Below are 1031678 nucleotides of genomic sequence, written 5' to 3'. Positions count from 1 at the left end.
TAGTTATTTTCTTTTTTGAACGGCTCAATGTTTATCAACATTGCGTGTCCATACGGAATTGCACATACAAATATAGTTGTTGTTATGAATTTCTCTTAGATACGTTAATCACCTCATCCAAAAGCATGTTTAGGAAAGATAAGGCAGTGGTGGAAAGGGGTTTCGAAATCCATTTCATGTACATAAATGTATATATTACTTTTTACGTATTGTTCCTGTAGTTTTAGCTTAAGCCTCTTTTGTAAGATATATAATTGTATTGATTTCGATAGTTAAGAAAATGCATAAATACAAAAGAATTCTTTGATACTGAACATTGAAAACTAAACGCCAATCTACAGAGAGAGCTCACAACAGCAGAATCCTAAACCAGCAACATTTGCTCTTCGCATGCGTTTATTATCTCGTTTTTCCTGGGAATTGAATTATCATAACTGCTACTTTGACGATGCTACTAATTGCTTTTATTCTGGCATCAATTATTGGAAATGAAATATTAGTAAGCAAAAAAAATGAAAGTGTTTGTATTCAAGTAAGATTGTTTCTGTAGGTGAAGGTTTTCGTGCAATAGATCGATGATGTAATATAAAAACCGGATCTGTCGTAACGGCAGTAATCTAAGCATACTTTGACACCAACAAATATGTTCTAGGATGTTGGAATTACATTACAATACTCATAATGATTAAAATCTTGAACTTTCTAGTTTCATTCGGAAATGTGAATTGAAATTCGAGGGAAGGAAATTATTTATTGCCTTCACATGGAAAAACGAAACTCTTATAGCTTCTTGTCCTATTGAAAACAGACATGAAAGCATTTTTAGCGTATCCGGATGTAAGTGTTCGTGAGAGAAGTTGTTTGCCTGTTAAATGATATCCACAATAATAAAGGTTACTCAGATAATACCAGATTGATACGCTTGTTCAGTACACCGACGTTATTTAAGAAATCGTATCCGATACTTTTATACCAAATGTCTGTATTATTTGCTAGATTTATCATCCCGTGAACATCCAGGGTCAGTATGATACATGGCCTCCTTTACCTCACTGAGCAGCATGCGAGAGGTCCGTCGCATTTACAAGTCTTGCCCAAAGACACATTGTATATGCTAGAGAGAATTTATATAGTTAATCGTCTTTATCAATACCCAATGATTTTAATCGAAGTTCAGAACAAGGACAGCGACCGTATAAGGAACACTTATACCACAACCACCAAACCAACATCATCACAATAATTCACTATTCAAACACCACTGTGTCTTGACGAACACCACGACAACTCTAACATACAACACCACCCACCAAAAGCACACCGAAACTGACATCGCCACACCCATACACAGCATAACTAACACCATCCATCACAGGGTCGTTCATCACCATTGTTATTTTCTTACCTACGAAAACATCACGAAATCACCTATATATTGACATCAACTACATCGTAATAATCCTTCACCTTGGCCTTGTCATCGGATACAAGCGACCTCTGAAGCTGAGTTTGAGCTGAGGTAAACATCGCAGTACCAACCATGTTGTAATGAAAGCAGCGATTCTCCTGTTAGGTATGAATCCGACTTTTATCATTAAAATCATCATTGTGACAGTAAAAATTGCCTTTCCACAGAGCTAATAAAATGAATCTGTTCTCTATAATGAGAATGACTAATAGGATTAACATGGGCGACATTTCAAACAAGATCTGCCTTCGGTAATCTTAGACGACAACTGTCCACGACACGTGGACTGATAAATCACCTATCCATTCATCAGATATAAGTTGGCATGCAACGGAGTTGTTCCGGGAAATCACGAAATTAATAGAATAGATCCGATTTACGGCAGAGAAACAAAATTATATCTTAAGTTAGATTTTTGTTATTGAATTAGCAGTCCTACAACAACAAAAATTATATGTACTGTCAGTTCTTTTTAACATCTGGAAACGGGTTCGACTTTCAGTAGTTTGTTTTGACAATCATGTTATCTCTAATAGATTTCGACAAGTTAGGAACGAAAGCGCTCGAGAAAATTTGGATTAGTAAAGACAAAGGCTGTCACCATGATGCTGGGAAAATTCCATTTTTTTACACAAATTGACTGGTGACGTTTTAATGGTAGTTGAAATCCCTTGTGTTTTCGACGTCACTGCAGTGGTATAATTAATTTATACCAGTTATTGGTATATGTATTGTACATTTATTTGAGAACGTAGCGATATTTAAATCTAATATAGAAACATACGATGTTGTCATCGATAACCATTTATTTTGAACAGTTCTGAACATTCCACAGATCTTTGTAAAATACGATTTTCATTTGTTGTCAGAATAACAATTTTATTTCAATTTGTTTCATAGTTATTTGGCAAGAATAATCATAAACAACAGATGATATTTTTCCTTGAAATTCAAATATTTCATTGCAAAAAGATAGTCTTAACTAGTTTTTATCACGGGGTACCTTTTGCTTTTAAAATATACTACTGGAGTGGTGGTAGTAGAATAGAGGGGCCACTGGAGTGGTGGTAGTAGAATAAATGGGGATCACTGGAGTGGTGGTAGAATAAATGGGGATCACTGGAGTGGTGGTAGTAGAATAAATGGGGATCACTAGAGTGTTGGTAGTAGAATAAATGGGGATCACTGGAGTGGTGGTAGTAGAATAAATGGGGATCACTGGAGTGGTGGTAGTAGAATAAATGGGGATCACTGGAGTGGTGGTAGTAGAATAAATGGGGATCACTGGAGTGGTGGTAGTAGAATAAATGGGGATCACTGGAGTGGTGGTAGTAAATAAATGGGGATCACTAGAGTGGTGGTAGTAGAATAAATGGGGATCACTGGAGTGGTGGTAGTAGAATAAATGGGGATCACTAGAGTGGTGGTGGTAGAATAAATGGGGATCACTGGAGTGGTGGTAGTAGAATAAATGGGGATCACTGGAGTGGTGGTAGTAGAATAAATGGGGATCACTGGAGTGGTGGTAGAATAAATGGGGATCACTGGAGTGGTGGTAGTAGAATAAATGGGGATCACTAGAGTGTTGGTAGTAGAATAAATGGGGATCACTGGAGTGGTGGTAGTAGAATAAATGGGGATCACTGGAGTGGTGGTAGTAGAATAAATGGGGATCACTAGAGTGGTGGTAGTAGAATAAATGGGGATCACTGGAGTGGTGGTAGTAGAATAAATGGGGATCACTAGAGTGGTGGTAGTAGAATAAATGGGGATCACTGGAGTGGTGGTAGTAGAATAAATGGGGATCACTAGAGTGGTGGTAGTAGAATAAATGGGGATCACTGGAGTGGTGGTAGTAGAATAAATGGGGATCACTGGAGTGGTGGTAGTAGAATAAATGGGGATCACTGGAGTGGTGGTAGAATAAATGGGGATCACTGGAGTGGTGGTAGTAGAATAAATGGGGATCACTGGAGTGGTGGTAGTAGAATAAATGGGGATCACTAGAGTGGTGGTGGTAGAATAAATGGGGATCACTGGAGTGGTGGTGATAGAATAGAGGGGCCACTGGAGTGGTGGTAGTAGAATAAATGGGGATCACTGGAGTGGTGGTAGTAGAATAAATGGGGATCACTGGAGTGGTGGTAGTAGAATAAATGGGGATCACTAGAGTGGTGGTAGAATAAATGGGGATCATTAGAGTGGTGGTAGTAGAATAAATGGGGATCACTAGAGTGGTGGTGGTAGAATAAATGGGGATCACTGGAGTGGTGGTAGAATAGAGGGGGGCACTGGAGTGGTGGTAGTAGAATAAATGGGGATCACTAGAGTGGTGGTAGAATAAATGGGGATCACTAGAGTGGTGGTAGAATAAATGGGGATCACTGAAGTGGTGGTAGTAGAATAAATGGGGATCACTAGAGTGGTGGTAGAATAAATGGGGATCACTAGAGTGGTGGTAGAATAGAGGGGGGCACTGGAGTGGTGGTAGTAGAATAAATGGGGATCACTGGAGTGGTGGTAGTAGAATAAATGGGGATCACTAGAGTGGTGGTGGTAGAATAAATGGGGATCACTGGAGTGGTGGTGGTAGAATAGAGGGGCCACTGGAGTGGTGGTAGTAGAATAAATGGGGATCACTGGAGTGGTGGTAGTAGAATAAATGGGGATCACTGGAGTGGTGGTAGTAGAATAAATGGGGATCACTAGAGTGGTGGTAGAATAAATGGGGATAATTAGAGTGGTGGTAGTAGAATAAATGGGGATCACTAGAGTGGTGGTAGAATAAATGGGGATCACTGGAGTGGTGGTAGAATAGAGGGGGGCACTGGAGTGGTGGTAGTAGAATAAATGGGGATCACTAGAGTGGTGGTAGAATAAATGGGGATCACTAGAGTGGTGGTAGAATAAATGGGGATCACTGAAGTGGTGGTAGTAGAATAAATGGGGATCACTAGAATGGTGGTAGAATAAATGGGGATCACTAGAGTGGTGGTAGAATAGAGGGGGGCACTGGAGTGGTGGTAGTAGAATAAATGGGGATCACTAGAGTGGTGGTAGTAGAATAAATGGGGATCACTAGAGTGGTGGTAGAATAAATGGGGATCACTAGAGTGGTAGTAGAATAAATGGGGATCACTGGAGTGGTGGTAGTAGAATAGATGGGGATCACTAGAGTGGTGGTAGAATAAATGGGGATCACTAGAGTGGTGGTGGTAGAATAGAGGGGCCACTGAAGTGGTGGTAGTAGAATAGAGGGGCCACTGGAGTGGTGGTAGTAGAATAAATGGGGATCACTAGAGTGGTGGTAGTAGAATAAATGGGGATCACTAGAGTGGTGGTAGTAGAATAGAGGGGCCACTGAAGTGGTTGAAGTAGAATAGAGGGGGGCACTGGAGTGATGGTAGTAAATAGAGGGGGGTCAGTGGAATGGTGGTAATAGAATAGAGGGGGGCACTGCAGTGGTGGTAGTAGAATAGAGGGGGCACTGCAGTGGTGGTAGTAGAATAGAGGGGGGCACTGGAGTGGTGGTAGTAGAATAGAAGGGGCACTGGAGTGGTGATAGTAGAATAGAGGGGGGCACTGGAATGGTAGTAGTAGAATAGAGGGTGGCACTGGAGTGGTGGTAGTAGAATAGAGGGGGAGGGGTCACTGGAGTGGTGGTAGTGAAATAGAGGGGGTCAGTGGAGTGGTGGTAGTAGAATAGAGGGTGGCACTGGAGTGGTGGTAGTGAAATAGAGGGGGCAGTGGAGTGGTGGTAGTAGAATAGAGGGGGACACTCGAGTGGTGGTAGTAGAATAGAGGGGGTCAGTGGAGTGGTGGTAGTAGAATAGAGGGGCAATTGGAGTGGTGGTAGTAAAATAGAGGAGGACACTCGAGTGGTGGTAGTAAAATAGAGGGGGTCAGTGGAGTGGTGGTAGTAGAATAGAAGGGGGTCAGTGGAGTGGTGGTAGTAGAATAGAGGGGGCCACTGAAGTGGTGGTAGTAAAATAGAGGAGGACACTCGAGTGGTGGTAGTAGAATAGAGGGGGTCAGTGGAGTGGTGGTAGTAGAATAGAGGGGCCACTGGAGTGGTGGTAGTAGAATAGAGGGGGTCAGTGGAGTGGTGGTAGTAGAATAGAGGGGCCTCTGGATTGGTAGTAGTAGAATAAAGGGGGTCAGTGGAGTGGTGGTAGTAGAATAGAGGGGGACACTGGAGTGGTGGTAGTAGAATAGAGGGGGTCAGTGGAGTGGTGGTAGTAGAATAAAGGGGGACATTGGATTGGTGGTAGTAGAATAGAGGGTGTCAGTGGAGTGGTGGTAGTAGAATAGAGGGGCCACTGGAGTGGTGGTAGTAGAATAGAGGAGGCCACTAGAGTGGTGGTTGTAGAATAGAGGGGCCCACAGGAGAGTTGGTACCAGAGGTGCCACTAGCCCCTCGAGTGTTGGTAAGCATTGGTTGTAGGATAAATTCTCCATGAATAGTGGAATATTACAAAGGGGCCACTGAGGTGGTGGTTGTAAGATAGAGGAGCCACTGAGGTGGTGATTGTAAGATAGAGGCGACACTGAGGTGGTGATTGTAAGATAGAGGCGACACTGAGGTGGTGATTGATGGACAGAGGCGCCACTGAGGTGGTGGTTGATGGACAGAGACGCCACTGAGGTGGTTGTTGATGGATAGATGGGCCACTGAGGTGGTGGTTGTATAACAGAGGCGCCACTGAGGTGGTGGTTGATGGATAGAGGGGAAACTGAGGTGGTGATTGATGGACAGAGGCGACGCTGAGGTGGTGGTTGTATGATAGAGGGGCCATTGAAGTGGTGGTTGTATAACAGAGGCGCCCCTGAGGTGGTTGTTGATGGATAGAGGGGCAACTGAGGTGGTGATTGATGGACAGAGGCGACACTGAGGTGGTGATTGATGGACAGAGGCGACACTGAGGTGGTGATTGATGGACAGAGGCGACGCTGAGGTGGTGGTTGTATGATAGAGGGGCCATTGAAGTGGTGGTTGTATAACAGAGGCGCCACTGAGGTGGTGGTTGATGGATAGAGGGGCAACTGAGGTGGTGATTGATGGACAGAGGCGACACTGAGGTGGTGATTGATGGACAGAGGCGACACTGAGGTGGTGATTGTAAGATAGAGGCGACACTGAGGTGGTGATTGATGGACAGAGGCGCCACTGAGGTGGTGGTTGATGGAAAGAGACGCCAATGAGGTGGTGGTTGTATGATAGAGGGGCCATTGAAGTGGTGGTTGTATAACAGAGGCGCCACTGATGTGGTTGTTGATGGACAGAGACGCCAATGAGGTGTTGGGTACTGAATAGATTGGCCACTGAGGTGGTGATTGATGGACAGAGGCGCCACTGAGGTGGTGGTTGATGGACAGAGACGCCAATGAGGTGTTGGGTTCTAAATAGATTGGCCACTGAGGTGGTGATTGATGGACAGAGGCGCCACTGAGGTGGTGGTTGGTGGACAGAGACGCCAATGAAGTGGTGGTTGTGTGATAGAGGGGCCATTGAGGTGGTGGTTGTATAACAGAGGCGCCACTGAGGTGGTTATTGATGGATAGATGGGCCACTGAGGTGGTGGTTGTATAACAGAGGCGTAACTGAGGTGGTGGTTGTATAACAGAGGCGTAACTGAGGTGGTGGTTGATGGATAGAGGGGCAACTGAGGTGGTGATTGTATGATTCAGGATCGCTGGTGTGGTAGTTGTAGTATAGAAGTACCGTTGAAGGAGTGGTTGTAGGATATAGGGGCCACTGGAGTTGTGGTGGTGGGATAGAGGGACCCCTGGAGAGATTGGCAACTGGAGTGGTAGTAGAAGGGTAGAGGGACAACTTGAATGCTGGACAGGAGGGCAACTGGTGTAGAGATAGAAATATATATAGGAAAGATGAAGAGTAGCTGTATTACAGACAGGCATTTGGAGTTGTTGGATAGAGGCAGAACCGGAAAAGGTTTTCATAATAAGATTAAATAAGATATATAATGGACGCAGGCTATAAGCCTCTATATCCATATCAATAAAAAGTGACATAAAATCACAATTTATATAGTGACATAAAATGGCAATGTATCGAATATTAGAATTAATTCAAAATTTATTTCTTCAAGTTTGCAATGCTAATCAAGTCTAATTTCGAACTGCTTTACGTTAACTGAGTCTATTACATGTTGTGGGAGACTGTTCCATATATCTATGATGCGATAACTAAAGAAGATCAGTGTTTTATGAATAGTTTACAAGAATGTCCTCTTGTTTTGCTGTTTCTATCCATCAGGAAAATGTTCGCTGAACTCTGCTATCGTAGATACTTTTTAAAATTTTGAAAGTGTTGATCAGATTTCCTCTTGTACGTGGATGCTTTAGAGTTGGAAGCTCCAGTCTTTGTAAACGTTCCGCATATGACAAGTTTCTAAAACCCGATAAAAGTTTGGTAGCTCGCCTATTAACATTCTCTATGAAGTCTATGTCCTTGATTTTGTAAGGGTTCCATACCTAGAAGCGTACTCCAGATGAGGCTGCACAAGCGTTTTGAAGAATAATGTAAACATATGTTTATCTGAGTATGTAAAGGGTCTCCGAATCATTCCGACAATACTGTTCACTTTATTTACCTTTAGTGTTCGGAAATTTAAATCCTCATCCACTGGCACGCCGATGCCCTTTTCAATAGTAATATTTTCTAATTCTATCGCTTGCCCATGGCCTCCAGACATGGAATAAGTTCTCTTATTTTTTGGTTTAATCGATAATACTTTACATTACGGATGGAATTTCAGTAACCATTTATCTGACCAAGCCCGAAGCTGATATAAATCGTTTTGTAAACATTCTAGGTCCTCGTTGTTCTTTATTTCCCTAAATAACTTTGTATCACCCGCAAATAAAGGAGAAGGTGATTTTGGGATTTCTGGTAAATCATTTATATATGTAACAAACAGTATCGGGCCTAAAACACTCCCCATTGGTTTACCGCTGTGCACGGGATATGTGGTAGATGCCTCTCCGTTTACTTTTACTTTCTGTGTTCTGTTGTATAAAAATCCTAAATCCAGTTAATAACTAATCTATTGATGCCATATGCTTCCAATTTCTGTATAAGTCGGCGATGTGGAATCGTATCGAAAGCTTTCATAAAATCCATATATATTACGTCTAGCTGACCACCATTTTCTATAAGTTTTGTCCATTCCTCTAGCACCGTTAAAAGTTGTAACTATGTTGACCTTCCTGCTAGAAAGCCAAATTGTTTGTTTCTGAACAAGTTATTGATATTAAAGTGATTGACGATACTTTCTCGGACAAACGTTTCAAGAATTTTGACAACAACACTGGTAAAGCTGACAGGCCTATAGTTTCCTGCTTCGGATTTGGAGCCTTTCTAAAAAAAAAAACAGCTGTAATATTGGCTTCTTTCCTTTGTTGAAAATTTTGGCTAAAGCTTCGCAAATATTTTCACGCAATTTCTTAAAAACCTTTGGATGTAGCATGTCTGGCTCAGGTGATTTGTTTTCGTTGAGACATGCCAGAAGTTTTTCAACCGTTTCAGCTGTGCATACTGGTTCATTAATTTGATAAGTTGTACATCGACTGGTAAAATGTGGTATGTTCCCCTGGTGGCTCATGGGTATAAACACTGCTAAAAATTGTGCTAAGACTTCTGCTTTCTCCTTATCAGTTACTGCCATCTTTTCATCTGGGCCTTTTAAATCTGATATCCCGGTCTTTACTTTCCGTTTTGAATTTACGAATTTTCAGAATTTCTTTGGCTGTTCTTTTACATCTTGGACAATTTATCTCTCCATATCTTGTGTCCATTTCCTGATTTCCCACTTAGCCTGGTTCCTAGTTCGTGCATACTCCTTGTATATTTCTTCTCGTTTCTGTATACCGTTGCCAAGCTTGATGTTTCTTGTGTATTTTCCTTACAACTGTATCGTTCTATTTCACGCTTTCCTGATGATGGCTGCTGCAGGTTGGAGCCTTCTGTTTAGGGATAAATGTTTCGATGAGCTATTTATAATAATCAGAAAGTTGTTGTACATTTCTTGTGCGTTCCCTTCCAGAAGTGAAGTCCAATTATTTGGTAAAGCCTTTTCCATGCTTATACAATCATCTGTGTTGAAATTAAAACGACGTTCTTTGCTGAGTGCTTTCTCAACTTGGCACAAAAAGTCTAAATAAAGTAGAAGATGGTCACTAATCCCAAGTGGACTATGGTATGTAACATCTTTAACCATTTCCTCTTCGTTAGTAATGATGAGGTCTAAAACACTCGCTTCATTGTCCTTCCGATTTCTTGTGAAGTCCTTACCTTGTTGAAATAAGAAATTTTCCCTCAGGCATGCAATAAAGTTTTCACTCTCCCTATCTCTGTTTGCGGTCTTCCAGTTGATTTTTGGCAAATTTATATTCCCCATAACCAAAACATGACTGTATGTGTTCCCTGAGGATACTGATGTGATTAGATTATTTAGTTCCAGAACAGTTTCTTTGGGTGAGTTTGGACTTTTGTAGACATTATAGAAAGAGTGGCAAAGAGGAATTGTGTTTTTTAGTTAGAGAGGCAAAAGAATTAGTATTTTCTTGATAGGGAACTGCTGAAATAGAACAGTCACATGTTTTAGTAGCTGGTTACAGGGAACCTAGAGAAGTGTTCACTTGGTAACTGGATGACAGACGTAGTTAGGACTGGATTGGCGTGGCTGGACTGTAACGAACCTTTCGTTCTCGTAATTAACGGTCACGAGGTTCCGTTTCCAGTTGACAACGTAACCATAGCTGATGTGATTATGTAACCATATTGACCCGCTCTCGACAATGTACATAAATATATATTATACTTGAATAGAGCATGTTGCTCAGGGCCGTGTTCCGTGTGATAGTATGAATATATCCTTCCCAAATTTTGGGTCTTATACAACCACACATCACATTTTAAATAAATCTCTGGACTTTTCCGAAATAAAACACTGTATCTGGAGGACAGAAAGTTTTCCCTGAACAACATGAGTGACAATTCAGGAGCTGTAAATACCAGTCTCTATCAATATTGAGATAAAACAATGGCTGTGCATCCACAGACTTAACCGGGCGACACAGAACTTTGTCTATCGAATCAAATGTTGCAATGTTTATTGATGAAAAATATTTTTTAAACCAAGATGTCATCCGTTGAATATTACGGTAAACTATATGAATATGAAAATATAAAGAAATCAAACTGTCCTTCAAAATTAAAAAATATATATATAAAGATTTTAAAAAAGTCATAAACGGCTTGAGAAAGCAATAGAAACCGTGAAATACAACACCGGTGTAAGACAATATACAAGTGTGCAACATATATTTTTGTTTATTGGTAAACCTTCACGATGGGAAATAAAGACTTAAACGGTCATTCACCATTTCATTAAACTCCTTTCGGTCGTCCTGTATATATTACTTTATCAGGTAGTCCTGTATATATTACTTTATCAGGAAGTCCTGTAGATATTACTTTATCAGATATTACTTTATCAGATAGTCCTGTATATATTAGTTTATCAGGTAAGTCCTGTAGATATTACTTTATCAGGTAATCCTGTAGATATTACTTTATCAGGTAATCCTGTAAATATTACTTTATCAGGTAGTCCTGTAGATATTACTTTATCAGGTAATCCTGTAGATATTACTTTATCAGGTAATCCTGTAGATATTACTTTATCAGGTAATCCTGTAGATATTACTTTATCAGGTAGTCCTGTATATATTACTTTATCAGGAAGTCCTGTAGATATTAGTTATCAGGTAGTCCTGTAGATATTAGTTATCAGGTAATCCTGTAGATATTACTTTATCAGGTAATCCTGTAGATATTACTTTATCAGGTAGTCCTGTAGATATTACTTTATCAGGTAATCCTGTAGATATTACTTTATCAGGTAATCCTGTAAATATTACTTTATCAGATAGTCCTGTAGATATTACTTTATCAGGTAGTCCTGTAGATATTACTTTATCAGGTAGTCCTGTAGATATTATTTATCAGGTAATCCTGTAGATATTACTTTATCAGTCCTGTAGATATTACTTTATCAGATAGTCCTGTATATATTACTTTTTCAGGAAGTCCTGTATATATTACTTTTTCAGGAAGTCCTGTAGATATTACTTTATCAGGTAGTCCTGTAGATATTACTTTAGTCCTGTAGATATTACTTTATCAGGTAGTCCTGTAGATATTACTTTATCAGGTAATCCTGTAGATATTACTTTATCAGATAGTCCTGTATATATTACTTTATCAGGTAGTCCTGTAGATATTACTTTATCAGGTAATCCTGTAGATATTACTTTAGTCCTGTAGATATTACTTTATCAGGTAATCCTGTAGATATTACTTTATCAGATAGTCCTGTAGATATTACTTTATCAGATAGTCCTGTAGATATTACTTTAGTCCTGTAGATATTACTTTATCAGGTAATCCTGTAGATATTACTTTATCAGGTAGTCCTGTAGATATTACTTTAGTGCTGTAGATATTACTTTATCAGGAAGTCCTGTAGATATTACTTTATCAGGTAGTCCTGTAGATATTACTTTATCAGGTAATCCTGTAGATATTACTTTATCAGGTAGTCCTGTAGATATTACTTTAGTCCTGTAGATATTACTTTATCAGGTAGTCCTGTAGATATTACTTTAGTCCTAAAGATATTACTTTATCAGGAAGTCCTGTATATATTACTTTATCAGATAGTCCTGTATATATTACTTTATCAGGTAGTCCTGTAGATATTACTTTATCAGATAGTCCTTTAGATATTACTTTATCAGGTAGTCCTGTAGATATTACTTTATCAGATAGTCCTTTAGATATTACTTTATCAGGTAGTCCTGTAGATATTACTTTATCAGATAGTCCTTTAGATATTACTTTATCAGATAATCCTGTATATATTACTTTATCAGGTAATCCTGTAGATATTACTTTATCAGATAGTCCTTTAGATATTACTTTATCAGGTAGTCCTGTAGATATTACTTTATCAGGTACTCCTGTAGATTTTACTTTATCAGGTAGTCGTGTAGATAATACTTTATTCCTGTAGTTATTACGTTATCAGGTAGTCCTGTAGATATTACTTTATCAGATAGTCCTTTAGATATTACTTTATCAGATAATCCTGTATATATTACTTTATCAGGTAATCCTGTAGATATTACTTTATCAGATAGTCCTTTAGATATTACTTTATCAGGTAGTCCTGTATATATTACTTTATCAGGTAGTCCTGTAGATATTACTTTATCAGATAGTCCTGTAGATATTACTTTATCAGGTAGTCCTGTATATATTACTTTATCAGGTGGTCCTGTAGATATTACTTTATCAGATAGTCCTGTATATATTACTTTATCAGGTAGTCCTGTAGATATTACTTTATCAGGTAATCCTGTATATATTACTTTATCAGGTAATCCTGTAGATATTACTTTATCAGATAGTCCTGTAGATATTACTTTATCAGGTAGTCATGTAGACATGGCGATTAATGTCACATTTTATACCGGTTGTGAACAAGCTATGATTGTTTCCATCACAAAACTTAGTATAAATCTAGTTAAAATATGAAGAGACTTGTAAAATATCTTGATACACTGACATGATATAAATCTAAAATTAGCAAATAAAATGATCAATTTCATTCTTTGCTCTTGGAACTATTTCGTTGTCGTGGCGTCGTCAATGACACCACGTGATACCACCTTCGGTATGATATTGAAGTTCAATTGAACTCGCTGCTGTTCTCACGATGCGTATAAGTGATTTTTTTTAATGTTTTATGAAAATCTGTGGTAATTGTAACGATTGTTATTTGTTTTCTGTACATGCATCAAACTGCATTTACACAGAGGTATACTTCAACATGTCCAGAATATGTTGTGTGTGATTTTGATGTTTGTTAAAGCGAAATAAAACGATTCTTGTGGCGTTGATATAGCTACAATTAGCACAAACAGAATTCACTTTGTTTTCAATGGTCTATGGTAAGGAATGAAAATATGAAAACTGAACGAAAATCAACACTTTTAAAAATGTGGCATGTGCAACTTGAAGCGGTGTCACCAACATTATAAGTCACTTTTAAGGCATAAGTATTTTCCCCACTGTAAGTACACTTAGATATAGAGAATCATAATATAAACGAGAATTAAGTATAGTCTACAATTTTCTGCCAGATCCTGATACAAAGACACACAGACGGACGAAATAGATTTATACGGATATTCTCGTTAAAACCGTCAGAGCAATATTTGTATTTATCAATATCGAGTTACAAAGCATGACAAAAACCATATCAAGGTTAATTAACATTTGTCTCAGTAAATTATAAAAACCAAATAAGGAAAACGGATTAAACAGTAGGGATATAAGATATAATAAGAAAGGTTTGTACATTATTTGTATAACACTGATGTGTAATGTAAGTATTGGAGGGTTGGCACAATATTTGCATAACACTGTTGTGTAATGTGAGTATTGGAGGGTTGGTACAATATTTGTATAACACTGTTGTATAATGTAAGTATTGGAGGGTTGGTACAATATTTGTATAACACTGTTGTGTAATGTAAGTATTGGAGGGTTGGCACAATATTTGTATAACACTGTTGTGTAATGAGAGTATTGGTGGGTTGGTACAATATTTGTATAACACTGTTGTGTAATGTGAGTATTGGAGGGTTGGTACAATATTTGTATAACACTGATGTGTAATGTAAGTATTGGAAGGTTGGTACAATATTTGTATAACACTGTTGTGTAATGTAAGTATTGGAGGGTTGGCACAATATTTGTATAACACTGTTGTGTAATGTAAGTATTGGAGGGTTGGCACAATATTTGTATAACACTGTTGTGTAATGTAAGTATTGGAGGGTTGGCACAATATTTGTATAACACTGTTGTGTAATGTAAGTATTGGAGGGTTGGTACAATATTTGTATAACACTGTTGTGTAATGTAAGTATTGGAGGGTTGGTACAATATTTGTATAACACTGTTGTGTAATGTAAGTATTGGAGGGTTGGTACAATATTTGTATAACACTGATGTGTAATGTAAGTATTGGAAGGTTGATAAGTAATATCGTCGTTAGGAGACTTTTGGGGATAGGGTTAATGAATGGTTTAGTATAATGTTGAAAAAAGTTTGCAGCATATTGTTTTATATTTCATAATTGTAAAGTTACAATTCCACGCGCATGAAACATCATGAAATTTCAAAGATAAGTGAACAATATACCGCGAAAAATAAATGAAAACTTTCTGATTTGTGTTTGCATACCAAAGATTAAAAGATGTATGATTTATCTTCTCAGTTGGTCTTTGTTTAAAGTAGATAACCGTTAGTAGCGTTCCCCTCGCTATCTCGGTGGTCATTATATATATATTCAATAAAATAAACCCAATACCAGCTATTTATATTCATAAAAATCATAAATTCCTATCTGGTTAAGTGATAGGTTCCGTTCTCTTCCGCTATGTCCTGCCATTTTTGATACGTACAGCAAATTAAATGTAAATAAAAGAACAGAAGTAAGACATACATGATAAAAGTCTCCAATCACCGCATTAATACTTACCAGCAATCATTTCAGTTAGGTTATTTACAGATCGACGAATCATTGAATAAAAAACCAAGTGACTCACTTTACCTAATAAAGTTTAGATAAAATATTGAATAGATCAACGTGATCACGAATCTTACACAGTTTATCTGTATATTTATTTATTCAAATCATGTATATTTTATTTATAAGGAATTATAGAGTTAATGGGCGGTGGGATTGTCCTCTCTCCTCACTATAATAGTGCTATGACTTTACATACATATAAAGTTTGTAATAATTAAGCTAGTATTAATACATATATAACCATTATGCTGTAAGACGAGAACTTTTTTGCAGCTAACGGCTTTACGACGGTAGACACGTTTATCCTGTCTAGATATATTTCATAATTCAGCTGATTTATCTATGGTAGATATTCGTTCGTATCTGTAGCGTAATAATAGTACTAAGGCATTAGAATATTCAACTTTTAAGTAAAGTATTGATATTTACTTCGTGTGTGAAGTGATATTTAAAATCTAAATAGGCAGGCATTATGATGTAAGCTATATAAAATAGTTCATCCATTACGTAACCGTCCGTGTGACCGTGCGACTATCGGTGATGGGAAATGTCCCTTTATAAAAGTCACCGTGAAAAGAACGGCTACAATGTATGTTTATCAAGAATACCTCGATATTGTGACGTGAATATGTAAAACTGTTGATAAATCCCATCCTATTGTTGTAGCAATGCTGTTATATGGACCGCGCAAGCATCTTACAATAAAGACACGGAAAAATATCTATAAAGCGTTTTCAACAGCATATGATTTTGTAATCACATTAACTAAAAACGATATTTTTATTCAACAATAAAAAAATACTAAATGGAAGATAGATTAATGTGCTATATCTAACTTTATCTGTTCAAATTATATCATAGCAATATCAAGATAGGCTTACGATGTACGGGGAACAGGTGGGACCAAGTAAGATAGACTACAAAATATAGCAGTATCGTCTGCTCTCGCTAACATTTCTGTTCATGTCACAAGCTATACCGTTACATCGATAATTTTACTCTCTGGTGTCTACACAATGTGCGAGTTCGCAGACGTGCATGCTAAAAAGTAATGTAAAGAAGATCGATATGCTGGTCACATGCTATAGGCAGCTTACAATGTCTTATCTATAAAGACGTCAATAATACGAAACTACGGCGGTAATTAAGTACAGAATTAAAACCATACCTGTCTTCTTCCAGTATCACAATGGCAATTACCACAGTTTGTCATTGTAGCGGTTTTCCGAAATGTTGTAGTATTTCACCAAACTGAAATCGATATTTTGTCCCTAATCCGTATCCAAAACGTTTTGGTGACTTGAGCAGACATTATTTTAACCTTGCATCTCTTCCTCGTGGATTTATGAAAGCCTCGGTGTCGACTCCTGTATACTCTCACCACATATGCAACGTACTCCTTGAAAGTAAATACCCACGGCCTACCGACCACGATTAATATGCAGAATATGTAGTCAAATTTCATAAAAAGAAATTAAATGCACCTAGCCGCACGAAGTTTGCAGACGACAACCTTATAAATGTAGAAATACTGCAAATATTTTCCCACCGATGATGAGAATATATCGTGATTTCTATATGTCTTTCTCACGTTTAAAGTGATTCACTTCTTTGTCAATATGTATAAAATACTCGCTCTTTGTTCCACCGGCCGACTTTTTCGATATCAGAGTGCCAATTGTTGTGGAAGCGGAACAAAAAGGCACAAAAAATTAAGGTTTTTAATGAGAGCATTTTTTCGATTCAATGATTTTAAATACTATGACGCTTAACGCTTTAAAGGAGCTGTGAAAAAGCATGTAGGTCTATATAGTGGTAGCAATTGTAATTTGGGCTCCATTAAATTAAAGATATATGTTGTGAACTGCCTTCTTACAAAATGGTAGTATATCACACATCAAGGCATACTGTGGAAGTGTAGACCACCGGACTATCAGACACCAAAGATTCACGGGAAGATTTATATAACTAACGAAAAATTCTAAAAGAGGTATAACTCAATGTCATGTAGGTAAATGTGTCTATGTATAGGGATCATGTTCACAGCTCAGTGTATACTACTGCTCCTGGGGGTCATTACGGCCTCAGTCGTAGTCAGCAATAATAAGCAACTATAAACATTTTGTATATCTCTGACCATTTGCATTTATTTCTTAATCTAGCAGTGTATATTTATTAATTAGAATTTGCGTAACAAGGCCTTAATTTTTATCAATAGTCAAATGGCGAGAAACGTGTGTATTTATTTTAAAACTTTATTTATTGTGAAACACTGTCTTTACTGTAGAACACTATATATTTACTTCATAACAATACATCTACTATAGAACATTACATTTGTACTGTAGAACATGACATTTGTACTGTAGAACATTACATCTGTACTATAGAACATTACATTTGTACTGTAGAACATGACATTTCTATTGTAGAACATTACATTTCTACTGAAGAACATGACATTTGTATTATAGAACATCACATTTGTACTGTAGAACATTACATTTGTACTGTTGAACCTGACATTGGTACTGTAGCACCTGACATTTCTTCTGTAGGACATTACATTTGTATTCTAGAACATCACATTTGTACTGTAGAACATGACATTTGTGCTGTAGAACATTACATTTCGTCTGTAGAACATTACATTTGTACTGTTGAACATCATATTTGTACTGTAGAACATCATATTTGTATTGTAGAACATCACATTTGTATTCTAGAACATCACATTTGTACTGTAGAACATTACATTTGTACTGTTGAACCTGACATTGGTACTATAGAACCTGACATTTGTACTGTAGAACATAACATCTGTACAGTAGAACATGACATTTGTACTGTAGAACTATACATTTGTACTGTAGAACATTACATTTCTTCTGTAGAACATTACATTTGTACTGTAGAACATGACATTTGTACTGTAGAACATTACATTTGTACTGAAGAACATCACATTTGTACTGTAGAACTATACATTTGTACTGTAGAACATTACATTTGTACTGTAGAAAATTACATTTGTACTGTAGAACATGACATTTGTACTGTAGAACTATACATTTGTACTGTAGAACATTACATTTGTACTGTAGAACATGACATTTGTACTGTAGAACATTACATTTGTACTGTAGAAAATTACATTTGTACTGTAGAACATTACATTTGTACTGTAGAACATGACATTTGTACTGTAGAACTATACATTTGTACTGTAGAACATTACATTTGTACTGTAGAACATGACATTTGTACTGTAGAACATTACATTTGTACTGTAGAAAATTACATTTGTACTGTAGAACATTACATTTGTACTGTAGAAAATTACATTTGTACTGTGGAACATTACATTTGTATTGTAGAACATGACATTTGTACTGTAGAACTATACATTTGTACCGTAGAACATTACATTTCTTCTGTAGAACATTACATTGTACTGTAGAACATCACATTTGTACTATAGAACATTACATTTGTACTGTAGAACATTACATTTGTACTGTAGAAAATTACATCTGTACTGTAGAACATTACATTTCTACTGAAGAACATGACATTTGTACTGTAGAACATTACATTTTTACTGCAGAAAATTACATCTGTACTGTAGAACATTACATTTCTACTGAAGAACATGACATTTGTACTGTTGAACATTACATTTGTACTGTAGAACTTCATATTTACACTATAGAACATCATATTTGTACTGTAGAACATCATATTTGTACTGTAGAACATTACATTTCTACTGAAGAACATGACATTTGTACTGTAGAACATTACATTTTTACTGCAGAAAATTACATCTGTACTGTAGAACATTACATTTCTACTGAAGAACATGACATTTGTACTGTTGAACATTACATTTGTACTGTAGAACTTCATATTTACACTATAGAACATCATATTTGTACTGTAGAACATCATATTTGTACTGTAGAACATGACATTTGTACTATAGTACATTACATTTGTACTGTTGAACATTACATTTGTACTGTTGAACATTACATTTGTACTGTTGAATATTACATTTGTACTGTAGAACATTACATTTCTTCTGTAGAACATCACATTTGTACTATAGAACATTACATTTGTACTGAAGAACATGACATTTGTACTGTAGAACATTACATTTCTACTGAAGAACATGACATTTGTATTCTAGAACATCACATTTGTACTGTAGAACATTACATTTGTACTGTTGAACCTGACATTGGTACTGTAGCACCTGACATTTCTTCTGTAGAACATTACATTTGTATTCTAGAACATCACATTTGTACTGTAGAACATGACATTTGTACTGTAGAACATTACATTTCGTCTGTAGAACATTACATTTGTACTGTTGAACATCATATTTGTACTGTAGAACATCATATTTGTACTGTAGAACATCACATTTGTACTGTAGAAAATTACATTTGTACTGCAGAACATTACATTTCGTCTGTAGAATATGACATTTGTACTGTTGAACATCACATTTGTACTGTAAAACATCATATTTGTACTGTAGAACATCACATTTGTATTCTAGAACATCACATTTGTACTGTAGAATATTACATTTGTACTGTTGAACCTGACATTTGTACTGTAGAACATTACATCTGTACTGTAGAACATGACATTAGAACATTACATCTGTACTGTATAACATTATATTTCTACTGAAGAACATTACATTTGTACTGTAGAACATTACATTTGAACTGTAGAACATTTTATTTCTTCTGTAGAACATGACATTTGTACTGTAGAACATTACATTTGAACTGTAGAACATGACATTTGTACTGTTGAACATTACATCTGCACTATAGAACATTACATTTGTACTGTTGAATATTACATTTGAACTGCAGAACATGACATTTGTACTGTTGAACATTACATTTGAACTGTAGAACATTACATTTCTTCTGTAGAATATTACATATGTACTGTAGAACATTACATTTGTACTGTAGAACATTACATCTGTACTGTAGAACATGAGATTTGTACAGTAGAAAATTACATTTGTACTGTAGAACATGACATTTATACTGTTGAACATTACATTTGAACTGTAGAACATTACATTTCTTCTGTAGAACATTACATTTGTACTGTAGAACATTACATCTGTACTGTAGAACATGATATTTGTACTGTAGAAGATTACATTTGTACTGTAGAACATGACATTTGTACTGTAGAACATGAGATTTGTACTGTAGAACATTACATTTGTACTGTAGAACATTACATCTGTACTGAAGAACATGACATTTGTACTGTAGAACATGACATTTGTACTGTATAGCCTAATAGTTTCTGTAGAACATTGTATATTTACCGTGTAATCTAACATAAAATGTAGAACATTGTATAGTTACCGTGTAATCTTACATAAAATGTAGAACATTGTATAGTTACCGTGTAATCTAACATAAAATGTAGAACATTGTATAGTTACCGTGTAATCTAACATAAAATGTAGAACATTGTATAGTTACCGTGTAATCTAACATAAAATGTAGAACTTTGTATAGTTACCGTGTAATCTAACATAAAATGTAGAACATTGTATAGTTACCGTGTAATCTAACATAAAATGTAGAACATTGTATAGTTACCGTGTAATCTAACATAAAATGTAGAACATTGTATAGTTACCGTGTAATCTAACATAAAATGTAGAACATTGTATAGTTACCGTGTAATCTAACATAAAATGTAGAACATTGTATAGTTACCGTGTAATCTAACATAAAATGTAGAACATTGTATAGTTACCGTGTAATCTAACATAAAATGTAGAACATTGTATAGTTACCGTGTAATCTAACATAAAATGTAGAACATTGTATAGTTACCGTGTAATCTAACATAAAATGTAGAACATTGTATAGTTACCGTGTAATCTAACATAAAATGTAGAACATTGTATAGTTACCGTGTAATCTAACATAAAATGTAGAACATTGTATAGTTACCGTGTAATCTAACATAAAATGTAGAACATTGTATAGTTACCGTGTAATCTTACATAAAATGTAGAACATTGTATAGTTACCGTGTAATCTAACATAAAATGTAGAACATTGTATTTAATGTAGGCCTATGTATATTTACTGTATAGTCAAATACCGTATCGAATGGTAACACGAATAAAAATACCTTTACGTGCCAAACAAAACCTTGCAAATCTAACACCAGTGCCCCTAGGTGGGAAGTTGACCCTCTAGCCTACGTACTTCATTTCATAGTCCCTCCCATTCATCACATCAGAGATGTGGGATGATAGAAAGAGTATATTTCCATACAGCTCTTCGGGTGTTAAGGTTAACGTGACACTGACGAAAATAACAAACGCTTCTATCAAATTAAATTCATCCTCCAACCAACTCTATGTATACTTTCTAATTCGCTTAGTTTATATTCTTGTCAGATATGGTCTATTGAATCCTGTTTTAGGACGGACCACCCTCCATGTCACACATCGACCCACATTTACTCCGTGACAGAGTTGAGGAACAACTACACTGCATTTTATCCAGTTGTCTCGTAATACTAACACCCAAATTTTTCCTCAGATGAAAGGTTCGAAATGTCGAAGATTGTGTTATATCTAATGACTATTGATAAATTCAATATAGTATGGATACTTTTGAAAGATCCAACATTGATTTATTTTTTTATTTGAATGCATAGGATGAGTATTCAGTGTCAGTATTTACCGGTTGGGTACTTTGAATCAACGTTGAACGAAGGAATGTAGTTTTGCTACTTGATGGAAATGATAAACCTTTTTGTTGCCAACATCAAAGTGAACTATATAACAAAACGTTTAAGAGAACAAAACCTTTTAAAAGCATGTTTTTACTTTTCTGTTGAACACAGTGAAGTAAGCTCCATCGGTAACTACACAGAGCGTTGTCATTGTGGAAAGAATGACTGAATCGCCATAGAGAACATTGAAACGACACGTAAATACCAGTCACCTGTATACTGTAAAGAGAAAAAACACCTGGATTTTCGTATTAAAAACTTAAACACTCTACACATACATAAATATCCAAGTTTGCTCCTTACCAATTACGTCCATCGTATCCCGGTGTATTCTCATGTTTAGAGGAAGTTATACCTTTGTGAGGTGCAAGTCCCTCGCAACCAGAATATCCAGGTGCTTACAAAGGACAGCAACAAACTCCAGGAAAAGCTGGAATTAATCTTATCAACACAAAAAAGTTAACTGAAGGGTATATTTTTTATGAGACAGCGGATTAAACAAAGCATAAGATCATTTTAAATGTATGTTTCCATGAAGTTGACGTGTCTCTGACGTAAGAAAATTCTTCTACGTGAAAATACAACGATTTAAAACTAATTTTAGTTATAACTGATTTACAAACGGGACTTGAAAATCTCGAAATGGTCATGTTGTCAAAATACGACAGCTTAAAACTCTCATTGGAGGAGGGAGCATCGAGAGAGGCTTTATCAATGAAGGTCACAGAACAGAATATCCCATACTGACACTCAATATTATTCATATTTTTCCTTGACTCTTTACAGAAAATACCAAGTTTATTTTGCTTCGTTGTGGAACACAGGTACTCATGTAAAATTTATATCTTATTGTTACTATTTATATTTCTAACCTGTTTAGTCATTGTATTCTGATAGTTCACTACATCTGTTATTCTCATATTTTGTTTCTTTTTAAGAATTTTAAAATTTTCATTTGACTTCATGCTTTCACAAATTAAGAAAAAATTCAGAATTTTCCAAACTGCTTTTTCATGTTAATTAGATAATCTGAAAAAATTAATAAACGATAAATAAATCGATAAACATACAAACAAATAAACAAACAAAACCGGCGTTTTAGGAACATATTGCCGTTTTTCTTGTTATTTTGTTTCTTATGTTATAGGTCGATCGTTCTCAAATATTGAATTTAAATGGTAATATCATGTTTTTGAATCACATGTTGGGTTCATCTAAAAATGTTAGTGTAACTGACTTAATACCTTAGAGATGAAATAAGCTACCCTGCTGTAATTTCGTTGTCGATATCACTGACCTTCTTGTACTTAAAGAAAGTGCCTCGTAACTCGTTTGTTTGAATACTTGAACACGTCCTAACATATTGCTTTCTCTGATAAAAACAGGTAGATGGACTAAGAGAGTAAAGGGTATTACCATCAAAACATAAAAAAAGAAATTAAAAAAATCACTTTTGTATGTTCAAAGTTTTATTTACATGTTTGATATTGTATCCAATGTATAATAGTCAATTAATTTCTGGTTATTGACAGACATTGAAACTACAGACAAACCTTAAATTAAGAACTGAAACTTTAGTATGCCAGAAGCACTTTGAGGGATTACCAACAAACTCAACGAAAATAATATAAGAAATTTCAACATTCTAAATATTTTAGCTACAATAAAATAAATTTTGGCTTGAGATGTGTTTTTCACTAGGGGTACTGTGAAATGTTAAGTATTGATATTATCGTTATTATCTTCTAAGAAAATGGATGTTCGAGGTAAATCAAACGTTCTTTTGATTTCTTTAAGATTCACATTTTATCTTTTCCATTTTTGACAACACTAAGAGTGGTAGTAAGACCCCTTGGTCACATAGGTGTAACAACTTTAATCGTGACTATTTTAATAAAAGAACTTTCTAAACTGCACATTTTATCTAGAAATATAACTGGAGAAAGTGGAGGCAATAAAAAACAAGAAAATAGCATATCACTTGAGTAAGTGACATTACTTACTTGGTTTGACCAAGGTTAACATGGCGGATGTTGTCTATGTAGCAGAAGACGCTTATTCTTCAGGAACAATTGGTCTTATTCTACTTTTACTTTTTCAGGAATATTCGTGTAAATTTGGCTTTTTTGCTTTTACTTTGTTCATATTTTGCCCTAGTTCTAATGAATTTGAGTTTGGACCGATTATGTTGACATGTAGGTATTTTCTTATTTTTTTCTTTTATGTTTCTGTTTTTGTTTTTTTCAATAAACATCTTTAAAAAAGGTATATTTTATTGTGTGGGACGTGCGAATTGATATCCATATTGGACAGATTGATAGTAATTTGAATAATCTGGTAAGTAGGGGTGGGATTATAAAAGTGTCAAAAACTTCGCATAAACGAAACGTGAACAGAATGGACATCTATCTGTTTCACAACTCTTATCAGACTAATTGGTCAAACCTGGGGAACAAACAACGTCTATATCATCTTCCTGATCGCCCCCAGCCAACCTTTCTCCGTCATCTTGACTCCAGACGTCCTGTTATGACACCTGTACCGAACACGTGAAGTAGGTGTGTTGTAAGTGGGTCAGTGAAGGTATATGTAGGTGTGTAGTACATATTCTCACATCCAGAAAGTAGTTATATTTCAATACCAATTAAATTAACTTTTCATAACTGACATCACATAAATCTAAATTAGTAAAATAGCCAAACATTTAATAATAATAGGTAAGGTATTTACCCGCAACAATCGGAAACTATTCATCTGAAACAACCACTAAAACATGAACTTGAAATGATCAATTAAACAGTCACTTGGAATAGTTAGTGAAATACTCATCTATATATATAATACGAGTATTAATCGACTTGGAATAAGAGAGAAATTGTCATCTGAAAAATTCTGTAAAATACTTACCTTGGACAATCACTGAAATAGTCACCTTGAACAATCACTGAAATACTCACCTTGGACAATCACTGAAATAGTCACCTTGAACAATCACTGAAATAGTCACCTTGAACAATCACTGAAATAGTCATCTTGAACAATCACTGAAATAGTTACCTTGAACAATCACTGAAATAGCTACCTTGAACAATCACTGAAATAGTTACCTTGAACAATCACTGAAATAGTTACCTTGAACAATCACTGAAATAGTTACCTTGAACAATCACTGAAATAGTTACCTTGAACAATCACTGAAATAGTCACCTTAAATAATCGGTAAAATAGTCGGCATGAATAATCAGTAAAATAGCCACATGAAATAATAAGTCATCTTCATGAAAATAGGTAAAACGATAGAAAGTATTTTATGAAGTTTGCATGAGAAATAATTTTTGTAGTTGCCGTATTATTGTTCACACATAAAATGTGTGTAATAGCATCTAAACATGCATGAACTGAAAAACTTAAACGAACCATGGTCCATTACCGCTTCATGTCATGTTTCCACACATCAGAAAACAATATTATTTTAAAAAGACTTAAAAATATTTATTCCCATTGAGCATAGTGAATGCGATCAAATTGAATTCCACAAATATGTTTTGTTTCCTTCTAGAATTGGAAGTGAAGCGTTTTATGATGTTATCGACCGAAATATATTTGATGGTATGACCGTTGCATTTTCTGATGTTTATAATACAAGATCGATAATCCATCCGTCAAGTTCCAAGACTGCTATTGAGCTAAATATTACCATCTCATATCGTTACTACAGCCACCCCTCATTGATGGGAATCCAAAATGAAGTCTTGAAATAATGTCTTAGAATTTATCAATAAGAAATTAACAAAGTTGTTTTTTATTAGTATGCTTGGTGATTTTATTGTTGTTGAACTTGTTGACATTTGAGAAGGTGGCATTACGTACATGGATTGACCAAAACGTTTACATGACAGCTTTCGTTAACGACGCAGCAGACGCTCGCCCTTCCAGAATACCTGGAATTCCCCTCGTCTTTTTGTTACTGAGGTCTATTTTGGAGACATATCAGTTCTTCACGGTATGTTTGAAATATTCCCAATAATCGATTTTGTATGTGCTAGATGGGATATGGGACACCATATGAACTAATAATGAAATAAACTGATATACAGCAAGTATGGGATGTTTAGAAAGGCTTACAAGCATTGTCAGTGATTTTCTGTAATTAAACAAATTGTTCCTCTACGATTGACTTGTTTGATAATGCTGGTATCATGTAAAGAATAATAATGGAGAGTAAAATCATTGTTGTGAGAAAATCATGAACAAAAGAAAGATTTACACGAAACTCATGAAGAGGTACATTGAGAATACGGTGTTATTGTCCCATCGTTGTGCAGTGACGTCATCGTTATAGGTTATCCGTACTCATTGAGATATTAATATTCTTTATCAACAATAAGAAATTACTAAAGCTTCAAATTATTATTGTAAATATTGATTTCATTCAACCATAAATATGTATTTTGTAATTGTATTTATTGTTTATTGTAACTGAAACATTGTATTTGGTCGTTGTCAATAAAATATTGTATGCCTTTGCTATTATTTCGATATTCAAACATAGACTCTGTATTTGGTTATTGAAATTTTCAACTTCATTTAAAATAAAAAAAAAACAGCTTTTGTTTCAATAAAATTTCGAAATTTTGGCTTAAAATTGATTTCTATTGCTTAATGTTTTGTGATGAAAGTTAATTTCACGTTACCACAACTGTGATTTTTTTGTTATATTTCAATATTTTAGTTTGTTTATATAGCTTTGTCCTTGTCGCGTGAGAATAAAATTTTGTAACATAAAACTGAAACAATGACTGCCGTGTGGAAATTAAGCCTGCGGTCAGAATTCCGACCATGCAGCTGTCTTTAAGACACTAACTAACTAATTTCATTCTGTATTCCATAACAATGTTTAGTAGATAAATCACTTTTATTGCATTTAAGTAATTATTGACGAGGTTTCTCGAACAATTACACCAATAGAATGATCTGATATAAGTTAAACACCATTTGTAAATAAGTTTAAATTCGTTATTTCAAATATTTGCTTGAATATTCAAACACTGCTGGCAAGTGGAAAATGTATCAAAATGAATATTAGTTTAAATCCCGACATCAAAGTAAAACGAATGTCTGCTCATTATACTAAATGCGGAAAAAGGAGTTGCCCAAACACCGGATTTTACCGTCAACCTGTCCACCAATGAATAGCTCTACTGCACCTTTATATTGACATGGAGGCGATAAGAATTAAACTTCCCCGCCTTTTAGGATGACTATAAATTCCAGGTAGAGATAGATAAAGTAAGCAGTGGACAGCTTACTCACAAATATTTCGTATCTGTCTCTAAGCGACCGTATACATAGAGAGAAAATGAACGGAGTGTTGGTTGCCTTTTTCCTTATTCTTGGAGGGACCCAGGGACAATATGTACCTCAAGGGGTACAGCCTACACAAGCTGCAACGTGTAAATATGAATTTACAGTTCCGGACACAAAAGGTGCTTGTTCAATGTCGAATAGCAACTTGGACAAAAAGGTTGAACAGGTGAGACAGGATTTGGACAAGACTCGCTTGCAATATGTATCTCAGAACAGTATTGTCCAGAGTACACTAGCTCAGGTGCAGTCCGACACGGCTTCCTACGTATCTAAGGTACAGGACCTTACCAACCAATTCCAGAGTCTTAGACAGTCGCTAAGCGTGGCGGCCGGTGCTGGTGGTGCAGGAACTGGTAACTCCCAGGCTGTGAACAAACTTATCATGGACACAAAAGATCTTCTTACGAAAGCTGTTCAGGATATTAATAATAAGATCTTCAACCTCACCTCCCAATTCCAGAGAGGTTCCGTGGAACAATCCAAGGTAGATGCAGCTATTGAGAAGCAAATCAACCAGCAGGCGGTAGATATCGTAAAAACAGAACAAAGGTTAATCAATCTTGAAAATCAAATCAAAGCCCTGCAGACGAGCGCCGCACAAACATCAACTGGCCCTGCAGTGACGTCACCGCCTGCATCAGTAGGAACAGGAGGTCCAACTAATGCGCAGTTTTCGCAACTGAAACAACAATACCAGCAACTAGAGAAGGATGTCCAGCAGCAAAACCAGCTGCAGACCTCCGAGTTCCAGAGCCTCAATGCGAAGACAAACCAAGTAAGTGGTCATGTTTCGGGGACAAAATTCATTGATATAGTTATCAGTATGACATTTTATCATTTGATTTAATTTCAAATATTTCAAATAAATGCATTTATTTTCTTTAATTTTGCAGTATAATTACGAAGTCTTGATCAATATTCATGTCGTATACAGAATTAGTGTTTTATAAGAAATACAATAAATACTTCGTTATTGATAAAAACTTGCTTGATTTCTTCTAGCTTCTTGGACAAATAAATAACCAAAGCACTGAAGTCAACACCATAAGGCTCGCCACACAGGGCGCCATGTCTCGTGTTTTGGCGGCAGAGTCAAAGGTCACGGGTGTCAAGACAGACCTAGACGACCTGAAAAAGAAGATTGAACCCCAGATGGTTGTAGTGGCACAGGAGGTCGCCACAATTCAGATCAACGTTACAAAAGTGGAGAAAGAACTCCAGCAGCTGGGAACCCAATTGATGACCAACAACGTCAATTTTGTGACTGACCACGCCGAAGTCCAGTCTATCACTGCTCAAACAAAACTGCTAGCCAGTCAGCTCACAAAACTCAAGACAGAGGTAAGCTGCGACGTTTGATCTTATTTCTTGAATTCGTTTCTTTACCGGGATATTGACAAAATGTCTAGCCATTAAAATTTTGTTAGATGTTGTCATAGCATTTATCGAATTATCTCAATTTATGCATACATATATTTGTAACTGGTACCTTTTTTGAAGTAAATACATAACTAAAATTAATGTTTCAAGTAAGTACTATTTCTTGAATATAATGATAATGTTGTGGAGAGATATATAGCTTTAGGTTTTCATTGTGAAATGTAATGTTTTCTCACGATTTTAGTTTCCTCTTTAATTTTTTTTGTATTTTCGTAATATCCTGAAAATGTACGTCATGTACATGTACTAAAACTGGCGCTGCTTTCTTTAGTAGATATTTTCTGGATCATTCAATAATGTCTGCCGAAAAGGCACTAAAAGCTAGCCTGTGTTGCTGCTTTCATTGTTTATAATTTACCATCATTTTGTGTTTTTTAACACTTCGAAATCAAATCTATTTCATACTCGTGACGCAATTTTTAACAGTATGATTAGACCCGAATAATTATTCTATCGGTAAGCCAATTACATTTTTAGCCAATTCAACAGCACCATGACCACCATTGAATTAAAGCAAATGGTTACGTAAAATTCAATATGTATATATTTCATTTTAGACATCATCACAGGCCGCCGATCTCCTAAAACTGACCATGGACGTAAACACCTTGACCGCTGCCCCGTCTCTGTCGGCTAACACGACACTCTCCAGTGCAGCTCTACAACAGGCTGTCCAGCAATTCGAGTCTCGGGTACAGACTTCACTGAACCAGACACAAAGCGACATTTCCCAGTTACAGAGTGTCACACAAGTTCTTCTGAAACAGATTACCGTCTTAACAACCGGATCTGGGTAGTTACTTCCGGGTTGTAGTCGTAAGGATGATGATACTATTCCCGTCGAACATGCGCAGAGATTAAAAGTATAAAATCAACACATATTCAGCATTAATGAGAACAATTAACATCCGAATTGATTTTTTTGATAACGCAATTAAACCTACGAAAGGAGAATTCTTTGTGGGTAAATGTTTTTAATCACGTGATTTTAGATATCTTATTGAGTTCATATACTTACAGGTTAGTTAATTGTCTCTGTGATCTGTGTTATAAATCATTATCAAATTGCTTTCGTTAAACCCTAGTGCATCGACTTTGCTTAAAATACACCTAGTATACGAAAGTTTGTTTAGTGTTTTCTTAGGACTCGCACAACTAAATCAACCACTTTATGTTACTTAGCATTTAAGATAAAGGCATTGGTTGATATTTGTAGTCCATCACAAGTAACAACTGTCTAGATTTATAGAAACGTAACTATCGGACTGCCATCACCTTCAGAAGTCAATGACCGGTAATTTATAAGTGAAAACAACTACACACTAATAGCCAAATCAATGTAGAATTCTTTGACATACCACAAGAGGTCACAATCTTTTAGTGATCCCAATTAAGATAAGGACTTAAGTGGATGGAACAGAATCCCAGTTTCTCATTGGTTGATTAAGTTGCATGAGTCCTTCAATCTAATTGTTCTTATTTATATAGTTTTGTGCTTGTTTGTGTATTGCTGCAGAGCAGTTTCATTTCCAACTGACATGTTTTGTGAAATAAAAAGAAGTAAACTGAAAAGTTATTGCTTATTATACGAGTCCAATAGATATAATGACGAGTTTGAGAAAGCATTGAAATGTGTATAATGCATTTATAAAGTTACTTTTTACAGAAAAAATTGTAAACTGTAATATGATCCATCTATTTCGTTTAACAATTGTCAAAAAATACCAATATACATATGTATATGCCATAAAAACGCATTCTTAAATTAGTTATTAAGCATGACATTGCTTTTTTGGTTGTTAATTCATATATGATATTTCTTGACAATATCAATTTCGATCTGAAACTACATAGAAACAAGTTGATTAGATTCTATTTTGTGTTAAAAGATCAACGTCGAAGACATTGATTCTACATTTCATGGCGGTCGTTCATATAGTTATTTTCATTTATTTGTCCCTCACCTGGAATCAATAGTCGCTTCTCTGGTAATTGGACAGTACTTTTTAAAATATTTTTGCACAGCAAATCAACAATGATAAATTAATTCAAAACGTAGTAATAGACATTTGATGAGAAACACATTATAATTACAACGTAATAAGTTACACCTAAACTCAATGTAGTGTTGTAAATCAACGTACAACTATAACTAAAACTCAAGTAATCAAAGTAAAATCAACCGAACATGTTAAAGGCTAAGATATCTTCATATACACCATTTAATATGCGAATCAACTATATAGATATTTTCTTACATTTGATGGAGAAAATGCTATATGAAAATACCAGTCATGGTAATCTCATTCTAATTCCCTTTGAAATATGAATTTGGACGTATATGGTGGTCTTTAGTGTGCCTTGTGGTTTCATTGGTGTTTTCCTTGTTCTTGACCAATATTTATAAATGGCGTTTGTCGTTGATGAAGCAGAAAGCGCTTTCTCTTTCTGGTTCTAGTTTACTATATCACAAATCAAGACAAAAACATGTATTATTAAAGCTTACTTTACATTCTTGCATCTACGAAACAGCAAGCAAATACATACATGTCAACACATTCTTAATTCTAACACAATCAAACAATGCAAAATATGAACGAAAGAAAGGGTTATACACAGACCATTTAAAAAACACAAGGGTAGTAATATTATGAGTTCCAGATGGGTAAGCGTTTTCTTCTTAAGTTTAAATACTAAATTGAAATTGGTTTATTTTGTCTTGATTGTTGCCTGATATGATAGCAGGTTTCCAAAAGTATACCTATCTTTCGTTTATTTTTATTACTTACAGTAGAAGGTAACTCCAGTGGATCTTCAATTTCATGATTTTACAGTTTAGAGCCAAATGTATCTAATCGGTCAAAAAAACATCGCTAAAACTTAACAAATGTGGTCATATTGACGTTGTCACCTACTATAGTATCTCCTATTCATACAAATATGGGCGGTATGGAACACAATATTTAGATATTTTGGGCAGACACACCATCGGCAAACTGAACTTGTACAATTTAGCCAAATAAGCGAAAAGACGTTCATTGTTATTTTTATAGATGTTACATAACGAGTGGTTCTGGTATTTGCTTTTTCTTTCACTCAAGGTATTTTTCAAAGGCTACAAAGACACTAGCATTAGAGATTGTTTTTTAACTTTTGGATAATAATGATAACTATAAGGTATTCCTTTCAGTGTTTTTTTACGATCAGAAATAAATAAAGCGAGTGAAAGAAATGCCAGACATAACAATCAAGACTCTTTGTAACCTATTTCTACCACAATAGAAAGAAATATTTGTGAATTGAATAGTGCTATTCTGTAACCACGCATAATTTGATTACGTCATCAGTTTAGGCGTCATGATATGATCTTGAGAGGAAAGTAATAGAAATACACATAAAGATTGAATTATTATAATAACCAGCTGTCAATAAATTATTTCCTTAAATGCGCGAAGGGTCCTTTCGGCCACAGCTCATCGTAAAATCAAAACATACTGAAGTTGTATACCACCTGTGATATGTCTATACATCACCTGGAATGATTAATTGGTGTCTTTGGAGTTAAATAGCATCACCTATTGTAGTAGAAATAAACATTTTCTTATGTTATATTGTAACACATACCTCGTTAAGTGTAATGACATTCTTTTCTCCTCTATGTTTCAGACAAATAATCGTTCTTTGCGTAGAGAACTGGTTTTTAATTCTAAGACGTCAGCAATCATAAAGGGGTCGCGTCATCACTTTAGCCTTTTTTTTTGTTGAAGCAGCCTTTTATTCACCTTTATAAATCTTTACCATCTGGATGATATATGTGTCTACATTAAGCAGATGTGACAAATTTTATTAGTCTACATCTCATAAAGGTAATATTATCCTCTTATGGTAATGGTTGACGGGGAAAACGAAAAATTTTATGACCGATTGTGTCATATTTGCCAAGGGGGTAGCCCAATGTAGAATAATTATGCGATATTATGGTAATTACACCTTCAAATTTCCCGTCAATCAGCGTCATTAATTGTTTATCATTTCGAAAAACTAACACTGCATAAGAAACACGTTAATATCGACCTTTTTATTCATATCGCACTCATCCAGTTTCACATTTATAGGGAAACTCCTGAAAAATTACAAGGAGAATAAGACCGGGTGTTTTGAAGAGCCACAAGCCATGTTAACCTTGGTTAGTCCAAATAAGTAATGTCACGTTCTTAAATATCATATCGTACAGGGATAGAGTATTTCTTGATGAGATCACCCTGGCGACTATAAATCTTTCCCATAGTTTTCTTCAACATGCATCTTCTGAAACCCAGTGTTACGATTTTGTCCGTGAGTTGACGACTTCTTGCACCTAAATCGTAAGAATGGGAACAAGCCCTTAAATATCTAATCAACTGCAACATGGACACACAACAGGTTGGGGGTGCAGGTGTGTTGCTGTCCAGAAATGGAAAATTTAATATTGGAAAACTGAAATCATACAGCTTGGTGGGAAATGGTCCATGTTAGTTTCATTGTAGGAAAAAGAGGTTCCCTCGTTATCAAGCAAGTCTAGTTCTTAATGTATACAGGAAATGTAATAACGTCTTCAGGGCTGTATCAAGTTATTGGACGCCTTATCTGCAAGAAAAATAACATACCTGTCATGTTAGTGTATGCATAACATCAGGATCGGGGAAGGCTGACCTATATTTTGTTTTCATTTTAGATTTCAAGCTGCAAATTCTTTTGAGAATGATAGACCAAACGGATTTAATCCAATCAGGATTAGTATATTCTAATTTTGCCAATTATCACAGCTGTCCACAGAATCCATAAGTACCTTGGAATCAATAGTCCAATCGACGAATGTGGTTTTACGATATGGAGGACCATTCATTGAAAACTCTCGTAGCCTTTTTTAATAATGCTCAAGTCAACAATTACACTACAATTCATTCGAATAGTTGGCACGGTTCAGAATATACCCATGTACTTGACGCTGTTCTAAAATAGTCTGATATATGAAAAAAAATCAAATTATGGGGCTGCTGCACATCCCGTATAGACTTTTCTTTCGATTACTTTTTCTCGCCTCCTAGGCTTCAAAATTTAGACCCTTAGCCTCACTGACCGGTCCTAGAACTACGGGACAGGTGTATTATGCAGTTGAAAGCATTGTTTGACTCTACTGCTGTTCACTTATATGCTTGTGTACAAACCTAGAATAAGAATGAGCTGACGGAGGACTAGTTCTATAGTCATCTACATTCAGTTGTTGCAGCGTTTGAAATTGAGGACTTAACTCATTGCATTGTTATTCGTCTATAGATTGGATATGTTACCTTAGTTAAAACAATGATTCCGATCTTGTTCGTTCAGGCATTTAAAAAATAAAAGTAGCTTTATGTTACTAGATAAACAGACATGTACTATTTCCTTTACAGCAGAAACCCACCTGTAGGAGACTGAAAATTCTTGAATGATAGTCAATGGAACGATATTTCGGAACATTTTCCACACATAAATGTTAGACATAGTGTGGCCAAATAACATTCAGTACTTTGTTACAATCCTCTTTACTTTTTCCATAATCGTTTTACTATCTCGTCTCACTTTTTTCTACCTTAATTTATAAGTATTATGGTCAAACCGAAAAGGTCGTGTCAATTCATTATGATATCGTACACTACGTACGTCACTTCTAATACGCCACACGCTGGTCATTTGTCTGATAATGGTGACAGTGTTATCATCGAAATGTCACACTCAAATGTTCAACTGGTTTTGTTATAAGAACTTCTATCTTATCTGTTTAACGTGTTGATTGTTTAGCTATAAAATGTAAAATTTGAGACTTGTACATTATATTTACAAATCAATTTGTTTATATAACACGAAATGAATAGCTGTAGACATAGTTACCCAACTCGTGGTTGTTGTACATGTTACTTATTTCTCCGAGTTTAATAATATAGTTCATTGAAAATTTTGGAAAATATAGAATGACATGGAAATTTTTTAATGTTTTACAAAGAATAACAAACACATGATAAATTGTTTAAAAATCTTCAAAGAAAGTAAAAATAAAAAAGTAGAAATTCATACGAAATCAAACTATTTCAGAAACATGTGTCGACTGTTTAAAGCTCGTTTTAATTTGAACAGGTGCGTTAAACGCTTCTTTGGTCAAAGTTCAATTTCTAAACAAATGAAAAATCCAGACGGTCATACACACCGTCAGCCCATTTACATGGTAGTCTGAGAATTAAAAAATGATAGAAATATATTTTCCATTTTTCTATCAGTAGCTGTGATTGTCGGGGCACAATTTTCAGCGCCGGCAAAGGGCTTGATGTCAATACTGTTATAGAATTTATTCCAATAAAATGGCACAATCCTAATTATTTGGGAATGACAGGAAAAGGATTTTAAAACTGTCACTGAAGACAGATTCAACGGAATTGAAACCACAAATTTTGTTTCTTATGGTAAAGAGTCTATCTATTTTCTTACTTCCGGCTGCTTGCATTTTAACGATGACAAAAATTGAAAGAAAACGGGAGCATCGATCATGCTTTCCTTTATGTATATATATATGCACATTTGCTGCACGAATACCACTCCTGGACCGATGAATCATTAAGAAAATACTGCTGCTGTGTAATAACCATTATATTGTTAACTCTTTCCATTAACCATATTAGTCAAATTTTATAGATTTTCTTTTCTGTAAAACGCAACCGAAAGGTTTGTTTGCCTCTTCTTATAAAGTGAAACCATAAGAATCAGCTGAACTCTCTTTAATATCTAGTACATCCAATGGAATGGAGGCGATATTGTCATATTCAAAGTTTGAATGTGTGTTTCCAGAAAGAAGTCATTATTTCCAAACACGTTACAGAAATTGTAGTTATGTTCGTAGTGATTTGATACATTAACATATTTACCAATCTTGAATCTAACCACTTAAAAATGTTTACAAAGTCAACGCAACGGTCATTTTGTCAAATCGTCTTTGTCGTATTCGATGAAGACCGCCATATTGAAACAGTACAGCTAAAGTTAAACTCCGAAAGAAATGTGCGTTACACATCTGTAGAAATAAAACAAAGTTTTGTCAGTATATCGTAAGTGACTATTGAAGGAATTTATGGAAAAGATCATATCCGACCATCATCGAAATAAAAAGATTAATTTCATCTACCCTGCGTTTTGAACGTAAACTAGTAATAATCGACTGACCGTGGTGTGTCCAACTCTTTGTTGTGATTATTTAAGTTTTGACCATGATTTAATGCAGATGTAACGACAAGCGGAGTTACGATTTTCTCACTAATTATTTAGTATTTAATTAAAAATAATTGTCGAATATTGATTTCTAAGGATGCAGTAGAGTTCAAAGCTTTGTATGTATTCCTTTTTTTCTACATTTTCCAGCGTAATTGTTTATCAACGTTAAATTGAAAGCATATTAAAACTCATATAGGTGAAATAATCGAATTCACTCGATTATTTCAGTTGTAACGGGAAATGGACTACTTAAACTTAAAATTAAGATAATTAAGTCAACACAGTCCATGTGACTGGAGCAATGTCAGGCGTGTGAAAGTTTAGCTGTGGTTAAAGTTCCGACCACGCAGTCGTCTGTAAAAGATTAGACGACTACCTTCATCCTGTTGTCCATTACGTTGTTTCGCTGATACATTGATGGCTTAATTACCATGTTTCTATTATTGTTGACCGGCTATCATTGATCTGTTTACATCTCTGTGTTATGCGTGAAATGTAGTTTGGGTCGAAATGTTCTAGATACCGACACACTATGTCCTATTTTAGTCATTATATGGAGGATACAGTTTGTGTTCCTCTTTGGTTAATATCAGATTTGTAATAAATAACACTTGAACGTTGCCGAGTAGTGGTATACATAGAAACAGAGTTTAATTTTCACCTTGAAAACCTGTCAATTTAGCACAAACAAACGTTTTCGCGTTAGAATTTTGCAAAAAAAAATCTATCAAGTTTGATGAAGAAAGATGATTGCTCATCACACTATCTGTGGAAAACAGAGCGGTCCAAACACCGGAGTTTACTGTAAACTCGTCCACCAATGAAGAGCTCTACTGCACCTGTGTATTGACACGGAGGCGATAAGGATGAAACTTCCCCGCCTTTTGGGATGACTATAAATTCCTGGTTGAGGTGGTCAAACTAAGCAGTCAACAGTTGTCTCTCACATCATTCGGACGTATCAACGACCTTATACATAGTGACAAAATGAACGGAGTTTTGGTTGCCTTTTTCCTTATTCTTGGTGGGACCCAGGGACAATATGTACCTCAAGGAGTACTGCCTACACAAGCTGCCACGTGTAAATATGAATTTACAGTTCCGGACACAAAAGGTGCTTGTTCAATGTCGAATAGCAACTTGGACAAAAAAGTCGACCAGGTGAAACAGGATTTGGACAAGACTCGTTTGCAATATGTATCTCAGAACAGTATCGTCCAGAGTACACTAGCTCAGGTTCAGTCCGACACGGCTACTTATGTATCTAAAGTACAAGACCTTACCCGCCAGTTCCAGAGTCTTAAGCAGTCAGTCAGCGTGGCGCCCGCCGGTGGCAGTGCTCCAGCCGGTAACTCCCAATACCTAAATCAGCTTGTCATTGACACAAAAGATCTTCTTACGAAAGCTGTTCAGGATATCAATAATAAGATCTTCAATCTCACCTACCAATTCCAGAGAGGTTCCGTGGAACAATCCAAGGTAGATACAGCTATTGAGAAGCAAATCAACCAGCAGGCGGTAGATATCGCAAAAACAGAACAAAGGTTAATCAATCTTGAAAATCAAATCAAAGCATTGCAGGCGAGCGCCGCACAAACATCAACTGGCCCTGCAGTGACATCACCGCCTGCATCTGTAGGAACAGGAGGTCCAACAAATGCACAAATTGCCCAACTGAAACAACAATACAAGCAACTTGAGAAGGATGTCCAGAAGCAAAACCAACAGCAGGCAACTCAGTTCCAGAACCTCAATGCAAAGACAAATCAAGTAAGTGTTATATGCTTATATGCCATCATATGCATCTTTAGAACACATTTCTTATATTGTTTGTTTATTTCGTTATGAATTTGGGAAAAATCTATTAGAAACTTTTTAGTCAAAGTCAGTTTTTGAACAATTTTTATTAGAGGTATCTGTGTTATATACACAGCTTTTTTTTTATTACTTCTTCCTTTGTGTTTTTATATTCAGCTTGATCTTTATGGTTTCTGTTTCGCATATATTCATATTCATTTATTCCGTTTAATTGATATCATGAAAGAATCATATTGTCCTTATTTAATGCATCATCAATTACATTTTTGAAATAATGTCAACAAATAATTTCACACAGCTTCTTGGACAAGTAACCAATCAGAGTACTGAAATCAACAGCATAAGGCTCGCCACACAGGGCGCCATGTCACGTGTTTTGGCGGCAGAGTCAAAGGTCACGGGTGTCAAGACAGACCTAGACGCCCTGAAACAGAAGATTGAACCTCAGATGGTAGTGGTGGCACAGGAGGTCGCTACACTCCAGATAAATGTTACAAAAGTGGAGAAAGAACTGCAGCAGTTGGGATCCCAATTGATGACCAACAACGTCAATTTTGTGTCGGACCACGCCAAGGTTCAAAGCATGTCTTCCCAAACAAAACTGCTAGCCAGTCAGCTCACCAAGTTAGAGAAAGAGGTAAGTTATCTTATTAATTGAATTTGATATGCAAAATCATTTGTCTTCTTTTCATCTATTTTGCGCTTTTGCTTTCAAGACTGTTACGTACGACAAAGGTATAATAAATGGTTTGCAAAATTTGACGGAATTTGTATCTCTTTCTATCATTATTAAAACCTTTTAATTATACTTAGGTTATTTCTAATTCACCGTAAATAACTGAATTTAAGGATTTTGAAGTATTCTACGTCACATAAAAAACACAAAAGTACGGTTTATTCTTATTTTCAGATAACTGCCCAGTCCGGAGAGCTCCTAAAACTAACCAATGACGTGAAAACATTGACCGCATCTCCATCTCTGTCCACTAACACGACACTCTCCAGTGCCGCTCTACAACAGGCTGTCCAGCAATTCGAGTCCAGGGTGCAGACTTCACTGAACAAGACACAAGGTGACATTTCCCAGTTACAGAGTGTCACAAAAGTTCTTCTACAACAAATCACTGTCTTAACAACCGGATCTGGGTAGTTACATCTTGGTGGCATCCATGTTGATTATCAACACTTCCGGTCAAGCATGTGTAGATTTTGAAATCACAAAAATGACATTGAACAATTAACCGTCATCGAATTCGATGTATTACTTGTTTTATTAACCTTGTAATCGGAAGTAAATTTTCAGTAATTTACCTGAATAGTGTCAGTTTCGTATAATTTACACAAATTAAAATATTTGAGTAATTAATATCAAGTTCATATGATGTGGTATTTTGTTAAATCCTTGGTGCATTTACAGTACTTCAAATATACACATTTATAGATGAAATTTTGTTTAATGTTATTTTATTATTTATATAGATCTATGCGTGTTTGTTTTTATCGTTACTGCGGGACAGTTTTCATCAACAGACGTTTTATAAAATAAACAGAGAAAAGCTGAAACGTTATTGTTTATTACACGCACGAGTTGAACAGTACACGATGATTTGTTTTATAAAAGATTAATACTAAAAAAACGTAGTTTCTTTTGTTTCTTAACACAACAAATGCCAATAATAAGTGACATTAACATTACGTCATCACGACTGGTACCTGTTGGTGTTTGCTGACAATTTATAACGACATTTTCCGTAAAATGATCAGATCAACAAGATCCAATACTGATCATTATTTCAATACTTATACTGACCATCGTGGAATATTTGTACTGAATGTTTAAAATTCTACACTGAACATCTGCTCCAGGGATGGAAATTTAAGGATTCAGACATCTGTAGTCCTGTCGAATGACAATTTGATTTACATCTGCAGAAAGCAGGGCGTTCTTAAGAGCCAGCATTTAAATACAACTAATTGAGATACAACATTTAGATACAACTAACATCTTTTGAGGGATAAATCTTGCTTTGGTCGATATCTTAAGGTGACAAACGGATTTATTGGTTTTCCTCTTAAGGCTCTTGGCATCAGTGAATAGTGTTGGAAATAAGACATATTTATATATATTAACATTAACGATAGATATGAATGTTTTCATTGATGCTAGAAAGCTAGACGAAATCCAAAAGGTATTCAAAAATAAAAAATAACGTTAATCAAAACTGACGTCAGTGCGAACACAAAAGAAGGTAAAATGAAAACTACGGTAATTAGGGCAGTTTATCTGAACAGTTTATGTTACTGTTCGATCTACTTTTGAAGTCCGGCAACAATATTCTCTTCTATAATTTAAAAGCATGGTCGTTTTTCTGAACGTTCCATAGTAGTTGAAATTTAGCGAATAATTCACTAATGTCAAACATTTCAGCTGCGGAATAAAACTGTTCTACATCTATATTAGTGAATGTTTTTTTTTTAAACCATAGAAAAAATGAATGGTGATGTTCCTTTTGATATAAACATCAAATCGGATTCGTTAGTAATCAAATTACATATTAATTGTGTTACATGTCATAACTTAAATACGACATTTCTCTTCAAAAATGGTCTGCAATCAGCAACTGTCATTATCTGTATTAAAAGAATAAAATACAGTTAAGTTGCAATTTAGTCCTGCATCCCGTAGAAATCCGTGAACATTCAATTAAATTTGAGCAAATGGGATGTGAATGTTAGACAACCGCCGTCATGCTATATTGATGACAAGAAAAAGATTTTTAACTTAAATATAGTATTGACAAATGATATGTTGAGATGAGCGCTTCTTTCTGAATGTAGTATCAAATGAACAACATGTTCATGACATTCTGTAGTCTAAAAGGGTCTATACCGTATAGGAATGACCGTATTGTTAAACCGGCAGCAACAGATTACTAGTAACAGCTTCTGCAGTTTCTTCACAATAAATTATATACTGTATACATACGTTAGCGAGACCTAGATTACTTACTTTAAATGTAAGTACATATGATGGAGATATTAAACTAAAATCTGTCTGACCTCATCTGCGTGAAAATTCATGTTGTTACATATGCAGAAATTTCTAAATAACAGGAAAAAATATTGATGTGCTTCTTTCAAATGTTACAATTCAAATTTGATAGATAGACTAAAACGTATTTGTGACGATTTTAGTCAACCGCGTATTTAATGCGTATTTAAGCAGTATATACGAATCTAAAATTGAACGAAATTAATTCTATAGGTCATTTTACATGTAGGTCTTTGTGGATTCATTCTGTACATATTTTCGAGTGCACTCTATTGAAGTGATTATAGGGCTTTTAACTTGTAAACCAATTTGTCGGACCCTTACAGTGAAGTAGCAATTCACACTAACAGACCGCCACTGAAGTAGGCCTGTCAGAATTAGAATAAACGTGTCGCATGCGAGTTAGAGCGTCATATTAGGTCTTATGTTAAACGTTATATTACATATTCATACGCCATGTGTTTATTTACCGGGTCCGAGACTTATCATCCAATTGTTGTCTAATAACGTTGTGATTCGTTTTCTACTGAAATGAGATACAACCAGCTCCAATTTAGCCGAACCCTTTTTTGTGCATTTATCATTTATAAAAAGAAAAGAAAAAATCATTTGGTCGGCATATCTTTATTGCCTGACATGTTTCTAATTCTTGATTTACCTGGTTGGTATAAATTTAAACTCTTCATTGCAATATTTAAAAAATCAATAAGTTTGATCATAATAAATAAAATAGATAAATCAATCAAAACATAATGCCGACTTTAACAAAACTGACATGTCCACAATTTTTCTCATCAATTGTCTTTCACGCAATTGAGATGCTATTAAATTTTCACTTTCAATTTTTTTCCGGACAAACTCATTTTGGGCTCCAAGCATCACAGACAAAAGACAGAATGATGTAGTTTGACCTAGCTTGCAGTTATACTGTACTAAATTTCAAATTTCTATTTTAACATGTCACATGTGTGTGTATTTTAGGACAATCCTACGTGAATATTTCAGTTCGGCGGATACGGACCTCGAGTCCATTCATTTTATCAGAACACCAGAGATGCCATTCCCCCGCCTCATCACCCGGTCACGAATGTTCTCGTCCAGGTGTCCGCTCCAAATAGCCTTATAACTTTGCGTCATTATCTTCCTCCTTTACAAATAAGCATGTAATTTGCCACCTGCTTCACGGCTTTCTGATTAATCTTTGGCCAATGTTTAAAAGCATGTTTGAAGAAGATAGGGTTTACTTGATCTTTTGTTTGTATTACACCTCAGTTTGAATGTTGCAACAAGTTTTCCCTATTCATATACTGAAGGTTGATACCCTGTAATACCAGCAAAATGATTGCAAGTTAATACACTAAAGAAAAAATTGCATATGCATACAATTTAATCCTCAAATACCAAAAAATACCTCATACTTATATAATTAAAACATGTAGGTTTAACTATAAACATACCACGGGGCATATTAAATATAAATCAAGAATGATATGAAAAAGTCTTCAGACAATTAAGATTGTGAAAGCATGATGGAGAAACAGTTCGGAAGATATGCAAAAATAACCTTACAGATAATATATAAATAACTCAAGCATACTTTACATGTGTAATCGGTAAGGATATAAGATTCGATGAATTTATCCTGCAACTATGCTGACTAGCACTAGCAGAATCAATATCTTGATTTACTTACAAAAAACGTCTAGCAATATAAATAACTGTTGAAATAAGCGATTTTATGTGTTGTAATGAACAAGTTTATTTACTAACATTCATAAAGTCGATATCATATCTGTTGAAATTTGGAACTATATTTTCACGAAGAGCAATTATTTGGCGTACGTCATCAGGCAAAATACAGCGTAACGTCAACGTCACATAAACTAAGAATGAACAAAAAATTGTTGAAGTTATGATAGTCTGATGTCCAATAAATGTTGCAGAATAGGTAGAATAATTGGTGGGTGTCTTAAAGTATAAACTGCATTTGGCTCTGGACAGACAGACAAAGTTAGAGGCTCACCATATTTGTCTTTCTTCACCCTTGCCAAATACAGCTTATATTTTAAGACACTGATCATGTATTTTCTATAATCCCAAGGTAAATATTAACGCAATTTTTACGAACAATTTATATTTAAAACAGTCAGCGAACAAAGTAGGGAGCTTCTCATAAAGTATTCAAAAAATAAATGAAACCCTGAAATCCAGACACATGTCTATCAATTACATTTAAACTTGCGTATTTTCGTGAAATGTGTGTGACATGTTTAAAGCCAAACCATTAAACTTTGGACTGACTGCGTTAACAGAAGACCGACATAGCGATATCCATATAAAAACTCCCAGGAAACGAAGTAAAATTGTTATTTAATCAGAAAGTTAATCTAACAATCGAATGAAACGTTTATCCGTATCTTCACAAGTTTGTATATCAACACAAACTATTGTGAGACCATTCAAAATTGCATCTTCCGTTTTTCTGGGGATTTTTAAAAAAAAATGTTTGTCATTAGAAACAACAGAATACCTAGGACTTTGAAATATCTTTTTTTAGCTCTTTAGTGTATACATCGTATGTGTCCACTGCACCCATGTAATGGTGTGACGCCATCAAACTATTCAAACTTAAAATAAACATTAATTATGATGAATTCAAATATTACTTTGAATTTTTTGTATATTGTGAATTTCTGTTGTTCAAATTATTGGAGATCTGAAACGTGTCCTTTAAATCAAATTGAAATTATTATTTTATTTACTAATGACATTTTCTATTAATCAATGTAAAAATATGAATAAAAATTTACTTTTCAAATTTTTAATTTCATCACTTTAGAATTGTAGATTCCAAATACTAAAGGCATAATATGTATTTTTATACACGTGCATCTTTAGTTACATAAACAACAAACAGGAAAGATTTTCTTGCTTTATGGGAAATTGTATATACTTTTAATGACATTATTCACAAAAAACACCGGACAAAGATGGGTTTAAAATGTTCCGACATAGCCACAGCCATACCGAAACTCACAGGAAACGAAGCAGAATCGTTATTTGATGAGATAGTATTCCCAACAATCGAATAAAACATTATCCCCAGTTTCACAAAGTGTGTTTGTAAAGGATATTATTGTGTAAACTAGCCGAAAAAGGCCTCACCAGACTCTTGAACTCTCAACAAAATGTATTCGTCATGTTGACCTACTACGCTGAAGCGTCTGAATCATTCAAACAAATCACTCCTTAAATTTAGGTTTTTATTAGTCACTGCTTCCTGGTAAGCTTTTTATCAATATATATGAAAGCATAACATATAATTCATAACTTTGATGAAAAAAGTTTTTTACTTTAGAAATCCCCTTGCGAACTCCTGACACGCCTCATCCCAAATAAAGCATTACGTAGTTATCCTGATTCTATACATGTGTACGTATATGAAATCATTCACATAACTTTAGTATTGCTGACTTTAGAAACAGTAGAGATGTTGGATAATATATCAAAAACAAAATTGATTTAAGAAAGAAATTCATCCCTTTTTCGCTTCGAATATTTGATATTTGTCTGTATACCCTTCCGGAACACATTGTCTATTTCTTTTGTTAATATTTGCTCTCACTTCAGTTTAATTCCCGTGGTTTCCACTTAAGGTTAATGCTGTTTTATGGCTTTTTAAAAATGCGCATCGTCATGAACATGAATCTTTAGATTCTTGGTAAACACTTCAACAGTTGTTCATATTCAATGCTTCGTTTGGGTTCATATATATATATATATAAATAGTGCCAAACAAGTCACTTATTTTTCGTTCATATATTTGCTATATTACATATCTATCAATTCATTCATTAACGTAAAAGTGAATATGTTATTATCTATATTTTTCAAATCCTTTAAATTTCGATAGTGTTTTGAATAAGTATTTTCCCTTGATTTGTGTGATAACATCCTTGCAAAATTCAATGAAAAACATACTGCATAAGATTAATCTTCAGTGGTGATATACCATATACCTATTGTTTTACCTATATACCATATCTATAAAGCATTATAGATGTACTAAGTGGATATCAATTACAAAAAGTGCCATCGTCCAGCCCTATGTAGAACATGATAAGATGTCTCGATAACCCGGTATGGAGGATAATGTTGTTTGTTTGTCTGTTAAGTCAAGGAATGTATAAACACCCGTCCGTGAAAATGACCAGAATTATTACATGAGCAAACAATTCCTCAGACCATTGTGTATCAGATTGTGTTTGAACAAAGTAAACTTTGTCTCAAGGGGGTTTTACAAACATGGTTTTAATCATGGCATCATAGCTATTCTTAAAGGAAAACCAATGTTGAAGCAATATATACCATAGTTATGATAATAACATGTATTTGACATCGTTAAAAAATTATCAGATATCTGAAAATTAGGAAATTTACTAAATTATGATGCTAATGCACCTCCTCCATCCAAATGTTTACTTTTATCATCACATTGAATTTTCCTCAGTCGCTTGCTAGGCTTCAAACTATAGGTACTTACCATCACTGACGTGTATTAAAGGACTAAATAGCTGTATGATGCAGATTGATTCATGCTTTGGCTCTATTGTGTCTTACTATAAATTTGTTTTAAAATATGTTATTCACTTGTGTGTCTCAAGTGTCGGTTTGCTTGATGGAAAACATCCAAATAAAAAAAACGATTCTGTTCATATGTAACATTGCACCTAGAAACATATATATATATACATAAACAAAACAGCAATATGTTTTTAATGCGTTTTACCAGCGAAATATATGAATATGTCAATTTGATAAGATATCAAAATATCACTCTAGTAATGATGCAAGAAAAGTTATATCATCAAGTTGTATAGCTATATGTTTAACGGGTGCTTCGCAAACCACATATAGATATTCCCTCATACTCGTGAAATAAATATTGAAGGGAAACCGTTAAATATCCCCTTTACATTTATCGGATCTCAAAGGACTTGTGTAAGAATAAAAAAAGATATTGGGAAATGCTGTTCACGATATTTCAGGGATTAAACATCAAATAACCATTCTGTGGTCACTTCTTAGCTAACTTGAATTCAGATTTGTTCAAATATTCTGTTCACATATTGCAATTATGTAATGCATTACTTAAAGCCTACTATTAACGATGACTGGCAACGAACATGAAAAGCTTCGTTGCTTTCGAACGAAATACTAGGTCCGTTCCCAGCCACCGCAAAATTCAGCACGAATGATGATTCCAGATACATATATGCTATAGAGGGATTATCTGTTTAAACCCCGAATTTGTGGTTTGATAGATCAAAGTCTGTAAGACTTATGTTGACTGGCAGTTGGCAGTAAAGGGGTCGTCTTCAGCTGACCTGTACTCTACCAAATATGTAGGTGTTATGTCCGGTCAATATGTTCCACCTGGCGTGTTGGTAAACTAGAACATAGGAACTGACGTTTAGTACAGCAAAGGCAAATTATTTACTTGGAAGAATCAGACATTGTTATCTGATAACTGTAAGCCAATTATCAATGATACATATTATTCGCCTGCATCAGTATTCGCAACATTATAAGTTAAGTGATAAAGAGGCCGTACCAAACAGAATATGACCCTTTCTATCATTGCGTAGATGCTTGCTGCCAGGAAAATTCGTAAGCTATAATGCTCCTCAGGATAAGAGGATGCTTTTCTAGTTCCCGGAATATGTGTCTTATTGCTATTTTTTCTGGCGACAACACATATGTTTTTGTTCTTCTTCCAGGTTAGAACAAGACAAGGATCAAATATCAGATGGACAACACATTTGTTCAATGGTTGAATAGTTTTTCAGGACAAGGAATAATGACTCTTCAATGTCTCTCTATCTGTTTTCAGAAAATTTGAAATACTCGTTTTTCAAGAATATGAAGTACAAACATGCTTACTGCATTTGAATTTCAAGTATATTCAGGTAATTTTACATCAGGAGACATCAGCATGGAAAAAAGCAAATGTTTTGCAATGATTTTCTTCAACTCTTCAGATGTATATTAGGAGTTGATTATGTAATAGTTAATTAGACGGAACACAAAATCAGTTATCGTTGTGAAAGTTAGTTAACCGGTATATGTTAATCAATTTGATCTGATGTTGTACTGGAAGTCTTTTGCTTTACTCGTTTGATGATCATATTACTCACAATTTTCTCTTACTATCATACATTATTAAGTACATAAAATATTTAATCTCCTAGTACAAATTTAAAATTAGTTGTAGCAGAGCCTGATTGTAAATTAAACTGCATTTTCCAACAGTTTCTTCCTTTTTGGACTCGGCGGGGAAGCGGACGAAATCAGATAAAAACCAAAGGGAAGTACATAGTTTCGAACGTCCCTTTTAATCCGTTAATGTTTTTACTTTTACTAAACAACAGTTACCAATCACAAAACGAAAGTAGATCTGAGTACTGTCTGTAAAGTCTTCAAATGTTGTTCTTAAAATGTCAAACTGAAATATCAGCAACCGAATTTAAGCCTTTCATGTTCAAAAATGATTTAACAAGACTGGTCAACTATGTCATTAAAAACAACACAGTGACCCCACATTGATCCAGTATCAATGTACACAGGTTAAAACACCATAATGTCCAATGACACAAGTCGTTTTGTGCCCCGTTAAGAGGAAAGTCTCCAGTTATCGGCAATGTTTATGTCCATCATCCATTATTTTCCATCTTAACTTCAGTTTGCCTAGATACCCTCTGGTGACCGTACATTTAGATCGTATCACAAAATATGATGTATAAATGCTATATAGAAATTCGGTCCTTGTTGTTTCAAATTTAGATAGAGTTAAAACAGTGGTTATTGAAAAATTCAAATCGTTATCACCGATAATACTATGGCGTTTAAGACAAAATATAGCAATCTGACTTGTCTGAACAAACCTAAAGCCGTGAAAGAGAAAAATGTTCCCAATTATGTTTTTTGAAAGTTTCTAACAACTGGATAGAAAAGGTAGTCTCTAACCAACATAAAACATCAATAAAATCGTCAGCTTTTAGGTTATCACTTCATGAAAAATAATTCTACGTCGAAACAACTACTAGCATAGAGATAAGAAGACAAGTACCGAAGGGTTCCTTTAAGATCGAATTCAAGTAATGCAACGTTCTTGAAATAAGAACATGGGTTACCTATATATCAGCAACCAACGATGTTTAACAAAATACTGCTCTGTAAAAGCATTAGGGAGCATGATGGTAACAAAGAATTATGTAAAAAATCGCAACAAAATATAGTTCTGTTGTACGCAAACTTATGTTCTTTAAACCCACAAAGTCAGCCAGGCGACCTTATACTTGTCGGGGAATTGAACCCCATTGCCTTGAAGAAAGGCGAATACATTTCCACTGCGCCACACGTCCATCTTTCATACAATCAGTCTGTTATAGTTTTCGATAACAAATGTCTTCGGATGTCATGGAAGGAGTAGCCTCGGCGTTGAGCGCACTGATTCAGAAGGGAATATTAGCATTTATACCTTATCATATCTATATCTAATTTTGTTTTCATACGATGTAGTATTTATCGACCACCTTATCAAAACTTTTTAAAATTGTTTAATTTCACTTCTTCTATCTATATTGCGGCCTTTAACAAGAAATTTATTGACAACGCCCATCGAACATGTATATACCCACTAGAATTGGAACAAGGACACGACAAACTTCTACATCAGTCGCTTTTCTCGATCTTCTCCTACAATGAAACCAACCAAGCGGTATGATAAGGGTAACGATTTCAATTTCCCTATTGTGAATTTTCCATTTCTGGATAGCAACGTGCCTATAACCCCAACATATGGTGTTTACATGTCGCAGTTGATTCGATATTCAAGGGCCTTTTCCCATTGTCACGATTTCGTGCAAGAAGTCGTCAACCAACGGACTAACTCGTAACACAGCGTTTCAAAAGATGCAGGTTTTAGGATCGTCATAGTGATCTCATTAAGAAATAATCTATATGTGCGATACAAATTTAGACGTATTTGCTTGTTGTATTCCGTGTTCTCATTTAAAAACGCGGCATTACTTTCTGTGACTGACCAAGATTTACAGAGAACGTTTACACCTCTGGAACACCTAGTTTCATTCTCCTTGTAACTTTCATGTTTCATATTCACATGATTGCATGTGATAATTTTTGCCACACTTTAGGTAATCACTAGTGTTTTACCTTTTTGAAAAGTCCGATAAAAATCCCGGTGAAATTTGTATTGTCAGTTTTGTTATAAATTGTCGACATAAATTTCAGAAATCGATTTTATTTTTGAAGTTTCTGACTTTCATTATCTGTGTGATATTCACAAAAGCATTCGTAAATATTTCCGTTATAAACCCGTCATATGACTGCTACTTTCAAAAAAGAAGAGTGTTTCGTTTTCCAGATAATCTTAATTGTGAAATATTAAAATTAGATATATAGTTTGAAATATTTAAGATTTATTTAAAGTAAAACGACATTTTGGAAATAATTAGTATATAAAATCGTTGCTTTTATCAGTTATATTAAAGATTCATTCCATATAACAGTTTTTGTCACGTCTGTGAGGAACAATTGCGAAAGTTGAATGTACAGCTGAACCGACAAATACGTGCGGCGACGGTGATTGAACGGCGACAGCGGTTGGGCGGCGGCGGTGAAAGTGACTCCTCTATATTTCGCTATAATCTTGTAAGATTTGATTCGTTGCTTAAAGATCCTGTTGCAAGCAAATTTGAAAGATGGACCACATAGCAGACATCTCAAAGTGTTATTCCATCCACCTTATAGAATGAATTTCTTCAACCACCAGATAATGAAATTTTCATTTCATTCCTTTCTTATGATGGAAGGGCACCATACATAGTATATATGCATGGTTTTCCTTTACCCCATTTGGTTTGTATCTAAATTGAAGTACATTTGAATAATTTCAGTAACGTTATTCTTTTGTATTCGAGGCATGAAAAGGACCCATGGCCCTATTTGAATGAAAGAGCCAAAGTTTCACAGCATTGGTTGCTGAGTTCTTTGCTGTTGTTATACGTGTGGCTGCATCAAAACAATTACGTGTAATTCTAGTGTTCAAAATCTAGTAGTTTTGTACATATACACTTATATCTGACGTCATTATGAAATAATCAGATATACGAAATTTATTAAATTATGGCGCTAGTGCATCTTCCCATCCAAAGTTTTACATTTCTTTTGATCATACTGGAGTTTCCTCAGTATCCTCCCAGGTAACAAAATATAAGTCTTTCAAATCACTAAGGAGTCCTAGATGTGCAGTATTTCATTGTTAATCTCTACTTTATCTAACTATAGCTTTGTTTTAAGAATGTACTTCTCTGAGAAGTACAATACATATCTAGTACTCAACGTCATTTCTGATGATGATTATCTTAGAGGTTTGATCCTAGAAGTTAGATCAAAAGCAAAAAATCAATATGTTGCACTACTTTTTTCCAGTACACGAGTCAGAATATGTATAACAGAAAATATTTTTCTTCTTGATTTATTTCTTATTTTTTCATGAATAAGACATTCCTTGTTATTTTTGCGTCAGCCTTTTTTCAAATATTGTTTTGTCTTTCATTACAAGATAAGGGTATGATAATTGGATATAGGAAAAACTAATGCCAAATATTTACTTTTTGGTTTAACGAGCTTTAAACTATAAAGCAACCAAAAATGGGAATGTTCCAAAATGACCTAAATTTTCGACGATACTTTTCATGATTAAAGGGGGTCATTGTCTTCAATTTTTATCTTTTTTATTTCACAATTTCAAGCCCACAAGACAGCCTTCTAAGATCAAGAAACAAGCTGAACTATATGTTTTCGGGTCCTTAAAATCCTGCAAATTATCCATCCACCAGGTCGGAATACACCAATTTGAAATCTGTGATTTGTGGTGATAATTGATGAAAATTGGTTGAAATATACCCATGACTTTCAAGTTCTACTCAAGAGATGTACCATGCCAGAAAATGTTGAAATTGTTTATACTTTTCACCGAATCACAACATCAACTGCGCTGTCACAAAAAAGTAGTTCAAAAGCGAAATGTCTTAAAAATCGTCCTTTTCACAATTATAAAGACAACTCTAGATAATAAATTGTATAAGACTACCAAATTTCAAGATATTATGTTGGAATTTGTTTCACATTCAATTATGTCTTGCTTTCTGTCAAAACATCAGTAGATCCTTTAGAGGTACTTTTCACAGATGTGTCTTTCGTACGATCTTTTATTTAATAGATATAAAGCTATCGTCTTTATTCGTTTATATTACGAGTCCTTTTAAGATTATAAATACTAGTGGTTAAGGAAGCTGTTAGTACAATGATATATCCGAACCTTCATTCTATATCTACTCTCAGTATTGAATTCCTGAAACAAACAATAACACTTAACAATTTGAAGTGATGACATTATTTTTTGTCAAATGAAAAATTGTTTGTTAACTACAATTTGATAACACTATGAACAGATTGGCAGTACTATAGCCACACTTATCGCAAAGAATCCAATATGCAAACATGCCGGAATGCCATGTTAATTGCCATCGGTATTATGATTAGTTAACGCAATATGATACACCTACGTCAATTGGATTGTCGACCACACGTTAAAGTTTTAATCTTCTTTTTTCATTTTATTATTTCTTTATCAAAAATTTAAAAAAAAATAAAGTAGAAAAAATATAATCATATCTGAATTTTTTCTTTCTAAATTGGTTTTATGTGTATTGGTGATAAGTAGTAACAATGAATTATTTCAATATGTTATGAAGACAAATACACAGACATACATCTAAAGATGTCAGGTATCATCTTTCCTGTGTGAAATACCTGTGTGAGCGTCCGTCGTCAGGTATCTGATAATAGGTAGATTCGAAGGTAAACAGAGACAATAGACTACTTTATGTCATGTAATCCAAAAATTTATCTAAGTAATCCCATAACAAATCTATTAGGAAACATAGAGTACATCAATATTTGTACATGGTCGTCCATTTACGTGGTTACAACTTCAACAAATCGTTATTCCAGTATCGAATTTCTCACGAAACTATGCCTACTCATAAACGCGACATTCTAACTACAAATTTACTGTAGCCTACGTCATTTCCTTAAAATACTTTCGGATAATTTTATCACGTAAATTCACAAAAAGCAAGAAAAATACCCATGAAATCCTGTACGTGACTAACTGATCTTCTTCCTGTTTCTATCCTTTAGTTCTCGGAAAAAACACTCGTAACTAATATAACATATTTTGGCTTGGTCTGATACTCATTTTTGACATTAAAAGACGTTGTGCCTTTGATATTACTTGTCTGAGATATTGATAGTTAACTCTATTTCAACACTTGTATGTACACCATTGTCAGTTGCATTTCATTTCGTTTGGCTATAAAATAAATTATATCCTGATGTAACACCTTTAGGAAAATGACGGTGGATTCGTTTGAATCTGTTGCAAACTAGTGTGATATAATTTCACATTATAAAACAATATTTTGCGTAATGGAAAAAGGCGCAGCACATTTTATAGTTTTCACGTTAAATGATTGCAGTTTTTTTTCTTTCTTGTAAAATCTTCAAATATGAAGATAAATCATTATTACGTCAGCACAAAGCTTATTACTTACTGACATAACTGCAGTATTCATATTACATTTTTATTAGCTTTGAAGCAGGTAAAGGAGCATATTTACGTAAAAAAAATTACATAATCATAGTGAATGCATTCTAAGACGTGAGTGATCTCATTAAGCTGGTATAAAACAATACTGTTGATTAAAGTTTACTGTCACATGTTATATAGCGGACAATTCCTTAAGATTTTGACGTGATACTCTATCTGATTAATAATAAGATAACCGGCTGCAACATCAAGTACAATACATTCTTGAACCATTTATGTGTAGTCGAAAAGAGATGCATCACCAAAGACATTGCGGAACGATGTCATGCTTTATCATTAGACAAGTACAACTAAAATGGATCGGTTCTCACAAGATTATGATGAATTTCAATGGAAGGAAGAGAAAATTCATGAAAATAGCATTACCGTGTTAAATCAATCTCAAACCTCGTATTATTTATGGTATACTAACACCATTGAATATTGATGAGAAATTTTGAAATGTTGGTCATTTTCATTTATACAACAGGACACTAAGACAGAAATAGAAAAAAAACACGCAAACAAAAAAGTCCGCCAACAACGCTATTTTTGCTGGTGAATATCTGCATCCAATCATACAGCTGGGATTAATATGTTTGTTGGAATTCTTCTAAATGAATGATTTTATTGCAGGACACTAATTGATGTCGTTCTTCACAAAATGTGAGATTTTGAACCCTTGTTATAACTGCTTTAGGTTGGATTGACGCCAAGGTGTCAATATGTTTTCTATTTTTATGTATTTTATAGTGTTTCTCTTGTAAAATTCATCAGAGATTGATTGATCAGATTCCTGAAAGATTTTGTAATAGTCGACTACAGTATAAAGATATGTCCTTTCATCTTCGCAAGTTAGCACATCAGGGATTGCTGTGCCCTTGAGGTTTATCGGGGCATATTGATATACACAATACAATATTTCGGAAAACCATGTTCGCCTCTCGTTAATAGAAATAAGACATGATTATGTCACGAAACAATCATTATTCAATGAATGGAAATGTTTATAATCTTGAAATAAAAAGAAAAAGCCTCCATAAATCCGCTTTTTTTGGCTTTTGAGAATTATTTCAACTGAGAAATTGAAGAAAATTCGTGTGTTCCAAGAGTTTAGTGACAACAATGAAAAACCCAGGAATGCGAATTATGTGTTGTGCACCTAAACTATCCAGAGCATGGGTATGTACCCGTCAGCTGCCGATCCTATCATCCGCCTGACATTCATCAATCTACCGACATACTGCCGCGTTCCACCATCCCGGATTCAAAACAACTCCCCAAAATGTATCAAACGAAGAGGCAAAAATTTCTACCATAAAAAACCTGACAGGAAAGTTCAAAGGCGGCAAACAGCGGGTAACATTTTACTTCTGGAGCCATAGGCCAACCGCAAGACATTAACAAAAAGTAACATCCTTTTGATCAAATTGACAACAAAGATAACGAAGAAGAGAAACATCCGTATAGAGTTCTGACTGAGTGGAAGGTGTAGCACTAACCACTTAGCCCGATACGAACATTTCCTCGTATCGTCTAAACATTATTATACACCGACTAGATTGGCATGAAGGGTGTCCTCGATAGGATTACATTGGACGGGAAGCCCGTCCTAGGGACAGGGCCCTATAAATTATTTGTTGTACAGGGATTCAGGATCAATTGAGTGACAACAGCGGGAGATAAGGGTCCACATTAGAGCAAACAAGATTGTGTACACGTGACACGGCTGGAGTGGTAAGGTGCTGTAACAATCTCCTACTGACATACCGTATCCAGACACTGTCAACAGCGTGTAGTGTTGGATTAACACCACTTAACTTTTTAAGACTGCCGACAATTTCGAAAGAATATATAGAAAAGCAAAATGGCAGGATTCCAAATAGCATTCACTGCTTTCCTATTGATACCGATGGTTTTTGCTAGCAATATGTGCAGTTTCCATTACAGTGTACCAAAAACTGGTAGTTCCTGTGAGGTATTTGGAGGAGTTGACCAGGATTTGGAAAACAAAGTAAGCGGACTTACCGGAAGCTTCGAGGGACTGAAAGTCATAAAGGAGGCAAATTTAGCACTGACGAAAGAGCTCCAAACCACCGCCAGCTACGCACAGCAGTCACAGCAGGCGGCCACCCAACAACTCGATTCTCTGGCAACAGACATCAACAGTCTTAAGGCTCTTCTGAATGTCGTATACGATGAACCGGTTGAAGATATGGGCAATGTAGATGACGATGGTGTCGATTTGCGTTCTAACAAAGCAAATCCGGCTGACCCTAACAGACTTTTGCGACTTGCGTTACAAGAGGCCGAAATGAAAATAAACAATATGACAAACTTCATGATCGACAATTCCAGACGTCAGTCCGTTATACGTACATCTATGGAGATGCGGATTCAACAGCAACAAATGCGCCTGCAACGTGCCATGAGCGAGCTAAAAATCTTGGAGAATCAAGTGCGTGTACTTTCGGGACATCCCAGAATCGCCAGTCCGTTCTTCAATACCGCCAATCAGGAGTACACAGACTTAGTTAACATATCTATTCAAGCCTCTGCCGCTGTAGCCGCTAGCACTTTGGTTGCCACCGCCAGGAATGATGATATCAACGTCATGATATCTAACGTCTTGATCCCATTAAAAGCTACTGATCGTGAACTGACCCAACTCCATTCAGACACTCTCGCTTTGACCCTCCGTGTGGACAGCTTTGAAAACGAAACCGACGATCTGGATTACGAGATCAAGACACTGAACACGAAGTGGAGTGCAAACTTCCTACAGATTCTAACGAAAATACCAACGTTCCGTCAAAAATTAGTTTCATTTAAACAACAGATGCTGAACTTCTCAGTCAACATCTCAAGTATAAGTAACACACTTTCTCAAGAAGAGGCAGACTTAAACAGGATAAAGATTCAAATTGATGCAATCGCACAGAATGTAACAGCGTCTCTTGCAAACATCAATCGGACCCAGCAGCAAGCACAAAACTTTGAGAATATTCCAATTGTCTCTTTAGCTGAAGTGCAGAATAACGCAACGGCGGAACTCCAAAGGGAGGCAACTGTGATTAACCGGTTGCAGCAGGTCATATCCAATATTCAAAGCATCCTGAAAACCATTCCAGCTCCAAAACCAACAGGAAATCATCCAAGGAGACGCAGCCTCACAACATGGCAAAGATCCGTTCTCTGTGACGCTTAAATTGTTGACACAATATCATGTTATATGCATTAATTGTAAGTATAACACAAAGTCGTCTACTAATAAATAGATAGAAATGATATAAGGTATAAGGGACGTTAGATTCAACGTACAACAACCCTGGCTGGAAATGTGACTTAAAATCGTAACGTTCAATCAGTGTAGAAAACTGGAATCTGTTCTGTTCGTTAGTGCTTACGATGACGAGATATAATTTGGTTTGTATGATTATCAGATTTAATTAACATTGTGATCCGAGGGAGAGATGACGTTTTGTGGATTAAATTGACATGCAGTAAATAGTTAATGCTTTTTCTTTCGGTTGAAAACTAATAGGTCAACAAATACAAAATGGGCTGCATCTACTTTGCAATCCTAACCGAACATAAAGGTAAACATTATGTTTTGGTATATATAGTTTGAGCAATGTAACACTGTTGTATACACTATAAATATGCACTAACATAAACATGACGATAAAACAAGATTTATAAATACAACATAATTTCTTAACATTTTCTCGTACATAATTGTCCGTCAATTTGTATTGATTTTTATTTATCTATGTATTTCTCGTTTTTCACAATTAAAACCAAACACTATCAGTTTTAAACGTCTTATTAACATGAAAAACACAAGATGTGTGGGGTCTATGACAACAATATCTTATTATTACATAACACACGCTTTATCTAGGACACTTCAATTAAATGTTGGAATATCTATTATCATATGAAGTTAGACTCCTGATTTGACTAAAATTCAAAACAACAATACGTTCATTCTTGAAACCGGTATTTTGAAATCTTAAGAAAAATGTACTTTGCTTTGTTTTATTTTTTTACTATTCATTTTGTGGGCTTAATCACGTGCCTAGATGTTAACATTGTGTATACTACATTTAATGGGGGAACTGAAACCCGTGTTTGGGGAGAAATTAGCTCCTTTACTGAAATATCATATCTAATAAAAATGTTGTTTTAATGTGACCGATTTTCTTATCGATGATTTTAGTTTTAGTTACATTCAAATATTGGATATTATCTAAATGAACACTGGTATGTGATATCTTGGAAATGTCTCTATTTTCGATATTTCAAACTTGTAGGGAATTTTTACAAGAAAATAAACTTATTTTAAATCGTTTGTATACCTTAAAATCTAACACTGGTCACATGTGACTGTCAGTGAAAAAAATAGTATTTTCTCCTGTCGGCCTTTTCTTCCTTGCAAATAAAAAATATTGTGTTTTAATTAAGCTTTTGAGTAAAAGAAAGCCACTCATCAAAATCAAAGATCATGTAAATCATATTCAGAGTCGAGTTAAATCAAAAACGTCTTCAAAATTTCTTCATGCTAATGAAACAAACTTTAGAACGTGAAGATCTTAAGACTTCATGACTCTTACAGAAAGATAGAGAAAAACAATTCTGTATATATCCGAACAGACCTTTGACCGGTGGCTGGAAACGGAAATCACAAAAATTATGTATTACGGTTTCGATTTATTTAGAAAAAATAGGATAGAAAATAAAGGTTTCCTTAATGTTTGTTTTGTGATATTGTTGGACGGTTCTACGATTGATAATTTTGTATTGCTTTAAATAAACAATCAGATTAGTCTAAAAATAGCAAGCAGGCTACGGGTTCGTGATAAAAACTTTGATGTACACTTTGGATAAACGTACGATTACACGAAGCAGGTTCCCAAGGACCAGACCACCAACATTCTTTATAACTCTATAAGGAAATTTCTAAATTTTATTTGCCAATATTGAGTTGAGGAAATTATCAAAATTAGAAATATCACGCGTTTCCGTGCGATATTTCACATCAAAGATTTTTTTTCTACTCGAACTAATTATTCTAAACTGTTTAGATCAACACTAGTAAACATTCAAACTAACATGCAGTAATGTGCAATGCACTTTACTGTTATCTCATTCTAATAAATGTTATATTTAAATTTATTAGCTTCAAAGACTCCATACTAACACCATTATCAAAACGATTAGACGAACACTAGCAGATATTCGACTCTACTGTTTCTTCTAAAAGTTGAAAAAAATTACCCTGAAGTAAAAAGTGGTACAGATGTGCCATGGACCATTTCCTGTCTCATTCAGGGAAGATATGTCACGATCTTCGATACAATGCAGGAGATTAGAAGAAGATGAAGAGACGGTTTGTAGATCCCAGGCTATCTAACTTGGAGAAGCCTTTACATCAAATCAACACATGTTTAAAGACATTAATAGTCAAACTACTATTTCTATTTCTTTATCTAAATTATTACAATGAATGCTTGAGATTCTGAAGCAATCTACACGTACATGTGCAGCAAAGCATTACAGGATTTGTCTATATTGAATTAGCTTAAGTCATTCTTAAAAAGGATTCAGGTAGTGTTGTAGTCGTTAATGCAAAATATCGTGGAGAGAAAAAATAACAATATGTCGACGTTAGTATCCTGTGTGTATGTGCTGTCCTAAGACCAGGGTCCTCATGCGCCCTCTCAATTTGCATAAAATATCTGTCGTTAGTAAATGTCTTGTATACGGGATGTCGAACATCTTTAAGAACAGGTTCTCTAGGAAATTCAATATCATTGTATCCCTCTAGGTCGTAAGGGCCATAGCATTATGAAGCTTTCATTGAATTAAACAAAATCAATATTGACATGTAACCTTAGATGAAGCAGTTCGTTTTATTTATCCGCTACTGTATGTTTAATCGAAAGGGCCCGCTGGGAATTCAAAGGCAAATTACAATCGTCCAGATTATGTTTTAACAGACATCCAACAGACATCCAACTTGATTTTATAAATGAAACCTAGTTTGGATGGCAATGGAGGAATTTCATGAGGATCTTTTGAGGTAGCGTGACAGCCATTGAAATACAGTATAGTCAGGATTTTATCATCGTACGACAACCCTGTCGTATATGTCATCCTATCCTTGGTAACCCCAACACACTTTCTTAGTTTTGGACCCTTTCTTTGTTACCGACACTTTCTCACGTGTCGGAGTTTTGACCTCATTCTTGGTTACCCAACTCTTTCTTACATGTCTGAGTTGTGAACTCATTCTTGGTTACCCCACACTTTCTTACATATCTGAGTTGTGAAACCATTCTTGGTTACCCAACACTAAAAACACCACGCTTTCTTACATTTCGGAGTTGTGAACCTATTCTTGGTTACCCCACACTTTCTTACATGTCGGAGTTGTGAACCTATTCTTGGTTACCCCACACTTTCTTAAATGTCGGAGTTGTGAAACCATTCTTGGTTACCCCACACTTTCTTAAATGTCGGAGTTGTGAAGCCATTCTTGGTTACCCTCTCTTTCTTACATATCGGAGTTGTGAACTCATTCTTGGTTACCACACACTTTCTTACATGTCGGAGTTGTGAAACCATTCTTGGTTTCCTCACGTTTTCTTACATGTCGGAGTTGTGAAACCATTCTTGGTTTCCTCACGCTTTCTAACATGTCGGAGTTGTGAAACCTATTCTTGGTTTCCTCACGCTTTCTTACATGTCGGGGTTGTGAACCTATTCTTGGTAACCCAACTCTTTCTTACATGTCTGAGTTGTGAAACCATTCTTGGTTACCCAACACTAAAAACACCACACTTTCTTACATGTCGGAGTTGTGAACCTATTCTTGGTTACCCCACACTTTCTTACATGTCGGAGTTGTGAACCTATTTTTGGTTACTCGACACTTTCTTACATGTCTGAGTTGTGAACCAATTCTTGGTTATCCACCACTTAAAACACCAAGCTTTCTTACATGTCTGAATTGTGAACCAATTCTTGGTTACCCCACACTTTCTTACATGTCGGAGTTGTGAAACCATTCTTGGTTTCCTCACGCTTTCTTACATGTCGGAGTTGTGAAACCTATTCTTGGTTACCCCACACTTTCTTACATGTCGGAGTTGTGAAACCATTCTTGGTTTCCTCACGCTTTCTTACATGTCGGAGTTGTGAAACCTATTCTTGGTTACCCCACACTTTCTTACATGTCGGAGTTGTGAACCTATTCTTGGTTACCCCACACTTTCTTACATGTCTGAGTTGTGAACCTATTTTTGGTTACCCCACACTTTCTTACATGTCTGAGTTGTGAACCAATTCTTGGTTACCCAACACTTAAAACACCACGCTTTCTTACATGTCTGAATTGTGAACCAATTCTTGGTTACCCCACACTTTCTTACATGTCGGAGTTGTGAAACCTATTCTTGGTTACCCCACACTTTCTTACATGTCGGAGTTGTGAAACCTTTCTTGGTTTCCTCACGCTTTCTTACATGTCGGAGTTGTGAACCTATTCTTGGTTACCCCACACTTTCTTACATGTCGGAGTTGTGAACCTATTCTTGGTTACCCCACGCTTTCTTACATGTCTGAATTGTGAACCAACTCTTGGTTACCCCACACTTTCTTACATGTCGGAGTTGTGAAACCATTCTTGCTTTCCTCACGCTTTCTTACATGTCGGAGTTGTGAAACCATTCTTGGTTACCCAACACTATAAACACCACACTTTCTTACATGTCGGAGTTGTGAAACATTTCTTGGTTACCCCACACGTTCTTACATGTCGGAGATGTGAAGCCATTTTTGGTTTCCTCACGCTTTCTTACATGTCGGAGTTGTGAACCTATTCTTGGTTACCACACACTTTCTTACATGTCTGAATTGTGAACTCATTCTTGGTTACCACACACTTTCTTACATGTCGGAGTTGTGAAACCATTCTGGTCACCCAACACTTAAAACACCACGCTTTCTGACATGTCTGAATTGTGAACCAACTCTTGGTTACCCCACACTTTCTTACATGTCGGAGTTGTGAAACCATTCTTGGTTTCCTAACGCTTTCTTACATGTCGGAGTTGTGAAACCATTCTTGGTTACCCAACACTAAAAACACCACGCTTTCTTACATGTCGGAGTTGTGAAACATTTCTTGGTTACCCCACACGTTCTTACATGTCTGAGATGTGAAGCCATTTTTGGTTTCCTCACGCTCTCTTACATGTCGGAGTTGTGTAGCCATTTTTGGTTTCCTCACGCTTTCTTACATGTCGGAGTTGTGAACCCATTCTTGGTTACCCCACACTTTCTTACATGTCGGAGTTGTGAAACTATTCTTAGTTTCCTCACGCTTTCTTACATGTCGGAGTTGTGAAACCTATTCTTGGTTTCCTCACGCTTTCTTACATGTCGGAGTTGTGAAACCTATTCTTGGTTTCCTCACGCTTTCTTACATGTCGGAGTTGTGAAACCTATTCTTGGTTACCCCACACGTTCTTACATGTCGGAGTTGTGAAACCTTTCTTGGTTACCCCACACGTTCTTACATGTCTGAATTTTGAACCAACTCTTGGTTACCCCATACTTTCTTAGATGTCGGAGTTGTGAAACCATTCTTGGTTACCCAACACTAAAAACCCACGCTTTCTTACATGTCGGAGTTGTGAAACATTTCTTGGTTACCCAACACGTTCTTACATGTCGGAGATGTGAAGCCATTCTTGGTTTCCTCACGCTTTCTTACATGTCGGGGTTGTGAACCTATTCTTGGTAACCCAACTCTTTGTTACATGTCTGAGTTGTGAAACCATTCTTGGTTACCCAACACTAAAAAACCCACGCTTTCTTACATGTCGGAGTTGTGAAACATTTCTTGGTTACCCAACACGTTCTTACATGTCGGAGATGTGAAGCTATTCTTGGTTTCCTCACACGTTCTTACATGTCGGAGTTGTGAACCTATTCTTGGTTACCCTACACGTTCTTACATGTCGGAGTTGTGAACCTATTCTTGGTTACCCCACACTTTCTTACATGTCGGAGTTGTGAACCTATTTTTGGTTACTCCACACTTTCTTACATGTCTGAGTTGTGAACCAATTCTTGGTTACCCAACACTAAAAACACCACACTTTCTTACATGTCGGAGTTGTGAACCTATTTTTGGTTACTCCACACTTTCTTACATGTCTGAGTTGTGAACCAATTCTTGGTTACCCAACACTAAAAACACCACACTTTCTTACATGTCGGAGTTGTGAACCTATTCTTGGTTATCCACCACTTAAAACACCACGCTTTCTTACATGTCGGAGTTGTGAAACCTATTCTTGGTTACCCCACACTTTCTTACATGTCGGAGTTGTGAACCTATTTTTGGTAACCCCACACTTTCTTACATGTCTGAGTTGTGAACCAATTCTTGGTTATCCAACACTTAAAACACCACGCTTTCTTACATGTCTGAATTGTGAACCAATTCTTGGTTACCCCACACTTTCTTACATGTCGGAGTTGTGAAACCATTCTTGGTTTCCTCACGCTTTCTTACATGTCGGAGTTGTGAAACCTATTCTTGGTTACCCCACACTTTTTTACATGTCGGAGTTGTGAACCTATTTTTGGTTACCCCACACTTTCTTACATGTCTGAGTTGTGAACCAATTCTTGGTTACCCAACACTTAAAACACCACGCTTTCTTACATGTCTGAATTGTGAACCAATTCTTGGTTACCCCACACTTTCTTACATGTCGGAGTTGTGATCCATTCTTGGTTTCCTCGCGCTTTCTTACATGTCGGAGTTGTGAAACCTATTCTTGGTTACCCCACACTTTCTTACATGTCGGAGTTGTGAAACCATTCTTGGTTTCCTCACGCTTTCTTACATGTCGGAGTTGTGAACCTATTCTTGGTTACCCCACACTTTCTTACATGTCGGAGTTGTGAAACCATTCTTGGTTTCCTAACGTTTTCTTACATGTCGGAGGTGTGAAACCTATTCTTGGTTTCCTCACGCTTTCTTACATGTCGGAGTTGTGAAACCTATTCTTGGTTACCCCAAACGTTCTTACATGTCGGAGTTGTGAACCTATTCTTGGTTACCCCACACTTTCCTAGATGTCGGAGTTGTGAACCTATTCTTGGTTACCACACACTTTCTTACATGTCTGAATTGTGAACCAACTCTTGGTTACCCCACACTTTCTTACATGTCGGAGTTGTGAAACCATTCTTGCTTTCCTCACGCTTTCTTACATGTCGGAGTTGTGAAACCATTCTTGGTTACCCAACACTATAAACACCACACTTTCTTACATGTCGGAGTTGTGAAACATTTCTTGGTTACCCCACACGTTCTTACATGTCGGAGATGTGAAGCCATTTTTGGTTTCCTCACGCTTTCTTGCATGTCGGAGTTTTGAAACCATTCTTGGTTACCCCACACGTTCTTACATGTCGGAGTTGTGAACCTATTCTTGGTTACCACACACTTTCTTACATGTCTGAATTGTGAACTCATTCTTGGTTACCACACACTTTCTTACATGTCGGAGTTGTGAAACCATTCTGGTCACCCAACACTTAAAACACCACGCTTTCTGACATGTCTGAATTGTGAACCAACTCTTGGTTACCCCACACTTTCTTACATGTCGGAGTTGTGAAACCATTCTTGGTTACCCAACACTATAAACACCACACTTTCTTACATGTCGGAGTTGTGAAACATTTCTTGGTTACCCCACACGTTCTTACATGTCGGAGATGTGAAGCCATTTTTGGTTTCCTCACGCTTTCTTGCATGTCGGAGTTTTGAAACCATTCTTGGTTACCCCACACGTTCTTACATGTCGGAGTTGTGAACCTATTCTTGGTTACCCCACACGTTCTTACATGTCGGAGATGTGAAGCCATTCTTGGTTACCACACACTTTCTTACATGTCGGAGTTGTGAAACCATTCTGGTCACCCAACACTTAAAACACCACGCTTTCTGACATGTCTGAATTGTGAACCAACTCTTGGTTACCCCACACTTTCTTACATGTCGGAGTTGTGAAACCATTCTTGGTTTCCTAACGCTTTCTTACATGTCGGAGTTGTGAAACCATTCTTGGTTACCCAACACTAAAAACACCACGCTTTCTTACATGTCGGAGTTGTGAACCTATTCTTGGTTACCCCACACTTTCTTACATGTCGGAGTTGTGAACCTATTCTTGGTTATCCACCACTTAAAACACCACGCTTTCTTACATGTCGGAGTTGTGAAACCTATTCTTGGTTACCCCACACTTTCTTACATGTCGGAGTTGTGAACCTATTTTTGGTAACCCCACACTTTCTTACATGTCTGAGTTGTGAACCAATTCTTGGTTATCCAACACTTAAAACACCACGCTTTCTTACATGTCTGAATTGTGAACCAATTCTTGGTTACCCCACACTTTCTTACATGTCGGAGTTGTGAAACCATTCTTGGTTTCCTCACGCTTTCTTACATGTCGGAGTTGTGAAACCTATTCTTGGTTACCCCACACTTTCTTACATGTCGGAGTTGTGAACCTATTTTTGGTTACCCCACACTTTCTTACATGTCTGAGTTGTGAACCAATTCTTGGTTACCCAACACTTAAAACACCACGCTTTCTTACATGTCTGAATTGTGAACCAATTCTTGGTTACCCCACACTTTCTTACATGTCGGAGTTGTGATCCATTCTTGGTTTCCTCGCGCTTTCTTACATGTCGGAGTTGTGAAACCTATTCTTGGTTACCCCACACTTTCTTACATGTCGGAGTTGTGAAACCATTCTTGGTTTCCTCACGCTTTCTTACATGTCGGAGTTGTGAACCTATTCTTGGTTACCCCACACTTTCTTACATGTCGGAGTTGTGAAACCATTCTTGGTTTCCTAACGTTTTCTTACATGTCGGAGGTGTGAAACCTATTCTTGGTTTCCTCACGCTTTCTTACATGTCGGAGTTGTGAAACCTATTCTTGGTTACCCCACACGTTCTTACATGTCGGAGTTGTGAACCTATTCTTGGTTACCCCACACTTTCCTAGATGTCGGAGTTGTGAACCTATTCTTGGTTACCACACACTTTCTTACATGTCTGAATTGTGAACCAACTCTTGGTTACCCCACACTTTCTTACATGTCGGAGTTGTGAAACCATTCTTGCTTTCCTCACGCTTTCTTACATGTCGGAGTTGTGAAACCATTCTTGGTTACCCAACACTATAAACACCACACTTTCTTACATGTCGGAGTTGTGAAACATTTCTTGGTTACCCCACACGTTCTTACATGTCGGAGATGTGAAGCCATTTTTGGTTTCCTCACGCTTTCTTGCATGTCGGAGTTTTGAAACCATTCTTGGTTACCCCACACGTTCTTACATGTCGGAGTTGTGAACCTATTCTTGGTTACCACACACTTTCTTACATGTCTGAATTGTGAACTCATTCTTGGTTACCACACACTTTCTTACATGTCGGAGTTGTGAAACCATTCTGGTCACCCAACACTTAAAACACCACGCTTTCTGACATGTCTGAATTGTGAACCAACTCTTGGTTACCCCACACTTTCTTACATGTCGGAGTTGTGAAACCATTCTTGGTTACCCAACACTATAAACACCACACTTTCTTACATGTCGGAGTTGTGAAACATTTCTTGGTTACCCCACACGTTCTTACATGTCGGAGATGTGAAGCCATTTTTGGTTTCCTCACGCTTTCTTGCATGTCGGAGTTTTGAAACCATTCTTGGTTACCCCACACGTTCTTACATGTCGGAGTTGTGAACCTATTCTTGGTTACCCCACACGTTCTTACATGTCGGAGATGTGAAGCCATTCTTGGTTACCACACACTTTCTTACATGTCGGAGTTGTGAAACCATTCTGGTCACCCAACACTTAAAACACCACGCTTTCTGACATGTCTGAATTGTGAACCAACTCTTGGTTACCCCACACTTTCTTACATGTCGGAGTTGTGAAACCATTCTTGGTTACCCAACACTAAAAACACCACGCTTTCTTACATGTCTGAATTGTGAACCAACTCTTGGTTACCCCACACTTTCTTACATGTCGGAGTTGTGAAACCATTCTTGGTTTCCTAACGCTTTCTTACATGTCGGAGTTGTGAAACCATTCTTGGTTACCCAACACTAAAAACACCACGCTTTCTTACATGTCGGAGTTGTGAACCTATTCTTGGTTACCCCACACGTTCTTACATGTCGGAGATGTGAAGCCATTCTTGGTTTCCTCACGCTTTCTTACATGTCGGAGTTGTGAAACCATTCTTGGTTACCATCTCTTTCTTACATATCGGAGTTGTGAACTCATTCTTGGTTACCCCACACGTTCTTACATGTCTGAATTGTGAACCAACTCTTGGTTACCCCACACTTTCTTACATGTCGGAGTTGTGAAACCATTCTTGGTTTCCTAACGCTTTCTTACATGTCGGAGTTGTGAAACCATTCTTGGTTACCCAACACTAAAAACCCACGCTTTCTTACATGTCGGTGTTGTGAAACATTTCTTGGTTACCCCACACTTTCTTACATGTCGGAGATGTGAAGCCATTCTTGGTTTCCTCACGCTTTCTTACATGTCGGAGTTGTGAACCTATTCTTGGCTACCCCACACGTTCTTACATGTCGGAGATGTGAAGCCATTCTTGGTTTCCTCACGCTTTCTTACATGTCTGAGTTGTGAAACCATTCTTGGTTACCCTCTCTTTCTTACATATCGGAGTTGTGAACTCATTCTTGGTTACCACACACTTTCTGACATGTCTGAATTGTGAACCAACTCTTGGTTACCCCACACTTTCTTACATGTCGGAGTTGTGAAACCATTCTTGGTTTCCTAACGCTTTCTTACATGTCGGAGTTGTGAAACCATTCTTGGTTACCCAACACTAAAAACACCACGCTTTCTTACATGTCGGAGTTGTGAACCTATTCTTGGTTACCCCACACTTTCTTACATGTCGGAGTTGTGAACCTATTCTTGGTTACCCCACACGTTCTTACATGTCGGAGATGTGAAGCCATTCTTGGTTTCCTCACGCTTTCTTACATGTCGGAGTTGTGAAACCATTCTTGGTTACCATCTCTTTCTTACATATCGGAGTTGTGAACTCATTCTTGGTTACCCCACACGTTCTTACATGTCTGAATTGTGAACCAACTCTTGGTTACCCCACACTTTCTTACATGTCGGAGTTGTGAAACCATTCTTGGTTTCCTAACGCTTTCTTACATGTCGGAGTTGTGAAACCATTCTTGGTTACCCAACACTAAAAACCCACGCTTTCTTACATGTCGGTGTTGTGAAACATTTCTTGGTTACCCCACACTTTCTTACATGTCGGAGATGTGAAGCCATTCTTGGTTTCCTCACGCTTTCTTACATGTCGGAGTTGTGAACCTATTCTTGGCTACCCCACACGTTCTTACATGTCGGAGATGTGAAGCCATTCTTGGTTTCCTCACGCTTTCTTACATGTCTGAGTTGTGAAACCATTCTTGGTTACCCTCTCTTTCTTACATATCGGAGTTGTGAACTCATTCTTGGTTACCACACACTTTCTGACATGTCTGAATTGTGAACTCATTCTTGGTTACCCCACACGTTCTTACATGTCTGAATTGTGAACCGTTTTTTTTTGGTTACCCCACACTTTCTCACACATCAGAGTTATGAACGGTTTTTGGTTACTCCACGCTTTCTCACACATCAAAGTTATGAACCGTTTTTGGTTACACCACACTTTCTCACACATCAGAGTTATGAACCGGTTTTGGTTACCCCACGCTTTCTTATATATCTGAGCTGTTTACTTATTCCTAATCACGCAGTTAAATGTCTTAAAAGTGAACCCATCCTTTGAACCCATCCTTTGTTACACTTTAAATGTTTATACGCTTCCCGTTGTAATAAATGTCTATTATAAATAGGGTTTATTACGTTAGGGAAACTGTTTTCAAACTACTGCTGCAATAGCACTGAATGTTCATTTTATAGGTACACCCACTATGTTAATTAATATTAATGTGATTTTAATACACAACCTTGCACACGTTCTCACAAGTCTTATTTGTAAATTCAAAGCTATAAACATTTGTTATTAAATTATCGCATATTTACCGCAGTATAATTTCAAACAAACAGATTATAACTTTCTAAAAATCCTTCCAGTTAAATATATCTCTGAATTAACGTTCCGCTGTTGAATGATGGAAGAAAAGGCTACAAAACCAATTACTGTCATATATTAGCGTCTTGTGTTTTTATTATTAAATGCGTTGTTTAGCACAACAGAAATTCAACTTTGTTAACATCGTCATGGTATCGAACAAAAATGGTGCTAACTATCAAGGTTGCTTATTCCGACACAGGTCTATTTGAAATAAGTCTATAGCATTTCAATACTAACTTTCACAGAGACAGCAGCGGATGCTCTCTGAATCTACTTGTTGAAGAATGCATTTTACCTTTAGCGAAAGAAATATAAAACTGACTGTAAATAAGGTTTCAAAGTCTACAGATACTTTAAATGTCAGTTTCTTGAAAATAAAGTCTTCTTCGATTTGTCTAATCGTTTTGGTCGAATTTTTCCACCTTTTAATTTCTTTATTTATTTCATAAATCAAAATTTTAAAACTATATATATCGGACTTGAAAGCATTGTCACTAGCTATGATACCATGTCTTAGAAATAATGAACAGCTAGATCATCTGAAATTGATGTTTAAAACATAAATTAAAAAGAATTGAACTTATACAATTGCATAATATTAATTAAATCAATTCCTGATAATCTTTAACAGACATTGCTGCACTGTCATATGAATGTTATCATACTGAGATGTTTTAATGCATATCATTATCGTTTAGTGAGAACAAAAAGAAGTTATTGCTCAACATATATTTAAATGTACTTATGTAATATAAAAAACATATACAATGAAAATATCAACAAGACGATTTTAAAAATATGTTTTAAAATCATTTGCATTATTTCTTTGCTGGTTATATCAATTTTCTGTGGCTTTTGTTTTCCAGAAATATTAAAGAAAACGGATACTATGTTTATTACTTATAGACTCTAGATCCAGTTATGATATATTTATTTGATATTAATTTTAATTAGTATATTTTACGTATATGTATAAAGATGGAAGATTACAGTTGCCTAAGAACAGCTGAATGTTTTAGTAGCATCGTCGGAATACTTTTGGCTCCAGATCGGACACGTACACATGTACATACAGCCGTAGCCTGTTTTGAGCCTAATGTTAGAGTTTAACAATATTTAATTTATCGTTCTTCTAAAACCTGCACTAGTCAAATGTACCCGGAAACCAAGAGATATTTTAAAATAATAATGATAATAATGATAATGTCAAGACAGTAGTTTTGAACATTGCCCAGTGGGTTACTCGAATTTTCGGTCAAGCTATCAGTGATGGTAGACCTTACCTTGTTTTTCGACGGTGAACTGGTTATTTCATAAACTTTCCCATTTATATTTCATTGTCTGGCCAACTTAGTACTGTGAAAACGGATTATTCCTATGAATAAAATGGCTAAAATTAAGCGTGTGTCCCTCAAAAAGAATACATGATAGACTAGATACATTATATGCATACATTCGTGAACACAGACAGGCCATTGTCACCACATTCTCTCGTCGCCATATTTGTTTATATTTGTGAACTTCCGGAAAGATCATGATATTGGCATTGTCTAAAAAGATATCTGTCTTAATGAAATGCATTACATTTAAGATATTCGAGGATATAACATAGCATACTTAATTATAGCAATGCTAACTTTCATAAAAAAAAATCAAAATATTTGTTTTTAGATATGAAACATTCGTGCCCCGCTTGTCACCATACTATGAGAACACACAAATGACGATGGCGTGTTTTTTAGTGTTGGATTAGAATTGATCAAGATTTAACAGTAAGGCCGAACGACCAATAGTCTATGACTAAACCGTTGAACTGGTATCCAAAAATAGTAAATATATGAACTAAAGACTGAAACTAGTAGCAAAATTATTGATTTTTCAGGAAATAGTGACATGTACGCTATGCACAGATTAACTCTGTCGCAAATAAAATACTCATTATTATTATATTTGATAAAGCAGTCAATCAGAAACGATAAAATAACATTTATCTGAAGTATGCGTGTCTTTATCGTTAAACATTTAAAAGAGAAAGTGTGTTAAACATCATTTAAATCAATGTTAAACTGATACGACAAACACAATATGCGATTGAATGGACCGCCATTGAAAACTTTTTTGCATAACATGGGGTGTTTTCAGTGAGGTACGAGTAAATTGTATATATCTGTGGGAGTTCGTTGTATTGATCACACTTGCATTTGACTGAGTATCAAAGCTCTGAAAATGGCACCAAGTCCGAGAAGACGTTCGAGGTCGAGAAGCAGAAGCAGGAGCCGAAGTGCGTCCCCAGCTAAAGCAGCAATGCCAAAGTCTGCGAAGAAAAGCCCAAAGAAGAAGGTAGCAAAAAAACCAGCTTCAAGCCCGAAAAAGCGTTCGAGGTCTCGCAGTAGGACAAGAAGCAGAAGCCGAAGCGGTTCTCCATCTAAGGCAGCTAAGCCAAAGAAGGCAAAGAGTCCTAAGAAAAAAGCAGCCAAGAAGCCATCAAAAGGAGGAGCTAAGAAGCCCACGACTCTATCGATGGTCGTTGCAGCTATCAAAGCAATGAAGGACAGGAAAGGTTCATCTGTTCCGGCAATCAGAAAATACATCATGGCTAACTTCAGCAAGTACCTAACTGCCAGCAGGGTGACATCATCTGTTAGGATTGCTTTGGCACGTGGACTAAAGACCGGGGCACTGGTAAGACCCAAGGGATCTACTGCTACTGGAGCAACCGGGCGCTTCAGGGCTGGAAAGGCAGCGCCAAAGAAGGTTAAGAAACCAAAGAAGAAGACTCCAAAGAAGAAGAAAGCTAAGAAGCCAAAGAAGGCAAAGAAGGTTACCAAGAAAACTAAAAAACCCAAAAAAGTTAAGAAGGCAAAGAAAGCGAAGTCATCTAAGAAAGCAAAGAAGGTCACCAAGAAAACTAAACCCAAAAAGGTAGCGAAGTCATCTAAGAAAGCAAAGAAGCCTGCGGCCAAGAAAGCGAAGAAGCCAGTCAAAAAATCTGCTTAGCTTTCTTTCCAGCCTTTTTAGCTGAAAATTTAAAGGCCCTTTTAAGGGCCACCCAATATTCACAAAAAGTTGCCACAATGCTCGAAAAACGCATAACCTAAAAACATTAATTGTCTCGTTGGTATGGTGTGGATACAAGACCATCCTCTGCATTTCATTCACAATTGTAACTGTTATGAAAACCTGAAAATGACTTGTTTCATAAAGTTCTTGTCAAACAAGTAAACCTGCTAATCCCGTTGTTTTGGATGTTTTTTTTTTTTTTTAATTTTTTTATGTTTTTTTTTTTTTACCAAACCGATATAAACAGAAATATATCTCTGGAATTTTCTTTGAAAAATACCGACTTTAAAATGACCTGATTTACACTTCTACATATAATTAATTATTTTTTCACATGAAAGTTCAAATATGGTGTTTATATCAATTGGTATGTGTACTTAAACTGATGGTTTTCTTTATTTACCTGTCAAGCATTAACAACTTTGACAAGTAGGTGCTACAAATTGGTATATTTACAATAACTGTTAATTTGAAGTACACGACACAAAGCGTTTCATTGAACATGAAATAATAGCACACTTCCTTCATAACAGTTTGTGTTTTCCCCAAACAGACTGCAAACCATATAAGCAGGAAGTTTTGTTTGGTGTATGCAATGCTTGTCGATACACATCGATACTACTGTATTATACAACACATCGCGTGAAACTTTTTCCTTTCTTAATATCTTTTTATTTTTGGTTTTTGTCTGTATTTTCCCCCTTTTCCTTTTAAAGAAAAAATAATCAACACACTACATTTCGGGGTGAACTTTCGTAAAAAAGAATAAGTATGAAATACGCCATTCATTTGATTAATCTAGAAGGGGGAGGGGGTACATTGTTGCGCATCTGATAAAAGCAAAGGTTTACTATTCGCACTTATTATTAAGGTTATCAATTCACATTTTTTCAGTGATGCTTTGCATTCAAACGATGGGAGCATTATATTCGCTGTTTTGCACTTAAATCCAAATGTGATTGGTCAGTTTATGCGAGATAAATTGAGTTGTTGGGTCGACCAGTCATTCGATCTAGGTCATATTAATTGGGTTTAACGCATGGACCGGTATCCGCCCGTGTAAATCACAACAATGCCAAACACCGCGTCTAAATTCCAGGTTCTCCATCCCTCCGTATACACTAGTGGTGCCAAGTCCTCAAGACCACGTGCAACCCCTGAGAGACACCGTCTCTTGTTTGGTACAAACATTGGGCGGGGCGGACTTTTGATACCAATATCCCCTAACACTTAATGTTTGGGCGGTATACGGCACGCATATTTTGGAACAAACCAGCCTCAAAGAAAAGTCTTGCGTGTAGCATACATATAGTTGTTTGAGAAATCAACGAAATCAGAACAAAACTTTTAAACTGGTTGGTAATGTGGGTTAGAATTTACGAATGAAAAGTGAAAAAATCAAAATCGTCGCCTGTGTGAAACTCTTTTGGCCTTTGGAAGTAAACTAACACTCCAGATTTATGAATCCAACAAGTCTCCAGCTGTTTTTATACATGAAAGTTTCTCTAACCACTTGTTCATTACAACTTAAACACTGAGCAACTAGAAACTAGCTTAATTAAACTAAACTGAAGGTTTTAATATCTGTAATTAAAATTAACGCCAGCAGAAGTCATAACCCATCTGTGACTAATACAATGAAACTGATTTCAGTTCACGTCTACTCTACTTTTTATAAAGGCAGTTGGTTCATTCGGTTATACAAATATACCCTTACTCTGGTCTTGGTTTCGTTCAGTCGTGTTGTTGTCCTGTGGTCAAGTCAGGTGGGAATTTCTGCCGGCCAATCAGGCGAGAGGTGGGCGGAGCTTGTAACCGAACGCACTTTCAATGCTGTAACTCGTACCCAATCCCCACCTTGTACTGAATGGCTGTGTTGCATGTATATCATGTTTCAAAGAGTTAAATCTGATAATCTCATGTTTAATAGTTCTGCTTCACGCTCTTAATATAACTTAAACTCCTGCCAATCATAACACAAACGTTAAGCTGAAACCGCAATATCATCTATTTGCAAACTCTAGTCTGCATCATTCTCAGTTCTTGACCTCGATATTTTTACGGCAAAGACCCACACCGCAGTTTAGACAATGACAATAAACATATTGTATTAAAATATAATACATACATGATAAACACTTGACCCGGTAAAGTTGATAGTTAGTCACATGACTTGTGTGTGTCTCAAAAATCAACCAAGAATAATTGAGGATAATATTTTATAGTAAATCTATACCAAATCTGACATACATAACCTTGACATTAGAGCTGGGAACCCATTGCAGTGTTTGCCAGGGAAAGACATATCCAGCTCTCCTTTGATGTCAACAATTTTTTGACACATTTCATTGGCGATTTATGAGGATGTATACCAATCATGACAAAAACTTTCCAATATCTTTATGATAGGAAAGTAAAGGAGAAAATAATCAATTACCTCTGCTAGATGTGGACTGGCTTATATCAACCTTCTATCAGCTGCTCTTTTTTTTACAATATCAAACCATTACCTTTAAGCCAAGATACTTCAGTCCATATAACACAAGTGAAATATTCTACTCCTCACGTTAGTAATCAAGAAACATCACTCTTAGTAGAGTAAGTCCATTTGAAATCAAGAACAACAACTTTACTTTTCATAGTTGGACTTTTTATTATCAAAAATAAAATATACAAAACACAGATTTGATGCTTTGAAGGTAACATTCTGATCCATTGGATCCTAAGACTCTACCGCTCATTAAACACCCTCTATAATATGAAATATTTACATTCAATATGCTAAAGGTTTATTAAGAATTTCATGAAATATCATTGATGTTGCCCCCACCTCCCACAGCTGTGCCCCTTTACTTACATTTTTATCTGCCAGCCACCTCAATAATAATTAAATAATTAAAACCTCTGATTGCTTTTTCATTTGTATGTATATAAAATAATATCTAGTTGATATATAAATTTTTTAATACCATATTTTCTGTTCAATAAGCCTAGGAGGCTAATAATCACCTTTTACTCAAGTAAAAAAAAAAATTGTTTTACCACAGGATATTCAAAAACATTGTCTCTTATGAGACAGTAATTTTACAGTACCTAGGTAACAGATATGGGTGTGCTTATTACCAGATTTGGACCTACAGTAATATAAACATGATACCACTTTTTAAAAGAACTGTGTCCCATTTGCAATATTTAAAGCCATGTTTTGATATGATTAAACTCAAATTTTAAATCCAATTTAGTGCAGCTTAAGATATCTCGTTACATGTTAATAGTATGTTTAATATATATATACTGGTAAGTGTATGATAGTAAATGTGTATTTCTTGAGACTTGTAATTGAAATAAGCTTATCAAATGTAATATTTTATTTTAAAAAACATCTATTGATGAGACTTGACTTACTAAGTATGATGATACAACACATAAAACTGTATAATCACATTCCACCACACAACAATACAATAAATCTATGTTGTCAATTTCATTTAAAATCAATGTTAAATCAATAATAAATCATGTATAAACCAATACTCTACAAATAGCACCAATAGGGGCAGCCACCAATATCTCTTTGTTACAGCCTTTTATGTTGGATAAAAACCAAATTATAAAATAAATGATACAACAAAATCATGGAATAATGGCATTTTAGCATGTAAATTTAACCGATCCCAAAAAGTCAAATAATACTGCAAACAATTCACTAGAATTCATCTTTTTGTTTTCATTAGATTATGTTTATATACAGAACACATGACATTTCTAATTAATGAAAAATGAGAAAATTAGTGTTAAATATATAAACAGTCAGCGCTTTTAAATCTGCACTACAGTACTTAGTATTGCACACAAATGTAACATATTTAAAGTAATTTTTGGGACTAGGATAGTTGAGTCCTGGACTAACCCTTTTCCTGTGGGAATTTTAAATTTTAAAACCCCATTATATCTCTTAATAATAGTAACTCACTACAATTATGGAAATGGTGTTCTTGACTTTCCAGCAAAATACATACAAAAATACAATTAAATACCTACAGATACGCATACTTACTGTGTTGATTTAATCAACCTGTACATATATGTCTACAAAAAAAGACTTCCACAATTGACTCAGAATACTAAACTGAACACAGTTTTTACCTGAAAAGAAAATACTCATTTGTTTTTTGAAATCTGACTCAAGGGAAACTACTCTGACACAAAAATCAATTACAATAAAAATTGCAATATATGTAGTTTGTTAAGGATATCAAATAACTAGTATCTATGTAACCTGATAATCAATAATATCTTGGTCAATCAGAAATTTCATAGTAAGATATACAAAATACTAAAAATAAAAAGAAAGAAATCATCCAATAAACCTAATTCTAAAATTTCAACACAATGGCAAAATAGTTTTTGAAAGCTAGAATTCCTCACACTGGCATACATAATATATGAACCAATCACAATTATTGTCTTTAAATCCATTGTATACTTACTACTCTGAGTTTTTTCTCTTCACATATTTATTTGCTACTGCTCAACCATTGCTTACTTTTCTCATCAGATTTAACTGAAAATTGATATCTATTTATGAATGATTTTGATATTAATGTAAAAAGTGAATAAAAGATGAATAAATACTTTTGTAAAATCAATATCATACAATATTGACCTATAAAGTGTCACAACATAAAAATGACATGTATACCCATCAAACTATAGATGGAAATCAAAAATCACAAAATCAAATGTTTTCAAACACTTGTGTACCTGCTAAACTACTTTCTTTATATGGTTCTCTATTGATAAGGTTTGTAAACAAATTCAGTTAACACATACCATTCACTCCACAAAGAAAATTAATACTGAATAAGCTTTGCTATCTAAACCCCAATTTCAACCTAACCTTAGGCCATGAAGACCAAATTGTAATTCAAATTCAGATTAAAGAATTGAATCAAATAAAATACAACTTTTTATACAACATCCATAAAAAATAGTAAAATAAAAAAAATAACAGAAAGCCCAGGCAGCACAACACAACTACTGTTTTTTAGCATGAACATGCATGGATTGTTTCACACCCTAACCAATATACCTGGTTACAAGACAACCCTTAGTGCACTCTGATGTTCTAATTTCCCTCGCTAGGTCCATGAGACCTATTTGTCATTGTAGATAACATCAATCATCTGATATCTAATTTGCTATCATAGTTACAACAGATTAACTGATATTGGTACTATTATCAAATAAACACAAACAAACCAAATGACAACATAACAAAACATGACAAGATATCACAAAAAAAAGAAAAGAAACCAAATTAAAAAAAAAACAACTTTTCTCTGTCTACTAATAATTTCAAGACTTATTTTTTTTTGCTGTAAGTTCCATCAACAATAAACTGCAGTAAATACAAGCAGACATTGATGGGCGGGGCATTATCATACATTCCTTTCACTACGTTTCCGACATATTTTATTCACCACATGTTACAGAACATCAATAAACAAATTATGTAAAATCAGATAATCACAAACTACTGTCTTAAGTCATTTCTTAACTTAAGCATGACCAACACAAAATGATTACAACCTTTACTATGGATTTTCTACTCATTTAAATGTCTGGCTTTATTTTCTGATAAGATGTCAACCAAAATAAAGATATTCTTTGCTTCCCTTTTCAATATTAATTTTTTTCCAATAATAAATTTAACTTTTAATCTTCAAATATACATTGAACACATACGCACAAAAAAAAAAAAAAAAAAAATACTGTAAATTTGAATTTATCCTTACAGTGAACAGTGTCTTGTTAAAATAACTGATAACTGACTCCCTAATTAACAATGCAGTGAACTTACATTTGTAGTAAACAAAATTCTATATACAATCTATTTTTACATCATTACCGAACACAATATCTCAATACCACTTCTTGTTTCTGAAAACGGTTGGAAATTTCAATTTGATAGTATCAGCTAATATGTCATTTTGTTGCCATAATGTTCGTAAAAAGTAACAATTTTAGGATGATCTATTAAAAACGAAACAGTGAAAATATACAGTTTTTCTTCAAATGGTTGTTTTTGAAACTTATTACATTCTAAATTTCTTCAGTATCTATCATATGTTTTACATTGTGACAAACCACTAAATATTCAACCTTATTTCATACAAACCAATATATTTCTGGTATGTTATATCTGATGTTTATGAGAAAACTTCTGAAAGGATTTGTTGTTATTTATGTTTAAAAAAACAAACAAAAAAATAAAAAAAAGAAAAAAAATCCCAAAAAACAAAACAAAAAAAACAAGATAAAAAAATAAAAAAAAAAAAAAAAAAATGAAGTTGGGGATTACGGGTATGCATTATACTTTCAACTATCATTAGCTGTGTTGCTTAAAATTACATATAGTTCTGATTATCACAAGAAAAATACAACTATAATGAATGAAAATACAACAAGGCTCCTAATCCCTCTTGGTCCGGAACAGTTTGATTGACTTCAATGCTTTCTGTCTCTGTCTATACATTGTGCCTATTAAATAGTAACCCGCTGAAACAGAACATGTCAACATTAGTTTCTGCAATTATACTATAGACTGATTAATGATGATGTTTATATCTTTAAATAAAATAGAAATATTCTGACATGATCAAATAATTCATTACTTCACCAGAGATGTGTTAACCAATACAGTCTAACTTTGCTAACTTAAAAGAGGAGAGAATTTGGGAAAATCCTAAAGTTATCTAAGTGCTAAAGTTAAGCCAAGATATTAAAAAAAAAAAATCACTTACCTGGAATGAATATACCTAAGTAGGTTTTTAAAAACCATGGGAAATAAAATGAGAAGTTACAAGCATTCGGAAGGAATACAGAAAATTTCTCTGTGTCTTCATAGAAGGGAATAGCCAACACAACAATTAATGCTGGAAAAAGAAATAATAGAGTGATTACCTCCCTTAGACCAATTATCTATCAAGTGTCTCCCTTTAACCATCACTTATTTATCAACCATAATACTTTGTATCGATTGAAAACTTTTGCTTTTTATCTTTATTGCCTTAACCAAGCACAGAAGACAAATACAAGAAATAGGATTTTTTTACATCATATTCAATATGAGTTTGAAATAGCAAAATTTGCCTGAAAACAATGCAATGATTTTGATTTACCATTATGCCCACTGCAGCCAATACATGAAGTGAGTTAACATGTTTACAGTTTACATAGCGATCAAAATAATTTTACCCGCAATACGGTATCAATCACTCATTCATCAACAAGTTCAACAATATACAGTGTACTTTTAACGCCACCAATATTTTATACTTTTATCCGACTAAAGACAAGAATGAAGAATAAGGCAAGTAATTCTTGGTAATAAAATTTTATCAGCTAGATACAGAGGTTTTCAGCAAACACCAAAAATTACCTTACAGTGTCCCAATGCAATAAAATCAACAGAACAATAACTTTTCCAAATACTAAGAAGAAAAGGAAGAGGAAATGAAGAGTTACCCTGTGTAATCAAACAAAAGTTAAGAAACTTACCCTCAGTAAGAAAACCTAGGGGATAAAGGGGAATCCAAGCAGTATAGCGACACCAGGTGATCAAATCATTCTTCTTGCCAAACAATGACAGTATGTAAAATGGATACCTGATAAAGCAAGACAATATGTCAGTGAAACCTGTTTATAAATACACCCTTGCTGTTTATTTTTTGCGCTGTTTGTTTGTATATTACATACAAGTTGATTATGGCATAATGAACTTTTCTTGCTTCAAAGACAGACCAGAAACATTTGCATGTAAATATTGTCAAAATAATGATACTTTTTATTACCTTGGACTAAAAGACACTTAAGTGCTCTTTATGGACTGTTTTTCTCTAACAAACATATTCAAATAAGTTATACCATCCTCATATGAACGAAGCTATATATAGAGGACATAAAAAAAACCTATACAGTATTAGCAAAAACAAAAATGAAGTTTTTGCAAATTGTTTGAAATGGAATATATGTGTAATATGCAAACATTTGGGTCATACATATAAACATGCACTTGTAACTTCAACCAAGAAACTGCCCAATACAGTACAATGCATTGAATTTAGAGTAAGTTATGAGCCATTATCAAATGCACTTTAATTTTAATTGTATAAGGAATGACACTTGACAATAAGCGTGGCTAGTGTGACAGGTTTCAAGATGAAGTTCTTCCAACTTCTTGGAAGGTACTTTCATTTTAAAGATGAAGTAATTATGATTAGTGTTAACTCCTGGATAGACCTACCGTACAATTTCTATACCACTCCAAACCATAAAGAGGATCAACAGTAATGAATGCTCATGAAGTCTTGGTTCCTGTCCCACAACAATAAACAAGACAAAGTTCCGACCCATAACCTGTAAATAACATCAACAACACTCCTTACCATTCATTTTATACTTTTGTATTTTGAAAAACATTGTTAAAATTAAAAGAACAAAAACTGAAAATTAAAACAAATTGAATGTACTGTACAGCCAATTATTTACACTGGGATGATATTTTCACTATTTCAAGGTTCATAAAATATGATTGCAAAAATTTAATCAGTGAAATAATGAGACATTAGTGTATCACCTGTGATTTTACATCCAGATCATACAATTTCCATTCATTAAAATGTAATTCAACCACTTTATTAGCAAATCACGAAAATTTTGACATGAGAAAATTACCCGCTGAACAAATCCTTATTAAAATTTGATGTTTCTTTCCAATGGATTATACTGAAATATCCACAAGCCTATACTTTTCTTGTCGCTTAAGAAGTATGAAATAGTAAAGTGATTAATCAGTACAACACTGACCACAATGTCTATGCTAATAACAACTTATATGAGTTTCCTCAGATCTACCTTTATACCTTCGTACCAATGTTAGGCATTTAAACTGATCTAGATGCAATTCCTAAATGTATATATAGATATTGATAGCCCATTAAGATCTTCAATTTATTAAGTTTTGGTAGGCAATCATGATATAATGGTTCTTTCTATGAAGCTGAAAATGTTAATTGCCCATATATCAAATTTTCTTGTTATTATCACCTGCATGAAGGCTGGAATTGGACTAGATTTCACCCAGCCCAGTAAGGGATGAACGATTTCCAGGACGGCAGCTACTTGTACAAACATTATTTGTGTTCCCGAAATTTCCAGCGTATTTGAAAATGCATCTGAAACAAGATCAGAAAATTTTCATAAGAAACAATCTGAGGACAAAATCAAATTCTGTTGACAGTTTTTCCAAGATAATCTTGAATTGCATTCGAAACATTGCTCATAAGCTGTGATTATATTTTACAGGACTGAATTTACTAAATTAACTTCCAACTGTGATGATTAGTAAGTGTAGTAATAATGTGGCTTACAGTTTATATCTTTGAAACAGTTGTATGCAAGTGCTGTGAAAATATAAGTAAAACCAATGAACTGCATCAGGTTGTACACAAACAGGTAGCAAGTCTTAACGTCTGGAAATGGCTCTGAAACACAAAACACAGATACAAAATCTTAAAATACAACTAACCAGAGACAGAAAAGTAATTGAAACAAAGTACTGTATATATAATGAAAAATATGAACTCAGTTACCAGTGATGATATTGAAAGATAATTTCATTTTAGTTTTATAACAGATATTTATGTGGCACAGTTTATTTAGTAAGTTTTAAAATCTGCAACTACAGTATGCCTAAAGCATTGCCTGTTTCTGTAAACCTGACTGACCCAATACTGGTAAGTTTAAGTCTGATATGCTGAATATTTGAGGCAATTTTCATTGAAGAACTATCAAGGACCAGATTCTTTCTCTCTATATATAAATGAAAACTAATTAAATATAAAAAAAGAAAGAGCTTTTCCAACTGACTTACCTTATTTTTTTTTTTTTTTTAGGGAGGGGCGGGGGGTGGGGGGAAAGGGGTGGGGGGCATGTTAGCTGAAGCATATGTAATCATTTTAAAGCCTCATGATTTTTCACCTTACATCTGTTTTAGTTACACTATCCAAAAATAGACATGAACTTAAATAGGAAGCTCAAAAATGATAACTAAAATATAAAACCATTATATATGAATTGGACCCAATAGATTACACTGCCATATGGATGAATCTATGTTGCGTTAATTAAAACTAGATACATTACTATATTAAAACTTTCCTGAAAATTCCATTTTCATTTTTCTCAGTAATAAAAAACTACCAATGGCTAGTTATCAAGTATACAACAACATATGATGTTTCATAACCTGAAATCGTGACCTTAACATATCTTAGAGTTAATGACAGAGATTATGTTGAGACAAATTTCACATTCATAGAAGATTCTGTGATCTTAAGAAGACAAGAAATCCCTGTAAAATGTACTTTTATAATATATAAAAAATACAAACATTATCCAAAATTTGAAAAACATCTTTAAAATATATATGATTACCAAGGGTATATTCCTAAACATAAATTTACCTAAATCACGATCCGATAAAAGTTCCTTTTCCAGCTGCTTCATGTAATCAGCTTGTTCTGAGTTCTGTGGAAATGAAAACAAACATTATACATGTATATCATGATTACAAAATGTAGGAAAAACAACAAGGATGTCAATAAAATCAATATTATGAAAATGAAAAAGAAAGATGACAATAATTTTTACAGCTAGTGGTTGTCCAGGGACAAATGATACATAATTTTCCCACTTAAACAGAAAAAATTAACATGTTATATATGGGGAATGTCATTTTACTTGCTTGTTTGGTGGAAAATATCATGACATTTGAAAATGTAGATAAACCACTGACAGTTATTATGTTAAAATGTTTAAGTCCTATTCCTTTGATGTGATGTCTTTTCCAAACATTTCTTCACTGTACATAATAATGTGTTGTATTTTACATAGTAAGTGATACAGTTTACCTGTCACACTTGGTCTTTAAGCCAATCATGAATGATAACATTTATCGCCATAAATTTATCAACGTACATTGCTGTAAACCAGAATTATATCTCTTGTAATTTCGATAATTATGCTTTTTTACTGTAGATTTATATGTATAGTAACATGTGATATCATGATATGTACAAGATGTTTAACAGTGCCTCCAGTAATAATACATATGTCCCATATATTTATACAAAATGGATTCCACTTCGCCTATGAATGCTTTAGACCTAATCTGGGCAAAATTCAATCATCCTTACAGGAGGAGTAGGATTTTAAAGAATTTGCTCAATTTACAGTATTGGACTCTGCCAAAGTGGCCATACGGGGCTGATAACTAAGGTTAATAAAGCATTGATTCCCCTTCACCGAAGAATGCTTTAGACCAACATTGTGCAAAGTCCAGTCATTCCTACAGGAGTAGGATTTTAAAGAATTTGCTCTATTTCCCTATTGGGCCTTTCCCTCCCCAGAGGGCTGAGACCCACCATTTATACAAAATTGATTCCCCTTCACCTAAGATGCTTCCGACCAAATTTAGGCAATATCCAAGCACTCCTACAAGAAGAGTTGCATCATAAAGAAATTGCTCTACTTCCCGCGATTGGGCCCCACTCCTCCTGCCCAGGGTTCCCTTTCACCTAAGAATGCTTCAGACCAAATTTGGAAAATATCCAAGCATTCCTACAGGAAGAATAGGATTCTAATGAATTTGTTTTATTTTAAAATTTCTCTTTATGTGTCAGTCCCTCAGGCCCCTGAGGGCTGAGACCCAGGATTTTTAGGAAAAAAGTTGATTGGCGGATGCCACAGAATGCCATAAGCTAACAAGGGTCTTTGGGCCAGGTGGACAAATAATCTGTTCAAAGAATGACAGTTAATGCAATGATAATGGTAATGAGAGCTGATGGACAGTCCAATAAAAAGCCTCCACTTGTTTACTTATAATCATATAGCCATAAGTTAAAGTGAAAAATACAAAATCTGCCTTAGTGTGAAATGCTTATAGTTTAATGTTTATAGTCATGCAATATCTAGCTGTCAGTATTACTGTTTGAAAACATTGTTTTTCTTGCACCATGGTTTTCTCACATCTTTAATTAATAACTGCATTAATCAAGTCGATCAAGAGACAAACCACAAAAAAAAAAAAAACATTTTATACAATATCAACATAATTACTACAATACTAAATATACATTGAACCTCTTGTTCTTCTTTCTCGGACTCTGAGTCCTCATATGCCACCTTGTCAAAGTCAATCTTCAGCCAGGGCAGCTTAACTTTGTTATATGTAAGTCTAGGCCAAATCTCTCCATCACCACTCTTCTTAATTTGAAACTCAATACATCTTCCCATCACTCGATACTTGCTTTCCTGCATCAATAAAAATGTTTGTGTAATTGTTGTGCATCAATTGTACCATTGGCAATCATTTCAGTTTTAATAAAAAAAGAAAACAAACAAAAAAAAACTAAAAGTTTACAATTAATGCATGTGACCAAATAATCAATAAGAAAACATGACAAATATTTCAGTGTTACATACATCTATAAATCAATTACCTAACAACATGTATATAACAAGGTTTTGTAGATTACAACCAGATAGAAAATCTCCATATGCATTTCCATTAAGTGACTATTCTCTTTCGCCTTCACTGGAAAAAAAATCTATTTGGCTGTGATGTGCAACATTTTATTCTCATATATTTCATACATTTACATGGGTTTTTTTTTTTGTAACAATATGCATAAAAGCTGTGCACATCTTGAATTTTGAACAATTTTGTAAAATAAGGTTTCAAAATAGGAATTCAACACAAACTAGAAAGTAAAATTGTTTAACTAGGATAGCTATACCTCTGGGTCAACAGGATGGTAGAACTCAATGTCGATTCCATAGTAATTCTGACCTCTCACTCCAAATCCTTCTGCATTAAAGGATAGACCAGAGTCTGTCAGTTTAACAACTTCATTCTGGAAAGAAGAAATGTTACAAATGTACCAATATGATATACTATAACATAATACAGGCAACATTTTATTAAATAAAAAAAAACAAAGCAAAGATGTCTAAATCCAAAGGAAATGATTAGAAAATCTAAATTGTCTGAAATAGATATAATTGTAAAGAAGGAAAGACACACTTTTAATCAAGTGAAAACAAAGGAAAGAATTTAAAATAAAAACATGTATTTCAATTGTGCCAATACTTGCATGAACTTAAAACTTACCAAGCAGGCTTAGACTTTTTGTAATTATGAATTCAAAAGTTAAAGCAGTATTGAATAAACTTATATAAACAGACCATGCATAGATCTTGGGTGCTTGAGTGAAGTTCTTCATGGCTGGAATTTTAGATACAGATCACCAAGTACAAAAGTTGCCTCCTTCTACATGTGCTAGTTTTAAAAATATCTCCTATTGACTGTATACTCTTGAACTGCAGTCAAATGTTGTTTTAGTAGTTGCATAAAAGCTTTAGATTCTTTAATTTATACTTGTTTCTGATTAGTGGATCTAATTTTAGTTTAACTTTTCATTCTGTTTAGCTAAACAGCTTCATTTCATTTCTTGAAGTTATATAATTTATAATGGCAATCATTTTTATCACATCATTTATATAAGCATAATGAGATTATAATGTACTAATAAATGCATGCACATATCACTCACTGGTCCTCTGCCAATATGTGATATGTAATTTTAGAAGTGAAGGTTTGCAAAATGAAGCCCTGCTATTCAATATTGGAACCTAAAGTTATTTACATGTACAAAAATGTTCTGTCATGTTCTTCGGTTTGGAGTGCTCCCAAGTATATTTGCACTATTGTTTAAAAAGACCATATGTAGCATACTAGACAATTTTGATCAATTCAAAAGATAAAAATGCAAAAAACCTGATGCTGGATTTATGGGAGTGAGATGTATGATAGGATCTGCTTGAAAGCTTCAACAAAGCTAATCTCCATCATCTGCACTTTGAGGATGTTCTATAATCTGTATGGTGCTGGAGAAGAACATGTCCTGGTAAGTCTAGATTCTGACCTGTGGATCAAGGTACTTTGTGTAGTGGCCTCTATTGAAGCTGCCAGTAGGTACCAGGTATTGTTCTCCTTGGATGTCAACTAAGTCTGTTGATGATTCTATAGAGCATGATTGTCTTGGTGTCCCATAATAAAGTGCTCGACTTGTTAGATATGCTGCTGGTACGTTTCGTACCATTTTGTCATGAATGTGCATATTTATATCTATACCAATGGTATTTGAAAACATGATCATATTTGGTAAAATATTCAGCATTAACTGAATGTTCTAACTATATCAACTAAAGGGGAGACAACTACATTGTGCTTACACACAACTCACAGAATATATTATATACATGTATCGAAAGGAATAATCGGTCGAGTAATGTTATAGAAAATTATTCATTTCATAGTTTAATAATAATCAGACATTGGAACACAGTCTGGATTACATCGAATCAACGTAGATTTATCTGCTGTTTATTTGATTTTGGGCCCGACATGTTCGCTGAAGAGATGCCGAATACGTTATATTAACATTTGTGTAATTTCCTTCATCGTTTCGACAAAGTAAAATGAAACAAAGAAGATGTATTTACTTATAAACTTACTTCCACGTCTCTAAGATCAATCTTTAAAAATATTTGATCAGTTTTCTGTCCCCAGTAAACGAATGGGCTCAAAGCTTCAGCCATGATCAAAGTACGGGAGTGAAAGGTCAAGGACGATTGAAATAAACAAAAAATAAAATCCGACTTATTTCAGTATGTTTTAGTCAAAAATGAAAAAGATCAACTTTTTGTCTGCAAAGAAATGATCATACATATTTGAAATATATATATATATTCCCGGCTTTAAGCGTACGCGCCTGAACACAGTAGGTTCGCAGCACACTTCCGGTATTTCATAGCAGATGATAATTTTGACAACGCTGAGATGCGTGTGTGAGGGATTGGACTCAGCAGCAGTAGCGACAGATATTGTTCTTGCTGCGTCTGGTTTAACACAGACTTTAACGACCATGTCCACGGAAGTAGTTGTGTTTTTAAGAATATCTTGATATGGAATTTAAAAAGGAACCGTTTGAAAACTTCTATGAAGTCGGGGAGGATATCGGAAGGTAAGCAATACCCATACAACATACACTTTAAACGTCAAGGCATGAAAAACTGATGTAACTAAGCACTTCCTGGGTCAGTTTTAATTTTTGAGAGAATGGATGTATGAAGTTTAAAAATTCAAAAACAATCGTTATTCACAAGTGATATTTAAAAAAATCTTAACAGGATTAATCAGAAAAATCAATAGATGAACTCATGCTGTAAGAAATCAGATAGCATATATCAGTGTATTCTGACAGTATATATATTGATTTCCTGCTACTTGTCATTACAGCTATAATAAATGAAAATAGCAACATTTACAATAGTATAAACAGTGCAGTTTAAGCACATGGATATGACACATGCTAGCATGTAAAATGTAGATTAATTATTATTACATGATCCTTATGAGTATAGTTGTAATTTGCATACATTTAATTCTTAAAGAGATGTTAGATTCTTCTTCTAGTGAGTCGTTAATTTTGTTACTTGACTTGCATTAATTCCATTTCTTCGATAGATGCCAGATTAGTTGTTTTATCTGTGACTGCACTCAAATTATTATTACATATATGACAAATTGATGATCATTTTCTATTATTAATGAGTATTGATTTCAATCTGGCAAATATTAACTGATGTATTGAAAATTTTACTTACACTGTTCAACATGAGTTACATTAAAACATGAAGATTTGATAATACATTTTTATTTTACCTGATTTAATTATATTTACTTATATTTCTTTCCTGCTGTGGTTGATCAGTGATTAACGTTGATCGATTATGAAAATGTTATGATTATGAAAAGTCAAGGATTTTGAAGTGATTCTCAATCAAAGAATTTTGTAAATAATTCTGAGACTTCTTTTAGCACAGTGTAATAATCATTATGGCCAGGACACCTATCTAGTCAATGTGAACCTGATATGAACAAATTAAGAGAATGTAAGAATAGTTTGTTCTGTCTTTTAAATGTATTTAAAGTCCAACATTTTTTTGAATTTACTTAAAATGAATGATACTTGAATCTGTTAGCTAGAATACAGAATAAAAAACCTGCATTATGATATGTCTATACAAATAACTGATATAGTTTGAAGTTGACAGCTTTCAATTACTAAAAGTGGCTTAAAGAATAACATATACTAGGTATATAAACTAAAAAATCTTCACCAATGCAGTCTAGATGTGACTGAATTTAAAGAAGGACATGTTTCTATTCCAGAATACTGCAATGCTGTGTATTGATTTTATTCTTGAATAGTGTCTACATTGCAGCAGACTGCACCCAACACAAAACTATCAATTTTCAACATGGTGTAGATCATTAATTATAACTCTTTCTAAAAAAAGGAGACAATTTCAAAGACCTTGAAATTAGGGCCAAAGTGATATAGTTGTCCATGCTTTTCAATTACATGTAATCAACTTTCTAATTCTTGTGATATTCTAATTAAAAAATATTACTACTAGTAAGTAGTAATTATTTAACCCAATGGGAAATTATAGTGTCCAGCAGTATTACTAATATAGAAATTTGAATTCCTTTCTTGAACATGTCAATATGGGTTTTTATATTTGTTAGTATCCAACATTTAAACAATACAAATGAGACTATCTGTTAATCTAATTATATCAATTGCCTTCCAGTAAATGTACAAAACTAGGTACAGTAACAAAAGTTTAAAAATAATGATGTGATAATTCATTTATTTCGTTTTACCATGTGGGATCTGTTGTAGCAGAGCTATCAGTTATTTTGTCTTATTATGTATTACAGAGGTCATCTTTTGGTCATCAAATCAAGTGATATTTAAACTGTTTTTTATCTTCACAAATTAGATATTTAGTCCATTAATTTAAGTCATTGTCTTTTAATCAGGCATATACCTTGTCATTGAAGCACTCGCTGAACTGGAACATTGCAGTGATGATTGTATAATTCCTAAGTCTTTTATTGCATGTCATAAAAACAGTTTTTTTGCTATATGATTAAACTCCAGTACTCAATGCCAATTAAATTCAGAGCAAAAGGTGATGTGTAATGTCTGTGTAACTTATCATCAAGAGGAGCAATGGAAGTCTCAGGACATGTTTGCATATAACTTATTTTGAGTTTAGGTCAGTGAACGTTAAATTGAGTTCCAAATGACCAAGTATTTGACTAGCAATAGTTAACACATTTTAAACATGTTATATGTGTGAGATATGTAGTATGCGTCATGTCAGACTAGGTGTGTAAATGTATACATATGAAGACGTTGGTGTTGGTGCATAAAAGGTATAAGATCTCCATTACGTAGCATATTAATACCAGACAAATCAACAACATATCTAGCTCATCTGAATGACTAAGGCAGAATGATTTACATGTGTGTATATTCTGCATTAATGAAAAATTCTATATAATTTATGTTATCTATATGAATATATGAAGTTTTTAAAAAGCTACTTCTCATTCTCCTTTCATCTCCTAACTTTAATAATGTATTTATAAAAATCATTGAAATGGAAATAACAGCAAGTGAAATGAAGTTACCTACATCATACCTACATCATACATGTCTTTGATACAGAAGACATGCCAATAAATGAAACTTGTTGATAGGTCTACAAATGTATGTTTCCAACACCACATCTTAATTTAACAGACAGGAATTAAAATCCCTGTGCAGTTTTATGAAATCATGTGCATGCAGCATACATGCACTTTTTCTTTTGATAGCTTCTAACAGCAATTTTTGGCAGGGACATATTAGAACTTAATGTGATTTTGCTGTCAGAAATTTACTTTTCTGTTCCAAGAACCTGCTGTTATTAATTTCAGGTCTCTATGGAAATAAGCTGTCCCATCTTAATTTTTAAACCCAAAGGGAAACAAAGATAATGTAATTAGGCAATGCATGTAGCATACCCATATTGATCTCTTGACTTACTCTCAGAGGTGTTTATAACACCCCAGTTTTCGACAGGAACAGGTAGTAGAGGCCCTGCTGTAAAGCCTTTGTGTCAGGTTGTGTGTTACATGGACAGATATGTATCAGCAGTAATAGACTTGTCATTCCTATCTGATCTATCTTCCAATGGCTAACATTTGTGACCAACCCATATCCCTAGGATAGACGTTTTTATCAGGTACCCGACATATATAATACCCTTGCAGCATATTATATAAATCCAAGTCCCAATCTGCTGAATCTGATCATTGCAGGTACTGGTATAGGCCATGAAATACCAGATCTTCAGTCAAATTGAACATAAAATTTTATCACTATGATATAACTATTTTAACAATTTGAATTATTTGTCATGATTCTTTTTTACAGATGGTATTATCATATCTGAAAGTGACATGGTTTTAACAGTGTTTTTTATTTATTATTACTTTTGGCGAAAAATATTCCCCATTCTCCATGAGGAATAGGGAGCTTCATGCAAAACATTTTAAAAATAATGACTGAATTTAAATACAAAGCCAGACAACAAGGAAAGGTAAACAAAAATGGACTGCATAGAACACATTCAGATGCACTTTGGATGAATGTTTCTTGATTCTAAATCCTGGGATGGTACCTATTTTCAGAACAGGGAAAGATGATTTACTATTAGCTCTCAATCTTTATTTAATCAAAAAATGATCAATATCTATTTTCAAAATATTATATAAACGATTTAGTGCATTATTCTGCATAATTACTGTAATTATTGTTTGTTTGGATTACATAATATCATTTTTAAACACTTTGTTATATGTTATAAAGATACTTTCACATTTATTCAAATGGATATATAGAAAGTTTTAAGCTTGGTACAATTTCATCTCTTCAAAATATCATTTAACTTAAAGACAGGGAGTAGACTTATTAAAGGACATGTTATAATAAAAAAAACTTTTTTTTACATTTATGGTAAACTGCATTAGATATCTGTAGGCTTATAAGTACCAGGGTTGGGCCTGCTGCTGGAAAGCTAGAGGTCCAGATCACTGCACAGTAACATTGGCTGAGGCTTCACAGATGGAACTGAGCTTTAGATATTAGATGTATTGATTTTCCAATTCCATTGTAAAGTATAGTACATACATATGTACATTTGGGAGATAGGACAGTTGTAGTTAAACTTTTTTATACATATGGACATGATGGGTTTGATCTTTATCTTTGTGGGTTTTTTCAGTTCAATACAAAACATTAGATAAAGTACATAGAGTGCAGATACCAAGCCAGCCTCCTGTATCAAGAGCTGTACTATTTGCACCTCAAGGGGTTAGGCACCTAATGATTGGCTTAAGGTTACGGGATTTTGACATCAGCTCTTCTATTAATACTGTCTGTCTCCTTTTACTAATTAACAACATTCTCTTGTGTATGCGATATAAATCAGAACTAAATGTTCATCAAATTTGGCTGTAAGAAAGTTCAACATTGTTAAGGTACATATATCACAATGTTGTTCATGAGGAATGAACACCTGGTTGGGGGTGTAACACTTATCCCATTATTTAGGCAATGAAGTTTTTATCAGGGAACTTTTACACAACAGAATCTTTCCTTTGTTTCCTTGACACCTTTAGATCTAGTTTATCTGGCTATAAAATCAACCATTTTAACTACAGCACTACTTTATCAAAGATTCCATACTTAGGTCTACTTTCAAGGTTCTATATTTTTAGAAATAGTAATCCACTTATCAGCTGCACTTTATACTGAAGGCCAGTTTGCTATTTTATTTGATAGAGTGTGGAGGTATAGCTTTATTGGGGCTATCTCTAATTGTAAAATATTGATTAAAGAGTTGATTACCCATGTTTTTATACCATCTGAATATTTCAAATGTATGAGTTTATTCATTTATGAAATGAAAGCTGTTTCTAAGAATTTTAAAGATTTTTGTTTCCCAACAAGGTCTAATCAAGGAAAATGAAAGTTCATTACAACAATCCTTCACAACCTTATATGTTATATGAATATTATAGGTAACATTTCCTAATGTTGACTAGCACATGTTATATAACTGATAATTGATCGTTGGTAAAACTACTAACAATAAGAAATGTAAGCAAAATAATCTGATTATTCACATTCACCACTGAATTATTCCCTCGGTACCTATGTGGTAATGGATAGCACTATTTACTTAGGAGTAAAATGGGAAGTTTATGTAGGAACGTATTGGATAGGACTCTAGAGAGCAGGATAGACTTAGAGGTGGCAGTACCAGCTTTTTACTGTATATTCAAGGGGGGAGGAGGGAGTCAGCTGTGTAAAAAAATATTTTTGTGTTTTCTTTATTTGTTTGACAAGAGATTCAATTGAAAGGCACTTTTCTTCTAAGAAACATTATTGGACTCCTAGAAATATGTAATTTTATTGAAAATAAAGAATAAAACACATAATTGCTTATCAACTGTTAAAGCATAGTTGATTCATGTGAAGAAATATCTAAAAAAAAAGTAATAAAGCTGACTGATATTTTCCATTGCTATAAACTAAGAGTAGGTGTTGATTGTCCATGAATACTGGTGCAACAGACAGTATAATGACTGTATCACCATACTTAATGTTGCCAATAAACATAAACTTCAAAGAATCTCTTTCAAACATTTAATGTCAGACATTATATATAAAGATCTTCAGACTTGTGATTAAATTTGGTAACTCATTGTTATATGTATCATAAATGCATCCATGCTTGGGTCTAGTTCATAAGTTAGAGAGAAAAAAATTCCAATGCACTTATGCTAGAGTTATGACCCTTTGTTGATTTTCACTGTATGTCAAAAGTTGGAGTTTGTACACAAGTTTTGGTCAGTGACTATAACCTGAGTGGATGTATTCAGCTTCATTTTGTTACTTGAACATGCATTTACTGGTTCTTTATAGTGACATTCATAAATACTGGTTGTATATGTTTCAGTATGTGGGAAGAGTGATTCCTATAAATTGGTAACTTTGGTAATTCCACACTAGTATACTTACCTCTGATGATCAAATGCCCCATTCATACATGATGGTGCTGCTGGTGCTACACTGTTGTGCAGTCATTATACTGCCAATCATTACCAGTCACATCATGTCTACTAGCTTCCTGTAGCTGTTTACTTTTCATTGAGAACCATTTAGCATTCCTCATCTGCCAATGCTTTAGGAGGTTAGGACACTTCTCTGACAGCCAGTCGACTATTATCTCCAAGATATTTCTGATATAACCACATTCGTTTTTGGCTAGGTATAAGATTTATGTATATTCTGATATGTGTTTACTTGTTTATCATTATGGAAATCATAGATTATATAATGACAAGATGACTGGATGCAGGGAAAAAAGGTGGAACAGAGTTTTCTTTGATGTAAATGCATAAAGCCTTCCTAACTATACACAGTTTGACAACACATTTCTGTCCCTATGTTTATTTCTATTTCAGAGATGCTTTCTTTTGCTTTCATTATAGCTTTTTCAAGTGGACAGAGTAAACATTCTCCGGAAGTAGATCATTATGTGTGGTTTGCGGAAGGGCTGGTGGAGGAGGCCAGTGTCACTATTGATCTTGAGTGTAGATATCATGCTGTAAACCGTCTAAAGATGAAAAAAAAAATGGTTTACTTTGAGCAAATTATAGAGAAGGTGAAAAGGTTGAGCATGTTAGAACTGTATATATGACCTGCCATTAAGGCCATATTATCTTTGGCTATTTTACATTCCAGTTTTTGATGATCCATAATCTTTGTTTATTGTTCTGGACATTCTTTGGAATTGTCACTGTATGGTGTCCTAAGGACGATTATGGTGTCCTTGACCTTCATTTGATACGCTGTTCCTGATCTTTCATTGGATACAGTAACTGTGACTTTCACTGGATACAGTTTCTTTACCTTCACTTAATACGGTGTCTTTGACATTCACTGAAAACAGTCTCCTTGACCTTCACTGGAAACAGTCTCCTTGACCTTCACTGGATAAAGTGTCTTTGACCTTCACTGGATTTAGTGTTGATTTCTTAAAATGCTAGTACCAAATCCTTAGCAAATACTTAATGCAAAATACATCATCATGTTCATGCAAAGAAGTTAAATTGATACATATGATGTACACAAATGCTATGATTTCGATAAGCTTTGAAAGCAATGTTTCTTTGAGTTTATAATCTGATCTAGAAATGATGTAAAATGATACTTTACAACATTTCATTCGTGTTTTATGGAATTTCTGATGGGAACGAAAATATGAAGTTTACTTAAATTTCACAATTTTTTTCATTTTAATTGATAAGTAATAAACATTTCAGTCTAAAGATAGTCTTCATTCTATCCAATAAAAATACTTTCAAACTAGTTATGTAATCAGAGCTCCAAAAATACATGTTAAGTTCAGGGACACCTGCCAGAATGTTTATACATATTACCTCTAAACCTACATACATATTTTGCATCCATGCTGATAGAATCTATAAACATTTCTAATTTTTTTTTAATATTGATGGAATGTTTAATTTCTCAGCCTCAGCAGTGCTCAGTACATATAGGACAACATACCAATACAAGACTTACCTGTCATGTTTCATTCACTCCCTGAACTTTAACATCCTTATCTTTGCACTTTTTTCTGAATAGTTCCTTTATCAGTGTTCTACATTTGCCTCTACAGTTATTTTTTTCAACATAAGACCTTAAAAAATCTCTGGAAAGAAAATCAGAAATGTAAACATGCAGATTATGGTCCCTGTGTTGGAGGCTTGTGTGAAGGCATTTATCATTTTCAGTTTCATCATCAATTACTGCTACTTTTCAGTGAAACTTTTCATTGGCGATTACGTGATATATCTAAACTTGCTATGCTAGTTGTTGACATAGGAAATTTTGAAGTTTCCTAATACTGTATACAGTGATGACACAAATAACTTGAATTCAACCAGAATCAGAATGTTTATGAATAACTTTTGTTATCTTCGATTTCCCAGTAAGGGACAATACTGGAGTTTGAGGAGCTATATTTCAAAATATCATGGTTTTACAAATTACAAAATTCTAATTCTGGTTTAAGATTTTGTGTAAGGAAATTTTGGTAAACCATTTGAAGAATCTACTTCCTGTATTGCTGTATGGATGTTAATTATCAGGCACTTGGCCCAGCACACAAAGGAATGTTTTCACCAATGATAACACAGCTCCATGTACCTACCATCTGCTTATACATTACTTGACTTAACATTGATAAGAGGACAAGATGTTGAATAGTGCTCACAGTGAGTCTGAATTACAAACAAGCAGGGCAATACCATACCACAATTTACAAATCTTTTCTTGTGAATTTTAAGACAACCATAAAGGTTAGTTTTAAAAGAAATTTTGCCCTGTATTTTATATTCCTTTCCTGTCTGACCACTATGTATGTGGATATGAACAGCTAGGAGTCTGACATTAGTGAATTTATTTGTAGTTTTTCTTATTTGACCATGTACCCCAAAATTGACCATTTCAAAGTTAGATTCTCAGATGGGTAACCAGTGCTGATGTCTTGTCAAGTGACTTTGGTACCTGGGAGACTCCCACTAGTAAAACAGTATTCTGATTGGGGAGAGAACAGCAGAATGATCCTGTCTTCAGACTTCACGAACACGTAAACGAAACAGTATTTCTCAAACATGATCAGACTCGTACATTTATGAGCTAAAGAGACTTGCACAGAGACTCTTGAAAAAGTTTGTGGGGATTAAGTCTAGGATTTCCTGAAGGGTATTTGTAGAGGATATCTGCCATGCATGTCTGGTATACTGTTGAATAACAAATATCAAATGTTACATCACACAGGGAAATAGAATAAAGGATTTGATGATCAAATCTCCATAAAACATCAGTACATAGCTTTGATCAGTTTTCATCTCTCAAAACCCCCTCTAGTTAGTTTATTAATTAACAGATGATATTGATCAGCCAAAATGATGGTTTTGGAAACAACCTTTTGAATACCAAATGATTTGAACATGTAGTTTGTGAAATCACTAGAATCATGTTACTGTCATGAAATGGAAAGCACAACAACAGTTAAACAGTATAGTGATAAGCTGTTACCTTAGGTTTCAGGTCATCTATATAAATCTTGCAGTTCAGAATATATGGAACTGAAGCCAAGGGCAACAAGGAAATCCCTGTTAGGAGCAGTAACCCAATACTGGTCATCATCTCCCTCCTCCCTCATTCTTCCCAAAGGGATTGGTCATTTTGTAAATTCTGAGATGTTAAGTTGATATTCTTAAAGATTAGAATGAACCTCTTACACCTAGGATTTCTTATCACGAATAAAACTACCCAAGAATACACAATGTACTTCTACAATGTCAGAATTCTATACAGGATGTGGGTGGCCTGAAACGTTTACTACATATGTCAAATCACATAGGGAAAAATATAGGCAACAGACAGCATCATCACTTACATGTAATGAACAAAGAAATGTGAGCAGGTAAGTTAACTGTAATTGAGACTTGGACAAGCAGGATGACAGGCCCTTCAGAAGACCATTGGAAGGAATGAGATAACAGTTGTAAGAAAAGCAGGAGATTGATAAAACTTGATGTGCCATCTGGTGTAGAATTGCCAGGAGTGTTTTAACATAGAGTGATAGGGAGACCATAGATTTATAAAGGGCAGCCACACTTTTGGTATATAATAGCTTCAGATAGCATCTTATAGTATGAACCTCTCCTGTTATATCTCTAGAAAATCTTAAATCAGATGGCAGCTGTTCCATAGGTCCTTTACCTACATTGTTTACTTTAAATAATTCTTAATCATCAATCGCAATATTAAACCAACATGGATTGAAGATTTAAGGTTTGGCAGAATATCATTTTTCATACCAGATGCATTTTTCCACTCTTATTTAGAAAAAGGCAACACTATGTTATTTTGAGTAGAAATGGATCGCATTTCTAGAGTTTCTTATCTCGCTTTTATTATCATGAAATAATTTTGGGTAAAAGTTGGTTGAAAAATAAATGCTAAATTTCAAAGTCATTCAAGAAAAAGGTGTTAAATATATCAGCTGTGAATTTCTAAGTATTGTTTTCTATACTGGCATGGTCAGGGGAATCAGTTGTTAGGTTTGATTGATGGACTTGTTCTACAAATGTATATAAGTTACATACAAAAACAGACACCCTTGCATCAGACTAAGTCAAGTAATTCAATTACAAAATGTCTTTGTCTCTTTGGTAACTGGAGGTGATTATTCTGAGCCAGGATGTATTTCAGGCAAATATTTGTATTTTGCACTTTTATTGTCATATTTTACATAAATACAAAGGAGAATTTTTGGTTTCAAAGAATCATTGCTCAGTAATTGTTTTCCCTCTTTGTAGGAAGAATCTTAATTTCTAAACATTCTTAACTGTAACACAAATCGGAAAGGAAGCAGAAGTTTACCAGTGTGAGATATTTAAATCATTTATCATAGTAATTAGATTTAATGAAAGCAATTATGCCTATGTTGTCACAGCTACAGTCTGTCTGGATTGGGGAACAATCACCTGCTTTACTCAATTACCACATGTAAATAAAACCACTTTAGTGTGTCTGAGTTTGAAGCAAAAAAGAGGATTAGGTTTGATGACAATAAGTTTCTTGAGTTTGACTTTATTCTTTCAGAACTACAGCTTTTGTGAATTCTTGGATTTCATTGATTTTAGTCATGTTGACTTTGTAACATAGTGAACATGGAAGGCACTGTACTTGTAGCACGATATAATTTAATATACACACCGTATTTATTGCACAGACCTGCACATGATGCATTGCATGTCAAGCAGTCTAAGGTTGGAATATTTCAGAATATCTAACAGTAAAAAATCAATAAATTTCAATAAAGATATCCGGTAGGAAATGGTTACCGCATAGTAATAACAATATTCTCATTGTATTTGTTAAGACAATGTAGAGGAAGTGCAGTATAATAGACAGTATTTACGGTTATATTTTTACCTTCTTCCTGTCTTAACACGTATTAAGATGTCCTGGAACTGCAGAAATTGTTGAAAGCAATACTTGTTACATTTAATGTTTTTAGCCTATATGGACAAATCTAGTTTACTCAACAATTTATCTATCAACCTTTCCTATTTACTGATCATTTTTATAAAAGTATGCGAGAATTTATCTAAATTCTGAGTAATCATCTGTCTCCTGCTGGTCTTACTTGTTGACCAATTATGTAATATTATTTACATAGTTGACAAAGGATTCCATGGTGTGTTAGGAAAGGTTCAGCTCTAAATGCTTCGCCTAAATAGTGCCCTCAAGAAATTTTCACACAAGATTCACTTAGTTAAAGTCAAACACCAATGAAAATGGCCTTGATGACTTAAGACTTACTGCTTGGATAAAAATTAGATCATGTTAAGTTTTTCCTTTTGCATGGTCCTCATTGCCACTGGCAAAACCTTTACATAAAAGTAGCTGGCTTTGGTGTCTGGTCTTACTGATGTGAGAAGTCACTGTTTAAATGTTTATGTATTGTCTGCCCATTCAAGATAAACATTCTTGTTGATATCAAAGGGATTTTAAAATTACGTTATGTGTTTATAGACTTATTTTTGAATGACATGCTGCCATAGTTTTAAAAGTTTAGCATTTTTTCTCAGAAACATTGCTTGTTTTTACATTTGGCAACTATAACTGCTGTGAAAGATACATGTTATATTACACCTGGAGGCTTCTAACAAGTTTGAAAGCTTTACAGGTGTAAACACACTGAAGACAAGTGATAATTGTGAGGAAGTAGACCAGAGCCAGCCTTCATGAGCTAAAATGATGGACACAAACTTAGTTTCCTGTTATCTTTATTTCATCAATCAAATTGGAACCCACACGTCTGGCTTTTTAAGTTTGGAGTATTTTCAGAATTTCTTTCTCTGCTTTCACAACCAAGTCCTGGGGAGAATCTTGTATCAAATTTTTTATACAAACTGCTGAAAGTAAAATAAAAAAAAATCAATACATTGTTACTGGGTATATCTTTCATAAAACACACTGAATGGATCATTCCCATCTCAGATCTAATCTTATTGTTCATAATTGTGCATTGTCTGATTTTGGGGCTGATATGAAAAATAAATTACGGACAACAGGTAGCCATCTTGGATTTTGATAGTATAACGGTTTGTTATTACTTTAATGCTGAAGAATTGTTGAATGGATCATTCTCAAAATTCTTGGAGGTCTCTTGGTGTGTGTGGCCCATTTCGATACTGATTAAAAAAAATAAGGCCAACAGACAGCCATCTTGGTTTTTGAAAGTCATAATTATTGTTTTTTCTACAGATGTAATGGATAGATCTTTCCCTTTGGCCCCATGTTGTGCCCTTTAGGAACGGATCAGAAAAAACAAAATGACTGATTAAAAAGTGGGCTATCATGGATTTTGACATGGAAAGTACTAAATGGATCTCTTGGATTTTGACTATGAAACTTTGTTTTTGGGATTTCTTAAGAAGTACTGGATGTATTTTTCTTAAGTATCATCCCCTTGGTCCCTTGTTGTGCCCTTTATTTTTCTGAGATGTAAAACTAACAAACAAAACAGAATAAACAAACAGAAAACAAATGACAGGCAACCATCTTAGATTTGACTGTTAAAGATTTTCATCATGAATTTTCTAATTTCATATTATAAATCATTATTATTATTACAATCTTAACAGTCGGTCAACACATAAAAGGTCATTAGGGTCATCAACGGGTGAAGGACACAGAGATCCAAAAGAATATGACATCAAACGAACTAAAAGACAAATGCTAAAAATCTTAAATAGTTATCACTAAAGATTAAAATGGTGAGTCATATTCAGTAATATAGACCAACATCTTTTCAGATAACCTAGAATTTTATAAATCTGAACAGTTTCAAAAAGGGTCTTTAGACTTGTAACATTACGATGAAAAATGTCTCGAGAAGACAGAAGCTCAATGCAGTCCAATAAAAGAAATGTTTAATGGTGAATAGCTCATCACATGCTATGCACCTAGGATTATCTTCACCTTTCAACATATATGAATGAGGCAGGTATGTATGGCCCATTCGAAGACGGGCAAGGACAACCTCGTCTTGGTCTTATTAAAAAGACCCAAAACTTAATAAAGAAGAGAAAAATTAAGATCAAATTGATATCAAACATTGATGGGTGCCATTTAGATACCAGAGATATACATGTAGGTGCTAAGACAATACACATGTCCAGCAGGATTGGTCACTGCAACCTTAGAATAACAAATGCAATTTAGTGTTTGGACCAGTCTCAACTGGCATCTTTCTGGCAGGAGTCTTACACACATAAACTATCACACTGCTGTGGAAACATACAGTCTCCATTCACCTATTATGATCCATCTAATAGACTGACTGATCTAGACACCCAGTCATGCTTTATTGAATTTTCTATTTAAACGCCGAAAGTTACTGATCTAATACATTTTCAAACACATTGAAATGTTTGCATAAAGCAATTTTATATAAATTAGTAAAAGATGACTGTTTAGAGGTATGGTGTACAGCCATGTAGCTTACACATGTCTGGTATGTACCTTGTACATGTCATTCATTTTGACATAAAACAGCATAAAAAGTTTAGGTGGACTTTCACCATCACATTACTCTGTCGACAGTCTAAAGAGACAACTTCTGTGTGTTATCCCAACCCTACTTCCATATCTTAGTGTGTCAGTCTCCATTTTTTTTCTTACTAGGAACTGTTGTTATAGGCTTAGGCTTACAGCCTGCTATCTCTTCTCCTTTTCTCTGTTTACTATCTCAAACTCTAGACATTTGAGTGTCAGCCATTGTTTAAAGAGATAGCAATGGTTATACTCCATGTAATTGGTAGATTACAAGAATATTACAACCCTCTACATGTACAACAGGTTAAACTTGTCCCAGTCCTAATGTCTCTGTGAAATGAAAATTCATTACATATGATATGCAAGCATTGTATAACACCTCCTCTGGCTTGCAGATCATTTTATTATTCTATTAAGTTCATGGTTCTTGGCAGACAGTGGATTTCATAAATGGATATGAAAAAAACTCTTGTCTTTAGATTACACTGCAGTCATAGATTCGTAAATGTTCCAGGGATCCAACATTAACACTAACAAATGGATGTGCACACCCATGATCATTAGTTGTGATGAGGTTTCTAATGACCATTCTGAATGTTTCTGTCCTGGAAGCATTACTGATTATAGCAGAAAATGTTGTGGTTGTCTTTGTTAGATTAACAATTAACATATCCAAAACTAACATACAAGTAACTGGAGCATTTTGTCTGTACAACATAGTGCAAATGTTATGATTGTGCTTATAGAAATGTATATTGTTTTATAGAATTAGTGCAGGCTTGAACTTGCAGATCTGTAAACTTTTCATTTTTGCTGAAATTTGATAAAAATAAAGAAAAAAAACCAAAAAACAAAACATATTTGTTTTTGTAATTCCATGTGGGCCCTTAATGCCCATTGACTGTAGATTCAATCTTGTTAGTTCCCCACCAGTAAACAGGGGGACTCAATTTCATCTGTGTTGGTCTGTATCTGAAGCCTTGATTGTTTTTTTTTGGTGAAAAGTTTTTTATTGCTTACCATCCACTGAATGGTGATCTTAGGATGTTGATACTCTACATAGAAGTTCTTTAGAAAGTTTTATCCTAAATGTTGCTGAGTGAAATTGAAAAACTGGTTTTGCTTTTTTGCCATGTTTGGAATTCAATTTTTTCGGGTCAAAAATCTTCAGATTAAAGTATTTCATTGGTTTATCAATTCACTTAATGATAAAAGGATGCTGAAACTTCTTTTTAGTAGAGGTTCTTTAAGAATCAAACAATGATGCTGTAGATTCTGATTGTGATAATAAGTTAATTATCTAATTATCTGACACCATCTTTGATGTTATACTTGTATGTGCAATGTATTACTTGACCTGTAGAATTTAGCATCTTATTGCATTGTTGTCATAAGTCAACCAACATTTTTGCATATTTCTTGTGTTGACATTGTGTACAAATATAAACTTCTTTGTAAGTGTTGAAGAATGAAGTCAAATACCTTTGTTGATATTTGTAATAAAAACTTCAATATTGACAGAAACATTCAGCAATCACAGACAGAAATGCTTGTTGTAGAGATCTGACTGAAAGATTACACCAGGTCTGGCTAGCCGGCGGAGATGTCAAGTTCATATATCAGAAATACTTCAATTTTACTATAGATACTGTAAAATAAATTAACCCTGATCATACAAGTAATGAGCATTACATTGTGGGCATCTGGCAATCCCCCTCATTGTTGTACAAACTGATGCTATCTTACTGACATTGTTTCTATAATGAAAACGTGTCATGCAATCTTACATGCCGTACCCAGATTGTTATAATAATTACTGTCATGATTGACTGACCTCAGTGTTAAATATTCATAGAAAAATAATACAAGTTCTAAATATATAACATTAACTTACATTGGCCCCAAAATTTCTAAACCTGTCAAATTTTATTTTCATGTCAATTTTTAAGATGGTAATTGACTAAATGAAGTCAACAAGATAGGATTAACAATGAAAGTGAAATTTCAGGCTAAGCTAACATCTATTGTACAGAAGAAGTCATGTGTGATTGTGATTTCTATGACATTTAAACTGTAAAACTAACACTAGATGGGTCCTAAGTAGGCTAATATATGAACATGTATATAACTAATCCTTAAGCCTTTGGAAGCAAAGTAATTAGATCTATAGGCAGACAGGAGATCTATTTAATTTTAGGGCACCATCAGGTTCAAATGGATTGTTACCTTTGGCACATTTATAAAAACTTCATGATATTCTACAGACGCATTCTGTTATAAAACGTACCTTTTCATATGAACATGTTTTTGGATTTCAGTGAATATCAAATTATGTAAATTATTGTGAAACTGCAACAGCTGGTCAGAATGAATAAATAAGTCTTAGATTTAATGTATTGATCATTTCTTTTGTCATGTTTTGTTCCAGGCCTGTAGTTTATTTGCTAGCCATTGATCTGTCCTTACCTTCACCATTTATAATCCATGTAAAATTATCACAACTTTAGGCTGTAATTACCGTATTTACTCTGCATGACTGGCTCAAAGTCTAGGGGTGCATGGAGATATTGCAGGCTGATTTAATCCCTCTTTGTCTTGGCCATGCCAAAATCACTGGAATCACCATGGATTTAGATCAATGGGTAGAATGTTAGCAGGCGTGTCACACAGCCAGACAGACTACACAGAGAATGTTTCACTGGTTAGATGATGTGCTCGTGATATCTTGTTTGAAAAACGAACCCAAAAATCAAGAATTTTGAAAATCATCTTTATTTTGTACAGTGCTTGTATATAGTAACAGATATCTCATTACCTCAAACTTTATGTAGATATTATGTATTTAGAATTGCATACCATTCCTTGGTGATGAAAGTATTACAAATAGTGAGTCTGACTTGCTGTGGCTAAATAGCAACATGTAGATTATGAATTCTTTTGCATGCTCCATGCCTGGTTGACAGCCGGCTGTGTTGTAGGGTAATTAAACAAAACTAGCATTATCCATAACATATTAATATTTAAGAGAACTTAACTCACAGATTCATACCAGCTGTAACAAAAAGTATAATGGTTCCAGTATTGTCAGATCATACCTATCTTTAACAGCAGCTACGTTTGTATAGTTTACACTCATCATATTTATAAACAAGACCTCTGTAATGTTGAAATGATTCTGACAAGAAAATTGGACTGGGAATTGAAGAAGTTATAATAATTATTAGGGCCCTGCATCAGAGTGCTCCAGCTGGTGCATAAAGACTGTTCTGAGGACTGTCTGCCCATTATGTATTTCATGTTTCCAGAGGTTTTCTCAGAATGCCGAAGGCTGACAATCTGGTATTAAAATGGTGGTGTACTTTGATATGCTTTAATGTTGTGTTACCCTAACATTTTCAAGACCATTAGGTCAAATGTCAAAGTCAAATGTTCTTTTCTGTATTGTTACTTTCAGGTCAATCAAAACACAGTTGCATCTTGGTTGTTGCATGTTTTAACTATGCATGTTAGACTTTGTCTGTGGTTGTAAGATTAAAAATAGAATAAAAGTGTCTTAGCTATTATGTTATGCAATTTAAGTATAGATTTTGCAATCTAAGATGATACTATAGCTAAAAGCAACCTTTGCAAATTTCCTTGTCAGAGATTTATGTACTTTCATAACTTCAAGTCTCCATGGAATTTTTAAATGCTGCATTTAGACCACCTTTTTACAAACAAACTGTTTTAATCTGTTTTATCTGGTCATCATATAGGATTGATTTTCTAACAACTTTTGTTTAAATTGAATATCAGGATTCTAATTCCTGAACAGGAAAGGTAAAGCAAGTACTTGGCTGTACTGAGGTTGTGCAGTGCTGTCATGGAGAACAGTGACTAAACAGTTGTGAAACCATCCAGTTCTGTGCGGCTCTGGTGCTCTCTGGAATACATGTACTAATCATTATTGAGAAACACATAGAAATAGAGATTGTGTGTGTGATTCAGATGCATGATGTGTATATGATAAAACTAAATCATTTGAGAAAGCTAATCGCCCCACACCCAGTAGGTGTTGGCCTCAGAGTGATAACAAACATCACAAGATATACACTGATAACAAACAGAAACACTGATAATACTCCACAAACAGCACTATTTAGTGCACTGGGGCAGTGATGTCCATCTCCCAGAAATTGCATCCTTGTCATTTTTAGATATGGTCCTTTACTCTTCTCTTGATTCATATATTACATGATTAGAATGAAACGTTAATGTTTAACTTTATTCATTTTACAATAATTATCAAATAGTAAGAAATACAAAGAACATTTGTATTAGATTTGCATATTTTTCTAAAAATGTTTATGTTGAAGGTAGAACATTAATTGTCAGTTTTTCAGTTATATGGTCTCAAAGCAGTTGGATCCAGGACATGCTAGTTAAGCACCCATTGCACATGTACTGTTAAAAACATTCATCTTTGACAATAAGAACAAGCAGATGTTTGTTTAAAGTGGAACACACCATGCCATGTGAGCTGACCGGTTATTTTTGTGCATAGAACCTTTATTATCACAGAAGAGTTCCACAGCCCCCTAGGGGATTGTCATTTGTCATCAGTGGGTGGAATGACTTAACCGTCAGATAGTAGTACACGAACATGACACAATTATAGAAAAATAAGTTTTGCATTAATTTGGCCAACACTTTCACTGTATGCATGGCTAATGTTGGTTGTCAGCCTCAGGGTATTTGGGTGGTCATGATTTATTTTTAGATTACAAAGGAATGTTAATTTCGTAGTAGTAACATTAGGGTCAGTTTGGACAGGTGTATTATCTATAAATGTATGTGGTCAATTTAGAACATACATAAAAGGCTTGGAGTCATAATCTCATAATTCTTTGGTTATAGTCTGGTTAATGTGGTTAGTGGTCAGCATTGTCAGTAAGGTCAGTGGTCAAGACTTGTGGTCTGTCATAATTGTAAGTTTGACTGCCTGGTAAAATCTCTCTATATCCTATAGAGGTAAACAGGTCTCTTGTACTTGTTTATTCATATATAATTGTATTTGACTCAGGTAATCAAAGAGAACAGATGTGATTACTAAATTGCCTAGAATGAAAGCTTGCTTACTATACCGATTTGACGGTATCATTTTAATCAATGTTTTACAAATCCTTATTTACCATATACCAAGCTGATAATGATTTTGACCAAAATGAACATTTTTGTTATTTCTACTGCCAATATTCCATGTCTCAATTCATGTCTTGTGGGAATTTCTCCGCTTGTGCAATTTTTTACCTACCAGGACAGATACAATTTTGATAAATTTTGATAGAAATAAACATGAGGTATTTTATGTAATATAGAATGATAAAGTGGCCTAAACATTGTCACATAGTAACAAAGTTAATGTTATCGGTGAGATAGCAAGGGGCTACATCTTGTTAAACTACTATTTCTGAAAGCGATATCTATTCATGTCATGTGCTTAGAAATCGAGCTTGTAGTATTTCTGGCGTGAATACATCAGTGTTGTATATAAATAGTGTTATTATCTGTAAAGATTACATGTATGTATGTGAATGAATGAAAGCAGATAAGGTTCCAGTTATCATCGATGAAGAGAAGGGACAGGGATTAATGCACTCTTTATCATGAATGAGGATTGGTTTAGATGTGTCAAGATTCACATAGATCTGATTTTAAAAAGGCCATTTACCCTTGTAGTGGTGGTGACTCATAACTCCAGCTCATTACTAATATGATGGAGATTGCATCTCATTGAACCTCAACATCTACACATTATAATTACTTTACAACTTCTTCATTCATTCAAAAATTCTGTATTAGATACCGGACAGTCAGAAAAATACAAAAAATACATTTTTTCTTTATATATGTATTTTTTCAAAAGTTTTCAAAAGTTAAAAGTTTGAAATATCAACAAAAATACTCTCTTTTTTTAGGTTGTTATTGGTTTATTTATATTTTGCTTGCTTGAGGGCTTTGATGTCAAAGTTTCAAAAGCTTGTTCCAACAGCCGAGGGATGTTTGATCTTGAACTTTGAAACTGAAAGTAGAAATATGATCTATTTACCATTATGTCTTGGTTGTTTCAGTATCTGGATGAACTACAATATCAAAACTGTTATGTTGTCATCAGAGGAAAACATTAAGGTAGCAATCTTAATTTAAGACTGCCTTCCTCACAGCTGTCACATTTAGTAAGAAATTTTAATGGCTTAGAGTGGCTACCTTATATCCTGTTGTTCTAGATGAATCAGTACTGTGAAAGTGCCTGCATGAGGATGAATGCCACCTGCCAAAAAGCTATATTTAAAAGTTATATTTATATAGAATATGTAGTTGACTTGATATTTTCCATCAGCTATTTCATTTTGAATTAATTTACGCCAAGGAACTTTCCAGATTCCAGTAAAAGCTGGGGTCATAAAGAAAACGTGTACTCTTTAAGGTCAAACATTGTCAACATCATTATGGTATGTTACAGGTACTGTAGCTGTTAATAAAGTACATATACAATAGTGATGAAAAATAGTGTTTACAGCTATAGAGTTCAGTGACATGCTGGTATTTATATCATGATTCATGCTACATATCCATGTGCTATTGGTGTCTGTGTCCTTTATCTCTTTAAATGGATGTGTGGAGCAGGGTTCTCTGTCTTCACCAGTGTATTAGAGGTGTCAGGCAAGGTGTTCTTTTACAGCCTCTTTAGTTGTATAATACATGGTGATGCTGGTGAAGTCTGGGTTCATTGGTACTCTTAACTTATCATGCCTCATAAGTATAGAGATTATAGAAGATTTCATTGTGTTAAGACACATCCCCAGATAACTGCTTTTCCTGAAGACCAATAAAGCTGCACACCTACTTTGATTAGTATACATGCCTGTCTAAACCTGACTTGATGGATATTAGTTATATCAAATGATGTAACGGGTCTGTTTACTCTTGGCTCCTGCCTAAACTTCACCTGAAATGTCTGTATAACCTGAGAACATTGTACCTCAGCTAAACTGATCTAAACAGCAGTATTATGATGCTTTATCATGAATTCAGAATACTGTCTTAAGTTTTTAATATTTGCTGTATACATATATACAAAACTATGGACACAATTTGATGAAACACATCTTCTAAAATCATTAACAGTGTCAAACATGGTGACTGTTTGTGCTGTGAGAATATCTTCAAGAAAAGAGATGAGGTGAAGCATGTATGGAAGAAATCTGTTGTTGATCATTCCCCTAATTAATGTCAACATTACAAACAGCACAAACATGTATGTTGTGTTTACATTAATTTGTATGACTTGAGGGTGTGTTGTACATAAACATAATATGCTGCAGGAAACAACTGCTGGAAAACAAGTGAATTGTGTACTGTACATGAGGTACACAATATATTTAGTATCACAGTACCTTAACACTAATAAAGTAACACTTTGATTTAGGGTGTGAAATTATACCAAGTCAAAGTTTACAATATGCAATATTGTAAATGCATGGAAGGCAACTGCAGTACCAAAGGCATTACAATTTCAGGTGAATACACCAATATTCATTACAGTACCACTACTTCAGATTTAGGTTACAGCTCACTTGCAAACTGCAGCAACAAGAGATTGGTCAGCTCTACAATGTTGGATTTGTTGAAGTATAACTTGATTGATCAAGAGGACAAATATATAACAGTTAGCTCAAGTATGGAACTAGAGATCTCTGGATTCTATATGGGTGATTTACACTTGCTAGATACATTACACTTCTCCCTCTTCAACAAAGTGATTGATACAGAAGACATGAAACCAGATACTACCATTCATGGATATATTTTTGGGAAACAAATGTAAACGGGATAGGATATGTATTATGACTAGACCAGAATGTATACCTCGATCTAGAAACTCTAGAAGGATGTTTAAAAACCAATTGATTAAAGCTACATTGTATCTAGTCAATAGTATTTGTTAGCCCAATCAAGCTTTGTTATCTTGTATTAAAAGAAACATAACTTAAAATTTTGATCCTCAGTTAAAGAGAGATGGAAAAATGATTCAGCTTTTGTCAAAAAATTCAAAGGCTCATGAATACAGACTATTTCAGTGATAAGTATTAGAAGAAATTTAGTTTGCAGGATCAGTACTGTTTGATAAATGTTTCCAAACATATAGAGAGCTAATGAACATACAAGTATGATTATCACATGATGTGAAAATCTGTATCAGATTAATCTAGCCTTGAGACTGAGCAAAGTAAATAATTGGCCGGTGAAGTTTCTGTGTTTCATATTGCTGTAGGTGCTGAACACCTTACAAGTTATTACCATGTCCTGGAACCCTTGGTTAATGTGCTAACTAATCCAAAAAAAATAAATAAATTTAAATCAAGACATGCTTACATTGAAATTGATCAATCAATTTGTATGTTTTCCGTTATTTGGGAATGATTTCAAACTCTAAATATACCTTAGATATAGTATAGACTGAGAATTTTAAAATCATAAACACTTACACAAGAAATGTCCCAGAAAATCAGCAGAGGTTGTGTCTGACTGTTTAGAAGACCTAATTACACAGCAGCTTAGGTTTCTGTCTCCTTAGGAGGAGGAAGTGTGTATTTATACAGTTACTGAATGACCTAAGGTAGATCCACTTACTGTTAATGGCTAGGCGACTGCACTATTACGGAGACTTCTGGTGTATTTAGATCTTTATCACCTAACATAATCTGTGGTGTAGATTTCAGAAATTACTGAAAAATGATGAAACCAATATTTGAAAGCCTTGTCTGACTCCAATAGGATTTTAAAAAAGAAAAAGAAAAGAAAAAAATCTGCTGGCAGCATTTCAAGTTTAAAGAAAGTTACTCTTAAAAGTTTTAAGATTCTGGTTGGTTGCTGGCAAGGGCATTCATGTCACTATGGCTGATCTAGGTTATCTTTTAATCTTAATTATCTATCTTCTAAGAAGTCTGTTCAGAATTGTCATAAGGTAGTTTCTGATTTGATACACTATTTTGACCTGTATTCAGAATTACATATTGACACATTTGTTTGTGGTTTCATTTTCTTCAAAGTTTTAAGGAACTACTACAAATGTTCAGATGTAGATTTGAGAAATACAATATCAATGTTTAGGTAATGCTGAAAGTTCTAAAATTTTATCTGGCAAGATTTTAAATGGGGGAATTGCTTTAAATCACATGAGATAATTTGGGTTTATATGAGTACTAGGTCATATTTTAACTGCTTTCACCAGTCTTTCAAAGAATGCAATTTTAGGTTGTGATAATATTGACTTTGAGGTGTTACTGAATTAGGTCTGGGTTTAGAAAGATTGTGGCCAATACAAATACATAGAGGCAGAATCCCTGTTAATCAGGGAAACAGCTATCACAAAAGGGCGGAAATTCACTTGTCTAAAATCTGTAAAGCTGAGGTCAACGGTGTTTGATTGCCTTCATGTAAAATCCTGGTAATTATGTATGACATAGTATGTTTGGTGAGGGGATCAGCAAGCTTGTGTTGCCTCAAACAGATCACATTCATATAGACAAAATGGTTTGATACAGTCCCAAAGGAATTAATGTTAAAGAGATAGCTCTCTCTTCTTTGTAATTGTCTGACACATGACTTTTACCTAGTTTTCTATTTTGCAGGTCACTAGGGTAAGATAAGAAAATATGTATTTGAAATAGTTTAATGTATAACTTAAAGGCATTCCATTATAAGATTGAATATTTTTATCCAGATCGCTAACAATTTACAACTATTATTTTCAATATTTATCTGCTTAATGTATACATTATACAGTTCACCCATAAATATTTGTAGTAGCCATGCAGTAGCCAAAAGATATTAAGATAGAATGACAGTTAATTTGAAAAACAATATCATAATGATCGTTTACCTGTAGTTTTTTAGTATGAAGGTAATGCTTGCAGTAGCCCGCCTCTCACAAACAGCTGGGGTGTCTGATAAGAGGCTGATTTATACTGCATTGTACTAAGAACAGCAGCCGTAAATATTACAATATCCTTGTGTATTTGGTGTCTGTTGGTATAGCCCTAATCCTGACACTTTTCATGCCCGACTTAAAGACAGGTGAATAGCGCAATTAATGTACAGGTTATGGTATTAAATTTGTGGGATAGATATATATATGGCCCATTACAATTTGATTATTACAGCATAAAGGACATAATGCTGGAACATATCAGATAAATGATCTAAACTTCATACTGATTCTATGATTTATGATGTTTGTGACATTCTTTTTTTAAAGCACTATTCATATCATGAACTATCTATTTTCCATTTCACATTGTCATTGAATTGCACATCATCAAAATTCCAGGAGTTCCAATCACTTCAATCTTTAATCAGATTGCAAACACTTTTGTTCGATCACAACCTCTGAACGTTTGAGAATATAAATCTCAACATGGAAAATTATTCATAAGGTTGACAGTACATAGGCCATTATTTAACAAATTTATAGAAGGAAACAACAATAGATGAAATTGAATTGCTATGATTTTGTCGGTAATTGTGTTAGATGGATGGTGTGATGGTGTGAGCAGTTTGTATGTTATTGGGTAAGAGATGTTGTGTAACCTTTAATAAGCCGCCCTTTTTCTCCTTGTGAGCCAAGCATGCAGCTTATATGAGGATGAAAAAACAATCCGCTGGATGAAGAAAAAGAAAAAAAAAGTAAAAAATAGGAAACATGACAGTACACCAGTGTGAGATGGTACTGAGATTTTTATTTAGCCCACCATCATCAGATAGTGGGTTATTCAAATCGCCCTACGGTCGCTATGTAGGTTCCCCTTTTGTCCCAAGTTGTGCCCATTTTGGGACAGATCAGAACAACAAAATGGCAGACGGGCAGCCATCTTGGATTTTGACTTTGAGTGTTTGTTATTGATATTTCTTTAGAAGTGCTTGATGAATCTTTCTTGAGTTTCATATGTAATTAGGTTAGATAATGTCCTCGACCGGCCTCTTCTCGGATCAGTCAGTCTATGGCTGGTCTTGATCCCTTCAGATCAGTTAGGCTGCATGGCAATTGCTCAGTCTTGTTGACACTCCCTTGGATCAGTGCCAAACCTTCTTAGTATGAATTTCAATTTTACTTGTCTTTTGTGTCTTCTAATAAAGAATCTGGAAACTCAAACTTTTATATAATATATTTATCTGTGGGGAAGAATCATTCTCAGGGGTTCAATATAAAAATCATATTGCTGTAAAATGTATTTAATGTCTTGCCTTAAGTTTAAAGAAATCATATCTAGTAACTGTTGTGACAATCCCTAGAATATCCCACAGAGAGACATTAGATCAATTAGATTCTTTATCTGAATTTTGTCTTATAAAGTCCTCAACATGTGTAAGATGTTTGGGTGAGTTCCAGGAGAGAAGCCCGGAGATAGAAACTCTACTTTCTTGTATGATCTGATGTATTAGACCCATGGAGATTTTAACAAATGCATATACATATTTATGATGTGTAATTTCAAGGTCTCACCTTGAACTTCAAGTGATCTGTGTAGTGTTGTATCTTAAATGGATCGAGACAGGATTGGTGTAGAAGGTTTATGGGCTGATAGCCTGGGTATTCACACAAAAGTTGACTGAACATCTGTGAAATTTCTGTCGTGTATCAGAGTTTTTTAATTGAAACACCTATTAACTTGTTGACGGAAACTGACTTTATTTATAAACTAGTTTAGGAAGTCATGAAGTGGTAAAAATTTAACAGCAGTCATTTTCATGTTTCCTCAACCTGTACTTTCATTAAGAAATTGATTTGTCATTTTCTTAAAGGTGTTTTTCATTAGAGGATAATTGTATTCTTTTTAATTATGATTAAGATGTGGAAATTAAAAAAAACTAGTTATTGAATTCAGAATATTTGCTAAAAATGAAAATTTTCATATTATAGATCTTAAGTTAATGGGCTAAGCTGATTGATTTTATATAATTAATGATGAAACAATAGATGTATGAGAAATTTATTAATGAATGATCAGTTATATACACAGAACAGGATGGTCATGGAGATACAGTACACTGCATATCCACCATAGAGGGACCTGTTTATCATATTGTACATGTGCTGATACTGCATATTACTTGTACTAGTAAAAGACATGCAATGCATTTTATCATCACGCACAAAGCATGTTATCATGACACAAGTAAATGATGAAGGCATGCTATCCTTGTATCTTCAGGCACAATTAATATTGCATGATGCTGCTCTTTGAAAATGTTGAGAATATAGAATATCCATCATTTCATTCAACAAATATCTGGTATGCTGAATGGGCAGATGTTCTCATTATATCGACTGCACACTACAAAACATGCCAGGACAGATATTTTTATCATATTGCATTTTTGTGGTAGGTTTTTACATCACAGATTCATTTCATACTAACTTATCCCAAAGGCAGTACAGCTGAAGACCATCATAGCACACTGTTTTGATTCCACACAAAGGAGTTATGGTACTAAAGTACAAACCAGTATAAAATAAACCAAATGTATGAGATTACAATCAATAACAAAGTATACATAATTGTGTACAACAAAAACATTGTACTGTACGGAGATGGCCAACTTTGGTCATCCCTGCTCAGGCCATTATACTACTCGTGTATAACCTACTGTCAGCTGTTGCTATCAAGATAAGTATCATGGTATTATTACAGGTAGCTACAGTGAATATTAATGTTTTCACAAGATTTCATTTAGTGATATTCATTAACTTAAATGGAGATTTATATTAAAGCACCTGCACGCAAAGAGTAGGTATGTTTCATATAGGGAAAGTGAAAGTACCCACAAGAGTAAAGGTCCCTTTCATTCTGAAGTTGTGAATGATGCTGTCTGAGTTATTGAGTCACCACTGCTAACAGATGTACAATGACATGAAAGAGAAGTAGAGCCCCTCTACACCTGGCTGACGGTATTCCTGGTGGAGTTATATATATTACTCAGCCATCTGGCAGCTTTCCTTAGCTCTTCCTTTCCTTGATGTTTGTAAGGGTGTGGACCTAGGGACTAGTATGTGTATACATAAATACCGATCCCTGTCTCTTTGTGAGTTTATCAAGGCTCCCTACTGTCTCTACAATAATCCTTCTATTTTGTACTTCTGAACTTCACACAGATTATATATCTTATAGGATTCTGGAAGTATACACTCCAACCGTCCCTATAACTATAACAATAATGTGGGAGGGACACTCCTAATTTTTGAAAAAGTATATTTTTTTTAATTATTGATATATTCAAACTTGTAATTAATCCTACAGAAAGTACAGTTACAAATTTGAAGTTTTAAGATATTGGTTTTTGAAAGGAGATATTAATTTTGAACAATTTTAACTCTTTCATGCAAAAGTTGGCATCTGTGTGGAATCTTTTATGCTGTAAAGATATGAGATTCATAATAAACTATGATGTGCTAAGTTTCTACAATAAAGAAATTTAGCATTTTATGTTCTTTTCAATAATGAATTTGTCATAAGATGAATCAATAAATTTGTACTATTACCTGCATGTCTACAACATACATGTATATAGCGTGACATAAATCACAGATAAACTGGAAAGTTTATAGTGTTTTAAATTGAAATTGTGACAATAGATTGTTAAACAATATTAAATAATTATCTGGATCATATTTGGTCTGAGAGATAATTTGGCAGGGTATCTATTGTCCTGAATTCTATAGTAAGTCTTGGAGAAGATGTCTACCTTTTTTAAATTGCCTAAATTTTACACCTAAGTTTGGTTATCTTCTGGTACATAAAATGTATATAATTGATGTAAGATATACATATGGCAGGGGCGTGATAACTTAACATAGAAAATATGCACTGGACTAACATAATGTATAATGTGAGTACAGTGTATATTGTATAGGGGTCTATGATACCTATTGATATCCTATATCTGTGTATTTTGTATAGGTACTACCTATTGTACAAATGACGATTACCTAGAATTAACTGAATTAATTATGGTAAATACTGCATGTCATGCATATAATAGGCAGATTATCTAGATATCAATCAGATGGTCAAATTAATTAGTGTTATGTAAGACTATGTATTCAAACATTTAAAATGTGTGTCCTACCTTAAGCTAGGTTTAGACAATTGTCAACATTTAACGTATCAAATATACCATCATCAACAAAGTTGATTTAATGCTAGCTGTGATTACAATGTCCACCTCTATTGAAGCTTGGAAAAAACCATATAGTAACCTTGAGTGCTTATTTGGTTGAGTAATATTGCAACAATATGTTGTTTTTTCTGTTTTTTTGTTTTGTTTTTGTTCAAGATTGTTGTACAAATTAGTCCAAGGTGTGAGGATTTCAGTTGACAAGAGACATGATAAGCATGACTACCAGTTTCTATCCCTTATCTACATGAGGCTGTGTAGTTTTACACTTCTGATACTATAGTGTATAGTAACATCAGCTGAAATCTAAATCTTACCTCTGCATTCACACTGGTCAAGGTCACACCATTTGTTATCTAATTTGATGCCTAGATCAATATCCTTAAATTACCATGACTTATTAGCACATTGAGTTGACTATAAAGTAAACAAAAGATTGACCAAGTTTTGATTTGACAAGTCTATAACAAGTTAATAAATCGTGAAATATTACAAGAGTTCAAAGCACATTGTAATCACCAGGTAATTCATCATGACCAACGTAATGAAAAATTTAGCATGCATGACTGTATAGGTATTAGCTCTGTTGACAGCCGGTAGCATGAAGTTATGTTTGGAGTTAGTACATTGTATGTTGAACATTAAATGTCAAATACTGCAAGAAAGTTTACTGATGCATGTAAGCAATTAGTGTGTTGACCCAGAGAGGTAATCAGAGCTAAGAGTTAGAGCTGAACAGCTGAGTATAAAGATTTATCAAGAAAATATATACCAGGGCCAAACACATTTACTTCTGCCTTTATCCAGCAATAAGCCAGCGTCTGGGATTCAGGAGATGTGACAAAAATGGTGTATTATTGTCCTGCAATAAACCCACCTCCAAAGTATGTGTTAATTAGCGCCATTGGTCTTGTTTGTGACTGAATACCGTATGCTATAGTTAGAATATAGCTGTGATGCAAATTGCATCTCTCTAGACAAAAGAAAAAAAATTCAAATTGTGCCCGATTTGCAATTATGAGAATCTTGAAGTTTGCATCTTGTTTGATAGATTTTGACCATTAAAAGTTATGTATATCTGTCTTTATTCTGTCTTTTTGTGACAATTAAGTAATTGGTGGAGTAAAGTATTATTATATTTTGCTTCATTATTGAATTAAATCAACAATTATTAGATACCACATTCTTGTTTATTTCTCCATGAATGTTCAAGAAAGAAAAAGAATCAAATGAGGAGAGGGTTGGGGTGAGTTAAGTGAAAATTAACAAATATTGGAACAATGCTTTCCTGCTGTCAATGGATGCCTTTTAATAGAGTTTTCTGTACAGGGTATATATCTATCACTAGCCTATATAGCACTCCCATAGTGATAACTAGTGTAATCAAAAACTATCTTCCACAGTATCGCTAACACTGGTTCTAGATCTGTCTTGGTAGATCAGTAGGAGACTGGCAGGCCAATTAATTTTATAGGTCTAACCCAACGGAGCCAAATCAAGGATGATACCCCAATAATTGATTGTCCTGTACAACACACAGCATGAACAGACAGAATTAATATGCAATACAAGTTCTGTAAAACCTTGGTAGTGCAAGATAAGGAAGTTACAGATATGTTTTTCTGGTCAGGAAATTATGATCATTGATTTTCAGGAAAAACGCTAGTAACATTTGAATGTCATTGGCTGTTTGCAGAAGATTATCTGAACGGAATACAGTTTTGTAGCTTGTTACATCAGTGTCTGTGAAGTAAGATTACAAATATATATTTCACATTTGTTGAACAAATTATAATAACTTCTTGTTGGCACAATGGAAGCTCAGGAATGGTCATATTGTGGAAGGAAACTCTACCTGTGGTATCTGGTGAAAACCAGGGTGGTCAGGCTTGTGAATATCCATACCATGTTTTCCTATCCATTAAGATTGCAGTACCAAAACATCTTTGTATATTTAGTCACCTTATTGACATCAATTTCAGTTTTCAGAATTTCAATTTGCATTCCACTAATTATGCTGTCTTTGCTTTTCAAGTTAAGCTAATTTCCTCTTCACAACATCTTTTTGCTGGACATATGACAATAAGTACTGTTTAATGGGATATTTTCACCCCATGCTATTTTCACCCATATACCATTATACATGAATTTGCCCCATGTTCATTTCACTCTCTGAGAGTCATGTAACAAGGTTATATACATGGAACAATTTTTTACCTCCATCTTCAATCTGGCCTCCTTGTTTATGGACGAAAAAGTAGGCAAAAATCAAGAAATGGTTAAAAAGAAGGGAAAATACGTCCTGAGAGTATTTGCAAAAGAACGAGGATAGTACTGTAGAAATGACAAGCATTATAACTGAGAGTTAATTATAAGGTATTGTTTAGGTTATAGAAGAAATTTTGAGGAGATATAATGTATGATAAAAGCATTGCAGTGAGATTCTTTGGGCATCTCAATGCATTTTGTACATCCGTCTGTGTAAAGCAAAAATAAGGATTACATTTTAGTTTTGTTGATGAAGGAATCTTCGTTTCCTGGCAGTAATTGTTTTACTGAGGTAGCATTGATATGTTACAGTATTGTGTATAAAATTTGGTAAGAATTTTGTAAGAGTTTGTCACAAATAGCTGGCACTGTAAAACTTTGAAGGAAGAAACCAATGTAAGCACCTATGTCAAATGAAATCAGTGTTCCACTTAGTGCTAATGGATGGTGTAGTTGCTGCGGTCTGTATTTGATTTGTAGTTATTTGTGCTGTACATCTGGCTTTTGTTACCTTTTCTTTCACTTGTATTTTTAGAATTTATGTTTCCCTACTAAATAAAAAAGACCCTAGCATCACTTTCACACTACATCACAACGAGTTTAATTGGTCAATTTGAATTCTCTTTGATGAAAACTTTCCACGGTCACAGTACCATACATCATTTCTATAATATTTATTTATCTGAAGATAGAAGATTATGGTTATTTCAAGATTTAAAATTACGCCTCTCACTCAGATTTGATTAATATCATAAATTGAGTCTTTTGAAGTTTCCAAATCTAAAATATGAAAACTACTTGATAAAAAGTTTGTAGGTAATCAGATTTAGTTTTGATTGGATGACCTATTTGAAATACACACTAAGTACCTATATATTATGTAAAGTCAGGTTTTGTACCTGATCCATGCCCAATTAATCCACACAGGGCACTCTTGATATTTTTAACTTCTAGATGGTGTACATTTTTGTGCCAGTTGAAGTATGAAGAGCTATTCTGAGGTCAAGTGTATAAGGAACTTTGCACTCTATGTTGAGATCAGATATATAGGTCACGCTTAATTGATAGGGTTACCTTAAGGACTGTTAAATGCTTGTTAATGTGTTGTAATATATCATTAAATTTTTTTACATGAATTCAAGGATTTTAAGTCAATTATGAACTCTATTGTATTTGTATGTTCAGAGTTTTTAGTCTTTACGGAAGACAGAGAAATAAATGTATGTGAGGTGATGACATAAGCAAACAGAAGAATAAACCTTACCTGTATAAGGCTAGGACATTGCCACTGTGGTACAGTAAAGGCTATTATATTTCAGTGAAAAAACAGGTCACACCCAATACAGGAGATCAAAGCAGAGGTTGTGGGATTTTATTACTCTTTCATACTCTACTGCACAGTTTTCTACCAAGGTGCAAAAGAGATTGTAAATTACAAAGTCTTAAGGAAAAACCAATATAAAATGATCTGTGATTTCAATATAACCTAGGTAGGGGGTTTAATGCACCTCAAGGTTCACAAACTTTTACATGAACTTATAACTTAGGTAAACATCTAAAGTGTTGAGCTTACTAATTTCAAACTGTTTAGTTTGATTTAGGATAGCGATGAATAGCAGTCAAGTAAATTGTGGATTTTCTGGCATATCTTCTTTGTAATTAATTTAACACTTAAGCAAATATCTAAACCAAGTTGTACTTCAAATGTGAACATTTCTTTTATGGAATAAATGAATGATCAGTTATATTAGCTATTAGCAGCCAATATAGTGACTTTATTGAGATTACCTTTAGATATTTGATGTTTAATCAAATTACTTGTAGATTTGAAAAAATAAATTAAGAAAAAACAAAAACAAAACAACAGAAAGTAGAGATAATTGAATAAATAAACTGATATTCATAAGTTTTTGTTGTTAATTTATTCTTCAATACTTTCAAAAAAGTGTTCATATTTCTTGCTAATAACGAGAAGAAAAAAGGAAAACTGGATGTAAAAGACATTTGCATAATTTTGAATGGTCAGACAATTAGCACCTGCTAGACAAATTCCAACAATATTCCAATGTCTTTGTTAAGTTTGGGGTTTCGCATGCTGAACTTGCCAAGATGTAGTATGATTAATGTTAAAAGGAGAACAGAAAATTGTATAGGCTGAGTACCACAAGTTCTGTCAGTCTATTGTCAACTTTGGAATTTTTTGTCAGAAGTAGTATTGACTGTCTAAAATTGAAGATATTTTGTAAGTAGTTGAGTCTCCTGTAACTTAATTTTGTTTCAGTAAATTTTTGACTTTAATATGAAAATATAATGGGTACTTAATTTACAGGCTTTGATCCTTAACAAATCTTACTGATCCATAAACTAATTGATCAAAGCCAATATAATATTTGACCCATAGAGTTTATCATGCATAGTCTAGTTACCAAGGTTCCTGAGAAAATAACCTGGCTTTTATTGCAAAGTTTTATGTTGTATGTATTGTGGTTTTCTTATTAACAAACTCCAGATTATGTTGAACTTAGTGTATATACCATGTAAGTGCTAAAATTGATAACGACTGGGTAAACATATAAAAAAAGTAGGTCACCTTTTAAAGCTTGACACTTCAATTTCTTGTTAAGTAGCATAGAAAATTGCTGTAAAATTCATAGGATTAACTGGTGCATTGTGTCAGATGGATTTTATGGGAGATATAATTATTTTCTTATATTTTTGAAAAGATGGTCACACATTTGATTTATGATATACTCCCCATAAAAATTAAATCGATTGAAACTGAAAAATTTACAGGTTGTGTTACATTCCAGCATGTTATAAGGTGTTAGGATGAATCTGTCAAGTATATCCCTAGGATAATGATATTGGATGGCTTAGTAACAGGCACTGGCTCAACCACATATAATTCAGTTTAAACTAAGGTAGTAAACTGTACAGGTAGGAATTCACCCAGGTACGCTGTTCTGTTCAAATAAAAGGTCAGAATATATAAACTTGAAGAAAGACGATCCAAACACACATACAAATCAATATATACATTGTAACAACATTCCAGATTTAATGCTTTATACATAAGATATATTCTCAGTACAGTGAAAGTTTTGATATTTTTTGACAACCATACTGCACTGTCAATTTTGTATGCTTTCAATAGTTCAATAGTTATCATACATATTTCACAGAATATCACATATGTTAGATAATACTCCATAGAGTATTTGAGGTAATTACAAGAAGGATAATTCTATGTGATTGTGTGTTATGAATGAGAACGCCAGCTCATAATCTGGCATGGTTTGACATCATATAAGCAACAATTCTTTCATTCAAAATAAATTTCTTTAATAAGTGTCTTCCACAACTTAACTCATCAAACTAATATTAAATCTCTTATTTGATTTGAAGTATGTATGTATATATATAGGTTGAAGATTAGAATTTGTAATACTTTGATCTGGTTCATCAACTGATTATTATCAACGCCAACTAAACTTTGGAAATTTACAATTTCATTAGCAGATTCCCCAAAGAGGCCCAGATTATTTTTATGACTGGACAATCAATTTGGACATGAAATTAACCTCTAAAGATACAGCAACATTTCCATGTAGTATCAAAGCGATGAAGTCTAATTTTGATTGAGCTAAAACTTTTCAAAATTCATCTAGATTTAGCATCTTTAAACACAAGCATGACTATGGTGTTTGGGTAGACATTAGCGAAAATAACTAAACTCATGAAGTCAAAAGCTTGATTGGGACACACTGAGCTCTAGCTACATTCATGTTAACTTAAAGAGACATTAACTGCGGATTGACTCAAGGTAGCATAGAGTCTGACTTTATGATAATTTGAGTTGTATCAGAATTGTCAATTTAAATTCTTATCTTAAATTGCTGCAAGGATGTAATGTATATGAAGCAGTTGCTTCAGAACAATGTCAGTCATAAAGATTAAATACTGTGTTTTGATAAAGCAGCAATTGCAGAGTTTTCTTTTGATGTTATCTTAAAAGATAGAAAGCGAAGTATGATATTCTGTTTCTCATTTAATTTCAGTGGTCAGTTTGCAATCGTAAGAAAAGCAAGACACAAGGAAACTGAGGTAGAATATGCCGCCAAGTTCATCAGGAAGAAACGTGGTGGCGGAAGGAGAGGTGCCAAGATGGAGGACATCCAGAGAGAAGTCAACATCCTGAGCATGATCGACCATCCCAACATCATCCACCTCTTAGAAGTGTACGAAACTCGCACGGAGGTTATCCTTGTCCTTGAGCTGTAAGTCATTATGAAAATCATCATTGATATTCTCATTGTCATCTATCCTTGCAAGTCTAGGGATAGGCCTGCTGTATACCAGAATGAATGGAATTTGACAGGGGAAAACAATTAAGGAAATATTTTATTGAATACATTTCAACATCATCCAATGTCATTGACATAATCCAAAATTTCGCATTTTAAATAAGGTATCGTAGTTCGTGTGTTGGTAATAAACAAAAGATTCCTACAGTTTATCTCTTCAGAGCTATGTAACCTTCATTCTGATATTATATTGATAACATCCTGATATAATGTTGAGCCTCAAATGAATGTTTACTTATTTGCATTCATATGGACATAAATATTAAAAAGGTTTCGATTCAGTCTGTAAGGCTACTAAAACATCATCTACCTGGTTAATGCATTAGACAGGACGACAGTCCAGATTAAGCTGTGCCTGCTGCATTAACAGTACCGTGAATGCAATTTATTGTGGTAGAACTTAGAGAAGGCTTTGCAGCAGTAAAGTAAACAATCCATCTGTCAGTATTTGTAAAATGTAGAATCATCTTCTACTTCTCTTAGGTTAAATACACAAAAGAAATTATGAAATATGTTTGACCTATTCTTCCTTGCATTTCTTCCTAATTCCTGTAGTGACCTTATTAGATCTTATGAGGACCTGAAACCTTGAACAAAATGAAAGTGCATGGTCATCAATAAGACATAATAGATGACTGAAATTTTACATAAATCATAGATTGATTGTTGTTGGAATGAAAATGAAAGAAAAAAAGAAAAACAATCTTGCTAAAGGAATTATTTATTTTAGCATGTGGCTGCTATTTGCTGAAGATATGCATACTACACATTCTTACCTTCCCGCACCAGTGTTAGTGGTAATCCATTTTCACACTAAGTGGTCTGTGTAGGTCAATAGGTAATCACTGCACCAATCCTCATCAATGCTGACAAGAGTAACAACCAGGGAGGAAGTAGCCCTGCCTACATACCACACATTTATCACATTCTCAATCCAGGGAGGGACAGGTACTGGTCAAGAATCTTAGTTATTGTGAAGGAACTGGTGATATCTTAGACATGTGTAATTACCAAAATACAGGTAGCCATACACTGGTGTAGTAAATGTCCTCAAACTTCCAAGACAGTATTTCAGATAATGTAGCAGATGTTCCTAAATGACAGAACAGGTCTTCAGAATTCAAGTTGGTGTATCAATAGAGTTATATATAGGTAGTCAAATTCAAGATTGTACTTTGAATGATGTTGTAAATTTTTCAAAATAAAAGAGAAAACCATACATCAATCTTAATGTCCTGAAAACTCAAGGTGGTATATCAAAAGATCTAGAAAATGTCCCAAAATAGAAGTGATAGGTAGCCATATACTGGTAGTAAATGTCAACCTTCAGAATGGTCTAAGCCGTTAAAATAATTTGTAATTGTTCCAGTGTGGTATGGTACTTTAAATAATGAAGTAAATGTTCCTAAATAACAGTAACAAAAAAACTAATCCATAAAAAATAAGTCTTCCCAAATTTTGAGTATATAAGAAAGTGTCGCCTTATTTCCTACAATGTTGGGACTACCTCTGGGGATTCAAATTTTGTTCATGGTAAATGCCATTCTTCTTGGCTGATGGATATTACCAGGGATTGCAGCTGCTGCTAACTGTGCTGGAGTCCTGGGCCTGTTTCATGAATTGGAAACTCAGTCAGAGGCTCTCTGACAGTTATGGCAGAAAAGTTTTATGTTCTTTGTTTTTTTTTTTTTTTTTTGTTTGTTTGTTTGTTTGTTTGTTTTTTTTTCATTTTTTTTAACTGATTGTTTATTTTGTGTTTTAGCTTGCTTGTCCTGTTGGCATTTCTTCCAGAATATATATGAGGTGTTTTTGTAACCACTTGTTTTTTCTTTTCTAAATAAGACTAGAGAAACATTGTTAAACTACAATGATTGAAATTGTTATTTGGGTTGGACACTCCACCCTAGCAGTTTTCTGTGGTACTATTATGTGCATTTGTGATCATTTTAAAGATGATAAAAACTTTTCTAAATTCATCATGTTATCATTTATGAGGTCAAAGTTACCTGAAATTTAAAGATATATGACTGTTTCGTAACACAGAAAAAGTGTTTCTGAAATAAAAAGTGTAGCATATACAGTAGATAGATGATCTGGCATGTCCTGGTTACAGCGATAACGGCTATGGCTGACTAACAGGGAGCTGACAGGATAGAATTGATATTCAATTTCCTCTGGCTGTTATTATCTGTAAAACCATATACAATATATTTTTCCTCTCCTGTACACGTTCCTGTGATCCAGCTGTACATTCACAGGAGTACATTTTACATTAGGACTTTTATGACTTTTACACCAAGATAGACTTAATATATCAGAGATATGTAGTGGATTACATGGTATAAACCTTATCATTTTTATCCTTTAGTCATGATGAAACTCTGCACTACATATTTCCCAGACATGTAATTTTAATTTGCAGAAATCTGAAGTCTTTCAGAGATGATCTTCCGATTTACAAGGTTTGACCGTATCAGTTTCAAGATAAGCACTGTTTATCTACATGAAGAGAGCATGTCTGTCATTAAAGCAATGTGCAAAAACAATTTGAGGCTTCAATGAAATAACGATAAAATGATGATGACTCACAAGCTTTCATTTTTTATTTCTAGAGGAAATTCTGAGTTTTATAAGTTCTGTTTTCCTGATTAAAGTTAATACACTGACAGTATATGTAGGTTACATGGCTGACTCATGGGACTTATCGCTTTCCTTAATAAATACATTTTGTCTGATTTCATGGAATAATGGGGTTTGGTTAGAATGATTATGTACCAAGTGACAGCATGGGGCCAGTAATGGAGCATGGCAACATGCTGTCATGCTTCAGTTTTATCCAAATTTCCTCATTCTGATTATTTTCGTTATGAATATAAAGAGATTTTTGTATCTCATTCCTGGAACCTGTCTGTTACACAATGGTCATATACCAGTAATAAATTTCACAAAAGAAGTTTAAGAATGTAGATTTAGGGATTTAGAGGGGTTGTATATGGGGCAGGGATTGGGAATTTGGAGCATTCACATTGAGTTCATTGATAACAACTGTTAAAATTGATACTTAATTAATACCTGGAACCAACTACAGTTGTCCCAGCATGAAGAAAGGTTTAGTGATGATGGCAGACAATATTTTTTGTTATCATAATACAGGGGTGTGTGGCTATAGTGTGCTTGAGGTCTGGGAAATGATTGGGAGAGGGAAAGCATATAGTAATCTGGTCAGTTTCTCTTGAAAGCAAAAGCTCATGTACAAGGTTAGAGGATGAAGAGATGGGGATATATCTTTGTTAGCCTCTGTTGACATTGTTTGCATTCCAGTTTCAGTTTTCATAAGGTCTTTTAGGTACATTTGATCGTGTATTTATAGTCCAATCACCATCCCCCTCCCTTGTCATCTGTCTTCAGTTTTCCTTTCTTTATCTCTCATACACAGAAAACTTTTTGTATCTTTCTCTGTCTTACCAGTCTATTTCTGCCATTTTACTTAAATCTAGAATTTCTTAAAATCCAAATTATCAAAAGACTGTATATAGTGGTCATCTACATAATATGGATGGGGCTTGATGATATGGGTGGGGCTTCATGATATGGATGGGGCTTGTCTTAGATGGACACCATGAGGTGGTCACATTTCCACTCCTCATTGGAAGTTCCTAGGCTCAGATCAGTCCCATCAATTATCTTAATGATGCACATCTCCCTTTCTCTATTCATTACATCCAAGGTTGCTTCATATCTTTCCATTCTAAACCTATATTACATCTCACAATAGCACATTGTCCTACACACTCTGTAATTCTGTCTCTTTCATGTGACATCATTTTATTACTTTCTTTCATTCATTTATAACATATTCTAATTTCATACTGTCAAAGAGGTATTTGACAAATAAAAGTACACATGATACAGCTAGTGCTGAATCAATATATATTGTTCCATATTATTTGTCTAATAGTGTCACGGTATGTTTATCAGCTTTGAAGAACATCATAAGTTATCACGATCCCACTATATTCAATAACTGTTTGTGTCCATTATATATTGATATATCTGCAATGTATTAAAGTGCAATAAAGTTACCTCCCTTGTTTCAGAATCTCCGTGAATAGTAATGTTAGGAGTAACAATAATGCCAACCTCTCTTGGATTGTCTGGTATTTGCAACACCTACCAACTGTATTTCTTTTATGAATATGGAGAGACTACACTATGTTATGGTAAAGGTCTATAAATCATGATAGACTTTTATATGGAAAAACATATTCAGTAATCAAGTCTGTATTCAATACAAAATTTACCAGAATACAGACTTTGACCTGTTCACTCATTTTTTATGCTAATGGAACAATACCAGTAATAACTTCACAAAAGAAGATTTATTAACTAATGGAATCAACAAAGAGTAACTTATTAATACAGTTGCTTATTTCTTCGTTTGTATAAGAAGTGCCTGTATACATGTTTTAGACCCTTTAAGACATATAGAAAACCTTTAAGTAACTATTTGAGTCATTGTGAAGGCATTTAAGCAAGATCTTGACATTTGCAGTTGTTAATTCTTCTGCTGATAATTTTCTTATCTGTAAATTAGGAGAGAACTTTTGAATCAAAATGATTTTACCATAAGTCGAGGATACCTACTGTAAAATATGGATATGAGAATTGCAGGAAGCAATATAGTGTTGGTCTCGCCATAGGGGTTTGACAGGTGAAGGTCCCAGAACACAAATAGCTGGCTGTCACTCCCTGTGGTATTCTTACAATGAAGACAAGTACAACCAAACAATACAAAGATTTACTACAATTCTGCATGTGACTGAATTATAAGAGGTCCAGTATGTCATCAGACGTAGATGGTGGGGATTCCTCAACCAGATGTGATATTGTGTAGTGGTAACATGTAGGAATGGTGTCAGCATGGAATCATTGCATAAGAATGTTTCCACATTGCTGCCAGCATATCTCAGGAATGAAAAGCATTGGACATTGTAATTTCTGTTACCATTTCTGGCGGGAAGATGTATATAGTGTTATTTGTTCATTTATTTTGTTTGTAAACCACCAGGCTACCAAGTTTGATGGAATCTTTAAGAGATCTTATTCATGGTTTCTCTGTTGCCTCCATTGGAAGACCTTGAGGGACCTTGTCAAGGTCAAATCGGGAATATACATCGTCATTCTGTAATATGTAGACCACAGTAACATTACACAACCACTTATTACATACTGATATGTTACATGAACTTTCTGACAGTGTGAACATGCATGAGAGATTTAGAGAAATGACATTCGGAAGTAGCTGTAAGAAGTTGAAGAGTCAAAATGTACACACCCTCATTGTATGTAGTGCAATGATGTTTTGTAACAAGACCTCTGGTGTGTTGATGTCCCAGGATACTCTTTAGTTCATTGTAACTGTGTAACATTTGCTTTCATAAGTCTTGAAGGCAATGTTTTATTAGGTTTTAAAGTTTCTTCAAAAGGGTGTAGTAGCCTTTACTCTTCTAACAACCCCTCCAACCCCCATTTTTTTTTAATCTATTCATAATCTGGAACATGTTGACAAAGATGGATACATTATACACACAGTATGATGTACATTGTTAATGTGCCTTGGTCTTCATCCCTACAGAACAATCAATATCCACTCTGACTAGATTAGGGAGACAATACATTGACAATTCTTGGCTTACACACCTGGCAGCTCCTCAGGACCATCAATAATTAATGATACAGGATAGTGTAGATAATGAGGACTGATTAAGTGGTTAGCCCAGTTACAGTATTCAGGGGAACACACTCAAGATCAGCATTGTAGGGACATACTGTCAGTTATCTGTCATCTTAATTATTACAATAAATGATTTTTTATATTTAGTTTCATTGCACAACTACCCTATTATCAGATGTAATAGCATGCATTATAGAAATTATGATGACCTCAGGCACATGTAATAACATTTACTGAATCAGTGATTGACTGAAGATTCTCATTGTTTCAATTTTGACTTCACTTATCGGCAAGTCATGGCATCAATAGATAATGCATTGTGTCACCAAACAAGTGATCTGGAGAAGGAATACTGTCAATATAGGTTTTATATCAGTCTTATTAAATGCTGTTTTCAGATACTTTAAAAGGTTCTAAATCAATAATCTGATAAATAGAATCTTACATTTGTTTTCTTTCGATATGAGATTTTTTAAACATCTCACAAGTTTTTCATTTTGTTTGGCCAGAGGCTTCATAAAACACAGAAATCTTTGACTTATTCTATAAAGCTCAATTATAAAATGGAAACAATATGTAAGATTCCTTATTATATGTGTACAGTGAAACTAATGGTAACTTCTGAATATAAAAACCACAGGCAAACAATAGACATTCCCATGTTAGGTTTGTTTTGTTTTCAAGCATAGACTGACACCAACCTGGAACAAATGGTGTATTGCCTTCTCTGTCCTCAAGTTTCCAGGGGTTACAGAGATATTTGGGAAAGGTAACGCTGGGTATTATTCCTAATTCCCTACACTAGTGTCAATGTAACAGAGGTCATTACATACTTTTCATTCTGCTAGGAATGAAACATGGGACCTCTGGTTTAGTATTCTTAAGTTCAACTGATGAAACTCAAAAGAAGCTAGCTGTCTAACTGAACGGTGTTTTGAAGCTAGTTTTATCAAGGTTAGATGGACAAGTTGGCATCATAATCACATGTATTTTATGTTGTCATAAACAGTCACACACATGGTAAAGATTACAAACACTGCAAAATGGCCAGTGTCTGGTCATTACCTGCAATTAAGGGACATGGTTTAGAACATATCTTAACACTAATAGTAGGTACCCAACACATAAAGGGTGCTCAGTCAATAGTTAGTACCTGTATGTGTGCCAGATTTCTCGATACCAGTGTGAGGTTTGTGATGTTACAGATATCTTTCACATAGGAATGGCAAATATGAAATATTGCTGATGGCTTTAAAATTGAAAATAATCTAATGAAAGGATGTCTTGTTTCCAAATTGTCACCAATGCATCATGACCAGGGCTCTGGTAGCGTTAAAATAGAATCACTTGGTAGTAATTCCTGTGTTTATTAGTCAAGATGGAATGCAGATGGTCTTGTAGGAAAGGCTGGTCCACATATTACACAAAATTAGCAACAGGCAACAAAAAAGTACAATTCACCTCATTTGTATCTGTCTCGTATATCATTTACTATGACTAAGATGTAGACCATTTCTCATCTAACATTCTCTTCCAACACGTTTTACTCTTCTTTTTTATGGAGTAAGTTGTGATTGTAAAACCACATTACTATTTGCATATTTTTCATTGTGGTTTAAGTCTGGATGATATCATTCACTCTTGATGACCATGAAACGTCAGTCTACAATAATAATTGGTGTTAGCTTTAAAAAAATATCTTTTGTTAATGTATTTATTACATGGATATACAATGTATGTACACGAGTCTCGTGTTTTGATATTGGGATTCTATTGGATATATACTTATTAGATAGGTAACACAATACATCAGAAATGTAAATACTGGTAGTCCCTGTTGATACACAATAGTTTTCTACTCCATAGCTTAATATTTTCCAATTATGCTAATTTTCTGAAAGAAAAAAACCTCAGTCTTAAAACTTCATTAAATTCTGCTTATTTCTTTGAAACAGGAAAGCACTAAAAGTAAACATACAAGTTTGTATCTTTGCATCATGAATCATGCTTTCTGTAGTCTGATTGGGCAATGGTACAATATATACTGCAACAGGAAAGCTTGTAAGTGCAATCAAAACACAGATAAAAGTGTTTTTTTCAATTTATAAAGTTTCCATAAATCTGGTAATAAATTACTGAAAACAAATTTAGCAGAGCTTGCAGATGTTAAATCTATCAGCACATGTACCATTGGTGGAATGATGGGGTGAGTCTGGCACCTGGCAGTCGAGCCAGTCACTTTTCTGACAGGACCAGCTGATAAACCTGCCACCAGTCTCCTCTACCATGTCAACATGGCCTGCTGCCCCAACAGAAAATTACAGCCTCACAGGTCAACAGATCATTGTAATTAAGTGATTATTGTATCATATATAGTTTCACAAAATGATTTAGGGAATTTTCTTTGGCAAAGGAACTAATGGTTGGGCAGAATACTGAAGAATCAATGAATGAGAAATGGAATGGTAGGACAGGATGAGATAGATAGTTACAAGAGAGGGATGAGGGAATTACACAGCTATTAACTGATGTTGGGATTAGCTTCACACTGTAGATTACATACAGCTATTATTCTTAGTGAGCATACCATTTGAAACTTTTAATTAGGACCCTTTATCTAAATGAGCTAATGTATAAAGTAACCAGATGTCCATGAACATGTCCGTAACATCAGGCCACTGTGTCATGAAATAGAACAGAGGGAACTTGTGCTGTCACTAATAAGCCTTGTCCTTTAGTTATGGGTATAGCATTACAGATAAATATTATCCAAACTGTAGTATTTTTACTTTTAATTGATTAAATCAAGAGTTGATAAAGCAACTGAACAATGTAGGATGAAGCTGAAGGGCTACAGTATATGATTTCACAATGTCCAGAGCGATATTTACATTCTCTATACTGACTTACCAGTTGAATATTGGTGTATGTCTTCAGGCATGTGAAAAATGGGCCACTTGTAAAATCCAGGAATATTGACACTCATGGTTCTGTTTAGGTATAACCAAAATGTTTTCTTGTGTTGGTAAATTTAGAGCAATATTCAAATGTCCAAGAGTTTACAGGATTGACATTCAAAGTACACCTGTACTGTTTCTCGCTTTGTTAGCAGTCTGCAATCACTTACAATGGACTACTAAAGATCTGCTGCATAACTTTTCATCACATACTCACTGCTATCAAATTGATTTTTATCCCACCATCATCAGAGCCATCAGCCATCCATCCATAAACAATATTTGTTTTCGCTATTTCTGAAGAAGAACAGAATGAATCTTGCTTAGATTTTGTATGTAGGTTCCTCTATGTCTCTGGTTGTACCCATAGTATTTTGGAACTGATCATGAAAACAAAATGGCAAACAGGTGGCCATCTTGAATTTTGACTTTGAAAGTTTGTTATTGCTATTTTTAACTACAGCATAAATCTTTCTTAAATTTCATGTTTATGCTTTCTCTTGATCCCTAATTGTGCCAGTTTGATTTTGATACTGATCAGAAAAACAAAATGGCCTACAGGCAGCCATGTTAGATTTTGATTTCGTAAGTTTGTTATCACTATTTCCTGAGGAATACTGCACAGATCTTTCTCAAATTCCATGTATAGGTTCCTCTTATTCCCAAGTTGCGTCTGTTTGAGTTTGGAATTGATCAGAAGAACAAAATGCCCGACAGACAGCCATTTTTGATTTTGCCTAGTAAAGATTGTTATCCCTATTTCTTATGAAGTACTGAATAGAAACGAAATGGCTGCCAGGTGACCATTTGGGATTTGGCAGGTAAAGATTAACATCGCTATTTCTGCTAAGGAATGTTCAAATTTCTTATAATTAAGAACAAAATCAGAGAAGAGAAAGAGGGGAAAAGATCCAACTTTCAAAGAGCAAATGAATATTAAACAATGGTGGGTACCAAGATCCTACAGGGATCTCTTGTTTTTGCATGTTTTCAAACATTTCAGGCAATTCAAGTACTCACTATGTCAACAGATCTAAAACGTATCATCTCCTGTGTTTACTTTTTTTGTAAAAATTACATGATACAATCAGGAATTTCTTCTTTGATTTACAGACTTGATTAACAAATTTTAATGAGTGTTTGCATATTACACGTTCAATGAACTTTTCATTATTCTGTCTTAAAGAAGTCCAGCAATGGATCACTGATAGCTTCTCACCCATTCATGGCTGAGATGATGTCTGACATTTTGGCCAGTTCTGGTCAGGTGTCTGGAGATGAGGATATTGAACGTCTAACTGATATATGGCTGTTTGTACTTAGAACAAGGGTGTAAGGGACACAGACACAATTCATTAGATTACACTTTTATACAAGCTGAGAGGGAAAGAAGAATTCAGAAGGCTCCTCTTGAGGATAAAAAAACTCCTTACAGAAAAAGTCATAAGTGATTCAACATTGCAAGTTGTCTTTGTGAGGTAAATTAAAAAATTGTGACAGGAAAGTAGCAGCTGGTTTTCAGGCAACCATGACAGTTATAGACACAACACAGAAAGTTCACTGCATTCTGAACTCCATCAATGTACCTTTAGAAACATAAGTGATGGCATGACAAATTAAAGGAAGCTTTCAGTATGGATGTCAAGACTTGTTGTCACATAATTCTTACAGGATTTTTGAAGATGCACCAAGAACATTCTTAGGTATTGGACAAAAAATAACAAGATGTGCTAAAACAAGCATTGTGTGTACATTGTGATTGTTCAGTTGTCAGAACTAAGTGTTGGGAGGACTTCCAACATGTGTGGGGGACAAACAAATCATTAAATGAGTGAGTCAAGCTCTCTCACAGGCATGTACACTGTACACAAGCTTCACAAGGATGCCATATTGACAAGAAAACAATAGAGGATTGTATATTGATGGAGTTCGGACAAGCTATTGTAGTATCAACATTCAAAGAAAAAATTCAGGAATGATTCTTTAACAGGTTCTTCAATTGTTATTCTACAAAAAACAGTATTTAAGGAACACAAAGTCTGCAGCAGCTGTCACAATTTATTGGTTCAGTCATGTGTGTGGCACTGACCAAACTGGAACATGTGGTGTGTCTGCTGGAGTCAACATGTGTGTCAGTGTCCATGGAACAACATGAACAATGAATTCAAAAATATATATATATGATTCAATGAGGGAACAATTATAGTCAATAAAAAGTACTGAATCTTTTATTTGTTTGAACTTTGAAAACAATCATCATTACACAGACAGTACGATTAGTAACAGGATTACTGCTTCTCATCAGCAATAGTTCAGTTTCTGAGGCCATGTGTGGAAAAAGTTCTGAAAATTGAATTTTTTTTTAATGAAGTATGGTAATAGTATACAGAAAGGGCCTTTGTAATCCAGAGGTTTTTGTATAAAACACTTAACATGATTTGGCAACTGATATGTTAAATGTCATCAACAGGACAGAGAATTTCAAGCAAAGATGTACAATGACAGTTACATAAAATGGGGCATTCATTTTGGTAATTCATATTATTATAGCTGGTTTGGAACACGGTGAGGAAAGTACATTTGAAAGTACATGGTATAAAAGAAGGGAGATAAGCAACAGCCAACAAGGGAGGTAATCTTGTCACACTTGAATTCTCTTTACCTTGACTCTTCATTATTTACACCATTGGGTTCAAATTCAGGTTATAGATGTGAAAATTATGTAAAAAGACAAGGCACTTCTGCAAAATAAATGCATATTCAAAATATGTGTGCAGTATCTTAAACTTTCTGCCTGTATTAACACCATGCAGATGTATTGAGAGCTGTTAAAATTTTGTTCTTCTAGCTTCAGGGCAGAGACATCCATCATACTTGTTGGGCTTTTACATAATATTTGTGTGACTGTACACTAGGGACTTTCAATTACTGTGAAATAAGGGTAAAAAGCATTATATGAAAATAAAATTAATCAATATAATGTTTTGGGAAATAGCCTTTACTCCCTACCCAATGTTTAAGTGGGTGTCTTGTACAGTTTCTCCTAGAATAGTGAAATGCCATAAGCATATGACCTTTTTTTCTTATGTGCTTTAAACTGTATTCATCATTTGAATCAGGTGGATAACTCCCACATTTATTTACTAATCTAACAAAAAATGACTGGATCTTAATTTTTGTCTTTGATTATATAAATTCTCAGGAAAACTTCTTCATTAATTCTTTACTGATGCTTACAGAAAGCTTCCTAAATAGTGTTTACAGCAAACGTTTGTCAGAAGGAGATCTACAAATTATCTTTTTAAGGCTTAAAATTTTGATCTGTTAGTTGACAACTTATATAATGCTTATAGGCAGAGATAATGTAAACAACAGAACGTACAGTTTCATCATCAAGTTACTTACCCTCAAATAACTCTCTGGAGTTTTACTACAATTTTACATTTACACTTTATGGTTGCCTTTACTTCAGAAACTTCAGAATGTGCCTTGTGTAATTTATGTATACATTTGTATTTTCTATTTTATTAAGAAGAAGAAGAAGTGCACATACTGCCTGAGAAATAACTTTCATGTAAAGAAATTTGTTAATTCACCATCTAAATTCACTATTTGTCTTGAATGGAGTACTGCATACATTGAGTGCAAACAGATGAGAAGACCTAATTCTATATTTAAATGTTACGTTTCATTAAATGGATAATGCACATTTAAGTGTGCATGGTTAACAGTGTCATTCCTAGGGCCTGTTTTCCTTCGTTATAGAAATCACAGGAACTTGCAGCAGCTGCGAGTGCATTACATACAGGAAACGCATGCAGTAGTGCATCAACATCTGAAAATAAACAAACGAAACACAAATTGCAACAGAACTAGTCTTGGAAAAACCTTTTTTGTACATTTATAATCACAGCTGTGCTAATGATGTCTAGATCTGTTAGAGCAATGATTTTGCAGTTTCAGTAGAAATAAATCCCCGGAGGAAGAAAAAGAAAAACAATTATATGCCATAATTAATGATTATCCTGACTAATTGCCATAGATTTTCCTGGTGTTCCTTTAATTGACCAAATGCACATTTAACAGTGCATGCATAGAAGCATGTAATCTCTGGTAACTGGTTTCTGCAGCCACAGAGATTTTCATCTAAATGAATTTTAAATGGCTTTCAGTTTGTGCAAGTCTAGAACATGAAATCCATTAGAAGTCTGAATGCCTATCTGATAATACTTGCAGTGAACAGTAAAACCTACTTAACACTTCCAGGTATTACTGAATGTGCTCAATATGTCTGGAGTAAGTTTCAGAACTAATATAAATGTCTGAATTTATAAAGTTTTTCCTCAGATAGCAGCATGATATTGGTAACAACAAATTGTGAAAAAGTCTTAACATCTTGACGCTTTTAAAGAATTTTAATTACTGAAAAAGAAATTGGATGTAATCAAATTTCACTTTCGAAAAAAAAAAAAATTTATATATATATATATTTAAAAGAATTGTGAACAATGAATTGGTTTGTTTGTTTGATTTTAACATGAACGATTATAAAAGTGCTACTGTTTTTTGCCTGTGTGTATAAAGGCTGGAACATGGTAGTCACAGGTGTACACTGGGGCACTGCCCTATACATCATCATATGAGGGGGAGGGGCTCTACAAACTTTCATCTGCCACATCTGAGGTAGTAACTTGGCTAGTTAATTGGACATCTTGACCTGGATAGGTGTTTTAGATGTAGTTGAAGATTTTATCACCCTGACTTGAGTATCAGTTTGATGTTTTGCAATTTCTGTACTAAACTGTTCTATATACAGATTTAATAGCTAGAATCATTGACTTTTGGATGATAAATAGTAATGGACTGATATCGATAAGACCTCATCGCAAATATTACAATTTATAAAGTTCTAACCTCTCTGTTGGTGTCCTTTCTTGAAAAAGTGCATTAAATCTCACTTTTGAAATAATGACATACTTCACTTTCTGCATACTAAAAATTCTACAGTCCAGTTTCTCTCACATACTGTTTTACCTGAAGATAAGCCGTGCCTGGTAAAAGCCTTATCAATAGAAGTTAGGTTTTGAAAATTGCTGTATCACTATTATAGTTTTCTCATAATAAGACTACTTGTTGGCCCAGGAGTCTTATTGCAGGATGGATAAGTAAATTTACTTTCATATTATGTGGCTGAATAATAGAAACAAATCCTTTTTGATATTTATGTAGAGGGATAAGGTCTGAAACTGATACCGTTGCCCAAGAGGTTGGACATGTACTATAAAGATAATGATGTAGATTATTTAACACAGATTTATGTCCGAGTTGGCACATACTGTATGATTGATGATATAAGTGAGACATGAGGTGGATTAATCTCGACTGGATGGTGTGGTTTTATGTTGAGGTACACCATCAATCACTTACAATCAGTATAAAAGCTATTCTTGAACCAAGGATATAGTCCTATTTTTATCAGTAAGGTTTTCCCCCAGAAAATTTCTAGGGGGCCAAATCCTTCAGTAGCCTTAAGGCTGTAACCTGGTGCCAAATTTGAACAAATTATTGTAGTATGGAAGGCCATTGCCATGACCAAGTGTAGTGATGTGTTTTTATTGAAGAATCACAGTAAGATATTCAAATATAGACCATTCATCTCTATTTGACTGCCTGTTTTAAAGTTGTATTTATTTTTGTTCAATATTTCAACATTTGCTGTCCATGATTGATGTGTTTGAAATTTTTCGGCTACCTGTTACATTGTCTTTGGCAAACAGTTGATGTTAAGAACTTTGAAATTGATCAATTTCTGCTGTTAATAGACATTTTGTATATGTTTATCAATTTTTTTTATTCATTCACATCAATTTCCAGATGCGAAAATTGCAGTTGCAAAATACGTCATCAGAGACTGATTTATGTTTCTACATGTAGTATCAATAACAATAGAATTGAATAAAAGCCAACTGGCTGCGACATCAGTGACCTTACAAACTCAGTATCACAGATACAGATAATTGTTGATCAGCTTTTGTTTCATTGTTTATGGTGTTTAAACCATTGAAACCATCATCCCATGTGTTTTGCTCTAAACTATTAGAGGATAAAGAATAACTGGTATTATATCTGTAGGTTATCATACAAAATCATGTAATTTAGGTGTCACAAAAATAATCAGTTATACGGAATAAACTTTGATGATTCACATTGAAATTCAAAGGCAAAATTGTTATTTGTTTGAAAACTGCATCAGCTTCCAAATTTGTAATAACAGTTTGCTGCAGGTGTACAAACATCATCTTTGATGGGAATATACTAGTCTGTCTTGTTATATTCAATACATCACATATGCCTCATCATTATCTGTGTTGTTTTTGTGTGTAGAGTTTACATTAGGACTTTGGTTTGTGTATTACAGAGTGTCTGGTGGTGAGCTGTTTGACTACATCTCAGAGAAGGACCACCTCAGTGAAGAGGAAGCCTCAACCTTTATTAAACAAATCCTTGAGGCTGTCCAGCATCTCCATTCTAAGAGTATAGCTCACTTAGACCTAAAGGTAAACTATGTTTAAAACCACTTACAATCCAAAAGCTTAGCTCAATTACATAATAAAGGTTGATGGTAGTTCACCTAGACCTGAGTATTATGAGATTTCCATTTAAACTGCATCTCACCTAGACCAAAGCTTACAATACAGTGACACTTCTATACAACAATAGCTCACCTATACCAGAGTTTACAATACAGTGACACTTCTATACAACAATAGCTCACCTATACCAGAGTTTACAATACAGTGACACTTCTATACAACAATAGCTCACCTATACCAGAGTTTACAATACAGTGACACTTCTATACAACAATAGCTCACCTATACCAAAGCTTACAATACAGTGACACTTCTATACAGCAATAGCTCACCTAGACCAAAGCTTACAATACAGTGACACTTCTATACAGCAATAGCTCACCTATACCAAAGCTTACAATATAGTGACACTTCTATACAACAATAGCTCACCTATACCAAAGCTTACAATACAGTGACACTTCTATACAACAATAGCTCACCTATACCAAAGCTTACAATACAGTGACACTTCTATACAACAATAGCTCACCTATACCAAAGCTTACAATACAATGACACTTCTATACAACAATAGCTCACCTATACCAAAGCTTACAATACAGTGACACTTCTATACAACAATAGCTCACCTATACCAAAGCTTACAATACAGTGACACTTCTATACAACAATAGCTCACCTATACCAAAGCTTACAATACAGTGACACTTCTATACAACAATAGCTCACCTATACCAAAGCTTACAATACAGTGACACTTCTATACAGCAATAGCTCACCTATACCAAGCTTACAATACAGTGACACTTCTATACACACAATACATCACCTATACAACAATAGCACTTCTATACAACAATAGCTCACCTATACCAGAGCTTACAATACAGTGACACTTCTATTCAAACAATAGCTCACCTATACCAAAGCTTACAATACAGTGACACTTCTATACAACACTAGCTCACCTATACCAAAGCTTACAATACAGTGACACTTCTATACAACACTAGCTCACCTATACCAAAGCTTACAATACAGTGACACTTCCATTCAAACAATAGCTCACCTATACCAAAACTTACAATACAGTGACACTTCTATACAACAATAGCTCACCTAGACCAAAGCTTACAATACAGTGACACTTCTATACAACACTAGCTCACCTATACCAAAGCTTACAATACAGTGACACTTCTATACAACAATAGCTCACCTATACCAAAGCTTACAATACAGTGACACTTCTATACAACAATAGCTCACCTAGACCAAAGCTACAGTGACACTTCTATACAGCAATAGCTCACCTATACCAAAGCTTACAATACAGTGACACTTCTATACAACAATAGCTCACCTATACCAAAGCTTACAATACAGTTACAATACAGTGACACATTCAAACAATAGCTCACCTATACCAAAGCTTACAATACTGACACTTCTATACAACACTAGCTCACCTATACCAAAGCTTACAATACAGTGACACTTCTATACAGCAATAGCTCACCTATACCAAAGCTTACAATACAGTGACACTTCTATACAACAATAGCTCACCTATACCAAAGCTTACAATACAGTGACACTTCTATACAACAATAGCTCACCTATACCAAAACTTACAATACAATGACACTTCTATACAACACTAGCTCACCTATACCAAAGCTTACAATACAGTGACACTTCTATACAACACTAGCTCACCTATACCAAAGCTTACAATACAGTGACACTTCTATACAACAATAGCTCACCTATACCAAAGCTTACAATACAATGACACTTCTATACAACAATAGCTCACCTATACCAAAGCTACAATATACACTGACACTCTATACAACAATAGCACTTCTATACAACAATAGCTCACCTATACCAAAGCTTACAATACAGTGACACTTCTATACAACAATAGCTCACCTATACCAAAGCTTACAATACAGTGACACTTCTATACAACAATAGCTCACCTATACCAGAGCTTACAATACAGTGACACTTCTATACAACAATAGCTCACCTATACCAAAACTTACAATACAATGACACTTCTATACAACAATAGCTCACCTATACCAAAACTTACAATACAATGACACTTCTATACAACACTAGCTCACCTATACCAAAGCTTACAATACAGTGACACTTCTATACAACAATAGCTCACCTATACCAAAACTTACAATACAGTGACACTTCTATACAACAATAGCTCACCTATACCAGAGCTTACAATACAGTGACACTTCTATACAACAATAGCTCACCTATACCAAAGCTTACAATACAGTGACACTTCTATACAACAATAGCTCACCTATACCAAAGCTTACAATACAGTGACACTTCTATACAACAATAGCTCACCTAGACCAAAGCTTACAATACAATGACACTTCTATACAGCAATAGCTCACCTATACCAAAGCTTACAATACAGTGACACTTCTATACAACAATAGCTCACCTATACCAAAGCTTACAATACAGTGACACTTCCATTCAAACAATAGCTCACCTATACCAAAGCTTACAATACAGTGACACTTCCATTCAAACAATAGCTCACCTATACCAAAGCTTACAATACAGTGACACTTCTATACAACACTAGCTCACCTATACCAAAGCTTACAATACAGTGACACTTCTATACAGCAATAGCTCACCTATACCAAAGCTTACAATACAGTGACACTTCTATACAACAATAGCTCACCTATACCAAAGCTTACAATACAGTGACACTTCCATTCAAACAATAGCTCACCTATACCAGAGCTTACAATACAGTGACACTTCTATTCAACAATAGCTCACCTATGCCAAAGCTTACAATACAATGACACTTCTATACAACAATAGCTCACCTATGCCAAAGCTTACAATACAGTGACACTTCTATACAACAATAGCTCACCTATACCAGAGCTTACAATACAGTGACACTTCTATACAACAATAGCTCACCTATACCAGAGCTTACAATACAATGACACTTCTATACAACAATAGCTCACCTAGACCAAAGCTTACAATACAATGACACTTTCATTCAAACAATAGCTCACCTATACCAAAGCTTACAATACAGTGACACTTCTATACAGCAATAGCTCACATATACCAGAGCTTACAATACAGTGACACTTCTATACAGCAATAGCTCACCTATACCAGAGCTTACAATACAGTGACACTTCTATACAGCAATAGCTCACCTATACCAGAGCTTACAATACAGTGACACTTCTATACAACACTAGCTCACCTAGACCAAAGCTTACAATACAATGACACTTCTATACAACAATAGCTCACCTAGACCAAAGCTTACAATACAGTGACACTTCTATTCAACAATAGCTCACCTATGCCAAAGCTTACAATACAATGACACTTCTATACAACAATAGCTCACCTATGCCAAAGCTTACAATACAGTGACACTTCTATACAACAATAGCTCACCTATACCAGAGCTTACAATACAGTGACACTTCTATACAACAATAGCTCACCTATACCAGAGCTTACAATACAATGACACTTCTATACAACAATAGCTCACCTAGACCAAAGCTTACAATACAATGACACTTTCATTCAAACAATAGCTCACCTATACCAAAGCTTACAATACAGTGACACTTCTATACAGCAATAGCTCACCTATACCAGAGCTTACAATACAGTGACACTTCTATACAGCAATAGCTCACCTATACCAGAGCTTACAATACAGTGACACTTCTATACAGCAATAGCTCACCTATACCAGAGCTTACAATACAGTGACACTTCTATACAACACTAGCTCACCTAGACCAAAGCTTACAATACAATGACACTTCTATACAACAATAGCTCACCTAGACCAAAGCTTACAATACAGTGACACTTCTATACAACACTAGCTCACCTAGACCAAAGCTTACAATACAATGACACTTCTATACAACAATAGCTCACCTAGACCAAAGCTTACAATATAGTGACACTTCTATACAACAATAGCTCACCTATACCAAAGCTTACAATACAGTGACACTTCTATACAACAATAGCTCACCTAGACCAAAGCTTACAATACAGTGACACTTCTATACAACACTAGCTCACCTATACCAAAGCTTACAATACAGTGACACTTCTATACAACAATAGCTCACCTAGACCAAAGCTTACAATACAGTGACACTTCTATACAACACTAGCTCACCTAGACCAAAGCTTACAATATAGTGACACTTCTATACAACAATAGCTCACCTAGACCAAAGCTTACAATATAGTGACACTTCTATACAACAATAGCTCACCTAGACCTAGAAAGAAAAAAACAAAAAACAGGAAAATATTTTGTTAGTTTTACATTTGCTTTCACCAGTAAATATTTGATTGATGCAAGGGGACATGGTATATTCACTCCTGTATTGGTGTCTCTCTTTCATACGACGATTATACAAAGTGTAAATACAGCTCATCAAGACTTACTGAAAAAATTACCTTTGCAGTTGTAGTTATCATAAAGAATATACAGTCAGCTCAGTAATACTGAATCACCCTTATAAAAAGCCAAGTCAACCAACACACAATCCCCTGCAGAAAATGGAGATAGTCTCATTACAATGCGAAGATAAAGTATTTGTTAGCATTCTGAATTTTATATTATTGTAATCAGACTTATTACCGTGTATAAGCTTATTGCAGGATAAGTTTGGTAACCTATCTCTGCTTTGATGTAGATCAGCCCTTCTGTGTGACATCACTGTTTCAGAGCCCAGTAATCCAATTTGTTTTATATAACCCACTATCTTTATCTGCTTTTGGAGTTTACATTTCACCCTGGCGTTATGGAGTGTGTTTGCGAATCACAAGATGAAGTTTAGGGATAAGAGTGGGAAATTTTATAAACATAGAAAAAATTTTTAAGATTGGTATATTAAATATGGTAAGAAAAACAAGATGGAAGCTTAGCGTAGGTATAAACACCTTATTATAGACTTTGTGCCACTTATAGAAAAATCAGGATTATCAACGATTATGATGAACGTAAACAGTCATAATGTGTGAAAAAAAAAGAAAAATACAAAAATTCTTTTCATAACATATTTCTGTCAAATTCTGAATAAATAGAACTTGTGGGTAGAAATGTCTGTATTGCTATGAAGTCACAAAATAACAAAGCGCTGAACACAAGTAGATGAGGGGTTCGAGGTCTTCACAGTGTAGCTACCTGGTAATCTTGGAACTAGACTTAAACTACAATGTCATTTCACACCATTTTTACCAGTATAATTGATTGTAATTTCAAAAAAAGAATAGTGAGGTATGCTTTTTATTTGTATATTTTAATGTATTTATGTCAAAGTCTTCATAGAAATGGATGATTATTCCACAGAAGTTGAAAAATAAGGAAAATACATGGGCTTTGAAGGCAGTTTTGCCACTAAAAAGGGACGAGAGTTGACAACAAAATTAATTATTAAAAAGGAGATAGTAAGGCATTGACATCAGTGTTTTTTTGTTTTTATGATGGTGTAAGTATATCTAAGATTGAAATAAGACATTTAATAAAGTTTTATCCGATGAAATCTGAAGGGATGAACAACCTTAACTACAGTTACTCCTTCTATAATGCATCACATATAAGGGGAGATAACTACACATCATCTGAAAAGTGATCTGTGGCAATAATAGTTATCACATGAAGATACAAAAACTGACTGATGGGAGAAACTCATAAATATGTCATATACACCTTGTCAATGCCATTCCTAAGTCATTATCTCCCCAGCACTTGGCCGCTATTCTTTATAACCATATAAAATCAAGAATAATTGGGTAAAGGATTGTACAGACAAGGCCCCAGCTTTACACCAATTAGGCCGTATGTATTAGGTAAACGAAAGTACCCACCAGGAGGATCATTTTCTATCATGTTGACTGCCAGATCAACTATCTTAAATCAGGAGATATTCCACACCCTTTGGTATATTATCACGATAAACAGAAATGGAAAGCAGAAACAAAATTTTCCCAAAGAGTTTTCTACAATATGAAAATGATAGAAACACGAAGTCACAGTTCTTTATGTTTTTAATAAATGATTGAATGTTAAGTGCATTATGTTATAAATAAGTAAATAAATACTCGTATTGTACAAGTGCTTGACAACATTTTTTTCCAATCAAACAGAGTCTTAAAGTTCACACAGATAAAAATGTACATTTGATTTAAAGTTACTGAGTAAGTAATATAGAATGTTTTTAAATGGAAGATCCTCATTATCTGAAATGTTTAGACTATGTTGATGTTCTAGTAGGTAGGAACTATATATGCTGTTATTTTTATATCAACAGCCAGAGAACATTATGCTGCTGAACAAGAACAGCTGCCGGATCAAGCTGATTGACTTTGGTCTGTCACAGGTGATCACTCCAAAATCTGACATAAGAGCTATGATGGGCACTGCTGAGTTTATAGGTACACTTCGTTTCTCTAAAGCATATTCTCAGGTTCTAGTAATCATTCAGCTGTAAAAGCCATAGACACATACATAGAATTTAGTGTGTCATTTTATGATATGATTTGATCAATAATTTCCTATTTCTCAATATTGTTTTGTTTTTTTAATCTCTTTACATTGTTTTTTTTTTCAGCACCTGAAGTTGTTAGCTACGATCCCCTTTCATTGGCTACAGATATGTGGAGCATAGGGGTGATAACCTATATATTGTAAGTTGTAGCAATCATCCTTATTTTTTACACTAAGGGGAGACAATACACAGTGTAGGGATGATAGCTTACGTATCGTAAGTTGTAGTAATCACCTACCTGTTTTATACTAAAGGGAGACAATACATGTTGAAGGGATGATAGCCTATATATTGTAAGTTGTAGGCATCACCTACCATTTTTACACTAAGGGGAGACAACACACAGTGTAGGGGTGATAACTTATATATTGTAAGTTGTAGCAATTGCCTCAGTTTTTTACATTAAGGGGAGACAACACACAGTGTAGGGGTGATAACCTATATATTGTAAGTTGTAGTCATCACCTCCCTTTTTTACACTAAGGGGAGACAACACACAGTGTAGGGGTGATAACCTATATATTGTAAGTTGTAGTCATCACCTACCTTTCTTACACTAAGGGGAGACAACACACATGTTAGCAAAAATATCTCGTCTGTAATATTAATACATCATATGATACGCTGATAAACAAGGATGGTTATTTTATTAATTTATCAATTTTCATAGAATATCCATTTTGTTAAATTTCTGTGAAAGCGAGAACGGGTCACCTTAATGTTTACATATGTTACATTTTTGTGAAAGTGAAAATATGGTCATATGCATGTTTACATTCGTTACATTTCTGTGAAAGTGATAATAGGGTCATATGCATGTTTACATTCGTTACATTTCTGTGAAAGTGATAATAGGGTCATATGCATGTTTACATTCGTTACATTTCTGTGAAAGTGATAATAGGGTCATATGCATGTTTACATTCGTTACATTTCTGTGAAAGTGAGAATAGGGTCACATGTATGTTTACATATGTTACATTTCCTTGAAAGTGAGAAAAGAGTCACATATATGTTTACACAAATATTTTCATGCTGAATAGGCCTTGAAATGAAATGGTAATTGTGTTTACTGTTCAGTTCTGGAATGATACAAAATATGTTGTATTAATTGGAAGTTTTCAAAAGTGTTACAAAAGATTTTACAAATTTTTTGTATTTTAATTTGTCAGTTTAGATGTAAATATTTTGATGCTTACAGATTGAGTGGTGCATCTCCCTTCCTGGGAGATGAGCAACAGGAAACCTATGAAAATATAACCTCTGTAACCTACGCATTTGACGAGGAATACTTCAACGGGACCAGTGAACTTGCCAAAGATTTTATTAGGAAAACTTTCATTAAAGAATCAAGGTATACATTAGAGTTCCTTCCCTTTATCTGTGAAAACTCTTATACCGTAAAATGTTATGTTATGTTTTATTTAACTAAAATTCATGGAAAGATGTTCCAAAATTTTGAATTTCAATATTTATAGTTATATATTTGCATAGTTTTTGTCTTTCTACAATCTATTGATTTCTTTGCAGAAAACGAGCAACAGTCACAACATGCATGCAACATCCGTGGATACAGGTAAAAAATGAATCACAAAGCATGTTACATATTGTTATATATACATATACAAGCTTTAGGGTGGATAAATGTATTCCATATATTGGCATGTAGTTATTGATTCCTCAGGTGAACCTTTAAAGGGCATGATAGAACCCATTCTCAAGTAAATGGCCAGTGTTTATTTTGTTATGCTAATCAGTATGCAAATCAGAATGACAGAAGTTACTTTTAGTACTAATGAATATGTTAATGTTTCTGTTCACCATAGTAACAGCATGATGAATCAATTGGAGACTGATGCTACATTAGCACAGTGAACAGTCGCCAAAAATTAATAAGACAATCGACTAATTTCCTTGAATATTTCTAATGGCTTTTATTATGATAAAAAAAATTATGGCTTTGAAAAATGGCTTAGCTTCAAACTATATAACTATTACCTTAAAAAGGACAAAAGAATGGCATTGCTGTATATATGGAGATGTCTCCATGGCTTCCTGCTGTTTGACTTTTAGATGAAATTGTATGAATATGAGTCAATATTATGGCTGCTTCATAGCCTCATCAAATACAGTGTTATATCAAGATGTGCGGCACCATGTTCTATACCATACACTGAAGAGTTTTAATGTGAATTTCATAGGGGATGGGGGCATGCAGTGATAACCAATTCTATCATGTTACATTTAGTGACACCATCACCTTGACAACTTCATTATTTCAAAAACACCTGAACACTTTAAAATGATGTGTTATTTAGTGAGATTCAGAAATCATTAGAACAGGAACTGGAAGACTCCGCTGTAATAATGCATTAATAGCAAAACTTTGTTACCACTTCATTGGTCATCAGCTGAAAAGAAGTGTTAGGGACACACCCTTTCTGCAAGTTTACCCTTGAGGTGTTGGAATAAATGTAAATTCCTTGAATTAATGTTGTGTATGTGTTGATAGTGTAATGCATGCTGGAAGCTAGGGCTGAGAAAGTGATTTTCTACTTTAAATCTGTTTCCCTGGGAATCGTATAATCATAACGGTGTTATTTATGGATTAGGTACTGTATATCCTTCTGTCTTGAGAATCTCAAATGGCATTTGGTCTCGTTATGTTGTTGACCTTCCTTGTAGAGATGCCAGTGTTATATTGTACCATTATCTCCCTTGTTCTTAATGCATTGTGATTTGTACTTCAGTAAAGCCTGGTTATGACATGAATCTAGATATTGAGAATGGATGGAAAGAGTATATAAACACAATAATAATATTTACTAATTCCATTACTAGTAATGAAAGACGAATCCAAGAGATGAATTTTGATTGTCATGTATATAACAAATGGTTATATAGAAAATTTGCACGATTGGATTATTTTGAATTTTTTTTTTTTTTTCGTTTTTCTTTTTCTAATTTCATTCTTTTTCATGAACTGAAATAGTGACAATCATGAATATAGCATACAAGTCTTAGGTTTATTTACCAAATTTTCAATATGTTTGTGTTATAGCCAGGTTGTTTGTATGACTAATATATCCCTGTTTCCTACTGTTTGGCCAGCATGCTATTAGGTTATTGATACTAAAAATCTCTTATCCACAGCCTCAGGAGAAAAAGCAGTCACTCACCAGAAAAACTTCTGTCATCAACATTGAGCAATTCAAGAAACTCATGGCCAGAAAACGCTGGAAGGTAACAAATTGTTGCTATGTTGTGAAGGTCTGAGGAAGATAACAAATTGATACTGTGGTGTGGAAGTCTGAGGAAGGAAACAAAATGTTACTATGTTATAGAGGTCATGGTGAAGTGTACAATGTATAATAGTGTTTTAGAGATGTAGAAGAGTGTTATACTGTAAAGAAGGTTGTGATAAAGTTAATGATGTATATTAATCTTAGAGAAGTCTGAGGAAAGTAAAAAAAGTTTTACAATGTTTGAAATGTGTCATAAAAGTCTGAGGAAGGTAACAAAGTGTTACAATGTTAGAAATGTGTCATAAAAGTCTGAGGAAGGTAACAAAGTGTTACAATGTTAGAAATGTGTCATAAAAGTCTGAGGAAGGTAACAAAGTGTTACAATGTTAGAAATGTGTCATAAAAGTCTGAGTAAGGTAACAAAGTGTTACAATGTTAGAAATGTGTCATAAAAGTCTGAGGAAGGTAACAAAGTGTTACAATGTTAGAAATGTGTCATAAAAGTCTGAGGAAGGTAACAAAGTGTTACAATGTTAGAAATATGTCATAAAAGTCTGAGGAAGGTCACTGGTGTTACAATGTTAGAAATGTGTCATAAAAGTCTGAGTAAGGTAACAAAGTGTTACAATGTTAGAAATGTGTCATAAAAGTCTGAGGAAGGTCACTAGTGTTACAATGTTAGAAATGTGTCATAAAAGTCTGAGGAAGGTAACAAAGTGTTACAATGTTAGAAATGTGTCATAAAAGTCTGAGGAAGGTAACAAAGTGTTACAATGTTAGAAATATGTCATAAAAGTCTGAGGAAGGTCACTAGTGTTACAATGTTAGAAATGTGTCATAAAAGTCTGAGTAAGGTAACAAAGTGTTACAATGTTAGAAATGTGTCATAAAAGTCTGAGGAAGGTCACTAGTGTTACAATGTTAGAAATGTGTCATAAAAGTCTGAGGAAGGTCACTAGTGTTACAATGTTAGAAATGTGTCATAAAAGTCTGAGGAAGGTAACAAAGTGTTACAATGTTAGAAATATGTCATAAAAGTCTGAGGAAGGTAACAAAGTGTTACAATGTTAGAAATGTGTCATAAAAGTCTGAGGAAGGTCACTAGTGTTACAATGTTAGAAATGTGTCATAAAAGTCTGAGGAAGGTAACAAAGTGTTACAATGTTAGAAATGTGTCATAAAAGTCTGAGGAAGGTAACAAAGTGTTACAATGTTAGAAATGTGTCAGGAAGGTAACAAAGTGTTACAATGTTAGAAATGTGTCATAAAAGTCTGAGGAAGGTAACAAAGTGTTACAATGTTAGAAATGTGTCATAAAAGTCTGAGGAAGGTCACTAGTGTTACAATGTTAGAAATGTGTCATAAAAGTCTGAGGAAGGTAACAAAGTGTTACAATGTTAGAAATGTGTAATAAAAGTCTGAGGAAGGTAACAAAGTGTTACAATGTTAGAAATATGTCATAAAAGTCTGAGGAAGGTAACAAAGTGTTACAATGTTAGAAATGTGTCATAAAAGTCTGAGGAAGGTAACAAAATGTAAGATGTTTGAAATGTGTCATAAAAGTCTGAGGAAGGTAACAAAGTGTTACAATGTTAGAAATGTGTCATAAAAGTCTGAGGAAGGTAACAAAGTGTTACAATGTTAGAAATGTGTCATAAAAGTCTGAGGAAGGTAACAAAGTGTTACAATGTTAGAAATGTGTCATAAAAGTCTGAGGAAGGTAACAAAGTGTTACAATGTTAGAAATGTGTCATAAAAGTCTGAGGAAGGTCACTAAATGTGTTAAAAGTCATAGTTAGAAATGTGTCATAAAAGTCTGAGGAAGGTAACAAAGTGTTACAATGTTAGAAATGTGTCATAAAAGTCTGAGGAAGGTAACAAAGTGTTATATAGTTAGAAATGTGTCATAAAAGTCTGAGGAAGGTAACAAAGTGTTACAATGTTAGAAATGTGTCATAAAAGTCTGAGGAAGGTAACAAAGTGTTACAATGTTAGAAATGTGTCATAAAAGTCTGAGGAAGGTAACAAAGTGTTACAATGTTAGAAATGTGTCATAAAAGTCTGAGGAAGGTCACTAGTGTTACATAGTTAGAAATGTGTCATAAAAGTCTGAGGAAGGTAACAAAGTGTTACAATGTTAGAAATGTGTCATAAAAGTCTGAGGAAGGTAACAAAGTGTTACAATGTTAGAAATGTGTCATAAAAGTCTGAGGAAGGTAACAAAGTGTTACAATGTTAGAAATGTGTCATAAAAGTCTTAGGAAAGTAACAAAGTGTTACGATGTTTGAAATGTGTCATAAAAGTCTGAGAAAAGTAACAAAGTGTTACAATGTTAGAAATGTGTCATAAAAGTCTGAGAAAAGTAACAAAGTGTTACGATGTTTGAAATGTGTCATAAAAGTCTGAGGAAGGTAACAAAGTGTTACAATGTTAGAAATGTGTCATAAAAGTCTGAGGAAGGTAACAAAGTGTTACAATGTTAGAAATGTGTCATAAAAGTCTTAGGAAAGTAACAAAGTGTTACGATGTTTGAAATGTGTCATAAAAGTCTGAGAAAAGTAACAAAGTGTTACAATGTTAGAAATGTGTCATAAAAGTCTGAGGAAGGTAACAAAGTGTTACAATGTTAGAAATGTGTCATAAAAGTCTGAGGAAGGTAACAAAGTGTTACAATGTTAGAAATGTGTGTTACATAAAAGTCTGAGGAAGGTAACAAAGTGTTACAATGTTAGAAATGTGTCATAAAAGTCTGAGGAAGGTAACAAAGTGTTAAAATGTTAGAAATGTGTCATAAAAGTCTGAGGAAGGTAACAAAGTGTTACAATGTTAGAAATGTGTCATAAAAGTCTGAGGAAGGTAACAAAGTGTTACAATGTTAGAAATGTGTCATAAAAGTCTGAGGAAGGTAACAAAGTGTTACAATGTTAGAAATGTGTCATAAAAGTCTGAGGAAGGTAACAAAGTGTTACAATGTTAGAAATGTGTCATAAAAGTCTGAGGAAGTGTCATAAATGTGTCATAAAAGTCAGGAAGTGTGTTACAATGTTTGAAATGTGTCATAAAAGTCTGAGGAAGGTAACAAAGTGTTACGATGTTAGAAATGTGAAATGTGTCATAAAAGTCTGAGGAAGGTAACAAAGTGTTACAATGTTTGAAATGTGTCATAAAAGTCTGAGGAAGGTAACAAAGTGTTACAATGTTAGAAATGTGTCATAAAAGTCTGAGGAAGGTAACAAAGTGTTACGATGTTAGAAATGTGTCATAAAAGTCTGAGGAAGGTAACAAAGTGTTACGATGTTAGAAATGTGTCATAAAAGTCTGAGTAAGGTAACAATGTGTTACAATTTGATGAAGGTTGTGTGAAGTTAATGATATGCTATTGCATTGTGGAGGGGTGAGGGATGTGAAGTTGTCGACACTTTTTTACAGAGAAATCCTGAGAAATATAGATTGTTGAGTTTCAATTATGCCAAATTTTGAAATATCTCTGATTTATGTGTGATTGATGTTGTTTGTTTATTTTCTTTGTTATAATAGAATCTATTATCATTATTACTATTATTTACACTCTCAAATATTATTTATTTTGTTTGTTTCTTCTTTTAGCAATCTGTAAGGATAGTCTCCCTTTGTACTCACCTCTCTAGAAGTGTTCGACTACGCAAATCTCAAAGCCTTGACACAAATCTATCTGAGAGTAAAGATGTTATAGAAGGAGAGGTAAGTGTCACTTTCTTTTTTCCTTTTTATTTCTGAAAACTTGAAAACTTGCTTCTTTTTGACTGCAAAAAAATATTCAAAATCTTAATCATCCATTTTAGATTAAGAATTGATTACCACTATTAGTTAGTGAAAATATTTCGACATATAAAAGCCAATATTTCAATGCCTTGTCAGTAATGTTGTTAGAATTACTTCCCTTTAATCATGTTACACATTTTGTACCTGTGGAAGCTCTGCATGACTTGTCGCTGTTTGAATCAAACTGCATGTCTCACTTTTTAATTATCTAAACTTGATAAGGAATGCATGTCTGCTACAAAACCAAAGACAACTGTAAACATAACCTTCCTGCAAGTGCTTGCTCTTACAGGAGTTCCGTAATTATTACAGTTGAACAATGTAGAGTGATTGGACCAAAGTGTCAGTGTTAATCATGTTTCTCTGTTTATTTCATGCATTAGTATATTTTAACAATGCAGCCTAATGGGATAAAGAAATATCTAGTTTTACCAATGTTCACTCTCAGATGTAACAAAGTATTGATAAAAACAAGGAACAAAATTGTATGGCAAAATGACTTTCTGTAGAAATACAAAAAAACAAATAAATTGGGAAATTGAACAATGCTTATGCCCATTGACTCTACATATTAACATGAGGTACTAAGTTGGAGCGGATCATTTCCTGCTGAGGAGGAGTTTGAGAAACAATTAATATATTTTAATTAAGTTTTAGACTATTGAGTCTCGAATTTAGTACAATAGGTATTAAAAGGGGAAAAAATATCACTGCAGGTCTGTTTCACTCATTCATAAAGAAGACAAAAAACCTATTTTGATATTTTGTTTATCATTTTCAGTCCATAATTATTAAAGAAGAATCAAAATTTCAGACTTGAATATAAATGTAGCTGCTGCATGTTCATCAATTTAAGATATCTCTTAGAGCTTCCTTCACCAGTTCGTAAAGAAGCAAAAGCCTTATTTTATCACAAAGTGGTCAGTTTTGCATAGTTATACTGTAACGGTACTTAAGTAGTGCTTTATTGCTTAGTGAAGGTAACCTAACATCACCTGTTAATGTATTGGTCTCACTGATGTAGTTCATAGGTCAGTTTCATTGAAGTATTTTTTTGTGTCTAGTTTAACGGTTAGGTCATTGATGTGGTCTAATATGTCTTGTTGGGTTTAGTTCATTGGGTAAGTTTATTCATGTAGCTTCATGTGTTTAGTTCACTGTATCTAGATTAAATTTACGTAGTTTTTGGTAATGGTTCAATACCTAGACTAAAGCTTATTAAAAGTACTAAAGTTTCATGGTACTATGTGAATATGAATTTAAAATGAAGATATTTTATCACTAAAAAGTTCCAAGCTTGATCAGTTTAGTATGGTGATGATGATAAAGTTACAGACTAATGTATCTACCAATGTCCTGTAGGTAACTCAAGCGGATACCAAACAGCATGCCACTAAGGACGACTTGGAACTCAGTAAACACGCTGATAACTGATCTCCAAACTTAATCAGGATCTCGTGTTTTATTAACTCTAATATATGTCCGATGTTCCTGTGTTAATCAGTCTAATACCAGTCTAAATAGATTGACAATGTCTGTATTTTGTGTTGTTAAATCTAATATATTGACAGTGACATTGTAGGCTTTGACTAATGGTGATATTTGAAGTATGCTTTATTACCTGCACAACCCAGAGTTAATATCAATTTTGAACATCCTTTTGCTTAATAAGCTTGTAACATTTACACACATGCATGATGAGTATATACTACTTTGCACTCAACTTAAAGTATCTGATATTTAACCATTGCATTTGCTACATCACCAACTCTTAAATCAGGACGAAAACTGTCTCGTTGTAGCCAGATAATGATAACTAAATGGTTTGCACGCAGAAATATTTACCCTCCTGTCATACACAAGTGGTAATGATTTGACTTGAAGTATGTCTTTTATAGATGCCTCCGTTAACAAGGGTAGTTATTTCCCCTTGTTTTGCTTCACATTTATTTCCCCATATACTTACAGTACTGCCTGGGTCGTTACTCAGGGAGGCCTGCAATATAAAGAGTACAATCAATAAGGTTACACTAAATCTGGGCAGACAGATGTGCTCAGATTCTGTTACATCCCATTCCTTAGTCTCGTTTCCAAGTCAGATTGTTGTGTGATATTGTAGTATTTTTATCTGATTTGTAAAAATGAAGTTGCAGTACTGTTTATACACTAAGGAGATCTCTCAAAAAATTGCAACACACTAAAATGCTGTCAGCTACCAAGATGCTTGTGTATGATGGCACCTTTGTAATACCTGTGTCAGGGTACATATGTGTTTCACTATACTTACAATACCTGTGTCAGGGTAGGTATGTGTGTCATTATACTTACAATACCTGTGTCAGTGTACATATATGTGGCACAATACTTATATCATACTTGTGTCAGGGGTACATTTGTGTGGCACTAATGTTATATAGTACCTGTATTCAGGGTACATATGTTTGGCACTACACTTACATGATACCTGTGTCAGGGTACAGATGTGTGACACAGTACATGTACCTGTTTTTGCTTTCTGCCTTAGTCAAGAATACATGTGTATGGGATTATAACTACACCACACATGCATCCAGGATACATATGTGTGTGGCTTCACTCTAACACACTCTCAGTCTCCAACTTGGATGCATGTGTACAGCACCACATGCCATACTACTCATATGTTGGTGGTACCAGGTGCAACCTGTTTGCATAAATCACAATAAACTGCATAAATTAGTATGAATATTTCTACAGAATATTGAGTCATAACTATATAAAAATTATTTGTTATGCAAAATCTAGCTGGTCATCATCTGAAATCAGTGATTGTAGATATATATACAGCCATATATGTACAGCTATGTACAGGTATGCTAGATCGTTTCACTGCATTGATTTTTTTCCTGCCCTTAAAATATTAAATCTAATATAATCAATATCAGATGACATGTATACACAGAGGAGTAATGAAAAAAATAAAAATTTTGATTTATCTTAAAACATTCTGAAAATTGACACGTTTGTTAGACTTACAGCTGACTACAGTAAACCTCTGGTCAGTTCAAATAGGTGGGTAGTTCAATCACATTATTTTTCAACAAAAATAATAATTTTCTGTCTAGTGATGGTTCAACCCCCTTTTAATCTGTTTCACTTAAAATCTGAACTGTTTAAACATAGTGTGAGAGAGCACATACAACTATTGATAAAGATATTGCATTCGCAATAATCGCTCCTGTGGTCACTATCCACAATGATGTGAAACGCTATGGGTAGCAGGCTGTAAAAGACCATCATAAGCAATTAATAACTCCAAATCATACGTATACATGTCACTTAATTAGCATTCATTTTGTGTGATCCCTTTTACATCTTGCTGTGACATTGTGTTCGTGCCAGCTGAGACAACTTGTGGCCCTAACTCTGTATTACAACTGATAGGTACATATGGACCATGTAGCGTCAACATGTGCGTTGTCAAAAAGCAACAGTGTTTCGCTTCATATTTTAATAAGAAATTCACTTTCCATATTAAATGGGGGGAAAATGACTATCAATATTTCATATGCCAAATAAATAATTGTAGGAGTCGTATGTCCATTAAAAAACATAAGTTTAAATCCACATTCCACATACTGACATGTCAATGCCAACCTTCGCCAATACATAAGGAGACATGTTTTTTTCTGGCTGCATGTAACATGGCTTCCTCGTATTGATATCCAATGTGACGAAGAAGAAGATAAAACCTGTGATTTCTTATCAGTCAGTTAACATGTATTGCAGTACGTTTTATAATCTACGTTTTTTTCTCCTTACCGACCGCTAGTTTCACACCATTCTAGAACACATTAAACATTAAGGCATTATTCTGGGTAGTGTCAAGTTCAAAATCTAATAAAATTTCACAAACATAATTTTATAAAATTCAAACAGGTTCAACAATATTTTGATTTTGTTCAAACTGACCAAAGCTTTACAATATCTCGAAATGTAATGTAAATTTCTCGTATCCATGTGCCACGGCTGTACTATGGAGTTACAGTTTCATACTGATGTAGTATCTACTTATTAGTAAAGGCTTGCTACCAGTTACTAATAAATTTCAGCAAATAGTCAGAACTCAAAATGTTTATTTCAATACCAAAATGGTAATTTGTCATAGACTAAATTTGCATTGCTTGATGCTAAATTATCTGCCCTTAGCCAACCCTCACTTAGCTGCTCACTGACTAAGCTTAAGTTATTGCTGTAACTTTATATAACAACAAACATGATCAAGATGAACATACTATGTGATATTTAATTTTCTACACTCAAATTATGAGAATTACTATCACTCAGGTTTGCAAATAGTAACTTGGGCATGGTTAAGGTATGGACTATGGTGTGGGATTGTACAAATGCAATTTGGTAAACCTTAATTTCAGCAACAAATAAAACACAAACAGTTAACTTTAAAACTTTTTTTTGCTGATTGGCAAATATGTAATTCTAACTGCTGGCTTAATGCCAAAAACAATACGCTGATGATGTGCTGATGATGTGCTAAATAAATGCTGATAATAAATGCTGGGATGCTTCGGGAGTATGGTGTAGACTGCTACATGGTATTAGCTAGAGTTTGTGGTTGGTCTGCACAGTGGACATGCTTGACGTCTCAAAATTTATCAGACAAGGTGTTTGTGATGTGAGTTGAAAAACAAGGAGATTTTTTTTGGTGATACATGACTTTAAAATGAAGTGGTTGGAAGTTAATGGGACACTGATGGAGCATCACAACCATTGTTACTGATGTACAGGATCAAGACTTTCATCATGTGCTCCTACAGTACAATATAATCACTGTGTTTGTGTTTTCTTTTCTCACATAGAAAGTGCAAATATTGTACTGTGTTTATTTAGGTCTTTGTCTTTATCAGTTTGTGTATGTAAAAGTGTTGTTTCAGATCAGAATACAGCTGTTCTCTTGTGTAGTATTGTGTTGTGTTAACACTTTAATTCTGTATGATATTAAGTTTCACAGTTGTATGTGTTTTTATAGAACACATCTTGCTTTTTGCCTCATTTATTAACATTCTTAAGACATTTTTATAAACAACTTAGGTAGATGAAAATATTGGTAAAGGTATTTGTTGCATTGTTTGAAAACTTCAAAAACAAAATATGATTTATGAGTGAGATGAAGAAGAAATGATCAAGTTTATATACACTTTTCTGTTCTGTGATATTGCTGACATTTTAAACCAACCATTTAGATGGTGGCATGTTCAAACTGCCCTTCCTCCGTGGTCTGCTTTCTGTCTGTCATCCATGCGACTATATTTTTTATCGCTATTATGAATGGATCCCTGTGGTTCATAGTTGTGCTAAGTCCATTTTAGTTTGATCGGAAAAACAAAATGGCTGACAGGCGACCATCTTGGATTTGGACAGGAATAATTTTTTACTGCTCCTGATAGGTAGTAGATGAACCATTCTGAGATTTTATATGCTAGTATTCTTGGTTGCTAATGATGCAATGTCAATTTTGGGTCTGAATAGAACAACGAGTGTCATGTTATGTATGTTCCCTATGGTTCCTTGTTTAGCACATCTTTTTCTGGAAGATTGAAAGTTATAAAAAAAAAAAGAACTAATAAATGGAAGATTGAAAGTTATAAAAAAGAAAAGAACAAATAAATGGAAGATTGAAAGTTGAAAAAAAAAAGAACTAATAAAGATCATACAATGGTGGGTGCCAAGATCCCTCTTTGATCTCTGGTTGTAATTTTTTTTTTCTTAAGTAGTTTTTATTGGTGATTCAATCATCATTAATGTTGAATGATTTGTATATTTCATTTCTCTGATACTTTTATTCTCTCTCATATAGATATCTATACAGTATCATTAAAGAGTAATTGACAAAATTTTAATAGCTGTAATCACCGTACTGCTGCACATCTATTCAGGGAACACATAGCAATTTCCTGTAGGGGAGAAAGGAAGCACTGATTATGTCTCATAAAATTGCTCAAATGATGTATTTTTATGTGTATATTAAAATAGTATATTTTGTAACAGGTTTATTGGGAAATGTATTTTATTTACACAGGAAGACTAATTGTTTGTTAGTACTGGTATATAAATGATATATATTTTGTTAGTATTTTTGTGAGTGTGTTTAACACAGTAATAAAGCAAAGTCTGTATTCGATGAAGGTTTGAGTTTTTTATGTTATTTACATATCATATGCATCCTAATTAGGCTGAAAGCTTATAGATTTGACATGTTGTATTTTATGTATACATAAGTCTGATAGTTTTAAATTGCAAATTCTTTTCCTAGAACACAGATATGTGTTTGTTCATTGTTGTCTGGTTGTTAATCATATAAAATTTCTATAGGTCAAGGTCACAATACAATAGCTGTTATTGCTACTGTTAGATAACAGGGAATAGAGCCAACGCTGGGTTGGTGTCGGTTTTAAATAAATGTCATGTTGAAACATCATTAGATCATACTAACCTTTACCTCGAGGTCAAAGACAGTCTGAAGAAGCTCACATCTTCACTAACTAATAAGGAAAATGGATCAATGTTGAGTCTAAAGTAATAATTCACCCACAACGTTCTTTCACATACATATATACATGGTTTGGTAAATTCATTAATCTGTTTCTTTATACTGAGTTTTTTGCATTCAAAAAATATGTTGGTGACATGTTTCAAATGGCCAAACTTTTCAACGATTTCTCAAAATAGGCAGACATTTATTATACATACTTTACAGGCCAATAGATACTATGATAATAAATCTGTGTAGAATTGTTGTTTGATTTCTAGTTAAAACGGGCATGCAAGGTTGGAACAGGTAAGACTAGAGTCTAAAGTTTTATTTCTGTCCTTGTAGCATCTGATGTCCTGGGGAAAGTTTGAATATAGAAAATAAGAAAGAGAGATTACAGGATTTACTGACAGTTTATTATAATATAAATTGTTATCTCACTCCTTAACAATTCCTGTCATGCTGAGTTGATGGAGCCTGTAAATCTTTAACATGAATATATTTACAATTCAATTGATAAATGTTCTATCAAACCTGTGGTTAGAATATTTATATGTGGATTTAGGATTCACAAAGACAGCGACATTGATCATTTTACCATAAGGCACATAATACCAAAATTTCACACTTTGCCTGAGATAGAAATAAGGTAAGATAGATTTAAAATATTTTTCTTTGAGGATTTTCAGTTTGACTTACAGGTAAAGGATCAATTGTATACCTGGGACTGGGATGGGTGTAGTTTTAATGTTTACTAACAACTTACAGGATTTACATTTAACATTGGTGTGGGCGCAGTATATTTAAATCAGATGTCTTATATATTCAAGTGATGGAAAACATTGAAAATGTATTTCTGAACACAATTTTAGATTATATTAGCAGAGCTTTCATTTATTAAAATTATTCGTATTTTTTTGTTCTTTTTTAATTTTAATCAACTGTATACATTAGAAATTCAGTTAGAACTATTCATCACTACATATCATTCTGGGCATCATTTTTGCAAAACATTTTAGCATGTGGGATGTTCTTTACTAGAGGTCAATTACCATTAGTGCAATTACCTTCCTCTTTCCACATAAGTACACATAAGTAAAGTAATGCTACAGCTTTGTATAGATGTTTATATTGCAATAGTTCAACAACTTATGACAAGCAAATAAAATTTTACCCGTGGTGAAATATTATCTTCAGTAGCTGAGTACAAAGAATAGGGTTGTGGATTTTAGGACCAAGCTGTTATATAATACTGTACCATGGTTTGACAATGTCTTTCCATCGTCAGAACAGAACTTTCAGAATTTCACATATTGAAACAGAAATGATCATCCACAACTTTTTTTTATTAAAGGGTAATCAAATGTAGTTCGGTATCCATTACCATCAAAATGACAGGTGATATAAAATGTATATAAAAGTATTTAAAACCCCCTCTAGCTGTCAGTGGACTGGCAAAACTAGATAACATTTTATCCAGTGAATGATGAGGATACACTATTATGTGTTAAAAGATGTGGTTCAAACGAAAGAGGAAAGTGATAACACAACATTTTTCATTGCGTTTAAAGTAGCAGTGATAGATATGCAGTAAAAATATTCATACATCGCAAGACCAGACATGCTTAAAGAGAATTTGGTACATGTATCAATGTAATAATTATTGTAGTTACATTAGGTATAGAATACCCTGTTTATTCTACAATTTGTCCAGGGGAATGATAATTGATCTTGGAGTTAAAGTCGGGAGTTGGGCTTTTTACTGATCATATTACCAGGCATTGACTTATTGTGGGGGAGCTTATTTCAGCCATTTGCTTGTTGTGAGGAGCTTATTTCTGGCATGGCTTATTTTGGGGGTTTTTTTTGGGGGGGGGGGGGCGCTCATTGTGGGAGAGCATATTTCAGGCTTAGGCTTATTGTAATACATTAATGTAAGTGGAATATCACCTTGTGTGATTGATACATGTTTACTGTAACATACATGCGTGTATTCAATTGATGTTCACTGACTTTAGTAAGCTGAAAGTTTCTCAATAGATTTGAAATAAAGCCTGTTGGATAGTTTAAACCTAGGATTTTATCTGAGAAAACTGGTTTGGTAGAAATGGAATTAGTATTGATACCTGTGACTTTCTAGTCTATAACATGGGGATTAGATAGTGAAGTCTTAGCACCCAGATCATGTACTGTCCCACTCAGGCTACATGTGTATAAGATCCAGAATGTTTGTGAAGGTTGAAGATGACCCTGTTCTTGTATAATGGATACTGTATTTTTACCAATTTTTTATTTGTTCCATACCGCATCGAAATTTAAGCCATGCCCTTTCTTATGATATCATGAACACTATTGTCAACATTTGATATACCGATAACAGATATCAGAAGGAATTTCTTACAAAGTGGTAACTGTTATGTTGACCAAAGTTTGTTGATATAACAGACAGCAGAGGTCAATTTATCAAGATGTTCAGTGAAACATTTATAAAGTTTTAAAATGAATTCAACATAATTCTTTATCTAGTTGATGTGGTTCAAAAATTGTACAATAGCAAATATCAAACTCGTTTGGCTTGGGTTCCATCACAGATTGTCTACACACAGACATAGCATGGTCTTCATTCTAGAATTTGACCTATAACCCAATGACCTATTGATCCCAGGATGCATAGGGTATTGTAAACTTCTGCTATAGCTTAGAAGTATCTGCGAAAGTCAAGAAGATATTATTGTGATTCTGTTTGCAAATGAGAGTTCTCGGCAATTTGTTTTAGTCACAAAGCACATGATGGTAAGGTACTCATAAAAAAACTACTCCAACAATGTTAGAGGTTTTACAAAGCGCGAAACTTATGACAGGCATTGTGTAGTCACAGTCGGCACAATAATGACAGATAATAAAACAGCAGACCTCTTATGTTATATGATTATGACATCACGCACTAGTGTACTGGTATACTACCCATTTATTTTTTTTTTTTTTTGTCCACATGTCCGCACTGGTATATAAGCCACACACCTGACTCATGAGGGAAAAAAAATCTGAAAATTATGGTACATAACTTCCATCGATCTTCAGAGGGGTATTGTTGTTATTGAGATTTCTATGCTCCACATCTTAATTTGGACTCAACTGTAATCATTATGAAAGAAAAAGGATGAACATGACAGGTCAGTCTGGACTGGTTATATATATGACTCTAGGTACACACAATAGAGCAGCAGTGTTATATCATTCACAGAAATAAATATATGTGTGAATGTTAATGAATGTCTTACAATTCCAAAGGATATCTTCTGTATATTCAAGTTTTCAATGATTGATGTTAACATCTTTAAAATAAAAAATATTTTCATCTTCGTCATCACTGATGAAAACTTGGTGTATGATATGTTGAACATCGATGAACTATCTTCTTTTTACTCCAGTATCTAGAGAGACAATCAAGTTTGTATGTTATTGTTGGTTGATGTTTTGCTACTTTTTTTGAGAAACGCATCCTTTCATTACTTTTCATTACTTGTGATGTACCTAAGGTAATTCAGACTTGTTGGGATTAATATCAGACCTGCTATATCTTTCTGTATGTATATAAGAGGCAATTTGGACCCCCTACAGAGGAAAGGGCTTTTTTGGTTTCTTTTGTGTTCCACCAGGTAACAGGGAAACCATACTTAATCTGCTGGTTACATTGCAGCTCTCATGAGACCTCTATACATTCTCTCTCCTACTGCTGTACATTGTCAGAGGTGTCTCCTGAAGCAATGACCTGAATTCATATAACGAGAAATTTCACGAGGACATAAAAACCCTTATTAAAATGCCAAATTATGTCATTTGTTATGGAAATGTATGTAATATGTATGCTTTTGTGCAGTCCTGTACAAAAGCCTATAGACAATTTCAGATCAGCATTTTTTTTTTTTTTCAAAAATATATTCAGCTATGAATTCTGAAAGATTGACAAAAATTACACCAGTCAAAAGTCTAATGATAAGGGAAAGCTTGGGAAAATGTGTTTAATTCATATGTATATCAGTAGATGTGGTTAATACAACACACAGTTAACATTCTCCACCTACTCTATTACAGTATAGAAACTGCTATATTTAAATGCATGAATTCGAGCATCATATTTCTGAACCACAAAACATAATTCAATATAAAGGAATACAATCTAATAACTTGAAGAAAAAATGTGATCTAATTTCTGCTGTTTGTATTACAGTCTGTCGCAATAATGTTGTACAGCTGGTGTTGTATGACTAAAATCTACTTTTATTTTATCTGTTTTGTCAGGATGAAGAGAAAGTTCTGTATCAGGTGGATTCACTGTAATACTGAATGATTCTTAATAACAACATAATACAATGTGCCTGAGAACTCCCAGAAATCACTGTAAATATTTAGCTACAATGCACTGATCCATTAAGCTTCCTTTGATGTGAAAAATGTTTTTTTTTGTTTTACAATTCAAAAGTTGATTATTCGGAAAATGAAACAACAATACCTGTTACATACCAAAGTATAGAAAAACTGTTATTACACGGAATATTTATCTTGATGCCTATATAGCAGTGTTATTTGATATATATTGCTATTTGAGTATTCATTGACATTCTTCCTTTATAGTAACTGTGTTGATCTTGCAATAAGCCCATGCTCGATAATAAGCCCAGCAAAATTTATTATTGTGCAAAAAAAATCAACAAAAGTTATTCCATTGCCGAATGATAAGCCCAGGCTCTAAGTTCAGAGATTATTGGTTGGCCTCCTATGCTTATTCTAGGACAAACCCAAAATAAATATATACAGTCAAACTCTGCTGTGTTCAATGGACTACCAAAAAACTTTGATACATGGAAACTTAATCATTCCTGGTGGGTTATATCAATGTTTTCAGGTTTATGACTATAGTTAATGACACACATTTCTACCTAAACAAGCACAACAAATACCAAAACACAAGCTTAAGTGAAAAGAAACATTTTTATCTCATTATTTTCATTCATGGAAATATGAAAACATAACTTTAAATAGAAATCTACGAGAAATCAACGACTCATGCTCACATTTACATTCGTGCCTTCATGTTGTATAGAATATGTATTTTAGGGATTGATTTTAAATGAAATGATGCACAGCATCAAACTGGTCTTCACTTTTACTTATTTCAAGACTGATACTTATACATCATAGGCATGAATTTAAAAGAAAGCAAGTTAAAATTATAAAACTTACAAGGGTGTTTGCTGATGTTCTGACGACTGCTAGTCTGAAACAATAAGCGAAAACATGATTGACAGATCACCATGTTTTTCATGTTTTTATATTCAAAACTGAAAATTGGGGCTTTGGGAATGAGTGAAACCATCATACAAGTAATAGGATTTCCTCTCATTGTTTTCACAATTCCACAAAGTATGTTTACTTGTATGCTGTTACCACAATGGTGGCAGAAATCATCACACGAAGTCCAATTATCTTTGGTTAAATGTCAAAGCTTGTAAATAAGCAATTAAACTTTAATTTGTGTCCAGTCATTAATAAACCTGGTAACATGTAGCCAATGACATCGCGCTGTTGTAGGCCTATTGTCAGGTAGCATTCTCTGTTGTTAAAGTTACAGTACAGGTAAATAATTTGTTCGAATCATGAGGCGTGAATGACTGTGTTATCATAGCTAACAGTCAGTGAATAAGATTTGATACATCGAAAAGTTCAATTTATAAAAATTTGATTCATAAATGGCTAAGTTATTTGTAATATATAGGAATGAAATTCAGGTCAGGACAAAAAAATTTGAGGTATCAAGAAATTTGAATCATTAGAGTTTGATTCATAGAAGATATTCACATGAACTGATGCAATATTTATATATGTTGCCAGTGGTGCCATAGTCTACAAGGAACAAAACCAACTACATGATTTTGAGACCACTATTGCTATAGAACATTTACTGTAAACAGGTTATTTGGTTTGAGTCCTGTTTTTTGAGAAATAAACATAGCCACCACTCTTTGATTTGAGGACCATCATTGCAGTAGAAACAACCTTGTGAAAGATTTCAAGACTGATATTGCATATAGGTTGATGGTTTGAGTCTTGTTGCTAGAAAGGAAAGTATTGTATAAGATTTGGGGACTGTCATTGCTGTAGAATATTTACTGAAAACAGGTCATTTGTTTGAGACTTGTATTAATAATGAACAAAGCCAACACTCTGTCAATGATTTGGAGACCATCATTGCTGTAGAATATTTACTGTAAACAGGTGTGTGATTTTAATCTTGTTTTAAAAAACAAGCAAAGCTATCACTCTGTAAATGATTTGAAGACCATCATTGTTGTAGAATATTTACTGTAAACAGGTGTGTGATTGTAGTCTTGTTTTAAGAAATGAACAAAGCCAACACTCTGTAAATGATTTGAAGACCATCATTGCTGTAGAATATTTACTGTAATCAGGTTATCGGTTTGAGTCTTGTTTTCAGAAATGAACAGTCACCACTCTTAATAATTTGAAGACTATCAGTGCTGTAGAACATTTACCATAAACAGGTTGTCGTTGAATCTGGTGGTAATGTTATGTAATGATCACATTGTGTGCTGACTTTATTTGATTTTCCACTTCATTAAAGTAATCTTATTAAACAATAGATATAGGATTAATTAATCAGTCTTAGCAAATGGTCATGTCTAGTGTTATCTTCGTGGCCATCAGATTTGCTCTACAACAGGATTTGTCCTGTTGTCTTTGTGTATAGAAGGGTACCAGTTATAGACAGGAATAGCATATGTGTACAAAATTATATGTGGCATGTTTCTGGTGAACTACAGAATCACAGTATCTACTGCCTTCGAAAAAATAGGAAGAGGGATATCAAAGTAAGAAAAATTGTAGGATACATAGGTAAGCCTGGCAAAATATTATGGAGTAGAGTAAGGGTTTAGGGGATATTGTTAGTATTCTGGTGTTGTTCTTACCACTGCACATGTAAATATGTTCTATTGAATGACTATACTCCATTTTTAGTTAATTTACTAAAGATGCTAGGTCGCAAAACATTGAAGAAGTTAGGCTCTTTTTCATTAATGGTTTTTAGTGTTGAAAAGTTTTTCAAAATACTTTGTCAGTTTTTAATAATCAATGAACATGCTTGTTCCCTTCCTATTAGTTTGTATTGCCAGACTAGCATTGATTGATTTCAATTTAGGAGCACATGTTTGTTTTACATTGGAGGTCAAAGACAGATTTGATCAAGCCATATGTATAAATAGCAGCTGATTAAACCCAATTAAGTGAAGAAAAAACATCCTGGTAAGTTATCTTCAGGGCTGAGATATTTGTAGATTGAGTCAACTGCTTTCTGCCTTTGATGGCAATGATAACCAGTTAAGAAGTGTTGGTATGGTAATATCTAATATGAGTCATAAAAAGCTAGTATTTTTTATATGTGTTGATCATGTAGATTTTTTCAAAGTTATGTGGGCTTTTTTTTTAGTGAAAATACCAGGAGTAGTAAATGTTGATTAGAAAAATGGTAAAATCCAACAAGACAGAATGGGACTTGCACGTAAGACCTCTGAAGTCGGAGTTGGTGCTCTTACCAATCAAGTTATATGGCCAAATGCCCATTACCACAACACTCTTTTGTTCTCAACTGTACATTACATGCCATCAAATATACTTAAGAAATATGTATATTCCTACAGGAAATATACCTGAACATTTCTTGAAAGTTATATTCAGTTGATACATCCATCTATATAAACTTCAAAGTCAACTGGACTGCATTTGGCAGCTTTGTCCTCTTGCAAGCCATCAGAGTGAAAATTTACTCATTCATTTCTGTTTGGTATTGTTTGATATTTTGTCTTCAAAAGTGGAACAGTCATATGATATAGGTGCCCAGAGGTCAGATAGTTTTACACAAGAAGTTTAGTTGAAGTGTTGTCATACTGAAATTCTATGAATGGAACTAGGCTAAGTACAGCAAGTCTAGTTGAAGAGTTGTTATACAGAAATTCTATGGCTAGAACATGGCAATTTGTACAGTACCTAATAATAAGGTATTCTCACAATTGGCTGGCTGAGGTTTGCTCATGGCATTATTACATTATTTATAATTAAATCATGGTGTCCTTGTACATGATAACCTAACAGGTGCTTGTGAACAAAAACCAACACATGTTATTGAACAGGACATGTTTTATTTATGTGTTTACATGTTGTGTAAGTGTTGTCAGTCAGATGTCATGACCACCCAGGCAGAAACAATACATGCATCTTGTACAAATGCAGAACGAAAGCAAACATTTTATCTTAAATCTGATTATCTTAGATTTGAAGATATGTTTTTTTTTCTAAATTAGTTTTTCTTAAGGAATGTATACATGACACAGATTTAACAGTGTAAGACTGTGTATTTAGACAGGATGAGATCTTGACAGCATTGTCTCTTAGCACTGGTTCAACCTGTCTTCTCACAGAGTGTAATCTGGAAGAGAAGATGGAGATCAGATACAAGTCGCAGGTCTGATCTAATGTAGAGTTTCCCAGCATCTGCACCAGTGATCTCTACCATCTAATTATCACCTCCATTCCTACTCCACAATTCATCCACAGGGGTCTTATTGTTACTTAACCCAAAGAAGTAAAATATGTGTACAAGGAAGAAAAAAGATCAGACAATTTTCTCAGCATGATTCTTGTTGTCTAGGTTACACCTGTATTTAGTTTTAGCAATAAACAGAACAAGAGGAACATGTAAAAGGCACTCCACTGACCCAGTGATATGTCTCTCAGAAATTCCTGTAAAGTTGGCAGTGGGAGAAGTTTTCTTTTTGTTGGACAGTAATTGAAAACATAATGTGGCAGGGACAGGCTGCAGAGTGACGCCCAGGATGTATGTCTGCTACTACAGTGTGGGTCGGAAATGAGGAAAATCTTTCAGCTCTGTAAAATAAATGTTGTTATAACTTATTAACAGAACAATATCAAATAACAATAATTATGTTAAATAATTTTTTCAAAATCTCCATGAAATATTTTTCATTTAAAAAAAAAAAGAGATAAAATAGCTTATTTATAAACTATATCTGAAATATATCTTAAGAACAGAAGGGTTTTTATGGTGGGGGGTGTTAGTTTTGATGTGATAAAATCCAAGAGGAGTGAGCTCATCTCTCAGAGATTTTGACTGATGGAGTAGGACACTTTGGAATTGAGAAAGAAATATTTTTTGAGATAAAAGATAGGTAATTATTCAATGACGTCAGAACTCTCATTGATAAGTGTTTTGTGCATAAATCCAAGAGTGAAAATTTTTCATCCCCGACTGTAGATTATCTTGGAGGATGTGCATGGTATCAGATCCCCATGTTAATGACTAACACCCACTGTGAGATATCCAGGCAACTTGAGAGAGGGATGTCTCTATACATCTGTAGAGTAGATTTTGTGTATGCCATACTTTCTAACTTGTTGGAAACCAGAACAGCTTATTATAACACCACCTGATACTGTTGATGCATATGAATTGAACTATATCTTACCGAGAAGATCCCGTATGCTGTATTTTTTAGACTGGTCGTGTGAATTTGCATCATGAGGCATGTGCAAGTACAAATGTCCCCCCTAACTCGGACTACAGAGAAAAACTCATTGTAAATTGAAACTTGTCTATTTGACAGTGTTTGGATGAACCAGATGTCTGAAAATCTGAAAAGGAAGAAATGAAGCGAAATTTTCACACTTGAAGGATTTAAGTTAAATAGTGGCTAAATTATTTCATTGAGAAGGAGCGCTTGCATTGATAACCATGCTGATGAATAGGAGATCATCATGTTATGAACGCATCTTCACTTAAGGGAAAGTGAAGTGTGAAAGGATCTTACCTGGAGACTGTTGATATTTTTGTTCGTTATATATATAGAGCTGTTCCTTTCAAGTTTTATATAAAAGACTTATATATGTAAATATAGGTCTGGAAACTATTAGCAAGTGTCATGTTTGAGAAAAAGTAATGAAGAAAGCATACAGTTTAAGCGCTATCAGATCATAAAGAGGTTTTACCCAGTCAAGTCACATATCATAATTTAAATGACAAAGTGCTGTGAAATTTCATCTACAACTATAAAAGTTGTGTTAAACTACTGGATGGTTGTATCTTCAGAGAGATGCTGTCTTCTATGGTGACAAAGTGCTAAGGAATGTTTTTCTTTTTCCTCTAAATCTTGAGTTGGGAAGTATAAGAAGATTGATTCCTGACTGGACGTCTGAGTTTCGTGAGACGCGTTTTGCAGGACAAAACATTTTGCATAAATACAATTTACCTATGTGATTTTGCGGGACAAAATTTGTAGGTAGATTGTGTGTTCATCCCAAATTGTACATCTTTCCTGTAATTACAGTATATTTATACTGCCTAACACTTACCTGGACAAACCCTCCTGGGGTGATCACATCCGCTATCTCTTTATCACCTTCTTGGCCGTGCATATTTATGATATTGATGTTTGAGTGTAAATAAACAATCTGTATAAACACTGTTGATATATCTTTTCTTACTTTTATCAAGAAAAAAGTACAAGAAGGTACAAGGATTTTCAGACATAGCTTGAATGTGAGAGATAGTTTGGCTTCTTATACAATTATTGTTTAACGTCCATGAACATCAACATGGGATCAATAATTGGCGAACCTTCACATGTATGTGTGAAATTTGTAATCAACACGTGATACATTATCAGATGTTCTGGGGAACATCAAAGACTTACCTGGAGAAGGTTGGCCTGCCTGCTAATAAATGTACAGCATTTATTGGATAATGGTTTCAGCAGCTGTAAATTTACCACGATATCGACTAATTTATTATTTGTGCTGGAGATTTAGAAAGCACATGTTTCCATATGTTTTCAATTTGCATACCTAATTCAGAAGTTACATTTTTACCTGTGCATCATTTTTCACCTTTACCTGCTTAGAAACTTTAGGCTGACAGGCTTTTTTTCAAGGACATGTAGATTTTGTTTAAATGTCGGAATGACATTTCTGAGTTGAAGGAAAGTACTGTTTACAACGACAGGTGTATTTACTAGTGGCATCACCACGGACTTTCAAATCACATGATGCCCTCAGAGAGAAAATTTCATCACTGGTGGAGTTTTTTTTTCTCTGTTTGATGCACAAAGGATTAAAGAACTTTATATGGAATCTTTGATATTGACACTGTAAAGACACCTTCAGGATATTACAGGGACTGGTTATCAGTTAGTACAGTTCATACTAGAACACACTGATTACTACCATAACACAGGCAATGGATAGTGATGATCTTAAAGAGGACTTTAGATACTGACAGACCACTACAGAAACACAGAAAGTTTTCTAGTCAGCTACTAGAAAGTTGTTACAGTACTACCTGTGATATAATCTCCTGAACACCCAATACCTGTAAACTGATGTGATTACAATTAATTGTCACTCATTTGACAATTTACACACAGGCAGTGTCCATGTACGGAGTGTCCTGCTGAGTGTCACCAGGAATCATTGGTGATCATCTGCTGACCAGTGGTCAGTAATGTGAGATTAAGAATCTACTCCATTGTGTGAGAACAACATCAAATCTAGTAACCTCAGAGATATCACAATGATCAGCTGAATAAAACCAATAACAATGAGAACTATATATAAAGTGATGGTTGAAGGAAAACTTTTACAAGATACTTGTGTTGGAGTTTAAAATGTAGAACCATATACAACACTTGTTATGTAAACTTTTATATATCTTACACTGGAGTGACCATCTGCTGCCAGCTCAACATTGTCTGATTAGGAGGCATTGTTCCTAGATATCGGATACATGGACATGTGACACTGTTATAAGGACAGTTTTACCTACCGTTGGCCAGCTTTGGGAACATGTGACACTGTTATAAGGACAGTTTTACCTACCGTTGGCCAGCTTTGGAAACATGTGACACTGTTATAAGGACAGTTTTACCTACCAGTGCCAGCTTTGGAAACATGTGACATTACTATAGGGACAGTTTTACCTACCGTTGGCCAGCTTTGGAAACATGTGACATTACTATAAGGACAGTTTTACCTACCTGTGCCAGCTTTGGGAACATGTGACACTGTTATAAGGACAGTTTTACCTACCAGTGCCAGCTTTGGAAACATGTGACATTACTATAAGGACAGTTTTACCTACCGTTGGCCAGCTTTGGGAACATGTGACACTGTTATAAGGACAGTTTTACCTACCGTTGGCCAGCTTTGGGAACATGTGACACTGTTATAAGGACAGTTTTACCTACCGTTGGCCAGCTTTGGAAACATGTGACACTGTTATAAGGACAGTTTTACCTACCAGTGCCAGCTTTGGAAACATGTGACATTACTATAGGGACAGTTTTACCTACCGTTGGCCAGCTTTGGAAACATGTGACATTACTATAAGGACAGTTTTACCTACCTGTGCCAGCTTTGGGAACATGTGACACTGTTATAAGGACAGTTTTACCTACCAGTGCCAGCTTTGGAAACATGTGACATTACTATAAGGACAATTTATCTTGTTGTCCAGCTTTTGGTACATATGGACATATGACTCTGTATATAGGACATTTTTTTCCTACCATCGGAAATGATACAGGTGCCACTCTAAAGGCAGTATCCAGCCAGTTGGTTAGCTTTGTGCAGAGTGTGGCCACTAATTGATTGACAATAATAATCAGTCTTGACCTTGGATCTGGCCCTTTATCATACATTGTGCTGTCATTTACTGTAATGTCTGTCACAGCAGTCTATTGGAATTAACTAGGAATTCAACCATTGGTGGTATCAGATTCAGAGATTAATATAGAGGTGATTAGGTCAAGATTATGAACTGTCTTTTTGGATTAACCTCCTGTGAAAAATCACTGATAGATATACAGAAGCATCTTTGAGGATTTAGTAAAAAAGTAGTAAAATCAATTTATCAGAAGTTGGATTATACATAAAAACATCTGCCGGAGGACTCAAGATTTGATATCTTGATGTTCTCGATGGCTTTAAAGTGATATATCTGTCTGATTAGGTAGGAGTAAAGGCTCTATTGTATCATTTTAACACTAGAGAGTCCTACAGAATTACCTTTACTTTGAAACAACAGGTAAATATAAACAGAACCTCTATGTAGGTTTGGACATCTCATATCTCAATTTAATTGATCAAGTGCGTGGTTTCAAATTCACTTTGATCTTATCACAATACAAAAGTTCCTTATTCAGCAGGTTTAATCATTTCATTAGCAATGTTGAATTCAGCATTCTATAAAAGAAATTGAGCATATCATATCTACTGTCTGCTTACAAGTGGAGTTAATTCCATCAACTGTGACCTGCCCATGGAGATGTTTATTGATATTACTTAGTACAAATTGATAGTAACTTCAAACAGAATCTAGAGAAGTCCTTTTAGTCCTTGTGACTGTGAAGCGTGGTAGAACAAGTGTATGGGAGATATTTAAATTTTGGATTGCTGAACTTTTATTAATGGCCATTTATAGCACATACCAAGTTACCTGATACGCTACACAAAAAGTGTGTTGAGGATAACAATTTCTCTAGTTTGTGTAAACTTTGGCACAACTTGTGAATGGCAATTTAACACCACATGAATTTTTCCTTCATCTAATGTGAAGTAGAATTTTTTTTATATCAATAAGAATTGTTCTGTTTTCTGTGAATATATAATATAGTACAATGTACCTAGTTTAAATATATCAAAGTACCAAGTTTTGATAGGAAAGGTGTTTGTGACAACAGCCCTGTTATAGAGAAAGTGAATCCAATGAATTACACATTAGTTGGTCAGAAAAGAAAACAGATTTATACCTTTTGAATTCCAACTAGGTCATTATCTGTCAAAGCTCTACTGAACAAGGTGTTGCTTATCAGACCTACAGGAAGTGGGTGTTGACTTTTCTGAGATGACAGTGGACTCTTGGTAGTACAGAAAAAACACTTTGAAACAGGAAGGAAGGATTACAAAATGTTTATCAGTATTGACCCTCTGAGAGACTCAGTATACAGTTAGTGACATTATTGTAATCACAGACAGTGCCAGAACAGCACACCTTGGAGACAACAGCTATGTCTGTTCCCTAGAGGGAAACAACACTTTTGACTTTAGGAGGAAAACTTTGATCCTGTCTGTAGTGATCAAGCAACCCGGGAGCAGTCAGCCTTGGAAAAACTCTTAATTAGTTTTTTTGTGCTGGATCCAGTGCCTCTTCTGCTTGGAATGTACCAACAAACAGGTGCTCTGAGTGATCCCTGATCAGTGCAGCTACAACCGTGATCATGAGGTACACTTTCAACCGATTCATATATAATTTTGTGGGATTTACGGCTTAAAATGTCTTGTAAGATTGTCCACTACACCCTGTAGGATTTAACTTGTCTGAGATAGACCTGAGTGTCCACCCTTCTGAGTGGTTAAAATCCTGTGATTGTTTACATTCTGGACAAACAAGACCTGCAAGTACTCCTGACAAAGTTTTCACAACTAAAACATTACATGTTTGTTTTCCAACAGTAAATGTCTAGAGTTTTACATATGTTGACACAAGACTTAGAGGTAGATCTACAGCTGAACCGTTTCTCAGAAAACCACTTACAACCAACCGACAAAACTAATGACAGCTGCAGCTTCTATAACCACTATTGTTTATTCTGTTTTACCTGTTATATAACCATCATCATTATCACTGAGTGGAAAAAGACTGGAGGAGAAATAATTAGAAAGGAGTACAAAAAGAATATTTCATTTGTACGAAGAATGTCATCTGAAACAGAGTTTATTTTATTAGTGAATAAGAAGGTAATGATGAGAACACATCAAGCAGGTTGACAATATTCATGGTCTTGCCATCAGTTTAATTAAATCTGTGTCTCACACTACACGCTGAATGTGGTCTGGTTATATCAGTAATGATTGGGTAGCCGACCTGTCATAAATATTGTATTATTCATAACTGAATTACAAAGTAAATTGCTAACTCCGAAGGTGTTGATGTTTATATAGACAGCTGTAACTGACCAGCCAACTCCTTACAGGACAGTGGTGATACACTGTCCAGGACCAATGCTTTGTTATATCTGCTAGTCATCACTGGTTCACTGTTTCTCTAGATATTGACAAATTGTGTGATTGGATCCATTAATACATGTATCAAAGGATAATAGGTCAGTACCAAGCTTCCCTCATTTTGGATTTTATTCTGGATTTACATGGCTATGCTAACGCATTGTTGACATGTTCTACAGCATCAGTGATCAAGATAAAAACATACTGAGCTACATATCTAGGCTGGCATTTCAACAGCTGGTGAGCAGGTAAAAACCTCATCTATATTAGCTGTTGTGAACATTCGAACAGCAATCAATTGTTTGTGGAAATTGTAGCAGATGGATAATTTATTACATGTTAGCCATTTCTTACTGGCCTAACTCTCCATGAATGATCTTTAGTTGGCTGTTTGTGGTATTTTTACGAGCAGAAAAAAATGCCTTCATATTGCACCTGAATCGTATGGATTGTCTGTGGGACTAGCAGTGCCTAGGCTGAATGTGAGAAACTGGAGCATTGGGAGTATTGCTAGGATTACAGTCTATACACTCAGGGGTGATGAATGGAGAGTCAAATCAGCATTCAAAGTCTTCTGTGAGGCGATTACTCCTGCGTAGAGATTCATTTGCCAGGAACCCTGTGATTAATAAGGCAGATGATTTGGATATTATACTTGTATGTATTACATGATCTGTGTTAAGGAGTCTTGGTCTACCTGGCCAGGTAAATACTGGTGTTGTAGACTTTGTTACAGAAGCTTCATCACAGCCAGGATGTGGGAGCGTGTGACTCTGAATAACTGACTCTTAATGATACATCAAATCAAGTGGAACAGTTGAGTATCACTTGTTCTCAGTCATAAGTCACACACTCTGTGTAAGATATCACGACAACTGTGTCTCAAAAAGGAAAATTTCAACTGGAAATGAAAATTTTAAATTCTTTCGAAATGGCTTCTGACATTAACGAGGAAGACGGCAGAGCCTGTAAAGATAGTGATACTCCAGGGGAGGGAAACATCTTACTGGAAAGTTATCGTGGAAAAGATGAAATAATTTCAGATATAAATACATGTTACCTTCAGGAAGAGGATGAAGGTGACTATCACTTGTGTGATTCTAGTGACGATGGAAAAAGTGGGTTAAAACGTTTCTGTGGTAATACAAACCTGGATTCAAATTACCTTGATGACAGCTGTTGTGATTCTGAATACCCAAAAGATCAAGATAGTCTGAGTGGATATGATTCTACAGGTACCAAAGATGACCATATAGATCCTGATGGATACCATGATAACCATGATGATGATGGTTCCTGTAACCATAGTGACTGTTGCTATGAAGATAGCAAGCATGAACAGAAGTGTTTTTATGATGACAACAGACAGGATGTTACAGAATCAGACACCCAAGAGTTTACTAGTGTTGTGTTTGAAAATTCTGATGTTCATTTACAACAAGATAGGGATGAAGAATGTAGTCACCAATCAAAAATTGGTCAGGCTGGTCCTGATGTTATTCCTCAATCAATGAGAAGTGGTTTCCCTGGCAACCAATCGGAAACAGATTATGGTAACCAAAAAGAAATGGAACCTAATACTCAAGACAACCAAAAGGAGACAGATACTTGTTACAGTGGTGAAGAATTAGAGTGTGATAATAGTTTACATGGTAACCTACCAGAATCAGAAGTTGAAAACTATCATGGTGATGTTAATTCTGTTGATGAATGCCATGGTAACCAAAGATTTCAAGAAAATCACCAAGAAGATGGAAACTCATGTGCATCCACAGAAGATGTCACCATATCTAATGTGTTTGAGGTAATGTATCATGCACAAACCAGCTTTAAATAGGTAGTAAACATTTTTATTGCCTGTTTAACCCATTGAACAGAGAATAGCAGTAACGATTTTATGACCTAACAATGATGAAAAATTTAAACATACCCCATGTAACTCAGTAAAGTAGTTTTTGATATGTTATAAAATGTATCTCTTTAACTATTGTTTTTTATCTATTTATTCCTTATGTTTTCTTTTGCAAATCAAGAAATAAAAGTTCACTTTTACAGAAGCTTAAATATTGTAACGGCCCAAATATCTTAACAGAACAATAGATCAGGTCATGTTATTTACTGATTGTCCCACTACGGCTTTTGACTGATACCAAGTACAAAATAAACTGTTGTTAATGTACACAATGAAATCAAACTCGAAAGTTTAAGATAATTACAGTATCCTTAGGGTGTTTGTAGTATAGACATTATACATTATCTTGTCTTGTTGATTAAAAATCAATATGTAAAAATATTAAAACTTGCGATTTCTTCAAGTTGATTAATTAGTTTGGGACCTGCTTCCTTGAAGCTATATGAAGGTTTTTATTGGGGCTTATAGTAAAAAGAACACTACATTTTGTTTGTCTATTCGTTTTTTTATTCATTTAAACTTTATTTATTTAGGTTGTTTCATTTTTCAAGTGCTTTAATGTTTTTTTTATGTTATGAAGTTTTTTCCAAGATTAACTCATAGAATATTGAGAATAATAAAATTATTTATGTAAAAAAGTTTGGGATGAACAATGTAATATCAATCTTTGATTGATTTTATTTAATGTTGATACATTGAGTGTGAAGAGTGTGTAGGGACTTAAGTATAATAGTGTTACTGGAGGACCTGATGTAATTAAGTGATGATGGTGTATAATCTACTCTAAAGATTTCCTTATATAGCATTGATGAGGATCCAAGGCTATATTAGGAAATAGAAAAGTGATGGCCTGGCCTCATATTTTACTGTACCAGTGGTAGGTAACATGGCCATCACTGAACTAGGTAAGAAAACCATGCCCTTGTTTTCATACTTAATGATACAGGTAATATTTGTTACCCATGCCTTATGTACTGTTTTCCTATATGTGAAAAACATGTATGGATAAGCGAAACAAGGTACCATAAAAACGACAATGTTGTCAGTAACTTTACCTACTTTTGCTTAAATTTGCATAAATTATTCCACCTTCAATAATTGACACGTCCAGCTTAATATCATACTTCAAAAATGTCTGATATTATAATATGGTTATGTTCCTTAATGACACTGTCTGTACAAACATACAAATATGAAAGCAGAGATCTGTTTATTTACATGGGTCGGCATCAGCCAAATCACAGTGGGTTAGTTACCTACCGCTGGTTTGGTCCAGTGTTGTTTGATATCTTTAAAACAGTTTGAGAGATAACAGGATACAAAATTTATTGATTTACAATTGGTATAGTTCTGATTTCTTATGAAATAAAAAGATTGGGTCAGAGACCTCCACTTACAGCACCCTTATTGTCCTCTTTCCTCCCGCACCTCGCCAAAACAAGAAAATAAGTGAATATATGTGCAATGAGGTAGCATGAATAAGCCTAGTACCAGGCATAGGCTAAAATATTGGAGAATAAGTTCAAAAGATACTGAGAAAAATTGTTGTGGAATGAAGTTTAGGGGAAAGACAACAAATCTTCTTAAACAGATTTTAATGTGTGGACCGTGTAGATTTGTTTGAAGGGTAGGAGACCACAGTTTAGAAAGCGTCTATCTTTAGATGATAAGTACCTTAATAGAGTGTTGACCTGTGAGATATTGACCGAAGGATTAAAAGTCTTAATGGGTGGATCATTGACAACTTCATACACAAATATGTTTATAGTGTAGTACATTGTAATATTTATCATTATTAATGTCAATTTCTATTTCATTTTATTTTATTTTAAACCACAAATCAGATAAATAAATTATTTATAACTTCAAAGTCTGTTGAGAGTGTAAAGGTATTCATCGTTCTAAAACAAGAAAATGAACATTGTTGGGTGTTAGATGCACTGGAATGATAACAATAATATTTTACCTCGTAACATAAATCTATCGGTAGAATAAAACCAAAGCCAGAACGGCTGTTGAGCTGTGAGGGATGATAAAGTACTTTGTGTAAGAATAATTAGAAGGAAAAAGGCTTAGTTCAGTTCTGTTGTACTCATGTGATGCTTGGCTTCAGCATTTGTTATTGAAACACTCCACTTAATAGGAATGCTTAGAATTGAGGTAAATGAAGTAAAAAAACAGATGGAATTGGCATGAAAGCTCCGAAATTACTCTTTATAACTCTCAGACACACTGATCATTGAGCAAGGTGGAAATACACAGCCTGATATATTTCCAGCTGTTCCAGTGAACGACCGAATGCTCTACTGTTCTTAGTCATTTAATGATTTCAAAATGTGGTAGTTTTATAACTGTAAGAATGATTTTTGGTTGTTTTTGTTGAGTCAGAGTTCTCTGACCTTTGACATGTCAGTATTACAAGTATGAGAGGAGAACCAATTGGTAGTTAAAGCAGGGTTGGTCCAGACACAATTGTTACTTTGGCACTGACCCAGTGGTCAGTGAGAATAGGCAGTGGTCAGTAGTCATTGAGAATAGGCTTGGTCAAAGTATACCTTCCCTAATTCCTCTAGTGAATTCCCAGCCTTTTTACGAAAAAGAATACAAGACACTTTTATGTGGGGATGTTAGAAAGGGGAATTCCATTTTAAGTGCTTTCAGATGAAGGTAAACCCAGGAAATTGCCAAGATTTCTGCCCTAATTTTGAAAAGCCTGTGAGTTCTATTCACACAAACTACCTGTCTTTGTCAGAAAGTTACACAGAGAGGTGCTCAGTGTGTAGAGTTTCAGAAGAAGCTACAATCCATACATGTCTGTTCCATTCTTTCTCTTCTGTTGATGGGCTGTTAGAAGCATTACCTACCCTCTTCTCTCTTAATTCTACAGCTTTATTGGCTGGTGAGGTTCTAGTTACCAGGTATTTTGATCTGGTGTATAAAGTATTTTTTGTTCCGATACTCATGCTAAGGTAACTGTTTACAAAATGTTGGAGCAAATAGATGGTCTTTGAATGATTTTCAAAAGGAATTTTCAAATTCTGAATAAGCACTAATCACTGTTACAAAGGAGTAGTATACATCTCTTATCCAGATTTAGAAGGGTATGAGATACATACTAAATTATGACTTCATATCACAAGAATGTGAAAGTCTGTTTTTAAGTATGTATTATTTGTCCCAATTTAAACCTTCTTCTTAAGATATAGCAATAAATGAATGACCGTCTGAGAATGTTAGTAACAAACCTTCAACCTTCAGACTTGGGAAATTATTTACTTATTTAGTTTAAGAAGCTTAATGATATTTGTTAGAAATTGTCTGTAACAGTGATTGTGTGTACATGTCCTGCCTTATCATTAATCATAAATATGAACAGTCATTGCCATGACAGGTTGAGTAAGACAACCAAAAATCATAGATCCTTATCATCTACAAAAAGTGTCAAGTGCATAGACTTAACCTTCCTCAAGTGTGCTAGAGTACATGTGTAAAACATAGCTGTTATTGGTTGTACAGCTGTCAGTACATATGTACTTACCTTGGTAATCACTGATAGATTATATCACACAGTTGTTGGTTATACGGCTGTCAGTACATATGTACTTACCTTGGTAATCACTGATAGATTATATCATACTGTTATTGGTTGTACGGCTGTCAGTACATGTGTACTTAATCACGGATTATATCACACTGATGTTGGTTATACAGCTGTCAGTACATATGTACTTACCTTGGTAATTACTGATAGATTATATCACACAGTTGTTGGTTATACGGCTGTCAGTACATATGTACTTAATCACGGATTATATCACACTGTTGTTGGTTATACAGCTGTCAGTATATGTGTACTTAATCACGGATTATATCACACTGTTGTTGGTTATACAGCTGTCAGTACGTGTGTACTTAATCACGGATTATATCACACTGTTGTTGGTTATACAGCTGTCAGTACGTGTGTACTTAATCACGGATTATATCACACTGTTGTTGGTTATACAGCTGTCAGTACGTGTGTACTTAATCACGGATTATATCACACTGTTGTTGGTTATACAGCTGTCAGTATGTGTGTACTTAATCACGGATTATATCACACTGTTGTTGGTTATACAGCTGTCAGTATGTGTGTACTTAATCATGGATTATATCACACTGTTGTTGGTTATATAGCTGTCAGTATGTGTGTACTTAATCACGGATTATATCACACTGTTGTTGGTTATACAGCTGTCAGTATGTGTGTACTTAATCACGGATTATATCACACTGTTGTTGGTTATACAGCTGTCAGTATGTGTGTACTTAATCACGGATTATATCACACTGTTGTTGGTTATACAGCTGTCAGTATGTGTGTACTTAATCACGGATTATATCACACTGTTGTTGGTTATACAGCTGTCAGTACGTGTGTACTTAATTATTGACGGATTATATCACACTGTTGTTGGTTATACAGCTGTCAGTATGTGTGTACTTAATCACGGATTATATCACACTGTTGTTGGTTATATAGCTGTCAGTACATGTGTACTTAATCACGGATTATATCACACTGTTGTTGGTTATACAGCTGTCAGTATGTGTGTACTTAATCACGGATTATATCACACTGTTGTTGGTTATACAGCTGTCAGTACATGTGTACTTAATTATTGATGGATTATATCACACTGTTGTTGGTTATACAGCTGTCAGTACATGTGTACTTAATTATTGATGGATTATATCACACTGTTGTTGGTTATACAGCTGTCAGTACATGTGTACTTAATTATTGATGGATTATATCACACTGTTGTTGGTTATACAGCTGTCAGTATGTGTGTACTTAATCATGGATTATATCACACTGTTGTTGGTTATACAGCTGTCAGTATGTGTGTACTTAATTATTGATGGATTATATCACACTGTTGTTGGTTATACAGCTGTCAGTATGTGTGTACTTAATCATGTGTGTACGGATTATATCACACTGTTGTTGGTTATACAGCTGTCATATGTGTGTACTTAATCAGGGATTATATCACACTGTTGTTGGTTATACAGCTGTCAGTATGTGTGTACTTAATTATTGATGGATTATATCACACTGTTGTTGGTTATACAGCTGTCAGTATGTGTGTACTTAATCACGGATTATATCACACTGTTGTTGGTTATACAGCTGTCAGTATGTGTGTACTTAATCACGGATTATATCACACTGTTGTTGGTTATACAGCTGTCAGTACATGTGTACTTAATTATTGATGGATTATATCACACTGTTGTTGGTTATACAGCTGTCAGTATGTGTGTACTTAATCACGGATTATATCACACTGTTGTTGGTTATACAGCTGTCAGTATGTGTGTACTTAATCACGGATTATATCACACTGTTGTTGGTTATACAGCTGTCAGTATGTGTGTACTTAATTATTGATGGATTATATCACACTGTTGTTGGTTATACAGCTGTCAGTATGTGTGTACTTAATCACGGATTATATCACACTGTTGTTGGTTATACAGCTGTCAGTATATGTGTACTTAATTATTGATGGATTATATCACACTGTTGTTGGTTATACAGCTGTCAGTACATGTGTACTTAATCACGGATTATATCACACTGTTGTTGGTTATACAGCTGTCAGTACATGTGTACTTAATTATTGATGGATTATATCACACTGTTGTTGGTTATACAGCTGTCAGTATATGTGTACTTAATCACGGATTATATCACACTGTTGTTGGTTATACAGCTGTCAGTACATGTGTACTTAATTATTGATGGATTATATCACACTGTTGTTGGTTATACAGCTGTCAGTACGTGTGTACTTAATCACGGATTATATCACACTGTTGTTGGTTATACAGCTGTCAGTACATGTGTACTTAATTATTGATGGATTATATCACACTGTTGTTGGTTATACAGCTGTCAGTATATGTGTACTTAATCACGGATTATATCACACTGTTGTTGGTTATACAGCTGTCAGTACATGTGTACTTAATTATTGATGGATTATATCACACTGTTGTTGGTTATACAGCTGTCAGTATGTGTGTACTTAATCATGGATTATATCACACTGTTGTTGGTTATACAGCTGTCAGTATTCACGGATTATATCACACTGTTGTTGGTTATACAGCTGTCAGTACATGTGTACTTAATTATTGATGGATTATATCACACTGTTGTTGGTTATACAGCTGTCAGTACATGTGTACTTAATTATTGATGGATTATATCACACTGTTGTTGGTTATACAGCTGTCAGTATATGTGTACTTAATCACGGATTATATCACACTGTTGTTGGTTATACAGCTGTCAGTACGTGTGTACTTAATTATTGATGGATTATATCACACTGTTGTTGGTTATACAGCTGTCAGTATGTGTGTACTTAATTATTGATGGATTATATCACACTGTTGTTGGTTATACAGCTGTCAGTATGTGTGTACTTAATCACGGATTATATCACACTGTTGTTGGTTATACAGCTGTCAGTACATGTGTACTTAATCACGGATTATATCACACTGTTGTTGGTTATACAGCTGTCAGTATGTGTGTACTTAATCACGGATTATATCACACTGTTGTTGGTTATACAGCTGTCAGTATGTGTGTACTTAATCACGGATTATATCACACTGTTGTTGGTTATACAGCTGTCAGTATGTGTGTACTTAATCATGGATTATATCACACTGTTGTTGGTTATACAGCTGTCAGTACATGTGTACTTAATTATTGATGGATTATATCACACTGTTGTTGGTTATACAGCTGTCAGTACATGTGTACTTAATTATTGATGGATTATATCACACTGTTGTTGGTTATACAGCTGTCAGTATATGTGTACTTAATCACGGATTATATCACACTGTTGTTGGTTATACAGCTGTCAGTATGTGTGTACTTAATCACGGATTATATCACACTGTTGTTGGTTATACAGCTGTCAATACATGTGTACTTAATCACGGATTATATCACACTGTTGTTGGTTATACAGCTGTCAGTATGTGTGTACTTAATTATTGACTAATGAGGCCTATTGGTTGTTGTGAAGATAGTTGGTATTTATGGTAACTGATCAGGTCCATTGGTTGTTGTGAAGATAGTTGGTATTTACGGTAACTGATAAGGCCTATTGTTTGTTGTGAAGGTAGTTGGTGTGTACTGTAACTAATGAGGCCTATTGGTTGTTGTGAAGTAGTTGGTATTTACGGTAACTGATAAGGCCTATTGTTTGTTGTGAAGGTAGTTGGTGTGTACGGTAACTAATGAGGCCTATTGTTTGTTGTGAAGGTAGTTGGTGTGTACGGTAACTAATGAGGCCTATTGTTTGTTGTGAAGATAGTTGGTATTTATGGTAACTAATGAGGCCTATTGTTTGTTGTGAAGGTAGTTGTTATTTACGGTAACTAATGAGGCCTATTGTTTGTTGTGAAGATAGTTGGTATTTATAGTAACTAATGAGGCCTATTGTTTGTTGTGAAGGTAGTTGGTATTTACGGTAACTGATCAGGTCCATTGTTTGTTGTGAAGGTAGTTGGTATTTACGGTAACTGATCAGGTCCATTGTTTGTTGTGAAGATAGTTGGTATTTATGGTAACTAATGAGGCCTATTGTTTGTTGTGAAGGTAGTTGGTATTTACGGTAACTAATGAGGCCTATTGTTTGTTGTGAAGGTAGTTGGTATTTACGGTAACTGATCAGGTCCATTGTTTGTTGTGAAGATAGTTGGTATTTATGGTAACTAATGAGGCCTATTGTTTGTTGTGAAGGTAGTTGGTATTTACGGTAACTAATGAGGCCTATTGTTTGTTGTGAAGGTAGTTGTTATTTACGATAACTGATCAGGTCCATTGTTTGTTGTGAAGGTAGTTGGTGTGTACGGTAACTAATGAGGCCTATTGTTTGTTGTGAAGGTAGTTGGTATTTACGGTAACTGATCAGGTCCATTGTTTGTTGTGAAGGTAGTTGGTATTTATGGTAACTAATGAGGCCTATTGTTTGTTGTGAAGGTAGTTGGTATTTACGGTAACTGATCAGGTCCATTGGTTGTTGTGAAGATAGTTGGTATTTACGGTAACTGATAGGCCTATTGTTTGTTGTGAAGGTAGTTGGTATTTACAGTAACTATTGAGGCCCATTGTTTGTTGTGAAGGTAGTTGGTATTTATGGTAACTAATGTGGCCTATTGTTTGTTGTGAAGGTAGTTGGTATTTACGGTAACTGATCAGGTCCATTGTTTGTTGTGAAGATAGTTGGTATTTACGGTAACTGATAAGGCCTTTTGTTTGCTGTGAAGGTAGTTGGTGTGTACGGTAATTAATGAGGCCTATTGTTTGTTGTGAAGGTAGTTGGTATTGACGGTAACTGATCAGGTCCATTGTTTGTTGTGAAGGTAGTTGGTATTTATGGTAACTAATGAGGCCTATTGTTTGTTGTGAAGGTAGTTGGTATTTACGGTAACTGATCAAGTCCATTGGTTGTTGTGAAGATAGTTGGTATTTACGGTAACTGATAAGGCCTATTGTTTGTTGTGAAGGTAGTTGGTATTTACGGTAACTGATCAAGTCCATTGGTTGTTGTGAAGATAGTTGGTATTTACGGTAACTGATAAGGCCTATTGTTTGTTGTGAAGGTAGTTGGTGTGTACGGTAACTAATGAGGCCTATTGTTTGTTGTGAAGGTAGTTGGTATGTACGGTAACTAATGAGGCCGATTGTTTGTTGTGAAGGTAGTTGGTATTTACGGTAACTGATTAGGTCCATTGTTTGTTGTGAAGGTAGTTGGTATTTACGGTAACTGATGAGGCTGTTGTGATATTATCTAAAAACTTCCCTCCATAGTGTCTCTACACGTTTATGGTAATCAATAGTTCTAGTTTGTTACAACACTTGCGGCAAATTACAGAATTATACCATTTACACTTATAACATTATTGTATTTAACCAAATGTGTGACATGTGCTGTATTGTTTTCGTCATCACTTCCATAACATATGTGTGGTTTGAAGACTGCACCAGACTTGTATGCGTATAGTGGTTTGATATATCTGCACTTTTGTCTGCGACACGTTAGGAACATTGTACATGCATAATCACCTGATCTGTGATATTGCTTAATTTTTGCCATTGTCTAAGTCAGGACTACCTTAGGTGGACAATTTTGCATTGATTTTTTTTGGTTTCTTTGAAATGAACTCTCTGGAGATTTTACAGGAGATTGTCTACTCTCTCAGTCACTTGACATTGCCGCTTGAAATGGAGAGAGAAAAAAGCAGTGTGTGATTTTCGTGTGTGGAGTTCCAAGCTTGCTGCAGAGGCCTTACTTTGCTGCCATTAAGTCACATCTTCTTTTTAGCTCTTTGTATGTTGTGACCGGAATAGACAGGGACTCAGGTCAGGGAGTTCATAATGTATTAGTTGTCTGATAGGTAACCTGGTGTCTGTTGTGTTCAAGGTTGTGCAATCTTCTACCAACACAGCTGCTGCATAGAAAACTGGAATTTTTCATCAAGGTCTGTGTTGCCACATCTCCCAAAGGTATAAAAATCGTTCATGTCTGTACACAGAAGAGCTGATAGCTATTCATGTGAGTTTCTATAAATTGCACTTAACTATATCAGAATTGTACACATAATCAGACATTCGAGTTGGAGCCTATTCACTTAAACCTTGTCTTACACTGTGACCTATATGGATGTTTTGTATTTAACAGGAGAAGGCAGAGAACTTTGTGATGGCAGCCTTGTTTTGTGCATCAGAGGAAGGCAATGTAGAAGGTCTAAAGGAACTTGTCAACATGGCACAGAATATTGATCTCACTACTGCAAACAGGGTAAGTGTAAGTGGAGTATGAGATTGGTGCCACAACCAAGCATACATCAGTCTTGTCTAATAGTAATGGAGTAAAGTCCCTAAAATTTCTGTTGCCTTTCTTTAAAATTTTTATTTGAAACCATTAGAACTGATTATATTGAATAATGATACCGAGGAATGATTTATCTGAGGCAAGTTATCGTCGGTCTACATTGTGTTAGATCGCAGGTTGGAAGGATATATTGCAGTGCTGCTGTTTGTCATTCTGTCCCTCCGTCTATATCACTATTTCACAATAACAATAGCGTAAGGTCAAGTGGATCGATCAAGATCAAACCTCACCCACAACTTTTTTATACAGAGTGCTTGCATGATGTTGCTTTTTTGGTCTTTGTTACTATAAATAGAAAATTGGTTTCTGCCCAATGTCTCAAGTTCCTTTGAACCAAATAAACTGAAACTGCACACATTGCATTCCTTCTGGCAGAGCCTGCATGGGATTGCTTTTTAGCCCACCATCTAATAGATGGTGGGCTATTCAAATCGCCCTGCGTCCGTGGTCCGTCGTCCGTCCGTCTAGGCGTCCGTCCGTCCATAAACAATTCTTGTTACCGCTATTTCTGGAAAAGTACTGGATGGATCTTTCTCAAATTTCATATGCAGGTTCCCCTTGGTCCCTAGTTGTGCATTGTACCTTTTTTGAACTGATTCGCATTCAAGATGGCTGACAGGCAGCCATCTTGGATTTTGGAAGTAAAAGTTTGTTGCTGCTATTTCTGGAAAAGTACTGGATGGATCTTTCTCAAATTCCATATGCAGTTTCCCCTTGGTCCCTAGTTGTGCATTGTACCATTTTTGGACTGATGCGAATTCAAGATGGCCGACAGGCAGCCATCTTGGATTTTGGAAGTAAAAGTTTGTTACTGCTATTTCTTGGAAAGTACTGGATGGATCTTTCTCAAATTTCATATGCAGTTTCCCCTTGGTCCCTAGTTGTGCATTGTACCTTTTTTGGACTGATTCGAATTCAAGATGGCCGACAGGTGGCCATCTTGGATTTTGAATGTAAAAGTTTGTTTCTGCTATTTCTTGGAAAGTACTGGATGGATCTTTCTCAAATTTCATATGCAAGTTCCCTATGGTTCCAAGTTGTGCATTATACCTTTTTGGACTGATCCGAAATCAAGATGGCTGACAGGCAGCCATCTTGGATTTTGAGAGTAAAATCTTGTTACTGCTATTTCTGAGGAAGTACTGGATGGATCCTTCTGATATTTCATAGATATTGGTTTCCCTTGGTCCCTAGTTGTGCATTGTACCTTTTTTGGACTGATTTGAAATCAATGTGGCCCACAGGCAGCCATCTTGGATGTTGACAGTAATACAGCACAAGCATATTGTCCATTATCCACCTGTAACTGACTGCTATCTAATAATACTTTGGGATCTTTTTCAAATGATATTTGCTAATAGGTGCTTAATAAAAATATCTTGTGCCATCATTGAGTACATTCAATGAAGACCAGTTCATGAACATTTACAACACCTGTAACAAACAAACAAAAATAAACAAATCTTCAAGAACTGAAAACAGATCCTCAAATGGTGGGCGCCAGGATCCCTCTGGGATCTCTTGTTTATTCTAAAGGTCCAAAGTTAAAGGTCACTGTTACTATAAATAGCTAATTTGCTCAATACCTGAGGACCTAGGACCAATCAAACTCAAAATGTACACACTTTCCTTTGTATAATGATATAATAGATATCTTCTTGCTGCCTGTATTCATTTTTTGACAAATTCTGTTCAAATTTAATTTTTCAAATTTCTTAAGGTTAAGGTCATCAGCGTAAAAAAAAAGAAACCTTGAATATATACGGTAGTAATCTGGTGGTTGAGTAAGTCTTAACAAGCAAAACGCTTATGTACAAGATATCTCATGAACCCAACAACAGATTCGGCTCATAATAACACTTTAGTATCACAACATTAAGTTCCACACTCAGTCATATTTTAGTGGTCAACGGTTTACGTTAAGTGGTCAAAGATCACACTTGACCACTTGTGAGATAATAGTTTCAAAAATTCTCAGAAAAATCACATTAGTATTATTTCCTTATCAGAGGGTAAGAATGAAAATATGAACCCCTATTTACTTCATTTTATCGTGATATTTGTAACAATGGAAGTTCTAAGCCGATATAGTTCAATTTAGCAAGCTTAATTCCACATTGTCCAAGCATGATTCTGACCTTTTACCATAAACTCATTAGTTATTAGGGTAAAGTGTTTTGAAGGTATCATTCCGTTGAACAACTGGAAAGTCTCATCTCAGCTTGCTGCTGAATATTTGCTGTGACATAGGCCTAATGCATTGGGAGAAGATGTCAGTAAAAAATCCAAAAAGCAGGTGATGCTAATAACCAATTATCTAGAAATGTGTTACATCACTTTTTCCTGTGTCTGGTTCATTCTTAATTCATGACTTACTTATCTAGTAATTAACAAAAAATAAAAATAAAAAATGAAACTTGTGTCATTATAATTAAGGCGCATTATGACATAAAAAGTCACATGTAATTTGCAGGAGTGTCAAAAATTTTGTTTGATTACTCAGCTTGTGAGCCTTAATTTTTGGTTTAGTGTAGGAGTGTCTAACTTTAAGGAAGGAGATATCTCTGATGAGTGGTGTGTATATTGGTACATGGTTCTTGTTGCCAGAACACCAACATTCATAGATGAGACTATACCCGGACACGGAAGGAGTCACAGAGATGGAAATTCTGTCAGTCAATCAAGTTCATGGTTGCTCAGAAGCATATAGAGTATTGTTACTATGTAAATCCCATTATGACATCTACATTGATTATGGATGGAAAAAATGTTACATTTGTCAATGTACAGGAGCAATAATTAGATCTTGGTATAAGAGGGGAACAATCCAGGTACATGTAACACCAACAACAACCTACCCACAACCTCACAATTTCAAATTAAATATTTCTAATCCGGTAACACCAACATCACCTACCCACAACCTCACAATTTCAAATTAAATATTTCTAATCCGGTAACACCAACATCACCTACCCACAACCTCACAATTTCAAATTAAATATTTCTAATCCGGTAACACCAACATCACCTACCCACAACCTCACAATTTCAAATTAAATATTTCTAATCCAGTAACACCAACATCACCTACCCACAACCTCACAATTTCAAATTAAATATTTCTAATCCAGTAACACCAACATCACCTACCCACAACCTCACAATTTCAAATTAAATATTTCTAATCCAATAACACCAACATCACCTACCTACCACCTCACAATTTCAAATTAAATATTTCTAGTCTTACTATATCTTGTGTTACCATACAACCAGTATACATACATCACCAAACCAACAAGCAAAAACAGAATAGCAGTTTTTATTACATTATCTGACCTGAATTAAGATCTTAAGATTTCTTTTTCAACTAGCAATAGGTTCAGAGTAACAGCATTTGTGTAGTAGTATGTATAAAGAATATTATTTCAAGTTTGCAGAAAATGTTTTATTGACCAGCAATGTCTTTTTTGTAAGCTGTAGAGTAATTGAGCAATTTATTCAGGCCAATTTGGCCTCTTTCATATACAGGTCTTTATAGTCAAATGACTGTTAAGGCCTGTAGGCTTCTTCTTTTTAATGCATATTATTTTAAAAGGTAGAAATGTAGATGAGCCTTCTATAGAATGTGACACAGTAGTCCTGCTAAGTATAACCATATGATGCATCATAAAAGTTCACAGCTTGGGAAAATCTTCTGTAAAAAAAAAGGTTATATAACTTCATATTATTGCATGTCTTGGTTTGTGGTGTATGTTTAACATTGTGTTTGGTGGACTCTGTGAACCAGAGGCATCAGTTTTGCTAGGAATAATTAGATGAGAGTTGACTTGATTTCTGGGTAATTTGATAAAGTCTGCATGAATCATTTAATGGTTATATGTGGTGTCAGAGATGTAAATGCTACCTAATATACATTTAGCCTCTTAGCTTCAATGCTAACGAAGATTGAAGCATAAGCCTAGGACTTGTAATCTTCTTAGAAAAAACTTATCAGAAATCAGTGATTACAAGTTAGTTTGATATATCTCTGTTAGAGACTCTTAACTTGGTATTATAGTTAGTGAACAAGTAGAATTTGACATCTTCTACTACTTTTATTTCAGCATGGAGAAACTGCAGTACATATGGCAGCAAGTGGTGGACACACAGAAGTGCTGAAATTTCTACAGGCTCAGGGAGTGGATATTGGGATACAGGACAAGGTGAGGGGTTAAGTTCTACAGGCTCAGGGAGTGGATATTGGGATACAGGACAAGGTGAGGGGTTAAGTTCTACAGGCTCAGGGAGTGGATATTGGGATACAGGACAAGGTGAGGGGTTAAGTTCTACAGGCTCAGGGAGTGGATATTGGGATACAGGACAAGGTGAGGGGTTTAGTTCTACAGGCTCAGGGAGTGGGTATTGGGATACAGGACAAGGTGAGGGGTTAAGTTCTACAGGCTCAGGGAGTGGATATTGGGATACAGGACAAGGTGAGGGGTTAAGTTCTACAGGCTCAGGGAGTGGATATTGGGGAACAGGACAAGGTGAGGCGTTTAGTTCTACAGGCTCAGGGAGTGGATATTGGGATACAGGACAAGGTGAGGGGTTTAGTTCTACAGGCTCAGGGAGTGGATATTGGGATACAGGACAAGGTGAGAGGTTAAGTTCTACAGGCTCAGGGAGTGGATATTAGGATACAGGACAAGGTGAGAGGTTAAGTTCTACAGGCTCAGGGAGTGGATATTGGGATACAGGACAAGGTGAGGGGATTAGTTCTACAGGCTCAGGGAGTGGGTATTGGGATACAGGACAAGGTGAGGGGTTTAGTTCTACAGGCTCAGGGAGTGGGTATTGGGATACAGGACAAGGTGGGGCAAAAAGATCTACAGCCTAAGCGAGTTGATATTGGGATACAGGACAAGGTGAGGGGTTAAGTTCTACAGGCTCAGGGAGTGGATATTGGGATACAGGACAAGGTGAGGGGTTTAGTTCTACAGGCTCAGGGAGTGGATATTGGGATACAGGAGAAGGTGAGAGGTTAAGTTCTACAGGCTCAGGGAGTGGATATTGGGATACAGGACAAGGTGAGGGGATTAGTTCTACAGGCTCAGGGAGTGGGTATTGGGATACAGGACAAGGTGAGGGGTTTAGTTCTACAGGCTCAGGGAGTGGGTATTGGGATACAGGACAAGGTGAGGGGTTAAGTTCTACAGACTCAGGGGGTTGATATTGGGATACAGGACAAGGTGAGGGGTTAAGTTCTACAGGCTCAGGGAGTGGATATTGGGATACAGGACAAGGTGAAGGGTTAAGTTCTACAGGCCCAGGGAGTGGATATTAGGATACAGGAGAAGGTGAGAGGTTAAGTTCTACAGGCTCAGGGAGTGGATATTGGGATACAGGACAAGGTGAGGCGTGAAGTTCTACAGATTCTACATACCCAGGGAGTGTATATTTGGGGACAGGACAAGATAAGAAGATTTTGTAGACTTACAGGTTGTGATTATGCTTTGCATGTAGAAATTGGTGTTTCCGTCAAAGGGGGACATATATGTTTCACAAACATCACTAGAGTGGAGATTTACTTGCAATGTATCTAATGTTATATAGTGAACTAGAACTCTGCAAGGTAAACTGTGGTGGTTTACATAATTTTTCCATGTTACAGAATGGTGACAGTGCAGTTTACTGGGCAGCTCGCCAGGGTCACCTAGATGTTTTACGGCATTTAAAGGATGAGAATGTCCCTCTTGACTCCCAAAACAAGGTTTGTCAATAGTCATTGTTATCATTTCCTATTTTAGCAAATTCAAAAAGGGTTTTTTTTATTACAATTACATACATACATCATCATTACTATCAAATAAAATGCACAAACACAATCTTTACACAGACATATGGAAATGTATTTCAGTAATTGTAACCTATACACACCTGTCTGGAAACTTGAATTACTGTTATGGATGTTTTTTCAGGAATGAAACAGGAAATAAAAGGGGGCATAACAGGGTTTCCAATATCTATCCATTCTGTCATGTGATGTCACATTGAATCACATCTCAAACATCAAACAGATTTGGTTCACATCAGTCCTATAGTATTTTAACATCAAGTTCTACCCCTGATCATATTACCCCATAGTGTCTTAACATCAAGTTCTACCCCTGATCATATTACCCCATAGTGTCTTAACATCAAGTTCTACCCCTGATCATATTACCCCATAGTGTCTTAACATCAAGTTCTACCCCTGATCATATTACCCCATAGTGTCTTAACATCAAGTTCTACCCCTGATCATATTACCCAATAGTGTCTTAACATCAAGTTCTACTCCTGATCATATTACCCCATAGTGTCTTAACATCAAGTTCTACCCCTGATCATATTACCCAATAGTGTCTTAACATCAAGTTCTACTCCTGATCATATTACCCCATAGTGTCTTAACATCAAGTTCTACCCCTGATCATATTACCCCATAGTGTCTTAACATCAAGTTCTACCCCTGATCATATTACCCCATAGTGTCTTAACATCAAGTTCTACTCCTGATCATATTACCCCATAGTGTCTTAACATCAAGTTCTACCCCTGATCATATTACCCCATAGTATCTTAACATCAAGTTCTACCCCTGATCATATTACCCCATAGTATCTTAACATCAAGTTCTACCCCTGATCATATTACCCCATAGTATCTTAACATCAAGTTCTACCCCTGATCATATTACCCCATAGTGTCTTAACATCAAGTTCTACTCCTGATCATATTACCCCATAGTGTCTTAACATCAAGTTCTACCCCTGATCATATTACCCCATAGTGTCTTAACATCAAGTTCTACCCCTGATCATATTACCCCATAGTATCTTAACATCAAGTTCTACTCCTGATCATATTACCCCATAGTGTCTTAACATCAAGTTCTACTCCTGATCATATTACCCCATAGTGTCTTAACATCAAGTTCTACCCCTGATCATATTACCCCATAGTGTCTTAACATCAAGTTCTACTCCTGATCATATTACCCCATAGTGTCTTAACATCAAGTTCTACCCCTGATCATGTTCTGGTTAACATAGAAGTAAGGGGATTCCTGTGCTATTTTCCTAGTCCTAGTGACATTCTAATGATAAATCTGATACTCAGTTGTCTCTATCAACTACTATTACTTTATATATACCTAGATATCTTCATTGCTGTAGGAACATAAGTTAAGTCTGACTTTGTACATCAGTCCAGAAAATAAACAATCCCGACAACTGAGGCTGCCACCAAAGGCAGACTGTCAACCGATCGCTATATTCCTATATTTTGGTTCAAAAACCTATATTTTGAAAGACCTATATTTCCTTTATTTTCCTATTTTTTGAAAAATATTCCTATATTTTTCAGGAAATATGTCGCCTATAAATGTAGAGATTGTAAATATTTCTTTGATACTGCTTTTGGCTTCTTTATTTTTCAAGTTGGAGAATTCTGGAGTCTTAAACAGCATCACCAGCCACCAGAAAATGATTTGTGCATCTCTTTATCACCTGTATGGGCACCATACAGACAAGTAATGAGTTGGAATAAGAAGTTTGATTTTAAGAATGTTGAGTATGTCATGTTTATATCTTATTCCAGTCAGGTGAATCTGCTCTCCATGTTGCTGCAAGATATGGACATGCTGCAGTTGTAGATTTTTTGTGCTCTGCTGGAACTAATGTCAACCTGCAGGATAATGTAAGCATGACCTTTCATCCCTGAACTTTGACTCCTTATCTTCATTCATATTCAGGAGAACATATTTTGTAAACGTCTTCTTTGTGTCTTGATCTTGCAGTCTAACATTTTGCTTGTTTCAATTCTAAAAAAAGATATTAACAGCCAATCAGAATTTAGAGCTTGCTAACACATACTCAGATATACTGTGTTTCTGTTATTGAATTAGGTACCAATGTGTCTGTACAAATGTTAGGGTCTTTTGAATTGAATTTTTTGTGAATTTCACAAACCAATTTTACATGTGATATGACTTCTTAACTGCATATCACACTTGAAAATAATAAAGAATTATTTTTGTGGACAATAAGTTTGATAGAAATATTCTTGAATTTTAAATTTGTTCTAAACACATGCTATACATAAATGGACAAAATAAATATTTCTTATTTAAAGAATTTGAAGTTTAATTGAAGATATGAATATTTGATGTGGGAAGATGAGCATTTTAACAGCTAACACTTTAGTGGCTTCTATCCTGTGTGCCTACAGCTCGGTGAGACAGCTTTACACAGTGCCTCCTGGCACGGCTTCCTCCGGATCGTAACCTCTCTCTGTTCCTCAGGGGCTAAGATAGATGCAGAGAACAAGGTACTAACTTACTTTGTACCCAATGCAATGAACTAGTAACCCAATATTTTACTTGTTACAACTCTATTGTAAAGCATGGCAATGTTAAGGAGTAAGAAACAAAATCTCATGAGACTTAAACTTATGTTTTTAGAAATAATTCCAGGCCATAAATAAAATTTCAGAAACATATGCAGTAAGTGAAAGCAAGAAGCATATGGCAATGTAAAACCAATGTGTCAATACTTTGAAGCAGAGTGTAATCATTTCTTCAGTCTTTACCATCTTACACAAATAGGATGTCGGTAAATTTGCCCTTGGTTCATGTTTATGGGCTTCATTTGAAAAAACTTAAATGAAGCATAAGCAACAATGATATCAAATGATGATTCACAAATCTATCATGTGTTGATTGTTACTAATATCAAGGTTAGGTTTTGGTAATATTTAGAGTGGGTTTCTGTAGATAATGTTTAATTACAATTTTAATTTTGCTTTTTAACATCTTGTTTATTGAATTAACATTAACTGGTCCCTGAAGTATAAAATTTTTTTCTTTCCCATTTTTGTTTTTTGTTTTAATTGAATAAATATTAGTCAATATTTGTGTACAATATAGACCGTAATCATGTTTCAAAGCCACTTATAAATTCAAGCATTGATTTGAGTTGTCTCCCTTTTAATTTTATTCCAATTCTATAGAATATCATATTTACTGGATGGATGGGGGTTGTATTTTTTTCAAGTTGTGAATACAAACAGATCCATGAAAAGTTACTTCCATAGCACATGCTATTCATTTACTTAAAACCAGTACAGAATAATATTAAACATATATACATGTACTTACATTCTACCTATTAATTATTTAAAACAATGCAATGTTTGAGTAGTAATACCTGTTGTTCTTTCTAAAGGAAGGTGAGACTGCTCTACACAATGCTTCAGCCCGAGGATACCTGGACGTTGTTAAGATTCTCCTTGACTATGGAGCTCCTGTCAACCAGATGGATAAAGTAAGTGCCAGTCTGTCATGTGATAACACTGTATATACTATGTATTGTTTAGGACATACAGCCTCTTTGTGAACACCGTATATACTATGTATTGTTTAGGACATACAGCCTCTGTGTGAACACCGTATATACTATGTATTGTTTAGGACATACAGCCTTTGTGTGAACACTGTATATACTATGTATTGTTTAGGACATACAGCCTCTGTGATAGCACTGTATATACTATGTATTGTTTAGGACATACAGCCTCTGTGATAACACCGTATATACTATGTATTGTTTAGGACATACAGCCTCTGTGTGAACACTGTATATACTCTGTATTGTTTAGGACATACAGCCTTTGTGTGAAAACTGTATATACTATGTATTGTTTAGGACATACAGCCTCTGTGATAACACTGTATATACTATGTATTTGTTTAGGACATACAGCCTCTGTGATAACACCGTATATACTATGTATTGTTTAGGACATACAGCCTCTGTGTGAACACTGTATATACTATGTATTGTTTAGGACATACAGCCTCTGTGATAACACCGTATATACTATGTATTGTTTAGGACATACAGCCTCTGTGTGAACACTGTATATACTATGTATTGTTTAGGACATACAGCCTCTGTGATAACACCGTATATACTATGTATTGTTTAGGACATACAGCCTCTGTGTGAACACTGTATATACTCTGTATTGTTTAGGACATACAGCCTTTGTGTGAAAACTGTATATACTATGTATTGTTTAGGACATACAGCCTCTGTGATAACACTGTATATACTATGTATTGTTTAGGACATACAGCCTCTGTGATAACACCGTATATACTATGTATTGTTTAGGACATACAGCCTCTGTGTGAACACTGTATATACTCTGTATTGTTTAGGACATACAGCCTTTGTGTGAAAACTGTATATACTATGTATTGTTTAGGACGTACAGCCTCTGTGATAACACTGTTTATACTATGTATTGTTTAGGACATACAGCCTCTGTGATAACACCGTATATACTATGTATTGTTTAGGACATACAGCCTCTGTGTGAACACTGTATATACTCTGTATTGTTTAGGACATACAGCCTTTGTGTGAAAACTGTATATACTATGTATTGTTTAGGACATACAGCCTCTGTGATAACACTGTATATACTATGTATTGTTTAGGACATACAGCCTCTGTGATAACACCGTATATACTATGTATTGTTTAGGACATACAGCCTCTGTGTGAACACCGTATATACTATGTATTGTTTAGGACATACAGCCTCTGTGTGTTCAAACCAGTGCAACTTGCCTTTTTTGATTCTGAATTATAGTTTGAATGCTTGTAAAAATGCATGTGCATTATTTTAAATTTTTGTCTCATTTCCATATTTTGTGTGAAATGATAACATCGCTGATGGTATATGTAAGACATCTTGATAACTTTCTCTGTTGTTATCCTGTGTTACTGTCATTATCATGATTCTTACACTCTACATTTTAAGCAAAAACTATGAACTATGTGGAAACAACTAAAATTTTCAGCTAAATTGATGCACAAGTATTTATTTTTAACTGTACACAAGGAAAGTATATCTAAGGAAAAAAGTTTAATGTCTGCTATGAAATTATTAACACTTGCAGTGTGCTGATGTTTGTGTATGTTCAAGTATTCTGAATTGAAGTATATTTTACTGTGAAGAAAATCTTTTTCTTCTCTATCTATCTTCTTTTTGCTTTTTTTTGTGCTTTAAATTTTCATTTTGTTTGAATTTTTTTTTCTTTGATTTTATTTTTGCAGAGAGGAGGCACAGCCTTGTATTTGGCTTGTAACCGTCGCCACAGCAACATAGCAATGGTTCTTCTGCATGCTGGCTGTGAAATGGACATTATTGATAAGGTGCACTTCCTAAATTGAGACAAAATTCTATTGTATCTAATGTAGTTCTGTCGTATGTATCTTTGTCAGTCTCAACTGAAATGTCAGGGTACATATTTCACCATGTTCTTTGTGTTGTCTAAGCTTTTTTTATTGTGCTCTGAGTTTCTAAAGTTTTTCTCTCTGATTTAAGAAGGAATATACTTGTAAAATGTACTTGTTATATCACTATCTTTTTGCAAATAACAGACAGTTTTTGCTAATGCATCAGTTGGATAACAGAATTAAAAGAGTTTGAATTTTCCATTGCAAATTTTCAGATAGAAATAAGATGGTGTGCGAAGAAGGGTTGGGGTAATATATATCTAATGTTTTGTCATCAGGAGAGTGGTGAGTGTGCCCTACATTGTGCTGCTAGAGAGGGGCTGTCAGCTGTCGTCCAGACCATGTGTGCCTTTGGTTGTCAGGTGGACATTATCAGTCAGGTAAAGTAGTAAATTCATCTGTAGATCACACCGATGTCAAAGGATAGATTTTTTCTGCAATGAAATGATCTCAGAATATTGAGTCTATATTTAGTGCAAGGGAACCTTCATGGATTTAACCTCCTGCTCTTTAGAGGTGAAGGGCACGTGGTCTATACAATATTAGTCTGCCCCTCACTTACAGTTACCCTGATTACATAGGGTGAATCTCCGAGGTATACGACACCTGGAGTGATGTTTGATACTAGGACTAGGGTGAAACATCAGCTAGAAAATACAAAATCTAACTGTACTGCATAGCAAAAGGGAGGTAATTAATGTCTTTACTCCCCCATGGTTTGGGAGACAAAATCAAATTTTAAAACATTAAGAAAAATATATTTTTTAAAAAGTACTGATACATGTCACTTTATAATGTAATTGAATGTAATTATTTCTCCAGGACGGTTTTACACCCTTACATCTATCATGTAAGCATGGTCACACTGAGATTGTACGATGCCTGCTTTTGTCTGGGGCTCGGCCAGAGATCACAAACAAAGTAAGCTCCTACCTAATATGGTTCTGTTCTACTGATTTTCCTACAATACAACAGCAAATATCTCCTGTGCATTTAATCAAGAAAGTAAGTTACCATGGTATCTAGGAATATTTCTGTATATAATAAAAGTTTTTATGACAGAATGTTCAGTTTGAAGTTACTTGTATACTGAAAAACCTAGACAACAGATTTCCACCATACAATTTTACATGATTTATGCATTCAATTAAAATGATCCGGAGCTCCACACTTTTCCTAGACGAATAATGGAATATCTATACTTGCTGAGCATTACACATAATTTTACAGGATGGTGTGACGTCAGAGATCATGGCTCTAGCCCAGGGATTCACCGACATAGCAGAGCTTGTCAACAAGGTGAAACGAGTAAGTTATTACACAGTAAACACAATGTACTAAGGATTTGTTTACAAGGTTTACTAACCATCAACAGCTAGGATCTTTTATTCACATAATTATAGAACTGAAATTTGTATGGATGGTGTTAATACAAGACACTGGCTTATTATTGGATAAATAAAGCATACAAGGTGTAATACATATGTCAAAGTTTCAACAGTATGTGGTTATTGTTATATGTTTCAACATTTACCCAAGGTCAGTAACATCAAACCTGTATTTTGATATTTACAGGACAGGGCTGGTAACTTTGTGACCCAGCTGATCCCCTCCTCCCAGCCTCTCTCTAGGATCAAGTTAAAGCTGCTGGGATCAACTGGTGTGGGAAAGTCTACCCTAGTGGAGACTCTCAAATGTGGCCTGTTCAGTGGGCTATTTCGTCGGTCGCGCCTCACCAGTCAAGCTTCCACTGATTCTGGGAAAGGTAAACATCGCCAGGCTTGTAAACCTTAGTGATGACTTCCTCTTTGTTTAAATCATTGTACTCATATATCTGGTAATTGCATCTTGTTATTTGTAAAGTAGTTTTGATGATGTGCGTAAATGTAATGTTTTAGGTCGACCACGCCTGCCACGTCAGTACAGTTTGCCAACACCCCTGTGTTACAGTGTTAGTAACCCAATCTATACCAAGGGTATTAATGTACAACAGGTTTCAATATCAGGTAAGTTTACTGAGTACCAGAATATCAAGACAACTTTGTATCTTTCTTATCTCAATATTAGGTAGGTTCACAGAGTACCAGAATGTCAATATCTACCTTGTCTCAATATTGAATAGGTTCACAGAGTACCAGAATGTCAATATCTACCTTGTCTCGATATTAGGTAGGTTCACAGAGTACCAGAATGTCAATATCTACCTTGTCTCAATGTTAAATAGGTTCACAGAGTACCACAATGTCAATATCTACCTTGTCTCGATATTAGGTAGGTTCACAGAGTACCAGAATGTCAATATCTACCTTGTCTCAATGTTAAATAGGTTCACAGAGTACCAGAATGTCAATATCTACCTTGTCTCAATGTTAAATAGGTTCACAGAGTACCAGAATGTCAATATCTACCTTGTCTCAATGTTAAATAGGTTCACAGAGTACCAGAATGTCAATATCTACCTTGTCTCAATATTGAATAGGTTCACAGAGTACCAGAATGTCAATATCTACCTTGTCTCACACAGAGTACCAGAATGTCAATATCTACCTTGTCTCGATATTAGGTAGGTTCACAGAGTACCAGAATGTCAATATCTACCTTGTCTCGATATTAGGTAGGTTCACAGAATGTCAGTCTAAACCTTTGAACATATTTATTTGTCCCTTCAAATGTGTTTTAACAGGTATAGGAGATGTAAGTGTATGGGACTTCTCCGGATATGAGCCTTACTACATGCTGTATGATCACTTCCTTGGTGATTCTAACTGTATACACCTGATTGTGTTCAGTCTCACAGATACATATGACGAGCAGATTGCACAAGTTCAGTTTTGGCTTGGCTTCCTTAAGTCTCGTGTGCCTCCGCATGTCCCTATAGGTAAGCTCATCCATGAACTTGCACATATAATTTGTGGAAATATTACATAAAAAATGTATGCAGAGTAAATGCCTGTAAATGCCACTTTAAGTAATAGCGCAAAACAAAGTCTTTAAAGGAAAGTACATGTAGCTTTTTCTTTTAGAGATTCAAATGCTATGAATTATGCTACAGTGGGATTGAATCCAGTAGCCTTTATGGATATTTGTTATATAGAGGTGGCATTTATCACTAGACATTTGTTATATAGAGGTGGCCTTTATCACTAGACATTTGTTATATAGAGGTGGCCTTTATCACTAGACATTTGTTATATACAGGTGGCCTTTATCACTAGACATCTATTATATATAGGTGGCCTTTATCACTAGACATTTGTTATATAGAGGTGGCCTTTATAGACAGACATTTGTTATATAGAGGTGGCCTTTATCACTAGACATTTGTTATATAGAGGTGGCCTTTATCACTTGACTTTTGTTATATAGAGGTGGTCTTTATCACTAGACATCTATTATATATAGGTGGCCTTTATCACTAGACATTTGTTATATAGAGGTGGCCTTTATAGACAGACATTTGTTATATAGAGGTGGCCTTTATCACTAGACATTTGTTATATAGAGGTGGCCTTTATCACTAGACATTTGTTATATAGAGGTGGCCTTTATCACTTGACTTTTGTTATATAGAGGTGGCCTTTATCACTAGACATTTGTTATATAGAGGTGGCCTTTATCACTAGACATTTGTTATATAGAGGTGGCCTTTATCACTAGACATCTATTATATATAGGTGGCCTTTATAGACAGACATTTGTTATATAGAGGTGGCCTTTATCACTAGATATTTGTTATATAGAGGTGGCCTTTATCACTTGACATTTGTTATATAGATATATAGACATTTGTTATATAGGCCTTTATCACTAGACATTTTGTTATATAGACATTTGTTATATAGAGGTGGCCTTTATCACTAGACATTTGTTATATAGAGGTGGCCTTTATCACTAGACATTTTGTTACATAGAGGTGGTCTTTATCACCAGACATTAGTTATATAGAGGTGGCCTTTATCACTAGACATTTGTTATATAGAGGTGGCCTTTATCACTTGACTTTTGTTATATAGAGGTGGTCTTTATCACTTGACATTTGTTATATAGAGGTGGCCTTTATCACTAGACATTTGTTATATATAGGTGGTCTTTATCACTTGACATTTGTTATATAGAGGTGGTCTTTATCACTAGACATTTGTTATATAGAGGAGGCCTTTATCACTAGACATTTTGTTACATAGAGGTGGTCTTTATCACTAGACATTTGTTATATATAGGTGACCTTTATCACTAGACATTTGTTATATAGAGGTGGCCTTTATCACTAGACATTTGTTATATAGAGGTGGCCTTTATCACTAGACATCTATTATATATAGATGGCCTTTATAGACAGACATTTGTTATATAGAGGTGGCCTTTATCACTAGACATTTGTTATATAGAGGTGGTCTTTATCACTAGACATTTGTTATATAGAGGTGGCCTTTATCACTAGACATTTGTTATATAGAGGTGACCTATATAGACAGACATTTGTTATATAGAGGTGGTCTTTATCACTAGACATTTGTTATATAGAGGTGGCCTTTATCACTAGACATTTGTTATATAGAGGTGGCCTTTATCACTAGACATCTATTATATATAGATGGCCTTTATAGACAGACATTTGTTATATAGAGGTGGCCTTTATCACTAGACATTTGTTATATAGAGATGGCCTTTATCACTAGACATTTGTTATATACAGGTGGCGTTTAGGACCAGACATTTGTTATATACAGGTGGCCTTTATAGCCAGAGAGTTTGACTTTATATCTACAACATCTTCTTGTGTCTAACTTCCAAAAAATTTAGTATTACAATTAGTAGCAATGACATTAAGTTTCATGAAATTTGACATATAGTGGCAGGTAGATAAGCTTTCGATATCACATTTATTTATTAATTATGATCCTTACTTGCCCAGGTCATTGTGGTCGACTGCCCAACTGTCCAAGGGTCCTCCTGGTGGCCACGCATGCTGATAAGGTGGGATGCCACAAGAACGCCAGGGGAGAGTATGTGTGTCCCACTGCCAGTCGGGTCCTTGCAAAGGCCCAACTCAAATTCTCATCTGACATCAATTTTGTGGAGCGGGTCTTCATATTGGATGCCAATGTTGCTATGTCAAATGATATCAAAGCCTTGAAACAACAAATCAGTGATATGCGAACACAGATAATTGGGGTGAGTCAGGTTTGCAAAAAAAAAAAACATAAAAATTTCATAATAATTGTTTTGTTTTGTCTAGATTTGAACTAAAAAAGGAAAAATCAAAAGATGTTATGTACAATTTCCTTTATTTAGAAATCCTTTTTTTCTTTCAGCACCTTCCCCGTAGTAACGGTTTCCTAGATGCCATGGTAACACAACTACCGTCCTGGAGACGGTCTTCTTCCTCCTTCCCAGTGTTGTCATGGCAACAGTTTGTGGAATATGTACGAGCTAAGATCAATCCGCTGGCCGGAGATGACCACATGAAGATTTTAGTAGAGGAACTTCAGCTCATAGGAGAGGTACATAGAGGGCTCTTCAAACAGTGACTTCCAACAAGATGATTTTGTTGTGGGAATTGATAATCTAAAAAACTTTATTAGTTTTTTAAGATTTTTAAACCAATTTAATGTGTGTTATTATCTTTATTTCTATTCAAATCCAAAGCCTACTTGTCATTTCCTTTTGCAAATCATTAGTGTTGTATATGGTTGGGTGTATTACTGTTTAGTTGTTTTACAGGGCTAATATTTCAGTCATCTCAGTTTGGACTATTCCATGGTGATTAAATTTCACACATGTCTAAACAATGTATCCATGTCTACAAGCTTACCATATAGATTTTGTTATCCATATATTTGGGTTCACTGCTAAATATTTGCTAGGTATTTAATTTTGTGCTATCTTTGATGACAGTGAATATAGCAAAACAAATCCCCAAGGAACAAACAATATAGTATTTCTGTAGTATTTTCATTTATACAAAATATTTGTGTTGGTTTGATCATTTTCATCCAACAAAAATTACTAACATGGTAAAATTTTCCACTGAAATATAAGAGTGTTTTGTTTTATAGATTGTGTACCTGGAATGTGATACCTCACAGGATCTTGTAATACTTCACCCCAAGTGGTTGTGTGAAGACATCATCGGCAACCTCATCAGCCAGGAGAAGATAATCCAGTCTCGTATTACCGGCTGCTTCACAGTGGATGATTTCCAGTTAATGTACCCTGAGACAGATGCACTTGACTTACTACAGGTTCTAGAGGCCTTAGAAGTGTGTACACAATGTGACAATGAAGGAGAGATTGAGTATGAATTTCCATGTTTAAATTTCATAGAGACATTGAATGGTCTATGGCAGAAGGATTCGAAGAGATTCGGAAGTGCTGTGTATGGTGGGGTCCGTATGCAGACAGACCCAGAACTTGGAGGACAGCTTAAACATCTGTTTGCACGTATCCAGGTGTCACTCCGCCACAACGTACTTCAGGAATCAGAGGACCCAGATGCTGAGTTGTACCAGTGGCACCATGGATCTAAGTACTGTTGTGGAGAGATGGAAGGAATTCTGGGAATGGACAGACATGAACAACACTTAGAAATAAAAGTTCGTGGACCAGCAGATGGACGAACTCAGTTATTTTATTTCCTCGAGGATTTTATACATGTAGTAGAACAGACAACTTTAAGTGTATGTCCCGGTCTTTGTTTAGAAAGACATTTGTCAAGCTGTCTGCATCTCAAAGACCATTCCAAAAATGTGCACACTTTTTCTCCACTCCACATAATGCGTGCACAGCGAAATAAGACTAATTGTGTTCAGCTTCCAGATGCCCGATCTGAAGACCTTGCTGACCTCATGTTCTTAGGATCCTTAGAGGTCGTCCAAAATGTAACTCTAGGAATAGATCTGCCTATATCACACTTGACTGTTCACACCAGGCGTACCCTTAGTAATATGTTAGACCCACCCGAACCAATGGGGCGTGACTGGTGTTTACTGGCTGTGACTCTGGGGCTACAGAATCTTTTACCAGGCCTGGACAATAACATTACCCGTGTCAACAGTGGTGAGAGTAAAACTGACCGTGTACTATTAGAGTGGTCAAAAGTAGCCCCACAATGTACCATTGGCCAGCTTGTGGGAAAGTTGCTGGAATTTAATCGTGAGGATGTGGTTGAGATGGTGCTACAGACCAGCCCAATGTTCAAAGTGATGATGTACGAAGATCACAGCACTGACGACAGCACCATCCCTCCCCCTACCACTGCCTCCACCAACACGCTCTCCAACCTCTCCAGGTGACACAGACTGGCCTAGTATGACTGATATAGAGTTTAGTTGGATTTCCAACCTCTCCAGGTGACACAGACTGGCCTAGTGTTACTGGTATAGAGTTAGATTCTCCAACCTCTCCAGGTGACATAGACTGGCCTAGTGTTACTGGTATAGAGTTAGATTCTCCAACCTCTCCAGGTGACACAGACTGGCCTAGTGTTACTGGTATAGAGTTAGATTCTCCAACCTCTCCAGGTGACATAGACTGGCCTAGTGTTACTGGTATAGAGTTAGATTCTCCAACCTCTCCAGGTGACATAGACTGGCCTAGTGTTACTGGTATAGAGTTAGATTCTCCAACCTCTCCAGGTGACATAGACTGGCCTAGTGTTACTGGTATAGAGTTAGATTCTCCAACCTCTCCAGGTGACATAGACTGGCCTAGTGTTACTGGTATAGAGTTAGATTCTCCAACCTCTCCAGGTGACATAGACTGGCCTAGTGTTACTGGTATAGAGTTAGATTCTCCAACCTCTCCAGGTGACACAGACTGGCCTAGTGTTACTGGTATAGAGTTAGATTCTCCAACCTCTCCAGGTGACATAGACTGGTCGAGTGTTACTGGTATAGAGTTAGATTCTCCAACCTCTCCAGGTGACACAGACTGGCCTAGTGTTACTGGTATAGAGTTAGATTCTCCAACCTCTCCAGGTGACATAGACTGGTCGAGTGTTACTGGTATAGAGTTAGATTCTCCAACCTCTCCAGGTGACATAGACTGGTCGAGTGTTACTGGTATAGAGTTAGATTCTCCAACCTCTCCAGGTGACATAGACTGGTCGAGTGTTACTGGTATAGAGTTAGATTCTCCAACCTCTCCAGGTGACATAGACTGGTCGAGTGTTACTGGTATAGAGTTAGATTCTCCAACCTCTCCAGGTGACATAGACTGGTCGAGTGTTACTGGTATAGAGTTAGATTCTCCAACCTCTCCAGGTGACACAGACTGGTCGAGTGTTACTGGTATAGAGTTAGATTCTCCAACCTCTCCAGGTGACACAGACTGGCCTAGTGTTACTGGTATAGAGTTAGATTCTCCAACCTCTCCAGGTGACATAGACTGGCCTAGTGTTACGAGTGTTACTCTCCAGGTACATAGACTGGTCGAGTGTTACTGGTAGTTAGATTCTCCAACCTCTCCAGGTGACATAGACTGGTCGAGTGTTACTGGTATAGAGTTAGATTCTCCAACCTCTCCAGGTGACACAGACTGGTCGAGTGTTACTGGTATAGAGTTAGATTCTCCAACCTCTCCAGGTGACATAGACTGGTCGAGTGTTACTGGTATAGAGTTAGATTCTCCAACCTCTCCAGGAGACATAGACTAGCCTTTGTGTATCGGTTCAAAGTAAATGTTTCAAGGGACTAAGAGATATTTAACAGAACAAACCCAAAAGACTTTTCTGTGATACTTCACTGGATATGAATCTAATGATATTACAGGTCTCAATCAAATTGAATATTTCTCTTGACATGATTTAAAGCTGGAAAGTTTCAGTGATCTAAAAGATGGTGCAATTAGCACACCTCTAACACATCGTGTGGAGATGATAGCTTTTTACATTAATTGATTACCAATTAAATTTGAAGCAATTATCTGATACTGTATCACGTTATATTAAAGTGTTTTTTTTCAAACTCCAGATTTTGCAAGCATATGTGATATGAGGGAGAATTGAGAGATAATATTTGTGCTGATAAATGTATTTAAATTAACATTATTTGTGCATTTTTTATTCCACATGAACTTGCTTTATTGATGATTTGTAACTTATGTAAATTACTTGGATGTTCAGATATTTTTATCATGCATTAGTTTGTAAGGCAAGTAGATTTCAAATACGATATTCCCTGAATGGTTAGTTAGTTTTCCAATATTACAGATATACAGTGTATCTGGTATACACCTTATAAATGCCATGAAAGATTTGAAAACATTATTACTGAGGGTCAGAATGGTATTTTTAGGTCAACTGACTGAAGGGTCTGATGACCTATTGCAATCGCCTTTCTACATATCTCATTGAGCTGAAACTTACCTGAAATGATCGTGACATGATCCTGACCAAAGTTTTTTAATTTCGGGTTGGTCCGAAATCCAACATGGCCGCCATCTTGAAAACCCATTTTCGACTTCTTCTCAAGTTCAAAATTTGAAATCTTGTATTTTATGTCAGATGACCATTAAGGCCCATGGGCCTCTTGTTCTTAAAACTCTTAAATCAAAGTTAAATAAAATTACTTGTACCTACTTGTTTTCTCTATTTATAGTGTACTTTTCATCACATGTATTCGTTTTTCTCCATATAAGGATAAACGGCAGGTTTATTAGGGATGATTATAGTGGAGGCCAATACCTGGAAAGTATCTAAAATATCATTTTTATCACAGAGAAAACAGATATGGTTCAATTATTTTAGTGGTTTGGGCATTACAGTTTAACCTAATTATTACATCATTTTTACAAATAGGTGTCAATTGTTTTAATTAAAACTTATGAATAACAACTACAAACTCCAATATTGTTGATAATTCCATGTTTACTGAGAATGATATTGATTTCATAACTGTTGTCTGATAAGGACCCGGAATGCTTCATTTTTCAAGATTAGAAAGTCTCGCATTAAGTATGCCTAATCAGGTATTTCAACTAGCTTGTTTTACTTTTCTTTTAATAAATGATACACTTTTGAATTAAATGAATATCTAGCAATGAATTGAAATTTTGTTTTATACCTGTATATGGTAAGCGTTTAATAACTACTTCATTCATGAAAACTTATTTTATTTGAAACCTTCATATATGTTAATCATTTCACGTCTAAGAATATTAGAGATAGATTCTCTTCATGTAAATATATATCAACAATAGTTTTCTAACCCTGTGCTTTTGTGACAGGTATGTTAAGTATCCTGATCTAACAGAGCACAGTTATGGCTCTATTTGTACTAATCAAAATACCTCAAACTTGACATGACCAAAATCATTATCATTTAGTGAACAAAGCCAGTATCATGACAAAAAAATCAGCATCTGTCTTATGACCTCAGAATATCACCTGACCATTACATTATCCAATCAAATAACACTAGACTATAATGTCAAGTTGTACATCTGTAACAGGTGAATTTTACACTTCAGTTGAAAAACACCCTGACTCCACAGCTTGCTTTTGTAGTTGGACATCATTCTGCTTGACTTGAGGAAAATTCCCTCTAGTCAAAGGGAGGCAGGTGACCTGTCCTTTCTGCTCTTAGGTCATTCAGCATCTTGTATTTGTTATACCTAAATTGTACCATATCTATTTACTCAATCAAATTTAGCAAGCTGACACGACGTACACAATATCTGGCAAATATTTTGAGTAAAACTGCTGTTTTTTTAGATCTACATTTTGTATGACATTGCCAAACCTGTGGGTCAAACCACTCAAACCACTGTCACCATATTATTCTGATTACCTGAGGGTCAAACCACTTGGGGGATGGGTGGGGTAGTCTTACCATATTACTTACCTGGGAGGGGGGTTCAAACCTCTGATAACATAGTGACATGATAAAGTGTGCAGATGAAATAAATATCCCTGTTCACATTGTTGATAATCAATGTCATTGCTGATAAATTTTATTGTCCAAGTCAATTATCACTTAACAGTGATCCTGACCACTCCTGTACAATTGGGATGGGTACAAGGCAGTGAACCTTACTTTCAGGTAATTTCGGTTTTCTATGTACAGTTTACATTTTCTTTGGGGGAAGGTAGTTCTAAGAAATTCATGTAGTGTATAAAGAATGCTGAGTAATGTGAAAACTCGTACTCTGGCCTCGTCATACGTTCGGCAGATAGTGCACAAGGATACGGTGACACCGCAATGGGTGTCATTGTTTATGATATGCGGTCAACTAAGTGCTTTAAATAAAGATGTTTGCTCAATTGATTTAGTGTGTACATCTACGCATGTCTGGCAAGACTAGGTTAGATATATTTTATTGCTCTTCAATGTTATTCTTGAAATTCATTGGAAAATGTTCAAACATAAAAGAAAATAAAAAAATAAATATGGTGGCACTTAACACAGCAGAAAAATTCACTGTGATGTTTCATAATAAAGTTTTCGTAAAGTCAGTATCACGTGCGAAGCATAGATGGAAAAAAATATCAGAAACAAACAGTCAACAAAATCTTACATGCACTAGAATGCGATTTCTCATGTTCAGTATACAGGTCTTAATTCATTTTACATGTGGGAGAATAGCATCACAGTTTCACATTTTATATCAAGATACTGGATGGACTTAAGGTTTTAGATATCTTGATCACTTTATTACTCATAAATTAACATGGAGAAGTCCTGTTACTTAGCTGAGTCATTATAACATTGTTTCTTGTAAACACGATGTTTGTGGTGACTCTTAGTTTAGTTCATAATGCTCGCGACATCTTAACAGCTGTGGTATTTACTGTTTGGTAGGCAGTTCAAACAAGCGTTTTACCACCAAATACTGTCTTCCCTGTATTTGCGAACATGTCTATCATTTTAATTTCAGAGGAATAGTAAATATGTTCATTTTTCTTTTATCAGATGAAATGATTTTAGTAAAATAGATGACTAGTTTCACTGCATCATTATGTACTATCAAATGTAAGTAAGGAATTTCTAATTTGTAATGGCGAAACAGTTGCTAGTGCTTGTTTTAATTCCTGAGTAATATCATTTTAAGTTCAGACAAAACAAAATAGGAGTAAAAATGAGAATTTTTAAACAAATAAAACCATTCTGTTGATAGTTGGATGTAATATCATTTTGATATCACTAAAAATAAAAAAAAAAATTTTTACAGTAGAAATATTAGAAATCTTGTTAATATTGTAACCATTGTACCTTGTACAGATTTATATGTGGAGTTTTAAAACAACTATTCTACACAATATTTTACCGGTTCTAGGATCTATTCAGCTGTATCAGCTTCTGTTAATTATGAAGATGTTGTCTTATTTTGCAATTAATTTCTGTATTGTGATTCCTGGTGCTTAATTCCTACATGCTGGTTAATACTACTCTTTATCCATGTCGCATTGCTACATTTATTATATAATGATGAACTATGACGTTATGATATTAAAACCATATTTACCTGTCCCAAGAGATCTGTTCTGGTCTGTGTGGAGGATTTAGTGGTATTATCCTGTCCTCTCCCTATTTTGTTAACTAATTGTTCTGTAAACTGTCATTGTCCGCATACATGTCATTTGTGCTGTTATATATTTCTTTTTAAGTTAGATTATATATACTTTTATATATGCTCTTTGCACTTATTGAAATAATTTGCCAAAATGAATAAAACAGTTACAAAATTGATGATGAATTTATTTTTTATCAATACTTATCAATACAGATATTCATAATCTGAAATGGTGTGAAACTCTGTGATAACCACTAGTTGAACAAAATGCATGATTAACACCTACAAATGTGTGGTTTAGTTTAAACATATTTTATTGACAATGACATTGACAATAGGATTAGTCAGTAAGTTTTACCAACTTATAAATGACTTCTCCTACAACATACACATAAACATTTACATAAATATGGTCACATGGTGACATGAAACTATTATAATAGTCTTTTTATGTAAAATGTATAAGTGGACAAAAAATAAAGAAACAGACAGAGAGATAAGAACAGGGTGTGGCATAGAGAAAGAGTGATAGAAAGAGGGATGTAGAATGGGAGAGAGAGAAAGAGAAAAAAAAAAAGGGGGGGGGGTGGAGGAGGAGAGAGAATTTAAGTGAATCTTCCTGACCTTCCTAGGAATGTTTGGACCGATTTGGCCATTTTAGGTTATCATCCACAGAGATATTAGAGTCACCATTGCAAAGAATATTTACATTAACAATACCGTCATACCATATTAATTCTTGGTATAGTACTCTACGTTGATCAGCATATAAAGGACAATTAAAAAAATGATGATAAGAATCTTCACACGGGTGCCCACATTGACACTTTGGTGAATTTACAAGATTAGCCCTAAAAAGATCATAATTGAGTGGACTTGCACGGTTTTGGAGAAAACAGTGGATGATATTTAATTTTCTGGAGCCATAACTAATAAATCGCTTGTGGAGAGTACTATTCACAGACATAGATTTTTTAAGATTTAGCTTGAAAGAATTTAAAGTGGGTGAATTTCTAATATCATTGTTCAGGTTGTTCCAAAGATTAGTTGCAGAAGGAAAAAAAGAATTATGAGATATTTGTAAACGGAATTGTTGATCTCTCATTAAATGGGCTCGTCTTAAATTATAGGGGACTAAGTTACCAACAATATCAGGTAATAAATCAATAAGGAAATCAGGTGCCAAGTTGTTAACTATCGAGTAAAAGAGGGAGAGCTTCCTAGCTTCTCTTCTTTTTGAAAGAGGTAACCATCCTGTTTCTCTATATAGAAAATCTATTTTTGTGTAAATAGGTAAACCTGTGACTATTCTGGCTATGCAGGATAGGTCAAGTAACAAAAAGAGTAAAGATTGAGCAAGAGGCAGTGTAAAAGAAACAGGAAAGGGAGTGACAGAGAAATAAACATTTTAGGGGATCTATGATTTAAAATATACCAGTAGGGAATAAGAGTTTGGTGAATTATTAGAGATTTAAATAGAGTAGACAAAGATAGATACCAGGGCTAATATGATAGCATTGATATATATTTCATTATTTATATATTGGTAAACTTATAAAAAATAATAGATAGCAGACAATGATCCACTTGCACAAGAGTAGTGAACAATAATCACAGTTTGAGTCAATTGATAACCAAAGATGGTAGAACAATATATGGCAGGGATATGATCATCATAAAAATTCATAAGTAGATTATACTACATATCCAGAGTAACATAAGATAAACTCAGATTCAATGACTGCACACATCCATACACTTATGCTTGATTGACTCATAAAAGTAAACCTAAATGCATGAATACATTCATATCACACATATGCATGCATATCCATACACTCATGCATAGTTGACTCTCGGTTGTAAACCCTCACATGCATGCATACATTCATATCACACATATACATGCACATCCATACACTCATGCATTATTGACTGTCAATAGTAAACCTTCACATGCATGCATACATTTATAACACACATATGCATGCATATCCATATACTCATGCATAATTGACTCACAATAGTAGACCCTCACATGTGTGCATACATTCATAACACACATATACATAAACAGCTAGGATATATATTCAATCACACATGAAAAATTTTCACACTCTATAACTGTATAATAGCTCATGCATATGTACATATAATACATGCACAAATATTGGTAGTCTTGTAACATATACTGTACATAAAATTTAATTTACACTTTAGACCCAGACGGCATCAGCAAACGGTTCCTCTGTTCAATACTCACAGCAGATCAAAAAGTTCATGACATTCCGTCCCTACGTATGCATCCACCAGTTCATTCACTACCATCTTAATAATTACAGTTCAGCTGCACCATCTGGGCTAAGGAATTCACAGTTACACATGAACACATGCATCTATATACCTACTGCACATATATGGCATTCATGAGTTCTTTGAAAAACATACAAGATCACAGGCTAACCCACACATAAATAAATGTGTGGTACCTTTATACCATTGAAATAATTATTCTTCTGGGACCCAGTGAATCTAACAAAACCATTGGAGAATGCATGAACATCAAACACAAGGGAATTTCTCCTGTTTTACATAAATCAATGTGTAGAAACGGAAATCAGTGCGAAAACACTATGTCCAAATGACAAAATGTTTGAATTAATTCATTCGTCAAATTTAATGATAAATTATTATTAATAATATAATTGGTAAATTTGTTGGGTGGTTCTTTATATAGGACAAAATGGTCACGATGAAATAATGAGTGAAAGTGTTTTCGCCATCTTCTGCCCGGGCCTATTTTAGCAGTAGGCCTATATGAATGTGAAAATCAGTTATTGGAAAAAGTTACTCAGCGCTGCATGATACTGTGTGGCGACAGTAAATATGATAGTAATTAATTGACTGGGCTTTTCATGTTCAGTTGGTATTTATACCCATTAATGTCATCTAAAAGATAAATTGTTGTATTAATATTTTTCAGTTATCATCTAGTTTGGTAAGGCAAGCTTTGTTCAAAAACATCAATAGATTTATGCAACGTGGTATACCTTAAAATATCGAAGCACTGTTGGGATATGTTCCCTACAGAAGCAGACACGATGCCATGCTTTGTGTCGTTTTGTAATTTCTCTGTGATGATTAATTTGTACAAAGTCAAAGTTTGTGATGTGATAAGTCAATCAGACCGTTTCTTTTAAACATCAGAAAATCAAATGATAACTATTGAACTTTATTTTACAGATAAGACATAGTGGGAGTGGTACCGTGAACCGGGAAGTTATGTGGGGACATGTAAATACTACACTGTACCTCTTCACTGTCTAGTATACAAAGCAAACTTGTACTAAGGACACCCTACCTGACTCATCACAGTTTATAAACCAAATCAATATGTGTAGCATGTTTAATGTCTGTCTTAGTTAATATGCATATATTGAATATGATCTTGATATTGAATATCGCCTAATTTAATTACACAAATATTTCTATTAGAAACGTAGTTATTTTTCGTCGTATTTATTTTCATCTAAACTTGGGTTGTTTTTTTTTGTACTCAATATTGGACACCCAGTCCAGCAACGTTTCTCTGTTTTCCTTTGTTAGCTGACTTGTACCGTCTTGATAGTAGTCGGACTATTTCATAAATTTTAACTAATCTGTTAAACAACCGTTTAGAAATTAGAAATTTGTTAAAAGCACCATTTATTCACTAATCTGCATTGTCGTTATTACTCCGTTTGTTTGTACATAACATATTAAAGCCCCAATATACGTAAAAATCACTATAAAAAACAAACTTTATCTTATTTTCCCCGTAATATATGTAACAAAACAAATATTTTCCTTTAATTAAAGAAAATAAAACTGACTGTTTTCAATTTAAATAAAAATTGAAAAAATCGGAAAATAAACAATGTGGGACCCACAATAATTCATACATTACCGCTCGTAGCGATGACATTGCGCATGCGCATATTCTGCGTGTGTAAACATGGCAGACACAGTACAGACGTTCACCAGTCGCTTCCCTTTTTTCCAATCATACATCAGGCCAGTTCTGAATTTTTACGTTATAATTGTGCGTCGTATCGTTTCTAAACTAATTATTCCTTATAATAATTTCCCAAGAAATAAATGTTTATCACAGGAATATTCATATTCTAAGAAACGTGCGTATAATGTACCGTTTCTTGATGGCCGCATCTGAAATTATTTACCACAGTCTGCGCATACTGCTAGTTTGGACCAATGGCTAAATTTAAGACAAAAGTTTTCCGATGTATGATCGTGCATGACCGTCATTATATTTTCAACTTGGTTCTGCTGGGCAGGTAGCTGCATTGAAGTACCGACTATATCGAGTTTGGTCGTCCTCGGACAAGATACAGAACAAGTATCTTTCGTCGTTTAAGAGAAACCTAAGCCAAAATCGATATCGAGTAGTTAATAAAAACAAGGTCTGTAAGAAAAAGAGAGATACATATCTCAAGTTAAGTCGCCTCCTACGATAATGGGGACAGCAGGTACAATGTTTATATCCTACCTGCAGGACAAAGACACAGAGGCCATTGAGGCAAAGTCAAGGGAGACATGAGGAAAAAACTTTCGATGTTGTCCTACCTGCAGGGCATATTTCAGGAAATTGGAGTCGGCAAGGTTGCATACTATGTCATATTTTGTTTGTACTTCAATCTTTACCGATTTGAATTTTCACATATATAAAACTTTTACTGTATGTGGCCAATTTACAAAAAGAAAGAAGAAAAAACAAGAAGAAGAAAAAAGTTCAGTTTAGTTTGTTGTTATTCCCATATAAACAGATGCTTGGAAAGACTTGAAAACCCATAAGACAAAACAAACAACAACAAAATATATCCACAAGTTTCCTCTCAAACACCTGCTTCATATGCGTTCACTAAATGACTGGTGGAAAATGTGTTTAACTGGCAAGCTACACAATGTAAAGGTTTGTTCTTTCCGTTAGCTTCTGGGGTTTTTTTTCAATGTTTTATTCTAGTGTTGAGGCTATGAAAAAATAATTGTTAAAAAGGGATTTTTTTTTTCAAATCCACCGAGAACGTTTCTGTAACGTAAAAAGATGTTATTATATAAAACAGCACTGTATGTAAGACTTGAGACCTGGAATGAAGAGAGAATCCGATCTGTTTTTGGCTACCGTTTTCCAGTTTTTCCACTGAATGGCCCAAAGTTTCGCTGTTAGAGGGAGAAACTTGTACTCTAGTTAGGCTAGGAAGGATTTCCGAAGACTGGTGTCTCGTATTTTGTCACTCAATTCTAATATGTAGTTCAGTTTAGTTTGGGGGCTAAAATGGGTCTCCTGTCCGTACACGTGAGTTTTTACTGTGTGGTTTTCTCCTACAGTAATAACACATGCGCACGTCATTGCGGTCAAAAAGAATGATAAGTTTAAGTAAACACAGCTTGTTTTGCATTTGTAGAAAAAAAAACCTTAAGGTTTGTAGTTTTATAATATAAAATAAGATTTTTTTTTGTAAACGAAAATAAATTCGGGACTAAATAGAAATCAGATTCATCTAAACATTTTCGTACGAGGTAGCGACCTTTAACAATCAATGCGGACAGTGAGTCTAGTCTGAACCAGGAAGGGTTTCAGTACAGTGAGAATATCCGAGATGCACTTTTAGGTGACCGAGATAAAGTTATCAAACCTGTCAAAATAAACGCGTACCTAACCGGCTCTCAATTCCACTGAATTTCACAATCCTTTACGTCAAGTTTATCATAAGTACTCTGTAACTCAACATTTTTTATCGATTTAAACTTTAAACGCATACCTGTGATTAGCCTGTCTGCGTGTTTCAATATACGTTCATTTGTAAATGAAACAAGACGAAAACAGAACTTGTGTTTTTAGTGGTTTAACTTAAAGCTGTTTTACGTAAAAGAACACGCGTCGCGTTGGCCATTGCATAGCAATGTTCGCGTGCGTAACATGTTTGTAGGATTAGCGTTATCACAGTTAATTTGATAAAAAAATATTTTTCCTAAACCCTGAAGAAGACGTGTTTTTTTTAGTCAATGAATCCAACATATTAATTAGACTTCACTGATTTATTTCTGGTCGTCCGTCCGTCCGTCTGTATGTTTGCAGATACGAAGAGACATCCATTCGTGATGCGGACACTGTCCTAAACGAAATCACGTGACAGCTTGGTGTGATAATTAAGATGGCCGACAGGGCAATCATCTTGAAAATCTTGTTATCGCTAGTCCTTCTGTACGGAAAGTAGAATTTAAAAGGAACTTCCTATAAAGGGTTGTGCATGGGTCACATTAAGACCCATGCTGCATCCAAGATGGCCGCCTGCTTACAACAATTTGTTATTGCTACCCTTCCATAACAGAAAGTTGTATCGAGACAGAATTTTCACTTACGTGTTGTAAAACCGTGCAACACTCAAGATGGATACCATGGCTTCCATCTTCAAGGGCACGTGGTCTCAGATACCACGGCTTCCATCTTCAAGGGCACGTGGTCTCGAATACCACGCCTTCCATCTTCCAGAGCACATGGTCTCCGATTCCACGGCTTCCATCTTCAAGGGCACGTGGTCTCGGATACCATGGCTTCCATGGTCCGTTTTTAGTTTGGTAAGCTGTATCCTTCCCTCACTCTTGTTTATCTAAAAACAAAAACAAAACACACAAATAAACACACGCCAATAATACCACGGTGAGATTGAAAAAACAGTATTTTTAGAACTATAGAACAAATGTTCTTAATTTCAAGGGACTTTTGATTTAAAAACTAATTTGTTTAAGGTAAGAAATGTATTTTAAGCTGAAGTGGATAGAATTTATCATTTATCGCAAATTGGTTTTATATAATTTTTTAGATAAACCTTAAACCACAGTAATAGCAGCGAACCAGATCAATCCAAAAACATACGAAAGGCTCTGACAGCTGATTACAGCACCAAGTGCATCTGCACCAAGCTCTCGATGATCCAGCCACTTAACCTTGGTAAGCTAGCAAGTTTAGTGACATCCTTGTCATGTGTGGCACGCCTCTGATCTACAAGGTTCCTGGTCTCAACCGGACCTTCACGACGGACAACTGCTGATTGGTCGTGCGTGCATAACATAACATTGCTCGACTTGTCTTGCACCAGGGCGTGACATCAGATATTAACATAATCGCTGATTCATTGAAAAAATGCTTTGATTTAAATAAATATATTGAATAAGCACGCAAGAATTTGTTGATATTCCATTTTGTTCTTTTATGTATTTTTTCTTTTTTTTGAGGGGTGGAGGGTGGGGGTGAGGTGGGATGGGGGAACATTGCTTGTAGAAAATACGTCCAAAATCTTCATTAATACTCGTGTACTTTAAAACTATAAGGTAGCTAGAAAGAAAAAACAATTCCATCGTTTGTCATTACTTAGCATTCATTTATATCAGAAATTCGGATAATAATATTTAGTAATATTTATCAATTAAAATTGCTTGTTTCACTTAGCTTTAAGTTTGTTATATCGGAGCATTTCTTCATTAATTTGATGGCTGTGGTAAAAAAAATCGATTTAAAAACCAACGGATTTTAGGATATTGTTAAAATCACGCACTTAGATACATACCATGTCTAATTTAATGTTCAAATAAACTATCAAATGTATTAAGGTTTTAAATCAAACTAATGAGATATTACCGTTTCATTCCATTATTAAGCTTCTATATTTTTTTTCAAGGTCATGATATATTTTGTCCTCGCCTAAGATAATGGAATATCAAGACTTGGATTATTAAAGTATGTGATCACTATGGAAACAATGTCGTTACACGTGAAATTATTTCAGTTCAAGTGTATCTAAAACATTAAAATCTACCGATGTCTATGTAAACAAACTGTGATAAAAAAAAACCTTATTAGATACAATAAAGAATGAAATAAATAAACGAGTTAAAAGACTTACTGATGTTCGCAATTTACTTCTAGTATACGACTCTGTATAGTTAAATTATACCGGAAGTAATTTGTAATATTTCTTCATTGTTTTCAGTGATTATATCATTGACTTGTTGTTTATCGTCTACAATGCCGTTGCACAGTGTGAGATTTATAAAAATAATGAGGAGACTTTCGTCTGCAGGCGACGTAGTTTACGTATATCTATAAAAGAATTAGATTGTGAAGAGATAGTAAATACATTTCAATACACGTAATTTATAATCAGATATGGAAATATATATATTTCGTATGATATAGACATTCATTTCATAAATGTAGACGAATCTTATTCAGCATTAATTTTACGCTAGCAACTAATTCATTATGAATTCGAGAATGTTTTTATGACAAATTCTAAAAATGTAATTTTTTAAGTACGTGATGTTTATCAAGTGTCAGATCAAAACCTTAAACTCCAGATCAACATGATAACAGAGAGTAGAGTTCAAAAAGTGAAAATCAATCATATTTGTGTAAATACGAGAGATCCTGGTTGAAGGTTGGCACGTACAGGTAAAATTGACCACACCATCCCACATAGTCATGAAGGACAGAATCCGGGAAAACATCCGGGTTTCAACAGATTTACACCATTCCCATGGAAACGTGGGTATTTCTGGTCGAGCTTGGACAGGTATTTAAGTCAGATCGAATCAACAGTTCGACAACATTAACGGACATTTAACCTGCAAACAGCCTACAAAAATCCTAACAATGGTAAGTAGTCTTGATTGTATAATATGTATTAAAATTGACTACTGTTTTATTTATTATGTTTTATAACAGCTACAATACACATGTATTATGATATTAACTAATCTTTTGACCATTCTATCATTTTTATGCAATTATTTATATTTTTTTCTCATATTAATGTATCTATTTACTTTTTACAAGACAACATCATTTAATCACTTCTACCCGGGCCAACAAGAGTAATTCAATTAAATTGATATAACTTATTTTACAATTAATGTAAAGCTTACAGATTTTCATTGTCATATGTTGGAAACTTTGGATAGATCTGTGGTTAAGATGACTCGTTTTAAGGGAGAGGAGGTGAATACAGTGTGTACGCTGGGAATTGATTTTCAGTGCATGGTTTAGTAATAAATCAGTATCTGATGTCATACAACAACATTTTATAATGCAAGGAGAAATCTGTTTCCTACTATGTTGTTTAGCCTATCGTAGAAATAAGAACACTCCCACTTTTATTTTTTTGTAAATGTAAATATTGTAATAAAACCTGCCTATCCAGGTACTTCCACATACATTAATCTAGTACATGTGTTTATAATTATCTTAATTTATCTATAAAATTGTTTACGGTATTTATAAGAGCGAATTTCCTCTGACCCCGTACACCAGACTAAGACACTTTGACAGACGGGTCCATATTTGACATCTGTCCGTCAAAATGCCTAACGGCTGGTGAAGGAGAAAGCACAAGCTGTATTTAGATTTTCAGTTACGTATACGTTCTACCTTTGTAGTTGTTTGCGAGTTTGAAATTTCATTGCTGTTTTAAACTTTGAATTATCTAATATTTATTATTTTGTTCTGAAATGGTTCGTGAAATGGTTTGTATTTCAAGAACTTTACAAAATAGAGAAACTCAATGAATTATACATGTACACCGTCTATAAATCCTTAGGACGTGGAATCATCAGAGGCGAGAACAAAAAGCAATGAAGAATTGGAAAACAGAAATTATGTCTGATTTTGTGATGCTTGAATGTATTTATTTATCTATTTATTTACAACTGATATCAAAACCATTTCTTTCAGAATAAGAACACATATAGTCTCGGACTGGGCAAGATGAGGAAGCTCAGTATGGCGTATCTACAGGATGTGCTCCTGAATCTGTACAATGTCAAAGTCAAGATGGAAAGTGACAGTAACAAGTTCCAATCGGACGAAGAGCTCCCAACTACCCGTGCCACAGACATGCAAGGCGCGAAGAGCCATATATGCAAAAGACTGCAGCTCATTTTCCCTATACAGATGAAAAAAATGGAGGAGTTTGAGGAAATCTGTGGAGACATTATTGAATGCAAGTGTGTACAACACTTGATGAAACAACTTGAGAAGATTGGAGAGGAGGCCATGAACATCGTCAAAGCCTGGGGAGTGGAAAATGAACTCTACGTCGGAATCATTCCCACAGCAGCCAGTGATAAGGTCAAACCCATGTTTGATGCCACAGCGGATGTAGACAGAGATCGTCTGTACTTACATTGGGACAACAGTCTCTCTGATAAACTTATCGCGGCTGTCACTCAGCTCGCTCAGATACTTAGAAATGAAGGAAGACAGCCGACACCCATGGAATACCTCGGCTTCCAGCTGGCGTACTACAGTTTGTCTAACGGGGTGCTGGTACGACAAGACAATGCCCGCTGTTTAGGGACGCCAGGGTTCCGTCCTTACACACAGACATACATGTCTTTGACCGATCCTGGTGACGGACATGTACTTGGTACCACCAAATCGAATGACTGGATGAAAGGCGCCATTGTACACGTGGAACATTTGGAAAGACCAAGGCATCTGCCCCGTGAAAAAATCGAGTCATATCGAATCCCATCTATCTTGGACTTTTCAAAAGTTCGTCTTCATGTGGGACCTCAAGCACCTACAACATACTTTGTTGGCCGACGCATAAAAGATTCTGGAAACTTCAGGGAAGACTTTCTGAAGTTGGTTAATATTACGGCAGCATCTGCTACAGCGGCGTTCTACCAGGGAGCAGCAGAGTGCAAAGTGTCGATGGAGGGATTGAGCACGTCACAGGCTGTCCAATACATGCAAGCGCTCAGAGGACAGATTCAGAGAAACCGGAAACAGTTCTTGTCGGCGGCATGGAACCTCAACCAAGTTATAACAGACGACTTCGAGCAAAGTCAGTCTGAATTGCTCAAAGACAGAATGAGCATTGCATTACGAGCCATAGAGATTACATACTGTGGAGGCTTCAACAAAATTACATGGGATGGAGCCAGCGACACATACCCGTCCAAATGCATCATGTACCAATTCACTGTTCCGGAAGCTCTTACCGTTGTACATGAAGCACACATGAGAGGACTCGTTACCTATTTTTCTGCAGGGTTCAAATTTAACGAAATCAAATTGGCAGTGTATGCCGGCGTAGACGGAATTGGCATCGGTGGCGCGCAAGTGCTGCGGTTCATGGACAGTCAAACTGGTATGCACGGACCGTATATGGAAGAGAACATTCCCAAAATACTGAAGAGCCGAGACGAAGCATCGAAGTCTGTTCAGGGAAGAGCTGTACATCTCCTTGCTAGACTTGACACAATGTACTTTGAGGGGTCAATTTCTAATGACCAGGATCGTCTAAGACGCGAGCTGTTCACAGAACTTTTGAATGAAAATAGCACCAGAACAGAATACTTGTTGCAACTCCTGAAACCGGTCAGCAAGATGGCCGATGAAGGCAACAGCCCTCTTTTAGGAGTTGCTAAAAGGCTTATCGATGCGGAATCCCCCGTGTTAAAGGATCACTTTGAATCGGAAAACGAATGGAATACGTTCATAAAAGATCTCAAAAGCATGTACCTGTCAAAGGATGAAGAATCTATGATGGAGGAGTACGAAAGCGATCCTTGGCTCTGTGCCAGGAGGCGATACAGGGAATCACAAAATGTCGGAAAGCGACGCTTTACGAGGCAATCTTCACATGACATCCACTGTAAATGTTTCTACTAACTCACTTATCAAAAATGTTATGACTTTGTTCTTTTATCGCCTTCAACATATTCAGATTTGTGTGAGAAGATGACAATGCCATCGATATTTACAGGAACTGGTCAAGTGGTGCTGTATATAAGGGCGGGGTACATGCATGCCTCTCCTCTTCCGTGGCCAATATCAAATACATTTTTGGAACATACACTACAGCGGTTGTCTTCCCCCGTCTTCGTGGTCTGTAAATGTTGAAAAACTCACGGGACGATGAAACAGAGCCAGTGAGTCGGACAAACTTGATATACACTCAACTGTGATGTTTCGTTCTAAGGTAATCTAGCTTATACAAAGCGTCTTCTCTCATTTATAACTAACACATGAACAAATCCAAAATCGAGTTCTTTCTGATATCTAAAGATATTATCGTTTGGTAACTTTGCCCGCATGTGTAACAAATCCATGTTCGACTTTTGTTTACTTATATTTTAAACCACTATTGCTTGAAAGCATTACCCATACATATGTTATAGTTATTTGTAGTGTTGATGTGTATGTGTATTTATATATTACGAATGTTATAACCGATCAACTTTTTCCACTGTTTGTAGTACCAAGTTGTTCTAAATTGCTTGATTATTGTACCATAGTGGTTAAGCCGACAGAACCAACGATTTAAATCCAATTATATGTCTTTCATTATTTTTTTGTGTACATTATTGAAATGTTATAATACCATTGCTATCCGCAAACATGAAAATATGAAAATCTTTCTAAAAAACATAATTTGTTGTTGTTATAGTTATCACTATTCCTATTTTTCTGTTATTTGCTGGAGACGATTGTCTCACGAATGAGCAACTATTTACAATAAATTTGGTGACGAATGTGTTGTTCTTGTCTTTTTCCTGACGATCAAAAAAAGTCTGACCTGTATGGAAACGGTTAAATCTATTTACATCTAAGCGTTTGGTCAGTTGTGTTTGGTCGCTTAAATTTCAGTGGTGTAGCTTCCCTAGAAAGAAAAAGCCCGGGCTTACACATAAAAAAAATCCATGGATAGAGTATGTCGGACAAAATTACAAACTGAGGTTGAAAATAAATATCAGGGGTTGAAGATTGTTGTTGAATAAATAAAAAAAGAACGGTCTCAGAAAACGATTCAAAACATTTGTGAAATCATGAAATTCAGACCCCTCGCCTGGGCTTAACATTTCTGCTGGGCTAGCTACGCCCCCTGAATTCTAACAGATGCTTAGTTTCTGACCGATCGTTTTTTACAATAAACTCTAACTTGTTAATAAATTGCTGTTAAATTCTTATTTCCAGTTAATTTTATTTTTATTTAATTGGTTTATTTGATTTGTTACCAGTATTATTTTTTGAACTGTTATGATTATTTCTTACATTGGTCGATAAATTTCCGACTCGGTTGGCTGGCCTTTACTTAGTTGCTGTTAACCTTCCCTACCTCTGACGACTTGTGTTTCTCAGGAAACAACATGAAAAACGGTGTGGACTATCGTGAATGTATCTTTTGGTCGGCGATTATACACCTAATGCTCTGGATTGCATGAAATGGGCCCTGTATCTCGTTCAGGAAGGCAGTAACTAACTACGGACGATACTATAAGCCCAATAAACATACAAACTTTCCCAACAAAGTCCTATTATCACTGTCACTTATTAGTGTTCGTTATAGCTCTCGTCCTCGGTAGACTAACATGCGGAGAGTGGAAAGCATTAACTGTACAGTAGTTTAGAATACAACTGTACAACTTTATTCCATAAATTATGCAGAGGAACCTGGCATTAGTATGCAGCATATCGCATCTACCCTTGCTTTCCTATGCAATGATTTGAGTCCAGCCTTGCCTAAGATTATATCCTAGACAACACATGATCTCTGAATGCAGCTTCCTCAGCCGATGATAAGCCTCATATAAAATCATGCGGGAGGAAGCTGCCGTATTATCCAGAACAATTGATTGTCTATGGACTTCCTTGAACTCAGATTCCAGTTAAAGAGAAGTAAAAAAGAAAAAGCTAAACAAATCATCCCGCGTAGAAATCGAACAATGCACACCAGTTCTCGAAATATTCATAGAGCGAATTGTTGCGGTCTGAAAATACCAAGGATATCTATAAATATCTTGTAAAAACATTCCTATAAAATCTTTGAAATTTTAATCATTGAAGTCTTTTCCCGGCAGAGTTCAAATGAATGTGGCATTCCTCATACACCATGAACAAATACAAAATGCGCGGTAACAACCTACACCGAAGCCAGTACAAGAAGATGCCGTAATGTATGGCACATCAAATTCAGGCTTTACAACAGGGTTATAGAGTATACATGTACATTTTCTTATTTTAAGTAATGAAGCTGCAGAAGGTCTAACTTAAATACTGTTATTCTACTCTTTTATTTTTTTCCATCGTCCATGTCCATCGGTGTCAGATCGTTATTATTATGTAAAATGGATTTCAGAATAATTTGAATCAAGCACTCATGCAACAACATAGCGTACTGTTTAATTTACATGTTAAAAAAATAAAAGAGAGTGTCAGAAGTGGGATTCGAACCCACGCCTGGAGAACCAGACTGCGACCTGAACGCAGCGCCTTAGACCGCTCGGCCATCCTGACGACATGCAAAGCATGGGGAATATAACACCTATAAATGCAACCTCAAAATTTTGCTTTCTTACGAAATACTATTATTGATGTTTATGGTTATTTTCTTTTCAAAAACAACATAGTCAATAGTTAACGGAAATTTCAAAATTAGAGAGACGTGAGTATCTTTTTCTCCGACAACAGCAGACATACTAGTTTCATGTCCAGACAAGTTTGACGTCAGTTCCACGAGTTGCCTCCCGTCAATTATTACTTTTCTATTTCTTGTCAAAAAATAATACAAATGAACACATGAAACGTTCAAACCCTAATAATATTGTTTCAATATAACACCCAAAGACAAGTTAATGATGCACATAGTTTTCTTTGGACTGTATAATGTATATCGTCTGGATATATATTTATGGCGATTACCTCAGTGTTATTTGAGAGCAGGTGACCAAGTACGACGCCGGAAGTTGTCAAGACATCCTCAAATGTTACAAAACATAGTTCTATATCCAAATCACAATTTATTACAAATTTAATGATTTAATTCATATTTATTGCTAAGCGTTCTTCAATTTGAAATCAATGTTCAAAAACGTTTACTTGATATATATTTTAAAGTCAAAATTGTAATTTCACGAAGCTATGACGTCAAATTTCCATCCGCGTACTAATCGCCATATTGGATATTGCTATAAATACCAAAGTAATTTCCATGCCCAAAATAGCACAACTTGCGGATTTTTGCAGTGGAGGATCCTACTGGTTAGTAAAAATAGTAACCGCTTGGTTATTTTTATAAACTCTTCGCATTGATCTACTGAAATTTATGTTTTAAGTAATATATATTTCAATATTAATGTGTATGTCGACAAAAATGGTGGTTTGTTTGTTGCTAAAATCCGGTTGCTTTGCGATAAACAGGGCCCGCAAACTTCTTCGACTCCATGTTTCGTTTCTGTATCAAACAGCAAGTAGAATGACACTCTGTCCGAGAAAATGTCAGAATCCGCCGTGTTACAATTGTTGTTTATTTCTCTCCACAGAAACTCCGGTGAATCTAGCCTCTTAAGTTGAAAAAGTTGACGTGGAGTTCGGAGGTAAGATTCTAGTCGGTTGTGATCGACTGACCTACAAACAAACCGAACCGACATTTTCTAGTTCAGGGTTTGGATTGGACATTTCATCAGCAGTAATGTTAGAGTGTGGAAGGAAGTTGCCATTCTATTTTTATCAAAATATCCTTGGATATTTGATGTGACTTCATTTACCTATTTATATATATTTACGATACAAACTATCTTTTCATCGATCTCGTAAAATTTTAATGGAAATTTGAGTTTAGTTGTGTTGGACAGAAAAGCCAAAGACTGATAATCGGTCAAGATATTTGTCTTGCGATGATTTTCTTATCTTATATAAAGCATAAGTCTTTCACGTGAAATCTAACATATCAAGAACTATATTGGTCGTTTTTTTTAAAAAAAACAAACACTTATATATAGGGAAATATAAATTTAAACATCATTTTTTTGTTTTACTTCCTGGTTAACAACTATTTTTTGCATAATTTTTTTTAGTTTTAAAATTTTGTGTATCATGAATTTGTTACCGATGTCAATAGTATTTTGTTCCGAATCATTGGACATATCATTTACAATACCAATATCTTTTTATCAAGCTGAGTTTGGGTCCATGGCCAATTGTCATTGAAGTAGGTTTTGATATTTATGTTTTCTAAATACATTTCAGCTGGTATTGATAACCTAGGTATATCTACCAGATGATTTTCCAATGTGTTAAGACCTTTTGACTTTCATTTTGCACAGATTTCGATGAGAAAATTTATTGTACAGGTTGTAGCAAGGAGCACAAAATCGGTATCTGTTTCTTTTTGCATCCTATTTAAAAAATTTAAATCATATCATATAGAAAAGAAATTTTGGGTGATTTGATATACATGATGCATTTCATAGTTAGGTAGCAAGATTGTTTTTCACAACGCACCGCCAATCATAGACGTAAATATCACTCTGCCTCTGCTCCAGTCAACCACATATTCATCATATAATCTACCTGCTGTGTCATGTCATCTTCCATTGTCGTTAAGACACATGTTATATCATAGATCTGATGTCATAATTAAATCTAGTCTTGATTTGAAGTTAATTAAAGAGCTTACCATATTCTTCATAAATATGAGTGAAATGCTTACTAGAATGTCAATGTAACACACAATTTATTAAGCATATCATACAATTCATTATGTTACTTGACAGAAGGCTTGTGACATAAAATTATTGAACTTTTAAATACATAACCAGTCTTTTTATTTCCTTTTATAATCCTTTATTATTACTTACTAGTACTAGAAGCTTAGACAAGCAGTGATATCTTACTTTGTGGTACCTTTTACCATGGTTCTTAAGATCAGTAACATCCTAAATGGAACTGAATTTTAGTTCAATGTCGTGTGATGACATGTTGTAAATAAAACCTGTGTTTAGCTGACAGTTACCAGACGAAGTGAAATGTTGGTTATATAGAAGTGTCCATTGAATTAAGGATGACACTAACTGTCAAAACTTTCATGTGACCTGTGTAATATCACCTCCAATCATTTAATAAACATTGTTACACGTATTGGACAGGTAAATCTTCAACTCGTAATGATTGACCAAAATATTTATTTAATAAATCATAAAGTACATATTAATTACATGTTTTTAAGATTAATAAATTTATTTGAAGAATTTATCAATAGATTTATAACATGATAAAATACTGATTTATAATACAAAGACATTGCATAAATGACATTAAAACAATTATCAAAAAGAGCTACAGAAGGTAATTACAAAGGTCCAGCACCAGCTGAGTATTAAATAATGACCTCATGTAAGATGGTTGCTTCCATCCTTTCTTGTATACAATTTGGTACCCATGTCATGACTGGTATGGTATGATTGTCATTGTGCTGTTGGGGGCAAGACACTGAACTCTATTTCTCTTGATGGCATTCTGCCCATGAGACTTTATCCTTCATGCCATGTTTTGTGTTTGGTTTGATTGCACTTTACTATCCATATATCCTTTAATACCTTTGGACAGATACTTCCAAAATAATTAAAGCTGATTTCAAAGCTGAGAGTTGCATTTTTCATTTGATATTTCCTTGAAGGTGTCAATATTCCTCACACTGTTAAAAAGGAATTATTACAGAAAGGCTTTAAAAGAGAAATGTCATCATTTTTTGTGACCCAGATGCCATTTTAAAAATCACCTAACTTTTGTTGTCCTTCTGTCTGTATAGAATTTCTGTTATTGCTCTTTCTTGAGAAGTATGGGAGAGATATCTCAGGTTTCTAATGCAGGTTTCTTTTTGTCTCTTGTTGTGTCTGTTTGACGATCACTATTCCTTAAAGGAATTTTAGAATTTGATATAATTTAAAGTAAATACTGAGGAAAGAAGGAAAAAGACCCAGTTTTTTAAGAACAAATAAAGATCAAATAATGGTGGGCACCAAGATCTATCACAGATCTTATTGTATGTATTAATTTTGGTAAAGCCTCAGAGAATGACGTCAGCTGGCTATGGACACAACCACATAATCATTTGTTTCATGTAGATTGCAGTCATCGGTTAATGGTCAGATCATTTCCTTTGATTCAAATTGAAATTTTTACCATATTACTGTCATCCTCTAGCACTTTCATGTAGTAATTTTCATGAAATAAAGCTTCACTTTTGTTCATGATTAGACAAAGATGAAGATTGGATGTATTGGAAATTTTGATGTTACCTCTTTGAAAGAAATATCTTCAGGTTGAGGTCACTTAATTTATACTTTTTCAAAATATGTATCCTTGTCATCATCATCATCATTCTGAATCTATTGGCCTCGTTTCTAGACCGGTCTTGATTACAGTTCACAAGATTGTTCATTGTTGACCTAGCTATATTGACCCAATTTGTATAGATATGTGACAACTGTCAATATTTCATTTTGGCTTGATATCTACACTGTGTAGTTCTGATATTAGTTGTCAGATGGAACCAAAGAGACATGCTATATGTATATTCACGGAAATCTAATCAACTGTTTAAAAATATTTGCTTTAAAAAAATGACACACTTTTCAGAAATTTGGCTTGCAATGGTTGAAAAATCTACCCATAGGAAAAGTAAATAGTGGTCTATTACCAGGTATGTGTTATTTACCTATGATAAGCTTTAAGATTATTAATCAAGTTTGCAGCAACATTGTCCTTGACAATAAACATAATTAATATGATAGTCAAGATATGTAAATATTTGACCATGTTCATGATACAACAAAGTTGTAAATTCCAAAATAAAGATATGTCAAACAGAGAGCTTTGTAACGGTCTATGACTGCAGATGCATACATGTGTTACCCATCTGTGATAGACCTGGTTAGGATGAGAGACGACGGGGTCATGTATAGGCCACTTGTAAAGACTAGCACGGATTACTTACCAGCACATACAGAGACATAAACCTCCCTTCACCCACTTGTCTAACAGCTCTCACTACAAAGTGCCAAAGAAAAAAATGCTGTATTTGAAGTTTGACTTAGCTGTTAAGGGTATGCTGAAGTGTAAGGTCTTACTGTTGTGTAGATATGTATACATGTGGCTACCCAATTAATTTATTACTTGCTTAACATGAAGGTGTCAGATTGTTAATCAGGGTTATTAACCAATATCATTTCTTCTACAATTGCAAGTTAATTGTAATCTACTCTGGTCAAAAATAAGTCAGTATGTTATGTACAGTTCTCCACTTAGCGATTGACTGTCATTCAAATTTTATGTACAATGTATGCAAAAGAGTATTGTAACAGATTTGAAAACAATGGTGACATGAATCTATTAACAAAAGCATAGAATAACATCCCAGCACTGGCATATATATCAACCCATAAAACCCCACGCCATGGCATTTTAATCCAACACTATGGTATATCAGGCACAAACCATGGAATGACAACCCAACACAATGGTATATCAACCCAACACCATGCTACATCAACCTAGCAGTGTGGTGTAGTAACACAACACCATGGTACATCAACCTAGCAGTGTGGTGTAGTAACACAACACCATGGTACATCAACCTAGCAGTGTGGTGTAGCAACACAACACCATGGTACATCAACCTAGCATTGTGGTGTAGTAACACAACACCATTGTACATCAACATAGCAGTGTGGTGTAGTAACACAACACCATGGTACATCAACATAGCAGTGTGGTGTAGCAACACAACACCATGGTACATCAATCCAGCACCATGGTACATCAACCTAGCAGTGTGGTGTAACAACACAACACCATGGTACATCAACCTAGCAGTGTGGTGTAGCAACACAACACCATGGTATATCAACCTAGCAGTGTGGTGTAGCAACACAACACCATGGTACATCAACCCAGGGCCATGGTACATCAACCTAGCAGTGTGGTGTAGCAACACAACACCATGGTACATCAACCTAGCAGTGTGGTGTGACAACACAACACCATGGTACATCAACCTAGCAGTGTGATGTAGCAACACAACACCATGGTACATCAATCCAGCACCATGGTACATCAACCTAGCAGTGTGGTGTAACAACACAACACCATGGTACATCAACCTAGCAGCGTGGTGTAGCAACACAACACCATGGTACATCAACCTAGCAGTGTGGTGTAGCAACACAACACCATGGTACATCAACATAGCAGTGTGGTGTAGCAACACAACACCATGGTACATCAACATAGCAGTGTGGTGTAACAACACAACACCATGGTACATCAACATAGCAGTGTGGTGTAACAACACAACACCATGGTACATCAACCTAGCAGTGTGGTGTAGCAACACAACACCATGGTACATCAACCTAGCAGTGCGGTGTAACAACACAACACCATGGTACATCAACCTAGCAGTGTGGTGTAGAAACACAACACCATGGTACATCAATCCAGCACCATGGTACATCAACCTAGCAGTGTGGTGTAACAACACAACACCATGGTACATCAACATAGCAGTGTGGTGTAGCAACACAACACCATGGTACATCAACCTATCAGTGTGGTGTAGCAACACAACACCATGGTACATCAATCCAGCACCATGGTACATCAACTTAGCACTGTGGTGTAACAACACAACACCATGGTACATCGATCCAGCACCATGGTACTTCAACTTAGCACTGTGGTGTAACAACGCAACACCATGGTATATTAACCCAGCATCATGGTTTATCAACCCACAACTGTCATATATCAATCCAACACCATGGCATGTTACCCTACAAATCAGCCCAACGCTTTGGTATACCAAGTAAACACCAGGATATATCAATCCAACACCATGGCATGTTACCCTACAAATCAGCCCAACGCTTTGGTATACCAAGTAAACACCAGGATATATCAATCCAACACCATGGCATGTTACCCTACAAATCAGCCCAACGCTTTGGTATACCAACTAAACACCAGGGTATACAATGTACCAACCCAACACCATGGCATGTTACCCTACAAATAAGCCCAACGCTTTGGTATACCAACTAAACACCAGGGTATATCAATCCAACACCATGGCATGTTGCCCTACAAATAAGCCCAACACTTTGGTATACCAACTAAACACCAGAGTATACAATGTACCAACCCAACACCATGGCATGTTACCCTACAAATCAGCCCAACGCTTTGGTATACCAACTAAACACCAGGGTATACAATGTACCAACCCAACACCATGGCAGCACCACTGCATGTTAACACCATGGTATACAAAACCAACACAGAACTTGCTAACCTATTTAACACCAAAGTACAATTCTGTTTTAGAGGCACAGAGTGTAACTTTCTCTAATTTAATATGCTGGTTCTTCCTTGTTTTTGATTTGTCTATCAGAGGTTGATCAGTAAAGCATACTGGCCTTCAGGTTATCACTACATTTCTGGAGAAGTACTGGTATGGTCATAGTGTGTTATGAATCTCTACTGTAAAAATTTGTATGATTTGAAATGTTTGGTGTTGATGCTGTGCGCATGGAGTGGACATGTATTTGACTGCTCCAATTTGTTATAATTATATATGAATTACATTTATCAATTTTTTGTGTAAAAGGAAATACAATCATCAGATGACAAGTAGGTAATATTATATACATGTATAACATACTTATAAGTACTTTCACTTTGATATTTTATTGTCTATGTTGATAATCAAAGACATTTCTCTGCTGTGAGTTTCCTAAAACCTTCATCATGATGAAGAATAACCTGCCTGTTACAAGGATTTTTATGAATGAATCTGACAATGTTCTGTTATCATTTGACAGCTAAATTTTGATAAAGCTAGATGTGGTAGGGAAATGGTTATATCAGATAGGTAGTTAAAATTCACACTTATTACTAAATATTCATGTTACTTATAGGAAACCACACATAGGCAAATGCCTTGAACATTTACTGATTTATTATCTAGATGGATATAACTTTGTAAAAGAGACGTGAATGTAGATAAAGTCTTCTAAATTATAGATCAAAATGATTAAATGTATACATCTTCATTTAAAACTGTTTAAATCCCAGAGTTTATATCTATACTGTAGGTTGTCAAGGATTTCACTCAACCAGGGTTAAAAAGTGTGTCACTGTACAGCTTCATCCTGTCTATGTACAGACTTACTAAATCATTGATAACAAATTTAAGTCATATTTATGCATGACACAGTCCATACCTGTGTTATGATATGTAAATCTTTTTATGGAAACAATGGAAATTCCCACTATACAAAAATATGACATCAGCAGTCGAGGAATTGTTTATAAACTATTCAGGTCAGAACATGTCTGACTGTCCCACATGGCAGTCATATACCTCTGTCAAGCCAAGTCTGCTACCGACTGCCACTACAGGTGTCCTATGTACTGTGTACACACTCACAGGTAAATCATAAAGGTATACTTATGTTACTTGGCTTCATTTCAAAACCTACACTTGTTAGCTGATCATTGTGCAATACCCGTGATAGCTGCTAGGCTTTGTTGTAATACTGCATTCTCTGCTGACTCATGTGGCAGTGGCAGCTAAGATTACTTATGTTCTGTGAAAAGGCTTGTGTGTCATTCAGTCTTAACACATATCTTGTCCAGTGTCAATACATATGTGCAGGTAAATTTTCATTGACCTGAAATACTTTTCCTGTGTCGAGATATCCATGTTCACTAATGACTAAAATGCACCAAGATAAATACTGAAGTAATTATATAATAGCAGTTAAAAGATAAAACTTAAATACTTCATGTCAGGTTTTCTTGAAATATGCTGTACCCAAAAATAAAAAAAGAATAACAAAATTAAGTAGAATATCTTGATTTTTTAAAACAATAATAACAGATTTTATGATGATTACCATAGAAACTTCCCCAAACCAGTTTTCAATGGGTTACCATGTATAGACAATTGATTACACTGTGTTGTCTTTTGTAATGATATTAAGGTAATAACAGATACCAGTTCAATATTATTTATAACTCCATACTGTTTCATTTTCCTATATTAGGCCCATTTCCCAACATTGAGTAAGAAGTAAGGTAGGTCCCCTAGCAGGGCTTATATATACTGTTCATTCTTCATGAGCTCACTATGTTTGATGACCAGGATGTTTAATTAGTCAGATTTACTTAATAGATGAAAGTGTTTGTAATGTAATATCCATCCTTCCTTTGGTGTACATGTGTGATAAGACAAACACTAGTTGGGGATGGGAAGTAGTTCACTCTATACATACACTTGATTTTCTTAGGTATTTTATAGGGTGTACAAAACTTAACTGGTGTAGTTTGTACAAACTATGGTATGTAGTGTTTTACCTTTTATGGAGTGTGTGCACCTGGATTTAAAATTCAGTAGGACCATTAAGGTATAAATAATACATGATATGATAAGGAATTCAAAGTTCAGGATAGCAATTAAAAAATAGTTTTATATACTTGAGTCAATGGGGATTTTCCTTTAATCTATTTACGCAGTTTGTCTAGTTTCACTTTGTATTTATAATCTATTAGATTGGAGAAAGTGCTATATATGTGGTGAGTCAGGTAAGTCTGTTTAGAATGACAAAGATGTCTGCTGCTTTTTTTAATCTATGGAAGATAAACTATAAAGATATCTGTTAGACGGAAAAGTTTGATACAGTGTTTAAATTAATAAGAATATTGTCACACCATAATAATGTTAATGAATTCAAGCAGTGCGACTGTTGTATCAAAGGTATACATGTTTGTCTTGGCTTTGAATTAACCTACATTTATAGAATACACTACCAGTATATACACTCTGTTTCTGAGAAATAGGACTTGTTCATTAACATTTTGATAATGATTAAAAACCATAAGGAAAATAGAACTTGAATGCCCCTTATACACAGGAATACTTAAAAACATTTGTTACAACACCATATATGTATTCAGTTCATGTACTATTTAGTAATAGGGTTTATTATATTTTTGTCAGTGAAGTGAAATATAGGAAATTGTAAATTTAGGGAAAACTGATATATACACATCATGTATGATTATATTATGTGACTGCACAGTCGGTAGACATGAAGATCTGAGGTGTTTGTCCAAACACTCCCTAGATGTAGTGGTTTGTGCTTCTCAGAAGCTAGAATAAGACCTATCTGCTACCATAGTTGTGTCCAAGGGTAAGAAACTTTACCGCATTTGCTGTTGATCACATGCAATAATGGACTTCTCATATGTTGAACAGTGTACCAAGCTGGGAGACCAGCTGATGGCATCAAAATGGACCTTACTGTAAATTGGGTGATAAGCATAGCAAACAAAACAAACCAATCACACTAATGTTACTGTCTATTGTTTGTCAAGTTGTCAGTTGGAATGCTTGTTGGCAGGGAAGAAAACCCATAACTAAATAACCAACCGTGTTTGTTTGAATGTAACATATGCTGTGTACACTGAGTTTTTGTCAGATGTTACATCAACAGTTAATTGAAGAAAACGTTAATACTGTATAATTCCAAATACAAATTGCCCTGTCCTGTTGTCAAGTATAAGATTATTGTTCCATGTCAAAGATCACGATTATTTTTAGTTTTCCCTCGTAATGTTTTTACTTTTAGAAATGTGATGAATAGGTAATGAAATTGTTTCCAGCCAATATCATATTACTTTTATAATGAATTAAATATACTGAAAAATATATATCAGTATTCTGTCATGTTGGCCAAATATAGATATATGTTTGGTATTGAACAGGAAATGATAAAATTTTCCCTTATTGCTTGTGACATTTGTTTATCGTGTATTATATATGTTAAAACAGACCAGAAATGATAGTAAATGCTGTGAGTTATTTGACCATAGACACCTGCTATTACTGCCAACTTCAAAAAGATATGTATTGCTATTTGATGACGGGTAATACACATAAGTAAAATTTATAATTTATTCATGCTAATGCGTTTGTTCAATCATTAAGTAATAAAAAATTATGTTTGGTCCAAAATCAATTAAGAAATTCATAGACAGGTAGTTATGTTTCTACTGGGAAAATTGGTATGATTACATTTTACAGTAAGATAAACCATCTCTTATGTATTTGAACCTGTTAGATCATCATCAGTATATATAACAGGACTGTCTTAGAAATCAAACTATGTCATTGATTTAATATTCCTGTTTGGTTCTTTCTTGGAATGTTATCAGTCAAATCTAGACTTGTATAAGCAGTCTATATTTTGCTATTGTGTGCAAGGTACCTGGAAGTAATATTGTTTAGATAAACCAGGGTAAGATAAGTCACAAAATCAATTGATGGATGTTTTGTTTATACTGTGAGTTGCTCATGACAACCTACCGGCACAGCATTGTTTATATTGACTTCTGTACAGCTGCGTTTTAATCATGAAGAATAGATGATGATACATATTGTAATTACAGTATGTATACATATAGAACGGTATTTTATGTATTTTTTCATATTTGTTTATCCTTAGTTATAGGGTTAAATGTCTCATTTGACAAACTTTCCTAAATCCAACTACTAATGATTGATATATTGAATATTAATATATATCAGAGATATTGAATATTAATATATATCAGAGATATTGAATATTAATATATATCAGAGATGTTGAATATTGATATATATCAGAGATATTGAATATTAATATATATCAGAGATATTGAATATTAATATATATAAGTGTAACCAGTATTTGTCCAATATGTAATATTGCGTTGTAGGTAAATTATAAGTAACTGTCTTATGTTATATGTAAATGTAATGCATGTACTGTGCATTGCAGGCTCCTGTGTTCCTTTAAAATAAAGTGCTTAGAGATAGAGTGCATGGGTTCTCAAAATTTTGTTAAGTCCCACAGAAAAATTACGAATCCAGGATTCCAATATCTTAGGCCTAAAAATCACGACAAGAGATGTTGATTATTAGCCCACCATCTATCTAATAGATGGTGGGTTATTCAAATTGCCCTGCGTCCGTGGTCCGTCCGTCATCCGTCCGTCGTCCGTCCGTCCGTAAACAATTCTTGTTACCGCTATTTCTGGAAAAGTACTAGATGGATCTTTCTCAAATTTCATATGCAGGTTCCCCTTGGTCCCTAGTTGTGCATTGTACCTTTTTTGAACTGATTCGAATTCAAGATGGCAGACAGGTGGCCATCTTGGATTTTGGAAGTAAAAGTTTGTTACCGCTATTTCTGAGAAAGTACTGGATGGATCTTTCTCAAATTTCATATGCAGGTTCCCCTTGGTCGCTAGTTGTGCATTGTACCTTTTTTGGACTGATTCGGATTCAAGATGGCCGACAGGCAGCCATCTTGGATTTTGGAAGTAAAAGTTTGTTACTGCTATTTCTTGGAAAGTACTAGATGGATCTTTCTCAAATTTCATATACTGTTTCCCCTTGGTCCCTAGTTGTGCATTGTACCTTTTTTGGACTGATTCGAATTCAAGATGGCCGACAGGTGGCCATCTTGGATTTTGAATGTAAAAGTTTGTTTCTGCTATTTCTTGGAAAGTACTGGATGGATCTTTCTCAAATTTCATATACAGGTTCCCTTTGGTTCCAAGTTGTGCATTATACCTTTTTGGACTGATCTGAAATCAAGATGGCTGACAGGCAGCCATCTTGGATTTTGAGAGTAAAATCTTGTTACTGCTATATCTGAGGAAGTACTGGATGGATCCTTCTGATATTTCATAGATATTGGTTTCCCTTGGTCCCTAGTTGTGCATTGTACCTTTTTTGGACTGATTTGAAATCAAGGTGGCCCACAGGCAGCCATCTTGGATGTCGACAGTAATACAGCACAAGCATATTGTCCATTATCCACCTGTAACTGACTGCTATCTAATAATACTTTGGGATCTTTTTCAAATGACATTTGCTAATAGGTGCTTAATAAAAATATCTTGTGCCATCATTGAGTACATTCAATGAAGACCAGTTCATGAACATTTACAACACCTGTTACAAACAGAAAAAAATAAACAAATCTTCAAGAACTGAAAACAGATCCTCAAATGGTGGGCGCCAAGATCCCTCTGGGATCTCTTGTTAATATAGAAGCCATGTGTCAGATAAAACATTACTGTATTTATCCTGTAATAAGTCCAGCTAGGTTTAATTTTATTAACAATTGTGGGTTTGTTGTAGGATAAAGACAGTAACCAGACTATTCATTGTAGAAGTTAACAGTAAAACCATTGCTAAAACCACTGGATTATTTCAGCAAATTTAAGTGTTTGAGTTATTAGATATAGAATGTATCCCTAATGGATTACACTTATATTAGAACTTTATTGTTTTAGGAAACGCCTCAGATTCATAAAGATAACAATACTAACACAAGGCAACAGTAATCACCTCAATCAGCAATGGGAAGGAAGAAGATTTCAATCCAAAGGATTAATGATGAAAGGAACAGACAGGTAATGTACCCAGATAGTATTCCTTGTTGTTAAATCACCCCTAAGAATTAGATTGGACTAAAGAATAATAAAATTGTTAGAACAATTCAAAGTCATTGTTGATGAATGAATAACCTCTGACCCCTAACAAATGATTGATTCAATATAATTTTTGACCCCACTGAAACTTTTGATCTATTCTTCTGTGATCCAGAAAATAACCAATTACTTTTTTCTATGTGTAACCTTTGACCCCTTACCTTTGATTAATATGTATTGTTTACAGGTGACTTTCACAAAGAGAAAATTTGGTCTGATGAAAAAGGCATATGAGCTTAGTGTTCTGTGTGACTGTGAGATAGCTCTTATCATATTTACATCCAACAACAAGCTGTACCAATATGCCAGCTCAGACATGGACAAAGTCTTGCTTAAGTACACAGAGTACAATGACACTGTCGTCAGCCAGACCAACAAAGACATTGTTGAGGTACGTGTTGACAATGACATGGAAAATCAAAGAAAACCTATTGTTAAGAGCGATATTGACTATGATGTTGTTTGTCATACAAAAACTTTGTCCACAATCATTATGTCATTACCTGTGTTGTCATTGAAATACTTTTGTTAAAGGGTAGGCATTGATAGTAATTAAACTTAATATATAAGATATGATCATTTTTGAGTGAAAGATTAATCTCCTGAGCAGTTATTCTTCACCTGTATCATACTTTTCTCATCAGATGCTGAACAAAAAAGATACAAAAGGGGATGGAGATGATGGAGATGATGATGATTTCAATTTGACACCACGCACAGAGGAGTCCTATAAACGTATAGACCAGGAGTATGCCCGTGTGATGCAGCAGGGTACACCTACACATGTACGTCATCATGCTTCCTAATTTATAGACTCGCCTTTAAGTGATAATGTTAGCTCTGTTGTTCACAACCTCAGGATTTCAAACAGGTTAAGGTCACTATTGTAACAAAGATTGGGGTTGCTATTGCTGAAAGAGAACTATGCTTTGATTTTGCTGTTGTAGTCTTGCATAGTTTCACTGGTAAATGAAACACTTGAATTCTGTCTATTTCCTAAGCCATGCATTTAATTCTGAAGTATAATATGTGCATTTAATTACACAGATATATATGGATTGCTATCAAGATATCTTAATATATCTAAATTGTGTATCAAGATATCTTTATACACAATGTATAAAGATTGTCTATCAAGATATCTTTATAAACAATGTATATAGATTGTCTATCAAGATATCTTTATACACAATGTATACAGATTGTCTTTAAAAATATCTTTATATACAATGTATATAAATTGTCTATTAAGATATCTTTATACATCAATGTATATAGATTGTCTATCAAGATATCTTTATACACCAATGTATATTGATTGTGTATCAAGATATCTTTATACACAATGTATATAGGTTGCCTATCAAGACATCTTTATACACAATGTATACAGATTGTCTAGCAAGATATCTTTATACACCAATGTATATAGATTGTCTATCAAGATATCTTTATACACAATGTATATAGATTGTGTATCAAGATATCTTTATACACCAATGTATATTGATTGTGTATCAAGATATCTTTATACACAATGTATATAAATCGTCTATCTAGATATCTTTATACATCAATGTACACAGATTGTCTCTTAAGATATCTTTATACATCAATGTACACAGATTGTCTATCAAGATATCTTTATACACAATGTATATAGATTGTGTATCAAGATATCTTTATACACAATGTATATAGATTGTCTATCAAGATATCTTTATACACAATGTATACAGATTGTCTATTTATATACAATGTATATAAATTGTCTATTATACACATATAGTATATAGTATATGTTGTGTATCAAGATATCTTTATACACAATGTATATAGGTTTATACACAACACAATGTATATAGATTGTCTATCAAGATATCTTTATACACCAATGTATATAGATTGTCTATCAAGATATCTTTATACACATGTATATAGATTGTGTATCAAGATATCTTTATACACAATGTATATAAATCGTCTATCTAGATATCTTTATACATCAATGTACACAGATTGTCTCTTAAGATATCTTTATACATCAATGTACACAGATTTCTATACATACACAATGTATATAGATTGTGTATCAAGATATCTTTATACACAATGTATATAGATTGTGTATCAAGATATCTTTATACACAATGTATATAGATTGTGTATCAAGATATCTTTATACACAATGTATATAAATCGTCTATTGGGGATACATCAATGTACACAGATTGTCTCTTATATCTTTATACATCAATGTACACAGATACACTTTATACACAATGTATATAGATTGTGTATCAAGATATCTTTATACACAATGTATATAAATTATATAGTTGTCTATCAAGATATCTTTATACACAATGTATATAAATTGTCTATCAAGATATCTTTATACACAATGTATATAGATTGTGTATCAAGATATCTTTATACACAATGTATATAGATTGGGGATCAAGATATCTTTATACACCAATGTATATAGATTGTGTATCAAGATATCTTTATACACAATGTATATAGATTGTGTATCAACATATCTTTATACACAATGTATATAGATTGTGTATCAAGATATCTTTATACACAATGTATATGGACTGTCTACCAATGTATAATAGAAATGCTGGTTACAGCTATGGTTTTATATAAGATTTTGCATTGCCAGAGTTGTTCACCAATAGATTATGTGTTGGCACCCTGGACTTACTGAAGGATATGTGGATTATATACATTGCTATTCTTGTTAACAGATGAACCCGGTTCCTCAGATGTCTGTATCTGTGCCAGTCCGACCAACAGGAGGTGTATCTAACGTGTTCACCCCGCAGAGTATACCAGTGCCTAACCAGCAACCCACCACAGGGACTGTGGTACTTCTACAACCCCCTGCAGCCCACAACGTCTCACCTAGTCCCCCAGGTGAGAAAATATCACTGAAATGTTATGATATTCAGAGATAAGATGTATGTCTGTCTGTTCTGTTTTGATAAAGAAAAAAATTAACAACAACAACATAAGAAAAATTAAAAAGGTTGTGATTATAGGATTTAAAACGAAGATAAAGACAGTCAAGTAATTAGGCTGCAGAAGGTGTCAAGGAAACACAAAAAGGAACAGTTTTATTCCGAAATGTCTCCTAAAAAGCTGCTTTGACCCATTAATGTTCATGTTCATTTCTTTCAACCTTCATTCTTTGACTTGCATTCTGTAAATAGACCTAGTTCTAATCGTTATTAAGCTGAGCTACTGACCTTAGAATGTTGACCTTTTCTACCATTATGAATGATGTTGTGTCTTAAACATCATTTAAGATAGATATTACAACATCACTGTGATATCATAATGATAATTACACTGTAATCACATAGCAGTCAAAATTTTCCTGCTTTATAAAAAAATCACATTCAATCATATTAGATGATTTTCACTTAATTCAGCACAATCTTGTATTCTTGTCCATTTCAAATTGAATTTATGAAAGTTGCCCAATGATTTAATATTAATATCCACCAGAAGGCTTGAGTCATATCACATTTAAGTTATTTGACACTTCAATATTATTTACGTTTAAGGAAAATCTTATATAGATGAATTATTGTGTTTTACACATTAGCTATTAAGATGAGTGGAGCGACTGCCACTGTGAGTCGAGTGTCCCCGGCCCCCACAACCAGCACTGTCATGACACAGCCTAGTAAGGATGACGGCAAAGGCAGACCTTCCCTTCGTGTACTGATACCAACCAAACCAGGAGATGTGAGTAAACCACCAACATAAATACTTCTTCTTTGCAAACAGTTTTTATTAAGATTAAAAATTTAGTTAATGTCATTCAGTACCTGTGCAGGTGAATATGGAAAGAATATGCAGGATTCAAAGTATTAACTTTGATTTATACACCTGCTTTGTTTTCTCTATTAATGTCTAAAGATGACATTTGATTTTTAAATTTTTCTGTAAAGATTGACTCCATATTTTGTACCATATTTATGATAATGGTATAATGAAGGGATGAAGTACTTAATACACTGTTATGTTGGGATTTACATGAGCAGGTCGCAACTAAGAATCCTTTGACCACCTTAGACACACCTGTCGTGAGTAATGCCACACCTGGAGGAAATCAAGCCCAGTCATTACCGTCCTTCTGTCTGCCCTCTGCCATGTTACCCAGTAAGTAATAGATCACTCTAAAACACCTACATTATGTCCGATGTGATGTTCTTTTGCAAGCTTCATTATGTCCGATGTGATGTTCTTTTGCAAGCTTTTTTCAGAAATCTGGGTCACTTTGTCATGTATTAGTAATGTTGGTATCATTTGATTTAGGCAGAAAAACAATGCAAAGCATTCAAATGTCAACAAGAATGGAAATTAAAAATCAATATGTCTGTAGAGTCCCTTTAACATGTACAAGGGGAATAAGACCACGTGTTTTGAAAGGGAGTCTTCTGATTCATTGATAACACTTGTAAATCTAGGTCCATCCAAGTAATGATTGGTTAACTTGTTATGTTGTTTATGTTTGTTGTAATGTTTGTTGAATCAGTATTCTGTGGTTAAAATGTCATTTATTCACATTGGAGAGACCCAGATTTCTGAAAAGAAAAAAAAACCACAAAAAATAAAAACATTGCAATCAGTTTTATGACATGATGTGTCACAATTTTGTGCTCATCACAATAAAGTGTTATGTCAAAAATGATTTAAGATGATATTGGACAAATCACTAAGTGGAATGATTACAGAGAAAATCTCAGTGATAGTGGTTGGAAAGGTTGTTGATTATGCTTAGTGGTTATTCCTGTTTAGGTGACTTACAGATAGATAGTGCAGACCTGGCCAAATTGTTAGGAGGCATGGGTGGATCAGCTGGACCTCTCACTGCGGCTGTGCAGGCGTCTGGAATATCATTTACACCAAGGTTAGTATCATTTCATTACTACTCATTACTGCTGCTTATTGCATCAGTTGTTCAATCAAGACCATTACTGGTACAAAGAGGTCTACACTCGAGACCATTACTGGTACAAAGAGGTCTACACTTGAGACCATAAATGGTACAAAGAGGTCTACACTCGAGACCGTTACTGGTACAAAGAGGTCTACACTCGAGACCATTACTGGTACAAAGAGGTCTACACTCGAGACCATAAATGGTACAAAGAGGTCTACACTCGAGACCATAAATGGTACAAAGAGGTCTACACTCGAGACCATTAATGGGTACATGAGGACTTTGAATTTGAATTCTGATTGTAAACTGCTTTGCCATGGATTTCAATTTTGAATTTTGTCATGGAGTGATTTTGTAGATTGTCTTTTTATAGCTTTATCCTGTCATAAAAATTATCCAAGTGTATTCATGATATTTTAAAAAGTTTTTATGGTGAAGGTAGTTTTGCTGTCTCACACTTGACATTCTTACTTTATATGTGAAATTTAAACATTCAAATGTGGTGTTTCCTGGGCTCTCTAGTTTCTTCCACAACAAGACCCCTCATATACTTCCATCTAGGTTAACAAAAGTGATTAATATAAGTTACAAGAACTTTTTTTTTTGTTATTTTTTTGATATAAGTAAAGTTGTTAATTTTGACTGGTAACTTGTTTTTTGTTATTCCAAGGTATTGTTTCTTTATCTTAGTGCAAAACTGGTAATAAGTACATTGTAGATCATACTTCTCTGGATTTTTTGGAGGTCTTATGGTGATTGATTGTGATCACTTTCATCCGATGTTGTGCACCTGTAAACAATTTAATATTTTCAACATCTTCTCAAAAACTCCAGATCTTATTTCAATGAAATTTTGCAGAAACCTTCCCTGACCTAAGATGAACCAAAATTGTGAATCATACAGTCCCCATCCCACAGGGGCAAAGGGGCGGGGCCAAAAGTGATGAAATTGACTAAAATTTAAAAGATCTTCTTCTCAAAACTCAGATATGGTAGAATTCAAATACTCTTCATGAATTAAAGCATCTGTAGGTGCTTTACCAAAATTATGAATTTCATGGCTCCAGGTTCTCGCATTTACCCATGGGAAGGGAGTAAAGTTTACTGTTGTTAATATAGCAAAACTAGATCTTTGAGCATATTTCAAACTTAGAATTATAAGCGAAGGATGAGGGCTTGCTGGTAGGCCCATTTTGACTCTGAATGACCATAAAGGGGCCAAATTGACTTAAATTTCAAATATCTGCTCCTTAACACCTAGGCATGGTAGAATCAAATGCTCTGTATGAATGGAAGCATGGAAGGTGGTTAAATTACTGAAATGGATCTCACATTTTTTCCTTGGGAGGAAGTTTTTAAAATTTTACTTTAATTTTCATAGAAAAATTGCATCTTTGAGCATAACGTTGTAAGCATTATTATTATAGGATGACAATTTTGATGGCATGTATATATTGACACTGGTTTACTAGCTTACCTTTTAACCTTAATAGTAAATTTTTCTTATCTTGGATGACATTAAGGCTGCTAGGCCTCTTGTTTATCAATGTATGTGAAGAAATCCTGTGTACACATGGCTTTCACTGAATCTCTCTTGCATGAAGATATTTTCTTCTTGTTTATGGGGATTCAGATATATGTGATAATGATAACAAAGAAGTAATGTATCTTTGAATTGTATTTGTAGTAGTTTGGGGCCTTCATCAATGACAGGAATACACAACCTGCTGATCCCTGCCTCACAAGCACAGGCTCTGCGGATCAGCCTTGCAGGACACAACGTCAAGTCTGAACCGCCAACCTCTCCAAACGAGGACCAGGATCGCAACAAACCTCCATCAGCACACATGACGAGAGAAAACTCTGATGAGCCACCAGAAAAAATGTCAAGAATGTCAAATGATCGATGACCCCCTCCATTTTAGATTCATTCAATTTCTGTAAATAGTCACACATCATATTTCAATGTAAATAGCTCATTACCACATCAGTTATTTGATGTGTAGATGTCCTTGTGTATTTTAAATACAGACATTTGAACATGCAAATCCATATGTTAACTCATTATGATAAACCATTTTTTACTTTGTTTCTTTAATGATTTAAATACTGTATAACAGGTTTTTTGCCTAGGTCTAATTTTGCTATTTACCATAAGATTACATGACAAATATCAGATTGGCCAATGATTATTGGGAAAGAGTTCATGTATATGTTTTTGTTCCTACACTGAAATGGCTTAATGATACTATAAAAAGAAATAGTTCGTTGAACTAAATTTTCTCATTGTAAGTTAATTTGACCATTTTCCTAGATCTACTTTTCATGCCATCGACATGAAGGAATATGAAGTATTACAAAACAGGTTATATGGTTCGACATTGTATGGCAATTTCCTTCCTGCACAGGTTTGTAAAAATCATATTTTTTTAAAGTTTTTCTTATTGTAAAATGGTAAGCTTTCGATGTAATTCACTTGGATTCAGTACATGGGTGGAGCAAAAAATCTGTTGATACAGTGAACATATGAATTTCTACATTAGATTCAACTTGCAGTGGAACTATTTTTTATGGTTGAAATACAACCTCAAAGAAATAGAACCATACGAAAATAACTTTTGCAGTATTCTTGTTGCAATACCAAATGACGAAATTTGGACATGGGAGATAATCCTGTTATTCATATGTAACATCTTTTTGTATAGTTTTGTTGATCAACACATATCATTTTAAGGCTGCATGCCCAAATGATAAAAATATTTTCAACAGTAATTTCTCATTTTTGAATAAGCAAAACAAAAGGGCTGAATCAGTGTTCATATTCATAACAATTTTAAAAGTAGTTTTCTGCACAGCACTAGAAAGACTAATTCAGATAAGGAAGTTAAATGGTTTGAAATGATGATCAAACATACATCACAAAGATAAAAAAAATGTTTGTAAATAGTTAGTTGTAGTGATTTTTTTTCAGACATATTGTACAGAATTTTTGTTCTGTACATATATTGCATATCAGTTCTATATCATCTTTGTTTGTAGATAGGACAGGAGTAGTGCTATTTCTCCAGAACATAGAGGCCATGGCAGTGGACTCAGCGAGATTATTTCAAAAACCGATAGGTTTCAATAGTTACAAGAAGAATCAATTTGTTGCATATGCTTACATTTTAATAGTAAGATATTTTGTTTGTGATCAGTTACAATGTAAAAACAAATTCTGGGAGATACCGCAATAATGATTTTTTCAGAAATTTGTAAATGGAACAAGTACTTAAATGTGTACAAGTATCAAAGTATAAGATCAAGATATGTCCTGATGGATGTGCCTCACTATTAAAGATAGTTTTATGTATTTTTAAGCTGTTTTTGTATTTTATTTTTTCTTTAATGATAAAGTTTAAATGTTAAGACATAATATGTATTTGCAATAAAATACCTTGTGACTTTGATAGCTTTTGATTATTAACTTTGCATCATATTTGTAACACATATTTCTTAATCATACTAGCTAACAAAAATAGGTTCTCAAATACCAAATGTGCCATTTTAAATCCTCTTATACTTCAATGCATCAACAAAATACATGTAACATTCAAATTAGAATAGAGATGCTTTGTAGTTATTGACTTCCTCTATACTGATCAAATATCTCTCGCTATATATACTACCAAACCTTGTATATTGCACTTCACAATGTTTAAAAATTATTAATCTAGATAATGGCAACTCAGTCCGTGTGACATTTCCATGTAAGCTCTAACTTAGCTACTGGAGCTATATTTGGACCTTTCTTGTATATAATCTCTGATACACAATAGATATCTGTGTATAAAATATGTTGAGCTGTATCATTTTCTGATGTTAACTGTTGTAATATAAAATCACAAATTTTGTTCATCTGTATCAAAATTAATCAAAACTAATTTTGCTCACCTGGCCATTACTGTAAGGATGTTGCTGAATCCTTAATTGATAGAAATGTACATAAGAGTGCTTTTGCGTAAGTAGTTGAAATGGTTGGACAACAATGCTAGGTTTAGTGTATAGTGGAATAATTCCATACCACCTTAACCATTTCAACTGGGTGGAGCAGATGCAGCCTAAATCCTAGTAGTTGGGCCAAGAACAGATTACCCAAGACAATTTTCTTGGTTACTGCTGTTAATGAATACAACATAGATTTGTACTTCAGTTCATCATATTGTACTTTATGATTTCTGTCTGTTATCTTATTTTCATTTGTTTAATTTTGGAATCTGTTATTTTAAAAAAATCCTACATGTTTATATTGCAAAATATTAAAAAAAATATTCCCAATTCTTGAATACAAATACTTCACCCTTCAAAACACTGAACAGGCACTTTCAGCCTTAGAGAGATGATTTATCATGTTTAATCTCTTTAATTTCAATATAGTGCTTATTAAAATAAATATTTTCTATAGTAAACAAATTATTGATGTCCAATATTACAAAAGATATTATATGAAAAATATTGAAATCCAGAAAAATTAAAAAACTGTGCTTTTAATGGATATTTGTTCACTGTAAATTAAGAAAAGTTTTTGTGTTAATTAGTTCAGACTTCAAAAATCTTTTAATAACTAGGGTATGAGAACAGATATTAGACTAATTCATGGTTTTTAGAGATCTAAGTACCTGGTTTTTCGGATGTACATGTTCCACTTTGAGTAAGAGGTTGTAAGGTACATGAGCTGTAATCAAGCTTCGTTGTAATTCAAAGCATTGCTGAAAAAAATATTGTCCCATTTACAGGTGTTTTCATCTGTTACATGTATGTGTTGACAATCTTCAAGGTCACTTTGACTTTTCATTTTTAAATGTACATAACATACAAAGTTGTTTTTATTTTTAGTGATGATAAAATTTGTAATGATATTCTCATATAATAAAATCTTCAGTTATATTCTAAACAACCTGAATTCTAAATCACAAGTCTCCTTCCACTATGTTTTTGAGAAAGGCATTTAGATTGCAGGATTCAGTATCATCCAGTAATGTAACACATTAAAAAGTTTTCAAGACTTCCCTTTAAAAAAGACGCATGGAAATTTGTTTGTTTTTTTTTTTTTTTATTCATTTCCCGAATATTTGAAAAATAAAAAACAAAGCAATGAAATTTAAGGGGAAATGAGCAGCAGGCAAAGCCTATACAAGCCCTTTCTCTAGTTTATTGACAGTTCTCTGATTGAAATAATAATGTATTAAGTCCTATTTTGACATATGCTGACTGTACTATTGTCCCAAGATTCTGTGTGAGGTAACAAGCAAGTAGGATTATCAGTCTGTTTTTTCAGGATATACCTGTTTACAGAGTGCCTTGATATGCCATTCTGAATGTTTTTGTAATCCAGAAAGACTCTTAATTTTGGAATGCAATCAGAGAATAGAGTCGTACAGAAACCACCTTTTTATTATAGATCCATATCGACCCTCTTAACCTTACGTATTTAGTCTACCTTACCTAACCCGAGTGTTAACTTGTATAATTGTGACAATTTAACATTGGAAACTTATCGGCTAAAACTGTCACCCTTGTTTCACATTGAACATTGTTGTTATCTCGAGGACATGTTTAAATGTTTAACATCAATAATTATTAGATCAACTAGTGGTCAGAATTTTTTTTTGGAGTTCACAAATGACTTCAGGGATTCTGATACAAGTATGGACAAATCAAGCGTTTATATGTATTTTAAATTGAATAGAAAGATAATCATGTGGCAACCTAAATGTTGTTTCAAAAGGAAATAATTGATATCAGATTGTAACATAGTGTAGGATTGATATTACCAATATACATTTAATTCTGTGTTAACATCTTGCAAATTTGGAGATAACCAAAGATTCAAATGGCTGATTATGATATTTGACCACTGAAAATTGTCTGCATGAAATTGTCATGAATTCCCATTGATCTCTCATAAAATTAAGATATTATTGTTAGTTGTTTGTGGTTGTATGGATGTATAATCTCATTTTGTTAAGACATACTCTTTTTATCAGATCATCAGATTGGGGCCACAGAAGGTATACTTGATGAGTTGTTGATGTTTATCAATTGTACATAATGATTATGTACAATGTATTATAACCTTGATGGGCCTCGATACTGGATTTACATCAAGACTATCAATCACATTAGACAGATTTTAATATGTTATGTGATTACTAACAAGTATTCTTATAGTTGTACCTTCCTGTGTAAATTTTGGTGAGGTTATTTCACCAGATTTTTCCTGTTAGATACCATGTAAGTGATCCGACAGACAGCTGTTGGTGTCAGTAGTTGTTTAGCCATGTTTTGTACATTGATACCTTCCCTGCCTGATGGTATCAGCAACTGTTTGAATCATCCCATTAATTTTGAACTCATACTTGAGTAATATATTACACTATTAAATTGGTATTTTCTTCATGACACTGTTTTCCAGAAAATAAATGAGGTAAATCCATTGTAAACTGAGTTTTTCATTGTTGTTTCTGTATATTAATGATTAAAGTAGTTCTTTTCCAGTATCAAGAAGACTGACGTTCGACCAATATCATTAAATGAAAATTCTAAAATTAATTCCTGAATGAAATAAAATAAAACCATAATTAAAATAATTTTGGCTGAACACTAACAACCCTGTAAATCATATTTGAAAATTTAAAATGAAGAAAGACTAAGGTTTTGTATTTGTTTATTTTGAGTCATTGCATGTCATCTTTCAAAAAGCACAATGAAAAATGAAGCAACCTAGCAATGTAGTTACAACCCACAGATCTGTTCTATATGGATAATTGTAAAGGTACAGATCTGTGCACCTCTATATAGATTTATGTACAGGTAAAGATCTACACCTATATATAGATATATGTACTGGTAAAGATCTGTACGCCAAAATATAGATGTATGTACAAATAAATATCTGTACACCTCTATATAGATATATGTACAAGTAAATATCTGTACACCTCTATATAGATATATGTACAGGTAAATATCTGTACACCTCTATATAGATATATGTACAGGTAAATTTCTGTACACCTCTTTATAGATATATGTACAGGTAAATATCTGTACACATCTAGTTAGATATATGTACAGGTAAATATCTGTACACCTCTATATAGATATATGTACAGGTAAATATCTGTACACTTTGATATAGATATATGTACAGGTAAATATCTGTACACCACTATATGGATATAGGTACATGTTTTCACATTTCTAACATATAATACAACTGTTTATCCATCCATTCACTATTCACAATGTATGATACAGCTGTTGTACTGTGTGTACAATTTCTTTTGTCAAACCAGTCTAACTTATAAAGGATACTAGTAATGTATTGGATTATTTGTTCTACCAGTCACATGACATTTATATAAAATGAACATTTTCTACAGCTTGCATTTATCTAATCTGAGCTCTCAGTTATTGTCAATGTGATGCTTGGTAGGAAACCAGAAACAGAAGTGTCTCAATGAAAACAGCAAAATAATATATTAATAATCATAGAGATCTAACTACAGACTAAATGGACTATTCAATTAGAAAAGAATGATTATTATTTGATGTACTTGAATTGCAAAATCATGTTTAAGGTTTAAAGATTTCAAATACTTCTACAAACAGTTTTTCAGTCATTAAAACATTTCTACAACAATGTATTAGGTTCCTGATTTATACCCAATATCAGTATACTTCCACACCATTGAACAAAATAAAGATATCTTAGCAAAGGTAAGCTTGATGGGAGTAATTCTCCTTGAAAGTGTTTTAAGTATTTAAGCTTCACATATTAAAGCAGACTTTAATAAATTTTGAGATTAAAATACCACAGGGTACTGTTATAATAAGAAATGCTAGGTCCATCTCATTTCACTCTAAGCCTTCATCTTAATATTGATTGCCTGATTCTACAGCAGTTTACAACACAAGGCTATTACAACATCTCAGTAGGTAATCTTTTTCTTTCATTAAATATATCAGTATTCCACTTGCTGTTCACTCTCTCGAGATAACAGGCACCGTTGGGCAAAATGTAACAGCTTGGTGTTATAAAGCATTTGTTTTCTTCTGTACCATAGATTCTCTGATTTGTCTATCCAACTCGGCAATGATACCGTCTTGAGTGGTGTATACTCCTGTCCTTAACAATGTATCTCGTTCCTCAATGAGGCGGGTGATGTGTTCGTCGAGGCCCTGGCTGTCATCACCTTTGGTTCCAGAATATTCCCGTGGACTCAGAGAATGGTTCAGTGACTTGGCTTTCTCCTCCTCCATTTGCCTAAGTCTGGAGACATATATAAACAATCACACACTATAGAAATGAAATAAACATCAAATCAAAGTTCTGACTGCTGGTTATGAATAGTGGAGAAATGGTTATGAAAGAATTGGGATAAAATCACATTTTTGTAACAAAATTACAAACGGTTTAAATTAAGATTTTTCTTTATAAAAGTATGAATGGCTATCATAATCCTGTTCAGTATTTCATAAAGAAGTCACAGATGAATCCGTAGAATTTTCAGGATGCTACAAATCAAATATTTTCCTTAAACAGGTATAGCAGATCAACATCTAAAACAAGTTACGAGAAAAGCATGACAGGTATTTTGGGCTAACTTTATGGTTTACCTATTGAGTTCGTTTTTCAGATCCTCAAGTTCCTTTTTCTCTGATTTGACAACCTCCTTCTCCTCTGCAGCCAAGTAACGCAGCCGCATGTGCTCCAGTTCATGTTGCTGACGTTTCAGCTCAGTTTTGGCCGCCACCTGTTCCTTCTGTTTGAGTCTTGCCAACTCCTTGAGGGCACGACCCCACTGCTGTTTGTAGTGGACCTTAGATTTTGCTATAGCATCCAACTTACGCTCCAATTCCACCTGGAAAGAATTTGATAAATACATTATGAAAATGTTCTTCATGTTGATAAAGAAAAGAGGTTCACTGCATTATCAAATGATTTCATCAGAAAACCTTGTTTTAGGAATTAACTTATATATCATTATACGGATAATTGATGTGAAAATCAACTCCTGTGCATTTAAAACTTTATAGATTTTTTTTCTGACTTATCTGCCCCTTAAGTGGTGAAATGTGCCTCTTCCTGTCTGGTAAGTATTAAACGTAGGAAAACATTTTTATATATAACAGTTGTGATAGGAACCGTCCAAGAATACAAATGATCAACATTTTGCCTTTTGAATAGATAGAAACTGATCAAAGAGTTTTTTCCTATACGCACCTTTTCCAGTGTGAGAAGGTTTATCTCGGACTGTAGTCTGACCTCAGGCTTTGTGTTTTGCTGCTCCTTGTACACAGCAAACTCCTTTTCTTGGTTCTGATTCTTTTTCTCCAGCTCTGCTATCTATAATAGAAACAGGAACATTTTCAAAATTTCTGATGTGTAACATAGCAGAAATATCTACCATTATGAAAACTGAAACACCTGTCCAGTTGTAGGGAGACATGATCGCTAATTCAAATTTTACCTCATACCACATACAGTATCAGTATTACCCATTCTGATTAAAACATAGATTATCATTATTACACTTACAATAAAAAGATCTGACAGTGGCTGACAAGAGGTCATGTTCAGATGACCTCAATGTTTATCATGCAATGAAATTTTTTCAACAAGTCGAAACGTGTCTCACATGCCTGATCAACAGCGTGTAAAATGGAGAAAAAGATGAAGCATTTGAAAAGGCAATAAAAAATGTGTTGAAAACATTTAAAGTTAATATCAGCTTCTGGTTCCTCTGTTTTTTAGTTACTTCATTTCCTTCATAGGTAGCTTAGATAATGACAAATGAGAATGCATAATCCAATAACAAGAGGTATAGCAACCTTGATGGGCACCTGAGATAAGCAATATTGGAAATAAAGGTTAAATGATCATTATCAAATGTCATGAAACAGAAATTGTGACAATGTCAATACCCGCACTCCATAAAAACTGTCATCCTATACTGATAATTCTTATAAAGTTATTGTGGGAAATAACCAACGTTAAGCTCAAAAAATACAATTTTTCTATGAAAATTACAGTAAGATGCTTCCATTCATGAAGAGTATTTGATTCTACCATATCTGGGTCTTAAGAAAAAGATTTCTGAAATTTAAGTCAATTTGACCCCTTTTGTCCCCGCCCATCTGCCCCTGGGTGTCAGTCAGGATCAAAATGGGCATACCATCAGGCCGTCACCATTCACTCATAATTCTGACCAAGTTGGAAATATTTCCAATGAAAATTAAACAAATTACAATGTATGCTCAAAAATCTAGTTTTCCTATATAAACCATAGTAAATTTTACCCCCCTCCCTACGGGGACATGCGAGACCCTGGGGCCATAAAATTCACAATTTTGGTAAAACACCTAAGATGCTTCCATTCATGAAGAGTATTTGATTCTACCATATCTGGGTCTTGAGAAGAAGATTTTTGAAATTTGAGTTAATTTGAAAGCCTTTGGCCCTGCCCCTCAGGCCCCTGGGGGGGTTGGGACTGTATAATTCACAATTCTTATGCCAGAGAAGGTTTCTGCAAAATTTCATTGAAATTGGATCATGGGTTTTTAAAAAGTCAAAAGTGTTACTTGTTTACAAATGCACAACACACGACACTGGATGAAGGGTATTAGAATAGACTAAAAATGCTGGCAATGTTTTCAATTGGTTAGTTGAAAGGTCATTTAAACTCCTTAGGCTACCATTTGACCTTCATAACATAGTGTAATAATGATGATTTGCATTTTGATCAGATTGGGTTTAGCCATGTGTTGTATTTCATTGTTGATAACAAATAGAAGATGTATACCTCTCGCTTGTATCTGTCAATTAACCCTTCAATTTCTTTGCACTTCAACCTGAAAGTAAACAAATCAACAATAATTATTGTATCAAGTTTGTGGATCTAAGATAAAAAAACCCTTCTTACTACAACACTGAATGGAGACTGTGAGCAAATTCATAAAGACATGACTTTGAAAATCCTTGTTTGATGATAACAGCTATCAAAGCTTATTATCAATTTTGTGGCGATTAAATTTCTTTATTAAGTTCAGTATTAAACCATCTATAATGACTTAAATATTGAGTGAACACTCCGTCCAAACAATTCAAAACAAACATCAAGTCAGGTAGACTTTTCCACCAAAATGGAAATGGTAATTTTGCTATGCCATCAGTAGTCAGGCTGTTTTGTTAGTGTATATAACGTCCAATGAATGACGATTGTTATTTTAGAACTTTTATTATGAAACTTCAAATATCAAAATGTAACTAGAAGAAATTATTTTTCCTTGTTCTGTACTGGCGTGTAAACCAGATATTTCAAGATAACATCAATTAAAATATCTGTAAAAATGCAATTTACAAACAATAAGCAAAAAAGAAAAATATGTGAACCAGTTAAACCAACAGGGGCTTAGTATATTACTGGACAATGAAGTAGCATTGGTTCATAGTTTTGCTGAAAGCTAAGATGATATCTTAGAGAGCTGACATAATTGTGTAAACTAAATAGCACTTGAGATGATATTTATCCTCTACTCTGAACCTGTCTCAGAAAGGCACTGACCTCTCCAGCTCCACCTGATGGTCACAGTCTTCTTTCATCCTGCGCGAGGCCTCTCGTACATCCTGTAGCTTCCTGTCATGTTCCCGTTGTAAATCTGTTTTCATTCTGGCCACCTGGGGAAATCCATATGGTTGATTATATATAAGTAAATACCCGAGTGGTCAAGTATAGGTAAAATTGGATACTGTTCACTCACTTAGACAGTGAAGTGTGGTAATTCCTGCCATCAAGCATTTAAAATACTAAATGTTTTTTGGTTCACTTGTAGATATTCTTATGAATTTACCACTTAATGTGTATGTTTTTAAGTCATTTGTGGACAAACTTGTGGATTTCATCTCACACCCACCCAGACTAGTTTCTAATGCTGAAAAATCAGATATCCTGATGGGGCTTAATTTTCATGGTTTCCCAAAATATTACCTCCTGTTCATTAGCAGCAAGCTGTTTTTCACGTTTTTCAAGATTTGATAATGTTTTCCTCAGCTGGTCTTCAAGCTGTGCATATTCTGCCATCTTCAACAGTATCAAAAACACTTCTCATGATACAGATCAAGCATTTTTATGTGTAACATTTTTTAAAGTGTTTTTTTTTAAATACACCAATATGTGATAATATGAACATTTCATTACAAAGAGACAGTATGTTAAAATGAAGGTATTGATTTATTAATCAATCCTATAATTATTGGTGTTACAAGGAGACTAAATTAATGAGGTTGCTTTCAGTAGAGATGGTTACCAAGCTGAAGTGACTCCAAATTTCTACTAAAACAATAAATAAACAGGCATTTTCCAAACCTTTTTCTTCATCAAAATTTCTCTCTCTTTGTCCCTTTTCTTCCATTCTTCTGCAAGAGCCTTCATGTACACCGTCTCCTTCTGCTTTAACTAAAGAATATTTAATTTTGTGAATATATCTGTAAAAAGTATCGTACAAGCTTATATTCTAAAACTCATTTAGTCAACTAAATATAACAAAGGGGAAATAGTGGGTTATTATTTAACTTGAAAAATTTTTAATTGGATTTAATTGCAACAATATAAAAAAAAAGCAAAAAAAAAAATAAACAAAACCAAAAGTTAAAAAGATTGCTAATGTTTTGATAGTATAATAAAATTATATGTGAATCAATTAAGAACTGGATAACTTTTTGCTGGACCAACATCAAAATGTTTAAAACATACCTGATTTTCAAACATTTTTTCCTGTCCCTCCTTCCACATTTCAAGCTCTAGTGCAGTCTTGTACTCTACTGACTCCCTTGGGGCCTGAGGCGAGACTTGAGATGGTGCTTGTTGGGTCTGTGACTGTGCCCTTGCTACGCCAACAATATTCTGTCCTAAGGACTCAGCTACACTCTGTGTCTATAACAACAATACCAGTGTTACCTATTCTTTACAATTTCAACTGGTTAATAGTGACAGTGTATTATCTTACTTCTGTACACACGTGACTTCAATTTGAAATAATTAAATCAACTACATGTACTTAAAAATTTTTTTTTTCAAAATGTTTGATACTTTCTGGGATAATTTACCAAATTTAGGTTATCTTAGATTAAGGGATTTAGAAAGGGAGCAAAAATAACTTAGTCTAAATTAATTTGCTAATATGGAATCATTGACTTAATTTTCAATGGTGTTTTTCACCTAATGTTGAGTTCATATTGAACATTTCATAACTGTAGGACATAAAGTATCACAGAAATGAAGGTGACATGGTAAACAAATATGCAGTATGTTGTCCAGTGATGATTCTGTGACTTACCCCGGAGGATTCCTGCTGGACAATGATTTGTTGTGTGGTAATGGTCCCCCAATCCTCCAAACTCAGGACAGTGCTGACCTCCCCAACTTTACGCTGGTCACTACAACAACACGTCTTACTTCCTAAGCTAATGCAATCAACTGAATTTTACTTTAGAATTATCATGATCAAGACCTACATGACAATTTTTGTTGGTGATATCAATATTAATTGTTAAAGGAAATATGTCCCATTATATTTCTCATATCACTGCATTTAATTTATTTCCTTTTCCTCTAAAATGTCATGTGATTTTTAAGTAATTTTTCTGATGATATATTGAGTTTCTACAACAGCAGGAGAATAGTTAAATTTTCAATAAAAAAAATCTGAAGAATGGATTAGAAATTAGAGAACAAGAGATTGATAATTGACAATTTTCTGTGAGTAGTTACAGTGATCTTGACTTCATAGTCATGAAACACAAACTCATTTAGGGTCCATTCATTACATTGTTTATTCAAAAAAGAAAAAAAAAAAACAACAACAAACAATCCTTCAGAAATGAAGCTGCTTGAATGATATCACTGAATAAGTTGATTCATTCTGTGAATATCAACACTGACCTTGATATTTTAACCCTGAAACTAATTGCAGCTATTTTCCTCTATGACCTTAAGAAATAAGCCATTCAAACATAAACTGTCCATCGTCACTGAACAGGCAATTGATCTGCCAGTAATCTTTATCCTGGTATATTGAAGATTTAAGGCAGGGTGTTGGACTAAAGACCCTTTTTATCTAGTTTTTTTAAATAAAATCTCTCAGAGATGAAGAAGATAGAGTAATGACATTGAAACATAACAGGACAAACTTTGACTAGACAAGCCCCATTACATAGTGTAAACAGTAAACTTTCTACAAGTGACAGATTTGTGTTGTGCTCTGTATCAGTCAGATTTTTATTTAAGATTCAAAGTTTTTAAACACTGACCTGTCATTACCCTGGACTGTGACTCTGTCACTACAAGCCTGTCTCCATCCTGTACTACCAGTCTTGCTCTGCTGAAACAAAATGTAAAATTGTTGTACGGTAGACTATAAAATCTGACGGCATTTTTGTGAAATATATACAAATACATGTATACTTTTGCTAGAAAAATACTGTAAATCTGCTGCAAAAATTATGTTAAAGTAAATGTGATAGATGATATGTTATGATATGTTATTATATCAGATGATGTTCTTTTTACTGCCAGATGGCCAGCCAGGGTCATTTGAGGCAGGATCCGTCTCCTTGTAGCAGCTTGTAGCTATCTCATTGTACAATATACAGGTCACAAAGCCCAAGGCCACAATCACATCAGCACAGTTTGAGATACTTACCGCTATCCTCATTTTATCTGCAGTGATAATGTTCCCAAGAGGAAGACGAGCTGTACCCAATAACACATCCTTTGACAGTTGTTTGTCTCTATGCCACACCTCCACAATCAGGGGCACTCTACAGGGACATAAATATTTACAGATAAATATCACATGAGGTATAGAACCTAAATATAGGGGCACCAATATTTACAGATGAACTTCACCTCAGGCATCATATACGGTACAAATATTTACAGACAAATATCACTTTAGGTGCCATACAGGGTTACAGACATTTACAGACAAATATCACTTTAGACGTCATAATGGGGCGCAGACTTTTACAGATAAATATCACCTAAGGCACAATACAGGGGTACAGACATTTACAGACAAATATCACTTTAGACATCATAATGGGGTGCAGACTTTTACAGATAAATATCACCTAAGGCACAATACAGGGGTACAGACATTTACAGACAAATATCACTTTAGGTGCCACACAAGGGTACAGACATTTACAGATTTGTATTATCTAAAGGCAACATATGAGGGTACAGACATTTACAGACAAATATCAAGTGAGGTACAGAACTGGGGCAAACTCATTTATAGATTATAATCATCTGACTAGAGGTACTATACAGTAGTAGGACCATCACCTACCCAAGAGGAAACCAATCCTACTAATATTAGCCTACCTTAGAAAAGTCTCCTGTAGTTGTGCTACAGTGCAAGCAAAGTCAAAAGCACAGAAAGACTGGGGGAGAAGGACCTCCATCCCTTTGCGTATTTCAACAGGTGGGTGAGTCAGAATGGGTGCTGCACTCCCAAAGAATGGGTAGGTGTACCTAAATTAAAATGTCAAACATTTACATCATAAGCATCTAAACCATACTGAAAGTATTACAGAAAAGTTATTCAAAGAAAATGGATATCATTTAATTTAGGAACAGGGAAAACAACAAAAATTGGATGTGACTTTTGCAAAATTTATAGTATTATGTAGTACTTACCACACAACTTCTAATCAATGAGATCATCCAATCAATTTAACACCAGTATTTTAATGAATATGAAGGCATATCTTAAAATAATCTAGTATAATGCCACAGCATAGCTGAACTGGTTATAACCCAGGTAACTCTAGTTATAGAATATATTAGAATACAAATCCAGGCATAACACAGGTGTACCTGATGAAGACGTAGAGTGTGTTTGTGCTGGCCATGTCTTTGATGCTACGAAGGTCAATAGAGAAAGTGAAATGATGAGCCTGAGGAGGGATAGCCACATGCTGTGTAGTCGTATCAATACTGCCACCTGTACCTGTGAACACATCCGAGATTATGAGCAGAAATAACAAACTATTGTTCTTACATCACAAACATCTTTCAATTGTTCAGACTATGACTTAATTACAACTATTGTTCATGTCAGAGATATAAAAAATCAAATTCTTGTAAAGTGAGTTATTTTAAAATGAAAAGTTACAAGTAAAAGAAAAGAACATTTTTTTTAATCTGAGAAAAACATAAAACCATCTTTTTTTCCTCTTGACTACGGTGACAAAAGAGTTACCTTGATCAGAAGGTCTTACAGAACTAGCTGTGGGTGGGGACAGGCTTTGTTTTGCTGGCTTATCTCCTCTTTGATCAGATTTCTTTGCTGCTTCTAAAGATATTGAAACAGTAACAAGATAATTCTTCAATAAACATCAAGCAGCTAAAAAACCCATTCATGTCCATTAAATGTGGTACTGGTTTTTGAAACATTACTCTAATAACAAATGACTTCATATAAAACTTGCAATCTGTTAGGTTAAGATAAGAATTTTTTTACTTTTCATATTCTACAGTTATTTTTCTTACTTTCTCTCAATCTATCCTCTTCAATACTACTCAAGTTTTCCTCTGTATTTTCTTCATCAAAATCATCAGGATAGTCATCAGCAGCAACTTGTTTGGGTTTAACATCTTTATCTCCTTTGCCTTTTGTTTTAGATTTAGTTTTGGTTCCTCTGGAAGGAGATTTCTTTGCTTTTGGGGACTCTTTGGGTCTGGGTGGAGAGGAATCTCTCCCTACTTCCTGTTCTTTCCTAGGCGGTGATTCTTTCACAGGAGATTTCATTGCCTTAAAAAAGTAAGTAAAAGCCTTGTTTTTTTCTTTGATATTTAGATGTTGGCAAAACCGCATTTGTCAACTGCTATGGACTTCAACAACAAATATCCACAATGTGTGAATGTCTTTCTTCATGTAAAAGACATGATACATTCAAATATTTTACTTAGTCTATATTTACCACTCATCAGGAGTGGAATACAATGTAAATTTCTGATATTGTTGTTATTTCTATGTGAATTATATAGTAAACAATTGTTACCTTGACTATGCCTTTTAAACATATTAAAATCTGTTTTGGTGCAAAACTGAAAGTGTGGTAAACATTCAAAATGTTCAAGCCTGTCTATCTTGGGATATGCATTTCATAGAGAGTGATCATTACATCTATTACAGTGAAAATGAAACCTTACCTTAAATGAATTTCTGATGACGAGTAATGTAGGGCCCAGACAAGATAGCAAGAGGACATATGAAAAAACATAATACTGAACTATGGCATGCGGGGGGGCCTAATAATATTTTTTTACAGCAGCATATTATACATATAACCTGTAATAAACAGTATTTCTGTATATGTGAGATTACATATGTAAACTTACATGTTAATGTAACAGAGGTCATTTTTCATCTCAATGCCTCCGCTAGGAATCGAACCCAGGACCCCTGGCTTACTAGTCTGATGCTCAACCAATCGAGCTAAAGAGAAGTTCTCTCTAGCCGAGTAGTATATTGCAGCTAGTATTTTACCAGGGTTACATCAAGATTATTACAAGTTCATAAAATGGTTATCTAAAATCAACTTTGGTTGAAGTTATTTTAGCACCTTACCATATCCTCCTTTCGGAGTATGACAGATACACCAACCGCTGGAGACATATCGTTCGGTACAGTAGGTATTTGCTGCTTTGTCTTGTTAGGAGGTATCAACTGGAACCAAAGCCAAAGTGAAAATAATGAAAAAAAAAATTTCCACATAATTTGTTTCATTGTATGTTATCAGACTGGTTTGAGAACAAAATCAAACATCTTTTGTAACTCATGTTCAGATCTGTTGCATTGGTCTTTTGGTAAAATTCAGTGATAGTATTCATCATATGACCAACCAACAATCTGTTTAGATTCGAGGTCAAATCTATGACACCTATATTTAAGTCTAAAAGCATTTTTTTTCTAAATTTCAAAACATGTCCTCTTTGTTTATAAACAGATTGATAAGAATCAGAAAGAATTGCAGGATGTTTGAGGAATTAGTATTTTCTAAATCCAGCTTTTGATGCAAACAAGGCTAAAATGAAAGTTAAGTACTTTGTTGATTTTGTCTCTAACAAAATTTGAAATAACAGGTGTAATGGACAGGTAGGTATGGTAAATAATATATACCCAACAATTTCATCACAGGGACATAAAAAAGAAAATTTAATACTATTTTGCTTATCTTCTAATTGAGACAGAAATAAAATTAGAATACTGTTATTTCCTTGTAATATTAAAGACAAGAATTCCACAGAAGTAGCTGTCGCCTGCCCAGCAAGGTTTCTGGAGATCATTTTTTGGAACAAAAGCCAGAGATATGCTTTGCATTTATTCCACTTATATAATTTGTCTATTTGTTGAGATGTGATGAGAAAACTTGTACATAAGATGTACAGTGTTAAAGGGAACTGAATCCTGAGGATAGATTTGTATTATCACAATTACACAGAGAATCAGAATCTTAAAAAAAAATTGATTCACTCCAAATATAGTAGGAACAGGGACAACCCACCTGAAAATCAATATCAAACAAGTCCCTTTGATTAAGAAGCATTGTATGAAGTTTGAGTCAAATTGTCCAAAGAAAACTCAAGTAATCACACAAAACTAATTTTCTTTTTACAGCTACAATAACCTTAACCTTCGACCTTTGCACCTGAAAAGCAATCCCAAGCAAAAACAAAATTTCTATTTCTAGTTATAGTGACCTTGACCCCAAGCAAACCCAGCTTTGGAAGGATGCACTGCATGAAGATAGAGTGTAATTGTTTAAAGAAAACTCAAGTTATTGCATGAAAACCGATCTCCTATATATGGTTACACTGTCCTTGACCTTTGACCTTAGGACCTGAAAAGCAATCCAAAACAAGCACTTCTGATAAAGAAGTACTGTATGAAGGATGATGTGTATCAGCCAAACGGAACAGAAGTTATCACGAAAAAAAAAAAATCATATTTATAGTAATGGTGACATTGACCTTTGGACCTGAAAAAGCACTGTATAAAGTTTGAGGTTGAGGATTGTGCAGATGACAATGCCAACAACAACGACCACATACTGATATCTGTATGTTGCCTTTGGCACACAGGAACACAAAACACTGAAAAAAGAAGTTCCTGTCAAAATGGAAATCCATGTAGTTAACATTCAGTTTTTCATAATTCAATATAAGTCTTATCTGAGAACCTCAAACAGAATATATCTATATTTACCTGAAATGATCCTTCTACAGCCACCGGTTTCATGTAAATTTCTGTACTGTTCTTTTGAAGAAGGGAATTGAGAGGGACTTCACAGCTTCCCAAAGACTGCTCCCCACAACACAGGTGAACCTACAACAAAAATGTTGTCAGTAATGCACTATATTTCACCACTTATTAGTTTGGAGCATATTATTTTTTTCAAAGCAATTGATGACAATCATGCAATTTTTCATCCACATATTTTGGAACTAAATCAGAATAACATGTGTTGGTCCAGAAAAAGAAATTAAAACAAGTTTGAGAAAATCAATAGATTCAGGTGCTGTTGTTCATTCCTGATGTGACAACTTCAATTTTCCTTAATGATAGTAGAGTAAAATCCCATTAAATCAATTGGCCTGGGAATATGGGGTATTCGAGTTATCAGAGGTTGTTCACAGATCATTGGGTAAGTGATCAACCATAACATCCTGTGTCTGTAAATGATGTATTTGTAACAGAGGTCATCATTTATTTCAAAGTCTTCACTAGAATTTGAACTTGGAACTGCTGGCTTACTAGTTTGACGCTAAACGGATCAAGCTAAAGAGAAGTTCTCTCCAGCCAAGTGATATATTTCGGCTAGAACTTCACCAGGGTTACATACTTCACCTCCAGGAAAAAACTCATCCCACAGCTTCCAGAGGTTACAGTAATGCTTGTAAAAGTAACACTATGTATTTTGCCCAAGTCCCTACATTGTCACAAATCTACCAGAGGTAATTGTTTATTTCAATGCCTTCACTAGGATTTGAACTTGGGACCTCTTGTTTACTAGTCTGACACTCAACTGATCAAGCTAAAGAAAAGCTATCCCTAGCCAAGCAGTATGCATTAACTAGTATTTTACTAGGTTTACATATTCAATACCTTATTCCTTGATCAGTTCTATTGATGATTTTGTAGAAGTTTTCTCTTACTTATATTTTCAATGTGTTGGAATTTTACTGAAGAGAAATGTGTAAAATGTGTTACTCATTGTCATGACACTGTTGATTTACAGCAAAATATAGAGCAAATATTTTCTAATCATCTTATTTCAATAACTTCAAATGATAACATAATATTGATTACATATCATTATTGTTGCATATTGTGTTGTCTGTTAGCCTCAACAAAAATAATCAACATCAATTGACAGTCATCTTGGGTAGTTTATGAATATTCTTCCACTTGTGTATACATTATGCTATACTGTAGTTTGATTTTACACTTCACTTAACAATGGTTGCCTTCTCTATGTTCACCTTAAATACAATAATAATGTAGCAGGTGACAGGATAGGTAGGTAATCATACCACTGTAAATCTCATAATTATCTGCTGTCCTAACTGACACCTGTAAATCTCATGATTATCTGCTGTCCTAACTGACACCTGTAAATCTCATGATTATCTGCTGTCCTAACTGACACCTGTAAATCTCATAATTATCTGCTGTCCTAACCGACACCTGTAAATCTCATGATTATCTGCTGTCCTAACTGACACCTGTAAATCTTGTGATTATCTGCCATCCTGACCAACACCTGTATAAATACACAGGAACTTGGCACTAGTATCCTGAGGATGCGGAAAATAATATAAATACAAAGGGACAGGAATAAAAATTAGTCCACGGAATTGAGGTATTTATTCCAGGAATAATGGTTCGAGGAATCTGAGGCTAAATAGCAAGGAACACATAAGGACATGGTTAAGACCAAGTGATCCGTTCAATGAATAGAGGGTAGTTGAGTAATAAGGGTTCAAGGAAGTTGGAATAGGTTTTACTTATTTTCAATATTTTTTTTTGTATATACATATTCCAATAAAGGCAAAACTCCTAATAAGAACTGACTTGTATGCCTGGCTGATGAGTAAAGAACTGTCGTAGAGCTTCAATACTTGTCCTTATCCTAACAGAGGCTCTCTCAGCTGGAAAGTTGGGATTGATGAGATCATGGAATACTTCATTTGTGACATCGTTTCCGAGGAGGGAGAAGTAGAAAAAGTATCCAGAGGCATCCGGCGGTAATGGTTGTGTACTTGGAATTAACTGAAAGTGGAAAAACACAATATTCTGTCAAATCTGAACACTCACAATGGTTCACACTACCTGTATGTACACAGGGCTACTTGCTATCTATGGACTAAACACCAAACATTTTTGTTATGAGTGAAATAAGACCTGTTGTCTTGGTTCCTGATCCAATTTTTCAATATACAATTAAGATATCATTACAGCCTTCCCCAAGAAATCAACTGACTAAATGGACACTACAATAATATTTTTTGAAATGAAGATAATTATAATGGCCATATCTTTCTAGCAAATAATAAATTTAGCCACACAAAAAGGTCAATGTATTATCAGTTTTTGCAGAGGTTAATTATTCAGAACAAACTTCAGATGAAACAACATCTTCTGGTTACTGGTAATATTATGTAATGTATAAATGTTCAGTAATATAAATTGTGTGGTTGAATTTTTCCTATACTTGCTACCAGGTGGTATCTAATATCTTAATACCTGTGGCAAGTTTGCAGCATATGCAATGGTAACAGAGAGGACAAACTGATCCTTGCACTTGGATGCTGGACCTATCTGGTAGTAGCCTTCCTCCTCGTTGAGTATTGGCCGAAGAAATCGGGCTTCATCTGAACCAGCTCCATCCTCAATAACTACAAAAGGTGTAGAGAAATATTTCTCACAGCCATTCAAATATCTTATAATGGTCCAAAATCTATAATTGTAGAAAGTATTTCTTACAGCTATTCAGGTATTTCCATAATGGTTTAAAATAAACCTCACAGCAATTCAAATATTTTTATAATGGTTACAAACACATCCTAGAACAATTAAGTTATTTCTATCTTAATTCAAAATATTTCTCACAGCTATTAAGAAATTTCTATAATGGTTTTAATTATTTCTCATAGAAAAACATTTTATTATGACTGATCAACAAAAACAGGTGCATATCAAAAACATATATCACAAATTTTCAAGCAATCAGTGATTGATTATTATCGTCATTTGTTAAACACATATTGTGAGCATTGCAATCATATAATAGCATTCACCATTGCTATAAAAGATCATTTCGGAGCATTTGTTGATAAAGTTTGTCTATGTTCACCATTTATCAAAGAGCTTGATTGTATGGCCATAGTCAGGGAACAAATCATCAAAAATTCTTATTAATGGAAAGGACACTGCTTGGAAGTCATACCACCTTTAAAAAAAAAAGTCACCTACCAGGGTTAATTACTTTAAAGCAATTGGCTGTATATTGGTTAAACTAAAAAGTTTGGTGTCAAAAGTTTTTGTCACATTTTAGCATAATGATTTTTGGTTTCTCTCCTTACTTCTTGCAGGAGCTTCCTTGGCTCGGAAGCTTGGCTGTTCACCACTTTTATCCTCATCCAGATAGATAGAAAGCTTAATTTCTGGTTTGTTCTTACTGTACTTTGAGTGTAAAAGAGGATACCATTTCACTGTCTGAAAAATAGAATTTTCTTTTTATTGCACTTTTCAATTTTTCACCAAGTTAACAAATATAATAGTAATATAATAGATATAGAGGGGATAATTAATGGTTTCCCATTAGATAGCATGCTATACAATGTGTACAAGTGTATGAGATGACATGATATTGATATTTTAAACAAGGCCATACCTCCCTTCACCAGAATTTATAAATTCATGATTTAATGCATAATTACTTGTTTAGCTGTTACTGATCGTAGATCTAATACAACGTAGCCAATGGCTTCTTTCATGGTACTTGAATTATCGTATGCATAGCATTGGATCTTGATGGATGTCCTCTGAAGTCGATGCTGCTGTAGTCCTTTCTTGTCCAACTCCCATGCCAACTCCTGAGTGAAGTCTGGATTCTCCACATGATTCACTGGGTCAGTTGACAATAACTCCCCGTCAAACCGAGCCTCTGCAATTATCTGATGTCGTGGTCGCTTAGGAAACCTTCGTCCTAGTAAGGTAAAAGGGTTACAATAGTTCTTTATAGAAAAATCTGCAAACAGATGCCTAGAAACATTCAAATATGCTTCCACTCTAGGATTATTGTGTGACAGAAAGAAAATGGGAGGGGGTGTTCTTGCATTGTCAAACAAGTATTTTGGATTTAATTTCTATATTATACAAATACGTGTGATATCGTCAATATGTAAAACTAAATTTTCAGAAAAATTATCAGTACATGGTTTTAAGTCTCCGCTTTAAAGCTGAAAATGATTTTAACTGGCGCTGGTGTTTTGGACGAGATCGGACCTGTCATTCTAATGGTATAATCTTTGAGATGCAAAACACTGCAACATATAGCATTTACCTTCAAGAACCGAAATAACGACTAAGAAGCGACCCTTCTCAACCATGTTTGATCATGCGTGAAGACATCAATCGAGGAATGGTCTCATCAGAAAGTTTTGTTTACATCTTTTCTATTTTGTTTGAAAACAGCCGCCATATTCGTGAACTCGCATGTGTACTAATGTTGATACGGAAGTGACGTAAAATCTGGCGTGATAGAATATATTAATCTTCCGCTAAGAATCAATTAATATTTGTGATTTCTGTTGTATTCTTGGTATAGAAACGAGTTCGTAGAATCAGAACGGTGTTTATGCTTTATTTTGACGGTCAGAACATGAGAAATTACACTGTTTATCGATAAATATTTCTCTACGCCTGGTAACGGGGATTCCCGACTTGCGCACATTGCCGGTGACTGATCACCAACTTCCGAAATGATATTTCACATGAAATATAGATCTGATAATATTTGGAATTCTGTTGATAAATTTTGTTTAATTTGCATTTACATTGAAATAGTAAAATATAACTTACGACATGCGATGTTATGACATAATAGTATGAATATTTTTGCTCATTCAGATGTCGCGGAGGAATTTATCTGTCAAACAGCTGAAGGATGTGTAGTTCCTCAGGAGAAGATATTCGAGACACGGAAAATAACAAGTGATTGTGCCGAATTTTCTGGGTTAACGACAATGTGAATCATCAATGGTAGACCTTACGACATCCAATTCCACTAATGTTGATATAAGTATGGAGAACAATTGTCCAAATGACATGAAACCACGGGAAAGGGTTTCGGAAATATGGCATGATTAGCAATGAACTCTTCATTTTGAGCACAATTTCGGTGCTCTGTTTATAAATCCTCTTTCCCTACCGGTTTTCATTAACGGGTAATCATAACTGTAGCTAATATTGGAGGTTAAGGGACTGCCAATTAAACTTTGGCATGCAGAAACGGGATTACGAAAGGACTGAGGAACAACAAAGTCGACGAAAAAGTGCTCGCAGCATGCATGGTACAAGTCGACAAGGCAGCTCCAGTAACCAAGGGGTTCTGATGGTGGGGCCCAATTTCAGGGTTGGAAAGAAGATAGGATGTGGTAATTTTGGAGAATTACGGCTAGGTAAGAATGGGAAGATGTTAATGAAATTATCTGAAAGATAGTCATTTGATGTGACTAACTATATTGCTTTAAATATGTTGATATTTCCTTTGTGTGTGATCAAAACCATGGGTGTGGCTTCGAAGCATCTGTGGCTTTGATGCTGAATACAAAGAGGGGTTAGCAAAGAAGATTGCAATTCTGATGTAGGGACAATGGAAAGTTTACCATGCAAATTAAGTCATTTAGATTTCCAGTTCATTTATTTCATTATTGAGATTGGTAAGATTGCTCAAGTTACAATAATATAGGATACTGACCACAGTTTTTTCGATGATAAATGTTGTTGTATCATAACAGATACTGTATTTTATATTTTATAAAGTATTTTATTTTAAAATTCCTTCACCAACAGTTCAATAAATCATTAAAACAATACTTTTTGAGCATCTGTAGTGTAGAACTATAAGGTTTATGATACTGCTTCATTTGCAGTTTTTATGTTGGATCTCAAACAGATGGCCAGATAGCAATTGCTTTTGACGAAAGAGTTGAGTTGGTTCATTTCCAGTAAAATGGTATCTTATTGTGATATAGATCATTCACTGAAGTCTTTAGTGATTTTTTGGATTCTGATATTTGAGACCTGAACTTATTTCGATTTTCCTGTGTGTGACTTTTGATGATCCACTATTTCTCATAGTAATGGGTCACATCATAAGATTAGAGATGATATTCTGGACTGGCAGGGAAACAATCCTACAAAAATTGATTACCCCATGTTGACATATAATTTGATTTTATCAAAAAGTTTCAGAGGTATGTTTTATCATGAATTTCAACAAAAAGGGTCGAGTAAAGACAGTGACTAGGGATAATGTGGCTGTTTTATACAACGTCACATAGAAATTACTATAGTCATACTGTCTAACCTACTCATGAGTGCATGGTATCAAACCTGGTCCGATTATTCTATTTACATGAAGACATAAAGAAGAGAGCAGTTTAAACTAGGGCTGTCACAGGTACAGAACCTGGGGACTTGACATATTTGACCCTACATCAAACATGCTTCTATTGGGTGGGATATCAACCTGTTTGAATTTTTCTTTATTGTGCCATATTTTTGTTTTCATTTCTCTGCATCAACATTGACTGTTCATAACTGAAACAATGCACCAAACACTAGTATTAGGTCACAAGTTTGCTGTTACTGTCAAGCTCTCCAGCATACATTGACTTGCACATGTGCAACAGGAAGTAAGAAATGAAGGAGACAGATTACCGTAATTGCCCATGTTATATTGTCCTTGACATTGGAAGGTTTAGCACCAACACCATCTGTCACTCTTTTACTTTAACTTTAGTTAGTATTTTTATCTATACAGTAATTTGCCACCCAGAAGTAACTAATGACCTGACAATCTCTGGTGTTATCCTTATGACATTGGAAAAAATTTAACGTACATGTGTCTGAGGAATATGAAGGTTCTTGCAATGAAATATGATAAAACAAAATTTATACTGAATAACAATATTGCATGTGAAGTTTATTTTATGTTTACAAACAAGTTTTGTCATATTTGTTGAGTAAAAACAGAAACAGTGTGAGAGAACTTGTATTACTTTTTATGACATATTTTGTCTGTTGTTTTTTGTGATATGACAGTGTCATAGATATTGTAAGACACTTTTAATAACACTAAGTTTTGTGATGTCAAGTCACATTCTGACTCTCTCATTAGTGAAAAATGTACTCTCCACTTCAAAATAAGTGTTTTTGTAGGGAATTCCATTTGAGAATTTTCACTTATATTTCTGAAATACAGGTCATGTTATAAATAGAATATTATATTATGGTTTTTTTCAACCTTGACAAGTAATTTGATATGTCACTCCCCTAAAGGCTTATGTCATATCAAATTGTTGAGTTTGCTTAATAAATTCCACTATATATTTACACTCTTGTAAGATCCTGTATCTTTTTTGATGGTTGACACCTGTAGATGGAAGACAGATTATTTCCTGTTTTGACAGGTACCTGGATGCACATTTTCAAACATGATTATTCTTTCTCAAACCCGACATGTGTCCTTGGTACTCGGGCATGGCACAGCTCTAGTTTTTACCAATTTTATTGAGTTTGTCTACACTTGTTAGCCCTTGGTTATGATTGGGATAAAGCCCTTAACCTGTCATGTTCCAAATATATATTTATAGAAGTGAAGAAAGAAGTATACAAATACAGTAAGAAAAACAGAAACCAAACTTGTAAATATGCAGTAGATGTATTTTAGTATGCTTTCTAGTATCCAATGAAAGCAAAGGTACAAAAATTAATCCCAACTTAGACATTCCACATAAGACATTTCCTAGGGGATACCCAAGACACTCTCTCCCCGAGCAGACCCACATGTGAGAGAGAAGGCCAGTGCTGGTTGTTGACAAGTGTATATGTCTAATATAAGCAGAATCTAAGGTATTTTCCTGTCATATAACTGCAAGAAAAATTAACCCCTTCCCTTAAATTGGTTGTTCTATTTAAAAAATATTAAATTAAATATTAAATATATGAAATATTGGGTGAAATAGTATATCCCTGACTCATTAGGGTTTTGTCCAGTTGCTCTCCATTCCCATTTCTAGCAATTTAGATCTAACACGTTTCTGTGATTTAAGCCAGTTAGAGTTAAAACTGATTAGTAGGTACATGTATGTTAGTTGTTACTGAATATAAAGCTATTATAGATCATATTTTGAAACCAAAATTGAAGATGGAATCACAATACTCCAGCACCATATATATGATATAATTAACATAAACTATGGACTCTGCTGGCTCAGAATCCCAACATTTCAATAGACCTATCCCCTTTTATTGTCCCTAGCACATCAGAAGGAATCATAAAGCACCAAATTAACCATGCTAGAGGAAAGGTAGAGTAGGATGGGAATTACTTAAATATTGATTAGCTAGAAACAGTTCATTATATAATTACTTTGAAATCGATTAGCAGCTCATTCTTCTTGATTTTGGTTTGTATCGGTTTGATTTAAAACATTCTGTCACAGTACATATTTATCCAGCATCATTTGGCTGACATTTATCCATTCATTGTGAGACTTTCATAGTTTTTGACAGAAAATGTATCTGCTACCTGGTTGTCATTATTACAATACCTTAATTGACAAGTTGCAAGTAACTCCACATATTCAGTCTTGACACATTCAAAGTGCAAAACGCTGTAAACAAAATCTGTACATGCATGTGTATGATGAATTAGGTCAGCAATCAAAAACGGCCGAAATTTGTTCTTGTTCACTGAACCAAAAACTAAAAAAAAAATTAGAAAACTTCACAGAATTAAAGAAAGGCTCAATTGTGATGGTTTTAGTAAAATTTTACTGATAACATGAATGAGAAATCAGTAAATATGCATTTTGGTACATAAAGCAAAATCCAGGATGTTATATAATCTAAAATATTTTGCAGTAGATTTACGTCAGCTGGCACAGTCGATGTGACAGTGAGACATGAAACTTGACTCGAGGAGATCATAGTTACCTGGATCAGTCATTAATAGGTAGATAATAACTTGTGCTTATGATTTCATCACTGAACACTGTTGATTAAGACTAGTGATGTCAAAGAAAACATAAGAAATGCTCAAGCATTAGGCATTTTTCCCTACCTTATAATTAAACAGAAAGCAATTTAAAGTCAGTAGATAAAATGGGAAAAAAAACAATCTGAAGAGACTGCTTTCAAGTTCTGGACTTTCTATCATTGGTCTGACTAGTTAGCTGAACATTCCGAGATCAATTTCTTTGCTTTCACAGATCAATTTTACTAAATTTGGGGTGTGCACATTATTCAAGTAGAAACATATTTACAATTTTCAGCCCCTAAAGGTATCTGCGCACTTCATGTAGATGCACACATTATGCAGATTTTTACTGTAAATGTCATTGATTATTAATGATTGATAAGTAATGATTCTGGTAAAACAAGACATTAACATTTAGATTTGATACACATCTCAGTTGATATGCTTAGATTTGATACAGTTAAAAAAATAAGCAAACAACTGCTGATCAGTCATTTTACATGATCTTTTTCGAACCTGTAACTGTAATGTCAGCGTTGTGTTTTTGTTCAAGAAGAGACATCATGTTTCTTGTATTTCCTGTCCTTTTATCAATGTCTGTCATAATTATATAATGATATTTTACAGTTTGCTTGTTCGTATCCTCACCTATGAAACCAAAAACATTCTGTGTTTTTCCATCAATACCCTTTTGGTACATTAAAAAAAAAGTAATGCTATAATTATGTCCTGTAGATACTTAAGGCCTTTGTTTGTGTTTTCGAGTTCCTTTTCTGTTAGTCAATTAGATCAAATCTTTTAACATGTAGGAGTACTTCAGTGTTAAGAGACATTGGTTTTTGAATACAGTTGAATAGATTGGCTATATTGCACAACCACAGTACGTGAAAAGTCAATAGGATTGACTGTGTTGCTCTGCCCTATAGTTAATTCAAAAGATGTATTGAACTGAACTACACGAGAACAAATCGAGAATTAAATCAAATAATTTGTCCAGATTCTTAATTCTTCACAGAGCATCATTACACATTTATCCAGAACAAATAAGAGTCCAATAGGCAAAATATAAGTAAATCTTAAAAACTCTTCTGTATGCATAAGGAATAAGACTGGAATTCAAACCTAAAGTGATAGATCAGGCAGGGTTAGCCTATACAACCTCAGGGGATGACCAAATATGCATTGCTTGACTCTCTGTACGGGTAGTGATTTTCATTTCTCAGAAAGCTGAAAAAGGAACTAGTCTGTGATGTCATGGTGGTATCCTTTGGTAGGACACTTTACTTGAAATGCTAAGGATGGCATGTAAAGGGCCTCCTGTAGGCTGTTCAGTGAGGTAGCTATTCTATCATTTTAAGGCAATATGAGTAAAAGAATATATTTACATGGAGACCTTTGAAAATGGATACGGAGATTAAAACCTGGTGTTCTTGAGAGGCCAACATATTTTGTTTCATTGATGACATCTGTTATGAAAATCTTGGTTAATGTTACCATAAGTTCTCAAAATGAGGACAGGGTTATAACAAGGAAACCAAGCATCAAACAAATCTAACTTCATATCTCAAGTTCATTTTTAGTATGTGAATCCTGAAAATACATTCAGATTGAATTTTGTTCACAAAGATGCAGACTTCAAAAAGTGTTTGACATATTCAAATGAACAGTAATTAACTTCTGTCATGTAGGTAGTTTTTTGTACAATACTTTAGTCACGGTCCTAATCCTGATCTACCAAATGTATGCATCATCATTTCCCTTATCATGACACAGAAATGTACGGGTTGTAGTGTAGATATACATTCACATATCATGCTTAGGTCTGATTTTTGACATGGCACATATACAGATTTTGGCAGTCTGAGCAGCTTCCAATTAACAGAGGAGTGTGAAGATAATGGTATTGTAATATATTTGGAACTCTTTTATGCCAGTGCATTAATAACAGGCAAAAAATCGCACATAAACTTTGGCAGAATTCATGGAGAAGCTAGTGATATAAGCTAAAATTAGACTCCATCCCCTTGACCTTGCTTAATCATATTTAAAATATAGTGTAATTAAGTAACATAATGATTGATACATCTACATCACATTGAAGCTGAATTTGTTTTGTTCTGGTAGAATGTGTGGTTAAACTTAAATGTCTTTTTTTACCTGTAAACACAATATGTTGATTTAACATTAGTTTGCAGAACACTTATTCTCTGTAAATTGTTGTATGTAGAGAAACTAATATAAAAATTTATTTTCTTTGACAAATGTAGAAATCAGAAATATATATGTAGTGTAGCTTTGTTCTCTGAAAGTTTAGAAGTTATGAACTGGGCGTGGCAGTGATCAAATAGACATCATTATAAATCACACAGGCCGACACTATCATAAAAAATTATTATTGCATATGAGGAAGGTAGTGACTAAAATGTTTCCAGCTTCACTCATTAAAATGTATTTAAAGTATTTGTATCAACAATTTCCATTCAGAAAGAAGTTGATTTAATAATCCTGATGTATGATTGATATATTTTGGTGGTGCAGTATTTTATATTGATATATTGGGTATTTCTAAACATGTGATTAATTTTATGGTTTAGGCTACAATGTATAAATATTTTTTTTGTTACTATAGCTACATTGTATTTAGATCTAAGATAGTTGAAGAGCACATAGAGATATGTATTGATCTCCTCATATTATCTATTCTAGACTATTGATTTTGTCCATAAATCAAAATCCTGAGTGTCAGCCCCTGGCAGATATATTTCCTATTATTAATGTTGAAACTTTCAAAATGGCAAAGACATGTTTCTTCAGATAAACCATACACAAGGAATCTTTTCCAAACTATATTGATTTTGTTTTTTTTTTTTTTTTATTTGAAGAATATTCTTATTGATACGGATGGTCGTCTTTTAAGTAATAACTAATGAAAATAATACTGTGACAGCTAGAGAATATATGTACGCTACATGTATACAAAACCTTCTGTAATAGAAAATTAAATGTAGTATTAAATGATTAGTAAAGTAGATGTCAATTTATAACTCTTTCAAAAATGTATCTTCTACAGAGATTTAATAAGGCCGCTATATATAATATCAGTCTTTGTTTTGTTGCCTGATGAAACTTAACACTTGCCTAATAGCTGCTGCACCATTGAATCTGAATGTGTGATATTGGTATTATGTTATTGACATTAAAAAGGTCACGTTAAAACAAAAAAGTCAAATAATGCTATATTGAAATATTTTTCTGGCCTATATACTGACCCTGACGTAAAGTGTATTGTGACAAGACAAGTTTCAAGCATACTGCACACTGTGAGTGACCTCAATGTATTGGTTGTGATTTTAATGCATAGGTCACAGCCATAGGTCCAAGCTCAAATCCATGTAGTGCTTTTGTATTGATAAATATTTTGAATTATGACATAGGTTCATTGCATGTTATAATTATGTGATTATTGTGAGGTTGTTAGAATACTCCTTTCTGGAAATAAATTCAGGTCAAAGTTCATCAGCATTTAAAGGAAAAAAAGAAAATCTGCAGAAATGAATTCAAGTAATCGAGTGGTAGATTGGGTACCTGTTTAAAAAACTTTAAGTAATTTTAGCTTGACTGGTGTATACAATACAGTGACATGTTGATCCAATCAAATTTCATACTCGGTCTTTAGCAAGGTATATGAAAGCTGCATTCATGATCATTCATTGTTGAAATAAGTCTATTGTTGGTTTTGACAAGTTCTGTCATGGTTGTTGATGGATAAACAAAACAAACTAAGGTGCCTCTTGAATAACGCTTTACCACACAGTTTGTACCACAAACCATTGCTTTGTGCCGATTCCCACCAGAGAAAGACTTTATGTGGTATTGCCTTAACTACGATGAGTACAATGTGTATACATTATATCATGATGTATGACATGAGCTACATAACTAAGCCATGCACCTGAGAATTGTTATTATGATTGATATTATCTAATCATCGCTGTATAATCTTACTATGAATTTCAAATTGTAAGGATTGGTATCAGAAAGCTTACTATATAGGCGTTAGCAAAATAACAATGCCATGACATCACTGTCAATTAACTTTGTTTTCAATATGTACTTAATGCCTGTCATGGTATAGTACTGTTGTAGGTAAATGATCATCAGTATTACTGACTTAATTATGTACTTATCTAATTAGTATGATAGGTAATAGAAGAACATAGATTAGTAATGTGTTCATTCTGTGATGAATTCTAACCAATCTTTCTATTTATTTCAGGCAAGAACCTGTACAACAATGAGCATGTCGCTATTAAGTTGGTAAGTAAAATTTTCATTAGAAATCTAAATACAATGCATCACTAATATGTATGATGAAGGAAATTAACTTCATGACAAAAAAAAGTATGTGTGTATATATATATATATATAGCATTGACATTGCAGTAGAACTTGCAGACTGTGTAGGTTGAATGACCTGCATTTGAACCCTTCCTTTTGCAGTCTTGAGTCATCTCTATCCTGTGTGATGCAGTGATTATTGAATGAGTTGTTGTACTTAAAATATAACTAACTATATATTATCTATATTTATCCTGGAGTGTTATAAGTGTATGTATCCTTTTATGGTCATAGTTATTTTAGTTTCTGCCTGACATCTCCTAAGTACAGGGAAAGCCAATAAAGGACAAATGTTTAACCAAGCTCTTCTGATAATGATGAAAGTCCCAGATTGGTTGTCATGGCATCTACCTATAAAATAAAATAAAATGATGTTTTATTGTAATAGAACTTAGGATTATTCATATGTATGTATTTATATGTACATGGTGATTTTTATGACTCAAATATTTCAGTCCTGGGCTTATGCTTTTCCTTTGAGACTTGCTGAAATTTTGAAAACTGTTTCTCATCAAAATTTTTGAAAATAGTCTTCTTGATGCACACGAAAAATAAAAAGAATTAGGTGTACATTATGAAATACACTGATAAACTTGTTTTACAAGGCAATCAAACTTATAATCTTGGACTACTTCAAATTCAGACTATAGTTAGGATGGTTAATTTTTAAATGCTTGAATTTTGATATAGATTCTTACATGCGCTGTATATATGATTTGAATCTTAGCAAGTGCCTCTTTGAATCTAAGGTGAGAAAATACTATAGTGTGTGACACAATATCACACTTAACATTCATCAGGTCACTTTCATCTTTTTGAGTATAGGAAACATGCTTTAAATGGTTGCATGATGAAGAGTTACTGTATCCAAGTGTGCCTTGTCTAATTGCTATACATTGAGGATGAGGAGCATGCTGCAGAGCAACATTCAGTATTGTTCCATTTGATGAATCAATCAACATTAAAAAATCTGGTATGAAACTGAGCATGATTTGAGATCAAGTATTGAGAAAGATTTTCAGGTTCACCTTTATAAGGACAGTTAAGAAAATAATACTTGTCTTAATTTAAGCCTCATCGAAAGATCATTTTGTATCAAATTTAAGAAATAAATTTGTCAGTAATTAGATAGAATGACACATAATCTGTCAATGGGACACCCAGTAATGACTGTGCAGAGATACAAGAACTTTGCTCACAGATATCACAAAAAGTGACATAGAATATTTCATCCTTTTGCACCAATGACCGAGATATTGTCAAAAGGTGGAATTCTTTTAGAATAAACGAAAATACATTGGAATGTCTTTTCTGTAATGGTTCACCTCTATCTTAGTTTGAGTAGGTCATACTGTGAAGCTACTGTTGTCAACATGGCTGAGTTGTGTCTGTAGCCAGCTAGACAGTTAGTGACACCATTTTATCGCAGTTAAAAATGCATAGGAAACAATCTTCAGTCAATATTTGGCATGAATTGTTGATACGGAGTATGGAAAGCTAAGTTCTTACGAAGGAATTTATAATATGATAAAAAATAAGCTTCCTTTTTGGGTTAGATGTTCTGAAAACTTGTTAAATGCAAAATTGGAGTGAAAAAAACTAGAATTTGTGTTTCATTTGTTTTTGAAGACATCACATAGATTTGTCATCATCACACATCATTAGGGGAAAGTCAATTAATAACATTGTTATATCATGGGTTGGGGATATACCAATATTACATTATCTGGTAAAATTGGACGGATTTGTTTTGTGTTACATCTTATAATGAATCTTTAACATGGAGTTTGTATTGGATAGACTGGAACCTTCATTGATTTGTGTATAACAACAGGTAGGGGGCTAGCGTACAGGGTATATATCTTTGTATACATTGAGCGGTGGCAGAGGTATGCTGTAGTTAGCTAGTATTCAGTTATTGATTTTTAGCTCTGTCATGACAGAATCTCTGGCAATAGAAGCATATATTGGTCATAATCACTATACAACCATATAAGGGAAAAATAAGACATCACATTTCTTTGACTTTAAAACAAAAAAAAATCTTGTAGTAAGTTGAATACAAAACATAAGATGTTAGTTTGTAAATTGATCAAAAGTTATTTTGTTTTACGATCTATAACTCTTTCTTTTTTTTGGTCATCAAAGCAGAAAATGATAAAAGGAACAAAAACAAGGCACCAGAAGACGATTGTTTGTCAAAGAGGAAATCAATAGTTGTTGAAAAGTCTGTGGTTTTAGATAACACTTTTAGATATTGATTGCATGCAGACATGTGACATAAATCTGTGTATACTCTGAGTAAGTCTAAAGCTTATATCTATATTTACCTATAAACAGTGAAAAACTAACTGGCAGTCCTTGGTGATATAAAGTGGAATTTGTTGATGAGAGAAAAAGTTCATGTCATGAAAACAATACCACCTGCTGCATAGATAAGGCAATTAATACAGTTCATTAGTCTAAGGTGGTTAAGTACAAACTCCACAACGTAACATGTCATTTTAAAGAGAGTTTCGTATGATAGAAGAAATTATATTAGTTATTTAGAAGCAAGTAATGAAAAATAGAAAATACAATTTTAGATTCAACTGAATTGTGATCATAAAGAGAAATGATTTTGATACCAATATGTAAAGCAGAAAAAATTGTTGTATAGTACCTTTATTGTATAGCGATATTGTACAATTTAGCAACAATATCTGGGGTTGACGACATTGAAGTATTTTGTAACTGAGATAATATTTAGTAGCGAATGCACAATTTTTTTCCTCAGTTACCAGTTATTTTCTCTCATGTTGTAAAGATACTATCTGCTGTAACATATAGATTATTTACAGTATGAAGAAGTCTACTTAGTCAAGTATTCAATATACAAAGTGAGTTCTATTTATGTTGTAATGTACAATTTTATCTTTAGCCACTATGGATGAAGGTAACTCATGTTTTATCATAAATGGAAGAGTTTATTCAATAGAAGTAGGGGACATTGTAGCTCAAGGGTCGAAAATTGGGTTGAATCCTATAATACCTAGTTTCATACAGATAAAGCCACTATAACCCTGGTTGGAGAAGACCCAGTTTGTTATAAAAGAATGATGTCACTCCCTGTCAAAAAAATTCATGAGACAAAGCCAATAATAGAAAAATTTGTAATATCACATAGAAAAGAGAAGTTCTGTGGGCTTCTTGTTAGTAACAGTCATAGTCATATTGGTATGTTCTTTTAAATTGCTTTATTTTTCTGTGTATTTTTGAAATTATTCTCAGGATAATTAGCATAAATATGTTTCTTCTTAAAACAATGACTCATAGCTCTAGGTCTGTTTTCTCAAAATGAACCTGTGTTGTGAGACATTATGAAACAGTAACTTGACTGCAGCTGTTCCACATGCTGTATCTCACCACCAACGAGTCCCACAACCAGAACTAACAGTAGTCATATTCCTGATGGCTTATCTGGCTATGACTCCTGAGGGAGCTGTATTTAGGCTGGTAACAGGGCTTTGTGCAATAGAGAACTGCTGCCAGTAGCTCAGGTCGGGTCACTCCTCCTTGGCCAATGCATGGTATACCTCTGATAATATAGAGAAGGGTATAAGTTGCATAAATGTCAATCACGCTGGGTAAATAGATTGGGTTAATATGCTGTAACCACCAGTAGCATGGGTATGTTGTACATTTCCTAGACCAAACCTTAGCCAATTTGTTTTGTACAAATTAAGCAAGCACAGATGTGCATGCAGACCTGCAGGCAGTGCAGATCATCCGTATATCATTGATGTTATATGTAGATAAAATGAATATTTCATTATACGCTGACATATTCGCAAGCTTTAAGACATGCCTGGATGAGGTTTTTAGTATGATTAAGTAAAGCAGTTATTGACTTTCCTAGCTTTGATTTAGGACTGTAATATAGAGGGACATTTCAGTCAACAAGCATTTTAATACTGGTTATGATCAACTTATCTTTATATAGTTTATAGCAAGATCTTGTAACTTTAGACCAATGTGATCACTTTATCCTAAATAAAGCATCATATGAGGTCTGACACCATGAGTTATAAGTTTAACTTTGTATACCATAAACCTTCAGTCAAGTTTGATAAGTGGGTAAATCTAACACATCGTTTTTAAAATAAAAACAATAATGATCCGTTTAGTGATATTTCAGACTTTCGGTATTCTTGTTTCACTTACAATTAGAATTGTTTGCCTAACTGTTGATAGGGATGTTGGCATCATAGTAATCCCTCCATGTGGTCACTATTGAAATCAGGAGTGAATGCTGTAGGTAGCTGGTTGTATTTGATAGTGATGGGAAATTTGCTTTAATTTTGAATATCTTATTTACTTAGAAATTGAATAAGAAAGAATTTGTTGACAATAAGCATCTGTATTATGCATATGAATTTTATTTTCGCTGAAACAAAAGAAAATGTAACAGTTCCAATAATTAATTGTATCTGATAATCGTCGCATCACTAGTAAATGACCATTGTAAATAACTGATACCAGCAGTTCACACATACATGTCACTTAATTAGCTTTGATTTAGTGTTATGTCTTGTTATGTTGTCGCGTCATATTTGAGCCAGCTGACAGCTCTTGAGGCCCTAATTTGTATAACAAGCAATGACTATAGAGGTCAGAATGTGTTTTTTGGAAGAGCAACCGTGTTTCACTATCCCTTTTTGGTTGAAATAATTGCACCTTGACTATCTGTATCTATTATGTGAGATAAACAGTTGTAAGACTTACAGATATGCTTCAGAAGCACCAATGAGATGATTTTGATAATCGGTGATCTGTCGCCCTAAACTCATTCCACACTCTGCATACTGATATGTTACTGCTGACTTCAGCCAATACACAAGCAGACATGCATTTTTGGGGCTCTTATGTTTTATATCTAAATAACATTGAAATCTATGGTAATGTTGACTCTGATAGTTCGTGCTTATTTTCACAAGTATAAAATTTCATGATTTAAATGGTTCAACATTATTCATTTGATTTTGTTCGGACTAGAGGGAAGTTTACTGTATACAGTCAGCGTTCTTTTTAAGGTACAATCATTTTATGTGTACGAAGTAGGGCAGACAGACCTGTCTGTCCCTACCTGGTCACATTCAATGCCATCAGTCCAGGAACTGCATTATTATTGTGATATGATATAAAGATTTGCCATTTTTTATGTTTATCTGTATAACTGAGTTCTCGTTCATAGTTCCAAGGTCAAGTCCAAGGTCACTATTCTTACTTTTTAAAAAAAAAATGGTCAACTCATTCAGTGGCATCACCTTAGTCTCTTCATTTCTTCAGGAATTTGATCTTGATCAAACTGGATGCAAAGATTATGTATGAAAATATCTTCTATGAGTTAAGTTTCAGGTTACCATTGATTGAAGATACTTCATTTCTTAGGGATTGTGTTCTAACTTCATTATGAGAATACCTTGAATAAGTATGTTTCAGTGCCCTAAGATTAATATAGCTGTAACTATTCATAGAAATTTGCCCGGCAACGACACCAGTTTTGGTATGAAGTGAATGTTCATGCCTTATTCACAATTTCCACTTTCTACCCTCTTTTAAAACAGCCTATCCTAGCAAAAAGTCATGAAATATGGTAGTATTTCTAATTTTCCATAAAATAATCTGAAGATTTTCCTGATTTCTAGAGGAAAATATCACACTTCATCGAGATGAAATGACTTAATGAATGTTTATTAGGAAATATTTGTTATCAGTGGAACCCTGTGTGACATGTTGTACACCAGTATGTTACCCTAACCGCTGTAGTAACAACAAGTAGTACAATCCCAGAATTTGTACTGCTTCTTTTTACTCGTGCACCTCACGACCTGTCACTGGAGTGAACGTGTAAGTGCTCACCAGTACTTGCGGAACTGTCACACAAGTGTGTGAGAGTTTCTTTTCTCTCCAAACTCAATAGTGTTTTAACCACTACAGGGTCTTCAGTAATTCTGTACAGTGTGTCAGTCTGTTGGCGGGGAAAGGCAGCTACATTTGATAGTGGGTCTGTGTTGTAACGGTGATAACCGTAATCTACCCACTTATCAATCTATGTAAAGTGGTTTCTTCATTGTATAGATGACTGTAAATCTCCATTGTTAGCACTAAATAAATATCCTAGATAATAACATCTGTTTTTATCATCATTTTAAATCAAAGATACTTTTTGTTTACTAAACTATGTCTGATCTTTGGTTCAAATTGTGGTGTGTTATTAAGCAAAACCTGTTTATAAAAGCTACCAAATGGAGCACAGAAACGTGGCCTTTATTGACAGGTTTTCTGTATAAAGAGGTCCCATGACTATGCATTGTATTACACTGAGATCAAAACAAGTGACCATTATATACAGGTTGTATTTTTATAAAGATGACCTTTAAGAAAGGTTTGACTATTGTAGAATTTTACATTGATGACAATGAATAGTTTACAGAAATAGGTCAAAATGTTCAACTTATGTTGTTTAAAAACAATATTTTGAATTCAGCTTCACAAATAAATTTCCACCATTACTTTTATTTTTAAGAAATATGCCTACCGAGTGGAGAGTGCACCACCGATGATTATGCAGAGAGCATATCTCTTAGAGTATTATGAAAGGTTTATTTAGTATGATTGAATCTGAGTTGATGTGGATAGAAACAAAATACCATGACTTATGACAATCCATTGAAAAACAGATCTGTTATAGTTCTGTCCTGTTTGTATTGATCCAGACAGAGTCTGTAGGAGCCATCTCACCAGTCTCGCTGAGGCTAATTCTGTGGGTGTCAAATAAACGTAGTCATGGGACTAAAGAAACTTCTCTCAAGTCTCATCAAGCTGTGGTTTATTGGTGCAAGGTCAACTTACTACCCGTTTGAATTGTTGCTTTAGTTTGGGTAGTCCACTTGGCGTTATCTCAACATGAATGGCTGCACCAATGATTTTGCCATAAAGCTAACACCTTATGTCCTTGGAATGATTTTTATTGTATAATCACACAATAAACTTGCATTGATTTTGTTAAATTTCTCTTGTCATATACAAGTCATATTAGTCATTTCCTATTGGAAGTGTCAAAACATCTCAGTTAGATCATTCTAGGGTTTCTGTTGCTTATCATACCTAAATATTCATGCCTTATTCTTAAGTAAACATATATGCTGATTACACTTTTGTCATCTTAGATGTCTTATCTCATATCTACCATTTAAGATTGTTGTTTCAAAAGCTTGAAATCTTGTCTGACAAAAAAAGGGAGATCAACTATAGTTTGTGTAGGCTTTGTGATTATGTCTGATTTTCATAGGGAGGATATGGTTACTGATTTGATGTGTTCATATACATTAACATCATTTGTTTTACTGGTGTTTTTATCAGAGATGCTAAGGTAAACAGAACTTGAGATGGTGTGAGAATAGGGATGGTATTTTTGCAGGAGGACTATTGAGGATGGTACATAGAACAGGCTATGTGTAATGAAAGTATTGTTATTAGAATTGGTATGTCTGGTGATTTGGTTGGGATAGTCTGCTACAGAATGTGACAGGCAATGTGGGAGTATTATAATCAATGATTCATCACTTATTGTATAGAAAATACTTATCCTGGTTAAAGCTGAGTTTAACAAATACGTTATCCCAGCCTGAAAGCTGAGTATGTATTTATATACATTTAGTATTTACAATAGACATACTGTATAACTAGAAAAAGTATAAACAGATTTGTTGGAGTGATGTGTTAAGAATGTTTGACCAATAGCTCATAAGATTTCATAATGAGAGAAATTATCAGCAATACTTTCAGTATGTATATTTTTTGTGCTAAGATTTCTATTTATTTGATATGAATGATCTAATTGGAACCACAAGTTCTTTAAAAGGAATGAAGAAAAGTATATTCATTGTGAATTTTTGCTACTGTATAATTCATGCATATAAGAGTGATTGTAACAAGATTAAAGATGAAGAATATGAAATTCTTCAAACAAAGTGTATGTTGAAATATTCCTTATTATTTGCTAACAAATCTTTGCCTCTCAGAAAAGTCTGAACAGGATTGTTATAGTCTTGCATTCTTTATATATTGTGTTTCAGAGTTTCCTTTATTTTATTCTTTTCATTACAACAGAAATACCTGAAGTTTTGTGAGTGTCTTTCTAATTCAGAGAGTGAAATTTTCAGTTGTTTTGCCAAACTCGTTAAGTACAGACTAAAATAAGGAAGTGTAGTTTGGTTTCCAGCTCAATGTATTAACACATTCAAACATTTCAAATGATGACAAAAATGTGAGGTATTTATGATTTCCAGGTTAGTTGGCTCTCATACAAGAACGAAGAGGTGATTTCTTGAACAATACTTGCAATTTTCCTCCAGACCTACCTTGGGCAGATTTTACATTATGTGGGTTGGTGTGCTTTTGATTATTACCACAGTCTTAATGCAATTGCAATTTCAGCTGGCAAGCAAATGGGAACAGTGTAGTAATAAAGAAATGTTTTTAATTCACATTGTAGTACAGTTTTTTCTTTTTCTACAGGAACCTATGAAATCCCGAGCACCACAGTTACATCTAGAGTATAGGTTTTACAAACAGCTAGGCCAAGCAGGTATGTATTGTGGTAGACCAGCATATTACAACCCTGATCACTAGCCTGTCCCACCCATATTGAATCCCCCACCTCTACCCCAACATTTGTAAGTTTTGTTAGTTGGGTTTATTACCTCATGAACAACAAGGTTCATTTTGAGGTGGGGTTTGTTTGTGGTGGCTGATGGCTACCTCACTGAACAGCATGCAGGAGGCCTGTTGCATGCCATCCAGAGTGATTAGGGTTAGGTGTCTTGACCAAGGACACCACCACATCAGCATAGACTTATTTGTTTCTTAGCTTTCTGAGAAGCACAAGCCACCACAGGTAGGAAGCGTTGAACCACACACCTCAGATCTTCACCCAATGTTACATATGCCATTGCCTTAACTGACTGAGCTAGTGCAGCCCCTTACCTCAATCATTAATGTTTTACTAGTTTGTGTCAAAAGGCCAGACCCATTGTAGGTTAGTCTCACTAGAGATTACATCCTGCTTAATTTCCCAGAAAAACAGCCAATAACCATTCCATTAAAATATTTGAATATCAATACAAGGTCTTCTTTTCTAACTTTGACGCCATTATCATGCTTTCACTTAGGAAAGAATGAAAAATTCTACTTTTAGTCATTTAGCCCATAAGTTGGATCCAATCAACTTCACAGTTCAGACACTTGAAATTTAATTCAGAAAGAATTTCCATGGTAAATGGTTATTGGTAGAAATATTCTTGTTGCACTGATACATCTAGCTTTTTTAACACTGCAGAAAAATCTTAATGCTATCACTACTTCCAGATAAAGATAGAAAATCGGCTCATTGCCATTTACTTTAATAGTAAATACTTATGTCACTTCAGGAATATTCTTTTTGATTGTCAGATTTTTCATTTAAGCTATCCCTATAGCCTTCTGAGTCACAGAAATTGAAAAGGATGGTATTAGTTATTGTATTTCACACAAGCAGTTTTTGTTTTATCAGCCATTAGTAGTGTATGAATGTAATAGTTTGTTAAGTGGAAATATTTGTCATCAAGGCCTGTCTATCTTGTGTATACATATATACTGAACTTCTCTATACTAGTGGTAGGATACTTAGGACAATCAGTTCTGTGGTATTAAATGTTATCATTGTGTATTACACATTCCGGAAGGCAGTGTTGAAAAGAATTTCATACTTGTGTTATGGTTAGTTAGAAGAAATTCAAATTTGTGTATCAGTAGACAAAAGAACCAGAAAGATTTGTACAACTGGAAAAATTATTGTCATTTGTTCAAAATGTCTGAAGTCTACCTTTGTTGTTTAAATACTAAATTGCACTCATTATTAAAGCATTTTCCTTCATAGCTAGTTTCTGATCAACTTTGATAAAACCTTTTATTTGTTTTTTGATCTCTATGCTGTCTCTGGATTTAAACAAATAAAACAGGCTGAAAAAAATTTTAATGGACATTGTTAAGCCATTACTTTGATTTGATTTCTGTGCTAGCAAATCAGGAGAACTAGTGTATAATTTTCCCTATGCAGTGCTCAAGCTGTTTAATAGAACTATAATGCTAGCTTCATATAGGATAGAATTGTCTTGGATGTATTATACTGTTATAGGGAATATCTACAATTTTGAACTGAGGAAATGATTATGTACATGTATCAAAGTTTTGAAAACCCTATTTCTCCTTCTTGAAAAAAAATTGTGAAATGATAAAATGAAACATATTATGATACATGAAGTTCTCTCCTTGAGGAAGATCTAGAAAAAAGTTTCTAGTCCAACCACCAAGATTTCATAGCAATTATTGAAAATTTTCATTACCCTTTACATCAAATTTACTAGTCCCGTGGTGAGGGGCAAGTGTAATTGGTTAATGAGCAGAGGTCTCGGTAGACAATAGAAACAAAAAATGAGTGAACCTTTTCTGTAATGATTACAATGTGTACTCAATAAAAATGTTAGAGAGTAGGATTTTGATTAGAGCTGTAATCGCTTTTAGTCTCATGTGATTGTCTCATCATGGGCTTGAACAAGATGAGTCATCAAATGTTTTTTGTACAGCATATCACCTAATGTATCTTTGACTGATGTTCAGTTTATTGTACTTTTATTTTACAGAGATTATTCGACAACTTTCTGTGGGATTTTGTATTTTTGGTCAAACCTTATTGTTTCCATAGTTTGGGACTTTTGTATACATATGAAATTTTAGAAGTGGACAGTTTCAGGTGTATTTATAATAAATTTTTAGATATGATGAATTTCCCATCAAATTGCAATAGTGCAGACCATTCAAAGTTTAAATGATATCTTCATACTGTTGATGTAGTTTGATGTTGTACCAATTCTGGTTCTTTTTTACATTGTACAAATATTACAACTGGGTTTTTCAGAGGGTGTGCCAAATGTTTACTACTTTGGACCATGTGGGAAATACAACGCACTGGTGCTGGAGCTACTTGGACCAAGTCTTGAGGATCTGTTTGACCTTTGTGATAGGAAATTTTCTCTGAAAACTGTACTTATGATAGCAGTGCAACTTGTAAGTATAAACAATAATAGGAATCTGTATTTGGTTAAGTTTAATGTCATGTTTTATTTCTTACCAAAAAAATCTGCCCTGTTTTATGGAACGTCCAAACATTGAAGAAAAAGAAATATTTTGGATTAATCAAAAGGTCATATTTCTAGCATCAATAACACATACTAAAGAAATAGATTACATGTATTAAAGCTGTTAATGTTCAAGATCTAACACAATATTCAAGTACTTCATTGACAAGTTCAATATATGTTCTTGTAAAAAGTACTTTTAATTTCAAGTTCAGATATAATCTGTTTGAAAAAAATACTAGAATGACATTAGCTATGCCACAACTCATTAAGGTTTCTATGTCTTTCCATATATGGAGAAGTAGATTAAAAAGTCATCTTTTGATGTTTATGCCCTCCTTGATGTTATTTTCGTCAGAAATTTCAATATTGATGTATTTACTTGATTTGCATATTTATTTGTCAATAAACCCTGATATGACAGTAAGCCCACCTGTATTCATTGTTGGTTGGTAGGAGAATAAACAAATATTTTCTCACGGTCCTCTTTAAAATTCACCTCTTGAATTGAGTCAGAAGATTTTTGTTGGTCCCCCGTGATCATTTCAGGATAAGTGTATTATTACTTTCAGTTGTAGAGTAGTGAAGTTCTCTCTGGATGACCTTGGATTTAAACCTTAATTTAGCATTGATAATCAACGGAACATTTAGTTGTGTTAAAATGATGGCTCATTTTGTTTGTATAAAAAAAACCTTAGACATTTACCACCAAAGTTTTTAATTTTAGACAACAACAGACATTGACAACCTAAGTTGAATATTTTTAAAGGAAAGACACCTTTGTGAGATGACTCACTATATAATGTTTAAATAGGTACAGTTGTTAAGGCCAGAATGATAGTTGTTAGGCCATAGAATTCAAGGCCAGAACTGTAATAGGATTTAATTGGACATGCTAAAATGGTGTTTGTCACATTTATGTTGTAGTATATTTATAGTTGGTGTTCTGAATAGCATTACTAAATATAGGAGAAGTATTGTATTGTGTTCTTTCTAATTGTGACTGTAATTCCAGGTCAGTCTATAGTATCTACAGTTTCATTTGTATCTGATACTTTTGTGATGGACAGAAACCATTGGTCAATTTTCATAAGCAGCCTCTTGTCCAATATGCGGATTGAAAAAAAAAACAAAAACTATAGACTAATGTTTCAAACATGATATCAACTACCTGTCATGAACGTTGGTGTCTTAACATATATTTGGTTTTTATTTAGGGTGATGGAAAAGAAAATATCAAAATTAAGTATTCTGGATAAACAATTGAGTTATTTCTAAAACAAAGCATATGTAGCAGAAGTCAGTAGTTTCCTTTATGATAAGTTCTCTTAATCACTAGTGTAGTTGTCCTTAAGTCTGAAGCTGTTTCAGTGTCCACACTTTTTTATTATTTGTAGCGGTGTGTTGGATAGAAGTATTAATTAATTAAGGTGCAGGATGTTGATATAGCTATACTGATTCATGTGCACCTTGTTATGTAAAGAGAGAATGGTTTAATTAGTTATATAAGGAAAAGTGTGTACCATATTTATCTAACAATAAGCCAAAGGGGGGTAATATTTTATCTCCAATTCAAAGCTTGAGATTGGTTGATTACAAAGCAATTGTCTGTAATTCAATGAAAAGCAAGATATTTAAGTTGGCATCATAGAACTTACAAGGCATGGACTGATTGAGCTCAATGAATAGATATATGAAAATATCATTTGAAGTTGACAGAAAAAATGCATGTATGTTCTTATACATCTGGTTTTAATAACTATATCAGAATGACAAACATGTACCTTCAAAAGGAAAGGATGGAATGTGGTTCATATACACAACTTAAAAACTTACTTTAATCTAGTTTAAAGACTTAGTTAAGTTTTTTTTATATCATTGTTTCTTCATTGTTTTCAGATTACAAGAATGGAATATGTTCACTCAAAGCATCTGATCTACAGAGACATTAAACCAGAAAACTTTCTTATAGGAAGGCAATCAACAAAAAAACAGCATATCATAAACATTATAGACTTTGGTTTAGCAAAGGAATATATTGATCCCGAGACTCACAAGCACATCCCCTACAGGGAACATAAGAGCCTCACAGGAACAGCCCGTTATATGAGCATCAACACACATTTAGGAAAAGGTAAGAGAAAGGTTATCCCATGATTTCAAGAATCACTGGAATTGAAACTTTTGGTATAAGATCATTTCATAAATGATGTCTACATATGTAACACAATAAATTCAAAATGATATAGCAATCAGTGTTTATGTTGTCAATAGAATAGTGCTGCAACAATCAATAAGTTTTGTTCTGATACTTTTCTCCTCGCAGTACACACGCACCCTTTTGATTTGATTATTTTCAATATGACGAACTTGCCGTAAATGAAATTACCAGTTGACTTTAAAAGGAACATGCAAGGAATAACTACTGTACATAATCACGTAACTGAAAAAAATTCTAATGTAAAGTCATAGTATTGTGTAAAATGTTTACTTAGAAATAACCAACAATTTAGCGAAAGAATCATCGAGTATAAGCCTTAATCTTAAGAAGACAGTCATTCTTTTCACTCGGTATAATATGTGTCAACACAATTTACAAACAAGAAGTATTTTTCTGGGATTTGAAATAAAATAGTTTTATAGTATTACCTCTCATAAAATATTATTTCACCACTCTGTTGTTTGTGAAATTAAAATCCTATTTTTTTATTTATAACTTATATTCCATGATATTTTTACAGAACAAAGTAGACGGGATGACTTGGAAGCTCTTGGGCACATGTTTATGTATTTTCTCCGAGGAAGTTTGCCCTGGCAGGGCTTAAAAGCCGACACTCTCAAAGAAAGATATCAAAAGATTGGTGATACAAAGAGGGCCACACCTATTGAAGTGTTATGTGAAAATTTCCCAGGTAATTCTAAGCCTTGGAAGTGTGTAATAATGTGTTTTGTGTTTCAAGGAAAACTTGTGGAACTTTTTGTTTATATGCAACTGTGTTTTCGGATGTACTTGGAACAGGAAGGATGCACATGGAATATCAGAATTACATTTTCATTAAATCTTTCAATTTAAAACTCTTCGTTGTCATAAAAAAATTTTAATATTTGATTATTTTTCCTTCGTCTGGCTTCTCCACCAAGGAAATTAATTATTTGCAAGGCTAGAAAATGAAAATTTTCATTTTTATTCAAAATCAGATGTTTGTTCTTTGCAACAAATATTTGTTTTCTTCAGCAAATGTTCACATTCTGTTGATAGAAATGTTAAGAATCTGTTTCTGATGAAAGTTTTTATGAAGATACTTGTAACATAACTTCTGAAAGGCATATATGATAAATACCTTATAAAGATGAATGCCTACTGAATTATTTCAGATGAGCTATCAACATATTTAAGGTATGTGAGGAGGCTGGATTTCTTTGAGACTCCAGACTATGATTACCTTAGGAAATTATTCACAGACCTCATGGCACGTATGAGCTATGACTGCGATTGGGATTTCGACTGGACGGGTCGACAGGTAGGAGAATCTACCATCCCAGGGATCTGGTTGTTTTCTTGGGTCTTAGCTGAACACCCCAATAAAATTAAGCACATACATTTGAATATTTGAATATTTCTTACAGCTTAAAACTGATTTTATTTTTTGCATATTTTTACATAATTTCTTCATACATTTATACTAGATGCTGTCTTCTGTCATTTTAACACTTTTGATCATGGTTACAAACAAGCTTATTTTAAAATATTACAGTCTGCCTTTAAAACATGGAAAAGAACAACATTTCATTGAAACTGTCAAAATCATCATGATGATCATCTTTTTGGCAGTTTCAATTCTAGACAACTTAGGTTTATTGATATTCATCGTTGGGTGTTATATTAGCTAAGAATGAAACAACCAGTCTCTGGTCACCATATCATCCTCTCATGTTTGCAAGCATCTCATTGACACACTTCTATAACGGTCTCCCCTTCTCAGCTTCTTGCTATATGCTTATGCTTTTTGTTGAACAGAATTCACACAACTTGATTGATCATGTCTGATGTGCTGAGTTTTTGTTAAAAGAACATGCCTGCGAAACAGGTTCTCCAGCTAATTATTGAGACCTGTTTGAAATCATTCCTTTGTACTTTAACATTATATCTTTCGACTTGATAAGTATTTTGCTATGGGAGGTTAATGATCTTATGTGTAAGTACATTTTCTAAAACAAGAATGTAAAGATATGAATCAACATGTCATATTAAGTAGATATGCATAGGATTTTTTTCATTTTTATAATATTTATTCCAAACATTTGAATTCAGGAAAAGATAACTCCGGGATTTTGTAATTATTTGACAGTAGAAACTTTGTCTTCTATGATCATCTGTATCAGATAGTGTTTGCCTTTTAGATGCTTATTCCATGGAAGGATATTTTGAAGGTCATAAGGTGATAGAAGAATTTTAACACTTGGGTCTTGTTTGTAAAATTCTCTTTTTTATTATTATTAATCAGCAGTAGTTTTTCTTTTTTTATTAATCAGCATTCCTGTGGAATGTCACTGTATTATGAAAGTCCTCACCTCATAGTTTATCCTTGTAAGATATTCCAGAGGCATATTCCCATCACTAATCTGTTTCTGCCCTTCCATCAGCCATCAATCAATGCTCAAGACAATCCACCAAAGAGTGAAGATCACAATGGCCGTGAGAGGCATCATGCACAAGCAAATAAGGTGAGTTATCTCCCCTTTATAAAGTACGAGTATGACTTCATTATAATTTCATTTAACAGGAACAGTATGTATTCTATATTTCGGCATATGTTACACTTGATAAAATGCTTAGCTGCTGTCTGTATAACAATGCATATGATGAATAAGTACTAATTGCCATTATTAAGTTGTAAATGGTTTTGGGATGACTGGTAGAGCATGTAGTTAAATGTTAGCAGACACATTTAAGTCTTGTTTGGCATTAATGCTGGAGACTCAACATTAACCACAGAGATCTAGGACTAGTTCTTTGAACAAGAAACTGTCAGTGGTCTTAAGAAAGAAAGAAAATAATGACCCAATCCTGCTTGATTATTATATTGTAATTACTTGCTGTGTGAATGGTAAAAGTGCTATTGTCTTTCTGTTAGGTTTTTGAAACCAAATTGTTTCATAAAACTATTGTAAAATTTCATCTCTAACTGTATGTGATTTTGTCCTTGTGAATGTTGTACATTTTTACCTGAGCTTTATGAAAGTTTTCCGATTACCCTGACTGGTCTTGGGTTAAGTATTGACAGCACATTTGTTCCTGTTTGATATTGGTATCCAAGTCTTAGCTTGTTGCTTGTATTTCTAATGTCAAAACTTTATATTTTGAAGACATAAAATAGAATTTTCAGTATCAATAAATTATGTGGTGGATGGGTGATATTGATCAAATTTCATGCCATACATAGGAGTAGGATAAAAACAGTATTTGATATACCTAAAATTTAAATATATTTGGATTACTTTTCCTTAGAAATTATCAGCATCATAGCATGTTTGGTACAGTTAACTAACTGTATGTATCTGGTTAACAGCCTGTATCTGGCTCCAACCTGTCTTTGAAAATACTAATTGATGTTATTCATTGTCCAATAATAAGCCCATCCTCTACTAGGTAAAATGAAGGCCTATTATGACCAGTCTGGGTACAAAACTGTGTAACAGACATTGTCTATCTGTCTAACAATGCTTCTATGTTATCTGTCGACATTACATATTAATATACTAAGATGGATTGAGTCAGTACTGACTATTTACTGATATGTTGCCTCCAGCTCTCCTGTGTACAACTAAATATCATCACATTTCACACTTCACTCTTCCAACATTTATACATATAATAGAAGTATGTATAAACATTCATAAATATTGTATAAGTTAATATCAAGCCTGTTTTTTTCAAGGTTTCCTCTTAATTTCTCCAAAATGGCCTTTTTTTATGAGATGTAAAATGTTACGACACAGATCTAAAAAAGAGAGAATGTGTTGATGGTGTCTTTCAACACGTTAGTAGAGCTCACTAGAGCTATATATTTTATCTGAGGCCAACAGTTCTGTATCCCTTAGGTGATGACAGGTGGATATAAACAAAAAAATTTCCAGTGTAAATTGTTGTATAACATGTCTGATACTTAAAGTTGATATAGGTCAGATGTTGTGTAGAATTTCACCGGCTATCCTCAAAAATGTCAGTGATGTAGGCATTTTCTTGATAGGTTATTATAGATTTAGAAAATGTCATTTTGCCTTTCTCTTTCCCTTATTACCAATAAGTCTTTGATATCTGATGATGTTTTTGATTACTAACAGATCAACTTTTTTGTTGTAATGAAATCCCCTTGTGTTGATTTGATATCCTGTAGTAACATGTTTAGATATAAGGCTATGATGTGTTGCACTTGGAGATGTGTGCATGCTTGCATGTGCTATTTTGTATTGTTGCCTTGCATATATGTTTTTCCTTAAAAATTGTCTGAAAACACCCTATGTATTTTGAATCCATTTCCTGCAATCTTCAACTCTTCACAATGGTCCTCAATTATAAGGAAAGAATAAGAAATTTTATTGTCTTTAACAGTTGGAATTCCATGGATGTCATTCAGGTGTTTGAAAGAACACATATCAAGGATTTTGATTATTAGAAATTAATTTTGATAAATTTTGCATGTTCTTATCTCCCTTGTGCATGTGACAATTTATTCACTAATCATTGAAATTCTATTATCAGCAAATGTGGTCATCTTTTGAGCAAGACATGTGGTCATTGACTTTGCAGATTAGCCATAGGGAATAAAACCAGTTGAATGACTAGATAAAGAAGTCATTAAGTATTTGATAGTGTAAATATTTTAAGTAGGAGTTCACTGCCTCCAAAGAGTTTTATTGAAGTCATAATCTCTGTGACAAAACTGGAAAACAAAGACACTTCTATGAGATCTATCGCTATGGTAACACAGTTATTCCAAGAATGGGTCATTGTACTTGTCATGAGATGACCATGTGTTTAGTAGATTTAAGGATATCACTGTACTGTAGTAAGAGAATCAAGGCATGCTGTGTAGATCCGACTAGTCTAGATGTCAGTTTTGTCTTGTATAATTCCTTTATGTTTGGGTCGTCCTAAGTGAGAAGAGAACAGGGTGAAAAGAAAATCACTGAAAGATAACAAGTATATAAATCACGAAAAAATTATGTAAAACAAATAAAAAACACAATGTTTAAAAATTTGCATTAAAAATCACAAAACAGATTGATAAATTTTGAATGGAGGTTTAAAAAAAACATGCTCACTTTACTTCACCTGATTGTTTTCAATACTGCTTGAATACTTCTTTAGGCATTGAGTAGAATATATCTGATAAAGTTATCAAAGATATTCTGTCTCAAGTTGAAGGTGACATTATTTTCATCTAGTACTGAAACTTCTTTATAAAGACAGATCTGTAATTCTGGGAATGTACAGAACGTAAAATAAAGCTAATAAAGCATTGTTTACTGTCAATAAAAGTTTGTGACGCATTCAAGTTTTGTTTATAACAAATCTAGGATAGGCATGATGTTGGTATATGTATGTGTGATATATGGTATAGCGTTAGGGTGTGGAGAGAGTGATGCCATTTAGACATCTTTATAACTGACATGACAGTCCTATCTCTATAGGGAGACAATCTGCCCCAACTGATTTCTTCATTTACTTTTTTGTGCTCAAAACAAGCCTTAGATATATATAGAATTAAAAGATAGTGGTACTTTAAATTATTCATAAGTCTGTCTCTACAATTGGAGAATTATGGTCCGATGGCCTATCGTATATAGTAACATTTAACGAAGGACTGTGTTCTCCGGTAGGCATTCTAGCTATGTTTAGGTATTGACTCAACACAGATTAATGACCAGCACAGTGCAACTTAAAAATAATGTTGTTTCCTCATCATATGCTGAAAGGAATACATCAGACATATCAATGTATTGATCATTGACATTTGCTAGTAGTATGGACATTTTGTTGTTACATAATGTTTTTGCACAAGATAAAATGGGATTACAGAAAACAGATATACGTCCTGGAATATCATTTTTGGTCTCTATTTTTTGTGATAAAAAATGTCAAATTGTTATTACATATTCCATTTTACTTACCATGGACATCTGTTTATTTGTTGAGAAAATGTGGTGTCCAAATGTAACAGATTTTCTAAAGGCAATTTTTTCTATGTTGACAATAGCCTTGAGTTATTTTAAACGTACCACAGATTTTCCTTAGTAGCATTACTCAGGAATGAACTAACAGGAAAATGTGTTTTGTTTTTATTTAAAATTTGTACTAGTTTACATGTTTTCGTTGTTTGCAAAAGAAGTCTTGATACTTTATGAAATTTTGATGAACTTTGTTGTTTCAAGTGTTTATTATCAAGATGGTCACCCATAACAATAGTTTACCCTCATAATCCTAACTAAGGTTTTGTTTGATAAATTAATTATACAAATCAATACGTTCAGCAATGCTTTGTATTGTCAACCTGATGAGATCTAAGTATATTGATTTAGTGCTGTTATGATATTGTAAACTTTTTGATGATGAATTTGTTCATCAGCTAGTTTGTTCTTGGTAGATTCCAGGCTGATGCTAGTTTAAAATATATACTTACATCATAGTGTTATAAAAACCTATCATACAATACTAGTTTAAAGTTGTATGTTGATAATAGACTGTTCACAACTAATTCAACCCCAAGTCTCACAAGACACCTGTATATGAATCAGCTGGTCTGTGTCACACCAACCCCTATGCTGTTACTGTTTGCCCCCTCCTCTCCCCACCACTCCCCCGCCCTCTATCACACTATCATTGTCATGCATGTTCATTATATATTGCTTCATTATAATACAACTATCATTCATGTACATGCACCATACATCTGTTGTTCATCCTTTGTCAGGATTATTACTTTTTCATTCATTATTATCATTGTTTCTCTACTTAACAAGTCTTGGGCTCTCCTTTCTTTAGAGAGAAACCTCTGTTCATATTGTAGGCATCACATCCAAATTACACGCACTTCCAATGACTAAGTTATTATTTTGATTAATGCTATGAACTCTAAATTCTTGCAGGATTATTCAGTGGGTTTTGATATTGATTTGTCATGATGTATATTTCTGCTGCAAGACATTGAAGTAATATGGTCAGGTTCATAGTATCTGTATTTTATTGTCAATTACTGGTACCATTACTGGTGAATTCTTCTTTCAGAAATCAATAAGATACTGAACACATTAATTCAATATTAAGGGACCCATTAAGGGCCCCATCAATCTCTACTTTTGTTCTGCTCTTAATACTGTTTTGATTTTATTGGGAAAAAATCAGAATTGTAAAAACACTAAAATATATTTCATCAAATGTCATTATGGCAAATTTTACAAAAGAAACATTATTGAATGATAAAAACAAACATTACTGATCAAGAGAAACTGTTTATTTCAGTAAAAAAAATGGAGTAATAATTGGTATATGTTGTTGTGAATGTTGTAATGTTTCCAGAATTATTACACTTTTAAATCTGTGGTAGGATAGGTCAATTAGTGTCACTCTGACCAACAGTGTCCTTTTATAATGTCATGAACATTGATGTTGTTTTCTCACTCTCTCTGTTTTGGAAAAGGTTTTCATCGATTTTTGCTTTAATCATGTTAAAAGTTTTAACAAAGGTGTATTGCATTTTCTCTGCATGTTCATCATTCATCCTAACAATAACAAGTTACCTCATGTTGAAAATAACAAATACCCATGTAGGGGTACATTCATTCTACTTCATGGATATGTGTTTGGGACTTTACATTCCATGATAGGGGCAAGGACACATTTCCTTTCCTTTTCTGTATCATTTTGGGATAAAGAATTTTGCTATACTTCATTGTTGAGAAGGGTTTCGTTGATGACTGCCAATTCACACCTAGTACTTTAATTTTTGGTGAAGTGCACTATTCCCAAACAAACATCCTACTGTATATGTCTTGGATTTGGGGATATTATTCTTTAAATCACAACTGTATTTTTTTTTTGCTCAAATAGATCATTATCGATTACTACAGATGAGGATGGTTGTCAATAGGTAGACAGTTTTCACAGATTTTGTTAAAGGTTTTGATGGTGAATGGGTTTAGGGAGGAAGACATTCACAAAAATAAAAGTGGATAAGAAAGGGAGAAACGGGATCTTAGTATATAAAGGGATGATACAAGGTGATGAAGGGTTAAGTCAGAAATATAGGTTTTAAGGGATTTGTTTACACACTGGCACATGAATGTATTTAGATGGTAAATGTATTGATTAGAGGGAAGATATTGTTTACAGGGTAGGTATTGATTAGAAGTGAAGATATTGATTAGAAGGAAGGTATTGATAAGAGGGTAGGTATTGATTAGAGGGAAGGTATTGATTAGAGGGTAGGTATTGATTAGAGGGAAGATATTGATTAGAGGGTAGGTATTGATTAGAGGCAAGATATTGATTAGAGGGTAGGTATTGATTAGAAGGAAGGTATTGATTAGAGGTAAGGTATTGATTAGAGGGAAGGTATTGTTTAGAGGGAAGATATTGTTTAGAGGGTAGGTATTGATTAGAGGTGAAGGTATTGTTTACAGGGTAGGTATTGATTAGAGGGAAGATATTGATTAGAGGGTAGGTATTGATTAAAGGTATTTGTTTACAGATTTGATTAGAGGGATTAAGGTATTGATTAGAGGGATTAGGTATTGATTAGAGGTATTGATTAGAGGGAATTGATTAGAGGGAAGGTATTGTTTAGGTAGGTATTGATTAGAGGGAAGGTATTGATTAAAGGGAAGATATTGATTAGAGGGAAGGTATTGATTAGAGGGTGAGGGTATATTGATTATTGATTAGAGGGAAGATATTGGGTAGGGTATTAATTAGAGGGAAGGTATTGATTAGAGGTGAAGGTATTGATTATAGGGAAGGTATTGATTAGAGGGAAGGTATTGATTAGAGGGAAGATATTGATTAGAGGGTAGGCATTGATTAGAGGTGAAGGTATTGTTTACAGGGTAGGTATTGATTAGAGGGAAGATATTGATTAGAGGGTAGGTATTGATTAGAGGGAAGGTATTGATTAGAGGGAAGGTATTGATTAGAGGGAAGATATTGTTTAGAGGTGAAGGTATTGTTTAGAGGGTAGGTATTGATTAGAGTGAAGGTATTGTTTAGAGGCAAGATATTGATTAGAAGGAAGGTATTGATTAGAGGGAAGGTATTGATTAGAGGGTAGGCATTGATTAGAGGGAAGGTATTGATTAGAGGGAAGATATTGATTAGAGGGTAGGTATTGATTAGAGGGAAGGTATTGATTAGAGGGAAGGTATTGATTAGAGGGAAGGTATTGATTAGAGGTGAAGGTATTGTTTAGAGGGTAGGTATTGATTAGAGGTGAAGGTATTGATTAGAGGGAAGGTATTGATTAGAGGGAAGATATTGATTAGAGGGTAGGTATTGATTAGAGGGAAGGTATTGATTAGAGGTGAAGGTATTGATTAGAGGGAAGATATTGATTAGAGGGAAGGTATTGATTAGAAAGAAGGTATTGATTAGAGGGAAGGTATTGTCTAGAGGCAAGATATTGATTAGAAGTGAAGATATTGATTAGAGGGAAGATATTGATTAGAGGGAAGATATTGATTAGAGGGAAGATATTGATTAGAGGGAAGGTATTGATTAGAGGGTAGGTATTGATTAGAGGGAAGATATTGATTAGAAGGAAGCTATTGATTAGAGGGAAGATATTGATTAGAGGGAAGGTATTGATTAGAAAGAAGGTATTGATTAGAGGGAAGGTATTGATTAGAGGGTAGGTATTGATTAGAGGTGAAGGTATTGTTTGCAGGGTAGGTATTGATTAGAGGGAAGGTATTGATTAAAGGGAAGATATTGATTAAAGGGAAGGTATTGATTAGAGGTGAAGGTATTGTTTACAGGGAAGGTATTGATTAGAGGGAAGGTATTGTTTACAGGGAAGGTATTGATTAGAGGGAAGGTATTGATTAGAGGGAAGATATTGATTAGAGGTGAAGGTATTGATTAGAGGGTAGGTATTGATTAGAGGGAAGATATTGATTAGAGGTGAAGGTATTGATTAGAGGGAAGGTATTGATTAGAGGGAAGATATTGATTAGAGGGAAGGTATGTTTAGGGTATTGATTAGAGGGAAGGTATTGATTAGAGGGAAGGTACTGTTTCCTGGGAAGGTATTGATTAGAGGGAAGGTATTGATTAGAGGGAAGGTATTGATTAGAGGGAAGGTATTGATTAGAGGGAAGATATTGATTAGAGGTGAAGGTATTGTTTACAGGGAAGGTATTGATTAGAGGGAAGATATTGATTAGAGGGTAGGCATTGATTAGAGGTGAAGGTATTGTTTACAGGGTAGGTATTGATTAGAGGGAAGATATTGATTAGAGGGAAGGTATTGTTTAGAGGGAAGGTATTGATTAGAGGGTAGGTATTGATTAGAGGGAAGATATTGATTAGAGGTGAAGGTATTGATTAGAAGGTAGGTATTGATTATAGTGGATATTCATATGGGTGTGTATTTTTAGATGGGTAATTATTAGGAGTAAGTATTGTTTCGAGTGGAATAAGGGAGATTTTAATTTAGGTGAAGGGGGAAATGAACAGAGGATGTAGGGTTATTGTGTTGTTAACAAGACTCTCCCATCATTTCCTTTTCATAATGTGTTTTTGGATTCTTATCAAGCTTAATCTAGTGGTTTGTGGTGTTCTAATACAAGCGATTGTTTATTAGTGATGACTGATGTTTCTATAACATTTTTATTTCCGGTGAACAGAAAAATGTGCAGTCTGGCTTACAATACAAAGCATTGGTGAGTGTAACGGTTTTTTGTATTGATTGTGTAACTGGTAACAGCTGATCATTTGGATTTCAAACTCAACTCATATCTCCAAACCTTAACACCCCTGCATTTGGACATTCCTCTATCTCTTAATATGTATAAATGTTTTCCTCCTTCAAAATAAAATACATCTAGAGAATGTCAAGGTTATGGCACAAATCTTCCTTGAGATAATGAAGGCAAACTCTACTACTGTTGAGCCAACAGCTCTCAGAGCCTTCAGTACATGTGTTTAGGCTGAGTCATTGTGTCAATATAACAGTTAATCTGATGTTAGTAATGACACTCAGATCATCTTCTCCAAAAGTCTGTTACAGGGAGGAGCAGAATCTTAGGGCTATTTACAGTGTCCAATTAAATAGCAGGGTTGTTGAGGTTTCTCTGTAGAAAATATCTTAGGTCAGATAGGGGTTTTTGAAGGAAAAAAAAACTCTGTGACCAACTTTTCTTTGTTATACCTTACCGTGTCATATGTCGCGCAATAACACTCTCTGGTTCTTTCTATCACTAATTTACCTTTTTTCAGCCAAGTTCAAATCAAAGGGGGCATGCATGGGGTGAGGCCCCCCGGCACGCCGGTAACTATCTGGGGTCCAACCTTGCCGCAGATAGACATGGGGGATCAGTTCAGGTAGGCCACACCCCCTCCTGCTCTCGGACCCGCCTGGCTGTCTGTCTGTTGCTTTGACTGACAGCCGACCATGCAGCTACCTGCTGTTAAAACCTGTCTCTCCTATCACTTACCTCTCCTGGATGAACTTGACTCCTTTTTGTCTTAACTTTAGTATTAAATATGTATTAATTAAGTAAACTTATTATTTTTTTCCTTTTCTTTTATGTACTTTGGCTGCCTTCTATTTTCTAATAATTTAGTCCATGTAGTATACTACAAAGTTTGAATTTGAGTCCATATATATAAATGTCTTTATTTCTAGTAAGTATATGTTTTAATACCAGAACATATTTCACCATTGCAACATTTTCCATGCTACGTTCAATTGCTTGGAAGCATTGGAGGGTGATTCACTGACACTTAACATGATGCATGGTGTGCTCCAGACTTGGAGTAACAGTCTTCCTCTGCTGTAACAATGCTTCTCTCTATCGGCACTGCACTTAGTTCTTCTTTTCCTGTTCAGTCAAATCAAATTCATTTGTTTTATGGTTTTTTTCCCCATCATCTAATAAATTCCTTTTTTTTTGTTGTATATTTGTCATTTGCTTTTCTGATATCATTATTTGCATTTAGAAGTGATTATGATCTGATTATTTGTAGAAGATAATTGTGTGAAGTGTTAATAGAAAGCAATTAAAATATATGGATAAAATTATCTTCATAATAAAACTGGACATCAGGAGATGTGAACAGAATGTTTGCTGGTGACAACTGTGCTATACTGTCATTTTTGTACTAAGAAATTCTCTCCCCTCATCCAAGTCTCACACTTAGATGGATGAGAGAGAACCTGTTAATTACATACAAGCCCTTGGTGTTAGGTTTATCACAGTATTTGTCTGAAGAAAAGATGTGACTTTGACTATAAAAGGCTAGAGATAAATGTTCTTGATGGCTTCTGTATCAGTAAACAATGGTTTATAATGAGGCAGTTGTCCTGGTTCTATAACTCTGGTATGTGCTTAATTTAGTTGAATGGCGAAGTGTAATTTTAGCCCTAAATATCAGTCATAAGTTTCCTGGAATATGTTCTCCCTACTTCCGGGAATTTTTTTTTTATATCATTTTAGTTTTTATGGTCCCTTCTAGTGGTTTTCATTCATGTTTTGTGGTTTGTATCTGTTCAAATAATAACCTTGTTTTTTGTGTCAAAAATATTTCACTGAATTTTGTTACTTTTTCACTCTATTTAGCAATTCTTTGACTTAAAGCGGGTTTGATAGTGTGTAGTTTCTTACCCAAGGAATTTCCTCTGTAACTTAAGTAACTCACAATAGTTGCAGTGTATCTTAGTGCCTGTTTGAGTTTACTATGGGCACAAGCCTTATTATCAGGGACTGTTACTCCACTTGTCATTTCCATACTGCATCTTATATAACAGGATGGCGAGGTCATTGAAATTTAGTGATATCTGATAGTTTACCATTACCTGACAAACAGTCTTTGACATCTGTGGATAGGATAATGTTAGGAGTAATTTGAAGTTTCATGACTCTTAACATTGTATTTGAATCTGGTACAAAAACTTAAAAGCTGTCCCTGAAGTCTTTATCTCAGCCGTGGTTGTAATGGATGTTGCAAGTAGGGATACGAATGCATGATATTGGTTAAAACAGAACTTTACTCCTTTGTAAGTCTTCACTCACCCTAGTTTCTCTGATATGCTGACAGTGTCTGTTTCAATTTGTTTCCCTTTCTTTCACCATACTTTGGTGCCCTAGGGCTACATTATCAGTTAATACAGGGGTATGTGTAAATGTACATCAGAAACATTGTCATTAGAGGACTGTCTGATACAACGGATGAAAAATGTTCAGCCTTTGACTTCCTCTTCCTGATTCAGTAAAAAATTGTCGCTTTAAACAAATTGATGGTCAACAGTAGCTTCATACTGAAACAGTTCCAGGGCAAAGAAAGTATATTAGTATCGAGGAGAGTACACTGCTGATTAACTATATTAAGTTTGGGTAATCAAAATTGAAAAAAAAGAGAAGAAATTAACCCTATGGCAAGAAAAGGCACAAGGACACAGGCATACCTGATACAGGAGTTATTTCTAGCCATTATAATCAAGGTCACACACTTAGTTGAATGACATGTTATTGTCTCATCAAACGCTGAAGGGCTTCAATGGAATAGAAATGCTTTTGCAAATGTAATTTAGTTTTGGCAAACTAGGTATGGATTCATTTCATGATCATATCCTGGTTGATGATATTGCACAATTTAAGTATGTTGTGTTTATTTTGCATTTATGGTTATAAGCTGTTGTCGCCAACAAACCAGGAAGTAAAATTAAATTTTACTGAACACTTGAGACATCCTGCTTTAGATTTGTGTTAATGTTTGAATGCTAGGTAACAGGAGTAGCGTGTATTAACAATGATGTACTCATTATTGATAAAGCTTAGCTTATTTACAATTTCTTCTGTAGGTGCTGTTGGACAGTGTATGTTTGTACTCGTGTAACTATATATATATTCAAAAATTAAAACTGCCAACAACTTGTGACATTATGCAATAATTCAGTCTCTTGTGTCAAAAAGACTTAATGTTATTGAATCTGTGATGATTCTTGCAGGTTCAGGTCTAAATGGTGCAAATTTCATTTAAAGAAAGCTCAATTGAATTTTGTAAAATTTGCACAGTAGGCCATCTCTGTGTCACCACAAGAAACTTAACCACATATTAAGCTAGTCAACTCCGATTTTTCTTCCAAATTCTGCAATGCTTTTTAATGAAAAGAGTTGAAAGGTTTTCAAAGTACTTTTATATGAAATAATAATTCCTTTTCTTTTTCTGCTCAACATCAGTACACAGCTTTGAAGCACGCTGGTAGAATTGAATAGTTGCTCAAAACAGCATATTGGAACTGTTTAGTTCAGAACAGGAATGGTGCTTTCGCTTGTAGTAGATGCAGTCTTTTTGTTTTAATGAAAACTTAGTTTGTGAGTTTGTGAAAAATTATCCACTATTTTGGTTCAGTAGACAATTAGAAATTTTTGTAAGCACAGAGATAAATTTGAGTATTTCATTGTAACTGTGTCATGAATTTTATTCCATCATACTCTTGTAGGTGTTTTCATAGAAATCTTTTATCTTTACATATGTGAAACATCTGTAAGCTCCAGTCTGCTGTAAATGACATTTACACTTGTTTTGGAACTTTTTAAATAGATAACTAATAGATTATTGCAAATGAATTATTATAATTTTAAAAAAAGGGGGATGGGAAGAAAAATGCATGTTTTTGAAAAAATTACATTTAATTTCTTGTATGATTTCCGATCAAAAAAAGAGTTAAAAATCAAAGCCCAAATTATTAATGAAATTTACACAGACTGTCTTAATGCACCTCCTGTCTACGCGAGGATTGCAGACAATTGGCTGTTCATGATGGATTGTGCTGTTGAAGCCATCCGTTCTCCATGATTGGGAATTGAGCTTTACAGTATCCAGCACTACCACTTGTCTCCCCCATATTAATACATCTTAACAAGGCCTTCGTTTTATTCCAGGTGGTCAGTTCTACAAATGGAGAGTTGGCACCAGATGACCCAACGGCAGGACAGTCCAACACGCCCATCAATAACCCCTCTGCTCACCGAGACGAGGAGAAGAGTGAGACAAAGTATGTATTCCTTAAACTGACCAGTGGTCATCATGGAATAAGGCTACATTCTTATGGTCTTCATCAAATGGTTAAAGCCTACATGGTGATGTCAGAATAGCCCCAATTTTGTGCAGTTGTAGTGACTAAATCTTTACTGACCATAGATGATCCTAGATTGACCATTTTCTTCATAGTTTGTTACTCATCTCAAAGTTGCTAAAGTCCGTACTGTTCAACAGCTCAATGAAAATGACCACTGGCATATGGTCATGTTTCTTACCCATTTCTCAAGGTCACTTTAGATGACCATATATGACCTTGATATCGGGTACTTAATTCTGTCAAAATTCTTTAGTGCTGTTTCCTTCCTTTGGTACACTTTGTAATCCAACCACATTGAGATCCAGACACATTTTGCTTTAAATGATCTCCACTTAACCTACTAGAGAAACAATGGCTAGTGGAGGAAATGTGCAGTGGATAGGAGTGAGAGAGGCCTGCTTTAAACAGCTTACAGAAAGGCAGTGGGTCATACTGATAATAGATGGAGAGGCAAGGACCCAACAGTGATGAGAAAGAAAGGACTAGAAAATATCATTGGAATCAAGTTAACATTGATAGGTTTACTGATCTACTATTCTCCTAGGGGAAATGAAAATAGTTTTGAATATTTAAGTCTGTTATGATAAAGGTAGGATGGGGTTTATTTATTTTGAATTGGTTGTTTATAGTGTAATAGAATGGTGTTGGGTTGGCTATGCCTTTATTAACGTAGGTATTGATCTAACCTCGAGTTTGTGCACTGGGACCAGAGTGGGTCAATATACAGTAGGAGGTATTGATCAACACTGACTATTTGATGTACTGACAATCTATCATACTTCAGTAATCAGCAAAAAACCATTTCCAGTTACTCTCTCCCATCTCATGTCTAATTGTCGAAACTTCAATTCTTTAATTTTAATACCATCGCTGAATATTGTGAATTTCTAAATTTAGGAAGAAAATTGCAATAATTGCATAATTACTTTTAGCTAACGTAGTTCTGCTGACTTGTGATATTTTAAAAGCTGCCATTCAAATGTCCTTGACAGACTTTTAATGTTGGCAGTGTTTTTCATAACTAATTACTTCACATGTTCAGTTCATGTTTTTTTATTTCAGTTATTTTATTTAATCATTGCAACTAATAAGTTTTTAAAGGATAACTTAGTTGTTATCAACAATGTAGATAAATGAGGAAAATTTGATTTTGAAATAGATAGCTATGTTACATGGTGATCAGTCATAGCACAATCGTGTTGGGAGTGCTGTTCGAGAACTATGACGTAATATAGGACTGTCTGGCTAATACTTCAGGACATGATTGTGTCTCCTATTACCAGATGTACATCTGCAAGGCATTTCTTAGAAATCCGAGGATAGATGTCGAGTACATTTTATCTGTCTCTGTAGACCATTCATTGATTCATGGGTATGATTGTTTATTAAATAGTAAGGCGTCTGTGTAATCACATGCTACTGGCACAAACTGTCATTTCCAAAAATTTGAAAGAAAAGTAGTCTTAAGATTTACAAAAAGAATAATGTTTAATATTGCTGTAGGGTTTTAAGTGAACAATTTTTCATATAGTAAAATCCTTAATTTTCATGGAGAATTAATTTTAACTGACTTCATTGGTACTCTTAATCCATGTATTCATATGTCCACAAAATTTTTAAATTATATATGTTCAGCTCTATTTATCCACAACATCAAGAGTCCACAAAACAGGGCTTCTTTTCTTTAAATCACGAAAATTTAGCCTAGGCAACAAAAAACATTTTACAGTGGCTTCTTGTTCCATCTTCAGGGTACGTTTGTAAGTTGATTTTGATATTTGGTCTCATTTTCCCATTGTTAATTGCTAGTGACTGATGTTGATGAGTTAAAGATTTATGTTATATAACGACTTTGATAGAGAAGCAATATCATTTGGCTATACATATCCCTAAGTAAGGATCTGATCTATATATAGAGTTAAACCACCAAATGTGTGGGTGGATATGTTGGTGTGTTGATCACTCCTGAATGGATGTTTATGTCTTAGGATATCTGATAAATCAGTTTGTCTCAAGCTGGCTTGCCACTGTAGATGAGTAATAAACATGTTGATATCTCAGGCACTCTTACTAGTATTGAGCAATCTTGTATGTTATATAATGTATATTAGACAAACCTTTTTGTGTGAATGTACATTGGGAAATCTTGCTTGTATAAATCGTTAACATACTTATTTTGATGCAGTAAAATTAAAATGGATTATCCCTTTTTGGTAAATTAGTGTAATAATGAATCCCCTCATCCACAGTTATTGTCATTGTAACATCATATCGTAAGGGCAGTCACACTTTAGCCAAATACTATCAGCGAAACAAGAACTTAACGATATTTCATTTTAGAATGTTAATTAGATGAACTAGCTAAATGATTTCCTTTAAATGGTGTATTTGGTAGAAAAACTTAAACATTGAAATGTACCAAAGGATGCAGCAATATACTATGTACAAGTTGCTGCCATTTTTCTCGTGGGAGTAAATTTGTATATTATGCAGTCATTTTAAAGTTGAATTCCTGAAAATCACAAGAAAGTGACTGCTACAACAGGCTATTAAGATGTTTTTATTTTGATTATTGAAAGTTTCTACCCTGACCAGTATATCTGGTTGTGAATTATAACAAAAGATGTTTAGGTTTGGTAGGTGTCTTCTAATATTACTATTGGCTTTCAACAGCTTTGCAAATGACGTTAGTAGGGTTATGCAATGAACTGCATCATAAGAATGTTTTATTCAAATTCATGCATGAACAGTGTCTCTGAAAAGTACTACTAAATATAGTGGACCCTTGATAATCTGGATACCTTGGTTCCAGCCCAGATTCCTTTTTTACTGAACTGTCCGGTTTTGGCAACAAGCTTATGTGTAACTAAGTTTTCTCCCTTGAATACATAAATTTAAAGTTGTCAGTATGATGATGTTGGCAGTTTATACAGTTTAGTGACGTGCATTTTGACACATTTCGGCTAATAATTTCCCGATGAATTAGACGATTTTATTGTAGTCTGGTATTATTCTATTTTTTTAATCAAGTGAATCGGCGAAAGCAACCATGCAAACGTCCAGTAGACATTTAATGCATGATAGCAGATTTTAAAGCAATTAATTACTTTAACTTAAAATCTGAATTTTTTTTTTTATCTGTCATTAAACTGTTTAACGCATCAGCAATATTGGTGTTAAGATCGAGGGACGATAGCTCCATTTTTATTACTTAAATTTTACATTGCATTTTATGATTTATATCGAGTGTTACTTACATTTAATCTTTCATGATATCCTGGATTTAATCTACTTTCAAAATCATGCACAATATAGAACAACATTTCTCTCTGTATTGAAGTTGCCAGGTATATTTATAGACAAATTTAGAATTAATTAGTTTGAAAACAAGACCAGACCAAGACTTTTCTTTTCTGTTTGGTATTTTCTTTACAAATAATTCATTTTTGTCCAGTGTAGAAGTATTTTGTAAACTGACAGGAGTTCAATGAGTGAACACCTCAGGCAATGATCTGGCTGCAATCACCATGACTACAAAATGGTTAGCAGTGTGTTGCTCACCTGTGGCACAGGTGATTGCACATGGTTACAAAAACACTGGAATATTTAAATGAAAAGTCCATTCCATTCCCAGATAGTATTTCTTGAACCAGAATTTGAATTTCTTGACTGGTGAGTACAAGTAACATTAGGGAAATCTGTTCTCCAATATTTCCAGCCAGATTGTAAGCTTTCAGGACTAGTTGTATCCAGATTATCACAGGTCCACTATATTGATAATCATAGGATGAATTTGTTGACAACTTCTGTGATGTTTTCAGTACATTTTGTAGAGTGATGTGTATGACAATTATAGAAGGTTAAAACATTTGCAGGAAAACAAATAAGGAAAAGTACATACACCTCTGCCTGAAGTATCTGTAGAATTGTCCATTTTCAGTAAAACATGTATTTGGTTTGGTGTCTTGGTTTCTCTGAATTTTATTTGTTTCTATCTATACATTTTATCAATTCTGCTAGCACAGCTTCCCACTTTGTTGCTTGCAGATGCTGTTTCTTCAAAAGGCGCAAGAAAAAGAAGACGCGTCGATCATAGACTTGATGCATAACGTACCAAAAAGACCCACTTTTTCACACATACATACGGCCCTAAGGAAGCCACTCTCTGTTTACAAGTTGAGCCTTCCTTAAATTTTATGTATGCAACCAAAACAAGTTTCTTTTCGCTTTTGGAACATTTTCGCTATGCTGAAACTCGACGTAGGGACATGACTAAACTGTAATTCAAACCATGCCTAGGGGTTTTGAATTTGTGCTTTTATCCATTATGTTACACACCACAGCTGGTTAGAGTTGGACAGAGCTAGGCCCTCAAAGTTTTCGCTACAGTTAAGGAAGGAAAACAATGGCTGCAATCTCCTGCTTTTCTGTCGCAGATGTTGCTGTTTCACCCGTTCGAAAAAACGTCGGAAAGAAAAAAGGCGGAAATGACATGCGGCCCAGGACCATGGCCTTGATACTGTGCCATTGAATTTCCCTCAGGAAGATGACATTGCAACGTTTGACCTAGGTCCCTCAGTGCGCTCCGTCACACCGCGAGTACAACTGGCATACCTAAATCAGTCTTTCTTGAACGTTGATAATCAGTTTTAATGCCAGTTTTCTTCACCTTTACTTCGTTTAATTTGTTATGTGAATGATTTTAATTAATGTGGATAATTGATTAGGTTATTAAGCTGATGAGTTAGTAAAATTGATGAAGAAATTTTAAATTTGCATGACAATTAAGACATAATCATAGCTCTCTGTTTGAGTTCTTTAATACTATAGTTGCTGATTATGAAATTTCTTCTTTACCAATTTTAGTCTGTTTAGTATTGAAAAGTTGATTCATGAGCACTTTTATGAAAGTTTGGAAGTTTAGAATAAAGATAGCTGTTATCAATATAAAAAGGTATATATTGTACACAAACTGCTACTTGATTGTATAGGGCAGACTTCTGTGATTTCAATACTGTGAATGGATACTGCCATGCATTGCTTCTGGAAACCAGAGGCTTAAATCATTTGTTCTAATCTTTTGAGTCAGTGACTATATATTCAATGGGATTAGGTTGGAAAACCTCATGGTTTTCAACAAGGAGCAAGGACTTTCATCAGAATGTAACTCTTTGTTAAACTGATTACTCAGTAATAATGTAAGGCATTGCAAGAAGAGCTTTGTCATTTATACCCTGGTAAATTTAAATCTGATAGCTATAGACTTCGTGATGGTGTTTGGGTAAATACAGTAGACTTAAGATGTAGTCATTGTTTGGTGGTTCACTACCCATATACCCATCAGACTTTCCTCTGACTCAGATTTTTTCAATAGGAGGCTTTATATTACACCAGGATGTGAGACTTAAATATTGCAGGTTGGGTTCCACGGATTTTGTATTTTGGTTAATCAACTAGGAAAAAATTTGATTGAAAGGCTGGGAAGGGGGGGGGGGTGTTCCTTTGTTTATAGCACATATATAGGTGTTATTTGTTTAGTGGATCTTTTGTTATTAGCATTTTTTTTTATCTGTTTTATGATGAACCAAAAAGCTGAAAAAAGGGTGGACTAACAGTTTGATTGTTCAGTTGTCTGTCAAATGCAGGAATTCTCATAGATTTTCATCTGTTCAAAGTAAAGTTCTGTTTCAACAGATTTCCAAGTGTGCATGGATAGAGAGAGAGAGAGAGAACAAGATGATGACTGGTATGGAGTGAAAATAGGACAGATGAAAATCTATAAGTATTATCTGATCTGCTTGACTGACATGGAAGAGTTTTCGTAATGGCTGGTTTACTGGCCAATAACAGGGGCACAGGTCACACAGTTCTGTGGTAATGACAAATAGGGATTGGTTAAGTGCTATTCTTATATAGTCATAAGACATGGTCCTGGGTGTGTACACAAGCAGTACATGAAACATGTACAATTCTGTACAGTGTAGTTTTTTAATAATTGTAAAAGCTGGCATTCCATATTCCATAATTTGTGCAAAATCCAGTATCATGATATTTCCTTGACAACTTCAAACAACATGTGCACTGATATGAATAAATTGGAAATGATCTTACTTGTTTTGGTGCCATTTTCACCAGATAAGCATTGTCTGTGTGACAGTTCCCTCCCCTTTAATCTGGCATACCCAAGATAGCCTCCCTTTGTCCGGATTGCGGCAAGTCCCTGGTTTGGGAATCGTGTTGTGTGTGTAGGTCACTGGCATCTTCAAAAGGCTTTCCTGTGCCGAAAACCTACCCCTTTGTAACCAGGCATCCATCTTGTACAAATTTCATTATTTGACTTACACAACATGTTGTAATTATATATTCCTCTTTAGAATGAAATCATTGTATATTTCATTTGTATCATCTTAAACAGGAAAATATATGATATTGTTTTATTGGGAACATGTGGCAGTCAATGCTTGTTGAGAGTGAATCACTGATGTGTAACTGATGATTATTATATAGCATATCATTTCACATGGTTGATACTGATGAAAGTGGCATCAACAATCTGGTCTAACATAGCCTGTCACCCTTGATACCCTATAAATGTCCAGTAATACATCTGTGGTCACCGTCACACTGTAGTTAAACTGGATGATACAGGTTACAGAACGTATAGGGTTTGTTCCAAATATACATCAACAAATGCAGCATTTGCTGATTTTTTTTTTTCATTGTTTTAATTTGGTAATGTATGTCACAAGTAATGATTCCTTGTATATTGTACATAATATATATATATACTCGTGTTTACGTAGATGTACATCAAGTCCAGGAAATTATATTGTGTGAAAAGGAGAGAAAAAAATCCCACAAAAAGTGATTACAAAATTTCCACAATGTTACGTTGGAGGGAAACTGTATCATGACGCAACGTCTCATCGAAAATTTCAGAACTGTCATGAGGCCAGGATTGTGTGTACTTGTGTGTACTTGCCACTTTCTTTTTTTTCCCTTGATGATCGTCTCACAGCGTGTTTCTTTGGTCCAACACAAGTTCAAGGTGTCTGTTGTTCAGGCTGATTCGAGAAAAAGCTAGTCCAAAGTGGTATTTGATATAGGTGAACACTATCTTGTGCACCAAGACTACATCAGAATTTGTCATATACTCAGCAGAACAAATGTTTTATTTACTAACCACAAATCATCAAACTGTGTAAGGAAATTTTGGATGGGACATTGGAATTGTTGACCTGTCTCAATCAGGATGAGAGAATGACACGGGAACAGAAACCTTTACCAGCAGTAACTGATGGAACAACGATGGTGGTTACTGTTTTCATTACATGTGCCAATGAAAAGCTGCAAGTAAAAACTAAGTGCATGTCTTTCAGTGACCTGTCTGCGTTTTGAAAATGCCAGTCCTGATGGACACCTGAAGGTTAAAAAAATGTAGACAAGAATTTCTGTACAATTTTTAATTTGATGTACATAAGAGTGAAAATATCCCATCAAAGCTTCTGTTGACCTATAATTTTTTTGTTTAGTGAAAATACCTTTAAGTGATAATTTGCATGTGTACCTGGATATCGTACACATATTTTGAGTTACTATGTATTAATACTGTATTTGGGGAAACATTCGCTACAGTTGAGGTTTAGCTCATGTCTTCCTTTTGTAAAGAGGATGAAAATAAAACTGTGAATAAATTTTACATTAAGGCTGAAATATATATGCTATTTTGGGAGGGGGGCAAAAATAACCCTGGGTGAATGTTTTCCTGTACACAGTAATTGTATGGTCATATGAAATGGCAGTTGTGAGGAAGTTTAGTGACTTGTTTACATAGCACTGCAACATGTAAATATTCTCTTCAATTGGACTCATCTTTTAACATTTTTTGCCCAAAATTTAAAATGCTGTTAGTACAAGAAACTTGATGATGATGATGAAATGGTGTATAACTGATTCTAATTCCTGTCTGTGAGTTAGGCGAGAGCAGCTCTCATTACACAGGTATGGATTGACCAACTCAAAATTACAATATGTATACATGTACAAACATATCTTTGTCAACATGAGGTTGGATGAATGATTTTAACTGTAGTTACTGGTGTATTTTAATTTTGGATTAATCACTCTATAGAACCTTTAGTCATTGCTATGTGTTTTGTACTTTTTAATATATAGACAGGTCATCATTGCCATCAAAAGTCTGTTTTTTTGGTGTTTTTTAGGAAATAAGAAACCTATGTGAAATCTCCTTTCTAAGAAAAGTTTTATTGTAGGAAACTTATCGATTGTCTTTCATAAATGGGGATGTTAACAGGAAAACCTATGATAACATGGAAGATAAAATTAGTCACACAATTTGGCTTGTTTATTAGAAATGGGTGGAAGAAAGCATAATTATATTTCACATCTTCATGCAGGATTGATCTCAAACCATTTCACCAAGTAGATATCAAGTAAACATGGTGGCAAACATCCAACTACTGTCCTGTGTTTAACGATCTCATCATTATCACAATTTCTTCCTATGTGCCCGAGTTTTAGGAAAAGATGCTGTAAATGGAGATTTAAGCTGGTAGTAAGCATCAGGAAGTGACAAATACCAAATCCTTTTACTTCAGCTTTGGAGATTGTCATTTCAGCTTTACCATCTTGCTGCAGTGAGGTACCTTTTCTTTATGAGAATCTGTAAGAAGTTCAAAGAATTAATTTTTCTTCTTTCAGACACATATTCCACTGCTTCTCTGTAATTTGCCTCCAGGGTATTGCAGTATACCGATGAGAGTTACCTCTTTTCCACTCTAGCACAAAAAATTCAAAGATAGGGCAATAAGTTGTCTGCAATTGGGACAATATACTTTGCTGAATCATTAAATGGTTCCGCATTACTTTTGTAAACCTGGATAAAGGTTTTTTTAATGGAATATCAGTATTGTCACCATAGATTCACTTAAAGGTTATTGTGAGATTACAGATAAACATCTGTGTCAATATTACTTCTTCAGATGTGTAGGTAAAATTTGATGACAGATCTTAATAATTTGCATCACATTTCGTCGTAGCATTGATCAATTATTGTTTGTAAACTGGTGTTAATAAACAAAAAATAAGAGAAACTATTTTGCAACTATTGAAAGTCGGCGAATATTTTCAGCTATGGGAACAAGGTTTGCATGTATGCTGATGTAATTGATCAAACTAATTATTGTTATCATGATTTGAGTATGACTGAGTGTGGATGTAAGAGGAGCCAATTGTCGTTGATTATCTTGATGGAAATTTAAGATTGTCGAAATCAGAGTCTCTAGTAAGATTTGTTATTTAATTCATTTTCATGTACAGTCATATTTTTTTGCCTCAATTATTTGTGCTAAGGGAAAAAACGATGAGAAATACTTGTAGGTCATTCTGTTCTTTATCGAGAGAACTGCTGTGGTCTTCTTGAGGAATAAAATATCTTTTAATATCTATTTCTGTGTTGTTGATTTTATCAGTATATTTATCAAATCTGTACTTTTTGCTCTTTGCTGAAATGAATGATGTTTAATGTGATCCTGTGAAGCTTCCTTTTCTGTTGGTATCTAAATGTAGTCACTGTTCCAAGGCTGTAATTTCCAAAATAAACTCAATTATCCTGTAATTTACATCTGGTCAGATCCCATCATTAATCCAAATCTTGGACAAAATATTGCTCTTTGATAGTGGGCAAGCTCAGCCACAATGTTGACACCAGTAATCTAGGGTGAAGGTGGAGAGGAATGGTGCCAGGTCAACTACCCAGGACAGTTTGTTCCTCAGGAATCTTGGAAACAGACCGGTCTTTGTTGATGTAGTTGTGTTTTTGACAAGACACTTTACCCTTATTCCTCTCTGTATGGCTCTTCACAGGATGACACACCCAGCAATCACTGCTCTGTGTTATTACTCCCATGAAATCCATCATAGGTATACATAAAAACATATATGCATCACTTCAAACAAATAATTTTAATGCAAGTCAGATAAATATATATAAATATATAAAACATCAAACCCTGCCACACATTTCTGGACAGAGTAAAAACATTTTGACAGCTAAATCGAATAATCTTTAGACACAAGTTTAATCCATGAGAATCATATGAAGTTAAATGTACAAATTCAAACTAGTCACATGGAGAGATAATACTGAAAATCTGATTTTTTTTATTTTGAAACAAAAATATAAAATAGTTAAGTACACTTAACAATGGAGTAGTATGGAAACAAAAGTCAATTTGAGTGCACAACATCTGTTGTAAAGTATAGACTGGTATATCACAGGCTAAAAGTGTCAGCTTATAGGCTGATTTGATCCATTGTGAAGCTTTAGTTTGCTGCCATAGGTGGATTGTACAACACATTGGATATGCTGAACAATACGCTCAAATGTCTCTTTCCATAGGTCATTCTGTAAGCATTGGATATGCCTGAAAATTTACAGAAAAAAATTGATGATGTATTTAATTATAGGGATGAACACTTAACAGCAGTTTTTACTGGTTGTTCTTGTACAGACTGTATATAAATATATGATAATATATAATAATTGTAATTTTGAGGCCCTGATTTGGCACAATTCAAAAATTGTCTTCTTTCATTAGTTATGTTACCATGTTCAAATGTAAAATAATACATTTAAATAACTTCTCCTCACATTGTGTATCATCCAAATATATAAAGTGAAAACAGCAGGACCAAGTATTTGTTTCAAACCCTGTTAGCTCTCTTCAGATGATTTGTTTATCAATTTCAAATAAAACAAAACAAATTGCCGGAAGAGAGCTAAAACCTCAAAAAAGTTAGCGAAACAAATATGTCAAGGTGATATTTTCTGTTTATATACAAAATGACAATATATTCAAAATAAAAAAAGAGGTATCCTGACTAAGTGTTAGCAACTTATCAGCACCTCTGAAGAAATAATTGAATAGAGTCTGTACCCAACAGGTAAATAATTACCAGGGAAGTACAAATGTTTTCCTTTATATACCCAAGTAAATGTTATGATGGAGCTTTTTGTGATCCAGGATACCAGAATAATTGCTACATCACTCAATATACAAAGAAAGACCTGCAAAAAGTACTACAACTCTGTATACAGAAAAGATCTCGGTGAACTGTTCTGAAAAAAAAAACCCACTTATAGATACCTGTTGTGTAACAGAAAGGAGTAGTAAAAAAAGTGCTGCCCCCTCTCAGGCTTGCATGGGTGACTTTCCCACTGCAGACAGATTGCTACATTTAGCATTCCCATGGTATATGTACATTGAATGTTGATCACTTTTCACACATGAAATATTTATGACCATAATTCTACACCCTTGGATCAGAGATATGTTATTTGGGTTTTGACTCAGATTAATTTTTTTCCAGTCCCTAGACAATCATAATTACAGCAATACCAGGGCAGATTTTACCTGTTTAGGAACCTGATGACTAAGTCAACTTGTTCCAGATTCTTGTCTAAAACCAGGTCCTGCAGGTAAGTTAGCATCACCTCCTCATCCTCCTGCTCTGGCACTGTAACACAACAGAAGAGATAACTGTGTGGGGAATTAATTCCTAGTTGAAAATGTAAAATACAAAATACAATTTTGGTTTTTAATCATTCTCTGGAAAATATGTTGAATGTTTACAAAGTTAGAATCATTCTTAATTCCTCATTTTAACGATAAATCCACCAACATGTCTTTTTCTCAAGCCAACATCAATGATATCAACTTGTATACAGCTCGGAGAAGCCAAGCTAATATTTTGAGTAAAGTTTAAAAAAAAAAAAAAAAAGTAAGACTATCCAGAAATGAAAGTTATACCTTGGGCAGAACTCAGCCACTCTCTCAGCAGAGTACGGACTTCTGTGATAGTCACAGCACCACATAAGTTGACAGCTCTCTGACTGGACGATGGTATCCTATCAGTAATGGATCCAGCAGTTTCGTTAACTGTACCATCGATGAGGGTACCTGGGTTAGCCTCTTCTGCTGGTTGATCCACTATAATAGCATCTAGTTTACAGACATTGTCTTTAAATGTGTCGACTCTGGATTCTTGCTAAGATGGAAAATAAAATTTTCTTTAATATACTCTCCAAGTTTTAACGCACAAAGATGCCGGACTGGTATCAGGCATTCTGATTTTATATGTAATCATTACGCTATGTTTTTTTAAAAAGAAATGTTTTTTTTCACAAGAACAGTTGCCTAAATTGTTTCTAAAATGACAGATTTTACAGGGGTTTTTTAGGTAGGAAGAGGGGAGGGAGGGGGAGGGGATTGTAAAAACACATATTTATAAATGTTTCTATATGAAAAAATCCTTTCTTGATTTTCAAACATTAGAGATCTGAACCAGAATAACTGGCATGTTACTTGTAGTCTTAAACTACTGACTGTCAAGTTTAAACACAAGTGCCCATTTAATACATGTATTGACTTTTGATTATTTACATTAAAATGCTTGTATTTATGCTCTCCTATTATGTAATTTGATAAGATCAACAGCCAATCAGTCATGTCATAATTGTTGCATAGTAATGTACAGAAAACAGATTTGTGACATGTGATATGACTCTATCATAGTGTTAAGGCTTCCTTGAGGTTTTGAACTCAAATCTACAGTGAATGAAAATTTTGAAAAATATTTCTTATACCTGTATACCTGGATACCTGTTCATAGACACATACAAAATTGAATACCCCTGAACTAGCCCAAAATGAAACTACCACTAAATATTAGCCCTCCACAAGTAAAGAACTATTCAGTAGGCAGATGTTGAGAAAAACGTATTCCATTCCTGGGGTCACAAAACAATGTAAACCCTAGGTTCTGCCATTAGAGGAAAACTCCTAGATTATAATACATCACCTGCTTGCTGCTAACTGTTGCTGTTATTTTTGGTTGGCGCCGACTTTGGAATTCAAGTTTTTTTGGTCTACCTCTTCTTGGTTTACCCCTTGGAATTTTAAAGTTGGGGCTTCTCCTTGGTGAGCGTGATTTTGTCGGAGAACAGGTCTTTCCAGGTGACCGTTTGGATGGGGATGAAGCTTGCTGAAGGCTAAGCATAGGTATAGCATGAAAAGAGGATGGTTTTGTGATTTCTTCACTCTCCTGTCTTACATAGGCTTCACGAATCTCATCCTGTAACTCCTCCGGTAGGGCATTCAAACAACTCTCATCTAACTGGTAAATAAAATACTTTTTATAAATCTTAAGGTAACAAGAATCCTGATTTCAAGGAAAATAATTGACAATTTCTATATCAAGAATTTCTCATCTGTTTAAACTCTTTTTTAACGATACTTAACTTTCTTGCTTTATTTACATGATTATTTTACATGTACTATTTATCTTGTTGAATTTACAGGTTCTACATTTTGCCAATTTTAAGGATGAAGTAGAATCATCGAAAATTTGACACCTGGAAAAATTAAACAAATATAGAAAGTAATAGACCATTTCATGACAACTTCTGCGAAAAATCAATTTTATTCACTTTGTGCTTTTGGTAAAATTGCAAAAATTTGTTAACAGTAAAAACAAACATTGACAGGAACAATAAAACAACACGCTTTCTACCTGATGGTTCCTTCATATCGATAATCTCACAAAATCTTTCTAGAACAAGATATCTGCTAAAAATAATAAGTAGAACATATGACAGATTAACATCACAACTTTCACTAAGGCAGAAAATTGTTAAAGAGTCACAATCTACCAACATCCCAAAGGCTTTATACCTTGTGTTACAATTATTCCTACCTGAGATAATGAAGGTAAAGGCACTACTGTGTTATCGTTGTGGGTGTCGTCTCTATTAGTCTGTTGTCCTGACTGATGTGAATATCCAGATACAGCGGATTCTCTGGAGATATTTTCAACAACTGGATGTTTTTTCACAACGAGTGAATGGTTTACCCCCAGGGTGGAATGGCTGCCCTGCCGTTTTTTGCTAACAATGTCATTTTCAACTTGTTTGCGGATGTCTGGGGGCAATTCCCTCAACACGCTGGGATCTATCTGTAATTGAGGTTCATAGCTCTTTCTTAATTAATTCTCCAACAATAAATTTGAACAAACATCAAGGAAACAGATAATGGACAAGGTCTTCTGTTTCAGGAAAGCTACGCATTCTCCTACTATTACAGGATCAGTCTGAAATCCCCACAGGAGATATTCTGTTTTCTGTTTGCAAGACTTCCTGGCACAGACCAAAATCTTTGAGGATCATTTACACTATCATCTAAGTTCAAAAAGTTATAAACAGCCATACCATAGCTATATGTTGGGACAAGGCTACAATCTCTCTTCAGAAGAGCTACTTAAAATCTGGGACATAGGTTTCACAAGCAAGCAGAATCAGATCAGAATAACTTGCTGCATCTAACATACTAGAAAATATAATTGGGATGATTACATTAATTGCTAGCTATACCCACCTCTTATTTGTAAGGTGATAAGAGTACCTATATATAAAGTCTTTTTCCTCTGTACTTTTACAACTATCAGCATTATGTCAGAGTGATTGTTGAACTTATGGTCCAATATCAACTTGTTATCAACATGGTTGTTCGACACAATAAAGAATGATAATTTTCTTAACATTTTTAAATGAATTCACAAATACATAAAAATTTTTTCCTCATTTCACAAAGTACCTGTGAAGGTGATGGCATGAGATCTGCAGCTTCCAAGGAACTTTTAGCTGACCCATTTTGATTGGCTGAATCTAAGTTTTCTGACCAATGAGAGCATCCAGGTCTTTCATCAACAACCACTCTTGTCCTATGAGTTCTACTAGTACTGGGTGTGCTGTGATTAGATTGATGGCTGTGACTACCTTTTACTCTTCTGGAAATCATTTCTTTCTCAATTTGTGAGCGAATGTCTGGAGGTAATTCATTAAGTACACTTGGATCTATCTGTAATTAAGAAATAAAGACAACATGGTTTATAAACTGACCTCAGTACAGAGTGTATAGATAATGATTTAACAAGACAGGCCTAACTATGAAAACTGGTACTACTTCCTTTTTTATGTTGAGATCAATCTTGATGTTGAAAGTCCACAAATTTCTTTCAATTTGTTTTTTTTTATAAAGGTACATCTTCAGTTTACTTTTGGACAATTTGGAAAGGTAGGAATTCATTTGTACACAGAACCTGAACAAAGATTTAACCTTCAAGATAAACATGTGAAAATTATATCAAGCTTTGTTTCCATGTAACAGTTTTACAAATAAACATCCCAAATTTTAAAAATCGAGGTTAAAGTGTAAGTGACAGGGACCTAGTATTAAGTCATTGCCCCTTCAATATTTGCCTAGTGCTGTAAATGCAGCAAAGCTGCTGTCATATAAACAGGGTGAAACAGTTCAGGCAACTCGTATATATTCCACAATAAACAAATCCACCTGTACCTGATTTTGAAAATGCTTATTTTTACACACTGTCTGCATTTTCCGCCAATAATAAAACAATAAACTATAAATAAATGTATTGCCTTCAAACCTGTAACGAAATCTTTCACTTTGAAATATGTGTGATCAGCCCTGGGTTATGCCCTACTTCTGAAACTTTGTGATAGCCAGTTAGTTTCAGAAAGCTACAGTTGGTCCCTTCAAAGTACACAAGCAAAATATTCTGTCATCCAGCCTAAGTCCAGATAGGTATCTCACATTATCTTGCAGGTTCAGTTGGACAAACCGTTTCAATCAAGGTGAAACTGCAACCCACTGATGTTGAACACAAACCTGAGAAGGAGAAGGGAAGTAATCCTCGATTCCAGATGTGCTCCTATCCCCACCGCCAGCTGTCAGCTCTGGGGACCCAGATAGGTCGGGCAGTGAAGGTAGAGGAGGAAGAAACCTTTTTGCTGTCTTTCTCCTGGGTAAATAAACACAGCTTATCTATAGTCTGAATGGCCCATAAGTATAATATCAAAAGGCATATGTTGGTGTGGTTAGAGAGACAAAAACAAGTAACTTGTTTGCCATGAAAACAATAAAGAAAGAAAACTTGGCAGGACAGTTCAAGCTATCTGAAGTTCCCAACCTATAGCTACATCTTTGTATCAAAAATCAAAGGAAGGGACATAACTCTACAAAGTTAAGCAATATGTGCCATCCCTAGAGATACTGGCATATAAAATTTAGCAATCATAGGGATGACAAAATTTTGATTTACCTGAATTGATGCAAAATATTAGATATCTCTTGCTGTTATCAGTCATGTAAATATTTATTTTACATTTAATAACTCACGATATGAATATATATACAATATAAAACTGTGGGATTACCTGGACAACTCGTCCACAATGTTATGACAGTATCCCCCTAAAAAGTCGTTACTTTCATCTTCAGATTTATGCACCAGTTCACGATCTGTTTGGTTAGGTAAGTCAATAAAACTCTCCATCTCATCTCCTTCCTGTCTCGCTTCACTTGTTTGACCTTCAGCGCATGTTTCAATGTCAAGGTCAACAGAGAGAGGTAACAATGAGGCTGCTGAAGTGTTTGGAGATTTAGAGGAACTTTTATTTAGTAATGCTGAAAAGAAGAATTTGAGGCATCATTACATGTTTAACATAGAAAAAAATAAGTCATGATCTCTGACTCGAGGTAGGAAAATTGGCTTATTACAGATCAATAGCATTGCCAGATCAATACAGTTTGATACAGAAGTATCAACTTATCATTTTTACAAATTTTAACCCAGAATTTTTTCAGCAATGTCACCTCCAAAAAGTACAAATTATGTTTATGTGCAAATTCGATTTTTTTACCTTACATGTTGCTCTATCTGGAAATTTGGTAATGTACACTGATACAAAACATAAACTAAATTCATTACCTTGTTTAGAAACAGTAAAATTAAGGATGCTCTGAGCTCCTTTGTTTGACTTATGGCCCCCAAGGACGCTGGGCTCTAGTCTCTGCAGCTGAATACCAATGCCACGAAGGTCACTCGCCTTAACCTTCATATGGTTTAATATACCAATGCACTCTCGACAGATAACTTTGGGGTCATCTGTTGCCATAGGCAATGTGACTGATTTGGATAGGTTGTTGCAGATGCCATGACCTACATATAAAAAATGACTGGGTCAAGTGAAAGTTTGCTATGATCATTGTAAATGGCAGCTGTAATGATTTGAAAAGAAAAAATGTAAAAAGGAGGATGTTGAGATATTTTTTCACTACAAGTCAGCTGGAAAATAAAAAGGAGAAACAGTGTTACTAATAACAGACATTTGCCTGCAAGAGTAAGCTGTCATTTATCAACACTGAAATGTATACAGACATGATTCTAGAGGGATTGTGGTGCCCACCATTGCATGATTTCCCCCTCATTTGTCCCAAAATCAAATATGCACCACTAAGAACCAACGGATACCTACATGTAAAATATGAAAATGGTCTGTGATCAAATTCCAAAATGACCGCCTCTCGGCAATTTTGAAATTTCCAATCAGTTCCAAAGTGAAATAATGACAAGGAGGGACAAAGGAAACCCCTTGCTACATATGAAATTTGTGAATAATCTGTCTAATACCAGTGTCAACTATATCTTTTTAAGAACAGATGAATTGACAACAGACAGATTGCAGATCACAGCCAATTAGGCAATTTGTACAGCCCACCATCTGATGGTGGACTGAAAACATCAGGAAATAAATTGATATTGAATCGATAGATTTAACAATCTGTTTTAAAACTTTAGGCAAAAACAATGCCGATATCATTTGAAGTTGTACATGTAAATAGGCATTCATGGTGAAAAATGAGAAATTCTATTTGGATAAATATGGAAAATTATTTGACGACTGAAGCCAGAAATTGTCAGTTCACCTTGTAGTTAAAAGTATAATGTTCTTGTCTTTCATGTTATTTTAGTCACCTGGACAATAAACAAAAATTTACCCATGAATTTTGATGTTTCCACTGGAGCATCCTCGCGTCTCACCATCACTTTGAGAGTTATTGTCTTGCCCTTCCTGTCTATGCTCTTCAGACGGGTATGAACTTCCTCCGACAAATCTGATAGAAATTTCTCTGCTTCACCATTCTGTGGATTGAGAAGTGAAATATAGGACCAATCTAAAACTTCTCTCTTACCTCCCTTTGTTTTATCAATGTATAGTCTTGCAATAAGACTAAACATCCCACATTTTCAGTTTTTTCAGTAGAAATGGCAACAAATGCTATATCACTGTCCTGTAATAAGCGCATCTCTCACAGTGGTAATTCATTGGTCCCCTGGGCTTGTTTAAAGATAAATAGTTTACATTCAATAATAAGAAATATATACAACAAAGTGGAGTTTACAAATGTGATGTAAACTGTGGCATTATCTTTCTCAGAGACTTTCAGTTGGTTTCTAATCTGTAACCATTTCATAGTGTATTAACACGGCGTCACCTGTTTGATAAATTTCAATAAATATAATGACAACCTTGATCTAGACTCAAAAACAGGGCGGAGTCTGAGGTACTGTTATAGTTGACATTTACATAAAATTTACATAATCTCATAAGAAATGGATGCACTAGAGTTATGATATAATTCAAAGCATGACGTGACAGGTCAGACGATACAAAGATAAGCAGTTATGCACACAAACAAAAACAGAAGGGAATTAAAAATGGATTTATTATCAACTTACATGTTTGAAGCGAATACCATAATTTATTTCTGCAGAAACAGATTTCCTTTCCTGTTCAATTTTGATTGGTCGATCATCTTCTCCACGACAGTATCTGTATAGTGATTGGCCAGTTTTGGGTCCAAACTCCTTTTGGAGGACACTTAGCGACACCTTTTGTAGATCTCCACATTTCTCAATGTTCATGGTTTTTAATTTTTTGGACATAGACCATCCAACTCCTTAAAAGATGGAATTCACAACATGCATGTACATTTTTTTTTTGTTCTGAAAAATGGGTATTTAACACAACTTCAAATAAGAAGAGAAAATTCCCTTTAAGCCAGTTTGATGCAATCTGTTTACTTTTGAGAAAAAAGTTCTTATCTATTTAGGAAGAGATTGAGAATTAAATTGTATCATGTTGAATGTTAAACATTGTCTCAAGGATTTTTTTTTTAAACAAAGCTGAGGATTTACCTGGAATGTTCTGAATTGTCTGATCGCTGATGAAGTCCAGCACATCATCTGACTGAAGAAAATACTGGCCATTTGGTTTGGCTTTCCTTGTCGCCATCTTGGCCAGTAGGATGTTGGATCCTACAAATATGGAGATTGTTAGTTTTGTTGAGAATTACAGTATACCAACAATTTATACTAATATGCCCACACCTCCTCTTCAGTGACAAAATCATCACAAACAACAGTGCCACCTAGTGACAAAATCATAACATATAACAGAGTGCCCCCTGGTGACAAAATCATCACAAACAGTGCCCCCAACCATGGAAGCATCATCACAGACAGTGCCCCCTAGTGACAAAATCATCACAAACAGTGCCCCAACCATGGAAACATCATCAAAGACAGTGCCCCCAAGTGACAAAATCATCACAAACAGTGCCCCCAACCATGGAAACATCATCAAAGACAGTGCCCCCAAGTGACAAAATCATCACAAACAGTGCCTCCTAGCCATGACAAAATCATCACAGACAGTGCCCCCTAGTGCCTAGTGACAAAATCATCACAAACAGTGCCCCCTAGCCATGACAAAATCATCACAAACAACAGTGCCACCTAGTGACATAATCATAACATATAACAGAGTGCCCCCTTGTGACAAAATCATCACAAACAGTGCCCCCAACCATGGAAGCATCATCACAGACAGTGCCCCCTAGTGACAAATCATCACAAACAGTGCCCCCTAACCATGACAAAATCATCAGAGACAGTGCCTCCAAGTGAAAAAATCATTACAAACAACAGTGTCCCCTAGTGACCAGACCATCTTGTATAACAGTGCCCCCTAGTGTAAAAATCATTACAAACAACAGTGTCTCCTAGTGACCAGACCATTTTGTATAATAGTGCCCCCTAGTGTAAAAATCATTACAAACAACAGTGTCCCCTAGTGACCAGACCATCTTGTATAACAGTGAACCCTAGTGTAAAAATCATTATAAACAAGAGTGTGCCCTAGTGACAAAGTGACAAAATCATCACATAAAACATTGACCACTAATAATAAAATTGTCTTAAATAACAAGACTTTCTTGTGACAAACTTTTCTCAGTTAACAGTTTTTTGACGATAGGTATCATTTATCATGAGCTGAGGAGAGTATGTAGAGGACAATGTTGACATCAATTACATTATGACAAGGAACGAATATCAGCTTTAATTTGTTAATTTGGCAAAAGTTAACTAATTCAGCTTCTTCATCATCTTTGAAAGCCAAGAGTATTTAATATGACACTCTTCTGTGAGGATAACTAAGTGATATTAACCCATGGAAGTTCAAGGATTCTACTTTATAAATCATAAGGCCAGAACAAAATTTATGCCACTAATCTCACTTTACCCATGCCAGCTGAAGCAGGACAGCCAGTCTTGTCCATAAGTTCCTGTCGAAGGAGTGATGCAAACTCAAGTGGTTCAGCTCCGGTCATGGCCAGAAGGTCAGTACAGTCCACTAACATCTCATCACAACTGACCGCCTCAATGTCATGAGTATATCTAACCTCAAAATAAAGATTAACATTATTACACTGCCTGGTAATAAGCCCACCCCCAAATACTGGAATGTAAGAAGAGATGAACCCAAAAACTGTTTCAATGTGCAATTACCTCCATACACTGAAGTTATAAATGATGTTGGGCCACTGGGTATATTGCAGGATACAGAATTATTTTCTAGGAAAATATGAAAATATGCCATATTTAAATGATCTTGAAAAAAGATGGATTTTACATGCTGTTTTTTAACTATAATAATAATAATAATAATAGACTTTATTTCAATTCGATTACACATGGAGTCAAAGACTCTTCTCACATGTGGTCGAAAATACTATGGGTGATAAATGAATAACTAACTATTGCACAACTTAAAAGTGTTTGAGATGACTTATGAAGTATAAAATAGAATATCTTGCTGAAGCTTGTCGACTTAAAGAATCAAGAACATGAGACCTCAAAATGTGTTATTCAAAGCTGCTATCAGATATATTTCACTGCTCTGATTTTCAAAGTTAGGTAAAAATGTTTTTGAATAATGGGAGTCATTCACATCAACATGCAACAGACAACTATCTAGTTTAATCACAAACAAAAATTTGAATAAAAGTCAAATTATTCATCCATTTTTATGATCTTTATGTGTTCTTCAATTGGATCTTTTTTCTTCTTTCTTATTTGCTCTTAATCATATGAAATTTGAGAATTCTCCTTCAGAAAAAGCAATAATGGCTTAAAACAAAATCTGAGAAACACCCATCCTGTTCTGCACAGGAACTGAAAGTAACAAACATTCATTGTCAAAATTAAATATGGCAGCCTGTCAGCAATGTTGTTTTTCTCATCTTTCCAACAATTAAAATGACTAGGAACTTCACCTAAGGATAACCTTCCAATGAAAAATGGAAGATCCATCCTGTACTTCTCAAGAAATAGCGATTGTCAAAATTCAATGTGACCACTAGCCTTCCATTTGTTTTTTCTCATCATTTCCAAAATTGAAAGTGCACTATTTTAGATCAATGGTATCTTCAAAAGAAATTTGAGAAAGATCCATTCAGTAATTCTCTTGAAATAGCAACAACAAAACAACATTATAAAATCAGAGATGGCCATCTTTCAGCCAACCAATTATTTGAATCAGTCTGAAAATGAAATGAGCCACACTAGAAACCGAGAGGAACCTTTATATACAATTTGAGAAAGATCCATACTGTACATTTCAGGAGACAGTTATAACAAACTACAGTCAAATCCAAGACAGCCACATGTGAGCCATTTCATCGTCAAAATCAAAGGTTACAGTTATACCTGGCAACAGTGTCATACAGTGTTTTGGACACTTCCTGGTAGCCATCAAAGTCATATGGAATGGTCAGTAGTTCTGGACACAGCTGTTTGGCCTTCCCCATGAACATTCCATTCCGAACGCCTGACTGTAATAAACAAAATGTCAAAAGTATTTTCCAACAGGTTTAATTTAGTTAAAGACCAGTTCTCTTTGGACTATTTTTTTTGTATTAGCAAAATATAACATATCGTGGACTTTGATCCTTCATTACATAAATGATTTATCATTAAAAGCTGTAGTTAATTTTAAAAATTCTTAACTGTTTTAAAACCTTCGATGAGATTTACTTATAAAAATTGTTTTTTTCAGTGAATTTTCATTTTCATTGCTTTTTTTTTGACAAAATTACTTTAGAAGATAAAAATATTTTTCAAAGAATAATCAGTTCACCTGTCTAGCTTCATAACTACATGAAGCAATTTCAGCCATGGAGTGAAAGGACTCAGAAATCTCTGGAGCTGCTTCAGGCCTATCTATCCCATCATTGCTATCATCTTCTTCATCATCCTCCTCAATACCTTCATCTATTAGTGGTTGTCGTGTGGGAAGCTGAAGCTTCCTACCCTTCTTTCCACCCTGGTTACGCTTAAGTTCCCACTGCTGTCGTTCATAGGCAGGGTTTGACCCCTGTAAAGGGGCCTTCATACCTTGACCTCTGGAGTGAGTGACAGCTACTGGTTTCCCTAAAAAGTATGAATTATATCAATTGTAACCAATGAAGTGTAATATATGTGTTTATAATAATGGATAACTAACTCAAAACTATATTAATGATAAGTCAAATATAATCATCTTGTGGTTAAAAATTTGTCTTGAATGAAAACGTTTCATTATAATAAATTTTTGAATTATGTAGCGATAAGTCCATCATCAATAATAAGCTGACATATATGTGTTGCAGATATCACAAGTCTGAGATTATGTGCCCAACCCTGTCTTTCCTTGTGCTGTCTTTATCATACACAGTGTTATCTACAGATTATGTTCTTACCTCTTAGATCTGGCCTTTTCCTTAAACCAACAGACACAAAGAAACAGTCCATGTCAACATGCATAATGATACGGGATGGCTTGGCACTCTGGTTTTGTCCCAAATTAATTTTATTACTTAACATGCTTTTCATATCCTGGCACCTTTTGCTGGCTACCTCCATCAGTTTGGTTCTGCCAGGAAAATCTTGACTCTGACTTTGTAGCATCTTCACATAGGCACGCCATTCTGACTTCCAGGTTGAAAGATGATGAAGTCGAGAATTGGAATAGAACTCATTCAGAAATGCTGGTTCTCCTGCTGTCGCCATCCCAGTTCGTTTTGAGCCTGATGTCCCATGGCCATTCACTGCAGCAGCTTGATGGACTTTTCCAGGGGAAATAACTCTGATACCATTATCTGCTTGGATTTCATGCTCATCTGGCATCACATGGCTTACTTTTTGACTAATAACCATGTTAGTTGCTTGTTGTTGTGCTTTGAAACTTTGGTTCCCAAAAAGGGATGATTCATCGCTGTCTTCCTCAATCATGTTTTCTTCCTCATTACAATGAATGAATTGTCTTTCTGATTCATGAAAAGATGCCACTGAATCTTGTGTTTCCTGTGATGTATGATCTAAATTGTTACCTTGAGGAATGCTGTCATCCGATGACTTTTCTCTTTTATCAAAATGAGATGTATCCATGTCCATAGTGGCATTAGATGATGTGCTGCTGTGACGAGTGACTGTGTGAGTGGAGAAGGTTTCAAGACCATGTTGCTTACCTCCCTTGGCCGTGTACAGTAGATACTTTGAGTAAGGCAACAAACGACTGGCCTTGACACTGAAATACCAAACATTAAAAGACACATACAAACTTCTGATTAACATCTGCTAATAAGAACAGACCATTTGATAGGATGTTTTTAACTCTTTTCAGATTCTAGAACAACATACATGGATTTCTATTCCTATGCTGGTCAATTGAATCAACAGCACATTACCTGTCTGTGATCCATTCTGGGTGGACTACCTTCCCATTCTTCATCAGGTCCTTGATCTTACTGTTGGTTAGGTTAGTAGCAATGATATGTGTCACCCGTGTCTTGTACAGGTAGTGTTCATATTGACCTCCATGTGACACTACAAGACGCTTCAGCTCGTCTGATGATGGCTCTGTGTCAAATTAAACATCTGTCTTTTTATCATACTCATATTTCAATAAGTTCATATCTTGTATTAAATGCATCCATTTTTATTGCTGTTTGTTAGAATTACCAACAATTGTCTTTCATTGTTCTGTAATGAGCCCCCATTTCTTAATTAGCAGTGAAGTTTCAGGGTTTAATTTGTCCTAGGGTAACAGGATTCTGAAACAAGACACAGAAGAACTTACTTGTGTATCCATTCACAAAGATTGCTACTCCTTTGAATATGTTCCTAGTGTTTCCCTCAGACCCAATGTCTGCTTCATACTGATTCTGAAGTTTCTGCTTCTTGGCGGCCATGTACCCTCCCTACAATGATAAATGACAATGGGTTAACATGTGATTTATTCCATGTTTAATTACAACTACTTATCTAACGAGCATAACGATATCAACCCCAACCATAGCTATTGCTTTGCTGTAGTATAGTTATCAATATTTCATTGCCCCGCAATGAGACCATCCTTTGACTTCAAACAAAATTTGGCTCCTTGGGTTAGATATAAGTTAAATATTATTTACACAAAGATCTGTGTTTCAATCAGTATGCAAACCTAAAGTGAAATAAAAACATTGATCAAGCTCTTTTCCTCTACCATCTCTCCATCACAGTGGCACTTAAACCCTGGGCACTTCTGACTATGTTGCCTAATCACTGCATCTATCCTCAAACAAGTCTGAGAGGCCAACACATTAAATCGGACTAAAAAGCAGTGAGACAGGCTCTTATTACAGGACAATGATGTAGCATTTGTTGCCATTTTTGCTGACCCTGCCACAGACGTATGTGTGCTTATTTAGTATGTATGAGGTAGTGTTCACAGGTATTCACTTGTACCTATGGTATTTTAGTGTAAGGCAACTGTTTGATAAGTACTTACTCCTATAAATAGTTGAAATATTAAGTAGTTTTTTTTGGTTGTTTTGTTTTTGTGGACATTAAAAATCTGTTTTACTGACCTGTGCTTCCCAGCCATTATCTGTGCTCAAACGGCTAAATCCATGTCCAGTATTGCTGGGAAGGGACACCCCTTGCTTTCCACGTTTTGACATTATAGTTCAAAGGTTTCTTCAAAACATGCATCTATTTACATCTGGAAAAAGACACAGAAAACATGACAAACAAATCTCCTTACATTTCCATTTTAATTTAATCATGTGTAATACAGAAGATGGCTAAGTGTGTAAAATTTGTTCAAAACCCCTTAAAGAGTAAAAAGGTAAAAACCATCTTGACCTAAAAATTTTCACACTAAAACCCTGAAATTTGAACTCCTCTGAGATATACTAGGACTTTATAAATGTTTGAAGTTTAATTGAAATCCTTAACAAAAATGAAGTAGCTAGAGTACTAAAATAGATTTTCTAAAAATAGAAAGTGACCTTGACCTTGACCCTAGAACCCTGAAATTGGTCCAAAACATAATGGTCCTTATTCCAGTGTAAGATGTTAACCACTAACAAATGATAGCGTTACCTATGTATGTAGGTATATATCTATATATATAGGAACATCCTTATATCCCTTTCCTTAGTCTCATCATATGTGGATACAAATGGTCAGGTCACAATCCTTTTTATTATTTATGATATTCAGAAATTAAGTGTAATTACAAATGTTATACAGGTGTTATGATTAATGAACAAGATATCCCAATGACAGTAACAATAATTCTGCCAGATAATTGTTCCCATTGTTTACACTGGGCATTCATTGAAATGACAGGCAGTTTCAGCCTCATGACAGGTAACCATATATGCTGCTTTAATTGATATCGGTATGTAAATGTCACGCTTATCCTGATAAAATCTTCTACTTTGACATATCAAAGTCATTTTCTAACCTAGAAATTAAAATTTTAATATGTCTACCTGGTACATGTATCTTGTACAACATACATGTCTCCACCCTTGGTATAAGTAATTTGTTGAACTGTATTATACATGAACTAATGACCTACATGACCGAGAACCCAGGTAATTTTAGTTACAGAAACATCCGACGCTTTCTGTGAGAAAAAAAACTGTGATTAAATCCATAAATCATGAATTATTATGAGCATTCATCTCATTGGCAAATTAGGATACTTTTTCACAATAAACATTTTTACATGTCAAACATCCTCCCAGATATCATAAATCATTAAACCATCCTCTGATGCCGATATTTTGTTGTCATCTATCAAGTGAATAAAAATCATCAATGAATAACAGGCCCTGCCTCCTTTCCATTGTTTGCCATGGAAGTCCAAACATGCATATGTTGTATTGGAAAAATGATGATTTTAAAATGATCGATTGTAGTGAGACTGCTTTTTGATTTGAATGAACAAGTGAGTTGTAGATTGGCACATGAAAATTAATCTTATTTGAAAAGTTTGTGGTGTGGTAAGTAATGTGACACATTTGAGTTAAAAACAAAACGACATAGACACAGTCATCCACTATTTTCTTAACATGATTACAATTTGCTTTTTTCTCATCAAAATGTCATTCCTTTTTGAAATGATGATTTTATAAATGTAAAACTTTGTGGCCACAGTTAGGCTAACTCAAGCATCTCTGTGATTCAGTGATGTCACCATAAACAGAAGCTACCACTTCTGATATGCATGTCTGTCATTTCAAGTGAGCAATTTTTAGGTCACACCTGTGGATATCTTTCGGGAAAATACTGATGTGTTATAGGAAGGAGTAACAAAGACAACCTGCCACCACTGGGGTTTGAACTAGCAACCATTCAGTATCTAGCCCAACATGCCTCCACTCAAGCAATGGGAAATTCCCACCAGCCAAGGCAAGTAAGGGACCTCTACTCTAAACTTCTACGCTACTCCCTTCCCACAGTTTTAGACCTCGAAGACAACAACAAAACAGACTTGATATCTAAAAGGAGGCATCTCTATCTCCTATAACTTCTTCATAACCCTTGAAGTATTCAATTCCAAGATACAATTATTAAAGGGTACCTCTAATAGGCCTTACTGTTTTGGAGGCAAAGCCTCAAAACATTATTTAGTAAACTAAATCAAAAGCAGGTTTACAATTCAAATTAAGTTTGTCAATCTTAATCTTAAACAATCATCGGGGACCCCAATGGAACTAAGCATTTTTAGGTTTTGATGGGTCACCCCAGATCTCAGGTAAAATGACATTTTTATCAACAATATTGAGCAATTTATACTTGTTATTTATCTTCAAATTATTAATAAATATATGTAAACTTGGATATATTTACATTATTTCTTATCTTTTTAACTAGATTTTATGTAACCACGTACATCCTGTCATGTTACTTGACTTACCAGGCAATGATCTATCTAAAGTGAAAGTAAAACATGACGTAGTGACTGATAATAGTGTTACTTACCTGTAAAGAGAGGTGAAGACTTCAATCATCGTGATTCTGATAAGCCTTATACAGTTTAAAGATAATCAGATAAATGTTAACGCTATCTTATGTTAATTTTGTTTTTAAAATCAACTCGTTCGTATATAGCCTACCTAAGCACAAAACGGCCAATGTTGAAATAGTGCGGCCGTACCGAAGGGACAGATCTTCGGACAGATTGAAGTCTACAATTAACATGTTATCATTATATTGATACAGTAATTGGTTAACTGAAAGGCTCCACCGCTTACTATACCATACGGTAAGAATTAACAGGTTTTTATAACAGATTCACAACAATAATCAACCTTCAACGCGTAATCAACACTAAACACTGAGGTATTCCGAGTATTGAGCGTGCGGACAGCAACCGCTTAGAATAAAGCGGAAGTTATATTACCGTCATTTCTTTTTTAGTAAACAAACCTTATACATCACTCAGAATAATTCCAACGTCAGGAATAGTCACTTTGACATTCTGGAGCGGATACACGTTTTCTTCAATTGATACACGGATTGCAGATCAAGTGACATGCATGCAAACAAATACAAATCGCAACGAGTAAAAAAAATAGATCTGGCAACCTGCATTGAAAGTCGCAACTACAGGCTTGTCTTGGCAGCCAAGTAAAACGCCAAGTTGTCTGATTATGAACTTTGATTGAAGGTCAGCAATATATATATATATTATTTATGAATGAAAATGGTCTCTAATTTGTGTATAATGTCTTGTAAATTATTTTAGACGTTTTGGATAATATTGATTTCAGAAGATCTGTCATATTCAGCTTCAAATGTGTATAGCAGAATTAATATTGTGTTGACATCTTTTGCACATCAGTGCAACGATAACGAAACGAATTTCATCAACACTTCAGTGAAGCATTTTACACTTTAGTCAGAAATGCATATAATGATGAAATTTGATTTCATTTACGCGATATTACTGATATACCTGAGTGGTTTTAGTATTTTATTCTAAAATGGCTGTCCTTCTGTACCTTCAAATAGAAATCTGACTGATATCAATCATACAATAATGTCCTTGTTTCAAGTGGTGTATGGTGTTTATGATGATTACAGTGATCTTGTTTGTAAGGGCAGAGATTCAGAAAATAAATTGAGGAGCAATCAGGAGTGTATATATGTAGGACACACATGCATTGAGGACCTGGTGGTTGAGTGTTGTGTCTTTTTACCAAACAAAATAAAGCAACATTGAGCATGGTCATGGCTTGGATGGGTGACTACTAGGGTGTACCAACTGTGAATGAATAATTGGGGGTGGCAAGTGGTCCTGGTTATGTTGGAGCATGTTCTCAGATAGCATGGGAAGACAATGTTCCTGAAGACTTGTCGGTGTCTTTGGGTTCCAGTTCTAAGGCGGTATCATTGGGGTAATGCTACAATTAATGGACGTGAGCATTTCAGTTGCACAGACTTATAGTTAGCTTTGATGACTGAACAGTTGAATGTTATGTCCATGTGTCTAAGTTACACAACATCAAGCGTGGTCATTGCTGGCATAGGTTACTGCTTCATTGTATCCAAGTACATGTTTACATTTAGTGGTGGCAAGAGGGCATGTTATCCTGAAGGGTGTCTTCAGATAGCATAGGAATCACAATGTTCCTTGAGGCTTGTTGCTGTAGCAAAAAGAACAACAGTTAGATATGATGGGGATGCCAGTTTGAACTCATAAGAAAGCTTCCTCAGGATGAAGGTCATATGCATGGGGATTTTGGTATGGTTCATGTATATGGGCATTTCTGTTGCATAGTCCAATAGCTCACTTTTGTGACTCTGCGGTTGAAAGTTGTTGCCATGTACCAAGTTAAGCAAGGATAAAAATGGTGATCACTTGAATGTATGACCACATCATTGTACTTTCAGTGCTTGTTGCACAGGTTCATCATTTTCAGAATCTTGGTTCAAATCTTAGCTTTGATTATAACCCTTTCTCCATGAGCAAATTATCACTGGGGTTCTATACTGTAATGAACTGCACAGATATCATACAAGACCTTCCCCTACACAAAGCTTTAGTCACTACTAATAAATAAAAGTTTTAATGCTGATTCATGAGTGACTTTAATTGGGTGATCTTTGGGTGATGCAGTAGTATGTCTTACATTTGGTAATCCTCGGGTGATGCAGTAGTATGTCCTAAATTTGGTAATCCTTGGGTGATGCAGTAGAAACACACTTGCCTTTCACCTAGCGGTCCAGAATAGAGATATAAAAAGGTAAGGGGTCACCTGCCTGACCACATAGGTTGTGCAAGAGAACTCCTGTTGTCTCCTACAGTATCTAAAACTCCTCCCATATTTGTGTCCAAAAGTGGAATATGAGAAAAATTAACAGTTATCTCAGCTGAATTAAAGAAGTAAACTGATATCTCATCTGAATTATAGAAGTAAGCTGTTATCTCATCTGAATTATAGAAGTAAACAGTTTTCTCATCTGAATTATAGAAGTAAACAGTTTTCTCATCTGAATTATAGAAGTAAACTCTTTTCTCGGCTGAATTATAGAAGTGAACTACGAAGTAGGTCAATATGAATTCTGTCTTTGACGGGGACAGATTTAAGCAAAGTTCTTTTCAAAAATGGTGTCCCTGATTCTTCTTGTAATGTTGTAATAACTATGAACTTTGAACCCTGGCTGTTCAGTGTTTGGTGCCAGATAGGTTACACATTTGAAGGCATATGGTAAAAGTTACCTTCTGACTTATGTGGTAGGTTAGGTTTGTATGTGTCTTAGGTGGTAGGTTGGGTTTGTATGTGTCTTAGGTGGTAGGTTAGGTTTGTGTGTGTCTTGAGTGGTAGGTTAGGTTTGCGTGTCTTGAGTGGTACTTTAGGTTTGTTTGTGTCTTAGGTTAGGTTATGTGTCTTGAGTGGTAGCGTAGGTTTGTGTGTGGTATGGGTGGAAGGTTAGGTTTGTGCATGTCTTAGGTGGTAGGTTAGGTTTGTAGTTGGTGTTAATAGATAAATGACTGCCTTGACTCATACCATTTGCTTCCTCCATTATCCATGTTAATGCTCTTGATCTACATGAGATTTCATTCAGTCTATTTAACATCACTACTATTTCATTCCAGAATATTTCATAGAAAGATCTTATTTAAATAGGATTTCAACCACAGGCAACACTGACAACACTGGTAATAGCAAATGTAATATCTTTAAGTTATCTGTTTTGTTACAGTTTTAAGGTTCTAACATCATCATGAAAAACCACCTGCTAGGTACATAATTCTATGTAGACTGTTTTTCTGTTATTCAGGGAGCCTTCGTAAGGTAATTCTGTTGAATTTGACAATGGAGACATCTAGCATGGACGCGATGGTAGATGAATTACCATGGGGACTGCTAACGGATGGAATTCTGTTGGTAATCATGTCCTACCTTGATGCCAAAAGTCTCATGTCTGCAGCTGAAACATGTAAGGTAAGGAATCCTAATGACTAAATATTGTGATTGCTTATGTTGACATTTTTACCTACTTGACCCTGATTTCACTTGTATTAGTCTCAACGTTCTGAAAATAAATAGGATTCCATGAAAATATTCATAAAATCAATGATACCGCTTTTCAAAGCCAAAGGGTATGGTATTTACCTATATCTTGTCTGAACAATGATTTTAAATGACATCAAAATCTTTCCAAGACTGAAGCTTGTCGTTTGAAGATTACATAGGAGCTACACTATAAGGACTTTCACTTGACTGCTGACTATAATCAAGATCCGCATTGCCATTTGTTCCAACACTGAATAGTTTCAAAACTAATGTCATACAGACATATCTTTTAAAGTCAAGTGTTGAAGCTTATTTTTGGGAGTCAGTAACATTCAATAACATTTCAAAGATCAAATGGAAGCATTGTATACCCAGAGCTGGTCAACTTTATTATGATAATTTACTATTCTTTCGGTAATTTTTGTGAGTAACCAACAAAACAACGTGTCCTGTACCTAGCTGATCTTCCTACTTGGGGTCAGATTCTGTCTTAGTTTCTTGGACTGATTCCAAAATGGGCATGTAAGTTTTCCCAGAATACTCTCGTTTCCTTCCCAAGTAAGACCCCTCGTGTGCTTTCATCTGAGCCAACAAGTTTGAAATAACTTGTTTTACAATTGTTATGAAATGTTTGTATCTTATTGTGGGATAAATATCAACAATATGACTCTTTATAATTGTGACAGTTGAGCTGTTGGTCCAAAACATCATCTGATCAGGCTTGTATCCAAGGACTGTGAAGATAGAGCTCTGTAGCACCATTAACTAAATTATCTTACCCAATCATGGATTAACATTGACATTGAAATTCTAGAATAAACTCCAAGAGACTGTTTGAGGGAGCAACTTCTATGCAAGTCGTTTGAGCCATAATTAGACTGTGGAAACTAAAAACACTTTTATGATGTAGATATTTACATAACTACTGCATTCTGATTTCATTAAAAAGCTGGGTTTTTTTTCTTTGTTTTCAGCACTGGTACAGAATAGCACATGATAACTCCCTGTGGAAAGTTTTGGTTTTCAATAAGGTGGCCTCAAAAGACTTACAGAAACGAGTCCTTGATAGGGCTAAAGAAGAGTTAAAACATGGAGAACGTTTTAGGACCTGGAAGGATGAGTTTGTTAGAATGGAGGACGAGGCACCTCTTGTCCTCAGTGAAACTCTAGAAGGACACACAGATGAGATTTATCATATCAATTTCTCACCCAGTGGAAATTTTTTCTCTACCACAGGCCGCGACGCCTCAGTGAGGGTAAGCTGAATAATAAGTTCGTGATTATTGCAAGAAACCAAAGCTTTCAATGATAACAAATTATTATGTAACTTGTGATTTAAGATTTTTGTATGATGGAAAAAGAAAAGATTGCTTTGTCAATGAAATAATGTGATATAATTTTTATGAACATGCTTGCCGTGCAGTGAGACATTAAGTGTATACAAATAATTGTATGTTTTGATGTTAAACAAGTTAATTCTGCTGACCTGTAGGTATGGAAATTTGGTTACCCATGTACCTTGTATGCTGAGAATACAGATCTGGACTCCATTCTGGTGTACACTCGATTTTCCGACTTTAACGAATCCGAAACTCTACTTTTGGTGGCTGGAATTGCAAGCTACATCATGGGGGCTGACAGTTGCACTCTCATACTTTCATTGAAAGGTTTGCATTTTTCCTTGTAAGACTACAGCTACTTTCGCATGTACTTTGGCAAAAGGAGCTGAGGCCATTCATCAATACAATGAGAAAAAGAAGACACCCAATGTATCTCCCCTACTAGTTTTTTGATTATCAGATATATGAAAATTACAAAATTTATTGCTTTTTGAAGCTAGTGCACCTCCTAATCTAGTTTTTGGCTTATCTTTTGATCACATTGGATGTTTCTCTGTCACCTTCTAGGCTTCAAATTATAGGCCCTTAGCATCACTGACAAGAGTTTTAGAAGGATAAAACATTTGTATGATACAGTTCAATGTTTGGCTCTACTGTGTCTCCCTCTAAATTTGCCATTTGTACAATCATATGTTATTCTTTTTTTTTTCTTGTTTTTTTATTTTTTTTTGTTTTGCCATTTGATTTCCTCCTCTCGAAAGATTTGAATAAAAGTAAATACTTTTGTATTTGTGTAAAGCAGGTTTGGAAATTCTGTATGCAGTATCTGGATCTAATGCCAACTTCCGAGGCTGCTGGCTTGATGACACATCTTTTCTGAATGGGAGTCACGAGTTTATGCCTCCAGGACATAGGTGCTTTCTCATAAAGAAACACACCGTATGTATGACATTACCTAATACATGTAGTTAGAACTTGAGTCAGTATTCTTTTTACTAAGATCCTCTTATTCTATATTCAGTGGCAAGAAACATAAATACTTCATAAAAATTAAAATTTTTGAATTTAAGTTTTTTATTAGCCCACCATCTGTTATTCAAATCGCCCTGCGTCCGTGGTCCGTGGTCCGTCCATAAACAATTCTTGTTACCGCTATTTCTGGAAAAGTACTGGATGGATCTTTCTCAAATTTCATATGCAGTTTCCCCTTGGTCCCTAGTTGTGCATTGTACCTTTTTTGGACTGATTCGAATTCAAGATGGCCGACAGGTGGCCATCTTGGATTTTGGAAGTAAAAGTTTGTTACTGCTATTTCTGAGAAAGTACTGGATGGATCTTCCTCAAATTTCATATGCAGTTTTCCGTTGGTCCCTAGTTGTGCATTGTACATTTTTTGGACTGATTCGAATTCAAGATGGCCGACAGGCAGCCATCTTGGATTTTGGAAGTAAAAGTTTGTTACTGCTATTTCTTGGAAAGTACTGGATGGATCTTTCTCAAATTTCATATGCAGTTTCCCCTTTGTCCCTAGTTGTGCATTGTACCTTTTTTGGACTGATTCAAATTCAAGATGGCCGACAGGTGGCCATCTTGGATTTTGGATGTAAAAGTTTGTTACTGCTGTTTCTTGGAAAGTACTGGATGGATCTTCCTCAAATTTCATATGCAGTTTCCCCTTAGTCCCTAGTTGTGTATTGTACCTTTTTTGGACTGATCCGAATTCAAGGTGGCCCACAGGCAGCCATCTTGGATGTCGACAGTAATACAGCACAAGCATATTGTCCATTATCCACCTGTAACTGACTGCTATCTAATTATACTTTGGGATCTTTTTCAAATGATATTTGCTAATAAGTGCTTAATAAAAATATCTTGTGCCATCATTGAGTACATTCAATGAAGACCAGTTCATGAACATTTACAACACCTGTAACAAACAAAAAAAAATAAACAAATCTTCAAGAACTGAAAACAGATCCTCAAATGGTGGGCGCCAAGATCCCTCTGGGATCTCTTCTTAAATTTGAGAATGGAAAGCAAATCTGAAACAGCTCAATTATTCAATGATCTTTCTAAAAAAATTGGAGATGGAAATGGTGTTTATCGTGCTGTGTATTACAATATATATATTAATTTGGAATTAATCCTTAAAGAATTTGTAATGAAAGCACTTTAAAAATTCCTTTTCAGGTAACAGAACGTAGGAAATCAGATCAGAAAATACAAGCATTGATAAAAAGAATGGATGGTAAAGGACAGGATATCATGATACTTGATCCATACTGCAGGAATAATGACTTCGCTAGAATTGCCTATCTCCCTACCCACTGCGTGCAGCAACCCATGACACCTTCTGCAAAAACAATATCACCTTTAAGTGAACAGTTTCAATACATTGACTCAGAAGGGCCAGATGAGAATAGTGAAACAATTTTAGAATCTGATGATGGAGAGATAAAGCCTGGGTCCAGCCAGGACTTCGACTCTCAGGCCAGCAGTTCAGCACATGAAGATTTCACACCTGTTTTGATTCTGGCAAATAACACAGAGGAATATCCTTCAACAGGATTTTTAAGTTTTTATATAGTGCCTGAAATGACAGAGCCAAGTCTTGAAGTTTGTAAAAAGTTCAACAGCGCAGATGCTGATAGTCCAGGTGGTTTAGTTGGTATGCGACTGTCATCTGATAAGCGGTGAGTTTTAGTTTCCAGATTTGATTTCTTTTTTTCCTGCAATTCACCTGATCTTAATCTTAATATTTCTTAAGTTCTGATCAGTGTTTTATTTTTTTATAACAAATATTTTGATATGCCATTAAAAACCTGCATAATGTGCACACCTACATAATGTCGCAGGTAATTTTTGCATCTGAAAAAAGTAAATCTAATTTTCATGATAATTCACACCTAGACTATTTCACAGATAAGTTTATGGCATTTAATTCCTGCAGATATTTTGTTATACAAAAACATGTATTGCAAAAAATTGATTATTCATGAATATTTAATGGTTTGCAGTTTTGAAGTTGTAAAACACTTATATTGTAGATATATAGCATTCAACTATAGAAGCTGTAACATGGAAGATGGAGAATATGACCATGGCTGCTATGTCAAGAATATTGACCTCAAGGTGTTTGATCTATACAATATGTGTTTTACCGACATCGTCTACAAGGGACACTCAGCCACCTCAGAGGATCACTTGAGTTATATATTCCCAGCAGTGTCAGACCACTACATAGCCAGGTAAGTTATTCCTTGTAGTGTCAGACCACTACATAGCCAGGTAAGTTATTCCTTGTAGTGTCAGACCACTACATAGCCAGGTAAGTTATTCCTTGTAGTGTCAGACCACTACATAGTCAGGTAAGTTATTCCTAGCAGAATCAGACCACTACATAGTCAGGTAAGTTACCGGTATTCCTTATAGTGTCAGACCACTACATAGTCAGGTAAGTTATTCCTTGTAGTGTCAGACCACTACATAGCCAGGTAAGTTATTCCCAGCAGTGTCAGACCACTACATAGCCAGGTAAGTTATTCCTAGCAGTGTCAGACCACTACATAGCCAGGTAAGTTATTCCTAGCAGTTTCAGACCACTACATAGCCAGGTAAGTTATTCCTAGCAGTGTCAGACCACTACATAGCCAGGTAAGTTATTCCTAGCAGTTTCAGACCACTACATAGCCAGGTAAGTTATTCCTTGTAGTGTCAGACCACTACATAGCCAGGTAAGTTATTCCCAGCAGTATCAGACCACTACATAGTCAGGTAAGTTATTCCTTGTAGTGTCAGACCACTACATAGCCAGGTAAGTTATTCCTTGTAGTGTCAGACCACTACATAGCCAGGTAAGTTATTCCCAGCAGTGTCAGACCACTACATAGCCAGGTAAGTTATTCCTTGTAGTGTCAGACCACTACATAGTCAGGTAAGTTATTCCTTGTAGTGTCAGACCACTTCATGGCCAGATAATTATTCCTTATAGTGTCAGACCACTACATAGCCAGGTAAGTTATTCCCAGCAGTGTCAGACCACTACATAGCCAGGTAAGTTATTCCTTGTAGTGTCAGACCACTACATAGCCAGGTAAGTTATTCCTAGCAGTTTCAGACCACTACATAGCCAGGTAAGTTATTCCTAGCAGTTTCAGACCACTACATAGCCAGGTAAGTTATTCCTAGCAGTTTCAGACCACTACATAGCCAGGTAAGTTATTCCCAGCAGTGTCAGAACACTACATAGCCAGGTAAGTTATTCCTTGTAGTGTCAGACCACTTCATGGCCAGATAATTATTCCTAGCAGTATCAGACCACTACATAGCCAGGTAAGTTATTCCCAGCAGTGTCAGACCACTTCATGACCAGATAAGTTATTCCTTGTAGTGTCAGACCACTTCATGGCCAGATAATTATTCCTAGCAGTCATGGACAACTTTTTAGCCTAATAAGTTATTCCTAGTTGTCTTAGATCACTACATAGCCAATCTGAGATCATAATATAGTCAGCTGATGTTATTTCTGGCAATCCAGGGCCATTTCATAGTCATGTAACTTATTTCTTGAATCTTGGTATTGGATTCTGCAAGGAGGACATGTTCAGTTTATAATGGACACTAAAGTTTCAGGGCTATGTGTACGCTAATACTATATAATTATAATTGATATTGTGTTGTAGAATGAAATACAGTATAGTAATCATGTAAGTGAAATTTTGATGTATGTGATTATGAAGAAAAACTTGAATAAAAAAAAAAACAAAAGGTTCAGGACTATGGACTGTTTACATATTTGATAACCCTAGACGAAGTGATGAAAATATTTTGTTATTTTATACATGTAATTCATGTTCTAGTGGGAGTGAAATGGAGAGAGGCTTTTTGTGGGATAGGCATTTTGGCAACATTCTAGGAGAACTGGAGCATGCAGCACAACCAGGAAACGGAGGTGTCAACGCTACAGCATTTCATCCTCATTCAGAGGAAGTACTCATTACTCTTGGCGACGACAGGAAAATAAAAGTCTGGCGATCGAAGAGACTCTTACGTGAGCTTGAACATAGTGGTGCACCCTTCAGTGTCCGTAACCAAACTTTCCACAAGAACATAGGGCAGTACAAAGATAGAGGTAAAGCTACATCCAAAGGGGGCTCACTAGATTTGGATATAGGTGTTGACCAAGCTGACGGTCTAGTTGAAGATGACATGGTAACCTGTTGTTTACGTAGAAAGAAATCGAAGCATTCCAAGAAATATTCATAACCCTTCTGAGGAATTTCCTGAGTAAAACATTTACAATTATTGATCAAGTTTTTCACCTTACAGCCTCAGGTGAACTGTAAAATTGGCAGAGAACAGCCTCATGCTTACAGACCAATCTTTTTATATAGTATAGCTGATAACCAGAGTGTTGTCCAACATTGCTTTTTTCATAAAAATGCAACTGATGCCTAGATTTTAATAGTAGGATTTTGTTTACAACATACATTGAGGTAGACTATGACTGTGAGATACAAGACTGTTGAAGCTTTAAGTCTGTACCTTATTTTTTAATGTATACGTGATAGTGATGAAAATGTTATGATTTAAAGTGACTTTCAACAGAGGATTTGCTACCTTATATACATCATACAAAGTGAAAATACATTTTATTTAAAACTGATGTAATTAGTAATGACAGCATAAAAATGTGATATTAAGTGGAACTGTATTCACATAAAAAGTGTGAATCATGTTTGTAGATACCAAATATATTGCATTTGAATAATGGAATCATATGGTTCTGCTGAATGTAAGATTTTGATTAGTTTATTGTTTTCACTTCCATCTAATTATGTTAGATTCTCCAAAAAACTAAATTTGAAGTTTGGAACCAATACAAGTGTGCCAAGATGTTCCTTCTGCTGTCCCTGGATGTTGCAGAGGATACTGTAGGTATGTAGGGCAGTTGTATGCAGAGGATAAGATATGATGAAACACACTGCAGTCAATTCTTGTAAAGTCAGGATTTCTGGGTTTCGATGTAATAATCCTAAGTCTGGCCTTTTTTTTTTTTTTTTTACCTTGTGAAGTAAATTTGTTGTGTTAAGTAAACTGTGGCACAGGTATACAGCGTACCACTAGAGGTTGTGTGCAGTCATAGTGGGCACTGCCAGATCAATGACCAAGGCGTACACGTGTGTAACTCATGTCAGAGTTACCAGTACTGGTACCTCATTTACACAGGCTAAAATTAATTCATTATTAGGAAAGTATCAAAGTGAAAGTCTTGTTTTCAAACATTTGATAGTTAATCCTGAATTATCCAGTATCTATACATGACAAGTATTCAGTAGGTTATAACAAAATTTACTATATTCTAAGTGCAATATGGAAGTTCTGATCTATATCAGTTACTTTAAACGAAGGGGTTAAGTCTTATATACAAATGTTATTCATACATAGATAGGATGTTAGATGTTGTCAGAAATTATCTGTGATCCTAAGGAGTCTTTATTAAGAATATCTATATTTTGATTGATGTGATCATTTTTTTGGGGCTGTGATAGCTCAGGTGATAGAGTGCTGGCCTACTCAACTGCAGGTGTGTGGTTTGATGGCCCCTAACCCTGGCAGTTTGTGTTACTGTGTCCTTTGATAAGATAGTTTAGCTCAAACACTGGATGATATACAACTTGCTTCCTGTTCACTGAGATAGCCACCAGCTACTACAGGGAGACCCGGTCTCAAAATGACCCTGCCTGTTGACTTGGCAATAAACCCAAAACAAACAAACAAATATTTTTGGTTAATTGTTTTAATACATTTAAAATATTGTTGATTGTTGGTTTTAATTTTGTAGGGTTCTCCATATGTATACCAGTGATAATTATTCAAGCTGCTATTAGCCTTTGACATTGTTTATCATACTGTAAGTAAATTCCTTTTTGTCTTAAAGATTATTTTTTTCTGATGAGCTCTCACTTTGCCCATTATATTATGTATAGGTACGCAAATAATGACGAAAATGCATCATTTGACTGTGTTGATGATATGTAATGCATGTAACTATAATTCAACATTTTTCATGGTATATCGGTATCTAACATATTGGAGGAAATCAGTGTCACGATTCACTTACCTGGGTGTTTTTATTAAGTCTATAGATACATCTTTTAAACAACCATTTTTTTCAAAATCATGAAAACATTCACTTGTTTTTTTTGAAAGTTGATACTTACAGTGACAGATTTCAGTTGGCACCGTGCAAGAAATTCTGTCATGTTTATAGCCTCATTATTTTATCAGAAGCATATAGTGTTAGTTAATTTGTCTGCCCTGCCATATCCTGTTTCAAATTAATGATATATGGGTCAGACCGCTGAAGTGTCATAACATCATGTTCTACATCTGTGGCAATATTAAAAGTAGCCGTACTAATCAGTGTAAAGGACATTTGACAACTTCAGCAAATTCATCATATGTTGATACTTGGAGCAGGGGGATTTTTGGTCATGCAGACTAATATTAACTTGATGCCTCATACAAAGATTGGTTCCCAGTAATTGTAACAGCATGGCAGGAAGTCTAGAACAGATCCTAACTGAAAACATTTACAGGTATCAGTCAGAAACATACATGTACACATTTTGTGTACAAATTTTGAACTAGAATCATACACTATGGACATAGTATTATTTATAAGGATCGGTTTAATTTGTTTGGATCCTTCACCATTTTGATATTAGTTTTTACATTACATTACAATATCGCAACTTTTCTATTTTCCATCTTCAAACTCAGCTGAGTGTAAGAGATTTTCTTATTAATAGACTGAATTAGCAGTGATAAGTATTTGAATCTATAAGCATTTATATGATAGAAGAGTTTATATGTGTTTTGCTTATTCAATAAAACATTTGTAAAACTAATGTGTTGTCTTTGTATTCACAACTTCTACATTTATAATCGTTAAATGTAATCATTGCCAAGGTCATGGTGATCTACAGCTATTGTTGTTTGTCCGTAGTTTTGTGCTGTACATTTTTCTTGTGAACACAATAACTTGAGTAAATGTAAACCAGTATTGATGAAACTTGGTATGAAGTCTTACAATAATGAGATCTTGGGTAAGTTCAACATTGGGACTGAGTTTATGATAGTTTACAGGGTCATGGCTCTTTAAAGTGTTATTACCCTTGGACATTGAGAACAGCATAACTTAAGCAAATATGAACCAATTGTGATGAAACTTGGTACGCAGCCTTATATTAATAAAATCTCAGGTGAGCTGAACAATGGGATTAATTCAATGATAATTTACAGAGTTATGGCCCTTTGCTGTTTTATTACCATGGAACTTGTTAACAGGATAACTTGAATACATATGAACAGATTTTGATGAAACATGGTAGCAGCCTTATTAAGTCACCTAAGACAGAGTCTTGTGGTGACCTATTGTGATCACCTTGTCCAGCATCATGCATCCGTAAACTTTTGACATTTTCAACTTCTCAAAACCTCTGAACCAATTGAAATGAAATTTTGCAGAAATCTTTCCTGGCCTAAGATAAACGAACTTATCTAATTATATTGTCCCAACCCCACATGGGCCTAAGGACAGGGTCAAAATGGTCAAATTGGCTCAGATTTCAAAAATCCTCCTCTCAACACCCAGATACAGTAGAATCAAATGCTTTTTATGGATTGAAGTGTCTTACGGTGCTCAACTAGAATCATGAATTTCCCAGCCCCAGGCTATTACATTAATGGGAGACAATTTTTATAATTTATATTGGAAAAATTGATTTTTGAGCATTATTTGTTTAATTTTCATTGGAAATATTTTAAACTTGGTTAGAATTAAGAACAAAGGATGACTGCTTGATGGTATGCCCATATTGATCCTGGTTGACCCTCTGGGGCTGATGGGCGGGGCCAAAAGTGGTCAAATTGACTCAGATTTCAAAATCTTCTTCTCAACACCCAAATATGTCAAATGCTCTTTATTGATGGAAACATTTGAAGGTGCTTTACCATTATGGATCTAACATTTCTTTGGGAAGAGGTTAAGTTTACTATGATTTTTATAGAAAATTGCATTTTTGTGTAAAACATTTATTTCCCATTGGAAATAACTTTTAAAGATTTATTAGTATTATATATGGTATGGCAATTTTGATGGTATCTAGTGACACTGGCTCACTATCATCAATATCACAATTTTTATTTCATGACACTTGAAAGACCATCTAGACTGCTTGGCCTCTTGTATTAGAAATATCCCACAGAGCCTGGCAATTTTATTTTGTTTTGTAGATTTATGGGCCATTTCAGTTTTATTAACTTTGACTCTGTGAACACAATAACTTTAGTAAATATGAATAGATTGCCATGAAACTTGGGATACAGTCTTATATCAATAAGATTTCAGACGAGTTTTGCAATGGGACTAATTCAATTTAACTTACAGAGTTATGGCCCTTTGCAATTGTGTTTATCACTGAACCTTATGAACACGATTATTTGAGTAAATATGAACAGATTTTGATGAAATTGTTAAACTAATGCAGCCTTATATCAAGAAGATCTCAGTTGAAGTAAGGTCTATTACAACCAAAGCCTCCCTCAGTACTTTGTTTTATTATATTTATTTATAGTTTTAAGTTTTCTCCATGCCTTTCTGAAATTCAGTGCTCAATGTCCTTTGTTGACTTGCTTATATAATAAGGATGTATGAAACTCAGATACCCCAAATTTCTAAAATTTCTAATATTTAACTTTTATTCCAGTAACGATTTTTTGAAAGTTTGGATGACAGAAAGTGATCTAAAACAAAAAACAAAAAAAAAACCACACAAACAAAAAAACCTATATGTTGGTGTACTTCTTTCACTGCTGAAAGAGTATGTGAAAAACAATTTTGCTCATTTTCGTTAATTTTTCATTATCAACAAATATTCTTGGTTATTTTCAAGGTAATATTTGTTTCCAGCAAATCAATTTTTTCATTTAAATGCAATAGAATGATTTGACAGCTGCTATATATAGATTTGACAGCTGCTAATCTATATAGCAAATAAAAAATGAACATTTTAAAAAATTGTTTAAATCCTACACTTAACAATCTTCTGAAATTAAACTTTTTGAGATTTTATGCTTTGATAGAAAAAAATTAGGGAATTGTTTTCATAGTCACTGTTCTTATTTTTTTCTTTTTGTATTTTTCATCAAAGTGTCTGGTTGGTTTTTCCTTTTTTCAGAAATCAAGAAACATACTGAAACATTCATTTTTGGGTCACAAAATTGAAGAAAAATGATCAACCAAGTCTTGTATTTCAAAGTGATGATTTGTAGTGATAATTCTTCCAAACTTGATTTCTGCCCAAAACTTCCATAGTTATACTCTAAGAGAAGTACTCTAATAACGAAAAAAAAAACATTGAAATTGTGGATACTGAATACTGAATCATGACATCATCTACGCCGTCACAAACTGTAAACAACAGAAAAAATATACAGAAAGCCATATTAAGTGCTGCTCTTTAGGAGAAAAAGTACAACTAGATGTACCAAAGTATATCAAAATGTAAAAGTCTACAATATTCAATTGGAATTTTTCTAAAATTATACCCTACTATCAGTTAAATGTTCATATATCCTTAATAAATAACACAAAACAAATATCTAAAAATACTGATGTTTATTTTGATCACTTTGTTCCAAATAAACTGGTCCAACATATTAATGAAATCATATCATATTCATAGATATTTGACAGTCCATAAGGCATTGGTGACCTTGACCTTGAGATTGATACCCAAGGTGAAGACAAATAAGAGGCCAAAGGCTTTTGACAGTCACCATAGTTCTATAAATATTACAATATTAGTTTTGTTGTGACTTGAAATGTATATGAAAGTAAATTTTACCTACAGTAAACTTTAGGCTTGCCTCAGGGGAAAATATAATTCTATACTAATAAGTTTGAGTAAATTTAACATACTATGCCGAAAAATATGATATTCTTACATAAACTTCAGTCAATTTAACCTTTTTGGACCCTGCCCCTTAGATCCCTCAGGGTGGGGACCATATAATTCAATTTTGGTTCACATGTGGTCATTGAAGGTTTCTGGATATATCGATAAATTTGGTTCAGGGTTTTAAAGAAGAAGTTAAAAATATCTATGGATGTTCAACCACCGATAAATGGCAAATGCAACAGGCCACTTGGGACTGATATATATCACAGACACACACATTCAACTTCTTACTAACTGTTATATTCATTTATCAATAAGCCCATATGCCAATACACAATATCTGTCTGAAAGTACATCTAGGGCTACAATACAGCAATGTTATATAGCGTTTGTTGGTATTTCCTGTTAAATTGCAATATATGTAAGTGGGCTTATTACCAGGCATGGGCTTATTGCAAGATAAATACCTAAACATGTCACGATGACACAATTAACATAACTACAAGGCTAATAATACATTTGTAATAATAAAATATCAATCACATTAAATCTGATAATTAGAAAATGAGTGCAATTATTGACATCTCTATGTAATAACGATATTGACTGTAGTATAATGATTGTGTAATACTACCATCAACTACATTTTGTATATAATTAGATATACATATTCTGATACTGTAAGTGAACTTTCTGTTGTATGTGATTTAATTCCATTGTTCATGAATCTATGTGTATAGTACATAAAGCTATGTTTGTAAATCTATGGGTAAAATACAGTGTCAAGGACAATTTATCCCCCTTGAGTTTTTGATTCTGCGGAGTTCATGTTTGGTTAATGAAACCACCCAGTAGAGATCTGTAACATGTTTGGTTAATGAAACCACCCAGTAGAGATCTGTAACATGTTTGGTTAATGAAACCACCCAGTAGAGATCTGTAACATGTTTGGTTAATGAAACCACCCAGTAGAGATCTGTAACATGTTTGGTTAATGAAACCACCCAGTAGAGATCTGTAACATGTTTGGTTAATGAAACCACCCAGTAGAGATCTGTAACATGTTTGGTTAATGAAACCACCCAGTAGAGATCTGTAACATGTTTGGTTAATGAAACCACCCAGTAGAGATCTGTAACATGTTTGGTTAATGAAACCACCCAGTAGAGATCTGTAACATGTTTGGTTAATGAAACCACCCAGTAGAGATCTGTAACATGTTTGGTTAATGAAACCACAGAGATCTGTAACATGTTTGGTTAATGAAACCACCCAGTAGAGATCTGTAACATGTTTGGTTAATGAAACCACCCAGTAGAGATCTGTAACATGTTTGGTTAATGAAACCACCCAGTAGAGATCTGTAACATGTTTGGTTAATGAAACCACCCAGTAGAGATCTGTAACATGTTTGGTTAATGAAACCACCCAGTAGAGATCTGTAACATGTTTGGTTAATGAAACCACCCAGTAGAGATCTGTAACATGTTTGAATCTTTGACTGAGTCATCCTTAATTGTGACTGACCTTCACATTGCTATCTAAACAAAAACACCAAACGTCTAATGAATAGGATTTTTAAATAGCCTGTTTTCTTCCTCTGGGTACTGTACTTTATACTGTTTACAGTTTTTCTAGACTATAAACAATCCCTATTCACCTATGTCCCTCTAGCATCCTTCGGTAAGCTCACCTGTTGTAGCCAAATCAGTGACTGGAAACATGCTCGGTATGGGGTTTAAATGAATTCCATGCACTTCAAACTTTACATAAAAAGATAACAAATGATTGGTCACTCAGCAATATTAATAAGAAGGTCTTTTGAATAAAGGACCAAAACCCTATATATACTAAGAATGAAGGACCATAACTCTACAAAATGTAAATGAAGGGCAATAACTCTACATGCTGTGAATGAAGGGCAATAACTCTACATGCTGTGAATGAAGGGCAATAACTCTACATAATGTGAATGAAGGACCATAACTCTACATAATGTGAATGAAGGGCAATAACTCTACATAATGTGAATGAAGGGCAATAACTTTACATAATGTGAATGAAGGACCATAACTCTACATGCTGTGAATGAAGGGCAATAACTCTACATAATGTGAATGAAGGACCATAACTCTACATGCTGTGAATGAAGGGCAATAACTCTACATAATGTGAATGAAGGACCATAACTCTACATAATGTGAATGTAGGGCAATAACTCTACATAATGTGAATGAAGGACCATAACTCTACATAATGTGAATGAAGGACCATAACTCTACATAATGTGAATGAAGGGCAATTACTCTACATAATGTGAATGAAGGGCAATAACTTTACATAATGTGAATGAAGGACCATAACTCTACATGCTGTGAATGAAGGGCAATAACTCTACATAATGTGAATGAAGGACCATAACTCTACATGCTGTGAATGAAGGGCAATAACTCTACATAATGTGAATGAAGGACCATAACTCTACATAATGTGAATGAAGGGCAATAACTCTACATAATGTGAATGAAGGACCATAACTCTACATAATGTGAATGAAGGGCAATTACTCTACATAATGTGAATGAAGGGCAATAACTTTACATAATGTGAATGAAGGACCATAACTCTACATGCTGTGAATTAAGGGCAATAACTCTACATAATGTGAATGAAGGGCAATAACTCTACATAATGTGAATGAAGGGCAATAACTCTACATAATGTGAATGAAGGACCATAACTCTACATAATGTGAATGAAGGGCAATAACTCTACATAATGTGAATGAAGGACCATAACTCTACATAATGTGAATGAAGGGCAATAACTCTACATAATGTGAATGAAGGACCATAACTCTACATGCTGTGAATGAAGGGCAATAACTCTACATAATGTGAATGAAGGACCATAACTCTACATAATGTGAATGAAGGGCAATAACTCTACATAATGTGAATGAAGGACCATAACTCTACATAATGTGAATGAAGGGCAATAACTCTACATAATGTGAATGAAGGGCAATAACTTTACATAATGTGAATGAAGGACCATAACTCTACATGCTGTGAATTAAGGGCAATAACTCTACATAATGTGAATGAAGGGCAATAACTCTACATAATGTGAATGAAGGGCAATAACTCTACATAATGTGAATGAAAGACCATAACTCTACATGCTGTGAATGAAGGGCAATAACTCTACATAATGTGAATGAAGGGCAATAATTCTACATAATGTGAATGAAGGGCAATAACTATATTTTGTGAATTGTCCTTACAATAAATCAGTATATCTATACATCTATTTTCTATGAAATATTATCCACAATAGAATTAATACTCTCTGCCATGTTCAGCATTCTGATGGTGACTGGTGATGTTTGCATATCTGCTACAACGTTGCTACCCATCTCACAACACTTGGTGACCTCCTGAAAAATTAAATCAGGAATATTATTTCATTATAGTTGTCTGGATCATAGACATTGTAACAGATAAAATGTACACATCATGAATTGTTATATGAATTTCTCAGTAATGTTGTAACGATAGCTTTTGATGGTTGTCTCACAAAGTGTTCCTTCATTTAATAATAAGCAGCACTGTCATGTCTTTGCTTCAGCAGTCTTCTGCCTTAAATTCATATGTAAGGATATTCAATTACACATTTAAATCTCTTGCAAATACTTATTTGATAGACGAATGATTGTATTGAATACTTACAGAACCTATTTCTCTGAACAGGGTTTATTTCAAACCAGAGGATATAGAGATATCCAAGTCAGATGAGACATGAGTACTGATCACTTTTAATTTTCTTGTTAGTTGTCTATTATATGCATTGTATAATGATGGATGTATTGAAAGAAAACATATCATTGAATGAGGTAATTTTTTGTCAGTAAAATATTGTACCTGATCCAAAGGAAGTCTGCCTATTATTGGAATATTGAACTCAGCAGCCAGGTTGTCGAGACCTTCAGATGGAAATAGCTCACTCACTTCCTGTCAGTAAACACAATGCTTTGTTAACAGATACAAAATCTTTGATAACAGTAAAGGTTAATATTATTTTTAAGGGTATCTATTTCCCACTATTTTTTGTTGATAGAGTAAAACTTTGAGAGATACTTTGAAAATAAATCAATGAAGAAACTATCATCCATTTCATGACTTCCGGAAAACAATGATGTTATTTTTGCATCAAACTTGCATAAAACAGAAAATTTGAACCATCAAGAAAAACAACCTTTATTGATCTATCAGTAAGAGCATGCCTGGTAATAAGCCCACTCAAACCGTGTTACTGTTCAGGAGAATTATCAATAAGTGTTATTTCATTATCACATTATCATGTACCTGGTAATAAGCCCACCCAAACAAAATTACTGTTCAGTAGAATTATCAATAAGTGTTATTTCATTACCACATTATCATGTACCTGGTAATAAGCCCACCCAAACAAAATTACTGTTCAGTAGAATTATCAATAAGTGTTATTTCATTATCACATTATCATGTACCTGGTAATAAGCCCACCCAAACAAAATTACTGTTCAGTAGAATTATCAATAAGTGTTATTTCATTACCACATTATCATGTACCTGGTAATAAGCCCACCCAAACAAAATTACTGTTCAGTAGAATTATCAATAAGTGTTATTTCATTACCACATTATCATGTACCTGGTAATAAGCCCACCCAAACAAAATTACTGTTCAGTAGAATTATCAATAAGTGTTATTTCATTACCACATTATCATGTACCTGGTAATAAGCCCACCCAAACAAAATTACTGTTCAGTAGAATTATCAATAAGTGTTATTTCATTACCACATTATCATGTACCTGGTAATAAGCCCACCCAAACAAAATTACTGTTCAGTAGAATTATCAATAAGTGTTATTTCATTACCACATTATCATGTACCTGGTAATAAGCCCACCCAAACAAAATTACTGTTCAGTAGAATTATCAATAAGTGTTATTTCATTACCACATTATCATGTACCTGGTAATAAGCCCACCCAAACAAAATTACTGTTCAGTAGAATTATCAATAAGTGTTATTTCATTATCACATTATCATGGACCTGGTAATAAGCCCATCCAAACAAAATTACTGATCAGTAAAATCATCAATAAGTGCTATTTCATTATCATGCACCTGGTAATAAGCCCACCCAAACAAAATTACTGTTAAGAATTATCGTCAATAGGTGCTGTTTCCTTATCATGTAATAAGCCCACCTCACAGCTTTGAGTAAGAGGTAACATGTGATATACTGTAGAATCTCTACAAGAAAATGCTTTATTTTTCACAATTTTTTGGATGGTTTAGAAATTATAAAGCACTTACTCCACAGCATGGACAAGTGTAACTCTCCATGTTTCCGACCAAGCCTAGTATCCGAACACCCATCTTTTTGCAGAAATTAATTTCTTTACGAATGGTTGCCAAGGCAACAGCCTGTGGTGTTGTGACAATAATGGCTCCATCTGGCTTCACATTTCTTAGCACTTTTATAACAGTTAAATGTTCATCACTTGTCCCTGGAGGTGTATCTGTAACAAAACTGAACCCATAGTAGCAACAATTCTGCGTAATTAAAAAGTACAAAAATAGAATATCTGAATCAGTAAAACGTTTAACTTCTGTCAGTCAATAGAAAAGGTGTGACATATTACAAGAATCTGTTGTACAGTGCCATATTAAAAGTATTCACAATTTGCCGAACTTACATATCTTATCTCTTTTCTCTTCTTATTTTTTTACCTTAGATAAATATTAAAAAAGCATTGGAGTGAAACTTATCATATGAAAGGAGTATAGATGTTTCTGTGCATTTTCTGTTAACAAAAACAAGAGATCCCAGAGTGATCTTGGCGCCCACCATTTGAGGATCTATTTTCAGTTCTTGAAGATTTGGGGTTTTTTTTGTTGTTTGTTACAGGTGTTGTAAATGTTCATGAACTGTTCTTCATTGAATGTTCTCAATGATGGCACAAGATATTTTTATTAAGCACTTATTAGCAAATATCATTTGAAAAAGATCCCAAAGTATTATTAGATAGCAGTCAGTTACAGGTGGATAATGGACAATATGTTTGTGCTGTATTACTGTCGACATCCAAGATGGTGGCCTGTGGGCCACCTTGATTTCAAATCAGTCCAAAAAAGATCCCAACTAGGCACCAAGGGAAACCAATATCTATGAAATATCAGAAGGATCCATTCAGTACTTCCTCAGATATAGCAGTAACAAGATTTTACTCTCAAAATCCAAGATGGCTGCCTGTCAGCCATCTTGATTTCGGATCAGTCCAAAAAGGTACAATGCACAACTTGGAACCAAAGGGAACCTGTATATGAAATTTGAGAAAGATCCATCCAGTACTTTCCAAGAAATAGTGGTAACAAACTTTTACATCCAAAATCCAAGATGGCCATCTGTCGGCCATCATGATTTCGAATCAGTCCCGAAAAGGAACAATGCAAAACCAGGGACCAAGGGGATACTGCATATGAAATTTGAGAAAGATCCATCCAGTACTTTCTCAGAAATAGCGGTAACAAACTTTTACTTCCAAAATCCAAGATGGCCACCTGTCGGCCATCTTGAATTCGAATCAGTCCCAAAAAGGTACAATGCACAACTAGGGACCAAGGGGAAACTGCATATGAAATTTGAGAAAGATCCATCCAGTACTTTCCAAGAAATAGTGGTAACAAACTTTTACATCCAAAATCCAAGATGGCCACCTGTCGGCCATCTTGAATTCGAATCAGTCCAAAAAAGGTACAATGCACAACTAGGGACCAAGGGGAAACTGCATATGAAATTTGAGAACGATCCATCCAGTACTTTCTCAGAAATAGCGGTAACAAACTTTTACTTCCAAAATCCAAGATGGCCACCTGTCGGCCATCTTGAATTGGAATCAATCCAAAAAAGGTACAGTGCACAACTAGGGACCAAGGGGAACCTGCATATGAAATTTGAGAAAGATCCATCCAGTACTTTTCCAGAAATAGCGGTAACAAGAATTGTTTACGGACGGACGGACGGACGGACCACGGACGCAGGGCGATTTGAATACCCCACCATCTCATGATGGTGGGCTAAAAATATGAAAGCAAGTACACTGAAATCCTTAAAACTAAACATAAGTATGAGTATATAGAAAGGTTATCAGAATATAGATATTGTTTACAGAGATACAATGATTTACAGAGACACAATGATTTACAGAGACACAATGATTCACAGAGACACAATGATTCACAGAGACACAATGATTCACAGAGACACAATGATTCAGAGACACAATGATTCACAGAGACACAATGATTTACAGAGATACAATGATTTACAGACACAATGATTTACAGAGACACAATGATTCACAGAGACACAATGATTCACAGAGACACAATGATTCAGAGACACAATGATTTACAGAGACACAATGATTTACAGAGACACAATGATTTACAGAGACACAATGATTCACAGAGACACAATGATTCAGAGACACAATGATTTACAGAGACACAATGATTTACAGAGACACAAGGATTTACAGAGACACAATGATTTACAGAGACACAATGATTTACAGAGACACAATGATTTACAGAGACACAATGATTTACAGAGATACAATGATTTACAATAATTCCAGTGTATCCAGGTTTCAGTTGTTCTTACTTATATACCTACCACAGATGAGGTAGTCAAGTCTTCCCCAGAATGTATCCTTGATGAACCTCTTTATCAAACCTAACAGATTTCAAACAACACAAAAATACATACATAATGTTTTAAAAAAAATCATAAAATACTCAAATAGCAAATATTCTACTGAAATCATGATGGAAAACACATTTGTTTACCATAATATACTAATCATCTTACCTGATCATGCATCATAGGCTTTAAAATTTTAAGTTCTCTTGCCATTTTTCTTTTTCTTTCATTTTATAAATATCAATATTAATGATAATTCATTGTAGAATAATTTATGAAATACAAAAGCTACCTTTCCATGAATACCTTTTCTGTATAATTGTGACACTGTTGATCGTTCTACGAAAACATAAAACTGTGATATTTATAGGGCAACCACATAATCACATAAGAATGGTTTAAATTGATATAATCATATTTGTATGATACTGTTACATATTATTACACAGCAAGCCATGTCAACAGTACCAAACAACAAGACATAGCTGACTTGTAACTACTGTAACACACAGTAAGACAAAACTGACTTTAAATTGATACACATCATATTTGTAATGAACACACAGTTACATAACTATTACACAGCAACACACATGTCAAAACACATGTAGCTAATGTAACACACAGTAGAAAAAAATTGACTTGTAACTACTGTAACACACAGTAAGACAAAACTGACTTGTAACTACTGTAACACACAGTAAGACAAAACTGACTTGTAGCTAATGTAACACACAGTAAGACAAAACTGACTTGTAGCTAATGTAACACACAGTAAGACAAAACTGACTTGTAGCTAATGTAACACACAGTAAGACAAAACAGACTTGTAGCTAATGTAACACACAGTAAGACAAAACTGACTTGTAGCTAATGTAACACACAGTAAGACAAAACTTACTTGTAGCTAATGTAACACACAGTAAGACAAAACTGACTTGTAGCTAATGTTACAAACAGTAAGACATAACAGACTTGTAACTACTGTAACACACTGTAAGACAGAACTGACTTGTAGCTACAGTAGCATGCAGTAAGACATAACTGACTTGTAGCTAATGTAACACACAGTAAGACAAAACTGACATGTAGCTACTGTAACACAGTAAGACAAAGCTGACTTGTAGTTACAATAACACACAGTAAGACAAAACGGACTTGTAGCTACTGTAACACACAACAAGACATACCTAGTGTGTGTCTGCTGTAACACACAGTAAGACATACAAGTATCTGACTTCTAGTTACTGTAACACACAACTACCTAATAAGGCATACCTTGCTTGCTGCAACCATCTAGCTATACTTCTGGCATGCAGTACACACACCTGATTTGCGAGGTCCTCGAAACACTACAGAGTTGGTATCAGATGACAAGAGTGATCCAACAGACATCACTTTGATGTTGTAATGGGGAGATCTGAATTGCAATAAAGAGTGTTGTATTAGATTTTAAATTTATGAATTTGCTGTGATCTACACATTAGAATACAGCCAATCTATATAACAATTTTCACTGTTATAATTGTAATTGTTCTACTGATCATACCTGTATACCTAATATAGGACTTATATATATATATATATATATCCTTATAAGCGATTAAATAAAGCAAGAAATTTTCAATCTACACACAGAAAAGTCTTGAATTTATACCTATTTAACAAAGTCAAGGATGGTAACACTAAACTGACACCAAAACAAATACCTTTTAATTCAGCTGGATCAATTATTGATTTTTTTTTAGAAAATAATTTAAGTATTTTTATATTCTTTACCTTTAAAGATAAGAGATAGTCCATGATTAGCTAATGAATACCAACAAATGAAACAATAACGGTCGATCTAAATGCCAATGAGAAAGCACGATTTCATGTTATTATAATCAAGTCTAGCTGCCAAATTTGAGAAAAATTGGTTTCAAAGAAGGAAACAAACGACAATGTTTTCTTCTGAAAATTACAAAGTTAAAAAGGAATGATGGAAAATAGTGTTATGTATTTCAACAGTAAAAGCACACCATAACAGATAGTTATGAGTGACTGAACCTCCAGACAAGATTGAAATGCTGAACAAAACAAAGGACAATAAGGCTTTCAAAAACTATTTAATCCAAATGCTGTTCAAAAAAACATAACTTCCAGGCCTGATTTTTAAGCCAAACAGCACGAAAGAGATCAAATGGTAACTTTGAACAGGGATATTCAGAAAAGGATTAGATTATGAAAAAACAAAGGGCAGTAACTCATCTAAAAGCAGACAAATTATAATCAGATCAATTTGGAATTGTGGGAAGAGATCTCTGGACAAGAATAGATAACATGTTTGACTATGTATAAAAAGAGCCATAACATACTGAACTTGGAGAGTGATAGGACCAATTCTCAGGAAATAACATTCATAACATGTACAAAGTATACTGGCATACAAATACAAATTATAACATATATAAGGAAGCCTTAGCAGTTTTATTATCTTTTCTTTATACATAGTTTTGTTTCTACTTACATCAGAGGTTTCCATCCATACTGTGAATTGATAATAGCTTTTCCTTCCACACCCAGTAGTTTAGGGATGCTGGGTCCACATATATCCAAGTCAATGACACCTACTTTCTGTGACTTTGAAGCAAGAGCCTCAGCCAACAGAGATGCCACTGTTGATTTCCCTACACCTGTGGAATAAGCAAAGTGTTCCGTTTTAACTCTGTTTATCTTTGAAATTATATCCCCGTTTTAATTCTACAATAATTTTTCTGATATTGCAGCTTTTTAGATAGCTTTTTGCATTATTAAGTTTTTTAATGTATGAATAGATTTTTTGAACTGCGAAATTTTGTTTCGTATGAAAACTGTATATCAAACGGACTGACAAGGTAATATTAAAGATCAATCCATTTATCAAAAAAATAAAAAATTTTTCTTTTTAAATTGACATCTTTTTTCCTTAAACTACAGCTAAGTAGAATAAGCTTCCATCAGATGTTGTCTCCTGTTCCACAAATGATTCTTACAAAACTGCTCTCTACAACTTTTATTCTATCCCACATTAAACAATTAAATAACATTACTCCTATATTCCCTCCGCTTTCTCCTCTGTTGACATTGTTTTCTGCTAGATGAAGTTGAAGTAGAAAACAAATAACAGTTACCTCCTTTCCCTGAGAGCACCAGTACCTTGTGCCTGACTGCTCCCATACGTAGATCTATCCCTTCCTGGTCTGGGTCTACTCCATCTGCATATATAATATATGAAAGTGTATGTATTGGTTATAAATTATTGTGCAAAAAGAAAAACAATGACGAAAACCAACATTATATGCAGTAATATAACTGGTAAAGTCAACTGTCTCTCAACTGTCAGAATTAATCTTCAACATGATGAAGCACATCTATAGGTCAATTAAATGAAGATTCAAATCTTAAGATTTCAGACACTGCTGATATAGATTCAAATCATGAACATGCTTATGTCAAAACTACATCTTCATGTTTGTTTTTACGCACTTTGTGATTGGCAGTAGGCCTGTCCCGGACATCCTTCACACACACTTGCCTTTCCAGCCTCAGCCTATACACAAAATAAGCAAATAGTAAATGGAAGCATAACTGAACCTGATGTCATGTACTATTTTAATTTTTTTTTTCGCTCTCTGTACCCCTGCAACATGTCATGGCATATTTTGAAGGCACATTTGATTGGTTCTAGTAGAAAAAAACTCACCAATCACAAGCTGATATGTTCCATTTTTGAAGATTGCAAAGGAGCTAAACTCAACTTTAAAGCCATTATAATATACTGTAAGGCGACCTAGAGATTTGTTTGATGTACATCAAAGGATAAAAAAGTCTTTTCTTCTCAACCACTAGGTGTCAGATATAGAACCATCAATTTTGTCATGATTTTTTCCAGGGTTGCAGAGAGAGAAAGTGATTGTAACCCCTCGTGTATCGAGGATGCCAATTTGCTTATACACAATATATATGGTTTCTGCTATGTGCTACCGGACAGTAGCCTTAACTACAATTATCTTAGATTTATTCTCATGTTATATGATCATCTACTTACTGAGTCCGATGGACACTCCGATATGTCACTGCTGGATTTTTCAGAGCGTTCCATTGCAAAAGAATCTTTCCTGGGTGTTATCTCTGCATTGTAAACAAATATGAACCGGAAGCACGTGTGTTATCAAAAATCAACTTCCGGTAAAATAGTGTCTCGTATGATTGGTTTAGCACCTGAAGATTTATGTCGTTTGATACAAATCTATAGAGTGTTTTGGCTCAAAAATGCATTTTCTGCTTTGAGAGGGATCATGGAAACGTTTCCCACAGCTGTTTTAGTGTTTAGCGGGAAGAGGAAATCTGGAAAAGACTTCGTCACAGAACGTTTGATGGAGAGGTAAAGAAATAAAAACGATTGCTGGATTTAAATAAATTGTTGCTGAACTTATATTTTAAGGCATATATATAACTTTTGGTACAGTGTTTTAAAAAATTCACAAACATTTTTGATATTCTTCACACATCTAGAAAGATCAGGACATCATCTACGGCTCCATAAGCTGTAGCAAATTGTTTCACATTAACAAATATCAAATGTTATTGATAATTTAATAATTCTATTTTTTATATAAAATATTATATCTATATGTTATATTCCAGATAAAATAGCAACTGTGGTCAGACTTTTGATTTGTCTGTGAAATAGGTAAACATATTTCATTTGCAGATTTGGAACAGAAATTTGTGAAATCATCAGATTGTCGGAACCTCTTAAGAAGCAATATGCACTTGTAAGTTATGAAAAGATCTTTGTTTTTTTTTCTGTCAAAAACCTTTTTTTCTTGCTTTTGGTTGGATATAGAGTAATTTGCAGGGGTAGACAATGCTCGTTTCAGTATAGTCTGAATATGAAAATTGTCATATTAATCATTGTATTTGAAGTTGTTCAAATCATGATAAAGTTTGAAAATAAAAAATCTGATTAATACATGTAATTTCAATTCATTGAGTATGACTTAATTTTTTGTATTCTGTATTTACTTTCAGGAAAAGAATTTGGATTTTGAGCGCTTACTGGATTCTACAAGTTACAAGGAACAATATCGTTCAGATATGATTCACTGGGGTGAGGAAAAACGAAACCAGGACCCAGGGTTTTTCTGTCGTGTGGCAACATCAGGAAATGAGGTCAAAAAGCCACTGTGGATTGTCAGTGATGCTAGAAGGAAAACTGATATAGAGTATTTCAAAGAACACTTCCCAGACATCACAAAGACAGTACGAGTAGCAGCCTCGAAAAGTACTAGAGAAAGTAGAGGTTTCATTTTCACTACAGGTATTATTTCTTCTATGTTTTAGTGTGCTTCATTAAGTTCATAAATAAGTTCTCAAAAGTATGTTGTTTGAACAATTGTTACCAATTGTATAATTATCAAACCATGTAAACTTTTAGTTATCATCTGTTCTTTCACACTTCATGCAAATAATAATACACCAGATACTTACACTATGTGGCACTTAAACTGTATATTTTTTTTATTTATTTATTTTCTTTTTCTGTAGGGGTGGATGATGCTGAATCTGAGTGTGGACTAGATAACGTCAGCTTTGATTTTGAAATAATAAATGATGGTGATGATGAAGTTTTGAGGAACAGTTTACAAGAAATTGAGCACGAAGTGAATATGAAAATTCTACATGGTGAAGGCTGACTGGCATGTGAAAAAAAACCTTGAAAGACTTAATAAGACTGCTTGATATGAGTATGGAAGTTTTGTTGCAATTTTTCCACAAATCTGGTGATGCTTGGCTTCGATATGATGAATGTTTCTTTATTGTAATGAGTACTTACCTAAGTAAATCAGCTGTTGCTGAACTTAATAAAAGAGGGAAACATGCCACAGTATCTAACCACATTTAAAGCAATGTTTAAAATGACATCTTTTAGATAAAATAATGGTTGAAAGTCAGCTCAAAATGTGTGTTTGTTACTGATGATGATGATGATGATGGTGGTGGTTTATCGTCTCCGTGACTCTGCTCATCGCGGGCATTGTCCAATTGATGTGAGGCGATTCTCTGGCAACATGAGGTTTGGTGCTCCCCTCGTGGGTTGGTGTTTGTTACTGGGTTTATCACCCTATATATAGAAAGATGAAGGTTGGGGCAGAGTCTCTTTGTAGAAGCTGGTGGCTACCTCACTGAATACCATGCAGGAGGTATGTACATGCTATCCAAAACATATTCAGGGTAAAGCATATTTCCCGGATACACATAGTACAGTCTGGGATTTCAGCTTCCGGCGAAAACAATCGCCCAGAGTAGGGATCCTTGACCAGCACATTTGTAATCTTCAGCAGAAGTCTAATGCTGTACAGGCTGAACTAATGTAGCCCTCTTCCAACTAACACTAACAGGAAACAGGTGTAAAGCAGAATTTGTAGTGTGTATTACATTCTTTAACATGATACAGGTTTTTAGCTCATTTTATTAGTATGCAATTTTTGGTCTCATCGCTGAGGTAGGGATGGTGAGACTTCTGTTTCTGCAGAATTACTGTTCAGATTAAGTTAAAATTAATATCTTAAATCTTTAACTAGTTTGCCTCCAGGTTCATCAAGTCAACTACTGGTCCAATACAATTAATCTTTTCCTTTTGGTTACTTGGAAAAAAAATTAATGAACTCTAGTTAAAATTAATATTTTGATCTGTGCTCTAGTTCTGTCAGTTGCACTCTTCTCCATTCATAGCTGAGTGTAGTTCACAGAAATGGAAGGAAAATTAAGATGCAATTGAATTTTAATGCATTTTTGACAATATGACCTCGAATGGGAGTCATAGCCATTCTTTTAAATAGATATGGTCGCCCTTATGACTCCTGTCTCATTAACTGAACTTGAAATTCCCTGCTTCTGGCCTTTATTTTAACCCATGGCTCCACATTAAAAGTCTATATAAAAAATTTACAAATTTGGATTCTTTTAATCTTAAAAGAGGGTCAGGGTCATTCACCATGCTGCTGGTAAACTATCAGCAGCCTATATTGAACATTGTTCAGAGGTAAACATTGATACTAAATGGATGTTAGATGTTACATCACTGTATAAACTTACATGCCATTGAGGCAGACAGATGAATAAAAATCAACAGTGATATTTTCCAAAGGGATACAAAAGATAAAGGATTAAAGAAAATTGCTACTTCAAAATAGCTCCTTTTCTGTTGTCAAACTTTTTTCATTCAAGCGTATCTTGGTCTCAAGAAAACAAATTAGTGGAAAATTTCAGCCTGTCTGGCAAACTTTTTTCGCTGGGGAGTGAATAGTGCAAAATTCACAATTCAGTCAGACTTTGAACTGGTTTGAATGATTTTAAGCTGTTGAAGTATTATAACAAACAAACAGCTATCACCATTGCTCATTGGAGAGATTGTAAGGTGTGACAGGTTGAAAATAAAAACACAAAATGAGTCCTGGATTTTAAAATTTTAATACAGTAACAAACTAGGATTGTGTATAAAATCAACAAAACAGGATATTTATATTGTAAGAGATAAAACATGGAGTTCAAGTGCAATAATATTTACATGATCATTACAAGATCATTGTGTCTCAACATGCATTAAAAATTTTTCTTCTAAATTCCAACAACGATTAGATAACATGATAAATCTATAGTGCTTATTTTACATAAAGGAGTGTAACAAATGCATTTACTTTATTTATCTCACAATAAGCCTATTCCTGATAATAAGATCGCCCATATCCTTTAGTAAAACTATATAGATATCCTTTAATAAGCCCACCCGTTGACACTGAACAAGACATAATATGTTGTCCTTTGGGCTTATTGTGGGATAGATACAATAATGTTGTTAAGAATCTCTGATATGATTGAATTACTGAGGTTACACAAGTATATTATAAACACTTGATATCTCTAGTCTAGTCTGGACAAGTTACACTAAAAGTACAGGTAGAGAGGTACAAGTAGTAAGATTTTGTCTATCATTACACAAGTATATTATAAACACTTGATATCTCTAGTCTAGTCTGGACAAGTTACACTAAAAGTACAGGTAGAGAGGTACAAGTAGTAAGATTTTGTATATCTGTACTTCATCAGATCACAGATCTATAACACACTAAATAACTACGTTGTGAAAATCTTGCCCTAGAATGTAATTGGTTTCCAGTAAATACATGTTTATTGGTTAAGACTATTGGTATAAAGACATAGTGTATAAACTTTCCTTCGGTGACATGTGAAAATTCAGTGCAATTTTTCGGCTGTTAATTGGGTTTGAATTCCAACAAAAGTGGAAATCTTTGAATCCTTTTGTTTTTCATTATGTGCTTTGAGTATTAAAATTTATCATCATTTCTTGTTTGTTTAGGATTTCATCTTTGTATACATAATCTGGAAAAGGTCCACTGCAATCAATATATATACAATTTATTGTACAATATATTTTGTGGAAAAGATGAACAGTTAGTGATATACATGCAAGGTTCTCAAGTCCAGAGGGATATTAATGGAATATTATGTACATTTCATACATTCAATGTATAATAATATAAATATCAATTAAGAGATGTAAATATGTGAAATGTTATCATGTTAATAAAACCAGAAAAAAAACTCTGAATAAATGTACACATTACAACAAAAATCCTCATAAATAAAAAAAGTCATTGGTACAAGCACTGTTTATAACATCAACAGTGGTACATGTCAAAAAGCACTGTTTATAACATCAACAGTAAATTAAATGTGTAGGGATTTCAATGCTAAATACACATCTCCTTTACAGTATGGCAAATAGTTCTGGATTGCTGCTCAATGTTAACAAATATTATGTTAACTGAGAGGAAAACTATAAAATGTCTGAAGATGTCACCACTCACTGGACATATACAAGTATCAATATATGACAAATTTCTAAAGATAGTAACGTTAACAGTAACCTTGACCTACTTTTGCATAAACACCATATGCCCTGCTAGCTAAAATGGCAATTGCATAAAAAAATAAATATGATTTTAATATTAATAATTACAGTGATTAAATTTTAAGTTCATGTTATATCTACACATAGTGTGGCTATGTGATCTAAACCCAGTCTGGTAAGCTAAATTTATGCAAATAAATTTTATCAAAATATCAAGTTTACTACCTAATCATAACAACTCGGATACTTTACGTTTATTTGATCTTTATGAACAGTTTAATTGCTGAGATTAAATTTGAGATATAAAATCTAAAACCATGTAATGAAGCATACAAAATCATGACTTTATTTCAAAACGTGTCTGAAAAAATACATACCTAAATAATTTTCTAGGTATGTATTATGTTGTATTGCTTCCTAATACAACATCTAATGATTGAACCTATGTGCATGACTGAATCAAATTAAAAAGTGTGAATTATCTTGATAATCTATCACAAGATCAGTATCCTAATGATGTCAATATTCACTTCACACACACCTTAAAATTCAATATTTCTTATCTGGGCAAAAAACTCCACACCAAAGAAAAAGAACCCATATCTATTGCAATTCAGAAGAAAAGTCTTTTCATTGGCCCGAAACAAGTCCATGTATTTTGTTGTCATGTAAAAAACGCATCCTCATCTTTTTCAGTTCCATAAAAACAAAAACAACAAATGTATTTTGTTGTCCTGTTATAAGCCCACCCACATATATCTAGTGTGATCCTGTAGAAAAACCAGCAAATTCTGTTTCACTGACCTTTAACAAGCCCATCCAAACTTTGAGTAACACTAACAGTGCCCTTGCATTATAGAAAAAAATTTGATTTCAAATCACTATCTTATTACACAACACCCTATTTGTCAAGTGACCAGATATAAATACATACAAATGTGATTAGTATATATGTATATAGATATGCAGTTAAACTGATTTGAAGTACCTTTTACAAAACACCCATTCAACCTGGATTTTGATAGGCTGTGACCAGATATAAGCGTTGCAGACAATAGTTTAACTCCAGGTAAACTCCTCTGTCATTGGTGGGCTCCAAAATACTTCTGATTTACATGTACAATGAACAAAAAATTATTAATATATCGAACAGAATTAGTTTTATCAAAATGCAAAAGGATTAGTGAAGTTATACGATATTCATCTGACACCTGCCTCTAGTGCAGTTTTGAAAGAAATGCATAAAATGCTATATCAGTGCCCATTGATAAGCCCACCTCCCTTCTGTGAGTTTGCTACCTGGATGAAAATGATAAACAAGAGACCCAAGGGGCCTGAATTGCTTTCCTGACTATTCAGCCATTGAATAAAAAATTATAAAAATAATGTCTGATATAATTTCTCTATCGAGTCCTGCCCTTGTGGTCAAGCAGAGTTCAGATTCACTATTCATAAAAATTGCTTCAGACAAAACTTGCACAATATCCTTATCTCTCTATCTAATTGGGCCCCTCCCCTCGCACCCTTAGGGCAAGAATCTATTGTTTATACACAATTGATTCTGCTTCATCCAAAAATACCTCGGACTAAATTTTGGAAACATCCATTCATTCCTACAGGAGGAGTAAGATTTTAAAAAATTCACTCTTTTTCCCCTTAGCTAAAAAGTCTGTTACTTTGTGAATACAACCTTAATGATTTTTTCTTTGAAGTCCTCCTTAAACCTTGAACTCCTAAGTAAACAGATTTCCAGATTTTTCAACACATTATTCTCAAGACATATCAATTTATCTTCAATGCTATTCAATAATTTCACATTTCTGCAAAAAGTAAATGTTCATAGTACGTAACTTTTCATACCCTGTATGTATTAAGAATTTCTGTTTTGATACATACATTATCAACATCATAAATAAACAAAGTCTCAAACATCACTAGGGGTGTAGAGCCAACGCCGTACATCTCGAGCTGGTATCGTAGGTTCCGTAATCCCACAGTTGGATACCCCAAGGTATGCTGGGTGATTGAAGAATAGTAGGAACTAAGAACGAAAAAAAGGAGTATACTATACTCAAAGGCGATCTGAATTAAGGAAATATGTAGCAACCCAAGAGATTTTGAACAAGAATGTTCTAAACTTATTAGTAGGTTTGTTTAAAGGGGATACCCTTTAGGCATATCAATAAATGTGGTAGAAAGGGCAAGGGCCATTCCTAGATAAACTACTTAATCCAGAATTAGAAGACTCCACCCTGAAGATTTTGTCTTTCCTAATTCAACACAATCTCATCACACACACATCTTGTGCCAAGACCCGGGTACCAGTGGCCTCCTGAAATATAAAATGACTTTCATGACATTGCCTCTCGCTCTGGTCGCAGTCCATGCAGGAGGCAATGCAGAGTATGCCAATATATGGCCCCTACAACAATTTTTAAGAGTTTCACAACAAAAGAAGGGGAACAAAGTTAGGGGGCATATCACATGCCAAAGTGTGAATGCCATATACTTCATTATGTGTAAAGCGTGCAGTATGCAGTATGTCAGTCAGACATCCAACACAATAAACACTAGAATACACAACCATTTATACAGCATAATTCATTAACACCTAAACAAACCAGTAGCGGGGCATTTCAAGTTGCCGCATCATAATGTTGATGTCATAATTACGGGTTTGTTGTCTAACGTCTCTGATACGAACCACAGGCTCAGGGTTGAGGAGAGTTGGATTAGAATACTTAGAACATCCCAACCAGAAGGATTTAATATATTGTCATATTGGCCAACCCGAAAACAACCAAAGTGAAGACTACTAAAGTAACGACCAAGACACGAATCCCATGCATTAGATGCGGGAAGTCATATTTGTGCCTAGGAAGCCTGAAAAGACACGCAAGTAACGCCCACGGGCCAGAACAAACATGGTACAAATGTAAAATCTCCAAAAGATCCTTTGGAAGAAGGAAAGTTATCTTCGTCATCTACAACAACAGCATCCAGGATATACCTTGGAACTAGAGGTCACCAGGGATACTACCAAGCAGGACGCACAAAGACCAGGAAACAAACGCCCATTCAAGGTGATGACAAAAATTCAACTGGACCAAGTCAAATTCCAAGTTAAATCGGCAGAAGGTATAAAAACGGTGGGACCGTACCACATGAATTTCATACCAGTTGCGGACTCTGCAATGGAACTATTGAAAAAAAAGATTAGAAGCTGTCGGATTGCGTTTCATGCAGCACAGTCTCCATAGCCAATGAATCTGAACACTACACTTGGAATTACAAGGACCTAAGATACAGGTCTTCATCGGAAAATACCATGTGCCTAGATGAACTGTGCTGATTTCATTTTAATTTCAATTTGAAGTTTTATGTTGATAACAGTTTCATTATGTCTCTGGTCTATATTTTATTTAGGATGATAACTTAACGGTCTATTTTACAATGAGGTGGATAGAGACAATACAATCCCACCAGTTCAAAAAGAAAACATTATGTAACTCTTTGAGTTACTGCCCTTAGTTCTGGTCATAGGACATGTAGATCTATCACACTTATACTTTAGGGGTAAAATGTAAACCACAATTTGTTCTGAAGAAGCCCAAATGTTCGTGCGAAACAGGTAGACTTAGCAATAAAGTTATCACACTGAAGATCATAAGTGTGTTGCGATTGACTACAACCCCTTCTTTAAGTCTCAATATCTAGCACCTAAGTTGTCCAGTACAGTAGGAAATTATACAGACCAATCATCTAAGATCTAAAAGTCAATCTCATACATCTTTATACCTGGACAATCCTTGTATTGAGGACAAATGAAATAAATTGTGGATATGAGATATTCTTTACCAAAATATGAAGTAATTACAAAGTATATGAATTCAATGAAGATTTAAGAGATTAACAACTCATATTTCTTACATTTCCATCGCCATACCATTGGCTACCATTTTTGTTTCTCTCTTCTCATATTGTTTTTGCTTTTTCAATGAGCTGTTGCAAATTATACTTATTTTATGCCAACAATCCGTATGATTATAAAATTCAACCCAAATTAGTACCAGAATAATTACAAATACATTTAAAACTTCCGTTAATGGCTGATTGGGCAAAGGGCCTTACATAAAATTGGATCTAAGACAATCACACAATAGTGCATGATAATTATAAATGACTATAGTATTTAATATAATTCTATCTGATACAGAGTATTCCATGTTTAAAATAAGTATCTTGTCCACCTCAAATATTTCATATCACACAGGTAACACACTCCCCTTTCACAATGGCATCAGAGATTCGATTCCTTGAAAGGACATGAGAAAAGGTAGAATGGTCACCTGTCTGATCACACGCGCATTCCATGGATCCTCTGATTTACTCCCACAATGCACTTCCATCTGAGCCAACAAGAGTGATTAATATAAGTTGTAATAACTTGTTTCAAAATAGTTGTAAAATACATAAAGTTTACATATACAGTCATATCACGCTGTTTTCTCACTCTGTCATACAATATCATAAGTGATAATCTTCTAATTAAACATCTTTGTATTGCTACATAACAAAACTCATCTTCCATCTTTAACAACCTCTAACACCACAGGGACTTGGTACAAATCCTCAAACCTCAGGGGATACTTTTTACTAATAATACAAATACAGACCAGGGGTTTGGGGATTCGTGTCATGTTCCAGTGTACTACAATACAGAATACAGATATTTATATGAGAAATTGGGCGCTGATGTCTTACTGGTAAGGCAATTAGCTTTATTGATAAATATTTTTTCTTTTTCCTGACAAACAATTCAAAGTTTAAGAGACACAATAATGAAAGTAATATTTCACTTTAAATATAATGTATTTCATGAATATTACTTTATAGTGCTGGTTTCAAACAATCCTATACATTGTATGGTACCTTTATTTTGATTTGTGTTGTACACTTTGATAAATTATAATGACAATTTGATGCTATCAAATGGAAATATTTTCATTGTTTCTAGGGACATAGAATCACCCAGATTACTGGTATACAGCTGGGTCTAGTCTTGGTTTTTTGTCACTCTTTTTTTCAGTTTCCATGAACTAAAGTAAAAATTGCAATATTACAGTAGTAATTATGTGTTGGTACTTTATAGAGCTTTAACAAATGAGATGATAATTTATTTTTGACCCATTCCTGTATATTCCAACAGTCCTGACAGGACAGTGGTCTGGCTATACATGTACAGGTGAGGAATATGGGCCCAAATCTCATTACAGGTGAGGAATATGGGCCCAAATCTCATTACAGGTGAGGAATATGACAATGGGCCCAAATCTCATTACAGGTGAGGAATATGACAATGGGCCCAAATCTCATTACAGGTGAGGAATATGACAACGGGCCCAAATCTCATTACTACAAAAAAGACATAATGTATTTCTAAAATCTCACAAAAAAATTTGAGTCAAGATTTACTTGGTTTTGATAGGCTGGTTTACGCAAGCAATTAATATTTTGTTGTGGGTCTAACTTGTAAAATATTGACATCAATCAGCCTAGAGAGTGAACTGGATGTCCTAATATCAATACCAACATACCTGTACTAACGATATATCTCTAACTTTAAGAGAGAAAAAGAATGAGAAAAAAATAAAAAATCTTAAATAAGATACTGTACTGTATATAACAATGAAACATATAGACAATATGTTACATACAGAATGTATATAATAACATAGATATCACTCATTCTTATCAATTTGTGTCATTAACCATTGTAAACTAATTTGAAGTTACAACAAATCCACAAACAACTTTGCATCAGATTACTAATCACATGATTAATAAATGGGATAAAAGTCTAGCTTTCTACCACTGGATCATAAAGTCTAGCTTTCTACCACTGGATCATAAAGTCTAGCTTTCTACCACTGGATCATAAAGTCTAGCTTTCTACCACTGGATCATAAAGTCTAGCTTTCTACCACTGGATCATAAAGTCTAGCTTTCTACCACTGGATCATAAAGTCTAGCTTTCTACCACTGGATCATAAAGTCTAGCTTTCTACCACTGGATCATAAAGTCTAGCTTTCTACCACTGGATCATAAAGTCTAGCTTTCTACCACTGGATCATAAAGTCTAGCTTTCTACCACTGGATCATAAAGTCTAGCTTTCTACCACTGGATCATAAAGTCTAGCTTTCTACCACTGGATCATAAAGTCTAGCTTTCTACCACTGGATCATAAAGTCTAGCTTTCTACCACTGGATCATAAAGTCTAGCTTTCTACCACTGGATCATAAAGTCTAGCTTTCTACCACTGGATCATAAAGTCTAGCTTTCTACCACTGGATCATAAAGTCTAGCTTTCTACCACTGGATCATAAAGTCTAGCTTTCTGCCACTGGATCATAAAGTCTAGCTTTCTACCACTGGATCATAAAGTCTAGCTTTCTACCACTGGATCATAAAGTCTAGCTTTCTACCACTGGATCATAAAGTCTAGCTTTCTACCACTGGATCATAAAGTCTAGCTTTCTACCACTGGATCATAAAGTCTAGCTTTCTGCCACTGGATCATAAAGTCTAGCTTTCTACCACTGGATCATAAAGTCTAGCTTTCTACCACTGGATCATAAAGTCTAGCTTTCTACCACTGGATCATAAAGTCTAGCTTTCTACCACTGGATCATAAAGTCTAGCTTTCTACCACTGGATCATAAAGTCTAGCTTTCTACCACTGGATCATAAAGTCTAGCTTTCTACCACTGGATCATAAAGTCTAGCTTTCTGCCACTGGATCATAAAGTCTAGCTTTCTGCCACTGGATCATAAAGTCTTGCTTTCTATCACTGGATCATAAAGTCTAGCTTTCTACCACTGGATCATAAAGTCTAGCTTTCTACCACTGGATCATAAAGTCTAGCTTTCTGCCACTGGATCATAAAGTCTAGCTTTCTATCACTGGATCATAAAGTCTAGCTTTCTACCACTGGATCATAAAGTCTAGCTTTCTACCACTGGATCATAAAGTCTAGCTTTCTACCACTGGATCATAAAGTCTAGCTTTCTACCACTGGATCATAAAGTCTAGCTTTCTACCACTGGATCATAAAGTCTAGCTTTCTACCACTGGATCATAAAGTCTAGCTTTCTACCACTGGACCATAGAGTCTTGCTTTCTACCACTGGATCATAAAGTCTAGCTTTCTACCACTGGATCACAAAGAAGATGAAACATTATGAAGTACATGTACTTGCAACCTATCCAATAAGTTCAAAAGACAATAAATATTTCAGAATGTAACCATTCTAAATTTCAAAGGAAGACCTTTAATATGTTGAGGAATGTTAACTTAATCAGTGTCAAGCATAAAAAAAATTTTTGTTTTAATTAAAAAAAACTACTTACATCTTGTAAGCCTGATTTCCCATACTGCTAAATCTTATTTTAAACCTTGAGGCTGTCACAAAATTTTCCATAATTATAGTAAAACTGTAAACTCATTAATCTGGCAGGGCATTTATTTTACTTGATTTCATGGATACTCTTAATCCAGAAATTCCTATGTTAAAACAGTACAATATAAGTAGACATACCTTTATCCACAAAATTACGTGTCCACAAAAAAATGGGTTTTTTAATCTGTATAAAATTAAACCCCAAAAAATAGCTAAGTAATTTCACAGTACATGTACTTGACATTTTTACAAAAACAAAAAAAAAAGATAAAAAAGAAAAACCTGACAACCTGTGACCTGAATTTATAAACTGTTTTGACCAATTTTGCAAAATCTAATAAACCATATAATATTTTTTTGTTCTTTTTTTTTGTTTAAAGAATCCTCTTTCTTTTTTCCCCCCAGAGAGGAATTGAAGCAACACAGAACATTCTGTAATTATAACAAATGATAGATTTAAGTTTGTTCAGATTCTAAATGATTCTGAATAATCTACTCAGATTCGTTGTTTTCCTGCAACACAAAGTAGGGGATATGGAACTGGTTTACAGGGAAATCAGTTAGCCACTCTCCCCCAGGGTACTCCATCCCATGCATAGGGTCCAGCCAACTGCCCTTTGGCAGGTAAATGTTTCTTTTCCTGACTCCAGAACACAACACAGGGGCCACCAAGACCTTGTCTCCTAAAAGGAACTCATCTCCTATGCTGAATGTATCTTTATCCATTGGATCCAACCACCAAATGGGTCGGAGGAATGGGATTACCTCTGTTACCTGTGTTCGTAACTGTTCCAGGATTGGTACAACAAATTCTTGTCTAAATTGAGAGAGATTTTGAGCATATGTGATAACATCTTCTCTGAAGAATTGTATGTCTGATGGAATTTTTATTGCTGGGAAGAAGACCGATAATTGAAGCCACCTAATAAAGGAATCAGTTGTGTCATTGTTTAAATTGATATTGCCTTTAGCAGAAGATAAGACATATGGGTAGCCATAAAGACCCAAAGTCAGTGCTTCAGACAGCGTTTCTGTAACACAGCTTGCATTGTTTTCATTCATCACAAAGTCAACCGACACTTCTAGGAATGCATGTTTATCTTGCGATCTGAACATTCCCTTTGTGACAAGTTTTTCACTCACAATGTTCAACAAATCAATCCACTTTCCGTAAACTGCTTCGTCTAACAGATCAGAACCATTGGAATGTCTCACAAGAAACATCTGAGGTAATGGAGAAAATTTGAAATTTCTCACACCATATGTTGTAGAAATATTTGAAATTGCATCAGAGAACCAGGCCGAGAATTCATCATTGTTGATGTCCCAGACGGCCACCTGAGTATTACTGTGTGTGAGCACTTTTGCACCCAATGATAACGTGTCAATCAAAAAGTAATTGTTCTTTATTCCAATACTGAAAGAAGGTGAATTCAAAGAGCAGAGTGGACTGAGATTCAACATAAAATCACAAGATGTGGAAAGCAAAGACATAGCTGAACTAAAATCTGGAGATATTGATTTATCAAATTTAAGATCACCTAGGTCCTCTTGCCAATGGGATTCCAGTTCCAAAACATTACATTCAAAATTTGATGAATCAAGAAAGTTTTTAAAAGTCCGGAGTTGATCACCATAAGAGTCTTGCGAGTCTTTTATTTCAGCTGACCACAGGAAGTTATCTGTATACTTGACCTGGTCAGATAGATTACGTTGTGCCTCCAGGTGGAACCTCTTACTCACTGCCAAATGTGTGGCTTTAACATCATAACCCTGACAGGTAAAATAATTGAGATTCTTTCTCTCCTCCATCCCATTCAGTGCAGGAGATATACACATCTTCTGACTGCTACTTTCATTCCAGCTGAACTGATATGGCCCATTTCCTGGAAGGTAAATGGCAGTACCTTCCGATGAAAGAAAGTAATATTCTACAATATCCATGCCATTCTCTTCATTATGGCCAAACCTACTAAGTGCCATTTTCCTGTGTGCAGTGATTGGCCAAGGTCCAGGCAGCATGTTATACCAATGACCAGTGTCCATTTCATAGCAGTCCTGTGGGTACACATTTACAGGGTTCACCCAGGACACATTATAGCATACTATATCATCAATACTAAACGGTGTTATGTCAACCATGTTGCCATCATCCCACGATATGCATCGTCCCTTTTTGTTTTTATCACGATCGGGACATTTTTCCGTATTACGTCCCATGAATATGTCTCCACCTAAGTGTCCTGTTATGGTCACTTCTTCTAAACGTTTACCAACCAATGTCAAAAACTCTCCATCAATTTCAAATTGAAGATCAGAGTAGTCTTTTCCACTTGCATCATGAAGACTCCAAATGACTATGACTCCAACAGCCATTAATATGAACATGCTGGTGACTATCACCTTCAGAATCCTCCTCTTTATGTTGGACTTCTTGCCATCATTTGGAGGTTCCTACAAAACACAAAATAGTCATTATTATAGTTATACACAGTTACTCAGAAGGCATGAAAGAAAGGAGCTGTAATTTGTCAAGATACTTGCAACACCAAGTTATGAATTTTTTTTTTTTTTCAAAAAATAAATAATAGTGAATGTTGAGTGTTTATCAATCAAATGCATTTAATACTGGTACTTATCTACCCTGTGCCTGGTAATAAGCCCATCCATATCTCTCCCAATACTGTACCTACAAAGGTTACTGCAGTGTTCTGTAATAGGCCCATCCCTTGACTTTGAGTAATGTTTTAGCTCCTTAGACTTATTGCTTGATTAACACTTATGATTTTTTTGTCTAAGTTAAATCCTGGACTCCTACACTTGACATCAGCTATTTTGTAGTTACAGGATTCTGATATACCTCAATTGTGATCTAATATACACCGGGTCAGACTAGGCCATATTGTTATAAAATAGCAATCCCGCAGCAAATACATCAGGATACATATATATGTATATAATTACAGCATATTTAAACATCGGAGTTGTGGACATGTTTAAACCCAATGTAAAGAACATAACTCAGAGTATTCACAAAAAAAGTCCAACTTTAGGCCATGTTCCATATATCATTGTCTTTTTTTCTGATGAAACAGCAAGATTGATCAGATTTATTAAGAAAGATCCTGATTTCCGTTTCTTTACACATAGCATGTGCAGGTGTATCTTCATTTTTTAACGTTTCCTTGTTACACCTAGGGTGGGGACTTCAGTATTCCCAGCCATATCAATTTTATAACATCACAGCAATAATTCAATGACATCAAATTAGATTACAGCAACAACGACCAGCAGGATAAAGAAAATTATCGTTTGAGGTCAGATATGGGATCTAAATTGTGAGGGAAAGATTATCAAGTTGCTAAACACTTAACAATCCTTATGTTTTTCAATATAAGATTCATTCCCCTTGGGCTGAGATCTTAGTTCTCAGTGGGTAACAAGTCACTATTGATTGTATGAAATGTTTAAAATCAAGTCAAAACCATTACTAAACAATTATGAACTCTCAAGAGATGAAGTGACAGTAGACATTGTACTTACTTTAGCCATTTTTCCAGAAACTGGTACTCCTATGAACAAGACTTTTTAAGGCTGTCACATGGTAAACAGTATAGTGTAGGTTGTTGAACTATTCCATCAAACTTAACACCACTACTGACCCAAGTTATATACTACATGCCTCAGGCGACTGTATTTTCACAGGCATTAAATACATCTGTGTTTATTTACCTTACACATGTAGGTTGATAAAGTTTTGAAATGCACATACTTCATATCATTATCTTTTTTTTTTTAAGTAAATAGAAATAAAAAACAAATTCACTCCTAAAACAATGTCAATGCTAGTGTTAAGAGTTCACCAATACAACACCAACAATATTTTATGATTTTATCCCTACAACACAATCAACACTAGTGTTAGAGGTTTCATTCCCTAGACACTGTAAACACAAGTGTTAGATGTTTCATCCCTACAACACTGTAAACACTAGTGTTAGATACTTCATCCCTACAACACTGTAAACACAAGTATTGGATACTTCATCCCTACAACACTGTAAACACTAGTGTTAGATACTTCATCCCTACAACACTGTAAACACTAGTGTTAGATACTTCATCCCTACAACACTGTAAACACAAGTGTTAGATACTTCATCCCTACAACACTGTAAACACAAGTATTAGATACTTCATCCCTACAACACTGTAAACACTAGTGTTAGATGTTTCATCCCTACAACACTGTAAACACTAGTGTTAGATGTTTCATCCCTACAACATCCCTACAACACTGTAAACACTAGTGTTAGATACTTCATCCCTACAACACTGTAAACACTAGTGTTTGATACTTCATCCCTACAACACTGTAAACACTTGTTAGATATTCATCCCTACAACACTGTAAACACTAGTGTTAGATGTTTCATCCCTACAACACTGTAAACACTAGTGTTAATACTTCATCCCTACAACACTGTAAACACTAGTGTTAGATAATTCATCCCTACAACACTGTAAACACAAGTGTTAGATACTTCATCCCTACAACACTGTAAACACTAGTGTTAGATACTTCATCCCTACAACACTGTAAACACTAGTGTTAGATGTTTCATCCCTACAACACTGTAAACACTAGTGTTAGATACTTCATCCCTACAACACTGTAAACACTAGTGTTAGATACTTCATCCCTACAACACTGTAAACACTAGTGTTAGATACTTCATCCCTACAACACTGTAAACACTAGTGTTAGATACTTCATCCCTACAACACTGTAAACACAAGTGTTAGATACTTCATCCCTACAACACTGTAAACACTAGTGTTAGATGTTTCATCCCTACAACACTGTAAACACTAGTGTTAGATGTTTCATCCCTACAACACTGTAAACACTAGTGTTAGATACTTCATCCCTACAACACTGTAAACACTAGTGTTAGATACTTCATCCCTACAACACTGTAAACACTAGTGTTAGATACTTCATCCCTACAACACTGTAAACACAAGTGTTAGATACTTCATCCCTACAACACTGTAAACACTAGTGTTAGATACTTCATCCCTACAACACTGTAAACACTAGTGTTAGATGTTTCATCCCTACAACACTGTAAACACTAGTGTTAGATACTTCATCCCTACAACACTGTAAACACTAGTGTTAGATGTTTCATCCCTACAACACTGTAAACACTAGTGTTAGATGTTTCATCCCTACAACACTGTAAACACTAGTGTTAGATGTTTCATCCCTACAACACTGTAAACACTAGTGTTAGATGTTTCATCCCTACAACACTGTAAACACTAGTGTTAGATACTTCATCCCTACAACACTGTAAACACTAGTGTTAGATACTTCATCCCTACAACACTGTAAACACTAGTGTTAGATGTTCCCTACACTCCATCTACAACACTGTAAACACTAGTGTTAGATGTTTCATCCCTACAACACTGTAAACACTAGTGTTAGATACTTCATCCCTACAACACTGTAAACACTAGTGTTAGATGTTTCATCCCTACAACACTGTAAACACTAGTGTTAGATGTTTCATCCCTACAACACTGTAAACACTACACTGTAAACACTAGTGTTAGATGTTTCATCCCTACAACACTGTAAACACTAGTGTTAGATGTTTCATCCCTACAACACTGTAAACACTAGTGTTAGATACTTCATCCCTACAACACTGTAAACACTAGTGTTAGATGTTTCATCCCTACAACACTGTAAACACTAGTGTTAGATGTTTCATCCCTACAACACTGTAAACACTAGTGTTAGATGTTTCATCCCTACAACACTGTAAACACTAGTAAACACTAGTTAGATGTTTCATCCCTACAACACTGTAAACACAAGTGTTAGATACTTCATCCCTACAACACTGTAAACACTAGTGTTAGATACTTCATCCCTACAACACTGTAAACACTAGTGTTAGATACTTCATCCCTACAACACTGTAAACACTAGTGTTAGATGTTTCATCCCTACAACACTGTAAACACTAGTGTTAGATACTTCATCCCTACAACACTGTAAACACTAGTGTTAGATGTTTCATCCCTACAACACTGTAAACACTAGTGTTAGATGTTTCATCCCTACAACACTGTAAACACTAGTGTTAGATGTTTCATCCCTACAACACTGTAAACACTAGTGTTAGATGTTTCATCCCTACAACACTGTAAACACTAGTGTTAGATGTTTCATCCCTACAACACTGTAAACACTAGTGTTAGATACTTCATCCCTACAACACTGTAAACACTAGTGTTAGATACTTCATCCCTACAACACTGTAAACACTAGTGTTAGATACTTCATCCCTACAACACTGTAAACACAAGTGTTAGATACTTCATCCCTACAACACTGTAAACACTAGTGTTAGATACTTCATCCCTACAACACTGTAAACACTAGTGTTAGATGTTTCATCCCTACAACACTGTAAACACTAGTGTTAGATGTTTCATCCCTACAACACTGTAAACACTAGTGTTAGATACTTCATCCCTACAACACTGTAAACACTAGTGTTAGATACTTCACCCCTACAACACTGTAAACACTAGTGTTAGATGTTTCATCCCTACAACACTGTAAACACTAGTGTTAGATGTTTCACCCCTACAACACCATCAAAAGTTTTATATGATTTCATCCTTACAGCATCATTAACACTAGTTTTAGAGGTTTCAAGCCTTTTCTTAACCTACTCTAGACCTGTTAGCATTTTAATGACTCCAATCATACACTCTCATTTAAAAGTTGATGATCTTCATGCCAGATTGCAGCAAACAGCAAACACCAAGGAACTTTTAACTTCTACCACCACTTTCAACATTAAAGCAAGTAAAAACACTGGGTAAATGAGTTACAACCATTTTAGGATGAACAGAAGGACAAACTGGCAGACAGACACAACAAAAAACTATAGCCCCCACCTCCCACCCCTACCTACACCCTGTGGAGGACTATCAAAGACTCCTAACCAGTACAGACACAACAAAAACTATAGCCCCCACCTCCCACCCATACCTACACCCTGTGGAGGACTATCAAAGACTCCTAACCAGTACAGACACAACAGAAACTATAGCCCCCACCTCCCACCCCCACCTACACCCTGTGGAGGACTATCAAAGACTCCTAACCAGTACAGACACAACAAAAACTATAGCCCCCACCTCCCATCCCCACCTACACCCTGTGGAGGACTATCAAAGACTCCTAACCAGTACAGACACAACAAAAACTATAGCCCCCACCTCCCACCCCCACCTACACCCTGTGGAGGACTATCAAAGACTCCTAACCAGTACAGACACAACAAAAACTATAGCCCCCACCTCCCACCCCTACCTACACCCTGTGGAGGACTATCAAAGACTCCTAACCAGTACAGACACAACAAAAACTATAGCCCCCACCTCCCACCCCCACCTACACCCTGTGGAGGACTATCAAAGACTCCTAACCAGTACAGACACAACAAAAACTATAGCCCCCACCTCCCACCCCCACCTACACCCTGTGGATGACTATCAAAGACTCCTAACCAGTACAGACACAACAAAAACTATAGCCCCCACCTCCCACCCCCACCTACACCCTGTGGATGACTATCAAAGACTCCTAACCAGTACAGACACAACAAAAACTATAGCCCCCACCTCCCACCCCCACCTACACCCTGTGGAGGACTATCAAAGACTCCTAACCAGTACAGACACAACAAAAACTATAGCCCCCACCTCCCACCCCCACCTACACCCTGTGGAGGACTATCAAAGACTCCTTACCAGTATATCTCAATTAAAGACTTCATTTTGTCTGGTTCATCATATTTTTGTATAACCAAACAAATTATTGATTGCGAAGACGGCAGAATTGTCTTTTTCTCTATGGCCTGGTCTTATCAGTGACAGTTTTGGTAATTGAAGCTACCATGTACTGTACTTAATGGCCACACTCAGAATCTTGAGACATTTATTGATCTTTGAGCATGAAGTTAACTTTCATATCTATTATGATTGTGCAAAGAAACATTCACCTTTTTTATCATTAGATATTTTATAGCAGTTGTACAGCAACCTTTGTAATCTGTACCAGTGAAAAACATATATGTTCCCTATACATGTACATATATTGCAATAACTATAGATAACATATATGTTCCCTATACATGTACATATATTGCAATAACTACAGATAACAAAGCATTACATTTACCATTTTGGACGGAGATATCAAAAGTTCACTTCACAAATATTCCACTTCAAAGGCGTCTCCACACACTTGTCAGAAGAAAAAAAGTTTTTGAAAACCATACACTCTGTAGCATCTATTGGATTGTATTTGTATAAATGATGATCACGACAACATGAGCTTCACAGAAATCTATACACAGACAGCCAAAACCAACAGAGGTAAATAATTTCACAGTCAGAATGGCTCATATCCAGAGACGTAACACTAATTCCTTCCTTTTACAAGCTGTTGGTGTTTACATTGTATCCAAATTCCTTGTAACTGTTTCTCCCTCTCTCATTATCACAGTCTGTAATGACTCCACACAATAGCTCATCAGTGATTTTACAACTGCATTATTGGTAAAGTTTTCGCTTTATAGTAGTAAAAATCCCTTTTATTCAATATCTCCTGATTTACAATGAGCGACACAACCAACAGGAAGCATTATGTGTGGGCAGCACTAAGTAGAATGTCCTCCAAGTCTGGTTCTAGGTTCATTACCTGTTATAACAGTATCAGGCTACCATATATATCATAATCTGATTTCATAAACAGGAAACTAGTAAAAAGAAGTCTTAATGCATAACCATGTACTGACCAAAATCCTGTTATCTACTACATAACAGGTAAATATACTACCCTAATTAAATCACAGGTGAGAAATTTGTTTATTTATTTTTCTTTTTAATCTCTTTAGTTAATCACACAAGCCTTATACAACTACAAAATAAAAAGGTTGAATTGTTTGGCTCATTTTGTATTTTAAGGCTTATCATCATCAAATAAGAATTGAATACATGCAACTAGTTGGTAAACTGAATGTAAACTGGTACTGTGTAGGATTGACATCCCAGCAGAAATGTTCTAATACATCTAGAATTTCTGGATAGATTTCCAAAGAAAGTTATTAAACATAGTTTATATCAAAGCGTATACGTCAGAGCATTTTTGTCTAACATTAAAAAAACTATCATTATGTATTCAGTAGATTCCACATTAACTAAGTCAGGATTAATACCTTCAGTATTCAATTAATTTTGAAAATGGTTCAGTGTATGTACTCATTAAATATATGTAATGAATTTCCTTGCTATTCTGTAATCAAGACATCTACTGAGCTTGTAATCCCAGCAATCTTCAGATCCTACTTCTGTTGATGGCGTCGATAAAACACAATTGGCCCATCCAATGCACATGGGAGTCACATATTTCTATATGATGGGTTTTCATTTTATAACATCATAAGATCCAGTAGCTTTCCCCCTCTGGTACAGTGCACAGCAGATAACGTGACCATGCACAAAAAATCTATAGAAACACGTAATCAGTGTGTAGTGTGGGTTAACCCAACCCTCTCTAAGCAGGCTGATGTTGCTACATGTATGATGTGTCAATAAAATATCAAACTTTTCATAATACCAAGTACAAAATTAACACACACAGATCCAACAATACAACTAAGGGTTCTCAGAAATATTCAATATAACTTCCCAATAGAATTGGAGGCTCCACAACAGCAATCATGTACTCCATCACACATCCCTGCTGAACATATATCCTGTTAATACACAGTATATTGTTACAAGTAAGCATCCATAGTCACATTGACAAGAAAATGGTTGACCTCATCTTTTGATGATGAAAGTAAGACAGACAGTGCTTCCTTATGTGTTGTCGAGCAAATCAGTGATCAAACACATGACATTAACTGACCTGACAAGAAAAGAATCTATAGAAGAATGAGAGGCTGAGAGTAAACTCGAAAGATGATCTTTAGTTGGCTGGCAGTTAATGGACAGTACATATATATTCACTGGCTGAATTCTAACAAGTGTGTTCTGTGGTTGAAGTGTCACACAACATGTATTTCTATCAGGTATGATAATGTACAGGGATACCAATCACAGCAACTGTCATGTGCAGTGAGTGTCCACATTCTGATTGACCTATTTCTGGCCAATTAGGAACTAAATTCTTCAGTCTTCAGTTATGATCCAGCAACTGTCATGTGCAGTGAGTGTCTACAAATTTTGATTGACCTATTGTAGGTGAATTAGGAACTAAATTCTTCAGTCTTCAGTTATGATCCAGCAATTGGCATGTGCAGTGAGTGTCTACAAATTTTGATTGACCTATTGTAGGTGAATTAGGAACTAAATTCTTCAGTCTTCAGTTATGATCCAGCAATTGGCATGTGCAGTGAGTGTCTACAAATTTTGATTGACCTATTGTAGGTGAATTAGGAACTAAATTCTTCAGTCTTAACAGAGATGATCCAGTGACTCTTATATGCAGTAAGTGTCCACAAATTCTGAATGACCTATTTCTGATGAATTTGGAAATAAATTCTACAGTCTTAACAGATATGATCCAGCAACTCTCATGTGCAGTAAGTGTCTACATATATTGATCAGCATAGCTCTAGTGAACTAAAAACAAATTCTACAGTCTCAAAAGGCTGACATGGGGCAGTATTAGGTGTCCAGAAGTTTTCATCCAATAATCCTGGAGAATAGTGTCATATGTAATCCAGGCAAATTGTACAACATTGACTGCTTCTTTATCATTTGTCAAACTTGTTCAATATTACCCATACAGTCTTTTTTCATACAAGAAATCCAGGACATTGTTATTTTAGAAAGGTCATGACCAACAAATTTTCATAAAGAAGTAGAAGTTGACGATGTAATAGAGTGCTGTCAAGATATTAGAGAAAGAAACTGAAATTAATAGTAACACACCATACAGATGTATTTCCTTATGACAGGTAAGACCTTAAGATCATTGCATGTGAAAAGCAACTCTCTGTTTGTAATACATATAGTTTCATATTCTTATTCATCATTGTATGAACAAATTTTGTGAAAGTTATCTCCCTTTAATTGTAAGAAACAACAATCACACCTATTCAAAGAAATGAACTTCTTATGGTAAGAATAGAGGGATTCATCAAGGCCAGGAGACTAAAATATATACCAGGTTTTTGATAAGGCCAGGAGACTATGATTATAAATGCTAGGTAATCAAAAAGACCAGAGTACTGTGAATAGATACAGTAAACCTTAAATAAGGATATCAAATGTAGTTGTAGTTTTCCGTAATGCCCAACAATGTGTTGAGGAATTAATGTCATCCCATACATCACAGGCCAGGCTTATTTCATTACAGACACAATCACACTGATGTACCACTCCAACATTGTCTCACTAATGAAACTTCTCTTACAGCAATCACAAATTTTAAAACAAACTCATTCACATTGATACAAGCTTCATCAAATTAAGAAAATTAGAATTTGGATTGTTTTCTATTTTGTAAAATCCTTGTCAGACACATGTATAAGTAAGTTCTACAATAAGCATGCAGGGCTTTGGATCAATACTTAAAGCTGTGTGTTTTCTATAAGCTTACTCTCCCTTTCAACCATGAGATCACACCATTTAATACCCTGGAGATTGTACCAATCTACATTTTATGTACTTCAATTAACGACAAATGGCATATGGAATCACGTGTTATTCAAACCCACACATCTGAATATCTATTAATTAATATTGAATCACTGATATGACTTTCTGTAAATGAAATTCCGACTACGTCTGTGCTTAGTATACAATATTTCTCATCCCAACCAATGTTGATTACATACATACATGTGTATAATAAAATGAGTTTCAGTTACAAGTTCTGTGTTATGGAATTGAGTGTGAGATTAAGTTCTTCAACGAAGAACGGTCATTTGATCCATTAACCTTGACTGATGATTACGAATAAATAATCAGGTGTAATATGACATGAACACACTACAGCATAACTTAAAACTAATTGTAAATCAGTTTTGCAGTTCGAGAGATATTTTTACACAAAGGTTTTTCTATGGAAGCCCTCATGTTTCTTACATTTACATGTATCCTAGTAAATCTTTTTTAAATCCATCATTTGGAAAAAACATTTTAAGATAAATACATACTGGTCACAATAAATTTGAGTTCACAGAAGTTGTATTGTATCTACTGAAATTCTTTCTATGTCACATTTTCATATATTTCTAACTTGTCTGCTTCTTCAGAAACAAAGTTCTACATGCTTGGCTAATAAGATTGAATTGTGGTCATATTGGATTTCAAATGAATCTAGCAGAGCATTGCAAGCAACAGCAAAAGGTAGTGCTTGAGGAGATTAAAGGGCCTTAACACAACATAAAACATTATATCAAAATATCACACCCTGAAATCCCAAAGTTACAAAATTTTGAGGTGACAAATAATCATTTTATTATATATATTTTTTAACTTCAAGAAGCACGCTTAATACTTCATCACTTTTAAGATACAAGGGGACACCTATAAATTCAACTACAGGAACCAGAAATAAAAAAAACTTACCTCTGCAGCTAATTTCATTTGTTCAAACTCTGTAAGTTTAATGGGTGGTTGGTGATTGAGGTTCATGTGATCCCCTTGGACATTGCTGTGGGTGCTGGACGTGGCCACACTGGAAGGCTGAGATGTCCGTGACTGGCCGGTACTGTTGCTGTACTTCTGGCCATTTTGAGTTTCCTCCTGACCTCCAGATAACAACTTGTCCCACTCTTTTTCACTTGAAAGCATAAGATGATAAATCCAACTATATCACATATGCACCAACAAAACATATACATAAGGATACCACAATGGTATCCAAGATATGTCTACTATGCAACATAAGTTTACTATCCAAGATATGTTTACTATCCAACATATGTTTACCAAACAAGTCTATAACTAAGAGTGAAATATCAGAGCATAATAAGGTCCTACATTATATTTGTAAAGTCACTTGGAATGAAGACACGTCATTTTCAAATCATCATCCATGTTTTGTTATCCTGTCTTGATTCAAGAGGGGAATTATTCACAACATGGGTACCAGTCTATATCCAGGAAAACCACTATCATATTTACCACTGAAAACCATCAATAAACATAAACAATGAAACAGATGTTGAAATGTAAACTGTGTTTTTCTATAAAAAAACAAACAAAATTTACAAATAATAGATATTTATGTAGGAGTATTGACATTTTCATGTCATGGTATTAATATTATCTGTCCATCCTTCATTGGTACATGTTTTCGTCTACATTTCCTTCACCTCAGATACTGGACAAATAATTCAGGCTTCTATTTCAATTAAGAATGGTGATAAACCCATCAAATTAATCTGATCCATGTAACTAAGAATGATAGGAAGATATTGTAAATGTACATATTTTTGACGTTATCTTATTTAAGTGCTTTGGTGCTGAAAGTATTGCAGTGAAACATGATTGCTAATTACACTTTCTTTAAGCTGATTATTAATTAGTGTGAATGTGAGAATTTATTGAAGCTCTAATTTACCAAAAGGTGACAATGTGCTCAAATTTTCAATGCCTTATTAAGTATGTTTGCAATAATTCTTTTAAACAATTTTGAATGTAATTCCCTTAAAGCTAGAGGAACAGCTATAGGTCAAATATTCAAGATTCTGTACACATTCAAGACATGACTATTGAACTTTTTGCAACCTTGCAAATCTTTATATCACTTTACCGGTAGTTAACTGAACAAATCAGAGCCTGTCTACAACCTAGTAATCTAGTATGTAGGAATATTGCTTTAGAAGTTATAATCTACCATCTATAACCACCATCATAAGAAAGTGACCTATTTTGGTGCATGACACATGCTTCACTTAAGTCCACCCATGCCCCAAGTACCAAATGGAGCCTAAACTTTCTCTTTGATGTAGGTCAATTGTCAAAATGTAGGTCAAAGTGACCTACTTTTGCTACATGATGTACCACCTCATTAAGCTAGGTTGACCCCTTTCCAGAGTATGAAGTTTCAGTGATAAGTACAGTAGGAGATCAAGCCCACACTTGATAGCAACAAACAAAAGGACAAATATAGACACAATATAAACTTATATTCTTCACTCCAGAACCCATGGGGAACTATAGCAATACAAGTTTGTGATAAATTAATCACTTGGAAGGAAATCAATCAACCAATCAATCATTAATTATCAGATATCTTCACTCTATATGTATATAGGAAAATAACTTTAGACCATGTGCAGTATCACCAACCCTGAAGTCCATCTTTATTTATTTCTCAATTTCCATTGACCAGAAGTTCTTATAACACAAGCAATATAAGATTTAAATGTGACATTTCTATGACAACACTTTCACCTTCATCAGACAAACGATCAGAATAAAGTGTATTAACACTGACGTATGATGTGTATGAGATGGTACTGAATCAACATGACTGTTTTTTGGCTGTGCTATAATCCTATGTACACTTGGTAGAAAGTATCTATTATCTTATTTTAAATGACAATGCCACTCCCCTCAACAACACCACAGTTTACTAACAGCTTTGTAAACCCAGTTCTGATGTAAAGCTATAACTGTGATATTCAATCAACCAGTTAATGTTATTGCTGAAATTTTATCATTCATGCCAGGTATCGTTCCAAAATATCAATAAATTATTACCAATGTATAACCTAACCCAGCATCATTGGGATGTCTGATTATTGGGTACTCATTTAACTTGATACCAAATTTTGTCATCTGTAGTGCCATATATCAATGTCATAGCACAGATTATTTGTTATAACAGAAGTATATTTCTCCAGTCTCGACACAATGGAAGACTACCTATTTAGCATCAGAAAGGCTACATACATAATTAAACCTCCATGAGTCAATCAAGCTTTTTATCTCCCTTCCTGTTACACTGATATGGTTACTACAGGTTCTGTATAAATAATTCAAGTCTTCCTTATCCTAAATGACATGATACATTATCAAACTAAGGGGTGGGCTTATTACAGCAGAAAATAATAATAGTCATCAGTTATTCTATAAAACAGCAATAGTTATGATCAATTTTTCTGTGGACTCATTCACATATAGATATATGGGCTTATTGATAGATAAACACAGTAATGTCATCAGTGTTTAGATATTTCATGTTTCCATTTATATCATCATATACATGTATATTTCAATTTTTACAAATCCATTACTTTTTCTTTTCATTACATATATATTTTTATTACATGTATATTTGTTTCCAACAAAATATGATGAATACTTTACACACACATTTTCTAGATAATATTTTGCTGGTAAGATAGTTTCATTGTTAGCATATAAATCATAATCACAAATTTTAACAATTTCAGCAATAAATTAACAATTTCAATTTTTCGTTTTCTTCAACCTAACTTCTGTATTTTAAAATCCATCTGGCAGAAATTGGACTTTTTGTATCTACTGTATAACTGAGGAAATGAACAGGGAAATTAAATGCTAGATTTCAGGTTTTCCCATACAACATACCCGATTTCAATATTTGGGGAATTTGTATGACATCATTGGAAACAATACATGTACTTGATATTCATATGCATCATAGGGAGAGGGGTCAAAAAAGGAACCCAATGATAATCTGAACACTATTTGTTAGACTTTAACCTCTGTCATAGACAATCAATAACTACATTTAGTACAAAGTTGTAACAGACATGTATTTGCTTGTTGTTAAAAACAGTCAAGTCAATTGTTTTATTGATATCTATCAAGATAGATGTGGTAATTATACTAATAATGTACTAGAAAAGTTTAAAACTTTAAAGTTTTGAACTGTTTCAATCCTTGGTGTGAAGTGTTAGCTAAATATTCTAAGGCCAATTTCTTAACTTCCACAGATATCGTTTGCGACCAAATTTTTGGATGCATAAATCATTCAAGTAGAAGCAAATTTTCAGGATTTTCAACCTCAAAAAGTACATGCAATCTTATATTCAAACTCTCTCCAATATGACAGATCACTGTGGTTGGCTGTTGGTCTGAACCATATTAATTTGACAAATGTATGTGTCATTCAGAAACTAGGTATACCAAATTAGGTACATTTATTTCAATTGGGGAGAAAACTGGAAAACTCGAACACACCCTACATGATCCCCATGTATACCTGTTCAAATTCAATCTGGTAGCCTTGGTAAAAGACAAATGCAGCAATCCAACAACTCAAGCTGCCCAACTACACAATGGCATAGACTACCACAGGAACAGTGGTATCTAATCCCTATCCCTAGGACCCTTTTTGATTACCACTTGATGACATCATGCCCCAAACACTATCATGTATTCTAACAGTAATATGAAAACTACATCAATTCCTGCCTTTAGTAACCAGTAAATGATATGTGACAAAGATAATCTAGGAACATCTGACCACCCTAAAGGTGAAAATGGTAAATGCTTTTCTCCATTTTCTTGTAATTTAACAAGGAACAAACCTTTCAAGTTTTGATATTGACAACTAATACATCTTTTATGTTTTAAAACTGACTAAAAATAGTCTAACTTAGAAATTCTCTGAGTAAATATGGTGGTTGTTGTTAGTCTGAAACTTTGGTACAATAACAGTATAATTACACATATATATACATATCTATAAATTATTTGACTTCAGGCTAATGCATGTATGATTATTTACAACATACCAAAGTCCTTATTCTGGTGCTGATCTAAATATCAATCATTATACATTATAGAAATGTATTTCATCTACATTTTTAATTATATGATACAAACATATTTGAGCACACTTGAACATTAAAGGTCATGTTTTAATTGATTAATATATGCTTGGGTATTAGCCTTGTCAGTCAATACACCCACTGTATATTAGTTTATCCTGCAAATGGCACTGCCATTGTCAGAATACACCTGCCACAGATATTTTCACTGTATTTAGCAGTCAATTTTCAATAAGTTTTGTTGGAATACATGGTCAGTGTCTTAAAATATAAGCTACATGTATTTTGGCTTGAGACAGAAAGGCAAAAATGGCTTACCAAGGACTTCGCACCTGTCTTTTTTCACTCTTCCCAAAATAGAGCTTATATTTTAAGACAATGACAATGTATTATCAATGTATTCAGACAGGCCACACTAATGCCTGCAGTAGTTTCAATGCTCACAGAGACCATTAACACACCAATGATGTTATGTTGCTTTATACTCTTAGGGGAAAACTTACTCTTCAACAATAGCCCGAACATATGCCATTACTCTTAGGACATTTGTTGTGTATCCGAACACAATATCACATCACAGTACTAATGTATTGTATACATGTATATTTTGACTGTTTTCCATTCCACACTTGCGACCACGACTTCGCGGAGTTAAGAGTTTCACTGCTGTTTTACACCATCATATCAGTAACCAGCGTTATTTACAGATCGTGCACAGATATTGCTATAAAAATACCAGTCTCGATCTGTCGTTATCGTTCGCATGCATCACAACACAATATTCCCCCGGGAAGACAATTAGAGTTACTCCCCCTGACATGTCAAAATTTCATATTATTTAATTTACAAACCGATTCCAAAATTTTAGAAGCATAATACAATTTTGAGTATTGAGTCTATTTTCATGTCATATAAGAAGTTTTATACAAACAATGTGATGTATTTTGACACCATCTCTCGGCGTCACCAGTCGACAGTACCAGCCAGCATCTTGTCGCTGAAGTACACTGATAGGCCCGTGTAAGTAACAGGGGTCGTCAGTCTAACTCGATGCTAACTATGTCAACACCACATCGATATTCATCACCTTCACCTCGTTTGAAGAACGATGAGGCTGTTAAAAGCAGACAATATTTATGTATCTAAAAACATAACCAATATAAACTGTACCTTCCGCTGGTTTGCCCAGTTTCAGTATTTGTTTCCATATTCGCTGAGCGCCATCTGTATCACTATTAGATCAGAGTCGCTGAGAAGCTTTTGGGTTCAACAACAGCAACAATAGTGATGATGCTAAGCAAGGTTGCCCGCTGTTGTAAATGTTTACGGAGACAAGTCTGTAAACCTTATTTTTACAATGTCTGATATGTTTGACGACAACAGCAATAAATTGATAATGAATTTACAGAGGTCTCATTGTAAAAATGATGAGAGTATCAGCGATGTACTAATCAATTATACAATTGTACAAGCATAGATAAACGGAGAGATACGAATTTCTCTATAGGTCAAGTTGCATAGTTCTTAGTAGCTAGAGAGTACAAAAAATGAAGAGAACATTATAATAGCCATGACCAAAAAAATTCCTTGTGATACTATGCATGAATATGAAAAGAGCTCTGGAACATTTGATTGATCTGAAAACCGATCAACTTCCGATATGAGGGAGTCAGCGAGGTGCTCGTCCAGGGCCACAGTAAAAAAAACGGTTTGAAAGGTGAGCGACCAAATTACCAACCTAAAGAGACACATAAAAGTGAAAAGAAGAAAAAAGAAAACAATTTTTAATGGAGAAACAGATAGAATAGCAGGAAAGCAGTTTGTATCGACCTTTTCCGGAATACTGGGCTAATCAGTCGTCTAACCGTCACGATACCCGAATTGATACCGTAACCAATTTAAAGAAAAGTATCTGTCAACCTTGTCAATGAAATGCAAAAGACAAATTCAGTGACGTGAAATCATCAAAAATTTAACTATTAATGTAAGCGCGCGCCCTCCATGCACGTGCATCAATAGACCATCAAGACCACGGACTTTATCTAAGTCCGCGTTAAGACGACTGTTTTTATTTCAAAAGGTTTGACTATATATATAATTTTCTTATCAAAGCATATTTGAAAATTTCGAAATAATGAATTACATATCAGTATTAACAAAACACATATAAAAGACATTCCCACATACTATTGGTTATTATACATTAATTGAAGTTGTTCATTTATTTGACTTTTAAATAAGCTTATCGCTCTATGCATTTCGTTCTATTGTTAAGCATTTTTCGACGAGCTTTAAAAATAGTGTATCGCAAGTGATCACGTACAATCACGGACTTGGATACATCCAAGTTCGTGGTAAAAATCGCGGCTAATTATCTAGTTGTCTGTCTGTTTGTATTGTCAAATGTCTGTTACCAATCTCAACCTGTAACATATTCTTTATTTCTTTTAGACAATGTAAAGATAAATAAAATTGTCTCGGTCTGTGGTTCAATGGATATGGAACTTTCAAATTTGCGGTATTGGAACTAGGAAAATCTGCCAGTTGCACCTTTGAGCTATTTTCAGTAAATTCTACTCTACTGAAAGGATGACTTACAGAGCCTATACTATGTCCAGCTTATACTTAAATATGGTGAAAATATACGGGTTCTCTCAGAACAACGTCATAGTAACCGATATACAAAATTATGTTGTGAAAGTTTTCATAGTTCTGAGGAAACGCGTCTGAAATGTTGGAATTAACAAACAGAGTAAGGAAACTTTCAGGCTATACACCTGTCTTCAAAATACAGATTCACACACTGATTTTACAAAAGATATTTGTGGTCATCAAGAAGAGGCCATTCTCGGGAAGCGCGCGTTAAGAAACTTTAAAATTAAAAAATTAAAAAACAAAATTTTATTTAAAAATGCAAAATTTAACATATCTGATATAATGAATGTTAAAAGTTTTCAGTGAGTGAAAAGATGCGTATCCTTAATATTTTAATCAACTCGGCGAATGTAGTTATGATATACACTAAGCTGTGAAAAGATAGATCTAACCAATGAAATAAACTCAGAACTTATAGATGTTCTTAACATAGTCCCGAGCATTATTACATCGCATATTCCACGTCACTATCGTAGTCAGATGTTGAAATCACGACCCTGACTTCTTCCTATAGTGTTAGAGATAAGACATTATGTATATTTTTTACCAGAGGACCAGAGATTCCGTCGTTTTTCCACACATAGATCAACGTCTTTGTCTTCGGTTAGTTTACCTATCTCGTAATCACATGCCACACGCCCCAGACTAATTAACTTTCACAACCCGGCACAGGCCTTTTTTATCTCCCGCTCCTCATCCGTCCTATCAGAGATTAAATAAAAATGAATTGCCAATTATAAGCGAAATTCCACGGATTGTAACATGAGGTAATTACCAAATGTTATCATTGCTACATTGTCTCAATCAAGTCCCTGAGCAAATCAGTATTTCAAGATTTAATGTTTCACACATGCCACACTTAAATGTGTGTAACAAATAAATAAAATGAACAGATGGATGGACAGCATTAACAAATGAAGATATAAGATCCATCAAGCGGTACATTTTCCCAAACAAACGTGATTCATAACAATGAAATTATAAACACATATTTTATTCAAAGGTAGAGATGGTGTTAGTTTCTCTGTTCAATGAGCCTTGAAGTCCTTAACGTTGTTATTTACCTGAGAACCATTCACTGCAGTTTTGGCAACCAGTGAAAAGGGATTATAATTTTCGTAACAAAAATACATTGAATCGAAAAAACTAAATAAGTCAAACGGAAAATTATTGATTTTGTAGTAACACAGATTTGAAAGTTAATATCATCAATCTACGGTTATACTTCTGTTGTAAATAGCTTAAACACACGCTTTGCATTGAAAAAAAAATAAATAGCAATTATTTGTCTTAAAGGTTAGCACAATCAACTTGATAATTATCAAACGTTCCCAGTGAAGTTTATGGCATTCCACTGCTGCTTATATTGGAAATATTACTTATGCACCTTTGGAGAAATATGGTAAAAACAGCAAGACGGGTAAACTCGAATTTCTGCGCCATAGTTTTCGAAGTAATGTCTTAATTCAATATTTTTCAACTTTTTTGGACAAGAACAATACAACAGAGGACTACCTAATGGGACTTTATCATCTTAAAGAGTTAAAAACATGTACACGTAAAACAATTAGAACGATAACAGACAACATAATTGCCTATGATTTAACATACTCTCACGTTATAAACAACTAAAAAAATGGTAGAAAAATATAGATAGCTTCCAATCACTTTGGAACACATTCCTGATTTAAGCTGACTTAGTTTACTTTTCGTGAAAGACACGGTACAAAAGAAGATTTAATTGTTTTGGTATACTAGTATCGCATTTGATATTCAACTTATGAACTTGGAAAAAAATTACGAACTTATTTCTTGAAAACTCAGAGCACGGACTGATGTTTCATCAGTCGAGCCAGATTAAATCATAAAATTGACTTATTTTAATATCATTTATATATGAAAGTCCTAAATTAATGAGAAATAACATGAGCGAGTCCAGTGAATTCTAGGGTTGGTCTACACTCTCTATATTTTTATATTCAATTGAAAGAGTATCTTACAAAACAATGAAAAACGGAAATCATTTTGTCAAAAGGAGAAAAAAATGAGAAGATAGGGTAGAAAGAAAAGAAGGGAAAAAGAGATAATGTCGATTTTATATCAATTTTATATCAATTCAGTGCCGACTTCAAGCAGTTCCGAATTAGGTAGTGTTAAAACGCTTTGTTAGTTTTGTAAACTTCTGAACAGATCTAACAATATTACAATTAGTTTCATATGGTAAACATCACTGTCGCCCTATAAAATAGTTTCTATATTAAAATCTACGTCTAAATCATATAAAGTTTCAAACAATATACGTCTACAATAATAGAATAATGACCATATAAGGAAATAATGACTTGCGTCTCCAATACCATCAACACATGGACATTTCGGGGATTGGCAAATACCAACCCTCTATAAATCTGAACGCGAGCCACTGCAGTGATGTCTAATGCGGCCATGTATAACAGAGAGGTATCGATTATTAGAATGTAAAAAAAAATCGGGAACTGAAGAGTGTATGCGGGATAGTTTTGTTCTGAATTGTTTTAGTGAACAGCCGATTTAGGAGAACTGTCTTGATAAGGACTTTCAACCGTTAACTTTCAAATTTTAATTTTCTATGATAAATTTCTTTTCGATTAACAATTTTATTATTTCAATCAAATCCAGGAACGTATGTATTATACGCCCCCCGATCAAATTATATAATTTCTTCTATATTAAGCAGTAATGATGAGAAAAGTCCATGAAAGTGATGGCCAGAGTTCACACCTGTCCAGGTACACCGGCGGGGTGATCAGTTCTCAGTGGTATACATAAATATTATATATATTTACTGGCACGTCCTTCGAAATAAGCGACCTTATGTATGAAATACTGAATAAAAAAACATCAAGATTTACAGTTTCATCTTTCATATATATATCACGAACGTAGCCACATTTGTTTCTGAAGTTGATATACGTTATAGGCACTTATACATCAATATAATTTTTAATCAACAGATATTGTTGAACTTGGAATATTCCAAGTTTCCTAATATTCACTGAAGGTTGTTAGTTTCTGTTAAGGATTTTGGACCTGGGTATTTAGGCTATATCTCGGATTTATGTTCGAAATTAATCCGAGATGCTACGTACAGTGTCGGAAAAAGTTGCTGTAGATGTGTAACTGCTATGTATTGCAGATACCTATATAAGTAAGGCTATATAAATATACATTTCTCAGATTATAAGTAAAGCTATACTCAGGAAGTACGTATTGGTATTTCATAAAATCACTCATCCATGAATAGCCTCATTTCTACCTGTGCGATCTCGATCCAACGGCTCGATAAGCGCTAAAGGGACATAACCCACGGTATTTAGCAGAAATAGCTGCACATGGTTATTCATTACTAAGTTATAGTCAAAGCAGCTAAGTTCCCCCCAAGAGCCTTTCGAAATGAGCGAGTCTGTCGTTACAACTGTACTTATAACATGTAAAGTAAGAGAGCTTGTGTGACACGAGACAACATTTGGTGTATACCGAGTGGCAATGAGAACAGTTGTATATGCAGCCGAAAGAGAGAGAAAAAAGAAAGAAAAAGTTTTGGAGTGAAGCCAGGAAACATGGAAACAAGGACATCTGTACATTTTGTAAGGTCCATCGTGATCACTGGGAGTCGCCAAACTAAGAAATAATAAAAGATAAAGGAGCTTGCAATCCATCTACCAAATTCGAAAAAAAGTTTTATTCACCAATACTGAAACAGTGTTACCTGAGAGTAAAAGACAACCTGTTGATTATAATAATCAAATAAATTAAACCTAAACCGTCTTCCAAAGAGACAGAGTGAATTCAGTCAGGATAATTCCAAGCATACACACCATGAAATTTATGTCCCAATTTATAATTAAATGACACCCTAATTCATCTCGAATATCAATATTTTTTTCGCGGTGATATTTGTTATAGAATCATTGTATAACACACCATTGTAGTGACACAAATTCATCATGGTTCAACATGCGAGAACTTACACATACTTTAAAAAAAAAAACCCACTGTATATATGTATAATATTGAGATACTTTATTGCTAATTCCATAAGTGATGTATTTTAAGCTTAAGATGGATAAACTTAAATCTGAAAAAATCGTAATCATTTAACATACGCTCTAACCATGCATTTTTTCTATACTATACACTCTTTAACGAACAAACTTTTTCCATTCTAATTTTCCTGGAAATGACCCTGACATCACAAAGTCGACAAAAGTATCATACAATGAGTACTTCCTGAATATACATATAATGTCCGGTATAAAATCCTATTGTTTCTAATATTCATATTAAGCATGTCAACTCTAGTGATAAATATTTTGTGTTCATTTTACAATCTAGAAAAGAAATTCGTCCTAGAAATGATAGTTTCTTGGTATTGATATAGGATTCAATGCTAGTCCAATTTTTTAGGAAGAAGTTCGCATCCAAATTAAGCAAATGGATATAATTTAATTTTGATAAACATAGCGACTGTTACTGGATTGAGGGTACTATGGTGAGCACCACACCTAAGGCGAGAAATAATTCACAACATGCTCTGGTAGATCTTTCCGGAGAATATCTTTTACAATTCAATAGTATTCCAACATGTTTTATTTCACCAACTACTGGTAAAATACATTTATAAAGGTAGATATCTTGCACGTTATGTAAAGTGCGTTTATCAGAAAACAGAACAATTTTACTTTCAGTGGAAGAAAACGTAAACCGCCACTTCCGGGTTATAGTTTTCACATACACTGACTATTCTCTTTTCTTTTTTTTTTTTTAACTTTGAAAATTCGTACTAACGAGAAACATATCGTCCGCTTGAGTTGGTATATATACTTTTAAACCAATAAGCACTGCCCTTTACCGCATTCCTCATTTTCATTCAGTAATTTGTTAATGAAAATAAAGTACATTTTTGCGGACAGAAATCATTCTTGTAAAATTCCTCTCTCCATCTTTACACTCTTTGGCGTTGAATTATCAAACAAGATATTACTTTCCACATCGGTATAAATTTCTATAAGAATAATCAATATTTTCCTCTGAGTCCAATTTCATGTATCTTAAACAGCAGAGCCGCATGCCATACAGTGTGAAATGCCTTATTACTGTCCGGAAAGGCAACGTAAACATTTGAATCATTTTCTATATTTTGGTAAATACATTCCAGTAAATTGATTTATGTACAGAGGCTACAAAGATTATCTTTGTATACAAACTGCTGCCTGTTAGGAAAAGTGTTTGAATATATAACAGAATTTATTTTACGTGATATAATCATTGTAAATAATTTAAACATGACTGGAAATAACACAATGCCTCTATAACTGTTAGGACCATCTTTTGCCTTCCCCTGTTCTTTATACAATGTGATTATTCTTATTTTACAGTGCTTTGGAATGTATTCGTTTTTATTCAACATATTGAATAAACTAGCAATATGTTCAAACAATTAATTGCTGCTGTACTTTAGATGTTCATAAACAATACCATCATCTCCTCCAGCTCTATTGGAGCTAGGTTTCTTACACAACATCCATATTTCTGCTGGTGTAATAGCATTAGTAAGGAAATTATCGTTTTCAAATTTTAATCTGGCTTCTATTTTTTTTTCTTCTATATTTTGGCTTTTAAAATTTTCAAATTCTGCATCGAAAAAATCATTTGGTTTATCCTGAAATATTGTTTCGAAGTGAGATTTCCAAGCACCTAATATCTCTGAGGGTTCTCTCAAAACTCGACCGTTATGTTTTAATCCAGTAAATGTTATGCTGTCAGTTGCGCGCTTTGCTTTTATATATTAGCCAAAAAGTGTTTTATCTAACTCACTACATCTGTCAATTACTGAATATTAATTAGACATATATATATTAAACGCCTTTAATCTCTTCATAGTCCAGGAAACTAACGCCATTTGATCTTGGCCTACCTTTTGAAATTCAGCTTCTCCTTTTAGTGGCCATAATAGCATGCAATTTGTTCTAGTTTCTCATTCCAGTACGGTTCTAGCTAACTTTTATATACACTTTTATGAAGCAGAAACAACAATTACAGACCGGATATCTAAACAATATTGCCGTTATGGGACCAAGTAAGGCGCAGGACCACGTGGCGACAAAATGCCATAAAAAGCAAGTAGTACAGGGAATCAAGAGTGATCCGAAACATTCTAGAATTATGTCCAACCAAAGACCGGAACACAGCATAATTAATGTACCAGATTTATATACCAGGGAAGACGAGCAAGTCACAAGAACCGACAAAGAAAAAGCTGAGATGTAAGCAAACGTCTTTACATTAGTATTTAACAGCGAAACACAAGGACAATATCCCCCTGGTCAACTGTAGGTAATATTGACAAATCCTGATATTATCTTTGAAATGTTGGAACAGCTAGGTATATAGAGTATCCGTCCACGAGTGGGGAATTACTATAAAACCTCCGTTGTAATTTTGAGTATGTTTTGTTTGCTGGCAATCCTCAGGAGTACCCGTAGACAAACTCACTTAGACGCTGGACATTATATGTTAGATAACATTTTGTCGACACCTTTCTGTGAATGTGGCAGTCACCTGACCAAAAGTAATACAGACGTTAGTTCTGTTCAGTTCAGTTTTGTTTTGTGAAGTTGTCAAATATTATCTAATGCACCTCTCTAGTCTGACTCTCTCTGCAAATACTAAATACTGAACAAAATGTTTGCTGTGTAGACCGTAGATGACGTTACAAACCATCAAATAGCCCACAATAATCCAGTGTCTGTGTAGACCGTAGATGACGTTACAAACCATCAAATAGCCCACAATAATCCAATGTCTGTGTAGACCGTAGATGACGTTACAAACCATCAAATAGCCCACAATAATCCAATGTCTGTGTAGACCGTAGATGACGTTACAAACCATCAAATAGCCCACAATAATCCAATGTCTGTGTAGACCGTAGATGACGTTACAAACCATCAAATAGACCACAATAATCCAGTGTCTGTGTAGACCGTAGATGACGTTACAAATCATCAAATAGCCCACAATAATCCAGTGTCTGTGTAGACCGTAGGTGACGTTACAAATCATCAAATAGCCCACAATAATCCAATGTCTGTGTAGACCGTAGATGACGTTACAAACCATCAAATAGCCCACAATAATCCAATGTCTGTGTAGACCGTAGATGACGTTACAAACCATCAAATAGCCCACAATAATCCAGTGTCTGTGTAGACCGTAGGTGACGTTACAAATCATCAAATAGCCCACAATAATCCAATGTCTGTGTAGACCGTAGATGACGTTACAAACCATCAAATAGCCCACAATAATCCAATGTCTGTGTAGACCGTGGGTGACGTTACAAACCATCAAATAGCCCACAATAATCCAATGTCTGTGTAGACCGTAGATGACGTTACAAACCATCAAATAGCCCACAATAATCCAATGTCTGTGTAGACCGTAGATGACGTTACAAACCATCAAATAGCCCACAATAATCCAATGTCTGTGTAGACCGTAGATGACGTTACAAACGCCGTAAACTCGTTGATAATAAGCATCCTATGTCATCCATTCAAATAGGAATTTTCATCAACATTTCTGAAATTTTTCTGATAATATCTACTATTTTCGTGGGTTTTATATGATATTCTCGAAATCGTGATCCTAAATCTGAATACACAACTATATGCGTTCCAAAGTAATGTTAAGTAGATTGTGAGTGACGTCAACGAGAAATAAGAATATAAGCAGTTTTGTATGAAAAGTATAACATTATAAAGATACAATGACACAGGAATATACAGAGATGTGACACTTCTGATGACACAAGAATGTTCAGAGATTTGACACTTATGATGACACATGAATTATACAGAGATGTGATACTATGATGACACAAGAATTTTCAGAGATTTGACACTTATAATGACACATGAATTATACAGAGATGCGACTTCCATGATCCGCGTTCAAGGTCATAAAACATATATACATGTACACTTGTTTAACACAAATTACACATATCACTATGTTGATATATTGTGCATGATAGATGAAACCTGTTTTGAAAAAAATCATCGACCTTGAAACAATGTTAATAACGCGTTGTGAATTAGTGCACTATGTAGGCAAGTCAATGATGTGGTGTGATGAAATGACACTGAAGGTCTAGGATAGAGAGTCCATGGTCTTCCTATTAATTCATAATAATTCTCAAAGCACGCTTTAAAGTCGTGTACTAGACAGGTAAGTCAACTTAGTAAGGATCTCATGTGATGGACAGAGGAATGACACTGAAGGTCAATGGTAGAGAGTCGATGGATGGTCTTTCATATGAATTCAGAACAATCCTCATAGTATGCTATAAAATAGTGTACTGGACAGATAAACCAACATAGTGAGGGTCTCATGTGATGGACAGAAAAATGACACTGCAGGTTTAAGGTAGAGAGTCGATGGTCTTCCGTGTGGGCATAACCTAAATCGATTGTACAGTTAACTCAGGGCCTGGAGGAAACGCTAGTTACCATATATATCTTCTTCATTCTGTTGATGTGTGATGTGTGACTTGGAACTACTTGATAAATCAACTTTAATGCATTACATCATCAAAGGGACAGTTTTGAACACAAACTGCATCACGATACACAAGTGATATTTTAGCTACATACAAGATATACATTTTCAAAAAAAAAAAAATTAAACTGAAACCCATAACAGCTGTTGCTGCATTGCGTGGCGTTAGACTGACCATTTATGGATGTATTGCATAATAGTATTATAATACTCATGATATATTATATCGAGTATCACATAAATAAAAAAAATGGATCAGAAATTACTTTCACTGCCTATTCGAAACGTCATGTTATTGCCCAAACAAAATTAAGCCTCCCCCGTGGGAATGCCCACAATTTGATGGTTGAGTTGAAATACCCGGGCGCTTTCAAGACTCATACGGCACGCATTAAACACGGCTTCTCCATCAGGGAACAATCACATTACACAAATGTAACATGACGTCTCCTCGGGGAGATTGTATATATGATGTAGTCTTCTCACTACATTTGTATGGTAGACCAACGTAAAAGTCCATCCAAACCCCGAGCAGGAAAACCGTCGGCTGATTCTATAAACGAAAAGCGCCGACAATTCCAGATTGTTCACTGTAAATACTCCATAGACATGGACGCGAACCTGTATCAGCTTAACGACGTTCATTGTAAAATACCCCATAGTCATGAACGCGAACCTGTCTTAGCTTTACCACGTTTACTGTAAAATACACCATAGTCATGAACGCGTCGTAGCTTTACCACGTTTACTGTAAAATACCCCATAGTCATGAACGCGAACCTGTCTCAGCTTTACGACGTTCACTGTAAAATACACCATAGTCATGAACGCGAACCTGTCTAGTCATGGCTTTACTTTACGTTCACTGTAAAATACACCATAGTCATGAACGCGAACCTGTCTCGGCTTTACGACGTTCACTGTAAAATACACCATAGTCATGAACGCGAACCTGTCTCAGCTTAACGACGTTCATTGTAAAATACACCATAGTCATGAACGCGAACCTGTCTCGGCTTTACGACGTTCACTGTAAAATACACCATAGTCATGAACGCGAACCTGTCTCAGCTTAACGACGTTCATCGTAAAATACACCATAGTCATGAACGCGAACCTGTCTCAGCTTTATGACATTCACTGTAGAATACCCCATATTCATGAACGCGAACCTGTCACAGCTTTACGCCGTTCACTGTAAAATATCCCAGTCATTTACACTTTACAGAACAAAATCTCGTCTCTTACGAGCAATGCTGGCCTGTTCAGTTTCACCATAGATATATGCATAATACCATTGAATTGGGTAGTGACACTTTCGACCTGTTACAGACAAGAGTGTATTAGATACACTACAGACGTCAGGAGGAAGGCGAGAAAGCTAATATCATGTATATAGTTTCCGGTTACTGTTGTGGTCAACGGAGTCCTATCTTGTTACATACATCACCGATCCCGGCAACGCTGTACGACTTGTCTCCGGGAATTATGTAATTATCTAGATCGGTGACCCTTGTAACCGAATTAGGCTATATTTGAATGTATAACAACCATAACGTATTACTGAACATCTCGACAGTCGTATACGTCCAAAAACTGATAAGACGAAATTAAATAACCAGTACAATGACCGTCGTAACCGCAGGGATATCTGCAGTTTTATTCCCTATTTTTACAATACCATTTCTTACGTCTGGAGCCTTTGACACGTTAAAAGAATACCTAGAGGTTGGGTTTTTATTTAAACGGATATCACAATAAAATAAAAAGACGCCTGCAGATGAAAAGGTCATAGCACGTGCGCGTTTGCAAGCTTTTCAAGTGTAGGTTGATGGATTTGAACGTAATGCCCCTAAAATGTAACATGAAATATAAGTATACATCGAATCGTATTTCAGATATATACAAAGCTTGGCTTACTAATACATGCATAATGTACATCAAAGTGCATTGTATCGACTGGACTGGGTGGTACCTGGACTCGTGCACTAGAAATAGAGTAGTCCTGTCTAAAAATAGCCAATACTTCGTTTACTTAGTGTAAAGCTTTTTCATCCTTGTTGATTTTTTCTTGTTTGTTCGACACGTAAACTATTGTTTATTGTAATGAACCAAACAACCGACATTAAGAGTAAGTATTACCTTGCATAAACTAGTAAACATAACATAACTATGATATACTTACACACGTGATTTGCCCTAGCCCAAGTCCCGACTAAACCATCATCTCGTTGTTTATATATATATATATATATATAGAGAGAGAGAGAGAGAGAGAGACGGTAAACAAGTGTAGACATCAATTTTCTCTTTGTGAATGGTAACACAAGCAGACATTAGTAAACATATATATGTATACGTACCAGAATCGCACTGACTTAGGGTTCGTATTCGACCTCATGAGGCAGAGGCGGGAAAGTTCACGTGCACCTCATCTCATTATTATTGTCGTTTTTGGTTAAAGATACAGCCTGCTATATTGTTTATATTGTTGATCGATGAGATATCTGACTTTCTTTATAGATACATATTCCCGTGATAATGTTCGTCTATCTGGTGTGTTATTACATCATATATGGTTGATTCCAATAGCTCCAGACACGTAATATGTACAGAACACGTGTATTACGCGATCTACATACACTAACATCAGTACAGAACTGGATTGTGTCCTAAGCACTTTAACATAAGTAGGATCAGACCTGCCCAATAGTATGCACGTCATACACACACATATATATACAGTACACTGGCACACTGTACAGTGTATCCTTGATCGAGTTATATCAACTCCAGATGGTAGTTGTTGGGTTATCAGCGACCCTTTTCTCCATTCATCATAACAGGTTATAACAAGCATCAAAATTTCAAACAAATATAACTTTAAACAAATTTACTGCGTGATAAAGTAATATTCTGTTCAATACTCTAGATCATAAAATGGTAATTTCGTTTATTGTATGGAAGGGTAAAAAAGTCGGATGCTGGTATGGCCATCCAGCTATAGTAATTACAGATCCATAGAGACCTCAATACAACAGTTGTTGGGATAACATCTCAGTGGATGTATACATAATGATTTATATGGTCGTGGACGTTAAATACAGAAGATTACAAATAAAATAAACAAGTTCTAGAAAGTTCTAGTCATCTTCTGAAATTGTAACAGTGTAATTCTAAACCACTTGTTTACCAGTTATTTACATGATTACATTCTTTAGATGTAAATACTTGACCTGACTTTGCGTGAGCACTTCTCGTCACGGTTGTGTTCATGCATTTAAATATCGAAGGCAGTTCCGTATATGAATGGTAATGTTATATTTTGTGATAAAGCACTGTAGATTTAATCACACCTGAGAGCATCACATCAAACGTCCTAGGTAAATGATACTGTATCTTACGTAAATCCTGGTCATGGTGATAAATTTGTCATACGATGAAATGACGTGAACTGGTGGTTTCGCATTTCCTTGTTTTACATATTATCTTGTTTCAATTTTGCTCTTGCTTTGGTTGAAACACCAGGATTTTTATTTATATCTAGAATCACTCTTATATAACTTTTTTGTTGAAAATAACATCAAGAAAGTAAACTTCCTCCAGACGGTTTGTGTACAGATGGCTTCCTCGGGCCATCCGGGTTACATCCGGGAAGTTTGGCATATTTATAGTGATATATATAGAAAAAGGAATACATAATTATACGTATATATAAGAATTACTTTAATATGAATATGGATGTAGTAGCAACACAAATTGAAAATGAATTTGGGTTGGTACAATTTTTCAACCGTTGACCATTAAGTAAAGAAGAGTTCACATTTTACTGGTGCCTTGTGAGTTATTTCACGACATGTGATATATATGGCATCGAAGCTTTAGTATGATCTTACCTCTGCTACTGTAATCCGGATTTTCGTTACCCTTTTCAAAATTGGTGAAAACAAACTAAACATCACGGCTCATTCTGAGAGGAAGGGTGATCAGACTTCCTATATACCTCGCAGCCCATGCCAGTCACAGCAAAAAAAATATTTAAAAATCACAAAAATAAAACTCTAGAAATACCATTTCAGGGTTTTTGCATTCCTTTGGGTATCTCCTCACCAGTGTAGTCAAATGGTTTTGTCCCTACCATCCTGATGTTTTGTTAGGTGAATGTTTTGTGCATTTTTTTCAAAATTAAACTTTTACATCTCAAACGAGAGACGGAGAGAGTATATATAATTCACAATTAACAAATTTATCACACACACAGGACTACATCTATTCCAGTTTTCTCACACGTGTCTTACTTGTAAAACGTCAAAACAGTGGCCAAAATATTAAACTGATATGATTGAACACCAAGTGACTCTGGATTGTGTTCTCTCAAAGCCGATATCAAACAGGACTGGTGTAGCACCAAGGAATTTTACATCGGTTCCTGACAATAATACTGTTTATACCGGTAGTACTATCTTTATACTTCGTTGTTCTTACTACCTATAAACAATAAAGATAAATACTTTTAAGTCAGTCATTGTATTAAATATTATGTTATTGATATAAGGTTATTATAACCGTTGCTAGCCGAATATAAAGGTTTAAAACAGAGAAAATGACATCGGGCCAGCAAAGGGCCAACGTATGTAAATTAATTGTTAGTTTTACTACACCCATCTAACAGCGTGCTAATACATTGGAAAATCGATTGTTAGTTTTATATCACTCAACCAACGTTTGCTTAACAAATGAAAATTAATGGTTAGGGTTACAACAACAATCCAACCATGGACCAACGTCATTACGCCAACGCCAACGTAGGGTCAACCAAACGACCAACAACCGACGTTGGACCAACATAGGCCTGCTATCTGGGAAGTCATTGATCACTAAAAAAAAATCCAGTCATATTCAATTTACAAGAGGTAAAGATTGAACTTTGTTGTCTTATGCATCGTAGTAGAGTTTTGATGTCAAGTTTGACCTACTTATATATATCATTGGTAAAAATGCAAAAGTAAATGCTCTATTATTTAGAACATGATGTGCCACCGAGGAATCCCTTTTGAGACGGGTCAGTGTGGAGTACCATGAGACAAGACTCTTTATCAAATTATGAAAAACGAATTTCAAATTATTAAGGCATATGCAAAGTATGAAAACGAAGATAATAAAAACGTACGAGTTTTAGTCTATTTGATAGTTTCTATAATCTTGTATTGTAACTTTTACCTTTCAGAAACGTGTCATACATGACATATATATGCATTCTTATATGATGTGAATTCATGTACATATTTCAGCAATTTGACAAATCTTACTGGAGGTAATCAGATCAGATGAAACGCAACAGGCAAATATATATGTTTTTTTGTTTTAACAAATAATCTATTCTAAGAAAATATGCCCAAATTGAGTTTTCATAATCGGAAAAAGATTGAAAAAAATACAATAATAAATTGAATAATGTCCCTGTTGAACGTCGAACTTACCAATAGGGTAGGTTTGTGACGTACACGTTAATTTTTTTCTTAGAGTTGTCGTTCCTACACATGTGTCTGAAGCGCCACCGTATACGTCAGACGCCATATTGGAAGGAATAACTATGATTTCACCTGTAATTCTCCAAAACTTTTCAGATATTGTGATCCAGGAAGCTAGGACAATGATGTAGGGACGTTCTCTGCCTTCCGACGAAGGCTATGGAGTACAGAAGTGTCGTTTACAATGCCGCCAGAGACGGCAAGCTCAACAGACTTAAAATATTTCTCGACCACAAGTCGAAAGAAGAAGTGGCAAAACTTGTTCACGCCAAAACAAACGGAGCAACTCCTCTGATAATGGCCTGTAGAAATGGTCACCTGGATGTTGTTAAGTATCTCATTAATACATGTAAGGTTGACAACGAACAGGTGGGCTCTGTGACGTTCGATGGTGAAACTATTGAGGGTGCCCCTCCTCTGTGGTGTGCTGCTGCGGCAGGGCATCTCCAAATCGTGGAACATTTGGTAGACAAAAACGCTGGAGTGAACAAAACAACATTTACAAATTCGACACCACTCAGGGCTGCCTGTTTTGATGGTCACTTTGAGATTGTGAAATTTCTTGTTGAGCATAAAGCCAACATCGAAATCGCTAACCGACATGGTCATACATGCTTGATGATTTCCTGTTATAAAGGACACAAAGAAATTGCTCAGTATTTACTAGAATTGGGTGCTGATGTAAACAGAAAGAGTGTGAAAGGTATATAACATTCTGATACTTAAGATGTATTGTCATCAGAAATGGTTAGATCTGTAAAACTAGTTGCTAAAATTTGGTATCTTTGGGATGTACATGTGTAAATACCCAGTGCATGCTTAGTACTAGCTAACAATACTTAGAAAAAATAGTGGTGTAACAGAGGCCATTATTTATTTCAATGTCTCCACTAGTATTCGAACCTTAGACCTCTGGCTTACTAGCCTGACGCTCAACCGATCAAGCTAAAGAGCAGTTCTCTCTAGCCGGACAGTATATTGCAGCTAGTATTCACCAGGTTACATCTCCCCTCCAGGAAATCACTTGTTGTTGAGTTACTGGGGTTTACAGTGATACTTGTGAAAGTAATGCTAAATATTATTCTTAAGTTCCTACATGGGTGTCAATGTTCAAACCCCTAATAAGCCAAGTTGAAGAAAAGGTTTCTCAGATTGTGGTAGTGTTAATGAAAAGTTTGTTTCCTTAGTGTGATACGCTTTTGATACCGAAGAATTGATCTAAGATTTGTATACAGAATAAACAGAAATTATATCTGAGATGTAAAAATACTTTGATGATCTTGAATTAAGCAAGTTTTATGGATAAAACACATTTCGAAAGTAATGGTTATGTAACACATACTCGTGAATTCTTTTGCTAGCCAAAATAAGGTGGCCATCATTCCAGTTGAGGCAGATGTTCAATATTGACACTGGAAAAGGAAACTGTATCATGAAATGTGAAGTTGAGAATATGATAGTGATGAGGCAGCTATTAGTATTCTGGACTTGCCTAAACAATTTCTACAAAAATTACTAGTTCAGTATGTATTGTGCTGGTATATTGCACTGCAAAGCTCTGTTCGTTTTTTTTTTTTTTTTTTTCCCAAGCTTGTTGTTCGCCTTCCCAAAATTGGGCAGTAAAATCAAGTTTTGCTGCATTCTTCTCCAATAAATGCAGTGTATTTACGTGTATTCGGAAATAGACACAAATATAAAATGTTCTGATCTATTGATAATGAATGAAAAACAAAAACAAAATCACCCCCATATGAATCCATTATCATAGACCAGGTTGGATGTGTTATACACTAGCCTGATACTATTACTGACACGTTTATGTACCGGTATGTAATCTATTGGCTTTTTACATTCTATGAACAACCGAAGTCATTTTGAGGTGGGTGTCGTGTATGTAGTAGAATATTCATTGGTCAAACTACACCATTGTGACTAGACAACAGCCATTACAAACATGCTTTGCCTAGTGAAAATTTTATTAGTTTACATGATAATTAATTCCGCACATCTTTTATGATAATTATACATGACCTTCATTTTGCCGTGATATTATTACTATATTCTGATTTACAAAATTTTAGTATTTTTACAAATAATTATACCCCGTCACATTCATTCCGACAGATAGGAATTCAGTATTATAAGATGTATCTCATTCTAGAGATGGGAAATCCTGTCTGTTTAGGATTGTGTTTTTGATATAAGAGGAGGATCTCATAGAATGTAAAAGATTGCTTAGTCAGTAGAGGACTGGTCTTTGCATCCTTTATGAAGATCAAAAGTATGTGTGCTTTGACCTTTGTCTTCCCTTCCTGAAGCAGATCTTGTGTTTCTTAGAAATCTGAGAAACAGACTGGTCTGTACATGTACTCTTGTGGTTGTGTCCTCGTGCAGGACACTTTACCTCTGTCGTTCAGGATGGCATGTGATGGGCCTCCTGTATGCTGATAATAAAGTAGCCACCGACTTCTACAAGGAGAAACCACACACCTCAAAATGACCTTAGCTGTTCATTGGATGATTACCCCAGCAACGATAGAAAGAAAAAATAATGATTGGACCTGAAATAAAATTAAATAAAACAAAGTGTACATTACTACATGTAGTTACAGACCAGAAGCCTACAGCTAGCTATATATAGCGCACAAGCTTTTGAGAATACATTAGAAAATTACTACCTTGTAGATAGTGTGTATGTTGTCTTTCCAGTAACATATGCATGTATGTAGTCATAAATTTATATTTGATTAACTATGTATGCATACTCTGTATCTGGACTGGTGTGTCCATGTGATAGCATCATCCTCTGCTCTGATGATATATATATTTATTATGTAAGTAGTAAATTTATAAAGTCACTTTGAGAAAGAAATTGAAGTTGACATTGGCCATAAATGTAAAACAAACGTTAGAATAGATAACATGTCTCAAAAGAATCCCGATTAATTAAAAGCATTTCATTGGACATTGGTATTTTGGCAGTATGCCATTTAGAGTGTACTGTACTTATTTTTCCCCTAGCAGAGTGATGCTAGCAACAATAATAAAACTCTGCAGCCTGTTTCAGAAAAAACATTATCAGCTATGATATCTATATAAATATTCATATACACATTCAGTACATACATGCAATTAATCGATACAAACAACTGTCTGAAACTAGTGACTTTCACCCTTTAAATTAGCTTTTTAGGTCATCGGACCCTTCGGGTCAGATGACCTATAGTCATCATGCTTCGTCCGTCGTCGTCCGCCGTGCGCCGTCCGTAAAATTTTCATTCAAACGACTTCTTCTCAATAATTGGAAGGCCCAGGCAACTAATATTTGGCCTGTAGCTTGCTTTGATGAAGCCCTACCAAGTTTGTTGAAAAGAATGACCTTGACCTTCATTCAAGGTCACAGGGGTCAAATGTCTTAAAATCTTCAAACGACTTCTTCTCAATAACTGGAGGGCCCAGGCAACTAATATTTAGCCTGTAGCTTGCTTTGATGAAACCCTACCAAGTTTGTTCAAATGAATGACCTTGACCTTCATTCAAGGTCACAGGGGTCAAATGTCTTTAAATCTTCAAAGGACTTCTTCTCAGTAATCAAAAGGCCCAGGCAACTAAAATAAGGCCTGTAGCATGCTGGGATGAAGGACTACCAAGTTTGTTCAAATGAATGACCTTGACCCACTTTAAAGGTCACAGGGGTCAAATATGTTAAAATCTTTAAACAACTTCTTCTCAATAACCAAAAGGCTCAGATTGCTGATATTGTGCCTGTGGCATGCTGGGATGAAGGGCTATCAAGTTTGTTTAAATGAATGACCTTGAACAACTTTCAAGGTCACAGGGGTCAAATATGTCAAAATCTTTAAATAACTTCTTCTCAAATACTAGAAGGCCTAGGGGGCTAATACTTGGCCCATAGCATGCTGGCATGGAGCCCTACAAAGTTTGTTCAAATGAATGACCTTGGCCCACTTTCAAGGTCACAGGGGTCAAATATGTTAAAATATACAAAGGACTTCATCTCAATAAGCAAAAGTCTATGAGTGCCGATATTGGGTCTGTAGCATGCTGGGAGGAAAGGCTACCAAGTTTATTTAAATGAATGACCTTGAACAACTTTCAAGGTTGCAGGGGTCAAATATGTCAAAATCTTTAAATAACTTCTTCTCAAATACTAGAAGGCCTAGGGGGCTAATACTTGGCCCATAGCATGCTGGCATGGAGCCCTACAAAGTTTGTTCAAATGAATGACCTTGGCCCACTTTCAAGGTCACAGGGGTCAAATATGTTAAAATATACAAAGGACTTCATCTCAATAAGCAAAAGTCTATGAGTGCCGATATTGGGTCTGTAGCATGCTGGGAGGAAAGGCTACCAAGTTTATTCAAATGAATGACCTCAACCCACTTTCAAGGTCACAGGGGTCAAATATGTTAAAATATACAAACGACTTCTTCTCAACAAGCAAAAGTCCATGAGTGCTGATATTGGGTCTGTAAGATGCTTGGAGGAGAGGCTACCAAGTTTGTTCAAATGAATGACCTCAACCCACTTTCTAGGTTTGGCTTGCTTTTTGTCAGATGACCGTTAAGGCCCATGGGCCTCTTGTTATATTTTGTTTTGAAGTCCTGTATAGTGACATTGTAAATGATATGATATTATCATACACATACAGGTGAATTCAGTAGCCTTGAGACTTGGTTTTTATGTGGATATGCATGATATATACTTAAATCAGTGACATGAGAATGTCTTGTGTCACAAATTTAAGTACACATATATACAAAAGATGCACAAACACAAGAACAATGTTTCTAGTGACAAAGATATTCTACGACAAAGATCGCTTAAAATGTGGAGATTAAACATAATTAGTTCACAACAGGTAAACTCTAGCATTGGAACCAACATCTATACTTTTACTAATAAGATGAATGGTAACTTAAAATTACTAACATTAAGTTCATTAGAGACCAAGAAGAATGCAAAGTCATTGCCAATATGCATACAAATAGAATCATAATTTAGTTGGAAAACTAAAAATCAAAATGCTCAGGGGGAAAAAAAATCATGAATAAAATTTTAACAACTATATACTAATACCGAGGTAAGCACTATTATTCATGTCCAAATATAGTTTTCTTTTAAAAAACTGATTAATATTTATAAAATGTTGTTGGGTCTAAATCACACGTTATTTATGTTTACAGGTAATACAGCTTTGCATGACTGTGCTGAGTCTGGAAGTCTTGACATCATGAAGTTACTTCTGAAGTACAATGCCACGATGGAGAAAGATGCCTATGGGATGACGCCTTTACTAGCGGCTAGTGTGGCAGGATTTTCAAAAATTGTGGAGTTCTTGATAACCAGGCCTATATGTGATAAACAAGAAAAAATAAATGCATTGGAACTGTTGGGAGCTACGTATGTAGATAAGAAAAGAGACATGTTGGGTGCAATAGAGTTTTGGCGACAAGCTATGGAAGTGCGTTTTTCAGACTCCAGTTCACCATTGCCAAAACCAAGATTTAAATCTGATATAGCAGCCTATGAAAATGCTAGAGAGGTGACGTCTTTAGATCAGTTGGACGATCTGATCTCTGACCCAGATGACATGAGAATGCAAGCTTTACTGGTACGCGAACGGATATTAGGTCCAGCTCACCCTGATACTTCCTATTACATCAGATATAGAGGGGCTCTATATGCAGATATGGGTAATTTTGACAGGTGTATAATGCTGTGGATGTATGCTCTGGACATGCAACAGAATGTCTTGGAAGCCCTGAGTCCAATGACACAGAGCAGTTTCTTGTCTTTTGCAGAGCTTTTTTCATTTATGACAACAGAATGGAGGAACCGACCGGCTCACTCTGTCAGTTTTGTTGATATCATGGCTGTTTTACTGCGTGCTGTTAACGAACTAGAGAAGGGACGAGATCAGTTAAATAAAGTGGCGGTAACAGAGAGAGATACAAGTCACTTCAATAGACTGCTGGTTATCATAATGCACCTTCTGTGTCTTATGTGTAAATTGAAGAAGGAAATGGATCGTGAAGATGAACACAAATTCAAGGAGCTGGTTTACAGACTGGTACGTATGGAACCCAGAGGATCTAAAGGATACACACCTCTTCACCTGGCCTGCTCAAGGGAGACGACCAATGTTGGACGCTACCCTGTGTGTTCTTTCCCAAGCTCTGATGTTTCACAGTTATTGATTGAAGTTGGTGCCAATGTTGATGCAGTAGATGTGGAAAGAAACTCGCCACTGCATGTTGCTGCAAGCAATCGGCCATGTAAATCTGAAGTGATTCGCACCTTGTTGAGAAAAGGAGCTCACTTGGATGCCTGTAACCTTGACAGAAAGACACCTATGCAGTTGATACGCGGCATGTCTATAAATGACATAGTTTCGCCTCTCAATTTCTTGACTTTGCAATGTCTAGCTGCTCGGAAGATTGTTAAATGTAGCATACCTTACAAAGGACATATTCCCCTTAAGTTGGAGTCTTTCATTGAAATGCATTGATGATGTGGAGTGTTGATTAAGTTTAGTTATGAATATATATATCTCTGCATATTATTTATGCATGTTTTATGACTGTTGATGGTAGATAACCATTTTGGGATTATGTTTCACAAAAGGGGCACTTGTACATTTTATTTTAGTCTTGACAGATATATGGAATCAATCTACTATTTTGGAGCAGAATATGTTGTAAAATATGTAAAAACTTCAGATAGGATTTTGTCTGTTTTTGGCTGTGATTTTACTTGCATTTATTGAAAATTGGTATTTAAATGTACGATTTTCTAATGATTCATTATAAATGGTGTTTTTTAACATATTAAATTACACAAAACATAGTAATGTATAAAAAAGTGTCCCTTTTGTGAAGCATTCCTTTCCTATTGTGAATGTTAATTTTGACTTGCTTGTTGATGTTCGAAATATTTGACTATTTATTTAAAGAGTGCACACAAAAATTGTTGCTAACTGAAAAACCTACTTCAAAGTCATGCTGTGCTTATATTCAGTTCAATGATAATGAGATATCTTTGTAATTTATCTATAGGTAATAGATAAATGAAAGAAGACACATTACAAACATGCAAAGTAAGTGTTCAGTTCCAAAGTATTTTGCATCAATTTACGTAGTATTTGAGATGAAAAGGGTGTTAATAAGAATAAGCCATCTGTATCATAATCAAATATAATCATGCGTCTAATTTTTCATACATATGATTCAAGCATGTTACTGCACGACTGATTCAGATCAATCTAAATGTCAGTATGAAAAATGATATGCTGTACTGAAATAACTTCTTATTCAAAAATTAAATAATGATAAATTCCACTGTGGTTGAATTACCATTTAAAAGCATATAGTACAGTAATTTGTTTGGAAACCAAGTTTTATTGATTTATAATCAACACAATAGTGAGATATTAGTATCGTAATGAGTTTAGGTATTAAGTTAAGGTAAAAGTCCTGTATTTAGATATTTAGCACTGAACAAACCATTGATACATGTATGTGTTTCATGCAGAACATATATATACCCAGATCATTGAAATTATATTTTGTGAGATGGTTGCTAATTTTAACATAGCTTTACATATTATTGGTGATATCAACTTGTGCTTTGACAGTTAACCAACTACCCTTTACTAAACTGATTTTAATATTTCTCTAGTACAATTTTGTCAAAGATTTTAGGCCATACATGTATAAGCTGCAATAATAACGTACTTTTTTTTTACCCCATTTGAAGATGGAAGAGGGCTGTAATCTGATTCACATGTGTAACTGAACATGTATGAATTGTGCAAGTTTTCATTGATGGTACAGAACTGAGTTACATGTATTGTACACACGTACTTCCTCACTTTGTCAGTATAATACATCGATTTGTCTTGGTATGACATCTCTTGTATAAAGACATTTGTTCTATTTCATAATTTATGTTTTAATCATCTCAGTTTCTGGTAGCATTACTGTCTGAAGATCTAGAAGTTTAGAATTCCATGAGTTGTCCATAGTGGTGCACTGCTGTAGATTCAACAAGTTTCTTAGGTCAAGGTCAAAAACAGTGTGGGAATAGTACAGGGTATTTTATGGTTGGATACAAATTGGGACCCTATATAACCAAAGATTTTAATTTTAGAACCTGCAAATTGTTTTGAAAATATTTTCTTTGATAATTGAAGAAATACCCTTAATGAATTTTTTTTTTTTTAGAAAGAAGAAAAATATGGGTGAATCCAAAGCTTAGTCCTTTTTACTATCGAAAAGATATTATAAAACTTGAATAAATGCATTTATTGCATTAACAATTTGTACATAGAGATATTCATTTAAATTCAAGGAGGATCACTAATCTATAGTCTATCATAAGCTCTGTTATAATCTAAAATTGTATCTCAAATTCTTGATGCTGTTTGTTGTTGCACAAAAGTTTATATGTATCACTATGTCATACAAATATGTTACGTACCAGCTACTTCAAATTTATTTTGAATCATCTAGTTTCGATACTTGTATCATTGAGTTATGTATGAAATACACAAGTTATCTATGGCCTTCCTTGGAACAAAGGAAATTATTTCTATTTCAATTTTTATTTGTTTTGGATTTGATATTTGAAAGATTTGAAAGTAAATGAATTTGATTATAAAGCAATAGTTTCTTTGCAATAGAAAATTATGCAGCTAATGATTCTGATTCTCTAGTGATGTAACAAATGAAAGCCGATCAATGAAAGTTGATGTCGATTTTCTTTCCAAAATGTCCAAGAAAGGGGGATAGTACAAGAGAAATAGTGAAAAATAGCTAGGCTCTATTAAATGTATTGGGAAATCTGCCTCAGTTTGACTTTAAGCCTTTTAAGAAACAATTATGATCATCTCCTATGTGATGTGAACTGATAATAGAGATGGCAGAGAATGGATATACCAGTAGATATCCTTAAATGCAGTTTCTATACAGTATACTTTGCAGTGGAAAACATCCAACGGTACAATACTTTAGGGTTTAATGGGTTCATTTACATTATTTTATTTAGTACCGATACATTTTAATCATGAATTAAAAGAAAGTGTAAACATATTGCTACTAGAAATTACTAACATTACTCAAATCTTATGTATACTGTAAGATTAACACACCAGCTCTTTTCTTATGTAGACTGTTAGATTAGCACACCAGCTATGACCTAAGAGGATACAAAATATTTGCTATTTGCTTTAATTTGAGAAATTTAAAATATTAGTTAAGTTTGTAAAATGGAATATTTATGATTTCATTAGAATATAATTTATTAAGGTCTTTTAAGGTGGGTTTTTTTCACAATGCAACTATTGCATACTTTGATTTTATAATTATTCATTTATTTGTGTTTGTATCTACACATTCATGTTTGTTTTGTTTTTGGAATAGAGATATACAAATATTCAATATTTATAACAGGCATCCATATCCATCTTATCAGCAGTAGATTCAAAAATAGTAAACACGTAGAAAAAAGAAAGTGGAATTTTTTGTCAATCTGTTATGTATTATTGCTTGTGTTAATATTATGGTTTGTTTAAAATTCTTTATAGTTTAATTTTAAAATTTGTTTCTTAAACTCACACTGTCTAAAAGTAAAGCTTATTTTATTATCATTTGTCACAGTAATGAAGCTGATTGTATGTACTGTTGATAGTAAGTATATGGTGCCTGAAAGCAGGAGACATTCATAGTCTAATGCCCTGAATACCAACAGCAACAGCACATTCAACTAGCTTAGTTGTTAAAATTGATGATGAAATAGAAGAATAAAATCAAATGTATGTACATTTTATTTTTGAGTAGAATTTATGTGATGAAATATATTTATAAGGAATTTTTGAATGGCATATACCTGGTAATCAATGGTAATGGTGCATCATATGTAGATTACTAGAATTTAGTACTGATGAAGTAAATGTGCAATGAAGGAGATTATGATAGTACTTTGTTGTTAGTTCAATTTTCAGATCTTTAATTCCATCATTAACTTTTATGTATAATTTAGATTTGTTATTCTGTAAAATCTTATAATGTCCAGTGACTAAGGTTTTAGGGATTTTCAAAGAAATACTATTTATTGAACACCTGATTTCGCAGATAAATGTAGCTCAATAAATTTGCTTATGGTAGATTTTATAGATAGTGAACATTTGACTTATTTATTAAGGGAACCAATGAAATGAAGGAAATAAAACATCCACCAAAATTATTGATTTCATATGTAATGAACACAGTGGAAGTAACAAAATAACACCTAACAAATAAGCATTTATTTCCTCTCTTCTAGGAAATACTGGGATTGTTGTGGGTGTTTTTGTTTTTTTTGTTTTTGAAGAAAGAAATCCTTGATTGGATCTAAATTAATAAAAGCATATAACATATTAAAATGTGGTATGATGAAGTCTTTTACAGAATTTCTGTGCAGAAAATATTCCAAATCCCAAACACATCATCACCAAATAACAACAGATTTATAGAAAATAAAAAAAGATGAAAAAGAACATAATTATTACATATTTGATGTTTGTTCAGGAAAAAAATTATGTAAATGGTTTACAATCTGAAGATAAATTTATAGTCAATATTTATCTTCCATAATTTACTGAACACTAAAAATGTTAATTATCAAGATGTGTAGACTCTAATTGCCCTGATCATTAGTGTTAACATTTGAATGCTAATTACATGGCTGCCTAACTAATTACCTGAACCTAGCTTTATGTATATTTCATGTTCATCCTAAACTCCAGTGTTTTCATCATCCAAATATTGAACCAGACTGTCGGTCGATTTTACTTGTAGTCATTTAAAAAAGGTAGATTAATGATAAAACTCAATGCAGAGTATCATTTTGAATTTGATGGCACAGATCATGAATATACTATGTATACATGTGTACTGGAATGTACTGGGAGAATAAGTTATATTTTGTTAAGAATCTGGAAATGTCTTTGAAAAAGTATTAGTTATGGTAATACAATAAATACCAGTTTATAAGATGTTACATTATGAGTTGACTTGAGATACAACTGATATAAAACTATGTCTGCCTGTTGAAGGCGATGTTCGTTTTTATGGTTGTTTGCTAGATCACGAAGTTCAGTCTGCCGTATTCTACCTGCCTTTACCTTTGGATATAGGATATGCCCCCATCTCTTTAGCATTATTCCAACAGTACAGAGACATATGATTACTCTTATTTGACCAAAGACTTGGAATTGATTCTCAAATTCCAATATCTACAGTCTATATACTGGAGTATACCAATTGTTATACAGGTCAATGAGGACTCCTCGCTCTCTCTCCTCTTTTTTTGCTAGATTTCATTCAACCCTTCACAAAAACATCATGGATGGAGAAAGAAAACAAGGGATATTCTTGTTTTTCTTGCATAAAACGACTTGATAACATTGTGTGGTTTGAGTGTGTTCTTAAAATGCTGATAGGGTCACTAAATAGGTCATAAATATATATATGGTTAAATTTATCTCATTGATTCGTTAATTCTTAATATTTACATCAACTGTGATATGAGATTTCTTGAGAATATGTCAACTTGCATGCTTTTGTATGCTATATGTGAAACTGTTCAGATGTATTAAACATTGAATAAAGAGACAAAATTGATTCATTAAAGGTAATATTCTTGTTTTTTAGTATAATAAGATGGTGTGATCAAATTTCATATGAAGGTTCCCCTTGGTCTCAAGTTGTGCCCATTTGATTTTGGGATTGATCAGAAAAACAAGATGGCCGACTGGTTGCCATCTTGGATTTTGACTTTGCAAGTTTGTTATGGCAATTTCTTAAGAATTACTCTATAAATCCCGCTCAAATATCCTATGTCAGATTGGCCTTTGTCCCTTATTTCTATTTCTTGATAAATACTTGAAGGATATTTTTAAAATTTTCTTTGAAGGTTCCCCTTTGTCCTTGGTTGTGTCGGTTTGATTTTGGTACTGATCAGAAAAAACGGCCTATTGGCGATCATCTTAGATTTTGACTTCGAAAGTTTGTTATAACCATTTCTTGAGAAATGCTGCATAGACATTTCTCAAATTTTATGTAAAGGTTCCTCTTGGTCCTTAGTTGTGCCTGTTTGAGTTTGGGACTGATCAAAAAAACAAAATGGTCGACAGGCAGCCACATTGGATTTCGTCAAGTAGTGTTATCCCTATTTCCTAAGAAGTACTGAATGGATATTTTTCCAGATTTCATACGTATGTTTCATTTGGTCTCTACTTGTGCCTGTTTGATTTAGGGACTGATCAGAAGAAACAAAATGGCTTCCAGGCGACCATTTTGGATTTGGCAGGTAAAGATTATCATCACTATTTCTGCAAAGGAATGTTCAAGTTTCTTATCATTAAGAACAAAAACAGAGAAGATAAAAAATGATCCAATTTTCAAAGAGCAAATAAAGATCAAACAATGATGGGTGGCAAGATCCATCTGGGATCTCTTGCTTGAAGTACAGTACAGAATGGATGTTCCTCAAATTCAAAAGGAAAACCTTGTCCGTTAATTGTGTTCTTTTGACTTTGGGACAGATTTTTCAAAAATGAAATGTCGGACAAACAACCATCTTAGATTTTGTTGTCAAAGATTGTTATAATTATTTCCTAAAAGTAATGTTAAAATTTCACATAATTAAAAGCAAAAACAGGAAGTAAGGAAATGGATCCAAAATAAACAGCAAATATCAATGGTGGGCACCAAGATCCCACTGCGATTTCTTGTTGACTCTCCTTGTCAAAGATTAAGATAGGTGATTATTTTATAGCTGTCTGTTGTCTATCTGTAAACAATACATCATTAGCGCTACTCCTAGATGAATGAGGATACAGAGAAGTGGTCGCAACTAGTGACTAGGGCATGGCTCCTGGTGGGTTGTAAATGAAATAAAGACCAATGACACTTTCGGTATTACTGCCATCTTGAAAATCTTAGCTTTCCTTGAGCAGAAATTCAACTAATTAGTTGAATATGAGGAATAGATTCATCCAAATGAAGGGTGGGGTTTCAACTGATGTAAAGTTTCCCATAGAAATCACACATGCCTGAACTTCTTTCAAACTTTACATGGTAGAAGTGTTATAAATGGCAAAAAAACTATACACCTGAACTTTCGTCTTTTAGGTTAAAAAGGCCCAAAAGGGCATGTGCTCAGTGAACTGACAATAGGTCAAAACATGTGTCTGATTTAATTTTATACTTTTTCTGTATTATTATTTAGTTACTTTTCTGAAACATAATTCATTATTTTCAATGAAATTTGTATAGGTATGTTGATATAAAGATAGTTTAGGGGGAAAATTAGTAGATTTTCAACATTTTCAAAACCAGGTTTTCAATTTACTTACACACTAACAGCAGAAACTTTGATTTGAGAAAAGTGTTGCCTGTCACATTAACAAGTTCAGCTTAACATATGAAAAATGGGAAATTGCCTCGGACAGATTACATTCCTGCTGATGTTTTCCTTTATTTGTTTTGATTTTTTGTCATAATTTTTTTTCAATTGAAATTTTTTCAATAATTAGCTTTCTCTACTACCAATGACTGTGTTTATTACATGTATTTCAGAATGTACATATTGTTTATTCAGAATCTGATCTATACCAACATACAGGTTATTTACGGGATATACACCAACATACAGGTTCTTTACAGGATGTACAACAACAAACAGGTTATCTACAGGATGTACATATCATTTTTTCAGAATCTGATATACACCAACATACAGGTTATTTACAGGATGTACACCAACATACAGGTTATTTACAGGATATACACCAACATACAGGTTATTTACAGGATATACACCAACATACAGGTTATTTACAGGATGTATATATTGTTTATTCAGAATCTGATATACACCAACATACAGGTTATTTACAGGATATACACCAACATACAGGTTATTTACGGGATGAATATATTGTTTATTCAGAATCTGATATACACCAACATACAGGTTATTTACAGGATATACACCAACATACAGGTTATTTACAGGATATACATATTGTTTATTCAGAATCTGATATACACCAACATACAGGTTATTTACAGGATGCATATATTGTTTATTCAGAATCTGATATACACCAACATACAGGTTACTTACAGGATATACACCAACATACAGGTTATTTACAGGATGTACACCAACATACAGGTTATTTACAGGATGTACATATTGTTTATTCAGAATCTGATATACACCAACATACAGGTTATTTACAGGATATACACCAATAACAGGTTATTTACAGGATGTACACCAACATACAGGTTATTTACAGGATATACACCAACATACAGGTTATTTACAGGATGTACATATTGTTTATTCAGAATCTGATATACACCAACATACAGGTTATTTACAGGATATACACCAATAACAGGTTATTTACAGGATATACACCAACATACAGGTTATTTACAGGATATACACCAACATACAGGTTATTTACAGGATATACACCAACATACAGGTTATTTACAGGATATACACCAACATACAGGTTATTTACAGGATGTACACCAACATACAGGTTATTTACTGGATGTACGTATTATTTATTCAGAATCTGATATACACCAACATACAGGTTATTTACAGGATATACACCAACATACAGGTTATTTACAGGATGTACACCAACATACAGGTTATTTACTGGATGTACGTAGTATTTATTCAGAATCTGATATACACCAACATACAGGTTATTTACAGGATATACACCAACATACAGGTTATTTACAGGATGAATATATTGTTTATTCAGAATCTGATATACACCAACATACATGTTATTTACAGGATATACACCAACATACAGGTTATTTACAGGATGTACACCAACATACAGGTTATTTACTGGATGTACATATTGTTTATTCAGAATCTGATATACACCAACATACAGGTTACTTACAGGATATACACCAACATACAGGTTATTTACAGGATGTACACCAACATACAGGTTATTTACAGGATGTACATATTGTTTATTCAGAATCTGATATACACCAACATACAGGTTATTTACAGGATATACACCAATAACAGGTTATTTACAGGATGTACACCAACATACAGGTTATTTACAGGATATACACCAACATACAGGTTATTTACAGGATGTACATATTGTTTATTCAGAATCTGATATACACCAACATACAGGTTATTTACAGGATATACACCAATAACAGGTTATTTACAGGATATACACCAACATACAGGTTATTTACAGGATATACACCAACATACAGGTTATTTACAGGATATACACCAACATACAGGTTATTTACAGGATATACACCAACATACAGGTTATTTACAGGATGTACACCAACATACAGGTTATTTACTGGATGTACGTATTATTTATTCAGAATCTGATATACACCAACATACAGGTTATTTACAGGATATACACCAACATACAGGTTATTTACAGGATGTACACCAACATACAGGTTATTTACTGGATGTACGTATTATTTATTCAGAATCTGATATACACCAACATACAGGTTATTTACAGGATATACACCAACATACAGGTTATTTACAGGATGAATATATTGTTTATTCAGAATCTGATATACACCAACATACATGTTATTTACAGGATATACACCAACATACAGGTTATTTACAGGATGTACACCAACATACAGGTTATTTACTGGATGTACATATTGTTTATTCAGAATCTGATATACACCAACATACAGGTTATTTACAGGATATACACCAACATACAGGTTATTTACAGGATATACACCAACATACAGGTTATTTACAGGATGTACACCAACATACAGGTTATTTACAGAATATACATATTGTTTATTCAGAATCTGATATACACCAACATACAGGTTATTTACAGGATATACACCAACATACAGGTTATTTACAGGATGAATATATTGTTTATTCAGAATCTGATATACACCAACATACAGGTTATTTACAGGATATACATCAACATACAGCTTATTTACTGGATGTACATATTGTTTATTCAGAATCTGATATACACCAACATACAGGTTATTTACAGGATATACACCAAGGTACAGGTTATTTACAGGATATACACCAGAATACAGGTTATTTACAGGATGTATATATTATTTATTCAGAATCTGGTATACACCAACATACAGGTTATTTACAGGATGCAAACCAACATACAGGTTATTTACAGTATATACATATTGTTTATTCAGAATCTGATATACACCAACAGACAGGTTATTTACAGGATATACACCAACATACAGGTTATTTACAGGAAGTACATATTGTTTGTTCAGAATCTGATATACACCAACATACAGGTTATTTACAGGATGTACACCAACATACAGGTTATTTACAGGAAGTACATATTGTTTGTTCAGAATCTGATATACACCAACATACAGGTTATTTACAGGATATACACCGACATACAGGTTATTTACAGGATGTACATATTGTTTATTCAGAATCTGATATACACCACCATACAGGTTATTTACAGGATATACACCAACATACAGATTATTTACAGGATATACACCAACATACAGGTTATTTACAGGATATACACCAACATACAGGTTATTTACAGGATGTACATATTGTTTATTCAGAATCTGATATACACCACCATACAGGTTATTTACAGGATATACACCAACATACAGGTTATTTACAGGATATACACCAACATACAGGTTATTTACAGGATGTACAACAACATACAGGTTATTTACAGGAAGTACATATTGTTTATTCAGAATCTGATATACACCAACATACAGATGTGAAGGCTTGAGGATTGTGTGTTGGTGTGGGTGTGATGGTTTGATGGTGTGTGGATTGTGTGTGGGTGTGATCGTGTGTGAATTGTGTGTGTGTATGTGTGTGTGTGTGTGGGTGTGATGGTTTGAGGATTGTGTGTGTGTGAGTGGTGGTGTGTGTGGGTGTGATGGTGTGTGGATGTGGGTGGTGGTGGTGTGTGTGTTTGATGGTGTGTGGATTGTGTGTGTGTGTGATGGTGTGTGGATTGTGTGGAGTGTGGGTCGTGGTGTGTGTGTGGATGTGATGGTATGTGGATTGTGTGTGGGTGTGTGTGGGTGTGTGATGGTGTGTGGATTGTGTGTGTGTGTGATGGTGTGTGGATTGTGTGGGGTGTGGGTCGTGGTGTGTGTGTGGGTGTGATGGTGTGTGGATTGTGTGTGTGTGATGGTGTGTGGGTTGTGGTGTGTGTGTGTGTGTGTGTTTGTATGATGGTGTGTGGATTGTGTGTGTGTGATGGTGTGTGGATTGTGTGTGTGTGATGGTGTGTGGATTGTGTGGGGTGTGGGTTGTGGTGTGTGTGTGGGTGTGATGGTATGTGGATTGTGTGTGTGTGTGTGTGTGTGATGGTTTGAGGATTGTGTGTGGGTGTGGATGTGTGTGGGTGTGATGGTTTGAGGATTGTTTGTGTGTGTGGGTGTGATGGTGTGTGGATTGTGTGTGTGTGTGTTTGTGTGTGTTTGATGGTGTGTGGATTGTGTGTGGGTGTGATGGTGTGTGGGTGAGGATATGTGGATGTGGATGTATATACACTGCTACAATAAATCAGATTTAATGCCTGAAAAGTAGTTTTAAGGTGTAAATGTGATGTTTTTTTAATTGATTTCGTTTTGTTTGTGTTTTTGTTGAGTGGTGTGTTAATATCTATTCGGTGGGTATATACATGTTTGTCTATTTTATGTATATTGATACAGAATATGTACATACCAAGATTTATTTCCCTTAACATTTTTGTTATACTAACTTACTAAGTATTCTAAATAACAGATTTAATGTAATTATCTCATTTCTTCTAGACATTTGAATATCTTTTATCATAATGATGTATAAAGAAGATATAATTAAGAAATTGTATATGAGTAATGGCCAATGCTTGAGAAAATAGACAGAAAACTATGTAATATAATGTAAAGTATACTACAAAAATCAACACTAAAATGTATAGTATGCTTGTAGAATTTGATAGGGCTCTTATCAAAAGACAGGACTCTATGGTACAATAATAAGGACATTAGGAAGCATGCAAAAGGAAACTAAGAGGCAGCCATACACTTACATAATGAATAATTCCTTAAATTGAATGATCAGTGAGAAGAAAGGAAAGTACTGAACATAAGATGAGTGAGAGACCTCCTGTGTCACACTGTAAGAGGAGTGACTCCGGGGCTCCTCCTGTGTGAGGTGACATCCTGTAAGAGGAGTGACTCCAGGACCCCTCCTGTGTGAGGTGTCACACTGTAAGAGGAGTGACTCCAGGGCTCCTCCTGTGTGAGGTGACACACTGTAAGAGGAGTGACTCCAGGGCTCCTCCTGTGTGAGGTGACACACTGTAAGAGGAGTGACTCCAGGGCCCCTCCTGTGTGAGGTGACACACTGTTTGAAGAGTGACTCCAGGGCCCCTCCTATGTGAGGTGACATAACATTAGAGGAGTGACTCCAGGGCCCCTCCTGTGTGAGGTGACATCCTGTAAGAGGAGTGACTCCAGGACCCCTCCTGTGTGAGGTGACACACTGTAAGAGGAGTGACTCCAGGGCCCCTCCTGTGTGAGATGACACACTGTTTGAAGAGTGACTCCAGGGCCCCTCCTGTGTGAGGTGACATCCTGTAAGAGGAGTGACTCCAGGGCTCCTCCTATGTGAGGTGACATACCATTAGAGGAGTGACTCCAGGGCCCCTCCTGTGTGAGGTGACATCCTGTAAGAGGAGTTACTCCAGGACCCCTCCTGTGTGAGGTGACATACTATAAGAGAAGTGACTCCGGGGATCCTCATGTGTGAGGTGACATACTGTAAGAGGAGTGACTCCAGGGCTCCTCCTGTGTGAGGTGACACACTGTAAGAGGAGTGACTCCAGGGCCCCTCCTGTGTGAGGTGACACACTGTTTGAAGAGTGACTCCAGGGCTCCTTCTGTGTGAGGTGACATCCTGTAAGAGGAGTGACTCCAGGGCCCCTCTTGTGTGAGGTGACATCCTGTAAGAGGAGTGACTCCAGGGCTCCTCCTGTGTGAGGTGACACACTGTAAGAGGAGTGACTCCAGGGCCCCTCCTGTGTGAGGTGACACACTGTTTGAAGAGTGACTCCAGGGCTCCTGTGTGAGGTGACATCCTGTAAGAGGAGTGACTCCAGGGCCCCTCTTGTGTGAGGTGACATCCTGTAAGAGGAGTGACTCCAGGGCCCCTCCTGTGTGAGGTGACATACTTTAAGAGGTGTCTCTGGGGCTCCCAAGCCTGACACTTCTCAAAAGACTGTCGGGGAAATTGAAGTAAAACCCGTTGCCATTCCTCATTGTATTATAAAAAAGAATAAAGGACAATGGTATTGTCAACTTTAGTGTATATCGGGGCATAGTACTTCTGTAAGACTTCATATTTCGTACTATGATGATTGTTATCTTCAAATGTCAAATAATATCTGGTGAGCAGAGAGCGTTTTGACTGACTTGGAGGGGATGACTGTTCCTGTGCAGATAACCTTTGATTCACTTTTCATCAGATATAATTTCAGTTTTTGTCAATTAAGTTTACGAGTCTGTTGATCTCTGATACTTATGTTGATATACACAATATATCGGTATTGTATCACAATGAGTGCATGTAGTACGTTGTTTAACACTGAAATATTGACACTTTAAATGACTTGTTACAGGACTGTGTATGCGTTGAGTGATTGATATCGATACTATTTCCTGTTACAGATAAATCGTATATCCGGACGTCCACTATTGGTCAATACGCTGACCACCGATACGCCAGAATGTAGTTAGATATCGATGTTAATTAGGACAGAGACCAGTTTAAGAAATAGGAAGATGTTTCTATTATCTTAACATAATTCGCTACTAGGAAGCAAACTTGTCCTACAGAAATTTTATAAGAACCTATTCCCTGAATACTGACAAGCAAATTTTATCTTCTCAATAGCCAACTCCACAAACTGCAGTAGAGAAAAAATCAAATAGAGAAATCTTTGAATTAATGAATAAGGACAGTGGATACACAATACAAATTAATGCCTATAGTAAAACTCCAGAATTACATGTATCTATATCTTACTGGTGAAATAGCAGTTAATGACATGTCGTTGCAAGATGATTTTGATTTTTTGTTTTGTTTTGTTGCCGTATTGCTTTAAACTTAAAAATATGACGGAAATTTGCATCGAATTAATTAATGTGTTTCGCCCTAGTTTCAAAAACTAAATGTTTAATATTTTCAAGCGGTAAGTGATGTCGTGATATCATTGTGTTTAGATACTATCGATATATTTTGAATGTTTAAACCAATATTAATGTCAAAACAATGACAGACACGTCAATTCAGAAGCGTTACATAAATCAGCATATCTTTTACATCAACGTTTGTATTACTAGTTTCATAATTCCTTTTTTCTCTCCTATATATTGATATAATTTTGCTCTCCAAAGATCGATTTTTTTTAAAAAATCTATGACTCGGTCATAAGATTTCATATGAAATGAAAACTAATTAATAACTAATTAATGAAAATTAATTAATGTTTTCACATAAATTGAAAACTAATTATTCGATGTCGTGGTGAATTATTTACACTAATATTTGAACCTGTTCTCACACTCTGTTTTGTTATCTAATCTTGGGATTACGATGGGGTTATTTAGGTACATTGCCATCAAGAGGTGTGTATTGGAATAAATTGTATGATAATAATACGGTGACTGTCAAATGTATTTGAAGTGTTTGAATAATACATAGGTCGTGAGCGTCGATAGGCCTGATGGTGTAATCTATTTATTCACTTCCCCTCTCAATACTATTTTGGAGGAAGTATGGTAAAATATCTCGCTGCGAAACAAACTCTATTTTGATCATGATAATGTAGATAACATTTCGTTATGTATGGCATACAGAAGGTCTTAACGAGCAATGTCGAATTTTCAAGCCATCTCGAAATATCTTCATGGAGCATGTCGACATGGTAGTATCCAGATTATATAATCTATAAATTACATGATATTTGATATATAAAATTTCATATCTCATGTGAAATAGAAGATATCACATAAAAAGTAAATTTGGTATTTCATTTGATATAATGAAGTATCGGGTCAACTGGGCTGGCCTTAGATGGCGGTGATCAGTTGTAAACATTGGACGTTAATATTGTACTATTTATAGTAACCCAATATCTTCACTACCACGTGGATATTTTGGTGGTGTTTTCTGAACCTGGTTTATCGGGTATAAGCACACAAAAAATTATCAATACAGAAGCAATATCGTTCCCATCCACATCAGGTGTCATAACGGACCACGTGAGAACTCACGTGCGGATATCAGAATAGACAGGGGGTGGAGCGAAATGAAACATGACAACGTCGGAGAAGAGTGATTTTATCCGAGATATTTGACCAATGCATATCAGAAATTTGATCAAGAGTGACACATATTCTCAAAAGATAAAATGCGTTAAAACTGATCAACACAAATGTCCGGAGGAGAAAAGATGTTTTCTTTGTACTTTTTGTCACCTAACTTCAAAGACGTACATACATGACAATCTTGTTACCTGTTTAGAAAATAGCAGTCGGACGATTACCTAGTCGCACACGTAGCCAGAACACGGACGTTCGCCGGCGAGATAATACCCGGCAACGAGAGGAGTCGCGCAGACGGAAACCCTGTAGATAATTCACTTTGTCGATGTTGCATTCGTTTATGTTATTTTGATCACCACAAGGGTCTCGAGAGAACTTTCGAGTTCAGAAATACAAATTATACATTCATCCTCATATGTCCATATAAAAGTATTTTCTACTTAGACCATGCTTCCAGTATCTTCTTCGTTCTTAAGTTCCTGTAATTTGTTTATGATTAAGATAATAATGCTTGCCGCCATCATGGAACTAAATATTTTGTACAGGATGTCTATCGGAAAGCTATTCAACTTGTGCTCAATCCCTCTGTTGTTTGTGTTAATATAAAAGATATTTAAATCGAAATTCCATTGGAATAGAAACTCAAATTCCTTTTTCCCTATATTTAATTCCAATCATTGGACAAATTAAATCTAAATTTATATAATGGAAAGCTTGTCTTTTAAAAAGCCTGATGAAGCAAGAATGTAATTTTCAATTAAATCATGAACCGAGTTGTTTTGTCGATAGCAGTTCTATTTTCAAAGCACAATTTTTTTTGCGCGATTTTTTTTACATTTTCGAAAAAGTGAAAAAATATAAACAATCAGAAATAGCAACTCTCCAGGCAGTCTTCAATACCTCTATTATACGTCCGTGATAAAACATTTTATAGATACCCATCTGTGCTGAATTGCAAATTTTATATGTCACAGGTAAAATATGTCCGGAAGTTCCGAAAACGTCCGTCAGACACCACACGATGTACATGGGTGGTGTGACATTTTTCTTCCCTATAGTCAATGTGTAGGGACAGTCATGCGTTGGTCAAATTTAATCAATATCTACAGCTTTATACCCGGACTTGTCAAATTTGCCTTATAATCTCCTACATTACAAATCGTCTTTAGTTAAATTCCGCCATTTTTCAATCACCAGTATAACCCACTGACCTCCTTATTGATCTACTAAGGGTCTGGAGTTTTCTTATATAAATGATGCTGATTTGATTTCTCAAATCTCGGAGTAGTTTCTACACAATGGATATTTTTCTCCCCAGCGGTGGTATTCAGACCAATTAAGTAAGGAACTGTTGATCTCAGCAATGCTATAAGTGGAACTATTGTGGAGATGTCAAAGAGCTCGTCCCACCAGCTTATCGGACAGTCACGATACCAATTAGGATTTTATCACAGTTTTCATACTGTCGATTACATCTAATCCTTCTCCAGTTTACAATGAATAAACTTCAACTAATTCATATACCTCAGAATATACAACCGTTATCTATAGTGTTGTTTATCACGGACGTGTCATAAAAGGTACAACTGGTACACAGTGTTATTGTTGCTGTTTTCACCAATGACGGCCGTTTTACGGGCCTTAAAAGCGCTTGCATCATGTGATGTAAATTATACGCTTTCGGTTTCCATTTTTAAACCAAATCTATTATCAGAAAATGCAATTCATGCGGGAATGACTTAGTGAACACGGTTTAGTATATCTAGTATACATTGGACTTAGTAACACTCAACAAGAATATTTAATTATATTTTCACATAATTTAAAACCTGGTGAAAATTTTTATATAAATTTTGAATGATTGTGTAAGCAAACTGCAGAACGCTTCTGTTGGATTTCACTGATTTGTACATTGGAGAATATCGGATATGTGGTTATAGTACCAACGACAGAAATGAAGGTGGAGCGGAGGTGTTTAACAATTGGTTTTCTGCCATCTCGTCTAGTTGGAACACTAGTTCTGGGAATTATCCTTCTCCCTGTCATTCATGGTTTGTATAGTAATAACAAGATTTCAATTTTCAATTCTCCCAAAAAATATGACAAATCTTTCGCCGTTTTTATCTTGTTGACTTTCAAAACAAATGAGATTTTCAGTCCGCCATATAGAGCGGTAGTGGAGTATGGCCTAAATGTCAGGTATTCTTCGCTTTGCTTGTAATTTGTTCATTGGAAAAGCAAACTCGGAAAAAAAACTAAATTGTTTCATCACCATCAGCGCAAAGTTCTGTTGAGTGTTTTGTATCTCTAAAAATAACTTACTGCTCGTTATCTGAAATAAACTTTTCTTGGCTCTGTTATAACAATACAAACCCAACGGATTTAATTAAAAGAATTTCCTTTTGAGTTTCATGAATTTATATTTCTGCAACATGAACAATGACTGAAATAACAGAACACGAATTTAAGAACACTGGACGCAGTACCGACCAATAGATGACTGAATGATGGAATGAGTGAAAGAGATCACGTGAGCCACGCGCGGTATCCATTTAGCCACTCGAATAATCTTATATCATGGGAGACTTAATTTTGTATAAAATCCAAGACCTCCATGTACGATGATGCAGTATTAACTTAATAGGCACGCAATGAGGAGGAATTCTTAGAACTTTTCTTATGAGAAAATTGAAATGATCTAACTACATGAATGATATCATTTAATGTCTCTATTACTGAATAATTTGTTTTATGTTTTTTCTACGTGTTTATATATATCTTGATTAAGGGAGAAATACATTGATGATCGATATAAGTACTTGAGAATTTAACATCTACATTGACTGTGTCGCTATGTAAGTTTCAGTGAGCTGGTACCGGAAATTGCGAATTGCTCCAATTCATTTGATATCTTGCAAGGTTTTCAGTATTTATCGACATTTCTACTTGAAGAAAGATTCTTAATTTATCTGGTTGTCCGCACTATGAGGATGCTGGATTTTGTATAAATCAGTTTTCAGATCTGCATTTTTCCCCCAGAAGAACAAAATCATATCAATATTATTTATAGAAGACATAATATACATGGTTGAAGCAAGCAAGGACATTTAAAACGTTATGCTATGTACTAAAACAGATAACATCAATGCTAATATTTGATGTTTCGTTTCGTGTAATATCCTTGTCCAATCTGTGGTATAATGTAAGAAATGTGTATCTAGTATTTTCTTTTTGATTCTATTTTAATTTGACGAGAAAGAATTGACACATACGATTAAACACGTTTATGAATGTCTGCGTTGTTTTGTCTAGTACCTTCCAGTATATCTGTCATTCTCGTTGTCTCGACGAAATACCGTAAACTAAATTTCTATAGCACGCGATTTCCTTTCCTTAGAGGTTAATCAGCGCGAGAATGACATGTTGGAATGGGATGCTAAACAACAATTATATGATTGAATGATACTTTTTCGATAATTTCGCAAACTTGCTACAAAACGGAAATTTCGAATACATGTATGTCTTAAGTATATTGTCGCAATAACAAATGGTATATTATCAATGAATTAATCTCCTTCAATGGATTACAGTTTCACTGTATACGCGTTTAACACCGGGAGGATGTACAGAGGAAATATCCACGACAACTTTAGTTTGTGTTAATTAACAAAAATGTTATCATTTCTTGTGTAATGTACAACATTGATAGAAAAGACGTGAAAATAACACACGCAAATGTGAAATATTGTTTACTTTACAAATAACTTCCTTTGCAGGAGTCTGTTTGAGTTTGACAAACACCAAAGCTGAACTCTTCAGATCTTACGCCAAAATAACCTGGAGCATAGCTAATTTTACATCAGGATGTTCCATTTTAAACTGGATGGTGCACTACGACTCAGTCAGTCCGGTTCGAATCTACAACAACCGAAATAACACAGGAAACTACGTAAACCAGTCGTTTGTTCGAGTTTACCCGAACTTTAAGTACAACGTGTTTGTGGAGGCTTTCACTAATCTAGGAGTTGTACGATCGCCAGTGTTCGTGTACAACGCCCCGAAAGCACGTGAGTTTAAAACTAGATTTTATACCTATCAAACGATTTTTCAGACAAACTACAAATATATTATCAACGTAATCGTTATCAGGGTATCAGAAAGAAGCATGAAAACCAAGGCACCAGTAGAACAGTCTTTAGAAATTCAGGGAAGTCATCAAACTTTTACGGTACCACAACTAAACAACGTGTCACTATACGGTACCACAACTAAACAACATGTCTCTATACGGTACCACAACTAAAAAACACGTCACTATACGGTACCACAACTAAACGACATGTCACTATACGGTACTACAACTAAACAACATGTCACTATACGGTACCACAACTAAACAACATGTCACTATACGGTACAACAACTAAACAACCTGTCACTATACGGTACCACAACTAAACAGCATGTCACTATACGGTACAACAACTAAACAACGTGTCACTATACTGTACCACAACTAAACAACGTATCACTATACGGTACCAAAACTAAACAACGTGTCACTATACGGTACCACAACTAAACATGTCACCATACGGTACCACAACTAAACAACGTGTCACTATACGGTACCACAACTAAACAACACGTCACTATACGGTACCAAAACTAAACTCCACATCACTATACGGTACCACAACTAAACAACATATTACTATACGGTACCACAACTAAACAACGTGTCACGATACGGTACCACAACTAAACATGTCACTATACGGCACCACAACTAAACAACATGACACTATACGGTACCACAACTAATAACATGTCACTATACGGTACCACAACTAAACAACATGTCACTATACGGTACGACAACTAAACAACATGTCACTATACGGTACCACAACTAAACAACATGTTACTATACGGTACCACAACTAAACAACACGTCACTATACGGTACCACAACTAAACAACATGTCACGATACGGTACCACAACTAAACATGTCACTATACGGTACCACAACTAAACAACATGACACTATACGGTACCACAACTAATAACATGTCACTATACGGTACCACAACTAAACAACATGTTACTATACGGTACCACAACTAAACAACATGTCACTATACGGTACCAAAACTAAACTCCACATCACTATACGGTACCACAACTAAACAACATGTTACTATACGGTACCACAACTAAACAACATGTTACTATACGGTACCACAACTAAACAACGTGTCACGATACGGTACCACAACTAAACATGTCACTATACGGTACCACAACTAAACAACATGACACTATACGGTACCACAACTAATAACATGTCACTATACGGTACCACAACTAAACAAGTCACTATACGGTACCACAACTAAACAACATGACACTATACGGTACCACAACTAATAACATGTCACTATACGGTACCACAACTAAACAACATGTTACTATACGGTACCACAACTAAACAACGTGTCACTATACGGTACCACAATTACACCACATGTCACTATACGGTACCACAACTAAACAACGTGTCACTATACGGTACCACAACTAAACAACGTGTCACGATACGGTACAACAACTAAACAACGTGTCACTATACGATACCACAACTAAACAACATGTCACTATACGGTACCACAACTAAACAACATGTCACTATACGGTACCACAACTAAACAACATGTCACTATACGGTACCACAACTAAACAACACGTTCAGTTATTGTTATTGATGCCAATTTAGTCATAACTCTATATCTGTCGTCTCTAACTTTTAAAAAATATATATTGTGTGTGGAACCGACAACAACTAATAACATGTCACTATACGGTACCACAACTACACAACATGTCACTATAGGGTACCACAACTAAACAACGTGTCACTATACGGTACCACAACTAAACAACATGTCACTATACGGTACCACAACTAAACAACATGTCACTAAACGGTAACACAACTGAACAACGTGTCACTATACGGTACCATAACTAAAGAACGTGTCACTATACGGTACCACAACTAAACAACATGTCACTATACGGTACCACAACTAAACAACGTGTCACGATACGGTACCACAACTAAACAACATGTCACTATACGGTACCGCAATTTCACCACATGTCACTATACGGTACCAGAACTAAACAACATGTCACTAAACGGTACCACAACTAAACAACGTGTCACTATACGGTACCACAATTACACCACATGTCACTATACGGTACCACAACTAAACAACGTGTCACTATACGGTACCACAACTAAACAACGTGTCACGATACGGTACAACAACTAAACAACGTGTCACTATACGATACCACAACTAAACAACATGTCACTATACGGTACCACAACTAAACAACATGTCACTATACGGTACCACAACTAAACAACATGTCACTATACGGTACCACAACTAAACAACACGTTCAGTTATTGTTATTGATGCCAATTTAGTCATAACTCTATATCTGTCGTCTATAACTTTTAAAAAATATATATTGTGTGTGGAACCGACAACAACTAATAACATGTCACTATACGGTACCACAACTACACAACATGTCACTATAGGGTACCACAACTAAACAACGTGTCACTATACGGTACCACAACTAAACAACATGTCACTATACGGTACCACAACTAAACAACATGTCACTAAACGGTAACACAACTGAACAACGTGTCACTATACGGTACCATAACTAAACAACGTGTCACTATACGGTACCACAACTAAACAACATGTCACTATACGGTACCACAACTAAACAACGTGTCACGATACGGTACCACAACTAAACAACATGTCACTATACGGTACCACAACTAAACAACATGACACTATACGGTACCACAACTAAACAACGTGTCACGATACGGTACCACAACTAAACAACATGTTACTATACGGTACCACAATTTCACCACATGTCACTATACGGTACCAGAACTAAACAACATGTCACTAAACGGTACCACAACTAAACAACGTGTCACTATACGGTACCACAATTACACCACATGTCACTATACGGTACCACAACTAAACAACGTGTCACTATACGGTACCACAACTAAACAACATGTCACTATACGGTACCACAACTAAACAACGTGTCACTTTACGATACCACAACTAAACAACATGTCACTATACGGTACCACAACTAAACAACATGTCACTAAACGGTAACACAACTGAACAACGTGTCACTATACGGTACCACAACTAAACAACATGTCACTATACGGTACAACAACTAATAACATGTCACTATACGGTACCACAACTACACAACATGTCACTATAGGGTACCACAACTAAACAACGTGTCACGATACGGTACAACAACTAAACAACGTGTCACTATACGGTACCACAACTAAACAACATGTCACTATACGGTACCACAACTAAACAACATGTCACTATACGGTACCACAACTAAACAACACGTTCAGTTATTGTTATTGATGCCAATTTAGTCATAACTCTATATCTGTCGTCTCTAACTTTTAAAAAATATATATTGTGTGTGGAACCGATGAAAACATACTACCTGGATATTCCCCCTTGTTTTTTTAGGTCCAGGAGCTGCTCCGGGCAAGTTTCACATGGTGTCCAAGACACATGACAGTATCAGTTTGCAGTGGGACACGCTCAATCTTTTTTTGAAGAACGGAAATATCTTAGGCTACACGTAAGTGTTATCATTCTCACTATACTGTACAATGTGCAAGTTTTGTTTTCTATATATTTAGACTTACGAGATTTCATCAGATGTATACTCATTAATGAAAAAGCCATTTTAACTTCATCTGGAATGATACCCTGACTCGACCAACAGGGACAGCTTGCCAGTGATCTATATGATATACATGGTGATGTTATACATGGGAAGTTGATGACCCTATATAACCCTGAAAGGTCTGGTTACGGCACTCAAAATGGCAAGTAGTATAGTACATTTCAAATTTTAATCTCCCCTGTTTTTGCGGAAGCCAACTTGTCTTACTTTGGTACGAGTCAACACAGAAGTTTTGAATATCATACTACATAAAAAAGATATATTCAGCTGAACTTAAAGTGTCTTCATGGAGAGAAATAAACTTATTACAGAAGCTGCAGTCTCAATCGACTCTCGTCCTTTATAAATAAAGCATTTTAGACATGGCCAACGTGTCTTTAGCAAATGCTGATTTTGTCCAAAATTGAACATATCATGTAGAGTGGACATACTTATTTTGACAATTAGTTTGTATGCTGTTTAGTTAAATTAGAAGATATTGTGAACAATGTTTTATGATCTTAATTATTTATCTATATTGATTATATTATAGCACATCATCAGATATCAATATGTATTGTTAAATAGTAATATTGGTTCCTTTACAGATTGACATATAGAATGGCAGGGAATAGCACAGAAATGTCTACCAATGTTACAGGGGAGAACACTTTAACAGGAGTCATCCGGGGTCTACAGCCGTCTACACACTATCAGATACACGTGCAATGCGTCAATGATTGTGGTCTTGGTCCTGCAAGCTTACCCTGGCTCGACGTCATCACTGAAGCACAACGTTAGTAAAAAGTGTTTTTATCAGTTAATTAAGTATTTTTGATTGGCCGGAAGTGTGTCTGACCTAACCACAGACAACTTTTTTGAATAAATGACGATGAGATTGTTACTTTATTTAAGGATGAACTTAAATTCATTTCTTGAATGTTTTACCATAATATGAATTAAGGGAGTATACGCGATACAGCTTATGGCATGACTTTACTTCTTTTTTTTTGTGTTATAGATCAACAAGTCTTTTTTATTTTTTGGGTCATGACATAACAAAATGGCGCATGAAAATGCTTGTTTCATAGAGGATGAAATAATTCTATTACAGCCACTACGGTTTCCACCAAAACAAGTACAACGTCCACGACTGCATCTTCAACCACAACCACTACCACCACCACTACAACTACAACCACTGGTCCGACATCCACGGTGACTACCACGCCAACAACCACTCTGCCAACCGTAAATGCTCCAACCACAGGGAACGTAGCAGCACCTGGTCAAACGTTGTCAAACCCTGTCCCTAACACCCATGCTGTATCTAACGTTAAAATGTCATCAACGACAAAGTCAAGCCGACAATCTCAACAAACAACAGCACATCTGGTGGCTTCTGTTGTGACATCACCAACGGCAGCTACCGATAATATCCCGGCGAAAACCGATTCAAAACACACGACGACACCATCAGCAACCACACTTAACGGTAAGCATCAGTTAAAATGTCAGATTAAGGACGAGATGTCCCAAAACTCGGATTTTTATAAGCGTAGCTTCATTTTTTAGTTCATTTGCAAGTGACATTAAAGGAGCGAAAAGTGAAATGTATCTTAATCATATATGGAATCACTGAACAAGATTAACAAATTTGTAAAAGGAAACAAAATATTTATTTCGTCAAACTCGCATGAATATTAAATGAAAAAATCTGATTCACTGAGTATTATTGTATATTTTAAGCAGCATTTTACTAAACACGGTCGGATAAAATCAAATAAATTTATAATTCTGTCACCGTCGACACTGGATATATCTTGTTACCGCAACGATGTCAGATTTAAGATAAAACATACAAAAGACTTCTGACCTCGGCTATTGATTAGGGCTTTCATACTCTACCATAGCTTTCTACCTTATCACGTCAGCACCTCACTCTGGTCAAGGTCTCAATGAATTAGCTTTATAACCATTCACTGGTAACTTTACATTGGTCCTTCTCTACTTTGGTGGTGTAGATTGTAATAAGGAAATCAGGCCGTTGTTTGCAGTACATTGTTGAAATGTTAAACTTCTGAAGGATATATTTTAACTATTTTAATATGTAAAATCTGTTGGAGCTGATGTGAACATTAGTTTTTTTTTATATATTAATGCTATAACTGCAAAAAATCTCTGGAAGCCCTACCACTTCATGTGCTTTGTTTCTTGGTTTCTGTGTCAGGATGTTTATTGTTATTTGAAGGAGTTGTCCTGAAATCTTGTTTCCAACAGACGCGGCTGACGACAAGATCCTCGGTCTCGACCTTTGGATGCTAATAGCCATCGTTGCTGGGGCCTTTCTGCTATTGTTGCTGCTATCAGTGTTGCTTTGCTGCTGTTGTCGCTGCTGCTGCTTCGAGGAGACAGCTGTTGGAGCTAAGACGCGAGGCGAGGAAAGAGTTTTCGACAAAAGGGTACTGTTCTCTTTTACCTTATATTGGAAACGTACTTAATTTTAGCGCAATGTCACGTTTTGGCAAATTAATGCAGCCATAATAATTGCTTTATATATAATATCCAGAAATTGCAATAGTACTTTGATAAGTTAATACCCTAATTACACATACTGACAAAAAACTGCCAAATGTACATGTTATGATTGTTTTACACTTAGATTTTCGTTATGGCATCAAAATGAAAACATATCGGTTACAAAGAGGAAACTATAATCAGGTCTAAATAAGCAAACGATTAGAAACTCGATATTGTTTAATCGAAAGTGAATATTGTATCGGTTTCGTGATATAGCACGGGAAAACGTACACAATAGCACCATTTTCGTGCAAGATGTCTTCAACTGACGGACATACTCATAACACAGGGTTTCAAGAAATACAAGTTCATGAAAATGTATGAGCAAATTTAACGGTCGTCATTGGTCTCATTAAGAATTCTTTGTGCGATATGAAGCTGGACTCGTATGATGCTCGGTAGTTAGAGTGTTCATTCTGTTGTTGTATACCCCGAACTCATTTGAGAACATGGCATTACTGATTTGGGTTGGCTAAGATTTACCTCGCGGGTGTCGTCGATGAAACAAAAGACGCTTCTTCTTTCAGAACACGTGGCCATTCATTCTTGATACTTTTTTAGGAATCTTTCTTTGTTCATGATCTGCTCCTATTTTCATCGATGTTCACATATTGGTCGTTTCTTGTTTTTGTTTCATGTTTATCGGCGACATATTGGAAATATCAAATCAAAGTTTGAAAAGATAAACTTTGACAGGAGGTGTTTATCTTCTCCTATACAAATTTAAACATATCAATTACATGTTAATCATGAGGTTAACAAAAGATCAATATTGTAAATATTGCAGTGTGCATTGTGACGTTAAATCGAAGTGGCGTCAATACTACAGTATTGACTGCTATTTTGAAAAACGTAAATTATCAATGAAGTGATATTCTTCTCTTTATTATTATATTTTTGTACTAGCTTTCATGTCATGATAGTTTGTTGTTTACAACATACTTAACATTTCAGAGGATGGACAGCGTCTTTATGGAAAGGGATGCAAGAAAAGATGATATCAGTAGGAAACAACGAACAAAGAGCGTAGTATCCATGGAATCTCTGGACGGGTACAAAGTTAATGAAGTAAAACCCAGGTCAATGCGACTGGTCAGTGTAGACAGTCATCATTCCTTGGACGCAGCTCCAATACTGATACCGTCATCTTCGGGAAAGCACTCTACACGTCTCAACACGCCGATGGCTAAGACCGCTGGCACGCAATATGAACGGATCAATACAACACCGAAGATCAGGGCTGCTGGGACCCAGTATGAAGATGTCACAGAGCGTGTCATATACCCCTCACCCAAGTCCAAGACTTTCGGTACACAGTATGAATGCATCGAGGAAGAAATGCCAACTAAAGAAATTGGAACCATAACTGACAGACGAGGCTCTTTAACATCTAATGTGTCGCCGTTTCCTTCATACACATCATCCGAAAGAACGCAACGAACTCTTAGAGCTGTCGCACCGATGCAAGTCAATCCGGAAGTTACGGCTCCCATAGTAATGACGAAAATGGACGCGTCTACTTCCGCTATGAGTAGTCCAGAACGGAGGTTTAAATCGGCAAATGTCCAAACGGATTTAAGTGTATTAAAACCACCCTCTCCACTTCCACAAAGTCGCCCTACTAAATCAACATCTACTGGATCGTCATCTTCACTTGTTGGAAGTAAAATGACAGTGTTACCCCAAGAATCTTTAAACGGAACAACTAAATCGGTAGATGCTAGTAGTTTAAGCATTCCATCGACAGCGATAAGTGACCACAGAGTGCCTTTTAGTGACATCGCTAGTTGTCCAACGGTTGTCCCACTACGACCACAAGACATACCAAAAACTCGTGACCGGGATCATTCCTTTCTGCGCTATCCATCCAAGGCTGCTAGCCATCCTATTACACTCTGGGACATACCACTGAAAAGTTACCCGGACAGTATAACGTATCCCGGAAATGATAGTTCGGGCGACGTCTCTCCTTCTGTAAATCGTATCGAATACAACACCATATACGACAACCGTGTAAGTAATACAGACAATACATACATTCACAATTTTCTCGAAGATGCTAAGAAAATGGCGCGAAAACCTAAAGTCTCGCGACCGCCGAGACTTGCTGCGATACCAGCGCATGTTGAATCACCAGTTGGCATGTATGATCCTTTCCCAGAGACGGGAGATGCACATGGCATTATAAAACCCGGACTTGAGAAACAAACGACATTCAATAACATACCAGCAGTGAAAGGTCCAGAGGTGCGAGCGATTCTGTATGAGCCACATCGTTTGAAGGAGTCCACGGATTGTTAAACGTCATCAAAATGGGATATTAGTTAGACTACACATGCTTTTCTTTGGGTTTATCATTAGTATACACAATATGACCATGAATAGACAGTGTTCATTTTGATGGCATTTGTTATCACATAGGGTCATGTATGTTAGATTAAATATATCATCTTCTTAATTAATACAGTTTATTAATCCTAATTTGTTATTCATTAAATTGATTAAATTAATTTTTTTTTCAGTTGTTGCATTTGAATGGAGCATATGAAACAAACATTGATATCTCTGTTCATTTTGTTTTTGTTATCGTATTTCCGTGATTTTACGTTATCCTTGAAAACAATAACTATTAGAACTCCTCGAACATTATATACAGTGGTTTGATAATCCTGGTCTATCTAGTCTACTCATGTTTATATTTAATAGATTAAATATAATGTCGCTATACATGTTATTACTTTCATCAGCATTTTGATTCTTTATTTGGAATATTTATTGGTGTAAAGCTATTTTTATCTATTTTCAATAGACTTTTGGGATAGAATTAAAAGTAGATGACACTGATGTTCCATTTTCATCAAAACAGAAAGTAGAAAATAGAGATAATTACATATTGTTGAATGTTTTACTTTCACAATTATGGAAAAATATTTAGTTTGAAAATACAACGATTGCCCAGAGTCTGCAAATTAATATTCTTGTCCCGAGTATTGAGATCGTTCTATCTCAACAACAAGGGGATGACTGTTTCTTTTTATCTTACCCTGCTGTACTTCTGATATGTTGTTATTATCCAAATGTTGTGAAAGGGGAATCCCCCGTCTCAACCTTAGGTTTTGACAAGATGGAGACATGCGTTCAGAAGTCATCGTTTTATATTTATATAATGTATATGTTACTATTTATTGTTGGTTAGTCATTGAACTTTCGATACCTGTCTTGAAGTTACGATTATTCACTATTTTAAATCTGATCATTTCATAATCAAATATTAATGTGGCGTATGTACAGTCTCTTCTAAAATTTTATTAGTGCTTTCTTGTTTTGATCGAGGCTCGTCTACATGTTGTTTTACGATGGCTGATATTTTTGCTTTAAAGAAGACAATCTTTTAAAGGAAATGTATTTTCAAGGTTTCTATTTTCCTCATCGTATTCCATTCACGACTAAAGCGAAAATAAAGTCATCACAGAAATAACAATCTTAAAAAAATGTATCTTTTAACACAATTATATATACAGAATATATATTGACGAAGTAAAAATCAGGAACGATTAAATGTCGGAACGAAATAATATTGGTCATGGTTGTGTGATATATACCGGTTATATTGGTGAAGTAAAAATCAGGAACGATTAAATGTCGGAACGAAATAATATTGGTCATGGTTGTGTGATATATATCGGATATATTGATGAAGTAAAAATCAGGAACGATAAAATGTCGGAACGAAATAATATTGGTCATGGTTGTGTGATATATACCGGTTATATTGATGAAGTAAAAATCAGGACAATAAAATGTCGGAACGAAATAATATTGGTCATGGTTGTGTGATATATACCGGATATATTGATGAAGTAAAAATCAGGACAATAAAATGTCGGAATGAAATAATATTGGTCATGGTTGCTTGATATATACCGGTTATATTGATGAAGTAAAAATCAGGAACGATTAAATGTCGGAACGAAATAATATTGGTCATGGTTGTGTGATATATACCGGTTATATTGATGAAGTAAAAATCAGGACAATAAAATGTCGGAACGAAATAATATTGGTCATGGTTGTGTGATATATACCGGATATATTGGTGAAGTAAAAATCAGGAACGATTAAATGTCGGAACGAAATAATATTGGTCATGGTTGCGTGATATATACCGGATATATTGATGAAGTAAAAATCAGGAACGATTAAATGTCAGAAAGAAATAATATTGGTCATGGTTGCGTGATATATACCGGTTATATTGGTGAAGTAAAAATCAGGAACGATTAAATGTCGGAACGAAATAATATTGGTCATGGTTGTGTGATATATACCGGTTATATTGGTGAAGTAAAAATCAGGACAATAAAATGTCGGAACGAAATAATATTGGTCATGGTTGTGTGATATATACCGGATATATTGATGAAGTAAAAAATCAGGAACGATTAAATGTCGGAACGAAATAATATTGGTCATGGTTGTGTGATATATACCGGATATATTGATGAAGTAAAAAATCAGGAACGATTAAATGTCGGAACGAAATAATATTGGTCATGGTTGTGTGATATATACCGGTTATATTGGTGAAGTAAAAAATCAGGAACGATTAAATGTCGGAACGAAATAATATTGGTCATGGTTGCGTGATATATACCGGTTATATTGGTGAAGTAAAAATCAGGAGCGTTTAAATGTCGGAATGAAATAATATTGGTCATGGTTGCGTGATATATACCGGTTATATTGGTGAAGTAAAAATCAGGAACGATTTAATGTCGGAACGAAATAATATTGGTCATGGTTGTGTGATATATACCGGATATATTGGTGAAGTAAAAATCAGGAACGATTAAATGTCGGAACGGAATAATATTGGTCATGGTTGTGTGATATATACCGGATATATTGATGAAGTAAAAATCAGGACAATAAAATGTCGGAATGAAATAATATTGGTCATGGTTGCTTGATATATACCGGTTATATTGATGAAGTAAAAATCAGGAACGATTAAATGTCGGAACGAAATAATATTGGTCATGGTTGCGTGATATATACCGGATATATTGATGAAGTAAAAATCAGGAACGATTAAATGTCGGAACGGAATAATATTGGTCATGGTTGCGTGATATATACCGGATATATTGGTGAAGTAAAAAATCAGGAACGATTAAATGTCGGAACGAAATAATATTGGTCATTGTTGTGTGATATATACTGGATATATTGATGAAGTAAAAATCAGGAACGATTAAATGTCGGAACGAAATAATATTGGTCATGGTTGTGTGATATATACCGGATATATTGATGAAGTAAAAATCAGGAACGATTAAATGTCGGAACGGAATAATATTGGCCATGGTTGTGTGATATATACCGGTTATATTGGTGAAGTAAAAATCAGGAACGATTTAATGTCGGAACGAAATAATATTGGTCATGGTTGTGTGATATATACCGGATATATTGATGAAGTAAAAATCAGGAACGATTAAATGTCGGAACGGAATAATATTGGTCATGGTTGTGTGATATATACTGGATATATTGATGAAGTAAAAATCAGGACAATAAAATGTCGGAACGAAATAATATTGGTCATGGTTGTGTGATATATACCGGATATATTGGTGAAGTAAAAATCAGGAACGATTAAATGTCGGAATGAAATAATTTTGGTCATGGTTGCTTGATATATACCGGTTATATTGATGAAGTAAAAATCAGGAACGATTAAATGTCGGAACGAAATAATATTGGTCATGGTTGCGTGATATATACCGGATATATTGATGAAGTAAAAATCAGGAACCATTAAATGTCGGAACGGAATAATATTGGTCATGGTTGCGTGATATATACCGGTTATATTGGGGAAGTAAAAAATCAGGAACGATTAAATGCCGGAACGAAATAATATTGGTCATGGTTGCGTGATATATACCGGTTATATTGGTGAAGTAAAAATCAGGAGCGATTAAATGTCGGAATGAAATAATATTGGTCATGGTTGCGTGATATATACCGGTTATATTGGTGAAGTAAAAATCAGGAACGATTTAATGTCGGAACGAAATAATATTGGTCATGGTTGTGTGATATATACCGGATATATTGGTGAAGTAAAAATCAGGAACGATTAAATGTCGGAACGGAATAATATTGGTCATGGTTGTGTGATATATACCGGATATATTGATGAAGTAAAAATCAGGACAATAAAATGTCGGAACGAAATAATATTGGTCATGGTTGTGTGATATATACCGGTTATATTGATGAAGTAAAAATCAGGAACGATTAAATGTCGGAAAGAAATAATATTGGTCATGGTTGCGTGATATATACCGGTTATATTGATGAAGTAAAAATCAGGACAATAAAATGTCGGAATGAAATAATATTGGTCATGGTTGTGTGATATATACCGGATATATTGATGAAGTAAAAATCAGGACAATAAAATGTCGGAATGAAATAATATTGGTCATGGTTGCTTGATATATACCGGTTATATTGATGAAGTAAAAATCAGGAACGATTAAATGTCGGAACGAAATAATATTGGTCATGGTTGCGTGATATATACCGGTTATATTGGTGAAGTAAAAAATCAGGAACGATTAAATGTCGGAACGAAATAGTATTGGTCATGGTTGTGTGATATATACCGGTTATATTGGTGAAGTAAAAATCAGGAGCGATTAAATGTCGGAACGAAATAATATTGGTCATGGTTGCGTGATATATACCGGTTATATTGGTGAAGTAAAAATCAGGAGCGATTAAATGTCGGAACGAAATAATATTGGTCATGGTTGTGTGATATATACCGGATATATTGATGAAGTAAAAATCAGGACAATAAAATGTCGGAATGAAATAATATTGGTCATGGTTGTGTGATATATACCGGTTATATTGATGAAGTAAAAATCAGGAACGATTAAATGTCGGAACGAAATAATATTGGTCATGGTTGCGTGATATATACCGGTTATATTGGTGAAGTAAAAAATCAGGAACGATTAAATGTCGGAACGAAATAATATTGGTCATGGTTGTGTGATATATACCGGTTATATTGGTGAAGTAAAAATCAGGAGCGATTAAATGTCGGAACGAAATAATATTGGTCATGGTTGTGTGATATATACCGGTTATATTGGTGAAGTAAAAATCAGGATCGATTAAATGTCGGAACGAAATAATATTGGTCATGGTTGCGTGATATATACCGGTTATATTGGTGAAGTAAAAATCAGGAACGATTTAATGTCGGAACGAAATAATATTGGTCATGGTTGTGTGATATATACCGGATATATTGGTGAAGTAAAAATCAGGAACGATTAAATGTCGGAACGGAATAATATTGGTCATGGTTGTGTGATATATACCGGATATATTGATGAAGTAAAAATCAGGACAATAAAATGTCGGAACGAAATAATATTGGTCATGGTTGTGTGATATATACTGGATATATTGATGAAGTAAAAATCAGGAACGATTAAATGTCGGAAAGAAATAATATTGGTCATGGTTGTGTGATATATACCGGTTATATTGATGAAGTAAAAATCAGGAACGATAAAATGTCGGAACGAAATAATATTGGTCATGGTTGTGTGATATATACCGGATATATTGATGAAGTAAAAATCAGGAACGATTAAATGTCGGAACGAAATAATATTGGTCATGGTTGTGTGATATATACCGGTTATATTGATGAAGTAAAAATCAGGACAATAAAATGTCGGAACGAAATAATATTGGTCATGGTTGCGTGATACATACCGGTTATATTGGTGAAGTAAAAATCAGGAACGATTAAATGTCGGAACGAAATAATATTGGTCATTGTTCCTAAGGTAAATAAACAGCTGAAGAGATATTCAGGAATCTCGATGCTTCGTAGGTAAATACACATAAAATAGAAGCAACATATATAGACATCCTACCAGACCGACAGAAATATGGAACAAAACCAGGAAAACATCAACCGCCGGTGAATCGATAGAAAAGTTGGAGCAGACCTGTTATGGAGGCAACGTGTTTGCTTGACCGAATCTTCACTGTATATATCCAGAGCAATGATAATAATATATAAGACATCTCTTTAATGCCGAAATGAGTGCAAATGAAAAGTTGAAGAAATTTTACAGAAAAAAAAATCGCTTGTTACTAATATCTTTTTCCTTCAATTAATAACTACTGTTTTCATTACTATTACCAAGAACAAATTAAATGACCTGAATTATGTATTGAAAAATAAACCAATTTTAAAACAAAAAACAAATCCTAATTTAAAAATGTCTTTTAGGAAAGGAGCGAGCTTTACCGTAACACTCTACACAATTGCTTGTATATTTAGTTTTTAAGCTTCACTTCTTTTGTTAAGTGTTTTAATACACAATATTTTTGACCTCTGTATTAGTAATAACGTTACAGATATTTATGTTGCTGGATAATGTAGGATTAACGAATTAACACACTAACCTATAATAACCCACCCACTGGCGATACATACAGTCATAATTATACCCAACACCATGGAATATATCACATGACACACAATGTAGTCTGTGTCTATTATTATATAAAGAAGGGACAAATTTATGGGCAAAACCTAGGGATTACAGGTAAGTGAATGTTGGTACCTAATACGTCAATAAAATCCTTTGATGTATCAATTACTACTATTACAAAGGTTAACATATAATGCATGCATTGTTTAACTAAATTTCCTTTTGTTCTGAAATTTTGTTGGAATATTGGAGATTGTAAAAAAGACACACAGGTGAATAGCACCTTTCAATAATTTAGAGTTAGATAAAGTAGAGCTAATCAATGAATCAAACTGCATCATACAGCTGTTTAGTCCACTCAGGACTCATCAGTGATAATAAGGGCATAAATTGTGAAGCTTAGAAGGCAATAGAGAAAAATCCGAAGTGATCGAAAGAAAAGGTAAAATCTAGACGGGGAGATTCAGCAGCACAATAATTAAATTATCAGAGTAATATTACATTAATTTGCTATTTAAAAGATACTATCATTGCCTAGATTTTCCATATGTTCATTTTGAATGTTATAACAGTTTTTTTCCAGATCCTCGGTTACTTTTATGTGTGACATAATGACTATTTCTTGGGCCCTTCGGAGGTTAATTGACTGTGATATACTGAATTATATTACCGGATCTATCCATTCTTTCAACAGGAACAAAGTGATGAATATTTATTGGATTATCCATTTTTTATAGGGGATACTAAAGCATGTTTCGTTCCTCCATTGTATGGAAAGATTCTGTTGACTTGAGTGTCTTTTATATAATCTCTATGGCTTTATAGCTATCTCTGGTATTTTTATATCGTTTGAACCATTTATAAAGTCTGGAACATTAAAAACTTAATTTTTCACTTTTAAAATACGTAATCATCTTGCGCTTTCGCCAAAGGTAAATTTTACATATAGTTCTGTTTTAGGGGAGCACAGATGATAGATTTTAAAAAGTGATATAATTTTGTAAAATTTGTGCAATATGATATGCAACTGGATAAACTGAGCTCCGAAGACACATTTCACTCCAGTAACACCTAATAATGAAGTCTTATCTAACAAACAGGTAATGTCTTAGACAAAACCTGCGTCGGGACTATAATTCTTAAGCATGATTATATCCTGGATATTGCCTTTGAACACTGACCCATATCCGCTTGTTATTTTAAGAAGCTGGTCAATATGCTTAAGTTTTCCTTTCTTTGTCTTTCTTTAGGATAGTAATTCAGAAACTGTTTTGCGTTGCTTTCATATCTGTTATTTATTTTCCCATTAAAATATAAAAAGTACAATTAAATCCCTGATCTTTTTATTTTGCAAAAAATACATCGGTGCATCTTTTAAATGAAATAAGTTAATCACTCGAAAATGAGCGGAGCAACTTGATAAATGCCGGGAAGAGTGAACTGTTATATTTTCTTTAGCTTACCACAGAAAGAAGATAGGAGCGATGGTTATAGATAAACTAGAGACAACTAACGATTTAAACTGCTTTATGTTTGTCATTCTATGACCTTGTAGACCCGAGGTGAATTCTGAAGATGGAAAGTTTATACATTTCAGATGAGTCATGTTCGGAACCATTCCCTTGTACTTCGTCATCATAATCCTAGTCGCAGTGGCAGTGGCTTGTGTCTTGATCGGTTTTGGATCCTGTTGGTTGTGTAAACAGTGTTATCTGTGCTACGAAAGGAAGAAAGAAGCCCGACAACGACGACGACGTAGAGAACGACGCCGCCCAAGACACTATGATTACGACGACGACGACGAGGAATTTGACGACGACATTTACTATCCCCAACAAGTAATATTTACATTTATTTAATCAAAGCTGTATGTGATTTTTTATAATCCTGAACATGAAGAACATGTATCCTTATAGGAAGATTATGAAGATATACATAAGAAGATATATACGTGTTTTATTAATTTGTTAGGGAAAGATTTCGTATATTTGATAAACTCTAACGTCATTTTATGATTTCAGAACATTACTGGTAACCAACGAAAACATAAATCTGGGAACCATCGAAATGCTGTAGGAAGGACTAGTCCTATTGGTGATGGTGGAGAAGATTTCCCTTCGCGTAACAACGATAAACATCACATAGAAGATGAACGCATACCGACTAGAAGTAAAACTCGTCAAGCTGGCAATGATAAAAACGTATTAAATGCTGATAGACCTACACATGTGAGGCAGCATTCTCCCGAACACAAAGAAAACGACGAGAAAAAAGGATGTGCGTTGTTTTGCGCCTACTGCTGTTGTTGCTGTGACTCGCTGGATGATGAATATTACTACGATTCCGACGACGAAGAGTACGGTGAAAATTCAGACGAAAGGGGTACATCAGCAAAAAGCATCCGCGTTGTGGCAGCTGCAAATCATAACCTGTCTAATTCTGATCAAAGTATATCCAGTGTCACAAACAGACATACATTAGACGATAACCGAAAACCACAAGTTCAAAGTTTAAAAACGACAAAAGGAAAAGAACTGAAGGAAAATGAAACAAAGGCAAAGAAGAAAGTAGAAAAAGCAAAGAAGAAAGAAAAGGAAAAGACGAGAGAAGAAAAGTCAAATGCTGGAACCCCGTGTTGTGCCGGCTGTTGTATTCCATCAGGCAGCTCATATGAAGAAGATTCAGACAGCGAGGAAAACGAAATTGATGATGTTGATGATGACTATAAAGGCAATCGAAGGTCTCCAAATAAAATGGACAGCAAAAACAGCATACTTGCAATATCTGCTGTTAAACAAAAGGGAGAAAAACCCGCTAAAGGCCGTCCTAAGAGTAACAGGATCATAGGTAAAAATCAACAAAACAATAAGGAAAAATCAACGGTTAGTGACACTGGCAACCGTCCAGTCGTATGTTGTTGTTTCGGTTATGAAAGCGACGATGAGTTTTATTATGATTCTGACGATGAATATAGTGAGGACGAATGCGATGACTCTGATTCGCTCGAAACCCCAAGTAATACAGGGGCATCAACAATTGTAGGTTGTAAGACTACCGACAAACCAGGGAATACGCCTAAAGCAAGAACTGGGGTTTCGAAGCGTCCTCAGCCAGGGAAAAAGAACACGTCAAGGAAATCGAGAGACGGTAAAAGATGCAAAAGTTGCTTTTTGTGCAAGATCAAATGTGTTGGCTGTCAAGCCTGTTGTAAAAAGAAACAACAGAAGGAAGACAGTTATGATGATTCTGACGAGTACGATTCTGATGATGATTCTGACGAGGAAGGTGATGACTGTGCTAGTGATGGATATCAACAAAATGCGTCAAAAGCCAGTGTCCCAAAACAGAAATCAATCAGTAGTATCTCATGTGCGTGTGGCGGCGGTAGCGCGTCAGATGAGTATGACGATTCTGATGACTACTACACTGACGACGACGAGCACCATGATGAAGGTGATATAACCACAGGTGGCATTTCCGTTATTGCAACAGAGACAGCTACAGGGTCAACGACAAAGGCGAGAGCATCTCACTCTAAATCAAAACGTTCTAAAACCAATACAAAATCTGATAAGAAGTCAAATAAGGTAAAAAAGAAAATGGTCTGCTGTTTTGTTATCAAACGTTCAGAAATAAAACATACTCCGAAGAAGACACCGAAAAAAAAGAAGAAAATGAAAAATAATAATACAAATCAACAGAAAATAGAATCAGCACACAAACAAAATGAGAACATTAAAGTAACTGAAAAACAAACAACAATGCCTTCGGTACTGGTCGTGGCTCCAATTCACAAAACATCGGAACAAACGAAACAAGGTCGTAAAGACATACAAACGAAAAACAAACCCGAATCATCAGACGATCGGATAACCAATGACACCAAAAGTGATAATAGCATCAGCAAAGAACAAACAAACCATAATCAAGCGTCGCCAGCAAATAAAAGCGTAACAGAGAAAAACCCTATGATAAAAAGTGCAGCAGTCAACTCATTTATGGAAGAAAAATACGGTTCACCAAAACGCAAGGTTTTCTTTGCCGAAGATTTTAAGCAAGGCTCTGGTGAAAAAAACGTAGAATTATCAGACCAAGAAATTGATGGCTCGAACAAAAATGCAAAATCTCCAGAACCTGTACTTTTGACACAAAAGACTGCGGAGAAAAGGAGTGCAGCTATTTCAGCCTTGTTTGCATCTAGCAATAACAGAACAGATACAAACATGAATGAAATTAAAGATAGCGCTTCAAAAGGAAATATACATAACAAAGATCAACATCAAAATGATAAAAACGTGCGTTATAATGATGCAGTCAACGAGGTCCCTTCAGCAACGGAGAAAACTAGAGAAGAAAGGGAAGCTGAACAAAAGGAAAACAAGAAAGAAAAGAATCTTGCAGTGATGGCTTTATTGTCGGGAAGCATGTTCAAAAAGAAAAGCAACCCAAGCTCGAAGTCGAATCAGACAAGTAATAGTGTTGGCCAGCCTGTGAACGAACAAAATTCAAAGAATACAGCACCAAAACGCCAGGTAAGTGGAATGGATAGTATCGCCAAAGTCGCCGCATCCTCAAATGCGTTATCAGACATTCATAGAAATAACAATACACGTGGCGTTGACAACCAACCATATCGCGAGATTCGACCTCAGAATGCCAACCAAGATATTCCAAATTCAGTTCATCAAGACAAGAGAGAAAATACAAATCAAAACAGTACAGCAGCGGTGAATGGAAAACCACCTCCGGCAGCAGGAATAACGGCAAGGGGTCGTAAAGACTGGAAAGCAGCTGCCGCACTTGCTGTAGCTAGAGAACATACCATCCCCAACATGAAGACAGATTGGGATGTAATGGGAGGTAACTCCAACAAAAAGTTAGGTAACGACAATCATAAAACGTCTACATTTGCTGCAAGTGTCTCAGCCGTAATGGCGGGACAACACTTTTTGAAGGCAAGAACAGCCCGTAAAAATGAACCTTCTTGGGATCTGTTTAAAGGCAAACCGAAAGATATGCAATCAGAGGATATTGTTCCAGCAACAGGAATGCGTAAGAGCAAGAGCATGGGTACACTATTTGAACAGGACAACGACTTGTTTTCTGTTGAATTACCAACAAAGCGACGAAAAAAACGTTCAGAGGATTTCGATTGGGACTCATTCTCTTCAGGTGCAAGTGAAAGAGGATCCAGTCATCCTCCGCGTTTTAACCAGCCCAGTATATTGATGGATGATAGCCACCCTGTCACAAACACGATGTTGCAAGGAGCTTCCTTCCGACGTACATCGCTCACTAATATACGTCGTTAAAGTTTTGTTGTCTAGTCCTTTGTCGACAAAGAGGATGTAATGTAGATATTACTAAATCAATCAATGGCGTAAAGGACATGAAATTTGTCCCCAAAGTTGGAGAACTCAATTTTCGGAACTAAGTTGCCGTCATCAATATATGTCACTAATGTTTGTCCAAGTGTCGGGTTGACACAGAGGTAGACGTAATAAAACGTTTCATTTATGAGATGAATGCAACTTTTGTTCAATACTGCGATTCCTGGGTGTCATAAAGCTTCTTCGATGAGATAGATGGAGGTCACTAATAATTGTTGCTGTTTTGGAAGTCACCAAATCTAATCGATGAGATGAGCGTCATTGCTAACAATACTCGTCGTTATGTGGGCGTGTCCAACGTAATTACACACCTGGAACAATCGTTAGTGAAAAAGACATCCGCGGTCATGGACGTCGAGAGACAGTGTTACAACAAATATTCTATCGTAAATATCCGGGATAATGACAACTTTTGTAGAGTAATGGACATTGCGTGTCCGCGAACTATATCAATTACCAATTAACATCAGAAAAGATATTTAGATTTTTATAAAGTTAGACTCATGACATATTGTAAGAAACCTAAACAGGTAGATCATCGACGATGCGGATAATGTGGTTCCAGGCAGATGTTACGGAACATAATAAGCAAGCCGGTTTTAGTATGCATAAAACACATTTGTAGTTACTAAAATGTGCTTATATTATTCCTGATAATTTAGGTTTTGTCATATATAGTGATGGTTATAACCAGCATAAATCATGTAAACACACTAACAGTGCAAAACGACTGCTGGGTCACAGTAAACAATAAACAATAGGCTATCGCATGGCTTTTAAAACAACACCACCTATATATTTATAACCCACGACAACCCTGTCATTTATTTTAAACATATGTGTTCGATAAAAACGTCCATTGTATAGATTTTGCGTAGTGAATATATACTTTAATTAAGCTCTCGCTACGTAGGCAAATTGAATTGATTTACAAACCAATCGTGTTTTAAATGTTTGTTAACGTATTATGAAAGCATGTACAACATACCTGCACTGTTTCGTGTGTAGAAACTTGTACAAGCATGCAGGAGGAAGTAAAAATATTCTTATTTAGATAAACATATGAGTCAAATAGTTAACAGTACTTGTGCAAATCGTTCAAGTATAAAAGTTTAATTCTTGTACAGTTCCTGAATTGGCATATACTACTTTTTCCAAGACCACACGACCGTTTTATAGACACTGAGGGACAAGAGATAGGATGGCTGCTGTAATGACAAGACACGAGATAGGCGTTCGCGATGTAGGATATTCTGTGCAAGTCCCGGATGACTACAAGGCGAAGATGATGTTCTACCTGCAATGTATATGTGATCTCATCAATCTGGATGGGAGAGACGAGGATTTTAACAGACTGACTGATTTTGGTAGATATTATCTTCTGACGGAGTCAGAAATAGATCAACTGACAATCTTGTGTCTCCTTCTATCACCGGATCTTTTGGATGGCAAGTGTTTATTTCTGAACGAGGAAATGTGCGGCAGCTCAACAAACAAGTTTTTTGAACTGTCGGCAGTTGATCAACAACTGGTCGTGTCAAACGACATCATGATTGGTGGAACGCAAACCCATGTCAAAAGAATCATGTGTTACAAACGGGAATGGATTATGGAGAACTACATGATACCAATGACTGTATTGAAAAGAAGATTACAACTGAGAATTGAAATAGAGGAAAATGCTGGAAGCGAAGCGGCAGATGATTGTTGCTGTGTTATACTGTAAATAATTACAGGAGCGTGCGGAAGGCCTGGCTGAAATGAAATCCCCAACAAATAAACAACCAGAACTCATCAATCTGAAATTGTTTCTCATATACTGCTTTTTCATCAAAGTTTATTTTTAAAAACATTTAACCGTATCATACCAACTTTGTTAAACTGCTGACGGCGACAATCGAACTTGTAAAACCTCCGAGAGACGAAGATAAAAAAAAGTATTGTCAAACTAGACAAATGATATATTATTCGTTATATATACAAAACGACCCATACTGCAATATTGTACATATTTTCACTGTTATCATATCTATCGTGTTTTTATTTTGATAATAAATAGTACAGCTTAGATCTGATTCGTTTTATTTCAACAGAATCCAATTACATGTCGCGAGATTGTATAAAGATTAAAAAAAATAGCATACTAATATGTCAACATAATCCAAACTCAAATTAAAAAAAAACTGGGGGAGTGGAACTACTGAAAAAGTACAAGTAGATTAAGACCAAGGTGTTCCGCTAGAGAGCGCTATTCTGATTCATCGACGACACCCGCCTTCTAAAATCATGGTCAATCCATGTATATACAACAACGGAGCCAACTGGCAAACTAACAAGCCTAAAAAACGCCCAGTTTCTTATCGCACAAAGACATAGATGTCAATGAGATCACCCTGACGACCGTAAAACTGCCCCGTAATTTCCATTGATCTGCATCTCTTGTAACCCTGTTATAGGAGTTTAGCCGTCAGCTGACGACTTCTTGCACGAAAATCCAATGGGGAATAGACATTATCACGCTTGTCATACAGCTTGAGGGAAAGCTAGTCGTGTTATAAGCGACTGATATACAAGAGTGGGTCGTGTCACTGACTTCAAATTCTACAGGGCATATACGATGGACGTAGTCAATAAATTTCTTGTTATTCAAAAACAAGACGTCATCAATATGTCTGAAATAATTCAAAACGCTGACACCTACGTCTGATAAACGTCCTTTACTGAAATGAAACAACATTATATACTTGTAATATTTAGATACAAAAGTTATCTGATCAACGCACAATATTCATGTATCTGTATGGCAGAGGACAAATATGGACATGAGCAGAAAACGTTACAATCATATAGTATTCAATTATACACTGCAACTAAATATGTGAACATGAATGTAGGTCAATATGATATAACACTGTATAGGATTACCAGTCCAGCTGGAGGGTGATATTTAACTAACTTACCAACTGCACCTCTGCTTTGATTTACATACACAAATGTATCAACGCACAATTGCATCGATATGTAAACAACCTGTACATAACAAGTCGAAATACATTTCCTGTTCAGAGATGTGCTATCTGTGTCTTCCTGGTATATCACAAGGGACACACTGAAGATTCAAATCAATATTTTCAAGATCTTTACAGTATAAAATTAGTATTTAACGTTTAGAAGCAAACCGAAAGTAAAAAAATGTTTCTTTCTTTTTTTTTTATAAAAAAAAGTCGTTAATTATATCTCAATTTTGACCGAAAACAAATTAAAATCTAACATCAGAGTTCCTTTGACAACTATTAATTTATGAAATCTACAAATCATCATGTCATACAGTCCAGAACAATGACCATACTAATAGGGCCCCAACGTTCAGAATGGTCGTCTACATATTTGAGCTGGTGATTATTCAAAGTTTTAACAAGTTGATATCATATTCAACATACGTTCAGGAGAGTATTAAAAGAACTGACCTCAAATACACCAGAAATATACCTGTTGGCCACTATTTAACTTAAATTCAACCATGAAAGAGTAAATCCTACATTGTAGCACAAAACTTAATAACATTAATATGATTGGTTCTGATATCAACTCTTGGACCACAGCTTAATTTGTTCTGATTCTTGCTTCCCATGAAAGTTCAATAAAAGACTTATGACATAAAAAGTTAAGAATGTCTTTAAGGTAACAATGCCTCTGTTACTTTGCAAACCTGAATATGATTAAGTGGTGAACTTGATGTTATTGATAAATGTAATATGGGGGAAATATGATCCAAACCTATTTAGATGTTTTCAAGATATGGCACTGATTCAAACAAGATAGGATAGGATATATAAACATGTGCAACACTATATCCTCACCCAGGAAAAGGTAGTAGCATAAAAAAGTACATCAGAATGAACAGTTTACCAACAATCATCACACTGACACTGTGATATCTTATAAAGCAAATGTTGTATTAATATATTTCACTTCTATATTTACAAGTTGTATATATATAATAAATCTAGGCAGTGTAGTCTTACAAGTATCAGTGATATTTTTGACTAATTGTTTCAGCCACAACCAAATACCTTCTATAGGTAAAAAGTATTCATGCTTACATTTCAAAATCATAATTCACAATCTTATTCATAAACAGAAGTTTTGAGATGAGAAATCATAATTTCACTTATTTTGTGCATATTGTTTTTGGTACCAGGTGAAGCTTGTTACTACAATTTAATTTTGTGGGATAAAGTTGGTATATATCAATGCCTGTCTCTGAATTTACAGAATATCTATAATTCAATTTATTGTGAAGTATTTTCTGTATGCTTGTTTTTGAATCCTCTATCAACTCTTTGATCCTAATATTGTCAGCTGGTATATTGTTATCCGTCCAAAAAAATCTGTACTATTATTGAACACAATCCTGAAACTGGATATCTTCAAAGGATCTGGAAGTTTGAATATATAAATTAGTTAAGGAAATTTAAAGGCCCGTCATATGGTGAGTGTGCATTTTTGAAAGTATGGAACCTATCACACTTTACATAGGTAAAGTAATGTATTTCTTACAAGAGATGTTGATATCTTGTTCATCAAATAGGCTATTCCTTGTTCCTTCATATATACATACAGCGCCAGAAATCCACATACCTAATACCGCTATACTAGAAAATATTGTAACTTTAGTTTACCCTGTAACATTAATAGGATTATACAAAAGACACACATACAGTAGAGCCAAATAACAAATTAAACTGCATCATACACCTGCTGTGTCCTTTTAGGACTCATCAGAGATGCTAAGGGGTCTAAAGTTTTATACAGAGGAGGTGACTGAGAGAAATACATCATTTGGTGTAAAATAATCAACATTAAAACCAGAATTCTGTTCATGTCAATTAACTTCTTTTTTCAATCTTTTAAGATTGAAGACAGCAACATGCCAGTGTATTGTTCCAGTATATGAAGAAAGACAACTCAAATAACTACCACACAGTACAGCAGCCTGTAGAGTAAACATCCACAAACTTAACAATCAGTGGTTTTGTGACAAATGAAAGTGTACTGTATAATTTAAATATAGGTATTTTCATATGTTAATTTAACAAGCAAAGAAAAGAATTTCACAGTCGAACAAATATCCTAAAAATTTGAAAATAAGTTTAAGCCTATTCTTAAAATAAGCCTAGTATTTTTTTTAACATACCGGGTAAATAAAGCTATACTTGCTTACTATTACAAAAAAACAATAAATAAATAAATGAATAAATAAAAGCTTCGTCTTATTTGTTTGTTTTAAAGTTATTTCAATAAATGTAAATAGGAAATGTTAAGGCAAAAAAAACCTGACCAATCACAGGCTTATACACTCCTTTTGAAGATTAGGGGTGCTGAAAGTGAAAATGAAGTAATCCCTGGATTATCCCTGGATTATCGAGTATGTTTCCCAGTTTTAAAAGAATAATTTCTGCATTTTAGGTTAAGCGTTTCCTATGTAAATGCTAACCATGGTTGATGAGTAAGAATTTTATTAAGGAAAATTTCCCAATATACAGATTAAATTATTTTTTTGAAAGGATATTTGTAATGAGTTAACATCCTCTGGATAGAAATCCATAATTTTATGAACTTTATCGTCTGTATGGGCCTCCAAACAGCAGTCTTTTCCTACAAATCCACCCTGGAACTTTATTTGGACCTCCTCCACATCACATTCTGTGTCCAAGTTTATATGTATCCATTGTGGTGAACCCTGAAAAAACAATTATATTTAAACAATAAAAACATAACATAGCCATATACATCATTATGACAGCAAGAATAAGAATTTATGCTCAACTTTCAATTTTCCATTTGTTGATATCATCACCTTCTTCAGTTCTTTATGAAAATAAACAATATGAAACAATTTCACAAATATTATCATTCTTTTTCATGAGATATGAAAAATGATGAAATGCTGAACTGTACATGTATATAGCAATGATAACAGATTAGACTGATGCACTTTATGATTGCAGTTGTTGTAATTGATAATGCATGTATTATAAGAGATTATAGAAAAGGATTAAACTGAAATAGATATATTGCACTTATATTTTCCTAACACTAATATATGATACAACTTGCACTAATAACATTCACAATAAGTGGGCTGAAGTATTCTACAATAAACATGAATGTTGTAATGACCTTCATGTAAAATTACATGTACATAAAACAGCTTTTCCAGGTTGGTCCAGAAATCCATTTCCAGATATTTGCTGGGCACCAATACTAAGAGACATACAAATTTGTAGTGTCCGTCTATAATCGGGTCTTGAGATTTGAAAGAGTTCAACAGGAAACGCAAGAGTCAATACAGACTCAAATATCAGCGTTCCAAAAACCACTGACCTGGTCTGAATTCCAACACGTATCTTCCTCTCCATCAAACAAATACTTTTTACCAAACTGCTTGGTATCTCGATTCAAGACTGAACTCACGCTGAAACAGATTAAAAGACAAAAACAAATTACTGTCAAACACTACGTGTTCTGTACATTTGTGCAGCTAGTTTCAAACAGATGACCAAGCTGTACATGCTCACACACACACACACATACACACGCACATATATAATGTATACTTAAAGTATTTATACATCTACAGCTCACCAAGTACAAAGAGTGAGGACCCTGCATTGTAAATATACAGACACTGCTGATCTAGTACAGTTAATTTAATGCTCCTTATTATAAATTGATGATTCACGTGGGCTACATTTAAGTTATTCTCTGTCAATCAACTATTGACAATTGAAATCAGAATAGACCGAATTATTCTGACGTACATCGACTCCAGACCTGTTTAAACAAACACTCGCTAGAACTTTAGAATAAATCGGAAACATGTTTACCGAACACGTGTGTTCCCATCTACAACTGCTGTCATCTTGTCAACAAAAGCAAATGCCTTACAAGCACTTGAGTGCACAGATTGCAAAAGTCGGCGTTACTTGAAAGCTCAATACTTGCGAATCTAACCATAGAACCGGACGACTGACTGCGACACAAACCTTCACTCTCTATTGAGAGAAAATGAGCATTGTGTCTCCCATGAAATCGGCATCGGAAATCTGTCAGAGGGTGTCAATATATAGCGTTAGTTACTTTTCATCGACGGCCACTTCTAAAATGCCGGCAAAGAAACAAAAGAAAACCGAAAAGGTACTGAAAAGAAGCGTGGGTTAGGCTACTGTAGTTTGACATGTGGTAGCTACATGCAGACCAGTATTTGTTGTTGTTTGTTTTAGTACATATCGTTCATTTCCCTTTGAATTTCGTTACTAAACAACATATAGGAGGTAGGTGTTTGATATTAAGTGTATCGAATTTTCATTTGAAATAGTAACTATTCACTATTCACTAAAATGCTGCATCGAATAAATGAAAATTGTCCCATTATTTGTTCTGTCTGTCACATGACAGTGGTGATGTGAACGTCGGTGATATCACTTAACGTGAGGGTTAAACTGAAACATAATTATGATAAAATGACTTTACGTGACAGAAGAAATTAATATGTCAGCTTTCACTAAAGCATTGCATTATGTTATGAAATTGTAATTTAAGTACAAACCTTACTTTTAGGCTTGTCGTTTTTATAATCCTAAAACTTTACAATAGGCCGTTCGACTTTAATATTTGGATAGTTTTCATCTTCTAATTTCCCTTTGAATGAAGAAAATACCTCTCTAAAAGTAGGTTAAACCAACTTATGTACTTTGTTGTGCACTTCTTATTTTTTCTTTCATAGAAGTTGACACATACATAGTTTACATATCTGCATATTAATAAGTCAGTTGACTTTGAAAGTCGTGTCGAATCCATCAAAACAACAGAGAACAGGGTCCTTTAATGCTGCTCATCAGTTTTGAATGTTTAACTAGACAATAGTTTTTACTTATTATTTAGTAAAGTATACAGCAAGTGTTAAAACACATTACTACATACATAATATACATGTACTTGTGTGTCATGTATACTTTGTGACTCATGAAGTCAAGTTTCATCAGCACTAAATTACTACTATTACTACCATTTAAACTTCAGTTTTATCATTACTAACATTATGTATTTACAGGGAATGTCACTTGCTGCAGCGGATACTGGAACATCGAAAGGAGACAGCGAAGGAGCTGTTGTCGCCAATTCTAATTCTACCGTCGCTATCAAAGTATTGGCAAAACCCGGAGCTAAATTCAATAGTATTACAGGTGAGCAAGAGTTGTCTCTCTTCGTTAGTGAAGGATAAAAATCTTCATACCGTCGCTATGTTTAGGAAATTTGCCAACGACTCCTCAGGAGCTACATTTTGTGAAGCAATGCCCATGTGTCTGGGTCCAAAGATGATTACAAGACCAACGATGTTCCGAAATTTGTTAGTTCTTACATAAGATTTGAGACATTTTGACGGACAAATGTCTGGCATAGGCTACAGAATCAACACACAACAATTCTACGTTCTCATCCACATATAATTGTTCAATCTGGCTCCATACCAGACATCTGTTTGTCGAAATGTCTTATTTCTGTTGTATGAGTCAGAGGAAGCTCGGGCTATAGAACCTGTTCAGATGGGTTGTTGGAGGTTATACATAGAAAACTTAATACTGCTTCGTCAATAGGTTCTATTTTCTTTTTGGTTTGGGAAGCCATCTGGATACCCCGCAGCGGGCCAGTATTAAACAAGGACGAGGGGGCACAGACTCTTGCACAATTATGACCAAGTGTTAAACAAAGCATAGCCGAATTGACAACAGTACATAAGTACCATCTTGTGTATTTTTTTATATGATCTGTCGACCATCTCGTCACACTATGTTCACAGATTATAGTACAGCCGAAAAAGTATGTCGATTCCATACCATATCGCACACTACGCTCCACACTACAGGTCATTTGCCTGATGAGACCTAGATGACCGTGTAGTCATCGAAACGTCACATTCAAAACTTTTACCTGTTGTATTCGAAGGATTTCTATTCTATGGCCTATTTTATTGTTCGTCTGTAAATTACATAACATGTTTATTGGTAATGGTAAAATCAGAAATACACAGACTACAATCGTGACAAGTTATCAAAGCCTGTTCCTTCTTCATAGTCCCAAAAGTGTTCTTCAATATCAAATAATATTTTTGTTAAAGATTTCCTTGAAAGATACTGGCCAGGTAGGATCAGCCATGATAAGTGTTCAGTTTAGACCAATTCTGTTTTTTTTATCCACCATTTTTCCAGGGATTAAATTAGTTGTTAGTGTGCAGCTGATGATCAGAAGTCTCCATGGACACAACATTCTAGCGACTTGTCGGTAGGTTGGCTTTCCTTACTCTCGATAGGCCTATCACAAGTAATGTGCTGGTGAGATTTGTGATGGCAACCATTTAAAAAATGTAAAGGAAAGTGAGAAATGCTGAAGCCATTGTGTAGAAACAATTGCACATAGGTGAATATACCATTGTATGTCGACCAAGATATTTCTAACTTATCTAGGAAAATGTATAAACATCGTTTGACTAAATATAGATGATTCGAGAAAACATCGTTCAGGTGAATATCATTTTTATTTTGCGATTTTGAACTCTGGACAGGTTAAGACTGAAGGTCTTTATTTTGATAGAATAGATAAACTGATACAAGTCGGGAACGATTTATCCACTTGGTCCGTAGTTGTGTTGGTACAGACCAGGCCTGTACACCCGAACATCGATCTTTCAATACAGTAGTTAATGGCTCCTCTGATAACTTGACAACCCCTTGATGGTCTGATTAGTGCGAGCAGACGATACTAGTTTATTTCGTCTTCCGAACATAAAATCTTGCATGTCAGTTTTAGTTATTTACACACGTGTTTTTCCATATCCTCTGAAAGCTTGTATTGGTTCCCCAGTCTATATCACTGGGTTCTTACTGAATATCAGAACATTTCTTTCATTGTCCTATAATAAAAGTGTCAGAATTAAACAAAACTTTTTTATGCTTTCGTCATTTTTAATGGGGGTAGGACGGGGATGGTGGCAATGAAGGAGGCTCCTAGAATGTTACCTGTAATGTCAGCCATTCATATCATGTCAAGTTTCAAATCACATCTTGAGAACTTCTCATCAAATTTGACTCTTTTGCATGGAAACGTGACATTTATGTCTAGCAAATATCTTCTAGTTAATTAGTTGGTTCATTTCGTATAATGCAACCAAAATAATGAATGCAACTTATTTGCTTCTTGTCTAATTACGTAATTGTTGTTAAAGTACACGAAGCGTGATTTAAGTCTTTGTCAGTAATGTACAAAGGATGTTTTCTGTTGAAATTGTGCTATCTAGAATAAATCTAGGAATTTTTTACAACTCGATGAGAAGAAGATTGGAAAGCTTGTGTAACATGCAGAATGTACCACATCATTTTGGCAAGACCAAATGTTTTTTTTTTACTATGAAATGATATAGAATGGTAATTATTTTTATAAACTAGTACTTTCCATGTAATCGACCTTCTAAGTCCAAATGTTACACATCGCGTTTCGCGTCATACAGGGTTCTGGCTCCTAACCGTCTATTTAAGCTCTTGTGAGACCAGAAGTTTATTCAATCTTCCACTTGCCATTACTGTTCCATCTAAGTGTTACATTCCAGATATTGGATATCGATAAAACGAATGACAAAGCGACAAAAAGGTAAAATAAATTGATTTCTATAATGATTATGTTTCAACGGTTAGTTAGTATTTCTCAACTTATAAAAAGATAAAGAAAATACCAACATGTTAACATAATCGTAATCCAAACATGAATTCCATAAACTAGGGCTAAATATAAACAAAAGAAAGATTTACACGGAGACTCTTGAAGAAGTACAAAAAGAATAAGACCAGTTGTTCCGGAAGAGTAAGCGTCTTCAGCTTGATCGACGACACCCGCCATGTAAACCTTGGTAAATCAAATCAAGTAATGTCATGACTTCGGCACACTAACGAGCATCAAACATGTCCAGCTTGATATGAAATAAATAAATAGAATATTTCTCAGTGAGATGACTCTGGTGACCATAAGTCTTCCCAATTACTTTCATCAACTTCATCTTTTTAAACACTGTGTTACGAGTTTGTCCGTCAGTTGACGACTTCTTGCACGAAAATCATGATAATGGGATCAGGCCCTTGAATATCGAATAACTGTGACATGTAAATACCATAGATTGGGGATGCACAGATATTGCTATCCAGATATGGAAAACTCGCAATAGGGAAATTCAAAATCATCACGTTTATCATACAGCTTGGTGGAAAGCTGTCCATGTTAGTTTTGTTGTAGGAAAACATTTGGATAAGCAGCTGATGTAGAAGAGTTTGTCGTCTTCTCTTTCCAATTTCAAAGATGACATTGGGAACGATTCCATTGTATTTCTTCTGTTTTATATTCATGTTTTACATATTTTTTTATAAATAACAATCAGTTACGCTGTGGGTATCATTTCGGCGCTGACTATCCATGATAATTTGCTTCGTTGATTCGACGTTTTAAAGGATTTCTAGTTCATTGTCCCGATGTCTCGTAAACTCTGGACTAATAGTTTCCTGCTAATTTTGAGATAATCTGTTCCTATCCTCAAAAATGGCCGCGATAGTTCCGTCGGTTAGAGAGTTGACTACGTAGCATGAATATGCGTGGTTTGGTTGCTCCCTGGGATGGTTTGTGTATCTCAGGATACTGAGAAACTGGCCGGTTTGTGTTATTTCTATGGACAAGACACTTTACCCTTATTGCTCTGTATGGCCTTATGTATGGTGTTCATTGTGGTAGCCTTCAGCTATTGCGAGGATACCTTGCCTCAAAATGACATTGGCTGTTCGTTCACGAGGCAATAAACCCAACAAACAAACTATCGCCAACGTCTAGGATTTAATCTGAACCTTGTTTCTTTGGGCGAAGATGAAATATTTTAAACGATGTATATTATATTAAAGATAATATAAAATGAGACACTCCTTGTGTTAACGACCGCCTGGTATACTGGGGATGTCGGATTCATAGCCACAATTAATGTGGACAATAAAGGCGCCCTATGCAGTGAAGTTTTCACTTCCTTGTCTGGATACTTAATGAATTTCAATGTAACATACGGTATACAACACCAAACAGTGAGCGGACTTTCGTCGATTCAGCAGTTAGATCCTATATTTTTATATACACGTTATTCACTAATTGCATCTGCAAATAGCATAAAAAATTATAATCCCGAAAACTTGTCTCCTGACTTTAAAAAGGAAAGCGAAATTCACAACAATTTTTTAGTTTGTGAAGATATTTGTTTATGGACTATTTGATATTTTCACGCTGAAAGAAAAGAGCCATTTTCGAAACTCGGAGTTAGAATTTCTTGAGCTTACATTATTTCTTTCCCTTATGAAGCAATAATTATCATAGCTCTGTGATAAAAATAAAATATGTGAAGATAACACCATTTCAGCACGTTAACCGAAATACCAAAACAAAAAGGCACATTATTGAAATTACTATATATATCTTAAAAAACAATGATAAAAAATCAAAGTGTAAAAAGTTACTGTATATCAAATGGTTTTTTTCTTACAGTTGATGTTTACTGAGAACAAACATGGAAAGAATGGAGAAATGAATGCTCATTTATAGCAGAAATAACACGGCTTAACTAAGGTCGGTAAAGCGCTGTAGCCAGACCGTGCTTTTGGCTTATATTATTGCCAGAGACGGTAGCCGATAAACGGAATATTGCAGTTGAACTTTGAGGGTTAGTTTTGAAGTTTTGAAACAAAGCTCGCTTTGTTAAACGAAAGTTCATTACCTAAAAACAAAATTTCTCAAATCGAATCCGAGTACATTCATTTCAACGAGCAATGCAAATGAAACATAATACTGCCTGGACGAGACCATTTCGAATAACCTAATGAACACCGATATCAGTCGGATTAAATTTAGATATAAAAAACAAAAAAGTTTCATTAATACATTGATGAGGAAATATCAGATTTTTTTATTCATGAATTTAAGATCGTAATTAGACCGTATGGAACCTTCCTCGACTGTAAATGAAAGTGTTGAAAAATGTAAAAACAATCAACCATAGAGGAATGTATCGACTTTCCAGCTATACGACTTCAATATTTGGAGATATTTTTTTCTTTGCTATTATGAATAGAAATGAGTAATGGGTGAAACATGAATCTCACACGCTTAGCCTATTTATGGTTAAACAAATTTCTGTCTGTGATTTATGGTTTAGCAATTGTAGCGTTAAGTCGACTGGAGGCAGTGTTTACCGTAACTTGTAGTCACCAGGGACAGAAGGGAGAAGAGAGACACCTTCAATACGTCACTTATCCAAAATGATTAATCTTATTAAATGTATTTATACCGACACACACTCTTCGTTATGAAATATTGCCCTGTAATCCAAATTGTAATATACCGCTGCTTTGTAAACGAGGCGTGCAGTAACGGCGATAATTTATGGCAACGAGTTTATCTTTTGAGACATTTGAGTGTCTTGTTCTGGCGCAGAGGAATCGTTCTGGGACCCGTGATTGGTTTTGATGGTTCAGCTGCTATCAAGAGAAAACGTTTTAAATATTACACATATGTTCAAGATTTTGTGGTTAAAAATTCTTACTGATGGAGTGGTTGATTTCTGACATGGTGAACGATTATTAAAAAGATTCCAACTATTGTGCACAATTCTCGCTAACTACTGCAAATACATCAAATGGATGTCTATATGTTACTTATAAAACACAATCACACTTTTCACAAGTTTTTGTGATAAAACATTTTACCTTTCCGGACCTTAATTTTATTACACACGGAAATTGTTATGTACTGCAATAAGAAAACTTTCAGAATGGATGTTTATTTCATAGGCCATAAGTTTGAAGTTTAAACATATTTTATTGACAAAAAAACATGTCAAAGAGGTTGGTCTGTAAGTTTTACCAACTTATGATCGACTTCTCCCTTCAATATATATACAATATAGTACGACAACAATAGTCACATGGTGACATCTATAGTATTTGAGGGCAAGTAACAGTTTGTTTTAATCAAAATCTATTTGAAATTATCTGTTTGATCGAACAATTATATTTAGACAAATGTATTATGACATATGAACGCAATACCAGGTTTAGCAAACATGGAACCTCCAGTAAAAGCGTGTTATTCAATAGTGTTTTAAACACTCGTTTTATTAGGGCCCAAACACTGAGATATATCGGCCAATACAGCATTCCGACTAAAATGACTAAGCCTTCCGTCTGTTTAGTATTCCGAACGATATGACTAAGACTTTCATTTAATTCGTATGTCGGTAATACATGTATGATGTGAACTCCCGTCAGTGAAGTTTGCCGGCTTCTAAGACAAGGACTTCCGTCCGTCCAGTGTTTCGGCAATTATCACTAACTTCCATCCATGAAGTTTTTCGGCTAATATGACGAAGACTTCCATTTGTCCATTTCATCTATGAATATCGCTCTAACATTTTAGCTTCGTTTATTGTCTTTAATGACCAGGCCTTAATTTGTCTGTTTGATATATCGGCTAATATGACTAGGGCTTCCGTTTGACCTGGATAGGAATAACGTCCAATTAGTTTGTCGGTTAATGTGACTGTAACGTCCATCTGTCCAGTATTCCGGATAAAATGACAAGCATCCGCTTTGCAGTTTGTCGGTCTGTGATATAGATTTCTGACTGTCCGATATACGAAGTAACGTGACATGGACTTCCGTCTGTCCAGTATCATGTACTAAGACTGATTTCCGTCTGTCAGGTATGACGAGAACGTTCTCCATCTTGACTGTTTAATATTGAATTGTACATGTACTGCCGTATTGCCATCCTCAGCATGTTGAATGTTACATCAATATGTATATATATAGAAGCCATCTTGGGACTATCTGCATCTCCAGTTTATTGTAAACCAATTGAACTGTCCTCGAAAGGATTTAAGAAAGGAATGTATGTCTGTCGCGCGGAAATGAGGAAGAGGATCTTGATACTGTCCATTCCGGTGTTTTTAACTTTATAATTTGATTGTTATATTACATTGTACTACAAGGCCAAAATTAATCATGCGGTAAAGAGATATTGTGTTTCAGAGCCGATAAGATCTGGCACTTTGACGGAGGATTAAAGTCGCAGGAATGAAGAAAAGAAGATATATTTCATATATCCTTTGATTGAAGCCACATTCACGACACGACATCTTTGTCATTTTCTAATATCACGGACGCTGGAAATCGTTGCTGAAGAGATCATTAGATACATTTGATGGTTCCTTTGACATGCGCAGTGATATCAGATCAAGGACCGTGTTCATACGTCTCATGTTGGGATTATATTGAAGTGACGGCAGTATGTGTCCTTGGAGGTAGATATAAAGAATTGCAACCTAATGCATTGTGTTCTTTCTTCGTTACATAATCCAAAGTACCCTGCGGAGATCTAGTGACATTTACGTGTTTTGATCACAACCAATGACTCTAGATTTCAGAAACATTTGAGTCACAAGGTAAAAACAATAGGGCTGAAGATGTGTGATTACAGTGTATATACGTTAAAATCATACAATTGCTTCTGTAAACAGACATAATTGTACAGAAAAAGAAACAAATTTATGAAATTGTACTGACACGTACACTCGAAAAGATGTCTTTCCGACATCAGATGAGAATAAAATGGCCGTTTGGCATTTGGTAAACAGCACACTTTTCTTGTATTATCTACCAGCATCTGAATTAAGCTTTAACACACATATCCACGAGATCATCCCAGATAGAAGGTACTGTCTTATGTATATGGCCATAGAGCAGCATCTGCTGTCCAAATATTGCAAAAAGAAGAAAAACAACTGTTTTTGAGATTGTCAGCCTAGATGAGAAAGGTTATGGGACCTGTCTCTTAGAAGTGACAAACCAAATTGTTTTCTCTCAACACTGGAACACGGCCTGGTTAATCCGCTGTTGATATATTGTGACCGGACTTGTGTTTAATGTTACTGTTACCATGTAATGACATTCCATTATGATAGCACTATAAAAGCGTTTCCCTAATATCATTACACATTCCATTATGATAGCACTATAAAAGCGTTTCCCTAATATCATTACACATTCCATTATGATAGCACTATAAAAGCGTTTCCCTAATATCATTACACATTCCATTATGATAGCACTATAAAAGCATTTCCCTAATATCATTACACATTGTTACAAAAAGATAGATAAACGGGATAAATAAGACTTCCACGACTCTAATAGCTATTGATTTAGGCAACAAATCAATTAACGGAATTATTTAACTTATACATGACACTTTATATATGGTATAATGTGTTGTTTCGAACTTCCTTTGTTGTCACAGTGTACGTTTAATGTGAAATTTCCTAGTAAAATACTAGCCAAAAAGTACCTTTTGACTAGAGAGAACTTCTTTTTAGTTCGAGCTAGAGGTTCCGGGTTCGAATACTAGCGGAGGGATTGAAATAGATAATAGCCTCTGTTACAGATGAGTTACAATATAAATAAAGGGATGTATACATATGTCTACGGATGAAATTTGATGAATGCAGCGCTTACAATCGTTGATGGATATTGCAGGTATCGGGGAGGAAAGAGTGGGTATACAGATTGCAGCTCCACCTGTTGACGGAGAAGCGAACACAGTATTAGTGAAATATCTGTCCAAGGTATTAGGTGTAAGGAAAACAGATGTTTCGTTGGATAAGGTAAAACACAAACAAGTTCACATTCAACAGCAGCTTTTACCGACACATGGATCGGAGTATAAAGAACCATACATTGAATGGATGTTAACTCAAAGTTTTGTAAATGTAAATCGTAATTTTAAAGATTTGAAATTAAATTCATTTAAACTTTGTCGAAAAAATGTGCTTCGTCCTACAAATTGACTGAAGAATAGCGATACTTTGACAGTAATCTGTATTATACTTGAAAAAATGATTTCTAATGACGGTACTTAATTACTTCCATCGAGGTGGAATTTGTAGACAATATTTGAATATACGTATTTATGGTCTATTCAGGGTTCCAGATCACGACAGAAGGTGGTCGTAGTCAGTGGAATGGACAGACAGTCGGTGCTCGACAAACTCGGCTCTCAAGTTGACAACGGGTGAAGAAGCTATGAAGGTGCGCAAACGACCACCAGGAGACGGCCATAATCACGGACAGACGAATCCCGGTCCAGAGGTGGCAAGGATTCCGCATAAAGATATAAAAAATATCGTAATGAAATGATAAATGACACTACGTTTTCCTCAATACCAAGATCTTTCAGATAATCTGTAGTTGTTTTTCAGCGGGTGAGTTGCCTTGAGTGCTTTGATAGTTAGAATGCATCACTATCGGAATTACTAAAGCTGCTGTTATTTATAGACAGCTTACATATCACAACAGGTGGAATAAGTATGTAAGACGTTTCGTTTGTTACCGCTAGTCACATTTAAAAAAAGAAACTACGGAACATAATAAAGTTAGCCGTATTTAACACCAAAGAATTACTAAAGTCTATGCTTGATACTATCCTGCCGATGATTTTTTCATTTTTGTATGAATTCACCTTGCCTATAAGTAAATATACACAGCCCTAATGATTCTCTTTTCAGTTTGTGTTTGTAAAATTTGTATCTGGTTTCTTATAATTTTGAACAGGTAAATAGCATGCTTCAGTACGTATGTGATAAACATTGTCGATTGAGGTACTTTTCAGATCAGATATAATAATTACGTTTTAGGTGTGAATCTGTGTAATATATTATTGCATTTTCAAAAATTATTTACTCAAGTAAAGATATGAGATATGACAGTATTAAACGATAACCATTCTGTAACTAGTTCTGTATCTAGTTTTGTTATTTTCGAGGATGGAATAAAAATCGCGAAAAACACATTTTGAAAATAAAAGAGAAAACTATGAATTATTTACCAATTCAGTGAAAAAACGGCTTTTTTATTTCAAGCTTTTGGTAAAATCACGGCATCTAAACTATCGAAAGTGTCAACAAGGTACATGTTAATGCGCAGCATGATTTTATTATATATAACATTTTGCAATCGGGATTAGATACGCGGGAAGGGAAAGACTGATCCAAAACATGACACATACTTTCAAAAACCTGTATCCCTTTACATTATCAAGCTCGAAAAGGAACATCTCTACAGCTTGTTCCATCAATTTTACAGATTTTCTATCTAATTGGAGTCTGATTAAGATGCAGGCTCCCGCTAATGCACCGAGTAGCTGTACCGTTATGTTAATTACAATCACGCTTAACATCGTGAGACACTTATTATACTCGGTAACATTATAAAAACAAGGGTACTAGTATTCCTATTGGAGTCCCCACTCGTTTGTTTCTGCTAGATTTAGTATACAAATTTTGACTTAACATGGGGCACTGCTCTTGAATTTTTCCATATCAGTTACTAATACAACATCTTACACGTTCAACAGACATCTGATTTATGATGTCAGAATTCAAAGTTACAAAGTGTTGTGTTCTCAATTATATCGGTCCAAACGCTGTTAGATTAGGTATGGTATTCCAACGGGTTCATGAACATCTTGAAATCAATATTTATGTACTTATTTAATGAACGTAGTCTTCGTAAACATCACTGGTATCTGTATTGTCGGTTAGTGTAGTTTCCATGACAATCGTATTAAGCAGTGTTTACGTGGTTTGATTGGATACTTGGTAGTTGATAGGTTAATTTTGAATAATATCCTATAACTTGTTGACAAATTCACCTTTAATGAAGGTTTGCGATTGCCTGTATAAATGTACTGAAAAGTTTAAATTCGAGTTACAACATTTTACGAAATTTCAAAGGTACTTTCCGAAAGTTTAACGAATAGCATCGGCGATATCGTGTTGGTTCTTTTCACGCGGTATATACTGTTGGTCGGTGTACCTCACTATGAATTCGTCTCTGTGGAGGAATAAACATTTGTACGACTGCGTCATAGGCCTGAAAAATGTCTACAGAATCTCTACGGTCCACTTAGCGAAGCAGTGTTCAGACATTGAATGCGTTTTTCTGTTTTTGAAAACGAATCCAACATGATGCAGAATTTTCTTTCGAACCTTGTTAACTCAGAGGAATCTGTGATATGTCCAAAGGTGTCCGATTCTTTAGGAAGCAGACGACGTTTTACAACCATTTACTGATACAACTTCAGAGGAAATCTGTCATCTCAAATCGCATAAGTGTAGAATCATGGAATCCTTAGTTCGAGGCGACTAATGTGGCCCTACCCTTCTTTGGAAATAATGTAGAATAAGCAAACTTTTAGAGGGGATGTTATATGTCCTTACCCTGCTGGGAAATTGAATGTCGAATGATTCCATCAATCATTGATTCCATTGGTTATAGAGATGTAATGCTGGAAAATGGAGTGTAAAATAATTCCATCAAACTCATAGAGGGGTTTACATAGGTCCTACCCTACTCGGAATTCGTGTATAGAATGATTCCGTTGATTAATCGAGTTTAAAATGATATAAAGTCTTAAAGGGATGTAAAGTATTTCTACTCTGCTGAGAAATCCAGTGTAGAATGATTCCATCAAAATCGAGTGTAGAATAATCCATTCAAACCTTCAGATTGAGGCGACTAATGTGGTCTTATCCTGCTTGAAAATCGAGACAATCTGATGCATCCTTTGGTATTGATCTCCTACTTCCAGTAACACCATTTTGGATTTCTATCTTGTCTATACTTATAACCAATCAGCTTAAACCAACAAACACTTTCTCCAAAGTCTTGATAACAGCTGATGGGGCTCTTATGGTTTAGAGACATTCTGACTGGCTATAATGTCAACATTTAGCTGTATATACGGAAATCCTGACCTGCAAGTTCAGTGAAGTGAGAACTTGTTTTCCTAAGTCACTCGACAACATTTGCAATTGTAAGTGCTTCGTGTCTATTTTTACATCTTTGTAATATCAATAGATCTATAAGTCAGCTGTTGATAATGAGATAAAATAAAGTCGTGAAAACATACATGTAAATGATTGTAGCTTGTACAATCGATATATTTATATCAATTAAGAAAAATTAACTTTATCAGGTAACAAATCGTATTTGAGGGATATTTGTTTGTGAAATCCAATTTTCCGTTAGTTTGATTTTTCTCTTTTGCAAATTTTATATAAACCTTGTTTCCTACTGAAAATTGTGAAGCTGACAAGGGGTCCAGGGCAACTGTTTAAGCCACTAATGCCGTATTTACGATCCCGCATGTAGGCATGACAGTTTTATGAGAACTTACCCATTTGTACTAAACTTAATCCAGTATTCGAGAAAAAAAGTTTATTTTTATAGGAATTTAGAACTAAGATTGGGCATGACTGTCAGAAATATTCATGGAAATGGAAATGAGGAAAAAGTCAGATTTGAATGTAAAACATTTTTAGCCATAAATATATTTGTGGCAATTTGTCATGTATCATATGGCGAAGTGTATATAATTGTTGTACGTAAGGAGAGCAGCCTTGTATTGCACGGACCGATGTCGGGAACTAGTTTTACTATCGGCTTGGGGTCCCACAACGCAGTTCCCACCTAAATCAATTATGCAGGCCACGTCGCAGTGTTGACAACTCCACTGTGGGAATCGTCCCCGAGAAACCCTTTCCCCTCGCGTCCCCAATCGATTAACGCGAGGTCCAATCAGGGTTTCTTTGATTTGAGGCGTCCAAAGGAACATTTTCATCCGTCATAGAAAAACTAATGTATTGATCCTTTTTACACCGTCACTTTAGGAACAGAAAATATCACATTTTTAAAAATAACATTATCACAGTCAAATCTTGCATATGCGTTTCTCTGTCAACAAATGTTCTTACGAAGGTAAGAAAATATAAACCAAAAATCAATAAGTGGTAACCGTAAACGGTATCTCATTAATTATTTATAAAAAATTACAAAATACTATATTTAACGATTGTTTTTTTGTAACTTGTAGGATAATGAACGATTGAAAAATACCCATTTACAACAATCACGAGTATATGTAACCTGGTTTTATCACCGTAAAATAACTATCTCGACGATGATTTGACTGTCTGTACCAACGCCTGTTTTGGTGACGATATCAGGGCGTGATGGTATGACCTGTAGTGAAATGCCGTTAACTAATAAGCAAAACTGACAAAGTCAGGAATTTGAGGAAATGTTTTAATTCATACACTTTGTCATAGATAAGGGACCATCTTTTTCAGCATGAAGATTTTAATCAAGACAGATTTTATCGTTTGTGAAGGTAAACTTTGTCGTACTCCGTGCAGTGTTTACATTGGTGTTTGCTGCTGCATGCTATCAAGCGTCATGTGCACACTCAACTAAACAATAGACCGGATTAATCTGGGGTACCCTAACTAAACACAGGTTTACTCTGCCATAGAAAGCAGCGTTTGGTATTACCGGTAATACATTCACATGCTTGTATTATATCTCAAAATTGACAAATGCTGAAAGATTACTGAAAGACACAAACAGGCAAGGCTGTCTTGGGCACGTGATCACCGGATCTGGAATATTCAGTCTCATGAAATCCCTTATTTACAGGATCCGTGTTTGAGGACCAAGAAATACAGCAAACTATGATAATTACATTCTGGACACAACAGCAATGGTTGTTTGGTGATGCATTTTTTCTAAACTGTAAGTTTCGCTTGCATGTCCTAGACGGAAGTTTAAATGGGCAAAAGTACCGTGCACGGATCATTCGACTGTGAGTTGTGCCACCTTTCGACGCCCAACCATTGGCCGATTGGCCCTGCCAGTGAAAGACTATCGCCACCGAGATATGATGGAGGCACTCACATGGCCTGCAATGTCGCAGAACATGAACCCAATTGAGCAATTGTGGTGCAATCCCAGACAAAAAGTCAATTCACGTGATCCAAAATACCAAACAATTTTAGAATCACGGACTATATTGATTCAGTAGAGCACTTCCGGTTCTGTAACTTTTCCTGTCAACTGTATATAGTTTCGTTAGATGCCTAAAACAGCATCCTTTAATACTCTGTTGTCATCGAATATTTGTCCTGGATACAGGGAACAAATTTAAGCCCAATCTAAGAAACGGTCGGTACTTTACTTATGGACAAATGTATATAGCTGATAAAGCAAGGAATTGGTAGAAATAGATATAAAAAATTACTGCAAAACAAATCGGGAACTACATTTTGCGCGTTTCATTTTCCATTTCGTGGTCGAAATATACATGATATTTTCACCATGCATGGTTGGTATGGCATTATACATTTCTTACAAACAGATATCCCATGACTGGGACACTGCTCGGTAGTTTTTATGTCTTTGAGACTAAATTAATTTTGACGTCCAACCCAAGTTACACGAATGAATGACAAAGCTATTATTATCGACAAGGTTTCCTACTATTGTCAATCGGTAACACTGCTGGTTCAGATGTACCCACTAGTGTAACCGTGGTTACAATAACGGCTGCAGCTACCTCCGCTAATCAGATGCCAACTGTGGCTGCAGACATATCCAGTTACAATCGTGGTAAAGGTTACAATAATTTGTGTTTCAAGCATAGGAGAGTATTGTCTTTTTGACACCCTTGGCAAAATGTTATGAAAAGTACCTGTGTTCTGCAGCATATAAAAAACCAACCAAACAAACAAACTCATGATTCATCTTAAGAGGGCTTACATAGGACCAGCGACTAGTAAGTTGTTTGTGTCACAAACCAATTAATTATCGGATGTCTTCGAATTGCTAGCGGCACCGGAACCAGAACCATTGTGTTCCGAAGATGCTGCCTTTTATTTATTTAGTTTTTGTCTTTCTTTTAAAAAAATCGAACTTTTTGTTCTAGATATTGATATCATAATTTTATCCCCTTCGTTTCCTTCCAGGAACCAATGCAAATAGTCAGTGAGCATGCCTGTATATAGTGAATATTTCCTCACAGTTTACTTGTGCCCCTTTATTCCCAGAACGTGCGTGACTTGTCGATGTATACTACTGTGTGTTACTGATCCACCAATATCAGATACACGTAACGGGCGATTTATTGCGAACCATGCACGCTTCTTGCTGATTTTTTAATGTTTGTTTTCAAAATTTTGTAATAACTCTAAATAAATGACGTGCTCGGTGACAGATTTTGTACACGAAAGCGGAAACGTGAGGGACAAGCATAGCTGATCACTGGAACAAGCACCTTGTGCGACAGTAACACAGGTTGATCAAAGCCAGTGCTCTCATAACTAACACAAACATCCTACACTGAACATCATGTCTAATTCCTGATGATATCATAGCCTTAATGTTTTATTTAAAGACTCTTTACTCGAAGACGCATCTTTTCAAGTGAACATCACAGAAACACTGAAGGTACTATGTCAGTAATATCTGTTTTTAACAACTGTGTTCGATTTGTCCTCCCCTATCAACTTGTCGTGATTGAATCGTATTAGTGAATAAGAACAACGTAACAGGTCGGCCCCTGTTTACCGAGTTAGGAGACTAGGTTCGAATGGAGTCGACCCATTGCTATCGTGTTTGAAGTACAAATCATGCATGAAGACTACATTATCGAATTTTTAAAGTCATTTTAACGCCATATTTTCCTATTCAGTTCAGTAATTTGTGTTTCTAGCTGTAAGAATTGTCTAAATATTTTTTTCATTCTGATATATCGTTACTGATATCATTGTTCATCTGTTCTGTAAGGACTAAATCAATGTTTCTCCTTGTAAAAGTGGAAAGACTGTGACAAGAGAGTCAGACATGCTGTTTGTCATTAAGATATATAAAACGTGTACTTTCCCCATCCAAACGATACAGAGCGACGTTGAATTTATCTTTAATATTGTTATAATGTCAATATGGACATAAAGATAGGATGATAGTCTGTTAAACCCAGAACAGAATGATCAGGAATCCTGGAATTCATTGTACTCGCAAAATCCTGCGTTGATCAAATTGTTCTTTTACTATACCTGTGGCGACGCGTATCACTCCTAAAAAGCACGACAGATGTAATAGCCATTGAAAAACACTTAAGTTATCATAAAATATCTCGGTGAGATGTTTAAGCTGGAACATAGAGCGAAGTAACACAGATTGATATAGACACCTCTGACTGGCGCATCACATATTCTGTTATTAATATCAACAGCAAAATATCGTCTCATGTTAATAGCAGGACTAGTCTATTTATTAAAAATTCTGAACTTCAAGAAAAAAAGTTTTTATTATGTTCCTTACTTAATTTTATATTTCATGTACCGATAAAAATGTCTCCCAGACATATAATGACGTTTTGAAAGTTCATCTGTACAGTAGTTAGATAAAAGTTTGGTGTGAGACTCGCTCCGCATGAGCCACGTATATGAATGAACTTTAGAAGGTTACAAAAGATATACAAAAGACACAGTTGTGAATAACATTTTTTAATACAAAGTTAGAGTTAGATACAGTAAAGCTAAAAAGGAATAAAAGTGCATCATACAGCTGTTGCGTCCTTTTAGGGTTCATCAGTGATGGCAATGGTCTATCTAAATTTTGAAGCATAGGAGGCTACCAAGGAATATCTGAAGTGATTGAAACGAAAGTCAAAATTTAGATGGGTCCCATAATTTATTAAATCTCGTAAGTTTCATATATCTGATAATTTTGGAACAACGTTACGCACTTGCGTATATCCAACCAGCCATGTATATCATTTGTAATCTTGAAGATACAAAATCTCATTTTATTGGCTGTTCCAGGCATGTCATAATATGAACAGTGACGCTACGTAGTGAATTAAAAATGCCTCCGTTTAGGTTTGTCCTTCACGTTTTTTCTTTAAAATTTGTCGAAATGTAACATATTCGCTTTGTGTGATAAAAGTATCTTCTCACGTGCGAGATTATGAAACTTTTTGCTCGCTAAGATTCGAAGACATTTTGAAAAAACCTGGTAAGATTCATTTTTATAAAATCTCGTATGAAATGAAAATTCATTTTAGATCTTATTACGTGGCAAAAATGACATTAATAAAAAATTGGCGCGCACTCTAATATTTTCTGCAAAGTTCTGTCATTCATGTCGACTATGAATGCCAGATATATACTTATATAAATATTTCTTTCCTCTTTGTAAAAGTAGATTACACTTTCTTATATTGCGTGGACAGGCAGGGATAGGGATATTGGGGCATGCTAAATTTTCATTGAACTATTCTAGGTTTAAGTTGTTACAAGCACATGTCTGTGCAAGAAATTTATCGTGAACAATGGCTATAATGATTATTGGTGAAACTGCATGTTGACAAAACCTATATCTCCTGAAAAGGGTTTTTTAGTCGATAACTGTTTTATTATATGACATTTGCCAAAAAATTTCACTTTACAAAATCATCATTTTCTGTCAACAATAGCAATGAAAAATGATGCTGTTGATCTGAATTGATGATTTAATTAATATTGTTAAAATCCAACACAGTAAATATGAAGTACTTGCACATGCTGCTGTACAGTACCATTCATTTAGTGTTTTGTGTCAGAAAAAAGTTTCAAGAGCAATCTATCCAATCCAGCACTGGAAAATTCGTCTGGTTTGACGGGAAATCTTCACGGCTATATCTGTTGCCTTTTTCGTGTTTTTCGAGTCCTTTTATTTCAACAAATTGTGAAATTTTTCGTTATTTATTTTTCATTTAAATTTCTGCCGTCTGTAATGCAATACTGTCAACAAATATATTCAGCAAGCGCTGTGTTGACGTCACGAAAAGTAGCTTTTGGACTTAAACCCGTTTATTAATTCGAGTAAAAATCCGTTTATCAATCCGAGTATAAACCCGTTTATCAATCCGAGTATAAACCCGTTTATTAATCCGGGTATAAACCCTTTTATCAATCCGAGTATAAACCCGTTTATCAATCCGAGTATAAACCCGTTTATTAATCCGGGTATAAACCCTTTAATTACGGCGGGTAAAAACCAGTTTACAAATCTGGGTATAAACTCCTTTATCAATCTGAGTAAAAACCCGTTTACAAATCCGGGTATAAACCCGTTTATTAATCCGAGTATAAACCCGTTTATCAATCCGAGTATAAACCCTTTAATTACTGCGATTAAAAACCCGTTTACAAATCTGGGTATAAACTCCTTTATCATTCCGAAATTAATCAGTTTGATTAAAACCACCTTCAGCAATTTGACTCGAGTTTAATTCGGGTATCTGTCGGATTGCGGAAGGAATACGTACATTTTTTATGACAAAAGTTAGGAATCGCAAATTAATTTTAGAAAAGGAGTGATTTAATATATTGATAATTGATCACATTATGTTTTGTATTATCAGTTTATTTTATTTGAATATAACGGCTTTTAATTAAAACTTCAAAGAGACAGTTCTCGGATTTATCGTTTCCAAATAAGGACAAACGACCCAAATGGGTCCTCATTTTCAAATCTAAACCTCCCAAATCACGGATTTCATTGATACGAAATTACCGGGAGACGTTGGTAAACCCTTTGAACATTCAGAATCGTGTTGAGGAAGACATTTTTCGACATTATGATATAAGCGTAGATGTCACACATTCAATGAATTGATTGAATTTTCTGGTCGGAACTACTGAAAACAAATTTGACAAGAACCATGTTTCAAAGAATTCTCCTTAGGCATATGTTCCTTCTCATAAACAACCTCTGACTTGGGAAACACGTTGAGGGTTTTACACGTAAGCGCCCACGGTAAGTAAAAGATCTTAAACGGGGCATTGATTCTCAAAATTTCCCATAAAACATAATTTAACGGAAAACAAATATGAACGCCACCCACCGAAGACGGAGCACCGCAGAACTCACCAACAATAGAAAATTACTGGTTGTGTGAAGTAAATGCTGCAGAAATTGAAGATATTTAAATACGAAACTGTCTCTAAGAATTTACATCATCGATCAAAGACAAAAATAGCGTCTTGGGGGAGTAACTACAAAACAGGGAGCACGGTTCCGCCGCGAGGAAACACGCCACGTTTATGTTACACATTGCATTGTCTTTTGCGAGGTCGGGCTATCACTTACCATGATGTATGTGGATCATCCGAGTTAGGTTAATCCCCCAATCATACTACCAACTGCTCTAATGACACGATATTTCAACCGATAAATCTCAAAATCAATATGACGCAATGAAGTTATGACGTCACAATGGAAACAATGGAGCATTTAGCTAATTACATCTTCGCAAGTTCATATTATACGTATGTCATGACAAAAATATGTAAAGTTTGTTATTAAACTGATAACAGGGTACTTATGTGAAGCAAACACTATCTGTGTCTATAAATTACTATAATGTGACAACATCATTATGTAAAATGCTTTTAAATGATTCACTTTTGGGAAATACAGTGTTATGCTATTGTGCACAACTACATACTTTCCGCCCCCTTTAAACGTCAGTGTTCCAACTTCGGACGTCGTTTATATTAGTATTTAGTAGCCTCTAACACTCGTATTTGATACCAAATCATCCCTGAACATTATTTCGAAACATTTTCTTCAGGTTTGTAATGACAGTAAAAAAAATAAATATTCTTATACACAAACAGTAGAAGATTCGATGACTACACGGTCACCATCATAAGATAAATGTCTAGTGTGGAGCGTACAAGCACTGACGTACGAAGTGTACGAGATCTACACGGTCACCATCATAAGATAAATGTCTAGTGTGGAGCGTACAAGCACTGACGTACGAAGTGTACGAGATCTACACGGTCACCATCATCAGATAAATGACCAGTGTGGAGCGTACAAGCACTGACACACGTAGTGTAAGAGATCTACACGGTCACCTTCATCAGATAAATGTCTAGTGTGGAGCGTACAAGCACTGACGTACGAAGTGTACGAGATCTACACGGTCACCATCATCAGATAAATGACCAGTATGGAGCGTACAAGCACTGCCACACGTAGTGTAGGAGATCTACACGGTCACCATCATCAGATAAATGACCAGTGTGGAGCGTACAAGCACTGACGCACGTAGTGTACGAGATCTACACGGTCACCTTCATCAGAAAAATGACCAGTGTGGAGCGTACAAGCACTGACATACGTAGTGTAGGAGATCTACACGGTCACCTTCATCAGATAAATGACCAGTGTGGAGCTTACAAGCACTGACACACGTAGTGTAAGAGATCTACACGGTCACCTTCATCAGGTCAATGACCAGTGTGGAGCTTAAAAGCACTGACGCACGTAGTGTAGGAGATCTACACGGTCACCTTCATCAGATAAATGACCAGTGTGGAGCGTACAAGAACTAATGTACGTAGTGTAGGAGATCTACACGGCCACCTTCATCAGGTCAATGACCAGTGTGGAGCTTACAAGCACTGACGTACATCTGTACGTAGTGTACGCGGTTACCTTTATCAGATAAATGACCAGTGTGGAGCGTACAAGCACTGACGTACGTAGTGTACGAGATCTACACGGTCACCTTTTATCAGATAAACGGCCACCTATCTGACGTCTAATCGAGTAACGTTCTCTTTAAGTGTGAAATCATAACACAGCTGAGTGTTGAAGACTTTGGGCACCTTTATAGTCCTAACATCATTGGGAAATATTCAATTTCCTTTTTCCGATTTCAAATTCTGTTTTCGATACATGTCACTGTGTTTGTTGGTTTCGTTTCTAAAGACTTAATTATTATTAGAGAATGTGGTAATTCTTTTATTTCTTGCATTTATAGAACGGGTGTCGCTGATGAAGCATAACACACTTAACCGTCCGGAACACCTGGTCTATCTCCGTGCAAAGTTTTCTTTTTATTGGATTTTGCTATTGTTTCATCTTTTTTTCAAATTTGATGTAAGATTTCGATAATACATTGGTATTATCTTGTTTTCTTGTTAAGTATGACCTTTTTACACTGTACAAATTGATTTTCATTGTGAAATAATCTTCGGGCCATATAATCTAACCTTTCATCATTAAATCTGATGAGAAGAAATTTCGCACAGAAAAATACATGTACATGGCTATAATCCGACGCCCTTGTGGTGCGTTCTTCCATTACTAGATTTATTCGTGTGTTAACAAATAGAAATTATCACTTTGCTCAAGTAATGTAAGAAATGACATTTGATGTTACGTAATTTAATATCACATGGGACGTATTATTGAGAGTAGCCTTGATGCTGACCTTTTGAATGTGCACTTTTATTGCCTTCATTTCCGTTTTATCGCTTATAGACAGTGACGATGTTCTCAAGATTCTCTTCAGCGTAAAATAAACACAGTGGTATATGTATACGGCTGACAAAGAGATAAACTGTCACCGAGGAAGAGGCACTTCCGGATAATGCTCACGTGTCGAACAGTTTATTTGAAATAAATATTGTTAATCTATATTACAATTCATTTGAGTAGGTGATAATTCCTATATAGTTATCAGATTGATTATGTCAATCATGCACCCTGAACGTATAGCAGTTTAGAAAAAAAACACTTCCGGTATCTTGACACTCCATAATACGGCAAGTAAAACAAGTATTTGATAAAGTAAAATAAAGATTTTGTTGGGTTCAGGAGATATTTGTAATCATATCCTAAAATTCATTTGGTTTGCTATCTTAGAGGCAAACATGAAAGACATCTAAATAAAAATCAAGTTATTACTAACAAAATCATCGCGAACTACTTATTGTGCGTTTTAATTTCCGTGAGTGCGTGAAGCGCCCTTTCAGTACAATTCATCCTGTCAGTCAATCATAATACAATATATGCTAAAGTGTTATACCACATATGATTGATGCCTTGGGAGTTGAATAAGATCCGCTATGGTAGAAGAAATATGCAACAAATATATTTTTCATTTCGGTTAGACATTTCTATCGTGGATTATTTTAAAGATATTCTTGATCTAATACAGTTATATCTTTTAACTGTGATTCTTTTTTGACACGTACGGCATTTGCTGTAGTGTTGTCGAAATTCGAATTAGTAAGAATCTGTGCTTACATTGTATATCTAAAATTTAATTGTGAAATGTTTACGGATATCAATGATATTACCCGAAGATGGCATGAAACAGAATGGTCAGTTAATGATAAGACAGACTGTACATCCATACCAATTATCTGCTTTTTCTTTATAGCCCTTCCAACGTATTGCTTATGATTAAGATGTGAATATTTAAGGAGTTGAAACACATTAATAGATGCTGAAAAGATTTGACATTAAGATAAAAAAAAAAGGTAAAGAGTAATAATGCAGATCTACGGCTCGACTCGACAATGAAATCATGGCTGTCTTGAAATCTAATTTGCACGTTATCGGATAGAAATGGGAAATAACTCGATAAAAAAGCCCTAATTTATCCTAACCTTTTTATAACTTAACCACACATGAGACACATTTATTGATGACCTTTAAGAATATTCTGTATTGTTTCCCTTTGATAGTGTCATCGTAACGACAGGAATGGTCTTCCATCTCAATGATATATCAGTAAGCATGCAACAAATGTATAACGTCGAGAACGAGCGCATAGGATAAAATAGAAATCTCGTTCAAGCAATGCTTATGTCAGCTATTAACAGGATCGCGATATGGACAAGTATGATCTTTGACAGATTCTGTAGAGTCCACATCGTATCGATAAGAAATATTCTTTTTACTTGTGCAATATGAAAACCGAGAGAAAATGTGTTCTATAGCTGTTGCGTATCTCCCCTGGCTCTATTTTTGAGAACATGACATGCATTGGATTTGTTTTACACGGTAGATGGCTCCCTTTCCCAACAAATATCTGTTATTGGTTCTCCTACACAACCATCAATAATTTGCTCTCGTTTCATTTCGAATTCGGAAAAAATAAATAAAGAAATATTTCGACAGAGACTCTTGAAAATATTAATATATACCCTCGAACGATTTTGAATACTTTCTGAACAATGAATCTGATTTTTGTTACCTTCATTTTCCTCTATTTATTCATAATGTAATGATTGCAGTCTTCAACAATTATTTATTTTCACACTGTTCATGTAAAAGAAGTGCCGCAATGATTAAAACATAACAGAATGTAACGCAATAACCAAAACTGTTAATTCGGTCAAAGGTATCCTTGAGGAAAGAAAAAACAATTTGTATAAATAGTCGATATGACCCCCAAGGGGCAGAGAGGCGAGGACCAATAACTAAGACAAAGCAGATTGTTTAAGTACCTACTACTGCATGAATGACAAGATTCTATACCATTTTGATCTGAAGCATCCTTGTGTGAATGGGAATCAATTTTGTATAAACGGCCAGTCCCTGCCCGTGGTGTAGGATGGCCTGGGACCAATAAGAAAACGGAACAAATTTGTTTCTTATTTTTCTATAGGAATGCAAGAAGTCTGGTTCAGTTTCGTCTGAAACATTCATGTGTGTATGGTAATCTTTGTATAAATGTTTGGTCACGACCCTATGTAGGCAGGGATACAAGGCCCGTTAAATGAAATAGGGCAAATTCTTTAACATCAATGGCCTGTATAAGGATTGGTGCCAAATAGGGAACCAGTTCAGAGTTTGAAATGGTTATTTTTCTGCTTGGATGTTGGTATTTTGTTAAATTGTTTGAGGCTTTGAATTTCGTTATCTTTGGGAAGAAATGTAGCAATATAATTGAATAAAAACGTTTTGAAATGAATGCTGAAATATCTAAGTGAGTGATACAGGCCCGATGCGCGTATTTTTAAAATTCATGAGAGGTGTCACACAAGGGGAAAAAGGAAAGAAATGCAGGTTTATGATTCAACTTTCTCTGTGAAATGTGTATTGAGAATAGATTTAATCTACAAGTTAGAAATCAGATAGGGGATCTAACATTAAATTGTAGTATAATTGACCTTTAGTTTCTCCTAATTCAATCTCCCAGGGGTCACATTTATAGGGGTAAACCTTGATGGCGACCTTTTGGGTGTACCTTTATTTTCCGTCTTTGGTTTTTAACCGTAACAGACATTTAGCGGTGTACGGCCTTCCACCTCCGCCGAAATTAACTCTCTTATATAACACTTAAACCCGTGTAATGTTAAATTACTGAGAAAGGCGTACATCAGTTACGACTCGTTCACATGATTATCAGTACAGAGGGCATTTGAAGAAGAAACTGATTCAGTTAATATCTAGACTTTCTTGATAACAATTAACACCAGCGATTGTTATCCCTATTGTATTTTCTGTGGTTTTCAGTAAAATCATGAATGTCAGTGAGATTAAGATTTTGTAGTCAGAAAAAGAAGAAGGAGAACCCCCCCCCCCAAAAAAAAAGGAAAAAAAAAAAAAAACAAAACAAAACACCACAATTTTGATAGTTTTTGATTTCGTGGAAAAGTAACACACTGGATCCGCCAATGATTAAAACTGTCAAATCATAAGCGTGTTAATTCGGGGACTATAACCACTACTTTATTACCATACAGCAGAACAGAAAATCTAAAGGAATCTTAATATACCTAACATACTCTATTAGCAAATGTCGTATACGTCAAATCGTGTACAATCTTCTATCAAGTACACCACGCTATAGTTTACAGAAAGTTCAGGACTGTACGAGACAGGAATACCTCATAGATGTTATTGCAACGCATTCGCTTATTTTTATGCATCGTTGCACCATTTGGAGGTGCCGTTGGCACGCCATACTCAAGCGATAAGGGGACAAATTTATTTAAGTATTTTTACAAAAAAAAAAAAAAAAAAGAATACAAAAAAAGTTTAACACTGATGCCATAATAAATCTGATGGGTCCATAACAAGACACAAAAATGCTTTGTTCAAATGAATTGTTTTCATATCGTCATATCACAATAATCAAATACCGCCATCTTTTGTGACTCTGGGCCTGTTCTTCCAAACCGGCACGACACAATGACCAAAGTGCCTACTGTAATTGAAGTGACGTAACGCATTGAAGAAGACTGTAAATGTCACTGAACTGTAAATATTTGTTTTCACAATGACGCAAGTTAAGAAATGTAGATGTAGCTATATAGATGTTTTTAAAGATCGATACACATCCGACCACTTATGTTTTCTCTACAAACAGATCGGGATTCAAAGTACTGCGTGTTAAAGTGACAACTACACACCATACAAACAGGCAATTGGGAGAGTCGGTATCTTCATATATAATGCTGGGATATCAAACAATACACGTGTCGACTTCCATCTGAAAACCCCGTCCATTACGTAGGTTCTCCTCCCCTCACAGTCTCCTCAGAATGGCCAATATTGTCGACGCATAGCATACTTTTTACACCGTTCTCTGATGGAAATGGACAAATTTAGAAATGAAGTTGAATGAGGATGTGAAAGTAATGCCTAGCTTGTTTTATTGAATCTGCGGGCGCTGATTTATTGAGGAATCCACTTGCCTCACACTATCGGGTGTTACCACCTCGCTAGCCGGCGAAATGGCGGCATCGATTACAACCCATAATGCTTTCTATAAAACATTTTTTGTTTTGAATATCTACGAGATGTTTTATCATATCAATAACAATCTCCGACAAACGACCTTCAATAAAGCACGATCACTTGCTATTATTTCGCATTTGTTGGCAATTCACGAGACCTATGATTCTTCGAGGTCATTACAGGATGTCTTGTAATGGGAGTGTCTTACGAGACTCTGTATGTCTTATACAGTAAAGAACGCTGTTAATGGGCAACAACGTCGCTAGAGTATGACGAATTTCGACAACCTTTCACATTTACCGTTAACTGATGACCTTTTCCAATATCACTCACGCAAATACATACCGAACTTAAAAAGGGTCATTGGAAAAATGCATGCACGTGTCATTTTGCAGGAAACGGCCAAAGAATATCCACATTTTTGTAACAAGTGCTGGTCTTTTGTGTCAAAACCAGATGTTAACGACATTTGCGAATGGTAGTCACCCACGATCAGAAACAAAAATCACGTATAAATTTGATAAACAAAAGTTGCAAAAATTCGCAAATTTGGAATAATATCTAAAGGTGTAATATTCCAATTTTAGGAATATACATGTCTCAGTCACAATATCCAAGAAATCAAATGTCCACGATTTTTTATACGATCGTAACAGACTTACATGATTTTACAATATAAGAGGGAGTTATCGACATAGAAATATAAACCCTTCATGGCGAAGTGTTTGATTACAGACAGTAGTAATATAAACAGCTGTTTATGTTCAATAAATCAGTCGTTTTTTGTTGGATGATTATTAAGTGCTAAAGAATCATAGCAACGGGAATAGAAATACTGTATAATGTTGGAAAAAACATCTGATATAATTCAAAATTTAAAAGCGAATTTCAAAAATAATTTGATAGCTCATACAACAATTATTTTATGTACACATCTCACACAGGTGTGTGATACTATTTTCCATTGTTCAACGTAGGTATTTCTCAAAATTCTAACATTAACAGTTCAATAGACCTATTGACCTCAAAGTGTTCTTTCTACCGATATATACCAACTATATAATGGGGTCGACACAGAAAGCGTTATCAACTGACCACAAAAATATTGGCGCAATGGTAAGGCGCTCTCCTTTCATTTAGACGTTCGGGATTCGACTCCCGGAACGGACATAAAAAAATATGGGGTCACCTGGCGGCAACGTGAATTTTCTTCGGTACTTCTGTTTCATCTCACAGTTAGGACCCCTCTCGCGTTCCATCCGGGCCAACAAGAGTGATAAATATAAGTTGGAAAAACTTGTTTCACAATTGCTGCAAAACATTATTAAAAAAAATATATAGCCATGAAGTCACCTGTGCCGAACCAGAAGAGGGGAAATGATTTATACCATTCCTCTTATAACTAGTTAACAAGTTTCGTCGGATTTTTTCAGGGTGTCAGGCCACTCAGAAACACAATTCAATGGCTATTTAATAAAATGGTTTGATTGAGATTTGCTATTGATTAAAACACGCTTTAATTTCGATGTCACAACTGATATATGTGATCAGTATAAATTTTGGTTTAAGTTAGTTGCTTTAAAGAGAAACTTGTCTGAAAAAAGAAAATGACAAATGGACAAAAACTCTCTTTATGTAAACATTACAATATACAGTTGCTTCTCATTTTCTTTCAATATGTCTGCCCCTGGAAGTTCTACAGTGTCTAAAGATGTGTCCACTAACGGCCTACTGTATATATATATAGATCATATAATGTCCATTAATTATCTTAAAGTAACACATTGTCAATATGTACCCATTTAAAACTATTTTTATGATTTTATTTTGTATTATCAAATGGGGCATCTAAATAATCAATAAACGGATCCATTAGCTGATAAGGACCATCTTTCGGGAATGGCACTTCAATAGTTTGTATAACTGTCTAAACTTGGCAGCAAAAATCTGAATTATTACTAAAGGTTCGAAGGGGAATTTTTATATAAAGTTTTCTTAGAAAAAAATGGTATTGATAAATGTTATTTAGAAAGGAAATTAAGCTAATGTAGCCATATTGATGAGTTACGAAAAAGAACATGCTGCACGTTTTTACTTTAAATATCATAACTTTTGACGAATTTCTTTAAAAATAAATATTGATCATTTGGAGATACATTGAGTCATATTGTCCAGTGAAGCCATGATGATGAGACTCACTAAACCATTCCCGCCCGCTTGCTTCCGACATTATCAAACTTTATGAATCATATCATCTTAATGGGTACTTGGCTGGGATTCAATATGCCTCTGATGAATGTGATGTCAGCACGTTTCTGTAAGCAGCCAATTACGGCAGTGAGAGAGTAGTTGGTCCTTCCTATACTCTCCCATTACCGGTATGGATCCGATGCCGTAAATGGCCTCCTCCCGGATACCGCGAGAAATTGGATAGGGTAGATTTGGTGTCGAGATGGAGTGGCGGGCCGCGCCCTCTCCTCTCATGGCACCAAATAGAACAGCTTTGCAGGGAAAGTACAGGAAGAGCGACGCTAGTCAGAAGGCTACATGCTTTCCCTTATACCGAGGGATGATATCATATCTCGATTGTGCAAGGATCATGTAAATTGGTAGGCGATCACTATTCTCTATGTCAAGTAACCAATATACTACTAACTTAGTTTTGGAAGTATCCAGTCACAACTAATGTAGTTTTCGAATCACCACTAATCCGTTGTCCATTTATCCAGTCACCACTAATCCGTTGTCCATTTATCCAGTCATCACTAATCCGTTGTCCATTTATCCAGTCACCACTAATCCGTTGTCCATTTATCCAGTCACCACTAATCCGTTGTCCATTTATCCAGTCACCACTAATCCGTTGTCCATTTATCCAGTCACCACTAATCCGTTGTCCATTTATCCAGTCACAACTAATGTAGTTTTCGAATCACCACTAATCCGTTGTCCATTTATCCAGTCACCACTAATGTAGTTTTCGAATCACCACTAATCCGTTGTCCATTTATCCAGTCACAACTAATGTAGTTTTCGAATCACCACTAATCCGTTGTCCATTAATCCAGTCACCTGTAATCCGTTGTCCACTTATCCAATCACCAGTAATCCGTTGTCCATTTATCCAGTCACCACTAATCCGTTGTCCATTTATCCAGTCACCACTATTTCGTTGTCCATTTATCCAGTCACCAATAATCCGTTGTCCATTTATCCAGTCACCACTAATCCGTTGTCCATTTATCCAGTCACCAGTAATCCGTTGTCCATTTATTCAGTCATCTGTAATCCGTTGTCCATTTATCCAGTCACCAGTAATCCGTTGTCCATTTATTCAGTCACCTGTAATCCGTTGTCCATTTATCCAGTCACCACTAATCCGTTGTCCATTTATCCTGCTCAATTAACTAGACATAACTTATCCGATGGTTTGTATCACTAGCCACTATAAATATTGTTTCCTACTTACACAACCATCACCAATATTATTTCCCTCAAATATCATCCAACCATCCGGTTGTCCAATTGTCCACTTAACACTAATCCGGTTGACTAATGTTCTGGCTAAGGTCGGATTCTGCTACCACTAATGTTCTGTCTACGTAATAATCTGCTCCACTAATGTTCTGTCTAGAGTAAGGTCGGAGCAATAATCTGCTCCACTAATGTTCTGTCTAGAGTAAGGTCGGAGAAATAATCTGCTCCACTAATGTTCTGGCTAGAGTAAGGTAGGAGCAATAATCTGCTCCACTAATGTTCCGTCTAGAGTAAGGTCGGAGCAATAATCTGCTCCACTAATATTCTGTCTAGAGTAAGGTCGGAGCAATAATCTGCTCCACTAATGTTCTGTCTAGAGTAAGGTCGGACTAATAATCTGCTCCACTAATGTTCTGGCTAGAGTAAGGTCGGAGCAATAATCTGCTCCACTAATGTTCTGGCTAGAGTAAGGTCGGAGCAATAATCTGCTCCACTAATGTTCTGTCTAGAGTAAGGTCGGAGCAATAATCTGCTCCACTAATGTTCTGGCTAGAGTAAGGTCGGAGCAATAATCTGCTCCACTAATGTTCTGTCTAGAGTAAGGTAATGTTCTGGAGCAATAATAATCTGCTCCACTAATGTTCTGGCTAGAGTAAGGTCGGAGCAATAATCTGCTCCACTAATGTTCTGGCTAGAGTAAGGTCGGAGCAATAATCTGCTCCACTAATGTTCTGGCTAGAGTAAGGTCGGAGCAATAATCTGCTCCACTAATGTTCTGGCTAGAGTACTAATGTTCTGGCTAGAGGGTCGGAGCAATAATCTGCTCCACTAATGTTCTGTCTAGAGTAAGGTCGGAGCAATAATCTGCTCCACTAATGTTCTGGCTAGAGTAAGGTCGGAGCAATAATCTGCTCCACTAATGTTCTGTCTAGAGTAAGGTCGGAGCAATAATCTGCTCCACTAATGTTCTGGCTAGAGTAAGGTCGGAGCAATAATCAGTAAGGTCGGAGCAATAATCTGCTCCACTAATGTTCTGTCTAGAGTAAGGTCGGAGCAATAATCTGCTCCACTAATGTTCTGGCTAGGTCGGAGCAATAATCTGCTCCACTAATGTTCTGGCTAGAGTAAGGTCGGAGCAATAATCTGCTCCACTAATGTTCTGTCTAGAGTAAGGTCGGAGCAATAATCTGCTCCACTAATGTTCTGTCTAGAGTAAGGTCGGAGCAATAATCTGCTCCACTAATGTTCTGGCTAGAGTGTTCTGTCTAGAGTAAGGTCGGAGCAATAATCTGCTCCACTAATGTTCTGTCTAGAGTAAGGTCGGAGCAATAATCTGCTCCACTAATGTTCTGGCTAACATAAGGTCGGAGCAATAATCTGCTCCACTAATGTTCTGTCTAGAGTAAGGTCGGAGCAATAATCTGCTCCACTAATGTTCTGGCTAGGTCGGAGCAATAATCTGCTCCACTAATGTTCTGTCTAGAGTAAGGTCGGAGCAATAATCTACTCCACTAATGTTCTGTCTAGAGTAAGGTCGGAGCAATAATCTGCTCTAGAGTAAGGTCGCAGCAATAATCTGCTCCACTAATGTTCTGTCTAGAGTAAGGTCGGAGCAATAATCTGCTCCACTAATGTTCTGTCTAGAGTAAGGTCGGAGCAATAATCTGCTCCACTAATGTTCTGTCTAGAGTAAGGTCGGAGAAATAATCTGCTCCACTAATGTTCTGGCTAGAGTAAGGTCGGAGCAATAATCTGCTCCACTAATGTTCTGTCTAGAGTAAGGTCGGAGCAATAATCTGCTCCACTAATGTTCTGTCTAGAGTAAGGTCGGAGCAATAATCTGCTCCACTAATGTTCTGTCTAGAGTAAGGTCGGAGCAATAATCTGCTCCACTAATGTTCTGTCTAGAGTAAGGTCGGAGCAATAATCTGCTCCACTAATGTTCTGGCTAGGTCGGAGCAATAATCTGCTTCACTAATGTTCTGGCTAGAGTAAGGTCGCAGCAATAATCTGCTCCACTAATGTTCTGGCTAGAGTAAGGTCGGAGCAATAATCTGCTCCACTAATGTTCTGGCTAGAGTAAGGTCGGAGAAATAACCTGCTCCACTAATGTTCTGGCTAGGTCGGAGCAATAATCTGCTCCACTAATGTTCTGTCTAGAGTAAGGTCGGAGCAATAATCTGCTCCACTAATGTTCTGGCTAGAGTAAGGTCGGAGCAATAATCTGCTCCACTAATGTTCTGTCTAGAGTAAGGTCGGATTAATAATCTGCTCCACTAATGTTCTGGCTAGAGTAAGGTCGGAGCAATAATCTGCTCCACTAATGTTCTGGCTAGGTCGGAGAAATAATCTGCTCCACTAATGTTCTGTCTAGGTCGGAGCAATAATCTGCTCCACTAATGTTCTGTCTAGAGTAAGGTCGGAGCAATAATCTGCTCCACTAATGTTCTGTCTAGAGTAAGGTCGGAGCAATAATCTGCTCCACTAATGTTCTGGCTAGAGTAAGGTCGGAGCAATAATCTGCTCCACTAATGTTCTGTCTAGAGTAAGGTCGGACAAATAATCTGCTCCACTAATGTTCTGTCTAGAGTAAGGTCGGAGCAATAATCTGCTCCACTAATGTTCTGTCTAGAGTAAGGTCGGAGCAATAATCTGCTCCACTAATGTTCTGTCTAGAGTAAGGTCGGAGCAATAATCTGCTCCACTAATGTTCTGGCTAGAGCTCCACTAATGTTCTGTCGGAGCTAATAATCTGCTCCACTAATGTTCTGTCTAGAGTAAGGTCGGAGCAATAATCTGCTCCACTAATGTTCTGGCTAGAGTAAGGTCGGAGCAATAATCTGCTCCACTAATGTTCTGTCTAGAGTAAGGTCGGAGCAATAATCTGCTCCACTAATGTTCTGTCTAGAGTAAGGTCGGAGCAATAATCTGCTCCACTAATGTTCTGTCTAGGTCGGAGCAATAATCTGCTCCACTAATGTTCTGGCTAGAGTAAGGTCGGAGCAATAATCTGCTCCACTAATGTTCTGTCTAGGTAGGAGAAATAATCTGCTCCACTAATGTTCTGTCTAGAGTAAGGTCGGAGCAATAATCTGCTCCACTAATGTTCTGGCTAGAGTAAGGTCGGAGCAATAATCTGCTCCACTAATGTTCTGTCTAGAGTAAGGTCGGAGCAATAATCTGCTCCACTAATGTTCTGGCTAGAGTAAGGTCGGAGCAATAATCTGCTCCACTAATGTTCTGCTCCACTAATGTTCTGCTAGAGTAAGGTCGGAGCAATAATCTGCTCCACTAATGTTCTGTAAATAATCTGCTCCACTAATGTTCTGTCTAGAGTAAGGTCGGAGCAATAATCTGCTCCACTAATGTTCTGGCTAGAGTAAGGTCGGAGCAATAATCTGCTCCACTAATGTTCTGGCTAGAGTAAGGTCGGAGCTAATAAGGTAAGGCGGAGCAATAATCTGCTCCACTAATGTTCTGTCTAGAGTAAGGTAATCTGCTCCACTAATGTTCTGTCTAGAGTAAGGTCGGAGCAATAAGCAATAATCTGCTCCACTAATGTTCTGGCTAGAGTAAGGTCGGAGCAATAATCTGCTCCACTAATGTTCTGTCTAGAGTAAGGTCGGATTAATAATCTGCTCCACTAATGTTCTGTCTAGAGTAAGGTCGGAGCAATAATCTGCTCCACTAATGTTCTGTCTAGAGTAAGGTCGGAGCAATAATCTGCTCCACTAGTGTTCTGGCTAGGTCGGAGAAATAATCTGCTCCACTAATGTTCTGTCTAGAGTAAGGTCGGAGCAATAATCTGCTCCACTAATGTTCTGGCTAGAGTAAGGTCGGAGCAATAATCTGCTCCACTAATGTTCTGGCTAGAGTAAGGTCGGAGCAATAATCTGCTCCACTAATGTTCTGTCTAGAGTAAGGTCGGAGCAATAATCTGCTCCACTAATGTTCTGTCTAGAGTAAGGTCGGAGCAATAATCTGCTCCACTAATGTTCTGGCTAGAGTAAGGTCGGAGAAATAATCTGCTCCACTAATGTTCTGGCTAGAGTAAGGTCGGAGCAATAATCTGCTCCACTAATGTTCTGGCTAGAGTAAGGTCGGAGCAATAATCTGCTCCACTAATGTTCTGTCTAGGTCGGAGCAATAATCTGCTCCACTAATGTTCTGTCTAGAGTAAGGTCGGAGCAATAATCTGCTCCACTAATGTTCTGGCTAGAGTAAGGTCGGAGCAATAATCTGCTCCACTAATGTTCTGGCTAGAGTAAGGTCGGAGCAATAATCTGCTCCACTAATGTTCTGGCTAGAGTAAGGTCGGAGCAATAATCTGCTCCACTAATGTTCTGGAGCAATAATCTGCTCCACTAATGTTCTGTCTAGAGTAAGGTCGGAGCAATAATCTGCTCCACTAATGTTCTGGCTAGAGTAAGGTCGGAGCAATAATCTGCTCCACTAATGTTCTGGCTAGAGTAAGGTCGGAGCAATAATCTGCTCCACTAATGTTCTGGCTAGAGTAAGGTCGGAGCAATAATCTGCTCCACTAATGTTCTGGCTAGAGTAAGGTCGGATTAATAATCTGCTCCACTAATGTTCTGTCTAGAGTAAGGTCGGATTAATAATCTGCTCCACTAATGTTCTGGCTAGAGTAAGGTCGGAGCAATAATCTGCTCCACTAATGTTCTGTCTAGAGTAAGGTCGGATCCACTAATGTTCTGGCTAGAGTATATGCTCCACTAATCATAATCTGTCAGCAATAATCTGCTCCACTATCATGGAGCTCTGCTCCACTAATGTTCACTGCTCCACTAATGTTCTGTGAGTAAGGTCGGAGCAATAATCTGCTCCACTAATGTTCTGTCTAGAGTAAGGTCGGAGCAATAATCTGCTCCACTAATGTTCTGGCTAGAGTAAGGTCGTTTCATGTCATTATGTAAAGTGACGTAGTGTGCAGGTTTTCATGTCATTATGTAAAGTGACGTAGTGTGCAGGTTTTCATGTCATTATTTAAAGTCACGTAGTGTGCAGGTTTTCGTGTCATTGTGTAAAGTGACGTAGTGTGCAGGTTTTCATGTCATTATGTAAAGTGACGTAGTGTGCAGGTTTTCATGTCATTATGTAAAGTGACGTAGTGTGCAGGTTTTCATGTCATTATGTAAAGTGACGTAGTGTGCAGGTTTTCATGTCATTATGTAAAGTGACGTAGTGTGCAGGTTTTGATGTCATTATGTAAAGTGACGTAGTGTGCAGGTTTTCGTGTCATTATGTAAAGTGACGTAGTGTGCAGGTTTTCATGTCATTATGTAAAGTGACGTAGTGTGCAGGTTTTCATGTCATTATGTAAAGTGACGTAGTGTGCAGGTTTTCATGTCATTATATAAAGTCACGTAGTGTGCAGGTTTTCGTGTCATTGTGTAAAGTGACGTAGTGTGCAGGTTTTCATGTCATTATGTAAAGTGACGTAGTGTGCAGGTTTTCATGTCATTATGTAAAGTGACGTAGTGTGCAGGTTTTCATGTCATTATGTAAAGTGACGTAGTGTGCAGGTTTTCATGTCATTATGTAAAGTGACGTAGTGTGCAGGTTTTCATGTCATTATGTGAAGTGACGTAGTGTGCAGGTTTTCATGTCATTATGTAAAGTGACGTAGTGTGCAGGTTTTTATGTCATTATGTAAAGTGACGTAGTGTGCAGGTTTTCGTGTCATTATGTAAAGTGACGTAGTGTGCAGGTTTTCGTGTCATTATGTAAAGTGACGTAGTGTGCAGGTTTTCGTGTCATTATGTAAAGTGACGTAGTGTGCAGGTTTTCATGTCATTATGTAAAGTGACGTAGTGTGCAGGTTTTCATGTCATTATGTAAAGTGACGTAGTGTGCAGGTTTTCATGTCATTATGTAAAGTCACGTAGTGTGCAGGTTTTCGTGTCATTGTATAAAGTCACGTAGTGTGCAGGTTTTCATGTCATTATGTAAAGTGACGTAGTGTGCAGGTTTTCATGTCATTATGTAAAGTGACGTAGTGTGCAGGTTTTCATGTCATTATGTAAAGTGACGTAGTGTGCAGGTTTTCATGTCATTATGTAAAGTGACGTAGTGTGCAGGTTTTCATGTCATTATGTGAAGTGACGTAGTGTGCAGGTTTTCATGTCATTATGTAAAGTGACGTAGTGTGCAGGTTTTCATGTCATTATGTAAAGTGACGTAGTGTGCAGGTTTTCATGTCATTATGTAAAGTGACGTAGTGTGCAGGTTTTCATGTCATTATGTAAAGTGACGTAGTGTGCAGGTTTTCATGTCATTATGTAAATTGACGTAGTATGCAGGTTTTCGTGTCATTATGTAAAGTGACGTAATGTGCAGGTTTTCATGTCATTATGTAAAGTCACGTAGTGTGCAGGTTTTCGTGTCATTATGTAAAGTGACGTAGTGTGCAGGTTTTCATGTCATTATGTAAAGTGACGTAGTGTGCAGGTTTTCATGTCATTATGTAAAGTGACGTAGTGTGCAGGTTTTCATGTCATTATATAACGTCACGTAGTGTGCAGGTTTTCGTGTCATTATGTAAAGTCACGTAGTGTGCAGGTTTTCATGTCATTATGTAAAGTCACGTAGTGTGCAGGTTTTCGTGTCATTATGTAAAGTGACGTAGTGTGCAGGTTTTCGTGTCATTGTGTAAAGTGACGTAGTGTGCAGGTTTTCGTGTCATTATCTAAAGTGACGTAGTGTGCAGGTTTTCATGTCATTATGTAAAGTCACGTAGTGTGCAGGTTTTCGTGTCATTATATAAAGTCACGTAGTGTGCAGGTTTTCGTGTCATTATGTTAAGTGACGTAGTGTGCAGGTTTTCGTGTCATTATATAAAGTCACGTAGTGTGTAGGTTTTCGTGTCATTATGTTAAGTGACGTAGTGTGCAGGTTTTCGCGTCATTATATAAAGTCACGTAGTGTGCAGGATTTCATGTCATTATGTAAAGTCACGTAGTGTGCAGGATTTCATGTCATTATATAACGTCACGTAGTGTGCAGGTTTTCGTGTCATTTTATAAAGTCACGTAGTGTGCAGGTTTTCGTGTCCTAGCATAGATTACCTAAGTTCTATATAATTACCAGTCTCCCGATCTGATACAGATACAGCCATTCATGTTAAGATGTGAAACACATCTGATTGATTATGCGATTGTTTTTTGAAGAACAAAAAATAAATCAAGCATATCCATTTCCTGATTGAGGACAGGTTTTTCATAGCTTGACCTTTTTCTTGGAGGCCTGATTGAGTAACAAGAAACTTGGTAGTTGTATCAGGTTCCAGAACAAACCATTACCTTCCTCGTTTTTTCCTTATCTCATTAAACTCCGCCTAATTTAGCACCAAAAGAGCATTGATTGAACCCCACGCCACTGGAATACTGAAGACGAAACCCGATAGACTTTAATTACTATTTCAGATGTAATAAAAACTTTGAAGGGCATATCTGTTTCGTTAACTTTCGTCAAGTCTTATTACGGAGGCTGTAAACTCCAAGTAAAAGTTTTAATTATACAGCGCCATTTTCCCGACTGGATTACAACAAGAATGGGACGCTACCAGTAACTAGGAAAGATCATCTTCCATTTATTACAATCAATGGTATTTAGTAGCGGCATCACAAGACCAGAAAATCCGTCGTAAGTTCCCTGATGGCTTCCATACCGGACGAGCAATATATGTTTGAAGGTCATTTGGAATATTTGACCAACAAAACAGATGTAAAGGTCATACAGTAATTAATTATCTATTTTATTTTTCAATTATCCATAACAAGAATTTCTAAAACGAAATCGGACATGTTCATTCTCCACCGGGAGAAACTGCCGCAAGGTCCAAACACCATGAAATGATTCTTTAATTCCAAACATCAATGTTTTATTACCAAGATTTCATTTGTAATGCATTTCACAAATTTATAACCTGCTTCCAAGATGAGCGGAAAATTAAATTCACGGATTTCAGTCCGTTATTTTATGAGAAACAACAATTTCATTTGCCTTATTGAATCAACGTTGTTAGTGCAATTTGTATCTCCTGGTCTTCGGAAGTGTCTTTACATGTATCACATATCGGTAATACGCTATCCATGTATTGAAAACTGACCAATCTTAAATGTCACCTTATAGTAAAACACTGTCCAGTCTAGTCCAACTGAAGGATCTTATAAATAAAAACTATGGTAAAACACTGTCCAGTCGAGCACTCTATGTTCTTAGGAAAGTCTAATTTTATGGATAAAAGCTCTCCGGTTAGACTCCGTGTTATCGAAAGTACATACTCATAAAACATAAAGCTTAAATATTGACTAACTCTATTCCACACGTTCGGAAGCGTTTTACCAGAAATCAAGTAACGATAAAACGCTACTCGGACACTTCACATCCTCGGAAATGTCTTAAATGAAGTTATAGTTGAAAACTGTCAAACTAGAGTTTACACCTTTTCTAGTGTCATAATGTATCACGTTATCGTGAAGTGTTGAACAGACACTTTAACGTGAAGCGTAGTACGGTCACGTTACCGTGAAGCGTTCAGCGGACGCGTTACCGTGAAGTGTTGAACGGTGACATTATGGTGAAGCGTTGAACAGACACGTTACCGGAAAGTGTTGAACGGTGACATTATGGTGAAGCGTTGAGCGGAAACGTTGAACAGACACGTTACCGTGAAGTGTTGAAAAGATGCGTTACCATGAAGTGTTGAACAGACACGTTACCGTGAAGTTTTGAATAGACACGTTACTGTGAAGTGTTGAACGGTGACGTTACAGTGAAGCGTTGATCGGTCACTTTACGATGAAGCGTTGAATAGACATGTTGCCTTGAAGTGTTGAACGGTGACATTATGGTGAAGCGCTGAGCGGAAACGTTAAACAGAAACGTTACCGTGAAGCGTTGAACAGACACGTTACAGGAAAGCGTTGAACAGACACGTTACAGGGAAGTGTTGAACAGACACTTTCATTTTCTTGGAAGTGTCTTTACCTTAAATAACATTATGGTTAAACACTTTAAATTATATTCCACACTTTCGGCAATGTCTGGTCATTAATCACATTACGATGACAGGTTGAACGGACACTCTCATTTTCTTGGATGTGTCTTTACCCGAAAAAATATTATTAAACACAGTTTAACTAGATTCCAAACCTTCATTAACCACGTTACGGTGAAGCGTTGAACAAAAATCTTACCGGAAAGAGTTGAACGAGCATGTTTGGTTGAAACGTTGAACGGAAACGTTACGGTAAAACTTTGAACGGATACTTTATGTTGAAACATAGAAAGGACACAAAACCATGAAATATTGAATATGTGCCTTTACCTTAATAATATTATCGCTAAACACAGTTAACTTGGATTCAGCACCTTTGGAGGTGTTCTATCATGAATCACATTACGGTGAAACGTTGAACAGATAATTTACAATGAAACGTTGAACGGACACTAAAAGTATATCTTATTAAATCGCATTCATGCTTGACGTCACATAATCATAAATGTCTAATCATTTATTACTTGAAGGATGCTATAACAGTTTTTTCCCGAAATACATACCTGTAATTTTGTTATAATGAATAGTCATTACAACAGACCTTTGGGAAACATGTTGATTAAAACTACTGTTAGAATAACACAACAAAGATGATGTGGGTATGTCATTTTGGAGCAGACATATATTTATTTTGGCGTGTCAGAGCGTTATATATCTGGAAACTGAAATGATGTGTCTGTTATGAGTATTAGCACATGGTATATGTTAGTAATGAGTTACACTAAGCAATGTTGTCGATTTCTGATTTTTCAGTATTCAGACGACATTCATGTTACGTCATTCACGTGGTCGTAATGCCGTCTGTGAACCCTTTCTGGAATAGAAATTCTATCCATTTAAGAGTATCTAACATTTATATACTTAATAGTTGCAAATTCATTTTTTAATCATATAAATATATCATCTTACCTTAAATTAAGGCAAATGTTTACAAATGTGTAATGAAAAGATGAAATAGATGATTTTATCTTTTAATCCAAATTCATCGAAAAAGGAAGGGTATATACTCAAAACAAAAAAACGAAATTAATTGAAAGGAAAGAATTAAGAATTAACACTAAGGGATATCACTCTCAATTTAGGAGTATCATAAGATTATATCAAGAATAGTTCTGTTCCAGTTTTCCCTTTATATCAATGATATGACTTAAAACGTTTCCATAATAACAAACTATTTACAGAAGGCACTACTATTCTGCACTTACAGTGTAGCTCAAGCACCATCAACACTGACAACATATCTTACAATGAGAACTGACACACATATGGGACATGTTTTTTTTATTTACGTTTTAATTCATTCGAATAATGGCCCGGTTCAGAATATACACACGTACTTGATGTTCTTCTCAAATTTTCAGACATAAGAAGATTACTAAAATTATTGAATTATGGGTTGCATTCCCCACCCACATCAATTAACATTATACTGAACTTGGTTAGAAAACGTTGGCATCGAGAAATAAACAAAGCATGCCGTATAAGTTGATATATTGACTCTGAACAGTACTTACGACGTGATTGTTCAATATATTAACAATCAGAATGGCAAACTTAAACTTTTATCTTGAAAACCTTGAATATCATTGTAGTAGTTTGAATTTTGATTTACGCTGAGCTGATAGTCCAACAAGTCCTCAGTATATGTCTATTTATCAATAGCGTATGTTGTCATTGAAACATAATATCAAATTTGTAGTTGATGTTCGCGATTTATTTTCACAATTATGGTAATTAAAAGTTATGATATTTGTACCGTTTTTTGACTTCGTTACCAAATTCTGAATTGCCTCCCTTGAATTGTTACATTGTTTGCATCAATTTTAAATATCTGTAAAGTCATTTGTCTTTCTGTTAACTTCTACTTATACTGTTCGACTCAACCACGGAAAAAATTACCAGGATTTCAATAACTGACTGTTTCATCTTTGTCAATATTTTCAACGAACGTTTGCTGAGATAATGTGTAGTTGTATGTAACCACAAGCTAGATGATTAAATACAGACCATTTGATTTGATTTTGTCCATAAAAGGACATAAATACGAAAGTTGCATTTGTTGTGTTCATAAGATATATTTATGAATGTAAGAATTCATTACGTACCTGTCAACCTGTCCTTTGTTTAAAGGAAACGCTTCAACAATGATTACCATAGGTCTTCAAGATCTCCGTCATTGTTCTTCGTGAGTATATAGTCATGAGGAAAACAGCTGATAAATCTTATACTGACATCCTCTGCAAATTACGTTAAATTTTAGCAAGAAATAATCTTCGATGCCAATTCCGTTCAAGTGTTTTAATTTCGGTAATTTAATCTTGAATCTTTTTTTATAACTTGACTGACATTTACCAACAACTTTTGTACAACAGCAATTAGATTTCAATATCCGTTTTCACTTTAGATTGCATTCAATGATGTATCAAAATGTTATAATGTAAAAACAGAACTTTAACGTCAACAGCAGGCTATCAAGTCTGAATACGATTATATTTCACTTCGTGAGCAGGATATGCTCATTTCCAATTCATCATTTTGTTCTATAAAAACCCGAACGTTGTGACAACTAACAACAATCTTGACCGGAAACATGCATTTATAGCAAATTTTGCCTTTTTTGTTAAGTCTTACTTACGTTCAGAATGCATGGTATCCTGCCAGGAAATATTTTGGAAGTGCCATTAATTTGATAATTAAATGATGTAGACATTGAGCATACAAGGAATTTGATCATCAATTTTAGGATTTAAACACACTAGACGTTTAGAATGATTGAGTTGACCATGTCATGTTGTCTTCTGTCGTGCCAAAATGTTGCGCAAACATGTGGTAGACGTATATATTTTTATCAAGTCACTGACCGCGCCTAGGGGTATGTCGTGAATTTGCAAAGATAAAAAAACGTAAAGTCAAATAATAGGGTTCTGCTTTCTTTAATGAAGATGAAACTGGTTACAATAGATTTCTGATTTCGCAACCAGTCCGGAAATATTCCGAAATACTTTTACTGTCTACATGTTGAATGCTGTTGTAAATGGCTAGATGTGTTCTGATTTTGTTTGTTGACGTGGCAGAACTTGGTTAATGGGTCGGTTATCCGTCCTTTACGATGTAGCGACTTATCCCCTGGTACGGCGATGGCTGTCTGTGACTACAAATTACATGTTTTTTGTCTTATTTCCGTCTTTGTCAAATCCGTGATATCAAATGCTTTGAAGTTCTTAATACATTGACAGATTATCTAACAATTTGTTTGGTCAGTCGGAACTATGAGGTTCGTCTGTCAACAAAATATTGAAATATATAACAGATATGTTTACAACGAAGCCTAAAGTGTTCCAGTTTTGCACGTGACTGACATTGGAAGTAATATGATACAGAGAAAGTATGCCAAAACGTGCGGTATCCTATTGAAAGGCTCCTTATGTAAGCTATCGTTGACCAAACTAGCATTGTTCTCTATGTGGTAACTAGTGTAAAAACAAAGCTCGAAGGCATGGTCAAAGTTTGCTACGATATCCATAGCACTCCACATTAAAATACGGTTATAATGAACCCTAAAGTACCATAGAAATCACTTAATGGCTATACACAATACTATTGTGATAAATTATTGTACGAAGAGATGAAAAATTGTAACCAAAATGTTCCAAATATCATAAAAATGTTTGGTCAACAAGGAAATAATTGTCACTGATTAAAAGAAAATGGTCTGCCATGTTGGCATGCTATTCTAAAATTTTAACTTTGATAGGCTGTAAGTTAATGTAATGAAATAGTTTTATTGACAAATATTTCGTTGCATGCTATGAATTGGGCCTGGTTTTCCTTCCTCCATATATACGAATATGCAATAACTGTATGACCTATACGAACGCGCCCATCATTGAAGTTAGACTATTCACCTATAGTCGGTTTAATCCAAAGTAATAAATTGTCTATACTTACAGGAAAACCCACAAACTGTTGTTTTGAGGACAAATCTATCGCCAAAATTAAACAGTTCATACACTGTAATTATTACAAAACATTCCAAAGACATCTTATATTAATGTAACATGTTAATTTGTTTCCAATGAAAATCCTTACTTAAATAAAAATAGAAATTATGCAAATAAATAAATAGATCATCAGTGTTGATATGTACTATGAATGGACAGTCATATTATATTTATGTCGTCTAGCGAATCACAAAATACTTCTTTATAAACAAGAATTTCCTATAATCACTGCATGCAAAATCCAAAACTTTAAGTCATGTTTCATAAAATGTCATATGATAGAAAAACAAATTTAAGATACTTTTTTATCACATAGCACAGAAAAGTTATATTTTGACAAGTTTTAAAACTAAAATGAAAAGGACAAATTCAAACGGAAGCAGCAATTTTGTTGCGCCACCGCCAAACCGTGACGTAACATCACTGACCGCATTATGACGTTACAATCCATTTCTGACTGACGTAGTCAATGAAAAACGCTCCAGGGTATATAACACAACTGGTATGTTAAAAACGAAAGAGGGTCGAATTCAGCGGAGAAGAGGCAGTGTTTGTGATGAAACGTCATTGAAAAATACTCATTAGATACTAACGTGGCTAATGACTGGCACGTTTTCTGACGCGAGATTCAAAAGGATAGTAAAAACAAGATCTTTACATCTGACAAATGAAGCAATAACACGCATATATAGATATTCAATGTTAGAGTAAGCCAAGGATAAAGAGATACGTTTATTATATAATAATTGACGAGGAATCCACAGTGGTCATTGTTAAATAGTACAAAGATTAATCGTAGAGAATATCATACCTTAAGACTGGAAACATTTACAAAATGTCGTAAAGGTATGTTATTCCTGTAAGGTCAGACAAGACATTGTAGAAAGAATCCAGGCTATCATGGTGGTAGTCATGATTAATCCCGACCGGACTGTATGGGGTTTTACCACTAATACCAGTCTGAGAAAATAAACGGTCAAGAACAAAACAGCCAATTACTAGCCTAGGATTCGTTTATCACGCAACAAGAAGCGTTAGGAAAACCCTTGACCGTGACACGATCACTGCTTGCCATCACATTCGTATTGTAGAATCCGAAAACAAGACAGTTGAAAACTATTGGGAATTAACACATAACAAAACGTCATGTGGGATGACTTTCACACGACAACACGTCGTGATACAGAGAGACATGCTAATTGTTGAACGTCTAGTCACTGAGAGAGAAATACGGATTGCTTCAAATTAGAATGTCATTTCATTGCTACATTTGTAGGAATGACGAAGGGTCAAGAACATTAAAACAATATGAAGTATAAATTGTCGTTCGTAAGGATTTATTTCAATTTGTTTTGTTTATACTATATGTTTTACAATATGATTGATTTATTTTGTTTACCATTTTTATCGACATTAACATGTATGCTTTCCTTTCGATGTCATCTCTTTTTAATTAATTATTTAAAAATATACATATGTACTTGGCGCTCTTTATAAATAATCAGATATCTTGTGCACCTCCCCATCTAGAATTTGACATTTCTTGCGACATTACGTTTCCTATTTTAAAATTCAGACACTTACCACCACTGGTAAGCTTTAGATGCAGTATAAGTCTTTGTTTGTCTCCAATGTATCTTATTCTAATTTGTATTTAAAGATGCTATTCACTTGTGTGTCTTTTGTACAATCTTCGTATCGATATTGTTTACCATCTGTATTATTTTTAATTAATTTTTTTATATATATTGTTTACATTCAGTTTTAGAAGACGACTATAAGTTGTTGTAATAAGGATTCTAAGTAAGCTATGCTGTGATACGCTGTCATGTTATACAAGGTTTTCAACAGGTAGGTCAGGAATTGTCGTAGTTTCATGACGGATGCCATCGTCAGAGCTGAAGACGCTTACCCTTGCGTAATACTTGATCGTACTCTCCTAGTGTTTTTTTCAGTCTCACTGTCCTCGTTTTTCTTGATATTTATTTAGACTCACGATTTTATTAACTTTCAACTTTTTGTTGTTGTTTGTATGTCACTGTGAACTTGTCACATTTACTGTTGGAACAAGATGATCCCTGTAAAATGGTCTCTGGATGGCACAAACGAAAATGTTCGATTTGATCTATGACAGGACTGTCTTCAAGGATATGTGTTTATCAGTGTTATTAGATACCCGTCCTTTACTGGCTTCTAATGGTAGAAATTATAATCTACGACACACTGGTAAATGCTTATGCCATAAATTTTCATGGGACTGAAATTTAGTGTTTTTTCAGATTAAATTATATATACAATGTGAAGAGCACAGCAATATTTATAACAAAGAAGAAGAAAGGAAAAATCAACGGAAAAATAAATACAAAAACATTAAGCGCGATTTGGTAGCAGATATCAAACAATATCTTATGCTTGACTTGTCATATATAAAATATACTCGGCTCTTTGAGCTGTAGAGGTATTTGTCGAGATTTCTGTGGCAATCTCCGTACCAATTAATACTTGTTTAATTGGCAATAACTGCACCAGAAGACTCGAGTACTGTTAATTACCTCAATGGAACGGTCACGAGGAGATGTAACGTGACGTTTGTACACGCATGATAGGAAGCGCCGTGTGTGAAATAAGGAAATCACTAAGTACAATATATTGCTCATATATCTTTGTGTCGTATAGATTTATTTCATATCTAATATCAACTGTGAGAGATTGGGAAGAAATATCCTTCATTGATGAGCTGTTCAATTCAATAAGGGAGCAGCCGTGATACATGCATTGCTGTGTTATGTGTTAATAGCAATATTGTGTAGTGTTATATAATAGCTACGTCGGATCTAATGATGATGAACGTCCGAGGAGTGAGAAGCTGGATTTGTTCAATTTGACACTCATGCTGCATCCTTATCCACATCAATATGGATAAATGTTTTTGTACAGAGAACATGATGCGGTAATATGCAATGACACATTTTTCTTTACTGCAAATATATTTTATTTCAGATCTTTATTACAAATTTGATATTATAACAATGTCGGTTAAGCTTATATTCTGCGGAAAGTGCTGGTCTGGTTTAGAACATTTTTCACATATCGTCTTGTTGACATTCAGATTGATATTAATGTATTTATGATAAGATGTCAACAGACGTTTAAGGTAGTTAATGGAAGAAAATAGCATGCAAAATTGAAAATATAGCTTATTCCAGAAAAATAAATCAATGATATGTTTTCTATATATAGCAGCGGTATACCCTTTACATATTAAAAAACTTTTATTGAAAATTCAAAACTTACTCACAGAAATGTAACGAAAAAGCAAAATGATAACTTTTAAAAAAATTAAAGAATTCAGGCTCACATAAGTAATAATTGTTTTTTTTTCAAAATCACAAGGGCATGCAAAAACAAATTTACAAATACAAACAAAGTGATTTGGACTAAAAGGTCTCATTAATACAAACCAAAACCATTTGACTAACAAGGTACCAGATTAACTTGTAAGAATTAACAAATTCTCATTGCTACAAATTGCTTATTAAAACAAATCACACACCTGACTATAACCAGGTACCGGAGACAACGTGTTAGGACTAACAAGGACTTATTAATACAAATCACACACACCTGACTAACCAGGATCTGGAAACAATGTGTTAGGACTAAAAAGAACTTATTAATACAAATCACACACACCTGACTAACCAGGATCTGGAAACAATGTGTTAGGACTAACAATGACTTATTAATACAAATCACACACACCTGACTAACCAGGATCTGGAAACAATGTGTTAGGACTAACAAGGACTTATTAATACAAATCACACACATCTGACTAACCAGGATCTGGAAACAATGTGTTAGGACTAACAAGGACTTATTAATACAAATCACACACATCTGACTAACCAGGAACCGGAGACAACGTGTTAGGACTAACAAGGACTTATTAATACAAATCACACACACCTGACTAACCAGGATCTGGAAACAACGTGTTAGGACTAACAATGACTTATTAATACAAATCACACACACCTGACTAACCAGGATCTGGAAACAACGTGTTAGGACTAAAAAGAACTTATTCATACAAATCACACACACCTGACTAACCAGGATCTGGAAACAATGTGTTAGGACTAACAAGGACTTATTAATACAAATCACACACCTGACTAACCAGGATCTGGAGACAATGTGTTAGGACTAACAAGGACTTATTAATACAAATCACACACATCTGACTAACCAGGAACCGGAGACAACGTGTTAGGACTAACAAGGACTTATTAATACAAATCACACACACCTGACTAACCAGGATCTGGAAACAACGTGTTAGGACTAACAAGGACTTATTAATACAAATCACACACACCTGACTAACCAGGATCTGGAAACAATGTGTTAGGACTAACAAGGACTTATTAATACAAATCACACACACCTGACTAACCAGGATCTGGAAACAATGTGTTAGGACTAACAAGGACTTATTAATACAAATCACACACACCTGACTAACCAGGATCTGGAAACAACGTGTTAGGACTAAAAAGAACTTATTAATACAAATCACACACACCTGACTAACCAGGATCTGGAAACAATGTGTTAGGACTAACAAGGACTTATTAATACAAATCACACACCTGACTAACCAGGATCTGGAAACAATGTGTTAGGACTAACAAGGACTTATTAATACAAATCACACACATCTGACTAACCAGGAACCGGAGACAACGTGTTAGGACTAACAAGGACTTATTAATACAAATCACACACACCTGACTAACCAGGATCTGGAAACAACGTGTTAGGACTAACAAGGACTTATTAATACAAATCACACACACCTGACTAACCAGGATCTGGAAACAATGTGTTAGGACTAACAAGGACTTATTAATACAAATCACACACACCTGACTAACCAGGATCTGGAAACAATGTGTTAGGACTAACAATGACTTATTAATACAAATCACGCACACCTGACTAACCAGGATCTGGAGACAACGTGTTAGGACTAACAAGGACTTATTAATACAAATCACACACACCTGACTAACCAGGATCTGGAAACAACGTGTTAGGACTAACAAGGACTTATTAATACAAATCACACACACCTGACTAACCAGGATCTGGAAACAATGTGTTAGGACTAACAAGGACTTATTAATACAAATCACACACACCTGACTAACCAGGATCTGGAAACAATGTGTTAGGACTAACAATGACTTATTAATACAAATCACGCACACCTGACTAACCAGGATCTGGAGACAACGTGTTAGGACTAACAAGGACTTCTTAATACAAATCACACACACCTGACCTACCAGGTACGGAGGTAACAAACACAACAATATTTCAGTAGATTCGAGACCAAATCATGATGACGAACAAAGTAACGGATTAAACAGACACCGATTTGTCCTGGCTAACAAAGTATAGGAGTAAAGAAACTGTCTGGACTAATCTGATCTCTATGTAAACACGTTTTAGACTGCTCGAATTAAATGTGTTCCACTACACTCACAAAAATGGTTTTCATTTCGGAAAGAAACAAAAATCAGCTGATATGGACCTAATTGTCTGGACTCATTAGAGTCAACTATATAAGCCAAAAGTAAAATGTTTTTTTATCAGCCAGCCAAGATAAACTGTACCTTTAAAATGATGTGCTGAACTGATTATATTTTACGAAATTAGTTTCCTCTTTTTTACCTATATACCTGTTTTATGTCATTATACGTTTCCCAATCATCACAGTGGAAGACATTCCCTGCATAAGAAACAGTATTTTATGTGTTGGAACGATTTATTGACTTCATCTACTTGTTGACTGGAATTTGAGCCGAGATGAAACCGACTATTTTTTTTTCATTTATTGGCAAAAGATCAAAGTTTTTCGGGTCTTTGATCGTTCGTGTTATAGAACTCGATGTGCGATCCGCTTTTGTTGTGATAAGTAAGTTCTTTTTAATGTGTATGAGTTTGAGAAGTATTTTAGAAAAAAATGAATTTGTTTGTAGACAGATTACGAAAATCAACGTGGAAGGAAATTGGCAACAATAATCCGCATTTAGAGGTGGTGATGAAGAATATGTTTGGAATTGCCTTCCTGTCAGCAACAGCAAAACCTTAAGATTGTCAGACACTGGGTCTAAGAGATAAAAAAGTAATTTGTTTGGGTATGACTGTCAGAAACTGAAAATTGGATTGATGAGTTTTCATGAACATGATATTACAAGAATAGGTAGAGGATTTAAGATGTTTGAATTCAAGAGTAAAAAAAAAACAGCTGTACAATGTTTGTCTTGTGTAGCTTCGTTTAAGAGTTAAGTTTTTATATAAAAGTTGATATGATGTTATTTTGGATCACTTGAAATTAAAAAAAAATGTTTCAACGTTCGAGAAATCTCTGTGTAACAATATTACAACGAAATGAAAATATGTATGACTCACGTATGTTTTGCTTATGAGTTGACAAAGCGTGTTGTATCGATACCCGAGCTACACTGGTGTTTGGTTTTGCAACGAATGGTGTGTAGAGAACTTAGACACTGTAAAATTTACAATCTCGAATTTGCGTGTCCAGAAATCAGAATATCTAACGATGTAGATGACAAAAAAAAAAAAAAAAAAAAAGATCAGATCAAGAAAGTGACTTCAGCAAGAGCACGGGAACAATAAGCAATTTCCCTGATTTAAAATAACATGTTAAAATGTACGTGTTATCTAAATTTATTATAATACTGTGTACTTTTTAATTTTAAGATTATCCCTATCGCGGTTGTCATTGGTTGAACGGGTCTACGGAGATTAATATTCAAGCATGTCTATACATTGGTATCCAATACAGGCATGATACCATACACTTCGAAATTTTTTTATCATCTGTAAAAATATATGCCGGGTATTTAATTTCGCGCTATTTTTATAACCGCGAAGATAAAGAAGTTACCGCCATCTCTCGCGAAAATGATCAACCATGCATCATTCAGTAGGTTAGAGTTCTTCTTGTTTCCCCTGATTTGCATATTCATAGAAAAATTAACATATTGTAGAGAACAAAACATTCCCTTTATTTTTGGTGTTGGATATTGAACATACATGAAAAATATTAAAAAAAAACAACTTCCAGAAGAAAGTGTTCAAGAACTTCTAATGTCTTTTGGATTTTCCGTCAATTTCAATCGTGTAGGAACCAAGCTAAGCAGTAGAGCAATGGTACAGATTAGGCAGACGTTGACCTGTTACAAAAGTTATTTACACTGTCTGGTTCTCCTCAATAGTACACGAGTGCCTACATCGCTCAAATAGGACTGAGTCACATGGTCAGATGAAGTATCTTTCAAATACTATAGAATCGATGAGCGTTCTTCGAATGAATATTTTAACTATAGCGTCTGGTATGGTGTTTTATTGATGGAGTATAAGTTTTGTGTACATTGTTCCGGACATTATACCAGAGTTTGACTGACGTCTGAAACTTGTTCGTCTTACCATTCTAAAATAAGTGTGTTTGCAGATCGTTTCTGGTGCTGGGTGTGAAAAGAGTGGAGCGTTTTCGTAAGATTTGTGAAAGGAATTGAGTTGATTTATTTAGGTTGTGTGTTTTCTCAACAGCTTTAACACACAAGTAAATGGTGTTTACTGAGGGAGAGAGTCATTTCATAGTCATTTTACTCAATGCAACGCACTGAACATCTTGGACGGTGGATGACTGATGATATTGATCTGACACCAGGTGAGCACTACTTTAAAATGGCATGTTTTGTCAGTAACACACGGAATCATAGAAATATGGAGCTTATTTAGTGACGTCAAAGGACAGTGCAGTGGAACAGTCATACAATATTAAGTTCACTGTTTCGTGAATGTTAACTTTTTTATTATTAGGATTCACAGACAGAGAAAACAATAAGTCTATATGTATATTGATTGATTACGGCAAAATAATAATTGAGAAATACTGAAGGATCACCATCAAGTCTATATCTCCTTTCAAAAGGTGTTAAGAAGGTTAAGCTAGGCATAAAGTAACCGGGGATTTAAGCATTATCCAAAACGTTTAACTGCTTGAGCGTTTCATGAAATTAACTTATTTGTTTAAAAGAAAACGTAGATTGTCCTTAGAGATGCAGTTTGGTTCATGTATGCGAATTAGACTCTAAGCAACGCATGCAGTTTTCAGTTTACAATGATATTAACGGATTACGAAAATAAAAATAAAATAATGACATATCACCAGAATCTTGATTTAAAATTGGAGGGCAAAATATTGAAACAAGAGGACCATGGCCATTGGCGGACATTTGACAATCGCCGGATGGACGGACAGACCACTGAATTTGCTGATAGTTATCTAACAAATCTGACGAATTCAAATTTTAAACATTCATTGAAAGTATCAGAAGCTCATAAAGTTTTGTTCATGAAAAAATAGTTTCGCAATCTTGTTAGAAAATAGCTACTGTGGCTAAGATGTCATAGTTTTGACAAGGCTGAGAAATAACAACGTATCATTTGTTTCTTTTCCTTAACAAATGAAACTCCAAACATTTTTTTCTCAGTGATGCAAATGAAACTGGAGAAGTAGGTCAGACTACGAGTTCAAGAAGAGTTATGTTGACTTTTGAACCGAACTGAAAAATAAGATTTTTTCAAATACATCTCATGATCACTTAATGCACATTTATATCATTGCCACTCTTTAGTATTGATTTAGGTCAAATATATACAACATCTACCCAGGAATTAAGATGGGGTAGCTTTAGGAACCCCGCCCCTAAGTCATATGGGTCAAATCTACGTTATCAACTGTCTGAATTTTAGAATTAATTGCCAAATGATGTTTCGGTCAAACTTTTTGATAAAATTTATTCAAGTATTATGGAAAAGTAGTTATTTGAAGCATAATATTGGGTATCTTTCCCTTTCGGACCCCGTCTCCAGGTCCCTACGTATCGAATTGTCTTTCTGAATGAAAGAAATGATTCCCTTAACCCCGATAATGTTTCAGACCAAGTTTGGTTGCACCCAGGTATGAAGGAGTAGGGTGTCAATAAAAATACCGGCTGATACTCCCTTTTTGCGTCTTGCCCCTAAGTACCTATTAGTAAATCAACTTTTTGGATTGAATTCATTGCATTGACAACTTCTAATGATGTTTCAGACAAATTTTAATGAAATCCATTCAAGCATTAACGAAAAGTATTGATGAATTTCCCCTTTTGGGGCCCCACAAGTAAGTCCGTAGGGTTCGAATGAACTAAATTTGAGAAAGGATTTTCCTAAATTATGTTTCAGACCGAATTTAGTTGAAATGTACCGAGGAATTAAGAAACGTTTTAAATAAAAAGAACTTCCCATTTTTTTTTCAAATAAACTTTTTGATTAATTAATTAACAACCCTTAATGATGTTTCAAACAAATTTGAAATCCAACAAAACATAAACAATGAATAGCGTTTTGGAGCCCCATTGGGGGCCCCACACCTACACCTAAGTTCCAAGGGATCGAATGAATTGACTTCAGTAATTTTTACAATCAAAATGATATTTTTGACAATATTTGAATGAAATCCATTCAAGCAAGACTAGTGTTTTGAAGGAAACTATTATCTAACTTTCCCTTTAGGGCCCCGCCCCAAGTCCTTAGTGGTGTAATGAAAAAAAAATCAATTTAAGCATGAAGGTTAAGTAGTGTTTTGAAGCAAAATATCAACTAAATTTACCTTTTGTAGCCCCGCTCTCAGGTTCCGAGGGTCGGATCAACTCTCTGATTTTGAGAAATAATTCCCCATCCTCAGATGTTTCAGGCCAACAAAAAATTGCCTACCCCTAATATTGCTTCTGACAAAATTTGAATTAAATCCATTATAGCAAAGTTGATTCGACCCCTAGGGACCCGTCCATGATTACTCAATGATGCATCAGACAAAATCAGGTTGAAATCCATCAAGTCATGCTGGAGGATAAAATTTGGAAGAAAAATGATTGCGCACGGCGAGGAACGAAGCACGATGACCGAAAAAGAAATATTAAGATGGACATGCCTGTCAACGGAAAGTACACGAACATTAAGACCAGGTGTTCTGGAGGGTTTACGTCTTTTGCTTTATCCAACAACACCGCCAAGTAAATCAGGGTCGAAACAAGAAAGAAATGTTACATTTCCAAATTAAAAAAACAAGGTAATGTTTCCCAATGAGATCATTATGACGACCGTCAAAACTTCCCTGTAATCTTTATCAACCTGTATATATGCACGTGCCGGTTACGTTTTTTTTTGTGCTTTTAGAGGTTTTGGCCGTGCGCACAGGCACCTCTAGTCGTCACGTTTTTGACAAATGCTAAACAAGGAAGGAAAACGTCGATTACTGCATCGTATGCATAAACTGTTTTACAATCCAGTTTTCTTATCCTCGCAAGTGATGTTTTGTCATAAAAGCGTGAGCAATAATGAAAGGCTTTGCCAAGTGCCATTTCGATGCTATGGGACTTCATGTCAAACTTTCAGACTCTTTTCATTTCGTATGTTCTAGACAACAATTAAATTAAACCAGATATTACTTTTTTATGTTTCTGTTGAACTTCAAAACAGTTTTAAATCGTGAGATGGAGTTTATAGTAGCCATATGATGTTGCCTTAAATGAAATTACACAACTCTCTTATTTTTCGCAATAATCGTTTGTTATGAAAAAAAATCAGCAGGTATCAGCAGATTTTCCACACGTGACTTTTAACAAAGATATCATGCAATCAACGATTGTCAGAGGTCCTAATGTATTTATACACACTGTGTAACAAATGGTTTTACCTCGAAACCTGCTGATAGAATTATGTACCTAAAACACCTCTCTGACAGTCAACATGAATCCTCGTCTTTCAAAGCCCTTTGTTACCGGCTTGTCTTACAGCTGACGTCTATCCATGAAAACTTCAGATCATAGTAACAATGTATAAGTTTGTAAGTTGGTGGGTCAGGAAAAAGAACTCGCCACGCCTATCATTCGGAGCATCGGAAGTTTATGTTTAAGATAATGAGATAAGGGATTGATGTATTACATGTTGTCCTTGATTCTGGTTTAAGAGCTGAAGTAGGTAATACATGAAGCTGGACATGTGTGATGCTGGTTAGTTTGTCTGTTGGTCTCGTTGTTGTTTACATTGTTCTCATTAAGGAACGTTACATAACAGACTTCTGAACTGAAATGACCAAGATTTACATGACGCTGAATCAGAAGACGTTTACCTTTCCGGAACACCTGGTTTAATTCTACTTGTATTTTTATTTTGTTCATATGTTGTCCTAGTTTCATCTGAGTTGTGTTGGAATCTCCTTTGTTATATATATATATATATATACACGATGCACACAGGAAATGTGTTAATTCATCATTTTCAGGCAACGTATCATGAATATACATGTGAGATAAATTGTAGGAAAAAATAAAGTTGCCCTTATATTGATTAAATCCTTAGATCAAATTGGTATCGATTCTATTTCTGATTGGATATTTATAAATATGATAAATAAATGTCTTAGGATAGAATTTAATTCACATTTCGATGATATACAAATGTTTTGAATAAATAAATAAATAAATGATATACACATTTTTATTATAACGATGTCTTCTGTTACTTATTCATTGCATATTGCATTATAACTTTATTTCATTTTAACACTCACTTTAACGTTGTCCTAAAGATAAACGAGAAATAGTACATTTCAATAAAAAAGTATTAAATACAATAGAACTAAATAATAAGTTAAACTGCATCATATTGCATCATACATCCTACTGTGACTCATCAGTCACAATTTAGAGGGTGAACGCATTCATTCCATCTTTTTCAAAGGAACGTCTAGTATAGGTGTATATCACGGATCATACCACCGTTCGAATGAATTATAACGTGACATACAGTGAACGACAGAAGCTAAAATTAATGATATATATGATTTGTATTTATCCTAAAAAATTTTTCCTTCTTTGAAATTTAAGGTTTTCCCCAATCTTCTTGGAGCGAGTAGTACATATATTTATATACATACATGTATTTCGGCTGATTGATTCGGTGCTTTTCGACAGCCGGAATATGTCTTCATCCTTTGAATATATATACGGAATAATAACGGACATGTCTATTACCTGTGCAGCATTTGTCGTTCACGCTAGACATATAGATCTATAGGTTTAACGTACTTAATTTGAAAGCAAACCACAAGGACAAGGAAAAACTTCTATGAGAGCAGACATATTTCTTGGCACTCCACAAATATAGCCAAAGATTGCCTTAAGCTGAAAAGTTGACTGATTTAGAGCAAATTGGCATTACAATCAAGATATACTCCACAAGGAATTATCACTTACAGATAGGCTTTGGCAGGGACGTGCCTATGTGACAGTGCAATCATGTCAACTGTAAGATAAGGAAACGTACCAACACATTTTAACATGTACACACCAGTGCAATTACGTGGAACACGTGTTGTTTGGTCCTTGTGGGCATGTAGCAATCAGCCTTTGGAGCAAGGAGGGGAGTTTGTCCCCTCCCACGAGGCAAAAGATCTTCTTTTCTCTCGTTATTAGTTCTAGTGGAATGGTAGCAATCGGTGTAATTGCCGTAAATGGAAACTCAACAAGACGTACTCCAAACGTACCATTGTGTTGTTAAAGAAATAGTACAAACACATCTATCACGTTTGTAGGATGCAGCGGTACTAACATTCCGCGGACTGATCTACAATACACGAGACAACCTTACTATACAAGGGAGAGAGGTACTATGTTGACAAATCATATGGAGACGTTGTTAGGTCCTCGACATCATCTCATTGAGAAATGATACAATATCATTGTGTGACGTACATTCTGATGTGCTTGTTAGTATTCGGTGTTGTATTTTCCCTCATTACCTCGCTCCTTATAAACGATCCATTCCTAACATAGGACCTCCATCTGTTTGGTGCTTGTTAGTATTCGGTGTTGTATTTTTCCACACTACCTCGGTCCTTATAAACGATCCATTCCTAACATAGGACCTCCATCTACGCAGTGATTGCCCATGAAACACAAATACTCGGAAATGCCAGATCTTTTCTCCTTGTATTTCTGTATATACTTTATAAAGATTTTGTACCTGTTATACATATCTTAATGGTATGCATGAACAAAGTGTTTAAAACAACGTACAACAGATGAAATAAGAATGGGTCAAAACATACGTCAATACTTCATATCGTAATCGTTTGATTCTTTGACTCCCGCGAAACAATGTGAATATAACCCCAAAGTGAATCCTATCAGATATATATACGATTTCATTAGACAGCTAGTTATATGGGAATTTTAAATAAAAAATATAAAAGAATGGAGGAATTATCAAAACTAGATAGCAACAAAACGCGAACCAAAAATACTTAGCGCATTACAAATTAGTACTTAAAAGCACTTTATACAAACATGATGATCAGTAATGGGCCATCAATGAACAGAAAAACTGGAAATTTAGCAGTAATCACTTTCTTACCCTCAAGCGATCTTTGTATATCACACCTATCAGGGACTTGATGGTAAATCTTGATTGGTAGATTTTTAGTCTCAGGTGTTCGGTGGATAAAGCACATGTAACAGGTCTACATACTAATTAGTAGGATTCATAAAATGAGTATTTATATTCTAATGCTTATTTTCGTGTTAATGACGGTAGCGACAACAACCGATCATGACTAAATCAGATGATCTGATCATACGGTTATATTGTACAAAGCTGTTTTGCCGAAACATACGATATTTAACTTAAAAATCCAAAATGTATGAATTACCTCCCTTGAAAAATTAAGTGAACGTTTCATTTTTATTGAATACCATAATATTATATATGATGAGTTGAGTTTTATCACAATCAGTATTACCACAATATACTATTAATCACTTAAGATGGATATTGATATCATTTTCGTATGTATGTTCCAACATGTTTCTTGGTACTTGAATAAATGGTTTAAGTATGTCAATATAATGGCACCCTTAGTTATGAAAAAGTCAGTCTTTTGGTTGATTTACAAGGGCCTTTTAAAACTAAATTTGTGATTTTCTTTTTAACTTTCGTTTACTTTGGACAAGAGGATGTCGGGAGGAGAATCAGCGTGCTGCTCTTTGTCTTTGATGTCATATGATACCCTATTGTAATGTGTTCTGTTAGTTTTACGTCCACATGTATTATATTTCATCAAGTAAGTTCTACATCTCTCGCCTCCAAGATTTCAAACCTTAACCCCTTAGTATCACTGACGATTCCCAGCAGGACGAAATAGCTGTATGATACATTTTTGTACATTATTTGTCTATTCTGTAAAAGAACCCAAAGGTTACTCACATACTAACAACCCTTCCAAAATAAATTTAGAATGAGATTCAGTAAGACTAGACACAGTGAAACACAATTCAGCATACGGCTGTTTCATCCTTCTAGAATGCTAATATGTCTGTTACATGGGTATATTCAGAACCGTACAACTTCTCGAATTAGTTAGAACGTGTAATGAAGCTATTACACAAGCAGTGTTTACCACATGCAATCTCGAAGAATGCACTCAATGTATTTAATTCTTAATTTGCGTTAAATATGTTTATTTCTTATCTGTATGTTATTTCTGATGTAAACATGTTATTGGTTATCATCTGGGTATGTTATTTCTGATGTATACATGCTATGGGTTATTATCTGTTATTTCTGATATAAACATGTTATGGGTTAATATCTGGGTATGTTATTTCTGATGTATACGTGTTATGGGTTATTATCTGTTATTTCTGATGTAAACATGTTATGGGTTATTATCTGTTATTTCTGATGTATACATGCTATGGGTTATTATCTGTTATTTCTGATATAAACATGTTATGGGTTATTATCTGGGTATGTTATTTCTGATGTATACATGCTATGGGTTATTATCTGTTATTTCTGATATAAACATGTTATGGGTTATCATCTGTTATTTCTGTTATGGGTTATTATCTGATTATGTTATGGGTTATTATCTGTTATTTCTGATATAAACATGTTATTTATTATCTGATTTCTGATGTATACATGTTATGGGTTATTATCTGTTATTTCTGATGTAAACATGTTATGGGTTATTATCTGTTTTTTCTGATGTATACATGTTATGGGTTATTATCTGTTATTTCTGATGTATACATGTTATGGGTTATTATCTGTTATTTCTGATGTAAACATGTTATGGGTTATTATCTGTTATTTCTGATGTAAACATGTTATGGGTTATTATCTGTTATTTCTGTATACATGTTATGGGTTATTATCTGTTATTTATTTCTGATTATGTTATGGGTTATTATCTGGGTATGTTATTTCTGATGTAAACATGTTATGGGTTATTATCTGGGTATGTTATTTCTGATGTAAACATGTTATGGGTTATTATCTGGGTATGTTATTTCTGATGTAAACATGTTATGGGTTATTATCTGGGTATGTTATTTCTGTTATGTATTATCTGGGTATGTTACTGATTATCTGTATGGGTTATTATCTGTTATTTCTGATGTAAACATGTTATTTATTATCTGGGTATGTTATTTCTGATGTATACATGCTATGGGTTATTATCTGTTATTTCTGATATAAACATGTTATGGGTTATTATCTGTTATTTCTGATGTAAACATGTTATGGGTTATTATCTGGGTATGTTATTTCTGATGTATACGTGTTATGGGTTATTATCTGGGTATGTTATTTCTGATGTAAACATGTTATGGGTTATTATCTGTTATTTCTGATGTAAACATGTTATGGGTTATTATCTGGGTATGTTATTTCTGTTATGGGTTATTGATGTAAACATGTTATGGGTTAAACATGTTATGGGTTATTATCTGTATGTTATTTCTGATGTTATGTTATGGGTTATTATCTGGGTATGTTATTTCTGATGTATACGTGTTATGGGTTATTATCTGGGTATGTTATTTCTGATGTAAACATGTTATGGGTTATTATCTGGGTATGTTATTTCTGATGTATACATGTTATGGGTTATTATCTGTTATTTCTGATGTAAACATGTTATGGGTTATTATCTGGGTATGTTATTTCTGATGTATACGTGTTATGGGTTATTATCTGGGTATGTTATTTCTGATGTATACGTGTTATGGGTTATTATCTGGGTATGTTATTTCTGATGTAAACATGTTATGGGTTATTATCTGGGTATGTTATTTCTGATGTATACATGCTATGGGTTATTATCTGTTATTTCTGATATAAACATGTTATGGGTTATTATCTGTTATTTCTGATGTAAACATGTTATGGGTTATTATCTGATGTATACATGTTATGGGTTATTTCTGATGTAAACATGTTATGGGTTATTATTTCTGATGTATACATGTTATGGGTTATTATGTTATTTCTGATGTATACATGTTATGGGTTATTATCTGGGTATGTTATTTCTGATGTATACATGTTATGGGTTATTATCTGGGTATGTTATTTCTGATGTAAACATGTTATGGGTTATTATCTGATGTATGTTATTTCTGATGTATACATGTTATGGGTTATTATCTGTTATTTCTGTTATTTCTGATGTAAACATGTTATGGGTTATTATCTGTTATTTCTGATGTAAACATGTTATGGTTTATTATCTGTTATTTCTGATGTAAACATGTTATGGGTTATCATCTGTTATTTCTGATGTAAACATGTTATGGGTTATTATCTGTTATTTCTGATGTATACATGTTATGGGTTATTATCTGTTATTTCTGATGTAAACATGTTATGGGTTATTATCTGTTATTTCTGATGTAAACATGTTATGGGTTATTATCTGTTATTTCTGATGTAAACATGTTATGGGTTATTATCTGTTATTTCTGATGTAAACATGTTATGGGTTATTATCTGGGTATGTTATTTCTGATGTTTACATGTTATGGGTTATTATCTGTTATTTCTGATGTAAACATGTTATGGGTTATTATCTGGGTATGTTATTTCTGATGTATACATGTTATGGGTTATTATCTGTTATTTCTGATGTAAACATGTTATGGGTTATTATCTGTTATTTCTGATGTAAACATGTTATGGGTTATTATCTGGGTATGTTATTTCTGATGTTTACATGTTATGGGTTATTATCTGTTATTTATGATGTAAACATGTTATGGGTTATTATCTGATGTAAACATGTTATGGGTTATTATCTGTTATTTCTGATATATACATGTTATGGGTTATTATCTGGGTATGTTATTTCTGATGTATACATGTTATGGGTTATTATCTGTTATTTCTGATGTATACATGTTATGGGTTATTATCTGTTATTTCTGATGTATACATGTTATGGGTTATTATCTGTTATTTCTGATGTATACATGTTATGGGTTATTATCTGTTATTTCTGATGTAAACATGTTATGGGTTATTATCTGTTATTTCTGATGTATACATGTTATGGGTTATTATCTGTTATTTCTTATGTATGCATGTTATTGGTAATTATCTGTGTATGTTATTTTGGTTTGCAAGGATCTGATAATGTAAGAAAGGTATTTTTATGTGCATTGTGAAGCTTTTACGCCTACAACGAAAATTTATGTTGGTTCATGTGTGTTCCTTTGTCACTTCCGTATATCCTTAGTAACCTCACACCTGCACGTGAATGTTAAACGGAGCATCGCCCTGTTATCTGCCGACCCCGTGTTGTGTAAAAACCAAAACTTAATTGCCATGTTAAACTGCTTAGGTATGGGTTACAAATTGTTCCCATGTGTTTGAAGATTCACCCGAAAATAAAATGGAAGGCATCTGTCCTAATGAATTACTTGCAGTAATATCACAAATTTGTGGTGTTATAGAACCAGTAGTCTCTATGATCGGCCAGATGTGGGCCAGCTATGCTAAAAACCCGTACATTCCTGCTACAGTTGGTATGAAATACCCGTAGAGACATTTTCACTGACATGTTTTCAAATCTCTTTCCAAATTTTGGTTTTTATTGGAACTTAAAACAAGAAATAGCAGATTGCGCATTGGAACATTGTTTTAACATTCTTAAAGTGCATTGATACTAATGAATGTGATGTTGATTTCTATTTAAAAATGTGATGCATCAATCTTTTCTCTTTGTTCAATGTGTCAATATTCAATCGCAATAGATTGTTAACGCAACTAGAGAGCATTACACACCAACATCTACTAGAATAAAAATAGCAGATATTTTGCCGTTGCAGAAAAACAATCTTTAAAAGGATGCTTTTTGAAAAATATTAAATGTGTATGAGGAAGTTTTCGGTTCTCATAATGATACCATCAAAATGTAATCTATTTCTGTGTTCGAAATGAAGCTAGATGTTCGATGCTCGTTGGTATACCTGATGATACCGTTGTTGTTTACCTTGTGTCGTTACTGAAGCAGAAATCGCTTACCCTACCACAATACATTATCTTTACTTTCTTATACTTTTTCAGGAGTCTCCCTGTAAATCTTTCTTTTGTTCACATATTGTTCTAGATTAATCAAATTGGTTTTGAATGATGATTCCGTCAACACCTCGCTATTTTCTATGTTGTTATCATAGTTTTTTTTATCATTGCTGATGCTATCTGAAAGAGTTACCTTTAGGACAAAATGACATTTCGAATTTAAAAAGTGCAAAACAAGAGCATCAGTAGAAACAGTTAAGTAAATAGATATCGGCAGAAAATAGGTATATCTGTGGTATTACAGTACATTTATATAAGGCACATGAAGAATTACGTAAATTACTTGTGATCTACATAACAGGTAGTGAGATACAGGCTTTGATTGTTTCAATAAAATTTGCAAAAAAAAAAAAAAAAAAAATGCTGCAAAAAAGAAATAAACTTGTAAAACCGAACTATAGATATAAATGTATTTTGTGCGTGTACACGGGATATCAAGCACAAGGTGTAGATAAAAATGATGAAGTTTTCAATGAGCAAAAAACCATACCTATTTTACGAAGCATCCAAGGATTTCGACTCAAAATTTCCTTTTAGCTAAATGTCACTCTTATTGATGTGAAGGTTTTCATATGTATGTATACTGTATGTCGTCTTCTCATGATTGATTGTGAAATATTCAACTAATACATCATCATAACATTCATAATTCCATTCTTTCCATTAAATTTGGAATACTGTCAAGTATACAAGGTCATGGAAATAAAAAATTAACATACGTTATAAAATTGAACATTTATTGTCTGCACTAGAACATTTTTAAAACTAGTAACTCGTACAGAGCGCGTTAGAATATATTCCAGCTATAAAGTTATTGTCTTATCGAGGTTGGTACTCGTCTATTAAGTGCAATGCTCCTGTCAGCAATGGGAATGGTAATTCACTTGTAGAGTAAGCAACAAGAACATGTCAATCATTCACTGGTAAAAAAGGAACAGTTTTATTTTGTTCTTCCAATTTATTTAGAAATAAACAATTGTGTTGTACTTCAAACTCAAATCTACAACATCAATTTTATCATACTTAAAAATCTTGTCGAAGAACTTGGCATGACTTTTGTGAAGTGATACCTCTCCGTAATATTCCTGATTTAAAGTTAAAACTTCTTTGGTTTTTAACATAGGTTGATTGGAATTATGGGGGTGTTTATGGTCGTCATAGTAATTTCATTAAGTAAAAAATTATTTGTACAATATGAAGCTAGACATGTTTGATGCTCGTTAGTTTGTCTGCTGGTTCCGTTGTTGTATACCTTGTTCTGGGAATGTTGCACTTCTTTCTTGGATTGACCAATATCTACATGTCTGGTGTCATCGATGAAAACGCTTACTCTTCCGGAACACCTGATTTTATTATAAATGTACTTTTCCAGGGGCCTTGGTGTATGGTTTCCTGTTGTTTTGTTGGTATAATCAAAGGATACAGAAAATGGATGAAATGTACTTTTCCATATCAGATCCAATGTTTAGATAACTGCTGATAAGTATCGTTATGTAAATTATCATTCACGAAAGAAAAAAAAAATAGGGAAATAAAATCATTTACAGGAATAATGGTGAAAATATAAGACAACCAGGTTAAATTTGAATATTATAGTTTATAATATCAACGGTAATAATATGATGTTTAATATGTAGAATTAATGATAATTAATGATGATCAATGGTTGTATAATGTTTCTAGTTATTAGAGATATGTGTTTTAATGGTATTATAATGCTGTAATTAATACATATAGAATATGTTACAAATGATGGTAGTAGATAATACAAATATCTTATGTGTGTCTATATGATTTATTATAATTCCCATAACGAATGCAATATATAACAACTCGATAAGACATTAAGACTCTTCACTTACAAAGGAATCTTATTTCTGAATATTTTTTTAATACAATAATTAATTTTTTTTTCATATACATCTTCCGAAGTTTAATGTTAAGTTCATCATCGACCTATACAGTAAATAACAACATTTTGATATTAGTTTGAAAATACATTTCCCAAGTCAAAAAGATTTGCTGTTAAGTTATTATAATTTACTATTTGCGTCAGAACAACTTCTCAAACGACCTGGTCATTAGTTTATCCAATGACATCCGAGATAGTCATTACTATCAAAGCTCTACCCTCGTTAGTGGTCAAGAGCACAGCTGACAGGCTCTCTGGATTTAAAAGACATGACCTCTATCGCAAAATTATTAATATGTTCTGAAATGACCGTGGATTGACCACAAACAAATTAATTATAAGTGACATTTGGACCGCCAAAGGGAACACGTGATGCATGAATCATGCCACCTAGGATATCTAATCGACATTATCTTGTGACTGAACGGATTGACAGAAACGTATTCATTTCGGTAGTGACATTTTCCCAAGAGTTTATGTCAACACTCCAAATTTTACGAGCTTACAAACATGACATGCGCGTATTTTATAGCAAAACATCAACACAAGAACTCCTCTTTGCTTACCTAAAATATTAAACATCAACTTTACTTTATATTCCACTGAGAAAGGATATGTTTATGAAATCTCAATAGTCACATAGCAAGTGCACAATATTCCTTTGTATACTATATGTTATGTTACCATACTATCTGGAAAGTTTCAATGTACACTCATACTACAGCACCATGACGGTTCAGTCACAAAATAAGATCAAAAACATGGCTTACAATTTCATTCTATGCAATTGCACAATACGCTTAACAATCTTAATATCTTAAAATTCTTAAAATCTTTAAATTTTTAAATCTTAAAATTAAGATTAATCGTAATCTTAATACGAAAAGACTGCGATTGAATAACGTAACAACGTGTTGATACTAAATCTTTAACAGAACGCCACGTTCTAAAATCTACTTCAGTCTTGGAGGACTTGAGAGCCGCGTGCCAAAGCAGTGTAGCCATGCGATGGAGTCTGCATTTGGGTTATAAATATATATATATCAACCAATTAAAAAAAAAAAAAAACGAAACGAAAAAATGCATATTATCAAATTTTAGATTGTTTGACTCACATGGAATCGTGGCCTTACTATGGTTTACTTGTGGCCTAATTAGTAACACAAATTAAGAATTTTTAATCTATGTCTTATGGAATTTCAAGAAAAATCAAGACTTTTTTTTAATTATCTGAGATTGTTTGAAATTTGTAGTTTATTAAAGCCACTACCACATAAATATTCTAATAATTCCTCTATGTTCTTACTCTATATTTGTTTTTTTAAAACAATTTCATCTGAATATTGACTGTAAGTTAATGAACAAACGAACCGTTTAGACTTCCTGATTTCACTTCTAGCAGTAACTATTTACATGTTCATGCTTCCTTGCTGAGAGCTCTAATACAGATGCTGTTTATTATATCTTCAGCGGTCATGAAAACATGAGAGCGATACCAAACACCCCAGTATTTCAATCTGGTCTTTCTGCGTCATTTAAACGTTTGCAATGTAATGCTATGCTATTTGTTTAGTGCAGAACTTTTTGTCCGGGCGGTTCCTGAATTTGTTTAAGATTTAAGGAGATATCAATAGAATCGTTAGGAGAAAAGAAGGGAATGATGTTTAAGTGTTGTAAAGGGAAAAAGCTCATATTATTTCTCGTCTCCTCTCCCCGTTTATCTGTAGGCAGATGAGTGCTATTCCTTCACTCCCAGGTCTTTCACGATTACCATATCATTTGTCACTAAAATGTGCTACAACTCATGATTTAACGATTAACTGGACACTACAGAAAAGAATGAAAGCCATTTTTGTTATCAGAATAAATATGAGATACAAATATTTGTAAGATACTCCTTTTACAAAACTATTGGATTAATTCAGAAAAAAATGAGAATCAGTGGACCTATAGAAAGAGTTTTCAACGTTATAGTTTTAAACTAGCACACCAACAAATGTGTCTTTGTGTAAATGGGGTTGATTGATCTGTAAGACAGGGGCACAGACACCAGTTTTTAAAAACAATTTCATCACATGTAAAAGACTATATTTCTCAGAGATTTATATTTAATTCCAGTTCTCTTTGAAATCGATGCTGTTGATATATCTTTGGTGCTACGTGTTCTTATCGATCCCGGCAGGCTGTATCACCTGAAGAGGCGCAATCTTCTAAAGGTTTCGTTAGAAAGAGACCTTGAACATTTGGTTGATAATGACGATTACATTGAGTTGTTCTGATTGTATGTACCAGATGACCCCAGTTGATGGATGGGATACCTGTGTTTTTACCTTAATAATCACGTGACGCTCTCATCCAGGTAACTCTTTCCCACTCATGACGTCAAGAGCCACCACTGAAGGCAGGTGAAAACCCGGAGAGATTAATCTCGGAAGTAGAATCATACGTACACAAACCTATCCATTTCTGCAAATGTCGAATTGATCCGAAAATAATGAAACATTCAAGTAGGAAGATTTTATTTCCATTGAACATAAAACGAAATTATATCTTTGATATGATAGTGCCAAAGAGACATAATCGGGTCATTCATCAAGGACAAAGACGATAACAGTGTCCAAGGGGACGAGGGGGGTAGGGAATTATTTCTTATGTATTGTAACTCTTTTATTTTTCACATGGTTTTTATAACTTTGAGATGGGAAATCTGCACACTGCATACATCATCATCATCATCATCATCATCATCATCATCATCATCATCATCATCATCATTATTATGAACACATGAAACCATTTCTATATATTTATTTAAATAATTGTGACCAAATATGGGGTAATTGTATATCTGCTGCTGTTAGTACAGATAAGGTCCAATCATTGCATAAAAGTTTACCGAAAACTTGATTGAATATAGACATTCACCAGTAAAATTGTTTAATATATATATTTTTGTGCACCACGAATTTACCCAAACTAGAAGGGAGATGTTATACTGTTTAAAGAATACATGAAAAGCTTGTTGATACATACACGTAGTTTTAAAAAACGAGAAACACGATAAGAAAAGTCTACTGACATTAACTTTTGTTAATGCAGTTCCTGGAATATATCTGTTTTTTTTCTATTGTTTAGATTTGTTTAACTGCGTTCTTGATGTACCACCTGTATTCCCAACATTCCAAGGTTTTACGTGTACCGTTCATTCATTATGTATGTTGTTTACTGTCTTATTTCTATTTTCAGGTTTTTAGAAGTTAAAACTTGCAAGCTTGAATTAATGACAAATAGATCCTATCGTGATTTGTTTTGTTTTATATTTATATGTTGTATGGAAAACTTTGGTGTTTATGTATTACGTTTCCCTAATTGTCTTTTCATTTTTAAACTTTAACATCTTTCTTCACACTTTTATAATTGCTAATACCTTTTCCTCGGTGATGGTGTTGATGACAACCAGTCTATTTACAGTAATTGGACACAGATCAATTAATGATAATACAATATTCAGAACCTCTAAAATTAGTGTTGAAATCACTTTCATTGTCAGACTTTTTGATTTGGCATTTTAAAGTAATACGAGCTATATCGTTTATGATTCAGCAACACAGAATTTACATATGTACAAATATAAATATATATCAATCATATATGATAAATATTGAAGTGTTTTGACACGTGCATGTGTTCCATCAATCCATGGACTAATTTGTCGACACCTTTCTATTTACAAACATTTCCCCTAATCAGCCAACCTGAAGTAATTGGAAGTAGATTAATTACCTGTAATGAGAAAAGTGAAATATTTAACAATGTGTTTGGTTGTGACCTTTCAAATGGTGCTAGTTCTAATATCGTCCAGATAAATGATTAACGAAATGTCAAAAAGGCTATCAGGATAATTAACAATGCGGATAGCTTTGGATTACTGTTAATAAAAGAAGAAGAAGAAGAAGAAGAAGAAGAAGAAGAAGAAGAAGAAGAAGAAGAAGAAGAAGAAGAAAAAAGAAGAAGAAGAAGAAGAAGAAGAAGAAGAAGAAGAAGAAGAAGAAGAAGAAGAAGAAGAAGAAGAAGAAGAAGAAGAAGAGAAGAAGAAGAAAAGAAGAAGAAGAAGAAGAAAAGAAGAAGAAGAAGAAGAAGAAGAAGAAGAAGAAGAAGAAGAAGAGAAGAAGAAGAAGAAGAAGAAGAAGAAGAAGAAGAAGAAGAAGAAGAAGAAGAAGAAGAAGAAAGAAGAAGAAGAAGGAGAAGAAGAAGAAGAGAAAGCAGAAGAAGAAGAAGAAGAAGAAGAAGAACGAGAAAGAGAAGAAGAAGACGGAGAAGCAGAAGAAGAAGAAGAAGAAGAAGAAGAAGAAGAAGAAGAAGAAGAAGAAGAAGAAGAAGAAGAAGAAGAAGAAGAAGAAGAAGAAGAAGAAGAAGAAAAGAAGAGAGAAGAAGAAAAGAAGAAGAAGAAGAAGAAGAAGAAGAAGAAGAAGAAGAAGAAGAAGAAGAAGAAGAAGAAGAAGAAGAAGAAGAAGAAGAAAAGAAGAAGAAGGAGAAAGAAAGAAGAAGAAGAAAAGAAGAAGAAGAAGAAGAAGAAGAAGAAGAAGAAGAAGAAGAAGAAGAAGGAGAAGAAGGAGAAGAAATGATAATAAGAAAGTGTGTGGCGCTGTGACAAATTTGTTTTTGTGCGTAAATGATTTGATATGTATGAGGGTACAACTTGACAATTTGATATTTCTGTTGGACGCTTTGATGTCTTTTGTTTGTTTGTTTGTTTTTGTTTACGATCTGACATTTTTGTCTTTGTGTGATGACAAATTGATGTATTTGTGTTCATGTTTGGACGCTATTCGTGTGTGAGGTTGTGTGTGTGAAGGTGTGTGTGTGTTTGTGTTTATGTGTGTGGGACGATGTGTATATGTGTTTGTAAAGATACTTGAATGATTTCAAAAGATATCATTACTGTTTATGTTAGCCATCTTAGTGCGATCTAAGAATGTATTGCCATTATAACTGTTGTTTTGAAACCCATGCAAATACAGCCGTTAGGTGTAACCCTCTGACTTTGGTGTTTAAATGGACATTTATTAATGATGGTGTTTGATGATGATACAACAACCTCCTTGACGAGTCCTCGCATGCAAGACAGACATTAACATGTTTATTAGGACTCTTTACAAATTGGACATGATACTAAAATAGATTCACCATTAGCAGACATCTCTCCTAACACTTAGCACTGTAATAAAACAGGACGACACATCATGGAAGATTCGTTCCTCTGTTATTGATGATTTTACAACAATAAAACGTCTTTATAATCAGGCAATTGAAAACATGCAGATACACAAAACACAAGGGTTTATCATGTATCATATATTCAGAATTTTTTTCTTTGGTGTGCGTCTGGTTTTAAAAGTGACATCATTTCCTGTAAAATTACTTCCGGAAACTAGTCTCGCAGTTTATTACATTACGAAAGATCATTGGTTGATAATAAATTGAAAAAAAAAACAATAATAAAGTAATTTGTAGAGAATAAGTTGTAATACCAAGAGGTTATGTTAGACAACAAATTATATGTGAACACTATGAGAGAGATACCCTTTAAGGACGTCTCGTATCCACACTTTTAATGGATGTGTTTATGAATTCGAAAGCTTGTTTAGAACTCTCTGTTCTTCCCCTTTCCCTAATTTTACGACATTCTCATACTGAGTCTTCCCATTAAAATGTTGTCACTAACACCTAATAGGCAATTAAGCACATTTTATAGTGACTCCCTTTAACTATCGTAAATTACTAAGAGATAGTAACAAAAAGTTTCCATATAGCGAGTGAGTGCTAGCTACGTACACTTTGTGACAGAAGTCGGGGACAAATGACTCCTTGCTTAACGTCATAAAATACGATGAAAATCAACAACAGAAGGCCTTTTATACTCAGATTGCTTCATTAAATAACTTGCTTGTAATAAAGTTAATCTGGAAAAAATTACAATGTTTTTAAAACAGGCGAAATATTTTCTGATGGAGTAGCCTTTAAGTTAGAACCATCTCCTGTGAACAATTGCTGATCTCTTATCACATCTTGCAGGATATTTTTTCAAAGTAAAATACATTTCCCAAGAACAAATTGCAGCTGCGCAATAAGAATTTACTGTGACTACCGACTAAGAAGTGCTATTCCGAGGATCATAGAATTATTCTTAAATATCGGGTAGTGACTCTAGTATAAAACAAAGTATAAATATGTTTATAAATAAATAAATATGCTAAGAATAGCAAAACAATTAAAGCGATGTTTGTAAATTAAACCATTGTCTAGTTATTCAACATATTCGATCACCTATATAGACATAAACGTAGCCTTGTATGGGTAACCACACAATTAAAACCTACATTTTGCTAAACAATATTTTTTCAGCAAACTCTGACATTGACAGGCTCTTGCAATTTACAATGATATATAAGGAATTTCTTTCTTTCGTTTTGCTTCAGATAAATACTTATAACAGATATCCCTTGATAATTCATATGACCCTGTCGATGTGTTTTAATTCATTAATGTCTGACACGAAAAAAGTTCTCATACATGACCCCTATACACCAAGGAATACACATCTGACCTTTATCATGACCTTTAAGATGACATTTACATGTTCTCCCTTTAGTATTTGCTGTCTGTGGAGGTGAAAGTGTCGAGGTTATATGTTTTTCATTCTATAAAGCTGAAAACATTAACGCCAGATCTGACTGTTTCCTGTAGAATTTTGTCCCGTTCTGAGTTGTTACAGATGTGTCACTTCTGTTTCTAACAGAATACTTACCGATCAGTGTTTGATATCATGTGGTATGTTTTTTAACGAGCGCAACATTAAATCGATTTTCTTGACGATTTGTAATTAATATATACATTAATTAATTAAACTCGTAGTTCATCTATAATTAGCAGGTACCAATACAACCAGCAGTACCAAAAAATCAGTGGCATCAATTAAATTAGTGGTACTAAAGACATCAGCGGCAACAAAGAAATCAGTGGCACCAAAGAAATTAGTGGTAACCAATAAATCAGCAGTTCCTAAGAAATCAGCGGTACCACCGAAATCAGCAACACTAAAGATATTAGCGACATAAAAGAAATCAATGATACCAAAGAAATCTGTGGTACACAGTAAATTAGCAGATATGAGCGAAACCCATTGAACCAGTGGTGCTGAAGAAATCAGTGATGTACAAGACATTAACTTTTTTTTTCTAAATTTCTTAATCCTTTGTTCCCCCATCCTCTCGTTTGTCTTCTTCACTGGGATTTGATGAACCATTCTTCTCGTAATGAAATTCGGGAGCGATATTCTTGCACACATAACTCGTTGACAATTCTGTTATGCAAACATTGTAACTGCTTGCGCTGTATTCTAATTAGCATTCACTGGGTCAAAAATCTCGACCTTATTGAAAGACGTGTTATTAATCATTTTCAGAACAAAATCAATGGAGTTACTGTTGGACCAATCGGAAGAGAGGAGAACTTCAACATACTGCCCGTGCCTATATTACCTTTGATGTTATCTAGGCAAACTGACATCTGATGCTGCTTGTAATGTGCAATTCAACTATGCTAATAACAACCGCATCATTTATTGGCACTTCGTTTATGTTTATGTATGGTTGACGTTTATTTCACCGTGCTGTCGACTAGTATGTCCGAAATGTAAATTAACAATTACATAACCGTAAGCGCAATGATATTTCCCCTCAATTTAACATTTTGATACAAAGGACGGCATCTAATAATTCGAAATTGACTCTTTTTTCACAATTTGGGTAAAGTCAGCAGGTAAACGTATGTGCTGATAAACATATCATCACATGTATATGACAATATCAGGAGTTATCCTGTAGACGACATGATCAATACTTTTGAAGACGAAATATGAGTGTTAGATCCTCTAAAAGCAATGACTTCGCTGCGAGATCTCCTCCTAATCAAGAGCTGGTGTGATAGCACTAACATAGTCTGACTAACCAATACCTTATATAATTAGTACATCAATTATTTACTAACACCGCAAGTTAAATCACGGTATTATATCCCCGATTACTGGCCCACTAAAATACAAGTGGAGGATTTAATTTAAGGGATCAATACGTTAGTTAAATTTACAATATTAGGTGTCATTTCACCAAAAATTCATGACAAGAAAGAACAATCAGAAAATGAGAAGGTAAAATTAGTTTTCAAAATTGGAATGTTTTTGTGACAAAATTAGTTCCCGTACTCTCAATATGGCTTTAGGGGCAGAGTGTGCTCCAAGAGCTTAGGACAGATTTACTATCAATAACATTTTCACGAAGGTAATAATCGTCTCGTTGAACTGTTGACAGTGAAAATTCAACAGAGATAGTAAACAACTAACAACAATGATAGATGGCCCTTTGTTACTATGGTGATATGCTGTAGATGTATTACTTCGGTATTTACCATTGTTACTATAGTGATATGTTGTAGTTTTATTACTGCGATGCTTACCAATGTTACTATGGTGATATGTTGTAGTTTTATTACTGCGATGCTTACCAATGTTACTATGGTGATATGTTGTAGATGTATTACTTCGGTATTTACCATTGTTACTATGGTGATATGTTGTAGTTTTATTACTGCGATGTTTACCATTGTTACTGTAGTGATATGCTGTAGTTTTATTACTGCGATGTTTACCATTGTTACTGTAGTGATATGCTGTAGTTTTATTACTGCGATGTTTACCATTGTTACTGTAGTGATATGCTGTAGTTTTATTACTGCGATGTTTACCAATGTTACTATGGTGATATGTTGTAGTTTTATTACTGCGATGCTTACCAATGTTACTATGGTGATATTTTTTTGTACTTTTGTTACCGTGATGTATACCATTGTTACTGTGGTGATATGTTGTTGTTTTATTACTACGATGTTTAGCAATGTAAGTATGTTGCTATTTTGTATTTTTGCGACCGTGATGTTTACCATACAAATATTAATAACTTTACCATCAGATATTTTTGATGACGTCTTGTCTTATAATAGTACGAAATTTACTGACCATTTCCACCATGTATATACACGAGAAATGGAAACAAAGAACATGATAGACTCCTCTACACCATCCGCTTATTTCGATCTTTAACTACAGTGAGTCCTACATGGACAGCTTACCACCAGGCTGTATGATAAGCGTGATGATTTCAATTTCCCTACTGTACATTTTCCCTTTCTTGTTAGCAACCATCCTTCGTTCCCAATCTATGGTGTTAACATATCGCATTTGATTCAATATATTCAAGGACCTGTTCACATTATCACGATTTTTGTGCTGGAAGTCGTCAACTGACGAAAATATCGTGACACAGGGTTTCCAAAGTTGCAGGTTGATTGAAATTATGGGAAAGATTTGTGCGATATGAAGTTTGTCGTGTTTGCTACTCGTTATGCTCTTGTTGTTGTTGTATACATTGTTTAAATGTGAGAACGTGACATTACTTACATGAAATGACCAAGATTTACTTGGCGGGTGTCGTCTTTGAAGCAGAAGACGCATACTCTTCCAGAACATTTTCTTGTATTTTTTTCAGGAGTTTACTGATAGATGTACATGTTTGTTTTTTCTTGTTTTTTTAAGTAGACTTTATTTTATTGTTGTCGTACTAACGATTTATCAAAATAATGATGTTGTTAAGATCATGTCTACATGATACGTTGCTATGTTAAATTAAGGGATGATGTTACGATGCCTACGTAAACGTCAGTGATGATCACGTCTAAATGATACGATGCCTAGGTAAACGTCAGTGATGATCACATCTAAATGATACGATGCCTAGGTAAACTTCAGTGATGATCACGTCTAAATGATACGATGCCTAGGTAAACTTGAGTGATGATCACATCTAAATGATACGATGCCACATCTAAATGATACGATGCCTAGGTAAACGTCAGTGATGATCACGTCTAAATGATACGATGCCGAGGTAAACTTGAGTGATGATCACGTCTAAATGATACGATGTCGAGGTAAACGTCAGTGATGATCACGTCTAAATGATACGATGCCTAGGTAAACTTGAGTGATGATCACGTCTAAATGATACGATTCCTAGGTAAACGTCAGTGATGATCACGTCTAAATGATAAGATATCTAGGTGAACGTCAGTGATGATCACGTCTAAATGATACGATGCCTAGGTAAACTTGAGTGATGATCACGTCTAAATGATACGATTCCTAGGTAAACGTCAGTGATGATCACGTCTAAATGATACGATGCCTAGGTAAACTTGAGTGATGATCACGTCTAAATGATACGAAATGATATCACGATGATCCTAGGTAAACGTCAGTGATGATCACGTCTAAATGATACGATGCCTAGGTAAACTTGAGTGATGATCACGTCTAAATGATACGATTCCTAGGTAAACGTCAGTGATGATCACGTCTAAATGATAAGATATCTAGGTGAACGTCAGTGATGATCACGTCTAAATGATACGATGCCTAGGTAAACTTGAGTAATGATCACGTCTAAATGATACGATGCCTAGGTAAACTTGAGTGATGATCACTTCTAAATGATACGATGCCTAGGTAAACTTGAGTAATGATCACGTCTAAATGATACGATTCCTAGGTAAACGTCAGTGATGATCACGTCTAAATGATACGATTGTCTAGGTAAACGTCAGTGATGATCACGTCTAAATGATACGATTGTCTAGGTAAACTTCAGTGATGATCACGTCTGAATGATACGATGCCTAGGTAAACGTCAGTGATGATCATGTCTAAATGATATAATGCCTAGGTAAACTTCAGTGATGATCACGTCTAAATGATACGATGCCGAGGTAAACGTCAGTGATGATCACGTCTAAATGATACGATGCCTAGGTAAACGTCAGTGATGATCACATCTAAATGATACGATGCCTAGGTAAACTTGAGTGATGATCACGTCTAAATGATACGATGCTGAGGTAAACTTCAGTGATGATCACGTCTAAATGATACGATATCTAGGTGAACGTCAGTGATGATCACGTCTAAATGATACGATGCCGAGGTAAACGTCAGTGATGATCACGTCTAAATGATACGATGCCTAGGTAAACGTCAGTGATGATCACGTCTAAATGATACGATGCCTAGGTAAACGTCAGTGATGATCACGTCTAAATGATACGATGCGTCAGTGAGGTAAATTTGATCACGTGATGATCACGTCTAAATGATACGATGCCTAGGTAAACGTCAGTGATGATCACGTCTAAATGATACGATAGGTAAACGTAGGTGAACGTCTAGTGATGATCACATCTAAATGATACGATGCCTAGGTAAACTTCAGTGATGATCACGTCTAAATGATACGATGCCGAGGTAAACGTCAGTGATGATCACGTCTAAATGATACGATGCCTAGGTAAACGTCAGTGATGATCACGTCTAAATGATACGATGCCTAGGTAGGTAAACGTCTGAGTGATGATCACGTCTAAATGATACGATGTCTAGGTAAACGTCAGTGATGATCACGTCTAAATGATACGATGCCTAGTTAAACTTAAATGATACGAGTGATGATCACGTCTAAATGATCACGTCTAAATGATACGATGCCTAGGTAAACGTCAGTGATGATCACGTCTAAATGATACGATGCCTAGGTAAACGTCAGTGATGATCACATCTAAATGATACGATGCCTAGGTAAACGTCAGTGATGATCACGTCTTAATGATACGATGCCTAGGTTAACTTCAGTGATGATCACGTCTAAATGATACGATACCTAGGTTAACTTGAGTGATGATCACGTCTAATTGATAAGATATCTAGGTAAACGTCAGTGATGATCACGTCTAAATGATACGATGCCGAGGTAAACGTCAGTGATGATCACGTCTAAATGATACGATGCCTAGGTAAACGTCAGTGATGATCACGTCTAAATGATACGATTCCTAGGTTAACTTCAGTGATGATCACGTCTAAATGATACGATGCCTAGGTTAACTTCAGTGATGATCACGTCTAAATGATAAGATATCTAGGTAAACTTGAGTGATGATCACGTCTAAATGATACGATGCCTAGGTAAACGTCAGTGATGATCACGTCTAAATGATACGATGCCTAGGTAAACGTCAGTGATGATCACGTCTAAATGATACGATGCCTAGGTAAACGTCAGGGTTGTGATGTTGCCAAGATAAGATTAAAATGAAAAAGGTTCTGTATAAAACTCCTAATAATGACGTAGATATTTCGATTTCAACAATGAACAACATCTAAATATGTTTAATACAAGTCTTTATATAAGAATGCTGGACAGTTATGAATCGTCCCTTACAAAAAGCTCTCTCAACTAATCCCTTAAATAATCCCTTAAATAATCCCTTAAATAATCCCCTAAATAATCCCTTAAATAATCACTTAAATAATCACTTAAATAATCCCTTAAATAATCCCCTAAATAATCCCTTAAATAATCACTTAAATAATCACTTAAATAATCCCTTAAATAATCCCTTAAATAATCACTTAAATAATCCCTTAAATAATCCCCTAAATAATCCCTTAAATAATCACTTAAATAATCACTTAAATAATCCCTTAAATAATCCCTTAAATAATCACTTAAATAATCCCTTAAATAATCCCTTAAATAATCCCCTAAATAATCCCTTTAATAATCCCCTAAATAATCCCTTAAATAATCCCTTAAATAATCCCCTAAATAATCCCTTAAATAATCCTTTAAATAATCCCCTAAATAATCCCTTAAATAATCCTTTAAATAATCCCTTAAATAATCACTTAAATAATCCCTTAAATAATCCCTTAATCCCTTAAATAATCCCTTAAATGATCCCCTAAATAATCCCTTAAATAATCCCTTAAATGATCCCCTAAATAATCACTTAAATGATCTTATTCCACTTTTTCATTTGTTAGTTCATAGACAAGCAAATAACATTTCCTATGTTAATAGTAAACTAGAAAAAAAATCGGCTGTTAATATTTTCAGCATGGTTATGACAAAACAATCCGATATAAATTAGACTTGGTCAGGGTGAGAAATAAGCGTTAGATATAGTGATATAGACATTATTACATAATTGTTAACACCACAAAGTAAGAACACGCTGACACTATTGCTGGCACACCACTAACGCCTGCCCCCGGATCCGACACATCTGCTTTCTTCTTATCTTGAGATTGGACAGGTTTTGGACACAGACGACTCTCTCGGGTCGTCACAGTCGCAGACGAGGACGGCTTTATGGCGTGGTTTATCCTGCTTGTTTAAATATGATATTATAATCGTACATAACATGCTTCCTTTGGGAGACTGTTTACAGCGGTCCTGCCCATCTCGTCGTATTTACATATGTGCTGTGCTTTTATAGGGATTTATAGCTGGTCGAGGTGACAGCAGTGCGGCCAGAGATTTTAACACGTCAGACAAAACAGCATACAAATGCAGTCTGATGTTTTAAGGCTATGGAGAAGTGGCGGGACCAAACAGTTAGTGAAAATTCTCCCCCACAACGCCTAAACATAACCAAATTTGGTAAACAGTATATATTATTATCTGTCTTTTAGATAAGACGTATTTTTTTCAAATCAAATCTATGGTGGCGGTTAATGAGCTTCAGATTTAAGGGACCAAATAGCTGTACGATACCGTATTGTTTGACTCTACCATATTTAACTTTTGTAAAAGGTGCTACTCACTTGCGTGTCGTTTGTACAATCTTCAACACCAATAGAACGTCTACAGTTTAGATTGCTGAATCCTGCCACTAATACTTTTCATGACCTACATTCCAAATACAGTTTGAATACTCCTTCCATATTAATTCGGACGTGTTTGGTGCTCTTTTGTTTGTCACGTAGTCCCGTTGTTGTTTATCTTCTCATTTGTGACCGTGGCGCGACTTACAAATATGTACTGGGATTGAGCAACGATGACAAGGCGGATGTCGTGGACGAAGCAGAAGACACCCACCCATCCAGAATACCTGTTCTTATTCTCCTTGTACAGTTTTCAGAAGTGCCCTATAACTCTTTCTTTTGTTTAAAGTTTGCTTTAATTTAATTGAAGTTGAGTCTGATATAAGATTCTGCTGATAGGACAATATTTTCATTTTCATTCAAAGACACATTCTTATCACCTCTTACCTATTTAAGTGTATTCCAATAACATTGGTCAAAACACAAATGATCTCTGAGAGTATTCTCTGTACTGTTTCTGGTCATGCTGACATTGTCTTTAATCAGATATCACGGACATAGTTATGGTGTCTTAAGTCTTGAAAGCATCTATTCGATATTTTCGTGTCTAAGATCTAATTTCTTTCTATTGGTAGTGGCTAAGATCTAATTTCTTTCTGTTGGTAGTGGCTAAGATCTAATTTCTTTCTATTGGTAGTGGCTAAGATCTAATTTATTTCTATTGGTAGTGGCTAATATCTAATTTCTTTCTGTTGGTAGTGGCTAAGATCTAATTTATTTTTATTGGTAGTGGCTAAGATCTAATTTATTTCTATTGGTAGTGGCTAATATCTAATTTCTTTCTGTTGGTAGTGGCTAAGATCTAATTTCTTTCTGTTGGTAGTGGCTAAGATCTAATTTCTTTCTATTGGTAGTGGCTAAGATCTAATTTCTTTCTGTTGGTAGTGGCTAAGAACTAATTTCTTTCTGTTGGTAGTGGCTAAGTTCTAATTTCTTTCTGTTGGTAGTGGCTAAGATCTAATTTCTTTCTGTTGGTAGTGGCTAAGTTCTAATTTCTTTCTGTTGGTAGTGGCTAAGATCTAATTTCTTTCTATTGGTAGTGGCTAAGATCTAATTTCTTTCTATTGGTAGTGGCTAAGATCTAATTTCTTTCTGTTGGTAGTGGCTAAGATCTAATTTCTTTCTGTTGGTAGTGGCTAAGATCTGTTACATTCGTGATCATTGTGATTGATGCTAGTTTATGTTCTATTTTTTAGCATGATTATGTTGTTTTAGATCTGATCTGTTGGTTGCCTTGATGATAAGTCTTACGACCGCACTGTTTCCTTATTTTTAATTATGTTTTAAATCTGTATTACTATTTAGGTTAATTGTGATCGTGTTAAAAAATCTGACCAGTTCCTGATAGTTGTTATCAATCGTGATTTGATCTTGGTTTAGATAAAAAACCTTTTTTTTCAACATTTCAATCTAGGGATACTTACTTTTCCGTCTGAAAAAGAAGCAAAATAAATAAATAATGTTTTAAAGCAGAAATACGATTTCATTAAATTTAATCTCGACATAATAGTCAAACACAAAAATGCATCGTTTTAAGCTAAATACTGTGTATCGATTTCACACAGTAAAGCCTGTTAGACATCTTACATGATATTCAGTCTATATACATAGAAGTCAGTATCAAGATGTATCAGCTGTTCGTTGTAGAGTTATAATACAACATTCTGAAGAATACATTCCCGAGATCTTGTTTGTCGTACCTGATCTAAAGCCATCAGTAAGACCGACTGTTTATGATGACTATTGGTTAACCTTGTCCCAGTTTTCTGCGTTGTTGTTCCAGACAGGAAAAAACGGAATTGCTCTTGTAACAAAAGATCATCTGTTACCATAGAAATTACAACGCCAAATTTTATTTCAATCGACGGCACCATCAGTGCTCCATCAACAAACTCTAAGACTGGACAACTAAGTAAAAGACGTTGAGACATGTACAAATCAGTGCCATCAAATGGTAAATTATTAAAAAGGTTTCCTCTGGGGACTTTCTCAATGTTCTTAAACTTTTAGCACGCAAATACTAATGCATTTTTATGTGCTTCTTCAAGTTTTTAAAACCTGAACTTAAAATCGACATAAAAGAAAGGATTTAAACGTTAGCTTAGACATACACAACGTATGTCGCCTGACACTTAAAAAGAATGCCCCGTGTTTACAAGAGGAACGAGTTTACATATAACTGATACGAATGCTAATGTTTTCCGTTTATTTAAAAGAAAAGAAAGAAGAAGAAAAAAAAAAAAAAAAAAAAAAACTCACATTCTTTAAACGATGTAAAAAAAATCCTTAACAGAATTTATTTTAAATCTTTAGAGAAATATTAACGTCCACCCTTTTAAAAACAAAACCCTCAATTTGAGGAGACAAAATATTAAATGAATGATTTTTGAATCAAGAAGGGAACGGTATATATTCTCAAATAAAGATAAGCTCACACCTCATTTTCTTTATTTGCTAAACTGAGATTGACAATAAATCATTTGCTGCCGAAGACAAAGCAGGATTCGACAACACAGATCAGTAGTCCATTCTGGTCAGCAACGGTCAGGGTTATTGATATTCTAGAAGGCCGCCGCTTTCGTCTGTTAAGCATGTACATCTGTCTGTCTGTACATACAACTGGTTTTCTTTCACAAGTGTATAATTCCTATGACATAACGAAATCCAAACCACGTCTGAACAATCTAACCTAATTGTCGAAGAGAATGGTCCCGCTCGGCAGTTTTTGTCGGACCCATATCGAGGCGTGTTCGACAAATATAATTAACCTCACGTTATCAGGGTCCTCTGGGCGCTTACAACAGATGTAGCTGTGTTGAGGCCAGTGTAACTCCACCATTATCCTATAATTTCCCTCGATTGGACTTAATCAGGCTTGATTCTGCAGCGTGCCTCTCTCTCGTGTGAAAGTAAAAATGATTTGGGACATAACAACAGTATCGGGAACACTTGTAACGTCGATGTTAAAAGGTTTCAACAAACACTCTTAAGCGTCAGCGTAACGTGGTATCCATGTCATTTCAATGTGTTGCTATAGAGATGACGTTGTTGACGCTATCAGTGTTTGGTTAATCCTTTGAGGGAATGGCACACACACGCCAGTTCTTTCTAATTATCACATTATCGAACACTCCTATGTTTGTGGGATGCGCAAATTGTCCACATCCAGATGTCGCCGCAGTGAATAATTTTATACAGCAATTTCATAACATGTATCATATATATACAGTAGATGATTAGTTAGTGTTGTTCTATACAAATTCATATTGGTTTAAAAATTAACACAAGTTTTGGTTCATGGTAATCGATCACATTGATTTTCTGTTTGGAAGATAACTAGGGTGAAGTGTTTGCGCTTTGTAGTCAACAGAACAGTCAATTGGTATTTCGGCTCCTCGGACAGATGGTATAGAATAATAAATCAGAGAATCTAACTTTGATGAGCAAAACACGATCAGTTGCAATAAATGACAAAAGTTGAATAATATTAAACAGACAGACAGACAGACAGACATACAGACAGACAGACAGACAGACAGACAGACAGCAGTAATGATGAGGATATGTAATAACAACAAGACCTCTGACATCCAATATCATTGTCTTCCTCGTCGGCCATTTTCTATTCCAAGTTGAGACATAATCATTATAATCCAATCACATGTACTTTAACTCAAAAGTAATCTTACAATGGAAAGTTCAAAACAGAAAGAATTTCCTCGTTAAATGTTTTTCTGAAATGTTTAAATTTATGGCTACAATGGTGTATACAGTTGTAATATCCCTCTTTCTTTCCATGTCATCGTGTCAGTTTCGTTCTTTGATTTAATGTTTGATCTTTGGACATTTTCGAGATGATTTTGAATTGATTTTCCAATTGAATCAATGACAGTTTTATGTTAACGTACGTATTCGAAAGAGTAAAAATTGAAGGAAATGCAATTTGCACAGCAGTTAGATTAACAAAATATGTCACACATTTTCAATGGTGGTTGTGGTAATGTAATTATGAAGCAGTTCAAATCATCGCAGCAGCTAAACGTAAGCATAATCCCCTTTTCGAACATATCAAGTGAACTTTAGAGAACATATTGACATTCAATTGACACAGAATACACAAATTGAATAACCTTCTTATCAATAAACATCAGAACTGGGCTTAAAATGCACGAAGGACAAAAAGAAATGAAAAGTAAAAATCACAGAGATTAAAGGGCCAAATGCCGGGGTAACGAAACTATTGTGTTGGAGGAACAATATGAAAGCATCGTATTTTGGTTACAAAAGGCACAACGGAATATACTACCTGACAACAGCTTTACAAAATCGGCTCCAAAGAAATTATATTTAAAAGTTGGCTGTTAATAAAAATCAAACGATCATGATGATAACACTGTTGCTGTCAGTACACCTGACAACATATTGGAGAATCGTGAATGATCAGTGGATACTAGTATCTTCAATCCAGGCCGTGCACAAATTTCTACATGAGCTGAAATGAATTACATATTATAATTCCTTTCCGACGTAGACAAGCTCGGGAAATGGAGATCTGCTTTTAATGTGGACATATATGTAATATCATCAGTAACTATACAAAACAAGGAAACGAGCACTACCTCATTAAGCATTCATTTTAAAAAAATCATACATATAGCGTTTACAGAACTTATTGAAGCTGTTGATCAACCGATGGTGAACAAATCCGTGTTTGACTGAACAGAAGCTTTGTCACGACCGATGGTTTGTACATGTTTATTGTGATCCAACGTAACGTCGCCATAGTACATTTTATAGAAATATAAATACATTTTAATACAACGTAATAAGCCATATTGGAAATAACATTCTTTATTACATGGAAAATAGTTTATACAAAATCCAAAATAAAACAATAAATAAATAGATAAACAACGTAATCAAAGCAGACAAATGTAGAAGCGAGAACCTTCTGTGTTATACCAATAATGTACTTCAATAAAAGTAATTATGTTACATTATAATGCGTCGTGTGATTTGAAGAATGAGTTCAATTCAAATTTAACTAAATTATCAAAAGAATAATGACATTGCATTAAGTGCATCTGTACAAGTAATTACCAACGACATAAAAAGTTCAACCAACACTTTTAACATACGATGATATGTCGCTCTTCTGTGCTGTGCCGTAGAATAAAGTCCATACACCTACATGTTGTAGATGGAAGCTTCGGCACAGCAAATCCATCTTCTGAGGCGACTTGACATCTTCAGCAATGTTTTAAGTGAATCGGCTTAATCTGTAATTGATATACACGTATAATTAATTACACATGTATATATTCTTAGTGGTAATGAAGACATCCTGCTGTCCCTTACAGCTTAACAAAAAGAGCCCGTTGTCGAATAAATGAGAGGTAAGTTTTAGAACGTGGTAGTAATGTATTATAATCACAGAAACGCTTGCACTCTAGCTTGAAGTAACTTATATTTAAATTAAGTACATTTTCTAAACGAAAATAATGAAAATTCAATGTTTAACACGACAACCACAGGAAGAACTGGTTAAAATCTCTGGTCCTACGAATCTGTACTTTATTACAATCATCCATTACATTTAATTTCATTGATTCGAGTCTGGCTTTTTTCTGTTGATATTTAGAAGTTTTGTGAAACATGATTCTTTTCCTTGCTATGAAAATCGTTCAAGACTATTCATTACTTTGCTATTTTCTCAGCGTTCATGATAATTGATTAAGAACTGAAGTCAAAAGTACAAATTTAAATAATTTTCATTTTCTTGTAAATTGACTAGTTGCCATTTGAATGGAAAATGTTAACTTTCCATGAAAGAGATAGAATCCAGAAAATAAGCATCACTGTTTTTTTTTCACATTAATACTAATTGCGATCTGAAGGGATAAGATAACGCGGTAACAGTTTCAAAGTACTGATACATACAATTCAATACTAACTGTTATACTGTCATGTCTGATATGTGACGCCATATGTATAAACTATTACAAGGCATGTCAACTGGGTATTGAACAGAAATATCACGAAGGACACCAAGGGAAATATCTAACACCTATCTAATGATTTATGACATATATGATGTGTCATGTACAATAACATTTTATAAAGAGATTATATAAGACAATAAAACATTTCCTTAATCTCCGTCTGTTTCTCCTGAAACCTGAAGTTGTACATTGTCGTGTCAGATGCTGATATCTATAATAGAGTTGGTAATATTTATCATCAGTCATAAAACATCCATGTGTAAATTCCCTGCTGATCATACATCAAAGTGGAAAGCTATCCTTTTGGAAATATTTTGTAAGTAAAGTCAGTGTTAAGTGGTTGATATTGTGGTATTCACATTCTGAAGATTAAATACAGAAAATTTTACTAATGTTAAAAAAGTGGTCTTTTCGTTGAAATGTTTATTTACTTATCTAAGTATCGTTGTCTATTTTTTTCGTTAAAATACACAATTTTTTGACAACTTGACGACTATAAATCCGAAGAGTTTTAAAAGGTGCGGCAAGATGGTATTTGTTTAAGAGTTAATGACAAATTCGAACGGAAACATTAAGGGCGCTGCTTTAAGTAAAATGACGTTAGTATTACGATGTAATAATTCATGCGGTCGAATTAGTTTAAATCTCTTATGTAGAGGCTTATTGAATTCAGTTATTGATAAGTAAAAAAACACTTACACAATACATCAGACTTACTTATATGATAGTATCTGATAAGAAAAGTTTTTGCGGTGCCATCTCAGATTTTGCTTCTGTGAGCAATGTCGGAACCAATCACGTTCGTTATATTTATTACAAATGACAACTGTCGAACACTGTTAATCTCTACGACAAAACGAAGTACTGTGTACAGCAGTTCCAACCACCTTACAACACAAGGATTGGCCTATGCTAAGTGTAGATACAATTGTTTCACCTGACACCGTGATCTCCGGACTCTTATTTTAGTTTTCCATCGCCGAAATCTTCTCCAGCACTTAAAGTTTATGTAATTTACTGTTGCGGAGTACAAAAAGGTTTCAAAGTTAGCTTTAGATTAGACAACCATTACTTGAGGCTAATGAACTTTCACACTCAAAAGAGTAAGGGACTTTCCCTTTTTTATTTAAACAATCTCCTTCAAAACTATAAAGCTTATCATGTCCAAAAGATAAACAAAAAAGACTGCTCTCAATCTTCAATTTCTTTTGATATCCTTAATTTTCATCGACAAAGACACGAAATAATGTACTGAATGAGAGAAATAAAACCATGTTCATAGGGAAAACACTTTGAAAACACAACGGTTTTACTGCGATGATCTAGAGATTATCGTAAAATAGCAGCTATGTTTGTGACGTGACAACACTCAGACAGTTTACGGCCCTGTCCCTACACAGCCACAGAGGGTAATCACGTGACAATGGGCCAGACTTGTCTTCGTCCTTACGTTCTATTTAAACAAAGTCTCAATATAATCATGTGATGTATAGGACTTACTAATTAAAACAGGCTTCTTTCTTTTCTTTCTTATTGTACTTGAATTATTGTGTATTTCAGCTCTTTTCTCCATGTTCATACTAATAAAAATCATACAGATTCTAATGTGATTTTAGTTAAGGTATCTTGGATGTTGAATATATTGCTTACTTAAATAATATTGTGTAATACCGTTGGGTCACATCACATCTTACATTTAGGCCTGATCACCTGTAGGGATCTTGTAGGGTCAACAAGTTTTCATAAAATCTATTTCTTTACTTACGGCATGACAAATTCTCTCATAAATCTATAGTTCAATACTCAATATGAATTAGGCATGTTGAACTTATGACAATTTTTCTTGGTAATCAGTCCGAGGAAATCAGTACTCGTTGACGAACACTTCCCAGTTACTATTTACTTTTAAAACAACATCATTATCTTATATTTAAGTACAAGAGAAAAGCACTCGAAATTCTACCACAACATTCGGTTATAGATCAACAAAATACAAAACAGATTCGGACAAAGTCTGGCCTGAATTGCATCCCTGGCTAGTAAGGATGGGAATGGTAGGGGCATTCTTCTCTTAGGAACAGAACACATGGACTGGTACAGCATCATCAGCAACAGCAAGGCATCGATTATCGAAGACAGAATTCAGTCATTAATTGAAATCTAGGTTGAGAGTGTTGACAATTTCTATGGTCAGAGACTTGACAGAGAAAGCATTCGCAGTAGTAAAGAATTTGCAAGTCAAATTCAAATAAGACTGACCCTAACATGGCTTGTATTACCTTTTGATTTTGAGGCGAATAAATTAATGACGATGTATCAAGTTTGTAAATATTGCTTAACAAAAATATCTTACAAAGTCATATTATCATAGAACAAAACACAAGTGAATTAAAGGTAATTGTATTGTCTTTGAATGGCTGAGAAATATACGAACTTTATCACATACGACAATATAGGCTGGCAAAAGTCATCTGTTTCATCGATGACACCCGCCTTGTAAATTCTTGTAAGTTAATAATGTCACGTTTCCAAATGAATACAGGGTAAACATTAGCGGTACCACCACGTAAACTAAGAAGCATTAAACAAGTTCAAATCCATATCGCGAAAGTAAATATAACGTAAAATACTCTCCTGTGAGTATGACGACTGTAATCATCTATCATTTTCATAGACCCGCATCTCTCGAAACCCTGATTTTTGAGTTTGTCTGTCAGCCGCCGACACCTACCACGAAAACCATGATATTGAGAATGGTGATAAGTGATAACATATATGGTTGTGAAGTTTTCTTAAGCGTATTTCGAGCAAAAGAAAAAACAAAAAGAAAAAAGCTTCCAAATCATGGAGAATCATACGAAGGACGTTTTTGATTGATATCTCTAACCCTAACCCTACCACAGTCTATTGTCATATACAGATGAGAAATGATCTCTCCTTGCTGGCCTGTTTTGTTTTATACAAGGCTGAATTTAACGAATAGCTTATCAAAATATGTCATAGATATGTTTCGACGTCCTTTAACATTATTTAAGAGAAATTGATGACTCGTTGACTTAAAATATGAAATTTATTTATCACGTCCTTCGTATTTGCCCACCAGAAACGGACTGGTCTACATCAGTTGCTTTTCCCTTTTCTTACAAAATACTAATCTGTATGATAAGCGTGATGATTTCAATTTCCCAAATGTGAATTTTCCATATCCGAATAACACCATTGTAGTATCTCCAACTTATGGTGTTAATAAGGCCTTTCCCATTATCACAATTTTCGTGTAAAATGTCGTCAAGTGAGAAAATCATAACACTAGGTTTAAATGATGCAGGTCAATGAAAATAATGGAGAAGTTTAACGGTGGCCACAGCGGTTTCATTGAAAAAAAAGTTTCTTTGTGCGGAGCTGGGTGTTTGGTGCTCGTCAGTTTCCTTGTTGGTTCCGTTGTTGTATACCTTGATCTCATTTGAGAACATGATATAACTTACTTGGATCGACCACGATTTCGGTTGCCGTCGTTGAAGTAGAAGATAATTACTCCTCCGAAACACCTGGTCTTGTTCTCTTTGTCATCATGTATTTTTTTGCTTATAATTAGCTCTAGAAATTGAAATCCTCATGCTGATCATACAACTTGGTAAAACGCTGAAAGTGTTGATTTCGGTTAAGAAAAAGGTCGAAATTATATCGAAGAGTCGATGAATATCTATAGATATGCCAATAAATTTTACCACCAAACGAGAAGAAGATATTGTTAACCAGAAACTGGATCATTTTAACAATCTTTTCTTCCTTATATTTCGTCTTTAATTTGAACGCATTTTTTCATAAAAGTTTCATAATACAGATATGATAAAAACGTTCATGAGAATACAGAAGTCACTCCAAAATATCCTCTTAGTATTTATATTTTCTCTATAATAAAATTAAAATCGGCCCAATTTCAAAGAGAACATAGTGTTGTTGATATTGTAATAAATAAAATAAGATATAGTATAATAAGAGGTGATTGGATATATTGGGAAGAGGCATATCATCAACAATTCTGCACAAACCCCGGAAAATCCCCTCCCACTTGTTGTTTTGTAGTATCATTTTATATTCTGGCCCTGTGAGTAGTAAATGAAAAAACTGATGCCAACAAACACGAGAAAGAGACTACAACTAAAACATATTTGATCTAGTGAAAATTCTTGTACTTGGATTCGACCCAAATCCAATAATTTTATCTATAAAACATTTAGTCAGACATACGTGTTCCAATGTATGACATATCTATAGAATGACAAATTGATGTAAATTGTTTGCTGTCACAATAAATTAAGGCTGAATGTGCTCATACGTGTGAATGCCTCACTTATGTACTTGATCTCAAATTATCTAACACGTTACATGTTTAGACTGTATTGCCTTTGGTGACGTCATCCGAGACCACTTGTTAACAGACGTGTCAGTGAACATGTACATTTGTATACCTAGCTTAATATTTTAAAATAAGTTCCTAGCATGTAACATTTGTCATTTGTTTGCGATATGTCTCATCTACAAACGGAATTTACGGTTATTTTTCAAGCATTTATAAATGAAGTAAGAATTATTAAAGCATTGATGACGTATGCCTGGACAAGTCTCCAATACTTATTTTTATCTATGTTTTCTTTCCAAGAAATTTAAATTCTGTTTTAAATTAGTTAATGCCTGTTTTAAGAATTGACCATCTTGCCTAAATGCGTAGATAACTCTAGTTAAGAAGAAGAAACTATTGTTTTATTGTGAATGCATATTTTCACCGATAGAGTCAAACTATACGTTTCTATGCAAATCAACTGCTTTTTGAGTGCAGGTGGAAGACACTACTAGTGTACTTTAGTCCACGAATTTCTGTATCCCGCATGCCACGTTTTAATTCATCTGAAGAATGGCATGGTTCAGAATAATCATTCAGTATTGTAATTTATGTAATTGGTCGAATGTAGCGCAACTGCACTTTCCTAACTTTTTGACATTTATATCGACCAGTTTTGTTATATTTGAGTCGCCACCTGGGTTTCAATCCCAAGCAACACTGATGAGTCCTAGAAGGATAAAAATATTGCATGATAAAATGTATATATGTAATTAATAATTCGCCTTTCAGATTTTATTCTACATTTGTAATGAAAATATTATATAATATATTCACTTCGTATTTTGTACTTTCTTGGTAAACAACAAACTCTGGAACGTATATAATTGCAAGCTTAGTAGAAAATATACTGTTGAGTTTAACGAGCTTTTACACTCTCAGTTGTAGTAAGGATTAATACGTTAGAGGTGATGTTATTCATGTTTTTGCGTCACTATCGCATTTGTTTGTCTTTCGTCCATTTTCTAGCTTTGACTTCTATATATGTGTTACAGTCTGTTCTCACTCTAATTAGATACATCCGGTTATGAGTCCTTAATAGACGTTTCATAGTGGGCTTTAAGTTCAGGAAACGTAAAATTCACGACTAGTCGTATAATCACGCATTTTCAACAGACTTCATTCTTCGTGCACTGGCGAGTACAGACACAATAATTTAAACTATAATTTGAAGCCCCTAAGCTTAAAATAGTAAAAAAAAGTAAGTAAAGGATAGTAATTACTACAGCATTTCTTACACTTATATCTATCAATAACATAATACACACACTGTTATATGATATACCAAAGTTCAAAATTTCAACAATACACAACATATCACACCTATGTTTATACAAGTGTTGCATGGGGGCAACACAATAGATCCATAAAAAATTCAAAACTAACAATTTTGTTGCAAATGTCAAAATCTAAAACGGTTATAGAATAAGGGTACCTAACTTTGGCATTAAAAGAATTTTGGTGAAATAGAACAATGTTAAACAGCTCACAGTTAAACAATAGTATGAAATGTCCGAGTTCATAGTATAGATAATAAGATAGTTAACATGTTACCACTTATATTTCAGTATGTAAGACAACACAGTACGTCATTCATAGTATTTTGTTTAATAAAATACATCACAATACATTTACACTGTGTAATGAATATTTGTGATGTAACACTATACAGTACAGTTTACATTACACAAGGTTTATGTCTGTTCAGTAACACAATACAGTAGAGTTTACACTACACAATGTCTATGTGTGTTACTTAACACAGTACAGCAAAGTTTACATTACACAAGGTATATGTCTGTTCAGTAACACAATAAATTACAGTTTAAATTACACAAGGTCTATGTGTGTTACTTAACACAGTACAGCAAAGTTTACATTACACAAGGTCTATGTCTGTTCAGTAACACAATACATTACAGTTTAAATTACACAAGGTCTATGTGTGTTACTTAAGACAGTACAACACAGTTTATATTACACAAGGTCTATGTGTGTTACTTAAGACAGTACAGCAGAGTTTATATTACACAAGATCTATGTGTGTTACTTACTGTACAGCAGAGTTTATATTACACAAGATCTATGTGTGTTACTTACTGTACAGCAGAGTTTATATTACACAAGATCTATGTGTGTTAATTAACACAGTACAGCAGAGTTAATATTACACAAGATCTATGTGTGTTACTTACTGTACAGCAGAGTTTATATTACACAAGGTCTATGTGTGTTACTTAAGACAGTACAGCAGAGTTTATATTACACAAGATCTATGTGTGTTACTTACTGTACAGCAGAGTTTATATTACACAAGATCTATGTGTGTTAATTAACACAGTACAGCAGAGTTAATATTACACAAGATCTATGTGTGTTACTTACTGTACAGCAGAGTTTATATTACACAAGGTCTATGTATGTTACTTAAAACAGTACAGCAGAGTTTATATTACATAAGGTCTATGTGTGTTACTTAACACAGTACAGCAGAGTTAATATTACACAAGGTCTATGTGTGTTACTTACGGTACAGCACAGTTTACATTACACAAATTTATCGGATGTAATGTAACATTATACAACATAATAATATAGCACAATGTATACATATCCAGTGTTCATTACACCATACGATAAGTTTACATATCAATGTGTATTATATAACAAACCAAAGTAAAATGTTAATAATTCAAGGATATTGTGATTAAGCTTAAAGAAGGTTCTTAGTCCTTGATAATTCAATGTCAATTTGAAATGAAATTTCATCAAGTAGATACATTCAGTTTAATTCTATATATAGAGCTACAATTCAGGATAATACGAAGTGATTAATTAGTGATATTTTAATGTAAAACTTTGTTGTATATAATGATCATATACAACGATACAACGTACCCACATACAAGTACATCGCGTAAAACAATTCAATCACAAAACTTAATTATAGCACCTGCTGGCAAATAATTTAAACCTTGCTAATTTTATTGCATTATTTTCTCGTTTTGTATTGAATCTGTGTTCTCATCAAAATTGTCTTTTTATAACGGGAAAAACAAATATATTTCGAACAAAAGGCATCACTACTAATGAAAAAAAATTACAGAAGACACAAAAATGAACAGCAGCTTTCAAATACAGAATTTTAGAATTAGATACATTAGAGAACAATAATGAATCTAACTGCACCAAACAGCTGTTTCGTCCTTCTTAGACTCACTAGTGATGCCAGAGGCCTTAATTAGAAAGCGAAGGAAAAACGTACAATAAGGAATGAATAAAATAAATATTTAAAAACCAATTTCAGTTGAAATTTATCATAAGCTTAAATGTAAATTTAAGTGTAGAATATTATGGTCATGAATTATTGAAGTATAGACGTATCATTTCGATTTTGCACATTAATGTTTTGGTTTCGAATTACAGGTGCCATGACGTAAGTACGATATGTTATACTATGCAGATAGTTATACACAGAAAACATCAAGTATCAATAAAAACATTTCTTAAAGAATAAAATCATATTGTGTATCGTTAGATAAATGCCAATAAACTGTCGGCTTCATCACAATGTTTTAGTAACACATATACATGTCAACATACGTTAGAACATGATCTTAGGTGTAATTATGTTATTGTATGATATGAAACATTTATTTTTCACACAGTGCGCGTAAATTGTACCCCGGATCCAACTAAATTTTATTAAACATTTTTTGATAAATCATCAGTTATTATCGGTTACAAAAGTAGATAACGTTTTCCATTGCTCCGACAAATAACATCAGATTAAACGATATTGATATATAGCGGGTAACGCAGCTCAGCGTATATGACTGCGATGTGGAGCTATAAAGTGGTCTTGGTATCTTTTCAACTCTCCCTTGCTCCCTGCTCTAAGTGGTGTTCGTTTTCCGTAATTTGGTATATTTCTCAGTGCGTCTGACGACTCGCAAATGTCACCGCTACACTGTAACGAACTCTGCACACTGTTACTAGCTATATATCACTCCCCGTGCGCTCCATCACAGTATTGAGGATACTGATGGCCAGAAACTTATTCTGATTCAAATAGCTATATATCTGTTGTACATCCAAGCAGCAAAAGGAATTCACTTTGAAACCAATCTTACCGGGGCATTGTGAAGTTTTTTTTATACAACAGAAATTCAAATTAACGAGGAATCAATTGTTACGTCCATTGTAAGCTTTCGAACAATTAAAGAAATAGGAGCGGCTAGTAATTCGATAGTGGTCCGAGGTCACTTCATGCTGAGATCTACAATAAAGGTAAGGCTGTATTGAATAATCAATGACTCATCATCTATATAAGTACAAAATGATGTTTAGAGAATCGAAAAACTGCATGGACAGATAGCATTAAAGTAACTCAGTTTTTCATCGTTTCTAGAAACCAAATCGTTGAAAGTATTGCACATTGTATCAGATTTTATTTGCATTAGTTAGTATATTCCGTGTTGTTATAACGCGGACCATTCCGATTTTAATCATCGACTTATATGCACTCAATGACTGTTTGACATTTTTCCGTATTTAGTTTTTTCTATATATATATGTATAAATATCATTGGAATGTTGTTATTACCTTTCACGTTTTATAACGTCCTCCCTATGATAATACACCAATTGTCATTACCAAGTTTTAATTGAGCTTTAATTATATGACTTATTATATTTCATATGAAGGTATGGGCTTTATTTTTCCCTGTAGTAAAGACGAGAAAATGAGACAACTATATCGTCTGATAGGTTCATGTTCACGGAATAACATAGATTTGTTATCAAGTAAAGCTGGTCCACAGAGGATCACAAATCTTTGAAAGTTGAATCACTGAATTATATCGAATTCCGTGGCTTTATGTAATAGTCCTTATTTAGTATTGCTGGGATTTATAATTTACTGTGCATCTTTACTATTACGTCCGAATTTGTTATCGAATCCTTTCAGTTAGAATAAATAAAAATCAATATTTAATCATATATCTATATATACAATGATTTCAAAAAAACTTCAACCGCTTCAACTGTAAATTATTAAAATCTGAAGATTGTATTAATGCAGTGATCAAAGCGTGCCGTTCTGACCAGCCGAAACATAAATGTGTAATTTCACAAACAGATATAAACATATATAATTCCGTATATCTCAAAGGCTTTTTTATGACACAAATATTATATAAAATTAAATTGTTATGAATCTTGAAAGACTGTGGGAGGTAGTTTTAATAAGTAAAGATTAACTGAGATGTAGTTTGGTCTTAAAACAGTATTCTGGTGTTATGGAAAAAGATTTATGATGAGCCATCTAAAACAAATTTATAAAATTCAGGTTGTGTAAGTAGGATATCTTGTTATATCTTAATTACTTGTTTTTACATGGCGATGGAGAACATGACATTACTTACTTGGATTGACCAAAATATGACGTGTGTTGTCGATGAAGCAAACGCTTACCCTTCAGGGACATCTGGTCTTATTTAACTTCTGGTTACATTTCCATTAAGATATTTCATTTCCCTTGTTATGCCTTCGTTTCATCGATTTGGAGTTTGAATCAATGTAAGTTTCTGTTCATATGTTGCCATTGTCTTCTCGTTTTCTGATTGTTGTATCAATACCAACTAGGAATGAAAAAAGGCTTGATAGTGATGCTGGCCGTGTATGTATTTTGGATTGAAAATTAGGACTCATACAAGGTCCTTTTTTTCTTTTTCTGATAGCCCTCCTCGATAGATCTAACAACAAATTAAATCAAATGCTGGTCAGCTTATCAACTAAAAGTACTGTAAACTAGATACTGAATTCCTCTCGTTATTTCATCTTGCCATGAGTGATTTTTCACGATAAATTCTTCCTCGTCTTATTGAAGAATATCTTAATGGAAAAACAATATTTGTTTTGTCATATGTTTATCTCTGAAAAAGAAATGTTTGTAACAAAGACGCAAGTACAGACATAAATTATGAATATATAGTTGCAATCTAAATCTAAATCGAATCTCCAAATATATACATACATGTTATTGTAACCGCACTGTATTACTAACATTGTTTTGAAATATGCTTTATTGTTTTAAATCTGTTTTATTTCTGATTTAAATAACGATTTTATTGACACGTTGATACGGTGTCGTTGTTTTATTTTTTTAAAGTAATAATTCAGTTCAGACTTCACTTTTATTTAATATCTTGTGTCTTTAGCTAAATCCCATAAACCTACATAAATCCCACAATCCGTCATGGAAAGACTTATAAACTTATCTAAATGTGGTTTTGTTCAAACCTTATTTTGTATAAAGTTTTAAGAAATATCACATTTTAACAAAACCTTGAATCTAATATAGTATGTTTTTTCTTCCTTTTTCTTTTGAAATATTTTTTATTATATATATATATACGGATTCCATCAAAATAGCAAACATTTCAGTACTTATATTAATTGATGGCTTCCTCGAAGATTGTACGAAACGACAGACAAGTGAATAGCACCATTTGACACGAATTTAGATAAAGCAGAATAGAACCAAACAATGAAATAGACTGCATCATACAGTTGTGGGACTCGTAATGCTAAGGACCCAAATTGTAAACCTAGGGACGACAGAGGAAAATCCAAAGTGATCGTAATTAATGTCCGAATGTCGTTCTTGTGATATGGTACCAAGTTAAAGGTTTTACTTCTGTGTTGGCCATCTTTACTTCTTTTATTTTTGTGTTTTGTCATGGGAGCGAGAGAAATGTTCAAATCGTTTCTTTTTATTTAAATGTCTTTCTAAAGAGAACTTGACATACCGACTTACATCTTCAAATTATCAATAATATCAGAATCAACTAAGTCGTATAAGTGTAATGATTTCAATTTCCAGAGTGTAAATTTACATTTCTAAATGTAAAATCCTGCTTCCCTAACCTATGGTGCTTACATGTCGCGGTTGATTCTAATGGCTTTGTCCATCACCACATTAGTGGTAGATATACAATACATACTTTGCAAACTGTTAATGAAGACTGTTAATGAAGATTTGTCACGATCATGAACGCATGTTGGAATGTTATGATTCTTGGTGCGGTATGATGTCAGATATGTGCGATATCCGACATCTCACCTGGTTATCTCATTGGTAGTCTCATTGTCTCTCATGTGTCATGAGAGAGCTGAACTGTAGTTCTCATGAGTCATGAAAGAGCTGAACTGTAGTTCTCATTTGTCTCTCATTTTGAGAATTTACATTGTCAACTATCGAATGAAATGGTACATTAAATTTTAATCTCTTTCTACTTACAAACAAACAACTTCAAATTCATAGGAGATAAAATCATGTTGCTGTATTTTATCTGTGATTACATCAAGATAATATATTTTTATTTTAGTTCATCCAAGAATAGAAAGCATGCTCTCGCTATCTTTTCTACAAAGGTTCATATATACATTATCCTGTCCATGCAGTTCGTGACGGTAATATCATGTCCGTCAGACTTCCGATAAGGGTATGTGGTAATTTTAATGTTCGTGTATACATTTTAATGTTACATAGTGAGGGGTAAGGGACATTGGTTAAAAGTACAAAATGTACATACAATGTCCTTCATGTTTGGTTTGTATAACACGTGAGGCTATGACCTGGATTTCCTCTTTTTACAAGATACCTAGTGGGGTTTTGTGGATAGCACTGCTATGAAAGAATTTAATACTGTCTTAACAAAGTCACTGTAGTCGTTCCTGTGAAATCACCATCCTATCATTTCACAAAATTACGAAATAGATACTATTCCTATTCATCTGCTTCCGGGGCATGGTATTGGATTCGGTTAATGTGACATTTTCATTTTCTTTTTGATAGCTTCATTGTTTCTTGAGAAAGTTTATTATACAATAAAGTTGTAGGTTATTCTCACCTTAATGGATCCATCCCTTGTCGTTTAGATATACTTAAAAACAATGAATGAATGTCTCGGCTATCATAGAAATCTACTTTACAAGGCACCACTGACAGATTCATTAGGATATCATTGTGTATTCCGTGCGGGCCGGATTTTGTGCCTCGCACGCTCTTGAGGTCTTCGTCACAAACGATATATACAATACTGCAGTGCACAAAGACATGAGAGGAATAAATACCGGCCACTGACACGCTAGTTTCCTTTATATGTATATCAATGTTTAATTGAAATCTCAATACCGGTATTGCTTGTGTCCGTCAGTACAAAACGATGCCGGATATGTGAAATGAAAGCCATTTTCCTGACACAGGAAGGAGCAGTACATAACGAAGAAAGCATGCTGTAATGGAGCTGGTGTTAGTTGGTCTATTTATGGTGTTTTTCTTACAGTTTTGGTACCTGTTTCTCACTGCCTGTTGATGCGATCATATCTATTTTAATATGTCGATTCTAAAAGTTATGTCTATGTGTTCATATCTATTTAGAGATGTAAAATAAAAAATTCAATTAACTTACGATATCATCGGTTTCTTTTCCCTCAAATACTACACATAATACACGAACCTAACGCAGTTTTTTTGTGAGAAATGAAGCTGAATGTATTCGACGTTCGTTAGTTTGCCTTTTGGTTCCGTTGTTCTTTACCTTGTACACATTTGAGAGCCTGACATTACTTACTCGGATTGACGAAAGTTTACAAGGCGGGTGTCGTCGATGAAGCAGAAGACGCTTACTCTTCCCGAACAATCGGTCTTATTCTCAGTGTCATTTTCTTTTTGTTCGTATTTTGCCGTAGTTTTATTGAATTTGAGTTTGGGTTATGGTTATGTTGAAATGTTGGAGTTTTCTTGTTTTTTTGTTTTTGTTTTTGTTTTGTTTTTGTTTTTTGTTTTGTTATTTTGTAAATTAGATTTGGTTTAAAGTGATCCGCTATCAGATATGTACAACATCAAACATTGGTATGGTAAGTACAATGTACGTATGTCACATGAACGATGGTTTGATAAAAAAGTTCGGTTTTCTTTTCAAAATGTCAGAGCATTTGTTATTCTTTATTGAAGTCATATGACGATGACGTCAACGATGTCGACCGTCCGACGACTGTTTTAACTTGTTACTTACTAACGTAAGCATCAAAATAAATTGTCGACGGGTAGCGGAACGATATTTCAATGATGTCATATATCCAACTCGGTAACTTCACAGTATTTTATTGTTTGACTCTACTGTACCTCACTCTAAAATAAAATATGAAATAGTGCTAATCATTTGTGTGTCTTTTAAACAATCTTGGGGAAGCATCCGGACGAGGTTATTGTGAAGGAAGGGTATAGTTAGGAACGAAGGTTATTAAGAGAAGAGGCTGGTGTGTTTTGTGACAACCTATATGTACTGTAATCTTTCTATTCTCTTAATCAATGTTCAATAAGAGTATAAATTTAAGTTGAAATATTTAGTTTTACAGCTGAACAATGTACAAGTTCAGCTGTTATATTAAAACTTTAGGAGAGTTCATGATATGTCTATTTTGTACACTACTTTAATATTGCAGATGTTTGACTCCAGTGCTGGGCTTCAGTCTCTTAGGCTTACCGTAACCTATATTCCACCTATCGATGGCATTGTTTAGAACATGCATCTGCATTGTAGATTATTGATTTTGAGGTGATTGAAAATTGATATTAATGACATATATTGAATTTTCGGATGACCTGGTTTTTGGCGATAATTTCAATCATTTTTTATGCCTCGGTCGGCTACCTGTTTTCACAACTCTATGAATTGTACATCATTAACTAGTCGTACTAGGACAGAATTATCTATGACGCTGTTCACTTTGATCTTATTCTGAATTTCTATTGAAATATATCATTTACTTGTGTGTTTTTTGTACAATCCATCAATGCTACATAAACATGGTTATAAAGAGGGTAACCTTAGAGCGTCTTCCTACACTCCTGAAAGTAAAGTGTTAATTGCTTCTGTAGACCCCAATATTTACTGTATGGAATTTGTTTTACTCTTAATAAAATTGTTCTGAAGCTAACTAACTTCACTTGAGATGACGGAACTGCTGTAGGTACACCTTGAGAGCAGATGAAACCATTTATCTTGTCAGTACCTTAAAACACAGAACACCAAAGAAATGACGAAGCGTTAAGATCATAGACGCCTATGCAGTCCGTTGTTCCAAATGTTTATTTATTCAAGTCGTTGATTTCACGCCAGAAAAGACAGCAATTATTGTTTTATTAGGCAATGAATATTCCCCTAGACTTAGAAATTGTTGGCACGACAGTTCGTACATGTTGTTTTTATCGAAATGTTTGACCACATTGATGTGCCTTAGTTCTAAATTTATGGCCTGTTTTACGCCAGGTCGCTCGATGGACGCATGCGCGTTGTACAGACCCTGCATTGCCATATATATCTCCCAAAAGGAATAGGTTCTACAATTTACGATAATCATTTTTTCGGATGTCACCTTCCCATCGCAAACATGACACATCGGAAAGGATGAATAAGAATGAATGAATCCTTTTACATATCTGTGTATGCTCGTCTTGGTGTGTAACTGGCCAATAGCAGTACATGACCTATAATTTGAACCACTTTAGCGGTAGTGCTGTAATTATGTCTGATGGTACAGTTTGCTATAAAACAAAGTATGCTCGTTGATTGACAAACTTGTTTTATGTGTAACATCTCATAAACATGTCAGCCGTGTCCATAACTGGGGCCACACTTACAGAAATGGTTCTATATGTTTAGTACAATATCACAGCTGACTTAGGACATTTTAGCTCAGGCTAATGCTAAGCGAGAAACAATCTTAACGTCCCATCTCTTTTCTGTATAATACAACGCGTAATCACTTTAAATCTATAGACAGTCTGGAACAAGGACTATTTCCAATAAAATATCTGTGTTGTTCCAATTAACATTAAAAATATTGATTAACGACATATTTTTATTGAGATAACATAATGTGTATATTACACTGTATAAATGCACGTGATCCGCTTCAAACGAGAGTATCAGTGTCTTTAATTTGCATTAAATTTGACTTTTTCACAACATTTGCGGAGCAAGCTATCATAATTTATATTCATCGTTCTCGTTTGCTAGTATGACAACGTATATGTCAGTAGGGCGATATTGTTTTTAAAGTTTACAAAATACAAAGTAAATGTTTGTACCTCGCTGGGCGTCAATAGCGCAAAATATCTCAATCTCGTATCCGATGATGGTTGATAAATATAATGATAATATAATAAAGTGATAAAGAATCGTATATGCGTTTCTATTCAAAAGATATTTATGAAATGAGAATTATCATTTTTCAATTTGTCTAGCCATCGGCGTTACCGTTGTAATTGACTCATTAATCAATCATCGCTGTAATTATTATGGTTATTACACAAAGTTAATGAAAGATTCTTATGTGAGTTAAGTCACATGGCGTTATGAACGAAGGACTCGTGTGACAATACACGGTGGTATTGCACCGATTACAAAACAAAGAAATAAGCTGTCCGCGTTTTTTCCCCCTTATTTTTCTCTTTTTTTTTTCTTTACAACAACTCCTTCCCTCACGACGATATATCTGGTTTTAGGGTCAACTTTTATCAAGTCAATGTTTACATATATTTTATCATACGAATAAAATACATATGATATTAGATGAAAGACCAGTGGATTTTCTTTATATATATATATTTAAAGATAAAAACAAATTATACATTATTTTATATAAAAACACAATCGTAACATAAGGTTGACATAAGACGATGCCATTTTAGATATATCATATTTCATGGTGTGAAGTAGCTTTCATATCATGTATAGAAGATTATGGATTTCATTCTCCGGAAATGTTTTCATATCATGTATAGAAGATTATGGATTTCATTCTCCGGAAATGTTTTCATATCATGTATAGAAGATGTGTTGTTTTAGACATTATACTATGGGGCATACTACAAATAGTACATTTATATCACATTTACTGCTACCTATACACAGTATGAAGTGCTTTATGAGGTTGGAACGTGTCAACAGATCTGTTAAGTTTCTGTTTCGAAACATTACGATCGTCGGTGGCCATGTCTATAGTATAAAAGTGCGAGAGTAGACTATACTTCAGTCAACCTATGTAAAATTATCAATGGGTAAATTGGCGACTTCAGAACAAAGTATAATTCCTGTAGGTCACGTTAAGTGCAGGTGTACTTACAAGCACTGTTCAAAGTGACAAATATGACATTTTAAAGCTTGCACTTAAAAATTAAGACGCATAACGTATTTACAAATCACAGTAAAAGGAACTTTAAGCACACGTTTGAACGTTTGATATCTGTTTTCAAATCTTCTTTCTATTAGTTGGTAATGCCAATAACTTCGCTTAGATTACATATACAACGTGAAATCGTAATTCAAAGTAAAAATCGATTCGAAAAGTATAACAAATAATGGAGAGATACCACATGGAGACTAAGACCATGTGTTTCGTAAGGTAGATCGTCTTGTATTCTGTCACCCACCGTTTCAAACAAGGTCGGTCGGAGTAATGTAACGTTGTTTAAAATTACTTGGAGTATTAAAATATTACCTGTATTGTTTAAATTAGAAATCACATATTTGATCATGTTGGTATACCATTAAAGATATTCAGGTGGTTGACTTTTCCAATATTGTCCCATTCATATTGGTTTTATGGTGAACATCATTTCTGCATCGATCGATCGATGATTTAATGATAACCATAGTCTGTTTTCCAGCCAGTAGAGAATGTTAATCATTCGTGTAGTTCCATCAGAACTGGAACTTCACTTCACAATACTATTATTCTTATTATAATGTAAAAATCATAGAAAAAGTGTGGCTCTTTTACCCAATTTCGGAATATTCAATTCAAGCTGGCAATGCCAGTAGAATTGAAGATTAGAGTATGACGTTTCAATGACCACAAAGTCACCTTCATCCGACAAGTGACCAGTGTAAAGCTTACTAGCACTGACGTACAGAGTGTACGCGATTTTATTTAAAATATGTTTTCATTTGATCTGAATTGGTCAAAAAAGTGACTGAAAAATCGATGAATTTCCTATATTCTATTGCCTTATAAAGATAGAAAGGCAAGGTGAATTTGCCTCTCTCGAGAATAAGACAAGATATTATTTTCTGTTGTCATATTTTTCCTTTTTATTAAAAAGTGAGAAGTTGAAACTGCTGGATTTATTATGTTATTATAAATATTTATGTAAGGTACTTAGCTATGATGTTGCGGTTTACAGCAACACTTCCTGATATTTTCATTAAAGTGATGTTTTTGAAATATCGGACATCCAATTTCCAAAAGTATCATGCAACATTGGAAGCGAAGGAGCAGAGTCTCGACATGTTTACTCACACATGTGCTACAATTAATAGTATTACTGGTCTGGTTTTATATTGTTTCACGCCCTATCAGCAACTATGGTAATCTAAGACGACCTCCCAAAGTTTGCTAGATGAGTGCATGTGTTGAGTGCAGGTGTCTTCGGAAACCTGCAATATGTTCGTGAAAACCTCCTTTGGTTGTGCGGAAATGAAGCTGGCTTTATAGTTTTATCACACAGAAGTATACCGCTGACACTCTATCCAGCCAAATTATACTTAAAGCGGCAAACCAATCATAGTACATACACTAAAATGCTGAGCGGAAAGCAGGTAAAGTACATGTAACTAAACAGTTAAATATATTCTGTCTCGACCAGGGGATCGAACCCAAAGCCTTCATCACAGGCACACGAGTAAATGCCAAAAGTGAGGAGTATCAAGAGAGACATAAGGAAATAGATTAGATAGAAGGAAACACAGCATATCCCGAATGTAGACGCCTTTGACTTTTATAACTATATTTTGTGTGCATATAGGTTACGACGACGGAAATAAGGATATATTGTAATAAAATACCGTGTGTCAGAAATTTAAAAAATTAGACTTTCATTTCATAATTTGAAAATGGAAAAGGCCGATATAAAAATATACCGAGTAATTTATGAGTACGTACCATTTGTGATTTAGATGATGCAGAAGATGAGTTTCATTTTGTATTGAAATGTCCTTGTTACACGGACCTGAGAAAGATTTTTTAAAAAAAACCTAGTATGTTTAAACTAATGGTACTTTTTAGTGTAAAAACTAGATCAATTTAGCCAATAGTTTGCTCTCTCCATGTCTGAATTGTGTCTGTGATCATGAGTTTGTATTTTGTTATAAATGTTTTGTGTTGTTACTTTCCTGTATCCGATGAGTCAATTGCCATAAGGTAATAAAGAACTTGAACTTGTGCTGTAAAAACACAATCACCTGTATTAGAGTGTTGATACTCCTCACTTTGTCATAATGTCAAATGTGACCTGAAGTCGTTCGTTAGAAACAGATAGCACCGTCTGCAGTGTCCACAGAATCCTCAATTTTATGTTTTGTCTCCTGAGCACTATCCAATAACTAAATTGCGAGGTGTTCCGAACTTGTGTGAAGGAATTCCGATTACGGGTTGATACTGATCAATGCCCTCTGATCAATAAATTTGATGTAATTATCATACCCGTATCACAACAAAAAATTACACATTAATTAATATCTAAGACATGCAAATTTACCTTTTGTGTTGCATTTGCGTATAAATCACCATATTGTTGAATATGAGACTTTATACTACAGTTTACAGTGATTCTGTCTATGTAGGTAAATGTATACAGCCAGATAATCCCAAAGTGAAAGAAGATGGCATTTGTTAACTTTCGGCATCAATATACTGCCATATCGAAAGTGGCTGGAATTTGGTTACAGGCTGGCATAAAATCTTAAAATGACTTAACGATACTGTATAATTAACCTAGCCACAAAAGCCTTAATGGTGTCCTAAACAGACAAGAATACAAAGGTTATCAACATCGCCTAGTAGACGTCGATGTGACTGTCCACACATAGAATCTGTTACAAACAAAATGTAATAGTGACTGTTGTTGCTTATCGATAGGAGCGACATCCATTTAGAACTTCTAGCTATTCTTTCTGAAAATAACATAAATACACGACAAGAAAATGTAAATCTTCAGGAAGAAACTCGCTCGGTGCAATCTGTTTTCTTAATTAGATATCAAGGCGCACGTGAATAGTTATATTCCAAACAAATGAGTAAGTACAAAAACTACAGGTATAAGGACTATTTTACACGTGTATACTTTTATATCAAGAAAAATCTAATCATACGGTTTTATATAATTATCGTTTATGATAACACGAGAACTGTTTTATTTTAGCTTCCAACGGATTTTTATGACGTCACTATTTTTTCCAGATTACGAAAATTATAATTGAATATAAGCAATAAACAATTTTCAGATAGTTAACAGTTGTTGATATAAATATGATATGTGTGACAGATACAAAAATTGTATTGTTCATAAGGGTAACATGCTTGAAGTATTTATTTGTCACCCAAATTGTATTCATATCTCGATAAAATCCATACTATCACCTTTTTATAGTCTTTAGCTTGAATGAAGCTTGTATGAAACCAAATGATAGACTTTTCTGCTTGTTTTGGAAATAGGTAGGCCTTGAGGATTGAATACATTCAATATTCTAAACAAACTGTAATTTGCAACAGAATGTAAGACAAGTCAATGGCCCGTCCTCTTGGCAATACCCGTGCTGGACCTTTGGTTTACCTTTTCCCCTGGGTACAGATCGGACTAGGTAGTTCTATTGATCTGAACATTGCTGTCTCCGTAATACAATAACACTCTTTAACTTGGGCGATATTCTTTTGCGGTTTGCTCTTTGTATTAACCACATTTACCGTATTACCTTGGAAAGAGGCCGGTAAATTGTATTGGGAAGATTATGTAGAACAAACAGTAATTGTATGGTGGTGACTCGGTACAGTCCTACACTATAATAAAATCATAAGACACTACACCACATTTTCCCTGGTCATAAGAGAAATTCTATATAGAATTACTTGCAAATTCACTCCCAGGTGAAAATTTTACCACCAGCCTCGGTTGTTGTGGAATTTCCTCGGTCGTGGGTAATTTTGTTTGCTTTAACGAGTGAACCTTATGCATCATGCTATTCCCCATCCTCAACCCCTGCTCCACCCCACGCCACCCCGCTCAGACCCCACGCCACCCACGCTCCACCCCAACGCCAAACCCACCAACCCCACGCCACCCCCGCTCCACCCCCACGCCACCCGCTCCGACCCCACGCCACCCACGCTCCACCCCAACACCAAACCCACGCCACCACCGCTCCACCCCCACGCCATCCCCGCTCCAAAATAGGACGAAGGCTGTTTGTTACATGTATGGTTTTGTTCCTTGACAAAACAGGACATAAGCTGTTCATGGAGATAAACTCGGCAAGCATTCAAAGAAGCAGAGATTGGTTTACATAAGATAGCGAATCTGGTCCCAGAAATAGCTCAGATTCTCTAAAGGTCGTAAAGAATACGAAATTATATAACATGCAATTAAGTATTACAAAACGAAATTGGCAAGGACGCCTCTAAACTATACAATTACTTGGACAGGTAAGTAATGTCAAGCTGTGTGTGGCGGTAGATTTTATAACGAGTAACATACTTCAATGCAGCGAAATGTCACGAACACGATAGAAATATACGGTGTTGATGTAAGAAATTTTATATCGACATAGATCCTATCCTATCTTTATCATTTCAAGATGGATTAAGACGTGCTTAATTAACATTATCGGTCCTGTATTGTAGACAGAAGTGTATCAAGTGCAATTGATAGAGATCTTGTTGTCAAATTGAAATTTGTATTTAATAATATTCTCTTCTACCATTATCTACTTTGATGTTTGAGCCCCTTTAATACTCTAGCCATATCGTTAGATTATTCTGTACTGTTACGCAAACATACCGGCTCGCTGGCAGCACACTTTGATGTAATTTTCATAGAGTCTTTGATTATTTGATCTCTATGAACTGAAAAATCTTAAATTAGATTATTAAAAGAATAATATAAAACGAAGAACGATTAATTGAACGAAAATGTTCTTCTTTAATACGGAAATCCGCAGTAATGAGTACACGACTGTGCTTTTGTTGGATCAGTGAGAAGCACGACAAGACCCCTTTTACACATTTTCAAAGCTACACGACATTGCTCGATCGATGGTTTTACTTCTGAAGTGTTTCTTTGCATCTAAATCAGTATTTTCCGTCTGGTCGTCCACAAAAAATCAACTCATGGCAGATTTCAGGAAATAGCAACGGTTTCTTAAGTGGATATTCAACTGGAATTTTAAAATCCGTGAAATGTAATGCGTTTGAATGTTTCCTAAACAGAATAGATTAGCTTTCTTAAGTTGATTTTAACCAGAATGTATTGTTTTGTTAGCAGTGAAGAGAAAAAAAAACATTTTTGAACACACACCGTGATAGTAGGCTTGTCTTGTACAAAATACAGAGCCGTTCCTCCCCGAAGTGGTGACTCTGTAAATAAAACAAAATTGTTATCTAGGACATGTTCTGAAGGAATGATAAAGGGCTAAATAATTGGTGGTGATTGATGGAATTTCTTTGAGATATGATTTCATGTGACGTGTCTAGGCTACCATAATATGGATGTCGATTGTTTCTTATCTTGTCGATTTATTATTCTACAATCCTGACAATTACCGTAGAACATATCCTTAGATGTAGCAAACCAGCAAAACACCAGTAAATGTAGACTACATATGATCAGGATGTGTAAGGAAAATATGAAAGATGATATGTTATTTAGTGAAATAGTACATCATGTTTCTACAAGCGATCGTTTAGATCCTGATTAAAATCTCATACTTCAGATAAGTCGAGCGCCATTTTATATCATAAATGATTATTATGTTCAATTTTGAATGGCAATACAGTCATGTATTCCAATGAGTTGACAGTTTGTACTGAAAGATAGGGAAGGACTCGTCATATACATCTAGTCATCGAATGTTCTTAATATCTAACAACTTCCGTTATATATATAACAGTAATGATAATGTTCGTACACCGTCGTCTTCGGAAATGGATTTGTCATTTTATGATATCAGATTGAGAGTTTCATTCTTTTTGACAATCGTCAACATACCTCTATTTTGAAGACAAATGTCATCTTTCTTAAAATTACACCAAAAGGGTTACAGCGCACTCACACTCAGAATTTCATGTTATAAAATAGTATGTGTTTCTACATATGTTTTGCAGTAAAAAAATATATTTCATACCATATACTGGAGGCTGACAAAAACTGTTAGATTCGACTTTATCGTAGTGTCTTTCCATCCTATCTACCTCCTTGTATCATTTTACCCGACTCCGTTTACTATCCATGTACATGATATAACGTGCTTCTTAGCCCTCTGAAAAAATATGTCTCCTAGTTACGCTGTAACCCTGTATACCTTGTCCCTGAGGTACGTGCCACTGCATGGCTCGTCATTCAGTTACGTGCATAACATGTTCCTGTTACGGGCCCAAGCATAACATGTCATTGAGTTACGTGCCCCCTGTAAAATTTGTCATTGAGTTACGTGCCCATGTATAATATGTCATTGAGATACATGCCCTCAGTATAATTTGTCCCTGAGTTACTGTGCCCTCTGTATAACTTGTCATTGAGTTACGTGCCCTCGTTATAACATGTCCCTGAGTTACGTGCCCCTGTATGATATGTCATTGAGTTACGTACCCATGCATAACATGTCCGTGAGATACGTGCTCTCAGTATAACTTGTCATTGAGTTACGTGCCCATGCATAATATGTCCTTGAGTTACTTGCCCGATTGAGACTTGTTCCTGAGTCACGTGTCTCTGTATGGCTTGCCTCTGAGTTATGTGCCCCCTGTAGGACATGTCATTGAGTTACTTGTCGTTATATGGATTGTCTCAGAGTTATGTGCCCTTCTATAAGTTTGACTTGTTCCTGTGACACGTGACTGAATTACTATCTTTATTAAGCGCAAATACAGTGAAATTACAGTCCCATGAATATTATGAACTATACATTACGTGACAAAATATAACGTGTGAGTTTCGAGCCTCTTTATCCCTTGTCCCGGAGTTAAAGTTTGAGTTCCTGAGTTGAGTGACCCAGAATGACACGTCCCTGAGTAACACGACTTAACTTGACCCAGTATGACATGTTCCTAACTTAAGTGATCCAGCATAGAATGACATGCTCCTGAGTTGAGTACATAATATGACTGTTCACACTGTCTCGGTATGGCTCGTTCCTGTGTTGCATACCCCTGCTACATGTACTTGGCTGGCCCCGTTAAGCTAATTAGAAATGACGCTCAGCAAAAACGCTGTATGAGAATATATAGAGTTTCAACAACCCAGTGTTATAAATTCAACTACGATCTCATGATTTTCTGCATGCTGACTTCATGGCGAATTTACCACGTAACATCATCGGACAACAACCAAAAACTGTGAGAATAGTGACGGGAGATATGACAGTATTTCCAATTCAGTTCACTCCGCGTCAAACGCTGACATATTGCTTTCGAATCCTTACTTCACACAACATGGACTGTATTCATATATTGTTCATTGAAGCATGAAAGCCAGTGAGAGATCGGAATCGACGGATGTCTTCCAGAACAGGAAAAGATAATGGACTTGTTTGTCAGGCAGCATTGTGTCGCCTTCAAATCTAAGTGTGAACAACCGGAAATACAATGTTAAAAGAGAAGCAAATAAACGCTGGATCAAAGAGCACAAATATCCGGCGTTCGTAGTTATCTACTGTCAAATCTTCCATTTCTTCAGTCCTCGTTTTGCATTAACAGCGTTATCTTTGTCGTTTTGAATATTCTACATCTCGTTGTTTAATGGGAAACAAATTGTATGGAGATTAACTCATTGTTCTCCAGCGCTAAACGAGGATGCTTTTTAAATTCCTTTCGACGTCACGTTTTTTCTCATTCGAATAATACCAAATACTAGTCCTGTATTCTTTAATTTCCAAACGTAATTTTAGAAAGCTGTTTGGGATGTTTCCCATGTTTTGTAGGTTGCTAGTTCCTAACAGAAACTTACTGTTTCTCTGTATTTCTGCCTGTCAACTTTTATATTTAAGCTGTGTCATTTAGATACAAGCAATGCATTGATCGCTACTTAACAACTCTGCGAAGTTCAAAAAGTACAATGTATATTCTTCTGTCAGACTACATGTATTGTAGGAGACTGTGTGGTAAAACCATTACTGATGATAAACGCTCTACACCGGGGGATGCGCAGCCATCACGGCAGAAGATGACATTTAGCCTGCCGTGCCTCCAGTTCAGCCAGGCATGATGGCTGGTTACAAACCACAATGGCGAAGGGTATCTCATAGGAAAAACAGGCATGAATTCTAGCGTATTCCAGATAAAACCTATCCCATCAATATTATAACCGCTTTGACATTCCCGGCCCCCCGAGATGTAAAACTGCCACAGTTTATCAGAGGACATCAATTAATTGAAGTAACACCATGAAGCAGTAAGACTAGTGTTATGTCGATCACAGGGCCTGTTTAATAGTTAAAGTCTAAATTGTTTTCGTGTCAGGCCAGAGGGGATTTTACGTTATAAATAGGATATTTAAATTCTCGTGGACATTTATCCCTCAGTATGTTAGACTAGTTCCCTCCTCAGTTAGCTCTCGATTTGTGCGGTACATAGTGCGGAGCGCAGCCCTAACGGAAAGTAGAGAACTAAAGGAGGGAACCAGTCTACACTGAAATCTACAATGAGAAAAAATAAACAAGGTCCTTTGTAAGCGGACCACAGCCCTAGCAGAGAGAAGAGAGCTAAGGGAGGGAACTAGTCTATTGTGTGCGGAGCCTAAATCCAAGAGAGAGTAGAAAACCAAGGGAGGGAACCGGTCTATTGTGTGCAGAGCACAGTTTTAGCGGAGAGTAGAAAACCAAGGGAGGGAACCGGTCTTTTGTGTGCAGAGCACAGTTTTAGCGGAGAGTAGAAAACCAAGGGAGGGAACCGGTCTTTTGTGTGCAGAGCACAGTTTTAGCGGAGAGTAGAAAACCAAGGGAGGGAACCGGTCTATTGTGTGCAGAGCCTAAATCTAAGAGAGAGTAGAAAACCAAGGGAGGGAACCGGTCTATTGTGTGCAGAGCACAGTTTTAGCGGAGAGTAGAAAACCAAGGGAGGGAACCGGTCTTTTGTGTGCGGAGCCTAAATCTAAGAGAGAGTAGAAAACCAAGGGAGGGAACCGGTCTATTGTGTGCGGAGCGCAGTTTTAGCGGAGAGTAGAAAACCAAGGGAGGGAACCGGTCTATTGTGTGCAGAGCGCAGTTTTAGCGGAGAGTAGAAAACCAAGGGAGGGAACCGGTCTATTGTGTGCAGAGCGCAGTTTTAGCGGAGAGTAAAAAACCAAGGGAGGGAAACGGTCTATTGTGTGCAGAGCGCAGTTTTAGCGGAGAGTAGAAAACTAAGGGAGGGAACTAGTCTTTCAGTCTATACGACAGTTCATCACAATGAAGGGACGAAGGCAGGTAAAGCGTTGTTACAATGTTTTCATATTCTAACTTTGCCAACAATCACTATTCATAGGTTGCTTAAACAGCAATGACATATAAAAAGGAGTTTCCTTCATTTTTCAGTCATTGGAAAAAAAAAAAAAGATTTTTAAAAATCGACATCACCGAAGTGTGCATGCTACAAGCATACAACTTCATACCATGGTATACCGTGTTCTTAATGGAAATTCGGAATATGACATCATGGCCAGATTTTTTTTATTAATAAAACACATACAAAGCAGTTTTGCTTTTTCATTCTTAGTCTTGGATGCTGGTTGCTGATGAAGTTACTTTCTTAAGAGGTGTCCATGAAATCAGCTACCCAGCCCAAACCTATCAGAATTTCGATTGTCCAATAAGTTATAAGGGAGGTTAATTGAAGAGCTGACAGACTGTGTGTCATTCCAGAACGCGAGCCTCACAATATGAGTAACACAAGGCGAGATTCAATTATACAACAAACATTGGAAATGTCGGCAGCACAATATATAAACTGTAACATTAGGATTTAAATATCTATGGCTATCTGTTTAATTCCCCTACACAGGAGATTGTTTAAATGAATATCTCCATAGAGTAATGCGTATCAATGTCCGAGATGCAACGGAAATCAATTAAATGTTATAACGAATGCAAATTGAACCAATTATCGCCCTGATCGGAAGTCATGTGACCTAATCGTTGGCGCCATCTGGCGTTATCTTTCAAATGTATTGCCCGATGCTTTCAGAGGGATGAGGAGTTGACAGACACACGTGCAGGTCTACCGCTTATTATTTCTAGGTGAATGTCATCGCACTGCTTTGCTCTGTTGAGCTGTCATCTACACTCGGTCACTCCATAAATGTACATAATGTAGATACATAGCATACACTGGCTTTGTATGTCCATCTGTGGTCTGGCTGCATTTAAAAAAGAACTCTACAAATTATCACGTGCATATGCCCAACATCGTTTACGACTTCACCTTGCCTGATTTAACTAAAACTATGTTTTTTTTCTTTAGAAATTTCGGTAAAGTTGATAAAAGGTGTCAGCTTATATAACAATATTTTGTATTAAATAACATAGCTTGTAAAAATAGTTTTACGACTCATCTAACCTTTTGTTTTTTTTTAAATATGATGATGTATTATTCGCACCGAAACAATTCCCACCGAGGGGGAAATCTGTACGAAAAGAATAGCTTTCAGCGGGAATAAGCTCGAGATCACTTGGTGATTGCCAAAACAATACACAACAAGAAATATAATTCTTTTGAGAAAATTTAATGATGCATCTTTTTGGCATTGATTTTAAACATCATATTTTGCTCCATATTTACCTCATTTCACGATACCAGTGTCACAGTCGGTCTCTCTCCAAAGTTTTAAATTTCTCTATATGACTAATGTTGATTAAAACAACATTCGAAAAGTGGTTTTCTCAAAGACGTCTGTTGTCGGTAACACATATTCATTTTGTTTCATCGCCTGAATACCTTAAGCACTTAAATTTTCTTTCTCCTCTTTTTGAAGTGTTGAAGTCTTCACATTTTATGTAATATAGCTCATATGTATAGCAGTAGCGTATTTGCTGAAGCCGGGAATTACATGATACAGCAAACACGTATATCAGTAAATCTGACTAATCCATGTGACACCGGTTAGTTGATGACCAAGTGACATTAAAAATATCTATAGCATAATGAATTTTTATGTTTGCATTTGTCACTACTGATAGTGCGCATGTGTCGGAAAACAATTATTGACATAAGTAGATTTTTTTTTCTATGATATGTAAGCTGTGATCCCACAATTGTCTGTTTTTTTTTTATTTCGTTAAATGTCAAATGTATAAAACCTAGTGGACAGATAACACAGAACAGAAGCTGTCAGTTTTCTCATATTCTGGCTTTATGCAAATAGAGAGTTCTGTATAGGCTAACACTGCCATTTCACAACTCCATATTGGCAAGTCTTGCTTAAAGAACGTATAAATTACTAGTCAAAACATGCCAACAGAATCTGGTGTTGTTTCACCAGCTTTTACAATTGTATTATGCAAAATTGGTCTCAACTTGTTCTGTTTTACGAAAATGATTATGTGCACTATATTAATAAATGTTTTAATGTATTTGAGAATAATAAAGATAAATAGAGAGGAACAGAAACGTTTGTGAGCGTTGTAGGTGAAAATAGTCTGATTCTAATGTGTTTTGTTTTAGCTTCCTCTGCCAGGAATTGTCGCTCCCGCTAGGTTTCTCACCTTGTGGTGCGAACGCATGCACACAACTGTTATAGATCAGGTGCTTTGCGATATGAAATTAATAAATAAATAAAGAGTTATATGCAATTTTACATGACATCGGTGCCAAAAGAATCAAGATAGTGAAAAGTTATGGTCCATTACAATTTATATCCTGTTGATATCGACCTAGCTCACACAGCGGTATACCACGTGTAGTCTCTCGGTCATCTATCTCTAAATACGAGAACCAGTCTGGTTAAAGGCATGCTTTCCCTAGATTTTACACTCATACAACCACTTCATCCAGTATAGTTGTTGCTATTTCTTCTAATATCATAATTGATCAGTTATTCCTTTTCATTGAGTAATTCTTTAATTGTAATCGTGCTGTTGTTACAGTTCCTTACTTCAGCATGGCATCATTTGGTACTAAGATATTTAAGCGAAATAAGTATCAGATGTATCATTTCATGTTTTTTATCCGGACCTACACCAGTGCAGTGATTTGAGCTCTTAATATCTACTGCATTGAAGCCAGACTGAAAGTGGTCTATACCAGAGATAATTTCGACCATTTGTAAAGCGATTTAAAAGCATTTTTATTATCGTATTGTTACATTAATAGGATTTTTTTATGGACGTTATACATTCAATGAAACGGTACCGACAAGAACTTTTGACTGGTCAACAGAATCTTAATTCAAAATCAAATCAGTTAAAACGACGGCAGAGTATGGGCACTAGAAAGATTAACACGAAGACTCCGAAGGTTTGAAAAAGAAAATAAGAACAGGTGTTCCAGAAGGGTAACCATCTCATCCTTGACTCATCTTGTCCTCAACTGCAATGTAAATCTCAATAAAAATATGAAGAAAAGAAATATCTATACAGATAGTCATGGAAATTGCAAGAAATTAGGGACCAGGATTTCCGAAAAGAGGAATGTCTTCTATAGCATCGATAGCACTCTCCATCAAAATATTAGTTAATCCAAGAAAGTCGTGTCGATAAAATCAGACCAACTATATCAGTGTGATGCCATTTCTATAACAATATCTACATACATGCTCTCTTGGTAGGTACACATACCATACAACATACAATGTGCAGTCTCGACTGTAAGGAAAGTTTCAATTGTAAAAATAAGCACATTATCCTGTGTGTTGTCAAAGACAGTTTTAAAACGAACACACAAATAGACAGGGTGTGTTAATGCAAAGTCTATTGCCTTCAAGAGGTTTGTTAATTTATAGAACGAAGATGAAAACGAGAAAATAGATAATTGTAAAATAATACATATGTAGATAATTGTGGTTCGTTTCATGCAGATTCTAAAGACATACTCCCTGTTAAAGCGATGTCTCAGTACTCGGTGCAATCTGTCCTCAGTATACATTCTCTTTGATACGTGTATTTTGAATCTTTAAAAGGAAAGATTTTATCTTGTTTGTGTAAAGCGTGCTTTATTTTCCTTTGTCTCTGTAAACACACTGTGTGTACCCTTTATCCTGTCTATAACAACAGCATTCTCTGTTCATGGATGTACTTTGTTACATTCTTTTACAGTATATATTGTTTCAAGTGCATGCATTCATATTGAGAATGAAAACGTAGCACATCGTAAACGCAGTTGCTAATTAATGAGAGTAACAAGAAATATTGTCAGTACAGCTGAGCGAGTTTTCGGTATAGATATGCGTTTCTAGAGATATATTTCTAATAATCCCTGCCCGTCATTAGCGGTGGTTTAACAGTGTGGACCAATCATTTTTCATTTTATCTGTCAAACATGACTTTCCTTTATAGTTGTCAGGATGACTCCAGTCCTTGTACCCTGTTACGAGATAATGGATATTTAAATACTAAACAATGCCTTCAGCGAAATGTTACTGTAACATTACGGTCATGCAAATAAGGCTTAACTCGGGTCGTACGATAAATTTAATGAACAAATGATTTGATAAAATTGTGAACATATTCCTGATAGGAGCTATATCAATGCGTGCTATCATGCCTGACGACACAGAATGGCCCTTGTTATGTGAAAGGCCATGAATCCATCCATACATTCGCGATGGACTTGTTTTTTAAGTATGTGTGTACTTCAGCATCAATGTGTGTTAGTTAGGTCGTTATGACAAAATTTTAACCTGTTATTTGTAGAAGAAATTTATATTTATAAATATATGTCGATGTTTTGTTGTTTTTTCCCCTAAAGAACTTTGTAGTTTCCTGACCTTTCAATAAAAGAAAACAAAATGAAATAAAGTGTGAATGCAGCTCACTGTTGAATGCAGCCGTGGTTATCTTTCCCTGTCAACCGTCAGTGTATGTGGAATGTCACGTGATAGTTGTGTATCATTGTCATCGCTTTATAAACCATCCATCAATGTCAACAAAACAGACACTGTTTTAGATCAATCTACCTCTGACTTAAATAACTTCAAACCCAAATTTAGAACACATTATCATTGTCGTTCATTCGAGAGACCACTTTGTAGACTCGACATCGTCTTGTAATACTAGGTTCAATCTGTTTGTGTAATGATACACGTGTAACAAATCAGCATAGCAAAATACTATATGCATATCAAATTACTTTCTTGCCTATCAAAGTTTTACAGTACAATTGTTTTTTTCAATTACCAGTGAATATTTTAAAAAGTATTTGTTCTCACCAAGCGAAAATATATCATATATCATAACATTATTAACAGAATGAAATTATGAAAAGATACAAATATTGTTACAGAACCTAAAGAAGGTGGACAATGTCGCAGACATAATTAGCAGAACGCAAACGACTTTACAACAATACTTCTCTGAATAAGGATAATCATACCAACGATAATTTACGGATCGACAAGAAATGCAGAAATTAATTCTGTAAACCAATTCTTACATTTACCACTTCCTTTCACGGTTACAAATACAGACAGTTAAAGACAGCTGTACAACGCCTCTCTCAGACGGATATTGAACACGTTTTCTAACAATGAGTACGGAGGATGAACCGGATTCGTAAAAGACAACCTCTGGCGCGACTGATTATATTTACCGACTCGTGTTAACTATGCCCTAAGATACACACTGACTTTCACGAATTGTGAATTGTAGCAGAATTTTTCTGAGAATTTGATTATTAATTTCTTGCAGGTCAACAGACTCAATATATAATTTGTTTTATTTACAGAAGTATAAAGTAGATAGGCAAAAAGAAAAAAAAATCCAGACCTGCTAGTATAGGAAAGCTAAAATGTAATGAAGCTTGCAAGTCGTGTATTTGTCTATGTAAGCGACAAAGAATTTTTTTTGTACAGCATTTTTCTATATTAAACACTACGGAATGTGTGAAATTCATTTGAATGCAGTATCCTTGAAAGGCGAAACCGGAATGGCCTGACACAAATCGAGACAATTTCAAAGCTTTACACTTCAGTGGTATTCAAACGGAAATATCTCTCGCAAGGAAATAGGGCATGCTTTAGATAGTGAAAAAAATAACCAGATTGCTGATTTCTTTTAAAATGAATCACCTAAAGACATGTGGACGTCCACCCCCTTATGTTTTGTTTATACAATTTAGTAACATAAGTTGTCTTTATCTCTTTATCTCTATTTGCTAACACGCAGGCCTATTTCCATTCTAACTTACTATGATGTTTCTTTGACCCAGCATTTAAGTTATACTGCATTTTAAAAACTGTTTGCTCAGAGTTGTTTGCATTGCATAAAATATCTTTCACCTTTGACGATTTACTCCGGATCTGGAAATGGGTTTTATGGCAAGTATTTAGATTCGTTCATAGATTATTTCTTACTTTAATGAAGCTTTGTTTTTGTTCTGTGTATGCTTATAGTGGACAATGGTCATTTCAAAACTCAATAACGACTTAGCCTCTTTTCATATAGTAGATATCATGTGCTTATTAAGATGTTTTTTCTTGAAGTTTCCTTCTTGTTTGTGATGAATCCACATCAAAATGTGTCGAACATGCCTACATACACGATTAACTTGTTCACTTGAGACTGATTTGTACAAATCAGGAAACATTTCTAGTATAATAAAGAAATGTTTACACATTTAGAAACACTATAGTTTGTTTGTACATGTGAAGTATTATCTAATATAAAAAAGCCTAATCCTTAAGGACCCGTATGTCCTGATGTTGGCGAATGAACATCCGGTCATCATGTTTCTATGGTGATATGCGAGTCCTGCATGTCGTAGTCGACAGATATACTATGGCATGTGTAAAGAGGAGACAGGGATCTTTGGACTGGCAGGCCTCAGCCATGGGGGTGATAACGGGGACTGACACCCAACAAAGTTACCACACCTCGGGCTGCCGGCAGCTCTAGCGCGTGCGGAAAGCTAACTGCTTTATTGTCGATTATTCAATAAGCTCGATAGCCCACATTTTAAAAGCCTTCTCTGTCTAATGGCAAATGTGGCATTTCATATATATGTATTTTTATATTTACAGGACTAATAAGTGAGGTTTATAACTCCTGAAATGTTATTATGTGAAAATGTAATTCTGTAAATACATAAATATGATTGTGTCGCCATAATTGGTTTATTTTACATAAATGTGAACCTTTGCTTCCTCGATACAAACACATATCGAGCATGCGCAAGTATTGTTCCTTCAGACCCGTCAAAACCACTGACACGTGTCAATGTGTACATATTTATTTCTAATAGTTAATAAATGTGTACATTTTTTATTTTTCTAATAGTTAATAAACGTGGCTGCAATGAAATGAATGGAACACTCATTCATCACTTGCAATGTTGTCTAATAACAATGAATACATAGCTGTTTTAATCGTCAGCTTATCCGGACCAAACGGCCAGTTCTGGACTATGCTCCAGTCTTGAACACACATACGCCCCAAGGTTGAGGGAAATCTGTGAGCAGGTCATTATGATGCCATCACAATTACATTCACCTGATCTCTGAGGGCATTGCCGTCCGGTATTAGCATCATTGATATGCGGTCTGTTGTTGTCTGTCCCGTGTTACTAATACAATGAGACACATAGTTACCTCCAGCTAGCCTTGGTGTTACCCTAGACACAGATTATGGGCGTTGCTGGTGATTGTGATCGAAATGGAGAACCAAGCTTTGTGGTCATTCAGTTCTTATGGATCAAGGTAGTAGAAGGACGAATCCTGTAGCTATATTTTTATTATAACACGCATATTTATCAGAAAAATTAGACGGGTCATTACATATATATATACCTGTAGATACCCGGATGTACACGGGATAAATATACGTTCAAATATAGACAGAAAATGACAAATTTAAACGGATCATCATATGTTTATATGTTTTCGAACCGTACAACAAATTTCCAGAAAATGACCTCGTAAAAAACGTAAAACTCGTATGGAAATATTTCACTTAAATGTGTATATTTTTCATGCCTTAACAATAGATTTCCATCTTTTAACGTTTACGTATATGACTCATCTGCGTATTCCTAGCAGACACAGGCCCGGGGGACTTTTTCCATGCCCAGCCATCCTTGTAAACAACACGCCAAGACTAACTCTCAGAATTAATGTTTTTGCCGATGTATATTTGCTTACAAGTAATGCAATATAATAATCTAGTGTCTGAGACCGTGGTGTGTTTCATGTCCATGTCTAACTCCTCCTTAGGGCTTTTCTAATTAAGAAAACAACATTGATTGCATGCTTCGATATCCGGAAGCAGTAGCATCTTTCACAATTAATGTCAACATAATGCTTAAATCAGAAACTCACATAACGTGCTCTAAACTAAATTTTCTTGCTTCAATTTTGTTTAATTTTGCTTGGGTAAGAATGAAAATCCAAATTTTTCCAAATTGTGTTAAATTTGGTGTATAAATAATTTATCATATGTAAAATTTGCCTCATTTCTGATAGAGAAAACCGGATTCCATGTGATGGATGAAACGTTAATTTGCTCTGATTGCTTGTAAAGCTGACATCAAAAGGTCGCAAATGTAACGCAGTAACGTATTTTAAATAAAATTAGGTAAAGTAGTACAACAAGCGGTTTGAAAGTCCGCAATGTTGTTTCATTAGCCAGTGAAATGTCCCTATGGAACGCGGAATGACACAACTAAAACACCGATGAAATATTCATACGCCCGATATGATAAACGCACTAGAGGCGTGTAGAGAAGCAAAGCGACTGGAATGGAGATGCTGTATATTGAATCTGGATAATTTCATTATCTGTCAGAGTTAAGTCTGAAATTCACCTCTGATTGATGAACTGTATACTAACACATGCCTAGGATTTCTGGCCATGTTGTTGAAAGTGGAGGACCCAAAACATATTCCAGATCCGTTATGTTAAATGGTTTTTGGCAACGCCAAAGCCGTCATCGGATTACAAGTGTCTGGATGCTTTCTGTTTGGAAATGTTTTACAAGAACTTGTTGTTCGATTTTGTTCTCTATAAAAGCATTCAATAATTGCGCATGCGCAGCGTTTATGCTTCATATTTTATAAAGTAGCATGTTAGGCCCCACTTGTTAATTCTTGGCCTAAAATATTTATTTCATCAAAGCCTCAACACAATGTAAACACATTGTTCTTACAGGTATTTTCAACACATCCTTCTTTTTTACTTTTATAAAAATATTGTCATTGGTTTTGAATTCAGGAATAAATTTTAATTGTCTAAAATATGCAGATGACGTCAAATTAATTTTGGCGATGATATTAAAACCAAATTGAAACTCGAGCCTAGCTAGAGGTACTGGCGTCTGTTAAGCGCTTTCTATCTATGATGCTTTTGGTGAGTGCAGTGATGGAAATCTCGGGTAATGTTTTAGCTTATTTTATGCTTACAACAGTCCAAAATGTGCCCCAACGATGGTCTTTTGTCGTTTATCTTATATCACCCTGAACAACGCCCTAACGTCCGTACTATGCACGTACAACTAAGAACGTCCTACGCCGTCTTTTTAAGCCAGATTCTAAATATGGATATATTTAGGTGAATTAGCAAAGTCTACATTCACCTCCATTTATTATCTGATATTCCAACAATGTAATTGTAAGAAAGGAAAAAAATTAATTGTATTTTTTTTTGTAGATTTTTTCCCAAATTGAATAGATATATATCTATATATCTCAAATTGCATCTGTCTCCGTCAAGACAATAGCTATATAATCATTAACAATTTAGATGAATAAGAGAGTCATATATAGTAACATTTATGTAGTACTGTATTACAGACGTACAGCACAGTATAAGTTTATTATCCTATTGAATTATCTTTTCATACACAGGTACAGTGTGCTGGTATAATTAAATTATTGAATACATGTTTTTACAATTATGAAGCAAAATTCACTGTATGGTTACAACTTTATGTACGTAATTCGGGAGCGGCCCCTCTTTTTTTAAACTTTCTCGTCATTTGGATGTGTTCACTGTCAACTTTTTTTTTTTAGATAAAAAACGAAACTTTCATGATAAATGAATCTTGAATATTCAAATATATCAGAATTAAATTTCCATCTTATTCAGAGCAATTTTTAAAAAGATAGTTCAGCCTTAAGTTAAATCAACTATGAATACTTATCACCCAATCAAAATATTTGAAAAAAAGATATTTTCCTCTTTTCCTTCGTGGACAGTTACCACGATAAATAGATAGCAAAGTAGTATGTTTCGTAAGAATTTATTTTAGAAATAGATAAATAAATGTTTATTTAGTAATAGATATTGTAATGATTATTGTTTTTCTTAGTGCATCCTGTTGTCTTCCTGAATTTACTGAAATTTATTATTCACTTATATAATATCTGGAATTATTTAAACTTCTTTCAAAGTGTTACATTACTGGAGAATTATGAGAGATGTTTTGTCATGCATTTTGTAACCCATAGCAGTGTTCAATTGCGATAAGTTTACCATCCTAAAGTATTACCAAAGATATCTCATTTTTTCAATTTTGTTAATGGAGCTGATATCTGGTGTTATGAATTTCGTTTAATTCAAATTTGAATAATTGACGAATGTGTTTAAAATGATAACAGGAAACAAATGTATCATCATGTATCAGATAAATGTGTGCTTTCTTGGCAAAAAAAAAACAACAAAAAACAAAAAACAAAAACAAAAAAACCACGCTATACCACAGTAGCTGATATTCATTTGAATAAAATGTATTTTTCATTTTTCTCGTTATTTGAGATAACTGATCGCCTAACTAATGCTGGTTTTCGGTTTTAAAAGTGGGCTCAATGGCGCCGGTTATCTACATGTCTCGTTGTTAATCATAGACAAAAGACCAATTAAAAGTTAAAATGTGTTTATATTGACTTTGTCAGAAACAGTGATTGTGGGATATCACGACAAGTCTTAACATCTATCCCCATACAACGAGTACGACGCACCAGAACACAAGTGTATGTGCAACAACACTTATTAGAAGAAAGTCAATGCCGACCAATGATGCATTGCTGTTTTAATTAGGAGCAGACGACACATCGCCATACCTTCAGTGTTAAGAGGACAATGGCGTCCAACTTCCGTTTGATTTACACATAATGCTTCTCAAGTAAATCAAATATTTTTAAATTAATGTTTGATTAAATTACACACTTTTCTGATTTTTATATGGTCGCTTTATAGCTTCGGACTTAAAGTCACGTGACTTCTTGCATGACAAAGCAGTATATAATCACGCATGCCAATGCCGATTTTTTTTATTTTTTAATGATCACGACTTATTCCTAATGTCTTTGTTTTGCTTCATAATATTTATAAGAATACCACAATATCTATTTCAATATCACTTGTTCTTTAACGTTCCTAAACACGGATGAAAAGTAAATATAGTGAGCATGGCCAGTGCATTTTAGAACCATGTTTTAGATTTGACCTCTGATTAGTGTGTTGATAACCATACTACTTCGTCCTTTCAAACAGATGCAAAATCTGTAGGCAAGAGTACTAGTGTCATCGAAATCTTAGAGGCAAGAAATATGCTTTAAATATAGTCCCCATTTCTATTGAATATGCTAGATATGTTGCAGCCTGATTTTGATGTCACAGATAGCTGATTGATTGTAGATATGAACGATGATATTAAACAGATCATCATACATACCTCTATAGTATTACCGACTAGTACGGGAGGTCTTATCACGATCACCATATAAGGATTAACGTGACTACATTCTGACGATATTAGGAGAGGACAGCGCACTGGCAGAGAATTACAATGTCATTTGTCAATGATATCAAGGTAATTAGACTGAAATGACTAACGAGTGCTGTTAAAATCACAGAAATCACAGAGAGAAGTGACACACTCATTCAGCGTATTTATAATTCTGTGATATATCAAAATACAATAAAGTTTACTCGCGTACCATTGCTATACCTCGATAACTTGTGACTTTAGATCCCAAATATTATTGACGAGCTCTAAAAGGATGAAACAGCTGTATAAAGATAATTGATAATTTGGCTTTACGGTATCTATCTATGAATTTGCATTAATTGAAAGTTACTACACATATCTGTTGTACAATCTTTGTACGATCCTTATATAAACACAACATGTTTCAACATATCAAACATTTAATTATTTCTATGAATTTAATCTAACATCAAACATCAATCTTAAATTCCTAGTAAAACAGTGTTCAAGCTATAAAGACAGTACAGCTAATGGATTTGACCTTGACCTTGGTGCTGTCATCATCCTATTGTTAATTATCCTTTGCCACCAAAGGAGAGCAATTTTTATTTCTAATTCATCAACAATTTAGACGTCTAATCAGGTTTCAACTCGGAAATGGAGATTGAACAACATGGACAGTTCATGTTTTGATTTCAGATTACTCTTTTCATATGGCGATAACGACAGTATTTTTGTTTGGTTAAGCCGGAGGAAATTTGATTTTGAGTTTTTGATAATAGGGTCATCGAGTGTGTTAATGGGGAAATCATATAATTATGAATCTAACATAAAATCTTTGTTGCAATAAGAACGCGATGGCGTGGAATCCGGAGAGGGAGACAGAGATACAGACACACATTTTAGTTTATTAAAATATCATGGTACAACTCGTGCAGTGCTCTCACTGTGCAGAACACAAAATGACAACAGACAGAGAAGGTTATTTTAATTCCACTGTTTCGTCTCTAGAGGAGCATTTGTTTTGAAAAAGGTCCCGTTTTAGGTTTTATATACGACCACACTTTGCTACAAGAGTACAGCATATTTCTCAAACCAGCAAAAGAATACATATATGGAGTTCAGTGTCGAGGACACCGCGGAAAACACACTTTGCCGGAATGTGTTCGATTCAAAAATCCAAATGTAAATTCATCTACATAATAATATGCATCAAAACGTCTACTTGTACGTACCTATGTACCAACTGGTCTAACAAGTCGATTTTGAATATGATCACTGCATTATGAAGGAAACTAGTTCACACTTCTAAGTGATATCGAGATGTGTTAGTAGAAACATCAAAGATGGTAATTTGAACTCAAAACTTGGAAAAATTAGCAATTAACCCTGTCCTCCTTTGAAAACGTATCTACAAGTCAAGTCGTGTGCGTCGATTAGGCAGAAACCGCTCTCCTGTCTGGAACCCATGGTCTTATTGTCCTTGTACATTTTCAATAGTACTAGCATAGATATTTCCTTTGTAAAAATGTGCCCTTATTTCATCGATTGACAGTCTGAATTAATATGTTGGGTTACATTTTGTATGTAAGATATCCTTATTTTCTTGTTTTTATAACGAACAACAAACGAAATTTTCCAATGACGTCTTAATGACGCTGGTGATTTTACCCACAATCAACGAAACCTGCATCTCTCCTGATAGCTGTCAGGTCAATGTTGCTTAAATCCTTTAGTATATCAATATAAGAATAGAGGTGCTAATTTAACAGGCTTTCTGTGATTTTGTCGTCAGCTCTTGTCAGATTGCAGACATTATAGATCACGCTTGAAAGGGCACGTGTAAAAGGTTTCACGTCCCTATTTCTAATACCTAAAAACATATTAAAATGTCTTACTCAATTCAGACTACTAAAACGTATTAAAAATAATCACAACGCGAATACCTGCATATCGATGTCAATATGTTTACATAAATACTGATCAGCTTAAACTAGACTGTTATCCGGATGTGCTATATTTCTGTCAAATATTTGACGTGCGAGTCCTGTCCCTAGAAAGTGAGAAAGTATTCTAGATGAAGGATTAAAGAAGATGACGACGATTGTCAAAACAATGTTAGAAATGTTCAGAATGTCAATATTCCTGTAGAGGTGACGAAGGTGAGGTTGAGTCCCAGTAGGTTTAGAAGCCATCCGAATGGTGATATTCCGTAGGTGACGAAGTCGAATTTGGTAGATATCGCCCTTATCTCTCTCACATTTACGTCTTGCTTGACCATAGTAATAAGATAAGACATAGCCTGTCTGGACAGTTCCCGACTTTTCCGCTGAATCTCCCAGACACGTGCGGGTTTGTTAGTTCAATTCATTATCATGTTGCGGGAATGTTCAAAGTAATTAAAATAAAAAAAATAATTAAAAATTAAACAGAATGGACTCACAGAATGCTATAAACTGACTATTGTGGTTACCATGTTGAAGTTTGATCAGACTGAAAAATAACAACAAAACATCTGTTTGTTTTTTTCCCTTAGCAACTTTAATTCAAAATGTGTTTCTCAATTATATAAATGAAACAGGGGAAGTAATTCTGACTATTTATTCAAGATGACTTATGTTGGATTTTGGACCATACCGAAAAGGAAAATTTGGTCATTACAATACCAGGATCACTTCATACACGTTTGATATCATTGCCACTCCCTTTATAATCTTTCAGACAAAATATCCGTGAAATCTACCCAGGAATCAAGAAAAACTAGCGTTTTGAAGCCAAATATTGCCAAACTTCCTCTTTAAGGACACCGCCCTTAGTCCCTACAGGTCCAATAAACCTTCTGAATTTTAGAAAAGATTACCCTCCCTCAATGTTTAGCACCAAATTTGGTTGAAATCTACTCAAGTATTAAGGAGGTGTAGTATTTAAAAGCAAACTATTGTTAACTTCCTCCTTTGGCGTCCAGGTTCTAAGTCCCAAAGTGGTCAAATCAACTTTCTGATTTTAAGTTTTAATCGCCCATCCCTTATGATGTCCTAAACACAATTTGAATGCAATCCCTTCAAGCATTAACGCAGAGTAGCGTTTTGAAGCAAAACATGGCATAACTTCCTTTTGGGTCCTTAGGGGTTGAATACATTTTCTGGATATAAGAAATGATTCTCCCGCTGATGTTTCAAACCAAATTTGTCTGAAACCTGCCGAGACGTCAATTAGGAATGTTTTTAAGGAAAAGCAGCAGGCTATCTTAACCCTTCAGGTGAGATGACCTAAAACAAAGAAAGACAAACAAACCAATAGGCACACAATAATAAAGGAAGAGATAATTATAGCATTGCTTACAGTATTTTTAATTTGATAAACAGATATGCGACATGATACCGATATTATTGACGATGTTCAGAAAAACTTTCAAGTCACTTTACGTAGGAAAAAAAGTCGTCTGCAATATCTTTTATATCATTTCCAACGTTTGCGAGTCTAGCATATCATACAGAAAGGTTATGAATACAGGAAACCTTATCAAGGCAGTGTTTCAGAATCCGATTCGCAGAGAAAACGACTGTGTAAGAAGTAAGTGCGTAAAACGCTTTCTGATATTGATGGAGTTTGTAAATGTAAGGATATTTATTTGCTGTTGCTGATCAGAGTTAAAATTTTGTTTCTGAAACAAACCCAAATAATAGAACTGTTTTTATACTTTGAATTGTTCCGAAGTCGGGCTGTTGACTTCCGACACTAGAGCTCCGTTTCGTAGGACCGTACAGTGTGTCGACTTTTATAAACTTGAAATACCACGAAACAAAATGTCAGCTTACATTTATCATTGTCTGTATAGAAACTCGCGAGGGATCTTAAGGTGGGAGGATATTAGATCTTCCATGGAAAACCCTCGTAATCGGGCAGGTGACTACATTCTCTGTCATATCCTATCTGGGAATTGAACTTTGGTCGCTGAGGTGAAAAGCGTGTGCGTTATCGCTGTACTTCCTGGTCATCCACAAGTGCCAATGTTAAAAAATTCAATGACGTCAGTCACGTGTTTTTATCCCGCGCATGCTCATCTTCAAAGTAATCTGGATTTGACCAGTAACTGAAAAGACCAAATGTTACATGGTTTTAAAATGCTCAAAAACTTCGACAAATTTTATGATATGGCACTTTTATTGTAGTATAACTGTACTATCTCATGTATGCAGGAACATCGACCCCTCAACCTTTCCGTGTAATACGCACAGGTATAATGAAACTGAATGTCACATAAAATCATTAACCGAGGCGGAGTTCAACGTATTTAAAGCAAAGGTTAACTCAATTTCAAACGCTATACAACAATGTACAATATCACATACAAGTACGAAGGTAAAAATTGTAATCCTCTCTCACAAACACGCACCTACAGCCGCTTCTGTCAATAACCTACAATCTAATGGTGATGTTCTTATTACCTTCCAAAACATAAGAAAATAATAAAATTTCTAGATGCATTTTTAAACTAAAACCTAATCTGTCGTTTATTGTTTCAAGGACCCCGTCTCTTTTAGTTCATGTCTTGCTTCAGGCACAAAGACAAATTTGAAAAATGTGTTTATTGTATTGTCAATAGTTTCCTTTGAATGACAGAAGAACCTTCAGGCTCGTTTCTGCCAGGGTTTTCATTGCTGGTTGACATTATACTCGAACGATAAACTATTGCGGTGTTCTAGAGAGTAGGAATGTCTTTGTCATCACGATCGAGTAATATGTGGCTAGGAACAGGAAACCATTTGTGCGAACTAATCACAAATAAAGCATCTGAAATAGAAACGACTCTGAACGATTCTATCAACTGACCTATATTGTCTGACAGAAGTAAAGAAACAACAGACGTCTTTGAATTTTCATCTTTCTCTGGTGATATCTATGTATATTATAATAATGGAGTCACCACAAAACATCATTGATGTGCCCTAGAAGGACGAAACAGTTGTTTATTGAAGCATCATTGATGTGCCCTAGAAGGACGAAACAGTTGTATGACGAAGCATCATTGATGAGTCCTAGAAGGACGAAACTGTTGTATGATGAAGCATCATTGATGTGTCCTAGAATGACAAAATAGTTGTATGATGAAGCATCATTGATGTGCCCTAGAATGACGAAACAGTTGTATGACGAAGCATCATTGATGAGTCATAGAATGACGAAACTGTTGTATGATGAAGCATCATTGATGTGTCCTAGAAGGACGAAACAGCTATATCATGAAGCTTCACTGATGAGTCCTAGAATGACGAAACAGCTCAATCATATAATGTCGCCTTTACCTGGCGAAATAATCGTTACTATCTGAACCCTACGAAAATCCATACGTAAAAAAATTTCTGGATACTAGCTTTGGATCCTTGTATAGTTATTTTCTTTTCTCTTTTTGATTTAACAGTCAACGTCGAATGTTCAGTCCTTTATTCACCTCATTTAATACGTTACTCATAGCCTTTTGAACGTATGCTCATTTCCTAAGTTTAATACCTGAAGCGAAGCAGTAAAGGACACACAATTATAATCATTCAATCTACGGTATGTTCTACAAGTATTTTGTGCGATCGTGCAGAACAAGAGCAAAACGTCATAAGATCGGACATGAACTTAGTCACCTGGCTTAATGTACTTTATCAGTACAGAAATTTGATTGATTTTTAGAATGCATGTATCTTATCGTGTTTTTTAAACAAGGTTTTCGTGTTAAGTTCGCGGTTCTGTTTACGACAGTGTTGAGTGGTATGTTGAAAGACATTGACCAGGAAGGCAATATCTAGACAAATTCTGAGGTCACTATTGTGAAAAATTATCGTTTGCATGTACTTTAAATAGAAAATATATTTAGATAATATGATTTACTATAGATAACGTGTAATGATACATAATTATATATAAAAGATATCTGTTTTACCTTTGTCTTACCATTGTTCTAAAGGAAGGTTCATCTTCATTCGTTTTATTTATTTTGCACTTTTTCTGGAAAATTCTAAGGAATTTAGGTGTTCTGATGGTTTCTTTTGTTTTGATTTTAATCCTTAACGGTTTAGCTGTGTTTCTAAAACTGATTGCTATCTATACATAGTTACTGAAAACAGAAAATATAATTTTCTCGTTATAAAACGATCGAGCATAATCCCATTTGAGAAGTAGGTAAGTAATGTAGAACAGGTCCAGTTTTTGCGGTCATATAAGAATTCGTTTCGCATCATCTTATTCTCCTTTGCCATACAAAGTAAAATAATACTGTTATGTTTGTAATGTTGATGAATTAAACTTATTTTAATTCAGTTTTACTAAATGTTTGATGCAAAAAATAAGATGTTTTTTCAACGAAGGTATCAAACTTTTAAGTTCATTTTTAAAGTACAGTTTTTTGTTTTTCGTAATTCTGTCCTCGAAAAAAGCGAAACTTGTCCTTCTCGACAATACCAGCAGTACAGTAATATCTACATGGCAATATACTGGACACTTCTTGAACTTTCTCGGTGAGACAACACCTAGAGATAGGACGAGTCAGACGGAAAACCTGTGGCCAACCATCCAACCAATGAACAATAGGATTTATTGATAAAAGGAGGATTTGTTATAATCGATATCATCATGGTAAGAAATTATCTTGTTGCATTCACAAAGTCTTTCAGATTTCATGAGCAAGTTGAACTTTATAACGATTTAAATAGGTTAGGTAACTAGTTAAATAGGTTAGTAGGTCAGATATCCTTCCTATTAACGCGTTTCTTGTACGAATCCAGACATCTTCTTTCCAGTAATTTAAGTACAATTAAGATTTCATACAATTATCAGTTGATGACTTATACCACATCACTTCAGGATTTTGAATATAATCTATCGTGTGTCCGAAACGTCTTATCTACTTATCCATCCGCTGTACTTTTCTTAAAGGGTATCTGTGTTGATCTTTTTTAATGTATTTCATCAGTATGGTCAAGTTGTATTAAGATTTTGTATTATGTTGGTATTTTCTTGTTGTTTTGTATATGTATACGATATTAGTATGTCTATGAAACTATCGATAGTTCAGCAACATTTTGCAACATTTTAAGCGATCGTTTGTGACCAAAACGTGATAAATGTCCCTTGTCTTTTTTCACTTTAAATACAGGTATCACTTTTGGACATAATCTCCATAACCGCGAAAACGAAATATTGGATTGAATTTCAGAATGTCAGGTAACTTATGCTATAAATAGTACATACACACGTGACCATGAGATTGTACAATTAACATTTTATCTACATATCAGGAGAAAAGAAGGCAACATTGAGCTCATTCTGATTTTTGGCGCAACTGAGGAAACTGCAGTGATAAAATTAGGTGTCTATAATTGTTTCTCAAAGCAGTCTCGATGACGGGCAAACCACAAAAATGTTGTAGAACTAGTTAGAGACAAAAGGGGATATATACCAACATACTCTGTATTTGTTGTGTAAAAAGGTTCACATCTATACCCTTAATTCCAATAGTGATCTTGTCTTTTATTATTCTGTACCAGTATCTCACTTTCTAAATGATAATGTCATGCTGAGAAGGAATTTTGACAATACGATGTAATTCTGATAGCGGCAGCTCTTTATCCGGTATGGACAACGGTATGGTATTTAAGAAGGTAATGAATCATCAGAACCAAATTACCCTGAAAACATAAATCATGTAATTAAAAATATCCAGATTGTTGACGATTTTGTTCCACAACTTGCATCACAAAAATATGAAGTCATCAGCTGTTGTTAAGGCAATTCATTTCTGACCATGACTTTCTTGTCATGAATGACAATGAATTACAATTTCACTCAATCATTCTTTTAATTTAAGCTTGCGAAAAATCGATTAGAATTTTTATCAATAACATTAATAACTTAGAGTTGATACAAACAAAGAATTCATGGTTTTTCTTCAAGTTGAAAGTCAAACTGGGCAAGGTGGTCTTTTGTATTTTTTCGTCGTAACAAATAAAGCTACGGACCTTTTTATAACAGTAGAAGCGACCAAGGAAAATCAAAATTGGTTGAAATTGGTTAGACATCGGATGAAAAGGTGTACCACACCTAAAATTTAATAAACGTTATAATATTCAGCAATCGTCATCATCATGTACATTTGTATGTTCTGAACGTGTCACTAGTCTAATGAATTAAAACATGGTACTGCAAACCACGGAGGACTGACGTCCACCAGCAGTGCCTACCACCTGCAATATCTCCTTTACAAGGTACACATTCACGAATAACACTTTTAATGATATATTATAGAGTTAAATACGGCAGGAACGACAGGATGGAAAGCATACTTTATTTGGTCTCTTTAGAAAATGCCTACTTAATTATAAAGTCAGCAGATCCTTAACATTCTAAATAGAAGGTACTTACTTTTCGTGACACGTGGTCACGTGCAATGAGATAGAAAAGGGCCTTCTCTGAGATTCTCCAATATCCCCTTATTAACATGTGATATCAGAAATCCTTTTCTCTGATTTTTAAAAGAAGGGAAGGGTGGGGATAAATGGAATCATATGCCCTATATGTAATGCTTAGACAACACGGTTTGAGATGTATCTGTATATTTTCGTGGTGTTATGTTCTTTTTTATTTTCAAGGATGAAATGAAATCGCAAATTCAGGAAATCCACGACTTTCACGATCAGATATACATTATTTTTATTTAAAGATTGTATTCAAACTCGCGAAAATCTTTACCATGAAAAGACTTCACGTACCAACGGAATACACGTAGGCAAGTTCTTTATATCATACAATGACATAATAGTTAATTTGTTGATGACAATCACCACTTCTACACACAAGTGCACACCTCTCACCAATATATAGTAGTTTTGTACGTCCCTTTAGGCGTTACGAACTTTCACATTCTATTGGCTAACAAAAAACGGATAGGTAGATATCAGACTACACTATACTCCAAGGAGTCCTCATTTTTCGTCTAGATGTAGATGTAAGTCTGTTCGTTAACACGCCTTGTAGTATTGTATCATTAGATAACAGTGAATACGATTCACAGAAACATTTGGCGTATTCCGCGTCGTTTGTTTTGCGGTATGGACTTTATGTAGGTGGCGGAAGCACCGTTCACGCTGTGTACGAGATCATGACCAGGTGACAAATAGCCCAATGCCTAGCCATTTCCAGTGATAAGAAACAGGGAAAATCTTGATCGATTTCAAACGTCGAAAAGATATCTAGTGTGATCTAATATGCACTGATACAAGAAATTATACGTTCATCAGAGGAAAAGTTCCATTTGTTTACGTGAAATCAGTCTTGGCAGACCAAAGAACAATTTTTTTATCTTTTATTTTTGTCCGCAATTATGACGATGACTTTAGTGATAATCTAAAATTCGCAAAGGCTCATGATGACATACCATATACTTGCATGTGTGCAAGACCGGGTGCATTATCCAAAACCCAGTCTTATCGGAGATGTTCTCGATAGCAACACCAATAAATATATTATTGTTTACAAATTCAGTCATCAATCATGAAAAATCGTTATGGTAGAAAAGTTAACTAGTTCCAGGATAGTAATCGTGTCGGAAAACACGAAATCAATATTTGACATAAAGGTTTAAATGTCAACACATTTAATGGTGATATAAGGACAAGATGTTCGAGCTTATAAAAAGTCTGCCATGATAAGGACCATATTAGTCTGCACATGTGGAGTTTAATGGCATGTAGCTGGGTCTTTATTGTATCTACAATGTAATTATTACCATCGAGCAAACAGGCTTAGGTTTTGAAAACGGCGAGGCAGGGCTAAAAGTTACGTGGCCGCACATTGTGTGCTTAATTAGGCTTTATTGATATGCTACCTTGGCGACATTTACGTTTACGCGGGGATTCCTAGTGCATACCCTATACCGAGCACGGAATCAAGATTCACTGTCAATACCTTATACCGGGCACGGAATCAAGATTCACTGTCAATACCTAGTACGGGGCAAGGAATCAAGATTCACTGTCAATACCTTATACAGGGCGAAGAATCAAGATACACTGTCAATACCTTATACAGGGTGAGGAATCAAGATACCCTGTCAATACATTATACAGGGCACGGAATCAAGATTCACTGTCAATACCTTATACAGGGCGAAGAATCAAGATACACTGTCAATACCTTATACAGGGCACGGAATCAAGATTCACTGTCAATACCTAGTACGGGGCAAGGAATCAAGATTCACTGTCAATACCTTATACAGGGCACGGAATCAAGATTCACTGTCAATACCTTATACAGGGCGAAGAATCAAGATACACTGTCAATACCTTATACAGGGCACGGAATCAAGATACACTGTCAATACCTTATACAGGGCACGGAATCAAGATACACTGTCAATACCTTATACAGGGCACGGAATCAAGATACACTGTCAATACCTTATACAGGGCGAAGAATCAAGATACACTGTCAATACCTTATACTGGGCGAGGAATCAAGATACGCTGTCAATACCTTATACAGGGCACGGAATCAAGATACGCTGTCAATACCTTATACAGGGCACGGAATCAAGATTCACTGTCAATACCTAGTACGGGGCAAGGAATCAAGATACACTGTCAATACCTTATACAGGGTGAGGAATCAAGATTCACTGTCAATACCTTATACAGGGCACGGAATCAAGATTCACTGTCAATACCTTATACAGGGTGAGGAATCAAGATTCACTGTCAATACCTTATACAGGGCGCGGAATCAAGATTCACTGTCAATACCTTATACAGGGCGAAGAATCAAGATACGCTGTCAATACCTAGTACGGGCAAAGAATCAAGATACACTGTCAATACCTTATACAGGGTGAGGAATCAAGATACGCTGTCAATACCTAGTACAGGGCACGGAATCAAGATTCACTGTCAATACCTTATACAGGGTGAGGAATCAAGATTCACTGTCAATACCTTATACAGGGTGAGGAATCAAGATTCATTGTCAATACCTTATACAGGGCGAAGAATCAAGATACACTGTCAATACCTAGTACGGGGCGAAGAATCAAGATACGCTGTCAATACCTAGTACAGGGCACGGAATCAAGATTCACTGTCAATACCTTATACAGGGCGAAGAATCAAGATACGCTGTCAATACCTAGTACGGGGCAAAGAATCAAGATACACTGTCAATACCTTATACAGGGTGAGGAATCAAGATACGCTGTCAATACCTAGTACAGGGCACGGAATGAAGATTCACTGTCAATACCTTATACAGGGCGCGGAATCAAGATTCACTGTCAATACCTTATACAGGGCGAAGAATCAAGATACGCTGTCAATACCTAGTACGGGGCGAAGAATCAAGATACACTGTCAATACCTTATACAGGGTGAGGAATCAAGATACGCTGCCAATACCTAGTACAGGGCACGGAATCAAGATTCACTGTCAATACCTTATACAGGGCACGGAATCAAGATTCACTGTCAATACCTTATACAGGGCGCGGAATCAAGATTCACTGTCAATACCTTATACAGGGCACGGAATCAAGATTCACTGTCAATACCTTATACAGGGCACGGAATCAAGATTCACTGTCAATCCCTTATACAGGGCACGGAATCAAGATTCACTGTCAATACCTTATACAGGGCGCGGAATCAAGATTCACTGTCAATACCTTATACTGGGTGAGGAATCAAGATTCACTGTCAATACCTTATACAGGGCACGGAATCAAGATTCACTGTCAATACCTTATACAGGGCACGGAATCAAGATTCACTGTCAATACCTTATACAGGGCGAAGAATCAAGATACACTGTCAATACCTAGTACGGGGCAAGGAATCAAGATTCACTGTCAATACCTTATACAGGGCGCGGAATCAAGATTCACTGTCAATACCTTATACAGGGCACGGAATCAAGATTAACTGTCAATACCTTATACAGGGCGCGGAATCAAGATTCACTGTCAATACCTTATACAGGGTGAGGAATCAAGATTCACTGTCAATACCTTATACCGGGCACGGAATCAAGATTCACTGTCAATACCTTATACAGGGTGAGGAATCAAGATTCACTGTCAATACCTTATACTGGGTGAGGAATCAAGATTCACTGTCAATACCTTATACAGGGTGAGGAATCAAGATTCACTGTCAATACCTTATACAGGGCACGGAATCAAGATTCACTGTCAATACCTTATACCGGGCACGGAATCAAGATTCACTGTCAATACCTTATACCGGGCACGGAATCAAGATTCACTGTCAATACCTAGTACGGGGCAAGGAATCAAGATTCACTGTCAATACCTTATACAGGGCGAGGAATCAAGATTCACTGTCAATACCTTATACAGGGCGAAGAATCAAGATACACTGTCAATACCTTATACAGGGCACGGAATCAAGATTCACTGTCAATACCTTATACCGGGCACGGAATCAAGATTCACTGTCAATACCTAGTACGGGGCAAGGAATCAAGATTCACTGTCAATACCTTATACAGGGCGAGGAATCAAGATACACTGTCAATACCTTATACAGGGCGAGGAATCAAGATACACTGTCAATACCTTATACAGGGTGAGGAATCAAGATTCACTGTCAATACCTTATACAGGGCGCGGAATCAAGATTCACTGTCAATACCTTATACAGGGCACGGAATCAAGATTCACTGTCAATACCTTATACAGGGCGAAGAATCAAGATACACTGTCAATACCTAGTACGGGGCAAGGAATCAAGATTCACTGTCAATACCTTATACAGGGCGCGGAATCAAGATTCACTGTCAATACCTTATACAGGGCAAGGAATCAAGATTCACTGTCAATACCTTATACAGGGCGAAGAATCAAGATACACTGTCAATACCTTATACAGGGCACGGAATCAAGATTCACTGTCAATACCTTATACCGGGCACGGAATCAAGATTCACTGTCAATACATAGTACGGGGCAAGGAATCAAGATTCACTGTCAATACCTTATACAGGGCGAAGAATCAAGATACACTGTCAATACCTTATACAGGGCACGGAATCAAGATTCACTGTCAATACCTTATACCGGGCACGGAATCAAGATTCACTGTCAATACCTAGTACGGGGCAAGGAATCAAGATTCACTGTCAATACCTTATACAGGGCACGGAATCAAGATTCACTGTCAATACCTTATACAGGGCGCGGAATCAAGATTCACTGTCAATACCTTATACAGGGCGCGGAATCAAGATTCACTGTCAATACATTATACAGGGCACGGAATCAAGATTCACTGTCAATACCTTATACAGGGCGAAGAATCAAGATACACTGTCAATACCTTATACAGGGCACGGAATCAAGATTCACTGTCAATACCTTATACCGGGCACGGAATCAAGATTCACTGTCAATACCTAGTACGGGGCAAGGAATCAAGATTCACTGTCAATACCTTATACAGGGCGCGGAATCAAGATTCACTGTCAATACCTTATACCGGGCACGGAATCAAGATTCACTGTCAATACCTAGTACGGGGCAAGGAATCAAGATTCACTGTCAATACCTTATACAGGGCACGGAATCAAGATTCACTGTCAATACCTTATACAGGGCGAGGAATCAAGATTCACTGTCAATACCTAGTACAGGGCGAGTAATCAAGATTCACTGTCAATACCTAGTACGGGGCAAGGAATCAAGATTCACTGTCAATACCTTATACAGGGCACGGAATCAAGATTCACTGTCAATACCTTATACAGGGCGAGGAATCAAGATTCACTGTCAATACCTAGTACGGGGCGAGTAATCAAGATTCACTGTCAATACCTAGTACGGGGCAAGGAATCAAGATTCACTGTCAATACCTTATACAGGGCACGGAATCAAGATTCACTGTCAATACCTTATACAGGGCGAGGAATCAAGATTCACTGTCAATACCTAGTACGGGGCGAGTAATCAAGATTCACTGTCAATACCTAGTACAGGGCGAGTAATCAAGATTCACTGTCAATACCTAGTACGGGGCAAGGAATCAAGATTCACTGTCAATACCTTATACAGGGCACGGAATCAAGATTCACTGTCAATACCTTATACAGGGCGAGGAATCAAGATTCACTGTCAATACCTTATACTGGGCGAGGAATCAAGATTCATTATCAATACCTTATACAGGGCACGGAATCAAGATTCACTGAAAATACCTTACACAGGGCACGGAATCAAGATTCACTGTCAATATCTTACACGTCGCTCAGGGTCCAGCTTTACTGTTAATAACCTACACAGGGCACGTAGACATAGAACGGGTATACATGTACAATGACAATATCATAGACAAGGCTCGGGGATCCATGTACAATGACAATATCATAGACAGGACTCGGAGATCCATGTACACTGACAATACCATAGACAGGGCTCGGGGACCCATGTACACTGACAATATCATAGACAGGGCTCCGGGATCCATGTACTCTGACAATATCATAGACAGGGCTCGGGGATCCATAAACACTGACAATATCATAGACAGAGCTCAGGGATCCATGTACACTGACAATATCATAGACAGGACTCGGGGATCCATGTACACTGACAATATCGTAGACAGGGATCCATGTACACTGACAATATCATAGACAGGACTCAGGGATCCATGTACACTGACAATATCATACACAGAACTCGGGGATCCATGTACACTGACAATATCATAGACAGGACTCGGGGATCCATGTACACTGACAATATCGTAGACAGGGATCCATGTACACTGACAATATCATAGACAGGACTCAGGGATCCATGTACACTGACAATATCATACACAGAACTCGGGGATCCATGTACACTGACAATATCATAGACAGGACTCGGGGATCATTGTACACTGACCCATATCATAGACAGGACTCGGATATCCATGTACTCTGACAATATCATAGACAGGACTCGGAGATCCATGTACACTGACAATATCATAGACAGGACTCGGATATCCATGTACACTGACAGTATCATACACAGAACTCGGGGATCCATGTACACTGACAATATCATAGACAGGACTCGGGGATCCATGTACACTGACAATATCGTAGACAGGGATCCATGTACACTGACAATATCATAGGCAGGGCTCGGGGATCCATGTACTGTGACAATAGCATACACAGGGCTCGGGGATCCATAAACACTGACAATATCATATACAGGACTTGGGGATACATAAACACTGACAATGTCATAGACAGGGATCCATGTACACTGACAATATCATAGACAGGGCTCCATGTACACTGACAATATCGTAGACAGGGATCCATGTACACTGACAATATCATAGACAGGGCTCAGGGATCCATGTTCACTGACAGTATCATAGACAGCACTCAATTATCCATGTACACGGACAGTATCATAGACAGGACTCGGGGATCATTGTACACTGACAATATCATATACAGGACTTGGGGATCCATGTACACTGACAATATCATAGACAGGACTCGGGGATCCATGTACACTGACAATATCATAGACAGGACTCGGGGATCCATAAACACTGACAATATCATAGACATGGCGACGCCCTTCTCCTGCACTTCCGATACACCTGAATCCGGGGTGCACGTGTAATGTCGTTCAAAGGTCAAAGGTATTTAAATATAATGAACAACTACCGCCTTTAAAGAGAGAATTTTTTCTTTGTACATAGTGATGTCAGTATTAGTATTATTTACAAACATACATTAATTCATGTAATTTTTGTTTCGTTTAAAAGGAAAAGAAAACATGTATAAGCTTTGCACCAATGATAGAAAATGGACAAAGATATCACTAAAGCATCCCTTTACAATGTTATACATCGGAGCTCCAACGCTGACTTGCTTATTTCATAATAAATTATATAACCAGTCGCACGGCATCGTCTAGAAAATTACGTCTAAGATGATGTAGGTTGATTTTGTCTCCCAATACAGCTTGCTAAACAGGGAAAGTTATCATTTTTCTCATTATATTTTATTTAAAACCTCGCGGGAACGTCTTCAGACAGATACAAATTAAAACTATGAAAATAACTTATTTATCTGCGAGATAGCAGGTTCCAACGAGTGTCAAATGACGTTGATAAAATATACGAGAGTGTGTCGATAGGTACATTTGTAGCTAGGCATATATATGTACTGCTTTTTTATATCCAAAAGGACTTTCATATAGACATCTATTAACGAAATAAATGTTTTTGTAATAGTTGTGTTAAGGAGTATAGCTTTCCTGAGATATAACATATACTGGTACAAGTGTGACTGTTTTATATACCGTCCCTTGGGGTCAGGGTTGACTTTTGATATTAATCAAATATAAAACTTGACGGCGCAATGCTATGGTGTGAATATGAACGAAATCTAGAGATAGGTAAATGAAACATCTCGAGCACAAGATATTTGTTTAAAAGGTCAACACTGATCTTGACATAGACCTATACTCAAAAAATTTATTCATGTGTAGAACTTGACGGTGTGGTACTATTGTTTGAGCATGAACATGAATCATAAGATTTTTTTTATTTCAAAAGTGATCAATTCTGACATAAATCTGACGATCACCAACCTCTTATCAGACGTAGTCCTTGATGATGTGGTGCTATTGTGAGTGGGAGCAGAACGTAATTGTTGGAGTGGGAGTAGAGCGGGGTTGTTGGAGTGGGAGTAGAGCGGGATGTTGGAGTGGGAGTAGAGCGGGGATGTTGGAGTGGGAGTAGAGCGGGGATGTTTGAGTGGGAGTAGAGCGGGGATGTTGGAGTGGGGGTAGAGCGGGGATGTTGGAGTGGGAGTAGAGCGGGGGTGTTGGAGGGGGAGTAGAGCGGGGATGTTGGAGTGGGAGTAGAGCGGGGATGTTTGAGTGGGTGTAGAGGGGAGTTGTTGGAGTGAAAGTAAAGCGGGGGTTGTTGGAGTGGGAGTAGAGCGGGGATGTTTGAGTGGGAGTAGAGCGGGGATGTTTGAGTGGGAGTAGAGCGGGGATGTTGGAGTGGGAGTAGAGCGGGATGTTGGAGTGGGAGCAGAGCGGGGGTGTTGGAGAGGGAGTAGAGCGGGGATGTTTGAGTGGGAGTAGAGCGGGGATGTTTGAGTGGGAGTAGAGCGGGGATGTTTGAGTGGGAGTAGAGCGGGGATGTTGAAGTGGGAGTAGAGCGGGATGATGGAGGGAAAGTAGAGCGGGGGTTGTTGGAGTGGGAGTAGAGCGGGGATGTTGGAATAGGAGTAGAGCAGGCATGTTGGATGAAAGGTAGAGCGGGGATGTTGGAGTGGGAGTAGAGCGGGGTTGTTGGAGTGAAAGTAGAGCGGGGATGTCGGAGTGGGAGTAGAGCGGGGGTTGTTGGAGTGGGAGTAGAGCGGGGTTGTTGGAGTGGGAGCAGAGCGGGATGTTGGAGTGGGAGTAGAGCGGGGATGTTGGAGTGGGAGCAGAGCGGGGGTGTTGGAGAGGGAGTAGAGCGGGGATGTTGGAGTGGGGGTAGAGTGGGGATGTTGGAGTGGGAGTAGAGCGGGGATGTTGGAGTGGGAGCAGAGCGGGGATGTTGGAGTGGGAGTAGAGCGATGATGTTGGAGTGGGAGCAGAGTGGGGGTGTTAGAGCGGGAGTAGAGCGGGGATGTTGGAGTGGGAGTAGAGCGGGGATGTTGGAGTTGGAGTAGAGCGGGTATGTTTGAGTGGGTGTAGAGCGGGGTTGTTGGAGTGAAAGTAAAGTGGGGGTTGTTGGAGTGGGAGTAGAGCGGGGATGCTGGAGTGGGAGTAGAACGGGGATGTTGGAGTTGGAGTAGAGCGGGGATGCTTGAGTGGGAGTAGAGCGGGGATGTTGGAGTGGGAGTAGAGCGGGATGTTGGAGGGAAAGTAGAGCGGGGGTTGTTGGAGTGGGAGTAGAGCGGGGATGTTGGAATGGGAGTAGAGCAGGGATGTTGGATGGAAAGTAGAGCGGGGGTGTTGGAGTGGGAGTAGAGCGGGGTTGTTGGAGTGAAAGTAGAGCGGGGATGTCGGAGTGGGAGTAGAGCGGGGGTTGTTGGAGTGGGAATGGGACGGAAGTGTTGGCATGGGAGAGGAGCGGGGATGTTTGAGTGGGAGTAGAGTGGGAGATGTTGGAGTGGGAGTAGAGCCAGGGTGTTGAAGTGGGAGTAGAACGGAGGTATTGGAGTGGGAGTAGATCTGGGTTGTTGAAGTGGGTGTAGAGTCGGTAGGGGGATGGGGGTTGGAGTGGGAGTAGAGCGGGGATGTTGGAGTGGGTGTAGAGTCAGGTGTAGGAGTGGGGAAAGGACGGAGGTGTTTTAGTGGGAGTAGAGCGGGGGGTGTTGGAGTTGGTGTAGAACGGGGGTGTTGAAGTGGAAGTAGAGCGGGGGTGTTGGAGTGGGTGTAGAACGGGGATGCTAGATGGGAGTAGAGCGGGGATGTTGGAGTGGGAGTAGAGCGGGGGTGTTGGAGTGGGTGTAGAACGGGGATGCTAGATGGGAGTAGAGCGGGGGTGTTGGAGTGGGAGTAGAGCGGAGGTGTTGGAGAGGGAGTAGAGCGGGGATGTTGGAGTGGGAGTAGAGCTGGGGGTGTTGGAGTTGGAGTAGAGCGGGGATGTTGGAGTGGGAGCAGTGCGGGGATATTGGAGTGGGAGTAGTGCGGGGATGTTGGAGTGGAAATAGAGCTGAAGAGGAGAGGGAGAGGTGGAAATAAATTTGTCAGTAAGATTAAATTAGAAGTAGGAAATATTAGAAATACATAAATATTAGAAGAGATGTAATATTGATATATTAGGGAATGAACACTTGCATTGTGATGCTAAAAATATCGGTTTAATGGACATCACAATTTACGTGTATCAAAATTGTTCCAATCACGATAGGATAGACACTAAATTATACGTGTACAAATAGCCACCTCATAAATCTTCATACACTGAAAATTAGTGATATCCAAATGTCTGTCATCACCACCACTTCGTTTCGTACTAAATTGGCCATTAAGGGCAATGTCTCCAGCGGTTGTTGATCAACGTTACACGTTTGATTTCCAGATATGTTAACATTGTAGCTTTAACGCATTTTATCTCTAAATTCGACGCACGTGTCGTATAAACCTATCAGAAAGTGTATCACATGTAATATATTAACAGACAGATAAACTACAGGCAGTCTCTGATGACAAAGTTAAGATAACAATACAAGTCATTTATAATTGACAAGAGCCAATGAATAGAATCACTTCAGCAATCACTGTAAATATATCAATCATTTGTTGAAATAATTTAGAATCAGTTTTGTAATGAACGTTTTAGAGTGTATATTCGGAAACATCTATTAGAGCACGCGCTTATGTATAAATATAGATATCCAGTCACATGTTTACAGTAATATATTGCTATAACCTTTGGTATATCTCGTCAATCCGATTGATAAGTCCGAAACCGTTTGAACCTTTCCGAATTTTCTGTCTGAAATGACTAACACGTGTCCAGGGTCCCGTCTAGGTCCCAAATGTGTTCCAGACATACTTAGAAATATAAACATGGCGTGACGCGATAATTTACACACAGGCACATCCGGTTATAATTAAGTTCGAAACTAAACCCCAACAACGCGTGTGGACCGTCATCCGGTGAGAAAAACGCAATGAACCACGGGAGAAATTAATCTCATTGTTTAAAAATAGATATACAATTTCGGATGCATATCGGTGTTTTCACAGATAACACCAAAACGGTACAATAACAATCACGATATTATCTTCTACATACAGCTACAAATCATACAATATCTAAAATACACCGACAATTAACGCCATTTTGTCCCTGTAGAGGTCGCTATCACGATATTTGTCGTGTACATGGTGTACAGTACCAACCAAACATGAGACAGGCATGACTGAAAAGACAGGGCATCACACACCCAGTATTTTCATACGTGTCAATCGAATTAAAAATGTCGTTCACAGAATTAGAAATGTTTGAATAGTTCTAGCTCCGTAGGCGTTCCCGTTTAATTACCTGTTTATACATGAAAACTGGCATCAACACACACGTATCTTTGAATTTTAACTATTATTGACTTTTGCATTATTAATGCTCCATCCTCAGAAAACAAATTCAAGTGTCAAATGTTTTTTTCTTCAAAAATGTTGAAAGTATTGTGCTACTTATCATTGTGAAACAAAATTACTCACTCCCTTTTTATTTTCAAGTGTGTTTCTCAGCAATGCGATTTAGAGACACATATGGTGAGTTCGATTCCAAGACAAGGTACATGTGAAACATAATGTTTATGAATTATCAATCTTAAGTCACTGTCTTGTCCTTAGTATATTATTAGTATATATATTTTCAATTCTGTTAAAAAGTGTTACCATTTGTTGTAGGCGTGGTTACTCGTAATCAATAACAACTCGTTCTGACTGTGGTATGACCAACAGAAAATATCAAAACTATATAAAATAATAAGAAGAAGAAATACCTGCGTCAGGTATTAAATTGTAAACTGAATGTATCACGTGGTATCTACATTGCCTATGGAGACATCCTCCAGATTATTTTCCGGGCCTTGTATGTTACAAATTAACCCTAGCTAAATCAGTGTTATCTTTTATTGTTAATATTATCGGATTTATTTTTGTTTTCCTCGTTTTGAAACGTAGACATCTCGATTATTATGTACCGTTACAGTTATGGACAAGGATATATGATTTATACACTCCAGCATGTAAGACATAAACGTAGATATATATGTACATAATTGATTGGTTAATTTTGTATTAACCAAATAAGGAAACATGGCTAATTGAAGGCGAGTGTAAATTCCACATCCATCATTAAGTACAGTTGAACCCCGTCGTATGTCGATATCTGTCTTCATATGTGGAAATTAGAAAATATTACGGAGACATTAATAATTAACCCTGCCACTGTGTGTAAGGACACCGCGCGGTGAACTAGTGGTTTCTATGGCGCGGCTACGTAAACCGTTAATAGATATTGCTACGCGAACAAAACACACGGCAATTATCAGACTATGATAACAGAAGTTCCATGTTTATATATAAATGACGATGTATTCATATATTAGTAACATTATTATAAGCCAATGCAATATTCATGCATGGTTTTTGTTTCTCTTTTCCTTTCCGTTTACATTACATTAGCAGCAGCGTAATGTGACAAAGCTATATCGTATATGATTTATCCCATAAAAGAATGAGATAATATCCCCTGACCATTCTGTTCATGATAAAATTCCGCGGTATTACATTAGGTATTTATTACAATAGCAGAACATACGCCATATAAGGAAACATCCGTGTAGCGATCATTCTAAAGGATATGCTGCCTTAAAAGGGCAATATATCAGACGCGGAAGTCGACAATTTGCACGTAGCCCGATGCTAAGCCGCTTACTGACCAAGCCATCTCATTGGTATTCCCGCTTCCAGTAATTGTTGTCAATTAACCATCTTTGTTCAACAGTTGACCAATGACCTTATTGGTAAGATTTTATATCAGAGAAGAGAACAAAATGTGTCCGGATGTCGTTAACACCATATCCTGTACATAATTTGATGTTAGTGGTATATCATTTTAGTATCCTTCTCCCTCTAACCATCCAATCCAATTCCAGCATCGTTGGTACAACACACACGCACATCACTAACCTTATTACCTCCCTTGATTTTTATTATCTGCCAAAATAGTTTCGTGCACGGAAGCACTTATCAATATTTAGTTTAGTCAGTGACGACACGTCAACAGACTATCAATATCAAACAAACTGGCTTGTCCGGCTATGACCAGCCGTACGGCTGTCGGCCACAAATGGCAGTGACAACACCAGTACAATAATACCGTAGTCATTGTAGAATATTAAAAAGCAAATAACTAAATAGATCGTGTTATTTACAATCATATCTTTACCACATCATATACACAGTACATTTGCATATCTAATTGATCATCAATAAAGCGAATCTTGGATTAGCTAACTCGATTGGATTCTATCTAATCATTATTTCAATTTACATATTTACTATACTTATATTAAAATAAGATAAATTGTTTGTCTTTTCAGACAATCTACGAAACAACAGTTGTAATATACAGTCGCATGAAACACAGTTGTTGTTTCACCGAATGTTCTAAACGAGATAGCCACGAAAAGTGTTCCAATAGGTTTTATACTACGGACAGCAATGCATACTAAAATGAAAAAGTTGAACTCCAACATTATGACATGGCCTAGAACAGTGATGGTAAACACTTTTAGACAGATTTTCGACCTACCATCAAGTACGGTTACCGGTGTGTATTTATCAGATAAAACGAAGTATTTAAATCAGCTCCATTCGATTTCCAGCAAGGCTTAATGTGTCATTTTACGAAGGAAAATAAGTGCAATTTACATACAGCTTCGGATCGGCACTGGTTCTATTGGGCTAACGCCGACTACAACAATCACAGGTTGTGTGACACATATGGTGTTCGTTGCCAAAAAAATTTGGTAAGTGATAATGTACAGAGTATCAATGGTGCATGTACAAAGTACGAACGAAAAATCGCTGTCGGACATTTGACGGGGGTATAGTATTTTGCTTGAATTTAGCAGAGGAACGTTAGACAGAAGTGATTTTATGACACATTCGGACGTTAGATAGAAGTTGTGTTATGACAGAAGTCGCTGCTTAAAAGACGTAATTGTTTGACAGTATAGGATGTTAGACAGCAGTTACTATTTGAAAGATAGTCGGACGTTGTACAGAACTTACTGTTTATGTAGTACGACATAATCGGGTTTTAGACAGCAGTCAACGGTTTGAAAGACAGACGGACATTGGACAGAATCCATTGTTTATGTAGTACGACCCAGTCGGGTTTTAGGCAGCAGTCAAAGGTTTGAAAGACAGACGGACGTTGGACAGAAGCCACTGTTTATGTAGTACGACATATTAGGGTTTTAGGCAGCAGTCAAAGGTTTGAAAGACAGACGGACGTTGAATAGAATTCCTTTTACTGTAAATCAGTCTTGGCCAGCGACGCATACATCATAGCAGAGGTTGTAATGTCCGTTTCTACATCACTGTTTCATTGTACCATGAATATGTGTTCCAAGTTCGTCTCCCACTGGAGGGGTGGACTGTGCTCCCTGTGGTAGTGCTGTAGGAACCGTCTGTCAGCCTCCCAGTCAAGCATCGCACGAGAGCGCGTGGGATCAATACCTCTTGCTATGTACATGCTTAATATGACCACTCATTAACAACAGATCATAGTTTTGCCAAACTCACTCCGAGCAGATGATGTCAACAATTTTTATGAATAATTTGTCTCTTTGAACCTATTTTCCTCAAGAACAACAAATACAACGGTAATTTACAATGAATGTTTTAATATTTTAATGGAATTCCTAATTCGATGATTACGACGCTCCGTAGGGAGATAAATCTACACATGCATATAGGCAGTGTATAGATCCGCTTCGCATCACTCAGCGTGTCTCACTGTTTATCATTGTACCTGCGTTTTATGACGGTAGCGTATCCAAAAATCTGACAGCGACTACGAACATGTGTAGTATCAGAAATTATCTGAATCTGTAATATATTTTTATCAACTATACTTATTATTTTGTCTTGCTCTATAAATCCCCTGCTTCGTCTCCGCGTACAGCGATGAAGTCACCTGGCACTCTATCGCCCGTTGGTCCAAACCTAACCAGAGATGCCAATGCGCTGCGCCGCGTCAGTCCAGCTTTAACACATTAATATTGAAAGAATGTTTTTCGCTTAATTTCTTACAGATTCTATTCCGGTAAGGATGTTTGTGAATTTGTAACACTAGTGACTCTGGGTCCCGAGGAAGACTCTGTGCGGTAAGTCTCCGGCCGCATGGCTCTGAGTGTTGTTGCTACACTTTTAGCGAGATCAACAGCGTACCTTATCGCGAATTTTGGAAAACTGCTATCACTGACTGATATCCACCTTGGGGAGTAGAGCAACTTTTTGTGGGATCTTTGTAACAGAGGTTCCTTGTGTCACCAAGAGGCATTTGTCTTTGGTAATTTTGTGTCTGTTGGATTTTCTGTGTCGTGGCCAGGGAAATTACAGCTATGGGATTCGGATTCACGTGTCTCTCTCGGAAGTAGCCCAAAGGCAGCCAACGGAGAATTAGGTGTTGTGACGTTTTGGCTTTTTGGATATTATACATCCAAGGAGAAAAAAAGTGATCTGTCATCATGCTGTTTTATCATCATTTCTGGATTACTGGATTCTCAGGTAAGTAGTTGTACATTTTGTTAATCCAAATGTTTATATGTATATATATCCTTCAGTGAATCAATGTCATAATTTGATAATAATGATAATGAAATAGACATACAAATGTTTATATACAGAGAAAGACAATCTACCGTCTCGTCGCTAGATATACATTCTTATGTAACTGTCTGTGTATCGACTAAATTTTACCTACAGTTGCACGTGTTAAACTGACAATCTGTGGTGATTTATACATGGTTTGATAACATCTTTATAGCTAGGTTGTATCCATCTCCAGGGGGCATGATTTATTCCACATCAACATGCCACACCAATATAATTATGACGGCGATTTTTATCCGTAAATCATTCCACATTGGGTATTAGGCACACAGAGGAAAACATCCGTGAGTTATGTGGTATACAGTCGATAGACTCTGCCTAATTACAGGAATTACATAGACATGTGATGACATAGGACAATGTCATCTGTGGTTTAGGTACAGATGCATTGTCTTACCACAGGTTCAGATAGGTAACGACAGCCAGCTGATATCACTAGTATAGGCACAAAAACATTGTCTTATCACAGGTTCAGACACGTGATGACGACCGACTGTTACCACTAGTATAGGTACATTATAGTGTCTCATCACAGGTTCAGACACGTGATGACGACCGACTGTTACCACTGGTATAGGTACATTATAGTGTCTTATCACAGGTTCAGACACGTGATGACGACCGACTGTTACCACTAGTATAGGTACATTATAGTGTCTAATCACAGGTCAGACACGTGATGACGACCGACTGTTACCACTAGTATAGGTACATTATAGTGTCTTATCACAGGTTCAGACACGTGATGACGACCGACTGTTACCACTAGTATATGTACATTATAGTGTCTTATCACAAGTTCAGACACGTGATGACGACCGACTGTTACCACTGGTATAGGTACATTATAGTGTCTAATCACAGGTCAGACACGAGATGACGACCGACTGTTACCACTAGTATAGGTACATTATAGTATCTCATCACAGGTTCAGACACGTGATGACGACCGACTGTTACCACTAGTATAGGTACATTATAGTGTCTTATCACAGGTTCAGACACGTGATGACGACAAAGTTCTTGGTATAGATGAATTGTCTTATTATAACTGTAGACACATGGTAACATTGACGATAATATGTCCTGTGGAACAGGTTTTGTGAAATTATAGGTATGGAAACATGGTGACGACAAATTGATATCTCTAATCTAGGTACTGTCCATTTACAGGTGTAGAAAAGTGTGACGGCCGACAGGTGTCTCTAATCTAGGTACTGTCCATTTACAGGTGTAGAAAAGTGTGACGGCCGACAGGTGTCTCTAATCTAGGTACTGTCCATTTACAGGTGTAGAAAAGTATAACGGCCGACAGGTGTCTCTAATCTAGGTACTGTCCATTTACAGGTGTAGAAAAGTATAACGGCCGACAGGTGTCTCTAATCTAGGTACTATCCATTTACAGGTGTAGAAAAGTATGACGGCCGACAGGTGTCTCTAATCTAGGTACTGTCCATTTACAGGTGTAGAAAAGTGTGACGGCCGACAGGTGTCTCTGATCTAGATACTGTCCATTTGTCCACGGGTATCTTTAGTGTAGACACATGGACGCTCGACTATAAGAAGTCCTAGGATACGGTCATTGTCTAATGACAATTGTAGTCGGATGGTGACGAACATTGTCTTACAAGTCATACATATATAGCTGTGTAGAGCGACCTGGTTACACCCAAACCTTTTACAGTACGAATGTGATCTGGTTTTGTCTGATGTTTTATTATTTACTCCAAAATATTAAAGTGTCACGGAGGTCGGCATTATACAACGGAGGATATATTTAGCGTTACTCTGTGACAACTAAAATGCCAACCGGGGTAACTTTCCATCAGTCTGTATGATACGCGTAATGATTTCAATTTCTCTATGGTAATTTTCTGTTTCTCGATAGCACCATTCTTACATCCCTAATCTGTGGTGTTAACCTGCAGTTGAATCGATATTTAATGGCAGGTTCCCAATATCGAGCTTTTCGAACAAGATGTCGCCAACTGACAGATAAACTGACAACACAGGGTTTCGAGGGATGCAGCATGCGAAGGGTTTATCTTCTGCTATTTATTCATAGGTATTGGTGAATGGTGGTGATTTTTCGGAAATTCAGACACCGGCAGGCATTCTTTGAAAGACTGTAAAACAAAGTATGCTCAGTTTCAGTCCGAACGAGGAATCTATCTTAATGTTCTAAAAGTAGACTGTATTTTTATTTTCAACTTACTAAAAGAAGCAATGTTGGTGGTCACACCGGCTAAAATAATGCAATTCTGAATTTTATAAAAACAGATATTGAAATTCTGTGTTAAATGTATAGATTTAAACATCTTAGATGGGGAGGGGAAAGGGCAAAAGGATATATTTAACTCCCTCCCCACTTTTCATCACACTACCGGTTTTTTTCAGTTTCTGATCTAATTCGTTCTCTAATTTATCAGGTGGCTGAATTGTCCATTTAATGTATTTCATGGCGTTTTACAGATTTATACACCAATCTATTTTTGACGAGAACAATGGATGAAATACAAACCCCTGGCACAAGAATAAAAGTAAATATATAGAATGTACTTGTGGTAATTACCACGAATTCAAGACGTGATAGATACCCCGACATGTAAGATACAATTTTACCGTTTATGTAGAAATGAATGCTCCTTACTATTCATTTAAAAACACCTCGTCATGATGGATTGAAACACAAATGGGCGTCGCCACATACACATTCTTATGTTAATAAAGATTATATACTGGTTATTTTATTTGAAGACATTTTTTTTCTCTTTTTAACTTTTCAAATTGTCTCAGATGTCAAAATAGAAAATTATATCGGAAATAGACTTTCGATCGCCGTTTTTATAGACAATACTGATTAGAATGCTCCAAGTGTTTTTGAAGAATCCTTTCCATTAAAATTTGCAAAAAAGAAAAAAAAATAAGACAGAGAGTACATGGTAAAAATATGTATAACGTCATGTAAGAGAAACAAATGTGATAGATAATAGGCTTAGATATTGGTGTAAAAAATGGATATTACTAAACTTATTTCCGGACCATATTGAATTCCGCCTCAACGATTAATTTGTTCGTCTAACTTTCGTATTTATTCTGGATAAACTACACATTTTCGAAAGTGATATTGTTTAGTACAAGACGTGTATATTAGATTAGGTATGCGACGCGTTCCTCTATTGTTATCGATGTAGACTTCAGCTTATAGGTGTGTTTTTTGTACTTCAGACACTCATAGAAATTTGTAGAATATAAAAACATCCTAACACCGTTAGGGTGAGAAGCAACAAAGAGATAACTCCCCGTTGGGATAATTGTATTTTGACTCTGCCATTTGATTGCGTTAAGTTTGTATTCCTTCCCGTCATCGCCCACTCCCTCCACGTGATACAGCTATATTATACATATACCTTACCTTGTATAGAATATTGCCCCTCATATGAGGTCCCTGCACAAATCACTTGAAACAGGCATTATATTTCAAAAAGATAACTGGCAAAGTTTACAAAAATGTACAGCCTGTTTCAATTCTTTGATATCAACATTATATAAAACATTTAATGATTTCTTTCATTTTATAGATAATTGTAAAGCGGTACTTTATAATCACGGAAGAGAAGTGATTTAAATTAGTATACTACATGCATGTGTAAGAGGTACTATACGATACCGACTGATTAAGAAAATTATGATACAGTACTTTGGTGTCAAATATTTATGAATATTGACATACTGTAGCTTCCTAAGTATTCAAAACTTCATCTGAGAACTGCCCACTCAAGTACGTCTTTTCATTCATTCGTACATTGTTATACATTAACTTCTGCCAAACAAGAAATTATGAGCACGATCTTTAATAAAGTCCAAATTTAACCAATTATATTATAAACCGCATTTACCTCGGTAAAGTGCAGCCATTGAGAAAATTATCATCATTTTGTGCTGTCCTGTATATAGATACCATATCACAAACTCACACATGCGAACTTGGCACGAATTCCATACGTATTATAGTGACAAAACTCCGGAGAATGTAAAACCGAATATGTTTTATTTTTTTTTCACATTTTTTTATTGTAATTTTTTTGTAACCTATAGACCGTATATCTGATCAAACAAATACATTACCTTTAAGAATTTCTTTCCTTTCCAACGAGTACTTGATGAATGAGATTGGCCAAAAAATCAACTAAGTTATGACCTGACATATTTGGAAATATATGTAGAATTGGTACGATACATAGATATTTCTCTATCTGGTTGAAATGTGCTGTCGTATCTAATGAGTACCTCACTAACTACAGCAAAATCGCATAATCTACTGCTGTGGAGGTATAAAGTACCCATAACAGTGTCCTTTGGTGCTGGTATGTCTCGTACGCTGTAGAAATTCCACATAAACAACACACTGCTCACTATCCTCAACATGACCGCCGTAATGCTTTTTGTCACTGATGATTGGTGTATGCCGTACCTGCCCTCGGTCTAGGCCCTAAAACTAAGTGCCGGGGTAAAACATATGATATATATCTCAAGAACGAAAATCAATTTTCGATTTTTTAAAAAATTTTTTGTTTTTTTTTCGCTCGATATTTTAAAAATCTGATGAATTCATTACATTTTTTTATCTATTATATCGGCGATTTGTATTTTTCAGGGGAAGAAAAATTTAACGCAGCACTAAAGCGTGATATTGTAATGAATTCATTCAAAGCAAGATATTATTGAAGAAAAAATTAACTTATCTGAATATCAGTTCTTGATATGTAAATTATTAATTTTAATCCTGTACTTGGTTTCAGTGTTGAGACCGAGGCTGGAAACGGTGTACATAGGCCATCGGTGACAAAAAGAGATTGCGGTTCCTGTTGAAGCCAGTGAGCTCATAAATGCTAAATGTTTGAATGTTAAAATTTTTGTAACGTACGACCATCAACGAACATTATTTGTTGACATTATTGTAGATTTTGCGATTTATGTATTTTTATTGAGGTAACCCTTTAAACACGAGAGCGTGTATCGTGATCGGACAGGGACATGTCTACTTTTCTACAGACAATTCCGTATTCGTCAGGTCATAACTTTGTCTATATGTGACGCATTGTTTTCTCGTCTCTGGAGTTACCACCCTTGTCACTTAAAATATATTTAATATGTACATGCAGATGACCTTCAACAATTTTTGCTCTACCAATCGAACTTTATTGATACATCTTCCTCGAGAGAACACAGTCATTATTATTTTTTTGTAGAGAACTATTAATCACGACATTACAACATTATTGAATTGTCGCTCTAATATTATCATGGGTTAAACATGTTTTTCTAAAAGGGGATTCTTTAAAACATGTACTTATAATAACAACAATATCTTAATCCAAAACTCTCATTGTACATTTATACACCAATCTCATCTGATATTCATCTTAACTTCCACATTACACAGGAATCGGCGGATTTTTGCGGCATTTTAAATAAAACTTTTTACATACAATCATGATGACTATTTTCATGCGTTGTATTACAAATTTCTGAGATTATTACAGTGTTTTAAGACTCATATAACTCTTGTATATTGACTGACACGGCATTTATAAAAGACACTGTGCTGATTACTTAAGGAGATAAACGTGCTAAGTTAGACAGGTCCCTACGGTTACTTGAACTAATTAGGTGATTAAATCTAGAAATTCTAGGATGATTTAAGTAATGCTTTGTGATAAACTGATTTCTAGTACTTTAAAACATTGATAAATAAAATAATATTCGTCCTCTGACGACACAAAATTTCGCTTTAACACGTTTTTGTCTTGAAGGGAACACGTTTAGAAAGACGAAGGTCAAGTGAGTTTTAGTTTGAACGTTCATTTTTCAAAATCCCACATTTTCGATTTTTTTTTTACCTGGATTGATAAAAAAATCCAAGTAAATGAACTGGTTAACACATCAATCAATACATTACTGATTGTGCTAGTGCTGCAATAATTACCTGCAGAGATTGTGAAGGTCGACCTGTCAATTAGTCAACAGTTTAATTTGTCGTCAGCAAGGTAATCACACATGCCTTTGTATTAGAGAGGTGTTAGAGACGTTTAGAGATGGAAGATGAGCAGCATGCAAAGTGACACCCCTCCCTTACAGAGACTCTCTTGACAGAGATAGAATTTTGTGAATTTATGTAGACACAATAAGCAGTCGTGTATGATTCATGATTGAGCTTATGGAGCATTTTTCATTTTTTTCTTCTCAATTCGAGCGGTATATGAAACATTTCAAAATCAGTGGAGAATTTTTCTAAAAACTAGAGAGGTGACTCAAAATCTATTCGTTTCGTTGTGTCATAAATACTGTAAAGCTATGTTAAGATTTGAAGGGGAAAATGAGAAAATGACAAGTTCGTGTTTGTTGTTAAACGCCGATGGACAAGGACAGAGTGTTGTGTTCAAGTCAGTGGCCACATGCCACGATGTTTCGTCTTTTCAAACGTAGAGTGGAATCAATCAGAATTTAGTAGTCTACAGTAGCGCGAGAAGGTGTGATGCATGTTGGGGCGTCATACATCACGCGCTAGTGGCGGGAACCCTAGCCAGTAATGTGTGGCGGCGGCTCGTGCCCCCCGCACGCGATGTACAGATCACTTTGTAAACCAGCTTCTGCTCTAAACACCAAACTGCAGGTGGTTTTCGCACGCCCGGGGGAGAGGTTTTACACGTCCCCACACTACGGGGGCAGAAATGAATGGCCGGACGATATGGCGAGAAATACCAGCACGGATTATTGGCAATGAGTGAGCCCATCTGTAGCTATGATGCAAAACAGTAAAAATCTGATAGGGTGTTAGTTTATTTGCCTAGGAAGCGTCTATTGGAGATATCGAACTGTGGGATTTATCTGATGGAGATAAGGAAAACAAATAAAGCCAGATACACATTAAACTGTATGTGTTCAAGGAATACATCGTTTATAGAACGACATTAAAACCGCACGTGTTAAACACGATAACGTTTGAAATGTGCTTGATCATTATGAACTATTCAAATAACCAACGACAATTGCAAAACACTCCGATAGTCAGCTTAACATCACTATTTTTAGATTTTTATTTTCTCTAGATCATTAACATGCTATCATAAAAAATTATTTGTTTCTTTGGACAAAACCTTCATGTATGGAAATTAATCAAATATGTTTTCCTCTCTTGATTACCATTTAAACATTGAAACAAAGAAAAAAGAAAATAAGTTGATAATATCTTTTTACATATTTTACTGAAAATAAATCCGATAGACCATGAATATGGATACCCTTAGTTAAAATTAAAATGATATTTCAAGAAGACTGAAAGTGACTCACCCTTGGATACAAAACCATCTGGTGTACATTAAAAAGACCAATGCACGTCAGGTGCGGTGTTGTATTCTATTTCGCAAAATATGGCTAACTTGTAAAGGAGACTCGTTTGAAGGTCATATGATATCCATTTCTCTGTAAACCTTGATAAATTTATGCATAAAGCGCTTAAAACTGATATTATAACTAGTGAATACTTCACGTGCGAAAAACGCGGTCTATCAGTATGTTCTTCTACCACGATAAGGTGTAAATAGATAAGTGGGTATGGAAATATAAACTATCACTTAAAGTACGCAGGTTTACCAATTAAATGTAACCATGCACTTATTTACCAAGTTCAAAAATATATTCCAAATCATTTACACAATTATTGCAGATAGATGAATGTATGGCGTGATACATACATATAGAGTGTATAAATTCAAATATTACTTTTCGACTGGGGCAGACGAATACTATATACACTTAATTTGAAGTTTTATGCTCGGAATGTCCTTTAAAATCCAGTGAAGTAAGGTTGCATGCAAACGTAGCATAAAGTCTACTTTATTGTCTTGATAAGAAAATGAATCTATTCCAAGCCGTTCAAGTAGACAATCATTTCGCGGAAGATGCTTCATAAATCCACATCAATTCTTAAGTCTGTAGATAAGCTGTAAGGTTTGTGGTAATTGTAAAATTAAAGTTACATTGTAAATGTTATTTTCAGATGTGATTTTGAGACTTAGAAGTCGTTTGATTTACGTCTACTAGGGCTGTTGAGAAAACTCGTATATAGTTACACTTACACTTGATTTATTCCCAGCGACTAACCAGTAATAAATACTACGGAATATCTGGCCGTATTTTTCTTGGATCATTCCTCTTTTGCTAATATGAGTAGTTTTCTTTTCTTTTAATTTGGTTTGAGTCATGGTCCCTGATGACACGTCAGAATTATTTTTGTTGTTGTTGTTATTAAATTAATGAATATTTTTATGTTGATTCGTATCTGAATGTATACTGATTACGTCCATAAACTATACAATGTCTACATCTTATACATTTATAAAGAATTTTAAAAGTCGCTTCTATATTTACATGGGTTATTTTATCTATATAAATACATGTTATATTGTCATGGTGATGTAATACACAACAATCTATTTGCAGCTTCCTTGCTAATTGTTCCAAAACCGACGGTTTCCCCCAATTTTAGTCACGCCGACCGATCTAATGATTCCGTTTTTGGTAGTAGTAAAATCATTTATGAGTTTTTTAATGATCAAATGGGAAAGAATGAATTTGTATATTTTAGTCACACGGAAGGCAAGGCAAATATATATTTAATTAATAGTTTACAGGTATGACAATACAGTCAGACATTTGATGATGTAATACTTGTTAACTGATATTACAAAACATTTTCTTTTTTCCTTTACGTTTTCTATTGTAATAATTCGTGACATTAACAGCTGTACTATCACGTGATTTAGATATGTCATAGCGTAATTATCATGAAATAACACGTGACTCAGACATATTCCAGTGTACGTTATAATGGAATAACACGTGACTTAGACACGCCCTAGCGTACGATATAATGTACATTATGTAATAACACGTGACTTAGACGTACCAAAACGTACGTTATAATGGAATAATACGTGTCTTAGACACGCTCTAGCGTACGTTATAATGTAATAACACGTGACATAGACATACCCTAGCGTGCGTTATAATGTAATAACACGTGACGTAGACATAACCTAGCGTACGTTATAATGTAATAACACGTGACTTAGACATTCCCTAACGTACGTTATAATAGAATAACACGTGACTTAGACATTCCCTAGCGTACGTTATAATGAAATAACAAGTGTCTTAGACATTCCCTAGTGTACGTTATAATGTAAAAACACGTGATTTTGAACCCGACGTTTTCTGGCGTGATTTCAAATCACTTTCTCTAACAAAAGATGACAATGTTTGATGAAATGATACGTTATTTGATAATGTGACATTATATGACGTATCTGTTACATCATGTGACATTTTGTGGTGTGACAATACACCCTTTTCTAAGGTTTTCTGATACAGAAACATGAGACAAAAAATCATTGCAACCCATGAAGTGTTCTTTGTAATCAAATATCAGTGATCTACGCTATAACAACACTAGGAGTTTTCTGATGACATCACACGTGTTGTAAGTGATGTACAATGTAATAGCATTTAAGTTCAGAGGTATTATCTTTGTGCTGAAAGAATTACGCCATTTTGGCCATGATTGTGAGTGCACGCACAATGTACCTAAAGCGCAATATGTATTTAGTACCACACCGAGACTTACATACCATGCCATATTACTGTCTATTCTCCTACAGTTTTTGCACCAGAATGTAAAACTGATAGAATTGTTTAAACGTTTTACAGCACCTTTGTACTGTAATAACCTAATCACAGGCGATGTAATTGACTACATCAGACACACGACCTCTGATATTTCCTGAACCCTTGAAATGGACGGAATATCCTTTGTGCTGACTTCTGCTATTTAAAACAAGTACTTTAAAGTGAAGAACAATTGAACATTTAAAATCACGTTAGATAATCAACGATCAACTTGTTATCATGATCAGGTAAAAGGTAACTCTACACTGACCATCGTAACATCCATACTTCTTCTTGTGTAGGCGGCGGGGATGTTTTATTTCTGGAGTTCACGGTACATGTACTAGTCGGGCAGTCTGTGACACGTGTCATGATATATCCTTGTACTAGTATGAACAGTCTGTGGTACGTGTCATGATATATCGTTGTACTAGTCGGGCAGTCCGTGACACGTGTCATGATATATCCTTGTACTAGTATGAACAGTCTGTGACACATGCCATAATATGTCCTTGTACTAGTATGGACAGTCTGTGACACGTGTCATGATATATCCTTGTACTAGCATGGACAGTCTGTGACACGTGTCATGATATATCCTTGTACTGGTATGGACAGTCTGTGACACGTGTCATGATATATCCTTGTACTGGTATGAACAGTCTGTGACACGTGTCATGATATATACTTGTACTAGTATGGACAGTCTGTGACACGTGTCATGATATATCCTTGTACTGGTATGAACAGTCTGTGACACGTGTCATGATATATCGTTGTACTAGTAAGGACAGTCTATGACACGTGTCATGATATATCGTTGTACTAGTATGGACAGTCTGTGACACATGTCATGATATATCCTGGTACGTCATTTAAATTGGCATAGTGCATTGTATTTGCGTTGGTTTATAATATATTTATCAACTTGAAACGAACATTACCACTAGTTTTCATAAGGTTGATTCATAATATAATACATAAATTTCAAAGGATAGGGTATATGTGAACGATGTTAAAAGAGAGTGTTGCCACACTGTGTTGTTTTCCGTTCCTTCTGTGTGTTTATCATCGACTGGGAGCTGAAAGATTGGCACGGTCCTGTGTTAAATGAATCTGTTATTGTGTTATTCTGATTATTTTACTCACAAGTAGCCATCGAAATTAACTCTAGATTCATCCGTAAATTTCTGGAAAGATACGGAGTCTGTGCGGTATTTGCGGATTCTCGATCGCCTGAACACATATAAACTTGTAATACGCTAGATATTCTCTAATAAATCTTGTTGCGAACAGCAGAAGGTAACTGTGTTGTAATCCGCGACAGTGAATGTGGTCAATATATAGCAGGATTCTGGCTGTGAACCTCTACAGCTATCTACATACACGTAAATAACAATTACCACAGGTCTCTAGAGATTCGCTCCCCCGGTCATGTAACAAATTCACTTAAATATTAAACATTGGTTTTGCTGTAAAATAATTGCACACGTCGAGCTCGCGGTGTTTCTCCAGTTGGAAGTATACAGAGGATAGACTTTGGTGCCTGTAATGTCACGGAGAAGAAATGAATCGGTGGTAATTTAAAACAGATTGAAATTGCAATAAAGGAAAAACTAGTCAATTTAATGAGATATTACAGAACTTTATGACTTCAACCACGATCCCTGTCTGTGAATGACCCTGATGATAACCGTCTGTACAGACTTGTCATCATTTTACGAATCCGCAAGAAAACTAGACTATATGTTGTTATAAAATCTACATGCGAGTCCCGAGTCCCGTACTCATAGAGATTTGATGGGACTCAAAAATTTCTGAAAATACTTAAATTTTACATTGTGGGACCCATTGTTTTCAGCAAAAAGTTGAAAATACTCATGAAAATAAATTATAGATTGATCACTATTATGATCTGTACATGCCTAATAATTTCGTAGTCATGTATCCTTAATAATACAGATATATACATTATATATATAATGTACTTACATATTTTATGTACCCATATAATTAAAATAAAATTTGATTACAAAACAATGTATTTGAGTTAAAAATGTACATTCTGTTTTTAACTTTGTTTTCTGATATAAAATACATGTACATACATGAATCTATCGTAGAGTGATTTAGTACCCCTGTTGAAGAATTATTGAAAACCCGTACATGCTAATACCATTCTAAATACTGAATTCCTAATGATGAATGGACACTTAATCTTAGTTTTAAATGTAACACAGAGACAACAAACATTTCGATATCGTTCAACTTCTGTAAACGCATCTTTGTGAATCGTTCATGGCCTTCATACATTGCACACACAACTATATTTGTAAACAGCGTATATTCCTTACACTGTATACATACATACATTAATTGTAAATAAGCTATAAATTATGTTGTCTGTGCGTTTTATTGTACATAATTGTTTTATTGTAAGAAACTGTACTTTTAGGTCTTATATAAAGTTTTAGAAAATCTGTTTTCACCTGAAGGCTTTAAGTACAAGTTAACAATCAACCTAACAGTAATTAACACCATTCTTCATATTCTGATACTATATCTTGATATGTTTATAATTATCCAGGATGGTACCAAAACCGATGTAGTGCTCGACTAAACCAGATTAAAATTGCCACATCACCTTCAGTGAGGGTTTAAAGGAACATTATAGTTTGTAACTTGTGTATTAACGATAACGTTCATTATTCCTACTGGACTGTTATATGACACAAGTTCCTTCATGTAACACTTAAGGAATTTTGAAAGGGCACTACCCTTCCATCTAAGATGTTCAACCTTTCTGTGTGATATTTTATCACAATAAACTTTACCCTTATTACTGGGATATCAGGTGGCACGAGAATATCACCAACATAAGTGAATTTAAGAACACGACAGTGCCTTTTCGAAGATTCCTTATTTCATCGGGCCGTCATTAGGAAACCTGTTATGTGTAAATACCATCCTTAGTACACAAGTGTACCATGAAATCATTGTATGAAATTTGTTAATTTTAAACCTTGTTCTGGCATAATTTACATATTAGGATTTACTCATTCTCATTTTAAACAAAAGGTAACACCTTGTGTACCTAGTGTAGGCATGAAGATCACAAATGGGACTTTCTTAGTATAATCTTACAACGGTATTACTATCTCGTCGCATCACCTAGTGCGCATAGGATTATACTACATATCGTTTTTCAGCTGGATGTGATGTAAGAACATCTATTCAATTGTGTACGTAATGAAATATTTAATTCATGGTCTGAACAAAATCGTTTACATCTAAGTTGGTTTGTAACTCCTAGACTGTAATATGTTCAGGTGAATATTACATACATTTTAATGGTATTTTAGGAAGTATTCACAGCTAGTATTGAAAGGTTATTCAGCGCAATTATTCAAGGTACTTATGTAGATATTTAAAAAGTTTATTTTGTACAAAGAGATGTACTTTAGAAACTATAAGCCCTTATACCTTTGCACTGAGAGTTATTTTAATTAACGTTAAGCTCTACCTTTGCCTAGTTTAAGAAAACTTTTAAGCCTTGTACTAAAATGTATTTGATTCTTGAAATGCGTTTTATAGATCATTAAATCCTTACGGAAGACCTAATCATGACCCGTTCAATTGATATACTAAACTGTATGTCAGAAAAAGCCCTCACACTAAAATGTATCTCAATCAACCTTTAACTTTTCTATTGGATAAAATTTAGAAAATATTTACACTATTTATCGAAATGTAGATAAGTTATCATTTAACTTCTAATGGTGTCTTAGTATAATTCAACCCGTATTATCAGACTTTCAACTGTATACCTTAGTTTGTGACGATAATATTTCTGTGTAGGACCGCAGAGAACCTCACAATAGTACAATGGATTCAATATTCTTCCTGAGATAAGTCTCTGACTTTCCCCTACACCTGATATTTTAGGATTAAAACATTCGTTTTGCATTTTTAGTAATCCAAAAGGGACCGAGTCCCGAAATATATTATATCTCTTGAGCAGGGAGAAATAAGTACATGCGTACCGAGATGGGAAAACACCGACATTAGACAATGGTATAAAAACACAAGTCCCTGATATGGCTTTGTTAAATTTGTCAGCCATAGAATGGATACTACCCTCATTTGTCAATACATCCATTATAAAATCAAGGATTCTAAAGCCATCAGTCTGCTGACTCCAGTATAACTGCAATGGTGTCAAAACCATTCATGTCTGGAACTTGTCTGACCGACAGATAAATATGATTCATGATATGATATGTAAAACTCTCGCTAGACTTTATGGAGCATTGTGTAATGGTCAAATTTCAATTATCGAACATTGTGCTGACCGCGGGATCAGACCCTGAATGCATCGTTGTTAACTTAAAACTAATAAAATTCAGTGCAGTACTTGAATATACAGTAATAACATGTGCAAAGTAAACGGTAAACATAAACGAATGTTTGGTTGACAAAATCATTGTCGAGTTAGGTGGTAAGATCTTCGGAGAGACAATCGGCATATTTATGTGAAGAAACTGTGGCTCTCTCATGGATGACATGTTTTTGTTTTCATACAAAGCTGAATTTATAGAAGAGCTAAAAAAATAGGTTGTGAAGACCTTACGAAGTCCTTCAAATTCACTATAAGATATGTTAATGATGTTTAGTCTGAAGTTCAAAAATATGATTTGTTGACAATGCCAATCGTATACATATTTCTCACAAGAATGAAGGACGCAGCTCATTCTTTTATATCAGCATCTTACCTCGATGATTTCTTAAACTGTATGGCTAACGCTTAATTTTCCCAATATAAATTTTCCATTTCTGGATTGCAAATCCATGCATCCCCAACTTGTTGTGTTTGCATGTCGCGATTGATTCGATATTAAAACACTTGTTCCCGATTTCACGATTATCGTGCAAAATGTGTACGGCAAATTCACGATTCAGGGTTTTGAGACATGATGCAGAATGATGAAGATTATATGGAGATTTTACAGATCTCATTTGGAAATGTCATATTTCCTTATACAATATGTAGTTGGGCATATTTTGCACTTGTTATTTTGCCAATTGTTCTGTTGTTGTTTATTTTGTTCCCATTTAGGAACGTGTCATTAAAGTTTTTGGTTTGGGTGTCGTCGATGAAGCAGAAGACGCTTACTCTTCCGCAACACCTGACCTTATTCTCCATGTACTTTTTCAGGTTCAGGAGCCCGACGTAAATCTTTATTTTGTCATATTTTGTTTAAGGTTCAATATTTATTTGATATTAATCCGAAGTTTATGTTGATCATATTCCGAGAATCTGAAGCTGGTAGAATGTAAATAACTGTTACTTTTATACTAATCGGGTTTTTTTGGCTGTCATAGGAGATACATTTAAGTCCATTTGGAATGTTAGTTCTACAGTAAATATAGTATTATCTTTGGTTTACAACTAAATATTTGTTTTTACAAATGAAACATCTCAGTTGAGTGTCCTCTCCGTTAAACATATATTCTTTCTTTTAATTTCTTAATAGCAGAACTTTTCGTATAAATATTGATGTAAAAACGAATATTACAGCATCCAACATGCACCAGGACAACGTACGTAGCCTTTGATTAGAAATCCTCACACACATTGTATACACTGGTTAACATATCTCATTGTATTTACAGGATGTCACTATCACGTTGACGGATATCCGATTACACTCAGTTTCAAACGAACAATAAGTCACTCTTCAGGTTGAATGTTTTCAGGCCAATTTCAATCAAATATTTCAGTAAAAGTGAGTATAAGATACAGTAAATTGTCCCAGAAACACGAGATAAAACAAAATCCGGTTTATACCTGCTAATTTGTTTATCTTGACGTGTCCACTCCGGATTACGTACATGAAAGTAATAAAAAGTTGTGTATTTTCTTAATATGATTTAACAGTTATGATTTCTTAATTAACGCGGTAAAAGAATTCGGTATGGTTACGTTACAGTTTGTGAATTAGCGTGAATATATATATTTGTCGTGTAATCTTGATAGGCAGTTTTCCTCTGCATGACGTTAGAATCGTGGTGATGATGGTGTTAAATGTTTATAACTCTGGTATCAGATCACTTCTTAATTCCATTACGGGATTTTTAACGGAATGTTTTCTAGATGTCGACAACTTGATTAAACAAAATATCGTCAAAGATTTTTTGAAATAAAATTTAACGATTTTATCTGACATTTTTGTATGTTTGCGCTACATATATCCATGTATATGACGCAACTTTAAGTCAATTCATATCATTTCTATCACAATTTCTTTGGAAAAAAACCAAACATTGTTTATCAAATTTATTGAAGATATAGGAGTACTGTGTGTATAGTTAAACAGATTTAAGGAACTCGAGAAAGAATTCGTATGAAAGCGACAAACGTTTCCGAAATCAATAATGTCGGATTTTAAACTAATTAGAAGAATGCTTGAAGACTGTATTCAGCAGACGATAGAACAGGAGAGTTGGCATGTGTCTGAACCGGCCAGAAGGACTCTCCGTACCACTCGTACCATCCCTAGCACAAAGTAATTAGGTTTTAAGCTTTGTGGAAGATACACGGAATTGACCCACGTTCACATAGCGTCAATATCCGTGTACCTACTGGAGGAATCACACGACCTAGGTTTGAAGCTCATTGTAGAGGGACACAATCTCATTACCCTTTCAATCAGACTGTGAACACTTGCACATCAAAGCCGACCTCCTCACTCTTTCCTTTACAAAAGAGTTGAAGATAGGACTATTTAACAAATAATTCGTTCTATCCACTATTTACCAATAAAACTCTACTCTGCTACGTCACATTTAATTAGTGTACTATAATTAGGATTTTTTTTATTTCTCGTGATTTACATTGTTTTCAAAGAAATTTTATTCTCGTATCAGCGGACACAAACCTTCCGTCGGATTCTTTATCTAATTAGTTGCTTGAATTTTCTATCTCGTGTGCAGATTTTCAATTTGCACACCGTATTTAAATCACAATAATTCGATGCCAGGAAAACATATAGTAAGGCATAAAGTGTTATTCCGTAATTTGTTTTGAAAGAAACTGTATGGTTTTTCATTTCGCTGTTACATAAAAAGTTCCTGTTGGTGAGGTATTATGTCCTTATATTCATACATACATTAAATTACTGCGTCGCGTCCTTGTATTTCTATGGATTTGACTGGGGAACTATTTGCTGTGAAATTAAAGAACAATTATGATCGGTAATTGGATTTTGCCTAAAAGTGGGCACGATAAGTTAATTTCAGTGAAATGAGCCGACGTCTGTGCTGGACTTTTATCGTCGTCTTAAGAATGCTTACACCGAAGCAAAATCGCTGATGATCATCTGATTTCCTAAAAATAACGCCTAGAATTTTTTTTTTTAAATTTGAGTTGCCTTCCTTTTCCATGTATAATTGTGTACAATAAACGACAGAATTGAAAAATTCTGTTGTTTATGACATGTGGATGTGTCTAGTAGTGCAAAGTACAATATTATCTGGAAAACAATCGTCTTGTGTAGATAGTTCTTTACAAACAAGGTTACTGACAAATTACAGTAATCTGTTTATGTTGCCTAGCAAAAACTACATTAGTTATATTTTTCATTCTATTGATTATCGTCAACATATTTGCATGTAAATTACAAACCCATGTTATTATTAATAGTATTGTTGAACGTCCCATTAACAGCAAAGCCCATTTAAGGACGGGCTCTCGCAGGTATATGCCAGGAGATCACATGTGTTTAATGAGTGTGTCAATAGGAGACTGTGATCTATTCGTTTAAGCCTCAATGTGATAGAGCGGAATTGAGGCCGACTTTATAGTGCTAACATACAGGAGTGCATTTGGTATAATATTTACTGCCTAAAGCTTTCACCCGGACACCACATCCGGTCACATTATATTGCCAACGCAAAGAGAAGTAGCTACCATAGGGGCGAACGCTCAACTAAAGGCCAAAAGTGAGGCAGTGTAAAGGGAGACATTCGGAAGAAAAAAGATCTCCGGTGGAAACAGATTACGATGACAAATTCAGTCTACGCTTTTCCGTATAGTTACACCGAAGCATTGAGCATCGCCGATTTCAAACTCATACATCTCATACATACGAGTCAGTATAGTTGACCAATATGAATACTGTATGTTTTGGGTGGTTTTGCTGATTAAACGACCCTTAAAAAAATGCATGATTGTTTTAATTTTCATTGCAAGTACATGAGTATTAAATCTATAGAGTTGATATATCTGCAGGCATCCATACACCTTTGCAGTCATAAATACCGCTATAACAAATTACTTCTCGTTGGTCTGTAAATCTCTTCTCTAGTATGATTGGTCAGCGAGATTTCCATTTGATGTAAGAATCTACACAAGAATGTATGTGAGCTATATTTATTCTGAAGTCTTCAAAGTTTTAGATTTGACTCAAAGTTTTAGATTTGACTCAAAGTTTTAGATTTGACTCAAAGTTTTAGGTTTGACCATTACATTGTAGGTCAAAACTTTGTTATAAATATCAAAAGTTATTTTTGGACCAGTAGAGATTTGACCACGGTTGTGAAGTCAAGCATTTGTCCAGCCAAGCGATGGTGTACTCAAGCAATTGTACAGCCAAACTACCTCAGACAAGGACGGCTAAGTTGACTGTAACTTTTGTAGTTTTGTATCATATTCTGCTGGATGTTATTTAATACCCAATGATCCAGTCCATCCATAGCACCGTCGAAATTGGATTCGCAAAATGAGAAATATTCAACTGACCTCTGCTCTTTATTATAGTACGTTGAAAACCATCCTCATTACAACGTCTTCGACAGGAAAGTGAATTAAATTCATTCCATATGTAGTACATTCTTATTCAATTCCGGTTACAAGGAATACGTTGACGATTAGATACATAAACTATTTAGGTGTTGGTATTGCGACGAAGGCCACAGTCTCTGTTTCATTGGCGCGTAATAATGGCTTCTGTGCCATGGCTGCAGATGAGCAGGTACATGATGGTTGGAATTGCCAGTGTAACATCTGACCTTGGGCGCCGTCATTCTGCCCGTCCTCAGCATTACAACATGTTGTGCAGAGTGCGTACGTTAAAATACGATTAAACTTTATCTGCATTAGCTGACATTAAATGTCAAAATATCCTCAGAGCTACTATCAAAACAAAGTAAAGCGGGTGGTTAAAGGAGTGCGATGGGATTTAATTCCCATTCAGACTTAAAAGAGTATGGTTCGGCTGCTGATATTGTTAAAAACCAGAAGTTTGCATGGATGGGTCCAGATTAACACTTGACGCCCATGGTATACGCTAAATCCTACAGATGCTTTCTCAATCTGTTGATACCAAACACATTTGAAATCACTGTTCTTCGTACTAACTTATTTGAAGTGTTATTTATTTAGGGTGTCATATTCCAGTTGACCATACTGCAATTCCAAGTCAGACTCTATAACAGATATTTCTTTTTCGTTCATATGAGGCAGGCAGGAAGACTAGTTTTCCTTGTAACGTGAACTGCCTTCACTTCAGGTAAGTGTAATCTGTTTGCAACACTAAAGACCAAAGGTACTCGTAACATGAGAATGGGTCAGGGGGTGAGGGAAATTAAAATCGGCAAAACAGATACAAATATAAAAAGGATAATGTACAGTGACACACACTTTCATAACCTTACACCTCACAAGTGTCATGGAATGTGGATTTTCCTATAATGACAAAGACATTCCATTGACCCAGTCCGAAGGATTCAGACAGTCTATCCGCGATTACATTTTTGTCTTGGGAGCGGACGATGGTAAGAATTGCTTCCTTTATAAAATTACCAAATTCTAGCGACCTTTGCAAGGGTCGACATTCAGGTAATGTTTTATATATCTGACAACAGCTCGATAGTTATGAATCATACATTGAATTTTCTACTTAATTGCAGATATGTCAAGGCTTTTAAATATGTAAACCAAGTATTTGCACTCATTTTCCTTAACATCTGTACATTCCTGAATTACCTGGATGCCGTCCTTGCAGGGCTCGCTAGAATTTGACGTTTTTATATAGTTAAGAATTATGAACAAAAATAAACTATTTGGACTACCATTCACCATGGGTAACCTTTAGTGGCACCCATTGCAGTTTTAAAGGTGTGTGTTTCACGGTGGATTTTGTGTTGGAAGTAAGGTATCGAAACCATCAGGCATGTTAGTGTTAAAGATAACCCCGTATATCTTAACTGGCAATGCATTGTATTGTTGATCTGCACAGGAAGTTAACGTATCCAATTTACAGAATTATCCATCACACATACATAAATATTTTATAATTCTTAATTCTCCTGGTTATAACACAATGTTTCCTTCGTGATTGTAATTGCTTTTTGGGACTGTAGAATCCGTGATGTTGGAGTGACGGTCTATTGTAGACGTTTTGACTCTGACTGGAAAAGTGCATTAGGACGTAAAACTGACCAATATTCATACATCAGTGAAACTGACTCAAAAAGGTCAATATGGCGTTAGACCGACATTTCTGATAGAGCAGTGGCCCTTGAAATACCGGAAGTACAATGGTCTGATGAGTCGACACCATTACGCGTCGGCCACGAGATCTGTTCCCCAGGTACAGCCTATACAAAACGAATCAGACATGAGGTGATGACTTTGGTGCACGTCTCAACCCCGTTGGGCCGATTAAGGCTTGATTATAGTCGCGAAAATTAGATACATTGATTATCGATTAAAGACAGGGATATTTACATGAAAATAAAATTTTCCTTGAGGAATTCCCGGTGTAAAATATGAGGGACTAGACGAGGCAAGTGAATTGTAAAAACTAGATTTATCAACGCAGAATGAGATTTTTTTGGAACGTAATTGATTCCTCAACAGTGTACGAGAAAACTGAGGATTTCCACTCGCTCTGTTAAACAGTACTTTCTTCTGGGTTAAGTCTTTATTCCCGTAGAGTCTTTCTATATGTTATGTAGAGAAGATTAATAATAACGAAATCACATGTAGATGATCACTTTAGCAGACAAAAAAGGGACAAATCTTAAATGATTAAATACATCTGAATTGAGGCCTATGTTTAAGTCGCAGGTCGTTACCGCCTCTTATTGATAATTGTATACAGAGATTGAATAGATTACAGAAACGCGTATGGCTAAACATCCTAATTGGCATACTCTCACTTTCAAATGAGATCGTTCTCAATCATGTCCTGGCTCATTCAATCTAATTTATTCCAGTCGATCTTCACACAAAACGACCTGTTTATGCCTTCCCGAATTGCATCGAAAGGAATTTGTCATATCGTGGACGAGGAAGCCATATGCATGCATGTTTCCGTGCTACAGATGACTGGTACGGTATCGTGCTCCCGGGTGATAAATGGCTATATATCTTTACCGGGCCCAGCTAAAGCTTGAGATGTGTTATGGTGATGTAACCAATACCGAAACAAACCATACTCTGTCTCATCGACCGTGAGGTTCTTCATAAAATTCCACAGCAGCTTTAAAATCTGGGAGGTTGAAATATTAATGTTTTCCTGTGAGGATAGCCGTATCTTTTATTCTACATTTGGGTACGTTCCCCGCGACTCTAGACAAGGTCTTGTAGGGACGCTGTGCTTACACAACCTTTGTTTAGTGACGCGACCGAAGAGCACCCTATTGCGTTGGAAATTGGACAGTGCTGTTAAATTATTAAAAATGACATAAACCTTGCATTTACACAACACATAACAAGACAGTATGGCAGTTCTATTTTCAACAGTGTATGTATAAGGGATTTCACATGTATTGTGGTCTGTAATAGGGGAATACATTCTACACACACACTTATCGGTCAAGGGTCGTTATGAAATTAGCCTGATGTTCTGTATACATGTACATGACTTAGGATATAATCATAATATGACATCATAAAAAAGGCTATCATCACAAAGACATCATCTTCAGTAAAATCTCAAAATTATGATCACCTTCGGAGTGGTCTGTGCGAGTATGACGAAGTAAATTGATTCCTTTATAGCCACATTCCCCGTATTTTCAGTCAGTTAATAACATCAAACACAGAGTAATTATATCTATATACCTACTTCGACACCTACACTGGTCTGTGTTCTAAACGTTGAGGTACAATTCAGTACAAATGTTCATATTGATTTCATTGAATGGCTGGATGTTGCTATTCTGGCCATCATGATGTATTTCTGACCGACCAAGCGAGAAATGCTTCTGAAGGGGTCCAAAACTAATGCGCCAAGGATAACATATGTACACACACTCCTACATGTAATCCTATTGAATATTAAACAAACATATGGTTTTAACTAAGGCTTATTGAAAAGTTTTATTCACTTATGTTTCATTTGCAACATCCTACACAGAATCGTAATAAATTTATATTCATGGAAATGTTTTTTTTAATTATTTATAGTGCGTATAATGTAATGGACGTCAAAAACATACCGGTCATATACAAGAAGTGCCTCTAGTGTCTTTCATTTTGTCCAGACTAATTGTGGTCAATGATGTCGACCTGTCAATTTTAAACTACCATAATTTAATAAGGTATCGAACTCACGAAAGAATTAGATAGCTCCAATGATGATAGTGACTATATGAACTGAGGCTTATTCCAAGTAGCGTAGGAAGAATAAAACAAGCTTATGTGGTTATCATTTTACTTGATATACATTATGTATATTGACAAAAGTATAACTGTAAATATTCAGAAGATATTTTGTAACTATGGAAGTATGTTAGTATGTAGAAGATATTTAGTAACTCTGGAAGTATGTTAGTATGTAGAAGATATTTAGTAACTCTGGAAGTATGTTAGTATGCAGAAGATATTTAGTAACTCTGGAAGTATGTTAGTATGTAGAAGATATTTAGTAACTCTGGAAGTATGTTAGTATGTAGAAGATATTTAGTAACTCTGGAAGTATGTTAGTATGTAGAAGATATTTGGTAACTCTGGAAGTATGTTAGTATGTAGAAGATATTTAGTAACTCTGGAAGTATGTTAGTATGTAGAAGATATTTAGTAACTCTGGAAGTATGTTAGTATTCAGAAGATATTTAGTAACTCTGGAAGTATGTTAGTATGTAGAAGATATTTAGTAACTCTGGAAGTATGTTAGTATGTAGAAGATATTTGGTAACTCTGGAAGTATAACTGTTAGTATGTAGAAGATATTTAGTAACTCTGGAAGTATGTTAGTATTCAGAAGATATTTAGTAACTCTGGAAGTATGTTAGTATTCAGAAGATATTTAGTAACTCTGGAAGTATGTTAGTATGTAGAAGATATTTAGTAACTCTGGAAGTATGTTAGTATGTAGAAGATATTTGGTAACTCTGGAAGTATAACTGTTAGTATGTAGAAGATATTTAGTAACTCTGGAAGTATGTTAGTATTTAGAAGATATTTAGTAACTCTGGAAGTATGTTAGTATGTAGAAGATATTTAGTAACTCTGGAAGTATGTTAGTATTCAGAAGATATTTAGTAACTCTGGAAGTATGTTAGTATTCAGAAGATATTTAGTAACTCTGGAAGTATGTTAGTATGTAGAAGATATTTGGTAACTCTGGAAGTATAACTGTTAGTATGTAGAAGATATTTAGTAACTCTGGAAGTATGTTAGTATGTAGAAGATATTTAGTAACTCTGGAAGTATGTTAGTATTCAGAAGATATTTAGTAACTCTGGAAGTATGTTAGTATGTAGAAGATATTTGGTAACTCTGGAAGTATAACTGTTAGTATGTAGAAGATATTTAGTAACTCTGGAAGTATGTTAGTATTCAGAAGATATTTAGTAACTCTGGAAGTATGTTAGTATGCAGATGATATTTGGTAACTCTGGAAGTATGTTAGTATTCAGAAGATATTTAGTAACTCTGGAAGTATGTTAGTATGTAGAAGATATTTAGTAACTCTGGAAGTATGTTAGTATGTAGAAGATATTTAGTAACTCTGGAAGTATGTTAGTATGTAGAAGATATTTAGTAACTCTGGAAGTATGTTAGTATGTAGAAGATATTTAGTAACTCTGGAAGTATGTTAGTATGTAGAAGATATTTAGTAACTCTGGAAGTATGTTAGTATTTAGAAGATATTTGGTAACTCTGGAAGTATAACTGTTAGCATTAGAAGATATTTGGTAACTTTCGAAGTGTAACTTAGTATTTGGAAGACATTTGGTAACATTGGAAAAAATAGCTGTTAGTATTTAGAAGATATTGTGTAACTTTGGAAGTGTAAGTATTAGTACTTAAAAGATATTTGATACTTTGGAAGATGCCATAATTATTTTTGATGATCCCTTCTGTTTCAATTTGCCTCCAGGTGTAAATCACTCACATGGAAAAACGAGGTGGTTGTTTGTAGGAAACACTCATTAAATGGCGGCAAAACAATTTTGAAAATAAATTTGAAATACAAATTTGAAACTTTGACACAATTTTCTCTGAAAAATTCAGAAAACGCATTTAGATCAGGACAAATCATATAAATTTTGGTATCTGATATAGTTTTGAAAAACCTCAGGTGCATATGTGAAATCAGTAAAATGAAGCTGGTATTGCATCGATAAATTTCCTTTTTTATTTCTCCTGAAGTCTGATGAGTATTCCTTGTTCGTCTAGAGGGTTGAGACAAGACAGACTACTACCTACTGACGATGTACATTTTAACGTATATCTCTTTATCAATAGTTCATTGTTGGTTGATAGATCAATTTAGCCGGTATCTGTCATACAGCATATACATTTATGTAGCTGAACAGAAGAGTCTGGCCCTAGTCCGATAGTTACAAGACGCTAGTGTGGGTAATGAAGACGCTGACAGTTTTGTCAATGACAAATGAACCTTCCCTACCAGTGAAAAGATACCCTAAAATCCGAGGGCGAAGGCCGCCCTAACGGTCCAGCACAACGGCCTTAACGTTCTTTTTTCCATCTGATTGTCTCGCAGACAATGCCACTTAGGGATATGATACAACTGTCTTTCTCAATGTTTCTGGTCCTCAAGGAAACTGATGGATTGCGATAGGAGAGGATATCACACTGCCAGCGAAACAATGGGTAGCGCTGACAGCACGATAGATGTTAGGCATGAGTGGGGCGCCTTTTGATAGCCGCCATGATATGTTCTATAGATATCTTGTCAGGTGTGATCTAGCCATACAAAGTATCTAATTTGGTCCGGGATTCAAGAGTCTCAGACCAGGCCTTCTATTGTATTGGCGATGTTTATACGTATGGTTCGGTGACAATGCAAACATTTGTACAAGTTTATGTAGAGCTAAGACATCTGCGTTATAGGTATTTCCAGACAGTAACGTAACCTACCATTTAAGGAAATGAAAAGATGCCACCGGAAACAATTCGGTTACGTCGTAACGAAGTGAATTGTTCCAATAGCTCTATCTTTTGTGTTATTTCAACCTGGCCATCTGTTAAACGAATTGCAGAAAACCAGACTTGATAAGAACTTAAACACCAATACAATAGCGCATAGGCAGTAGTTTCAGTGATAATGCTGCTATATTTAATCAAAGCGGCGACAGACAGCGGACAATCAAGTGTTAACGCTACGTTACAGAATGGAGCTTTTATCTGACCTTTTGTAGATTTACATAGAATGACTTTTGGTTTTGTTCGTTTTAACAATGGTAGATACATGAACCTTGTTATGAGTAAGATTATGTTTGGTTTGCAACAGCTTGCTTTCAACAGAAATATGTTTTCTTATAATATTTTCAAGTCCAAGAGAAAGAAACATATAACTTTTGGTTTTGTGTAGTTGAAAGTAAAATTATGGTGTTTCCTTATAAAGACATATTCTGAAAAAACTGCATTTTTAATGACATTGGTTATGGAATTTTACAATGTCTTCAAATGAAATGTGTACACGTAAACTTGGACATAATGTGACTGTGGTTGAATATTCAAGGATCGTGTTATTTCATGAGGTAATGGAAATTGTTATTGAAGAATCGCACCAGGTGAATTCAAACTACCTTCTTCCGAGTCTATGAAATACACAAATGACACACTTATGAATAGTCCGAATTTATATCAGTCTGGTGTCGATGAACGCCAGAACGCCGGCCCTATATAGAATGAGGGAAATAAGCGACCATGCATGGATCTGTATTCAAACGATAATTTTCACTTGCATATCGCACTTGAATCAAAATGTTGTTCGTTGTCTCAAGCTGATACCAATGTCATTGTCCAAAGTTCAGTGCAAACATATACTGAAATACTTTTTTCTGTATCTACCATGCTTTGCTGAATTATAAAAGGTGAGTAGCAATACTTATCAATAGCATATTTCTGTTAAACTTAAATAAGATGGCATAAACCTGTCTGAAAACTATTATTATCTTCATGATCAAAGCCGAATCTTTATGACACCTAGCCTGATAAATAGAGCAAATTATTTAAAATCAGTCTTCTGTAAGAGTGCTAGGAGTTTGTCCCAATTTTTGCTTGAAGCGCCATTGAGTGACGTAGAATGAGTTTTGTATAAACAGTGGCTCTCGGGGTCCCTGGGTCGGGAGTAAGAAGGCAAATTATGGAATCAAAACAAATGATTTAAAATCCCTACTTTTTCTGTAGGAATGCCAAGAATTGTCCCAATGGGGAAAGTGAACCAGCTGGTATTAACGGTGGGTCTAGGTTCCCTGGGCGGGACCCAATAGGGGAATTAGATCATAACCTTTAAAAGCCTTCGAGGTCTGTAGAACGCCCGAATTCTGTCTCAATTTGTTCAGAAGCGTCCATAGGGAAAGGAGAATAAAAACATTTAAATAACGGGTCTCGACTGTTCAGGGGCCTGAGAGATGGAACCCAAAAGGATAGAATGTTAGTTGATTTTGTCAATGACATTGATATGGGGAGAAATAGATAGAAATTACTCAATATTGCATAGTTGAAATATCATATGGGCGGAGCCAAATAGCTAAAACTGACGAAAATTGGGAAATCCTTCCGTGTTCTGATGGATGCATTTTGACAAATTTTGGTTTGAAATATCGTTACTGAGGGAATGGTACTCAAATAGAGGTCTGTCGTCTTTGGGAGCAGAGGGGCGGGGCGTAAATATGAAATAAAGGTAAAGTTGTTAAATCCTTTTTCTGTAGAGATAAAGGGATTTTGACAAAATTTGGCATCACTGAGTGGATGGCCCGGAGGTTCAAATGTGTATAAATCAAATATCTGACTTCCTTTGAAAAACATAAAAAAGCTTCTCCGTTCTGTTTTGATTTAGCAATGCAGAATTTATGAGCCTCTTGTTTGTTAATGCAGTATTAATGAATGTTTACACCGTCATTTTAAAAATCCATACATATAAACACGAGTTAACAGATTAAATAGCTTAAGGCGTGAGATGACAATAACAAGTGAGGGCATATTTGTTTGAAGGATATTTGTACGTTCTTTTAATAATTTAGTATTCACGCTTTGCTTTAATTACATGTCTGTACTTTTCAGACATGTTGGTGTTTTGGAGTTGACATCAATTACCAATAATATGGCGTACGGGCGCCAGCATTACTCTGAGATTTTTTAAGTTTTGACAGGACCGCCTGTCAAAGGCAAATTGCTTTTGATGCAAGAACATGAGTAAAGGCTATTTGATTTACTTTTGGAAAAAGTACCAGTATTTTAACGTGAACATATGTTCAACTAATTGCTCAGTTTGCTTACATTTCCCGAAGTTCTCACAAAGTTTGTTTCTCCTGTGTTTATTTGTATTCGTAATCCTAAGCTTACAGGCCGGTTTCATGTAATGATTCAGATCACGTATATAGATCATTGTTTCACAATTTGCACCAAAAAGCATGTTAACGGAGAAACGAAACATGTCAACAAATGCTACATTAAAGGTGTGGATATTTCAACAAAATCAAATACCTTTAATTTCGAGAGGTTGAATTTTCCCTTTCATAAAAACACAAAATTACAGCTGCATTAAAAATTACAATTACACATTAAAAGCATTTTATTATACACTGAACAGGTATGACACAATGAAAAATATACATTTTTGCTCCAAGGTTTTTATTTTGTTTTTTGCTTGTTTTTAGCGTTGTTTAGCTGAATCATCAAGACAGTGCTTCGGGGTTTCTAGTTTATTTGTGTTCGAAACTCGCTTGTATGCTTGGTGGTTTTATTGTGATTTGTTTTTGAACATGCCATTATTTGTACTGAATTAGATTTACACGGTAGATATCAACCAGACATGAGACGCTTACTCTTCCGGAACACTCTTCTTGCTTTCTTCAATGGCCACTGTGTTAGTCTTATCTTCGTTTTTGTGTTTTGTTTTGTTTGTGTTCATGGGAATATGTAGATAAAGTAGCATAAAACAATGATTACCGTGTTGCAATATTAAAATAATACTTTCTGTGCTAATTAACGACATGTGGATCTCCTACATCTACTTACACGAATAATGTCAACAGCGATGATCTGAGGTTATAACCATTACCAACTACTGCCGACGTCCTAAAGTCAACGACATAAATGTACATACTGCAGCAGAGCTGAAGTACAGGTTAACTTAAGTATTGTTCTGAAATAGGAATATGTTGTGTCGATCAAATGCGGAAACTGAAGACATACTGTGAAATCATAGATTGTCGTAATGCTCAATTTTTGAGTTTTCAAAACATTGATATATCATGGAAATTTAATTACGTTGGCATAAGTGTAGAAGTACCAACAGCATCAACGAAAATAAATTCTCTAAAATCAATTATTCTACATTAATATTATACTCAATTATAACAACATGATGATGATTATAATTTCAGAAGAAAATCCTACCAGAAATATATATAATTCTTGAAAGACATTTACAACAAGTGATTTTGGTCACCTGCCGTTGGTAGTGTGTCCGACTAATTAGATCTGAATTCTGTACGAACTCGGCATACAATTTCTTATTTGTGTGGTTAACATTTCGCTGTATTTCTTTTCCGATAGGATTATGCTAGTAAAGTTATTTGTTCTTGTGTTGTTTGTTACCATTTGACTTACGTTAGGTACATGTTTATATAATAGATTAGAAAACAATAAAAAGACGGGATTTTCTTGTGATCTGCTATGTAGTTGATAGAATGTTTCCGCTTACTCAACAAAATGATGAACTAACATTATTTATGATCGGTGGTGATATAATCAAATCTATTGCGAATTCGCGCTGAAATTTATTACTTTGACAGTTTTTTTCTTGTTAATTCTGGGACTCATCTACAAATGTAATATGTATCTTGCCAACGATAAATACACACCTGGGAAAAACCATTACTAGACGTAGCAGCCGACGCTGAGCCTTACCTCAGTGTAAGCCATTAGTCACTGTCGCACGGAGACCCAATACCAGGTACATTTGCCTCCTCTTGACAGCATCGTTAAAACTGCCGATTCCATATTTCAAACGTAAGCTATGGTTCCCATTGTGTCAGCCTCCACAGTGACAGATTTAGCCTTCCGAACTCTTTTGTTTCTGTCTGAAGGCAGACTTGCTTAGAAAGCGTTATTTACACGATTAAGATATGAGCTATACATATATATTGTTTTATTCAATAGAGACTACGGTTCAGCGAGGTAAGAGTCATTTTTTTCGGTTGTTCCTAACCTACCTTTCTCTCTCTTCTGAGTCATCGATCCTTCTGTCAAACTATGTAAAGATATATTAATGATAAAAGGACGGTGTCAAATGAAATATCCTTCTGGTGTAAAATCTTTAAAGTGATGTGACGGTTTCAAAATGTGCATGAAGTGCAATTGCTAAAATTTTCAAAGTCTAAGTAATCTTGATAAATAGAAGGGTAGCGAGATTGATAGAGGAGTCAGTTTTTAGATTCTGACATCAAATATTGTGCATGGTGCCTTATTTCTGTCATCAAATTATCATATTGTTTTTGCAGCGAGACTGTTACGTCAACTTGAAGCGATATTTGCAAATGTTGATTAGGCGTGCAGAGTGCCTCTGGCGTTCGGAGGACCGAAATGTCGATTAATTGTCGTACTCAGTCATCTGATTTTAAAAACAAGTTTAAAGAAGAAATAAAGTTGTTGGAGAATTGCTCTGTCATACGGATAGGACCATATCAATAGAAACAAGACAAAGTCCACAATTCATTACTTTTCAGAACTTTTTTGCTTCTTGGAGAGCAAACAGTCTAACCTTAAACCTAGAATTACATTTTCAAAAATAGTTCCTCAATTGCGAAGTAACGAGGGAAACAAATTGATGCCTATTTAAAACAAAGAGAATGCTTTCAGATGAAACATAGATCCTCTTTGTGGAAACTGTGACTTTCAGATAAATATCAATCTACTGTGCCTAAAAGGTTTGTAGAAGCTTGTGATATATTGCTGGCTTGACTGCCGGTGTTTTCTTCAAATACGTATACCACGTTTAGCTTTGTCATTCAATTTAAATTCACTAGGTACATTTGTAATCGATGCTTTTTCAATGAAGCGATATGAAAATGACTCTGAAGGTTGTTATCGACTACCATTTACGATATCTCTTATTTTACGAAAAAATATAGCTGTTGTTAACAAGCTAGGAAACTCATTCATTCCCGGAATATCCCACGAGGGGTTGATGCAAGGAACCAGCGTGTTGCAACGTCCACGCGTTAAATGCAGCTGACAGACATGTGGCTCTAATGTGGAGGAAGCGCCAGCATACTGTTAGCTAAGGTGGTGTAGGGACTTCCGCTACTGTGTGTGTTAGAATATCAAAGAAAACCCCACTATTATAGAAAGATAATGAAATCACTAATTTTCCTTGGGGATTGTTTCTAGTGTTTTTCAAATGTAATCGTGCTGGCGTTACACGGTTTAATCTGTGTGAAGGCGGTGATAATTATTTGATTTCCTTGTCTCACAATTACCTGTCGTCGATCGTTCACAGAGCATGTGTCATCCTGTGTTTCAATATGAAATACATTTTTATTCTTTTCCCAGTAATTATTTCCCCGACATTTTTTGTTTGTTTATATTAGAGGAAGACTGTTTTAAAATATTATGTTTCTAGTGCCACAAACACAGTAAGTTACATGTAAATGTTGCCGTCTATTACATTTGATATGTACAGCGTTGTTATCACAACTTTCGCAGATATGGGAATGTGATTAAGTATATCAAGTACTTAAAGCCAACTGCCACTGCCTGTTGAGTGTGCTCCATAAACATTCCTGTGGAGTGTTGGCCCCGTGGTTGACTCTTGATTTGAATTACACTCAGTGTCTAATCCTGTGTTTACGGATGAGACTTATATCGTTCTATTTCATTCCGTGTGTTTAGTGTATAACATTTGGTTTATATTGAACATTTACCACACTGTTTTGAATCATGTTTAGATATTATTATTTATTTGCTGGATATCTGCTTCCCCGACATCTACGTTACGTTCTGTGACCAAAACCTTCATGATATATGTACTGACTATCCGGAATCGAGGCAGAATGTATTCACGGCTACGTTCTGATTATCCGGAATCGAGGCAGAATGTATTCACGGCTACGTTCTGATTATCCGGAATCAACGCAGAATGTATTCACGTCTACGTTCTGATTATCCGGAATCGAGGCAGAATGTATTCACGGCTACGTTCTGATTATCCGGAATCGGGGCAGAATGTATTCAGATCTACGTTCTGATTATCCGTAATCGGGGCAGAATGTATTCACGGCTACGTTATGATTATCCGGAATCGCGGCAGAATGTATTCACAGCTACGTTCTGATTATCCGGAATCGGGGCAGAATGTATTCAGATCTACGTTCTGATTATCCGTAATCGGGGCAGAATGTATTCACGGCTACGTTATGATTATCCGGAATCGCGGCAGAATGTATTCACAGCTACGTTCTGATTATCCGGAATCGGGGCAGAATGTATTCACGTCTACGTTCTGATTATCCGGAATCGGGGCAGAATGTATTCATGTCTACGTTCTGATTATCCGGAATCGGGGCAGAATGTATTCACGGCTACGTTCTGATTATCCGGAATCGGGGCAGAATGTATTCACGTCTACGTTCTGATTATCCGGAATCGGGGCAGAATGTATTCACGGCTACGTTCTAATTATCCGGAATTGTATTCATATATCCCTGATGTGAGTGTTTTTCCCTTTCTGTATATCATTTTTTTCTATTTTCATCACAATCAATCAATCAATCAATCAATCAATCAATCAATCAATCAATCGCTATGATTCAGCCTATTATCATGATTGATATACATAAAAACATCAACAAAATAAAAACATGGCAACGTAATTACAATTCAAACTCAAATACCATAAAACTAGGGCAAAATATGAACGAAACAAAGATTTACACGGAGACTCATGCAAAGTTCAAGAGAATAAGACCATGTGTTCCGAAAGAGTAAGCGTCATCTGTTTCATCAACGACAGCCGTCATGTAATCCTGGGTCAATTCAAGTAAGTTATGTCATGTTCTCAAATGATAACAAGGTATTCAGATTACTTCTCGTTGAAATCTTCATGTGTCTCTATCACATAATCGTAAATGCGACCAATTTTTCTCTCTTCTACCTAAACGCCTGTTCCTTACAGGAGTATTTTGCTGTTGATAGCCCAACAGAGGAAAGTTATCACTGATGTCCTCAGATACTTCGAAGTGTGAAGAATCGATATATACTGCTGTATGCCAATGCCAAATAATATCGAAAGTATTGAAAAACGTATTTTAATACAGACTCAACAAAGGACATGGTATGCTGAAATGCTTTCAAATGGAACTATCTACAGTTACTAGCACTTAATTTTCTACAATATCTTATATCTTTTCGCTTAGTAACAATTTGTTGCTGTATCTTGGCTGAGTATTACTTTTCCTGCGATAAGATAAGTGTATATGCAGAAGAGGTTGATACTTACTAATGTAAGTAAACAAGATTATGGTCTCCAGGAGAAGACTATAAATTTTGTACACCTACCAATACATATAGTTAGTAAATATTCTCAAATACCTAATACATTAAGATAAAATATAATACTCCGTCATCGCTCTTCGGCTCCCCGTTGTCAAGGTTCATAATAACTGTTGTTGCTCTTAACACAATTGTCTATTGTTCTCCTATATTCGTCTCGCACTTTGTTAGTCCTGGAGTCTATTATAGGATTGGTCAAAATCCTGTGATTTTATCATTTTTCATGTAACTTTAACAGAAAATACCAGAAATTCTTTACCCATTTTAGATACAGTTATGATCGTTACCCCATTGGGCGCCTCAATAACTACAGATGTTCTGGATATGTACATGTACTCCGTTACCCCTTTTGGCACACCTTTTCTGATCACAGATGTTGGTTCCTTTTTTCTGACAAGCAACGTTCTGGCTATGTTATTCAATACCTCGTTTTGTGCCTCGCTTCTGATCATAGACGATCTGGTCATGTTACCCCGTTTGGTGCCTCATTTTTAAGCACAGATGTGTGACTATATTTTGGATTGCCCCATTTGGTGCCTCGTTTCTGATCACAGACATTCTGTCTGTGTAATCCCTTTCCATGATCACCTCGTAGTTATCATATGGCGACTGGCACTCAATCATATTAGTGACAATCGAATGGTGTTTTTACCTAATACTTCATGCCGCTCAACAGTCACGTCTTGATAAATTTCAGACACAAATATTATGAGATACAATTACGAATCGTTATGAACAAAGTAGTTGTAAAGCCACTAAACAACATTTCGGAATGACATACAGTTTGCTTCCTGTACATGCCTTTCTAGGACACCTAATGTGTCTCGTTCTCATTTAAAGGTTTAAGATAAGAATGCAAACTCAAAGACTTTAATGGCGGGATAATATAACAGATGAAGAAGAAAGATGTTATTGTTTAGCCAATAAATATCTTAATGACTTTAATATGCATAGCTAGTATATTGCCTATTAACTCCTGCTTTGTGCAGACAGAGATAAAATGTTTTCTTTCGCAATGCAATCAGATGCGCTCGTAAGGATGTGTGAAGCTTTCCATTAAGGGCAGGGCGTGATTAGAAAGACTTAGGAACACAACACTCTCGTTAAGACCCGCTGATGGACACACTCAGTATACAATATACATCATCTGCCTCCGTGTTGTCAATCCATTAACCTAATTTTGTATGACAAATTATATTTATAATCTACGTGGAGATATCGGAGATTTAGTAATATGTAAAGGATGATGTTAATTCGTGTCGGTCCAAAAAGCGTTTAGTATCGACACGCTGCTTTAACTTCGTTGAACAAAGTTCCGGATCGACCATATTCCCTTTCGAATATTATGTAAACGTTGTTATTTCCGCTTTTGTATACGCCGTAGTACGCGATCAATTCTAACATGATTTTATAATGTTCGATAATTATCATCGTTAAGGTGATATATACAGCGGTTGACGACAAAACAAATTAGGATGGCTTAACACGGGTAAAGTTTTGTCGAACCTTGGAATGTACGAGGAGACCGTGAACAAGGAAGTAAAGATTTTCTGATAATAAGCTGTCGGCATTCAAACTTTGTTAATGTTCTGCTTTCTTATATTTTGACGGATTTTATGATAGTAATACGATTAAACAGGAGCTTTTATAACGAATACAAGTAATTTTAGGAGAACAAAACGCACTTAAGGTTCTGAAAGCTTTGATACTTTTAGAATAAAATGTCCCTATAAAACGCACATCCCGACAAAATGTTTTAGGAAATTGAATTTTATTTTGGCGGAAAGATGAGTCTCCTTTCTATCAAAAATCCATGTCTTCTATATAGCTTTGGTAACTCAATCTATACAGCTGCAACATCTGGCCAGAGAAAGTTAAAAATACGTCTGTTACGGCGATACTGACAAGAAAAATACATTGTACCTTCCCTGTTTACAATAACACTCATTATATGTATTGTGTTACATATATGATTGACCGTCAAAATGATCAATGCTTTAATTGTGACCTCATGACGTTATGGCAAGTTAATTATATATATGGAGAGTAAGGCTATCGATTATTTTAATTTTAATATTAGTCGATGAAAAAGCTGTTTTCAGGAATGCTCGCAAAATATCTAAGTTCTGTGACAAAGAAAAAAAATCAATTTACAAGTTCAGAGTTTCTTTGTTTTCTCACAAGAGATTCGCTGAAAAAAAAATAGAAATGAGATGGAAACTGAATTGATTAATGGTTTGTAAATGACAATGTCACAAAACGTCATTATGCGTCTGATTGCCTTTTTCTGCGATGATAACTTTGCAGATGGAATCGCTATTTTGACGTGCAACTATTGAACCAATGGAGTTGTAAAATTAAGATTAAAAACCGAACATTTAAGAAAACACATTAACGAAATCTGAGTCCAAATTGAAAATCTATGAAACGAGAATAAATCGTTCACAATAGAGACATTCATGCACGGACCCTTAAAGTGTACAAGGGAAATACGACCAGGTGTACCGATAGGGAAGGCGTCTTCGGCTTCATCACCATATATCTTTAACTTGGTAATGGTACCTCAAGGAATTAAGACTCTCTGTTCGGGGACGATAAACCTATCAAGCACAACTCTGAATAAGATTACCAGCAACGTTACCATCAGAAATACAAACGGGCATCGAAAGCAGAGAACATTTTCCCATGTGATAATGGCGGCGATGACAAATCTGCATAAAGTCATGACCAACCTTCATCTCTTTACTCCTTGCGTTGTTCTGGCTACATGTTTCTGATGCAATGTAGCATCTGAATACCATAGGCTCGGGAAGCAATCATGCTACTATCAAAAAATGGAAATATTCACAATAGGGAAATTGAAATAACCGCAGTTATGATATAGGTAGGTGGGATGCTGTCACTGTTAGGTGGTCGGAAGACACAGTGGTAACACACTCGCCTTAACTTGGTGTCCAGGGTTCGATTCCCTGAACGGATGAGAAAGAGTATGGGATCACCAATCCGACCACGTACTCCGATACTCCAATAAGATTTCTCGCGCGCTTCCATTTTGGGCCAACAAGAATGAATAATTGTTGTAAAACAAATAAAGTTTATATTTCCGCTGTCTCTGTTTCTTTTGCTGTAGAATACAATTAATAACATTACGGCTTTCTGTTAGATCAGTTCATTTCACCATTCCATTGTTACCAAGACTGCTTCATCACATACATTTTCATTTTTTATTTCATTGGAACCCATTAAACATACTGTTGTATTCTGCATTATTTGACTTCTGTTTGCTTCTGTATTTTTTATGACTGTTTGTTTGTTTTGTTGTTTTTGTTTCATTTTAATTGCTTTTTAAAAACATTTATTTGTGTTTATTTTTCAAAATTTATATTATTTCTACTCACGAAATATCTTTTTAATGTACATTTATAGATGTATGGAAGCCAGCAATCGTTATCATAAATTAGATACCGATGCCTGCATTACCAGTGACGTGGACCGAGCCCTATTAGTCTTAGTTAAGTGTCTCTATAACGTATTTGTAATGGAAGGCGTCCCTTTACGATTCACAAAGCAGCCTTGACATCATCATTTCTCATGTTTAAGACAGTTAACAGACACTAATTACTTTCAGTGAAAGGACAAAAACGACCACCGGTAAAATATTACATGTGATGAAAGCAAAAAGCTGGAAACTGAAAGCAAACGAGAAGATGTGTTAGCTTGTTGATTCTAAACGAGGAATTTATATTTGAACACCGCTGATGTGATGTATGATTGTATCAACGGTACACGCGAGGTACACATGATATGCTAAAATATAGACTTAACAGTGTTTCTCATTAACTATGTACATGACATATTGTGTATAAATGAGCTCGTGCGATCTCGCTAATTGTACCATTTTACTATTTACGGTACAAACTTCCATATTATGTATATTGCTTTTAATGTTGCGGAAACACTCCTCTACAAACATTAGTTGGCGGTGACTTCCTATCCTTTATAACGTCATAAATCACTATAGATTGATGACGTCATGACTAGGTAGTGCATGCCGTGCATTTAAATGTGAGTTCAAATGACATTTGTGATATGGAAGCTGATTTTAACATTATTGATCAAGTGACCTTGACATAAACATACGACATTATAAAAGTGATCTTGACCTATTTTTATAATTGCGGGCATGTCTATGTTTCAGCCATACATTGTACATACATGGTCGGCCATCGAAGAGCAGCTATTAAGTTATTTGTCTGAGGTGTTTTCCCAGAAGTCTCCGTTTTACTTCTCCATGTATCATTATGACAAACGACGCTAAAAGAAAAATCTGATCGAATTTGTGATTCCCTGGTCCCCAAAGGTCACATAATATAGGAAAAGATATTATTGGTTTAAGTGTGATAACAACAACGATGACGGTTATATACTGTTTACAGGATTGTGCACAAAGACACATAAGTGAATAACAGTTTTATAGATCACAGGGTTATTACTGTATATGTTATAAAGCGTGGTTTCATAACTTGTACAACTGATACTGTATAATGATTATTTTTGTTGGTGATTCATTTACATTTGTATCGAATTCGTAGATACTTTTAATCGTCAAATTCATGTTTTCGATTCAATCATTTGATCAAATTGAATGAAAGTTTAGTGTCGATGTCAATCACATTGGTTTCTTGTATCTATTCATCCACGAGTCGCAAAAGAAAAAAATGTTATTAAAAAACCAGAATTGGAGCAATTTAAATGATAGGTAGGGCAAATTACTTATTGTCAACACAATGAGTGAAAAAGTCATACATTTGTTTCATTCGAAGTCACATAAGTAGATAAATACATTTTTCTTAGAAATCTACCTCTTAAAGATGTTTTCTCTGACGGAAGTATAACATAATTAATTATAAAATAAATGACAACATGATATCCAGGATGTTTGTATTCTTATATACTCTGTTGTCTATTGTTGTACGTTGTGATTTGGTTAACTTCTTTCGCGGACTTTCAGGACAGAAAAAAAAATTCAGTTTGTTTCTTGATCTTCGAAAAACCGGTTATTTGGATGAAAATTGCGAAAATTAAAGCATGGAAAGCCCCCATTTTAATTATGAAAAAATATCCTTGAACATTTCTCTATCCGAACATAAATATCGAAAAATATGCTATAAGATCGTAAAATAAAGGAATGAAATCATTTTAATTTTTTTTTATTCGCTATGAATTTTTCATCCCCTTAAATCAAATGAAAACTTGCTATTTTCACATTGCTTTTCTTAATATCAAACTAGCATACCCTTTGTAATGAAAGACGAAAATCTATTTTGTAAAAGGTTGTCGTGAAAATGATTGAGATCGTCTTTTATTCAGGAAAAAAATAAGATTAATGTGCGAAAATGATTTTTTCCCCATCAGACATATTTCGACGCCTGTATTCATTTTTGCATTTCAAGTTTTTTTTTCTAAAATCAAACCTCTAAAAATTCGTCATCAGAAAACTGAAAACTTTAATTCTGGATTTGTTTTAACTTCTCGGAGGAACATTTCTTTGAATTAATGCGCTTTACTTAATTGGTGTTTCTTTATACCAGTAAATCCAATTTCTTAACCTCACATATCGAGAGAGTGTAATGCATAGTAACCGGATTTTAATATCAAAATAGTAAATTTATGTTTATGTATACTCCACATACAGGAAACTAAAAGATAAGTATGAATTGAAAATGGCCACCATAAGGTGAAAAGTTTATAAGAGATTATAGGAAACATATGTAACTATTAACAAGATACATACAAATATTATAAAAAAATACAGTATTTATATATTTCTCACACTTAATATAAAGGTGGGGGTTCGGTAGAACAACGCCACAAAGTGGAAAAATTTCTGTGTAAACAGTTATTTTTAAACTTCCCCACTAAATCCAATTTCTTAACCTCACATATCGAGAGAGTGTAATGCATAGTAACTGGATTTTAATATCAAAATAGTAAATTTCTATCTATATTTCATAAACACTACTGATATAATTAAAGGTGAACGATAGCTTTACACATTTATTTAATATTAATGAAAAAGAACATTATTTATATGTTTTTTTTTTTTGTGTAGTCAATAATACATTCTCTGTATCTGTATATATTGGAAAGCAATGTAATGTTATGTAAGTGAGAAAGGTGACACATGATTGTACACAGGCTATTTACATGTACAAAGAGTGACACAAAGCAGCAGTGCAATGTAAGGGAAGAAAAACATACGTATGCATGTAGCCAGAAGGAAGTATAACGACTTCGAATTCTAATGGCTGGGGTACTTGGATAAGAAGATGGTGATTGTATCTTAGCTTAAATTCAGCACTTATAAATATATTTCAGATTTATATCCTGTTTTCGACTAGAAACAATTAGCAATATATACAAATTTCAGTAAGATATCATATCAGATGATGAAACAAAGCTTTAAGGATCCTTTTGGAGATATAAGTTATTTACTTAATAGTTTCAAACAACAGCTGACTGAAAACAACAGAATTAGGATTAATTCACTGTAGTCCACATTTCCTCACGTCTTAGGCCACAAAGAAAAGTGTTCCCAGAAGAAACAAAAACTAGCTGTTTGTATTCAGTTTTACTGACTCTCATTTAACACATGTGTTACTAATATTGGCTTTAAGATTAATCAATAGTTTGGGTTTGAAGATTAGTTATAAGATGGTTGATTGGAAGTGTAAAATTACGTAAAATATAGATATAAAGCTGTCACTGCTTCGGAGAAAATATACCATTATGCGGTTAGGATATCTTCTTAGAAGTAATATATATCCATCTGTAGCTGGGCTTGTGAAATATTTCCCTTATGTCATTAGGAACACATTAAGTTTGATTACAAAGGAATCCCTTATTGTATTAGCGTGATAAAGTAGATTATCATCAGCGCTGTTCTACCCTTATAACAATTAACATGTTGTGATAAATTTTAAAATTCACATTAATTTGAATGTAGCATACACGATGCAACAGATATCTGTATATGTATCATGACAAATCAATGCTGGGGACGACGCCATTAAAATTGAAAACATTATCAATACGAAGGAAGACAACTCCTGGAAATCTTTGAAGTTTAAATTTAAATTTCTCCAAAGTTGTGAAGGTATCAGGCGAGTATTGATTCTGATACTGTAAAGCTACACTGAAGACTTACGTCAGAACCATACTTACCGAACAAACACCAAACTGTTGTCGGTACTAATGTAATCTTATCACTTACTAACAGTATTTTTCTAATTACTCGTATTTTAGGAAATGGTATTTGTGATAAAAATATGGATTTTTACTGTATATGTTACACTGCTTCTCCACACTTTGTTACGATTTTTTTTCTATTTTTTTTTTGGCTAAAAATTCGATAACGCTGGCCGTCTTTCGTATGCAGTAATACCATATGTAACATCAACGTGTCGAATAGAAGTCTTCCGTGAAATGGAATCAGTTGGAATGACTAGTTTAAATCAAAATTTGTGAGAGTGTTAAGGTTAAATATAGCTGTCTATCGTGGTGCTATGCTATCAGATAGTTTTTAACAAGAATGCAGTATTTTTTAAGGCTGGAAAACCTAATAGTTGCGTTGTGCAGTTGTATATTTGTTTTGTCTTGAAACGTTGACAATGAAGAATAACAAAACTGGGTATGAGTAAGAAAAATCAATACATATAAGCTGACTTTCTGTATTGTTAGGGTTTCTTTTAGAAGACTGGAATTGAATTCGGGTCAATTGAACACAATTGTCTTCGCCGATTATTCAGTTTACTCGGCTCAAATTGTACGTATTCCCGGATGACGTAGACGAGGTAACAATTTAATCAATCAATCATTTACCTGTTAATTAATCGATCTTGGCGTCTTTTCCGTTGATATACTTTTTCCATAATACTTATAAGAAACATTTACATATGAAAAGTACTATAATTACAGTCTTAGTAATACAGTTGTTGAATGAGATATTAATGTGCAACCACGTTTTACATCATACAGGTTAATATTCTAAGTGCGTAAATTTCTGACTAATGCGTATACCATAATCAGCCCCCATTCTCACCCATATGATATACGGTACAGAAAATTACTGTGCTAATGGAGCATCCCAAGATCACCAAATTACACAGAAAGACTTCGTCCCCGAAAGGCAAGCTCACCAAGACATGACTCTGTAACCAAATGACAAACTCACCAAGACACGACTCTGTAACCAAATGACAAACTCACCAAGACACGACTCTGTAATCAAATGACAAACTCACCAAGACACGACTCTGTAACCAAATGACAAACTCACCAAGACACGACTCCATCACCAAATGACAAACTCACCAAGACACGACTCTGTAATCAAATGACAAACTCACCAAGACACGACTCCATCACCAAATGACAAACTCACCAAGACGCGACTCTGTAATCAAATGACAAACTTACCAAGACACGACCTCGTCACCAAATGACAAACTCTCGAATACATGATTCCGTCACCAAATGACAAACTCGCGAATACACGACTCCGTCACCAAATGACAAACTCGCGAATACACGTCTCCGTCACCAAATGACAAACTCGCGAATACACGACTCCGGCACCAAATGACACACTCGCGAATACACGACTCTGTAATCAAATGACAAACTCGCGAATACACGACTCCGTCACCAAATGACATACTTTCTTAATAATGGACAGACCCCTTTTCTTGTATAGAATGATAGATGACATTTTTAATCAATTTGACATTCCTGGTATCATACGGCGGAAATTTTATCAACATATGACGTGTTTGTGTGATCCTGGTTCATTTTTCTCACATTGAAGCTGTAGGAGATACGACTATGTGAGGAGACCATTAGCAATATGGTTTTTATCCACTTTGTGTTGTAATAAATAGCGACAAACCTTCACGCTGTCTCCGTATCTAGGATAACGTTGATGTTCTGGCAATTCAAACAACTAGTGCTTTCAAGGAAAGTCGGCGAAAAACATCTTAACTTGATACTCGATTTTTATATTCAAAACAGGCTACATCGTATGATGTCTCGTTGAAGGGCTTGTTAAAAACAATGGATGTATATTTTGATAAAAATAAACGGCACCAATTGGCATAAGTTTTCACAATAACATCAGCTGGTAATTGCATTGTGTGCCGCACTGATTGAAGACTTCAAATGTACATGTAAATTGTGATTATTTCTGAAAGACAAATAAGTATTTGTACGTCGTTTAAAGATTAAATTATCGATATGTAATAAATGTTTTAATACCTAATTTGGTAGTTTTGTCAGAAAGATTAAGCCGTGCTTTATTTGAAATTGATATTTCTCCAATTAATGCAGGAACATTCAATTAAAAGAAAAAAATTTTGAATTGGAACCTATATATTTCGATTTAAGTTTATTACATTGTAAGCTAATTTTTCATCATCTGTTCCCAATATTTATCGATACATTTAGATATAGCAGGATAAAAACAAAAGTACAAAACAGAGATAATGCCGAAAATTCAGAGGGAAAAAAACCCATCTATGTTCTGTAAAAAAAGAAATATCTGTAAGGGCTCCGTAATAGAGCCCTGATGTAATGATAAAATAATACAGATACAAGCAATGTTACTTACACAATTATACACGTAAACGATCCTGTTAATTTTGTATAAATTGTACGCAAACTTATCATTGGCTTTAACGGTGATATATTACAATCAGGGTACTGGCATAGAGAACGTATTCTTAACTAATATTTGTAGTTTCTTTCAGAAACTGGCCAAATTTATTTTATCAATACATCCAATAAATTTGAATATAAACTCCAGTATCTGGTTATAACACGATTATTCTTCCACCTCCCTGGAAGCACGTTTCTTAAACACTTTGTAACAAGCAGGTTAATTATTGGTTCATGAGCAGCGCCACTGGAGCGAATCTAATAAATCAACCATACATACGACAGGTGATGAACTTAGATAAATTGGTTGGGTGGGCGGGATTTGGTATTTGGTTGGGGTAGGGTCAGATTATTTTATACAAAGCTAAGATGTTTTCGGCCTTTCATCCAAGGATGTTTCTGACTAAATTGGAACAAAATTCAATCTTTCGTACAGAGAAAGAAGGATTTAAAAAAAATAATATTCCTCTATGTTCTCTATTGGGCCTTGCCCACTTCGCAACAGGGGAGTTAACCCACCGTTTTCCACACTATACAAATGAGTCCCCTTGACTCAAGAATGCTTCAGATAAAATTTTGTTCAAGCCCAATCATTCCTATAGAGGAAGAAGAGTTTTATATAATTTGACAATGTGTTCTCTTTCCCCTAAAAGGTCACCTCCTGTCACCCTCGGGGAAGGTGGCGAGACCAACCGTTTATACAAAATTGACCACCAAGGAGACTTTAAACCGAAATGGAACTGAATCTAAACATTCCAACAAAAGAAGGATTTGAAAGCATTTGTAAAATTTATCTTCGCATAACATTAGCTTATAAACTAGTTGTACTGGTTGTACGGTACTGAATAGGATGTGAATGAGTTCAAATTTCTGATGGGTCAGAAATACGAATTACATAGAATAATAAAAAAAATGTGTTGATCGACTTTGTGGGTGAATGTTTTAATAATATTACCAATACGAGTCAAAAACATCAAGCGTTGCATGCCAAATTGCGTTATTTTTAACACCTGTGACACTTGAAAACTAACTCGATATTTTTCCAATAGCTACATGTAAGAACAGGGATAGACAGTACAGTTTTGTAAACTTTGCTGATTAAACTTGTGTGTATGTACTAATACTAGTACCTTTTAATAAATATATATTGTTTTCATGTTCAGCGTATATCACATTCTCGTGGCAAATATATCGTACATCATTATGCTAGTATAAGCCGAAGTACACTTTCAGGTCGCCTAGTGCCCTCTTTCTTACTATAGCCCGGCGTATCCATCATACAGAGTAGGACTTACGGGACCTTTTACACAACTAAGAAGTACCAATGACGACGACCATAAAGACGTTTAGAGTCAATTAACACTTAAAACGTCTTTCTTTCATTTTAACTTACTTCAACTTGAAACCTGAACAGGGACTCATTCAGAGTCAAAATGTTATTTAAGGTAGACACAGAAAGGCCGTTATAAGTGGCATGTTATAACGCCATGGCAAACTTTATTTGTCGTATGAAGAAGGAAAAAAGGCCTATAGCGAAACACCTGGGAGCATTATCCATGCAATGCAGGGTCTAAAAAATGTAAGTCATCTTACCGAAGGAGGGTCACCAATTATTTATTGTACGCCACTTATACAATGTATTGTACAGTGTACCACAAAGACACAAGGTACGGATTAGATTGGAATCTCAGCGAAGCGTCTGAGTGAGCTGGATGAAATGGTTTTGGGAGTTGACGCATATTCAATGCCACTGTACGGTTGTCGCAATATGGGCAAAGCGGTACTAATTCAGACAAAACGTCTCGTCACAATGTATGTATCGTACACAATATGAAAACTATCATCACTTAAAGTAAAATACAACAAAGGCAGAGTGACGGAAACAACATTGATAGAGTGACGGAAACAACATTGATACAGTGACGGAAACAACATTGATACAGTGACGGAAACAACATTGATAGAATGACGGAAACTGACGGAAACAACATTTATAGAGTGACGGAAACAACATTGATAGAGTGACGGAAACTGACGGAAACAACATTGATAGAGTGACGGAAACTGACGGAAACAACATTGATAGAGTGACGGAAACTGACGGAAACAACATTGATATAGTGACGGAAACTGACGGAAACAACATTGATAGAGTGACGGAAACAACATTTATAGAGTGACGGAAACAACATTGATAGAGTGACGGAAAGTGACGGAAACAACATTGATAGAGTGACGGAAACAACATTGACAGAGTGACAGAAACAACATTGATAGAGTGACGGAAACAACATTGATAGTGTGACGGAAACAACATTGATAGTGTGACGGAAACAACCTTGATAGAGTGACGGAAACTGACGGAAACAACATTGATAGAGTGACGGAAACAACATTGACAGAGTGACAGAAACAACATTGATAGAGTGACGGAAACAACATTGATAGTGTGACGGAAACAACATTGATAGTGTGACGGAAACAACCTTGATAGAGTGACGGAAACTGACGGAAACAACATTGATAGAGTGACGGAAACAACATTGACAGAGTGACAGAAACAACATTGATAGAGTGACGGAAACAACATTGACAGAGTGACAGAAACAACATTGATAGAGTGACGGAAACAACATTGATAGTGTGACGGAAACAACATTGATAGTGTGACGGAAACAACCTTGATAGAGTGACGGAAACTGACGGAAACAACATTGATAGAGTGACGGAAACAACATTGACAGAGTGACAGAAACAACATTGATAGAGTGACGGAAACAACATTGACAGAGTGACGGAAACAACATTGATAGTCTGACGGAAACAACATTGATACAGTGACGGAAACAACATTGATACAGTGACGGAAACAGCATTGATAGAGTGACGGAAACAGCATAGATAGAGTGACGGAAACAACATTTATACATAGACTTTAAACTAGAAATAAACATAAACGAAACAAGATATTTGCTTTATAGATCAGCATTGGAAAAATGATCTCTTATATCTATGTACAGATGTTTGTACCTGTTCGTGTATATACAATGTTGCAGCGTAATATGTCTAACAGTTCTAACAATGCTAGTGGATATAACTAACTGTGTACAACTGGCTGTAGAGTATTATTGAACAAAAGATTAGTGTTCAACTTGCAAATAACAATCGTTCAGTAAGTCAAAGTATTCAACAGTCTGTAGCCGTCCTCTGACAAATTGTACCGCAGGCCATGAGATAACCCGTATATATATAATAATAACTTCACTGCCCGATTATAACACACGACTAACCTAGGTTTACGATTCCGGAAAGAGCAGCTGGCGTTAAAAGAACACGGACATTGTAGCCTGGTCAATGGTCATTTCCGAACTCCATCAGAATGACCAATATATTACACGACATACATAATTAGTCTGGGCCGTTAGGACAGGTGCTAATCTGGAAACCTCGACGTAAAATTACTGGTAAGTTAGAGAGTGTTTATTGATTAGAGGGCGCCCAGTGACGTATAGCATTACTTATTTTGGTATATATACGAGATCTGTCGACTTACAGACGTTATTTGATCTACAGTCATTCTCGCTGTTTGTATTAGATACCGATGATCTTTGTGTCGGAATGATGGCTTTACATGTACCAGCTGTGTGCATCCAATAGTATCTAAACTGTGCCAATTACGGTATAGGCTAAATCATGGTAAATCATGAAATGGTATCTGTAGTGTTATTACCTTAGCTGTCATTTCGTAATTACATGTACCTTTATTCCGGTATGTCTTCGTCTCTGTCCATCTACTGTTTGATGGTTTGAGAAATTGAATTGATTTTTTAATGTAGTATGAATTTATATATATATATTTATAATAAAATAAAATTTCTTTCAATTTATTTTCCTAACTATGGTCATGAACAGAGTATCCATTCTTTTTCTAGGAATCGGATGGAAATAGTGAAGTGAAATTTGCCTTGCTGTTGTTATGTTATGGACAGGTCCAGGTCAAGTTTACATTTCATTGTTTTTAAGACCTTTAGAAAGGAAGTACATGTTAGACATATTTCAATAAAAATGAATTCCAACAAAATATCTTTGACTTTTGTATCACTTTGTTTTCTCTCACTGTACTTAGCAATTGAAAAAGGACGAGTTATAAGACATTTCAGAGAATTTCGCTCATGGACTATATTTTTTTGACGACGGGGTTGGAAGCGTGATTCGGTTGACAGCGCAACAATTTTAACTTTTTAACATTGCTAAAGAAGATCTCTTGAGTTTGAAAATACTGGCCGTCGGCGGCAGATTTAACACTATTTTGTATGAATCATCACAAAAAATCATAGATTCCAAATACGTAAATTTCAGCTTGATGGATAACTTACCTAAATTTTAGGACAGAAAACAAATATTTTAGCTTGTTTCTTAATCTTGTAAAAACAAACTATTTTGGTGAAAATTGTGAAAATTCAAGCACAGATAACTCCTTTTTCATCATCAAAGTTATCTTCTGAAAAAAAAACTAGTATAGAAACATATTGAATTTGTGCGTTTAATCCACGGCCTATACTCTAACATTTTCAAATTTCAACATTAGAACAGGACTTTGATACTGTTTTTTTCTTTTGTTTTTTTACTTCTCAGAACTTCTCCTTAAATGAAGAACCATTTCTTATATCCAGAAAATTTATTCAACCCTTAGGGACCATAAGGAAAGTTAGCCAATGCTTTGCTTCAAAACGCTAGTCTTCCTTAATGCTTGAATGGATTGCATTGAAATTGTGTCTAGGACATCATTAGGGATAGGCGATTATTTTTTTTAAAGTTCTGTTCTTGTCATTGTTCGGCAGTAGGGGCAACGACTATATCATTTTATTATTTTTTTTATTTTGTTTTTGTTTGTGTGTAAATATCTTGTCTGGTATCGATTATATAGTAAACTCTAGATGCCTCAAGGTCTTTTGTATGTTTGAATAGGATTCAAACACCAATCAAGTTAATCAATTGACAATTATTCAGTCTGATATTTAGATCTTGCAAAAAAATAAGTCAAAATTGAGATGTATTTGTTAAAGACTGTGGAGAAATTGAAGCTTGTTGTAAGATTTTATTTTGGTCGTTCAAAGATGATTTAATGGTAATAATTTCGATAAATTATGTCGCAAAATTGACTAGCACCAAGTAAATCCCATGATAGCGCTCTGCTTTGTTCCTCTAAGAGAGGATTTTTCAACGGCTCCTCACGCGAAAGTTCACGAACATTACATGACGTTAGTAACATATATTATAAATCAAGCATAAACATACGAACGAAACATTTGCCAAACATATTTGATCCGAACATGGATGAAATATGTTGATGGATGCACTTAACCTGTAATTTTGACATGTCTGAAGACAAAATGAAGGAGCCCTTATCTGAATGCTGAATCACTCGGCTAACAGAACGGGACACGTTATCAGCATCTGAAGCACGTGTGTAGGACCAGAAACGATATTCATTTTATAATAGTTTTAATTGCTTTATCAAATAGCTCGAAATCAGATTCGTCTCACAACGAATCCAACCTTTAATCTAGGAATTTTCGATTTTTTGCTTTTAATTGCTTTGAAAGATGTGAAATATAAACAATTACATGTGTCGCAGACAATCGATTAATCTGGCGAGGGATGACTACAAATGTGGCACTTACGGTAGCCCGGTTTCCACATTTATCATCGTCTCAATTTCTTTCCAACATCTGCAAGCAATTTGGGTAATTAAACAAAACATAAATATGCTTTTAAAAACGCCCTGCCACTTAGAATGCAATTAATATAGAAAACAGCATCAGGAAGCATCTGTGTTGTGTTCATTTTACGAAGGACACTGATTTTTTCTAATTATGATGTCACAATGTCTTTAGACGAACTATTTGTGGGATGAATTAGTGGGTTATTATATAACAGATTTATACGAAACGAGAAAGCATTTACTTATGCCTCAATATATAAATGTGTATTGAACATGTATAAAGATATAGTTTTGATCATAATGCTGAAATTCCATACAGAATCAAACGACGGACGATTATTCAGAAATTTCGCATACCTACAATAAAATACATTAATATCATTGTCAATCGATTAATAACCATAATTCTTTTTGTAATTGTTTTTTAGGAAAGTAACGTAAAAATTATTAGGGCAATTCATATGATAAAGAATTTTCTTCCATCAAATTTTCGTAGTATTCCTGATATTTTATGATTATAATTATCTTTTTTAATATTTTGTTTCAAATAAAGAACAAAATAAAAGTACACATATATAAGCAAGTATTTACAGAGCTTAAAGTACAGTTTGCTTACACGTGCCTGTCGATAACTTCCGGAGGATTTGATAAACTAAGTGCCCGTTTCATGTAGTGTCTCGTTGAATACCATAAAATATCAATTTCCTCAAACGCCTTTGTTTGTCGTTTTGTGGATTTTAGTGTGATTTAATGAGAAATAATGCACCCAACATTTCTTAAATGTAATTATTCAGCCCACACTCACTTATCGCTTTCATTTCTCTATGGCAGTGAAAAGTTATTGCATGCCAGAGAAATCCATGTTAAAATTTTTAAAATATTAATATGTGTATTTATATTGAAATTAGAATCAGATTTCAAATTCAGATTTATGCGTTATTTGTTGCACAAGAAATAAGTTTAATTTATGTTCAACAATATTAAATTTTGAGAACACGAAGACTGATAGCTGTGACGATACACATGTTAATGATCCGTCCTAATCAATACATACAAATTATTCTTTATCGATTGTTGCTGAATTGAGGTTCAGTGTTCGCTTTCCAAAACACGCCCAGAGGTAAGAGATCATAGATATAACTGATTTTCAGATTTTCCGTGGACTTTCTTCACCGCACGTGAAATCATGCCGGGGTGAAAATGAACTTCATTCACTTGGTATAAAGCAAATGAATTGTTTGTCAGCTGGTGAGTTTTAAAACATGTCACTTTAGAAACCTCTATAACGCTAACACTACAAGGTAGAAGAATAGAAAGTTACGAGCAAAATAGCTTTTTCATAACTTGTTGAGTTGATTTGGTTTTATTTTTTTAAACAAAATAGAGGAACATATGATATCCTCTTTGTGTTTTTTTTTTCATTGCAACATCCTACTCCAAGTAACCCCTCTCCCGCCACATCTTTTTTATGTATTAGAAAAAAATTAAAAAAGAAAAGTGTTGGTTTTCGTGTATTTCCTAGAAAACAAAAGCCTGACATGAAGCCTGCATAAGGAAATGGTGTTAAACCAATGCAGGAACACGCATTCCCGGGCGTCGAATCCATTTCGCCCTCCTCCCTGACTCACTGTTCTCGCTTTATCTCCGCCCCTGGGGACCAATTGTAAGGAGAACATGTTTATTGAAGACACTTTATGACTTGTGTATTTCTTATTTGACAAGTCGATCCCGTCAATATCCATAACATTAGCGAAACGAAAGTGTTGAAAACAAACCTCCCAAATGGTTTCTAGTGCGTCTGCTGATAATTCTCTCGCACAGATACAGACTGTTAGGGTTCATTCTGTACCCATCAGAGAGGTTTCAGGATAACTAATGAACGAAACAGAAAAACGAGTAGTTGAGTGATCACACATGTACATTTGCATTCGCTTAAAGCTTGGGGGTAGAGGTGAGAATATTGTAATCAGTTTGGAAATAGGACATTAGGACATTGTTTTTAAAGATAGATGTACTCTATTGAAAGGTAGAGTGCTGTAGCAGGAGGAAGAATGTTTCCAATGTAATGTATAACAGTATTAAGAGGTCTCAATAAGATAAATAACGGTGTTAATGAACAGGGATAAAATATGCAGAAATGTAAACACATACATATTTGTAGGAACAAAATACAGACTACGTCAACACAAAGGGACTAACTATCGCCAACGTTAACAAAATGGACCAAAATGTAAACGATTTTAATACACAGGGTCAAGAACGGGTCAATTTCAACACAAATAGACAAACAAAGACGCCAACCAAACGAGACAAAAGACAAAACTTATCATGTTGTTTATGCATAGAGACAAAATGTCACAGTTTCGACAAACCATTGCCAACACAACTGATAACTTAATCTTAAATAAAAATCATTGAATACATAAAATATATAAACATGTCTCATGTGTAACTGTTACATGTACAGATGTATGCACGTGTTGAAGTGACTGTTACATGTACAGATGTATGCACGTGTTGAAGTGACTGTTACATGTACAGATGTATGCACTTGTTGAAGTGACTGTTACATGTACAGATGTATGCACTTGTTGAAGTGACTGTTACATGTACAGATGTATGCACTTGTTGAAGTTACTGTTACATGTTCAGATGTATGCACGTGTTGAAGTGACTGTTACATGTACAGATGCATGCACGTGTTGAAGTGACTGTTACATGTACAGATGCATGCACGTGTTGAAGTGACTGTTACATGTACAGATGCATGCACGTGTTGAAGTGACTGTTACATGTACAGATGTATGCACGTGTTGAAGTGACTGTTACATGTACAGATGTATGCACGTGTTGAAGAGACTGTTACATGTACAGATGCATGCACGTGTTGAAGTGACTGTTACATGTACAGATGCATGCACGTGTTGAAGTGACTGTTACATGTACAGATGCATGCACGTGTTGAAGTGACTGTTACATGTACAGATGTATGCACGTGTTGAAGTGACTGTTACATGTACAGATGCATGCACGTGTTGAAGAGACTGTTACATGTACAGATGCATGCACGTGTTGAAGTGACTGTTACATGTACAGATGCATGCACGTGTTGAAGTGACTGTTACATGTACAGATGCATGCACGTGTTGAAGTGACTGTTACATGTACAGATGCATGCACGTGTTGAAGTGACTGTTACATGTACAGATGTATGCACGTGTTGAAGAGACTGTTACATGTACAGATGTATGCACGTGTTGAAGTGACTGTTACATGTACAGATGTATGCACGTGTTGAAGAGACTGTTACATGTACAGATGTATGCACGTGTTGAAGTGACTGTTACATGTACAGATGTATGCACGTGTTGAAGTGACTGTTACATGTACAGATGTATGCACGTGTTGAAGAGACTGTTACATGTACAGATGTATGCACGTGTTGAAGAGACTGTTACATGTACAGATGTATGCACGTGTTGAAGTGACTGTTACATGTACAGATGCATGCACGTGTTGAAGTGACTGTTACATGTACAGATGTATGCACGTGTTGAAGAGACTGTTACATGTACAGATGTATGCACGTGTTGAAGAGACTGTTACATGTACAGATGTATGCACGTGTTGAAGAGACTGTTACATGTACAGATGTATGCACGTGTTGAAGTGACTGTTACATGTACAGATGCATGCACGTGTTGAAGTGACTGTTACATGTACAGATGTATGCACGTGTTGAAGAGACTGTTACATGTACAGATGTATGCACGTGTTGAAGTGACTGTTACATGTACAGATGTATGCACGTGTTGAAGAGACTGTTACATGTACAGATGTATGCACGTGTTGAAGTGACTGTTACATGTACAGATGTATGCACGTGTTGAAGTGACTGTTACATGTACAGATGTATGCACGTGTTGAAGAGACTGTTACATGTACAGATGTATGCACGTGTTGAAGTGACTGTTACATGTACAGATGTATGCACGTGTTGAAGTGACTGTTACATGTACAGATTTATACATTCATTTTGTAATCTAGATTATAGTATGACATCGTCCATGACGTCATTCGCTATGGCGGAAACTTTAGCTGACGTTATTTTCAATACCATATTCGCAATGTGCCAGAAAATATGATTTAAAAGGATCAATGGACATTTGACAGTTTAAAAAAATCTTTATTGTGGAGAGTATTTAAGAGAAAATTTTATTTCTTCATTGTACACTTTGTTCATACATGTACATATTACATGTACATGTCTATACCCAAAATGCTTATTGGGTTTGTTTTCATTGACAAAACAAGTACCAGAGGTTTTACATCCTTGCAGTAATGTTAGCTAGTAGGATTTCCGAGCGGACAAAGTCTACTTCAAACCGAGGCTGATATTATCTCTCGTCTTTGATTGATTGGCATGAATGAAACCCTCAATCATGGTCAGACAGAGTCTTCATCTCCTTCATTTGCACGTTTGTCTCGGTAGAATTAGACGCAGGTAGAGTTGGTTGTACGAAAGTATCGACTCCTTGATAAATATGTTATAATGTATAGTGTCTCTAAGTCTGCTACACAATCCATATTACTTATCCAAGGCAAGAGCGTCATATCTTAAGTACTTGGCGGGTCGACTCTGCTGAATTAGATGTAACACGGGGTCTTATCCCCAGAGTGTCATGCCTAAGTGTTGACGATATTTGAAAACGGAGCTTGTCTGTGGCTACTTGTTCGAAGAGGTGGCCATACGCAACGATCATTCTCATGTCGAATGTTGATGATTCAAGAGATCCTTCTACTGGATTGTTCCGATAGTGATATTGCATGTGAAGGTGATATTACTATCTTCCGACCTGGCAAAGGTTTTCAAGGCTATCACCAAACGTTTCTATCGATTCTAGGTTGAAGGACATAAGATGTATATATATACAGTATATATATTTATACATGTTAGATAGGCTGGACAAGGACATGTTCTTAATATATGAAAAGAAATATTTGTATATCTAACATGTCGGTATGCATTTCGTCTTCCAAGTGTTGATTTGTAGTGCACGAAACAAATTAATATACATCTCAGACTTAATTGTATTGTTCCTAACATTGACCTACAATGTACTGAGAACGAGGCAAAACATATATGGAGGAATATTTTGGCCCTGAAGTTAATGCATTAGTACTAGCTTTGTCTGTCAATACATTCGTTATATAGTGAAGGTTAGTAGCTCTATCAGTCCATCAACACGAACCAGTATAGGGAACCTGTCCACGAATTCAGACACTTTGTAAATTAGTTTTAAAAACATCTCCACGTGGCACGTACGCAATTAAACCTAAAGCTGACTTGTGGAGTATCTTACATCTAAACGTTATCTTGTCAAACATAGCAGCTTAGATTTAACACTCCCGGTATATATATAATCTTATTGATGCCGAGCATGTTTTCTTGAGAGAATATAGATTTGTCATCTTAATTTATTCAATGTTGAGTTATCAAAAAACTGGGACAACCGACGCCAGGTTTAATATTTATAAAAGTTGAAATTCCTTTTTTTGTATGTTTGACGAGATAATGCAAGGTGTTACAAGCTCAGAAGCTAGTCGGTAACGGATCATTCTAACGAGTGGATTGAAATCACGTACCTGTCATGTAGAGGTGTTTTTTTAGCTGATTTATAGGGATTCATCGTCTGATTCCGTGAAGAAATGACTGTCCATATAACTGAAATTTGGCAATTTTACGATATTTGTGGAAGTCTGGAGACTGTTTTACTGCATAACATAGCGAATCGCATGTATATACAGAACCAAAGAAAAAAAATATCGTCTGTCGATTCAGACCATTCCTAGCCAGGTATCCTGAATCTAATAATAGGCTTCCAGAAAGTGGCTCCTTTCTTTGAGGTTATATTGAGGTTACATATTGAACGTTTTTACACAGCAGTTGAAGAAAATGCGTATTGTAAGATTGTACAGAGTGCAAAAAAGCAGAAAATTTGTAGTGTCCAGTGACTGTTTACATATAAAATGGAGTGTGTAAAAGGAAATCCTACTATAAAATAAAACTAGCGGTAATCCGGTTTTTAAAAATTAATTAATTATTTTTTAACTCTCTTTTATGAACAATAGAAGTCACGTGATATACACCTCTGGACTAGATGAAATTTCCAGATTGCTGATGCACAGTAACCCACGTTTCAAAAGGTCAAAGGTCTAAGTGTATTTTGTTTTACAATAGTTCAAAAATAGTCATCAGTTGGACAACCTCTTAGACACGTGTAAAGTCATAGCCAATCGATAATGTTTGGAACAGACGCTCGTGCAAAGCTCGATCTTCAATTAGAAGGGAAGCAACTCGAACATAGCGTATCAACTCAGTAGCTATCAGTTCACACCATCACTGACATGTGAGAAAACGGTGGACCCATTATTTTAATGTTGTAAACTATGGTCAAATCGGCAAATATGGCTGGTGGAAATTTCTTATAGAGTGTCTGATAAAGCTTTTGTGTTCTTAAGCTAATTCTAAAAGGAGTTACAGACATAAGTGCCAGTGTACCTACAGTATGTTAAATGTACCAAGGACAAACGTACATTAAAGAAATATATCTTGCTTTTACATCTACCCAATGACTGTACTAATAATATATAACATACAGGCATGATTACGAGTTGAGAACGAGATACCGACTCCGTATGATGTAAGATGAAGTATCCCTGAAGTCCCGTTTGGCGCTAACAGTATTACAGCAGTTTTATCATATTATTCGTCCGTTATCCAATAAATTGGCTCAAGTAATATAGTTGCGTATGTGTTACTAGTGTAATAAATCCCTGATTCCATTGGGTGCGCCAGTTAGATCTCGATAGTGATGTCATAATATAGACAATAAGGACAAATCATAAAGTGAAAATGGCGTACCAATATAGCCGATCCTCTGTGCTTCATATCTTTACTTCATAGATTGTCAAATGTAAAAGTTTCTGAGTTCTGTGATAAAAAATTATCTAAAGTTTTCATTTCCGGGCTCGTAAAAAAAATCTTCTAAGAGTTTAGAAAATCTTAAAAATATCAAACTGAAACTCATTTGAATTCTTACGTTCACTTATACAACCCACTATTTTATATAACAGTCTCCGTACTCCTTTTACTATTGGTGCGATGGAGATAACACCCTATAAAACCTTAAATGCCAACACGTTTTAAATTTCATTATTTCATCCTAGAACACGTGCTACTTGGAATAGATTAAATGAATTAGTTATGATATCTCAACACGCAAAATAATATCACAATAAATCCAAAATGGTGTTGTTTGTATACTGTTGTCTTGAAGTGAACATTTTTATGAGCTTGTGGGGCCTATAATACGTACAAAGTACATTACTGGATTTATCACCCGTGATCAAGCACAGTCATTTTGACAAAGGATTTTCAATATCATCAATTACCAGTATAACTTTATCATTATATCAAAGATGAGTAACAATGGCCGATTAATGTTTTGTCTTCTTTTCTTGTTTTCAAATATTAATTCTTCTTAATTCCAATATTATATGGTGCCATAGAATTCGATCCCCAATAATATCTCCTTCCGCTCAATGATTATTACATTTTGTACTGTAGCTTACCATTAAACTGTGTAAATTCGCTGTTTAAGTCATTTATGTAACATAAACATTATTCTAAAACAAGCCCATTCGCTTGATGTAATGATTTAATGCAGTGTATATATCGAGGACCTTACAATTTTGTCGATGATATACGGGTTTCATTAGACGTATTCAATAACTGGATATGCTACAAGTCTCCTTAGTTTTAATAAATTCCAAATTAGACCGACACGAGTGTAAGAATCTATTCATCTCATAACAAATGTTTCTGAAAGATAAGCGGAAACTCTCAAATTAATTCCATAAAAGACAGACATCTTTTGACTCAAAGTGTACGTTTTTCACTACCGAGACATGCACGTGAAGTCATTAAGATGTGACTTATTCATGACAAGTGTAAAAGTTCTATCATATGACCGGATACAATGACAACTGGTTATGTGAAAAATGAAGGTAATTATTTCTTCCTCATCTCATAGTCAGTTAGGCTAGATTTCATCAGCAACGAGACTGATAAATATCCTACGCGCTGATATTATGGCTGTGACATTTGTATAGGAACATGTCTCGATTCCCTATACAGGATCACTATTTAATGAGGGTAGATTTTAAGTCATTAAAGAGTTGAAATGATTATACTTAATGACAAGTAATGAACTGTGATATTTTTTTATTCTGTCGTGCTGACGTTTATTAACAATAATGGATACCATATCTATCATCTTTATCGCACCTCTGTCATTAGTCTCTGATCGAGACGATGTGAAGTACAATTGACACCAAGATTGTTCTTCAGGGCAGTATTACAGAAAGGAAAACGACTCTGACATACCACCTTAATTCAATGTTGGAGAGTGGTGACGTATGATGTTCGTACTTTAAAATTGTTAATTTTTTATGTAAATTCTCTCTTTACCTATATTAACATTCAGCTTTACGTGGTAACTGGTCAGTCACTGGGAAAAATCAAGAATGTCATTTAATATCGTGTTCCTTTTAATGTAAATAAGTTTTTTATGTCATTTTTAATTCATTACATAACTGATGATGATGATGATGATGATGATGATGATGATGATGATGATGATGATGACGACGTTGACGATGATGATGATGATGTTCACCGTACGAGAAAAAAATATATTTTAGCAGTCCATATTCTTGATTGCATGTTGTTTTCACATCGTCGACAAACCCGACGAAAAAAAATCCCCCAGAGAAATAATGCTCCTGTTCCTTATCATTTTAATTATATTTAAATGCAAAGTATACATGTGCATGTTTCCAATAGTTATTGAATTAGAGACATCAATCAAAGAGATGCATTTCATTGTACCATGACAAATATTAAACAAATAGAATTCCTTGAATTATCGCTTGTGAAAAAAGATGAAAAATAACAGCATTTATAGAATTCAAAGTCTAAAGACATTTTCCCCGATACAAATCCCATCCGTGGTGTCGCCTATCTAAAACTGACAGAAAGAGTCCCTGACGAGGTCTGTTTCCGTCTCAACTTATCACAACCCACTGCCGTCGTAATTACACGTAACATGTTGGCTACTGGTACATCCTGGAAACAGAGAGGGTGGCAAGGGAGACATGTCCACAGGGTGACGACCAATTTACTTATCGATTTCAGGAGGGTGTCTATGTCCTATATATGTTTGAATGATTGCTATCAACAAGATATGGATACAATTCAGTCCATAAAATAACATCAGGAATTATCTTTATTAAATCAATATGGTTGTTACTTGTGTGGTTTCACATTTGCCTATCACTGTCTCATTACACCAGTACCAGGCGGACAGAGTAATCTGCAATATAACTGGTCCCACCGTATAGTGACATTACACGATACTCTTGTCGGTCATTCTATATTGTTACTGTTCCCAAGATCAGGTTTTAGCTCCTTACAACTGGATACTTTATGACTAAAGCTTAACATTTTGTTGGCTATGTACATATGACAAATAAAGCTTATTCAGTTAAGAGAGAATAAATTCGGGAGCCGTGGAAAACCCAGTAAAGTTGTGTTTTTCCACCAGGATAATGTCCCTGTTCCGGGTCTGTTGTTGCCATGACTGCCCTTAACGATTATGGCTTTGAATTGATTGAGAATCCGCTTTATTCGCCTGATCTCGCTCCATCAGACTTTCATCTATTTCCAAAATTGAAGAAGGCCATTTCCGGTACACACTTTAGGTGTGATGATGACGTCATACATGCAGTAGAGGACTTTCTGTACGGTCCAGAAAAGTATTTCTTTAAAAGTGGTATTGAAGCCCTTAAACATCAGTAACAAAAGTTTATAGATATGGAAGGGGGTTATGTTGAAAATAATGCAATTTGTCTGCCAAAGGTCAAACACTTAAGTTTGAGGCTCACAACTGATCAATCGGTCCTGGTACATGTAGTAGAGTGTGACTGGTAACCAAACGTAGGCTTAGGTCATGTGTCAGTGACTTGTAGATGATCTAAACAGGCAAATCCTTTATTTACCATACACTCAGCTGACTGCAGGGATGGACTTCTTTCTTTTATGCTATTTTCATTGTTCACACATAATGGTCACAAGCGTAGCCGAGAAGAGAACATCTGCAACACTCCCTTTCCCGCGGTTTGCGTCTTTAAAAACACCATCTTATTAAAATACCTGTCAACCATGGAACAAAGAGAGGGAGGGAAATGTCCCTTAAGTTAAAAACTTTGTTCAACGCGAGACCCATACCTTCCTTGTACTATGTGTACAGCGATCAACAAACAGTGATCTGACATGCTTACTAATCGTACCAGGTATACTATGCCATGAAACTGAATGATTGCCAACTGAAATTAGCCTCACTAGTTTTTGTGACACCTAATTACGAATTGAAACAGTTATAGATTATTTTCAATCCCAACTAGGAAACCATAACATGTTTTGCGAGAAGAAATAAACAACTTCAATTGGTTTTATTGTCGATTGGCAATCCTGCTGGATATTGATCGGTGTTCTGAATGTTTTAGACTCAGTGTTAAGTCTTAACAAGACCATTTGTTTTACTTGGTGGTATGTAAATATATTGCCGTAATAAGATATTGACGAATGAGAATGTGCTAATTAAGACAATTAAAATGTCTGCATCGGGGTTACATATCCAACGATGTCTGAGTAAGCTGTTTCTTTCGTTAGTGAACACATAGATTGTCACACGGAAACCCTCGCGTATGTAACTACATGCATAGCTCTTCCATCATGATTGAGAAAGAAGGTAGACTTAATCATCATTAACTGCACGGCACGTGGAAATAGAACTGTCACATGCACATGGCTTTCTTTAAATGGGTTACCTCGTAGACAGTCTATTTCTGAAGAAATATAATTTAGGTTTTAGCATCCTCCTGTAGTTGTATACCAGTCGTTAACTTTGTGACGTGAGACACTTAAAACATACCATTAAGTGTTAAGCAACAAATAGGAAACCAGATATTGGAAGGCACCATTTTAAAGAATATCTGAATCTTAACTGTGCTTTAAACTATTTCTATTTTGTTTCTTTTGATGTTCACATCAACACAACACCAAAGTTCATATGATGATAGTAACCGCTGATGATAGAACTACTCAAGGGCGCTCTTTATAGCGTCAACATGCTGAAAAGTCACAGCGTGGATTTTATAGCATTACATAACTCTTGGTGACTTTATACTAAGATCAAATTAACGTGTCCTTCCCGCTTCATCACGTAAGATGGATGCCAACCAGCAGGTTCCAGTTTTAAAGATTTGAGTGTATGTCGGCCGGACATTCATCGTTTGGGCAGATGTTCAAAGTCAACATCGAGGCATGACCAAGTCATGCATAATGAAGTAAGAATCCTTGTCTAAGAAGAAAGGAAGAGATAAAATTCCTAATTTCAGTCGACTGACTCTCAGGAAGCATGCGTTGTGGACAGCAGGTACACTTCTTAAGTTCTAAACTTGGACGAATCTCAAGGCCACCTCACAGTCATTTCGACTGGAAACCTATGGTCTTATTGCCAAATACAATGTGTTTGTGGCCAAGCGTCGATTTCAATTATACGCAAGCGACGGTTGTAACATTTCATTATTACTAAATAACGGATATTGTAGTGGTCAGACAGGAAATGAAGCACGTGCTGTGAGGTTTTACAAATATCATATGTATACAACTCTACCATAACTAACCGATTTGAATGTCGTCTTTTTTCCCTAACTGTACTATGTTAACATGTTCCTTACCATTATAAACTTGACTTAGGTGACTTTTTCTCTGTTGATTTTATCGTTCCGTGCTGTAAGGGTGATTTGAGGCGCCATCTCATTGTAGTAGCTGATGACTACCTCGCCGAACACGATACGGGAAGTACGTCGAAAGATATCAGCCAGAGGACTTGTCTATGTTGTCGTAATTGTGTCCTTGAGCAGCACATCTAATCCGTATTGTTCTGATTGGCCTCCTGTATGTCGTTCAATACTTTTTGCAGAGCGACAAGCCCGGCAAACAAACAAAAACTACGTCACCACAAATATTGCCTTTTGTTTTGATCAGCAACACGACATAATGATGGCGCCAAGTCGACCAACGTTACTTCAACATTCTCCACATCGTCCCCGACAACACACATTGTAATTTCGCATCAGTCACTGCTGTTTATACATTTCAAGAAGCTCTTTAAAAATGAACACATTTGGAAAAATACATAACGATCAAATAAAAAAGATATTTTCATAATATCTGAAATGTTAATATAACTATTGAATGGTTGTCATATTGTATTTATTAGACAAATGATTGCAGTTTGAGTGACAGATAAAGGTAAATAACCGTTTAATGCTTCATAAACGCCAGTGACATAAGCCTTACGCATACAGCTGTTCGATAACGATTTTAATCATTTCTTTGAACAAATTTGCAGCCTTAATGGAAACGTTAAGGTTCATTAACGCTGGAAATGCAATAATTATTTTCAGAAATGATGCAAAAATAATAAAATCTATTTGGTGACTGTACTGTTGTGTCTTCTCATCTCAACCCTTTTCATGCGAATTGGTGCGAATTCCCGGTAATAGTTCTGCTTCAGATTATCCATCGCGAATGTGAAAATGAAATAAAATGGTCTGGATTATAACTATATGTATAGAAAGCCAGTGTTTCATCAGTTACACCCATACTTTATAGTACACATGTTGATCACTTTCTATCCCTATTTGTTATTACAAGGCATTACCTCCCGGAAATGGAAAATACCATACCGATTATACATTGTACAGTGTACAGTACCGGTCACACACTGTTGTATTTATTTACGGGGTTGAATCGTCACGTTTATATTGTGGGTTTGTACCGGTTATGAAGGCTGGGGTATATGTATGAATGTATACATTGACCAATATAAAACATCACATCGATGATGTAGTCTTTCGTAACATGTATTTGGAATATCATGCAAAATTTCATTTACATTGTAAACAACATGAATAAAAAGTAATGCAGATTACAAAGAATGTCACAAAAACATAATGATAGAAGTGTAGTTGATAAAATATACACGTGTTTACTGAATATATATAAAAATGTTACACTCATCATTTGGATCAATAGTACGCGTACATGTTTGTCATCCATGCAAAATGAACATGAAAAGTAAGGCAAGAGCATGATGAGGAACTCGTTAATACGGCGAAGAGGAATCAATTATCATGATTACTTACTACATATATAATTCATCACGGTGTTTTGTTGCTTTGACGAGTAAAGAATGATAAAATTTAAGTACACAATTACTTTTGTCGTTCACGTTAAACAAATATAAAAACGTTTTTGACTTATTGTCGTAATTGAGTTTGAAATCTCTGTAAAGCATACATACCCAACATTTCTATTTGAAGTTGTTTTCATCATTTTCACTGCCTTAGAATGTGTTTACACCACAGTGTGAAGGAAAAGGATGTACAGCTTTAAAACGACTGCCAACAGTGTCATATTCCTCAACCTATCTTCATGATCCAATTATAAAAGTATATCTGACCTGAAACATTGCAAATGACCTTGACCTGCAACAGAGTCTCGAGCGTGGTAATATAATGAACGGTTGTCTACCACGTGTACGTATCTAGAGTTATAAGTGGCGCATCGTCTCAAAGTTTAAGCTTCAATTATCAAGATAATACAAGTCTTTATTTGACAGTTGGAAAATGTTAAAACTAAGAAAAAGATTGGTCTACCAGAAACTGCTATATGTATATGGGGAAGGCGCCAAATTCTCTATAAATAGGTATAGTTAACTACTAATTATGTCTGTGTTTGTTAAAAAAAACCAAACAAACTATCCTACATTGGATGAATTGCATCAATATCAGGTAAGTGTTACAGGGGAGTTAACTCTAACACATATCATGATATAGTGATATCAACATTAAATCTTTAAAGTTCTAATTGTTTTCATCGACAACACCTTAATGAGACGTTATCGTAAAGGGATTTTGCCGTGCGCTAAGGATACAAGTTTTAGTCAATAATTTATTTAAAATGACTTCACAGGAATGTACCACTATTAACATGAAATAAACAGTGCTGATTTCAGTGAAACTGATCACAAATATATATGGATTAATACATGAATGCATCTTTTTTTCTGATTTGCGTTGATAAACTTAAGATTAAAAAAAGAAACGAGAAGTAAAATATCAAGCGTTACCGATGTAAGATCAATAACGAGGTATATACACGCAATGCATGAAAGCTGAAAAAACGCATTATAAATCATTTTATATACATGTACCCGCACGAAATATCGACCGCGGAATTCCAGTGAGTTCATATCCCTGACAGAAAAATATAAATACTACGACAAATATGTATGTAAGGTTGAGGAGTAAGTGTCTTTAAGTTTGTCAGTCGGGAAGCTTCTGCGATAGACATGTAGCCGTGGTCGTTATGTGATAAGACATTACGAGGCGACGGTTGGGATTCAACCTCGTTATAAAGTTTTAACGTTAAAGATAATTTATCGGATTGCTATTTCAAATACTGATTTTAGCATTTCATATTTCCCCTACTTGAATCGATTTAACGTTTTGCCATCCAACTGTTAGATATATCAATTATAAATAGAAACGTTGATGACATCATGTTTCTATAGAAACAAGAGAAAAGGAATGATACCGGAGCACTATTATAATCAGTAACAGTGCATGACACCACGTCTGTATAACAATCAGGAACAGTACATGACACCACGTCTCTATAACAATCAGGAACAGTACATAACACCACGTCTCTATAACAATGAGGAACAGTGCATGACACAACGTCTGTATAACAACCAGGAACAGTACATGACACCACGTCTCTATAACAATGGGGAACAGTACATGACACCACGTCTGTATAACAATGAGGAACAGTGCACAACACCACGTCTCTATAACAATGAGGAACAGTACATGACACCACGTCTCTATAACAATGAGGAACAGTACATGACACCACGTCTCTATAACAATGGGGAACAGTACATGACACCACGTCTCTATAACAATGGGGAACAGTACATGACACCACGTCTCTATAACAATGAGGAACAGTATATGACACCACGTCTGTATAACAACCAAGAACAGTACATGACACCACGTCTCTATAACAATGAGGAACAGTGCATGACACCACGTTTGTATAACAACCAGGAACAGTGCATGACACCACGTCTCTATCACAATTAAGTACAGTACATGACACCACGTCTCTATAACACTCAGGTACAGTACATGACACCACGTCTGTATAACAATGAGGACCAGTACATGACACCACGTTTGTATTACAATGAGGAACAGTGCATGACACCACGTCCCTTTAACAACCAGGAACAGTGCATGACACCACGTCTCTATAACAACCGGGAACAGTGCATGACACCACGTGCCTATAACAATGATTAACAGTACATGATACCACGTCTCTATAACAATTTGGAATAGTGCATGACAACACGTCTCTATAACAATTAGGAACAGTGTATGACACCACGTCCCTTTAACAATCAGGAACAGTACATGACACCACGTCTCTATAACAATAAGGAACAGTACATGACAACACGTGTCTATAACAATCAGTAACAGTGCATGACACCACGTCTCTATAACAATAAGGAACAGTACATGTCACCACGTCTGTATAACAATGGGGAACAGTACATGACACCACGTCTCTATAACAATGGGGAACAGTACATGACACCACGTCTCTATAACAATGAGGAACAGTACATGACACCACGTCTCTATAACAATCAGGAACAGTACATGACACCACGTCTGTATAACAATGGGGAACAGTACATGACACCACGTCTGTATAACAATGGGGAACAGTACATGACACCACGTCTCTATAACAATCAGGAACAGTACATGACACCACGTCTCTATAACAATGGGGAACAGTACATGACACCACGTCTGTATAACAATGGGGAACAGTACATGACACCACGTCTCTATAACAATGGGGAACAGTACATGACACCACGTCTGTATAACAATGAGGAACAGTACATGACACAACGTCTGTATAACAACCAAGAACAGTGCATGACACCACGCCTCTATAACAATGAGGAACAGTGCATGACACCACGTTTGTATAACAACCAGGAACAGTGCATGACACCACGTCTCTATAACACTCAGGTACAGTACATGACACCACGTCTGTATAACAATGAGGACCAGTACATGACACCACGTTTGTATTACAATGAGGAACAGTGCATGACACCACGTCCCTTTAACAACCAGGAACAGTGCATGACACCACGTCTCTATAAGAACCGGGAACAGTGCATGACACCACGTGTCTATAACAATGATTAACAGTACATGATACCACGTCTCTATAACAATTTGGAATAGTGCATGACAACACGTCTCTATAACAATTAGGAACAGTGTATGACACCACGTCCCTTTAACAATCAGGAACAGTACATGACACCACGTCTCTATAAAAATAAGGAACAGTACATGACAACACGTGTCTATAACAATCAGTAACAGTGCATGACACCACGTCTCTATAACAATAAGGAACAGTACATGACACCACGTCTCTATGACAATCAGGAACAATACATGGCACCACGTCTCTATAACAACCGGGAACAGTACATGACACCACGTGTCTATAACAATAGGAAAAGTACATGATACCACGTCTCTATAACAATCAGGAGCAGTGCATGACACCACGTCTCTATAACAATCAGGAACAGTACATGACACCACGTGTCTATAACAATGAAGAACAGTACATGACACCACGTGTCTATAACAATAGGAAAAGTACATGATACCACGTCTCTATAACAAACAGGAAGAGTACATGACACCAGGTCTCTATAACAATCAGTAACAGTGTATGACACCACGTCTCTATAACATTTAGGAACAGTGTATGACACCACGTCTCTACAACAAACAGGAACAGTAAATGACACCACGTCTCTATAACAATCAAGAACAGTGTATGACACCACGCCTCTATAACAATCAGGAACAGTACATGACACCACGTCTCTATAACAATCAAGAACAGTACATGACACCACGTCTCTATAACAATTAGGAACAGTACATGACACCACGTCTCTATAACAATGGGGAACAGTACATGACAATACGTCTCTATAACAATCAGTAACAGTGTATGACACCACGTCTCTATAACAAACAGGAACAGTACATGACACCACGTCTCTATAACAATCAGGAACAGTGTATGACACCACGTCTCTATAACATTTAGGAACAGTGTATGACACCACGTCTCTACAACAAACCGGAACAGTAAATGACACCACGTCTCTATAACAATGAGGAACAGTACATGACACCACGTGTCTATAACAATGGGGAACAGTACATGACAATACGTCTCTATAACAATCAGTAACAGTGTATGACACCACGTCTCTATAACAATCAGTAACAGTACATGACAATACGTCTCTATAACAACCAGTAACAGTGTATGACACCACGTCTCTATAACAATGGGGAACAGTGCATAACACCACGTCTCTATATCAATAAGGAACAGTACATAACACCAAGTCTCTATAACAATCAGGAACAGTACATGACACCACGTCTCTATAACAATCAGAAACAACGCATGACACCAAGTCTCTATAACAATCAGGAACAGTACATGACACCACGTCTCTATAACAATGGGGAACAGTGCATAACACCACGTCTCTATAACAATCAGGTACAGTACATTACACCACGTCTCTATAACGATCAGGAACAGTACATGGCACCACGTCTGTATAACAACAAGGAACAGTGCATGACACTACGTCTTTATAACACTCAGCTACAGCGCATGACACCAAGTCTCTATAAAAATCAGGAACAGTACATGACACCACGTCTCTATAACGATCAGGAACAGTGCATGACACCACGTCCCTTTAACAACCAGGAACAGTGCATGACACCACGTCTCTATAACAACCGGGAACAGTGCATGACACCACGTCTCTATAACAATCAGGAACAGTACATGACACCACGTCTCTATAACAACCGGGAACAGTGCATGACACCACGTGTCTATAACAATGATTAACAGTGTATGATACCACGTCTCTATAACAATTTGGAATAGTGCATGACAACACGTCTCTATAACAATTAGGAACAGTACATGACACCACGTCTCTATAACAAACAGGAACAGTACATGACAATACGTCTCTATAACAACCAGTAACAGTGTATGACACCACGTCTCTATAACAATCAGAAACAGCGCATGACACCAAGTCTCTATAACAATCAGGAACAGTACATGACACCACGTCTCTATAACAATCAGAATTAGTACATGGCACAACGTCTCTATAACATTCAGGAACAGTACATAACACCACATCTCTATAACAATCAGGAACAGTGCATGACACCAAGTCTCTATAACAATGAGGAACAGTACATGACACCACGTGTGTATAACAATGAGTAACAGTGTATGACACCACGTCTCTATGACAATCAGGAACAGTACATGACACCACGTCTCTATAACAATCAGAAACAGTACATAACACCACATCTCTATAACAATCAGGAACAGTGCATGACACCAAGTCTCTATAACAATTAGAAACAGTGCATGACACCACGTGTCTATAACAATGAGGAACAGTACATGACACCACGTGTGTATAACAATGAGTAACAGTGTATGACACCACGTCTCTCAAACAATCAAGAACAGTGTATGACACCACGTCTCTATAACAATCAGGAACAGTACATGACACCACGTCTCTATAACAATCAGGAACAGTATATGACACCACGTCTCCATAACAATTAGGAACAGTACATGACACCACGTCTCTATAACAATCAGGAACAGTACATGACACCAAGTCTCTATAACAATGGGGAACAGTGCATAACACCACGTCTCTATAACAATGGGGAACAGTACATGACACCACGTCTCTATAGCTATTAGGTACAGTACATGACACCACGTGTCTATAACAATGGGGAACAGTACATGACACCACGTCTCTATAACAATCAGGAACAGTACATGACACCACGTCTCTATAACAATGGGGAACAGTACATGACACCACGTCTCTATAACAATCAGGAACAGTACATAACACCACGTGTCTATAACAATCAGGAACAGTACATGACACCACGTCTCTATAACAATCAGGAACAGTACATTACACCACGTCTCTATAGCTATTAGGTACAGTACATGACACCACGTCTCTATAACAATCAGAAATAGCGCATGGTACCACGTGTCTATAACAATCAGGAACAGTACATGACACCACGTCTCTATAACAATTAGGTACAGTACATGACACCACGTGTCTATAACAATCAAGAACATTACATGACAACACGTCTCTATAACAATCAGGAACAGTACATGACACCACGTCTCTATAATAATGAGGAACAGTGCATGACACCACGTGTCTATAACAATCAGGAACAGTACATGACACCACGTCTCTATAACAATCAGGAACAGTACATTACACCACGTCTCTATAGCTATTAGGTACAGTACATGACACCACGTCTCTATAACAATCAGAAATAGCGCATGGTACCACGTTTCTATAACAATCAGGAACAGTACATGACACCACGTCTCTATAACAATTAGGTACAGTACATGACACCACGTCTCTATAACAATCAGAAATAGCGCATGGTACCACGTGTCTATAACAATCAGTAACAGTACATGACACCACGTGTCTATAACAATCAAGAACATTATATGACACCACGTCTCTATAACAATCAGGAACAGTACATGACACCACGTCTCTATAACAATCAGTAACAGTGTATGACACCACGTCTCTATAACAATCAGAAACAGTGTATGGCATCACGTCTCTTTAGCAATCAGGATTGGTGGATGACACCAAATCTCTATGACAACCAGAAACAGTTCATGATACCAAGTCTCAAAAACAATCAGTAAAAAAGTTGATGAACAGTACATATAAGAAATGATTGTTGTTGTTTTTCTTTATTTGATATCCTTCGGTTTATTTTAGCAAATACTGTTTACTAGGTACTTTCCTTGGTTTCGGTTACCTTAATGAAAAAAAAAGAATAACTGTTGTGTTTTGTACACTTGTAACAATCATACTGAATAGACGTGGCGTCAATCCAGTCGACAAGATTTTAACTGACGTAGCGACTAGTAAATCTAAGTAGGAGGATACTTGAATCCTGTTCATTTGTCAAACAGTAGTAAAATGAGCTCGATCGGTCATTTACCGACCATTACGTCCTCCAGATTTAGAATAATAATGTAATGTATATATGGCCGTATATGTCTTGTCCCACGTTGGTGCTATTTATAACAATTTACTACATGCTGTCATGGCGACTATAATAAAATGTCATGTTCCGAATGTTATTTTCGGCTCTCTTTCTGCCTCCTAACCCGTGTTTGGTTTGAATAGGATCTACTCAGGTATCATGCTTTTGTTAGCAAAAGGGGTTCGTTGTTGATGTTCTCAGATACTTGTTTAGCATTCTGTTGTAGCTGTTCACGCGCACAAGGCACATTTGCCTCTTGATAGGGACTGCAGTTTTAATGTGTGAAACAAGTATTTTCTATAAGTTGAAGATTGTTTAGTAATATGTCTTTACATTTACAGACAGCCCAATGTTGAGAGTTGTGTTTTATTCTTTTATCAGGATAGTTTTGGAAACTTGGCGTATGTTGTATATATAGGAATTGAGTATCTGCCGTTTGCATCATTACAGAGAAGATTCGTTTACGACATATTAATTTCCTACACTCACTGTCCAAAGTCGTGAAACCTTATTTAATGAAAACTTGCTGTTAAACTTCAATAACATTTTTATAGAAGAGTTCTAACAACAGCACGCCAATTATAACTGTATATATCATAGATACCAATGTTATAACGTACACAATTTCTGATAAAAAAAAAAGATTATTCACACACTAGGAAAAATGACCTCTGTAGAGGTCTGCTTACGGCGATAGAATCATTAAATAGAATTAGCACAGCATTAACATCGTACCAAATGACTAATACACCCAATATATACATCTGTGTATATATGTCAACACTAAAACTAAATGTCAAATAAGCTATCAGTTCACAAAAAGTATCAATATACTATTAAGAGACGTACCATAATTTCAGAATGCAATTTAAAATCTAATCTGACACCTAATTTTGACACCAATGTAGCTTCAGATATCATAACGTGATACTTTTTTGGCGAATACAAAATGTATTATTGATAATCTGTTCGATAGAAGTCACACATCGAATGGTAGTGGTACATGATAAATATGTTTCCTACACACAAGTTAGTTATCTAATGAGTATATATATATATATATATAAATAAAAATGATTTTTGACAAAAGAAGAAAGACGTTACATTTTGCACTAGCGCTTTCACTGTATTAGATCTTCAGGTGTATATATATATATGTATACACCATATGTAACAAATGTTCTGGTGACGTGCTTCTACCACAATAAATAGCTATTCCGAAGTTCACTTGCACTGTTCTGTACACATGTGTGTTTTGCTTACATGCATGTCATCCGCTGGGGCGTAATGATACAGGTATGTCATCAACTGGGGCGTAATGATACAGGTATGTCATCAGCTGGGGCGTTTGATACATGTATGAACATTCGTAAAATGGCACTAATTGATATACAAGACTGATAATTTCATTTTAATTCATAATTTCAGAAATACATTGAGATATCTTTACTTACTACAAAATATAACTAGAAATAATATGGTTTATTATCAGGAAAAAAGGAAATAACATGCTAAAGTTGTATACTCGTGAGGTTTGACGTATGTTTGTATAAAAACTTGAAATGGTTAATTGATATAAGGGGTTTGACTAACACCCACTTACCGTGGTAAAACAAAAAACATCTTTTCTAATATCTTGTTGCAAAACACATTCTAAAATAAGATTAAAAAAATTATATCAGTTATTTTTTTGTTTACTTTGTGTTTCCATGCATGTTGAACTGGTAACAAAAGTAATACTGATCAGTATAATATGTTTTATACATAATAAGTTCAAATCTTAGTTACAGTATCAGATAAAGCAATCTACTATTAGATAGAAATAAGTGTACGTCTCTCGCTTTAAACCTCTACACTGTTGTGATTTCAATTTTGAAGCCATGATCATTTGTGGAATATATTGCACAAGCAAGGAAAAAAATCTATCCTGATTAGATTTAAAAAAAACCCAAAAGGTCGTTTGAAAATATCGTGCCTTACTCTCATCGCTCGAGTCCTGTGCTTATATGTTTCTTTTTACCATATATTTAACGACATTACACAAACCTAACAACCAGATCGACGCAGCCATTACAAATTACAAAAATGAAAAGGGACCAAGGAAAACTACCAATCCATTACAACACTATACACTAAAGTTGTAGTGAATTACAAATCCATTACAATACTATACACTAAAGTTGTAGTGAATTACAAATCCATTACACTACTATACACTAAAGTTGTAGTGAAAGCTACAAATCCATTACAATACTATACACTAAAGTTGTAGTGAAAGCTACAAATCTAATACAATACTATACACTAAAGTTGTAGTGAATTACAAATCCATTACAATACTATACACTAAAGTTGTAGTAAATTACAAATCCATTACAATACTATACACTAAAGGTGTAGTGAATTACAAATCCATTACACTACTATACACTAAAGTTGTAGTAAATTACAAATCCATTACAATACTATACACTAAAGTTGTAGTGAATTACAAATCCATTACAATACTATACACTAAAGTTGTAGTGAATTACAAATCCATTACACTACTATACACTAAAGTTGTAGTAAATTACAAATCCAATACAATACTATACACTAAAGTTGTAGTGAAAGCTACAAATTCATTACAATACTATACACTAAAGTTGTAGTGAATTACAAATCCATTACAATACTATACACTAAAGTTGTAGTGAAAGCTACAAATCCATTACAATACTATACACTAAAGTTGTAGTGAAAGCTACAAATCCATTACAATACTATACACTAAAGTTGTAGTAAATTACAAATCCATTACAATACTATACACTAAAGTTGTAGTGAAAGCTACAAATCCATTACAATACTATACACTAAAGTTGTAGTGAAAGCTACAAATTTATTACAATACTATACACTAAAGTTGTAGTGAATTACAAATCCATTACAATACTATACACTAAAGTTGTAGTGAAAGCTACAAATCCATTACAATACTATACACTAAAGTTGTAGTGAAAGCTACAAATCCATTACAATACTATACACTAAAGTTGTAGTAAATTACAAATCCATTACAATACTATACACTAAAGTTGTAGTGAAAGCTACAAATCCATTACAATACTATACACTAAAGTTGTAGTGAAAGCTACAAATTTATTACAATACTATACACTAAAGTTGTAGTGAATTACAAATCCATTACAATACTATACACTAAAGTTGTAGTGAATTACAAATCCATTACACTACTATACACTAAAGTTGTAGTAAATTACAAATCCATTACAATACTATACACTAAAGTTGTAGTAAATTACAAATCCATTACAATACTATACACTAAAGTTGTAGTAAATTACAAATCCATTACAGTAATATACACTAAAGTTGTAGTGAATTACAAATCCATTACAATACTATACACTAAAGTTGTAGTAAATTACAAATCCATTAAAATACTATACACTAAAGTTGTAGTGAATTACAAATCCATTACACTACTATACACTAAAGTTGTAGTAAATTACAAATCCAATACAATACTATACACTAAAGTTGTAGTGAAAGCTACAAATCCATTACAATACTATACACTAAAGTTGTAGTGAAAGCTGCAAATCTAATACAATACTATACACTAAAGTTGAAGTGAAAGCTACAAATCCATTACAACACTATACACTAAAGTTGTAGTGAAAGCTACAAATCCATTACAATACTATACACTAAAGTTGTAGTGAATTACAAATCCATTACAATACTATACACTAAAGTTGTAGTGAATTACAAATCCATTACAATACTATACACTAAAGTTGTAGTGAATTACAAATCCATTACACTACTATACACTAAAGTTGTAGTGAAAGCTACAAATTCATTACAATACTATACACTAAAGGTGTAGTGAATTACAAATTCATTACAATACTATACACTAAAGGTGTAGTGAATTACAAATCCATTACACTACTATACACTAAAGTTGTAGTAAATTACAAATCCATTACAATACTATACACTAAAGTTGTAGTGAATTACAAATCCATTACAATACTATACACTAAAGTTGTAGTGAATTACAAATCCATTACACTACTATACACTAAAGTTGTAGTAAATTACAAATCCAATACAATACTATACACTAAAGTTGTAGTGAAAGCTACAAATTCATTACAATACTATACACTAAAGTTGTAGTGAATTACAAATCCATTACAATACTATACACTAAAGTTGTAGTGAAAGCTACAAATTCATTACAATACTATACACTAAAGTTGTAGTGAATTACAAATCCATTACAATAATATACACAAAAGAAGTAGTGAAAGCTACAAATCCATTACAATACTATACACTAAAGTTGTAGTGAAAGCTACAAATCCATTACAATACTATACACTAAAGTTGTAGTAAATTACAAATCCATTACAATACTATACACTAAAGTTGTAGTGAAAGCTACAAATCCATTACAATACTATACACTAAAGTTGTAGTGAAAGCTACAAATTTATTACAATACTATACACTAAAGTTGTAGTGAATTACAAATCCATTACAATACTATACACTAAAGTTGTAGTAAATTACAAATCCATTACAATACTATACACTAAAGTTGTAGTAAATTACAAATCCATTACAGTAATATACACTAAAGTTGTAGTGAATTACAAATCCATTACAATACTATACACTAAAGTTGTAGTAAATTACAAATCCATTAAAATACTATACACTAAAGTTGTAGTGAATTACAAATCCATTACACTACTATACACTAAAGTTGTAGTAAATTACAAATCCAATACGATACTATACACTAAAGTTGTAGTGAAAGCTACAAATCCATTACAATACTATACACTAAAGTTGTAGTGAAAGCTACAAATCTAATACAATACTATACACTAAAGTTGTAGTGAAAGCTACAAATCCATTACAACACTATACACTAAAGTTGTAGTGAAAGCTACAAATCCATTACAATACTATACACTAAAGTTGTAGTAAATTACAAATCCATTACAATACTATACACTAAAGTTGTAGTGAAAGCTACAAATCCATTACAATACTATACACTAAAGTTGTAGTGAAAGCTACAAATTCATTACAATACTATACACTAAAGTTGTAGTGAAAGCTACAAATTCATTACAATACTATACACTAAAGTTGTAGTGAATTACAAATCCATTACAATACTATACACTAAAGTTGTAGTGAAAGCTACAAATTCATTACAATACTATACACTAAAGTTGTAGTAAATTACAAATCCATTACAGTAATATACACTAAAGTTGTAGTGAATTACAAATCCATTACAATACTATACACTAAAGTTGTAGTAAATTACAAATCCATTACAATACTATACACTAAAGTTGTAGTAAATTACAAATCCATTACAGTAATATACACTAAAGTTGTAGTGAAAGCTACAAATCCATTACAATACTATACACTAAAGTTGTAGTAAATTACAAATCCATTACAGTAATATACACTAAAGTTGTAGTGAATTACAAATCCATTACAATACTATACACTAAAGTTGTAGTAAATTACAAATCCATTACAGTAATATACACTAAAGTTGTAGTGAATTACAAATCCATTACAATACTATACACTAAAGTTGTAGTGAATTACAAATCCATTACAATACTATACACTAAAGTTGTAGTGAAAGCTATAAATCCATTACAATACTATACACTAAAGTTGTAGTGAAAGCTACAAATCTAATACAATACTATACACTAAAGTTGTAGTAAATTACAAATCCATTACAGTAATATACACTAAAGTTGTAGTGAATTACAAATCCATTACAATACTATACACTAAAGTTGTAGTAAATTACAAATCCATTACAGTATTATACACTAAAGTTGTAGTAAATTACAAATCCATTAAAATACTATACACTAAAGTTGTAGTAAATTACAAATCCATTACAATACTATACACTAAAGTTGTAGTGAAAGCTACAAATCCATTACAATACTATACACTAAAGTTGTAGTGAAAGCTACAAATCCATTACAATACTATACACTAAAGTTGTAGTAAATTACAAATCAATTACAATACTATACATTAAAGTTGTAGTGAAAGCTACAAATCCATTACAATACTATACACTAAAGTTGTAGTAAATTACAAATCCATTACAGTAATATACACTAAAGTTGTAGTGAATTACAAATCCATTACAATACTATACACTAAAGTTGTAGTAAATTACAAATCCATTACAATACTATACACTAAAGTTGTAGTGAAAGCTATAAATCCATTACAATACTATACACTAAAGTTGTAGTAAATTACAAATCAATTACAACACTATACACTAAAGTTGTAGTAAATTACAAATCCATTACAATACTATACACTAAAGTTGTAGTGAAAGCTACAAATCTAATACAATACTATACACTAAAGTTGTAGTAAATTACAAATCCATTACAGTAATATACACTAAAGTTGTAGTGAATTACAAATCCATTACAATACTATACACTAAAGTTGTAGTAAATTACAAATCCATTACAGTATTATACACTAAAGTTGTAGTAAATTACAAATCCATTAAAATACTATACACTAAAGTTGTAGTAAATTACAAATCCATTACAATACTATACACTAAAGTTGTAGTGAAAGCTACAAATCCATTACAATACTATACACTAAAGTTGTAGTGAAAGCTACAAATCCATTACAATACTATACACTAAAGTTGTAGTAAATTACAAATCAATTACAATACTATACATTAAAGTTGTAGTGAAAGCTACAAATCCATTACAATACTATACACTAAAGTTGTAGTAAATTACAAATCCATTACAATACTATACACTAAAGTTGTAGTAAATTACAAATCCATTAAAATACTATACACTAAAGTTGTAGTAAATTACAAATCCATTACAATACTATACACTAAAGTTGTAGTGAAAGCTATAAATCCATTACAATACTATACACTAAAGTTGTAGTGAAAGCTACAAATCCATTACAATACTATACACTAAAGTTGTAGTGAAAGCTACAAATCCATTACAATACTATACACTAAAGGTGTAGTAAATTACAAATCCATTACAGTAATATACACAGAAGTTGTAGTAAAAATACAAATCCATTACAATACTATACACTAAAGTCATTTTCCAATAGTTTCGAATCACGTCGTGTACTTCGTTGTTCATCCAGTAGCCATTAGACCAATGTTAACAATATAAGTATCAAGTTTTAGTTACCAAGCTACCTGTATCTCCCGAATCCTAATTACACAGCGTGTCACTTAGTGGAATAGCGAAACTGACAACACTTGTCAGATACATAGTCGTAAAGCTGAATCAGTACGAGTGTCAAAGTGTCAAACTACTCCTAGCTCTAATTCTTAGTGATCCAGGACTAATGTTGCTTTTTTCCACAACATCGGAGAAATACAAAACACACTATTCAATATTAGTACCTGTATATATGTATAGTTGGTTAAAATGGCTTGGAAAATAACTCATGCATGACCTGGTCCGAACAAATTAGCTGACATTTTGGCATTCAAAATACAGATATATAAAGTTCTATAGCATTTACACAGATTGCATTCTCACATATCGATTTCGTGTTGATTCTGATGATTTACAAAATGTTTCAAAAATCGATGCAAATTTTCGAAAATAAACCAGAAATGGGTTATTACTGTGTAGTGATAACGGTTCAGAGCTCTTCATTTGCTACAGGGAAGTTGGCTGTAAAAAACTGTAGACCATTAACTTTCAAGTTTTAATTCCAATTCTTTTTTCATAAAGACAAAAGGATTGGACAACAGGCGAAACATGTGTCCATGTACAAGTCCTCTCCTGAAACAGTAACATTTATAATGACACCGACATGATATAACACATTACACATGATCATTCCGTTGAAGGCATACGCGAATTCGTAATTTGATCTATATTTCTCATCATATAGATATCAACTGTAAAAATAAACAACATTGCGAGCATGCGTTCGTCCTAGTTTATACACATGAATCAAATACTTTATGAAAGATGATGTGAAGACTTTTCAACAAGGAACGTACAAGTGTTTGGAACATGAATTATGTCACCATAATCCTCATTAAAAGGACCACAAGTCCACATTCTAGTTGAATTCTACAGAGTGTTGGTATGAATCGAATTTTCCTTGGCGTCGTTTCTGGTTTGCTGTTGACCTTACAGCGCACAAGAAATGATAAGAGAAACCATCTTTTCTTATTCGAAACTGATAGCCAGCAATTTGATATTTTGTACAACGTAACAACCTAAATACGATTAAAAGCTCATTCGCACCTCCTAATGGTGCCCTCGGGTATACAATTGGAACCCTTTAAATAAGGTCAGATAAGATTGGGATCCGATCCTTTTTAAATCATGTCCATGTATGATTACGAAATGCATCCCTAAGGAATAACTCCCGGCTATCTGATTACTATTTACCGACACAAAAGAGATAAAACTTCCATTGTCTAGTACAGAAGGTACCTAACAAGAGCGGGAGGAAGCTTACTCTTGATGGTGTCCATTCCATCAGTAGACTATATTCCCACTTGCGTTCGTGACCAAATTAAGAATCATTTCGGTATTTTCTTCGTGAACAGTAATGACCTGGAATTATTTGTTAATTTATGATCATAATGTCGTGTTGGTGAAATAGAACAAGAGCGAGTTTATTTTCTATTTTATAGTTCAATGAATTTTCCATCATTCTTTCCACATCAATGAGTTGCATTTCCCGGAAGTGATTGATACCTTTGATCTTTCATTACAACATGCTTCACTAATTCTAAGCTGTGTAGTTTATTAGAAACCACAAGGTTTGGCAAGTACCGAGCGTTAAACTGATATATATATTAACCACACAACATCTTCTTTATTTTTGCTTTATTGTTAGTAATTTTTAAACCTTTCTTTTTATTTCAATATCATGAAACACCATTCTCGTTTGATAATTTGTCTTGTCAATACGTTTCAAAAGAAACTATGAATATTAATCTTTAAAAAAATGTTTCTTTCCGGGTAAACTTGTATTCCCTGTTTCCGTTCGTCTGTATTGTCTTGCTTGTGCCTTGTAACTATCTGAAATTCTGTAATACAGAGAAATCACACAACTAACAGACTCTCATCCTCGAACCAAACACACGACACATGTCAGATTTATGAAGAGATTGCCACGCACACAAGCATTAAATGGACTGCATCATTAGAACACCATCACAGCTGAGTATTAACCCAAGTAAATAGAATCTAGTTATAAATTCCTGGCACATTTCCTGAATATTGACATCTAACACAGCTGCTAGCTCTCTTCGCGTTTAATACTCAGCACAACTTAATAAGACCTGTCACAAATGATACGTTATTTCATATTCTAAGGATTCGACAGAGAATATTAGCGTTGTATGATTCACTCATTAGATGAATACCCAAACACATACAAGCAAAAGCGGAGAATTTCTTATTTATTGTCCACTGATGTATCGGAAACTATCACGCGAGAGACAAGATGAGAGACGAGATTTCATTTGACGTAGTTGATTCTAAAGTTATAAATTAAAACTTAATTTTATTAAAGTTATTAACCTTCAACACCGAAATCACGCCGAAAAGTTCTCTAAAATGGACTTTGTTATTGCTATTTTGACGTGTCGTTAGTTATAAATCTACAAAAATACGTGTTGATATGAGTGAATATTATAGATATCAAACCTGCTTATTACACGCCGACAAGTAATTGCATTACTGGTACAAGGAGACACTGTTCTAATAGAGTTAGATTCACTAAGGTCAAGGATAGAATTGTTTTTAGATTTAAAGATCTTTTATCTTTGTTAACATAATGACGCAGGGTGTTTCAGCTTTAACCGAGATTTCTAATATAAGCTGTTTAAACTAAATGTGCCAGAAGAAGAAAGAAGATGAAAGAAAACGGTAATATGAAATTAGGGTTATTTGAACTATGGCGAAATATAAAAAAGGAAAATATTAGTGAAACTTAGTAAGAAACGATGCGTATTATAAAATCATCATCCTTCATAGTGGACAAGGAAATATTGCCAAATACTGTTGAGGTTATGCTATATAGCATATGAAATGAGATTTCATTTTATGTAATTAAAAAAAAGATTAGTTTTGGCGAGCAAAAAACAAAACTTCAAGACAAGTTTCATATAATCTCGTATGAAATCCATATGGAATGATATATAATGGGTGGTCGGGTGGCGCAATGGTAACGCACTCGCCTTTCACCTAGCCATCCTGGTTTCGATTCCCCATCGAGAATTGATGTGAAAAGCGTATGGAGTCACCTACGCGACCACGTGGGTTTTGCCCGGGTACCTCCGGTTTCCTCCCACACTAAGACCCCTTCCATCCGCGCCAACAAGAGTGATTAATATAAGTTGGAAAAACTTGCTTCGCAATGGTTGTAAAATAAAGTTAAAAAAATCATTCATAACTATAAAAAAGTTATATGTTAACTGGTTTTAGAGTATCAAGATGTGGGGAACAAAATCAAACGGAAGGATCCATGTGGGTCTTCTGTGTCATGCGTATATCAACATATAGCTCATTAGTATATTTAGGGGATAGACTGTTTGTTATATGCACACATTGAATATTAGATCAGGAATTTCGGTTTAAACACGAGACGATCAGCAGTCCAGTTGGGCTGAAGGCCACCCACATGGTGACGGAAGAGTTCGGTTTTTCACACCTATAATACAGATATCGTTCCCTGATGCTTGAAAAGAGACGAGCCCCAAACAACAGGAAGAAGAATGAAAGGGATATCTTTCCTCATTTGATAGCTGCGCCAGCCTTTGATACTCCAGGATGTTATCAATAAATTCGGATCTTTTCGACCAATTGTCATGTTGTCCAGGAAACAAACCTATGATATATGACTTAAGTTACACCAACCGCATATATGAAGTCAAAATCATGTTAAATTTCAAAGATTTGGCAAAGAACATTTGCTGCAATATTCAAGCAAAATATTTTGCACCCCCTCCCCCCTAACGCCAAAAAGAAGTGATAAAACCGGTTCCCCAATTTGTTCATTCATACGATTTGATGGAAGTCCTTTGTTTTCTTTTAATTTTTGATTCACGAGAGGTTCTTTCGTACATCTCGTCGGGAATTACAATTCATTTTAGGTTGTATTTGAACGGATAAGCGTAGACTTACTTACATGTTTAAAAGATGTATAAATTCTCCAAAGTAATCTTTCATGGTACAATCATTTATCAGCAGCATTAATGATACGATAATATGACGCTACCTTTTGAGAACGATTTCCACTGAATTTGAAATTTTTCTATCGTAAGTACAACTATAGGAACATTAATCAAGTCTTATAACATAGTCGCACCTTTGGTATTTATTCTATGTCCAGTTCAAGTAATTGTCAATACTTTTCCCACTGTTTCTACTATTAACCTTTCATAACTGGCAGTGATATAGCTTCCTGAACTACCACTGCCATCGTAACATTTGTCGTAGACGTTTTATTTCTTTCAGGATTTCTGTTTTGAAACGTTTGGGATTTACAGTAATATGTACTTTTAGATATAATGATGATGCAAGTTGGTTAGTATATATTACAATCCCATTTACTTTCATTCAATATAAACCTACAAAAATCACTTCTCCTTATACATTTTCTATTGATATTCATATCGGGCGGTTGCGTGCATTTTCATTACCTCCCTTATTTTTACTTTTGCTTAGGTAGGATTTACTTTTTTTTTGTATCCATGTTGCCTTTCCATATTTTTTGCTAAATCATTACGCGCATTGAAGTATCAGTTACAGATCAAACAAGATAAAATCTACAGTCTATTCGTGATTTGACATATACTTTATTTATTCAAATATTATTGTCGTGTTCGTTTTTTGTTATATGCGTGTATCCCCCAACCTATAGTGTTTATATGTCGCAGTCGATTCGATATTCAAAAGCCTGTACCTATTGTCACGATTTTCTTGCAAGATGTCGACAACTGACAGACAAACTCGTAACAAAGGGGTTTTAAAAGATGAAGGTTGATGAAATAATGGGGATGTTTTGCTTGTGGTTTACTTGTTGTATACCTTGTTCTCATCTGAGAACGTAACATTGCTTACTTGGAATGACCAAGTTTTACATGGTGAGTATCGTCGATAAAGCAGATAATGCTTAACCTTCAGGAACACATGGTCTTCTTTTTTCAGGAGGAATTCTTCATTTTTTTCCTCAATTTTCAAATTTCGTCCACACTTTATTGAATTTGGGTTTGAATTTGGATCATGATAATGTTCTCATGTTGATATTTTCTTCACATTAGTGTTTTTATGGCTCTGATTTGATTTTGCAAGAAGTAGTGTTCAACCCTGCTTAAGTATTAGTACAGTTCTTTGTACTTGTAACATTACAAGTTGATCGATGGCTTATACATTATAATGAGACGGTGGTAATCAATTGTTAGAGGCGCTAAGTTTAAGTGAAGATCAAATGTAACGTTAGAGAATTCCATTATCTCACTAATCACCTGTCACAAACACCCACAACCCCTTAACAGTTTGTTTACAATTTTTATCGAAAGGAAATTTCCATTTTTGACAAGTTTTCCCCCGAAGCAGATTCCTTCGCGCACTGTAAGGTGTTGAACAGCTGTTAAAGACAGAAAATTCTCCCATGGAACCATGTTAGCTATCTTTACAGAAATCAGATAAACAAAGTCGCTTTAACGAAAATTTGAATAAATTCAATAGAGGCCCATATAAAGAGGATAGGACATTAGAGAAAATACCAGTCTGTTGTTTCACACCACGATCAAACGAGGCGATTCTGGGGCCGCAAGCAGTTTTATATTTTGTTTTCGATTTCATTTTAGCTGGGCAAGCGACTTTACTTAATATCAGAACATTCTGTCTTGATATAAATTGGCTTCCTTTATCTATTTTCATTTTTGTAAGATTGGTTTTTCCTAAGGTACTGTTGCCAGAGCAAAATAATTAGAGCAGCTGCCATACAACCGGATCTTGATTTCTATATTTAAGATACTGCAAAATTATAAATTTTCGTTAGCACTATAAATCCGCGAAAATGTAAACCGATAATCGTGAACATGGATTATTGTAACATAAGATTTTGATTGGCAAGATAAATCCATGAAATCAAATGCCAACGAAAAGGTTTGTAAAACCCCAAAGTCCCGACCAGATACGAAACATGAAATAGTGATTCCTTATTTATGTTGTAATCTCGAACCAAAGATGTATTGCTGTTGTGGAGGAGATCAGGTTTACGTGAGATGAAATTAATCAATTGCTGATAAGATTTTAGTACTTGATAAAATGTTGTTGAAATTTAGAACCGATATTAATTTTGTTGTCGCCGCGACATTGAATTATACGATAATTCTCGAATACGTCTGAAAATTAGTATAGACACATTTAGGTACGCCTGTCTTGTGAGTTGATGTTATAAATTGTCTTCTACATTAGCACCTTCTGAGACAGACCTAGACTCTACATAATGTCGAATGACAATAACTGTCACCCGAATAACTTCTGTGTTTCTGGTAATGGCCTGCATACTGCGTTTCATTACAACTTGTTTTTAACCCCTGACGTTTTCATTTTCATCTACACTTCGTTTTCGACATCGTTGAGTTTGGTCGTTTCCTTTCCTCCCTATATCACGTAAACATTAATGCACCAAGAGAAAGCCCACTAACTGGTATTGGGAGGTACTGAGGGACTATCGTCAGCTGATAACATAGATAATTACTAAGGCGGTTCAACGTATTGGTTTATTTGCATGAAGGTGTTTCTTATCATCTTTAACCTTTGTTTCATTACTCCCTCAGACGATCTGTATGTCTCATGGTTAACCATATAATTCATTTCTTTTACTTCTAAGGTAAGAAAGCACCTTTTAAGAAAATGTCACCCCAATGGAGACTCAATTTAATGACTGGATAGCCTAGGCACATCCGATGGATTCGTTAGCGCCTGTAGCCATTACATTGCCATTCGGCGGTAGTCGTTTTATATTAGCTCTTTTTTGTAAAGAAAATGTTAGAAGTCTTGTGAAGAAGTATATAAAACTATTTAAGTCATAAAGCAAAAGTTACCCCTATGAAGCTGACAGACACACGTGGTGTGATGGAACAGCCCTATTATGTACATATGTAGAAGTTGCTGTTAGAGCACTCCGTTCCTCAAAGTGTTATACGAAGTTTCGATGCATATATATATATATATATATATATATATATACATTGTTCCCAGAACGCTGTACCGTTGTGACGGAATTTGTCGCTGATGGGGTGTAGAAGGCTTTCGCCACTGTTTTATACTAGCATTGTGCAATAAAGACTGTATCGTTGCAGGCAAGACAGGATATCTCTAACAGACTCCATCAACACGAAACACCTAATTTCAAAGATTCAATCTGCCAATACCAGTTAGTAGCTTTGGGGAGAGGCAGTGGAGGGCCATTCGCGTTATACCATTGACTGTTGTAGAGGTTCTTACAAGCAGCTGTACATCACCTGTATTGTTGTTGGAGTAGGACTACGAGTTTTAATCATGTTCGAATCATTTATTTCAGTAGTGTTGGCGGTTTTGGAGAATACCAGTAGTGATATCGTGGATAAACCTATCCTTGACACTCGTCCAGAAAATGTGACAGTTTTGGCGGGTGAGACGGCGACCTTACCTTGCCAGGTGGATAGCCTTGGTAAGAAGTATAAGGTAATTAAAACTTTTATACTCTTTTCTTTCTTTATTTTTTTTTCAATTCGTTGGTATTTATTTACCCTTCCTAAAACTATCTAGTAGCCATTTCCCAGCTCTAACGTTTCCAGATTATTTGTAGTGAAAGGTGCCATTCGCTTGTGTTTCAATTTTACAATCTTTATAGACGTTGGTTGCTTTTTTTCTAAATATTTATTAATACTTTACCTACATCATATCTATGTCAGGTAGGTGATTTATAACTTACACAGATTTAGCTCTCTACTAAGACCTAACATTTACACATATTCTTACAATCAGTACTACACATGCGAGCCTGATCCTGATTTATTTAACATACACGCAATGGAATTTTCAGTAAAACCTTAATAAATATATAACTAAACATTACGTTATTGAAATACTCGAAGACCTAATAGTCAATTAATATTTATAGTCTTATTAAATGGTTTTCGCATCAGCAGCGTTTACTTTAATGACTTAGATTTATGTTGTGTTTCAATATGACTGGTATACAAACACCATTGTCGTTATGCTCCATGTTTGTTTTCGCAAATGCAATATGTAAATGTGTACAGCGGAACGGCGTATTGGTCGGATGGATACTATTAGCAAATCGGTCGATCGTGAATGTTGTCTTATTTGAAAACAATTCTTGTCCGATATCAATGTCAACTTGTTCGAGTTCTTTTACATGCTTACTGGTTTCATCGTCATTGTCGCGATTTTGTTTCCGATAGCGTGACAACCAATTGACAAGTATCGTTTATCATCAAAACCTCCTGAAACTTTTGATCTTATTTTCCTGTATTTGTATTGACATCTATGTTAATATATCCATGTATGTATTTTGCCTTGGTCTCTACCATTTGAGTTTAAAGTAGGGATTTTTGTTAGTATTTACTAATTACACATATAGTTGATGCTATCTGTAAGATATTTCCATAGCTTCTGACCAGTGGCTACCATTTTCTTGATGATTTGTGAATAACATTCGGGTCATAATTCTTGTAAAGTTGTTCAGATTAACAAGCTGACGATACATCACAGTTAGGTTGGCAAGAAGGTTAAATTTATAAGGAGAGAATAGTGAATTACGATAACTTATATCATTCTAAAGTTTCCTGTCTCACAAATAATTATCTTGATACTTAAAATACGCCCGTATGTACAACTGAGTATTTGCAAAGAGTATATCCACGAATTCTGTTTGTATGAATTCGGTGTTCGTCAGCGGGAAATTGATATCATGCACAATGTATCTCAACAAGAGTTTGTATCTTCAAATTCCTTCCTGATTAAGACGAAATTTAGTAATAAGATGTAAAGCAAAATAGATAAACTTCTTTCGGGAAATATTATGACAAAAATCTGTTGAGGGTTTTAACTAAAGCAAAATGATCGGTTTGTTTGCATGATTTATGGCGATATGAATAGTCATGACCATTTTAAGGTGAGCCGTATGCCATCCAGATTAAATAGGGTAAGTGTCTTAATCAAGTAAAGAACCATGTCAGCACAGACCAGTTCGTTTGTCCGTTTCCCGAGAAACACAAACCGCAACGGATTAAAAGTGTCAAAAATCGCCCCTATGATCTTCACCTGTGTTCAATACGCTCCATTCACACGCATTTTGTACAAATTAATATCTTTTATAATGGATATACAATAATACCCTTCACGTTAGTAAAAATACCATTTAAAATCTTGAAACATCTCCCAAATCTAATAGCTAATAATGCATTACCAAACACCCAGCACTTCCCCTATTTTCATAAAAAAAATCTTTCATTTACTGTTCACCTTTAAAACCTCTCAAATATTGTTTTTACTAAAGTTCCGATTTCACTGTCGTTAGAAATACTTGACCGTGTATTCCCTGTTGTTGCAGTCTTCGGATCAATGTCAAAACCTTCAAAAGTTTTCCTATTTTGGATATTTCATTGCGAGGACTGGAACGTTACCTCAGGCCTAGTGATATTTTTCTTAAAGCTTACCTCGGTGAGCAAAAAGACGAGGGAAATAGTCAGTGCTGAGACAGACAAATTTCCTTTCCCGCTTATTGTGACGTCATATGCCCTGTTGTAGGATTCTGTAGTGTCAGCTTGAATTTTTTTTGATAGATTAGTGGATGAAAAATAATCATTATCAATATGAATGCGTGGGTGTGTTTAGTAAGATTAGATTAATTGTTTATCAACATGTATATTCTTATGTTTGTCGCTGATTACTTCAAATGGTAAACAACGTAGACAACACGCAACTGGCACTTTCAAACAGTGTCTAAATCGAATACAAATATTTAATACAAAATATTTTTCATCAATTGTGTTATTAGAAGATCATTAATGTATGTAAAGCGTTATCAAAAATGTTTAATTGTGGATACATTTTGCGATTTGCGTATCTGTTTGAATGGGAAATCTACAGGACTGAATAGAATGATCTTACTGGCTACAGTGTTGATTATGAAGAAATATATATGTGTGGACAAGTTAACCGTTAACCATTTACATACATATATCAATTATATCTAAATTTTGAAAACTATTGAATTACCTTGTTCTCAGTTTGGAATAAATAAACCGTATGGCTCAGATAAAAGCAAAGAGAAGGGGATGCACTCCTAAAATAGATAAGAATAACCAATTAGGTCTGGGCAGGTAATTACTAATAAGAGAGCCGAACCCTTGTTAAGATGTACAAACGTTATCCTGTGACGAGCAGGTCGATCTATGTTGTAATTTTAAACATTCTTCAGGAGAACCAATGCTTTAAACTTAAAGCAATTACTCTTGTTGGCCCGGATGAAAGCTTGCACGGAGTGCAATTGTGGGAGGAAAATGGAGAACCCGGGGAAAAGCTAAACGATCGGGCAGGTGATCCATTCCTTTTATATCTGCTCGGGGAATTGAACCCTGAACGTCTTAGTGAAAGGCGGATGTATTGCCACAGTGCAACCCGACTACCCATGAGTGAATCAAGACAGAAAACATGGCTATATTCTGATAAGTACATGTAGTTCTTTCTGTTCCTTGCTTTTTGCGTTTTTGATACCAAACCTTGACAATTCCCTTCTTTTTTGTTTAAATGTCTGGAAACATTTGAATTAGACTTCTCGTTGCATCTCTGGAAAAGAAATGGCCAATTTATTGCAGATTATATTCGACAAATGATTCCCCTTGGTGTTAGAAAGGCAGACTGCAAAAGATCAGTCGTAACCATATTAAATTATTCCACCATGTGCAGGTAGCAATGTTTGAAACTGCTTGGGAGGTTTGACATGTACTCCCGTTTACTATAAAGTAACGGTTGGTGTAAGTGTTCAAATAAATGGGGAGTTGGCCCTTCCATTAAGAGATAATTCAATCTACATTTAAATGTCAAGAAAACGAACATGTGGCATTTGTAAAGGTCACTCTAAAGAAAAGACGTTTTTGTTGAATGTTTCCATAGCTCAACGGAGTAACTACGTAGAGAGCGCTTTACCGGTGTTCACTGTGAGCAAATAAGGAGATAAAATAAAATAACATTTTCTTTAAAAAATTGATTTTAAATTCTGTGCAGAGTTTCCAACACGGGATATATCGTAATATCGCAAGCGGTGTTCGGGTTGTCACTTCCTATTGTATCCGATCTAGTGCCATTTTAGTATAGTTTAATTAACGAAATGGTAAATCAAAATCTACATTTAATAAATTGAAAACATTTATATGTTTATCAAAATCAGATAAAACGTAATTGTATTGTAAACACTGCGCATTGTCATATTTGATAAATAATCTAAATGATTAATTTCATCACCGGTTGTAATGATATTTGTTTTATTGAAATGCCGTCAGAAAGGTGGAGATGCTTGTAGATGCATATCATGCAAAACCTCGCCAAACAACATTATCACAGGTCATATTAACTTTACGTGCAATGGATAACATACAGGACAGTGAGGTCCAATTCCCTATCATATGTTGGAAAAGAGAAGAGGTCATTTGCTCAATCACATGGTTTTCATTAGGGTGTTGTGGTGTCCTATTACGATTCATGAACAATTTCCTGAAATATGTCTGGTCAATAGATGTATTTGTAAATTATGGCTTCTGGTTATATACATTTTCCGTACGTCAGACATGCGTTGGCATCGTTTGTAAAAAATCAGGTGATAGATTATTAGAAAATACCCTTGAAAATTGAATGAAACTTAATGACAATCACCAGCTAATGGTAATTATAACAAGGTATTATCAAGGGAGGTGTGGTAGAGTAATCAAGACTTATTTGATTCGGGTTGTCCACTGTATTATCAAATGCAGTTAAACAGGTGAACCATTCAGGCTTCAAATCCATAGACCTTATGATGAAATAACGTAATGACTATATACACCGACATTTCTCATGTAAATGACTCTGCCAGTAATATATATATTTTCGGTTGAAATACTTTCTCATTTACTTATATTTTTTTTCATTTAAAATACGTATTTGAGAAATCGATTGATTGTGTTTGTTGTAATGAACACGTTTATTTACGTATACTTCACTGTATCTATCAAAATATTGAAAGGTTAATCGAGTCAATGACCTTGCGACACAATCATTTTTATTGAACATACATTGCTGTTATAATAATTATAGACAATCGCAGAGAATAGTTGTAAATCTGTAAAACATTTCAACACGCGACATTGATAATTTCAGAATATACTGGAGGTACACTTTTATATTACATTACTAAGCTTGCTGTATAAGAGTGGGTGAGACGCCACACCAAGGCTGGAAGGTGTACCAGGCGCCACATAATTCCACCATCTGTTCTACATAGCTCTGTGATAGTCTGAAATCGGGATGCATTTCCTAGTCATATTTCATACCATATGCGGGCAGGGTAATCCTTTGATTAATTCGTTTAACCAAATTATGTCTTCAAAATGCCATTAGAGCCTGATATTGTAAATTTCATTTACTTATTCTGTTGCAATAACAAATTGGATCTTTCCTCATTGAAAAATACTCTATACGGGAAGGGATTTTGGTTTGATTTATTTATCTGTAAACCGTGCCGATTAATTCAATAATGTGAATAAACAATAAGATGAAGACAGTTTGAACAGAACAATTTTCAATATATTGCTTTCGATTAAATTTTACTTATTTACAAAACTACAAACAAAATACCAACGTGTCAACAGAGTTAAAATCAAAACATTATTTCAATACAAATTTGGCAAAATCTGTACAAAAGAAAGGTTTACACTGAGGCTCTGTACAAAAGAAAGATTTACACTGACAAAACAGAACAAGGAAAATTGACCAAGTGTTTCAAAAGGGTATGCATCTTCAACTTTATCGATAAAATCTTGGTCAATTAAAGTAATTTATGTCAGGTTCCCAAATAAGGAAATGGTCAACAACAAGAGAAAACGAATCAGTATATTAACGAGTAGCTCTTCAAACTTCATATCACACAAGGAAACAAAACATTTCTCAATGAGATTATTATGACGACCGAATGTTTTCCCCGTCGTTTCCATCAACATACATCTCTCTAAACCATGTGTGGTGAGTTTGTCTGTAAACTGACGACATTTTGCAAGAAAATCATGATATTGAAAACAAGACCTTGGATATCGAATGACATGTAAACACAATAGGGATGCAAAGACATTGTTCTCCAGAAAGGAAAAAAATTGCAATCGGGAAACAGAAATTATCACTCTTAAGATATAATCTGGTAAAAAGTTGTCCATGGTAGAAACATTGTAGTTGAAGATCGGGGGTAGCCGTTGTTGCAGAAGGTATAACCTATAATAAAGTACCACAAAATACGACAACATATCTGTAATGGTAATGTCATTTCAACGAAATTGACGACAAATGTGATTGTTTTTCTATACGTTATTCTAGATTTCTCTGAATATTCCTATAGTGTGCAATTTAACGTATATGAATATGAATTTATTTTGAAATTATTAAATATTGAAAATTATGAAATTAATTTAATAATTGGGTTAGTCTCAGCGATTGATATTCTAAGTTTAGTTTCGACCAATTCTGATGTTCCTTAGTCGCCTCCTATATTTTAAATCTCCATGCCCTGAATATCACTGACAATAACTAAACATGTTTGTATTCAACGCTGCTACTCACTGTTTCTTTGTTCAGTCCTTCGGTACTAATAAATAACTAAGTATCTTGATTTTTGCGGGCATATCTGATATTGTTGTTAGATACACATCAGTGAAAGTAAGAGTAATACCATTCACTCTCAAAAACAGCGACTCGAAGTTGATGAACTTACCCAAGAATTGTGTGTTTAAGAAAAAAGATGATTTTCATAATGTCAGATTTCTAGTAGTGAGCTAACGAAATTAATCTACATTTGAAGTATGATGCCTTCGAGCTTCGAGGTTCCATGAGACACGACAATGAATCAGGATGAATTCTGAGACGAACCAAAGCAGCCGAAGTCCTAAGCATTAGCACACAGGAACTTGAAATCCAGCCAAAATTCTTGAAGGCGTTTAAGTATACCTTAGTGGGCTTATCTGGCTTACTGGTACATGCTTCCATGTGTTATTAGATCTTGACAATAAAACCATCATATTCGTTGGTTTTTTGTGACCTTTATGACATGTGCCGCCCATATACTGACTCTAAGTGGTCTAGGCCTTGATTACATTGAACCAATCCGATTTGGTGAAACCTTCTTCCTTATGTTGGAACTTCTGTTGTTACTCCTAGCGATCGGTTCTAGCCAGATGACATACCCGTATAGAGGCAGGTCTGGCAGTGAAATTTAATCTACAATGTGATGGTTGATACCTACTGAGCAACGGCAAAGACGCAATTATCATCAGTTTTTTAGTTTTGCGATTGGATTGAGATGATTGGAATTCTGGAGTCTCATTCCCCGGTGTGGGAGTGTTTCTGTTTATGTATGTGGCTAGATCAGAACATAATCGTTACTGTACTTCGCTGCTATTTCGGAACAGGCATTGATATTACAAATATATCAATTGCTGCAAACCGCTTGCTTATGTGTTTCGTTGTTTTTATTACATTGCCTGTTGTTTGCAGATCTTCAGATATCTTACAGGTACAAGTTGTTAGAATGCTTATCTGTAGGCAAGGAGTGAAGTACCAGGGTAAAAAGATACACCTGCTTGACGACTTGTCGGTTATTTATATGCCCGATAAAAAAGACTTTTATTGCAGACAGTGCTATTCTATAGAGACTGATTTCCTAATGGAATTATGTTTAGTCTGTATAGCTAATAAGAATACCTTGATTAATTATGAATTTCCTTATACATGTCATACAAGGAAATTAATGAATATTTTACCTAACGTTTTCAGTGGTGAGAGTGGAAAAATGATAAAAATTATCTTGAATGCATTCTAATGTCTTTACTTTTAAGATTTACTTTCTTTAGTTAGTATCACTTCACTCAGTGGGCATGGTTAGTTAACTTTAAACCATCTCCAGAGGGGAATATATAGCGTACCCTACCACAGATAATAACTTTTCACAGTAGACAAGAGCTTGTACATTTTCAATGATGAGCTTTCTTCGGTGGATGTGTTGCTTTACAACACATTACGTTATATTAATTTGTGTTTTGGTTACTGACTTGAGTAGCAAGAGCACGTTATTACTATTTCTATCGTTATGCCTTCACACACTCATTATTGTTTTCGATCAAGTGTAACAATTACGAAGATGTCCTTGAACTTTACTGCTACGTTTATGTTCGATACGCTTCTTCATCAGCAGCAACGATTCCACTGGTTCTACATGCTTATTGACACTCGTACTTTCATAGATTACTTTTAAGAATGCACTGAATTACATCAGTGAGTTTGTACCTTTATAACACATAATTTGTGTTAAAACCTAATGAAACCTAATTGTACAGCGCATTTCCTATTGATTTATTGAGTGTCATCCCTCCTGACATTGAATTTAAGCGTGGAAAACATGGTTCCACCTGTATAGGTATCATCTTTCGGAATCCCTGGCCATCATAAGACACATATTCCTCTTTTTGTCACTGACCCTCGTTCTCATATGACACAATAGGACGAGATAACAATGAATTTCGCGCTATTGGCTAACCACAAAGATTTGTGTGTATACCTATATACCTGTATCTTACTGAAGTAACTCCTCGAGATGTGTCTCTGGTACAATTCTTCCCAGATATTTGGACTGTCATGACCAGTGTTTTAGTAGCACAAGCAATATGTCTTACTACTGTTGCATGACGGCAAGAATTCTGGCGCAATATTCAAATGATCTAGTGTTCAAAATTGTTAAAAATTTATGTGTTTTTAGACAGGCGCCAAATTTTAGCCATTACTTATTCTTAGTTAATGTCACTGATTTTATCTTCCATAAATTCTTCCAGGGTAACTGTGTAAATGCCGTTGATGTCATTTCAAGTTCAGTCTCGTCTGTTTACAACATCAGATTGTTAGTCAAATAGTGTGACCAGAAAGTGATATATATCTAGCGTGATGCAATATACAAAATACGTGTGTGCGAAAACGTTTAATGTTGCAGGTCTGATATGCAAATCACTACCTTTCCAAGAGGATTCGATTTTATCTATTTTGGGGTCATCTTGATAGTTATGGTATGGATAAGTTAGTACGCTATTAAATGGATTGATTCCAATCCCTAAACTACCACACGCACATTGATTTGTAAGGTGGATATGCGTTCCTGGTTTTTTTTCTGTAATGTTTTTACACATGCATTGAAGTATAAGAATACTTTCCACATGGAAAGAAAGGGCTTATATAACGCGAGCAAAAATTATCAGAAAAAAGGACTCTTTAGTCGACTATCAGAAAACATCAATGTAAGTACCAGGAATTCGATTAGACAAGTAAACAATGAAAACGGTGTATCACGATTTTTTCCGATATGGTTTATGAGGTAATGACATGGAATGAAATATTGTAAATAAGACAAACACGTGAAAATACATATCCCAATACAAATAGAGTCTTGGTTGCGTTCTGTCATGAAATTAATCAAACAGCATACAGCCATATCGTCATTTTAGGACTCTTTAGTGAAATCCATGATGTAACCTGGGGAAACCAGAAGCGATCGAATTATATGTCAACATGTAGATCCAGCCTATTCAAGTAACAAATCACCAATCACGTGATACACCGTTGGCACTATCAGCGTTTATTCGTTAAGGTTGACATTTTGTTTATGTCTTTATACAAGATGCTTGAAATGTCTTTTCTAATAGGGTCTCAATACACTACGTCGAAGCGCATTCATAAGTCAGGACCTGTCTCCGATTAGGATATGTTTTCGCATGGTTGCCTGTTCTTGCTGAAGCGTTTTCTTGTCTTTATTGTCCCTCAGGATAACCATCGTGTTTACCCTGATGATGTCTAGACTTTTAACTACAGACTAAAAGTCAGACAGTCTGTTTTTGTATATGGTTATACAAAAATCCTTTTGAACGAGATTGTGATTTAGAGTAACGATTTCCATAGTTATCTAACCAAATCTTCACTTTCAATTTCACGCAGAAATTCCCATGTATATCTTACATATCTCGTCACAATTATTTTACAATTTTATATATTGCACTCTCTAACGCGTTCGACTTGTAATACCAGCATATTTTTAAATGTTGTATATGCGGAGAGAACGTTATGATATTGGATATACACAATATAACTTTGAAGGTCAGTTTTGTTTTTGTGTCCCTGAAAGTATCTAATTGAAATCCATTTACTGGCTTTTACCGGAAACACGTTATTGCAGTGTTGAGTGGCGCAGAGAAGAAAGATTTATTGTAGATCGTATTATTTTCAAATCTTAATTGAGATTTAATTGGTCAGCGAGTGAGTTTGGCAAATTACGACTTAGTAGGGGATCGTTTCATACCAAACTCGTAATTTCTGTAAAGAAGCTTAAATTGGTATTGCACAGTATGCAACGGCGGGGGTGGTAGACATTTTCTGTGGTAGGCACCCAGTCCTTCAAGGACAACGACTGCCACTGTATACAATGTCACATGTTACGAGTCTTTACCTTAGCAATAGGTACGAGCAGATTTAAAGACATTATCGTTGTTTCGAAAGTTATATAAGCATATATACAACATTCATGATACTAGCGTAATCACATTGTTGATGGATGTGTTAGAAGTTAACTTCAGATTGAAATCATGTGATTTCAAAACATATATATGACGTTCTGACAATACGTTAAGTTATATTCTTATCTTTGTTTCAATTTGTTATTTTTATTCTATTTTTGGATCGTGATGTTGTTTTCATTAAAATATGGCTCGTGTTATTAGTCGACAAACATTAAGCTGGAAAATATATTAAAGGCATTTATAATAACAAGCTTTGTTTGATCTAACTCCAGCTTTTATGATTTAAGAATGTTTCTGGTATTCACATCTTATTAACAGATGATTTACAATGAAAATCGATACCCTTTCTCATTAATATCTCTGCCATACAGAAGATAATTAGTTTTTTTATTTTAAAATTCAAATTACGAATATTACATTCATTTAAAAAGTTGATATGAACGAAGTTTAGGCTAAACATTTTATCACATCATGAAAAAATTGAAGTCAATGTCTCGTAAATTGTTCCTCTACCGACCGCAATTCCATTTTTATTTTTGAAATAAGCAATCAATAAATGGACCAATAGATAAATTGCAGATACAAGCACACATTCAAGATCATTCAGGTTTCTCAGCTGTTCAATATTTATAGGCAAATCTGAAGACATTTAGAAATTTGTAATATGATGGCTAAGCTGATTAAATGTAAATGTTAATGATAAATACTCCATTTAAGTCATATATATATTTTAAAATATAAATATCAATATCATACATCTTTATTGCCGACAAGAAATCCGTGTTGTCAAGGGCATGTTTGAGAACGTTCTATTGCAAACTAACTTTTCGATAGCTGACGACAAGCCTTATTCCAAGTGCAATGCTCCTGCTGTACCGATGAATTATTGAAGTAGGTCAATCGGTACTACCGACTCTAATAACATTGTAATAAATAAATAATTTGGTTTAAACAATTTAATCGTATTTCACTACAGCACCAATTTCAAAACATTTCGCAATGCAAAATTAAATTCGCTCTTGAAGCTGACTGTTTTATTATTGATCACACTAAAAAACTTATGGAAAGTACATTTTTCGGACATGTTTCCACAGCTAAAGCTCTGAGTTTGTACATGTAAAACATGTCAATTTAGGTGCCAAACACGCCTAATGGAAAACGGTCAATAAAAAGGAAACTAGGGGAAACACATATTAATAAAATTACTGAAAAACCAAGTACATACTTAGTATTTTCAGCTCCATGTTGGTTATTCTCCAAAGACTGTACCAAAGTTTTTCGAAAACCGAAAAACATCAAAACGTTGATTAAGGTAACTTTTCATTCGCTTATTCAAAAATATATTTTACTATTTCTGCTGACGTCACATGAACTTCACTTAGCAGCCAAATCGGCGAAACTATGCTTCGACTATCTACTAAAATATTTGTTAAACACACGGATAAAGGTTCGTCATTACAACTGAATAATGTGTTAAGATACAAGGACAAGTTTGCAATCGAAATTGAGAAAAAAAAAAAAAATAAATAAAAAACTTTGAGAACGTTACATTACTCACTTTAACTGACCAAGATTTACATAGCATCTGTCGTCGATGAAGCAAAAGACGCTTACTCTTCAGGATTACCTAGTATTTTTTTGTTTTTTTTTTTTGCTTTTTCCTGAGTCTCCATGTCGATCTTTCTTTTGTTATCATTTTGTTTTATTGACTCTGAGTTTTGATTCTGATTATATTTACACGTTTGCGGTTGCGGTTCTTGTCAGAACAATCAAGCAACATAGACTAGACACTCAAGTACTTATACATACAAGCTTTATTTTCCCTTCTAGACCACCTATTTTTCTTCCATATTCCTATGGTATACTCTCATATCAGTTTAAATAGGTTACCAACGTGTGTTTCAATTTGAGAAATCATTGCTTTATGATCAGGCTGTTCAGTACACACACATTAACTGGCGTTATACCTGCTCTATTTGTTAGAACAACTTTGTCGCCTTCATTACATTAGAGGAAGTCGGCAGATGGGATTTTCTATACATGTACTCCGTTTGCACGAACAAAATTTTGCCATGGTACTTATGTAGAGTTGATTCAGTGGTCAAATGGTAGCACAGTGCATATTTTTTTACAGGTTTGTATATGCAATATATAAATTTTATTTTTTTGTATGTAAATGAGATATATTTTGTAGCATCTGAACTGAAACGAAATCAGTACGTTTTCTATTATCCAGGTGGTATGGATGAGTCCGAAGATGATATTGATATCAAATGGAGATCGCCGGTTAATGGACGACGACCGGATGTCAGTAGAGCGTCCATATGACCCTGATTGGAATCTCCATATCCGGAAGGTTCGATATGACGACAGGGGCATGTACCGGTGTACTCTCAACACAAATCCTGTTAGTGTCAAATCAGTACACCTCAGGGTCGACGGTATGTAACAGTATAGTTCAAATATCTTCATGTTCCTTTCCACAACAAAAGTGATGCCTCTAAAAATAAGAAAATTGTTAACTTTGAAATAAAAAAAAATAACAGTGAGTAAATGTAATGTTTAAAGATGCTTTTTAATTTCGTTCATTAAAATCGCTCAAGAAACTAACTAACCCTAAAATTTCACGTCCAAGTTTAATAGTTTTATTGACTCATGGACATATTGTTACTGGATTAATGAGATCCAGAAATTTCATGAAAATAGAGTATACAGGAAAATTAATGATTTCACAGGTTTAGGTCTGTTATTGGTTATATACATCGTGTTATGTATTTTGTAATAGCGTGACATATCTTTTGTGGATTGTTCAATACAACTTTAAGAAAGGTTTTAAGATAAATCACATAATATCGGACTTCGCCTCTAGGTATTCTTTTAACTCGTTGGCCCGTCAGTCCTTACTTAATCAGACACGCCTTTGTGATGTTGCATAACTTTGCAAACTGTCATTAATTATTTAGTATCAAAACGAACTAGATTCACCATGTGAAGTGTTTATTATAACGTAACCAAATCGTATTTCAATTCTTGATATATAAACGGTTATCATATTTCTTTTTCATGTATATTTTGTAGGAATTTAAACTAATTTAGGTTTAATTAAGGTGGCATATATAAAATGTGTATATCCAGGCAGAAGTCCTCTTTATAAAACTGTTTATTTATAAATATCTGTTGGTTTTAATGTCCTGTAATGTAGTTTGATTATTGGTCTTCCTCCTTGTAGTGGCACCAGACATTAACGAGGAATGGTCTAGTGGTAACCAGGTGGTGAACGAAGGAAGTACAGTGGAGTTACACTGTAATGCCTCTGGAGTTCCAACGCCAAACATACGATGGTACCGGAAGACCAAGTACACGTCTACTATGGAAAAAGAACGTAAGTGATCAGTAGTACGAAAATGGCATAAACAATAGACAGGGGAAAAGGGCATTGGCAAGATTGATATTTGAGGCGGCATTCGACATCTGCATCAGTATTGAAGGAAAGTTTGGAGGGCTAAATAACTTGTCAACATGAATCACATAAGGTTAAGTGTGTAGAATGATTCGGTCAGCACAGAACTGTTATGTTTGCGCCATTCGTACTAATCACAAACGCTTAATAAATTGAAAAAGGAAGAAAAAAATGAATTAGAGGTAAAAAAAAATGCACAAATATCAAGTTCCTTATATGTTTGTGTGAACCTGTTTCGCGACATAGGTAACTTCATATTCATAATCAGAGATACGCTTTATGACCATTTCACATATAATGTTTTTATGACAGATCATCCAAAATTTTGTTTCATTTCGATTATTTTGATTTATACTATTAGACAGACATCGTTGGACTGTGGTGAACCAATAACCGGTTCATAAAATAGTGTGGCATACGGGAAACATATTCCATCTTCAAAGTAAGAAAAAAAGAACAAAAAATATAGAGATACGAGCTGCAATTAGTCTTTTACATAACATGATAGGAAATGACACTATTTTTAATGGGAACGGATAGCACATGCGCACACTTTACAGACGTTTTCTACAAAATTAATGACGTCAGATGATTAATGTTCTTGGTATTCCTTGTCGTTGGAACCACAGGACAATTGCAAGATAGGGGCAATTACCAAAGCTGACATTTGTCCAAAATGCCGGAGCTGATATTGATCCAGGTATATATCATAGCTCCAGGCTTGTTAGTGCATGACAAATGGTGACTTCCATATCTCCAATATTTCATAGGAGTTAATAGGAGTATATCAATAATTTACGCGATATGTTTACTATATTTGAACTATACAAGTGCACTTAATACATTCCCATCATAATCCCCTGCCTAGGAACGTCGGTGACAAATGACAGATAGTTCCTGGCACTTAGGTAGTTGAAAAGGTCATAATATGTTTTAAAAGCATCGTAGAAGTTCACTAGCATGAACACTTGGCCCAAAGCTCATTTGCAAAATACTAAAAAATAAATATTAGAAAAGTGATAAATATAAAATAACATTTGGACATTTTGAATTACACTAATTATCAAGTATATCTCCATTTTAATCTGTGTGATGTTTCCTTTACATAAATTATGGACAAATGAACTTTCCTTTCCTTTATAGCAACATACATGTAACGTCCTCCAAAAACACACGAAGTGCCTATTACAGGTAGTACAGAAGCGGATTTCACTAACTCAAATTATAGATAGTAAATACAACAATAACTTGAGAAACGAGTGATGATAACAGTAAACGAGGACTGGGGATGGTAACAAACAAATCCATAGTCTAAAGGAACACCCACATTGAAACTACCTTGATGGCTTAATTTTTCCAAAATAAAGGTTTACAAATCATGCAATCGTGTAAGTGTACATGTATGTAACAGTAATTCTCACCAGCAGTGATTAATATAGCATTAGTTTAATTGTTTTGTTAAATGTTGCATCGATTGATAAAAACGTGACATTCATTTACTCTATAACAAAGTATTCAATGGAAGAGGAGAATTAATTTGAAATTATTACAACATTTGTCAATTATATCAGGTTATAATTGATTGAACAAAACAGAAATACAATAAAGTCATATTTCCAGTAAGATTCATACAGGGAAATTATTTTGAAACTGATTTGTGTGACAGACTACGAGTATTACTTGACATTGTGAGACTGCATATTTGCCGGCATGGTGACGCACCAAATGTTTGTATCGACCTGAAGACGATACCCGTGCCAGCGGCATGGGCACGATATCACAGCTACACCACTGATAACCAATATTCACCATTATCATTGGGAGTGCACTAACACCTCCTTATCTATCCCCTGGATGCCTTTCCCGACACCTAGCCTAATAGAAGGGTAACACATCAGTGGTGATAAATAACCGTAAATTTTACCGAATAGAGTGTGACAAAAATACCCTGAAAGCAGTTCTCGATACGCAGTCATAATGTTTTGACAAGAACACGTTTATCAGATAAATTACGTATTTTTTTCGAAGGAAGTGAAGTCGTTTGTAAATGTACAGTATAAACTAATTATTGGTTATTTTAAGCAGAGAGCCTCCGAAAATACTTACATTTATCGTGTTACGTGCATTGTCATTTTTCTTCACTTTGTTAAAAAGTATATCGTGTCAAACATATACAAAAATAAAAAAAAAAAAGTCTTGTACATTAGTTTCTGGTAAGATAAGACATGGACTAAACTATTGCAGTACACTCTTTTCTGCTGTCGTCATGTTTACACGAAGTCCCTGTCCCTGTGTTGATCGTAGGCATGCATGTGTCTCTGGCATCAATTTCAAAATGATCATTCTTCAGATGTCATCTCCTCATTCGTCATATGAATAATGCGCATGAATCTACATTTTGCGTGTGAAAAACACGCAATGGTGTCATCGAATGTATCTATGTAATTATCATTGAGGAGTATTTCTAACATCAATCTGTACCTTTTAATCTTCAAAACTGATTTTGATTAAAAAAAAAAACCAGTTTGTTCTGAAGAAGTAGCATCTGTCAGTGGTGGATGCTGAAGGTCAGTATATATGTATGTACATGTAATGTACGTGTAATGACGTCATATCGACTTTTCAATACCTCCATACGATTGCATTGATATATCATTACAAACACAGCCATTTTTATCAGGAAACATATTTGGAAGCTTTGCGATATTACAAATCTTTGTTTAAAACATGAATACAGGTTTAAACGTTTCTGGTTTGTTTTGACATTATCCGCACTGTTAGTAGTGTTATTACAAATATATAAGGACTTGTAACTTACCCATCATTGTGACACTGAAGGACGTTCAAATTTTAATCCTTCAAACGTCGATGATTGAATCAAATCTTTAAGACAGTACGTGTTGTTTTCAACTAGTATTATTTTTACGGAGTTCGGTGAATTCAGTTTAAAAAGGAAGTTATTTGTTACTATTTTCAGTTTTACTGCACGCAGATCTGACTCGAAATACAAACAATAAATATGAAATTAAGATCCTTCTACCAGACTTTATCATCCATTGTTTCCATAAGTCTCCTCACAGTATGCTATCATGCTACTTTTAGACGTACATTTATTACAGTTTAAACTCCTCAGTGTTGACATCAGAGTACCTCAGTACAGGGGTCTTGTAATAAGCTACCCATACATGGATCCATGAAATTGGATACTGTTTTTTTCTCTTTCTTTCAAGGACATTGTAGATCATTTCTTTTCTTTCCTTGTGAGGAAGGCATCTGGCACGTCTACATGTCACTGTAGATGCTGGAGTGATGGTAAACCTACTGTCAGACAAACAAATGTTCAGAATTTCTAACAATGTTTCTCTACCAAGCACTTTGTTTATTTGTTTTCAGCTTTTCGTTTTATTTCTTCATTTTTTCTTTTATTTTTAGCGATCGGTACCCCCGGGGAGATTCTCTTTATACATAATATAACTCGGTATTGTGACGGGATCTACGAATGTGTGGCGTCTAATGGAGTGGCCGAGGATGAGTCGAAAGAGATCAAAGTCGACGTCCAGTGTGAGTATTTCAATCTAAAGAATATCAAGTCTTTTACATGGAATGATTAACTTCAAGGATATCATTAGGAAATGTTCTACAGTGTTCTGTTGTATGATTCAAAGCAGGTTGGTCCATGTGTTTTGGTCGGTTCCGTTGTTACCTACTCTCATTTTGAGACCTTGCCATTTCTGAAATCGGAGCTGTCCTTTTTATTGTGTCATAGCTAACTTCAATATCATTTTTGGACGTAGTCATTTGAAATATCCTTGCTTGTAATTATTTTTGAAGCAAAACGTCAAAAAAAAAAAAAAAAAAATTAATTGACAAAGCAATTACTTATGAACCAGAAAAAGGTTTACGTGAAAGCAAAGTTAAAAAATGTACATGTATAATATTGCAGAAATAGGCCATGGCTTAAACTACCACTGTTCAATATAATCACCATTTTGCTCTTCTCACACTGTCTATATATTTATAAATAGACGTATTCGTTTTGGCCCTTAAACCATTCCTTATTGGCAGCCTCGCTTACACCATCAATTAAATATGAAAGAGGGAGTTGTATTAATACTGTTCGAAACAGCGACTTGTTAGAATTGTAATTAGTACTCCGGAGCATAGTATTAGAAATCAGTATAGCGTTACACGGCTTCCTTGTTCCTTTATCATCTAATCCCAGTAGTACAGTCGCCTGTAGGCTGACAGTAAAACAACAGTGCCCCATTAAAATCTCAAACCACTATGGCCATGTCTTTGTAAGCTCATTGTTGGGTTTTATCGTATAAACTATTCATTTATTATCTACGGCACAATGATATTTTTTTTTTATTTCCAGTCGCTAACCGTTGTCAATATACATTGTACAGACCAAAAATCTTCCTGAACATTTATATTTCTGGGGACTTAGGTACCTTACAGATAGTGCAACTCCCCGTTTAGATTTGAATGTTGCCTCATATGTTTTAATACTTAAACCATCAGCATCGCTGACAAGTCCTAAAAGGACGGAACAGCGATAAGATGCAATTTAAGTTATTATGTAGCTTGCTGTATTTATTTCTCAATTTATACCGTAAACTGCTATTCACGTGTATTTAGTAAAATCTTTGATATCATGTCCCAGGATAAGAAATCATCCATTGCCTAGCAACAATATAGATATTAATTCAGCACTCGCTCATTATAGGGGTTTCCTCAAACATGATAATTTCCTTTGAGACTATCCCCTTTTATTAGGCCATTTTGTACACAGGTTTGTCCATATTTAAATCTTTTTGAGGAACGTATTACTATCCTTAACTGATCTTTCGCTTTTGTTTAAACACCAATCTATAATGACTTTTAGGAACGAAAACAAATGAACATATTGGGACAGGTGAATATGATATATTTGAGCTAGTAAAATATAACGTCTCTAAATAAGTAGAGAAACTAAGTGTTACCATGGGAGTTATCGCACTTATGAAAGGAACTCTTTTGAAATGAAGGTGATTTAAGAGATTTTAGGGTTTTGCTCTTCAACAATCTGAATCTCGATTATGATAATATTTATTAACATGTATCCGACTTCAGCGGGAAAAATATTTAAGAATTGGAATTTAAGTCAATTGTTCCTCACTGTTGAAGAATTAAGGAAAACAACGAGACGACAAATATTCGATTAAGTATATCTGTTCATTTGGTTTGGAAAATGTCGTTTTAAACTTGACATTTTCAATTCCTTAAGGTAATCTTTGATTATTGGAATGTTGGTAGAAGTTTAAAGATTTATTTTTTCTCAGACACGTATTCCAGTGCTTTATTGAGTAATTTCCCTACGAGAAAGAAATTTCCCTCGGAATCTAACGGTATATTGACGACTAGCAAAAGCGATTTCAGCAGTTGGCTGCCCCCACCCCTTTGTATCAACATTCAAGTAAAAGTGCATTCAAATCACCTTTGTAATACTGAACACAACAATGAAACCCTGTCCAATTAATAGAATGGTGCTATTCTTTTGAAATTATTATTTAATTTGGAAAGTCTACTCTTACTGTGTGTATAAAATAAAGCTTATGGGTCACCATCCAAAAAGGAAAGGTTGGTGACATAGTAAATGTATACTTAAGTATAGAAAACCGAGATGTATAGTATGTTACATGTATACATATAAACACGTTTAACAATATCAGGGATAATATAATAATGCACTGTTACATGTAATATACCAAGGCACAGTGTAATACATACGGGGTAATGCTGTGAGTTATACACCGATATTGTTTGTTTATTTACTGGGTTTATCGCTCCGTGAACGTCATTTTGAGTTGGGGTTGGAGGCCTACCTCAATGAACAACATACGGGAGGTAGTCGCATGCCATAAGATAAAATAGAATAAAGTGTCTTGTCCAAGAACACAACCATGTCAACACAAACCAGTCCGTTTATTATCTTACTAAGAAATCCAAACCGCTAAGGGTAAAGAGAATAGTACCGCATAATTCATATGAGGTGACGTGGGCCGACGCTCAAATCGATTGAACTACACATGGATCAAACTCGCTTTGAACGGTTCATTTACCCAACAAATATAATCTTAGAAGATAAAGGGAGCTAAAAGTTAGAAATAAAACATCATTTCAGTAGCATCAATTATTCGTACAAACTTGCACAGCCTTTAATGTTGAACATATCACAGAAATAAGTAACGATATGAAAAAGTTCAGATAACGTCAGTGTTTACTTAGTAATTTTATGGTATGTGGATTCTGCGCAAAAGTAAACAAGAAAACAATCATCAACAAATACAACGAAAGGAATTTAAAAAGGGGGAAAACAACTTGGCATCTGAAATGTCTCCCTATAAATTCAAAATTTTACTGAAAAGACTTTTTGACAAAGGTCTCTAAGGGGCTATGCAGATCTTGTTGATTAAGTCCGAACTGATTACTAAAACCTATTGAACAACGGTGTTGTGTTTAACTGTAGTAGAAATGAGAGCAGCATAGATCAAATTGAATAAAACAATACTATTCTAAAAAGTTTTGATTATAAGGAATTTGTAAAATATCGGAGCAAAGATAAAATATAAAAAAACGTTGTAATTGTTACTCTGTAAACACGTAACACATCCTTGATAGGAGATCACGGATTTCATCATGGCCTCCATGATTAAGCTAGAGGTTTTAGAGATCGTAATTGAAATGCTTCTCGTGGCATATGGTTCCATGTAATCGCGAACTCGACCAGAATTTCTGGTATTGGGGTGGATAGGCTGTAATAGAATCTTCGCCAGCCAATCTTCTTCAAATTGCAGATAAATGTATATGTATAATTACAGTTCCTTAGGGAAATTAATGTTCTTGGTTTGTGACATTTCGAGATGTTTAGGTTGGTATTATAAAATTACTGCCTTTCTGATAAAGCTAGAGAAAAGGAGCAAAAACAATTTTTATCACATAATTTTCAAGCTACGTGCAGGTTTCCCCAAACCACTGATGATTTCCACATGGTAATATTAACAGGAGCGACATTAATGCCTATGAAGTCCTATAGTCTGATGAAGAAATACATCGGATAGCTGTACATGACTGCTGTAGTTCAAGGGTCAACAAAAAAATTTCGTTATGTAAATATAATTACTAATTAGTAATTATATTTGTAAAACTTCTGTCACAGATGCGTTTGTTTTTGTTGGTTTTGTCTGGCCCGATCTATAACACAGCAAATCAAAGATACGTCATAAAAGACACCTGCAATTTTTTTTTTTAAAAATAAACAGGATATCTAACTACTCCCAATATCATCAAAAGTGAAATCTAAAAAGAATATTTACGAAGTTTAAGAAATACCAAGGAGAAAGGAAATGTATGAACCCTTGTTTAATGTAGAATGCGCATGCCGCTTTTTTCAAATCGACATACTACAAATGTATATGAGACATCACGATGATAGAAAAACAGTCTCAGACATACATGTACATTTATTTGTTTCTTTGGATAGATGTACAGAATGTTAATTATTCAACCGAACTGATGTCTTGTTGTCAATATAATTATCAACTTTCTTGCTGTAACCATGCAATACTGACGCTGTTCTGGATTAATATGACGCTGTGACCCCTTGACATTGTTTTGTATCCTAATGACGATGTGACACTGTACTATGTTAAAATGACGATGTGACACTGTACTATGTTAAAATGACGATGTGACACTGTACTATGTTAAAATGACGATGTGACACTGTACTATGTTAAAATGACGATGTGACACTGTACTATGTTAAAATGACGATGTGATACTGTTTTGTGTTTAAACAACAATGTGACACTGTACTACGTTAAAATGACGATGTGATACTGTTCTGTTTTTTAAATGAAGATGTGACATTGTTCTGTGTTTAAATGACGATGTGACGCTGTATTGTGTTTAGATGATGATGTAACGTTTTGCTGTGAAACTGTACTATATTTAAAATAGTTATGTGTAACTGCAACTGCACTATCTGTAATTGATGATGTGACACTGTACTGTGTGTAATTGACGATGTGACACTGTGCTGTGCCTAATTGATGATGTGACACTGTACTGTGTGTAATTGACGGTGTGACACTGTATTATGTGTAAGTGACGATGTGACACTGTACTGTGTGTAATTGACGATGTGACACTGTACTGTGTGTAATTGACGATGTGATACTGTCTGTGTGTAATTGACAATGTGACACTGTACTGTGTGCAATCGATGATGTGACACTGTACTGTGTGTAATCGATGATGTAGCACTGTACTGTGTGTAATCGATGATGTGACACTGTACTATGTGTAATTGACGATGTGACACTGTAGTGTGTGTAATTGACGATGTGACACTGTATTATGTGTAAGTGACGATGTGACACTGTACTGTGTGTAATTGACGATGTGACACTGTACTGTGTGTAATTGACGATGTGATACTGTCTGTGTGTAATTGACAATGTGACACTGTACTGTGTGCAATCGATGATGTGACACTGTACTGTGTGTAATCGATGATGTAGCACTGTACTGTGTGTAATCGATGATGTGACACTGTACTATGTGTAATTGACGATGTGACACTGTAGTGTGTGTAATTGACGATGTGACACTGTACTGTGTGTAATTGACGATGTGACACTGTACTGTGTGTAATTGATGATGTGACGCTGTGCTGTGCCTAATTGACGATCTGACACTGTACTGTGTGTAATTGACGATGTGACACTGTACTGTGTGTAACTGACGATGTGACACTGTACTATGTGTAACTGACGATGGGACACTGTACTGTATGTAATTGACAATGTGACACTGTACTGTGTGTAATCGATTATGTGGCACTGTACTGTGTGTAATTGACGATGTGATACTGTCTGTGTGTAATTAATGATATGACACTGTACTGTGTGTAATTGACACTGTGACAATGTGCTGTGCCTAATTGATGATGTGACACTGTGCTGTGTGTAATTGATGATTTGACACTGTACTGTGTGTAATTGATTATGTGACACTGTACTGTGTGTAACTAACGATGTGACACTGTACTCTGTGTAATTGATGATGTGACACTGTACTGTGTGTAATCGATGATGTAGCACTGTACTGTGTGTAATCGATGATGTGACACTGTACTATGTGTAATTGACGATGTGACACTGTAGTGTGTGTAATTGACGATGTGACACTGTACTGTGTGTAATTGACGATGTGACACTGTACTGTGTGTAATTGATGATGTGACGCTGTGCTGTGCCTAATTGACGATGTGACACTGTACTGTGTGTAATTGACGATGTGACACTGTACTGTGTGTAACTGACGATGTGACACTGTACTATGTGTAACTGACGATGGGACACTGTACTGTGTGTAATTGACAATGTGACACTGTACTGTGTGTAACTGACGATGTGACACTATACTGTGTGTAATTGATGATGTGACACTGTACTGTGTGTAATTGACGATGTGACACTGCACTGTGTGTAATTGATGATGTGACACTGTACTATGTGTAACTGACGATGATACACTGTACTGTGTGTAATTGACGATGTGACATTCTACTGTGTGTAATTGACGATGTGATACTGTCTGTGTGTAACTGACGGTGTGACACTGTACTGTGTGTAATTGACGATGTGACATTCTACTGTGTGTAACTGACGGTGTGACACTGTACTGTGTGTATTTGACGATGTGACACTATAATGTGTGTTATTTCCGATTTGACACTTTGCTGTATTTAAATGACGTTACCACACTACTATGCTGTAACGACAATGTGAACTGAATTGTGTGTAAAAGACATGTGATGCTTTACTGTGTGTGAATCGGATATGCAATATTTTACTGTTATTGACGATGTGACACTGTACTGTGTGTAATTGATGATGTGACACTGTACTGTGTGTAACACTGTGCTGTGTGTAATGACGATGTGACACTGTACTGTGTGTAATTGACTGTGATGTGTGTGTAATTGACGATGTGACACTGTACTGTGTGTAACTGTGTGTAAATTGACGTGACACTGTATGTGTGTAATCGATGACACTGTACTGTGTGTAACTGATGTACTGTGTGTAATTGACACTGTACTGTGTGTAATTGACGATGTGCTACTGTCTGTGTGTAATTGATGATGTGACACTGTACTGTGTGTAACTGACGATGTGACACTGTACTATGTGTAACTGACGATGGGACACTGTACTGTGTGTAACTGACGATGATACACTGTACTATGTGTAATCGATTATGTGACACTGTACTGTGTGTAATTGACGATGTGATACAGTCTGTGTGTAACTGACGGTGTGACACTGTACTGTGTGTAATTGACGATGTGACACTGTGCTGTGCCTAATTGACGATGTGACACTGTACTGTGTGTAATTGACGATGTGACACTGTACTGTGTGTAATTGACGATGTGATACTGTCTGTGTGTAATTAATGATATGACACTGTACTCTGTGTAATTGACAATGTGACAATGTGCTGTGCCTAATTGATGATGTGACACTGTGCTGTGTGTAATTGATGTTTTGACACTGTACTGTGTGTAATTGATTATGTGACACTGTACTGTGTGTAACTAACGATGTGACACTGTACTGTGTGTAATTGATGATGTGACACTGTACTGTGTGTAACTGACGATGTGACACTATACTGTGTGTAATTGACGATGTAACACTGCACTGTGTGTAATTGATGATGTGACACTGTACTATGTGTAACTGACGATGATACACTGTACTGTGTGTAATTGATGATGTGACACTGTGCTGTGTGTAATCGATGATGTGACACTATACTTTGTGTAACTGACGATGTGACATTGTACTGTGTGTAATTGACGATGTGACATTCTACTGTGTGTAATTGACGATGTGATACTGTCTGTGTGTAACTGACGGTGTGACACTGTACTGTGTGTAATTGACGATGTGACATTCTACTGTGTGTAACTGACGGTGTGACACTGTACTGTGTGTATTTGACGATGTGACACTATAATGTGTGTTATTTCCGATTTGACACTTTGCTGTATTTAAATGACGTTACCACACTACTATGCTGTAACGACAATGTGAACTGAATTGTGTGTAAAAGACATGTGATGCTTTACTTGTGTGACCGGATATGCAATATTTTACTGTTATTGACGATGTGACACTGTACTGTGTGTAATTGATGATGTGACACTGTACTGTGTGTAACTGATGGTGTGACACTGTGCTATGTGTAATTGACGATGTGACACGGTACTGTGTGTAATTGACGATGTGACACTGTACTGTGTTTAACTGACGATGTGACACTGTACTGTGTGTAACTGACGATGTGACACTGTACTATGTGAAACTGACGATGTGACACTATACTGTGTGTAATTGATGATGTGACACTGTACTGTGTGTAACTGACGATGTGACACTGTACTATGTGTAACTGACGATGGGACACTGTACTGTGTGTAACTGACGATGATACACTGTACTTTGTGTAACTGACGATGTGACACTGTACTTTGTACTGTGTGTAACTGACGATGTGACACTGTACTATGTGTAACTGACGATGTGACACTGTACTGTGTGTAACTGACGATGATACACTGTACTATGTGTAACTGACGATGTGACACTGTACTATGTGTAACTGACGATGTGACACTGTACTGTGTGTAACTGACGATGATACACTGTACTATGTGTAACTGACGATGTGACACTGTACTGTTTTGAAATGAGGTATCTACGATGAGGCGTTGACAATGAGATCTCGTGTATACAAACATGTTTTAACTACGGACGATATTAAACTCTATGAAGGATGTACCTTCAATAGTTTCTGGCGTAAAACTAATGGTTCTTCTTTAATAATGTTGTCACCACTGTCAATTTTACAAAATAGAAAATAGCATGCCGGAATTTTGTCACAATCTATCTCTACACAACACATCTCTTTAATAATATTTGACAGATAGTGTTGGTGCATGGAATGTAATATGAAATACTGAAGGGTTTTATCGTTTTAGTTATTAAAAACGAACCTCTTTACACTTATAATTGTTCTCAATAAAGCAATATTTAGGACGGCATTGCATTAAGATGTCCGTTTCGATCGTTCATGAACAATGAAATCTTGCTAGCAGAAGTCTTAGCATGGCGGTAATGCTGGCAATTTAGAATTAATATCGATCAATCGGTACACCGTATCTTGTACAAAGAAGTATCTCCTACTCTCGGCATACGTTCTGTCAAATAGTACATTGTAAAATAGAAATTCAATTGAAATAGAAGACTCATGAACAGAACAATCTATTGTTTTTTCTATAATAGTATCAGAAACCATTTGAATGATGCCGCAATTATCCAAGCTGTATAGCTATGTTAGGAATTGGTATAAAATGTATTGCTTACATTTAATTTACACTTCTTTATAGATATAAAACTTATATAGGTTTTATACCCTTACTTACATCAGATGTTCGTCCCCTTAAAGCTAATTAGTTTCGTTGTTCGTACTACTGGCGATGTATAGTGTAAAGCGTTTCAGTGATTTATAACTTTCAAGCCTTCCCTGATGTCTTAATCAAACATTTTATTGATACAGTTACTTTTTTAATCACTCCACATCAGATGATTTAAAGTTCAAAACCTGTAAATTCTATTTTTTCATTCAAGATAAATGATCTATATTGTCGAAATTATAAAACGAATCTCACATACCATTCAATATAAAATGAACTTTGTCATTATTTTCCTTAAACTGAAACGCTTCTCGTTTGATACCTCATCATGATGCTTTGTAACGACAAGTTTTAAGATAAATGAATGTTTTCCTACATGCATATCTAACTGCTAATGACAATTTATAAGTACAGAGTTCCATCAACGATACCATAAATCTGTAAAATTCCCCTTTGTCTCGTGTGATTAGCTTTCATCAGAATGCCAATTAACTTCCTGATAATACATTGATATCACATTCAAAGCAACGTCCACACCATTGTAAAGTACGTGTTCCCATAACATCAACCAATTACAGAAGCTGTACATCTTTTTAATCTGGAATACTCATACAACACCGAAGGAGAGAAAAAATAAATTTGTTATTTAAATTTCTGTACAACAATTCTAATACAAATACCTGTCAATAACATTAGCATACATATGGCACTTTCTTCCTTAGATATTGACTAACCCTGTCGGGGTTTTATATGTCTTCTATCTTCAGCTCTATATAGGGTCTTGATTATTAAAATAGTTTATTGGGTTAAACTTTGTCGCGAAAAACATTTGTATGTACGAACAGGCGAAATTTTGATAGAATTTACCGAATGTGTACCTGTACATGTATATATTGTGTCATGTTTACACTATAACTAATTATAATTGATATTTACAACTCACACATGGACCTAACATGTTAGAAATGTGTCACAAGAACCTTTACTTATCTAAATATCGAATGTATTCTTCAGTTAAACCGGAAGTCCGACTGCTGAATTCACGATTGGGACATTACGTGGGAAAAGAAACCATTTTAAGCTGTGTTATATCGGCCTCGCCACAAGCCGAAGTTTTCTGGAGGAAGGGAGATAAAAAATTAGTGACCGAATACGGCAAATATCGCTCTGATGTATTTCACGATCGTCCCCATACCCTGACCCTCAATTTACAGTTTCACAACCTGCAGAAAGACGACTTCGGAAACTACACATGTGAAGCTTATAACAAACTGGGAGGAGATAGTGAAAACATGCTTTTATACGGTAAAGTATCAAACTTTGATTGATATATTATTGGATTCGTTTGATTTCCGAAATTTTGATTATTGATTTTTCAATTATTTATTAACTTTTGAACAATGAATTAAGTTTATCGATGTTTGGTTATACATACACTTCATTCTGCTACTTGACTCGAAAATATTGGCACAGAAAAAATAATTAACGGATGGTACTGTAGTGCCCGTGTCTTTCAGCGAACTATTATTTATCATATATACGACAATTTTCCCTGAAAAGCTTTCAATAGTGATTGTTGATTTTAATTCGATAAGTTAAGATTGATTGATAAATACGGCGTAATAAGCAGATCGATAACACCAGGTTACTGTTTTTAATTGCTATGCATGTATTTTTGCCCAGTGTTTCTATACGATGAATGTCTCGTCGATGCATGCATCTTTGAGGTTCCGAGTTTTTCATTTTGGAGAAAACATGGTTTTGCAAAGGTATTAAGTTTACATTTCACCAAGTAAACACAATTTTTTAGAGTGTTCTGTCTGTGAGACTACCACGTCGAAAATTTCTGAAAAGAATATAAGACACAAAAGAAGACAGTTAGATCCTACCCTACAACAAAAGAGAACGCGTTTTTTTTCGTTTTATTTATCGACTCTGGTTTCAGTCCGCGTAGTTCATCATGTCAATTTCTATTTATGTTCTTAGAAAGAAATTGATCTTTATCACTTTTTAAATCTTTTGAATGTTACGTTACATTTTACTCTTCTGCTAACTTAATCACAATCTAGATTTTAATTACTAAGTTTCTGCTACATGTTAACGGTTAATTACATTTAAACAGGATTTGAGATCAAATCGGTGGCTATTCACCATTGGCCTTTTAATGTCAAAGTTAAGTCTAATCCAATCGTTCCACCATATTTCCAAAGCCATGAGCTGTCAACGTGTACCAACATACGACTACCATTCCCTGGAGAAATTTGTTGCTCTTTAGAAAGAAAAGGTACTTTTTTAAGTGCCGGATTTCATAATTGAGTATACATTCCTACCATTTTCATAAACATTCAATGTACCAGCATTTCTATTTAAAATGACATTTTTTTGAACTTGAGAAGTTTGCTGCTGGGCTCATATTCAATAAGACTTGTATAGTAGATATTTTTATGGGCACTTAATTGTCACTAAAAAAATACTTGAGTCAAGTTTTAGATGTATGGCAATCAATAGTGCATCTCTATACGTAAAATACTTGGAAAGGTATTTCAATACCAATGGATTAAACAGACTTTCCTACAAAATCCGTTTTATGCTACCCAAGTGTATTTGTCTCCATTCAAACGAAGAGAGTAAATTATCATTAGATGTTCACCGTTTCTCGTCTTCTTTCCGCTGTTTTCTCTTCATGGTTTATGTAGTTTCACTTTTCTTTCTTTTTCCGTCTGTAGAAACGTAAGAAAGCTGTGAAATCAGATATAAAACACGATAGCTAGATATATATAGCTCGGCGGGATCATGATGATTAAATCTTTTCTGTGTCCATGACATGTCATGGTATAGATTATCATTGTTTTTTTCAACAGTGCTGCTAATCAAATATGCTAACCTGAGATCCTTTCATTCGATTTGAATCATATTGACGCCATCGCATCATCGCAAACAATTTCTTGCCTTATCAGATTAAGGTTATCATTAGTCAGGATAAAGGATAAAATTGCACATTTGACAACTTCTGCCGATTCGTCAAACAATAATACTTCACTATACTGGAAGTGAGGGGAATCTTAAATCACATATAAAGAGAGGAAAAACCAAGATATTTTTTATCCTCACACTAGAAGAGATACACACTTGTCACTCGGCTACATCGATATTAGCACCGTTTATATTGATTCTTTCCTTGTAAAAAATTTAAGTGATTCGCCAGCTGCGGTACAGAGTCAGGTTAATCAGTCTACATTTGTCTTTATTCTGCAGAGTATCCAGTATTAAAGGCAGAGGTTCCCACGAGTACTATTCCACCAGGGAAGGAGAATATGCGCGGGGGTAGCGGAGCGGGTACGACCACGACTTTCCCACGTTTTCATAACCAAATCACAGCATATAATAAATACAATCCAAACGGTATGTAACACACATAGTCCACAATCATCCACACTAGTAGTTAGGACAGTTCTATTAACCATCGAACCGATAAGACAATAACTGCTTTATTTATCAGCAATATTCGTGAATAATTGAATAAAAATATTTAAAACAATTATTGTATTTTGAAAATCAAAGATCTTAAATAGATAATAAAGTGATTGAAAAATAAAAAAATAAAAAAAAAATAAAACCCTTTTTAGTTTTCCGTTTGTTGTGTTTTCACGAAATTACCACATAAACATATACTTTTATTTCTTTTCAATATAAAGCAATATTGTAGATGACCGTAGCATTTTAGAAATACCGTTACACAGTAAAATGTTTATACACATGTAATTCGTACTACATCAACAGTAATAGTTAATTATGTGACTAAACTATACTAATGTAACTATTTAATGTATATGTGTATTTGGAAACAGTATACATTGTATAACAACATTGTCCTTGTCTATTTAATATATCGTTTATTTTATATAGGACTACTTAGTGTATTGTGGTAATTATTGCCCTTACCATATATAGATACACATTTAAATCGTCAAAGTAATGGTGTTATCAGAAAAACTTCCGGTACTACTGATATAATTTGCTGGGGTAAATGTATGCTATTTCGAAAGTAAGGTCTGAGAGCTTGTTTAGTGAAGTGTGAGTTATGTCACGTTACACATGTGCGCTATTTAAATTTAAAGATTATCTATTGTTACTGAAGAAATCATTCTAGTTGATAAAGGAAGTAAAACTAAAAAAATGACCTGGCATAATTGACAAATTATAAAGCTTCAAAAATTATACAATGCTACACGATACACGTCATCTCAATGAAGAATATTTTTTATCATGTGACTATTTTTTGTAACGATGATCATATGGTAATTCATCTAAGAAAAATACATTTCGGGGGGGGGGGGGGGGGGGGGGGGGGGGGGGGGGGGGGGGGTTAGTACACACATGCCTTCTGTGTACTAAAAAAATCATGAACTATTAGATTTCGACTTAAAACAATGATTTGTCGTGGTAACATCAAGAACTGAGTGCGGTTGTAATTTTATGCAGATTTGAAATGTTGCCAATCGATTAGGTGTGTAGTACATATATTGTTATTGTGTCACAGTGTTATTCCCAAGGAACAAACGGATTAGTTTTGCTGTTCTCATAAATGTCAATAACCCAAGATTTTAATACATCTAACTTGAAATTTTATTTCAGAACAAATGCAGTTTCGGTCGGATTTCTACGACTTACATAGTTTTACGTCCTTTATCAATAATTTAGTTAAAAATTCTGCACATGAAAACTAACATTAAACACAAACTATAGGCATAATTGCACTTTTAATGTGCTGTTTGGGAATTAAACAGTATTTGTGTGACAAAATTAACAAACAACATCAATTTGTGGGCCGAGTGAACGCAAGACGAACGATATGAATAGATGCTTTGCAATACATGTAGGTATTGCAAGATTTGGACAATTAAGGTAAAACCAGCAATAAGAGTAACACTTCTTTTTCCTAGTGAAACAAATGCTAAAACTAGTGACTTAAATGTTATGTGCATCCAGCTTACATATCAATATTATAACTATTAAGTTGAAAATTAATTCAAGGATATTAGAAACTCGTTAAAACCTGAAAATAAAACATTAACAAACAAACAAACAAACAAACAAACAAAAAAAGATTGCAGAAATAAACTAAAAAAAAAAAAAAAAACACACAACACAACACAACACAACACACAACCCAAAGTAAGGGAACATAACTTTTGTATAATCACATCACAGACAATATCATTATTTGACTAGCGAACCAATGGTTACAAATCTTCATGTGTGTATATAAGAACAATAATATATCAGACTCGCGGAATACTCTACAGTCTACATGAACAGATTACAAAACATTTAGATACATACCGTGCTGTGTCAATAATTTTACAACATCTATCCACTTTTCATTTCTATTATAATTTCTGTTTATATTGATTTCTAGACTTCAATCTGTTGCATGCTGTCACCCATGTATATGATAATCTCGCTGATCAACTCACGTCTCTCGTCATGCATGCACGTTAGATGTTGGTATAGGCTAGCATCACGACTTTCTTTAACACTCTTACTTATTTACACAAGGGGATTTTCGAACTTCTTTTCATGTATATCCTTGCGATGGCGCATTCCGTAATACTAAGCTGCATGAATAAGATTCTTGACCTTTTGGAAAATTAAAGTATGCATATTCCATATTGCATTAATTATCTTTTTAAAATCGTATTATGTTAATATCTAAATTTTATTTCAAATTCCACAAACCATAAATAGACATTATATATGTCTCTCACTGTGAAAAAAACTTTTTTTCTAAAGGCAGATGTTTAGTAAGAGATATTAGATGTTAATTGTAAGAAATGTGTAAATCAATGAAACTGAAATCATGGTTATCAGTAAATGTATTATTTATGTATGTGCACGTATGTGTACTAAATGTAACTCATTGAGAAGGCAACGTGAAGTTTGATAAAATTTAAAATAATTTTCTACGTATTATTAAAATAAACATCATCTTATATAACTGTTTTCGTAAATAGTACACCGTCCTACTGGGCAACGGCGTTGTCAAATTACAAATAACTTTCTTATTTCAGGTCCTGTGGAAATGGAATTCAATGGCGCTGCTGGCTATTTCACGGGAGCTTCACCAGTATTACTTCGTGTTTACACATGGACCTTTTGCCTAGTTGTTTACAATCTATGTTCATTTACGTGACATCCCCACGGAGCCATATAAGTATCAACAATGTATATATATACGGTATTGCTTCAATACACTGAACTGGCATTCTTGGAATTTAAAAATGTTAGTAAATTTATCTCAAGTAAGGGAAATAACTCTTATATGAAAGGATAGCACGTGAGTCACAGATACACATAGCTTAAGAATGTCATTAATACATAATGTTGTATAAAGATACACTAAGATGAAACAATTACGTAGTAAAATATGTAGTTCAAAACGTGGGCATGCCATTCATTGGACTCGCACTTTAGAATTTGTGGCATATCAGACAATCCTAGTGGCGTCTGCAGATGTTAATGAAGTGTAACGATACACGTACAACGACAACAATATGTCGTACAGTAACAGTTAATGTACAAATTCATCGTAAATATTCCAAACGTCTCTACGATTCTTTTTCACGATTAATTGTCTATTATCATCTGTGAATGTCATCATGTCGACTGTGTCTTAATTCTCCAATCTGGAACATAATATATTTAGTATTAATACATTTTAACGTGTTCATATCATGATGAATTCTGGCATCTTAAACTTTCTCATGCTCGTGTAAATACCCATGAGTGCACACTGTTATCACAGCTTCCATTTCTGTGTGCGGAGGAAGGTTTTCTTTTTAGTTCGGTTTGTATCATTTGAGGAGGATGCTATGCAATATTCTGCTTTGACGCGAAACAAACCCAGTGTGAATCATTGTTCCTCTCTTATAGACCAGAAGAATTGTGTAAAGAACCAATCGTATCGCTAGACAGTAACAATGGTCTTATGAGTTACTCATGAAAAACTCTTACACGAAGATATCTATATCAATAAATGTAGAAAATACTCACGATTAAAAAAAAAAAACCGTCATTCAAAAAAGTTCATATGAACAACGAGAAACAGTGATGTGCTATTTTGTGGAGATAGTGAGTTTGATCAATGGTGATTCGGAGTTCATTTTTACGTTCCCGATCGAAGTAATCGAAATACCACATGGTGTGGACCCAGGTTCCTTTCTCGTTTGTTTCTATTCTGGCTTCCCGCATTACATAGACGATTTTACAAACTAATTATCGTATTATTTCTCTTCATCAGCCCCGGTATGAATTATATATGCTTACCCTCTACGTTTAGATCACATGACGGCTAATAGACATAATTCTGTATTCAGGATGTCATTAGTATTGGTAGGATGATTAACAGACACTGTTTCGTACACGTATTTATTCCAAGATTCTGTGATTAAAATCTTATATCCCTAGGATGATATTATGGTGTACTAAGCTTAGTAAATCCAAATTGTAACGGTAGCGAGTTAATATCAGCGTATTGATTGTGAAATTATTTGACTGCACCCTGCCTGCCTACGTAACACATTGCTGGGTAACAATATACTGTTATCTTATGCATTATGAATAAAATCCCGTTGAATGTAAAACTAAACTTTTAAATCCCTTGTCCTTATATTACTCAGCAAATACCATGATCTTGTACAATGTGCATCGTATTTGTATGTAAAATTGTTGCGATAAGACGAATTGAAGATGATGACATATGTCGTTTTTATGTGGTGTAGACAGAAATCTTAACCCGAGAAAATATTTTCGCGAGCATTTATCGTAGGATATTTAAAACTAGTATTATCCTGTGGGTTGACATTTTTTGACTAAATCACAAAGAAGTGATATTTTTCTCATCCATTTTCCATTAAGTTTTTTGTGATGTGCTTAATGCATCGTGAAGCCGTAAATATTTACACAAAGGATTAGGTAACACTATTAAAAATGTTGACATTTTAGAAAAACGCGTGTCGATGTTTCCGTCATTATAGACGTGGTTATCTTTTCTGAAGCAAAACGGAAGATAGAGCGGGGACGATCATCTTGAAGGTTGTAAGGAAATGTTGTGAATATATCAAATGTGTAAGTGTTTAGGATGTAAATAAACAGTTGTATTACTGTTCTAATTCAAACATGGTAAATAAAGATGAATTGATTCTTGTGCAGCTTGCCAGGCAATTAACCCTTAAACATATGTCTCGTTAGTAAGACACAAACGTTAATGGTATCGTTTCTTTCTTCTCGTATAACATGCTTTCTTTAACCCGATAAAAATATTTCTCATTGAGGTTAACAGAATGCAGAAAGCTAGATACAAATCATATCTAATCTATATTTAGATTTTTAAAACCGTTTAATATTTTCACTGCACTTTGGTAGCATGAAGGAAGCTGATGTGATTTTTATGCATCAGATAGTCACAAGCATTCCATGTGTTAGTGAATTATTAAAGAACACACTTGGATGAGGTTGTCCTTCAATCCTAGTGCGTGAGGTAAAGACGAGATACTAAGCTTAAAGGGATAATTATGACTGAAGAAGTGATATTAGGTCATAAACACTGTTTTCAGATATTGCGGATTGTTTTCAATAAGCATGGAAATGACTTTTATAAACCACCTGATCATAAAGACATGTTTTTGGAACAGTTGCCAACACGTGTATATAAATTTTATTTCTTGGATTTGATGATAGTACAGGAAAGTCAAATTCTTTATAAGTTTTGACTTTAAATTTGCATGTAGCGTTCATGTCGCAAAAACAGTTTTCTCGTTAGTTTGATTTCTTTTTACTGAGATATTGTATATTTGTAAAATATGGTGACGTATACATGTGTATGGCTCTTGTTTTCATTGTTAATAACACAGTACACGTTTAAGTCATTGTAATATTGTATTTGTAAGCATTTCCAAAGTCAGTCATTGATGAACAACATTATAGATTGAATGGTGGAGAGTGGTTTCGGTATACAAAGAAGTACAAAATGTAATTACCTAATACACTGCACATTTCCTATCCACATATTCTTCATGCATGTACTATCCTTTGTTTTATAAATCATTTCACTCCTAATCTATTTTAAGGCCATATGGTACCTGCCTGCAACATATTGTATTTATCTTTGAAGAAAAATGTTCAAGGTTTAAATGTGTATTGTATCTAGTTATGTATCGTAGGCACTTGTCAAATAAAATTATGTAGATCTCTTTTATAAGATGAGTAGAATTAGACGATACCTACATTACAGTCATAAACCTGGAAAAGGGAACTTAAATGCAAAGTTAACATGATCAACGGAGAATTATTTACTCGAAATTTCAAAATATTAATGTTACATTTTTGACGAAAGCAAAACAATATATAGCATACGAGTCACAGTTCGTACTAATGTTCAATGAAGTAGTTGAAAGTTTCATCATGTTTGAAAGAGATATAGAAAATTTCGTATTATGTCGGTAAGCAAACAATAAAAAGAGATAACTGGTGGACATCATTAAGTCATACATTGATACAAGTTACCGAGTCGCTTTCATTTATACATGGATGCAAATTTGAAATGTTAGCCGAATGATACCGGTATTGCATGCTTACAATCACAATGTAACAAACATAGGTATTAAACTTAATTATCGTCAACATCGTACATGTCATTCTTTTTCAACAACACTAGTGTATGAATGACACTTTAGTCAAATGATTAGGTTACGTGGATATGCTGATATGATTTGATGATTATGACTGATGTAGAGCTATTTCAACAACACTAGTGAATGAATGACACTGAGAAGCCAAAAGATCACCGGAATAGATGTCATAATGTGATGATTATGACTGACGACATAAAATTATGTAAGGATCACGTTGTATGCTAAAGCGTTACCATAATATGACGCTATCATCTCATTACATTAAGTTTAGATAGTTTGGAATAAATCTATGTTATAAAATATTTCCAGTATCATGTTATGATTTTTTTCTTTAAATCATTTTTATATATTTCAGCGATGGATAAACATAAATTATAAGTTGATGAAAAAGAATAAAGTGTTTTTGTAATGAACAATATGTAACTTTTACAACTTCGCGGATATAAAGCGGAACCAAATATTGCATAATACTTTTAGATCGTAAAGTTTTCTATATCTAATATCCAAGTTTTATTGCTTTGTTGGTCATTTCTAAGAGCTTTGAATGGAATTCATTACTTCAGTAAGACCATGGTGATGCACTACCATAGGATTTTCTATAGATGACATATGATTACTTAGATACGTGTTATATCTTTAATGGACGATTCCTCCTAAACGTAAACACGATTGTAAGAGTAAAATATTAATATACATTAATCTTTTCCCGTCGTCTTCAGTTGTGCGTCATCCATCATTCATCCGTAAACCATTGACATTTTCGAATTGATCACAAACCAAAAAACGAGAACGAAAATAAATGAAAGTTTGCAAAAGTCAGTATTGTAACTTAAAGTATTTCCGACTGTATAGGGACTAAGGTGCAGGCCAAACAAGATCAATGTTACTGAAGAGAATCTTCACGAGACCCATGTAAGTGAGAATGGTATATTCTTCATGAATGGAAGAGTCTTAGGGTGCTTTAATGAAAAATTGTATCACCTTACCCCTATCCCCACGGTCACACTATGGAGCGGAGTAGAGTTTAATATGGCTTACATTCAGTAAGAAATAATACATATTGAGAGTAATTTGTTTAATTTCCATTGGAGATGATTCAAAATTGTTAAGAGAACTATAAGTATGCGATGAGGCAATTCGATGGTATTGCATACAATGAACCTGGCTACTAAATAAATGTAAGTTCTTTATCGAGATTATAGATTTATTAACCCAAGAGTCTCCTATAACCGTGATGAGGGGGTTAAACTACTACACAATGTAGTGCCTATAAAGAAATTACACATTTTAACACATATTGTAATTTGTTTTATTTTCCGTTGGAAGTTTAATGTTATGCACAGTTTATATCTGCAGTACATCTGTAATGTAGTCCAAATTGTCCTACCTTGAAAGCATGTTGATTTTAATGATATGTTCCTTCAATATAAGTTAAAGTTTTCATTTAACTCAAGGGGTCATCAAGACCCTTGGACCTATTGTTGTAGACTATGTTATGTTTATATGTTGTATGCTACTGGCATACAGGAAAGCACGAATAAGAATGAATAGGACTGTAGTGTTGATCGAAAATGAGTCTGTAATGATGCAAATGTGTTATGTTGGTGAATGTAATATGCCTATTACATAATGTAAGTGCTGTACAGTAACATATTTAAAATATTTACACCTATTTGTGCGAGTTCAGTATACTTGTCTGCTATTTGTGATTATTATGAATTGATATCAAAATGTGAATACTGTTGATTAATTGATAATACATAAATGTATCGGAAATGAACTCATTGAATTTATTCGTTGTAGTAATATCTTGTATGAAATATCATTGTTCTAGATCGTCATGTCATACATTTGTACCATTGCAGTAAGTATACAGGACAGTTAGCTATTTCGTTATGTCTATACATTTTTCATGCATGTTAAACACTGACATGTAAAAACAGCATCAAGTGTTATCTCATTCATGATTTTACACTGTAAAATGTGAAAAATGACGTCATCAGTTTATTATCATTTGAATAAGACTGTATGAGATGAAGAAACAATAATTTTACATTTCTGGTTGGAGCTTAACTTTTTTGTCATATTGGCTCATCATAATTAGACATATATATATATATATATATGTATGTGTCCTGATATTGTTATGTGTCGATTCGAATAAAAATATTACAACAGACAAACATTGATTTTTTTAAGATATTCAAAATGAAATTTTAGAAAAATAGATGTAGATATTAATTAAATCAATTTATTAATGCAACGTTTCTCCTGCAAGATAAACCGGCAACCGTCAGACGAACTCACAAGAATGGTTTCCAGAGATGAAAGTTTGAAATGTTTATGGGCAAGTCCTTAATTTGAGATATTCTATTTCCTTGCGCGATAAGAAAGTACGTGTTACGTGTGCTTTAATCTTATCCTTATATAGGAACCTAACATTATCTATTTGATTTGACCACAATATACATGTGTGTCGGCGATGAAGCAGAAGACGCTAACCGTTCTGGAACAACTAGTTTTATTCTCCTTGTAACATTTCCATTGGTCTTCCCGTAATTCTTTTTATGTAGTTTTATCGAATTTTAGTTCCGATTCAAATTCTGCTCAGCTGTTGGCATTTCTGTCCATCATGATATTTTATGTGAAATTCTACATTACCCACATATTCTCGCTTATAGGATGAAAAAAAATGTTATTGGTAAACGACACGAACACGTTTATTGATACATAGAACTAGTTGAGCATAACAAGGAGGCTTAAAGATGAACAATATGTGTTTAAGTTGTTTTGGTGGTAAACATACTGAACTATTAGCTATTAATCAATAATAAAATAAATTAGTTTATCACTTAATTTCTCAAAACACTGGCACTATTCAAGGAAATAAAGTGTACATATTGTACGGACCAAAGGCAATGTTTCAATGGCGATTAGAACGTAGCAGTCTGTTTGGCAGTTGTAAAAGATATGCATAGCTATGTTAATAAACAAATTGTGGAAATTGGAGGTGAACAAAAAATCATAATAGTATATTGGTCAAAGTAGGTTGTGGTTTAGCAGTTGACAGCGTGCATGCTCTCATAAACTGGTTTAATTCATTTTTTTGGCTCTACTGTATCAAACTCTAAATTATCAAAAGTTACAATCTGTTCAACATTTCGTTATTTCATACTTTTACATGTAAAAGTAAAATGTTCACTATGTTTGAATCATTTGGCCTAAGCTTGGTAGTGCTGTGGATAGAAGGAGGGAATTAGGGTGCACCAGTAAAAGTACATTCACGAAATCCAACATATAGGATGTTACTGAAAACCCCAAATGAAGATAATGCGATTGTACGATTTTATCTTCAATTTACCGAAAGATTATTAAATCATACTGCAGATACCGGCATTAAATGCCAACGATGAATGCCGGTCTCGTGAATCCGATTTAACGTTTACATAAAGCAAGAAGACAATCCTATAGAACATTGTACTCCTAATTGAGAAGAAAACATGCAGAGCGGTGTAAAAATTCCCCATTGTAACATGGAAAATTTTGACATTAATTACAGCCATCTGTTTTTAAATAATTTCTAATTATTTCAAAAATTGTTGGCGAATAAAAGAAAACCAACTTGTGTTGTGTTCCCGTTCGTACAAAATTCTGCTAATGAATTTGCTACTGACATGATGGAAGGCCGTCGTTCCAGCAATCTTGGGTTGATCGAGTGTAGTTTTCGCCAAAAAGCAACTGCATTATTCCGACAGATTGTCAGTTATTCGGATATGGGTAACTCATTTTAACGTGAAACATACGTTAGTTGTATTTCATACTGTATGTTGCGGGTGGGGTATTTTTATATGCAGTTCAAGAAACAACATCATTTATAAAAATAAAGATAATCTGAACGAAATGATCGAAATAATCTTGAGTTGGCTTTTAGAAAATACATACATTAAATAAAAGTATTCGGGTTCGGGAAATGTCCTTAAAGTGTTATTATTATTGTTTGTTATAAGAGTACTATCTAAGATAATTAAACATATACCTATTAAGCAGGTTTGAAAAAATGGAGTTGAATACAAATATTGATTTATCAAACATCGGAAAAGAACCGCCTTTGATTCACTTCATGACACCGTCGCATCCGAAAAACAATTATTTTATTTCTAGTTAAAACCCTCGTCGAGTATAATTATGCCTCTTTCCAACAGACTATTATCTTACATATGGGAACAGACTGTGCTCTTCTCTTGATTGGCTTATTTGTTGTGGACTAACGAGGCTGAACTCACTGAAGAACTTACCGAAAAAAGTATGATAGACAATGCGAAGTCCTTTATTTTAACTCTCAGATATATTGATGGCGTCTTTGAATAAGAAATATTAAAGATTTATTGACCACGACATCGTATATGCCCACCATATTTCGAAATCAAGGACACACCACATTTTTCTATATCAGTCGTTTTCATCAATGTTTTCCTACAACTAAACCAATATTGATTGCTTCGTTGAATGACTTCAAGTTTTCTATGTGCATTTCTTATTTCTTGATAGCAACAATCCTGTGAGCATTTCCCAGACTACGGTGTTTACAGTGTCTACAAGTCACAGTTGTCTCTTATATCACGAGATGTGTGCAAGATGTTTGTAACTGGCAGACAAACTCACAACACAGGGTTTAAAGAGGCGCAGGTTGATGATAATTATGGGAAAGCTGTACTGTCATCATAATGATCTATCGATTCTGTTCATTTATGTGATAAGAAGTCGTTCTCAATTGGGAACGTGACATTACTTATCTGGATTTACATAGTGGGTGTCGTCTATGAAGCCGGAGACGCTTACCCTTCCAGAACACTTGATTATATAATCCTTATACCTAGTAGGGTTCTCTATGTCAATAATTTTTTTACAGTTTGCCCTCGCGTCACCTAATTTGAGTCTGAATACTGATTCTGTGTTCAACTCATGTATTTTTTTGTCTTGTTTTCCCCCGTGTTTTTGAGCTCGTAATCATGGTCTTTCAGTTTGAATAAACATATCGAGTCCGTTGTTTGTTATGTGTTATTATGTCAAAATGTATACTGAAGCCCTGATTATGTAATTTATTGCACATTGGGAACTAATTAACAAAAAAAAAAAAAAAACAAAAAAAAAAAAAAAAAAAAATCCAAAAACAAAAACAAAAACCCCACCATAACAATGATGGGCTTTCATAATATCTAATAATGTGAAAAACAGTAAATGATGTTTCAACCATAATTTCTGTATTTTCTTGATCACAAAGAAGATAAAATTTCGTTAATTAGTATTGTTATAAGATATGTATAGAATCAATGAAACCTTAAAAATGAACGTCAAAACTTACATTTGGAGACCCAAGACATACTGTTCAATACAACAGCACAAACTTGTGACCCTATTACATTGAATAATAAAAAATACCTCACAAGTGAATAGCGTCCTTTAATTTATATCTAAAATTAGAGGCGGTTGTGTCGATTAAGGAATTTAACTGCATTATACAGCTGTTTCGTCCTTCTAAGACTCGTCAGTGATGCTACGGGCCATAATTTTGGAATCCACATGTATGTTAGGAAAATCCAAAGTGATCGACAAATTTCTAACACTAGATGGGGTGGTAGTTATCATCTATCTGATAATTTCTGAAGATGCCAAGTGCATGTGTATATTCTTAAACGTGCCATTGTTTGATGAAGTGAAAGTGCAGTCATCGAAAAATATACCTTATTTTCTGATTGGTTGTGATATGAAAAATATATACTTCTGCTGACGAGTCCTCCAAGGACGAAACAGTTCAATTGATTATTCGGCTTTGTTGTTTCAAATCTGAATTAAAAGACGCTATTCATTTGTGTATGTTTTGTAGATTCTGACTAACCCAAAGAAAATGCTGAATTAGAATACGAGTGCGCGATTAAAGGGAGATAACTACGACAGACTCCGGCACATATATTAGACGTCCTGTTCAGTAGATTTAAAGTTTATAACATATCTCCGACATTACTTCGAAAATCTCATACGTATAGTCTGAGAACAGCCGAAATATTGAAGTAGAGGAATTTATAATTGTTATTGTCTTGTGAGCCACAGATATAATGCTGCATTTTTCAAAAAAAAAAAAAAAAAATGCTACAAAAGTTTCCTTATGACTGGTTTGCATGTACATCATTCCATGCTTCATGGTTGTAAATCGGATACGAGATTACTTCAATAAATCGCTGTCAAAGTAAAATATAAATCAAAGAAAAATATTCGACATCTGTTTCTTTGTCTGGATCAGTTCTTAATCCCTTTTATTTACTCATTCATTATACAACTAGAATATGAAAACTTAAATATGCCTTTTCAAATGCCGATAAAATTTCTGGAAAACTGATTATTCATGATTTATTAATAAGTTTTTTTTAATGGGAAATAGGTCCTGTTTTCGTAACATTTGGGAAATTCTCGTGGTTTAGAATAATAGAATATCTGCATGCTACCTGTAACTATACTAAATGTTACCTGTAACTATGTTATAGATGACAATATTTTGGTGAAAATATTGTATCAATGTAATGCCAGTGCGTGACTTTAAACTTTAAATCTGGTTTCTGTGAACAATCTATTATCAACTCTCTGTTAACAAATAAAGACAACAACTGTTTACGTTAGCCACTGTTTATTCATTCATTTAAATAAACCGTTCAATCGCTACGAAACAAAGTATGTGCAATAATAACAGAAATCCCACTTATCTGTACAAATGTTAATTGCAAACGATATAAAAAGCACACAGGCATGATTTTGGCACAATATACAACGAAGCACTAGGTGCTTATAATGAATACTGATGAGGTGATAAAAAAACACTGAAACTTATATCAAATAAACAGATGATACAGACATTCACACGAATAAATAGTAGTACTGAGATTCAAAAAACCTATATATCGAAAATAAAAAAACTTTTTAACAGCAATTTTAATGTGACTATGACATCATATTTTTCTGTTAAGTTTGTTTCGCTGTTTTTTTTATTTATTGGGTCGAATTATGTTTTCTTAACTTTAAGAATTAATTTTGATCAGTGTTGCATTATATTTACAAATATAGTTGTATTGCATATCACCGGATGACTCTGTCAATATGTGGAAGACAAACTTCATGCTTTCTAGTGTAGATTATTTACAAATGAATTGATGCTCATAATAATGTTTTGGAAAATTATAAAACGTGTATATTGCATCATTCAGAGAATCAATTATCTAACTGGACACACAGTATTAAACCAGGATAAGTCTGTACATTGACTTAATGAGTTGGTTATCACATTCTTCCGAAAAAAGATCTAGAATTTTTTTTTTTTTGCATTCTTAAAATGTCTCATTTCTCTTTCATTATTATAAATATTGTAATAAGTAAAATATAAGATCTGCATCATGCCCTATACCCAAACGTACAAAAGTAGATCTTGATTCTGTTTGGTAAAATTACCATAACTTTTATAAAGGTTCCTGTTGTTAAGAAGAACATTTTAACCAAGTGTTTTATTTCGATCCCGTGATATTTTAGCTTTTGATAACGGATTTATTTGATTAATCTCAAAGACAAAACATACAATAAATAATAACTAAGAGCTAATCAAACTTCTACGTAAAGACAACAGTGACCAAGACAGTGTAAAAACAGTTAGTCCTTTTACAATGAAATACTCCATACACTGTTCATCCGACACCTCGCTCTCAAACAGGAGAACAGAAACAGTACACTGCCCTTCAGATCCTCTTCGACAATTTTTTTCACTTGTAAATATAGACTTATTCAATTAGAAAATTGAAATGATAGATTTTTCTAAAAACCATTCAAATTTGAAATAGTTCAATAAGTGTCATAGAGCACCTACTGGAATACAGCAACAGACAGAATTCCACATAAATCTCAGTTGTAACAAATAACTCAATACAGACATATCACTGGAAAACACGTATCGAGATTAAATTTTTCATCAACAAGTTCATGTTTTTAGTTTTTCCAGAGTATTTATTAACAAAGTAGCGACAGACATTATCAACAGAGAACTAAGCAAGCTAGGACAATGCGACGTTAATATTACACGTGTGTATATAACGTCAGTGATGAAGTTTGTGTACGTTGTAAATTGCCACCGATTAAACAGACGATGTTTATCTTGAATTCATGGCATACATTATGATATCTAAAAAATCAAACACATATATAACTTTATCACACCGTATTTTGCCCATAATCGTCGATGATAAAATTATGCTTTATGTGTCTAATGTATATAGATATTGATACTGCTTCAATGAAGAGATGAATATATTACAGTGAATCATGTGTCTCGAAAAGCGTTAGAAAATAAAGGATTTTACAGATCGTCGCAATAACTAGGCCAGTGGAAACTGGTTACCAAGGCGGATATATATTTAAAGTAGGATCTGAATAAATTTCACAACCTAGTAAAACTATTATAATGGAATATATATCATCACGTGTGTCTGTAAAAGTATAATGGCTACACAAAATGTTAAAGATATTATGTAAAATGATAATGTATACAATACTGTATACATATGAATGACTAGTTCACATGACCCTGTTAACAGGTAATGTCCGGATTTAATGTTATAATAATTTGCAAATATTCGCATCACATATTCACATATATGTTATGTATTGCCAACAATACAACGGTATTTCCGGAATTCATAAGCACTACCTACTTTTACAAAAAAGTTGAATCTTGACTATTCACAACACAAGATTATTTGAAATTCTGTCTTATTTTGACGACAGTGGTGACTGACTATCAGTGAGACCAGTCATTCGTGAATTAGGACGTCAGTTTCCCTCTTCCGTGTTTGCGAATCAGCCATAGTTATATTAGAACTTGACATTTTGTATTGTTCAAGTTTCGGCAGAATCAACAACGCTGTCCATCTTGATTTTGCCTCTGAGTCACTGTAGCTCTGATCTTACAATTTTCAAGTAAGAACTTTAGTCTGAGTACACAGTTTCAGATAGTGCTTCGGAGGTTATATAAATTTTCTATGAACACATTTTAGTTTTCATATTAAAGATATGCAAGGTATCAACAGAATAAGAAATATCCAGCTATGGTATCGGAATGTCGAACAACTGTTACTTTGCCCTGGAATAAAGAAAAGAGCACATTACAAATCAATAAGCGTACAATATATCACATTTGTTTGTATTTAAACGATATATATAGGACAGTGCGCTTAATATATACGTCATTGTTTAACAGGTAAGAGTAAAAACTCTATGTTTGAGTGTGTTATGTTGTTATTATTTAGAAGATACATACAGAGCAATACCTGTTAACCTATCATCTGAAATATCCTCACACATAACACACATCAAACAGTACTATCTGATATGAAGTTTTTTTCTCTTAACCAGCGTGAAATTTCCCTATTTTCAATGTATTACAAATTTAATCCTTATATTTTGTTTGATATTTCACATGAAATAACAATAAACTCTACACTAAGATTATTTCAAATTACATTCTTAATGCATATGCAAAAACGTACAAATAGCTTGACTCCTCACTTGTAGCATTCTAGTATTATTCCCAGCAAACCATAACAATAATTAAAGTTTTCGAATTCAAATTTCGTTCAAAATTATACGACATAGAACATTATCGTGCATGGTGAACTTGGTTGCTTGTTTGCTGGGTATTATCAATGTATAAAACAGCAAGGTATTAAAGGACGGGGGTTTCCTTGTAGTAGTCAATTACTTCCTCACTGAACAACATGCGGAAGGCGCACAACATGCTATCACAAGCAATCGGGGTAAAGCGTCTTGTCAAAGGATACAGCCTTGGCAGCACAAGGCTGTCCGTGATTTAAGGTCCCTGGTAAACACAATATGAGCAGGGATCGTTACACACACTTTGGATCCTTATTTGAGGTCAAAACCTCCGACGATGTACTACTAACTATCACGGCCCCTTCAGAGTAAGTGTGAATTAAAGAAATGATTCATCTTTAAAAAAAAAAAGATTTCGATTGATAACGGAACCCTTTTCTATAATTAGATTGGCACAACTAGAGCACATTTTAACGATTTCAAACAAAAAAAAATTGTTATAAATTCGTTTATCTCATCGCCTAACTGCTACTATTTTCTAAACTTTGACAGTAGAGAGTTAAAATACTAAGCTAATTCGAAATGAGATATGATATTTTTTTCAAGCGTCCTTTGAACACGAAGTCAAACATTCAACATATGTTTATATATCGAAATTTTTACGAGTACTTCTTACCCATGGCATGAAAAAGCAGTAATCTGCTGTACTCAAGATACATATACATTGATATATACATGCTACAGTAATTTACGACACGGAAAAAGTGAGTGATGACATTAAATAGTAAACAGTTAGTGATATAAACATTCATGGTATTGAATATATGAAACATTCAGAAATATTTTATAAAAGTACAGCTGTACCTGGACTTGTACTCCCGTTGTTTGCTATGTGTTAAAACGATAAATATCTTTAATATACCTGTTGTTACACAATGTAATATCTAGACGAAATGCGACCATCGATATATCTAGTATATTAGCAATCTCTGTGGATTTTGGGATATCATAGAATTATATCCCACGAAAACTAAGGATATTAACATTTTATATTTCGAATATCATACAAAGTTGAAGATTAACTTCTGCCTATTGCAGTCAAATAAATCAAACCTTAATGAGAAAGAACAAACCAAATAAGAATTAAAAAGTGCGATTTAAAAATAGCCACTATATAAATGACAGTTTTTACTTCATATCTGGGTTTTACGATAAACTTCTTATCAAACTAGAAAACAGTATGATTAGTACCTTCTGATTCTGGTGGATTTAGAGTATAGGCAGGCCCATCGGACGGACTTTTGTCCGATATCACAACACCACTACTCGTTGTTGTACTAGATATAACCTTGCCTGGTGTAAAGGTGAGAGTTGTCGCCCTTGTCGTACTGGTGGTGACATCGGTAGATGTAGTGGTCGGTTTGGGTGTTATAGGTAACGGTGTAGTTATCGGCATCTCTGCAAGAGGCAGCCATACATTTATTTACATATATTACATTTGGCTGGGAGAGAGACCATACTTCAGTGAACAGGCCCAGCATTGTTTATTTCAAAAGTATTGAAAATGTTAATTGAAAATTAATAAACTGGATGTGTTAAAATACAACTGTATTCACGAAACGACGACCGTAAAGATGAAGTTGTAATTTTTTCCAGTAGAGTTAAGAGTTAGGTTTATCTAGGTATCCATATATTTCCATTTGACACCTTTTCAGGTTTTAATGCTAAAAGCGGTATTTATACTTTCCACACACAGACACGTTACCTTTTAAAAGTATAGTCCTGTTTGATGACCCAAGAACATTTCTAGCAAAACATGTGTAAACACCAAAGTCACTCGGGCTTAATTCCCGAATCTCTAGACTTAACAATATTGTGTTTCCGTCCCTCTGAAACACGATTGGTTCATATTTCCACGTCCTCTCCTCGATATCAATGCCATTGTATCTCCAGACTGCGACCTCCATAGGAAACCCCGTGATAACACATTCCAGTACAGTGCTTTTGCCAACTTTCTGACTGAGACTTTCAAGCTCTATTTCAATTTCTGGGGCAACTGATAGAAGAAAAAAGAAAATTTATTGCTAGAACTGTGAGACCTGGCAGACACAGTTACATGTACATAAGTGCCTGTAATGACGCTGCGAATATTTCTGTTGACATATCATAATTGTTAAATAATGTTATCTCCAAGCCAATTAAAGTTGAATCTTGTAAAACTATTTTAACGATGGATAAGTTTTTGATGTTTCACTTAAAGGATTTCTTATGGAAGTCTTGCATTACTGTTTACTGCCTTAATGTATATTCCTTGCGGTTCTATGTCATCCGCTAAAATAACGAAAAGAGAAAACCCTCCAAATTACATAACAGCTGCTTTCAAACCTGATATAATATCTTTCTATGTTAAACATTAGTTTATGAGAGTGTTATATTGAGTTAGATTTTAACATCACCAAAAGCTTACACTGTACATCCACTTTGATAGATATTGAATCTGCTGGCTCGACGTCGTTACGGGCGACACATTCATAGGTTCCAGCCTCGTCACGTGTAACATTGTTAATTAACAGCTGATCTGTACTACCTGTACCAAGATCTGAAATTAATAAAAAAGAAAAGAAAATCAACAATAAACAGCTTTAATGTCACCAAACATATTCTATCAACATAATGTTTATACTTGCTTTCAACAATGTCATGATGTTTGCAAATTCAGCGATTTTATTGTAATATTTTGATGTAGTAATGTCGCTTAATTGTTATGCGAATGCAATGTGATCTACATTCACACAATGAATTGTTTCACGGAAGTACGAATTTGTTACACAGGAAAGAATAATAACAACGAATATTGATAAAAATAACGTTCTATGTGAAAATATATCTCTTATCCGAAATAGGTATCGACGTTTTGAGGTCTGGTTTTGAAATAAACACTACTAATGTTTCTTAACTTTATTCGGATTGTACAGAATCTTACAGAAAAAAACCCATATTTGACTATTGGTGGAAGTTTATACAAAAGGCACACCCTAAATACAAATTTAGAGTTAGATAAAACAGGACTAAACGATGAGTTTAACTGCATCATACAGCTGTTTCGTCCCACTAGGACTAGTCAGAGATATGAGGGCATACTTTGTAAAATCTAGGAGGCGATTGAGAAATATCTTAAGTAATAAAAAGAAAAGTCAAAATACAAATGGGCCGATTCACTAGCCCCATAATTGAATAGATTCTGTAATTTTCATACATTTAATAATTTAAGTATAACAACAATGATCTAGTATATGCGTATTTGCTGGAGCGTGCTACTATTCGGAACAGTTATTCATCAACACTATTTCCTATCCCACGTTGACTCCAGATTAAGCTACATGTTACTTCCAGCATTGAAGGTAATGAGAAAATATTTTATTGTAATCTTATCGCGATTACGCTCATTACAACCAATGCCGTTGAATATTGATAAAAGTTAAACAATTGTAGAATTACACATCATCATTAAGACTTGTCTGTATAACGGAACTGAAAATGTTCCTGTTCGTCGGAACTTCGATTGTATTTAGAACATTACATCCAAAGTACACTTGCCCTGTCAAAACTCAGTTATATCTTAAAGCTTACGTCTGTCTAGAGTGGCAATTTAACATATTCAAGTAGTGATATCGGTTGCGTCGATGCCAAAAAACCGTCGACTGTAATTTCGTACGGAGAAATGACCAAAAACTAAACTACTTGTAGTAACATATTCCCAAGTGATTAATCCTGTTTGATTGAATGTATAAGACTCGAGGTAACGGTTTCCATACTAATGAAAGCATGCGTACACCAACAATGGTAAAACGTCTTTTGAATGGATGTCTTAGCTATCCGTTATATTTATCGCACCGTTTAAAGACGACAAGATGACGGGGCGTATGCTTTAGATTCTCTGTTTTTAATTTCAGCCTATGCATATCTATATAACTTCAGTGTGAGATTAGTACAAATAGGAAATAATGTTTTAATGGTATGTTGTTCGCCGCATGCATTGACGTAACTCAAACATATGCTAATAACTACATTTATTTCAAAACAAATACATAACACGGGGAATCCATTGATTCCTTGTTGTTAGTAGTCAAATATGATCTATAAATGTTTATCCCGTTTCCAATTCCAATGTATTATCCATATACATATGCAATCACTGGTCATTTTCATACAAATCCAACACCGATCGATTCGGTTCTTCCAGACAATCAAAAAACTCAAATGTATTTCTACGTTTGGGTCGGAAAATTGAAGCATTAGTCAATGTTCTTGTTACATGTATTCTAAGGTTCGATGCGATCCATTTAAGGATCCAAGTCTGAAATGACGTACATACAATGTGTTGCTGATGTGTATAACTATTGACGTGGGTGTTACTGAAGCGAAACCAATTACTGACGATACGGAGGAAAAATTATTGTTTCAAGTTTCTAACAATGGTATCATAAAATATATTTGCCAACCCCGAATGATGTTACAGACCAAATTTGAATGAAATCCATTAAAGTATTAAGGAAGAGTAATGATTTTAATCAAAGTATTCTCTAACTACCCTGTTAGGGATTCACCACCATGTCCATAGGGCTCGAATCTAAGAAATAATTCCCCATCCTCAATGATAATTCAGGCCGAATTTGAAAGAAATATATTCAAGCATTGATAAATAGTTGCAATTTGAAGCAAAATATTGACTACCTTTCCCTTTTCAGGCCCCGCCCCCGAGTCCCATGAGTTGAATCGACTTTCTGAGTTCAGAAATGATTCTCCACTCTCAATGATTTTTCAATCAAATTTGGTTAAATTCCATCCGATCATTAAGAAGGAATAGCGTTTTGAAGCAAAAATATTGATTAACTTTCCCATTTGGGGCCCGCCCGCCCCTAGGTCTGTAAGGATCGAATCGAGTTTCTGAATTTAATAAATGATTCTCCACTCTAAATGATGTTACACAAGAAATATGGTTAAAATTCAATCAAGCAGGAAAAGCGTTTTTAAGCGAAATAATTCCCCCGTTTGGAACCCCGCCCCAAGTCCCGTTTTGGGGGGAAGGTGGGGTTGGGGGCGAATCAATATCTGAATTTAAGAAATAGTTGCCTACCCTAACAGACGAATTAGGTTAAGAACTGTTGAAATTCATCCAGGCAGAAAAGAGGAGTAGAGTTTTAAAGCTAATTTCAGCACCTCCCCTTTTGGGTCCTCGTTCCCTATAGATCGAATCGAAATTCTGAATAAGAAATTAATATCTGCACCCAATGATGCATCAGACTAAATTTGGTTGAAATCCACCACGGTATGAAAGAGAAGTAGGGCTTTAAAGAAAACATTTACGTACGACGCACGGCGGACGATGACGAATGAAGCACGATAGCTGTAGATAAAATGAGCTGATAAAAAATGAAATGACTTATGATATTGTATACTATGCCATTCATTTCTTACTTGTTTTAGCATTTGGAGAGTCTTTTTGCTTTCGGTACCACGTGATCTCGGGTTGTGGAACGCCTGTAGCATTACACACTAGCTCCAAATCTGAGCCCTCTCTCACAACCATATCCTTGCTTGAGTATGCTGTCAGAATTTTTGGCGATACTGCAAAATATCAATTGGATTATGTCAGTTAATCTATAAAATATTTAAAACACAAACACGTGTTTTACTTGTTCGAAAATATAAAATGGGCACTTTTAATACTTATCCTGTCTTATCGACTGATAGATGTCCATGGGACATGTCTGTTATTTTCTAGTTACTTTGATTTCACGATCACATATTGTCCTACGACTTGAATTGAAATGAAGTATTGACCTGATATATGAGGCGATGCAATAGTAATAATTGTTATATACCAGGTACGTAACAGCACGGGTAAGGTACAGCACACCAAATATGTGTAGGCCAAGATATAGGTAAATAATACATATACATATACATCATATACATGTAGTAAGTGAATCTTAAACGGCAAGCGGGCTGGTAATTGTTTTCTCGATATTACATACCAAGCTTTAAGCTAATCACTTTGTATTTTTTATGGTTCAGATTTTCATGTTTTTTTTTTTTTTTTTTGCAAAGGCTTGTAGCAAACTGGTGTACTTTTTTCACTGATGTCATTAAGCGTACTTGGTTTTGATGCCGGCAAACAATTAGAATTACTAACCGACAGCGTTAAGTTTTGAGGTGACGTATTTCGAACGTGCATCATATGCTTATCTGGAACAGATTCTCTCTAGTTTGAATATAATAAAGTAAATCAGTAACGCCAATGTTTTGTTTTTTGAAACAATAATGCTCATGTCAATATTTTCTGTTTGGCCATTTCCGTTATCTATAGGGTGTAACGACACAATGCATTTCAAGCGCTAAAACACTGGTTTCACCACTTGATGTAATCAGACAATGATTAGTGTTGTCAATGATAGGGGCTTTAACTGCCCACACTTTAATCAAGTGGTACAGAGAATGCTGGTTCTATTTGGCATGCCTTCAAAAATTTGTTTTTATTTCTTTATCTTTATAAAGCTCTTTTGTAGATGTTCATATAACAGTATGCTTGTGCAAAATAAACTTCTCATTAATTTCTGGTCAGTAATGAATTACAGAATGTTTCATTCAATTACGGCTAACAGATACTGTATAGAAAATACGAAATAATTGCTTCGTCCGACTGCAAACACTTATAAATAACAACAGATATGATTCATTCACCATGTCAAGGACTTTCATTCTAATAATGATATGAAAATCGTATCTAAAAGTGAAAAATCTTCAATGCCCATCAAACATTACTAGCATGCGGAACATTCTAGGATTGCCAGATCCTATTTCTGCAAATAGATACACTATCAAATATTTAAGTCTTAGGAAAAAAAAAGGAAAGGCGTGACAGGTTTCTCATAAGAATGAAATTTGTCATGACATAATTTGTTTAGTGAACTTACGTAATACATTTAGCTCAGCCACCTTGTTCTGTACAGGTCTGGTGGACAATCTACACGTATAATTCCCACGATCACTGTATTTGACTTGCTCGATACGCAGGTTCCAGTCATCTTCATATGGACTTCGCACACTTATTCGTTTATCTGACGTTCTTGTGACTTCGTTCATCGTCAACAAATTTCCTGATGGACCGATCCATAACACCTATACAATTAACAGTATTTCATTAATTATTCACATAATATCTTGATAATAACTAGAAGTAGGTATGACCTTCAATCAGACTGGCTTTTGTATAATACTTAATATTTATACCGAAATATAAATTATTGGCTGAATGAATGCTCAGCTTAAATATTTTTTTTTAGTAAAAACAATGGGGTTAGATAGTATTAACCCTCCCACTTCTGAAACAATCGAGGACTTGTGCACTGCATTCGTGTATACATTAGATGGTCACATTACGGACCATCAATACGTGAATTTATTTTGCACAGGAGGATGAAATAAAAATAATGACATTGATGCATTAAACGAGGACAAACACCAAGGACAAATATACATAAACATAGGTACAGAAGGGCAAAATATACAACATCGTCAACATACAAGGACAACTTGTACCACAGTTCAACTAGCAAGGACTTGTTTGTTGGTGTAAACACATAACGCATAAACACATAAGCCAGAAAACTCTCTTAGGGGCTGAGGATGCAAAATGAATGTAGATACAGAAAGATTACTGTGAATTATAGCCGTTTCAATATGTAACACAAACGACGGCCATGTTATACTGTTTCATAAAAGAACCAGCTGTAGTTCTGCAGTGTAAGACAGAAACATTGTCCTCTAAGCCGTGAAACAATAAATATGTTGTTCTCTTAGATGCGAAGCAATTTGAATTATTAAGAGTTGACGTAACTACATTTTCTTCTACAGGTACAGCTTATCAAGTTTCCAGTTGAACTGACCGTTAAGTCAATTCTTATAATATTGTTGACGTCCGTCAAATGCAGATTCTCATTGTTTTTGTGTTCTATCAATTGTCTCAGTGCAGTTCTTACAGTGATTAAAAGTAGTTACAATGATGTAGTTTTCTAAAGTGCAGCCGTTGTTTATGACATTTTAAAAAAAGGTAATTAGTTATTACTGAAGAAGTTATTAACGAAAAAGACATGATAACTATGTAAATGCTTTTATAAATAACATGATGCAGTTTATCGGTTTACAAGATGACAACACGAAATGGTCACATATATACATTTAAGGACGCATTTCCTTTTGTGAGGACGAATCAAGTGTTTTACAAGGGTCGCATCTTGTTGCCCGTCATCTGAAGTATTACGGGGGGACATTAGCGGAAACACCACTATCTCCTGTTCATCTAGGTCATCATGAAAATGCCGCCTAACTTATTCATTTAATATAGTATTATCTATATACGTATCTAAACTATCACCATATTGTATTCTTGTATTTCGATATACATTAGAACGCTGCTGACTGACGTTGTTCCTTGTTTATTATGACGGTTTTTTGTTTACGCGTAATAGTGATTTAAAATATATTTTATTTCCGAAATTTCCAGGGTTTATATTTCTTCTTACATTCGCAGTATGCCTAGTGATCAACAATTTTTGTTTTCTTATTTGTATATAGAGAAATACCGTATAAGTGTCAAGGGTCAAAATTTTAGCGAATTTCTATTAAAACAATCAAATGATATTTCAACAAAATTTGAATTTCACAATCTGGATGTAAAAAAGGATACCTTATATACAGTACATAATTATTCCACGGAGTAAGATTTCACGATCACGTTAATATACCGCGAAATAGTGAAAATACCACGCGAACGAAAATACCCGGCTATACGGCGTTATCTGGTTGTGTATGTAACTGTAAACACTATTGTTAGATTAACGTAAAATGGCGTGGCAGTCCTTACACTAAAATACATGTGTGGTAGTCCTTACACTACATTACATGTGTGGCAGTCCTTACACCACATCATATGTGTGGCAGTCCTTACACTACATCATATGTGTGGCAGTCCTTACACTACATTATATGTGTGGCAGTCCTTACACTACATTACATGTGTGGCAGTCCTTACACTACATTACATGTGTGGCAGTCCTTACACTACATTATATGTGTGGCAGTCCTTACACTACATCATATGTGTGGCAGTCCTTACACTACATTATATGTGTGGCAGTCCTTACACTACATTATATGTGTGGCAGTCCTTACACTACATTATATGTGTGGCAGTCCTTACACTACATTACATGTGTGGCAGTCCTTACACTACATTACATGTGTGGCAGTCCTTACACTACATTATGTGTGTGGCAGTCCTTACACTACATCATGTGTGTGGCAGTCCTTACACTACAATATTTGTGTGGCAGTCCTTACACTACATTATATGTGTGGCAGTCCTTCCACTACAATATTTGTGTGGCAGTCCTTACACTACATTATATGTGTGGCAGTCCTTACACTACATTATATGTGTGGCAGTCCTTACACTACATTATATGTGTGGCAGTCCTTACACCACATTACATGTGTGGCAGTCCTTACACTACATTACATGTGTGGCAGTCCTTACACTACATTATATGTGTGGCAGTCCTTACACCACATTACATGTGTGGCAGTCCTTACACTACATTACATGTGTGGCAGTCCTTACACTACATTACATGTGTGGCAGTCCTTACACTACATTACATGTGTGGCAGTCCTTACACTACATTATATGTGTGGCAGTCCTTACACTACATTACATGTGTGGCAGTCCTTACACTACATTACATGTGTGGCAGTCCTTACACTACATTACATGTGTGGCAGTCCTTACACTACATTATATGTGTGTTAGTCCTTACACTATATTACATGTGTGGCAGTCCTTACACTACATTACATGTGTGGCAGTCCTTACACTATATTACATGTTTGGCAGTCCTTACACTACATTACATGTGTGTTAGTCCTTACACTATATTACATGTGTGGCAGTCCTTACACTACATTACATTTGTGGCAGTCCTTACACTATATTACATGTGTGGCAGTCCTTACACTACATTACATTTGTGGCAGTCCTTACACTATATTACATGTGTGGCAGTCCTTACACTACATTACATGTGTGGCAGTCCTTACACTACATTACATGTGTGGCAGTCCTTACACTACATTGTGGCAGTCCTTACACTACATTACATGTGTGGCAGTCCTTACACTACATTACATGTGTGGCAGTCCTTACACTACATTACATGTGTGGCAGTCCTTACACTACATTACATGTGTGTTAGTCCTTACACTACATTACATGTGTGGCAGTCCTTACACTATATTACATGTGTGGCAGTCCTTACACTATATTACATGTGTGGCAGTCCTTACACTATATTACATGTGTGGCAGTCCTTACACTACATTACATGTGTGTTAGTCCTTACACTACATTACATGTGTGGCAGTCCTTACACTATATTACATGTGTGGCAGTCCTTACACTATATTACATGTGTGGCAGTCCTTACACTACATTACATGTGTGGCAGTCCTTACACTACATTAAATGTGTGGCAGTCCTTACACTACATTATATGTGTGGTAGTCCTTACACTACATTACATGTGTGGCAGTCCTTACACTACATTACATGTGTGGCAGTCCTTACACTACATTACATGTGTGGCAGTCCTTACACTACATTACATGTGTGGCAGTCCTTACACTACATTACATGTGTGGCAGTCCTTACACTACATTAAATGTGTGGCAGTCCTTACACTACATTACATGTGTGGCAGTCCTTACACTATATTACATGTGTGTTAGTCCTTACACTACTTTACATGTGTGGCAGTCCTTACACTACATTACATGTGTGGCAGTCCTTACACTACATTACATGTGTGGCAGTCCTTACACTACATTACATGTGTGGCAGTCCTTACACTACATTACATGTGTGGCAGTCCTTACACTACATTACATGTGTGGCAGTCCTTACACTACATTACATGTGTGGCAGTCCTTACACTACATTACATGTGTGGTAGTCCTTACACTACATTACATTTGTGGCAGTCCTTACACTACATTACATGTGTGGCAGTCCTTACACTACATTACATGTGTGGCAGTCCTTACACTACATTACATGTTTGGCAGTCCTTACACTACATTACATGTGTGTTAGTCCTTACACTACATTACATGTGTTTACATTTGGAATAGTACTTATTTTTCGCCTGGTTTGATGTTTTGTAAATAATTTACCTCTGTGCTGTCTATAGGAAATGAAACTTTATAATCGATTATATCTAACTCATGGTTTTTCGAATTCATATAAAAAAAACAAGGGAATTGTCCTGGAATTTCATTAGGTAAAAAATAAATATTTTCTGATACCAAAAGTGACCATTGTAAGAAAAAAAAAAGAAAAAAAACGTGGGGTGAACCATAACATGTGAATTTGTAGGTGTCTTACCTTTTATTTACTTATTCATTTTGCAACGTGCACCTGTTGGTGAACTAAATTTCAACGATGACGTCAGTTATTTGTAAACAAAAAATGAAGTCATCAATTTATTCTAGTATAGAAACGCACATGTTCATTATATTTTTATCTAATTTAAGACTACTATGCAATTCACTCAGAGCCAAGGTTGAAGAGTTAGAAAAACAGACTGTCACTGAGGTTATCAAATATAGTATATTACCATGTAATGTTCATAAAAAACGCCATCAGCATCAAACATATGGCATCAAGGGCCATTATGGTCGTCTGAGAGATAACGTCGGGGTTATCTAGGGCAGTAATGTAGAGTAAATCGATTGGGTAATTATGAATCTTCCCCAAGGACATGCCGACCACATGCCGATTATGTGGGAATTCCAATTCTCTTGACCTTTATGCGAACATTTAGGAGTCATGGGCTTACTGACCATGATTCATCTCTTCGTAGTGTTAACTTTGATATTAGTATTTACAACTGCAGGTACTCTGTAACTAACGGGATAAAATCAAGTGCTTAAAAATTCCTCATTAAGGATTTTCCGAAAGTAAACATTACATTTTAATACCAGGGCTATTCGGATGTAAGGTTTTACCCAAGAAACCATTTTTTTATGAACATGAATAATGATTTCAAAATTTAATTAAGTAGCCAGTAAGTTGACAGTGCTTTAGAAAGCCCTGAACATTTACCACCCAAGTTACTGGGTATCTGTTCGTGACTTCTGTATACACCAGGAAATCTATCACATCAAATAGCAATTTCTATCAAATTGAGGGATTACACCCTAATTACAGATGTTTGATAAGACAGCCGGAATAATCGTATATTGACAACTGAGTGTCATTAATCATACTTTAACATCAACTTGTAGAGAGGAAACGAAACATTTTCAGATTAAACTTTAAATATTTCTTCCATTTCCATTGTAAAGACAAATACCGAAGCAGTTTCTGAATGCCAGTAAGCTCAAATCCTGTAATTATTCCATTGTTATCAGTATAATTACCTTCTTTATTATAACACATGTGGTATGTTGTATGGAAGTAAAGAAGGCTAAACATATTAGGAATAATCAAAGTAGCTTATTAATGATTTCACGTTACAGCAGATGGTGTCTCGTTTGTTTAGGGATTAGGCACGCTGCAATTATACACATGTGACAATGGGTTGTTTTACTATCAGTTAACAGACTTATAACTAACATTGATTTTGAAATAATGATAACCAAAACTAAGTCAATTTTCAGTCCCATTTAAAATTTTGATTTTAACGTTACCATAACCTGTGCAAATATAACATGTCTATAATATAGTTTGTATACAAACTGATTTCGTTACACATCATAAAAATACAAATAATTGAAAAGCATATGTTTAAAAGCATTTCTCAATGTTCATATTTTTGTTCTATAAAATCTTTATGCTAAATGGATTACATGATCAAAACATTTTAAAAGTAAAAATCAATGCTGTTTTAGCAATGTATGGAAAATGTTTGCCTTTAAGGTTCAGCGCGTTTATTGAGGAAATTATGGATATCTTGAAAATCATAAGATAGCAATGTCACTCCAATAAAATATCAACTACTTGCCTTGTTCGTAAACACGTCATGAAGTTCATTTTTCTTTACACAATTTTAAAAGATATTTATGATAAGAATATGATTTATAATTTTGATTGAGACAGCTTCACATGTGATATTTTCATCATGACGCAAGTAAACTATTTTGTTTACTTCACATTAGGGCGGGGGGTGGGGGTGGTGGGGAGACCTAGTTGAATACCACTCATGCATCATTTTGATAGCTGTTTGGTCATTTTTTATGTAGCTGAAGGTCTTAAATTTCTCGATCATTAACACAGATAAATTGTTCAGAAACACAGTTTCATAGTGCCGTTTTCGAAATTCTTGGCCAATCTAAGTCTAACATTGTAAACTTACACATGTATATATATTTATATATTGTATTTTTATTTGCTTATTTTACGAAATCATGCGTAATCAATGGTTTTCGAGCAGCCTTCCTGTTGGAAAACAAACCATTTGCCTATTCCCTAAGGAATTTTGACCTTATCAAACTTTGTTTTCTTAATGAGTAAATGTGATTTGAAACAGATGCCCAGCTACTGCAAAGTCAAATTATGAATTAGTCTAAGCATTCATGTGGATTCAAATACAAAATCTCGGAAAGTGATATATAAGTGCATCAAACTGGCATATCTGGATAAAATGCAGCTGGTGCACTTTGCAAAGAAAAATATTAAGGTGAAAGACGAATGCCAGAATGTAGTCAACTTCATGCTTTAATTGGGACATATTTCAGCATCAATTAATAGCACACTGTTTTATATCTGATAATCATGACAGATATATCATAGCATTAACCAGAGTTCTCGTATCTTGAATCTAACTGTTGCTGATTTAGTAAGCCATACGCATGGTTTTTGGATATCAGATGTATGGATATTCTTCTCCAAGAATTCGGAACAAACCTAGATAATCATAAGTTGATACTTATTTCACATTACTTATTTTAATAGATATTAGAGCTATTTATGATCCTTGCGATATGAATACGTTATATAATTGGTCAGTTGTAATTGTGGTGGCATACCCATGGTATACTCGTGGTGGAAATGTAAAAACAAGTCGAGATATTTTAGACAAGATTTAAGTTTTAGTGATCTTGAATTTACTTCCTAATCATGGATATAACTGGGAATATATAATGAGATTTAGGTACGAAATATTAGGTTTCCTTATCACCTTAATATATCCCAATGTATCCACGACATTCTTTAGAATACAAATCAGCAGATTCGTTTTAAAAAAAATATATTATATCACTGCTCAATTATAGTCACAACCACGAAAATAGCGCTAATTCTTGTAGTTTGTGACGAACGAGTATTTTCTTACACAAATACACTTTTATTTCAGATCTAGGTAATAAGACCATTTTTCCCGAATGGTACATTCCCGCTGCATATAAATGCACTGTGAGGTGAGATTTAAGTATTGTTGATTTAATCTACATTATATATCTTTTTCTTATTGTTGTTTGATACTTTAATACACTTTTGTTTTTTGAAAAAAATGTACAGTTTCGTGGAAATTAGTACAGCTTCCTTGCACACTATGCCCTCTCTACAGTGCATACATCCAGTAATCAGAAAGGTCGTCGTGCCCTTCTGAAATCGGTTGTGTGTACTGTGTGAACTGCACTATACACCAGCATCTTATCTTCTTTAAGTGTAACTTACTAAAAAAATCACCTGTGCACATAAGATGAGGTTTTGTGATCAGCAGTGAAGGAGTTCACAGGTGCAATAACATAGCATTCAAAACATATTGTATTGTGATATTTCATGTCTGTATATATCTTATTGTGCTACTAATTTATTGATTCTATAATGTTTTATCTTTATTCTCTACTTTTATTGGAGAAGAAATATACCAGACGGATTTTAGAGCTTTTGATTTATGTTGCATTGTTTAAATAAAATCGAATGGAAGATAATACAGATGACAAATACTGCTTAACTCTTCTCTCTTAGAAACGGAAGTAGCGAGCTTTGGGATATAGCATTAGTTACCCTAGTTCCTGGGCCTTTGTTCTTGACTGTACAAGGTAGCACTGCCGTGAATCCCGCTATCAGGTTAACTTTAATCGGATGTTGATCCAACGAAGGGCCACTGTTTCCGGCTACCACTGTAAGAAAAATGTAGAAGGATTAACACAGCGTATAATTGCCTATGGTTTCTTGTACGATGATCTTACAGGTAGAAAGATAAAACTTACTACTTTCTCGTGATGCTGACTAAATAGCGCAATGGCGTCAAATAATTCAAAGACTAACTGACATATGAGCAATCACGTGAACAACGACCCACTGTCAGACCGGAAATGGCGGACGGAACAACGGTTGCTAACATGTCAGAAATAAGAAATACTGTCCATTGAAACAATGACCCATTGTCATGCGGACGATGACTGTAACTACTGAAGCAACATATATACAACATGGATTGGCCTTTGATCAGAATAGAACCATAACCACGTGAGGGTGTACATGGTGCAAATGCGGGCAGAGTCACCACTGAAACCAAAAACTGATCCTTATTTAGATAATTGACCAGTATTACCGCTGGTAAAACAAAGCAAATGACAAAATGGTAAAAACATAGGACAGTATAATGACTGCTTGTGATATTTACAAAATGGTGATTTCGGGTCTTTCCGCTGTTTGAAAATGTTTAATTAATATATATAATGATTTGTAATTACCATTTTATAATACTTTTTACTGCATAAAATGCCATCTCATATTAATGTCTTTCAGACTTTGTTAAGATATTTTCGAAATGGAAACCTATATAGTTACTACGAATGTTACACATCACAAACGAAACAAGACATAATAAATGTAATGCTTTCTCTGCTGTGTTACCCCAAGTAGATTCTATAGTCAGCCTCCCCGACATACTGTCAGACACACCAGCTGGATTATCTCGTGTTTCCAGTTTATAAGCGATAAACTTTATGGTGAATGTTGTGGTTTGTTTTCATATCTAGGCTGTCTCTCGAATTTTGGCCTTCCTATTTTTTATGTTCTGTGGTTTACCATTTTCTTGCATCTTCATTGAAGCTGATATAACTAAATTCAGATACCGTCTTGTGGTCTCTTAGTTACGTCACTACAGCTGGTGATCATTCACCATTAGCGTATTGGGAAATTCAAATCTTTCCACACGGCGTGTTTTGTAGATTTTAACAGCTATAGATTTAGTAATGAAAGGTTAACCACTCCGTTATATCCCACTTGGGACCTGTTGAATCACCTTGATTGACCTTTTACTGTTTACCTCAGTTGGGATGCTCATCTGAATTAACCTGGTGTTTACGTTGTAAACATACCATCCTGCTTTGGCCAACGGTCTCTACTGACACTAATATGCTCAAGTACCAATTGTTTTAGTGATCTTGGTCTGCATGAACATCTCTTCATACAAATCCTATACCCTATACAAACTGTGCACGGTTACCAACTGGCTAAGGAAACATCAATAGTTAATCTGAGCCAGACATCCGGATATATATACCCGGCAAAGTGTCGATGTATATCGCTTCTTGTGCCATTGTGTTTATCCAATAGAATGTCATCATTGATTGTTGCCATCGATTCAAAATATCATGTGAGGTAATACTGTAACAAAGGTGAAGGGCATGTGCTAGCTCACAAATAAACCAAAATATCATAGTGTTATCATTTAATCTTTAGTAAAATAGTTCTTTTTAACATGAATGTTGTCATTTCATTCCCTTGAAGGAGTCGATAAAACTAGTTGTTAATGTATGCAATTTGTGATTGAAACAGAATAATTGTTTGTACACGAAAGTTTAATATTTCTAATGTCACTGGTACATGAAACCTAAACAACACAAATAATATTCGAGATATAACTTTATGTAATATCTTTTATATCCTTATAACATAAACAATCCTATAGGGAAATGCTTACAAAGTTTAATCAAATGATGAATTTTTAATTGATTTAGTTTAGAATAAAACCAATATAAAAACACCTTAGTATTCTGATGATATTTTTAAATGATAACTTTTACCACTAGGATTGTAGTTTTTGCTTTCTTATGCTGATTAACACCAACATAATTCGTCGTTAAAACATAATAAATGTCATTTCCAAATTCTAAAACCATTTGATGTATTTATGGATAATATGAATATTTAAAACAAAAGTATATTAAACTGAAAATCAATCTGACAGGTCAGTATATAATATTAATAGATGAATTTGGACATCATATAGGCATTGTTTTGATTCTAATTGTTATTAATGAAAAAGTACTAAATTATATATTAATGATTCATTGCTATTGACGACATTAAGTGCTGCCTCATGTCCTTGGTTAATGGACATTTTTTGTTAAAAGTAAATTTAAATATCTTTATGAGTACTTACCCTGTCAGTGATAGTCATTCATGTCAGTTAACCGTATATCCCTACTTTAGTTGAATGTATTACCGAGGAAAAAATACACAGCTAGGTTTAACGACAATGACAATGAGATAAGGAAAATATTAGCTTAATTTTTCCACTAGTCCCTCTAAAGCGTTACATGCTATTTTCAATATGCCATCTTACGTATTTGATGTTATATTTAAGAAAAAGTTGGAAAAGTTTACCTGAGTTATTACACATCCCACTCACATTCCTTAAGAAATAGGAAACTCTGTATAAATGCACTGACTATCCTGCACGTCCGGTTTCGTGTATAAACATGACAGTTGTCATTGACATGGATTTTATCATAATGAGACATTAATATTTTTAAATCAAATACTGTATTATACACAATCACCGTATCCTATCAGAAGGTGATTAATTTAGTTCAGTATGTGTGCAATGTCCAAGTAATGTAACACAGTTTTATAGTAAGGTGAGATGCGGTATACAAATACATTGTACTGAGTGGATCTACTTAATATAATCCGTTGTTTATTAATAAGCTTATCTTCAAAGAAATCAGTGCTAAAATGGATATCACAGTTTCAAACACAAATATATCAATATTGGTATAATTTATCATAACACAAAATCGGCCTAGTTATTGAATATCATGTACGCCTTTCAGGTCATCCACTTGATAAAAAATACCAAAGATTTCTGAGTATAGAAAGTAAAATATTCGAGCAGAAAAAAGTAGAAAAATACAAAACTAAAACGTCGATATCACAATAATTCATAGTTTTTATACGTTGTAAGCTTATTAAGGAAAAATCTTCTACGTGAAAATGACTGTCAAAATGTTCTAATAATCATTTCCTATTGTTGTGCACCTGATAGATTTGTCATGGTAATACCAAGAAATCATGATTCATCACATACACGACTCTGTAGTTTAGGACAATTTAAACATCAATATAATGTGAAACAGACCGTTAACGTTAAAGCTGCATATGTATCGGATATAGAAATAATACATGTATACCAAGTTATATGTAGGTAAATCTATCGATTTCACTTACCTGTAAATAGTAGGGACAAAAAACATGATTCTCTCCACATGATTGGGTCTGTTTAAGCCTAAGATGTGATGTTTTCTGTGATAAAATCCATGTGTAGACCAGCCAGCCCTGAAACCCAACACTAAAAATGTAATTCCTCTAGAGTGTTATATCTTGATATTAAGAGAAAAAGGTGTTGATGCAGTAGCATACACAAAGAAACGTCTGATCTGCCTGGCAGGAAGATGTAAAGAGGGCAGAAGGTTTTTTTATAATGTAAACAAAACGTATTGACCACCTTCAGTAGCCCCTTTATATTACCAACAATCTCCTGGTCAGTTATAGGTTATAATAATCCTAATAGAACACTATGAACATTGGTCAATATTTGACATAGATCTGACTCGGATGTTTCCAAGGTGTCCATTCATTCATCGACAGGACAGAACGGCTAGCCTATCCATCACAGCTAATCAGGATAAAATGCACATGTTCAGGGCCTCACCGCCTGTACCTCTAACGACGTTAGACTCGCTTCTGGCTAGTATACATCCAAGTCTCTGCTAGATATGTGTGGTACGAGTACCATGTACATATCTTGTGTCAGTTTTAGATATCAGTACTAACGTTTGAAAACAGTAACAGATCGCTTCCAGCCACGCACAGTTCCGAGATATATACACACTGCCACACAGTACAACACTGACTACTGGTTATATGTGATAATCATAAACATCGCGCTCGTTCTACATCACAACGTCCCTGAAATAGAGAGAAAAATCGATAGTATCACCAATAACCTAAATGACGACTAGCACACTCATGGTCCACCCAAAACATTTAGTCCCAGGTCATAGACGTCGTCGCCATTATGATAAGTTTGTTGATTTCCGGTTTACTTAGCGAGCTATACAGGTCAGGTAGACAGGTAAAGGCGATAGTGTGTGTACGTGTTAATTAACTACATACTACGGCAGTCCAGTAGGGCGGTATATATTTCATATTTAAAAATAGAATGACTGAATGCGTTGTTTATGACAATATGAAGGATATTATTGGAGCGATCTTCTCATATTCTGATAATGTTGTCATCTACATATGTACTATTGTTTCTCTCTTTCCCACTGTGTTTACGTGGTAGACTTATATGCGTTAGCATAACATATAGAGTGTAGGTATCTCTAAGCCGTAGGTATATGTGTAGGAGGTTTAATGCAGGTAATCAAGCTTATCCGCTTCAACACAAGACACGACTTATTTGTTTAGCCAAGGACGTGAAGACGCCTAATCCAATTTCTAATATACAGAGTGCATGCGTCGTACCACTGAGGTGGAATAAAACCTGAAATTGTAATTGGGCAATTTTAGGTTAAAACCATCAAAGTGTGACTTTTAAAACGATATTTCCTCGTTAAAAATATCAATATTGTTTCATATTGATTTGTTTTGCTGGATGGTGTCAATATATCAAAAAAAGTTTAATGTAGATATCAATCATTTTATTACAGTTAGGAATATGTTACCGTTCAATATAAAGTTGTTAATTTTATCTTGAAAATAGAAAAGGTCAAATAGGAAGGTCAGTAACTCAAGACATTAGTTGAATTAATGATAAGTTGGAGTATACTTTGATTTTATACAGTTGTAAGCGCTGGATGGATATTATCCATTTTCTTTCGTTAATCAATTCTGCTTTTAATACAAACTTTATTTATTTTACAACAATTGCGAAACAAGTTATGTCAACTTATACTAATCACTCTTGTTGGCCCGGATGTAAGCGCGCGAGGGGTCTTATTGTGGGAGGAAACCGGAGTACCCGGGAAAACCCACGTGGTCGGGCAGGTGACCCCTTACCTTTTCACGTCCGTTCCGGGAATCGAACCCCGGTCGGCTAGGTGAAAGGCGAGTGCGTTACCACTGCGCCACCCGACCACCCTAAATTCTGCTTTTGGAGAGTATTTGTGACGAGCAATACATAGTCAAGTAAAAGTTCTATTCTATAATATGTCATTCTGTTGGTTGCCGGTACTATCGCTGTAATATTTTATTTCAAATCTAAAATGCCATGTTGCAGATTTGAACCATGGACAAACACATCATTCTTTGTCTTATCTGCTTGCCCATTTATCTTCAGTGTTTGAAACATTACTCAAGTGAAGCATTACGTAAGAGAGCACTGTTCATTGGAATCTGCACGTAGGCTGATAAAACAGCGTGCATGGTCGATACCATTTCACATTTGTTAAAGTTATCCGGATTCAGAGTATGCCAGGAACGGGAGACAGATGTTTTTACATTGTCCATATTACATTTAACTATCCACTTCAATATTATTCATGCATTTTAAACAATGTATTTGTCATTGCTGTAACTTCAGTAGGAAATTGGTCATAGCCAGCACCAATCCTGTCGAAGCATTAATAATAACTAATTTAGGAAACGAAAATAAAATCCAAATGTCCATTATTTCTAGTAGTTTTATAAGTCATTTTTCTGCAGCTAAATTGAGATGATTTATTTAATGCATTTTTGCACCGATTAGTTTTGTTCTTACCAAGAAATCATAAATTGGCGAAACATAATAATTATACTTGAGTTCTACCAGAGTTATTCGAGACCGATGTGACCCATTACTTTCAAGTTATTAATTGTTTAAGCTGCAGCGTTTAAAGGAAATCAAAAATACAAATTTAAAAAGTATCTAGATCTCATGGCCTATAATGAAATACAAAACATTTGGAAAACAGCAACTTGCGTATCATGAGCCGTATCCCCTAGCAATATTTGCTAACAGAAAGACGGTTGCTTAATAATTTGGGGAAAATTCTCTAATTCATTTCCAGCTTTTTCGACGTCACATTATCTTAACAGCTGTAATTAAAAGAAACATTCTTTAACCTCTCTGCATTTATCCTCATTTTGAAAACATTCATTACTTGGATTCGACCACTTTCCATTCCCATGTACGTGATAATTTTCGAATTTTATTTGGGCATACAACTACAATCGTAGTTTTCTTTGCTACACAATCAAATGAAAAATATCCCTTAATTATGAAAAATCCTGGTAAATATTACCAGGATTGATTGTTTAAAAGAACACGCCAAAATGTACATACCTCTTTATATTTTACGTATTGAATCATACTCGATAGAATTATGTTTATGCTAAGATAGCGTTTCGTTTTCGCAATTTGGACCAGGATTACATTGCTTCTGTAACAGACCTTTTCAATTATTTCAAAAAGATACATGCATTTTTAAGTAGACGACATACCGCTTGGTGAATTTCTTAATAAATTAGGCGACAATGATTAAAGCTGACAGTTAAGTGATGATAATCGCCCAACGTCTCCATAATTCCGATACATACCGGTAGAGATCGCTAGATCATTTTATCTGCATAATGTGTTTATATATACTTAACTTTTGACCTGTGATACATTGTATATATTGTGCCTGCAACCTAACGCCCATGTCGTCTTTTCTTTAAATAAAACTATGTATGATAGTATCTGTCATACCATAAAAATTAAAACTATTCAATAAGCATTCTTACTTCCTCTTGACTCTACCCCAAACATGTCAACCATTGACTGGTGCAGATGAAATGTCACTACCCGACCATCTAATTTGAAACTGTCACTTTACAATAGACACTTTGATTTTACACCATCTAACCACCTATGGACTACATGCTGGCTTAAAGATGGCTCGTATCTTTATGACATGATTAAGTTCATGGTCATCGAGATCATGCTTATTTTGTCAACGTCAGACTGTAAGTTGTCCTATTTTACTTTGCCAACATACATCATGTGCTTTGGTAACTCGCGTAATGATTTTATGTATAGGGAAAAAACAGGCGAATGTCACAGAGTCCAATGTATCATCATTAAGTTGAAACATTACAACCGTGAGAAAACAGAGCCGCGTGTATGTCACGTAAACACACAGAATTGTTTTTATTTTTAGCATTTCATGAAGGAAAACAGAATAAGGTTGGATTGATACAATAGTACCTGTTAGAAGAACAAAATAGATGTTGGATTACATTTTAAAATGTTCTCCTAGTTATAGGATTACTCGTTCGTCCTTGCCGTTTTTATTGTATCAAATATATTGATCGGAAAAATATAAAGACAGTTCTGCCACATCACCCTTATGTGATCGTACATGCACAAATTTTAATCAATTAGAACCTCGGTTTCTGTTCCATAACTTCTACCGAGCTATACATTTCTGGGCTTTATAAGACTCCTGCCTCACCCGCTCCTGATAACTTTATTGTTGAAAATGTTCTATCGAAACATATCAAATCTTATAGCTAAACACACTAAAAATCCATAGCACAATCTAAGAGACAATCAACTGCAATGTAGCACTTCCCGAATTGTGTTAAATCGTTGCTGATAATTGCTTAATCAAAAAGTATACGTCCATATTTGAAAGAAACTAGTGTTCAATTTAGGGTAGCGTCACCTAAGCCAGATTCATCTGCTACTGTTTACTACAAGACGGATTAATACCTTTCCCACCAGACAGCTGTCAATCATCCTAAAACAAGTACGATTACCTGTAGTTAGCCTTAACCTAATTATTTTTCAATAAAAAGTCCGTGCAAAGTATGAAGCCATCACTTCGTACTACACCGTTACCTAAAGAGGAATATTATTTTACAACAGTGAATTCAGATATCAATCATTTGATAAGTTGCACTCTTCCGCGAGAGGATAGTAACCTTACAAGCACATTAACACATGTTTAAATCATCAATTAATACTACACAATTTTATCTAATTCGGTATTAGGTGTTTATGAGGTAATATAATTTACATATCGTCCCTCACAGCTCATATAAAAAACCAATAACCCTATGTTCCTAAGGAAAGTTTTACAAATTTACAAGATTACGGAAATTTATCAGCTCCCTTGCTTTTTCAATTTATAAAATTCAATAAAAATAAAAGAAAAATAAAGAAAAAAATTCTTGATCCTGCCTCCCCTCATAAAAAAATGTATATGACTGTAAACGTATTTCACGCCTTTGTTAGTCAACGATATATTTATGTCAATTTCCAGTCACCAACACTTATACAAAAGACATATCTAAACAGCGGTAATTATCTTTCAACTTGTATTACGCGGTAGTTAGTCCTCGAAAACTTGTTCAAACGATTATGTTTCCTACATACAACACAAACCAGACTCTTCTTAGGGTACCACTTACACAATGACACGTGTTCGAAGTTTGGACGTTTAAGTTAAATTTTCATATAATGCAATGTAGGTATAAAGCGTAATGATAAGAAGTAACTGTAAAAACCAGGCTGGATTGCTTGTAACAAGGCTAGAGAGTTAACGATCATCCATGATTAAATGTTAAGAGATTAATTCTCCAGATGTTGTTTTGTTTATATAAATTCCACCCAAGTCAGTCGTTTGGTGATCAAAACAAACCGTGTTAAATGTTTAGTGATCAATTTTGACCAGGTTTGATGCTGGGCGACATAAAAATCGTCGTTAGATATACATGTTGTAGATAAAATGGTTCAGTCCGTTACATATCGATATATTTATATTGTATCAAATTATGTACATAAATGTATAATTATAGCCTTTGCGATCGTATTTGTCATCGACCGGATGCTAATTAATACAACAAAACACTGTATCATGTGAATGGTGGTAGTGTTAAGGAGTTACGTCACCTACGGTATGGTGTATTACACATTTCCAATGGGATTAAGAATAAATTTTTAATGACTGGTCATCAAAAAATGTCCACTGTCTCCTAACAGTATTTGATAAAAGGTATCAATCAAGATGAACAGCAAAGTTCCGAATCAATGAGTAGATTATGTTGTCATGTATCCGGAACTAACAAACCATCCTTGATGAAGTTAGAGTGGAATATCGCTGCGTTCAGTATTCTACCACGAAGGATTGTATAAGCTACAAATAATACATTTCAACACAAATTAAAGATGAGATATAATGACGCCAAAATATGGGAGCCGTTATTGACCCTTTTCATATGAGATATCTTGTCGTCATAACGATCAGTAACAGAGAACAATATCTTACCTACCATAAGCGTGATGATTTACTTGATATCGTCAGTTTCACCATCCACTGGATACAGATCTCACCGGTAGTAATAACACAATAGCTCAACCATTAACATGCCGTTCGTATATTACCCATTTAAGGGCAAGCATTATATATAGCAGGCGTATACGTATACGTATGTCGGATGTTGTAAGTGGGCTGCACAAGTACTCCATGGGACACCCTAACATTTGTGGTCAATAGATTGTGACCCAATTACAAATGTAAGTATATAAATTGGGTGTAGGGACAAGGATCACTTTAATCAGAATTTTTTTGTTTTTTAAACATCCCCACACAAAAAAAAAAAAAAAAACTCAACCGCTTGAAATGCCAATAATCTATGTAATATTACGCAGTTATAGTTTCAAAATGATTCTTCATCAACTTGATAGAATCTGATGAATTTACTTAAGGTCTATTTCAGGTTTCAACATATGTCGGTACATTTCCTTGTGAGATCTCAAGTCATTCGATGTTCGTTAGTATCCCTTGTGATTTTCTTTGAGGCCGTGAACTTAGATTAACCAAGATTTATATACAGTTGGAGTAACTGATTTTATCATTTTCTTTGATGCTTTTCAACGTCTCCCTGTTAAATCTTTCTTTTGTTCATCGTTTATCCTCTTTCCATCAGTTTTGAGCTTGAATTAAGTTAACCTGTTCGTTCTTGTTAAATTTAACACAAATGCATAAACTATAAGAATATGTTTCATCTTGATAAGTATACTGGGGTAAGGTTAAGTTTGTAGATAGTTAATGTTATTAAGACCAAGACCACATGTTTGCGAAATGCATTCTTTAGCTCTGTTTCCACTTCTATTACAGATATATGACGTAAGTAGGTGAACAGAACCAATGTAGGACAAGCAGAGGTAATATATGCATGCGATTTTTTTACCAAAAATGCCGTGAGAAATGAAACATGAATAAACGGATCTGTGTTAAAAGCACATAAATGAGACACAAGTTGATACATGTACATGTAAGACACGGGGAAAATAAAAAATAAAAAAGGAAGGAAGGATTCAGACAATAATTGTAGCTGATAAGTACACCAGAGAAAGCTTAGTTTTAACATATAGCTAGTTGATAAAGAGAACTTCTTAAACGGACATTCCGCACAAGCTAGGATTTCATAGAATGCTTTTGAAGAAAATTGTATAAAATAATTTACTTACATTCTCATGAAAAATGTGCACCTCAATTTACTACTAAACGAATAGATGATATTCAATTTGTGAAAATTCTTTATAGATCTAGCTAGATCGATTAACAAACGTTCTCGTGGCCCTGATTGCGTCATTCGTGTTTACGTTGTTATATGTCGCACAGTACGAAATATTGGTGTGAATGATTAAATCAACATAGATAAGCCTAATGAAGCAACAAAATTGTAACCCTAGCAGATATGTATTTACCAAAAGTCCCGCATAAAATATATGATCAAGTGAACTTTCAGTTCCGGATTTCCCGATGCGCTTTATCTAAACGGTCAAAACTGACCACAGGAGAGATATTTCAATACTACCAATAGTTATTAAAGTTCTTAAAAGGTAAAGAACTGTCAGAAATTTTGCAACTTGTGCGAAAAATCTCTTTAGTAAGGCAAAGGCTAGACGGTTGACAGTAGATGGTAAGTCAACCGACTCAAAGACGACACACGTAATATATCAGGGAAGGGGCGCATGTACAAGCAAACGAGGTTAAACCAAGAATGTCAAAATGTACACGAAATATAAGCAGGTAAGTGAGTAGAAAATTTATTCGAGAGGGAAATAGATGGTACAAGGACAAGGGACACTAGCAGCGATAAAGGAAGAGAAGAACGAAGGTAATGCTATTTACACATAGAAATGTTTTATTTTGTTACGTCGTATAATAGTTTTATTATTACTATTTCTATCTTAATCTATACTATATTGCAAAAATAGTAAATCTATTTGACTTGAAGAAGAATATTGCTTTCATCGAGCTGAAACCTCTAGTAATTATGGAACGGAAATATATCGTTGCGGAAATAGCTACTGCGCAGTTATGTCAGATTTGATATCATTTGATCTTTTATGGCTAAAGATACGTATCCGCGGTCCTTCCCTTTCATAAGTGTTTGATTCTAAGTGGACCTGTTTCCGTAGCACGAGATATATCTGGTTTTAGGTGAGGCTGCCAAGATAGTATGTCTATCAGAATCTGGCATACATTGGCTTCCGTTTTACCGTCGCTGTTTAATGAATGAAATTTCCTGTTTTTATAAAGCTTCATTTTTTTTATAATACAATTGATTACGCCATGGCTGGAAGAAAACATTTTAAACAATATAATCTAATTATCATTAAAATATGCATATGATGTATTGTTGTCACGAAAAATAAATCATGTGACGATTTTTAAATATCAATGAAGAGTTGGATTTTCATTCGGTAAAGAATTACATATTCTATGCGTTATACGTTCATATCTCAGAAATACAAGAGCATCGAAGTTATTTCATGAAAACAGTATGACAAACTTTATGGATGTTCCAATGCCTGGCTAGAACGAAACTCAAAATTCCAGTAAGGATAAATGTATGGTAATAAGTCAAGGCCACATTAAGCCTATATCAATGTTCAAAATGTTTTGTAACAACGGTCCGTTATATGAATGGTCCGTTGTTATATTCAGTTGTTGAAAATGGTACTTACATTTTTTGCTAATTTAATTTGATGAAAAACTGTTTTGATCACCCTAATAGTGTGGGAATAATATGTGAACATTTTTGTTTTAGATTAAAATGTATGAATAAACAATGGATAGATTATTGATTACGGTTCTCTATGTTGGTCTTAACATGTTTGAATAGTATTGCATGTAGAAAAAATACCGAATTAATCATGTGATGCATGTACATAAAATAAATTCAAGTATACATAAAATAATTGGTGCCCTTAACAACGATGAAAACAAGTAAAGATTTAAAAAGATATATGATATGGATAGAAATTAATTGACCTTTGAATTAGGTAGCTAAATCAACCATGGACACTGTATATATTATCTGGTGTGAATGTAACTTTACTGTAAAGTATATTAATGAGATATAAAGTATATCAAACAGCAGAAATTAAACTTAACTTTGGAAGATTGTTATGTACTGATTTACAGCATACAAAATGTACGTCGATCACAGAGGTTGGGGGATTTGAACTGTGACTTTTGTTAACCTTTTATATATTGACCTTTTCAAAAAATACATATAAAATAAACAATTACAAATTATATTTCATTGTATAAAAATTGACTAATTTTCGTTGAAAAACAGTTTTCATGAATTATCTTAGCTAGTAATATTAACTGTTTCCGCCACTAACTATTTTTGACATCAAGTTCTCTATATCTGTTATCAAAACTGTCAGAACAAATGTTTCGGTCTATATGGCTCCAGTCGCTATTTTGTCACTAAATAAACATTACAGAATAAAACAATTACACTGATTGCGACATGTAATTGATCCGTGCATATACAACGACGAAAACATTACTTTATCAAAAACAATTTATTTCAAAATCTGCACTCAAATATTTTAATGACGTCACACTTGACACCATGGCAACGTACCGTATTTGTATTGGCTTATCACTGGGAAATGCAAAGTTGTCCCAAATTAAAGAAGTCCCCGATAGAAGATAACACGCAGAAAGATGTCTCTGATCAATTATGTCCAACGTTAATGATGTCAACGATAAAAGATGTCGTCAGTTAAAGATGTCTTCGATGTGAGATTTTTCAATCGAAGATGTACATGATCAACTATATCTCCGGTCAAGGATACCCACGATAAAAAATGTATCCAAAGATGTATACGACACATGATGCTGCCAATCAAAGACGTCCAGGATCCAACCTATTCCAAGTCAGTGATATCCACGATCAATGATATCTGTGATATCCCCAAAGATGCCCTCGATTAAAAAATAAAAGACTCTTTAATCAAGTGTCAAAAAATCATCCTCGCGTTCAGATGTAATCAATAAAACTACATTATTAATGTTGAGCAAACTAATATCATACTCTTTTATATTTAGACTTACATGATGAAATCAAACCATGCATCCAACCACAGCATCCTTCAGTATCGAAAGTGTAACCAACTAGTATTTTGTTTGTTTTGTGTTTAGCCATCCTGGATATTGACACGTTTGATTAGTGATAACAAATATATTAATTCATTCTCTGCTTGAACATTTACGTCTTAACTTTAAAGCACTGCTATGTGAACGCTATTGTGTAAGTGAATGAATGCTAATATTTTGAAATTAAAGAAATGCGCAGTATTATTGGTCCTGACTCATTCCAATACCCAATAAGTGGTTTGGTAAACCTTAGAGCGAAAACGCTATGTAAGCATAGGTTTCCTTGTAGTGTGTTCCGGCTCCGCCAGATCACAGATTTCCGCTGCTGTCAGCCTTGTTTGTCATGGTATAGATTAGTGTTCTCTTCCACGATTTCTAGGAACCTTTAGATTCTCTATCAGTAAATATGTCTACAGTCCAGATTACTTCACATGCAGGCCACACGCTGTCAGGACAGAACGACCTAACATATTATGCAAACTAGCATACCCATATATAACAGTGTCTTTATCAAAACTGATTGCCAAGATACAACCATTTGGGCGAGGGCGCAAGTTTAATTGCGTCAACAGAAGTATTCAATAATTAGATGTATGGTAGCCTATGCTCACCACAAGTATAATCAGATTAAGAAAGGAGACATGCTCTGAGAATAAAAAGAACTTGCTATATACGTATTATGCTATTTTGCTCTTATACAAACCATTAATTATCCTCAATTATCGATGCTTTTACAATTAAATGTATTGGTTTTTAAGATGGAATGTCGAAACGTTCAATATTGTTCGTCAAACTTGTGCTCTGACATACATAGAAGTAAATAATGATCCATTAACCTTTGCTGAAATACTATGTTGTATATCTATATTGTATATTGACAGTTACAGTTAATGTAACTTTGAGACCTTAAGATATTTGATGACACCTTGTCTTTAAAAAAACATGAGATTCATTGACAGTGTCAATCGTATATATCTACAATAACTATAAAAATGACCAGCAGAATCTCGTGCATCAGTTATTTACTCTGATGATTCACTACAACTAAATAGACAACAGGGACACAGGTATTTTGTTCATATTTTGTTCTAGTTGTAATGAGTTTGAAAATTTGCTTGATAATTATGTTGACAAGGTGGTATTTTCTTGTTATTTTTCACCAATCTTTGATAAACGTGACAATTTCGATTTCCCTACTGTGAATTTTTTTTAACCTCTGGGTAGCAACTTCCCTGCATTTCCAGCCTATTCTAAACACGACGCAGTTAATTTGATATTCAGCGGTTTCTTCCCAATATTACGAATTCTATGCTAGATATTGGCAACTGAAAGACAATAACACAACAAAGGGATCCGAGAAATGAATGTTTGTTTTGAATTAATGGGAAGTTAACGGACGTCATAATGATCTCATTGAATATATTGTAATCCTTTAAAACTAGTATTGAACATAAATAAGACAATAAGATATGATTTTGCACCTCTCATGATGTGTTGGAATATATAAGCAAATGATGTATCAATCAAAATCGCCCGGGAGTCTTAGTGGATCATGTATCTGAATGTAACACCTTTATTACTATTCTATGTAAAATATGGACTAATGCCAAGTAAACTAACAGACTAACACAGATTAATAATGTGATATATCACGGTTCTCTATACATAATGTATATTATTTTATATAAGATCCTTCCACGCCTATGTTAATTGTCTCCTGAATCCATCTTGATGAAGGAGTTGTTTGGAAAGCAGTGGCTGTGCTGCTGTCTACTGCTCTGATCTTCTGTTTCATAGAAAATATCCTGTCCGAACCGTACAACGAAAGTCTGTTGCCAAATTTGGAGAACGACATACTCTGTTCATGATAGTTGGACAACAGAATGTTTTAACAATGAAATACAATGATATTATGCAAACACACTAAATTGAAATTCATACATGTAAAGACACAACATGAAATTTGCTAGAAATGTTTGAAAAAAGGCGAACAAACAAACAAACATGAAATCATGTCCGTCAAATGTTCAGGCCCCACTTGTATAAAACATCTCAACTTGAGATTTCCTCAAGCCCAGATTTTCCTCAGCTAATATCTCCTTGAAAATATATTGTATGAAAATTCCTCAAGGAATTTCAGGACATCCTAGCCGATGCCTTCCTCCTGTTCCTTGAGAAAATTTAATACAAGCCGTTTTTGAGGAGATATCAGCTGAGGAAAATCTCGATTTGAGGAAATCTCAAGTTAAGATGTTTTATACAAGTGGGGCCTGGTGTAACAAATTTCCAATTATTATATGATTATCATTTTTTCATGATAAATAAAGGATCATATACAATGCAAATAATTTTTCAAATAGTCGATCATAAATATCAATGGTAGACAACTAAAATATCCTTTATATGTTGAATAAACGCATGAACGCATTAACATTCAATATGATATTGAACAAAGTGAGAAGGACTATCTGAAATATTGAGATACCTTGTGAATTTAAACTCTATATCCTATAGTGTTATAAGGTGTGGAAGTATTGGCTGTGTTTCATTACCACCAGTTCTTTTATTAGTGAGTATAATCCCATTTCTTGAGGATTTATTTTTAAATGAGCCCTTTCAAAACACCCAAAGTCGTTAACATGAAGATTGAATAATGACGTTTTCCCACGTGTTTTGCCAACATGTCCTCCGTAGGTGACCGTCAGTTGTTGCCCGCGCGTGGATGAAGAGCCAGTCACTGCCACTCCAAAGTTATCTCGGACCAGCGCCTATATCTCAGGAGGCAAGCATATTGAGTTCAATTTATATGCTAATCATGCTCAATTCATTTAATGCATTGTTCACATTAGAAAGGACGCAAATCGATGTCTTTAAATACAAGAATAATCGTCTTTATTGAAAAAACAGGAACCGTTATCAGTGGAAATAGATTCCACGAAAACCATAACGATTGGTGTTGTATTGTGCCATCAGGAAGAATTCAGTGTTATCATAAAAGTGTATGGGTAGTCCTGATGGGCACTGATTGGTAGAGTACCTGAGATCGAACGTTGGACGGACTGGTATAAGTACCGGCTATTGCTTGTGAAATGGGAAAATAAAGGCGATCGGTCTTGTAGAACCCGCTTATAGAATCAATGAATACCAATTCGACAAGTGCGTTCCATAGAAAATTTATTCGATTTCCAGCTGTCGGAAAACGACTGTTCTTTTATTCAGATAACTATAGTGAATGTCAAACGAAATCTATCTTACAATCGTACTTGTCTTTGTAGCAGTCAGTCTTCGTTGACATGTAACGACGCATGCCGCATGGTCATCAGACGGCAACAGTATGGAACACCGCTGGTTGTGTTTACAACATGTGTAAACATCGTTCTTGTACACTCAAAGAAACTTACAATATTGTTATCTGTTTTAGATATGTTTTCAAGTACATTCACATTTGTTTTTCTTTGTTAAGTAAATAGAGTTTAACCTTACTTCTAGGTAATGGACGGTTTCTGTATGTATTTCAGTAACAACAATCCGGCACACATATATGTATTATTAAAACTGTTTTAAAAACGTTAATTGATTTTCAACGTAGTACTTGTTTACTCATCTTCACTGATCATATTTCACATTATTTTTATTCAGGCTGGTTAGAAATAATGTCCACAACATTATTATATGAGAAATACATTGTTTTATGCTTTTATGCTTTGCTTTTTGCGATCGAAAAGGATTGTTCATTGAAGTAAATAGAATATAATTTTGTCTCAATAACAATCAAATTAATTCCGTGATGAATTCGACTATTTGATCAATGTATTAAACGAATGTGACAAAACAATACGATGTATCATATGTATTAACAAATTGATTATTAAACTTGCTTAGCTTTAATATTCCTATCAGCTTTCATTTTGCACATATTACCTTCCATGGTTCTGAAATTGTATATTGTTCATACAGAAACATTAGTGATTTTAATCGAGTGCATTATCTTAAGGAGAAATGTCCGGCATTCGTGAGCGATATGGATTCCAAAGAACTGGCTGTTAGCGTGTCTCATAACAGTTTCCGGTTGTCTATCAACTTATGTAGTGTTGCTGCAATTTATAGGTATATTTGTATGATGACGTCGATAATAGCTTTGACTCGGGCCTTAATAGGTCTCATACATTAGGTATCCTTTCTTTGTCGTCCATATTTTAATTTCTTTTAACAGATATTTAATCAAATGACGAATTCTATGCACATTGGTAATTGTTTTACCCGGTTGACTTGTAAACTATCATTTACATTAGTAACGGGTAATCGAATAACATTTTTTCTATCCTGTTGAGGATTTGTCATTTCTGCACATTATGTGAGTGAAAAAAAAATGTATGCAGGCCGAAAAGGATAAAACTCATAACAAATGAATTGACAACCAATATTTTCAAAACGACAAATTAAACATATATCGCAGAAATCTTGCGATCTTAGCATTTGACACAATTTGAATAAAATGAGAACAAACTCGATTTTCTGTTAAGATATCACGCAGGCAAATTGGTGTATCAAAATCTAGAATCTTATCATCAATCTAGCTATATTTTTTTCCAAATTGTGTTTCCAAAATGAAGGTGACATGCTTAGTTCTTTCCCAGGAAACCACAAATATCAATAATCAATGAGTCACGAGGGCGAATGGAGGAGCTGATAAATGACGTCGCAATGATGCTGTACCAAAGGCCTATTTCAAACGTGTTGCTCATACTACAAGATGAATATCCCCCTTATTACTTATACACATGATATGTAAGCCATTTATGTACGATCGATAGCGGTCTCAGACAGAAGGAGGTATACAGCCCTTCCGTCTCCAAGTGGCAATATACACTTTATTTTCCTATACCGGAACAACCGCACGGACGTTGGAATTCAAAAGTATCTTGAATCGGGTTTTGTTGGTGTAACCATGAACAATACAGAAAATAATTAAAGAAAGAAAATTTAATATATTTAGATATTGTTTCCGCTATTAAGGGCAATAAAGTTCAAGCGGAGTACAACGAGGCTGAATAAAAAGCCCAATGAAAACAAACAATGCTGGGATGAATAAAGGGGACGGAGATTCAAGGCGAGAAGACAATGGATTTACATTACAAATTACACATGGAAGATGGCGTAAATATGGGAAAAGGGAAGAAAAGATGGAGTTTATAGAGGATCCATAGAGTTAAACTGTAATAAACTATGTAATATATTCTGGATAACGGAACCAAGCTGAAGTACATACTGTAAATGAAAATTAGGTCAGCGTAGTAAGAAGTGTACAATGCAGTGGACACCGACGCTAAACGGAGTTACCATATGACCTCCATGGTAGGAAAAAATATGTTCAAGTACGAATTGCTTCTAATATTTTCTACGTTTTAAATTTTTGATTAAAAGAACTTCTAAACCTGAGCCATAATGATGGATAAGATCTGGCGTACCGTTCACCACGAGATCGAACATACAGCTGTGGTTACGTACAACGCACCGAAAACTTCGCACGCACACACGCACTATAGCATCGCAGGTTTTTTGCCATTTGGTAAAATTAGTTGTCTAATGTTACGGACTGTTAATTAAACTCGCGCAGTTTTGAATAAATAGCGTATTAGAATTGATCGGTGATTATACTGTAAGTAATTTTTAATTCGAGAGTTTTCGAAATAATTCTGAGCCCTGCATTATTGAGTCTTTCTATCGTACAGTTTCACACCTCTGATGGAGACTAGAGGTGTACATTGGGCAATAAAAATGCATGTATACGGGTATAGGCTAGGTCTCCGTGGAACAAACACAACACTTAAAGATGACCTTACTAAACATTTTTTTTTTGTTTACAAAAATAATAGAAAAATGAGAGTTATACAGAAATAATGAAAATAAAATTTCCTTTCTGAAGGTATGAACTTTTAGATGATTCATTGCCGAGACAGAAAGACACCTTCTCTTAATGTTTACATATATAATGTATGTTTATACATATACGTGTATAATGCACAGTGTGCACACATTGCACATCGTGTGATCCCACAACTGTATTTCCAATATTAGAATGATTCCTTTCCCTCAATCCGCCTGCCGCTACAGCTGAGCTCAAACCATGACATGCACAATTACTAACTTGATTGGTGTATGGAAAGTTTTTTTCCCCTATTCAAAATCAAAACCACTAGATTTAAGGTTTAGTGACATTGAAGCGACCATATTTTTTCTGTGTTCCTAATTACGTTTTCGACCCGCAGTCACGTTTTGGCGTTGAAGAAACACGGCCACTGCTTCTAAACCGATTGCTCAACCAGGAGATATCCTGTTTAAGCCTGACAGCGTTCCCGCGAGAGACTAAATAGCCTGTTGTAATTGGCCAGATTTGGAGACTTTTCTGATGTCAGGTTTGGATTTAACTTAATGGTTCAGTCCCGTAAGAATCAATCGTTCGGTTATAGCAGCGGTGCCCACATCGCTAGATTGCTATCTTTGTGTTTAAAACATAGGGTTTGAAGTTTTACCATTTTAAAATAATCGTATGAAGATAAAGATGAATTTTACTTGTAGAAATCACGAGATATACTAACAAACAGTACATATATATCTATACACAACAATAATGCATATAAAAGGCTTTACTTTACGATTCTGCTAGGCCTTGTCATACATCATCGGAGTTAAACTGAGCTTTAATTTCAGACAGTTGAATGACAAATGTCCCTAGTGACATGATAAATGTGCATTACAACATTCCTTACTAGCTATGCATTGTGAATGCATCATATGCTGACCTTTGACCTTGCCGGCCCACCAATGTATTCATCAGAACACTTTTGATAGTCATATTCTTCCAATCCTTCGATTGTCTTTGATTCTGTCTAGAAAAAAGGTCTTATCATTTTGTGATGTTATAAAATCCAAGTTATTTTGTGAAGTATATCGCTTCTCTATCAGAGTTAGAACGATAAGCTTGAGAGTCTCAAAGGACAGTAATGTTTATGATTCTCAACATTGAATGTTCTGAAACATTAAACTGTTCCAATAAGGTAACACAAAACATGCTGGTTACGGCAAACATTGAGGACAACCATTAGTTTCTGCCAAGTTAGAAGTTAGAAGTTCAGATACAGTAATAGTAGAACGTAATGATGGAAAGCGCTACATTATACTATTGTTTCGTCTTTGTTGAACTCACTTATGATAAAATGGTCCTAACTTGTTTAAACCTAAATTGTACATATATATATATATATGTAACGTTTGACTATTTGAAAGATAATACAAGTGTAGCTTGAAATTGACTAGTATTAGAAAAGAATCAAATAAATAAATAAATGAATTAGATACGCAACACTACTGGTTCAGCTAATTAATGATCATACATGCAGTAATCGATGATCGCAGTAGTTACGTCATCAATGTTGACAAAAATATCATCTGTGATCTAGTGGAGACAACTCTAGCGCAGATTTAGCGAGAGTAAACGTTTTCATCCCATCCGAGTTTTGTCAACTGTAAACCCCATGTCGTTGTAAGGGAGTGTGTGCCATTATAAGCTGTACACATTGCATTCCTTGTCATCACATATCGTTACATAATTGCCTTTATTTAGAGTAGCGTGCTAGCGCCTTGAATTCGGAACGACGTTGAACGACCACGACGACGGACTGACCAACTGGTGATTGAGTGTGAACTGTAACGCGAACAAGGTTTATTTTTCTGGTAAAGCTTGAACAGTGCCATACAATCACTGTCGCTATATATGTACAATATATTATTTGTCTGATCGTCCAAAAATATGAAAGTCTAGGTAATTGTAATAATTGTATATCAAATCGAACATGCAGTAATAAATATATGAATAGTTTATAGACCAAAATCCTCCAGGAACTATCCCTTCAAAAGATCCCTTTTCCACCCGATCCCTATTTCCCATATCAAACCCCTCCCCTATTATTATTATTTATTCTACAATACAAATAATAAATAAATAAGACTTATTACCTACAGGAAGGCTTCCCAGCTGAGCTGCTTGTCGGTGTTTACGGTTCACCAGCTGGTTAGTGTGTGAGAGTACGAAGGCACAGATTAGCATCAGTACATCCGTACTTTTATTGGGTCATCTTTGGGTAAAATATTACCATCATCAAATCAAACAGATAATCTATTATAGGATTACTTATCAATTGATCGATTTCAAAATCAACAATAGCACGACCGAGATGCTCTATTTTTATTTAATTTTCCTATAAATACTACGAAGAAAATTCATGTCAACATGATCCTAATTGAAACTTGTTTTAATTCGGTTGAATGAATTTTCAAACACAGACTCCAGTAGCAGTAACAAATGTAATGCTGAACAGTGAAAGATCAAATGGGCGATTTATTGTCTCCATAGATTGTTTTCAATAGTTTAATCGACAATAATTTTACTAAAAACTCTCGTAATGGATGGACATGGTGATAACCGACTCTAATTGGTTTTTGCATTTTTGTGTGAATAATGAAATTAATTCGGTTAAACGAATATTTCATTAAATTTATAAGGAGTATACTTTAATTTATAACTTAACAATATTTATCAAGTCAGTATTTAATAAAAGCAATAAATACATCATCACATAGTGTTTTACAGAGTGAATGATAAACACAATTAGACAACTATGATGAACTTAAGAATCCTGAAGCTAATACATTTAACAATGGTACTGATCTAAGGTCAGAAATAAACAGCTCATTGTATGTACCATTAGCCGAATAATGCTTTACATCCAACGGAGATAACATGTTGGAGATAAATGTTTGGAAAATGTCAGGGTTCCATGATATGACTGATAACACAGAAGAAAGGTTTCCCAACACAAAGGGAAACATGTTTTAAACACAAAGATACGCCCCAACATATGTCCAAAAAAAAAAAAAAAAAAATCCGCGGTTTAACCTGCTCCTATCTTTCTCCTCCTACGCACATTCAGCAGTTTACACTTTTTTCGCAATATGTTTTTGCCTTGGGGATCTCGACATTCTGTTTCCAATGAGCGGCTTTGAAACTCTAGTCCAATTCATGGCATAGAAATTCTTATTGCAATCGATTTGAGGATGTCTTCAAATCTATATATACCTTCGAACACGTCTCTAAGTTATTTAATATTGGCTGTCACAATGCTACTCAAACTTATACACATGAAGACAACCTCTCAGATTACACATTCAAGCCAGTATTTCATCGAAATCACCGTTATGATGTGACAGGCGTACAACTGGAACCTGAGGCCGGATAAAGTGCAGCTAAACACTGAAGTTTATTCATGCTTTCAGAAGCTTGTGCCTAATAGTGGTTGTTTTGTAAAGATTTGATTTTACAAGCATCGAGTAGTCATAGGACATAGGAGTTTGCTCCCTTGCATTGTAGTAGGAAAGCATTTAAATTCTACTTCGCGCTATCAGAAGTAATTGTTGGGAATAGAGGATGCATAAATATCATTTCTGTATTGTCGATGTATATTTCTATGAAACCTATTGATTAATTGATATATTAATTAAGCACCCAAATAGTTAATCTGTCTAATGTTTACATTTTTTCTCCTTGACACATAGCATTTCATGGCGAAATTATTCATGTGGTTCAAAGACAATATATTATTTTTTTTCAATTATGCAGACAAACGGGTGAATAACAATGCACAAGGAGGAAAAAAAAAAAAAAAAAAAAACGCAAACATATGTTGCCAAGTTGCTCCAGGTGACACCGGAGTAGTATTTTTTTAAAGAAAAATTGTATATAAAGACAGCAACGCTAATTAGCTATAATTGATACAGTATTTCAATTTACAAAAGTCATAATACAAGCGTCGTATAAAAAATATCAATTTGTATGTTATAATTAGCACGTTTCTAGACAATCATAATAATCAGACGTCAAAATAGATACGAACATGTATTATCTAGCATTTGAAACAACTAGGAAAAGTAGAAATACGTTTCTGATCTTCCCTGACATAGTTCACTTTCAATAAGATTTAATTATGTTGGTGGAATAGTATCGCATTTAGTAAATTGTATAACATTTTATTGGACTTGTGGGGAAAAAAATCACGGACTTTTTGTTTGAAAAATAAAGAAAATAGATTGATGTTGCAACAACCAAGCAAATGGATTACACAAAAAAAATGACTTATTGACTGCTATTTATAAATGCAAGTCATGAATCTTAGTGAGAAATAAAATGTACAAGTTCAATGAATTCGAGATTTGCTCTGTTCTGTGTATTTGTATTGGATAGAAGCATTGCCACAGTACAGAACCCATGGTATCCTGTAGAAATAGCTGCATATGTGTCCATTACACAAACATCGACATGTATACTCTCCGCAAGCTTTATTTCTTCTTTGCTTTAAGACGTAATTCACCATAAAACAAATGGTAAAAAAACAATAATTTTGATTTCAATTGCACAACTAAAGTAAATATATGTTTTTCTACAGAAACAGGATTTTAACATGCTACATAACATAACAGGTGATCTGATCTAAGTGTTTATGATTATGTTCAAGACGATAATACACAATGATAACATTAATGAAAGTTACATTGCTAGATAGAGGGCCATATAGCCAACGAGAAAGTCCTATCCGATGTTTTTTCTCCTTATATGTCATATTATAACTGTCGTCCGTTCAAAATACATGTATATACACTGAAAAGAAAGGAAAATACTGACGCCAGTCACGGTAAAATGTAGTACTGGACCATGGAAGATCTAATGGCGGATTTATTGTCTCCGTGCATTATTTTAGTAATTAATGATTAAAGCGATATTCATTGAGAATGTAATTTTGCTGAAAAAAAAATCTGGTAGTGAACGTACATAACCGTCACTCATTGGTTTTCGCATTTATGTATGAATACTGAAATTAACTTATTGTATTAGGTAGATATACTTTTCTGGCTACCTTTGTAGTCATATATGAAGCAGAAGACGCTCACTTTGTCAGAACATCTGGTCTGTACATTGCATTTTAAGGGTTTTCTGACAAAGTGTGTAAATTTCATATTTTGACCTCGTTTTTCGATTGTGTTTAAAAATGGCATTTTGTTGACGGATTGATATTTCTTGTTGAAACTGTCCTTATCGGGATTTTGAATTTGACCTACCATCTTCTGAGCTTTTGCTCAGGCCAATAGGTTTAATTCATCAATCGGTATGTTATGAATATACCGCTTCATTTGTACAGAGAAGCACTATTCCTCTTCGTGTCTATCGTAACATCTGAAAAGTTATTACGATATTTTATCACAAAAATCAATCTTAAAATTACTTCTATAACAACTTCTATACTCCTTATAAACAACTTCTACACTCCTCCTAATAAACAACTTCTACACTCCTTATAAACAACTTCTACACTCCTCCTTATAAACAACTTCTACACTCCTTATAAACAACTTCTACACTCCTTATAAACAACTTCTACACTCCTCCTAATAAACAACTTCTACACTCCTTATAAACAACTTCTACACTCCTCCTTATAAACAACTTCTACACTCCTTATAAACAACTTCTACACTCCTTATAAACAACTTCTACACTCCTCCTAATAAACAACTTCTACACTCCTTATAAACAACTTCTACATTCCTTATAAACAACTTCTACACTCCTTATAAACAACTTCTACACTCCTCCTTATAAACAACTTCTACACTCCTTATAAACAACTTCTACACTCCTCCTAATAAACAACTTCTATACTCCTTATAAACAACTTCTACACTCCTCCTAATAAACAACTTCTATACTCCTTATAAACAACTTCTACACTCCTCCTAATAAACAACTTCTATACTCCTTATAAACAACTTCTACACTCCTTATAAACAACTTCTACACTCCTCCTTATAAACAACTTCTACACTCCTTATAAACAACTTCTACACTCCTTATAAACAACTTCTACACTCCTTATAAACAACTTCTACACTCCTTATAAACAACTTCTACACTCCTTATAAACAACTTCTACACTCCTCCTTATAAACAACTTCTACACTCCTTATAAATAACTTCTACACTCCTCCTAATAAACAACTTCTATACTCCTTATAAACAACTTCTACACTCCTCCTTATAAACAACTTCTACACTCCTTATAAACAACTTCTACACTCCTTATAAACAACTTCTACACTCCTCCTAATAAACAACTTCTACACTCCTAATAAACAACTTCTACACTCCTTATAAACAACTTCTACACTCCTCCTTATAAACAACTTCTACACTCCTTATAAACAACTTCTACACTCCTCCTTATAAACAACTTCTACACTCCTTATAAACAACTTCTACACTCCTCCTAATAAACAACTTCTATACTCCTTATAAACAACTTCTACACTCCTCCTAATAAACAACTTCTATACTCCTTATAAACAACTTCTACACTCCTCCTAATAAACAACTTCTATACTCCTTATAAACAACTTCTACACTCCTTATAAACAACTTCTACACTCCTCCTTATAAACAACTTCTACACTCCTTATAAACAACTTCTACACTCCTTATAAACAACTTCTACACTCCTCCTTATAAACAACTTCTACACTCCTCCTAATAAACAACTTCTATACTCCTTATAAACAACTTCTACACTCCTTATAAACAACTTCTACACTCCTTATAAACAACTTCTACACTCCTCCTTATAAACAACTTCTACACTCCTCCTTATAAACAACTTCTACACTCCTCCTAATAAACAACTTCTATACTCCTTATAAACAACTTCTACACTCCTTATAAACAACTTCTACACTCCTCCTTATAAACAACTTCTACACTCCTTATAAACAACTTCTACACTCCTTATAAACAACTTCTACACTCCTCCTTATAAACAACTTCTACACTCCTCCTAATAAACAACTTCTATACTCCTTATAAACAACTTCTACACTCCTTATAAACAACTTCTACACTCCTTATAAACAACTTCTACACTCCTCCTTATAAACAACTTCTACACTCCTCCTTATAAACAACTTCTACACTCCTTATAAACAACTTCTACACTCCTCCTAATAAACAACTTCTATACTCCTTATAAACAACTTCTACACTCCTCCTAATAAACAACTTCTACACTCCTTATAAACAACTTCTACACTCCTTATAAACAACTTCTACACTCCTTATAAACAACTTCTACACTCCTTATAAACAACTTCTACACTCCTCCTTATAAACAACTTCTACACTCCTTATAAATAACTTCTACACTCCTCCTAATAAACAACTTCTATACTCCTTATAAACAACTTCTACACTCCTCCTTATAAACAACTTCTACACTCCTTATAAACAACTTCTACACTCCTTATAAACAACTTCTACACTCCTCCTAATAAACAACTTCTACACTCCTAATAAACAACTTCTACACTCCTTATAAACAACTTCTACACTCCTCCTTATAAACAACTTCTACACTCCTTATAAACAACTTCTACACCCCTTATAAACAACTTCTACACTCCTCCTTATAAACAACTTCTACACTCCTCCTTATAAACAACTTCTACACTCCTCCTAATAAACAACTTCTACACTCCTTATAAACAACTTCTACACTCCTCCTAATAAACAACTTCTATACTCCTTATAAACAACTTCTACACTCCTCCTAATAAACAACTTCTATACTCCTTATAAACAACTTCTACACTCCTCCTAATAAACAACTTCTACACTCCTCCTTATAAACAACTTCTACACTCCTTATAAACAACTTCTACACTCCTCCTAATAAACAACTTCTATACTCCTTATAAACAACTTCTACACTCCTCCTAATAAACAACTTCTACACTCCTTATAAACAACTTCTACACTCCTCCTTATAAACAACTTCTACACTCCTCCTAATAAACAACTTCTATACTCCTTATAAACAACTTCTACACTCCTCCTAATAAACAACTTCTATACTCCTTATAAACAACTTCTACACTCCTTATAAACAACTTCTACACTCCTCCTTATAAACAACTTCTACACTCCTTATAAACAACTTCTACACTCCTTATAAACAACTTCTACACTCCTTATAAACAACTTCTACACTCCTTATAAACAACTTCTACACTCCTCCTTATAAACAACTTACACACTCCTTATAAACAACTTCTACACTCCTCCTAATAAACAACTTCTATACTCCTTATAAACAACTTCTACACTCCTCCTTATAAACAACTTCTACACTCCTTATAAACAACTTCTACACTCCTCCTAATAAACAACTTCTACACTCCTAATAAACAACTTCTACACTCCTCCTTATAAACAACTTCTACACTCCTCCTTATAAACAACTTCTACACTCCTCCTAATAAACAACTTCTACACTCCTTATAAACAACTTCTACACTCCTCCTAATAAACAACTTCTACACTCCTAATAAACAACTTCTACACTCCTAATAAACAACTTCTACACTCCTCCTTATAAACAACTTCTACACTCCTCCTAATAAACAACTTCTACACTCCTTATAAACAACTTCTACACTCCTCCTAATAAACAACTTCTACACTCCTTATAAACAACTTCTACACTCCTCCTTATAAACAACTTCTACACTCCTCCTAATAAACAACTTCTATACTCCTTATAAACAACTTCTACACTCCTCCTTATAAACAACTTCTACACTCCTCCTAATAAACAACTTCTACACTCCTTATAAACAACTTCTACACTCCTCCTTATAAACAACTTCTACACTCCTTATAAACAACTTCTACACTCCTTATAAACAACTCTGAAATAGAGGGAAAGGTCTCTGACATTTAACAAAGGTGTAGATATGGAATCCTTAAACATTTGTCTATATCTTACAGCTGATTTGTTTATATCTATTTATATATACTCAATAAAAGCGACATAAAGTTACTATTCATTTTAAATGTATTTCTTTGTTTTAACAATTTTTTTTTTATTTTGTTTTGTTTTTAATTAATAACATTAATGAAATCTAATGTTTCAATCATTGATACAAAGCCTCTTCTCGTCTCATGAATCTCTCTCTTTGTACTAAATTTGCGTCATTAAAAGAAATTAATTAATATTACTTGGATATCCGTCTTTATATTTTTGATTTTCTTTCCAAACTACTAGGAGATATGAGAAAATATACGTGTACATTTTTAGATATATTTCTTATAAACTATGCGTCATTGCTAGCGCAAGCTAAATGCTATAAAGATGAATTACAGTTAATGTACAAGTACCCTGATGCACGTAGTCGAGTGTTTTTTTGGTTTTGAATGTGAGTTATCTCTCTTCGTATTATAACTACAGTTAAAGCAAGCGTAGGCGGATATGAGGGTGTGGGGGTACAGACAGTTGTAAAAGAAAGTATACCCCAAAGGGCGATAAGGTTTAACGCAATGGTAGAAGTTAACATCTTTGCGATCGGATTTTCGTTGAATTGATATGTGATTCTAGGATGAATTTCGGTAAAATAGGCAGACTCTATACCTATACCTACCTGACTGAATGGTAACAATCACCCCCATGCGCTTAATCTCTGTCAACTTGCATCATAGTATATTATAATGTATATTTTTACCCAGAACAACGATATTTTGCAAATACTGAGTTAAAAAATCCATATATGATGATTTCTAAGTTAAAGCCTTTTTTTCCATCTTGATAATAGGAGATTGAGGCATTCAGATTTCCAGTGCTGCAATGCTTATCAAATCACTGGGTACAGGATAAGAGATTCGTACTGAAATTATTTCTTTGTCGCAATAAGTAAATACTGTCGACAAAACATGTTAGACTTAAACATGTCTTGAGTGCTATTAACATGTCGAGATCAGCCTTTCCCGCTGTTCGTCGGCCTACGTTTCAGGTATCGCTGCGTAAGCTACACACCCTTTCAAATCTTCGAAACATGAACAGGAAATGAGGAACAGTGTCATGAAAGAGCCTTCGACTTTTCAACGCATATTGAAGATACATTGCATTGACCTGAAAAAAGATCAAGTTAAAAAACTGATATGAATGGGGACAGAAATGAGTAAGGTTATTGTGAAGAGGCCAATCTTCATGTTCTTTACAATTCTTTGAAAACAAGGATTTCGCCTGCCCAACATACCATCGAATGGTGTCCAGTTGTAATTTGCTTTTTTAAATATGCTACTCACTGGTTTGTCTTCGAAATTGAAGGTGGTAGACACTGCTGGTCAATTTCTAGTCCCCGAAGGTTTGCCATAACCTGCATGCCACACCTGTACTTGACATTTAGTAAGACAAAGCCTACATCGTATTTGCTGCTGTCATTAACTAAATATCACCGAAAGAAACATAGCCGAAATTCAATGTTAGAATGGTTATTAGAGCTTTTCATTAAAAGCCTATTGTTTTTGTTATGTTTCTTATTATTATTATTATTCCGAATTAGGGGGTTCGTAATCTATTAACGGTAACGGATAGACACGTTACCTATATAGTATGTTATTGAAGTACATTTGAACTTGTTAATGCCGCATTTTTAAGTAGGTCAAAAATCTAATACGGCCGCCATGACAAAATTACCAGAAATTCTAAAAACAGAAATAACTATTTGTCCTAAAAACTTATTATTGAATATTTTCCATTTTCCCACAGTTCAATGCAGAATGTAAATCCGATCATTAAAGTGTCTACATTTCGTCTGTGACGTCTTTCTTTGACGTTTTAGGTCATTTTAAAAAATTCACTTAGTTCAATGTAAAGTGCAGACAAACTGTTTGAACTAAAATTACTCCAAGATCCTATGGTGAAATATTATTTCATTACTGTGGAATATGTTTGGTAACGTGCCCTCTAAATTCTGACGTAATTTTCAACTTTATCAAAAAAAAAAAAAAAAAAAAGAAAAGGCCGTCAAGACGCCATATCTGATTTTTGTCCTAACGTCAACATCTCAATAATGACGTGACATTTTGAAATCATCTTTGGATATGTTATGTAGAACAGAAAATCAATGGCACTTATCAAGGACATTTTTGTGTAAAACGTCAACTTCCGGTTTTCGCCAGGGGTAAAAGTTCAAAAGTGCAATTTACCAGAAACTTCTTTTCAAGTTTGGAAAGGTCTAGACATTCGATATTTCACACACATAATGCTAAAGTATTTGCCTATTAGGTTTTTTAATATGAATGACTTGACCTACTTTCAAGGTCACAGGGGTCAATTATATTGATATCATAAAATGACGTTTTCTGACTTTTTGTGAGGAAAACAGTTACCTGTTTCTGTTAACAACGTTCTGTAGAGACCTTGTTTTGATTGGTTTAAGCAAAACTTCCACAAAAGACCAACGTCCGGTTTTCCTTAGGAAGTTCAAAACTCCAGTTGAGAAAAACCCAAAGCTTCGATACTTCACAAATGTAATGCTAAGATACTTTTCTATTAATTTGTAAATATGAATGACCTTGACACACTTTCAAGGTGACAGGGTTCAATTATATTAATAGCATGAAATGACGTTTTCTTACCTTTTAAGAAGAAATCAGTTACGTGATTTGGTCAACAACCGTCTGTGGAGACTTGCTTTTGATTGGTATAATCAAAACTTCCACAAAATATAAACTTCCGGTTTTCAAGAGGGGTCAAAGTTTTCATTAAGTGCTATATGGACTACCAAACGTTCAGTATTTTTTTTAAAGCAAAGCCTTAGGACCTGATATTTCATATTTATAGCATTCTAACGTAATGGTCAATCGAGTTTGATGATATAAATGACCTTTACCCATTTTCAAGGTCATAGGCGTCAATCACGTGAAAAATTCCGAAGAATTCATTTTAATGTTTTTTGAGGTAAATACTTGTACAATTTCCTTAAAAACCTCCTGTGGTCATATGGATACTAACTAACGATAACAATAAGTAATGTTTTCAAAAAAATCAGATTCTGTTTTTTTTCGTTACAGCTTAAAATTAACGTTATACAGCATTAGTTTGGAAAACAGTACACTCAGTACTTTGATCTCTTACTGCTGATGATTCCTTTTGTACTTTGATTTTATACAGAGTGCCAATTTATTGCAGGCCATGCCTTTAATTACATGTCAAATTAGGAGGAAAGTCCGCCAAAATTGTCTATGACAATTTCTAGTTTATAAATTGTTTACTTGTGTTTACAAAAAAGGTCTCAAATACTTTTCCATAAAATACATCTTTATTATTGGAAAGTATCTAAGATGGGTAGAATGAATTATCGCTTGGCTAAGAGTAAAACATTCCACGTTCATGAGTTTGAGTAAATAATGATATCATTGTGATACAAAATGTAAATCCAGAAGCATTTTCTGTAATAAATCAGGTTTTTATTCTATTCAAAAACTCTTTAAATATAAATGACTTAATAACAAATTCAACCTCTTTAAAAAAGAAAAGATACGTATATTAAACGCTTATAAAATATACAAAACATTTCCTTCATATTTTAAATATTATACTGCAGTCTATATATTTTGATATATACCAACGAAGTATCTGCATTCAACAAACATGATGGAAGAAATGAAAAGTGCTCGGAAATGCTGAAAATTTAATTATACATATGATACAAATACAGATAACAATTTTATTACAAATATGAAATTAAATAAATATGGTAAGATTAAAAAAAAAACAAAACAAAAAAACAGAGGCTCTGACCAGTGTTAAGGACAGGTTGAGTAATGTTCATGTTATCTTTCAGATTTAATGTATGGCCATCATATTCACGAAACGTTTCTGTGCACTTCCACTGCAAAACGTGAGAAGCGTTGTTCTAGATAGTAGTGCCCAGATAATGATGTAAAAAATATGTTGCCTTGTATACATTTTATCTACTGTAGACAAACTCTTCCATTGTTGCATCAAGTAGATATCAAACAAAAAGAAAATAAAGAAAAAATAATTCAGCATTTTGTTGTCAAAAATACATCCATATTCCTACTTAGAGAAATGAAAGCTTTGGAATTATTGACATAGGACATTTGGAGAGAAAAAATATATAGATAAGATCATTTCGTTCATACATAATACTATGGAATAATACACTGGAGAGCATGTTGTGTCACTGTCATGTAATCTGAATAAAGGACTACTTTTGCAAGATATAACATCACATACTTAAATTGAACCAGTTAACTCAAAGGGTAATGATATAGCTTGCCTTAAAATACATGTCTCTTGTTGCATCAAAGTGATCGCTGCAATTAATTCGATAATTTGAAATATCACATATCCAACTGAAAAATCTGCGCAAAGAATAATTTTGTGGCCAAATGAGGTTGATTATGTACTTAATCTGTCGGATTCTCGGTGAATGATGTGTTTAAATTATGAACATATTTTGTTGTGCTACAATTTTGCAACTAGTATAACACTGATGTTAACCAAAGTTGAGTCAGGCAGGTATAATCCTCCACAGAATATACACAAATCAGGGAAAATATGAAATTCAACACAAGGTAAATCCAAATTGCAAATGTAGAGAAAATGTGAGAAGAAGAACTCTAGGGATTGGTTCTGGGACGAAGTCCTAGATATCATTTCATTCTTTTGTTAATAGTTTGCCCCGGTTTTACTGAACTTACGTTTGGATTATGACTATGAACACATGTTGGTAAATTCTTGTTCTTTGTAAGAATCTTTTTGATTATGAGGCATTTATGTCCTCACTTTGATTGGTCTAGACAATCACACATTTACCTGATTTTGAGATGGTGAGGACGTGTACTTTAGTTACATGTATACGCTGATTGTATCCAAATTAAGCAATGTCTTCCAAAGGAAGAACAACTTTGGGGATATACTTAGATTGAAGTCTATTCACTTCCTTAGACATGCAATTTTCAAACCTTCACACAGAGTTCAGGCGAAACATCAAAATGTGGATATAAATTCTGTTTTTGAAACAGCAACACACGTCTTAATGGTCATATCGTAAATAACAGCAAACGATTTTCGTTTGATTTCTTGTTTGGTAATTTCATTATTGGAAGAGTAAATGTCAGCTAATTTGGAATCTACTATTTCTGATTTCTGTAGTAATATTGGTAACTTAACAATGTACATTGTACGTTCTCATTGAATAGATAAGTTAAATAAATAGTATTATAGTCTTATACTTTTCAAAAAATATTAAGATGTATTTATCTTCAGGTATTTTTCAGGTTGTGTCCCTGCAAGGCATCTGCTTTTAATTGATGGTATAAAACCATTATTTCAAATTAATTCTTGTACATATCAATTCCTCGTTCACGTTTACTCTTAAAAAGAGTGTTGCATTTAACAAAATGGATTTGTTGGTTTATTTTGTTAAAGACTAACGATCTCCATATGTAGTATTCTTTTGAAAGCATTTTAAGTTTGTGTTTCTTTCTAAAATATATGGTGTTTCCACTGTACTAAAAGACTTCTGGTCGACGAATGGATTAATGGTTTATGAGGAAGCTAAAAGCAAAACTTAAAGCAGGTATCTTCTGTGTAATAGAATGCATCTATTATACATGCAGAGTGACCCTCCTCCACATCACAGGAAAACTCCATTGTTAGGTAAATAAATATCAGAGGTTAACAGCAAGCTTACGAGGAGTAGGAATCAAGTGTAACTACCACATATTGTCATTGGCTCTCTACGATTGTACTAGTCACACGCAAAAACAGTATCTTTTAATACAAAAGTGGGGTTTCCAGCAATGCTAATTTCCCATAGAGGTCGGCCTAAAGATTTTTCAGCCCTTCGAAACCACTCTCTGATACATTGTTTTGTTGGTTCAAAGTTTATCGCCGACATCATTGATTTTTAAAACATTTTGTGAGAAAACCGTAATTTGTGTACAAATGGCATTTTGAATGTCTTCAATATTCAGTTCATTTCAAAATTATTTAGCATATAGCTTTATTGCTGAGTCTTTCCCTGGCAAAGATCGAAACTTTACCTTTTGTGCAAAGTGCTGATTTTTGGCCTTTATGTGTATCACCCGAATGACTTGTTGAACAATAGTTGACATAGGAGACGACCATGTTGTACGCCAAATCTTCATGTACACTTGTTACTTTCCTAATATGTAACAACCCTTAGCATACGTACAAATAATGCCGACATGTCCTTGAATGACGATATCTGTCAATTATAATTAGGAGTATGAAGAATACTTTTAAAATCAAAACTCGACCATAATGCCCAAGCGCGCAAATCACCAACTTATTTTTCATCACAAGATGTAGTGTCCTGATCCTCACGTATTTGTTCACATCATCGCACTTACACTCCACAACACAATGATGCACTACTGTTAGTAGGATTTTTTCCTAGAAGCAATCATGATGCGAAGATTACAAAAGACAACATCAATAGTCTCTCCTGGGTGGAGAAAGATGAAAACGTCGTTGTTGATCGAGAGTTTAGTAATGTTTTGCCAGATTTGGAATCAGGTGATTTGACAACAAATGCCATCTTATCTAAAACCTGGGAAGACTCAACACGTCGACCTACAAGCTTACCGTGATAGATTCATATCTAAACCCAAATGGGTAGTGGAGTCATATCACCGACGATTCATGCAATTGCTGTTTTTCAAAACACAAATTGCCTCAAGCTATTTCATTGATGTCATCGAGGCACACGTCAAAATAGTAACAGGGCCCATAAATGGTAGAACACAAGAGCAGGATGCAAAGGAAAGGGCGCTGGCTGCTAAAATGAAAGCGCGCCTTACAGTTCACAATAACTTAGCTCAGCGTGTGAAATACCAGAGGTGCCAAGTCACTGGTGATGATGGTAATTACGAGATCTGGATAAATCGGTACTCACGAGACATTGTACGATGCCAGATCCACTTGATGCATAAGAACAGTGAAAGTATAATGTTTGGATCCAGCATGACAGCTCCGACGCCATTAATCCCATGAAGGATTATAATTGCAATGCAAGTATGTGCCCACGTAGCCAGTATCCTGTACTATTTAGGATACTACATGCATTTAGAAATCAGTAAGCCTTTGCATCCAAAAGATTTAAGACAAACCTGAAGTAATGTAGATTTCGCAACCATTCGTTATCTTTATGGCATTAGGTATTTTCGACTTAGACAACTAAAACTACATTATTTTACGATGAAGGTAGTCACTTTGTACTAATAAAACCAAGTGTAAACATTTCATTTCATGTCACTTTACAATAGTTAGATCCAAAACAGATTTTTCTCCTTTGCTCGTTTTTCCTTAAAAATATTTAGCAGCATTGTTAATCAGTTTTACTTCACACAAAACACCTAATTACTATTTGTGGGCAATTTATTTTATACTGTTTGAAAATCTTTTATATCTTAATGTAAAAGCAGCATGTTCTTTTTCAAAATCCATTACATTTTATCTTCTATTCCCAATGCATTCAAAACTTTGACTTCTTGCTCTGCGTATATGATATCTAACATGTTATTATCAGCATGAAGAAATGATATTGTACCATACCTTTATCATTTTTGGCACAAAAAGGGCGCTATGTTCTTGCATATATACATGTATATTTTTGGACTTAAATACCGATTTGTAAACGTAAAACTACAGAGGCTTCCAATAGCACATACCAGCTGCTGTATTTGCTTCTTAGGTCATTTTGAAATTCCACCTTTAGAATAAGATACAGTAGACATGATGAATTGCAGCTTACCGCTCTTTCGTCCTTATTGGACTCATTAGTGATACTAAGAGCCATGATTTTGAAAACTGTGATAAAAGAGCCAAAATCTAAAATCTATATGGAGAGATTCACTAACTCAATAATTCTTTAAATTCAGAATAATTAGTGACTGCGTGAAAAAAATACTTTCACATGGATCAATGATATCTTGTATCTAATTATCAAATTTAAAGACTACCTTCGTCGTATATACCTGCCAGAATTTAAATTAGACATGACAAATCCAACATGGAAAACTTTCCAGCAAGCTGCATGATACGCCCTGTGATTTGAAAATCCCTTTAGTGAAATTTCCATTCCTGGATAGCAACATTTTTGCATCTCAAATGAATGACGTTTAAATGTCACAGATATTTCGATATTCAAGGTCCCGTTCCAAGAAGTTATCAACTAACTCACAAACTCGTAATACAGGAATAGAAAAGATTGATGAAAACATTATGGGGAAGTTTTACGGTTGTCATAGTGATATCACAGAAAAAGAAAAATTCCATTTCTAGCTTTATACACGTTAGTTTGCTTGTTGGTTCCGTTGTTGTGTAACTTGCTTTCATTTTAGGACGTTACATAACTTACTTGGATTAACCAAGATTTCCTTGGCGGGTGTCTTTTTGATTACTTTATACCATTTCAAAAATCATCACCAGGACAAAAGTGATTTTTTAAAAAATGTTTAGAGGCTCATCCTTAAAACATACAATTTATCAACATGAAAGTACACAGACATAGAACAGAATAAACACACAGCAAAAGATATAAGGACACAAGAAACAGACTCCGGGTATAAATATAAAATAATCGATGATGGAGAAAGGGTTTAGAACTTTACAGATCCTCTCTATCATATTTGTATGAATGGTATATTTCTTCAATGGCCAGGAAACGAAATGAAGAAACTGTTTAGTCTTTAACGAATTACAGATCGTCTCCTGGATTATTTGAGTTCAACATGTATTCCTCTTGTAATAAGTCGGAGTGACTAATAATTTACATTCTTATTCTACCTTATACAATCATATACATATCACGGATTTGTCAACTAATGCTTATCAAAGGTTAACATAACAGGCTTTGTCGGACTGTATATCTTTGTACTTGCCATTACTTTTTTTAAAACTAGATCTACGTCTGACGTCATCCAAGCTGCAAGTGCGTTGCTTTCCAGAAGACTGTCAGCTAATGCTCCATGGAGTCACATATCTGCTAATGTCAAATTTTCATGAAATCGAATTAAATTCCATGTCGGCATCGAAATCGGAACTTGCTCATAGGAGATTCATATTTAAAATCGACTGAATACAGATGCGTCTTTTATCGTAACTTGTCATAAACATCCTCGATACTGCCATTGTTCTTTTATCAGATCCAGTAGAAATAAATGCCATCCATTTCGTGTCTGACATCCATCTTGGGTGCGTTCGACTTGCATGTAAAGATTTAGGAAGGGTCTTAAAAGTCCCCTCGGTGCGTTTTGGACGAACTATTCTAAATCAGACTACGTATTTACTTTATTTGTGCATTACTGTCTGCATAAATGAAGTAGAGACGATTTTTTTTTATGGAATGAATCAAACATTTATTTTTTTTCGTGAGTCAACTAACAAAAAAAGTCACGTTCTATTGGAATTATAACAGCACTGCAAGTGCGATGTACATAAAGCATGTAACGTTCTACCAGAAATAATGTTTGGGTATAAGCCCGCGCTACTACAAACATATTCCCTGTATATAGAGTTGGTACAGAATAGAGGCATATAACAAATATATATCTATATAGTCTTACTGCACATGCAGTATCGTTTATATACGACTTGATATGTTCACACAATACTAAACCTTATGTATGCGGGAGTTGTCGGGTTAAGAGATATCATTGTTGACAGAATGACACACCAGGGGCCCTTATGAAATTGTTTTTGCTTGGAAAAGGGCAACCTACCATCCCTCTTCAACAGACACAAACGTAAATGACAACTATACGTCCATTAACATGGCTTTCGCATTCAATAAATGACCCCTATTTTAAGTTAAAACATTATCTCCATCTCATACCAGATAATATTGCGCCCTCCTTTAAGATGATATATAACATCTATTCACAGCAGTAACCGTTAAGATTTTCTACTAAGATCACTACCATCATCTTTAAATTGCTGATGCTATCCGCGTCATCATCTGTCAGGTTCCAAAGGAACGGATGTCAATGATACACGCCACTTCACATCAATTCAAGACGGACTACGCAATTTGTCGACATCAATTCCGCGCTTTAATTAGACAACGAACGTAATGATTAGTTAAACGTTCAAGTGATTGAAGGACTGTCGATGTTGTATCGATTTGGGCGGAGAAATGCTGACAGCCTGAAAATTACTGTTTTAGAAATAACTCCTTATGAATACAATTAACCTAGTAAATGCAAATATTGACATTTGGTATGGGTCGATTTAATTAAAATGAAGTTTAATCTCAGATTTTGTGTTAACAGAATCCAGTGTTTGCTGCTTTGATTAAATGTTGAATCAGACAGACAGAAGTAGCTAAGAGGAGTGTCCTCTACAAAACCACGAGTAGTACTCCTCTTATCGTCTCTCGTACAACAACATGAAAAAATTGTTTGACAACATTTACAGTTGTCCTTTTCGAATGATAGGAATTGGGAAAATCGCTTGTTTTGTTGATGGAGTCAGAAGTACAGACCGCAATTTGTATCGAGATGCGAATACATGGTAAAGTGAAGATGTTACCAAAGTACATGCATTAACGATCGAGCTGTAATCAAGACGAGACTAGAACTGCCCGTGCGGCATACCTGGATACGTACCACCACTCGGCACGGCGAGTAACTTTGATCCCGCCATCATTTGAAAACCATTTATGTAAAAGGAATTCTACGTAATCCTCCAAATGAGATTATACATGAATTAACTGAAATTACGTTTGGCTTAGTTATATTCCAAGTTTCAAAATAATTACATATTCTGCCACCCTCACACTTCGTAAGTGTGTTCCAATATTCATCCCATTCACGGATTTGTCTTCTGTTCATGGGGCACGCTAACCTTAATAACCGGACTCGTTTGAAAGGTATCATATAATTATTGATATTCTTACTCAAGTTAATACGTCACGATAGATAATACGTCACATGCTTGTATCGATTGTTAAACAGTTGTTGGAAATATTGTACAGTTTTTTTTTTGACCAAACAACAGTACATTTACATATACACTATTTGTCGTCCTGTAGCGCATTAGGTGATATCCCCATCTCATCCAAAAAGGTCATGGCATGGCTCATCTGACTAACCAAAATGTTTCTTTGTCGGGTATTTTATCTTGAAACATTTATCTTTAAAAATTTTGTTTACCTGAATTTCTTTTAAATTATATTTGTTTTCGGGCCATTAATTCTTTTAGATATAATTTGTTTCAAGAGATCATCTTCACTTCAGAAACAGACAAGAAACCTGTCCAATGTCACTTGTTTGATATAATGCTTAGGTACAGTGATGCATATTAGATACATAATTGTAAGTCAGCGTCAGCATTGAGGACGGGGAAAAAGGGAACACGGTCAACCCCTACATCCCAACTCTTCATTTGTTTGTAATTGCCCCTTACATGTATGATTAAGTACCACGGGAATGTAGAATTCATTAAAACGCTTAAATGCTATCGCTTGGAGTATGTATGATTTAAATGTGTCTGATAACTTACCAGACGCTGGGATTTATTGACGTTTTAGACAGCTCTCTAGCTGATAGGTGTGAAAAATGTAAAATAATAACTGTTTCCAACTTGTTTTGCAATCATGATAATATTTGCTTCACTGTTCAGAATCTAAGGGTTCAGAATCTAAGGTTTCAGAATTAAAAGGGTTCAGAATTTAAGGGTTCAGAATTCCAGCTTTGAATTTGACTTCTGTCTCACTTCATCAGTTTGTTCTCTTTTTCACCGGATTTTTTTTTTATAATTTGACACTTTTCCCTTGCAGAAAAAATCAAGGAAATACCAACGTGGCAACATAATAATAACTCCAACTCAAATTCGTTTAACACAGTCCAAGTAAATAAGATCACGTTCTCAAATGAGAATAAGGATTACAACAACGGAAGCACCAGGCAAACTAACGAGTATCAAATACGTCCAGCTTCATGTCCCACAAAGAAAAACAAATTCTCAATGAAATCACAATGGCTACCACAACACTTCCTCAAACTTTTCAACAACCTGAACTTTTAAACCCTTCTATTTCATGTTTGTCAGTCAGTTGACGACTTCGAATCAAATGTGACATGTAAACACCATGAGTTGGAGATGCAGGAATATTGCTATCCAGAAATGGAAAAACAACAATAGGTAATTTGAAACACACCTTTATCATACAACTTGATGGAAAGTTATTGGTTCCGTTGTAAACAATAAGAAATGCATGCAGACACAATGCTTACATAGTGCTTGTTGATTGTCAATTGTTTACTTAAAATTGCGCGCTGAGGTTGACTTATGACCTGATCTTTCCGCGACCAGTTGTTCATCTACCCCCGTATTATGTAAACGTGTAGTAGCTGTAGCTTTAGAGCATGCAGAGGTCCGCGCAGCCAAACGGATTTAGAGAGTCATTCAGAAAGGTTGCAAATTGCAATGTTGAATGCACACTATCATTTCATATAAACTGGTAAGTCTGTTAATATATTTATTAATTCGTTATTCATTCATTTATTCCTGATATCAACAACCATTGTAAATTGTTCTCTAACGAAAATTGTAAAATACATAATGTACCATTTGTCACACTTCTTTTCTCTAGATCTAGAAGAAAAACCGCTTCAAATAATGACTACTATTTTTGTGCTGAATTCCTTTAGTGTTGTCTTTTGGTCACTTTCATTAAATGGTTATCCAAATCTACTCTGTATTCGTTAACTAATAACATTCGGTTCCAAATGATGCAGATTAAAGAAAATACTGGGAAGTTTTACGGTCGCCATAGCGATCTCATTGAGAAATATAGTTCTATATACAATATAAACCTAGACATGTTTGATGCTCGTTAGTTTCTGCTTTGGTTCCGTTGTTGTATCCAATTTTTCATTCAAGAAAGTGATGTTACTTGGATTAAAAGTATCATGGAGGATTTCATTTACTATCATTTTCCTTGTACTTTTTCAGGAGTCTCCGTCTAAATCTCTTTTTTGTTAATACTTTATCCTATCTTAATAAAATTTGATTTCAACATTGTTCCAACCGATGTATTTCCTGCGAAATGTTGTCCATTTCGGCATCGATTATATCGGGAAACATGGAAGATTTTGATTCGGAAATTTTTATCTGGTTTATAAATGATAAATGGATTGACACTGTTGAACGCAAAGAACATTTGCTAGTTCCTGTGATTTACCTCACCATGTACCTGTACCTGGTTAACATGATTTAAGTGGTTTTCTGCACGTGTATTCCATCCAGTAACGAGATGATCAGTCCTTCAAAGATACAGCTTTAGCAAGAATGAAGAGGTTTGTTTTCAAACTCTTAAACGTTTATAGTAAAACTCATGGGCGAACATTGGTGACATTGGAACATTCTGCTATATCAAGTTCGTGTTTAACCTGCTAAAATGACTCGCAATCTACAGTTAACACTAAAGACCCGCCCCTTGTACAATGATAATTCGAAATGAAATTCAACAAAACATCTTTTGTAAAACATTTCAGGTACAATTACTATTAAACTTAAGACTTATATATCTTATTTACTGGACTATACTCGTCGCATATAGATGAAACAGAATGACTCGATGAAAATATATTATTGAAGGTAAAACCCATTGTTCCCAACAAAAAATCCTGGCATAGGAGTATTCTAAGTCTGCGAAAAGGAAAATTCTCGCACACTTAAGATAAGATAGATAAAGTTCTTTCTTGGTGCCAAATTAAGGGATTCATGTTAGTTACTGACAGAATCGTTCGACTTGATGACAACCGTTTAGATCGCGGTATAACTTTGTCAGTGACACTGACACGTTCTTGGATTATTTCCGACGGTATTGTCTAGGGGTTAATTAATGAACAGACTTAAACACAAAAAATACAGGAAACATAAGGAAAGGTCTCGAGGAGATAACCCTCACAAGAACGATCCGAAGTCATTTTTTATACTTAAAGTAAGTGCGCTTCTAGAGTTTGTATAGGAAGAAATGATTGTGGTACCGGTGCTGACAAAATAGATAATGAGATACAATAGAAATGCATGGTTCTTGCGTCAAACTGCCTTATAATTGAAGATCCATCGGGTCTCCATGAAGACAGAGAAATGTCAAGTCTCTTAAGTCAATACCTTATTATATTAATTGCCGAGGTTCTGGGGACTGCAAAGTACACGTATCCCGTAGAAGGAGAGGGTAATTGTATTGACTGCATCTTAAACGCCTCTTTTCTACCAAATTTTGAACCTATTGCAGTTATTTTTGTCGTCGGTCAAGCAGAAGACGTTACTCTTCCGGAACACCCAACAGATATCTTCTCCTTGTTCTTTCCATGAATTTCCATGTAAATCTTTCTTTTATATCATATTTTGCCAACGTTTGATTAAATTTGAGCCACAGGACTACATGAACATTGTATAGTACGTTCCGCATGTGTTACATGTACTCAGGAGGAAACTGAATGTCTATGGCCGTAGTTTAAGTACCTGACGTCAATTGACAAGTCCTAATTTCAGGTTCAAAAAGTCACCAATGATGTGCAAACGTATCGATACGTATGTACCCGTTAGTTTTGGATAAGATTACGAAATGAAATGCACTGCTTTGATATTTTGGTCAACATATCGGTAATATACGTGCGTACTTAAAACGACCTGTCAATCCGATGCATAATTAAAGAGGATCTCCTCGATTCGACCTTTACTTTGACACTTGTGCAGACGTACTAGACACGTGGTATAGAAGTGGTGTAGAAGGCGCCATCATCGGCTCTCTGAACCAGTTTCATACCTTTTCCGTACCGCATATATATTTCTATCTTCTATATAGTACACTTCGGATCAATATTGAAGCATTTGTGCATGTAGTACCGTACAGCTGTTGCATCTGTAAAAAAACTTTTTTTGTTACTTGATAACATATACGTGTACATATTAATTGGATGTAAAATCTTAAATTTTCCCAATGTTTTCCATGCTGTATATTCATATTTCGTACACTGTTCATAGAGACCCTTTCTGGGCTTGGTACAGACAGATTGTAAAAAGTGCAGTATGATGACATTTACATAAAGAGATATCGGGAAAATATTTTTTATGGGTGATATCCTTTTGTTACTTAAGTAATCCATCTACTACCCTGCATTTAGAATTGCAGTTGACTGCTTCCGCGTGTCTAACCCTGAGAAAAGCACGGATGACTGCGGTTTGTAAAATACTAATACTCATAGAACGTAGTAGACTACACGAAATGTCACGTGACAGAGATTCAAGAAAGGTCTTGGTAAGAATGTCAATTCGAACGTCAGTGTAAACTAAAGTTAGCATTTCTGTAATCCATTTTATAGAACAACTGTTTTCTATCGTCAATCGGGCCAGGCTCATTATACAGCGTAGTCCTCTTCCACTTCCGCTTCCGCATATTGTTTCCGGTACAATTAAGTTGTGGCGAATCAAACTTAACATTTCTGACAATAGTTTGTAGTAGTTCAAGATGCACCTTTCTATGATTTGGTCATCAAAAGTATCATATAAATAAGATGGTCGCTTAACTGTCAAATAACACTGATCTTTTTTTACCACTGCCACAGCGAAATGAAAATAAGTTACAGTTCTGTAACTAATTATCCTTTCCCTGTGGTAGTGTTTAAGTGAGAGAGAGTAAGAGTAAAAAACCTTTCTCAAGTAAATCAAAAAGATGAGACCAATTGTTCTGGATACTACGCTCCTTCTGTAATATCTTTACCTTAAAACTGTAATGTAACCATGTAAACGAATTTTTATGTAACAAGAAAAAAAAGGTTGTCTACCATTAACTCCGTCGAAGACATGCACTGCGCACCTGAGAACATATTGAAATATGAAGATGATAATAAAAATAACGAAACGAGACATTACAACATCGTAAATGTAAGAGTTGCAAAAAAGCGGAAAGCTCTCATAAAGATGGTAAATAGTATCATATTATGTCTCAACCATACCATGGTTAGATTCTTAAGCTGACAGTTATGCTTTCTATAGAAAGGCTTTTGAAATATGATTTATAGATTTTATTTACATGTCAGAGCGCCAAACGTTCATTAGTGTCATTGATTGGCATCATTAACTGGTCTGTAGAGGGACCCACGCGCTCGTGCATGTGTACACGATTTGTTGAGGTATATATTTGACAGGTACAGCATGGATAATCAATCATTCTGTGAGATTGTGTATCACACCAGCCTGGAAATTAATGACAACTGTTGCGTGATACAAGTATGAAAGACGGGAACTTTTTAGATAAGTACCTGGAATAAAGCTGTTTAATTAACTACCCCAATCGTCCGTCTTAGTTTTGTACTTGAACGGTTCTTTTTATTAGTATTTCATGTAGATTTCCGTAGTCGTTGGTCGATAACTTTTACTATCTACTCAATGGTCTCCGATTCTAAATTGTGGCTTATCAACTGATAGAGGCAGCAATACGATGCAGATTAATTTATTATTTGTTTTAACACTATATACCTATATAATTTTTAGTTTGATTTCAAAGGTTCTATTGACTATGGCGCCTCTTGTTCATTATTTCTTCCGTTTCGTTTTGATAGTTTATCTAGTTAGATAGATGTTAGGTGTGTACATGTCTATATAAAAAAGTCATGCTCATTTAAAATAAACCAGTTGTTGAAAGTGGAACGTCTTTAGTTTAAGCAAGACGTCATTTCGGATGTACCGGTTTAGATAAATCGATCAAACCTTTGTCAAAGTGCCACGTGAACTATGCTCAGCATGTATATATGAATCATCTTTGGTTGTATCATGATTGCAATTTATTTGGTATCTCGAAGAATTATCGCGATTGATTCGGCATCTTGCCCTAAACATCGTGAACGATGTCGACAGCTGACGAATAATTTACAACATGGAGTATGGAGAGATGCAGGTTGCTGAAAACCATAGGAAAATTCTAAAATTAGTTCATTAGGAAATACAGATGTATTCAATGTTCATAAATAGGCCTTATGGTTTCCTTACTATATGCCTGGTTACCGTTTGGGAAAGAGAATTATTTTCTTGAATTGTTAGCATGAGTCGTAAATGAAATATATCCAAAAATACCAACATGTCAACACAATCATCATCCAAACTCATCGTCCTTAAAACTAGGGTAAAATATGAACGAAAGAAAGATTTACGTAGAAACTCCTGGAAAAGTACAAGAATGATAAGACCAGTGTTCCGGAGGAGTAAGCATCTTCTGCTTCATCGACAACACCCACCATATATCCCTTGGTCAATCCAAGTAAGTAATGTCACGTTTTCAAATGATAACAAGGTATACAACAAAAGAGCCAACAGGCAAACTCTTTCAGCAAATATGGCCATATGTTCTTGGCTGTTTTCTCTTAAGGGTACATGTATCCGTGTGGGTCTTAAGATTGCCATCGTTCTGTAGATTCTCAATTTGCATTAAGATTGCATAAATGTGATTATATTTAAGGCTAATGTACCTTGAAGAGAACTGTAAACATCTCAACAATAAAACACTTTCATCACAAGGCCTAAAGATTGTGTAAAATATACAGAAGTAAATAGCATCTTTAAATACAGATTTTAAATTTGGTGATCCAACACTCTGTGTTAATGTTCTATGGTGGATCCTTAAGTGGAATATATGAAATTCATTACAAATGAGACATAATAAAGGACTTAAGAAATTTCAATATCACAGGGAGGTTTCGTGCCATTTACTGCCTACGAGAGAACAGCCACATAGCATACAGAATCATGGAGACAGTTAATAACAGGAGACGTTCTTGTGATGTTTATATTCCTGAATAAGTTATATACTTGACAGCCGAAAAACGAGTTTAACTGGGTATTACAACTGTTTCCTCCTTCTAGAGTGCGACCGAGGAAAATAAAAAATCACCCGAAGAAATGTCAAAATCTGGTTGTGAAGGTGCACATGCTCTATAAGTCAATGCGTTTTGTAATTTTCATATATCTATCTGATAATTACAAAAGAACCTTCAGTACAAATATCTCTCTATTATGAGCCATATGGAGAATGTATCCTGCAACTGCCACAGACATTGTCGAAATACACGTGCCACATATGATTTGCTGTTTTCGCCAGTGACGTCGACAGCTAAGTCTAGCATGTTCGTCAATTCGAAATCGTCAGTAGGCATAACTCAACGTAACACCAACATCAGATAGACATTTAACAACAATCTATTTGCTTCCAATAGTCAGAATTTTCCATTAGTGTTGCAGAATAAATAGAATACATTTTCAGTTTGCCAATTTGGATAGGGACAAAAAGACAGAAGTAACCCGCCAAAGGCCAGCCGCTTTTGTTTTTTTCCACCTTTTCCACATTTTGTCACCAAATATGAAACTTTACTAATGATTTTTTAATAAGATGATGTATTTCCTGTGTTATTCATGCATTTCTCTCACATTATATTTTTTCTGGAAGGTTTCTCAAGTTATTCAATACGTAAAGCCATTCTCGAAACTTCAACAAGGAGAAATATCTAACTTGCGTTTAGATTAAAATAAAACGCACAGGTAGGAATCAAATTGATAGACCCACAAAAGCATGCACTTTCACAGTAATTATCGTGATGATGTTTTAAAAACTCAAAAAATTCAATATGAACATACATGTCTTTTCTAAAAGAATTTGTTTTAAAAAAATACGCAATCAGTATTTAAAAACTATATCTTCCTTAAGAGCAATCTTGTTTAATTCAGAACACACGATTGTGTCTTTGATTACGCCATCTTTGATTTTGATAGATCTCATCAATGTCTAGTCGAAAACAAGAACCTTTTAACATCCATATATCAATATTACGCCGAAAACAGATAGCACGCTCAAAAGAGACTATTGTTATGGGTTAACCTCGCACAGTAGAACAAAACCATCAATATTTCTATAGATATCAAATCAGTTTGTTAAATTGAAACACACAGAGAAAAAAGTGGGACCTTTTAGAAGAATCCAAAGGTTGTAAACGAAATCCTTTGGGTATCGTTGATAACAATGGTGTAGCATAAGGATGAAATGAACATATTACTCATCAGATCGGCACAATCTTTACGACCAAGTCTGATAGACGCTTGGAAGCAATGTTTTCAATCTTATAGAGATAAAACATTTCTCTTGTACGGATTCTTAAGATTTGAACATCAAACATGACATCTGGTTTCTTTAAAAGTGTATAAGTAAAAACAAATGCCTGACGCACAAGTGGCGAAACATGAAAACACAAAATAGGATGAGACATGCCCAGACAGTAAAGTGGGTCTGAATAGAAATTAAAAAAAAATGTTGCTAAAAACGAATCAAATTTCAGTATATTTCAAGAAGTTAACAACGACAGTCCATGATAAAACGTGTGTATAAGTAAGAATACATCAACTGTTAGGATGACAAGCTGATTGGAAAACTGCGCATGCCCTTCATTCGCTTTGCAATTTTAATCATCTGTTTGATTATAATTATGTATACAGTATAATGCAATGTTAAGTTCAGATAGCTATTTCTTTGTGTTGCAGAATATAGAAATCTTTGACATAACTGAACGAAATGTCAAGAACTTAAGCCACAAGACTAAAAAAATCCATAAATTAAAACGTAAATCAATTAGTTTTAAAGATAGAATCCAAAGTTAATTGAGGAAGCGAAAATGTAGATAGTGTATATAGACTTCGCCGCCATTAATGTTAACTTTATTGTATTTCAATTTCCGGAAAATTCTTCAATATCGATGAAATATATCCTCGAACTGTATTTGTTGTGTAAATGGCTCCCTTGGTAGTGTGTTGAGACAAGTAACCAACAAGTTAATCAAATCAAAACAATGGCTGTTATTCGTACGTTTTCTTAAATTTCCTTAACAGTCCATCACGTTGATTTGAAGTCGTCTAAAATGTCATAAAGATTTACTGTAAGGCTGTCAGCAAAAATCAATGTGACAATAGGGAACGATAAACACTCCTTACAACATCGTCTTCCATCGGAATATGCAAAGCAGTTGTTTCGATATGGCAACTACTTGTACAAAATAAGTTTGTTTTACATTTGCATCGATATATACATTTCAAAAGGTTTTTGTAATTGTATGTTGATAAAAGAATCAACATTAAGCGACAATCTTGCTTGAGACTTGTTCCTACAAATATTAATGTATGATATGATACTCGAAATGACTGTCACCGGATGGCACCACAACATGACATAAAGTAATGTAAACTTAGTAATGACTTAAAATCTCACTTGGAATAAGAACGGATATCTCAATATTTCTTCTAAACATTTCGCAATTGAATAAAGAATTCAATGTTTACACTACCAGCAGCAAAATGGTTATATAACAAGATATCAATAGAGGTTGACAAAGCTAACTGAATCATGGTAAATTCTAATTGAATTGAAACATATCATTCGAAAATTTTATCTAAAAAGACGCTTGTCACTAGAAACACTTTCTACAAGTCATTTGTTTTACATGAAACATATTCTATCTGTCAAAAATGATACGTCGATACTAAATTATATAGAAAGCATAATTTATCACAAGTCTAAAACATTACTTCAAGTTGAATATCACAGGGTTACAGCCTTACTGTAGTAATACTCTTTACTTAATTGGTGGAAGTAATGGTACTTATTCATATAGATTATTTTTAATAACGGCAAAGATCTTTTACCAATTTAGACCATTATGTTTTGAAAATGTCTTCTTTAAGAACTTTTAATTTCTCTTTCTGTACGTTATTGTATTCCATCTCGAACAAAGGAACTCTTTCAATATGAGAGCTTACTTTTCAAAGAAACATGAATGGGTTTGAATATATAGTTGGTTATTGTTACACAAATGTTTTCCCTCAGAAGTAGTCTAAAGCCAAGAACAAGTATGAAAATAAAAGATTAAAATGATAACCGAATTGATGATTAACAATATCGTCGAGTTCGGTGGCTAGCTTATTTTTCAGTAGACAATTATTGGCATACATCTTTTGGACGAAATTGTGCCCTGTCTCCTCTATTAGTGGACTTGTTACTGATTTTGTTGAATTGACCTAACTGTTCCAAGTGCTTATCAATACGGCTCGAATAGACCTCCTGCAAGTTCATGCTTAGATATATTGTTCTTAAAATAGCAAGATATTTATCAACCACGACTATCCTTTACATTAGAAGATTTGAAATCAAGCACACAGACTCTTCTATATCAGCCGCCTACCGCGATAATGTTCTACATCCAAACCAGCGCGGACATTATGTGACCATCTGGTAAGATCAGTGTGATTAACTCGATTTTCCTAATGTTAATTTTCCATTTATATATGTGGTGTATACATTCCTCAGTTAAATCCATATCCAAGTGTTTGTTCACAATGTCATGATTTCCATGCAGGATGTCGACTTGGTGACATAACACAATTGTAACGGCAACACTCAAACAATTCTTAGGTGCGGTCGGCTATATGTCAAAGTCAAGGAGACACTTAACTCTAAACGAAACAGTATCTTACTGTTACAACAACATATCAAAGTCTTGCAGTGTACGTGAAATCATCGAAACAATTGACCAAACCAAAATAACAATACAACTTTGAATCGTTATTCATGTCAATTCGCCAGTAATAAGTATCATGCAACTGGCTTTAACAGTTAGAATAAAAATAAGCTCCTAGGGTTTACCGTACCTAGATTGACAAAGATTTAGATGATGGAAACTCGTCGATGAAGTAGAAAAGGTTTTACCGGAAACAAGATCTGATCCCCTTTAACTTTTCAGGGGTCTTCGCATAAATCTTTCTGTTGTTCATAGTTTTACCAGGTTTCCTACAACTTAAGCTAACATAAATATTCCATAGATCAAATGATATTTTCTTTGTTATGCTAATACGAAACAGAATTACTGACGAGCCCTGCTCTAAGTGTAAAGTACCAACCATTAGTATTTACATGACACAGTTGATTCGATATCCAAGGGCCTGTTCCCATTACAACGATTTTCGTGCTGGAAGGCGTCAACTGACTGACAAACTCGTAACACAAGGGTTCAAAAGATGCAGGTTGATACAAATTATTGGGAAGTTTTATGGTCGCCATAGTGATCTTATTGAGAAATGTTTTTTTTCTTTGTGCAACATGAAACTTTACGAATTTGATACTCATTACTTTGCATGTTGCTTCCGTTGTTGTATACCTTGATCTCATTTGAGAACCTGCCATAACTTAATTGGATTGAACAAAGTTTACATGGCGGGTATCATCGTTGAAGCAGAAGACGTTTATTCTTCCAGAACACTCCGTGTACTTTTTCATGAATCTCCGCGACAATCTTTCTTTTGCTCATATTTTGCGCTAGTTTCGAGGAATTTTAGTTTGAAATCTGATAATGTTGCTATGTTGATATTTTCTTGTTTTTTTTTATGTGTTTTTTTACATTTATTGATTCATTATTTGTCAATTACTACTTGTATTTGTAACATCACTGGGTTTGTCTCCTTAAAATTCCTTCTATGCTTAAGATGTATGATGCATACACTCAAAATTTCAAACATTCAACTTTTGTTCTGGTGATGGTTATATGACAGTTTGGGCGAGAGAAAGTAATTTGGAAAACATGTATTTTGCTGCATTTTTTTACCACTATAGGCGTCAGAATATGTTATATAGGAAATAAACATTTTTGCTTATTTCCATTATTTTTTCGAGAATAAAACAAAATTCTTGGTTATTTCTGAGAGGGGCTCTGATTCCCTCTTAATTGTCTCCGTGTTTGATATTATGTTATTTTTCCCGAATTAATTTTTTTCAAACTCTAAAGACATACTGAAACAATAATTTTGGGATCAAAATTCGAGAAAAATGTTGACAATAAAAAACCGCATTAAACTACGCCGTCAAAAGTTGAAGTTCAACAATTCTACAGACAGCATATTAAAAGGACAGCTATTGGTCACACCGTATGTAAGTGTGTTATTACGTTGGAAATTAATTGTTTAAGCCCTACTTTCCGTCGAACATGAGAAACAAACACATGGCAGTGAAACCGTGCGAAAGTAGAAATACATTGTGTGACCTTTTCAATGCATTTGACCATGGACTACTTAAAAAGAATATTCATGAGATTGAACATACAGTTATCAGTGGCTAATTCATAACTTTAGCACTAGCAATTCCTATCCTTAATGGGTATGGCTGGTTCCTGATATCCCCCTAGTTTATGGAACTCATGAACACATCCTTCCGTTCCCAATGCACGCGATCGATTGAACGCTGAAATTAGATTCGAGCGTTGTCTTCTGCATGAGGGAGACATTGAAGAAACTTAATTACCAGATGTTCGTTTTGGAGTACCTATAACACTTACAATTGTCCTTGCTTTATGCTCTTTATTTTGCTGTGTCATTTTCTAATGCTGACCTCATATAACACTGTGATACCATTTAACACCAATGGGAATTGGGTATTTGGGGTATCGGGATGGGGACGGAAATACGGCTCTGTTGTTTACATCTTCTTCAGTTGCAGAATAGCTTATCTCTAATTCCTAATGCGGTAACGATTTTTTGCTATTGGATTCACAATTGCACGTATGATTATAAAGACGACCTTTGCGTTAAACTTTGTATATCAATGAGCAAATGTCTGATTTCTTCCCATAACTCAGAACTACCAAGGAACCAGAGGAAGTCAATTTCTAAACTTAATTCGTGATCTGCACGTGAATGGACTTTTTATAATTAAAAAGTGTATTGGGCAATTGGAAAAAAGTCTAAATTCAAATTTGTCACATGAAATATTGTCATGTTATTGAATATGAAAATGAAAAAATCTCAAAAATACCTCCCTCACCCCCCATACAGACTTATATCTACTTGACCGATTATGTTGTTTCCTCTAATTCACACATCATGTTTGAGTATAAAATCAAGCTGATCTCACATAGATTGAGAGAACTTCCGATTATAATATTGTATTATTGACTGTATAATTACATGAAATACTCGTTTCTTTAATCAGTAGAAAGATAGTAAGCAAGTTATGTATGCTGTACCAGATTTATTTTCTAAGTGAAAACACATGTAACACGAGTTTCATACATGTATATAAAGACATGACCATTTTTTCGAGATATAAATGTGTCTTTCCCTGCATGCATTCTATTATTTGCATAGTTGTTTTTACTCTTAAACTTTTTTTTCAATCAATGCAAGTTAATTCGTGTACATAGCATACTTTGATCTCATTTGAGAACGTGACATTACTTACTTGATTGGCCAAAGGTTACATAGCAGATGACGTCGATGAAGCAGAAGACGTTTACTCTTTCGGAACACTTTTTCTTATTCTCCTTGTACCTTTTCATGAGACTTAGTGTAGATCATTTATTTCACGGAATTTGAGTTTGAATTATGATTTTGTTGCCATGTTGGTATTTTCTTGATTTGTTAAAAACATTTTATAAGCGTAAACCCTTGACATTTTAACTTCGACCTACAATCCCAAAAATATGTGTATTCTTGCTGATTCAGAAATATATTCCCACACCAGCGTGTGAAAAATATCACCGTGCTGTATTTAATAACCAACACACAAATATTACTATGCAGATATACACCTACGGTACCACATTTCCAAGCGTTTCTATCGTTTTTAACATATCGGATTTTTAAGGATACCGTAGATAATTAAATGCCTGACATTTTAACGGATGATGTAAACGGTGTCTTGGGACGTATTACACAGGAAACACATTGTTAATAGGATTCATATGGAGCAAAATCATACACATGGGTGACATTTAGAAAGGTAACCTTGGTACAACTCCTGATAAAAACGCTCTCTACATTGAAAGCATGCCATAATGCCTGGTTTATCGCTGCTACCAAGTTTATTCACTTCTTATACACACTTTGTCATAAGTTAGGGGCCACTTTTATCTCATATTGGGCTTCATTTTGGTTTAGAAATCTATGTTTTTTGCCTCTTACAAAACTATACACAGTTGCTAAAAAAACAAATTAAGAACCGAAAGTGCCTAATCATTTCGAAAACGCTTTCCGAAAATTTAGAAAAAAAATCGACTTTAACAGATACATTATCAGATCCCTAAAACATGTTATTTAATCACGATTAACTAATCAACATGTTCTATTCGGTATGGAAATTCTGACACAATACTTCTGCCTGTCATTTCATACTATTGACCAAATTCGGAAGCTTGTTATGAGTAAAACACTGTTACTCCTGAATTTATGCATTGGGTTCATTTCTTGCGACATTGCAGTACATAGGAGTGTCTTCACTTCTTGTTTCAGGTAGTCTTGTACTAGACGGGCTCTTTGAAGTTTGGTATTGTCAGCCATTAGGATAGGCCGATCTGCGAATGAATATGGGAGGGGAACATCTTCACAGGATCTGATTAAACTTACTGTTCTGTAGTTATTGTCATTTATTTGAAATTCCATCAAGAGCATGCAAGTTTAACGTTTAGAGAAAACCATCACCAAAGAGTAGAATTGTCACAATGTGATTCTAATGATATGCCCTCCATATATTTTCATGGTCTCCAATCACGGACCCTACGAACTGTTGAACTAAGCTGCTTTGATCAGATCAGCTGACTCCTCGCCAAGACCTATTATTCCTTATCTGTTGAACACATGCACATTGCACTCTTGTTTGTTTGTATGAATGGCATTTAGTGGTGGTGCTTTTCTGAAAGATTAACGTTTTGCTTGCATTTTATGAGAGGAACTTAAAATGGACAATAACATCGTGATTAGATCCTTCGACCTATCGTTGTTCCGCATTTTGATGTCAATTGGGTTCTAAAGGATGCGAATGGTAAACAAGCCAAGTACAAAACTGTACGCAACCAGAGGTGAAAGAGTGTATGGGTGCTCACTCCAACAAAAGACAATATACGGGGCCAAATACGCATACGCAAGAGAACTCCTTGATTTGTTTATCTTCTTGAACAAGTAATATGTTTTGAAGATTTGATGTTTTTTTTTTATTAATAAGAGATTGTTAAAGTGAACTTTTTCTAGACTATGAGAATGTCTTTTTTTGCACGTCTTTTTGGAATGATATAGCACTTGTGGTTCCGTAAATTTGATTTTCTGTTAGTAACCTTGTTGTCTGAATTCTTACATGTACCAGGGGTACAAGAGTTAATCTAAAGGACAACTTTAAAAACTAGAAATAACACCACTGCTATCCTTTGATGTGTGACTATGAATATATACTCTAACATATCGTAATACGAACTCAAAAGAGATAAACCGAGGGCAAAGATGCATCAAGAAATACTTTACAAATAGACCCTTGAAGACTACAAAACATTTGGAGAGGTAGGTAGTATTTTCTTATTCTTGGGGGTAGTCGTTTGAAAAATGTCTAGCCTTGCCAAGTTCTTTGAAAAGGTAATACTAGTGCAAATAAAACGTTGGGCATATTGAATAACATACTAAACTTCATATTGTACATAATAGTGCAAATAAAACGTTGGGTATATTGAATAACATACTAAACTTCATATTGTACAACGACAATAAATCGATTCCATAATCATCCTTTCTATTAACAAATCTTCGTAGCTTTATTGCTTTTCTGAGATACTGTTGTGTATTTGTTTAAAGTCATCAATTAGATAAGTTAGGTTGAGCAATAATCTTACCCAATGACAGGTGTATCCAGGCTTTTACATGTGTGCGGATCCTTGTTTATGATTGCTACGAGGGTTTCTTTGTCATATCCAGGATGTAAATCGATGGTAACAAGAAAATGACGGCATATCAATTTATACAAAAATGAATAATTCCATGTAATGAGCTGACGATAATATGGTGAATATTTACAGGCAAACAAGACAAGATAAAAATCGTTCTTAACAAGTGATCGCGATAAGAGCGTTTCCACGAGGAGTAAGTTAACAAATACGTGAAAGCCTCGTTTTAGAAATTATGTAGAAATTTCTATTGGGTTGAAATTCCTTATTATTGTACTCGGTTTACTGTCGTTTTCATTACAACAGTAAAGGCATTGGAGTTACACCTGTTATAACAAACCGGTTTCTGATGGGAAATATGCGATCATTGTTCTTTCCCTGGAACCGTTAGTACTTTTGATTTCATTGATATCCGACGCTCTCAGACACTTTAAAGTTGGCATACTTGTTAAAGTGTAGGTAGTTCATAGACAAGGAGAAAACAGATATATACGTTTTCATTTTAAACTGTTATAGCATGTTCTATGTTATTTCCACTAGATTTTAATTAATTACGCGAGAAAAGTATGATTATATCATCTTTAAATAAGTTTTTTTTCATTGTAGTGGTATTTTTTCTCATATGGTGACTCCTTGTTTTACTACATTAGCAGGAAGTGCAATGGTTGTAGTTGCTTCATGCAACCTTCATTTTCACGGTGACAGAACAGATTCGTGGATTCATTCGAGTTTGGAGTAATAATCTATTCTGAGTATGTACTATAAAGCGACTAACAATATCACAGATACATAGGGAGATTTCGTAACAAAACTATTTGATGTATATCTCCGTTGTTAAACGATCCGTTTGTTATTTTCAGATACTACCTGGCGCCTGGTAAATTGAATGATCAATGATAAACATTTAAGCCGATGCTCACTAGATCTTCTCGACATACTTGCTCGCGTTTGCAAGATAATTGGTATGCTATAGATACGATTGTTTGGATATTACGGCTGAGTTCCTTCCCTTCATATGGTACATGAATTGTTCCCCCGCTTCTAACATCGATAGGGTGCACATATGTCATACCCAGATATATAATGTTGCATTACTAATTTGATGAACTACCTCCCGTAATAACGTCCATGGCCATGGGTGCACGCAGGATGATTACAGGTACAGTTTGACGAGTGCGTAGTGAAAAGATAAGTTGTTATAAATCATTAAAAAAGTTATCCAGTTTGTCTTCACAATTCTAAAAAAAGCTATTAAATGGTAAAAATGAGCCCAATTTTGATTCACATTTGAATATTTTCACTGTTTTCCAAATGGTTAATTCTAACAAAGCAACTGGGAGCTTGGTGAGACATACCAAACATTTTGCTTACCTTTGTAACTCTAAATGCTGATTGAGATCACTATAAAGGTTTAAATTATCCTTGAAAGAATTGTACATTACATTTAGTATGTGTAACAAACTCCTGTACGATACTCCAGCACTGATTTTTTACTCATGTATAATATATATCATATATTGGTAAGACCCAACCAGCGCAACGCCTTTCAATGCATCCAACATATCGAACTAGGCACATTTTATTTTATAGATAAATAAAGGGATTATACTATCATAATCATCATGTAGGTAATATCGTTCTAAATACTTCTAAAAGACAGTATTTTCCTTATTATCTTTGATGATTAAACGTTTTTGTTTTAATATTGATGTAATGAACTGTTACGAACTAACTTAATATCCTACGTGTAACTCGATTGAAATACGTCCTATAAACCTTACATCAACAATGATTGTACAAGATCATATAAGTAAATATTGTCTTCCATTTAGAATTTGATATTTTAGTATTTCATCAACAATTTCATCTAGCGAACACACAATTGTTGCATTAATAACTTCAACAGAAAACAGATCAATGAAACATGCCTGTGCAATATATCTAACATTGCATATTTGATTTAAGAAAAACTGTACCGATAACATATGTTCACGGTTAGAAATATTTTGATTAATATTGCAAATAACTAAATAACACCATTAATCAATAACAACACATTATTTTTTTCGGTCAGTTAAAACTTATTTTAACACATCATCATTATTGAAAGGAGTAAATAAAACAGAGAGAAATAAAACATATATTTTTCGATATTTTATTTAGCACTTTTCATATACACTTCGTCACAATCAAATCATTCATACATAACTTCATTAACATTCATTCCCCGTTCAGCTGACGAGCTCAGAAACAGGAAATGTAATTATTTATTTATAGAATGACATTAGTCATCGGCATGTCCCAGATTGGGAAAAATAGCCACATCAGCTCCCTGCTTATCGACTATTTTCTTTTGACTATACTTGATTTGGTTTATCTATATATAATTGTCAAATGCTCACTTCTACCACATTGTTCTAACACATTTACAATGTCATAAAACAATCATTTATCCTGTCAGATAATAATTATTTATTTTCACAAATAAATAGATCATTGCATGATATAGCCATGAAAATGCTAAGCCATTTTAACGAAAAGAAATCACTATCAAAGTGAATTCACTGATTTCAATAAAATGACTAAATCACGTTATTCCACGAGAAGGAACGTTCTGATTTGAAAAAAAATACAAATATATCGAAATTGTACAATAATTGGCCAGCAACTTAAATAATGATCTCATTTGCGTACACTTTGATGTCATAAATGGATACCGTTGGTGGCTGGATGGTCTTCAACAAATCGATGGATATTATATGTAAACAGTATCTATATATACACTTCTCTCTGGCATTGGGCATTCTTACTATTGACCCATAGGAGGATATCTCAGTAAAACTCACTTCGAAGAACGCAAAGTGAATATAGTGATGCAGAAGATAAAAGATGGGGATGGGGGTGGTTGTAGTGGGGGCAGGGGTGGGTGCGGGGGGTGGGGGTTGTTGTTTTCCAAAAAGTGTTTAAATAGGTTTTACTACCGTCACAAAATATCACGAATATGTTTTATTGATAGATGCCATCTGTATAATACTTATTCATAAATGTGGGACTGTTTCTTTGTTTCAATTGAATCACAATGAACTTTGTCATCATTTTTTGTTTATTTTGGCACAAGCATACACTTGAATAATGTTATATATAATTATACATCGTATACACAACGAATAATTTGTATTTACAAGAAAGGATATTCTATTCTGTACATGTAACGCCTAATACAGAGCTGTGTCAGAGCATTCAACCATACGTCAACCTACACACATACACATTCTACTATACCATACCATACACGTGCAATGTTCCTCAAACCACATTACAGCACACTATTCTTACAATTAAACTCAGTTCTGTGTAATACTTTATACATAAAAAATTGATTGTACATCCAACGGCTTTTTTTGTTGTAGTTCTCAACTCATTTACCTAAACCTAACCATCAAGAAGTAACTCTCATACGTCTTCACGCCCAAATATTTATTATACAGCAGCATATTTATAACATGAGTCGAATAAACATGTTTGTATGTAATATTGAATTTACGCCGGATGAAATACAAATGTACGTATTTCACAGATAAATAGGATAAATTCATGTGTGTTTCAGTTAGGAAAAAGAATGAGATGAATAGTATACTGGATTACTTTGTTTTTTGATCACAAAACGTAAGTTCTACTTAATTTCTCTTTTCCAATGACATATACCAAAATGTATGTAGTATTAAATCATTTCGTAGAAACATTATATTCATTTCTTAGAATCACCGTCATAAAAATATAGCTGAACAAAAACGTTACTTAAGCCCATGGTTATGCTATACGTAATTGGACAACGAAGATTTACACTCTGGCGATGCATGCAATATACAGATAGGAGAACACATGACCCATTGCAGAGAATTCAAATCATACATGATAATGTAAAATTAGAAACATATGTAATAAATATCACAATATAAACATACACGAAGAAATAAATATTTCTTAAATGATAATATGATTTCATTTCCTTTTTTCTTTCTTTTTTGTGAAAAATTATGATTAAATCATTATTGATATTTTATAGATTGAAAATAAAAGTAAAAAGAAAGAAATGTTTCGTCAATTTTAAAATACGATTTCAATGATTGAAATTAACTGAGTTCATGAAATATTTGAATTGGAATAACTGAAAATGTCCAATAAGACACATCATGATATAACGTAAAAAACGTAAACAGTATAGGATAAAATACAATATATAAACAAACTCTTCGTTGCTATTATGATGTTACACGTGTTCATTATACGAACGTTCATAGTCCCAAACTGACCTGCAAAGTAAGTAAAACTTTTACATTAGTAATTTTTTTTGTAATTTTCAATAAAAAAAGGAATGTGAAAATGGTACGTTGAATTTTCAAATTTTAAGATATTTATGTACAAAGCATGTAAATATCGTAAATTGATAATTGTGTGTAATGTGTGCATACATTTTGAGTAACGACGCATAAGATGAAACTCAATTAAATGTTACAGACATTTGGAACGGACGATGGCAGACCAGTTGATGTACTACTTTTGAAATTCTATACTTAGAATCCCGGAATGCACTACGCTTTGTTACTACATTAAATATTTGACTTGGTTTTACAGTTGTATCGATGCCGTTGGTACCCAATGTAACAATCTTGAGATTCAAATCAAATCAAAGTAGTAGTATTCCGAGATCCGTATGGTATAATCTCATATCATACACTTTTGAAGATAATTACACGATGTTGTAGTATATATTCATTCACATATTTTCTACTACTCATGTGGCATCAAACCAGGAAAGATATCGCTTTATCCAACAAGCACACACTATCGTCACAATTATAAGCATACTATTACCTAATATTTGAGTATCTGATGATTTATGAATTTGTGCCGACTCCCCGTTTTGACTACGTATGGTACCACTCTCGAGTCGGCCGTCTAGTGTGTTGACGCCACCATTGTGATTATCCTGTTTCACTCTTTGTGGTGTAGTGGCTAGCGTTGTTACTGGGGGCGGCGTAGGAACGACATATTCTGTAAAAAGTAAGGATATTATAAAAGTTATTGGTATGTTATGTGTATTGTAATGCTGAGGACATTGAAAACAAAGTCATATTCACAATCTGTAGGATTTGCAATTTCGTGCCAAGTGTTTATGTATTTCACTTGTGTCGGTCTGTGCATTTTGCTTTCGAAATCTTGTGTACACCTGCCCTTTTCTTCACCCATATCATTATTGCAAAAGGAGTTCGCATAAGGAAAGAATCGGTTCTGATAAATCTATCTACCGTACAATGTGAATGGAAAGGTTTGTAATCCGCAATCGCAATCACCTTTGTACTTTCAATAATTGATTAATTTCCATAGAAACATACCTGACTGTTTCGTTAGTAAAAACCACTGTATGGAGTTCTTATTCTCTAGATATTGCTCGCATACCTTGAAATCATTATTTATCGTATGTAAACGTTTTTTACAAAGAAATTTCATATGTAACTTAAAGAATTTGTACCACCGTGTTACATAGGACGACTTACCATATAAGAGCATATCTCTCTTGGCATGTCCTAGTTTATTGGCTGCCTCACAAGTGTATGTACCAAAATCCTCAGGCCTGACGTTTTTAATCCTGAGCGTCAAGGAAACCGTGTATTTGCTATCCTCGAACACCTCCAACTGATATTTCCATCCCTCTTTTATATCCGGTTGAATGTTTCCAAAACGCCAAACGTTTGATCCTTGTGGCGAAGCAGTAATTATACATTCTAACATGGTTTCCTTGTCAAGATATTGTCCAATGCGTTTGTTTAGTAGACGTATCTCCGGTTTAACTGTAGAAAGATACAATATGTAACAATAAGTCATAAGCTATAGGTTTATGATTCAGAGTGTCCTATCTTGCAGCATTATAGGAACTTTGTAACAATAACATATTTAATGAGAGAATGATGAATATGATTGAACCTTTTTTCCTGCATAGCATAGGGGCAGCAGGTAAATGATTGCCTGTATCGTGTCCTTCATCTATAGTTTCTTTCATTAATTTGTCCTAAATTTGTTGTTTTGAAAAGTGCTACGCTGTAATCATAGGGGCAGCAGGTAAATGATTGCCTGTATCGTGTCCTTCATCTATAGTTTCTTTCATTAATTTGTCCTAAATTTGTTGTTTTGAAAAGTGCTACGCTGTATTCATTTATGTGCATTTTGTACAATCCCACAGAGGGGAGTCTGGCATAGTGCTTTGTTCGCTTGTTGGATTTATCGACCCTTTAACAGTCAGGGAAATGTTCATTAGGTACCTCATCGTCCTAGTGGTGACTATATAATTGAACATCATGCAAGAGGCACGTCATATATGATCTGAAGGATGTATATACATGCGCGAAAGACATGTGGGTTACAGTAGGACTCATTACGTATATAAATCTTATTTAATAAGAATTGAAAAAGACTGATATAATTCACTAGATGTGCGTTAGCATTACTTATCCCATTGTAAAAAACATATGATTTAATTTTCTAATGAATAATGTATATACATCAAATAGTCTTTTTTACATGTTTAGTAAGAAATTTAGAATACTGACTAATTAATGAACATATTATTTAATTTTCTCATCAAATAGTCTTTTTTCATGCGAGACGACTTCCGGTTTTCAAAACGAGGCTCAGTATTCTTCCAATGCGACCGTGATGGCTCCTGTCACCGATATAAAAGCTTAACGCAAATTTTCATTATCGTATACCATTGTGCAACTTATTTTCAGTTCGTTGGCCTTTACGGCGTCACTTTGAACGGGGTTTTGGTTAACTCGTGCCTATCTGTACAGATACACCAAATATATGTACATAAAGGTAGATATATTCCTGTGGAGTTGTTTTCCATTCTGTAGTGACTAGTGAGTACAAAACCATTTCATTAAATGTCTATATCTATATATAGCCAGTATGACATTTTCAGTACCTTATCTACATAATATATATTATTCCATAACTAGATCTGAATCAAGGGTATTTACATTTTTATTGTCATTTTAGGTTACAGTGTATACGTTTTTTTTTTTTTTGTTAAAGACATTTTAAACAATAAGACAATGTGTTAAGTCTAACATGTATTTACCATTTCTATTTTGACTTTATATACTCAAAACATCTTAAATTAGAAGAATGTCATCCTTTTGCAAACAGTAAACTGATGTTAATCACTCTCAAATCTGTCGATTTTGATTTGTGAAAGTGACTTGTAGTCATTGCACCAATTGAACACTTTCAATTGCTGTACATTCCATTAACTTGATGACATGATAATATAATCTTGAGATGACACTTCTGTGAATTTTTACTGATTATATATAAAATAGCGTTGTTCCATCCTCAATACTCCTGGGATTCAGATTACACCCTAAGAACACGTCATGACAAAACTGTAGGTCCCTTGTACGACATCTCGTAGACAAGACGAATAGACTCGTTTCATCTGTTGATATACATCAAACGAATTCCGAGGTCGCATAACGATATATTGTAATGGCTTTGATGTTGGGTGTCGCTCCTTTATAATCCTAAAAAGGAGCGTATCAGTCTGTGGTTGGTCAATGTTTTTCTCTTGAAACCAATGATATTACATCGCTTGCGCTTTCAATTTTGCCATGACATATTCCAGGAGTGCAGAGAGCGGAAGTGGTCGCAACCAGTGGAGTATCGATGTTGGCGTTGTCCATGTTCCTCAAAATTCTCAAAAATGGCAAGTTTGTGCATTTCATTAAGCATAACTATATCATTTTAGTTGTAAAATGTACTTCTTTTCTTTTTCGCCTATATATTTTATACCTATTTTCAACGAAAATACCATGAAATGACGCCGCTTCCCACTTTCATAAGTAAAATATAGGCCCAGAGAACTCATGGGATACTGATAACGTGTTTCAGCAGGTCATTATCAGCAGCGTTATATATTAAATCGAGATGAAACCATTTAAAGTGCGTCCGTAGTTGAAATTGGGAACAACGAAATTATGTTTTATTACATCAATGTGAGTATGGCTACATATGCAGGCTTAGATTAGACAACCTTCAAATAAAATCAGAAAATGGGCGACTTCTTTTTCCCGCGTTCCTCGGAGAATCATTAGTCTCAATTTCATATGATGCTTACAGGATAGTCCGGGCGAATCAGTTCTTCGTTTGCTTAATCACCAAAGGAATGTCTCTCTCCATGTCATATATTAGTCTGTCTGGGTACACGGCGCCGGGTCAAAGGTGGTGTAGGCCGGTTTACCAGGCGATAAATAATCCTTGACGTATGGTGCACTATTTTCCATCCGACAAATTTGTAATCCTTAGCGATATAGAACAAGTGATGCTTTACAATATTTTGTAAAGGTGATTTATGCTGAAAACTGCGCGTACTTACACTGCACTTTGACTTCTATCTGTCTCTGGACTGCAGGTGGAACTCCATTAAATGCCATGCACTCGTATATTCCTCCGCAGTACCTGCTGATGTTGCGGATAACAAGAACTTCCCCCTCTTTTCCAACTCCTAAAATGAATAAATATTGATAAATTTATTTGAAGTCGGTGATCAGATAATAAGATAAAATGGATTTGATGTATGTATAATCTAGATCTTGTTATGTCCCATTTGTTATGTGTCTACTCAAAAATTCTCTGATTATATTGTATCATTTACTTTCAATCTTGTTTTTCTTTTTAAGCTTTTGCATATCAGTTACATAACAAGAGTGAACAATCTGGAATGATACCGACCATAAAAAAGTGAATACGGTACCGGTAGTGAACTTCATTTTACTGCACTCGAAATGAAAGTATCGATATCTCCTATAGTTGAAATAAGATTTGTTCCATAATTATAAATCAACAAATTATTAGATGTGGCACAAGGGCGGTCGGAATTTGCTGATAACTTAACAGTTCATAACTAACTAGTGTTGTTCCCAAATCACCAACTTACGATGTGTAAAATGATAAACTTTGTCCTTAAGGAACTGACTACCATGAATTAAAGAACTTATCATAATAAAACGACAGCAACCACAAACAGTCATTACATTAGCTACAAAGCTATGAGCTTCCGAATGGCTCTAGGATGATATGATGATTATGATAAGAAGGAAGAATGACCGAAGGAAATATTCAAACAGTGCCTTAGAAGAGCTTTTCAAAACAGGTCACAAAAACCTTGTGAATCATTTCATTTCACTTTACGAGGCACAATGTATATTATTGTTTTTAAATAACAAGAGATTCGTCGACAATAATTATCGTATGTGTGTACTGACTAGAATTAGAAATCGAGGACACGGCAGATATTAGTCGCTTACTTCGATATTTTCTTACAAAGAAACCAATGTGGACAGCTTCCCCAGCAAAGCGGTATGATAAGTGTGATGATTTAATTCCCTTTAAGAGAATTTTCGATTTCTGGATAGCAACAACCTTGCATCCAAAGCTTATCAGGAGTTGCAAGATGTCGGCAACTGACAGATAAACTCACGACGCAGGGTTTCGAGATATGCACGTTGATGGAGATTATGGACAAATTTAACTGTCATTATAATGATCTCAACGAGAAACACGTAATTTTGCGATGAGAAGTCGGGAGTGTGTGAGGCTCGTTAGCGTGCCCGTTAGTTTCATAATTATTTACCTTGTTTTCTTTAGGAGCGTGACATTATTCACTTGGATTGACCAAAATTAATATGGCGGGTGTTGTTGATGAAGCAAACAAAAAAAAAAATTACTCTACCGGAATTACCTGTTTTTTTTTTTATTATCCCTTTACTTTTTTCATTAGTCTCCGGGTAAATATTTCCTTTGTTTTAATTTTGACATACTTTTATCAAATCTGAGTTTGGTATTTTTCTATGTTGTTGAAGAAAAAGGAAATCCCGGTGCTCTGGTAAATCAAGGACGACAATTATGTTTGTTACATAAATTGTCACTTAAGAGGAGTCTGTGGTTGTAACCCATGTGTATAGTGTGGTAGGCCATAATATATCGCTATCACTACTGCCGATGAAAATTACATTGTTCGTATTAAATGTGACTGCGTCGTTTTACAATTTGTAATGAGCTATATATTATCGCCGCTATATTTAGAGGGGCTTCCCGAACAATTTCATTGGTCAATTTAACCATTCTGGATAGATCTTTCGTATTGAAATATGAATGTGAAATACAGAAATAATTTGCGATGTAAACAAACTATCAATTCAATTTCTCGTAATATGTTTACCGTAATGTTCCCTTATTAAAACAAATTAAATACCTGTCTATTAATAAACTGTATAAGAGATCACTTTACGTAGTATTAATCGTAACAGATACAACATTGATAGAATAAACATACTTTCCCGCCCTTGTGGATTTTCGTCTGTCCGTCTATACCACGTGATCGTTGGAGGCGGGACGCCTGTGGCATTACACACCAGCTCTACGTCACTTCTTTCTCGCACAGTGAAAACATTGGAGGAGGGATAATCTAGGATCCGCGAGGGAACTGCAATGTATGAATCAATATTAATGAAGAATAAGTAGGTAGGCATGTTAGATACTTAAGATATAAAAACAAAAGTTATTAAGTAAAATTTATTGTATGGAGTAATGTATTTCCTGAACTTCGATGCACTTTGTACAGTCTTTGAGGTTGCAGATGGAAGGCACTTTAATGGGAAGCAGCATATTTATCAAAAACGAAATTCTCACAGGTCAGGAAAATAAAAAAAGCAATACTTGTGCTTCCGGAAATTTGGTCAATGTCTATCAAAGCAATACAGAGTTATCACATTCAGAAAATATGCATAAGATATGAATACTTGTCCGGAACTTCTGGTCTTCCGGTTCTGTTGACTATTTATTTCATTTTTCTGATATCCACAATTGATTTTTCTATTTATTGTGTCATGCGTTTTGGCGCTATTGTATAACATCGTTTTTAACGTTAAGTACAGACCCCAGATGAGCATTTGACATAAGTTAATAACTTTACAATTTATTTTCTATATACCAACAATGATAAAACGTAACAAATATAACAGTTATTTTTGAAGGTCTGGCTACCGCCATCATTTTGACATGTTAATATTTTCTTGTTTTTTCTTGTTTGTTTAGTTTTTTTTTCAAGAAAGGTGTCAAGAGGATGTTCAACATCGGTCTGTATAAACCTATATCAAGCGTCTGAGTAAATTTGCCTAAAGTAATGGTACGTTAAGGGTATCGCCAGTCAACGCAGCATGTGCGATTTCACTACGGATGATTTTTTTCCTTACAGTCGGTAGAAAGAAAGATGAGGTCAGGAAACTAGAAACTCATATAATTTTGGATCCTTCTAAAAAATATTACGTGGTTACCTTTGATTTTATTTATTAATTTGGTTTTACTATCTAGTCCATTAGCTGTAATGTTTGTTTACAATACGCAATCACAAAATTGTACCAATGACATATAAGTGAAAAGCATAGCTAGAAGTAGATACAGTAGAGACAATAATTAATTCAGATACACCAAACAGCTGCTTCATCAGATAAATGCCGAAAACCAACGAGAACGTGTATTGACAGCAAACCTAACCAATATTGAAATATTTCTAAAGAATGACAAATCCTCTGTACTTAAGTTTCACCAGCGGTATCTACCAACAACATGTCGAAAATAGTATAAAGGTTGAACACGTGAATGATACATCTCAAGACAAATTAGAAACAGCTGAGTCAAATCATCAACTAAGCCAACTTCGTAGAAGTAAGTACCAAAAACCAGACCTGGAGGGGTGATACATCGAAATTCAGTAATTTTCTATATTCAAATATTTCAAAAGCACGTCAAAAAGTGTTTATTCTGAATCTTGCCACTTTTTAAATGAATTAAAACGTGGCATGTGGCATATGTAGTCGACATATAATGTCTACAACCTGCAATCTCAAAAATGGCACAAATAACAAAAAATGAACGTATAAAAGATGTTACACTTTCAAGACATCAACATAAATCAAACAGAAAATAGCTAATATCTGACTGCCACTTAAAAAAAAAAACTTAATGAAACATATTTTTGTCATGTCTGCTGACACATTCTGAGTCTGAATCTGGATGAGTCAAAAAAAGACATTTAACGTTTAACGTTATAGATGGCGTAACAATGTGACTACAAAGATTCCGTGTTATGTAAATAAGGACTTAGGATTTCAGATCTCTCATGTCTTTTGACCTGACAAAGATTGCAAACCAAGTATTATTTGGTTAACGAATCTGCCTCTGTCATGTGTTTAATCTCTGTTATTGCTTGGCCTCCCATTACAGAAACTGCAACACAGCAATAGATAGTCTAACTAGACATGTAACGAGGTAAGAGGGAATTAGAAATCCGTGAAAAAAACATGTTATCATTGCGCTTCGCCGTCGATCATTGAAAACAGAGGCAGCGCAGTTCTCCCTTCATTTTTCCAGAAAGGGTGCTATATTTTAGAAAATTAAAAAAAAGAGTCTAAATCAAATACGTTGAATACATTTTCTGTACTGATTTACCTTGCGAATGACATAATGACATCTTAACGACAAATGTTGTAAATAACAAAACTGTTCGCCTTACTGATATATGGTTATTGAACTCAAGGCGGACACTGTCTCCGAAATATTAGGGATACATAGACCACCTGGGAAATGAATGTAGTTTAGTAAGTTAGCACGTGTTTTGTCGAGGTGAAATTCAGAAAAATAAAATAGAAGTATAGGTCGGAATTTAGCTGGAACGAGGTATGTAAATGAGCTCCACTAAAATATTCAATATGTCATACCTAATTGTTTCAAAAGTGCAAAAAGTTCAGATATTCGTTTAACACATATTTGTGGTATCCATCCCAAACTAATATGCTTTTTTTTCCATTGTTTTTACTCAGTGATTTTTTTATTGGTGTGCCATCTTTTTGCTATTTTTATAACGAATTGATACAATTATTCTATGTACTTTTAACTGTATTTCTATTCATCTCACACAACCTTCCAATCATGTTACACCAACATATAGAGCAAAGAGCGTTTCTATGATACTTTACAACCAGGAACTAACTGTGTGCTATATGTTCCGACTAAGGTAACCAATAAGCGGTCCAAGCAAGAAGTAGGAGCTACAGTACTAAAAACGCATGTATTTTTGTGCTGCCAAAGCTCATTGAAATAAAATTTGCATAATAAAGCCGAAGATCGCCCTGCTCTTAACAAGTACACTCGTGTTGTCTAACTTTGTGAAAATAAAAACATAAGATTCATTTTACTTGTCAATTGCAATATTACTATCATGAAAGTAGAACTCAAACAAAAGTGTTGGCACGATTTAGTAATAATTCATTCTGATTGCAAAGTAGCATTTGTAACCCTCTCACAGAGAGAAGCAATTGAAGAAAGTCAGAAGGTGGAAAGAATACTATCTCGCTCCCGTACCTGTCCTGGTCACAGGCTTCGTGACAACGGTCTGTGTAATACGCTGTCTATGACAAAAGTCAGGGGCGCTTTTGTCCCCTCATTTTTATAACAAATGCTTACATGACTGCCGAATTTGATGGATGACCGTGGTTGACCAAGGCTGTCAAACCATCACTAATTAACTAAATAGCTTAACTTCTTACTTTCACGAAGTAACTATATCTCTCCTTAATTAAATATCATTATATTCATAACCAAGTAACACATTACCTAACGGTACATATATTAAATATATATAACTATTTCATCAAAGACCAATAAGTGTTATAAACAAGGGCAAACAACCCAGTATGGTAATCAAGGCAGATAACTCTTTATTTCCCTTAAAACAAGGGCAGATAACCCTTGCATAGGGTTACACATTACTAGATACTTAAAGAGACTAAATGCTTAGATATTCATTTCATATATGGAAAAAGCATTATAACATTTAAATATCGGTTTAAAATTATGTACTGTCTGTTAATTATAATATCTTAATGTTTGCATAACCATTTTATTAACAACGTCAACAAATCTAACCCAACACCCAACACTGATTCATATCATTATCGTTCGGAGAATGTATACAATGTCTTTGCGCGTGCAATTCTAGATTCAGATTAATTCAAATTAATATATTTCGCTCTGTAACGCGTATAGAGTGAAACAAGGGGTCATTTTAGAAAGTAATAGTTGAAATTTGGCTGTCAAGTTAAGTTTTGGCTTCTTGCATAATTATACATAGTAAGAAATCATATCAAAATGCCGGGTTAAAACGAGGCTCCGAAAGCTCACGTGATGAACTCGGCTATCTCCGATCAAAATAGCGATAGGTGGGAGACACAACAGCGAGTGACGACTAGCGTTAATTTAAAGCCGATAATCTTTGTAAATTTCTCTCAGAGAGTGTTATAATTATGTGAAGAGTCTAATTTTAAGTAATGTAATGCTTGCCCGAAATCAAAATAATGAAATCTAACAATTACTCCCTTTAATCGATGCTAGTCTAGCATTGAAACATCTAACGTTTGAAAATGAGCTAGCATCCCCACCATCTTTCCCTTGTATGGCTGTACATGTATATATAAACACGATTATAGCAACTATTGAAAAGAAGTTCTGATATCACAGCCAATTACAAAATTAGTCACATGAAAGACATTTCGACTCAACTGTTACTTTCATTGTATATTTCGAATCGGTATCTTTTCTGTTTAATTCACTTTCCAAATAAACGGAATACGTACATGTGTTTTAAATTACATAGATAGACGAGACAGTGACATTACATGTACCTACCTTGAACGATGAGACGGATCCTTTTGATGGTAACAGGACGGGTGTTGATTGAACACATGTAGTCCCCTCGATCTTCATACTTTACACTTCTGATGTGAAGGTTGTAATCCCCCATAAAAGGTCGTTCTATACTCATTCGTAGATCATTTATAAAACGACTTTCCTTATGACTTACAACGATACGCTTGGGGTTCAACCATACAATCTGAAAATACAAATTGTAAGATCAGATCAGTTTTGTAGATATACAAATAAAGTTTTATATTAAAGTACCTTGAGAAACAGGCACTTGTTATATCTGTACTTGTAGATAGAGCAAAGAAGTTACCACAGGACATATAAGCATGCCTAAATCACTTACGTGATGTAGCGTTTCATTTAATGGATCTGAAATAAGATTAATTAGTTGAAACGGACAAAATGATAGTATGACGTGTTTTCCTTTTTTGCCCTTTAGTATTAGTGTATTTGCAAACCGTCACCTTCTCCCCCCAAAATCCCCCCTTTTATGTTAATTCTGTTTGGCGTTTTCTTAGTTTAGTATTGTTACAACATCCGTGTGAAATAGAATAGTACAGCATACCATGTACTGGTGCTTTATTTGATTAAGATACTTCGTAACGGTTATGATTTCCGACTTTTCTGATACAAGAATAAACGACATCTCAATAACTATTTACTTATATGGTAGTGGATATGTTAATACTCAATAACTATTTACTTATATGGTAGTGGATATGTTAATACTCAACAACTATTTACTTATACGGTCGTGGATATGCTAATACTCAACAACTATTTACTTATATGGTAGTGGATATGTTAATACTCAACAACTATTTACTTATACGGTCGTGGATATGTTAATACTCAACAGCTATTTACTTATATGGTAGTGGATATGTTAATACTCAACAACTATTTACTTATACGGTCGTGGATATGTTAATACTCAACAACTATTTACTTATACGGTCGTGGATATGTTAATACTTATTATATGGTAGTGGATATGTTAATACTCAACAACTATTTACTTATACGGTAGTGGATATGTTAATACTCAACAACTATTTACTTATACGGTCGTGGATATGTTAATACTCAACAGCTATTTACTTATATGGTAGTGGATATGTTAATACTCAACAACTATTTACTTATACGGTCGTGGATATGTTAATACTCAACAACTATTTACTTATACGGTCGTGGATATGTTAATACTCAACAGCTATTTACTTATATGGTAGTGGATATGTTAATACTCAACAACTATTTACGTATACGGTCGTGGATATGTTAATACTCAACAACTATTTACTTATATGGTAGTGGATATGTTTCAATAACTGTTTACTTATACGGTAGTGGATATGTTAATACTCAACAACTATTTACTTATATGGTAGTGGATATGTTAATACTCAACAACTATTTACTTATATGGTAGTGGATATGTTAATACTCAACAACTATTTACTTATACGGTCGTGGATATGTTAATACTCAACAGCTATTTACTTATATGGTAGTGGATATGTTAATACTCAACAACTATTTACTTATATGGTAGTGGATATGTTAATACTCAATAACTGTTTACTTATACGGTAGTGGATATGTTAATACTCAACAACTATTTACTTATATGGTAGTGGATATGTTAATACTCAACAACTATTTACTTATATGGTAGTGGATATGTTAATACTCAATAACTGTTTACTTATACGGTAGTGGATATGTTAATACTCAACAACTATTTACTTATACGGTCGTGGATATGTTAATACTCAACAACTATTTACTTATACGGTCGTGGATATGTTAATACTCAATAACTGTTTACTTATATGGTAGTGGATATATTAATACTCAATAACTATTTCCTTATATGGTAGTGGATATGTTAATACTCAATAACTATTTACTTATACGGTAGTGGATATGTTTATACTCAATAACTATTTGCTAACACGGTAGTGGATATGTTTATACTCAATGACTGTTTACTTACACGGTAGTGGATATGTTAATACTTATTTACTTATACGTATATGTTAATACTTATTTACTTATATTTTATGTTAATACTCTATTTACTTATTTAGTTTTTGAATAACACGTATATATAACTGAAGTCATGAAGACTGTCATAAATGTAATGTCGTTATTATCATCACATTGGGAACTATTCTATTGCTTTGTGCAATATGAAGTTATCTGTGCTTGTTGCTTGTCGCCATGTCTAGTAACTCTATAGTTGGATTGAAGTTAAATGCCGATTTTATCATATGTGTACTATACCGTATTACGATATTAGCTTCACTGTTTTAAGTATATATACGTGTTTATGGTGATTACTAATCATTCTTACGATAGTCTGGTCCTATTTATCTATCGCTTGAAACTTTTCAATCAAAGATGCCGGGATTACGCCTACTAGAATACACAGTCGTTTGTTTGGTTCGTAAAATAAACTGAATCAGATTGCTTTACATCTAGAAGCAAACATATAAGTCTGGTTTATAGACAAACAGTCTTAATTCTTATGTCTTTCAGACAGGCTAATGTAACGGCCATATTAAACGAAAATCAGATACTCAACCTTTGACCAAATACAATCATTAATTCAATTATTGAAAAGAATTTGTATCTTCCATCTGAATTTGTATTTAATTGACAGTAATAAATATGTCATATCATGTCAAATGAAATATGGATGTTATTGTGGTCCGGAGTTGTGGTTTGGTCCTAAATGCAATTAAGTAAGGACAATAAATTGCTGGAATGCTCTTCATGGAAATATTCGGCCACTTGAGACGCATGTTAGAAAGCTATATCGCCTGTAATTGGGTCTATATTACACACACTCAGTTATTATCGAAAAAGCATCATCCATCAAAAATTCCGAACATAAATCTACCGAAGAATAACGTCACTTCCGGGAATTTATAACATATTTGCATATAATAGTGTACGTTAGAAATACTTTATATTCAGAAAGGATAAAACGATTTCCGATTGAAGGGAGAGATTGCTATTGCTTTCAGATATCGGAATACTTTTAGAAAAGAGGGACAAGTGAAATGATATGATCTTGAAACCGTAACATTTTCTGTCGAATATTATACCGCGCCGGAAGGAAACGTGACATTAGATCAGTGATTTGTGACCAGATGGTATTATAGAGTCGATGTGAATACTCGCGGAAGACTCCATTATTTATCTGTTATCCAGATTGTATTCCTATCGACTGCATACAACACCTATCATATGTTAATAGTTTGATAAACATCAAGAAAATATCAACATGCGAACGTAATCATAATCCTAACTCAAATTCCATAAAACTAGGGCAAAATATGAACAAATGACAGATTTACACGGATGCTGCTGAACTACATGGGGAGTAAGGGAATATAAGTGTCTTCTGCCTCATCGACGACACCCGCTATATAAACATTGGTCAGTCAAAGTAATATTGTCATGTTCTCAAATGAGAACAAGGTGTACAACAACGGAACCAACAAGCAAACATTAAACATGTCTAGCTTCATTTTGCTAAAAGAAATTGAATATTTCTCAATGAAATCACTATGGCGACCATAAAACTTCTCCATAATTTCCATCAACTTGCATCATTTGAAACCCTGTGTTAACAATTTGTCCGTCAGTCGACGACTTCAGCGTTTGTATTTGTAGTTATATATAATTTGCATTTACCTCAAAACCAAGTTAGCAAGTCCGTGACAGGCAGCAACCTTGATAAACAGGTAAGCATATACAATAATATGACAATAGAGTTAGAAATTGGAAATTTACTTAAGCATTTTACTTTTTTCCTATGTTTTGAATAAAAGCTATTTATTAAGCATTGCTGTCTGATTAAGACGTGATGCGGTTCTCAATAATATTGCATAGAGCGACGTGTCTAGTGTCACTGTAAGAATATTTACATTCCCATGTCGTAGACTTGAGCTATTTTCAGAATGAAATAACAATGGAATTCTGAATGGAAGTCGATGTCAATAGGTAACAACGATCACGAGGGCAGTTCGATTGCTACGGATTTCATATGTGGACCGTCAAGTCGACGCCAAGCAATCGAAGCTTAGAAATTTAGTAATCTTCTAGGTTTTGGTACTAACAGGCGTTGTATGGCAAATTAAGTACTTCACAATTAATATGTTCTGTCATATTTTCATAGCTTTGTAAGGTTAGTTTAATTTTGGTGCAGGCTTCCACCAATTCATCAATTGTAGTATATTGATACTTAAAACACCGGCGGCTATTTTTGTTTGCCTGGTAGACATATAAATGTATTCCTATGTCACAGGACTGTATTTAAGTGTTGTAGATTGACTTGTGTTTCGTATGTTTTCATTTGTTTAATCAATTAATTAAATCAAATGCAATTGGACTTAAAATTTATTTTCTTGCCTTCATTGGACTTTTCATTTAAATCTCAAGCATTTGTTGGACATTTGATTAATTTCTCATGTTGTTCTTTGTTTATTAACAACTCTTGGACTATTTTTTTCTTTCATCTTCAACAGTTTGAAGTCATTTCACTTTGCCTTCAAGTTCTTCTGCAGCACCTATGGACCCTTTATACGATGGTATTGTTTATTAAATTGCTTAAACATGTCGGGCCGAGAAATTAAAAACTATTCTGGAATCTCTGAAAGCTTTCAACAAGTGGTTGGCGGATTATGCGAAAAAAGGAGCTGTGCCTAAGACAGATGGAGTCAGTAGAGATGCTACTGCCCAACCAGACCATGTTGATATTCTTCCCCGTGTTGTCACGCACCATCAGCGACTAATAATTTCACAATTTTGCGGATTTGGAGCTGATACGTCGTTACTTGCCAATTTTGCCAAGATGGAGAGCGTTTATGGAGCTGTAGAATCCCATGAATCACTACTCGAGAACTTTTACAGCACTAAACATCAAGAGGATGAGGATATTCATCGTGGGGATGTAGGCTAGAGGAGATCCTCGTCAAAACCAAGCAGAAAGGTGAGGTAGGATCTGGAAATTTACAGGAGACGCTGAGATCCAAGTTCTGGAGTGGTTTCATCGACTCTTACGAGACATGTCTGGATACAAGTTTGATTCCATAAAAGAGTACGATAAACTCCTAAAAGCTATTAGACAGATAGAGTATGACTACATGGACAAGAAGTAAAGTAAGAAGCCCAGTACTTCGAAGATGACAGTGACTGATGTGAAGGAGCCAGACAAGATGGAGGAATTGCGGACGATAGTTAATCAACTGTCTAACAACTACAGAAATATGAAGAAACAGTTTATTGGTCAGAGGAATAAGAGGTTTGACAGAAATAGAGGAAACCAAAACCCAAATTACAAGAATCGTAGATCGTCCAAGGGAAATAACTCTCAGTCTCACTACCAGGACGATAGGACTTATAGAGATGACAAGCCTACCTGTTGGCATTGCGGCCAAAAAAGGCATTTTGAAATCTGGACCACTCAACGAAGAGTTTAACGGGTAACAGTCTAAGATGGGTCAACCTTAGACTGGAAGACTAGACGACCCAATGCACACTCTGCACAATTAGTTGGAGAATGTAGTGAAACACTTGTTTCCATTCCCGGAGTTGAGGCTTTATCACTACTGGATAGAGGTTCGAGTGTATCTACGGTTAGTGAATCTTTTTATCGGACACATTTACCGCACACCGATTTATAGAGGCAGAACTTGAAAGGCTACCAGGACTTGACGGACAATCATATCCATGTTTGTTCCTGGTTGTACATGGCAGCGATTATGATAAGTCAGTACCTATACTACTGGGGATTAATGTACTTCTGTAGGCCTTGAATTGAAGTAGACGTTCTTACGGTGGAAGATGTCTACCGGATATGAAGATTGAAGACCCGTGGTACTTAACCGTTCGTTGCCTTATGCTATGTTCCAAGGAGCTTAGGAAGAAGAACTTTTGCATTGGTAAGGTGAAGCTAGCAGAAAAAGGAAACATCTCGACACCATCGAATTCCAAGGTTACTGTTCGAGGAATCGTTGACAAGCCGGTGAATTATATTCCTATTTGCGTTCTCCTGCAACCTATTAAGACAGATGTTAAACAGTACTTGGATATAACACCGGGACTGCCACACTGCGACTACAGCGACTTGCAACACGAGAGAGAGTCCGTACCGTATCCATACCTTCCAAGTCTATTATAGTGGAGATACACCCAGTGTCAGTTGAGGGAATGTTAGAAGATTACAGTGTTCTTGAAGAAAGGAAAGATTTCAGAAGCCTGTTGAATTTGGATACATCTTCATTATCTGGTCAACAGCGACAGCAGATAGACGACCTCCTACTTAATTTTTTCGATGTGTTTTCTTGTGGAGATCTCGACCTAGGACACAGTACTAGAACTCAACACAGGATCGAGTTAGAAGAATCAACACCCTTTAGACAGAGATTCAGGAGGATACCCCCCTGCCATGCTGGAGGAAGTTTATTTGAGCTGCGTGTGGAGTGGTCAGCCGTTCTCAAAGTCCTCTTGCGTTGTGTTCGCTCGGAAAAAGGATGGAGGCAATTATACAACAAAATCATAAAAGACTCCTATGCCCCGCCGCGGATAGAAGAAATTCCTGACTTTCTACATGACAGTAAAGATTTTAGCGTCCTTGACACGAAGAGCGGCTACCATCAGGTTGAGGTATTGGAAGAACATAAATAGAGGACTGCCTTTGACGTGGGACTTTTGGGACTCTTTGGGACTTTTGCGAGTACAACAGGATGCCACTTGACCTAGTAAAAGCTCCTGTTACGTACCAATGGTTAATGAAGTTCTCTTTAGGAGACTATATCGTATCCATTTGTTTTATATATTTGGATGATCCTATAATTTTCTCAAAGGACTTTGAGGAGCATGCCGATGGTTTAGCTCTTGTATTACCACGATAACGGGGGAACAGAATCAAGTTGTCACCTAAGAAATGTACTTTGTTTACATCTATAGTGAAGTGCCTAGGATTCAATGTTTCCGAGAATGGTATTGAAGCGGATACTGAGAAGATCGAAAAGATTGTTCAGTGGCAAACACCGAGTAACCCGAATAAACTTCGACAATTTCTCAGCTTTGCGGGCTATTATCGGAAATTCGTCAGAAATTGTTGTTCTACCATTGCCAAGCCACTGAATGATTTGTTACCTCCTACATACAAGAAGATTAGAGAATCGAATAATAAGGCGAAGGTTACACCAATGGATTGGAATTGGGGAGAGGAATAACAGGAAGCTTTTCAGAAGTTAAATAAAATACTTACCACACCTCCTGTACTTGGATACACTGGTTTCTCGTTACCTTTTGAGTAACACACTGATACCAGTGAAAAGGGACTTGGAGCTATTCTATATCAGAAACAAGATGGAAAGAAGATGGTTATCAGCTATGCTAGCAGAGGACTGAACAAAGCAGAGAAAAGATACCCAACACATAAACTGGAAATCCTTCCTTTATGGTGGGCCATTACAAATAAATTTTCGGATTATTTGTATGGAACTAATTACAGTCTTGAGGGATAACAACCCGCTCACGTGTGTTTTAACAACAGCTGAACTGGACACCGATGGCTTGCTGCCTTGTCTTATTAGAACTTCACCATTAAGTATACACCCGGACGTAACAGCACAGATGCTGACGTTTTATCCCGTCTTTCATAGGATCAGGATGCTGAGTCGGTGAATGCCATATGTGGGAGTTTGCAGGATGATGAGCGAGCGGAGATCCCCTGGATGATTACTCTGATGATATGGAGCAGATGTCTAGTAGTGATTGGCGACATTTACTGTCCAAAGACCAGTTACTTTAGTCAGTTATCCATACTGTTAGGGAAAGGAAGAAACCTCATCGACAAACCCGGAGCCCCAAGCAGCAAAAATTCTTCTTAGAAATTTCCATCAGCTCATATCGGAAAACAGCGTCTTATACAGGGAGACTACGAAAGATAATGTCAAGGATGAGTCAACTGGTCCTGCCATCATAAATGGTGAAGAGAAATCTGACATTACTGTATGATGAAGTTGGCCACCCAGGCAGGAATCGTACCCTTTGATCCAAGAGCGCTTTTATTGACTAGGAAGGACCAGAGATGTCGATGAATGGATATCAAACTGTCAATGTTGTATATTGAGGAAAACACCCGCTACTCAAAAGAGCGCTAACATTAAATATCAGAACCTGCCAACCCTTGGAATAAGTTTGTGTTGATTTTCTTACTCTGGAGACATAAAGAGGAGGCTATCAACATTTATTGGTTCTAATTGATCACTTCACGCGATATGCCCAGGCTTATCCAACACGTTATATGACAGCCAAGACCACGGCAGAAGTGTTATTCAACAATTTTTTCCTCCATTACGGCTTTCTCATCAGGCTCCATTCCGACCAAGGCCCAAACTTTGATGGGAAGCTTATTAAAAAACAAATCAAGGACTTCGCCATACCATCCTAGATGTAATGGAATATATGAATGATATGAACAATTGAGTGTGAGAATGTAAAGAATGTGACCTCTGAAGTCATCTGATCTGGACAGTCGATTTTCATTAGACAGTTTATATTAACTCCTGTGTGACTTTTAGCTCACTTTCACACTTCCTTTCTTTCATTTGGACAAGAAGTCTTTCTGAGTATCAGGAATTATTGTTTACGATCATGAGGTAGAAATTATTGGTAAGTTTTTATAAATAATATTATTATATCTATATCATTTCTTTATTCAAATATTGCTCCTAGCAATCAGTAAGTGTCTATTTGCCATTGTTCGGACATATTCGTTCGGTGGTATTTTTTTATATAGATTCTTTCCGGCAATTTAGATTATAAAGTGTTTTTTGTTTTTATCTATTGCTATTTTATAGTTGCTGTATCAAATATTTATTTGTGATTACAGCTGGAATCATGTTTTATCTATAACACTCCATGGTGTCTGTCATTGTTCCTGGGGCCCCTGCACTATTACGTAGAGTGAATGTGTATTTAGATTACTGATTTATCTGATCTATTGTTTGGTGTGTTTTGCTGTTATATGTATTAAATAACAGTACAGAAGTGTAATTTCCTTCCTTGTATATATTCTCTAGAAAGCATGTGTCGCCGTAACGATCTATTACGTCGGAATCAAATTGTAAAGTATTTCTTTGTCATATTAGTAAATCAATAGTTAAATTATATCTAGGTGTCTAGATTGTATAATCTAAATTATGTCTATGACTAGAATCCTTAGATAAGGTTAGTCTGTCAGATCTGTCGCTTTTATTACTGCTTTTAATGCTATGTCATGTTAGAGTTGTGTCCCTTGAATGTCCGGGCGATCGTTAGATGTGTACGTGTGATATTGTTCGTGAATATTGTATTCATTTGTTGTTGGATTCTTTTAACAAGAATAAACATTGAGCTTGCGATGTTTTGAATTAAATGAACCCCCGGTAACAAATACACAGACCCACATTTGTAAATTGTAGCAAACATTCCCATATATACTACATAGGCAAATACAACAGAGTATACATATTTCAAAATTAATTGAGAAAGACAAAAATACTAATGTGTTTATGAATGACTTTCGGAATATACCCCATTCTTTTACCTATCAAAGAGGATATATCTTGATAAATATTAGCTATATTTTATAAGATTACATTTAAGACCATGTCTGTTACATGAAAGCGGCAATGTCACACTGTAGCATATCATACCAATGTACAGGCAACAACAAAGTAATCCGGATAGGTCGTCTATTCAGCGAGGACTGAATCTGCCGGATCGTCTCGGCATTTGCATAGCACGTCGAAATATTCTTTCACACCAAATACCAGAATTTTCTCTAATTTAGCTGATGAGATGATATTCGAACATTCCATAATTGTCGTTGCTGATCTATATAAGAGGTGTTGATTTATCTCTCGTGCGCGCTTCGTAAAGTATTACAGACGAGAGTTAATTTTCTCGGTGTTCATATATCTACTTGCAAGGACATTTATGACTGAGAAACCCGAAACATTGATATGATATTTTTGAAAAGGCTGCTGATTATTTTGAAGTAATGACGACAATTTTCACTAAATAATATTACCAAGAGTGTCATATTGCCTTATTTATGTATTGTTTGGAGACGAAAAGTACAATTTTCCTTCTCCAGCTCTTCTCCCGAAAGAAATAGTTGTTATAACAGGTCTGAAAATATCTGCAATATGAGATAATGCTTGCACTACAATAGCTATTATTTTATAGATTCAACACTAAGGTTGCAGACTCGTAACACACTTTACCAGTGATACGACATATTAACAAGTCATACACAGCGTTTGAATGGAATTTTACGTCAGTATTTCTGATTGTTAGAATTATAATCGAAATTATGGCAGAGGAAACACCACACATATACACTTGATTCAGAGAATTACTGACTATAAAATGCATTAATGTTCTCAGCATTCAAGGTTTTCGACGAAATGTCTGATTTCGTAATTCTCTGAAATGTTAGATCACTAAGGTAATTTGCATTATGTGACAATTACAGACTAATAAACATATCGTTTATGGAATATGACATTCATAGATTTTAAATAGGTTCCTACATATATCCAAAAGTATGACTGGGCTTTTAATTTCAGTGTCGTTTCGTGTTGAGTTTTTTTCCCCAAGTCAATTCTTCAGTTTAGAAAACCGAGGAGGTGGCTGTCACAATCAACACATTTCCAAAATAGATGCAATTATGCAGAGGTCAGGGAATACGACTTGTTTCTCTTACAATCACATGCTGGAAAACAATTGACAATCGGTTGTGAACCCACTTCATTTGAAACTAATTAAATTGAAACACTACTTGATATGGAATACAACAAAACCATCGTTCATTGTCTTTCTTTATGTTTATTTTTTCATTTTTTGAAATCGGTTACTTTTAAATAACACTTTGATTGAAAGGTAAATGACTGTCCCCTGTAATATTGAATAGCCGTTTTTATACCGCTTAATTTGTAAGTCATAATGGCGGGTAATTGAAGATGTCGTTACGTTCACGCTTTGGTGCGTCCGATAGTATAGAATATTACGTGGTTTTTGAGTAATAAGGGATTTATATCGCGAGGGTGGAAGAAGTCTCGAGTGAGGAGAAATCATGGCTTACTACATACTGCTCACCTCGGACAGACCAAAAGTGGGATTGGAAAAACTCATCTTGTCATCCCCCTACTCTGATTCTCAGTACGGCGGAACTCCTTCCTCAGTAGAGATATCCGTACGTCATTAAACATTATAATCAACACAAGGATTGTTTTCTAAAGAAGGTGATTTGTGGATTTATGGCTTAAACTATGATAAAGGCATTGTTGACACTTTGGCACAAATTTTTCCAAGAGGATCAAGAAACTTTGAAACTTAAACACCAGTATCAGAAAAGAGATAAGTTATTGGATACAATGTGAAAATCTGTCCTGGAGTAAGAGAAAAGTTTGGGAAAAGAGCATTAGATTGCACATTCTGATCCTGAGTGGAATAGATTTAAGATGCAGGATACTAAAACCGTTTCCATACAGGTAACATTTTTATTGTCTAAATAATTAAGGTATTTCCTGTGTATCTTTAGAGGTTTGCAAATACACGCTGCAGCTCCGAAATATTACACAATTTCTAGAAAGGAAAGGAGGAGAATATGGTGTGCAATGGAACCGTGTGATTTACTACACTTTTCCTTTATGAGAGGTGTGAAGTATGCGATAAAAGTCTGATTAAAATAGAAATAGATTGTGAGTACATGTAATACCCATCTGCGCTTGTTAGTATTTCTGACTCCTTGTTTAAAAAAATAACAACTGAGATCGACTTCTCCAATTCTAAATAAAGTAACTTTCCCTTAACATGAAAATAGCTCTAAATGTCGATTTGAATTAACTATAGTCTTTTCCATAAGTGTAGATTAGAATGTAGATAAAATGTAGTCCAGTGTAGTCACGCACCTGGACGGTACAAGGTGTGGTACGTATGGGCTTGGAATGATAGGTAGACAAAAACGATACTGAAGTTTAATCAGTGTGGTCTAAGGCTGTATTGATGTAAAAAGGCAATTGGTATTTACTATCCTAAATTCAATACTGATTGTGCAGAAATAGAGGTCCACAGAATTATTATCATAAGAAATATTGTCCTTGGATCATATTAAAGCATCTCCATCAAGAAAATGCTTGTATTTCATCTGAACTTTTGTAATATGATATGATTCATATCACCCATCAACCACGGTAGATGGTACATGCATATTGCAAAATGTTAAAATCTTTTAATGTATTGCACAATCGTGAGATCGCAACGTTACACGATGTGCTATGTTACACGATGTGCTATGTTACACGATGTGCGATGTTACACGATGTGCGATGTTACACGATGTGCGACACGATGTGCCATGTTACACGATGTGCCATGTTACACGATGTGCTATGTTACACGATGTGCTATGTTACACAATGTGCGATGTTACACGATGTGCTATGTTACACGATGTGCTATGTTACACGATGTGCGATGTTACACGATGTGCTATGTTACACGATGTGCGATGTTACACGATGTGCTATGTTACACGATGTGCTATGTTACACGATGTGCTTTGTTACACGATGTGCTATGTTACACGATGTGCTTTGTTACACGATGTGCTATGTTACACGATGTGCTATGTTACACGATGTGCTTTGTTACACGATGTGCTATGTTACACGATGTGCTTTGTTACACGATGTGCTATGTTACACGATGTGCTTTGTTACACGATGTGCGATGTTACACGATGTGCGATGTGTGCACGATAGGAAAACTAAACGAAATATGCTATTGTATATATGTGCGTACGTAGTGTGTTCTATCGTACAAATATGCGATTCTGGCTGAAAAAAATACATATTACTTAAAAGAAATATAGGATAAGGTGTATTTATGTTCTAAATATGTAAGAATACAACTTAGTATATTTTCTATTTAAGCCATTAATATATAGCTTGGACACCTGTAGATATATCAGATACACAATAGTTAGATACACTTGTAATCTTAAGTGTTTAGTTTAAAAAGAGCCAAACGTGACAAGCCCTTAGTGTACGGATACACATTATATATACATTATATATGTAAACATTAAATGGACGTCTCTTTATGTCACAGCAATGTATCATTTAAAACTCAGAATGGGAATTTTATTTTCATTACATTGTATTATTCCTATTTTCCCTTCATTTTGTAAACAAAAAATATATGCTCGGGTAAATCTTAAGTGTCCTGTTTGTTACACTGACGAGCCAGCCGATACGGATCTGGACTTGTCACGTACATACCCGTATACAGGTGGTTGCACGCACCACTACTCGTCACTGTGAAACTAACGACGATAAGACTAATTAATACCGGTCCAGTGTTATTTTTCGAAAACTCTCGAACTATATTTATATTCCCTGAACAATCTTCATTTTCATGTGATCGCAATTTAGTAATTACTTCACGAAATTTCCGTTTAATTTTCAATCCGAAATATGAACCGGCCATTTCACCAAACCTAACAAAATGTACACTCATATCGCGATACTGCGTGTGCGAGTAGGATGTATGCATGATTTGCGCACGGAGTTGTGCGTTACCACAACTGTAAGTTTAGAGCAGACTAATAACACTAATAGATTATTCTTTCATGTCCATCATCTTTCCTTTACGGTTCTTGATTCCATTTCCTAAAGTACCATTGTACTATGTGCATGCTGAGCAAATTCATCCTTTCGATTAAAAAAATCACATGTCGTTTTGGTTTATAAACGACATTAGGCAAGAAGCAGTAACAACATGTGATCAGAATGTACAAATATTTTGAAGCAAGAAAGGCTTCGCCGTTTATAAAAAAAACTAAATAGAGATCAACATATTCGATTAACCCCAGCGGGATTTCTCATCAGTAAAACACGATCAAAAGGAAAATGCTTTCTCGTCTGTCTTCTTTCGAGACAGTTATGACAAAAATGGAAATAACATTTTCTTATATTTAAGAAGAAAACGATTTGGAATTGATTCGACATTTCTGTTTTTCTACAGTGCTTGCAATAATTTGGAATCGCTTATCGTCGAATTCGTTTCTTTTTTACAACCGATCACGGTTCAGTTTGTATATTCGTCGTGCATATTAAAAACAAACAAAGGGGCTTCAATCTTGATTAACAGCGAAGGTAAGACTGCTGTAGCTGTCAAACTCAACACACCACTGTTTCGCTCAGAGGTCTTGCAGCAGTCGATATTCCTGTCGTCTGCTAGTCAGTGTAGCGCGCGCTATCATGGGAGATTTCAATCATTATTGAAAACCATCTCTAGCTATGTTTTCTTAGGAAACAACAGTTGAGCCGTTTTCTTTTGATAGGGTATTAGTGCAATGTTGAGACTTGTTCTTAACTTTACTGGAAACAGGATGAAAATCTGACATTTCTATGCCCATTCTTATATCTTAATGACAGACGAATCAAGACCGTCCTGGCCATTTGTTTTCATAACAGATAGACTGCTAAACCTTAGCTCATGCTTTGCTTTTGGGAATTACGTAGAGTAATTGCTAAACCAGAAGTCAATATCCTTTGTCAATATGATGCAATAGAGCACCTATCGTTCTGTCGAGTTGACAAAGACTTGTACATATACAGTGTTGATCAATACGATCAAGCTTACGATGATCCAAGATTTGTCGTCAATTAATTTTTTGCGTTAGGGATTTTGGGGAACTAATCGATTCTACAGGGTGACTGATTGGAAAATATGAAGGGGGTATTGCGTGTCATCATCTGCATGTTTCCAACATATATAATTTTCGTCTTGTGTAGCTGTAGTCTGGGTTATATTATGACTCTGACTGGTTATGCACTGAACAAGTAACAGCGTATAGACAATTAGGGAGGCATTTCGTAAGCACGCGCTGTGAATTTGCTGTATTACCCTCATACAGTTGAGGAATATGTATGCGTTCTCCGTTCTAATCAAACATCAATTCTTCCAATGTTATATATAGGTAAATTTGTAATTTTTTATTTGAATTGCATAGAAAATTTGTAATTCATTTAAACATCGGACATATCAAACAGAATACGTTTCAAATGTTGCTTTTGACATAGTTTACTTTAGCTTTGTAGGTATCATACCGATATGGATTTCGTTTTAAAATGCAATTCATGCACTCAATAAATATTGGTACATTGAAGATGGTACAAGAGACGTACAAGTGAATTACACTGTTGAATAAGACATTAGGATTAGATATTGTAGGGAAAAATAGTGAATTTAAACTGCACCATAAAACTTCCCCTCCCCGGCATCGTCAGTAATGACAATGATTTACAGTTAGAATCATTCGACGGACATGGGGAAATGCAAAGTGCAAAAATCTAGATGTGGGAGAGACAATAGCCTCATAATGATATAACTTTCGTATTTTTCATAAAGCTGCTCATTTTAGAAGTACTTAAAGTATATGTGGATGTTCTCAATCTTGCCATTACTCTAACGAATGAAAAGTGCATTGTTAACAGATATACTTAATAGTCAATGCAAATGCAACTGCTCTTAAACTAACGCCTACAGAGAGAGTAACCGTGACTTGGATGTCTAAAGACGTCAGAGAAGTCAACAGTACACAGGAAGAAAAACTCACCTAAAACTGGAAGTGTTATAAAAAGGATTGGAAGAAAACAAAAACAGTGAAACATAGGACGGACGACAGATATAAATGACAACATACAGAAGACCCACACATAAAAAAAAACTTTAAGTAGGCATGATAGAAAAGAAATTTTCAAGATAGAGATAAGATTAGTGCAACAAAATGAGAGCTCTAAACACGTGTAAATATTATGCCAAATATTGTCAGAGAGGTGGTGATGATGGTCGGACGATTTGCAAAAATTCAGCATTTAACAAATGCGAAGCACAATGAAACTTGACATCAATAAAACACATAACACAGGCAAAAGAAATATTCAACGGGGACGCTATCAGACAAGAGTATACTTTAATTGATGATTTTTACTTTGAACATCTAGGCCAATGTAAGACATGTCACGTTCTCAAAATGAGAATTAGTGAAGGAACACGTGATAACCAGATATGCTTTGCATTTCCGACGCAATAAATTTCATATTACAAACACAAATAATGCGTAATGACATTGGGTGGACACCAATACAAACTTAATACAGTTTTCATTAACCTGTATTACGTTTAAGACTTTTTCTTCATTTTGACCTGTTTTAAAACTCCAGGTTGATATTTCGCCGTTACCTCTACCTGAATCGAGGCCTCACAGGTTCAATTAACGAGGTTGGTGTCATTGACCTATTGATAATCACGAAACAATTAGATGATGTTGATATGTCGGGCATAAAAGAAATAAAAAAAATATATAATTAATCTCATTTCCCTGTGAAACATGTAATTAATCTTAATTAAAGAAGTAATTGTCGTAAATTCTCTGAGAATAAGACAAAGGAGAGAAATTTCATAAATAGAACCGGTATTATAATTTGAGAAGAAACAAGCGTCGCCTTGTCATGCTTTTGTGTATATGATATGGCTAGTGCATTATCTTACAACTTTATCAAATTCTTATGACGCGAAACTAGAACAATTTCATATGAGCTTAATAGGTCGAATTAATGCAAGAGCGAGACGTAAGAATATTTGAGAATTGGATCTGTTCAATGTAAGTCTTTATTTTTTTTTCTGCTCCATATGATCAACGTTATTCACAAAACTATTCAAACAAACATGTATCATCTTTCATGTACTCTTTACCAGCTACATGTAGGTCAGAGATCAACTCGTTGAAATATAAGAAAATGACTGTTTTTAATTTTCTCATGCTATATGTATATGGGGTGTTATTGATTCACTCACCATTTGATCGTCATACACGTCGTCAACTCGACAAGGAAGGATAGCTGTCTTTCCCTCGGCCACAGTTACATTAATCGGAATGTCCTCTACAGCGTCTTCCGTGTCAGACAGCGCTGGAAAACAAAAACAACGACCTATAAATAAGTATCTTGATGGAAATTAATGAATAGGCACGGGCTCTAATCAGGATAATATCCCTGAAATATTGCGTATTTTGTAGGCAGGCAATTTTATACACTAATACTGCCCTACAAATACAACACTAGTCACCTCCAGTAGGCAGCATGGCCAATACAAAGGTTTAATGGATTAACCCCAGACTGTCGAACTGCTCGTTAACATGAATACTCGTGTAAATTCAAGGAAATATCGCACAGCAAAGTTGTTCTATAAAAAAGCCAATTCCAGTTTCAAAGTACATCTGAAAGAATTTACGCCTACTGAACGAGTGGTATAAAAATATTGCTGATATTTCTATTTCTATTAAGATGACTTTTGCATTCTCGTAATGGCTTTCACTACAATATTACCATTTGACACATGTAACATGGCGCCGTATAGGCATTATTGATATGTACAGGTAGCACATCTGATATTTTCGGCCTCTTACCCGTCGTAATTCTATAATCTGATATGAAGAATGAATAACCAGAAGCAGTGCTGTTTGGGTTTAATAGTTCACAGTACATTTCTTCTACAAAACAATGTTAGAGAAATCCGAACATCCAATATTTTGCTTTAATTGAATCCTCTAAGAAATAACCACACAGCTAGATTATAAAATATATCGTAGGAATTTAATGCACTAGTTTTCGGCATGTTTTCGCCCATATTGCTCCAACAACTTAATAAGGCAACTAAATAACTACCAAAGCCAAAATAAAATATTACAGAATTAGTTTTCCTCGGAATGCGTGCCAAGTACCTTCACTTTATAATCCTTATTCAATTTTTCATGTACGCCTCGAAGCTAGAATATTGAATTGGTGAATAAAGTTTTATATAAAGTGGATATGAAACGAAGAAACAAGATCTTTGCTGCAAGTAAAGAAATTTGATATGTCATCCATTCAAGAATATTTGTATTTTGAAGATAATTATATTATTTAAAGTGCAGGCATGCAGGATTACAAGATTTGAAGACAAATATCATTAATATAGCTGCCTAAGTTTTTTTTCTTCAAAGAACATTAATATTGATAATTTTAATGCAGAACTGAAGGGATGTTTACCGATCCTCTAGGGAAAACATTAAGTTACGACTTCTGTTAGGTTTTATCATACAAGGTTCGCGTCAGCAGCTTTGTCAGTACTGATTCTTCATCAAGATGAATACCTATATTATCATTGGCATTTTTATCTACCATATAAATTAGTATACATGCATATGTATTTCAAACATTTGTGAATCGTTTTGATATTTTCAAATTATATGTTTAAACTGTTAAGAGCGCTTACTCATCAAAGAAACATTTTTGGTTGAAGTTTGTCTTTATTAAAATACAGAAACAACGAGCACTATACATATCAATGCATAACTATCAAATTATGTTATAATCTTTGTGCACAAATCTTCACAGCTTGAGATATTAATCATGTGACGAATTATCCGAAGGTTTTTTTTATCTCTATTTATTTCATATGATCTACATCGCTGTTCGTTGATTTCATATCTTCATAGATAAGCAACTAGCAGTTATGTTCACATTTTAAGAAACGTAGCACTACATTAATTAGAACGATATTGAAACTAAAAGCTATTTGATTTAAAAAAAACAATACCATGGAAACAACAACGATATAAATAGAAGAGGTTATGACCACGTGCTTTTCAAGGCGGTTGTTTCCGGAACCACATGGTGCTGACACTCATGATGCCCCGTGTCAACTTTTAGAACTTTGTTCTTACAATCACCTCGTGACCCCTGTCACTAGTACATAATTTACACTTTTATTTCAATTCGTCAGTGGCAATAACTTCTGATACGGCGATAAAAATCAATAGGATGTATAAATGTTTATCTAGTTATAAATAAATGAGAAAGATGTTAAGATGCAAATCGTGCACTTGGGTGTGGGACAGTTAGGGATATATTTGAGTAACACTGCATGATTACCACTAGTAAAAGTGCGTGATACCATCTCTATGTCATGCTAATAGCCCATTCTGAAACAAAAACCTATGGGTAATAAACTCATGTACAATACAAACTTGTCATATGGCAGTGTGTTCTTTATGCATTTCTCACGTTAATGGACTTTTATAGATTTAGCATTGAAGCACGACAAAGAATGCCTAGAAGGCGATATACCATACATAATCCAATAAATTCACTCAGTTGTGTTACGTTTGCATATGTTTTGTATATATTGATGTAGCGGAACCTCCCGCGCCGTTCTGGAGAAATCACATCAGATCTGTCGAAGTCTTCACGGCACGTTCACACACTGCAGCAGAGTTTTGGCCCTACGCGTCTTGTATCTAACGGGCCTTACGAATAATGGGGACCAGTCACGCACAACCTCAAGCCTTTTGAAGCAATTAAACATCAACGGATGAAATTATACAAGAGAAAGAGAGTCTTCTTGATCGATATAACATCATTTTGTCTGTCCATAAATAGGTTGGTGAATTTCGTTGAGAAGATCTTAACTCAATATGGTAATCATACAGTATTGGCGTATCCTAGCTTTCATGGTATTATTCTATGAAGATCAAAGTCTCCCGCCGGTCCTAATTAACAGAATTCCCCTTCGAGGGCAGCACCAGGAGCCGGGCAGACCAAATAAAAATCCTAGAATGACGATAGGGAAAGAAAATTCATTAATTCTAATAAACCGTTATAACAGAAGTGTTTGTTTTTGCTGCGAGACTTTGTTGGCTATGTTCGTTAGTGGTCAAGGCGAGTGGCTAAGTATCCTCTTATATAGCAGACAGCAATCGGTGAATAAGCAACGACGGCATTTGTTTTGAATCCCTGTAATTCCGTGATAATGCATGGGATAAACCCGTCAGAAGTCTCGCCGAACAAAGTAATCAGGTGGTACTTATCGGTCCAAACTGTTCTGTCATTATGGACGTAATAGTTTACATCCTAATTATCTAATTCGAGTCAGTGATAGTATGTTTTGTAATTTACTCATCAGGTTTGAATCCAGTTAGGAAAGGTAGTGCTCAGGTAGCAATATAGAAATAACATCTTCTAGACCTCCCTTGTTAGGACCTCTACTAATGGTTTCAGCATAAAATATCCTCTAGAATACAGTATGTGGTGAAGTAAGTGTGAACAACAATGATATTGATACGGGACGCGACTGCTTAGTAATAAATGTTTAGGACAATTATTGACTATGTATTCTGAGGCAAAAAGATCTTCAATTCAAATTCAGTTGATTTCTGATTTGATATAAAAGATAATGATAAAGGACATGACAGAGTCATAAAAACTGCCCTTGTGGATGATATAAAGATAATAGAGATATGAGCAACCTTGGAAAAACGACGCTTTCGTTCTAATGTTGTACACATATAGAAAAAACATACAAGACAAATTGTATATATATATATGTCGATAAAGAATTTATGGTCCTCAAGCCGAACGGGGTCTGCTTAATGACTAATATCATTGCGAGTGATATGTATTTCCGGTTGCATGTAAAAGCCGATTTATTTTTTGATAGACATTTTCCGGAAGTATATGATTTCTAATACTGATAAAATTTTGCGTATACATACTTTCAAAACAACGGAATGAACGCCATGATATTAACCTGGCGCAACTCGAATAAACCAATGTGATTTATTCATTGGCACCACATCCTTGCGGAAGTGTTTTACCTTATCTGGCTATACATGTAAAGCATTCTCCTGTTTATCATCGACGAGCCATATATACACATGTATTTTTCATTCGCATTTGCCGCAAAAAGAGGGTCATGCACACACATGTACTTAAATGTATTCCTTCATGATTTGATAAAATGTAAACAAAACAAAAAAATAAAAAAATAGTTGTTATTAGCTTGGTTTATCTCGACGTTACGCCCGAGATTTGCATGTTTGTGTGTAATTTCTAACCTATACCATGGGTTCATTACACGATCCGCATGAATAAGTAAAGTGGCTTCCGGAATTTTATTTTCGCTCACTCTCACTAAGAACCTTCGAAATGACAAACGGAACAAAGACGTTACTTCTAGTTTCCGTTCAAAACACAGGATACATATGTCACTCTACGATGGTTATGTGATTGTTAATTTGTTCACACTACTGATTGAATAAACCGTAGCCATGACTTATACCTTATGTCAATGACGGAGTCAAGCAGAACGACATGTGTTTCCGTCACAGGGTGCTTGTAAAGAATGCTAGCACTCAGTGCGATCAGTAATTAGTATTGCCTACACTAGCGACCTTGTATCAATATCTTTTGTAAAACGTATATACACACATATGTATATGAGTGTACAATTAATTCATGTCATTTCGTACATTACCAGAACGAAATCCTATAAATGTAATTACTAGTAGCAAACTCCAGTGTAAATGGAAACATCTCTGAATATTGTGATAATAGTTTATTATTATGAAGGCTGACGTTAAGATAGAATTAAGTATTGAAAATTCGACATCAAATGAAAGTGGTTGTTCCATAAATAAAAAACGCATTTGGTTGATTTTGACGGTAAAAACAATAATGCTCTTTCTTATGAAAGCAGGCGTAATGGCATCAATGCACTGTTTTCACCTTCAATTCACCTAACTTTAAAACATATGAACCAGAGAATAATCAAATTGACAATATGTCTTAATCGCAGAACTCCTTGGAAAATTCCAATCAGAAAGTAATTTAATATTCCTTAACACTTTGAGTGTTCAGTAACGAACACAGAGTAAGTAGTTTAAACAAATCCACAGCCTGTGCCCGAGGGATCACAGAGTACAATACTAATGTCGTATCTAGGTACACTGTTCCCATATCACACCGTGAATTACCGATACTAATATTAGACAGGTTATAAGGATATAGGGTGACAGAGTATCAAACAGCGATGTATACCCGTGTTACTTTGACGCGGACTGTATCTGTTTCGCAGATATATCTTTTTTTGTCTACCTATCAATATATAAAGACTAGACTTTATCACGTCGTTGACAGACAAAAATGTCAGGAGAAAACAGCGATAGTTCTATTCCATTTGTGTTTGATAATATATCTACATAATAAATAGACCCGTGCTTTCTCGCGGAAGCTGATCAGGATGTACGTAAAAAGATCGATATCTTTGTGTATTGATTATACATAATCGCATACATTTTGTTGTGCGCTACACAATGATGTAACATTTCACAATTAGTACTATTATTTACATTTCGATCTTATATATGCATACATGTTTATCATTTGTATGTCAGAGGTGTTTGCGAATGGCATCAATGCAGCGCTACCTACTTCCATTTAAAGCGGTTTTCCAGTTAAACTTGCCGCTGTTGTAACGACGACGTATTTGAGGTAGTATGAATGTCTGATGTAAATATGTGGTTATCAAATGTAGATTTGTTAATACATGAATAAGGATTGTGATCTGTCTATTTTCTGAATTTTACATTTCTGAATTGCAATAACCCTGCACCCCTAACCTATGGTATTAACATGTCATAGTTGATTCAATGTTCAAGGGCCTGTTCCCATTATCACGATTTTCGTGCAAGAAGTTGTCAACTGACCGACAAACTCATAATACAAGGGTTCAAAAGATGCAGTGAGATGAAAAATTATAGGGAAGTTTTATAGTCGCCATAGTGATCTCATTGAGAAATATTCTATTTCTTTGTGTGAAATGATGCTGGACGTATTTGATGCTCGTTAGTTTGCCAGTTCGTTACGTTGTTGTGTACAGTTTTCTCATTTGACATTACTTACTTGGATTGAGCAAGGTTTACAAGGCGGGTGTCATCTATGAAGCAGAAGAGGCTGACACTTTCGGAACACCTGGTCTTATTCTCCTCGTTGGAGTCTCCGTGTAAATATTTTGTTTTTGTTTTGTGGATGATGATTATGTTGCCGTTGGTGTTTTCTTGATGTTTTCTGTACCTGCAAAATCTCTTGATATTGGGGTAACTTTAAATTGTTTGGTGCAGGTTATAATTATCAAATATCCGCTAACAGCGTTGAATGTGGGTTGTGTTTTCCCCAAGGGTGGAATTGTACAGAATATTTTTCCAATGTGAAAGGTGAATACCAGAACCACTCGGAAGGTCATTGGCTTATCCTCACAGTTCTGTAGGGAGGAAAATTGATACTTTTGACATTTTGTCAATATATTGACAAACTATCTGCAGTCTATTAAGCCTTATTTGAACGAATCAAGTATTTAAACTAGCTTTGTTGTAAATACATTATTTTAGAAAGGAAATCAATATGAATCAAAGGGGTACCTAGGCAATCTGATGTTATGTTTTATGAGACAATAAAGTTTAATTCAATTCAACCAAAGTGTAGCGATATCTTTGATTATTCAATTAAATGGTATGCAGTTTAACTGCCTCAATATTCTTTCTCAAATTTCCTTTTTTTTTTTGATGGCAAAGACCTTGACTGACCTTGAACATGATATGGAACATTAACCCCGAAAGGTTAATTAAATCATTTCTCGCTTTGAATGTAACTGGCGTCATGAATTATAGGAAAATAATTCCGGAATTCTATGAAAATGTTTCTAAGCAACAGAAATGCTTGTATTTCCTCGACTTTTTAAGGTTATATAAAAAATATAGGAAAATTCCTATTGTGCTTTAAAATTTTCACGAAGATCCCCTAAATTTTGACGTACAATGCAGCAAGTAACATAACCTTCAATCAGAAATTGATATGATATTAAAACGTAATGTATGGCATTGTACACTAATTCTAATTGACTTTGTAACATAATAGTGAAACTAAGTGATTGTTGTATTATGCAAATATATGCGTTACGGCCAAAATGATACATAAATATAAATATCTTAAAATACGGAGGGTTTTTAACTTTTCTTATATGGCGTTCATTTGAACAATCTAGGAAATTAGCTTTTTTGTTACAGGTTAGAGCAGGCCTCCTGATTATTAGTGAAAATGCTTCCCCTTCTACCCCTGGCAAATTGTGTTCGACAAAGTTACTTACTATTGAGCATATCATGTTTGGTAATGTTCAGTCAAATTATATTTGTTTTGTGTTTTTTTTTATTTGTTTTTTTTTTTTTGCTGAATTTAATCTTTCCTTGTACATGTATGTATGATCTTTTTTTCTCTTAAGACTTATCAGATTAATCCGCTATTGGTCAATTACCTATCTTTGACTGACATTTTGCACTACTTATGAAGTTTTTGGTATAGAGTGGATAATGCACTGTGCTTTTGCGGTGTTAGCTTTGTTAATTTGTTGTTATTGATTGTTAATATGTTAGTTTAGAATTGTCAAATTCGCTAGCATTGGTGTATCAGCAATTCATCCTTAATTGCCATTTGTAATACATTTTATTTTTTGATAAATAGTTTGTGTGATGAGGGTGATTGAAACACCCTTTTGTTCGTGTTATGTATATTACAATTGGCAATTTTCAAGTTCATTTTCATTTGGCAAATCTAGGGTGTCACTGAATACATTATTGTAAGTGGCATTTGCACGCTATTTTTATTCCGTGAATTATTTCGCTAATATTAAGGAGATTGTGTAGACTCTTCTGTCTCAGTTTTACATTGATTTTGTATTGTTATTTTGGAATATGTTGCTAATCGCAAGTGATTGTAACTCGTTACCTTTGTTGCAAGTTTGTAATTTTTAAATTTGTCATCCATTGGACCCATTTAGGGTGATAGCGTAGACAGTTTTGTGAAAAGCATTTCGTACATTGTTTTATGATATTTTGTGGCCAATTTATGATAATTCTGGTAGATTGTGCAGCCACCATTGTGTGTCAATAAGTGATGCATGTTGTGTTAGTGTGTGATTTATTTATCAGTGGAAAGTTACCTGTGTGGTGTAACAGAGTGACCTTAATTGACCTAGTAAAGTGAGTGAGTTTCAAAATATTGGTGATGTGGTTCATTTTGGCAGTCTAATGTTTTGAGGCTAATACAAATTTTTCTTCTGTTTGTCTTTGGTTTCTAATAGTTTACATGTAGCTTACTGTTTGTAGTGGCTAAACACATATAGAGTTTTGGCATCTGCCGGAATTCAAATCGACAAGATGATCTTTTGTTCCTATTGCTAATCTATATCTCGTGTTAAAGTCAAGACAATTATTTATCCATATATATTTTTGTCGTATTGTCTTCTATTTGTTAATGGGGTTACATCGTCGAGGTATTAAATCAAATTAAATGAAGATAAAGTATTATGTTGTTATTTCCCCTTGCAGAGGTCTTGTCAGCGCATTTACCAACAGTATTGGTATCAAAATTATGTTTTGATATCCCTTCCCAACCGTCCATGCGTATTTAGTTGATAATTGGCTTTGCTTTGTTTTTTTTCTGCAGTTTGTTTTTACTATTTTTGCAGCACATTTGGATCCGACCTTCCATGTTAGTCACACAACTTTCATCATAGTTTCAACACTGAATATGGTAACACGGAGTTTCACTTCACCAACCGTGACGCGAATAATCTTCTATATTTTAAATCTAAATGCTTTATAAGGTGCTTTTCATTCCAAGAGTTCATCTTTTTTCGTGTTGAAGCCATGACAGTTATTTGCTAAAACCCGATTGTAATCAAATTGTCTATATAATCTTGTCTTACTGTCTTCTATTTGAAAATGGTTACAAATATTCTTGGAGCGGTTGACAGGGGTTCATTTCTCTGTAAGTGCCATAAGTAAAATAATCAATACGACAATCGAATTCCATGCAAATCTATTTTACAAATAAATCAAAATCTTAGAAAAAAGCATATATGTATCCGTATTCTTTGACACCAGGGATGAATCCTTTCTTGTTTACCGAGAGAGACATTCTGACCTCCTATTCGTTTCACTAAAACGCTGCTAAAGCCAAAGGCTTTACAGCAGATGGGGCGATATAAAACTACTGAAAACCCTTTGAACTAGCAACAACTGGGATCAACACAAAATATTAACCTTGTAGAAAAGAAAGAATTATACAGTATACCACAACACAATCCATTATGAGAAATTTATTTTCAAAATATCTATGAACTGTACCGCATCTGGACCATTATATATTGCATTTAACATGAAAGTCCGATATCATTTAGTGTGCTTAGTGATTGTGATATTACGTCATAGATATGCCAATGAGCTAAAAACGTTAGACATCAGGTCTCATTCTTGAACGTTTACAAGCGTATTCATAAATCTTTCTTTTGTTCATGCTTTGCCTAGATTTACAAATTAGGAATTTGATTTAGATATTTTATGAACATTAACGTATTGTGTTTTTGCTGTTGTTGTTTCAAGAGTATAAGTAACATTTTCTGTACATTTTTCATCAAGGTCTTCTGTGATATCATAATATATTGATTTAACTGTATCATTTTTTCAACATTACTGGTATTTTCTCTTGCTTATCTACTCTCCAAAATAAACAAAGTATAATGTTGCAACCGATTAACGAGAATACAACTTACAGGAGATTAAACACCTGTGACAAGGCGCGGCTACCTGTGACGCAATTCCCTTTCTGTTTAAAGATTAGAGAAAAGCTTTTTGAAGTGACAAATATTTGTGTAAGTACATGACCTCTGACAGGACGACATCTTAATTGCTTCTTTTCTACCGTAACACGTCCACATTGTAGACCCATTTTAATCTCAACGTATCTTAAAGTACATAAAATGCAAATCTAATTGAAATTTCTATGTGTTACAACTAGCGTGCTGACGACCTAATACGTACTTACATGTCTAGGCGTGTGAAAGCTTATGTGACATAGGAAGAGAATATAACATTTTCAGACTTGACTTACAAAATTGCTCCAGTAAGAGCAAACACTCAGTCAAATCGCTGTTAAAAAGAATGATCAGACGGTTATTATATCTATATAAAACAATGTATTATATCTATATAAAACAATGTATTATATCTATATAAAACAATGTATTATATCTATATAAAACAATGTATTATATCTATATAAAACAATGTATTATATCTATATAAAACAATGTATTATATCTATATAAAACAATGTATTATATCTATATAAAACAATGTATTATATCTATATAAAACAATGTATTATATCTAGATAAAACAATGTATTATATCTATATAAAACAATGTATTATATCTATATAAAACAATGTATTATATCTATATAAAACAATGTATATATCTAATAAAACAATGTATTATATCTATATAAAACAATGTATTATATCTATATAAAACAATGTATTATATCTATATAAAACAATGTATTATATCTATATAAAACAATGTATTATATCTATATAAAACAATGTATTATATCTAGATAAAACAATGTATTATATCTATATAAAACAATGTATTATATCTATATAAAACAATGTATTATATCTATATAAAACAATGTATTATATCTAATAAAACAATGTATTATATCTAGATAAAACAATGTATTATATCTATATAAAACAATGTATTATATCTAGATAAAACAATGTATTATATCTATATAAAACAATGTATTATATCTAGATAAAACAATGTATTATATCTATATAAAACAATGTATTATATCTAGATAAAATAATGTGATCAGTTATTATATCTAGATAGAATAATGAATTCGGTCAGTTACCTCATGAACCTGAAAATGTAACCAATCAGTTATCATATCTACATAAAACAATGTAATCAGTCAGTCACTATATCTAGATAGAACAATTTAATTACGCCAATTAGCATATTAAGATAAAAATATGGAATCACTCGGTTATCATATCTAAACTGCCATTGTACCTGATAATCGTGGGTAATCGTGCCTCCGAAACCTTTCCAAGTTAGTGGTCGTTGCCCTTCATTTTATTTAATCAACAGTGACCATCTACATTATTTATAACTAGACAAAAAATAAACATCTGCTTTATTTATATGCAATACGATTTGATATCGAGTTGTAATTTGATCAGCCAACATATATTGAACACAATTTATATCTTATTTCCAGTTGCTTAATGCTATATGGTATGTTTTCATATATTCACTATAGTCCGTTGACGCTTTAAATGTGTATCTTAAAACACGCTTTTCGTTGATTTTGTTTTATTTCAATTCATATTAAAAGGAGCAAGTTGCTCTAGAATTGAGCGCAGTTTTAAAACACTTGTAAACACTTTATATCTACGGTAGCAGCCAGTGAGAATTGTCACGAAGTGAAGGATTTCGAGCTCCTGCGGGACAATGGTTTCTTCTTCTTCACCTTTTACCATGACGACTCGGTAATAGGAAAATGTGTTATGAAACACATTGAAAAAATACGAACTTAAAGATGTACAGATGTATATGATTTTAGGAATGAAAAAGTCACGTAATAAAGAGTTGTAATTATAAATCGTTTACAAATATAATGACCGACATTGTATTTATATTGGACTTAGCTAGCCGTACATCATAGAATATACTAGGTTTCATAATACAGTTGGATGGATATTCATGATGAATCATCGAATACACTAGGTTTCATAATACAGTTGGATGGATAATCATAATGAAAGGATGATAAGTATATACAATTTTGATCTTTGGTATTGATACCTAAAGCTAACAGTGTGACAATGCTTTTATTATTTCTATAGATACTACTACACGTGATGACTATAGAATTATGATTATTACTTTGCTATTTATTAACATTACATAACATCTATACCTTCTGTAATTGATGCATTACCGTTCATACATTACCCCATAATCTCTTTGGAACATCTCTTTATTCTGAATATTTTGTTTTATGTAAGAACTTAAATTAGGTTTACGGTTATCAACATGATGTAAAACTTATCCTTGATATTTCAATGACACATATCAAAAAATGTTTAATCATAATCTTATCTGAAATCGGTGACACAACAGCTGACACATGTGGTCCAGGAAATGCTTGTCCCAAACGCCATCTATTCCGAAACATTGTGTGGACTCTTGATATCAATTTTGGGGGATTGTGACATAATTTTGAAGCATAAAAAGATCCATTGCCATGATTTTAATAAAATGAGCAATTATTTAATAAGGAAACTTTATTCCCATGATAGAGTTGATCAGGTGGCCCAGTGGTAACGCACGTGCTTTTCACCTCGATTCCCCGAACCGACGTACCTGCCCGACCACATGTGTTTTCCCTGGGTGATCCGGCTTTTCTCTCACAGTAAGACCCCGCTCGTACATACAATAAGATGGATTAGCTAAAATAACTTGTTTCGCAATTGTTGTAACAGAAATACAGTTTGTACATATTATTTGTATTTTTTCGTTTATTATCCATGCCTTAAAAAGTAAAAATAAAGGTCTTCAAAACAAACGAGTTTATATTCAAAGCTGGTAACACCCTCTAAAAGCTTCCTTCTTGATTTCACTGCCACCGCCAACGCTATGCTGTTATTTGTAGTTTTAACCTTAATCCTCAATTCTTGACATTTATCTTATGATAATACTTCATCTTTTGATGTTATCATTACACGATGTTAACAACGACAGTAATCATGCCTTCCATATACATGAATCTTGACAACGTTATTGAAATATATTTCAGAAAATCACGTGAGAAGACGTAACTTGTCTGTAAGGAATCGCTGAAAATGATGATATAATTGATTTCAAATAATCTTCGTGCTGGTAAAATTCAGAATGAACTCATATGCCAGATACACTTTGAACGTCAAAGTTAATTTACCCCTAAAACAATTGTTACATATTCATCAATCTCAGCACGGAACTACAGTCATATGTTTCATGTACACTGAACCTTACAGTATAATTATGGAGAACTCCTCCAGAGAAGGACTAGAAAAAAAAGTTGGAGAAAAAATCTGTAAAGCCACACGCAGTGAAGAAAATGGATGGAAACAACGTTATTAAATATTTATGTACACATCCGGCAGTGCCAGGACTTAAGTTTTTGTAGTAACATCCTTGATGTCAGTGAAAGTAAGAAGATATCTACCTCATAAGGACAATTACAGTGTGGTATGTACACGATCTCTTGTAGCTTTCCTCTTTTTTGTCAGTTTTCACTTTTTTGGAAATTGTGTCATTAAGAGAGAGAGAGAGAGAGAGAGAGAGAGAGAGAGAGAGAGAGAGAGAGAGAGAGAGAGAGAGAGAGAGAGAGAGAGAGAGAGAGAGAGAGAGAGAGAGAGAGAGAGAGAGAGAGAGAGAGAGAGAGAGAGAGAGAGAGAGAGAGAGAGAGAGAGAGAGAGAGAGAGAGAGAGAGAGAGAGAGAGAGAGAGAGAGAGAGAGAGAGAGAGAGAGAGAGGGGGGGAGGGAGGGGAGGGAGGGAGGGAGGGAGAGAGAGAGGGAGAGAGAGATCTCTATCTGGAACTTTTATAGAGAAGCTTCATATACACATCAATCACGTGACCCTCGATACAGTCATCTTGTCTTAATTTCTAATATGGTGTTATTATTAACTATTAACAAAACATAATAATAATAATAATAAGTAACACCACCATTTACATGGTTTATATATAAATTTAATTATCAATAATGTTAATTACAGTTTGATACAAACAAGACGCACGATTTTGAAAAGGTCTATCAACTTCAAATCATCTAAAAGACTTACTGGAAAATAAAGCTTATGTAAATTATACGATATACGAAAAACGCCATAAGAAGGAGAGAGCGGATTGACAAACAAACAAAAATTCTTCGCTGATCAAACGCCTCGCACGCAATGGTTCAAATATGTCCTCAGTAATCCTGTCAAAACATTATATTCGTCAATTTACCCAATAGAAATAGACAATTTAGACATCGAACTTCGATTATAGGAAATGTTATCACAAGCAAATGTCTTAACCAGGATACAACGACATGACTCCCTTCCGGGTCCGATTATACTGACAATACTAACCAGTCCTTGTACACTATATATAAAACTTAGGGAACACAGTCTACAATTTAAATGAGTTTGGTATGAGTAGAAGAAAGAACTGACAAGTAATGAAATACCATTATATAGAATGAATCATCGACATTGGTATATAATATTTCCTTAAGTAGATTCTAGCAATAACGCATTTTGTATCCAAAGACATGATGATATTTTGATGATTTTTTATTAGTAGATAGAAGTAAAATTCAAGTACATGTATTTTACATTTTTGACACTTCCTTCTATCATTATTTTCATCGGTCGCCCCCTAGGTTTGAAAATTTAGGCCCCCGGCATCACAGCTGCATGATTCAGATAAATTTATCATTTGGCTTCATTTCATTTCCTGCTGATTTTGTATTGAAATGTTCACTTCATTTGTGTATCATCGCTAATCTTTCCACACGGAATGATAGAGGCACCAAAACAATTGGTTTATGTTTCCTTTCTTCTCTTAATAGCTGACACAGCGTTTTGTATAACCTTGTTTTTACCTTTGGCGTGACGAGGAGGATTTTCGGTTCTGTGTCCAAACCGAGACAAACTGAAGTCTTTGAATTGGTATTCTCTTTTCTGTGTATTGACATTTAGCGTCAAGTTAAGGACAAAAGGGACTGGCTAATGCTCCGTCAGTATAATTTGACCGGATGTAATGCCATGGTACGTGTCAAATTTATGCCATTTCAGACTGCAAGTTAAAGTCGCCCTCGACGACTTCTCTTTTCGTTTGAAGATACTGCTCTCATGTGACCGTAATTCGCGTAAGGGCAGAAAGCAATAAACAAAAACACCAACTAACAAAATAACAAACAAACAAACAAACTAGCTGGTTCAGGTGATGATGTCTTTCTTGTTAATTAAGATTTCCATGGAGATCTCATTTCGGAGCTCTATAGTGATTATTTATTAAGGGAACCTAAATGTATTGTTTCAACTCTGTGACTTGATTATCAGCGCTATCTTTTTCAGCTGGAACACCTCTCATAACAAAATACCAGCTATAGGTTTTTAAACACCACAATAAAACAACAAATGGTTAACCAATATATGGAATAATACTTTTCCTTCACTTGCTCCTAGGATTATTGATTTATTTTTATAATTTTATAATTTTAAAACCGATAACCAACAGCAGAATGACTTTTGCCATTGTTATTTGCTGTATTTACATAAATAAAACAAGAACAAGCCATAACAATACTTACATAAAACATATTGTTTGCGTAAGTAAATATAGGTCAAGGCTATTTGAAGTTTCACTGACGTCACAACGCTTTTGTATCAGGAAAAAATGAATCGGTCTTTATATGCTGCCTTTGACAAAATAGATTCTTTAAATATGCACATTAACATGTCGTGATAAACTGTAACGAATTACTGTGATCATAATCAAGATGCTATAGAACTTAGAACAATGCATCTTACTATCCATTAAATATTACATAACGAATGGGTTAGGTGATAGGTTATCTTTTATTGTATTCGAGAATTGTCAAATTCACTATTTTCCAAAAATTCGTGTTAGAGTACGTGTTTTTGTCTCGGTAATTTTGTTTACGTGTTTTAATTTCTGTTGTTATCATCTTGTTGACATCGGTCGCGTAATTAAATACGCGTTAAATATCCGAGAAAAGCCCTCTTGATGACTATTTAGTGGTTTTTACGAAGGCCATCAGGTTTACTAACCTGCATTTACGGAGCAATAACTTATCAACTAGGAAAAAGAACATTGGATTTAAATTGGGAAGAAGGTCATGAAAACGGTTCGTAGCAGTTACAAAGACCACTTATTGAATTAATTATTTTCGTTTATCATGGATTGGCTGAAAGACTTACTTGGTATGTTATATACCTAGATTTACACACCATTAAAACAGTTTTATATATTTTCATTTTACATAAAGTAAATTTTTTTCTTCAAAATTTCAAAGGGAATATCTGTTGTCATCGGAAAGTGACAACTAATAATAAAATGTTTCAACTTATACTCAAAAATCATTCTTTACCTTGTTCTCATTTGAGAACGAACCTTACATTAATTACTTGGATTGACCAAGGTTTATACATTCATTTGAGAGTGTAACATTACTTACTTGTTGACCGTTTATATGGCGGATGGCATTAGGGGGAAGGCGCTTACTCTTCAGGAACACCTGGTTTTATTCTTCTGCAACTTTATCATGAGTTTCCGTGTAAAGTTTTCTTTTATTCATATTTTGCCTTAGTTTTATGGAATTTTGAGTTTGGATTATGTTGGTATGTTGGTACTTATGATTATATGACAATATGTCATACATTAGACTTGCTCATAATCATAAAACACCTTCATCAACAATTAGAAGTAGAAGATTGTGTACTGTGATATACAAATGTTCATTTATACCAGTACCTGTGAAAAACAAAAGCAAAGCAAAACTTTATACTTGGAGACGTAGATTCATCTCAGTGAAGTACAGTGCAAATGTTCTATTAATGTTACTATCAATTAAGATAGAACCACTTCCAGATCGTCTTTTTAATCCGATATATTCTTCATATTCATTTTATAATTTAATACATGCTTATTAAGACAGGATGGCAAATAAGACATTATATAATACTGCAATGATAAATTAAATTTGTAAGCACTAAATTCAACCACATCACTAAAACTAATGACCAGTCACATCATGAACGTTGCCTTGCTTATATCTACTCTAGATCCACTATGTGCCAGATCAGGTTAATTTACTGGGGGTCAAACTGACAACTGAAATGTCTGAACCTTTCAGCGTGTTTGCTATTCCAAACTTTCTATACTTGCCCTAGTAAGAAAAATAAAACATAGAACCGGTGATGAAAATACTCTCTCAAGTAGACATATCTGCAATAAAGCCCGCAAAATTTTTTAACATATAACACATAACATATGGGTTTTTGTCCAGTCCTATATGTAGTCTTCAAAGCCAGCATTCTTCGGATGTTTTGGTTTAATATGGTATGATGCAATACAACCTTCATTGAAACTTTGACTTGAACTTTGATGTCATCTTAGAAATAAAGATATAGTTCTTGATTTCAAGCAAAAACGATCGATAAAACGTTAAACTGGCGATAACTTTTTGATGATACTCAATCAAGAATAGAGCAGAATCATTCATTCGTTTTTGAAAGGCTGCTATATCAATGTTATTAGATATACACCATATTGTTTTGACTAATTTATGAGAAAACACTTGAAGACTCTTCATCTTTCAACTACCACTAATTATTCATCAGATGTAACCAGGAAAAGGATGTTCAAATAAATGGCACATATTTCTTTGTTTTTGTCACAATATATGGCTGGGAATGTTCATCAAAGTAAATCAGAGCTTTGCCACTCAACTGACGGCATAAGCTTCCCTTTCTCGTTTTTTTTCCATTCATGGAATTAACTTCAACTTAAGATGTTAGCGTGGATGTGAAACTTAATCTTTACATTACAATATTCATCCCAAAACACGATGGATGTACATAAAAAAATACAAAAGACATCAGTCAACCGTAATGCGTGAAAATTTGTCTATTGAAATAAGAAATTGAAAAGCATGGATTCGAAAAGGTTATGAGTATTATTGATGTGAACATGATATCCTACCATTATATGCTATCCTACAATTATCAATCATGTGCTTATGATACACTGCGCGTTTAAGATCAATACTGTTATTAGCATTCCCTTGTATTTCTGAAAACGTCATATTTACCAGGGATCATTATGATAGAAGTACCCGCAACCGACCTCTGAGTGAGGTCAGAAACGAAAGTCGAGAGTGTACTACAAGTGTTTGTATTGATATCATGCTTTTTTTGTAGTGCGGGAGTCAAATTTGATGCTTACCTAACATTTTCATCAGTTTAGCCCGAAAGAGAAAATTGTTAACTGATAAAGTAATTTGTTCCTATCTAATTCCGTTTAGCATTCTTCTTTGAAACTAAGCTAATTACGGGGAAATTATTTCACTAGATCAACTAAACTTAACACAATCTGATGCCAAAGTTTTCTTAATTTGGAAAATGAGACTATTTCATTGTCCCTTTCCAGTACACTGGCCGGCTTAGGTGAGTTTCAGTCAATAACTACAGACTTGAAATCAAATTATATGTAACTTAATTTTCATGTCCACTTCCTAACAACACTTATGCAAATTCATCAAGTCTTCCATGAGCATCCATAGCCATTGTTTTATTATGTAATATATTAGGGTTGTCGGTGTATCAGACATCTGATGAACTATTCAATGTAAAATGTCAATGTCAAATTATTGTCAATAATGCTTGTATTGGAACTTGCATCATCCCGCCAATACCTAAAGGCGTAACATCCAATGCTGTTTCAGTTTGTATGCTAGGACTCCGTTGAACACTTGCCCTGTGGACGTTTGAATAAAATAAACATTCGAGTATATTACCCGTCTTGTTGCGCGGACTGGGGAATTCTCTCGAAGTTTTTTTTTCTGATTACAGTTATGTGTGAACTGATAATACTTAATAGGCACGTTAAAAGCTTATTTCATGGAATAAAACCAATCGATCGTGTAGAGGGCTTTGGTATGATAACTTCTCGTCCATCTACCGCTGATTTCAAATTACGATAAATATCTCATTTTGTTCAAATAATTGTATCGAGCACTTCGAAATTATTCCTGTTTATAAGAGATAGAGTGTGTTATATTTGCTCTGGCAATAACATCGCCGGCATGATGATTTGAAATTTGAATAACGCCTTAAACTTTCACCTATCGTCCTTTTTCATTTTGCTAAATCTTATTAATCCAAGCACGATGTGTTTGCTTTTACTCGAATCTAGAAAAGTAATGCTCACTATTTAGTTGAGTCATCAGTGAAAGACCGTTTATATTTTTTGCTTGAACATAACGATAAATCAGTGCGACTTTGCGACTGTTTCTTTACTGAGAACGGGTTACAAACCCAAATAGATTCACTGTGATATTCAAATCACAAATGGTACTGTAATGTTACAGTATATCACTGTTAGAATAAACGTATACAGATCTGTAGTATTTATGATCACGGGTGATGATATACAGGAGCAATTTAACGGAAGAAAATGGTATCTTTTTTTTTACAGGTATTATGATCTTATCGTGCCTAATTTTCAGGTATTAATCAACGTAAAATACCTTGGATAGAAGGTTAATTTATTGTATATTGCATTTGTTAAATAAGACGCTCACTCGGAATCTGCAAATTGTCCAAATGCTATGCCCAATTGGAATAAAACAAACGCTAAAGCGGCGATTTGTATTTTCAAGCTTTATACGTTCTTACACACATACAAAATAATCCCAATAATACTTAACTTTTAGTTCAAATATATATTTTTGTATGCGACAGTCCATCAAAACCGTGATCCAAGACAAAGAATTTGCTTACAATTCAGTGATAAGATGAATGTGATCTTACTTCGGACCTAAATATATATATATCTAAGGTAACAATAAAGTCGACAGCCAGTGAAATTCAAGAGACATTCGTTGAAGCAGTGCAAATTCCCATAGAACGACGAAGCAGAATGTATTGTGAAACACAAAATATCAAAAGTGACAATTTCAAAGCTAGTTTTCTTCTTGAGGATCGGTTGCTACAGAACAAGACTTTGAGATCGACAATGTAATACATGTATCGGCATTTCCACCACGCAAATGGTAAAAAACAAGCTTTTTAGCAACGAAAATGAATGATCAATTGTTAAACATTTTGTTGTATATTGCCGCAAAGCATCGACAGATCAACTTCCAAGCGAACGATTCATGGATTTCCGTGCCCTCGAGATTTTAACACATGTACCACAAAGTACAGTTGTAGGGATGCCAATTCCTGTTTCTGCACTAGTTTTCAAAAAGTATGTTAAGGATATATCGCTACCACACCTTATTTCAATGTGAGCAATGTATCTTTCAGTCTATCAAGTTTCGTTTCCATGAATAAATTTGTCATTCCAACAAGTTTTCAGAATTCAAACATTTCGATCGAACACCAAGGCAGGTTAACATAGTAATGTAGTTGCTAAATACCATTATAACTGTGTTTATTGGTACGGAAACAAGCAAAAGTTAAACAGAGATATGTCAACAGTCCTGGAAAGTGAATCATGATATGAACAAAAAGTATTAGTGCAGGGGATCCCTGACATTTTATAAGCATCCATAAAAACATAAATTAAACATACATAAACTATATTGCAGTGAAATTGATAAACTATCTGTGACCAAAAGCGATAATGTTATTTGTGGAAATTGAAGCATCTTGCCGGTACTGCTACAATTTATTTATGAAAAGTGAAGCGATAAAATTTGGCCCGCAATTTGGTCCACTGGGAATGTAAGTTCGCCTTTCATAATGTGATATGAGATATACATTCACTACATTGTACTATTTAATAGTCTTATGATATTACATACCGTATTACAAATCATGTAATAATATACCAGTTCCAGGCTTATACTATGATGATCAATAAAGAGTAAACTGTCACACTTGTACCATACACGTTTCTTTGCCAAAATAACAAATACAATCTAACCAACTAAGACTTATTCTAAGTGAACATGTTGAATGGCTTTGTCTTTCAAACCGTTCCCGGAGGATCAACATGCTGCATTTGACATGTAAAATGATAAGATCATTCTAGCGTGTTAACGTTTTCTGGGGTTTGTGCGGAATGAATGATTTTCCATTTATGTTCCCATACGTAAACACTATAGCCTGGGAGAGAACGTGATACAGTCCTTTTCAGGAAAGAATGACGTTGCCACGTGATGTATGGAAATTTTCGTCTGAGATACAACCCGTAGATAATTAATATTCAAAAAGTATCCAGCATTTGACTTCGATCACAATAGTTACACTATGCTTATTGGCTCTAATTATAAGTAAATATTTTTGTTATCATGCTAAAGAAAAAATGCAAGACTATACAGTATACAGCCAATTCCTGATCAAGATAATCAATTAGGAGTTAATATTGAAATAGCTAATATCGAATTTGAAAGGGTTTGCAGGAAAACGATTAGCCATTGCACTTGTAAATGACAATATATATCCTACAGCTGTAACAACGATAGTTAACGAGGACAAAAATAAACAATTAATTACACATTGGAAATCTGTTTAATAATTTATTTTATTCCTAACGAATCAATTGCTTTGTAGATATGATTTAAACTCTTCCGCATCAATGATATTTTGTCGATATATAGACTACCTCCTTTATGTTTACTCTTTATTATTTAAAATTCGAAAATCCATCTTAAGAAAGTGTGACAATAAAATTCAACTGTCAAATTCGAGATGGTCGCCTGTCAGCCATTTGTGTATCTCATCAGTCTCAAAAGCAAACAAGCACAATAAAGGTTAAAGATTGATAATATATATATTTAAGATTATAGCTTAAAAGATTGTCGCCTGTTGACCATTTTCTTTTTCAATTCAGTCCCAAAATGAGACAATGCATAAATATCGACCATAGAGAACATGAAATTTGAAAATGATTATTCAGGAACCTTTAAAAAAATCGCAAAAAAAAAAAAAAAAAAATGAAAATTGTTTTAGGACGGACGGGTGGACGACGTATCACGGACCACAGACGAAAGGCAGTTTAAACAGCCCATCACCAATTCACTAGCTAGGGATAGAAGATAATATGGTTTCTGATTCATCATAATGATGTCTTTGTTAGGAAATAGCACACAGTTAGAGGATAGATGAAGGAGGGGTGATCAATTTAGGTCAAGTGACTGTGCTCTCCAAGACTTCCGCAGACCAAGATCTATTACACATATAAATAAGACTAGGAGTGGATACTGTACCGTATATGTTGTATCATATTCATCATTACAGCTATTAGAGACAGAAAGAATATGCTCGTAAGGCGGTGTTAGTAATGAAAAACGTCAAGTACGAGTGCTCCCCTCATCCATCAGGCCGACCACAATGGCCGCCGAATGGTACAATGATCTGACCCGCGTCCAACTCTATCACTCAATCTATACAATAAACAGCTACTAAACGACGAGACGTATGTGTCTGGACCCGGGCATACGGATCAAATCAGATTAACACTGTTTATTCTGTAACTGGACAGAGAGGTCTGCCTCCGGCTTATAGCTCCTTTAATACATTCGTTACTCCGTAAGTGAGATCATGATTGACCATCAACAAGTACATGTCATTGCACAGCTTTCTAATTCTACATACATATTACCCGCAGTAGAGTTGTATTCCTTTGGTCTCCTTATTGGGATTTAAACCATGTGAATACTTATGTAACTGTGTAACCTTTGAACTATTAACTCTTATTTGAACGTTTTTCCATATCTATCCCACATGTAATATCAGGTCACTAGCAAGATTATCATTCTAAGACATATGTTTTCTGTTGGTTTCTACCACTTATCTTAAGTCGTGTTCAACTGATCGCTCAATAACTCATAATTTGATCTAGTGATATGGTATTACATTCCCTGTAAAGCACATCTACACTCAAAAATTCAGAAATATATTATGTCTAGCGATTACACATCTTACATGTTTGACAGTGAAATACTTAGTAAAGGACTTAATTAAACAGATAAAATAAATTTTATTGATGATGTTACTTTTGGATGTTGACCAATCACAACACTGCTTAGTAGTCACTGCATTGAAACATATATAAGTCGATTTTCCCGTTCCGATGCAGCGAAAGCGAAGTTTGAAAAATAAGTTGGCTTTCCGTAGAATCGTTTCCATTAATTTGATAGCTTAAACCGTTCTTACTAGACATTAAAAGAACTTGCTAGTATTTCCCGAATTTTTTAGACATGTTCTTATTTACTTTTCCTCATAACTTTTCGCTTTTAAAACGTTATAAACCGGGAATCTAATGGCCCCCAATTAAATATCATATACATATTCGTGTGACAGATAATACCAATATTTTTTCAGAAAATGCGAAGCAGATATTTTTACATGCTCGTGAAACATATTTGTTAGTAAATGGCAAACTAGCAAATATCGTCTAGATCTCCTCACTGCATTCGATGCAATATAGTATAGTTTTTTTTTTATATATTTTGACCAATCAGAACGTTGGTTTCTATTTGCTGTCTTCCACTGCCAATTTTCTGAAGTATAGAAATTTTACACCAGATCTATGCCGTTTTTACTTCTTCAATAATATCGTGTTACAATGTTGGTGGATTCCTAGCATGTAGGATACCACGAGTATTGGTCAATTCAAAATGGCGCTGTTTTGTCACTTCATTACTATCCGACGTAAACGTATATACTTACATATCCGTATTGTGTAGGGTTCAATATGTTTGGATCGCCTTTTTGCTATTATTCAGATGTGTTGATTTTTAATGCTTTACCATCAAATATCTTTCACTCGCTTGACAATTCATATCGATAGTTTTCACTCCTGTGAAACACGACAAAAATACTTTGTCATACAAAAGATTAATACAGTTGATAATGAAAGGAACCTATTTTAACACGGTCTAATATCATTGTGTAGGTGGTCAGTATCGGAGAGGTTTCCGATGGTGAACATGTGCTTGATAGCCTAATCATCATTCAGCCTGCTGACGAGGCTTTCTGTAGAGACATTGACGCCCACTGGGAAAGCACAGCCTGAAGATCGACGTGAACAGAGAAATACATAAAGCTATTAACTTAATAATATTTTTCACATGCAATGGTTTTTACGCCATTCTTGCTGAAGCAAATTACATCTCCTTTCACAAATACAGAAAGTGTGTCAAAGACGTTCCAATTTTGAACAAATTCCTTAGAAAATCATATCTCCGCGTCTATCCTGGGGCAAATTACTACAGACAAATCCAGAAGTTCTCTATATGAGTGTATGGTTGAGAATGCGGCGATGTTTGCCAATCTGTCGAAGCTAAATACCTTACGATTCTCTATTCTAGCAATATCAAATTGATTCCACAGTCAATGGTTGTCAGGCTGGATTAAAGAAATTGGTGAGGAATAAAGTCAATTTGCTCCGAACAATACCATTCTGATCTCATCTTGCTTGCTGTTCATTGAGGTAGTCTGATATGTATTCACCGTGACAACGCCAATAGTCAGGAAATGAAGGCCATGTATCTCGGACTTATTGGATTTCTCGATGGTGATTGGCTAATATCTATGCTTGGTCATTGTACGAGCCGGACGTCGTAATTGCTGAGATTCACTATTTCTCAAGAGGTATAACATCCATTGTGTTCCGTTTAAGAGCTCAGTTACTCCACAGTAAAACTCCGTGTGTGATGATGATTGGCGAAGAAAAAAAATGATATTCAGAGATTAATAGATCAATTAAATTTTGATTTACCATTACCCCATTGGGAGAGGCCCTGGCTCTCCCCTGCCATCGCCGCTATCGATATTCTACTCGAACACAATACCCTTCTCGCCCATAACGAAGATTTAAACATTCGTCTAAGACACTAGGGTATTTATCTTCATTTTGAAATACATTGTGCACGTCTATTGATGTGAAATATAGAGAAAGTCGCTGGAGCAAACAAATAAATCCTGATCCGAGATCCGTATGACTATCAGGCGGAATGTGCGGGAATCTAGACAGCTGCTGGTATTTGTGGCGAAGCTGCACCCATTTACTGATGAGGGAGATGACAAATTAATATCTTGTTCCGAATCAATTTTTTATTCTGTATGCATAGGTACACAGAAACTACACTTTATGACACAATTAGTCATATCAAATGACCTGTAACATATAAACTATTTGTCATTTTGCTAAATGAACTGATATAATTGAAAGTTTTTCCCTTTTTCAACATTGTGCCCAATTATATCTAGAATATGTAATGATCTGGATGTGAAAATTCATTCAAAATAAGCACTTAAACCGTTGTGATATATAAGTATATATAAGATGCCGTGCAAATGTAAAAAATGTTTGTATGTGCCAAATTATGTTTTTTTCTTTCATAGATCTGCTCCTTATAGCAAAAAAAAATACCGCCATTGCAGCATGATCAATATTCAAACTAAAACTACATAAGATTAGGGCAAAATATTAACAAAAGAAAGTTTTACACAGAGACTCCTGAAAAATTACGAGGAGAATAAGATCAGGTGTTCCGGAAGAGTAAGCGTCTTCTGCTTCAACGACAGCCGCCAAGACTGACCAAGATCTATATTGCGAAATTCGTCGATCGAGCAAAATATGCCCATTCTTTCTGAACACTTGGTCTTATTATTATTATTATATTGTTATATTATTTTTGTCAACTTATTTGGAGAAATGTCTCTAAAGAAATATGATTTTATAGACGGTTCGCCCACATACTTTAGTATGTTATTCTCAAGTTCGTCGAACCCGCAACTTATATTACAGTCGTCAGACATATTTCTCGTCTCGGCAAATTGAAAGGGAAGTAATATAACACTCGTCGAAGTATGAGTTCAAATACGTCACGACTAGTCTCATATTTCTTGGGACTCACTTTAAAGTGATTTTGATCGAGCTGACATATACAACGTCACACGAGAAACATTAGGAGACATTTGAGTTACAGTATGGGTTATACTTGTTGACAGTGTGTTTTAACGTGTTAAAACTGCAGCACATCTTGAAGTGAATTACGAATAGATAGCACTTCTAGTTTTCTATGTTATCTACACAGTAATGATGAACTTCCTTCATTTCTCAATATATATCAAATAACTTTGTATTTCATCTTTGTAAACATGTATCAATGAAATAGCAACACATATATATACAACGGGAAGTCTATTAAATCATGTATTTTCATGTCATCGATAGGGGATCTACTACCTTGAACTTTGTTTCAGGTTTATAGAGTCGGGAGTGTCATAGTGTTGTTTTCCCTTTTGTTTTGGTACTGTATTTTTTTCTATAAATAAGCACATCAATATATACTCTTGTTCTTATTTATTTGGCAACTTAGCGGTTTGTAACAGTCGATGGCCGAAAGCTATCTATTCTTGTGATCTTATGACAATTGTGTCTATATTCGCAGTCTTAGTGTACACATACGCTGATAACGATATCATATTCTCACACACCGGGAGACGTAGATAGCGGACAATTTCTACAATGGCCGTTACCGAATATTTCGACATCCTATACTTCGAGACGCGATCGATCGTTGGTTTACACATAAGAACTGATACAATTTGGGATTAGGGATTCTTTCTCGATGATAAGAGCATTGTAGCACCACTCCACAAGTAAGTCCGACATATGATCATTACAGCAGGGATTAGTGTCCTCAGCGACCCGTATCTATTACCGCCTTTTTTTCGGGATGGAGCCACCTATTGTCGAATATTGTACATTTCTGAAAATAAGAACACATGTGCCTACCAATATACGATAACTTAGGCATGTAACATATAAATAACACACCAATCATGTAAACAGGGCAACGAATCTGACTGGATGTACTTTTCAAGAAGGATGAGAACTTCTATGTATTCCTGGTATTGTTTTCGATGTCAATATTATTGGTTTATTGATGACGTCATAATGACTAATAATGACGCAAAGTAAAAAGACAAATCTTCCACCTTAAGAAGCGGAGAAGCCATAGAGGCCTTGCAGACAATCTGTTTTTTAGCTATTCACCATTATAACGTTTATAAGTACGTACATTGAAGACACATTTGTGTTTTTCGCCTTAGAAAATAAGGCTTGATTTACCAAATGTCGATCACAGATTTGACAAACCCTATCAAACCACTGACAATGATATTTACGTTGTATCTATTTTTAAAGTTCACGTCTTCCTGAAAAAACACCTATTTATATTACAATTGTTTTAAAAAACACCTATAGAATCCTATGTAACCGAATTATATTTTGTAACAGCAGATCTCTCTAATCGAGAGACATGACATTTACAGGGTAAATTTAATCTTGTATTAACATGTAAAGTAAAAGGAACAGAGAATATTATACCAATGTATACAATGTTAGTTAATAGATCCGAATTTCTTGGATTTATACATATTCCTGTACAATCCCGTGATGAATCGTTCCAATTTCCCACTTAAGGGACATATCCAGACTTCCATGACCAGATTACACTAGGGGTTTCTGTCTGTCAGCCAATAAACGGGGCAGCTCCGGGACGGATGATGACCATAATTTGGGGATTAATCCCAATACAAATATAGTAGTATAGCGCATAAACTGTCGACTATATCCTACTTGCATTCCAACCATTACACCGGGGACAATGCCGGGGAGTATTAAGTTGACTGAAATCTCGTGCGGTCTATTTTTGAGACAATGAATACAGGAGCCGCCATGTTTGGTCTTTCCAGTCAGCCATTACACGCTATCTGTGGTTCGCGACATCACTGTTCCATTTTCACCGGTAAAAATCGACAAGCGAAATGAAATCTCCGGAAGGGGCATTTTATAAGTAAATCTAAAATTCATTTGTAGACAGTCATGTATTTGATTAGCAACATGTGCTGTCTCCATCACGGCTTTTAAATGGACGCGAGCGGCGGACAGTGAGTGTAAGTAAATTTGTATGTCAGTCAGACCGGACAAGGGGAAGCAGCAGACATGAAGAATTGAGCTGGAGGTGTTGTGAATTAGTTTTGTTGTTAAGAGTACACATAGGGAAGAGTATGCCAGAAAATCAGGACAAGAGGGTGACCTGTTTCTTCAGAGCTCCATTACTGTATCTATAGTATGGTAGATTATGGTAAACAACAGCAAGCAACGAGAAGAACTAAATTACTGTTTATCCTTTCTCTTGTTTGATTTAAAAGTGTTTCGGTTTTATTATTCAATCTCAGTAAGTAAACATTCCTATATTCATCGTGAGTATGCAAAGCTTTTCTTGTTAAATTTTCAAGAGAAATCAAGTCCCTTGTATTGACTCTGCAAAGGACAACTTTCTGTCTAACTCATTCAATGGAGAAGTAGGTCAGGATTGTGCTAAAACTTTCCTTATCTTTCGTGAATTAAACTTTTCTAAGATTATATTGTTTTTCTTCCTAAAATTATTTTAATAATTTTCAGGTCATACTTTAACATAGGCAATCACAGTTTAGTTATGCAGCAGGCAGCTGTTTCGTTCTTTGACGTAATGTTGTTAAATTTGACTCCGATAGCCTCGCACCTGTATAAAGTTTAAGTGTTTCCTGGTGGTTCGATCAGAAGCGAATGTTTACAATAAGGAAAACGTGACCGTAAGCATATCGCGAAAATAAACAAAGAATGTATCGTAATGTTTACAAAATGTTACGTAATACAAACACAAACTGGAAAATAAAAATAAAGAAAGATCAACCCGTTAACTTTTGAAAAGAACAAAAAAATAAAAGAAGAACTTTTCAAAATACGTACAGTATATATGCGCATGGGTACGATTACAAATCATCATTCTCTATTTCGCGTTTACTTTACTTGGGTAATCAAAAGGTAAATGTTCAGTGTTGCTGTCCGTAGATTGTAAAGGTTTCATACTTAAACTTCCGATTTAATTACAAAGGGAGGTAAATGAAAATCACAACATATAAAATTCGCACGTTGTAAAATATTTAACCCCAACCACGATTCTTCCTTGGCGATCCTTGTTAAAATAGAACGAATTTTCATATCTATTTTTCGTATTCAATTGAAGGTCTATCAATTTAAAAAGTGAAAGAAAAAGTTTATAACACAGCAAACGAATGCTATTTCGACAAGACGTTATAAAGAGAATCAGCATTTGAATTGGTATTTTGACCATTTCAACGTGTCAATGAGCTTTTTATGTTTCATTATCATACTGTTCGTCAAATCTATAGTGCCTCATAATTTTTATGGCGGAGAATACGAAGCATTCGACCTCTAGATAATCACTGCACCTTCGAATGTGTATTACGTTTCGTATCTCAGTAATCAGAAATGATTGAACAAGTCTTCCGTTTGTGCTGTCAGCTACTTATGTATATTATAACCCGAATGTAACAAAAATGTTTGTAACAAAAGCACATGCTTTGGTATGTCATGTGATGTATGGGATCATTCAAATGCCAGAAACATCATTTTAGATGACTAGGGTGCCTTAATGATTCCGAGATGCCACTAAGTTAAGTACTTTGGGTTATTCTGATTAGTTTCAATTAAATCAAAAATCAACAAAATCCTTATCCATTCTCAACTCCAATGAAATTAGGAAAAGATGAACAAAAGAAAGTTACACGGCGACCCCTGAAAAAGTATAATTAAAAATTAGGACTGATATTCAGGAAAAGTAAGCGTCTTCTGTTTCATCGACGACATCCGCAATATAAATCTTGTTTTATCTAAGTAGGCAATGTCAAGTTCCCAAATAAGAACAAAGTAAGCAACAACGGAACTAACGGGAAAACTACATTAAACTCGCAGAGGACACTTTACAAACTTGTTTCTTTTTCACTATGTCAAGTTTTCTTTCAAACGTTGCTTTAAATAAGTGAATGCATGATGAAATTGATGAGACATGAACAACAAGAAAGCAGTATGATTAAGCTTCATGTTATTTGGCAATTGCTTTAAATTTTAACTTGCATTTTATGCTAAATATGATGTGATTTAATGAGCTAACGAGAGTCTGTATTCGACTGCTTCATAAAATACTCCAACCCAACACCCAAATGATCAATTTAGTTACCTCTGTTGATGAATCAGGCACGGTATAAACGCGATACGGTACTAACATGTCTTAATTCAAACTGGAACCGTCGTAGGTTTAACTTGTTAAGAGCGGCGTATCTCCGGAAACGAACGACCGGTTTCTACTCCAGCACTTACAGTTCTGCCACGACATCCCGATACACATCATGCTGAAGTAACCCCTATCACGGAAATTGACAATTAAAATCCTGGATGATGTTTCAAGATACTCAACTACATTTAAATGTACATTACACATTGGCAATTGATGACTGTTCGAGGCCGATAACGTCAACTGAGGGAGACATTTGAATGCGCGTTTTGGACATTCATGCAAATTTAGTTTATCTTTTTTGCCTACCACCGACTATCGCGGACAGAATCATGGACGTTAGTGTTAAGCATGGTAATAAATCACACCGACATGGCCCCTGATCACCGCTCAACGATATCACTCCGCCAAATACATATACGTATACTGTATATCTATATGTACCACTGGCAAAACCTCTAATCACCGAGTAGTGATCCGCCGAATAAGCCTTATTACCCTTGTAACAGATCATTCCGCCATTTACAACGAATATACGGGAGACCCTAGAATAAACTATATACACGTTTATGAAAATCGTTGAAAGTTATAATCAAAATAAAATTAAAATGATCTTGGTACTTTAAAAGCAATGAAATTGTGTCTATTATTCAAAGTTACCTGTAGTGTCATCCTAGAGTTTTATCCAATGACAATTACATTGTTTCTTTTAAGTTCATTGAGAACTTAGAGTTAGTTTTGGATAAACACCCTGAAATGCACATACAGTGTAACATACAAAATGAAACAATGAAGAATAGAAGATAATTAACTATGACTCTGTTTATACACAGAAGACCTAACGAAAAAGATCCAAGAAAGGATTATTATATTGGCATTGTGTTAATTTTGGGGAGGATTTTAAATTTGATTCGATATATTGACTCTGTGATGATTATTTATAGGAAGAGATTTGTCTCTTGGCAATACGGGTATCTATGTAATTCTTAGTGTATTTACTTACAAAAGTCGTCTCAATGACGCAATTATGGTTTCCACTTGTCTAGAAATACGAGTAGTAATGCTTCATTACACTCAGTCAGTAGACATCAAAACGTTTAATTACAATACAGAACATTAGATCATTAATATAAAAAAGGCATCGAGACAAATGCAAAAGATTTTAATTCCTGGCTCTGCGGAACAAAGCTAGCCGTTCCTTCTTTGATTGTATTCAAGACAATCGATAGAGTTTCTGTTTTTAGAACCGATCCATTCGAGACAAATTCATAGAATTTAATGTAGTGGCGATACAGAACATGACCCCGCTGAATTACAAATGTATCTTTACTGTGAAGGAGAACAGATGACCAGTAATCCATTTATCTATTATGTGCCATCGAACAAAACAAACCAGTGGTCAGTAGGTTATAATAAATGTGTAATGCTGCAAGGAAAGATATAAAACTTTGTAGAATTTCATGTTTCATGCCCTTAATCACGAATCAAATGAGCAGTTACATTAATTAAAAAAAAACCTCGGAAACAAATAATGCAATATATGATTTCTTATTCAATATTTATTAGATATGAAATTTCAGTTATATGATTCCAACATAAGTTTGCATGATTGTTTGGACGTTTTCTCGAAGGTAGTAATCAGTAGCTGAACAATTTCCTTCGACACGTTATTCCAACAGCCATAGAGAATTGAACATTGGTCAATACAACGGATTTTTTGCCTTTGGATACCTTGCATTACTGTGTCATTGTCTTGTGCTACTTGATCTGTCTGTTAAGTTCCTTAATCCTGGTTCAAGTTCTTTGGCGTACAGCGTCGACGATTACAAGTGAAAACGCCCGAATGACAGGCTTTTTAGGCAAAATGTCTTTGTTCTTGATCAATTAAACGAGATTGACATTTTCTTCCCCGTTGTAGTGCAAACAAAAACATTGTTGTCACCGGCGTGATTCTTTCTACAACCAGACATCCGCCCACATAGCTATCTTGAGAGCTAATTGTGTGGTAAGGTTCCACATTACACTGTATATAATATCAGAAATAATATATATGTGCTCCACAGGAAATAAAAAAAAAGCTCCTTAAACCTTCATAAGCACGAAAATAGCACGATTTTGGGAACTGGTGAAAAATCTCATGAATCCAGGCATATATATATCTGGTGCAAATAATTATATGTGTTAATTGACAAAAAATGCCGTCGAAAGTCTAATTTACGTAGGTAATGGCAACTCCGATATTGTATTAACGAAATGTCGTGTGGAGACATTGTCATCCCGCTCACGAATTCATCCGACCATTCAATGTCCAAATGTAATGCAAATGTTTGGCCCAGCCGTCTCGTCCGGAAGCTTGCGTCCAGCTAGATGACATAGTAGCAGCCTTATGTTGGCGATATATCATTCCCCGACTTGTAATATCCTATGTGAGAGCGCGACGGAAGTGCGTTACTGTATTCATATAGACTGCTTGTTTGCTGTGTGCCGTGTACCAAGCACACGTATTATAGAACGGAGAATGTCCATCTAACAATATGTTTTGTACTATACAACAAATATATAATCAGAATATCTAATTCAGCCATGCTATCTTTTCACTGTATCTGAACAGAAACAAAAAAACTATTTCATGTAACTCTTTCGCAATCAAAATGCGTCAGTTTAGTTTTAGTAGAAAACAGCGTCAAGACAATGTCGAAATAGTAACGCTATGTACATCAGCTGATACATATTTTTGGACAGTTTGTTAACCCTGTTTGCCATGTCCAACCTCATAGTTGTAGCACCTGCAGGCCATCGGACCTATATTGCATTCAACAGTCTAAATGTCATGCAACTCTGTATTTGCAACATGGATATGATCGTTTGTTGGAATCTTGTAAAAGCAAAACAGAAACATCGGATTTATGCTTTAACCTTCTGCTTCGATAAGTTTATTAATATGTATAGACACCTTACCATACACGTCTCTGTACACGGAATACAACGACACACTTAAATTATGATAAGATATGTCCAAGAAAACAAAATTGTAGATAAATGTACATTTTTAAAGCCACGCAAAATAAAACCTAACTCACAATGATGTATAGTATAACTACGGTGATTTATTCTTTTGCCTCTCACTATGGCAACCAAATGCTTGCGAAGAGATATTTTTTTTTTATTTTCTGATGCATACGCCGCCTGTGTTGAACCTGATTTATTCGTGTAACTTCTATGATTTCAGTTTTTTCTGATTTTGATGCGTCCTTGGATGCGAAGTGAACGTTAGGATAGTTAGAATACTGTTTGCAATCAATCGTTCGTATGGTTACTGATCGTACCTCCTTCATACAGAAATGTTTGAAAATCCAGGTCAGGTATATATGTAATATAACTCACGTATTTGTTACATCATCATTTATTATCTACAGATCAAACAATATTCAAATATTGTGTGAATTTCCGGAAACCTTTCGACACGTAAAAGATCAATTTCTCTACATAACAGACCGGAAATATATATATATGTATATATATGTTCATTTAAACATTTAGTATCGAAACCAATGATTTTGTCAATACATTATAATAATAAAATCTTTTGAAATGATGACCATTTGATATTCCATTGTATGGCTATGCTGTTAAAATGTTTATATCATTACAGAATTTCTGAGTCATGGGATGACTACATATGTATCCTGCCATTTCCGTAACCTTAAGCGAATTGGCAAAACTTTGAATGCTATGATTCATAAACAAACGACCTAAATGAGCGATTCCACATTTCCTATAGCAAAATGACCTGATCCGTTAGTAGATCAACCGATACTTTAAAATGTCGTATCATATTCATTTGGCTCCATAATCGAATTAGACGTCTAACTAGCTGGAAGCTTGTCCAAAGACCTTCGTATTACTGTCGGTTTTATCACTGCATTTATTAATTTAAAAAGTTAAACCTTCTAAATAAGGAATAAACGCTTGCGGTCGCATTAGATTGATTTCATCACGGTTTTTTTTCGCTTCAATTTGTTCGTCGAATGTGTAGAACATTATGTCGTTGCAAAAAGCCATTTTTCTTGGTTCTTTAGACATCTCAGTGGTGATTTTAATGTATATTATTTATCAAAAAATCATCAGGCCATTTTGTACTGTTCGGCTTAGAAGATATAATGTATCGGCCATAACATAGGTCACACATTCAAGCAAAGATCTATACAGATTTCCTTAACAAAACATACCAATGAGAATGCGATGTTCTTAAAGTTAACAGTGTTAGGGAACCATTCTACACTGTTTGATACTACATCTTTAGAACTGCTCGACTTGTAAAACGACTCTCATCGGTACAACTAAGGACCGAAAACACTGTCCCATCATACATTCCCACATTTCAAGTTATAAATGGTTCTACAATTTTAAGGTGTATTTCGGTCGTAAAGACGACTATTAGAGAAAAACATAACCCTTGAGGCTAACCGTAAAGACTACTTAAAGAACTTCATCCCTTAGAGAGTTGTCGTTCCATCACTGTTAACGACGTATGTCAGCATTGTCACCAAATACGGGTTGTGTCCAGGGATATGTAAAAACACAATAATTGACAGATTACCGTGTACCCAACAATAAACATCATATAACAACACTACTAAAATGTAACTTCGTAATCTCACATGTTCATGTTGAAGTTTTAGTCAATTCATCTCATGCATTTCAAAAAAAAAAAAAAAAAAAAAATCAGCTCTGTAAACGGTTTGTTCAGTACAAACATGTGTATTCAATTCCACATTTTTGTAAATAAGGATGGTAACGTGTACAGCCACGCAAGTGACAATTTAAAGCTAGGTTACATTAAAATGTTTTAGACGAAGTATCATGACACCTTTACATCACACATTAAGCTGACATCAGATGAATCACTCCTTTCTGTCAACTCATTTACAGCTAAATGCCAAGCAGACAGAAGTAGTAATTACCAATATTGTTGTTTTGTCAGATGCACTTTATTCGAAGCACTACTGATGAAGAGAAACTTCAATTTAACTAAAGAACGTAAAAAAAAATTAACGCCATGAGTTTGAAATACAATGAGTAGGTAATTCTATTAAGGATAAATTATATCGAAATTCCATACAAGATATAAGTAAGCACTTAAGCTGCAGCCTAAAAATCACCAACATTCTATTTCCGTTGACAGTTTGAATGTGTGAAGTCGCACCCTACACATGGAACATATCCTACTAGAACTCCGACTTGCTTGCGGAAGTCGTAGTAGACTGGTTAATATGATTGCATCTACTAGTAATAGATAATTTTAAAACTGGAAACGTATAACTCGTGGCAGGACTGGTATGACGCAACTTAAAAATGATACTTCATTTTGCATCAGTTTATTCTGAAAATGTTAATATTGATAAGGTTTCGAGGGGAAGTGTGTTATTGTGGTCATTGTCTTATCGGTGATGGAACAGTCGAGTTTTAGTGTTACTACAGAATCAGCTTAAGTTCTATATTTCGGTGTACGTGTGTTAGGTAATACTTGTACTAACGACGACGTGTTTTGGTGTTCACTACAGATTCAGCTGAAGTTATATATTTGCGGTGTACGTGTGTTAGGTAATACGTGTACTAACGACGACGTGTTTTGGTGTTCACTACAGATTCAGCTGAAGTTCTATATTTGCGGTGTACGTGTGTTAGGTAATACTTGTACTAACGACGACGTGTTTTGGTGTTTACTACAGATTCAGTTGAAGGTCAATGTTCCCGGTGTATGTTTGTTTTTTAAATTCTTGTACTAATAAGGTCGTAGCATGTTACTGAGTGCGATAAGGTATTTCAGCAAAACGGTCATATTTTATAAAACATATCCAGACGAGGCTTAGATCAAAATTAAGAAATGAAGAGGTTTTAACGTGCACTTCATAAATGTCAAAATAGTCCTTCTGGGGGCCTCAAAATAGCACGATGTCTCTTCTACTTAAATTTTTATTTGAATGAGTAGTATAAGATATGTAAGGGTTCACCATGTACATTTACATGGAAGGATATTTACTGTTGAGACTGTTCAGCTAAATAATACCTGGGAACCGACGTATAAAGTGGCACTTGAATCTGAAGTGAAAGGTAACACTTTATTTTTGTATTCTCATTGTAACTGTTCCTAGAGTTAACTTCCACTTGGCGATATCACCCAAAGGGCGAAAGTAATTTTGAAGGATTCCACAACTGGCAAAACTGATTTTCATAGGTTAAAGGATAATTATCGAATTATTTCATTGTTATGTCGTCTTTATAAGAATATATCATGGGAATTAGGGTGGATGTCTAAGTGGGTTTTTCGAGGAAACATAATGCTGAGGACCGTAAAAAGATCGAATTGTATCGTATCATCATAAATACATTTTATCCTATGTTGTACTTCACCTTTTAATCAAGGAATAATACCACATGCAGGACATCATTGGCAATTATTAGAAAAAAAACGTATTTTAGAGTTATTCAGTGCAAGGTGAAGTTGGATGTTTCCGATGCCTTTCAGTTTACCAGCCGCATTTTAACTTTTTCGTTTAAGAAGGTGACATCACTGACCTATATTGATAAAGATTTACATCGTGTCGGCGATCAGTTAGCAGATACTAGTTAGTATATTCGTGTGTTTTAGTAAAATGAGAATAACAATAAGTGATGTTGTACTAGTACATATTCATTGGGCTTAAAGCCGACAGGACAAGTTACAGTTAAGTTAAGTTGTCAAATAGGATTCGATAATAACAGTAATGAACAAGATTATCATTTTCAGAGCGATTCTGAGATGTCCTCCAATGTAACACTCTGCGGTCATCATTGTTCAAGGAAATCCAGATATCAGAATGTCAGCTTTGTATAAAAATGAGATTAAATATATGGATATAAAAGGCACACAACCTGTCAAACCACTTACGGTAAGCGTAAAGATGGCCTCTATCTCCTAACGGTGCTCATAAATTTTGTAACCCAATAGAAAATTGGAAAAACATTGGAAACATTCAAAAATACACAACGCATTCATCTATCTATGTACATACAAAATGGATACATTTGGATGAATTGCGTTGGATTATGAATGGAACGTACGAGGGCTGATTGATAAGAATTGCATTATTTTTCAACATAATCCCCTTCAGTATCTATACACTTTTGCCAGCGATATTTAAGGGCCACAATGCCACTTTCAAAGAAGTCCTTTTCTTGACCATTCAGAAAGTCCAGCACTGCAAGTATGACGTTGCCATCTGACCGAAAGTGAGTACTGAAATGGTCTTTTTTTTCAATTCTGGAAATAGATGAAATCTGATGGAGAGAGATTGGACGAAAAAGGCGAATGCTTAATTAATTCAAAGCCACAATCGTTAATGGTAGTCATGGTAATGACGGAATTGTAAACAGGGGCATTGTCCTTATGGAACAACACACACCTTTACTGTGTTTTCCGCGGCGTTTGGGTTAGATATTTTCTCTTTACTGCCTAAGACGTGAGGTATAATATGTGCCATTGATTGTTTGTCCTTTTTTCAAATCATCTACCATCTTCTTCAGAATACCATCAGCATCCCAGAACGCCGAGGCAACAACCTTTCCAGGTGATGGAACAGTCTTTGCCTTCTTTTACGGGGATGAACCAGAATTCTTCAATTGCTGTTTGACCTCAGAAAGTAAGCAGAATCTGCCTCTTAAGCGTTCAGATTAGCGCGTGCGACACCATCTACTTAGTGTGCGTCAGATCTCCAATGTCAGAAGTCTTGGTATCCTACGGGCTGAGAGCTTTTTCATTGCAAGATCATCCGTAAGAATGAAATGTACTCTTTCCTGTGACATTCCAACTGTACTGGCTATTTATCTCTCTGTAACTCACCTGTCAGCCATAACAATATCAGGGAATTTATTGACCATTTCTGGTTTTGCAATAGTGATAGGCCTTCCAGGACTTGCGTAATCCCTAAGGTTCTGTCTGCCACGCTTAAAATCAGCCACCAGCCTTTTTACTGTAGCATATGAAGGGGCATTATTCCCCAGTGTTGTTACCATATCAGTATGGATATCCTGAGGTTCTACACCTTTCTTATGCAAATATTGAATCACCGCTCTTTCAGTGATTTTGTCCATTTTGTAAAAGTCACTTACATTGTTTACTTTTAGAGTGCTACTTCGTCGACATAAACCTACTAAATGACACCAGTCTTCGGGTACAAAGCCTTGAATAGACTGGTAATGGCAGAGCTGAAAAGGACATCCCTACTTAACTCCTTCAATACAAGGCTCGCACCTTAAATCAACCCTCGTATGTCATGTCCTGGTCTGATATGTTACATGGAGTAAATCGTTATTGTTTTGTTATGTTTTGCTTTCTAATACTTATTATTGTATCAGAATAGTTACCTCATAACGATCTCGTTCAGAATATACTTATCCTTTGTGTGATATGAAAGAGCCTGTGTTTGATGCTCGTTAGTTTGTCTGTTAAACCGGTTGTTGTATAACTTGTTCTCATTTGAGGACGTTAAATTACTTACTTAAATTGACCAAGTTTACATCGCGGATATCGTCCGGAACACTTGGTCTTATTCTCCTTGTCCTTTTTCAGGGGTCTGTGTGTACATCTTAATTTTGATATTTTCCCTTAGTTTTCTGAAATTAGGGTTTGGACAATTCGTATGTTGACATGTTGGTATTTTCTTGATTTTTTTCTTTTATGTATAGAATTCCAGGTTTTTAAAATGAAGAAACCAAAATTATATATATATATTCAATAACAATTTGTCGCATTACGCTATCAATGGACACTGACAGGTTGTTTGTCTTTTAGATCCAAAATTACATGACTTGTTTCTACGCAAGCTGGCATACCCTTAAAATGCAATGTCTAGATGATAATGTCTCAGGGGGCTATCTTATCAACATTCTGAAAACTTAAACTTAATTCTACCCTTTTTGAAATCCAAATTTCAGGACTCAATAATTTGCTACCAGCTTGAACAACTGCTATAGTTTTCTGTTAAACAACAAGAAAAGCATACCATGTCTATAAAATAACAATGCAAATGCCAATTCAATGAAAGTTTGGCAAAATATGAATTCATTAATGACACCTACCATGTAAATCTTAATTAATTCAGGTAAGTCATGTTGCGTTTCCAACTAAGAACAAGGCAAATCACAACGAAATCAACAGACACACTAACGAGCATCAAACAATTGCAAAATGTGAAGCACGAATCTAACCATTGAAAGCAATAAAGCGTACTTATCTTTGTGATCATGTAATCTAAATCCATGTAGCATATTAACCGATACCAAGTCCATCTTTGGGTCTACACAAACTGGCAATGCATTTAAAGTTATACACAAAAAATGTCATGTATTATCAATTCTCTGTGTGGTATCCAAAGAATAAATTCAAACTGGTTGCTATAGAAGATATGCTATGTATGTGTTTTAATGACGATGAAACACGGAAAAAGTATCGATACTAAACCTCCATACATGTACTTTCAAATTCAGTATAATAACTCTGCCCAAGAATATGTTGTTTAGTTGACTTTGATAACAACTAGAAAATATCGATATGACATAAACTTGTGACCTTTCAAGGATCGATGCTGTTGTTTACTTCGACTTGAGTTACAGTTCTTAGATGCATTAGACTAATTAAGTTAGGACAGAATTGCCCTTCGTCTATCAAATTTTATGATCTAACAATGAATCGGCGCTGCCTTATTCTTCCTCAAGGAGGTATTACTTTTTGTCATAAATTCTTGTTTTTTTTTAATAAAGAATGATTAAACAGATTGGAAGACGTTTACTCGTTTTGTACAATCTTCAAGACTGCGAAATAACAGACATTTTTCGTCCCTGGGGTTTATTATAACCAGCATGCCACAATTTTATTCATTCGAATAGTATCACACATGGAATTGCTGTTTCTCTGAAATTATCAGATGTATGGAAATAACAAAAATATTAAATTATTTGGCTAGTGCGCCTTCCTCTCTAGATATTGACATTTCTTTCATTCACGTTAGATTTTCCTCCGTCGCCTCCCGAATGTAGTCCCTTACAATGTAGCACCGAAAGACAAAATTCTTATAAGCAAATATTGAATTGAATAATAAGGACAAATCAAGCACTGATTAATCTCACAGTTCAATATAATACGGACATTAACGTCACGTGATACTGGTTGATACACCGAACATATGATAGAATCAAGGACATTGCAACATATAATAAAAAAAATAATTTTACCAATATGTCAAATATGTCATTATAGTGATGTTATTAAGGTAAACATACAAAAGTCAAACGGTGACCCATGTATATCAATCAAATGAGATTCACAATAAAACAAATATATCTATTGAAAAATGACAAATCCTAAAACGAATCAGATTTGGTATTTGATTTTGTTGTATTTCAGACTAAGCCATTGTCGATACCGTTGTAGTAAATCTTCTCCAGAATCACTTCCTTTCCATCAAAAGTCTATTACTTTTATACCAGATTCTGCGATAGCCGTCTGAATCATCCGCGCGTTTGATTTACATGACAATTCTTATGATGGATTTGGCAAGTACATAACCCGCATATTGATCCAGATTGATTGGACAAAGCAGCAGCACTTTTTGATGTTTAATGACGTGGTCACAATTCCAGTTTTAAACTTTGCAAAACCTGATATATACGCCACAAAAAGCCGATGCTAAACATTTGTGTATACCATAATTATTTGTAATATCACAAAATGAAGACAACTGGTTATTGTTGAGTAATATACATGTAACAATAGTATGATTCTAATAAAGAAAATGTGACTAGAATCATTTCCGGTACATCAAAACGAGGCAGATTTACAATCTATTATATTATATGTTGCGTGTTAGTGGGTCTGAGTGTCCATCGGTCGAGCAGTCTTAGTTATAAATCATTATATAGTTAGGGCATAGTAATCGGTCAGTAACTCCCAAAGTAAAGATAATAAAGACTATGCTTTCTAGCGACTGTTCTGTATTGGTTGGCGTTTTTATGAGTGCACGATGTCTGAAACGTATTGTAATACTAAAGTACTATACATTAACCACGGATGAAACGAAAGAAAAAAGTCATGTCGTTGGCTCATCTGAGTGGATTCTCTATAAATGATTAGAATCCATAAATCTCGTTAAATCCACTTGGAGATATCCTTTGTGTAGAACGCGGCGTTCAATAATAATACTAACAACATGTACAAGGGAGTCATAGTTTCCAATCATATCATTCATTTCACCAGCTGCATAGTACGATATCTACATGTTGAGTATTTTTAATCATGACTTGAACCATAATTTGGATGTTGCTATTGTATCTAATTTTGTACATAGTTTTTGAGAACTATGTGTTCAGAAAGTTTATCTGACCAATAAATGGAATCGCACTTGTTTTAAATGTTTTGAGCACAAGTCCATGTCGTTGTATGGCATTTAAACTTAACATTTATTGAAACTTTGGGCACATCAAAAGTTGATGAAGACATTTTCATGTTCATACTCATTAGCAAAGTGACTTTTGTAATCAGATCGAACTGATTACAATATATTATGACTTGTATAGCACATCATAACGTGGGTGTCGAATATTTTGTCCTGAGTTAAAGGAGCTGCGAAATGATCGTTTATTAACTTTAATTGTTCCACAAGATTCCAAATGTAATATCAATAATGCATTTTAATGGTTCATGCTCAAGACAGAGTAAGATTTATTGGGTAAATAATAAAATGGGATCGATTATCATTATTAATTGACGTTGTTCTTATTCATTCATGATAAATTATATGACATAAAACGGTTGTACTCTGCGGTGCTATGAATTTCCGAGACAGTCTTGTTATCAACATGTGACATATCCGTGACCTTGATCGTAGGACACAATAAGAATATATAATCATATGTCTCTCTCCATGTGCTCCATATTCATACCATACTGTTTATGATACATGTACCCCTTTGGAATACCTACGGTGTACATTTTTTGTTATACATTTGCAGATAATGATTCCATCACTTTTACATGTGCTAAAATTTTAATTTTTCGGACACTTCGCTCACAAATATACCATTTTCTGTGTGTGCGATGGTGGTGGTGGGTGGATGGGTGGTGAGTATGTGTCTGTGTTTTTTAATGAATACGTGTACCTTTTAGAAAACTTACTATCTTTGCGAAAAGCTGTATGATAAGCGTGAAGTTTTCGATTTCCCTATTATGCATTTCCAATTTCTGGATAGCAACAATCCTACATCTCTAACCAGTGGTGTTGGTGTTTACGTATAGTAGTTGATTCGATATTCAAGAGGCTGTTCCCAGGAGTTTCGCGCAAGATGTCGTCAATTTACACAAAAGCTCACAACACAGCGAAAGATGCAGGTTTACTGTTCTGGAATACGTACGTATCAGGGGTCTCCATGTAAATATTTGTTTTGTTCATATTTTGCCTTAACTTTTATTCAAATATGAGTTTGGATTAAGATTATGTTTACATGTTGGTATTTTCCCGTTATTTAGGAAGCAAATACGACATTGGTACTATAGAATACATCAACCTTGACCAATATAAGTTAGTCAGTAAAGAAACGGGAAAATGCTACCAAAACACCTCATGATATTTACTTTGTAAACATCAGAGCAATTGAAATGTCTCATGATATCATACAACACTATAGAACGTAAGGGCACAAAATGCGGAATTTTATAAGTCTGATGAAAAAGGAAACATATACATATCACGGAAACAAACTCAGAATAAATAGATGTTCACAAAACTATAACGAAATGACTCATACAATCCCATGTTACCATCTATCACAAACAAAGGTCAGTAATTGCAAAATGTGTCCCTAAGCACGCGTGATTTGGCCGTTTGGGAGACAGACATTGCGGGACATTGTGACTGGTAACATGGCGAGCGACGTGTTTTGTGTGAAGAAGTATACGCTTAAAGGACCTTTCCTATGCTCCATTCTCCTTGTTGACTGCGTTCTTTAGTTACTTGCATGACATACGAGATGTGAACAACTCCGTAATATGATTGTTGGCTATCGCATCAATCTTTGAAAAAAGGGCAAATTGAGAAAAAGACTAGGCGATAGGAAAAACACTAGTGAACAAGCCTGGGGTTCCTAAAGCACAGATAGGTTTACACGATTTCCCTCTTGAGACTTACAACAAATTGTAGGAAACGCAATCACTTTCTTCATGCAATGCATACTACTGGATGTTGGAAACCGTCTCCTGGCGCTTGTGTAATGCATTATATCTGCCTAAAGTCGATAGTTCTGTATTATTCGTAGATTTTGAGATAAACAACACAGTGTACTGAAGTCTGTTATTTACTCTGTGACGAACTGCCGTAGTGAGGAGAATTTGAGAGGAAACTGTTCTCATAGCCGCCTAAATGTTGGTTGTTACTCTTGTTTCCTAGACAAAGTGTATACCTATCTGAAGCCAGAGGTAAATCATTGGGGGAAGATCACAGGTCCCAGAGGGCTCCTTGTATCTTTACAAATAGGAATGACTCTAGAGAAGTGACTTGATATGTTTTTATATCCTACGATAAAAATAGATCAATACGTGTGTTAGATTTTAAATATAGAAATACATATCAGGGGTATTGTACATATTACCATACCTAACCGCATCAATTGAAAGTACCTTAAATCTGTTCTATTTGTATACTAGTATGTATTTTAGGTTTCTCAAGGAAGGGGGTGCCCGTTTAATTTGTGGATTTTTCGAACTTGTAACAACAATCAATATGAACTTCTTTATCGATGTTGTGTATATGATTGCACCGGGTTAAAGTGTGCACAGAAATAGCTGGGTGGTGTTTCACACAAAACGATTTTTTTTTGCTGTACAAGATTGGCAGTAGAATTAAGGAAGGCTGAAATAGTGATAAGGATACCTGAGACTCAATGTCTCTCATACAACTCTCATCCGCGTACTTTCCTGTGTAAATGTAGCATAAAATTGACATAAATCAGACAGCACGAAAATGTCACGTCATAAAAATTAAATAAGATTTTATAAACATTGACTCGGCATTCATGCCTAGCTCGACGTACATGGAAAGATCATGGTCGTGTATTGAACGTACCTTTCAGGAGGTCATCAAAAGTGTCATTTCCCCCGCCATTTTCAATACATTCTACAATTCTGTGGGCATTGTACATCGGTACGGTTAATCAATGGGAACTCAGTATTACCTATAATCAGGTTTGCGTGCCCCGATAAGATATGAATAATGTTACGTAGGCACTCTCTTTAGTTCTGGGAATTATTTTTGATGTTCGAATCAAGGAAAAAAGTTTTATCTTATCTGTGTGTTCGTTGAGGCGCAGTTACATATCAGAGTAACCTCGTTATCAACCGCTGTTATGATTACCTCCTCCGGGTAATTCCAGCCGTTATCAAATGTCGGTTTGAATTAGGCGCTGTATGTAAGAACAACTTGGCGGAAGAGCATTAAAGGTTACGATGCTTGTTTAAGATCTGACAAGCAAACAGATGTTTTATCATCACAATGCTTTTAAAGTCGTCATGTATAAGGACAAGTGAACATGTATTTTTTCTTCTTTTTTTTCCACTGTGTCAATCATCTTTGGAGAAATTCGGTCATCATCCAGACCTTGATTCTACATACGGCCATGAGCTTTGTTTAAAATGAATTGTAACTAGATATTTCTCTTGAAACAACATTACAGGCACCATTTTTTGTACAAAAACAATTACCATTGCAAAGAGCCTGGATTTTTCAAATTTATTTTATTTTTGTTTGCTTGGTTTGGATCGTTATCATTGTACCATCAATATTAAGCTAAGTTTGCTTTGAAATATATCTGAAATTTCACGTAATGCCAAGTTCTCAAGATAGGAGTGGGGGTTTTAAAAACAAATATGCTAGGCGATCTAACAGGCATCGATCACCTTACGCGCAATATCGAAGATTAATGGATTGATTCAAATTCTGAAAAAAGGTAACTGTACAATTGTAATATAGGACAGGGAATGTAGATATCGAGCAACGAAGGAGCAAAATAATGTTCAGAAACATGTGCAATGATGTGAAGTACTTAAAACTTCCTGCTGCCGGGTAAGGTACTGGGGCAGGATTGTTAATATATGGACGGACAATAAAGGACGGGATATATCTTGGCAGGAAGACCATGAGTTATACAGTAAAAGATAGTCTCGAAGGTCAATACTCATGAATACCCATCATAAGGAGTCCGATACTTAGTATGAATATTGCAATACATGTGTGCTTGCATATTAATCTTCTTACAACACGATCCCTTGTAATGATATAGTAAGCAAGACGTCTATACAGATCCATGCAGAACCCTAGTACTGTATGATGATGATTTTGTAGTAGGTACTCATCATCTCTACAGGCCTGTCTGACTTCAAAACTGGATAAAAGAAAACAATCTCCGATCTCATTCTTACAAACCCCTTCTACATCCCAAAAAGAAATCGAGTATACAAAACAGTCTACTGGAAACAAAAGAATAAACACAAAAACAATAAAGAAGGGTAATTCAAATTATCGAACAATTTGCTGGTTATTATGATGGAAGTATCATTAATTTTCACAATGGCCACATTTCATTACAGGTTTAAAGGCAAACCATTGTCAGTGTACTGTAACTGTGACATTTAGATTCTTAGAATATCAGTGAAAATATTTTCAAAAAACACGAACGGAAAAGCGAGTTCAGAAAGTAATTGGATCGTAATATAACTATTTATAGTAAAACCTGCACCAATAGTCCAGTCTGACCGCCTACTACTGCTTATCTACACTGAAAAAACACGCTAACATCGCTACTTCAGACTCAATGAGTTTGGCATTTGACATTTACAAAAATAAAAATTAAACGAACATTAGGTTAAAATGATTTCAAAACACAAGACGGAAATTGCATGCTTGTGGAAACGCTTTAGTTTAGTGTCCGAATTTGTTGTTTCTGTGAGGGTTTACATGTATATTTAATACCCAGTTACGTACAACCGTAGCATTAGGTTGTAAATGACATAGTATCCAGATGTAAATAGGATTAAACTTTCAGGCAATTAATTGATTATTGTTTTAAATGTCACCAAATGATATTAATCCGTGTGACATCGCTCCTCAGATTAGCGATATCTATTTTAATATCGATTTAAGGCAGCAATCGTATATTTGACATGAAATCGCCTTAATTGCATATTGAATTTTACCATGAAAAATCAAAAATGGAAATATTTAAAAAAAAATATATATATATATATATATATATGTATATTTGTGATGAAAATGAACCAGATATTAGTCTTAAAAGGTGATAATGAACAACTGTATTTTATCAATATCAATGCTAAACGTGTTTCAGTCGTGTGGCTATTACGAGTATTTCTTACAACTGAACACTGAGTTTATCATTGTTTTACTTCTTATTAACAGCCTGGGTCATTTAAGGTCGTGGTGAATGAGTTCCTGGAGAAAACCACCGACCTGCGGCCAGTACCTGGCACTGTCCCACGTAGCTCTTGAACCTGAGACCCAAACGGCCAGACGCCTCAACTATTCATCCGCCGTGGCCCCCACACCCAGTACACAACTGTTAGATATCCTCAGTTAAATACAAGTAAAAATCATTGAACTGGGAAAAGTGTCTTGCTCCATTACTAGACAAACGCAAAGAAATATTCCAGCATGTTCCGAAATTAGGTAATGTTGTTGTAGAGTTGACCTTAGCTGGGATCGGCCGTTACATTTTACGCCTAACCTCAATATGGCAATGCATCAAACGTTTAAAAATCAGGCAGTAACATCAGTTTAATATCCCAGACTGCGTTTCATAACGTTTATACCACAATCAGTAATTGAAGGCAGACATATTGACACCCACTACAGGTCAAAATACCCTTATGGATACATGAGGATTTGGCATCGTACCTAACAACAGTCCTGATTTAGTGTCGTATAAAATATCAGCTAATCGAATCCGCTGTTAATATCGATAGTTTTGTTCGGTATGATACAACAGCACTTCCTCTACGATAAATATCAAAAACAATTTTCTCCCCTTTTTAGATGAAAGTGAAAATTAATAATCAAATGAAACCATTCAAGTAATTCAATTGGTAGAAAAGAACAATAATGTAATTTTGTCGTAGTGCCTTTTAGATAGGAACTTGATAACAGACGTGTTGTACCAATTGAGTTGCTCTATCAAATTTCAATCCGTTAGTCACAACCATCGAGCCATGCTTTCTGAAGCAGGACAAGCACGAAACGGTGACTGCGATGAAAAGGTGAATGTCTAAACATAGCAGAAAATGCTTAATGTAGCTATAATTTGATTTTAGGTAGTCTGAATTTTGTATTTCCCTTCTGTGACGTTACTTAAAAGTTAAAAAATAATAAAACGTTTATGAGACTCGATGACGATCGATAAGGTTAAGAATTGACGCTCACATTCGCTATGCCAGGAAGACATAAGAAACTTCTTACAACAAAGATACCTTTCTACTGGATTTATCATGCGGATAGGAAGATGCAGGTAATTTGTGTAGATCACGAGAAAATAATTGCAATCTTAATTTTTGCTTGAGTATATACCATAGAACAAGATGTCATTCTCCCACTTGTTTTAAAATATCATTTATACAATTGTATCTGATAAAGATTTGAACCGTGTACATGCATTTTGACATAAATAGAGACTTTTAAAAAATGTCTTAGGTAAATATCGTATCCCTGATAATGCATATGTACATGAAACACGTGACTGAAAAAAATCGACATATTTTAAACCAGTTGCTGATGAGATGTTTGGGCATGTCTCTGACAAGTGAACTTTTGCACGTGTGTCTCTGATAAAGGTAGGTGTGTATCCGATAAAGAACGATATTTTGTTTATTTGTCTGATAAAAACCGTTCACGTGTCTATTGGAATCGACTTCTCTATGTAAGAGCTATAATTTGGAGCCTGCGTCTTAAATAAAGGTTGCACATTTGACATAATCTTAGCATACTAATTTAACAAACAAGCCTTTGTTCACATACCTTAAAGCTTATAAACCATATTAACAAACCAATTACCCTTTTATAGGAATTTTATATCACAATATGTGGAGTAAAATAGCAGTTTCACTCAGTTACATGTCTGCTATTTTTGGGATATTTGGTATTGACTTATCTAAAAGACATGCTTTAACAACAAAACTTGTTTTTTAATATTTAATCATGTATTCACCAACACCGTAATTAACCTGTCCTCTGTTGTTATTCACGATGCAGTTACTGCTATAGAAATGTCACTCATTAGTTCATGAATGCAACGGAATCCTTCTGGTATCATAACATTTATCCTTGTAAACATGAAACAAACGACGTCTTCCTGTTACCAATGCCGTAAATGCTGATATATGAACATTATTGTTATTTTCATATAACCATTATCTATGATCGAACGTGTACGATTTCCAGTCGGCATGTACATTGAAAGATATAGCTAATATCACAGACATCCTACACGTTTTCATCCGGTATTAAGAAATGTGTAAATCATTTGTATTTTACACGACATCCATGCAAGGATATATAGTTCTCTGTGGCATAAGGATGTAATATATATTCATTTGTTGACGGAAACTTTGATACACTGATACTGAATCCCAACGGCGTCCACTGAACTAATAACTTTTGTAATTGACGATATAACCTCTAAGGGACAGGTCAAGGCACAGACTGTCCACGCCTGACCACCTGTCACAAAGTTGGTCAATATTGTCAATACGGCCACTCTCACTTTTTATTGAACCAGAACTCATAGAACGATCAGTAGCAATCTTGTGATTACAATGTTTATGAAAGGATTGTTAATCAATTACAACTGTACCCGATATCCCAATTCGCACGTCCGAGCAACGAACTCGGCTAATGCAGGTACTTACTGCCATATCACAATAGCGTTGTATTGCTACACGTGTTAACTTCAATACAAACAACAATAGATGCAGCTGGCCATTAATTCCTTAAAACAACTTCTATTTGGGAAGCCTTTCCCCGGACAATGAACGTTTGACCATTTCCATTATCAACGGCAAAACGTTAAAGCCCACATACAGACAAATACATTGAGTCGACCGTATCTTTAATCATACATTTCCCTATAAAACAGGTACTCTAGGCTACAAACAGACCAAGTAATCTTCCTGGAACAATTAATTCGAAAAATTGGAACCATTATGGGCAGGGGCATTTCCAACGGACTTGTCGATATCATTGATTTTAAGCGAGCTTTCCTAAAGGGTGTACTGATGATACTGAATGGTTCCAACAACAGGGAGGTGATCACCGCCATGTATGTATTCAACAACTTATCCCTTGTGTCTCTGAAATTTTAACGACAGGAAAAACAAAATCTATTTCAATTAGGAACAAGCCCACGACGTGTCTTAAGTTTCATGTTATATATTTTAAAAACAAATTTTCCTGAGTTCAGGCAAGTGATTGAAACGTTACAAAGTAAACAATCATTTTTCATCCACATTTCCAATATTCATTTGTCGTGTAATACTGTTTGTTACAAACACGCGGTCAGCTGTTGCAAGCACCTTTCTGTTTTAAGCATGGATTTCAATCTGTTATATGCAAAAATCAATCTTCAAATCAAATCTTTAATGTTCTTTCACGAATTTTGGTAGAGAAAGCCGTGTATTAAAACATGTGGCGTCTATCGACTAGAAAAAAACAGTAAAATTGTCTTGGACATGTTACTCCTCGTAGATCGTAGACTGATTTACAAAAAACACGTAGTCTTAAACATCTATCTCAAATGTTTTCTTTATCAACAAAATGTCGTAGCGGATAATGCTCTCTGTTACTGCCTAAACATGTTAAAATCCAGCGAAAGGCGACACTCGCCACGTGTGAAGTCATTGTGTAAGCTAGAATTTATCCAGTACTTAACTATAGACAAACAATCTTCAGTGTACATGTATGTTTTGTGCAGTAAAACATGAATTTGAATGCACATTGACTGCATACTGCCCGGTTAATATTTTGTCTATACAGTAGTTATATATGGCTACAGAGTTAAGACATTGTGGTGTCTGCTGTTGGGTTACATTTCATAACAGAAAGACATATGGTATTTATGTGAAATAACAAGAAGGTAGTATAACGTACAGCTAAAAGTTTGTCTCTGATAACATGATGTGTAGCAAAATCCCATCAAAAGTTTAAGTCTGTGCTCAAAAAGATCCTAGAGGCAAAACTGTTCTTGTCATCATTGTTAGACGGCTGATGTAAAGCCGCCCATAGGTACCATTACTTCACTATTTCTCGCCTTCACGCATTGTTTTCTTTTTCTGTCGAAGGATGTGGATTTTACAATGATCAACACACCAAAATCAAATCTGAAAAATATGTATATCATATCTTGTGATTACGTTCAAACATTGTCCGTATTTAATATTTAATCATGTACATTGCAGGACGAAGAACAATTAATAATCATTTTGTGTTTCTGAGAATTTTACCGAAAACAGGAAAATTGCGAACGTCAAGTCTCTCCAATATCGCCTCCATTGAAGTATAACTTCCGTAATCTAAGTACGGTTCCTTACTTTCGATTTGATCACGACTGTATTGAAGGGGACGACCAGACGATCGTTTTCTATAAAATATCGATGATAAACATAGATTTGGTGTGTATATAATCTACAAGATATTGCGATGAATTCCTTGTGAATGACGTGTTATGGAATATCCCCCGCTCTATCTGTCATTTCTCATCAGTAAATTATTGTTTATCACACGAAAAAGTTACATTTACTTATAAAAATATTTCAATTTCAATTTGATTTTATGAAGACATGGAAAAAATAAATGAATAAAAATAAAGAAAGAAAATCCTACAGTATATATATAACTTATCTTATATATGAATATCAAGTCGAATGGGGAAATTAGAGTTTATATCAGAAATACAAGAGTAGCAAGCGTGTCTTCTGTCTCTTTCCAGTTCAGCACTAGTCACATCGATCGGCAGAGTAGCGATATATACTGTCTACACACGCACCCTTGTCATACTGGGAACGCCATGGTGCCTTTATTTGCTGTGCTGTCGTTCCAAAAGAAACGAAAATACCACAAGTCTTCTAATCTTATTACTCTTTAAACTTGCATAATACATTTAAAAAAGATGAAAAATCTAAAACATTTGTTAAACAGTAAAAGGCCTTTCGTCTAGATGGAAGTCCATTGAGCGTATAACTCATAATATACGTTAATTCCATGAGAGTCGAACAGCTCCCAGGAGTATTTGAATATTTTCTAAATTCGATTAAGCAGCTCTGGGAACAAAGCTTTTGGGTCGCCTTGTAAGATTTGATAAAATTTCTGTTTATTTTGAAAAAAAGACGAACTAAAACAGGTTGTATGTATGCATAGGCTATTGATCTGAGCAGACACTAGAAGTTCGCGGGTTTTACTAAATTAGTGTTTATCTCCGACCACAGCGCTAGTAGTGGCCCTTGTAATTGTTGGCTTGCTTATTCGGTAAATGAATCGAACCAACTGGCCCCCAAGCGGAATCACGTGCAGCGTCAGTTTGTAATAATGGCCTCTAGTTAGTAAGGCTACTTTGGTCCAATTTCACAACAGAACGGATGATTGTTCAGTATATAAATACATAGTTACTGTACACTTAATCAATCCGAATCTCTCTATCCCATCCCAAATTGACATTATCACAAATTACCGTTATTGTAAGCAGCAGAAAGCATCCAGATTGAAGCTGCATCTGTAAAGTGATTTCCTTAACCATACAAATACCGATCTTTTTATAATACTATCAACGTTGTCATATGACAAAGGAAAGATTTTCGACTTTCATGTATATACAGTGTGTTATGTGTCTATAGATGTAAAATATCTTTTATTCTTTCCCGTAACCATGTGAACAATACATTTAATACAACTCCCTTGCTTCCTTTACCAATATACACAACAGATGTCTCTACGTCTAACTTATGTTTCTGTGTTCGTATATTGAATTGTTATACAGCGAATTCGCACGTGAAACATATTGCGTAGGTGTCATTATTGTAATACACTCTGCAGTATTTTTTCATTGGCTTGTCAGACATTGAATGTGATGTCACGTTATGGACAATGACGTAACGTAACGTCCTCTATAATTTGACTTTCAAATCTGCCGAAATTTTCTTTTTAAGTTATGTCGCTCAAGCCTGCAAAATGAAAAGTTGATAAACTCGTTTTCATAAAATCATATTTGAAAAAAAATACTTATCATATCCAATATTTGTAAATGGTTATTGGTGATATGGGGACAGTGATCATCCACAGATGTACAGATTCATATGATATATGATATATATACATGTATACATATATGTAGAAAACTTTCACAACTCGTTCTATTTGTTATCGGGACAGTGCCAATGAGCGTACCAACACATTAACGCATCATAGTCGCTGGAAGAAATTCCATGTACACAGCAATATTTCACACGAAGAAAATGTTGTTTTACAAAATGTACAAGGTACATTAAATATATTATTTTGATATTACTTTTCTAAGCATTTGATTGAATTAAACTGCTAAGAAACATGCACTTGTTTTTGCTTCTTTCACAAGCTCGTTATTCTGAATCTAAACTTATTAAACGGTTTCTGGTAATTACATATTTATCAAATTCATTTTTGGGTCTGTGTTACATGAAGTGAGTTGATATTAGAAGATATGAATCTACGTGTTATAGATTTTCTCATTATTTTGATGTAAGAAACGCTTCTGGTCATCACTGATAAATTCATCGTTTTATTGTTCTTGTAATGTTCACACAAATAACAAACAATATGTATGTATTTAGATATAACATGTCTATTTTGCTTTTATTCAAGGGAAAGGGCAATCCCAAATACAGTGTTAGAATATAGAATATCATTTACCGCGAGGTACCATAATGACAAGGTATTAATAGAAGCAAGCGCGTGCAATTAGTACGTCGAACACATGTTGGCATTCCTCTAATATAATTAGCGGTAATTAGGACATGTCAGTAACTTGCAGACTAATGCAGTGTACCATTACAGCACTAGTTAGGGGAACCAATCACCGAATCGGACCTTCGAAAAACCATATATCTTCTCTTTTTCCATGGGAAAAATGTGCAAATTTGCCAACGAAATAGATCTGTTTCATCCCAAACCTGGGAAAAACTTCCTAACGGTCTTATTTTGCTGACACGGACTTCATATTCTAACTGTGTTTATTTACTTAAGAGTGACAGTGGAGAAGAAAAGGAAAGAAAAAAGGAAAACGCACTTAGCATAGAAGTTAAAAGTAAATTTATAAAGACAAGAAGAATCTACAAAAAGATGCAATGTCTGAAATGGGATGGAAATGTTCGACAGGAATTTCAACTGACTGTAAAATTTAGCGGATAAGCACATATGATTTGTCTTGTTCTTTTGTAGTTTGTTAAGAATCACACAAAGAAATCACTTGAAAACACGTCAGTTATTATATAGGTACATATGCTATATTCATTGGGAATATTGAGTGAAAGTATCATTAAACTATTAAAATATTCCAAACATTCTGCCGACATTGTTGGGATCATTGTCACGATTCCGCCGTTATGTCGTATCGCCCTCATCCTTGTCCAATCACAATCCACGAGTGTCAAAGCATGAATAGTAGAAAATAAACAGATAAATATCACCGGGATTGATTGAAATATCTTAGATTCAGTAGTCAATTTGTTAGCGCTTAATAGCATGTTTGGGAAGCTGTATCGCGATCACAGAAGGTGGAATTTCTGACTTCACCCACCATCGATCATTGTACAGCCCGAATGTCGACTGTCAGACCCGCAATCTGCAAAAGTGATGGATACAGGCAGCTGACATCGCTATAACACACAGTTGCCTTTAATACCTAATCGTCATTCGGAGATATTTCAAGCTTCGTCACAAACTGCAGTCAACTACATGTATATTGAATGTCCGAATCTAGACAACCTGACATTTAATCATACATCATTATACTATCTCAAATATGTGGTGCATTTGTAAATGATCTGTTCTCATATCAATAATTCCTTCTCGTACACGTGTGTGAGACGAGGTATTGATATAAAAAAACATGAAAAATACACGTTTCCATATAACTCAGCCTTTGAATGAGAATCGATACAATCATCAGATAATCCCCTATCAGTAAAGTGTACAGTTAATATCAAAATTAAATGAAAGTGAATGACATGTAATAACGTATTTTGAATGAAAAACGACGGTAGATATATTTCTACAACCTGTGTTTAACGGTCACCTGTTTAGAAAGACAATTTTTGTTCCATCAATGGGTGTTTTCTATAGAGAGGTTAGACTGAATTCGCAATTGTTCGCATACGTTTTATAAAGGTCATAGCGAATTAAACGGGACATGTGACATTGGAATTCCTTAATCAATGTCGTAGCAATGAACATTAATCCACTTTATCAACTGTGTCGAAAATTCAATATGCAATATTTTAAAGAATGTTATTTTGATAAGAATAACTAGGCCTACACGAAGGGATGATCAACGTTATGTAACATCACTGCGGCATGTGTAAATAATTAATGCATTCTATAACGAGAGAGTATTAGGCTTTCAGCTAACGGCTTATATCTGGACATTTTGTGTAAAGCGTGGATTCACTGAAAACTTCACGTCGTCGGCGTGCTGACAGATCTGCGATTTTAGCCTCGATATGTAAATACAATTTAAATATCTAAGATGAAGTGATGATTGCAATTTCATTTTTATTACAAATTTTATCCGTTTTTGTCGGCGAATTGAACATAGCATTTAACAACGGATGAAGTAGTTTAAAAGTACTTGTTGTCAATCAGAAATGTTAAGCTGTGGTGATTACTTGAGGTACAAGTGTAATCAGGAGGAGTTAATTTCGTCGTCCAACCTGCGTATGTTTAGTGTATTATTTGGATAAACCATCGGAGAGACGGAAAACAAATGTTAACAACATAATTGAAATGTTAAAACTTTAAAAGTAATATAAAATATTCCTCGTATAGAAGTCGAGATATTCCGATAACCTCGTCAATCATGCACAATTTTTTTTTTAAATGGTCCTATTATAGAAAGCGAGTCCTTCGTAGATAATTTAGTCATTGATATAAAAATGAAACTCCCTTTTTAGTTTCTAAAAATAAATCGAATTAGAAAACCGAGGTAACTCTTTAAGATACCAGCCCAAGTTTGTGAAAAGCTTGAATTGGTTGTCATTAAAAACAATAACTGTCAAAGCAAAATTGACACTTAAATATATCAGTATGATTTGTCTCATTAAATCTTTAGCTATGATATGATATAATATGTTCCAAATGTTGCTTTATTTACTATTTATTTAGAATTCACTAAACACTTTCTATTTCTAATCAAGCTTTGTGGTAGCTAGAACCTAGCACTGCCATCATCCTTAATGGACTGTTTTTACGTACCCTCATAAGGTTTGTGATAATTAAAGCAACATAGCCCAACAAGGGAAGTAGGTCAAATGGTCAATACGGATGTGATAGTTTGTTTTCCATTGGCATGGCGGTTGTTCTCTAGGGGAAACTTTCGACAGAATATCGTTAAATACTCTATACATTGTTCTGTATCCAGATTTTCAGTCAAGGAAAGATTTTAGAAAGTAAGTTGTATTTCGGTTTTACCTGCCAATTGTCTCTTATGGTAAAAAAGTCTGCAAGTTTTTCAAAAGATTTTTTTCTTACAAAAGAAGCTTTAATAATTATCATTTATTTGACATATGTTTTTTATAAGACGTCAAATATTGATTAAATCTTATTTGCGTTTACATAAATTTCATATTTGGAGGTAAAGTCCTAACACTGTATTATCAAACGTATGTTACAAGGACTGACTGGAAATAGGACGTGTGAGTGACTGTTGAATGTAATACCAAAATGTAACCACGTCAAATGGAAGCCCTGGCCCATTGTTTGGTTCGACTACAAAGATAATTCCAAGTGATGATATATAATACCTGGAATATCAAATTTACTTTTTTTTTTTAATTTTGTCAATAAAGATTATAGTTCGGAACTGTTGGGATAATTGTGTTAGTTATGTCTCTATTATCCTGTTAATCATTTACTGGTCTATTTTTGGTAGTTTTCATCATATCTATGAGTTCTTCTTTGAATCTGTGGATAACATTGTTGAGTATGGATGTGCTTTTGTCACATAACTACCATGCTACAATGTATGACTGTGATAACACTTATAGCATAATTTTTGCTATGTCCACTTACGAAATTTTACCTAAAATGGCTGTTATTTGTTGAGACCTCCATTGTGAAGTCATAACTTCATTTGGTCATACATGTACGTATTGTGACGTCACAAAAGAAAACAAACCATGGAGTGAGAAGACAACCTGTTAGTTTTTATATCTGTCTATTAAATGGTTATTTCAACGAATACGTAAAAACATAGGTGATGTGATAAACAGAATCTTGCATTAGTTTTATGATTTTTTTCCCCTTTTGCTCGGTAAAATACATTACCCTTTGAAACATTCGCTTAAGCTTATTTTCGCCATTCCATCAAAATATCTGCCTTCGCCCAGTGTTAAATTCGCAATTAATGGATAATGACACGTGTTTGGATATTTGAGCGCATCGGTAATCAAGAAACTATGAAAACTTTAAAGTCAAAAAGTTAATTTTGTTCGCGGAGAGTTGATCTTGATATATTTTGCGCAATATGTCATGTGCTCTATACATGCACATAACTATTGGCGTGTGTGTTAAAAAGTGACAAGCTTGCCCTTCCCAAACGTTTTCGCTGCGAAGAAATAGTACCATGTTAGTTCCTTATCCTTTTATTTGTAATTATCACTGTGCTGTTTGAATCAGTGAATTGAAAGCTGAAGTCACAATAGAGAGGCTTGATGACAAAACCATCTAATGTTTACTATCTAAATGCGAATCGATAGCTCTCTTGATGTTCGCTAATCTCTCAGAACTACAGATCACACATTTGAAATGCATCCATTCTTCTCAGGTATTTCCCCGAAGAACACGTGCTAACAACCCATATTCACTAAAATTACATTTAGCTATACTAACAGAATTTCCTTCAGAATTTGCATTGCAGATATTGCAATATCTTACCTAGAAATTGGATTTAAAGAATATTTACCAAACAGATATTTTGACATTAAATCCAGGATATGACAAGTATCTACTTGTAGAGAGTAGGAAACAACCTATCTAAACAAAACATTCCCGAAATCATAATCTGAAGCAGTCTTCTTCGAAGAGACCCTTTTGAAAACATATTTATTCAAGCATCTACGATAAAGTGATATGCAGACATTCTTTATATTCTTTCTGGCACATACAGTGTATAACAAGTTCTACAACGGAAAAATCTTCAGTGTCCTATTGAACATTACACCTAGCGGTGTTGATACATTACATGTTATTTCAACATTATTGAATCTTTTAAATTTCATAAGATGTGTTTGTTGTCTTTCTTAAAGTCTTTCCTAAATTATTGTTTGTACCGACGACAATTTTGGATTATGTCCGCTGGTAGTGGCGTTCATTTTCTATTGGTTTCTTCTGCTCTCAAGACACTATTAATCGGCGAGAAGGCGATTCTGTTGACGGTCGTTATTGCTATATGTACCAGTAATGGGTACAGGAGTTTTTTGTTCTCGTGTTGTCATAACAACTTGATGATGTCATAATAATATTTGTGAAATATGATTTTAAAAATACCGTTTTATACCAAAAAGAAAGTTCATTAGGGATAAGGCTGTATTGATCGCCTATTTTTCCTGCACCACTCGCCCGCCAAATTGACAATGTGGCGACGCAATCAACTTAAAGACAAGAAGCCTAGAAAAACTGACAAGGAACAGATCAATGCTGCCATGAGAGACAGCAGCGAACATTTTCTCGTGAATATCATTCTTTCTTATCACTAGAAATACCAAAAGGTGTCGACATGACTGATATCAAGAGAAAGCACCAGGGATAGACGAAGATGGATATTTTTGTAGCAAAAATCACATCTTGTCCAAAGTGTCGAGAGAAATAAATACAGTTAATCTTTGCACTAGCTTCTGGTACATGTAACATCAGATTTAAAGAACGCGAAATCACAACGGATTCAAAAAGTCGGTAGGCAGGCAAGATATGTAAATCATATCTTAAAAGCAAGAAGGCAACACCGATATGTCAACAACATTTATGCCTGAACTATTTTATGCACTCGCTCCTCATCAGAACAGGTACCAAACATTGTTTAAATCATGTTTTGTTCCAACTATAATCATGATGAATCAAACTTCAGTTGAAACAAACCCCTTTAAAGCTAAAATCAATTAATTGACAGATAAACGTGATATTAGCTTTCTATATATATACTGTAAATACAATATAGTTTGTTATTTTCCTTACTGGATATACAAAATACAAATTATATATCGATAATGTAACTAGCCTGGTGTCACCGTTTGAATGGATTAAGACGTAGCAACGAAATAAGGAACTAACCAGGTATGCTAACAAGGAACGAATACATCTAATTTCACGTCGCAATAGGAAATTGGATTTTATGTTAAGATATCATGGTGACAACTAAAAATAAAAACTTCCTCAATTGTATTGTTCATCAACCTGCATGTCTCGAAGCTCCGAGTAGTACTTTTTTCCCTGTCAGTTGTTGGCATCTTTTGCTGAAATTGTGATATATCGCTTCAACATTCAATCAATGCTACTATCTAAAAAGAATTCGTGAAAAAAGAAATCACAAGGGTCATATAATAAAACTTGATGATTTGTTATCTAAGCCCTCTCCTACAGGTTAAAACATAAATCTAGAAATGGGACCAATGTACCCTACGTGAACTTTTGTAAATATAGGAAATAAAGATTTAAACACAAATACAATGATTATACAAAAGACACACAAGTGAATAGCGCCTTTCAATACAATTGTAGAATTAGATGCAGCAGAGCCAAATTTGTTTCGACTTTCTAGTACTCGTCAGCAAAGCTAAGGGCGTCATATATGACTGAAGAAAGCGAAAAACGTCAAGAAAATATCAACATGTCGACATAGTCATAATCAAAACTCAAATTCAATAAAAGTGGGGCAAAATGTTAACAAAAGAAATATTAACACAGAGAAAAAGTGCAAGGGAAAGATCAAATGTTCAGGAATAGTAAGCGTCTTCTAGTTTCATCTACACCTGCCATGTCAATCCAAGTAAGAAATGTCACGCTCTCAAATGAGAACACGGTATACAACAACGGAACCAAAAGGCAAACTAAGTATCAAACACGTCAGCTTCATATCACAAATAGAATATTTCTCTCAATGAGATCACTATCACGACCATAAAATCTCCCTATTATTTTCATCAATCTGCATCTTTTGAAACCTTCCGTAAGTTGACTAGTTCTATATAAGAGTACTTGATAATGGGAACAGGTCCTTGGATAACAAATCAACTGCGACATGTGAACACCACGTTTTGTTTTCGCTCCTGTATAGGTATTGTTGTTAGTATCGATGGAAAGAAATGTCAAAATATTCAATCCATTTCACAATTTTCATAATTTTCAAATCATTACAGAAGAACGTCAAGTACATATGCATATTCTGAACCGTGCCACTATTCGCATTATTTAAAACGTTACATGAAGTTCATAAGATATCTCGGGGACTAAATGTCTACCAAGTTTATCTATCACCTGCAATCTAAAGTTTATTTTTGAATGTTAATACGATAACAAACTATAATGACTTACATAATGTAATTAGTTATGTAAAACCTGAAAATGGCTTAATCACCAACAGGTTTTCTACCCCGTACGGTTTATGGTGTAACGAAATATTTATCAAACTAACGCCTTGGCTGGTTATTGCAGTGTAATCAATGATGTGTGTGATATTGTTCGCAAGATTTAAACATATATTTAAATTAAGTTACATTGTGAAAAGGCATTAAACCTTTGGAATTTATCTTTAAAATAATATGTGGGAAACTGCTCCGTATTTTCTTAAATATTTCCCATCATGAATATTTCCTTCCTACCAATATCGAAGCAGACATGCTTTAGGACTCCTAGAGCGGCAATAAAACTTGGCGAGTAAGATGGTCGTCTGGCCAAGGCAGAATGGAAGAGGTGTTTATTGTAATTTATATATACCTACCTGACAACGGTTTCCAGGTCATGGCAAGCCCAGGTCAAATCGGGAAAATGTGTATTTGTGGCAACATAGGAAATGTATTTTGTATCCACCCACAAGAAATTAAGAGGGGAAAATAAGTAGCAGTATATGTAAGCACATATGGTATAGATATTTTATCACAAGTATTGACGAAATTGTAACTGCTAAAAACTGACAAAATGAGAGGGATTCAATTTGCTAGTTAAAGGCTGGTGTTAAGACGTCATCGGAAGGCCTCATGTGCCTCTTGCATATTTGCGACGCTTTTAAAACGTTCCCAGTACTTAACGACATTTTTATTTCTCACTAAGTCGGATCGTCTGTCTATGAGCCTTCCGGAATATTTTAAAATTGCAAATTCAGAGCTTTAGATGGCTGTTCGACTCAGAGAAGGTATCACAATACTGAAGTCGCCAGGAGGACGTCTAGACACAATAAATTACCCAATCGTAATATTAGCGGATTATAGGCTGTGTGCCACTACATTGATGTCGCCATATGCAATAGATTATCAGAAAACATCTTTCCGCTGTTGTGTTTAGAATATTTGCTGGTGATGTATTCCTTCAGTGGCCCTCGGTTTATGTATGCACAAATAGAACGCAATATCTCATACGTGAGGGTGTGTAATTATTGACATTTACATCTTAGCTGTCAGTAAATCTACCAGATGACAAAGTTCCAATAAACCGACAGGTCTAAAGGTCGCCTAAATCCAGCTCATCTGCGTTCTCAAAAGGTGGAATGTTATTCTAAGTAAGGATCCGTCTCTTGAATCACACAGTGCCGTAGATGAAAGGGTGAATAGTTCAAACTTGTATCAGCCTAAGATATCGAACTGTAGCAAAATGATCCTGAAAGACCTAGATGATTTGTATAACTGCATGTCGACTGATGTAGAGTTAAAGATATCTCCGATAACTCTGGGTTTTGAGCAGTCGATATTTCTTGGAATATTTTGCAACATGAGTAAGTTCAGAAGGAGCGACAGAAAAGTTTTATTCAGACACATAAAATATTAATTTTCCTTATTATCAATTTAGCTAGATGCAAAAATGTATTGTTAGACATGAATTTGGAGACGAGAGTCAAACCAGTGCTATTACGATAAAATATATGGCCTTATCTTCGGTATATGCACAGAAACAAACACACTACGCCCATTCTGAAAAGTGATTGACATATTAATGAAATTCAAACAAATCTAAGATTTTTTGCTAGAACTGTCTCTTACATGTTCTTAGCCAATGAAAACACTTCTTTCAATCTCTGATGATGAATAATCTCCGTCCATTTTCTAGTCGAGTTGTCGATAGATTTGGGTCAGGATGTAGGCCAAGGTATACGAAAAACCTTTGCCGAGTGAATATACCCGATTGTTTATGTTCATCTCTGAATGGCAAAGGTACATGCTTTTGTGTACCACAGCAGATCAATAAAAAAAGACATTCTACAAGTGACAGGAGGCTCGTCCAAAAAAGGCAACACGTTCATTTTAAATGGGGAAATAGCTGTAGAATTCGTATATAGACATATCCATTTTAAGCAGACGACAATGCCATATGACAAATGAATATATTTAGTTATAGTATTATAATTGATATTTGGTTGCAGAATATCAGGTTATCTATTGTAACTGTGAATATATTTCCCGACATGCCGTCATTACGGACAAACTCACGCTTGCAGTGGTGAAAAATAAAATCGGAATATCTCTCTCTGTTTTCTATCATCATTCTCTCCATCTAACAATTCGTCGACACATTTGAATATTTCGTTATACATTTCTCCAATATAGAGGTCAATCATCTGATTCAGCTGAAAAGATGGCCACCATATTTGAGCTATCGTTTGAACGATTGTCGTGGTAACCGCTTGCATACCATTATATGTTCATGCCTATGGAGATGTACTAATCAGCATCCTTTTCTATGTTTCTATATCTCAAATCCAGCACCCATAACAGACCGTCTTGAATAAATAAACAAGTTCAGTCTATATCTTAATGCTAGCAAAGCTTAAAAAGAGAACACGGACATATGATATGAAGCCATTCAGAGCCTCGACTTGAATCAGAAATCTCGGGATGTCGCTATCAAATAAACCTAAACCGGAACCCATACATCCGCTTCCTGTCTTGCCCGCGAACTGTACGGCAGCAAATCGAGTGGACCTTTATTTCATTTTATATCAGACTTATCTTACTGGAGCCGAGCAATGTATCCTATCCTACAGTTTCTGATCTGAAGATTTAAACTGATACTGTGTATTTAACACGTCCTGTGGTCGTAGTTCTGGAACCATTGTACTTTAATTCACCGAAGTGTTTGGAGTTGGGATCGATGGCAATACTCGGTGTGGATCGCTATATTTTATGTAGGAGAAATGTGATCCCCAGGCAAGTAATGAGCAATATGAATTATTTACTCCACAATGTGTGTTCTGTCATAGTTACTCTTACTTTCTGTTTACCCCTGACTACGTGAAGCCTGTAAAGTACAGGCTAATCCCTGCCGAGCCTTAACGTATATTACCGGGACAAAGCACAGGGATAGAATATAAAGCATGCTGATGTTGATGTAAAACAGTATTTCTTCATCATGCCTTCGAGTCAATGCAAGTCGGAAAAAGACAAATATGACTATAAAAAATGAAATGTTTTTCCAACATACAAAAATACATTGATTGATTTGCTAAATTTTATCAATTTATTTTATCAATATTAAATGGTTTGAAAGTGAGAAAAAACAATCAGATGCATTGATTTTGTATTATGTAGATAAAATCTCAAGTCATATTTTCAGAAATCGAAAACTTGACAAGGCTTTGCGCTGAACTTTTTACATAGGTCTGACTACATTACACAGAGGTGATAGGTTATAAAAATCATCGTAAGATGATCGTTTTATGTCTATATTGCCTGGTAAAGTTATAGATAATCTCGGAGAACATAAACTTCAAGTTCTCCGCATTTATATTTGTGTCTGGAAAAGTCCACACCTCAAACTTGGAACAATAATCAAAATGACATCGCCAAATGGACAAGGTTCCCTATCGATTATTGTCATGAACGTCTACACCACTGCCGTATGGTAGCATGGCTCTCTGTAATTTGGTTCTCTCTCGCCAGCGGGGACATTGTGACCTCTGACCTCGGTCTCATGCCATTGTCACAGCCAATCAACATTCCAATCTACATGTCATCTGCATCAGACAGGTCGAACGGCATTTTCGTCAACTCTAACATACAATCATGCAGCATACTACTACTGTCAGAAATCATATCCAACTGTCTACGTTAAAGGTCGTGCCAAAATATTGAAAAAAAAACCAAATGAGCAAAAACAAACATAAAAAGGACAAAAGCAAAAGCAACAAGGAAAAACGAAATCCATTAAAAAAGTATATAAACAAGGGGCCTATAGGGCCTGTATCGTTCACTTTGCTTTATTGGCTCCATTTTAGACCCCGCTCCTCTCACCCCAGAGGGTCGAGACCCATAATTTATACAAAATTCATTTTCTTCACCCAAGAATCCAATGATTCCTACATGAGGAGATGGCTTATATTTGTTAAGAATTTGCCTGATTTTCTATATTAGGCCCCGCCCCTCGGGCCTCAAGGGGCCAAGATTCACCATTTATGTAGAATTTGGTCAACATCTGTTCAATCGTTCATGAGTAGTAGCGATTTTTATGAAAGGTGGATGGACGGACGGACGGTCGATGGACGCTTTCGACCCTGATAACTAAAACTAGTAGAAAATATCTGAGCCAAATTATGTGAACTAGTTCCATCATTCAATATATATCGTTATGTGAATTGTTAACGATGTTTGACACAAGCGTTTTTTTTCCCTTGACATTACAAGGGAGCTTTTTTCGTAAATCAACAGAAGAAACTTGTATGACGTGACACAATTTGTTATCAACATATACCTCGGGAGCTTAAATAAAAACAGAATCGTATTTTATCTTAATTCCCGTACAAATAGATAAAGCCCGGGTATTCCAGAAGCGTAAATCGCTTTTGCTAAATCAAAGATCCAAGAAAGTAAAAATATTCATCATCATCTTAGAATGTTTGACTAACCTTTATGCAACAATTCAAATTCACGAAACAATTCACGAAACAATTATTTCACTGTACAATGCTAAACTTTCTTTATCAGATTTTCTCAACACACTCCATCTCGAATTTATAAGACGGAAGTATGTCATTTAGTTTAAATGCTAGCTCCTTTAAAATTGATAATAGAAATTGTTTACAAATGCTGTTTTAAAAGTACAGGTATTGCATATTTTACTAAGCAAACATTAGACGTTTATTCAAAACATATTAAGCTTTCCAAAACAATCAAGATATCAATGAAAGTGTGGCGAATTCACTTTCTTAAGTAGCAACTTCAAAAAATATTGATAATCTGGTTTATCATATTTCCTGTAGTGCATTCACATTCAAATTATTGAAGTTCAGTGGTATTTTATCAGGTCTTCAAAACATGATAGTGCCACATTTCAACCTTTGCATGGAAAACAGAAAAGCTTCGAACAGCCATTATTCTATTTCATTAGGATTTAATATATACGATGATCTGTTCGTTATTTTTTTATTATTTACATGTGAATACAAATACGTCACGATCTTGTCAAATCCTGATCTCTGTATCGGTTAAATGGCATCAACCCACCTGGATGTAATTGAATAATCAGGGCAAGGTTATCGATCGTTTTGTTGCTCGCGCAAAATGCTCAATAAATCAATTCTTACTAATTAGACTGAAAGAATAGATACAACTGTCATATTTTCACTAATATATATATGTAAGTGGATAAAAATCTCCCCCTCAACATCTCAGTCTGTCATTCTGTCAAACAGATAGGACAAGAACTGCTCGAAATAGGATAATATGGGGAATCCGTCGCATGGCCAATATCAGCTGTTGGAAATTCAAATATTTAGATAAATGTTGAATAACGTTTTAGTGTACCTTGAATTCGGAGGTATGTGTACATGTATATACATATGTACCATAATTCCTTTACAGGAATTTTAAATATATTTGCGGTTGGACTGGGAACGGTTTTTGAGATAATGTAAATCACCTTTTCTATATTTTTTTTTTTGGAGATGAAACGCAGTTGTTAACAATAGATAGACAAATTGACAAACTGACGAATGTTTTAATATCCTATACATACATCGCAAAAACACCATACAGAATTGACATTTAACACAATATGAATAGTTTATATAATTACGTAATCAAAGTTGTCCTAGTTTTCTTGAAGTAAAACATTCCACTAGAGTATAACCATTTTATATACGTCTTCTTCTAATTATCACAAATAATCACTTTTTTGTAAGTCGTTGTACACTTTAATGCCCAACAAGTTTGAATTAATTTTGAAAGAATTTGTATATGACGTATGTCCTTTTATGTCTTTAAGGAATATTCGATGAATTAAAACATTTGGACGTTGAACCTGACTTTGTGACAAATTCTTAGTTTCGATTGAGCATTATGGAGCTCCTGGGAAATAAAATACCTAAATTTCAAAAACACGCGAAATCCGTTAAATGTTAAGTACGAAAAAATGGTACTTGTGAGTCAAATCGATCTCATGTCAACTCTGAAAGACTTACAATGTCATTGTTGACGTAGTCAAGTTCGTTCATTTCACTAAATACCAACCAATGTCAAGGTCTTCGGTTACAGTTATCTCTTATAGATATCTCGTTAGGGAACAATATATATACTATGATGATACCACGTCTCATTTAATAAGTTCAAAATATGGATATTATAATACTGAAACATGCCAACAGAGTTTTCTTGTAAAATTTTAAAAAGCCGAGCATTATAAGCTAGATACACTGTAATGTACCGACGAAAACCATGGTATTTTAGTGTAGTATTTACAGTAACTTAAGATAACATGAAAGGTACAGAAAAGGTGAATGGAATATTGAGCCGGATGACAACAGTATAATAATAAAGATGTACAATGAACAATAACGTTTTGATACATTGTAAATTATATATAAATGTCGTGGAAGTGTGTTGTAATCCTCATGCCATTAAATCGTAAGGAGTTCGGCAAGCTGAAGAATTAGCAGTAAATCACAAACCGTTATCTGTCTCATACATATTGTATGGTTTCATAATGGGCCAGTGCACCTCACCATCTAGATTTTCAAATTTCTTTTCGGATTTTCCTCAGTTGCCTTCTAAGTTTTACATTTAGGCTCCTAGCATCGCCGACGAGTTCTAGATGGATTAAACAGCTGTTTGGTGCAGTTTAATTCATTGTTTGGCTCTACTCCGTCTTATCCAAATTTGTGTCAAACGGTGCTATTCATTTGCGTGTCTTTTGTACAATCTCATTAATGGAAGAAAATCTCATTGTCGTGTATGTAGACTATACTGGAAAGTAGATTAGATATCGACTTGAGGTGACAACTATCGAATATGTAAGATCTTTGTACATGTAATCATAAAAGAACACTACTGTGGAAAATGAAACTGAAAGTATTAAACATTATGTCGGTATTAACTAAATGAAGTGGAAAACAATTTACGTATAATAATTGGAAAATATCAAAACAAACGTATAAAGTTAAACACATACACACACGAACAAACAATGTATCAATATGTAAAATTAACAAAAGACAAGTCATATATACCATGTGCCAAAAACAAGACAGTGGTACAAACTAGCAAAGGAAGGTCTAGTTGGTAAAACTGCAGCTGTGAATAGTTGAAGTAGGTTCAGTTGTTTTATATAGGTAAAAACAAATAAATTTTACAATGTAGAATGAGGGGTATTTTACTTTCATTTCTATAATTATTTCGGATAGTATGTCATCAGGATATTAGCGCTCGTATTAGACAAATATAGATTACACCAAGACATTAAAGAAATAACAACATAATAAAGGCAACAAACTAGCAGACTAATGACTTTTAACGGTCGTTATTGAATGCAAAAGAAGGGAAAATGCTCCACGGAGATAATTAAGTTTTACAATCAAACAGCGGCATGAAACAGGAACTCAATATTACTCATATTTGTTGGACTAAGAGCATTAAAGCAAATCTTCAAGTTCATACACTACATTTAAAACAGGAATGATACTGGTTCATAAATGCCATGGAACAGGTTACCAACGGCATTATTAGTTTGACACTCACATCATTTCGACAAATTATCGATTCCCAAATGGTCAATGACAACACCACCAATGCTTGCTACGGAACACTTATAAAGCACATCTGATCAGCGTAACCATGTATAGCACAAAATGCTCGTTGCGAAAAAGTTTACGAGCATACATATGTAATAGAGGTAAAACAAAACGTAAACACCAGGTGTACTTATGGCCATCAAACAACCTCCGACTTCATCAATCATAAGGGAATATAATTTTTTTATTAGAGCATTATGACGACGGTAACACCTTTGCATAATTTCCATCAGTCTACATCTCCAAAAACACTGTGTTGTGAGTTTGTATGTATGTCAGTTTCTGACACCTTGCACGAAAAAACATGATATTGAGAACAAGCGAATTTACTGCGACGTGTAAACATCATATTCTAGGATGCAGGTATGATGCTCTTTAGAAGTGGCAATTCTACAATAGGGAAATAATCACGTTTGTCATACAGCTTTGTAAAATGCTATCCCTGTTGATTTGGAAGTCTGAAAAGATCGCAGTAAGAGAGTAATGGAAGGAGTCCAATCCGGGTGGGTATATACGATAGCAACAAGGACCTTTCGAAGTCCTTCAATTCCAACTTTTGGATATGTTGACGATATATTGTCTTCAAATTACAAGCAATCTATATACCAAGTGCCCTGAAGGGAATCTGACACCTGTCTCAGATTTTTTCAGTATCTCGCCAAATAATGCTGCATTTTGTACTAATTAGTACCAACTTTTCAGATATTTCAAAAAAAATTCTGCCCTTGGTACAAAGTATAAAATACTTTTTTCAGCATCTCACCAAATGATCTGCCTTTGACACACGGTATCACAAGATAAGGCTGCCCTTGATACAAAGTATTACATATTTTTTTCCGTATCCTCCCCACTAATGCTGCCCTCAGAACAAAGTATTACAATAATACCATCCTATATACAAATGTATTGCTGCACGTCTCAAACATCAAGCTGCATCTTCTAAATCGTCAGTTCACGATCACACATTGGTGTACAATGTCTCTACATTTTCACGTCATTTCAGTATACATGGATGCTTCCTCTAACTCTCCATATTAACTGAGCAAAGATCCTCCTCATAAGACTAATTCCAAGTACATTAACACGTTTTATTCGCTTCCTTGGTAATTACATTTCCTTAGAAACGCCAAGTGATTCCTTCGTTGATGTGACTATCATTAATATACACTATCGTCACAGCTTCAGTAAAGATTGGGACACTTGGCAGATTATTGAAATGATACCATCCACAGGATGATTTACCTTAAACTTTATCAAAAACGACAAGTTGGCAGTAGTTATTTCGTTATCAAATCATCTAAAATACATTGAATGGGCCTCAACACATAACGTAATTATAGGAGGGGTGAGGAGGAGAGGCGGGAGAGACTAGCCTTTCTGGGAAAAAACTTTCAGTTCATTAAGAAACAGAAAATTAGATACACAGTAAACTAAGAAAGTCTATAAGACATATGGACATTGAGAAGGTTGAAAAATGACACGGGAGTTTTCCCTAAATCAAGACAGACCAGTAGCAGTGGAGAAAGCTTGAACACGCCGTCACAGACAAACAGTCCTCTAACCATGATAGTGCATTTGGTTGCATTGACGCCTAATGCCAAGAATACTGGAATCGACAACTATTAGTTAATTGAAACAAAAAATGAGAAATGATCATACCAAAACACAAATTATAGTCATGATTAGCAAAAACGTTTCAAATTAATAGAAAGCACAAAATATATACTAGTGAATAACATCTTTGAATATATAGTTTGATGGTAATATTTGAAACGAAGATTGCGTTCACCCCCTCCTTCCCAAATAGTATGAACATAAAACTGTATTTGGCATTCTTACGTGTCCTAATAATTATGTTGCAGTATTTCACATTTCTTTTTTCCTTTTTCTTCTTTTTTCATTTTTTTTTTTTTTTTATAAAAGTCGTTTATTGCACATTGAGATCTTATTACAAGGTGATGCGACTTTCAATCAGATTTCACCAATTTTTCTCCACATTTTTTTATCTTGGATTTATGTATTTTCCTGAATAGAATAACCATGGAAATAAATGAAAACGATTAGGACATTTTTACAAGTATTCCTTGTGTAGACTCTCCGATCGACAAACTTTTTTTTTTATTTGTTTTATTTTTCACATGTATTTCAAACATATAAATACTAAAGACATCAAACAACATAAATGAACATCCTTACACACTCCATTACACACTCCACATCAACACCCTTGTATTCTGATCACTACTGAATCACAATTTAACATTCATCATACACTCATACAATCTTCATTTCATACTTATACAATTACTATACAATCCTTCACACATATATAATTGTTGCACAAACATTATCTTCACTGTTCTACAATTGTTACACTCCTAATACATATCAGCACCATATAATCATTTTCATGTAACTTTTAGATAATATAAGATTCATTCTTTACAAATAACATATATATAAACTTGATTCTTTTCCATTAACATTTTACACACACACACGCGCGCACGCACGCACGCACACACACACACACACACACACACACACACACACACACACACACACACACATCCTTATGCATGACCATGAGCACAAATCAACACAAACAGTGGTAAGAGAGAGAGAGAGAGTTGTTCACCTTCATGGGTAGCAATGCTCTTTTGACATATATAATATTCCCTGATTGACCCAATTACAGCTGTTAGATTTAAGGCTCTGTGCAGGCATCTTGTTTTGTATATAGAAAATTTATTTAGAATCAAAATTACATTGTCTACCTTGTTTATTATATCCATTCTATTGCGTATAGAGATACCAAAAATAAAACTTTGTTTATTAAATGAAACAGGGATAAGGAGAGCATCAAACAGGGTTTCCAAACTTTGCATTACACTCTGTGTTTCATGACACTCCCATAAAATATGAGTAATTGTTTCCCTTTCCATGTTACATAGATTACACATTGGAGTGTTGGTAGCACCAAATTTGAACAGGAAAGAATTAGTTGTTAAAATATTTTGTACTATTCTTTATTGAAACCATTGCAATTTAGTGTTTGTTGTAACTTTAAAAGGTGTGATATAAGTGTCGCTCCAGTTCAACTCATTACCTTCAAATATTTTTCCCGTTTTTATTTGCTGGTAGAAGTAACACATCTACTAATCATTAAATTATACAGGTCCTTGCAGCCTTTTGTCCTATTCATAAAAACTGCAATATTAATAGGAACTAAGGGATGAATTATTACTTGTTTATCAAAGTCACTATTGGATTTCTGTAAGTAAGCTGTAATGGCCGAAATTATCCCTTGATATTCAAGAAAATTAGTTCTAACTCTGTACATCTCAGCAAATTCTCAAAAAGTGTAGAAAGACAAAGTATTTTGATCTTTTACCAAATCATTAACGATTGTTACACCTTTGTTATACCACTCTTTATAAAATACTGGCTTTTTTCCTATAGTGAAATTGTTATTATACCACAGTGGCATTTTTAAAAAGAACTTTTCTTGCATTTTCTTAACCCTGTCAGAATCATTTAGCCTTAGCCAAGCTTTTAACACATCTTTCCAAAAATTATTTTTACAGTTATTTAGACACTCTTGAATGTACCCACTTCCACATACTAACATTTTATTAAAGTCAAATAATGATTTGAAAATTGATGTCCACTTTGATGACTTATGTAACAGTCTTCTTATCCAACTTAATTTCAGGGAATCAATAAATATCCTAATATTAACTGATCGACAAACTTGTTAATCTGGTATAATATGGCGAGCATCTTACGCTAATAAGCATTTTGTGAGAATTACAATTTGACTATAAATGAAGTCTGCCATGATTATATAACTTATTTTGTTAAGAACTCTAAATAACCTTTGAGATGTCAATATTTTGATATCGATAGTGACCGACGACTTGTTAACTTGGTTGACATTTATTTATATTCTTACACATAAAAAATACCTATAAATTGTTTAACATGTACACTAATGATATAAATAGTTGTACAAGAGAATGTAAGGCAAAATGTAAGTATTGCGACAAGTATGTGTGTTTCTACTTGTTACAATAATCTAGAGTACGAAGCGGCAGGTTTAACGGACAATGAAGACAGGATTAAGTCGAAATCGCCTAATAGGGATCTTTGCTAATCATATATCTTTTCTGTGCTGATTTTATACATAACGGTGAAATGATAATTATTTCACTTTATTGAAGAAGACATTACTGTTCTGACAAATTGTTTGAACATTTATTCTAAACCGCACGTGAACAAACTTAACCATAAAAAGTAACCCTTAACATATCTCTGTATATCAAAAGAGGTACAAATCAAGACATTTCTATTGATTGTTAGGTTTTAGCTGCTATAACGCAATCCTTAACACAAGCTGATTATTCATATACCAGAAAAAAATTGTCGCAATACAACATTATAATAGCAAAATGAATATCTTACGCAAAGTACGGATATAACTACAGAAATGTATGTCAACAATATATGGAACAAATAGATAGTATTATATTTTCTACTTCAATCTCATTTCATATTTTCAATAAAGGAATATATAGCCGATGAGGTGTCTTTAAGTTTGCCAGATACTACATTAACCTTGTCAACAGCGTTGTTTTATTGAGTTTATTTTCCTTGACATTTTTTTTCTGAACAATATTAGATGTCATGTTCATGATATTTGATATGTATTGCAACTAATCTGCCGTAAACACCAATTCCACACATGCTGCATCAAGGTTAAATGCAAGTTAGCTTTCTGCTCAGAAAAAACAGTATTCAATGGATAAAATTATGTGTTACATTTATTGCCGAATTTAATCAAGTGTTTTTTTTGTTTTTTATGTTTTAATATCCTGATTTAATGGGTTTTATTGTATGTTTTAGATTAGCATTGATATTGCATTTGTCATGTTGGTCTTTCGGGGTTTCATTGTAGCAATTCTTTAACAAAATTAAGGTCTCAAACTTTTATGTCAAGCATCGGAATGGCTTACTGATTACTGTATCTTCAACCAGTTTGAAACATGTAATGTATTTGAGTCATCATATTTTCTTATATATGTAGAAGATTTACAAGCCACTACTGAGATCTCGGACGTTTAATATATATACATCGCTCGTTTGTTTGAGATCTCGGACGTTTAAGATATGTATATCACTCCTTTGTCTGAGATCTCGTACGTTAAAGAAATGTATATCTCTTCTTTGTCTGAGATCTCGGACATTTAAAATATGTTTATCGGTCCTTTGTCTGAGTTCTCGGACGTTTAAGATATGTATATCACTCCTTTGTCTGAGATCTCGTACGTTTAAGATATATATATATCTCCTTTGTCTGAGATCTTAGACGTTTAAGATATGTATATCTCTTCTTTGTCTGAGATCTCGGACGTTTAAGATATTTATATCACTCCTTTGTCTGAGATCTCGGACGTTAAAGAAATGTATATCTCTTCTTTGTCTGAGATCTCGGACGTTTAAGATATGTATATCTCTTCTTTGTCTGAGATCTCGGACGTTTAAGATATTTATATCAGTCCTTTGTCTGAGATCTCGGATGTTTAAGATATATATATCTCTTCTTTGTCTGAGATCTCGGAGGTTTAAGATATGTATATCTCTTCTTTGTCTGAGATCTCGGACGTTTAAGATATTTATATCAGTCCTTTGTCTGAGATCTCGGATGTTTAAGATATATATATCTCTTCTTTGTCTGAGATCTCGGAGGTTTAAGATATGTATATCACTCCTTTGTCTGAGATCTCGGACGTTTAAGATATTTATATCAGTCCTTTGTCTGAGATCTCGGATGTTTAACATATATATACCGCTCCTTTGGCTGAGATCTCGGACGTTTAAGATATTTATATCACTACTTTGTCTGAGATCCCGGACGTTTAAGATATGTATATCGGTCCTTTGTCTGAGATCTCGGACGTTTAAGATATGTTTATCGGTCCTTTGTCTGAGTTTTCGGACGTTTAAGATATGTATATCGGTCCTTTGTCTGAGATCTCGGACGTTTAAGATATGTATATCGGTCCTTTGTCTGAGATCTCGGACGTTTAAGATATGTTTATCGATACGTTTAAGATATGTATATCAGTCCTTTGTCTGAGATCTCGGACGTTTAAGATATGTATATCAGTCCTTTGTCTGATTTCTCGGATGTTTAAGATATGTATAACGGTTCTTTGTCTGAGATCTCGGACGTTTAAGATATTTATATCTCTTCTTTGTCTGATTTCTCGGATGTTTAAGATATGTATAACGGTTCTTTGTTTGAGATCTCGGACGTTTAAGATATGTATATCTCTTCTTTGTCTGATTTCTCGGATGTTTAAGATATGTATAACGGTTTTTGTTTGAGATCTCGGACGTTTAAGATATATATATCGTTCCTTTGTCTGAGATCTCGGACGTTGGTACTTTGTCTTAACTGTGTGAAAGTACAACTCTCATCTTATTATGCACCTGATAAGAAAGAAACACGAGTTTCATAGCCTGATGCACGCTAAAACCAGCTTTTAAAATATTTAACACTTCATTTTTTTCCTTAACGTGTTGATATGTAAAACTCGCCGGTTTTTACAGCGGTGCTTGCCATTTTGATAGTCACGTGATCTTAGCTACATGAGATATTAAACTTTCCACGCCAGCATTGATAATATACAAACATGACCTGTACAATACTAAAAATCCCCTTACAGTGTATATGTTACATGTTTCGAGATACTGACATTCCATCCTCACTTCGCTGAAACATTCTTTTCTTTATTTGATAGTTGTTCAAGTCTTCATATTATTGATGAGTGTCACCAATTCAAACCAAACTCTCCAAGATCTAACCATTCTTTAAGCTATAAAAATGTCACTAGGTTGCTCAGATCCAAACTAGAGCCAATTTATAGCTTCCTCGTGATAAAAGGTGAAGGTGACGTACGGACACGCCCTTCCTAGGGCTCTAAAGAAAACATAAACATGATAAAATGCAGGATCGGTCTCCCTTTAACATCGCTTTAACTATCTTCGCCTAAACCGTTTGCTGGAATTAAAGTCTCAGTTAATTAAGAATGAACGTCAATGAAATCGGAAAAGACAATGTTTTTCCAAATGAGATTCTATTAAGACACGGACTAGAAAACAACCAAGTGTGTCATTCGTGTTAAATAAGAACGAACAATGATTGACAGGTTTCATTGGAAACGTTCGAAATTTAAAAGGACACAATGTTTAAGTGCGTAACTTTTAATTTGTAGTTATTGCTGGTTGTAAATCATAAATACTACCCTTCTTATAGACCAGCCTCTAGGATCGTTATCAATGCCATCTGTCGACTGGAGGTAGTAACACAAGTGTCTGGACCTAGACTATGGGAACCATCTAATCGCAAAACCAAGAAGTATTAATACAGATTGATAAGTTTAATTGTCAATTTCTCAACAGAGTTAAAGAAGCTAATAACATATCTTATGATATCGCATTTTGAATGACATTGAATTTACATAGATATGTGTCGATTCTAAATAACCAATTGTTTTCATGGGTATTATGTAAATAAAAACAAAAAAATTGTTCAAACCTTTTTATGTACATGTTTGAGTCAGCATATGATAGTGTATAAAGTATATGACAGCCTGAATATCCAAGAAAAGAAACAACAAAATGCTGAAAGACTTCCTAACTTCTCTTCTGATGGAACCTTAAATTCAGTTTCAGATTTTTTTTCAAGCCGGGTAATATTTGTTGTTATCACTGACTTTATTTTTACTGTTTTTTAAATTTAAGGTTCTCAAAAAGTATAACCGAATGCATGTGTTAAAGACTGTCTCATCATTGGCATATTCTTCATGTAATAACACATTGCAGCAAGTATTCATGGATTGTCATCTTTATGATCGTAGATATGAACAAAGAAATAGATTTGCGCATGTGTGGGGGTGTTTTTTTTTTATCTATCAAGAATTCTATATTATTAACATATATTTGATTGTTTTATGAATATCAAATGCAGTGTGTTAATTTGTTCAATAATTAAATAATAAAAAAGTTATGTATGGACTAAGAAAGTGACTGAATAATGATATACAGCACTAGATTAGATAGGTATAGTAGAGTAGAAATGTACCACCAGGTCCACACGTTCTCTGACGACTATTTGGTGCAGAATGCCAATCACTTTATACCATAGGAGCGGCTGACACTCGTCATCACGTCCTCACATGGACCAAACAATCGATCTATTTAGACAGGGGCTACATATATACGCTTATATACAAATTAGCATACTTTTTTCTACGGTCATGGTCAATTATATATTACACACCTTTCACAACAGTCACGTAAATAATCGGTGTCTTCGGGTTATTTTCCAGAAGCGCCTTAATATATATTGATTAGTGTTTTATGGCGTTAGCAGCTCTTTATATCGAAATAGTGCTTGCGACGCTCCCCTAAAGAACATTACACTTTTAGGAAAACAGCTTCTAATTGATACAATACATCCACAGTTTCATTGAAATACTGACGGTTCATTCTTGAAAAACCCTTTTAATACAAAGTTAGGGTTAGATACAGTAGGGAAAAGAAGGAATGAAACAGCATCACACATTTGGTTCGTCCATCTAACACTCATTAAAGATGAGTCTTTCTTAACGAAATGCGATGTTTGTGATGGATTTCAATTTCAAATACATTGTATATTTTTAAAAAGTTTTATTTTTCGTTCACTTAAAATGTATTCTTTAAAAACGTTAAAATCTCTTTTCTAGTATCTCTTATAAAAATTAAAGATGTCTGTGAGCTAATTCGTCCTGTGTTATTTTAGTGGTGAAAGTGTAATAGTAATGTGTACTACAGAAGTTCACATCAATAATTATCTTGGATTCACCATAATTCCGTTCAGGTCCCCGTAAGAAATCCAAAGAACAATCTGATGACGTATGTGCCAATATTGGCTGGCAACAATACCGTACATGCGATGATTGCGTGAAAGAAAGCCTCCTCAATGAACAAAGGATTAGAACTCTGTCTAAGCTAGCACGGCACGTTACAATACGAGTTTTTTTTTTAATCTGTGTGTGTTTTATTAATTTTCCATGTCCTATCATTAAAAATGCTTCAAATACATCAACTTTAATAAGAAATTCGTAATTCACAACTCCATCCTATGCAAATATCAGACAACTAAATTTCCAGTACAATTGATACAAAAAAATTTTTACAGAAGGATGTTAAATATACAAGATACACGATATTGTGACGTCGACAATTAATTTCTAACACAAATGTAATCACCATCTCATCAGTAAACACAGTTTAGGATAAACGTTGAGATAAAGCATGGTAATTTACATGTTATTCAATAACATACACATCTACGATGCGTCCTCTACTCACTGGAATATGGTATGTCAAAAACATTCTTAAATCCATTCATTAAAATGGAATTATTTCACCGTCGGCCATGACATGCATTGAAACTTAATGACACCATTTCTGTATCAAGTATTGTTTGAATTTTTTTTTTCAACGTTGTACTGAGACAATTGCCACAAATGGCAGCATTACTTAACGAGAGTGTCGTTTCATTTCGATAACAAACAAACGAAGTTTTGTAAGGAATCTTCAATACAAACGCAAATTACCTGTTCGAGGTAGCTCATTGATGGTGATGCACTAATCCGTGATAGTTAGGAATGCTGATGGAGTTGTATGTTGTATGAATGATAAGATATACCTTAATACAATATTCATATAAAGATAGACCTTGTCTAAGAAAGTAGAACAATAGGTGTATCACGAAAATTATATTCAAAATCGGATGTATCTTGATTTCATTAAGATAGTGCAAAATAAGTTGATGAATTATCCGATTTTTCACGGTAACTTATCATATTTTACCTTTCGTGGTGAATATCAAGCATTCCTGCAAAACTTTATTTTGTGTATCAAATATATTCGCCTTTTTTTGGGGGGGGGGTCACTTTTTTGGATAAGGCTGTGATTAAATAATGTGTCTTATTCTGATAAAAGATATAGCAACTTCACGTAAAAAATATACATAAGCTTTCACGAAATTAAATGCAAATTGCACCATAAAACACGGAAATTATTACGGCTGGTATTCAAAACCAGTATCATCAATATGCTCTCCGCAGAATGGATCTGACACCTTCCGTGACAGTAGAAGACTATAATCAAATAGCATGAGGTATGACAAATTGGAAATTGCCGAATCGCCAATTTAACTGTCAATGTTTGTTCAAAGCAATCTTGCAGGACAATGACACGCAAACTTCAAAAATCCGATCGAGTTTGTTTAAAGCAATGAGTACGTCTTGTTCTAAGGGCGAAACTATATTGATACGTTAGTATACTGTGGATATGGAATAAATTGGTAATAGATAGCTTTTTGCTTCTGAAATGTGAATGAAATGACGAAGGCATCCAAACGAAATGAGACTGATACTTTGATTGTTAAAGTCTTCACGATTGGAAGGAAAATCAATGCGAAAGCTTTTACTTCTCCTTCCAAAGCAAAATGACTGGAGAGCATGGCTGTAATAGTGGATTTTTACAATGTAAATACAAAATCAAATGTACGTCCTTCAACTTAGTGGAGTGAACACGATTTTTAACAAAAAAGAAAACTATAAAGAGGGCTAGCTATTTATCATTAATCCCATTTGTTGATTTTTTGCGTTATATGATTATTAGTGTCAAATAGATGGTAATAAATGATTGAAATAATCCTTTTAGGACTAAGATGCGATGCATATTGAAATGTATTTATTTTTCGTATTGATCTTTTTAAAAACACATTAATTTATATCATTTATGCGTTCTTTACGCTCCAACATGTCACCTTTTTTTCGATTTACTGTCTGGAATGTTTATTTGAAAGTGAAATCGACTAAAGATATATATTGAATGTGCGAGTTCTGTGTCGTACTTTTGTATTGACCGTTCGGGAATGTTTTGACAGGTGCCCGTGCCATCAATAGCACATAAACAGGACATAATTGATCTTGCGCTTTGACGATCCTAGCTCGGAAAAGTCAAAGGTTACCTCTCTTATAAATCTATCTCGCGGGGTCCATATATATCTGTCTAACAAGATCTTACACCATTAAGAAACTTCTCTATCTTGTTCCCTTATTTGTTTATTGACAATTTTTTCAAGATTTTAATTAATCACAAACAATTACACTTTATGATTTTTTAATCAAACGCCATTACTCGTTATTAAAAAGATAACCAGTAGTGTTATATTACAATTTAAGATATTGAAAAAATAACATAAACTCATAATAAAAGTAGTGTTAAGCATCTTTACAGTGTCGCAGAGCAGTAAATTAAACATATACTTTCAAATAAAGCAATGTTACCTACAGATATGTAACTGATCTAGTCATATGAATCTGATATATAGGTGTAGGAATCTCTGACGAAGTTATAACTATCAAAAATACGTCATCTTGTCTGCCTTATTTCTTTGATACCCCTGAATGTATACCCCTCTACGACGATACAAAATGATTCACTGTTGAAAGTCTTTTCCAGACACCTTTCAAATTTCAACCCTAGACTACTTCAACTTACTTTGAAACTTAACGCAATTAGTTTGACGTTTTAATCTTATATAATTTTTATATGTATTTACCTTGTACTGGGTTCCGTGATGGTTACTGATGTCAATCATACAACATATGTAGAACTTGTCGTTCAGCAACATACCAAAATTCACACAACCATAGGAACCCAGCCGAAAGCCTAATTCATGACATAGATGCCACCGTGAGACAATTCTGGGAGGATATTCCCAGACGAGCTAATAAGATATATACATTTCTTCGCTTAAACAGATTAGGTCTTCACGATATTTCTCGTCACTTTATAATACATTTAAACCCCAACCGTTTCCTTTCAAATCTTTTATCTCTACACCATGTGAATTTAACAGAAAAGAACTTCTTTAAGTAAAGATGATTACCTGTAAAGGCATATTCATCCAGAATTAATTCGATTCTTTTCGTTGTATCATGTTAGACTGATGCCGCGATAGTCGAGAAGATTTGTGTGGCATGACAATGTAATAGGACACAGATGAAATCACGTGCATTGATTACGTAAACCACAGAATATGATCGCGTGACGTAAAATCTTAGAATAAGATTTACTTACCTTGTCCATGAAAAACCACACACGAGTAAAATATAAGCCATACACCAGAAATAGGTAGCGTCATCTTGGCCCACATCTGCATTTTGTAACTAGAAAATTGACAATCGTCCACCTGCCTCCGTGTACATCCAGTGAGATCAGACGTTAACTAAGTCTACCGATGATCAGCGTTAAAAGCATCCCAAGTCCAACACCTAGGTAAATCCAGATATCAAATCAATGTCTTTACAATGTTATCCGATCTGTTACAGCGAATCCTTCTTCCGTAGTTGTAGCTCTTTCGTTCTATTAGTCCACCATGTGCTTGGTAATACCTCTTTGTTTATGTATTTCATAAAGGTGTTGTTGCGTCGGCGGGACAAATTGGAGTCTTAATTTTGGTCAACGGGGCGAAAGAAGTGTGTGAAAATTCTTTAAACACTCTCTGATACAGATTCTTAAAGAAAGACAAGTTTTTTCCTTGAAAATCAGAGTGAGATCTACCACTGAGATTAAAATTGGAGTCGGAAACGACGCGTGATAGCCGGACCGATCGATGGATGTTGAGAATGTATAACGGTACATATGTTAGCAATAAACGCGTGTGTGAGAAACGTTGGATGCCAATCAACTGCTAATAATGTGATCGAACATTGATACAGAGATGGGCCTGTCTACAAGTGGGAGGGAACAAATACCGCCGCTACCACCAATCGGGACCAAGCAGCATTTTCCAAAACCCGGCACTGTTCTCTAGTTACAGTAAAATCAATGTGACTATAAACGAGTCACCAGTTTGTCCCTAACTTGCCTAACCGCCTGTGTGTAGCTGATGGTATACTTTTCCGTCAGTGCCAAGTGTACGTAAGGTGTCTAGGTACCGAGGTCATAATTAAACGAGAGACCCGATGGATGTATATTTCATAGATAATGGAAATAAAATACTCGGACCACTAATTAGCTGAGATTTACCTCCTCTTCATCTCCGAGAATATATCACTGTAGATAAAACTCTTCCTATCGACTATTGAGCGGCTTCGGACGTCTTTTCTCTATATACTAACCTAACAGAAAAGGACCGCCCCTCTGGCTATTCCAAAATTGATAACACTGACCACAGCACAAAATCAATTTCCGGACAATGGGCATGATACATCTTCGTCTTAATTATCACGTTATTTTTGTGATACTGTACGAGTTCTTATTCATATAAAAGGTTGATAAAAAACCGAAAGTTATCAATAGTCCTGCATCATGTTACTCTGTTTACATATTTAATGAACAATTTCATACCAGGGTTATATTTTACAGTTGGCATTGGGACAGGGTGTAGAATATTAAGAACTCAGACATATGTTGTATAAAATCCTCGTTGTACTCTATTGTGTTTACATTACTGGTATTTGTAAAGCAATCTTTCTCATCTGGCTGATTCTAACCTGTTCATCATTCGGATCACCTGTACACGTTTTTCGGATGTAAGAAAGATTGTCAACAGGACCATCGTTTCAATAAACAAACAAAGAATGGATACTGCAGATATTGCATTGTGTACATGCAGATGTAAATACTAGTTATGTGAATTCCAAACGTAAATATGATAAACGTTGTCTTGCAGAGGAGGATTTTCACCAATGAGTACATATATTGAGAATTTAAGGTCACCTGAAATCAACTAGACATTAACATTTATGGTGTTAAGAAAACGCTGTTGGAGAGAGAGAGAGAGAGAGAGAGAGAGAGAGAGAGAGAGAGAGAGAGAGAGAGAGAGAGAGATGATGAGAGAGAGTGTTTTTTTTATAAATAATAGATAGGTCATGACAAAACACAGTTTAAAAACTTTGAAAAGGAGAACAAAACTCTGGGAAGTACCAACTATTTAATTACTAATGTATAGGTGATTTTAAACTCAGGTAATGTCATGTCCTTGGCAATTATAAACACCAGAAAGTAAGATATTGTGTGGTGGATGTGACGACCACAGAACTTGTCTGTAGGGACGTGATCAATGGGGGTGCGGGTGGGGGTGGGGTGGGGGGTGAGAGAGAGAGAGAGAGAGAGAGAGAGAGAGAGAGAGAGAGAGAGAGAGAGAGAGAGAGAGAGAGAGAGAGAGAGAGAGAGAGAGAGGTGTAGTTGCATATTGTCTTTATGATAGAAGGGTTCGTGTTCTTAACAACACCCTTTCGCTTGGTTCAAATGAACACGTTAGAGAGATTCACATGAAACTTTTTTTATTGAAGCTGCTGTTGCCGGACCTCTGAAACATGACGCATAACTGATATCTTTGAAACTATCATACTTAACACATCTGTTAGTTTTTGCTGTCATGGCAACACATGCAAGTGGTAAAAATGTTGTACATTTAGTCCTAACTAGCATATCGAGTTATGGCTGTACCGTCAAGAATGACGTTTTTGGTTTTGGTGAGACCGTTCTTAATCGCTCCAAAATGTTATAGTTCATTAGACATATTTCGACAATTGCACAAACACATTGCAACAACAAACAACAAACTGCTTATTATTATGGAAAATATATTGATATTGTCTTTTTCGTTGTTTTAGATATAACGATGTACTGTTGAATTTACTTAAGTTATGAAGACGAGTCATACAAATTAAACGAAATTCGGCACTTAAAACTTTCTGTGGCCTGACAAATTTTGACCTAGCGTTTGATAGATGAAATAATACCTTTCTGTCATGACGCCTAGTTTAACTGTTTGCGTTGCGTTCAGTTGTTGTATTCCATTTATACTAAGGTACATCAGTGTCGTAAGGTCTGGCACTAGATTCCGTCCTCGACGCTGTTCCGTCCGGTTTAGTTGTCTGACCGAAATACCACCTATGTACATTTATTTCGCAAAACAAATATATGTCTTGCACTGACAGTCATGCAGACTTTGTATTTACATGTGTGTCATCTCTCTAACCTTTGAAAAAGAAGCATTTTGTGGTATTGCCGTTCGACAAACACTGAAGTGTGGCGTAGTTTCTCACTTACAGTAAGATCAAGATACATCACAAAATTGGTTGTATAACTTAATGATTGTCAAGTCGCGCTTCAATTTTGCTGAATTACTTTCGATCGATCTTCTAAAAACATTCAGAACTAGGTATATTTCCTTTCTTGTAACAGGTTGCAGATCAATGAAGATTATTCGGGAATAAAGCTGTAAAACAAATGCCACTGCATGTTTGCAGTATCGGAAGTCTTCAAAATATCGATATCGTTTTTATAGTTTTAGCTACAGGTGAATAGACACATAAGTTCATTTACCCTTTTACAACAACTGAGAAACGAAATATTCGAGCTTATATTAATCACTCTTCTTAGCACGATGGAAGCGTAAGGGGTCTTACTGTGGGAGGAGACCGGAGGGCCCGGGGAACCCATAGTGGTCGAGTACCTTAAACGTTCGTTCCGAAAATCGAACACCGGACGCTCCCCGAAAGGCGAGTGTTAAAAATACGTTTGTGATATATGCCAATTTGTAACCTCGATCGTCTATGCCTAGAAAGTTGTCGTTCAGAACAAATCTGTAAGGAAAATTACAATTTGGACGATCATGTTAATATATACAGAAATTGTAAGTATGTAAAGAGGAAGTATTATCACCATTTGCGATAAACATTTTATGGACCTGGATATTGTCGATACAAAAATAATGCACTGTATACATCCACTTAAAATTGCATGTATCATGCCAGGTCAAAACGCCAACCTTCAAAATTACATGCAACATGCTGGCTGTCGGTGCGACCAGCTGCCTGCAGCTTTAGGCAGGCGCATGCAGCTGGTAGGTGTCAAATGTTTCACCAGGATCTATATGTATCAGTAGACAGACATGTATCGTCGATGACTGCTTCATATGAATGCAGAGGGTTTGCTACCTCGAGCGGGTCACGTCACGAGGTCAAACGATTTTATCAGCCGTAATGATAGTCTTAAACAGGTCATCTAGGACTTAGTCTTACATATGTCCACATTTCGCCGTCAAAGATACGAATTTGCTCAAAATCGGCATTGGGTCTGTTGCGGTAAAAGAGTATTAAAATGTTCAGGTTTTAAGTAGTAGCTGCCTGGGCAACACCTTGCTAACTATTGATCTATTCCAACTTAAATAAACATAATTGATATCTGTTTGATATATTTGTAACATATCTTTTCTGAGCTGAATGGACAAAAACCTTGATTGATATCAATCGGTTTAATGCATTAAAGCTTCATACTAGGTGTGGCCAATCGAAAAGGTGATATCTGACCCGACTTTAAGAAATCAATGTTCTTAATCGATATTGTGTAATCCTCAATTACTAATTTAGTGTGATATATGTTCAAGTCTAACACCATAGAGTACTCTGGTAAATTCCCGATCGTGGCAAAACTGCTATCGAAGGGAGTCGGGAGGCCTCGTCTGATCCCTCGACCAGGAAAGGTCGTCGCGATATCCACATTTGTGTTCGGCGTTCTACAGGTACGACGTGCTAACTCTCGTTGCCAATGGTTTGTCAGTGGGTGACTATTCGACCTAACCCATTGCTCGTCAATCCATGTGCTATAAAATACGCAACTTCAGCCTTGCAGTGAATACTATTTTCGCTGAAATATTCGCGATAGTCACGATCTTGAGGCCTGTTTTTGGATACGTCCATTGATTCTAATTCGTGACCTGCCTCCCACTGTTACATTTTTACATTCCAATTAACCCCGTGATTTTTTGTGGAGTCTAAATCATAATATAGGTACAACCTAACCACATCCAACTATGGTGAAATTAACAATGTATAGTCAAGGACTTTTGTTGACATCTCAAACCATTACTGTGATAACCATGTATACGATATTAGTAATCTGGTCTAGGATTATTACTACATATTTAATAGTAAGACCGTGGTCATTGGGACAACTAGTACATCATTGACCAGAAAGAAACTACTTTCGCCTTTGTTTCCATAGCTGGTCTCTGCTGCTTAACATAACCATATATTTATAGATTATGCACATATATTTATCTTTGGTGCTCCTGTTTTTATCATTATGGTGCATATGACTGTCGTTTGGACGCAGTTCACTGAATTGCAAAAAGCTATAACGATAATTCCATCGCATTGTCGAAAGGTTGTCTTTTTCTGATATCTATTTTTGTTTTGAGCAAACCATGTATTTGAAAAATATGTTGGGTTGTGCAATAAGTATTGTTTTTAGTAATACTTGCACATACATGTACATTGTAAATATAAACTACAATAAAACAACTGGTATGTTTATTTCTGTTTTGACATAAAATAATCAAAATAACAACGCATCGCTTTTAAAACTAGTACCTATAAAGCTGAGTGACAATGAACGTCAATCTTCAGCTGTAAGCAGATTGACTGGACATTTCTCTAAGTCTATATTAGGGGAAAACAGAAGCTGCGTCTCCAGGCGATATCGGTTTCAGCTGCCTTTGACAGCAAGAGTCATTGCTTCTATCTTAGTTTGCTTTGTAATTTGTCAGCAGTCAAACACATTATCTATATATCTATTCATGCACTTCAGTGGTAGGCGTTCTCGGGTCAACTTTTCTCACCAAAGCATGTCTCGGATGAAATATATACTGTAAACACATTGATTTCCTTGATGGGATTTATTTGCTTTGATATCGTTTGCACTTGCATATATGTTGAAATCGACGAATTAACATTTCAACGAATAACTATCGAAATAGTAAAACAGTTATTACGTATTAAAAAAAATTCACAATGTTATAACTTAAACTTGACTGGATGAAGCTTGGGAGAGACGGACTATCCTGCAACATTACCAAACGATCTTAACTTTTATTTCAACCTTGTCATATTATGGATTTATAAGAAAAAGCCTGTTTTTTTTTTGTATTTGATGATATGTTTTATCTCTATCTCCATCATTGCAGCATTAATTCAAAGAACGATACCTCATTGGGCAGCCTGATGTTGGTTCCCAGTTCTAGTTCCTAGTTTCGTTTAAAAAACGGAACTAGAAAGTACATATTAGTTCCGGAATTCTAGAACCCGGAACCTACAGTCTTTCACATAGACATTAAAACTAAAATAGATTTTTTTATAAAGGAATGTTATAGGGAACACGCAGTCAAACTCCAGATCCGTTTTGCCTTAAATGGAACTGGGAATTAGGAAACTTGGAACCAACTTCAGGCTCCTATGCTGCAATGATACATTGTACTTTAAATTTCTCCACTGCTAACTATCAATTGCACTAAGGCTAACAAAAGTGTAAAGGCACGTGACTAGTGTGGCTTTGTTTTGGATCTATCTAAAGGCAGTCTAAATGCATGATGATATATATATATTGTGACGTCAAAAAGATAGATTTTGTAAAGTATCACAGATATGTGATAAATAGGATCCATTCCCTGAGATTTATAAAACGTGTCAAAAGAGGTTTTTAACACGACGTAACATCAGGAGAATGAAGATGAATCATCGAATCGTTTAACGAATCCCATGTCAACAGAAATTCATGTCAGATACCAATGTTTGTATCTTTCTGGAGAAAACTGGCCGCTCTAATTGTAACTAATTTCACATTCGAGGCAGACCAAAACAATCACGCTTCATTAACTAGTCACCTGATTGAATAAGTGTGGAAATTATAAACACGAATGTAGTCGTTCATATTTTCAGATTTTTTTTCAAGTTTTTCTAAAAATGAACCTGAAATATTGGGTTTTTTTTATATCTAATCTTCAAATCAGAAACTTATAAATAAAATTCCCTGATGATATTGCAAATCGATATGGTTACTGACGACGAAATCCAAATACATGAATGATCATTACAGCTGTTGATTACTGAAGCATTAACGTTAACAATGAGATTCACCAACAAGTTACCATGGTTGTCTTGGTTATGTGTGATTTATCATCTCTACCTGACGTATCTACGCAACACTGTAGTCTTAATGTGACTCATCCTCAAGAGCAAATTATGATTATTTCCGCGGAGATCGTCACCAGTTACACAACCAGCTATCGGGTCAGACATATTTACAGATTGACCAGTATGTTTAAACAGAAGTCGACCTCACACCTTAACTGTTTGTTGAGAATAAAATATCTTTTGAATCAAATTTGTGTAAATGACTCACCCGTTTTTATGAAGTTTATTCAATACAGTGTCCACTCATCGGCCTGTGAGACAAACAAACACAACACCGGAAGTATCACTGAAAGATATCGATTCTGTGGTTATAATTGCACTGTCCAGTTTTACTGACCACACACTGGCCGAAATTATAATGGCTTGACGTCTTTGATCACCGCAGATGGTCAGTTTATAAATTAGGACTACCAGGATGAATCGATAACAACAATGTCGATTTTATGGATTATTCTGTCGTGTTATATTAAAATCAAATTGTTGGCAAACGATTTAAATTGATATGTTCTTTCTGTTCATGAAGATTTTACAAGAGACACAAATAAAAGCAGCACTTTAGAATTTGATTTTTAAATATATATATAGATATAGAACACATATTGATATAAATCAACAGTGCCGTAGATTGTCCTTATGGGGCTTTTTACTGAGACAACAGACATATTACAATCTAAAACCGATAATGGCTTCAAGCGACTTATTTCAGTTTAATTATTGTTAATTCAACCGACAACCACAAATGTCGGTACAAAAAGGTCAAATGCATTATTTCTAAAGAAAAATAACATAACGAAAGAAAATGTCAATGATTACAGACAAAATTGAAAGTAAATGCCGACTGGGGAAATTAGAACATCTGGAACCAAGACTATAAAGTAAGAACACGATACATGGGGAAACCTCAAAATGGGTGTATGAGTGGTATAAATAGTTCAATGCTTCCATAGACGATGACGAAGAAGCCAGTCATTCATCTAAACCAGAGAGACACCGTAAGTATAGATAAGTTAGATTATATACAAATTCGCCTCAATCAAAAACACGTATAGTCTCTTTATGTATGTTCATAAATCTTCGGCACATACAAACTTAAGGTAAATCATTATCAGAAATCGATGTTTATTTATTTATTTATTATTGACAGACATTTGAGAGAGTTCTGTATCATCTACTGTAAGGATTGTACACAAGACACATAAGTGAATATGACATATTAATATATATTTGGAATAAGAAACAGTATTGCCGAAAATGAATTTAACAGTACAGTATAGCAGTTACAATATTTGGCCTCAATCACCCCACAATGAAGAACCAAGTGAGCTAAAGACATACCGCAGAGTCCGGCGTCCGTCGTCCGTCGTCTGTCGTCCGTTAGCTTTTTACAGATCAATCTTTTTCAAAAGTACTTGGCCAATTTTGACAAAATTTAACATGTGCTAACACTAGAATATGGGATCTGAATTGATAAATTGTATACATCTGCACTCTCAGATGTCTGAAAGACCTTACTAAAAACGTAATTTTTCTTCTTCTCTACTCCTACAGGTAGCAGAGTAGTGGCACATTTCAAAAAAATCACCAACTAGCCCCTTTTTTAAATAAATGACATTAAGGTCTTAGGTGGTCAAGTGGCAGGGCGGGATCAATATTTTTGTATTATCGTATTCATTGTGTCTTTAACACACTTGAGATCCCCGTAACCATAAATACATTGTAGCATTGCTGGGCATCAGGAAATAAACACAATTATGATCAAAGAGAAATAAAAATAATCTTTAAAATCCTTCTTCTTTTGTAAGAATGCCTGGATTATGTAGCAATTTGATATGAAGCGTCCTTTTGTAACGAGAAATCAAATTTGTATTGGCGAGGTCCAATAGGAATGCATTATTTCCAAATTTGGTCTAAAGCATCTTTGGATGAAGGAGATTTAACTTTGCGTAAAGTGTGGGTCTAGGCCGAGTGGGGTGGGGAAATGTGGCTCAATAGGGGAAACAGGGCAAGTTCTATTAAATAAAGTTTCTACTGTATGAATGCCTGGATTCTGTTTCGATTTGACATGAAGCTTACACGGATGCAGGGAACTAAATTACTACTTTTTTCCATGCGTTTTTTTTTCTTTTTGTAAACTGTTCTCTTGTTCATCTCTATATTACTAGCATTTCGTAGATTTAGACTAAGGATAACGATTTCGTCTGCAGCTTGTTTGTTCATTCCTACATATGCCATCAGAGTACACTTTGTGGTCTGAAATGCGCTGGCGTCACAATATCTGTGAGTCCACCTGTAGCGCGTGTTATAACTCTCCTTGTAGCTAACGCTTGTTTAATTAAGTATCGATAATGGCCGTTTAACACGGTTGTTAAGCCTTAACGTGTTTTTGATCGATTACTGTGATTTATCTCGATCTCTGATCTCCGTAAAACATCCACGCTGACCAACGAACATATTTGCAGTAATTGGCATCCATTGAGTATGAATGCTGTTTCAGTGGCTGACCGTTGTTTACATGTCAATTACAATTGGATATCTCGTATATCACCCACTGTACACCAGTGTATTCGGTATAGGAGTGCCTACACACATGCAGGGTGTGTTTCGTGATCATCACCTGTGAATTCGCTATAGGGAGGGGGGCTGTGGTTTTGCTGTTGTATCCATTCCGCCCTCCGTTCTTCCGAATTTCCTTCAGCTATCTCTTTCACAACTAATCACTGGAACATCTTACTTGGGGTATGAGTCAAAGGCCAATGCTTACGTCAGACGGTGTGTAATGTATCAAAGCAGGTCACTCGGACCCCTATCTTTTGACCCAGACTTACTTACCTCGGCTCTATTTCATACTCTACTACTCACTGGAACTTCATGTATGTACGAGGTTTATGCTTCCGTCTAGGTCACTTTGACCTACATTTTGACCTTTGAACCACGTCAAAGAATTTTTTGTCTATCCTTTTTACTACTCGTCACTTTTACTGCATCCTTGGGGTATAGGTTCACATTGGTTAGGCGGTGTGTCGTGTATGAAAAGTAGGTCACACCGGCCAACATTTTGGCCTTTGACCCACATTAAAGAAAGAAAATGTCCCCGGTTCCATCCTCACACTACTTGTCGCTTGCATTTAGGGTATGGCTCACCTTGCTGGGGGCGGGAGGGACGGGGGATGGGTGGGTTGGGGGCTGTAGTTTTTTTTATTTGGTAATATTTATATATAACTGAGTCAGTAAACAGGCATTTGTTTGCAATTGTAATGTATGTCGCTACTGTTCTAATGGTAAACGAGTTGTCAGTTGCCAAGCTTGAACTATATGACTGCAGGATTAGATGAAGTATAAATAATTGAGAAGTGATTTTTTTTCCAACATCTGGTCATTGCTCGTTATGCAGTCGGTATAATGGATGTTTACAGGACTTATTTGAATTGTTAACTTGTCGCTACAAGATAACGTAATCGGGAGAGTCTTATATATCTATTCCATACTAACTTTTTATATTGAAATAACAATAGGATCAATGAAATTGTAATAACAATAGGATCAATTAAATTGTAATAACAGTAGGATCGATTACATTGTAATAACAATAGGATCAATTCAATTGTAATTACCATAGGATTGATTAAATTGTAATAACAATAGGATTGATTAAATTGTAATAACAATAGGATTGATTAAATTGTAATAACAATAGGATTGATTAAATTGTAAGAAGAATAGGATAGATTTATTCCTGATAACATATTGGGCTTAGGGCTCAAGTTCTAATTGGTGTACATATAATGTAGGATGAAATAGACCATAGTTATATGTACATCTCTAAAATATGTACATATGTGCATATGAAATATCTCTAATCAAAGACAGACAGAGGTCGTTTCATAAAAAATATCTTAAATAATAAAAGTGAAGAAATATTTCTGGCATCATTTGATGAAATATAGTGAGTATATCATTCTTAAAATCTCACTGGTATCTAAAATGTTTGTATTTTTTTTTTTTTTTTTTTTGGGGGGGGGGGAGTAGTTTTACGTGTTATGTGAAGGCATGTACTGTACGTTCGAATTGGAAGACCCGGTGTCGGTTGTTCTACTCTGAACATCAGATATGCCATGGGTCAATGTCTCGTACACATTACTAATATACAGCACGTCAAGTCACAGTCTCCCCTTCCCCACCAACCACCTCCCCCAACTCATATATAAACACATCTCGAATCATATATTATCAAAATGATAGACCTGCACTTGAAACAGTGATGGAAAGTAATCGAGTGGTTTGCCTTTGACAGTAAAAATGACAAGATACCATTTATCAGTATTACTAAAGACTACATGTTATTGAAGATGATGTAATATAACATAAAATTATGATAATAAATCAATACTATTGGAAAGAATTTATAAATCGAGATGTATTTATGATAAAAGCACACTAGAAATGATATTATATACAAGTTTTTTGTGTCATTATATCCATGTCATTTAAACTATTTCAGTCAATACAGCGACATCAAGCGTTCCAAGTAAAACCACCCAGAAGGCACGGCTTGATGTTATGGTGTTAATAACATCACAAAGTTAGTGTTACAACGTCATTAACTATCATTAATTACAATTAGAACCCCGACTAAAGTTCAAAGAAATCAAGCCTACCCCAAGGCCTGCTGCTTCTCTGTGTTACACATATGTGTAGTCAACCCTACACCGAACAGGACTAGATCACAGTGTCTATAAGGACATCGTCGTGATCAGTACAGGTCCACTGTACTCAAATAGAGAAAAAGTCCACTTATCCAGAGGATTCTAGCTCTCATCGAACCATGTAGGTATATATGTATAGAATTTACTCTATCATACCTTTACATTGGTTCTACCCAGACATAAACATGTGTATTCTTTCTACTGGAACACAAAAAATGATTTTTAAAAATCCTGACAAAAGTGAGGGTTTTTCCGGACAGTATATTAACCCACTTACAGTTTATATTCTTGTTCTTATTGCTCGGTGATCGATACTATATGTCTCTAACTCATTGTACATGTTGATTAAGCCGACGCTGTTTTAAGACGAGAGTACATTTGAACTTCCGGTAACAGACACGCGGTGTTCAGCATAATTAGTTTTGAATCATGAGACACGATATACAGATGTGAACCTAAACATACAAAATGACTTGACAAAATGATTTGTATGTTATAGCAGCAACAAAAAATTAAGAAATAGAATTGAATTAGAAATGTACAAGTAATGTATGTTTAGGGATGAATTTACATGTAATGTTCAAAGCACTATTTTACACAACACGTGTCGTATTCCAAATCTAAAGCTAGCCTCTCCATATTTAAACAAAAGTAGCCTGAAATATCACTTGAAAGGTTGATACATAAATGGACATTCTCGGTGTTTAGCATAGTGTAATTATCAAATTATGACGAGATTGAAAATTACATCATTATTTGCGAATGCCCCTTGGAGGTACAACATCGATCGGATATAAAAGATAACTTTCCTATAAAGATGAGGTTCCTGGTTATAAACACGTCCATAATCACTAGTTATTAAGACTTATATCGATGGGAATGACTCTTTTACCGTTGGAAAATACGTGCTACCAAACGACCATTGATTATTATTCAACAAAAATGATAATGATATTAAAAGGCCAATTTATCGTCATTTAAACTGGGGTTGTATTAACGGCTTGCGTGGGTAATGTTTGCGAAGGTGTTCAAAACTGACGTTTTAATGCAAAATTATAATATTAAAATAAACGTTTTGAAAGAAATATATGGCAAAATTAATTCTTTTAGTAGTCGACATCGAATATTGAAATGTTTGCATTAATCATTTGATACTGTTGCCATTGTTTGAACTACGAAGATTGAGGTTTCCGCTATTCTCGAAAGACCACACGTTACTGGAGACACATCTGGGCAGGGTTTAATTAACGTCAATAAAGTCGTGTAAAGTACGTGCCAATGCGATGTAGGACGGAGAGATCAACTATCGTAATAAAAATGCACGGACTTCACACAGATATGGTGGGCCACACCGGACTCTCTCGGATAAATCTGCAGCCATAGTAAACCCCTGAAATGACCAATTACGGACATTAAACTGGCCGGGAATCCGAGCGATTTCAATGATAAACCAAAGGTCAAGATTCTAATTGAAAGTGTATGGCGTCGATAATTACTTATCTGCATTATTAACAGTTCACTTCTGACGTGCGAGGACGTGTAATATTCTTGGATTATCAGTTATTTGTAAACAACGTTACTTCTTCATCAGCGGATGTCTGTCCACTGATGCCTTGTAGGACTGACATTAGTGCACTTTTACAATTCCTAAAGGATCACAATGATAATATATATACGTATTTACTAGAAACGTGTATAGAAAATAGTGAATGCTCATTTAAAATTGTGTATGTACATGAACGTGCATGATTTCGCGATTTTTGTACATAAATTCGATGTATATGTTATATGTATCGGACAACCACTCGTGAAACACACTTTGCATGTGAATAACATGCCTTGATTAAATATATAAACGTAATATTAAGATGAACGTGTTGTCACTCTATTATCTTATAAGCATTGTGTGTGATCATACCATTCACACTCATTCATTTTATATAACTTAATACAATGTACATGTGTGTGTTAGTATCAGTAATTCTGATCTCTCCGAGTTAATTCTTTCCGTGTCACCCTATCAGATGGTATCGCAATTAGCGTGACAGTCAATGGAGGCCGAGAATAGTACAGATGAGCATTACGCTATTAAGAAAAAAAATAATCATCTTTATCTGATGGTGTCTAGAATAAAAAAAGTTACGGAAATATGACTAAGTGCATTGGAATGTATAGAAATTGGTAATAGCTGCCAATGTTAATTACTATCATTGTTCCATTCAGTTTATGTATTAAAAACTGTAGATATTTGCATACTTTTACGATACATTTTTTCATGACACCCAGTCGTACATTTGAGATGCTACTACTCTTCTACAAGTACCAAGTGTGTTTAAACATTTAAACACTACTACCTTGTGACATAGTTACTTTTGTTGTCGTTACCACATGGTCCCTGAGTAATCAAAATGTCACTGTGATACAGTGTCTCCCATGACCTCTATCACTCAGCTACAAGGTCATTGCATAGCCTCTGTGCTACATGTGTCCTGTGCTATTTTTAACACATGGCTACAGTTGATCAAATAACTGATGTTGTTAACACATGACTACTGTGGTTATCATTAAGTTTCTCGCTCTGCGCATGACCATCGCGTTATCACGTGACCATTTTAATCACATGACTACATCGTGATCACCTGACGATTTTGATATCGCATGATTATAGACCGTCAGATGGAATTTCGTGTTCGCCTTTCTTTGCCATCTTGGACTGTATAAGGAACAATATATATACATTTACAATGTATGGAGAATAAGGGTAGGCGGTCGTCACCTATGACAATATTCAATTGGAAGACTTTACTAGTATCAAATATCTGCACATGGATACTAAAGTAACAACGACAGCACAAGGAATAATAAAGCACGTGTTTAATGAAAGCTAGAACGAAACCTATCATCAGATGTGAACACCATAATGAGTGAAGTAGACCTGATTACTGTACGTGGTAACGCAAATCTTACTGGTTTGACCAATACTTAGAAAATCCGAAAAAAATAATAGTAATAGGGGGTAAAAGCAAGAATGAAGAAAGCAAAAACTCAATAAAATCACTTTGAATGCAAATGTTTGACAGGAACAGAAGAGGAAATTTAAACAAAGTCACATTATGTGAATCGCACATGAAACAGATTCTCATTTTAGATCCCATACATACTAAACAACAAACTACGACTTGTGCTGATTTGTAATGAAATCGGGGTTATAGCACTTTCGATCGAACTATAGGAGTAACGCTAAATACGCTCGGTTCGGAAAGACTGACCTTTCCGGAAAATCAGAAACGGCTTTCCGAAATCTACAAAATTGTTGATAACACTTCGTTTCCTAGGTTACTAGGAAATAAGCCACGATTACTAGATATCCTGACCTTAGAAGGCGGAAAAATCATCGGTCAAAATTAGATGTAATTAACTGGGGAACTTGTTGTGTGTCACCGAAAACATCCGATGCAGAATACATAATACATATTTTCTCTGCTCTCTATGCTATGTTATCCTATTTTATCTACTTTCACTGTATATCATTGCATTGCATTGCACTGCACTTGATGTGTCTTTTCTGCAGTATCTATAGGAAAACGAATTGAAATTCGGAAGAAAAGCAATATGCAACACAGCCGACAAAGGGAAAGAAATTTGAACAGCAATTCTGCGTCAAAAAGGACTCCGTCATGATGTGTCCCGATTCTTCGAGATATATGTGATTATCATCAATCAAGTATATTGTTAAGAAACAATTTAAGACAATAAACCTTTTCTATTTCTAAAATAACAGTTATTCCTTGTCTTCCTAACGAGCTGACGACACAGGTAAATATTATATTTATCACAGAGGGGGCTAACGACACAGGTAAATATTATATTTATCACAGAGGGGGCTAACGACACAGGTAAATATTATATTTATCACAGAGGGGGCTAACGACACAGGTAAAATATTATGTTTATCACAGAGGGAGCTAACGACACGGGTAAAATGTTTATATCTATCACAGAGGGGGCTAAGGACACAGGAAAATGTTATATCTAAAATAAAAGGCACTAACGTAACGGGTAAAATGTTTATATCTATCACAGAGGGAGCTAACGACAGGTAAAATGTTTATATATATAAAAAATGTTTATATCTATCACAGAGGGATTATAAAATGTCCATCTATCACAGAGGGGGCTAACGACACAGGTAAAATATTTATATCTATCACAAAGGAAGCTAACGACACAGGTAAATGTTATATCTAAAATAAAAGGCACTAACAAAACGGGTAAAATGTTTATATCTATCACAGAGGGAGCTAACGACACAGGTAAATGTTATATCTAAAATAAAGGGCACTAACGAAACGGGTAAAATGTTTATATCTATCACAGAGGGAGCTAACGACACAGGTAAAATGTTTATATCTATCACAGAGGGAGCTAACGACACAGGTAAAATGTTTATATCTATCACAGAAGGGGCTAACGACACAGGTAAATGTTATATCTAAAATAAAGGGCACTAACGAAACGGGTAAAATGTTTATATCTATCACAGAGGGAGCTAACGACACAGGTAAATGTTATATCTAAAATAAAGGGCACTAACGAAACGGGTAAAATGTTTATATCTATCACAGAGGGAGCTAACGACACATGTAAAATGTTTATATCTATCACAGAGGGAGCTAACGACACAGGTAAAATGTTTACATCTATCACAGAAGGGGCTAACGACACAGGTAAATGTTATATCTAAAATAAAGGGCACTAACGAAACGGGTAAAATGTTTATATCTATCACAGAGGGAGCTAACGACACAGGTAAAAGTTATATCTAAAATAAAGGGCACTAACGAAACGGGTAAAATGTTTATATCTATCACAGAGGGAGCTAACGACACAGGTAAAAGTTATATCTAAAATAAAGGGCACTAACGAAACGGGTAAAATGTTTATATCTATCACAGAGGGAGCTAACGACACAGGTAAAATGTTTATATCTATCACAGAGGGAGCTAACGACACAGGTAAAATGTTTATATCTGTCACAGAGGGAGCTAACGACACAGGTAAAATGTTTATATCTATCACAGAGGGAGCTAACGACACAGGTAAAATGTCTATATCTATCACAGAGGGAACTAGCGACACAGGTAAAATGTTTATATCTATCACAGAGGGAGCTAACGACACAGGTAAAATGTTGATATCTATCGCAGAGGGAGCTAACGACACAGGTAAAATATTTATATCTATCACTGAGGGAGCTAACGACACAGGTAAATGTTATATCTAAAATAAAGTGCACAAATGAAACGGGTAAAATGTTTATATCTATCACAGAGGGAGCTAACGACACAGGTAAAATGTTTATATCTATCACAGAGGGAGCTAACGACACAGGTAAAATGTTTATATCTATCACAGAGGGAGCTAACGACACAGGTAAAATGTTTATATATATCACAGAGGGAGCTAACGACACAGGTAAAATGTTTATATCTATCACAGAGGGAACTAACGACACATGTAAAATGTTTATATCTATCACAGAGGGAGCTAACGACACAGGTAAAATGTTTATATCTATCACAGAGGGAGTTAACGACACAGGTAAAATGTTTATATCTATCACAGAAAGAGCTAACGACACAGGTAAAATGTTTATATCTATCACAGAGGAAGCTAACAACACAGGTAAAATGTTTATATATATCACAGAGGGAGCTAACGACACAGGTAAAATGTTTATATCTATCACAGAGGGGGCTAAAGACACAGGTAAAATATTTATATATATCACAGAGGGAGCTAACGACACAGGTAAATGTTATATATATCACAGAGAGAGCTAACGACACAGGTAAAATGTCTGTCATAGAATGAGTAAACAATTGCTGTATTTTTAGTTCTTTAGATGATATCTAAAAACATGTTGATCAAATTGTTATTTGTAAAGTAATTCTATATATAAATGTAATCACTTTCGTATGTACAAATCGTCACCAAAAATAAATATGTCATACATGTAAATATACTGGTTTACATGTGACAGCCGTAAGTCACTGAGGTGTTTAACATGTGACATATCTTCAGATGGAGACAGGCAAGGGCTTCTGGCAATCTGAGCGACACTAGCCTATCATGGAGTCGTGGTATCAGACTCTTAATTGTGTAACCGAAATGGGAGACTACAGAAAAATGGTGTAAAATTCAATGAACTTAACTCAGAGACGAAAAAATAATTTGAAGTGTTCTATGCAACTGATAGGGGAGACTTGAATGCCCGTATACATATCGTCATGGCGACGGTGCAAAGCTCATCAAGCCCTTATGTGTTCCTCCTACTTACAACTGCAACACCGGTGTCTTCGCGCACGTGCTTTTCCAGGAACCGATTTTTCACTTTTATCGATTTTATTTGAAGAATTCCACTTACAATTTGGCTATCACATATATCATGGATGGAACATCAATAGTAGTGATTCACGCCCCTAGCCTAAGGACTACGTTTACATCAAACATATCTTTACCTACACCATACCCACTCAGTAAATAGGCTACCTCGAATGTCTGGTTCCGGCCAACATAAATCAGATAGAAATGTATCTGACCCTCTCTCAGTAATTTCCAGTCTTATTTCGATCGAAAGAACTCGGGCTTTAAATCATCTCAGAGTGATTCGCGATCTGATTTTGGTCGATAAAAAAGTTTTGGACCAAATCTTTGTGATTTAATGGCCAGAGAAAAGTTGACTTAACCAGTTGTTGGATATTTTCCTCAAGATTTGTTGTAGGCCAGCGATCGACATAAACTACGTGTACAATCTTGAACGGTATCCCATGATCAGCTGCTGAATCAGCCGATAGAAAAAGGCACGGAATCACTTTTCAGTCTTTTGCTCGATGTTCGACGCACAACAGAGTTTAGACCCATTGTATATTTTAAGTGGTTATTGGAGCAGTTTTGCTTCCCATTAACATCAATTATTGCACTATAATCGTTATGTAGTCATATATTATACCAGGTTTTGGCTACATCACGATGGTTTGTGACTGGATTGTCACTGCTACGTGTTGGAGGACCACTTCTTAGTGTAGTAGTAGTGGGTTCTTTAATATGTACCACGAGGAAAAAGATCAATGCAAATTTTATTGCACACAAATAAAACGATCTCCACGACATAGTCAGTCGCCAGACAACGTCGGCGACAAAGCCAAAAGGCAATTATGTGATTCCAAGACCACCCAGGCTGAGAAGTTAGAGGACAATCGACAAACTAACTAGCATGCCATGAGAAGAAACATTCATTACCTCAAGTGGCGTGCGAGGAACAAGAACATGCGACAAACTAACAGGCGTGAAAAGACAAAAGGCAATCGACCTTTTAATACATGTACAAAGGCTTATAATGGAAGTACATATATGTTACTAAAACCTATTCTTCCCAAACCAAACATACTTAAGATATAATATCATTTACATACCCTTCATGCATAATAAATGATTGTTTTGGGGGGTTTTGTTCTATCTGTTCAATACACGGGATGGTAGCCAAATATATTGGCTATGATTAAGATGTAAGGCAAATCTGACTGGCATACCAACATGTTAACAAAGATATCTCTTTTCTTCTTTATTACTGGTGGTAGAATCGAATAGACATTGACACATACGGTGGCAATCCCGTGCACGGGTATGCAATGCATGTGTAACAGAAAAAGTGTTATCGTTACGTTAATTGACATTAATATTGTGTATACCGTTACTCACACTTGTTATCTGTAGAACATGTATCACATACTACCGACGGATGGATGTAAATGACTGATAACAGTGACTAACGATGTTAATATGGTCCTTTTATAGTGTGACTGCTTTGTTTAAATGACCCTTATCACTTCAGTATAATGTGTAATTAGTTTATTTTATCATACAACTTTAGTGTATTCTCACTGTATCTGATACATGTATCAGCCCTATAGTGTATGACATTTTAATATCTTTGTATATTTTTTCTCACATTATATGGTATAATTGAAATGATATTTCTCTCACAACGGTATCTATTTCACGACTTGGATATGTATATCAGTTCCTTGGGAAACTGAACCAGATTACAAACTACTATATACTAATGCTTTACTTATTTTGTCTTGTGATCAAAGACGTTCATTGCCGGTCGGCGTTATTTTGTACTATCAAATAGATCTCCAATACATTATTTTGAGCAATATTATGATTAGCGCCTGCAGACATCGTTTCCACCGTCTTACCCTAGTAACCTAACCGTCTACTGCAGACACAAAAGTGTGATTACCGCTTACGGATAGTAACCCCATTCCTTTCGCATGGACTATTCACAACGGCGCTTATATACAGAGATACCCTTGTCTAGGCAATGTATACCTGTCACACTGTACAAATCACGTATATTTACACGCACTTTCTAGTCAAGGTAATGTTAATTTATAAATAAAAAACGTCAAATTGACAGTGAGATAAATGGTACCAGCAACACACCAATGTATAGCAGATTGACTTACCATTTTGATATTATATGGAATAAACACAATAACACTAATTAATTTTCTCTGTAATATAATTTGCTTTTAGATGTTTAATACGTGTCATTTTCAAAGCGGCCTGATTTCGAAAATTAGACAAATAAGACAAGTTATTATATTCGTTATATGATATTTTTATATAAAATAATCTGGATTTTCATTGCAAATAATTTGTCTCTAACAACAATTGAAAACACTTTACGCATAAATGAAATTACCTGACATTTCTGATGGAGTTGAGGAGAACCACATGGAACAATAAAAGCATATAGGATATACACATGACTGTTGATAAATCTTACCGCCAAAATAATCCAACGTATTACGCATGTAACTAGACACATGTCGGGTAAACTGAAACATTGATTAGGTTGAAAACTGAAAGCAGGAGAGAGTATATAATGTGTTCTAAATATTTTTTTCAAGAATCGTGAAATGGGGTTAGCCGTTTACAGAAGTGTTTTGTAGGTTAACGCAATGCATTCTGGGAAATAGTGTTTGTCATTGGCAGTTCGACGCTAATGATGTTCATCTAAAGAAAACTTTAAACATTGAACTGTATTTGGTCATTTTAAATGCCAGATCTTTACATACAAGTATCCTATTGAGCTCTAACGCAAAACGCTGTATTTGACTGCAAAAGCTTTGGCATTATGAGTGACCATTCATAACATTGCCTAACCATTTTGGTTGTCTTGTGTAAATTTGAATGAAAACAATGAGTTATCATCGCCAGTGTAATTGTTAACAGCAGTCATCTTGACGACAAACCACAATATTGACGTCATATTTCCATTCTACCACCAGATTACCGTGTAGTTCTATGTAATCCAGGTAGGAGTATATCAGACTATGAACGCCCATCTGGTCAACAGTACGAATACACATTCAGTGATCACGTGAGACGTCCACCAAAAAGTCCTCCTGGTAGATATCAATGTAATATTTACAGTGTGTGTTACATTCGCCTTTATCATTAACACGCAAATTAGTACAAATATATTATATGAGACTGAAGGAAGAATTAAAACATGATTGGAAAAATAAAAGTCTGCTAATCACATGATCATACATAATAAAAAAATCACTATACATGTAACATACTAGATTACCAAGTTTGTAAATTTCGTCTTATACAGTAGACGTCGATCTGACGGTCTTAATTCCACACGTAGAATCCGTTATAAACAAAATGTCGTCACTTACTGACAGGATCATTTATAATTTCTATGGTTATTCTATTCTGAAAATCGGATCAATCCACTCCACGACATGAAAACATGAAGAAACACTAGACACATCGTTACGTGAAATCTGATTGAGAGTCACATAACGTTTTAACGAAATACCAATGCGCAATGAACTGCTTTTAATTTGAGGTAGACGAAAAAAATAAAATAACGCAATTATTCTAAAAAAAGGACAAATTTGTGACTGTACTGTTTTATACAATTGCTGTTTATGAGGACGCGAGGATCTATAACATTGCTTCTGTTCTCGAATTTGAACTTGCTGACGTCAGTATTTGGTCATGCAGTAAAATTTAACCAGGTTTTCATAGGTTTTTATATTGTTTTGATTTTTCATAGATATTTGAGAATGGACGGATGCCATTCTATCTATCTTCAACCCGGATTTCAACTCTATACCCCATCTGGTAACAGTTTGTCAATTAATTGATGGTTATGGGTTGAATGACATTTTAAAACGCCACATCATTTTGGTTGATGTACATGTATGTAGTGGTAACCAAATTTAAATACCATAGTAGTGTCGCGTATACAATGCTATATCGTGTAATAAGCGGATGTTAGATATTGTAAAGTGACATCACAGTAAAATAATTCTTGTTGTTGTTGTTTTCATTATCATTGCATCTATATGATACATTTATCAAGTGTATCAACTTCTAAACAGTGATGAACTCTGCTGACATATTAACTTAAAGAGGCTAAATGATATTAATGAAAGGAGATTTCTCGCTGTTGATTAACAGTCTGTAAATAACAGTAAACAATAATGGCTTCTCACGTGAACCGTCGCGGTTGAAAAAAAAATCTTACAATGACAACGAGACAGCAAAGGGTGGCCAAATGGACAGATGAAAACCATATAATTTCGCTTAGGAAGCTTACCATAGAAAACGGGAAATTACCGGACAAGAAAGCTTTCAGGACGGTGTATGTAGTATACCGGATTGTCTGACGGATTGACGAAGTGGAACTAGGAACAATTTTACAGAAAAGATGTTTATAAAAGTTGATTTTTCATAATTCTTAGTCAAAATTGGGTTCTCAAACCACGTCTAATTGTCATTAATAATCTGGGTACCGAAAAACAGGTGTTTACATACTGTGTCACAACATGCGTTCGTGTATGCAAATGAATGGCATCCTTTTCAAAGCTGTCACGTTATATTTATCAGCTCTAAATATGAGAGGGGTGACCCCAATAAATTGAATGTCAAATTGCACATTGGAAATTGATTTCGAATATCGCGATGACATAGAAACGTAACTTGAAGTTTATAAAACACTCACAACCAATTAAAAGAAGGTGTATTATCACTTTAACAGATCATGTAAATAAATATTGACCAGTTATGTCAACAAAATTCAGTGAACATACGAATACGGGGGCACCTTACCCAGGGATGTTGCTATTATAATGTACTGTTTCTTCTCTGTTTTTTAATTTCACATCACAGTTGTGACTTGCATAGCCTTTCAATTTATACGCTTTATTTACAACTTATCTGAATTTGTTCGAGATTAGAACTTTTAAAGTTAGCTTTACAAGATCATCAATATTTTAGAAAATCTATCAATTTTCGCTGCCAAATGTGTTCTGGATATTTTCTTTTCAGAATTTTGACGAGTTTCTTTGTTTTCATTGTGTCTACGATGGTATATTAAGATATACCAGATAACCCAATAATATTAGAAAGATTTTCAGTGTGTGACGTTTGTGTGTATAATAAGTGATATGGCGCACAGATGTACATGTTAACATAAAACCTAGATCTATAGAACTCTACGTTTAATTTTTGTCTGTGTTTTCATTTTCACTCTCTGCCAACAATCAAACCAGCATTCAGGATGTTACTTTGCCAATCTGCCACTATCTTAACCAATCGGGGACCAAATGTGGGTTCCCGTGCGAATCTGTCTTGTAATTATTTTGATTAAAGATGGTTTCCTGGTAGGGGAATAATGAAGAACGATGAGATACCAATGAACAGAGGAGATGTTTTACTGTCAAAATAAAGTATCGTGATTCCAGGGAAACTGACACCAAATCGACCGTCTTAGTCTCCCGGACAGATGTTAAATACAACACAACAACACTCGGCAAGGAGTCCCTGCATCCAACATGTATACTGTCCTCTGAAAATTCCGTCGTGTCAAAACACTGTCGGTATTTGTCAAGTTTTGAGGGATACAATACATGTAGGCTGCACGGGAGATGTCGACGCTAATCATTGCCAACGTTTTATTTCAAAATGAATTCCACTTCCTGGAAGTGTTCATTCTTTTATTTCCTCTCAAAATACAGACGGTTGATATTCGTCAAAGTGATTGCATTAGCGAAATGCTGTTGATGGAATATTGTACCAAGTAGGCCGTCGCTTCTGCTTTATATTCATTGTATAGAGGTCGGTTATGACAGCCTTATAACGTTCAGAAAACAAAAGTCGGCAGAAGACAATTGATGTTGACATCAGACGTGATCGGAGTTGAGATCGGTGGAAATGTTTCACAGAACACTAGGGCGAAGAACATATGGAGAAAACTTATTTCGCAATAACGTCTTTTAGACAAAGTTTCATGTTAGAAACTGGTCTGTTAATTAATTTATTTAATAACTTAGTGTGTTCTCGGATAGTGGATGCGTGCAAACCGTCTGTATATTTCTAATGGCGCCATTACAACTACTCAATTACCGTGTGGCTTCGTGAGGAGGAAGTCGTAACTTGGCTCGCTCTCAGCTTTAAATTATACTGCTTCGTTCCGTTATGTATACTTAAGACGTTTGCATATACCGTGCCAATGTTCATTTTAATTTCTAGCCTTCCCTGAAATAAAGAATATTAGCTTCAGCGTTTAACATTTCAGCTCCTAAACTGTATCCATTAAGACAGGTTATCGCCAAGAAATGGACGACAGAAAACGTTTTGTCAATTTGCTAACCTGTTTATTATAGAAATTCTGAACAGATAGAATATTATATGTAAATGAATTCTTTGGTAGTTTAACATTATTCTGGTATAAAAGTATTCTTTATCACGCAGGTGTTTTTATGGTAATTAAATTGTATTGATGACAAACGCATGTACGCTAGCGTTCAGGAGAATTTAAAACGAGACCCAACGCGGCAAACTTTGTGTTAAAGCGAGGTTGGTATTTTGATACATATGTATATGCAGTCAAATACTGATGTGTATTTTGATTGCTATGTCTATCATTAAAACAGGAAGCAGGTATTTGAGCCATAAATAAATAGATTTATATACTCACATTATGTAAAACAGACGTGGTTTTAATTGTATGTAGGCTGCAAATTTCTGACAATCTAGAATTATTCATTTATTTAATTTCCATAGTTTTAAGCGAACATAATTCGCCCACACCTTTATAGATATATGGGTTTATATTCCTTGAAAATCCGGAAATAAATCATGATTAAGATTTTACCGTTTTTGAGTGTTTTTCGTGTTTTTATTATTTTTTCCTAACAAAAACAAAATCATTGGCATGGCAACAGATCAATATACACTTATACTAAGTGAGTGGTAGCATTGTAGGTACAAAACGTAATTCTAAATCTATTGACTTTCTGGTTTAATTTTGTTTTGGAGACACACTGCTTCCCGCATTCTAAATTAGGAGTCGGAGAAAGGAATGTTTGTCTGAGAGTTCCGGATTAGTAGTTGGAAGTTGTATATAGTAAAACCCTGGTGATTTCTATCGATGACCTCACTCGGCACGGTCCAATCACGGAATAATTGGTAATTGAGGGTTCAACTCAGAAGACTTTCTACTAGAACGTAACCAAGTTACAGGGTCAGCCAATATCAAACGTTATCAACAAACCGGACAGATCAATACAAATGTGATCTGGTCCCTTGTATCAAATGGCTATCACGAGGTGCATGGAGAAACACACACAAACTGTACACCCATTACGATAAATCATCCCGGTATTTATGGTCAGGGTTTAAAATAGAAAGCATTAACTTTGTGTCATGTGTGCTGTAAATATTGTCTCGGCTAGTAATATAACAAGGCCCCAGCAAGAGCAAGCCAGATAATAAAAATCAAATACTCTAGAAGAGATAAAGAATTCAAAGCCATGGATTAGGAATATATCAACCTGAAAACGAAAAATTCAAAAAATACTGATTAATAATACAATGCACAAAAATCACAAAATTCCAATCTCCTTACATATTGCAACAGCAGCATACATTATTTTTCATTGAATAGGAAACTGTTCATTCCGATAATGGTCTTTGTAAAACCTTGTGACTGTCTAAGGGAAAATAGTGCGGAAGGTTCTCCACATACTATTAAGAACAATTAAGATGAGGTGTTTTTACTTAAGGACATAACCATTCACATGACGTGCTTTATTTATAGACGTTGTCAACAGATGATTTAGCCGCTCAAAGGCGATTCTATAGTGTCATCACAATGAAATGTACTAATCAGGAAACGAATCCATGGCATTTCATCTGGTCACATTATACTGGAACTGGGATGAAACATCGGGAAACAATTGGTGATTCATTAGTGAGTCGTCTTAAAAAACATTTGGCTATTCAATACTTAGTATCAACCAGTATATACAGAACACAATGGTAAGGGTCTTAAATTACAACCTGTATGTCGACAAGTGAAGAAAGACGAAAGTGTCGAGTCAATTTTGTATATACTCTTTATTTTAAACAGAGTTACGGTTCTTTGTGGTCAATCTGATCCACCTCACTATTAAGACCACCTCGCTATTAAGACCACTTTTGTCCAGTCCCTAAAGTGGTCTTAATAGCGAGGTTTCACTGTATGTTCCGTGCGAACATGCTGCTATATTTTATGAAACTGGCCATGTATCTTATTGATTGATTGAGACTAACGAAACTTCAACAGTGTTGTTGTTGTTCGATCTTTGTTTACCTGCCATTGAGGAAGTTCATGTAATCGCATGGTTCACAACCACGTGGTACACGTGTACACGTCCAATTCATATATCAGAAGGAAATGTAATACAGTTATATTTCCCAGTGAGATCATTATGATGACCGTGAAACTTCCCAATAGTCTTCATCATCCTTTATGTCTCGAAACGCTGTGTCGTGAGTTAGGTTCTCAGTAGCCAACTTCAGGAATAAACTCTGGAATATCAAATTTGGGGTGCGACGTTGTTACTGCAGAAAAAGAAAATTCACAGCAGGAAAAACCGTCTTGCTTAAAAGACACCCAGTTTTGTTTTAGTAAGAACAAGGCAAGGACTTTGTAGCCTGTTTTGATGAGCACTTCTGTAAATTCGACCTCGTATAAAAGCAAAAACAAGTCAGCGAAACGAGTCTTACAATGCCAAGTATTATATATTACCCCTTATGAGATTAACATCCAATGTCACGAAATCAGATGGACCGACAATCTTGCATAACAAACAGAAACAAAGAAAAATTCGCCTTGGGTGTTCGTCTTTCATTTTTATTTTGATGCAGCATCCGGTGTTATCTGATTTGTGAAACAATTTATAGCCATGATATGTTTTTGCTACATATAAATTTCTGGAAACGACTATTTAACGTAGTAGGGGGGATCTGTTATTCTATAATATCATTAAATTATAATCATAGGTACATGTACAAAGTGTTGATAGCTGTTATCTGTACAATATGTTGTACATGATAAACATTACAAACGTGTTGTATACTTAAAGACCTCATTGCTTTCAGTTTGCATCCTGATTTTAGATCTCAAAAAGTACAAGGCAGATAAGACCAGTTGATCTCGGAGTGTAAGACTTCTCACAAAATCCTAGTGAGGGTCTTTTCAAAAGCCTGTGTCGTGATGATTTCTTCCGCAAGTTGTGGATATCTTGCACGGAAATCGTAATATTGGGAACAAGCTTTTGAATATCGAATCAACTGCGACATATTAACATCATAGATTTAGAATACAGGGATGTCGTTTTCCAGAAAGGGAAAATTCACCAATCGATATAATAGAATCAACACTATTATCATACAGCTAAATTTCGTAATATCTTTCATTCTTATATTTTTTTTTCATGACAAGGAGATGTTTACATCACTGTATCGTTCGTAGTTCATGAGCTGGTAACACACAACTGACTTTAGTAAGTTAACACCATTACATCACTACATCGTTCATAGTTCATGAACTGGTAACACACAACTGACTTTAGTGAGATAGCACCATTACATCACTACATCGTTCATAGTTCATGAGCTGGTAACACACCTGACTTTAGTAAGTTAGCACCATTACATCACTACATCGTTCATAGTTCATGAGCTGGTAACACACAACTGACTTCAGTGAGGTAGCACCATTACATCACTACATCGTTCATAGTTCATGAGCTTGTAACACACAACTGACTTCAGTGAGGTAGCACCATAACAACACTGCATCGTTCGTAGTTGGTAGTAACATACAGTGATACCTATTGAATATATACTGGAATGTGTAATAATTAAAGTCTACAGAGCATTAATGTACTAGGAATTGTATTTATAGACTTGTCTTAGCTACACATCTTATCTGCCAAGCCCCTGTGACCCTGTGAACTTAAACATCAAACTATCCCCCTTGTGTTTACATATACATTTATTCAATAAAGGCAACACGCCGTATTGGTAATCGATCGTATTACAGGGAAAACTATGCAGCATTGGTCGTTTATCTTTCCATAAATCAGCAGAAAGTAAAAACAAAAGACATATATTTTAAATCATGTTATGATACAAGAACGCTATCTACTAAACTTGTCACAAACGTACAGGCCTTTACTTATCCCGTGGCCCTACATGATAACGTAGTACTCTTACTACATGTAAAAAGGCATATCGCATCTCGTGGGAAATGTTTCCAAACGATTCCCAATATTTAATATAACATCCATACGTTGATATAATAACCAATTTAATTTGCTTCTTCGCTTTTATTCCTTTGCGCATATGGCAATTTTCTGATAATGGCACTTTATGAAAGAAAACTAGGAGGATTGAGAATTGGCATGTCAAAGGTTCATTTCTGGCAGTGGAATCAAACATGTCTGTGATTTAGACATTTTCTGTTACTTCACTTCCGGTTTTGATCAAGAAATATTTCTTGTTAGCTTTGGTGGAGTTCGGAGAGGTTACTTTGTTACTCTAGAAGAGTCCCTTGGTATTTACTTTTCACATCAATTATTTAAATCGTTCCCTGGATAAGGTGCTTCCTGCTGGAAACAGGGTTAATCAGTGCAGTCTGTATCAAAGCATGCACTGGACAAGACACAACTAACAGCTAGGGATGTACACGGGAACCAGGTACAAATAAGAGCAAGCTTGGGGTCAAAGGTTACGGCTGTAAATAAAACAAATATACAACAGGGAAATCATGAGTATGATTCTGTTTGTGTACTTAAATAAACTATAACAATTCTATAATATAACATCATTTTTTATTCTTCTTTCGGCAACATGAACACGTATAGAAGTTGGAACTTAACAATCTATTTCAACTTTCATTCTCAAATTGGGTTGTGATGAGTTTAATTTCATTGATGAAACTACACATAAAAATTCATTTGCACTTTTTGAAGAAAAACTCCTATGTTATGATTAGGTAAATAGTTCACGTCCCTGCCACAAAATACAATAACTAAATCCGATGATGTTGAAAAAATCATTTTCTACATCTACTTCCTGTTGGATGTTTTACGGTGATTACATTGTCCATATTTTAAATTAAGAAGTTTATGTATTGCATTTAAATTACACTCAATATCGAGATACCGTTCGTTGTATTGTGTCGTAATTTTCAGAGTTTTCAAAGAACGGTTCCATACTTACATACATACATACATACATACTAACTTGAAATGTATAGTCTTATTTTTTAACATTGATGATCTTACACGATTTAAGACTAAGAGCATGAACGTAATAATATGTTTATTACATACATGGTACAACGTTTCGCGTTAACAAACTTTCATGAAATATGTATTCATGCAAGCCCTAAATTGGCGATATTCCAGTTCTTCAGCTTTTTTCTTCATTGCGTCACAAATAGTATAATTTCAAGAAATTGTGACATCACATTAGAAAGAAATTGGACCATTCACTATTTAGCAAGGTCATAGAACAGGCATGTCATAGCAGACATATCATGACATTTATTACACTGATAACAGCGCTGTTACGTAATAGATAGAGGAAATTCAATGTATTCTAATAAAATGTATATGATATTCAAGTGGAAATCTTAAAGTTTCGTTTTATTACTTTTGAAAAGGGACAAATGTAAAGCAAATTAATTTAAACATGAAATGAATTCATATTAGATGAAAAATATGAGAAACATTACATATTATTCTGTGACATCAGACGAAATTTTGAATTGGTCGATAAACATAGTATCCTACTATACTATATTGTTCTCTGCTAGGAATCGATATAAAACGTAAACATGCCATTAAAAAGACAAACAAACTTCCAAAACAAATTAAAAATGACAATGAAGATACCGTAGAGCCAAACAATGAAACGTTATACATCTGTATTGATGTAAGCCTATAGCCAACAGTCAACATCAGCAGAGATGTTTGTTAGTTACACTATTGATAAACTACTGAGGAAATACAGTGACTTGGTAATATATGGATGTGACAGTACAGACATGATTTTAGGTAAACATTGCGAATTTCTATAGAAGACTTCAGTATAAATACCATCAAAATATAATGTCAGTTTATTCCTTTCTCTTCCTAAACGGGATATTCCTTATAGACTAACCCTGCAAAAACAGTAAGTCACAATTTCCTGTCATGAAAGGACGATAAAAAAAGATAAAAAAATCAATGTTTTATCGCCGTTAGTTGCTTTATTGATCATGCACAGTTGTGATCGTCATATTTTGGTGTTAGGGCATCCTTGATTTGGTTTTTAATATTCATTTCTACCAATCTTTTTCAGTCGTCTCTTAGGTTCCAACAATTTGGTCCTTTTGCATCACTGACAAATTCTAAATCCACAAAACAGATTTATGATGTATTTTCGTCAATTTCGCTATCGTTTATGTTTCAAAACTTGTATTGAAATGTGTTATTTACTTGTGTGCTCATTGTACAATTCAAAAACTTGCAATTATCTAGATTCACCGAGATTTCCAAGGGAATGTCCTCCATAAAGTAAAAGAGTTTGTCGCATTCCCCTTTTCATTGCAATTCGTGCAAATTATTATTTTGCTAATAGTCTGATAGCATATAATCTTCCAGCATTCAATCATTAACTCTATAGCTGTCATTGTAAACCAATTCATCGTGATACCATGGCCATTGAGCTGGACTCTCAATCATGTTACAACTGTTCTGGAAACCGGCTCTCGCATTGAAGGACCCTGTCAAGTACTCTTCAGAGATGTTGTTTAAAAAATGGTTCAAAACTTAAGTATTTAAAAAGAGTTTCCAAGCATTATTTTCTCACTACCAGCAGTCAAATTTTTTGTCTGCTATTCCGAGGGAAAAAAAGTTTATTTGAAAAATTGTGGTTTGTCGCGTTATGTGAAATATTGATAGGATTATGACAAGATTTCAATCCAATCTGCTGTTTAGGTGGGTGATACTGGGTGTAATTTCGATCATGAATTTCGAGAACATTAATTACTGTGCTTTGTTTCGTGACTGATTCTAATTGAATGTTTAATGAAGAAAATAAATCGATTTTTATTAATGCACATAGAACATTAATTTTAGGAACCATATCCGTCGTCAAACAGTAAAAGAGAAGAAGAGAAAGTTCTAAATATGGAAAAGAAGTTAATGCGTGGTTAAATGTCATAAGAGCGACCTTTCGCTCAGTTTTTTCAGATCCATCTTCGATCGTCGTCGTCCGTCGTCTGTTGACATCTTCAAAAACCAATGCTGTGATTTCAATATATATTTACAGAAATTTTACGATTACTAACGTCCAGAGGCCTGAAGGGTGGTGCCTCAAGGATGAAATCATGTTTCTATTATAAAAAAAATCTTCGTCTCCAGATCACATCAGTGTTCATCAATAAACTTATTCAGTCCAGTAACAGTTCATCCAATCAACTCTGTAACAGTAGATATGGGTCCATTGGGCCGATTGAAAACATCAAGGATATCTGTTGTGATAGAATACTAAAGACAATGTTTAATATATACAGAAATTAATAGCTAAAATATATTTTGATATTGCTACATGTGTATTACTTTTCAACATCAACATTACATTATAATATATACGATACACAAACAAGAATGACCTTATACAACATGTAATCAAACAAGAATGACCTTATACAACATGTAATCAAACAAGAATGACCTTATACAACATGTAATCAAACAAGAATGACCTTATACAATATGTAATCGAACAAGAATGACCTTATATAATATGTAATCGAACAAGAATGACCTTATATAATATGTAATCAAACAAGAATGACCTTATACAACATGTAATCAAACAAGAATGACCTTATACAACATGTAATCAAACAAGAATGACCTTATACAACATGTAATCAAACAAGAATGACCTTATACAATATGTAATCGAACAAGAATGACCTTATATAATATGTAATCGAACAAGAATGACCTTATATAATATGTAATCAAACAAGAATGACCTTATATAATATGTAATCAAACAAGATTGACCTTATATAATATGTAATCAAACAAGAATGACCTTATATAATATGTAATCATAAACAAGAATGACCTTATATAATATATAATCAAACAAGAATGACGTTATATAATATGTAATCGAACAAGAATGACCTTATATAATATGTAATCATAAACAAGAATGACCTTATATAATATATAATCAAACAAGAATGACCTTATATAATATGTAATCGAAAAAGAATGACCTTATATAATATGTAATCGAAAAAGAATGACCTTATATAATATGTAATCAAACAAGAATGACCTTATACGGTATGTAATCAAACAAGAATGACCTTATATAATATGTAATCAAACAAGAATGACCTTATACGGTATGTAATCAAACAAGAATGACCTTATATAATATGTAATCAAACAAGAATGACCTTATATAATATGTAATCGAACAAGAATGACCTTATATAATATGTAATCATAAACAAGAATGACCTTATATAATATGTAATCAAACAAGAATGACCTTATATAATATGTAATCAAGCAAGAATGACCTTATATAATATGTAATCAAACAAGAATGACCTTATATAATATGTAATCAAACAAGAATGACCTTATATAATATGTAATCATAAACAAGACTGACCTTGTACAATATATAAATCATAAACAAACAAAAAATGTGCAATTGTTAATCATAGGCAAGACACGAATCAAGTTAATCAAAGTCGTTCCGTAAATGAATTGTCTGGTGAAAGGGGCACGTGATTCAGCCAAGTGGACGATTATCACGTAGTACGGGAGATGTATACTGGACAGGTCTCATAAATCAAAAGCACGTGCAGAGCAGATCGACATGCTGAGACAAATAATTCTTCATTAGTCAGAAATGGTATGTTGCAAAATATCGAAAGGACCGTGAACTCCAGATTCAACAGTCTTTGGGGGACTCTCATTGATTTGTCACAATCTTCGATTAGTGCAATTAAGCTTTTCAACTACGATATTAGCAAAGTCGGTGCATGTCTGGACTGGTCAAGCAAGTGACCTTTGGTCACTTTACCACCAGAAGACACTAATGGACCTGAGTTCCATCCAAATAATCACTATGCAATATAAAAATAATGGAAAAGCAACCCATACTGGTTGTACTTGAGTTAATTTACTTTCCGATATCTAATGGTTTTCCGGCAGAAATGAATTCATCTTGGAGTGGCCATGAATGTGAAACGAGCATCTAACGAGGCGTTTATGGTGTCCGTGCCGGACACGAAATACCCCAGCAACGAAAACCCATCGTACCAGACACTGAATGTTTCAAGTTTGTAATCAGCATATAAGTAAAACACGTATTACCGTCTATTGGTTACTGTAATGTGATCTATTGATGCTAGGTGTTTCATTGAGAGACGTCTTTCATGCCGTTGCGTAGTGTTGCCTTGGTCAAACGTAATCAACTAGATGCCGGTTTATGTAATTACATTTTTGTTACTATACATCAATGTTGTGGGACGTGTAAGTTTGACCAGTCAATCGAATGTGAATCTGACATAAGACTAAGAGATCAAGTGTTGAAGATCTCTGTCTTATACACGCACGTTTTAGTTGATGTTCGTTAAGCAGACTGTATATTAAAATTGTAGTATATGACATCACGAGTTGTACAGTTGTGGGATCGCACAACGTTACACGATATGCGATATGCGCACGATGTCCACACGATAGGAAAACTGGACGCAATAAGCTATCGTACATTTGTGCGCACGTGCAGTTCTATCGCACAAATGTTTATCGTAGTTGATTTAGAAAAAGACTTATAAAATTATACAAATACGTTTCTTTCCTAATTAAGCTATTGATATATAGGATGGACACTTGTAGATCTATCAGGTACACAATAAATACTTAGATACCCTCGTAATTTTAAATGTTTTATTTACAAAAAGCCACACGTCACCAGCCGTAGTTTACGGACACACATTATATACACAATATATATGTAAACATTAAATGGACGTCTCTTTACAGTCATGAATCATTTAAAATCTCTTACCGTCAGAAAGGAAATTTTGTATTCATTGCTTCTGTATTACTCTCATTTTTTCATTCGTTTCGTAAACAAAATAGATATGCTTGGGTAAATCTTAAGTGTTGTGTTTGTTACACGGGCGTCCAAGCCTATCCGGATAAATAAAATAAACTTTATTTATTTTACAACAATTCCGAAACAAGTTATGTCAACTTATACTAATCACTCTTGTTGGCCCGGATGTAAGCGCGCGAGTGGTCTTATTGTGGGAGGAAACCGGAGAACCTTTTTTACCTTTTCACGTCCGTTCCGGGAATCGAACACCTGTCGGCTAGGTGAAAGGCGACTGTGTTACCACTGCGCCACCCTACCACCCCAAAAACCTATACGGATCCGGACCTGTCACGTATTTACCTATTTACAGGTAAACTTTGCACCACTACTCGTTACTTTCTGAGGTGTGAAACTATATACGATAAGACTAATTAACGCAGAACCAGTATTTCTTCGAAAACTGACGAATTAAACATGACTTTTATAATCACTGATCAATTTTCAATCGGTAATATCAGCCAACCATTTTTACCAAACCTCACAAAATGTGTGATCCTATCGCACAGTTGTGAGTACAATGTTTTTGGTACGTTGTGTGCTACCATAAATGTACTTAAGACACAAAGATAGATATCACGTTTCAGTACTGAACTAAATATAGCTAAGTCTAGTATTAGATTGCAGTATCGAGAATTAAATATCAGTGACGTTGGACTTTTTTGCATGACTCGTGAAAGTTCAGGTATGAACGAACCATCACTGTAAACGAAGTGCTAAAGCTTTCCCAAAACATCGTGTAGTACAGTGTAATCTGATGACGCAAATTAACATTTGATTAAACTGTATTCGTACTGACTGGACCAATAAATCACTCTTTGGGAACGCATAATTCGTTACCAAGTGACATGATCAGCATGTAAGAGTTATCACCCTTTGCTAGAATGATTAGGTGACAATTACAAGTTAGGGATTTGCAGCACAATCACCTAAGCATATACACTAATGTATCCTGCACCATGTTCTTAAGTAGTAAATTACAATACGTGCAAAATATATATACAATTTAACATTTATATTAGCATAAGGTGTACTTCACAGACATTTAAATTAATTTTGTGTTTATTATAAAACGCTTCAACATGGAAACATCATTAACCAACGTACTACACAAATCTCATCGCTCAAAATGGCAGGCGAGGTTTTGAACGTGCGGTAACGAGAAGAAAATATGTCCAAATGATATATACTGGAGATACGGATGTTCCAATTTGTTGCCACCAAATCACCACTGTAATTGTGAGTAAAGCCATACTTCAGAGAAACACTTTGTTTATAGTGTATTTCTGCCAACATTTCCCTTCTTTCCGATAACAAGAACCCGTATTTATCGTTATTTGTCTATAAAAGTGATAGACTGGTGAAAGTTTGCCCATAACTGTGATAGCCCCCTAGTCTCATTTATCGGAGAAATCCTCCTGGACTTTGTAAACATGAACCAGAAGACACATCCACGTTTTAACATGACTCAATCACCGAACCTATAATGCTGAAATAATCTTGGAACAACAGGGTGACGTGAACTTTGTAGATAATGCTAGGATTTACACTAAAATAGGAGGTGTGTTAATACCCTTCCTTTACTAGTTCGTTACACTATTAAGATAATTATCCTTTTAAAACAGTCGACATTCGATAATACATTGCAATAAGGTAAAAAGGTTAATGGTTGTCTAAAAACACATGGTAATCGTCCAAACAAGCCAGCTACTATTCGCCAGTATTAAGGGAATTTCTGTTCTTACATGTGTAATTTTGTTTCATTTTGTTTAAAATCAAGTTGCGTGTAGTGACATTGAGAGAGAGAGAGAGAGAGAGAGAGAGAGAGAGAGAGAGAGAGAGAGAGAGAGAGAGAGAGAGAGAGAGAGAGAGAGATGTAAATAGGGAATAGCTGCGTTATTTGTACAAAACAAATCTGTATCGTGTTGTTTAAAAATTAAGTAAGCTTAGTTCCATAAACGTCTTAATCACATTTGATGTGAATCTACATTAAAGTATATTGAATGAAATTAGGCCAGGATGTTTCAATTCGTTGGTTCCTCAAATTTAAACAGGATCATTGTAACGTATAGATATACGATTAGAGATTATATATTGTATGAAAAATATAAAGTTGTTTCTTTATGCAGTTCTAAAGTTCTTTATTACCTTGAGTCGTGTGACTCATTGGTTAAAGCAAACAACACATAGACGATTTACAAACATATAACAATATACAAAAAACACAGAAACAACACAAACCCGGAGAGAGTAAACTAGGCTATCAATTGCGGTTTTCTCTTAAAATGTAAGCTGCCTTAATATATTTAGACAAGTTTGTTATTTCTTTTGTATTGTTTGCATTTAAGAATTCTATCAATTTAAACATATTAGCTTTTTTGTAATAGTATCTTTTCAAAAAATGTAAACATAACAGAACAATAAATAAGGGGAAAACGTGTTTTCATAAACGATGAATAGAAAAAAAATCAACAACACAATTTCAGACGTTTTAAATGTTGTTAATGGACATTAGTTAAATGTAATAACATTAATTACATTATATCTTGTCACCAAAGAAAGAGATTTTTGGTGGGAATATTGCCAGTTACCAAGTTATTTGATAAACAGAATCTTACATTCGTTCCATTTTACACAAGATCTATGAAAGTCGTTACTAATTTCAAGTTTATCCCAGGTTCGATAAGATGAACTTAAAGAAAAACAACGAACTATTTTTAGCTATTTAAACAGATTATATATATATATATATATATATATATATATATATATATAAGTGTTCTGGGTTCACCAGACATTGATATGTAAATAATATGGTAACAGTTTAATTACCCGTACAATAATCCGTCATTACAACAAATAATATAAATGTGAGACTTGGTGTTTCTAAGTTATGGTTAAACATCAAACTAATATGGTCTAATGTCTTTACAGACGTGAGCACTTTCTGATTCAAATCAAATAACACAAAGAGCTTGATATTGTGACAGAACAGTGTCAACCACAACAAAAGTTGATCAGATGCATTTTCTATCAGATTTCAGATTTTATTGGTACTCTCAGACATACAAAGTATGTTACAAGAGGTCAGATTACAAAAAAAGACATTCTTGGCATGGCGGTAAACAATTACATGCATAATATTATTTTAGCTACGTACAATCAATAGATTTGATAAAACTTTGACATTACATACATAAAAAAAGTCCATGCATTTTTGTAATACTAGGATAAGTAGTGTAGTAACGTGGGATAAATTGATCTCTAATTCTACCAACTGATTCATGATCGCATCTAAAACGATAGTGGTATTCGTCGCCAATTTCATTTGAGCAAAGATTACAAATTATGTTCTCTCTTGGTATTCCAATCCATCTTCCTGTTTCTACAGGTAAATGCATATTTGAAGTTCTAAATTTAACGATAATTTGTCTTTCTCTAGGTTTAAGTTTCAAAAGATATTTTTCTAATTCAAAATTACTTTTCATTATACAATAGATATTTCCTCGAGAGGAATTTATTACATCACTGAACCATTTTTGTATGAACTGGTCTTGTAACCTTTGCTTAACGACAAGTTACAAATAATTTCTATTAAATGTACACATTTTCTGGTAGTCCCAGATAAAGTTTAAACCAGTTTCTATAAATATATTTTGAACATTTTTCAACCATTTGAAATCCATCGAAGTGCACACTGAAGCATGCTCGGATGTAGGCGTGGCAGCACGGACAAAGTGATTAATACACGGTGTAAGTATCTATATTACAAACTCTCACCATGTAATGATATTAAAATGAAAAAAAGAGGACTTTTTAGTCAACACAAAACTGTATCGTACAAGGGACAAGAAATAAGACAAACATATCTGAAAATAAAGAAAGCATATCATTTCTGTGCAAGTCAACACGTGCAAAAGATGGATTTTGAGGAGATATTCGGTCGGAAATGTCTTCACCACAAAAGAGGAATTAATGGTTATCTAAGGATGCAAATAATAAATAGTAACTATAAAACGTTTATCAAGATGATATTTTTTTCTAAACGAAGTAAAGAATTGAAATCAAGGAGAACAAACGAAATAAAAAAGAAATTGTACACAATACATATGGTAGTGTTTAAGATGGCTCCAGGTTAAGTTATGTACAGTTTACACATGTATTAAGCATGGGGATATCGAGGAGTGGCTGCACACTATATATACCAATGTAAGGTTATGACCGAAGTGTTGGCTAGAACTCGTATTAACCATTAGCATATACCATTCGGCGTCTATTGCAGATATAAGTTGTCGACATGCAAATCTCTAAAGATTATAGGACATGTGCAATAGAAGGTGAACACTTTGAGCGACACAACCTTAGGTCTCAGGACCACTTGCTAAGATTGTTTTTCACACTCCATGCTTCCCTGTTGTGTCACTTTTTTCTGAATGATTACTCGATAACTTGGTAATAATGCATATACCAAACCGTCAAGGATCGCATAATGTTATTTAAAATCCGAAATTACAAACATCAATCGACCCTTATTGCCTTGTATATATACATATCATATTTTAGCAAGTAAAACGAAGACCAAGGTTTAAGCACTATGTAGGTGTAATTTCATGTTCCTTGTATGACAGATATTCAATATTTAAAATAATGAATACAGAGGTTGAAATTTCTAGTCCTTTGATATCACATCCTCTGTGGTACGTGTCTGTGTTGGAAAATCTCAACAAGCATCCTAAACCCTCATCTTCCCTAGAAATATGAATTTTAATGTTTTTCGTGTACACGAGCGACAAATTGTATCGATCACCTTAGATGATGTCCCTCACAAACTTCCAGTCGGAATCTGGGACCTGTCTTCACACCGATATGGTTGCCATCGCCATAACTCATCGGAAGTGACTTTTTAATGCAGGTAATTAATCCTTTGAGAATTGGAATGAATTATAACTGCTGTTTAAGTAAACGTGAACTGTATGGAACCCCACTTTGGCTTCGTTCTGTCAAGCATTTAATGTTCTTATTGCCGCCTAAAAGATACTTAATTTAAATATTAAACTCATATAATGTCAAACATTGATTTTAAGCACCGTTCCCTACCAGTACTTAACATTTTGGAACCAACATATCAGTTATTTTAGAACTTCCAATAAACACGCTTTGTTTCTGAGAACAAAGTAAATAACAATGAAATCAATATCTCTCCATGATTTAAGATCATGATCGGTTTTGATAAATTTGAAATATTTTTATTCAAGATTGATAATACCTCACTAACATCCATTAGGGAAATAACACCTACACGGTGTCGTGTTTAGTTGTTGACACCAGACATTGTACACCATGATTAAATACCACAGATTCGTGACAATTTGAAAGTATAAAAGACAGCTGGTACATGTGTATGAATTCTATCGTGTATATATACATGTCAGTGTTACTTCACCTGTCAGGTAAACACATAGGACATATCTAACGATATATGTTATAGGTTTTTTTCTAGTTCCTCACAAATCAATAAATACCTTTAGAGTGTACACATTCGTTCTTCATACTTCATATCAATGTTGTATTAACATTTACAGTTTCTCCTAAAACCAATAACATCAACAAGCAGGACAGGATTTTTCGACCTGTTCTTTCAGTATGAGATTTGTCCTGGAATAATGAACAACCTATGGTAGGTAGTATTAACGTAAAACAAACCTGTCACCTCTTTTCGTTTACAGTACGTCAAATGTATTCTTATGTTGAAATATTTTGGTTCCCACTTAACAAAACCAGATTAAAATTTGAAGTGAATAGCAAAATGCCGTACTCGGCGAATGCTATTAGTATTGATGGCCTTGATGATATTGTTTTCGTCGTCACTATCGACGCTGCTTCCAACAGTCACTAAAAGTGGTAATCAAGTTCATAACAGCAACCACCAGTGGTGGTGTTGTAATCGAAATACGGCAGCAACCTTATTTTTTCTTTAAACACTTATTTGACTGCTGGTCCATGTTGCCGATATGAAACCATATCAGATGACATGAACGTCTTTCACTAATGCTTTATACACACACGGATTTTAACACAAAGTCATTGCGCTATTAATCTTTTTTATTTTTTGAACTGAAATGTTTTAAATGCAAGTTCCAAACTCATTGGACTTTATTGAAGAATTTTATTGGAAAATATTGTTCATTATAGAATATAAAATGAAAACAAAACCGTTTGTAAAATGTTTGAACCCACGTAAAAATTGTAATGCAATCAAAATGTATTTGCGTGGCCATATTGCTGGGTACAGCATGAAACGGATGATACAAAATGAAACATAATCCTGTCATTTCAGGTCGGTATCTCTTGTCGCTGATCCTGTTTATCATGACATAATACCTTACCTAACGGACCTAGGAGTCAGGCTGTTGTAGAATGTAGACGATAGCTCATTACATCCTTACACGAGATCAAACTCTGTTGCAGAACGTCTATAGCTCTGTAGACATCAACTTAACACGTTCAGATATCAACGACACTTTATCAATACAACACATTCATCACAAAAATCCAATTCTGATTCGTTGCTTATTCATTACTGTGATTTACGTACCAGAGAGAACGTAACCTATACCACAGCATGTATTACATATTGTTTTTATTCCAGTTCACGAGACGTTGACAGTATGTTTTACATGAAAATAACAGACGTTGTGTTGTCATACTTTTATTATAGACAATACACCTGAATGTTGCTATGTTGCCTTTATATTTCCAATATTTCCTTTTTGAACAACAACAGTATTTTTTATATCAAAGCGAATACCTTCTTTCGAGTAGAGTGATGTCAAGGGTCTAAATTCTGTAACTTACGCGGAGAGTGAGGAATATCTAAAGCGATCGAAAGAAATGATGAAATCTAGATGGAGGTGTGTATTAGCCTTATATAATGCCATGGATATCTTCTGAATCGTGCCACTGAAAGAGGTAGCATGCAGGTTACGGCAAACCTCGCCATATACTTCAATCTCGGAGATACAAGAACACAACATAATGTCCTTATCTGTGTTGCTGGCTTCCCTGTAACACACAGTGGTTTACATTGGGAATGTTTATAATTCTGAAATGTATGTGCATGTAAAGTGACACCTATATAATGTTACCTTCACGTCTTTCCTTAAATCATATCTTTCCACAGCTTTCAGTAAGCGCCATTTTTTATTCCGTTCGTGACATACTATCGTGCTGTTTTTAGTCTTATCTTTGTTGAAAAACAAATCTGCAAAACAAATCTGCCATTTTTCTTCCAGATCCCACTTCTCAGTATGAATCCTTAATCGGATAGACGCTTTTGAAACGTGTATAACCCGAGCCATCGGCGCAGATATTTAATAAAGTCAAATGAGTTTGAATTTGTTTTTTGTTATGTATGTGTTATGATCAAGCTGTAGATGGAAAAATACATGGTTGTTTCGTGAAATATTTTCTAAAACATAACTCTTTACTCATGGAGAACCAATCTATAATAGCAACGACATCGACATTATTTTAACATCTGAGGTTTTTGAATTGTTGAAACTTAAAATAACAATAAAATGAAAGGACTACTATATTATAGATTGCTTGATCATATTTATTTTTATTCTATAATATCTATTCACTGTTTGTATAGAAAATGCCGTGAAGGTACTGCCGTTCTGTACTGAACATTATATGGCCAGTACACAGAGGTGAGATAACATATCTTAAAACATAAACATTAAATATGAAACATCAGTGGACAATAAACAGTCGTATGGTCAAACTAATATGCTTGACTGTATTAGAGTACGTCATTCACCACTCCTTACATGGCGCTGTCAGACCCTAAGGGGGATTAATCAGATCTAAGTTACAATAAACACCGTCGTTTGCGTTGATAGTCGCAATCCCAAGATTCACGGTTCCGAAGAGATTCATTAAGTCACCAGCCAACCACAGAATAAAAGACGATTTTGCCCATTTAAACAAACAGTTGTAGAACAACAAAAGACATATTTGTGGTGTCTCTATGCTATCATTCAATAACGTGATGTCATTGTGCTATCATTCAGTAACGCGGGCTATTGTGCCATCATTCAATCACGTGATGTAATTTTGCCATCATTCAGTCACGTAGTGTCATCGTGCCATCACACAGTGACGTGGTCATTGTGCCATCATTACGTCACACGGTATCATTATGCTTTTATTTAGTCACGTGGTGTCATTGTGCCATCATTCAGTCACGTGATGTAAGTTTGCTATCATTCAGTCACGTAGTGTCATTTTGCCATCATTAAGTCACATGGTATCATCATGCTATAACTCAATCACGTGATGTAATTTTGTGATCCTTCAGGGGTGTCTTTGTGCCTTCGTTCAGTAACGTGGAGTCTCTGTGCCATCATTTAGACACGTAGTGCCATTGTGCCATCATTAAGTCACATGGTATCATCATGCTATAACTCAATCACGTAATGTAATTGTGTCATCCTTCAGGGGTGTCTTTGTGCCTTCGTTCAGTAACGTGTCGTCACTGTGTCATCATTAAGTCACATGGTGTCTATTTTGCCATCTTTCAGCTCCGTGTCGTCACAGTGCCATCATTTAGTCACGTGGTGCCATTATGCCATCATTAAGTCACATGGTATTATTATGCTATTACTCAGTCACGTGGGGAAATTGTGTCATCACTTATCATGTGGTAGCACCATGTCGTTTTTAGCAGCACTTCTTAGGAAGACTAATTACTAAAAACGAATGTATTGTACTGTAGACAATATAGACAACTATGACTGTTTAATAGATTTATAAGCCAGATGTACTTAGAATTTATACATCTTGAACGAAAGAATCAGAATGCTCAATAGTACTTACAATGTATACAGTCGTAATGTAGTAAAGATAACACGGTTGAGATAAAAAGATTCTTCCTTCAGCTGATTTTTCTGTCAAAGCTCTGCATTAAGATAGAAATAGATACATGTATACATATGCACACATATGTACCAAAGGTACATAAATTGAATAACATCGTTTTTCGAATCATCACCATCGTGTATTCATTCACTCCTAAGAATCGTGTATTTTGCATGCATAACACATGAATTACATCACTTATTTGCCTCCACTTAGCTTACTTCAACAAATGTTTTGGACACAGAAATGTATAATACTACGTTGTCAGCTTTCCTCATCAATTTCCATTTTCGAATTTAATTTATATCGGCTTCCGGACTTTCGCGACCTAACCCGACTTATTCCGAAATACCTTTCCCTTCTACTCTTGGTTTTTGATCTGTTTTAATTGTGTAACCTCTAAAATGGATGTCGTTACAAAGAATAGCATTTTATGATTTTCTGTGCTCTGTAAATATTGAATTTTTCATGATGACATTCCGTTTTCAATATGCTGACTGTGCGATTCTGCAGCACGGCCATATACTGCCATGACTATTACATAAATGTATCCCCCGTGTGATTTGAACAGATAAGAACAGTCGTTAAAAAGAGAGAATAAGAAAGCTTATACCATTAATTGGCCGGTTGAGCCTTTTCAGAACTGAAATTTGTATAACCTTCTTAAAAGAATAAAAACGACTGGGAAATTATCAAGTAGCAAATGTGTTATTACTCAGCTACCTCGTTTCCAGTAAGAACTTCCGCACATAAATTCAAAAGAAGAAAAAAAAATGTTTCTTAGCATTTTGTGAGAAACAGGGAATAAGAAAAAAATACGTGACAAAATGTTTTAATCTTTCTTTAAGCTTCCTTGATCTGAATGTTGGTATAAATAAATGCAGTTTCGTCTGTACTATTTCAGACGGAATGGCTCTCTGTGGCCGTTCATCGGGTGTATTCTACTTAACTATATAACTGTGCTAACGGAGAATATCTCCTGATCATCATTACATTTACGGATTCGCAATCTGGCGTCGCCGACAGGTGCAGTCCATAATGATTAGTTATTTTGGAAGAAATGGAATATTTCTCATGCTTTAAAAAGTTAATACATAACAGTCCCTATGACATGAATAGAAAAATCTTATTTACAAATTTATAAGAATTTCGATTATAGCAATTACTTGTAACAACACAATCAATTAATTATTAGTAGTGTAACTTATAATCAGTCAATTTACTAAAGTCAAACATTACAAAATAGTCTAGTTTCAAATTACTATGACTACAGGCGCAATGCCTGTATCAACCATAACATGACTTATTAACCGTGACGTCGATGATAACCTGTGTAACACACATATATGATCTTCCATAACTAAGGAAGACACAGCTTACTTTTGGCACAATACGATTTCTACATTCATTTGCCCTACGAAACAAAATCAAGTTTTACCTCCGACACGGTATATTAATTGTAACGCCATATAGCCTCACGTTTTCAGTATGAGATATAACATTTTCCTATGAAGAAATATTTCACTTGAACAGATCTGAAATTACAGTTTTAGATGTCAGTGAGTCAACAATGGGACGGTTGCAATTTTTCATTGCACCGGTGTCTCTCACTATAATATAATACAGCTATAAGATTTTAAACACAACACCATCTGCACATATTGGTATAAAATTCTACGTCATAATCTATTAGCTATAGAAGAGCTCATCTTTTATATGTTAGTGTGTTCAACATAATTATTTCCTTAGGCTCAAGAAAACATGACTATAACGCATTCTTCTTGTCAAAAGTTTGGAATTTGATATTTTTGTTATAACGAGTTCTAGCCGTTTATTGGACCCAGTAATGAGTTTGTTGGTGTTTGGTTTACATAAGGGCACTGCGCAGACTATGTGATTTATGAAGTATTTGTCATGAAGTGCAATTCATAATGACACACATGAACTATCAACCTCGGTGCTTCATCTGATGTCAAACCATGTTTGTCTTCATATCTGCATTAGTTTATATATATATCGAAAGGTTATATTCGTCTATTTGACAACAAAATATACAACAAACATACAGCAGACAAGACTCGTTGAGCAGAATATCTTCAAAGTCACTTGTAACCTTTAATGGGTTCGTGTTTTTGTTCAACAGATAAATGTGCACGTGACTTTTTATAGAACATGAAATTATTGTATTTCACATATTACCACAGAAGCTCGTGGAAACAACGTAAAGAACGAATGACATATGTGAACCTTTGATCATTGAGTTTACAATATAAACAAATTGTTGTAGCTAGAATCCATTAATAACGAACATTTGATCGCATCTAACAATATATTTTCTCTATATACATTTTTCTTTTGGAATTTTACGAAGATTTATGTTTAACACACAAAATATTTGTTTTCCGAACAAAATTGATAGCGTAAAATACAATACCTACGATTGTTTAAAAACCTTCTCCAGAAGTGTGCACAGACCAAGTATCACCTACATGTATATATACCCTACCAAAAAAGCTTAAATGTATTCTTGTCGGATATCTATAAAGGAACATAAATAAAACGTAGATTTTAGATGTAGCAGATTGAGTTTGAATTATGCTTATGTTGACATATTGGTATTTTCTTGTTGCGTTTCGAATAAGCAAAGAAAAAAATGTAAAATGAAAGAGGTTACCGAAATCATTCAAGGGTGAAAGTCTATAAATAGAAGAGCTCCGCCAGTTTTATTCCACGTCTAACTGATACTTCAACACCCATTTGTCTATTTCGTACATGTACATTGGAGGAGTAACATTACATATGCATTGATGCATGTATAAACGTATTGTTGAAACTCGTGTCTCGAAATCGCTAGAGTCGAAATTCCGTTTGTGTCGAAATAATTTTCAAGTCCTGATTTTTTCCTTATGTATCTTTGTAATTTTAGTTCGGATGACTCGAATTTCATTGAGTCGAAATATCGGTTGAGTCGAAGCGATTTTTCAGTCCCTTCAATTCTAAAGCAAGGGAAAGGTCATTCGTTGTCTGGAAATTTATTTTTGTCAAAGCATTGACACATCTTCTGACGAAATCGGTCAATACATAGAGTAGAAAGTCACCGGTGCGTAATACACGGCTAATTACAGCGTATCGGTCCATCGTACACACAACACTAGGTATTTGGCGATTAATCACCACTTTAATTACCCAATTAGAGGTGGCTCCTTCATTAGTGTCACCATCATGTGGCATTGACCTACCTGTACGTTATAAAAGTAGCGCGTTTACACAAAACATGAAAGCATTTAGCTTGGTTGAGTGCATCTTCAGGAAGGTTCAACACGAAACCGTCAAACCTGTACGAACTTTTTGATGAATTCTGATTCCCACAATTTCCGAGAGGAAATAATCTTGAACTTGTTTACTAACTGACTGTTATCGGGCACTTTGTCAGATTTATTGTTTGGACGGTGAAATGCTGAAAGTATTTTTCATTGGTAGAGTCTATATCAGTGCGTGGTTTCTTAAGTCTAGTGCTTGTACAATGTTTTCTGTAACAGGTAAGAAATTTCAAGTGCTGCATTTTGCATGTTTTTATTTATTTATAATAAAGTCATACTGATATGATATGTAGCTTCATACATCGTTTTTTTGTAGGGTATCAAAAACAAATTTTAATTTCGTTTTATTGTCATTCCGTAAAATATATGATGTATATGTGCTTGGTCAGTAAGGGTATTGTACACGTATGCGGGACGGAACGACGTGAGCACAACTGGATTCGATTGGAATTGTTATTACACGTTTTGTTGTTTGGATGTATAAACAATAAAAGGAGAAAATTAAAAATAAATCATTTTTTTTTAATTTACTGCCATTTCAAATAACAGATTAAACTACGCTGTTTGTGTGCTATCGTACCTCCACATCGTTCAACCGTAACTCAGCGTCAGAAAACTGATATCCACAACGTTATTGATACACTTCGTTTGAGACGAAATTTGGATAATTCGAACTGTTTTCCACGGCCCCTTAAATTCCGAGATAACAAGTTTCGACTATATATATGTGTTTACATGCAGACCTCTCATTTGATCAGTGTTATGGGGATTTTTTCTGCATTGGTAACTTAAATGATTTGATAAGTTTATGTGCACACCTTCCAATCGTAATATCTTGATGATACAGTAGCTTTGTGACTATAAACCATACAAGCAATATTAAAATTTCATAAATTGAATGAGGAATTTGTTTTATATATTTTTTACGTTTGTGATTATGGCTTATCTCTCTGCATTAAGTATTGCGGTTTCCATTAATAGTGGTACGACTGAAAGATGACTTCAACTTTTGTCACCATAAATATAAACATAAAACAAATACAATAGTTTAAATCAGTCAAATAGCAAGGCTTTTGTCGTGGTAGGAAAACCATTTCAACATAATTTTAATTCAATTCGAAAGCAAATTCGATTAATCTAAAATAAAACAATGACAAAAGAAAGAGATGTTGGCTGTTTGAATATCACTAATGAAGCTGTAAAGGAGGGACAAATGTGTAAATGTTAGCGTCTAATCGGCGTCCATGCGTTTTATCTATCTTATAGAGAACCACCAACAGATATCCGGTCGAGAGGTGTATAAATTTTCTAAACTGGTGCCTTTCTTAAAGTTAACGAGGATCGGGCGATATAAAGGTAGTATCTAGTGTTTAAGCCGTCACCATGAAAGCACCTTTCGTCTAGCTACCACCTTGTGTTGTTTTAGCCTCAATTATATGATGTTGAAGTTTATTCCGAACACCGCAAATCACGAATTATCGACTGTTAAACGACAGATGGACTCCTGTTTGTAGCAGTCACGACGAAATCCGTCAAGTTTATACTGTGTAATTAAGCTGTTTGTCAACCTACAATGATCACATTTCACTGGCAGCGTGATATAAGTCAGATAGGGACTATATATTTCTCGCGCAAGAATGGGCTCAGGACGACCATCAAAACACAGGCCATGTCACAAAGTAGTAATTACTTTGACGTCACGAGGCAGCCATGATGGCAAGCTTCCAAATAAAGGTATGCTTAGTATAGGGTGCATTTGTGTAAACGAACTCTTTTATTTAGAAAAAAGTGTTTATATTTCCACTACTTGAATTTTGTTTTGTCCCTTTACTCAGATTAGTCAATGGCTTAGTAACATTCCTCTGCTTAAAAGTGAACGTAAAAAATACTGTTTTATATAGACTTGCCATCCAGCTGTTTGGTAGAGAGATTAGGAATTTTTCTTTGACCTTGAGGAAAAAATGAAAAAAGTGTCATTTCTCAAAAAAGTATTTCCTAATAACCATTTAATATCAAAGTCAATAATTTCTGATTTGATCTCTCTAATAAAAAAGTTGTTTTCATTGTGAAATTCGAAACATTTTCATTACATGACCCTATTTGTGATTTGCTAACAATTCGATTGTTATTATTGATCTTTGAAAAATTCTGTCACGCGCTACTGATTTGTCTCACACTCCAATGATTCCTATATTGTAGAGTTGCGAGGAATGAACTACGTCTTGATGAATTGCATTTGATGTTTGAATGATTCTGGTCCAAAATACAGACAGACAATAGAAATGAGAGAAGAAGGGGTCATCACACTAGGACCTCAGTTATGATTCAGTGTCTAGCATGTATATATATATATTGAACTACTATGTAGCAAGCCCTCTTAGTCAGATATCGGGATTGCAGTTCGTCAATGAACAGTTCACTTGATGTAATCATCGCTACAATTGAAAGAAGGCACGGGGTGTAGGAACTTGTCGATAAAGATAATATATCATTTCCAATATCAGGATAGAAATAAGAAAACAATATCAAGGGATCTCTGTAATTTGTTGTTGCTGTTATTGTTGTTGCTCTTCTTCTTCTCCTTCTCCTTCTTCTTCTTCTTCTTCTTCTTCCTTCTTCTTCTTCTTCTTCTTCTTCTTCTTCTTCTTCTTCTTCCTCTTCTTTGTCTTCTTCTTCTTCTTCTTTTTCCTCTTCTTCTTCTTCTTCTTCTTCTTCTTCTTCTTCTTCTTCCTCTTCTTCTTCTTCTTCTTTTTCTTCTTCTTCCTTCTCTTTCGTTTCTTCTTCTTCTTTTTCTTCTTCCTTCTCTTTCGTTTCCTTCTTCCTTCTTCTTCTTCCTCTTCTTCTTCCTCTTCTTTGTCTTCTTCTTCTTCTTCTTCTTCTTCTTCTTCTTCTTCTTCTTCTTCTTCTTCTTCTTCGTCTTCTTCTTCCTCTTCTTCTTCCTCTTCTTTGTCTTCTTCTTCTTCTTCTTCCTTCTTCTTCTTCCTCTTCTTTGTCTTCTTCTTCTTCCTTCTCTTTCGTTTCCTTCTTCTTCTTCCTCTTCTCTGTCTTCTTCTTCTTCCTTCTCTTTCGTTTCCTTCTTCTTCTTCCTCTTCTCTGTCTTCTTCTTCTTCTTCTCTTCTTCTTCTTCTTTCTTCTTCTTCTTCTCTTCTTCTTCTTCTTCTCTCTTTCTTCTTCTCTTCTTCTTCTTCTTCTTTCCTTCTTCTTCTTCTTCTCTTTTCTTCTTCTTCTTCTTCTTCTCTCTTTCGTTTCCTTCTTCTTCTTCTTCTTCTTCTTCTTCTTTTCTTCTTCTTCTTCTTTGTTTCTTCTTCTTCTTTTCTTTCTTCTTCTTTCTTCTTCTTCTCTCTTCTTCCTCTTCTTCTTCTCTCTTCTTCCTCTTCTTTCGTCTTCTTCTTTCTTCTTCTTCTTCTTCTTCTTCTTCTTCTTCTTCTTCTTCTTCTTCTTCTTCTTCTTCTTCTTCTTCTTCTTCTTCTTCTTCTTCTTCTTCTTCTTCTTCTTCTTCTTCTCTTCTTCTCTTCTTCTTCTTCTTCTTCTTCTTCTTCTTCTTCTTCTTCTTCTTCTTCTTCTTCTTCTTCTTCTTCCTCATCCTCCTCTTCTTCTTCTTCCTCTTCTTCTTCTTCTTCTTCCTTCTCTTTCGTTTCTTCTTCTTCTTCCTCTTCTCTGTCTTCTTCTTCTTCTTCTCTCTCTTCTTCTTCTTCTTCTTCCTTCTTCTTCTTCTTTGTCTTCTTCTTCTTCTTCTTCTTCTTCTTCTTCTTCTTCTTCTTCTTCTTCTTCTTCTTCTTTCTTCTTCTTCTTCTTCTTCTTCTTCTTCTTCTTCTTCTTCTTCCTCTTCTTCTTCTTCTTCGTCTTCTTCTTCTTCTTTTTCTTCTTCTTCTTCTTCTTTTCTTTCTTCTTCTTCTTCTTCTTCTTCTTCTTCTTCTTCTTCTTCTTCTTCTTCTTCTTCTTTCTTTGTCTTCTTCTTCTTCTTCTTCTTCTTCTTCTTCTTCTTCTTCTTCTTCTTCTTCTTCTTCCTCTTCTTTGTCTTCTTCTTCTTCCTTCTCTTTCGTTTCCTTCTTCTTCTTCTTCTTCCTCTTCTTTGTCTTCTTCTTCTTCTTCTTCTTCTTCTTCTTCTTCTTCTTCTTCTTCTTCTTCTTCTTCTTCTTCTTCTTCTTCTTCTGTTTTGCAATCAATTGTTTAAGAATACTAAGACAAATGCTTTGTACTGTTGTTGTAGACGATTTTACCTTAACGCACTTATTCCAAGATGTATGAATTTTAAAACATTTGGAAATCTTAATCTTACCGATATTACCGAAAGTGATTGGTAAGGTTACTTCTTGTAAACAAGTTATATAATTCTACCAAAAATATTGTCCTTCTGTTATTGAATTAGAAAGCAGAGTTATAAGCGGGTTACAATAATGTTCAACATAATTCTTCAAACTCACAAAGATATTCCCGGGTAGGGAGCTGGTTCCACTAACATCTTATATTTATTGTTACATCGGGATTTACTGCATTTTTAGTATCGGCAGTCTATTTTCTTTTTTACGGCGAAGACGGAAGTATAAGGGTGTAAAATGCCTCTTACTGTCTATAGTAATGGTCTTCATCTTTGAATTTATACATATGTAGTTTGAAATTTTAACACCTATTTCTTTTTAAAGAGTATGCTTTTGACATGTGTCTTGTACGTGGCGCACATTGTCTGTTCACGTCTGTGCTCTTTCTTATTTCTTTCTATTCTCTTGGTTAAATCATTATATATATATATACCTGTCCTATACGCTCGTTACTTCTACAATGAATTTCAAGTACGTCGTTATGGCCACACAGGAAATAAAGTCTACCAGTAGAATGATCTTGTATCTAAAGTATATGGTAAATCATTTACCATACTCATCCTAAAAAATAGTGTTTATTGACCGATATTGAAAGCATATTAATGTGTCCGGATAAAACAAGATACTGTTGCATAACACATCTAGGATTCGACATCACCAAAATTGTTAAGGGTAAAGTGATAAAATCAATCCCTGTCTGTGGTTTTAGAAACGTATGGAATAACATTTAAGAAGAAAAAATGATTTGGTTTTTTCGTGTTGGCAACATAGAATATAAATCGCCTTGCTTACTCGAAATTTCGTTTTACAAATACAATTTTAGACTTCATCATTTTGTTCAATTCACCAGCTATCAGAACAGACTCTGCCTAAAATGACCTTGGCTATTCAAGACGCAGTAAATCCAGCAAATAAACAGAGTTTGTTCAAACATCTGAAACAATAAAGTCATTCAGTGTTCAGTCAGATGTAACCAGGGGTTAGTGAAAATAGTAATTAATTAAACAAAATTAGGAAAACCCTTTATCTTTTTGCAGATTGTAAATGTATTTGGACAGGTCAGATCGATATTGTTCGAGTGTCAATTTATCTTTATCTGGGCACTCTGACAAAGCTTAAAGTAACCTGAATACCTGATTAAGAAGATATGTCAAACGACAATGGTAATATTTCAAATATCTTTTTAGATTACTACTGCTAAAGAAAACAGGGTTAGACTATCACACTTAAAAATAAAAAAAAACAGTGGTTACGCTTAAATTGGAATATTTACATGAACTATGAAACGGGTATCACTATAATATCTATCATCCCCAAAATATATTTTTCAAAAGAACAGAAGTGAACGTTTATCACGTGCAATAACACTTTCGTTCGTAATGTATTGTTTGACGTAGGAAAGCACGTAAATCATATGCGATCCAAGGTAGTGAAGCCATTATTCACTGATTTGTTGAATGTCTTGTTTAAATAATAATATGTATAATGAATGCTACATTTAGCATGGCTATATATCACTCTGTGCTTCTGTCACCAGCATGGTATGATGCATGACGTCATGAGATATTTGTTTTCAGTACAAGGCGAAAAGCTTGATTCCTTGTGCGTCATTTCAAAGAATAGCAAATTGTGTCAAAAGTTCAGTTTCTACAGCTACGACTGAAGTATTTCCCGAAGAAAACCAAAATGATGTATCAAAATCAGTTGATATCCAAAAAATTATAAAGATATCTTGAGTCGCAATTTAAAATTGACATGTTTACGCCATGAGGGGGATGAATATTTAACTAATTGATGGCAATGACTACATCAGTCATTACTCGTGAAAATTATACGCTATTTCTATTAAAGATAAAGATGGGAAAAGACAGATTTTGAGCTGTTGATTAATTCCGACGAAATGCATCTTTAGCAGCATTGATTTTAAAGCAGCTATCATATCAATAGAGATATCGTGCTTTAAAAATCCATTATTTTTGTATATTTATATACATACAAGAGAAATTTAACGAGTGGACTAGTATACGCCGTCGCTAATACAAACAGTAAATATAAAACAGTAGAAAATAAACCATACTGAAACAACAAAAGATGAAGTATACCAATGTTGAGCACAAAAAAAAAGATGATAACAACAATAATTTATTCTTATGTTTTGTATGCATTGCCATAACACAATATTATATAATGATAGTTCTAGCCATATCAAGACTGAGTTATATTGCTTTGTAGCAATATACGTTACATAGCAAAAAGCTAACAAGGCAATAATAGTCAGACAAGTGCATTTATTTGACCGTGATTTTGTTATTTTATCTTGTTGACTTTGTTACGAGAGCTCAAATCTGACAATCTGTCGATCATGTTATCTTTCACTAGTTCCTTACATTTGCAGCCCCACTATGTCAGTAATATGGTTATAGCGGTGCTGTATTAGATTTCTTCCTATGTCATACGAGATTCTATCGATACAACGGGCCACGAGAGACAACCGTTTCTATGCTATGCACATTCAAGAAGACCTATTATCATAAAATGAGTCTATAAACAACCATAGCTTAGACAAATAAAGGCATCAAGCTGTATATGTAAAGCAGGGGAGCTGAAGCGTTTTAACCCGTAGCGGATGATCGTAACAGCAAATAACATTTATATTGACCGTGTCCCGTCACGCTTATCATCTTCTATGGGTGCGCAGAGCCAAAAGGCATACAAGAAACACACAGAAAGGGAGTTCTATCTGGTTTATGGGCTAATGTGTTCCTTATACACGTATAGAGACTTCTATTGAAGTTGGATGAACAGGCTTTCGCTAGGGTATGGGATCGAAGTCGATGTCTCTCAGATTCCTAGTCGCCATTAGGACTGCACTGATATTTACAAATTGGAACGCGTGTACGTCGTTAGGAGTTAATGGGCATTTGCAATTTATGAATATGGACAAATGTTTGTTAAGCCTTAAATTCCACTTCCTCATACAGTTCTCAACCTATTTCTCAATCCTCTTTATGGTCGTATGAAAGTTTAATACATTTGTTTCTTCTGCAAGATGTCCTACTACTTTAAACTAAATTGATGTGGAAATATACATTGATTTAGTGTTTACATCTTCCTTCATATGAGCAATGGAATCATTGAAAACAAAACAAAAATCTCTTAGATGTCTATGAATTTCTCTGGTAATCTACAATATTTTATCGTTTTGCAAATATATTTTACCCGCATAGGATAATTAATGGAAATACTTCCTGGTTGCCTCCTAAGCTTTTAAGCGAGTGAGTAGAACAAAGAGCTATTTCTGAGTAACCTTATTTCATCCCACACATATTTAAATCAGCGCTATGCATTGAGAAAGTTGAACTATTTCGTGGAATGGCTAGTAAATCATTTGCAATTTTGTTTTGCCGCTTTTTTCTGAACAGTCATATATGTTGATAGTAAATAAGCTGTCGGTATTTTCAAATAGCACGTCATACTTTAAAATTGATGTCCACGTGATTCCTCGCTCTTGTTTTCTGATAGGTTCATAGCTAAGTGAAAAATCAATGCAATTATTAAAGCATGTAGTAATTGTTTGTAATTGTCCTGAATAGCACGCGAAAAGCTTACCACATGCTGTCCAAAACGACTGAGTAAAGTTCCCTGCACATGAACACGAAAGTAACTCTTGATCAGTCCGTGGTCTCAGTTTCTTCAGAAACATCCGACAAACCAAATGTAAAATCCGAAGCACTTTCCAATACTCTAATTTGCTTAAATATCTCATACGAAATATTGAAGCCGACGGGGCTTTTAAAATTTCTCTACCATATAGTCTGTCACTGTGTGAAAACGATATTTTTCTCTCTTTGCACTCGGAAGCCATAGGGTGTCACGTTGGTTCTGTTTCTTTTACGTTTCTGTTTTTTTCTGTTATAACGATGCCATGGTGTGACTATGTGTTGTGTGTAAACTTCTGAAATAACTGAAGTGTTTCGTGTCTTTGCGTTCTATCAACAAAGCTTCGATGCAATTTGTGTCTGTAGAGTGACAGTGGTGCCATGGTGTGACTATGTGTTGTATGTAAACCTCTGAAATAACTGAAGTGTTTCGTGTCTTTACGTTCTATCAACAAAGCTACGATGCAATTTGTGTCTGTAAAGTGACAGTGATGCCATGGTGTGACTATGTGTTGTGTGTAAACCTCTGAAATAACTGAAGTGTTTCGTGTCTTTACGTTCTATCAACAAAGCTACGATGCAATTTGTGTCTGTAAAGTGACAGTGTGGTACCATTTTCTGTCATCCAGATCTAGTACCAATGCAATCTTGTTGTGTTAAAAGTTTTTGTCGAACTTTCTCATCTTGAATGGCATTTTAGCAATGTGTTATATCTCTGTTTATAACTCATACACTATGACAGGTTTTATGGTGTTTGACTCTTGTGAGTCTTTTAAAGCACACTATCAGTGCCAGAGGAATAATCCTTTTGTAAATTCCTATGATACTGGCACTTAACCAGTTATGCTTTCCTTCTGTCTCACAGGCTATACATGTAGGACAATACCAAATCTATATAACACTACGCATAATTATCATTTGTGAACGATAATGCTGCCATTGCTTTACATTAATAATGTTGAAATATCATTTAGATTCACCTTTACATTTTAAAGTTATATTTTTTTATTCAATCAAGAGAAGCTTACCAACCAACATTGACAAAATTACAGCAATCATCAAACCAGTATTTGATGAAATTTTATTTACTTGATTGCCTGTAGCCGTTCAGAGGTAAAAAAAAAACCAAAATGGCAGAGAACCATATCACCTGGGAAAATCCACATGATTCATTATCTGTTCCGTTTCCGTATTTTGAAGAAACGCATGTTTTCTTCTAAAAGACAAGTACTTCCAATTTGGCAATTTCATAACAAATATTTATTTTCATGCCGAAATAAAACGGTCCCCATCAAAAGACCTATCAAATACTTCAAACTTATTCAACAATGTACTACAAAAACAGTCGTTTTATTAGCTACAGTACCTACATATGTATTTACCCGTGGATTTAGATATTCTGTTCAACTGTTTCATAAGCTCGTGTGTTTCTTAAAAAATATTACCAATATATCAAATAAAGTCATTTCTGTGTAATGTATAAGTGCCCCATGCCACGTTTTAAATCATTTGAATGGTGGCACGGTACAGAATATACGCATGTACTGAAAGTTAGTTTGAAATCCTCGAATATTTCTAAATTATGAAATGCATTGGATTAAGAGGGGTCAGTGCACTTTCTGATATAGATTTTCCATTTCTTTAAATAAAATCTGATTCGGCTCAGCTGCCTCCTATGTTTCACAATTCATGCCTTTACAATGTAGCATCACCGACGAGTCCTAGAAGGGCAAAACAGTTATATGATACAGTGTAGTTCATTATTTGACTCTAAGCCATCCAAATCATTCGAAATTTGTATTAAAGGGTGTTTTTGAATTATGTCGTTTGTACAATCTGCTTTATGTATTATAACATTTTTTCATGGTATCTTATAAAACAATTGCAAATTGTTTTGCTAATATGGGGTTAAATGATAGAACGAATTATTATTTACTTCTTTTGTATAACGCATTTGTACATTGGTATACCACGGTCACAGCATGAATCAGTGTCTACTCAGGGTAATTGTCATACATTATACGTCTACAGAGACCACTGTCTCATCTTCTGGAAGGATCAGATATTTTCAGTTGATGGGGCTAGCTTGGGTGTAAATGAGAGAACTATCCACTGGGGAAATTTTCTTTTGAATCACAAGGTCGAGCATGATCTACACGTAAAAAAAGTTAAATGATATTGACTTCTAATGGAATACAGCTCAGAGTATGTTTGAACATTAGATATTTAAGAAAACAAAGTCACGCATATCTTACATGACACTGGCGATCTAAGAAAACAACGACGGATTAGAATCAAACCAAACAAACAACATAAATATAAAGAATATGACATTTGGCTTGTACAAATCGGATGATAAGAAAGGCGATACGTTGGAGAAACTCCAAGAAAGTAGACACAGTCGTAACGAATTTTACTATGTTTAACGTGAAGGAAATGATTCGAACGGCGTCATTGTGACATTCGCTGTGGACATCAACTAGATTATGTATAACATTGATTTTTCGATATTACATTGTGATAAAAAACAATGCGAGTACAGGCAGTTAAAACAAGACTTGAAAAGTCATTCCTACGTTCAGGCGTGACCATATCGAAATTTGAACTTGCCCATCCTATAAGCAATGTCACGGCTAGGTCGTGCCATAACCATCAAACACACTTAAATGATATTGTAAATGTAGTTTGACACCCTTGCGATTTCCTTTTATAAAAGGAGTTATTTTGATATACTTATATATCCTCCCTGTGATTAAAGAAGATCTCTAAAGCAATCTGAGTTTGTCATGTCTTCCAATGCTGGTTACAAACTTATCGATTGGAGCACGTCTACAAAATCTCGCGAGATTTAGCATACAAAACAAGAAAATAAAACAGGATTTAATGTTAAGCCTTCGTTTCACACCTACAAATACGAAGTGTAGTGATTTTTGTTGGAGATTCTGGTCCAACTTTTATAATTTAATGGTTATCAAGGCGGAGATTAAAACTTTAATCGATTTTTTAATTTGCAGATATCATACCATTTGTTGTAGCTTAGATTTTACTTGGTACGAGACAACAATCTATCGAGGGAGTAGAACAGACTGGCAGATTAAAAGACGTGACCGCGGAAGTCGTGATTGGGGGTGACATGGATGATGGCGTTACATCACATTCAACTGTAGTTATATGTCGGTATAACCAGTTTATTACGCGAGGGAACCACAATTCTAAGAAGTACACATCCTTATCGTCACCGAAACGGATGAATCATAGAATCATGATAGATTCCATGTGGTACTCCCCAGGGTACTCAAATGTATGCTGTCTTATAATTTTCAAACCATTTAATATATTATTCGGCTATATAATATTCGGTTTATTTTAATTTCTCTTTCTATGTTTCTTTTAAATTCAGGTCGATTAATAGCTATCTTTGCAATATGTTTTTACTGGTAATGAAGGTATTGTCATCGTGTTTGATGTTTACTAGCATTCTATGTTAAAAAAATTTACTGAAAACTGATGGCAGCTAATAGAATGAACTTTTCCTATGATAACATTTAGTTGGTTATAGAACGCCATTGATAAAGACTGAGCTCCCATCACTTAATCCTTTGATAAACGGTCAAAACAACGTTTATATTCATCGCTGATACCTTTTGAAGTGATAGAGTGCATGTGTAAACCAAACACCTATAGACTTTATAGTTCGAATTGTTGTCTACAGTAACCTTACTGTCGATATGGCTTTGCTTTCAAATGAGTCTGAAGTTACCATAAGGGATACAATATTTAAATACTAGACCAGTGTCACTGTTATATATACTTATGATCAGCGGTGCTTGTTTCGATGGTTTAAATTTATTTGCTTTATCACAATTAAATCCAAAGTGATGTATATTTCCCTAGTCTTTACATGTACGTTCTCCTTATGTAATTTTGTTTTCGAAATATATGTCTTTGATGCTTTAATTTCGTCACTGAACGTAGGGTCGCCGTCCCTGGGTGGTAAAGGAGTCTTTACCTTTCTTCATCACTAGCCCTCCACCTTAGGTAGAGGGTTGTAGGCCTACATGGGACAGTCACCAGGTACTGGCGCCGGATTGTGGGCCTACATGGGACAGTCACCAGGTACTGGCGCCGGGTTGTGGGCCTACATGGGGTAGTCACCAGGTACTGGCGCCGGGTTGTAGTCCTACATGGGACAGTCACCAGGTACTGGCGCCGGGTTGTAGTCCTTCATGGGGCAGTCACAAGGTACTGACGCCAGTCGCTGGTCTATCTCCGGCTTTCATTCACCACCCAAGCCTTGCATGTTCTTAAATGAACCTGGCTGTTATATGATGTAATGCAACAATAAACCAAACGAAATAACCCGTTCTTGAAAATGACAAACAAAAATGTAAATAACAATCTTTACAAGAAATATACTCATTATAAAGGCATCAAGTAAACAAAGTTCTTATCCAAAGTCACATTCGATGAAGTCTCGGAACCAACCTCCTTATCTCGATCTGTGATCTAATGATTCTAATTTATCATCCGCGTGGGTCTTTTTGTTATCTCATTTTATTTATGTTGTGCTCTCTTTACATAGAACCGATGTCAGTATATCTGTACTGCTAGGTTTTCATCAGTGGGCAGTATGATACAAATGAACGACGCATCGGCGAATCAATCTATCCAGTATTTAAGTCGGCTAACCTGTGAAATTAGACGGAATGTAAATAATTTGACGTAAAGGTATTGTTGTGTATGGGACGAGTTGACATGTTCTACATTTTGGCTCATATCCGAAGATGATCTGTCATTTTTGGGATCCATATATTTGAGCCCTGGTCTCATGCTTTTACTGTTGGACTCGCTAAAATTTCGCTTAAAATCTAGCTAGTAAACGGACGCAATTTACGCTGTTTGATACACAGACTTCAGTGTTAATTACGAGTTGATTAAAAGAGGTTCTTCAGCACATATTTTTTTCTGATAGGATTTTGAATTGGATGAATTTCGCTGTAAAATATTATGAGAATTTAAAATATTTCACCTATTAAGTATTATATGAATTGTAATTTTGAACACAAAAAATCAATCAGCTTAACAAATTCGATATCAACATTGATAAATGAATACCTCTCAGGAGATATGTCTGTTTTGGAACTTCATAATTGACTTGCCAATCAAAGGCTGTCAAATATTTTTCCATGGCTCATCCTTGTCTATTTCAAAAGCTTATTTTCCAGTTTGTTGGGTTTTTCCCCTGTAACCTGATCGTCCAGTACACCTGTCGTTCATGACACACATGATTACTCTACGTATTCATGTGTTCCTCCTGTGAATTATCTCAATTTTGGCTCCGAGGATCCGTTACCTAATACTCCATGTTCCATGTAAGAACAACTTTAAAGCACAACAGCTCATTTTGAACTGTTGGCAGAATGTTGTCGGTCAAAGTAAAAGGTGGCCCAATCGGATCGTCAAATGCTTTTATTTGGTTCCGAGGTCATAAAACTGTTTGATCACGATAGAGTAACATGTCTGTAGTCTGCAGTCTTCCAAAACATAAAGCAGGGCATTTGGCGACTGATTACAGGATGGTCAGTTGGTTCTCTTTGCCATGCTATTTTATTACTGCGGTCTTGCCCTGCTGTTTGTTCTATTCACTAGATAACATTGTGCGTTATTGCGAAAGGATGACATTGAAAACTGAAGAGCCCTTGTCTCCAATGGGGACCCGACAGGTAAAACTTAATGTCTTCCGTTTACTATCGGTGTAAGTTAGAAATGATCGCCCCTGGACTTGTGCAGCTCTGATGTGAGTGTCCTTCCTTAGAGTTTGAAGCAGAAGGAAAAAGTCATGTCTTTTCCAGAGGATGCAGTATTATTATAGTCACCTGTACTTCTCCCCTCGTTTCGTTCGTGAAAAAAGGCTTTCTGATAAAGATAGTTTACCATCGCTATTTCCTAAAGACAAAGTGAAACGTGGCAGCTTCAATCACGATACAAAAGGGTCTGCTGACATTTCGGCTCGGGACTTGCAATATGTGGTTATCACGATGGATATGACTGTCTAAGGTGTTGGCATTGGCTCATTGAACACTACTTCCACATGGCATAATACAGACTTGCTTTAAATATTTCTGCATCCCCATGGTAAACCATCAAAACAGAACGAGGTGTGCTATCTGTACATGATGGAATATGATGACAGAACAGTGAAAACTTAGTTAATATAATTAAAGGAAAACCCTAAAACTTCTAATACATGACCAATTTTCTATGATACGTGCTTTTCGTAAAACAACTTGCATGATGAAAACAACTTTAATATACTCTGATATCAAACTTATTACATTTTTAGCAGTGAAATATAGGCATATCTCAAACTCTTTTTGATATTTTTCCCTAGTGAAAAATATCACTTTGAGGATTGACCAATCAGGAAGCCCGATACTGTAGGGGGTTTGTTCACTGGGAACACAACTTTCAACTCAACCGTAAATTTCCATTTTCATGGCAGTCAGCAGACAATGCAAGCCAGTTACTCTAGCTATGTTATCAGTGGTCAAACCCATCCCCGTTCTGAGAATCTTGAGTGTGGACCAAGGCATTTCAAAAGAATCCGTGTCATTGATAGTGACAGCGACTAGGATGGCGCCATACTTTTTCATTCGCGGAAGAATTTATCAAACATTGTTTTTATTTTTTCAGTTAACGTTTAAACCATTTTATTATGTATAAGTGACATCAATAAATTACAAAATCCATGTCCAAACACAAATAAACATTCATTATGATTTATTTAAGAGTCTGTATATTTTTACCGATTTTTCATAAAATGGACTATTTTTTGCCGCGCACAACATCGTTGTATAATGAGTGAGCAGTGTTTGAAAAAAGCATGGTCAACTTACCCATTTTATAATTATCATAAGTTTGCCATTGTTTTGGTTTATTTTTGCGATGAAAATGTAATAAACAGAATATTTAATAGTGTCTTCAGTAATAACAAATATATTTCACTCGTGTGGCTAACATTTTGGTATCTTTCACGAGTGCGAAGCACTGTTAAATATCCTATATTTCTCGTATGACATTTAGGGAGATATACATGAACTACAATCAAATTATCTTAGTTATGACCCTCCCATACGTAACATACAAATAGAAAAACATTAAACGATTCATTTCAGGAAGATAACCAGCTTTGATCCACGAACCTGTTAAACATAAGACGTAATCATCACACTCAGAAATATATATCAACTAAGTAATTACTATTTTGTATTTTAAAGTCGTCTCCTACGTTGCTAGTCTATATGAAACGATCGATTAAGTACAGTCTGGTACCTTATCGGCAAGTAAAGAACGATATTAGATGCTGAGAGTTTTCGTGTTAGAAAGAAGTGATAGGTATCTGTAAGCCAAAAAGGGATTAATTAGTGTATGATCGAATTCTATTTCCAGTAAAAAAACAGTTACAGCGAACATGTGATCGATCTTCACACCTGGCGACTGTGGGAGGATGAAAGAGAATAGCGTAAACAGTATAACAGTCAGGTAGTATGAACCCAATAGAAGTACATATGTGTCAATTATATACTCCGGTAGGTACTGTATGGAGCCGATTTGAAACGGTCTGTATATAAAATGAAAACAATTCTACAATAGTAACTGTATGGAATCGATTTAAAACTGTCTGTATATATAATGGACACGATTCTACAATAGTTACTGTATGGAACCTATTTGAAACGGTCTGTATATATAATGGACGCGATTCTACAATAGCTACTGTATGGAACCTATTTGAAACGGTCTGTATATATAATGGACGCGATTCTACATTAGTTACTGTGTGGAACCTATTTGAAACGGTCTGTATATATAATGGACGCGATTCTACAATAGTTACTGTATGGAACCTATTTGAAACGGTCTGTATATATAATGGACGCAATTCTACAATAGTTACTGTGTGGAACCTATTTGAAACGGTCTGTATATATAATGGACGCGATTCTACAATAGTTACTGTATGGAACCTATTTGAAACGGTCTGTATATATAATGAACGCAATTCTACAATAGTTACTGTGTGGAACCAATTTGAAACGGTCTGTAAATATAATGGACGCAATTCTACAATAGTTACTGTATGGAACCTATTTGAAACGGTCTGTATATATAATGAACGCGATTCTACAATAGTTACTGTTTGGAACTGATTTGAAAGGATATTTCATATCAAGTGATACATAAATTCATTAAATATTTGCGTGTTATAACAAAACGGCTTGTAAAATACTCTGCCCAACACAACAGAATTACTAATACGCAGACTCATGTCGTTAAGCAGACAGTTGATAAACAGACGATAAAGAGAATAGTGGCATTCCACTACGATATGGATTAACCTTAAAGCGAACAAGATCAGATATGTATACAACTGCACGTGTTTTGAATTATGTTCTAAAGCCGACACGTGCATTTTAGAATGAGTGGTCAAATCTCACATGAATTCAAAACAATATTTTACGTAAACACAAGGGAAAATACACGTGTGACAAAATCACTCGTTTGGTGGCCTCAAACAGATGCTCTAAACAGTGTATGTCAAACTCATTAGAGGATATTGTCGAATTATGAAAAATACATACAATGTGAATTGTTTTTTTTTTTTTTTTTTTGTTACAAGTCTAATCTTGCTTCTGTGAAGGTCTCCCTGTAGAGTGTTCCTAATAACATCCATTTGATGAAGTACATGTAAATCTACACTGTAACAGTAATACTACCGGAAATATCGGTTGCTAGACCTCATATTGAACATTGGTTTGAATTTGGGGCTTTCACGCATTGCTGAAAGTTCATTTTTGTCTCAAACTAAATTGTATTTCAAAGTGTTTATATCATCTTTATTATGTGTGTTTTAAAGAATTGGAGATCGTATTGTAAAACGAATATTGGTGGGGAAGTCTGTATGAAAACAGACCAAGTAAATTACCAAAAAAAAAGAGAGACAATTACTCGATGCCTTGCGCATTAAAACAAACCAAAACAGACAAAACCATTACCACACGAACTTTGAAAAACTGTCGCTATCCCAACTGGTATCTAACGTTACACATTCAAACGAAAAGCAGTCTTTTTGAACGATTTCATAATTTCATTTGAAACTAGAAAATAGCTTTTCTCATCCCACTGGATCTTTATGAAATATAGTTTTGAAATATAAATCATCCCATAATTGCAATTACAACAGAAATACCAGGGTCTCACTCTGTTCAGTCAATCCGAAAATGTATGTACAGGCCTTTTCGGTAGAAAAAAGTCTCGGGTGTAAAAGTGCGTAAAACATGGTTGTTCCCCGGCCAACCAATCGTACCATGAATTGCCCATTCTTCACTTTAATGTTCACCTTGAGGGCTGCACCTTCATAATATCGAAGTTTGATATGAAACATGGGGATAAATTGACATTAAAACAGCTTAAATCAAGACATATCCCGAGAAATCTAGTCACGAATTCGTCAAAATATCCCAGATAAACATACCAACACACGCACCAGCAAATATTCAATAGCTGAGTACAACTATAACACTGAGAATAAACCGACAACGTCAAAATAATTGCCAACGTGTGCTATGCTTCTATTATTGTACACCTCACGCTTCAGAATACTATTTTTCTTAAGGGCATAACACACGGTACTTTGGTTTAATTAAAACAAAAGACGTGTTCCAGTCATCTGGTTATAGGAACTAGGATGCACTACAGCAAATGTCAGATTCGTGCTGCTGGCTATGTTTTTGTGAATTAGGAGTGTTCTGTCCCCAGACGTTTGAATTGTTACGAACATGACTTCCACTTTCCAACCTTGCCTGATACACTCCCTAACACCGTCAATTTACCTCGTTAAATTATGATGCTAATAGTGTTGTGCTCAGTTAAATGCCATGCAGTTAAGAGGTAATAGCCATTGCAATGGACCTCGAGGGATAGTCCCATGGAATCCACACCTAACGAAACGTGCTAATGAAGTCATGTAATTGACGTCAGAGATTTATATGATAAACTATCTGGGATATAAAATGAAAAAAATAAACACAATCAATTTATGTTTTAATTTTGTTTATGTCTATGTTTTTCATATGTTGAAATTCAAACTTAGTCGGACTTGGAGTATCAGAAATCCTGTAATTTGTCATTTAAATATGCATTTCACAAATACACTAAATTTGTACAGGTGAAACGTGTGGAACTCCAATGAATTTCGGTTTTGAGTATCTGAAATGGTATTTTCAAGGGAAAGAGAACAAAAACTAGTTGTATTTCCATTTTCCATTTTTAATTGCATTGTAAATTTTAGATAATGTATCAGATGTCATCAGAATTTACATATATAGAATGTTATATCCAAAGTCTGAATGTCGTGAATGATGATTTAATGGGGGTATATTTGAGTTATAACGGGGTATCTGAGGTATACACTATCCATTGTAAATACAGTTTGGGATATATAAGGTGTACACTATGCAATGTAAATACAGTGTGGGGTATATGAGGTATACATTATCCAATACAAATACAGTGTGGGGGTATATGGGGTATACACTATCCAATGTAAATACAGTGTAATGAAGTAACGTGATGTAATTTGTTATTGCAGACGTTTTTGTTTTAGCTTTAACGTGTCATTTGGATGCAATTATAGTCGCTATGGTAACAAGTGATCTATTCATCAAACATATTGCCTTTATATGAACTATAATTACCTTCAAAAAATTTATATTAACATTACCAACTACCTTAACTTAAATTAAACATCCGGCTATATGGAGGAAAAAAATGTTCTTACATGTATACGATGGAGTTAATTGATATTAGAAAGAGCCTAAACATTGGATAGCGTGAAAGTGTATTATGGCGCCATAATACAATTGTTTCACTTGCAATCATTGTTTCAATTGTTTCGTCATCACGATTGTCGTATTACTATTGTTGTAATGGGACAGTGGCGGGAAATTGTAAGTAGGTTCTTCTGTAATTTAAGAAAAGCTCGGTACATCCACGAAGAATAATACCAAGAAATTTAGTCATGACTTGTTTTAATTGAAATTAACATAATAGATGATTAGATCGTGTCTTTTTCGACAGATTGATAATTAATTGTTGTTTATGAAATAAGTAAACAAATCTATGCAGCATTATATGGATTTTGCGATTTTTATTCATATCAAACTAAGTATATAAAATTCCATCTGTACACTTCCTTTTGATTTCCCATCACCAACCCATCATTAATATTATCATGATGAAACAGATGAAATAAAAATTGAAAGTGATGTTGTTGTATTGTGGAGCCACAATACACGCTATTTCAAATATGAATAGGATTGAACAAGGTTTACATTGCAGGTAACGTCGATGAAGCAGAAGTCGCTTATTTTTCCGGATCACCTTGGTCTAATTTTCCTTGTACTCTTTCATGAGTCTCCTTGAAAATCTTTCATCTGCTCATACTTTGCCATAGCTTTATGAATCTGAGTTTGGATTATGATCATGTTGCAATGTTGGTATTCTTTACTACGTACTTTTAGTGTCAACACCAAGAACTAACTGCTTCAGTTAATTCGATATTACACGTATACCCTGTTGTACATAGCAACATGATAAGCAATTTTTCTTGAATACATGTAATACAAAATGAATGACGTAAAAAGATGAATATTATCAATGAAATCGTAACTCAAAATCGGCGAAAAAAGGACGAAATATTAACGACTAAGATAATTACCAGAAGAGACAAAAACACAAGAATGATAAGACAATGTATTCCCAAAGGGTAAACATCTTCTACTTAATTGACGACACCCATCAAGTAAACCTTTATCAGTCTGAGCATTGGTACATTATGTTATACAAAACGTAGTAAAGTTTTGCTAAATGTCGTAAAGTTAGATGGAACTGCACGTTATTTGCCAGTTTGGTATTGGAAATCATCTGATTTTCAGTATTTAAGGTGAAGATGTTTATGAAGTGCTATCTCATAAATACTGATAAAACACTAAAAGGCCTTTAATACAATATTTGACCGTAATTGTATTTCCCTAGCTTTTGTAAAATAAAATCTGTAATTAAAGTGAATTTATATTGATTACAATCGTGGCCCTTGTGTTTGATCATGCTATGGATTTCCGTTACTAAAGTTCGTGGCATTTTCAAACTGACATGAGGAAACATTAATAATATCTCTCAAAACCAAGCCATTTTGTTCTTTGATATCAAAACCTATTTCATGGCCAAATGCAATAATGAAATATCCAGCAAGGGACCTCTATGATTCATTCGTATAGTAATATCATTTGTCATTATTTCCCTAGCACTGTTGATGCTGCTGGAATATTCACCAATATCAAAACGCATGGGTTGGAACAGAACACTGTATTGGGTGTAGTATTACGTATCAGGCTACCTTATAATCTGAACAATATAATAACAAACATCTAGTCAGTCCACCATAATATAACGTTGCGTCACCATACAAGTACTTGATTTATAAAATCGATACTAGATGACAAGAACGCAAAAAGTTCATAGCTGTGTATTTGGTATACCAATATGCCATTGTTTCAGGTTGAGGGAACAACGGTGGAAACGAATACTATCACAAATAAATATGGGTTCCTTTACAAAGAAGGTCGATCAGGGAAGGATATTGAGGTCATCAGCACAGCTCTGACGCTAAGGTAATTTTGACCACTTTTATATCTAGGGTCGATGTTGAAGCGTTCAGGAACAACCAGTTTCTCCATGTGCACTATTATACTTGCCGACATAAAAAAGTCAGACCATAAAAGAAATACAATTGCGATTCTAAGTAGAAAATCTACAGAAAGCATTTCCTGCCTGAGATATGACGACGCGAAGGACTGTCTAATATATATCCATAATGTTGACTTTTGAAAGGGAAATGAAATTGACATTGAAATGGAAGTGTAATGATTTTTCTGCCGTCGATTTTTCATTGAGTAAATGCAGATATAGGAAAATGACATTCCATTTGGCCGGGTCCGATATGCATGCCCGTTCCTCGATTTGCAGCCGAGATTTCGGGCTCTTTGGCATGACAAGAAGAGAAAATCTGTAGTCACGTTGATGAAAACTGCTGATAATGTCAAATCAGCGACTATATCGGAAATAGTTATCAATACATGTGAGTTGTACTTACACTGCTGGCAAATATTGCTAAGATTTACTATTCTTATGCCCTGTTTGCCCTTAGACACATTGATGAAGAGTATGAAATAGTCTTTACCCATTCAATTCAATATAGAAATGAATCATTGTACACGTTTCCGCGAATTCTAAATGATTTGCATTTCAAAAAGCAATCGAAATTAGTGATGTAGTTGGAAAAGCACGACGTTATTATATAAAAAAATTAACAAAAAAATCCATTTTCATCGATATTTGTCGCCTGGTGTCTTTACATTTTATATTTCCAACATTTCCTTTGAACATTCCAAGTAAAACTATCAAACCAATAAATGTTCTTAAATCTGCAAGAGTGCGTGTTTATTGAATTGTTTTTACCTAAATAATAAGCGAACAGAAATCTGGATTGCTGCACATTGGGTATTTTTTTTTATCTATACCTGCTGTCAATACATCCACATTGCTACAAATTGTACAACTGATTCAAACGCATTGTTTTCCTCATGAAAACTGTTAATGCCAACTTTTATTGGCTGTTGTGTAATCAGATCATCACAGGTCCTAGGAGTATCATCCATTGTATTCAAATAGGATGTTTGCCTTGAGAAGAATTATTGTATAGGCTGCATCTAAAAACAGTGCCCGTCATAGAATAACTAAAAACACAAAATAGGAAAAGTTATTCCACCTGTTTAACAGATCTAATCGGTAATTTGTAGAATTCAAATTAATCAAAAAGCTGGATATTGTAGAAGTGTACATAGAAAACGATTGGTGAAAGCACCTGATCGTTCTCCAGGGTACAGATTAGTGATTCTTTCGTAGAATTGATGTTATTCTAAACCATTATCGTAACATGAGAATTTAATCAAATGTTTAAATGAATTCGAACTTTACGTATACAAAACATGTACACTTTCTTATTCTGTTCCTTAGAACAGATTACACGGAAATGTTTATATTCACCCAAACTCATTATGGTTTTCTGTCGATTTCAGCTAATGTACAAAAGTCGTGTGTAGTATAGCAAAATACCTGTTACAAAACCGAAAATAACACGCAGTAAAAATACGTGTAAATTCGAATAGTTACATGATGTAATGTAGAGTTAGAGTGCGGCCAACCCTACCAGAGAGTTCTTTTCTCTCTCTCTGTAAGCCTATCGCATGTGTAACGCGACACATAGTATCGGATATCGGATTTCAGCTTCCTTGTCTATTTCATAAAAGCTTTGATTTCTATTTAAATCACATTGATATCCATGCCGGCCTGCTGCTGTGAGTGTCCTTGTTAATTATTTAGTAGTAACTGCCTTACGAAGTTTGCAGTATGGCGTACGAGCTTTCGGATCTGGATATTGGCAATAGTTCTGTCTACAGATATTTTGGTGATCGTGCTCAAACCATTTCCTACATGTTCTTTTATTGTCGTTCCTTTATTGATTACATAATTACATATCGGGTCACAACGATCTCGAACGGTAAATTTCTTATTACAAAAAGTATGTATATATGTTCCGCTATATGATGTCGATTATACTTCATAAGTAGTCATATTTCAGGAATTTAGGACAGTTCTAGAAAATTTCAGATTTACAGTGGTAAATGCATCTTCTCCCTATTGAAATCAATGTCAGACATCTGACAGCTGTTTCCCTGATGTCATAAGCACTGAAGGAACTTCTTGCTGTGGTCCTAGTACTTCTTTAAAAGTGGCATTGAAGCCAATAAACATCACTAACAAAAATGTATAGATACTGAAGGAATTATGTTGAAAAATAATGCAATATGTCCGCTAAAAGTCAAACCCTTGAATAGCAGCTCACAACTTATCAATCAGTCCACATATATGACCTTCGACACAAGATTGTAGTCATTCCCCTTGTCCTTATCGTTGGTTTGCCTCTAAACCCAGATCACCATTTACATGTATATAGACCAGATAGAAACCGGGTCATATAGTCAATAATTTAAGATATAATAAAATCTTGTTGACAAAATATCAGAAATAATATGTACAAATCAAAATGAAATATTTAATCAGATATTCGTCTTCTTTTCAATCTACGTTTTCTTTATAAGTATATTATATAATGTACCTTTCAGTACCTTTTAATGGGGAAAGATCGACATTTTCTTTCTAGATTTTTAAATATGTAGATATTTTAAATATCCCAAATTTTTCGGGTAAGGAGAGTCCCGGTTGATGGCCCTGAGTTTTCATTCTTGGAAGTAGGAATCCTATCACTAAATAAATATTTTCGTCTGAGTGGTGGCCCGTTGTATCTCGTACTTTATCAGAAGACTGCTGTCTATGCCAGATTACGGTGTAAGAGTAACACAGCGACCATGAAATGGTTAGGACTATTAGTCACCTTTGTTACATACTATGCATTTGTCAATGCAGATTTCGAAGCAGACGTGGACCATGTTATTCAACAGGTAACTATTCTTTGTATGGTTAAACCTTTCACGTTGCCTTTCTTTCTGTTGTATCACACGTTCCTGTTTTTCATATAACATTTGCTTTCACATTGTTAACGTTTATTTATAACCATGTCCCATAGTGTATGTACTGGATGGGATGTTGTTATTATGAACCAAAAGAAATTAGATCTTTATCTATATCGGTGAGTGTGTCAAAAATTCAGAGCTTAACGGTTTAATTTTGAATAGACATGTAAAAAATGTGTCACATACAGGATCAAAGTCAAAGTTCGATTCCTAAAACAACAGAAACAGATATGGCTATGTAAGTACCACAAAGATGAATGGATACGTTTTTACGTCGATAAAACGTCCGTGAATCTGATATCCAGCCTTAAATACGCATGATACAATGTATATTGAATAGTTTGTATTTACAAATTTAACTCTGAACGTTTTCGTCAAAGTTTTGGTCCATATAAAATTTATCATGAACAGTCTATATCGGATAGTTGTAACGATCGAAAAGCTTGCATTTGATGATCAACATCAATAATTTGCACCTATCCATTGCGATAGAAGTGACATTAAAAGCTACACTGTATTTGGAATTTCTCTTAATTGCTGCAGTGGTCACTTTGAGTATTTTTGGGATATCAATAAGAATTGTAAACATCGTGGTATTGTGGAGCAATGCCTTAATTAATATTCTATCGTGGTAGTTATTCTTAGGCAGATTATTCAAATTGCGTGACGAATAAAGAAATTTCAAACACAGAACAAAGGTATGTTTTAAAAACGAATCAGTGTCTTTTCAGGCTTAATCCATAGAATCCGGTGGGATAAAGCGTTGATAATCTTTATAGAATGTAAACATTGTCAGTGATTTTGGAACTCAAGTACTGGAGTCATGGACTCATACTTTTCCTGTGGGATTTGCTAAAACCCATTATACCTCTTTGTAACTGGACCCATCAAGTTTTGGAAATAATGCTCTGGACTAACCAGACAAAAATCTATAAAATAAAAAAACAACTAGTACAATATATTGCAGACAACATATTGCTTAAGATAAGTTACGTTATAAAAGTTGCATTGCTAATATGTGCCGTTTAAACTAACCGTCAAAAATGTTTTAGATATTTACGACAATAAGGATAAGCTCGGTGAATTTCATTTTAGTAGTTTCTCTTCGTTGCCAAAGTGGACGAGGTTTGTAGTTCTAATGAAGTTATCTTTATATACGGTGAACATAGCAGATAAGTAAATATCGAGGGTATTTTCCGGAAATTCAGAGCAAAAAATATGTACAGATATGTATTTATTACTGATCTGGAAATTACAAACCACCACAAGTACGGTATAGTCTATTAAGAGTCATTAGATACACATTGAAAAAATTTAAGAGACAAGGCTGATCAAAGTATAATGGGTGTTATAGTTTTACAATCAAATTGATTGTGTTTCTAATGAAACAAAGAACTACATCTGATCGTAGCCATTCCATTCGAATGTTTACGACCTCAGTTGCTTCTTAGTTTAATTATCTAACAAGTCTTTGGATATCACCATGCCTCAATCGTGTCCAATATCCAGTTCGAGGTGTTATAAAAGCTTTACATCTGAGCCGTACGTCTCGTGTCTTGTCCCTGTAGGCCCACAGATGTCGTCATAATAACCCGGGACTGGCAGTCGCCGTCGTCAAAAATGGCAAAGTAATACTAGCGAAAGGTTATGGTGTGAGTGACGTGTCAACCGGAAGTCCCACAACGAACACCACCATCTTTGGAATAGCGTCCCTCAGCAAGGCATTCGCAGCCACATTATTAATGAAACAGCTTGGACCAAACAAGTAAGAGCAATCAGATAGCGTTGTAGCACTCATTCGGTCATTGTTATGGGCCGTCTTTCAATGTTAGATCTTCTGTGACGGGAAGAGATAGAACAGGGATGTGAATGGGAAAGCAACGTTATATGAATTGCTTCGGTTTGAGCACATCATTGTTGAATTATTCCTGTACGAATTAATCACGCTAAAGAAGTTTCATATTAATTAAAAGCCATATATATATCACAAAACAGTCGACTGATTGCTGAATGTACCTTATTGAATAACAGCCTGATGGTAAGTGTTGCCCATCATTCTCGGCAGTTTTCATCGTCAGACGTTAGGGATCGTTGAATTCTGATATTATATCGTCTTTATCCTATAAACCAATGTTAAAGCCGCAATGACGTCATTTCCACAAAACTCTTATCTTCCAACTTCCAACGCGATAAAAAATTTAAAAGTTCATAACTCAATTATATATTCAATCCAAATAACGTTAAACAGTGATTTTCTGTGTTCTGAATTGAAATTGCAATAAAAAAATAGATGTAAAAAATGTATGAACACATGTTTTTTCACAAGAATTATGTAGCCAAACCAGTCTCCGAGTCCTTATCCGTTCCTCCTCCATCACCTCCTCCTCCACTCTCAGTGATTTAGTTACACCGATCGTTCCTGCTCGTTACCTAATAACAACATTGCAGACATGGCAATTAATTCTGAAGAGAAATACATTTGAGAGTTCTTGAAATCTACATAATTAAACACCGAACATTATCATCAAACAATGGGGCAGTCCAATTACCCTTACTACTTTGTTTCCAAACCTTAATCCTTATACACACCGAAAATGATATGAAATGACCTTGGAATGCATACTAACACGTGATAAGTAACAAGACTCTCCTGGGTTATCGACGATGGTTGGAAGGGTGAATCGGGGTTAAGAACACCGGGTTTTTTAAGATAATATACAATATATTGTCTCTGTCCTTCGTAACTGCTATCACGAAAAAGTTCGGTAAGGCAAATTAGTTTGCAGACTTGGATGTACATAGAAGTACCTTGGTCACATTACAGTACGTGTCAGCCTTTTACACATTGAAAACACCATTCCATTAGAAAGACTGACGTTTTCAGCTCTATTGCCAAGTAAATGCTTGACTATTAAGATTTTAGTGGCATGTACGCTTTACATCCTACTTCTGAATGTAGGATGACCAGAAAAAATTGAAAGACATAATACTCATTGTTTCAGTCTCACAATACACTCGAAAGTAGCGGATATTTTAGGAGACCATTTTCAGTTCTCTACCAATATCAGGACTTCAAACGCAGACCTTCGAGACCTCTTGGCTCACACCTTAGGAATACCTGGAAACAATTATATCCGACTCGACACTAACTTAACACTTCGGAACCTCCCTAGGTCTGGTATTTAATGTCAGATTTCCTTTTTTTTATTTAACATCCGAGCCGTTGAGTTTATGTTTAAGTTTTGTTTTCCTGTGTCTTTATGATATAGAAGTAGAATCGTGTTAATATTACATCAAGAAGAAAATCGATATTAAGTTTTTGCTAATGTAACAATGCATTTAGGTAATAATAGTCGACTTGTTAACGACAAATATTATATACTTGTAGGATATAAGTAATGTTCCAGGCTATAACAAGATACATGGATATTCCTTCATGAAGACATATCTTAATATCAACAATAAAACTACAGTAAAATAACAAGAAACAGGAATAATTCTTTTCTCCTTTTTGTCTCTATCTACCAGCCGGATCAAATATTTGAAATCTATTTACCCTTTCCGAAGTTCCTTCTTGTACAGCAACCTGATGTATGGATTAGTTACCGACATCTCCGAGAAGCTTGGTCACAAAACCTGGCAAGAGCTAATAAAAACAAACATCTTCACGCCCTTGGGAATGACCGGATCAACGTTTATGACGACCGTTAACCGAAACAACGCTGAGGTCGCACAGGGGTATGTGGATGATTATGATACTGGAGGTATCATCCCCGTACCTGAACAGCTAAACAGGTACGTCAAATGTGGAAAACGGTGCCTTCATTGTATACGTTATTCAAATATAGCAAATATCTTAAAAAATTATTAATAATAATCTACGGCATTATTGAAGTGAATTCAACTCTAATTTCTTAAAATATCTCACTCGGCTCAAAATCAGTTGTGTGAAATATAAAACTTTTTACAAACTCTAACAGGATTTCTTGCAACATCGTACGATAATGCAAAATTATATCAGTAATCGTAACATGTTTACGTTTCACTAACTCTGTCCAGCTCAACGTATTAGCCTCAATTTACAATTATTTCTATTCTCCTACATACTTTATAAATATGACCACAAATGCTGTCTTCACAGAAACTATTTTGAACAAATATGATATTTATGTCAATTATAACTATGTTCAAGTTGTTGTTTTCAGTATTTATTAATTACGTACTAATATTCATGGTTTTCAATTAATTTTACATAACTGCATATAAAAGAATCAATGTGAATTTCGTATATGACATGCAATGCAATATGTTCTCACGGGAGTAGCAAATTGCCTTCTATTATCATGTTCATGACGACATTAACTGCCTATATATGGTTTTGGAAACCCCTATTCTGATAGTTGCTGTGTGATGCTGGATGGTGTTCAGAATAAAAAGATGCCTATACGTGTAAATATCACAGCCTTGGCTAACTTGTGTGTACAATTAAGCCTACTTGGCCGACTTAAATACGGCTAGCCACTGTTAAAGTAGTTTTAGTAATTAGCTCTGGGCGGCGTGTGAGTCTGCAACTGGAGTGGAAATTCAAGGTTACTGATAGTAAAATGTCTACATATATCACACTGGCTTTCAGACATATACACTGCAGGTTATAGTGTGCTACCAAAACTAAATACTTGAAAGAAAATAAATCTTGATTTATTCCTTGTTTTAGTACCTTGGTAATGCAGTGTCGATTTCATCCCGTCTGGGGGGTCAGTTGCGCTAAATAACTGCCTCCTTCCAAACCTTTGTTAACATTCGTAGAAATACGGAACATCATGAATTTGATACAATATAAAAAAAATCTTATTAAAGAAATATGCACGCGAAAATACGGAGTATTTTTTATTCCTTTGTTATTATATGGTGGATAGGCACTGGGGCACGCTAGCAGGATCTGGTGGTGTAATGAGTAATGCAGTGGACATGACGAAATGGATGATGTTTCATTTGAATGGAGGGAAAAACTCTGCCGGACATCAAGTAATAGATGCGCATGCGCTAGCGTCCATATATGTCCCCAGAAATGTGATTCGCAGCTCAACGGTGGGTCGCTATTTCACGAAGCCAGACGTTCCCGTGACAACAAGCGAGAATAACTACGCATTTGGTTGGAAAAATGGTTTTTATAGAGGTAAAGACTTTAAATTCATAACACGTCTTACTATAAGATTTATCATTCTCCCTTACGTAGTTGACGGAGGAAGTGAATTGCTTAGCGTATACATACGTGCGTTCTTCCCGGTGTTTTTAAGACAAAGCTTGTCTACAAGACTTATCATGAAAACCCTTGGGAGATCAATTTCATAAAGCAGTAACACGCCAACGTGATCTACACCTGGTCGTCGATTAAGTTTAAAGGTCAACTGTCACATTTTCCCATTTCCAGGAAATGCTGTGTATGCTTTAGCGATCAAAAGTTTACAATTGCTTTTGAACATCTCATAAATCTCTAGATAGATTGAGTTTATGTCCATATCATAACATCATAAAAATAATTTCGACACTTGATTCCTCAGCTAAGGTTAAAGAGTCAAGGTCGCATCAAAAACGTTTTTAAATCACATCAACTTCACACCTGATTGGATGTTGGTGATCATCAGTAAAGTACAAAGGTCAAAGGTCACACTTCATCTTTTTCGGAACATTATCTTCGAACTGATGATATGTACAGAAAATTGTTTTTATAAGACAACCAGAAACAGATTATAGTGTGACGTTTCAATGACTACACGGTCACCTTCATCTTATTACACAACCAGAAACAGACTATAGTGTGACGTTTCAATGACTACACGGTCACCTTCATCTTAAAACACAACCAGAAACAGAGTATAGTGTGACGTTTCAATGACTACACGGTCACCTTCATCTTATTACACAACCAGAAACAGATTATAGTGTGACGTTTCAATGACTACACGGTCACCTTCATCTTATAACACAACCAGAAACAGATTATAGTGTGACGTTTCAATGACTACACGGTCACCTTCATCTTATAACACAACCAGAAACAGATTATAGTGTGACGTTTCAATGACTACACGGTCACCTTCATCTTATTACACAACCAGAAACAGATTATAGTGTGACGTTTCAATGACTACACGGTCACCTTCATCTTATTACACAACCAGAAACAGATTATAGTGTGACGTTTCAATGACTACACGGTCACCTTCATCTTATTACACAACCAGAAACAGATTATAGTGTGACGTTTCAATGACTACACGGTCACCTTCATCTTATTACACAACCAGAAACAGATTATAGTGTGACGTTTCAATGACTACACGGTCACCTTCATCTTATAACACAACCAGAAACAGATTATAGTGTGACGTTTCAATGACTACACGGTCACCTTCATCTTATTACACAACCAGAAACAGATTATAGTGTGACGTTTCAATGACTACACGGTCACCTTCATCTTATAACACAACCAGAAACAGATTATAGTGTGACGTTTCAATGACTACACGGTCACCTTCATCTTATAACACAACCAGAAACAGATTATAGTGTGACGTTTCAATGACTACACGGTCACCTTCATCTTATAACACAACCAGAAACAGATTATAGTGTGACGTTTCAATGTGGTCACCTTCATCTTATAACACAACCAGTTTCAATGACTACACGGTCACCTTCATCTTATAACACAACCAGAAACAGATTATAGTGTGACGTTTCAATGACTACACGGTCACCTTCATCTTATTACACAACCAGAAACAGATTATAGTGTGACGTTTCAATGACTACACGGTCACCTTCATCTTATTACACAACCAGAAACAGATTATAGTGTGACGTTTCAATGACTACACGGTCACCTTCATCTTATAACACAACCAGAAACAGATTATAGTGTGACGTTTCAATGACTACACGGTCACCTTCATCTTATAACACAACCAGAAACAGATTATAGTGTGACGTTTCAATGACTACACGGTCACCTTCATCTTATAACACAACCAGAAACAGATTATAGTGTGACGTTTCGTTTCAATGACTACACGGTCACCTTCATCTTATTACACAACCAGAAACAGATTATAGTGTGACGTTTCAATGACTACACGGTCACCTTCATCTTATAACACAACCAGAAACAGATTATAGTGTGACGTTTCAATGACTACACGGTCACCTTCATCTTATAACACAACCAGAAACAGATTATAGATTTCAATGACTACACGGTCACCTTCATCTTATAACACAACCAGAAACAGATTATAGTGTGACGTTTCAATGACTACACGGTCACCTTCATCTTATAACACAACCAGAAACAGATTATAGTGTGACGTTTCAATGACTACACGACTACACACAACCAGAAACAGTCACCTTCATCTTATAACACAACCAGAAACAGATTATAGTGTGACGTTTCAATGACTACACGGTCACCTTCATCTTATAACACAACCAGAAACAGATTAGTGTGACGTTTCAATGACTGTGACAGATTATAGTGTGACGTTTCAATGACTACACGGTCACCTTCATCTTATTACACAACCAGAAACAGATTATAGTGTGACGTTTCAATGACTACACGGTCACCTTCATCTTATTACACAACCAGAAACAGATTATAGTACGTTTCAATGACTGACCTTCATCTTATTACACAACCAGAAACAGATTTAGTGTGACGTTTCAACCTTCATCTTATAACACAACCAGATTATAGTGTGACGTTTCAATGACTACACGGTCACCTTCATCTTATTACACAACCAGAAACAGATTATAGTGTGACGTTTCAATGACTACACGGTCACCTTCATCTTATTACTCAACCAGAAACAGATTATAGTGTGACGTTTCAATGACTACACGGTCACCTTCATCTTATAACACAACCAGAAGAAGATTTTAGTGTGACGTTTCAATGACTACACGGTCACCTTCATCTTATAACACAACCAGAAACAGATTATAGTGTGACGTTTCAATGACTACACGGTCACCTTCATCTTATAACACAACCAGAAACAGATTATAGTGTGACGTTTCAATGACTACACGGTCACCTTCATCTTATTACACAACCAGAAACAGATTATAGTGTGACGTTTCAATGACTACACGGTCACCTTCATCTATATTGAGACGTTTCAATGACTACACGGTAACCTTCAACATATAACACAACCAGAAACAGATTATAGTGTGACGTTTCAATGACTACACGGTCACCTTCATCTTATAACACAACCAGAAACAGATTATAGTGTGACGTTTCAATGACTACACGGTCACCTTCATCTTATAACACAACCAGAAACAGATTATAGTGTGACGTTTCAATGACTACACGGTCACCTTCATCTTATAACACAACCAGAAACAGATTATAGTGTGACGTTTCAATGACTACACGGTCACCTTCATCTTATTACACAACCAGAAACAGATTATAGTGTGACGTTTCAATGACTACACGGTCACCTTCATCTTATTACACAACCAGAAACAGATTATAGTGTGACGTTTCAATGACTACACGGTCACCTTCATCTTATAACACAACCAGAAACAGATTATAGTGTGACGTTTCAATGACTACACGGTCACCTTCATCTTATAACACAACCAGAAACAGATTATAGTGTGACGTTTCAATGACTACACGGTCACCTTCATCTTATAACACAACCAGAAACAGATTATAGTGTGACGTTTCAATGACTACACGGTCACCTTCATCTTATAACACAACCAGAAACAGATTATAGTGTGACGTTTCAATGACTACACGGTCACCTTCGTTTCATCTTATTCAACACAACCAGAAACAGATTATAGTGTGACGTTTCAATGACTACACGGTCACCTTCATCTTATCACAACCAGAAAAGTGTGATTATAACACAACCAGAAACAGATTATAGTGTGACGTTTCAATGACTACACGGTCACCTTCATCTTATAACACAACCAGAAACACGTTTCAATGATTCATCTTATAACACAACCAGAAACAGTGTGTGACGTTTCAATGACTACACGGTCACCTTCATCTTATAACACAACCAGAAACAGATTATAGTGTGACGTTTCAATGACTACACGGTCACCTTCATCTTATAACACAACCAGAAACAGATTATAGTGTGACGTTTCAATGACTACACGGTCACCTTAGATTATAGTGTGACGTTTCAATGACTACACGGTCACCTTCATCTTATAACACAACCAGAAACAGATTATAGTGTGACGTTTCAATGACTACACGGTCACCTTCATCTTATAACACAACCAGAAACAGATTATAGTGTGACGTTTCAATGACTACACGGTCACCTTCATCTTATAACACAACCAGAAACAGATTATAGTGTGACGTTTCAATGACTACACGGTCACCTTCATCTTATTACACAACCAGAAACAGATTATAGTGTGACGTTTCAATGACTACACGGTCACCTTCATCTTATAACACAACCAGAAACAGATTATAGTGTGACGTTTCAATGACTACACGGTCACCTTCATCTTATAACACAACCAGAAACAGATTATAGTGTGACGTTTCAATGACTACACGGTCACCTTCATCTTATTACACAACCAGAAACAGATTATAGTGTGACGTTTCAATGACTACACGGTCACCTTCATCTTATTACACAACCAGAAACAGATTATAGTGTGACGTTTCAATGACTACACGGTCACCTTCATCTTATTACACAACCAGAAACAGATTATAGTGTGACGTTTCAATGACTACACGGTCACCTTCATCTTATAACACAACCAGAAACAGATTATAGTGTGACGTTTCAATGACTACACGGTCACCTTCATCTTATTACACAACCAGAAACAGACTATAGTGTGACGTTTCAATGACTACACGGTCGCCTTCATCTTCAAACACAACCAGAAACAGACTATAGTGTGACGTTTCAATGACTACACGGTCACCTTCATCTTATAACACAATCAGTAGAAGATTAGAGTGTGACGTTCCGATGACTACACGGTCATGTTCATCTTAACACAACCAGTAGAAGATTTTAGTGTGACGTTTCAATGACTACACGGTCTCCTTCATCTTATAACTCAACCAACAGAAGATTTTAGTGTGACGTTTCAATGACTACACGGTCACCTTCATCTTATTACACAACCAGAAACAGATTATAGTGTGACGTTTCGATGACTACACGGTCACCTTCATCTGATAACACAGCCAGAAGAAGATTTTAGTGTGACGTTCCGATAACTACACGGTAATCATCTTATAACACAACCGGAATAATATCTTTCCTATAAATACCATCAAAAGCATCACATTCACCTGTGAGTAAGAAATCGATGGCACTTTGTCAATCCTTGACACCTTTCTAGTAAAGACAGATTACGGTACTATCAAAGAATTGGTCTATAGGAAAAGATGCACACAGACTAATACCTCAACTTCTGATCGCACCTCCCCTTACATCAAACATTTGGAGATCCTGATTTGGCAATCCAAAGCCTTACCAACTTATTTAGTGAAAGCAAAGGAAAGACAGGAGACGAAACACCAAGCAAACGAACAAAATAAAAGGATAGGCAGTCATCCCTGACATCTAAGGCCTGTTAGAAACTATTCAGAGGATTTACCGTGGTCATAACTTTAATGAACATCAGAAAAGACATTGAATCTTTAGGCAAAATATTCACCAGATCAGAGCGTAAGCATTCTCAGACCCCAATCAATAAATCGACACTTGCAGTGCATTGTTACCATCCTGTGTACTTTTTCTATAATCTGTTTACAATCTCGTCACACTATTTTCGATCTATTGGTTGTGTTATAAATATTTGTATTCTAGTCACATTTGACAACTTTTTAAACAGTGTAGAAAGCTTGTGTAAAAGATAGCACATTAAAACCTTAACAGATTCTGTTGCACATAAAACGATCACAGTGTTAAGGATATATACGTGATTACATTCTACTGTCTTAATTTCTTGTACGAAATACTCATTTTATTTTTGCGAAAGATTCGAAACGTCTTTGAAGTTACAAGTATATTTATTTTCAATTTTTACTCAAAGATCTTGCGATGAAAATAATATAATTTATAAAAATAATTTATTGCATATACACTCTCGTGTTGTATTTTTTTTTTTTTTTTTTTTCATGTTTCACGATGTCTAAAAAAATAACAGAGGTCAATTATTTATCTTCATGTTTTAGACACACACCTCTATAAACAACCAAAATTAAATGTAAAAAGCAATGATCTAAACATTTTCGACACTATAAGTGAGAGTAGCCAGTTTAAAACAGCTATTTGTGAGTTAATGAACGCTAGGTGTAAGTTATCAAACAGTAAAACGTCCCCGAAAGGTACTTTAAAGATGGAGATGGTCATTTGTGACGGTCTAATCGTTTTAGAGCACAAGGTATGCTCTCAACAATGACGCTGTTTGGTTGATGTATTCCACATTTACAAGTATATTCTCTCTTTACGGAGTTTGTTATGATACTAGAATCACATTTATTATCCGTAAGGGATACAAGGATTTTGATATATGACCCAACAGTTAGCAGTATTGTTTCCCTCTTATTCGGTGAAGTTTTTAAAAATGCTTTTATTAGTATCGTTTCAGTAAAGTTTACATATTCATTATAGATTTTATTAGGATAATACCGAGGCAAACAAATTAGCTCCTAATGTCTATATTAAATTATCATTGGGTATACATAGATAGTCAGGTGATCGTCTCAGATTTGGAATTGCCATACACTTTATTCATTTCAAGTATATTACAGGAATTACGAAACAAACCAGTAACTTATATTGTCACTCAAAGCACCTACGGGATCGTTCTGTAAAAATTACAGAACCAAATAAACATCCCCTTGATCCCGCAGGTGATCTCGTACCTTTTCACGTCGGATAGGGAAATATCCTGGTCGCCCATAGGTGAAATACGAGTGCTTTACCACTGCGCCACCAGACTTCCAAAATATGCCCCAGACTTCGCTGATTTTCATCTAGATGTTACAACTTACGTCTGTGTCTGTATCGCTTTAACGGTACTTCTAACGTTGTCACGGTTTACAGACTTAAACATCGTCACACTTTCCTCATACCCGGGTATTTCTCCTACCTCTATACGTGTTACTGCATTTTACCAATTCAGCTGGTATACTTTGCAACATAAAGTGACAAGCTTAAGTGTGCTGCTCAATGATGAATACTCGGGGGACGGTGGTGTATTAAAATCACGGATCGTCATGTACCCTTCATGGCTGTATATGTTGGACAAGACATTTTCCGCTCAATATTTGTCTTGGATACCATCACCATCTGCATGTTGTTCTGTGAGGCAGCTACTAAAACGAGAACCCGCCTCAAAACGGCCTTGGCTGTTCACGGGGATAGATTAAACAAACCAACCAATTAACTGTTGCATTTCATTCTAATTTTAGGGTACCCAACTCTTAGGCATACGGGAAGTACATTCGGATACTCCTCGCTCCTGACGTTGATACCAAATATGGACATAGGCATATTTATTACAATGACGGGATCAGATCATGATTACTTGTTCCGAACAGTGCTAGAAAATTATCTGGCCGATATGGCACTTGGCGAGACCCCGTGGCTGAACGCCACCACAATGTGCACCTTTCCGGAACCGTGGATGCGAAAACACCCCACTACACACCATCCAATAATGAAGAATTTGCCTTTGCACCGATCGGTGGCATCATACATAGGAACTTATCATAACGAAGCATATGGAAATCTATATGTCCACAACTTAGCTGGAAATCACACACAGCTTAATATGCAGGTCGGAATAGGAAACTGGAAGCTCTTTCCTACACAAACTGTGGACCATTTCAGTGGTGAAGGGGAGGGAATTCTTTATAAAATAAAGGACTTGAGAAACATCCAGTTTCATTTAAATTCGCACCAATCAAGAATCTACAGCGTTGAAGTTCCTGGATTTGAATCGCATGCTCCGCCCGTCTTCATCAAAGCTACATCTGATACTTCGGGGTTACTTATCGGGTAATTGATTAAACGTCATTACTTTTAATCATACTTGTAGTTTTGTTTTAAGTTCTGATTATGTGTCCGTGGGTATAACATCTACATTTCATTTACATAAACACGAACTTCATTGAAGATTATTTTCATCAAGCAACGTCCATCGCATAACGAACATATACATTGTATATATAAGTTACTGGTTAGAAAAGGGAATTAAAGTCAGTCTTTTACAACTTGAATTTGAAAACGTAACAAGAAAATAAATACATCAAAGACAAGTTAACAGGTATTAATGATATATCACATTAACAACAACTTACACTCAACTCCTCCGATAGTATTTCGCATTAATCAAAGCAGAACCGTCATTTCCCACGCTCGTAGTCTCTGCTGGATATACCCAGTGTTAACATCTAGCTTCGTGAAACGATATTAAATCTAGAATAGTAGAATAGTATATGATACATATATGACAGTATCAACCTAGATTTACTTCAGGACAAACCTACGGAAGGTCGATTGTGACATCGGGAAGTTTTAATTACACAATGGTGCCATATATAGCACCTGTGTTTGAAGTGAAAACAATTTATCATGCAAAAACGTATCATTTCATACAAAATGAAATCTATTTTTGCATGTTTGAATATTTCTTCAGTAAAGGTTTCTAATAATACAACCGTGTATCTTAAATCGATTTAGTGACATATATAATTATTTGGTTGTACTCTTGGCATACACGTTTTAATTTTACATAAAATAAGAAACTATAGCTGTGGTTTTATTTCATTTTGTAATCACATTCTCGAGCAGCAATCCAAGTGGTTGATAACTCTTGATATTACCCTTCAGGTATTGTAGATAATATCATCGTAACGTTCTACCCAGGTATTGTAGATAATATCATCGTAACGTTCTACCCAGGTATTGTAGATAATATCATTGTAACGTTCTACCCAGGTATTGTAGATAATATCATCGTAACGTTCTACCCAGGTATTGTAGATAATATCATTGTAATGTTCTACCCAGGTACTACTACCTATCAATGAGTCTATTGTAAATATAGCGCTCAGACAGACTGTAGGGGCCTGTACTATAACTACATGCTGTAAAGGGGTATAGAGAGATGCATCGCCCTCAGAAAACATAGCATAGTGTTCAGTCAGACTTTAGGGGCCTGTACTATAACTACATGCTGTAAAACAATACAGATTGATTCACCACCGTCAGAAACGTCGCCGGTATTGGCCAAATATTGTTCAAATATTAAATCTCTACATTTTCAAATGTTAATTAAATACAAATTACAAAAACGGGCATTTTGATATTTAACACTCAAATCACTGTACATGCTGTACATGTATGTTATCAATGATAAGTAGCAAGGACATAATTTCCTAACATGGAGACCGAAATATCTGGATAATATAACGAAGAAATTTACACATATTTTTCAAAGCATTCGCAGTGACTGGTTGTTTAAAATAGTTCTGAATATTTCACAATACAAGGGAAGTTAATGTAGTATCTTTATATATTTCACTTTTAAATCAATCACATAATTTCCTTGAAGCATTTATCATAGTGGGTGGCCGGGTGGCGCAGTGGTAACGCACTCGCCTTTCACCTAGCCGACCGGGGTTCGATTCCCTGACGTGAAAAGGTAAGAGGTCACCTGCCCGACCACGTGGGTTTTCCCCGGGTACTCCGGTTTCCTCCCACAATAAGACCCCTACAATAGGATCCCTCGCGCGCTTACATCCGGGCCAACAAGAGCGATTAGTATAAGTTGACATAACCTGTGTCACAATTGTTGTAAAATAAATAAAGTTTATATTTATATAAGTATTTATCACACAATGTAGATATACATGTACTGTCTACCATGTACTTTCATCAATGAGATATTTCACTGGCAAAAATGTAATAAAAAAGGACATGATACGACAGACCAGTTAACTTTTTATGTGATGAATTACATTTCTGAGACAAGAAACAGAACGTTTCCAAGCCAAGGTGTATATGATAAGAGCTTTATTGAATAAATAGAGTTTTGGTAATTCAAAATGAACGATACTTCAAGCTAAAATTTGCGGACAACTTCCGTTATATGCAATACTCTTGAAAACCAGACAATTAATTTCTACATTTCAGTTGCATTACAATATCACGTGACCACCTCGCTATATTGTCAGAACTCAGTAAAGCTACGTTTAATGTAATTTATTTCTTATAACTCCTGATTAAAAGTTATGTATTTTCAGGATACTAAGAGTTTTCCGATACAGAAAGTTATAATACGGTGTAGTCATAAAGCGTAGAGTAAGTTCCCCTGTGTTACAAATAAAATTACAGTTGATAACAGAAACACACAATTTACAGTTCAGAATGTTGTGATATGTTGACTGCTTTTGTAGTAAGATCGAATAGTCCATTTTAACTTTTATTAGCATATTTACCTCAACTACAGAATCTAAATATATATGGTTATAATTGTTTGGTACCCGCCACTATGCTACACGAATGTAAATCATTATGATAAAGTTAGGTATTTTATAATTCCGTGTGAAATGAGTGATGATGAACAAAAAATAATGCGAGTTGTCTTTCTTGGTTCAATACACAAATGTATATTGCAGCGATTAAGAAACCAACACAAAAATATACTTTTGTCTTTCATTGATAAAAAGTCAAAGCTGTACAGCCCCACAGGTACATAATAGTCAGATATGATTATATGTTTGACATCACGGTCTTCATTCATGAAATTATTACCAAAGATCAGTACTTCCATTGTGTAGGTTGAATTGATGCAGAACTTTCAGATTTAACCAAATGTTTCAATTCTTGATATGAAAGACTCTGACGCTGAATAAAACTAATTCGTTCACCAAATGCCAAATATAATAGAAATTTGTCAATAATTATAAGATGTGCTTTTAAATTCGTCTTTTTTGTTTTGCAGAACAGACAAATCGACGCAAATGTCTAGTTTCTGACATATGATTTTGTTGTATCATTAAATACACATTGTAAAGCGTTTAATTATATAACAAATTGTTCGTCATGTTAAATTCAATTCATACATGATTGACGCATAATCCAGTTAGAATATCTGTCTAATACTTTTCTGCTGATTGCCCCTCTTGGGGATATTTGGAAAAAGACATATTAGTAAAATATTCTATGGACAGACATACTGATCTGTACCTTGAAAAAATGTTTGACAGTAAGTCGAATGTTTAATTTATGATAGATCGCTTATTACTTAGGTTGACAATTTTAGAAATAGTAGTGGAAATTATCTGACCTCAGTAATACCACTGATATCTTTTAACCACATACATGTAACATCTTGATGTATTACTCTTCAAAAATACAAAATTACGATCATCAATGTGATAATAAAGTTTTCCAAGACTGAAAATCTGAGTTCTAATTCAATACCGAGGAAAACTGCAAGCTAGGAAAATGAATAAAGACAAACACACGTTTGAAAAAAGTAGCACGAGAGTTCTACATACATACATATATAAGGCCGATCTTTAAAAAGTTTAAGTTTACAAATATAGATAGTCAAATGAGTTAGGCTCGTTTCACAAATCTATTAGGTATATAGTCACTTGGACTTTGAAACATCGAAGTTTGACTGTATTATGTGAGAGCGGTGTGTGTTTTTCCTGCATCAACAATGACCGATAGATCAGAAATATACACAACGCTTATGAAATCAACTTGATAAACGAAATATATTTATACACATTGCATGCATTGTATAAATGATCTGAAAAGAGATAAGACAACGACAGGAGTCTTGGCCGACCAATATAGGGACGACATGGCTGGCTATAACTGGTTGTTGTTGTCTGTGGGATGTCTGTTCCTCGTTTACCAGTTAACACTATGTCAACACTCATTTGAAAACACCGTAGACCATGTCCTGAGGAAGGTGAGGATATGTCTAATCTAATATGCAAATCTCTAAATTGTGTATGAATAGATTGCCAGAAAAACCGATATGTTTACAAAACCATTACCCCAACACTGGATGTGATAAGAAGACGACAAAATGATAACAAAAATTTACGCGTGAATATTAAAATGATATAAGGCTGATTTGTAAATATTCAATTCGCCTAAAGGCAGAGTATCGCCGCGGGAAATCGTATCGTTTATTATTATTATCAATTGATATTTTCTATCCACATGCACACTTCTGCAGTATGCATCACATCTTGTGATATATTCAACAAAATGATTATTGTGTATGCAAAATAACTATTTTTGAAGTATGGCGAAATATATCACTGGATTAAAACACTGGTATATCCTCTGCTATTCCTGTATGTTGACTACATTAAACTATTCATTGGAATTAGGAAGGAATGTTGAATATCACACATGATAGCATCGTTGAATTAACTCACACGTTTGGTATTTTTGACAGATACATACCATGCATACTGACAATAATTAAAAATTGAATATTAAATGTCTGTCTATAGTCGTTTTAGATTTCCGAACTTACTGAGTATATACCGCAGTGTACTTGTTGTTTGCGTTGTATTATATCAAGCACTCATTTTGACAGCATGGCATTACTTGGATAGACCTAGAGGATGATAACGAAGAAGCAGACGCTTACACTAACCATTTTTCAAAATTCTTTATGGACATATTATTGATTTGTAGTCTGAATGTGTTTAATTGTATCTATACACGTAGCTTTTCTTATGCATCGACAATCCTAGCATTGTTATATCCGTTGCCAGGTTCTCCAGTGTCGCCCGACACACCCTGGTTTAACTGTTAGCGTCGTAAGAGGCGGCCATGTTCTATTGTCTAAAGGGTATGGGGTAAGGAACAAAACTACCCACCAGCCCGTTACCAACACAACGCTTTTCGCCCTTGGCTCGATCAGTAAAGCGTTTGCCGCTACTCTGTTGATGAAGCAGATTACAAAGCACAAGTAAGATTCAGATGCTGTTTTCACCTTATTGTTGTGTTGTATCAATATTACAATAGAGGAAGATATGTAGAGTATTAAGTTTTATACTTCAAACTAGTTTGCAAGGTTTACCGTCCAGTACCCTTTCGTTCTTTATTCCAACGATTCAAGGTTCGAAGAAATTGTATGAATGAAAGCTATCTTATTACAATCAGCACATGTTTGCTTGTGGAAGGAGGTACTTACAGTTTTGTCGTAATTTGTCGTAACGACCTTTCTTTCTTTTTGGCTTCAGTCTAACCATATATTCAAAAGTGGCCGATATCCTTGGAAATGGTTTCCAGTTTTCTACCAATCTCCGAACAGAATATGCTGCTATCAGAGATCTGTTGTCCCACACCATGGGCTTTCCCCGTCACAACATGATTCATCTCGACCCAAAATTAACACTACAAACATTGCCAGGGTATATACTGTAATAAACCGTTATATAAACATAAAACATAACAATGTAGATTGATATGTGGATCAGATCTATATTAAATATATTTGAATATAGTGCAGTTACTGCAGAATAAGATTTTGATATTGACGTATGTATGAATGGAGCGTTATGAAAGGCCAACTTGAAATATATGTCAAAGGAATTTTTTTCGAATTCAATTTTTTACATACATTTTCCGGTTAAAAATTTAGTTTTATACTTATAATGTACTGAATCTTTAGCTTACTTGTGTCTTGATTTACATTTAAAAGAATATCTTGTTATAACAATGAATCTTTTTAATGACAGTCGTATGAAATATCTGAAATCGAACTACCCTTTCCAAAGCACGTATGAATACAACAATTTAATGTACGGGCTTGTCTCTGCTATATCGGAAAAGCTTGGGAGAACGTCTTGGGAGGACCTTGTCCACCATAATCTATATACACCTTTGGGGATGACATCCTCGTCCTTCCTTTCAAGAGTTGACCTTTCAAAGTCAAAGGTCGCGCAAGGATATGTTACCGCCCCAACTACAGGGCATAGCCACGCTATACCATTCGATTTACTCAGGTAAATGTTTTAGTAACACCTGTTGTTGAGTATGGTTTAACTGAATATTGTTCTACATAAATTTCTGGTGAATTTCTATTGTATTTTTGTGTGATCAAAAACTTCTAGATGAAGTAGATATTGGTTATCGTTCCTGAACATTTATTGTTTACTCTTCCTGTACTTTCTTAGGAGCATATGTGTTAATTTTTCTTTTGTTCATATTTTGTTCTAGTTGTATTGAATTTGAGTTTGGATTATGTTGATACGTTGGTATTTTGTTGTTTTTCTACAAAATTTGAAAGAAAATCTAGTATATTTATAAATTAATATTATTGTATAGTCATTTTCACCTGAGTGTACCTTATTCTATAACCTATAACAGGACGTGACACCAAATTCTTATTACTTTTCTATTTCATTTTAGAGCTTGGAGCAATATGCCGGGTGCAATAGGGATTATGAGTAACGCCGATGACATGACAAAATGGATGAGGTTTCACCTTAGTCAAGGAAAAAGCGTATCTGGGACACGAGTCATAGACAGTGATGTACTGTCCACCATTTACTATCCCCGGAATCCTATCCGGAGGTCCTCCATCGCCAAATACTTCAGCAAGCCTAAGGTGCCAGTCACTACTACCGAGTACAGCTACGCATTTGGATGGCGAAACGGCTATTATCGAGGTAAAACTGTCCAATGATATTGAATTAAAATAACATAATCTATTTCGATAAACCATTTTCGGTTTAGTTGTACATTGAAACATCCTTTGCTTTATGCTTTATTTTCTAAAAGAATTGACTTATCGTATGATTATGATTTTTCTTCAAAATTAATTGGACCATAGATTCTATAAAGTTGCTATTATTGACGGGTTTCCCTTCCTCGAGAACAGAATTAACTCACGAGAAACAGAGAGTGTGTAGAACTAATAGAAGAGAAACCGAAGCATGTTTTATGATTTCCGTGAAAAATAGACAACAGTTGCTTCATTCTTGGGAGACAACTGCAAAATTATAGTCAACTAATAATAATACCTGCATTTAACATTGTAAAAAAGACCTAGTTTCATGTATATACCGTAGATCAATTAATTGATGGATAAAGCAGCATTATACTGCTATTTCGTCTGTTTACGGCTTGTCAGTGATGTCAAGAGACAACATTTTGAAGCCTCGGAGGAAATTAAGAAAATCGAAAACTAATCGAAAGGAATATCAAAATGTAAAGCTGCGTTAAATTTTCAACTGCCATTTTGGGCTATCATGAAATTCTAATTTTGTGGCTTTTAAGTAATGCATTTCTACAATAAAAATTAAAGTGGATTTCAGTCAGTTATCATCTCTCACAGAATTTATATTCTATTTTTTTATATATTATAGGCCAACTTGAAACTTATGTTAAAGGAATTGGTTTCCCCTACATGTACCAGTTTAATTAGATAATGGTTATATTACGACAGGTTATCCCATACTCCGCCACACTGGAACTATTTCGGGCTATTCGTCTCTGCTAACACTTATCCCAAACTCTGATATAGGAATATTCACATCCATGACTGGATCTGACCCACATTACATTCTTAGAACGTTACTTCATAACTACTTGGCTGACGTCGCCCTCGGAGAATCTCCTTGGTTAAACGAGACAACCCTCTGTACCTTTCCTGAACCATGGATGAGGGAGCACAACTCATTGTCTCCTGCAATAGAAACGGACAATCCGTTCCACCGTAACGTCAATCAGTATGCCGGTACATACCACAACGACCTGTATGGAACAATAACTCTGCATGTGTCGACTCCCAACAACCATTTAGTGATGCAATATGGCATCGCAAGCTGGTTTCTTTATCCAAAGCGTACTGCCGACAGTTTCAGTGGGAAGGGCCATGGACTGGCAGCTGTCGTTTACGATCTAGAATCCATCGTCTTCAACACTGCAGGTCATAGTACGATCCATAACATGATAATATCCAGTTTCGAATCGTCTGATCCTCCTGTGTTCACCAAGACCTCGTCTCATTCAACGTCACACAATGGCCCTATCATTGGTTAGATATTTATGTTTCTTAGAGAAACGATTAAATTAGTTCATCATTTGAAATATGTCATGTTATTGAAAATGAAGTAATATATCAAAATCTATTTTTAGTCCATTGATACGACGGTACAATTAAGGAATGTTAAAACTAAATATAGACACAAAACCAGCGTATTTACATCATTTAGCTGATACCATTTGAAGATTGTCATCTGCAAATGACGCTTAAAAATATCAAAAAAAAAAAAAAAAAAAAAATGAACAACAGATTAATAAGAATATCGTGTTTTATGGAAATCAAATTCGGATATGGCGACATTTCGAACTTGCTGACATTGTGGTGAAGAAACACATTCAATCAATCATTGCCAGTATTTCCATGTGAATGGTCATTTCATCCAAAATAGTGGTTAAAAAGTAATTGTGGGTAGGCTTAAACACTATCGTAATTGTGTCATTCAGACTTCGGGGTGAATCTACTGATTTAAATACTTATTACTTATTGTAAGTTTTCATCAATGGTCGGCGAAAATAGCTTCCCATAGCACCTACAGTCAACAAGTTTTATCCATTAGATTGTGTTACGTCAGCCGACTTAATCGTGATTATGAAAACACTTATTGGTTACTTCATGCGTAACTTTGAAATTTCTACGAACACATCAGGATTTAAGATTGAGTCAAAATGTTTGGGTGTTACCCTATCGTAAAATTGTTGTTTGTCAAAGGGAAACACAGCGTGCCCACCATTTGTTGACATCGTTACCACATCGGGGGGAAATTCCGTCTTAACTATCTTAATTATCTAGAATACCAGTATTCTATAATCTATACTAAAAACTGATAATATGATATGCATAGCAAATTTTAATTATACCTGATGTTATTTAGTAAAGGTAAAAAAAAAAATCAGTTAAACGGAGTTATATTCATGTAAAATTGATCTGCGCAATACCGGAAATGAAAAATGTACACACACGTAATGGAGAAGGAACAAGTGTGTAAGAGAAAGCATGGGGGTTCTACCTTCTACAATGAGTAAAATAATATCACAATAGTTCATAATAATATATACGAAGGAGGTAAGGAGAGAACACAAAACTATATTGTATCTTAATATTTATATAAAAATTATCTAAATGAACCTGAAACACTGTTATTTAGATATTTCGAATCCATTACATAACACAGCAGAAATGCGGAATTTTATATTGAGTTTATTATAACATAACTATTATGAGAAAGAAACGGAAATGGATATCACTTACAAATAAAAACAAATTTGGAATTGAACATTGACATAAATGTAACATAGATATTATGAAAAAGAAATAAAAACATGTATCACTTAAACTATATTAACAAATAAAACCCTTGCTGGAATTCAACGTACATTTAGCTAAGACAGGATAAAATAAAAACAGATATCATATTAAATTCATTGGCAAATAAAAGCAAATTCTTAACTAAACATTGACTTTGCATAGCTAACATAAGAATGAAGTAAAACAGATATGCACATGCAACAATATACTGGCAAATAAAAGTAAACTCGGAAATGAAGTTTGACATAGATTAGTCATTATGACAATAAAATATTACATATACCACTGACAATAGATTGACAGCGAATACGGAGTTTTACAACAAGGTAGGACTGAGCTTTGTAATAAGTGATAAAAACTTCATCAGAAACAAGCTAATGTTACTCATGCAGAACGACTAACATGCGATAACAACTTTGGTAACAATAAGTTATTTACGTTGCAGCTTCGAAATGACAAAATGTCATACACGATCTATTTTCATGGTTTACGTATGTAAAAAGAGGCTGACTGCTTTCCCAATGAATTTTGTGCCTGGCACTCGTACAAACCATAGGCTTGATTAGAATTGAATTTTAACATAACCATCAGTAAATGCTTTTGTCCCTTTACCGCATGCGCTTGCTCTGCAATATCATAAAGTAAATGGTGTGTATTTACCGCCTGAACTCCACTCTCTGCATGATGTGTTATGAAGGGTTCACCATTTAATGACCATACACTGTAGTTGTACGGTCTCGTATCGACTGAACAATGCAATCTTATTCGGTCTGTAATATTTGCTGCAAAACTGTTTTCAGTTCCGTTGAAATCTATCTCATGCCAATCAGTGTCTTCACTTGAGCGCTTCGAGATTTCCAGGTCAACTTTCGGTGAATCTGAAATACATTGTATGTATTTGCGGACGTCTGAAAACGTGTTAATGCAACGTCAATATGCTAATTGCATATGTTTCATATTTAATCTGAGCTGGTATTAACAACAATAAACGTATAGACAATAAGCAACACAAGAAGACTGATTTATCCCTAAACAAATAAACGAGGGATGAAGTATTATCAACAACTTACAATTGATGGTTAGGTTTATTTCCTTCTTGGCTGTCATATCCTGATACTTAGCAAAGTCCATCAAGCAGTAATATCGCCACGGACACTCCCTGGAAATATTTCTTATCTCCAGCTTTGGTCCAAAAATTCCAATTTCTGCAAGAAGGCAGTCATTGCTTAAAATTTCACACTGGCATGATTACATGCTTAAGAAACATGGAGCACATACCTTGTATCAGAAAGAATAAAAGAATACTTAGTTTTCCAAAAGATTATACACTACTCGCGTTTTGCTCATGATCAGTTTATTTTTCAAGCATATATGTAAGCAAAAATATTTTATTTGGTTCTTCTTTTAATTCATCAGGATATCAAAGTTTTAGGAATCACGATGACCATCAAAAATAAGCAAAAGCAAAAGTGTTTGGAAGACTAACATATTCTCACAATGTAGAAGAGAAAGACAATTTTCAGGTTTCAATAGGGTGTTCTCCGCATTTGAAGTATGTTGAATTATACCTGTATGTACCGTTTAGTTTTGTATATACTGTGTATGTTGAAATTGTTCTTTCATGACGCGACACCGGCATCTACTTATCTCTAAGTACCCCCCCTCCCCCCTCCCCCCTCCACCTCCTTCGTATCTACCTGTAGGGGTTTCCTGGTTGAAGTAGGTATACCATGATATCGTTGGTTTGGGTTCACCTGTCACGTTACACCACATACTCACGTTTCCGGTTTCATTAACTTCCATTGTCGGTCCACTAAAGCTACCGTTATGTATTCTAGTGGCGACAGGTTCTAAATAGAAATACAAAATAAAAGCATTCGCAATTTTATATAAATCAGGTACATTATGTTCGTAAATTAAGGATTTTATGAGTTTTGCTGACAAAAACAAAAATAAAAAACAAAAGCAAAAATAAAAAAAAGACGACGTGAACATACTTTGTATGTATTATTATCGGAATGGTGTAATGATTTACTAAATTTATCAATAGGTTCAGATATTAATCAATTCCAACATGTCATTGTGGCAATCTACTGAAAGTAGGTAATTCATTTAACGGCTATGAGTACGTTAGGTTTGTGTTAATTATTCGTGTTTGACATATAGGACAAAATGATTAAATGTTGAAAGCAATGTAGATATAGCTTTGATTTCAAGTCATGAATGATTTGACTGACACTTTAGTCTAGATAACAAACCTATAACTACGAGTCTGTAGGAGACAATTGGTGTCCTCTCTCCTGTATTTGACCGACACACATACGAGTTACTATCCTCAGTTCCAGTGTCAGACAATACCATCAATTGCTCATCGTCGTCATCATTTCTGAACGTAAATCGATCATCAGATCACCACACACCACACCACAAACACACATACCACCACACACATACCACCATACACCACCACACATGTATACCACCACAACCACACACACCTTCACACATACACCACCACACACACACACACACACACACACACCACCACCATCATCACCACCACCACCACAACCACACACACATATCACCACCACAACCACACACATACCACACACATACCACTACACACACACACACACACACACACACACACACACACACACACACACAACCACACACACACAACCACACACACACACACACACACACACAACCACACACACACACATACACACACACCACACACACACTCACACACATACACACACACACACACACACACACACACCACACACACACACACACACACACACACACACACACACACACACACACACACACACACACACACACACACACACACACACACACACACACACACACACACACACACACACACACACACATAAGAAACCCTCACTTGCACAGATACACACATATACACCACACACACACACACACACACACACACACACACACACACACACACACACACACACACACACACACACACACACACACATACCATCACCACCACACACATACCACACACACACACACACACACACACACACACACACACACACACACACACACACACACACACACACACACACACACACACACACACACACACACACACACACACACACACACACACACACACACACACACACACACACACACACACACACACACACACACACACACACACACACACACACACACACACACACACACACACACACACACACACACACACACACACACACACACACACACACACACACACACACACACACACACACACACACACACACACACACACACACACACACACACACACACACACACACACACACACACACACACACACACACACACACACACACATACACACAAACACACACACACACACACACACACATACACACACACACACACACACACACACACACACACACACACACACACACACACACACACACACACACACACACACACACACACACACACACACACACACACACACACACCACACACACACACACACACACACACACACACACACACACACACACACACACACACACACACACACACACACACACACACACACACACACACACACACACACACACACACACACACACACACACACACACACACACACACACACACACACACACACACACACACACACACACACACACACACACACACACACACACACACACACACACACACACACACACACACACACACACACACACACACACACACACACACACACACACACACACACACACACACACACACACACACACACACACACACACACACACACACACACACACACACACACACACACACACACACACACACACACACACACACACACACACACACACACACACACACACACACACACACACACACACACACACACACACACACACACACACACACACACACACACACACACACACACACACACACACACACACACACACACACACACACACACACACACACACACACACACACACACACACACACACACACACACACACACACACACACACACACACACACACACACACACACACACACACACACACACACACACACACACACACACACACACACACACACACACACACACACACACACACACACACACACACACACACACACACACACACACACACACACACACACACACACACACACACACACACACACACACACACACACACACACACACACACACACACACACACACACACACACACACACACACACACACACACACACACACACACACACACACACACACACACACACACACACACACACACACACACACACACACACACACACACACACACACACACACACACACACACACACACACACACACACACACACACACACACACACACACACACACACACACACACACACACACACACACACACACACACACACACACACACACACACACACACACACACACACACACACACACACACACACACACACACACACACACACACACACACACACACACACACACACACACACACACACACACACACACACACACACACACACACACACACACACACACACACACACACACACACACACACACACACACACACACACACACACACACACACACACACACACACACACACACACACACACACACACACACACACACACACACACACACACACACACACACACACACACACACACACACACACACACACACACACACACACACACACACACACACACACACACACACACACACACACACACACACACACACACACACACACACACACACACACACACACACACACACACACACACACACACACACACACACACACACACACACACACACACACACACACACACACACACACACACACACACACACACACACACACACACACACACACACACACACACACACACACACACACACACACACACACACACACACACACACACACACACACACACACACACACACACACACACACACACACCACACACACACACACACACACACACACACACACACACACACACACACACACACACACACACACACACACACACACACACACACACACACACACACACACACACACACACACACACACACACACACACACACACACACACACACACACACACACACACACACACACACACACACACACACACACACACACACACACACACACACACACACACACACACACACACACACACACACCACACACACACACACACACACACACACACACACACACACACACACACACACACACACACACACACACACACACACACACACACACACACACACACACACACACACACACACACACACACACACACACACACACACACACACACACACACACACACACACACACACACACACACACACACACACACACACACACACACACACACACACACACACACACACACACACACACACACACACACACACACACACACACACACACACACACACACACACACACACACACACACACACACACACACACACACACACACACACACACACACACACACACACACACACACACACACACACACACACACACACACACACACACACACACACACACACACACACACACACACACACACACACACACACACACACACACACACACACACACACACACACACACACACACACACACACACACACACACACACACACACACACACACACACACACACACACACACACACACAACCACCACACACACACACACACACACACACACACACACACACACACACACACACACACACACACACACACACACACACACACACACACACACACACACACACACACACACACACACACACACACACACACACACACACACACACACACACACACACACACACACACACACACACACACACACACACACACACACACACACACACACACACACACACACACACACACACACACACACACACACACACACACACACACACACACACACACACACACACACACACACACACACACACACACACACACACACACACACACACACACACACACACACACACACACACACACACACACACACACACACCACACACACACACACACACACACACACACACACACACACACACACACACACACACACACACACACACACACACACACACACCACACACACACACACACACACACACACACACACACACACACACACACACACACACCCACACACACACACACCACACACACACCACACACACACACACACACATACCACCACACACATACCACCATACACACCCCACCACCACACACCACCACCATCACCATACACACCACACACATACCACCATACACACGGAAAATAGCCATGTCCCCAATCTGTACGTCTACAACAAGATTTCACATCGACATCCGTTCGGAAAAATCGTATACATGTACAAAGTCATACAATTTTGTGATTCATTTCTATATTCATAATAAAACTTTGAAACAAAGGGATATTTTGTTATTTAACTGTAATACTATATGATACAGAGATGCAAAGAATTAATTCAAATGTTTTATAGTATGAAATATTTATACACAGGAATAAGAGAAAAATTACAAATGTTTTATGGTATGAAATATTTGTACACAGGGATATTTGTAAACATGACTATTGTTTTCATGGTATTAAACAGGTCGTATAAAAGAATACATGTTAAATTGGAAATTTTTTGTGGTATAAAATAGTAGCATACAGAGTAAAGCATTATAATACTAAAATGATATGAAAATGTAATGTAAACAGAAATACATACACTGTTCTTTTATCTCATACAACAAGCAAGGTGGTAATGTCATAGTCATCAGTATGAAAACGGTAAGCACAACGCATTGCATATCGCTTGTTAACTGAAATAAAAGTATTATAGTGTTTTCTTATCATGAAGGCACAACGCAGTAAAACGATGCAGTTATAATATCTGCTAACAATAACACTTGTTGATACAGTTGTACTTGGTTCCCTAATATCAGTATTACCTCAATACACAATGGTAGCATAGCAATTCTATCATTGATTCGATCAGTACAACATTATCACTTATTAAGTTTATACTCACCATGGTTAGACACAAATTATTTCAAGTTATACTAGAAAATCATCCCCAACAGCCAAGTGTACATATACTCACACAATAATTGCGTGATACTTCACGGACATCCGTATTCGTGCAACTAGGCAAAGGGTTATACACAAGAAAGATATCTGTAACAAGTTTCCATCAGTGTTCACTTAATGTACATGTATGTGTCAAATATACGCTCAAACTACAGTCTTTTTTCCACATCTACTCGTACATATTGAGTACAACAGTCTGTAAATAATATTTAGTATTGATAATAATCTTTCTAATACCTAATTAAACACACTAATTGTTATACTACTTAACGAGCTGATTAATTGTAACAGTTCCTTTCTGTATGACAATTTCTATACAGAGAAAATAAAGAACCTGTATGTCTGTCCGTCTGTCTGTCTGCAGAACAAGTTTGTGTACATGTACTGTTCCAAAGGGAGCAAATGTATTCTGCTTCATTGGTCCATCGAAGTCAAAAATGTTATGTTACCAAGTAAACAACAATGGAGCCACCGGTATACTTAAAGTATCAAACAGCTTTATTTAGCATCAAGAAATCGAATATTTCTCGATCATACAAGTGTTACGACCGTAAAAGTATCCTGCAACCTTCATCAACCTGGATTTCTAGAAATCCTGTATTGTGCGTTTGTCTGTTAGTTGCCAGCATAATAGACAAAAGAACAATTCTAGTAGCAGGCCCACCACGAATTAGCAAATATGTATGACGTCATGTCGACAATTCAATGACAACATGTCAACACTTCGATAACTCCGCGCAATCATTGTCGACGGCAACCATTTGGAAAATATTCTTCACTCGGCAAGTACTTTGACGTCAGGGTCAGCTGACGGTAATACACACTCACATTAGAGTATCGAGCAAAACTATGTTTGACAATCAAGTAAAAAACTTCCTTATTTACATAACAGTTTTATGGAAAAAAATCATTTTTTTTTCTTTTATATTTGCTATCCTTGTCCACCGTTTCGTATCGTGAAAGGTCTCAGTTCCGTCGGTCCTTAGTTCACTTTATCATAATTGCTCTGGATAGCATTCGACAGGTATCCCGTATGTTGTTCAGCTAGGTAGTCCCCAGCTACTTCAAAGGGGCCCTGCATCAAAATGACACTAGATATCATTGGCGCCATAGTATATATATCAACTTGTTTGTTAATTTCAATATAGATATATATTAATATTTTTTTGTGAAGGTTTTGATGTTGCTTGATTTTCTGTAAACCGGAATAAAATATCAATGATAAACGGAAATGACAATCTATTCTGTTGGTCTAGATAAGAGTCAACACTAATAGAACAATGAAATATTCGTTTGTTATTTTACTGTCACAAGTAGCTAGCTTTGTGGAGATTAATGTGATATTTTTTAGTATATTAAATTCTGGGTGGCCATGCCGCTTGGATGGTTCCCTCTCTCCCTTAATAATTACAAACAAGCCTCACTTAGTAGTATCACTATTGATTTGTGCATGCCTTGTATCTCTTGCAATGGGAAATTATTATCATAATTTTGTGGTATACATGTAGTTGTAAATTGTTATATTGTCAATTATTGTTTTTCTCACCAAAGTTATTGGTATGGTTTATTTTTGTGAATTAAATGTGCCCAACCTTTATTCACGTTTTGTCTTCTTGTTGCCTTCAGCAAAGTATTTTGATCATGATAAAACCGAGCTCTTATCACGTGATGAGAAATCCCACATCGGACACACATCTCGGTGTACTAAAAATCTGAATTTCCGAAAGTTACTGTTTAGTGATATTGTATGACCGACGACCGATAGATAATTGTCGAAATGTTGATGTTCGGCGCTTAGCTGAAGCTCTTAGTCAACCGATCTCCTGGGCCTTGAGTGTATACACGACCGGAAATGTGTCAACAGAAAATGCTTCATCACGAATGACTGCTATAATGTGTTATATATGTTTACATTGGCTGTGTATTTTGACAACACTTAACAATGTGTATCATCCACAAAGGCACATTAAAACAACGTAATAGATAACAATGATCTAAAAAAAACATGAGAGGTTTATATTGACTTCTGGTTCTTATTTCTTTTGTTTCTACAAACCACATTAATATATTTCAATTCATGTCTAACGACGTAGCAGACTCTTAAAATGAGTCCATCTCCTGAAGTGTCTTGATTTTGTTAATAGATCAATGTACAACCACGTGTATTGACTGAACACTAAGGGTACTAAGTGTTGTCGTGGATACCATATCATAAATACCTTTGTTTCTCCCTGCTTTTCAGTTTTATTGTTTTTATAGCAAATTCAGAACATTTATGTTTTACTCTGCTGGATGAGATGTCACATTTCTTTGTATACCTTGCTTCCTTAGGGATGTTGTTGTATCAATCAGGTAAGGCATATATGTTATAGTATTATTACTATACCAACTACCAACTGAAACTTTAAAATCCCGAATGGAATATTACAGGAAAGGTCTTCGTCGAGATATCAGTAGATAAATGGAACTTATGACATATATTGATGAATCATGACAAAACAATGGTATCGTTTATGTGTTAAAAACGCAGGACAACAACAAGAAAATGATGACAAAATTAGGATTTATTATATGATACATAATTATGACAATACAACTGGTATTGTTTTAACTCTTGTTGGTGGCGATTACCTGTTGTTCCATGTTATTCCATAGAAAATCCAGACAAAATACCGTTCTCCAGCTGTGAATCAATTTACTATAACGCATTTGTAGGAATTCTATACATATCTAGCTACATCGATTTACAAATAATTCTTCTGATTCCGCCACAACACGTTTGTACCTGCGCACTTCACTATTAACAAATTTGGTGCCTTCTCTGATCCAGACCTTATTATGTAGCTTATAGCGATGTTTCCTATATTTCAATATCTATTTGTTTTATAGGCATGGAAGATATCATTCTATACAAATAAGATGAGAGAAATTGGTCATTTCAAGTTGACTTACCTAGTTGTATCTGCCAGAATAGGAAATGGTGCTTCTAGTTTTTCGTTATCAAAGTCATCACGCGATAAATTTGCTATATTTAGGCGGTCTAATATTTAATTGACCAGTGATATGGCCATCAATTTCATTTATCCGAACTGACCACGGGAAAAATATTTTGATGCTGACAAAACAAGTCATTTGGAAAGGTTCCTAATGGTACAGAAATTCAAGAAATTAACAATAGTTCTCCTTTAATTAATACTTATGTTTGTTTTGGCTCATTCAGGTTGTCCATTGGTTGGATCACATGAAGAGAGTCATTCACGACGGGCGGATGTTGATCGACATTCGATGTCTGATGGTGGTGACTTCGAACGCAAATCACCAGTAAAACATTCCTCTGTCGATAAGACGGCAAAAACGTCTATAGGCATCAATACAACAAAAATTAAATTTCAAACTTCAGGAGTACACATTCAGTACAACAAAATAAATTCTAGTCGTACTGACCTACCAACAAACATGACGGAAGTATATACACTCATCAAACAGAAAGGAATGCCAGAACACATTACAAAATCTAGTCAAATCAAATTCTCGGTGAACACTAAATTGACGGAACGACCTGCTACAACCATACGTCCTGTTTGTAGGCCTGATTCATGTGGTAAACGAGGATTACCAGGACTACCATGCTCAAATGGAAAGTGTACAGACACATTAAAAAGTAAATGCTATTGTGATATATTATGTGCAATCTTTGGTGATTGCTGTTCAGACACTGTATACGTCATCCCCAGGCAAACATTACAGATGATGATTTATCATCGCTTTAACTGGAAAAGTTGGTTCCGTAATAATGAAAATTTTGATTTGATATCTATATACATAAAATGGAGTACATGTATACCTATACGTAACGGAACAAACGTTTTAGCAATACGTGTAATATCCAAATGTCCTTACAGTGCACTTGCATCCAATATTTCTGTCTCAGATTATCAGCTGTTTCCACTATGTGGCTATTCTCTCCATCTTCCTTTCGTGTCTCTGAAAAAGCATGTAAACGTAGAGGATAAGAAAATTCAGATTGTTTTCAAAAATAAGTACTGTGCTCATTGCCATGGTTTCACCGACCGGCAAGTGGTACCCTGGACGACAACTTTAGGACACCGTTTAAGTAAGCGTTACTATTTTCCGCCTTTATTACCAGGTATGATAAGGAAATGTGACGTTACTGCTTATGTTGGAACTAAATTCTCTGAATGTCAACACGATACTTACAATTTTAGTTTAAAAACGCTATGCAGTTTGAACATTTTTCCAGCTCTCATTGACTTCAACGGAAGAATTGTGAACACTTCTCAGTTGATTCATTTCAATGAAACGCAGAAATCGGAAGAGTGTGAAACCCTTTATTTTGAATATAGTGAACCCCATCACAGTATGTTTGGTCCCTCCCTGCCACAAGAGAACGGACTTGTGTTAGACTCACTTTTCAGCTTTTACAATTATCCTCACGTAGATACTGTTACAAAACACACATCAATACAAAGTTCTCTGAATCATTATCACATAGAATATCCTATCGATAAGTGTCCGCTTGGATTTTATAAAACAGGTAACACATGTAGTAAAGAACCTGTCTCGAAGAACAGTACATCCGGGTTTGGTATCATATTGAAAGTAAAAACACTCTCACATTCCCAGCACATGTCATGTGATTCAATCATCACTGAGATGTTGAATATTTCTTTCATTAACTGTACAGCGGAAACTGACAAAACTGAAAATATTTTAAGATTAAATTTAAAGGATCAGAATAGACTTATTCGCGTGATTGATGTTGCTAACGAAATATTCCTAAATACCAATGCTGAAATCAAAATAAGCGACACTTTTAAGACAAAAGTATCAGATTGCCATACATACGTCATGCTGAATAAAGTACGCTTGAAGGACATTAATAATAGTCTTTTCGTAACTAGTAACAGAAGTTCTGATCTGATACCATTTCCGTTTTCACACTTTATTTTGCATATTGATATCAACAAAAATGCTTCAAATATGACACTGTCATATTGTTCTGCTGAACCACCACCAGCGCTGAATTGTTCTAACGTACAAGCGTTTTCTCTTTCTCAGCATACAGCTCACAATGACACAATTCGTCTTCATAGATTTAATGAAAGTGAACACGAGAATTTTAACCAATACACAATACAGAACCATACCCTTTTGGTTTGTATAGAAAGCAGTCGTTACCAATATGACTATGCTTATCTAGCATCATACATAAGTAACATATGCATGTCTTTTTCAATCATATTTCTTATCCTTTTGATATATTACCATTTTGTTATCCCACGACTGCTGAACCTACACGGAAAGATTGTGGTATGCTTCGCAATTTCATTAAGTACTGCTCAACTCACTGATGTGATAACCGCGTTAATGCATATTGATAAAGACTATACATTACGTATCGTACTTTTTCCTTATATATGTCAGGTTCTAGGTGTACTTCATCACTATTCGTGGATTTGTGCGTTTGTTTGGAGTGCCGTTATGTCCTACGATATATGTCGTAGGTTCAGTGTGTGTTCTTCATTACATCAACAGATGGATCCGGACAAAGGACAAAGTCGCTTTAAGAAATACCTCCTAGTTGCAGTTTTGTTACCATTTGTGATAGTATCAACGGCGTACATAATTGGTAAGCTCTCAAATGATTTTTATCTAGGCTATGGAGACAATTTACAATGCACAGTATACACATTTGAAGGCAAGCTATATGCTTTTGACATTCCGTTATTGGTAATATATGTATTCAGCATCGTATGTTTTGTCATAACACTGCATGGAATGGAATATGCAAGACGGATGGGAAAACATTTATGTTATACTCAAAAACGGTACAAACGACACTGTTTAGCATACGCTAAGATAACTTTGATGGTTGGTGTCACGTGGTTGATTGCAGTAATGGCTGTTTTTACCGGATCGCTTTTGATTGGCTTTTTCAGCTTGTTCGTTAACGGCTTACAAGGAATGTTCGTGTTTATAGGGTTTATATTAAATGTTCAAGTAAGGAAGGTGATTTTGGCCAGATATCGTTGTCACTGCGCCATGCCGACGCAGAGCAACAACTACGCCTTATATAGTACCCAGATATCGTCACAGTGATTTGTCACTCCCATTTGGTATCGATGCAATTTGAAATCGCATCTCGCGCTAATTGTTGCAGCTTATCTGCTGTATATATGTATAACGGCAGCTATGAACATGATAATCCAGCTATTAAAATGTACATCACATGATTCTTTGTGTTGTCTTTTCTTTAAACAATTTTATTTATTTATCTATTTACTTATATATATTTCTATCTTTTGTTGTTCCTGTGAGTTCCGTCCGTTCATTTTGAGAAGAACGTTTAACAATTTCCGCTCATTCAAAGTGATAAACGCAAGTGATCATTTAATCAATTACCTGCCTGATTTTTCAGGAGACAAGAATAGCATTGTAACACTCTGAATTCAAGAAGGCAAATAACGAAATATGAATCTTGTGTAATTCGAAATATCGATGATCTATTCTAAATACATGTCCCATCCATTTTACCGTTGCACACTTTCATAAATGACCTTCTGCTAAATGTGTGTCGGTGCAGTTGTCTTTATGTGTTGTCTCCAAATGTAGACTGAAGCGATCGCACTGTTAACAAAAAATTACTACTTTTTCAAATTCACTTCCAGATTTATGGGTAACAACAATAAAAAGGATTGATTTATGCATTCATTTTCAAAATAATCTTCTCTTCTTCTCCTGCCTTGTCGTAACTCCGTATTTGATGCGATAATCCAGGGCTTGTAACAATTCTCCCGATCTTCCTGTTATTATTGACTGCTGATGGACAAACAATACATGTTTTTAGCAGATTGTTGAAAGACCAGAAGATAAATAATTTAGTTTTCTTTCTTTTCCTCAATATCTATTACGATATTGAAATTTGATATCCCATATCCTCTCTGCCAACATTATTACTTGATTTCCATCTTAACGTGCTTAGCTCCTCTCATCATTTCAGATGAAGTGTTTTTTTCCTTTAAAAAACACCTATCGGATTATTTCTTGAAAACGTTGTAAACTTTCAGCATGATGTGTCTTTTTAATGCAGTTTGATATCTTATGATTAATTTTGTAAAATGTGTTTTTGTTCTTAACCGTAAACTGTTTATCATTAATCTTGTGATATATATTTAAATTTCTGATTTTATTCAGGATTTTGTGTTATATATGAAATGTCGAAAGACATTGTGAACTATATTATAAAAAACGCTCATACAATTACAGACAGCATGAATGTCAATATGTTTGTCTAATAAACAACGTTAGACGGAATTCACAGATGAAATTATTTCTCTTTAGAGAATAGATACGATTAATAATAAATTGATCTGTACAAAATTACTAGGATTAATTCTTGGAGTATAATTGATTTTACATAATAAGTTCATGTCTTACACAGGGCTATAAGACTGCGGCCATTTCCATTTAATCAGTGTCTGAGTTCGTTAGATATTATATGTGTGCTTCATCAATATTGACAATTGTACAGACGTGGTTATGCAAACAAAGTAATCACCCATTATCGCGACAAGTAAATGTATATAACATCACTAGGGCAACTGTACTGCAAGGATGAAAGACCATATGGATTGGTTTCTGTTAGTGCTTTTCAAGTTTGTTTTGAGTGGTATGTAAACATTTCTTTATGTGTTATTATCTAAACATGTATTACACGTAGAGAACTGTATATAGTTTTCTATGCTTTTATTGTTACTAAATATCCTTAAATTGTTTGTTTATGGTTAATAACGATTAAGATGCCAAGGTTACTTTATAGTTTTTCATTTTCATTTTCAATAGATTTTGATAAAAGTAATGAACCGAATGTCATTTTTATAATTAATGATAAACTAAACCGAATAGAAAATAAAGTGGTCATCTCACTACTCTTTTTTGTAAATCCTGTTCAAATACTCAATTTATTCAATCATATGGCAAGGGTCCACTTAATTATCAGTTTATATTCGTATATTTTTTACTCTGGATTGTGATTTCTATAACTCGCCTTCTAGAACACACTATGCCTGCAGCATCACTGGCGAGTTGTACGATTAAATGTAGGCTAATCGAATTTGAAAATAAATCAATTTGAGAATTGAGAAAATTTTATGCAATTTTTACTAAATTACTAGTTTGTCGGTTGGGTCTGTTGTTGTATACCTTGTTCTCGTTTGAGAACATGATATTACTTACTTGGATTGACCAAAGTTTACATGTGTCGTCGATGAAGCAGAAGACACTTACTCTTCTGGAACACCTGGACCTATTCTCCTTGTACCTTTTCAGGACTCTCCGTGTAAATCTTTCTTTTGTTCATACTTTGCACTAGTTTTATGGAATATGAGTTTGAATTATGATTACGTTGTCATGCCAGTACTTTCTTGATAATCTGAAAGCAAGCATTCTGAATCATTGCCTCAAATGAGATTTGATTACAGATCGTAAGCCCACGACTGGGGCAGTGCGACCTGAAACATATATTGGTGACATATAATATAAGTCCAACTAATCATTCTGCATTTAATATATCCATGAATATTGAAAGATACTACTAAAGTGCAGAATGATTTGCGTTTGTTTTTTAAAGGTAAATTCACACAGCAGACAATTACCACTGAAGATAATGATACATTGAACATCGAAATGACTCCACCACCAAAATTTGTACTGCCAAATGTAACCAGCGATAACGATACACGCTACACAGCTGATCAGACGAAAGAGAAAAGGGAGGCAATCAACACTTAAACACATTTCTATCAGATCCGGTTGGATTTTACCGGTCATCTTCGTCATCTCCTTTCTCAGATGATAACATCGTTTTTTTTTCTTTTTTTTTGTAAGAAGCGAATGTCACGAACTATATCTAAGTCAGCAGACATTCCCTGTACGTCTGATTAAAACTTGTCCTAATAGTACAACTATTCAGGTGGATTGGATCCTTGATTGTACAGATCCGTTTGCAGACTTTCCTGTGACGAGCAAATTGAGTAATGATATTCAGGTTGTATATAAAAACAAACACTGTGCATTTTGTAATGGTGTGAAGGAACATGAACTGTTACATTGGAATATACAAGCACTTTGTCCTGGTGGTTTTGTTTCCGATAATGGGGATGTTACAATTCAGGATGGATGTACGTTGTTTTATGAACCTCCCAATATGTCTCCAAAACCAATAAACTGTCTTCCACAGAATATACATCCAAGTCCTATCCTACAGCCAAATCCTCTCTCTCATTTTATATATGTAGGAGATATATAGCACCGTTTGAGGTCAACGACGAAGATTTTCGGAATCCTCATTGTATAGACTTGGTCTGGCAAACGAGCCATGCTTAATGTATTATATCCTTGCCAACTGCGTTATTTATGATAACTAACCCAGTTGAACTCATATTCAATTCTGACATAAATAATGGAGTTTGGCAGCTGTATCAGTCAAAATACAATAAATGTCGATCAGGAATGAAAATACTGGGGATCTGTCAAATTCCTGTTAATATCTTTTATTTGACAAATATCACCTTACCGATGGTATCAAACGAAGGTAACTCAAACAGAATTTTGCTTTATTTTCGTTCAAAAATTGTTGATGTGAAAAACATTTCGATGAAAGAAGTACAAAGGATATGGGAAAGAAAGCTATCTACCTTGGACGTCGATGTTGTACCTGTTACAAAAAACCAGGATTTGGCATTACGTAGTGCTGATTTCATACTGCGTGTTCGAGGTGAACATCCCACATTTTTCCGTATCCTCCTACATTTTCTTCAGTATCACCGTGAATCATGGATAGACATCCAAATGATCAATTATCAATATGAAAGATCGCTCCGATGCGAAGAGAACTCAAATCTTGTCAAAAGCACCATCGCCATATTTGATACAAGTGGATTTTTCATTCACATAAATGATATTTTCATGTCAGTTAAATTATAATATTCTAGATTTAAGATCACCATTGATAATTCAGAAATTCGGATTATTAGAGAAATATTTGTATGTAAGGAAGTCCTGCCAACTTAACTTGTAAATATATGATGTTTGACAACCAAAGTTATTATGTTAAAAACGCAACAATTTTTCTTTATACAGATAAGGTTAAAGGTCGGGGTCAGGAATTAAACACAGATTATGAAATCCATAACGGCATATTGTATGTATGCACAGACACTGACATTATTAGTTATTCTATATTTGATATTCTAAACATATTATTATTTTAGCTGTATGCCTGTCTATAGTTTCTCTGTTTGTTTTATTAGTTCTTCATTGTGTTCATCCAAGTCTTCTCAATCTTCCGGGTAAAATCATGTTTTCTTTTGCTCTTACTTTGATGCTGTCATTGATTCTTTTTGCCACTATGAGCATATCAAACAAAACGGAATTATCATGCAAAGTGGTTGCAATTATTTCGCACTATATGTTTCTATGTGTTTTCCATTGGTCCGCCATTATGGCTTATGAGTTTGCTTGCAAGTTCGGATCCAATATGCCTCAAAAAAATCAGGAAAGTCACGCATATCGTTTCTACATGTACTCAGCCTTAGCATTTGGTGTTCCATTGCTGATAGTTATTGTCTGTGTTGTTATAGATCAAACAGACACGTTATTGCGTATAGGGTACGGCGCCAAAGACCTGACATGTTGGATACACGAATCTCTAGCCAGGATAATATTTGTCGTAGGTCCAATTGGAGTTTTACTTGCTTTTGAACTTGTATCCCTAATAATAGTTATTTATGGTATACAAACCGGTGAAGCCAACATATTAAAACGGTCCAATTCAAAACGGGGGAACAGCAAATGTCTTATCTATTCCAAGTTATTCTTTCTGCTGGGTCTCACATGGATTCTGACGTTTGTAACGCCATTAGCGAACAGTAGGGAACTTGACTATATATCTATGTTCTTGAACAGCATGCAAGGATTTTCTCTCTTTCTGGTTTTTGCGATAAACACTCGTTTTATAACTTTGCTGAAAAAGACATTCAAGTATAAGGTTACCTCGCCAGTCAATAGTTCAAATAACGTACACACGTTAGACCAAATATGAAAAAAAAACAGTTACAGAATTGGTAATCTTCTCTGAAACATTGAATATTTTCCATTCACTGTCTTTGATATTGTAGGTATTTGCTAATCTAACGTTATACGATTTAATAAGGACTCAAAGGATAGATTTTTGCATTGTATACACCTTGGAATCATAGCCTTGTGCACTACGTATATATACTATTACAAAACGGTTTTACTGGCGAATCAAACAGGATGTTATGCTGACACTTTTCAACATTAAAGTCACCCATTTTCACCCAAAAATGTGTTGCGTTGTCTATTGAACATCAACGTCGATTAAGTCTGATATTTGTATATGAGTTTATATCACCCATATAATATTTCATTGCTTTAAATCACATATGAACACAAACATGGTGACGAGTTTACTTTCGATTTACCTCTTGACAATACAATCTGCCATCACCAAACTAAACATTTGTTTACTTCGGCCAACACATGGCTTTCATACATTTCTCTGAAACAAAATATCAGCATGTTAAAATTAATAGATTCATACCAACGAAAATAAGAAAATTTCTAGTTGTTTACATATCAACGTCGATAAAACAAAAGTGTATCATTTCTATCTAAAAAATCTACAATCGTGTCTAACTTCCGGTTTTAATGAGGAAATGTACTAATCAACACACTCGAAACTAACTTTCATTTTGTTCAAATTAATTTGTTGAACGGGTGTTGCTACTTTCTCTGTACCGAAAAAAGAGTTGTCCTATGCTCGTGTGACGTGAAACAGAAAATGGAACTCATCAAAGGTTAAGGACTCATGGAACCGTTTATGAAAGCATTCTAAAGAACATATCCAAATTCACATCGCACAAGGGAATAGAGACTACCCAATGAGATAGTAATGACGAAAATACGACTTGCCTATAATTTCCATAAACATGCATCTTTTGAAACCCTGTGATTTGTGTGAAGTAGCCTGTTGTAGACGTCTTGTACTTGGCAAGGTGGTTCCCCCCCACCCCCACCCCAACCCCCACCCCCCATCCCCCTTTTTTCGATTAGCTCATAGATAACATTTCATGAAACGCACAGCTCTCTTTATTAGAGAATGAATGCATTCATTTTCATTGCTAAATTTTACTTGGCGGATGTAATCAATGCAGCAGAAAACGCTTTTTCTTCCGGAACACTTCCTTGTACTTTTGGTCATATTTTGCCTTAGATTTTCTTAATTTGCATTATTACTGTGTTATCATTTTAGGTATATTTTCCTATTGTTTTATATCAAACATATGAATTAATTATATTTGATTACACAGAGTGGAAAATCAAACGTTGTCGAGGTACGTTTATAGATTATATTCAAGAGTAGCAAAAATTATTATTATTGATTTCAAGCAGTTTTTTGGAAGGTTGTTGACAATTAGCGTAGAGATGTGATTTCATCAATTTCACAACCCTATATGGCTTAGAACATTGAAATCGTGTTCCATATTACAAAGTAAAATATTAATATCAATACAGAGGGAGTGTTAATACTTTAATTAAGTTAATGATAGTCTCTTGACATGCTTGACATCCCAATGGATTAACATGTAAAGTATTCCACATTTGCAATAATAAGCGCATGGTAAAAAGCCAGATTATATTGAGAATAATATGTGCTAGGATTGTTAATGAAGAGCACAAAAGAATGTATTTGATTGTTTTCTAACTACAAAAGAACCAATAATACAATTATCAATGATATTTCCTCAGGGACGAATAATTGTGTGTTAGTGAATGATTTCACTTAGCGTCAGTACCTTATTTCTCTTCAAGTAAATGTGTACTCAAATGATTCCATAATGGAAGACCATTAACAAAAAAGCCCCTGTCCATTAGGGTAAAAACATTAAATATATCGAGGATAGAAATTGGCAATGAACACGTGATTGTATTAATAATCTGTAGTTCGCTTAACATTCATATCCGCTATGATGTGTCAATAGAGCTTCATTATAAGTGGAGACTGAACGGAAACATCAGGATGCCTACCTTCATCGTTAAAGCCTTGACTATTTCTCTACTCTGTCTACTTTTGAAAGGTAAGACGGATAAAAATGTTCATTGCACAGGCTCCGAATTATCATCATGTGTATATAGTTGTTGTATACAACAATGGCACATTTGATTACATTTTAGTAAAAAAAATCTGTTTCGCTTATTTTTGCGTGAGTCTTCATCTCATGAATACAAAGTTGAACAATTGTATGCTGTCTAAGTATTAAATTTAATGGTATAAATACATATGTATATGTCCCTATAATTGTTCAACATAAATATCTAGAATCTAATGTAAAGCGTTTTGAATAGGAGAAATTATTAGTATCCGTTTACTCCATTCTGTTATTTTATTGTATTTTAGTGACATCACTGCAACGTCGATGTTGCCAATTCATATTGATATCATCAATTCATTAAAAATTGGTTTGCGGTGGTCGCGTTGTTAAGGAATTACTAGCATTCCTCTACTACCAAACATTGGCACGATCTAAAATGAACATGGCTGTTAATAGGGCGTACAGCAACAAAAAGCAAACCAATTACTAATTCGTTAAAGCGATATCACCGAGTCGTTTTAGTGATATCACTAAATGAATAGGCTATATCAACAAAATGGACAGGACATAATTATGACCAATTAAAATGAATTGGTGATGTAGTGATGTCTCAATAACGAATCATTTCGACATTCTGTAACGTTTTCCAATGACTCTCGAACAAGTGAAGATTATGATGATAATAACGAATTCAAACTAAACAGAGGATATCATCATAATGATTTGGTGATGTCACTATTACAATGATGTGGAACAATTATACAGAAGCGCATCAAGTGAATAGCACAGTTCACGGAGCCTTAACTAGAAAATTATTTGAGTTAGACGTTGGCAGTCTGAATCCGAATAGTGTTGATATTATCAATCAATCTGGTTATCCTACTTAAACTTTTTTCCCCAAATTCGCCTTCTCAGATACAGATCTTAAATTTCTTTGAAGTTTTATGGAGATAATCTAGAATATTATTTAATAATTTCTTAATTTGATGAAACAAAATATGTATTTAACAACGTGCCGCCATTGATTGGAATAAGTATAACTAAGCACAAAACTGGCGAGTCTCATACGAAATACATAGCTAACTTCAACGTGGATTTAATTGCAGTTTCAAGTACGATTTTATCCACATTTATCAAGTCAGGATGGCCGAGCGGTCTAAGGCGATGCGTTCAGGTCGCAGTCGGGTCTTCCCGGCGTGGGTTCGAATCTCACTTCTGACATACAGTTTTTTCATCGTTAACATTCACCTCACTTAACATTACTTCGTACCGGTAAAAAGATTTTTTCTAATATATACCTCCACTGGACGGTTGCTTAACATATAGTGTTATAATTGATAACTAATTGAAGGATTCTATAATCTTAAAATTTCTTATTAGACTTCTAAGCAATTTCTAACATACAAAATTCTCTTTATAATAAAGAAACCAGATGTGTCAGTGTGACATGAAAACCCTCCCTGGTAACCAATGAAAATGTCCTTGTCATATATTATTTGAATAGTTGTACCCATACCTTTATCAATATGTGTTGGTGATTAGTTGAAGCAAGGCTCACATCTACACAATGAGCTTAATATGAAATCTTTTTTACTTTATTTTGAGTCGAAGTCCAACAATGTCATGAATAAGCCAGAGGACATTACGAAAGGCCGCAATCCCATAAGCAGTTTTTGCAAATGATTGTGAAATAAGATCGGGAGTTTTGCCTGTTGATAGCAAAGAATATGAAGTAGAACCGGAGTTGTGTCTGTTGAGTTTGTGGTTAAGAATCTTAAGTGAAATTGAAGACATAACTTTAGATTCTATGGCAAATAGTTCTAAAAGAATTTTGCCGATTTCAGCTTAAACATACATCGGTAGAGATCGTGATATCAAATTTATACCCTGATTGCATGATCTAGGGTTAATAATCTGAAAAGAAATATCAAATAAAAATTATATACAACAGAGAAAACAATACCATAAGTTACTAATCAAGATCATGTTGGACACACAAAATGACAGATATCTAAAACCAGAATAATAAATTGTCAAATATTGCTGCTGGTTTGCCATCTTTCATAAACTTCCACTTTAGATCGATAAGGCTCTGACGTTTGCTTATTTCCTTATCTACCAAAATATACTGTTTCCGGGAGAATTTCTTAAAACATACCAAGATCAATGACCATTACTTTCCACACAAGCTTTTGACTGTAACGAATAATATGATGAGCTCATGTTTTTTTTTTTTTTTTTTCGCTTGATAACAACTGACATTTCAATATCTTTCTCCACTACAAAGTACACAGGAAAAAGCAAACGATGACGGGCAATGCCAGTTTTTAGGCCATTTCAATGCGGGAACAAATATGTATTCCCAAGCGGGAAATCGAACCCCGGCCGCCGCGGTGAGAGCGCGGAATCCTAACCACTAGACCACTTGGGACATGTATATTGAGACGACTTGACTGTTTGTGCTTCACGGTCTCGTAACAATTTGCAGCAGGAGCAATGATAACGGTTCTTCTAACGTTAGACATTGGAACTGTGTACACTGTTACCCTTGTGGTGGCTAAGGCGGATTGTTCGTCATCTATGTATGGGATGTGGAACAATTATACAGAAGCGAATCATGTGAATAGCACAGTTCGCGGAGCCTTAACTAGAAAATTATTTGAGTTAGACGTTGTCAGTCTGAATCCGAGTAGTGTTGATGTTATCGACCAGACTATAAAAAAAGAAAGGAGATTATCTTATCAAATCAAAAAATCTATTTTTATTCTATGGCTATTTAAATCATGTGAGTTACTGATGTAACATGTCATTAAATGCTTTCATTCTGAAAGATGTGTTTATTTCATAAATTTCCTGTTTGTAAAATGGCAAAGCACACAAATAATCATTTATAGGAGAACAGACGTGAAAATTATGGAGTTTTTTCTGTCAGTTCCGTTGTTTTATATACCTTGTTCTCGTTTCGGAACATAGCATTGCTTACTTGGATTTACCAAGATTTGCTTGGTGAGTATCGGCGATGAAGCAGAGAGCGCTTGCCCTTCCGGAGCACGATCCTTGTTTTCATGGTGTCGCCATGTAAATCTGTCTTTTTGTCCTTAATTTAAAGTAACTTCATCGTACTTGTGTTTGAATTATAATTCTGGAACACCTAGTCTTATTCTCCTTATATTACTGGTTTGGAATACCCGGGTCTTTTTTAAACAGCGCAATAACAAATCTTTGGAAGAAAAGCAATCACTAACAAATACTATAAGAAGATTATTATGTACTTCAATTAATAAAGATAAGAGTTACAGATATTCCGTGGAAAAATAGGTAGATTTATTTGTGTCATAAGTACAACATTCTATCAACACCGAATATTTGAGATATTTTTATTTATTCTAGTTGGCAGGAATGGTGCCGTAGAACTTAAATCAGATGAAAATCATCGGGCTGTGACAAATTCTGACATTGATGAGCCTGGAATACCCAGTTTGTCTGAAGGAATGAGTGGTCACAAATCTACAAAACTGTCAACTTTCATCTTTTTTAATTTAAACGTGACATGTCATTTGGACCAGTTGTGTTCCATGCCAAACAGAAATGATGTTACTTGTCGTTGTGATAATGAGTGTGTTCTATTTGGAGATTGTTGTGCGGACTGGTACACCCGAAATGTGTCAGGTAGCAATTCCGGTATACTGAATGCTATGGAAAACCCTTCTGACTGGTATACGGCAAATATGGATGACGCCAAATATGCTTCTATTTTGATCGGCTATATACGGAACAGCGAGTGTACATCAATTCAAAATGGATCGGACTTATTACAATTACGAGTCATTGCAAAGTGTCCAGAGGCATATAAGGATGAAGGTACAAAAGACGGATGCGAATCCGGTGCGTTACATCCTATAGAACACGTACCAGTATCTCTTCGTTTGCATGAATCTGTCCAAATTGTTTTTAAGAATAAGATGTGTGCTGTTTGTTATGGATATAAGGAAACAGAAGTGGTTCCTTGGACGGTGTATGCAAGGTGTCCTGACAACATGCCGTCTCAGGGTTCGGAGAATCTAAAGACTTCATTAAAGAGAGAATGCAAATTCTATGTCATTTCACCTTCCAATGTAGGTGAACTCAGAAAATGCCAACAAGTGGACTCCCCTCCGGAGTGTGATGGAAATAAAACAGCTTCACTTGCGACCGTTTGTAAATCCTACCTTTCGCCAGTTTTCCAAATGGCGTCCTTTATGAGAAATCCTCACTGTGCACACTGCCTCCTAGGCAATGACTCTCGATTAAGTTGTGAAATGGATACTGCTGGGCCGTTAATGCCCGAGTTTAGCCCAACTATTGGGCTGAATGTACTCTTTAATTTTAATCCTGATACTGGGTTTTGGTATTCTTCGGACGTAAGTAATTGCCCAGAAAGTCAGGTATGGTATCCGAATAAAGGAAAATGTCACTCGCTTCTCTGTCCTAAAAATTACATACCAAGTTATGGGAAGTGCATTGAAGACAAACATTCTTTCTTCAATGATACAAATAATATTCCCTTAGATGAAAAATCAATGACAGCATACAATGTTTCAATTGATATTACTGTCAGTGGAGGAGAAAAATACACAACTTCAATTCAGAATGTTTTACAGTTATTTATTGAAAACTTAGTTCAATCGGGAGTAAGAATAATTACAGACCTTCAATTGGAAGATATATTCCAAGAAATATCAGCAGATCACATTGAAGAAGTAATGGAATATCACATGATTGTCAACGCCAGCACAGCAGAAGCACTGGAGTCTGTGGTCTCACAAACGTTAAACATCGTACAACATTTTGAGTATCTTAATATTTCAGCCAAGTTAACCAACTTCGAGGAAAAGGAATCGTTACACTGTATCAATACAGACATCAAACAGTTTTTAGGATCGGGGATGGAATTTATAGGGGAAAATGATAATTTGTACATAAGACCACGCAAGACAAACATCACCATCGGTCTATATAGCACCCGATTCTCACTTTTGATGAACCAGGAAAATAAAAAGCCACACATAAAGTTCCTAGGGTTGTGCACAGAAGGGATATTACTTAATTGTACATTGCTATCATACAAAGAAAACGAGTATGAAATCAACAATTTTGTGGCTTTCATCAGCAACATAAACGAGGTTATCACTAACTTTGAATTAAAAAATGATATTTTGTATGTTTGTGACAACATAACTTTCCAGGGAATCTCAGAAGAGGCCGATGAAGCAATGCCCATTTTAACAATTATAATGTTCTCAATTTCAAGCACATCTCTAATCGCTTTGCTCATTTTACACTGTGCTTTTCCATCTCTTCAGACAGTTCACGGCAAAAATTTAATGTCATTTTCAACATCTCTTCTTACTGCCCAAACTCTATTTTTAATTGGGCCCTATATTCCAGGGATATTTTGTATTATAACTGCAATATTTCAACATTATTCTTGGCTGTGTTCCTTCATGTGGACAAGTGTCATGGCATTCGACTTGGCAAGAAAATTCAGCGCCAAAACAATGATGACATATACAACTAATAGCTTTCAATTCAAAAAATATTTCTGCGTGGCGCATGGACTACCGTTGCTACTGGTGACCAGCTGTGTGGTAGTTGACAACATCAGCATTAACGTGCCTGTGGAGTATGGTTCAGGTGGTGGTGGATATTGCTGGATTGGGAACCCTACTGTATCATTGTTTGTCTTTGGTTTGCCAGTTGCCCTATGTCTGCTCTTTAATCTGGTTTGCTTCGGTATATCTCTACATGGTATTCATGGAACAAAGCAAAGTGTAAAAACCGTGCGAAATAAAAACCAAGAAAGAAATTACTGTATCATATATACGAAGATATCACTGTTATTGGGAGGCACGTGGATCTTTGGTTTCCTATCTACAATCGTCAGAACAAAACTGATATTTTACATGAACATTTGTCTCAATGGACTGCAAGGTTTCTTTATCTTTTTAGGTTTTGTAATGAATGCAAGACTCATACGCATGGTTCGTCAAAAAAGACAGAGAACTTCTTCAACCATGTCACTACATACGAGTAAAATGACAGATATATCTCGTGCTTCATCAAAATTAAAAGAAAATCGTTACTAGGAACATTTTTTGTACAATCACATTAGGAAACAACGTATATATGCAGGTTAACAGATGTCCATCATTATCTTGAATTGCCTGCTCCAAACATACGAAGTGGAAATTTGGGCCAAATACCTGTTGTTGAAACATTCCAACAATAACGCTGTTGTGACGTTATTGCGGCATTATAAATACATGACGTCACTCAGCTGCCCGGAAAGTAAAAATGAAAAATATGAGCATAAAATCATGCTGTCCTCGGATAACCCTGTTGACTTTAAACTCCGTAAAATCAACAACGTAATAAAACTTGTTTTTATAAAAGACGTTGCCAAAAATATTTGTCACATATCAAAGAAAAGAAATCATAAAACATTTTCGGCATCACATTCAAACTCAAATAAGAAACTCTATGAATATTTATATATGTTACATATGAACCTTTATCCAATCATGTTACTGGTGTTTTGTGTATGAAGTTTGATCCAGTGGGTGAAGGATGTAAATATTTAGCCTTTGCTTTGTTGTCTATTGACTGTTTTAACGTGTGTACTTCATTACCTGTATGGTTTTACTCTTTTAATATACAGTCAAACCTGTATATAAAGACCGCTCACGGGAAAATAAAAAAAAGGTCTTTATAGACAGGTGGTCTTTATATGAGGTTTAAATGAGCATCCAAATTCTTGAATCAAAGGGAGATAATCAATTTGAACCAATCCTGTGTGAAGATAATAGCAGTATTCCTGATCCATCGTAAACTTATAATTACAAGCTGTTCTTAATTTTTGTACAAAAAAATCATTATTTAAATTTTTGATATTTTATTAGAATTACATATTTATATCAGCACTAAATAAAAATACAATGTAAGAGAAGAGTTACTATCAAACCATACAAAACATGTCACATTATTTTCTTTGTGTTGATAATCATAGTAATTACACTTTTCTCAAGAAAAACTCATTGAACAGAAGCTATGTGTCAATAAGGTCCATTTTATTCCATGTATCTTTTTAAAGTCGAAACCATAAAGTTAATTGCCTTTTACTCACCTGTACTTGTAAACAAAGCCTACCTGTGACACTACACGACCGTCGTATACACAAGACTGTCATCGAACACAGCACTGTTGACACAGGTGTAATTAGCGTGGTCTACAATGTGGTGGGTTTCGAGACCCTCTCGCTGTTATCCTCGATGTTTTGCTTGTTTATTCTTGTTACATGCAAGTATTGTGTTTTCGTTGTGTATGTTTATGTATTTGATAAGTCTAGGTCAATGTTTGCTATTTTTATTAGTCCTTTAATTTTATAACATAAAAATTCTATCTTCCAACTGCACGGGTCTTGGAGATACTTTTAAACAATAAGACGTCTTTTCTTACCTTAAATAAAAAAAAAATAACATATACTGCCTTCAGGATACTCATTTTACTTCAGATAGAGAAAAAATAATACATACTAATTGAGGATTCGATTGCATTTTTAATTCTAA

At 35.0% G+C, this 1031678-nt stretch overlaps 29 protein-coding genes and 3 non-coding genes across 48 annotated transcripts; 19 read left to right on the top strand and 13 right to left on the bottom strand.

Annotated features, from left to right (window-relative positions):
• Window positions 1-27328: 27328 nt before the first annotated feature.
• LOC132562056 (uncharacterized) lies at window positions 27329-29573 on the top strand. The gene is made up of 3 exons (XM_060226780.1): window positions 27329-28111; window positions 28339-28677; window positions 29334-29573. The coding sequence occupies exons 1-3, from the start codon at window positions 27329-27331 to the stop codon at window positions 29571-29573; spliced, it is 1362 nt and encodes a 453-aa protein (XP_060082763.1).
• Window positions 29574-37041: 7468 nt separating this feature from the next.
• LOC132562055 (protein FAM81B-like) lies at window positions 37042-39022 on the top strand. The gene is made up of 3 exons (XM_060226779.1): window positions 37042-37824; window positions 38171-38509; window positions 38783-39022. Exons 1-3 carry the CDS (start codon window positions 37042-37044, stop codon window positions 39020-39022), a joined length of 1362 nt encoding a protein of 453 aa, XP_060082762.1.
• Window positions 39023-70161: 31139 nt separating this feature from the next.
• Window positions 70162-70932, top strand: LOC132562087 (sperm-specific protein PHI-2B-like). The gene has a single exon (XM_060226817.1). It carries the CDS (start codon window positions 70162-70164, stop codon window positions 70930-70932), a length of 771 nt encoding a protein of 256 aa, XP_060082800.1.
• A 6488-nt stretch (window positions 70933-77420) lies between these two features.
• On the bottom strand, window positions 77421-85722 carry LOC132562074 (very-long-chain (3R)-3-hydroxyacyl-CoA dehydratase-like). Its single transcript, XM_060226804.1, has 10 exons — window positions 85639-85722; window positions 83859-83975; window positions 83203-83373; window positions 81525-81588; window positions 80430-80543; window positions 80107-80234; window positions 79304-79416; window positions 78559-78665; window positions 77802-77933; window positions 77421-77556 (listed from the first exon to the last, which is right to left on the bottom strand). Exons 1-10 carry the CDS (start codon window positions 85720-85722, stop codon window positions 77471-77473), a joined length of 1116 nt encoding a protein of 371 aa, XP_060082787.1. The 3' UTR covers window positions 77421-77470.
• A 279-nt stretch (window positions 85723-86001) lies between these two features.
• On the top strand, window positions 86002-207136 carry LOC132562050 (death-associated protein kinase 1-like). Of its 2 annotated transcripts, XM_060226773.1 has the most exons (26): window positions 86002-86147; window positions 120284-120502; window positions 135699-135837; window positions 142263-142386; window positions 142563-142638; window positions 143701-143853; window positions 144030-144075; window positions 145653-145742; window positions 149352-149465; window positions 182899-183018; window positions 187221-187319; window positions 188768-188866; window positions 190738-190836; window positions 191368-191466; window positions 192363-192461; window positions 194265-194363; window positions 194726-194827; window positions 195270-195368; window positions 195678-195755; window positions 196023-196212; window positions 196346-196453; window positions 197131-197325; window positions 199363-199622; window positions 199763-199951; window positions 200507-202825; window positions 202919-207136. In XM_060226773.1, exons 1-25 carry the CDS (start codon window positions 86089-86091, stop codon window positions 201740-201742), a joined length of 4191 nt encoding a protein of 1396 aa, XP_060082756.1. In that variant the 5' UTR covers window positions 86002-86088; the 3' UTR covers window positions 201743-202825; window positions 202919-207136. The 2 variants fall into 2 exon arrangements, with proteins under 2 accessions (XP_060082756.1, XP_060082757.1); XM_060226774.1 differs by lacking the exon at window positions 145653-145742.
• Window positions 207137-213407: 6271 nt separating this feature from the next.
• LOC132562086 (uncharacterized) lies at window positions 213408-218694 on the top strand. The gene is made up of 2 exons (XM_060226816.1): window positions 213408-213596; window positions 216748-218694. The coding sequence occupies exons 1-2, from the start codon at window positions 213408-213410 to the stop codon at window positions 218692-218694; spliced, it is 2136 nt and encodes a 711-aa protein (XP_060082799.1).
• Window positions 218695-221235: 2541 nt separating this feature from the next.
• Trnal-cag (transfer RNA leucine (anticodon CAG)) lies at window positions 221236-221319 on the bottom strand. Its single transcript has one exon. It is a non-coding gene; the product is annotated as a tRNA-Leu (tRNA).
• Window positions 221320-222050: 731 nt separating this feature from the next.
• LOC132562057 (myocyte-specific enhancer factor 2C-like) lies at window positions 222051-245856 on the top strand. Of its 2 annotated transcripts, XM_060226781.1 has the most exons (10): window positions 222051-222063; window positions 222345-222398; window positions 234211-234330; window positions 234596-234799; window positions 235053-235193; window positions 237168-237336; window positions 238031-238173; window positions 238473-238590; window positions 239230-239341; window positions 241062-245856. In XM_060226781.1, the coding sequence occupies exons 3-10, from the start codon at window positions 234277-234279 to the stop codon at window positions 241282-241284; spliced, it is 1164 nt and encodes a 387-aa protein (XP_060082764.1). In that variant the 5' UTR covers window positions 222051-222063; window positions 222345-222398; window positions 234211-234276; the 3' UTR covers window positions 241285-245856. The 2 variants fall into 2 exon arrangements, with proteins under 2 accessions (XP_060082764.1, XP_060082765.1); XM_060226782.1 differs by lacking the exons at window positions 222051-222063; window positions 222345-222398 and adding an exon at window positions 230244-230270.
• LOC132562085 (uncharacterized) lies at window positions 226346-227506 on the bottom strand. The gene has a single exon (XM_060226815.1). The coding sequence runs from the start codon at window positions 227504-227506 to the stop codon at window positions 226346-226348; it is 1161 nt and encodes a 386-aa protein (XP_060082798.1).
• Window positions 245857-246585: 729 nt separating the features above from the next.
• Window positions 246586-263136, bottom strand: LOC132562060 (centrosomal protein of 120 kDa-like). The gene is made up of 22 exons (XM_060226784.1): window positions 263058-263136; window positions 262432-262700; window positions 262075-262207; window positions 261236-261387; window positions 260564-260761; window positions 258695-258814; window positions 257057-257155; window positions 255976-256237; window positions 255686-255778; window positions 255301-255433; window positions 254806-254955; window positions 254120-254237; window positions 253728-253795; window positions 252755-252854; window positions 252172-252351; window positions 251785-251874; window positions 251407-251499; window positions 250984-251096; window positions 250222-250270; window positions 248643-248765; window positions 248036-248280; window positions 246586-247688 (listed from the first exon to the last, which is right to left on the bottom strand). Exons 1-22 carry the CDS (start codon window positions 263101-263103, stop codon window positions 247451-247453), a joined length of 3072 nt encoding a protein of 1023 aa, XP_060082767.1. The 5' UTR covers window positions 263104-263136; the 3' UTR covers window positions 246586-247450.
• Window positions 263137-263663: 527 nt separating this feature from the next.
• On the top strand, window positions 263664-310202 carry LOC132562065 (casein kinase I-like). Of its 6 annotated transcripts, XM_060226790.1 has the most exons (12): window positions 263664-264174; window positions 272038-272078; window positions 280722-280791; window positions 283159-283307; window positions 285278-285512; window positions 286120-286290; window positions 286754-286899; window positions 288023-288103; window positions 296279-296314; window positions 296871-296975; window positions 300539-300651; window positions 304783-310202. In XM_060226790.1, the coding sequence occupies exons 1-12, from the start codon at window positions 263997-263999 to the stop codon at window positions 304829-304831; spliced, it is 1374 nt and encodes a 457-aa protein (XP_060082773.1). In that variant the 5' UTR covers window positions 263664-263996; the 3' UTR covers window positions 304832-310202. The 6 variants fall into 6 exon arrangements, with proteins under 6 accessions (XP_060082773.1, XP_060082774.1, XP_060082775.1 ...); XM_060226791.1 differs by lacking the exon at window positions 296279-296314; XM_060226792.1 differs by lacking the exon at window positions 296871-296975.
• Window positions 310203-310704: 502 nt separating this feature from the next.
• Window positions 310705-328495, bottom strand: LOC132562064 (DNA repair protein REV1-like). Its single transcript, XM_060226788.1, has 20 exons — window positions 328321-328495; window positions 325911-326044; window positions 325139-325259; window positions 324747-324918; window positions 323760-324586; window positions 323159-323451; window positions 322729-322853; window positions 321263-321417; window positions 319876-319995; window positions 319417-319637; window positions 318675-318819; window positions 317605-317835; window positions 317051-317300; window positions 316503-316635; window positions 315408-315671; window positions 314512-314769; window positions 313618-313932; window positions 312567-312804; window positions 312171-312273; window positions 310705-311180 (listed from the first exon to the last, which is right to left on the bottom strand). The coding sequence occupies exons 2-20, from the start codon at window positions 326001-326003 to the stop codon at window positions 311045-311047; spliced, it is 4200 nt and encodes a 1399-aa protein (XP_060082771.1). The 5' UTR covers window positions 326004-326044; window positions 328321-328495; the 3' UTR covers window positions 310705-311044.
• Window positions 328496-328776: 281 nt separating this feature from the next.
• On the top strand, window positions 328777-339785 carry LOC132562095 (F-box/WD repeat-containing protein 5-like). 2 transcript variants are annotated; one of them, XM_060226826.1, is made up of 8 exons: window positions 328777-329008; window positions 331627-331790; window positions 332837-333118; window positions 333355-333529; window positions 334005-334141; window positions 335393-335895; window positions 336250-336450; window positions 338062-339785. In XM_060226826.1, exons 2-8 carry the CDS (start codon window positions 331662-331664, stop codon window positions 338465-338467), a joined length of 1833 nt encoding a protein of 610 aa, XP_060082809.1. In that variant the 5' UTR covers window positions 328777-329008; window positions 331627-331661; the 3' UTR covers window positions 338468-339785. The 2 variants fall into 2 exon arrangements, with proteins under 2 accessions (XP_060082809.1, XP_060082808.1); XM_060226825.1 differs by having other exon boundaries at window positions 334002-334141.
• LOC132562096 (protein amalgam-like) lies at window positions 339252-753866 on the bottom strand. Of its 9 annotated transcripts, none has more exons than XR_009554734.1 (12): window positions 753776-753864; window positions 748310-748444; window positions 747704-747811; window positions 744248-744363; window positions 736098-736302; window positions 734599-734748; window positions 731588-731719; window positions 730886-731176; window positions 730372-730578; window positions 729985-730008; window positions 726146-728650; window positions 339252-339267 (listed from the first exon to the last, which is right to left on the bottom strand). XR_009554734.1 is itself a non-coding variant. In XM_060226827.1 (9 exons), exons 1-9 carry the CDS (start codon window positions 747741-747743, stop codon window positions 728568-728570), a joined length of 1248 nt encoding a protein of 415 aa, XP_060082810.1. In that variant the 5' UTR covers window positions 747744-748298; the 3' UTR covers window positions 726141-728567. The 9 variants fall into 9 exon arrangements, 1 of the variants encoding a protein (XP_060082810.1); XR_009554735.1 differs by having other exon boundaries at window positions 753772-753859; XR_009554733.1 differs by lacking the exon at window positions 748310-748444 and having other exon boundaries at window positions 753776-753866.
• LOC132562061 (cytosolic Fe-S cluster assembly factor NUBP2 homolog) lies at window positions 345426-356071 on the bottom strand. Its single transcript, XM_060226785.1, has 9 exons — window positions 356002-356071; window positions 355440-355503; window positions 355085-355168; window positions 354442-354607; window positions 353261-353352; window positions 351906-351965; window positions 349541-349746; window positions 348093-348182; window positions 345426-347608 (listed from the first exon to the last, which is right to left on the bottom strand). The coding sequence occupies exons 1-9, from the start codon at window positions 356053-356055 to the stop codon at window positions 347486-347488; spliced, it is 939 nt and encodes a 312-aa protein (XP_060082768.1). The 5' UTR covers window positions 356056-356071; the 3' UTR covers window positions 345426-347485.
• Window positions 356156-357918, top strand: LOC132562067 (phosphomevalonate kinase-like). Its single transcript, XM_060226797.1, has 4 exons — window positions 356156-356337; window positions 356668-356731; window positions 356988-357276; window positions 357504-357918. The coding sequence occupies exons 1-4, from the start codon at window positions 356159-356161 to the stop codon at window positions 357650-357652; spliced, it is 681 nt and encodes a 226-aa protein (XP_060082780.1). The 5' UTR covers window positions 356156-356158; the 3' UTR covers window positions 357653-357918.
• LOC132562093 (myogenesis-regulating glycosidase-like) lies at window positions 368647-399018 on the bottom strand. The gene is made up of 3 exons (XM_060226822.1): window positions 398858-399018; window positions 381037-381250; window positions 368647-370809 (listed from the first exon to the last, which is right to left on the bottom strand). Exons 1-3 carry the CDS (start codon window positions 398893-398895, stop codon window positions 368848-368850), a joined length of 2214 nt encoding a protein of 737 aa, XP_060082805.1. The 5' UTR covers window positions 398896-399018; the 3' UTR covers window positions 368647-368847.
• Window positions 402073-413718, top strand: LOC132562052 (protein fem-1 homolog C-like). The gene is made up of 2 exons (XM_060226775.1): window positions 402073-402728; window positions 407233-413718. Exons 1-2 carry the CDS (start codon window positions 402185-402187, stop codon window positions 408555-408557), a joined length of 1869 nt encoding a protein of 622 aa, XP_060082758.1. The 5' UTR covers window positions 402073-402184; the 3' UTR covers window positions 408558-413718.
• Window positions 433700-436262, top strand: LOC132562059 (uncharacterized). The gene is made up of 2 exons (XM_060226783.1): window positions 433700-433843; window positions 434916-436262. Exons 1-2 carry the CDS (start codon window positions 433700-433702, stop codon window positions 436260-436262), a joined length of 1491 nt encoding a protein of 496 aa, XP_060082766.1.
• Window positions 444106-447935, top strand: LOC132562084 (uncharacterized). Its single transcript, XM_060226814.1, is given in 4 exon segments — window positions 444106-444339; window positions 444523-446088; window positions 446197-447745; window positions 447748-447935. Coding segments are annotated over 4 exon segments (3537 nt in total).
• LOC132562083 (uncharacterized) lies at window positions 449093-449617 on the top strand. Its single transcript, XM_060226812.1, has one exon. It carries the CDS (start codon window positions 449093-449095, stop codon window positions 449615-449617), a length of 525 nt encoding a protein of 174 aa, XP_060082795.1.
• LOC132562071 (nuclear receptor 2C2-associated protein-like) lies at window positions 451060-454816 on the bottom strand. The gene is made up of 4 exons (XM_060226800.1): window positions 454782-454816; window positions 454279-454369; window positions 453464-453634; window positions 451060-452346 (listed from the first exon to the last, which is right to left on the bottom strand). The coding sequence occupies exons 1-4, from the start codon at window positions 454814-454816 to the stop codon at window positions 452227-452229; spliced, it is 417 nt and encodes a 138-aa protein (XP_060082783.1). The 3' UTR covers window positions 451060-452226.
• On the top strand, window positions 454935-465805 carry LOC132562092 (UPF0235 protein C15orf40 homolog). The gene is made up of 4 exons (XM_060226821.1): window positions 454935-455091; window positions 456008-456140; window positions 464559-464686; window positions 465005-465805. The coding sequence occupies exons 1-4, from the start codon at window positions 454963-454965 to the stop codon at window positions 465095-465097; spliced, it is 483 nt and encodes a 160-aa protein (XP_060082804.1). The 5' UTR covers window positions 454935-454962; the 3' UTR covers window positions 465098-465805.
• LOC132562082 (uncharacterized) lies at window positions 592377-593003 on the bottom strand. Its single transcript, XM_060226811.1, has one exon. It carries the CDS (start codon window positions 593001-593003, stop codon window positions 592377-592379), a length of 627 nt encoding a protein of 208 aa, XP_060082794.1.
• Window positions 683491-715979, top strand: LOC132562081 (opioid-binding protein/cell adhesion molecule-like). The gene is made up of 7 exons (XM_060226810.1): window positions 683491-683655; window positions 696028-696232; window positions 697021-697173; window positions 700684-700812; window positions 710801-711091; window positions 713042-713188; window positions 715858-715979. The coding sequence occupies exons 1-7, from the start codon at window positions 683491-683493 to the stop codon at window positions 715977-715979; spliced, it is 1212 nt and encodes a 403-aa protein (XP_060082793.1).
• A 49961-nt stretch (window positions 753867-803827) lies between the features above and the next one.
• LOC132562049 (limbic system-associated membrane protein-like) lies at window positions 803828-911100 on the bottom strand. The gene is made up of 8 exons (XM_060226772.1): window positions 911019-911100; window positions 831401-831513; window positions 814439-814643; window positions 810030-810179; window positions 808071-808199; window positions 805195-805488; window positions 804512-804691; window positions 803828-803949 (listed from the first exon to the last, which is right to left on the bottom strand). The coding sequence occupies exons 1-8, from the start codon at window positions 911098-911100 to the stop codon at window positions 803828-803830; spliced, it is 1275 nt and encodes a 424-aa protein (XP_060082755.1).
• Window positions 911101-914700: 3600 nt separating this feature from the next.
• On the top strand, window positions 914701-994280 carry LOC132562079 (uncharacterized). The gene is made up of 9 exons (XM_060226809.1): window positions 914701-914796; window positions 915340-915474; window positions 978076-978188; window positions 980978-981098; window positions 982739-982935; window positions 984173-984343; window positions 984699-984965; window positions 986087-986346; window positions 993688-994280. Exons 1-9 carry the CDS (start codon window positions 914701-914703, stop codon window positions 994278-994280), a joined length of 1953 nt encoding a protein of 650 aa, XP_060082792.1.
• Window positions 994281-998099: 3819 nt separating this feature from the next.
• LOC132562078 (gigasin-6-like) lies at window positions 998100-1002310 on the top strand. Its single transcript, XM_060226808.1, has 6 exons — window positions 998100-998210; window positions 999034-999230; window positions 999505-999675; window positions 1000003-1000269; window positions 1000676-1000935; window positions 1001715-1002310. Exons 1-6 carry the CDS (start codon window positions 998100-998102, stop codon window positions 1002308-1002310), a joined length of 1602 nt encoding a protein of 533 aa, XP_060082791.1.
• Window positions 1002311-1003641: 1331 nt separating this feature from the next.
• Window positions 1003642-1010867, bottom strand: LOC132562077 (protein amalgam-like). Its single transcript, XM_060226807.1, has 7 exons — window positions 1010820-1010867; window positions 1010517-1010610; window positions 1010061-1010102; window positions 1005878-1006030; window positions 1005317-1005469; window positions 1004690-1004824; window positions 1003642-1004497 (listed from the first exon to the last, which is right to left on the bottom strand). Exons 1-7 carry the CDS (start codon window positions 1010820-1010822, stop codon window positions 1004100-1004102), a joined length of 978 nt encoding a protein of 325 aa, XP_060082790.1. The 5' UTR covers window positions 1010823-1010867; the 3' UTR covers window positions 1003642-1004099.
• Window positions 1010868-1014334: 3467 nt separating this feature from the next.
• LOC132562076 (uncharacterized) lies at window positions 1014335-1030199 on the top strand. The gene is made up of 2 exons (XM_060226806.1): window positions 1014335-1014539; window positions 1027465-1030199. Exons 1-2 carry the CDS (start codon window positions 1014335-1014337, stop codon window positions 1030197-1030199), a joined length of 2940 nt encoding a protein of 979 aa, XP_060082789.1.
• On the top strand, window positions 1025212-1025295 carry Trnal-cag (transfer RNA leucine (anticodon CAG)). Its single transcript has one exon. It is a non-coding gene; the product is annotated as a tRNA-Leu (tRNA).
• On the bottom strand, window positions 1026434-1026505 carry Trnae-cuc (transfer RNA glutamic acid (anticodon CUC)). The gene has a single exon. It is a non-coding gene; the product is annotated as a tRNA-Glu (tRNA).
• Window positions 1030200-1031678: the final 1479 nt, after the last annotated feature.

Source organism: Ylistrum balloti, unplaced genomic scaffold, assembly GCF_031769215.1.
Source record: "Ylistrum balloti isolate Yb309-2 unplaced genomic scaffold, AGI_CSIRO_Ybal_v1 Utg371338, whole genome shotgun sequence".
NCBI lineage: Eukaryota > Metazoa > Mollusca > Bivalvia > Pectinida > Pectinidae > Ylistrum > Ylistrum balloti.
The sequence above is the reverse complement of the archived record's forward strand: the minus strand, read 5'-3'. Positions and strand labels throughout refer to the sequence as shown.

Excerpts from the sequence above, each read along its gene's own strand:
- LOC132562056 (XM_060226780.1), top strand. The coding sequence starts at position 27,329 with ATGAACGGAGTGTTGGTTGCCTTTTTCCTTATTCTTGGAGGGACCCAG. Across the intron at positions 28,112-28,338 it reads TCAATGCGAAGACAAACCAA|CTTCTTGGACAAATAAATAA; the intron begins GTAAGTGGTCAT and ends GATTTCTTCTAG. Across the intron at positions 28,678-29,333 it reads TCACAAAACTCAAGACAGAG|ACATCATCACAGGCCGCCGA; the intron begins GTAAGCTGCGAC and ends ATTTCATTTTAG.
- LOC132562055 (XM_060226779.1), top strand. The coding sequence starts at position 37,042 with ATGAACGGAGTTTTGGTTGCCTTTTTCCTTATTCTTGGTGGGACCCAG. Across the intron at positions 37,825-38,170 it reads TCAATGCAAAGACAAATCAA|CTTCTTGGACAAGTAACCAA; the intron begins GTAAGTGTTATA and ends AATTTCACACAG. Across the intron at positions 38,510-38,782 it reads TCACCAAGTTAGAGAAAGAG|ATAACTGCCCAGTCCGGAGA; the intron begins GTAAGTTATCTT and ends TCTTATTTTCAG.
- LOC132562087 (XM_060226817.1), top strand. The coding sequence starts at position 70,162 with ATGGCACCAAGTCCGAGAAGACGTTCGAGGTCGAGAAGCAGAAGCAGG.
- LOC132562074 (XM_060226804.1), bottom strand. The coding sequence starts at position 85,722 with ATGGCTGAAGCTTTGAGCCCATTCGTTTACTGGGGACAGAAAACTGAT. Across the intron at positions 83,976-85,638 it reads TTGATCTTAGAGACGTGGAA|AATGAAGTTGTTAAACTGAC; the intron begins GTAAGTTTATAA and ends TCTTCTTTCCAG. Across the intron at positions 80,235-80,429 it reads CTGTTTCAAAGATATAAACT|ATGCATTTTCAAATACGCTG; the intron begins GTAAGCCACATT and ends ATCTTGTTTCAG.
- LOC132562050 (XM_060226773.1), top strand. The coding sequence starts at position 86,089 with ATGGAATTTAAAAAGGAACCGTTTGAAAACTTCTATGAAGTCGGGGAG. Across the intron at positions 149,466-182,898 it reads AAGATGTTATAGAAGGAGAG|GAGAAGGCAGAGAACTTTGT; the intron begins GTAAGTGTCACT and ends TGTATTTAACAG. Across the intron at positions 188,867-190,737 it reads CTCTTGACTCCCAAAACAAG|TCAGGTGAATCTGCTCTCCA; the intron begins GTTTGTCAATAG and ends ATCTTATTCCAG.
- LOC132562086 (XM_060226816.1), top strand. The coding sequence starts at position 213,408 with ATGGATACCATGGCTTCCATCTTCAAGGGCACGTGGTCTCAGATACCA. Across the intron at positions 213,597-216,747 it reads CATGGTCCGTTTTTAGTTTG|AATAAGAACACATATAGTCT; the intron begins GTAAGCTGTATC and ends CATTTCTTTCAG.
- LOC132562085 (XM_060226815.1), bottom strand. The coding sequence starts at position 227,506 with ATGTACCATGGTGTTGTGTTGTTACACCACAGTGCTAAGTTGATGTAC.
- LOC132562057 (XM_060226781.1), top strand. The coding sequence starts at position 234,277 with ATGGGAAGGAAGAAGATTTCAATCCAAAGGATTAATGATGAAAGGAAC. Across the intron at positions 238,174-238,472 it reads TACCAACCAAACCAGGAGAT|GTCGCAACTAAGAATCCTTT; the intron begins GTGAGTAAACCA and ends TTACATGAGCAG. Across the intron at positions 238,591-239,229 it reads GCCCTCTGCCATGTTACCCA|GTGACTTACAGATAGATAGT; the intron begins GTAAGTAATAGA and ends ATTCCTGTTTAG.
- LOC132562060 (XM_060226784.1), bottom strand. The coding sequence starts at position 263,103 with ATGGTTGAGAAGGGTCGCTTCTTAGTCGTTATTTCGGTTCTTGAAG. Across the intron at positions 257,156-258,694 it reads CTGTAGAAGGATCATTTCAG|TTGATACCTCCTAACAAGAC; the intron begins GTAAATATAGAT and ends CTTTGGTTCCAG. Across the intron at positions 252,352-252,754 it reads TCCAGCAGGAATCCTCCGGG|ACACAGAGTGTAGCTGAGTC; the intron begins GTAAGTCACAGA and ends TTGTTGTTATAG.
- LOC132562065 (XM_060226790.1), top strand. The coding sequence starts at position 263,997 with ATGCAGAAACGGGATTACGAAAGGACTGAGGAACAACAAAGTCGACGA. Across the intron at positions 264,175-272,037 it reads TTTTGGAGAATTACGGCTAG|GCAAGAACCTGTACAACAAT; the intron begins GTAAGAATGGGA and ends TATTTATTTCAG. Across the intron at positions 283,308-285,277 it reads TTATGATAGCAGTGCAACTT|ATTACAAGAATGGAATATGT; the intron begins GTAAGTATAAAC and ends CATTGTTTTCAG.
- LOC132562064 (XM_060226788.1), bottom strand. The coding sequence starts at position 326,003 with ATGTCAAAACGTGGAAAGCAAGGGGTGTCCCTTCCCAGCAATACTGGA. Across the intron at positions 321,418-322,728 it reads CTGTATGACACTGTTGCCAG|ATATACTCATGACATTGAGG; the intron begins GTATAACTGTAA and ends TTTTGAGGTTAG. Across the intron at positions 313,933-314,511 it reads CTTTACCTTCATTATCTCAG|TTAGATGAGAGTTGTTTGAA; the intron begins GTAGGAATAATT and ends TTTATTTACCAG.
- LOC132562095 (XM_060226825.1), top strand. The coding sequence starts at position 331,662 with ATGGAGACATCTAGCATGGACGCGATGGTAGATGAATTACCATGGGGA. Across the intron at positions 331,791-332,836 it reads CTGCAGCTGAAACATGTAAG|CACTGGTACAGAATAGCACA; the intron begins GTAAGGAATCCT and ends CTTTGTTTTCAG. Across the intron at positions 333,530-334,001 it reads TCTCATACTTTCATTGAAAG|CAGGTTTGGAAATTCTGTAT; the intron begins GTTTGCATTTTT and ends ATTTGTGTAAAG.
- LOC132562061 (XM_060226785.1), bottom strand. The coding sequence starts at position 356,055 with ATGGAACGCTCTGAAAAATCCAGCAGTGACATATCGGAGTGTCCATCG. Across the intron at positions 355,169-355,439 it reads GGCCTACTGCCAATCACAAA|ATGGAGTAGACCCAGACCAG; the intron begins GTGCGTAAAAAC and ends TTATATATGCAG. Across the intron at positions 353,353-354,441 it reads TATGGATGGAAACCTCTGAT|ATCTCCCCATTACAACATCA; the intron begins GTAAGTAGAAAC and ends ATTGCAATTCAG.
- LOC132562067 (XM_060226797.1), top strand. The coding sequence starts at position 356,159 with ATGATTGGTTTAGCACCTGAAGATTTATGTCGTTTGATACAAATCTAT. Across the intron at positions 356,338-356,667 it reads ACAGAACGTTTGATGGAGAG|ATTTGGAACAGAAATTTGTG; the intron begins GTAAAGAAATAA and ends TTTCATTTGCAG. Across the intron at positions 357,277-357,503 it reads AGGTTTCATTTTCACTACAG|GGGTGGATGATGCTGAATCT; the intron begins GTATTATTTCTT and ends CTTTTTCTGTAG.
- LOC132562093 (XM_060226822.1), bottom strand. The coding sequence starts at position 398,895 with ATGAGGTCGAATACGAACCCTAAGTCAGTGCGATTCTG. Across the intron at positions 381,251-398,857 it reads CCTAAGTCAGTGCGATTCTG|TGAAAAAGAGTGGGACAAGT; the intron begins GTACGTATACAT and ends TATGCTTTCAAG. Across the intron at positions 370,810-381,036 it reads AAATGAAATTAGCTGCAGAG|GAACCTCCAAATGATGGCAA; the intron begins GTAAGTTTTTTT and ends TGTGTTTTGTAG.
- LOC132562052 (XM_060226775.1), top strand. The coding sequence starts at position 402,185 with ATGGAGTACAGAAGTGTCGTTTACAATGCCGCCAGAGACGGCAAGCTC. Across the intron at positions 402,729-407,232 it reads AAACAGAAAGAGTGTGAAAG|GTAATACAGCTTTGCATGAC; the intron begins GTATATAACATT and ends TTATGTTTACAG.
- LOC132562059 (XM_060226783.1), top strand. The coding sequence starts at position 433,700 with ATGCTAATAGCCATCGTTGCTGGGGCCTTTCTGCTATTGTTGCTGCTA. Across the intron at positions 433,844-434,915 it reads AAAGAGTTTTCGACAAAAGG|AGGATGGACAGCGTCTTTAT; the intron begins GTACTGTTCTCT and ends TTAACATTTCAG.
- LOC132562083 (XM_060226812.1), top strand. The coding sequence starts at position 449,093 with ATGGCTGCTGTAATGACAAGACACGAGATAGGCGTTCGCGATGTAGGA.
- LOC132562071 (XM_060226800.1), bottom strand. The coding sequence starts at position 454,816 with ATGACAGCAGTTGTAGATGGGAACACACGTGTTCG. Across the intron at positions 454,370-454,781 it reads GATGGGAACACACGTGTTCG|CGTGAGTTCAGTCTTGAATC; the intron begins GTAAACATGTTT and ends AATCTGTTTCAG. Across the intron at positions 453,635-454,278 it reads CGTGTTGGAATTCAGACCAG|GGTTCACCACAATGGATACA; the intron begins GTCAGTGGTTTT and ends TTGTTTTTTCAG.
- LOC132562092 (XM_060226821.1), top strand. The coding sequence starts at position 454,963 with ATGAGCATTGTGTCTCCCATGAAATCGGCATCGGAAATCTGTCAGAGG. Across the intron at positions 455,092-456,007 it reads AACAAAAGAAAACCGAAAAG|GGAATGTCACTTGCTGCAGC; the intron begins GTACTGAAAAGA and ends ATGTATTTACAG. Across the intron at positions 464,687-465,004 it reads CAGATGTTTCGTTGGATAAG|GGTTCCAGATCACGACAGAA; the intron begins GTAAAACACAAA and ends TGGTCTATTCAG.
- LOC132562082 (XM_060226811.1), bottom strand. The coding sequence starts at position 593,003 with ATGCCTGCTCTACTCCTATTCCAACATCCCCGCTCTACTCCCACTCCA.
- LOC132562081 (XM_060226810.1), top strand. The coding sequence starts at position 683,491 with ATGTTCGAATCATTTATTTCAGTAGTGTTGGCGGTTTTGGAGAATACC. Across the intron at positions 683,656-696,027 it reads GCCTTGGTAAGAAGTATAAG|GTGGTATGGATGAGTCCGAA; the intron begins GTAATTAAAACT and ends TCTATTATCCAG. Across the intron at positions 697,174-700,683 it reads GTCTACTATGGAAAAAGAAC|CGATCGGTACCCCCGGGGAG; the intron begins GTAAGTGATCAG and ends TTTTATTTTTAG.
- LOC132562096 (XM_060226827.1), bottom strand. The coding sequence starts at position 747,743 with ATGTGGAGAGAATCATGTTTTTTGTCCCTACTATTTACAG. Across the intron at positions 734,749-736,097 it reads GGCTGAGCTAAATGTATTAC|TATCGCCAAAAATTCTGACA; the intron begins GTAAGTTCACTA and ends GATATTTTGCAG. Across the intron at positions 731,177-731,587 it reads TATCAAAGTGGATGTACAGT|TTGCCCCAGAAATTGAAATA; the intron begins GTAAGCTTTTGG and ends TTCTTCTATCAG.
- LOC132562049 (XM_060226772.1), bottom strand. The coding sequence starts at position 911,100 with ATGCAGATGTGGGCCAAGATGACGCTACCTATTTCTGGTGTATGGCTT. Across the intron at positions 808,200-810,029 it reads AAATCCACAAGGGCGGGAAA|GAGTTGGAAAAGAGGGGGAA; the intron begins GTATGTTTATTC and ends TATTCATTTTAG. Across the intron at positions 804,692-805,194 it reads GAGAGATATGCTCTTATATG|AATATGTCGTTCCTACGCCG; the intron begins GTAAGTCGTCCT and ends TACTTTTTACAG.
- LOC132562079 (XM_060226809.1), top strand. The coding sequence starts at position 914,701 with ATGCCAGGTCAAAACGCCAACCTTCAAAATTACATGCAACATGCTGGC. Across the intron at positions 982,936-984,172 it reads AAACAGCTTGGACCAAACAA|TCTCACAATACACTCGAAAG; the intron begins GTAAGAGCAATC and ends TCATTGTTTCAG. Across the intron at positions 984,966-986,086 it reads GTACCTGAACAGCTAAACAG|GCACTGGGGCACGCTAGCAG; the intron begins GTACGTCAAATG and ends TATGGTGGATAG.
- LOC132562078 (XM_060226808.1), top strand. The coding sequence starts at position 998,100 with ATGGCTGGCTATAACTGGTTGTTGTTGTCTGTGGGATGTCTGTTCCTC. Across the intron at positions 999,231-999,504 it reads AAGCAGATTACAAAGCACAA|TCTAACCATATATTCAAAAG; the intron begins GTAAGATTCAGA and ends TTTTGGCTTCAG. Across the intron at positions 1,000,270-1,000,675 it reads ATACCATTCGATTTACTCAG|AGCTTGGAGCAATATGCCGG; the intron begins GTAAATGTTTTA and ends ATTTCATTTTAG.
- LOC132562077 (XM_060226807.1), bottom strand. Across the intron at positions 1,006,031-1,010,060 it reads TATTTTCCGTGTGTATGGTG|GATCTGATGATCGATTTACG; the intron begins GTATGTGTGTGG and ends GTGGTGTGTGGT. Across the intron at positions 1,004,498-1,004,689 it reads AATAAACCTAACCATCAATT|ATTCACCGAAAGTTGACCTG; the intron begins GTAAGTTGTTGA and ends AATGTATTTCAG.
- LOC132562076 (XM_060226806.1), top strand. The coding sequence starts at position 1,014,335 with ATGACGGAAGTATATACACTCATCAAACAGAAAGGAATGCCAGAACAC. Across the intron at positions 1,014,540-1,027,464 it reads GTGTACAGACACATTAAAAA|TTGGCAGGAATGGTGCCGTA; the intron begins GTAAATGCTATT and ends TATTTATTCTAG.